At 45.9% G+C, this 917,498-nt stretch overlaps 1 protein-coding gene, 1 long non-coding RNA gene and 1 pseudogene across 2 annotated transcripts; 1 reads left to right on the forward strand and 2 right to left on the reverse strand.

Moving 5' to 3' along the window:
• Positions 1 to 30,388: 30,388 nt before the first annotated feature.
• pou6f2 (POU class 6 homeobox 2) lies at positions 30,389 to 898,583 on the reverse strand. Its single transcript, XM_070874822.1, has 10 exons — positions 898,535 to 898,583; positions 883,143 to 883,317; positions 590,836 to 590,927; positions 558,929 to 559,157; positions 323,629 to 323,822; positions 147,510 to 147,638; positions 101,477 to 101,686; positions 96,265 to 96,427; positions 87,803 to 87,971; positions 30,389 to 31,001 (listed from the first exon to the last, which is right to left on the reverse strand). The coding sequence occupies exons 1-10, from the start codon at positions 898,553 to 898,555 to the stop codon at positions 30,497 to 30,499; spliced, it is 1,887 nt and encodes a 628-aa protein (XP_070730923.1). The 5' UTR covers positions 898,556 to 898,583; the 3' UTR covers positions 30,389 to 30,496.
• Positions 640,379 to 678,660, forward strand: LOC139259020 (uncharacterized). The gene is made up of 4 exons (XR_011592384.1): positions 640,379 to 640,473; positions 656,713 to 656,891; positions 675,910 to 676,022; positions 678,008 to 678,660. It is a non-coding gene; the product is annotated as an uncharacterized lncRNA (long non-coding RNA).
• Positions 729,767 to 730,005, reverse strand: LOC139279491 (U2 spliceosomal RNA; annotated as a pseudogene).
• Positions 898,584 to 917,498: the final 18,915 nt, after the last annotated feature.

The raw sequence follows: 917,498 nt of genomic DNA on the forward strand, positions 1-917,498 counted from the left end.
CTTGCTCTTGAACTCTCTGTTCCTCTGACTCTGCCTCTTCTACATCCACCGACCCCTTGCCCCACCATACTGGACTTGCCTTCTTCTGCCTAGATCTAACTGTCTGGAACTCCCTCCCTAAACCTCTCCACAGCTACATTTTCCTGCCCTGCTTTAAGGCCCTCCTTAAAACTCTGCCCTTCTTGGGAACCACTACTCGATTGCCCCACAGAAGGCAGTCTGCCTGTATAGACATTTCATCTTTGCGCCGCTGGTACGGCTTTATCTCTTCCAGCATTTCCACTGGGATACTGGACCAGCTCCCGTGAAGCACACAATTTTTTTATTAGGGACAGTAAGTGCCTTGGCTTGTCCAGGTTCTAATCTGTTGGGCTGTGACGGGTGATTGCTCACTCTCAAATGCTTCCATAACCATGACTAAATCTGCGGGCTGCGCCATTTCCACCCCCGTGGTGGGCAAGGGCAGGCTACTGAGAGCATCGGCACAGTTTTCTGTGCCTGGCCTGTGACGGATGGCGTAGATGTATGCGGACAACGTGAGCGCCCATCCCTGGATGCGGGCCGATGCATTCGTATTTATCCCCTTACTTTCGGAAAAGAGGGATATTAGTGGCTTATTCAAATTCAAATTTTAGCCCAAACAGATAATGATGCATTTTCTTTACCCGATAAACACACGCTAACACTTCTTTTTCAATCATGCTGTAGGCCCTCTCAGCCTTAGACAGACTTCTGGATGCATAAGTGTGTTCAACAGAGGAGGACTAAGGGTTTAATTAAGAAGGGGAAAATAGAGTACGAGAGGAAGCTTGCAGGGAACATAAAAACTGGCTGCAAAAGCTTCTATAAATATGTGAAGAGAAAAAGATTAGTAAAGACAAACGTAGGTCCCTTGCAGTCGGATTCAGGTGAATTTTTAATGGGGAACAAAGAAATGGCAGACCAATTGAACAAATACTTCTGTTCTGTCTTCACTAAGGAAGATACAAATAACCTCCCGAAAATACTAGGGGACTGAAGGTCTAGCGAGAACGGGGAACTGAAAGATATCCTTATTAGGCGGGAAATTGTGTTTGGGAAATTGATGGGATTAAAGGCCGATAAATCCCCAGGACCTGATAGTCTGCATCCCAGAGTACTTAAGGAAGTGGTCCTAGAAATAGTAAATGCATTGGTGATCATTTTCCAACAATCTATAGACTCTGGATCAGTTTCTATGGACTGGAGGATAGCTAATGTAATGCCACTTTTTTAAAAAGGAGGGAGAGAAAACAGGGAATTATAGACCTAGCCTGACATCAGTGGTGGGGAAAATGTTGGAATCAATTATTAAAGATGTAATAGCGTTTGGAAAGCAGTGACAGGATCGGTCCAAGTCAGCATGGATTTATGAAAGGGAAATCATGCTTCACAAATCTTCTGGAGTTTTTTGAGGATGTAACTAGTAGAGTGGACAAGGGAGAACCAGTGGATGTGGTGTATTTGGACTTTCAAAAGGCTTTTGACAAGGTCCCACACAAGAGATTAATGTGCAAAATTAAGGCACATGGTATTGGAGGTAATGTATTGACGTGGATAGAGAACTGGTTGGCAGACAGGAAGCAAAGACTGGGAATAAATGGGTCCTTTTCAGAATAAGAACATAAGAATTAGGAACAGGAGTAGACCATCTAGCCCCTCGAGCCTGCTCTGCCATTCAACAAGATCATGGCTGATCTGGCCGTGGACTCAGCTCCACTTACCCGCCCGCTCCCCGAAACCCTTAATTCCCTTATTGGTTAAAAATCTATCTATCTGTGACTTGAATACATTCAATGAGCTAGCCTCAACTACTTCCTTGGGCAGAGAATTCCACAAATTCACAACCCTCTGGGAGAAGAAATTCCTCTCAACTCGGTTTTAAATTGGCTCCCCCGTATTTTGAGGCTGTGCCCCCTAGTTCTAGTCTCCCCGACCAGTGGAAACAACCTCTCTGCCTCTATCTTGTCTATCCCTTTCATTATTTTAAATGTTTCTATAAGATCACCCCTCATCCTTCTGAACTCCAACGAGTAAAGACCCAGTCTACTCAATCTATCATCATAAGGTAACCCCCTCATCTCCGGAATCAGCCTCGTGAATCGTCTCTGTACCCCCTCCAAAGCTAGTATATCCTTCCTTAAGTAAGGTGACCAAAACTGCACGCAGTACTCCAGGTGCGGCCTCACCAATACCCTATATAGTTGCAGCAGGACCTCCCTGCTTTTGTACTCCATCCCTCTCGCAATGAAGGCCAACATTCCATTCGCCTTCCTGATTACCTGCTGCATCTGCAAACTAACTTTTTGGGATTCATGCACAAGGACCCCCAGGTCCCTCTGCACCGCAGCATGTTGTAATTTCTCCCCATTCAAATAATATTCCCTTTTACTGTTTTTTTTCCCAAGGTGGATGACCTCACACTTTCCGACATTGTATTCCATCTGCCAAATCTTAGCCCATTCGCTTAACCTATCTAAATCTCTTTGCAGCCTCTCTGTGTCCTCTACACAACCCACTTTCCCACTAATCTTTGTGTCATCTGCAAATTTTGTTACACTACACTCTGTCCCCTCTTCCAAGCCATCTATGTATATGAATAGCAGGCAGTGACTAGTGGGGTGCCGCAGGGTTCAGTGCTGGGACCCCAGCTATTTACAATATACATTACTGATTTAGATGAAGGATTTGAATGTAATATCTCTAAGTTTGCAGATGCCACTAAGCTGGCTGGCAGTGCGAGCTGCAAGAAGGATGCTAAAAGGCTGCAGGAGGCCTTGGACAGGTTAGGTGAATGGGCAAATGCATGGCAGATGCAGTATAATGTGGATAAATGTGAGGTTATCCACTTTGGTGGCAAAAACAGGAAGGCAGATTATTATCTGAATGGTGACAGATTAGTAAAAGGGGAGATGTAACAAGACCTGGGTGTCATGGTACATCAGTCATTGAAGGTAGGCATGCAGGTACAGCAGGCAGTAAAGAAAGCAAATGGCATGTTGGCCTTCATAGTGAGGGGATTTGAGTATAGGAGCAGGGAGGTCTTACTGCAGTTGTACCAGGCCTTGGTGAGACCACACCTTGAGTATTGTGTGCAGTTTTGCTCTCCTAATCTGAGGAAGGCCGTGCTTGCTATTGAAGGTGCCATGTATTTCACCATCTTGGAATGACTATAAGTATGTAACTGTAACTCATGCATACTGTAACTGTACCCTTGTAATGCACACCCTGACCACAGAGAGTGAGCTCCTCACCTGGGCTTCCAGGTAAAAAAGGGGAGGTCCCACCAGGATCAACACTCTTCAGGCCTGGAAATAAAGTGAAGGTCACAGAGTGACCGTGTCTGATATATCCATGCCTCGTGTGAGTTTGTAACAAGGTGCAGAGACACCACAGAAGGAGTGCAGTGAAGGTTCACCAGACTGATTCCCAGGATGGCAGGACTGACATATGAGGAAAGATTGGATTGGCTGGATTATACTCACTGGAATTTAGAAGAATGAGAGGGGATCTCATAGAAACTTATAAAATTCTGATGGGACTGGACAGGTTAGATGCAGGAAGAATGTTTCCAATGTTGGTGAAGTCCAGAACCAGGGGTCACAGTCTAAAGATAAGGTGTAAGCCAATTAGCACCGAGATAAGGAAAAACATTTTCAACTGGAGAGTTGTGAACCTGTGGAATTCTCTGCCACAGAAAGTTGTTGAGTCCAGTTCATTGGACATATTCAAAAGGGAGTTAGATGTGGCCCTTACGGCTAAAGGGATCAGAGGGTATGGAGAGAAAGCAGGGATGAGGCACTGAGGTTGCATGATCAGCCATGATTATATTGAATGGCAGTGCAGGCTTGAAGGGCCAAATGACTTGCTTCTGCACCTATTTTCTATGTTTCTATGTTTCTTCCATCTTCCTATGAAGCCTGTTCATAAATTGACCACTCTCTCATTGCAATAGTGGGGGTAATTTTTACTTACTGTCGAATTGAAATGGGAGGGATGGGGGGGGCAGGTGGTGGGGTTGATACGGTAGCACCTGGGAAACCTGGAAGTGTGGGTTTCACTGCATGCTGTGAAGATTTAACTGCACAGCGTGCGATTTATGTCATTGACAGATTCCCCGCCTAGAAGTCAGGCTGATTGACAGGCCTGGCTTCCAGTCAGATGGGGAGTAACAACAACAACTTGTATTTATATAGCACCTTTAACGCAGTGAAAAGTTCCAAGGCGCTTCACAGGTGTGTTATAAAACAAAAAATTTGACACCGAGCCACATAACGAGAAATTAGGGCAGATGAGGTAGGTTTTAAGAAGCGTCTTGAGGGAGGAAAGAGAGGTAGAGAAGTTTAGGCAGTGAGTTCCCGAGCTTAAGGCGTAGGCAACAGTAGGCATGTCCACCAATGGTTGAGCGATTATAATCAGTGATGCTCAAGAGGGCAGAATTAGAGGAGTGCAGACATCTTGGGGGGTTATGGGGTTGGAGGAGATTACAGAGATAGGGAGGGGTGAGGCCATGAAGGGATTTGAAAATAAGGATGAAAATTTTGAAATCAAAGTGTTGCTTAACCGGGAGCCAATGTCGGTCTGCGAGCACAGGGTGATGGGTGAACAGAACTTGGTGCAAGTTAAGACACAGGCAGCCGAGATTTGGATCAACTCTAGTTTACGTAAGGTATATGGGAGGCCGCAAGATCAGTTCCGATCCGTGACCCGGGGAAGGGAGGGGCTGATCCCTGATCCTGGGTGGGTGGTCCAATCCCCGGCCAGTATGTGGGGTCAGTCTGATCCCTGACTGGGGTGGGGTGCAGTGGGCTGGGGGGAGTGGCTCTGGTCTGGTAGGGAACCAATCCCCAACTGGGGGGCAGGGGAGTCTGACTCCTGGTCTATCCCGGGGGGATTCGATCACCAATTCTTGGGGGGGGGGCTGTTTCTGATTTCCGATCTCCGAGGGGGGCGGTGTGGTCCAATCCTGGGGGTAGGTGGGAGGGGTTTGTATGGGGGGTGATCTGACGGTGGGGGAGCTTAGAGAGCACAGTGGAAGCATTCCTGCTCCTCCTGGTCTATGAGGTGTGCTCCCAGAGGCTGTCCTCGCCTTACTGCAGCTGATTCCCGGTCAGCCACAGTAAAACTTGCACAGCAGCTTAAATCTGAGGCTTCCAGTCTACTTAACATATTTAAAATACTATCCTACCTCCTGTGAGCGGGTTGGCTATCCGTCCCTTGTCCCGCCTCAGATAAAACCCAGAAGCCGGCTTCCCGACACGCCTTGAATTTTGGCCATTTAACCCACCACCCAAACCCACTCCCACCCCCGCATCCATGCTAAACTCCCGCAGTGTTTCTGCAAATGCGTTTTGAATTTATCTCCCTTTAAGTGCAGGCTGGATCCTCTGGTTCTACGTTTCTGGACAATCCATAAATCCAGACACCAGTTTTTGACCTGAGAACAGCAGCGGGTTTATGAAATGTCTTAAATCAAAGGTATCAGAATAACTCCCTGGATCGCATGCATTCACATGCATAGTGAGGTGCTTCAAATTGCATACCTGCTGCATTTGAGGGAACAATATTTTTTCCAGTTGAGAAATTTAATAATATCTTTCTGCAAAAAGGCACACAAGATGACATGGATCTTGTTTATGGGCCCTTGCACCTGGGAAATTCAGCAACTCTTTAAAAAATGGACTACCCTCTCACATTCATAGGCAAAGACCATAGGAAAGCAGATGAACTGGGCTGCTCACAGAAACAAGGCATCGGTAACTTGCTTGATGCATGGGTGGACAACTGATTGACAGCTGATTGCCTAAGAGGAAACAATGAGTATTGCGATGACTTTTACTGCCACAGGAAGTGTGGCGCCTCTGGTCGAGGAGGGTTCCAGGTCCGAGGCAACATAAGAACGTAAGAAATAGGAGCAGGATTGGCCATTGGGTCCCTCGAGCCTGCTTCGCCATTTAGTAAGATCATGACTGATCTCATGGACTCAGCTCCACTTCCCTGCCCGCTCCCCATAACCCTTTATTCCCATATCACTCAAAAATCTGTCTTTCTCCGCCTTAAATATATTCAATGACCCACAGCTCTCTGGGGCAGAGAATTCCATAGATTTACAAACCTCTGAGAGAAAACATTCCTCCCCATCTCAGTTTGAAATGGGCGGTCCCTTATTCTGAGACTATGGGCTAGAATTTCACTTTCATTTTCAACGGTTTTATCGGTGGTACAGCTCGCTTTCGGTGGAAAATCACCCGCCGAAAGTTTCCACCTAATTTTTTAAAGAGTTCCGCCGGCAGTTTCAAAATATCGCTGGTGAGTGGACTTCCCACGTGCACCGTCGAAAAACCCACTAACGTCCAAGTTTTGGCTCAGCGGTGATCCTTAGGTAAGATCGAATAAACCGTCCACAAAGAGCAGCCGGAGCTGGGCGGTAGTAAGTAGCCCTGCAAAGAAAGGTAAGTTAAAGATTTTTTAATAATTCTTTTAAAATTATTTTAAAGCGATTAAGTTAAAAAGGGTCTTGAGAATGTTTTCTGATTTTTTACTTTTTGTTTCATTGAAAAATTTTTTTTTGTGTTTTCCTCCCTCCCTAGGCCCAACCGCAGCCTCAGTCTAAATTTGAGTAATTACCACCCATTCTGGTTAAGAATCGCCCAATTTGTCCCCTAGTTTCAGTGTCCCCTAATAGTGGAAATATCTCCTCTGCATCCACCTTGCCTAGCCCCCTCATTATCTTATATGTTTTGATAAGAGCACCTCTCATTCTTCTGAACGCCAATGTGTATGGGCCCAACCTGCTCAACCTATCTTCATAAGTGAAACCCCTCATTTCCGGAATCAACCTAGTGAACCTTCTCTGAACAGTCTCCAATGCAAGTATATCCTTCCTTAAATACGGATAACAAAACTGTACACAGTACTCTTTTATAAATGCGTTGTCTTTGGAGATGGCCTATGAATGGTAGGAGAGGATGTGCAATGTTGCACATCAAGTGCCATTGTACATACAACAGGCAGAAACGTGGCGGGGGTTATGGGTCACCCACATCGGGCGATGGGGAGGGATGGGTGGGTGGTGAAATTGCAACAGGGTTTTGGACTGGTAGGTAATTAAAGTTAGGCCCTGCCTTCCTATTTTCCTCTGCTACCTGTCCAAAATCCACCACAAAATGATCAGTAAACATGAGAAAAATGTAGGCCAAAGTCTCTACTCTGTAACACAGCACAGCGGATTGAAAGGACTGTTTCGTCCATCTAAACTTCCATTTGTTCGCACACAAGGGGCCCAAGTTTCGGGTCACGCCTAGAACGGCGCAGCCCTGACCTGGGTGCCCATTTTTTGCCCCCGAAAGTGCGCCTAAAAAATACCTGCAGATTCTCCGACCCTCCCCCCCAGCTCCCGCTCCTACGACCCAAAATTGGCTGCCGTGTTTCCCTACATTACAACAGTGACTCAACTTCAAAAGTGCTTAATTGGCTGTAAATCATAGAATCATAGAAATTTACAGCACGGAAGGAGGCCATTTTGGCCCATTGTGTGCGAGCCAGCCAACAAAGAGCTATCCAGCCTAATCACACTTTCCAGCTTTTGGTCCATAGCCCTATAGGTTACAGCACTTCAAGTGCACATCCAAGTACTTTTTAAATATGGTTAGGGTTTCTGCCTCTACCACCATCTCAGGCAGTGAGCTCCAGACATCCATCCAGCTCTGGATGAAGAAATTTCCCGTCAAATCCCCTCTAAACCTCCTACGAATTACTTTAAATCTATGCCCCCTGGTTTTTGATGCTTCTGCTAAGCGAAATAGGTCTGTCCTATCCATTCTATCTAGGCCCCTCATAATTTTATACACCTCAATAAAGTCTCCCCTCAGCTTCCTTTGTTTCAAAGAAAACAAACCCAGCCCATCCAATCTTTCCTCATAGCTAACATCCTCGTAAATCTCCTCTGTACCGTCTCCAGTGCAATCACATCTTAGAAACAAAGAAAATAGGTGCAGGAGCAGGTCATTCGGCCCTTCGAGTCTGCACCACCATTCAATATGATCATGGCTGATAATGCAACCTCAGTACCCCACCCCTGCCTTCTTTCCATACCCCCTAATCCCTTTAGCCATAAGGGCCACATCTAACTCCCTTTTGAATATGTCCAACGAACTGGATTCAACAACTTTCTGTGACAGAGAATTCCACAGGTTCACAACTCTCTGGGTGAAGAAGTTTTGCCTCATCTCAGTCCTAGATGGCTTACTCCTTATCTTTAGACTGTGACCCCTGGTTCTGGACTTCCCCAATATCGGGAACATTCTTCCTGCATCTAACCTGTCCAGTCCTGTCAGAATTTTATAAGTTTCTATGAGATCCCCTCTCATTCTTCTAAATTCCAGTGAATATAAGCCCAGCCAATCAAGTCTTTCCTCATATGTCAGTCCTGCCATCCCGGGAATCAGTCTGGTGAACCTTCGCTGCACTCCCTCAATAGCAAGAATGTCCTTCCTCAGATTAGGAGACCAAAACTGCATACAATACTCAAGGTGAGGTCTCACCAAGCCCCTGTACAACTGCAGTAAAACCTCCCTGCTCCTATACTCAAATCCCCTTGCTATGAAGGCCAGCATGCCATTTGCTTTCTTTACTGCCTGCTGTACCTGCATGCCTATCTCCAATGACTGATGTACCATGACACCCAAGTCTTTTTGCACCTCCCCTTTTACTAACCTGTCACCATTCAGATAATAATCTAGCTTCCTGTTTTTGCCACAAAAGTGGATAGCCTCAAATTTATCCATATTATACTGCATCTGACATTCACCTAACCTGTCCAAGTCACCCTGCAGCCTCTTAGCATCCTCCTCGCAGCTCGTACTGTCACCCAGCTTAGTGTCATCTGCAAATTTGGAGATATTACCTTCAATTCCTTTGTCTAAATCATTAATGTATATTGTAAATAGCTGGGATCCCAGCACTGAACCCTGCGGTACCCCACTGCCTGCCATTCTGAAAAGGACCTGTTTATTCCCAGTCTTTGCTTCCTGTCTGCCAACCAGTTCTCTATCCATGTCAATACCTTAACCACCATGTGCCTTAATTTTGCACACTAATCTCTTGTGTGGGACCTTGTCAAAAGCCTTTTGAAAGTCCAAATGCACCACATCCACTGGTTCTCCCTTATTCACTTTACTAGTTACATCCTCAAAAAACTGTAGAAGATTTGTCAAGCATGATTTCCCTTTCATAAATCCATGCTGACTTGACCGATCCTGTCATTGCTATCTAAATGCGCTGCTATTACATCTTTAATAATTGATTCCAGCATTTTCCCCACCACCGATGTCAGGCTAACCAGTCTATAATTCCCTGTTTTCTCTCTCCCTCCTTTTTTAAAAAGTGGGGTTACGTTAGCTACCCTCCAATCCATAGGAACTGAACCAGAGTCCATGGAATGTTGGAAAATGAACACCATCTACTATTTCTAGGGCCATTTCCTTAAGTACTCTGGGATGCAGACTATCAGGCCCTGGGGATTTATCGGCCTTCAGTCCCTTCAATTTCCCTGACACCATTTCCTGACTGATAAGAATTTCCCTCAGTTCCCCCTTCTCCCGAGACCCTCAGTCCCCTAGTATTTTCGGGAGGCTATTCGTGTTTTCCTTAGTGAAGACAGAACCAAAGTATTTGTTCAATTGGTCTGCCATTTCCTTGTACCCCATTATGAATTCACCTGATTCTGACTGCAAGGGACCTACATTAGTCTTCACTAATCTTTTTCTCTTCACATATCTATAGAAGCTTTTGCAGACAATTTTTATGTTCCCTGCAAGCTTACTCTGATACTCTGTTTTCCCCCTCCTAATTAAACCCTTAATCCTCCTCTGCTGAATTCTAAATTTCTCCCAGTCCTCAGGTTTGCTGCTTTTTCTGGCCAATTTATATGCCTCTTCCTTGGATTTAACACTTTTCCTAATTTCCCTTGTTAGCCACGGTTGAGCCACTTTCCCCGTTTTATTTTTACACCAGACAGGGACGTACAATTGTTGTAGTTCATCCATGTGATCTTTAAATGTCTGCCATTGCCCTATCCACCGTCAACCCTTTAAGTATCATTCGCCAGTCTATCCTAGCCGAGTCACGTCTCATACCATCGAAGTTTCCTTTCTTTAAGTTCTGGACCCTAGTCTCTGAATTAACTGTCACTCTCCACCTTAATGAAGAATTCTACCATACTATGGTCACTCTTCCCCAAGGGGCCCCGCACGACCAGATTGCTAATTAATCCTCTCTCATTACATAAGACCCAGTCTAGGATAGCGTGCTCTCTAGTTGGTTCCTCGACATATTGGTCTAGAAAACCATCCCTTATATACTCCAGGAAAACCTCCTCCACAGTATTGCTACCAGTTTGATTAGCCCAATTAATATTCAGATTAAAGTCACCCATGATAACTGTGATACCTTTATTGCACAAGCCCCTAATTTCCTGTTTGATGCCATCCCCAACCTCCCTACTACTGTTTGGTAGTCTGTACACAACTCCCACTAATGTTTTCTGCCCTTTGGTGTTTCGCAGCTCTACTCATATATAGATTATACATCATCCACGCTAATGTCCTTCCTTACTATTGCATTAATCTCCTCTTTAACCAGTAACGCTATCCCACCTCCTTTTCCTTCCAGTCTGTCCTTCCTGAATATTGAATGCCCCTGGATGTTGAGTTCCCAGCCTTGCTTACCCTGGAGCCATGACTCAGTAATCCCAATTACATAACATCTGTTAACAGCTATCTACGCAGTTAATTCATCCACCTTATTACGAATGCTCCTCGCATTGAGACTCAGAGTCTTCAGGCTTGTTTTTTTAACACTCTTTGTCCTTTTAGAATTATGTTGTAATGTGGCCCTTTTTGATTTTTGTCCTTGATTTCTCTGCCCTCCACTCTTGCTTTTCTCCTTCCTACCTTTTGCTTCTGCCCCCTTTTTACTTCCCTCTGCCTCCCTGCATAGATTCCCATCCCCCTGCCTTTTTAGTTTAAACCCTCCCCAACAGCACGAGCAACCACCTAGGACATTGGTTCCGGTCCTGCCCAGGTGCAAACCGTCCGGTTTGTACTGGTCCCACCTCCCCCAGAACCGGTTCCAATGTCCCAGGAATTTGAATCCCTCCCCCTTGCACCATTCCTCAAGCCACATATTTATCTGAGCTATCCTGCAATTCCTACTCTGGCTAGCATGTGGCACTGGTAGCAATCCTGAGATTACTACCTTTTGAGGTCCTACTTTTTAATTTAACTCCTAGCTCCCTAAATTCAGCTTGTAGGCCTTCATCCCATTTTTTACCTATATCGTTGGTGCCTATATGTACCACGACAGCTGGCTGTTCACCCTCCCCCTCCAGAATGTACTGCAGCCGCTCCGAGACACCTTTGACCCTTGCACCAGGGAGGCAACATACCATCCTGGAGGCTCGTTTGTGGCCGCAGAAACACCTATCTATTCCCCTTACAATAGAATCCCCTATCACTATAGCTCTCCCACTCTTTTTCCTGCCCTCCTGCACAGCAGAGCCACCCATGGTGCCATGATGAGTCATCTCCCCCAACAGTACCCAAAAAGGTATATCTGTTTTGGAGGGAGGTGACCGCAGGGGACCCCTGCACTACCTTCCTTCCACTGCTCTTCCCGATGGTCACCCATTCCCTATCTGCCTGTGTAACCTTTACCTGCGGTGTGACCAACTCACTAAACGTGCTATTCACGACATCCTCAGCATCGCGGATGCTCCAGAGTGAATCCATGCGCAGCTCCAGTGCCACAATGCGGTCTGTCAGGAGCTGCAGCTGGATACACTTCTTGCACATGCAGTTGTCACGGACTTTGGAAGTGTCCCTGATTTCCCACATAGCACAGGAGGAGCATGACACAGGTCTAGGCTCTCCTGCCAAGACTTAACCCTTAAGTTAATCTAATTGGTAACAACGCCAAAGGTTTCTTACTGATAAGAAAAGAAAAAGATAAAGAAAAAGAAAAACTACTCACCAATCAACTAGCCAATCACTTACCCGCTCAGCTGTGATGTCACACTCAATTTCTTTCTACTTCTTTTTTGCCTTTTGAACCTGAACCTGCTCTCCCTCTGTTGAGCTGCTCTCCCGACTGCCGCCCTTTTATGGGCCTCGCTCTCCCGCTGTTGAGCTGCTCTCCCGACTGCCGCCCTTTTATGGGCCTCGCTCTCCCTCTGTTGAGCTGCTCTCCCGACTGCCGCCCTTTTATGGGCCTCGCTCTCCCTCTGTTGAGCTGCTCTCCCGACTGCCGCCCTTTTATGGGCCTCGCTCTCCCTCTTGAGCGGCTTTCCCGACTGCCGCCCTTTTATGGGCCTCGCTCTCCCGCTATTGAGCTGCTCTCCCGACTGCCGCCCTTTTATGGGCCTCGCTCTCCCTCTGTTGAGCTGCTCTCCCGACTGCCGCCCTTTTATGGGCCTCGCTCTCCCTCTGTTGAGCTGCTCTCCCGACTGCCGCCCTTTTATGGGCCTCGCTCTCCCTCTTGAGCGGCTTTCCCGACTGCCGCCCTTTTATGGGCCTCGCTCTCCCGCTGTTGAGCTGCTCTCCCGACTGCCGCCCTTTTATGGGCCTCGCTCTCCCGCTGTTGAGCTGCTCTCCCGACTGCCGCCCTTTTATGGGCCTCGCTCTCCCGCTGTTGAGCTGCTCTCCCGACTGCCGCCCTTTTATGGGCCTCGCTCTCCCGCTGTTGAGCTGCTCTCCCGACTGCCGCCCTTTTATGGGCCTCGCTCTCCCTCTGTTCCTGTAATGTGACCAGAACTGCAGACAGTACTCTAGCTGTGGCCTAACTAGTGTTTTATACAGTTCAAGCATACCTCCCTGCTCTTGTATTCTGTGCCTCGGCTAATAAATATATTAGCATGGCTAGAGGAGTGGCTAACTAACAGAGAACAGAGAGTCAGGATAAATGGTTCATTCTCTGGTTGGCAACCAGTAACTAGTGGGGTGCCGCAGGGATCAGTGCTGGGACCCCAACTATTTACAATCTATATTAACGCCTTGGAAGAAGGGACTGAGTGTAACGTAGCCAAGTTTGCTGAAGATACAAAGATGGGAGGTAAAGCAATGTGTGAGGAGGACTCAAAAAATCTGCAAAAGGACATAGACAGGCTAAGTGAGTGGGCAAAAATTTGGCAGATGGACTATAATGTTGGTAAGTGTGAGGTCATGCACTTTGGCAGAAAAAAATCAAAGAGCAAGTTATTATTTAAATGGAGAAAGATTGCAAAGTGCCGCAGTACAGCAGGACCTGGGGCTACTTGTGCATGAAACACAAAAGGATAGTATGCAGGTACAGCAAGTGATCAGGAAGGCCAATGGTATCTTGGCCTTTATTGCAAAGGGCATGGAGTATAAAAGCAGGGAAGTTTTGCTACAGCTATATAAGGTATTGGTGAGGCCACACCTGGAATACGGCGTGCAGTTTTGGTCTCCATATTTACGAAAGGATATACTTGCTTTGGAGGCAGTTCAGAGAAACATAGAAAATAGGTGCAGGAGTAGGCCATTCGGCTCTTCGAGCCTGCACCACCATTCAATAAGATCATGGCTGATCATTCACCTCAGTACCCCTTTCCTGCTTTCTCTCCATACCCCTTGATCCCTTTAGCCATAAGGGCCATATCTAACTCCCTCTTGAATATATCCAATGAACTGGCATCAACAACTCTCTGCAGCAGGGAATTCCACAGGTTAACAACTCTCTGAGTGAAGAAGTTTCTCCTCATCTCAGTCCTAAATGGCCTACCCCTTATCCTAAGACTGAGTCCCCTGGTTCTGGACTTCCCCAACATCGGGAACATTCTTCCCGCATCTAACCTGTCCCGTCCCGTCAGAATCTTATATGTTTCTATGAGATCCTCTCTCATCCTTCTAAACTCCAGTGTATAAAGGCCCAGTTGATCCAGTCTCTCCTCATATGTCAGTCCAGCCATCCCTGGAATCAGTCTGGTGAACCTTCGCTGCACTCCCTCTATAGCAAGAACATCCTTCCTCAGATTAGGAGAACAAAACTGAACACAATATTCCAGGTGAGGCCTCACCAAGGCCCTGTACAATTGGTTCACTAGGTTGATTCCAGGGATGAGGGGGTTGACTTATGAGGAAAGGTTGAGTAGGTTGGGCCTCTACTCATTGCAATTCAGAAGAATGAGAGGTGATCTTATCGAAATGTATAAGATTGTGAGGGGGCTTGACAAGGTGGATGCAGAGCGGATGTTTCCAATGATGGAGGAGACTAGAACTAGAGGGCATAATCTTAGAATAAGGGGCCGCCCATTTAAAACAGAGATGAGGAAAAATTTATTCTCTCAGAGGATTGTAAATCTATGGAATTCGCTGCCTCAGAGAGCTTTGGAGCTGGGACATTGAATAAATTTAAGACAGAAATAGACAGTTTCTTAAGAGGATAAGGGGTTATGGGGAGCGGGCGGGGAAGTGAAGCTGAGTCCATGATCAGATCAGCCATGATCTTATTGAATGGTGGAACAGGCTCAAGGGGCTGTATGGCCTATTCCTGTTCCTATTTCTTATGTTCTTATGTTCTTAAAGGCAAATATTCTGTATGCCTTCTTAACCACCTTATCTATCTGGCCTTCTACCTTTGGGGATCTGTGGACTTGCACTCCAGGTCCCTTTGTTCCTCTACACTTCTCAGTGTCCTACCATTTAACTTGTGTTCCCTTGCCTTGCTGGCCTTCCACAAATGCATTACCTCACACTTCTCCAGATTGAATTCCATTTGTCACTGTTCTGCCCACTTGACCAGTTGATTTATATCTTCCTGCAGTTCGCAGCTTTCTTCTTCATTATCAACCACACAACCAATGTTATTATCATCTGCAAACTTTTTAATCATACCCCCTACATTCAAGTCTAAATCACTGATATATACCACAAAAACAAGAGACCCAGAACTGAGCTCTGCGTAACCCAATTGGAACAGCCTTCCAGTCACAAAACCAACCATCAGTCATTACCCTTTGCTTCCTGCCTCTGAGGCAACTTTGAATCCAACTTGTGACTTTGCCCTGGATCCCATGATGGGCTTTTACTTTTGTGACCAGTCTGCCATGTGGGATCTTATCAAAGGCCTTGCTAAAATCCATATACACTACATCATACGCACTATCGTCATTGATCCTCCTTGCTAACACCTCAAAAAATTCAATCAAGTTAGTCAGACACAACCTTCCTTTAACAAATCCATGCTGACTGTCCTTGATTAATCCGTGTCTTTCTAAATGAAGATTTATCCTGTCTCTCAGAATTTTTTCCAATAATTTTCCCACCATCGAGATTAGGCTGATTGCCTATAATTACTCGGTCTATCCCTTTTTCCCATTTTTAAACAAAGGTACCACGTTAGCAGTCCTCCAGTGCTCTGGCACCACACCTGTAGCCAGAGGGAATTGGAAAATGATGGCCAGAGCCTCTGCTATTTCCTCTTTTGCTTCTCGTAACAGCCTGGGATACATTTCATCCAGGCCTGCGGATTTATCCACTTTCAAAGTTGCTAATCCCTTAATACTTCCTCCCTCACTATGTTTATTTCATCTAATATTTCCTCCTCCCTCAAGGCAATGTCTGCATCGCCCCTCTCTTTTGTGAAAACAGATGTAAAGTCTTCATTAAGAACCATACCCACATCTTCCGCCTCCACACAAAGATTACCTTCATGGTCTCCAATAGGCCCCACTCTTTCTTTAGATATCCTCTTGCTCATAATGTATTTATAAAACATCTTTGGGTTTTCCTTGATTTTACTTGCCAAAAAATTTTCATGTTCTTTCTTTGCTTTGCTAATTTCCTTCTTAATCGCACCCCTGCACTTTCAGTACTCTAGAGTTTCTGCAGTATTGAGCCCTCGGTTTCTGTCAAAAGCCTACCTTTTTTTCTTTATCCTACCCTGTATGTCCCTTGACATCCAGGGGGCTCTAGATTTGTTAGTCCCATCCTTTTTATTTAAGGGAACAGACTTGCTCTGAACCCTCCGGATCTCCTCATTGAATGCCTCTCACTGCTCTGACACTGACTTACCTTCAAGTAGCTGTTTCCAGTGGCTAAATCTCTCTCAGCTTATCAAAGTTGGTTTTTCCCCAGTTGAGAACTTTTATTCCTGGCCTATCTTTGTCCTTTTCCATAACTAACCTAAATTTAACTGAATTATGATCATTAGCACCAAAATGCTCTCCCACTGATACCCCTTCCACTGGCCCAGCTTCATTCCCTAAAACTAAGTCCAGGACCACCCTCTCCTGTGTTGGGCTTGCTACATACTGGCTAAAAAAGTTCTCCTGAATGCATTTTCGGAATTCTGCTCCCTCTATACCTTTCACACTAATTTTATCCTGGTCAATGAGTAATGAGAAAGGACTAATTAGCAATCTTGTTGTGCGAGGCCCCTTGGGGAAGAATGACCATAATATGGTAGAATTCTTTATTAAGATGGAGAGTGACACAGTTAATTCATGACTAGGGTCCTGAACTTAAGGAAAGGTAACTTCGATGGCATGAGACGTGAATTGGCTAGAATAGACTGGCGAGTGATACTTAAAGGGTTGACAGTGGAAAGGCAATGGCAAACATTTAAAGATCACATGGATGAACTTCATCAATTGTACATCCTTGTTTGGAGTAAAAATAAAATGGGGAAGGTGGCTCAACCGTGGCCAAGAAGGGAAATTAAGGATAGTGTTAAACCCATGGAGGAGGCATATAAATTGGCCAGAACAAGCAGCAAACCTGAGGACTGGGAGAATTATGTAATACAGCAGAGGAGGACAAAAGGTTTAATTAGGAGGGGGAAAATAGAGTATGAGAGGAAGCTTGCTGGGAACATAAAAACCGACTGCAAAAGCTTCTATAGATATGTGAAAAGAAAAATATTAGTGAAAACAAACGTAGGTCTCTTGCAATCAGATTCAGGTGAATTTATAATGGACAACAAAGAAATGGCGGACTAGTTAAGCAAATACTTTGGTTCTGTCTTCATGAAGGAAGACACAAATAACCTTCCAGAAATACTAGAGAGTCGAGTGAGAAGGAGGAACTGAAGGAAATCCTTATTAGGCGGGAAATTGTATTAGGGAAATTGATGGGATTGAAGGCCGATAAATCCCCGGGACCTGATAGTCTGCATCCCAGAGTACTTAAGGAAGTAGCCCTGGAAATAGTGGATGCATTGGTGACCATTTTCCAGCAGTCTATTGAATCTGGATCGGTTCCGATGGACTGGAGGGTAGCTAATGTAACCCCACTTTTTAAGAAAGGAGGAAGAGAGAAAATGGGTAATTCTAGACCGGTTAGCCTGACATCAGTAGTGGGGAAAGTGTTGGAATCAATGATTAAAAATGAAATAGCAGCACATTTGGAAAGCAGTGACGGGATCGCCCCAAGTCAGCATGGATTTATGAAAGGGAAATCCTGCTTGACAAATCTTCTAGAATTTTTTGAGGATGTTTCCAGTAGAGTGGACAAGGGAGAACCAGTGGATGTGGTGTATTTGGACTTTCAAAAGGCATTTGACAAGGTCCCACACAAGAAATTGGTGTGCAAAATTAAAGCACATGGTATTGGGGGTAATGTACTGACATGGTTAGAGAACTGGTTGGCAGACAGGAAGCAGAAGTCGGGATAAACGGGTCCTTTTCAGAATGGTAGGCAGTGACTAGTGGGGTACTGCAGGGCTCAGTGCTGGGACCCCAGCTATTTACAATATACATCAATGATTTGGATGAGGGAATTGAGTGTAATATCTCCAAGTTTGCGGATGACACTAAGCTGGGTGGCAGTGTGAGCTGTGAGGAGGATACTAAAAAGCTGCAGGGTGACTTGGACAGGTTAGGTGAGGGGGCAAACGCATGGCAGATGCAGGATAATGTGGATAAATGTGAGGTTATCCACTTTGGTGGCAAAAACACGAAGGCAGAATATTATCTGAATGGTGGCAGATTAGGAAACGGGGAGGTGCAGTGAGATCTGGGTGTCACGGTACATCAGTCATTGAAGGTTGGCATGCAGGTTCAGCAGGCGGTGAAGAAAGCAAAAGGTATGTTGGCCTTCATAGCTAGGGGATTTGAGTATAGGAGCAGGGAGGTCTTACTGCAGTTGTATAGGGCCTTAGTGAGGCCTCACCTGGAATATTGTGTTCAGTTTTGGTCACCTAATCTGAGGAAGGACATTCTTGCTATTGAAGGAGTGCAGTGAAGGTTCACCAGACTGATTCCCGGGATGGTAGGACTGACATATGAGGAGAGACTGAATCGACTGGGCCTGTATTCACTCGAGTTTAGAAGGATGAGAGGGAATCTCATAGAAACATATAAAATTCTGAAGGCACTGGACAGGATAGATGCAGGAAGAATGTTCCCAATGTTGGGGAAGTCCAGAACCAGGTTACATAGTCTAAGGATAAGTGTTAAGCCATTTAGGATCGAGATGAGGAGAAACTTCTTCACTCAGAGAGTTGTTAACCTGTGGAATTCCCTACCGCAGAGAGTTGTTGATGCCAGTTCATTGGATATATTCAAGGAGGAGTTAGATATGGCCCTTACGGCTAAAGGGATCAAGGAGTATGGAGAGGAAGCAGGAAAGGGGTGAATGAGGTGAATGATTAGCCATGATCTTATTGAATGGTGGTGCAGGCTCGAAGGGCCGAATGGCCTACTCCTGCACCTATTTTCTATGTTTCCATGTTTCGATGTTTCTATCCCAGTTAATATTGGGGTAATTGAAATCCCCTATTATTACTGCCCTATCGTTTTTGAACCTATCAGAAATTTGCCTACATATTTTCTCTTTTATGCCCCTCTGCCTGTTTGGGGATCAATCGTATACTCGCAGCAGTGTGATCATCCCTTTTTTGTTTTTCAATTCGACCCATATGGCCTCATTTGACGATCCTTCCAACACATATTGATATTGATTGGACAAATCAAATTGGCAAAGATAGCCTTGAGGAAGAGTTCATAGAGTTTATTCGGGATGGTGACTGAGAACAATACATTGTGGAACCAACCAGGGAGCAGACTATTTTAGATCTGGCAATGTGTAATAGAAACATAGAAACATTGAAAATAGATGCAGGAGTAGGCCACGGCCCTTCGAGCCTGCACCGCCATTCAACAAGATCATGGCTGATCATTCCCTCCGTACCCATTTCCTGCTTTCTCTCCATGGCCCTTGATCCCCTTAGCCGTAAGAACATAATAAGAACATAAGAATTAGGAACAGGAGTAGGCTATCCAGCCCCTTGAGCCTGCTCCGCCACTCAACAAGATCATGGCTGATCTGGCCGTGGACTCAGCTCCACTTACCCGCCCGCTCCCCGTAACCCTTAATTCCCTTATTGGTTAAAAATCTATCTATCTGTGATTTGAATACATTCAATGAGCTAGCCTCAACTGCTTCCTTGGGCAGAGAATTGCACAGATTCACAACCCTCTGGGAGAAGAAATTCCTTCTCAACTCGGTTTTAAATTGGCTCCCCCTTATTTTGAGGCTGTGCCCCCTAGTTCTAGTCTCCCCGACCAGTGGAAACAACCTCTCTGCCTCTATCTTGTTTATCCCTTTCATTATTTTAAATGTTTCTATAAGATCACCCCTCATCATTCTGAACTCCAACGAGTAAAGACCCAGTCTACTCAATCTATCATCATAAGGTAACCCTCTCATCTCTGGAATCAGCCAAGTGAATCGTCTCTGTACCCCCTCCAAAGCTAGTATATTCGCAGTACTCCAGGTGCGGCCTCACCAATACCCTGTACAGTTGCAGCAGGACCTCCCTGCTTTTGTACTCCATCCCTCTCACAATGAAGGCCAACATTCCATTCGCTTTCCTGATTACCTGCTGCACCTGCAAACTAACTTTTTGGGATTCATGCACAAGGACCCCCAGTTCCCTCTGCACCGCAGCATATTGTAATTTCTCCCCATTCAAGTAATATTCCCTTTTACTGTTTTTTTTCCCAAGGTGGATGACCTCACATTTTCCGACATTGTATTCCATCTGCCAAACCTTAGCCCATTCGCTTAACCTATCTAAATCTCTTTGCAGCCTCTCTGTGTCCTCTACACAACCCGCTTTCCCACTAATCTTTGTGTCATCTGCAAATTTTGTTACACTACACTCTGTCCCTTCTTCCAGTTCATCTATGTATATTGTAAACAGTTGTGGTCCCAGCACCGATCCCTGTGGCACACCACTGACCACCGATTTCCAACCTGAAAAGGACCCATTTATCCCGACTCTCTGCTTTCTGTTAGCCAGCCAATTCTCTATCCATGCTAGTACATTTCCTCTGACTCCGCGTACCTTTATCTTCTGCAGGCACCTTATCGAATGCCTTTTGGAAATCTAAATACACCACATCCATCGGTACACCTCTATCCACCATGCTCGTTATATCCTCAAAGAATTTCAGTAAATTAGTTAAAACATGATTTCCCCTTCATGAATCCATGTTGCGTCTGCTTGATTGCACTATTCCTATCTAGATGTCCCGCTATTTCTTCCTTAATGATAGCTTCAAGCATTTTCCCCACTACAGATGTTAAACTAACCGGCCTATAGTTACTTGCCTTTTGTCTGCCCCCTTTTTTAAATAGAGGCATTACATTAGCTGCTTTCCAATCCGCTGGTACCTCCCCAGAGTCCAGAGATTTTGGTAGATTATAATTAATGCATCTGCTATAACTTCCGCCATCTCTTTTAATGCCCTGGGATGCATTTCATCAGGAACAGGGACTTGTCTACCTTGAGTCCCATTAGCCTGTCCAGCACTACCTCCCTAGTGATAGTGATTGTCTCAAGGTCCTCCCTTCCCACATTCCCGTGACCAGCAATTTTTGGCATGGTTTTTGTGTCTTCCACTGTGAAGACCGAAGCAAAATAATTGTTTAAGGTCTCAGCCATTTCCACATTTCCCATTATTAAATCCCCCTTCTCATCTTCTAAGGGACCAACATTTACTTTAGTCACTCTTTTCCGTTTTATATATCGGTAAAAGCTTTTACTATCTGTTTTTATGTTTTGCGCAAGTTTACTTTCGTAATCTATCTTTTCTTTCTTTATTGCTTTCTTAGTCATTCTTTGCTGTAATGAGACTGGATTAATTAATTAGCTCATAGTAAAGGATCCTCTTGGGACGAGTGATCATAGCATGGTATAATTTAAATTCAGTTTGAGGGTGAGAAAGCTAGTCGCAAACAAGTGTCCTGAACTTAAATAAAAGCAATTACAAAAGTATGAAGGCAGAGTTGGCTAAAGTGGACTGAGAAAATGGATATAAGGGTAAGATGGTAGTTGAGCAGTAGCAAACATTTAAGGAAGTATTTCATAACTCTCAGCAAAGATATATTTCAGTGAGAAAGATAGACTCTAAGAGAAGTATGAACCATCCATCGCTAACTAAGGAAGTAAAGGATGGTATCAAATTGAAAACAACAGCGTACAATATTGTGAAGAATAGTGGAAGGCCAGAGGATTGGGACATTTTTAGAAACCAGCAAAGGACGACTAAAAACATAATAAAGAGAGAGAAGATAGTTTATGAGAGTAAACTGGCAAGCAATATACAAACAGATAGTAAGAGCTTCTACAGTTGTATAAAAAGGAAGAGAGTAGCTAAAGTAAATGTTGGTCCCTTAAAGGATGAGACTGGGGAATTAATAATGGGAAACAGGGAAATGGCAGAGATTGAAAAAAATTTTCTGTCTGTCTTCACGGTAGAAGACACTAAAAGCATCCCAATAATTGATAATCAATGGGCTATTGGGAGGGGGGAACTTAAAAGAATCACTATCACTGGAGAAAAAGTACTAGGTAAACTAATGGGTCTGAAGGTGGACAAGTCCCCTGGACCTGATGGCCTGCATCCGAGGTCTTAAAATAAATGGCTGCAGAGATAGTGGTTATAATCAACCAAAATTCCCTGGATTCTGGAGAGGTCCCAGTGGATTAGAAAACTGTAAATGTAACACCCCTTTTTAAGAAAGGAGGGAGACAGAAAGCAAGAAACTATAGACCAGTTAGCCTAACATCTGTCATTGGGAAAATTCTAGACATTTAGAAAATCATAACACAGTCAAGCAGAGTCAGCATGGTTTTATGAAAGAGAAATCATGTTTGACAGATTTGCTGGAGTTCTTTGAGGATGTAATGAGCAGGGTGCATCAAGGAGAACCATTAGATGTCATGTATTTGGATTTCCAGAATGCATTTAATAAGGTGCCACCACATAAAAGGTTACTGCACAAGATAAGAGCTCATGGGTTTGGAGTAATATTTTAGCATGGATAGAGGATTGGCTAACTAACAGAAAACAGTTGTCGGGATAAATGGGTCCTTTTCAGGTTGGCAAACTGTAACTAGTGGGGTGCCACAGGAATCAGTGCTGGGGCCTCAATTATTTACAATCTATATTAATGACTTGGATGAAAGTACCAAGTGTACTGTAGCCAAATTTGCTCACGATACAAAGATAGGTGGTAAAGCAAGTTGTGAAGAGAACACACAGAATGTGCAAAGGGATATACATAGACTAAGTGTGTGGGCAAAAATTTGGCAGATGGAGTATAATGTGGGAAAATGTGAGGTGATTCACTTTGGTAGGAAAAATAAAAAAGTGAATTATTATTTAAATAGGGAGAGATTACAAAATGCTGAGGTACAGTGGGATCTGCGGGGCCTTATACATGAAACACAAAAAGTTAGCACATAAGCACAGCAAGTAATTAGGAAGCCAAATAGAATGTTGGCCTTTATTGCAAGGGAGATGGAGTATAAAAGTAGGAAAGTCCTGCTATAACTGTACAGGGCATTGGTGATACCACACCTGGAGTACTGCGAACAGTTTTGGTCTCCTTATTTAAGGAAGATTATACTTGGATTGCAGGCAGTTCAGAGAAGGCTCACGAGGTTGATTCCTGAGATGAAGGGGTTGTCTTATGAAGAAACGTTGAGCAGGTTGGGCCTATACTCATTGGAGTTTAGAAGAATGAGAGGTGATCTTATTGAAACATATAAGATTCTGAGGGGGCTTGACAGGGTAGATGCAGAGAGGATGTTTCCTCTCGTGGCGGGAGCATAGTTTCGGAATAAGGGGTCGTCCATTTAAAACAGAAATGAGGAAGAATTTCTTCCTTCAGAGGGCCATGAATCTTTGGAATTCTCTGTCTCAGAGAGTGGTGGAGGCTGGGTCATTGAAAATATCTAAGGTGGAGATAGACAGATTTTTGAATGATAAGGGAGTCAAGGGTTATGAAGAGCGGGCAGGGAAGGGGAGTTGAGGCCAAGATCAGATCAGCCATGATCATATTGAATGGCGAAGCAGGCTCGAAGGGCCAAATGGCCTACTCCTGGTCTTATTTTTTATGTTCTTACATCATTCCTCCTCACAGCTGTAATTGTTTCTTGAATCAATACTGCGACCACCCCATACTTTTTTACCCCCCTCTCTATCCCATCTGAAAACCCTGTAACCAGGAATGTTGAGCTGCCATATCTGCCCTTCTTTCAGCCATGTCTCAATAATAGTCTTAATATCATACTCCCAAGTGTCAATCCTTGCTCTCAGCTCATCTGCCTTATTCCTTGCATTGAAGTATTTAGCATTGCCAAACTTCCTCGTTGTCTATTTTCTAGCTCTTGTTTCCTCTGTCTTCCAAATTCACTTTCTACTTTTCTGCTTTCCAATTCCAGCTTTGCTTCTCTCCCTGCTGAATCTATACTCAGGTTCCCATCCCCCTGCCAAGCTAGTTTAAACCCTCCCCAACAGCACGAGCAAACCCCCGCAAAGATACTGGTCCCGGCTCTGTTGAGGTGCAACTCGTCCAGCTTGTATAGATCCCACCTCCCCCAGAAACAGTCCCAATGCCTCAGGAATCTAAAGCCCTCCCACCTGCATCATCCTTCAAGCCACACATTCATCTGTCCTAGCCTCCTATTTCTGTACTCACTAGCACGTGGCACTGAGAGTAATCCGGAGATTACTATCTTTGAGATATTGCTTTTTAATCTCTCTCCTAGATCCCTAGGATCTGGCTGCAGGACCTCATCCCTCTTTCTACCTATGTCATTGGTACCGATATGGACCACGACCTCTGGCTGTTTACCCTCTCCCCCCCAGAATGCCCTGCAGCCGCTCAGTGACAACCTTGACCCTGGCACCATGGAAGCAACATACCATCCTGGAGTTACGTCTGAGGCCGCAGAAATGTCTGTCTGCTCCCTGACTATTGAATCTTCTACCACTATTGCTTGTCCACTCTTCTTCTCTCCTCTCCCATCCCCCCCCCACCCCCGTGCAGATGAGCCACCCGTGGTGCCGTGGACTTGGTGCTTTGCGTTGTCCTGAAATCATGAAGAACATAAGAATTCGGAACAGGAGTAGGCCATATGGCCCTTTGAGTCTGCTCCGCCATTCTGTCCTGGAGAATTCCAAAGATTAACAACCCTCTGAGTGACTAAATTCCTCCTAAGACTATGGCCCCTAATTGTAGAATGTTCAGCCAGGAAAAACAACCTCTCAGCATCTGCCCTGTCAATCCCCCTCAGAATCTTGTATGTTTCAATGAGATCATCTCTCATTCTGCTTACTCCAAAGAGTATAGGCCCAATCTACTCAATCTCTCCTCATAGGACAACCAGGGATTAATCTAGTGAACATTCATTGCACTGCCTCCAAGGCATGTATTATTTCCCAGATAAGGAGACCAAAACTGTGCACAGTACTCCAGGTGTGGTCTCACCAAAGCCCTGTACAACTGTAATAAGACTTCCTCATTCTTGTATCCCAACCTCCTTGCAATAAAGGCCAACATGCCATTTGCCTTGCTAATTGCTTGCTGTACCTGCATGCTACCTTTTTGTGTTTCCTGTACGAGGACACCTAAATCTCTCTGAACACCAACATTTAATAGTTTCTCACTATTTAAAAAATATTCTGTTTTTCTACCAAAATGAATAACCTCACATTTCCCTATATTATACTCCATCTGCCACCTTATTGCCCACTCACTTAACCAGTCTATATTTCTTGCAGGCTCTTTGGGCTCAATTTTCCGCAAAGCATTTTTTTGGCATACTTGAAGAGTTCCGCCTGATTTTTTGGGGCCCAAGTACGCCAAAGAAAAAGTTTTGTAAGTTTCCCCATTGGATGTCTTCATTTTGGTGTGGCCTAACCTGAACTTTAGTTTTGGGGGTGGAGCCTTGATCTGCGGCAAAAAGATCGGGCTGCCATGGTAACCAGGGACACAATGCGAGCTGAGGCTGCAAAGTGCTCTCTCTCTCTCTCCTGTGTGTGTGAACCGGGGACCGAGAATGGGACCAGACTGTGTGTGTGAACCGGGGACTGAGAATGGGACCGGACAGCCTTCGGGCAGGGTTGGAGGTAAGTTGCTGCTATGTGTTTTTCAATTCTTTCAGTGTGTCCGGGCATCTGCTGCACCGCTTTCCTTATCTGTGCCGATTTTCTTAACTCTAAGGAAGGTTTTTCAGGACAGGCCTCATACGCTGGCCTAATCAGAACTGGAGTAACTATCAGCTGGCCAAACTTCCCTAAATGGCCAGAAGTGTAGGTGGCTGGTTACACCCACTTTGGCTGAAAACAAAACTGACTTAAAAAATTGTAACTATCTGAGTTACACTGATGCAAATTGATTGGGGAAACTGCGGATTTTTAAGTTAGGCCAGAAAAAGCAGCCTGCTCCAAAAAAAATGGTGCAAATACTGAGGAAAATTGAGCCCCATGTGTCATCCTCACAGCCTACTTTCCCATCTAGCTTTGTAATGTTAACAAACTTGGATACATTGCACTCGGTCCCTTCATCTAAGTCATTAATATAGATTGTAAATAGCTGAGGCCCAAGCACTGATCCTTGTGGCACCCCACTAGTTATAGCCTGCCAACCGGAAAATTACCCGTTTATCCCTAATCTCTGTTTTCTGTCCGTTAACCAATCCTCTGTCCATGCTAATATATTAATATCCATGCTAATATATTTAAGAAAGGTGCGTTATAAATGCAATTTCTTTTTTTTTCCATTCATAAGCTACAGAATGCTTTAATCAGCACAAATTATTTCTCTGCTGAAATGTTACTTGTTATTACAACTCTCTTGATACAAAACAATAAAATACCTCAGAACTGTCCCATATAGAGTCACACTCATGGGATTAATGAGATAGTGTTAGTCTGTTGGACAGAACACTCGCCCCTCTCAAAGTCAACAGTTGTCTATTAATCCGGAAGCTGTTACAGGAGGACCATGAAAGATCATACTCACATAGGTCATGTCATTTCGCCTGCGACCACTCTGAAGACACCTTCTAAACTCTGGAGGGATCAACATTAAATCGCACAAACAACAAAACTAAAGTATCCGTGAAACAATTATTTTTTAAATCATTTCAAATGTTTTGTTTATTTTTTATGGTACAAAGTAAAAGTGACAGATCTGAAGCTGTTTAGAAATACACAAAGTGCAGCTTAACTGACCATACAGATATTGCTGTAGATAAAGTACAGTATTTTCAGTCTATAAAAGGTAAGCAACCTGTGCAGGTAAGTCAGCTTTGGTTTAAATGTCTGAACAGTAAGGATCTTGACCTGGTGAGTTTGGTCTCTGGCTCCAGTTTATAACCTCCATTCCATTGAAGCTCCAACAAGGTAATCTTCTTACTGTCAGTGTAACAGTGGTGTGTTTCACACCCAAACTCTCTGCAGCAATTTATTTGAGTGACCCTGGCAACAATTGTATAGCTTTTAGCAAAACGTTCATTTGCAAATGAATGAATGGACACTGTGCTACACATAGAGCTTTCTTAATTTATAAACAAGCAAAACACATGACTTTCACATTCAGCTGAGAACAATGCAAACTTCAACCCAAACAGATTTTACTCAATTGATCAAAGTCTAACAAGGAAATTAGTGGTTTTGAATGTTGTAATTTAGGGTTCTAGAATGTTGAGGTAAAGCATTTATAAAGAGATTTAAAAAGTAACAGTTTAATATTGTGAGATTGTCTGTAATATCGAGCCACATCTATACAATGTGCATATACCTATACCCATATACTCTGAGCTTTGGTCCAGCATTGATAAGATGAGCAAAGGCATTTTGATTCTATATTTGGTTATAGCTTGAGTTACATTAAGCCTCTACTTATCTTCCTCAGTTCCATTCAGTATATCTCATTTCTGTTAATGTGGTGGAAATGAGTCAAATGAGTTAAACCTTTTCAAATATTAGATTCTTCAGAATCTCTTAGCTTGTAGCTATACTTAAACAAAGATGCTGAAGGGGACAGACATACACAGGCTACTGGAGAAAGGGAAAAGAAATATGGAATTAATGCAAGATGCCCAATGAATGTAAACAGCAGCTATCAGAAATGCAATGTCTCTCTTGATGGCCAGTGGTAGTAAAAATGTTCTTGTAACATTGGTTTACTTCTCTTTACAAATGATTGTACAGTATGTCTGGGATTGTACTGCTACATCATTGAAAAAGACATATTTATAATTCAATTGGCAAATTTAATCAAGGAATTACCACCTGGCACACAATCCAGTCCTGCAATGATCTTATCGGTCACATTAGCATGACGAGACTGCCTCGTGTCACGGTTCAGTAATAACACCCTAAAGGGTGTGCCTTATCAGCAATGGCGCCATTTTGGAGAGCGTTATGACCATTATATCATGAGGAGCTCATGTTTAATAAGGCCCTCAAGGTGGCAATGAGCTCAATGCCTGGATAAAATGATAATTTATTTAGCCATCTCAGCTCCGTATTTGTGATTTTCTCTCCTCCGTTATGTTGGGTGGTGTCCCCTTTGAAAGCACATGCACATTTTGACATGCTGCAGTTGTATCACTTGGCCTCAGGCACCCAGATACATCACGGCTTTTCTGACTGTTCAGTGCCATCTACAGCAATGACTAGCCATTAAGTTCATTATTTGCTCTGTAATGTTTCATTATTGCTCAGCTCTATTCACCGTTTGGATATATAGATGAACAGTAATTCACCAGATAAAGTGTTCCGTTACAATGTAACAAATATCACTCATAGGTTCAGCCACCTTGGCCATTCTTTCTGGAACTCCCTCTCTAAATCCCTCCACTTTTAAAGACCTTCTCAAAACCAAACTCTTTGACCAAGCGTTGTCATCCCTCGTAACTTGTTCTCCCCAAGGCTCAGCAACTGTACCTTCCTTAAACTTCTTCTACTTATCTTTTCTGCACCCTCTATAAAGGACACATTGTGTTGCTTTGAGTCAATGATCAATCTCATGGATCCCCTTCAATGCATGTGGGTGCTAAGATTGTTCAACAGACAAAGTCCATTTACGCTTGTGCCAAATTTGGTTCTTGCATACCATTGTATTTGATCTTAGATTAATAGAGGGTGGACAATATGCAAGCAGAAGTAATAAAGCTAATCAGGGACTTTACTGATCCAAAACCATGCATTGTGTGGATCAGAATTTCAGCAAAGGATTCTCACTGTTTACCATTTTGGAATGTGTACTGATGACTGTTTTATATTAGAGTCAAGATGAAATACATGTAGAAAAAAAATTAATCAGTCTCAGGAACATTGGATTAAAAACATTATCTTCATAACATCAGTGTACCTATTTGCCATAACATCTGGTTATTTGCCCTGTCTGATGCTGTCAATGTTCACATGACAACTGCACTGCTCCATATGGAAGCTGAAACCCTCAAATATTGGCCTAAATATAATTTGCAAAGTCCAGTATAAAACAGCTGAATAATGCAATGTGAAATAATCACTTTTTCCATTTGTGTCCTTGACATTTAATGCTGGTAATCTGTGTGAAAAGGAGATCCATTGTGCCAAAAGAAAAATATAATAAAGATGAGTTATTAAATCATCTGACGAACCCAAGGCCTCAAGCTACCGGAAGATAAAGTCTTGGATTTAATTCTCAATTCTCTGTGTGCAATGTTCTGTTCTACAAACTAACTTTGGTCATGGATACTGAGCACTGTGAGAACCAGTGTTCCTTAGACATATTTAAAACACCTCAAAAGCTTAGGCACTTTTTATGCCTAAACTGTTGCTAAATTAACCAAGTAACATGTTTTCAGGTGATATCTTTTTTGGCATAGCGTGTGAGTTATTCTGGCCAACAAAAGAGACACTACATCTGTAATTAAAGAATATGTGTATGTGCCTGTGTGTTTGTTTGTCTGTGCATGTTTGCGGCATGCCTGTGTATATGCATTTGCGTGTATACATGTATGTGTATCTCTGTGCTTCCATTTGTGTGGGGATCTGGGGAACTGAAATATACTCAGCAATCTAAAGTTCTGTAAGATAAACATGAGCTGTAAATGAAATCTGATTACCAGTTACAGTCTGTGCAGTTACTGTAGCTCTGTGCCTCAGCATATGTCCTGCTTTAACACTTACTCTGAATAAATAAGGTCTGACAATAAAAGCAGTCCTTGATGTGGTCATGACCTAGTCCTAATCTCTCATTTAACCTTTGTCATTTTCTCTTAACCAGTATGCTATTGAAATTCTTTGGCTAACAGGCTTTGGAAAAAAATTGCTTTGCACACAAAATTCACATTGATGCTGCAATTACACAAACAACTGAGGTTGTGGTACAAGACTGCTAAATAGAACCTCTTCATGTTCGTGGCCATGTTTGTAAAGAAGGGAAACCCAACCTTACATTACTGGCGATATGCACAATTCCATTTTGTTTTGCACTATTAAAATACAGTGCAATTTAAAACCCATCACACAGAAACTCTGGCAATTGCGAATTACTTAGAAATTGTTGGCACACAAACATTTCTGGTCTTACAATAGCACATAAGAAAGACAAAATGACAACCTTGTAATGGCTTCTACAGTTGTGTTACCCCAACATGACAAACGGACACAATCTGTGAGGGGGAAAAGAAATAATTCATCCAATTTTTGTAATTACAAATGTAAAAATTTTAAACACAATATACACTCAAAAACAGTAGGCTAACAACTTGATTTTGGTGCTATTTGTTTCTGACTTTGGTTAACAGATTAGTATTAATGCACCACTTGGTACCTGACAATGACAGGCACTACTTCAGATGTTGTTCTTGTGTGAAATACAGAGCTCTCTGTAACTCATGAAAGGTGTTTTTTTCAGTCAAATATTTTCACATATTTTACAGTACAAGAAATGTCTATTTGGTTCAGTTTCAGTCTGCTAAAAGACTGGGTGTTGTTTCTTTGTTAAAACTAATGCTACCGCACAATAATGTGTTGTGTTGCTTTTCTCAATAGTAAACTTAACGGGCCGTCTGGAAATGTGTCAACACAGCAGTTTGCAGTCTTTTACTCGCAGGAGATGCGCAAGGACTTTTCCAAAGACGTTTGCTTCACAACTTTTTGTTTTTAAGAGCCTTCTTCAAAAGAGTCTGTGAGCGGTTCCATGGCCAGCCCTGTCGAGGGCTCGGGTTGTTTTAAGCGTTTAACTGTGTTTTTCAGTGCTTGTCTCTTGTTGCAGAACCAAACTCTAACCACCTCCCGATCGTAGTTCAGTTTCTCGGCAATTTCCGTCATTTCCTGCCCTGATGGGTGCGTATTCTTTTCAAAGTGGGCATTTAAGATCTCCAGGGCCTGGGGGGTGAAAGACGTCCGCCGCTTGCGCTTTTTGGAGGGTTCACTGCCGATAAATTCAGTTAGATTCTGCATTCCTGCTCGGTGGCGGGCCTCAGCCTCAGCCATCCACCGCTCAAGAACGGGCTTAATCTTCTGGGCACTTTTAGGGGTGATGTCCAGCTTTTCGAACCTGGCAGGATACAAAAGGCCAGGGTTCAGTTTGGCTGTCAGACTGCTAGCTATAGAGCTCTCTTGGGCATCCTGTGGTAGGAAAAAGTGGCTTCTCAGGATGGTGTGTCTGAGGAAAGTTGAGAAAGAAGAGTCTTACTCTGATGCTCTGCCAGGGTGGGATCCTACTGATTGATTAACCGGCAGAGACACTTAGAATTGGCCCTGCGACGTTACAGGAAGACCATTTGCCAGTAAAAGTTAATCTTAAAAGTATAATTTCATCAATTCACATATAACTTATATCAGCTTTACATCTCTATAACAATTATCAATATTCTAATTCCAAAATTGGCATAAACATAAGCATTTACCAAATTCTTCCAGTTAACAATGTGTCTACATTATCCACAGAAGGTGTTAGTCACACAGCAAATGGCACTATGTCTTATTTTAATTTGAAGAAAAAAAAACACTCGGACAAAAAAAGCAGAACAAAACATTTTGCTTCAAATTACCCATTTTGGTGGGAAGGGGCCTGCTGAGGGCAATGGGCCGCCAACTCAATTGATTCTCTAGACACTGTACAGGCCCTAGGATTCCACCAATAGCAATCAGAATTGGAGCAGAAAGAGGGAACTGTGCTGGGAGCAGCACGGTTCCCAGCTCACAGCACAACCAAACTTTCGGGATGTAGACAGTGGCAGCAGCTATTCGACCAGCTCTTGGAGGTGAGGTCTTGGATTTAGTTTTGGGGAATTAAGCTGGGCAGGTTGAAGGGGTATTAATGGGAAAGCACTTGGGTGCCAGTGACCATAATTCAGTCAGATTCAAGTTGGTTATGGATAAGGACAAGAATAGGCCTGGAATAAAAGTTCCGAATTGGGGAAAAGCTAATTTTGCAAAGTTAAGGAGTGATTTGGCCATGGTGGACTGGAAACAACTACTTGTAGGTAACTCAGTGTCGGAACAGTGGGAGGCATTTAAGGAGGAGATCCGGAAGGCTCAGGCCAAACATGTGCCCTTAAAAGAAAAGGCTAGGAAAAATAATTCTAGAGCCCCTTGGATGTCTAGGGACTTACAGGGGAGGATTAAGCAAAAAAAAGGACGTTTATATCATATCAATGGCTAAATACTATAGAATTTTTAGAGGAATATAAAAAATTAAGAGGCAAAATTAAAAAAGGATATTAGGAATGCTAAGAGAGAGCACGAGAAATTCTTGGCCAGTAAAATTAAGGAAAACCCTAAGATGTTCTTTAAATATATTAAGAGTAAGAGAGTAACTAAAGAAAGGGTAGGGCCTATTAGAGACCATGAGGGTAATCTTTGTGTGGAGGCGGAAGATGTTGGGAGGGTTCTTAACGAATACTTTGCATCTGTTTTCACAAAGGAAAGGAAGAGTGTGATATTCTAGATGAAATAAATATAGTGAGAGGAAGTATTAAGGGTTTTAGCACCTTTGAAAGTAGATAAGTCCCCAGGCCCAGATGAAATGCATCCCAGGCTGTTGAGCGAAGTGAAAGAGGAAATAACAGAGGCCTTGACCATCATTTTCCAGTCCTCTTTGGATCTGGGCATGGTGCCAGAGGTTTGGAGGACTGCTAATGTAGTACCCTTGTTCAAGAAGGGAGAAAGGGATAGGCCGAGTAATTACAGGCATGTCAGCCTAACCTCAGTTATGGGAAAATTATTGGAAAAAATCCTGAAAGACAGGATAAATCTGCATTTGGAAAGGCAAGGATTAATTAGGGACAGTCAGCACGGATTTGTTAAGGGAAGATTGTGTCTGACTAACCTGATTGAATTTTTTGAGGAGGTAACCAAGAGGGTCGATTAGGGTAGTGCATACGATGTAGTATATATGGACTTTAGCAAAGTTTTTGATAAAGTCCCACATGGTAGACTGGTCATGAAGTTAAAGCCCATGGAATACAGGGCAAAGTGTCAAGTTGGATCCAAAATTGGCTTGGAGGTAGGAAGCAAAGGGTAATGATTGATGGATGTTTTTGTGACTGGAAGGATGTTTCCAGTGGGGTTCCGCAGGGCTCAGTACTGGGACCCTTGCTTTTTGTGTTATATATCAACGATTAAGATTTGAATATAGGGAGTATGATTAAGAAGTTTGCAGACGACACTAAAATTGGCTGTGTAGTTAATAATGAAGAGGAAAGTTATGGACTGCAGGAGGATATCAATCTACTGGTCAGGTGGGCAGAGCAGTGGCAAATGGAATTTAATTCAAGGAAGTGTGAGGTGATGCACTTTGGGAGGGCTAATAAGGAAAGGGTATACACATTAAGTGGTAGGCCACTTAATAGTGTAGATGAGCAAAGGAACCTTGGCGTGCTTGTCCACAGATCCCTGAAAGTAGCAGGCCAGGTGGATAAGGTGGTTAAGAAGGCATACGGAATGCTTGCCTTTATTGGCTGAGGCATAGACTATAAGAGCAGGGAGGTTATGCTTAAATTGTATAATACTTTGGTTAGGCCACAGCTGGAGTATTGCATGCAGTTCTGGTCGGCGTATTATTGGAAGGACGTGACTACACTAGAGAAGGTGCAGAGGAGATTTACTAGGCTGCTGCCTGGAATGGAGAATCTTAGTTATGAAGACAGATTGGATAGGCTGGGTTTGTTCTCATTGGAACAGAGGAGGTTGAGATGAGACCTCACTGAGGTGTACAAAATATTGAGGGGCCTGGACATAGTAGATAGCAAGGGTCTATTTCCATTGGTGGAGGGGTATATTACAAGGGGGCATAGTTTTAAGGTGGTTGGTGGAAGGTTTAGAGGGGATTTGAGGGGGACTTCTTTATGCAGAGGGTTGTGGGGATCTGGAACTCGCTGCCTGGAAGAATGGTGGATGCAGAAACCCTCACCACTTTTAAGAGATGGTTGGATGGGCACTTAAATTGCAGCAACCTGCAGGGTTACGGATCTAGAGCTGGTAATTGGGATTCGACTGGATGACCTTTTGTTGGACGAAGCAAATATAATGGTAAGTACTTCAGGGAATAGAATACGGCCAGGGTGATCTCCTGGAATAGTTTCAATCACCTGGATGTGTCGGAGAGGAATTTTCCCAGATTTTTCTCCCTAAAGTGGCCTGGGTTTTTATCTGCTTTTTGCCTCTCCCAGGAAATCACATGGTTCTGGTTGGGGTGGAGCATAAAATGTTTTAGTATAAGGGATGTCGCAGTTGTGGTGAGGCAGGTTGGTTGGGCTGGGTGCTCTTTGCCTTTCCGTCATTGTTCATAGGTTTATATGTAACCTTTAAGGCTGCTGACCAAGGGCCGTGTGGCTCTTTGTCGGCCAGTGCCGACACGATGGGCCGGAATGGCCTCCTTCTGCGCTGTAAATTTCTATGTTTCTATTGTAAAAGGATGTCACACTGCGTGAGAGGCTCTGCTTTTAAAGGCCCTTTTACTGGCATATGCAGAACAGATTTGATCACCTTCTATAAGGTTTTGGATTCTCAAATTAAAATACTATAGATTCAGCAAAATAGAATATTAATGAAACTTTAAAATAAATTAATTGTATTAATACAGTAGTAAGAGTGGAACAGAAGATTTTCAATTCTAGACTAAACATATCTGTATGATTTAAAGCAATGCTGTTTCATTTTTAAAAATTCCATTAAATATCAACCGTAAACCTAAAAAAATGACCACATTTAATTCTGTCGCCAAACATACACTCAAAACAATTTATAAACTGGTAAGGTCCGGCAAAATAGACCTTTTTATCGAGTGTTTATCTTTTGCTTTACATGATAGAATTGAACTGTGGCTACCGGCTGTATTACAGCTGTACTGGGGAAAGTTTTGATCTAATGGGCGGATTAGAATCAGAGAGTTTGTTTGGAGGAGCCACTGCACGTTTAAAATGGAAATAGAATTACAAGGTGAACAACAGTACAGCAAGCGACACTTTAAAGTGAACTCCACTGTAATAATAATTGTAGATAAAATCAGAATGCAGGTCTCATTAAAACGAGTTTATTTTTGAGCCGAGGAAAGTTCTTAAATCACTTCTACACTTGGAATTAGTGAACAAAACTAGTGCATCCTCACAATCATGAACATTGTTATTTTTTTCTCATCCAATGTTCCAGATATAGTTTATCAATGATTTCAACAACAAAAAACTGGACACGTCAGCTTTATCCATCATACAAAGGATGTAAAGAGAGTTCCCGAGTAGGTTTATTAAGAAGGTTTCTCCAATCTCCACAAAGTCCATGTAATTTGCTCACTTCTGGTAGCAATTTGCTCAGATTGAAACAAAGGATAGTTTATCCATGTAAACAGCCGTTTACAAATGTGCCCACAAGAAAGTGAATAACTAAATGAAATTAATGTTTCATCTAGTTTAGACTTGCATAGGGGAAGGACATTACTGTGGATACTTATTGAGAACATCTCTTGATTTATGTCAAAAATACCTCATTTGCTCTTTGGTGCACCATAAGGATTGCAGACTCATGAAGGTAAACTTTGCGAATCTTTGCTCCGACTGCGGAGCCTCGTTAGATGTAAAAGCAAGAACTTGCATTTATAAAGCATCTTTCACAACCTCAGGACATCCCTAAGTGTTTTACACCAATGAAGTACTTTTTTAAAGTGTAGTCACTGTTGTAATGTAGGAAACAGCCAATTTGCGCATAGCAAGGTCCCACAAACAGCAATGAGATAATGACCTGATAATCTGTTTTAGATGTTGGTTGAAGGATAAATATTGGCCAGGACATCGGGAGAACTCCCCTGCTCTTCGAATAGTACCCTAAGATCTTTAACAGCCACCTGACAGGGCAGACGGGTCTCGGTTTCATGTCTTATCTGAAAGACGGCACCTCAGACAGTGCAGCAGTCCCTTACTACTGCACTGATGTATTAGCGTGGATGAAGTGCTCAAGTCTCTGGAGCATAATAATGGAGCTTAGGTCAGAGATGGGCCTATAATGCAATAGGGCTTATACAGCGAACAGTGCTCCTGTTTAATGAGGCTCCAAACCAGCTGCCCCACCTGACAAAATTGGCCCTGCTGTATAAGATTTAGTCCTCTGCACCTTAAGAGAAGACAATCCTGTGGCTGAGGAACGTTTCATTTTAATTCTTGGCTTTATATAAAATGCTTTTCTGATAACAGAATATCTGCCTTCTAACGTCAAAATGCATATCAAATTCAGTTCTATAAATTTCAGTCAGAATATTAAAGAAAATAATTTCTATCAGGTGCCTTTTGCACCATTCTTGCTTTCATCTCTTGTCCTAGGATTTCATTGTTCGTTTTGAAAAAGCAGTGACTTATTTTAGAAATTGCACACAAAGCAAAATTGGTACATTCTATCTTTTATGTTCAACAGGCTGCCATTCAAACCATATGAACAGGGCAAAGAACACACTCTGGGTGGAGGACTTCAATGTCCATCACCAAGAGTGGCTCGGTAGCACTACTACTGACCGAACTGAAGGGCATAGGTACCAGACTGGGCCTGCGGCAGTTGGGGAGAGAACCTCAATGAGGGAAAAACCTACATGACCTCCTCCTCACCAGTCTACCTGTTGAAGATGCATCTGTCCATGACAGTATTGGTAGCAATAACCAAGGCACAGTTCTTGTGGAGACGAAGTCCTGTCTTCACACTGAGGGCGCCCACTGTCGTGTTGTGTGGGACAACCACCGTGCTAAATGGGACAGATTCAGAACCGATCTAGCAGCTCAAAACTGGACATCCATGAGGAGCTCTGAACCATCAGCCGCAGCAGAATTGTATTCCACCACAATCTGTAAACTCATGGCACAGCATATCCCTCATTCTACCATTAACATCAAGCCAGGCGACCAACCCTGGTTCAATGAAGAGTGCAGAAGAGCATGCCAGGAACAGCACCATGAGGTGTCACCTGGTGAAGCTACAACACAGGTCTCATTATAGGCAGTCCCTCGGAATCGAGGAAGGCTTGCTTCCACTCTAAAAATGAATCCTTAGGTGGCTGAACAGTCCAATATGAGAACCACAGTCCCCGTTACAGGTGGGACAGATAGTTGTTGAGGGAAAGGGTGTGTGGGACTGGTTTGCCGCACGCTCTTTCCGCTGCCTGCGCTTGATTTCTGTATGCTCTCAGCGATGAGACTCGAGGAGCTCAGCGCCTTCCCAGATGCACTTCCTCCACTTAGGGCGATCTTTGTATCAGTGGGGATGTTGCACTTTATCAGGGAGGCTTTGAGGGTGTCCTTGTAACATTTCCTCTGTCCACCTTTGGCTCGTTTGCCGTGAGAGAGTTCCGAGTAGAGCGCTTGCTTTGGGAGTCTTGTGTCCGGCATGCGAACAATGTGGCCTGCCCAGCGGAGCTGATCAAGTGTGGTCAGTGCTTCAATGCTGGGGATGTTGGCCTGGTCGAGAACGCTAAAGTTGGTGCGTCTGTCCTCCCAGGGGATTTGTGGGATCTTGTGGAGACATCGTTGGTGGTATTTCTCCAGCAACTTGAGTTGTCTGCTGTACATGGTCCATGTCTCTGAGTCATACAGGAGGGCAGATATTACTGCAGCCCTGTAGACCATGAGCTTGGTGACAGTTTTGAGGGCCTGATCTTCAAACACTCTTTTCCTCAGGCGGCCGAAGGCTGCACTGGAGCACTGGAGGTGGTGTTGAATCTCATCGTCAATGTCTGCTCTTTTTGATAAGAGGCTCCAGAGGTATGGGAAATAGTCCACATTGTCCAGGGCCATGCCTTGGATCTTGATGACTGGGGGCAGTGCTGTGCGGCGAGGACAAGCTGGTGGAGGACTTTTGTCTGCCCACAGTGCTTGGTCTACCCTCCATAACCAGTGCCTGCAAAGAGACGCTCGGTCACTCAACCAGGAAACACCAGGATTGGTTTGATGAGAATGACCAGGAGATCCAAGAGCTAATAGATCGCAAGCGCAGGGCATTTCTGAGCCTTAAACAACAACACAACTCGGGAGAAGCAAGGCAGCATTACAGACGGCTTGAGGTTGAGGTCCAACAAAAAACCCGGGACCTAAAGAACAGGTGGTGGATGGAGAAAGCACAGGAGGTACAGAAGCTGGGTGACAACACAGGTCTACATACATGCTAAACAGCATCACAGCATGCTATAAGCAGAGTTGAGCATTCCCACAACCAACGGATCAGATCGAAGGCGTGCAGTCCTGTCACATCCAGTCATGAATGGTGGTGAACAATTAAACAACTAACGTGAGGAGGAGGCCCCATGAACATCCCCATCCTCAATGATGGCTGAGCCCAGCACGTGAAAGCAAAAGACAAGTGTCGAGTGGATGATCCATCTTAGCCTCCTCCCGAGGTCCCCACCATCACAGAAGCCAATTTGATTCACTCCACGTGATATCAAGAAGCGGTTTACTGCACTGGATGCAGCAAAGGCTATGGGCCCGACAACATCCCGGCTGTTGTGCTGAAGACTTGTGCTCCAGATTTAGCAGCGCCTCTAGCCAAGCTGTTCCAGTACAGCTACAACACTGGCATCGATCCGACAATGTGGAAAATTGCCCAGGTATGTCCTGTCCACAAAAAGCAGGACAAATCCAATCCGGCCAATTATCGCCCATCAGTCTACTCTCAATCATCGGGAAAGTGATGGAAGGTGTCGTCGACAGTGCTATCAAGCGGCACTTCCTCACCAATAACCTGCTCAGCAATGCGCAGTTTGAGTTCCACCAGGCCCACTCAGCTCCTGACCTCATTACAGCCTTGGTCTAAACATGGACAAAAGAGCTGAATTCCAGAGGTGAGGTGAGAGTGACTGCCCTTGACATCAAAGCAGCATTTGACCGGGTGTGGCATCAAGGAGCCCGAGTAAAATTGAAGTCAATAGGAATCAAGGGGAAAAGTCTCCCCTGGCTGGAATCATACCTAGCACAAAGGAAGATGGCTGTGGTTGTTGGAGGCCAATCATCTCAGCCCCAGGACATCGCTGCAGGAGTTCCTCAGGGCAGTATCCTAGGCCCAATCATCTTCAGCTGTTTCATCAATGACCTTCCCTCCATCATAAAGTCAGAGGTGGGGAAATTCATTGATGGTTGCGCAGTGTTCAGTTCCACTCTCAACTCCTCAGAATGAAGCAGCCTGTGCCCGCATACAGCAAGACCTGGATGACATTCAGGCTTGGGCTGATAAGTGGCAAGTAACATTCACGTCACACAAATGCCAGGCAATGACCATCTCCAACAAGAGAGAGTCTAACCACTGTCCCTTGATATTCAACAGCATGACCTGCATCGAATCCCCCACCATCAACTTCCAGGGGGTCACCATTGACCAGAAACTTAACTGAACCAGCCACATAAATACTATGGCCACAAGAGCAAGTCAGAGGCTGGGTATTCTGTAGCGAATGACTCACCTCCTGACTCCTAGGTCGCAAATCAGCCACGATCTCATTGAATGGCGGAACTGGCTTGAGAGGCTCAATGGCCTACTCCTATTTCTATGTTCCTATGTCCCCAAAGCCTTTCTCCCATCTATATGGCACAAGTCAGGAGTGTGATGGAATACTCTCCACTTGCCTGGATGAGTGCAGCTCTAACAACACTCAAAAAGCTCGACACCATCCAGGACAAAGCAGCCCACTTGATTGGCACCCCATCCGTCACCTTAAACATTAACTCCCTCCACCACCAGCGCAGCGTGGCTGCAGTGTGTACCATCTACAGGATCCACTGCAACAACTCGCTAAGGTTTCTTCGACAGCTCCTAAACCCACATCCTCTACCACCTAGAAGGACAAGGACAGCAGGAGCATGGGAACACCATCACCTCCGTTCCCCTTCAAGTCACACACCATCCTGACTTGGAAGTATATCGCCATTCCTTCATCAATGCTGGGTCAAAATCCTGGAACCCGCTCCCTAACAGCATTGTGGGAGTACCTTCACCACATGGACTGCAGCGGTTCAAGAAGGCAGCTCACCACCACCTTCTCACACGCAATTAGGGATGGGCAATAAATGTTGGCCTTGCCAGTGATGCTCACATCCCAGGAATGAATTAAAAAAAAACATAGGAACAGGAGTAGGCCATTCATCCCCTCAAATCTGCTCCGCCCTTCAATTACAACACAGCTGATCTGTACCTTAACTCCTTTCCCCACCTTAGTTCCATATCCCTTAATATACTTGCCTAACCAAAATCTATCAATGTCAGTTTTGAAATTTTCAATTGGCCCTGCCTCAACAGCTTTTTGAGTGAGAGAGTACCAGATTTTCACTACCCTCTGTGTGAAGAAGTGCTTCCTGACATCAGCCCTGAACAGCTAAGGTCTAATTTTAAGGTTATTCCACCTATGTAAACTAGAGGTGATTCAAAACTCGGCTGCCCATATCCTAACTCACACCAAGCCCCGCACAAGCCCCGATGCTCGCTGACCTACATTAGCTGCCGGTTAAGCCACGCCTCAATTTTAAAATTCTCATCCTTATTTTCAAATGGCCTCCCTATCCTATCGCCCCTCCCTATCTCTGTAATTGCCTCCAGCTCAACAACCTTCCGAGATGTTTGGGCTCCTCTAAATCTGCCCTCCTGATTATAAACGCTCAACCATTGGTTGTCGTGTTTTCTGCTGCCTAGGCGCCAAGCTCTGGAATTCCCTGCCGAAACCTCTCCTGTGCTAATTTCTACTTATGCAGTTGTGTCAAATTTTTATCACATATTACTCCTGTGAAGCACCTTGGGACATTTCACTGTGTTAAAGGTGCTATATAAATACAAGTTGCTGTTTTTATTTTGGACTCCCTCACCAAAGGAAATAGTTTCTCTCTATCTACTACATCATATCCTTTAATCATCTTAAACATCTCAAATAGATCATCCCTTAATCTTCTATACTCGAGGGAATACAAAACAAGTTTATGCAAGCTGTCCTCATAATTTAACCCTCTGAACTATGCAGTTTGGCATCTGTCATAGGTCTGAGAGATGAGATTCTCTCTGGTTCCCTCTGTGAAATCTAATGTAAACTCTGCTGCCTGAATGCTAATTTGTACCAAGTTCCATTTACCCACCACCTCTGTGCTTGCTGACCTACATTGTCTCCTGGGCCACCAAGGCCTTGATTTTAAAATTCTCATCCTTGCTTTCAAGTCCCTCCATGGTCTTGCCCTTTCCTAGTTCTAAAATTATGAAGGGTTCTGATGGCGTGAATAGGGAATGGCCTTTTCCTCTGGTTGGGGAGTCAGAGAAAAGGGGTCAGCAATTTAAAATTGTCACTAAGAGTGAGGAGAGAGGTGAAGAGAAATTAATGAGTTTAAGAGAGCTGCCACAGGGAATGGTTGAGGCAGAAACGGTTGCATTTTTTCAGGGAAAAATGGATAAATATTTGAAGCAGAGGAAAATACAGGATTATGGGGAAAGAGCAGGGCAGTGGGATTGTTTTTAGCTTGCTCTGGCAAGAGTGGGCACAGGTACAATGGGCTGAATGACCTCCTTCTGTGCTGTAATACTTGAGGCTTGTTGATCTTAATGAATGAGATGGATGGACCATTTTCAATGTGTATAATTCTGCAACTCTGACATTGTTGATGTGAGTGTGTACAGTTTCAGCACAGCAGCAACTTTACCTTATGTTTTACAAAGTGAAAAGAAGCAGATTCTGAGCATTATCACTGGAAGAACGAAGGCGGAAATGCAGACATTTTTTCACGTAGGGGAGTTATAGGAACAAAGAATGCTTAACCACAAATGATGCTTCAAAAGAGAATTGAATGTATACTTGAAAAGGAAAAACATGCAGGACAATGGAGAAAGAGTGAGGATGTGGGACTAATTTGATAACTCTTTCAAAAAGCTGGCACAGGCACGATGGACCGAGCAGCCTCCTTATATGCTGTACGATTCTATGATTCCATGATTGAGGCAGAGACTGTAATGACATTTAAAAATGAATTGAATAAGTATTTGAAAAGGAAGAATATATAAGGATACAGAGAAAGAGCAGGCTAATGAGATTAGTGTAGACAGTTCCAGTTGAAGAGTTGGTGATGGGCTTAGCCTACTTGCGTACTGTAATCCTGATTTTAACGCAGGGCGGGTAGGTGATAATGTTAACCCCTGCCTCTGACGTCGCCAGTGCAAGGCCGGGCAATTTTAACATTCGTACCTAATTTGTGTGCTTCTGTTCAGTTTCCCATCTGAAATCATCGTGAAGTGGTAGCTGGCTGGCAGGTGGGGGCAGGAGGCCATCACGGCACTGAGGTAAGTCGCGGGGAGGGGGTTTTGGGAGGGCCTCGCGATGAGTGGTGATGGGGAGCGGGAGGAGTCTGGAGCAGGGGAGGCCTAAACTTCCCTGTGGGGCCTGGAAAAGCACTCCTGCTCCTCCTGGCCCCTCAAGGAAAGTATAAAATAGTAACAAATCACTGACCTCTTTGAGTCTCTTCTGGCCCCGTCTGCTCTTTCCCCTGAGTTAACCTGGTGGGAAAGCCACAACCACTTCTCTGCTCAGGCCCAGGAATAAAGTAGCAGTCAGGGCCACAATGCTGCCCTCTTGCCTGCTCAGAAGAGCAGGTTAAAATCGTAGATTGCAGGAAGAGAACGGGATGTTGGCAGCTGACTCCCAGGAGCAATTCTATCTGCCTGCCTGTCTGGTTTATGCTGGGCGGGTTAAAATCGTCCCTGTTAGGGGTCTAAAGTTGAACCGTGTCTTTTTCTTTACAAACTTGCTTTTTAGCTTAACTGGGCAGGGTAGGTAAACTGCAAAATATCTCATGTGTTGGCTTGATTCTAAAACATCCCAGATGTGTGAAATTGGCTATCCATAAGAACATAAGAACATAAGAATTAGGAACAGGAGTAGGCCATCTAGCCCCTCGAGCCTGCTCCGCCATTCAACAAGATCATGGCTGATCTGGCCGTGGACTCAGCTCCACTTACCCGCCCGCTCCCCATAACCCTTAATTCCCTTATTGGTTAAAAATCTATCTATCTGTGATTTGAATACATTCAATGAGCTAGCCTCAACTGCTTCCTTGGGCAGAGAATTCCACAGATTCACAACCCTCTGGGAGAAGAAATTCCTTCTCAACTTGGTTTTAAATTGGCTCCCCCGTATTTTGAGGTTGTGCCCCCTAGTTCTAGTCTCCCCGACCAGTGGAACCAACCTCTCTGCCTCTATCTTGTCTATCCCTTTCATTATTTTAAATGTTTCGATAAGATCACCTCTCATCCTTCTGAACTCCAACGAGTAAAGACCCAGTCTACTCAATCTATCATCATAAGGTAGCCCCCTCATATCCATTCTAATCTTACACACACTTTGCAGACTTTCCAATATATAACTTCCAGCTCCAGAATCTGCATTTCCTTCAGCTACTCATTCACTTGTTTTCTGGATGAGAAGGTGCATGGAAGTGGAGAGCACTTGTTCAGTCACAGTATTGCGTAAATCGATGAATTTTTTTGAATAATTCTCATTCTATCTACTTGATTGTGATCTTCAAACTGTAGCATTTCCCAGTAGAACAGTGCGGCCGAACTGAACCATTTTTTTTGAATGGAATGGCCTGCGATCAGCTCTGTGACTCCCTCTTATAGTGTTCAGCAATCTGCCAGTCTATCAAATGATGATTCCTGAAGGTCTGAACCTTTGGCTATTTCCCTCTTAAAAGGTGACCGCACTGATATCAGTGCCAATTTGTGGGATGACTGGATGCTGCACTTGATATCATTGTTGCTCATGCACGAAGGTGACTTCAGTACTACATAGTTCTTTGTACAATCACTAAAACTGGCTCTGCACTATAGCCTAGTGAGCCTCACATTAATAGCCAATATCACTACTTTGACTAGTCGGTTTAATCCACCAAACAACTCAGTTAAGAAAGAGAGAAGCTACTTGAACATCACAAACAAGACATGAAGTGTCCTGTTTTGATGCCTCAGCAAATAGAGTGGGTAATTTTGGCAATGATGTAAAATAGGCGATATCAGATTGGCCGCCGATAACACAGATGAAGTAAATGGAAAGGAAAATCGAACAAGCTGTATGATGGTTGACATGTATAACGGGTGAGCTCTATAGGTGCGAAGTGTATAACGGGCGAGGTGTATAGGTGTGAGATGTATAACAGGCGAGGTGTATAGGTGCAAAGTGTATTATGTGGAAGGTGTATAACCTGCGGCGTGTATTACGGTGTACGTATAACAGGTAGTGTGTATAATGGGCTGGTGTAGAACGGGCGGGGTGTATAACAGGCAGGGTGTATAACAGGCGGGGTGTATAACGAGCGGGTGTATAACAGGTGGGTATATAACGAGCGGGGTGTATAACGGACGGATGTATAACATGCCAGGGTGTATAACGGGTGGGTGTATAACATGCCAGGGTGTATAATGGATGGGTGTATAACGGGTGGGTGTATAATAGGCAGTGTGCATAACGGGCGGGTGTATGATAGGCGGGTGTATAACCGGTGGGGTGTATAACAGGCGGGATGTAGAATGGGAGGGCGTGTATAACGGGCAGGGTGTATAATGGGTGGGTGTATAACGGGCGGGTATTTAACGGGTGGTGTGTATAATGAACGGGGTGTGAAACATGCGGGGTTTGTAATGGGGGGGTGTATAAACGGCGGGTGTATAACGGGCGGGTGTACAATGGGTGGGTGTAAAATGGACAGGGTATTTTAATGGCCGGGTGTATAACATGCCAGAGTGTATAATGGGTGGGCGTATAACGGGCAGGGTGTATAACGGGTGGGGTGTATAACGGGCGGATGTATAACATGCCAGGGTGTATAACGGGTGGGTGTATAACATGCCAGGGTGTATAACGGATGGATGTATAATGGGTGGGTGTATAATAGGCAGTGTGTACAATGGGCGGGTGTATAATAGGCGGGTGTATAACCAGTGGGGTGCATAACAGGCAGGATGTAGAATGGGAGGCCGTGTATAACGGGCAGGGTGTATAATGGGCGGGTGTATAACGGACGGGGTGTATAATGGGCGGGTGTATAATGGGTGGGTGTATACCGGATGGGGTGTATAACGGGCGGGTGTATAACGGGCGGGTATTTAACGGGTGGTGTGTATAATGAGCGGGGTGTGAAACGTGCGGGGTTTGTAATTGGGGGGTGTATAAACGGCGGGTGTATAACAGGCGGGTGTATAATGGATGGGTGTAAAATGGACAGGGTGTTTTAATGGGCAGGTGTATAACGTGCGGGTGTATAACATGCCAGAGTGTATAATGGGTGGGCATATAATGGTCAGGGTGTATAACGGGCAGAGTGTATAACGGGCGGGATGTATAACTGGTCGGGTGTATAACAGACAGGGTGTTTTAATGGGCAGGTGTATAACGGGCGGATGTATAATGGACAGGGTGTATAATGGGCGGGTGGTATAACAGGTAGGGTGTATAACGGGCGGGGTGTATAATGGGCGGGGTGTATAACGGACGGGGTGTATAACGGGCGAGATGTATAACAGGCGGGATATATAACGGGCGGGTGTATAACAGACAGGGTGTATAACGGGCGGGATGTATAACACACGGGATATATAACGGGCGGGTGTATAACAGACAGGGTGTATTATGGGCGGGTGCTTAACGAATGGGGTTATCGGCGAAAGATAAAATTACTCCTACAGACAATTGTTCAATTCTACAATGATCACACATTATTCAAAGAGGCTTCCCCCACTAAGAAATGAGCTCCCAAGTTGTTGGTGTTAATAGACTCTAAAGATAGGTAACATGGAGCCACATGGCCACATATAAAATTAGAATCTAGGTGCCCATTAATTTGCAGAGATTTCGATGTTCTGGATCAAGATTTATCCATCAACGCGGCAACAGTGCTAAGAAGAAACCATTCCAAACCTCCTGGCCCACAAAATTCAAAAATCAAACCAGCAAATAGGTATGTGTAAGTATGACTTGGTTATCTGGTCTCTGAGGGCCAGATTGATAGGATTTGGGGGCTCATGTGGTCTACAGGCGCAGTTTGGACTTCCCTGCTCTAAGTGGAGGGAAGGAGGAGGGGTGCGAAGGTAGGGGAAACGACATTATAAAGGGAGCAATTTTACAATGCACATTCGGGCAATTTTAACCCTACGCGCCTGGCAGAAACATGAGGGGAAGGCTGTTAAATTGGCCCAGCTTACTTACCCACCGGAAAGCCGACAAGATTTCACCATTTGGGATTTTAACCTGCTCTACTGTGCAGGCGGCAAGGACAATCACCCAAACCCGGCGGGACCCTTCTCTACATATGCATTTCAGGTCTCGGTCGATCATCTAGACCCAACTGCAATTTTAACTGGTGGACTGAGAGGGGGAGCCGCTGTGGTTTTCCTGCCAGGTGAAGACAGTAGGAAGAGGAGCTGAGACCAGAAGAGGTCTAAACAGGTAAGTAGGAACACTGCTTTGGGCCCCTCAAGAAAAGCTTAAGCCTCCCTGCCCCACATTCCCCCTCCTTCCCAAATGTAACACTCCCATGAGATGGCTGTAGAAGCCGTCCCACTACCTTGTGTTGTCTGTGGACTGACTCTGAGCCATGCCATTTTCACAGTCCGGGGGTTAAATCAGCTGGGGGTTTAAATAAGGCCCGAAGGTTAAATAGCCCATGCCTCAATTTCTTGTCCAGCGTCCACCCACGTAAAACCTGACTGGATTTAAAATCAGGGCCAGAGAATCAGAAGATTGTAATATATTACATTTTATTTCAAAGCACATCTTTCACAATTGGTTTCCTTGACATATTTTCATTTCTCCTATAGATATATATGGACAATTTGTTCTTTCTTGCTCTGGGTTCTTGCAAACCCCCAACTGCCTCGAATATGGCCCTCCTTTAGCCATATTTCTTGAGCTGTTGATTTGCTCAACCACTCCCTCATCTCTGCCTTTGATTCTCTTGTCCCCAACAAAACCTTTACTGTCCCTATCTCAGTCGCTCCCCTGGGATGGAACCATTTCTTCCCTCAAGTCCGAGAGCTGCAGACTTTAACATATCTAGAATGCAACTGGCTTAGCCACCCATCACCTGATGAGATAAGTGACTTGAGTTGCTTGTCACTGCCTTCACCTGGCATTAACAGAGTAGCAACGACCTCAAAATGGGGTCAATAACACCAGCGATGTGGTCGGTTCCATTTTGAAAAAGGCTTACCTGTTTCAGGTGATAGGCCCCTTTTAATATGGAACGTCATAAGAACATAAGAAATAGGAGCAGGAGTAGGCCATACGGCCCCTCGAGCCTGATTACCATTTTAGGTCGAAACTGGGTGGCCGATGGATAGGCCTGCCAACTCTGGTTGGACAAATTCCTGGAGGTTCCATCACATGGCCTCCAGCCTGCAACTGTCTCGCCTGGTCAAACAGCCTTTTGTCCCATCTGCAATATTTTTATAACTAATAAACAAACATAGTTAACAAGAAAATAACATGCCATTTTTTTCAACGCCCCTATGATATTTCTCCGGGTAGCTCACCGTAATGTTCAGGAGATTAATCATCAATTCCTGGTAAGTTGGCAACATTAGCGATGGAACCGAAGAGGCCCGCCAAAGGTTGTGTGCCCAGCGGAGTAGTAGAGGAGCAGCAGTGGTGCTCCTCTAAGGCCCACAAATATAATCTGGCCTGCTACTGCCATGGGATCCCTGCCATCCGGGACATCCTGCCCCAGAGCTTTCCTTGCTCGTGATCGCAATCCAGGGAGCTGCATGCCTGTTTGGTGGCTGGCTTGCCAAATTTAAATGAGGCCGGGACGTCTTCACCGTTGGAATGGGCAGCCGACCAGCGCAGAGAGTCGCCCAAAAGTCAAAATCGACTCCACTGGGCGGTTATTGTGGGAAATGTTGTAACCATCAGCTCAGTGTACCGCGTAAGGTATTGGGGCAAGATAACACGGTCCAAACTAAAATAAATGTTTTTGTTGCTGTCTGTCCTTTCATCTGATTTGATGAATGGTTAAGATCAAAAAGGTTAATCAATCCTTTTCATTCAGGTGCTGTCTGATCTGCTGTTCATTTTCAGCATTTTGTTGTTTGCTGTAAAAGGCATTAACTGGAGAACTGTGCCCAATTTTCATTATCACATGTGCTTAATATCAGAGGAGTACGCACAGGCCAGTGACTGCGTTTTGAGTTTTTGAAATTGAAAGAAATCCTGAGAGACAAGTTCTGTAGAGCGTAAACTGCAGATAGTCCTCCTGCTATTCTCATGGAAGCATTAACTGCTTTAAGCATTTGGAGCTGATTTTTTTTCTTTCCAAACTGTGTGCTGTACCATTGACCATCCTTTCATATCCAACTGCTTCAGTAAACTGTCAAATACTGAAACAACCCTGTAATCATTGAAATCAGATGATAATGGGGGGAAAATTGCGGTTGGAGGCTTCCTTCGTACGAATGCCTCCAATCCGAAAAAAATCTACGAATCTACCTGTTGGACTTGAAGAAACGAAAGATCCCGGTCGGACGCCTAGCTGGGGACCTGTCTTTGAGGTATGTAAGTAGAACCTGGAGTCACATGGACCTGGATCACCAATCACTAGGTAGTATTCTCATTGATAAAAATGGGATCTCTATTTGTGCGGGCTCCCATTACTATCAATGAGAAACCCTCCTAAAACACCGAAACACAGCATAATAAATAAATAAAACACCTCACATATTTAAAATTAATTGAAATTAAATGCAATTAGATGCTTTAGAAAAAAAAAATTTTTTTTGAATTTTTCTTAATGGTCTAGAAATTGGGAATCTTTAGCACGGCCGTTAAGGCCGGTTTTGAAGAAAGGATGGCAGCCACCTCGCTTCCGCCCACTTCTGGAGCTGATCGCGGCGGCCGCCATATTGGACAGGTCAGCAGCGCTGCTGTTGCCTGCGCTCCCCACAGCATTTTAATTACCAGGAGCGTGATGTCAATCGGCGTGCAATGTTGAACTGACAGACACTCGGGGCGCGAAATTGATGCACTCACTGCCCACTGCTGCCGACATTCCTCCTCGGCTTCCGCCCAGTGCCAGTTTCGATCTGGTCTGGAACGGGCGGGAGGGGAGAGCTGGCTGGGAACCCACCCCGCTGATGTCAGCAGATGGCCGAGTGACATAAGTGGACTCCTGCCCGCTGCGATGCCAGATTGGTGCGAGCGGAAGTCGGCGCCAGAACGGGGGTGGATCGCTGTGAGGAGGTGATCTGTCCCCGACGGTAAGTAGGAAGAGCTGAAAAAAAAAAGGTGAGTAAACAATTTGAAATGTTTTTCTTTACAGAGACTTATCTGTATGGGGTCCTTTGAAGGTGTTCTGATGTTTTTTTTTTAATGCTTTTGCTTTGCAGCTCTTCGACCCTCCATGGGCCCGACTCCATCCTCGGCGGCACTTGGGCAGCAAGCGCCTTTGCCACCGAGATTGGAAGCTCAGGCCGGCTGCCGCCCAGATTGGCAGCATAAGTCCCTCATTTGCTGCTCGCTGACCTTTGAAGGACCTTTTTGATGAAGACCAAGCCCAAGGTCCGTCAGGTACCTCGGCGGCCATCGGCGGTCCTTTGGGCGGCACTTGGGTGGGTGGGGGCCTTCACCAAATTCTAGCCCTCAGTGATTCTGGACATTGCCGCTCCTCTTACCGTCCGCCCCAAAGCATGCCCATACGTGCAGCCGTTGACAGCGCATAGAGCCAGGAGAAAGTGGCGCCGAGCTATAAACTATGCAGTAAACATTCTGTACAATGCACATTTACCCTGCTACTTTTAAATATATTACACCCAAATAACTGACTTCAATTGTCTCTGTTTATTGCAAAAACTCTTCAATATGATCCAGATCATTTTTGCTTAAATAATTAATTCTTTTGAATTTTTCATCAAGATCCAGTTTATATCAAGAAAATACTGATTAACCCGCTAAACATAAGAACATAAGAAATAGGAGCAGGAGTAGGCCATTTGGCCCTCGAGCCTGCTCCGCCATTTAATAAGATCATGGCTGATCTGATCACGGACTCAGCTCCACTTCCCTGCCCGCTCCCCATAACCCTTTATTCACTGAAAGTTCAAAAAGCTGTCTATCTCCCCCTTAAATATATTCAATGTCCCAGCATCCACAGCTCTCTGGGGCAGAGAATTCCACAGATTTACAACCCTCAGAGAAGAAATTCCTCCTCATCTCAGTTTTAAGTGGGCTACTCCTTATTCTGAGACTATACCCCCTAGTTTTAGTTTCCCCTATGAGTGGAAATATCCTCTCTGCATCCACCTTGTCAAGCCCCCTCATTATCTTATATGTTTCGATAAAATCACTTCTCATTCTTCAAAGAAATATTAAGATTTATAGAGGATTTGTTTTGTTCTTATTGAAAATTTTAACTTCTCAACTATTCCCATTTCTTTCAAGACGGGAAATAGCAATTTGTATTGCCTGAGGAATTGGGAGAAAGCTGGGGTGGGGGGTGTAACTCTTAATAAGGTGACTGCCCGAGAACGCTGCACTGATCCTTCAGATCTGAACTTCGGCCTCCTGCTGCACGGGAGCTTCTGCGCCCCGCTCATTTAAATCAGCAGGCAACACCAAAATGGCGGTGCTGCCTGCGCTCTTTTTGCCGGCAGCCGTTAACCTTGGCCCATGGTGGCACCGCCCGGTTTTGGGCTCAATCGAATTTCTCGGCCTATAATGTTAGACGTCATGTTAGGGGGCCCGTCAAATACTTAATAACATTAACTTAGCATTCGGGAAGTGCAGGCAGCGTTGAATTTTTCACACAATCATTGGTGAACCGCAGGTGGATTTTACAGAGATAATACAAGACTGATGTGGGGGAGGGGGAGGGGACAGGCTCCTTGACACTGCTCGACTGTAATACAGACGTTTAATGGGACAATAAACTTTTTTAGGTGAATGTGCTTCTGGATTAAGAGGGGATTGAGGGATATGGTGGGAAGGTGGGCTTAAGATCACAACAACCTCCACTGTGAAGGGGAAGTGTGGGGTTGAAACTGATCTATGCCAATAGTGCAAAATGGGCTAATAGCAAAAATGGCAGCCCACTTTACATTGCAGCCATTGATTTGAGTGGAAAAGAAAATGAGCAGTGTGGAATGGGTGACTGATTCACTATCAGCTCGTTTCACACCACTGGCATAGAACAAGTTCACCCCCATTTCTTTTCATAGAAGTTAATTTTCAGCTGGAGATGGGTTTGCCAGACCCATATCAGGACACTGGACTCATTTAAGAAACAACTAGATGCTGCTATGGGGTTGGTGTTCTGGAGTAATTAGATCAAATGGACTGAAGAGTTTTCTTCATCCAAATCAACAATGTGATCATTTGAGAAAGACAAAGGTCCATTTCCTATTCCAAGGATATGCTATTTTCTATGGTTCTCTTTATTTGATAGGAGGATGTTTGATGTCGTAGCACCATTTAATGGTCTATATAGTAAAGGGAAGGCTGTTGGGATGGACAGGTTGGGAAGGTCGGTCACAGAGTGGTGGCATATGAGTGCCCCACACTTCCACACAAGGCGACTTTCTAATCTCAAGCATACAATACTAACAGGCAGACAGATGATCAGAGGCCATTCTGTTATGAAGTGCAAGTACTGCCACAAGAAGCTAAAATAACGAATGAATCCCACATGTTGAGCTAAATTGCAGGCGGCTGTGCAGGATCTGAACGGAGCAGGTAATACTTAAACACATGGGATCAATTCTGCTAAATTTACCTTGCACTTAAAGTACATTTGGCACAGTGAAAATAAATGTACTTATCCTGTCCTTTCTAGATGCTGGGTTTGCTTTGGGGAAGGAGAGTTTGAACATGGCATAATGTGTCACCAGTTAATTGATTCACCTGCTGTGACCACCGTGCTGATGAATACTCCATTGCTCTCTGAGGTACAGGCAGACTTATAGTAGATTTATTGTAGATTTAAAGTAGATTTATATATTTTAAATCCTTAAAGGGTTGCAGCTTTAGCTGTAGTTACTCTGTAAATGCAGCCTAGATCTGGAGTCAGAAACTGACCTGCGGCAGAGCAGAAGCAAACTCTTTGAGGAGGGAATCTCAGTTTGCTTCACCGAGGATAGGCCCTAACCCTGGGCTCACACAAAACAAGTTTTGTGTTTTGCATTGAATAAACTTCATTGGCTGTAAAGTGCTTTGGGACGTCCAGTGGTCATGAAAAGTGCTATATAAATTCAAGTCTTTCTTTTTTCTTTATGTTAAACTCATAAAGGCTAAATTTATGCGATCATGGTAGCGACAAAGAGTCCCGCAAAAAAGAAAATAGTGGGCACTGCCTATGGTTTTCTGGGCATTAAAGTGAACAGATGGGTGAGTTTTAAGGGTTATTCTCTTTAAACCATTTGGAGGCTGGAGTAAATTGTTAGTGGCAATTGTCAGTAGCTTCTAAGTAAGTAGCAGTTTAATTTAAAGGGGAAAAGTTAAATAGTTGGGAATCTTTCAGGTTTAGGCAGAGAAAAACAAGGCAACTCTCCAGTAGGAGGCAATTAGCAGCTAGTTAAAACCAGTTCTGTAAACGACTGACCAGTAGTGAGTCATCTGACCTAGATACAGTTTAAAAAGAGCCAGCTCATACAGAGCATGGAGTGCAGCAGCATAGAGTGGCATTCGTGAGTTGGGTAAGTGGGTGAGTTTTAAGGGTTATTGCGGGTGGTAGGTGCTGTTTTGTCTTGTTTTTCCTACCAGTGCTGACACTAGAGCAGCTGATAAGGAGTGCGAGAGTAGGAAGCGGAGGCTCAGAGACCAGCCCAACCAGCTGCAGACAAAGATAGAGGGGTGCGAAATCGAGAGGTGACGTCACATCCAAGCTGATAAGTGGTTGGCTGTTCATCTGGTAAGTATAACTCTCTTTTAGACCGACTTTTAGATTGGTTTAATTGGCAGCGAACTACTAAGTAGCTGTTTGGTGTTTAAGTAAATTTTAGTAAGTAAATTAATTTAAGGGTTAAGTCATGGCAGGAGAGCTCGGACCCATGTCATGCTCCTCCTGTGCTATGTGGGAAATCAGGGACACTTCCAGTGTCCCTGACTACTATGTGTGCAGGAAGTGTGTCCCGCTGCAGCTCCTGACAGACCGCATGATGGCACTGGAGCTGCGGATGGACTCACTCTGGAGCATGCGCGATGCTGAGAATGTTGTGGATAGCATATTTAGTGAGTTGGTCACACCGCAGCTAAGGGTTAGGACAGATAGTGAATGGGTGACCAAGAGACAAGGCAAGAGCAGGAAGGTAGTGCAGGAGTCCTCTGCGGTCATCTCCCTCCAAAACAGGTATACCGTTTTGGATACTGTTGGGGGAGATGACTTACCAGGGGAAGGCACCAGCAGCCAGGTTCATGGCACCATGGCTCTGCTGCACAGAAGGCCGGGAACAAGAGTGGGAGAGCTATAGTGATAGGGGACTCTATTGTAATGAGAATAGATAGGAGTTTCTGCGGCCACAACCGAGACTCCAGGATAGTATGTTGCCTCCCTGGTGCAAGGGTCAAGGATGTCTCGGAGCGGCTGCAGAGCATTCTGGAGAGGGAGGGTGAACAGCCAGCTGTCGTGGTACATGTAGGTACCAACGATATAGGTAAGAAGCGGGAAGAGGTCCTACAAGCTGAATTTAGGGAGCTAGGAGTTAAATTAAAAAGTAGGACCTCAAAGGTAGTAATCTCTGGATTGCTACCAGTGCCACATGCTAATCAGAGTAGAGTTAGGGTTAGGGTTAGGGTTAGAATAAATATGTGGCTTGAGCAGTGGTGCAAGAGGGAGGGATTCAAATTCCTGGGACATTGGAACCAGTTCTGGGGGAAGTGGGACCTGTACAAAAGGGACGGTTTGCACTTGGGCAGGACTGAAACTGATGTCCTGGGGGTAACATTTTAGAATGCAGTTCGGGAGTGTTCAAACTAATATGGCAGGGGGATGGGAACCTATGCAGCGAGACAGGGTGAAGTAATGTGGAGTCAGAAACAGATGGTAGAAAGGTAAAAAGCAATAGTGGAAGGCCGAGTAAACAAAGGCAAGAAACAAAAAGGGCCACACTACACTATAATTCTAAAAGGACAAAGGGTGTTAAAAAAACAAGCCTGAAGGCTTTGTGTCTTAATGCAAGGAGTATCCATAATAAGGTGGATGAATTAACTGTGCAAATAGATGTTAACAGATATGATGTGATTGGGATTACAGAGACGTGGCTCCAGGATGATCAGGGCTGGGAACTCAACATCCAAGGGTATTCAACATTCAGGAAGGATAGAATAAAAGGAAAAAGAGGTGGTTAAAGAGGAGATTAATGCAATAATTAGGAAGGACATTAGCTTGAATGATGTGGAATCTATATGGGTAGAGCTGCAGAACACCAAAAGCAAAAAACGTTAGTGGGAGTTGTGTACAGACCCCCAAACAGTAGTAGTGATGTTGGGGAGGACATCAAACAGGAAATTAGGGGTGCATGCAATAAAGGGGCAGCAGTTATCATGGGTGACTTTAATATGCACATAGATTGCGCTAACCAAACTGGAAGCAATACGGTGGAGGAGGATTTCCTGGAGTGTATAAGGGATGGTTTTCTAGACCAATATGTCGAGAAACCAACAAGGGGGGAGGCCATCTTAGACTGGGTGTTGTGTAATGAGAGAATTAATTAGCAATCTCGTTGTGCGAGGCCCCTTGGGGAAGAGTGACCATAATATGGTGGAATTCTACATTAGGATGGAGAATTAAACAGTTAATTCAGAGACCATGGTCCAGAACTTAAAGAAGGGTAACTTTGAAGGTATGAGGCGTGAATTGGCTAGGATAGATTGGTGAATGATACTTAAGGAGTTGACAGTGGATGGGCAATGGCAGACATTTAGAGACCACATGGATGAACTACAACAATTGTACATCCCTGTCTGGCGTAAAAATAAAAAAGGGAAGGTGGCTCAACCGTGACTATCAAGGGAAATCAGGTATAGTATTAAAGCCAAGGAAGTGGCATACAAATTGGCCAGAAGTAGCAGCGAACCTGGGGACTGGGAGAAATTTAGAACTCAGCAGAGGAGGACAAAAGGTTTGATTAGGGCAGGGAAAATAGAGTACGAGAGGAAGCTTGCAGGGAACATTAAGATGGACTGCAAAAGCTTCTATAGATATGTAAAGAGAAAAAGGTTAGTAAAGACAAACATAGGTCCCCATGCAGTCAGAATCAGGGGAAGTCATAACGGGAAACAAAGAAATGGCAGACCAATTGAAAAAGTACTTTGGTTCGGTATTCACTAAGGAGGACACAAACAACCTTCCCGATATAAAAGGGGTCAGAGGGTCTAGTAAGAAGGAGGAACTGAGGGAAATCCTTATTAGTCGGAAAATTGTGTTGGGGAAATTGATGGGATTGAAGGCCGATAAATCCCCAGGCCTGATAGACTGCATCCCAGAGTACTTAAGGAGGTGGCCTTGGAAATAGCGGATGAATTGATAGTCATTTTCCAACATTGCAGAGACTCTGGATCAGTTCCTATGGAGTGGAGGGTAGCCAATGTAACCCCACTTTTTAAAAAAGGAGGGAGAGAGAAAACAGGGAATTATAGACCAGTCAGCCTAACATCGGTAGTGGGTAAAATGATGGAATCAATTATTAAGGATGTCACAGCAGTGCATTTGGAAAGAGGTGACATGATAGATCCAAGTCAGCATGGATTTGTGAAAGGGAAATCATGCTTGACAAATCTTCTGGAATTTTTTGAGGATGTTTCCAGTAGAGTGGACAAGGGAGAACCAGTTGATGTGGTGTATTTGGACTTTCAGAAGGCTTTCGACAAGGTCCCACACAAGAGATTAATGTGCAAAGTTAAAGCACATAGGATTGGGGGTAGTGTGCTGACGTGGATTGAGAACTGGTTGGCAGACAGGATGCAAAGAATAGGAGTAAATGGGTACTTTTCAGAATGGCAGGCAGTGACTAGTGGGGCGTACCGCAAGGTTCTGTGCTGGGGCCCCAGCTGTTTACATTGTACATTAATGATTTAGACGAGGGGATTAAATGTAGTATCTCCAAATTTGCGGATGACACTAAGTTGTGTGGCAGTGTGAGCTGCGAGGAGGATGCTATGAGGCTGCAGAGTGACTTGGATAGGTTAGATGAGTGGGCAAATTCATGGCAGATGAAGTATAATGTAGATAAATGTGAGGTTATCCACTTTGGTGGTAAAAACAGAGAGACAGACTATTATCTGAATCGTGACAGATTAGGAAACGAGGAGGTGCAACGAGACCTGGGTGTCATGGTACATCAGTCATTGAAGGTTGGCATGCAAGTACAGCAGGCGGTTAAGAAAGCAAATGGCATGTTGGCCTTCATATCGAGGAGATTTGAGTACAGGGGCAGGGAGGTGTTACTACAGTTGTACAGGGCCTTGGTGAGGCCACACCTGGAGTATTGTGTACAGTTTTGGTCTCCTAACTTGAGGAAGGACGATCTTGCTATTGAGGGAGTGCAGCGAAGGTTCACCAGACTGATTCCCGGGATGGTGGGACTGACATATCAAGAAAGACTGGATCAACTGGGCTTGTATTCACTGGAGTTCAGAAGAATGAGAGGGGATCTCATAGAAACGTTTAAAATTCCAATGGGTTTAGACAGGTTAGATGCAGGAAGAATGTTCCCAATGTTGGGGAAGTCCAGAACCAGGGGTCACTGTCTAAGGATAAGGAGTAAGCCATTTATGACCGAGATGAGGAGAAACTTCTTCACCCAGAGAGTGGTGAACCTGTGGAATTCTCTACCACAGAAAGTTGTTGAGACCAATTCACTAAATATATTCAAAAAGGAGTTAGATGTAGTCCTTACTACTAGGGGGATCAAGGGGTATGGCGAGAAAGCAGGAATGGGGTACTGAAGTTGCATGTTCAGCCATGAACTCATTGAATGGCGGTGCAGGCTCGAAGGGCTGAATGGGCTACTCCTGCACCTATTTTCTATGTTTCTATGTTTCTTTGAAATTGTGGACAGTGGGTCCGTGACTTCCTGATATATGTAGCTGAGGTTCCTTGCTGCTAGTGCAACCTGGAAAGTTGACCCTCATGCACCAAAACATTTGGGGGAATCATTTTCTTGAAATAAATTCTGACTTCAGAATATGAACAGAAAATAGATTAACTGAATTAGTACATGGAGGCACTGTGATATACAGAGCATCGATACTGACGCTATAAGCTACACACCCTCATCTAGTGTTGAAAACCATCTCCACTTCCTGAGAGCATTGAATGGACAGATACACCATTCAGCACCTAATGGGCAGATACATTCTTTTAGCATTAAATGGGCAGATACATCCCTTCGGTACACAATGGGTAGATACATTCATCAGCATCCAAAGGCTAGGTATATCCCTTCAGCATCTAATAGGCATATATATCACTTCAACACTGAATGGACAGATACACCCCTTCAGCATCTAATGGGTAGATACATTCTTTTAGCACCCAATAGGCAGATACACACATCAGCCTCAATACGTAGATACACCCATCAGCCTCAAGAGGCAGATACACCCATCAGCAACCAATAGGCAGGTACACCCATCAGCACCCAATAGGCAGTTACACCCATCAGCATCCAATAGGCTGATTGGTTTCTACAGTACCCAATGGACAGTTAGAATCTTTCAGCACTGAATGGACAGATACATCACTTCAGCTTCCAATGGGCAGATTTGTTCCTGCAGCACTTAATGGGAAGCTACATCTCCTCGGCACCTAATGGGCAGTATAAGCCTTCAGCACCCAATGAGCAGGTACATCCCTTCAGTGAAATCACGCTACAGGTGATGCAGTCCTGTGCCTCAAAATTGTTCGGAGTGAAACTGATCTTCACCAATAGTGCAAAACATGCTCATATGAGTTGGCAGCCCATTTTATATGATTTTCTTTTCCATTATTCATGTTACCGACGAAGACCAATTTCACCCTCAGGATCTTCTGGCTGCTCACTACTACCTACAAATTATATTCTGGACTGATAATCCTCAGCATTGTTGCTCCAGGACTAGCCAACACCTGAGTAGTGCACACCAGGTTCTCTCTTCCTCCAGTACAGCAGAGCATTCCATCTAGTTATCCTTATTGGAATATGAAGTTCAGCTGGTAGATTTGAGTGACAAGCAGCATTGGGACCCCATCAGAAAACACACTGGTTGTGAGACAGGTGCTTTATCACTTGCCCGAAAGAACCTTGGGATTGAGAATTGTAGCCTTGTTTAGACCCTTTGTGTGAAGCAGCCCTATTAGAACCTGCTGCTTTGTACACCCATAGGAGCCACTTGGCAATGTTTGCTTATTATGTGCACAGAACACTATTTTGTTCAATTGTGTCAGATGTCTTTGTTCCATGTTTCATAAATTTTTCATGGACCTCTGGTCTTGCAGCAGTATGGGACTGACTGTCGTTTCGGTAAATTTTCCTCCAGGTATGTGTCTAAACCTCTGATGCTCCTGGAAATTGGTGGGGTGGTTACATCCCTCTGATTTCCATGGGTTCTGTGGTACATGCTAACTTTTGCAATTTATGGTTGATTCAGATGGATCTATCTTCTGATTTTCCTAAAGGGAGATATCAAGTGAAACTCTATCCATAGCCCAAAGTTGCAGGAAGCCTCTACCTGCTCATGACCTTTGAAAGGTCTGAGTCCCAAACCATACCGTTTATTACAAACACTCATTCTGATGTTGAGGGCTTGCATTGAGATGACCATGGGCTGCAGCATCCTGATCAACAGCAAGTCTGTGGGAGGCTGACAGGAACAGGGGGCAGAGGGGGAGGGTAGAGTTATATAGTACAATTTCCACATGAAACACTGATGAGAAAAAAGGGCAACAGCTAACCTTCAAATTACATTGAGACAGTTTTGAACACTGTGGAGGAACAGGAACAGGGGAAGGAATAATTCAGCTATATAGGACAGGTTTAAGTTTGGGTAGACCGGCACAGTTATTGCGGCCTGAAAAAGGTTTACCGCCCCATTTCCACCGGCACTCTGGCCACCGCCATCTTGAAAGGGCCATGAAACATGGAACACACAGTCATTTGTTAGGTAATCATATCAAGGGATATGGCTCAAGGTAGGTATATGGAGTGAAGGCACAGATCAGCCATGATCTGATAAAATGGTGGAACAGGCTCAAAGAGCTGAATGGCCGATGTAATGTATGCACCTCTCAGTATGCTCACAAGTTTGTAGAGCTGTTGAAGCATCCAGGCTGTGACTTTCCATCTTCAGACCCTGCAGAGATACCTTTACGTCGAGCACCCTCCTAGATGATGTATGCTGGCGACGTATTTCTTCCACCAGCAGTACTGCCTCAATTACGACACGCAGCTCCTGTTTGTGAGCCTGGGGGGGTGTCAGGACCGCCATGCGGGGGCTGCCTGTCATTTACCAGGAACTCATCAGGGTCTGGAACAGAGTTGCCACCAAGCGCAGCTCTCCCCCATCTGGAGTGGCGCTGTCCTGCAGGAGCCGCTGCTCAGGAATTCGTACCTCCACGACCGAGGTTTGAGGTGGCAGATGGACGAGAGGGCTGTGGTTGGCAATGTGACCAGGGTCAGGGACCTGCTCAATAGCGAAGGAGTGGGCTGGATGGCGCCAGACATGCTGGAACGGCGCCTAAACTGGGCCGACATCCGGTGCGCGGCCAATGCCACCGAGTCGCTAAAACCAGCGCTGGGCCCTGACTCCGTTAGGTGTGTCGAGGAGGCTCAAGCACGTGGGGCAGTCCCGCCCGAACTGACCCCCGTCCGGACGGAATTCCTCATCGGCGCCAAACCTCGAAACCTCCCTCGGGAGCCGGCGCCTCACAACTTGAGCCACCTCGGGGAAATCCCCTCTGTGCCTTTCAGTTCTGCGCGGAGGGGTTTCCTGTACGGGCTGCTCCTGCACACTCTCCACCTTGCCATCCTCGTCTGCCGTCCGGACACGCCATGGCGCACCATCTTGCCGTCCGGAGGAGGCGGGGTCCCCGATGGAGTGCACTCTACGCAGGAGTCCTCCCACTATTTATTGGGGACTTGGCCTGGAGGGTGGTGCATGGAGCATTCACGTGCAATAAATTTTTAAGTCGGTTCACAGGCTCCCAGGCCGCCTGCAATTACTGCGGTCTGGAAGGGTCCGTGTTCCATGTTTTTATGGAATGTGCAAGGTTGCAGCCCCTGTTTCATTGTCTGAAGTGGCTGCTCCTCAAATTCTGGTTGCACTTCAGTCCCACACTCCTGATCTTTGGGCACCCTGTGCGGAGGGGAACGGGTAGGTCCGAGGGCCTCCTCGTAGGACTGCTCCTGGGCACGGCCAAGGGGGCCATCAGCCGGTCCAGGCAGCGGGCGGTCGAGGGGGTCGTTCAGCTTGACTGCCTGCCTCTCTTCCGCGCCTACATCCGGGCCAGGGTGTCCTGAGAGATGGAGCACGTGGTGTCCACCGGTACGCTCGCGGCTTTCCGCGAGAGGTGGGCACCGGAGGGACTGGAGTGCATCATCACCGCCGGCAACCAAATTTCAATTTGATTTTAATGTCTAAAGTTTAATTTGTTTAATTTGTCGGTTTTAGTGCCCCCCCCCCCTTTTAGCCAGGGGGCACTTGTATAATTTGTGTTTCAGTGCCCTCAAAAAAAACAAGGGGGCACTTGTTTGAAAATGTTTGGTGTGTCCCCCGCTTTAATCAGGGGGGCACTTGGTTTAATTGGTTTCAACTAAAATAGTTGTAGAGCTTTGAAGCACCCAAGCTGTGACTTTCCGTCTTCAGACCCTGCAGAGATACCTTTACGTCGAGCCCCCTCCTAGGTGGTGTGCGCTGGCGACGTATTTCTTCCACCAGCAGTACAGCCTCAACTACGACACGCAGCTCCTGTTTGTGAGCCTGGGGGGCATCAGGACCGCCATGCGGGGGCTGCCTATCTTTTACCAGGAACTCATCAAGGTCTGGAACAGAGTCACCACCAAGCGCAGTTCTCCCCCTTCTGGAGTGGCGGCTGTCCTTTGGGAGCCGCTGCTCAGGAATCTGTACCTCCACCGTGGTTTTAGGTGGCAGGCGGACGAGAGGTCTGTGTCTGGCAAGGTTACCAGGGTCAGGGACCGCTCGATGGCAGAGGAGCGGGCTGGATGGCGCCACACGAGCTGACATGGCGCCAAGCCCAGAAACCTCCCTCGGGAGCCGGCGCCTCACAACTTGAGCCTCCTCCTGGAAATCCCCTCCGTGCCTTTCAGTTCTTCGTGGAGGGGTTTTCTGTACGGGCTGCTCTTGCACACTCTCCACCTTGCCATCCTTGTCTGCCATCTGGACGTACCATCTTGCCGTCCGGAGGAGGCAGGCGTCTCCAATGGAGTGCTTTCTATGTGGGAGTCCTCCCTCTATTTATTGGGGACTTGGCCTGGAGGGTGTTGCACGGAGCAGTCCCGTGCAATAAGTTTTTAAGTCGTTTAACGGGCTCCCAGGACGCCTGCAATTTCTGCGATCTGAAAGAGTGCCGTGTTCCATGTTTTTATTGAATGTACGAGGTTGCAGCCCCTGTTCCATTATTTAAAGGGGCTGCTCTTCAAGTTCTAGTTGCACTTCAGTCCCACACTCCTGATCTTTGGCCACCCTGTGCGGAGGGGAGCGGGCAGGCCATAGGGCTTCCTCTTAGGACTGCTCCTGAACATGGCCAAGGGGGCCATCAGCCGGTCCAGGCAGCGAGCGGTCGAGGGGGTCGTTCAGCCCGACTGCCAGCCTCTCATCCGAGCCAGGGTGTCCCTGGAGATGGAGCACTCGCGGCCTTCCGTGAGAGGTGGGCGCCGGAGGGACTGGAGTGCATCATCACCCCCAACAACCAAATTTTAATTTGATGTTTTCGTCTGAAGTTTTATTTGTTTATTGTGCCGGTTTGAGTGCCCTTCCCCACCTTTTAGCCAGGGGACACTTGTACAATTTGTGTTTTAGTGCCCTCAAAAAAAAAACAAAAAAAACCCCCCAAGAAACAAGGGGGCACTTGAAATATTTTTTGGGATTGTGTTCCCCCCTTTAATCAGGAGGCACTTGATTACTGATCATAACTTAAAATAGTTGCAGAGCTGTTGAAGCAGCCAGGCTGCGACTTTCCGTCTACAGACCCTGCAGAGATACCTGTACGTCGAGCACCCTCCTAGATGGTGTGCGCTGGTGGAAGTATTTCTTCCGCCAGCAGTACAGCCTCAATTACGACACGCAGCTCCTGTTTGTGAACCTGGGGGCATCAGGACCGCCATGCGGGGGCTGCCTGTCTTTACCAGGAACTCATCAGGGACTGGAACAGAGTCGCCACCAATCGCAGTTCTCCCCCGTCTGGAGTGGCGGCTGTCCTTCGGGAGCCGCTGCTCAGGAATCCGTACCGCCACGACCGCGGTTTTAGGTGGCAGGCGGACGAGAGGGCTGTGTTTGGCAAGGTTACCAGGGTCAGGGATCTATCTTCTCGATGGCGGAGGAGCGGGCTGGATGGCGCCAGAAGAGCTGGCACGATGCCTATCCTGGGCCGGCGTCCGGCATGCGGCCAATGCCATTGAGTCTCTAAAAACAGCACTGGGCCCTGACTCCGTTAGGTGTGTCGAGAAGGTTCAAGCACGTGGGGAGATCCCGCCCGAACTGACCCCCATCCGGATGGAATTCCTCATCGGCGCCAAGCCCAGAAACCTCCCTTAGGAGCCGGCGCCTCACAACTGGAGTCTCCTCCTGGAAATCCCCTTCGTGCCTTTCAGTTCAGCGTCGAGGGGATTCCTGTACGGACTGCTCTTGCACATTCTCCACGTTGCCATCCTCGTCTGCCATCCGGGCACGCTATGGCGCACTATCTTGCCATCCGGAGGGGGCAGGGGTCCTCAATGGAGTGCTCTCTACGTGGGAGTCCTCCCACTATTTATCAGGGACTTGGCCTGGAGGGTGTTGCACGGAGCAGTCCTGTGCAATAAGTTTTTAAGTCTGTTCACGGACTCCCAGGCAGCTTGCAATTTCTGCAGTCTGGAGGAGTCCGTGTTCCATGTATATACCGAATGTGTGAGGTTGCATCCTCTATTCCATTATTTGAAGGGGCTGCTCCTCAAATTCTGGTTGCACTTCAGCCCCAGACTCCTGATTTTTGGGCACCCTGTGCGGAGGTGAGCAAGCAGGTTGGAAGGCTTCCTCGTAGGACTACTCCTGGGCATGGCCAAGGGGGCCATCAACCGGATAGGCAGCGGGTGGTCGAGGGGATCGTTCGGCCCGACTGGCTGCCTCTCTTCCGCGGCTACATCCGAGCCAGGGTGTCCCTGGAGATGGAGCATGCGGTGTCCAACGGTACGCTCGTGGCCTTCCGCGAGAGGTGGGCACCAGAGGGACTGGAGTGCATCATCACCCCCAGCAACCAAGTTTTAATTTGATTTAATTTGACTGTCTAAAGTTTAATTTGTTTAAGTTTGTCGGTTTTAGTGCCCCCTTTAATCAAGTGGCACTTGTATTAATGTTCAACAACAAAATAGTTGTAGAGCTGTTGATGGGGGAGTCCGTGTTCCACGTTTATGTTCATTGCGTGAGGTTGCAGCCCCTGTTCCATTATTTGAAGGTGTTGCTCCCCCAATTTTGGCTGTACTTCAGTCCAACACTCCTGATCTTTGGGCATCTGGTGTGGAAGGGAGCGGGCAGGGCAGGTCCTCGTAGGACTGCTTCTGGGCCTGGTCCAGGCAGAGGGCGGTCGAGGGGAGTCGTTCAGCTCAACTGCCTGCCTCTTTTCCGCGGCTACGTTCGCGGCATGGTGTCCCTGGAGGTGGAGCACATGTTGTCCACCGGTACACTCGCGGCCTTCCATGAGAAGTGGGCACCGGAGGGACTGGAGTGCATCAACACCCCCGGCAACCAAATTTGAATTTTATTTAAGTGCCCGTAAAAGTTTATTTGGAAATTTGTGGGTGTTAGTGCCCTTGCCAAAAAGGGGTGCTTGATTTTATGTTCTATTAGAATAGTTGTAAAGCTGTTGAGTTGGAAGTGGCTTAGCCAGTCACGCGATGTTCACAAGACTCAATAAATTCCCAGCCAGTTGGGTTCAGGGGATCCACGATGAGGCAGATTGTAAGCCTGATGGATGAACTGCAATGTGTAGTGTGATTGTTAAACCTTTGCTAATAAACCAATTAGTTCTTAATCGCAATTTGTTGTTATGAATTTTTAAGCAAAGAACCCATGAAGCAAATACATTACAAAATGGCGACGAGAATGGAAGTTTCTTCATGAAGAAATTTTTGGTGTAATTTCCTTTGATGAGAAGGAAATGCAAGTGGAGCACTGCAAGAAGATATACCGGCAGCGTGATTCCCAAATGAGAGTCTGGTAGTACCATTTTTTTTGTGAATACTGAACAGTGTTGAACTGACAAAAAAAAACCTTGTGTAAAGCCATTTAGTGTAATTGAAAAGCAATTCAAAATTATTGAGTGATTAACAGCTATTAAGCTGAGAAGGCAATATGGATGTGACAACGAGTTGTGTCAGGAATTTGGGAGCCTTTGACAAGAATAAGGAATCATCTTGATCCTACAGTGAACGATTGCAAATTTCTTTTTAGAGCTAATGAAGTCCAGCAGGTGCGGCAGATTCACAAATAAAGAATCAAGCAGTGCATGAGAGGATGAAAGCTAATCTGTCAGTCGTGATTGGTGCAGAGAATTATGGTGTCTTAATGAATTTGTTAGCCCCGAGAAAGGTTAAGGATGCTTCATTCTCAGACATATTACAGATACTGGAGAATCATTTTGCTCCACAACTTTTAGAAATAGTGAAAAGCTATAAGTTCGCAATGAGAAATCAAAGACCTGATGAAACCATCAATGAATGCATTGTTGCCTTAAGAAAATTATCTCTACTCTGCAATTTTGGAGGATTCCTAAATAGGATTCTTCGAGATAAATTTGTATGTGGACAAACGGATGAACGCATCCAATCAAAATTGTTAGGTATGGATGATCTCTCTTTTGAGAAAGCTTGCAAGCTAGCCACCTCCGTGGAGATGGCAGAGAAAAATATTAAGGAATTTCACCCATTACTGGCAGTAGCAGCAGTTCATAGTCACTGGACTGTAGAAACGCAGGAGAGGGAAAACTTGAAAATCTTAAAAGTATTCAGATGGTTCAATGACCATAATCTGAAGCTGAAGAGGAGTAAATGTGCATTCATACAGCATGAGGTGGTTTATCTAGGATTGCAGGTTGATGAAAATGGTCTCCAAACAGTTAAGGAGAAAGTGCAAGCCATCATGATGGCACCAGAACCAAAAAACATTACAGAAATATAATCCTTTTTAGGCATGGTCCAATATTATGCTCATTTTCTTCCTGGACTAGCAACGGTGCTCACACCACTCCATTATTTATAAAAGAAAGGAGTGCATTGGATATGGGACAAAGAGCAACAGAATGCATACAACACATGCAAGCAACGTTTGAGCAGTAGTGCTTTTCTCAGCCATTATAATCTGACTCGTGAACTAAGACTAGCATGTGATGCCTCTGGGTATGGTGTGATAGCAGTGATCAGCCATGTAATGAATTAATGGCAGGAAAAACCTGTTGCCTTTGCACCACGCACGCTCAACAAAAGAAAACAAAATTATGCCTAGATTGAGAAAGAGGCTTTGGCAATTATATTTGGTATTAAAAAGTTTCACCAATTTCTTTTGGGACCCCAATTCACGCTAGTAACCGATCACAAACCGTTACTAGCTATCCTAGGCACAAAGGCGGCAATTCCATCTAGGGCGACTTCCAGGATGTAAAGATGGGCTATTATATTGTCTTAGTATGATTACAAATTCAAATATCGCACGTCGAAGCAGTATGCAGTGGCGGATGCCCTTTCAAGGTTGTCTCATGAAGATTCCGAAATTGGCCGCGAACAGTCAATCTTCCCTCTAGATGTCATTGATAAAGACTTTCCGGTCACCGCCTCAGTTATTGCAGAGCACACACAGAAAGATGGCACGTTACAGCGGGCCTATGAGCACACCCAGCGAGGGTGGTCTGAAGATCAGACGCATTTAGATGATGGGATAAAGTCTTTTTTATCATCGTCAGCATGAATTATCATCTGAGCAAGGATGTCTAAAACTGGGCCTGAGAGTAGTTATTCCCAGTGCACTACGGGTCAAAGTCATGACGGAGCTTCATGGTGAGCATACTGGCATCGTAGGTATTAAGGCGGTGGCCCAAAGTTTTGTTTATTGGCCTGGTTTGGATAAAGACTTAGAAGTATTAGTAAGTAAATGTACTATCTGTCAAGACTGCAGGACCATGCTAGCTAAAACGCTGCTGCAAACATGAACTTGGCCAACAATATCATTCCAGAGAATACATATTGATTTTTGCGAGAGGGGCAGTGATAATTTTCTGGTTCTAATCGATAACCATTCGAAATGGCTGGAGGTATGGCATATGGAGTCATCTATGATTACAGAGTGTACATTGGATGAATCATGGGACATGTTTGCATGCTATGGCCTGCCCAAAGAAATGGTGTCAGATAATGGGCCGCAACTTCGGTCCATGCAATTTGCAAATTTTGTCAGTCACAACGGTATCAAACGCACTTTGGTAGCACTATATCATCTTTGAATGGTGCAGCTGAAAGGTCAGTCAAGATTTTCAAGGAGGCTTTGCGCAAACAAGTTCTACAGACCGGATCATCGGTGAGCATGAAGCACAGGTTAGCAAATTTTCTTTTCAAGTACAGAACTACGCCTCATTCTACAACAGGGTACACAACTGCTAAATTATTGATGACGTGTAGGCTGCGGACGTGTCTCAGTTTATTGCAACCGAACTAGTCTGATAAGGTAAGAGAAGGCACAATCGATACAGAAACGTCATTATCATTCCGGTACTAAAGAGCGGTGCTCTCAGAGGGGTGATCAGGTCAGAGTTCTCAGTCTGTCGAAAAGGACAAGTCGACACAACAGGGACATTGGTACAATTATTTGGGTATGTGACATCAAGCAGTAATTGGTCAAAATTGGGGAATACATCAGGAAGGTTCATGTGGATCAAATGTTGCTAGTGAGTGATGCACCTTCAGTATGACGAGTAGATGATTATGGGTCTGACTTGGACGATGATCAGAGTGAGTTGACAGGTCCAAGTCCTTCAACGGACACAATGTCCATATCCCCATCAACTCAGATGCAGCTGACTGAAGGCGGTTCTGCGGGTATGGGACAATCTCGCAGAGACTCTGTATCTTCCGGGGGCGGGGGGGGGGGGGGGGTGGGGGGTCGAGTTGGGGTTCAGTTGAGAAGATCAACAAGGAAACACAAACCAATTAGACAGGATATTGATAACTGGGAACATCAAGATCTTAGGATGAAAGCTAACACCAGGACTGATGTAAGGGTTCCAAGGAAACGCAAGAGGACACAGGGTCCGGAATCCTGGGCTACACACCCTGAAAACAGAAATTCCCCAAGATGGTCTCCAGAGTCAAATAAGAATGTAGAAAATGGACATAGCCAGCCAACTGCCAAGAAATGGAAGTCGGAGCAGGAGGAAGCGAAAAGCTTACCAGATACGTGGGCTCAGCAGTCGAATTTGTAAAATTGTAATCATAAGAACATAAGTAATAGGAGCAGGAGAAGGCCATTTGGCCCCTCGAGCCTGCTCCGCCATTTAATAAGATCATGGCTGATCTGATCATGGACTCAGCTCCACTTCCCTGCCCGCTCCCCATAACCCTTTATTCCCTTATCGCACAAAAATCTGTCTATCTCCGCCTTAAATATATTCAATGACCCAGCCTCCACGGCTCTCTGGAGCAGAGAATTCCATAGATTTACAACCCTCTGAGAGAAGAAATTCCTCCTCATCTCAGTTTTAAATGGGCGGCCCCTTATTCTGAGACTATGGCCCCTAGTTTTAGTATCACCTATGAGTGAAAATATCTTCCCTGCATCCACCTTGTCTAGCCCCCTCATTAACTTATATGTCTCGATGAGAACACCTCATTCTTCAGAACTCCAATGAGTATAGGCCCAACCTACTCAACCTATCTGCATAAGTCAACCTGCTCATCTCCGTAATCAACCTAGTGAACCTTCTCTGAACAGCCTCCAATGCAAGTATATCCTTCCTTAAATACGGAGACCAAAACTGTACGCAGTACTCCATTGTGGCCTCACCAATACACTGTACAGTTGTAGCAGGACTTCTCTGCTTTCATACTCTATCCCGCTTGCAATAAAGGCCAACATTCCATTTGCCTTCCTGATTACTTGTTGTACCTGCATACTAACTTTTTGTGTTTCATGCACAAGGACCCCTAGGTCCCTCTGTACTTCAGCACTTTGCAATGTTTCTCCATTTAAATTATAATTTGCTTTTCTATTTTTTCTGCCAAAGTGGATAACCTCAGATTTTCCCACATTATACTCCATCTGCCAAATTTTTACCCACTCACTTAGCCTGTCTATATTCCTTTGCAGATTTTTTGTGTCCTCTTCACAATTCGCTTTCCCACCTATCTCTGTATTATCAGCAAACATGGCAACATTATACTCGGTCCCTTCATCCAAGTCATTAATATAGATCGTAAATAGTTGAGATCCCAGCACCGATCCCTGCGGCACCCCACTAGTTACTGCTTGCCAACTGAAAAATGACTCATTTATCCCGACTCTTTGTTTTCTGTTAGCTAGCCAATCCTCTATCCATGCTAATATATTACCCCCAATCCCGTGAACATTTATCTTATGCAGTAACCTTTTATGTGGCAGCTTATCGAATGACTTCTGGAAATCCAAATACATCACATCGACTGGTTCCCCCTTACCCACCCTGCTCGTTACATCCTCAAAGCACTCCAGCAAATTTGTCAAACATGATTTCTCTTTCATAAAAGCATGCTGACTCTGCTTAATTGAATTATGCTTTTCCAAATGTCCCGCTACTGCTTCCTTAATAATGGACTCCAGCATTTTCCCAACGACAGATGTTAGGCTAACCGGTCTATAATTTCCTGCTTTTTGTCTGCCTCCTTTTTTAAATAGTGGCATTACATTTTTGGTAGATCACAACCAATGCATCCACTATCTCCGCAGCCACTTCTTTTAAGACCCTAGGATATAAGCCATCACGTCCAGGGTACTTGTCCGCCTTTAGTCCCATTATTTTACTGAGTACTACTTCTTTAGTGATAGTGATTGTATTAAGTTCCTCCCTTCCTATAGCTCCTTGGTTATCCCCTATTGGGATGTTTTTATTGTCTTCTACCGTGAAGACTGATACAAAATATTTGTTTAACGTCTCTGCCATTTCCCTGTTCTCCATTATTAATTCCCCAGTCTCATCCTCTGAGGGACCAACATTTACTTTAGCCACTCTTATCCTTTTTATGTACCTGTAGAAACTCTAACTATCTGTTTTTATATTTCGTGCTAGTTTACTTTCATAATCTATCTTCCCTTTCTTTATCATTTTTTTAGTCGTTCTTTGCTAGCTTTTAAAAGTTTCCCAAACCTCTGGCCTCCCACTAGTCTTGGTCACATTGTATGCCCTTGTTTTCAATTTGATACTGTCATGTCTCTAATAAAGCAATGTGACTGAGTACTGTAGACATGAGTAAGTATGACCTTAGTCTCTTTATTCTAACTCCAGAATGCTGGTACAGCATGGGAGGCCTGCTTATATACAGTGCTCCCAAGGGATGCTGGGATTCCTTGGGACTCCAACAGATATGCCCTCTGGTTGCAGTAGAATGCTGGTTACATAGTGTTTCATACATAACATCACTCCCTCCCAATCAACAGTACACTTATTTTCAGGGTGAGACGATTTGGGGCTTTCCGCTCCCTAGTCGATCGTCTCAGTACAAACACATGTGGGTGAGTTGGTTGGGCTTTCGCTGGGCTGCTGCGCAGCTGGCCTTGCTGGGCTGCTGGGGATGATGAGTTCAGCTTTGTGGTCAACCGTGATATCAGTTGCCACTTGTGTGTGTATCGGAGGGTCGAAGTTGGTGGTGTCCACTTCGGGTTGCTCATGGCTGTCTGTGAACCGCAGTTTGGTTAGGTCCAAATGCTTTCTGCAAGTTAGTCCATTTGCGAGTTTGACCTGAAACACCCTACTCTCTGCTTTGGCTATGACAGTGCAAGCAAGCCATTTGGGACCATGTCCATAGTTCAGTACAAATGCAGGGTCATTGACTTCAATATCGCGTGACAAATTTGCACGATCATGGTTCATGCTTTGTTGATGTTGCCTTCATGGAGATCAGGCCATAGCCTTGTATTGAGTGCCCTTTTCATGAGCAATTCGGCAGGGGGAACCCCGGTGAGCGAGTGGGGTCTAGTGCGGTAGCTGAGCAGGACTCGGGACAGGCGGGTCTGCAGGGAACCTTCCGACACGCGTTCTGCCTGGCCGTTGGAAGCGAGCTTGAACAGGGCAGATGTGACGTGCTTGATCCCTTTGCAGGTCATGAATTCCTTGAATTCAGCGCTGGTGAAGCACGGCCCATTGTCGCTGACGAGGACATCAGGCAGGCCGTGCGTGGAAAATATGGCTCATTGGTTTTCAATGGTGGCAGTGGACGTGCTTACAGACATTATTACACACTCAATCCATTTTGAATAAGCATCCACAACAACCAAGAACATTTTGCCGAGAAACGGGCCAACGAAGTCAACGTAGAGCCGAGATCACGGTTTGGAGGGCCATGACCACAAACTTAGCGCTGCCTCCCTGGGTGCATTGCTCAGTTGAGAGCAAGTGTTGCATTGGCGTATGCAAGACTCCAAATCTGAGTCGATGCTGGGCCACCACACATGGGATCTGGCTATATTTTTCATCATTACTATGCCTAGGTGGGTACTGTGTAGGTCACATATGAATGTTTCCCCGCCTTTCTTGGGCAAAACCGTGCGATTACCCCATAAAAGACAGTCCGCCTGTATGGACATTTCGTCTTTGCGCCGCTGGAACGGCTTGATCTCTTCATGCGTCTCCGCTGGGATGCTGGACCAGCTCCCATGGAGGACACAGTTTTTTTTACAAGGGACAGTAAAGGATCCTGGCTGGTCCAGGTCCTGATCTGGCGGGTCGTAATGGATGACTTTTCGTTTTCGAATACACCCATCAACAAGAACAAGTCTGCAGTCTATGCCATTTCCACCCGGTGGTGGGCAATGGTAGCCGACTGAGAGCATCAGCGCAGTTCTCTGTGCCTGGCCTGTGGCGGATTACATAGTTATATGCAGACAGCGTGAGCACCCATCTTTGGATGTGAGCAGAGACATTGGTATTAATCCCTTTGCTCCCTGAGAATAGCGATATGAGCGGCTTATGGTCAGTTTCTAACTCGAACTTAAGCCCAAACAGACACTGGTGCATTTTTTTTAACCACGTAAATGCATGCCAGAACTTCTTTTTCAATCATGCTCTAGGCCCTTTCGGCCTTGGACAAACTCCTGGACGCATAATCGACTGGTTGCAATGTTCCCGATTCATTTGCTTGTTGTAACACACACCCGACCCCGTACGAAGATGAATCACAAGCTAGCACTAAACGTTTACATGGGTTATACAGAACAAGCAGTTTGTTAGAACATAACAGATTGCTGGCTTTTTCAAAATCAGTCTCTTGTGATTTCCCCCATACCCAGTCATCTCCCTTTTGTAGCAAAATGTGTATCAAGGTGCTTAACCCGGGTAGGAAATTACCAAAATAATTTAGGAGTCCCAGGAACGACTGCAGCTCCATCACGTTCTGTGGTCTCGGCACGTTCTTGATGGCCTCCGCCTTGGCGTCGGTGGGTCTGATGCCGTCTGCCACGATTCTTCTCTCTAAGAACTCGACCTCTGGCGCCAGGAAAACACACTTCGAGCTTTTCAACCCGAGTCCCACACGATCTAGCCGACTTAGAACCTCTTCCAGGTTCTGCAAGTGTTCGATGGTGTCCCGACTGAGATCAATATTTCGTCCTGGAAAACCACGGTGCGCGGAACCGACTTTAGCAGATTCTCCTTGTTCCTTTGAAATGTAGTCGCGGCCGATCGAATCCCAAATGGGCATCTATTGTTGATTACCAGACCTTTGTGATTGTTGATGCAGACCTTTCGAGATTCCGCCAGCTCCTGCGTCATGTAGGCCGAGGTCAGGTCCAACTTGGTGAACGTCTTCCCTCCTGCCAGCGTCACAAATAGGTCGTCTGCCTTGGGTAGCGGGTACTGGTCCTGCAGCAAAAAATGGTTAATCGTTACTTTATAGTCCCCACAAATTCTGACCATGCCATTGCCCTTGAGAACCGAAACAATCGGACTGGCCCACTCGTTGAACTCCACCGGCGTGATGATGCCCTTTCATTGCAGCCTGTCCAGCTCGATCTCCCCTTTCTCTCGCATCATGTATGGCACTGCCCGTGCCTTGTGGTGGATGGGTCGTGTACCGGGAATCAAGTGTATCTGCACTTTCGTCCCTGAGAAATTTCCGATGCCTGACTCAAACAACGACGGAAACTTGCTCAGAATCTGGGCACATGAGGCGTCATCAATGGATGAAAGCGCTCGGATGTCGTCCCAGTTCCAGCGGATTTTTCCCAGCCAGCTTCTGCCGAACAGTGTGGGGCCAGCTCCTGGTACAATCCATAGTGGTAGTTCGTGCACTGCTCCATCAAAGGAGGCTTTTACTGCTGCGCTGCCAATTACAGGGATCAGTTCTTTAGTGTAAGTTCTCAGCTTGGTATGAATGGGGCTCAGCTTGGGCCTGTTTGCCTTGTTGCACCATAGCCTGTCGAAGGCCTTTTTGCTCAGGATGGACTGACTCGCACCCGTGTCCAATGGAATTCTGTTCAGTTCAACTTTTAACATGATCGGTGGACATTTCGTGGTGAAGGTGTATACCCCGCACTTCTGCCTCCTCGGTTTGAGTCTCTAGCTCAGTTTGATCCGCCATGGATCGGTTTTCCTCTGCAACGTGGTGGTTTGCAGGGTTTGTAGCTCGTCTGCACATTCGCTGGAGGTGTCCCATTGTTCCACAGCCTTTGCACGCAAAGTGTTTGAAGCGGCATTGATGGGCTCAATGATCACCTCCGCAGCGCCAACAAGGTGTCAATTGCCTCACATTCATGCTTGATGGCGGACTCTGAGACATCTGAGGTTGTGCAGCTGCCGGCGTGTACGTCCTTCCATATGCATTCCTGCCTGAAAACGACGTTACTTTGTGTACAGTACTTGCCGATGCATCTTTATGTTGCGAAATTTGTTTGGTGTTATCGCTGACGGACATAAATGCCTGGGCTATCGTTATGGCTTTGCTCAGGTTCGGTGTTTCAACAGTCAATAGTTTGCGAAGGATAACCTCATGGCCAATGCCAGGCACAAAAAAGTCTCTTAGCATTTGCTCCAGGGATCCATCAAATTCGCAATGTCCTGCAAGGCGCCTTAGTTCGGCGACGTAACTCGCCACTTCCTGGCCTTCAGACCATTGACATGTGTAACATTGATACCTTGCCATCAGAACGCTCTCTTTCGGATGTAGGTGCTCCCGGACCAGCGAACACAGTTCTTCGTACAGTTTGGTTGTTGGTTTCACCGGAGCAAGAAGATTCTATATGAAGCCATAGGTTATTGCCCCGCAGACGGTGAGGAGGATTGCCCATCGTTTGGCAGCGTTCACACTCTCTTCCAGCGCATTGGCCACGAAGTATTGGTCGAGTCGCTCCACGAAGGCTTCCCAATCGTCCCCTTCTGAGAATTTCTCCAGGATACCAACAGTTCTCTGCATTTTCGCGTGATGGTTCGTAATCTTGTCGCCAGTTGTTATGTCTCTAATAAAGCAATGTGACTGAATACTGTAGACGTGAGTAAGTGTGACCTTAGTCTCTTTATTCTAACTCCAGAGTGCTGGTACAGCATGGAAGGCCTGCTCATGTACAGTGCTCCTAAGGGATGCTGGGATCCCTTGGGACTCTAACAGATATGCCCTCTGGTGGTGGTAGAATGCTGGTTACATGGGGCCCAAGGTTCCACATGATTTGCGCCTGATTTTTAGGAGCAACTGGTGGAGAACGGACTCTCTTAGAAATCGCAATTCTCCACATTTTTTTTCTGCAGTTCTAGTCAGGTAGAACAGTTCCACTTTGGAACAGAATTTTTTCTTCAAAAGGGGGCGTGTCCGGCCACTGACGCCTGATTTCAAAGTTTCCACAGTGAAAACGTACTCCAAACTAAGTTAGAATGGATCAAGTGAAGATTTTTGTAGAACTGAAAAAACCTGTTCTACACATTAAAAAATCAGGCGCAGGTTACAAATTAGGCGTCCAGAACGAGGTGGGGGGGAGGGGGGGGGGGGAAGGGAAGTCATTAAATTCTACAATAAATCTTTATTTATACAACTACAAATATTATACAAATAAATCCAACCTGAATAAACATTTATAAGCAAAGAAAAGATTAAATAAACCATCTTCCTACCTGTGTGAAAGTGCTTCAGGCACGGAGAATGCTGCAGTCAGCCTGAGGCGCCCGTTCTTCCCGCGGGGGGGGGGGGGGGGGGAAGAGGAGGCACCCGTTCTTCCCATGGGGGGGGGGAGGAGGCGCCCGTTCTTCTCGCGGGGGGGGGGGGAGGGGAGGAGGCGCCCATTCCTCCCGTGGGGGGGGGGGGTGGGGGAAGGAGACAGTGAGAAGGCTGCAAGTGCTGATGTGCTGATGGCAATGTGCTTTTATTAAAAAAATGTTCAAAAATTAAACAGCTACAAAGAACTACAAAAATGGCCGAGTGCCAATGTTTTTTTCACACTGCGCGTGCGCGAATGCTCCAACGCGCAGCGTTGCCGGCAGGAAAAAAACTAATTTAAATAGTACCCGCCCCCTCCCACTTACAAAATCGGCGCGAGTGTAGGCTCCGCCCCCCTGGGCGCCGCGCCAGACAGACAAGGAGCTGCAGGGCGCTCCAGAATCGCGAGTTTTTTTTAGGCGCCGTTTTAGGCGCGAAAAACGGGCACCCAGCTCGGAGGGGCACCCGTTTTTAATCGTGTGGAAACTTGGGCCCAATAAGTGGGCACTTGATTATTGTTTTACAAAAATAGTTGTAAAGCTGTTGCGTTGTGAGTGGCTTAGCCAGTCACGTGATGTTCACAAGACTCAATGAAACCCCAGCCAGTTGGGTTCAGGGGATCCACGATGAGGCAGGTGGTTGTGAGCCTGGTGGATGAACTATAATGTGTAGTGTGATTGTTAAACCTTTGCTAATAAACCAACTAGTTCTTAATGGCAATGTGTTGCCATGAATTCTTAAGCAAAGAACTCATGAAGCAAATACATTATAGTCTACTAGTCTACTCCTGTTCCTATGTTCCTATTACTGGGAGGCTGGAGCATCCGCCTGGTTGGTCCTTTTATTTTGCAAACCAGCGGCCTTTGATGTACATTGGATCCCAATTGTCCTTTTGGGAGATAGCTGGGCGGAGTATTTTTCATACCAGCTCTGTCTAATATTACCTGGCGGTGCAGCTGAAGAGCACCAAAAAGGAAAGTTTTCAAATTAACTTCGTGGAGCCATGAGAAGCAGGAATGCTCTACAAAAATAACCTGCTGTACTGGGTTCCCTGCCCCCTGTGAATTGAACCCCCCACCCTAGCTGGGCTGACCTCTGAGCAGCCTGCAAATGCTCCAGCTCTGAGCTGACGGACTGCCCTGGGATGCCCGTTTTCTGCCCAGAGCTCACCGAGGGTGTGGTGCTGAGACCTGGCCCTCATAATGGACTGTTGTCAAAATAGTCAAAATCTACCCCACTTTTCCCAACAGCACAGCTGAGTTTGGGAGCTTAGCACATGGAGGATTGTGGGAATGAGCCAATGCACTATCCACCCCTGCTTTATTGCTGCACACACATTGTGTACAAGACTTCCAGTGTGTGCTTATAAAATCTCCTTCGTACCATCAAGCTCTTTATTTTATTTTACATGCCTGATTAAAAACTATCTTATTTCTCTTACTCATTGCACCACCTCAAACTAGCTATAGCCTTTGAAAGATCTAATTTATACTGCACTGATGGTCTGTCTGGAGAGAGGAACTAGTCATCAATGTACAAATATGTAAAGCGACACATTTAAACAGCGATTTCTTTCACAGGATTGAATAAGTGGAGTAATTTTCTGCACTGAAGTACCTGGTAAGACAAAACAGTAGGGAGGGTCAGAGCAGTCAAGGGATCCCGTGGTGTACAAGCTGGAGTTCTGTATGCAGCAACGATCAATGCAATATTATGGAGAATTATTGAGCAAAGCCATTTTAAACTGCATTTTCAATGCCCCATACTATGATCCCTCGTAACACTGATCCTAAAATGCAGGGAAAGCACTTTCCCATTCTGAAGGGAGTACATCAGAAATATAAATGTCTAAAAGGACAGAGTTTTTCATGGATCATCAAGAGCAGAATCCATTAGGGTGAGTGAAGAGGTTGTTTGTCTGCTTTTGGTGTTGCTGGAGAGACTGCTAGTCTTGGCTCTAGATAACGATGAACAGGGTCATTGGGTTGGCTGGGACCTGACTGCATTTGTTTCAAGATGCACAATGAGGAACTGGCAAGACAACCTGCGTGGAGGTTCATTAGTCTTCATCACTTAGTAAATAATGAGAGGTAGATCCTAATTGAACTGAGTCCAAAGAAAACAGTTTTCATAGCTGTACACTGCAATGTATTTAAGATCAAATTGTAGGATCAAATTTAAAGCATTTGAAAGATAACCATTACAAAAAATAGATGAACTGTTCATTCATTCCATCTGCTGTGTGTGCAGGATCTTGCTCTGTACAAGTTGGCTGTCACATTTGCCTGGAAAACAACAGCAACTGCCCAACAAAAGTAATTCAAGGCTGTGAACCATATCTGATTATATGGAAGGTGCCATAGAAATGCAAGTTCTTCCTTTTTTACCAAATGATCAATCAGATTTTTGCATTTCTAGACTGGGGCTCAGGAGACAGTTTAGACGAAGTATGCAGGTTAACAAGCTGGTTCCAACCTTAATTAACGTTGTCAAAAATGGAGTATTAACCGCTCAATATTAAATCAACTTAGATAAACATACAGATGCCGTATGCTACATTATATCATTAATGATGATAAAGGAGTTTCTCCCTGCAGTTTCTCAAAACCTTTATGTTGTTCGTTTTCTAGCTACAGTCCCCACCACTTACACCATCCACACGTATTGCGTGCAGCCACCTTAATCAAGCAAATGGCGCTAACCATAGGAGTCAATTACAAAGGTGCTGCTTATAATGTATTAAGTGTGCCAACTATTTCAGGCAGTTCAATCAGTACTTATCCTGTACAGGTGCAACGTCCCGAATCCGGAACTCCGAAAACTGGAATCGTCCAAAAAACGGACATTTTGAGCATAGCTGATGGAGTCGTCTGGAATCTGGAATTGTTGTCCCAAAACCGGACTTTTTGAGGCAAAATCCAAAATCCAGCATGGATTCGGTGGAGAATTCCGGATTTAAGACAAGAAAATCAAGTATGAAATCTGGAATTCTCAACCGATTACATGCTGGATTTTGGGTTTTGCCAGATTTCGGACCACGCCGCTCAAAACTTGGCACAGATTCGGTTGAGGATTCCGGATTTCAGACTATTGATTTTCTTGTCTGAAATCCGGAAAAACTCAAAAAACGGAATGGACTCGGTCTCGAGGATTCCGGATTTCGGACGTTGTACCTGTACTTAACAATTTAAAAAGCTCCACTGATTTCAGGCATTGTCGGTTCTTCAAGCAGTTCTCACCTGGTTAAACTGCGAATACCTTCGTAAAGAGATTCTGAATGCAACTGTTAACAATTCAGAGAGGCAGTTTTTAAGTGAGATTTCATGTTTTTTTTTAAATATGTTGGTCATCGACCTGAAACATTAACTCTTTTTCTCTCCACAGATGCTGCCTGACCTGCTGAGATTTCCAGCATTTTCTGTTTTTATATTGGTTACATACCATTTCGATTTTGCCTCTCCTCTGTATAGTCAGCAAATCACGTAAACACCAACATGCCCACTATAAGCGGTGGGGACTGTTTTACATAAATGCAGCAGCTAACAACCAACGCTGAGTTGTCTGGGCTGCATATACAGTGCATGTGTGGTACGTATTAAGGACTTGGCACAGAGGGATTGGTGTCAAATGTAGTGATAGCAACAGCACCTTAGGCAGTGTTCCACACCTGCAACCTCCTCAGCAGTGACACAGTACATAAGAACATAAGAATTAGGAACAGGAGTAGGCCATCTAGCCCCTCGAGCCTGCTCCGCCATTCAACAAGATCATGCCTGATCTGGCCGTGGACTCAGCTCCACTTACCCACCCGCTCCCCATAACCCTTAATTCCCTTATTGGTTAAAAATCTATCTATCTGTGATTTGAATACATTCAATGAGCTAGCCTCAACTGCTTCCTTGGGCAGAGAATTCCACAGATTCACAACCCTCTGGGAGAAGAAATTCCCAGAGGGAGTCGAGAGAATTGCTGCAGTGAATCACTACCTACTTCTTATCCTGGAATGAACAATCAAAAGAAGAGTTTCTCATAACTTGTATGAAAGTATTTTTAAACATCTTACTTGTTATTTTTGCAGAGCATTCCATGCCACATCTTGTGATCATCCTACTTGAGTAGGTATTTTATTCCTCTCATTTCTGTATTGTCTTTCTATATATTCATTCTCATACATCTGAGGAAATCAGTCTGTTTTAATCATCTTTGCACTGCCTATGGTCCCTGGCTATGTTGATAGTATGTAATTTCAGACTCAAAGGAACAAAGAAATTGCATTTATACAGAGCCTTCAAGGACGTCCCAATGCATTTCACAGCTAATGAATTACTTTTTGAAGTGCAGTCACTGTTGTTATGTAGGCAAATGCAGTATCAAATTGTGCACAGCAAATTCTCACAAACCGCAATGAGATAAATGACCAAGTTGTCAATTTTTGGTGGTGTTGGTTGAGGGATAAATTATGGCCACTGTTATGTATGTAAACATTGTGACTGTGTAAGACTTGCCACCAGAGGGCGCAACTGTTGGAGGCCCAAGGGTCACCTGCACACCTCCTGCAAGGGAGTATAAAAGGTTGTCTGCCATGCTGCTTAGGCACTCTGGAGTTGTATTAAAGAGACTAAGGTCACATCAGTTTTAGCTCACAGTACTCAGTCTTGTGGAGTTCTTCCATACCTAACAATTGACGACGAGTAACAGATTACAAACTTTCACGCGGTTATGGCTGCCGTTGGTATTTTAGAGAGATTTGTAGAGGGCGATGATTGGAAAGCCTTCATTGAGCATCTCGACAAGTACTTTGTGACCAACGAGCTGCATGGGGACGATAAAGCGATCAAGCACAGGGCGATTCTCCTCACCGTCTGTGGATCCACAATATACGGCCTCTTCAAGAATCTGCTAGCACCGGAGAAACTAGGGGAGAAGACATATGCAGAGTTGTATACGCTGGTTCAGAACAACCTCAAGCCGAAGGAGAGCGTCTTAATGGCCAGGTATCGCTTCTACATGCACCACCGCTCCGAAGGCCAGGACGTGGCGAGTTATGTTGCCGACCTGAGATGCCTTGCGGGAACTTCGAATTTGCTGGATTTTTGAGGGAAATGCTGCGGGACTTTTTTGTGCTTGGCATCGGCCATGAGGTCATTCTTCGCAAGCTGCTGTCCGCCGAATCCCTAGACCTGAGCAAGGCCATCACGATAGCCCAGGCATTCATATCCACGAGCGATAATACCAGACAGATATCTTCCCAGCATCGAAGCTCACCGGCAAGTACTGTGCATAAAATAACGTCGCTAGCAGGCAGAACTGCATATGGCAAGGCCTACACGTCTGCAGCTGCAAGACCTAGGATGACTCAGAGTCCGCCATCGGGCGTGAATGCAAATCCATTAGCACCATGTTGGCGCTGCAGGGGTAATCATCGAGCCCATCAATGTCGATTCAAGCACTACGTGTGCAAAGGCTGCGAAACAATGGGACACCTCCAGTGAATGTGCAAGTGTGCTGCGACTCACCACGTGGCAGAGTGGGCAGAGGATGATCGATCCGGTGCGGATCACGCAGAACAAACAAGAGTGGCAACTCAACCCGAGGAAGAAGTGTATGGGGTATATACCTTCACCACCAAGAGCCCTCCTATCATGCTGAAAGTCAAATTGAATGATATTCCTGTATCAATCGAGTTGGACACAGGGACGAGTCAGTCAATTATGAGCCAGAAGGTTTTTGAGAAACTGTGGGGCAACAAGGCACAAAGGCCCAAACTGAGCCCGATTCAGACAAAGCTATGCACCTACACCAAAGAGCTCATACCAGTCATTGGCAGTGTAGCAGTTAAGGTATCGTACGATGGAGCTATGCACAATTTATCACTGTGGATTGTACCAGCCGATGGCCCAACACTATTCGGCACTCCAAGTGTGTTTTCCTGGCACCAGTGGTCGAATTTTTGGGGAGAAAGATTGCGGCAGATGGCATGACCCACGGACTCAAAGACAGAGGCCATCAGGAATGCACCCATGACCACAGAATGTGACAGAACTGCATTCATTCCTGGGACTCCTCAACTATTTTGGTAACTTTCTACCCGGGTTAAGCACTTTGCTGGAACCGTTGCACATGTTGCTATGTAAGGGTGACAACTGGATTTGGGGTAAATCGCAAGAGACAGCCTTTGAGAAGGCCAGAAACCTACTTTGTTCGGTTGGAAAAGATTCGAGGGAACTGGGACGACATCAAAGCACTATCTTCAGTGGATGAAGCTTCATGCACCCAAGTGCTGAGCAAGTTTCTGTCGCTATTTGAACCAGGCATCGGCAGCTTCACAGGTGCCAAGGTGCAGATCCATCTAGTCCCCGATGCAAGGCCCATTCATCACAAGGCTCGAGCGGTTCCATATATGATGAGGGAAAAAGTCGAGATCGAACTGGATAGACTTCAACGAGAGGAAATCATATCGCCAGATGAGTTCAACGAGTGGGCCAGTCCGATTAAAAAGCGATGGCACGGTCAGAAACTGCGGAGACTACAAGGTAACGATCAACCGAGTCTCGTTACAAGATCAGTACCCACTACCCAAGGCACATGACCTGTTCGCAATGTTAGCGGGGGGGAAGTCCTTCACCAAGTTGGACCTAACCTCCGCCTACATGACACAGGAGCTGGCTGAATCTTCGAAAAGATTGACGTGCATCAACACGCACAAAGGACTGTTTATATACCACTGGTGCCCTTTTGGGATTCGGTTGGCTGCTGCCATCTTCCAGAGGGTCATGGAGAGTTTGCTGAAATCGGTTCCGCGCACCATTCTGTTTCAAGACGACATCCTGATCACTGGTCGTGACACCACTGAACACCTGCCACAACCTGGAAGAGGTTCTAAGTCGACTAGACAGAGTGGGACTCAAGCTGAAACATTCCAAGTGTGTTTTCCTGGCACCAGTGGTCGAATTTTTGGGGAGAAAGATTGCGGCAGACAGCATCAGAGCCATGGACTCAAAGACAGAGGCCATCAAGAATGCACCCATGACCACAGAATGTGATGGAACTGCATTCTTTCCTGGGACTCCTCAACTATTTTGGTAACTTTCTACCCGGATTAAGCACTTTGCTGGAACCGTTGCACATGTTGTTACCTAAGGGTGACGACTGGGTTTGGGGTAAATTTCAAGAGACAGCCTTTGAGAGGGCCAGAAATCTACTTTGTTCTAATAAGTTAATTGTACTGTATGTAAACGATTAGTGCTAGCTTGTGATGCATCTTCGTACGGGGTCGGCTGTATGTTACAGCAAACCAATGTATTGGGCAAACTTCAACCGGTTGCATACGCGTCTAGAAGTCTGTCTAAGGCTGAAGGAGCCTATAGTATGGTCGAGAAAGAGACGTTAACATATGTATATGGGGTTAAGAACATGCACCATCACATAGTTGAACTTCGGTTTCAGCTTGAAACTGACCACAAACCGCTCATTTCGCTGTTCTCAGAAAGCAAAGGTATAAACACCAATGCTTCGTCCCACATCCAAAGATGGGCACTAACATTGTCCACCTATGACTATGTTATCCACCACAGACCAGGCACGAAGAACTGTGCTGATGCCCTCAGTCGACTACCATTGCCCATTACCGAGGTGGAAATGGTGCAGCCCGTAGACTTGCTTCTGGTCATGGATGCTTTTGAGAGCGAGAGGTCACCCGTCACTGCTCGCCAAATCAGGAGCTGGACCAGCCAGGATCCTGTGCGATCACTTGTAAAAAGTTGCGTCCTCAATGGGAGCTGGTCGGCTGTTCCCGGGGAAATGCAAGATGAAATTAAGCCATTTCACCGACGCAAAGATGAAATGTCCATCCAGTCGAATTGTCTCTTATGGGGTAATCGCGTGGTTTTGCCATAAAAAGGCAGGGAAATGTTAAACGCACCCTACACAATACCCACCCAGGCATAGTCATGATGAAGGCTACAACCATGTCACATGTTTAGTGGCCCGGCATTGACTTGGACTTAGAGTCATGCGTACACCAGTGCAACACGTGCTCACAATTGAGCAATGCACCAAGGGAGGCTCCATTGAGTCTGTGGTCATGGCCCTCCAAACTGTGGTCCAGGATCCACGTAGATTTTGCTGGCCCTTTTCTTGGAGAGATGTTTTTAGTTGTGGTGGACGCTTACTCTAAATGGATTGAATGTGTAACCATGTCATCCAGCACATCCACCGCCACCATTGAAAGCCTCCGGCTATGTTCGCCATCCATGGCTTGCCCAACGTCCTTGTCAGTGACAATGGACCGTGTTTCACCAGCTCGGAATTCAATGAGTTTATGACCCGCAATGGCATCAAGCATGTCAGGTCTGCCCCGTTTAAGCCCGCATCCAATGGTCAAGCGGAACGGGCAATCCAAACTATCAAGCAGAGTTTGAAATGCGTGACGGAATGCTCCTTGCAGACCTGCTTATCTTGGGTTCAGCTCAGCTACCGGACACGACCCCACTTGTTCACTGGGGTTCCCTCTGCAGAATTGTTAATGAATAGAGCACTCAAAACCAGGCTCTCCCTAGTCCACTTGGATCTAAATGATCATGTGGAAACTCGGCGTCACCGGCAAAACATGTACCATGATCGCGCGGCTGTATCGCGTGACATTGATGTTAATGACACTGTGTTTGTCCTTAATTACAGTCATGGTCCTAAATGGGTCACTGACACTGTCTTGGCCAAGGAGGGGAATAGAGTGTTTATAGTCAAACTAATGAATGGACAAACATGCAGAAAGCATTTGGATCAGACCAAACTGCAGTTCACCGACAACCAGGGACAACCTGAAGAGGACATCACCATCATCGATCCACCAACACACACCCAACCAGCAATCGACCTCGCTATCAATCAAGAGGATGAACCCACCATTCCCAACAGTCCTGTCAGACCAGCCGCGCCGCAGTGCAGCAATGGTCCGACCAACTCACCCAGGCCAGAGTTTGAACTCAGACAATCAACCAGGGAGCGTAGTGCCCCGGATCATCTCAACTTGTAAATAATTTGTATCAAAGACTTTGGGGGGAGTGATGTTATGTATGTAAATATCATAACTCTGTAAGACTTGCCACCAGAGGGCACAACTGTTGGAGGCCCAAGGGTCACCTGTACACCTCGTGCAAGGGAGTATAAAAGGTTGTCTGCCATGCTGCTTAGGCACTCTGGAGTTGTATTAAAGAGACTAAGGTCACATTAGTTTCTGCTCACAGTACTCAGTCTTGTGGAGTTCTTCCATACTTAACAGCCACAATAGTGCCATAGAATCTTGTACATCCTTGGTGTAATGTCTCATCTGAAAAGCAGCACCTCCTTTGGTGCAGCGCTGAAGTCTCTAGAATTGGCCTTGAACCCACAACCTACTGACTCAGAGGCAAGCGTGTGGCAGCACCATTATAATGGGCCGAGATAAGTTCGGGCGCAAGTATCGATAGACAGATATAAAAGATTGATGAGATTTGGCCATATTGTAGTTACACACAGCACTCATCCAAAATTCCACCATCTTTTAGGCCAAGTAATTAATTTGCTCCATGGTTACGTGCCTCTCTGGGCACAAATATTGAGGAAATTCGAGGTCTTCTTTTGTTTCCAAGTTCTACTTGCTTCTGTATGATCATCACTAGCCCCTCGACATCTCTCGGTGTTTATTGTAGTCTGCCTTCTCCCAGAAGTTAGAAAATGGCAATGGACTGGGCTTTTAAAACAATGTCAAAATACTTACTTGCCCTTGTCTGCAATCAGCCTGTACACTCAGGACTACTAGCAAGATTCAATCAGCTCTGTAAATTTCAGGATCTTTTTTCGATCAGCTGAGGGCGACGATAGTGGAGTGATTGGCCCAGAATTTGCAGTCGGAAGCTGTTGCTCACAGAGTTTCGGAGACTTCTGGTCCTGGGCCTCTATGCGAAGGCCTGCATAGAGGCCCAAATATCCCAACAGTGTATATGTTTCGCATGTATCACTGGGATCACATGGGCCGGCCCAACCTATCAGCGTGGGGGTATTCCCATTCATACTTATGGTGATTCCAATCACTATAAGTCTGAATGGGAATACACCCCAAAACACACAAGCACTTAAGATTAAAAAAAATTTAAAATCACATATTTGAAATTAATCAAAATGAAATTTAATTAATTATTTAAAACAAACATTTAATTTTTTGAAAAATAAATTTACATATTTTAAAGGATCTAAAAATAAACTTACCTTATTTAACAGGATTTTTAATGTTTAATTTATTGAAAAAATGTATTATTCTGTGCTTTAAATGTCTTATGCTGATAAAAGCAGGCCTTACGCTGTAAGAATTTGAAGGACATTCACTGGGCAGGTGTTGGGCAAATAAAAAATAGTCCAACTCTCTACCCACTGAGGCACTTTAGTTCTTGAGGCGTGCGATCTTGACAGATCGCAAGTTCCAGGTTTAGGCACCCGTAGCTTGGGGGGGAGCACCTCGTATGTGCCCGTGGGGAGCGGGAATTCATAGAAACATAGAAACAGAAAATAGGTGCAGGAGTAGGCCATTCGGCCCTTCGAGCATGCACCGCCATTCAATGAGTTCATGGCTGAACATGCAACTTCAGTACCCCATTCCTGCTTTCTCGCCATACCCCTTGATCCCCCTAGTAGTAAGGACTACATCTAACTCCTTTTTGAATATATTTAGTGAATTAGCCTCAACAACTTCCTATGGTAGAGAATTCCACAGGTTCACCACTCTCTGGGTGAAGAAGTTTCTCCTCATCTCGGTCTTAAATGGCTTACCCCTTATCCTTAGACTGTGACCCCTGGTTCTGGACTTCCCCAACATTGGGAACATTCTTCCTGCATCTAACCTGTCTAAACCCGGCAGAATTTTAAACGTTTCTACGAGATCCCCTCTCATTCTTCTGAACTCCAGTGAATACAAGCCCAGTTGATCCAGTCTTTCTTGATATGTCAGTCCTGCCATCCCGGGAATTCAGGCCCATTATGTGACTGGATTAGTAATCCAGAGATTTGTACTAATAATCCAGAGCTTGTGAGTTCAAATTCCACCGTGGCAGTTTGAGAGTTTGAATTCTGGTATCAGCAAAAGTGACCAAAAAGCTTTCAGATTGTTGTAAAAATCCAACTGCTTCACTAATGTCTTTTTAAAGGAAGGAAACCTGCTGTACTTACCCAGTCTGGCCTATATGTGACTCCAGTCCCACACCAACATACTTGACTCTTAACTGCCCACTGAAGTGACCTAGCAAGTCACTCAGTTGTACAAAACCTTCAAGAAGCAGGCCCACCACCTTCTCAGGGCAACTCGGCAATAAATGTAGGCCTTGCCAGCGCCGTCCACAGCCTGAGAATTAATTTTAAAAACTGACATATTTTGCCATCAACAGTTTATCTGTGACTCTTCCTTTGATTTAATAACCCGATGATTAATCTTCAAAGACTATTAAAAAGATAATGAGGGTGAAATTGGATCTCGTTCATCCATTTTCTGGGTGGAAAATGGGTGCAAAGAGGTCCAATTTAAGGGGGAAAATCTTCCGTGCCTGAACAGCATTGGAAACACGTCCAGCGCCATACTGGTTATGGAGATGTAGAGTCATCTGAGGAGGCCGCCAAAAAGGCCTTAAGTCCCTTGAATATATAATAAGGGGCCCAACATTTGTTTTCGCACCCAAAGCAGAAATTTGTTTGGCCTGAACACAGCAGGATTTGTTTAGGATTACCTGGTCTACATGCAGAATAATCAAATGTCGCCACCAAAAAGGTAAGTAGGAAATTCAGGAGAAACCTCTTTACCCAGAGAGTGATTAGCGTGTGGAACTCACTGCCATAAGGAATAGTTGATGCGAATAGCATAGATGCATTTAAGGGGAAACTAGATAAACACGTGAGGGAGAAGGAAAAGAAGGTTATGTTGATAGGGTGAGATGAAGAAGTGTGGCATGAGGTACTTGTGGAGCACAAACACTGGTGTAGACCAATTGAGCCGAATGGCCTGTTACTGTGTTGTACGTTCTATGTAATTCTCTGTTATATGGAGCCAGGAGAAGCAGGAGAAATTCCCCACTCAACATTCAAACTGTGAGTTGATGCCGGTCGCTGCTTGCCCCCCTCTGGATTTCCTCCACCTACGCACCCTCCCCACCCTGCCCATTCCAGACTCACCTTAGGCTCTTGGCCAGCCAGCCAATCTTGCATACACCCCCTGCAATCGGTAAGTTACCTCTGAGGCAGTGATTGGCAGCCGCAGCTCACTGGTACGATATTAATAAGGCTGGTGGGCTAATTTGACCAATTTGGGTACAATCCAATTTCTGGACCATTGCTTTTAAAGTTTAGACTGGAACGTTTTGCACCTTCAGTCATTTCAATAAACTGAAAAAAAGAAATTTATGGAGGAGAAATTGGGTGCATCTGCATGTCCCGTTTGTTATGTATTTAACCCTTTGTAACCTGCATCACACCTGTCCACCAGAGGGCCTACCTGTTGGAGTCCCAAGGAATCCCAGCATTCCTTGGGAGCACAGTATATAAGCAGGCCACCCACGAGGTACCTGCATTCTGGAATCTTAATAAAGGAGCTAAGGTCACACTTGCTCATTACACACAGTACTCAGTCTGACCATTTATTATGAGTGTAACACTGTTGATGGGAAACGCAAATGACTTTGCGACTGGGTGTGGCGCCGTTAATGACTCCCGCTAAATTCAGTGGGAGTTTAACAGTGGCGCCACGGCATTGCGCCCCGATCACCTGTTCCCGGAGATTGTGAGGTCATCGCCCCGGCACCTAAATTGGGTTTTGCCCTCTGAAACATCAGTGGGCGATAACAGCGATAGCTTTAGGTGGCCGGCTGCTACCGGGGCAAGATTTAAATGGGAGGTGGCCGGCTGCTGCTGGAAAAAAACTCCAGTTTTGCTTCCCACTCTGGTGCCGCTTTGGTTGCGGGGTCGGTGCCACGATTGCTCAGACCGGCACTCTGCTTGAGCACACAGCTCCCCGGTTCCCAATATGCAGAGTATGTAGCTTGGGCCCTTTCCTTTAGTTCAGGGAAGAGCCCCTCGTACAAGGCAGTGCTACGCGGCCCAGTGCATAGTGCTGCTGAGCCGTGCGTCCCGCTCCACTTCCTTTTGGGGGCGTTAACCCCAATTTATCGCGAGAGATGAGGCTGCTGCGCTTGCCGTAAAATCTCGCACCTACTTTCTAGGCCTATATTTTAAAAGGGATAGGTATTTATAATGTATCTTTTCATTTGATATTTGTTTCACTGTTCAGAGTGGCAATGATAGGAGTTGCAGTTAAACATGTCTTGACACACTCACCAAGCATACTGGTCACATTCCAAAAGTCACAAAGTACTTAGCTACCTGCAGATTGCAGATTGGCTGTATGCTGGTCCCTCAGTGGCACTTAAGGCCTGTCCAACCTGCGTCTGTGTCAGACCAAGAGACAGACGCCGAATTTTAAATGCTTTTGCAAACTCACGAATTTCTTCAAGGTTCACTCCATCGACCTCACCGGCTGCTGTTTGGGGATCTGTAGTAAGCAACATAAACAGAGCATGTCAGTGTATAAAGTAGGAAACACATATGCAAACACAGATACATACATGCGTACACAGACGACATGTACACACAGACATGCATACACACAGATAGACATAGGGGGTTGAGTTTAACTGTTCCTACTGAGAAGGAAGCGGGTAGCCGGGGGGGGGGGGGGCGGGGGGGGTTGGCTGCCCGTTTTACATCCTGCCCAATTTCCTTTCCATTGACTTCCCGGTAGGAACACTTCAAATCGACCCCAGACAGACAGCACGCACGCATACTTGCACAAACAGAAGTGCATGCACACACATGCATGCATATATACACACAGGCATGCACAAACAGACAAAATGACCACACAGACTAACACATGAACACACACACACACACACACATGCCTGTAAAAGCAGTCAATGAGCCTAGGTAGATTAAGCCGCAAGACCATTGAGCTCTAGGCCATACTTACTGCCCTGTGTTACTTTGGTCATTTACTACAATTAAAAAAGGAGCACCAGTGAAATCAGCACTGACTAAACTACTCGCTGTGTAGAAAAATACTGATGGAGGTGTTGACTCATCGGGTATGAGCTAATATATGTGCAGTGACAGCATTATAACATTACCCCATTGAACACCTCAAATACTCCAAGCACCTTAGAGCTACAGAAGTATCCTTTTGTAGGAAGAGACAGGGCTGGGGAGTAGAGTGTGTCTGAATGTGACCAAATGGCTGGAGTGAGAGGATGGGGGAAGGAACAACTTGACCAACAGTATAAAGAGAGAGAGAGAGAGGGCTGCAAAAACAGTTTTTGTGGAGCAGATACAACATTGTGAGCTTGCAGTGGAGAAAGAAGAAACAGCTAGACAAATCGTTACTGCCTCAGAAAGAAAGAAATGCAGCTGAACAACAACATTTAAATTGGAAAACAAAAGCAGACACTCTGCAGGTCAGGCAGCGTCTGTTGATCGAGAACAAGTCAGTCGGCCCTTCCTCATAGGTTCAACACTCGAACTGGCGACTGATTTGTATTCTCTTCGCAGATGCTGCCTGACCAGCTCAGTGTCTCCAGCCTCTTCTGTTTTTGTTTGGTTTCAGATTTCAATCACTACAGTATTTTGCTTTTTGTACATTTAACTGGATTTTGAGTTGGAGTGAAGATACCGCATCAACAGTGTCAACTTTTCCTGTCACATCATTCCATAGCAAATTCCATCCAAAATAACTGGGAAGATGGGTGAAAGACACTGAACGTATGAGGGCACAGTTGATTTTAGAATATTCCTAGACACTCACGGGTCAAATCATGGTCAAAATGTAGTTGGTCATGAGTTTTAACCCCTAGTGTGGCGAGATTGCATTAATGGCACCAGGACAACAACAACTATTTGCATTTATAGAACACCTTTAATTTCGTAAAACATCCCAACGCACTTCACTGGAGTGGAATCAGACAAAAATTGACACCGTGTCAAAGAAGTAAATGTTAGGACAGGTAATTAAACAGGACAGATGAAGAGGTTTGGGGAGGTAATTCCAGAGCTTAGGGCCTACACAGCTGAAGGCAAGGCCACCAATGGTGAGGCGAAAGAAATAGCGGATGCACAAGAGGCCAGTGCTGGAGGAATGCTGAGCTCTCGGAGGGTTGTAGCGCCAGAGGAGGTTACAGATCTAGGAAGGGTAGAGGGCATGGAGGGATTTGTAAACAAGGGTGGGAATTTTAAAATCGAGACAATGTAGGTCAGCGAGCACAGGGATGACTGGTAAATGGGACCTCAGGCGTTAGGATGTGGGCAGCAAAGTTTTGTATGAGGTCAAGTTTATGGGAGATGGAAGAGTTTCAGCAAAAGGTGGACTGAGGCAGATGCGGAGAACGGCAGTAACCCTTCCAGCAGCAGCATGGTCCTATTCAATACTGCAAATTCACATCTCCCAGGTGCTGACTGGCTAAAAATCACACATTGAAGCTGATTTAGGCATCAATTGCTTACATACTGTCCCCATAATTCTCGGTGAAAGCAGGGAGGCAGGAGCAAGCAGGCAGGTAAATTGCTTTAAACCGACTCATTTAAATAATAGGGAAAACATTTTTTTAATCAAGTAGATCGAGTTATGCCAGAAAGCAATAAAGTTAAAGTGATAAAATCAGGAATCAGAGGGCACGACGAAACAATGTGGAGTAAAGAGTGAGTAGATAAGGTGAGTAGACAGGGAAGCAAGGGCAAATTTTCCAAGAATCTGCTCCAAGCACACAGCCTTGCTTGATGGGATGTGGGGCGGGAAATCTGCTGCAGAGAATCGTGCACCATTTGCGCTATACCAATTTCCTAGCGATTAAAATTAAACAGTGACCGCTACATCGAATCCTCCAAACCACACTCCTGTCAAATTAGGACCTGTTTCAGAACATTGCAAAACTGACCCTCTGGTGTTATTTTAACATTTCTATCTATATTTTTAATATGCAGTTATCCGCGGTTAAAATGACTCGGTTACCGTAACACTAAAGTTCGTCTTGACATCACTGCAGTTGAAATGTTAATAGGTGAGTGGTCCAGGGAATTTTGCCTGATCTGCTCGGTTACATTTAGCAAAAGGAATTGGCGAAAGAAAAAAGTAAAAATAAATGGGTTAATCAGAAAAATTACTGATTTTTCTCTTTATTAAAAACCCATTTCTAGTTAATTCATTTAAGCGTTCCTTTCACGTGCTGTCCTTTTTAATTCTGCCCTCTGCCTTGTCCCTTCTCCAGGTCCCCAGTGTAATTTAGATAGGACTATATACTGGACAGAGTGTATACTGGGCAGGGTGTCTAATGGGAGATCTGTATACTGGGCAGAGTGTATACTGGGCAGCGTGTATACTGGGCAGGGTGTATACTGGGCAGGGAAGACATGAATAACCTCCCAAAAATACTAGTGGACTGAGGGTCGAGCAAGAAGGGGGAACTTATCAGTCCTTATCAGTCAGGAAATGGTGTTAGGGAAATTGAAGGGGCTGAACCCGATAAATCCCCAGGGCCTGATAGTCTGCATCCCAGAGTACTTAAGGAAGTGGCCCTAGAAATAGTACTTGCATTGGTGGTCATTTTCCAACATTCCATGGACTCTGGATCAGTTCCTATGGATTGGTGGGTAGCTAATGTAACACTACTTTTTAAAAAAGGAGGGAGAGAGAAAACAGGGAATCATAGACCAGTTCGCCTGACATCGGTGTTGGGGAAAATGCTGGAATCAATTATTAAAGATGTAATAGCAGCGCATCTGGAAAGCAGTGACAGGATCGGTCCAAGTCAGCATGGATTATGAAAGGGAAATCGTGCTTGACAAATCTTCTAGAGTTTTTTGAGGATGTAACTGGTAGAGTGGATAAGGGAGAACCAGTGAATGTGGTGTATTTGGACTTTGAAAAAGCTTTTGACAAGGTCCCACACAAGAGATTAATGTGCAAAATTAAGGCACATGGTATTGAGGGTAATGTATTGATGTGGATAGAGAACTGGTTGGCAGACAGGAAGCAAAGAGTGGGAATAAATGGGTCCTTTTCAGAATGGGAGGCAGTGACTAGTGGGGTGCCGCAGGGTTCAGTGCTGGGACCCCAGCTATTTACAATATACATTAATGATTTAGACAAAGGAATTGAAGGTAAGTTTGCAGATGACACTAAACTGGGTGGCAGTGCGAGCTGCGAGGAGGATGCCAAGAGGCTGCAGGGGGACTTGGACGGGTTAGGTGAATGGGCAAATGCATGGCAGATGCAGTATAATGTGGATAAATGTTAGGTTATCCACTTTGGTGGCAAAAACAGGAAGGCATATTATTATCTGAATGGTGACAGATTAGTAAAAGGGGAGGTGCAAAGAGACCTGGGTGCCATGGTACATCAGTCATTGAAGGTAGGCATGCAGGTACAGCAGGCGGTTAAGATAGCAAATGGCATGCTGGCCTTTATAGCGAGGGGATTTGAGTATAGGAGCAGGGAGGTCTTACTGCAGTTGTACAGGGCCTTGGCGCGACCACACCTTGAGTATTGTGTGCATTTTTGGTCTCCTAATCTGAGGAAGGACGTTCTTGCTATTGAGGGAGTGCAGCGAAGGTTCACTAGACTGATTCCCAGGATGGCAGGACTGACATGAGGAAAGACTGGATCGGCTAGGCTTATACTCACTGAAATTTAGAAGCATGAGAGGGGATCTCATAGAAACTTATGAAATTCTGATGGGACTGGACAGGTTAGATGTAGGTAGAATGTTCCCGATGTTGGGGAAGTCCAGAACCAGGGTTCACAGTATAAAGGGGCAAGTCATATAGGACTGAGATGAGGAGAAACTTTTTCACTCAGTGAGTTGTGAACCTGTGGAATTCTCTGCCACAGAAAGTTGTTGAGACCAGTTCGTTGGACATATTCAAAAGGGAGTTAGATGTGGCCCTTATGATTAAAGAGATCAGGGGGTATGGAGAGAAGGCCGGTGTAGGGTACTGAGGTCGCATGATCAGCCATGATCATATTGAATGGCAGTGCAGGCTCAAAGGGCCGAATGGCCTTCTCCTGCACCTATTTTCTATGTTTCTATGTATATACCGGGCAGGGTGTATACTGGGCAGGGCATTTACTGGGCAGGGTGTATACTGGGAGGTCTATATACTGGGCAGGGTGTATACAGGGCAGGGTGTATACTGGGAGGTCTGTATACTGGGCAGGGTGTATATTGGGCAGGGTGTATATTGGGAGGTCTGTATACTGGGCAGGGTGTATACTTGACAGTGTGTATCCTTGGCAGGATGTATACTGGGCAGGGTGTATACTGGGCAGGGTGTATACTGGGCAGGGTGTATACTGGGAGGTCTGTATACTGGGCAGGCTGTATACTGGGCAGGGAGTATACTGGGCAGGGAGTATACTGGGCAGGGTGTGGACTGGGCAGGATGTAGACCGGGCAGGATGTAGACCGGGCAGGATGTAGACCGGGCAGGATGTACAAAAATTGGATGTATAACTGGCGGGTGTATAAAGAGTGGAGCTTATAACGGGCGAATGTATAAAGGGCGGGTGTATAACTGGCAGAGTTTATAACAGGTGGGATGTATAACAGGCAGGTGTATAATGGGTGGATGAATACTGGGCAGGGTGTATACTGGGCAGAGTGTACACTGGGAGGTCTGTACACTGGGCAGGGTGTATACTGGGCAGGGTGTATACTGGGAGGTCTGTATACTGAGCAGGGTGTATACTGGGCAGGGTGTATACTGGAAGGTCTGTATACTGGGCAGGGTGTATACTGGGCAGGGTGTAGACTGGACAGGGTGTAGACTGGGCAGGCTGTAGATTGGGCATGATGTATAACAGTTGGATGTATAACTGGCGGGTGTATAACGAGCAGGGTGTATAATGGGCGGGGTGTATAACAGGCGGGGTGTATAACGGGCGGGTGTATAAGGGGCGGGGTGTATAACAGGCGGGTGTATAACGGGCGGGATGTTTAGTGGGCAGGGTGTATAACAGGCGGGGTGTATAACAGGCGGGGTGTATAAGCGGCGGGGTGTATAACAGGCAGGGTGTATTACGGGCAGGGTGTATAACGGGCGGATGTATAATGGGCAGGGTGTATAACGGCGGGGTGTATAATGGGCAGGGTTATAATGGGCAGGGTGTATAACGGGCCGGATGTGTAACGGGCGGGGCGTATAACGGACAAGGTGTATAACGGTCGGGGTGTATAAAGGCGAGCTGTATAATGGGCAGGCTGTATAATGGATGGGGTATACAATGATCAGGATGTATAATGGGCGGGGTGTATAATGGGCGGGGTGTATAACAGGCAGGGTGTATAATGGGCGGAATGTACAAAGATCAGGCCATATAATGGCCATGATGTGTAACGGGCGGTTATATAACAGGCGTGGGGATAACTCACAACAGCCAGTTTCCATCCCTGCTGAAGGTGAAAGTGACTCCTGTTGTCATCAAGGCTCTTTCTGTTTTTGCTCACCATTGCACTTTCTTAACCTATTTCTTTCTCCCTTTAAATTCTTCGGTCCCTTGTTTAGGAGTCAAATGGCTTAGATGACAAAAAAAAGGTATCTTCTCCCAAGTCCCACCAAGTTGTTGCATTATTACTGGTGTTAAAGCTGTAGATCTGAGAGGTTGTTTATTTATTGGCACATGCTCTCTTCCAGTAAATTTAATAAAATGAGCCTGAGTGATAAATAAACATTTTCTCAGAAGAAAACTCATGGCGTGAATTTTTTCGGCTTACTTTTAAAAAAAGAGGGCGGTATGCAGACAAAAGAAGAAAGAAAGAATTTGCATTTATATAGCAACTTTCACAGCCTCTGGACATCCCAAAGCATTTTACAGCCAATGAAGTACTTTTTGAAGTGAAGTCACTGTAGTAATGTAAGAAATACAGTAGCCAATTTCCACTTAGCAAAATCCCACAAACAGCAATGAAATCAATGGAATAAATAATGGGCAGAACACCAGGAGAACTCCGCTGCTAATTTTTGAATAGTGCCATGGGATCTTTTACGTCCACCTGAGAGGACAGATGAAGCCTTTGTTTAATATCTCATCTGAAAGACAGCATCTCTGATAGTACAGCACTCTCTCAGTACTGCAGTACTGCACCGGAATATGTGCTCAAGTCTCTGGAGTGGGACTTGAACCCACGACCTTCTGACTCAGAGGTGAGAGTGTTACCACTGAGCCAAGAATTTTTTTTACTAATTTCATCACCTGCAGGTGGCCTGACTCAATTTTTGAGCGAGTCTCAAAATGGACAGAAGCTTTCCATATTTAAATTGTTGTCCTATCAATGGGCAGACGTAAGATGCACCAGACATAGAGTAGCCAAACCAGGGTACTGCTGTGGGCCACTCTGAAAACAGGGCAAAGAACCTCAGCACCACTGGTAATAGTCTCCCACAAATCTTTCTGCTTGCAGCTGGATACTCTGTGCCCACCACCACCTTAAAGTTTAACTTCTAGCTCAGCTCCATGCCAGGAGATGTCAGATATCCCCATTGAGCTGTCTGTCATTGAGTGTTTGCAACTCGCCGAACAAATGAGGCCTGACCATGAAACAATTCAAGCCTGTCACTGGCGCCATCGGACAGGTGGTGCGATCATTCTGCCACCCCCCCCACCCCCCATCCTGGTTTCTTGTTGATACAAAAGTAGAAATCGAAAAAGATTCTAACTACATAACCGCGAGGCTGTTTCCCAGTCTGAACTAGAATGTTTGTGCTTTTGAATACAGGTTCTGCTTCGATAGCATCGCTGAAAAACATAAAATGTGCGATTTTATGTGAGTACCTATGAAAGAAACTAATTCCTCTGGTGGGGAAATCCAGAACAAGGAAGCATAATCTTAAAATTAGAGCTAGGCCATTTAGGAGTGAAATCAGGAAGCACCTTTTCCACACACAATCGTAGTAGAAATCTGGAACTCTCTCCCTCAAAAGGCTGTGGGTGCTGGGATGATTGGAGCTTTCAAGACTGATAGATAGATTTTTGTTAGGTAACGTATCAAGGGATATGGAGCAAAGTCGGGTAAATGAGGTTGAGGTACAGATCAGCCATGGTCTAATTGAATGGCAGAGCAAGCTTGAGGGGCTAAATGGTCTACTCCGTTCCTATGATGTTAATATCATTTGGGGTAGAATTTCTGCCAGGGTTCTCCCATCATGACTTCAGTATAAGCCTTGAAGAAACAGTGTTAGCAGCTGGTTTTCGGTCAATGTTATGGTGGGGTGAGATCGGCAGCACTCCCACAGAAATTCTTGCTCCTTCTCTACATGGTGGGGTTTATTTGGAGTCAAGCTCCCGTTTGTCCCTCACAACGTGGCTCTGGACTGACATCACATACATGGAGTTTGTTCATAGAATCACAGACGTTACAGCACAGGAGGATGCCATTTAGCCTGTTGCCCCTGTGCTGGTGCTAGCTCTTCAATTGGAGCTGTCTGTTCTAATCCCATTTCCCTGCCCTTTCCCCATATCCTTTTGTATTCTTCCTTTCAAACGACTTCTCCAATTTCCTTTTTAATGATGTTATAGTTACTGATTGGATAGCTGAGCATGGTAAAGTATCTCATGTTCTAATAACTCTTCTAACTTCCCCTTTCCATGCAGATGGTATCAGAACCGAGCTGACTTGGATGGACTTTAATGGTAAAAAGCATAAACCAATCGGATTGTGTCAGTTTCAATAAACTCATTACATTGTCTGTCTGAGAATGAAACTGCTAAGGAATAAATAGTGCAGTGAGGAGCCCCTACTTACTGCTGACTAACTGTCCAACGCTCAGAGCTGAAGAAGAACAGGATGAAGAGGAAGAGGAAGAGGCTTGACGCACTGGGCTTTGTGCGAGAGAGGCCTGCCCGTGTGCCATGTGCAGAAGGTTAGCCGGGGACACTGCCTGGCCCACCTGCGGATGCTGCTGTTGCTGCGGCGGAAGCAGAGCAAACAAACACACAACCAAAGGTTAGATTACACTGAGATCTAGGGGGGAAAGTCAGAAATGTCAGTTCACACAAGGTCTGCACATAAATTGGAGATTACGTTTCCTTTTGGCTTTACATTGAAAAATTACATTCATGGTGAAGTTGAGCAGAAATAAAGCTGTGCCGACATTCAATGTTAACAGAAAGAGGTTAATGGCATTTCAGCAGTTTTAATTCAAAACTATATATAAATAAATAAATATATTCTAATTTGGATCAAGTGATTCTCACTCCATTTAAATGACCATCACTGATTCTCTTTCACAACAGTAAGATATTCTGGGCATAAAATTCAACTTTGGCAGTGGTGCAAAACAGGTGGTAGGGGATCAGCTGCTCGTTACACACCTCGCCCGATTCAATGTTGACTTCGGTACAACGGGCAGAGGATCCACTACCGCCTATTATGCACATCCACCAAAATTGAATTGCCATAGAAACCGTTAGAGGATTGAATTCATGTCAGTGCTCCTGGTGTAGATCCTCACTTCATTGGAATGCAGATTGAACAATCGGGTGTAAAATTGGGAGAGCTTTGGAAAGATGGAACCTCTTTGCCTGATTGTTCAGCTTGCTCTCCCATTGATTAAGTCTCAGCATCCCCTCCCATTGAGTGAAGCTCAGTCTGCCCCCTTGCTAAGCGAGACTCAGTCTGCCCTCCCATTGGATGAGACTCTGTTTCCCTTCCCATTGTATGAGACTCTGTCTCCCCTCCCATTGGATGAGACACTGTCTCCCCTCCCATTGGATGAAACTGTCTCCCCTCCCATTGGATGAGACTCTGTCTCTCCTCCCATTGGATGAGACTCTGACTCCCCTCTCACTGGATGAGACTTTGTCTCCCCTCCCACTGGATGAGACTTTGTCTTCCCACCCATTGGATGAGGCTGGGTCTGCCCTCCCATTGGATGAGGCTGGGTCTGCCCTCCCACTGGATGAGGCTGGGTCTGCCCTCCCACTGGATGAGGCTGGGTTGCCCTCCCATTGGATGGGGTGGGGGTCGAGTTGGAGGGAGAGGAGGCCTCTACAAGACCCATTCCCTCCATTAGTGTCAGTACTCCCAATCTATCGCTACGGTTCACATGGCGATCCAAGGAGTGGAAGGAAGAAGCGCAGATGACAGGTATTGGGCTGCGACCCCAGGTTCTGCATGCCATCCAGACAGCAGGCATGAAAGGAGTGGTCATCAGCAATCCTGGCGTGGGCAGGATGAGGCTACATCTGCCCTCTCGTAGAGAGTAGCTCAATCTACCCTTTCATTGAGTGAGACTCGAGTCATTTGTCCTCTGAAGACCTCAAATGAGCCTGAAGCCTTCGGCAGGTAAGGGATAGGGTGTGTAGTGGAGTTGGAGGGAGAGGAGCCATCTACAAGATTTTCTCCCTCCATTTGGTGCCAGTCCCACTGCTCCTTCCGGCTTCTCACCATGCTCTGGGGGAGCAAAGCATACAGTCCCAGATGCGGGCTATGGGCCATGACTCCTGGTCCAGTGTCCCCCAGCAGCATTTGCATGTAGGGGTCATGGAAAGAGTGGTCAATAACAACAACAACAACTTGTATTTATATAGGGCCTTTAAAGTAGTAAAACATCCCAAGGCGCTTCACGGGCGATTATCGAACACAATTTGACATCGAGCCACATAAAGAGATATTAGGACATGTGACCAAAAGCTTACTCAAATAAGTAAGTTCTAAGGAGTGTCTTCAAGGAGTAAAGAGAGGTAGAGAGGTGGAGAGGTTTAGGGAGGGAATTTCAGAACTTAGGACCTCAGCAGTTGAAGGCACGGCCACCAATGGTGTAGTGATCAAAATCGAGGATAGGCAAATGGCCAGAATGTGAGGAGCGCAGATATCTCGGAGACTTGTAGGGCTGCAGGAGGTTGCAGAGATATGCCGGGGCAAGGCCATGGAGGGATTTGAAAAAAAGGATGAGAATTTTAAAATCGAGGGGTTGCTTATCCGGGAGCCAATGTAAGTTTGGATATGTGCAACAGAGTTTTGTATGAGGTCAAGTTTATGGCGGGTGGAAGATGGGAGCCTGGCCAGGAGAGCATCAGAATAGTTGAGTCTGGAGGTTACATAGATGAGGGTTTCAGCAAAAGGTGGGCTGGGGCGGAGAAGGGCAGTAACCCATCCAGCAGCAGCATGATCTTATTCAATACTGCAAATTCACATGAATGATTGACCTTGTGCACATGTTTACACAAATTTCTACTCTCCTGGATGTTTATGGAGGGTGGAAGATGGAAGGCTGGCCAGGAGTGCATTGGAATAGTCGAGTCTAGAGGTAACAAAGACATGGATGAGGTTTTCAGCAGCAGATGAGCTGAGGCAGTGGTGATGTTTCAGAGGTGGAAAAGGCAGACTTAGTGATGACATGGCTATGTGGTCAGAAGCAACGATTCTGACGGGGGAATGAAGCAGTGGTAGGCTTGACTGCCCAATTTCGCCTACTTTTTCATCCGTTATACTGTCCGAGTTCAGGAAAGTCCACCCTTCCCCCAGATGTAAGCATTCCCGGGTCAGGGACAACATGGGGTTAAATGTGGAGCAAAGTTCACTATATACTTCCCTAACATCATGCCTCAGCCCAAACTTCAGAAGAGTGCCTCTTCTTGCTGCTGTATTATGTTGTCCATTCCCCACACCCTCCTTGAGTGAGATTGCCAATTAGTTCCAAATTAGGATTGTAGGTTTGTACTGTGAGTCCACAGCTAGTAGTAACTGAATTGAGACTGTCCAAACTCATTTCACAAGGGTCACCTGCAGCCAGTAGACAGAAAAGTGTGTCATCCCATTACTGTACTGGATTTGAACCTCGGCACCTGAACTAAAAAGCCTGTGTCTAGCCTATGATGCCGTCTAGTTAGCGGCACTAGGTGTGAAAGTTGCAACTATTTTATGTGCTCCATTCGTTCCACATGCACCTCAGTCAACACACCAAAAACAATACATTTCAATAATTGGCTTTTGGATTTGTCTAAATATTTATTTCCATGTCTTGTCGGCACTGTAAATATAAACAGGATTTAAGATCAACAACTCAAACAGTAGCAGGCAATTTTTAATGGATACTTGTGATTAGTGGTGAGCCCATGTGTTCGAATGATATAATTTATTTCTGTTCTTACAATACAGTATGTGAAATAACTCAGAGTTACACAATAAAATCTCAGGCACCCAATATCTGCTTGAATTGGAACGACCATTATTGTACTGAACAGTAACTTCTTCATTTTTATTTTTAAAAAGTTCCTCTGCTTGCATGTATTGTAACAAAGGACACAACAGGCAGTGACATATTGAGGAGTTTGGATGATTTTAAAAATGAGAGTAAATTGTTATATCTCCAATCTATGTGTAAACCTGAAGTGTCCAAACTGCAGTCTGTGGGCCACATGTAATCCCAACTCCTGGTAGTCTGTCTCTCAAAGCCTTGGCTCTCCAACTGGTTCAAAAGTAGCTCAAAACCCCCAATGGGCGCTTATCATATTTGCTGACTTCTACTGTCTGAATTTCACGCAGTGGCATCCAAGTTTTTTTTATCATTGCAGGTCTGTGCCATAGAGCCTTGGGACTGTATTATAGAGTTTAAATCCATGTTCCCATTAAATTGTAGATATCTCAGCTTCCGTGCTAATGAGTACTTCGCGTTTTGATTTATCCACCGATGAGGCAACAGCCACTAAAAATAGTCCTATCAAAAACTTCTTAACACCAGGTCTGTTAGAATCATTGATTTGAGATATCTGCAACTTAATAGGAACATGGATTTAATCTTAATGGGGGTAATTTTGACTTTGAGTGATAGGAATCAGTTGGCCTAGGTCATTGTTGTTCAATATGTTAGCTGCTAGCCACATGTGGCTAATTGGGAATACAGATGTGGAACTGCTTTTCTGCTTAGTAAATAAAAAATGAGTAATGGAGACCATTGTTGGATAGGTGATCTCAATACTCATAGTCAGACGGCATTGGCAAGCAAACTTTAACCTTGATGTGCAATTTTTTGATAAAATGGTAGAATGAAAAGCAGAGTGTGCAAGTGTTTGTTGATTGTTGTGAGTGCTTTACATGTTAAGTACATGAACCTGTATTGTGTGAGTATGTGTAAAGCACTAAAATTAGTGTATGTGACTAAAGATGTGTCACGTAGACACGCCTGTTGCTAGTCAGCGATTTGTATTGAAAAACAGGAAATCCTGGGACCTGACAATGCAGAATCTTACCATCCGTAACATGGATTTAAGACTATGTTGGAACCTGATCTGGTATCAGCATAACCTGCTCATCATCATAGATATTAAAACACCCAAATATTTCCTATTTATTTATAATTGTATCATAACACGGACCTTTATTTCTTCAGTTAAACTCTTCATATAACAACTATGTTTTAAATTCATGGTACAGTGCAGATCACCACCCGCCTCAGTGACACTATTACAATCTGACAAATTGGTCTCAGAGGACATTAAAATATGTACAAACTGCAGAGGATTGCTTGATAGCAACAATCAAATCTATAAGTAAGATCATTACTGTCAACAGACTACACGTGAACTTGTCATTTTTAGAAAATACTTTTGTTACTTCAACTCCATTTGCCGCATATACATCTCATTTGCTGCTCATCGCATCACAGTAAGATCTACTCATGCTGCGACACCTCACTTCAACCCAAGCTTGTACCATTCTTACTTTCACCGTATGTGTCTTTATTACTACCAGCTTACAAACAGTCTGGTCTCCCTAGCTTATTGAATACAATACTGAGGGCATCTGAGGCATTCCACAAGGGTATTAGAATAATTATTTACACATCGGACTTCCTCACACCTTTGTTTTATTAAATACATTTGTGCAACAGGATTATTTTACAGGATTAACAAAGATTTGTACATTGACCCCATTAGGTATCTTTTCTTCTTTTTCTGGTTTGATATGGTTCATGGCAGGCAAGTGAACTGTATCATCGGAGGAAATTATTTACCTGCTGTCCTGGCTTTATGGGCGACAGTGTTATTCCCTGTGTATTGATCACTGGCAAGATCTGATTCCCGATCACTGTGGCAATGATCTGACCTTGGGCATTAGTCAGAAGCTGAGGGGTGATTGGTTGCACTTGGATGCCCTGAGCCCCGCCTGCATTTTGATTAGACGGCACTGTTGGGTTTGACATCAATGGGATCGTTCCGATTATCTATAATAAGGAAAAGCAGAAATAAGAAACAGCAAGAGCAAGAAATTCAATACCATTTTCTCCACTAACCTTCCTGTCAAAATAAATAACTGGATTAACAGAACTGGACATTGCAAGTGGCTGTTATATTTAAGCAGGACAAAGCATTCTCTATGTGATTTTTTCCTGTTGGATTAGATATTGGGATTTTTTTTACATGGTTGTACAATTAATGTTTCCTATAATGACACAAAAACACTTGTTTGTGTCAGAAACATTGGCCCCGATAATTGAGAGCAATTGTGTGGGGGATACCCGGAAGTCAACTGAGTGGATCAGAATCTGAGATTTCAACTCAATTGTACCAATTAATTGTGACTTCCGGATTTTGCGTTTCCAAGCTGCACAGTGGGCGTGATGCACACCCGCATGACATGATTTCAGCTGCATTTAAAGGGACAGTTCACATATAGACAGTGAAGATGTTCAGGACGGATGGCGGACCATAGAGCAAGGCCCACATCCAGATTTAATGACGCCTCGATTGAATTACTGCTGGGTGCAATCAGAACAGGAGGGACATACTTCTTCCCAGAAATGGGTGGAAGAAACCTGTTGCTCTCACCAAGCAGGCGTGGTTGGAGGTTGCTGAGGAGGTGAGCACCAGGAGCGTTGTACCCAGGTCTTGGATGCAATGTAGGGAGTGGTTTAATGACCTAACCAGGTCAGGAAAAGTGAGTACATTTGCTGATTCAACTATATCCTGTGATTTAAGCCTCACTTTGTCTTGCTAAGTGTTCTCCATCATATCACTCCTCACACCCATTCAACTTTCAGCAGCACCCAGCCTTTGCTTGTTATGCACTTCATCACCTCCCCATTTATCCATCCACCACTGACAGTGATCTCAATCCTTATTCAATATGATGCATGTGTCTCATAGTCACCCTCACTGAATGCACTGCATCCATCGGGAGATAATTGCACCTACTCACAGGTCTGTTTCTTCGTCCCTTGAAGGAAAAGAGAGCGCAAAACGGAAGGGAGAGGACTGGAAGTGGGCCACCACAAATAGTCCAGCTCACAGATGCAGAGGAAGATGCCATGGAGATAAGTGACATATCTGCGTCTCTCTCAATCGGAGATGGAGAGACAGGGAGCTCACAGATAGCTGGTGACAGAATTACAAGTATCTCTGACACATATATGCTGACTTCATTTCATCAATGACTAAACTATGAGAAGACTGAGTATGGCAATTGTCAAGATTGTGACTTTGCCACAACTAAATTATATTCATTTCTTTTGTCTTCCAGGGCCTTCATGTGTACAACAAGTATCACAGGATATCCATGAGGATGATTCCTCAGAGGACCTCATTCCTACTGAGAGTGCACCATCACAGGACCTGCAGCTATGCACCAGCACACTTTGGTGGGTCCACTTACACAGTTAGGTTTTCACCTGGTGACACTGGTGGCAGGGACAGCTGTGGAGAATCCACCTTGGGGGTGCAATCCTCTCCAAGCTCTGCTCAGCTGCACACAGATGCTGAACTCCGGGGGCTATCGTTGAGAAGGCAAATGCTAGAGGTGCATCAGAAACATAGCCAGGTACAATCAAACGTGCCACGCTCACTCTCCACAATAGTGGAGAGGATGGAGGAGTCCAACTCAATTGTGAGTGCATTGGTGGTGAGAATATCTACCGTGGAGAGTCCGCCTCCATAGATCTTCAAACAAGGCTGTCAAATGAGTTCATGCAGGCCATACCCATGGTCTTGCAGACTGGGTGCCAACTTGTTTGCCACCTTAAACAAGATGTCAGATACCTTAACTATGGCCTTACAACGAGTCACTGATCTTTACCAATCTGGTCTGCAACAGGGTAGTGGAATGATGTGGTTCTGGCCCAGGAGATGGATAATGGTCAAAGGGGACATGGAAGTGCGAACTCCCACTTAAAGTGTTTCCACCTTTCACCCGTTGCCTGTAACCGAAATGCTGCCTTGTCTCCTGGTGGCCGTTTGCTCCTGCACATATCCAGGTGAAGAAGTCCTGGCAGGGCTACCAGGGGTCCAAAGCCCAGAAGGTGTAGACCAAAAGCATTTCAGCAGTCAGGGCAGGGATCTGAGCAGCTTGCTTCTCCCTCTGCAGAAGCCAAATGGCTATACTATGTAGAAGTGGTAGGAAGCGTAAGTTGAAAAATTGTAATTCACTGAGGGTGTGCACATGGTTGTTTAAGATTTTAAGAATTAGGAGCAGGAGTAGGCCATACAGCTCCTCGAGCCTGCTTCATCATTCAATAAGATCATGGCTATTCTGCAACCTCAATTCCACTTTCCCGTTCGATCTCCATGTCCCTTGCTTCCCCTAGAGTCCAAAAATCTATCGATCTCAGCCTTGAATATACTCAAAGATTTAGCATCCACAGCCCTTTGGGATAAGAGAATTCCAAAGATTCACAATGTAATAACACAAGAGTCCTGTTATTATAAACTGCCATCGGGTGTGTACCCAATCTCTTTTATTCCCCTTTCGGATAGGTACAAGATCCGACTTCCTGTATTGCCTGCATGACATCCTACAGTGGCGCCCTCTGGTGTCTGGTGACCCTAAGCATAAATATATTACAACATCCCCCTTTCAAGATCTTAGTATCAGTCACTTTATAATACAAGACGATCTGGGGCTTTCCGCTCACAAGTTGATCATCTCAGTTCAACATTAGTTCTAGGTGAACGTTCGAAGTCAGTTGTGACTGGAGGTTGAGTAACAGTTCTGGTTGGAGTGGTAATAACAACATCATAGACAGAAGGTCTGGGTTCAGGAATGACAACAGAGGCCTCTAGTGAATGAACGATAGTTGGTGGGTCACTGATTGGATCTTCCTCAAACGGTTCCAGTTCATCTGTGTGCCGCAGTTTTACCTGGTCAACATGTTTTCTGCATGTTTGGCCATCCTGGAGCACGACAATGAACACTCTGTTACCTCCTTAGCTGTAACGGTACCAGCGATCCATTTTGGACCTTGACCATAGTTCAGTACAAACACTGGATCATTGACAGAGATATCTCGTGACACAGCAGCATGATCATGATACAATTGCTGACTTTGACGTCTGTTTTCAACATGATCATTTAAATCAGGATGAACAAGTGAAAGCTTGGTCTTGAGATTTCTCTTCATCAGTAGTTCAGCAGGGGAAACACCAGTTACAGTATGAGGTCTTGTCCTATAACTGAGCAATATACATGACAAATGAGTTTGAAGTGAACCCTGAATTACATGTTTCATACTTTGTTTGATCGTTTGCACAGCATGCTCTGCTTGACCATTAGAAGCAGGTTTGAATGGACATGACCTCACATGTCTAATACCATTGAGTTTCATGAACTCCTGAAACTCAAGACTTGGGAAATAAGTTCCATTGTCGCTCACAACAATGTCAGGTAAACCATGAGTAGCAAACATTGACACGAAGGCGCTCAATAGTAGCTGTAGATGTATTGGATGACATAATAATACACTCTATCCACTTTGAATATGCATCCACCAAAACAAAAAACATCTTTCCCATGAAAGGGCCTGCAAAATCGATGTGGATCCTCGACCATGGTTTAGATGGCCACGACCAAAGACTCAACGGAGATTCCGCTGGTACTTTACTTAGCTGTATGCACGCATTTCACTGATGGACACATGATTCCACATCAGAGTCACTTCCAGGCCACCATATATGAGACCTAGCAATGGCTTTCAGCATAACAATACCGGGATAAGTGCTATGTAGCTCACGTACAAATCTTTCTCTACCTTTCTTAGGCATGATGACACGATTACCCCACAGTAAACATTCTGACTGGATGGACATCTCATCCTTGCGATGGGTGTAAGGTTTGGTCTCTTCACACATCTCCATAGGTATATCAGACCAATCACCACTGAGGACACAACATTTCACAAGCGACAAAATAGGGTCATGGCTGGTCCAGATCCTAACTTGTTAAGCAATGACAGGAGTTCCTTCACTCTCAAAAGCATCCATTAATAACATTAGATCTGTGGGTTGAGATGTTTTCACATTAGGTGTAGGCAAACACCTACAAAAAACATCTTTCCCATGAAAGGGCCCGCAAAATCGATGTGGATCCTCGACCATGGTTTAGATGCATCGGCACAATTCTCGGTACCGGGTCTGTGACGAATAATGTAATTATAGCCAGCCAATGTCAACGCCCACCTCTGAATACGGGACGATGCATTGGTATTAATACCTTTGTTTTCAGAAAACAATGAAATGAGTGGCCTGTGATCATTTCTAGTTCAAAACGGAGACTAAACAGGTACTGATGCATCTTTGTTACACCATACAAACAGGCCAAAGCTTCTTTGTAAGCTGTAAGCTCTTTCCACTTTTGATAAACTTCTCAAAGCATACGCAACAGGTTGTAGCTTGCCCAACTCATTGGCTTGTATACAGCCAACACCATATGATGAAGCATCACAGGCTAATACAAGATGCTTACACGGATCATAATGAACAAGCAACTTGTTTGAACAGAACAGACTCTTAGCTTTCTCAAAGGCTCCATATTGAGACATACCCCAGACCCAATGGTTACCTTTTCTGAGTAGCAAATGCAGTGGCTCTAATAAAATGCTCAATCTGGGTAAGAAATGACCAAAGTAGTTGAGTAGCCCAAGGAACGAACACAGCTCTGTCACATTCTGAGGCTTGGGTGCATTTTTGATGGCTTTGGTTTTTGAATCAGCAGAAATCTTCCTACCAAAGAATTAAACTTCAGGTGCCATGAAGGCACACTTCGCATGTTTCAGCCTGAGTCCACTTTGTCCAGACGATGTAGAACTTCCTCAAGATTGTTCAGATGTTCAGCGGTGTTGCGACCTGTGACCAGAACACGACTGTTCTAGGAACGGACTTCAGTAGATTCTCCATTGCAGCCGAATGAATTCCGAAAGGACACCTATTCTAGACAAACAGTATTTTATGGGTGTTGATGGAGGTCCGTTTCTTCGACGAGCTCCTGTGTCAGGTAGGCCAATGTCAGATCTAGCTTAGTGAATGGCTTTCCACCAGCTAGCATGGCAAATAGGTCATCAGCCTTCGGTAATGGGTACTGAACCTGTTTCGAGAATCGGTTAATCGTAACCTTGTAGTCTCCACAAATCCTGACAGTGCCATCATTCTTCAACACAGGAACAATAGGGCTGGCCCACTCATTGAATTCGATAGGTGATTATGACCCCTTCACGTTGGAGTCTGTCAAGCTGAATCTCAATCTTCTCCCTCATCATATAAGGGACAGACTGAGCTTTGTGATAGACAGGCACCTTGGCTCCAGTAAAATTACCAATGCCAGGTTCAAACAAAGAAGGAAACTGCTTCAACACTTGAGCGCAAGAAGTGTCGTCTACTGAGGACAATGCTTTGACATCATTCCAGTTCAGTTTGATGTTCTCGAGCCAATTCCGACCGAACAGCGTTGGACCATTACCTGGGACGATCCATAATGGTAAATCTTGGATCATGCTATTATACGACACCTTGATTACTGCACTGCCATTCACCGGTATGAGTTTCTTCGTATAAGTACGCAATTTGGCCTTGATTGGACTCAGCTTAAGCTTCACAACCTCAGTGTCCCACAGCTTGTCAAATGTCACTTGGCTCATGATCGACTGACTTGCACCCGTGTCCAGATCCATTGATACAGGCACGCCATTCAGCTTCATATTAACAGTTATCGGCTGGCTCTTTGACGAGAATGAATACAAACCATACACTTTCTCCTCAGGTTGTGTATAAAAGTCAGCACTGGACTGGTCATCATCAACAATATGATGAGCAGCAGCACGCTTGCTCAGTTGTGAGTACATTTTCTGGACATGTCCCACTTTCGAACAGCCATTACAGGAGTATTGTTTAAAACGACACTGATGAGGCCGATGATTGAACCCACAAGGCCAACAGGTTGAACTCAGCTTCGTAACAGTTGTCGGGCTCTGAGCAGCTACAGGTTTCATGTAAACAGTTGACTTGGCCCTGCCATGAGCAGTTTTGCCAGAAGACGACACAATCTTGTTTACAGTACCTGACAAGCCTGTTGTGGAGCTCCGACCTTTGGATGATATCTGTCTCAAGTTCTCATCAGTCGTCATGCATGCCTGGGCAATCGTGATGGCCTTTTTCAAGTCCAGTTTCTCTTCGGCCAATAAATTCCGAAGAATCACATCATGGTTGATGCCTATCACGAAAAAGTGTCTCAACATGTCTTCCAGCATGTTTCCGAACTTACACGGCTCAGCAAGACGTCGTAGGTCGGCGCCGAATCCCAACATGTCCTTGCCCTCTGCACGGACATGCATGTAGAAGCGATAGCGTGAGACGATGATCCCTTCCTTTGGCTTTAGATGGTCATGCATCAAATCACACAATTCCTCATAAGACTTGGCAGTTGGACATAAAGGTGAGAGAAGGTTCTTCATGATGCCATAAACCTTCTGACCAGAGATGGTGAGGATAACCACCCTAGGACGGATTGCATCAGCCTCCTCCTCCATTTTGTGGGCAACAAAATATTGATCCAGGCGGTCGACAAAATCCGCCCAATCCTCACTATCCATGAATTCATGCAGAATTCCAATAATGCTCATTGTAAATAGGAAAGCTCTTAGTTTACCTCGTCGCCAATGTAATAACACAAGAGTCGTGTTATTATCAACTGCTGTCGGATGTGTACCCGATCTCTTTTATTCCCCTTTCGGATAGGTACAAGGTCCGACTTCCTGTATTGCCTGCATGACATCCGGCAGTGGCACCCTCTGGTGTCTGGTGACCCTAAGCATAAATATATTACACACAAGGTTCCCAGGAGGTAGGTCAACCATTTACATTTATAATGAGGCTGACGTCCCTCAGATTTAACCAGCATTTAAAATTTAACTGTGGCTGTGTGGACTTCTCAGGCCTCGGAGAACCCGCCAGATAAAGTGGGGCGAGGACTGCTGGATCCATGAGCTAAGTGCTTTTACAATTACCTCCTGGATCTAGCATCCTTGCCTCACCCACCCTCCATGATCGGAGATCCCCACGAGGCTCCTGATCAGCCCCCACCCCTCCACCTCCAAGACCTCCAAATCCCCCCACAAAGCAACTGATCCATCCCCTCCCATCCCCAAGGCTTCCGATGACCCCCACGCGGCCAAAAGCAGCAATCGGGGCAGGGATCTGAGCAGCCTGCCTCTACCTCTGCACCACGCCCCCCCCCCACCCACCACCGATGATTCTCAGACCAGTCCCAATGCTTCCCCTTAATCGATGATCCTCAGGTTGGCTCTGTTCCTCACCCTGCCCCCCACCAATGATCCTCATGCAGATCCTGTTCCTCTCTACCCCCCACTGGTGCTCCGACCCCAATCGTCTCCTCCCGCCCCACCCACCCAATCCTCCTCTGGCCCCCGACCAACCCTCCGGCCTCTGACCCAATCCCTCCCTCTTCTCTGCGGCCTAGTGACGCAGATCTACCCACCTGCAGCCAGTCAGCCTCTCCATCTGGCTGGCTGCACGTGGGAAACAGACCATTGAAATGCTAATCAGGTCCTGCCGTTAAATTCGGCAGGGCCTGCAGGAAACACGTTCTTACAGTTTCCCAATCGCTTTCCTAGACCCCCGTTCCCAACCATTCTCTCGATTCAAATTCTGGCGAAGTGGACCTTTGTGATATTAGGGGATCCCTGGCATCCTGGGCTGCAATGCAAGTGACTGGTCTAGCGATGGGTGCCCCATCTTTATCCTTCACCTCATCCTGCTCCTCCTTCTCTATATTCTCTTGATCCAAAGATGAGTGATAAGCTCCTTCGTCCTCCTCTACCTGCAAAACTCCCTCCTGTGCACATGCTGATCCAACCACAGCACGTCGCTGTTGCCATGGATGGCGATGACCTTCCTTTTCTGATGTGCTGTCAAACACATCCAAGGGATCTCCCATCTTGATCTTGGCAATTTGAAATCCTCAAAGGTTGGAAAAAGCTGTATCCACATGAACACTCTCTGACAAACATTTGCCAGAGGGAACTGAGACACCAGCGGCAATAAGTGATGGTTTATTCAGATGGGACAATGACCAGTTTAAATATGCACATGAACTGCAGCTCAATCTCGCCTCTGTTCCTCTGGTCAGCTTCCCAAGCTCCGGGAAACCCGTGCTGCTCAAGTAAAATTTGGGGCCAAGTTAAAAACAATTAAAAAATACTTCATTTACCTCCCCTAAGGATGTTAACTGCGCTAATAAGTACCTACCCTTATCCAGTATTTAATCCCAAACTTTGGCGAGTAGGTTTTGCGCTTGCATCCAAACGTGCCTCCATTAAACCCGGAAGTGGGTATGTTGGAACTGGCTTGCACTCCCGCTTTAAAACTCAATAATTTCTATCCCCCACCTGCTCTCAACCCCCTTGTTCTTGGGGGTTAAAATTCCCCACATTGATGCAGGCTGCAAAGAAGAACAAAGTTTAGGCATTTTAGTTATTTGGTGAACTTCATGAGATGTAAAGACCAATTAAAAAAATTCCAGTATAACCTTGACCTGAACAGAAATGGAAAAAGACTTACTCCCAAATGTCATGATCTTTGCAAATTGATTTAAATTTATGAACTGGTTCATTTGGCTATCACAGCCTTGTTAGTTGACATAACTGCAATAACTGTATTGATTAACGGATTGAATTTTGTAAAGGAAGAGATTTTGATTCTTGCAATATTTCCACTCTTATTGTGATGTGTTGTGCTGATCAAATACCAGCAGCTGCTTTTCCCAGAGCTGATAATCATGTTTAATGTATCTTCACAATCACTAATAGTGCAATCTGCTGCACTTGCTGTCTTGTGATCAAAGTGAGGAGATTCAAAACTCATCTGATAATGCTGGAAGTCACTTCTATGTCACTAGAATTTTTGTGAGCAAGTCTCGAGGGGCCGTATGGCCTACTCCTGCTCCTATTTCCTATTTTTATGTTACGACATCTTGTGGCAACGTATCAGTACAACAGTAACACTTCCAAATCAAGAGGACCACTACTGTGGGGTCTGAAAAATCATCCCATTTAATCACTGGGAGTGCCGAAGTTAATACGTTGATAGAAATGAACACAACTAAAGTACATGGGCACAGGTTTCAGATAGTGGGACAACATTCAATACAGTGGCATAAATCTAGTAAATTTCTTCTGGGAACGTGCCCTTTCAGAGCTGCATGGCATTTTAACAATACAGAAATGCAGAAGTCAGGGCGCCATAGACCAAACTTTCTCCAGAGCACCACAGGAATAAGTACTGCACAGACGTATGTCCAGTGTACATGGACATCCAACGCACATATATGTCCAGCACACACAGACGTCCAGCACACATATATGTTCAGCACACATGTATGTCCAGTACACATGGATGGCCATCACACATGTATGTCTAACACACATATATGTCCAGCACACACGTATGTCCAGCACACACGTATGTGTAGCACACAAATAGGGGGAAAGAGATACAGACACAAATATCAGAAACTCCATATTTGAAGATTTTCCCCACAGTCAAACGACCTGAGGAAGACCAAAAATATCTCCCTCCTACATCTTTAGCTAATGTTTATTATTCTTAAGTTACATTGTTCAGATTTACGTTCTACAATGTTGAAATAATCTACTAGACCAATTTAAAAGGACACCTCATGATTCAATCATTCATTTACAGGTGCTGGAAGTGCAGTGTCATTGAAAAAATAGCAACATTCCACCCAATTATGACCAGCACTGGGTTTCTGTGCCGTGCTTTTGTTGGCCGTCTCCTGTTTCTCATCGACGTGCTGCCCCTCGATGACATCATCCGACAACACCGTGAATTTTCATATATACACTGACGACACCCGGTTCTACTTCTCCTCCAATTCTCTCAATTCCTCCACTGTCTCTATACTGTGAGACTGCTTGCCCGCCATTCAGCACTGGATGAACATAAATTTCCAACAATTAAATATTGGGACGATCGAAGCCATTATCTTCGGTCCACGTCATAAACTCCGTCCCTTGCCATCGATTCCATCTCTCACCTTGGCAACTGTCTGAGGCTTACTCAGTTTGTTCGCAACCTTGGTGTTATATTTGATCGCGAGATGAGCTTTCTACCTCATATCCACGCCATCACTGAGACTGCCCATTTCTACCTCTGTAATACTGCCAATCTCTGCTCTTGCCTCAGCTGAAACCCTCATCCATGCCTTTGTTAACTCTAGGCTTGACTATTCCAAAGCACTTCTGACCGGTCTCCACAGTTCTACCCTCCATAAACTTGAGGTCATCCAAAACGCAGTTGCCCATGTTGTAACTTGCACCAAATCCCGCTCACCCATCTCCCTTGTGCTCACTGACCTACATTGGCTCCCAGTTAAGCAACGCCTTGATTTTAACAAAATTCTCATCCATGTTTTCAAATCTCTCCATGGCCTCACCTCTCCCTATTTCTGTAATCTCCTCCAGCTCTTCAATCCCCCGAGATCTCTGCACTCCTCCAATACTGGCCTCTTGAAAATCCCCGATTTTAATCGCTCCACTATTGGCGGCTGTGTCTTCAGCTGCCTAGGTCCTAAGCTCTGGAATTCCCACCCTAAGCCCCTCTAGCTCTCTTTCCTCCTTTAAGACGCTCCTTAAAACCTAACTCTTTCTGCCCCAACATGGCTCGGTATCAAATTTTGTTTTGATAATGTTCCTGTGAAGCGCTTGGGACGTTTTACTACATTAAAGGTGCCATATAAATGTATGTTGTTATTGTTATTGTGCGACTCAGGAGGGGCTGGGGATGAGGATTTTTGAAGACAGTGCTTAAGTTGTCCCACATTGAAGAATTGCTCCTTGCTTTTTCTCCTGACTGAAGAGGAACTGATTCTACCAATTGAGTGGTCTTGGTTTTCCTGTATCAGTTGATACAAAAATCGAAGGTATAAGTCCAGATTTAACAACACTGCTTCAGCAGGGCAGGTTGACAGCATGAGAATGTGCAGGATGTGCTCCCAAATTATAATCATGTCATGCAATTTAACAGAATTAATTTTTGTGACACAAAATGTTGTTGGTTAACAGTTTAATGCTAATTCATGATGAATGTAGACTCACATCATTGTTAATTCAACTGGACACAAAAGAAAACACTTCCCTTCATAGCATCTTCGCTGGCGAGCTGCCTGGAGATGCCTAGCAGTTATCTGCAGCTTGATGGTTTTATTTAAATGTGGCCTGAGGGCCAATATCTGGTGCAAATTGGGCCTACCCATTTAGGCACAGGGATCGTTCCCTGCACCCAGTTTGTGCCAGCCAAATATTCAGGCAATCTTTTCAACCAGGCTTATGGTCAACTCCTCCTAATCCCTCTCTCCATAGCTCAGCCTCCTTTTCCTGATGATTTTTATTTATGCAGTACTATGGGAATTTTTTTTAAGATTAAAGACACTATATCACTGGAAGTTGTTGTTGCTAGTACCACTCTCCACAGGCCATTCGCAGCAGGGGGCCCTGCTCCTGGGTCAATGCAGCTCTAAAACCAGTTGCTTGAAGCCACATGAGAATAAGGAACATTTATGGATCTCTCTCCTTCCCTGTGTGAGGTATTTGTTCATCGGCTCCCTGGGATGGCATGCCTTGGGCTTATACTGTATCAGCTTTCAGGCCTCCACACCACCTCGAACATTTTAATCTTTAAAAGCATTTCTGTTTTCTTTTATATTCACTATCTGTGGCCTGGAATTTCCTGGAAGAAACAAAGACATAGAAACATAGAAAATAGGTGCAGGAGTAGGTCATTCGGCCCTTCGAACCTGCACCACCATTCAATAAGATCATGGCTGATCATTCCCTCAGTACCACTTTCCTGCTTTCTCTCCATACCCCTTGATCCCTTTAGTCGTAAGGGCCATATCTAACTCCCTCTTGAATATATCCAATGAACTGGCATCAACAACTCTCTGCGGTAGGGAATTCCACAGGTTAACAACTCTCTGAGTGAAGAAGTTTCTCCTCATCTCAGTCCTAAATGGCTTACCCCTTATCCTTCGACTGTGTCCCCTGGTTCTGGACTTCCCCAACATCGGGAACATTCTTTCCGCATCTAACCTGTCCCGTCCCATCAGAATCTTATACGTTTCTATGAGATCCCCTCTCATCCTTCTAAACTCCAGTGTAAGGCCCAGTTGATCCAGTCTCTCCTCATATGTCAGTCCTGCCATCCCTGGAATCAGTCTGGTGAACCTTCGCTGCACTCCCTCAATAGCAAGAGTCATTTATCCCGACTCTCTGCTTCCTGTCTGCCAACCAATTCTCTATCCACATCACTACATTACCCCCAATCCCATGTGCTTTGATTTTGCACACTAATCTCTTATGTGGGACCTTGTCAAAGGCCTTTTGAAAGTCCAAATATACCACATCCACTGGTTCTCCCTTGTCCACTCTACTAGTTACATCCTCAAAAAATTCCAGAAGATTTGTCAAGCATGATTTCCCTTTCATAAATCCATGCTGACTTGGACTGATCCTGTCACTGCTTTCCAAATGCGCTGCTATTTCATCCTTAATAATTGATTTCAACATTTTTCCCACGACTGATGTCAGGTTAACCGGTCTATAATTCCCTGTTTTCTCTCTCCCTCCTTTTTAAAAAAGTGGTGTTATAATAGCTACCCTCCAGTCCATAGGAACTGATCCAGAGTCAATCGGCTGTTGGAAAATGATCACCAATGCATCCACTATTTCTAGGGCCACTCCTTAAGTACTCTGGGATGCAGACTATCAGGTCTCGGGAATTTATCCGCCTTCAATCCCATCAATTTCCCCAACACAATTTCCCGCCTAATAAGGATACCCTTCAGTTCCTCCTTCTCACTAGACCCTTGGTCCCCTCGTACATCCGGAAGGTTACTTGTGTCATCCTTCGTGAAGACAGAACCAAAGTATTTGTTCAATTGGTCTGCCATTTCTTTGTTCCCCGTTATAAATTCACCTGAGTCCGACTACAAGGGACCTACGTTTGTCTTCACTAATCTTTTTCTCTTCACATATCTATAGAGGCTTTTGCAGGCAGTTTTTATGTTCCTGGCAAGCTTCCTCTCGTACTCTATTTTCCCCCTCCTAATTAAACTCTTTGTCCTCCTCTGCTGAATTCTAAATTTCTCCCAGTCCTCAGTTTTGCTGCTTTTTCTGGCCAATTTATATACCTCTTCCTTGGATCTAACACTATCCTTAATTTTCCTTGTTAGCCACGGTTGAGCCACCTTCCCCATTTTATTTTTACTCCAGACAGGGATGTACAATTGTTGAAGTTCATCCATGTGATCTATAAACATTTGCCATTGCCTATCCACCATCAACCCTTTAAGTATCATTTGCCAGTCTATTCTAGCCAATTCACGTCTCAAACCATCGAAGTTACCTTTCCTTAAGTTCAGGACCCTAGTTTCTGAATTAACTGTGTCACTCTCCATCTTAATAAAGAATTCTACCATATTATGCTCACTCTTCCCCAAAGTGCCTCGCACAACAAGATTGCTAATTAGTCCCTTCTCATTACGCATCACACAGTCTAGGATGGCCAGCTCTCTCGTTGGTTCCTCGACATATTGGTCTAGAAAACCATCCCTAATACACTCCAGGAAATACTCCTCCACCGCATTGCTACCAGTTTAGTTAGCCCAATCTATATGTAAATTAAAATCGCCCATGATAACTGCTGTACCTTTATTGCACACATCCCTTATTTCTTGTTTGATGCTGTCCCCAACCTTACTACCACTGTTTGGTTGCCTGTACACAACTCCCACCAGCGTTTTCTGCCCTTTGGTATTCCGTAGCTCCACCCATACCGATTCCACATCATCCAAGCCAATGTCATTCTTTACGATTGCATTAATTTCCTCTTTAATCAGCAACTCCACCCCGCCTCCTATTCCTTTCTGCCTATCCTTCCTAAATGTTGAATACCCCTGGATGTTGAGTTCCCAGCCCTGGTCACCCTGGAGCCATGTCTCTGTGATGCCAATTACATCATATCCATTAACTGCTATCTGCGCAGTTAATTCGTCCACCTTATTCCGAATACTCCTCGCATTGAGGCACAGAGCCTTCAGGCTTGTCTTTTTAACACACTTTTCCCCTTTAGAATTTTGTTGTAATGTGGCCCTTTTTGTTTTTTGCCTTGGGTTTCTCTGCCCTCCACTTTTACTGTTCTTCTTTCTATCTTTTGTCTCTGTCTCCCTTTTATTTCCCTCTGCCTCCCTGCATACATTCCCATCCTCCTGCCATATTAGTTTAACTCCTCCCCAACAGCACTAGCAAACACTCCCCCGAGGACATTGGTTCCGGTCCTGCCCAGGTGCAGACCGTCCGGTTTGTACTGGTCCCACCTCCCCCAGAACTGGTTTCAATGTCCCAGGAATTTGAATCCCTCCCTTCTGCATCACTCCTCAAACCACGTATTCATCTGAGCTATCCTGCGATTCCTACTCTAACTAGCATGTGGCACTGGTAGCAATCCTGAGATTACTACTTTTGAGATCCTACTTTTTAATTTAGCTCCTCGCTCCCTAAATTCGTCTCATAGGACCTCATCCTGTTTTTTACCTCTATCTTTGGTACCTATATGCACCATGACAACTGGCTGTTCACCTTCCCTTTTCAGAATGTCCTGCACCCACTCTGAGACATCCATGACCCTTGCACCAGGGAAGCAACATACCATCCTGGAGTCTCGGTCGCGGCCGCAGAAACGCCTATCTATTCCCCTTACAATTGAATCCCCTATCACTATCGCTCTCCCACTCTTTTTCCTGCCCTCCTGTGCAGCAAGGCCACCCACTGTGCCATGAACTTGGCTGCTGCTGCCCTCCCCTGATGAGTCATCCCCCTCAACAGTACCCAAAGCGGTGTATCTGTTTTGCAGGGGGATGACCACAGGGGACCCCTGCACTACCTTCCTTGCACTGCTCTTCCTGTTGGTCACCGGTTCCCTATCTGGCTGTGCACCCTTTACCTGCGGTGTGACCAACTCGCTAAACATGCTATCACGTCATTCTCAGCATCGTGGATGCTCCAGAGTGAATCCACCCGCAGCTCCAGTGCCGCAATGCGGTCTGTCAGGATCTGCAGGCGGATGCACTTCCCGCACACGTAGTTGTCAGGGATACCGGAAGCGTCTCTGAGTTCCCACATAGTGCAGGAGGAGCGTAACACGTGTCCGAGCTCTCCTGCCATGACTTAACCCTTGGATTAACTTAATTGGACAACAACAATGCTAAAAGGTTACTTACTGATAAAAAAAGAAAAAGAAAAACTACTTACCAATCACTTACCCCCTTGGCTGTGATGTCATCTTTTGATTTCTTTCCACTTCTTTTTTGCCTTCTCCCTATAGCTGCACCGGCTGGCCTCTCCAGACGCAGTACTCCAGTTGTAACAAGACTTTCCTACTTTTATACTCCATCCCCCTTGCAATAAATGCCAACATTCCATTTGCCTTCCTGATTACTTGCTGTGCCTGCATGCTAACTTTTTGTGTTTCATGTACAAGGACCCCCAGATCCCCCTGTACTGCAGCATGTTGTAATCTCTCTCCATTTAAATAATAATTTGCTTTTTTATTCTTCCTACCAAAGTGGATAACCTCACATTTTCACACATTATACTCCACCTGTCAAATTTTTGCCTACTCACTTAGCCTGTCTATATCCCTTTGCAGACTTTTTTGTGTCCACCTCACAATTTGCTTTCCCACCTATCTTTGTATCAGCAGCAAATTGGCTACATTACACTCGGTCCCTTCATCCAAGTCATTAACATAGATTGTAAATAGTTGAGGCCCCAGCACTGATCCCCGTGATACCCCACTAGTTACAGTTTGCCAACCTGAAAATTACCTATTTATCTCGACTCTCTGTTTTCTGTTAATTAGCCAATGCTTCCTCCTACTGGCAATTCTTCCCTCAAGGTTGGATTAGAGTTAGTCAGCAGCGTGGATCTTTCCATCTTTTGACTGATGCTCCCCTGTAATGGGGTAACAGAAGGCAGGCTCGCAGTATCTGCCAATTCTCTCTCTTACCCCTTTCCCCCAAAGTAGGGACAAGCAAGGCTACTAGTCATGGAATTTTCCAGCCCTTTCCTCACTGTATCTGCCATGGCACAGTTGTAGCACTCTTGTCTCTGAGTCAGAAGGTACAAGTTCCACTTCAGAGACTTGAGTACATAATCTAGGATGACTCTCCCAGTGCCCGTACAGAGGGAATGCTACACTATCAGAGATACCATCTTTCAAATGAGGCGTTCAACCGAGGCCCTATCTGCCCTCTCAGGTCAACATAAAAAATCCCATGGCATTGCTTGAAGGAGAGCAAAGGAGTTTGCCCTGGTATCCTGGATAATATTTATCCCACAAACAACATCACTAAAACAGATGATCGAGTCATTTATCACATTGCTGTTTGTGGGAGCTTGTTGTGTGGAAATTGGCTGCCATGTTTCCTACATTACAACAGTGACTATGGTTCAGAAAGTACTTCATGGATTGTACAGCACTTTGGAACACTGTGAAAGCCACTATAGAAATGCAAATACTTTCTATTTTCTTCTTTCCAGGGAAAGAGCTTCTTCTAGCAGCCTGGTCAAAAGCAGGTAAAGTTCCCCCTGTATCCAAGTGATGGGAGGCATGATGAATGACCAGTCTCAATCGGGATTCAGATGCACCCAACTCTAGACAGGAATGCCATGCTCCAGAGGAAGAGCTTGTGGACCAAGATAGCATTAATTCATTGCATTAGTGAACAACCTATACCTTGGACCCCTGTTTACATTCATATTCTGATTGTTTACATAGGTTTTAGATTCTATACGAGTTGCTTTTAAAGACTTGAAATCACACTGCGCGTTATTAGTATAAGAAGTATTAGCATAATCTAGTTTATGGAAGATATTGAACTTTTAAAATAAATGGGTTATCACCTTCATTAAAATAGTAGAAAAATGAAGTTCATACAAGTGCATTATAATATTGCACTGCATAATTTCACCCCGTAAGTAATTTTATAAATTGTATTTCACTAAAGTGCAGTAGTTGCACTCCTTATGGCATGTCTTTGGTCCATTTTTATATTCTTACCTCTAATTGTAGCAGGAGGGCTTATATATTATCTCAGTGTTTTTCTTCAACTGCAAGAAATTAACATGTGGGGCTTAAATGGTGATGGGTGCAAATTATATCTCCCTTCTGATTGTGCAGAGATTTTCTCGGAGAAAGATTCGGTTTTGTTTGGATCTATTTTTGAAGCTGAATACTGCATTCTGATAATGAGAGATGGAACGTGCGTGTGTGTATTTTTTTGCTGATGGCTGTGACCAGCTTTGTGACCTGATTATGTCGGGGAGTCTCAGCAGCTGAGACACTACAAAAGCAAGCGCATCCCATCAAACCTCTTTCCAGAGTAATGACTCTCAATGCTGCAGGCTGCTACAAGCAGAGAATCCATCAGACCTCATTAGCACCATTTAGCATCAAGAACCTCAGAGAACAAATGTACACTTGTCCAATCAGAATAATGAGCAGACCAGTGTACAGACCATTACTTAATTGGATCATCATGTCCATTTGCCTGATTTTGGTGTGTGGGCTAATTGTGGATTGAAAAATATCAGAAATAGCCCTGCTAACTGTTAATGTTTGACTGATAACACACTCAGCTGCATTTAATTCTGCATACAAAGCACATTTTGAGTCAGGAGCCATTTGTTAAGCAAAGCATGATCAGCTATGGAAAGGGGGTTTCACAGCAGCCATACCCTAACATTAGCACCTAATCCATGAAAAACCTTTGATAAGATCTCACAAGACTCCACTGCATAGTGGCGATAATGGCAAGCATTTTATCTCAATCCACCTTCTGCTGTTCATGGTCTTTACGCCTCATAGTATTAGGCAATAAAACATTAAACAGCTCATTCAACCACTGTCACTTTTTCATAACATGAGACATAAGGAGTTTAATAGCACTTTAAAACAGTTATCTACATGAAAACTATATCCTAAATGGTGCAAACATTAACCCTAAGGCAAGTGAACTTCCTAGCACGAGATGAAAGTTCTTACCATTTATGAGCATTTAAAAGACACGGAGAATAAAATAGGGAATAATGGGAAGGTTTGTTTCCTCATTGAGTAGTAATATCTGAGCCTATTATAAGCTAATGCTGGTACACTGGACGACAAGGGACCACAAACGTTGGTCAGAGACTGCGCCTTCTCTTCTGTAATGAAACTCTTTTAGAGTCTACCTGCAAAAACATAAACTCTTCTGTAATGAACCAACTGCAAAGACTGAAGCTGCTGTTGTAATCACTGGGACTCATCCATTCCTACCCATGAGTGATTCAAAGTGTCTATGAATTTACATACGAAGAACAGAGCAGGTCAACACTCTGCTGAATACAATTGTAAATAGAGCACAGTGAGTATCGACAGCGGTGTAATATTTAAACATGGTGTTGGGCTCAGTAGTCTTTCTGATATACGCCTCAACTATTGTGAAGGGCACTCTTAGTTTTCACTAATAGAGCTTTCCATCTGTGCAAACAGGTTCGTGATCTGAAAAGGATCTAGGAGATTTACTGGGATTTCAAATATCTAGAAGACAAATATTAAATGAAAAGAAAATGACTTAACTGTCAGACTGTAATCTTCTTGATAAATATCCGTTAATTTTACAAAAGAGCAAATATTCCCCAGAGTCAGTTTTGTTTAACTTGATACAATATTCTCAATTAAAACAGTTAAATTACCTTCAGTGTTTTTCTACTTTCTTTTTTCCAGTTCATAGAAAGAAGAAAGATTTACATTTATATAGCGCCTTTCACGACCGCCGGACGTCTCAAAGCCATTTTCAGCCAATGAAGTACTTTTTGAAGTGTAGTCACTGTTATAATGTGGGAAACACGGCAGCCAATTTGTGCACAGCAAGCTCCCACAAACAGCAAATGTGATCATGACCAGATAATCTGTTTTTGTTATGTTGATTGAGGGATAAATATTGGCCAGGACACTGGGGATAACTCTGCTGCTCTTCTTCGAAATAGTGCCGTGGGATCTTTTACGTCCATCTGAGAGGGTTTAACATCTCATCCAAAAGACAGCACCTTCAGCAGTCCCTCAGCACTGCACTGGAATATCAGCCTAGATTTATGTGCTCAAGTTCTGGAATGGGACTTAAACCCACAACCTTCTGACTCAGAGACGAGTGTGCTACCCACTGAGCCACAGCTAATACTGATAGTTAAAGGCTTTGTGTCATTTTGGGTGCAATTAAACAAAGAATTTGCATTAATACAGCATCTGAGACAAGCTGACACTTATGGCTTCGAAGTACAGGGTTATTCTGTAATCAGAGTCCCGGGCTGTTGATATTGTTGATGATAATGGTGATATCGGTAAACATCGGCCAGCACCAGGTTCCTAATTCCTCCATCTCTTTAGTAGGCTGGCTGATTACCGTGCAGTGCCCCAGAACATGAACTTCCCTCACCTCAGACCATGCCATATAATAAGTATTGAAAACATTTTAAATTTTGACATACCATGCAAGTGTAATTATGGCTCAGTGTTTGCCTGATAATATAGGAATAGGAGTAGACCATTCAGCCCCTCGAGCCTGATCTGCCAATTAATTAGATCATGACTGATCTGCACCTCAACTCCATTTAGCCACCTTTGATCCATATCCCTTGATACCCTTCCCCAACCCTTCCCCAACAAAAATCTATCAATCTCAGTTTTAAAAATGTCAATTGTCCCAGAATCCATAGACATTTGGGGGAGAGAATTCCATATTTCCACTACATTTTCCTGATTTCACTTCTGAATGGCCTAGTTCTAATTTCAAGATTGTGCCTCTTTCTCCTGAATTCCTCCACCAGAGGAAATAGTTTCACTGCATCTACTCTATAGAATCTCTTTATCATTTTAAGCAACTCCATTAGATCATCCCTCAACCTTCGAAACTTAAGGGAGTGCCCAAAAACTGGCAGCTAGAACCCTACTTGTAAAAAGACTCAAATATAATCTTCTGGGTTGCTACTTGTCTGCTCCTCCAATTTTCTCCTTATCCCTAATTATAGTATTAATCTCTCTATTTCTTGCAACTGTATTTTGAGGGGTAATTTCCTGACTCTGTGCTGCTGTCTGAGAGCTCCGCCCGCCTGCAGTGCTGATCAGGAGTATCCGTCCATACGGCCAAATGTTTGCAAAACTGCGTGCAACGTGCGCATGAGTATCCAATATGGGCATCTGTCATTGGCAAAGCTCCCAGCCAAGAGCTTTAGAGTCTGGAAATTACCCCTTCCATGATCTTGACTGCCAATGAATAATAAAAATGAAGATCCTGGAGACTACAATTCTCCCTCATCCAGATCTGAATATTAACAGAAAATGCTTGAAATCTCAGCAGGTCAGGCAGCACCTGTGGAGAGAAACAGAGTTAACAGGTTGATGGGGCCCTGAAACAGCATTTCGAACATTCGCCAGTTCTGATGAAGGGGTCACCGACTTGAAACTTTAACTCTGTTTTTCTCCACAGATGCTGCCTGACCCGCTGAGATTTCCAGCATTTTCTGTTTTTATTTCAGATTCCAGCATCCGCAATATTTTGCTTTTGCAGATCTGAATATTCTCTAGCTGCAGAACCTGCTTTGTCCTGGAGACTGATAAGAACATAAGAAATAGGAACATGAGTAGGCCATACGGACCCTCGAGTCTGCTCTGCCATTCAATAAGATTATGGCTGATCTGATCATGGACTCAGCTCCACTTCCCTGCCCGCTCCCCATAACCCCTTATCCCCTTATCGTTTAAGAAACTCTTATTTCTGTCTTAAATTTATTCAATGTCCCATCTTCCACAGCTCTCTGAGGCAGCGAATTCCACAGATTTACAACCCTCTGAGAGAAGAAATTTCTCCTCATCTCTGTTTTAAATGGGCGGCCCCTTATTCTAAGATCATGCCCTCTAGTTCTAGTCTCCCCCATCAGTGGAAACATCCTCCCTGCATCCACCTTGTCAAGCTCCCTCATACTCTAATACGTTTCGATAAGACCACCTCTCATTCTCCTGAATTCCAGTGAGTAGAGGCCCACTCAACCTTTCCTCATAAGTCAACCCCCTCATCTCCGGAATCAACCTAGTAAACCTTCTCTGAACTGCCTCCAAAGCAAGTATATACTTGCGTAAATATGGAAACCAAAACTGCATGCAGTATTCCAGGTGTGGCCTCACCAATACCTTATATAGCTGTAGCAAGACGTCCCTGCTTTTATACTCCATCCCCTTTGCAATAAAGGCCAAGATTCCATTGGCCTTCCTGATCACTTGCTGTAACTGCATACTAACCTTTTGTGCTTCATGCACAAGTACCCCCAGGTCCCGCTATACTGAGGCACTTTGCAATCTTTCTCCATTTAAATAATAACTTGCTCTTTGATTTTTTTTTCTGCCAAAGTGCATGACCTCACACTTTCCAACATTATACTCCATCTGCCAAATTTTTGCCCACTCACTTAGCCTGTCTATGTTCTTTTGCAGATTGTTTGTGTCCTCCTCACACATTACTTTTCCTCCCAGTCATTATAAATAATGAGTAAATGTATGTATACATGGAAATACTACAAAGAAGATTTTAGGCTGTGAATTTCCTCCGACCTGTTCCCACCCGAGGAAGCCGTATGCAAACAGCCTCTCTACTCCACTCCACTGAAGTTATGCAGCAGAAGCGGCGAGGAAATTCCCGTTATTCGTTTTCTTCCAATCTACTTTGCCATGATCGCCACCACTCACATATTCAAGGAGTAAATTTAAAATATAACCAAGACCTGTTTCTCATCAGCCTCTCATTCTCAATTTTCACCCATAATCTCTCTCCACACCCCACCCCCCTCCCCCCACCATCACCCCCTTAATGGTCCAGTGAAATGATCTTTTTAATATACTGGCACTTTAGCCATACACAGCCACAGTAAGCTCCTCCACTCCACAATAGCAAGGAGAGACACGTTGCCCTTGGCAACTGTAAGCTGCTCAGGCTGTGAACTCTGTCTACCCAGCTGTTTTCAGGCATGCATTTGACGGACTTAATTAAGTTGTTTCCAGAACATGCACAAGTATTCTTTTTACAAACTGATGAATTGCAGTAAATATTTAGTTTATACATGTGTGATATGAAATTATGAGAGGTTGCGATTAATTACGTTAATATGTCATACAATTTGCAAGATCTCACGTTGAACACTACGGCCACATATTCATCATATAAATAATTCCTTTACATTAAAGGGTATACAATAATACACAATCAAGAGATACAAGTTTTAAAAATTAGCTTGAACAAGATTAAAATTGATGTAGCAATGTGAATTGACTTATTACTGTAAACATTTCTTACAATTCAAATGCAGAGGTGTCTTAATTAAGAGCACAGACAATCAAAGAAAACCTGTTTTTGTTTGTACAAAGTTTGATTGGAGGCTCTTGTTGTAGGCTTTAGTTATAGTAAATATAAATGGATTTCCTGTAACACTGCTCATGGGGAGCTTATGCTGTTTTATAATAATAGGGGCGTTGTCAACAAAAGGTGATGAGGCAAGTGTTACATGGAGTTAAATCTGATACTTACAGGAAGTGCATGCTATACACACGACTAATATATTACTAGTGTATCTTCCATGATAATTTGGAAATTGGAGGGCGAGGAAAATGTTTGAAGACGGTAGGCAACTGGGAGTTACACAGAATATGCACCACAACATTACTTAATATGACACCTAAGATGTCAGCTGTGGCTCAGCGGTAGCATGCTCTCCTCTGAGTCAGAAGGTTGTGGATTCAAGCCCTTCCTTCAGAGATTTGTGCACAAAATCTAGGCTGGCACTTCAGTACTGAGGGAGCGATGCACTATCAAAGATGCACTGAAAGATGCACTGTCTTTCAGATAAGATATTGGGCTCAATTTTCACCAATGCCGCTTTTTGGTGTACTGCAAGACTTATGCCCGTTTTCTTTTGGCCCTGACTAGTCCAAAAATACAACTAGTAAGTTTCACCATTCTATTTTTTTTAATTGGCGTCGCGCAGCCTGTCCTTTAGCTTTGGGGGGGTGGGGGGGGCGGGGGGTTGGGGTGGAGCCGAAATGTCTGTGCCGAAAAAACGATGCCTCCCCCGCCCCTTCTGCGCATGTGCAAAAAAAAGGAAGTTTTTGACGTGATTGCTATGGACGTGCATGCCCAGTAAAGCTCCTGGTCTGCATTCGGCCATTTTTAAAGAACCAGTTATGTGTGAGAACTTTAATTCTCATTGGAAAAATTGGAGCTGCGATACAAGATGGAACACGGCTCAAGGACCAAGAATTTCTTACAGGATGAAGTGGAGGCACTGGACACTGTAATTGAGGGCAATTTGCAGGAGCTGGACACCAGCAGAGGTCACATAAGAGTTTCACCAAAAGAAATGAAGAAACGCTGGAACCAACTTGCAGAAGATTACGGTGCAATGGTGACCACCCCGTGATCTAGAGGCCAGTGCAAAAAGTAGTGGCAGGACCTTGGTCCAGTAGTTAGTGTAAGTAATATGTTCGTTTATTCAATGGTATTGCAATTGTAAATGAGACCATCTGTATATGTCCCACCCAGCAGAAAGACACCCTCTCTAAAAAGTTATATTTTCATCTTTGCAAAGGAAGGTGGTACACAACAAACACTCGAATAGGAGGAGGCCTGGCAAATCTGCACCCACTGGCACCCTTGGAAGATAGGGTTGCTGCTTTGATGGGTCCTGCCTGGAGAAAAACAACCACCACCGCACAAGCTGGGCCCACACTCGAGGGAGAGGGTAAGTCCTGCAAATTCCACAGTCTGGCTTTCCTAAATGTTAAGTACTGCGCGGGCTAGCCATGCTTCGGTTCCTGGGGATGTCTCCGTCAGCTTCGGTTGATGCACTGTATTATCATTCATCATGGTCCTTCAAATCAGCCTGCTGCCTGCACTGTGTGAGCCTACTCATGCCATCCTGCCCCCTCCTCTGCTGCTAACCATTTGTCTGTTCTGTTATATTTTGCAGAACTTGAAGCCAACCCTGACGAGGCTGAAGCCGATGCAGAAGAAGATTTAGATGAGGATGAGCCTGAAGTGAAGAACATCTTCCAATCCCACCTTCCAGACCAAGAGCATGGGGGTGAGGGGCAGCAGGAGGTGATGGATGAAGCCCACACTGTTGTATTCACACTGAAGTCGGTGCAGGTGCCATCCATTGAAGTGCTAGGCCCTTTCTTGAGTGGTACACGTGTTGGGACATTCTATGGTTTCTCAACAGTCCAAAGCTGGGGATTCCAGTGAGGTGCAGCGAGGCACACCCAGGACCCCACCGTCCCAGGCTGCGGGTCCCAATGGGATGAAGCAAGGTACACACAGGGCCCCACTGTCCGAGGCTGCGGGTCTCAATGGGATGAAGCAAGGCACACCCAGGGCCCCACCATCCAAGGCTGCGGGTCTCAGTGGGGTGCAGCGAGGCACACTCAGGGCCCCACCATCCGAGGCTGTGGGTCCCAGTGGGATGCGGTGAGCCACACCCAGGGTGAGGAGGGGAAGGAGAGCTCGACAGCGCTCTCCTGAGGTGCAGGATCTAACAGATGTGGTTCAGTTGATGGCAATGATTGAGGAGAGCATTGACCTTACACGATCACTCGTGGACACCATCAGTGGGGTGGGTGATGAAATATCGTGACTGTCGGGAGAAGTAACAACATGAGGGAGGGAATATTGCAGGTAGTTGAAACACTGTCGGTGAACATGAGGGAGGGAATGTCGCAGACAGCTGATACAATGTTGGTGCACCTGAGGGAGGGAATGTCGCAGGCAGCTGATGCGTTGTCAGTGAACATGAGTGAGGGAATGTTGGAGGTAGTTGAGACACTGTCAGGGCACATGAGGGAGGGAATGTTGGAGTTAGCTGCTGCAATAAGGGAACACACCCAGACCCCGTGCCAATTGAAATAATCAACTGCCACTCCCACTCCAATCTCAAGACCAGACTCTGAAGGGGCCCAAGCCAGGCCTTCCACATTACCGCCTCACCCCGCCCAACCACCCCCACACCACCTCCCCGCCCCCACCCCGCCCCCCGCTGCCCCACCCCCAACCTCTACCATCAAGAAGTGTGCATTACTCGAGATGTTTGAAAGGATAAGCTTGGTACCAACCTGAGAAACAAGACCAAGCGCAGCGGGCGATCTTAGAATAAGGTGGAGGAGAGATGGGTGCAGCCTTTTTTTGCTGCTGTTGTTGTTCTTATTATTATTATTGTTACTGTTGTAACTGTTCTCAAATTAAAAGTTTTTGTAAGTTATGGAAATTTAGAAGTTTAAAATTTGTAAGTGATCTTAAAGTTTGCAAGTGATCTTAACTGAAAACTTTAAAGTTTGATACAAGAATATTTTTATTTAAGTTAAGTACAAACAAGTGTTTGCTAAACTTTTGAATAAAATATATTTTAAGTTATAACTGAATCATTTGCATTATTTGTTTCACTATTAACACAACTTTTTGAAGTAAAGAAGAATCATTTCCATTATTTGTTTCATTAACACAACACAATATTACAGAACAGGTCCAAACAGTAAACTTGGTTCATTTGGAATAGTTGCTGCTGAGCATTCAGGCAGCAAAGCGTTCACGGATGAGCTGCTGGCGCAAGGCTCGAGCAATTGTTAAAGGGGCATGACGGTCCAACCTCCATCACCGTCGTGCTCCTGGTTCAGGTACTTACTTGCATGGCTTCCTTGACCTCCTCCTCCTCATCGTCTGCATCTTCCTCCTCCTCATCTTCAGCCACTCTCACCTCAGGTGGGTCTTCTACTACCAACTGCTGCTGCCTCATGATGGCTAAGCATGCAGCACACAACAGTGAACTGAACGATAATCTCAGGGAAGTATTGCAAGTTCCTGTACATCTCGGAATCATCCAAAGGTGCTTGCAAGGCGATGTGGGTACAATCAATGCAGCCCTGTAACTTTGGGAAGCCAGAAATCTTGGAGAAGTCCACAGCTCTTTCATGCATTGCCTGGGCGGTCATGGGGAACTTTATGTAGTCATTCCTCCCGGCATATCATGCAGCAGTCACCTGCCGAATGCAGATATGTGTTGTGTTATGTATGCAATCCTATGTAATCTGTATCATACCGCCACTAGAGGGCATATCTGTTGGAGTCCCAAGGTATCCCAGCATCCCTTGGGAGCACTGTATATAAGCAGGCCTCCCATGCTGTACCAACACTCTGGAATTTGAATAAAGGAGCGAAGGTCACACTTACTCATGTCTACAGTACTCAGTTACATTACTTTATTCTGAACATAACAACTGGCAAAGAGATAACAAACAATCATGCAAAAATGCAGAGAACTGTTGGTGTCCTGGAGAAATTCTCAGAAGGGGACGATTGGGAGGCCTTTGTGGAGCGACTCGACCAATGCTTCATGGCCAACGAGCTGGAAGGGGATGAGAACGCTGCCAAACAAAGGGCAATCCTCCTCACCGTCTGTGGGCCAACAACCTATGGCCTCATGAAGAATCTTCTAGCTCCAGTGAAACCAACAACCAAATTGTATGAAGAACTGTGTACGCTGTCCGGGAGCACCTAAATCTGAAGGAAAGCGTTCTGATGGCAAGATATCGATTTTACACATGTCAACGGTCTGAAGGCCAGGAAGTGGTGAGCTACGTCGCCGAACTAAAGCGCCTTGCAGGACATTGCGAATTCGATGGATTCCTTGAGCAAATGCTAAGAGACTTCTTTGTGCTTGGCATTGGCCATGAGATTATCCTTCGCAAACTATTGACTGTTGAAACACTGAATCTGAGCAAAGCTATAACGATAGCCCAGGCATTTATGTCCACCAGCGATAACACCAAACAAATTTTGCAGCATAAAGAGGTTTCGGCAAGTACTGTACACAAAGTAACATCGTTTACAGGCAGGAATGCATATGGCAGAATGTACACGCCTGCAGCTGCACGACCTCAGATGACTCAGAGTCCGTCATCAAATGTTAATGCGAGGCAGTTAACACATTGTTGGTGCTGCAGAGGTGATCATTGAGTCCATCAATGCCGCTTCAAACACTATGTGTGCAAAGGCTGTGGAATAATGGGACACCTCCAGCGAATGTGCAGACGAGCTGCAAACCCAGCAAACCACCATGTTGCAGAGGAGGATCGATCCATGGTGGATCAGGCTGAACTAGAGACTCGAATCGAGGAGGCAGAAGTGTACAGTATACACACCTTCACCACGAAATGTTCACTGATCATGCTAAAAGTCAAACTGCACGGAATTCCAGTATCCATGGAACTGGACACGGGTGCGAGTCTGTCTATCATGAGCAAAAAGGCCTTCGACAGGCTGTGGTGCAACAAGGCACACAGGCCCAAGCTTAGCCTCATTCATACCAAGCTAAGAACTTACACTAAAGAGCTGATCCCTGTAATTGGCAGCACAGTAGTAAAAGTCTCCTATGATGGGAGCAGTGCATGAACTCCCACTATGGATTGTACCAGGAGATGGCCCCACACTGTTCGGAAGAAACTGGCTGGGAAAAATCTGGTGGAACTGGGACGACATCCGAGCACTCTTGTCCATCGACGATGCCTCATGTGCCCAGGTTCTGAGCAAGTTCCCGTCATTGTTTGAGCCAGGCATTGGAAGTTCCTCAGGGGCGAAGGTGCAGATCCACTTGGTTCCCGGTACACGACCCATCCACCACAAGGCATGGGCAGTGCCATAGATGATGCGAGAGAAAGTGGAAATAGAGCTGGACAGGCTGCAGCGAGAAGGCATCATTGCGCCGAGTTCAACGAGTGGGCCAGTCCGATTGTTCCGGTTCTCAAAAGCGATGGCACGGTCAGAATTTGTGGGGTCTATAAAGTAACGATTAACTGTTTTTCGCTACAGGACCAGTACCCGCTACCCAAGGCAGACGACCTATTTGCGACCCTGGTTGAGGAAAGACGTTCAAGAAGTTGGACCTGACGTCGGCCTACATGATGCAAGAGCTGGCGGAATCTTCGAAAGGCCTCACCTGCATCAACACGCACAAAGGTCTGTTCATCTACAATAGATGCCCGTTTGGGATTCGATCGGCCGCGGCAATTTTTTAAAGAAATGCGGAGAGCCTGCTAAAGTTGGTTCAGCGCACCGTGGTTTTCCAGGACGACATACTGGTCACAGGTCGGGACACCATCGAACATTTGAAGAACCTGGAAGAGGTTCTAAGTCGGCTAGATCACGTGGGACTCAGGTTGAAACGCTCGAAGTATGTTTTCCTGGCACCAGAGGTCGAATTCTTAGGGAGAAGAATCGCGGCAGACGGCATCAGACCCACCAACGTCAAGACGGAGGCCATCAAGAATGCGCCGAGACCACAGAACGTGACGGAGCTGCGGTCGTTCCTGGGACTCCTCAATTATTTTGGTAATTTCCTGCCCGGGTTAAGCACTTTGCTAGAACCCCTACATGTGCTGCTACGCAAGGGAGATGACTGGGTATGAGGGAAATCACAGGAGGCTGCTTTTGAGAAAGCCAGAAATCTGTTATGTTCCAACAAACTGCGTGTTCTGTATAACCCATAGAAACGTTTCGTGCTGGCTTGCGATGTGTCTTCATATGGGGTCGGGTGTGTGTTACAACAAGCAAACTAACGGGAACATTGCAACCCGCCGCCTATGCATCCAGGAGTTTGTCCAAGGCTGAAAGGGCCTATAGCATGATTGAAAAAGAAGCTCTGGCATGCATTTACGGGGTGAAAAAAATGCATCAGTATCTGTTTGGTCTCAAGTTTGAGTTAGAAACCGACCATAAGCCGCTCATATCGTTATTCTCAGAGAGCAAAGGGATTAATACCAATTTCTCTGCCCACATCCAAAGATGGGCGCTTACGCTGTCTCCATATAACTATGTAATCCGCTACAGACCAGGCACAGAGAACTGCACTGATGCTCTCAGTCGGCTACCATTGCCCACACCAGGGTAGAAATGGCACAGACAGCAGACTTGCTCTTGGTGATGGATGCATTTGAAAATGAAAAGTCACCCGTTACGGCCTGCCAGATCAGGACCTGGACCAGCCAGGATCCTTTACTGTCCCTTGTAAAAAACTGTGTCCTCCATGGGAGCTGATCCAGCGTCCCAGCATAGATGCATGAAGAGATCAAGCCGTTCCAGCAGCGCAAAGATGAAATGTCCATACAGGCAGACTGTCTTTTGTGGGGCAATCGTGTGGTTTTGCCTAAGAAAGGCAGGGAAACGTTCATACGCGGCCTACACAGTACCCATCCAGGCATAGTAATGATGAAAGCTATAGCCAGATCCCATGTGTGGTGGCTCGGCATCGACTCAGATTTGGAGTCATGCGTGCGTCAATGCAACACTTACTCTCAACTGAGCAATGCACCCAGGGAGGCAGCGCTAAGTTTGTGGTCATGGCCCTCCAAACCGTGGTCTAGGATCCACGTTGACTTTGCGGGCCGGTTTCTAGGCAAATCTTTTTGGTTGTTGTGGATGCTTATTCAAAATGGATTGATTGTGTAATAATGTCTGTAATCACATCCACTGCCACCATTGAAAGCCTACGAGCCATGTTCGCCACGCACGGCCTGCCTGATGTCCTTGTCAGCGACAATGGGCTGTGCTTCACCAGTGCTGAATTCAAGGAATTCATGACCTGCAATGGGATCAAGCACGTCATATCTGCCCCATTCAAGCCCGCACCCAACGGCCAAGCAGAACGGGAGGTCCAAACCATGAAGTAAAGCTTGAAACGTGTGTCGGAAGGCTCCCTGCAGACCCGCCTGTCCCGATTCCTGCTCAGCTACCGCACCAGACCCCACTCGCTCACTGGGGTTCCCCCAGCCGAGCTGCTCATGAAAAGAGCGCTCAAAACAAGGCTCTCTCTTGTCCATCCTGATCTCCATGATCACGTCGAGGACAGGCCGCATCAACATAGCATGTACCATGATCACGCGATATTGAAGTCAATGACCCTGTATTTGTACTCAACTATGGACATGGTCCCAAATGGCTTGCTGGCACTGTCATAGCCAAAGAAGGGAGTAGGGTGTTTCAGGTTAAACTTGCTAATGGACTAACTTGCAGAAAGCATTTGGATCAAACCAAACTTATTCACAGACAGCCACGAGCAACCCGAAGAGGACACCACCAACTTCGACCCTCCAACACACACACAAGTGGCAACCAACATCATGGTTGACCACGAAGTTGAACTCACCATCCCCAGCAGCCCAGCAAGGCCAGCTGCCCAGCAGCCCAGCGACGAACCAACCAACTCACCCACACCTGCATTTGTACCGAGACGATCGACAAGGGAGTGAAAAGCCCCAGATCGTCTCACCCTGTAAATAAGTGTACTTTTGACTTTGGGAGGGAGTGATGTTATATTTGAACCCAATGTAACCTGTATTATACCATCACCAGAGGGTATACCTGTTGGAGTCCCAAGGGCTCCCAGCATCACTTGGGAGCACTGTATATAAGAAGGACTCCCATGCTGTACCAACACTCTGGAGTTTGAATAAAAGAGCTAAGATCACAATTACTCATGTCTACAGTACTCAGTTACATTACTTTATTACGAACATAACATGTTGCATGTTGAGAAATGGCGCACACATCCCCAGTTGTGGCCTGGAATGATCCAGATGCATAGAATGAAAGTGCAGTTGTAACCTTCGCTTCAACTGACAAAGCAGCACTCCTGACGCTTGTAGGTTGCAGGTCTGCTTTAACTAACTCACAGATCTCGGTTACAACTTCTTTGCGGAAACGCAGCTTTCTCACACAGTCTGCATCACTCAGGTGCAGGTATGAACGCCTGTCTCGATATACCCGATGTGAGTAAGGCTTCCTGTCCATCATGCTACGTGCTCTGAGGTTCCTCATGCGATGATATCAAATCAATCGTCTCCTCCGCAGCACCATCATGCAGAAGGCTTGCACGAAGTATGGCATTGTCAGTATTTCCCGTCATGTATGTATGCTTGGGTTTACTAGCCATCAGGTGGCGCCACTGTCAGAGGACATTGGGCTGTGCGCACGTGTGCGCTGCCCAGGTATAAAAGGCCAGCCATCTTGTAATGTAATCACTTTAGGCCCTAGTAAAGTAGAGCCAGGTTTGTACCTGTTCGGAGTTTACAGTATTCAGTCTATTGAGTTATTGCATACACAACAGCCCCCATAATTAAATTGTACCTTTGCAAGAAGCTCAAAACAATAGGACAAGCTTTTTTGTTCTCTCGCTCTAGTCGATGCCCTAGTATGGACCACACCCAGGTCTGCGCATGCGCAATGGGCTTGCTTAGAACGGGAAGCTAGGCATTCAAATGAGGAAATTTGGGGCAACCAAGTCTATTGCAATTCTTTAATTTTAGATTTTTTTCAAAGTACCACCCCACCACCGACCGAACATCTCCTCACCGGGGTCGAGGGTCAGCCGGCAGAATCGCTGCCTCGCCCGCACACAGGGTTTCGGCAAACATCCACCCACTCCCTCCCGCCCCGGGCTTCTTTTGATGCTGCTGCATAGTGTAAGGGTTCTCATCCCTTCAGTTCGTCTTCCACACACCCTCACCCCTTCCTTTGGGACATCCTGATGTCATGAAAGGTAATATATAAATGCAAGTTCTTTCTTTCTAATATTTGGAGGCCTACACTGCAAAGGTAATTAATGGTAGGTAAATGGAAACATATTGGATTTTAAATGTCAGCATTAGCTGAAGCATTTGCATATCTGGTAGGAATAGGTACGTTTATTTGTCAAGCACTTGACATTAATGGTTTTAATAGTTCTTTAATATTACATTTATGGGGTAATTTTCTCTGTGTCCGAGTTTTAGTGAAATCAACAGGAGTGCAGATCAGAGGAGCAGATTTGGAGGGTCAACTCGTGGAGCTCTTGTGTGTTTCGTTCATTTGTTTTAATTTAAATGAATGGCAAAAATTGGAAGCAGATTGGTCTCATTGTCCACCATACCTGATTCTCCACCCACAAAGTCAAAGTTATCCCCCAATGATTTTTACTGTCAGTAGCCAAATTGGATTGCAATATTCTATCACTGTGTACAGCTTTTTAAGAAAATGGTATTAAAAACTCTGGCAAGGAGGTTTAAGCTTTTAGATAATTCCAGCTCTGCTAGATTTCTTCGACATCTTTTGCATCTGTGTAGTTTTTTTTAAGTTACTTGGATGTTATTGTCCTGCTGAGAAATTCAATGCTTTCAACTGAAGAGCTTAGTACACTTATAGATTAGGGGTGGGTGGCCACCGTCGCAGTCAATCTTTCTCAACAGAGTTATTGATTAACTTTTCACAGTGCTGAAGGGAGCACAGCATTTGTCTGCTTCGGAGCTACTGTGCTGATCACAGCGCACACTCAAGAGAGAATTGCCCTGTTTCTGGACCATGAGTGTGAGGGCATCACAAGTTGACCACTTTGATCTGAGGCCAAAACTGACAGTTGTAGTTGAGATGAGACAACAACCTCTCACTCTGTGGCTTTCAGTTGCTGTGATGCAAGCCTGTCATTATTAGGGTACGACGCTGATCCCTTCTTGCGGAGGTGACCATTCAACTCCCATTCTGTAGGGGTCCATAACTTTATAAAAGATGCCAAAGTTGGATTCAGCTGACTGAAGATGAGTAATTTGTGAAATATATAGCAAGGTATAAATTTAGGGGTTGCCACATGCTACAGTGAAAAAGAATGGCCCTAAAATGGGTTGAGTTCATGGATAGGTTAGATAGAAGGTTTTACACTCTTTTTAAAGCAAAAACAAACAGTTTTTTTGAACCAAAAAACAAATAAGGAACAAATGACATTGCTAACCATTCAAGACTTCATGGCCTTGAATTTGTACTCTTTATTCGACTGGCTGCTGCAGCATCATAGAGTTCACCTCTCTGGAGCCTAGCATGCACTAAATGAGGTCATTACTCATTTAAGCTAACAGCATAGCCGACACTATATTTATTTTTAATCGTACGCGTGACATTTTTACGAAGGAACAGTGTGCGGCAATCAAATATTTTGTCACTCAGCCGGGGCACTGGTAGGGATGTTGCAATTGGCCTCAGCGCTCCTAAACTAGAGAGGGAAAAAATTGTCTGGGATTTCCACTCCTCGTTTTCATCCAGCGAGCTCTGCTAGAAATGTCTGTGGCAGGATTGGACTCAACTGTGGTCAATTAGCCTGCCGACATTCAGTTTTGAGGGTCATAAATGAATAATGCACATGTAGGGAGGTGCATAAGGGGCACCCATGAAACAGAATTCCATGATAAGTCGGCAAATTGAATTACATCGTAACATAGGCCCTGATTTTAACACAGAGCGGGAGGGTGGTGAGTTGTAAACTCACCCACTGCTGCAGAAATCAGGCATGGGCTATTTTAGCTCCCAGTCCTCATTAACATGCTGCTGGTCCACTTCCTGCCCCGAATGATCCATGACCGCCCACCGGCATGCAGGTAGATGCGGACAACTGAAAAGCACCAAGGCCACAGGAGCAGATGGAATCCCCGCCGAAGTACTAAAGCATGGCGGAGAAGTATTCTTGGTGCAAATCCATGACCTCATCTCTCTGATCTGGAAGGAGAAGAGCATACCAGGGGATCTCAGAGACGGCGTAATTGTGACCATCTTCAAGAAAGAGGACAAGTCCGACTGTGTTAACTACAGAGGAGTTTTCCTGTTGTCTGCTGCAGGGAAAATGATCGCAAGGATCCTCCTTAGTCGTCTCCTCCCAGTGGCTGAAGAGCTCCTCCCAGAGTCACAATGCGGATTCCGCCCACTAAAGGACACAACGGACATGATCTTCACCACGACAAATCCAAGAAAAATGTCGGGAGCAGCATCAATCTCTGTACATGGCTTTCTTTGACCTCACAAAGGCCTTTGCCTCTGTCAACTTCGAGGGATTATGGAGTGTCCTTCTCAAATTCGGCTGTCCTCAAAAATATTTCACCATCCTCCACCTGCTTCACGATAACATACAAGCCGTGATTCTTACCAACGGATCCACCACAGACGCAATATAAGTACAGACCAGGGTCAAGCAAGGCTGTGTCATCGCACCAACGCTTTTCTCAATCTTTCTCACTGCAATGCCTCATCTCACCCTTAATAAGCTCCCCGCTGGAGTGCAGCTAACCTACAGGACAAGCGGGAAATTGTTCAACCTCCGACACCTCCAGTCTAGATCCAAAGTTGCTCCAAACACTGCCATTGAATTACAATCTGCAGATGACGCTTATATTTGTGCACACTCGGAGTCCAAACTGCAAACCATCATCGACACCTTCACTGAAGCATACGAGAGTCTGGACCTCACATTAAACATCAGTTTAATGTGAGGTCCAGCCCCCACCACACAGTACAGCTCCCCGGTTATCAAGATCCACGATGAGACCTTGGACAATGTGGAAAACTTCCCATAACTTGGGAGCCTATTATCAGCAAGGGCAGACATCGATGACGAAGTGCAACATCGCCTTCAGTGTCCCAGTGCAGCCTTCGGCCGCCTGAGGAAAAGACCAGGATTTCAAACCAGGCACCAAGCTCATGGTCTACATAGCAGTAGTGATACCCGCCTTGTTATATGTTTCAGAGACATGGACTATGTACAGTAGGCACCTCAAAGCACTGGAGAAGTACCACCAATGCTGCCTTCGCAAAATCCTGCAAATTCTTTGGCAGGATAGGTGCACCAAAGTCATTGTTTTCGCTCAGGCCAACACCCACAGCATCGAGGCATTGACCGCGCTCGACCAGCTCCGGTGGGCGGGCCACATTGTCCACGTGCCCAATGCTAGACTCCAGAAATAAGCACTCTACTCCGAGCTACGTCATGGCAGGCGAACCCCCGGGGGAGAAGAGAAAACGTTTCAAAGACACCCTCAAAGCCTCCTTGAAAAAATGCAACATCCCCATCGAAGCTTGGGAATCCTTGGCCCAAAACTGCTCAAAGTGGAGGAGGAGCATCTAAGAAGGCATCGAACACTTCGAGTCTCTTCGCCGGGAGCACGCAGAAGCCAAGTACAAACAGCGGAAAGAGCATATGACAAATCAAGCACCCCACCCATCCATCCCTTCAACCACCTTCTGCCCCACCTGTGATAGAGACTGTAGATCTCGCATTGGTCTCATCAGTTACCTGAAAACTCATTTAAGCAAGTCATCCTTGACTCCGGGGAACTGCCTAAGAAGAAGAAGAAATGCAGAGAAAGTGGGGAAGCATTGCTGCTCCACCTGATCCAACAAAGAGAAGTGAAAAACTTACCTCTCCCAGGGTCCCTTCATGTCACAATCCTCGTTTGACCCGTTTCAGTTTAGCGGGAAAGCCGCAGTGGATTTCCTTTTCAGCCTTGAGTTCAAATTGCAATGGGAGCCCAATGTCATCACAGAACCCAATCTGCATATTTAAAGAAGGATCCTGCTGTTTTTTGCCGGGCAGATTAACCACCTTAGAAAAAAGTGGGATACGGGTGATACGAGGGCAAGTAAGTAACTTGGGTGAATTTAACTGTCCACCCACTCAGTTTCTGCTCGGCGGGTAGAACTAAAGTCACCCCAATAGTAAGTGTTTAGTATGATTCAAATTTAATACGATTAAAATTATGAAAGAATGAGATATGGTATTTAGAAGCGGACTGTTTCCAGTAGATAAGGGATCAAGAGCAAGGGACTGTGTATACAAGATTAAATGCAAGAGATTTAGGACAATGGACAGGAGAAACTACTGAACACAGAGAGTTGTAATGCTATGGAATTCACATTCCAGGGTTAATGGTTGAGGCAGAAACTATGCAAATGTTCAAGATTAGATTGGATAGGTGGATGAAGGCAAAGGGGTTGAAGGAATATGAGAAAAGGTTGGGGAAATGTGATTAGGACTATTTGCTTGCGTGGAATCTAAATGCTGACACGGACTGTGTTCTAAATTCTATGTCCAAGAAATTTACGGACTTACCACTCTCCATTAAGGCCCATTTCTGGCAAAAATATTTGCAGCCGTCTCAATTCCATCTGCCTCTGGCACGGGTGTCGGAGTCTGCCATTTTGGTGAGGGCCATAGTGCTGCCGATAGCAGTGCTGGCCCTAGAAATGCAAATCAGACTTGACTCCACGTCTGCAAACTTCGACCTTTTCACTGGCTTTACCGCTGGATCCAAAGCATGCTCAAAAAAACTGCGCACAGCAGACCATGAGAGACACTGTCACCATTTCTTAAAGGGACACACACATCTTTCAAGTAAATTTGGATTTAGCATTTTGGACTGGATTTTTAATGTTTTATTGAAGTAATGGCTTTCATAGGTTTTTAACATGTGAAGGAGTGCAAGAAGTGCTGCTTGATGCTTGCAAGGCCTTGGCTGGTAAAGAAAGGTGTCTGAGAAGACAGAAAATGCTGGAAGTACTCAGCAGGTCAGGCATCATCCATGGAGAGAGAAACAGAGTTAGAAATTCAGGTCAAGATGCTGCCTGACTAGCTGAGTATTTCCAGCATTTTATGCTGGCATTTCAGACTTCCAGTATCTGCTCGCAGAGGGAAGAGGAAGGCGCAGAAGAGGAAGATGCAGAAGAGGAGGAAGCAGAAGGAAGGATAAAACCCAGACAGCCCCTTTCTGGCCGGGATATCCAGGATGGAATCATCTGCCCGTGGTACCCATGACCACAACCTCAATTCCCCTTTCAACATTTGTCCCACACCGTACCTTCTCTCTGTTACTGACCATCATAGCGTTCTCTTGGCCACAATGTTGAAATAAAAGCCACCACAAAGCAAACCTTCCAATCCAACTTTATACATCTATCCATCCAATATGACATCAAGAAATCAACTCATCACCCTTTTGCATTCCTTTAGTGAGTGTCTTGTGTGTGCCTTTTCCTATCCTAGTGATGTCACACAGTCTTCTTCTCCTTCTTCCTTGTCTTCTTCACTCTCTTCTCCTTCTTCTTCTTCAGAGCAAGTTCACTAGATTGATTCCGGGGATCAGGGGGTTGACGTATAAGGAAAGGTTGAGTAGGTTGGGCCTCTACTTATTGTAATTCAGAAAAATGAGAGGTGATCTTATCGAAACGTATAAGATTATGAGGGGGCTTGACAAGATGGATGCAGAGAGGATGTTTCCACTGATGGGGGAGACTAGAACTAGGGGGCATGATCTTAGAATAAGGGGCCGCCCATTTAAAACTGAGGTGAGGAGAAATTTCTTCTCTCAGAGGGTTGTTAATCTGTGGAATTCACTGCCTCAGAGAGCTGTGGAAGCTGGGACATTGAATAAATTTAAGACAGAAATAGACAGTTTCTTAAACAATAAGGGGATAAGAGGTTATGGGGAGCAGGCGGGGAAGTGGAGCTGAGTCCATGATCAGATCAGCCATAATCTTATTAAATGGCTCGAGGGGCTGTATGGCCTACTCCTGCTCCTATTTCTTATGTTCTTATGTTCTTATGTTCTTCTCCCTCTTCTTGGTCAATCACTGGCTGGGCAGCCTGGATTTCTTGGGTGTGTGAAATGAGGAAGGCACAAGAGTGGAGTTGTGGTGAGGGGAGGGTGGGAAAGCAAGAGGTACATGCGAGAACAACAACTTGTATTTATATAGTGCCTTTCACAGGAGTATTATATGGTAAGAATTTGACATCAAGCCGCATAAGTAGAAATTAGCGCAGGTGGCCAAAAGCTTGGTCAAAGAGTTATGTTTTAAGGAGCATCTTAAATTATTAAAGAGAGGTAGAGAGGTGGAGAGGTTTAGGTGGGGAGTTTCAGAGCTTGGGGCCGAGGCAACAGAAGGCATGGTCACCAATGGTTGAGCGATTATAATCAGGGATGCTCAAGAGGGCAGAATTAGTTGAGCACAAACATCTTGGAGGGTTGTGGGGCTGGAGGAAATTACAGAGATAGGGAGGAGTGAGGCCTTGGAGGGATTTGAAAATAAGGGTGAGAATTTTGAAATCGAGGTGTTGATTAACCGGAAGCCAATGTAAGTCAGCAAGCACAGGGTGATGGGTGAGCGGGACCTAGTGCGAATTAGGACAGGGGCATCCGAGTTTTGGATCACCTCTAGTTTACATAGGGTAGAATGTGGGTGTCCAGCCAAGAGTGCTTTGGAATAGTCAAGTCTAGAGGTAACAAAGGCATGGATGAGGGCTTCAGCAGCAGATGAACTGAGGCAAGGGCGGAGACAAGCGATGTTACAGAGGTGGAAATAGGTGGTCTTAGTTATGCTGCGGATATGTGGTCGAATGCTCATTTCAGGGTCAAATATGACATGAAGGTTGTGAACATTCTGGTTCAGCCTCAGACAGAAGTTGGGGTGAGGGATGGAGTTAGTGGCTACGGAACGTAGTTTGTGGCCGAGGTCAAAAAAATGGCTTCGGTCTTCCCAATGTTCAATTGGAGAAAATTTCTGCTCATCCGGACAAGCAGCCTGAAAATTTAGAGACCGTGGAGGGGTCGAGAGAAGTGGCAGTGAGGTAGAGCTGGGTGTCATCAGAGTACATGTGGAAACTGACGATGTTTTCTGGATGATGTCGCCAAGGGGCAACATGTCGTTGAGAAATAGGAGAGGACCAAGGATAGATCCTTGGGGGACACCAGAGGTATCGATGCAGGGGTGGGAAGAGAAGCCGTTGCAGATGATTCGCTGGTTACAATTATATAGATAAGAATGGAACCAGAAGAGTGCAGTCCCACCCACCTGGACGACGGTGGAGAGGCGTTGGTGAAGGATAGAGTGGTCAACTGTGTCAAAGGCTGCAGACAAGTCAAGAAGGAGAATAATGTATGAGGATACCAGCTTCTTGTATCCTTTCAGCCCCACTGCTGGCGAAGGGATCAGCCATGCCCCTGCCAGGAATGGCCAGTATCGTCTCCTCTAAGGGGGTGAGGTGAAGCTAGAAATGGGAGTTGTGCCTCGTGCTTGGTATAGATTGTTGATCGGTGAGTGATGGGGGTGGGGTCAGGGTTGTAAGGCTAGTGATGCTGTTGGCAGGAGACAATTTTTAAAGATGCATTAACTGAGCTTGACCAGTGGTCTGAGGTGATGAAGCTTCTTTGTGCACTAGAGCCAGATCGTGTGGGTGACACTTCTGGCAGTGATGGCTTCAGTGGTCTGGTCCCACATTATTCTTTCTGGAGGGCCTCCTAGCCCCTGTGGGTAGAGGACCTGTCTTGCAGGGTTGACCCCCTGCACAAAGCTGGAGTGCTGTGTGTAAGACCTGGGTGCCCCTTCCCTGGCTTGCTGTGCTATTTGTGTTAATGCTGAAGCACTTTTACCATTTTGTCAGGTGCAGAAGAAAATTCAGCTTTAAGAGCTGAAGACTGCCAGTTGGGAATTATTTTGAATGTTTATTTCTTTTTCAGAAGGCAGTTGAGCTCTCAAGGCTAAAACTGCCTATTTTAAAATTATTGTTATGCTTTCTAAAATGGCAGCCTTTCTTTAACACATCACTGCTCTTGCTTCAGGGATGGTACGGCCATGCTACATTGGGCCCCCTGCTGAGAGTAGCACCGGAAAAAGAGGGTTGTATGGTGGGTTTAGCAGTGTACTAATTTAAATTAGCAGGCAGCACCAAAATACTGGTACTGTCTACGGTATGAATCTGGGCGACCATTAACTTTGGCCCACAATGGCACCCGCAGGCTTTCAGTGTACTGGAATTTATAGACCAATGGGGGAGAAAATTAGGTCGTCAAAACATTGTCATATTGACTGGATTTCCTAGTTGAATAAATCTCTAAACTAATTTGATAAGCAAAGGAAATACTAACTGCTTTAAGTAATTGAATAAATTCCAGATTGGGTTTTAAAAGAAGTTGTTTTGCTGACTTGGTTTTAATAACTATTCACAAAACTTTCTGATTTCAGTAGTTTATTAAATTTGGAATGATCTTAATGAATAAATTTGATGAATGTGTGTTATAAACCAGTGACTTATTGACTAAATTGTAGCAATGGTTACATGTATTGGTTACTTAAACTGTGTTGCTGTGATTTTGAACACCAGGGGGAGGGTGACATTGGCCGTGGGCGGCAGAACAAAACAGGCCATGGCGAATCGGCAACTCTTTTTACACCATTTCCTTTTCTGATGACTTAAATGGAAAAGCAAATTGGCAGGTGTAAAACAGGCATCGATTTGCTACCGCCCAAGACCAATTTTATTACCTAGGTTTCTTACCACACACTTTGGTCTTTGAATCTCCTTTTCCTGGCATCATGCGCTGGATTCAATCTGCCACCTGTTCCTACAGAACAGCTGCTTCTGCTTAACTTCCTGAAGCTAATCAGCTTCTGATGCTTCACCCTGTCAGTTTCTGCCCATCTTTGTGGCTAGTCCCTCCCAGTGTCCCTCCCATTCTAAACACGGACGCAGGTTCATCCACCACCTCAGTGATCCTATTAGACATACTTACCATAAGAAACAAAACATAAGAAACATTAGAATTAGGAACAGGAGTAGGCCATCTAGCCCCTCGAGCCTGCTCCGCCATTCAATAAAATCATGGCTGATCTGGCCGTGGACTCAGCTCCACTTACCCGCCCGCTCCCTGTAACCCTTAATTCCCTTATTGGTTAAAAATCTATCTATCTGTGACTTGAATACATTCAATGAGCTAGCCTCAACTGCTTCCTTGGACAGAGAATTCCACAGATTCACAACCCTCTGGGAGAAGAAATTCCTTCTCAACTCGGTTTTAAATTGGCTCCCCCGTATTTTGAGGCTGTGCCCCCTAGTTCTAGTCTCCCCTACCAGTGGAAACAACCTCTCCGCCTCTATCTTGTCTATCCTTTTCATTATTTTAAATGTTTCTATAAGGTCACCCCTCATCCTTCTGAACTCCAACAAGTAAAGACCCAGTCTACTCAATCTATCATCATAAGGTAACCCCCTCATCTCCGGAATCAGCCTAGTGAATCGTCTCTGTACCCCTTCCAAAGCTAGTATATCCTTCCTTAAGTAAGGTGACCAAAACTGCACACAGTACTCCAGGTGCGGCCTCACCAATACCCTATACAGTTGCAGCAGGACCTCCCTGCTTTTGTACTCCATCCCTCTCGCAATGAAGGCCAACATTCCATTCGCCTTCCTGATTACCTGCTGCACCTGCAAACTAACTTTTTGGGATTCATGCACAAGGACCCCCAGGTCCCTCTGCACCGCAGCATGTTGTAATTTCTCCCCATTCAAATAATATTCCCTTTGACTGTTTTTTTTCCCAAGGTGGATGACCTCACACTTTCCGACATTGTATTTCATCTGCCAAACCTTAGCCCATTCGCTTAACCTATCCAAATCTCTTTGCAGCCTCTCTGTGTCCTCTCCACAACCAGCTTTCCCACTAATCTTTGTGTTCATCTGCAAATTTTGTTACACTACACTCTGTCCCCTTCCCTCACACCTGACCACCTGAATTTTCTGGCTCTGCCCCACTTGCACACCTCCTTTGATGGCAGCACCCGATTTATATTCCCCCTCCATGGTTTGACATGCAACTTTTTTGGCAGTGCCCAAGAGTCATAACATTTTAATTTGCCATTGATTATTGCCACATTTTTAAATAAAAAAACAACAAATATGGAAGTGCTGGCTACAATTTTTAACTGGCAGCAATCTGAAAATAACTGTCAGTGTTGGTGAAAAGTTGTATGTGGCAGTTCAGGGCACCACATCTGAAGAAGGATATATCGGCCTTGGATGAATTTCAGCATAGATTTACTAGGGACACACCTGGACTCCAAGGGTTAAATTATGAGGACAGATTACAGAAACTAGTATTGTAGTCCCCAGAATTTAGAAGATTCATGGGTTAATTTGATCAAAGTTTACAAGATTTTAAGTGGAACTGATAGGGTAGATAGAGAGTAACTATATCCGCTGGTTGGGAAATCTACGACTCGGGGACATAGCCTAAAAATTAGAGCTCGGCCTTTCAGAAGTGAAGTTCGGAAACGCTTCTACATGCAAAGGGTGGTGGAAGTTTGGAAATATTGTCTGCAAACAGCAGTTGATGCTGGGTAAATTGTTAATTTTAAATCTGAGATTGATAGATTTCTGTTAACTAAAGTTATTAAGGGATATGGGGCAAAGGCGGGCATATAGAGTTAGGTCACAGATCAGCCATGATCTGATTGACTGGCGGAATAGGCTTGAGGGGCTAAATGACCTACTCCTGTTCCTATGTTCCTAATCCGAGCCCAGTATCTTTACCAATGGCAGGTGGGGACTCCTTGTATTTACAGGAACAATACCAGTGACAGGCAGGAACTTTCTCTGTATTTAACGGAGCTGTACCAGTGACAGGCAGGGACTCTCCGCTTATTTAGAGGAACTGTACCATTGACAGGTATTATGATTGTACTATTTGCAGGAAGTGTAGACAAGTGTAATGTAGTAGATGTAATATACTTGGATTTTCATAAGGTCTTTGATAAGGTACAGCATAGTAGACTCATGACTAGGATCAGAGCATGTGGAGTCAGGGGACAAGTAGCAGAATGGATAGCAAGCTGGCAACAAAGCAGAAAACTGAGAATAAGGGTTAATGGTAGTTACTCAGACTGGTGGAAGGTGGGAAGTGGTGTTCCACAGGGATCAGTGCTAGGACCACTGCTGTTCACCATTTACATAAACGATTTGGACTTGGGAATCCTAATAATTTCAAAATTTGCGGATGACACCAAATTGGGGGTATTGTTAATACAAAGGAAGACTGAGCTAAATACAAGAAGACGTTAATAATCTTGCAGAATGTGTATGTAAATGGAAAATAAATTTCAATATAGATTAGTGTGAGGTGCTGTATTTGGTTAGGAGGAATATGAAGGCCATAAATGCCTTGGCACATAAGTCCCCAATCTTTACTGACGCAGGTTTTGTGAACGGGGGAGGGTTGGAGTTTTGTTCGGGAAACCATGAAGTCTGGATTTCCCCGCATAGTTTGGAATTTTGACTCCACAGCGTGTTTTTTTTAAGCTGTTCCCTGCTCGGAAGCCAGCCTGATTTACAGGCTTGGCTCCCTGCCGGGCGGCGAATGCTCCAAAGGAAGCCACAGCCAGGAGCAGTTGGGTTAGTGGGAGGGTGGGAGTTGTGGTCTACATCTTGGGGGGAAGGCTGTCACCGATCCCCGAGGAGGTGGGGATTGGTTGCTGATATCGGAGGGGGAAGGTGAGTCCGGATCTTGGGGAAGGTGGTCGCCAATCCCCAGCAAGGGTCCTATACCGAGGAAGGTGGGGCCTGATCCCAGGGTGATCGCCGATCCCTGTGGAGATGGGGGGGCGTTCCAATACAGGGGTGGGAGGGGGTGTCGCCGATACCGGGATGCGGGGAGGGTGTCTGGATCTTCGGTGGAGGTGGGTTCCGATACTGGGGTGAGGGGGTCTGATGTTTGCCGAAACCATGGGAGAGGTGGGTGTCAATTCCTGGGTGGGAGTCCGATACTGGGGGGCCGATCACGGGGATGTGGTCCGATCTCCAATCCAAGGAGATCCGATCGTGGGAGGGTCCTTAGATCCAGGGGAAGGGTGGGATCTGATGGCGTGCAGGGAAGAAGGTAAGTTTGGGAGTCTGGGAGGGAGTACTCCTACTCCTCCTGGCCCACATGCAATGCTGAAAAGGTACTTACCTTTTCCATGAAGCAGTCTTCAGCTCCCTTTAGTTGCAGGGTTACCCGAGGCCTGGGAAACTCAGCCAACCAGGGTTAAACCTGGAATGTAGGGTAAATGCAGGGAAGATGTTTCCCCTGGCTGGGGAGTCTAGAACCAGGGGTCACAGTCTCAGAATAAGGGGTTGTACATTTAGGACTGAGGTGAGAAATCTCTTCACTCAGAGGGTGGTGAATTTTTGGAATTCTTTACCCCGGAGGGCTGTGGAGGCTCAGTCGTTGAGTATATTTAAGATAGAGATCAATAGATTTTTGGACAATAAGGAAATTAAGGGTCATGGGGATAGTGCAGGAAAGTGGAGTTGAGGTAGAAGATCAGCCATGATCTTATTGAATGGCGGAGCATTCTCGAGCGGCCGAATGGCCTGCTCCTGCTCTTATTACTTATGTTCTTAGGTACAAGAGGAAGAAAGGAATAGAAGGGTACAAGGGCTAGATGAAATAGAGTGAGAGGAGGCTCACATGGAGCAACTGCCAACATAGACCAGATAGGCTTAATGGACGATTTTTGTGCTGGAAATTCTATGTAGTATGCCCAGAATCTGGCAAACCTAGCATAGTATCTGGCACATTTAGTCCACTATCTTGCAACCCTAGCCCAGTATCTGGCAAATCTAGCCCAGTATTTGGCAACTCTTGCTCAGTATCTGGCAACCCTAGCCCAGTCTCTGGCAACTCCGGCCCAGTATCTGGCACTTTTAGCCCAGTACCTGGAAACTATAGCCCAGTATTTGGCAACCCTAGCTTAGTATCTAGCAACCTTAGCCCAGTATCTGGCAACTCTATGCTGCCTCAGAGAGTTGTGGAAGCTGGACATTGAATAAATTTAAGACAGAAATAGACAGTTTCTTAAAAGAATGGCGGAGCAGCTCGAGGGGCTGTATGGCCTATTCCTGTTCCTATTTCTTATGTTCTTATGTTCTTATATATCTAGCTGATATTAAATTCTTCATAACAGGAATTGTGTAGGTGCAGATCAGGAGAATTTAATTTTTTTGTGTCTTCAGTCAGTTGTACCAGCAATGGCAGAGAGCAATCTGTCGGAGCAAGGTTTGAGGGCTGTAATGAAATATCTGCCACAATAAATGCCGCTCCTCTTCCACCCAAGTGCTGTGGAATAGAGCTACCAGTGCTTCATCCAGTCAGGAGATGGTACTCCAACACTTACTGATCAACAATTCAGGGTTGGGCTTGCCTTCTGAAAACAAGCATAAAACCTGCAAAATATGTCATCCTAAATGATTGTTATCACATTTAGTACCTTATAAACTTAAAACTCGTCAGCCACAGCTTTAAAGCCTACAGATTGCTGCTGAATCATTTTAAACAGAACATGCATAAACAGAAACATCACTTTTAAGGAGCTTCCAAATAGAAATTAATACAGAATAAAGGTTGAGATAATAAAGGGATAGTGTGGCCAGCATGTTGTTGAGACAATCTTCCTATAATATCTGTTGTGTGCACCTGAGATAGGATGATTCATTAGATCAGGCTCCAGGATGACAAGGTTCATCGTTCAACTCTCTGAGTACTGATGGAACAATTCTGAATCTGCCCAATAAATATGACAAGGTCAGCAATTTACTGTTGCTCAAGGTATATCTTTGCTTATATTAGATTTTTCTCAAAGGATACTATGTGTGTGTATACGTCAATATTGTCTCAATGTGGCGATACTGTAATAAGCACCAACAAAAAATATGCCAAAATCTTAATATTAAACATTATCTTTTTATATTCGTTATATCTAATGATCACAAAATAAATCAACTTGGATATTTAACAATTTACCCTCTCCAAAATAGATTCCCTGTAATATTGACATAATTTTTTTTTGTTCCTTTGGCTCTGCTATGAAATTATGTTGAGTTTTAATCCATCAAGTTGAGTATGTTTCAAAGATTGTTTTACATAGCCAAGACTGTTTTTTATGCATTACTAAGAATTCAAAATACCTAGACTCACCTGGCCTTGTGCATTAGTGACTAGCTGAGAAGTCATCCCTTGAAGGCTGGAGAGAGCAGTGCTGAAGGCCTGGGAGCCAGCTATGGAACCCATTGCTGCTGCTTGACTTGCCAAAGGGTTGTTAACCAGCTGAAAAAACAACAGCAATGGCATTAGTCTGCAGCCCGTTGTAAAAGCATTTAAATGTAACTGTGGTTTCTAATATGTCCTTACTATACAGTATAAATGCACACGAGGCCCATACTTGAGAGAAGATCACTCTGTGACCAGTAACCTTTATTAGCCAGCACTGAAGTGATGAAGGTGGTGGAGCTTCCCCTTTTATACCTGAAAGTCCAGGTTAGGAGTGCCTCCCACAAATTCACCACCTAGAGATCAGTGTTCTCACGGTGTACAACTTAGGTCAGTTTATACATGGATTACAATGACAGTTGAATACATGACATCACCTCCCCCCCAAAGTCTTATTGGGATCACAGGTTAAGTCTCTCTGGTGGTTTACGCTCCCTTGTAGAGCGCCTGAGTTGGGGCTCTGGTTGTTGGGCGCTGGCCTGAGTGTCTGCTGTTTGCAGTGCCTCAGGCCTGTCCGGACTGCCCACAGTGACTGGGCTCTCCTCCACTTGGTTCCGCTGTTCGGTCACCTGTGGTGGAGTGAACTCTACATCGTGTTCTTCCTCTGCTTCTTCTATGGGGTTGCTGAACCTCCTTTTTGTTTGATCCATGTGTTTGCGGCAGATTTGTCTATTGGTGAGTTTAACTACCAGAATCCTATTCCCCTCTTTGGCAATCACAGTGCCTGCGAGCCATTTGGGCCCTGCAGCGTAGTTGAGGACAAAGACAGGGTCATTGACATCAATACATCGCGCCCACGCATTCCCGTCATGGTAGTTACATTGTGACTGGCGCCTGCTCTCAACAATTTCTTTCATGGTGGGGTGTATAAGGGATAACCTGGTTTTGAGCGTCCTTTTCATTAGCAGCTCTGCGGGTGGAACCCCTGTGAGCGAGTGTGGTCGAGATCTACTGGCCAACAGGAGGCGTGATAAGCGGCTTTGTAGGGAACCCCCTTGGATTCTGAGCATCCCCTGTTTGATTATCTGCACTGCTCGTTCCGCCTGGCCGTTTGAGGCCGGCGTGAACGGTGCCGTTCTGACATGGTTGATACCATTTCCTGCCATGAAGTCCTGGAATTCAATGCTTGTAAAGCACAGGCCATTGTCGCTGACCAAGACGTCCGGTAGACCATGGGCAGCGAACATTGCTCGTAGACTTTCTACCGTGGCAGAGGATGTGCTTGAATTGAGACTGTCACACTCGATCCATTTGGAGTAGGCGTCTACTACAACCAAAAACATTTTTCCCATGAAAGGACCTGTGTAGTCCACATGGATGCGTGACCATGGCTTGGCGGGCCAGGACCAGGGGCTAAGGGGGGCTTCCCTGGGTGTATTGCCCAGCTGGGCACACGTGTTGCACCTGCGAACACGAAGTTCCAGGTCTGCATCTATCCCTGACCACCAAACGTGTGACCTGGCAATTGCCTTCATCATGACAATGCCTGGTTTCTCATTGTGGAGTTCTCTGATAAACACCTCTCTGCCCATCTGGGGCATGACTACTCGGTTTCCCCACAGTAGGCAATCGGCTTGAATCAAGAGTACATCCTTGCGCCTGTGAAATGGTTTGAATTCCTCAAGGCATGCCCCGTACGTGCCTGCCCAGTCCCATTCAGGACACATTTCTTGACTAAAGACAGTAGCGTCCCCAGACTTTGATCTGACGGGCTGTCACGGGTGAGCCTTCGCTTTCGAAAGCTTCAACAGCCATGACCATCTCAGCAACATGCTTGGTTGCCCCCTCGGTGGTGGCTAGTGGGAGCCTGCTGAGTACATCGGCGCAGTTTTCAGTGCCCGGTCTGTGCCGAATTGTATAGTCATAGGCGGCTAACATGAGTGCCCACCTCTGTATGCGGGCCGATGCGTTTGCATTTATGGCCTTGTTGTTGGCCAAAAGGGACGTTAGGGGTTTGTGATCTGTCTCCAGCTCAAATTTCCTGCCAAACAGGTACTGGTGCATTTCTTTTACTGCATATACACATGCAAGCGCTTCCTTTTCTACCATCCCGTAGCCCTGTTCTGTCTGGGACAGACTTCTGGGGGCATAAGCTATCGGCTGTAACTGACCCTTGACATTAACATGCTGCAACACACACCCGACCCCATAGGACGACGCATCACCCATTAAAACAAGTTTCTTACATGGGTCATATAGCATTAACAGATTGTTGGAGCATAACAAATTTCGTGCTCTATCAAAAGCCCTTTCCTGGCTGTCCCCCCAGACCCATTCCGACCTTTGCGTAGGAGCATGTGAAGCGGTTCTAACAACGTGCTCAATTTGGGAAGAAAGTTACCAAAATAGTTCAGGAGTCCCAGGAACGAACGCAGCTCCGTCATGTTACGGGGTCTGGGTGCTCTCTGGATTGCTTCTATTTTGGACGCAGTTGGTCTGATCCCGTCTGCTGCTACCCTCATCCCCAAGAATTCTACCTCTGGAGCTAGGAAGACGCACTTCGCCTTTTTCAGTTGCAGACCTACCCGGTCCAGTCTGCGTAGCACCTCCTCCAGGTTGCGGAGGTGTTCTTCAGTATCACAACCCCCATGATGAGGATGTCGTCTTGAAAAACCACTGTCCTTGGAATCGACTTGAGGAGGCTTTCCATATTTCGTTGAAAGATTGCGGCAGCCGAGCGAATCCCAAACGGACATCTGTTGTACTCAAACAACCCTTTGTGTGTTGTGATGGTGGTCAGCTTCATCGACTCACTCACCAGCTCCTGGGTCATGTAAGCTGATGTCAGGTCCAATTTTGAAAAAAGTTTGCCACCGGATAGCGTCGCAAAGAGGTCCTCTGCTCTCGGTAGCGGGTACTGGTCTTGGAGTGACACCCGATTGATGGTGGCCTTGTAATCGCCACATATCCTGACCGACCCATCCGCCTTGAGCACTGGCACAATCGGGCTCGCCCAGTCACTGAATTCGACCCGAGATGATGCCTTCCCTCAGCAGGCGGTCCAATTCGCCTTCTATCTTTTCCCGCATCACGTACGGCACCGCTCTGGCCTTGTGGTGTACTGACCTGGCGTCTGGATTTATGTGAATCACTACCTTGGTCCCCATGAAAGTGCCAATTGCCGGGTTGAAATAGTGAGTCAAATTTGTCCAGGACCTGTGAGCATGATATTCGCTCCACAGAAGAAGTTGCATTGACATCGCCCCATTTCCAGTTCATGACAGCAAGCCAACTCCTCCCCAGCAGTGTGGGACCGTCCCCCGGGACAATCCAGAGTGGCAAGCTGTTCTCCGAATCTTTGTGGGTCACGACTACCGTGGTGCTGCCCAACACCGGAATGATCTCCTTTGTATATGTCAGTAGCTGTGCGTCAATCGGTAATAATTTTGGCCTCCTGGTCTTGGACACCCACAACTTGTCGAACTGTTTGATACTCATCAGGGACTGGCTGGCCCCCGTGTCTAGCTCCATTGATACTGGGATGCCATTGAGGAGCAAGCACTTTCATCATTATCGGTGGCGTCCTGGTGTATGAATTGTATATGTGCTCCACATGAACTCGCTGAACTTCAGCTTCCAGCGATTTCCCCCAGTGTCCATTTGGCCTCGTAGGGCTTACATCGGGCCCATCCTTCTCGTATATCAAACTGGCTACAGGCTTCCTGCACATATGCGCCAAGTGACCGCTGACGTTACAGTTTCTGCAGGTATATTACTAATACCTGCAAGCTCTGGCTGTGTGTTTGCCTCCACACCTCCAACATGAGTCGTTGTTGGAAACAAAAGGTCCATTACCAGTCGATCGTCTCTGACTGTCTCTGTAACTGTCCTTAAGAGCACCATTGACAGGTGTTGATGGCCCCATTACTGGCCGCATTGTCCCTTGCGATGGCATGAATCGCCATTCAGCTAGCCATTGTCTCTGTTGAATTCCCCCTTTGGGTTCGACTACATGCTCGGGCATGTCCGATTCACCCTGCCTGCCTGGAGAACTGTGTCCCGCGTTAACAATGTTGACTCCCTGTCCATTTGCTACATTTAAACCAAGATTTTTGTCAAACATCATTCTGGTCTCTTCTTCCCTTGAGATAAATGTCTGGGCTATCAGAGCCGCCGCTTCCAAGGTCAAATCTTTAGTCTCAATCAGTTTCCTGAAAACCCCAGCGTGCCCAATAAAAAAGTCTCGCAGCATCTCTGCTCTGCATGCATCTGGGAACTTACATAGGCTCGCCAGTCGCCGGAGGTCTGCCACGAAATCTGGAACGCTTTGCCCTTCTCGACGCCGGTGTTTGTAAAACTGGTGTCTCGCCATGTGCATGCTGCTCGCCGGTTTAAAGTGTTCTCCGATCAACTTACTGAGCTCTTCAAAAGTTTTGTCTGCCGGCTTCTCTGGCGCTAGAAGGTCCTTCATCAGGGAGTACATTCTGGATCCACAAACCGTCAGGAGATGAGCCCTGCGTTTGTCGGCCGAATCCTGTCCCACCCATTTATTGGTGACGAAACTTTGCTGTCGTCATTCAATAAAATCATCCCAATCATCACCACCACAGTACCTCTCGTCTGTGTTGCTAGTGGCCATGCTCGCGTGGTTTAAATCCCAGTTTCTCGTCGCCAATAATATGTCCTTACTATACAGTATAAATGCACACGAGGCCCATACTTGAGAGAAGGTCACTTTGTGACCAGTAACCTTTATTAGCCAGCACTGAAGTGATGAAGCTTCGTCTTTTATACCTGAAAGTCCAGGTAAGGAGTGTCTCCCAGAAGTTCACCACCTAGTGGTCAGTATTCTCACAGTGTACAACTGAGGTCAGTTTATACATGGATTACAATCACAGTTGAATACATAACAGTTTCAATATGGATTTCACACCAGGATCTCCTTTTAAAAGCCAAAATTTGTTACCCTGTGCATGACTTTTACAATTGTGCCTCATCAATTGTGTCATTTCCAACTATAAACATAAACTTCCCAAATAAATACCTGTGGTATTTGTAATAAATTCAATTCTAACATCACAGTAGCCTTGAGACTGCCAACAAGTTGAAGATGTATTTAAAGAACTCAAATATGTGATGAGAAGTCTGGTTTGTATTGCATTCTTAACATTTCTATTCTTTCTTTTCCCTTTGTCCCAGTGTTGTGTGAGTTTGAATGCTTATTCTGTTACTCTTGTATAGAAGCTCGTGGCTTTAGTTGTATTTTTTTGTCCAAAGGAGGTCACGTGTCAGGCCCCATAGCTTTGACAACAAAAGGAATTCACGTACTAACACACTGTAGTAACCTGACCTGTCAAAACCTACAAACTACTTTGACTCTGAATTATTGCACGTCTTTGGTGGCCCAAGGCCAAAGCAGGTTTATAGCTTATGTAAGACCTTGACTTAGAAACATAGAAACATAGAAAATAGATGCAGGAGTAGGCCATTCGGCCCTTCTAGCCTGCACCACCATTCAATGAGTTCATGGCTGAACATGCAACTTCAGTACCTCATTCCTGCTTTCTCACCATACCCCTTGATCCCCCTAATAGTAAGGACTTCATCTAACTCCTTTTTGAATATATTTAGTGAATTGGCTTCAACAACTTTCTGTGGTATTCAACAACTTTCTGTGGGACTTGCAGGACATGCTCCAATTTCAGCAGCATCAATTATGCATTTTTGCTGAAAAGCTTAAATGCCTTGAATTTATGTTAATTATTAGCAACATATATTTTAGCATCTTAAAGGTGGAATTAGTCCATAATTACTGAAACTATTCAATACACCTCACAGTTATCTCGCATTGCTTTGGCCATAATGTGGAAAAGCAAATTAAATGTTATTTCAGATATTTTGCTTAATAATACAACAAACTAAGGGAGGCTTTTCAGTTCTGTGGATTTTGCCAATGCTGCTTAATATTATTTCATATTAAAAATTTACAGACCACTCTTTTCACAGATAAAAAAAATGAGTGCATATTTGTAAGCTGTCAGGGAATTTAGTGCTCAGAAGGGCACAAGCACATTTTAATAATACACTGAAGTCTTTGGGAAGCTTTTAATCATTTCACTAAAAGACCCTTGAGAGTTACCAAATGTATGAAACTAGGTTTACGCTCCATTATATATAACTTGCATTGCAGTTTTTTTTGTTTAGTTTGATTAAATTAACTTTGAATTCACTGTGCAACTTTCCACTCACTTTTACCACTATATAGCACATTTATTAATTATCGGCTGTTTTTCTAACACAGAACATTAGGCCGTACCGCCAGCTAGTAGTTGATGTGTTGGGTTAATATGTTGGAGCTCTGATGTTCTTATGTCACAAAAACACGGCCACCATTCTCCACACATTGGCCGAGAAATTCTACCTGCGCCCAAAACTGCACTTTAGGCCTCGTTCAAATGGTACTGCCAAACTGCGGGTGACAAATGGGCCTTCTGCTGTAGCTTGCTATTCGAGGAAAGTGGGAGTTTGGCTAGCTCCTATGTTGAGCCGGTCGGCAGGTCAGGTCTGGGCGGGTTGGTGATTCCCTGAGGTGGGGCCTTGAATGCTCTAGCAATGGGCCAGAGTGTTTTTGTAAGCCTAAGGGGAGCCCTTCTGCTGAAACTGAAAATTTCCTGGGACTCTTTTTGAGTGGCCTCCAGCGGGTGTCATGTTTGTAACCTTCACATAACTGTAACCTTTATGTAACAACACTGTACACTGTATACACCTGAGAAATGCACACATTGACTACAGGGGGTGAACTTGTGGGAGACACTCCTTACCTGGTCATCCAGGTATATAAAGGGAGGTCCCACGCAGGGTCATCACTTCTTGGTCCTGTGAATAAAGGTACAGGTCACAGAGTGACCTTGTCTCCAGCATGTGCCTCGTGTTGATTTGCTGTAGTGTGTAAGGACACAACATTTGACGATGAGAAACGGGAATCAACGACTCAAGAGTATAGCCACCGGTAGCACGGAGGAACGGTACTGTGTTGGTGAGGACTGGGACGATTTCGTTGAGAGGCTCCAGCAGCGTTTCGTCATGAAGGACTGGCTGGGAGTGGCACGGGCTAACAAGCGAAGGGCGCATCTACTGACCAGCTGTGGACCTAAGACGTACGCGCTGATGAAAGACCTGCTCGCACCCGAGAAGCCGGCGGACAAGACCTTCGAGGAGCTCAGCAAACTGATCGGTGAGCACCTCAAACCGGCGAGTAGTATACACATGGCCCGACACCAATTCTATACGCACCGACGTCGGGAAGGGCAGAGCATACCGAACTTTGTTGCAGACCTTCGGCGCTTGGCCAGCCTCTGTAAGTTCACAGGCGCCTGCAGGGGGAGATGTTACAGGATTTCTTCATTGAGGGCATTGGTCATGCCGGGATTTTTAGGAAGCTAATTGAGACCAAGGACTTAACCTTGGAAGCAGCGGCGTTGATGGCTCAAACCTTCATGCGGGGGAGGAGGAAACCAAGATAATATACGCGCGCAACTCTGCTCCAACGTGACAATGGAGCAGGGAGTTAACATGGTAAACGCGACTCAGAACCCCGCAGGCAGGCAAGGGCAATTCAACACCAACCAGGCAGTAACAGACTCTAGGGTGGGCCCGCAACAGAGACAATGACAGTTTGAACGGACATTTACACCATCACAAGGGACACTACATCCCGGGATGGGACCATTGACACTCACAAACAGAGTGCTTAAGAGTAATCAAAGAGACAATCAGAGAGGAATGCCTGGTAACAGCTCTTTTGTTCACAACAATCTCAGCTCATGCTGGAGGTGCGGAGACCTGCCGGTTTCAACAATTCATCTGCAGAAATTGTAACTTGAGTGGACATTTAGCCAGGATGTGCAGGAAGCCCACAGTGAGGCTGGTTTACGAAGTGGATGAACCACAAGAGGAGTCTGCAAGGCAGGGGTATGCCTGGGACACAGCAATGGACGCTGAAGTTCAGCGGATTCAGGTGGCAAACATCCACAGTTCATACACAAGAATGCCACCTAAGATGATGAGAGTACTGTTAAGCGGCATTCCGGTACGCATGGAGCCAGCCAGTCACTTATGAGTGTCCAACAATTCAAGAAACTGTGGCCACTCAGAGCTAGAGACCCAAACTTGAACGCATTGACATGCAATTACGGACGTACACCAAAGAGATCATTCCAGTGCTCGGCAGTGCAATGTTGGTGGTCACACATAATGGATCTCAGAACCAGCTGCCACTCTGGATTGTCCCGGAAAATGGTCCCGCGCTTTTGGGGAGGAGCTGGCTAGCCGAGATGAACTGGAAATGGGGGATGTGCACGCCATTTCATCTGTGGAGCGAAGTTCATGCTCATAGGTCCTACAAAAGTTTGAGTCATTATTTCAACCAGGGGTCGGGACTTTCAAAGGCACCAAAGTAGTGATACGCATCACCCTGGGCGCCACACCAGTGCACCTCAAAGCCAGAGCTGTGCCGTATGTGATGCAGGAGAAAATTGAGAGTGAGTTGGACAGGTTGCTAAGAGAGGGCATAATTTCGCCCGTCGAATTCAGCGACTGGGCAAGCCCCATCGTCCCTGTTCTAAAAACGGATGGCTCAGTCAGGATCTGTGGCGACTACAAGGCCACCATCAACCGAATGTCCCTTCAGGACCAATACCCGCTTCCGAGAGCGGAGGATCTTTTTGCCATGCTGGCAGGCGGCAAGCTGTTCACCAAGTTGGACCTCACTTCGGCCTACATGACCCAGGAACTGGCCGAAGAATCCAAGCTATTGACCACCATTACCACGCACAAGGGGCTGTTTGTCTTCAACAGGTGTCTGTTTGGCATTCGTTCAGCAGCCGCTATCTTTCAGAGGAACATGGAAAGCCTGCTCAAATCCATCCCTGGAACAATCGTATTTCAGGACGACATTCTTATCACGGGTCGAGACACTGAGGAACACCTCCACAAACTGAAGGAGGTGCTACGCCGACTGGACCGGGTAGACCTGCGACTAAAGAAGTCCAAGTGTGTGTTTTTGGCCCCAGGGGTCGAGTTTTTGGGCAGGTGGGTTGCCGCAGATGGGATCCGGCCTACCAAATCAAAAACAGAGGCGATCCGTCGCGCACCCAGGCCCGGCAACACATCGGAGCTGCGTTCATTTCTGGGACTAATGAACTATTTCGGGAACTTTCTGCCGAACTTCAGTACATTGTTGGAGCTGCTACACGTGCTCCTGCGTAAGGGATGCGATTGGTTTTGGGGGGACTGTCAGGAATGGGGCGCAGAACATGCTTTGTTCTAATAAGTTATTGACCCTGTACGACCCCTGTAAGAAATTGGTTTTGACATGCGATGCATCATCCTATGGGGTTGGATGCGTGTTGCAGCAGAGTAATGATGAGGGCCAACTTCAACCTGTGGCTTATGCCTCCAGGTCGCTCTCCCAAGCAGAAAGTGGGTATGGGATGGTTGAAAAGGAAGCACTTGCATGTGTCTACGGGGTGAAAAAGATGCACCAGTACCGTTTTGGCAGAAGGTTCGAGTTAGAAACAGATCACAAGGCATTAACATCCCTGTTGTCCGACAGCATTAACATCCCTGTTGTCCGACAGCAAAGCTGTCAATGCCAATGCGTCAGCTCGTATACAGCGATGGGCTCTCACGCTGGCTGCGTATGACTACACCATACGGCACCAGCCAGGCACCGAAAATTGCGCTGATGTGCTCAGCAGGCTTCCACTGGCCACCACTGGGGGGGCAGCGGAGCAAAGCGCGGAGATGGTCATGGCTGTCGATGCCTTTGACAGCGCAGGCTCCCCCATCACAGCCCACCAGATCAAAACCTGGACAAACAGAGATCCCCTCTTATCTCTGATTAAGAAATGTGTCCTGACTGGGGATTGGGCGCCTGCACACGGAGCATGCCTTGAAGAGGTGAGACCGTTCCACAGACGGATGGATGAACTCTCCATCCAAGCCAACTGCCTACTATGGGGCAGCCGGGTAGTCATGCCCCAGAAGGGTAGGGAAGCATTCATCAGGGAACTCCACAGCGAGCACCCAGGCATTGTGCTAATGAAGGCCATTGCCCGGTCACATGTATGGTGGCCAGGAATTGATGCAGACTTGGAACGCTGTGTTCGCAGGTGCACAACGTGTGCCCAGCTGGGCAATGCCCCAGGAAGGCCCCACTCAGCCCTTGGCCCTGGCCCACCAAGCCATGGTCACATATTCACGTAGACTATGCGGGCCCGTTCATGGGAAAAATGTGCCTCATTGTTTTTGATGCGTACTCGAAATGAATCGAGTGCATCATATTGAATTCGTGCACGACATCCACCACAGTGGAGAGTCTGCGTGCGGTCTTTGCGACCCATGGCTTGCCGGACACCCTAGTTAGCGACAACGGCCCGTGTTTCACTAGCTATGAATTCCGGGAGTTCATGTCGGATAATGGCATCAAACATGTCAGGACAGCGCCGTTCAAGCTGGCTTCCAATGGCCAGGCGGAATGTGCGGTCCAAATCATAAAGCAAGGCATGCTTCGGATTCAAGGAGCCTCCCTTCAATACCGTCTATCGCGCCTCCTGCTGGCCTACAGGTCCAGACCGCACTCACTCACGGGAGTGGAACTCCTCATGAAACGTACACTTAAAACTCGGCTGTCCCTCATTCATCCAGTCTTGTCAGACATTGTTGAGGGAAAGCGCCAGTCCCAAAATGAGTGCCACGACCGTAACTCAAAGGGGAGATGGATAGAAATCGATGACCCTGTATTTGTCCTTAATCACGCTGTGGGGCCCAAGTGGCTCGAGGGTACTGTAATTGGTAAAGAGGGGAATAGGGTCATAGTGGTCAGACTCAACAATGGGCACATATGCCGCAAGCATCTGGACCAAGTAAAAAAAAAGGTTCAGCATGGACACTGAGGAATCTGAGGAACATCATGATGCTGCCCACACCACTGCCAGAGAACGAGCAACAAGAACCATCAGCAGCATGCACAGTCCCTGCGGCCAGCCCAGACGAGCCGGAATCACCACAGGTGACAAAGGCGCATGCCAAGGCTCAACAACCAGAGCCCCAACTGTGGCGCTCTACGAGAGAGCGTCGATCGCCTGAAAGACTCAATCTTTGACCCAAAGACGTTGGGGGGAGGTGATGTCATGTTTGTAACCTTCACATAACTGTAACCTTTATGTAACAACACTGTACACTGTATACACCTGAGAAATGCACACCTTGACCACAGGGGGTGAACTTGTGGGAGACACTCCTCACCTGGTCATCCAGGTATATAAAGGGAGGTCCCACACGGGGTCATCACTTCTTGGTCCTGTGAATAAAGGTACAGGTCACAGAGTGACCTTGTCTCCAGTATGTGCCTCGTGTTGATTTGCTGTAGTGTGTAAGGACACAACAGCAGGCACTTTAGGGTTTGCTGGTTAGAATGCTTTGCGCCTGATACATCTGGGTGGAGATATGTGGCGCAAGCTCCACTCATTTATAACTTGAATTTCACATTCAAATTGAATATTTAAGGATCCTAACGCCTGTTTCAGGTGGGCGCCCTGGACAACGAAAAGTCACCCGAGCCAATATGGCATTCGGCACATTTCTGGCACATTTCTGGCACAGTTCAGCGCAGCAGATCACAACGTAAAAATTAGAGGTCTAACACCAATGTTACGTTGGAAAATCAGACATCCATGAGTTGAATTTCTCCCCCACTGAATTCCTAATTTCAGGTGTACAGTCAGCGGAACCACAGATCAAAGGTCGGGTCCTTCACACAGGGAAAGGTGGAAGCTCAGAGGGAGAACCATTCCATCGTCGCCCACCTTCAGGGAACCATTTAAAAACTAGCATTGGTAGAAGCTTAGTGGCATGATTGCCCTTCTTGACAGAATGCAATTGCATAGGGGAAATTTAATGAGAGTAAGATGGAGAATTAAAAAAAAAAAATTACAAGAGCAAAGTGTGGGCGAGATTATAACAACCGACTCCATGTTCACTCTTTACAATAATAGAGGGATATGATCTTGTTTTTTTGTACTTTACAATGAACATAGTAGCATCATCAACATAACAACAATAAATAACAGCAGAAAATGCTGGAAATACACAGCAGCTCAGGCAGAATCTATTGAGTGAAAAACAGAGTTAACATTTCATGTCAATGACCTTCCTTCAGAAATGGAAAAAGTTAGATATTGTGATATTTCTAGAGAGCACACAGCACACACACAGCCTAAGATGGCAGAAGGTTCCAGAAATCACCTGTCAGATGACCTGGTCTGTTTATTATTAACAACATTGGCTGCAGTAACACAGGAGTCCATATTGTGGAGCCATAGACATTACACTTCTCCCTCCTTAATGAAGAAGTTATTGTAACAAATAATCATCATACATAACTTGCATGGTTATACATAACAAAAGATATGGACTTACTTTTGCCGTATTTACAAATCAAGCTTAACCACTTATTTTCTGTTTCAAAGAGGATACCTTTGCTTTCGAACAGAACCTTCCAAACATGGTATCGAATTTAAACTCATTCAAGGCTGATCCAGAGGAAGGTTTTCCTCCAGGGGATGCCCTTGATTTCCAATTGAACTTTCTCTAACTTCAGACTGTTTGTTTGCCTGACTCGGACTCAGACTTAAATTCTGACTTTCTCTTGGATTTGTTTCCAGTACATTGGATGTAGGATATGCTACTGGTGTATCAAAACTATCTGATGAGTCAGAAATAATTGAATCATTCCTACCTTCAACTACTTCCATGTCTGTAGGTAAAATATGATCAATGTGAACAAACCTAACCTGTCCATGATCAAACAGCTTGACCAAATATGTGCGAGGACCACATATCTTCACCATTCTTCCAAGTAACCACTTTAACCATTTATGGTGATGGTTCTTCACTCTCACCTTCTGATTTAATTTCACACTTCTCTCTTTTACTCTACATCTATCATGATTCTCTTTCTGTCTTAATTGTGTCTCTTCTACGGACTATGCCAAATTTGGTTTTAACAACGAGAATCTGGTTTGTGGCTGTCGCTTAAGAAACAACTCTGCTGGTGTTCTACCAGTAATTGTATGAGGAGTATTACGATACATAATTAGAAAATTAGCCAATTTGTGGTCCAATGACAACTGTAGTTTCTTTGGATTTGGATCCAGCATCTGTTTGATGAGGGTATGTTTTACAATTTGTAAAGTGCGCTCTGCTGCACCATTTGAAGCAGGGTGGTATGGTGGAACCTTGGTATGTTTCACACCAGTTTTACTCGTGAACTGTGCAAATTCTTCTGAATGAAATTGTGTTCCATTATCAGAAACAATTTCTTCTGGAGGGTCAAATGAAGAAAATAATCTTCGTAAAATGTCTAATGTTTTACTTGTTGTTATTTTCCACATTGGAAACATCTCGACCCACTTCGAATGGCTATCAATCACAATAAACAATTGTTGTCCTTCTAGCTCAGCAAAATCAATATGTAGCCTTTGCCACACACTGGGAGGCCATTTCCATGGCTATAATGGTACTGATGGTGGTTGCTTGCTTACCGATTGACATGTCGTACACTGACTCATGATGTACTCTATGTCTTTATCAAGACCTGTCCACCATAAGTAACTACGTGCAAAACTCTTGGTCAAGCACATTCCCAGGTGCTGGTCATGGAGGTCTCCTAATAATTTGGACCTGAATTTATTTGGTATAACCATTCTTGCACCCCACATGATACAATCTTTAATGACTGATAATTCATTCCTACGAATGAAGAATGGATGAATATCTTTGTCTATTTCCTGGTTTGGCCATCCATTTGCAATATAACCATACGCTTTTGACATAACTGGGTCACGTTTGGTTGCTCTACCAATCTCTTCAGCTCTGACTGGCAGTTCATCAATGTATGAAAAATAGAACACTTCTTCCCTATTGGGTGTAATTTGTGATGGGGAAGGCAATCTAGACATAGCATCAGCATTACTGTGATCAACTGATCGTCTGTATTCAATATTATATGTATATGCTGACAAAATCAAAGCCTATCTCTGCATTCGGGCTGCATGTTGGAACTGGGGACTTTGGATGGAGGATTGCTGTCAGGGGCTTATGGTCCGTAACAATGGTAAACTTATGACCATATAAGTATTTGTGGAACATCGTGACCCCAAAAATGAATGCCAAAGCTTCCTTTTCGATTTGCGCATAATTACTCTCACTGACACTGAGAGTGCATGAAGGAAAAACAATTGGTCTCTCCTCCCCACTACGTAATACATGAGAGATCACTGCCCCAACTCCATATGGAGAGGCATCACATGCTAGCTTAATCGCCTTAGATATGTCATAGTGAACTAACATGGTGCTCCCTACCAATTTGCTTTTGCTCTCCTTGAATGTTGTATCGCATTTTTTTGACCACTTCCAATGGACCTGTTTTTTCAATAGTTCATTCAGTGGATGTAATACTGTAGCCAAATTTGGTAGGAACTACCCATAATAGTTCAAAAGAGCTAAAAATGATCGAAGTTTTGTGACATTCTTGGGAGTGGGTGCATTTCTGATTGCATCCAGCTTTCCCTTGGTTGGATGTAAACCATCTTTGTCTACTCTGTACCCTAAGTACTCCATGGAGTTTTGAAATAACTCACACTTACGAGCAGACACTCGTACTCTGTGCTTCTCTAGCTGTTTGAGGACTTCATTCAATATGTTATTATGAATTTGCCTATTTGGTGCTGAAATTAGTATGTCATTTAAATAACATACTACCCCTTCAATACCTTGCAAAATCTGGTTCATCACCCCTTGGAATATGGCAGGGGTGGAAGACACTCCAAACGGTAACCTATTAAATTGATGTAGGCCGTGATGAGTATTTATAGTCAAGCATGACTCGGACTCCTTATCTAGTTCAAGCTGTAAGTAGGCATTCGTAAGATCCAACTTTGAGAAGATCTGACCACCTATCAGTGTTGTGAACAAATCTTCTACATTTGGCAATGTATTGGGGACATTACCCTCTAGAACCTGGTTTATGGTTACCTTATAATCACCACACAATCTTACTTTACCATCGGACTTAGGTACAACAACAATGGGTATAGCCCAATTACATCGATCTATCTTAGAAATAATGTTCTCAGTCTCAAGTCTTTTGAGTTCTTGCTCAGTTTTCTCCTTGAGTGCAGATGGTACGGAACGTGGCTTGCAGTAAACCGATTTAGCATTCTTCTGTACCCTGACACTCGCCTTGAAGCCTTGGATTGGACTACCTGTTTCGCAGAATACCTTCAGATAATTCTTGATGACATCATCCTTTGATGCAAATCTCATTTCAACACGAAAAATATCACTCCAATCCAGCTTCAGTGATCCCAACCAATTTCTTCCTAGTAAGGCAGGCTTCTCTCTTGCCACTCTGTTAGAGGCAAGCTCTGAAATTGATCCTTGTATTTCATCGGTACAGTGATACGACCTACCACAGGAATGTTCTCTCCCGAGTAGCCTCGCAGCTCTTGGATTTATCCAATGGGAAATCCCGCAATTTGTCGAGGTATAGCGACTCCAGTACTACACTCACGGATGCACCAGTATCGATTTCCATGGGTATTTTGAATCCTGCAACATCTATGTGGATTATGATCCTTTTCGAATTGCTGTCCGTTAACCTCGTGCTCCTGATGATGTTTATCTCTAACATCTCCTCGTACTGTTGTTGTTCTTCCATGCTATGTAGTCTCTGGGGATTTCTACTCATAGCTTTGAAAGCTGGTTTACCCTTCAGTCAGCATGCCTTCGCAAGATGCCTAATTTTCCTGCAGAAGAAACACTCTGCCTTCACATATGGACAACTTTGAGCAATGTTTTGTCTCAGGCACCGATAGCAGGACTTCAATGCTCTGTTACCATTTCCAGTTTCTGTGACTTTGGGCCCCCACCGCCTTTTACTTTGAACCTGTAGGCGATTCACCTCGGTTGTCTGAAGACTGAAAATAGTATAAAATTCTCAGGAATATTGGTCGGCCATGCTCATTGACATAGCTGTCTGATAAGCTAAATCAAAAGTCAAGTTAGGAGTTGTCAATAACTTGCTTCTGATCGCATCATTTTTCATCCCACAAACAAAACAGTCACGCAATGCTCAGCCCTGAAAGTCTCTGAAATTACAGTGAATAGATAACTTCTTTAATACTACAATGTACTCACTGATATTTTCTTCAGCCTTCTGCTTTCAGATTCCGAAACGTTAACTTTCAGCAATTTCTAAAGGCACAAGGCTGTAGTGCTGCTCTAACTTAGTTAGAATCTGGTTCAGAGTTGTATCCTTTGGCTTGTCAGGCACAAGCAAATTTATCAGTGTTTCATACAACTCGGGTGCTGCCTCAGTTAAGAAAATCGCCCTTTTTCGTTCCAACACTGCCCGATTATTGTCTTCATTATCGGGGATTTCGATGATATAATTTGCTGTGAAAAATATTTCTAGCCAATCCACATACGCTTTGAAACTTTCACGGTCACGTTGAAATTCCCCCAAATGCCCTATTACTCCCATAGGCACGGCCATTCTGGACTCTGGCAATTCAAACAAGTGCACTTGTAATTTACCTCAGATTTGTAGCTGTTAATCAAAACAGAGAAGCTCCCAAAGTCTCTCTGTCTGCTGGCTGAATCCTTCACCAACAAAAATTTCACCATTGTTTTATCCGATTAATCCCATTCTCGCCGCCATTTGTAATATTTCTAGAGAGCACACAGCACACACACAGCCTAAGATGGCAGCAGGTTCCAGAAGTCACTTGTCAGGTGACCTGGTCTGTTTATTATTAACAGCACTGGCTGCAGTAACACAGGAGTCCACAGTGTGGAGCTACAGACATTACAGATATATAACAAGTTTTAAGCAAGTACAGAGGCAGTGAAAGGAGGGAATGGGAGAAAAGAAAAAACAGATGGTTTGTGATAGGGTGGCACACACAAGACAGTCACTAAAGGAATGCACAAGGGTGCGTAGTTGATTTCTTGATATCATGTTGGATAGATAGATGTATAAAGTTGAATTGGAAAGTTTGCTTTGTGGTGATTTTTATTTCAGCATTGTGGCCCAGAAGACACTGTGGTGGTCAGTAACAGAGGGAAGGTAAGGTGTGGGACAAATGCTGAAAATGGAATTGGGGTTGTGGTCATGCGGCCACAGGCAGGTGATTCCATCCCGAATATCCCAGTCAGAAAGGGGTTCCCGGGGTTGAATCCTTTCTTCCGCTTCCTCGTCTTCTGCATCTTCCTCTTCTGCATCTTCCTCTTCCCTGTGTGAGTGGATGCTGGAAATCTGAAATAAAAGCAGAAAATGCTGGAAACGCTCAGCAGGTCAGGCAGCATCTTGACCTGAGACATTAACTTTGTTTCTCTCTCTATGGATGCTCTCTGACCTGCTGAGTATTTCCAGCATTTTCTGTCTTCTCAGAAGCCTTACTTTACCATCCGAAGCCTTACAAGCGTCCCACAGCACTCCCTGCACACTTTTAAAACTTTTAACATTAGTTGCACCAAGCAACTACTTCCATAAAATAGCAAAAAAAAACAGTCCAAAAGCTTAAATCCCACTTACCTGAAAGATGTGTGTCCTTTTAAGAAGCACTGACAGCATCTTTGTAGGTCTGGATCACGCACGCTTTTCTGAGCATGCTTAGGATCCGGCAAATAACTCAGCGCAAATGTCAAAGTTTGCAGATGTGGCATGACATCACGCTCTGCTGATTTACATTGTAGGGCTAACGATGTCAACGGCTGTGCTATGTTTCTTACCAAAATGGCAGATGCCGAGTCTTGCGTCGGATGTGGGCAGAGATGAGGCGGCCACCATTTTATTCCCCTAAACGGGCCTTAACGGCCAGCAGTAAGTCTGTGAATTTATAAGCTAATAACAACAATTTGTATTTCAACAGCATCTTTAGTGTAGGAAATCTTGCTTCACAGACGCATAATCAAAAAATAGGCTCTGAACCAAAGAAAGCGATATTATGTAGGGTCAAAGTAGTGGGTTTTAAGGAGGATTTTAAAGGAAGAGAGGAAGATGTAGAGGCAAGGACATTTAGGGAGGGAATTCCAAAGCATTATCAGAGCTGCTGCCATTTAAGGCAGATCTCCATGTTTGTACCCAATACACAAGAACCGTTGCATCTGTGCTTTAATATTCTGTAACAATTCAAATATTCAGACAAAGTAGCAACCGCTACATCACCAAATTTCACTTCGAAGGACTTTCTCATGTACCGAGAGACTTCGAGGAGGCTTTATCGAACAGATACTACCCACTATTACAACAACAACAACTACTACTACTTTACGACAATAACTACTATAACAACAACTTGCAATTATTCAGCACCTTTAATGTAGAAAAGCACCTAAGGTGCTTCACAGCCGCGTTATGAAAGAACAACTGATGCTGAGCCAAGGCAGGAGATATTGGTATAGGAGAATAATAGCTTTGTCAAAGAGATGGGTTTTAAGGAGATTCTTAAAGCTAATAAGTAGATACAAAGATTTTCAATCAGTGGAGAGAAGAAATTGGGGTAACAGAAGGACTGAGAGGGCTGAAGGTATGACCAAAAAGAAGGGTTTTGCAAGGCTTTTGATAGTTGGGAGGGAGTGGTGAAATGGACGGATTCAAGGAGGGAAGTTCAGAGGGTAGGGGTGTAGTGGTTGAAAAATTGACCATCGTGGAGCAGAGGGAGTAGAGAAGAAGGAGTATCGGAGTATCAGAGGATGAAAGCTGTCTTCATCCGACGGCCAAATACATTTCCAATTGGATAGTAATCAGCATCGGGAATTTGGGGTGATTTTCTCCTCCTTAACCTGGGGGAGGATTGTAGCTTTTCTACAGCTGTCCTGGATGACATCACCTAACTCAACCCAGATGAAGGATCGATCCCAGGGTGTTCCTGGGCTGTACAGCTCAGTGAGCTACCAGGAAAGGATTCACACGCAGAGTTAAGCATCATTTACTGGACCACACATGGTGATGTATGGGGAATCTGTGACTTGCCACTGGGACTCAGTGCAAATTCTCCAACTCATTCAGCACTCCGAGTCAGAAGACATGTGTCTCAAGTTGTACCCTGTTTTGGGACACCTACTAATGTACAAATATTCCCAGATATTGTATCAAATGTGCTGACTCAGGTCGTGTGGCCCAACTCTCAGATCAGGAGGATATCCACTTTGGTGGCAAAAACAGGAAGGCAGAATATTATTTGAATGGTGACAGATTAGGAAAAGGGGAGGTGCAACGAGACCTGGGTGTCATGGTACATCAGTCATTGAAAGTTGGCATGCAGGTACAGCAGGCGGTGAAGAAGGCAAATGGCATGTTGGCCTTTATAGCGAGAGGATTTGAGTATAGGAGCAGGGAGGTCTTACTGCAGTTGTACAGGGCCTTGGTGAGGCCACACCTTGAATATTGTGTACAGTTTTGGTCTCCTAATCTGAGGAAGGACATTCTTGCTATTGAGGGACTGTGGCGAAGGTTCACCAGACTGATTCCCGGGATGACAGGACTGACATATGAAGAAAGACTGGATCGACTAGGCTTATATTCACTGGAATTTAGAAGAATGAGAGGGCATCTCATAGAAACATTTAAAATTCTGACGAGATTGGACAGATTAGATGCAAGAAGAATGTTCCCGATGTTGGGGAAGTCCAGAACCAGGGGCCACAGTCTAAGGGTAACGGGTAAGCCATTTAGGACCAAGATGAGGAGAAACTTCTTCGCTTAGAGAATTTTGAACCTGTGGAATTCTCTACCACAGAAAGTTGTACAGGCCAGTTCGTTAGATATATTCCTTACTACTAGGGGGATCAAGGGGTATGGCGAGAAAGCAGGAATGGGGTACTGAAGTTGCCTGTTCAGCCATGAACTCATTGAATGGCGGTGCAGGCTAGAAGGGCCGAATGGCCTACTCCTGCACCTATTTTCTATGTTTCTATATTCAAATACGGCTAAAGGGAGCAAGGGTTATGGAGAAAATGCAAGAATGGGGTACTAAAGTTGCAAAAGTGATCAACCATGATCATATTGAATGATGGTGCAGGCTCAAAGGGCTGAATGGCCTACTCCTGCACCTATTTTCTATGTTTCTACGTTTCTATCTGTTGCCCACAATGAAAGCATCACTGCAACCCAGATTGACATCCCCAGTATGAAAAAGAGCTGATCCACAACCCAGGGCGTGTAGAATCCTAACAATATGTACAAGATTGGTAATGTAGAAATGTTAGAAATATGCCTGCTAGGTGACTACGTGAGTTTAGAAGGTTACTGTTGTGTTCCGAACACAGATGAGACTGCACACAGGGAGGTTAAAGTAACAGTGACCTCAGTCTTTATTAAGACACTCCAGAGTGAGTAACAGGCCTCAGGGGCCAGCTTATATACAGTGCTCCAAAGGGATGCAGGGATCCCTTGGGATTTCAGGGGATGAGCTTCCTGGTGGCGGAACATGGGAGTGCATGCTTTACAGATACACAACATCACTCCCCCCCAAAGTCAAAGTGAAAACTATTTACAAGATGAGGTGGTCGGGAGCCTTTCTTTCCCTGGTGGACCGCCTCGGTACAAATGTCTGTTCTGGTGTGTTGGCTGTGCCCTCGCTGGGTTGGCGTGTTGTTGGCCCTGCAGGGCTGCTGGGTGAGCCTGGCCTTGCTGGGCTGTTGGGCGTGATGGGTTCGATTTCCTGGTCCGGCGTGGTGTCATTGATCCTTTGCGGGCTCGAAAAAGGTGGTGTCTGCTGTGTGTTGTTCAGGGCAGTCTGTGAATCGCAGCCTCATTTGGTCCAGGTGCTTTCTGCAAATTTGTCCATTGTCTAGTTTGACTATAAACACCCTATTCCCTTCTTTAGCTATCACCGTGCCCGCGATCCACTTGGGACCATGTCCATAGTTTAGCACATACACAGGGTCATTCAGATCAATTTCCCGTGACACAGTGGCGCAACCATCGTTTACATTTTGTTGCTGCCGCTTGCTCTCTACCTGATCATGCAGGTTTGGGTGAACCAGCGAGAGTCTGGTTTTAAGTGTCCTTTTCATGAGTAGCTCAGCCAGGGTCACCCCTGTGACCGAGTGGGGTCTCGTACGGTAGCTGAGCAGTACTCGGGACAGGTGGGTTTGGAATGAGCCTTCTGTGACTCGTTTGAGGCTCTGTTTGATTGTTTGTACTTCCCGCTCTGCTTGCCCATTGGAGGCTGGTTTAAACGGGGCCGAGGTGACATGTTTGATCCCATTGCAGGTCATGAATTCTTTAAATTCGGCACTGGTGAAACATGGCCCGTTGTCACTGACCAGTATGTCAGGCAGGCCGTGGGTGGGAAATATAGCCCTAAGGCTTTCAATGGTGGCTGTGGTGGTGCTTCCCGACATTATTTCACATTCAATCCATTTTGAAAAAGCATCCACCACCACCAGGAACATTTTACCGAGAAACGGGCCGCATAGTCGTCATGGATCCTCGACCATGGTCTGGAGGGCCAGAACCACAAACTTAGTGGTGCCTCTCTGAGCACACACGCTGCATTGCCGTACACAAGACTCTAAGTCAGAGTCGATACCGGGTCACCACACGTGGGATCTGGCTATCGCTTTCATCATTACTATACCCAGGTGTGTGCTGTGGAGATCCAAGATGAACGTCTCCCTGCCCTTTTTGGGTAGCACTACGCGGTTACCCCTCAACAGGCAGTCTGCCTGAATGGACAGCTCGTCCTTTTGCCGCTGGAACGGCTTGATTAGCTCTTGCATTTCAACGGGGATGCTGGCCCAGCTCCCATTCAGTACATAGTTTTTTTATGAGTGACAGCAGAGGATCTTGGCTGGTCCAAGTCCTAATCTGGCGGGCCGTGGCAGGTGATTTATCATTTTCAAACGCTTCCATGACCATCAACAAGTCTGCGGGCTGCGCCACCATCAACAAGTTTGCAGGCTGCGCCATTTCCACCCCCGTGGTGGGCAATGGTAGCCGACTGAGAGCATCCGCACAGTTCTCGGTGCCTGGCCTGTGGTGGATGGTATAGTTATACGCTGATAGCACATGCCCACCTTTGTATGTGGGCTGAGGCATTCGTATTTAACCCCTTGTTTTCAGCGAACAGGGATATGAGGGGCTTGTGATCGGTTTCCAGCTCAAATTTGAGGCCAAACAGGTACTGATGCATTTTCTTTACCCTGAACACACACGCTAATGCCTCTTTCTCAATCATGCTGTAGGCCCTCTCGTCCTTAGACAAGCTCCTGGAAGCATAGGTGACAGGTTGCAACTTCCCCGCAACGTTAGCTTGTTGTAATACACGCCCGACTCCGTACGACGACGCATTATATGCTAGCACGAGTCTTTTACACAGGTTATACAATACAAGCAGCTTGTTGAAGCATAAACTGTTTCTGGCTTTCTCAAATGCAATTACTTGTTTTTTTTCCCCATACCCAGTTCTCACCTTTACGCAATAACGCATGTAGGGGCTCTAAGAGGGTGCTTAACCCCAGTAGGAAGTTGCCAAAATAGCTGAGGAGTCCCAGGAACGACCGCAGCTCCGTGACGTTCTGTGGCCTGGGCGCGTTCCTGATAGCCTCTGTCTTGGCGTCTGTGGGCCGAATGCCATCCACTGCAATCTTTCTCCCCAAAAACTCCACTTCTGTTGCCATGAAGATGCATTTCGACCTCTTCAGCCGCAGCCCTACACGATCCAGTCGCTGGAGGACCTCATCCAGGTTTTGTAGGTGCTCGACGGTGTCCCGACCCATGACCAATATGTCGTCCTGAAAAACTACCATGCGTAGTACTGACTTGAGTAGATTCTCCATGTTTCTCTGGAAGATCAAATTCCAAACGGGCATCTGTTGTAGCTGAACAGTCTCTTGTGCGTGTTGATGCAGGTGAGGCCCTTCAAAGACTCCTCCAGCTCCTGCATCATGTAGGCCGAAGTCAGGTCGAGCTTGGTGAACGTCTTGCCTCCTGCCAGCCTCGCAAATAGGTCGTCTGCCTTAGGTAGTGGACATTGGTCCTGTAGCGAAAAACGATTAATAGTTACTTTATAATCGCTTCAAATCCTGACCGTGCCATCACTTTTGAGTACTGAAACAATTGGGCTGGCCCACTCGCTGAATTCCACTGGGGAAATGATGCCCTCGCGTTGTGGTCTGTCCAGTTCGATTTCCACTCTCTCCCTCATCATGTGAGGTACCGCTCACGCCTTGTTGGGAATGGGTCATGCCTCTGGACCAAGTGGATCCACACCTTCACCCCGGAAAGTTTCCAATGCCTGGCTCAAAAAGGGAAGGAAATTTGTTAAGAATCTGGGTAAATGAGACCTCATCGACATGTGATAGCGCTCGGATGTCATCCCAGTTCCAGCTCCTTCCAAGCAGTGTGGGGCCATCGCCCGGAACAATCCAGAGTGGCAGTTCGTGCACCGTGCCCTCATAGGTGACCTTGACCATGGCGCTGCCCAGGAGAGTGATAAGCTCTTTGGTGTATGTTCTCAGTTTCGTGTGGATGGGGCTCAGGGCTGGTCTGAGTGCCTTGTTGCACCACAGTCTCTCAAACATCTTTTTACTCATGATGGATTGGCTAGCGCCAGTGCCCAGTTCCATGGCTACGGGTAAGCCATTCAATTTTACGTTTAGCATTATAGGTGGACATTTCGTTGAAAATGTGTGCACCCCGTGTACTTCAGCATCTGCCTCTTCTCTCTGAGGCTCAAAATTCCTTTGGTCCACCATGGACCGATCTTCCTCTGCCACGTGGCGGTTAGCAGGCTTTGCAGAGCTTGCAGCTCGTTTGCAAGCTCGTTGGAGATGCCCCATTGTTCCACAGCTCTTGCAAATATACCCTTTGAAGTGGCATGAATAGGCTGAATGGAAGCCTCCACAACGCCAACAAGGTGTGAATTGCCTTGCATTCATCCTTTGTTGCGGATTCTGAGTCATCTGGGTCACCTGAGGCCTGCTGGCAGTTGCAGACTCGTGGTTTCTGCCCTGTACATTTCTGCTCGCAAACACAGTTCCAGTTAATTTATGAACATTGCTAGCACTTGTGTGCTGAGAGATTTGTTTGGTGTTATCACTGGTGGACATAAACGCCTGTGCTATCGCAATGGCCTTACTGAGGGTCGTTGTCTTTACAGTCAAAAATTTTTGTAGGATGGTCTCGTGTCCAATGCCTAGTACAAAAAAGTCTCTGAGCATTTGCTCCAGGTAGCCATCAAATTCATAATGTCCTGCAAGTCGCCTTAGCTCGGCGACGTAGCTCGCCACTTCCTGACCTTCAGATCGCTGGTACGTATAGAACCGATACCTCGCCATCAGCACGCGCTCCCTCGGGTTAAGATGCTTCCGAACCAGTGTACACAGCTCCTCATACGACTTATCTGTGGGTTTCACCGGAGCCAGAAGATTCTTCATGAGGTTGTAGGTCGGTGCCCCGCAGACCGTGAGGAGGACCGCTCTCCTTTTTGCAGCCCTTCCTTCTCCGTCCAGCTCATTGGCTACAAAGTACTGGTCTAACCATTCAACATAGGCTTCCCAGTCCTCACCCTCTGAGAATTTCTCCAGGATGCCCACAATTTGCTGCATCTTTGCATTGGATTTGTGTACTTGTCGCCAGTTGTTGTGTTCCTAATACAGATGAGACTGCACACAGGGAGGTTAAAGTAACAGTGACCTCAGTCTTTATAAAGACACTCCAGATTGAGTAACAGGCCTTAGGAGCCGGCTTATATACAGTGCTCTCAAGGGATGCTAGGATCCCTTGGGACTTTAGGGGATGCACTCCCTGGTGGCGGAACATGGGAGTGCATGCTTTACAGATACACAACAGTTACCTCAAGGTACATCTGAGCTCTATGGTCGGACTGGCCAAGATTTTCGTCTTTGTGGGTGACAGAGGTATATACCATAGAGCCAGTGGATTAAATCCATGTTCCCATTAATGTGCAGGTATCTCAAGTTGCTGATACTAACAGATCTTGGTATTCTGATACAGGATTAATCCACCAATGAGGTGAAGGTATTCCAAACCTTTCCAAACCTCCAGGTCCACAGACTTCAAACAAGACATACTGTCAAGAAAGAAATCTAAAGGGGCGAAATTGCCCTGTGCCCCAATTGGGGGCGGTAACCTTCTGGGGCCAGGATGTTTAGTGCCCCATGCTGAAGTGTCCCACCCCCGCCGCGGAATTGCCCTTATCGCCCCTCAAAGGAAGCGGAGTGCAATCCCGCGCGCTCCACTTCCTTTGGGGGCGGTAACCGGGGCGCTACTGGGGCGCTGAACGAAGTGCTATGTGGATGCTCCGTGTCGTGCTGATGCACTTCGATTAAAGGGGAAGGCCGCTGCGCACTCTGCATGGCCTCTGTTGGCCTCCACTAGGCCACCAAGGCATCGTGCGAGCTGCCAGGACCTGATGATGCAGAGAATTTGTGCCAGAACTAACAAAGGTTCAAGCTCCTTATCAGCGATAAACCAGTGAGAGAGATGCTATGCCTCAGCAGTAATACCCATACACAATGTGAACCCCTGGTGGTGTGAGTTTATAAGAGAAATGTAGGAGAAGATGCTTCAGCTCTGAGTACAAAACCTTTTATCCACGAGCAATGCCATGGGACAACAATGCATGGGTCCATCGATGGAATGGAAATGGATACTTAAAAGTTGTTTTATCAAGAATTCTTTCTGAAGTGGTATTTGAGAATGAAGTGGTGCTATGTTACAAAACTCAACTCACTTTATTGCATGTCTGAGAGACACTGACCATTGTAAGATAGTGCTGCACATAAATGGCATGCTGAAATATTAAATGCTCTCACAAGATTGCCAATCAACTGTGAAAAGAGTTTAAAATTCAATTAGCTTCATTAAAATAAAAACAATCTATTAAAATAGTTCCATAATTGATGAAGTAAATTACTACAGCATATTTTTTGTTTCATATTAGATTGAATTATCTTCAAAAATTATATTAGGATTTTTAAATATTAAAGTGTTTGTATGAATTTCCTTTGTCTGCTAATTTAAAAGAGATGCTAGCCCATTTTAAATAAATATGTCAAATATATAAATACATATGTACATCAAAATCAGAGGAACTTATTTCAAGTATAAGAAATTATCGGCACAATGTCGCTTTAAACTTTTCTATTTGTGAACGATGCATAAATCACAGCTAAACGTATTTGTATCCATTTTTTTTGTCTTGTGTACAGGTAATCCATTTTTCACTAGCTTACATTTGTCATGTTGTCACTTCCCACAAACTTGGTTTACAGTTTCTCAGCTCTTGCTCCAAATTGCACTGAAGCACGATCGCCAGTATACAAAGGTAGCGAGAAACATGCATCAATTTGACATAAACTATGCAGATGCAGTGTATCATTATACATATAAACAAGTTTCTTTTATAACTCCATGAGCTTAGGTGTTTAATAAACATCACGTAAACATCTAATAGCATTTACAGTTGAAGAAATTTCCACTTTGCCACAATCATATAAGGATATCATTCAAGTAATACAAATATACAACAGATAATGCATGATCAGAGAGAAAGTTCTAGGCAGATGGCGTCGGTCTACAACCTATCTGGGTCTGTATTTGTTTGCTTTTAGATTCCGCTGTGTAATTATAGTTTCACGAGTTGTTTTTAACAAACTATTTATCCTGTTTTTTTACACTCACTCTTATTTTTCACGATCAATTCCATATTTCAGGGGTTAAATTGGATAGCCCCCAGAAACGGGCACGGAGGATTGCAATGTGCAATTACCCCGCGCCAGTTCGATGCTGGTGCTGGGAGTCCATTGTGATCTGACACACTTCCCTCTCTCTTGCAGGAGAAAGTGGTGCATAACCCAAGGCAGCAGGAACCAACCAGAAGGGGAGAGGCGCACTGCATGCTCTAACCTCCATGGAGGAGACGGTGCTGCCCATTACTAGAAAGGCCATTGCTGAGGTCATGGCCAGCGGCGGGGCTGAATCCATTGAAAATGACGGTATCCTCATACCAAATCCTCCTTCTCACATCCCACTTACCTCATCCCACAATATCTTCTGATTTACAAGCTGCAGATGGTGTAATCTTCCCTTCTCCCCTCATCACAACCTTACCCTTGTGCCTTTATCTTTCAGATACTCAAGAATTGAAACCTGAGCAGGCAGTGGAGGAAGACCAAGAAGACAGTGATGATAAAGACACACTTAATTACACACTTGCAGCGACCAGCTCAGATACTGACACTGCGCATATCTTAGAGGATAACATAGAGGCGGGATCTGCACGTGGTGAGACACTGGGCACAGATGTTCTGCAGCAAGGGCAGGGGGAAAGGGTACCACAGGTGACAACTCAGATGAGGACTGCGATACGCCAGGTTACAAAAGAAAACTGATGGGTGTACACAACAAAATGCTTGGTGCATTGGGAAGCCGGCCAGAAAGCCTGCGATCAATGTCAAGGAGCATGGAGGAGTCCGGCAACAACTTGGCAAAGGGTTTTGAGCAGAGCTTGGAGCTCATCCTTTCAAACATGGAACTAGTTTCCAACTCCATCAGCACAGTTGTGGACCCACCCATGATGCAGCGTCTGGTGGCCGATGTCTCCGCTTTCATTGTAGTTCGAGCAATTTCTGAGTGCTGCAGTGGTGGTTCAGACAAATGTCATGCAAGTTCAGACTGCTGCCATCATGGCTGTGGATTACAGTGTCCAAATTTTGCTGGATGTCACAGCATTCCAGCAATCTGTCCTCCAACAGATTATTAGAATTGCTGAGGCACCACCCCTGGGGGAGTGGCAGTGGCTCCATGGAGCACAAACCTGCTGTCCTCGTTCATGATGATAACATTCATACTCCCATCCCTGCTATTCCGCCAGTGCCCTTGCTGTTGCCTGTCAGCCATCCAGCCTAGAGTGCTGCCTCCCATGCTGAGATGGTGCAGTCTGAAGTTGCTTAAGGTCGTCCTCCAAGCCCATCTGCAGCCTCCTCCCCTGAAATTCAACAGCCTTCCACCAGCCATGCTGCAGCCACTGGGGTAGCACGCCCCAAGCCTGCGAGCACCATCGGAGTGGGCCGGGGAGTGGGGGGAGCGACGTGGAGATCTAGCCCAGCAGTCTGGGTGGCCCCCGGCCTGCGATCACCATCGGAGTGGGCCGGGGAGTGGGGGGAGCGGCGTGGAGATCTAGCCCAGCAGTCTGGGTGGCCCCCAGCCTGCGATCACCATCGGAGTGAGCCGGGGAGTGGGGGGAGCGGTGTGGAGATCTAGCCCAGCAGTCTGGGTGGCCCCCGGCCTGCGATCACCATCGGAGTGGGCCGGGGAGTGGGGGGAGCAGTGTGGAGATCTAGCCCAGCAGTCTGGGTGGCCCCCGGCCTGCGATCACCATCGGAGTGGGCCGGGGAGTGGGGGGAGCAGCGTGGAGGTCTAGCCCAGCAGTCTGGGTGGCCCCCGGCCTGCGATCACCATCGGAGTGGGCCGGGGAGCGGGGGGAGCGGCGTGGAGATCTAGCCCAGCAGTCTGGGTGGCCCCCGGCCTGCGATCACCATCGGAGCGGGCCGGGGAGCGGGGGGAGCGGCGTGGAGGTCTAGCCCAGCAGTCTGGGTGGCCCCCGGCCTGCGAGCACCATCGGAGCGGGCCGGGGAGCAGAGGGAGCAGTGTGGAGGTCTAGCCCAGCAGTCTGGGTGGCCCCCGGCCTGCGATCACCATCGGAGTGAGCCGGGGAGTGGGGGGAGCGGCGTGGAGGTCTAGCCCAGCAGTCTGGGTGGCCCCCGGCCTGCGATCACCATCGGAGCGGGCCGGGGAGCAGAGGGAGCGACGTGGAGATCTAGCCCAGCGGTCTGGGTGGCCCCCGGCCTGCGAGCACCATCGGAGCGGGCCGGGGAGCAGAGGGAGCAGTGTGGAGGTCTAGCCCAGCAGTCTGGGTGGCCCCCGGCCTGCGAGCACCATCGGAGTGGGGCGGGGAGTGGGGGGAGCGGCGTGGAGATCTAGCCCAGCAGTCTGGGTGGCCCCCGGCCTGCGATCACCATCGGAGCGGGCCGGGGAGCAGAGGGAGCGACGTGGAGATCTAGCCCAGCGGTCTGGGTGGCCCCCGGCCTGCGAGCACCATCGGAGCGGGCCGGGGAGCAGAGGGAGCAGTGTGGAGGTCTAGCCCAGCAGTCTGGGTGGCCCCCGGCCTGCGAGCACCATCGGAGTGGGGCGGGGAGTGGGGGGAGCGGCGTGGAGATCTAGCCCAGCAGTCTGGGTGGCCCCCGGCCTGCGATCACCATCGGAGTGGGCCGGGGAGTGGGGGGAGCAGCGTGGAGGTCTAGCCCAGCAGTCTGGGTGGCCCCCGGCCTGCGAGCACCATCGGAGCGGGCCGGGGAGCAGAGGGAGCAGTGTGGAGGCATACCACTCCAGGGAGCAGCACGTGCTGCAGCAAGCGAGCAACGGCAGTGAAGAGTGACGTCATCAAGGTCCAGATCGGTGATTGGAGGGCGAGCAGGTACAGCAGGAGCGGCGAGGTCAGGGCGAAGGAGTGGCTAGGTCGGGACGAAGGAGTGGCGAGAGATTGTAGAGGGATGTGATCGGAGTCCAGGAGAGGCGTGAGTTCAGGGCCCAGAAGGGGCGAGGACCCAGGGGCAGCACGGACCAGCCCAGACTGCAATATGTGTGTGCACTAGGTCCGTGCAGCAGAGCAGGTCTCCAGTCGTCTTGGTTAATCCTTGCTACTGGAATAAGACCTAGCTCTGTCAAGCCCGTGTGGTGGCTGGTGTGCAATGGTCACCATACGTTAAAAAAAATCCAAGCATAGGCATTTTCCACCCTTCAAGATTTAGTTCGAACCTGGAATTTTAGGTCCATCATTGAAACACCTGTGAATTTTTTAACGTGGAAGCAAGTCATCCTTGATTCGAGGGACTGCCTATGATCGTGATGATTCCAGAGGAGCACAAGGATAGGCAAAGACACACGCAAGACAGGCACTAAGGGAATGCACAAGGGTGATTGGTTTAAGTTTGTATTCAATGTTGCATGATTTAATTTATAAATTTGGTTTGGAATGTTTATATTGCGTTGGCTTTTATTTTTGCATTGTGGTCAAGAGGACGATGTGATGGTCAGTGACAGTAAGGAGTGTGGGACTGTTGGTGAACAGGGAATTGGGGTTGAGGTTAATTGTATGGCACCTGAATTAGTTCTTCACATACAGCCCGGGCAGAAAGTTCTGTCTAGGTTGCAGATTCCCTTTCTCTTCCTCCTCTTCCGCCTCCTCCTCTTCTATGTCTTCCTCCTCCTCCTCATGATCCTGCTCCTCAGCTGATAGGTGGTCGCAAAGGCTGTCCCCTCATGATTGCAAGGTTGTGCAGCATGCAGCATACCATCACGAGACCCGCTCAGCCGAGTACTGCAGGGCTCCTCCCGAGTGGTCCAGGCAGCGGAATCATTGCTTCAGCATACCAATGGTCTGTTCTATCACATTTCTTGTGGCAGCATGGCTCATATTGTATGCATGCTGCCCATGTGGGTGTGGGTTACGAACTGGTCATGAGCCATGTCATCAGTAGATAGCACTTGTCATTCAGTAGCCACCCCTTGGTTTGCTGTGGTGGCTGAAAGACAGCTTGCATAGTGGACTGCCGCAGGATGAAGGCATCGTGACTGCTGCCAGGATACTGAGCATGATGCACTGCCTATGGTCACACACCAGCTGGACATTGAAAGAATGAAATCCCTTTCGGTTCTGGTACATGGCAGAGTTGGCATGCGGCACCCGCAAAGTGATATGCATGCAGTCAATGTCACCCTGCACCATGGGGCAGCCTGCAAACCTTGCAAACCCTTGAGCTTGCTCTGTCTGCTTGTCTTTGGCAAGAGGGAATGAAATGAAGCTGTCTCTCTTTGAATAGAGAGCCTCAGTGCAACAGTATACTGCAAACCGCAAGATGCTGCTAATATCTCCAACACCAGCCTGGCAAAAGCCAGATACATAAACGTTCATAACCACAGTCACCTTCACAGCCACTGGCAATGTGGTCCTTGACCTGATCTGAGGTTGGAATTGTGGCTGCAGCAATTGGCAGATTTCAATGAGGAACTCCTTAGTGAGGCGCAGACGGTTCAAACATTGGTCGCCGCTAAGGTTCAGGAAGGAGAATTGTTCCCTGAACACCCTGGATGGACATGGGCTCCTGATGAGAGCACTCTCCCCATCCTCCTCTCTCTTTGAGCAGCTTGTCCTGCTCTGTGTGGTCTCTGCTCATTCTCCCAGTCCAGCTCAATGCCAAAAGGAAAGTCTACTAGCGCACCCATGAATGGGAGCAACTGGTTTGTGCAGAAGCCTTGAAGTCAGCAAAAAAGTACTTCAGCATCTGCCATACCACTTCCTGTAGACGTTTGAAACAACAATGGAAAGCACCCAAACTGTGTAGAATTGTGGCAACAGCTAGAAGAAATCAACCAGCAACTAACCTGTAAGTAGTTGCTGATCCCTTTAAATAGCACTGGTGGGGTTTGTTTCCTGCTGCTTACTGCATGTTCAACTGTGCTGGAGTGTGGAGCTTCAAAAATGGCAACGCTGGCGTCAAATCAGCATTGCACATTGACGAACGTCTTCCTGCTCTGCATACTTCCGGTGTATATTAATTGCGCGCGCTAAGATGGTGTCCCGCGTGCTCCATGTCGGAAATGTGCATGCGCCACGAACACCATTTTAGATCCTTAATGGCATTCGTAGCACTCAAAAATCAGGTGCTTTCAAGCCCAATTTCTCACCCATAGTGTCAGCCGTGGCTAAGTGATAGCACTCTCGCTTCTGAGTCAGAAGTTTATGGGACCAAGTCCACACTCCAGTGACTTGAACATATATCCTAGGCTGACACTTCAGTATTGCACTGTTGGAGATGCTGTCTTTTGGATGAGATGTTAAATCGAGGCCCCATCAGCTCTTTCAATTGGACGTAAAAGATCCCATGCCATGGCACTATTTCTAAGAAGAGTAGGGAAGCTCTCTACGGTGGCCTGGCCAATATTTATCCGTCAATCAACATCACTAAAAAAAGATTATCTGGTCATTATCACACTCCTGTTTGTGGGAGCTTGCTGCACTCAAAATGGCTGCTGCCTTTCCCTACATGACAACAGTGACTACACTTCCAACGTACTTCATTGGCTGTAAAGCTCTTTGTGACATCCTGAGGTCATGAAAGATGCTACGTAAATACAAGTTCTTTCTTTTCTTTGAAGGACATAAAAAAATACATACTCCCAGGCCTTTGCGATGGATACAAGTGTGATTGTGTAAGAGTAGTCTTTGCTCACAACCAAATTTCTCCTTCTTTCCTGTCTAGTCTTCAGTACACACCTCCCCTAATCAGCCACTTACTGTAAGCATGAATCTGCATCATATCTCCATGTCTCATCTACAGACTAGTACTGCTTTATTTTACACAAGTGTCAGCTTGGTTCAGTGGTTAACACTCTCTGGGCTAGAAATTGGGCTTTTGGTGATAGCAGTATTTTTTCAGCATTTATCGCCAAAAATACCGCTAATCACTCCGCCAATTTTTAAAGGCCTAAAATTGGCAAAAAAATGCACCCAGTGGTAAAAATTGACGTTGCACAGCGGAGACTGCGGTCCTCGCCAACTTTAGTCCAAGGCCGATTACTGCTAAAAGACAGGCCCTGGGAGAGGGAAAAACACTAAAAAAAATTGCAAAAAACAAAAAATAAAAAATCGCAAAACATTCACAAGACACTTAACTAGCGAATCACTGAAAAAGAATTTAAAAATAAAAACCTTAACTTATCTTTTTTTCAGGTCTTCAGACTTACTGCTGTTTTCGGGGCTACGACGTAGACTTTTCTCGGGAGTGTTTACTCACCAAGAATACAGGTGTGCCGAAGGGCCAACTTAAAGCAATAGCACTTTTTATCGTCCTGCACGATGGCGGTCCGCTTTTCAGCAGTTTTTCAAAATCGCCAGCGCAAGACTGGCCAATTTACCCGATCACCTTTTTCCACCAAAAACGCCGAATTATTGCCAAAGAAACGAGCGCAAGGCTGGCCAATTTCCAGCCCACTGAGTCAGAAGGATCAAGCCCCATTCCAAGATATAATCTAGGCTGACACTTAAGTGCAGTGGTGACGGAGTGCGGCACTATCAGAGGTGCCAACTTTTAGATGAGACATTAAACTGAGGTAAACAATCCCATGGCACTATTCAAAGAAGAGCAGTCAGTTCTCCAAATGTCTTCCTTCCACCAACACCACAAATAAACCAGAGCAACTGATCTTTCAAGTCATTTGCTGTCAGTAGGATCTTAAAGGCTGCAACTGGCTACATAACTATAAAGACTGCACTTCTAAAGTAATTCTAAAGTAAAGCCCTTTGGGACCAGGGAGTTCTCCTGCTCTCCTGGCCAACGTTTATCCCTCACCCAACATCACCAAAAACATATTGTTTGGTCATTGATTTCATTGCTGCTCCTCTGTGGTAATGCTCATGACTTATCTTATGCCCTTCTTTAAATTATGCAACTTCTTTCAGATCTCCTGGTAGGAGCTCCAGGTAGTTGAGACGGAGTTCACTCTTTCACAACAAATTACCGCACTTGTTCCCTCCATACCATAGCTCAGGCTCGTGCTCTCGCAGAAATAAAACTTTGACATCCCTTTACAGAGGTTTCCAGCACATGTGGAACATTGTCCTTAACTAAATAAGGCTCTTCTCAATTGTCATCTATTCATCACCCACAAATATACACTCCACACCTGCATTAATGGACTTTTTGACATTAAGTGGTTCATTAGATGCTTAAGATGTGTTAAAGAATCAATACTGCAGCGGTATCCTGGTTGGCTGCTATTTTTCAATACTAATAATGAAAGTGCACTCTCAATATTTTCCCACTTCAAGACTGCACCTTCCTGTGAATTTGTTAGTAATTTACTTGTTCATAATTACGATGAAAACTGGTCATTCTTCTCATGATCTTGCCCACAATACTGAAATTATTTTTATCCAAATTAAATAAATCTGCTGCCAGCAATGTAAGTTGGGGCTTCACTTTCTCCGATCCATCTTTGTAAATGTCTCCCTCTCGGCTACATCCTTCATATTGTGGAGCATTCTTTGAATGCGAGGCTGTATGGGGATTCTGATCCAAGTTATCTACATATTGAATATGTTACCAAGCTGGCAGAAGTTACTCAAAAGCAGTGTGCTTCTATTTTCCCTGTGTCTCTTTATCCGAGGAGGCATCTGCTTTATGTCGAGACAATCTGATTGAGATCAGGAACTCATTGGGGTGGATTCTGCCCATCTGGTACACAGGCGCCCAGCTGGTGGGTGGCCCGGTCCATTTTTGAGGGCTGGCGGTCTGCGGGTGGAAAACCAGTGCTCCACAGTATCAGACTGCCGGGTCTAGGTCCTTTGTATGATTTGCACATTAAAAGGGCACTCAGCTGCCCAGTGGTAGCCCCTTGTTAATATAGTGTTGGCCACACTGTGGGCAGGAATGGGACAATAAGTCACACCACACCATTTTTGGGGTACTATCGCCCCATTTCCACCTGGTGGGAAGCCTGAAAATCTCCCCCATCGTTTGGAGAGATGAAAAGGCAAATTTCACCTCATAGAGCAGTATGATAGTGGACTGATATGCTGACGTGGGATAGAAAGTAACGTACTGCAGATGCTGGAAAATTGAAATAATGGGACGAATTTTGCTCTGAATAGCATCCAAATAGTGCAGCGCCTTCTATCGGACGCCTGGGATCTGTGTGAACAGGACAAGCAACTCTGTATCTCCTTAACCAATCAGATTAAAGCAGCGCAGTTAATGAGTAGTACAGTCTGAACCAGGAAGTGCCACTTAGAATAGTGGATTCAATGTCAAATCAGGTGCAGAAAATGAAATAAAGAGAGGGAAATAAACATTGGATAAAGAGAGGGAGAGAAAAAGGACAAAGAAAAAGTAATTAAAAAAAAATCTACAACAATAAAAAGGCAAAGTAATGAGACTCTACAATTGTAAAGTAAATTTTGGCAGTAATTAAGACCTATCATGCTGTTAAAAGGGTACTTCAACTTGAATGGACAGGCTCTAACTTTTTTTGGTGAATTTAGTCTGTATCTATTTGGAACTTCATGTTGTTCAACGTATTTGAATGGTGAGTCAGACAGCGAGATGCCATTTTCAGGAAGCTTTTGGAGGAGTAGGACATCTCAAACTTCCAGATTTCCGTGTTTAACGGTGCATGTGTGGTTGCTAGAGGTTGCGCATAAATAAAGGTGAGTGCTGTTAGCCTCAACATTATTTTCACAGCAAAATCTGGCCCATTAACGGAAAATGCCGGAAACAAACAATAGGCCAATCAGCCTCTGTGAAGGGAACAGAAAAATTCATGGGGTGTAGATTTGTCATGGACGATAGCGCAAAACTAGCGACAGTGCAAAACAAACAACAGCCAATCGGCAGCCAGTTGACTTCAAATTAATTTCGGTGTCAGCCGTTGCTCAGTGGTAGCACTCTCGCCTCGAGTCAGAAGGTTGTGGGTGCTCCAGAGACTCGAACACAAAATCTAGGCTGACACTCCAGTGCAGTACAGAGGGGGGTCGAAATTGGTCATCCGACCATTTCTCGGCGGTATGCCGATGGTATGTTGTTTCATACCACTGGATACCACTGGGGCAGAGTGTGTGTGACTTTTGTCACTGTTTTCTTGGCGGTATGCCGAGCGGGGTGCAGCAGGTGGAGCGGAATGCAGCCAGCGGTGTGCGGGCGGTGAGTCCTTTTCACTCGGGAATTTTCGGCCCCGAGTTCCGCTCACGCGCATGCTGCTGCGAAGCTCCGCCCCCCCGAGAGAGACAGACGAGAAACTAGAGACTGCCGGCCTGAGAGCGCTGTGCAGATATGTGGGGGGGAAGGGGGGGCGGAAATCGCTGCTGTGGGGAGAGATTGCTGCTTGGGGGGAGATCGCTGTGGGGGCGGGGGGTGGAAGAGACTGGGGGGGTGGGAGAGACGGGAGGTGAGAGATAAAAACATTTTTATAGGTAAAGATGCATACCGCCGACTGAAGATCGACTTAAAACCACCTTTTCCAGGGCGGCCTGCAGGGTCAGAGGTATGTCGGTGGTAAGTGATCAATTTGGCAATTTTTGGTAGTATGTCAGTGGTGTGCAGTGGTGGACGGTATGCAGACCGCCCGGCGGTATGTTGCTGGTGAATTTTCTGCCGGGCAGTATGTAGGTATTTTTTGATCAATTTGGTGATTTTAGGTGATATATTGGCGGTCCACAGGCGTTATGTCCACCAATTTCGGGCCCAGGGAATGTTGCATTGTTGGAGGTGCCGTCTTTTGGATGAATTAAATCTTTCAGGTGGATGTAAAGATATCATGGCACTATTTCAAAGAAGAGAAGTTATCCCTGATGTCCTGACCAACATTTATTCCTCAACCAACATCATTAAACAGATTAACTGTTCACTATGTCATTGCTGCTTGTGGGATCTTGCTGTGTGCAAATTGGCTGTTGCATTCCCCACATTACAACAGTGACTACACTTCAATTGTATTTCCTTGGCTGTAAAGTGTTTTAGGACGTCCTGAGTTTGTGAATGGGGCTATAGAAATGCAAATCCTTTTTTAATGGAAGCAAATAACCGGTGGAATGCAAAACAGAATGGCAATTCACTGTCGCCCGATTCGTGCGACCGCCCAAAGCTTCGGGTGCAGAAAAAATAGCAGAATGATCCACACATAAAATGATATCTTGGTCTGTTCTGTCCAGAGATGCTGACTTACCTGTTGTGTGTTTTTAGCATTTCCTTATTTTATTTATGTCAAATGTTTTATTTCAATGGAGGCTATAACATTGTTAACTTACAGACTCCTGTATGTTTAACTGTACTGCTGGTTTATTCCTTGTGAATTTCTTACATTACTTTTAGTTGGGTATTCATCTTTTTATAAATTGCTTCTAAGAGCTTGTCAATTTTGAGCATTTAATTATACAAAATTCTGAATGAAACGCGCAATAAAAACGGCATCTTTGAGTGGAGACTGGGGTTTTATGATTACTGAGTGCACAGTACTTAGAATTTTTCTTCATATCCATTAACCTGAAAAGTAGGACGCCGTTTTTCTAAAGGTATAAAAGAAAGACACTACACAATTTATCTTTGCTTTCAACAGCTGGTAAACACAGTTCCTGTTTTGTGTGTGACACTGTCAAATCTGTATATTTGAAAATTACTTCTCCAAGAAGGAAAAGTATCAGTAGCCAGTGATCATGTTCTACTATATAAAATATTTAAATCAGGTCTCTCGTATTTCTCTTCCCATTATGGACCAGTTCGTCTCTTTAATGTAATGTTCATTGTAATACATAAACTGCACATTACCTTCTGGCAGTTCCATACAATAACCTATTGTATTGCGTTATCTCTCTAATCAAACATTACTTTAATTTCCTGACAGCATATTGGTGGGTGAATGTTTGTATAAGTCACCAATTCAGTGGAATTCACTATTCACCTATAGCACCTGAGGCTAGAATGAAAAGTTTACATCTGGTTCTTTGAACACACTTAAAGCAGGTGTTTTCTTGTCGTGTATCAGTGATAGTTTCACTACTGGAGCAAATTTAGGATAGAAATTCCCATTGGAAAAGTTCACTTGGAAACACTTGATATGTTCAGACTATATCCTCGTGTGTCCTGTTTTTATGCAGGAGCTAATCTATTTATTCTAAACAGGTTAATGGCAGTATAAAATGAGCACACATGGGGATGTGGGCCTTGGATTTTATGGCGAGGGCAGGGTGAACAGTGTTTGTGAGCCCAGTAGTAGGCAGCACATCCAGAGAGTTCAGGGATGTGGAGGTCTTGTATGTGGAGGTATGGCATTGTTTAAATAAAAGTTCCCGGAGTTCCAGCCGGCCTGCGGGCATTTGTTAGCAGGAGGCCGCGGCCGGGGGCTGAATTAGGTGGTAGACCTATTTAAGATACAGATAGGGGTCCCATGTTGCACTAAGGACTCTGTTTGCCATTTTAGGACCATATTGGGCATGCTCCGTACAGAATCAGCTGGCGGACCAGTCGAAGAGGAGTCAACAAGTAAGTCTGTGTTTATTTTTGTGGGTCCGGGAGGAGCAGGTGAGCTCCTCTGGGCTCCACAAAACCAGCCTAGGCCACTGCCATTCCAGGTCCCCCCCTACCATTCCATGATCGGACATCACCCTTCCCTACTGGCCTGGAGCTGACGGGTGCACCGGGGGCACTTCATTTCCATCCACAGCCTGCCAGATGAATGCCACTGTGGTCCATCAGCCTATGCCCAAATTCCGCTCAGGAGGGGGTGCTGGGTGTGTGGTCTGCGGGTGGTGGTCTGCGGGTGGTGGGGTGGGGGGGTGGGGCTGATGGAGAATATACCCGAGGGTATCTAAAGCTACATTGAATATTCCAACTGTTGCCTCACCAGTGACGTGCATGAGTTCTAACTTGTTCGAATGTACAGCTATATGTCTTTGAGGTGTGTTATGTAAGTAAACATTATAACTGTGTAAGACTTGCCACTAGAGGGTGCACCTGTTGGAGGCCCAAGGGTCACCTGCACACCTCATGCAAGCGAGTATAAAAGGTTGTCTGCCATGCTGCTTTGGCACTCTGGAGTTTTATTAAAGAGACTAAGGTCACATCAGTTTAAGCTTACAGTACTCAGTCTTGTGGAGTTATTCTAGACATAACAATTGGCGACGAGTAACAGATCACGAACTTTCACGTGGTTGTGGCTGTCATTGGTATTCTTGAGCAATTTGTAGAGGGTGATGATTGGGAAGCCTTCGTTAAACGTCTCGACCAGTACTTCGTGGTCAACGAGCTGGATGCGGACGATAAAGCGATCAAGCGCAGGGTGATTCTCCTCACCGTTTGTGGGTCTACAAATTACGGCCTCATCAAGCATCTGCTAGCACCGATGAAACCAACAGAAAAGACATATGCAGAGTTGCGTACACTGGTGCGAGAACACCTCAAGCTGAAGGAGAGCATCTTAATGGCCAGGTATCGCTTCTTTACGCACCATCGCTCCGAGGGCCAGAAAGTGGCGAGCTATGTCGCTGACCTAAGACGCCTTGCGGGACATTGCGATTTTGCTGGATATTTGGGGGAAATGCTGCGGGATTTTTTCGTGCTTGGAATCGGCCACGAGGTCATTCCTCGCAAGCTGCTGTCTGCCGAATCCCCAGACCTGAACAAAGCCATCACGATAGCCCAGGCTTTCATGTCCACGAACGATAATACTAAACTGATATGTTCTCAGCATCGAAGCTCACTGGCAAGTACTGTGCATAAAATAACGCCATTAGCAGGCAGAACTGTCTGAACATGTCAGGGACTACACGTCTGCAGCTTCAAGACCTAGGATGACTCAGAGTCCGCCGTGGGGCGTGAATGCGAATCCATTAACACCATGTTGGCGCTGCGGGGGTAATCATAGAGCCCATCAGTGTCGATTCAAGCACTACGTGTGCAAAGGCTGCGAAACAATGGGGCACCTCCAGCGAATGTGCAAACATGCTGCGACTCACCACGTGGCAGAGTCGGCAAAAGATGGTCGATCCAAAGCAGATCACGCAGAACGAGTAAGAGAGGCAACTCAACCCGAGGCTGAGGAAGAAGTGTATGGGGTACACACCTTCACCACTAGGAGCCCTCCTATAATGCTGAAAGTCAAATTAAATGGCATTCCAATTTTCATGGAGTTGGATATGGGGGTGTGTCTGTCAATTATGAGCCAGAAGACTTTTGAGAAACTGTGGGGCAACAAGGCACAAAGGCCCAAACTGAGCCCAATTTATACAAAGCTGCGCACTTACACCAAAGAGCTCATACCAGTCATTGGCAGTGCGGTAGTGAAGGTATCGTATGATGGAGCTGTGCATGATATCACTGTGGATTGTACCAGGCGATGGCCCAACGCTGTTCGGCAGAAGCTGGCTAGGAAAGATTCGATGGAACTCGGACATCAAAGCACTATCTTCGGTGGATGACACCTCATGCGCTCAAGTGTTGAGCAAATTTCCATCGCTATTTGAACCAGGCATCGGCAACTTCACAGGCACCAAGGTGTAGATCCATCTAGTCCCTGATGCACGGCCTGTTTCTCATAAGGATCGAGCGGTTCCATATATGATGAGGGAGAAAGTCGAGATCGAACTGGACAGACTTTAACGAGAAGGAATCATATCACCAGTTGATTTCAACGAGTGGGCCAGCCCAATTGTTCCGGTGCTGAAAAGTGATGGCACGGTCAGCATCTGTGGAGACTACAAGATAACGATCAACCGAGACTTGTTACAAGACCAGTATCCACTACCCAAGGTGGATGACCTGTTCGCAACATTAGCAGGGGGGAAGTCGTTCACCAAATTGGATCTAACATCCACTTACATGACACAGGAGCTGGCTGAATCTTTGAAAACATATACAAAGAATTGTTTATATACCACAGGTGCCATTTTGGGATTCGCTCGGCTGCTGCCATTTTCCAGAGGAACATGGAGAGTCTGCTGAAATCGGTTCCACGCACCATTGTGTTTCAAGAGGACATCCTGATCACCGGTCGTGACACCATCGAACACCTGCACAAACTGGAAGAGGTTCTAAGTCGACTAGACAGAGTGGGACTCAGGCTGAAATGCTCCAAGTATGTTTTCCTGGTGCCAGTAGTTGAATTTTTGGGAAGAAAGATTGCGACAGACAGCATCAGACCCACGGACTCAAAGATGGAGGCCACCAAGAACGCACCCAGACCACAGAATGTGATGGAGCTGCATTCGTTCCTGGGACTCCTCAACTATTTTGGTAATTTTCTACCCGGGTTGAGCACTTAGCTGGAACCATTGCACATGTTGCTATGTAAGGGTGACGACTGGGTTTGGGTTAAATCTCAAGAGACAGCCTTTGAGAAGGCCAGAAACCTGCTATGTTCCAACAAGTTACTTGTATTGTATGACCTGTGTAAACATTTAGTGCTAGCTTGTGATGCATCTTTGTATGGGGTCAGGTGTGTGTTACAGCAAACCAATGTATCAGGCAAACTGCAACCGGTTCCATATGCATCTAGAAGTCTATCTAAGGCTGAAAGAGTCTACAGTATGGTCGAGAAAGAGGCGTTAGCATGCATATACGCGGTTAAGAAAATGCACCAATACCTATTTGGACTCCAGTTCGAGCTTGAAACTGACCACAAACCGCTCATTTTGCTGTTTTCAGAAAGCAAAGGTATAAACACCAATGCTTCGTCCCGCATCCAAAGATGGGCACTAACATTGTCCGCTTGTGACAATGTTATCCGCCACGGAGAACTGTGCTGATGCCCTCAGTTGGCTACCATTGCCCACCACCGGAGTGGAAATGGCACCATCCGCAGACTTGTTTCTAGTCATGGATGTTTTTGAGTGCGAGGTGTCACCCGTCATGGCTCGCCAGATCAGGACCTGGACTAGCCTGGACCCTGTGCTATCATTTGTAAAAAGTTGCATCCTCAATGGGAGCTGGTCGGCTGTTCCCGGGGAAATGCAAGCTGTTTCACCAACGTAAAGATGAAATGTCCATCCAGCTGGATTGTCTCTTATGGGGCAAGTGTGTGGTTGTGCCAAGAAAAAGCAAGGAAACGTTTATACGTGACCTACATAGTACCCACCCAGGCATTGTCATGATGAAGGTTATCACCAGGTCGCACGTATGGTGGCCCGGCATTGCCTCAGAATTGGAGTCATGTGTACACCAATGTAACACTTGCTCACAGTTGAGCAATGCACCAAGGGAGGCTCCACTGAGTCTGTGGTCATGGCCCTCCAAACTGTGGTCCAGGATCCACATAGATTTCGCTGTCCCCCTTCTAGGAAAGATATTCTTAGTAGTAGTGGACGCTTATTCTAAATGGATTGAATGTGTAATCATGTCATCCTGCACGTCCACTGCCACCATTGAAAGCCTCCGGGCCATGTTCGCCACCCATGACTAGTCCGACGTCCTTGTCAGTGATAATGAACCGTGTTTCACCAGCTCGGAATTCAATGAGTTTATGACCTGCAATGGCATTAAGCATGTCAGGTCTGCCCCGTTTAAGCCCGCATTCAACGGTGAAGAGGAACGGGCAGTCCAAACTATCAAGCAGAGCTTGAAATGCGTGACGGACGGCTCCCTGCAGACCCGTTTATCTCGGGTTCTGCTCAGCTACCAGACGCGACCCCACTCGCTTACCGGGGTTCCCCCGGCGGAATTGTTACTGAAGAGAGTACTCAAAACCAGGCTCTCCTTAGTACACCCGGATCTTAATGATCACGTGGAAACCAGGCGTTACCGGCAAAACATGTACCACGATCACGCAGCTGTATTGCGTGACATTGATGTAAATGACCCTGTGCTTGTCCTTAATAATGGTCATGATCCCAAATGGGTTGCTGGCACTGTCTTGGCCAAGGAGGGGAATAGAGTGTTTATTGTCAAACTATGTAATGGACAAACGTGCAGAAAGCATTTGGATCAGACCAAACTGCGATTCACTGACAACCAGGAACATCTTGAAGAGGACATCACTATCATCGATCCACCCAACCAGCAATCAACCTCGCCGTCAATCAAGAGGATGAACCCACCATGCCCAACAGTCACCATGCAGTGCAGCAATGGCCTGACTAACTCACCCATGCCAGGGTTCGAATTCAGGCGTTCAACCAGGGAGCGAAGGGCCCCGGACTGCCTCAACTTGTAAATAACTTGTATCAAAGATTTTTGGAGGGGGGGGGGAATGATGTTATGTATGTAAACATTGTAACTGTGTAAGACTTGCTATCAGAGGGCTCACCTGTTGGAGGACCAAGGGTTACCTGCGCACTTCATGCAAGTGAGTATAAAAGGTTGTCTGCCATGCTGTTTTGGCACTCTGGAGTTTTATTAAAGAGACTAAGATCACATCAGTTAAAGCTTACAGTACTCAGTCTTGTGGAGTTAGTCTAAACATAACAAGGTGCATCCTTGATTTTGGATAATTAACAGAAAACTTTCAGCAAGTGATCAATACACAATACAAATGATTGAGAGGGAGGCACTGGTGTGTTTCACACTGGTGCAACAATAGGAACTTTGCAGAGAATGGAGCTGAGGTGGACTGTTGATGCAAAATGTGGAAGCCTAGAACTGGATTTCCACGAAATCTGAGCTAGAAAGCCCTACGGCTGCATTATGTAAAAATAGAGAACGCTCCAATCTATATTACCATGGCCTTCCTATTTACTGGAATTGTTCATTCACACTATAATAATTCTATTTGGATAGCATTACAATGGCTGGGAGGTGCTCCCTTTGTGTAGCTGTAACTTGACCGGAAGAGCAGCGGAAACCGGAAACCTCGACAAAGTCACTGAGCGGTTGGAGTAGCCCCGGCCCATGTCTGTAGGTGATTTCTTGCAATCAGTAGGGTGGTCGTGCAGCCCGGTGTTCTCAGTGAGGAACGGCATTTGCAGGAAGTGTGGGTTGGGGAATCGCAAGCCTGCAGCCCAGGACTTCCCTACCTGTGCTCTCTGCAAGTGCTGCTTCCATGTGGGAAGAGTTGGATTGCAAGTACCACCTTTAATATTCCTAAATTTATATTAATTTGAACTAAAACTACCAGAATTCTGATACAGTTTCCTAAATTTTACACCTTTTTGATTGTATCATACTGATGCTGTTCACTTGCCCGGACCCATAACCATTTGCATTGAACACCTGTCTAATTTAAAAGAAAATCATTGGCGGAGGTACAGAGGTAAACAGAAAGACCTGTTTTTTCAATGTTCAGTACAACAACAACTTGTATTTATATAGCACCTTTAACGTAGTAAAACATCCCAAGGCGCTTCACAGGAGTGTTATAAGACAAAAAATAAATAAATTTGACATCAAGCCACATAAGAAGAAATTACGGCAGATGAGGGTTAGGTTTTAAGGAGCGTCTTAAAGGAGGAAAGACGGGTAGAGAGGCGGAGAGCTTAGGACTCAAGTAGCTGAAGGCACGGCCACCGATGGTTGAGCAGTTATAATGGGCCCAAGTTTCCACAAGAAAAAAAACGGGCGCCCCTCCGAGCTGGCGCCTAAAAAAATCCTCGGTATTCTCCACCTACTTGCAGGTCCTGTGGCACTCGACGCAGGCAGCACGAGCTGTGGGGGGGGCGGAGCCAGGTCCCGGCGCTGAAAACAGTGCCGGGACCTCTGCACAAGCGCGCTACAGTCGGCACGCAAGTGCAGTAGCTCCAGGCGCCGAACTGTGTGGGAGGGGCCCGAAGCACGCAGCCCCTAGCCCTGGCTGAATGGCCTCGCTGGGGCTGCGTGAATGAGGCTCCTCCCACGGCCAGCTCCTGCTCCCCCCGCCCCCGACCAAACACGACACTCGCTCCCCCCCCCCCGCCCCACCGACCAGACACCCGCTCCCCCCGCCCCGACCCGACCCCCGTTCCCCCACCCCGACCCGAGACCCGCGCCCCCGCCCCGAGGCCCGTTCCCCCCCCCCCCGCCCCGACCCGAGGCCCGCTCCCCCCCCCGCCCCGACCCAACCCGAGACCCTACCCGAGACCCAACACCCGCTCCCCCCCCCGCCCCGACCCGAGACCCGCTCCCCCCCGACCCGAGACCCGCTCCCGCCCCGACCCGACCCGAGACCCGCCCCGACCCGACACCCGCTCCCCCCCACCGCCCCGACCCGAGACCCGCTCCCCCCCCCCCGACCCGAGACCCGCTCCCGCCCCGACCCGACCCGAGACCCGCCCCGACCCGAGACCCGCTCCCGCCCCGACCCGACCCGAGACCCGCCCCGACCCGAGACCCGCTCCCCACCCCCCCCTGACCCGACCCGACCTGAGGCCCGCTCCCCCCGCCCCGACCCGAGACCCTACCCGAGACCCGACACCCGCTCCCACCCACCGCCCCGACCCGAGACCCGCTCCCCCCCCCCGCCCCGCCCCGACCCGAGACCCTACCCGAGACCCGACACCCGCTCCCCCCCCCGACCCGAGACCCGCTCCCGCCCCGCCCCGACCCGAGACCCGCTCCCCCCCCCCCGCCCCGCCCCGACCCGAGACCCTACCCGAGACCCGACACCCGCTCCCCCCCCCGACCCGAGACCCGCTCCCGCCCCGACCCGACCCGAGACCCGCTCCCGCCCCGACCCGACCCGAGACCCGCCCCGAGACCCGCTCCCCACCCCCCCGACCCGACCCAACCTGAGGCCCGCTCCCCCCGCCCCGACCCGACACCCGCTCCTGTTCCCCGACCCCCCCCCTCTCTCTCCCCCCCCTCTCTCTCCCCCCCTCTCCCCCCACCCCTCTCTCTTCCCCCCCATCTCTCCCTCTCTCTCTCTCTCCCCCTCCCGCTCAGCGGCATGAACGGCTGCAGAATTCTCCCTGGCTGAAGCACTTTCACACAGATAGAAAGATGGTTTATTTAATCTTTTCTTGGCTTATAAATGTTTATTCAGGTTGGATTTATTTGTATAATATTTGTAGAAGTATAAATAAGGATTTATTGTCAAATTTAATGAGTTCCCTTTCCCCCCCCCCCCCCCACCTCGTTCTGGACGCCTAATTTGTAACCTGCGCCTGATTTTTTAATGTGTAGAACAGGTTTTTTCAGTTCTACAAAAATCTTCACTGGCTCCATTCTACTTTCGTTTGGAGTACATTTTCACTGTGGAAACTTTCAAATCAGGCGTCAGTGGCCGGACACGCCCCCTTTTGAAGAAAAAATTCTGTTCTAAACTAGAACTGTTCTACCTGACTAGAACTGCAGAAAAAAAAATGTGGAGAATTGCGATTTCTAAAATAGTCCGTTCTCCACCAGTTGCTCCTAAAAATCAGGCGCGAATCATGTGGAAACTTGGGCCCTAAATTACAGTATATGAAGAAAATAAATCTGTGCATCAGCCATGTCTGGTCAGTAAGCTATTTACAAAACACTGAACACAATGTCATCATTATATTCTCAAGGATGTGAAGAACTCTTAAGGCAGTATTTTCATCCATTCTTTGATGCACAGTGGAAACTGTGATAATGAAATCTCATTTGCCACAACATTTCACTGTATCAGGAGCCGGCTGATTGAACCAAGTATGAATCATGAGACAGATATTAAATTAAAGGGAGACAGAGATGGCAGAATGAGATCAACATTTACAGAGCAATGGCAACTTGCTTAAAGCAGTAGAGTCTCACATTTTCCATAATTTACAGTACACCCCTTTATATGGCTGAAATAAAAACAGAAAACAGCAGAAACCAGACAGCATCTATGATGAGAACAGGCAAATTAGTTCTTATAAGCCTCTCTGATATGCTATGCCCTTTGATATGATATCAATTCTTTTACAGCTTCCTCATTAATAGAGAACCTAGATGCCTCCACTCTCCAGAACACATTTTAGAACCATGGAGGTTTACAGCACAGAAAGATGCCATTCAGCCGATCATGTCAATATTTTAGAGCAATTTAAAATAAATCCTACCATCCTGCTCTCTCAGCATATACCTGTATGTTTTTATTCTTCACATGTTTATTCCCTTTTCCCTTCAAAGAAAGCAATGGCCTCTGCCTCATCTATTCTCTGTGGAAAAGCATTCCCCGCTCGAACAAGTGTCTGTGCAAATAAATTTCTCCAAGTCTTCCTCACTCTCCCAGCGAGAGTTTTGGGGTGCACATTAAGCAAAAGAGGTAGTACTTCTGACTGGGGGCATGCCATATCCCTTGGATGGCCCCCTATCTTTGGTCCTCGCTGCTGACTCAACTCTCACCTGTTGCTCCAAGTAGTTGCTTATGCCACACCCCGGGAAATTGCATCGGCTCCCAGGCTAAACTAGGTGAAGTCAACCGATGTATGTGTGTCCCGGGTGAAAGAGAGACATCCATCTTCTCAATGTACAAGGACTGCTCCTCCTGTGCTATGTGGGAAATCAGGGTCACAACCAGTGTCCGTGACAACTACACGTGCAGGAAGTGTATCCAGCTGCAGCTCCTAACAGACCGCATTGTGGCACTGAAGCTGCGCATGGACTCACTCTGGAGTATCCGCGATGCTGAGGATGTTGTCAATAGCATGTTTAGTGAGTTGGTCGCACAGCAGGTAAAGCTTACACAGCCAGACAGGGAATGGGTGACCATCAGACAGAGCAGTGGAAGGAAGGTAGTGCAGGGGTCCTCTGCGGTCATCTCCCTCCAAAACAGATACACCACCTTAGGTACTGTTGGGGGAGATGACTCATCAGGAGAAGGCAGCAGTAGCCAAGTCCATATCACCAGAGGTGGCATGCTGCACAGGAGGGCAGGAAAAGGAGTGGGAGAGCGAAAGTGATAGGGGATTTGATTGTAAGGGGAATAGATAGATGTTTTTGCGGCCGCAAACAAGACTCCAGGATGGTATGTTGCCTCCCTGGTGCAAGGATCAAGGGTGTCTCAGAACGGCTGCAGCACATTCTGGTGGGGGAGGGTGAACAGCCAGCTGTCGTGGTATATATAGGTACCAACGATATAGGTAAAAAATGGGATGAGGTCCTACAAGGTGAATTTAGGGAGCTAGAAGTTAAATTAAAAAGTAGGACCTCAAAGGTAGTAAACTCAGGATTGCTACCAGTGCCACTTGCTAGTCAGAGTAGGAATTGCAGGATAGCTCAGATGAATACGTGGCTTGAGGAATGGTGCAAGGGGGAGGGATTCAAATTCCTGGGGCATTGGAACCGATTCTGGGGGAGGTGGGACCAGTACAAACAGGATGGTCTGCACCTGGGAAGGACCGAATTGATGTCCGAGGCAGAGTGTTTGCTACTGCTGTTGGGAAGGGTTTAAACTAAAAAGGCAGGGCGATGGGAATCTATGCAGGGAGGCAGAGGGAAATAAAAAGGCAGCAGAAGCAAAAGGTGGGACAGAGAAAAGCAAGCGTGGAGGGCAGAGAAATTAAGGGCAAAAATCAAAAAGGGCCACATTACGACATAATTCAAAAAGGATAAAGAGTGTTAAAAAAACAAGCCTGAAGGCTCTGAGTCTCAATGCGAGGAGCATTCGTAATAAGCTGGATGAATTGACTGCGCAGATAGCTGTTAGCGGGTATGATGTAATTGGGATTACGGAGATATGGCTCCAGAGTAACCAAGGCTGGGAACTCAACATCCAGGGGTATTCAATATTCAGGAAGGAAAGACAGGAAGGAAAAGGAGGTGGGGTAGCGTTACTGGCTAAAGAGGAGATTAACACAATAGTAAGGAAGGACATTAGCGTGGATGATGTAGAATCTATATGGGTAGAGCTGCGAAACACCAAAGGGCAGAAAACATAAATGGGAGTTGTGTGCAGACCACCAAACAGTAGTAGGGAGGTTGGGGACAGCATCAAACAAGAAATTAGGGATGGGTGCAATAAAGGTACAGCAGTTATCATGAGCAACTTTAATCTACATATTGATTGGGCGAACCAAAATGGTAGCAATGCGGTGGAGGAAGATTTCCTGGAGTGTATTAGGGATGGTGTTCCAGGCCAATATGTCGAGGAATCAACTAGAGGGCTGGCCATCCTAGACTGATGTGTAATGAGAAAGGGTTAATTATCAATCTTGTTGTGCGAGGTCCCTTCGGGAAGAGTGACCATAATATGGTAGAATTCTTTATTAAGATGGAGAGTGACACAGTTAATTCAGAGACTAGGGTCCTGAACTTAAGAAAAGGTAACTTTAATGGTATGAGACGTGAATTGGCTGGAATAGACTGACGAGTGATACTTAAAGGGTTGACAGGAGATAGGCAATGGCAAACATTTAAAGATCACATGGATGAACTTCCAATAATTGTACATCCCTGTCTGGAGTAAAAATAAAACGGGGAAGGTGGCTCAACTGTTGCTAACAAGGGAAATTAAAGATAGTGTTAAATCCAAAGAAGAGGCACACAAATTGGCCACAAAAAGCAGCAAACCTGAGGACTGGGAGAATTTTATAATACAGCAGAGGAGGACAAAGGGTTTAATTAGGAGGGGGGAAATAGAGTACGAGAGGAAGCTTGGTGGGAACATGAAAACTGACTGCAAAAGCTTCTATAGATATGTGAAGAGAAAAAGTATGTGAAAACAAACGTAGGTCCCTTGCAGTCAGATTCAGGTGAGTTTATAATGGGGAACAAAGAAATGGCAGAGCAGTTAAACGAATACTTTGATTCTGTCTTCACAAAGGAAGACACAAATAATCTTCCGGAAATACTAGGGGACTGAGGGTCTAGTGAGAAGGAGGAACTGAAGGAAATCCTTATTAGTCAGGAAATTGTGTTAGAGAAATTGATGGGATTGAAGGCCGATAAATCCCCAGGGCCTGATAGTCTGCATCCCAGAGTACTTAAGGAAGTAGCCCTAGAAATAGTGGATGCATTGGTGATCATTTTTCAACAGTCTATCGACTCTGGATCAGTTCCTATGGATTGGAGGGTAGCTAATGTAACCCTACTTTTTAAAAAAGGAGGGAGAGAGAAAACAGGGAATTATAGACCGGTTAGCCTGACATCAGTGGTGGGGAAAATGTTGGAATCAATTATTAAAGATGAAATAGCAGCACATTGTGAAAGCAGTGACAGGATCAGTCCAAGTCAGCATGGATTTATGAAAGGAAAATCCTGCTTGACAAATCTTCTAGAATATTTTGAGGATGTAACTGGTAGAATGGATAGGGAGAACCAGTGGATGTGGTGTATTTGGGCTTTTGACAAGGTCCCACACAAGAGATTGGTGTGCAAAATTAAAGCACATAGTATTGGGGGTAGTGTACTGAAGTGGATAGAGAACTGGTTGGCAGACAGGAAGCAGAGAGTCAGGATAAATGGGTCCTTTTCAGAATGGCAGGCAGTGACTAGTGGGGTGCCACAGGGCTCAGTGCTGGGACCCCAGCTATTTATAATATACATTAATGATTTGGATGAGGGAATTGAGTGTAATATTTCCAAGTTTGCAGATGACACTAAGCTGGGTGGCAGTGTGAGCTGTGAGGAGGACGCTAAAAGGCTACAAGGTGACTTGGACAGGTTAGGTGAGTGGGCAAATGCATGTCAGATGCAGTATAATCTGAATAAATGTGAGGTTATCCACTTTGGTGGCAAAAAAACGAAGGCAGACTATTATCTGAATTGCGGCAGATTAGGAAAAGGGGAGGTGCAACGAGACCTCGGTGTCATGGTACATAAGTCATTGAAAGTTGGCATGCAGGTACAGCAGGTGGTGAAGAAGGCAAATGGTATGTTGGCTTTCATAGCTAGGGGATTTGAGTATAGGAGCAGGGAGGTCTTACTGCAGTTGTACAGGGCCTTAGTGAGGCCTCATCTGAAATACTGTGTTCAGTTTTGGTCTCCTAATCTGAGGAAGGACGTTCTTGCTATTGAGGGAGTGCAGCGAAGGTTCACCAGACTGATTCCCGGGATGGCAGGACTGACATATGAGGAGAGACTGGATCGAGTGGGCCTTTATTCACGGGAGTTTAGAAGGATGAGAGGGGATCTCATAGAAACATGTAAAATTCTGACGGGACTGGACAGGTTAGATGCAGGAAGAATGTTCCCGATGTTGGGGAAGTCCAGAACCAGGGGACATAATCTAAAGATAAGGGGTAAACCATTTAGGACTGAGATGAGGAGAAACTTCTTCATTCAGAGAGTTGTTACCCTGTGGAATTCCCTAGCGCAGAGAGTTGTTGATGTCAGTTCATTGGATATATTCAAGAGGGAGTTAGATATGGCTCTTATGGTGAAGGGATCAAGGGTTATGGAGAGAAAGCGGGAAAGGGGTACTGAGGTGAATGATCAGCCATGATCTTATTAAATGGTGGTGCAGGCTCGAAGGGCTGAATGGCCTACTCCTGTGTAATATCTGTAAGCTTGTAATGTTTGTAGCTCCACACTGTGAATGTGGACATATTGTGCACTGCAAGTGCAGGGTTAATAATGAACAGCCTATGCAGATTTCCGGAGACTTCCGAGAGAGCTGCCTGCCATGTTAGGAAGCTGTGTGTGCTGTGCTCTGTGAATAATTTGGCGACAGAAGATGGGATTTTTTGGATAATTTAAAGCTTAATTTTTGTTGGTGAAGGATTCAGCCAGCCGACAAGGGGACTTTGGAAGTTTCTGTCTTTGGAAAAAAGCGACAAAATCCGAGGTAAAATACAACACATGGGGTGAACAGCTAGAGATTAAAATGGCAGGTGCAATCGGATATTTGGGGGAATATAGACATGACCGGGAATGTTTTAAAGTGTATGTGGATCGGCTAGAAATGTATTTCACTGCAAATAACATAATCGAAGTTCCAAACAATGCAGTCCAGAACCGGGCTGTGTTGCAATGTAAGAAAGCGATCTTCTTCTCGGTGGCGGGTCTGGCATTATACGAAACCCTTGTAAATCTGCTTGTGCCTGACGAGCCAAAGGACACAACGCTTAAAGAGATTTTAATGAAGTTGGAGCAGCACTATAACCCCAAACCATTAGAAATTGCTGAAAGCTATCGTTTTGGGATTCGTAATCCAAAGACTGATGAAATTATCAGTGATTACATCATAGCATTAAAAAAGCTAGCGATGCACTGTAATTTTGGAAACTTTCAAAACCGAGCATTATGGGATCGTTTTGTTTGTGGAGTGAAAAATGATGCGATCAGAAGGAAGTTATTGACGACGGATGACTTGACTTTTGAGATTGCTTGTCAGACAGTGAGGTCGATGAGCTTGGCCGAACAATATTCCCGAGAATTAAATAATGATTACAGTCGTCAGTCAACTGAGGTAAATCACCTGCAGGTTCAAAGTAAAAGACGGCCAGGGCCGAAACTCTCAGAAACTGGAAATTCTAACAGAGCGTCGAAGTCGTGCTACAGGTGCCTGGGACAACACATTGCTCAAAGTTGTCCATACGTGAAGGCAGAATGTTGCTTCTGCAGAAAGACTGGGCATCTTGCGAAGGCATGCCTACTGAAGGGTAGACCAGTTTTTAAAGCTATGAGTCCAGAGTTCAAAGCTATGAGTAGAAATCCAAGAGACTACATAGCATGGAAGAACAACAACAGGACGAGGAGATGTTAAGAGTTACACGTCATCAGGAGCACGAGGTTAACGGACAGCGATTCAGAAAGCATCAAAATCCACATAAATGTTGTGGGATTCAAGATACCAATGGAAATTGACACGGGTGCATCCGTGAGTGTAGTACCGGAGTCACTGTACCTCGACAAATTGCAGGATTTCCAACTGGAGAAATCCAAGATAGAGCTGCGAGACTACTCAGGAGAGAAAATTCCTGTCGTAGGTCATATCACCGTACCGGTGAAATATAAAGATCAATTTCAGAACTTGCCTCTAATAGTAGTGAAAGGAGACAAGTCTGCCTTACTAGGAAGAAATTGGTTGAGCTCACTGAAGCTGGATTGGAGTAAGATTTTCTGTGTGGAAGCGAGATTTTGGGTTGAGGTTAGCAAGAAGTATCCGAAGGTGTTATGCGAAACAGGCAGTCCGATCCAAGGCCTCAAGGCGAGTGTCAGGGTACAGAAGGATGCTAGATCGGTTTACTACAAGCCACGTTCCGTACCATATGCACTCAAGGAGAAAGTTGAGCAAGAACTCAAAAGACTAGAGACTGAGAACATTATTTGTAAGATAGATCGATGTAATTGGGCTACACCCATTGTTGTTGTACCGAAGTCCGATGGTAACGCAAGATTGTGTGGTGATTATAAAGTAAGCGTAAACCTGGTTCGAGAGCGTAATGTCCCCAATACATTGCCGAATATAGAAAATTTGTTCACAACACTGACAGGTGGTCACATTTTCTCAAAACTGTATCTTACGAATGCCGACTTACAGCTCGAACTAGATGAGGAGTCCAAGTCATGTTTGACTATAAATACTCATCTAGGCCTATATCAATTTAATATGCTCCCGTTTCGAGTATCTTCCGCCCCTGCCATATTCCAAGTAGTGATGAACCAGATTTTGCAAGGTATTGAAGGGGTAGTATGTTATTTGGATGACATACTAATTTCAGCACCAAATAGGCAAATTCATAATAAAATATTGAATGAAGTCCTCAAACGGCTAGAGGAGCACAGAGTACGAGTGTCTGCTTGTGAGTGTGAGTTATTTAAAAACTCAGTAGAGTACTTAGGGTACAGAGTAGACAAAGATGGTTTACATCCAACCATGGAAAAATTGGATGCAATTAGAAATGCATCCACTCCCAGGAATGTCACTGAACTTCGTTCATTCTTGGATCTTTTGAACTATTATGGGAAGTTCCTACCAAATTTGGCTACAGTATTATATCCACTGAATGAACTTTTGAAAAAACAGGTGCATTGGAAGTGATGAAAAGTATGCGATACAGCATTCAAGGAGTGTACATAAGAACATAAGAATTAGGAACAGGAGTAGGCCATCTAGCCCCTCGACAATGCTCCACCATTCAATAAGATCATGGCTGATCTGGCTGTGGACTCAGCTCCACTTACCCGCCCGCTCCCCGTAACCCTAAATTCCCTTATTGGTTAAAAATCTATCTATCTGTGACTTGAATACATTCAATGAGCTAGCCTCAACTGCTTCCTTGGACAGAGAATTCCACAGATTCACAACCCTCTGAGAGAAGAAATTCCTTCTAAAATCGGTTTTAAATTGGCTCCCCCTTATTTTGAGGCTGTGCCCCCTAGTTCTAGTCTCCCCAACCAGTGGAAACAACCTCTCCGCCTCTATCTTGTCTATCCCTTTCATTATTTTAAATGTTTCTATAAGATCACCCCTCATCCTTCTGAACTCCAATGAGTAAAGACCCAGTCTACTCAATCTACCATCATAAGGTAACCCCCTCATCTCCAGAATCAGCCTAGTGAATCGTCTCTATACCCACTCCAAAGCCCAAATTGTAAAAGCAAATTGGTCGAGAGCACCATTTAGTTCATTATGACATACCTAAGGAGATTAAGCTTGCATGTGGTGCCTCTCCGTAAAGAGTTGGGGCAGTGATCTCTCATGTATTACGTAGTGGGGAGGAGAGACCAATTGCTTTTGCTTCACGCACTCTCAGTGCCAGTGAGAGTAATTATGCGCAAATTGAAAGGGAAGCTTTGGCATTAATTTTTGGGGTCAAGAAGTTTCACAAATACTTGTATGGTCATAAGCCCCTAACAGCAATCCTCCATCCAAAGTCACCAGATCCAACATTAGCTGCAGCCCGAATGCAGAGATGGGCTTTGATTTTGTCAGCATATCCATATGATATTGAATACAGATGATCAGCTGATCACAGTAATGCTGATGCAATGTCTAGATTGCCTTCCCCATCACAAGTTACACCCGATAGGGAAGAAGTGTTTTATTTTTCATACATTGATGAACTGCCAGTCAGAGCTGAAGAGATTGGTAGAGCAACCAAACGTGACCCAGTGATATCAAAGGTGTATGAGTATATTGCAAATGGATGGCCAAACCAGGTAACAGACAAAGATACACATCAATTCTTCATTCTTAGGAATGAATTATCAGTAGATAAAGATTGTATCATGTGGGGTGCAAGAGTGGTTATACCAAATAAATTTAGGTCCAAATTATTAGGAAACCTCCATGACCAGCACCTGGAAATGTGCTTGACCAAGAGTTTTGCACGCAGTTATTTATGGTGGCCAGGTCTTGATAAAGATATAGAGTACATCGTGAGTCAGTGTACGACATGTCAATCGGTAAGCAAGCAACCACCACCGGTACCATTACAGCCATGGAAATGGCCTCCCAGGGTGTGGCAAAGGCTACATATTGATTTTTCTGAGTTAGAAGACAACAATTGCTCATTGTGATTGATAGCCATTCGAAGTGGGTTGAGGTGTTTCCAATGTGGAAAATAACAAGTAAAACATTGGACATTTTACGAAAATTATTTTCTTAATTTGGCCTCCCTGAAGAAATTGTTTCGGATAATGGACCTCAATTTCGTTTGGAAGAATTTGCACAATTCACGAGCAAAAATGGTGTGAAACATACCAAGGTTCCACCATACCATCCTGCTTTGAATGGTGCAGCAGAGCGCACTGTACAAATTGTAAAAACGTGCCCTCATAAAACAAATGTTAGATCCAAATCCAAGGAAACGACAGTTGTCATTGAATCACAAATTGGCTAATCTTTTGATTACATATCGAAATACTCCTCATACAACTACTGGTAGAACACCAGCAGAGTTGTTTCTCAAACGGCAGCCTCGAACCAGATTCTCATTGTTAAAGCCAAATTTGGCACAGTCCGTAGAAGAGACACAATTAAGACAGAAAGAGAATCAGGATAGAGGTAGAGTAAAAGAGAGAAGTGTGAAATTAAACCAGAAGGTGAGAGTGAAGAACCATCACCATAAATGGTTAAAGTGGTTACCAGGAAGAGTGGTGAAGATATGTGGTCCTCACACATATTTGGTAAATATGTTTGATAATGGACAGGTTAGGTTTGTTCATATTGATCATATTTTACCTACAGAAATGGAAGGAGTTGAAGGTGGGAATGATCCAATTATTTCTGACTCATCAGATAGTTTTGATATTCCAGTAGCAAATCCTAAATCCAATGTACTGGGACAAATCCAGGAGAGAATCAGAATGAAAGTCTGAGTCCGAGTCAGGAAAACAAAGAGCCTGAAGTTAGAGTGAGTTCAAATGAAAATCAAGGAAATTCCATGGAGGAAAATGTTCCTCAGGATGAGCCTCGAATGAGTGTGAAATCGACACCATGTTTGGAAGGTTCTGTTCGAGAGTGAAGGTATCCTCTTCGAAACAGAAAACAAGCGGTAAAGTTACATTTGTAAATATGGAAAAAAAAAGTTTATATCCTGTGTTATGTATAAACATGAAAGTTATGTGTGATGTTTGTTATGATGGCTTCTTCATTAAGGAGGGAGAAGTGTAACGTCTGTAAGCTTGTAATGTTTGTAGCTCCACACTGTGGATGTGGACATATTGTGTACTGCAAGTGCAGGGTTAATAATAAACAGCCCAGGCAGATTTCTGGAGACTGCCGAGAGAGCTGCCTGCCATGTTAGGAAGCTGTGTGTGCTGTGCTCTGTGAATATATCATATCCTGCACCTATTTTCTATGTTTCTATGTTTCTAAGGGTAAAGCAGTTATCATGGGTGACTTTAATTTACATATTGATTGGGCTAACCAAACTGGTAGCAATACTGTGGAGGAGAATTTCCTGGAGTCTATAAAGGATGGCTTTCTCGACCAATATGTCGAGGAACCAACTGGAGAGCAGGTCATCCTAGACTGGGTCTTGTGTAACAAGAGAGGATTAATTAGCAATCTGGTCGTGCGGGGCCCCTTGAGGAAGAGTGACCATAATATGGTAGAATTCTTCATTGAGATGGAGAGTGACACAATTCATTCAGAGACTAGGGTCCTGAACTTAAAGAAAGGAAACTTCGACGGTATGAGATGTGAATTGGCTAGGACAGACTGGAAAATGATACTTAAAGTGTTGACGGTGGATCGGCAATGGAAAACATTTAAAGATCATATGGATGAATTACAACAATTGTACATCCCTGTGTGGCGTAAGAATAAAAAAGGGAAGGTGGCTCAACCGTAGCTAACAAGGGAAATTAGGGAAAGTGTTAAATCCAAGGAAAGGGCATATAAATTGGCCAGAAAAAGCAGCAAACCAGAGGACTGGGAGAAATTTGGAATTCAGCAGAGTAGGACTAAGGGTTTAATTAGGAGGGGGAAAATAGAGTATGAGAGGAAGCTTGCAGGGAACATAAAAACTGACTGCAAAAGCTTCTATAGATATGTGAAGAGAAAAAGATTAGTGAAGACTAATGTCAGTCCCTTGCAGTCAGAATCAGGTGAATTTATAATGGGGAACAAAGAAATGGCAGACAAGTTGAACAAATACTTTGGTTCTGGCTTCACTAAGGAAGACACGAATAACCTCGAGAAAATACTAGGGGACCAAGGGTCTAGCAAGAAGGGGGCACTGAGGGAAATCCTTATGAGTCAGGAAATGGAGTTAGTGAAATTGAAGGGACTGAAGGCTGATAAATCCCCAGAGCCTGATAGTCTGCATCCCAGAGTACTTAAGGAAGTGGCCCTAGAAATAGTAGATGCATTGGTGGTCATTTTCCAACATTCCATGGACTCGGGATCAGTTTTTGGCTTCAGGAACACCACTTTTTAAAAAAGGAGGGAGAGAGAAAACAGGGAATTATAGACTGGTTAGCCTGACATCAGTGGTGGGGAAAATGCTGGAATCAATTATTAAAGATGTAATCGCAGCGCATCTGGAAAGCAGTGATAGGATCGGTCCAAGTCAGCATGGATTTATGAAGGGGAAATCATGCTTGACAAATCTTCTAGAGTTTTTTGAGGATGATACTAGTAGAGTGGAAAGGGGAGAACCAGTGGATGTGGTGTATTTGGACTTTCAAAAGGCTTTTGACAAGATCCCACACAAGAGATTAGTGTGCAAAATTAAAGCACATGGTATTTGGGGTAATGTATTGGCGTGGATAGAGAATTGGTTGGCAGACAGGAAGCAAAGAATGGGAATAAACGGGTCCTTTTCAGAATGGCAGACAGTGACTAGTGGGGTGCCGCAAGGTTCAGTGCGAGGACTCCAGCTATTTACAATATACATCAATGATTTAGATGAAGGAATTGAAGGTAATATCTCCAAGTTTGCAGATGGCACTAAGCTGGATGGCAGTGCGAGCTGCGAGGAGGATGCTAAGAGGCTGCAGGGGGACTTGGACAGGTTAGGTGAATGGGCAAATGCATGGCAGATGCAGTATAATGTGGATAAATGTGAGGTTATCCACTTTGGTGGCAAAAACAGGAAGACAGATTATTATCTGAATGGAGACAGATTAGTAAAAGGGGGAGGTGCAACGAGACCTGGGTGTCATGGTACATCAGTCATTGAAAGTAGGCATGCAGGTACAGCAGGCAGTAAAGAAAGCAAATGATATGCTGGCCCTCACAGCGAGGGGATTTTAGTATAGGAGCAGGGAGGTCTTACTGCAGTTGTACAGGGCCTTGGTGAGACCACATCTTGAGTATTGTGTGCAGTTTTGGTCTCCTAATCTGAGGAAGGATGTGCTTGCTATTGAGGGACTGCAGCGAAGGTTCACCAGACTGATTCCCGGGATGGCAGGACTGACATATGAGGAGAGATTGGATCGTTTAGGCTTATACTCACTGGAATTTAGAAGAATGAGAGGGGATCTCATAGAAACGTATAAAATTCTGACAGGACTTGACAGGTTCGATTCAGGTAGAATGTTCGCGATGTTGGGGAAGTCCAGAACCAGGGGACACAGTCGAAAGATAAGGGGTAAGTCATATTGGACTGAGATGAGGAGAAACTTCTTCAGCCAGAAAGTTGCGAACCTGTGGAATTTTCTGCCACAGAAAGTTATTGAGTCCAGTTCGTTGGACATATTTAAAAGGGAGTTAGATATGGCCCTTTCGGCTAAAAGGATCAGCGGGTATGGAGAGAAGGCAGGGGTGGGGTACTGAGGTTGCATGATCAGCCAAGATCATATTGAATGGTGGTGCAGGCTCAAAGGGCCGAATGGCCTGCTCCTGTACCTATTTTCTCTGTTTCTATGTTTCTGTGCTGTGGTAAATTAGATGGACTGTGCAGCTGTGCTAACTTCTCTAGCTAAGAAGTCATGGTAGAAAGGCTATGTGGAAAGCTTAGGTCTTCGGTATGGATATATCAAATGCTGGAGGCCATCTACTGCAGCCCTCTCATCTCCAGATGTCTCAACGCACCTTGGATTCAGACGTGGGCAAGCAGAGTGGTGAAGCAAACTCTGCACAAGTTTCCTTCACTTACAACAACCCCATGCCCAAGTGCCATTCATATCATATCTCCTTCCTCTTACCTTCAATACCTTCATTATATAGGCCCTGTGGCAATGGGCGTGCAGCAAAGCAGCAGGCGAGGTTATACTGGAAGCTGCATACAGCCAGCCGAGGGCATAGGATCACTCTTCACTGAATGAAGCCGAAGTGGAGTTTGTCAGCCCTCTGGGTGGCTCAGTAGGTCCAGACAAATTCATTGAAATGATTAAACCATTGCATCATGGCTTGAGTGATAGAATATGGAATCAATTCCATCTCCTTCCCTTTTATCAATGGTGTCAAGCAAGGATGCATCCTTGCTCCATCACTCTTCAGCATTTTGTTCACTGCTGCGCTTCTTGTGGCTTTCAATAATCTCAAAATAGAAGTCAAGATCAGATTCAGGACAGATGAGCAGCTCTTCAACCTTAGAAAACTGCAAGTTAAAACAAAGGTGCTGGAAGTCCTTGTTCATGAACTTCTATTTGCTGATGACTGTGCTCTCAGATTGAAACCATCCATTCAGCCCATCTTTCCCATATGCCAATGTTTGAACCTCTCTGATCTGGTTTCTGCCCCTGCCACAGCACTGAAACGGCCTGACTCGCAGTCACAAATGATGTTACATCTTATGTAACTGCGACAGTGGTGCACTATCCCTCCTCATTCTTCTTGACCTGTCTGTAGTCCTTGACATGGTTGACCACACCATCCTCTTCCCACACCTCTCCTCTGTTGGAAAGAAAAAAAGACTTGCATTTATATCGCACCATTCTCAACCTCAGGACGTCCCAAAGTTTTCCAGCTAAGTGGGACTGCCCTAGCCTGGTTCCACGCTTACCGATCCAGTCATATCTAGAGAATCTCCTGCAATGGCTCCAACTCTCGCCCCTGCACCATTACCTCTGGAGTCCCCCAAGGACCTATCCATAAGATTGCTAAATATCACACGTCTCTCAGAGAATGCACTCTTCAGTTAGCCTGCATTCCTTACGGCCTCAGTTATAAACAGGAATACAGTGGAAGTTAGAAGTGGTATGCTTTGCAACCTGGAAGTATAAAAAGGGCATGACAGCAAGAGCTGCACTGCCACCAGCTACTGCTGTGATTGAGTGAGGCAGCTCCAAGTAAGTAAACACAACACAGGTTATTTTACCCTATTTCAACAGTTAAGAGTATTTCAAGTTTGCTTTTGGTATTTTGGAAAGTACTTTATGACTTCAGTAATGGCCCTTTGTGGTTCCACCTTTGGAAGCAATATTTAGGGGATACAAAAACTATAGTTGTCAGGAGCGACTTCAGATGCTGAGACTATTTCCACTGGAGTAGAGAAGACTAAGAGGACATCTAATAGAATATTTTAATAAAGGGTTTTGATAGGGTGTGTTATATATGTAAACTTGTATTTAATCTGTACAGCCATCAGAGGGCTCATCCCCTGGAGTCCCAAGGGACCCCATAATCCCTTGGTATTTAAGGAGGCCTCATAGGTTGGAGAGGCACTCTGGAGATCTGAAATAAAAGACTAAGGTCACACTTTACTTTGAGCTCACAGTGTTCAGTCTGACTCTTTCTCCATACACAACAACTGGTGACGAGATACAGATAGCGAAACCAAAGAGACAGAGAACAGTGGGCATCCTGGAGAAATTCTCAGAGGGAGATGATTGGGAAACTTTTGTGGAGCGATTCGACCAATACTTTGTAGCCAATGAGCTAGATGGGGAAGAGAATGCTGCCAAACGAAGGCCGATCCTCCTCACCGTCTGTGGGGCACCAACGTATGGCCTCATAAAGAATCTGCTCACTCCAGCGAAACCCACAGAGAAATCAGATGACGATTTGTGCACACTGGTCTGAGAGCATTTGAACCCGAAGGAAAGCGTTCTGATGGCGAGGTACCGGTTCTACACCAACAAAAGTTCTGAAGGCCAGGAAGTGGCGAGTTATGTCGCTGAGTTAATACGCCTTGCAGGACATTGCGAATTTGAAGGTCATTTGGAGCACATGCTCAGAGACTTTTTCATACTTGGCATTGGCCACAAAACCATATTTTGCAAACTTTTGATTGTAGAGACCCCAACCTTGAGTAAGGCCATAGCGATAGCCCAGGAATTCATTGCCACCAGTGACAATATGAAGCAAATTCAGCACACAAATTCTGCTACAAGTACTGTGAACAAAGTGATGTTGTTTTCGAATCATAACGTACAGGGCAGGTCACACATACCTGCAGCTGCATGTCCACAGATGTCTCAGAGTCCACCATCAAGGGTGATGAATGCAAGGCCATTAATACCTTGTTGGCGCTGCGGGGGTGATCATCGTTTCCATTCATGCCGATTCAAAGCGTACGTTTGCAAGGGCTGTGGAACAATGGGACACCTCCAACGAGTGTGCAGGCGAGCTGCAAATCCTGTTAAACCTGCAAACCACCATGTTCCAGAGGAGGACAGATCCACAGAGGATTACGACGAACCAGAGCCTCAAAACGAGGAGGCAGAGGTACATGGGGTGCACACATTCACCATGAATTGTTCCCTGATAATACTGAATATTGAACTAAATGGACTCACGGTTCAATGGAGCTGGACACGGGCACGAGCCAGTCCATCATGGCCAAAAAGACTATCGAAAGATTGTGGTGCAACAAGGCCTCAAGGCCAGTCTTAACTCCAGTTCGCACGAAACAAATACCTTACACAAAAGAACTGATACCTATAACCGGCAGTGCTACCGTAAAGGTCTACTACGATGGAGCGGTGCACAAGCTACCACTCTGGGTGGTACCGGGCGATGGTCCCACGCTGCTTGGCAGGAGCTGGCTGGGAAAGATACGCTGGGACTGGGACAGCGTCCAAGCGCTGTCGCCCGCTTACGACACTTCGTGTGCCCAGGTCTTAACAAAATTTCCTTCGCTGTTCGAAACAGGCATTGGGAAATTCCAAGGAGCAAAGGTGTAGATGCACCTAATTCCAGGGGCGTGACAATCACAAGGCGAGAGCAGTAATGTACATGATGAGAGAAAGGGTAGAGATCGAGATAGACCGGCTACAAAGAGAGGGCATCATTTCACCGATCGAGTTCAGTGAGTGGGCCAGTCCGATCGTTCCTGTCCTCAAGGGAGACGGCACCGTCAGAATCTGTGGCGATTACAAAGTAACTATCAATTGTTTCTCCCTGCAGGACAAATACCACTACCAAAGGCCGATGACCTCTTTGCAATGCTGGTGGGAGGAAAGACGTTCACAAAGCTGGATCTGATTTCAAACTACATGATGCACGAGCTGGAGAAATCATCGAAGGCCCTCACCTGCATCAACACGCACAAAGATCTTTTTGTTTATAACAGATGCCCGTTTGGAATCCAATCAGTGGCGGCGATATTCCAGAGAAACATGGAAAGTTTACTTAAGTTAGTCCCGCACACCGTGGTCTTCCAGGACGACATCTTGGTCACAGGTGGGAACACAGTCAAGCAACTGCAGCACCTAGAGGAGGTTCTTTGTCGACTCAACCACGTGGGGCTCAGGTTAAAACGCTCGAAGTGCGTTTTCTTGGCGCCTGAAGTGGAGTTCTTGTGAAGGAGGATTGCAGCGGACAGCATCAGGCCCACCAATGCGAAGACGGAGGCAATCGAGAACGCACCGAGGCCACAGAACGAGATGGAGCTGCGGTCGTTTCTGGGACTCCCGAACTACTTTGGTAACTTCTTACCGGGTCTTCGCACACTGTTAGAACCATTGCATGTTTTACTACGAAAAGGGGATGAATGGGTTTGGGGCAAAAGCCAAGAAAATGCCTTTGAAAATTGTTATGTTCAAACAAATTGCTTGTGTTGTATGATCCATGTAAGCGTTTGGTACAAGCATGTGATGTGTCGTCATATGGCGTCGGGTGTGTATTGCAACAAGCTAATGATTCTGGGAAACTGCAACCGGTTGCTTATGCATCCAGGAGTCTGTATAAGGCTGAGTGAGCCTACAGCATGATTGGAGAAAGAAGCGTTAGCTTGTGTCTATGGGGTAAAGAAAATGCATCAATGCCTGTTTGGGCTAAAATTCGAATTGGAAACTAACCATAAGTCACTTATATCCCTATTTTCCGAGAGTAAAGGGATAAATACCAATGCATCGGCCCGCATCCAGAGATGGGCGCTCATGTTGTCCGCATGCAACTACGCCATCCGCCACAGGCCAGGCACAGAAAACTGCGCCATTGCTCTCAGTAGGCTGCCATTGCCCACCACGGGGTGGGAATGGCGCAGCCCACAGATCTAGCCATGGTTATGGAAGCATTTGAGAGTGAGCAATCACCCATCACTGCCCGGCAGATCAACACCTGGACATGCCAGGACCCCTTATTATCTCTAGTCAAAAGCTGTGTGCTTCACGGGAGCTGGTCCAGTATCCCAGTGGAAATGCAGGAAGAGATTAAGCCATTCCAGCGGCGCAAAGATGAAATATCTATACAAACAGACTGCCTTCTGTGGGGCAATCGAGTAGTGGTCCCCAACGAGAGCAGAGGCACCTTCATCAATGACCTCTACAGTACCCACCCAGGCATTGTAATGATGAAAGCGATAGCCAGATCCCACGTGTGGTGGTCCGGTATCGATGCGGACTTAGAGTCCTGTGTTCACAGATGTAATGCACGCTCTTAGTTAAGCAATATGCCCAGGAAGGCACCACTAAGTTTATGGGCTTGGCCCTCCAAACCGTGGGCTAGGGTACACATCGACTATGCAGGCCCATTCTTGGGTTAAATGTATCTTGTGGTTGTAGACGCGTATTCCAAGTGGATTGAATGTGAGATAATGTCGGCTAGCACGTCCGCTGCCATTACTGAAAGCCTGCGGGCCAGGTTTGCCATTCACAGCTTACCTGATGTCCTGGTGAGCGACAACGGGCCATGTTTTACCAGTGCTGATTTCAAAGAATTCACGACCCATAACGGGATCAAACATGTCACATCTGCCCCATTTAAACCAGCGTCCAATGGTCAGGCAGAGAGAGCAGTGCAAACCATCAAACAAGGCTTGAAGAGGGTAACTGAAGGCTCGCTGCAGATTCGCTTATCCCGAGTCCTGCTTAGCGACCGCACGAGACCTCACTCACTCACTGGGATCCCACCTGCTGAACTGCTCATGAAAAGAACACTTAAGACAAGGCTCTCGTTAGTTCACCCTGATATACATGAACAGGTAGAGAGCAGGCGGCTTCAACAAAGTACATACCATGATAACACAAATGTGTCACGCGTGATTGAAATCAATGATCCCGTATTTATATTGAATTATGGACAAGATCCCAAGTGGCTTCCCGGCACTGTCGTGACCAAAGAGGGGAGCAGGGTGCTTTGGGTCAAACTTTCAACTGGACTCATTCACCGGAAACACTTGGACCAAATCAAACTCAGATTTACGGACTACCCTGAGCAACCCACCTTGGACCCTACCTTTTTTGATCTCCCAACATACACGTCAGTGGCAACTGGCACCACGGTTGACCATGAAGCAGAACCCATCATCCACAGCAGCCCGGCAGGACCCAACACACCAGGCAGCCCAGCAAGGCCAGCTGCACAGCAGCCCAGCGAGGTCCCAACAAATGATTTAACAATACCAGCTTTCACACCGGGACGATCAACCAGGGCAAGAAGGGCCCCAGATCGACTCACATTGTAAATAGTTACACGACTGATTTTGAGGGGGAGTGTTGTTTTATATGTGAACTTGTGTTTACTCTGTACAGCCACCAGAGGGCTCATCCCCTGGAGTCCCAAGGGATCCCATAATCCCTTGGGAGCACAGGTATTTAAGGAGGCATCACAGGTTGGAGAGGCACTCTGGAGACCTGCAATAAAAGACTAAGGTCACACTTTACTTTGAGCTCACAGTGTTCAGTCTGACTCTTTCCCCATACATAACAAGGTGAATACAAAAAGACTATTTCCTGTTATTGGGGAGTCAATGATGAGGAGTCGTCAATCTAAAACTTTCACTCATCGTTCATCCTTTGACATCAAAGCAGACAACTAGAATATCATCTCATTTTTGGCAGTGAGTTCTTCGATGACTGATGAGACTAACTTTTGCTCAGAATGAGAATCCACAGAGTGAACAGTGGATCCCAGATATACCAGGTTGCGGATCTTGATATTTCAAATGAGACTTCGTCGCTGGAGCTTATAGTGCCCGTAATGTAGTAAAACATTCGAATTGCATTTCACAGGAGCATAAACAAACAAAAATTGACACCAAGCCAAAGAAGGAGATATTAGGACAAGCAGCCAAATGTTTGTTCAAAGAAGTGGGTTTTAAACAGCATTTTAAAGGAATAGAGGTGGAGGTTTGGGAAGGGAAGTCCAGAGCTTAGGGCCTAAACAGCTGAAGGCATGGCCCCCAATCGTTGGGGAAAGGAAGTGGAGATGGACAAGAGGCCTGAGTTGGAGAACGCAGAGTTCTTGGAGGATAGCAGAGTTGGAGGACGTTACAGAGATAGGGACAGGAGGCCATGGAGGGATTTGAACATGAAGATGAGAATTTTAAATTTGAGATGTTGGTGGACTGGGAGTCAGTGAGTGATGGCTAAATGGGACTTGGTGTGAATTTGAATACAAGCTCAAATTTATGAATGTTGGACGATTGAATGCCAGCCATTAGAGCATTGGAATAATCAAGTCAGGAGGTAACAATAGTATGGATGAGGGTTTCAGCAGTACATTGACTGAGGGAGGGGCGGAGACAGGCGAAGTAAGCGGTCTTTGCGATGAAGATATGGGATTGGAAGCTCAGTTCAGCATCAAATAGGATGCTGAGGTTGCAAACAATCTGGTTTAACCTGAGACAGTGGCCAGGGAGGTGGATGGAGTCAATGGCTAGGGAACAGAGTTTGTAGCGGAGGCCGAAGACAATGGCTTTAGTCTTCTCAATATTTCATTGGAGAAAATCTATGCTCATCAAAGACTGGATGTCGGACAATCAGTGGTGGTGAGGTAGAGCTGGGTGTTGTCAGATGTACTTGTGAAACCTGCTGTTGTGTCTGTGGATGATGTCGCTAAGGGGCTGCATGTAGATGAGAAATAGGAGGGTGCTAACGATAGATCCTTGGTGGACTCCAGAGGTAATGGTGCAGGAGTGGGCAGAGAAGCCACTGCAGTCTAATTAATCCTTTCCTTAAAGATCAACAGTTCAAATGTTGACTTTTTTTGTAGGTTGGGAGAGCGAAAAGAGTGTTACATTGCACAAACTTCCAATTAAACTTATTTTCTGAATTTAAAGGTAGGTAGAAACACTGGTATCTTCTTCTGTGCAGTGTGATATAATGAGTAATCAGTGAATGGAACAGTTCTTTTGGCGTAGTAAAGTCACTTTTATTTATAATTAAAAAGCAGGACCTCAAAGGTAATAATCTCAGGGTTGCTACCAGTGCCACGTGCTTGTCAGAGTAGGAATTACAGGATAGCTAAGATGAATACGTGGCTTAAAGAGTGGTGCAGGAGGGAGGGATTCAAATTCCTGGGACATTGGAACTGGTTCTCGGGGAGGTGGGACCAGTACAAACCGGACGGTCTACACCTAGGCAGGACCGGAATCAACGTCCGATGGGGAGTGTTTGCTCGTGCTTTTGGGGAGGGGTTAAACTAATATGGCAGGGGAATGGGAACCTATGCAGGGAGACAGAGGGAAGTAGAATGGGGGCAGAAGCAAAAGATAGAAAGAAGAAAAGTAAAAGTGGAGGGCAGAGAAACCCAAGGCAAAAATCAAAAAGGGCCACATTACAGCAAAATTGTAAAGAGACAAAGTGTGTTAAAAAGACAAGCCTGAAGGCTCTGTGCCTCAATGCGAGGAGTATTCGTAATAAGGTGGATGAATTAACTGCGCAGGCAGCTATTAACGAATATGATATAATTGGGATTACAGAGACATGGCTCCAGGGTGACCAAGACTAGGAACTAAACATCCAGGGGCATTCAACATTCAGGAAGGATAGACAGAAAGAAAAAAGAGGTGGGGTAGCGTAGCTGGTTAAAGAGGAAATTAACGCAATAGTAAGGAAGGACATTAGCTTGGATGATGTGGAATCTGTATGAGTAGAGCTATGGAATACCAAAGGGCAGAATACACTAGTGGGAGTTAAGTACAGACCACCAAACAGTAGTAGTGAGGTTGGGGACAGCATCAAACAAGAAATTAGGGATGCGTGCAATAAAGGTACAGCAGTTATCACGGGCGACTTTAATTTACATATAGATGGGCTAACCAAACTGGTAGCAGTACGGTGGAGGAGGATTTCCTGGCGTGTATTAGGGATGGTTTTCTAGACCAAATAGAGGGCTGGCCATCCTAGTGTAATATGTAATGAGAAGGGACGAATTAGCAATCTTGTTGTGCGAGGCCCCTTGGGGAAGAGTGACCATAATATGGTAGAATTCTTTATTAAGATGGAGAGTGAGTCAGTTAATTCAGAGACTAGGGTCCTGAACTTAAGGAAAGGTAACTTCGATGGTATGAGACGTGAATTGGCTGGAATCGACTGGCGAATGATACTTAAAGGGTTGATGGTGGATAGGTAATGGCAAACATTTAAAGATCACATGGATGAACTTCAACAATTATACATCAATGTCTGGAGTAAAAAATAAAATGGGGAAGGTGGCTCAACCGTGGCTAACAAGGGAAATTAAGGATAGTGTTAAATCCAAGGAAGAGGCATATAAATTGGCCAGAAAAAGCAGCAAACCTGAGGACTTGGAGAAATTTAGAATTCAGCAGAGGAGGACAAAGTGTTTAATTAGGAGTGGGAAAATAGAGTATGAGAGGAAGCTTGCTGTGAACATAAAAGCTGATTGCAAAAGCTTCTACAGATATGTGAAGAGATAAAGATTAGTGAAGACAAACGTAGGTCCCTTGCAGTCAGAATCAGGTGAATTTATAACAGGGAACAAAGAAATGGCAGACCAATTGAACAAGTACTTTGGTTCTGTCTTCACAAAGGAAGACACAAATAACCTTCCAGAAATACTAGGGGACTGAGGGTCTAGTGAAAAGGAGGAACTGAAGGAAATCCTTATTAGTCAGGAAATTGTGTTAGAGAAATTGATAGGATTTAAGGCCGATAAATCCCCAGGGCCTGATAGTCTGCATCCCAGAATACTTAAGGAAGTGGCCCTAGAAATAGTGGATGCATTGGTGATCATTTTCCAATTGTCTATTGACTCTGGATCAGTTCCTATGGACTGGAGGGTAACTAATGTAACACCACTTTTTAAAAAAGGAGGGAGAGAGAAAACAGGGAATTATAGACCTGACATCGGTAGTGGGGAAAATGTTGGAATCAATTATTACAGATGAAATAGCAGCGCATTTGGAAAGCAGTGAGAGGATGGGTCCAAGTCAGCATGGATTTATGAAAGGGAAATCATGCTTGACAAATCTTCTAGAGTTTTTTGAGGATGTAACTAGTAGAGTGGATAAGGGAGAACCAGTGGATGTGGTGTATTTGGACTTTCAAAAGGCTTTTGACAAGGTCCCACACAAGAGATTGGTGTGCAAAATTAAAGCACATGGTATTGGGGGTAATGTATTGATGTGGATAGAGAATTGGTTGGCAGACAGGAAACAGAGAGTCGGGATAAACGGGTCCTTTTCAGAATAACGGGATCAAACATGTCACATCTGCCCCGTTTAAACCAGCGTCCAATGGTCAGGCAGAGAGAGCAGTGCAAACCATCAAACAAGGCTTGAAGAGGGTAACTGAAGGCTCGCTGCAGATTCGCTTATCCCGATTCCTGCTTAGCTACCGCACGAGACCTCACTCGCTCACTGGGATCCCACCTGCTGAACTGCTCATGAAAAGAACACTTAAGACAAGGCTCTCGTTAGTTCACCCTAGTGGGGTGCCACAGGGCTCAGTGCTGGGACCCCTACTATTTACAATATACATTCATGATTTCGATGAAGGAATTGAGTGTAATATCTCCAAGTTTGCAGATGTCACTAAGCTGGGTGGCAGTGTGAGCTGTGAGGAGGATGCTAAGAGGCTGCAGGGTGACTTGGACAGGTTAGGTGAGTGAGTGGGCAAATGCATGAAGATGCAGTATAATGTGGATAAATGTGAGATTATCCACATTGGTGGCAAAAACATGAAGGCAGAATATTATCTGAATGGCGGCAGATTAGGAAAAGGGGAGGTGCAACGAGACCTGGGTGTCATGGTACATCAGCCATTGAAAGTTGGCATGCAGGTACAGCAGGCGGTGAAGAAGGAAAATGGCATGTTGACCTTCATAGCTGGGGATCTGAGTATAGGAGCAGGGAGGTCTTACTGCAGTTGTACGGGGCTTGGTGAGGCCTCAACCTGGAATATTGTGTTCAGTTTTGGTCTCCTAATCTGAGGAAGGATATTCTTGCTATTGAGGGAGTGCAGCGAAGGTTCACCAGACTGATTCCCGGGATGGCAGGACTGACATATGAGGAAAGACTGGATCGTTTAGGCTTATACTCACTGGAATTTAGAAGAATGAGAGGTGATCTCATAGAAACTTATAAAATTCTGACGGGACTTGACAGGTTAGATTCAGGTGGAATGTTCCCGATGTTGGGGAAGTCCAGAACCAGGGGTCACAGTCTAAAGATAAGGGGTAAGTAATATAGGACTGAGATAAGGAGAAACTTCTTCACTCAGAGAGTTGTTAACCTGTGGAATTTTCTATCGCAGAGAGTTGTTGTTGCCAGTTCATTGGATATATTCAAGAGGGAGTTAGATATGGCCCTTATGACTAAAGGGATCAATTGGGTATGGAGAGAAAGCAGGAAAGGGGTACTGAGGTGAATGATCAGCCATGATCTTATTAGTGGTGCAGGCTTGAAGGGCCGAATGGCCTACTGCTGCACCTATTTTCTATGTTTCTAACAGGTATTACAGCAAGACAAGGATGCACTAACTTACAAGGACACTGGTGATGTATTATAATGCTGCTAAGGTGGAACCATGTCCCTTTCAGGCTACAATTTTATTGCTCTAAATATACACACCCTGAGGTCAATTAGAGTTATGTGTTTCTTTGCTGATTGGCCACTGGATGTTGCAGGTCACTGGATGACAGATGTTCCTCATGCCAGAAGAAACCCCAGGTAATGACTGGTTATCAGCATCTTTTCTAAGATTGTTTTGTATCTATCTCTGTAATCTCCTGCAGCCCTGGAACCCTTCAAGAACCCTGCATTCCTCTAATTATGCCCTCTTATGGCATCCCCGAATTCCTTCATCACACCATTGGTGGCCATACCTTCAGCTGTCTAGACCATACGCTCTGGAAGTCCTGTCCTAAATCTCTCCACCTCTCGTTGTCTCTCTCCTACTTTAAGATACTCCTTAAAACCTACCTGTTTCCTGCCCTAATATCTCCTTATGTAACTTGATATCAAATTTTGTCTGATAATGCTCCGGTGAAGTGCATTGGGACTTTTTGCTACTTTAAAGGTGTTATATAACTGCAAGTTGTTGTTGTTGACTTGAAGCATGCTAATGTTATACTGCTATTGATTTCTCTTTTTACTGTCGTAATATTAACTTTAGCTTTTGCCTGTTAAGTGAGGAAGTACAAGTCAGTTTTGATGCAGTGGCTACTAAACTGTTGAATTAAGACCTTAAAGCAATGGTCAGTTTAGACAATAAACCTAATTAAAATATATTCCAGTGACTATATACAGGCAGAGTAGCTTCCCTTTTTACTTCATTAGAAGGGAGACCTTGAAGATAAGGACCTGCCTGACAAAGAGCTTAGATCTGAAAGGTTAGTGAGTGTAACTAAGTCAGGGACTTGTCTCTGGAAAAAGACCTAGGGACCGAAATTGCCCCCTGTCCAAACGCATCCCGTTTCAATGGTTTTTACCATAGCCATGGTTGAGGTCGCCTCTTGAGCAAAATTCCGCTCTTTGTTGTTTTTTATTCAGATCTGGAAGTTGCTCTTAATGGAGGCGGTGACTTCACTTGAGGGGCGGATATGCGGCGGGGGCAACACCTGAGGGCGGAAGTTGGGGCCGATGTGGAGTGGCCGCGGCGATGAATTCATCATGGTGTGCGTCACCAAGGCTCTCCCCTTCACTTAAATGGGAGAGCCTCCGCAATTTTAAAACTTCGGTCCACTGGGCAACCAGGGAGGGTTTCGGCTGGGCCAGCTGCCTGTCATCCAAGAGGGGGACACCGGCTGAACCTGGGGGCATAATTGTTGCACTGATATGGCAGATGGCCGACAAAAAAAAAACATGGCAGCAGCGGCAGTGCATCCTCCCCTTTAAGAGAAGCTGCATTGCCGTATTGAAGGCCTCAGTCTCACTGGACCACCGGGAAAAAACAGGTTTTGGCACCACCGGGCGAGATGAAGATTTTCAGAGTGGAATTTCGCCGTCGGGGGCAGAGGGGGGTTAGATCAGCGGTGTGCACGGTAATGACGCACTTAACACAGCAGTAGCGGAGTGGTGCGGGGGAGGGGGGGAGGCGGGGAATCGGGGCACAGCCAGGAAACCTCGGAAGAGCAATTGGGCTATCAGCGGCCATTCTACGAAAAGTCGGTGGCCACTCGACTCTGCAGCATGGCCGTCCATTTGCGGTGGTAATAGGCCTTAAGGAGAGGGTCAATTTCAGCCCCCTAAAGTTATTGATAAGAGAGAAGAAGCTAATTAAAATTCAGCTATTATGGAATTGTATTAGGTAATGCAGAAACATGCAAGTTGTCTCACAGAAGGGGTGAAAAAAAGCATAAAAATTGAGTGTTGGAACAGTAATGTGTTTGAATTCTACGGCTAAATAAATGCTGAATAAATCTGTGAACATCCAACATTTAATGCTGTGAACCCTATTATCTTAAGAAGTAAATTATAAGTAAGATCACCCCATCCTCTAACAGAACTAATTGACAGTCACAATGAACAGTTCCCGTTTTTACTACAGTTTTATGTACTGGCAATAGAGGCTCTGCTTTCTACGAACAGTAAGAACTGAGAGCGACAGGTTAACTATTCAGCTTCAAATGTTTTATTCTTAATCTAATTCCAACCAGCCAAGACCTCAACCAAGACAATACAAATTAAAACATTCCTTCAATACCTGACCAGCTCCAAATCCCATAAATAGAAAATTTGAATGCCACACTTCATATCACATAAGCGAGTAAATTTTGACAGAGTCAGTACTGGGACCTTTCCAATGCTGTATCCATGACAACACTCCATCCTTCAATGCTCACACAAGCTTTAGGTTTCCAAATGGTTGGATTAGCAATGACCAACAGCTATCTCAGTTACTACAATTCAGCACAATTGAATAATGAACTATAGAAAACTATAGTCCCAGGAGTTACGGATCCGTGCCAATTTGTGTGGCTGCCAGCATTTTTTTCATTTGTTCATGGGACATGCACATCGTTGGCATGGCCAGTATTTATTGCCCATCCCTGATTACCCTTGAACAACTGAGTGGCTTGCTAGGCCATTTCAGAGGGCAGTTAAGAATTAACCACATTGCTGTGGGTCTAGAGTCACATATAGACCAGACTGGGTAAGTACGGCAGATTTCCTTCCCTAAAGAACATTAGTGAACCAGACGGGTTTTTCTGACAAACCAGTAGTTTCATGGTCATCATTGCTGATAGCATTTTTTTAAATTCGAGATTTATTTAATTAACTGAATTTAAATTCCACAGCTGCCATGGTGGGACTTGAACTCATATCTATGGATACACTAGTCCAGGCCTCGGGATTACTAGTCCAGTAACATAATCACCATGCTACCATTCCCATGATCACCTATCAGAGGATTCCTGGCTCTGGATCTGTGATTGGTACTGCAGACGTTTGCTGCAATGCATTGGAGCAGACCCAAAGTGTAAGTAGGAGTGGAGCAGAGAATTAAAGTGACAGGCAATTGGAAGCTCGGGGTCATGCTTGTGGATTGAACGGAGGTGTTCTGCAAAGCGGTCACCCAATCTGCATTTGATCTCCCCAATGTAGAGGAGACCATATCATGAGCAGTGAATACAGCATACTAAATTGAAAGAATGTTGTCATTTAATCTCTTCTGCCTTCCACCCGATCACAGACCTTCCATTTTGTTCTTCCTCCCCTCCCTCTGCACTTGCTTATAACCGGTTATATTTCTAACTTTTTCCAGTTCTTATGAAAGGTCGTCGACCTGGAACGTTAACTCTGTTTCTTTCTCCACAGATGTTGCCTGACCTGTTGAGTATTTCCAGCATTTTCTGTTTTTATTTAAGTGCACTGATAACTAGGAGTGCAATCCGTTCTTTCTATAAAATGCAGGGGATGATCTCACACCACAATACTGAAACAGACAGAATACCTGATTCAATATTGGGTAGTTTTACATACCATTGCTGTGTGTTTGTGTGTGTATTTTTGTATCATTCGTATAAACTTAGGAATATTTTGGATCAGAGCAGGAAATGGAAGTTTCACATTATAGAAATTCAGTGGAAACATTTGATTTTACTAGAACTGTAATAATGTTTATCAAGTGGAACAAACATTTAAAACCTATCTTGGAGGCAATAACGCAAAATACAAAACATATTATCATAGCTTGATACATTTCCTGTTATAACAGGCCATCCGATCTAAACAAACAAATGAGGTCCAAATTACTGAATAGAACATCTGCAGCATAATACAGGGAATAACAAGTAAATTCTTCCCATTTGTTTCATGAGAAACATTAGAGCAATACAAGTGAACAAGTTCTAGTCAGTTCTCATTATTCTGAAGGTCATTCCAGTTGTGAAAATAACTTCTGTTTCGTAAGTCTCCAAATTGTAGGAAGCAGTTACTGCTCTGCACAAAAACTAATGTTGCATCCAAAGGGAAAGAGAGACCTGGTATGGCAGAGCACAGTAATAGGAAATTTTCCCCCCACAATTTTCACTTCCCTGTGAACCTAATCAACTGTGACATGAGAAAATATACTGGATCACCCAGCCAGAATCTGACCGCCACCTGAAAATGTCCTCAACATTCCATGGTTTGGGACTTTACAACGATCCTTCCGACATCAATTTTGAACATGTACATCAAAATGCCATTAGAAAATGCTTACAAACACCTCCTGAATACTGGGCTGCACTCAGCTTCAAATCGAAGCCAGTGTGTAAAGACTCCCTAGTGGTTGGCTAAAGGTAGCTTTCGATTACTCATTCTAAAGCATTTGGTTATGGAAAGGTACCTTGGGAAAAGAACGGAATCTGAGAAACTCTACACCAATTTCTTCAAACTCACTGCTCTACTTTGAAAATAATAGCCAATTCTCTTACACTTTTCTTAATAAAGTAAATAAATTGTTCTACATTTTTCAAATGTACATATTTTTCTGAATCCGACTTAAGTAATTCAATGAATGCTGTTTAATATGTTAGTTGTTACATTTAGCTCTTCTGGAGATGGGAAATTATTTTACAGGTTAATATTCATACATGATTCAGAAATATTACTGAGCTGTGCATCAGTGTCAGCCAGGAAATATACGCAACACAAAATTCTGTGAGTCGATTCTATTGTCACCCATAGTCCTAATGTTATATACTTGGTCATAATACTTTCCATTCAGTCCCTTAATAACAAAAACAGTTTCAGGCAACAGGACGGATACCTAATTTCAAAAAGGAAAATCATTTAATCTTATCAATACTGGCGTCTAGGAGCATCAACTGAGATTCTTTAAACTTGCTCTGTCTTTGAAGGATCTTCAGGTGATGATCACCCTTATTACTGCAAATAACTTGTTTTTTCAGTATATGTATTCCCGGTTAATTTTCCTTTATTTGACAGCATTTCAGTCTTTAACAGTTAGCAAATCCCATTTTGATTATATTGCCTTGTGTGTAGCTGCTGTGCGGTCGTAAGTAACATCCATTCTGACAGTTTAAAGATGAAAGTTTTAGCCGCATTAGATTTATTACAAGTTCATATATTTATAAACCTAATTTTATAAGAATACAATCTATCTGTAAATGACTACATTACTTAAGAAAGGATCATTTTCATTGATCCCTCACAGAATTTTAAGTCACTTCTGCAATAGATAGAAAAGGGCATGCAACTCGCCCGAATCTTTCCAATGCCCATTAACAAAGGGTGAGGGTGCTCCCCACTGACGCATACATGGATTTTGTTTTAAGTTTCTTGTGCATTACTTCTCATCTTTATAATCCCTTTCATCAGCTTCTCAGGTCATCATCATCATAGGCAGTCCCTCGAAATCGAGGAAGACTTGCTTCCACAGTGAGTTCTCAGGTGACTGTACAGACCAATACGGGAATTACAGTCTCTGTCACAGGTGAGGCAGACAGTGGTTGAAGGAAAGGGTAGATGGGGAGTCTGGTTTGCTGCACGCTCCTTCTGCTGGATGTTGGATAAGCTGAATACATGGGCCAAAACCAATCAGTGGGCCACATATCATTAGATAGAATAAACAAAAATATAACACGCTCAGACACATAAAAGCTAAGATTTCCATGCACAAAAAAGTCAAACCCTCTACCTCCTTTTCCCCATTCCACAATCCTCTCCTCATTTTACTCCCATAATCTCCATTTGTTTCCTACATCACCCTTCACCCGATGCTTGAAAACTTAGAAGGTACAGGCCGAGAAATTCGAGTAGGCCAGAAACCTGCTGGTGGCATCGCAGGCCGCAGTTAACATGCGCTCGCAAAAAGAGCGCAGACAGCACTGGTATTTTGGTGCAGCCAGCTGATTTACATTAGCGTAGCACAAAATCGCCAGTGTAACAAACTGTTTCTGGCGGTAGTCTCAGGAGGAGGCCCAATGTAGCGGGGCTGTAGCTACAGCGAGGCAGCATTCCTTTAAAGCTAGCCTGTCATTTTTGAAAGCAGTATCGATCACTAAAAGTGGAACTGCCTTCTAAAATTAAAAAAAGATTATTTAAAATATAGGTGGTCTTTAGCACTTCGAGCTCAACTACATTCTAAAAAATAACCATTACAATTAATCCCAATGGCAGTCTTCAGCTCTTAAAGCTGAACTGCCCTTGGCACATAAAATAATGGTAAAAGTGCTTCAGCACTAACACAAATGGCTCAACAAGCCAAGGAAGAGGCACCCACAGTCTCACACGCAGAACTCCAGCTTTGTGCAGGGGGTCAACACTGCAAGAGAGGTCCTCTACCCACAGGAGCCAGGAGCCTCTCCAGAAAGAAGGATGTGGGATCAGATCTCTGAGAGCATCACCATCAGCAGTGTCGCCCCTCAACACCTGGCTCCAATGCCCAAAGAAGCTTCATGAGCTCAGATCAGTGGTCAAGGTCAGTGAACGCATTTTCAAAAGCCATCTCCTACCAACTGTACCACAAGCCTCACACACGTCTTATTGCATGAACCCACCCGCCCTCCCCCTCGCCCCATCACTCACCTACCAACAATCAGTACCAAACACAAGGCATACCTCACATTCAGCTCACCATCTTGGAGGAGACATTCTTGGCTGAGCCCTTGGCCAGTGGCAGGGCTGAAAGGGCACAAGATGCTGGTATCCTCATACGTTATCCTCCTTCTCACATCCCACTTCCCCTTCTTCCCACAATATCTTCTGATTTACAAGGTTCTCATGGTGTAAGCATGCAGCTCTTGCTTTCCTGTCCTCCCATCCCCACAATTCTACTCTTGTGCCTTCCTCATTTCACACATCCACGAAATGCATCCTGCCCAGCCAGTAGGTGACCAAGAAGAGGGAAGAGGAAAAGAAGAGGGAGAAGAGGATTAAGAGGGAGAAGAAGGAGGAGAAAGAAGAGGTAGAAGAAGAGGAAGAAGAAAAATAAGAGGGAGAAGAAGGGGGAGAAGAAGGAGGAGGAGGAGGAGAAGAAAGAGAAGAAGATGAAGAAGAAGAAGAAAAAACACTATCAATTGATTTGACACTCCCAGCCTCCAGCTCCTCAAGGTCAATCAACGAGGCCATTTGCAGTGTTCTCCACTGAAAGTCAGCAGCCTTCCACCAGCCATGCTGCAGCCACTGAGGTAGCACTACGTGACATCAGTAGGATAGGCAAAAGCACACACAAGATAGTCACTAAGAGATTGCATAAGTGTGATGAGTTGTTTACTTGATGTCATATTGGATGGATAGATGTATAAAGTTGGATTGAAAAGTTTACTTTGTGGCGTCTTTTATTTCAGCATTATGGCCAAGAGGACGCTGTGATGGTGAGTGACAGAGGGAAGGTAAGGTGTGGGACAAATGTTGAAAGGGGAATTGGGGTTGTGGTCACTGGGACCGCAGGCGAATGATTCTATCCCGGATATCCTTGCCATAAAGGGGCTGATGGTTTGCATCCTTCCTTCTGCGTCTTCTGCCTCACTCTGCAAGCGGATGCTGGAAATCTGAAATAAAAGCAGAAAATGCTGGAAATACTCAGCAGGTCAGGCAGTATTTCGACCTGAGACATGAACTCTGTTTCTCTCTCCATGGATACTGCCTGACCTGCTGAATATTTCCAGCATTTTCTGTATTCTCAGAGGCCTTCCTTTACCATCCAAAGCCTTGCAAGCAATCAGCAGCACTCCCCGCACACATCAAAAACTTTTAACATCGATTGCAACAAGCAACTATTCAATAAAATATAAGGAAATCAGTCCAAAAGCTGACATCCAAACTTACCTGAAAGATGAGTGTTTCCCTTTCAGAAGCACTGACAGCATCTCTTCAGGATTGTTTCATGAACACTTTACTGTGCGTGCTTAGGACCCAGCGTAATGATGATCGAAAAAGTCCATGTTATCAGTTGTGGTGTCAAGTCAGGCGTTCCCCACTGATTGACATCACAATCTGCTCATTGACCTTTCAGAGGTCAGCACTGTCAACGGCAGAACCATGACCCTTACCAAAATGGTAGCCGTCGAGTCCTGCGCCGGAAGCGGCTGGAAATTAAGCGGCAGCAATTTTTTCAAGAAAACCGATGTTCACAGCCGGCGCTAACGTAAGCAATTTCTAGGCCACAGAAATTTAAATTTCACAGGCTTGGAGGACTGATAAACAGCTACTTTATGATTGTTGCAAAATGGCTGCTGCCGGATTCAACGAGTTGGGAAGTAGCATTTTCCAGTCCCTCAGGCCTGGAAAGTTTAAAGAGCTGGAATTGAATTTGCACATGTGTGAAGGAAGGAACTGACAGGGGCTTAAGAAGAAAATGTGCATTTATATAAGGTTTAAAACATTGCCTTAAAATATTACCTAGCGCTGGCTTTGAACATCGGTTTTCTTGAAAAAATGGCGGCCGCCTAACTTCCAGCCACTTCTGGTGCGGGACACGATGGCTATCATTTTGGTAAGGGCCATGGTGCTGCCGTTGACAGTGCTGGGCTCTGGTCATCATCGCCCAAAGGCACTTTTGCAGTTCCCTGCTCCTGGCTACTGGCGATGGTAGCAGATCAATGAGTGGACTGTTGCAGGGAGGTCGAGCCGAGCAGCAGGGTCAGGAGGTTGAGCCCAGCAGCGAGGTCGGGAGGTTGAGCCCAGCAGCGAGGTCAGGAGGTCGAACCCAACAGCGAGGTCGGGAGGTTGAACCCAGCAGCGAGGTCGGGAGGTTGAGCCCAGCAGTGAGGTCAGGAGGTCGAACCCAGCAGCGAGGTCGGGAGGTTGAGCCCAGCAGCGAGGTCAGGAGGTCGAACCCAGCAGTGAGGTCAAGAGGTCGAACTCAGCAGCGAAGTCGGGAGGTCGAACCCAGCAGCGAGGTCGGGAGGTCAAACCCAGCAGCGAGGTCGGGAGGTCGAACCCAGCAGCGAGGTCGGGAGGTCAAACCCCCAGCAGCGAGGTCGGGAGGTCAAACCCAGCAGCGAGGTCAGGAGGTCGAACCCAGCAGCGAGGTCGGGAGGTCAAACCCAGCAGCGAGGTCGGGAGGTCAAACCCCCAGCAGCGAGGTCAGGAGGTTGAGCCCAGCAGCGAGGTCAGGAGGTCGAACCCAGCAGTGAGGTCAAGAGGTCGAACTCAGCAGCGAAGTCAGGAGGTCGAACCCAGCAGCGAGGTCGGGAGGTCAAACCCAGCAGCGAGGTCAGGAGGTCGAACCCAGCAGCGAGGTCGGGAGGTCAAACCCAGCAGCGAGGTCGGGAGGTCAAACCCCCAGCAGCGAGGTCAGGAGGTTGAGTCCAGCAGCGAGGTCAGGAGGTCGAGCCCAGCAGCGAGGTCAGGAGGTCGAACCCAGCAGTGAGGTCAAGAGGTCGAACTCAGCAGCGAAGTCGGGAGGTCGAACCCAGCAGCGAGGTCGGGAGGTCAAACCCAGCAGCGAGGTCAGGAGGTCGAGCCCAGCAGCGAGGGCAGGAGGTCGAACCCAGCAGCGAGGTCGGGAGGTCGAACCCAGCAGCGAGGTCGGGAGGTCGAGCCCAGCAGCGAGGTCAGGAGATCGAGCCCGGCAGCGAGGGCAGGAGGTCGAACCCAGCAGCGAGGTCGGGAGGTCGAACCCAGCAGCGAGGTCGGGAGGTCGAGCCCAGCAGCGAGGTCAGGAGATCGAGCCCAGCAGCGAGGGCAGGAGGTCGAGCCCAGCAGCGAGGGCAGGAGGTCGAACCCAGCAGCGAGGTCGGGAGGTCGAACCCAGCAGTGAGGTCGGGAGGTCGAGCCCAGCAGCGAGGTCAGGAGGTCGAACCCAGCAGCGAGGTCGGGAGGTCGAACCCAGCAGCGAGGTCGGGAGGTCGAGCCCAGCAGCGAGGTCGGGAGGTCGAGCCCAGCAGCGAGGTCAGGAGGTCGAGCCCAGCAGCGAGGTCGGGAGGTCGAGCCCAGCAGCGAGGTCAGGAGGTCGAGCCCAGCAGCGAGGTCAGGAGGTCGAGCCCAGCAGCGAGGTCAGGAGGTCAAGCCCAGCAGCGAGGTCAGGAGGTCGAACCCAGCAGCGAGGTTGGGAGGTCGAACCCAGCAGCGAGGTAGGGAGGTCGAACCCAGCAGCGAGGTCTGGAGGTCGAGCCCAGCAGCGAGGTCAGGAGGTCGAGCCCAGCAGTGAGGTCAGGAGGTCGAGCCCAGCAGCGAGGTCAGGAGGTCGAGCCCAGCAGTGAGGTCAGGAGATCGAGCCCAGCAGCGAGGTCAGGAGGTCGAGCCCAGCAGCGAGGTCGGGAGGTCGAGCCCAGCAGCGAGGTCAGGAGGTCGAGCCCAGCAGCGAGGTCGGGAGGTCGAGCCCAGCAGCGAGGTCAGGAGATCGAGCCCAGCAGCGAGGGCAGGAGGTCGAGCCCAGCAGCGAGGGCAGGAGGTCGAACCCAGCAGCGAGGTCGGGAGGTCGAACCCAGCAGCGAGGTCGGGAGGTCAAACCCCCAGCAGCGAGGTCAGGAGGTCGAGCCCAGCAGCGAGGTCTGGAGGTCGAGCCCAGCAGCGAGGTCAGGAGGTCGAGCCCAGCAGCGAGGGCAGGAGGTCGAACCCAGCAGCGAGGTCGGGAGGTCGAACCCAGCAGCGAGGTCGGGAGGTCGAGCCCAGCAGCGAGGTCGGGAGGTCGAGCCCAGCAGCGAGGTCAGGAGGTCGAGCCCAGCAGCGAGGTCGGGAGGTCGAGCCCAGCAGCGAGGTCAGGAGGTCGAGCCCAGCAGCGAGGTCGGGAGGTCGAACCCAGCAGTGAGGTCGGGAGGTCGAGCCCAACAGCGAGGTCAGGAGGTCGAGCCCAGCAGCGAGGGCAGGAGGTCGAGCCCAGCAGCGAGGTCAGGAGGTCGAGCCCAGCAGCGAGGTCAGGAGGTTGAGCCCAGCAGCGAGGTTGGGAGGTCGAACCCAGCAGCGAGGTAGGGAGGTCAAACCCAGCAGCGAGGTCAGGAGGTCGAGCCCAGCAGCGAAGTCAGGAGGTCGAGCCCAGCAGCGAGGTTGGGAGGTCAAACCCAGCAGCGAGGTCAGGCGGTCGAACTCAGCAGCGAGGTCGGGAGGTCAAACCCAGCAGCAAGGTCAGGACCCGAGGCCAAAGTGCGAGCGGCTGGAGAGAGAACGGGAAAAAGTGCCGCAGAACCTGCGATTGGAGAGCAGTGAGCTGGAGCTGGGGCTGGGGGCCCGGGATACAGACTCACAAGCTGCTCCAAGCTCAATGTGCTCACCTACACCACGCTCCCTGAAAACCAGGGAGGGAGGACCTGAACAAGGGAGGGAGGGGGTTAGAGGGAGCATGAGTGTGTGTGTGTGTGTGCTCGGCCCATGCAACAGAGCCTGGTCTCCAATCATCTTGGATCCCCTTGCCATTGGACCAAGACCTTGCTCCTTTCAAGTTTGTGTGGTAGCTGGTGTGCGATGGCCACCCCACGTTAAAAGAATTCACGCACAGGCATCTTTCACCCTCTAAAATAAAGTTCGGGGCCTGGAACGTCAGGATCCTCATGGACAACCCCAACAGCGACAGATTTGAACGTCACACTGCTATCGTTGCCAGGGAACTCAGGTGTTTCGACATCGACATCGCCGCCCTGAGCGAGACACGCCGAGCAGGAGAAGGTCAGCTCAAGGAAAAAGGTCGTGGATACACCTTCTTCTGGAAAGGCAAACCATAAAAAATGAGCTGGTTGGGCATCTTAGAAACTCCCCTTGTAGGCTCACCCTAGCCCGGAACCAGTACACTACGGTCATCAGCGTGTACGCCCCAACCCACGAAGCTATGGACGAGACCAAAGAGGAATTCTACTCCAGCCTTGAACAATCCCTTTCCTGAGTCCCAACGGGCGACAAGCTGATTCTTCTTGGCAACTTTAATGCCAGAGTTGGAAAGGACACAGACCTCTAGAGAGGTATGATTGGCAGAGAGGGAGTAGGGAAAACCAACTCCAATGGTACCCTCCTCCTAATGAAATGCTTAAAACATGGTCTTGTCATAACCAGCATCTTGTTTCATCAGAGAGACAAGTACAAGGCCTCATGGCAACACCCTCGCTCCAAGCACTGGCATCTGTTAGACTACGTCATCGTCTGAGTGAGGGACTGCAAGGACGTCCGCATCACTCGTGCCATGACAGGAGCTGACGACTGCTGGACTGATCATCGCCTAATCCACTCTGTTATCTCCATCAATGTAGCCTCAAAACAACAGTGGCAACAAAAACACTGCCGCAGGAAAATAAACGCTAGAGCACTCAAAGATCCTGCTAAGAAAGCCCTATTTAGTCAGCGCCTCACAGCTAACCTGATGACTTTCAATGAACCAGAGCCACAGAGTGTCCATTGTGCCTGGTCTGCCCTCAAGTCCACCATAATTAGCACCTGTGAAGAGACTCTTAGTTACTCTACCAGCAAACATCAAGACTGGTTTGATGAGAACGACCAGGAGATCCAGGAGCTAATAAACTGCAAACGCAAGGCATTCTTGAATTATAAACATCACAACTCGAGAGCAAGAAAGCAGATATACAGACAACTGAAGGACGAGGTCCAACAAAAAACTCGTGACCTAAAGAACAAATGGTAGGTGGAAAAAGCGCAGGAGATCCAGCAACTAGCTGACAACTACCACGTGCGTGGATTTTTTTGTGCAGTCAAGATCACTTACGGCCCAAGCATCCAAGGTCCTTCTCAAATTCGACTGACCTCAAAAATTTGTCACCATCCTCCACCTGCTTCACGATGACATGCAAGTCGTGATCCTTACCAACGGATCCATCACAGATCCAATACAAGTGCAGACCGGTGTCAAGCAAGGCTGTGTCATCGCACCAACGTTCTTCTCAATCTTCCTCGCTGCAATGCTCCATCTCACCCTAAACATTGGAGTGGAGCTAAACTACAGGACAAACGGGAAATTGGTCAACCTCCATCGCCTCCAGTCCAGATCCAAGGTCGTTCCAACCTCCATCACTGAATTACAGTATGCAGACGATGCTTATGTTTGTGCACACTCGGAAGTCGAACTCCAAACCATCATCGACACCTTCACCGAAGCGTACGAGAGTCTAGGCCTTACATTAAACATCCATAAGACAAAGGTTCCCTCCCAACCTGCCCCTGCCACACACTACTGCCCCCCGATTATCAAGATCAATGATGAGACCTTGGACAATGTGGACCACTTCCCATACCTTGGGAGCCTCCTGTCAACAAGGACAGACATCGATGACAAAGTCCAACACTGCCTTCAGTGTGCCAGTGCAGCCTTTGGTTGCCTAAGGAAGAGAATGTTTGAAGACCAGGATCTCAAACCCGGCACCAAACTCATGGTCGACAGAGCAGTAATGATACCTGCCCTCCTATATGCCTCAAAGACAAAGACTATGTATAGTAGGCACCTCAAAGTACTGGAGAAGTACCACCAACTCTGTCTCCGCAAAATCTTGCAAATCCATTGGCAGAATAAGTGCACCAACATCAGTGTTCTCTCTCAGGCCAACATGCCCAGCATCAAAGCATTGACCACACTTGATCAGCTCCGATGGATGGGCCACATTGTTCACATGCCTGACACTAGGCTCCCGAAACAAGCGCTCTACTCCGAGCTCCGACACGGCAAGCAAGTCCCAGGAAGGCAGAGAAAATGCTTCAAGGACACCCTCAAATCCTCCTTGAAAAAATGCAACATCCCCACCGACTCCTGGGAATCCCTGGCTCAAGACCGTTCAAAGTGGAGAAGAAGCATCCGAGAAGGCGCCAAATACTTTTGAGCACGCGGAAGCCAAGTACAAACAGCGGAAGGAGCGTACGACAAATCAAGCACCCCATCCTCCCTCCAACCACCATCTGCCGCACCTGTGACAGAGACTGTAGGTCCCACATTGATCTCATCAATCACCTTAGAACTCATATTAGTGTGGAAGCAAGTCATCCTCAACTCCAGGGTACTGCCGAAGAAGAAGAGGAGAAAAAAACATAGAAAAATGTCGCAAGGCACTTCACAGAGGAATAATCAGACAAAGATGGATGCCAAACCAGCGAATGAGATGTTGGGAGGGGTGACTAAATGCTTGGTCAAAGAGGTGGGTTTTAAAGAGGGCGATAAAGGCGGAGGAGGAATTGGATTGTCATAAGGGTTTAGGATGGGAATTCCAGAGGTTAGGGCATAGACAGCTGAAGTCATGGCCGTCAATGGTGAGTTCAAGGGAGCATGGAATGCACAAGATGCCAGTGTGGTTTGATCAAAAAGGGTATTTGCCTACAGGCCATGTCTTGGATACCGCATTTCTAAATGTTCAGCTCTAATGATCCATACAGGTTGAAGCATTAATCCTTGTGTGAAGGGCTTTATTTGAGTTCATATCAAAACACTTATTAAGAGAGATCCTTAAGCTTCTGAATATGATCTTTAAGAAAAATAACAGATGGCTCCAGCGAGTGTAAAAATGTTCCTTTCTCCTGATATCCAGGATTAAACTTTGTGAAAATAGCACCTTAATAATCACTTACTTATGTAGGTAGACATAAGACCCAGTCAAAGATCCAGTTAAGAGAGCCCTATACAGCCAGTGCCTCACTGCCAACCTGGCGACCCTCGATGACCCCGAGATGCAGAGTGCCCACAGCGCTTGGTCTGCCGTCCAGGTCACCATAACCAGCGCCAGGAAACTGGTTTAACGAAAATGACCAGGAGATCCAAGAGCTGACAAACCGTAAGCGCAGGGCATTTCTGAACTTAAGGCAACGACCCAACTCGGGAGCAGCAAGGCAGCTCTACAGACAGCTGAAGGCCGAGGTCCAACAAAAAAACCCACGACCTATAGAATAGATGGTGGGTGGAGAAAGCACAGGAGATTCAGCAGCTGGCCGACAGCCATGATGTGCGAGGATTCTTCACCTATGGCCCAAGCACCCAAGGCCCTAACCCACTTCTGGCTAAGAACGGGGAGACACTCATTAAGGACACCAAGGCAGTCAGGGCCCGCTGGAAGGAGCATTTAGAAGCTCTCCTTAATCGACACTCTGCCTTTGACATGAGTGTCCTCGACTCCATCCCGCAGCATGCTACCCGCCACCATCTCAGCAAAACTCCAGCCCTGCACAAGGTAGAAAAGGCCATCCCTCAGCTCAAGAATAACAAGGCATCAGGAACAGATGGAATCCTCACTGAGGTACTAAAGTATGGCGGAGAGGCACACACTATTGGCTTGAATGCATGATCTCATCTCTCTTATCTGGAGGGAGGAGAACATGCCGGGAGATGTCAGAGATGCCGTAATCGTGACCATCTTTAAAAAAGGGGACAAGTGTGACTGCGTCAACTATAGAGGAATCTCCCTGCTGTCAGCCACTGGGAAAGCCATCCTCCCCAACCATCTTCTCCCTGTGGCTGAAGAGCTCCTCTCAGTGTTGCAATGCAGATTACATCCATTAAGGACTACAGCAGGCATGATGATCACGGCACGGCAACTGCAAGAGAAATGCAGGGAACAACACCAACCCTTGTACATGGCTTTGGTGGCAAAAATAGGAAGGCAGATTATTATCTGAATGGTGACAGATTAGGAAAAGGGGAGGTGCAACGAGACCTGGGTGTCACGGTATATCAGTCATTGAAAGTAGGCATGCAGGCAGTAAAGAAAGCAAATGGCATGTTGGCCTTCATAGCGAGGGGATTTGAGAATAGGAGCAGGGAGGTTTTACTGCAGTTGTACAGGACCTTGGTGAGACCACACCTTGAATATTGTGTACAGTTTTAGTCTCCTAATCTGAGGAAGGACATTCTTGCTATTGAGGGAGTGCAGCGAAGGTTCACCAGACTGATTCCCGGGATGCAGGACTGACATACGAAGAAAGACTGGATCGACTAGGCTTATATTCACTGGAATTTAGAAGAATGAAAGGGGGATCTCATAGAAGCATATAAAATTCTGACGAGATTGGACAGGTTAGATGCAGGAAGAATGTTCCTGATGTTGGGGAAGTCCAGAACCGGGGGTCACAGTCTAACGAAAAGGGGTAAGCCATCTAGGACCGAGATGAGGAGAAACTTTTTCACCCAGAGAATTGTGAATCTATGGAATTCTCCACCACAGAAAGTTGTTGAGTCCAGTTCGTTGGACATATTCAAAAGGGAGTTAGATGTGGCCCTTACGGCTAAAGGGATCAAGGGGTATGGAGAGAAGGCAGGAATGGGGTACTGAAGATTCATGATCAGCCATGATCATATTGAATGGTGGTGTAGGCTCGAAGGGCTGAATGGCCTGCTCCTGAACCTATTTTCTATGTTTCTATGTTTCTATGGCCTTCTTTGAACGCACAAAGGCCTTTGACACTGTCAACCACGAGGGACTATGGAGCATCCTCCTCCATTTCGGCTGCCCCCAAAAGTTTGTTGCCATCCTCTGCCTGCTCCACGACAACATGCAAGCCGTGATCCTGACCAAAGGATCCACCATAGACCCAATCCACATCCAGATCAGGATCAAGCAGGGCTGCATCATCGCACCAACCCTCTTCTTGATCTTCCTTGCTGCATATGGTCCATCTCACGCTCAACAAGCTCTCCACTAGAGTGGAACTAAACTATAGAACCAATGGGAACTTGTTCAACCTTCGTCGCCTCCAGGCTAGATCCAAGGTGGTCCCATCGATCATGTATCCTATATGGCTACTGATGGTACTGTTGTGTATCTGTAAAGCATGCACTCCCATGTTCCGCCACCTGGGAGCTCATCCCCTGAAGTCCCAAGGGATCCCAGCATCCCTTGGGAGCACTCGATATAAGCCGGCCCCTAAAGCCTGTTCCTTACTCTGGAGTGTCTTATTAAAGACTGAGGTCACTGTTACTTTAACCTCCCTGTGTGCAGCCTCATCTGTGTTAGGAACACAATAACTGGCGATGAGAATATGAATCCAACGCAAAGATGCAGCAAACTGTGGGCATCCTGGAGAAGTTCTCGGAGGGTGAAGCCTATGTCGAACGGCTAGACCAGTACTTTGTAGCCAACAAGCTGGGCGGAGAAGGAAGTCCTGCAAAAAGGAGAGCGGTCCTCCTCATAGTCTGTGGGGCACCGGCCTACAGCCTCATGAAGAATCTTCTGGCTCCGGTGAAACCCACAGATAAGTCGTATGAGGAGCTATGTACACTGGTTCGGGAATATCTTAACCCGAGAGACAGCGTGCTGATGGCGAGGTATCGGCTCTACACGTGCCAGCGATCTGAAGGTCAGGAAGTGGCGAGCTACGTTGCCGAGCTAAGGCGACTTGCAGGAGAATGTGAGTTTCATGGCTACCTGGAGCAAATGCTCAGAGACTTTTTTGTACAGGGCATTGGCCACGAGACCATCCTATAAAAACTTTTGACTGTAGAGACAACGACCCTCAGTAAGGCCATTGCGATAGCACAGGCGTTTATGTCCACCAGTGATAACACCAAACACAAGTGCAAGCAATGTTCATAAATTAACTGGAACTGTGTTTGCGAGCCGAAATGTACAGGGCAGAACCCACGAGTCTGCAACTGCCAGCAGGCCTCAGGTGACCCAGATGACTCAGAATCCACAACAAAGGATGAATGCAAGGCAATTCACACCTTGTTGGCATTGTGGAGGCTTCCATTCAGCCTATTCATGCTGCTTCAAAGGGTAAGTTTGCAAGAGCTGTGGAACAATGGGGCACCTCCAACGAGCTTGCAAACGAGCTGCAAGCTCTGCAAAACCTGCTAACCACCACGTGGCAGAGGAAGATCGGTCCATGGTGGATCAAAGCAATTTTGAGCCTCAGAGAGAGGAGGCAGATGCTGAAGTACACAGGGTGCACACATTTTCGATGAAATGTCCACCTATAATGCTAAACGTAAAATTGAATGGCTTACCCGTAGCCATGGAACTGGACACTGGCGCTAGCCAATCCATCATAAAAAGATGTTTGAGAGACGGTGGTGCAACAAGGCATTCAGACCAGCCCTGAGCCCCATCCACACGAAACTGAGAATGTACACCAAAGAGCTTATCACTGTCGAGGGCACGGTGCACGAACTGCCACTCTGGATTGTCCTGGGCGATGGCCCCACACTGCTTGGAAGGAGCTGGCTGGGAAAAATCCGCTGGAACTGGGATGACATCCGAGCGCTATCACATGTCGATGAGGCCTCATGTACCCAGATTCTTAACAAATTTCCTTCCCTTTTTGAACCAGGCATTGGAAACTTTTCCGGGACGAAGGTGCGGATCTACTTGGTCCCAGAGGCATGACCCATTCACCACAAGGCACGAGCGGAACCTCACATGATGAGGGAGAGAGTGGAAATCGAGCTGGATAGGCTGCAACGCGAGGGCATCATCTCCCCAGTGGAATTCAGTGAGTGGGCCAGCCCGATTGTTCCAGTACTCAAAAGTGATGGCACGGTGAGGATTTGCGGCGATTATAAAGTAACTATCAATCGTTTCTTGCTACAGGCCCAATATCTGCTACCTAAGGCAGACGACCTATTTGCGAGGCTGGCAGGAGGCAAGACGTTCACCAAGCTCGACCTGACTTCGGCCTACATGACGCAGGAACTGGAGGAGTCTTCGAAGGGCCTCACCTGCATCAACATGTACAAGGGACTGTTCATCTACAACAGGTGTCCATTTGGAATTCGGTCAGCTGCAGTGATCTTCCAGAGACACATGGAGAGCCTACTCAAGTCGGTACCACAGTCTTTCAGGATGACATATTGGTCATGGGTCGGGATACCGCCGAGCACCTACAAAACCTGGAGGAGGTCCTCCAGCGACTGGATCGTGTAGGGCTGCGGCTGAAGAGGTCAAAATGCGTCTTCATGGCAACAGAAGTGGAGTTTTTGGGGAGAAAGATCGCGGCAGACGGCATTCGGCCCACAGACGCCAAGACAGAGGCTATCAGGAACGCGCCCAGGCCACAGAATGTCACGGAGCTGCGGTCGTTCCTGGGACTCCTCAACTATTTTGGTAACTTCCTACCGAGCACCCTTTTAGAGCCCCTACATGCGTTATTGCGCAAAAGTGAGAACTGGGTATGGGAAAAAAACAAGTAATTGCTTTTGAGAAAGCCAGAAACATTTTATGCTCAAACAAGCTGCTTGTATTGTATAACCTGTGTAAAAGACTTGTGCTAGCATGTGATGCGTCGTCGTACGGAGTCGGGTGTGTATTACAACAAGCTAACGTTGCGGGGAAGTTACAACCTGCCGCCTATGCTTCCAGGAGCTTGTCTAAGGCTGAGAGGGCCGACAGCATGATTGAGAAAGAGGCATTAGCGTGTGTGTTTGGGGTAAAGAAAATGCATCAGTACCTGCTTGGCCTCAAATTTGAGCTAGAAACCAATCACAAGCCCCTCACATCCCTGTTCGTTGAAAACAAGGGGATAAATACTAATGCCTCAGCTCACATACAAAGGTGGGCACTCGCGTGATCAGCTTATAACTATACCATCCGCCATAGGCCAGGCACCGAGAACTGTGCGGATGCTCTCAATCGGCTACCATTGCCCACCATGGGGGTGGAAATGGCGCAGCCTGCAAACTTGTTGTTGGTGGCGCAGCCCGCAGACTTATTGATGGTCATGGAAGCGTTTGAAAATGATAAATCACCTGTCACGGCCCGCCAGATTAGGACTTGGTCTAGCCAAGATCCTCTGCTGTCCCTCGTAAAAAACTGTGCACTGCATGGGAGCTGGGCCAGCATCCCCGTTGAAATGCAAGAGCGAATCAAGCTGTTCCAGCAGTGAAAGGACGAGCTGTCCATTCAGGCAGACTGTCTGTTGTGGGGTAACTGCGTAGTGCCACCCAAAAAGGGCAGGAAGATGTTCATCTCGGATCTCCACAGCACACACCCAGGTATAGTAATGATGAAAGCGATAGCCAGATCCCACGTGTCATGGCCCGGTATCGACTCTGATTTAGAGTCCTGTGTACGGCAATGCAGCGTTGAGCAACGCGCCCAGAGAGGCACCACTAAGTTTGTGGTCCTGTCCCTCCAGACCATGGGCGAGGATCCATGTCGACTATGCGGCCCGTTTCTCGGTAAAATGTTCGTGGTGGTGATGGATGCTTTTTCAAAATGGATTGAATGTGAAATAATGTCGGGAAGCACCGCCACCGCCACCATTGAAAGCCTGAGGGCCATGTTTGCCATCCACGGCCTGCCTGACATACTGGTCAGTGACAACGGGCCATGTTTCACCAGTGCCGAATTTAAAGAATTCATGACCCGCAATGGGATCAAACATGTCACCTCGGCCCTGTTTAAACCAGCCTCCAATGGGCGGGCAGAGCAGGCAGTACAAACCATCAAACAGAGCCTTAAACGAGTCACAGAAGGCTCACTCCAAACCCGCCTGTCCCGAGTACTGCTCAGCGACCGCACGAGACCCCACTCACAGGGGTGCCCCCGGCTGAGCTACTCATGAAAAGGACACTTAAAACCAGACTCTCGCTGGTTCACCCCAACCTGCATGATCAAGTACAGAGCAGGCGGCAGCAATAAAATGTAAACGATGGTCGCGCCACTGTGTCACGGGAAATTGATCTGAATGACCCTGTGTATGTGCTAAACTATCGCGGGCACGGTGATAGCTGAAGAAGGGAATAGGGTGTTTGTAGTCAAACTAGACAATGGACAAATTTGCAGAAAGCACCTGGACCAAACAAGGCTGCGGTTCACAGACTGCCTTGAACAACCCACAGCAGACACCACCTTTTTCAAGCCCACAACACACACCCAAAGAATCAACGACACCACGCCGGACCAGGAAATCGTACCCATCACGCCCAACAGCCCAGCAAGGCCAGGCTCACCTCGCAGCCCTGCAGGGCCAACAACATGCCAGCCCAGCGAGGGCACAGCCAACACATCAGAACAGACATTTGTACCGAGGCGGTCCACCAGGGAAAGACAGGCTCCCGACCACCTCACCTTGTAAATAGTTTTCACTTTGACTTTGGGAGGGAGTGATGTTGTGTATCTGTAAAGCATGCACTCCCATGTTCCGCCATCAGGGAGCTCATCCCCTGAAGTCTCAAAGGATCCCAGCATCCCTTGGGAGCACTGGATATAAGCCGGCCCCTAAGGCCTGTTCCTCACTCTGGAGTGTCTTATTAAAGACTGAGGTCACTGTTACTTTAACCTCCCTGTGTGCAGCCTCATCTGTGTTAGAAACACAATAGGTACTATCACAAGGTGTGCCACCAGAGGGCACAGCAGTGGGAGACTTGTAGGTTACCTGTACAGGTGTGCCTGGCCTAGTATAAAAGGCAGGCCACCAGGTGTGATCCTCACTCTGGAGTTAACAAATAAAGGACTAAGGTCACTACAGTTCAAGAACAACACATTGCCTCATGGAGTCATTATTAGAACATCTGAGGACACAACACCATCCTCTGTCATCGAACTACAGTACACGGATGATGCTTGCATCTGCGTACATTCAGAGGCTGAACCCCAAGCCATTGTCAACACCTTCACCGAGGCATACGAAAGCAGGGGCCTTACACTCAACATCTGTAAGACAAATGTCCTCCACCAACCTGACCCCACCACACAGCACTGCCCCCTCCCCCCGACATCAAAATCCACGGCGCGGCCTTAGACAATGTAGAGCATTTTCCATACCACGGGAGCCTACTATCAGCAAGGGCAGACATCGATGACCAGACCCAACACCACCTCCAGTGCACCAGCACAGCCTTCGGTCGCCTGAGGAAGAGAGTGTTCGAAGACCAGGACTTTAAATCTGGCACCAAGCTTATGGTCTACTGGGCTGTAGTGATACCCGCCCTCATATATGGCTCAGAGATGTGGACCATATACAGTAGACACCTCAAATCGCTGGAGAAATACCACCAACGTTGCCTCCGCAAGATCCTGCAAATCCATTGGGAGGATAGACGCACCAACGTCAGTGTTCTCGATCAGTCCAACATCCCCAGCAGCGAAGCACTGACCACACTTGACCTGTTCCATTGGGCAGATCACATCATCTGCATGTCTGACACAAGACTTCCAAAGCAAGCACTCTATTCGGAACTCCTACACAGCGAGCAAGCTCCAGGTGGCAGAGGAAATGTTTCAAGAACACCCTCAAAGCCTGCTTGATAAAATGCAACATCCCCACCGAGCCCTGGGAATCCCTGGCCCAAGTCGCCCTAAGTGAAGAAAGAGCATCCGGGAGGGTGCTGAGCAACTCGAGTCTCGTCGCAGAGAGCATGCAGAGGACAAGCGCAGGCAGCAGAAGGAGCGTGCGGCAAACCAGACTCCCCACCCACCCTTTCCTTCAATGACTGTCTGTCCCACCTGTGACAGAGACTGTCATCCCCATATTAGACTGTTCAGTCACCTGAGAACTCAATTTTGGAGTGGAAGCAGGTCTTCCTTGATTTCGAGGGACTGCCTATGATGATGATGAGGCATGGATGCTTGCTTCAAATGAAACCTTTTCTTTTAAAGGTTTCAAACTATAAGTGAAGTGAGCTAATGATAAAATGGCTTGCAACATCTTTAGATTTAACAGATGACCGCTTTTACAAATACTTTTGCAGTCAAATTTCACTTGGGCAATTTAAATGATTTTAAACCCATGATATAGTGGATTCTCAGGTCTGATGGGCAGTTTGATGCCCTTTTATGCAACTTATTTCCAAACACGACAGAAGCATGCTTTCAAACCCAATTAGCATTGCTCACCATTGAAACAGGATCCAAGAGACTACCTTCACATTTGCTTTATACAGGTATTTATAAAATGGAGAAGGGGAAAGAAGAAAAGCTTTTAGGAGCAACAAAAAAGAGTCCAGCAAAACACTGCAACAAAAAGCCCTTTAGAGACTGCAGCTAAAATATATATATTTGGAAAAACATTTAAGACGATTATAAATATAGCTTACAGTTCAAATTCAAAAATAAGTCAATCAATAAACTTCCTTATTACACTCTGAGTTCTGCTGCACTGGACAGTTTTATTGTCTCCTGATGCGTGAAAGATTAGAGTTTAGAGGAGGGGGGAAGTTTGTCAGTGATGGATTTTCAATACAGAAACATTTGGTTAGGAACAGTTTTTTTTGGTCTTAAAATTAAAGCAGGACCAGTGGAAACTGCTATCGGCTGCACCAGTGGAAATTGAGTTGGGGCTGCACTGCTCTGCTGAAAATGAAGTGTGAAAAATATAATAAAAATAAAAATGTTCACATCCAATGGGTGACACCAATCTTATTACAAGCGGTTGAGCAAACAGTTGTGCAAAAACAGGTATTCGATGAGTCAACGGTTCTCCACGGCTACCAAACAAAAAGATGCTATAAGTTATCTATTGGGTACTCACTACAAATGGCTCACAAAATAGCTTAGTGTCAACCAGCTTTCTTTTTTATATGTTTTAATTTATGGACAATTAGCATCCTGTCCTTAGTCCATGAACAAATCCTTTACCTCCAGTTGGAAGTCAAGAACCGAAGCCAACATCTATTTTCTACTTCCAGACAGTCCAGGTTTAATGAAGCTTACTTATAGATAGGCTAAGAGAACATTCACTCAGGGGTCAGAGATGGTCTGCACCTGGGGTGTGGCACCTGGCTACGATGCCTTAATGCTGGTGCACAATGTCTTAAACAGATAAATCCAAAATGAAACATGTGGATCCCTGTTACTTTCAGGAGTCACAACACAGGAACAAGCACTTTGATGTTGGCATGTTACCTTCAAACCAAAGGGAACCTAAGAGGAGAATTGACTACTTACTGTTTACTTGCTCTCTGCAGCCACGTCTCATTCAAATGGAAAAAGAATGGATCAGTAATAAATTAAGCAGAAGTTGCACCCTAATCTTAATGGTCAGAAATTTCTGCCAGACCCTTGGGGCTCTGTACCCAAGATCCCAACATATGCTTTCAGAGCATGAAGCTCCATCGGGATTGTGAATTCATAAAATCTGCCCTATTACAGTCATGGTTGTCAAAATCTGAGTATATCAATGCAGCTCCTCCTATAAGCACCGTGTTATCCAAACATGCGGTGGCTTCATAAAATGTACGTGTTAACTCCTGAGAATTCAATAATCAAAACTACATTGAATGCTCCATCGCATGTATACCGTGTACAAAGTAGTAAAAAAACAAGCGAGTCCAACACAGGACACTTACTCTATTATTCAACTATTTGTTATAAAGCTAGTTGTAGATGGGTACCTCGGAATTGATAGAAATTTATTTTAAAACTAGAAGTTTTAAATGTTAAGATAAATTTGCACTTAAGAAATAGAAATATTAGTGCAGCAAATAGTACTAAACAAGGTAGCCTGGTACCAAACTATAGTGTGGTCTGCTTTGGAGTTTATTAAAAATTAATTTTGCCTTTAAATTATGCGTCACAATACTGTATTGCTCCCTTAAGCTGAAGTTTGAACTGGAATTTAAAGAAATTTATATGGCATTTGTGTAACATTGATTTGTTGGAATGTATGCTTTGTAGCTGGGTTTGTTCTCATCATTGGATAGGCTGGAGTTATTAGAAACATAGAAACATAGAAAATAGGTGCAGGAGTAGGCCATTCGGCCCTTCGAGCCTGCACCACCATTCAATAAGATCATGGCTGATTATTCCCTCAGTACCCCTTTCCTGCTTTCTCTCCATATCCCTTGATCCCTTTAGCCATAAGGGCCATATCTAACTCCCTCTTGAATATATCCAATGAACTAGCATCAACAACTCTCTGCAGTAGGGAATTCCACAGGTTAACAATTCTCTGAGTGAAGAAGTTTCTCCTCATCTCAGTCCTAAATGGCTTACCCCTTATCCTTAGACTGTGTCCCCTGGTTCTGGACTCCCCAACATCGGAAACATTCTTTCTGCATCTAACCTGTCCAGTCCCGTCAGAATTTTATATGTTTCTATGAGATCCCCTCTCATCCTTCTAAACTCCAGTGAATACAGGCCCAGTCAATCCAGTCTCTCTTCATATGTCAGTCCTGCCATCCCGGGAATCAGTCTGGTGAACCTTCGCTGCACTCCCTCAATAGCAAGAACGTCCTTCCTCAGATTAGGAGACCAAAACTGAACACAATATTCCAGGTGAGGCCTCACCAAGGCCCTGTACAACTGCAGTCAGACCTCCCTGCTCCTATACTCAAATCCCCTAGCTATGAAGGCCAACATGCCATTTGCCTTCTTCACCGCCTGCTGTACCTCATGCCAACTTTCAATGACTGATGTACCATGACACCCAGGTCTCGTTGCACAGTCCCCTTTTCCTAATCTGCCGCCATTCAGATAATATTCTGCCTTCGTGTTTTTGCCCCCAAAGTGGATAACCTCACATTTATCCACATGATACTGCATCTGCCATGCATTGGCCCAATCATCTAACCTGTCCAAGTCACCCTACAGACTCTTAGCATCCGCCTCACAGCTCACACCGCCACCCAGCTTAGTGTCATCTGCAAACTTGGAGATATTACACTCAATTCCTTCATCTAAATCATTGATGTATATTGTAACTAGCTGGGGTCCCAGCACTGAGCCCTGCAGCACCCCACTGGTCACTACCTGCCATATTACTCTCAGAAACTGCAGAAAGAATTATGTAAAGCATACATTAAAAAAAAGTATGTTGCAGGTTGCAGAAGCTGTTCGGAAGTTAAACCAGTAATACTATCAACAACGGTTTGATGTACAGAATCAAATAATGGAAACTAACCAACTGTGTGGCTGTGGAATGAAGCAGAAAATTAGATTATTGCCCAACAGCAATACTGCAATGTAAATGTCAATTTAGTAATTGTAAAAGTTGTTGCTGCCTTTCCCAGAAATATGGATTAATTAAAGTACATCTTGCTGAAAAGCTTGGCCAGAAACACGGATTAAAGTACAAATGGCTAAAATCTTTTCCCTAAGTGTGAAATGATTTAAGCACCAAAGCCCGAGAACCAGATGAAAAGTACAGATAGTGAATGGGCTTCAAATCAGTTTAAAGTAGAGGGGATCCATTATTTTAATGCTTTCAGTCAGCTGCTGAGTACTGCATTGATATGGTGAGACTGCAGTTATACACAGACAAGCGACAACAATAACCATTTAAAACTGCATTGCCTCATAAAAGCTCTATTTAAGGTTTGAGTCCTGGAATTTTGAGTCTATTCACAAATTTAAGTGTTTCAGTAAATGGGCAGGTACCCGATGTTTAAGGTATTGTGGCACAATCTTTGGAATATACTTTCTCCTCAACATGTTTAAACCACAGGCCCTGGCTTCTCGCACACAATAGAAATTACATCTATATAGTGCCTTATCAAGTCTTCAAAGTGCTTCACAACCATTAAATTACTTTTGAAGTTTAGTCAATGAGACTCCCAAAGCAAGCGCTCTACTCGGAACTCCTTCACGGCAAATGAGCCAAAGGTGGGCAACAGAAACGTTACAAGGACACCCTCAAAGCCTCCCTGAAAAAGTGCAACATCCCCACTGACACCTGGGAGACCCTGGCCAAAGACCACCCTAACTGGAGGAAGCGCATCCGGGAGGGCGCTGAGCACCTCGAGTCTTGTCGCCGAGAGCATGCAGAAATCAAGCACAGGCAGCGGAAAGAGCGTGCGGCAAACCAGTCCCACCCACCCCTTCCCTCAACGACTATCTGCCCAACCTGTGACAGAGACTGTGGTTCTCATATTGGACTGTACAGCCACCTAAGAACTCATGTTAAGAGTGGAAGCAAGTCTTCCTCGATTCCGAGAGACTGCCTATGCTGATGGGTAGCTGAACAGCAAGATGCCACAAAAAGCAAAGAGATTTGAATGATCAGTCAATCTGTTTTTCGGTGGCATTGGTTGAAGGAGAAATATTGACCAGGAGAACTCCCTGTTCTTCTCTGAATATTGTCCCAGGATATTTATTTATGTCCAATAAACACAACTGTGAGTATTATATTCCATCTGACGAAGTACAGCGCAAATACATTTTTTCTTAGTTCAGATGGGGAAAACGTTTAACCCCTTCAACCAAAAGTCCAAGTCTAAATTGTATGCTCAAATCCTGGTACGGATCTTGAACCTACAATCTTCGGCCTCTGAGTGCTACTGAGTGAACTAGTCTGATGTAATGATCCACAACACGAAATTCAGGTAGTTGATGGGTGCAGCACTTCCTAATATCTTCAGTGAAGTATGCTCAAAACATTACTTCTTAAACTGCTGGAATATTTAGTGCACAGTCTATTTTCTTGCATTCTGTTGTTGGGAAATAGATCAACTACTCTTACTACAGTACCAATTGCAGAGTGCCAGTACCCTTCATGTCGAGCATCACTATCACCTTTATTATTTTTTAAGTGACATCATGTTGCTTCTGCTGTGTTTATTGTGTTCAATGCACAATGCAAAATAGAGTAACAAATGAATACTCTTTTATAAAAACAAACCATAGACTACGCGTTATGGAGAACAACAAATGTCTAGCAGTGAGTATAAGACAGTAATTCACTCTTACAGTACTGCTTGAGGTCATAAACCATTTGAGCATTGCACTGGCAGTTCACAACTTCTCCAAAAATGCAAAGTTGACTGATTGCCTCTGTAAGCCACTATGTGACACTACTGTGACTCTGTAGTGTTCAGAAAAATAACAACAATGAATAGGCTTACACAATGTTATTGTACTTGGGATCTGTCCCAAGTGCTGAAAGGTTCTTGCCTCCTGGGGGTCATTTTCTGATGAAGTACCTTGTGATTGTTGCAGCACATCAAATAATAATTTAACTTGACACAGAGCTGATGGACTCATCAAGGCGAAGGACTAATTGTAAAGTATGCACACCATTAGCCTGGCAAAAGTCAGCTTATTAGCACATGCTAGTCTGATGGGACAGCGATCTGCTCAAAGGGTGACTGCAGTAACATCTTGGGAACACAAAGGATACGGGGCTCAATTTTGGTCCACCTCTTTTTTCGGCGCACTTACCGGAGATGCGCCACTTTTCTCCGTTGATAAGTGCGGCAAAAAAAAATCGCTCCCCACTTTGTCCACTATCTGGCCTCTCCCTGGTCGTCGCGCAGCGTGGCCAGTCGAGTCGGGGGCGGAGCCAGCTTCTTGCACTGAAAACAGCGCCGGGATGTCTGCACGTGCGCATTGGAGTCGGGTCGCGATGTCCGTGCATGCGCAGTAGCACCGAAATTTAGCTATCGGCCATTTTTAAAGAGTTTGCTTTGTGCAGTCTGTGCGTGCTTCAATGTCGGCAGTTCCCGCCCCATCCCTGGCCGAGTGATCTCCCGGTTCGTCCCGCCCCTATCCCTGGCCGAGTGGTCTCCTAGTCATCCCGCACCTATCCCAGGCCGAGTGGCCTCCCGCACGGCTGGCCCGCTGTCTTCCCGGGCTGAGTCTTCTTGAATGCTTATTACTTTTTGTGCTTTGTTTAGTGCTTTGTTAGTCTTGGTGCAAGGTCCTCTCCACTTCCCTTCCCGTCCCTATCCCAGGCCGAATGGCCTCTGATGTACCTACCTGTGCTGATTTCTTAACTCTCCGCAAGGGTTTTCTGAAGTGGCCACATACGCTGGCCTAAGTAGATTTGGAGTAACTATTAGCTGACCAAAGTGGCCTAAATGGCCAAATCTGGCGTGGGTGGCTAGTAGCGGCCCCTTTTGAGAAAAAAAAACTAACCTAAAAAAATCGTAACTAACTCACTTAAACTGGCGCAAATTGAATGTGCAAAATGGGGATTTTTAAGATACTCCAGAAAAATCAAGTTGCTCCAAAAAAAGAACGGAGCAACTCCTGGCCAAAATTGAGTGCTAGATAACCAGAGGAGAAGACTTGGCCAGAATATGTTGGCCATTATTCTGCACTTCTGCCATTGGCACTGGGCTGCGAGTTTCAGCACTGATGTTAGAACTGTCTTGTATAGCTGCTGGTGCCAGCTGCTATCTGTCAAAGACCATCTCCAAGAAGTAGTCTTGCATGACCAGCTCTGCACCAGTAACAGGTCCATTGGATAATCTTTTAAATGGTATATTTTAAAATCTTTTAAAAAACCCACAGACAGTGCCTTTTACCAGAAAGGACTTATGGGGGGAAATGCCTTTTAAAAAAAGGCCGGTTAGTGCCTCTAAGAGGGCGGTAACAGGGCAGTAAGGCCTTACCAATGGGGGCAGGCGGAGGTTGCGACCCTTGCGCAATTGCCCCCCGCCATAGGCAGCGGGAACGGGTTTCGGTCGCACCTCGTGTTTCTGCCCCGCCCAGCGCTCCGACCCCTTGTCGGCCGCGCGCTAACCCCTTACTGCCCGGCGACGACCCCATTTTAGCCCCGCGCCCCCGACAGCTTCGCAAGGCAAAGAGCTGCCAGTGGCTGGACGGTGCAGCTGCTCTTAAAGGGAAGAGCATCCCACCGTGGCCGCCATTTTGTTTTAATCCAGGAGTTGGCCCGACAATGGCGGCCGCTGATTCAGCCGAGCCACCAACAGGCAGCCCGGCACCCTCTCTTGGATGCCCACTCGAACCCCTCCCTGGTAGCCCAGTGGTCTCCCTGGAGGCCTCACTAGACCTCACAGCATCCCTCCCCTTTAAGTGAAGGGGAGGGATGTTGCAACATGTCAGCATTGCTCCGATACTGCCCTGATGCCGCCTCCAACAGCACCCGAAAGTGTTGGGAGACGGTGTCTTGAACTAACAGCCGAATTTCCCACCTCTTACCGTCGACTCCCGCAGGGCGCTAAATTTTCGGCTAATTCGACGTGGGTTCTCAATTTCTCGATGAGGGCAATTTCTACCCCTCAGAGTTTTGACAGAGCTCTGACACTTGATAGGCTATTGTGCCTCCATATAGCTTTTTTCTCCCTGGAGATGAAAACAAAGAAAGGGAGCAGGGCTGAATACTGGCAATGGGAACTCCTACCAGTCAGACAACAGCAGAGTGACCCAAGGGGCCGGGCTATTCTTTATCAACAAGATTGCACAAATAGCAATGAGCTGATTGAGCATTTGATCTGTTTTTGATGGTGTTTGTTGAGGGAAATGTTAGCCAGAACACTGAGAACTTTCATAAGAACATAAGAATATAAAAATTAGGAACAGGAGTAGGTAATACGGCTCTTCGAGCCTGCTCCACAATTCAATAAGATCATGGCTGATCTTCGACCTCAAATCCACTTTCCTGCCCGAACCCCATATCTCTTGATTCCCCGAGAGTCCAAAAATCTATCTATCTCAGCCTTGAATATACTCTCAACTCTTCTCCAATGAGTGTCATGGGATCTTTAACATCTGTATGAACCACCAGGATAGGCAGACAGGCCTCAGTTAAAAAATTTTTGTATCTGAGGAGGGTGTGTTAGTTAAAAGCTCCATAAAAATACTGTAATCTGCTGTGTTGTCCCTATTATTGCTCATTTATTATTTACTAAACCTGTTGTAATCCAATCCTATTGTGACAGAGTGTTTATTTTACTGCTTTCTGATGTCCAAGAGATCAAGAGATTATTTGTAATGTACCATCAAACCCTAGGATTGCTACATTGCTAGAGATTGGTATTGTGAATAAAAGTCACACTCCATAAGCAGTGAGGGCTCGTTTATGGGAGTGGTCTTTGGTGCTAAACGTAAGTAAAATATCCGAGTAACAATTCAAAAATGTAACATGTATGTGAGCCCTGTCTGTGGACTGTATGTGAATCCTGTCTGTGGACTGTATGTGAACCCTGTCTGTGGACTGTATGTGAATCCTGTCTGTGTCCTGTATGTGAACCCTGTCTGTGTCCTGTATGTGAACCCTGTCTGTGGACTATATGTGAACGCTGTCTGTGGACTGTGTGTGAACCCTGTCTGTGGACTGTATGTGAACCCTGTCTGTGGACTGTGTGTGAACCCTGTCTGTGGACTGTATGTGAACCCTGTCTGTGGACTGTATGTGAACCCTGTCTGTGTCCTGTATGTGAACCCTGTCTGTGGACTGTATGTGAATCCAGTCTGTGTCCTGTATGTGAACCCTGTCTGTGGACTGTATGTGAACCCTGTCTGTGGACTGTATGTGAATCCTGTCTGCGGACTGTATGTGAACCCTGTCTGTGTCCTGTATGTGAATCCTGTCTGCGGACTGTATGTGAACCCTGTCTGTGGATTGTATGTGAATCGTGTCTGCGGACTGTATGTGAATCCTGTCTGTGGACTGTATGTGAACCCTGCCTGTGGACTGTATGTGAATCCTGTCTGTGGACTGTATGTGAATCCTGCCTGTGGACTGTATGTGAACCCTGTCTGTGTCCTGTATGTGAATCCTGTCTGTGTCCTGTATGTGAATCCTGTCTGTGGACTGTATGTGAATCCTGTCTGTGCCCTGTATGTGAACCCTGTCTGTGGACTGTATGTGAACCCTGTCTGTGGACTGTATGTGAATCCTGTCTGCGGACTGTATGTGAACCCTGTCTGTGTCCTGTATGTGAACCCTGTCTGTGGACTGTATGTGAACCCTGTCTGTGTCCTGTATATGAATCCTGTCTGTGGACTGTATATGAATTTAGTGTTATTTTGTGGAAAGGGTGAAAACAGTGAGTGTTGTGCTAATAAGATATGCCCGTTTCAAAGCCTGGATTTAGCCCACAATTTTGGGGCTAAATGCTGATTACCATGATTTAAACGTGCTTGGATATGTTAAAATAGAGATCTGCAGGTTTAGCACAAGCGCTGATTAGCAACAAATTTCGTGGAGCGGTCTAGATAGCCTCCACTGAAGGTGTGGAGTATGCTGGCTGACAGACAATGGCATGTATCAGGATGGCTCAGGGGCCGAGGGAGAGAGTTCACATGCCCTCAATCCCGTTGAATGCACATCGTGTGCTACATGGGAAGTCCAGGGTGCTTTTTGTGCCCTGGACAAACACATGTGCAGGAAGTGTCATCAGCTGGATGAGCTTGAGCTCTGGGTTTCAGAGTTTGAGCAACAGCTGGCGTCACGGCAGTGCATCAATGAGGCTGAGAGCTACGTGGATAGCACGTTTCAGGAGTGATCACCATGCAGCTTAAGAGTTTGCAGGCAGAGAGGGAATGGGTGACCAACAGACAGACAAGGACGACCAGGCAAGTAGTGCAGGAATCCTCTGAGTACATCTCACTCTCCAATAGGTATTTGAATACTAATGAGGGCGATGGTTCCTCTGGGGAGCACAGCCAGAGCCAAGGCCACACCACCATGGGTGGCTCAGCAATACAAGGGGAGGAGGAAGATCAGAAAAGCAATACTGATAGGGGGATTCAATTGTTAGGGGAACAAACAGGCGTTTCTGTCTCCACAAATGTGACTCTAGGGTGGTATGTTGCCTCTCTGGTGCCAGGGTCAAGAATATCACTGAGCGACTGCAGGAAATTCTGAAGAAAGTGGGTGAACAGCCAATGGTCGTGGTCTATATCAGTACCAATGATATAGGTAGAAAGAGGGATGAGGTCCTGCAGGCAAATTTTAGGGAGCTAGGAAAGAGATTAATAAGCAGGACCTCAAAGGTAGTAATCTTTGGATTACTCCTGGTACCACGTGCGAGTGAGTACAGAAATAGGAGGATAGAGCAGATGAATGTGTGGCTGGGGAGATGTTGCAGGAAGAAGGGCTTCAGATTCCTGAGGCATTGGGACCAGTTCTGGGGGAGGTGGGACCTGTACAAACCGGACGGGTTCTACCTCAACAGAGCCGGGACCAATATCCTCACAGTGAGGTTGTTAGTGCTGTTAGGGACGGTTTAAACTAGCTTAGTGGGGGATGGGAACTTGAGCATTGATTCAGAAGGGAGAGAAGCAAAGCTGGAAATGGAAGGCAGAAAATTAGTAAGTGAGTTTGGAAGGTAGCAGAAACAAAGGCTAGAAAATAAATAACAGAGCTTTGGCAGTGCTTAATGCTATATACTACAATGCAAGAAGTCTAGTAAATAAGGCAGATGAGCTGAGGGCACAGATAGACACATGGACGTATGATATCATAGCTATTACTGAAACATGGCTGAAAGAAGAGCAGGAATGGCAGCTCAACATTCCTGGTTACAAGGTTTTCAGACGAGATAGAGAGGGGGATAAAAAAGGAGGGGTTGCAATATCGGTTAAAGAAACAATTACAGCTGTCAGGAGGCATGATATGCCTTATGGATCATCAAATGAGGCCATATGGGTTGAACGGAAGAACAAAAAAAGGGCAATCACACTGCTGCGAGTGTATTATAGAACTTTAAATAGTCAGAGGGAAACTGAAGAGCAAGTATGTAGGCATATTTCTGAGAAGTGCAAAAACAATAGGACGGTAATAGTAGGGGATTTCAACTACCCTAACGTAAACTGGGATAGAATCAGTATGAAAGGTATAGAGGCCGCAGAATTCTTAAAATGCATTCAGGAGAACTTTTTTAGCCAGTACGTAGCAAGCCCAACAAGAGAGGGGGTGGTTCTGGACTTGGTTTTAGGGAATGAAGCTGGGCTGATGGAAGGGATATCAGTGGGAGAGCATTTTGATGGTAGTGATCATAATTCAGTTAGATTTAACGTAAACATAGAAACATAGAAAATAGGTACAGGAGCAGGCCATTCAGCCCTTCAAGCCAGCACCGCCATTCAATATGATCACGGCTGATCACTCAACCTCAGTACCCCATTCCTGCTTTCTCTCCATATCCCTTGATCCCTTTAGCCATAAGGGCCACATCTAACTCCTTTTTGAATATATCTAACGAACTGGCCTCAACAACTTTCTGTGGTACAGAATTCCACAGGTTCACAACTCTCTGAGTGAAGAAGTTTCTCCTCATCTCGGTCCCAAATGGCTTACTCCTAATCCTTAGACTGTGGCCCCTGGTTCTGGACTTCCCCAACATCGGGAACATTCTTCCTGCATCTAACCTGTCCAGTCCCATCAGAATTTTATATATTTCTATGAGATCCCCTCTCATCCTTCTAAACTCCCGTGAATAAAGGCCCAGTCGATCCAGTCTTGTTTAAAAAGGGAGAAAGGGATAGATTGAGTAATTACAGGCCAGTCAGCCTAACCTTGGTCGTGGGCAAATTATTGGAAAAAATTTTGAGGGACAGTATTAATTGTCATTTAGAAAGTCATGGATTAATCAAGGACAGTCAGCATGGATTTGTTAAGGGAAGGTCATGTCTGACTAACTTGATTGAATTTTTGAGGAGGTAACAAGGAAGGTCGATGAGTGAAGCAAGTTTGATGTAGTCTACATGGATTTTAGCAAGGCTTTTTATAAGGTCCCACACGGCTGACTGGTCAGAAAAGTAAAAAGCCATGGGATCCAAGGGAAAATGGCAAGTTGGACCCAAAATTGGCTCAGTGGCCGGAAGCAAAAGGTAATGATTGATGGGTGGTTTTGTGACTGGAAGGCTGTTGCCTAGTGCATGCAGCACTAGGTCCCTTGCTTTTTGTGGTATATATCTGTTATATATGTGGACTTGTATTTACTCTGTACAGCCACCAGAGGGCTCATCCCCTGGACTCCCAAGGGATCCCATAATCCCTTGGGAGCACAGATATTTAAGGAGGCTTCACAGGTTGGAGAGGCACTCTAGAGACCTACAATAAAAGACTAAGGTCACACTTTACCTTGAGCTCACAGTGTTCCGTCTGACTCTTTCTCCAGACACAACAACTGGTGACGAGATACAGATAGCGAACCCAAAGATGCAGAGAACAGTGGGCATCCTGGAGAAATTCTCGGAGGGAGATGATTGGGAAACTTTTGTGGAGCGACTCGACCAATACTTCGTGGCCAACGAGCTAGATGGGGAAGAGAGTGCTGCCAAACGAAGGCCGATCCTTCTCACCGTCTGTGGGGCACCAACGTATAGCCTCATGAAGAATCTGCTCACTCCAGCGAAACCCATGGAGAAATCGTACGACGATTTGTGCACACTGGTCCGAGAGCATTTGAACCCGAAGGAAAGCGTTCTGATGGCAAGGAATCGGTTCTACACCTACAAAAGATCTAAAGGCCAGGAAGTGGCGAGTTATGTCGCCAAGCTAAGACGCCTTGCAGAACATTGTGAATTTGAAGGACCATTTGGAGCACATGCTCAGAGACTTTTCCATACTTGGCATTGGCCACAAAACCATACTTCGCAAACTTTTGACTGTAGAGACCCCAACCTTGAGTAAGCCCATAGCGATAGCCCAGGTGTTCATTGCCACCAGTGACAATACGAAGCAAATCTCTCAGCACACAAGTGCTGCTACAAGTACTGTGAACAAAGTGATGTTGTTTTCGAATCGTAACGTACAGAGCAGGCCACACATACCTGCAGCTGCACGTCCTCAGATGACTCAGAGTCCACCATCAAGGGTGATGAATGCAAGGCCATTAACACCTTGTTGGCACTGCGGGGGTGATCATCGTTTCCATTCATGCCGATTCAAAGAGTATGTTTGCAAGGGCTGTGGAACAATGGGACATCTCCAACGAGTGTGCAGGTGAGCTGCAAAGCCTGTTAAACCTGCAAACCACCATGTTGCAGAGGAGGACAGATCCACGGAGGATCATGACAAACCAGAGCCTCAGCTAGAGGAGACCAGGGTAGATCGGGTGCACACTTTCACCACAAATTGTCCCCCGATAATGCTGAATTTTGAGCTAAATGGACTCCCGGTGCCAATGGAGCTGGACACAGGCGCGAGCCAGATCCATCATGGGCAAAAAGACTTAAGAACATAAGAACATAAGAATTAGGAACAGGAGTAGGCCATCTAGCCCCCCGAGCCTGCTCCGCCATTCAATAAGATCATGGCTGATCTGGTCGTGGACTCAGCTCCACTTACCTGCCTGCTCCCCGTAACCCTTAATTCCCTTATTGCTTAAAAATCTATCTATCTTTGACTTGAAAACATTCAATGAGCCAGCCTCAACTGCTTCCTTGGGCAGAGAATTCCACAGATTCACAACCCTCTGGGAGAAGAAATTCTTTCTCAACTCGGCTTTAAATTGGCTCCTCCGTATTTTGAGGCTGTGCCCCCTAGTTCTAGTCTCCCCCACCAATGGAAACAACCTCTCTGCCTCTATCTTGTCTATCCCTTTCATGATTTTAAATGTTTCTATAAGATCACCCCTCATCCTTCTGAACTCCAAGGAGTAAAGACCCAGTCTACTCAATCTATCATCATAAGGTAACTCTCATTTCTCGAATCAGCCTAGTGAATCGTCTCTGTACCCCTTCCAAAGCTAGTATATCCTTCCTTAAGTAAGGTGACCAAAACTGCACGCAGTACTCCAGGTATGGCCTTACCAATACCTTATACAGTTGCAGCAACACCTCCCTGCTTTTGTACTCCATCCCTTTCGCAATGAAGGCCAACATTCCATTCGCCTTCCTGATTACCTGCTGCACCTGCAAACTAACCTTTTTAGGATTCATGCACAAGGATCAAAAAGAGTTTCATGCACAAGGACCCCCAGGTCCCTCTGCACCACAGCATGTTATAATTTCTCCCCATTCAAATAATATTCCCTTTTACTTTCGAAGGGTTGTGGTGCAACAATGCCTCAAGGCCAGTCTTAACTCCAGTTCGCACGAAACTAAGAACTTACACGAAAGAACTGATTCCTGTAATCGACAATGCTACCATAAAGGTCTCCTATGATGGAGCAGTGCACAAGCTACCACTCTGGGTGGTACCGGGCGATGGTCCCACGCTGCTCGGCAGGATTACAAAGTAACTATCAATTGTTTCTCCCTGCAGGACCAATGCCGACTACCAAAGGCCGACGACCTCTTTGCAACGCTGGCGGGAGGAAAGATGTTCACGAAGCTGGATCTGACTTCAGCCTAGATGACGCAGGAACTGGAGGAATCATCGAAGGCCCTCACCTGCATCAACACGCACAAAGGTCTTTTTGTTTATAACAGATGCCCGTTTGGAATCCGATCAGCGATGGCGATATTCCAGAGAAACATGGAAAGTTTACTGAAGTCGGTCCCGCAGAAAGAAGCATTAGCGTGTGTCTATGGGGTAAAGAAAATGTATCAATACCTGTTTGGGCTAAAATTTGAATTGGAAACTGACCATAAGCCACTTACATCCCTGTTCTCTGAGAGTAAAGGGAGGAATACCAACGCATCGGCACGCATCCAGAGATGGGCGCTCACGTTGTCCGCATACAACTACGCCACCCGCCACAGGCCAGGCACAGAAAACTGCGCCGATGCTCTCAGTAGGTTGCCATTGCCCACCACGGGGGTGGAAATGGCGCAGCCCGCAGATTTAGACATGGTTATGGAAGCATTTGAGAGTGAGCAATCACCCGTCACTGCCCAGCAGGTCAAAACCTGGACAAGCCAGGATCCCTTATTATCTCTGGTCAAAAACTGTGTGCTTCATGGGAGCTGGTCCAGTGTCCCAGTGGAAATGCAGGAAGAGATAAAGCCGTTCCAGCGGTACAAAGATGAAATGTCTATACAGGCAGACTGCCTTCTGTGGGGCAATCGAGTAGTGGTCCCCAAGAAGGGCAGAGATACCTTCATCAATGACCTCCACAGTACCCACCCAGGCATCATAATGATGAAATCGATAGCCAGATCCCATGTGTGGTGGCCCAGCATCGATGCGGACTTAGAATCCTGCATTCACAGATGTAATACATGCTCGCAGTTAAGCAATGTACCCAGGGAGGCGCCGCTAAGTTTATGGTCTTTGTCCTCCAAACCGTGGTCTCGGGTACACGTCGACTATGCAGGCCCGTTCTTGAGTAAAATTTTCCTTGTGGTTGTAGACACGTACTCCAAGTGGATTGAATGTGAGATAATGTCGGCTAGCACGTCCGCTGCCACTACTGAAAGCCTGCGGGCCATGTTTGTCACACATGGCTTACCCGATGTCCTGGTGAGCGACAACGGGCCATGTTTTACCAGTGTTGAGTTCAAAGAATTCATGACCCGTAATGGGATCAAACATGTCACATCTGCCCCATTTAAACCAGCGTCCAATGGTCAGGCAGAGAGAGCAGTGCAAACCATCAAGCAAAGCTTGAAGGGGGTAACTGAAGGCTCACTGCAGACTCACCTATCCCGAGTCCTGCTTAGCTACCGCATGAGACCCCACTCACTCACTGGGATCCCACCTGCTGAACTGCTCATGAAAAGAGCACTTAAGACAAGGCTCTCGTTCGTTCACCCTGATCTACATGAACAGATAGAGAGCAGGCGACTTCAAAAAGTGCATACCATGATAGCGCAAATGTGTCATGCAAGATTGAAATCAATGATCCTGTATTTGTATTAAATTATGGACAAGGTCCAAAGTGGCTTCCTGGCACTGTCATGGCCAAAGAGGGGAGCAGGGTGTTTCGGGTCAAACTTTCAAATGGACTCACTCACCGGAAACACTTGGACCAAATCAAACTCAGATTCACGGACTATCCTGAGCAACCTACATTGGACCCAACCTTTTTTGATCCCCCAACATACACACCAGTGACAACCGGCACCACGGTTGACCACGAAGCAGAACGCATCATCCACAGCAGCCCTGCAGGGCCCAACACACCAGGCAGCCCAGCAAGGCCAGCTGCACAGCAGCCCAGCGAGGGCCAAACAAATGATTCAACAACACCAGCTTTCACACCAAGATGATCAACCAGGGCAAGAAGGACCCCAGATCGACTCACATAGTAAATAGTTCACTATTGACTATGCGGGGGGGTGTTGTTATATATGTGGACTTGTATTTACTCTGTGCAGCCACCAGAGGGCTCATCCCTTGGTCCCATGGGATCCCATAATCCCTTGGGAGCACAGGTATTTAAGGAGGCTCCACTGGTTGGAGAGGCACTCTGGATACCTGTAAAATAAGACTAAGGTCACACTTTACTTTGAGCTAACAGTGTTCAGTCTGACTCTTTCTCCATACACAACAATATCAATGATTTAGACTTCGATGTAGGGGGGCATTATTAAGAATTTTGGAGATGATGCAAAAATTGGCCGTGTGGTTTGATAGTGAGGAATAAAGCTGTAGACTGCAGGAAGATAACTCTGGACTGCTCAGGTGGGCAGAAAAGTGGCAAATGGAATTAAATCCGGAGAAGTGTGAGCTATTGCATTTGAGGAGGGCTAACAAGGCATGGGAATACACAATAAGTGATAGGATACTGAGAAGTGTAGAGGAACAGAGGGATCTTGGAGTGCATGTTCACAGAACCTTGAATGTAGCAGGACAGTTAGAAAAGGTGGTTAAGAAGGCACACAAGATACTTTCTTTTATTAGCCAAGGCATAGAACATAAGAGTAGGGAGTAAAAACAGAAAATGCTGGAACTACTCAGCAGGTCAGGCAGCAGGTCAGTGGAGAGAGAAACAGAGTTAACATTTCAGGTCGATGACCCTTCGTCAGAACTGGAAAAAATTAGAGATGTAACAGATTTTTAAGCAAGTGTAGGGGCAGGGAAAGTGAAGTGCTGGGGGGTTGTGGGGGGGGCGGGGGGGGCGGCGGGGGAGAGGAAATGACAAAATGGAAGGTCTGTGTTAGGATGGAAGACAGAAGAGGTTAAAAGACAAAAGGGATGATAGCTCTTTTTGGGCCGGCACTGACACAATGGGCTGAATGGCCTCCTTCTGTGCCGTAAATTTCTATGATTCCATCTAACTATACACTGACATTTATACAACCCACAATATTGCATCCTTCATTGGCAATAATCACACCTCAGACATGTTTCATAACCATGGGAGGCATCACACATTAACACACAAATGCACCTGCCAAAACACTTAATCACAATCACCACTCTTTCTTTTCCAGGACAAAATAGTACATAACTGGCGCTAGCAGGAACTAGCCACAGGAGGGGAAGCATGAATTCATGAGATCACTCCCCTTGAGGAGGCAGTGCTGGCGGTAATGGGAGGGGAGTGGTAGATGCCATGGCCGCAGGCAGAGTAGGGGACATATTGTCAAAACGAATGAGCCACTCGAGTTTTCTTCCATATCCACAACTATTCCTGATCCCTAATCCCTCAAACCTATCCCCACTACCAAGCTCCATATCGTCTCATCATACACATCCTCCTATTGTGGCCACACGCACTGCACTGTAACCCTGCTAGCTTTATCATTGCCGGTTTCCAGGAGCAAGATATACCTCGCTCCTCAGAGGAACTGAAAAAGGAGGAAGGGCCGCCTCTCACCCCCCCGTCCCCCCACCACCCCCCACACCCCCGGAGGAAGAGGAGGAGACGTTGAGCGAGGAAGAAGGTACTGCACTAATTGCTACCACTGCAGTACTAGCAGCTTCCATGGAATGCCAAACAGCTTATATGGAATGATAAAGTGCTGCAATGCAAGCTGAAACAGGTTCATTGCACTACTATCATCCTCCATGGAATGGTAAACTGCTGCTATGGAACCTTAGGCAGATATTATGGTGGCTTGGAGCTCCTCGGTTGAAAGGGGCTTACAGAGTTACTCAGCTGCCCCAGAGATCTGTCCTTCAGCAGATCACTGAGCTGGCTGAACAGCGGCCCTGATAGAATGGCGTTGCAATCATGGAGCTGGAACCTACTAGCCTCTCTCCAGATGGCAGCATTCCTGCTCCTTCCTCTGCCGCTCCACCATTGTGTCAGCCAGGTGTCCTAGACTGCTGCAGCCCATGCTGAGATGTTGCAGTCTGAGGCGGGGCCTTCACGGCGCACAGCCTCTTGAGGGAATCACAGGAGGACATCTGAGCAGCCATCCACCTCGCCTGCTGCTGCCACTTGGGTTTGACTTGGTAGAAGCACCAGAGTAGGAAAGAGCACATTGTCACTAAGGGTAAGCACCAGGTAAATAGTTTAATAGTTGTAAGTGCTGTTGGTTGTGTCATGTTTACATTGCTTGTTTTTGCTCCAGATAAAGAGTATTTATGGTAGTTGGGCAGTGCTGGAATTGGTGGTCCTTTCTATTGTGTTCTTCATGGAGAAGGAGTTGAAACGATTGAGTGCAGATGGTACACTTCTTTATGTGTCAATAGTGCCATGAAGTCTGATGGTGGAGGAAGTCTCTCAAAATTGGTCTTCAATTAGATGGTGCCGTTCCTCTTCGGTGCGGGCCTTCTACCTGCAACCCTCTGGTGCTCTCCTGGTTCCCCCTTGTCTTCCTCCTTAACCTCCTCCTCCTCTTGTGGCTCCTGAGATTGACCCTCTGGCATAATTGCTGGTGGAAACGGCTGGTCTCTCATGATTGCCAGATTCTGGAGCATGCAGCAAGTCACCATGAATCTGGAGCTTTCCTTGCCCTCCTGACCATCTTCTCCCTCTTTCCTCCAGCAGCTGGTGCTGTTCTGCCTGGCCTCATCTCCTCCTCCCATTCCTCTTCCAGACCAAGTGGGATCTCTAGCTAGAGCCCTATGACCAAGCATTCCCTTTCTCCTGGTGACATCTATAAGGTCTCCAATAAGGTACAGTAGCACAGCATTCAGTCCTCAGAGAATTTATGGAATAAATGTTGATAGAGTGTTGGTGAATTATTGATAAAGTGTCCCAGAAAGGCTCCCGATGTGTATCAAAAGTCCTCTTCAAACGCAGTGCAGTCAGTCGATCTCAATCAGCAAGCGAACAGTGAAAGCTGAGCATGGCTTTAAGTACTACTCACAATCCTCACCAACAACTTCTTTATTCCTGTTCAGCTGGTCGCTGCCAGGAGAGGTTGCTAATTGCAGTGCTAGCCAGAAACATGTGGTATAATCTCTTTAATAAGCGTTAGGAGCCAATTTAATTGGTAATGAAGCTTAATCATCCTTGGGGAAGCTGTTCCTATGGCGCAATTTTAAACTCCTTTACTAAGACAGGCTAACCAGGCATTGCAGCTCGAGTCCCCATCTTGGTCACCTTGGAGACTTTTTAGCATCTAAACTACCAGTGCTACAGTGGGGAAAATAGCCCTCTAAAATCTCTGAGAGGGAAAAGCATCGATGAAACCACAAGCCTGAAGCTTTGATACAAACCCCAGGTTACAAATGTAGATGGCCAATTAGACTTACATATTCCATACAATTACATAGATTTTACAGCCCAGAAACTGGCCATTCAACATCATCAGGTCCATGCCGGTGTTTCTGCTCCACACGAGCCTCCTCCCACATTACTTCATCTCACCCTAACAACATATCCTTCGATTCTTTTCTCTACTCATGCATTTATCTAGCTTCTCCTTAAATTAATCTATGTTATTTGCCTCAACCATGCCATGTGGTAGCAGATTTCATATTCTAACCAGTCTCAGAGTAAAGGTTGAGCCTGAATACCACATTGTAATTATTGGTGACTTGTATAAATTAAAGCTTCCTTTTGAGAAGCATTCAATAATAATCAAAAATAGCATGACTTTTGATATGTTTCCGAATTCCGAAGGGTGCTGGAAGCAGATTCAGTAGGAACTTTCAAAAGGGAATTGGATAAATACTTGAAAAAGAAAAAAAAATTGCAGGGGTATGGGGAGTGGGACTAATTGGAAAGCTCATTCAAAGAACTGGCATAGGCACAATAGGCCGGATTGTCTCCTTCTGTGCTGTGAGATTCTATGATATATATGTAAAAAAGCTGAAAACTTTGTAGAAAAGACATCCGAAGCACTAGAACTCAAAGAGTTAAAAAGGAAAACACATTCAGAAACATATCAGAAGCACAGGTGCCCCAAGAGGTCTGTGAAGTGCCAAATCTGAACTCCTGTTTGCAGACACTGTCTGAGAGACTTACTGGAACAATCTTATATGTAATGAGTTTATCCGTAACACCCAGTGCAACAGCCTGGGACTAGGGCAGTGTGATCGTAAAAAATGCTTAATGCACACACAAACTGCAGCTTGGAGACTCGAGAGTTGTGCAAACGCTTGAGGGCATAGAGTTGTGGTACCTATTGTTAATAAAAACAAATAAAGGAATGAGCACATACTGCTCAAATGTCAGCTTTTTAATGTGTATCATAGAATCTTACAGCAGAGAAGGAGGCCATTGGCCTGTTGTGCCGATGCCGGCCCTTTAAATGAGCTATCCAATTAGTCCCACTCACCTGCCCTCTCCCCATACCCCTGCAATTTTTTTCCTTTTCAAGGGGCCAAAATTGATGGCCTTACCGCCGACTGCCGCCGACATTCTTCTGGTCAAACCGTCCAGTGTCACTTTCGTCATGGCCTGGAGCGAGCAGGAGGGGAGAGCTGCCGGGAAGCGCCCAGCAACGTCAGCGGACGGCCGATGCACATAAGTACACTCCAGCTCACCAAGATGCCATATTCATGCGGGCGAGAGTCGGCGGCAGGACGGTGGTGGACCACTAAGTGCGGGCAGCTTTGTCCTCAATGGTAAGTGTGAAGATGCTGTAAAAAAGGTTAGTGAAGTTTATTTAAATTCTTTCTTTACAGGTACTTACCTGGATCCGGTCCCCTGAAGATTGTCAGATGTTTTTTTTTTGTTTTTGAAGCTTTTGAGTTTTAGTTCTTCGACCCTCCATGGGCCCGCCTCCATCCTCGGCGGCACTTGGGCGACAAGCGCCTTTGGCGCCGAGAATGAGAGCTCCCACCGGCTGCCAGATTGGCAGCATACATCACAGATTTGCCACCCACCGACCTTCGAGGGACCTGGGTAATAAAAAACCCACCCAAAGACCCATCAGGGACCTCGGCGCCCATCGGCGGTCCTTTGGGCAGCACTTGGGTGGGCGGAGGCCTTCATCAAATTCGGGCCCCAAGTATCCATCCAATTCCCTTTTGAAAGTTACTACTGAATCTGTTTCCAGCACCCTTTCAGGCAGTATATTCCAGATCATCACAACTTCCTGAGAGTACATTGCAGATGATGAATGTGGTGAAAGAGCCATTGGCTGAGAAATTGGTACTGTGTCACTTCCCGGCACTTTCCAATGCATCCGGAATATGCTCCAGAAGGTGGAGGCCTGAGAATCGCTCCAAATTGGGCCTCGGGTTTCATTTCCATAAAACTGACGAGCTGCGGACGGCAATCGGGCATCCTGAAGCAATTCAAAATTAAGTTAATCTAAGGGTTAAGTCATGGCAGGAGAGCTCGGACGTGTATTATGCTCCTCCTGTGCTATGTGGGAAGTCAGGGATGCTTCCAGTGTCCCTGACGACTCCATGTGCGGGAAGTGCATCCGGCTGCAGCACCTGACAGACCGCATTGCGGCACTGGAGCTGTGGGTGGATTTACTCTGGAGCATCCGTGATGCTGGGGATGTCATGAATAGCATGTTTAGTGAGTTGGCCACACCTCAGGTAAAGGGTATACGGCCAGATAGGGGATGGGTGACCAACAGGAAGAGCAGTGGAAGGAAGGTAGTGCAGGGGTTCCCTGCGGTCATCCCCTGCAAAACAGATACACCGCTTTGGGTACTGTTGAGGGGGATGACTCATCAGGGGAGAGCAGCAGCAGCCAAGTTCATGGCACCGTGGGTGGCTCTGCTGCACAGGAAGGCAGGAAAAAGAGTGGGAGAGCTATAGTGGTAGGGGATTCCATTGTAAGGGGAATAGACAGACCTTTCTGCGGCCGCAATTGAGACTCCAGGATCGTATGTTGCCTCTTTGGTGCAAGGGTCAAGGATGTCTCGGAGCGGCTGCATGACATTTTGAAGGGGGAGGGTGAACAGCCAGTTGTCGTGGTGCATATAGGTAGCAACGATATAGGGAAAAAATGGGATGAGGTCCTACAAGACGAATTTAAGGAGTTAGGAGCTAAATTAAAAAGTAGGACCTCAAAAGTAGTAATCTCAGGATTGCTACCAGTGCCACATGCTAGTCAGAGTAGGAATCGCAGGATAGCTCAGACGAATATGTGGTTTGAGGAGTGGTGCAGAAGGGAGGGATTCGAATTCCTGGGACATTGGAACCGGTTCTGGGGGAGGTGGGACCAGTATAAACCAGACGGTCTGCACCTGGGCAGGACTGGAACCAATGTCCTAGGGGGAGTATTTTCTAGTGCTGTTGGGGAGGGGTTAAACTAATATGGCAGGGGGATGGGAACCGATACAGGGAGACAGAGGTAAGTAGAATGGGGGCAGAAACCAAAGATAGAAAGAAGAAAAGTAAAAGTGGAGGGCAGAGAAACCCAAGGCAAAAATCAAAAAGGCCACATTACAGCAAAATTCTAAAGGAGCAAAGTGTGTTAAAAAGACAAGCCTAAAGGCTCTGTGCTTCAATGCGAGGTGTATTCGTAATAAAGTGGACGAATTAACTGCGCAGATAGCAGTTAACGGATATGATGTAATTGGCATCATGGAGACATGGTTCCAGGGTGACCAAGGCTGGGAACTCAACACCCAGGAGTATTCAACATTTAGGATGGATAGACAGAAAGGAAAAGGAGATGGGGTGGCGTTGCTGGTTAAAGAGGAAATTAACGCAATAGTAAGGAAGGACATTAGTTTGGATGATGTGGAATCGGTATGGGTGGAGCTACGGAATACCAAAGGGCAGAAAATGCTAGTGGGAGTTGTGTACAGACCACCAAACAATAATAGTGAGGTTTGGGACAGCATCAAACAAGAAATTAGGGATGCGTGCAATAAAGGTACAGCAGTTATCATGGGCAACTTTAATCTATATATTGATTTGGCTAACCGAACTAGTAGCAATGCGGTGGAGGAGTATTTCCTGGAGTGTATTAGGGATGGTTTTCTTGACCAATATGTCGAGGAACCAACTAGAGGGCTGGCCATTCTCGACTGGGTGATATGTAATGTGAAAGGACTAATTAGCAATCTTATTGTGCGAGGCCCCTTGGGGAAAAGTGACAATAATATGGTAGAATTCTTTATTAAGGTGGAGAGTGACACAGTTAATTCAGAGACTAGGGTCCTGAACTTAAGGAAAGGTAACTTCGATGGTATGAGACGTGAATTGGCTAGAATAGACTGGCGAGTGATACTTAAAGGGTTGACGGTGGATAGGCAATGGCAAACATTTAAAGATCACATGGATGAACTTCAACAATTGTACATCCCTGTCTGGAGTAAAAATAAAACGGGGAAAGTGACTCAACCGTGGCTAACAAGGGAAATTAAGGATAGTGTTAAATCCAAGGAAGAGGCATATAAATTGGCCAGAAAAAGCAGCAAGCCTGAGGACTGGGAGAATTTTATAATACAGCAGAGGAGGGGGAAAATAGAGTATGAGAGGAAGCTTGCTGGGAACATAAAAACTAAAGCAAAAGCTTCTATAGCTATGTGAAGAGAAAAAGATTAGTGAAGACAAACGTCGGACCCTTGCAGTCAGATTCAGGTGAATTTATAATGGGGAACAAAGAAATGGTGGACCAGTTAAACAAATACTTTGGTTCCTTCACGAAGGAAGACACAAATAACCTTCCGGAAATACTAGGGGACCGAGGGTCTAGTGAGAAGGGGGAACTGAAGGAAATCCTTATTAGGCAGGAAATTGTGTTTGGAAAATTGATGGGATTGAAGGCCGATAAATCCCCAGGGCCTGATAGTCTGCATCCCAGAGTACTTAAGGAAGTAGCCCTAGAAATAGTGGATGCATTGGTAATCATTTTCCAACAGTCTATCAACTCTGGATCAGTTCCTATGGACTGGAGGATAGCAGGTAATTATAGACCGGTTAGCCTGACATCGTAGTGGGGAAAATGTTGGAATCAATTATTAAAGATGAAATAGCAGCACATTTGGAAAGCAGTGACAGGATCGCTCCAAGTCAGCATGGATTTATGAAAGGGAAATCATGCTTGACAAATCTTCTAGAATTCTTTGAGGATGTAACTGGTAGAGTGGACAAGGGAGAACCAGTGGATGTGGTGTATTTGGACTTTCAAAAGGCTTTTGACAAGGTCCCACACAAGAGATTGGTGTGCAAAATTAAAGCACATGGTATTGGTGGTAATGTACTGATGTGGATAGAGAACTGGTTGGCAGACAGGAAGCAGAGAGTCGGAATAAACGGGTCCTTTTCATAATGGCAGGCAGTGACTAGTGGGGTGCCGCAGGGCTCAGTGCTGGGACCCCAGCTATTTACAAAACACATTAATGATTTAGATGAAGGAACTGAGTGTAATATCTCCAAGTTTGCAGATGACACTAAGCTGGGTGGCGGTGTGAACTGTGAGGAGGAAACTAAGAGGTTGCAGGGTGACTTGGACAGGTTAGGTGAGTGGGCAAATGCATGGCAGATGCAGTATAATGTGGATAAATGTGAGGTTATCCACTTTGGGGGCAAAAACACAAAGGCAGAATATTATCTGAATGGCGACAGATTAGGAAAAGGGGAGGTGCAACGAGACCTGGGTGTCATGGTACATCAGTCATTGAAAGTTGCCATGCAGCTGCAGCAGGTGGTGAAGAAGGCAAATTGTATGTTGGCCTTCATAGCTAGGGGATTTGAGTATAGGAGCAGGGAGGTCTTACTGCAGTTGTACAGGGCCTTAGTGAGGCCTCACCTGGAATATTGTGTTCAGTTTTAGTCTCCTAATCTTGCTATTGAGGGAGTGCAGCGAAGGTTCACCAGACTGATTCCCGGGATGGCAGGACTGGCATATGAGGAGAGACTGGATCGATTGGGCCTGTATTCACTGGAGTTTAGAAGGATGAGAGGGGATCTCATAGAAACATATAACATTTTGATGGGACTGGACAGGTTAGATGTAGGAAGAATGTTCTCGATCTTGGGCAAGTCCAGAACCAGGGGACATAGTCTTAGGATAAGGGGTAAGCCATTTAGGACTGAGATGAGGAGAAACTTCTTCACTCAGAGAGTTGTTAACCTGTGGAATTCTCTACCGCAGAGAGTTGTTGATGCCAGTTCATTGGATATATTCAAGAGGGAGTTAGATATGGCCCTTACGGCTAAAGGGATCACAGAGTATGGAGAGAAAGCAGGAAAGGGGTACTGAGGTGAATGGTCAGCCATGATCTTATTGAATGGTGGTGCAGGCTCAAAGGGCCGAATGGCCTACTCCTGCACCTATTTTCTATATTTCTATGTTTCTATGTCTGTTTGGATATGGAGAGAAAGCAGGAAAGGGGTACTGAGGTGAATGGTCAGCCATGATCTTATTGAATGGTGGTGCAGGCTCAAAGGGCCGAATGGCCTACTCCTGCACCTATTTTCTATATTTCTATGTTTCTATGTCTGTTTGGACGCTGAATTGACCCGCAAGAGGGGTGAATGAATGGGATTGACGTTAACCTCGGTGGGTAGCAGCCTGCAATTTTGCTGTGCAACTTGGACGAGCACGCCTGCTCCTTCTGTCTCCACATTGAGGTATGTTAAAGACGAAGAAACAGCTGTTCTGTGGTGGCCACCAATGGCTCTTTAAAGACCAATGGTTAGGCCGCGGTAATACACCTGGAAAACTGAGGGGTGCACATGTGGTGCAGACGCCAGTCAGTTTCTGTCAAAATTGGCAGTGGGATCTTAAAGCAGGCATTAGGCACCTGATTAGTATATTCAAAAGGGGGAATGGGGAGATCGCAACTGGAAATCGTTCCCTGCCAGACGTGAATTCAGCACTCAAAAAACAGGCACGTTGAGGACCAATTTCTCCCCCCATTGTTCAAGGCAAACATTTCACATCGGTCCCTTCTTAGCACCTCCCTGCTTGTGAAGGAATCAGTTCAAGCAATACATCAAGTAAATTGTCACAGATCATCAAGCTGGCTTTTTTCTGAAATAAACCTGTGTTTCAGCATAATTAAGAGGATGAAAAACTTGGTGTTAAATTACACTGCTATCAAAATCACTTGGCTAAGAGTTTGTACTTGTTTCAGGCATATTTTGTTCCAGTCACAAGACTCTGAGGTCAGTATAGACTATAAGTCTGAATGGAATAAGAGCTTCTCATGAGCTGCCCTGAGCCAGTTGGTGTTACGGATCAGCATGTACCAGCTCTCTTTTCTCTGCTTCGACCGATGTAACTCACTGGAGTGGCAAATTACATCAGACCTACAGCTGTAACCCGACATTATGATTAATTTGATCAGTAATTTCTCCTGTTTTTCATTTTAATCGGTGTGACTATTCTGCTGTGGCAGGTCTTTCAGATCTAATTAAGATAAATTTCTATGTAACAGACTTGGCAGCATTTACAGTCAAATCCCAGGGCTGAGTAGGGAGGACCTGCAGCACTAATCAATCAACTAACTGAAAACCCACTGGGCCCAAACTCAGCCTTGAACCTATTAACACACTTAAGCAAATTCTGTAATCTTATGGATTTTCAGTTGCACTCTTGTAACATTCTATTAGAAGTGCAATACGCTAGTAGATCATTTCATAAAAATTACTTGATCCGCTTGCTAATGTGAAAAAACATTTTTAAGAACGATTGTGAGGTAAAGTCTTGCAACAGATTTGAAATCTTTGAGATTGTTGCAATTTCCCTCTTTTATTTTTAAGGACGCAGCTATAGGGTGTTTAAATCGTGGGCACAAATACATAAAATGTATCTGCACGGTTAATCTCTGACACTGCATATGAATGGAATACTCAGCTGGAGTGCAGTAATCATTTTCTGAATGAACTCGCCTCCCTGCGCTCTGGATTTTAGCCTCAAGTCAGCACCTCCAATACCAGGAGCGCTGCACCTCCCTTTTTTGTTATTAAACTGAGGTTTAAATAATTATTGGTATATAATTCCAGGCAGTACAGAGCTGAGTAAGCATGGCTGTAGCAGACTAGTGCAGCAAGGAGAGAATCCACCTGTGTTATCCCGAGATCAACCAGGGAAGCCTGACACAAATTCTTCAAAGGGCAGGCACATGGCTGAACCAGGGCTAGGTCCCATGGTGTCTGAAAGGGATCTTTAAAAGAAGTATAAATAAAAAGCTTCAATGAGTGTAGTTTAAAAAAAAAACACATTGGGGGCGAAATTCGGTCATACCGCATTTGGGGCACTAAGTTTTACATGATTGAATATTTAGCGCCTGACGAGATGGGCTGCAAAATTTTGGAAAATTGGGCACTTTTCCCTCAGAAATGCAGCGAGGCAGTATCTGAGGCACTAATGGCCTCAGTGGGGCGCTGCAGAGGCATTATTAGCAGGGCTGAACCCAATTTCAGCTGACTTTCGCTCACTGATAAGAAGGCTGCTGTTCATTCCAGTTCTTAAAGGGGATATCATTTCAGGCAGCACATGGTCATTCTCATCACTTCTTGAGTTGACTGAGCTGCAAGGAAGGTGTGCGATGGTTACTCCAAGAGCTCATGAAAGGACTACCCGGTTCAACGACCTGACGTTGAAGAGATTGGTGGGGGCAGTTGAGAGATGGAGGGAGGCACTGTTCCCTCCATCTGGGAGAAGGCCAACTCCACAGGTTTTTAGGGTCATATGGGCAAAGGTGGCTGCAGAGGTGTCGTCCAGCATAGCGCTGAAGACATCATGGCACTCGTGCGTCACCACGTCTCTCCCCTTCACTTAAAGGGGAGAGCCGCTGAGAACTCTGTGATTCTTTTAGTTAGGTCCACTGGGCCACCAGGAAGAGTTTTGGCCAGGCCAGCGGCCTGGCATCCAAGAAAGGGTGCCAGGCTGCCTGTTGGCGGCCCGGCCGAACCCGGGGACATAATTGCAAGGCCGACCTGGCAGTCGGCCGACAAAAAATATATGCCGGCCTCCCCTTGAATGGCCGCTGCATAGCCATGTTGTACACACGGCGAACACAGTGCTCCAACAGAAAAAAACTGTCGGGGGCACCGCCTGGCAGCTCGAAAATTGTTTCCTGTGAATTTAGGTTGAGATGCGGGAGATCGGCAGTGCCGCTTTGATGATGCACTTAGGAGAGGTAGGCAGCAGCGGGGCGGAATTGGAGACTGCTGGAAAAAGCACCTTGGAGAATTTCGCGAGCGGCGGCCATTCGACTACGCTTTTCGGCGGTAAGAGACATTTTCGGGAGGCTGAATTTCAGCCCCTCTGTCTGTGCAAACTCTGCAAACCAGCATTTAACCCAGCATGCAACCACCAACCAGCTGTGCCTACTCACAATCACATCCTCATTTCACATCTTGCCGACATGCACAGCTATTTAACCACGGCAGACATATCTTCCACATACATGCAGGCTAAGATGGCATCACAACAGGATGGAGCTGCAGCAGGCTGGGGGGATGGCGGGGGGAGCTAAACTGCGCCAGCTTTCTGGCCGGCAGAGACGTCGAGCCCGTTGGGGGCAACAATGTTATCTTTATCCCCTCTTTTCATTCCACTTCCCCATTAAACCAGAAGGCCTTATCACTTTCCACCTCTTCATTTTGTCTGCCTTACGTGCTCCAATCCTGCCCCCCTTGCCCTCACCTTAACGTGACTCTCGTGCCATTTATGCTTTCAGATAATCAGCAGATGAGCAGCCTGTGCCTGAGCCCCCCCAACCCAGTCATGAGGGAGAAGAGGAGGGGCACAAGGATGAGGAGAGGAGGGAAGGAGGAGGAGGAGGAGGAGGAACCAAGCACTGCATCACTGCTTCTTTCACCCGCACGCACCAGCTCAGATACCTGCATTGCGCGGTCATTAGAGGTTGGCTTAGGACACGGGTGTGCACTGGGTGATGCACAAGGGCTTAGCGGGATGCAGCATGGTCAAAGGGAAAGGGAACCTCGGGAGCCATCTCCCTGACGGCGAGCTCGCACGAGAGCTCTACGTTCAGACAAAGGGTCATGGTTATGCAGTCCGACATGATAGGGGCAATGGTAAGGGTGCCCAAGAGCCTGTCGCAAGTGGTAAGGAGTGTGGAAGAGTCCACCTCCAGCTCTGCACACACCATGGAACTCCATCATTGCCAGTGTGCAGATGATGGTGGACTCCCAGACAGACCGTGCGGATCCAACCTCATCATACGTGTCATGGGCAATGTGGCAGCTTCCATTGCAGCACAGATGGTAGCAATGCAACATCTTGGTGCTGCAATAGAATCAATGGTTGCTTGCATAGATGCTCAGACTGCTCTTGTGCCGTCTTAACTTGATGCCACGCAACATCTTGGTGATGTCATAGAGTGTCAGCTACAAGCCACGCAAGCCCTGACGGCTGCCATCACCGCTGGGTCCACCACAGTCAACCGGGGTTCACACGGTTTTGCAGCAGCCCAGCAATCTGTGCTCCATCAGATTGGTGGGAATGCTGAGGTGCTGCCCTGAGAGAGTGGCACCGGGTCAGTGGAGCAGGAAGTTGCTGTACTCTCTCAGGATGACAGCATTCTTGAACCCACCACTGCCACTCCATAATTGCATTTGTCCATGCCTGTCATCCAGCCAGCCCAGACTGCCACCACCCAGCCTGAAGTGGTGCAGTCTGCAGCCGGGCCTTCCAGGCCCAGAGCTTGTCGAGGGTGTTCTACAAGACTCTCTGCAGTCTCTGGCCCTGACAAACAACAGCCTTCCATCGGCCATGCTGCAGCCCCTGGCCTGCGAGCACCATCGGAGCAGGCCGGGGAGTGGAAGGAGCAGCGTGGCTGCATACCATTCCAGGGAGCAGCACGTGCTGGAGCAGGAGAGCAATGGCAGTGAAAAGGGATGTCACCAAGGTCCAGGTCGGTGATTGGAGCATGGGCAGATACAGCAGGAGCGGCGAGGTCGGGGCGAAGGAGTGGCAAGAGATTGTAGAGGGATGTGATCGGGACCCAGGAGAGGTGCGAGTTTGGGGCCCAGGAAAGGCGAGGGCCCAGGGGCAGCACGGGCCAACCCACACTGCGATATGTATGTGCACTAGGTCTGTGCAACAGAGCTGGTCTCCAGTCGACTTAGGTAATCCTTGCCACTGGACCAAGACCTTGCTCTGTCAAGCCCGTGTGGTGGCTGGTCTGCAACAGCCACCACACGTTAAAAAAATCCACGCACAGGCATCTTCCACCCTTCAAGATTTAGTTCGGGACCTGGAAATTTAGGTCCTTCATTGAAACACCTGTGAACTTCTTGATGTGGAAGCAAGTCATCCTTGATTCGAGAGATTGCCTATGATGGTGATGATGCAGCCACAGGGGAGATACTGCGGAGAAGTAGTAGAATAGGTGGACGAAAAAGGGACTATCAGGAAATGCACAAGGATGATGATTAAATACACAGTTATACATTTTATTGTTGTTTCATAAATGGTGATTGGAATGTTTAATGTTTGCTGTTGTCTCTCATTTCAGTGTTGGGGATTTGGGATGGAAGGGCAAATTAATATGGTGATGGGGACGTCCACAGGAGCTGGGAAATGGGATGGAAATCAATGGAAACAAGCTCTGATGAGATGGTCGCGGACATCCATTGTAGGATCGCGATGGACTCGCTGTCTCCTCCGTCTTGGTTGTTGCTCCTTCACCTGCTCCTCCTGGTCCTGCTCCTGGTCCTCGTCCCCCTCCTGAGGTGACATGGCTATGCCTAGTGGCAATGGCTGTGCCCTCATGATGGCGAGGTTGTGCAACAAGCATCATGACAATGACGGATAGGGACACTCGCTCAGGCGAGTACTGCAGGACTCCTCCCGAACGGTCAAGGCAGCGGAACCGTTGCTTCAGCACTCCGATGGTCTGCTCAATGATGTTCCTGGTGGCGGCATGGCTCTCATTGTACGAGTGCGGCAGGAGTGGTGGGGTTGCAGAGAGGAGCCATGAGCCAGGTGCACAGCGGATAGCCCTTGTCTCCGAGCAGCCAGCCGCGAGCTTGATGTGGTGGCTGGAAGAGAGCTGGCACAGGATGAAGGCATCGTGGCTGCTGTCAGGATAGTGGGCATTGACGGTCATTATTCTGCGTGTGTGGTCGTACACCAACTGTACATTCAGTGAGTGGAAGACTTTGCGGTTACGGAAGATCTCTGGATTGCGATGCGGTGCCCTCAAAGCGACATGGGTGCAGTCAATGCCACACTGCACCTTGGGGAAGCCCGCTATCCTGGCAAAGCAATATGCACGCTCGTGCTGGTTCTCTCTGCTCGTGGGGAAGGAGATGTAGTCCCTCCTCCTTCTGTACGGAGCATCTGTGACCTCGAGGGTGGAGCAATGGATGCCAAACTGGGAGTTGTCTCCTGATGCTGCCTGGAAAGATCCATTGGTGTAGAAATTGAGAGGGACGGCGATCTTGACTGCCACTGAGGCTCGAGGTCTGGCTGCAGCAGGTGGCAGAGCTCTGTGACCACGTCCTTCCTGAAACGCAGCCTTCGCACACACTGCTCCTCAGTGAAATTTATGTTGGAGAACTGCTGCCGGAATACCCCGAGAGGGTAAGGCCTTATTTTGCCAGCACCGTGTTGCCTTCTTCCTCTAGCAACATTTTGATGTGCTTCTCCCTGTGCTTCTCCGTGTTGCTGGATGTGGTTGTCTGTGCCTGTCCCCTTGCCTGTCCCTCGCCCTTTCCTTCTCCCTGTGGCATGCTCCATGGGCTTCTCTATGGGCCTCTTCCTGTGGTGCTCCCTCTCTTTGTCGTGAACTTTCTCGCTCCCTCTCTCAATGTCTTTCCCTCTGTAATTGGCGGCACCTTTGTCTACAGCGAAGCATCCTCTGACGATGAAGTCGGAGCAGGAGGTCAAATGCCAGCACAGCCCCCATGAAGCGACATAACTGGTAGAACATTGAAAGTGCCGTGAATGATGCAGGGGAAAAGGCAGGAGGCAGAAGAATCTTTGAGTGAACAATCGCTGCTATCGGTCCACCAACCGCTCTGCCTAACTGATGGAAACCCGAAATAAGTGTCGGCCGGCAGAAAAAACTTTCCAAGATGACGCCTTTAAATCGCATCCTGTTCCCGACTGCAATTCGACCGCTCAAGCTGTCGTTGTCGGCAGGCGCTAAGATAGATTGCGCAGGGCAAATTCATTTCCGGGGCAGTAAGGAGGCGATGTGCACAGCGATGATGCCATCATTGACACGCGCTGTGCCTCCGCAAAATCCCTGCCCAATCCTGCGGGGGCAATTTTTGCACGCGCCCGGACGAATCCTATTTTGCGTCCGTTAGCGCCTCTCAGAGCTAGCGGCCAATGCTAAAAGGATCAATTTCGGCCCCTTGTGGTTTGTTATTTTAGAGAACTGAGCACATTTCTAACTTTTTTCATGATCTGCAATACAAATCATGGCCCTGAAATCGCGGTTTCTCCTCCCCACGGGCGTTCGACTGGATTCTAGAAAAAGAAGCGCACTTACCTGAAGCTGCTGCGCCCACGAAAGATCCCGGTCCTGAGGCCTCCACTGACTGTGCGTCACAGCGCGTGCTCGTCAGGACGTGCGCAGGGCTGGAGCTGCAGTCACATGGCTCTGGGCAGTCAATCAAGGTAAAGTATGTCCGTAAGTTGGAGTTCCCATTATTATGAATGAGAAAACAACCCAAACACAAAAAACATTAATAAAAAATAGAAAAAATATGTTACATATTTGACATTAATTTAAATTAAAGTTATTTTTGTAATATTAAAAATATATATTTTTCCAATTTTTTAAAAAGTTTTTTAAATTATGCTTCAAAATAAATTTAACATAGTGGGCAGGGTTGTTAAAAATAAAATATGTTTTTAGCATTTTATTTTTTATGTTTTAAATGTGTTTTAAAACTCTTATGCCTGTAAAAGTAGGCGCAAGAGTTTTCAGGACATTTGGTGGGCAAGATATGGGTAAATACTGCAATCTTGCCCATGCAAATGTCCTCACCCCCGAGATCCGAAAAGCCGTTTTTTAGCGCATGTGCATGGTGTGCTGAAAACCGGCTTTTATGATGCCTTCCCAGGTCCACACACACGCAGTACGGATCTGGGAAGGTCGGGATTTCTGGGCCCATATTTTGTCCAGTTGCTAGTCCACACACATGAGATTTGCAGCAGTGTCTGGACATCTTTGTGAATGGGCAATTCAGGCAAATATGTGAAGACTTTCCAACTATTGAGATCCTGTTGACTTTGAGCGTCAGCAGAAAGTATTCAGTAGAGGCAGGTCCCTGAAAGTGAGTTTTTCTGTCTTATCACTAAAAAGTACCACTCCAGAATATGGCATCATTGGAACATGGGATTGAAAGAGCTTCAAACTGGTAATTATTCACAAACATGTCAACAGCAAGTGTTGCATTGTGCCTTATTTAACTTTTGGATAACATCCTTTACTACCCATGCAACTGTTAAGGTAGCAGACATCATCAACTGTTACTGCCCTTCACCCAGGTGTAACTGTTTCCTCTCAGGTTAACCTTGAACAGTCAGGGAGTAGAGGGATGTAGGGTTGGTACCCAGACAACAACGAGATGAAGACAGTCTCCAATAATATGAAGCATGGATCTAAATGTTGTGGTTTTAATGCTCTTTTCTCATTCCTACTTCATTATGTTCTTATCTGGAAGTCTATGTTCAAGAAACATGAAGTATGGGGTCACGATGATTGAGCTTACGGAGATCTAGAGTCCAGCACTGCTGTAAGTTACGTTATGAAAAGATCATACCAGCAGTAACCTGTTTTTTCTAGATTCAGTTCAGGCACCAGAGTGGGACTCAGCTGGCAAAGCACCAGAATGACTCAATTTTCCCCAATTATCTGCGCCTTTTTTGGCGTGCACCGTTTTTTTGTGGAGTAAATCAAAATCTCCAAGTTTCCCCAAAGTTTCTGCGCCAGCGTAATTCACTTGGGTACGATTTTCTTTTAGGCTACGATTTTTTTTTTTAACCTCATTGGGGGCATAACCTGCCACCCGTGCCAATTCTGGCCATTTAAGCAGGTTTGGCTAACTACGATTTTTTTTTTAAAGACAGCGTATGTGACCGCTCTGAAAAACCTTCTGGGCAGTTAACAAAATCAGGGCAGGTGAGAGAATCAGTGCAGAAGATCCAGTTCCACAGTCGGGACAGCAGCGGCAGGGGGCAGGGGAGCATTCGGCCTGGGCTAGAAGCAGCACCGGGCACCGGCTCCGGGGGGGAGGGAAGCCTTTCGGCCTGGGCTAGGAGCGGCATCGGGCACTGGTGGGAGTGGGGGGCTGCTCGAGGGGGGCCTTTCCAATTCATACAGTTTACAGGATAGACTTTTGGCACGAAGACGCTTTAATATTTTCATGTTGGTAAGCAGCTGCCTTAAATAGCTGCATTGTACAAGGTGCTTGTGCAGGTTGTTGTGAGCTGGAGAGAATGTCATGTATGTTTTGCTTTCCAGGCTCAGCCCACAGTGTGTCCCTCGTTACTCTGGCAACCCGATCTTTTTGGCGCACATCTTAGGCTCCGCCCACAGAGCTTAAAGACAATGTGCGCCGGGCCACAGTCACAAGTTAAAACGGGGAAACTTACAACTTTTTTTTGGCGTAGTCAGGCCCAAAGAAAATGGGCGGATCTCTTCAAATACGCCAAAAACCGGCACCGGGGAAAATGTAAATCAACGGATATCGTGCTGAACCTGTACAGAGCTCCGGTCCGATTATACCTTGAGTAATGTGCCCAGTTTTGGTCATTGAGATACATCTGGCTTAGAAATTAGTCTGGCCCAGTTTTCATACCCAGAATTAGCGCTGCCTGAACCGAGAGGTCCTCGGATAGATGGAAATTGGTCCTTGGGTCTCATTTACATACTTTTTTCTCATTCATGGGGTGTGGGCATCGCTGGCAAGGATGTTGCCCATCCCTGGTGGCCCTCAAGAAGGTGGTAGTGAGCTGCCTTCATGTCCATGTGGTGAAGGTACTCCCACAGTACTGTTAGGGAGGGAGTTCCAGGATTTTGTCCTAGCGACGATGAAGGAACTGCAATATATTTTCAAGTCAGGATGGTGTGTGACTTGGAGGTGATGGTGCTCCCGTGCGCCTGCTGCCCTTGTTCCTTTTAGATGATAGAGTTCATGGGTTTGGGAGGTGCTGTCAAAGAAGCCTTGATGGGCTGCTATGCATCTTGTAGATGGTACACACTGCAGCCACGGTGCGCCGATAGTTGAAGGAGTGAATGTATAAGGTGGTGGATGGGGTGCCGGTCAAGCAGGTTGCTTTGTCCTGGATGGTTCTTGAGTATTGTTGGAGCTGCACTCATCCAGGCAAGTGGATGAGTGCAGCTTGAGCCTTGTAGCTGGTGGAAAGGGTTTGGGGAGTCAGGAGTTATGTCAGCTCTCACGGAATACTCAGCCTCTGACCTGCTCTCTCACATTGATGGGTAGATGCCAGTATTGTAGCTGTACTGGGACAGCTTGGCTAGAGGCGCAGCTAATTCTTCAGCACGACTGTAAGGATGTTGTTGGGGCCCATAGTCTTTTCTGTATGCAATACACTCAGCCATTTCTTGATATCACGTGGAGTGAATCAAATTGGCTGAAGATCGGTTTCAGTGATGGTGGGGACCTCAGGAGGTCGAGATGGATCATTGACTTGGCACTTCTGGCTGAAGATGGTTGTGAATGCTTCAGCCTTGTCTTTTGCAGTCACGTACTGGGCTCCATCATCATTGAGAATGGGGATGTTCATGGAGCTTCCTCCTCCCGTTAGTTGTTTAATTATCCACCACCATTCACAACTGGATGTGTTAGGACTGGATAGCTTTGATCTGATCCATTGATTGTGGGATCGCTTAGCTGTCTATAGCATGCTATTTTGGCTGTAAAACATGTATGTAGTCTATATGTTTAGCATTTATGTAGTATGTGTTGTAGCTTCACCAGGTTGACACTTAATTTTTTAGGTATACCTCGTGCTGCTCCTGGCATGTTCTTCTATATTCCTCTTTCAACCAGAGTTGGCCGCCTGGCCTGATGGTAATTGTAGTGTGAGGGATATGACGGACCATGAGCTTACAGATTGTGGTGGAATACAATTCTGATGCTGCTGATAGCTCACAGCACCTCAGGGATGCCCAGTTTTGAGTTGACAGATCTGTTCTGAATCTATCCCATTTAGCACAGTGTTAGTGCCACACAATATGATGGAGGGTGTCTTCAGTGTGAAGATGGGACTTCATCTCCACAAGGATTGTGCGGTGATAACTGCTACCAATACTGTCATGGACAGATGCATCTGCAACAGCTAGATTGCTGAGGACAAGGTTAAATAGGATTTACCTTGTGTTAGTTCTCTCAACACCTGCCGCAGGGCCAGTCATTCAGCTATGTCCTTCAGGACTTGGCCAGCTTGGTCATTAGTGGTGCTATCAAGCCAATCTTGCTGATGGATATTGAAGTCCCCCACTCAGAACGTGTATTGTGCCCTTGCTACTCGCAGTGCTTCCTCCAAGTGATTAATCAGCTGATAGATCGTAAGCGCAGAGCATTTCTGAGCCTCAAGCAACAACCCAACTCGGAAGCTGCAAAGCAACGTTACAGACGGCTCAAGGCTGAGGTCCAACAAAAAACCCGGGACCTAAAGAACAGGTGGTGGATGGAGAAAGCCCAGGAGATACAACAACTGGCTAACAGTCACAATATGCGAGGATTCTTTATCGCAGTCAAGGCAACCTACAGTCCAAATTCTCAAAGCCAACCCCACTCCTGGCCAAGAACAGGGAAACACTCATCAAGGACACCGAGGCTGTAAGGGCCCACTGGAAGGAGCGCTTTGAAGTTTTCCTCAAGCGTGACTCTGTCTTTGACTCAAGTGTTCTCAACTCCATCCCGCAGCATGCGACCCACCACCACCTCAGTGAAACCTCAACGCTGCACGAGGTAGGCAAAGCCATAAAACAGCTCAAGAACAACAAGGCTGTGGGTGCGGATGGAATTCCTGCTGAGGCGCTAAAGTATGGCAGAGAGGCGCTGTTGGCGCGGATACATGACCTCATCTCTCTCATTTGGAGGGAGGAGAGCATGCTGGGAGATCTCAGAGATGCAGTGATCGTGACCATTTTTAAAAAGGGGACAAGTCCGACTGCGGCAACTACAGGGGAATCTCCCTACTATCAGCCAGTGGGCAGGTTGTTGCAAGAGTTCTTCTCAACCGTCTTCTCCCTGTGGCCGAGGAGCTCCTCCCGGAATCACAGTGTGGATTTTGTCCCCTACGGGGCACAACGGACATGATCTTTGCAGCACAAGTGCAGGAAAAATGCAGCGAGCAGCGCCAGCCCTTATACATGGCTTTTTTCGATCTTACAAAGGCCTTTGACACTGTCAACCGTGAGGGTCTATGGAGCGTCCTCCTCCGTCCTCCAACCCTCTTAGCAATCTTCCTCGCTTCCACCTCACAGTCAACAATTTCCCCGCTGGAGTGCAACTAAACTACAGAACCAGTGGGAAGCTGTTTAACCTATGCCGTCTCCACGCCAGGTGCAAGATCACCCCAACCTCTGTCATTGAGCTGCAGTACGCGGACGACGCCTGCGTCTGCGCACATTCTGAGGCTGAACTCCAGGATATAGTCAATGTATTCACCGAGGCATATGAAAGCATGGGCCTTACACTTAACATCCGTAAGACAAAGGTTCTCCACCAGCCTGTCCTCGCCGCACAGCACTGCCCCTCAGTCATCAAGATTCACGGCGCGGCCCTAAACAACGTGAACCACTTCCTATACCTCGGGAGCCTCTTATCAACAAAGGCAGATAATGATGCGGAGATTCAACATCGCCTCCAGTGCGCCAGTGCAGCCTTCGGCTGCCTGAGGAAAAGAGTGTTCGAAGACCAGGCCCTCAAATCTACCACTAAGCTCATGGTCTACAGGACTGTAATAATACCCGCCCTCCTGTATGGATCAGAGGCATGGACGATGTACAGAAGACACATCAAGTCACTGGAGATATATCACTAACGATGTCTCCGCAAGATCCTGCAAATCCCCTGGGAGGACAGGCGCACCAACATCAGTGTCCTCACCCAGGCTAACATCCCCAGTATTGAAGCATTAACCACACGAGATCAGCTTTGCATGCCAGACATGAGACTCCCTAAGCAATTGCTCTATGCGGAGCTCCTTCATGGCAAATGAGCCAAAGGTGGGCAGCGGAAACGTTACAAGGACACCCTTAAAGCCTCCCTGGTGAATTGCGACATCATCACTGACACCTGGGAGTCCCTGGCTGAAGACCGCCCGAGGTGGAGAAAGTGCATCCGGGAGGGGGTTGAGCTCTTCGAATTTCAACTTCGCAAGTGTGAAGAGGTCAGGCGCGGGCCACGGAAGGAGCATGTGGTAATCAGTCCCACCCCCACCCCCCATCCACCGACAAATGTCTGTCCCACCTGTGACAGGGCCTGTGGCTCTCGCATTGGACTGTTCAGCCACCAAAGAACTCACTTTAAGAGTGGAAGCAAGTCTTCCTCGATTCCAAGGGACTGCCTATCATGATGATAATAATCAGCTGACGGAGGGCAGAAATTGGTAATCAGCAGGAAATTTGTTTGCCCATGCTTGTACTGAAGCCATGAGACTTCATGGGATCCAGAGTCAATGTTGAGGACTCCCAGGACCACTCCCTCCCAACAGTATACCACTGTGCTGCCACCTCTGGTGGGTCTGTCCTGCTGATGGGATAGAGCATACCCAATGATTGTGATGGAGGAATCTGGGGTGTTGGCTGAAAGGTATGATTCTGTGAGCATGACTATGTCAGGCTTTTGCTTGACTAGTCTGTGGGACAACTCTCCCCATTTCTGGTTTTATTCTTAGTATACTTTTTTGTAGTGGTCCCGCATCCCTGCTGGTAAGGGCTGCGCCCTCATGATGGCAAAGTTGTGAATCGTGCAACAGACCACAATCTTTTCTTCTTCGCTGCCTCTGCTCCCTCTCCCGAAGATACCCAAGCACGTGGGGGACTACAGAGCTCCCTTGACTGTGAGCAAGTGGTGTGAGCAGAAGCCTTTAAATAAGAATTAAAGTTTTCTCCACATGCACCAACACTTTCTGTCACCTTGGGACCTTGAAACAAGTTTAGAAAGCTGCTAGAGTTCCAGACAGTTACACTAAGCCAGTTAAACTGAACAAACATGTCAGCTGCAAGTTGTTGCTGATGATCCCTTTAAATAACATTGCTGGAGTTTCCTTCCTGTTTGTGAACGCATGGTCAGCTGGTCGTAATTAACACAGGCCGGAAAGTGGAGCGGCGAACGTGAAAATAGCAGATCGGGTGTCAGGTGAGCGTTGCACACTCACACGTCATGATCTGCATGAGCTACATATCTGTAGCAAGCATGGACATTGGCAGCGCTGCCGCCCAACCGAAACAGGCCATTACGGCCAACGGTAACATCTCCAATTTCTAGGCCACTGTGGGTAATTTTGATTGTGCAGTAGTGTAAAATGGGTGACAGCAAATCGATATCCAGGTTTACAACTCTCCCGATTTTTATTTCCATTGACATAATTTCATTTTGGTTTCAAATGATTATTTTAAACATTTGTTTTTTTGCAGAGATAGGGTGATTGGATCATGGGGCTTTGCACTCACCCCTAAAACTTTTCCAAGTACGCGTCGCAGTGAAGAACCTCACCTGGCAGGTGCACAGTGATTGCAGGCAACACGCCTGCACACACTGGTGTTGAGAAAGTTCTACCCCGCCAGCGGCCGAGGTTCTCAACTGCTAGCATGAATTATTTTGTCATGTAAGCCAATTTGTAAACATTACCCCCTCTTTTTGCTCCCTCAAGCGATGGAAGTGTGCCAACAATGGTACCAACTGTCGTCCTAGTGTGTGGGGTAAGATGCATTCTTCCTGTCCTTTGTTACTTGATGGGAACAAGGGTGATGCTACAAAACAAACCCTCTGTGCTGCACATCCTGTGTCCTATGTCGATATTTTTTTGTGACAAGTTAGCAGAGCCCTGCTGCAAATCAGACTAATCCTGTCAGGAGGCATCAAATAAATAGGAACATTTGATAGTTGAAATTTGAGCTTTATTATTCTGCACCCAGCAGCAAATTTGCTGATGTCAGCTAAGCAAGTGCCCCTTGAAATCCCAACAGTGCCACGATTTACACTTGTGTTAAAACATATTCTATTTCAGCATTTAGTGCAGGTCGGCAGATTTTGTTTGGCAAAACCTTAGTAAATAATACAGTACCAGCATGCAGCATATTTCCCTCAATAAATATATAGCTAAAGAAACAAAGGGTGTTAAATTGGATAGCACCCGTAAACTGGCTCGGGGATCACAATTGGCAATTAACCCACGCCTGTTGATTGTAATTTCACGCTGCCTGCTTGTTATAATAATTTTTACGTGCAGCCAGCACTGACCGCACTGTTAATTAGCTGCACGAATCAGCTGGTAGCTCAAAATCATAATTTTCTAGCACCGATTAAAGCTAGCCTGCACTGCTTAAAGCTAGCTTGTACCTCTTGAAGGGGAGGTACATTACGGCTGGAGCAGGTGCTGGGAGTCATGCAGGAAGTGAACCTGTCCTGGGAAACAGTGAAGAATGGTACAACATGGGAGAGAGCAGGCGCCAAGGATTTTGGATGCTGTACTGGAGGCCTTGCTGGAGGAGGTGGAAAGTATGAGAGATGTGGAAAGTATGCTCAAAAGGCAGTGGGAGCAGTTAGCCCTGGTGGTCAACGTCAGGTGTCTTGCCCAGAGGACCTGAATGCAGTGCTGCAAAAAGTTCAATGAATTCACATGATTGGTCAAGGTCACTGAATGTATCTTCAAATGCCATATCCTACAAACTGGACCATGAGCATCGGACACCCTCAATTCACCACACCCACATCACCCACCTACTAATAATCTCGAGCAATCAGGGCACATACCTAACGTTCAGATGCTTCATCTCACCCTCACAATCTTAGCATAAGAACATAAGAACATAAGAAATAGGAGCAGGAGTAGGCCATACGGCCCCTCGAGCCTGCTCCGCCTTTTAATACGATCATGGCTGATCCGATCATGGACTCAGGTCCATTTCCCTGCCCGCTCCCATAACCCCTTAATCTTTTATCGGTTAAGAAACTGTCTATCTCTGTCTTAAATTTATTCAATGTCCCAGCTTCCATAGCTCTGAGGCAGCAAATTCCACAGATTTACAACCCGCTGAGAGAAGAAATTCCTCCTCATCTCAGTTTTAAATGGGCGGCCCTTTATTCTAAGATTATGCCCTCTAGTTCTAGTCTTCCCTATCAGTGGAAACATCCTCTCTGCATCCATCTTGTCAAGCCCCCTCATAATCTTATATGTTTCGATAAGATCACCTCTCATTCTTCTGAATTCCAATGAGTAGAGGCCCAACCTACGCAACCTTTCCTCATAAGTCAACTCCCTCATCTCCGGAATCAAACTAGTGAACTGCCTCCAAAGAAAGTATATCCTTTCGTAAATATGGAAACCAAAACTGCACGCAGTATTCCAGGTGTGGCCTCACCAATACCCTGTATAACTGTAGCAAGACTTCCCTGCTTTTATATTCCATCCCCTTTGCAATAAAGGCTAAGATTCCATTGGCCTTCCTGATCACTTGCTGTACCTGCATATTAACCTTTTGTGTTTCATGCACAAGTACCCCCAGGTCCTGCTGTACTGCAGCATTTTGCAATTTTGCTCCATTTAAATAATAACTTGCTCTTTGATTTTTTTCTGCCAAAAGTGCATGACCTCACACTTTCCAACATTATACTCCATCTTCCAAATTTTTGCCCACTCACTTAGCCTGTCTATGTCCTTTTGCAAATATTTTTGTGTCCTCCTCACACATTGCTTTTCCTCCCATCTTTGTATCATTAGCAAACTTGACTACGTTACACTCGGTCCTTTCTTCCAAGTCGTTAATATAGATTCTGAATAGTTAGGGTCCCAGCACTGATCTCTGCGGCACCCCATTAGTTACTGATTGCCAATCCGAGAATGAACCATTTATCCCGACTTTCTGGTTTCTGTTAGTTAGCCAATCCTCTATCCATGGGAAGCTGTTCAACCTTCGCTGTCTCCAGGCCAGGTCCAAGACCACTCCAACCTCTGTCGCCGAGCTGCAGTACGCGGACGACGCCTGTGCCTGTGCACACACAGAGGCTGAACTCCAGGACATAGTCGACGTATTTACCGAGGCATATGAAAGCATGGGCCTTATGCTAAACATTAGTAAGACAAAGGTCCTCCACCAGCCTGTTCTCGCTGCACAGCACTGTCCTCCTGACATCAAGATCCACGGCGTGGCCCTGGACAACGTGGACCACTTCCTCTATCTTGGGAGCTTCCTCTCAACAAGAGCAGGCATTGACGATGAGATCTAACACCGCCTCCAGTGCGCCAGTGCAGCCTTCGGCTGCCTGAGGAAAAGAGTGTTTGAAGATCAGTCCCTCAAAACTGTCACCAAGCTCATGGTCTACAGGGCTGTAGTAATACCCACCCTCCTGTATGGCTCAGAGACGTGGACCATGTACAGCAGAACCTCAAGTCGCTGGAGACATACCACCAGCGATGTCTCCGCAAGATCCTGCATATCCCCTGGGAGGACAGACGCACAAACATTAGCGTCCTTGTCCAGGCCAACAGCCCCAGTATTGAAACACTGACCACACTTGATCAGCTCCGCTGGGCAGGTCACATTGTTCGCATGCCGGGCACGAAACTCCCAAAGCAAGCGCTCTACTCGGAACTCGTCCACGGCAAACGAGCCAAAGGCGGGCAGAGGAAACTTACAAGGACACCCTCAAAGCCTCCCTGATAAAGTGCGACATCCCCACTGACACCTGGGAGTTCCTGGCCATAGACCACCCTAAGTGGAGGAAGTGCAGTTGGGAGGGTGCTCAGCTCCTCGAGTATCGTCGCCGAGAGCATGCAGAAATCAAGCGCAGGCAGCGGAAGGAGCGTTCGGCAAACCAGGCTCCCTGCCCACCCTTTCCCTCAACGACTATCTGGCCCACCTGTGACAGAGACTGTGGTTCTCATATTGGACTGTACAGCCAACTAAGAACTCATGTTAAGAATGGAAACAAGTCTTCCTCGATTCCGAGGGACTGCCTATGATGATGATATCCATGCTAATATATTACCTCCAACCCCGTGAACTTATATCTTGTGCAATAACCTTTTATATGGCACTTTGTAAAAATGCCTTCTGGAAGTCCAAATACACCACATCCACTGGTTCCCCTTTATCGACCCTGTTCGTTACATCTTCAAAGAATTCCAGCAAATTTGTCAAACATGATTTCCCTTTCATAAATCCATGCTGACTCTGCCTGACTGAATTATGCTTTTCCAAATGTCCTGCTACTGCTTCTTTAATAATGGACTCCAACATTTTCCCAACCACGGATGTTAGGCTAACTGGTCTATAGTTTCCTGCTTTTTGTCTGCCTCCTTTTTTAATTAGTGGCATTACGTTTGCAGTTTTCCAATCTGCTGGGACCTCCCCAGAATCCAGGCAATTTTGGTAAATTACAACCAATGCATCCACTAAGCCTGTCGCTACTTCTCTTAAGACCCTAGGATGCAAGCCATCATGTCCAGAGGATTTATCCACCTTTAGTCCCATTATCTTACTGAGTACCACCTCCTTAGTGATTGTGATTGTGTTAAGTTCCTCCACCCTATAGCCCCTTGACTATCCACTGTTGGGATATTGTTTGTATCCTCTACCGTAAAGACTGATACAAAATATTTGTTCAGAGTTTCTACCATCTCCATGTTTCCCATTACTAATTCCCCGGTCTCGTCCTCTAAGGGACCAACATTTACTTTAGTCACTCTTTTCCTTTTTATATACCTATAGAAACTCTTGCTATCTGTTTTTATATTTCGTGCTAGTTTACTTTAATCTATATTCCCTTTCTTAATCATTTTTTTAGTCATTCTTTGCTGGCTTTTGAAAGCTTCCCAATCTTCTGTCCTCCCACTAGTTTTGGCCACTTTGTATGCCCTTGTTTTTAATTGGATACCGTCCTTTATTTCTTCAGTTAGCCACGGATGGCTATCTTTTTTTTACAGCCTTTTCTCCTCACTGGAATATATTTTTCTTGAGAGTTGCAAAATATCTCCTTAAATGTACATCACTGTTCATCAACCGTCCTACACTAGGAGATTGTTTATTAATCCTGTCTCATTACTCAGGACCAGATCTGAGAGAGCCTGCCCCCTGATTCATTCCGTTACATACTGCTCAAGGAACCCGTCCCTTATGCACTCGATGAACTCTTCGTCAAGGCTACCCTGACCAATTTGATTTGTCCAATCAATATGGAGGTTAAAATCACCCATGATTATTGCTGTTCTTTTTTTATAAGCCCCCACTATTTCCTGGTTTATACTCAGACCAACAGTCTTCAGGGGCCTGTAGACTATGCCCACCAGTGACTTTTTTCCCTTATTATTCCTTATCTCCACCCAAACTGTTTCAACATCCTGATCATTTGAGCCAATATCATTTCTCACTATTGCAGTGATTCCATCCTTTATCAATAGAGCTACCCCACCTCCTTTTCCTTTCTGACTGTCCTTCCGGATTGTCAAATACCCCTGAATGACTCCTAAGACCCTTTTGGGTAATGTCCTATGACTCGCAAGACCCTTTGGGTAACCTGTGTGTGACCTGTGATCCAAATTTTACACTTGAATATACTCAAAAGCTGAGCATCAACAGCACTCTGGTGTAGAGAATTCCAAAGATTCATAACTTTTGAAGTGAAGAAATGTCTCCTCATCTCAGTCCTAAATGGCTGATCCCTTATTCTGAGACTTTGACCCCTACTTCTGGACTCCCCAGCCATCCTCCTAGTAAGAACTAAATGGTCAGGGATTTGGTCATGTTTGCTCCAGCTGTTAAGGCCGGTTGGGAAGAAAAGATGGCGGCTGCCTCACTTTTGCTCACTTCTGGCGAGTCCCGCCATTTTGGGCAGGTCGGCAGCACTGCCGCTACCTGCGCTTGTTGCTAATATGGAAATGAGGCAGATCGTGATGACAATAAGTATGCAACTCTGATTTGATGTACGATCTGCCATTTTGGACATTGCCACTCCTTTTCATGCTCTCTCCAAATCACGGCTTGATCATGCGTTCAGTAACAGGAAGGATCCCCCATCAATGCTATTTAAAGGGATCATCAACAACTTGCAGATGACTTATTTTTTGATTTCTACTGGTTCTGTGTAAGTTTGTGCAATTGTTTGAGGAACTTTCTACAGTTATTTAAAGTTGTTGAGGTGACAGGGAGTGTTACTGCCAGTGGAGACGCCTTGCTTCTCATTTGAAGGATTCAAGTCAGACCACTTGCTCCCAGTCATGGGGGCTCTACTTGCAGTTTCCCCTTGTACTCGCGTATTACAGGGAAATAGAGCAGAGGCAGGAATAGGGGCAGGAGGGATCTCAGCAGGAGGCCTTACCCACCTAGGGTCTTCTGAGAGCACTGCTCCTAACTATACTTAAGCCAGGAGCAGTGTATTAGGAGGCTTCGTTTCACCAAGGAGGTGGTCACGGAACTCTGCCACCTCCTGGAACCAGATCTGCAGCCCCAGAGCAGGGCAATGATGGTGCGGCCAGTGGCACTCAAGGTCACCATGGCCCTCGATTTTTTCGCCACTGGATCCTTCCAGTCTGCAGCAGGAGACATAGCTAACTCCTTCCAGATTGCTATCCATCGCTCCATCTGGGATGTGACAGAAGCTCTGTATTCCAGGAGAAGGAATTTCATTGTCTTCTCTCTGAACAGAGAGAAGCAGGAGCACACATGTGGCTTTGCTGGAATAGTAAGTATCCCCATGGTGCGGGGTGCCATCGACTGCACACATACGGCTTTGCGGGCACCACATACCAAACCTGAAATGTTCCGTAACTGCAAAGGCTACCACTCACTTAATGTGCAGTTGGTCTGCAACTATGCCCAGCCCATCATGGTGGTGAATACCCACAATCCTGGAGCAGTCATGGGGCTGGATTTTCGGCTCGGTTGTGCTTCTGTTTGCACCTCGGCGGGGCGGTAAATGGTGTTTCTAGGTATAACAGCGAGCATCCAGCTTTTACCACCCAGCCGGCAAATTCGGCTCATGGTTTGCGGCGGCGCAGAAACTTACTGCCCAGCCCTCTAGTTTCACCGAGATCATGACATCAATCGTCGTGTACAGCTGCGCTAGCACCCCGGATACAAAATTAGGCCCTAATGGCTCAATAAATGCCCGCCCCAGGAAACAACTGCCGATATTGGCAGCGTATTTAAATGGAGGGATGAGGATCCTACATCGCAGATCACATTGGCTGCAACAGTAGCGCACATCACGCGGCCTGAAACTCTGACTTGAAAGCAGCAGTTTTATCTGCCATTAGAGTGTCCTTACATCTTCACTGAAAGAATTTAATGGGGGCATTACTAGTTCACCAGCATATCATCCTCCATGCTATTGCTAGGCGGCGTCAGGATACAACAAGGGCTCTTGGCCATGTCGGGCCACGGATGAGGAGAGGCCAAAGATGTCTGGGGAGGAGAGCTTATTCCCCATGGGTTTACAGGCACCAACGCTCATACCTCCAGCTCTCTGAGGGGCAGTGTGTGAGAAGGCTGCGCATCCGAAAGGACAGAGATATACCATCTCCTACAGGCAGGCCAATGCCTAGACCGCTCTGGAGGCAGCCTTCAATACTCCCCTCAACAGCTATTCAAATTCATTGTGTTGTGCTGCATTTTGCACAACTTGGCCACCATGAGGGGCCAGGCATTGCCAATGAGGATTGCAGGCCCACCTCAGGAGGAGGAAGATGTTGAAGAGGAGCCTAGCAAGGCCACCACTGGATAGCCACACCATCCACGGCGGAGGCAGCGTGGAGATGCTGCTGGACCAAGAGTCGCATGTCACCTGCTCGTAATGGACCGGTTCGCCTAAATGGAGGAAACTGAGAGATGGAGCTAATACTGGACACGCCATGTGCCCCCTGCACATCTCCGGTGAACATTGGAATGTTACACAAGACACCAATGGCAAAGGATGAAACATAAAATTTACTGCAACGAAGTAACAAAAACTCCCCCCACCAAAAGAAAACCAGACAATATCCAACATTTTGTTGCAGGGCAGAGTAGCAATTAAGTTCCTTAAATCAACCAAACCTTTTTAACGCCACGATTTTCGGCTGGGGCGCAAAAACTTCCTTGTGTAACGCCTGATTTTGCGCCCCCGATCATGGAAGCTCATTTACTGCCAAATTTTGCAGCTGAGGGCACAAACTTTGTCCAGGCGGTATCAGGACTGCCCCGCCGCCATTATCGCAATCTCAAAAGGTGAAAATCTAGTCCAAGATGTGCGCCAGTCTGGTGTGCCAGAAACCTTCTAGCCACCACGTCAAACCCAAGGGTGGCTGCTTGGAGACAAAGGGGCCGAAATTCAGGCACGCCAGAAAGCTGGCACACCTATGATTTCCGACCTGAGTGAGTGCGGCCGTCCGATCAATTTTCTTTGAAGTTATTTTTTCGTTGGACCGGAAGTCGATCATAGTGGGGGCGGCAGTTCGATGGTAAGGCAGGCTTGGGGCTGAATTTGGGGCGCGACTGGGACTCCGCCGCTGTCACTCAGCGGTGGAGTGGTGGTGATGTCACAGCGCGTGTGTGTCACCAGGCTCTCTCCCCTCCGTTAAAGGGGAGAGAATCCGTAATTTTATATCTTCGTCCACCAGGGAGAGTTTCGGCCGGGCCAACGGCCTGGCACCCAAGAGGGGGTGCCAGGCTACCCGATGGCGGCCTGGCTGAACCCGCAGGCACTATTTTGCCAGCCGATCGGGAAGTCAGCTGGCAAAAATAAAGACATGGCGGCCGCGGCATTGGGCCCTCCCCTTGAAGGGCCGTCGCGCTTCCGGGCTGCACACACTCCGGATAAGGTGCACCGACAGAAAAAGCTGTCAGGGGCACCGCGTGGTAGGGCAACGATTTTTTTATCTGAATTTCGGTCGGTGCCTTTTTCAGGTGAGGGAGAGCGGCGGTGTGCGTTTTGATGACGCGCTTGCAATGGTCACCAGTATCGGGGTGGAATCAGGTCCAGGCCGAAAAATCCCCGACCTGAATTTGGTTCGGGGCGGCCAGTTGACCACAAAGCGGCGGCCACAGGATTCCGCCACATGGCCATCGCAACGGGCAGTAATGGGTCTGTCTGAGACCCTGAATTTCGGCCCCAAAGGCTATCCACTCTGATGACTCCCCTCAGCAACCGCAGCACTCGTGGCCAACAATCATATAATGAGACCCATGCTGCCACCAGGAATCACATAGAGCAGACGATTGGGGTGCTCAGGCATTGGTTCCATTACCTTAACTGCTCGGGAGGAGCCCTCCAGTACATGTGGATTGGGTGTCTCATTTCGTCATGGTCTGCTGCATCCTCCACAACATGGCCAGCATGAGGGTACAGCCCATGGCACCACGCATTTCCAGGACACCTCAAGAGGAGGAGGAGAAGGAAGAGGAGGTGGAATGGAGGAGGTAGGCAGCAAATCTACATTCCAAATGGGCTGTCCGCGAGTACCTCATCAGACTCCGGTTCCAATGAATGAAACCCCAGATCCCCATTGCTCAACACTTCACCACCTTTTCATCCCACTGTCATGGAACATGCGAGCAAACATGCACTGGGATAGCACTATTCCATACCAGCACCATAAAGCATCCCTGAAATGTCCAAGCCATTCCTTTCACACTCATCGCCATTCACTTATGTCTCATCATTCACTGTAACTCAGTTAGCCACTTCCAAAGGGACACACAAATCTGTCCAAGAAGGCAAAGTGTTGGAAATAAAGATTTCAATGTTTGACAACACATTAACAGAAACTTCCCATGAACATTGGCTAGTGAAGTTGAGATGACAGAAGCGATCTCTCAATGGTGAGAGAGGTTGTTCCAAGGAGATGACAGTGGATAGAGAGTTTACTCCAAACACTTCCAATCTGCATAAAGCTCAAACGTGAATTCCAAATCCTGAAAGCTCCAGCTTCTAAGATTGGAAAGTGACAGCTGTGAAATGGTAGCTTTTATATTCAGGAAGGATAGACAGAAAGGAAAAGGAGGCATGGTGGTGTTACTGGTTAAAGAGGAGATTAACGCAATAGTAAGGAAGGACATTATCGTGGATAATGTGGAATCTATATAATTAGAGCTGCGAAATACTAAAGGGCAGAAAACATAAGTGGAAGTTGTGTACAGACCACCAAACAGCAGTAGTGAGGTTGGGGATGGCATCAAACAGGAAATTAGGGATGCGTGCAATAAAGGGACAGCAGTTATCATGGGCGACTTTAATCTACATATAGATTGGATTAACCAAACTGGTAGCAATACTGTGGTGGAGGATTTCCTGGAGTGTATAAGGGATGGTTTTCTGACCAATATTTCGAGGAACCAACTAGATAGCTGGCCATCCTAGGCTGTAATGAGAGAGGATTAATTAGCAATCTTGTCGTACGAGGCCCCTTGGGGAAGAGTGACCATATGGTGGAATTCTTCATTAAGATGGAGAGTGACACAGTTAATTCAGAGACTAGTGTCCTGAACTTAAAGAAAGGTAACTTCGATGGTATGAGACGTGAATTGGCTAGGATAGACTGGTGAATGGTACTTAAAGGGTTCATGGTAGATAGGCAATGGCAGACATTTAAAGATCACATGGATGAACTACAACAATTGTACATGCCTGTCTGTTGTAAAAATAAAATGGGGACGGTGGCTCAACCGTGGCTAACAAGGGAAATTAGGGATAGTGTTAAATCCAAGGAAGAGGCATATATATTGGATAGAAAAAGCTGCAAACCTGAGGACTGGGAGAAATTTAGAATTCAAAGGAGGACTAAAGGTTTAATTAGGAGGGGAAAAATAGAGTATGAGAGTAAGCTTGCGGGGAACATAAAAACTGACTGCAAAAACTTCTACAGATATGTGAAGAGAAAAAGATTAGTGAAGACTAATGTAGGTCCCTTGCAGTCAGAATCAGGTGAATTCATAATGGAGAACAAGGAAATGGTAGACCAATTGAACAAATACTTTGGTTATGTCTTCACTAAGGAAGACACGAATAACCTCCTGTAAATACGAGAGGACCGAGGGTCTAGCGAGAAGAAGGAACTGAGGGAACTGAAGGAAATCCTTATTAGTCAGGAAATTGGTCCTTATTAGTCAGGAGTGTTAGGGAAATTGATGGGATTGAAGGCCGATAAATCCCCAGGGTCTGATAGTCTGCATCCCAGGGTACTTAACGAAGTGGCCCTAGAAATAGTGGACGCATTGATGGTCATTTTCCAACATTCCATGGACTCTGGATCAGTTCCTATGGATTGGAGGGTAGCTAATGTAACCCCACTTTAAAAAAAAGGAGGGAGAGAGAAAAAAGGGAATTATAGACCGGTTAGCCTGACATCGGTAGTGGGGAAAATGCTGGAATCAATTATTAAAGATGTAATAGTAGCGCATTTGGAAAGCAGTGAAAGGATCAGTCCAAGTCAGCATAGATTTATGAAAGGGAAATCATGCTTGACAAATCTTCTAGAATTTTTTGAGGATGTAACTAGTAGAGTGGATAAGGGAGAACCATTGGATGTGGTGTATTTGGACTTTCAAAAGGCTTTTGACAAGGTCCTACACAAGAGATTAGTGTGCAAAATTAAGGTACATGGTATTGTGGGTAATGTATTGACATGGATAGAGAACTGGTTGGCAGACAGGAAGCAAAGAGTGGGAATAAACGGGTCCTTTTCAGAATGGCAGGCAGTGACTAGTGGGGTACCGCAAGGTTCAGTGCTGGGACCCCAGCTATTTACAATATATATTAATGATTTAGACGAAGGAATTGAATGTAATATCCCCAAGTTTGCAGATGACACTAAGCTGGGTGGCAGTGTGCGCTGTGAGGAGGATGCTAAAAGGCTGTAGGGTGACTTGGACAGATTAGGTGAGTGGGCAAATGCATGGCAGATGCAATATAATGTGGATAAATGTGAGGTTATCCACTTTGGTGGCAAAAACAGGAAGGCTGATTATTATCTGAATGGTGACAGATTAGTAAAAGGGTGGTGCAACGAGACCTGGGTGTCATGGTACATCAGTCATTGAAAGTAGTCATGCAGGTACAGCAGGCAGTAAAGAAAGCAAATGGCATGTTAGCCTTCATAGCGAGAGGTTTTGAGTATAGGAGCAGGGGGGTCTTACTGCAGTTGTACAGGGCCTTGGTGAGACCACACCTTGAGTACTGTGTGCAGTTTTGCTCTCGTAATCTGAGGAAGGACATTCTTGCTATTGAGGGAGTGCAGCGGAGGTTCACCAGATTGATTCCCGAGTGGCAGGACTGACATATGAAGAAAGACTAGGTCGACTAGGCTTATATTCACTGGAATTTAGAAGAATGAGAGGGGATCTCATAGAAGCGTATAAAATTCTGACGGGATTGGACAGATTAGATGCAGCAAGCATGTTCCCGATGTTGGGGAAGTCCAGAACCAGAGGTCACAGTCTAAGAATAAGGGGTAAGCCATCTAGGACTGAGATAAGGAGAAACTTTTTCACCCAGAAAATTGTGAACCTGTGGCATTCTCTACCACAGAAAGTTGTTGAGTCCAGTTCGTTGGATATATTCAAAAGGGAATTAGATATGGCCCTTACGGCTAAAGGGATCAGCGGGTATGGAGAGAAGGCAGGAGTGGGGTACTGAAGTTGCATGATCAGCCATGATCATATTGAATGGTGGTGCAGGCTCGAAGGGCCGAATTGCCTGCTCCTGCACCTATTTTCTATGTTTCTATGTTTCTATACCACATTGCAGCTGTCAACTATTCAGAAGAATGTATACTCATTGAAAACCCGGCCTACTTACCTGACGAGATCCCCGAGCGCCATGAACCTCATTAAAAAGCTGGAAAAATGGTAAGTAGAGGGTAAAATTGTCTTTTAACTGTTAATGATGTAAATTGCCTTCCCTGCTGCTCGTTTTCGAGTTTGTTAACCACTGACAGACCCGACCCCTGGGAGACTGGCTTGGAGGCAGGTTTACAGAGGGCTCTCATTTCCATTTTGACAGCTGACCCGCCTCCAAACCTGCCCTCTTAGGGCTGGTAAAATTATAGCCTTGGAGTGAATGGTGACATTATTTAACCTCGAGCATTGTGGGTTTGGGTGAGAGAAATGGCTTGGTCATTGCAGGATGCTTTATGGTGTTGATGGCGGTGGGGATGCTTTATGGTGCTGTTGGCCACACGGGGATGTTTTATGGTGTTGGGGTGGGGAGGCGCGGCGGGGGGGGGGGGGGACCTAGTGGAGCATGTGGCAGGGACCTGGCTACATTGGAACAAGTAAATTTGGCCATGGTGAGACCATCCCAGGCTTCCCGGGCAGGAATGTGCACCTCTGCTGGTGCCATCTGCATCTCAGGTTCCTCCTCCTCCTCCTGCTCATCTTCCACCTGATCGTCCTTCTCCTCCTCCTCTGAAAATGGCTGTGTGCTGTGTGCCATGCTCCTCCTGCAGCTGATGCGTTATGTTGTGCAGCACGCAGCAGACGATGATGATTCTGGAGATCCTGGCCGGTGCATATTGAAGGGCTCCTCCAGATTTGTCAAGGCATCTGAAGCGCATCTTCAGCATGCCTATTGCTTATTCCATGGTGGAGATGTAGCTCTCATTATAATGCTCCTTGGCCTCAGTACTTGGCTTCCTCAAGAGTGTCATGAGCCACGTCTTCAATGGGTAACTGTTCTCTCCAGGCAGCCTGTCTGTCAAGGTAAGTCTGTTTGCAGGTGCAAAGAGCTGAGAGAGGGTGGACTGGTGCATCACAAAAGTGTCATGTCAGCTACCAGGGACTCTGGCACACACAGGCATGATCATCTTATGATTGCAGACGAGCTGCACATTGAGGGAGTGGAAGACCTTGCGGTTCGTCTGGGTGATGATGGGGTGCCTTGATGGCCACATGTGTGCAGTCGATGAGGCCCTGCCCCTGTGGGAAGCCAGCCAGAGCCGCAAAGCTGAGTGCCCACTCAGTAACACTGGCCTCATCAGTGGCAAAGTTGATATAATTGGTTGACTTGTGAAAAATGGCATCAATCGCCTGGGTGATGCATCTGTGTGTGGCCGACAGCGAGATCTCGTAAATGTCTGCTGCAGATCGCTGGAAGGATCCTGAGACGATGAAGTTGATGGCAGTGGTGACTTTGACAGCCACTGGTAAGGAGTGTCCACGAGGTCCTCTGGTCAACAGGTCATGTTCCAACAATCTACAAATGTCTGCGATGACCTGGCGCAACAGCCTGAGCCTCCTGAAGCATTGCTGCTCAGTCATGTTGAGGAAGCTCATCTGCTGTCTGGCTACTCTGTGTTGGGGGTATCGCCCCCGGCGCGTTGCAACCTTGTGCTGACCCCCTCTCTCCTGTGGAGCATCTGGTCATTGAGAAGGAGGCTGGTGTTGTGGCTGGTCTTGTTGGTGGTGGGGCTCATCTTGGTCCGATTCTGAGGATCAAGCGGCATACATGCTGATGTCATAGAAGGCAGGTCAAGTAGCGATCAGAGGGCCAAGCACTCAATGTTCTAATACTGACTAGCTGAGAGTGGCTTCCGAGGTTGCAGAAATGGCCTGCAAACTCAGAAATCTAAATCTGTGCACAAAACAAAGTTAGCAACAACCTTTCCTGTAGGCAACTAATGAGGTGTAAGGTGTGTATTTATATGGTATTCCCAGCTGCCAATTAGTGCCCACTGAGCTTCCACCTCCCCTTCACAGGTGAGGTTCCCAAGCTGCGTGGTTCCGGTTAATTCATGCTGTTAAATTCAGAAGCTGCAGTTAAAAACCCTCTTAAGGATCTGATAACAAGCATTTAATGAGTTGAATTCGGTCGCCTGCCTCTGCTGATCGGGTCTGCGCTGGGAAATGTTCCTGAGTTGAAGGTGCAAGGAGATAGGATGACAGCGTGTCCCCGACATGCTGCCTAATTCTGCAATTTTTACAGCCAACCTGCCTCCAAACCCGCATGCACAGCATCATGAAAATTCAAGCCTTTATCACTCTCTGAATCAATTTCTTGGTCTTCCTTTGGTGAATTCTAAAATCCTCCCAATCCTCAGGCTTACTACTCTTTTTGGCAACATTATAAGCCTCTTTCTTTAATCTAATACTATCTTTAACTTCTCTTGTTAGCCATGGTTGGACCATTTTTCCCATGGACTTTTATTCCTTAAGGGAATCTATATTCGTTGTGAATTATTAATTATTTCTTTAAATGTTTGCGGTTGCTTATCTACCATCATATATTTTAATCTAGTTTCCCAACCTACCTTAGCCAACTTGCCTCTCATACCTACGTAGTTTACTTTGTTCAGATTTAAGACCCTCGTTTCGGACTAAACTAATTCACTCTTGAACTCAACATAAAATTCTAGCATATTATGATCACTGCTCCCCAGAGGCTCCTTTACTACAAGGTTGTTAATTAACCCTGGCTCATTGCATAAAAGTAGATTTCATGATGGCGAGATTATGTAGCATGCAGCTGACCACCACGAATCTTGACACCCGTTGTGCCGAGTACTGCAGAGCTCCTCCAAAGCAGTCCAGGCAGTGGAAGTGTCATTTCAGCATGTCAATGGTTTGCTTTATCACATTTTGTGTGTCAACATGGCTCTCATTGTATGCAGACTGTTCAGGTGTGCATACATTGCACACCGGAGTCATGAGCTATATCTTCAGCAACTAGCCCTTGTCTCCCAGTACCTATCCTTTGGTTTGCCATGGTGGTTCAAATGAAGATGGCACAGCGGACTGCTGCAGAATGAAGGCATCATGACTGCTGCCAGGATGGCGGGGCATTGACCTGCATGATTCATTGCCTTTGGTCACCTCTGGACGTTGAGGGAATGTAATTCCTTTCGGTTCCAGTACATGGCAGAGTTGACATGTGGTGCCCACAAAGTGCTGTGGATGCAGTCAATGGCACCCTGCCCCATGGGGAAGCTTGCAATCCATGCAAAGCCATGCACGTCTCTCCGCCCACTGGTCTCTGGCAAGAGAGAATGGATTGTAGTTATCTCTTTTTGAATAAAGAGCTTTAGTGACCTCCCTTATGTAGCAGTGGATGGCAAGCTGCGAGATGTTGCAAATATCTCCAGCTCCAGCCTAGTAGAAGGCAGATGCATAAACGTTCATAGTCATCTTGACAGCCACTGGCAATGTGGTCCTTGCGCTGCTCTGAGGTTGGAGTTGTGGCTGCAGCATGTTGCAGATTTCAGTGAGGACGTCTCTATTGAAGCATAGATGTCTCACCCATCCATACATATGTCTCACACATTGTTCCTCGCTGAGATACAGGTAGGAGAACTGCTCCCTGAACACCCTGGGCAGATATGGCCTCCTACAGAGAGCCCTTCTCCCCTTCCCTCCTCCAGCAGCTGTGTCGCCTATGTTCATTCTCCCAGTCATGCTGTATTCTAAAGGGAATGCCTACTACTGAACCCATGTCTGGAAGTAATGGGATTTGCAGAAGCCTTGAGGTCAGCAAAAAGTCCTTCAGCACCTGCCACACCACTCCCTGTAGACTTTTGCAATTTGTAAAGCACCAAACACTTGTTTTATGTCAACAGCTAGAAGAAATCAACCAGCAACTAACCTGTAAGTAGTTGATGATCCCTTTGAACTGGTGGGGGGTCTTTCCTGCTGGTTAACGCATGTTCAGTAATGCGAGGTTAAGAGAGGGCGTGGGCTGGAGTGTTGAGCTCCAAATTGGCAGCGCTGGCATCAAATCAACGTGTAACACCATGATCTGCTTGCTCTGCATACTTCCGGCGGACATTAGCTGCATGTGCGCTGACGCCTACACCAATATGGCGCTGGTGCAATTTGTGGCAGAATTGTGTGCGCGCGCGCGCATCAACTCCGTTTTGGTCCCCAAATAGCACCCAAACAACGGCCGTTACCAATCCCAATCTCACGCCCTAAATGTTAGTAAATCTGCATATTTTCAAATGCTCTTTTTAAGAGCTGCTTTTGGCTTCTTTGCAGGTGCCATAGGATATTTTAGATGGATTAAAACAGAGTCCTGGTCAACATTCCTCCCTCATCCAATGCCACCATAAAGTGCTCATTCATCTTATTTGCTTCGTGAGGGATCTCATTGTCTACACATTAGCTGCTGAGTTTGTCTACATAACAACAGTAACTGTACTTCAAACAAACAATCCCTTGGTTGTGAAGTACTTTGGCACATACTGAGGATGTGATAAGATACTGTATAAATATTTAAATATCTTTCTTCTTTTTTTTCTTAATAATAAATCGAATCAGGGTTACCAGTCCTTAAATATTTTCATTCTTTATAAGTGCAGATAATGCAAAAGACAGATACTTCCAACATTTAAACAAGAGCAAAATACTGCGTTTCTGGAAATCTGAAAGAAAAGCAGACAATGCTGAAACACCCAGCAGGTCAGCAGTTCAGATGAAAGATTGGGCCGAAAATTCCGGTCTTGCCGGGTCCGTACAAAGTGCACTCGAACCCGGCGAGGCCTCGCAAAAGTTGGTTTTCAGAGCGAGATGTGCATGAGTCGAAAACCAGCTTTTCCGATCTGTCAAGATTTCTCTTGACAGATCTTCCGCATCCCCGGGAGAAGGACATTCGTGCGGGAGAGATTGGGCTATTTGCCCAACTTTTGCCCAGCGAATGTCCTTCAAATCTTTACGCCTGATAAAAGCAGGCGTACAGCTTACTTTTGCCAGTGTAAGAGTTTTAAAACATATAAAAATTAAATTTAATCATTCATTTTTATGTTAAAAACCCTGTCCATTAAGGTAAGTTTATTTGTAAGCTTATTAAAACACATTAAAAAAATTTCCCCCCAAAATATATTTTTTCTAAAACATTTAATTACATTTAATTTCAATTAATTTTAAATATGTGAGGTGTTTTCTTTAATTATTATGCTGTGTTTCCTGTTTTAGGAGGGTTTTCTCATTGATAGTAATGGGAACTCGCAGAAACGGAGATCCCATTTTTATCAATGAGAATACTACCTAGTGATTGGTGGTCCAGGCCCATGTGACTCTAGCATTTCCATATGTACGGGGAAGACATCTCCCTGTACGCTGCACAGCGAGTGAAGACCTCCGACCGGAATCGAAGGTGCCTCCGAGACCACCAGGTATTTTCGTTAAAAGATTTCGGTTCAGAGGCGTTCGTTCGAAGGAAGCCACCGACCGAAACTTTATCCCATCATCTACCAAAAACTCTGGTCCTGAACTTGCGGTTGGAGGCTTCCCGTGGGAAAATGCCTCAGATCTGGAAATAAAATGCCCGCGTACCTGGTGGTCCGGGAGGTACGGAGATTTGTGGTCCTGGACCTCTCCAGGTACGCATATCCCAGGAGCAGAGGAGGTTAGCAAGCACCCCTGGGATCACATGGGCCAGCCCAGCGAATGACAGAAGGGGATCCCCATTCATACTTATGGGGAGTCCGTATGTAAGAAAACCCCCATGAGTATGAAATGGAATACCCAAAAAAAACCTCTACACTTCGAATAAATAAAAAAAAACATCACATCTTTAAAATTAAAATGGCATTTAATTAATTGAAAAATAAATTTACATGTTTTAAATGGGCTAAAAATAAACGTACCTTATTTCACAAGTTTTCAATGTATAAATTATTGCTAAAATTTTATTTTAATTTTTTTTTTAAACTCTTAAACTGGTAAAGGCTGGCCTTATGCCTGCTTTTACCAGGCGTAAGAATTTCATGGGCATTCGCCGGGCAGAAGTTGGACAAGTAGCCCAACTCTCTGCCCGCGGAGGCCCTTTTCCCGGTGATGCGGTGGATCTGTCAAGAGAATTCATAGCAGTCATGAGGGCCGCAAATTACGGCGCTCTGTTTCTCTCTCTGGAGTTCTGATGAAAGGTCATCAACTCGAAAGATTTACACTGTTTCTCTCTCTCCACAGATGCTGCCTGATCTGCTGAGTGTTTCCAGTATTTTTTGTTTTTATTCCAACATTTAAATTTGTAATTCAACTGCATCCATGACAGCTTATTACACTGTGCTTTAAACATTTCTGCTTTTCTATAAATATAAATTTCTACATTTTTTAATCATGCAGCTGATATATCCTTAGCCCTGAGCATGCCAGTCACACACTTCGGGTGATTCTATTTCAATCAAAAATCTATGGTTATGGTAGTACTTACAGAAATCATTTCATTACTGTTTATATAAGAGCTGATTCCAAGAGAAGCATTGGAGGACTGTAACATAATCACAGGGTTCATCTGAGGTTTAAAAATCAGTCACAGTGCAGTGACAATGCTTCTGCACTGGATCCTTTACTGGTGCTTCTGCACTGGACCTTTGTTGGTACTACAACCCTGGGCCCTCTACCAGCAGTGGTGGACGATGGACCTTTTCCTTAATATCCTCCATCATGTGAGGTGACCAAAACTCGGTACAGTACTGATATTGTAAATCTCAATTTCCAAAAAAGTGGCACACGAGTTGTGATCTGTGGGATTGGATTGGTGGTAATATTTTAAACTGGATTGTGAATTGATTATATTCACCTAGATGGAACCCTGCAGTAATCAGTGTTAGGGCAAATTGGATCAGTGGCATGAAGCAAAGGGTAATGGTCGATGGGTGTTTCTGTGACTGGAAGGCTGTTTCCAGTGGGATTCTGCAGGGCTCAGTCCTAGGTACCTTACTTTTTGTGGTATATATCAATTGATTTAGACTTCAATGTTTCAATGTAGGGGACATGATTAAGAATGGTCATTCATCATTTTGCTGTTTGCGGAACCTTACTTTGTGCAAATTGGCTGCTGTCTTCATCTACATAGCAACAGTGACTACAATTCAAAAGGTGAGGTTGTCATAAGGTACTATATATGTTATGTCTTGAATAAAGAATCTGACCAGATACTGCAAGCTTAAAGTAAGGTGTGACCGTACTCCTTTATTCCAGATCTCCAGAGTGCCTCTCCAGCCTGTAAGGCTTCCTTATGTACAGGTGCTTCCAAGGGATTGTGGGATCCCTTGGGACTCCAGGGGATGAGCCCTCTGGTGGTTAAACAAGGTAATTACAGGTTTATATATATAACAACACTCCCCCCCAAAGTCAATAGTGTAACTATTTACAATGTGAGTCGATCTGGGGCCTTCCTTTCCCTGGTTGATCGTCTCGGTGCAAATGCTGGTTTTGATGAGTCATTTGTTGGGCCCTCGCTGGGCTGCTGCGCAGCTGGCCTTGCAGGGCTGCTGGGTGTGGTAAGTCCTGCTGGGCTGCTGCAGGTGATGGGTTCTGCTTCGTGGCCAACCACTGGCTCGGTTGCCACCTGTCTGTGTGTTGAGGGGTCGAAAAAGGTAGAGTCTATTGTGGGTTGTTCTGGAAAATCCGTGAATCTGAGTTTAGTTTGGTCCAAGTGTTTTCTGCAGGTGAGTCCATTTGAAAGTTTGACTTGAAACACCCTACTCCCCTCTTTGGTCACGACAGTGCCGGGAAGCCACTTGGGACCTTGTCCATAGTTCAACACAAATACAGGGTCATAAATCTCGATTTTGCGTGACACATTTGCGCGATCATGATATGTATTCTGTTGAAGCCGCCTGTTCTCTACTTGTTTGTGTAGATCAGGGTGGACTAACGAGAGCCTTGTCTTAAGTGCCCTTTTCATGAGCAGTTCAGCGGGAGCAACCCCAGTGAGCGAGTGGGGTCTTGTGCGGTAACTAAGCAGGATTTGGGATAGGCGAGTCTGCAGTGAGCTTTCAGTTACCCTCTTCAAGCTCTGCTTGATTGTTTTCACTGCTCACTCTGCCTGACCATTGGACGCTGGTTTAAACGGGGCAGATGTGACATGTTTAATCCCATTGCGGGTCATGAACTCTTTCAACTCGGCACTGGTGAAGCACGGCCCATTGTCACTCACAAGGACATCAGGCAGGCTGTGCGTGGCAAAACACGGCCCGCAGGCTTTCAATGGTGGACGTGCGAGCCGACATTATCTCACATTCAATCCATTTGGAGTACGCTTCGACAACCACAAGGAACATTTTTCCCAAGAATGGGCCTGCATAGTCGACATGGACCCTGGACAACGATTTGGAGGGCCAGGACCATAGTGGCGCCTCCCTGGGTGCATTGCTTAACTGTGAACATGTGTTACATTTGTGCACGCAGGACTCTAAGTCTGCAGCGATACCGGGCCATCACACGTGGGATCTGGCTATCGCTTTCATCATTACAATGCCTGGGTTGGTACTGTGGAGGTCACTAATGAAAGTGTCCCTGCCCTTTTTTGGCACCACTACGCAATTACCCCATAGGAGGCAGTCTGCCTGTATGGACATTTCATCTCTGCTCCGCTGGTACAGCTTTATTTCTTCTTGCATCTCTAACGGGACACTAGACCAACTCCCGTGGAGCACACAGTTTTTTACTAAGGACAGTAATGGGCCCTGGCTCGTCCAGGTTCTAATCTATCGGGCGGTAACATGTGATTGCTCACTCTCGAATGCTTCCATTACCATAATTAAATCTGCAGGCTGCGCCATCTCCACCCCTGTGGTGGGCAATGGCAGCCTGCTGAGAGCATCGGCACAGTTTTCTGTGCCTGGCCTGTGGCGGATGGCGTAGATGTATGCGGACAAGGTGAATGCCCATTTCTGGATGCAGGCCGATGCTTTCGTATTTATCCCCTTACTTTCAGAAAAGAGGGATATAAGTGGCTTATGGTCGGTTTCCAATTCAAATTTGAAACCAAACAGATATTGATGCATTTTCTTTACCCCATAAACACACGCTAATGCTTCTTTTTCGATCATACTGTAGGCCCTCTCGGCCTTAGACAGACTTCTGGATGCATAAGCAACCGGTTGCAATTTCCCAGATTCATTAGCTTGTTGCAATACACACCCGACACCGTAGGACAACGCAGCACATGCTAGTACCAAACACTTACATGGATCATACAACACAAGCAATTCGTTTGAGCATAACAGTTTCCTAGCTTTCTCAAAGGCATTTTCTTGGCTTTTATGCCATACCCAGTAAAGAGTGCAGTGGTTCTAACAGTGTGCTAAGACCCGGTAAGAAGTTACCAAAGTAGTTCAGGAGTCCTAGAAACGACCGCAGCTCTGTCACGTTCTGTGGTCTCGGTGCGTTCTTGATTGCCTCAGTCTTCGAATCGGTGGGCCTGATGACATCCGCCACGATTCTTCTCCCCAGGAACTCCACTTCAGGCGCCAGGAAAATGCACTTCAAGCGTTTTAACCTGAGCCCCACACGATTAAGCTGACTAAGAACTTCCTCCAGGTTCTGCAGGTGCTAACCGGTATCCCGACCTGCAACAAAGATTTAGTCCTGGAAGACCACGGTGAGTGGAACTGACTTCAGCAAGCTTTCCATGTTCCTCTGGAATATCGCCGTGGCTGATCGAATCCCAAACGGGCATCTGTTGTAAATGAAGAGACCTTTGTGCAGGTGAGGCCCTTCGATGATTCCTCCAACTCCTGCGTCATGTAGGCCGAGGTCAAGCCCAGCTTCGTTTTTCCTCCCGCCAGCGTCGCAAATAGGTCGTCTGCCTTTAGTAGCGGGTATTGATCCTGCAGGGAGAAAAGATTGATAGTTACTTTGTAATCACCACAGATTCTGATGGTGCCGTCTTCCTTGAGGACTGGCCCACTTGTTGAATTCGATCGGCGAAATGATGCCCTCTCGTTGCAGCCGGTCCAGCTCGATCTCCATCCTCTCTCTCATCATGTACAGTACCATTCTCGCCTTGTGATGGATGGGTCGTGTCCCCGGAATCAAGTAGATCTGCACTTTTGCTCCTTGGAACTTCCTGATGTTGGGTTCGAACAGCGAGGGGAACTTGTTTAGGACCCGGGCACATGAAATGTCGTCCACAGACGAGAGCGCTCGGATGTCATCCCAGCTCCAGCGTATCTTTCTCAGCCAGCTCCTCCCGAACAGCGTGGGGCCATCGTCCGATACCACCCAGAGTGGTAAATTGTGCACCGCTCCATCGTAGGAGACCTTTATGGTAGCACTGCCAATTACGGGAATCAGTTCCTTTGTTTACGTTCTCAGTTTAGTACGAATGGGAGTCAGGACTGGCCTTGAGGTCTTGCTGCACCACAATTTATCAAAAGTCTTTTTGCTCATTATGGACTGGCTCGTGCCTGTGTCCAGCTCCATTGACACCGGGAGTCCATTTAATTCAACCTTCAGCATTATCGGGGGACACCTTGTGGTAAATATGTGTCATAAACCTCTGCCTCCACAGTCTGAGGCTCTAGTTCATCGTGATCCACCATGGATCTGTCCTCCTCTGTAACATGGTGGTTTGCAGGATTAGCAGGGTTTGCAGCTCGCCTGCACATACGTTGGAGGTGTCCCATTGTTCCACAGCCCTTGCAAACATATCCTTTGAAGCGGCATGAATTAAAGCAATGATCACCTCCGCAGCGCCAACAAGGTGTTAATGGCTTTGCATTCACCACCCTTGATGGTGGACTCTGAGACATCTGTGGACGTGTATCTGCAGGCATGGGAGTCCTGCCCAGTATGTGACGATTCGAAAACAACATTACTTTGTTCATGGTACTTGCAGCAGCACTCGTGTGCTGAGAGATTTGTTTGGTATTGCCACTGGTGGCGATGAACGCCTGGGCTATCGCTATGGTTTTACTCAAGGTTGGGGTCTCTACAGTCAAAAGTTTGTGAAGTATTACTTCATGGCCATTGCCAAGTACAAAGAAATTCCTGAGCATGTGCACCAAGTGTCCTTCAAATTCGCAATGTCCTGCAAGACGCTTTAGCTCGGCGACGTAGCTTGCCACTTCCTGGCCTTCAGACCTCTTGTACGTGTAGAACCGGTATCTCGCCATCAGAACACTTTCCTTCGGATTTAGATGCTCCCGGACCAATGTGCACAAATCATCGTACGACCTCTCTGGGTTTCGCTGGAGCGAGCAGATTTTTCATGAGGCCATACGTTGGTGCCCCGCAAATGGTGAGGAGGATCGCCCTTCGTTTGGCAGCGTTCGCTTCTCCTTCCAGCTCATTGGCCACAAAGTATTGGTTGAGTCGCTCCACGAAGGTTTCCTAATCATCTCCCTCTGAAAATTTCTCCAGGATGCCCACGGTTCTCTGCATTGTTGTGGTGGGATTCGTCATCTGTATCTCGTCACCAGTTGTTATGTCTTGAATAAAGAATCTGACCAGATACTGTAAGCTTAAAGTAATGTGTGACCGTAGTCCTTTATTTCAGGTCTCCAGAGTGCCTCTCCAGCCTGTGAGGCCTCCTTATGTATAGGTACTCCCAAGGGATTATGGGATCCCTTGGGACTCCAGGGGATGAGCCCTCTGGTGGTTAAACAAGGTATTTACAGGTTTACATATATAACAATATAAATGTAAGTTTCTTCATGAGAAGTACTCATTTAAAAGTTATTTGGGGTCATTTTAACTTTGGGTGACAGTCGAATTAGCCACCCGTTATACACCAAGGCCAATTTCCCCTTCCTTTGACTTCAATGGAAATTAAATTCTGCCGTGGTATATTGAGTGGCTAATTCGATATTGCACATTTTACACTATTGCCTGATGTTAAAATGACTGCCATTCCTTTCTGCTAGCTGTCCGACAGCCTAAATATCCAATGACAAAACGTCAGGCAGTGTTTTAGACCTGCAGAGAATGCGTGGGTAGCAGGACTGTCACTATATTATGATGGGAACTATATTTAATATCAGTACTACAGTCAAAACATCCTGGTCAGATTGGTCAATAAAATGAAAAGGGACCTTCTGAACAACGTCCAGAGGCACTGTGCAGCTTAACTCCCAGGTCGACAGAAACAGCTCTGTGCAGGGTAGAATTTAACGAGTTGTTTTCATTTCATTTCTCTAAGAAAAGCTGACATGTCCTCCACATTTTCTAAAATGTCTGTATTTTGATTTTTGAGAGATTTGGACCAGATGTAATAATCCTTTAAATTACTGTCCTTTTTTACAAGGAGCCTTGAATGTTATTGCTCTAAACTAATATTTTCTTGGCTGTACTTGAATAATATAAGAGGATGCCTGCTCGAGGATACTCAGAAATTCAGACATGTATTTCAGGCTGTCAATTTCAGGGTATGATAAGTCAGTTGTTAAGTTGACGTTCTTCGTTTCTTGTATGTTTATGTCATTTGAAATTCACATTTTTTTCCAGAGTGCACTGATTATTGCTCACAAATGGTAATTTAGCCGTCGCATTCATTTCCTGACTGAAAGTTTAAATTGTCAGATTCTTGTTTTGTGTTTATAAATATAAAAATATATTAGGAAAGATATTACAATCAGCAGAAATAAATAGAAGGTGACAGACAGACAAAACTCTTTTTTTCCCTCCAGGGTTTTCAGATGTAATGGCAATACAAAAATACCATTCGCCCTTCACATAAATGGGAACACTGACTTCCTAAATGTTCAGGGTTAGAGTTTGATGTACAAGAAAGACAAAGACAAACATGTTTTACTTATTAACAATCCTCATTAATATGGCGGAACTGCTCCTAGTGGAAATGATTCCAGAATATGAGAGACTGTCAGCGCCAGTGAGTTTTTCCTGTCTGTGTTAGGGGTGGATTTTGTATTACTGGCCGCAACATTGAAACAATTGCACACTGACAAACTTTGTGACCAGAGAAAAAAGAGAAACTTCCCTCACATCGGTGGAAGATCTATCCAGGCAGGCTGGGAACAAGACGATGAGCCGTAGCATTCAGCGCCAACGGTGGTAGCTATTTAAAACTGCTTTGCTGTTGGGCTTTGTGCGGTGCTGCTGCTGACTCCCAACTGGCAGATCTCACATGGTTGGTGGCAACCCTGAAGCAAACTAGTCAGAGTTGCTGAGGCAAGTGACCACTTATTCACATGGTCCTCCCAACTGATGGCCATACAAATTTGGCAAGTTTACTTCAGCGTGCCAGCGACTGTGTGAGACCCACCTGTTGGGATTCCACCAAACCTACATTAAAGCTGTTAAGTTCATCACCGGATGCTGGCTTGGGTAGCACAGGGAGAGCCACCTCCATGTCAGTTTGGCTCCGTTGGTAGTACTTTCGCTTCTGAGTCGGAAGATCATAGATTCAAGCCCCACTCCAGGACATGAGCACCATAATCTCGGCTAACACTCCAGTGCAGTACTAAAGGAATGGTGTTCTGTTGGAAATGCTGTCTTAACATGAGTCATTAAACTAAGGTCCTCTCCACCTATTCAAGTGGACATAAAGAACCCATGGCACTATTTGCTGAATAACAGGGTAAAGAAAAAAAGAACTTGCAGTTATATAGTACCTTTCATAACCTAAGTATGTCCTAAAGTACTTGACAGCCAATTAAGTATTTTTGACATGTAGTCACTGTTGTAATTTAGGAGATGTGGTACACAGCAAGGTCCCACAAGCAGCAATAAGATAATGACCAGATAATCTTTTTCAGTGATGTTGGTTGAGATATAAATATTCACCAGGGCACTAGGAAAACTCCCCTGGTCTTCTTAAAATAATGTCATGGGGTCTTTTATGTTCACCTGAGAGGCTTAACATCTCATATGAAAGACAGCAGTGCAGCACCCCCTCAGTACTTCACTGAAGTTTAGCTCTCGCTGGTGTTCTAAGCAACTATTCTCTCTCAACCAACACTTCAAAGAAAAGATTAGCTGGTCATTTATCTCATTTGATGTTTGTGGAATCTTGTTGTATGCAAATTGGTAGCCGTATTTGCCTCCATATTAACAGTAATTCATTGGCTATAAAGTGCGCTGGGATGTCCTGAAGAAATGAAAATGCTAGATAAATGCAGCTCTTTGTCTTCGATAGTGGATTCTGGTGTTGTTGTTGGAGCTACCATTACCTTGCACTGCCATGAGTTCAGGCATCTTGTTATTTAAGCTTTTCTGAAATAAATGGCTGTTCCAGTGAGAAAGAAAATCCATCTTTATATTATTATATTAAATATTTATCAGTTCAATGATATTCAACAAAACTTGTTGAGGGTGTTAGAAACACAACTATTTGAGGTACAAAATTATATCTTGCTTCCTTGAGTTCCATAAGTATTAGAGACGTTTCTTGCCATTTACTTTATTTATACAAGATCAAAATCACCCCAAAATGCAATTAGAATGTCAGAAAACCCACTGTAGGTACAATCCTCCCCATTCTTTGAAAGAAATTCAACCTCTGAAAATTTGCAACTGTCATTGCATGGGGTCAGCAGTAGGTGATAAGAAAAGATCATGACAATGTGGAGTCAAGAGAAAGAGACCCTGATCTAACAGCATCAGACGATGCAATACAAGGCTTTGTACTTCATGCCCTGGTAAATTGAAGTTTTGATTGTGACACCAGCAGAAAAAGTACTTCCATCCGGGTTTTGTAAACCTTCAAGTAAAGGCTTCCCTACAAGTCGATATCATCATAGGAACCCTATGCTAGACTTCTGGGTCCTGTAAAATGCCCTCTTAAGATGCTTGCCACCAGTGACAGCTCTATGAGTTGCTATGATGGATTTAACCATTCACCTGGATTAGAAGATCCTCCATGAATTACATCCTGAGGCATTAGTTGGTATTGAAGGAGAGAAGATCTGGGAATTAGGCTGGGAAGGAATCTGGCGACTTATTCTGTTTCCTCAACTTGTGGGGGAAGGTGTATGGGAATTGCCTCTGTCAGAGACAAACCATCATTTACTCATCCCTTCATCTCCTACAATTACTCCACCACACTTCACAACACCTCCTTCTCCTCATACTCACACACTCACTGCTTTTGCAATCGTCACTTTCTCACCCCTCATATCTGACACACTGCATACCAGCTATTCCACCATGACAGGCACATTCTCTCAACATCTCACAATGATGTCACAAACAAAGTTCCTTCTTTGTTGCATTGACTTTCTGGAGTCAAATAACAGACCTAAAAACATGCAGAAATTAACCAGCAGCCTGAAATGACAAACTAGCAACTAACCTGCAAGTACTGCACAATCCCTTTAAATACTGCTGGCGAACGGGCCCTCCTGCCTGTGAGCGTCATGAGTTGCTGGGCAAGTTTAACTCGTGGCAGCTAATTATCACAAAAAGGTCCCACAACAAGTGTAGAACCCTTATTTACATATGTTATTCATTGCTGTAAACCGTTCTGGTGTGCACGCTGGACATCTTCGGCTGGAAATGAGCATGCATTTCTTGCCCGCCATATTAGACATTTATGTGCCTGAAAAACAATCGCAACACCATAGAATTACTAGGCCTGCAAGTTCGTTTGACAGTACAGATGGGTTCCTGATTCTAGATCAGAGCTGAGGTTGATGCAAGACAGGGAGGTCACAAATAAGAGAAGAAGGATATAGTGGCAGAGAAAGCTGCAGAAATGGTCTTCATCTTAGAGATAAACAAAATCCATGAGCTCTTCATATTTGCTAATGGAGGTGAGGGTTAAGGGGGTGCAGAAAAAGGTTTGAGAAGGTGACTCATTGTGGAGAAAAGGGGACTTGAGCTATGGAACGGCAGGGGTGAAAGACAGTGAATAGAGATGAGGACATTGAAGGCAGAGGTGAGGAAGCATCAGAACAGGTCAACAATGGCAGAAGTGGAGGGGCGGAGAAGACAGACAGAAAAGAAGGTGTTGGGAGTTTAAGAGTGAATTTGTGAGGGAATTTTTTTTCTGGGGGGTTAGTCAGACAGTATTAGTCTCCCATTCCCCCGCCATTTGTGATATCTTTGCAGACGCCACGAACACCAGCACACACTACAAAATGGGTCCTTCATAAGGACTGTGTCACATGACCTTTTATTGTCAATGCATCAGTAGTTGCATTGCATCAGTAGTCCACTAGCTGGAGCTCTATTACACCATTTGGTTGATAACTTCAGAAATGCACCGAACTGAGGCACATAAGTTAAGTGGCAGGAAGGTTCCCAAATTCCAAGAAGTAAGTGAAAATAAAAATTGGGAGAGATGTAAAACGGACTGCCAATTCACTATCACCTGTTTTACACTATCGCAAAAAGTTAAGATCTACCCCTGGGAATCAAGGGCTCAACTCGAGCTACTCAGAAACATAGAAACATAGAAAATAGGTGCAGGAGTAGGCCATTCAGCCCTTCGAGCCTGCACCACTATTCAATAAGATCATGGCTGATCATTCACCTCAGTACCCCTTTACTGTTTTCTCTCCATACCCCTTGATCCCTTTAGCCGTAAGGGCCATATCCAACTCCCTCTTGAATATATCTAACGAACTGGCATCAACAATTCTCTGCAGAAGAGAATTTCACATGTTAATAACTCTCTGAGTGAAGAAGTTTCTCCTCATCTCGATCCTAAATGGCTTACCCTTTATCCTGAGACTGTGACCCCTGGTTCTGGACTCCCCCAACATTGGGAACATTCTTCCTGCATTTAACCTGTCTAAACCCGTCAGAATTTTATATGTTTCTATGAAATCCCCTCTCATTCTTCTAAACTCCAGTGAATACACGTCCAGTCGATCCAGTCTCTCCTCATATGTCAGTCCTGCCATCCCGGGAATCAGTCTGGTGAACCTTCGCTGCACTCCCTCAATAGCAAGAACGTCCTTCCTCAGATTAGGAGACCAAAACTGAACACAATATTCCAGGTGAGGCCTCACCAAGGCCCTGTACAGCTGCAGCAAGACCTCCCTGCTCCTATACTCAAATTCCCTTGCTATGAAGGCCAACATGCCATTTGCCTTCTTCACCGCCTGCTGCACCTGCATGCCAACCTTCAATCTGATTAACATTTATAAAATCCAAAACTCAATGGGGGTAATTTTGATTTCTTGTGACAGTGTGTGACTGACAATATCAGATCAGCCACCCATTATACATTTCTTCCAAATCCAAAATTACCCCCATCATTTTTATTTACATATTCACTATGTTCTTATTTCAGTTGCATTCATGCCAGTTCATATTGTATTCCCCTGTTGGTCGATAGGGATGGCAAAAAAACATGTTTCATTCTGCATGCGCACTACAATAACTGAAGATCAAAAGAGACTTTTAAGAGAAATCATAATTTTCCGACAGATTTGAATAAGTATTCTTGCTTATTTGATACATGCCTGAGATGAAAAAGACTGCCTGAGTGATTTTTTTCCTCCACATTCTGTCACAAATCGCTAACAAAACTGCCAAAACTGAAATGGCTCCAGTATTTATGCTTTTTCTTTTTCTCGAGGAAAGAGTCCTCTTGAGATCAACTTCAATTTTCCAGTGAAATGTGGTTCTAAAATGCACTGTGATCTTAACATGAATCACCCACTTGACTGCTTGAATTTACCACATTAATGGAGACACAATTTAACACTTACTAAAATCTGCAGTTAAGAAAACTGACCTAAAAAGGACCAGATGCAGTACAAAATCCAAAAACATATTTGATAAACACCTGAGCCTTGCTTCAATCAACTTCTTGCCGTTATGGGGCCATAATTGAGCTGGGGATCCACTGATTGTATGAACGTACGAAAAAGAAGGACAGGAAAAGACTAGCTGGTCACTTGAGGCTGTTCCATACTACCATGTTGTAACTTCAGCACACCATGAGCACCATCCCTTCCCACCAGTTACTCAATCTCTCAGGGAAGGTGTAAAAAACCTTAGGAATAAATCTGGGTAATTCCTCTCTAAGTCCTGATGGTAATTAAGCAAGTTCCAGGATACTACGGTAACTGCGAGACACATCCCTCAATACCAATCTACCTTCCATATATAGTTGTCAGCCTTTTGTTCGGTGTCAGCCTTGGCTCAATTGGTGGCACTTTTGCCTCTGAGTCAGAAGGTTGTAGGCTCAAATCCCACTCCAGAGATTTGAACACATAATCTAGGCTGGCACTCCAGTGCAGTGCTGAGGGAGTGTTGTACTGTTGGAGGTGATGTCTTACAGATGAGACATTAAACCTGCTCTCTCAGGTGAACATAAAAGATCACATAGCAGTAATCAAAGATAGGGAGAGAAGTTCTCCCCGATGTCCTGGCCAACATGTAATCCTCAACCAACACCAGTAAAAACATTTAATTGCTCATTTATTTCATTGCTGATTGTGGGACCTTGCTGTGTGCAAACTGGCAACCGCTTACATCTGCATTCCCTGCATTACAACATTTTAAGAACATAACATAAGAAATAGGAGCAGGAGTAGGCTATCTTGTTGGGGAAGTCCAGAACCCAGGGGTCACAGTCTAAGGGTAAGGGGTAAGCCATTTAGGATCGCGATGAGGAGAAACTTCTTCACTCAGAGAATTGTGAACCACAGAAAGTTGTTGAGGCTAGTTACATAAGAACATAAGAACATAAGAATTAGGAACAGGAGTAGGCCATCTAGCCCCTCAAGCCTGCTCCGCCATTCAACAAGATCATGGCTGATCTGGCCGTGGACTCAGCTCCACTTACTCGCCCGCTTTCCATAACCCTTAATTCCCTTGTTGGTTAAAAATCTATCTATCTGTGACTTGAATACATTCAATGAGCTAGTCTCAACTGCTTCTTTGGGCAGAGAATGCCACAGATTCACAACCCTCTGAGAGAAGAAATTCCTTCTCAACTCGGTTTTAAATTGGCTCCCCCATATTTTGAGGCTGTGCCCCCTAGTTCTAGTCTCCTCGACCAGTGGAAACAACCTCTCTGCCTCTATCTTGTCTATCTCTTTCATTATTTTAAATGTTTCTATAAGATCACCCCTCAAACCGATTGTGCAGCACTGCACTGGAGTGTCAGCCGAAATTATTTATGTGCTTAAGTTCCTGGAGTGGGATTGCTTTGAGGTGTCTGCTATATATAGTCCACGTCTCTGAGCCATATAGGATGGCAGCTATCACTACTGCCCTGTAGACCATAAGCTTGGTGCCAGATTTGAGGTCTTGGTCTCTGTAACAGGTGGGGCAGACAGTGGTTGAAGGAAAGGGTGGGTGGGGAGCCTAGTTTGCCGCACACTCCTTCCGCTGTCTGCGCTAGATTTCTGCATGCTCTCGGTGATCAGACTCGAGGTGCTCAGCACCCTCCTGGATGCTCTTCCTTCACTTTGGGCGGTCGAGCCAGGGATTCCTAGGTGCCGGTGGTGATGTTACTCTTTATAAAGGAGGCTTTGAGGGTATCCTTGAAATGTTTCCTCTGCCACCTGGGGCTCGCTTGCCATGTAGGAGTTCCGAGTAGAGCATTTGCTTAGGGAGTCTCGTGTTGGGCATGCGGACGATGTGGTCCACCCAACGGAATTGGTCAAGTGTGGTCAGCACTTCGATGCTGGGGATGTTGGCCTGGGTGAGGGCACTGATGTTGGTGCATCTGTCCTCCCAGTGGATTTGCAGGATATTGCAGAGGCAGCGCTGGTGGTACTGCTCCAGCGCTTTGAGGTGTCTGCTATATATAGTCCACGTCTCTGAGCCATATAGGATGGCAGGTATCACTACTGCCCTGTAGACCATAAGCTTGGTGCCAGATTTGAGGTCTTGGTCTTCAAACACTCTCTTCCTCAGGCGACCGAAGGCTGCGCTGGCGCACTGGAGGCGGTGTTGGACCTCGTCATCAATGTCTGCCCTTGCTGATAGTAGGCTCCTCCACTCCACTTCAGTTATGCCCGCTCCCCATAACCCTTGACTCCCTTATCCTTCAAAATTCTATCTATCTCCACTTTAAAATTATTCAATGACCCAGCCTCCACTGCTCTCTGGAGTAGAGAATTCTAAAGATTCACGACCCTCTGAGAGAAAAAATTCTTCCTCATTTCCGTTTTAAATGGGCGACCCCTTATTCTCAGGCTATGCCCCCTAGTTCTAGATTTCCCCGCGAGTGGAAACATCCTCTCTGCATCTACCCTGTCAAGCCCCCTCAGAATCTTATACGTTTCAATAAAATCATCTCTCATTCTTCTAAACTCCAATGAGTACAGGCCCAAACTGCTCAGCCTTTCTTCATATGACAACCCCTTCACCTCAGGAATCAATCTAGTGAACCTTCTCTGAACTGCCTATTTTGAAAGTACTTAATTGACTATAAAGCACTTTGGAACATCGTGAGGTCATGAAAGCCACTATATAAATGATGGGAACAGTAATTTAATGGTTATGTTACTGGACTAGTAATCCAGAGGCCTGGGCTAATAATCCGGAGACATGAGTTCAAATACCACCACGGCAACTGTGGAATTTAAATTCAGTTAATTAAATAAATCTGAAATACCAGTAATGGTGACTATGAAACTAACAGATTGTTGTAAAAACCCATCTGGTTCACTAATGTCCTTTAGGGAAGGAAATCTGCGGTCCTTACCTGGTCTGGCCTATATGTGGCTCCAGATCCACAGCAATGTGGTCGACTCCTAACTGCCCTCTGACATGACCGAGCAAGCCACGCAGTTGTAACAAACTGCTGTGAGAAACAATAATAAGAATAAAACCGGATGGACCACCCGGCACCGAACTTGGCATCGGCTTCGGACACAACAACAGCACATCCAGCCCAGTCGATCCTGCAAAGTCCTCCTCACTAACATCTGTGGACTTGCGTCACAATTGGGAGAGCTGTCCCACAGACTAGTCAAGCAACAGCCTGACATAGTCATACCCACAGAATCATACCTTTCAGACAACGTCCCAGACTCCTCCATCACCATCTCTGTCCCACCGGCAGGATAGACCCACCAGATCTGATAGCACAGTGGTATACAGTCGGGAGAGAGTCCTCAACATTGACCCCATGAAGTCTTATGGCATCAGGTCAAGCCAAGGAAATCTCCTGCTGATTACAACCTACCGCCCTCCCTCAGCTGATGAATCAGTACTCCTCCATGTTGAACAACACTTGGAAGAAGCACTGAGGGTAGCAAGGGCACAGAATGTACTCTGGGTGGGGGACTTCAATGTCCATCACCAAGATTGGCTCAGCAGCACCACTACTGACCAAGCTGGCCGAAAACTGAAGGACATAACTGCCAAACTGGGCCTGCAGCAGGTGGTGGGAGAACCAACGCCAGGGAAAAATCTACTTGACCAATCTACCTGTCGCAGATGTATCTGTCCATGGTAGCATTGATAGCAGTGACCACCGCACAGTCATTGTGGAGATGAAGTCCCATCCTCACACCGAGGACATTGAAGTCCTCCAGCTAGAGTACATTCTGTGCCCTTGCTACCCTCAGTGCTTCTTCCAAGTGTTGTCCAACATAGAGGAGTACTGCCGGTGGGACAGAGATGGTGATGGAGGAGTCTGGGATATTGTCTGAAAGGTATGATTCTGTGAGTATGACTATGTCAGGCTGTTGCTTAATAAATCTGTGGGACAGCTCTCCCAATTTTAGCGCAAGTCTACAGATGTTAGTGAGGAGGACTTTGCAGGGTCGACTGGGCTGGGTGTGCTGTTCAGAGAAGGTTCACTAGGTTGATTCTGGAGATGAGGGAGTTGACTTATGAGGAAAGGTTGAGTAGGTTGGGTCTCTACTCATTGGAATTCAGAAGAATGAGAGGTGATCTTATCGAAATGTATAAGATTATGAGGGGGCTTGACAAGGTGGATGCAGAGAGGATGTTTCCATTGATTGGGACTAGAACTAGAGGGCATGATCTTAGAATAAGGGTCCGCCCATTTAAAATTGAGATGAGGAGGAATTTCTTCTCTCAGCGGGTTGTAAATCTGTGTAATTTGCTGGCTCAGAGAGCTGTGGAAGCTGGGACATTGAATAAATTTAAGACAGAAATAGACAGTTTCTTAAACAATAAGGGAATAAGGGGTTATGGGGAGCGGGTGGGGAAGTGGAGCTGAATCCATGATCAGATCAGCCATGACCTTATTGAATGGCGGAGCAGACTCGAGGGGCTGTATGGCCTACTCCTGTTCCTATTTCTTATGTTCTTATGTTCTTATGACACCCTCCATTGTGTTATATGGCACGATACCTTGCTAAATGGGATAGATTCAGAACAGATCTAGCAGCTCAAAACTTGGCATCCATTAGGCACTGTGGGCCATCAGTAGCAGCAGATTTGTATTCCACCACAATCTGTAACCTCAGGCATATCCCTCACTCTACCATTGCCATCAAGCCGGGTGACTAACCCTGGTTCAATGAGGAGCACAGAAGAGCATGCCAAGAGCAGCACCAGGCATACCTGGAAATGAAGTGCCAGCTTGGGAAGCTGCAACACAGGACTACGTGCATGCTAAACAAAGGAAGCAGCATGTTATTGAGTGAGAAAAATATGGCCCTGGGGCCATATCAGGCCCACCAAATCATTCGATCCGGCATGCTGGATGGAATAGAAATGGAACGCGAGTCGGAGCTCGAGCTGCACATTCGTCTATCCACTTTCACTTCCCATGGGTCAGAGACAGACCCGAACCTCAGCCAAGGGAAAACCATAGTAATACTTCATTCAAATTAGTAATTCGCAAAGGCGATTTTCCTTGGCCGATATTATAAGGATCCGTTCCTTGATTCTGGGCCCCAATGGCGCACATCCATACCCAGAATGCACAAAATACTTGAATATGGCCTATCCATTTTAGAGTGGTGTCATGGCTGCTCATCTCCACAATTCTTTTATTGAAGAATGTGACCAGTGCTGCAACTTTTCCTCTCCCGGTATCCAGAGTACGACGGCACGGGAGTTCTCATCTGGCACCAACTGGGTAGGCATTAGCAATCTTTGCAGAGGAACATAAAGATGACTGAGGTGGGAAATTGATGCTGACACAAGCTCTAAAGAAGGTACAGTTCTGTTTTACAGCACTGACTTACAGAGACCAGAAGATGCCATAACATTTTCAACTTTTATCTTTGATTCATTTCTAAGCAGTATCGAATACCTGTTGTTCATATAAGATAGTATCTGACCATCATCTGATTCATGTTTATGCAATGTTTATGTTTATGCAATGTTCACTCTATTTTTTTTCCGCATGCGGTCCCTTTAAATGTGCTGCGCGGCCGGCCACTATTCAGCCATGCATGCGCAGTATCTCTTCCAGCGGCAGGATCTGGAAGCGGCCTGCGCAGGACTGCGCGATTGTTGCCCGATCATGCAGCCACGCTCCTTCGGGGCAACACTGGTGGGCAGCCCTCAACAGCTCACCAAAACTTGTTAAGTGGCCCTCCAGCCCAAATAATTGCCCAGCTCTTCAGATCGAAGCTCTGCAGTCCTGCCACATCCAGTCATGAATGGCGATGAACAATTAAACAACTGATGGGAGAAGGAGGCTCTATAACCATCCCCATCCTCAACGATGGCTGAGCCTAACATGCAAGTGCAAAAGACAAGGCTGAAACGTTTGCAACCATCTTCAGCCAGAAGTGCCGAGTGGTGATCCATTTCGGTTTCCTCCTGAGGACCCACCATCACAGAGGTCTTCAGCCAAATTGATTCAATGCATGTGATATCAAGAAACAGCTGAGCGCACTGGATACAGCAAAGGCTACGGGCCCCGACAACATCCCGGCTGTTCTGCTGAAGACTTGTACTCCAGAAGTAGCCGCACCTCTAGCCAAGCTGTTCCAGTACAGCTACAACACTGACATCTAACCAACAAAGTGGAAAATTACTCAGGTATGTTCTGTCCACAAAAAACAGAACAAATCCAATCTGGCCAATTACCACCCAAACAGTCTACTCACAATCATCAGCAAAATAATGGAATGTGTTGTTGACAGTGCTATCAAGTGACACTTACTCACCGATGTTCAGTTTGGGTTTCGCCAGGACCACTCGGCTCCAGACCTCATTACAGCCTTGGTCCAAACATGGACAAAAGAGCTGAATTCCAGAGGTGATGTGAGGCAGCATTTGACCAAGTGTGGCATCAAGGAGCCCTAGTAAAATTGAAGTCAATGGTAATCAGAGAAAAGGCTCTCCACTGGCTAGAGTCATATGTAGCACAAAGGAAGATGGTTGTGGTTGAGGCCAATCATCTCAGCCCCAGGACATCGCTGCAGGAGTTTCTCAGGCAGTATCCTTGGCCCAACCATCTTCAGCTACTTCATCAATGGCCTTCCCTCTATCATAAGTTCAGAAATGGGGATGTCTGATGATGATTGTACAGTGTTCAGTTCCATTCGCAACTCCTCAGATAATGAAGCAGTCTAGACCTGCATGCAGCAAGACCTGGACAACATTCAGGCTTGGGCTGATAAGTGGCAAGTAACATTCGCGCCAGGCAATGATTATCTCCAAAAAGAGAACATTTAACGAGCATTCCTTGACATTCAATGGCATTACCATCACTGAATACCCCAACATCAACAACCTGGGGGGTCACAATTGACCAGAAACTTAACTGGACCAGCCACATAAATACTGTGGCTGCAAGAGCAGGTCAGAGGCTGGGTATTCTGCGGCGAGTGTCTCACCTTCTGACTCCCCAAAGCTTTTCCACCATCTACAAGGCACAAGTCAGGAGCATGATGGAATACTCTCCACTTGCCTGGATGAGTGTAGTTCAAACAACACTCAAGAAGTTTGACACCATCCAGGACAAAGTAGCCCGCTTGATTGGCACCCCATCCATCACCATAAACATTCACTCCTTCCACCATCGGTGCACCATGACTGCTGTGTGCACCATCTACAAGATGCACTGCAGAAATTCGCCAAGGCTTCTTCGACACCACCTCCCAAACCCACGACCTTTACCACCTAGATGGACAAGGGCAGCAAGCACATGGGAACACCATCACTTCCAATTTCCCCTCCATGTCACACACATTCCTGACTTAAAAATATATCGCCATTCCTTCATATCGCTGAGTCAAAATCCTGGAAATGCCTCCCTATCAGCACTCTGGAAGTACCTTCATCGCGAGGACTGCAGCAGTTCAAGAGGACGGCTCACCATCACCTTCTCAAGGGCAATTAGTGATTGGAAATAAATGCTGGCCTTACCAGTGACGCCCACATCCCAGGAATGAATAAAAGAAAATTCTTTCTTTGAGTTATATTGGCCAGAATCAGCAGCTTGTCCATCTCCCATTGGAAAAGCTTTCAGCAAATCTGCACTCACTGCATGTGCCGACAACTTGTTCTATAGGTTGACGAATCTGTGAAAAAAATGAGCCACTGACATCTAAGCTAGTTCTATGCTTACATAACTTATTTTCACGATCGCTTCTCCTCTGTATTCTATATAACCCGAATAGCTTATCCACTTGGACCAAATCTAATCCTTTCATTATTGTAGGGACTGTTGTAAATCTTGTGGGAGACTGGTGGGATCCCTTGGCAAACAGCAGGGATTCAGTTGCGCTAGGTCTCTGCCATTTCTGTGAGCTTCCAGTTAAGAGATGAGATATCTACTCAGCCCTTGCAAGGCAAATATTGTCAGGGGATGAAGCCAAGTGCGGGGACTTCCTAAGCTGTGAGTTCCCACTGGCCTGGCTCCGATAGGAGCTCGGATATCTTTGGAGGCCAGTACGCTGATTGAATTGATGCATACCGAACACTAGTTTGGTGAAAGTGAGCTCAACAGTGGAGCTCAGGCCAGGGAGATGGACATAAACCCCAAAGAAAGATCTGACTTTTTAAACACGTGTCAAGACTGGGGGCGATAGCATGGGTCAGAGCCATGGCAAGCCCCCCAAAATTGGGAAGGTGCTGGAGTTTCAATCTGTTTGGAGCAGGCAGATGCCCGTAGTGGTGCTTGCGCCCACCAACTCCAAGAAAATCAGATGCTTTCCGACTTGCCCTGCAAACTCTGGCAGGGTTAGCACTGGAGGCCACTGGCAGATGTTATCCTGATAAAACTGACAGGATCGTATCCCAAGGAAATGTGGTTCTTCTGGCACTGGAGTGTTAACCTTGATTATGTGCTCAAGTCCGAGGGTAAGGCTTGAGCCCATACCTCTGACTCAGAGAAGAGAGTGCTACCACAGAGCCAAGGCTGACAATAAACTTTAAAGTATCCGGGACATCGTATTTCATGATTAAAAATATGATTTTCTAAAGACACTTTTTAGGTTTCTTTCTAAGTGATTTATTTCAACAATATTACTGTATTAATAAGATGCTACAAATTCCTTTTCTATCAAATTGCACACTTAAGAGTTTTGGTCCCGTGTTGCACTTAGTCACAACACGGGACCGAAACTGTCCCCCTCTTTAAGGTCCATTAAGAGGTGGTTATGGGGCTCTAAGGCCTTTCCAACCGGGGGCAGGTGGATGGGCCTGAAGTTGGCCCGACAATGGCAGCCACGGGTTTGGCCGAGCCACCAACAGGTAGATTCTCTATGAACTACAGCAAACAGAACTCAAATAGACTCTATTTGCTGAGTAGCAAAACATTTTGCTGTAGTAAATCCAAGTCCCGTCCTGCCTCCAACTCATTGGCTGACACTATGGTGTCAATAATCACATTGTTAATCTTTTATCATTCAGTTCTACTAAAAGAGTTAAGTAGCCAATGTGAAAGTACAGTGGTAAATGGGAGCTTCCGGTTGTAAAAAATTACATTTTGTGACTAAACAATTCAGTAAAGAACGAATGATACATAAAAGAAGTATCAATGGAACATAAAAAAAGAATGCCCTAGGAAGCATTTTTGTCAACAGTTCAAATTTTGTAAAAACAATGGGGTTGAAATTTGAATTAGTTCGTTTTGCGCCGGTGCAGGTAACGCCGAAGCTGGCGTGAATTTGTCGCCTGGGGGGCGGGCGGTGGAAGCAACCCGCTCAGAATTCCCCCCGGGATGCCGCGGGCGAAAACGGTTTGCACTGCACGCCAGTTTTCGCCCCGCGCATGCCGACTCCTTATCGGCCCGCACCGACCTCTTTGCGGGACGCGAGATTGGCATGGGTCACAAAGCTCTCATGGCTGTGGCACCTCGGCTGCCCTTAAAGGGGAGGGCCATGCACCATGGCCAGCATCTTTTTTTTATTGGCTGCCTTTGCAGTTCTCCCAAAAATTGCAGCCCAGCTCCTCATCTTGGTGAAACCCTGCCTGGTGGCCCAGTGGGCGCAAGGAAAGTGGCTGCAGAGTTTGCAGCAGCCCTCCCCTTTAAAAGAAGGGGAGGGACATTGTGACGTGTCAGCAGGATACAGCACGTCCACGTTGCGCTAACGTCATCAGTGTGGCGCTGAGCCTCGCGACCCGCTTCTGCCTCGCTACAGCCCCATGGAGGCAAATCACACCTCTGTTACCGCCCCGCTCATTTTTTTCAGACCAAGACCTCAATTCAGTGACATTTAGCAGCCCATCTCGCGGGGCCCACCTTAGCTACCTAGGTAGCCTTAAAGAGCTCGGTCAATATACTTCAGTGAAGTGCAAAGTCAGAGGCGATTTGATCGAAGTTTATAAAATAATGAAGGGACTAGATTATGTTCAGGTGGACAAATTATGTCAACTGAATAGGATAGATCGGGCCAGGTCATGCTTACAAGTTACATAAGGGTAGAACAAAGTTGGATGTTAGGTGGTTCTTCTTTTCCCAGGGAATAGTGAACCTGTGGAACAGGTTTATTGGCTAGTGTGATGAATGCTGATTCACTGAATTCCTTCAAGAGAGAACTGGACCTATTTCTGGCTGGGACGGATGGAGATCACCTCGTAGAAGAAGTCAGTACCCTGTAATATAAATCAGGGTCAATGTAGTCTCCTGGACTAGTTCCGATTGCCTAAAGGGGTCAGAGTGGATATTTTCCAGATTTTTTTCTTCCAATTGGCCTAGGTTTTTATCTGGTTTTCCGCTTCTGTCGGGAGATTACATGGCACTGGGTGGGTGGGAAGTGTCTGTAGCATGATGCCAAACTTTGTTGGACAGGCTGGATAGACCAGTTGGTCTTTTTCTGTCCGACACTTTTGGATGTTCATATGTACACTTATAGGGATACGGCACAGAATTTTAAAAGCCTCAGATGCCAGTAGAGGGCTTTGCTCACTGGCCGTGCACATCGGGAAACTGTTGGTACACTGCTGATATACTGTGCATGAGTAATGGACAATAAGTTGTGGGAAGCACGCCTGCGCTATCAATGGATGAGGGTCCCACTGGCAGCACAAATTTGGGGATCATTTTTAAACCTACCCGACCAGTCAAAAGATGATGGCGGGCAGTTAAAAACGAGCAGGCTACTTACCCGTTCAGATCCTGGGATGAGATGAGACTTGTAATCTTATGTAAATCGTTATCCTATTATGTCAATAGGACTCTGATGCGATTTTAACTGGGCCTGAGTGGGGAAGCCTTTGCAGCTATCTTGCCAGGCAGAAGTAGGTCTGTGGCTGGTCTGAAGACAGAGAGTACTCCTGCACAGCAGGATAAATATTGGCCAGGATAGTAGGAGAACACCCTACTCTTCTTCGACGAGTGTCATGGGATCGTTCAGATCTATTTCAGGAGGCAGATAGGGGTCTCAGCTTTAATGTCTCATCTGAAAGACGTAGCGAATAACATTGACGGGTGAGACCATTATCCTACTGTTGGAGATGAAAGGGACATCTGTGTCAATAGCCAACCTGATCTCGTTTTTCTGGCTACAGTTGCACTTGAACAGTAAAATTGTACATTCTGATTTAGAGATGATGATATCTTATACAGCTTCTAGTGTTAATAGAATATAACTGATATGAACTAAGAACTCCATGACACGGATATGGCTGAGTTGGCATACCCGTTACTTAATACCTTTCTTGTTAATGTTATATTCTCCTTCACAGGTGTAAATCGGTTATCTGTAGCAAAAGCAAGACCTCCTTTGGAGTTTGGAAAATCAGTCTGGCTTGAAGCTCCGGCTTTATGATCTGCCATTTAAGACAAGAATGCGTTGCTCAACTTTCTCTTTGGAAGAAAGATGGATCAATGCAGTAATGTTTGGTTATCATGTGGGCACTGCTCCAAATAGCACTTTATAAATATTGTTGAGGTAGGCTACTTTAAACCTTCCCCCTGAAGCAAGCATTGAAAATGGCTATAAACATGCAAAAATGATGGGCAGGAAAAAATCAGCTGTTCCATCAAGCCTGCTATGAATGCACTAAATAGCCAATAGAGAAATATGGAGTTTACTGATCATTGGCTTGCCACTGGGTGAAATATCCATACAAATTTTTTAATAGACATATTGAGATGAGAAAACTAGCACTTCGTACACATCAATATATAGGAATACAATATACCTTTCATCTGGAACCCAAGACCATCTTTAGTAAGAACACAATGGAACGTGAAGAAACAAATACAATGGCAGTTGTGGAGCAAAGCTTGACCAATTGTAATATTCACATATCTTTTATAACCATGACAACAACCTCCAACAACAGAAAGAGGAAATATCTCTGATACATCTGACACTAAAATAGGATAGCAACATCTGATAGAATTCACCTTTCCCATGCTCCTGACACTAGATGTATATGGACAAAAAAATAAGTTACTTTCTTGTGTTTAAGTTATAGAACTACCATAAACCCTTGCAATAATCCTTATGTTGGCCCCTCATGACTAATTTTGAACAGCCCCTTTTATTTTGTTCTGAAGTGACCTTAAGACTCGTTCTCAGTTCTGCTCTCATGTGAAGAATACTTATATCATCATTACCATTAAATTAACTTATCGCACAAGTGTGCAATAGAAACCTTCACTTAACTATCTTATAAAAAAGGAGAAACCTCTTCCATTTGCAGTCTTTAACAAGACTGTGATAAAGATTTCACCGAAGTCTTGATGATGTCTATCATCTCTTCTTGGGAGCCTTGTGTTTTTATCATGGCCTGTTCCACAACAATTTGCCCCAAACTGGATAAATCTGAGCACTGATCTCTCTACAACTCGATGAGAAAATGCTTCTTTTTGGGAGAGAATTGTTTAGTTCTCCAAAATGAGAGCAAGTCCAAGAACTATTAGTCTCAAGGTCACTAGTGAACCGGATAAATTTTTGCTTGGTCTTTTTTGATTTTTCTGGAAGAATTGAGGAATCAGAGAAATTGAATACAGTACGTCCTGCAGAGTTCTGTACCAATATACTGTCAGTATTGGTTGAGAGAATTCTGGGATCTGGAACAGATATACCACAGATTTGCATTCTCCTCTACGTGGCAGGCTGTTGAGTCTAGCTTTTTAGGATTCCTGTCTGGAGGTACCAGCTTTGTACATTGTATGAAAATAAATGGATTGGAACAAAAGAACAGGAGTATGCCATTCAGCATCTCAAGCCTGTTTCCGCCATTCAATTAGACTATGGCTGATCTGTACCTCAACTTCATTTACCCACCTTAATATCCCTAAATATCCCTTACCAGACAAAAATCTATCGATCTCAGTCTTGAAAGCTCCAACTGTCCGAGCATCCACAGCCTTTTGGGGGAGAGAGTTCCAGATTCTTACTACCCTTTGTGTGAAAAAGTGCTTCCTGATTTCATTCCTGAATGGCCTGGCTCTAATTTTAGAATTATGTCCCCTCACTCCTGATTTCCCCACCAGAAGAAATAGTTTACTGTAGCTACTGGTGTCAAAGTGACTGAAGTCACCAGTAAAGGACCCTCTGTAAAACGTTATGCACCTCTCTAGAATTTGTGGAAACACTTTCCCATGGCAATGATCATACATATCAACTCGTCTTACCGACTACAGGCTTTCAGTCTCTCTTGTTAAGGAGTCACCCTAAAGCTAGATGCATTAGGAGCTGTAACTTTCCTTCCGCATGGGAGACTACCGGTCTGAAAACATAGGCTGTTGAAGCAGTTCTGAAGTTTTGGGAATCATCCTCCTGCTGTTTCTTGTCACAGTCTGGTGGTCCAGCAGGATGATGAAAAGGGTATAAATATGGCAGCTGACATGCTGTCAAGAAAAAAACTGTAAATATCCTGAGACCTGACCCACAAAGTTCTTTAGCTGTGCCCTTTTTTTATTTGCTGTACAAAGAGATCCTTTATCCAGTATCTGTCCTCACAGAAAATCATGTGTGTGACTTCTGGATGAAAAGCCCACTTGTGTGGGCAGACTATGTGCCTGAGTAAACTAGCCAGCATGTTGAACTTTTCTGCAATTTATTACAACAAGAGTTCTATTCCCTGACCAATGTAACGGTATTAAACGCCAATGACTTACATGTGTTTGCTCTAAAATTGCTTCACCTGTTAGCTTTGATTTGTCACAAAACCTTTGTGATGTTGCCAATATAGGCCAAGACTCAATGGCCTCTGATGAGCTAATAAACACAAGAAGTACGTTCACCCAATATGCTGTTCTTTCTCTGTGGAACTCCACATAAATGCAGTGTGGCAATGTGGCAATGTGCCAGAATCAAAATCTCTCTCAAGAAATACAAACCAGTAAGTGACACAATTTTTCTTAAGCTGAAGTAAGTTTTCGTATAACCACAGACATTGGCACAACACTTGAAGTGATTCTGATCTGATGTTTGAGGTTAATGGGGTTCTGTTAGTTAAATCTGAATTCACCGGAAACTCTCAGCGGAGCCCAGTTTAAGCTTTTTCCAACATAACTGGTTAGAAGCAATAGCATCATTTACATGGCACACTTTTTTTTTGCACAGTTGGGTTAAATTGCCATACCTGAAGGGGATTGGTTGGAGTCAGTGGTGACTGGAGGCCTTGCCCTGGGGACTGGCTTTGTTTTTGAGGGGATGATGCTTGCTGGCCAGACAACTGGTGGTTCTGTTGGTGCTGTTGTTGTCCTTGTTGCTGTTGCTGTTGGAGCTGCTGAAGATGTTGAAGTTGCTGTATTTGGGAATTCAGGGATGAGGTAGCTGTGGTAAATACAGACAAAGTTATCATAAATGTATTATTGAATAAGCACAGAATAAGCCTAAGGCATCACAAATAATCATTATTTTAGCCAACTCTTTTTTTCTTTCGCCAGTTTTCTTTCATTCTCTTTCCTTTGGAGTACAGCTTCATGGGCACTGACAACAATTCGTTATCCCACTCACATGTCCACTATTTTCATGAGAATTTTGACACAGATCGTCAGCAGGCTATTTCACTGCAGGAGGCACCGCAGCAGAGTCCAATCCTGTCCTTACCCAATCAGCATCAGGATCCCAGACTGAATTTACCTTCTTTATTCCACGAGCACTGAAGCCAATTTTAGTGTCCCCTACCACAACTCTGGTTGAGATCAACTAAGTCAGAACAGATCTAGTATTTCATGGTCTGGAGGTCATTTGTTAAGGGGGTGAAGATATGGTGTGCGAAATAGCCCCTCGCCCCATTTGGTGGCGGTAACCTTCCGGCACCTGGACTTTTATCACCTGGCCCGGAAGTCCCATCCCCAATGCGGAATTGGGCCGTGCGCTCCTGAAACGAGGCGGAGTGCTGCCTCCTCTGCCTCGTTGGAGGGGCGCTCCCGGGCCAGCAGCACGTCGCTGAGTCCAGTGGCGCGCTGAAGAGGCCATCACTATGCCGAGCATCCACGTAGCACAACGTCCCTCCCCTTCTGTTAAAGGGGAGGGCTGCTCAAACTCTGCAGGCTCTTTGGTAGCGGCCACTGGGATACCAAGGATGCAATCGACCGGGCCAGTGCCCCAAAACCCAAGAGTCGGTCGACAAAATAAAATGGCGGCCTGGGGCGATAAAGGCCTCCCCTTTAAGAGGCACCCTGGCGGTGGATGTCCACCAGTTTCGCACCCCGCTTAGCTGGCGTTGACATCTGTCCGCACCAGCCTCGTGGCCTGCGGGTGCGATTTCTCCCGTGGGGCACAAAGGGGTCAGCGAGGGGTTGGCATGCACGATGATTACGTCATTGCCTGTTGCGCGCCGGCCCGGGGCACTAATCATAGGGCGTGGCACTATCTGTACAGCGCCTCCCAAAACTCCGGGGCAATTTCCCCAGAAACCCTCCACTGGGCAAAAAAGCCATTGCGCCCCATTAACGCTGCCCCCCCCCCCCCCCCGGAGGCGCTAACATGGAATTACATAGGATATAAGGCACAGGAACAGGCTATTCGGCCCAACCAGTCTATGCCGACATTTATGCTCTACTTGAGCCGCCTATTTTGGGTAAATGGCTCTAACCATTTGCCATTACCATAGGCGTCAAAGACTCTGCTTGAACCATATTAACTGCGTCAACTATTTCGGGCAGTTCAGCAGCTGCTTGCACCTTACGATTACCTGCAATAAGTTATCACTGTTTGCAAGCAGGCCTTTCGTTCTGAACATTCCTGAATTAATTTTGCCCCATCAAAAAAAAATGTTTCTTAAAGTTTAACAAGATGAAATTACTTTAAAAAGCCTCTAGAACTCCTGCCACTGCTTCGATCCCGTCTTGCCAGCTTGCTGAGCTTGACACATTCCAGCTCCGATTTAAAATTAAACATTAAGTACCTAAGGATGTGTTTGAATAATGATCTGAATACAGGAACATGTTTTTATAATGCTACTGTCTGCTGCGTTTGTTAATTTATTGCTGAGTGTTGTTAAATTTAATATTGATATTGGGAAGGCAGTTCTGGCTTTATTTCAGCTGTTATACCAGTCCTGGTGTATAGGAGGCAAATTGCATTTGCACGAATGTGCCCACTATAAGCAATGGGGACTGCACTACCTTTCACACCCTCAGGACATTCCAAAGCACTTCACTGGCAATTAATTACATTATAAGTGTAGTCACTGTTCTTTTGTACTGAACGGTAGCAGCCAATTTGCACCAATCTACCTTACTTCCCGTTGTCAACTTTTCCCATTTTAAATTCCTATGTCCCACATTTATAATGGAAACTCCCTGTGTAAACTTGTTGTGCTTTAATTACACCCTCCTGCAAGTTGTGATGCTGTAGTGCCTCGATCGTGTGTCTCCCAGTAAGGTCCCACAAACATCAATGAGATAAATGACCAGGTAATTTTTGCAGTGCTTGTTACTGCAATTTTTAAACATTGTGGTTATATCATCATTATCATAGGCAGTCCCTCGAAATCGAGGAAGACTTGCTTCCACTCTAAAAGTGAGTTCTCAGGTGACTGCACAGTCCAATGCGGGAATTACAGTCTCTGTCACAGGTAGGGCAGACAGTGGTTGAAGGAAAGGGCGGGTGGGAAGTCTGATTTGCCACATGTTCCTTCCGCTGTCTGCGCTTGGCTTCTGCATGCTCTCGGTGATGAGATATCATCAGTCCTTATTTTGTTATAATACTTGGATTTGACATGATAATTTAGAATTAAATAGCAAAACTTTAAGCAACTTGGGAGTAGAGAAGTCTCCACACTGCCTCCCCTGGGAATGGAGTGGCTGTGCAATCGGGGCCTCACCAGGCTCCCCTTCTTCATCCTCCTCCTCGAGGTGGGCCTGCAATCCCCACTGGCAATGCCCAGCCCTTCATGATGGCCAAGTTGTGCATCATGCAGCACACCACAATGAATTCGGAGACCTGTTGAGGGGAGTTTGAAGGCTGCCTCCAGAGTGGTCGAGGCATCGGAAGCACTGCTTGAGCACCCCAATCGTCTGTTTGATGATGTTGCGGGTGGCTGGATGGTTTTCATTGTAGTGCTGCTCGGCTTCTGTGGTGGGGTTGCAGAAGGGGGTCATGAGCCAGGTGCGTAGGCTGCATCCTTTGACCCCGACCAGCCAGCCATGTCCTGCCCTTTGTTACTGAAACATTTGTGAGACACTGCACTCACACAAGATGAAAGCATCATGTGCGCTCCCTGGATAGCAGGCATTCACTGCAAGGATGCAATGCCTGTGGTCGCACACCAGCTGGACATTTAGGGAGTGGTATCCCTTTCGTTTTCTAAATAACTCTGCATTGTTGAATGGTGCTCGCAGGGCCACATGTGTGCAGTCAATGGCTCCTTGAACCTTCGGGTAGTCTGCAATTCTGCCAAACCCACATGCCTGCTCATTCTGGCTCTCCCTGCTCATCGGGAACTTTATAAAGTCCATTCTGTGGTCGCACAGAGTCTTTGTAATGTGCCGAATGCAGCAATGCGTAGCGTATTGAGAGATACTGCATATGTCCCCTGCTGCTGCCTGGAGGGAACCGGAGACATAGAAAGCAAGCGCCACAGTCACCTTCACTGCGACAGGCAGCGCAGTCCTGTTGGTGCTGGAAGGCTGCAGGTCTGCCTGTAGGAGCTGGCATATCTCTGTCAGCACTTCCTTTTGGAATGCAGCCTTCTCACACACTGCTCCTCAGAGAGCTGGAGGTATGAGCGTTCGTGCCTGTAAACCCGTGGGGGGTAAGCCCTCCTCCCCAGATGTCTTCAGCCTCTCCTCATCTGTGGCTCGACATGGCCAGCAGCCCTTCTTCTAGCTTGACGCCGCCTGGCAATAGTATGCAGCATGATACGCTGTCAAACTCGTATTGCCCCATTAAATTCTCTTACTGACATTGTAAGAATACTGTAATGGCAGATACAACTGCCACTTTCAAGTCAGAGCTTCACGCAGCGTGCTGTGCACAAACATTGCAGTCAATGTGACCTGCGAATAAGGATCATCCTCCCTCCATTCTCTCCCGAAACATCTCCACTTCGCTACCTCTCCTCCTTTAAGACGATCCTTAAAACCTACCTCTTTGACCATGCTTTTGGTCACCTTTCCTAATATCGCTTTATGTGGTTCGGTGTCAAATTATGCTCGCTACTGTGAAGCGCCTTGGGATGTTTTGGTACGTTAAAGGCGCTATATAAATGCAAGTTATTGTTGTTTACTCAATAACCTTAATTGTCCCAATTAAAGGGGTAGTAATAATTCCAGCTCGCTGTGTAGTTAATGTAAGCCTATCAAAAGGATTAGAATACAAGGTGTTAGAATTCATGCTACAGCTAAATAAAGCAGTGGTGAGACCACACCTGGAGTACTGCATTCATTTCTGGGCACCATACTTTAGGAAGGATATAACAGCCTTGGAAGGAGTGCAGCACAGATTTACTAGAATGATACCTGGGTTAAATTACGAGGAGAGATTACACAAACTAGGGTTGTATTCCCTGCAATTTAGAAGATTAAGGGGCGATTTGATAGAAGTTTTCAAGTTATTACCGGGAACTGATAGGATAGATAAAGATAAATTATTTCCGCTGGTTGGAAAATCTAAGACTAGGGGGCATAGTCTAAAAATTAGATCCAGGCCTTTCACGAGTGAAATTAGGAAACACTTCTACATGCAAAGTGTGGTAGAAATTTGGAACTCTCTTCTGCAAATGACATTTGATACTGGATCTGTTGTATATGCAGACAATGGATGTACTCTATGTGCAGTCACTGTGTGATTGCATAAGATGGAGACTAGTTTACCTGATGTACTATCAATGAGGTTTACACTGTGTACATACATGCTGGCACCACTAGAGGGTGCAACTGGTGGAGACCGGGGTTTCCTGCCCTGGTGGCAGGGCTCTGTATAAAAGGCTGCACACCATGCTTGTACAGCACTCTGGAGTTTGGAATAAAGGACCAAGGTCACTACAGTTTGAGTACAACACATTGCCTCGTGGAGTCATTCATAAGTACATTACAGACATAACAACTACCGAAGAGAATACGGACTTTCACGCGATCATGACTACCTTTGGCACACTGAAAGACTTTGCGGATGGTGATGATTGGGATGCCTTCACGGAAAGGCTCGAGCAATATTTTGTGGCAAACAACCTGGCAGGGGAGACGGACACATTGGCAGAGAAGCGCAAGGCTATACTGCTGACCAGTTGTGGTCCGAGGTCTACTGCCTCATTAGGGACTTGCTGGCACCCACGAAGGCCAAGGATAAGACATACAATGAGCTGACAAACTAATTTGCGACCAACTTAAACCAAAAGAGAGCATCCTCACAGCCAGGCACAGATCACTGCAGACCTGAGGGCCAGGAGATTACAAAATATGTTGCCGACCTCAGGAGACTTGCGGCACCGTGTGATTTTGGCACGCACTTCAACGAAGCATTGCGAGACATCTACGTTATAGGAATTGGCCACGAGGGCCTCCTTCACAAGCTGTTATCTGCCAACACCACAGTCAACCTGCAGAAAACCATCGGCATCAGTCAGCTGTTCATGACCTCGACCTGCAGCACCAAGCAAATCATTCATCCTGTGGACTCAAACCCGGCAAGTACTGTTCACAGAATGGTGCCTTTCACAGGCAAGATTGTAGAACGTGGCTCTGCCCAGGGCAGAGAGCACAGACCTCAGAGTTCCAGAACTCAGTCCGCCGAGGGTTGCTAATCGAGTAGCACCATGCTGGCGTTGCGGAGGAAACCATAGGGTTCACCAGTGTCAGTTTGCTGAATACGTATGCAAAGCCTGTAACACAAAGGGCCACCTCCAGCGCATATGTAAAAGAAATATGACTCACCGTCTAGCAGAGGTGCCAGTAGATGACTTTGAATCCAGTGGGGACACTGATGATTTGGCCAGAGAGGCAGTTCAGCCCCAAGAAGTGCATGGAGTGTATACCTGCACTACCGATTGTCCTCCAGCGAAGATGGAAGTCGAGATAAACGGCATTCCAGTTTTCATGGAAGTGGACACGGGAGCGAGCCAGTCAGTGATGAGCCAGGATGCCTTCAAGAGGCTATGGAACGAAAAAGGACCCGAGCTGGTTCCAGTACAGGAAAAGTTGCGCACCTAGGAGCCGATCCCAGTCCTTGGTAGTGCTGATGTAAGTGTAATCCATAATGGCGTGGTGCACAAGTTACCTCTGTGGATTGTTGCAGGTGATGATCCAACGCTATCCGGAAGAAGGTGGATGGGAAAGATCCAGTGGAAATGGGAAGACCTCGTCACTCCAGCAATCAATGTCCCCCGTGCTCAGAGGCAGATCAAAACCTTACCTTCGCTTGGGCGAGGCACCAGAGAACAGACCAGCGCAGTACCTAAACAGACTGTCCATCACGACTGCGTGGCAATGATCTGACCGGAACGATCTAAAAATCCCTTCCCGGCTCCAGTGCCAGGACTCCTGGGGAGGAAGATCGAATTCACAGGTACCCTTCCAGTGTTAGTGGCGGAATCGTGGGCGAGAAGGATCAAGGCAATCGACCTCGATGACCGAGTCAAGAAAGCTGAAAAAAAAGATGGCTGCGGCAACATCACGAGGTGTAACGCTGAGGGACCAACACGTGGTGTCCAACAAAGGATTTGATTGGGGTAAAGCCAGCAGGGTTCTCTTAAAGGAGACCTGCAACCAACTGAACTTAAAGAGACATTGTATGCATGGCCATCAATGTAACAAACCGGTTAAGATTGTGAACAAGATGTTGTTGCGAGATTTCGTTCTGTAAAGAACAAAATGCTGTTGCGAGATGGCGGTACCAGTCCTAATGTAAAGAACAAAATGTTTTTGTGAGATGTTGGGAATAGAGTGTCCCCAAAAGTAGCAAGCGAGTGAATTCAGAAGGGTAAAGGTGTGGAGCCTGATACCCTGCCCCAGGTCTATCCCACGCTATAGGCACCCGATGGCACCATTCGCCACGCACCTGGAAACGAAAACGGCGCCAATACGTGCAGTCGGACGCCATTGCCCACCACCTGGGAGGAGACGGCACAGCCCCCAGACCCAGTCACTACCTCAGCCATGTCTGGGAGTGAAAGGGTGGAACCAACGAGTTCCCCAAATGGGACCTGGAACAGCCAGGCTCCCAACACCGTGAGAGAGCAGGCAGAAGACTCTGAAACCCTCAAAGGAGGACAGGGAGGCCACACACATCTGTGGCTCTACTCACCACCAGGCAACGGGAAGGGCCCAGAGTCCTGGCTAGGTGAGCGAACCAAGCCCATCCCGCTAGCAGGGGGCGCAGCACCGCCATCAGGCGCCCAGGACCCTGTCCGGTTGCTCTGGAACTAGCGTCGTCACATACCTGTACTGCCACCTTGTACTGACCATGACTGAACCATGAATGCAATCTACCCAATCCTGGCGCACCACCGTTAAACGTAACGAATGTAAGTCACTGAACCTAGATGTCACGATACAAACTGTAAAAGAAAAATCATTATTTTTTTCTTCCTTTCTTTGTACTTCACTGTGTCTGATTCTGTATGTTAATGTAATGGGTCAGCTGCATGATCTCGCTGTGGGGGGAGGGGTAAATGGATGTATGTAGCCATGGACTCTCGCATGGATCACACCCAGAACCCACTGGAACCTCCACCGCATCATCGAACCATCCAATCCGATAACTACTACCCAACGTTGTGGCAAAAGGACTTGGGGGTTAACAGGGAGCGAGCCAAGCCAAAGCACAGCCAAGGTGCAAGGGCTATTGGCACTTAAGTCTGGGGAGAGCTAAGCCAGAGCACATAGTGCAAAGGTAATTGGCACAAAGGACTTGGGGAGAGTGATGTTATATATGCAGACTATGGATGTACTCTATGTGCATTCACTGTGTGATTGCATAAGATGGAGACTTGTTTACCTGATGTACTATCAATGAGGTTTACACTGTGTACATACATGCTGGCACCACTAGAGGGTGCAACTGATGGATACTGAGATGTTCCTGCCCTGGTGGCAGGGCCCTGTATAAAAGGCTGCACACCATGCTTGTACAGCACTCTGGAGTTTGGAATAAAGGACCAAGGTCACTACAGTTTGAGTACAACACATTGCCTCGTGGAGTCATTCATAAGTACATTATACACATAACAGAATCAGTTATTAATTTTAAAGCTGAGATTGATAGATTTCTGTTAACCAAAGGTATTAAGGGAGAAGGAGCAAAGGAGGGTATATGGAGTTAGGTCACAGATCAGCCATGATCTCACTGAATTGCGGAACAGACTCAAGAGGCTTAAAGGCTTACTTCTGTTCCTATGTAGGGAAGTTATGTTATTATGATGTGTACAATATGTAAAAGTCGACCTCTTAGAGTGGATGATATTGCATGGATAATTTTTTTTGTGCCATTTATGTTGAGGTTTTAGAAATCAGATTCAGAATTGTACAAGTTATACAAATTTTACAGTACCTAATACTTACAGCCTATGTAGATACATACTTATTATTGTACGCCAATTATATTGAGTCAAGCAACAGCTTTGTGAGCTATATAAAAGTTGAAATGTAAGCTCCTTTCTTTGCCTAAATTAAATTGTTGATGGGAAAGAGATTTTATGGCAGATGTGATAGTTGGCACTTCACACTGGTTAAAATCATTCATCGTGGAGTTATATGGGAAAGAGACCAAGATGGAAGAGTTCGCATTGTCCACTTATGTCCGCCATGTCCACCTTCTAATTTGTGAGTATGCCCTGACTTTTTTCATGATAATGTTGGGAGAGGGGCTTGGTCAATCTTAGTGCACTAAATGAGAATTAATTATAACTCTTAAGTAGGGTCTCTCTCCCTGTGAAACTGAGGAGTCTGGGGAGTCGGAGGCTGATAAAAGGCCCGGCAGTTTGAGAGGTGGGAGTTCGAGAAGCAGGAGTCCGGGGAGTCGGAGGCCGATAAAAGGCCCGGCAGTTCGAGATGCGGGAGTTCGAGGAGTGGGAGTCCAGGGAGTCGGAGGCCTATAAAAGGCCCAGCAGTTCGAGAGGCGGGAGTTCGAGGAGCGGGAGTTCAGGGAGTCAGAGGCCTATAAAAGACCCAGCAGTTCGCGAGGCCAGCTGGTGCAGCTGCAGCAGGAGCAGAAGGTAAACAAAGAAGTAGAAAGAAATCGAAAGGTGACGTCACAGCCAAGGGGGTAAGTGATTGGCTAGTGATTGGTGAGTAGTTTTTCTTCTTTTCCTTTATCAGTAAGTAACCTTTATCATTGTTGTTGCCAAATTAAGATAATCTAGGGGTTAAGTCATGGCAGGAGAGCGCGGGCACATGTCATGCTCCTTCTGTGCTATGTGGGAACTCAGGGATGCTTGCAGTGATCTTGACGACGACATGTGCGGGAAGTGTATCCTGCTGCAGCTTCTGACAGACCACATTGCGGCACTGGAGCTGCGGGTGGATTCACTCTGGAGCATCTGCGATGCTGAGGATGCCATGAATAGCACGCTTAGTTAGTTGGTCATACCGCAGGTAAATGTTACACAGACAGATAGGGAATGGGTGACCAACAGGAAGAGCAGTGGAAGGAGGGAGTGCAAAGGTCCCCTGCGGTCATCCTCCTCCAAAACAGATACACCATTTTGGGAACTGCTGGAGAGGATGACTCATCAGGGGAAGGCAGCAGCAGCCAAGTCAATGGCACCGTGGGTAGCTCTGCTGCACAGGAGGGCAGGACAAAGAGTGGGAGAGCTATAGTGGTAGGGGATTCTATTGTAAGGGGAATAGATAGACATTTCTGTGGCTGCAATCGAGACTCCAGGATGGTATGTTGCCTCCCTGGTGCAAGGGTCACGGATGTCTCGGAGCAGTTGCAGAACATTTTGGAGGGGGAGGGTGAACAACCAGTTGTTGTGGTGCATATAGGTACCAACGATATAGGTAAAAAACGGGATGAGGTCCGACAAGCTGAATTTAGGGAGGTAGGAGTTAAATTAAAAAGTAGGACCTCAAAGGTAGTAATCTCAGGATTACTACCAGTACCACATGCTAGTCAGAGTAGGAATCACAGGAGATCTCAGATGAATACATGGCTTGAGGAGTGGTGCAGAAGTGAGGGATTCAAATTCCTGGGATATTGGAACTGGTTCTCGGGGAGGTGGGACCAGTGCAAACCAAATGATCTGCACCTGGGCAGGACCGGAACCAATGTCCTAGGGGGAGTGGTTGCTAGTGATGTTGGAGAGGGGTTAAACTAATATGGCAGGGGGATGGAAACCTATGCAGGGAGACAGAGGGAAGTAGAATGGGGGCAGAAGCAAAAGATGGAAAGAAGAAAAGTAAAAGTGGAGGGCGGAGAAACCCAAGGCAAAAATCAAAAAGGGCCACATTACAGCAAAATTCTGAAGGGGCAAAGTGTGTTAAAAAGACAAGTCGAAAGGCTCTGTGCCTCAATGCGAGGAATATTCGTAATAAGGTGGACGAATTAACTGCACAGGCAGCAATTAATGAATATGATATAATTAGCATCACGGAGACATGGCTCCAGGGTGACCAAGGCTGTGAACTCAACATCCAGGGGTATTCAACATTCAGGAAGGATAGACAGAAAGGAAAAGTAGGTGGGGTAGCTTTGCTGGTTAAAGAGGAAATTAATGCAGTCGTAAGGAATGACATGAGCTTGGATGATGTGGAATCTGTATGGGTGGAGCTGCGGAACACCAAAGGGCAGAAAACGCTAGTAGGAGTTGTGTACAGACCACCAAATAGTAGTAGTGAGGTTGGGGTCAGCATCAAACAAGAAATTAGGGATGTGTGCAATAAAGGTACAGCAGTTATCATGGGCGACTTTAATCTACAAAAAGATTGGGCTAACCAAACTGGTAGCAAAAAAAATATGGTGGAGAAGGATTTCCTGGAGTGTATTAGGGATGGTTTGCTAGACCAATATGTCGAGGAACCAACTAGAGGGCTGGCCATCCTAGACTGGGTGATGTGTAATGAGAAAGGACTAATTAGCAATCTTGTTGTGCGAGGCCCCTTGGGAAAGAGTGACCATAACATGGTAGAATTCTTTATTAAGATGGAGAGTGACACAGTTAATTCAGAGACTAGGGTCCTGAATTTAAGGAAAGGTAACTTCGATGGAAGAGACGTGAATTGGCTAGAATAGACTGGCAAATGATACTAAAAGGGTTGACAGTGGATAGGCAATGGGAAACATTTAAAGATCACATGGATGAACTTCAACAATTGTACATCCCTGTCTGGAATAAAAATAAAATGGGGAAGGTGGCTCAACCGTGGCTAACAAGGGAAATTAAGGATAGTGTTAAATCCAAGGAAGAGGCACATAAATTGGCCAGAAAAAGCAGCAAACCTGAGGACTGGAAGAAATTTAGAATTCAGCAGAGGAGGACAAAGGGTTTAATTAAGAGGGGGGAAATAGAGTATGAGAGGAAGCTTGCCGGGAACATAAAAACTGACTGCAAAAGCTTCTATAGATATGTGAAGAGAAAAAGATTAGTGAAGACAAGCGTAGATCCCTTGCAGTCAGATTCAGGTGAATTTATAATGGGGAACAAAGAAATGTCAGACCAGTTGAACAAATACTTTGGTTCTGTCTTCATGAAGGAAGACACAAATAACCTTCCGGAAATACTCGGGGACCGAGGATCTAATGAGAAGGAGGAACTGAAGGATATCCTTATTAGGCGGGAAATTGTGTGAGGGAAATTGAAGGGATTGAAGGCCAATAAATCCCCAGGGCCTAATAGTCTGCATCCCAGAGTACTTAAGGGAGTGGCCCTAGAAATAGTGGATGCATTGGTGATCATTTTCTAACAATCTATCGACTCTGGATCAGTTCCTAGGGACTGGAGGGTAGCTAATGTAACCTCACTTTTTTTAAAAGGGAGAGAGAAAACGGGTAATTATAAACCAGTTAGCCTGACATCAGTAGTGGGGAAAATGTTGGAATTAATTATTAAAGATGAAATAGCAGCGGCATTTGGAAAGCAGTGACAGGATCGGTCCAAGTCAGCATGCATTTATGAAAGGGAAATCATGCTTGACAAATCTTCTGGAAATTTTTGAGGATGTAACTAGTAGAGTGAACAAGGGAGAACCAGTGGATGTAGTGTATTTGGACTTTCAAAAGGCTTTTAACAAGGTCCCACACAAGAGATTGGAGTACAAAATTAAACCACATGGTATTAGGTGTAATATACTGATGTGGATATAGAACTGGTTGGCAGGCATAAAGCAGAGAGTCGGGATAAACGGGTCCTTTTCAGAATGGCAGGCAGTGACTAGTGGGGTGCGGCAGGGCTCAGTGCTAGGACCCCAGCTATTTACAATATACATTAATGATTTAGATGAAGGAATTGAGTGTAATATCTCCAAGTTTGCAGATGACATTAAGCTGGGTGGCGGCGTGAGCTGTGAGGAGGACGCTAAGAGACTGCATGGTGACTTGGACAGGTTAGGTGAGTGGGCAAATGCATGGCAGCTGCAGTATAATGTGGATAAATGTGAGGTTATCCACTTTGGGTGCAAAAACATGAAGGCAGAATATTATCTGAATGGCGTCAGATTAGGAAAAGGAGAGGTGCAACGAGACCTGGATGTCATGGTACATCAGTCATTGAAAGTTGGCATGCAGATACAGCAGGCGGTGAAGAAGGCAAATGGTATGTTGGCCTTCATAGCTAGCGGATTTGAGTATAGGAGCAGGGAGGTCTTACTGCAGTTGTACAGGGCCTTGGTGAGGCCTCACCTGGAATATTGTGTTCAGTTTTGGTCTCCTCATCTGAGGAAGGACCTTCTTGCTATTGAAGGAGTGCAGCGAAGTTCACCAGACTGATTCCCGGGATGGCAGGACTGACATATGAGGAGAGACTGGATCGACTGGGCGTGTATTCACTGGAGTTTAGAAGAATGAGAGGGGATCTCATAGAAACTTGTAAAATTCTGACGGGACTGGACAACTTACATGCAGGAAGAATGTTCCCGATGTTGGGGAAGTCCAGAACCAGGGGACACAGTCGAAGGATAAGGGGTAAGCCATTTAGGACTGAGATGAGGAGAAACTTCTTCACTCAGAGAGTTGTTAACCTGTGGAATTCCCTACCGCAGAGAGTTGTTGATGCCAGTTCATTGGATATATTCAAGAGGGAGTTAGATATGGCCCTTATGGCTAAAGGGATCAAGGAGTATGGAGAGAAAGCAGGAAAGGGGTACTGAGGTGAATGATCAGCCATGATCTTATTGAATGGTGGTGCAGGCTCGAAGGGCCGAATGGCCTAGTCCTACACCTATTTTCTATGCTTCTATGTTTCTATGTTCCAGAGATGTCAGTTACAGGGAATGTCTCCTTGCGTTCTCGATTGGCTTAACTGCAAATTGCGGAAGTCATGATGCCAAACCAGGCTGATGAAAGCTACGTTAGGGTGATGGGAAATGGATCAAGATTCCAACTTCTGATTACTATTGCTGCACAGTTTGTGGAGTTTGCTATTTAATTTTTTTATTCTCATTTTTCTCCAGAAATTCCATGCAAAGAAATGTTCCATTTATGAAAGCCTTTCATCAACCCCACCTCTGTATGTTGTGTCTTAACAACTTTCATCTTGCTTTCTGCTTATCTTTATTTAAGAATATGTTCCTTTTCACTTTCTTCCTATCTTTTACTCTTTCCTTCAACCTTGTGGACCCAACCATGATGGGTGATTTCTCAGCTTCCATTGCAGCTCAAGCAGAAGCCACCCAATATCTTGGTTCTGCAGTGGAAGCTCAGACTTCTGTCATTATGGTTCAAAGGGGCTTGCAGGGTGTCACAGCGGTCCAGCAATTGTCCTCCAGCATTTACTAGGATTGCTGAGGCACTGGCCCGGGGGAATGGCAGTTGCTCCATGGAACATGAACCTGCTGTCCTTGCTTACGATGACAGCATTCATCCTCCCACCACTACCGCTCCGCCAGTACCCTTGCTGTTGCTTGACAGCCAGCCAGACCACTGCCCCATGATTCTCAAAATCCATGACGAGGCCTTGGACAACATGAACCATTTTCCATACCTTGGGAGCCTACTGTCAGCAAGAGCAGACGTCGATGACGAGGTCGAACACCACCTCCAGTGTGCCAGTGCAACCTTCGGTCGCCTGAGGAAGAGAGTGTTTGAAGACCAGGACCTCAAATCCGGCACCAAGCTTATGGTCTACAGGGCAGTAGTGATACCCGCACTCCTATATGGTTCAGAGACGTGGACTATATACAACAGACCTCAAAGCGCTGGAGCGGTACCATCAACGCTGCCTACGCAAGATGCTGCAAATCCATTGGCAGGATAGACGCACCAATGTCAGTGTTCTCATTCAGGCCAACATCCCCAGCATCGAAGCATTTACCACGCTCGATCAGCTCCGTTGGGCTTGCCTGACACAAGACTCACAAAGCAAGCACTCTATGCGGATCTTCGACATGGTAAGCGAGCCCCAGGTGGGCAGAAGAAACACTTCGAGGAGACACTCAAAGCCTCCTTGATGAAGTGCAACATCCCCACCGATTCCTGGAGATCCCTTATCCCACAACCGCCAAAGTGGAGGAAAAGCATCCGGGAGGGCGCTGAGCACCCCGAGGCCCATCACTGAGAACAAGCAGAAACCAAGCGTAGACAGTGGAAGGAGCGTGCGTCAACCCAGGCTCCCCGACCACCCTTTCCTTCAATCACTGTCTGCCCCACCTGTGACAGAGACAGTAGGTCTCCTCAGTCACCTGAGAACTCACTTAGAGTCGACTCCAAGAGACTGCCTATGATGATGAATGCTGCCATCCATGCTGTGATGGTGCGGGTTGGAGCAGGGTCTTTGAGGCCCAGAGTTGCTTGAGGTCCATCGCCAAGGCCATTGGCAGTCTTTCCGACTAAAAGTCAATAGCCTTCCATGAGCCTTCCATGCTAAGCCACTGGGGTAGCACTATGTAGGAGCACTAGGATAGGCAAAGGCACATGGAAGACAGGCATAAGGGTGATTAGTTTAAGTTTGTATGCAATATGGCATGATTTAATTTATAAATTTGGTTTGGAATGTTTATTTTGTGTTCTTTTATTTTTTCATTTTGGCCAATCAGATGCTGGGATGGTCAGTGACAGAGTGAAGGTAAGGTATGGGATTGTTGGTGAATGGGAATTGGGGTTGCGTTTATTGGTATCGCAGTCGGGTAAGTTGTTCACGGATAGCCTGGCCAGAAAGGGGCTGTCTGGGTTGTCTCTTCCCTTCCTCCTCCTCCTCTTCCTGCTCCTCAGCTGCTCACAGTATAACTGTTGGCAAGGGCTATGCCTCTTGATGGCGAGGTTGTGCAGCATACAGCAGACCACCATGAACCTTGACACACGCACTGCTGAGTACCGAAGGGCTCCTCCAGAGTGGTCCAGACTGCAGAAGCATTGTTTCAGCACACCAATGCACTACTCTATCACATATCATCTGGGAGCATGGCTTTCATTGTATGCATGCTGCGCATGTGTGTGTGGGTTGCTCACCAGAGTCATGAGCTATATTGCCAGCAGATAGCCTCTGGTTTGTCATGGTGGCTCAAATGCAGATGGCACAGCGTACTGCCACAGAATGAAGGCATCATGACTACTGCCAGGATACCGGGTATTAACGTGCATGATTCTCTGTGTATGGTTGCACACAGCTGGACGTTGAGAGAGTGGAATACCTTTCAATTGCGCTACACCTCAGAGTTGACATGTGGTGCCACAAAGTGACATGCTTGCAGTCAATGGCACCCTACAGCAGAGGAAGTCTGCGATCCTCGCGAACCCGCATGATCTCTCCACCTGCTGCTCTCTGGTAAGAGAGAATGAAATGTAGTCAGCTCTCTTTGAATAGAGAGTCTCAGTGACCTCCCTTACACAACAGTGGATGACAAACTGCGAGATGTTGAAAATATCTAGCTCCGACCTGAAAGGAACCCGCACATAAAAGTTCCTGGCTGCAATCACCTTCACAGTCACAGGCAATGCGGTCCTCACCCTGTTCTGCGGTTGCAATTGCAGCTGCAGTAGGTGGCGGATTTCAGTGAGGACGTCCTGACTGAAGTGCAGACATCTCACACACTGCTCCTCGCTGAGGGTCAGGTAGGAGAATTGCTCCCAGAATATTTTTCATCGCATAATACTCGTGTGAAGCGCCTTGGGATGTTTTACTAGGTTAAAGCTGCTATATAAATACAAGTTGCTGTAGTTGTTGTTATTGTTGTGCTGGGCGGATATGACCTCCTGCTGAGAGCCCTCCTTCCCCCTCCTCCTCCTTCCTCTTCTCGTAGCTTGCCCTGCTCTGTGTCGCCTCTGCTCATTCTCCCTGTCATGCTGTATTCCAAGGGGAAGGCTTATTACTGCATCCATGTCTGGAAGCAAGTGGTTTGTGCAGAAGAAGCCTTGAAGTCAGGAGAAAGTCCTTCAGCACTTGCCACACCACTGCCTGTGGACCTTAGCAGCTTAAACGAACTCTAGAAAACACCAGACACTTGTTCAATTGTAGCAACAGCCTGTAGAAATTAATCAACAATTAACCTGAAAGTAATTGATGATCCCTTTAAATAGCGCAGGCGGAGGGCCTTTCCTGCTGCTACACGCTGATTGACGTCATGATCTGCATACTTCCAGCGGACGCTCACTGCACACGTTAACACCCAATATAGCGTCCGGCGTGAAATGCACCAGAAGTATGTGCAAGCGCATCAGGCACCATTGTGGACCTCTAAGGACACTCGAAGCGGCCAAAATACAGGCGCTGTGCATCCGAATTTAGTGCCTGTTGAATTTCTAATCACTTGACTTGTGTCCAAAGCTTATTCCTTATCCACACCATGGCTGATAAACCCTGGATCATGGTTGTGATCGTGTTGATTTAATTAGGTCTGTAGTGTCAATTTCATTAAGTAGCTCCCTACATCTTTACCAAAGACTTGAGTGAACTATTTCTCCATTAACCAAGGATATTATACTTGCATCTTTAGAGATATAGGGGCCAATCACAAAAATGAGAAAAGTGCATTCAGTCCATAAAGCACTGCAGCACCCAAGTCCTGTTTGAGGGACCAACCTGCTCATCTTTTACCATTTATATCATTTTGCTCGTCACTGAATCAGGAGTTAACACATTTTCCTCTTGAATGTTTCAATTGAGTTAGTATTTACTGCACTAGGTGGCAGTCTATTCCATAAATTAATGACCATACAAGTGAAGGTAATTTTTAAGCTAAATTAGTTTGTGGCTTAACTAAAAACAGAAAATGTTGGAAATGCTCAGCAGATCAGACAGCATCCGTGGAAAGAGAATCAGAGTTTAGGTTTCAGGTCGATGACATTTCATCAGAACTGGAAAAAGTTATATAGAAACATAGAAACATAGAAAATAGGTGCAGGAGTAGGCCGTTCGGCCCTTCGAGCCTGCACCACCATTCAATAAGATCATGGCTGATCATTCCCTCGATACTCCTTTCCTGCTTTCTCTCCAAACCCCTTGATCCCTTTAGCCATAAGGGCCATATCTAATTCCCTCTTGAATATATCCAAAGAACTGGCATCAACAACTCTCTGCGGCAGGGAATTCCACAGGTTGACAACTCTCTGAGTGAAGAAGTTTCTCCTCATCTCAGTCCTAAATGGCCTACCTCTTATCCTAAGACTGTGTCCCCTGGTTCTGGACTTCCCCAACATCAGGAACAATCTTCCCGCATCTAACTTGTCCAGTCCTGTCAGAATGTTATAAGTTTCTATGAGATCCCCTCTCATCCTTCTAAACTCTAGTGTATAAAGGCTCAGTTGATCCAGTCTCTCCTCATATGTCAGCCCAGCCATCCCGGGAATCAGTCTGGTGAAACTTCGCTGCACTCCCTCAATAGCAAGAACGTCCTTCCTCAGATTAGGAGACCAAAACTGAACACAATATTCCAGGTGAAGCCTCACCAAGGCCCTGTACAACTGCAGTAAGACCTCCCTGCTCCTATACTCAAATCCCCTAGCTATGAAGGCCAACATACGATTTGCCTTCTTCACCACCTGCTGTATCTGCATGCCAACTTTCAATGACTGATGAACCAGGACACCCAGGTCTCATTGCACCTCCCCTTTTCCGAATCTGCTGCCATTCAGATAATATTCTGCCCTCGTGTTTCTGCGCCCAAAGTGGATAACCTGACATTTATCCTCATGTAGAGATGTAACAGGTTGTAAGCAAGTGCAGAGGCAAAGAGGAGAGAGGAGGAAAGAAGAAAAAGGGAAGGTCTGTGATAGAGTGAAAGGCAGGGGAGATTAAATGACAAAAGGAATGACGGTGCAAGGCAAAAGGAGTTGGCAATAGGACAATAAAGGAAACAAATGACGGGTCTAGTGGAGCTGAAAAATGGTAACAGCAGAATCAATACCAGCCACTGCTGTTCGAAAAAATGAGAACAGTGGTTATGATTTGAACTTGTTGATCTCAATATTGAGTCCGGAAGGTTGTCAAGTGTTTAAACAAAATATGAGGTGCTGTTCCTGTGCAGCAGGCTAAGGACAGAGACGGAGTGGTTGGGAGAATTAAACCACTGCTCCCATTTTTTTGGACATCAATTGCTGAAAGGTAATTGTTACATCTGTAATGCACTCATGAATGACTCCACAAGGCAATGTGTTGTACTCAAACTGTAGTGACCTTGGTCCTTTATTCGTAACTCCAGAGTGAGGCACAAGCATGATGGGCAGCCTTTTATACTGGGCCCTGCACACCTATGCAAGTGATCCTCAGGTCTCCCACCGCAGTGACCTCTGGTGGACAGCCTCTGCCACAGGGGCAGGAATCCCTGGTCTCCACCAGTTGCACCCTCTAGTGGTGCCAGCATAGTATATACACGTGTAAACCTTATTGAAAGTACATCAGGTAACAAATCTCCATCTTATGCAACTATACAGTGACTACACAGAGAGTATATCTATAGTCTGCATATATAACAGTAATTTTCCTAAAACATTTAAATAAGGCTACGTGCCTTCATTTTAATAGTCATTCTATTTTTTATTCATGTTGCCTGGGTTTCCCAGGCCTCTGAAAGAGGTGAGAAACGCTTAATCCATGAGGTAAGTATCTTTACAGCACTGCTTGTGGGCCAGGAGGGGCAGGAGTGCTTCCTCCAGGCCCAACAAGCTTCCAAGTTATCACCTCCACCACACAATCTGTCTGCTCCCTCTCCACCTTCGGCTCTCCCTGACCACTATCGAACCCTCTCCGTCTCCGACCATTGTCAAACGCATCCCCCCCTCACCACCATCCCCTGCTATCGGGACTCCCTCCTCCCCATTGATCTCTCCCACTTCCCCACTACATCTATATGCTCTCCTCGGCTGGGGCTTTGTGCTGCAGGCTTCCTTGCCCGATAGGCCGCTAGCCTGTTAATCAGGCTGCCTGTGGGTGCGAAGCTGCCAGAAAATATTTTAAAGGAGCCCTCTAGTTAAAAACTGCAGGACATTGGGGAAACCAATTGTTCCGCTTCTCCCGACTTCAAAACAACACTCCTGCACAGAACTCGCATCCGGCTAAAATACATGCCATTAACTCTGTTTCTCTCTCCACAGATGCTGCCTGACCTGCTGAGTATTTCCAGCATTTTCTGTTTTTCTTTCAGATTTCGCTTTTGCATTAGTTTGTGGCTTTTTCAGCTGATGATCATACCCCTTTGTTTCTCCATCTTGTTTGGCATTAAATTAACTATCATCATTCACATTATTGATGCCTTTAAAGTTTTTAAAATTTGGATCATGTTTTAACAAGAACAGATTTAATTTTCTCAGCTCTTTCCACAGATAAATTACCTGGCACCTTGATTCATCATTTTATACTTTATTTCAGGTAAGTTCCCCCATTTAAATTTTTGTTGCCCTTCAGCATCCCACTTGGTCTGAGACTTGCACCTGAAATGGCAAATGCATGCCCTACTTCCAGACTTCTGCAAATAGGAACATAGGAACAGGAGTAGGCCATTGAGCCCCTCATGTCTATTCCGCCATTCAATGAGATCTTGGCTGATCTGTGACCCAACTCCATAATACCCGCCTTTGCCCCATATCCCGTAATACCTTTGGTTAATAAAAAATCTGTCAATCTCAGATTTAAAATTAACAATTGACTCAGCATCAACTGCCTTTTGTGGAAGAGAGCTCCAAACTATCCTAAATTCACTGCTGAAGATCTGGCTCTAATTTTTAGGGTACGTCTTCCAGTCCTAGATTCACCAATCGGAAATTGTTTCTCTCTATCTACCCTATCCGTTCCCCTTATTATTTTGAAAACTTTGATCAAATCAAGGGAGTCAAGGGTTATGGGAAGCGGGCAGGGAAGTGGAGTTGAGGTCATGGTTAGATCAGCCATGATCTTATTGAATGGCGGAAAAGGCTTGAGGGGCCAAATAGCCTACTCCTGCTCCTATTTCTTATGTTCTTATGTAATCACTCCTTAATCTTCTAAATTGTAGGGAATACAACCCTAATTTGTGTAAGCGCTCCTCATAATTTAACCCTTGGAGTCCAGGTATCATTCTAGTAAATCCACATCGCACTCCCTGTAAGGTTACTAATCTTCAGAAAAGCACAGAATGAGACCATGAACTAAAAATTGATTAATACAAGCTTTTGGAATTTAATTAAGCTGGACAATTAAGGACATTCTGTGGTCAGGAACCAGAACTGCTTTTATGCATAACAACAATGGAGTTGTTTCATGAGGCCCTGAACTTGATTGACCAGGGTGGGGGGAAAACAAGCTCACTGGAGACACCAAGTCTGTAAAAAGACCGGACAACAAAGGAACCACACCAGGTGCACATTTTTTGGAAATGAGGTGTTAATATGAAAAATCAACTTGTGCCTTGCAGACTCAGTGTGCAAATGGGAAAACAGACAAGTCCATTATTGCAGTCAATCAACCAAGGGGACCACAAAACAATGAATCGATGCACACACAGCATCAAAACCGCAGTGACAGGAAATCAGTCATAATGTGGATATAAATATGCGAGCTAGAAGCAGCTAAGGAGACCACGAGGAGACCACGAGTCAACCACTTCCATCAGTCGGGCTAGAAGCAACCCAGAGCGACCAGTTCCATCAGTCGGGCTAGAAGCAGCCCAGAGCGACCAGTTCCATCAATAGCTCAAAGGTTATTCCTCCAGTCGTCCAGCATCGTTCGGCGGGAAGCGGAAGGGGGTACCAAAGCGAAGTGAGGTACGAGACGTACATGGAAGGAATGGCACTACAGAAAACAGCCAGAAGAAGAACCAACTGGTCACGGAACCAATGACCACAAACCTACAATAGCTACAGCCAGGAAGGGTGATTGTATGTTTTCAGTCGATTTCTCTCAGAAGTCAAGTCCTGCAGTTTTAGTCGTTTTTTGAGTAATAAAACTGACACTGGGTTAAACCTAAATTTTGTGCCACGTGTTGTCCTTTCCCCTTTATGTTCCGAGGTCTAAGAATCAGAGTAGAGTGAAAATCAAATACCCTATATCCTTCCAAGGCCAATATACCCTTCCTGAGGTGTGCTCAGAACTGAACACCGTACTCCAGGTGTGGCCTCACCAGGGCTTCGTATAGCCTTTGTATAGCTGTAGCTTGACTTCTAACCCCTTGTATTCTAGTCCTCTGGATATAAAAGCCAGCATTCCATTAGCTTTTTTCATTACTTTTGTACCTGTCCATGCCATTTTAATAATGTATGTACATGGACCCTTAAGTCTCTTTGGACCCCACTGCTTCTCACTTTTCACCAATTAGAAAGTAAGCAAATCTATCCTTATTAGGTCCAGGGTGGATGACCTCACATTTGCCTATACTGTATTAAAATCCATTTTCCACAGTTTTACCGATTCACTTAATCTATTAATATCTCTCTGTAATTTTATGCTTCCATCTACATTACTTACAATGCCATCTATCTTTGTGTCATCAGCAAACTTGGATTTGTAGTTCTCTATCCCGTTAATATTTACATTAAATAGTTGAGACCCGAACACAGATCCCTACAGGATGCCACTAGTCACATCCTGCCAATTAGAATACCTGGCCATTATCACTACTCCCGGTTTCCTGCTGATCAGTCAATCTCTTAACCAGGTCAATAATTTGCCCTCAATTCCATGAGCTTCAACTTTAGCTAGCAGTCTCTTATGAGGAACTTTATCGAATGCCTCGTGGAAATCCATATAAATAATATCAATAGACATTCCCCTGTCCAAATACTTTAGTCACCTCTTCAAAAAATGATATCAGGTTCGTCAGATATAACCTACTCTTTACAAATCCAAGCTGATCAGCTGAAAATTTTCAAGATGTTCATTCACTCCGTCCTTAATTATAGACTCTAATAATTTCCTGATGACAGATATTAGGCTAACTGGTCTATAAGTCTCTGGTTTCCCCCTCTCACTTTTCTTGAAAAGTGGAGTGGGGGGTACTTTTGTAACCCGGATTCCACAGGGCTCAGTACTTGGACCCTTACTTTTTGCGGTATATATCAATGATTTAGACTTCAATATAGAGGGCATGATTAAGATGTTTGCAAATGATACAATAGGAAGATAACTGTAAACTGCAGAAAAATAACAATGGACTGGTCAGGTGGGCAGAAAAGTGGTAAATGGAATTCAATCCAGAGAAGTGTGAGTGGAGGGCGAACAAGGCAAGGGAATACACTATAAATGGTAGGATACTGAGAAATGTTGAGGAACAGAGGGATCTTGGAATGCATGTCCACAGATCCCTGAAGGTAGGAGGACAGGTAGATAAGGTGGTTAAGAAGGCATACAGGATACTTTCCTTTATTAGTCAAGGCAGAGAATATAAGAGCAGAGAGGTTATGCTAGAATTATATAAAACACTATTTAGGCTATAGCTAGAGTACTGCGTGCAGTTCTGGTCACCACATTATAGGAAAGATGTGATAGCAGTAGAGAGGGTACAGAGCAGATTTACTAGGATGTTACCAGGCCTGGAGAATTTTAGCTATGAGGAAAGATTATAGGCTGGAGTTGTTTCCTTTGGAACAGAGGAGTCTGAGGAGAGACTTAATTGAGGTGTATAAAATAATGAGGGGCCTAGATAGAGTGGATAGAAAGGACCTATTTCCCTTAGCAGAGAGGTCAATAACCAGGGGGCATAGATTTATAGTAATTGGTAGAAGAATTAGAGGGAAGTTGAGGAGAACTTTTTCACCCAGAGGGTGATGGGGGTCTGGAACTCACTACCTGAAAGTGTGGTAGAGTCAGAAACCCTCATCACATTGAAAAAGTATTTGGATATGCACTTGAGGTGCCGGAAACTGCAAGGCTACGCACCAAGAGCCGAAAAGTAGGATTAGGCTGGATAGCTCTTTTTGCAACTAGCGCAGACACGATGGGACGAATGGCCCCCTTCTGTGCTGTAAATTTCTATAATTCTATGACATGTGCAATTTTCCAATTTAAAGGAATGGTTCCTGAATTGAGAGAACTTTGTAAGATTATAGTTAGGGCATCTGGAATGTTCTCACTTACGTCCTTTAAAACCCTGGGATGAAAATCTTCTGGTCCAGGGGATTTTTCACTCTTTAGTGTCATTATTTTCTTCATTACTTGTAATTTTTATACGTTAATTTTAGTGAGTCCCCGTCTCAGATTCAATATTAGTTTCCTTGGGATGTCCAGCATGCTATCCTCATCCTCTATTGTAAACACTGACACAAAGTAATTATCCAACGTGTCTGCTATTTCCTTATTAACATTTATAATACCATCAATTTTCAATGGGCCAACATTGCTCTGAATCACCCTCTTTTTCCTAATATAATTGTAAAAGTTTTTTTTGTTGATTTTGATATTCCTTGCAAGTTTCAATTCATATCCCTTTTTGTAGCTCTTGCTATCTGTTTTGTCACCTTTTGTTGCTCTTTGTATCTTTCCCATTCACCAGGATCGGTGCTATTTTTAGCATTCTTGTCTGCTTTGTCTTTTAGTTTTATGCTGTCCCTTATTTCTTTAGTCATCCATGGCTGTTTTTTGGCAAGTAGAGCTCTTGCCCCTTCGGAGTATAAATTGGTTCAGTATCATGTTAAATTCTTTTTTTGAACACCTCCACTGATCTTCTGTTGTTTATCCAATAACAGATTTGCCCAGTTTCACGGTTCTTCCTTTCAAACATGACAGTGAACTCAATTATATTATTGCCATTATTAGATAAACGTTCACTGGCTCATTGCTCTTTATTAAATCTAATATGGCCTGCATCCTTGTTGCAAAAAACTATCTTGAACACACTCAAAAATCCGCTACCTTTCTGACATGAGCATGCTTGTCTAATCTCTGCCTTAATACATACTGCCACTTGACAGAAGCTACAACGGGCCTATATACAACTCCCAAAACAGTTTTAAATCATGTTCTATGTCTTAATTCTACCCATAAAGTCTTCAGTGTCAGCTTACCTCTCGTTATATCATCTCTTATCATCAAGATAATTTCATACAATCACTAATGCTACTCATCCCACTCCATCAGATTCCCTATCCTTTCTTATAACCTGGCCAAAGACCGCCCTAAGTGGAGGAAGTGCATCCGGGAGGGCGCTGAGCACCTCGAGTCTCATCGGCGAGAGCATGCAGAAATCAAGCGCAGGCAGCGGAAAGAGCGTGTGGCAAACCAGTCCCATCCACCCCTTCCCTCAACGACTATCTGTCCTACCTGTGATAGGGACTGTGGTTCTTATATTGGACTACAGCCACCTAAGGACTAATTTTTAGAGTGGAAGTAAGTCTTCCTCGATTCCGAGGGACTGCCTATGATGATGATAACCTGGTATATTTAGTACCCAGTCCTGATTGTCTTGCAGCCATTTCTCAGTAATGGCTACCATGTCGTGCTCTCCAAGTTGAGTTTGCATCTGCAATTCATTCAATTTGTTTCTTAGAATCATAAAAAAATTATGAAACAGAAGGAGGCCATTCGGCCCATCATGTCTGTGACAGTCGAAAAAGCGCGACCCGGTCTAATCCCACCTTCCAGCACTAGGTCCGTATCCGTGGTTCCTTATACTCTTTGTGTTTGTATGAAGAACACTTATTTGGGCCACTCAACCTAACCTGTCCTTCTGCTCTAATGTTTTACTCACACATTTCTTATTTCTCTCTGCTGATTTAATTATTAATCATCATTAGGTTTCCCGTTACCTGTTGCCTAACACTCATTTTCTCTACTCGCTTTCTTTTCAGTTGTTTTTGAACAAATATTTATACTACCTTTTCCACCTGAGCCCTCCCCCCACCTCTCCGCCCCGCATTTATTAGTTTAAAGGCCTTGTGACTGCCTGAATTATCCTTTCTGCAGGCTCCCTGGTCCCAGCCCGATTCAGGTGAGCCCAGGAATAGTTCCTTCCTGTCCCAGTACTGGTGCCAGTGTCCCATGAACTGCAACCCCTGTTTCCCACACCACACCTTCAGCCATGCATTCAATCCCTAATCTGTTTATCCCTACGCCAATTTGCACGTGGCTCGGGTAATAATCCAGAGATTATATCCTTTGAGGTCTTGTTTTTTAAATTTAGCTCCCAGTCCTCTTGCCTACTCTTTCCTATGTCGTTGGTCCCAACGTGAATCACAATGACTGGATCTTTCCCCTCCCACTCCAATATCTTTAAGGCTATTTAACTGTTTAGCTAACGCCAAAACACAAACACTGACTACTAAATAAAAAACACTAATCATTACAAACACTAACCAATAAATTTAATTCTTATCTTGACCGTCCCTGTGGCATTCCACACTCTGTGCTGACCTTACGTCACTTTTTGAGTTTTTCCCTCTGTCTGGTGTCTGCTGCTCTGCTTCACCCGATAGGCTCTGCTGCTGCTGGCTCTCACATGCTGTTTAAATCTACCACTCATTTTACTGCCTCAAACTTGCACAAACAACTACAAGTGTTAAAGGCAAAAAGAAGCACCTCCTTGCCCCCTGTACCGAATTCCTACTCTCACCAAATTATAAACTTCCCACTCTGTTCACGTAGCACTCAGTTAACATTCCGCTCTCTGGCAGCCATGATGAGGTGCCAGAAAACACACAACTGTGAATTCCCCCTTCCCCCCCAATCTGTTGGGAGATGTTGTAGTTCCCCAAATGAAACTGACTCTGGTTTGAACTGAGCGGACCAAGACTCAAGCCTGTGTCTGTGCTAATGCTCAACACTTAGTATCATTCCTATTGTCCTTCCCGAATCCTTGTTATTGCCTCTATATCTTTTTTTAAGCACAGTGTTCAGAAATACACACAACATTCCGTGTATTTTTTTAATGCCTTCGATATTATCAATATCGGTGCTATGGGCTTATAATCTCTGGCTATACTTCTGCAATGTAATATCTTATTTGCCTCTATAACTGCTGTCCTATAGTGAAGTGATATTGCCAATATTTGGCAAACCATGACACCAAGATCTTTTATGAATGACCCACCCTAGTTAACTATACAGCCATATATTAACCATACATTGTCATCACAATCGTTTTGTTTAGTATTAATACGCCTGTAAGTATAAAGGAGAATCATCTTCCTGTGTTTGGCAAACCTTTTTTTGTTTGTTCGTGGAGAAATCATGAACTGATATAAACTGTGTTAAGACATGTCATCATGTCAATTGGGCATAATCTCCGTGTATGAAGAATGACACATGTCCCTTTTATTTCCTCTCCTTCCCAAAATGCTTTTTTTCCTCTTCTTGAAACTGCTCCTTTAAATCCCATCTGCTGTTTCATCTGTTCAGTTGCTATGTAGATATATTGGAATTTTATCTGTTTATCACTAAGTCAATGCATAATGGGGTATGATAAGAAGAATCGATATCAATTTCAACACATGGATCAATGATTTTGAGACTAATAAATCTAAGGGCCCTGAATTTCCACAGGAATTCTCCTGATCTTCTGCCGATTTTGGTAGCAGATCAGCGGAACCTCCGGGGAAATGGCCATTTACGCTGTTCCTCCAGGGATTCCGCTGATCTTCAGCTAAAGTTACAGCAGGAGATTGGGATAACCCCTGCAGCAACTGAGGAACTAGTAGTTTAAATATAAAGTAAAGGTAAGGACTTGCATTCATTCCTTCTACTTTCTTCTTTTCCAACTCAGTATTGTGTGCAGCTAGATGAATATAAAAAAGCCAGCGATGAGGGGTCTGAGTTATGAGAAATGACTTTTGAAGAAACAAGGGGAGTTCTCCTAGTGCACTAGTCAACGTTGATCAACTTGCATTAAGTTAACCAAAGCATTTGCGCATTGTTAAATCTGCTATTCTACTGCTCAAATGTCTCCTTCTTTAGTTCAGTGTCAAAGGCACTATGTTAAAGGCAATTATATAAATGCAAATTGTTATTGATCAATTCCTATTAACAAATAAATGCTATAGCTGATAAAATAATTAAACTGAACAGTGTTACTCCCACTGTTAAGTTTGCCATTCTGAGGACTTTTTGGCTACTTCTAAAAAAACACAGCTGATTTTGAGAAGCACTAATATAGGTATTGATGGTACTGTACTGTTTCATAAATAGTCTTTATGTATACTTCCTTCAGTCCCCTTGATACAATGTAATATTCTCTTGGTTCCTGAGGATAGTGGAACTGCTGCATCGGGAAAGTTAGTCTGTGAAATTTGTTTATCATATTAACTTTAAGAATAAATCTTTCATGTTGCCATTTAGTCATTGTGAGTCTAGACAGTGAATGTCAGCAAGCTATTGAACTAAGAAAGAATTTTTACTTATACATCTTTATCACATTTTCAGGATGTCCCAAAGCACTTCACAGCCAATAAATTAATTTTGAGGGGTAGTTATTGTATATAGGCAGCCAGTTTTGTACACAAGAACCCATAAACGGCAAGCAAGATAAATGACCAGTCCGTTCTATTTCCCGCACCTCTGCTCTCACCCCTTCCCCTCCCTCTCAGAACCACGACAGGGTTCCCCTTGCCCTCATCTTTCACCCCACCAGCCTCCACATTCAACGGATCATCCACCGCCATTTCCACCACCTCCAGTGTGATCCCACCATCAATCACATCTTCCCCTCCCCTCCCCTCTCAGCATTCCGAAGAGACAGCTCCCTTCGCGACACCCTGGTCCATTCCGCAGTCAACCCCAGCACCCCCTCCCCTTCCCATGGCACCTTCCCGTGCATGCGCAGGAGATGCAACGCCTGACCTTTTAACTCCTCCCTTCCCATTGTCCAGGGCCCCAAATACTCCTTCCAGGTGAAACAGCGATTTATTTGTACTTCTTTCAATTTAGTATACTGTATTCGCTGCTCACAATGTGGTCTCTTCTGTACTGGGGAGAGCAAACGCAGATTGGGTGACCACTTTGCAGAACATCTCCATTCAGTCCATAAGCGTGACCCCAAGCTTCCGATCGCCTGTCACTTTAATTCCCTGCTCCACTCCCACTCCGACATCTCAGTCCTCGGCCTCCTACACTGTTCCAATGAAGCTCAAAGCAAGCTCAGGGAACAGCACCTCATCTTTCGTTTAGGCACTTTACAGCCTTATGGACTCAATATCGAGTTCAACAATTTCAGACCTTAACCTCTGCCCATATTTGGCTTCCTTCCCCCCCCCCCCGCCCCCACCCTGCCGATCTTAGGTAATTTTTTTTCTCTGACTCCCATGGCAGCTGGTAATTATTCCACCATTCACACTCTATCTAGACTAACCTTTTTCGAACTTCTGCCATTACCATCTCAAGTCGGCCCATCATCCCTTTTGACTCTCTAATCTCTCCTTCATTCCACCCTACCTTCTCTTTTGTTCTTTCTTTCCCTCCTCCTTTCAGTGCTCCTTAAGAATCCGTTCATTTCAAACATTCGCCAGTTCTGACAAAGGGTCATTGACCTGAAACGTTACCTCTGTTTTTCTCTTCCACAGATGCTGCCTGACCTGCTGAGATTTCCAGCATTTTCTGTTTTATTTCAGATTCCAGCATCTGCAGTATTTTGCTTTTGGACCAGTTAATCTGTTTTTTTGGTGGTGTTGATTGAAGGAGAAATATCAGCAGGGTACCAGGAGAACTCCCTGTGCTTCTTCAAATAATCCCATGGGATCTTTAACAGAATCTGATGTTAGAATCTGAATTAAAAACAGAAAAAGCTGGAAATACTCAGCAGTTCAGCCGCATCTGTGGAGAGACAAACAGTTAATGTTTCAGGTTGATGATCTTTCATCAGCACTGGAAAAAGTTAGAGATGTAACAGGTTTTAAGCAAGTGCAGGGGCAGGAAAAGTGGGGAGAGGAGGAAAGAACAAAAGGGAAAGTCTGTGATAGGATGGAAGGCAGGCAGGATTAAATGGCAAAAGATAGTACAATGGAACAGGGGATGGTAATGGGACAAGCAAAAAAACGAAAGCTGAGTCTAGAAGAGGTGTAAATGGGAATGGCAGAATCATCAATGGCCATGTGAATCTTTAACACCACCTTAACAGGCAGAGGGGGAAAATTGATTTCAGTCGGTTTTGAGGTACTAATATTGCCTGGTCACTAAGTTTAACGCCGGGCGATATTTAGCGCTGGCGATAGTGATATTGATTTTTAGTGCCCTAAGAGTGGAGTGGAGTGCTAAAGGAAACGTTTCACACTTCTCTTTGGGCGCTAAGCCGGTAGTGCTAAAATACTGGCGCTCAAAGGAGAGGTTAGCTGGAGCACTTGAAACTTAAAAGAAATTGCAAAAGAAATAATTTGACCATAAGGCACAGCAAAGAAAGTTAAATCAATGCAATTAAAGTGAAAACAAATCTCTAAATCTTACCTGATACAATCATCCCTTTCATTAGTGCCCCACACAGCTGTGCATGCCTAGTGCCAGGCGGTAAGGCAGGCAAAATCACTGAAGTTGGCTTCCATGATGCTACCGGGGCATTGCACACCGGCGCAACATAGCCTGATGCTAAGTATTAGCGCCGCTGATAAACTGTAATCAAGTTCGCGAGCAGCGCTAATATTGCTGCGCCTGCGCGATAGCCCTTTACCGCTCCAGTAGCGCCCCCGCAAGCGCTAATAGGTGGCACTAATCTATTCAAGTTTTAGCCCCCAGAGAGTTGAACATTTCATCTGCAAGATGCCACCACTGAGTGCAGCAATCCCTCAGTACAACACTGGAATGTCAGCCAAGATTATATCCTCAAGTCCTAGCATGAACCCACAACCGTCTGACTCTGAGACAACAATGTTATCAACTGAGCCAAGCTTACACGCTTGGGTATCATAACCAAGCCCATTCATTCTTTAGCTGATATCTACACAGTCACTTTCCAGTAGAAGTCACTGGATAACGATCAATAAAGGAAGTGGTGGGCAACCTTATTGATTTGTCTCCTGCCCAGAGTGGAGACTCCGAGATCATTTGTTGCACCGCATGAAGCTGGGATTGAACTTAGTCTGTATAGCTCAGTACTGCACCATGCAATGCAGTGACTCACTAATTTATTGGGGGAAATATAATTTAGAAAATTTTACACTGAAATCATAATTTTCTACAATGGAATCTGGCTAAATATTTCACAGGATCTGTATTTTCAAATTTCTAATGCTTGCCATGCTACTTCAAGAAAATTCTACCTCAATCTGCTAATTCTGGAAAGATCCCAACATCTAGAGATGTGTGTGTGTTTGTAAGACGTTTAACATTTGTAAAGATTCAGGGATTGAAATCAATCTTGGGTGAGAGTGCAAAACAGGCATTAGAGAATCAACATGTTTAACACCCCGTCCGGGATGCCGATTCGCTGTTATCCATTGTGCACTTTCGCCCAACACGAATACCCCCACACCGCCCCCCCCCCACACCCCCCGTGTTTTGCTTGGTATGTATCCACAAAGTAACATTTACTCTTTATATACACACATCTAGCATAAATAAAGAGCAGCAATTACTAAATTGAGGTGCTTTATAAAGAAATAACTTGTAGTTATATTGCAGCTTTCACATCCTTGGGACATCTCAAAGCGCTACACAGCCAATAAATTACTTTTGAAGTGTAGACACTATTGTTATGTAGGCAAACATGGCCACCAAGTTACTCATAGCAAGTTCCTATAAACAGCAATAAGATGAATGACCTGTTAATCTGTTTTGGTGCTGTTGATTGAGGAATGAATGTTGGCCAGGAAACCAAGATATCTCCTTGCTTAGCTTCATAAAAGTACCACGGGATCTATTCTTCCCACCTGAACTGAAAGACAGGACCTCGGTTTAACATCTCACCTGAAAGATAGTACCTCTCAAGATGCAGCACTCCCTCGGTATGGTACTGAACTGTTAACCTATGTCTTGATGTTGGGCTTGAACTACTAAGCCTAGCTGACAATTAGTGCAAAAGATATAACGAGTAACAAATTATTATATCAACATTTTACAAAGGCATTATTGCATGTTAATTTTGGAAAAGCTTTTGGCCATTTTAAATATAGTATAAAATACACAAGTTTTAAACTATCTAGAAATATACAAAACTTTGCATACTTTTGGACGAATGAGCACTTATTGAAACAGAACTATATATCAGGAAATATTTTGCCTCTATTCTGGTGCCTTTCTAATGCTTCTGGGCAATTTCTCCATTTCTGTTTTTATTCCAGCTCTTTGTCGTAGTCACCATTTTGGGGCCAAAGTTACATATCGCCCTGTTTGGAGGTGGTAACCTTTGCACCGGCACAGAAGTGCCGCCCCAGAAGCAAAATTGGGCTTACCGCCCAAGAGGAAATCGAGCGCAATGTCGAGCGCTCCACTTCCTCTTGGGGCAGGCTCGGGGGTGTTACCCGGGTGAATGTCAGAGCACTACGCGGCGTCTCTGCTTAGCACTGATGCGTTCCAAGGGCACTCCCCTTCCGTTAAAGGGGAGGGACACCGCGAGCTCTGCAGGGCTTTCGATGGGCCTCCACTAGGTCACCGGGGATACGGGGTGCCGTGGCCACAGCCTGGCACCGAAACAGAGTGCCCGGCTGCACGATTGCAGCACGGACCCCGCGAAAATGGTCTCCGAGGCCACACTCCGACCAGTTGGTCGGAGTGTGGCGCAAAATGGCAGCATGCACCTCCCCTTTAAATCTCGCCCGGCGACCAGAATGCGGCCTGGTTCGCGACCCGCGAGACTGATGCTGACAACGCCCACAACAGCTTCACGGGACGCTGCCCAATTTCTGCCGCGGGGCACTGCGTGCGACGATGACATCATCGCTGGAGGAACTACCAGCGGGGGCAAGGTGCTACCGGTTTCACGCCTCCGCTAACTCCCACGCAATTTCATGGGAGCCGGTAGCGCCTCTCCCCACCCCCCGCACCCACCCCGGCCAGGTGAAAAGACTTCTGCGCTCCGTTAACGCCCCCTGAGGCACTAATATGAGGTGCACAGAAGGGGAATTTCACCCCCTTCGTCTGACATATACAGTAAGCTATGACGTCCTCATAACTCCTCTCTGTCCATCTCATGAACCACTGTTGATGTATCATATTCCTTTTATTAAATTAAAAATCAATAATAAATCTAACCCTCTTTCCGATTTCAATATTTCTATTAACGACTATTCCATCATCTCCATTTCATGTTGTTGTCATTGGTGATGGGTTCTTACAATTTAATATTGCTTTTTTTCACATGGTAGGTATGATTTTTCAATCCTACTTTCTAAACTTTACCATTCTATTGTGTATGGGTGCCTGGAAGATCTGCATGAGATTCTAGACAGCAGCACATCAGTGAACTGAAAACCTTTAAGAACTCAATCTGCAGGTTCATCCCTCACAACTGGCATCGGAGTCTTGCATACAAACCTCTCCTTCTCTATGTATCTTAAGTAGGGTTGACTTTTGTAGGAAGAAATCAATTCAGTCAGAAATGCCAAATAATACATGCTACAGTGCACGTAGCTGTTGATTGATTTATCCCTCACTGGAAACAATGTTTCAGATATACCAGGAGCGTCTTTCTCTTTCTGCCCTTTAGTAGGTTTGACACAAATGTTTTCCTTCTTCAGTAATGTTATAATCTCTACCAGATGCATTTCTTTCATTTGTTTATGCTGAGAACTTGAAATCAATGATTGCTCAAATAAAGAAACAATAATGTGGAAGGACTGTGCTATTATTTTTCGGTGAGAATTTTGAGTAAGAGTCCTAAATTTTAAATGTTTTACCAACAGGTTGTGCTTAATTAGACTAAGTACTGTAGGAGAGATATTCAACAGAGAAGGAACAATGCAAATAAGAAAAGATTAAATCAGGTTTTATATATTTCTTTAGCATAAAAATGCCACACTCTAAATAGATAAACATGAAAAGTTGCTCTATGCAGATATGTATTTCAGTAACTATGGTACTTATTTATTTGTTTATATATTTGCAATGGGTAAGCAACATGCTATTAATTTATTTTCCAGGAACCAATCAGAAACATTTCTCTGTCTCTGGAGAAATCTCATCAACATCTTTCCAAATTCATTCATAGGAGATGGGCATCACCCCATCCTCACAGTATTTTAAACTCTTATCCACCACGAGCAATACCATGGGAGATTTGCATCTAGCATCTAGCATGAATCTGCATCTATCAAAGTTCAGGAATCACACTTGATATGGAAAATATGCATCACATTTCAAATTCTATATGCATGAAACTGTAACAAATCACAGGGAGGGAATGTATCAATCAAAACTAAGTACAAAAACAAAAAAAAAGTTAGTATGCAGATACAGCAAGTAATCAGGAAGGCAAATAGAATGTTGACCTTTATTGCAAGGGGACATAGAGTATAAAAGCAGAGATGTCCTGCTACAACTGTACAGGGTATTGGTGAAGCCACACCTGGAGTACTATGTGCAGTTTTGGTCTCCGTATTTAAGGAAGGATATACTTGCATTGGAGGCTATTCAGAGATTGTTCACTAGGTTGATTCCGGAGATGAGGGGGTTGACGTATGAGGATAGGTTGAGTAGGTTGAGTCTATACTCATTGGAGTTCAGAAGAATGAGAGGTCATCTTATTGAAACATAAGATAATGAGGGGGCTCGACAAGGTGGACGCAGAGAGGATATTTCCACTCATAGGGGAAACTAAAATTAGGGGACATAGTCTTAGAATAAGGGGCCGCCCATTTAAAATTGAGATGAGGAGACATTTCTTCTCAGAGAGTTGTAAATCTATGGAATTCTCTGCACTAGAGAGCTGTGGAAACTGGGTCATTGAATATATTTAAGGCAGAGATAGACAGATTTTTGAGCGATAAGGGAGTAAAGGGTTATGGGGAGCGGGCGGGGAAGTGGAGCTGAGTCCATGATCAGATCAGCCATGATCTTATTGAATGGCAGAGCAGGCTCGAGGGGCCAAATGGTCTACTCCTGCTCCTATTTCTTATGTTCTGAATGAAAAGCAAAGGACTTTAGAAAACAACCAATTAATAATAACTAAAATCTACCAATGAAAAAAGAGAACCAACTAAATCTTTCCAATTAAAAAAAAATCCTTTTGGCTGTCATTTTGGACTCTTATTGAACTGAGAAACCTTGTACTTTGTTACATAGTAAAGACATAAAAAGCCCCAAATTGATTACACGTACTGTAATATATTTGCTTCTTGGGTTCTTTGCTTAAGAATTCATTGCAACACATTGCTATTAAGAACTAATTGGTTTATTAACAAAGGTTTAACAATCACACTACACATTACCAGTTCATGCACTCGGCTCACAACTGCATACCTCATCGTGGATGATCTAGACCCAATTGACAGGGGTTTTATTGAGACTTGTGAACATCATGTTACTGGCTAAGCCACTCACAGTGGAACAGCTCTACAACTATTTTGTTGTAAACATTAATCGAGTGCGCCCCTGATTAAAGGGGGGGAGGGGGGTGTACACTCCAAAAACTTTCCAAATGCCCCCTTGTTTTATTTTGAGAGCATCAGAACACAAATTCTACAAGTGCCCCCTGGTTAAAAGCGTGGGGGGGGGGGGGGCGGGGGGGGGGGAGTGGGGGGCACTAAACAAATTAAACTTTAGACATGGTTCAAATTAAAATTTGGTTGCCAGGGGTGATGATGCACACCAGTCCCTCCAGCGCCCACCTCTCACGGAAGGCCGCGAGCGTACCGGTGGACACCGCGTGCTACATCTCCAGGGACACCCTGGCTTGGATGTAAGCGTGGAAGAGAGGCAGGCAGTCAGGCTGAACGATGCCCTCGACCGCCCGCTGCCTGGACCGGCTGATGGCACCCTTGGCCGTGCCCAGGAGCAGTCCTACAAGGAGGCCTTTGGACCTACCCGCTCCCCTCCGCACAGGATGCCCAAAGATCAGGAGTGTGGGACTGAAGTGCAGACAGAATTTGAGGAGCAGTCCCTTTAATTAGTGAAAAAGGGGCTGCAACCTCGTACATTCAATAAAAACATGGAACACGGACTCCTCCGGACCACAGAAATTGCAGGCGGCCTGGGAGCCCGTGAACTGACTTAAAAATTTATTGCACGGGACTGCTCCGTGCATCACCCTCCAGGCCAAGTCCCTGATAAATAGTGGGAGGACTCCCGTGTAGAATGCACTCCATCGGAGACCCCCGCTTCCTTCGCATGGCAAGATGGTGCTCCATGGCGTGTCCAGATGGCAGACGAGGATGGCAAGGTGGAGAGTGTGCAAGAGCAGGAAACCCCTCCACGCAGAACTGAAAGGCACGGAGGGAATTTCCCCGAGGCGGCTCAAGTTGTGAGGCGTAGGCTCCCGAGGGAAGTTTTAGGGCTTGGCGCCGATGAGGAATTCCGTCCAGATGGGGGTCAGTTCGGACAAGATCTCCCCATGTGGTTGAGCATCCTTGACACACCTAATGGAGTCAGGGCCCAGTGCTGTTTTTAGCAACTCGATGGCAGACGTCGGCCCAGAATAGGTGCCGTGCCAGCTCCTGGAACAGGCCTACAAACCTGTGAGCATACTCACTGGTGCACACATTACACCTACCTATACAACTCACTCCGGGCCCAAAATTCTGGGAGTCCTGTTACACTGGTGGAAGTGCAACCACTCATGACTAGCCACACAGGCCCCATCGCAAATCATGGGGAAAAGGGGGGCAAAATTGGGTTATGCCCCATTTAGGGGAGGTAACCGAGTCGGGGCGGGACTTCCTGCACCCAACGAGGAAGTCTCGCCCCGGCCGCAAAATTTGGGTTACCGCCCCTGACAGGAAGTGGAGCGCAATGTTGCACGCTCCACCTCCTGTTGGGGTGGTGTCCGGGGCTTTACACAGGCAGGATCGGCAGCGCTACGCAGCTTCTCTGTGTAACGCTGGTACGTTTCAATGCTCCTAACCCTTCTGTTAAATGGGAGGGCTGCTGCGAACACTGCAGATCCTTTGTCAGCCTTTATCAGTGTCAGCCATGGCTCAGTGAGTAGCACATTCCCTTCTGAGCCATAAAGTTGTGGGCTCAAGTCCCACTCTAGGGACTTGAGCACATAAATCTAGGCTGACACTCCAATGCAGTGATGAGGGAATGTTGCACTGTCGTTAATGAGATGTTAAACTGAGGCCCCTTCTGCTCTTTGAGGTGGACGTAAAAGATCCCATGGCACTATGTCGAAGAAGAGCAGGGGCGTTATTCCGGGTGTCCTGGCCAATATTTATCCCTCAATCAACATAACAAAAACAAATGATCTGGTCATTATAACATTGCTGTTTGTGGGAGCTTGCTGTGCGCAAATTGGCTGTCGCGTACCCTACATTACAACAATGACTACACTCCAAAAGTACTTCATTGGCTGTAAAGTGCTTTGAGACATCCACTGGTCGTGAAAGGTGCTATATAAATGCAAGTCTTTCTTTTTTATCTTTGATGAGCTCCACTGGGCCAACAAGGCTGTTTGGTGCTGTAGCAGCAGCCCGGCACCCAAACAGAGTATCTGGTCATTATAACAGGGAGAGCAGGGCAAGTTTCGGCCCCTTGGTCTTTACCATAATCAGGATAGGTGCCCTGTGCTTGTACATCAAAGGTATCCACCCTGACAACTGATAGGAATATCAGAAGGCCCTGGGCAGGTGTGCAGGTCAATAACATTTCCTTCAGTTTATAAGGGAGCAGGTAAGCATGAATTTGAAGTTTATGTATCCCATTCAGGATCCATTACCTTCTTCCTGATCTATCTTGGACCTTTTACTTAACCTTGAATGGAACTCATACCAGCTCATAATGGCGCCTACATTTGTTAGCGCCTGAATATGGGTATGACATGGTTACAGTGTTTGATGCACCCACCAAAAGAGGCAGGCCCGAGGCCGGATATTGGTCCTCAGGCCTCATTAACCTGACACCAGAAAGTTGCTGGTGCAAGCGCTCAGCTGACTCCTGTGGGGAGGAGGAGGCAAAGGGGAGGGGGGGTGGTGAGCGTGGGCTGGCAGCAGCCCACAATATTACTGTGGAGGCAGGAGTAGCAGGAGGTGGGCAGCGCAAACTCCGACTAGCCCATGAATTTTACAAACAGCTCCTGAAATAGGTGCAGGGCCCTCTTGTCGATATTGAAATGAGGGCTGTGCTCGTTCCTACAATTTTATATTCTGAGTAGGGTTTCCACCTGAAGCAAGCAGGTCTGAGACACCCATGCAAAAGCCCAAACAGACATGCTGGCGTGTGGATCCGGAGCTGGAATGAGGCAGCACATTCAGCCTCGCAACACTACCGCCCGATTCCTGCTTGCAAACAGGGACAAAAATCACCTTCATGGATTCTAAGACCTTGGGCGGACACTCCGGAGAAATTCAGCACTTTGTGGGGTTTTTTGGAGCGGGGCAGAAGTGGCCTCATCATCGGGGCAGAAGTGAGGTCCGGTCGGAGTGTCCAACGCTACAAGTCATCAGCGCCGCGCTAGTGCGTCACAACATCCCTCCCCTTCAGTTAAAGGGGAGCGCCGCTACAAACACTACAGCCACTTTAGTGGCAGACACTAACCCGTGGCTGCCGCTTTCAGGCGACCATGGGCCTTACAGAAAGGGGCAATTTCAGATCCTAATTGTTTGTCCACAACTGATGTCTGACCAACTGGTCTATAGTTACCCAATTTTTCCGTCTCTCTCTTCTGCAACAAGAGTGTTACATTGGTTACCCTCCAGTTTCTTAACACAATTTGCATATTTAAAGAGGATTGAAAATGTGCAGTCAGAGCTGCTGCAATCTCTTCTTCAATTTCCTTCAACAGCCTTGGGTGCATGCCATGAGAGTCCGGTGACTTATCCACCTTGAGTTCTGCTAATGCTTTCAGAACCAAAACATTTTCTGCAGCTACCTCCATGTCCTGCTCGAGTACACTACATTTTCCATTCTCAATTTAGGGTACGGTAGCATAGTGGTTATGTTATTGAACCAATAATCCAGCGATGAGAGTTCAAATCCCACCACAGCAGATGGGGGAATTAAATTCAGTTAATTAATTCAATCTGGAATTAAAAAGCTAACATCACTAATGGTGACCATGAAACTACCGGATTGTCAGAAAAACCCAACTGGCTCACTAATGCCCTTTAGAGAAAGAAATCTGCCATCCTTACCCGGTCTGGCCTATATGTGACTCCAGACCCACAGCAATGTGGTTAACTATTAACTGCCTCTTTGAAATGTTCTAGCAAGCCATTCAGTTGTACCAAACCGCTATCAGCACTGTGGGAGTACTTTCACCATACGCACTGCAGCAGTTTAAGAAAGCGGCTTAGTACCACCTTCTCAAGGACAATTAGGGATGGGCAATAAATGCCAGCCTTGCCTGCGACGCCCATAACCCATGAACAAATAAAATTAAAAAATTCCATTCTCAATTGTAAACACTAAATCTGAATATAGAATATATTACCTGACATGAATCCGCCCCAGTCGATTCTTCCCTTCATCCCTGAGCAGTCCTACCCTCTCTTTAATATTATTTTGCTTTATATATGCTTACAAAAACCATTACTATTTATTTTGATATTATATGCTAGCATTTTTCATATTCCCTTCTACTCCTTTTCACTTCCTCAGTACAAGCTCTATATTTCTCATGGTTTTTTTTAATGTTAGTTCTAGTTTGATTATATGCCTCCCGTTTAAGTTTTAGATTAATTTTAACCCGTTTAGCCACAGAAATCTATCCTGTGATGCTCACTTCCCCTTACCAAAATGTATTTTGTACACTGTCTATCTTACATTGAAGATTCCTCACTACTGCTCTTTTGCCTTGTTAAAACCTACCTCTTTGACCAAGCTTATGTGGCTCCTGGAAAGCACCTTTTTACTACAATAAAGGTGATATATAAATACAAGTTGTTGTTGTTGTTTGCTACTTTTCATTTCAGTTGTCATGCATGAGAACCTTTTTTATCTCACTGAACTTAGCCTTTTCCAAACCAGTAGCCTTATAATTGACTTAATCATTATCCTGCTCTATTGTCACATAGAACCTTGCTGAATAAAGAGCACGGCGGAAAGAACAATCAAAGTGTGACGTCACAGGAGAGCAAGTAGGTGACTGGTTGATGAGTATAACAGCTTTTCTTTGCTGTTTAAGTTAGGGGAGGGGTTTAAATTAAGAGCTGAGAAACTGTACTTATTAAATTAATAACTTAGAACAGACAAAATAATTAAACAATAAAACTAAAATATCGATTGAATAAAAGCTTCAACTAATTAATTAATAAATAAAACAAGGTTGGAGATGGCAGGGCAGGTGGTGTGTCGTAACTACAGCATATGGGAGTTGGCGGAGAGCATCGCGATCCCGAGCAACCATATTTGCAGTAAATGTCTGCAACTCAAGGAACTTCAGCTCAGAGTTGTTGAGCTGGAGTATGAGCTACAAACATTGCGATGCATCAGGGAGGGGGAGAGTTACCTGGACACTTTGCTCCAGGAGGCAGTCACACCCTTAAGGTTAAATAGTACTTTAGAGTTAATCAATGGTCAGGGACAGGAGTATGTGACTGAGACAGGAAGATATGAGGACCCAGGATGTAATGATGGAGGAACCTCAGCCCTTGACCCTGTTCAACAGGTATGAGCTATCTATATATGAGGAAAAAGACTGCAGTGAGGATGCGCAACTGACCATGACACCGTGGCACGGGAGGCCATTCAAGTGGGGGGAGTAAAAAGGAATGTGGTAATGGTAGGAGACAGTATAGTCAGGGGGATAGATACTGTACTCTGCAGCCGCGACAAGGAGTCCTGAAGTATGTGTTGTCTGCCAGGGTTAAGTATATCTCCTCGCAACTAGAGAAGAACTTGGAGTGGGAGGGGGAGGATCCAGTTGTCATGTCCATGTAGGAACTAATGACATAGGTAGAACAAAGAATGAAGTTCTGCTGAAGGAGTTTCAGGAGCTATAGTCTAAATTTATAAGCAGAACCTCAAGGGTAATAATCTGGTTTTCTATCTGGGTCACGCACAAATTGGCCTAGGGTCAAGTGTGGCTTAAAGAGTGGTGTGGGAAGAGGAGGTTTCAAAACATGGATCAAGATGTAGCATCGGTTTGCATGGAGATAAAAATAACAAGGGAAATAAGTCACTGGTGGGAGTAGTCTACAGGCCCCCTAACAATAGCTACACTGTAGGACAGAGTATAAATCAACAAATAATGGGAGCTTGTAGGAGATGTACTGCAATAATCCTGGGTGACTTTAACTTTCATATAGATTGGACAAATCAAATTGGCAAATGTAGCCTTGAAGACGAGTTCATAGAGTGTATTCCGGACAGTTTCTTAGAACAATACATTGTGGAACCAATCAGGAAACAGGCTATTTTAGATCTGGTAATGTGTAATGAAACAGGATCAATTAATGATCTCATAGTAAAGGATCCTCTAAGGAAGAGTGATCATAACATGATAAACTGAATGTGAAATTCTAAGGGTGAGAAACTTGGGTCTGAAACTAGTGTCTTAAACCTAAATAAAGGCACTTATAAAGGTATGAAGGCAGTGTTGGCTAAAGTGGACTGGGAAAATAGATTAAAAGGTCAGATGGTCGATAAGCAGTGGCAGACATTTAAGCAGGTATTTCATAATTCTCAACAAAGATATATTCCATTGAGAAAGAAAGACTCTACAAGACGGATGAACCATCCGTGGCTAACTAAGGAAGGTAAGGATGGTATCAAATTGAAAGAAAATGCATACAATGTTACAAAGATTAGTGGTAGGCTAGAAGATTGGGAAAATTTTAGAAACCAACAAATGATGACAAAAAAAATAATAGAGGGAGAAAATAGATTATGAGAGTAAATGAGCAGGAAATATAAAAACAGACAGTAAGCTCTACAAGTATATAAAAAGGAAGACAGTAGCTAAAGTAAATGTTGGTACCTTGGAGGATGAGACTGGGAAATAAGGAAATGGCAGAGACTTTGAACACATATTTTGTATCTGTCTTCATGGTAGAAGACACTAAAAGTGTCCCAATAGTAGAAAATCAGGGGGCAAAAGGGAGGGTAAAATGAAAACAATCACTATCACTAGAGAAAAAGATCTAGGCAAACTAATGGGACTAAAGGCTGACAAGTCCCCTGGGCCTGAGGGCCTGCATCCTAGGGTCTTAATAGAAGTGGCTGCAGAGATAGTGGATGCATTGGTTGTAATCTTCCAAAATCCCCTAGATTCTGGAACGGTCCCAGCGGATTGGAAAACCGCAAATGTAATGCCCCGATTCACAAAAGAAGGGAGACAGAAAGCAGAAAATTATAGGCCAGTTAGCCGAACAACTATCATTGGGAAAATGTTGGAATCCATTATTAAGGAAGTAATAGCAGGAATTTAGAAAATCATAATAGAATCAAGCAGAGCCAACAGGTTTTATGAAAGGGAAATCATGTTTGACAAATTTATTAGGGTTCTTTAAGGATGTAACAAGCAGGGTCGATAAAGGGGAACTAGTAGATGTATGTGTTTGGATTTCCAAAAGGCTTTCGATAAGGTGCCACATAAAAGGTTGGAGATCAGGCACTGCTGTATAATCCTAATTGCCTACGGCGAGATGTGGACCGTAAGCTCGGTGCTGAGCAGCACCCTTCGGTGAAATGGTGAGAGAACCGAAGCCCGGCTGGGGGCAGGCATTGGGAAGATCAGAGGTCCATTTTGTGTAAGGAGGAGAGATCAGAGTGACCACAGCAATTGCTGGAGGAAGAGAGGCCAGGGCGTCGTTGGAGGAAGAGAGGCCAGGTCGTCGTTGGAAGAAGAGAGGCCAGGGCGTCGTTGGAGGAAGAGAGGCCAGGGCGTCGTTGGAGGAAGAGAGGCCAGGGCGTCGTTGGAGGAAGAGAGGCCAGGTCGTCGTTGGAAGAAGAGAGGCCAGGGCGTCGTTGGAGGAAGAGAGGCCAGGGCGTCGTTGGAGGAAGAGAGGCCAGGGCGTCGTTGGAGGAAGAGAGGCCAGGGCGTCGTTGGAAGAAGAGAGGCCAGGTCGTCGTTGGAAGAAGAGAGGCCAGGGCGTCGTTGGAAGAAGAGAGGCCAGGGCATCATTGGAGGAAGAGAGGCCAGGGCGTCGTTGGAGGAAGAGAGGCCAGGTCGTCGTTGGAGGAAGAGAGGCCAGGTCGTCGTTGGAAGAAGGGAGGCCAGGTCGTCGTTGGAGGAAGAGAGGCCAGGGCGTCGTTGGAGGAAGAGAGGCCAGGTCGTCGTTGGAGGAAGAGAGGCCAGGTCGTCGTTGGAAGAAGGGAGGCCAGGTCGTCGTTGGAGGAAGAGAGGCCAGGTCGTCGTTGGAAGAAGAGAGGCCAGGGCGTCGTTGGAAGAAGGGAGGCCAGGTCGTCGTTGGAGGAAGAGAGGCCAGGTCGTCGTTGGAAGAAGAGAGGCCAGGGCGTCGTTGGAAGAAGGGAGGCCAGGGCGTCGTTGGAAGAAGGGAGGCCAGGGCGTCGTTGGAAGAAGAGAGGCCAGGGCGTCGTTGGAAGAAGGGAGGCCAGGGCGTCGTTGGAAGAAGGGAGGCCAGGGCGTCGTTGGAGGAAGAGAGGCCAGGGCGTCATTGGAAGAAGAGAGGCCAGGGCGTCGTTGGAAGAAGGGAGGCCAGGGCGTCGTTGGAAGAAGGGAGGCCAGGGCGTCGTTGGAAGAAGGGAGGCCAGGGCGTCGTTGGAAGAAGGGAGGCCAGGGCGTCGTTGGAAGAAGGGAGGCCAGGGCGTCGTTGGAAGAAGGGAGGCCAGGGCGTCGTTGGAAGAAGGGAGGCCAGGGCGTCGTTGGAAGAAGGGAGGCCAGGGCGTCGTTGGAAGAAGGGAGGCCAGGGCGTCGTTGGAAGAAGGGAGGCCAGGGCGTCGTTAGAAGAAGAGAGGCCAGGTCGTCGTTGGAAGAAGGGAGGCCAGGGCATCGTTGGAAGAAGGGAGGCCAGGTCGTCGTTGGAATAAGGGAGGCCAGGTCGTCGTTGGAAGAAGGGAGGCCAGGGCGTCGTTGGAAGAAGGGAGGCCAGGTCGTTGTTGGAAGAAGGGAGGCCAGGGCGTCGTTGATGGATGAAGGTAGGCCCGGGCGTCGCTGGAGGAAGGGAGGCCAGGATGTCGCCGATGGGTGAAGGGAGGCCCGGGTGTTGCTGATGGGTGAAGGGAGGCCCGGACGTCGCCGATGGATGGAGGCCCGGAGGGAAGGCTCGCGCGTGAGGTAGGCCCAAATCTGTTTTTGAAGCTGGTCAAAGGCTCACCACCGCTGAGATTGCCGGAAGTCGCTTGAAGCAGCTGAGTTGTCAACTGTGAGTTGGTCAGGAGCTCCCCGGATGCCGATGGTGTCTGCGAGGGGTAGCTGAGTCAGCCGCAACTGGTGGGGGAGCAAAGTTTTGGCAGCAGGAAAGCACGGGCCTTACACTAAACATCCGTCAGACAAAGGTCCTCTATCAACCTGACCCCACCACACAGCATTGATCCCCAGTCATCAAAATCCATGGCGCGGCCCTGGACAATGTGGACCACTTTCCATACCTCGGGAGCCTATTATCAGCAAGGACAGACATCGACAACAAGGTTCAACACTGCCTCCAGTGCGCCAGTGCATCCTTCGGTCACCTGAGGAAGAGAGTGTTCGAAGATCAGGCCCTCAAATCTGCCACGAAGCTCATGGACTACAGGGCTGTAGTTGGTGGTAGCTGTAGTAATACCACCAACGATGTCCCCGCAAGATCCTGAAAATCTCCTGGGTGGATAGACGCACCAACATTAGCGTCCTCAATCAGGCCAACATCCCCAGCATCGAAGCACTGACCACACTTGACCAGCTCTGTTGGGCGAGCCACATTGTTCACATGCCTGACACAAGACTCCCAAAGCGCTCTACTCGGATACTCCTATACAACAAGCAAACCCCAAGTGGGAAGAGGAAATGTTTCAAGGACACCCTCAAAGCCTCCTTGATAAAATGCAACATCCCCACCAACACCTGGGAGACTCTGGCCAAAGACCGGCCTAAGTGGAGGAAGAGCATCCAGAAGGGCACTGAGCACCTCGAATCTCATCGCCGAGAGCATGCAGAAAACAAGCGCAGGCAGCGGAAGGAGCATGCGGCAAACCAGACTCCCCACCAATCCTTTCCTTCAACGACTGTCTGTCCCACCTGTGACAGAGACTGTAATTCCCATATTGGACAGTTCAGTCACCTAAGAACTCACTTTTAGAGTGGAAGCATGTCTTCCTCGATTTCGAGGGACTGCCTATGATGATGATGACATAAAAGGTTACTAGAGATAAGAGCTTATGGTGTTGGGGGTAATATATTAGCATGGATAGAGGATTGGTTAACGAACAGAAAACAGAGAGTCGGGATAAATGCGTCATTTTCAGGTTGGCAAACTTTAACTAGTAGGGTGCCACAGGGATCAGTGCTCGGGCCCCAACTATTTACAATCTATATTAATGATTTGGATGAAGGGACCGAGTGTACTGTACCAAATTTGCTGACGATACAAAGATAGGTGGGAAAGCAAGTTGTGAGGAGGACACAAAGAGGCTGAAATTGCCCACCCCCAGAAACTTAGTGCCCCTTACCGCGGATATGGATGCAGCCGTGTTAAGATCAAAATTCCGCTTTTTCGGCGGCTAAATGGAGTGGAGTGATAATGACTGAGGTAATGCGCTGGTTTCAGTGGTGTGGCAGTGGAGTGGCGTTTGGACCGCAAAATTCTGCGCCTAACTAATTGATCCTAACAATGTAGCTGCTCCCTGGCCTTCTTAAAGAGCAGGTTTTGCAGCTACATCTTGACTTTGGTCTGAGTTGCTTCAGAGGAGTTGGCTGCAGGGGGACCTTTGAGGAGGGCCAGCCACTTCAGTGACGCTGAGCTGGAAAGCCTGATGCAAGCTGTGGAGGTAAGGAGCCGGATGCTCTTCCTTGATACTGGTGGGTGACCAATTAGGAGCCCCTTCCTAAATGCCTGGAGGGAGATTGCAGAGGAATTTTCGGGGACCTCCATTCACCAGCGCACCATCACCCAATGCAGAAAAAGGCACAACGGCCTTATTCGACTAATGAAAGTGAGTACATGTTCCCCTAACTCCTCACCTTACATCTGCAAGACTCTCCTTCACCTTAACTTTTTTCTCACCAACACTATACAGTGGCTGAAGGAGCATTTGATTTCTAAGGCATGTATGTGTGCGCTCTCACAATGGAGGCTCCGCTGCATGTGAGATTCACAGCTGCATGTAATGGACCCACACTTGCATTAATTGCTGAGGCCTCAGTAAACTCCGAATTACCAACCCTTCTTTGCTTTGTAAGCCAAGGTGGCGCGCAACTGTGCCCAACAACACGCCACTGGTGGGGGCGAGTCCGAAAATGTCGAGCTGACTGGTCTGGAGGAGAGGATGCAGCGGCTAATGGGCACACATTTTGGATTCCCTGTGGCCGATGGTCGCTCCAATGGTGCTGAGGGCAGCATGGGTAAGTGAAGGCCTTTCTGCAATGCCATCTCTCCCTGACAGTACAGTTGGCTACCTGGCAATTGCTTATGCTTGTGTGCAAGCTGCTTGCTGCAAGGTGCTATGCATCCCTTGTCCCATTTATTATTGCAGATGACACCCCGAGAGTCAGCCAAAGCGAGACAGACATCCTTGATGCGACTGGCAGCAAGAGTCACGAGGACACACTTGACGCCCTGGATGATCTTGGCGGCATGTCCAACGAGGGAGATGGAGAGGGGGGGAGAGCTCTGCCAGCACCACCGCATCATTACTTCCTACAGTCACACGTGCCAGCTCAGATACTAGGAATACGCAGTCGGGTATCTTAGATTTAGGAGAGGGGTCTGCACTGGGTGAAGCACCGGGGCCTAGCCGGCTGCAGCATGGTGAAGGACAACGGAAAGCTTGGGTGCCATCTCTCCGGGGGACGAGTGTGCAGCCGAGTGCAGCTGAGGAGGAATCAGATGAACCCATCGATGTTGGGGCTGATGAACAAAGGATGGAGGCCATGCAATCCGAGCTCTTGGCAGCAATGCAAGGGGTGCCCGAGGGGTGCAAGGGGTGTCGCAAGTGATAAGGAGGATGGAGGAGTCCGTCTCCCGTATTGTCGACAGCTATGCACGCAACATGGAGACTATCATTGTGAGAGTGCAGAGGGTCTTGGACTCCCAGAGAGACCGTGAAGATCCAGCTGCGATAACACGTCTCTTCGTCAAGGTGACAGCTGCCATTGCAGCATAGACGTGAAGGAACGCACATCGCTGTGCTTCTTTGGACAGGATGTCCGTTGTCCTGGAAGCTGAGAATGCTCTCATGCACTCTGGGCAATAGGCCACTGAGCGTCTTACTGCTGTCGTCTCTGGTGTCTTCGAGAGTGTGTCTGCTCTCATTCAGTCTCAGCTCGATGCTACGAGAGATCTGACTGCTGCCATCGCGGCTGGGTCCACTACGGTCACGGTGGACCTTCCAGTGTTGTACACACCACCGACCTGTACTCCAGCACCTTGGTGGGGGAGGTGGGGTGCTGCCCCAGGGGAGTGGCGCTGGCTCGTCGGACCAGGATACTGATGTGGGCTCTCAGGCTCCCAGCAGCCCTGAGACGAGACCTGCTACTCCACCATTGCTGGCAACCATGTAATAGCCCCAGCCACTTCCGACTAAAGGCGCAGAGGAGGATGCGGCCCAGCCAGCCTATCCAGGGCCAGAGCTGGTCGAGGATGTCCAAGAAGGACATCTATAGCTTCCTCTACAGTCACACAGCAGCCTTCCCAAAACCATGAGGCAGCTACAGGGGAGACACTGCGGTGTAGTGTAAGGATAGGTCTGCATAAGAGGGGTAATAAGGAGTTGCTCAAGGGTAATAATTAATAATGTTAATGTTTTATGCACCCATTGTTTGGGGTGTAATAAATCTTTATTTAGTTTTGGAAATTTCTGAATAGGTCTCTCATTTAACTGTGCAGGAATGATGCGTGAGAGGGCTCATAGGTTGGACCATGGACATGGCCAGATGCCGACTCAACTGGACATTCAGTTATGTGAAACATGCAGCTATGAGACAGCTTTGTGTTTCCCTTGCAGTGTCACGATGGTGGCCGCCTCCTGCGTGGCTGGCCACCTGCATCCTGCTCCTACTCCTGTGACTCCTTGTCCTCCTCCTCCTCATGCACTTCCGGATACTCCTCCTTCTCCACAGGAGGCACTGCTGCCTCGTCCTCCAATGGCTGTGCCCTCATGATGGCCAGGTTGTGGAGCATACAGCATAGCACCACAAATATGGAGACATGCTCAGGCAAGTACTGCAGCACACCCCCTGAGCGGTCCAGGCAACGGAACCTCTGCTTCAGAATCCCAATTGTGTGCTCGATGTTGGCTCTAGTGGCCAAGAGACTGTCATTACAGGTGTGCTGCACAGCAGTTCGAGGGTTACGAAGAAGAGTCATGAGCCAAATGCTCAGTGTGTAGCCCTTGTCACTGAGGAACCAGCCGCAATCTTGATTCGGAGTAGTGAAGAGGCCTGACACACCGATCTGCCGCAGTATGAATGAATCATGGCATAATTTTGCGGTTGTGGTCGCAAACCAGTTGAACATTGAGGGCGTGGAATCCCTTGTGGTTTCGGAATTGCTCGGGAGTGTGCTGGGGTGCCCTGAGACCAACATGGATGCAATCAATGACCTCCTGGACCCTGGGGAAGCGCGCAAAGCGCAGGAATCCAGTCTGCTGCTCCAACTGCTTGTCCCTGCTCATAGGGAAGGAGATGTAATCGGCCCATCTCCGATAGCGAGCACCTGTGACCTCCCGTATAAATGTATGGGCTGCAAACTGAAAGATGTTGGAGATGTCTGCAGTGGCAGCTTGGAAGGACCCAGTGGCATAAAAGTTCAGGGTGATTGTAACCTTGGATGCAATGCTCAGAGCTGTCCTTACCCGTGTTTGCGGTTCCGTCACTGCGTCCTTGCGGAATCGTAGTCTGCATGGGCACTAATCATCATTTAGGTCCCTGTACGAGAATTAGTGACGGAAGACCCTTTTCTCAATGTGGCCTTCCGCCCCCATGTATGTGTAGCCGCCTTGCTCTCTGTACTGCCTCATTGGCTTCTCCCTGCTGGTCTGCTTGGTCCTCCACCTCTGCAGGCTGCTGCTGCCCAGCATCTGCCTCCGCTGCAGACTGCCTCCTGTTGGCCCAGTATCTGGTGCACGGGGTCCACATACCTCATTTTCCTCCTTTGGGGACACCTTTGCTAAGGGATTTCCTGTGGCAGCTCTCTGGCCTCACCTCTGTCGCCATCTCTTTGGCCCTCTCCATGCTGGGCCGCCATGATTGCTGCAGCCCCTGCCCGTTGCATCTGCAGCCGTTGGACCCAGCGCCGCCTTCCCCTGTGTGCCTCGGCAGCACGCACAATGTGCAGGAGGCGTTGGCCTGCCAGCACTGCCCCCATTTCCAAACCTTCCACAAGCCCAACCTCCTCGATGTCGGCTCCCTGTTCTGCAGGTGGAGACGCCTCCAGCAGTCTCAAAGAATCGCGCACTGTAGTACTATCCTTGCACTGGTTCTCAAAGACGGTGAAAAAGCCACCGACACAAATGCACCAAAAACTAAAACACCTTTAAGGAACGCTGGTGGTGTGCATCAGAATCTAAGCACCGACCAAAAAAACCTACTCTTGGCACCGTCGAGTGGTCACAAGATCTTTTGAGCAGAATGTGGCTTCCGGCCTGGGTCCATGGCAGTGCACACTCTGATGATGCACTTAGGAGTGATGGCCAGCAGTGCGGCGGAAATGGGGGTAGCAGTACGGTGATGGTCACCGTCGGGAAACCGCGGCAGGGCAATTGGGCGAGCGGCGGACATTCCACGAAAAGTCGGCGGTTACTCCTCTCCGCAGCATGGCCGCCGATTGCCAGTGATAACAGGCCTTAAGGGAAGGGGCAATTTTGGCCCCAAAGAGTCTGCAAAGGGATAAGATAGATTAAGTGGTGGACAACATTTTGGCAGATGGAGTATCATGTGGGAAAATGTGAGGTTATCCACTTTGGTAGGAATAATAGAAAAGCAAAATATTATTTAAATGGAGCGAGACTACAGAATGCTGCGATACAGAGCGATCTGGGTGTCGTTGTGCATGAAACACAAAAAGTTATCATGCATGTACAGCAAGTAATTAGGGAGGCAAATGGCCATTATTGCAAGAGAGATGGAGTATAAAAGCAGAGAAGTCCTGCTGCAACTGTACAGGTCCTTAGCGAGACCACACCTAGAGTATTGTGTACAGTTTTGGTCTCCTTATTTAAGGAGCGATATACTTGCATTGGAGGCAGTTCAGAGAAGGTTCATCAGGTTGATTCCTGGGATGAAGGGGGTTTCTAATGAGGAAAGGTTGAGCAGGTTTGGCCTCTACTCATTGGAGTTTAGAAGAATGAGAGGTGTTCTTACTGAAGCATATAAGATTCTGAGGGGGCTTGACTGGGTAGTTGCTGAGAGGGTAATCTAGAACCAGGGGGCATAGTTTCAGAATAAGGATCACCCATTTAAGACGGAGATGAGGAGGAATTTCTTCTCTCAGAGGGTCGTGAATCTTTGGAATTCTCTACCCCGGAGAGCTGTGAAAGCTGAGTCATTGAATATATTCAAAGCTGAGATAGACAGATTCGTGAACAATAGGGGAGTCAAAGGTTATGGGGAACTTGCAGGAAAGTGGAGTTGAGGCCAAGATCAGATCAACTATGATGGTATTGAATGGTGATTCAGGCTCGAGGGGCCGTATTGCCTACTCCTGCTCCTATTTCTTATGTTGTGGTCACTATTTCCAAATGGTTTGCTTACTTTTACATCAGTTATGTGTCGCACTTCAGGAGTAAGGTAAACAACACTTCTTTCCTTGTTGGACTAGAGACATATCTCTCCTCATTCTCACCTCCACCTCGCTGTATAAGAACATAAGAACATAAGAAATAGGAGCAGGAGTAGGCCATACGGCCCCTCAAGCGTGTTCCGCCATTTAATATGATCATGGCTGATCCAATCATGGACTCAGGTCCACTTCCCTGCTTCCCTGCCCGCTCTCCATAACACCTTATTCCCTTATCGTTTAAAAAAGTCGATTTCAGTCTTAAATTTATTCAATGTTCCGGCTCCCACAGCTCTCTGAGGCAGCAAATTTCACAGATCAACAACCCTCTGAGAGAAGTATTGTGTTCTTAACACAGATGAGACTGCACACAGGGAGGTTAAAGTAACAGTGACTTCAGTCTTTATGAAGACACTCCAGAGTGAGGAACAGGCCTTAGGGGCCGGCTTATATACAATGCTCCCAAGGGATGCTGGGATCCCTTGGGACTTCAGGGGATGCGCTCCCTGGTGGTGGAACATGGGAGTGCATGCTTTACAGATACACAACATCACTCCCCACCAAAGTCAAAGTGAAAACTATTTACAAGGTGAGGCGGTCGGGAGCCTTTCTTTCCCTGGTGGACCGCCTCAGTACAAATGTCTGTTCTGGTGTGTTGGCTGTGCCCTCACTGGGCTGACGTGTTGTTGGCCCTGCAGGGCTGCTGGGTGAGCCTGACCTTGCTGGGCTGTTGGGCGTGATGGGTTCAATTTCCTGGTCCGGTGTGGTGTCGTTGATCCTTTGGGTGTGTGTTGTGGGCTCGAAAAAGGTGGTGTCTGCTGTGGGTTGTTCAGGGCAGTCTGTGAACCGCAGCCTCGTTTGGTCCAGGTGCTTTCTGCAAATTTGTCCATTGTCTAGTTTAACTACAAACACCCTACTCCCTTCTTTAGCTATCACTGTGCCCGCGATCCACTTGGGACCATGTCCATAGTTGAGCACATACACAGGGTCATTCAGATCAATTTCCCATGACACAGTGGCGCGATCTTCGTTTACATTTTGTTGCTGCCGCCTGCTCTCTACCTGATCATGCAGGTTGGGGTGAACCAGCGAGAGTCTGGTTTTAAGTGTCCTTTTCATGAGTAGCTCAGCCGGGGGCACCCCTGTGAGCGAGTGGGGTCTCGTGCGGTAGCTGAGCAGTATTCGGGACAGGCGGGTTTGGAGTGAGCCTTCTGTGACTCGTTTAAGGCTCTGTTTGATTGTTTGTACTGCCTGCTCTGCCTGCCCATTGGAGGCTGGTTTAAGCGGGGCCGAGGTGACATGTTTGATCCCATTGCGGGTCATGAATTCTTTAAATTTGGCACTGGTGAAACATGGCCCGTTGTCACTGACCAGTATGTCAGTCAGGCGGTGTGTGGCAAACATGGCCCTCAGGCTTTCAATGGTGGTGATGGCGGTGCTTCCCGACATTATTTCACATTCAATCCATTTTGAAAAAGCATCCACCACCACCAGGAGCATTTTACCGAGAAACGGGCCCGCATAGTCGACATGGATCCTCGACCATGGTCTGGATAACCAGGACCACAAACTTAGTGATGCCTCTCTGGGCGCGTTGCTCAACTGAGCACACACGCTGCATTGCCCTACACAGCACTCGAAGTCAGAGTCGATACCGGGCCACCACACGTGGGATCTGGCTATCGCTTTCATCATTACTATACCCGGGTGTGTGCTGTAGAGATCTGAGATGAACGTCTCCCTGTCCTTTTTGGGTAGCACTACGCGGTTACCCCACAACAGGCAGTCTGCCTGAATGGACAGCTCATCCTTTCGTCGCTGAAACGGCTTGATTAGCTCTTGCATTTCAACGGGGATGCTGGCCCACCCCACATGCAGTACACAGTTTTTTACTATGGACAGCAGAGGATCTTAGTTGGTCCAAGTCCTAATCTGGCAGGCCATGACAGGTGATTTATCATTTTCAAATGATTCCATGACCATCAACAAGTCTGCGGGCTGCGCCACCATCAACAAGTCTGCAGGCTGTGCCACTTCCACCCACTTGCTGTACCTGCATACTTACCTTTTGTGTTTCATGCACCAGGACCCCCAGGTCCCGTTGTACTGCAACACTTTGCAATCTTCCTCCATTTAAATAATAACTTGCTCTTTGATTTTTTCTGCCAAAGTGCATGACCTCACACTTTCCAACATTGTATTCCATCTGCCAAATTTTTGCCCACTCACTTAGCCTGTCTTTTTCCTTTTGCAGATTTTTTGTGTCCTCCTCACACATCGCTTTTCCTCCCATCTTTGTATCATCAGCAAACTTGGCTACATTACACTCGGTCCCTTCTTCCAAGTCGTTAATATAGATTGTAAATAGTTGGGGTCCCAGCACTGATCCCTGCGGCACCCCACTAGTTACTGATTGCCAACCTGAGAATGAACCATTTATCCCAACTCTCTGTTTTCTGTTCGTTAGCCAATCCTCTATCCATGCGAATATATTAACCCCAACCTCGTGAACTTTTATCTTGTGCAGTAATCTTTTATGTGGCACCTTGTCAAATGCCTTCTGGAAATCCAAATACACCACATCCACTGATTCCCCTTTATCCAACCTGTTCGTTACATCCTCAAAGAATTCCAGTAAATTTGTCAAACATGACTTCCCCCTCATAAATCCATGCTGACTCTGCCTGACCGAATTTTGCTTTTCCAAATGTCCTGCTACTGCTTCTTTAATAATGGACTGCAACATCTTCCCAACCACAGATGTTAGGCTAACTGGTCTATAGTTTCCTGCTTTTTGTCTGTCTCCTTTTTTAAATAGTATGTTGCATACTGTCTATTCTTGGCCTTAGAGAAGTTGAGATAGATATTGGTTACATTAGTAAAGGAACATGTGTGAGAGCCAGACAAGCAAAAAAAGGGGGAGTAAGAAAAAGAGTCAGATAGAGTGCTACATACACCACACAAAGAAGTGGTTGTGACAAACATACCAGAGGAAGCTGAAAAGAATGGAAGACAAAGACTCAGGGGGTAAGTTTAACCTAATCTTTTATGTTTCTCTGGTCCCTGCAAGGAAACCATAGGGCTGCCCCTTCCTTGGGCTTCCCTCCCCTCACCATTGCCTCCAGAACCTCCCCCCTCCCCCGACAGATTTACCTTTGCTAGGGACCGTTTCCATGTGTCCTCAGTTGTGGCCTGCTGCGCTGCTCGTGTCATTGACACTGCGTTTCGGTGAGAGTGAGAGTGAGAGTGAGAGTGAAAGGCTGCATTAGAGGGAGCAGCATGCGGCGGCCCGGCACGGTCCCGGCCTGCAAGACCATCAGCAGGCCGGGGCCATCAGAGAGAGCAGTGTGCAGCGGCATATCACTGCAGGAGGGCGAAGGCTGCGAAGTCAGGTTGCTGATTTCAGTGCGGGCAGGCACAGCAGGAGGGGCGAAGGAGCGGCAAGAGTTTGTAGAAGGAAGTGACCGGGGCCCAGGAGAGGCGAGGGCCCAGGGGCACCACGAGACAGTTCACACTGCGATATGTGTGCGCGCTCCTTCCGTGCAGCAGAGCTGGTCTCTAGTCGTCTTGGGTAATCCTTGCCACTGGACCAAGACCGAACTCTGTCAAGCCTGTGTGGTGGCTGGTGTGCAACGGCCACCACACGTTAAAAAAATCCAAGCACAGGCATTTTCCACCCTCCAAGATGTAGTTCGGGATCTGGAACATTAGGTCTGTTATGTATCTGGACTTGTATATACTCTGTACAGCCACCAGAGGGCTCATTACCCGGAGTCACAAAGGATCTCATAATCCCTTGAGAGCACAGGTGTTTAAGCAAGCTTCACAGGTTGGAGAGCCACTCTGGAGATCTGCAATAAAAGACTAAGGTCACACATTACTTTGAGCTCACAATGTTTAGTCTGACTCTTTCTCCATATGCTACAACTGGCGACGAGACACAGATAGCGAACCCAAAGATGCAGAGAACAGTGGGCATCCTGGAGAAATTCTCGGAGGGAGATGATTGGGAAACTTTTGTGGAGCGACTCGACCAATATTTTGTGGCCAACAAGCTAGATGGGGAAGAGAGCGCTGCCAAACGTAGAGCGATCCTCCTCACAGTCTGTGTGGCACCAACGTATGGCCTCATGAAGAATCTGTTCACTCCAGCGAAACCCAGGGAGAAATCGTACAACGATTTGTGCACATTGGTCTGAGAGCATTTGAACCCGAAGCAAAGCGTTCTGATGGCGAGATACCGGTTTTATACCAACAAAAGAGCTGAAGGCCAGGAAGTGGCGAGTTATGTCGCCGAGCTAAGACGCCTTGCACGACATTGCGAATTTGAAGGACATTTGGAGCACATGCTCAGAGACTTTTTCATACTTGACATTGGCCACGAAACCATACTTCACAAACTTTTGACTGTAGAGACCCCAACCTTGAGTAAGGCCATAGCGATAGCCCAGGCGTTCATTGCCACCAGTGACAATATGAAGGAAATCTCTCAGCACACAAGTGCTGCAACAAGTACTGTGAACAAAGTGATGTTGTTTTTGAATCGTAACGGACAGGGCAGTTCACATATATCTGCAGATGTCTCAGAGTCCACCATCAAGGGTGATGAATGCAAGGCCATTAACACCTTGTTGGTGCTGCGGAGGTAATCATCGTTTCCATTCATGCCGATTCAAAGAATACATTTGCAAGGGCTGTGCAACAATGGGACACCTCCAACAAGTGTGCAAGCGAGCTGCTAGGTCTGCTAAACCTGCAAACCACCACGTTGCAGAGGAGGACAGATCCACAGAGGATCACGACGAAACAGAACCTCTGATAGAGGAGGCAGAGGTACATGGGGTGCACACATTCACCATGAATTGTCCCCCGATAATGCTGAAGGTTGAACAACATGGACTCCCGGTGTCAATGGAGCTGGACGCGGGCGCGAGCCAGTCCATCATGGGCAAAAAGATTTTCGAAAGGTTGTGGTGCAACAAGGCCTCAAGGCCAGTCTTAACTCCAATTCGCACAAAACGAAGAACTTACACGAAAGAACTGATTCCTGTAATCGGCAGTGCTATTGTACGATGGAGCAGTGCACAAGCTACCACTCTGGGTGGTACCGGGCGATGGTCCCACACTGCTCGGCAGGAGCTGGCTGGGAAAGGTACGCTGGAACTGGGATGACATCCGAACGCTATCGCCCGCTGATGACACTTCGTGTGCACAGGTCTTAAACAAATTTCCTTCGCTGTTCGAACCAGGCATCAGGAAATTCCAAGGAGCAAAAGTGCAGATCCACCTAATTCCGGGGGCGCGGCCCATCCAGCACAAGGCGAGAGCAGTACCGTACATGATGAGAGAAAGGGTAGAAATCGAGCTCGACCGGCTACAAAGAGAGGGCATCATCTCAACGATCGAGTTCAACGAGTGGGCCAGTCCTATTGTCCAAATCCTCAAGGGAGACGGCACCGTCAGAATCTGTGGCGATTACAAAGTAACTATCAATCGTTTCTCCCTGCAGGACCAATACCCACTTCCAAAAGCTGACGACCTCTTTGCAACGCTGGCAGGAGGAAAGACGTTCACAAAGCTGGATCTGACTTCAGCCTACATGACGCAGGAACTGGAGGAATCATCGAAGGCCCTCATCAGCATCAACACGTACAAAGGTCTTTTTGTTTATAACAGTTGCCCGTTTGAAATCCGATCAGCGGCGGCGATATTCCAGAGAAACATGGAAAGTTTACTGAAGTCGGTACCGCACACCGTGGTCTTCCAGGACGACATCTTGGTCACAGGTCGGAACACAGTCGAGCATCTGCAGAACCTGGAGGAGGTTCTTTGTTGGCTCAACCACGTGGGGCTCAGGTTAAAACGCTCTAAGTGCGTTTTCCTGGCGCATGAAGTGGAGTTCTTGGGCAGGAGGATTGCGGCGAACGGCATCAGGCCCACCAACGCGAAGACGGAGGCAATCAAGAACGCCCCGAGGCCACAGAATGTGACGGAGCTGCGGTCATTCCTGGGACTCTTGAGCTACTTTGGTAACTTCTTACCCGGTCTCAGCACACTGTTAGAACCACTACTTGTCTTACTACGAAAAGGGGGGCAAATGGGTTTGGGGCAAAAGCCAAGAAAATGCCTTTGTAAAAACGAGAAAATTGTTATGCTCAAACAAATTGCTTGTGTTGTATGGTACTAGCATGTGATGCGTCGTCATATGGCGTTGGGTGTGTATTGCAACAAGCTAATGATTTCTGGAAACTGCAACCGGTTGCTTATGCATCCAGGAGTCTGTCTAAGGCTGAGAGAGCCTACAGCATGATTGAAAAAGAAGCATTAGCGTGTGTCTGTGGGGTAAAGAAAATGCATCAATACGTGTTTGGGCTAAAATTCGAATTGGAAACTGACCATAAGCCACTTATATCCCTGTTTTCCGAGAGCAAAGGGATGAATACCAACATATCGGCCTGCATCCAGAGATGGGCGCTCACGTTGTCCGCATACAACTATGCCATCCGCCACAGGCCAGGCACAGAAAACTGCACCGATGCTCTCAGTAGGCTGCCATTGCCGACCACAGGGGTGGAAATGGTGCAGCCCGCAGATCTAGCCATGGTTATGGAAGCATTTGAGAGTAAAAAAATCACCCGTCACTGCCCGGCAGATCAACACCTGGACAAGCCAGGACCCCTTATTATCTCTAGTCAAAACCTGTGTGCTTTACGGGAACTGTACAGTGTCTCAATGGAAATGCAGGAAGAGATAAAGCCGTTCCAACGGCGCAAAGATGAAATGTCTATACAGGCAGACTGCCTTCTGTGGGGCAATCGAATAGTGGTCCACAAGAAGGGCAGAGACATCTTCATCAATGACCTCCACAGTACCCACCCAGGCATCGTACTGGTGAAAGCGATAGCCAGATCCCATGTGTGGTGGCCCGGCATCGATGCGGACTTACAGTCCTGCGTTCACAGATGTAATACATGCTCGCAGTTAAGCAATGTACCCAGGGAGGTGCCGCTAAGTTTATGGTCTTGGCCCTCCAAACCGTGGTCTAGGGTACACGTTGACTATGCAGGCCTGTTCTTGGGTAAAATGTTCCTTGTGGTTGTAGACACGTACTCCAAGTGGATTGAATGTGTCGGCCAGCACGTCCGCTGCCACCACTGAAAGCCTGCGGGCCATGTTTGCCACACATGGCTTACCCGATGTCCTGGTGAGCGACAACGGGCCATGTTTTGCCAGTGCTGAGTTCAAAGAATTTATGACCCGTAACGGGATCAAACATGTCACATCTGCACCGTTTAAACCAGCGTCGAATGGTCAGGCAGAGAGAGCAGTGCAAACCATCAAGGAAGGCTTGAAGAGGGTAACTGAAGGCTCACTGCAGACTCGCCTATCCCGAGTCCTGCTTTGCTACCGCACGAGACCCTACTCACTCACTGGGATCCCACCTGCTGAACTGCTCATGAAAAGAGCACTTAAGACAAGGCTCTCGTTAGTTCACCCTGATCTACCTGAACAGGTAGAGAGCAGGCGGTTTCAACAAAGTGCATACCATGATAGCGCAAATGTGTCACGCGAGATTGAAGTCAATGATCCTGTATTTGTATTAAATTATGGGCAAGGTCCCAAGTGGCTTCCCGGCACTGTCGTGGCTAAAGAGGGGAGCAGGGTGTTTCGGATCAAAATTTCAAATGGACTCATTCACCGGAAACACTTGGACCAAATCAAACTCAGATTCACGGATTATCCTGAACAACCCACCTTGGACCCTATCTTTTTTGATCCCCCAACACACACACACCAGTGGCAACGAGCACCACGGTTGACCACGAAGCAGAACCCATCATCCACAGCAGCCCTGCAGGGCCCAACACTCCAGGCAGCCCAGCAAGGCCAGATGCACAGCAGCCCAGCGAGGGCCCAACAAATTACTCAACAACACCAGCTTTCACACCGAGACGATCAACCAGGGCAAGAAGGGCCCCAGGTCGACTCACATTGTAAATAGTTACACTATTGACTTTAGGGGGGAATGTTGTTAGATATCTGGACTTGTATATACTCTGTACAGTCACCAGAGGGCTCATTCCCTGGAGTCCTAAGGGATCTCATAATCCCTTGGGAGCACAGGTATTTAAGAGTGCTTCACAGGTTGGAGAGGCACTCTGGCAACCTACAATAAAAGACTAAGGTCACACATTACTTTGAGCTCACAGTGTTCAGTCTGACTCTTTCCCCATACACTACAAGGTCCTTCATTGAAACACCTGTGAACTCATCCCTTTTTGGCATGGAAGCAAGTCATCCTCGCTTCGAGGGACTGCCTCTGATGATGGGTGAGAGTCAGGCTAACTTATTGAAACAAATCCCATGTGTTAAAATGGCCCCTCGCCCCAATTAAAATCAGGGCTAAAGAGTGGGATATAAGTAGAACTGTGAGTGGGAGATGAATTATATTGTAATACATTTCACTGGAAAGTACTGAGAGGACTTTGCTTGCCAAACACAACACATTCTATCCATTGTCCATTATCATTATCGTACTGCAGAGAGTGCGTCATCCACAATAGGTTTGTTCCAAAACTTTCCACAAATTAACCTTTACTTCCTTTCTGATGTAACAAAAATCTGCTCTGGTGTCATAATAACTCCCTTGTGACATCATGGGGCTGAAATTCAGGTGTGCTAGAAAGCTGGCACACCTTTGAGTTTTTACCTGGTTTTACTGCTGGGTTCCATGAGTCAGCCTTAGGATCAATTTTCAGAACTTTGACATTTTTTCAAAGTCCTACAGGAAGTCGATCATAGTCGGGCGGGAGATCGACAGGAAGGCAGAGTGAGGGGCTGAATTTTGGTCGGGACCAGGACTCCGCCGCTGTCAATCACACGTCGCAGCGCGTGTGCGTCACCATGCTCTCTTCCCTCCGTTAAAGGGGAGAGAATCAGTAATTTTTTATCTTCGGTCGCTGAGCCACCAGGGAGGGTTTCGGCCGGGCGCACCAGCGGGCACTATCTTACCAGCCGATCGGGAAGTCAGCCGGCAAAAATAAATACATGCCGGCGCGGCAGTGGGCCCTCCTCTTGAAGGGCCGCCGCACTGCCGGGCCACACACACTCTGGATATGGTGCACCGACAAAAAAAAGCTGTTGGGGGCACCGCACAGCGGGGCATCGATTTTTTTTAGGTGAATTTCGCTCGGTTTATTTTTCAGGTGAGGGAGGTGCACATTCTGATGACACGCTTGCAATGGTCATCAGCATCAGGGTGGAATCGGGTCCAGGCCGAAAAATCCCCGACCTGAATTTGGGTCGGGGCAACCAATTGATCACAAAGCGGCAGCCACAGGATTCCGCCGCATGGCCGCCGCAAACGGGCAGTAACGGGTCTTTCTGAGACCCTGAATTTCGGACCCCATGAAACATCTTAAAATGCCTTCAACTCTTATCTATTAACAACAAAGTAAAAAGTGAGGCAATATTTTGCTTTAAAAATTATTTATGTATAAACGCATTCTTATTTTATTTGGGAGCAAGGAAATCATTCTTTGCAATGAGAAACAAATAACATTTGACCATGCCCGGTATCTCAGAAATCTAACTTTTGTGAAGGACTCCTTTTGTTATCCCATATTGGCAAATGATTTGAATTGCAACCTAGGAAAATTCATTTGAGGTCAGATCTTTTCTTACAATTTATTTAAAATTGATTTTGAGTCACAAAAACCTATTTTGTTTTGGATTTTAGCAGAAATCTATGACCTACAATATTTTGACATGAGTATTGAGACAATCTGTGGCACTGTGGTATCTAAATTAGCAACAAACAGCAAACTCCAATATGACCGCTGGGGTCACAAACTTTGGTCAATGTATTCTGCATCTCAGATCTGTGCCTTAAGTCCAGCCATCCTTAAAAAGCTTGCAGTTCTGCCATGGCCATCTCAACCCAAGCCCCACATCACACCATCACATCACAACTGAGGACATTATGTCACATGACTTCACAATGGAATCCATAGTAACCCAAAGGCAAGAGCATTTGATATCAGAGAGTGAAAGCTGCAGTTGAATTGCACCCATGCATGTACTCTTGTGGGGAGAGATGAGGAAACAAGGAGTTCTTCAAATTCAACAAAATCAGTAATCACTTGGGCACAGTGAGAAAATTCTGAGCAGTGGTGCAGCAGGGAGGGATTCAAATTCGTGGGGCATTGGAACAGGTTCTGGGGGAGGTGGGACCAGTACAAACCGGACGGTCTGCACTTGGGTAGGAACGGAACCAATGTCCTAGGTGGAGTGTTTGCTAGTGCTGTTGGTGAGGAGTTAAACTAATATGGCAGGGGGATGGGAACCAAGACAGGGAGACAGAGGGAAACAAAAAGGAGACAGGAACAAAAGACAGAAAAGAGATGAGTAAAAGTGGAGGGCAGAGAAACCAAAGGCAAGAAACAAAAAGGGCCACTGAATATAAAAGGGCTGCAGGAGGGATAAAAACTAAAAATCATGGTTTAAAAACTAGGATGAAAACACTCTACCTAAATGCACGCAGCATTAGAAATAAAGTAAATGAGTTGACGGCACAAATCATTACAAATGGGTATGATTTGGTGGCCATTACAGAAATATGGTTGCAAGGTGGCCAAGACTGGGAATTAAACATACAGGGGTATCTGACGATTCAGAAAGATAGGCAAGAAGGGAAAGGAGGTGGGGTAGCTCTGTTAATAAAGGATGATATCAGGGCAGTTGTGAGGGATGATATTGGCTCCAATGAACAAAATGTTGAATCATTGTGGGTGGAGATTAGAGATATTAAGGGGAAAATGTCACTGGTCGGCGTAGTTTATAGGCCCCCAAATAATAACTTCATGGTGGGGCGGGCAATAATCAAGGGAATAATGGAGGCATGTGAAAAAGGAACGGCAGTAGTTATGGGGGATTTTAACCTACATATCGATTGGTCAAATCAAATCGCAGGGGGTAGCCTGAAGGAGGAATTCATAGAATGCATACGGGATTGTTTCTTAGAACAGTATGTAACAGAGCCTACAAGGGAGCAAGCCATTTTGGATCTGGTCCTGTGTAACGAGACAGGAAAAATAAACGATCTCCTCGTAAAAGATCCTCTCGGAATGAGTGATCACAATATGGTTGAATTTGTAATACAGATTGAGGATGAGGAAGTTGTGTCATAAACGAGCGTACTATGCTTAAACAAAGGGGACTACAGTGAGATGAAGGCAGAGTTGGCTAAAGTAGACCGGAAACAAGGACTAAACGGTGGCACAATTGAGGAACAGTGGAGGACTTTTAAGGAGCTCTTTCATAATGCGCAACAAAAATATATTCCAGTGAAAAAGAAGGGCGGCAAGAGAAGAGATAACCAGCTGTGGATAACCAAGGAAATAAAGGAAAGTATCAAATCAAAGACCAATGCGTATAAGGTGGCCAAGGTTAGTGGGAAACTAGAGGATTGGGAAAATTTTAAGCAACAGCAAAGAATGACTAAAAAAGCAATAAAGAAAGGGAAGATAGATTACGAAGGTAAACTTGCGCAAAACATAAAAACAGATCGTAAAAGCTTTTACAGATATATAAAACGGAAAAGAGTGACTAAAGTAAATGTTGGTCCCTTAGAAGATGAAAAGGGGGATTTAATAATGGGAAATGTGGAAATGGCTGAGACCTTAAACAATTATTTTGCTTCCGTCTTCACAGTGGAAGACACAAAAACCATGACAAAAATTGCTGGTCATAGGAATGTGGGAAGGGAGGACCTTGAGATGATCACTATCACTAGGGAGGTAGTGCTGGACAGACTAATGGGACTGAAGGTAGACAAGTCCCCTGGTCCTGATGAAATGCATCCCAGGGTATTAAAAGAGATGGCGGAAGTTATAGCAGATGCATTTGTTATAATCTACCAAAATTCTCTGGACTCTGGGGAGGTACCAGCGGATTGGAGAGCAGCTAATGTAACGCCTCTGTTTAAAAAAGGGGGCAGGCAAAAGGCAGGTAACTATAGGCCGGTTAGTTTAACATCTGTAGTGGGGAAAATGCTTGAAACTATCATTAAGGAAGAAATAGCGGGACATCTGGATAGGAATAGTGCAATCAAGCAGATGCAGCATGGATTCATGAAAGGGAAATCATGTTTAACTAACTTACTGGAATTCTTTGAGGATATAACGAGCATGGTGGATAGAGGTGTACCGATGGATGTGGTGTATTTAGATTTCCAAAAGGCATTCGATAAGGTGCCACACAAAAGGTTACTACAGAAGATAAAGGTACGCGGAGTCAGAGGAAATGTATTTGCATGGATAGAGAATTGGCTAGCGAACAGAAAGCAGAGAGTCGGGATAAATGGGTCCTTTTCCAGTTGGAAATCAGTGGTTAGTGGTGTGCCACAGGGATCAGTACTGGGACCACAACTGTTTACAATATACATAGATGACCTAGAAGAGGGGACAGAGTGTAGTGCAACAAAATTTGCAGATGACACTAAGATTAGTGGGAAAGCGGGTTGTGTAGAGGACTCAGAGAGGCTGCAAGGAGATTTGGATAGGTTAAGCGAATGGGCTAAGGTTTGGCAGATGGAATACAATGTCGGAAAGTGTGAAGTCATCCACCTTGGGAAAAAAAACAGTAAAAGGGAATATTATTTGAATGGGGAGAAATTACAACATGCTGTGGTGCAGAGGGACCTGGGGGTCCTTGTGCATGAATCCCAAAAGGTTAGTTTGCAGGTGCAGCAGGTAATCAGGAAGGCAAATGGAATGTTGGCCTTCATTGCGAAAGGGATGGAGTACAAAAGCAGGGAGGTGTTGCTGCAACTGTATTAGATATTGGTAAGGCCGCACCTGGAGTACTGCGTGCAGTTTTGGTCACCTTACTTAAGGAAGGATATACTAGCTTTGGAAGGGGTACAGAGACGATTCACTCGGCTGATTCGAGAAATGGGGGGGTTACCTTATGATGATAGATTGAGTAGACTGGGTCTTTACTCCTTGGAGTTCAGAAGGATGAGGGGTGATCTTATAGAAACATTTAAAATCATGAAAGGGATAGACAAGATAGAGGCAGAGAGGTTGTTTCCATTGGTGGGGGAGACTAGAACTTGGGGGCACAGCCTCAAAATACGGAGGAGCCAATTTAAAACCGAGTTGAGAAAGAATTTCTTCTCCCAGAGGATTGTGAATCTGTGGAATTCTCTGCCCAAGGAAGCAGTTGAGGCTAGCTCATTGAATGTTTTCAAGTCAAAGATAGATAGATTTTTAAGCAATAAGGGAATTAAGGGTTACGGGGAGAGGGCGGGTAAGTGGCGCTGAGTCCACGACCAGATCAGCCATGATCTTATTGAATGGCGGAGCAGGCTCGAGGGGCTAGATGGCCTACTCCTGTTCCTAATTCTTATGTTCTAAAGAAACTGTAATAATGAGGAAATAACCATCAGAAAATAAAAGGAGAGAGTCATTCGGGAGAGAAAATTAATTTTCGATTGAGCAGATGAAAATCATAAATTGAGATCTAACCTCTATTTTGAAGTGTTAAATGGAAAGAGTTTTCAATAGAATTTACAACAAAAATATTGGAAAGCAAGTTGGAATATATTAAACTGTTTAAGGATTCAGTTCTGTGAATAGCCATCTCATAACTAGAAGCAGATTAATAGGGGCCGAAATTGACCGTACACGAAGGGACGGCTACCACGTAGTTTTGGCGGGCGACCGATAAAATCGATCGGTTGCCGCGGTCGGATGATTTTCCCTCCCTCGCCATATTCAGCTCGGGGGGGGATTTGAGAGGTGTGCACTTCCTCCGGAAACGACAGAGTAAGCCAGAGTAAAGGAGATGTTTCTTGCGGTGAGGGAAGAAGCCGCTGGGCCAGTGGAAAATGGACACCACCTGGATTTTCAGCTATAAAAAGGTAGGAGTTCTTCAGGCAGTGCCCCTGCCAGGTATTCGAGTCGGTGCTCGAATGTTACACCGCTGGTGTGTTGCTGGGATCGGGGCCCTTTAGCAGGAAAATATTTTAATTAAGTTTTGATTTCAATTTAAAGTGTAATAAGTTGTAGTGATTGTTTTTGCTTCATTAAACCTGCTGACTGTTTAGTGGAGGCATGTAGGCCTCATTGTGGGCAGCAGAGACCTGCTTGGCAGGGTTCACCCTGAAGATGCACTTAGTGTTGGGAGGGTGACACCTCGTACACCTGGTCAGACACAGGGCGGCACACAGGAGAAGGCATCGCCGTCAGCACCGTGCAGAGAGGCAGCGCACAAAGGAGGCAGCAGCCTTGGCTGCACAACCGAGAGAAGGGCGTGCAGACGTGCGCAGACCTGCAGCTCGAGAGGGTAGCCAGGAGTGAAATGGCATCAGGAGGAGGGTGAGGGATGCTGACCGCAAATACTGGGAGAGGAGCCTTTCCAGCAAGAGCCTCCGCAGGAGCCTGAGAATGAGGAAGACCAGGGAGATGGCCAGCAGGCAGCTGCAAGGGGAGGTGGCCAACGCAGACATGGGGGAAGGAGGTCATACCCTCAAAGGGTCTACAGTTCTCCTTCCTCCAGTTCAGTGATGATCATTATCATAGGCAGTCCCTTGGAATCAAGGAAGACTTGCTTCCACTCTTAAAATTAGTCCTTAGGTGGTTGAACAGCCCAATACGAGAACCACAGTCCCTGTCACAGGTGGGACAGAAAGATGTTGAGGGAAAGGATATGTGGGACAGGTTTTCCGCACGCTCTTTCCGTTGCCTGCGCTTGATTTCTGCATGCTCTCGGCGATGAGAGTCAAGGTGCTCAGCGCCCTCCCGGATGCACTTCCTCCACTTAGGGAAGTCTTTGGCCAGGGACTCCCAGGTGTCAGTGGGGATGTCGCACTTTATCAGGGAGGTTTTGAGGGTGTCCCTGTAACGTTTCCTCTGCCCACCTTTGGCTCGTTTGCCGTGAAGGAGTTCTGAGTGGAGCGCTTGCTTTGGGAGTCTCGTGTCTGGCATGCGAACAATGTGGCCTGCCCAGCCTGCGAAGACTACAATTTCGGACAGAAGTACTGAGGGAGCTCTTCACTGTCCTGCGAGAAGATCTGCAGCCTCAAACACGCCTCAGGACCTCCCTCACCGTGGAGACCAAGGTCACCATTGCCTTGAATTTTTACGCGACGGTATCTTTCCAGTCTACCACTGCAGACATTGGCAAAGTCTCCCAATTCTCGGCACATCGGTGCATCTGGCAGGTCACAGATGCAGGAGAAGAGTCCAGTACATCTCTTTCCCGATGACAAGGAACAAACAGGTGGCATGGCAGGCTGGATTTGCCTGAATGGCAGGCTACCCGAGAGAGCAGGGTACCATTGACTGCACACACTTTGGGCTGAGGGTGCCACATCATCACCCCAAGATCTTTGTCAACCGCAAAAGCTTCCACTCTCTGAACGTGCAGCTCGTGTGTGACCACCAGCGTCGGATCCTGGCAGTTGATATGAGGTACCCAGGCAGCAGCCATGATTCATTCAATCTGCACCAGACCAGTGTGCCCGGCGTCCTCACCGGCCCGATTGAGGATTGCGGTTGGCTGCTTGGGGACAAGGGATATTCACTGTCCACTTGGCTGATCACTCTACTGCGGAACCCCAGGACTGTGCCAGAGTATGCATACAATGCCGCTCATTGTGCCACCGGGTGCATCATCGAGCAGTGCATAGGCATCTTCAAGCAGAGGTTCCGGTATCTGGACCGCTCTGGTGGCACTTTGTAGTACTCTCCTCAACAGGTCTCCATAATCGTTGTGGTCTGCTGCATGCTGCACAACCTGGCCATCATAAGGGGACAGCCGCTGGAGGTTGAGCCAGTAGTACCACCTGAGGAGGAGGAGGAGGCGCAGGAGGAGGAGGAAGAGGAGGAGGAGGATCCCTGTCGCCCCAGAGCTAGGAGGCGTTGTCCCCATCGCCACACTGGAAGGGAGGTGCAGCTGCATCTCATAGCTACTCGCTTCAGATAATCCCATCCACACGTGACCCTTCAGCTGCCACTTTCAATGGCCATCGCAATGAGTGCCTTAATGCAGAATTGCCCACTCCCAGATGAAACACCTGGCCAGATATATGTGCCAAAAATAAAGAGTTATTCAATTATCCAAATCACTGCAAAAACAGACCATAATGAACAATATAATAATACTGTTATCATGTTTTGCCCCTGTGCATCTCACTATAACACCTGTTACGTGTGAATACCTTAATACCACGCCTAACTGTCATCCCTGTGGTTGCATCATGGGTCCGGGAAGGCTGCTGTGATTGTTGTCTGGGACCTAAAGCTGTCCTTCTAGGACACCCTGAAACACCTTTGGGCCTGGAAGGGCCGGGTGCAGACTTGCCAGTACCGTCCTGAGAGAGTGCGTCCTCACATATATGGAGGTGTCTGACACCTCCCCTGCAATTTCCCTCCATGCATTATGGACTGCCTGTCTGCCAGGTCTCCCCACGTCAAGCAACAGTATTCTTTTACTGTCCTCCACACCATGCATCAGAGTCTCCAGCTCCATATCAGTGAACCTGTTGGCTCTCCTTGCACCTCTTACACCAGCCATCCTTCTAAACTCCTTCTCCCTCAGGGCCTTGCTGCAAAACCTGGCCTTTAAAAGGCCCAGGAGCAGCTGGCACATTAGAAACCCTTACCTGCATGCTAAATTTCTCAGTGGTGATAACGCTCAAATTAAGATAGCCACATTGTTGAAAATTCCACTTTGGAAGGGTTCAATAGCGTTGGAACCCATTTGTTCACTTTTGGAGCTGAATATGGGGTGGCCCAGCCATGAAAAAATCTCGGCGCTAATGGCCACAAAAAGGTGGGGGGAGCACCAGCTTTCCGGCGGTACTCAATTTCGGGCCCATTGTCTCTATGGGCTCAATTTTCCCCAGTGATTTGTGCTGTTATTTTGGAGCAGGCTACTTTTTTTGGCCTAAGTTAAAAATCCAGTTTCCCCAATCAATTTACACCTGCGTAACTCAGTAACGATTTTTTTAGGTTCGTTTTTTTTGCCATCCGTGCCAATTCTGGCCATTTAGGCAAGCTTGGCCAGCTGAGAGTTACTCCAGTTCTGCTTAGGCCAGCATATGTGGCCTCTGCAGAAAAACCTTCTGGAGAGTTAAAGAAATCGGCGCAGGTAAGGAAATCAGCGCAGGTAAGTGCAGCAGATGCCTGGACAGCAGCAGCAGGAAAGATAAGAGGGGGAGAGAGAGAGAGATGGGGGGAGGAAGGGGGAGAAGCCTTTCGATTGTAGGTAGGTGTGAGGACTGGGTGGGAGGAGGCCATTCGGCCTGGGATAGGGGCGGGGATCGGACTGGTAAGCCCTTCGGCCTGGGTTAGGAGCAGGGAGCGGGACAGGTAAAGCACTTGGGTCCAGGATCGGGCAGGGGAGCAGACCGGTAAAGCACTCCGGACCAGGGTCGGGCGGGGAAGCGAATCGGCAAGCCCTTCGTCCTGGGTTAGGGATGGGGGACCAGGACCAGTAAAGCATTCGGGACTGCGGGGGGGGGGGGGGGGGAGGGTGGAGGAGGGGGGACACTGACAACCCCTTCTGCCAGGGCTAGGAGTGGGGGACCAGCAAGGCACTTGGGGCTGTGGGGGGGGGGGGGGGTGGGGGAGCTGGAGCTGGACCGGCACTGACAAGGAGCTCGGGGTGGGCTAGGGATTCAACATTCGGCTACAAAACAAGCCATGGGGCAGGGCGGGGGGGCGGTGCGGGTGGGGGGGTGGAGAGAGGAGAGGAGGGAGAGGAGGGAGAGATAGCTGATCAGAAGTGAGAGAGAGGTCACTTCCGTAATTTTTTTTTATGTTGTGGTTTGTTAATGGAACATGACTCAGTTTTAATGTAAAATATATTTTATTCAAAAGTTTACAATGTATTTAACTTAACTTTGATAAAATTATACTTGTATCAAACTACTTTAATATCACTCTTTAAGATCACTTATAAACTTGTAAATTTACATAACTTACAAAAAACTTTTAATTTAAGAACCGTTAGGAGCTGTACTGAGCATACGCGCCCATTGGAACGACATCAAAAACGTAACTTTTTTTCCTGCACATGCGGCTTCGTTTTTTGGCGCAGACAGCAGGCTCCACCTCCCGAGGCGGCTGGACATGCCATGCAGCTCCAAATTCGATTTATAGATCGGGGAAACATTGGAAAAATATTTATGGCGCATTTCTGGCCGAGAAAACTCGCCGTAACTCTGGCAATACACCAGAAAACGGGCTTGGGGAAAATTGAGCCCTATAATAGTGAAATAGCAGAATCCAGATGTTGGATCTCAGGGTACAGGAATGTATGTAAAATGCAGTGTCACAAAGTGGGGTGTTATCCAAAAAACTGCTATTAATGGCCTGCTATACCTATCTCTGGCATCACTTCATGCTGACAAGTACACAGTGCGTCATAATATTACAGAGCAGGAAGGTCGGTATCAAGGATAAACTCAACCAAATCAGCCAACCAATGGTTTGAAAGCGTAGGCATTTGGCTTCACTACAGATGGCAAGAATAAGAGTGTCACTACCCAGTTGGCATGACCTTCATGCTATTGATAAAGTTGTGCAGTTCATAACGGAGGATTTGAAGCAAGGACACAATCCATATGTATACACGGTGATGGCATTTTCAAAATGCATTGTCAGTGCATAAAAACATACGAAATAGGAGCACGAGTAGGCCATTTGACCCCTTGAGCCTGCTCCGCCATTTAATAAGATCATGGCTGATCTGATCATGGACTCAGCTCCACTTCCCCGCCCGCTCCCCATAACCCTTTATTCCCTTATCGCCCAAAAATCTAGCTATCTCCGCCTTAAATATATTCAATGACCCAGCCTCCACAGCTCTCTGGGGCAGAGAATTCCACAGATTTACAACCCTCTGAGAAAATAAATGCCTCCTTATCTCAGTTTTAAATGGGCGGCCCCTTATTCTGAGGCTATGCCCCCTAGTTTTAGTATTCCCTATGAATGGAAATATCTCTCTGCATCCACCTTGTCGAGCCCCCTCATTATCTTATATGTTTTGATAAGATCACGTCTCATTCTTCTGAACTCCAATGAGTATAGTCCCAACCTACTCAACCTATCTTCATCTGTTAACCCCCTCATCTCCGGAATCAACCTAGTGAACCTTCTCTGAACAGCCTCCAATGCAAGTAGATCCTTCCTTAAATAAGGAGACCAAAACTGTACACAATACTCTAGGTGTGGTCTTGTGCCCAGGTCTTAAACAAATTTCCTTCGCTATTCGAACCAGTCATAGGGAAATTCCAAGGAGCAAAAATACAGATCCGCCTAATTCTGGGGGCGCGACCCATCCATCACAAGGCGAGAGCAGTACTGTACATGATGAGAGAAAGGGTAGAGATCGAGCCAGACTGGCTGCAACGAGAGGGCAGCATTTCACCGATCGAGTTCAGCGAGTGGGCCGGTCCTATTGTCCCAGTCCTCAAGGGAGATGGCACCGTCAGAATCTGTTTCGATTACAAAGTAACTATCAATCGTTTCTCCCTGCAGGACCAATACCCACTACCAAAAGCCGACGATCTCTTTGCAACGCTGGTGGGAGGAAAGACGTTCACAAAGCTGGATCTGACTTCAGCCTACATGGCGCAGGAACTGGAGGAATCATCGAAGGCCCTCACCTGCATCAACACGCACAAAGGTCTTTTTGTTTACAACAGATGCCCTTTTAGAATCCGATCAGTGGCGGCGATATTCCAGAGAAACAGGGAAAGTTTACTGAAGTCGATCCCGCACACCGTGGCCTTCCAGGACGACATCTTGGTCACAGGTCGGAACACAGTCGAGCATCTGCAGAATCTGGAGGAGTTTCTTAATCGACTCAATCGCGTGGGGCTGAGGTTAACACGCTCGAAGTGCGTTTTTCTGGCACCTGAAGTGGAGTTCCTGGGAAGGAGGATTGCGGCGGACGGCATCAGGCCCACCAACACGAAGATGGAGGCAATCGAGAACTCACCGAGGCCACAGAACGCGACGGAGCTGCGGTCGTTTCTGGAACTCTTGAACTATTTTGGTAACTTCTTACCGGGTCTCAGCACACTGCTAGAACGACTACATGTCTTACTATGGAAAGAGGGCGAATAGGTTTGGGGCAAAAGCCAAGAAAATGCCTTTGTAAAAGCGAGAAAATAGTTATGCTCAAACAAATTGCTTGTGTTGTATGATCCATATAAGCGTTTGGTACTAGCATGTGATGTGTTGTCATATGGCATCGGGTGTGTATTGCAACAAGCTAATGATTTCGGGAAACTGCAACCAGTTGCTTATGCATCCAGGAGTCTGTCTAAGGTCAAGAGTGCCTACAGCATGATTGAAAAAGAAGCGTTTGCGTATGTCTATGGGGTAAAGAAAATGGATCAATACCTGTTTGGGCTAAAATTCGAATTGGAAACTGACCATAAGCCACTTATATTCGTTTTCCGAGAGTAAAGGGATAAATAACAAAGCATCGGCCCACATCCAGAGATGGCCGCTCATGGTGTCCACATACAACTACGCCATCCGCCACAGGCCAGGCACAGAAAACTGCGCCGATGCTCTCAGTAGGCTGCCATTGCCCGCCACGGGGGTAGAAATGGCACAACCCGCAGATCTAGCCATGGTTATGGAAGCATTTGAGAGTGAGCAATCACCCGTCACTGCCCGGCAGATCAAAACCTGGACAAGCCAGGACCCCTTATTATCTCAGGTCAAAAGCTGTGTGCTTCATGGGAGCTGGTCCAGTGTTCCAGTGGAAATGCAGGAAGAGATAAAGCCGTTCCAGCGGTGCAAAGATGAAATGTCTATACAGGCAGACTGCCTTCCGTGGGGCAATTGAGTAGTGAACCCCAAGAAGGGCAGAGACACCTTCATCAATGACCTCCACAGTACCCACCCAGGCATCGTAATGAAGAAAGCGATAGCCAGATCCCACATGTGGTGGCCCGGTATCGATGCGGACTTAGAGTCCTGCGTTCACAGATATAATACATGCTCGCAGCTAAGCAATGTACCCAGCGAGGCGCCGCTAAGTTTATGGTGTTAGCCCTCCAAACCGTGGTCTAGGGTCCAACACACTAGGCAGCCCAGCAAGGCTAGCTGCACAGCAGCCCAGCGAGGACCCAACAAATGATTCAACAACACCAGCTTTCACACTGAGACGATCAACCAGGGCAAGAAGGGCCCCAGATCGACTCACATTGTAAATAGTTACACTATTGACTTTGGGGGGGGGGGTGGTGGGGGGCGGGGAATGTTGTTATATATGTGGACTTGTATTTACTCTGTACAGCCACCAGAGGGTTCATTCCCCGGAGTCCCAAGGGATCCCATAATCCCTTGGGAGCACAGGTATTTAAGAAGGCTTCACAGGTTGGAGAGGCACTCTGGAGACCTGCAATAAAAGACTAAGGTCATACTTTACTTTGAGCTCACAGTGTTCAGTCTGACTCTTTCTCCAAACACAACATTATGGCCACTCATTCCGAGAGGATCCTTTATTATGTAAGCATCGGCTCCCCAAGGATTGTTGGACATTATCTGGATGTCACGTTTTAATATTTCTCAATTCAGGAAAAAAACTGGAAGCCTGTCTGTGAGAGAGGCCCAGCTACTTTTCCATGTTGTACTCGAAATCCATACCTGATGGGCGGGGGTGGTGTGGGAAGTTACAATGGCCAGGATAAGGCAACTCAGCACAGGTAATGGGCATGGAAGGTCCATTGTTCAGCATGTGAACTCATCAGAGATAAATCAGATATGAACCAATCAGTGATCAAGCCATTATCGGGATGAGATAACCCCAAAAGGCAGGAAACCAGAACAAAAGAAAGCCATTACATCCAGACCGGTTGGAAGCGAAACTCCATGGAATACACTGAAGCCACACAAACAGGAAGCCTCAAAACAAGGAAAAAGTTTATTGGGCCAGAAAAGGCAAATGAACTGGGGATATAAAAGGGGACGTGTGACTACATCTCTCTCTCTCTTGCTCTTGCTTGCTTCGCCTCTACAAGAACCGAGCACTCTGTGTGGGACGGAGAGAAGAAGCCAGTATGGAAAAGACACGTTTTCATCAGGAGAAACAGCGAGTAAGCCGACAAATCGGTGAGCATCATTCCTGCCCACGCATCTTTAAGATCACAGCCACTGTGTGAGAAGGTGTTATGTGTTCTCCCAACCAAGCCTTAGTAAGGGATTTAGTGGGGAGGTTTTGCTGCAAGGGCCATAGGGCACTCCCAACCAGTCGGTACAGATTCCAGGGTACACTGTGGATCCGAGCAGAGGGTTTAAGACGTTGGGTACTTCGCAATAGGGGCGGTTTAGACATGCTAGGGTATTGAATTGTACTACATCGTCACTGTGTTTACTTTTGGTTTTGCTGTGTTGAGGTAGCTTTAATAAAGCAGTGCCGGTTGAGACTGAGGTATTTGTCCATGACTCATTCATCTGTTCAGTACAGTAATCACTCGCAGGTCTGGAACTATTGTAACATGGGGATGCATCGAAAACACCTAAGCAAAACCACTTACAGAATCTGGTGACCGCAGGCAAGACCTGGGTGTGCTGAACAGAGAATTATGGAAGATATTAAGGTCAAGAGATCGGCAATGGGAGATAAGATTTCTTCATATATCTTTGGGAGAGTTAACGTAACACAGCAGTGGGTACTAGATCTTTTGTGGGCTGAGAGTCCGGAGGACAAAGCCTCTGAGTGGATGGGGAGTAAGGAGCATAGAAAGGCAAAAGAAAGGCCATCTGGTTCCTGTGTCTGCAGAAGCAAGTCCAGCTGCTTAGGGGGCAGGTTGGCAGGCTTACGGCAGAGCTCAAATAGTCCGAGGAGCAGTCAGCCGCAAGGGCCGTGGTAGGAACGAGGCTTTTAGATGAGTTGCGCGAAGAAAAGCAGGAAAGGCACACACAGGAGGAAACCTCCCATAACACCAGGGAGTACCTGCAGTGTCAGGTAACAGAGGCCAAACTCAATGAGCAGGTCGCACGGGAGGAGACCGCTTGTCTAGCAGGTAAAGTAAATGGGCTGGAGGGGCAACTGAAGGATATTAAGACAGCGTATAGGGTGGCCGCCAGTCAGGGTTTTGAGAGTGGGAATCACAGGCCCTGCCAAGAGAAAATCCAAAGCTTGACCCACGCTCTATCCAAGGCCAAAGGAATGGTCTGTCTAATGGCCCCGGGGGGAGCCCGGGTGGACTGGGAAGAGGAAGGGGAAGACTGAGGATTGGGAGCTGGACAGGGATGCATGACGTCCGCCAGAGGCTCCAGGACCCACGTGTCCCATATGGCAGCGGAAATACGGTGCACCCATAGTCGGCCAAGGTCAGGGGGCACTGCAAAGCGATTTTGTGGTCCCATTCACAACCCCACAGCTGCAAAATATGATTTCAGGGGTGCCCAAACTTTCCAACGAAGGAGACCCATCGGCCCACTTCACAGAGGTGGAACAGGTGGGAGGGGTTAATGGGTGTAACGAAGCGGAGGTTCACAAGCTGCTATTATTTTCTCTGGGGGGAAGATGCATCAGGCCCTATCTGCCGAAAGCAGTTGGTGCAGTATGTAGATGACCTGCTTTTGTTCTCCGACGAGGGGGAGGAGCATGGTCCGCTGCTGGCCGAGCTGCTGGAGCTGCTGAAGGACAGTGGATTCAAGGTCAATACCAAGAAAGCTCAGATCGGTCAGAGGAAGTAAAATTCCTCAGGCTGACCGTAAGGGCTGGGGAAAGGGCTATAGACGAGGCCAAACGGAAGGCGGTAAGGAGTTATCAGCCCTCACGACCGTGATGGGGGTGAGATCCTTCCTGGGGCTCACGAGGTACTGCAGGGATTTTATTGAGGATTACGCCACCATGCCAGCCCCTCTACTTCGGCTCCTCTGCAAGGGAATCGGATGGGAGTGGGATGAGGATTGCATGGCAGCATTCAATCATCTCAAGGGAGACCTGAAGACGACACCCGCATTAGGGGCGATTAATGGTGGGGAGGACTTCTTTTTAGAAGTAGCAGCCAGCGGGGACAGCTTGAGCGTGGTGTAGCTCCGGGAGCGGCACGGCAAACTGAGGCCCATGGTGTACTCATTAAGAGTCCTCATGGATGTAGAACGGAGATATTCCAATTGCAAGAGGCATCCCCTTGCCAAGCATTAGGCCGTGAAACGCTCCCAGCTCTTCACGGGGTCATCCCAGATCATTCTACTGACCCATCATACCCCCACTCAGATGTTAATAGAAACATAGAAACATAGAAAAATAGGTGCAGGAGTAGGCCATTCGGCCCTTCGAGCCTGCACCGCCATTCAATAAGATCATGGCAGATCATTCCTTCAGTACCCCTTTCCTGCTTTCTCTCCATACCCCTTGATCCCCTTAACCGTAAGAGCCATATCTAACTCCCTTTTGAATACATCCAATGAACTGGCATCAACAACTCTCTGCGGCAGGGAATTCCACAAGTCAACAACTCTCTGAGTGAAGAAGTTTCTCCTCATCTCAGTCCTAAATGGCCTACCCCTTATCCTAATACTATGTCCCCTGTTTCTGGACTTCCCCAACATCGGGAACATTCTTCCTGCATCTAACCTGTCCAGTCCCGTCAGAATCTTATATGTTTCTATGAGATCCCTTCTCATCCTTCTAAACTTCAGTGAATAAAGGCCCAGTTGATCCAGTCTCTCCTCATATGAAAGCCCAACCATCCCTGGAATCAGTCTGGTGAACCTTTGCTGCACTCCCACAATAGCAAGAACGTCCTTCCTCAGACTAGGAGACCAAAACTGAACATAATATTCCAGGTGAGGCCTCACTAAGGCCCTGTACAACTGCAGTAAGACCTCCCTGCTTCTATATTCAAATCCCCTAGCTATGAAGGCCAACATACCATTTGCCTTCTTTACCGCCTGCTGTACCTGTGTGCCCACTTTCAGTGACTGATGAACCATGACACCCAGGTCTCGTTGCACCTCCCCTTTTCCTAGTCTACCGCCATTCAGATAATATTCTGCCTTTGTGTTTTTGCCCCCAAAATGGATAACCTCACATTTATCCACATTATACTGCATCTGCCAAGCATTTGCCCACTCACCTAACCTGTTCAAGTCACCCTGCAGCCTCTTAGTGTCCTCCTCACAGCTCACTCCGCCACCCAGTTTAGTGTCATCTGCAAACTTGGAGATATTACACTCTATTCCTTCATCCAAATCGTTAATGTATATTGTAAAGATCTGGGGTCCCAGCACTGAGCCCTGCGACACTCCACTAGTCACTGCCTGCCATTCTGAAAAGGACCCGTTTATCCCGACTCTCTGCTTCCTGTCTGCCAACCAGTTCCCTATTCACGTCAGTATATTAAGCCCAATACCGTGTGCTTTGATTTTGCACAACAATCTCTTGTGCGGGACCCTTCAAAAGCCTTCTGAAAAGCTTTTGATAATAGATGAGAAAATAAAGGATGGCACAGTAAGCAGTGCTCGCATTGCCCACTGGACTTTATTGCTCTCACAAATGCAGCTGAGAGTGCAAGGCCTGTGTGAGCCCAAGCTGGCAGCTAACATGATCTATGCAGGGGTGGCCCATAAGTGTTCAGTAGAGGACGTATGGGATGTAGACATAGGCTTTAGGGCCGGGTTACACCCTATGGGCCGCGCGATATATGTCGACGGATCCAGTTCGGTGGTAGCAGGGGAGCGTTTCACCGGATACAGGATTTATGACCCAATGGCAGGCATTGCAAGGGCCATTAAACTCCCGAGCATCCTGAGCGCTCAGCACGCCGAACTATCGCCGAATGTCGTTACCCACACCGATGAGTTCCTGACCCCTTACACCATCTGCTCGGATTCCATGTTCACATGCAATTCGTGCACCGAATACTTGGCCATCTGGTCTCGTCGCGGTTTCACATCCTCAGACGGGAAGCCCTTAGCAATCAAACACTGTTGCAAATGATCTTAGAGGCAACGGGAACCCAGGGAAGCCAGTACAAACCGGATGGTCTGCACCTGCGCAGAATCGGAACCAATGTCCTTGGGGGAGTGTTTGCTAGTGCTGTTGGGGAGGAGTTAAACTAATATGGCAGGGAGATGGGAACCTATGCAGGGAGACCGTGGGAAATAGAAGGGGGGCAGAAGCAAAAGATAGAAAGGAGAATAGTAAAAGTGGAGGGCAGAGAAACCCAAGGCAAAAGCAAAAAGGGCCACATTACAGCAAGGTTCAAAAGGGGCAAAGTGTGTTAAAAAGACAAGCTTGAAGGCTCTGTGCCTCAATGCGAGGAGTATTCGGAATAAGCTGGATGAATTAACTGCGCAGATAGCAGTTAACAGATACGATATGATTGGCATCACGGAGACATGGCTCCAGGGTGACCAAGGCTGGGAACTCAACATCCAAGGGTATTCAGCATTTAGGAAGGATAGACAGAAAGGAAAAGGAGGTGGGGTGGCTTTGCTGGTTAAAGAGGAAATCAATGCAATTGTAAGGAAGGACATTAGCCTGGATGATGTGGAATCGGTATGGGTGGAGCTGCGGAATTCCAAAGGGCAAAAAATGCTAGTGGGAGTTGTGTATAGACCACCAAATAGTAGTAGTGAGGTTGGGGACAGCATCAAACAAGAAATAAGGGATGTATGCAATAAAGGTACAGCAGTTATCATGGGCGACTTTAATCTGCATATAGATTGGGCTAACCTAACTGGTAGCAATGTGGTGGAGGAGCAGTTCCTGGAGTGTATTAGGGATGGTTTTCTAGACCAATATGTCGAGGAACCAACCAGGGAGCTGGCCATCCTAGACTGGGTGATGTGTAAAGAGAAGGGACTAATTAGCAATCTTGTTGTGCGAGGCCCTTTGGGGAAAAGTGACCATAATATGGAAGAATTCCTTATTAAGATGGAGAGTGACAAAGTTAATTCAGAAACTCGGGTCCTGAACTTAAGGAAAGGTAACTTTGATGGTATGAGGTGTGAATTGGCTAGAATAGACTGGCAGAGGATACTTAAAGGGTTGACGGTGGATAAGCAATGGCAAACATTAAAGATCACATGGGTGAATTTCAGCAATTGTACATCCCTGTCTGGAGTAAAAACAAAACTGGGAAGATGGCTCAACCATGGCTAACAAGGAAAATTAAGGATAGTGTTAAAGCCAAGGAAGAGGTATATAAATTGGCTAGAAAAAGCAACAAACCTGAGGACTGGGAGAAATTTAGAATTCAACAGAGGAGGACTAAGGGTTTAATTAAGAGGGAGAAAATAGAGTACGAGAGGAAGCTTGCAGGGAACATAAAAACTGACTGCAAAAGCTTCTATAAATATGTGAAGAGAAAAAGATTAGTAAAGGCAAACGTAGGTCCTTTGCAGTCAGATTCACGTGAATTTATAATGGGGAACAAAGAAATGGCAGACCAATTGAACCAATACTTCAGTTCTGTCTTCACAAAGGAAGATACAAATAACCTTCCAAATGTACTAGGGGACAGTGGGTCTAGTGAGAATGAGGAACTGAAAGATATCCTTATTAGGCGGTAAATTGTGTTCTGGAAATTGATGGGATTAAAGGCCGATAAATCCCCGGGTCCTGATAGTCTGCATCCCAGAGTACTTAAGGAAGTGGCCCTAGAAATAGTGGATGCATTGGTGATCATTTTCCAACAATCTATCGACTCTGGATCAGTTCCTAGGGACTGGAGGGTAGCTAATGTAATGCCACTTTTTAAAAAAGGAGGGAGAGAGAAAACGGGTAATTATAAACCGGTTAGCCTGATATCAGTAGTGGGGAAAATGTTGCAATCAATCATCAAGGATAAAATAGCAGCCCATGGAAAGCAGTGACAGGATCGGACCGATTCAGCATGGATTTATGAAAGGGAAATCATGCTTGATGAATCTTCTGAAATTTTTTGAAGATGTAACTAGTAGAGTGGATAAGGGAGAACCAGTGGATGTGGTGTATTTGGACTTTCAAAAGGCTTTTGACAAGGTCCCACACAAGAGATTGGTGTACAAAATCAAAGCGCATGGTATTGGGGGTAATGTACTGACGTGGATAGAGAACTCGTTGGCAGGCAGGAAGCAGAGAGTCGGGATAAATGGGTCCTTTTCAGAATGGCAGGCAGTTAATAGGGCGCCGCAGGGCTCAGTGCTGGGGCCTCAGCTCTTTACAGTATACATTAACGATTTAGATGAAGGAATAGAGTGTAATATCTCCAAGTTTGCAGATGACACTAAACTGGGTGGCGGTGTGAGCTGTGAGGAGGACGCTAAGAGGCTGCAGGATGACTTGGACAGATTAGGTGAGTGGGTAAACACATGGCAGATGCAGTATAATGTGGATAAAGTGAGGTTATCCATTTTGGGGGCAAAAACACAAAGGCAGAATATTATCTGAATGGCGGCAGACTAGAAAAAGTGGAGGTGCAACGAGACCTGGGTGTCATGGTTCATCAGTCACTGAAAGTGGGCACGCAGGTACAGCAGACGGTAAAGAAGGCAAATGATATGTTGGCCTTCATAGCTAGGGGATTTGAATATAGGAGCAGGGATATTACTGCAGTTGTACAGGGCCTTAGTGAGGCCTCACCTGGAATATTATGTTCAGTTTTGATCTCCTAGTCTGAGGAAGGACTTTCTTGCTATTGAGGGAGTGCAGCGAAAGTTCACCAGACTGATTCCAGGGATGGCTGGGCTGTCATATGAGGAGAGACTGGATCAACTGGGTCTTTATTCACTGGCATTTCGAAGGATGAGAGGGGATCTCATAGAAACATATAAGATTCTGACGGGACTGGACAGGTTAGATGCGGGAAGAATGTTCTCGATGTTGGGGAAGTCCAGAAACAAGGGACATAGTCTTAGGGTAAGGGGTAGGCCATTTAGGACTATGATGAGGAGAAACTTCTTCACTCAGAGAGTTGTTGACCTGTGGAATTCCCTGCCGCAGAGAGTTGTTGATGCCAGTTCATTGGAAATATTCAAGAGGGAGTTAGATATGGCCCTTATGGTTAAGGGGATCAAGGGGTATGGAGAGAAAGCAGGAAAGGAGTACTGAAGGAATGATCAGCCTTGATCTTATTGAATGGCGGTGCAGGCTCGAAGGGCCGAATGGCCTACTCCTGCACCTATTTTCTATGTTTCTATGTTTCTATTACATTCATAAAGTAAAGGCTCATTCCAAGGCAGAGCCCAGAGAGGAAGGCAACCAAAAGGCTGATGAGTTAACCAAGGAGGGAGCCAAAACAGGAGAGTTTTGGGACCCATATGGATCCAGCCCAGTAGCAGCGATCTGGGACAAAGGGGAACAAAAGGGAGTGTAAGGTTAGTGTTGGCCCCAGACTTGAGGAAAATCCAGGCACAGGATCCCATCCTCAAGGTTGTCCTGGACTGCTGACTAGGGGAGCAAAGGTAGAAGGCCCGTTCGGGGTAGCGGGCATTACTTTAAATGAGGGAATGCTTTTCAGGGGAGATCAGTGGGTGGTTCCAGAACAGCACCAGAGGGAATTCCTCCAAAAAGCCCGTGGGGGCCCAGGAGCAGGACTCCCAGGGCCGGAGACTACATGGCAGAGGGTAGAATAGGCAGGGTGGTGGCCGCAATTGAGGGAGGATGTCCGCGATTTTTGTGCTGACTGTCTGTCTGGTGTGCGCAGCGAACAACCCCGATCCCCAGAAAAGAAAGGTTCCCATGGAACACACAAGAAGGGTAGAGGGACCATGGCAGTCCGTACAGGTCGATTACATCGGGCCATTGCCCACCGCAAAGGGGGGTTAAAAGTACTGTTTGGTTCTAGTGGACATTTTCTTGAAGTGGGTTGAAGCCTTCCCTTGCTGATCAGCCACGGCATTGGCGATGGCAAGGATCTTGGTGAGGGAAGTGTTCTCTAGGTTGGGACTGCTGCAGATCGTGGAGTCCGACCAGGGGGAGCTACTTCACAGGGCAGGTCATGTAAGCTACCTTGAAAGTGCTCGGGATAGAAGGGAAATGGCATGTGGCTCACAACCCACAGTCATCGGGGGTTGTGGAGTGACTTAATCAGACCATCAAAGAAAGGCTGCGGAAGGAAACAGGACAGTCCCCGAAAAAGTGGCCTGAGGTCCTGCTGTTTGTCCTGATGGGGGTCCGAGCCAGCCTCTCCAGAAACACAGAGTATTCCCCGCATGAGCTCATGACTGGTAGGGTCTTGCGCACGACCACCCATGTTCTGGCACCGGTTCTCACAGCGGGGCAGATGAGTGAGGTAAACCGGGACAAGTTTGTTAAGACAGATTCATTGGCAAGCTGCCAGCAACATGGGGAAGCAGCACCGGAGCAATCGGTTGTTGCTCAAGCTCTGGAGAACCCACAAGTGGAAGGTAGGGGATCAGGTCATGGTCCGCAATTACGCTCGGACGGGCATGTTTGAGCCTTTGTACATGGGACCCTACAGCATCGTAGATAAGGCCAGTCCCGTGGTGTACGCGGTTAAGCTTTCGAAGCGCACAAAGTGGTTCCATGTGAACCAGTGCAAGTTGTTTAACCCGGGGGAAAGAGTGAGAAACAAAGAAGCACCAAGGCACTGTAAACAGCATGGTGGACGCGGGTCTTCCTCCCATAGTTTGGGACAGTGAGGAGCCCATGGTGGTGGTGGTGGTTAGGAGGAGTAGCAGGATTCCACAGCCGAGAACGCCGTGGTCGCCTCCTTACACAGCTTCAAGGAACCGTAAAAGGCCCAGGGTTGTAGAGACCGAGCGTGGCCACCCAGAGACGGGGGTGGTGTATATAGTTTCCTTCTCAGTTTCGTGTTTTTACAGCGTGTGTTTTGATGAAGCCAGGCCTGTGGAGGTATACCCTCTCACAGAAAGGTGGTTGCTTCTTTATATTTTCACAGGAAGCCGAGAGAAAGATGAAGACATCGAAACATAGAAACTAGGTGCAGGAGCAGGCCATTCAGCCCTTCCAGCCTGCACCGCCATTCAATGAGTTCATGGCTGAACATGGAACTTCAGTACCCCTTCCTACTTTCTCGCCATACCCCTTGATCCCCCGAGTAGTAAGGACTTCATCTAACTCACTTTTGAATATATTTAGTGAATTGGCCTCAACTACTTTCTGTGGTAGAGAATTCCACAGGTTCACCACTCTCTGGGTGAAGAAGTTTCTCCTCATCTCGGTCCTAAATGGCTTACCCCTTATCCTTAGACTGTGACCCCTGGTTCTGGACTTCCCCAACATTGGGAACATTCTTCCTGCATCTAATCTGTCTAAACCCGTCAGAATTTTAAACGTTTCTATGAGGTCCCCTCTCATTCTTCTGAACTCCAGTGAATACAAGCCCAGTTGATCCAGTCTTTCTTGATAGGTCAGTCCCACCATCCCGGGAATCAGTCTGGTGAATCTTCGCTGCACTCCCTCAATAACAAGAATGTCCTTCCTCAAGTTAGGAGACCAAAACTGTACACAATACTCCAGGTGTGGCCTCACCAAGGCCCTGTACAACTGTAGCAACACCTCCCTGCCCCTGTACTCAAATCCCCTCGCTATGAAGGCCAACATGCCATTTGCTTTCTTAACCGCCTGCTGTACCTGCATGCCAACCTTCAATGACTGATGTACCATGACACCCAGGTCTCGTTGCACCTTCCCTTTTCCTAATCTGTCACCATTCAGATAATAGTCTGTCTCTCTGTTTTTACCACCAAAGTGGATAACCTCACATTTATCCACATTATACTTCATCTGCCATTCATTTGCCCACTCACCTAACCTATCCAAGTCACTCTGCAGCCTCATAGCATCCTCCTCGCAGCTCACACTGCCACCCAACTTAGTGTCATCCGCAAATTTGGAGATACTACATTTAATCTCGTCTAAATCATTAATGTACAATGTAAACAGCTGGGGCCCCAGCACAGAACCTTGCGGTACCCCACTAGTCACTGCCTGCCATTCTGAAAAGTACCCATTTACTCCTACTCTTTGCTTCCTGTCTGACAACCAGTTCTCAATCCACGTCAGCACACTACCCCCAATCCCATGTGCTTTAACTTTGCACATTAATCTCTTGTGTGGGACCTTGTCGAAAGCCTTCTGAAAGTCCAAATATACCACATCAACTGGTTCTCCTTTGTCCACTTTACTGGAAACATCCTCAAAAAATTCCAGAAGATTTGTCAAGCATGATTTCCCTTTCACAAATCCATGCTGACTTGGACCTATCATGTCACCATTTTCCAAATGAGCTGCAATGACATCCTTAATAATTGATTCCATCATTTTACCCACTACTGAGGTCAGGCTGACCGGTCTATAATTCCCTGTTTTCTCTCTCCCTCCTTTTTTAAAAAGTGGGGTTACATTGGCTACCCTCCACTCGATAGGAACTGATCCAGAGTCAATGGAATGTTGGAAAATGACTGTCAATGCATCCGCTATTTCCAAGGCCACCTCCTTAAGTACTCTGGGATGCAGTCCATCAGACAACCCTGGTAATCGTTCTTTGGAGCTTGGCCGGAACAGGGTACACCAGGAGGGGGGACGCCGAGTTGTCCTTCCTCTACGGATGTACTGGGGGGAACGGACCCACCATGACACAGGGGGGTAGGACAGGGGACACGGACGGGATGGCAGCCTGCTTCCACGAGGGAAGATGGCCAGGGTGGCTGGGGTCGAATTCGATGAAATACTCCAGCCAGGCTGAGTTCATGTAGGGGGAGGCTTCCATACCGTGTCTCAGACTGAAAGGTTAGGGTGACCGTGGGCAAGCGCATATGCTTGAAGTGCAAGGGTCACTTTCCCCTGGGACGGTGGTGGCTCAGGAAATTGAGTCAGTACATGAGGAACCAGACAGCGGACTGGGAACGAATGGGGAACGATACCTACCGACAGATCACGGGGTCAAAGGGGGGAGTGGAAGTGTGCTGGGACAAGTGGTGGAAGGAGGAACAGAGAATTTGTGTGTGTGTGGGGGTCAGAGCGGATCTGCCCAGCAGGTGTGTCGATTGCCTTTTCGAGGCAATGGCAGGCCGCCGGGGCTGAGATCAGATGGGATCGGAGTATGGACTCCTGCGTGATCCCAGACACTCCCAATACAATAAATGCCACTGAACTTGTAGCACACAAGAGGAAGCCCCTGCCCACAGCCCAACTGGTACAGTCAACAGAAGTTAGGTGTCCAGCCACCACACCAGGCCCAGGGAATGGTTTAGTTTTAGTCCCGACTGGAAAGGTTTTATTCCAGGAGGTGCATTACGCAGTCACGTCAGTCATTTTAAACCTAACTGGGGTACATCTGCCCGAGTGGTGTCCAAAAGAAACTGAGCAGCTGTATGAGGCGCTCATTAAAGAAATGTTCCAACAGTTCTTTAAACTCAGTTACGGGGATGTGAGTCGGGAAAAATTGTACGATATGTGAGTGAGGGATAACGTTAGTCCGGGGAGGCAGAGGCAAGGGGTGCTCAATGATGTCGCTACGGCGTTTAGCGCGGGTACATCTCTCGTCAACAGCATGGATGACGTGCAGCTGCAAATGCAGATCAGTGGTTCAAAAGACCAGCTGTGGAAAATCCTGGGGGAAGGGGATGCGGTAGTCGGAGTTAGAGGAGGATCAGGCAATGACTGTCCATTTAAAGGAGGTTATCGCAGAGCTGAAGACACACGCAAATTCGATGAGCCCGTCTCAGCTCCGTCTAGCCTCCGAAGCCAATCCAGTCCCAATGGATTGCTGTCGATCCAACCACACAATCATGGGGATAGTGTTGCGTATGCTGATAATGGGCGGGACATCACAACCCGCGCCGATGAGAACATTGGGATCATACGGGAAGGGGCGCACATGCGGTATCATGTGGTCCCACCATTTGTTATAAAATGGGAGCATGCCATGACCGGCATTGATGTCAAGGGGTGCCAGAGCAGGGGTGCACACGTCATATTGTGACCCCAGCATTTGAACGCGTTCGATCGGCCAGAGTGCGGGTTTGAACCCGAGAGTCGAGAGCCCATCAATTGCACCGTGGAGGTGAGGGCCCAGAGCCATGTTCCACCTCAGGTAGCATATGCAGGCAACGGGACATACTGCGTAACCACGAGTGTGGACCAGTGTCGGGTGCACTGGGACACTTGGTGTCCGGTCACCGACAGCACTTTCTGCTTCAAACCCCACGCCAAAGTACAAGTGGTACAGGAACGTATTATTCCAATCCCAGCCATCCACGGTACACATTACGGTAAACGACACGATCCCAAACCTACAACAGTACATTACCCAGTTCGGGTATCAGATTCCTTTTCTGCCGGAACACCTAACAACGTTATTAAAGACCGTCGAGCGATCCCAAAAACATTATTTCACACTGGAACAGACAAACTGGGACACACGGGAAAGAATTAAAGAGATAAATTCCCTGCCCTGGTGAGACCTTGGTATAAGTGTGGAGGTTCCTCCGTGGATCCGGATATGCTCACATACTCTCGTCATTGTACAGTTTTTGATTGTGATATACCTGTTGTGTATTTCTTGTAAAAAGAGAAGTCAGGCACTCTGGAGTCGATGGGAGGCTGGAGTTAACAAACCTTGAATGTAACTTTCTGTATAGATGTGGCAACATTTGCGGTGCACGGTTGTATTTCGGGGACGTATATTCGAGGTATTTTAAAAGTAAAAAGGGATAGGATTGGTTGGGAACCACAATAATTGCTCACCAGCAGATGTTGATATGTTCTAGAAGGACTCTTGAAATATCATAGGGGGGACTGTAGTCAACGTATTCACCGAGGCATATGAAAGCACGGGCCTTACGCTTAACATCCGTAAGACAAAGGTCCTCCACAGCCTGTCCTCGCCGCACAGCACTGCCCCCCAGTCATCAAGATTCATGGCGCGGCCCTCGAAAATGTGGACCACTTCCTATACCTCGGAAGCCTCTTATCAACAAAGGCAGACATTGATGCGGAGATTCAACATCGCCTCCAGTGCGCCAGTGCAGCCTTTGGCCGCCTGAGGAAAAGAGTGTTCGAAGACCAGGCCCTCAAATCTACCACCAAGCTCATGGTCTACAGGGCTGTAGTAATACTCGCCCTCCTGTATGGATCAGAAGCATACACGATGTACAGAAGCCACGTCAAGTCGCTGGAGATATATCACCAACGATGTCTCCGCAAGATCCTGCAAATCCCCTGGGAGGACAGGCGCACCAACATCAGTGTCCTCGCCAAGGCTAACATCCCCAACATTGAAGCATTGGCCAGACTCGGTCAACTACGCTGGACAGGCCACATAGTTCGCATGCCAGACACGAAACTCACTAAACAATTGCTCTATGCGGAGCTCCATCACGGCAAGCGAGCCAAAGGTGGGCAGCGGAAATGTTACAAGGACATCCTCAAAGCCTCCCTGATAAAGTGCAACATCTCCACTGACATCTGGGAGTCCCTGGCCAAAGACGGCCCTAGGTAGAGAAAGTGCATCTGGGATGATGTTGAGCTCTTTAAATTTCAACGCCGCGAGCGTGAAGTGGTCAGGCGCAGACAGCGGAAGGAGCATGCGACAAATCAGTCCCACCCCGCCTTCCCCAGACGAATGTCTGTCCCACCTGTGACAGGGACTGTGGCTCTCGTATTGGACTGTTCAGCCACCAAAGGACTCACTTTAGAAGTGGAAGCAAGTCTTCCTCGATTCCAAGGGACTACCTATGATATATATGACGTAGGCATCAGCTCCCCAAGGATTGTTGGACATTATCTGGACATTGCGTTTTAATATTTCTCACTGCAGGAAAAAAACTGGAAGCCTGTCTGTGAGAGAGACCCAGGTACTTTTCCATGTTGTACTCGAAATCCACACCTAATGGGCGGGGGTGGTGTGGGAAGTTACAATGGCCAGAATAAGGCAACTCAGCACAGGTAATGGCCATGGAAGGTCCATTGTTAAGCAATGTGAACTCGTCAGAGATAGATCAGCTATGAACTGATCAGTGATTAAGCCATTACCTGGATGAGATAACTCCAAGAGGCGGGAAACCAGAACAATAGAAAGCCATTAAACCCCAGACCGGTTGGAAGTGAAACCCCATGGAATATACAGAAGCCACACAAACAGGAAGCCTCGAAACAAGGACAAACTTTATTGGGCCAGAAGAAGCTACACAAACAGGAAGCCTCGAAACAAGGAAAATCTTTATTGGACCAGAAAAGGCAAACGAATTGGGGATATAAAAGGGGACATGTGGCCACATCTCTCTCTCTTGTTTACTTGTTTTGCTGTGTTGAGGTAACTTTAATAAAGCATTGCCGATTGAGACCGAGGTATTTGTCCGTGACTCATTCATCTGTTCAGTACAGTAATCACTCTCAGGTCTAGAACTATTGTAAAGTGGGGGTGCATCGAAAACACCTAAGGGAAACCACTTACAACTAGGAGATCGTTTATTAATCCAGTCTCATTACACAGTGTTCTTGCTAAAACCAAGTGCTGAGGCAAACATAGACTTCCTGTTGATCTCTTTTATTGCAATTTTATTGGAATAAAATAGTCGGCTCTCTGGTTGGTTCGGCAACATACTGTATGGCATGAGGCTTTTGTTGAGGTCTGTATTTGGAACTATAATTCCAATAAAATTGCAATAAAAGAGATCTACAGGAAGTCTATGTTTGCCTCAGCATTCAGTTTTAGCAAGAACACTCTCATATATGTGGAGAATGTGGAGAAGGCTCAGACCTTACAGAGCATTCTCCACTGAGATTAACATTGCCCAGAATTTACATTTCAATACTCTACGGGGGAGAAATTCGATACCGCCCATTTTAAAGTGGTAAGTCCGCCTGGTCGGTAAGTTTAGCGCCTGGCGATAATTAGCAACCTCTACCCTGAAATTCAGTTACATCGTCCCAAGAGGGAAATGGAGCGGTAAATCAAGCGTGACATGCGACTCTTAAGGCGCTAAAGGCGGCAAACGTGATGCTAAGGTCACAGTGCTATTCAGCCTCAGGAGCTGTGCAACAGACATACTGGCGCCATCCAGTTGTTAATGTGGAGGTAACATGACGCGGCACAGCCTCATTCTGATCATTGCAACCTGCGCACTCTTATTGAGAGGGAGAAGATGGCAGACGTGAGAGGTCGCCAGTGTGCCCAACGCTTCTCAGACACCACCTTGACTGCTCTATTTGGCACATCGGAGAGGCGAAAGAATGTTCTGCACCCAGACACTGGCAGGAGGTCATAGCTAAATGCCTTTAGGCGGCGATGGAGGGAGGTGGCACAACACATGTTAGCCAGGAACAAGTTGCCAGGGTGAGTACCTTTTTCCACATACCTTACCATGCCATCATCTGAACCTGAACAATGTACAGTGTGTGCAGTATTTCCTCATTCAGTATGTCTCGGCCCTCATGCTCTTCATTGGTGAACACAGATGCAAAGTTAGACTTTGCTTCCTCAGCCATACCCTGTGCTTGCATGCGCAGGTCTCCTTTTTGTTCCGTACTCATTCCCACCTCTCGTCTTGCTCCCTTTTCACTCTTTATATGCATACGGAAGACGTTAGCCTTACTTTTAATGTTAGCTGGTAGCCCCCAAATCCCAGCATTGCCACACCCAAGTGTGCGCAGCTATTGAGAGTTACATGGACATCTCACGACTGCCATACAGTAACAGCTATTTAACTATGCAAGGCACATTTGATAGACGGATAAATGCACAGTAACTCAGACTTTCTGTTTGTTATTGCAGGCCAAGCTAGCGCATGACCACTGGGAGCAGATGCGGACCGGAGGAGGAGAGCCTGACCTCCACGCCCTCACTGAGGTAGAGGACCACATGGCCGCTATCATGGGTGGACAAGTGGGTGCGGTTGCAATCGGTGAAGGCGAGCCCCCTGGGGACAGTGACGGTAGGTTCATGACCTTTCCTTCTTCTATCAGACCACTTAACCCTGACACCACAATCCTTTCCCATTTTACATGTAACTGTCATCTCTCAATGCATTCCATTGCTGCCCCTTCCCTGCACATAAACACTCTTCTCTGGCTTTGTGCTTTCAGATAATCAGCCAGAAACCCAAGAGCCTGACGTGAGCCCTCCATTGCCAGCAATGGGGAGATGAGGATGAAGGGGAGGACAGTTCTCTGCCAGTCGCAGAGGAGCCGGCGGCCTCAGACAGTGGGGATACCACCTCAATGGAGGAGTACATGCCCGTGGGAGTCTGAGGTAGGTGATGCTCCGGGACCCAGTGGCCCGCAGCAACGCCACGGGCAAAGGAAAGCTCAATGGCCAGCTCCCGGAGGGTGAGTGCGCGCCTGGAAGTTGTTGCAAGACAATCATTGCCCGAGAGTCTGGATGCACTTGCTGTGAGGTTAGGGTGTTCACCTCAAGCATTGCCCGTGCCTTTCAGCAGCCCGTCGAGCCCATCCTTGGCACAGATGTTGGAATCAACAAGCAACTGTGGGGATCCAGACATCATGGCGCATGCCATGGCTGACATGGCAGCAGCTATTGAAACACAGGCCAAAGCTACTTAAGGCCTTCGTGCTGTCAAGGCATCAGTGCTTGGTGGCATCAATACTCGGTCTGCTCTGATGCAGAGTCAGATTGATGCCATGCAAGCACTGACTGCTGCCATCTGAAGTCTCTGCGTCACAGACGGAGAAGCCTTCAAGCAGCCTCGGTGCAGGCACTGTGTTCCCCTCTCCTCTTCCCCCCCTTCGATTCCCTCTCCTCTCCCCCTTTGTTCCCCTCTTCTTTCCCCCCTTCGTTCTCCTCTCCTCTCCCCCCTTCGTTCCCCTCTCCTCTTCCCCCCCTTCGATTCCCTCTCCTCTCCCGCCTTCGTTCCCCTCTCCTCTCCCCCTTCGTTCCCCTCTCCTCTCCCCCTTCGTTCCCCTCTCCTCTCCCCCTTCGTTCCCCTCTCCTCTCCCCCTTCGTTCCCCTCTCCTCTCCCGCCTTCGTTCCCTTCTCCTCTCCCCCCTTCGTTCCCCTCTTCTCTCCCCCTTCATTCCCCTCTTCTCTCCCCCTTCATTTCTCTCCCCCTTCATTCCCCTCTTCTCTCCCCCTTCGTTCCCCTCTTCTCTCCCCCTTCATTCCCCTCTTCTCTCCCCCTTCATTCCCCTCTTCTCTCCCCCTTCATTCCCCTCTTCTCTCCCCCCTTCATTCCCCTCTTCTCTCCCCCTTCATTCCCCTCTTCTCTCCCCCTTCGTTCCCCTCTTCTCTCCCCCTTCGTTCCCCTCTTCTCTCCCCCTTCATTCCCCTCTTCTCTCCCCCTTCATTCCCCTCTTCTCTCCCCCTTCGTTCCCCTCTTCTCTCCCCCTTCGTTCCCCTCTTCTCTCCCCCCTTCGTTCCCCTCTTCTCTCCCCCCTTCGTTCCCCTCTTCTCTCCCCCCTTCATTCCCCTCTTCTCTCCCCCTTCATTCCCCTCTTCTCTCCCCCTTCGTTCCCCTCTTCTCTCCCCCCTTCGTTCCCCTCTTCTCTCCCCCTTCGTTCCCTTCTCCTCTCCCCCTTCGTTCCCCTCTTCTCTCCCCCTTCGTTCCCCTCTTCTCTCCCCCTTCGTTCCCCTCTCCTCTCCCCCTTCGTTCCCCTCTCCTCTCCCCCTTCGTTCCCCTCTCCTCTCCCCCTTCGTTCCCCTCTCCTCTCCCCCTTCGTTCCCCTCTTCTCTCCCCCTTCGTTCCCTTCTCCTCTCCCCCTTCGTTCCCCTCTTCTCTCCCCCTTCGTTCCCCTCTCCTCTCCCCCTTCGTTCCCTTCTCCTCTCCCCCTTCGTTCCCCTCTTCTCTCCCCCTTCGTTCCCCTCTTCTCTCCCCCCTTCGTTCCCCTCTTCTCTCCCCCCTTCGTTCCCCTCTTCTCTCCCCCCTTCGTTCCCCTCTCCTCTCCCCCTTCGTTCCCCTCTTCTCTCCCCCCTTCGTTCCCCTCTCCTCTCCCCCTTCGTTCCCCTCTTCTCTCCCCCCTTCGTTCCCCTCTTCTCTCCCCCCTTCGTTCCCCTCTCCTCTCCCCCTTCGTTCCCCTCTCCTCTCCCCCTTCGTTCCCCTCTCCTCTCCCCTTCGTTCCCTTCTCCTCTCCCCCTTCGTTCCCCTCTTCTCTCCCCCTTCGTTCCCCTCTTCTCTCCCCCCTTCGTTCCCCTCTCCTCTCCCCCTTCGTTCCCCTCTTCTCTCCCCCCTTCGTTCCCCTCTCCTCTCCCCCTTCGTTCCCCTCTTCTCTCCCCCCTTCGTTCCCCTCTTCTCTCCCCCTTCGTTCCCCTCTCCTCTCCCCCTTCGTTCCCTTCTCCTCTCCCCCTTCGTTCCCCTCTTCTCTCCCCCTTCGTTCCCCTCTTCTCTCCCCCTTCGTTCCCCTCTCCTCTCCCCCTTCGTTCCCCTCTCCTCTCCCCCTTCGTTCCCCTCTTCTCTCCCCCCTTCGTTCCCCTCTTCTCTCCCCCCTTCGTTCCCCTCTCCTCTCCCCCTTCGTTCCCCTCTTCTCTCCCCCCTTCGTTCCCCTCTCCTCTCCCCCTTCGTTCCCCTCTTCTCTCCCCCCTTCGTTCCCCTCTCCTCTCCCCCTTCGTTCCCCTCTCCTCTCCCCCTTCGTTCCCCTCTTCTCTCCCCCCTTCGTTCCCCTCTCCTCTCCCCCTTCGTTCCCCTCTTCTCTCCCCCCTTCGTTCCCCTCTCCTCTCCCCCTTCGTTCCCCTCTCCTCTCCCCCTTCGTTCCCCTCTCCTCTCCCCCTTCGTTCCCCTCTCCTCTCCCCCTTCGTTCCCCTCTCCTCTCCCCCTTCGTTCCCTTCTCCTCTCCCCCTTCGTTCCCCTCTCCTCTCCCCCTTCGTTCCCCTCTCCTCTCCCCCTTCGTTCCCCTCTCCTCTCTCCCCCTTCGTTCCCTTCTCCTTTCAATCCCCTTTCTTCGCCCCCCACTTCGTTCCCATCTCCTAGCCCCCCCCAATGGATTCCCTCTCCTCTTTCCCCCTCACCCCCCTTCAACCCCCTCTCCTCTCTCCCCTTCGATTCATTCTCTTCTCCACCAATTGGATCCCCGCTCCCTTCCCCGGCTCATCCGATGTCCTGTCCTTCTTCGCCTGGTGCCGAGGAAAATGTGCCGGTGCAGGCCGCAGCCGCGGCACTGTTTGGTACTGCACAGGTGTGACCGGATCGAGTGTGCAGTACCAAACAGGAATGCTTGCGCAGAGGGACCTGCACATCGTGGAAATAATCACAGTGCATTTATTTAGTGCCTTTCATGAATACAGGATGTCCCAAAACGCTTTACAGCAAACTAAGTAGTTTTGAAGTGTAGTCACTGTTGCAATATTTCAACAGATTACAAATGAAGACTTAAATTACAATTTTATCTCACGGAAATTGTTAACAGGGCACTAACGGCCTCGAAATTGGGTGTTAGATTTACTGTCTTGTTAACCCGGCCTTTGACTCGAGTGTTCTCGACTCCATTCCACAATATGCTACCCGCCACCACCTCAGTAAAACCCCAGCACTGCACGAGGTAGAAAAAGCCATAAGACAGCTTAAGACCAACAAGGCTACGAGAGCAGATGGAAACCCCGCTGAGGCACTGAAGTATGGCGGAGAGGCACTGTCGGTGCCAATCTGGAGGGAGGAGAGCATGCCCGGAGATCTCAGAGATGCAGTGATAGTAACCATCTTTAAAAAAGGGGACAAGTCCGACTGCGGCAACTACAGAGGAATCTTCCTGTTATCAGCCACTGCGAAAGTCGTTGCTAGAGTCCTCCTCAACCGTCTTCTCCCTGTGGCTGACGAGCTCCTCCCGGAGACACAGTGTGGATTTTGTCCCCTACGGGGTACAACGGTCATGATCTTTGCAGCGCGACAGCTGCAGGAAAAATGCAGGGAACAGCACCAGCCCTTATACATAGCCTTCTTCGACCTTACAAAGCCCTTTGACACTGTCAACTGCGAGGGTCTATGGAGCATTTCGGATGCCCCCAAAAGTTCGTCACCATCCTCCGCCTGCTCCATGACAACATGCAGGCCATGATCCTTACCAATGGATCCATTACAGACCGAATCCATGTCCTGACTGGGGTCAAACAGGACTGCATCATCGCCCCAACCCTCTTCTCAATCTTCCTCGCTGCCATGCTCCACCTCACAGTCAACAAGCTCCCCGCTGGAGGGGAACTAAACTACAGAACCAGTGGGAACCTGTTCAACCTTCATCGTCTCCAGGCCAGGTCCAAGACCACCCCAACCTCTGTCATCGAGCTACAGTACGCGGACGGCACCTGTGTCTGGGCACATACAGAGGCTGAACTCGGTCATATTCAACGTATTTATTGAGGCGTACGAAAGCATGGGCCTTATGCTAAACATCCGTAAGACAAAGGTCCTCCACCAGCCTGTCCACCCCGCACAGCACTGCCCCCAGTCATCAAGATCTATAGCGCGGCCCTGGACACCGTGGACCATTTACTATACCTCGGAAGCCTCTTATCAACAAGAGCAGACATTGACGATGGGATTCAACACCGCCTCCAGTGCGCCAGTGCAGCCTTCGGCTGCCTGAGGAAAAGAGTGTTTGAAGACCAGGCCCTCAAAACTGCTGCCAAGCTCATGGTCTACAGGGCTGTAGCAATACCCGCCCTCCTGTATGGCTCAGAGACATGGACCAGGAACAGCAGACACCTGAAGTCGCTGGAGAAATATCACCAACGACGTTTTCGCAAGATCCTACAAATCCCCTGGGAGGACAGCGTCCTCGACCAGGCCAACATCCCCAGCATTGAAGCACTGACCACACTTGATCAGCTCCGCTGGGCAGGCCACATTGTTTGCATGCCAGACATGAGACTCCCAAAGCAAGCGCTCTACTCGGAACTCCTTCACGGAAAACGAGCCAAAGGTGGGCAGAGGAAACGTTACAAGGACAACCTCAAAGCCTCCCTGATAAAGTGCAACATCCCCACTGATACTTGGGAGTCCCTGAACAAAGACCGCCCTAAGTGGAGGAAGTGCATCTGGGAGGGCGCTGAGCACCTCGAGTCTCAACGCCGAGAGCACACAGAAATCATGCACAGGCAACAGAAAGAGCATGCGGCAAACCTGTCCCACCCACCCTTTCCCTCAATGACTATCCGTCCCATCTGTGACTGGGACTATGGTTCTCGTATTGGACTGTTCAGCCACCTAAGGACTCATTTTTAGAGTGGAAGCAAGTCTTCCTTGATTCCGAGGGACTGCCTATGATGGTGATGATATTGGCCTGCTGCCAAGTTCACACAGGCCTTTCACTGGTCAGCTGAAGTGCTGCCTGTTTTAGAGAGTAGGCCCATTTAAAATGCAAATCGGTATCCTATGACATGGAAACATAAAAACATAGAAAATGGGTGCAGGAGTAGGCCATTCGGCCCTTCGAGTCTGCACCACCATTCAATGTGATCATGGCTGATCATGCAACTTCAGTACCCCATTCCTGCTTTATCTCCATACCCCTTGATCCCTTTAGCCATAATGGCCACATCTAACTCCCTTTTGAATATATTTAACGAACTGGCCTCAACAACTTTCTGTGGTCGAGAATTCTATAGGTTCACAATTTTCTGAGTGAAGAAGTTTCACCTCATCTCGGTCCTAAATGGCTTACCCCTTATCCTTAGACTGTGACCCCTGGTTCTGGACTTCCCCAACATCGGGAACATTCTTCCTGCATCTAACTTGTCCAATCCCGTCAGAATTTTATATGTTTCTATGAGATCCCCTTTCATTCTTCTAAATGCCAGTGAATATAAGCCTAGTCGATCCAGTCTTTCTTCATATGTCAGTCCTGCCATCCCGGGAATCAGTCTGGTGAACCTTCGCTGCACTCCCTCAATAGCAAAAATGTCTTTCCTCAGATTAGGAGACCAAACTGCACACAATATTCAATATGTGGCCTCACCAAGGCCCTGTACAACTGCAGTAAGACCTCCCTATTCCTATACTCAAATCCTCTCGCTATGAAGGCCAACATGCCATTTGCCTTCTTCACCACCTGCTGTATCTGCATGCCAACTTTCAATGACTGATGTACTATGACACCCAGGTCTCGCTGCACTTCCCCTTTTCCTAATCTGTCACCATTCAGATAATATTCTGTCTTCCTGTTTTTGCCACCAAAGTGGATAACCTCACATTTATCCACATTATACTGCATCTGCCATGCATTTGCCCACTCACCTAACCTGTCCAAGTCACCCTGCAGCCTCTTAGCATCCTCCTCACAGCTCGCATAGTATCCCGATTATCATTTTAGGGCAGTTCTGGTCGGAGTGTGCACTGTTTCACTGTCGCTAGAGCCGAAGAGACCCCGGTATCATACATATTAAATTATTGTTTGTGGGTCCAGAAGGAGCAGGAGTGCTTCAGCTGGCTTGGGATTGCTTCTCCAAACCCCTTTCCTCTCGGGATCTACCTATAGCTGCCACCAGCGTCCCAGCTAGCCGAGAATTCCTGTGGCCCAAAACCGGCGAGCTGCCATGGGAATGCCAGCTTGGCCTCTGCAGCTTGCCAGTCAGATTCACGTGACTCAGGCTACAAAATCACGGTGGTCTTTTTGCCACCGTTACAGGGTTAAAGTGCGGGAATTGGGACCTACACGATCGAGGGCCTTGTCAACCATGTAAGCGCATGAGGTGCAACACCTGTCTTTTCACCTCCTCCCTTCCCACCGTTCAGGGCCCCAAAGTAATTTCAGAGGATACAATTTAGTATTAGTAAATGTTTATAAATCAGTGCTGCCCTGCTCCTCCCAGTTCCACAACAGTCCCGAAGAACATTGCCAGCCCCTGTTCAGACCCCTCTGATGGGGTGGTTGGCTGGAAGGTGAGAACAAAGGGGACCCTATCGTGGTTCTGGGAGGGTGGAAAAAGGAATACATATCAGAAGCACTAGTTTGGAATGTAACATAATCGGAACAGATATGACGGAGATGGAGAAAAATGGAGAATCGAATAGAGTCTTGACAGGAAGTGGGATATTGTAAAGTATTTACAACACAGAAATAGGTCATTTCGGCTGAACATGCTAGTGTTTATGCTCCACATGAGTCTCCTCCCACCCATCTTCATATAACCCCAATCACATATCCTCCTAGTCCTTTCTCCCTCATGAGTTTATCTAGCTTCCCCTTGAATGCATCTATGCTATTCACCTCAACTATACCCTGTGATAGTGAGTTCCACATTCTAACACTCTCTGGGTAAAGTTTCTCATGAATTCCCTATTGGATTTATTAGTGACTATCTTACATTTATGGCTGCAGCTTGTTCAATCTTTCCTGATAGGTATAAAATAACTAATAAAGTGTAATCAAGGTAGGTGTGGTTTATAGTACATAATGGTCTCCGTCGCATCTGTTCTGATGATGCCACCTTTCACACCAGCGCTTCCGATAGGAAGGGACAGAGCATATAAACATAAAAGTGCATCAGAAAGTGGGGTCAGAGTAGGGAAAAATAGTAAAAAGACAAAATTAAAAGCTCTTCATCTGAATGCATGCAGCATTTTTAACAAGACAGATGAGTAGACGGCACAAATAGAAATAAATGGGTTTGATCTGATAGCCATTTCAGAGATGTGGATGTAAGTTGACCAAGGTTGGGAACTGAACATTCAGGGGTATTTGACATTTGACAGGAAAAGGAGGTGGGGTAGCTCTGTTAATAAAGGATAAGATCAGTGGATTAGTGAGAAATGACATTGGCTTAGGAGATCAAGATGTCGAATCAGTTTGGGTGGAGATAAGAAATAATAAGGGAAAGAAGTCACTGGTGGGAGTAGTCTACAGGCCCCCTAACCATAGCTATACTGTAGGACAGAGTATAAATCAATAAATAATGGAGGCTTGTAAGAAAGGCACTGCAATAATCATGGGAGATTTTAATCTTCATATTGATTGGACAAATCAAATTGGCAAAGGTAGCCTTGAGGAAGAGTTCATAGAGTATATTCAGGATGGTTTCTTAGAACAATATGTTGTGGAACCAACCAGGGAGCAGGCTATTTTAGATCTGGTAATGTGTAATGAGACAGGATTAATTAATGATCTCATAGTAAAGGGAAGAGTGATCATAGCATGGTAGAATTTCAAATTCAGTTTGAGGATGAGAAAGTTGGTTCTCAATCATGAATTTAAATATAGGCAATTACAAAGGTATGAAGGCAGGGTTAGCTAAAGTGGTCTGGGAAAATAGATTAAAGGGTAAGACGGTAGATAAGCAGTGGCAGATATTTAAGCAGATATTTCATAACTCTCAGCAAAGATATATTCCAGTGAGAAAGAAAGACTCTAAGAGAAGGATGAACCATCCCTGGCTAACTAAGAAAGTAAAGGATGGTATCAAATTGAAAACAAAGGCAAACAATGTTGTGAAGATTAGTGATAGGCCAGAGGATTGGGACATTTTTAGAAACCAGTAAAGGACGACTAAAAAAATTAGAGAGAGAGAGAGAGAAGATAGATTATGAGAGTAAACGAGCAAGAAATATAAAAACAGACAGTAAGAGCTTCTACAGGTATATAAAAAGAGAGTAGCTAAAGTAAACGATGGTCCCTTAGAGATGAGACTGGGGAATTAATAATGGGAAACGGGGAAATGGCAGAGACTCTGAACAAATATTTTGTATCAGTCTTCACGGTACAAGACACTAAAAGCATCCCAATGATGGATAATCAAGGGGCTATAGGGAGAGGGAAACTTAAAACAATCACTATCACTAGAGAAAAAGTACTAGGCAAACAAATGGGATTAAAGGTGGACAAGTCTCCTGGACCCGATGGCCTGCATCCTAGGATCTTGAAGTAAGTGGCTGCAGAGATAGTGGATGCATTGGTTATAACCTACCAACATTCCCTGGATTTGGAGAGGTCCCAGCGGATTGGAAAACTGCAAATGTAGCGCCCCTATTTAAGAAAGGAGCGAAACAGAAATCAGGAAACTATAGACCAGTTAGCCTAACATCTGTTATTGGGAAAATCCTGGAATCCATTATTAAGGAAGTTGTAGCATGATATTTAGAAAATCATAATACAGTCAAGCAGAGTCAGCATAGTTTTATGAAAGGGAAATCATGTTTGACAAATTTGCTGGAGTTCTTTGAGGATGTAATGAGCAGTGTGGATAAAAAGGAACCAGTAGATGTAATGTATTTGGATTTCCAGAAGGCATTCGATAAGGTGCCACATAAAAGATTACTGCACAAGAAAAGAGCTCACGGGGTTGGGGGTAATATATTAGCATGGATAGAGGATTGGCTAACTAACAGAAAGCAGAGAGTCGGAATCAATGGGTCATTCAGGTTGGCAAACTGTAATTAGTGGGATGCCACAGGGATCAGTGCTGGGGCCTCAACTATTTACAATCTATATTAATGACTTGGGTGAAAGGTCCAAGTGTAATGTAGCCAAATTTGCTAATGATACAAAGATAGTTGGGAAGCGAGTTGTGAGGAGGATGCAAACATTTTGCAAAGGGATATAGATACGCTAAGTAAGTGGGCAAAAATTTGGCAAATGGAGTATAATGTGGGAAAATGTGAGGTTATCCACTTTGGTAGGAAAAATAAAAAATCTAATTATTATTTAAATGGAGAAAGATTACAAAATTCTGTGGTACAGAGGGATCTGGGGGTCCTTGTACATGAAATACAAAAAGCTAGGAAAGCAAAAGAAAGGTTACATAGAAACATAGAAAATAGGTGCAAGAGTAGGCCATTCGGCCCTTCTTGCCTGCAACGCCATTCAATGAGTTCATGGCTGAACATGCAACTTCAGTACCCCATTCCTGCTTTCTCGCCATACACCTTGATCCCCCGAGTAGTAAGGACTTCATCTAACTGCTTTTTGAATATATTTAGTGAATTGGCCTCAACAACTTTCTGTGGTAGAGAATTCCACAGGTTCACCACTCTCTGGGTGAAGAAGTTCCTCCTCATCTCGGTCCTAAATGGCTTACTCCTTATCCTTAGACTGTGTCCCCTGGTTCTGGACTTCCCCAACATTGGGAACATTCTTCCTGCATCTAACCTGTCTAACCCCGTCAGAATTTTAAACGTTTCTATGAGGTCCCCTCTCATTCTTCTGAACTCCAGTGAATACAAGCCCAGTTGATCCAGTCTTTCTTGATAGGTCAGTCCCGCCATCCCGGGAATCAGTCTGGTGAACCTTCGCTGCACTCCCTCAATAGCAAGAATGTCCTTCCTCAGGTTAGGAGACCAAAACTGTACACAATACTCCAGGTGTGGCCTCACCAAGGCCCTGTACAACTGTAGCAACACCTCCCTGCCCCTGTACTCAAATCCCCTCGCTATGAAGGCCAACATGCCATTTGCTTTCTTAACCGCCTGCTGCACCTGCATGCCAACCTTCAATGACTGATGTACCATGACACCCAGGTCTCTTTGCACCTCCCCTTTTCCTAATCTGTCACCATTCAGATAATAGTCTGTCTCTCTGTTTTTACCACCAAAGTAGATAACCTCACATTTATCCACATTATACTTCATCTGCCATGCATGATATTTAGAAAATCATAATACAGTCAAGCAGAGGTTGAACAGGTTGGGTCTATACTCATTGGAGTTTAGAAGAATGAGAGATGATCTTATTGAAACGTAAAGGATTATGAGGGGGCTTGAGAGGGTAGATGCAGAGAGGATGTTTCCCTTCATGGAGTATCTAGAACAAAGGGGCATAGAATAAGGGGTCACCCATTTAAAACGGAGATGAGGAATTTCTTCTCGCAGAGGGTCGTGAATCTATGGAATTCTCTGCCTCAGAGAGTTGTGGAGGCTGGATCTTTGAATATATTTAAGGTGGAGATAGATAGATTTTTGCACGATAAGGGAGTCAAGGGTTATGGGGAGCATGCAGGGAAAACATAGAAACATATGTTTCTATGTTTCAAGGGTTATGGGGAGCGTGCAGGGAAGTGGAATTGAGGCAAAGATCAGATCAGCCATGATCTTATTAAATGGTGGAGCAGGCTCAAGGGGCCAAATGGCCTACTCCTGCTCCTATTCTTATGTTCTCAGGGGCTAGAATTTCCCTAAAACCCGCCATCACCGGATTGCCGCCCAAAAAGATAGCTCAGATTCTTAAAATAACGCCACTGAAAAATTGCATTAAAAAAGAGAAAAAAATACTGCCCAGCGAGAAAATGGATCTCACACGTAGATTCTCGGTTAAACGCGATCCTGACCAAATTGGGCAGTTCTTAACCAAAATGGCCGGTAAGTACTCAAATTTAGACCGAGGCTGCGGTTGTGCCTAGGGAGGGAGGAAAACACAAAAAATATTTTTTCAATGAAACAAAAAAAAAAAATCAGAAAACATTCTCTGGACCCTTTTTAACTTAATCGCTGCAAAATAATTTTAAAAGAATTATTTAAAAATCCCTTTAACATACCTTCCTTTGCAGGGCTACTTTACTACCGCCAAGCTCCAGCTGCTCTTTGTGGCCGGTTTATTCGATCTTACCTACGGGTCACCACTGAACCAAATCTTGGATGGTAGCGGGTTTATCGGCGGTGCACGTGGGAAGTCCACTCCCCAATGATATTTTGAAACTGCCGGCGGAACACTTTAAAAAATGAAGTGTAAACTTTTGCCGGGTGGTTTTCAGCCAAAAAAGAGCTGAACCGCCGAGAAAACTGCCGAAAATGAAGAGAAAATTCTCGCCCTATGTTCTTATGCCTTTCTTTTTCCTCAACTGAGGATGCCCCTCCACTGTGCTCCTCAAGGCCCTTGACTGTGATCGCCCTATTTCCCGCCCTTCTGCCCTCACAACTTCCCCTGCCTCCCAGAACTACTATAGGGTCCCCCTTGCCTCACCTTCCACTACATTCAATGGATCATCCTCCACTATTACTATCACTTCCAGCCCAATGCTATTCTCTTCCCTTTCAGCATTCCGAAAGAACTGTTCCCTTTGCGACACCCTTATCCACTTTTCCATCAGCCCCAATATTCGCTACCCTACTCCCAACACCTTCCCAAGAGATGCAATACCTGCCCTTTCACCTCCTCCCTTCCCACCATCCACGGCTCCAATCATTCCTTCCTGGTAAAACAGTGATTTATTTGTACTTCTTTCAATTTAGTATACTGTATTCGCTGCTCACGATGCGGTCTCTCTACACTGGGGAAACCAAACGCAGATTGGGTGATCACTTTGCTGAACACCTCTGTTCAGTCCCTAAGTCTGACTGTGAGCTTCCGTTTGTTTGCAATTTTAATTCTCCAGCCACTCCCACTCTAACCTCAACCTCCTACACTGTTCCAATGAAGCTTGATGCAAGCTCGAGTAACACTTTATAGCCTTCCAGCGTAACCACTGAACTCAACAATTTTAGATCATGACCACTGCTCCCATTTTCTCAGACAGTAAGTGCTGGTAATGGTTCTGCTGTTACCATTTACACCTCCTCCAGACCCACCTTTTATTTCTTTACTTGTTCCATTACCACCCCTTTTTACCTTGCACCATTAACCTTTTTGTCATTTAATAACTTCTGCCCTTCACTCAATCACAGACCTTCCCCTTTGCTCTTTCCTTCTCCCATCCCCACATTTCCCTGGCTTTGTACTTGTTTATAAACTGTTGAATCTCTAACTTCTTCCAGTTCTCAAGAAAGGTCATCGACCTGAAACGTTAACTCTGTTTCTTTCTCCACAGATGCTGCCTGGCTTGCAGAGCATTTCCAGCATTTTCTGTTACTTTAGATTACTGCAGTATTTTGCTTTTGATTTAATGTTATACTAAAGCTGTGCTTGACAAAACCTGTATCACCAATTTTAACTCGACAACTGGAGGTGGTGGGGCCGAAGCAGTCAACGAGATTTTAACTTCCGGGCCTCATGAGTATTACCTGACTTTGTCTGAAGCCAGGAGGAATGATGTCACTGCTGAAGGGTGCAAATCAAAATTGATAGGCGGGGGCACGCCACGCATGGATCCATGAAAACGGTCCCCAGCAAGATAAGTAACGCATTGTCGGGGCGGGGGGGGTCAGGTACCGTGAAAGTCAATTGGTGGAGGTGTAGGAAAGCCTGAGGCAGGGGAGGCCCAAAGTATCATCATTGGGCCAGGAGAAGCATCAATCTTCCTGGCCCACAGAAACATAAAAGTAAAATACAATAACATTGAACCTGCTGATCCTCTGGTCGCCGCTATCCTTGCTGTAATCAGCTTTTGCTGGCGGGGTTGAGACTGTGCGGCCACTGTAAAAATGGCATGTGGCCCCAATGACTGGTTTAACTGCTTTCAGGCTAGTTTAAATGATGGGCAGTCAGGAATGTGGCGTGAACCCCACCACCCACACCCACACCTTTCTCAAATATATGCAATAATCAGAGGCTTCCTTTCAATTCCACTACAAAAAGGGACAGAGTGATTATTTACAACAACCTTTTTATGTCCTTCTGCATATTTGCGCCTTGGACTCTGCCCCTTTTTTGCGCATGCGTGCATGATCCGGTCAAGCATTCGCAGTGCGACATATAAGGGAACTATGAATCATTGCCACTGGGTAGGGGGGGCAAAAGAGATTGAGGCAGAGAGAGAGAGACTGGGGGGTGGGGGGGGGGAGAGAAGAGAGAGAGAGACTGGGGAGAGACCGAGAAAGACTCGAGAGAGAGACTCGGGAGAGACTGGGGAGAGGGAGACTGGGGAGAGAACGACAGAGACTGGGGGAGAGAGAGAGAGAGACTCGGGAGAGAGAGACTGGAGGAGAGAGAGAGAGAGACTGGGGGAGAGAGACAGGGGAAGAAAGAGAGAGACTGGGGCAGAGAGAGAGAGACTGGGGAGAAAGAGACTGGGGGAGAGAGCGAGAGAGACTGGGGCAGAGAGAGAGAGACTGGTGAAGGGGAGAGAAAGAGTGTAGCAGAGAGAGAGAGACTGGGGGTAACGGGATTGGAGGGGAGAGAGAGAGAGGGAATTCAGGGAAGACAGATCATGTTCTACCAGCACCACCCCCTTTACACCCACGTCACGTTCTCCCTCGCCTCCCTCTATACCTGGTTGATTTCTCGGAAAGGTCAGTACGTGTGACAAGTGACATCATTGGAGTGGATGAAATCCAGAAGTCACGACACTGTCACTATTTACTTCATACCCAATGAACCTGTTAAAAATCCATGACCCACACATGCTGCCCCATCTATGGTGGCAGGTGGGGGGGGCGGTTGGGGGGGTCAGGCAGTGTAAGGTCAGGAACTTGTTGGGGGGAGGTCATGAATCCGTGGGGGAAGAACTTAGGTAGGGGGAGCAGGTCAGGAACTTGCGGGGAAGGGGGGGGAGAATGCCAGAAACTTTGGGGGGGGCAGGGGAATGCCAGAAACCTGTGCTGGTGGGGGGGATGGAAAGTTCAAGCACTTGTGTGGTGGGTGGTGGGGGCAGGAACTTGTTTCGGGGGTGGGAGGAGGTCTTTACCCGTGAGAGTAAGCCCTGTTCCAAGTGAGCTCTCTTCGGTCTGGAGTCGGCAGTCAGAATGGCTCGAATTACACTTTGCAAAGTCACTGATTACGTAGGCAGGGCGGTTATAATTACACATTCTAGAGAAACTGCTGGGTGTGTCTTATCCTTCAAGGGGACCAATGAGCAATCAGGTTATGTGATCAAGGGATGCCAATCAGAGCATTTCGCTGTTGCAAATAATCGCATCCAAAAAGGGAACTGCTGAGATATATGCAGGAACTTATCAAGGCCAAGTTAACAGAGCTAGTTGCAGAGTACGGCCAATATGCAATGAATATCTGCACAAATCTCATACAATTGGACTCTGAGCTGAATGGTGTGACACCTCTGAATTAATTAAAACCTTGAACAACATTTTTCAGCTTGGTGCCTTTAGAACCTTGCATTCACAAAAAGGACACAAATGTTGACACAAAAGTGAGAGAGATACTAATACTGAAATGATGACTGCTCTAGGTGGTATTCTGAAGCATATCTTATATCAGGAACTGTCCCCCTAGGGTCTACACATCACTTTCAAGCAGATAAGAGGATGAATCGACAAGGATTATGGTCGAGAAAGAGCAAGGGACACTAGCTCAAACTGTTTAAATTTTACTTGTGAGAGCTTAATATTAGAAATGTACTTAAAGTCCATAAATTGAAGGCACTGATTGGACGGCTGATGCCACAATTAGCAGACAGATTGCTTAAGATGCAGTGGAGCATTTGTATATACTGTTAAATATTCAGTTATGTTAATTTCGACGAGAAAATCAGCTGGTACAGATTCTGAAAACAATCATGAGAGCAGTAAGAGAACGCTGACAGCTCAGTCCTCTTTCATACATTGAGGCTGCACACGTCATTTCAAAGCACTTGCCAACTGACCTGCTTGGTGGGGATGGATTTCTTCCACGTTCCCGCTGCCGATCCTCCCGTTGCTATTTTAACCCTGGCTCAGGCATAAGTGGCCAGAGCAATGGCCTGAAACAGACAGTAGCATCATAGAAGTATGCACATCAGATTCCTAATTCAGTACTACTTGGCGATACTGGTCGGAAGCGAACATTGGCCTGGAATTTGCAGTCAGCAGCAAAGAGAAGGCGTCGCTGTTGGCCCTGAAGTGCGCTTCGCACAAGGATCTCATGATCCCTGCGTTGAGAACGTCAGGTTTTCCAACTGACATTCAATTCAATTCAACAAAGTATACCGGGAAACCCCTTGTGTGAACTGCTGTGATATAAATAAGCTGTCTGAGCAGCCAATCAGAACACAGAATTCTTACAGACAGTGAACAAGGAAGTGAGTAAGCTCTTAAAATTCTAACATTTAAAAAATGTTAGAGAGAGCAAAACAAAGATTGGGGCTCTCACAATGGGGCAAAGGCAAAACTGAAATAAGGATGGAGAAACTTGTGTTGGCAGTGCTGGCAGGCAGCAGTGCTGTTGCAAGGTCTAATACAGAGAAAAAGAAATAGCAGGACATCATTCTCGCCCTTGCTGTCAGGCTAAGCTCGCTGAACTCTTTGCATCAATGCACGCATTTCCTATGCTACTTCTTGCATTGACATTTTCAGCCACCTCCCTGCAGGCGTGCTGCTGTCTCTGTCTGGGCACCTGCCCACCACCGGAGGGGAAGATAACCTGTCTCTGGGCCTCCACCTAACTCGCCACTGCTGCACCGCTGGAGCTCCACCATGAGGCATCTCTCAGTCATAATTAGATACATATATATACACACACACACACACACACACACACATACATACACACACACACACACACACACACATACATATACACACACACACACACACACACACACATAGATACATATACACAAGCACATACATACATATAAACACACATATACACACACACACACCCATACATATATATACACACACATATACATACATACACACACTCACACACGCACACAAACATACACATATACGAAGTTATCCCCTACATGATATAAACACCTCTATTGTTATTAAAATAACACCATGAGCAAAGCCAAGAAGATCTAATAATATTAAATAGTGTTTTGTCCATCACAAATAAGATGTCACACTTGCACTTGACAGGCTCAAATTTCATATTCATAAAACAACAATTAATCACAATTGAAAAGATACAGACCATATCAATGAAGATGGTTGCAAGTTAGAACAAAACCCAGAAAGCGGAAATTTTCAAAACTACCAATGAAAATCTGGCTGCCAGCAAACAACTACAAAAAAGTAAGGAACAGAAAGAGAACCGATGAAATTGCTTTAAAATCCTTCCAGCCGTCATCTCGGTTCTCACTAAGCTAAGCAACTAAGCATTGGAAATAAAGTTTGCAATATAATAAAGGTGACAAAAATTACATAAATTAAGAAGTAAATCATTAAGCCCACCAAGATTTTATGTATTTTTTCAGGTCTGGTAGTATAGTGGTTAAGGCACTGGACCTGCAACCCACAAGTCATGAGTTCAAGTTCCACCATGTTAAATTGTGAAATTAAATTCAATAAATCTTGTAACTAAAAAGAATGGCCATGAAATCTGATGGATTATCTAAAAAAAACACTAGTTAGTTCACTAACGTCCTTCAGAGAAGCAAAGCTGCCACCCATATCATATCTGGCCTACACATGACTCCAGTCCCACAAGACTTGGTTGACACTTAATGCCCTCTGAAGTGGCTGAGAGAGTCAATCAATTGTAAAATAAAAATTTCTAAATTCAAGGTGAAGGTCCACCAATATCTTCTCAGGGCAACTGGAGATGGGCATTAAAAGCAGCCTTGCCAGCATCGCCTTCATCCAATTAGAAGCATATATGTGCTTAAAGTGTCTCTAAGATCAGAGCCTATAACTTAACAACATTTTTATGATCACATAAAGATTGGCCATTCCAAGAGTCTGCCAGGACCTGCTGTTGTAAGCCCTGCCCATTCTTCTGTCCATGAATGAGAACTGCAATTGCAAAAACCCACTGGGAAGTCATAAGTGGAAGTAACAAAGGCAACTGGAATTTATGTATTTTGCATTATAATGTCAAAAATGGATATAAAATCAAAATTACCAATACTGAAGTGCAGAGTGAGGCTTGGCTCAGTGGTAGCATTCTCGCATTTGAGTCAGAAGGTTACAGGTTTGAGCGCCATTCCACACATTCCTGGTGAGCAGGAGACCAGGGCTCCAGCCTCTGAATACTGGGCGGACATCTAGTGAGGTATTCACATCTGACAGGAGCAGAGTGATGACTTAACCATTGCATCTAGCTGGTCCTCCTGGTACGCAGTTGTGAGTCAGGCTGACAACTTGTCCACATAATAAGGGATTTTGTTAAAGAAAGAAATTACATTTCTATAGCGCCTTTCACAACCTCAGGACATCTCCAAAGCACGTAACAGCCAATTAAGTACTTTTAAAGTGCAGTCACTGTTGTAAGGTAGGAAGGCCCCGACCTGCAAGGACCATCAGCAGGTCGAGGCCTTCGAATGAGCATGCCGCTTCAAGGTATAGTTGCATGCTAGAGAGCGACGGCTGTGAAGAGGGTGACTGGATTGGACATCACCGAGATCCAGGTCGCTGATTGGAGAGTGGGCAGGTACAGCGGGAGCGGCAAGGTTGGGGCGTAGGAGCGGCGTGAGACCATGGAACTATGTGAACGGGACCTTGCAGAGGTGTGAGTTCGGGGCCCAGAAGAGTTGAGCGCCCAGGGGCAGCATGGGCTCACACTGCAATATGTACATACACTAGGTCCGTGCAGCAGAGTCATAATCAACGTATTTATTGAGGCGTACGAAAGCATGGGCCTTATGCTAAGCATCCGTAAGACAAAGGTCCTCCACCAGCCTGGTCCTCGCCTCACAGCACTGCCCCCCAGTCATCAAGATCCACGGCGCGGCTCTTGACAGCATGGACCATTTCCCATACCTCAGGAACCTCTTATCAACAAGAGCAGACATTGATGACGAGATTCAACACCGCCTCCAGTGCGCCAGTGCAGCCTTCGGCCGCCTGAGGAAAAGAGTGTTTGAAAACCAGGGCCTCAAATCTGCCACCAAGCTCATTGTCTATAGGAGTGTAGTAATACCCGCCCTCCTGTATGGCTCAGAGACATGGACCATGTACAGTAGACACCTCAAGTTGCTGGAGAAATACCACCAACGATGTCTCCGCAAGATCCTGCAAATCCACTGGGAGGACAGACGCACCAACATTAGCGTCCTCGACCAGGCCCAGCATCCCCAGCATTGAAGCACTGACCACACTTGATCAGCTCCGCTGGGCAGGCCATATTGTTCGCCAGACACAAGACTCCCAAAGCAAGCGCTCTACTCGGAACTCCTTCATGACAAACGAGCCAAAGGTGGTTAGAGGAAACGTTACAAGAACACCCTCAAAGCCTCCCTGATAAAGTGCAGCATCCCCACTGACACCTGGGAGTCCCTGGCCAAAGACCACCCTAAGTGGAGGAAGTGCATCCGGGAGGGCGCTGAGCTCCTTGAGTCTCATCGCCGAGAGCATGCAGAAATCAAGCGTAGGCAGTGGAAAGAGCGTGCAGCAAACCTAACCCAACCACCCTTTTCCTCAATGACTATCTGTCCCACCTGTGACAGGGACTGTGGTTTTCGTATTGGACTATTCAGCCATCTAAGGACTCATTTTTAGAATGGAAGCAAGTCTTCCTTGATTCAGAGGGAATGCCTATGATGATGAGGTCTGTGCAGCAGAGCTGGTCTCCAGTCATCTTGGTTAATCTTTGCCACTGGACCAAGAGCTAGCTCTGTCAAGCCCGTGTGGTGGCTGGTGTGCAATGGCCACCACATGTTAAAAAAAAATCCACGCACAGGCATCTTCCACCCTTCAACATGTAGATTGGAACCTGGAATATTAGGTCCTTCATTGAAACACCTGTGAACTCATCCCTTTTTGGCATGAAAGCAAGCCATCCTCGATATGAGGGACCGCCTTTGATGTAGGAAAACATGGCAGGGAAAGATCCCACAAACAGCAATGACCAGATAATCTTTTATAGTGATGTTGGTTGAGGGATAAATATTGGCTAGGATAACTCCCCTGATCATCTTTTAATAGCGCCGGGGGATCTTTTACATCCACCTGAGAGGGCAGCCAGGGCCTTGGTTTAATGTCTCATCCAAAGATGACACCTCAAGCAGCACAGCATTCCCTCAGTACTGCACTGAAATGCCAGCCGAATCTATGGAGTGAAATATGAACCGACGACCTCCTGACTAAGATGAAAATGTTACCAAGGCTGACACTTGTTATAGAAACAACCCTGAGCACAATCTGCTGGATGTAAAATCAGTGGAAGAAATGAGTTTTCTCATGTGGCATGAGGCACAGAAGACAGAAATGAATTTTGAAGAGAATACCCCACATTAAAAGCATGATATTTAATCCTGCAAAAAGACCTTTGAAATCCGAGTCCCCTTCATCAATAGTTTCTCTTAACCTGCACATCAACTGTAAATCTGTACCCAATAGTCTATGAAATTCATTGGTCACCTATACATAGTTGTCCTGCAAATAGGTTTGGTGCAAAGTCATGACTCCTGTGGGGAGAACCTCAATTTGGATAGTGGTGATATTATGGTCGTATCACTTGAAGATTTGGGGCCTCACTGATGGTTCTGGAGAAGAGAAGGTTCAGGGAAGATATTATTCAAGCATTCAAGATTCTTAAAGGCATAAATAAATAGAACCCCAATAATATCTTGTAGAACTAGAGGGCACCGGCTCATGTTTATACGGAAGAGTGTACAGATAGTTTAGATTTAACTACTTTACACAGAGAGTGATGAATGTGTGGAACAAGCCGCTCAGCAAGGCAATGGAAATTAATAATGTATAAAAATTTAGATAGATATTTCAGGCAATGACTGAGAGACATTGGGATTGACTTTAATCTCCAGCATAATTATTATCATAGGTGGTCTCTCGAAACGAGGATGACTTGCTTCCATGCCAAAAAAGGTTAAGTTCACAGGTGTTTCAATGAAGGACCGAATAGTCCAGGTCCCTAACTACATCCTGAAGGGTGGAAGATGCCTGTGCGTGGATTATTTTAACGTGTGGTGGCCATTGCACACCAGCCACCACACGGGCTTGACAGAGCTGGGTCTTGGTCCAATGGCAAGGATTAACCAAGACAACCGGAGACCTGCTCTGCTGCACAGACCAAGTGCGCACACATATCGCAGTGTGGGCTGGCCCGTGCTGCCCCTGGGCCCCTGGCCCAAACTCACGCCTCCCCTGGGCCCGATCACGTCCCTCCACATTCTCTTGCCGCTCCTTGGCATAAATCGGGTGGGTGGTGGGCAGGGAGTGCGCTGCTCCCACCCGAGGGAGTCGCCGAGGAGCCTGTGCCATTTTTATGGTTGGGCCTCATTTAAATGAATTTGGCGAGTTGCCAGTGCAAAACCCACTCTATGGCCCCAAGTTTTGACATGATTTGCTCCTGAATTTTAGGAGCAACTGGTGTAGAATGGAGTATCTTAGAAACCGGAATTCTCGTAATTTAGTTTGCTCCAGTTCTAGTCAGTTAGAACAGTTTCACTTTGGAACAGAATTTTTTTTTCAAAAGGGGGCATGTCCGGCCATTTACGCCTGATTTCAAAGTTTCGTGAGTGAAAACTTACTCCAAACTAACTTAGAATGGAGTAAGTGAAGATTTTTGTACGCTCGAAAAAACTTTGTCTACACTTTAGAAAATCAGGCGTAGGTTACAAATCAGGCGTAGGGAATGGGGGGGGGGGTTTAAAGGGAAGTTTACAAACATTAAACACTTCAGTTTTACAAATAAAGAGCCATCATCAATAATAAATGATAAATACATCAATAAATCAACCAATAAATCAATCAAAAAAAATTATAAGAAATAATTTTTTTTTTAAATCAACAAATAAAACATTTTCTACTTACCGACTGCAGCACCGGGAGCCCTCCAACAGCGTGCTGGGATACCCCCCTCAGTGTATCTCTGTCAGTGTCTCTATCTCTCTGTCTGTCTGTGTGTCTCTCATTCTCTGTCTGTCAGTGTCTGTGTTTCTGACAGCGAGGGGAGGGGGAGAAGGGGAGTAGAGGGAGAGAGGGGGGAGCAGAGGGAGGGAAGGGGGAGGGAAGGGGGAGAAGGAGGAGGGAAGGGGAGAAGGGGGAGGGATGGGGGAGAAGGGGGAGGGGGGAGAAGGGGGAGAAGGAGGAGGGAAGGGGAGAAGGGGGAGGGAAGGGGGAGAAGGGGGAGGGATGGGGGAGAAGGGGGAGATGGGGGGAGGGGGAGAAGGGGGTGGGGGGAGGGGGGAAGAAGGGGGGAGGGGGGGAAGGGGGAAGGGGAGAGGGGGAGAAAGGAGATGGGGGGAGAAAGGTGATTGGGGGGGAGAAGGAGATTGGGGGAGGGAGAAGGAGATGGGGGGGAGAAGGAGATTGGGGGGGGAGAAGGAGATTGGGGGGGAAGGAGATTGGGGGGGGAAGGAGATTGGGGGGGGAAGGAGATTGGGGGGGGGAGGAGATTGGGGGGGGGAAGGAGATTGGGGGGGGAAGGAGATTGGGGGGGCGTGGGGGGGAAGGCGAAGGGGGAGGGAGGCTGAACGGGCCGGGCCCGAGACTTTGGGCAGGGCCCGTCCCCAGCATCAGATTTACAGGTAGGTGGCGTTGGGTCAGGTTGGGGTGGTGGTGGGAGGGAGGTCGGTTCGGTTCGGGTTGGGGGGAGGGAGGGAGAGGGAGGTCAGGTCGGGGGGAGGGAGGTCAGGTCGGATCCAGTCCGGAGGTGGGGGGGGGGGGGGGAGCGGGTGTCGGGTCCGGTCCAGGGGCGGGGGGGGGGGGGGGGTGAGCGGGTGTCGGGTCCGGTCCAGGGGCAGGGGTGTCGGGTCCGGTCCGGGGGCGGGGGGGGGGGGGGGGAGCAGGTGTCGGGTCCGGTCCGGGGGCGGGGGGGGAGCGGGTGTCGGGTCCGGTCCGGGGGCAGGAAGCGGGAGTCGAGTCGGGTCGGGAGGAAGCAGGAGCTGGCCGTGGGAGGAGCCTTATTCACACAACCCCAGTGAGGCAATTCGGCCAGGGCTAGGGGCTGCGTGCTTCGGGCCCCTCTCACACAGTTTCGGGTGCCTGGAGCTACTGCACTTGCGTGCCCACTGTAGCGCGCATGTGCAGAGGTCCCAGCACTGTTTTCGGCGCAGGGACCTGGCTCCGCCCCCCTACAGCTCCTGCTGCGCTGCGCCGAGGGCCAGAGGACCTGCAGGGAGGTGGAGAATCTGGAGGTTTTTTAGGCGCACTTTGTGGCGCGAAAAACGGGCGTCCAGGTCGGGACTGCGCCGTTCTAGGCGCGGCTCGAAACTTGGGCCCGAAATAAGTAAGATAAAGCACCAGTCTTGAGGAAGAGGCAACATTTTTGTAGCAACTACAGCACTACAGCAGCAAGGACATTAATCGTGGAAACATTTAAGTCTCAAAACCCATAAGTGACTGTAAAAACTTTAACATTTGCTTCCGGCTTTGCCTGACCAAAGCTGAGGATCCCTTTAATATACACTCAAAAAGGCTGCCACCCCACTTCTGCCAGTATTAAGCAGACATCAAATTTGAATTTAACCCCTTGACTCCATGTGAGACACGTGAATCATGTACTTTAAATGTAACCTCTTATCTTGAAGGATAACAAGAAAATGCAATTGTTTGATCCAGAGGATTATAACAAGCACCTTTCTTGAAGAAAAACATTAACCCAGATTTTGCGGTCAGTAGCGAAGTGACAGCACTTGCCACTGACTATGAAGAAAGCTGTCCACTAAGATCTAGTGTTCTCTGTGGCATTGATTTTACCTCTCCCTATGTTAATTTGAATCTGACGCCATCTAGGGGCTCTCCAGGGTTCATCAAACAGGCTAAGCAGCCAATCACAATAAAGAATTCTCACAGACAGCAAACCAGGAAGTAAAATGCACTGCTTTTCCTTCACTTTTTAATCGTTTTACAGAGAACAAAATAAAGATTGGGATATACACATGGGATTAAGGTAAAAGCTGAAATATCATAAATAAACTATTGAAAAATGTCTTTTTAATTATGTTTTAAACCCATGGAATTTTCATCATAATGGAAAAATTTGACACAGCAGAGAATAAAGATACTGTTTATGTTTCGTTTGAGCTTTGGTCTGCTTATGGAAACCATAGTGTAGACGTGAACATGAGAAATATGATGAGTAAAAAGTTTAAACACTACCAGTTCCCTTTTTGTTTGCATGTTCAATGGTAGCATTCTCAGCTTTGAGTCAGAAGGTTGTGGCTTCAAATCGCAGTTCAGAGATGACCACAAAATCTAGGCTGACACTTCAGTGCAGTATAGAGAGAGTGCAGCACTGTTGAAAGTGCTATATTTCGAATAAGATGTTAAAGTGAGGCCCCGTCTGCTCTGTCAGGTAGACGTAAAAGATCCCACTCTACTGAAGAAGAACAGGGGAGTTCTCTTAGTGTCTTGGCCAACATTTATCTCTCAACCAATAAGTAAAACAGATCATCCGGTCATTTATCTTATTGCTGTCTGTGGGACCTTGCTGTGCGCAAATTGACTGCCATCTTGGCTAACATCCACCAGTGGTGACACCTCAAATGTATTTCATTAGCTGCAAAGCATTTTAGGGCATTCTGAAGTTGTGAAAGGCGTTATATAAATATAAATCTTTCTTTTTTCTTTTCTTTTTACTCCTGCTCAGATCATCTCCCCACATGTAATATGCCTTGGGTCGTTTTCACTACGTTTAAGACAGTGGCCGTGAAATTGCAGTGTCTGTGATGGCGTACTCTCAGAGTAGGCTGTCATATTCCCTTTGAAATGAACGGAAAGTTCCGGATTTCCACATGTGCTCGTGCATGCGTGAAATCCGGAACTCGCAGCCTGTCAACGTATGTTGATAGCTAAGACTTAAATTAAACATTTTAATATCATAAATTATGAACATACACTTTATGAAATGAGTACAGATTGAACCTCCCTTATCCAGCATCCTGGGACCTGACCTGTGCCAAATAAGGGATTTTGCCGGATAAAGGGAGGTCAACCCGAGGGGGGCGGCGGGGGGGTGGGGGGAGAAGGTTGGTGCCCCGAGCGGGCCCGAAGTTTCGGCAGGCCGCAAAGTGTCAGCGGGCCGAGTGTCGGCGGGCCCCGGCAGGTCCAGTGTCGACGGACCTCCTGTGGGCCAAGTGTCGGCAGGACCCCGGTGGTCTGAATGTCGACGGGTCCCAAAGTCGGGGTGGAGGTCGGCCGCATTCTGCGCATGCGCCCCCGGCCACCAGAATCATGCCGGACGAGGGATGGTGCTGGATAAGGGAGTCCAAGATAAAGAAGGTCCAACGTTTGTATGCAAATATTGGCCCGGATTAGTCTTAATGATGTATAAAATTACCAAAAAATTTAATTTTTAATGAGATTGGTGCAATGAAGGAACATGTGAATAAAGTTGCAATTTTGTACATTGTATAATTATTAGATTTGGGGTTTCCATTGCATATCATTAGGGGATTCCTTTCATAAATGATTAAAATGGAATCCTCCTTTGTCATTGGAGGACGGGCCCACGTGATCCTAGGTATGCTTCCGAAATGTCTGCATTCCTGGGATCTGTGGGACATTGCGCTACCCTCCTCCTCGAGGTCTGAGACTGCAACTTTTCACAGCTTGGGCGCCAGGACGTACTTTCATAATTGTTTTGTGGGTCAGAGGACTACCCCGGAGGTACACAGCTGGCGGGTGGTCTGCACCCCTGGGCTCCACCTGCCTTTCTTCCACCACATTCTACTGTATCCATTTCATCATCATCATCATCATAGGCAGTCCCTTGAAATCGAGGAAGACATGCTTCCACTCTAAAAGTGAGTTCTCAGGTGACTGGACAGTCTAATACGGGAATTACAGTCTCTATCACAGGTGGCACAGACAGTCATTGAAGGAAAGGGTAGGTGGGGAGTCTGGTTTGCCACACACTCCTTCCGCTGCCTGCGCTTGCTTTCTGGCGACGAGACTCAAGGTGCTCAGCGCCCTCCCGGATGATCTTCCTCCATTTAGGGCGATCTTTAGCCAGGGACTCCCAGGTGTCAGTGGGGATGTTGCATTTTATCAAGGAGGCTTTGAGGGTGTCCTTGAAATGTTTCCTCTGCCTACCTGGGGCTCGCTTGCCGTGTAGGAGTTCCGAGTAGAGAACTTGCTTTGGGAGTCTTGTGTCAGGCATGCGAACAATGTGGCTCACCAAACGGAGCTGGTCGAGTGTGGTCAGTGCTTCAATACTGGGGATGTTGGCCTGATCGAGGACGCTAACGTTGGTGTGTCTGTCCTCCCAGGGGATTTGCATGATCTTGCGAAGACATCATTGGTGGTATTTCTCTAGCGATTTGAGCTGTCTACTGTATATGGTCCACGTCTCTGAGCCATACAGGACCTTGGGAGCCTATTATCAGCAAGGGCAGAAATCGACGACGAGGTTCAACATCGCCTCCAGTGTGCCAGCACAACCTTCGGCTGCCTGAGGAAGAGAGTTTTCAAAGATCAGGCCCTCAAATCTGGCACCAAACACATGGTTGTAGTGTAACCAGTTACACCTCCTCCGGACCCATCTTTTACTTCTGTACTTGTCGCATTACCGCCTCCAAGACCACCCCAACCCCTGTCGTCGAGTTACAGTACGCGGATAACACCTGCGTCTGCGCACATACAGAGGCTGAACTCCAGGACATCGTCGACGTATTTACTGAGGCATACAAAAGCATGGGCCTTACGCTAAACATCTGTAAGACAAAGGTCCTCCACCAGCCTGTCCTTGCCGCACAGCACTGCCCCCCAGTCATCAAGATCCATGGCGCGGCCCTGGACAACGTGGACCATTTCCCATACCTCGGGAGCCTCTTATCAACAAGAGCAGACATTGACGACGTGATTCAACACCGCCTCCAGTGCGCCAGTCCAGCCTTCGGTCACCTGAGAAAAGAGTGTTTGAAGATCAGGCCCTCAAAACTGCCACCAAACCCATGGTCTACAGGACTGTAGTAATACCCGCCCTCCTGTATGGCTCAGAGACATGGACCATATACAGGAGACACCTCAAGTCGCTGGAGAAATACCACCAACGATACCTCCACAAGATCCTACAAATCCCCTGGGAGGACAGACGCACTAACATTAGTGTCCTCAACCAGGCCAACATCCCCAGCATTGAAGCACTGAGCACACTTGATCAGCTCCGCTGGGCAGGCCACATCGTTTGCATGCCAGATACGAAACTCCCAAAGCAAGCGCTCTATTCGGAACTCCTTCAAGACAAACAGGCCAAAGGTGGGCAGTGGAAATGTTACAGGCACACCCTCAAAGCCTCCATGAAAAAGTGCAACATCCCCACTGACACCTGGGAGTCCCTGGCCAAAGATCGCCCTATCTGGAGGAAGTGCATCTGGGAGGGCGCTGAGCACCTCGAGTCTCATTGCTGAGAGCATGCAGAAATCAAGTGCAGGCAGCAGAAAGAGCATGCGACAAACCTGTCCCAGCGACTCTTTCCCTCAACGACTATCTGTCCCACCTGTGACAGGGACTATGGTTCTCGTATGGGACTGTTCAGCCACCTAAGGACTTATTTTAAAAGTCGAAACAAGCCTTCCTCGATTCCGAATAATATATCTCTACTTATCTATAGAATAACTCCACGAGGCCAAGTGCTGTGCTTGAACCGCTGTGACCTTAGTCTCTTTATTGTAACTGCAGAGTGCCTTCACCGCATGGTGACCAGCCTTTTATACAGCTCCTGCCTGGGCTTCCCACAGTTGCACCCTCTGGTGGTACCAGCATAGTATATATACAGAGTATACATATATGACAACATTCCACCCCAAAGTCTTTGATGTGAGTTAGTTACAGGTTGAGGTGATCCGGAACTCTGCGCTCCCTGGTTGATTGTCTGAATGTCACTTCTGGCATGGGTGAGTTGATCGGGCCACTGCTGTCTTGCAATGCTGTTGGTCTGACTGGACTGTTGGAGATGGTGGGATCATCCTTGTGGTTGGCAGCTAGGTCTGTTGCTGATTTGGTGTATGTAGGTGGATCGCTGAAGATAAGGTTCTCTCCCGGTAGTTCCTGGTTACTTGTAAATCGCAATTTGGTCTGGTCCAAATGCTTTCTGCACGTTTGTCCGTTAAGCAGTTTGACAGCAAACACTCTATTCCCTTCCTTGGCTAAAACAATGCCAGCAACCCATTTGGAACCATGACTGTGATTCAGCACAAACATCGGGTCGTTTACAGTGATGTTGCGTGATACAGCTGCACGATTATGGCACATGTTTTGCCAATAACGCCTGGTTTCCACCTGATCGTTGAGGTCAGGGTGGACTAAGGAGAGCCTGGTTTTGAGTGCATGTTTCATTAGTAACTCCACAGGGGGGACCCCAGTAAGCGAGTGGGGTCGTGTCCTGTAATTGATCAGCACCCGGGATAGGCGGGTTTGAAAGGAGCCTTCTGTGACACGTTTCAAACTCTGCTTTATGGTTTGGACTGCCCGTTCCACTTGGCCGTTGGATGCGGGCTTGAACGGGGCAGACCTGACATGCTTGATGCCATTGCGGGTCATGAATTCATTGAATTCCGAGCTGGTGAAACATGGACCATTGTCACTGACCAGAATGTCGGGCAAGCCATGGGTGGCGAACATGGCCCTGAGGCTTTCAATGGTGACGGTGGACGTGCTGGATGCCATTATTACACATTCGATCCACTTAGAGTAGGCATCCACTACAACGAAGAACATTTTTCCTAGAAAGGGACCCGCATAATCTACGTGGATCCTGGACCATGGTTTTGAGGGCTAGGACCACAGACTAAGTGGAGCCTCCCTGGGGGCATTGCTCAGTTGTGCACAAGTGTTACACTGGCACACGCACGACTCCAAGTCCGAGTCAATGCCGGGCCACCAGACGTGGTACACATATATGACACCGAGGAACTGCCTATGGTGATGATGTCCTATTACCACGCCTTTTGCTTTGCACCTTCATCCCTTTGTCATTTAATTGCTCCTGCCTTCCTTCCTATCGCAGACTTTCCCCCCCACTCCCCAGCCCCCACCCCATCCCAACACACTTTTCCTTGGCTCCGCACTTGCTTAAAAGCTACTCACCTCGAACATCATCCAGTTCTGATGAAAGGTCATTGACCTGAAACATTAAATCTATTTCTCTCTCCACAGATGCTGCCTGACCTGCTGAGTTTCCAGCATTTGCTGTTTTATTTCAGATTTCCAACATTTGCACTATTTTGCTTTTGTTTTAAGGACTGACAAAGGTGGGTTTGGCCGTTCACTGTTGCAATCGGAATATTGTGCCATGGTGCATGAAATTTTTCCCCGGAGATGCCTACTTCTATAATATCATAATAGGTGCACAATGAAAATCTGTTCAAACACTTAATTTGATAAAGTGGATATGTGGCTCCTTGTACCTCTGTTTGTATATTCTCCCTGCACTCAGCAGTTGTTGGTAATGAAGGATGGCTGCACCAGAACCACTAGGAGTGGAGGAGTTATGGGCTACATTCTGGTGATATGAGCAACAGGGCTGGAACACTGTTACCTATTTTGCCTCTCGGACTCAGATGGGATTTGTTTTCCATTCGATACGCCGAGGAAGATGGCCATTTCCCAATTGGTGGGAGCCCGCAGTATGGTACTAAATCAGTGCACAATGGAGAAATAAATTCTGTGAGCAAATAGCAGGTTTTTGCAATGTCAAAGTAATGTTTAAGTAGCTCCCAGCATTGCTTTTCTACTCTGCATTTATATGTTACCTAGCATTAGTGTTGAATAATTCAAACTTTACAAACTTCCCTCCACCCTCCAGTGTGGCAAGTGCAGACCTAATGACTAACACGCACAACCGAAGTGTGCATTGGAAATCCACCAGGATCAGTAGAACAAAGTGCTTCATTCGAAAATGTGAATAAAGCGTTTGATTCAGGAAACAAAAACACACCAAAAAAATGCTGAACAGATAAAGTTTTGCGAGCTTCCTTTCTTTTTAAAAAAAGACAGCTTGTTGGAGAGTAGATAAATCAATTAAGATTTTGAAATACTTTTGAGCATCTTAATTTCTATGACGAGGTTACTTACCTTTTGAACTGCATCAGATAAGATACCTTTGTGGGGGTGGGTTATGAGTGCGGAATAACCACACATAAGGAAAAAAAATCACATCAGTGATAGTTAAGTCACATTTGAAACTGAGCGCTTGCTCTGTAAACACTACACTTTTACATTTCTCATGGTGTCTGACACTTTGACACGAGCATAATGCTGCTCCATGAATAATATATAAACCATACCGTAAAATAAGGGTCCCGATCTTACTTAAAATACCAAGACGAGAAATGTAACAAGTCTTGACAGAGCTACCATCTCATTTTCCATACATCATAGACCAAAAGCACCAACCAGTTCTAAAAAAGAAAATTCTGTCATAAAATTATCTAAATCGACCACAGATCAAAGTCAGTTCTTGTATTTCCTCAAGCATAGATTCGAAGACATGGGGAGAAAGCAACAAAAGGAAACAAAAAAAGGAAAACAAAGTCAAGGAGAATAACTATTGGCCCCTAGTGGACTTATTATATCACCAGACTCCAGGTACCAATATTCTTTTAGTTTGGCACTTCATAAATTCTGGCATCCTTGTTAGGACTGTCAAGACCGCTGACCTCAGTTTTCCACTAACAAGCCAGCTGAGGAGTATCTCCAAATGTGAGGTGGATACATTTTTATGGAACTTGAAAATAATGTGAGCTCTGGCATTTTTGCTTTATTGGAATTGGAACAATGCTCTTAAAACACTTTCATGAAGAGACTGCACCAAATGCATCCTATTTAAATCACTACAGGCATGCTAGTTGCTAAAATCCTATTTAGAGTTTTCTGGGACAATGGCAGCTAAGTTTTAAAGCTTTAAGGATATTTTGTCAGGGCTGAAATTAAATATATGTATATACACATTTAAAGCTATATATACACACACACATGCACACACACACACACACATAAATGTCTCTTAGTCATGTTTGGTGAAGGTTATTTAAATTCCAAAATCTGCCAAGGTCCAATATCTGTGATTGGAGTGAAGTGCTTCTCAAAAATATGCAACATTTACAACCAAAACAGAAGAGATCTTAAGACAAAAAGGGAATCAAGATCACATAATTAAAATGATTTTGTATTCTTGCAGTTTGATTGTTGGTATCTATTGATGTATACAATGTAGCGATATAATCAGTCTGGGAGTAATTCCCTACATGCCCCCTTATCTGAGGGTATCATGTGGTTTAAAATATAAGAATTTCAAAATACCGTTCTGAGAGTCAAATGTGACTGGCGTGGTTATAATTCTTTATGAAGGAGCAGGTACGATTGATTGTCAGAGGTTGAAAGAGTAGGTCAAGCTCTGCTCGTTCATCAGCTGAATGTCATTTTTGTTTTCCTGTCACCAGCCACATATCTTTAAAGAAATAGCAACCCACTGCTCATTATCTGGGATTCAGCTTCCTTCCTGCCATCTAGTATTAATGAAACTCCACTCTGGGTCTGGTGTTTTGTCTCTGATCTTTCCAGCTCCAAACCCAGTAGCTTCCCTGTATAATTTTTTTAAAAGAGATACGTGTGCAAGTCCCGTAGCTAAAGAAAGCACACACACAAAAATGTGAAATGTTGTCCCTCTTCCAAATAACAACAGTTAATTTTTATTTACAATGTAACAGTTTTCATGGAGCATATTTTGATGCAGAAATTTCAGGTGAAGTTGGAGTAAGCCAAACTCCTGTGGAGTGATGCTCCACACAGCAATACTGACTCATAAAAAATCACGTTGCAACTATCAAGTAATAAATGACAGTCAAAAGATAAAACAATGGGGATTGTGCAGCATCGTGGGTTAGCCTAGAAATTACTTTGGGCAATACTAGTGTTCGAACGATTAATGTGTTCATTCCACATTCCTTTATCATCCCACAAAATGGATTAGCTCACCCAATCATTTCAAATGCATTAATGGTGCCATTAGTACAACAGACAGACGATTGAGTTAAGCATTTGTTTACTAATATCGCAAGCAGCCATTCTGGGCTTGCACTTTCACCTTGTGACCTGGGTCCAAACCCAATCCAAACTGATGGAATGAAAGGTTGGCAATCTTCAGGCTTACTACTTCTTCGCAACATTATAAGCCTCTTCTTTTAATCTAAGACTATCCTTAACTTCTTTAGTTAGCCACGGATGGATCACTTTTCCAATGGTGTTTTTATTTCTCAATGGAATGTATATTTGTTGAGAATTTTAGAATATTTCTTTAAATGTTTGCCACTGCTTTTCTACCGTCATATCATGCCTTTTAATCTAATCTCCCAATCTATTTTAGCCAACTCGCCCCTCACACCTATGTAATTGGCTTTGTTTAAGTATGTCAGTCTCAAACTTTATTATAAGATTACTAGTTAATGCTGTCTCATTACACAAGTTAAGGTTTAAAATAGCCTGATCCCTGGTTGGATCCATGACATATTGTTCTAGGAAACGTATTGTTCTAGGAAAGTGTCTGAAATGCATTCCATGAACTCATCCTCCAAACTACCCATGCCAATTTTATTTGCCCAGTCTATATGAAGATTAAAGTCCCCCACGATAATTGCATTATCTTTGTTACAAGCTTCCATTATTTCATGTGGAATGCTCTGTCCAATTGTATAGCTACTGTTAGGGGGCCTATAAACTACTCCCACCACTATTTTCTGCCCCTTATTATTTCTTATCTCCACCCATATTGATTCTACTTCCTGATCTTCTAAGCCAAGATCCTTTCTGACTACTGTCCTTATGTCATCCTTAATTATCAGGGCTCCACCACCCTGCCCCCGCCACCCAACACCCACCCCCTCCTGTTCCAGTCTGCCTGTTTTTTTGTCCTGGATGGTGTCGAGCTTCTTGAGTATTGTTGAATCAGCACTCATCCAGGCAAGTGGAGCGTATTCCATCACAATCCTGACTTGTGCCTTGAAGATGGTGGAAAGGCTTTAGCGAGTCAAGAGGTGAATCACTCGCCACAGAATACCCAGCCTCTGACTTGTTTGTGTAGCCACAGTATATATGTGGCTGGTCCAGTTAAGCTTCTGGTCAATGGTGACCCCCAGGATGTTGATGGTGGGGGATTCGAGAGTTGGGATGTTGTCGGGGCTCATAGCCTTTGCTGCATCCAGAGCACTCAGATATTTCTTCATATCACGTGGAGTGAATCCAATTGGCTGAAAACGCATCAGCCTTGTCTTTTGCACTCATGTGCTGGGCTCCACAATCACTGAGGATCGGGATGTTCATGGAGCCTCCTCCTCCCGTTACTTGTTTAATTGTCCACCACTATTCACGACTGGATGTGGAAATATTGCAGAGAGCTTTGATCTGATCCATTGGTTGTGAGATCGCTTAGCTTCTGCTGTTTAGCATGCATGTAGTCCTGTGTTGCAGCTTCACCAGGTTGGCACCTCTTTTTTACGTCAGCCCAAAAGATCATAACAAGCTTGCTTCCTCTGCTTGGCTGCCATACTTACTCAATTACATAGGAAGTTTGTCCCCTATTTTGAAGTATCTATGATATTTGTAAAGCCGAAAAACACAATGTAAAATATAAAATTTAGGTACAACCTCAGGTATCTGTATTCAGAACATCAGAAACCAATTACAAATGAGGAAGGCCATTCAGCCCATCTTACTAAATCCATCCAGTACAACCCTACACTTCATCCATTGCTGCAGCTAGTTGTTTCCTAAATGATTCCAGGTTTTTGCCTCCGTTACTCTACTCGGTGATCCATTTCAAGTGTTGATCGCTCTCTCCCTGAAGAACCTTCTGATATTAGTCCTAAATTTACCGTTTATTGGTTTGAACCCACGTTCCCTTTGTCCTACTCCCACAGTTGAATTTAAAGTAGTATTCCAGATTAATTTTATCCATATCATCTTCTATCTAATATACTCCTATAAGATCACCTTTCAGACACCGCCTTTTCAGGGTGAAAAGTCCATGGGGGAGAAATTCGGGAGCGCTAACTTTTGAAAGCTGGACAAATCAGTGCCAGGCGCTGATGATTTCTAGCTTTTTCAAAATCCGGTGTAAGCACTCCAGGAAGGAAGCCATAAATAAAGCGCTCCACTTCCTTCCTGGAATGCTAAAGGACACAGGCGGGCTGGTCGTGGTGCAGCACTGCACAATGTCTCTGCAGCGCTGCCGCGATCTGAGGCTCCATCCCTCCCTTAAAGAGAAGGGCCATCGCTGCAGGCTCTACATTGGGACCAGTTGGCAGCTGTGATCTGGCCCGATCAGCCCCTGGCACTCCAGCAGCATGCTGGGCTGACTGATCACGGCCGAAGAAGCAGCAAAAAATGGAAAATAATAATTTCAACAATTTTTTCACTTACCACAGCCACTTCCCCTTTAACTTCCGCCCCCAAAGCTCCCAGCCTCCCGAACAACGTCTCCTGCAGCTGTCGGTGTTTTTGCCCAGCGACGCTGCAGGGGCAGAACCGAAGTTCGAGTCCGGAATTCGGGTCCGGGGCGCTACCGAGGCGGTGCGCACAGCAATGACGTCACGATCTCCGGGCGCAGGAGATCGTGGTGCAAAGTGTTACCGCCGTCGAAACCTCTCGCCCGAGTTAGTGGGAGTTGTTCATCTCACCGCGCCTGGTCGGTAAGTCGTTAGCGCACAGTTATCTCCTCCCCCACCAGAGGCGATAATGGGAGGTGCTAAGGAAGCCAATTTCTCGGCTCATGCTTCTCCAGTCTTTTCTCATTACTCAGACCTTTCACACTACCTCCAGAACTTGAATGTCTCCCTTGTGTCTCAGCGACCATAAATAGGACCAAAACAAGGGGCCATAACTATATGATAATCATTAATAAATCCAATAAAGAATTCAGGAGAAACTTCTTTACTCAGAGAGTGCTGAGAATGTGGAACTCACCACCACATGGAGCGCTTGAATCAATGAGCATAGAGGCATTTAAGGGAAAGCTAGATTAGTACATGAGGGAAAAAGGAATAGAGAATATGTGGATAAGGTGAGATGAAGTAGGATGGGTTGTGGCTCATGTGAAGCATCAACACCGGCATTTACTAGTTGGGCCGAATGATCTGTTTTTCTGCTGTAAAATTCCACATAATTCCAGTATTTAAAGTATGGTCTGAGCTTGATCGCGACTCCCTCTGATTTGTATTCTAGAGTAGTTCAATATCCTATTGGCTTTGTTGATTGCTGCTTTGCCTTCATTGGACATGTTGAGTATTGAGTCTAATAAGACTCCTAGGTCTCTTTCAACATCATCCCTAGCTATTTCAGTACCATTCTTGGAGTATGTATGCCACTCATTCTTCCTTTTTATGTGAAATTCTTTATACTTACCTGCATTAAATTGCTCTGCTATTGTTCAGACAACTAACATATTTTATTTCACACAGTCTGTAGTTTCTTGGCTGCCTTTTTTGATTCCATTGCCACTCCTAGTTTGATATTATCAGCAAATTTGACCAATTGCAATGGTTTCTGAATTCAAGTCGTTGATGTAAATTAGAAACAGTGCTTTCATTACTGAACCTTAGTGTACTGCAGTCAGTAGTCCCCCCAGTATGGCATTACCCCTCTAACCAGTACTAGTTGTTTTTTTAACTTTCAGCAAATTTCTATCATAGCTTTACCCTGAGTTCCCACAGCTTTAAAATTAGTTAGTAGTATTTCATGTGGAACTTTACCAAATGCCTCTGGAAGTCTAAGTACACAATGTTGCAGGGTTTACCACAGTCCACTTGGGTTGCCAGTTCCTCAAAGATATCAAGGAGGTTGGTCAGGCAGGATCTTCCTATCTAAAGCCATGTTGTTTGCTGTTTACTATGATGTTATTAATAAATAATCCACAAGTTTACTTGTCATAATAAATTCCATTATTTTATATGGAATGAAAGTAAGATTAATGGGTCTGTAGTTGCCTCTGTCTGTTTTGTCACCTTTTTTGAATATGGACACCATAATCTCCTGTTTCCAATCTACTGGTACCTCCCTGCTCTCTCATAATGATTGTCCAGGCCTCACAAATCTTTTCGCTAATCTCGCTAAGCATTCTGAGATAAATACCATCTATCCCATGGAAGTCACTTGTTTAAAGATCTTCTAGCTTATGTCAAACTTCCATAGTATTTATATTAAAGTTCAGAATTTTTGCCTTTGGTTCTCTTTTTATTGCTCATATATTCACTTGTAAAAACTTGAAGGCAGTAATTGTTCAGAATATATACTATCTTGTGCTCACCACAGTTTCAAGTCAATATGCATATTGCCACCTCTTCTCTCAGTCATCTAGCTGTTGTAATATTATTGACATTTATTTTACTGTTATGGTTTGTTTCCGCAGTTTTGCTTTTTTTCTATGTCTCTCTTTGCTCCTCTGATCACCCTTTTAACTTGTCTCAATTATCTTATATTCATCCCAAGAAACCTTTCTCCCAGCAGGATTTATAGAGGTATTTTTCCTCAATGGGGCAGAAATTCCTCTGAGGGTCTTCCCGCAGGCAATTGCCTTCTCGCTGGAGATTTTTTATGAATTTACCTGGTGGTCTAGAGGCGCCCTGATTTCCGACTTTTAAAAGTTTTTTTAATTATGGTTAAAAAATAAACTTACCGTATTGGGGAGGGTTTTTAACAATAAACGATGTGCTTATAATTTTATTTTACAATTGTTTTTGTGTGTTTTAAAACACTTGCGTCTGTAAAAGTAGGCTATGCACCTGCTTTTTCAGGTGCAAGATTTTTGAGGACATTTGCCGGGCAAGATATGGGTAAATAGCCCAATCTTGCCTGTACAAATGTCCTTGCTCCTGATCTGTCATCCTCGCTCTCGATCTAGCTACGCCAGCGCATGCGCATTGCACGCTGAAAACTGGCTTTTCCGATGCCTTCCCGGCTCCGTAGAAACTTCGTACGGGCCCGGGACATCGGAATTTCCACGCCTTTATTTCACACTTCATTTTTTTTAAATCCTTTTAGGCTCATCCTTGTTTAGTTCAACTTACATTAGCATATTAAACCCACCCTTTTGGTTCAACAGACTCACAGATACATAAACATTCTCCCATTAATATCCATTTACGTACAATGGCAAAGTAACCATGTAACCATAACTAAAGACGACCAAAACGACACGTGTCTCTGTCTTGCCTTAGGTTAGTATTGGCCAATACATTAGCTGCTAGTCACATTTGGTGAATTGGAAATTCAGGGCCCAAGTTTCCGGTTCTGGCGAAAACGGAGGAGAGGGGAGAGGGGGGGAGCGTGGCTACTGGGAAGGGGAGGGTTATGGGGAGGGGGGGGAGCGTGGCTACTGGGGTAGAGGGAGGGGCGTGGCTACCGGGGTGTGTGGGGGGGGAGCGTGGCTACCGGGGAGGGGAGGGGAGGGGAGCGTGGCTACCGGGGTGGGAAGGGAGTGAGCGTGGCTACTGGGGTGGGGAGGGGGGGGGGAGTGTGGCAACAGGGATGGAGGAGCGTGGGTTGGGGGTCACTCAATGATCGAAGGGCCGGAGGAGAGAGCATGGTTACCTCCTTCCAGCCTCCCCCGCCCCCCTCTCCACACACACCCCCCCACACACACACCCCCCCACAAACACCACCCCCCCCACAAACACACACCCTCCCACACACACAGCCCCCTCCCCCTACACACACACACCCCTCCCACCCCTCACTGTCAGATACAGATAGAGACACTGACAGAGACAACTTTCCTTCACATAAAGGTAGGACTTCTATTTTTTATTGATTGATTGCTTATTACTTTGGTCTTGGTGCTTTAGATGCAGGGTTCCTTCTATTTTTTATTAATTAATTGCTTATTACTTTTTGTGCTTCGTTTAGTGCTTGGTGCTTTAAATGTACTGCTTTGTTTAGTGCTTAGTGCTTTAAATGTACTTTGCTTCTTTAATGTTGTTGTGAAGGTGTTTATGGAAAATCCTCTAACTTCCCTTCCCCCTCCCTGTTGTGATGTTGATGTGTCCTTTGTGTTTAATGCTTCCCACCTGCCGTCTTTGGCTGTGCCTGCACTAAACTTAACTCTAGGTAAGGTTTTACAGAACTTATAAAACTGGACACTTACTCCATTCTAAGTTAGATTGTAGTAAGTTTTCACTGCCGAAACTTGCAAAACAGGCCTGAGTGGCTGGGCACACCCCCTTTTGAAAAAAAAACCTTACCTAAAGCCAACCTAAACTAACTCACTAGAACTGGAGCAAACTAATATCCGAGAATTGCAATTTCTAACATACTCCAAACTAAACTAGTTGCTCCAAAAAACTAGGAGCAACTCCACCCGAAACTTGGGCCCTCAGATGTAGAGTTGTATTTCTAATTAGCCAATAAAGAATGAATAACAGTCACCATTGTTGGGCATGTGATCCCAATACTCATATTTGTATGGCATATGCATGTGAACTTTAACCTTTTTATGCATTTGCAGGTAAAATGGAAAGATGAAAAGCAGTGTGCAAAAGTGTTTTTCTATCGTCGTGACTGCTTTACTTTCTTGGTTACTGAATGGGGGTAAATGTTTAAGTGAATATACGTATGTGACGTACATTTACCTGTATTGTGTGAGTATGTAAGAGATTTCTACTAAAATTAGTGCATGTGGCTAAAACAGTGTTGATGTAGCCACACCTGTGGCTAGCCAGTGATTTCTATTGGAAAACACTGCCCTTTGTGACAATATTGGCAAGCTGCATGTTAAATTCCATCCAACTTGCAACAACTCATCTGAGCCATGTGTGCACTGTTACCAGTAATAACAAACTAAAATCAATGATCTAATACAGACAAAAATATTGTCACAAGGGCTACCAGCCATTCAATTGAGTAGGTGAATGATTTGATGATAGGTGAACACAGCTTAAGCTTTGTGTCTTTGTGGGCCACTTATTTGCACATCATGGAGCTTTGGAGCCACACGTAAAGATTCAATCCATGTAAGCCATTAATTTGCAGATATCGCAAGTTGCTGATACTAACAGATCTCTGTGTTCTGATTCAGGATTTATCCACCAACAGCATAGAGCAACAGCTCCTAACAATCCTCCGAGCCCCAAACCAACAAATAAGCAACTTGGGGTGTTTATCTACATTAAAGGCACTAAATAAATGCAAGTTATTGTTAAATAAGGAACATAAGGACTGCCAGAGCTCAGGGGTCACAATGGTCTACTGGCCTCAGTATGGCCACCTCTGCCTTAAGCTGTTTCCAATAATAGCGGCTATACAGATTATGAATCCATTCCAATCTTTTCAATGGTACCCTTTCCAAATGTCCTTGTTGCACGTCTCTGTACTTTCTCTCGATCAACAATTCCCTTCTTGAGATAGAAGGACCAATTCTTCAGATGTGGTCTTACCAAAGTCATATATAACCTTATTATCATGACCGTAGTTTTGTATTGAAGAGTCTGAGCAATACAGCTCAGGACCCTGTCATTTTGGCCACAGCTGCCTGACGCTGAGCTTGAATCTTTAGGGAAGGGTCAATGAGCACTCCCAGTCTCTCACCCTTCTTGTCACCTTTAACCTACACCCACTCATATTATCTAAGTTTGCCGATGAAACAAAGATAGGCGGCATTGTCAGCAGTGTAGTTGGAAGCATAATATTACAAAGATATAAACAAATGGGAAAAACTGTGGTAAATGCATTTCAATATAGGCAAGTGTGAGGTCTTCCACTTTGAACCTAAACGGATAGATCAGCGTACTTTCACTTTCTAAATAGTTAAAAACTAGAAACAGTGGAGGCCCAAAGAGACTTGGGATCTATGTACATAGATTGTTAAAATGTCATGGACAGGTACAGAAAATAATCAAAACGGCTAATGGAATACTGGCCTTTATATCTAGAGGACTAGAATACAAGGGGGTAAACATTATGCTGCAGGTATACAAACACCTAGTTAGACGATACTTGGAGTACTGTGTTCAGTTCTGGGCACCACACCTTATGGAGGATATATTGGCCTTGGAAGGAATGCAGTGTAGATTTTACAGAATGATACCTGGTTTAAATTACGAGGCAAAATTACACAAACTAGGATTGTATTCTCTGGAATTCAGAAGGTTAAGAAGTGATTTGATCGAAGTTTCAAGATATTAAAGGGAAGTGATAGGGTAGATAGAGGGAAATTATTTCAACTGGTTGGGGACATAGACTAAAAATTAGAGCCAGGCCTTTCACGAGTCAAGTTAGGAAACACTTCCATACACAAAGGGTGGTAAAAGTTTGGAACTCTCTTTTGCAAACTGCAGTTGATGCTGGATAAATTGTTAATATTAAATCTGAGATTGATAGATCTTTGTTAACCAAAGGTATTAAGGAATATGGGGGAGAAATTTGGGAGCGGCCATCTTGGGTGCTAACTTTTAAAAGTTGAAAAAATTAACGGCAGGTGCTAATGTTTTTCAACTTTAAAGATATTCACAGTTTGTGCTCCAGGAAGGAAGTGGAGCACTAAATCAAGTGCTCCACTTCCTTCCTGGAGCACAACAGGACGTAGGAGGGGTAATAGGTGTGGAGCACTGGGCCGTGCACGCTGCCGCATTGGAAGGCTCTTTTCCTCCTTTAAAGGAAAGGGCCATCGCTGCAGGCTCTGCGAGGGAAAAACCTACGCAGTCCCTGACGGCAGCCGCGATCTGGCCCGATCAGCCTGATGCACTGCAGCAGAGTTCCGGGGTTATCGATCGGGATGGAAGAGGCTTGGAAAAAATAGAGTAAGAACATTTCAGAAATATTTATACTTACCTTGGCCACCTCGCCTTTAAGCATCGCCTCCAAAGCGCCTGGTGTCCCAATGAATGCCTGCCGGTGCTTTCGCCCGTCGATACTGCAGGGGGCGGAACCGAAGATTGGGTGCGGGGCACTACTGGGGCGTGTGCACGGCGATGATCTCACGATCTCTGGGCGAAAGAGATTGGGGCTCAACATCCTACCGCTGTTGCAAACCTCCTGCTGAATTTAGTGGGAGTGGATCATCTTGCTGCGCCCAGTCGGTATGTGCTTAGCACCCCCTTATCGTCCCCTGGAGGTGATAACTGGAGATGCTAAAGGAAGCCAATTTCTAAGTAATGGTGTAAAGGCTGCAGTTAGATTGCGGATCAGCCATGATCTCATTAAATGGCAGAACAGGCTTGAGGGGGTAAATGGCTTACTCGTATTCTTATATTCCTATACTCTGCCCCTGAATTCTGTACATAATTGCACAATTAATCACAGTGAAAGACATTTGCCAGTGTTGAGATCATTTCCCAATTTAACCAGATCCAGTTGTAATCTATTTTCATTGAAGCACTTTGGGATGTCATGAGGTTGTGAAAAGCTCTATATAAATGCAAGTTCTTTCTTCCTTTCCTTCTTTTTTAACATATCATGTCTGTCACCCAATTCAATATCACCTGAAAATGTAATAACTGTGATATCTATGCCATGTTCCAGGTTGTTAATAAACATAATAAACAGGAGGGATCTAAGCAGCAAGCCCTGCAGCATTCAAATAGTGACCAGACCCCAATGGGAAACAGCCCCATTTAAAACCAATCTTTTTGCCAATTTTCCATCCATCTCCCAATATCCCCCTTGACACCATAAATAACAATAAGCTGTATTATTACAGTCCCTCATGTGGTTCTTTATCAAAAGCTTTTTAGAAATCCAAATGATCTGACTTTCCATGTAAGAGAATGAATTAGCTGGATACATAAAAAATCAGGTTATTTAAATAAAACAAATCTGTGCTCGTCAAATGATTATCAGAGTCAGTTTTAAAGGTCTTACTTCCTGTCAGAAGACGCTACATACTATTGGAACCAAATTTGAAATGTCACTTTTCCTTGGATTTGAGAAAATTGGCTGCATTATTTCTTTTGGTACCAGTCTCTGTACTGTGCAAACCTTAATTCTGAGTGCATACTGTGCTTTTAAAGATATCAGTGGCAATTATATGTTGACGCACTTACAGCTAAGCTATCAACAGCAAATGAATAGGGACTTCTTTGGATTATCCAATCATGAGCAAAAGGGCAACATTTAGATGTTATTTTTTCTGGCAAAAGGGTAGTGTCTATTTTATTGCTAAAATCTATTATTATATATTGTACGTGTCTCTGGATTGCATCTGCGTTTAATGGCTGACAAAGATTGGCAACCTCTCTCAGATTATTTGTCTAGTACAGGTATCAGCGATTGAAATGTGTAGCAAACCCCTACATTAGTGGTCAAAGCTACACACTGCTCTGTCTGGGAAACAAAAAAAATAACCTGACTTCAGCTTCAGAAATGCAGCACCTTCCCCCATCAGCTACTGTGTTGTTCTGTTATGGTCAGGAATTGTGTCAATGTCAGAATGCAACCAATTGCATTTTATATGTTTGTGTTGTTGGATTAATAAAATATTACAGTACAATAAACATGGCAAATAATTCTGCATATCATGGAGACATTTGAAATCTAAAAGACCAACAGATTGCCTTTTCAATTTCATATTTTCTCATGGATTGCAGACTTGGAATATATTAAGAGGTCTTGAAACGGCTGCTCGCTTTCAATCAGTTTGTCCCTGTTCATTCATTACTATATCTATAATCGCTCGACACAACCTTGGTGTCAATATTGCAAATTAATATTTTGACTTTGGTATCCCATTTAAATTATTACATTTTAAAAAGTTTTGTTATTTGGAATTCTTTGCCACAAATTGTTGTTGAAGTAGAGTCCATAAGTACGTTTTAAAAGGGAATTCAACATTTTCTTGAGATAGAGAAATATTAAAGAGTATGGGGATCGAGTAGGGTTAGTAGGATTGGACTAGGTGGCTTATGTGGAGAGAATGATTGGTGCAGACATGATGGGCTGAATGGCCTGTTTCAGTGCTGAAACATTCTATGACCAGTACTGCAAATCCAAAGGGAATAGCAGCTGTTTTGACCCTCACATGTTCTGTGTTGCTGAGCAGAACATTGAGCTGGGCACAATTACAGACACTCCTTTTGACAGTAGATGATATGAGAGCTTCTGTCTTCACTCCCCCTTAATCTCCCCACAGACTCTCTCCTCAGTCTTGATGGTGCCCACTTCTGTTCCTCTCCCTACGATAAAACCCTGGCATCGTTATCCATTCTACCTGCTGATTTCCCAATTTGCTCCTCATTGACGCTTATCAAGCCCAGCAACTTCAACTTCAGCTGGAAAAACCACTATTTATAGGATCATCAAATGGTACAGCAGATTAATCCATTTCTCCCCTCAAGTCCTCACCTACTTAAAATACAATTATTTTTTTTTAAATGAGATCAAAGAAATAAAAGGCAATAAAACGAGAGTGAAAATAGAGAGCAAGGCAGTCGCAGATGAGAGACTCAAATAAATAGAAGAAATAACACTAAATGAAAGAGACAAAGAAAGAAAAACATGATGTTAGAAGTATTAAAACTAAAAAATAAAATAAAGCAAGGAGGATATAAAGAAATTGAGGACAAATAGATAAATAAGAAAAAAGGTAGAGGGAAATAAGAACAGAGAAATAAAAGGAGAGAAGATGAAAATATTTGCTTTGGAAAGAAAATAAAACGTATATTTATATAGTGCCCTCTCATGGTTCAGAAATTTCCCAGTGGTTTACATGGATTACTTTGACATGCAGAGAGACTCTAGATACACAGGCAAATAGTTTTAAGTACAAAAAAACAGTAAGTAGGATTAGTAATGGACTAGTTCTGCGGAGTAAAGAGGAGAGAGAAACGGAGGAAAAGAGAGAGAAAGGAAGAGATGGAATCCTGCAGAATTTGCTCTGCCAAGGAGATAGCCTTTGTCCAGCCTCTTAAGATAATGCATTTGCTTTGTGCAAAGATCACTTTTAATAATAGTTTAAGAGAAGTAAAAGAAGAAAAACAACATAAAACAATGTTTTCTGTACAATATATTATGAATAATTGAAAACATGGCTGCCTTTTACATTATAGAATTTCATTATGTAAACCATTTCATTGACGGTAAATATTTTCTATATTTTAATGCAATGCATCATAAGTCACTCTTAGAATTTTACACAAGATTTTGTAAGTTTCAAATAAAATTGATGAAAGGAAAACATCAGATGCTGTGAAGGGTACTAATTAAATGGAATGGAAAGTTTCACTCATTCAATACTTAACTTCTTTGTCAGAAAAATACTGAAGGTCTTGCAGACTCAAAGACATTCACAAGTGCTGATATTAATCGCTTGTAATTTGCGGTCAGAAGAGAAGAAAGCTGCCCTCTTGCAATCTATGTGGCAGGAAGTTTGCCTTCTCGATGTGTAATTTACTGCAGCGTTCTGCAATGGGAATTCCCAGCGAATATCATGAACAAACTTTTAAAAAAAATTAAGTTTGAAAAAAATTGTAAGTTTTATCATAATTGAGAAATTGTAGAAACAACCTCTCTGCATCCACCTTGTCAAGCCCCCTCATAATCATCTACGTTTCAATCAGATCACCTCTCAATCTTCTGAATTCCAGTGAGTAGAGGCCCAACCTATGCAACCTTTCCTCATAAGTCAATCCCTTCAACTCCGGAATCAACCTTGTGAACCTTCTCTGACTGCATCCAAAGCAAATATATTCTTTCGTAAATATGGAAACCAAAACTGCACACAGTATTCCAGGTGTGGCCTCACCAATATAGTTGTAGCAAGACTTCCCTGTTTTTATACTCCATCCCCTTTGCAATAAAGGCCAAGATTCCATTGGCCTTCCTGATCACTTGCTGTACCTGCATACTATTCTTTTGTGTTTCATGAACAAGAACCTCCAGGTACCGCTGTACTGCAGCACTTTGCAATCTTTTTCCATTTAAATAATAACTTGCTCTTTTGATTTTTTTTCTGCTAAAGTGCATGACCTCTGTTGTGTATCTGTAAAGCATGCACTCCCATGTTCCGCCACCAGGGGGCGCATCCCCTGAAGTCCCAAGGGATCCCAGCATCCCTTAGGAGCACTGTATATAAGCCGGCACCTAAGGCCTGTTCCTCACTCTGAAGTATCTTAATAAAGACTGAGGTCACTGTTACTTTAACCTCCCTGTGTGCAGTCTCATCTGTATTAGGAACACAATAACTGGCAACGAGTATACGTATCCAATGCAAAGATGCAGCAAACTGTGGGCATCCTGGAGAAGTTCTCAGAGGGTGAGGACTGGGAAGCCTATGTCGAACGGCTAGACCAGTACTTTGTAGCCAACAAGCTGGACAGAGAAGAAAGCGCTGCAAAAAGGAGAGCGGTCCTCCTCACGGTCTGCGGGGCACCGACCTACAGCCTCATGAAGAATTTTCTGGCTCCGGTGAAACCACAGATAAGTTGTATGAGGAGCTGTGTACACTGGTTCAGGAGTATCTTAACCCGAGGGAGAGCGTGCTGATGGCGAGGTATCGGTTCTACACGTGCCAGCTATCTGAAGTTCAGGAAGTGGCGAGCTACGTCGCCGAGCTAAGGCGACTTGCAGGACAATGTGAGTTTGATGGCTACCTGGAGCAGATGCTCAGAGACTTTTTTGTACTGGGCATTGGCCACAAGACCATCCTACGAAAACTTTTGACTGCAGAGACACCGACCCTCGGTAAAGCCATTGCGATAGCACAGGCGTTTATGTCCACCAGTGATAACACCAAACAAATCTCTCAGCATACAAGTGTTAGCAATGTTCATAAATTAACGGGAACTGTGTTTGCGAGCAAAAATGTACAAGGCAGAAACCACGAGTCTGCAACTGCCAGCAGGCCTCAGGTGATCCAGATGACTCAGACTCCGCAACAAAGGATGAATGCAAGACAATTCACACCTGGTTTGCCTTTGTGGAGGCTTCCATTCAGCCTATTCATGCCGCTTCAAAGAGTATGTTTGCAAGAGCTGTGGAACAATGGGGCACTTCCAACGAGCTTGCAGACGAGCTGCAAATTCTGCAAAACCTGCTAACCACCACGTGGCAGAGGAAGATCGGTCCATGGTGGATCAAAGCAATTTCAAGCCTCAGTGAGAGGAGGCAGACGCTGAAGTACACAGGGTGCACACATTTTCGACGAAATATCCACCTATAATGTTAAATGTAAAATTCAATGGCTTACCCGTAGCCATGGAACTGGACACTGGCGCTAGCCAATCCATCATGAGTAAAAAGATGTTTGAGAGACTGTGGTGCAACAAGGCACTCAGACCAGCCCTGAGCGCCATCCACACGAAACTGAGAATGTACATCAAAGAGCTCATCACTGTCCTGGGCAGCGCCATGGTCAAGGTCACCTATGAGGGCATGGTGCACGAACTGCCAGTCTGGATTGTCCCGGGCGATGGCACAATACTGCTTGGAAAGAGCTGGCTGGGCAAAATCCGCTGGAACTGGGATGACATCCGAGCGCTATCATATGTCGATGAGGCCTCATGTACCCAGGTTCTTAACAAATTTCCTTCCTTTTTGAGCCAGGCATTGGAAACTTTTCCGGGGCGAAGGTGCGGATCCACTTGGTCCCAGAGGCACGACCAATTCACCACAAGGCGCGAGCGGTACCTCACATGATGAGGGAGAGAGTTGAAATCGAGCTGGACAGGCTGCAACGTGAGGGCATCATCACCCCAGTGGAATTTCGACCTCTTCAGCCGCAGGCCTACGCGATCCAGTCGCTGGAGGGCCTCCTCCAGGTTTTGTAGGTGCTCGACGATGTCCCGACTCGTGACCAATATGTCGTCCTGAAAAACCACCATGCGTGGTACCGACTTGAGTAGGCTCCCCATGTTTCTCTGGAAGATCGCTGCAGCCGACTGAATTCCAAATGAGTGGGCCAGCCCGATTGTTCCAGTACTCAAAAGTGATGGCATGGTCAGTATTTGCAGCGATTATAAAGTAACTATTAATCGTTTCTCACTACAGGACCAATACCCGCTACCTAAGGCAAACAACCTATTTGCGACGCTGGCAGGAAGCAAGACATTCACCAAGCTCGACCTGACTTCGGCCGACAAGATGCAGTAGCTGGAGGAGTCTTCGAAGTCCCTCACCTGCATCAACACGCACAAGGGACTGTTCATCTACAACAGATGCCCGTTTGGAATTCGGTCGGCTGCAGCGATCTTCCAGAGAAACATGGGGAGCCTACTCAAGTCAGTACCACGCATGGTGGTTTTCAGGACGACATATTGGTCATGGGTCGGGACACTGTCGAGATAAATGGGTCCATTTCGGGTTGGAAATCGGTGGTTAGTGGTGTGCCACAGGGATCGGTGCTGGGACCACAACTGTTTACAATATACATAGATGACCTGGAAGAGGGGACAGAGTGTAGTGTAACAAAATTAGCAGATGACACAAAGATTAGTGTGAAAGCGGGTTGTGTAGAGGACACAGAGAGGCTGCAAAGAGATTTAGATAGGTTAAGCGAATGGGCTACGGTTTGGCAGATGGAATACAATATCGGAAAGTGTGAGGTCATCCACCTTGGGAAAAAAAACAGTAAAAGGGAATATTATTTGAATGGGGAGAAATTACAACATGCTGCGGTGCAGAGGGACCTGGGGGTCCTTGTGCATGAATCCCAAAAATTTAGTTTGCAGGTGCAGCAGGTAATCAGGAAGGCAAATGGAATGTTGGCCTTCATTGCGAGAGGGATGGAGTACAAAAGCAGGGAGGTCCTTCTGCAACTGTATAGGGTATTGGTGAGGCCGCATCTGGAGTACTGCATGCAGTTTTGGTCACCTTACTTAAGGAAGGATACACTAGCTTTGGAGGGGGTACAAAGACGATTCACTAAGCTGATTCCGGAGATGAGGGGGTTACCTTATGATGATAGATTGAGTAGACTGGGTCTTTACTCGTTGGAGTTCAGAAGGATGAGGGGTGATCTAATAGAAACATTTAAAATAATGAAAGGGATAGACAAGAGAGAGGCAGAGAGGTTGTTTCCACTGGTCGGGGAGACTAGAACTAGGGGGCACAGCCTCAAAATATGGGGGAGCCAATTTAAAACCGAGTTGAGAAGGAATTTCTTCTCCCAGAGGGTTGTGAATCTGTGGAATTCTCTGCCCAAGGAAGCAGCTGAGGCTAGCTCACTGAATGTATTCAAGTCACAGATAGATAGATTTTTAACCAATAAGGGAATTAAGGGTTATGGGGAGCGGGCGGGTAAGTGGAGCTGAGTCCACGGCCAGATCAGCCATGATCTTGTTCAATGGCGGAGCAGGCTCGAGAGGCTAGATGGCCTACTCCTGTTCCTAATTCTTATGTTCTTATGTTTTTATGAGCACCTACAAAACCTGGAGGAGGTCCTCCAGCGACTGGATTGCGTAGGGCTGCGGCTGAAGAGGTCGAAATGCGTCTTCATGGCAACAGAAGTGGAGGTTTGGGGAGAAAGATCGCGGTGGACGGCATTCGGCACACAGACGCCAAGACAGAGGCTATCAGGAACGCGCCCAGGACACAGAATGTCACGGAGCTGCGGTCGTTCCTGGGACTCCTCAACTATTTTGGTAACTTCCTACCGGGGTTAAGCACCCTCTTAGAGACCCGACATGTGTTATTGCGTAAGGGTGAGAACTGGTATGGGGAAAAAAACAAGTAATTGCTTTTGAGAAAGCCAGCAACATTTTATGCTCCAACAAGCTGCTTGTATTGTGTAACCCGTGTAAAAGACTTGTGCTAGCATGTGATGCGTCGTCGTATGGAGTCGGGTGTGTATTGCAACAAGCTAATGTTGCGGGGAAGTTGCAACCTGTTGCCTATGCCTCCAGGAGCTTGTCTAAGGCCGAGAGAGCCTACAGCATGATTGAGAAAGAGGCATTAGCGTGTGTGTTCGGGGTAAAGAAAATGCATCAGGACCTATTTAGCCTTAAATTTGAGCTGGAAACCTATCACAAGCCCTCATATCCCTGTTCGCTGAAAACAAGGAGATAAATACGAATGCCTCAGCCCGCATACAAAGATGGGCACTCGCGCTATCAGCGTATAACTATACCATCCGCCACAGGCCAGGCATCGAGAACTGTGCGGATGCTCTCAGTTGGCTACTATTGCCCACCACGGGGGTGGAAATGTTGCAGCCTGCAAACTTGTTGATGGTGGCACAGCCCGCAGACTTGTTAATGGTCATGGAAGCGTTTGAAAATGATAAATCACCTGTCACGGCCCGCCAGATTAGGATTTCGACCAGCCAAGATCCTCTGCTGTCCCTAGTAAAAAGCTGTGTACTGCATGGGAGCTGGGCCAGCATCCCCGTTGAAATACAAGAGCTAATCAAGCCATTCCAGCGGCGAAAGGACGAGCTGTCCATTCAGGCAGACTGCCTGTTGTGGGGTAACTGCGTAGTGCCACCCAAAAAGGGCAGGGAGATGTTCATCTCGGATCTCCACAGCACACACCCGGGTATAGTAATGATGAAAGCGATAGCCAGATCCCACGTGTGGTGGCCCAGTATCGACTCTGACTTAGAGTCCTGTGTACAGCAATGCAGCGTGTGTGCTCAGTTGAGCAACGTGCCCAGAGAGGCACCACTAAGTTTGTGGTCCTGGCCCTCCAGACCATGGTCGAGGATCCATGTCGACTATGCGGCCCGTTTCTCGGTAAAATGTTCCTGGTGGTGGTGGATGCTTTTTCAAAATGGATTGAATGTGAAATAATGTCGGGAAGCACCGCCACCGCCACCATTGAAAGCCTGAGGGCCATGTTTGCCACCCACCGCCTGCCTGACATACTGGTCAGTGACAACGGGCCATGTTTCACCAGTGCCGAATTTAAAGAATTCATGACCCGCAATGGGATCAAACATGTCACCTCGGCCCCGTTTAAACCAGCTTCCATGGGCAGGCAGAGCGGGCAGTACAAACAATCAAACAGAGCCTTAAACGAGTCACAGAAGGCTCACTCCAAACCCGCCTGTCCCGAGTACTGCTCAGCTACCGCACGAGACCCCACTCGCTCACAGGGGTGCCCCCGGTTGAGCTACTCATGAAAAGGACACTTAAAACCAGACTCTCGCTGGTTCACCCCAACTTGCATGATCAGGTAGAGAGCAGGCGGCAGCAACAAAATGTCGCGCCACTGTATCACGGGAAATTGATCTGAATGACCCTGTGTATGTGCTAAACTATGGACATGGTCCCAAGTGGATCGCGGGCACGGTGATAGCTAAAGAAGGGAGTAGGGTGCTTGTAGTCAAACTAGACAATGGACAAATTTGCAGAAAGCACTGGACCAAACGAGGCTGCGGTTCACAGACTGCCCTGAACAACCCACGGCAGACACCACCTTTTTCGAGCCCACAACACACACCCAAAGGATCAACGACACCACCCCGGACCAGGAAATCGAACCCATCACGCCCAACAGCCCAGCAAGGCCAGGCTCACCCAGCAGCCCTTCAGGGCCAACAACACGCCAGCAAAGCAAGGGCACAGCCAACACACCAGAACAGACATTTGTACTGAGGTGGTTCACCAGGGAAAGCAAGGCTCCCGACCGCCGCATCTTGTGAATAGTTTTCACTTTGACTTTGGGCGGGGAAGTGATGTTGAGTATCTGTAAAGCTTGCACTCCCATGTTCCGCCACCAGGTAGCACATCCCCTGAAGTCCCAAGGGATCCCAGCATCCCTTGGGAGCACTGTATATAAGCCGGCCCCTAAGGCATGTTCCTCACTCTGGAGTGTCTTAATAAAGACTGAAGTCACTGTTGCTTTAACCTCCCTGTGTGCAGTCTCATCTGTGTTCGGAACACAATAACCTCGCACTTTCCAACATTATACTCCATCTGCCAAATTTTTACCCACTCACTTAGCCTGTCTATGTCCTTTTGCAGATTTTTTGTGTCCTCATCACACATTGCTTTTCCTCCATCTTTGTATCGTCAGCACTGATGGGGGAGACTAGAACTAGAGGGCATGATCTTAGAATAAGAGGTCACCCATTTAAAACTGAGATGAGGAGAAATTTCTTCTCTGCGAGGGTTGTAAATCTGTGGAATTCGTTGCCACAGAGAGCTGTGGGAGCTGGGACATTGAATAAATTTAAGACAGAAATAGACAGTTTCTTAAATGATAAAGAGATAAGGGGTTATGGGGAACAGGGTGGGAGGTGGAGCTGAGTCCATGATCAGATCAGCCATGGCGGAGCAGGCTCGAGGGGCCGTCTGACCGACTGCTGTTCCTATTCTTATGTTCTTATGTACACTCCACAAATATAAATATTAATTTTTCAGGGCCAGAACAGTTGTTTAGCTGTCAATACGCTGTTAAAACCCCAGTTATACCTATTCCAACAAGGTTAAACATTTAATGCGGTATTTAACAGCGATATTAAACATAGACTTGGGAAAAGCCCAAGTTTGAGTCAGTTTCACTGATTACACATTGCTGGCGATAGGGCGGGAGGGGGGTTGTGAGGTGGGGGCGGATCCACAGCGCAGACAGTGTCAGAGCAGTGAATGACTGATCGCAACTGCAGGAGTTTCACGTTTAGACGCGCACGCACTAAATCCTGAAGTTGCGGAAGTTTCAGAGGGGTAATGATGGCAAACGCTGAGAGTTCATTGCCCTTACACATTGCAAAATCCAGACCATTGTGTTACTATTGCTACACTCGTGCTCTCCAGGCTGGCCTCCCGTCCTCCATCCTCCATAAACTTCAGCTCATCTAAATCTGTGCTGCTGTATCTTATCCCACACCAAGTGCTGCTCATTCAGCACCCATAATTGCTGACTTACATTGGCTCTGTCCCCAACATCTCAAATTGAAATTTTTTATCCTTGTGTTTAAATATCTTTACATCCTCACACCTTGCTATCTCTGTAATCTCCTCCAGTTTTACAACCTCCCCACCCCCTACCTCCCAGAACTCTGCATCCTTCTGACACTGCCCTCTTGTGCATCTCTTCTCCCTTTGCTGTTACTGGCAGGCACGCCTTCGGCCATCTAGGTCCCGTGTCCTGGAATTTCCTTTCCATACCTCTCCACCTTCCTCTGCTCATCGAAGACATTAAAACCCACCGTTTTTAGTCGCTACTCCTAAAATGTCCTTCTTTGGTTCGGCATTATTTTTTATCTGAGTGCACCTTTTTTAACCATTTTGGAATGTTTATCTACATTAAAGGTGCAATATAAATGCAATTTGTTCTTATTTTGGTATGGAACTCTCTGCTATTTTAATGGAGGATTTAATATATTTTAAATGGGTTAATATTTTCTTTAAAATTGGAGAGAGGAATATTTTATGAATATCTTAAGCTTTTTATCCACTAATATTACCAACATTAATTTCTCAGCTTCAATGTATTTTTAACACAGGATTAAGAGAAAGTGGCCACAGTAGAAGTTAGGAAGTCTGAGTAAAGTGAATGTAATATTTGGGCTTCTTCAAAGAGGCTCAACACCTGGCGCTTTGTTAGCTAATAATGCCATCCTGCACCCCAACACTAAATCATATGATACAACCTCACAATTGCATCCCTCTGGCTGCCGTTAGCTTTCTGTACAGTTTTCAAACACAACACTAAGTTTTTTTTAAAATTGTGAAATCTAGATTAAGGTTCAAGGCCCACAATGCAGGACACCTTCAAGATTTTTATCAGTAGGTCAGACGGTAAGCTCAAATTTTTTTGAGGATGTAACTAGTAGAGTGGACAAGGGAGAACCAGTGGATGTGGTGTATTTGGACTTTCAAAAGGTTTTTGACAAGGTCCCACACAAGAGATTAGTGTGCAAAATGAAGGCACATGGTATTGGGGGGGTAATGTATTGACATGGATAGAGAACTGGTTGGCAGACAGGAAGCAAAGAATAGGAATAAACGGGTCTTTTTCAGAATGGCAGGCAGTGACTAGTGGGGTACCGCAAGGTTCAGTGCTGGGACCCCAACTATTTACAATATACATTAATGATTTAGATGAAGGAATTGAATGTAATATCTCCACTTTTGCAGATGACACTAAGCTGGGTAGCAGTGTGAGCTGTGAGGAGGATGCTAAGAGGCTGCAGGGTGACTTGGATAGGTTAGATGAGTGGACAAATGCATGGCAGATGCAGTATAATGTAGATAAATGTGAGGTTATCCACTTTGGTGGCAAAAACACGAAGGCAGAATATTATTTGAATGGTGGCAGATTAGGAAAAGGGGAGGTGCAATGAGATCTGGGTGTCATGGTACATCAGTCATTGAAAGTTGGCATGCAGGTACAGCAGGCGGTGGAGAAGGCAAATGGCACTTCATAGCGAGAGGAATTGAGTATAGGAGCAGGGAGGTCTTACTGCAGTTGTACAGGGGCTTAGTGAGGCCACACCTTGAATATTGTGTACAGTTTTGGTCTCCTAATCTGAGGAAGGACATTCTTGCTATTGAGGGAATGCAGCAAAGGTTCACCAGATTAATTCCCGGGATGGCAGGACTGACATATGAAGAAAGACTGGATCGACTAGGCTTATGTTCACTGGAATTTAGAAGAATGAGAGGGGATCGCATAGAAACATATCAAATTCTGACGGGATTGGACAGGTTAGATGCAGGACGAATGTTGGGGAAGTCCAGAACCAGGATTCACAGTCTAAGGAGAAGGGTAAAGCCATTTAGGACTGAGATGAGGAGAAACTTCTTCACTTAGAGAATTGTGAATCTGTTGAATTCTCTACCACAGAAAGTTGTTGAGGCTCCTTTGTTAGATATATTCAAAAAGGAGTTAGATGTGGCCCTTACGGCTAAAGGGATCAAGGGGTATGGGGAGAAAGCAGGAATAGGGTACTGAAATTGCATGATCAGCCACGATCATATTGAATGATGGTGCAGGCTCGAAGGGCCGAATGGCCTACCCCTGCACCTATTTTCTTTGTTTCTATTTAGTGCTTAGATAAAGTTAAGCTTGGGTTTTAAAATATTGCAAATTGCAGAGGTTCCAGAGTTCCAGTGATTTTCGGTAAGATGACAAGCTTTTGTTTATATTTTGTCTAAGAGTGGAACAGCTGCCCATATGTGTGAGCAGTATTCAACTATTGGATGAACTTGGGCTTGCAGGCAGGGAAGAGTTGTTCAGGGAAAAATAATCGTTCCAGGGAAAAGTAATATTTAGCACAGAAAAAAAAAGTGTCTTGGAGGTAGTTTTATTGATGGAGGAAATGTGGCACTTCATTGTAGTTTGAGCAGATTCTGCTCCTTTCCAGATTTTCCACATGCTGTCCCACTATGCCAACATTGACTTTCCATGTAGTCTTTTCCCAGCTGGAACCCAAGCTAACATCTTCTGAGGGGACCAATCTGTGGCCAAACAGCATACACATCATCTTCATTGCAACGTCTTCACCATACTATTATCTATTGTGGCGTGCAGGCTGTTACATATCACATCAACGTTGGTCACTCTATTCTTCCAGCTGATAGCTTACATGATCTTTGTCCATAAAGTTCTATTGCAATTTAGCAATAAAAGCTGCCTGGCCCCAGTTGCAAAGTATGTGATGCCACTTGTTGACGTTAGAGAAAGGACAAAGACCCTGAATTTCTATGAGGGTTTTCCAATTTCCTATTGCAACTTTGGCGCAGTTCAGCGGAACTGTCAGAACATCAGTGGCAATGGGCATTTTCGATCATTTACGCCAGTTGCCCAGGGGTTCTACTGAACACTGGCTGAACATACAACAGGAGATCCCGAGAATCCCTGTGGAAAGTCAAGGTCAAAGAGTTTTTGTGCCACTGATCCTTATTTTATCTTCCCTCCATGGCAGCTTCCTTTATTGAGGAGGGTGTGACATTCCCATAGTGTGACAGTCCATCCAATCAGCTCCCAACGGTGTGACAGTCCATCCAATCAGCTCCCCACAGTGTGACAGTCCATCCAATCAGCTCCCCACAATGTGACAGTCCATCCAATCAGTTCCCCACAGTGTGACAGTCCATCCAATCAGTTCCCCACAGTGTGACAGTCCATCCAATCGGATCAACCCCCCAGTGTGACAGTCCATCCAATCGGATCAACCACAGTGTGACCGTCCATCCAATCAGGTCCTCACAGTGTGACAGTCCATCCAATCAGGTCCTCACAGTGTGACAGTCCATCCAGTCAGTTCCCCGCAGTGTGACAGTCCATTCAATTGCTTCCTATAGTGTGACAGTCCATCCAATCAGTTCCTTACAATGCGACAGTCCATCCAATCGCTTCCTATAGTGTGACACTCCATACAATTATCTTTCCCACAGCTCCGGGAAAGGGGCAGCCTTAATTTTAAACTTCCCTTGTCTCCTACTGGGACTAGGGTCTCCCAACCGGGTGTCCAACAATATCCAGCACTCCAGCATTTGAGTTTTTAATTACAAATTCAAGCTTAATTCATTGGTCTATAAATGGCCACAGAACATTTCTAGATTAAATGGATCTGTGTGGTTATTCTCCATGAAGCTCTGGTTGATAAGCAGCAAAGTTTGCAACACCATCATAGGCAGTCCCTCAAAATTGAAGAAGACTTGCTTCCACTCTAAAAGTGAGTTCTCAGGTGACTGTACAGTCCAATACGGGAATTACAGTCTCTGTCACAGATGGGACAGACAGTCGGTGAAGGAAAGGGTGGGTGGGAGTCTGGTTGGCCGCACGCTCCTTCCGCTGCCTGCGCTTGCTGTCTGCATGTTCTTGGCGACAAGACACGAGGTGCTCAGTGCCCTCCACTTAGGGTGGTGTTTGGCCAGGGATTCACAGGTGTCGGTGGGGATGTTGCACTTTATCAAGGAGGCTTTGAGGGTGTCCTTAAACGTTTCTTCTGCCCACCTGGGGCTCGCTTGCTGTGTAGGAGTTCCGAGTAGAGAATTTGCTTTGGGAGTCTTGTGTCGGGCATGTGAACAATGTGGCCCGCCCAACAGAGCTGATCGAGTGTGGACAGTGCTTCGATGCTGGGGATGTGGGCCTGATCAAGAACACTGACCTTGGTGCATCTATCCTCCCAGGGGATTTGCAGGATCTTGTGGAGACACCAACCCCATGTCGTCTCTCACCCAAAGGTACTGTCTGATGTTTCAAACCAACCAATGATATGTTAAGTCTTGAAACAAAACATATAATCACAGCAACTTGCATTTATATAGCACCATTACCGTAGTAAAACATCCCAAGGCGCTTTACGGTAGCGTTATCAAACAAAATTTGACACCAAGCCGCATAAGGATCTATTAGGGCAGATAATCAAATGCTTGGTCAAAGAGGTAGGATATAAGGGCATCAGAAAGGAGGAGAGAAAGGTAAAGAGGCAAAGAGGTTTATGAAATGAATTCAGAGCTTTTGGCCCTAGCAACTGAAGGCTTGGTCGGCAATGATGATTAAAATCGGGGTTGCGCAAGACGCCAGAACTGGAGGAGCGCAGTGATCTCAAAGGCTTGTAGGGCTGAAGGAGGTTATAGAGATAGGGAGTGGTGAGGCCATGGAGAGATTTGAAAACCAGCAGAAGAATTTTTAATTTGAGACGTTGCTGGACTGGAAGCCAATGCAGGTCAGCGAGCACAGGGGTGATGGGTGAATGGGACTTGGTGCAAATTACAATATGGGCAGCATAGTTTTTGATGAGCCCTTTTTTAAGAAAGATTATGTGGGTGGAAGATGGGAGGCTGGCCAGGAGGACATTGGAATAGTCAAGTCTAGAGATAACAAAGGCAGGCGGTCTTGGTGATGGAGTGGATATGTGGACGGAAGCTCATCTCAGGGTCAAATGCAACACCAAGGTTGTGAACGGTTTGATTCAGCCTCAGACAGTTGGCAGGGAGAGGGATGGAGTTGATGTCTACGGAACAGAGTTTGTGGAGGGGACCAAAGACAAGAGTTTTGGTTTTCCCAATATTTAGTTGGAGGAAATTTCTGCTCATCCAGTACTGGATGTCAGACAAGCAGTATGACAAATCAGAATCAGTTGGGGAGTTGAAAGTGATGGTAGTTGTTACGCTCATAATAAAGTGATACAACTGTATACTGTAGACAATGAGTAAGTGTGACCTTCGCTCCTTTATTTAAACTCCAGAGTGTTGGTACAGCATGGAAGGCCTGCTTATTTACCGTGCTCCCAAGGGATGCTGGGATCCCTTAGGACTCCAACAAGTAGGCCCTCTGGTGGTGGTATGATACAAGTTACCAAGGATTACATACATAACAGTAGTGAGGTAGAGCTGGCTGGCATCCATGTGGAAACTGACGTTATGTTTTCAGATGATGTCACCGAGGGGCAGCTTATAGATGAGAAATAGGAGGGTGCCAAGAATAGATACTTGGGGGAACACCAAAATTAACGGTGCATGAGCAGGATGAGAAGCCATTGCAGGTGATTCTCTGGCTACACCTCACTACCTCTCCCACCCAGCAGGGCGATTGAGAAAAGGTGTTGGAAGAGGATGGCATGGTCAACCTTGTCAAAGATTGCAGACAGGTCAAGAAGGATGAGGAGGGATAGTATATCATGGTCACAATCACATAGGATGTAATTTGTTAAGGGTCGTTTCAGTGCTCTGGCGGGGTGGAAATCTGATTGGAGGGATTCAAACATGGAGTTGTGGGAAAGATGGGCCTGGATTGGGGAGGCGACAACACGTTCAAGTAGTATTTAATATGTAGTACTGAGACAGAAACAATAATGAGTTGAGAATGGTGTTTGATAAGATCTTCAGCGCCCTTGCTATCACACAGTGAAATTTCTGGATAAGCTTCTCCTTTTTGCTCCAAGATGTTATCAAATGGCAACGTACAATATTTAGTCCCAAGGGTTGGTTTGAAAAGAAATCTAACCACTACAGCAACAAGTTCTGACGATATATGTTTGATGTTTAGCCATTGATTATATCAGCTTTACTTCAACAAAGCTGATTTCTATCTGTTGTCAATATCAACCGTAATGTACGAAATAAAGTACCAAACACAAGCTGCCAAGATGGAAGTGATATTTGTTTCTATCATATTCTAGCTGCTGAATTCAAACAGCAAGCCTTTGTCCTTCACAGTTATGGGAGACCATGCTTTAAAGCCTGTAGGTTGTCTATGCATGGTTATTATACAGTCTTCATGTTCACATCATGTGTCATCTGACTAAAGGAGAGTCTACAAAGTGAATGCCTCATGCAAAATTTATGCTTATACGGCTGTTTCAGTCAGTGGAAAAATCAATACTGCAGGCTTGATGCACAGAAATGACTGAGTGCTCTCTGACTGACACTAAAAGCACCGGGAGATTGAGAGGCTGCATTTGATGCTCATGGAATCGAGTGTATTAGAGCTCATATAATAGTCTGCTCGCCTTATATTAGCCTTTCTCTGAGATTATTTTTGATAACAATTATGATTGTGAAGTTCAAAGCAATTACACCATTACATAGAGATGGCTGCTTTTAAGCCCCACAAAGCTGTCATCAGTTTCACACCAGAACTGCTTTATAATTATTTTCCAACAATGCACTTTGAACCCAGAGAACAGTCGTCTGTACTGTGATGTATTATTCCAGTATTCCATTTCATTATTTACACACAAAAAATAACATTTACATTTAAATTAAACTTTGCTGCTTCCACAATCTGAGATGGTCACACACAAAACACTTGACACGGGGAGGGGGCGGGGGGGAGGCAGTCTTCACAAAGTTTATTTCTGCAATCAGATGCAACATCTCATTAAACCTAACACACTTTACATTCCTTCCAATTCATTCATTTGCCTGCTTTTGAATACATGTGTGTTTTTACATCCAACCCCTGCACATTGGGGAAGGCACTAAAATGTAGCGACTCAAATAACAACACCCTTCCATTCAGAGAATTAATTGTGATATAGGGGACTGCTTCTAGTTCATGCAAGACTCACAAAAACTTACCGGCTGTGTTCAGCGTCAACATTTTGTAGCCAGTTGCACAATAAATAACGCAATGCAAGCAGCTGCTACACATAATGAGCAGTCAGCTTATAATTACAGCAAAAGTTCTGAAATATGTCTGCGGTCAAACTATTTTTTACGGCTACTGGCAAAGTGAGATTGAGGGGTTAGTTTTAATGTAAACCGCCAGGTGGGAAATGGGCTGGTTCGGGTCAGCCGCCTGGTTATCCTAGAGTGATTTCAATGGAGTTAAAATAGGAGAGGGGAAGAGAATAGGGGAGAGGGAGAGAATAAGGCAAACAAGTTAAAATAGGAGAGAGGGAGCGATAGGGCAAACAAGTTAGAATTGGACCAAAGAGGGAATAGGGCAACAGGGCAAACACAAAATGTGAAAGAAAGAACTTGCACTTATACAGCGCCTTTCATAATCTGAGAACATCCCAAAGTGCTTCACAGCCAATGAAGTACTTTTCATATGTAGTCATTGCTGCAAAATGGGAAATACCGCAGCCAATTTGCGCACAGGAAGCTCACACAAACACCGAAGTGACAATATCCAGATAATCTGTTATTCGTGACGTTGCAGAGGGATAAATATTACTCAGGGCACTGGGGAGACTCCTCTGCTCTTCTTCGAATAGATAAAAAAGGAGCTAAGAAAGGACAGAGAGAGACTAGGACAACAGGGCAAGCACATTAAAACATTCTAAATAAGATTTCTGTATTAATGCTAATTTTATCTGTTTAGGGTTAATACTACAGAAATAAATTGATCTCTCAGGTATGAGTAGCTTTATTAATGCAAAATTAATGCTTGGTTAATGTCATACACCTGAGCTAAAAAACTAGAACCAGTCTTTCCAAGGCAACAGGAATTTCCCCGGATCTTTAAATAATCTAAGGGTTAATATTACTGTTATTACCCTTATTATTAATGCTGCAGTAAGATCAGTTCTCTGTCATTTACTATTAGCAGTCCAGATTAACACATGGGTAATACATGTTAACTCCTGCGAGTTCAAAGTCATTTTAGTGTTAAAAATTGAATTATCTGATAAGTTGAACTAAGTGGAGTAGATTTTAATTTTGTGTGAAAGTGTAAAACGGATGATAACGAATCGCCAGTTCATTTTATATCGTTTCTGTTATATATGTATACTTGTATTTACTCTGTACAGCCACCAGAAGGCTCATCCCCTGGAGTCCCAAAGGATCCCATAATCCCTTGGGAGCACAGGTATTTAAGGAGGCTTCACAGGTTGGAGAGGCACTCTGGAGATCTGCAATAAAAAACTAAAGTCACACTTTACATTGAGCTCACAGTGTTCAGTCTGACTCTTTCTCCATACACAACAACTGGTGACGAGATACAGATAGTGAACCCAAAAATGCAGAGAACAGTGGGCATCCTGGAGAAATTCTCGGAGGGAGATGATTGGGAAACTTTTGTGGAGAGACCCGACCAATACTTCATGGCCAACGAGCTAGATGGGGAAGAGAGCGCTGCCAAACGCAGGGCGATCCTCCTCACCATCAGTGGGGCACCAATGTATGGCCTCATGAAGAATCTGCTCACTCCAGCGAAACCCATGCAGAAATCATACGACAATTTGTGCACACTGGTCCGAGAGCATTTGAACCCGAAGGAAAGCGTTTGATGGCGAGGAACCACTTACAAAAGGTCTGAAGGCCAGGAAGTGGCGAGTTATGTCGCCGAGCTAAGACGCCTTGCAGGACATTGCGGATTTGAAGGACATTTGGAGCACATGCTCAGAGACTTTTTCATACTTGGCATTGGCCACAAAACCATACTTCGCAAACTTTTGACTATAGAGACCCCAACCTTGAGTAAAGCCAAAGCGATAGCCCAGGCGTTCATTGCCACCAGTGACAATACAAAGCAAATCTCTCAGCACACAAGTGCTGCTACAAGTACTGTGAACAAAGTGATGTTTTCGAATCGTAACGTACAGGACAGGTCACACATACCTGCAGTTACACGACCACAGATGTCACAGAGTCCACCATCAAGGGTGATGAATGCAAGGCCATTAAAACCTTGTTGGCACTGCGGGGGTGATCATCGTTTCCATTCATGCAGATTTAAAGAGTATATTTGCAAGGCCTGTGGAACAATGGGACACCTTCAACGAATGTGCAGGTGAGCTGCAAAGCCTGTTAAACCTGCAAAACACCATGTTGCAGAGGAGGACAGATCCACAGAGGATCACGATGAACCAGAGCCTCAGTTCGAGAAGGCAGAGGTACATGGGGTGCACACATTCACCACGAATTGACCCCCGATAATGCTGAATGTTGAACTAATTGGACTCCCGGTGTCAATGGAGCTGGACACGGGCGGAAGCCAGTCCATCATGGGCAGAAAGACTGTTGAAAGGTTGTGGTGCAACAAGGCCTCAAGGTCAGTCTTAACTCCGGTTTGCATGAACCTAAGAACTTACATGAAAGAACTGATTCCTGTAATCGGCAGCACTACCGTAAAGGCTTCCTATGATGGAGCGGTGCACAAGCTACCATTCTAGATGGTACCGGGCGATGGTCCCACGCTGCTCGGCAGGAGCTGGCTGGGAAAGATACGCTGGAACTGGGATGACGTCCGAGCGCTATCGCCCGCTGCCGACACTTCGTGTGCCCAGGTCTTAAACAAATTTACTTCGCTGTTCGAACCAGGCATCGGGAAATTCCAAGGAGCAAAAGTGCAGATTCATCTAATTTCGGGGGCGCGACCCATCCATCACAAGGTGAGAGCAGTACTGTACATGATGAGAGAAAGGGTAGAGATCGAGCTAGATCGACTGCAAAGAGAGGGCATCATTTCCCCGATCGAGTTCAGCGAGTGGGCCAGTCCTATTGCCCCAGTCCTCAAGGGAGACGGCACCGTCAGAATCTGTGGCGATTACAAAGTAACTATCAATCGTTTCTCCCTACAGGACCAATACCCACTTCCAAAGGCCAACGACCTATTTGCAACGCTGGTGGGAGGAAAGACATTCACGAAGCTGGATCTGACTTCAGCCTACATGACACAGGAACTGGAGGAATCACTGAAGGCCCTCACCTGCATCAACACGCACAAAGGTCTTTTTGTTTATAGCAGATGCCCGTTTGGAATCTGATCGGCGGCGGCGATATTCCAGAGAAACATGGAAAACTTACTGAAGTCGGTCCCGCAGGTCTACCAGGACGATATCTTGGTCACAGGTCAGAACACAGTCGAGCATCTGCAGAACCTGGAGGAGGTTCTTAGTCGACTGAACCGCGTGGGGCTTAGGTTAAAACGCTCGAAGTGCGTTTTCCTGGCGTCTGAAGTGGAGTTCCTGGGAAGGAGGATTGCGGCGGATGGCATCGGGCCCACCAACCAACCCGAAGACGGAAGCAATCGAGAACGCACCGAGGCGACGGTGCTCCGGTCGTTTCTGGGACTCCTGAACTACTTTGGTAACTTCTTACCGGGTCTCAGCACACTGTTAGAACCACTGCGTGTCTTACTACGAAAAGGGGACAAATGGGTTTAGGGCAAAAGCCAAGAAAATGCCTTTGTAAAAGCGAGAAAATTGTTATGCTCAAACAAACTGCTTGTGTTGTATGATCCATGTAAGCGTTTGGTACTATCATGTGATGCGTCGTCATATGGCGTCGGGTGTGTATTGCAACAAGCTAATGATTTCGGGAAACTGCAACCGGTTGCTTATGCATCCAGGAGTCTGTCTAAGGCAGAGAGAGCCTACAGCATGATTGGAGAAAGAAACATTAGCGTGTGTCTATGGGGTAAAGAAAATGCATCAATACCTGTTTGGGCTAAAATTCGAATTGTAAACTGACCATAAGCCACTTATATCCCTGTTCTTTGAGAGTAAAGGGATAAATACCAATGCATCAGCCCGCATCCAGAGATGGGCGCTCACGCTGTCTGCATACAACTACGCCATCTGCCACAGGCCAGGCACAGAAAACTGCACCGATGATCTCAGTAGGCTGCCATTGCCCACCACGGGAGTGGAAATGGCGCAGCCCGCAGATCTATCCATAGTTATGGAAGCATTTGAGAGTGAGCAATCACCCATCACTGCCTGGCAGATCAAAACCTGGACAAGCCAGGACCCCTTATTATCTCTAGTCAAAAGCTGTGTGCTTCACGGGAGCAGGTCCAGTGTCCCAGTGGAAATGCAGGAAGAGATAAGGTCGTTCCAGCGGCGCAAAGTTGAAATGTCTTTCCAGGCAGACTGCCTTCTGTGGGGCAATCGAGTAGTGGTCCCCAAGAAGGGCAGAGACGCCTTCATCAATGACCTTGACAGTAACCAACCAGGCATCGTAATGATGAAAGCGATAGCCGGATCCCACGTGTGGTGGCCCGGTATCGATGCGGACTTAGAGTCCTGCATTCACAGATGCAATACATGCTCGCAGTTAAGCAATGTACCCAGGGAGGCGTCGCTAAGTTTATGGTCTTGGCCCTCCAAACCGTGGTCTAGGGTACACATCGACTATGCAGGCCCGTTATTGGGTAAAATGTTCCTTGTGGTTGTAGACGCGTACTTCAAGTGGATTGAATGTGAGATAATGTCGGCTAACATGTCCGATGCCACTACTGAAAGCCTGCGGGCCATGTTTGCCACATACGGCCTACCCAATGTCCTGGTGAGCGACAACGGGCCATGTTTTACCAGTGCTGAGTTCAAAGAATTCATGACCCATAACGGGATCAAACATGTCACATCTGTCCCGTTTAAACCAGCGTCCAATGGTCAGGCAGAGAAAGCAGTGCAAACCATCAAGCAAGGCTTGAAGAGTGTAACTGAAGGCTCACTGCAGACTCGCCTATCCCGAGTCCTGCTTAGCTACCGCATGAGACCCCACTCACTCACTGGGATCCCACCTGCTGAACTGCTCATGAAAAGAGCACTTAAGACAAGGCTCTTGTTAGTTCGCCCTGATCTGCATGAACAGGTAGAGAACAGGCGGCTTCAACAAAGTGCACACCATGATAGAGCAAATGTGTCACGCAAGACTGAAATCAATGATTCTGTATTTGTATTAAATTATGGACAAGGTCCCAAGTGGCTTCCTGGCACTGCCGTGGCCAAAGAGGGGAGCAGGGTGTTTTGGGTCAAACTTTCAAATGGTCTCATTCACCGGAAACACTTGGACCAAATCAAACTCAGATTCACGGACTATCCTGAGCATCCCACCTTGGACCCTACCTTTTTTGATCCCCCAACATACACACCAGTGGCAACTGGCACCACGGTTGACCACGAGGCAGAATCCATTATCCACAGCAGCTCTGCAGGGCCCAACGCACCAGGCAGCCCAGCAAGGCCAGCTGCACAGCAGCCCAGCGAGGGCCCAACAAATGATTCATCATCAGCTTTCACACCGAGACAATCAACCAGGGCAAGAGGGGCCCCAGATCGACTCACATAGTAAATGGTTACACTGTTGACTTTGGCGGGGAGTATTGTTATATATGTATACTTGTATTTACTCTGTACAGCCACCAGAGGGTTCATCCCCTGGAGTCCCATGTCCCTTGGGAGCACAGGTATTTCAGGATGCTTCACAGGTTGGAGAGGCACTCTAGCAACCTGCAATAAAAGATTAAGGTCACACTTTATCTTGAGCTCACAGTGTTCAGTCTGACTCTTTCTCCATACACAACAGTTTCCAATTCTATTTCCATTGACTTCAATGGAAATAAAGATCAGGAGAGTTGTAAAGCAGGCTGCTGATTCGCTACCACCCATTTTACACTATCCCGCAAAGTTAAAATCTACCACTGTGACTTTGAATCAAGAGGAGTGGACTGCACAGTAAAATTGAGAAAGCATGAAATTGCATTTATTTAGCACCTGTCATAGCCTCAGAATATCCCAAAGTGCTTCACCGCTAATTAAATATTTTTGAAGTGAAGTCACTGCTGTTGTGTAGACAAATGAGATGAATAGCCAGTTAATCTACCTAGTGCTGGGAGATTTATTCCTATACTTTTTCCAATCAGGTGTATTTTGTAGGGATGTGCACATATATATTCAATTAAAACTGTTCTCCCTGACAGTTATTCTTATTTCCTCTGATGGAAGGCAAAACAATCACTACAGTTGAGCGTCCTGAATCCGGCAACCTCGGGACCGAGGCCGAGCCGGTTTTCATGTTTTTCCGGACTTCGGAACGTGTTTCTGACGTCCAAAATCCGGAAACACCCAAGCCCAGGTTCGGGTATTTCTGGATTTCGGAACGTCAGAAGTGGGGGGGCGGGGGGGTGCGGGGGCTGGGAGGTTGCTCTCCGAGGAGCTGTTCGGGTCGCCGGCCCCGTCCAGGAGGTCATCAGGTGGGGCCCAGCCGGCGAGGAGTTGTTCGAGTGGGGCCCTGCCGCCATGGAGGTGTTCGGGTGGGGGCCCACCAAGGTTGTTGTCGGGTGGGCCCCGCCAAGAATGTCGTCGTCAGGTGAGGCCCCGCCAAGGAGGTTGTTGGGCCGGCCCCGCCGAGTTTGTTGTCGGGCGGGCCCCACCAAGGATGTCGTCGCTGGGCGCAAGGAGGTTGTCGGGCAGGCCGGCGAGGAGACTCCGAGGTAAGGGCGGCGAGGCAAGTGGAGGCAAGGCGAGGCCCGAAGTCGGGCAGCTGTGAGGCCCCGAGGTCGGGCAGCGTCATCTAGTCCGGATTCCGGAACATTTTACAGATTTCGGATGACCCTTTCACAGATCGTCCCGGAGTCCGGATTCCGGAACAGTCCGGATTCCGGAACTCCGGATTTTGGATGCTCAACCTCTACTTGAAATATTGTTGATGAGGACAGTAGCTGAGTCCAATATATTTTAAATCCACAGTACTCTCACTGATATACTTTCTTACACAGTCATATAAACAATAAAGTACATAAATGACTTAACAAGATGCCTTATTTAATATATATATATATATATATACACACACGTGTGTGTGGCTGTGGATTAATCTAGTATGTTAAATATAGAGAAATCAATCCAGTTTGACAAGATAGAAAGATTTGTGTTCATGAATTTAATACACCAGCACTGTTGTGTTAATGCATCAATTATCACTATATTACTTGGTTATTTGGATGGATCTATGTGATGTGTATGCAATAGCTTTTACTACATTGACTACAAGCAATTTACATTTGGCCAGTTAAATTTTTTTCACATGGGAATTTCTAGTGTCTACAACCTCAACATTTTTTTATTCAATCGTACCAATATGTGCCATTCTTCAGATATTTTAAAATACTAATTCTACCAGAATATTGAATATTGGACACAATGTACTAAATAGTTTCTGTGTCTTTATATTACCAAAGCAAACTACAACACTAATTACTGATTTAAATTGCAACGTAAAAGAAATTTTGTCAGAACAAGGGATCTTTTCCAGGACTGGCAGTCCCAAAAGCCCAGTTTAAAGCAGAGAACAGATGACAACTGTATCACTGTATTTTTGTAGCTGTGCATATTCATTAAAAAATAAAGATTTGCATTTTTATAATACTTTCATGACCTCAGCCAGTTACGTACTTTTGAAGTGTAGTCACTATCGTAATGTAGGAAATGCGACAGGCAATTTGTGCAAAGCAAGCTTCCACAGACAGAAACAAAATAAATGATCGGATAATCTGTTTTATGTGTTGATTGAAGGATAAATGCTGGTGAGGACACCGAGAGAACTCCCCAAACTTCTTTGAATAGTGCCATGTGCTCTTTTACGTCCACCATTGAGGGCAGACAGGGCCCAATTTTAATGTCTCATCCGAAAAACAACACCTACCACTGTGCAGTACTCTCTCAGTACTGTACTGAAGTGTCAGCCTGGAAAATGGTCTCAAGTTTCTGCTGTGGGACTTGAACCCAAAACCTTCTGACTCAGATGCGAGAGTGCTACCAACCGAGCTGCGGCTGACACAAATAACTATGATAATGTAAGGTGCTAAATTTTATGAGCCTGCCCCAATAATGAGCTCCCTCACCCACTGGAAAATTATGGGCACTGATGGAGGTTGAACTGCTGGTGTGGACTCAAAAATTTAAGCTATTATATTGATATTAAAAGTTTATTAGCATGCAACTTTACATAGAAGTACAATAATAAATACACTGCCTCAATTTCCCAGCTGTACGGATGGGATTCTGCTAGTTTGGTACTTTCATACTGCAGAATACTAAATTCTCTGAGATACTTGAGCATCTAAAACGATCCATGATAAATGAAGTGGGATACTACTTATACGCTCATCGTGTTTTCCCACTAGCAACAGGTTCAGCAAAGGGCAAAGCCAGTAAATTAAATTTTCCACCAGAACAATATATCATCAGAAGGAATAAATGCGCTTGAAACTTAGCAAGCTTTCAAAACACATACAAGGTGTGAAATGGTAAAAATAATGTTTGAGAAAATGAAAAAGCAGCAGCACATCTTGAAAGAAATTGCTGTTTTCACGTCACCTGAAAGCTTTCCTCATACAGTTTATAAAAGAGAATGTGAGATTCTGTTCAGAATCATGTACAATATGGTGCTAATTTAAATGGAAATGTTTTTATTTTACATTAAATGATGCAATCAGCTGACTGTGGAATGAAACCACAACAGAGATTACTTTGATACCTTTCCACACGTATTTTCCTCCACCTCAGGTTGTCATCTATGCTCTTCCACATGGAAGAACGATCTGGGACACAAACCTTTCCTAAGTGTTGCAGATGGCAATGGTTGCTCTGTGATTAGCCCGCCAGAGATGCAATTTAAAGGATGGGCCAAAAAGTGCGGCCTCGCTGGGTGTGTACGATGTGCGTACCCATGCGAAGAGGCCTCGCAAATGCCAGTTCTTGGTGCGCAATGCGCGTGCGCCGAGAACCGACTTTTCCGATCTGTCAAAATATTTGCCCAACTCTTGCCCAGCGAATGTCCTTCAAACTCTTACGCCTGGTAAAAGCAGGCGTATAGCCAGCCATGGCGCATACAGATCAGCCATGATGTAATAGAATGGCTGAATAGGCTCTAGGGGTTGAATGGCTTGTCCCTGCTTCCTATGAACTCCTGATTTCCTGGGGCTGCAATAATTGGTTTCCAACAATCACAACCTTTGTGTTAGGTATGACTCCAGTCATTGGACGGTTTTCCCTTTGGCCCTCATTGACCTCAGTTTTTCTGAGACTCCTTATTGCCATACTCGGTCGAATTCCTGTCTTGAAGTTGAGAGCACTACTCTCAGCTCTCCGCTTGCATTCAGCTCCTGTGAACATGCTTGCATTAAGGCTGTGATGAGGTCCAGAGCCAATTGGTTGTGGTTGAATGCAAAGTGACTGTCGGTGGGCAGGATACTGGAGAACAGGTGTTGCTTGATAGCACTATTGATGACTCTTTCCACCCTTTTATTGATGACAGGGAGGAGGCTGACAGGGCACTAATTGGTCAAGTTTGCATGATACTGTTTTTTGTGGGTAAGCAATCTTCCACATTATCAGATAGCTGCCAGTGTCATAGCTGTACTGGAACAGCTTGGCTAAAGGGCTGTCTTCAGCACTATAACTGGGATGTTATAGCCTTCACTGTGTTTAGTACACTCAGTAAGGATGGGTAATAAATGCTGGCCTTGCCAGCTACACCCACATCCCATGAACAAATAAATAAACTAAACAGTTGCTCCCAGGCAAAAAGGTTCTCACAGAACCATTGTCATTACAGTTTGCCCCTCTATGCTTTTCCCAGTTCTTCATCCCACCCACTGAGCTCTACTACTCTGTACTCCTTGATTCAGAGTGAGAGCACAACAAACTGTGTCGTAAACTACAGGGCTATGAACCAAGAACTGGAAAGTGGGATTAGGCTGGATAGCTCTTTGTCGGCTGGCATGGACACGATGGGCCAAAATGGCCTCCTTCTGTGCTGTAAATTTCTATGATTCTATAAACATCAGACACACACTCCAGACCTCAGACTAACCACAAGCAGTACTGCAGAAGATCAGCAGTGACTATATAGAAATGTTTCTCAAAGATTCAATCAAGGAGTCAAACTCCATACAGAAGCAGAATAAATCAAACTATCCCAGTATTTTGTAATGACTGGGCCAGTTTTATATTATGTGTGCTGATGGGTAACCTCACCAATCGGGGTATAGATTCTGAAAGCGATCTCTTCTTTCCTCAAGTTCCAAACCACTAGCAGCGTTGTGGTTTGAGCAGATGACATATGATCTTACACTGATGTACTTGAGGTTAGTAAAATCTGGCACTCTTAGGATCATTACAGACAGAACCTCTTCCCTGGAGTCTCTTTGCCCTGCCGACACATTCAGTGAATCTGCCAAAAATATACTTTATGTACCAGCAATTATTAGAGTCAGCTATAGCTGGCTGGTAAGTGCTCAGAGTTAAAGGCTATTAATTAGGATAATTATGGCCAGGCTTGAATTTACAGGACATAAGCTTTTACTGAGCAGTTATCGCCAAGCCTCACCCTTCTCTACTTACCTTTAAAGTTTTAGGATCTTTTACCAGCTTTCTTATTAGAGTTTACAGGCCGTGTATGTTTCAAGTAAACAGAAGAAAGATACGGGAGTGTCGCGTCACATCGGCACTGCGGTTACGATGTGAATGCAACCTGAAGTCGGAATCACGAGCCCGATCTGACCCCGGAGGGAAGACGAGTGAGACTTCCTGGAAGAGAATCAGTTTGGGACTTTTAACCCGGTTTACTTTCTACAAATTAAGTGTTGGCAACAATCAAAGCAGCTCTGCACCAACACTAAATATGTAGTGGGATTGCATCCAGCCTCGAATATAAATCGCTGAATAGCAATACTATTTTAGCCACATGGACTAGTTTTAGCAGTCAATGCCTCACATACACACAGCATACAGATAAATATATTTTGCATGTATATATTTACTGAACAAACATCTGCCACCATTCATTAACTAAGGAAGTAAAGCACAACGATCAAAAATCACTCTTCCGTTCTGCTTTTCATCTTACCATTTTACCAACAGACACACAAAAAGGTTAATTTCATACGCACACGCCATATGAATGAGTATTGAGATCATAGGGTCGATAAACCACCGCCCACCCCATGATGGGTGGGGGAGGGTGCTTAAAAATTGCAAATCTAGAAACACGACCCCAATCTGGCACATAGGCGCTGCTGCCTTTTTATGGCAGTAGGTTGCAAGGCTGTGCCCTGTATTGGAGAGGCGGGGCTCTTCATTATAATATTTAAATCAGGCTCCCACAGTTCAATTGGGAGCCTGATTTAAATTTAACAGTTGCCAGCTGTCATGTATCTTCCATTATTATATATAACTGTATCCTAACATGCTATACATGACTGTAATAAGATATGACCTGTAACCACCAGCAGACCTTACCACCAGGGGTGCACTTGCAAGAGACAGGTATATAAGGACAGGTCTCAGGCAAGTGCAGCATTCCAGAGCTGTGAAATAAAGGTGCAGGTCCAGGTCCAGGTCCAGAGTGACCTTGACTTCACTACATGCCTCGTGTGAATCTGTACTGAGGGGACAGGACTTTACAGTGGTGACGAGTTACGGGATTACAGAATCCACAGAATGGCGAACAACGGATCAGATGAAAAGTACAATGCGGGAGACAATTGGGAGGACTTTATAAAAAGGCTCCAGCAAAGCTTTGTAACCAAAGACTGGTTAGGCGACGATAAGGCAGACAAGTGAAGAGCCCATCTCTTGACCAGCTGTGGCTCGAAAACATACGCTTTAATGAAGGATCTGTTGGCACCCGAGAAACCAGCAAGCAAGTCGTTTGAAGAATTTAGCACACTGGTAAGAGACCACCTGAAGCCAGCGAGCAGCCTACACATGGCCAGACACAGGTTCTACAACTACAGACGCTGTGTGGGCCAGAGCATACCCGACTTCGTGGCGGAACTTCGGAGGTTGGCCGAAGTTTATTTGAGTTCTCCGATGAACTGAGGAGAGAAATGCTGAGAGACTTTTTCATTGAAGGAATAGACCACGCAGGCTTATTCCGAAAGCTCATAGAGACCAAGAACCTGATCTTAGAGGCAGCAGCACTGGTTGCACAGACATTCTTGGTAGGGGAAGAAGAAACGAGGTTGATTTACAATGCAGGTACGACAACTAACGAAATATCGGAACAAGAAGTTCACAGCACTAAACAAGCTGCTACCCCCACACACAGACAAAACCGGGAGAACAGGTTCTCGACAGCAGGCAGAAGCCATCAAGAGCCACAGGAATGGCCGTTCACACCTCATCAACCCACAATGCGAGCAATCAACTACAAACTGAGAGAAGTTCAAGAGAGATCAGCCAGACGCAGCTCATTCTTTGGGAACACTTTGAACAATGGAACAGGTCTGTGCTGGAGGTGTGGGGGTGGGCACTCATCAAGTGGATGTCGATTTCAGCAGGTTGTTTGCAGAAATTGTGAATATACAGGGCACTTGGCCCGCATGTGCAAAAAAACGGCAACTCGACTAGTATACGAATCGGATGGGTCGGAAAGCAGACCAGAAGATGGTGGGGACAGTACCCGGGACACCGATGTACAGCGGGTCAACACGATCAATGGCCGCTGCTCCTACAACAGGACGCCTCCTATAATGATGAGGATCCTACTCAACGGGATAACTGTCAACATGGAGCTGGATACGGGAGCGAATCAATCTCTCATGGGCGCTCAACAATTTGAACAACTGTGGCCACATAAAAGAGACAGACCAAAACTCACAAGGGTCGACACCAAACTAAGGACATCTCTTTCAGCCGGGTGTGGGCACTTTAAAAGGGGCCAAAGTCAAAATCTACATCACACAGGACCGGTCCATCACAAGGCCAGAGCTGTACCCTACGTGATGAGGGAAAAGATTGAATACGAACGAGACAGGCTTTTGCAGGAAGGTATTATATCACCTGTGGAATTTAGCGACTGGGCAAGTCCCATCGTCCCAGTCATGAAGCCTGATGGATCCGTACAAATCTGTGGAGACTACAAAGCTACCATAAACAGAGTCTCCCTACAGGACCAGTACCCGCTGCCCAAAGCGGAGGACTGATTTGCCACATTGGCTGGAGATAAACTTTTCTCAAAATTAGACCTCACATCTGCGTATATGACGCAAGAATTGACCGAGGAATCCAAGCTACTCACCACCATCAACACACATCGAGGCCTTTTCATGTACAATCGATGCCCATTTGGCATCAGGTCGGCAACTGCCAGATTCCAGCGCAACATGGAGAGTCTGCTCAAGTCCATCCCGGGGACGGGTGTATTTCAAGACGACATACTTATCACGGGCAGGGACACCGACTCCCATCTCCGTAATTTGGAGGAAGTACTAAAGCAGTTGGATCGGGTAGGCCTTCGAGTCAAGAAATCCAAGTGCCTGTTTCTCGCACCTGAGGTTGAACTTTTGGGCAGAAGGATTGCCGCTGATGGAATCCGTCCAACAGAGTCCAAAACAAAAGCAATTCGCCTGGCACCCAGGCCCCAGAATGTCTCAGAACTGCGCGCCTTTCTCGGGCTACTCAATTACTTTGGGAACTTTATGCAGAACTTAAGCACGCTGCTGGAGCCTCTCCACGTGCTACTCAGGAAGGGGTGCGATTGGTTTGGGGGACGCCCAGGAACGCGCCTTCAATAAGGCACGCAACTTTCTGTGTTCCAATAGTGTTTTGACTTTCTTTGACCCAGGTAAAAAGCTAGTTCTCACATGCGATGCGTCAGCCTATGGGGTCGGGTGCATTTTGCAACATGTCAATAGTGCGGGCAAATTATAACCCATAGCTTATGCCTCCAGGCCACTTTCGTGGGCGGAGCGCGGGTATGGAATGGTAGAGAAGGAGGCACTCGCATGCGTGTATGGTGTCAAAAAGATGCACCAATATCTTTTCGGGGCCAAGTTCGCATTAGAAACTGACCACAAGCCCCTCACGTCCCTCCTATCCGAGAGCAAGGCAATAAACGCCAACGCCTCGGCGCGAATTCAACAGTGGGCACTCATGCTGGCGTCCTACGACTATACCATAAGGCACAGACCAGGCACAGACAACTGTGCCGACGCACTCAGCAGGCTACCCCTGGTGACCACGGATGGGTCTGACGAACAGGACTGTGAGATAGTCATGGCAATCAATGCCTTTGAGTCCACAGGTTCGCCCATGACGGCTCGCCAAATCAGAGCCTGGACGACCAGTGACCCCACGTTATCCTTAGTAAAAAGATGTGTCCTAACCGGTGACTGGGCAGAGGCTCGCGATGCCTGCCCCGAGGAATTAAAACCCTTTCACAGGCGCATGCATGAGCTATCACTACAAGCAGACTGCCTGATGTGGGGCAGCCGAGTCGTCATGCCTCTGCGAGGCAGAGAGGCATTTGTCCGGGAGTTCCACCACGAGCACCCGGGGATCGTTCTCATGAAGGCCATAGCCAGATCCCACGTCTGGTGGCCTGGCATTGACGCGGACTTGGAGCTCTGCGTCCGAAGGTGCACCATTTGTGTCCAACTCAGCAATGCCCCCAGGGAGGCTCCACTGAGCCCCTGGCCCTGGCCTACAAAACCGTGGTCGCAGGTGCACGTAGACTATGCGAGCCCATTCATGGGCAAAATGTTCCTCGTAGTTGTAGATGCATTTTCAAAGTGGATCGAATGCACCATTTTAAACTCGAGCACAACTTCCACCACTGTGGAGAGCCTCGCAACCATGTTTGCAACGCATGGAATCCCTGACATATTGGTCAGTGACAATGGTCCATGCTTCACCAGCGCAGACTTCCAAGACTTTATAATTGACCACGGCAGAAATCACGTCAAGATGGCACCGTTCAAGCCGGCCTCCAACGGCCAGGCGGAGAAAGCAGTGCAAATCATTTAGCAAGGCATGCTTAAAATCCAAGGTCCCACACTGCAGGGTCGCCTGTCGCAACTGCTGCTGGCATACAGATCTCGTCCGCACTCACTGACTGGGATCCCCCCCGCGCAACTGTTGATGAAAAGGATTTTAAAAACAAGGCTCTCATTAATCCTCCCAGACATGCACGAAGTCGTTGAGGCAAAGCGCCGTAAGCTGACTGAGTACCATGACAGAAATTCGAGGGGGAGATGGAATGAGATAGGGGACAAAGTGTTTGTACTAAACTATGGCAGGGGTCCCAAATGGCTTGCAGGGACAGTAACGGGCAAGGAAGGAAACAGGCTACTGGTAGTACAAATGGACAATGGCAAAACCTGCCGGAGGTATGTAGATCAAGTCAAAAACAGATTTACCAACAACACTGCGGAACCAGAGGCAGACTACAATGTGGAACTCGCACCACACCTGGTGGACAGACAGAGGGAACAACCTGAGGAAAGGGCAATCCCAACAGACAGCCCAGGCGAGTCAACAACAATCACACCCATCGAAACAGACAGCCCAGGCGAGATACCAGCAACCACACCCAAAGAAAAACAGACACCAAGGCAAACAACTGAACCACAACTCAGATGCTCCACGCAAGAATGTAGACCACCTGAGAGACTGAACCTATAAAGACAATAAGACCTTGGGGGAGGGTGATGTCATGTATCTTACATTATTATACATAACTGTGTCCTAACATGCTATACATGTCTGTAATAAGATATGACCTGTAACCACCAGCATACCTTACCACCAGGGGTGCACTTGCAAGAGACAGGTATATAAGGACAGGTCTCAGGCAAGTGCAGCATTCCAGAGCTGTGAAATAAAGGTGCAGGCCCAGAGTGACCTTGACTTCACTACATGCCTCGTGTGAATCTGTACTGAGGGGACAGGACTTTACACCGGCCTTGTTTCCCAGGGCTCGGGAAGCCCTTTAGCCGGCTGCAGAAGGCAAGTGCTTTTTAGGCACTCCTTGAGATCCAGCAGGAGCAGGTGTGCTCCCTACCCCCGGCCCGTCAAGCAATTCCTCTGTAAATTGTGGCCTCTCCTCGCTGTTACGATCAGCCAATCTCCAACCGGTGATCCTGAGCCTTCTGCCCTCTCATTTGCCGAACCTCCCCTCAACCTGCCATCCCTAATATCAGCCCAATGCCCAACGATGGTGTGTATTAATCATTTTTTATTCACAAATCCGAAATGAAATTAGTCTCAGCTGGATTCTAATTCGCCACATGTGGCTAATGTAGACTGAATGCAGCGTAACGAGCAACACCTCCAGCCCACGTTCAATAATGTTGGGTTTAGAGCTGCAGCAGTTCTGCTTCAATCTCCAACTTTACATTGCAAGTAATTCAAAAGAGGTCCCAAATTGCTCTGTGCAGTCAATCTTTCTGATCCAATTTTCCATGCATTTGTCGGAGTTGTCCTTGGACAAGCATAAAAATACTACAGCAGCTTTTAGTGAGAGAGTCTGCGATCCCCAGCACTTTCAAAGGCTGTAGAAACCCATTAGCAAGGAACTGCCTGATGGAAAACAAAATAGTCCCTTGATTTTTGAGGAGGACTAGGGGACATGCGTTTAAACTACATAAAAGTAGGAATAAGCTCAATTTTAGGTTGTTCTTTTTATCCCAACTGGTCTTTTCCTGTCCGTAATTTTTGTAAGTTTGTATTCAACTGTTTCTATTTAAGTAAAGTTTCCTGATCCACCTACTGGGCCCTATCCCTCCAAAAGGGCCTTCAGCAGGTTTCCACCCCTTCCCCCAGAAACTACTGCCACCCACCTCCTGGTGGCCCTTGAGCTTTGCAGAATGCAGGGATATTGCCGGGCCTCACCTACCCACCGTTACTTACATTAGGCAATGCAGTAGCCTTCCCTGCTGGGGAATGAGAGAGTTGAAAGGAAAATCCAGGCTAATCATGGTAGGCCTGTAGGCCTGACTAAGAATGCTGTCAATATAGGAGCAGTGCCCAGTCTCAACTACAGCTAGCAATCAACAGACTCACCATTGGAAATGCACAGGGATTCATCTGATGTGTTAGCAAAACTTCCCTTTAACGAATTGCTCCCATTCGCAGGTATATATCTGATGCATAGACCCCAGAAGAACGGGTTTCCCTCAGGTCCTGACAATCTTAACGGCAGGACTTTATTATCATTTTTGGAATCCATTTCCCAGCCTCAGCTGTAATATACTCTTTACGACTTCACTGAAGCACGCACACTCAAGATAGCTCCAATCTGGAACTTCCTTTTAGTGTATTTACAGTAGAAGTTGCATTACCACAGTAGTCCACTTGGTGGAGCAATAGTCCACTAGATGGAGCTTTATTAACTTCTCCTTCCTTAATGAAGAAGTAATCATAACAAAATAATCATCATACATAACTTGCATGGTTATACACAACAAAAGATATGGACTTATTTTGCCATATTTACAAATCAAACTAAACCACTAGCTTCTGCTTCAAAGAGGATACCTTCGCTCTTGAATAGAACTTCCCAAACTTGGTATTGACTCATTCTAGGCTGAGCCTGAGGAGAATTTTTCTCCAACGGCAACCGATTGACATGATGTACAATGACTAATGGTATACTCAATGGGTTGAAATTTGATCACCATACCCGCCCGGTTTCTCGGCGGTATTCCTGTTTTTTGCTTGAAAACCGCCCGGTACAAGTTTCGTCAAAGTCTTCCACCGGAGGTTTCGAAATAACATTGGGGAGCGGACTGCCGGTGTAGAAGACTGAAAAAATCGCCACTGCCCGAGTTTGATGGTAGTGGTGTTCCATAGCTGAGGGAAAAAATACCACCCATGAGAAACCAGCCGGAGCAGCCCTTTGATCAGCGGTAGGTAAGAAACCCTGCAAAAAAAGGTAAGTCAAAGTTTAAAAAATATATATATTTTGCAGCGATTCAGTGCAGAAGGATCCTGTGAATGTTTTCCGATTTTTGTTTTTTGGAAAAATATTTTTTGTGTTTTCCCCCTCCCTAGGCCCAACTCGCAGCCTTGGACTAAATTTTGAGTAAGTACTGTCCAATTTGACCAAGATCGCGGTTTCCGCCGAGAATCCGCGTGTAAGTCCGATTTTTCCGACCGGGTGGAATTGTTTCCATTTTTTGATCAATTTTTCACCGGCCTTAATTTAATAACCTTAGTGGTTTTTTGGGCGGCAATCCGGCAGTGGCAGATTTTGATCAAATTCTAGCCCTATATCTTTATCTAGACCTGGCCACCATAAGTAACTGCATGCAAAACTCTTGGGCAAGCACATTCCCTCTTGGACAAGCTGGTCATGAAGATCTCCTAATAATTTGGACCTGAATTTATTTGGGATAACTATTCTTGCGCCCCACATGATACAATCCTTATCCACTGATAATTCATTCCTATGAAGTATGGATGAATATCTTTCTCTGATACCTGGTTTGGCCAGCCATTTGCTATGTAATCATACACCTTTGACATAACTGGGTCACGCTTGGTTGCTCTACCAATCTCTTCAGTTGTGACTGGAAGTTCATCAACGTATGAAAAATAGAACACTTCCTCCCTATTGGGTGCAACTTGTGATGGGGATTGCAAACTGGACAATGCACCAGCATTACCATCTGACTTAGGTACAACAAAATGGGTGTAGCCCAATTACTTAGATCTACCTTAAAGATAATGTTCTCAGTTTCTAGTCTATTGGGTTCCTGCTCAACTTTTTCCTTCAGTGCGTATGGTACGGGACGTGGCTTGCAGTAAACTAGTCTAGCATCCTTCTGCACTCTGACAGTCACCTTAAAACCTTGGATCGGACTGCCAATGTCGTGGAACGCCTTCGGATATTGCTTGATGACATCATCCTTCAATGCAAATCTCGTTTCAACATGAAAAATCTCATTCCAATCAAGCTTTAGTGATCCCAACCAATTTCTACCTATTAATGCAGGCTTGTCTCCTGACACTACTAAGAGAGGCAAGCTCTGAAACTGATCCTTGTATTTCACCGGTACAGTGATACTCCTACTACAGGGATTTGCTCTCTTGAGTAGCCTCGCAGCTTTACCTTCGACTTCTCCAGTGGAAAATCACTCAAGTTGTCGAGATATAGTGATTCTGGTACTATGCTCATGGATGCACCAGTGTCGATTTCCATGGATATCCTGGTTCCTGCAAAGTCTACTTGGATGACGATACTTCGCGAATCGCTGTGAGATACCTTTGTGCTCCTGGTGATGTGTATCTCCTAATCCTGCTGCTTTTCTTCCATGCTATGTAGTCTCTGCGGATTTCTACTTATAGCCTTGAACATCGGTTTACACTTCAGTCGGCACGCCTTTGCAAGATGCCCAGCTTTCTTGCAGAAGAGCCACTCTTGCCTTCACAAATGAACAGCTTTGATCAATGTGCTGTCCTAGGTACTGATAGCATGACTTCAATGTGCTGTTAGCATGGCCAGTTGCCGAAGCCTTGGGGTCCAACTGCCTTTTACTTTTAACCTGCAGACTATTCACCTTGGTTGTCTGATGACTGGAAATGGTACAAAATTCTCGGGAGTATTGGTCAGCCATATCCATCGCCATAGCAGTCTAACAAGCTAAATCAAAAGTCAAGTTGGGAGTTGTCAACAACTTCATTCTGATTGCTTCATTTTTTATCCCACAAACAAAGGGGTCATGCAATGCTCGGTCCTGAAAGATTCCAATATGACAGTGAATGGATAGCTTTTTTAAAAGCTGCAATGTATTCACTGATAATCTCATCAATGAATTGATCTCGCATTCCAAAAGGATAACTTTAAGCAATTTCGAGTTGCTGAGGACTGTAGTGCTGTTTTAATTTGGTTAGAATCTCCGTCAATGGTGTGCCCTTTGGCTTGTCCGGAACAAGCACATTTTTCAGGGTTTCATACACCTTGAGGCCTGCTTCAGTCAGGAGAGTAGCCCGTTTTCTTTCTAACACCATCCGGTTAGGGTTTTCATCATCGGGAACTTTGATGATACTATTTGCGGTGAAAAACATGTCTAGCTGCTCCACATTGGAACTCACCCAAGTGCCCAATTATTCCCATAGACGCGGCCATCTGGAAAGTTCAGCCAAGTGTGCTTGTAATTGACCTTGGATTTTTAGCTGTGCTGCAAAACAAAGAAGCTCTCAAAGTCTCTCTGTTGTTTGGTAGGAACATCCACCAACAAATATGTCAGCTAGGGAATCCAATTATCCTATCCTCATTCGCCAATGTGATATGTTCTTTACAATATCACTAAAGCACACACACTTAAGATGGCTCCAATCTGAAATTTCCTTTTATTGCATTTACAGCAGCAGTTGCATTACCAAAGTAGTCCACTAGGTGGAGTAGTAGTCCACGAGGTGGAGCTATATTACAGCAGCCAGCTAGATTGAGCATAGAGGAGGGATGGGGTGATATTGATGGCGGGACTGGAGAGATTGGCAGGGGGAGGACATCGGGCGGTGGGGGTATCCTGGAGAGATCGGAGGAGGGGAGATCGCGGGAGGGTGGGGTGTCTGGAGATATCAGGGGTGTTCCGATCATGGGGGGGGTGACCATGGAGGAGATCACATCGGGCCTGTGGAACACATGGGGTAAAGGGGGCAGGGGAGGGGGTGGGCGCGGATGTGCTTGGAGGAGATTGCCGGCCAGAGAGAACTTCGGGACGGTTTCAGATCGTGCGGGTGTAGGGTGAGGGATCATCCAATTGCTGGGGAGATTAACAGGGTAGCCTGGATGGCCGGGGGCGGGGGAGGCGGGGGGGAGCACTTCTGCTCCTCCTGGCCCACAAGTAGTGCTGGAAAGGCACTAACCTGTTCCATTCAGCAGTCCCCGCCATCCTTCAGCTGTTGGGTTTCACGATCCCCAGGAAAGTGGGCGAGCTGGATTCGGGTTTGAAATTTATTTAAACTTTAACTTTCCACATTACCCAAACCCCCATATCCTGCACTGTACAGTGTTGTAGCATTACTGCTGCCTGTGTGGTAAACAGCAATATTCTGTCATCTTCAAATTTCATTTTCAGGTAACAAATACACATATTTTTGAGGAATTATGTAATTTACTCTGGATACTGGCACATAAAAACCTGACGACTGACCACAATTGGGAGTAAAAATCAACAGCTAGGAAGGAAACAAGTCACATCTGTGGAACATATCGATGCAGTGATGGATCTTGCCTGACAAAAAGATGGTCGAATTGTCACTTAGTGGGCAAATGAGGAAATGAAGTGATTGACATGTGGATACCTTGTTGGTTATTCCACAGGTTATTCCACATTGCACAGCTTTAATTAATAAGGAGAGAGCTTTTCTTTGAGTTGTATGTAAAAAAAAACAGTAGATTTTACACGTGCTTGCCCTTGCTTTTCTTTTGCTGTAACGTTTATCAATTTAAATGAAAGCTGCAAAGAAAAATATAAACTGGGGCTCTTATTTCTTGAACACACTTTACGAAGACACTGTGCTGCTGGACTCCGCGTCCTCATAAAAATAGTCCGTGTTTATTCGCCTGTCATTGCCAATTACATCAAGAGAGAAAAAATAACTCATTGAGAGTGTTTTAAGATGGTTAGTGGATGTGTAAAGAGGAGCAAGGAAGTGGTCCCGAATCGGCATTGATTAAAGTCCACATTAACTTGCTGGTGAGGGGGCTTATGGATGTTTCTATTTGGTTTTCTTAAAACATTTCAGTTGAAACATGAATGACTGTAAGAACTGAAAACTATAATGAATTATATAGTATGAAAGCTGTAAAAAGGATACAAGATTCAGCAATGACTACAATGTTGTATATGGGCAATTTGAGAATACAATTTTTATTTCAGTTCAATCCCATAACATTACAATTCATGTAGAACACAGGTAAATGCTAAATAAATGTCACAGAATTATGCCAGATGGGAATCTTTGTTCAGCAGATCACCACCTCTTTTTTTAAAAACTTGTCTAATATTTCATTTATAACCTTCCATAAGTTAATTTTCTTTTCACCAACCATGTAAATCACGAATCAATTTTAATTGGAAGTGCTCGTCTGCAGACTGTTCCTGAAAGCTCAGTGCTTATGCTTCAATGTGTTCTCTAAGATCCCCAACACACATCAAAAAAGATCTGATTTATTTTGCGTTTTTACAATGAAAAAAAACATTTTTGCATTAAACTTAAGTGTGAGTTCAGTCACTTTCTGACATCTGGTCAAGTCCAAACATTGGTAAAGGTAATGGGTTAATGTTACTAATTCTCACTCTTGCAGATATTTGTAGATATTTATAAAATATTCTACCTAATCATTCAATGGTAGAATGATCGGAAGCTCTATTACTCTGTACTGGGAGACCCACTATTTCTGAGATGCACATTTTCAGCACAATTTTCTTTATGTGCACAGTGAAAACAGTTTTAAACACAGAGGTTATTACTTAAGGGATGAACACCTGCCACATTTTGAAACACTGAGCCATGTAGAAGAAACAATAATTTTATATTGAACCATCTACAAGATTCCCAAAGGATGCTACAAATTATATTTGGAGCAAACCTAATATACACCTTCCACATCAAAAACAATTGAAACAATGCTGGTCCGCTAAAAAATAGAGCAATATGTTAGCTGGGATAATATAGTCTGTGAGATAATTAAAACATATTAAAATTAGCTGTCATTCATTCACAAGCACAACATCATAGGATACTACGTAAAACAATTATCTATCACGACAATTTGGGGAGATTTTGGCTTTATGGAGTAAGGATCATTTTTTCCTGTCCCCAGTTCTGTGATAGAAAGAACTGAGGATATTACACAGTACCATTTCATCCTCAGAATGTCCTAAAGCACTCCCAACCAATGCATTACTTTTCTAGTGCAGTCACATGTTGCTATGTAGACAATTGCAACAGCCAATGCAAAGTCCCACAAACAAACAAAGGCCTTTGATTAGGCCGAGAAATGACCGGTGCCGCCATGGGTCGAAATTAAAGGCGCACGCAGAAAGAGTGCAGGCAGCCCCGGTATTTGGGGCTGCCTGCCAATTTCAACCTACCATGCAATGCGCTGTTTCAGACGCTAATCTCAGCAGAAGTGAGCCTGGAGTGAGCCATCGTCCTCTTAGAGCTAGCCTGTAATTTTAGAAAGCAGTGTCGATCCCTTAAAGGGGAACTGCCTTCTAAAATGAAAGAAAATTAATTTAAAAACAGGCAGTCTTTAGATCTTAGAGCTCAACTACCTTGTGGAAAAAAAAATAAACATTAAACATAATTCCGAAATAGCAGTCTTCAGCTCTTAAAGCTGAAATGTCTTCCGCACATAAATAAATGGCAAAGTGATTCAGCACTAACATAAATGGCTCAACAAGACAGGGAAGAGGACATCCCAGGGTCTCACATACAGCACTCCAACTTTGTGCAAGAAGTCAATAATGCAAGACAGGTCCTCTACCCACAGGGGCCAGGAGGCCCTCAAGAAAGAATGATGTGGGACATAGAAACATAGAAAATAGGTACAGGAGTAGGCCATTCGGCCCTTTGAGCTGATCATGGCTGATCATGAAACTTCAGTATCTCATTCATGCTTTCTCTCCATACCCCTTGATCCCTTTAGCCGTAAGGGCCACATATAACTCCCTTTTGAATAATATGTAATGAATTGGCCTCAACAACTTTCTGTGGTAGAGAATTCCACAGGTTCACAATTCTTTGTGTACAGACCTTACTACTACTGTTTGGTGGTCTGTACACAACTCCCACTAGCGTTTTCTGCCCTTTGGTGTTCCACAGCTCTACCCATACAGATTCCACATCATCCAAGCTAATGTCCTTCCTTACTATTGCGTTAATCTCTTCTTTAACCAACCACACTACCCCACCTCCTTTTCCTTTCTGTCTATCCTTCCTGAATATTGAATATCCCTGGATGTTGAGTTCCCAGCCTTGGTCACCCTGGAGCCATGTCTCCGTAATCCCAATTACATCATATCCGTTAACAGCTACCTGCTCAGTTAATTTATCCATCTTATTATGAATGCTCCTCGCATTGAGACACAGAGCCTTCAGACTTGATTTTTTGTTGTAATTATGTTGTAATGTGGCCCTTTTTGATTTTTATCTTTGATTCCTCTGCCCCCCACTTTTTCTTACCTCCTTTCTACCTTTTGCTTTTGCCCCCATTCTACTTCCCTCTGTCTCCCTGCATAGATTCCCATTCCCCTGCCATATTAGTTTAAACCCGCCCCAACAGCAGTCGCAAACACTCCCCCTAGGACATTGGTTCCAGTCCTGCCCAGGTGCAGACCGTCCGGTTCTACTGGTCCCACCTTCCCCAGAACTGGTTCCAATGTTCCAGGAATTTGAATCCCTCCCTCTTGCACCATTCTTCAAGGCACGTATTCATCTGAACTATCCTGCTATTTCTACTCTGAATAGCACGTGGCACTGGTAGCAATCCTGAGATTACTACCTTTGAGGTCCTACTTTTTAATTTAACTCCTAGCTCCCTAAATTCAGCTCATAGGTCCTCATCCCATTTTTTTACCTATATCGTTGGTACCTATATGCACCACGAAAACTGGCTGTTCACCCTCCCCCTCCAGAATGCCTTGCAGCCGCTCCGAGACATCCTTAACCCTTGCACCCATCCTGGAGTCTCGATTGCGGCCATAGAAATGCCTATCTAGTCCCCTTACAATAGAATCCCCAACAACAATAGCTCTCTCCCTTCTCACCAAGATCACCGAGGCCGTCATTACCAGCAGTGTTGCCCCCAGGACCTGGATCCAGTGCCTACAGAAGCTTCATGACCTCAGACCAGTTGTCAAGGTCATTGAATGCATCTTCAAAAGCCGTCTCCTACCAACTGCACCACTAGCCGCATACACTGCTCATTGCACGACCCCCTGCCCCATCACTCACCTACCAACAATCTGTACTGAACCCGATGCACATCTCCCATTCCGAGCTACACCTCACCCCCTTGGAGGAGACACTGCTGGCCGTTCTTGGCAGGGGCATGGCTGAGCCCTTGACCAGAGGCACAGCTGAAAGAATAAAAGATGCTGGTATCCTCATACATTATCCTCCTTCTCACATCCTATTGTCCCTCATTCCGCAATATCTTCTGATTTGCAAGCTGCACATGGTGTAAGCATGCAGCTCTAGCTTTCCTGCTCTCCCCTCACCAGAACTCTTCCCTTGTGCCTTCCTCATTTCACACACCCAAGAAAGCCAGCCTGCCCAGCCAATGGGTGACCAAGAAGAGGGAGGGAAGAAGAAGAAAATGAAGACGAAGAAGAAACACCATCACTTGATTTGACACTCCCAGCCACCAAGGTTATCCTGCAAGGTCATCTGCAGTGTTTTCCACTGAAAGTCAGCAGCCTTCCACCAGCCGTGCAGCAGCCACTGGAGTAGCACAGCATGACCTCACTAGGATAGGCAAGGCACACTCAAGACACACACTAAGGAAGTGCACAAGGGTGATTAGACAATTTCTTAATGTAATATTGGATGTCATATTGAAAGTTTGCTTTGTGATGGCTTTTATTTCAGCATTGTGGCTAAGAGGACGCTGTGATGGTCAGTAACAGAGGGAATGTAAGGTGTGGGACAAATGTTGAAAGGGGAATTGAGGTTGTGGTCACTGGTACTACAAATGGATAATTTCATCCAGGATATCCCGGCTAGAAAGCACTGTCTGGGTTGCATCCTTCCTTCCGCTTCCTCCTCTTCCGCTTGCTCCTCTTCTGCGTCCTCCTCTTCTGCATCTTCCTCTTCCCTCTGCGAGTGAATGCTGGAAATCTGAAATAAAAGCTTGAAATACTCAGCAGGGCAGTTAGCATCTCAACTTGAGACGTGAACTCTTTTTCCACCATTTTCTGTCTTCTCAGAGGCCTTCCTTTACCATCCAAAGCCTTGCAAGTGCCCAGCAACACTCGCTGCTCATTTTTAAAACTTTTGAAATCTATTGCACCAAGCCACTACTTCAATAAAATATTTAAAAAACAGCCCAAAAGCTTAAATCCAAAATTACCTGAAAGATGTGTGTGTCCATTTAAGAAGCGCTGACAGCATCTCTGCAGGGCTGCTTCCCGCATGGTTTTCTGTGCAAATTTAGTATACAGTGTAAAGGAGAGTGAGACCGTGCAAATTAGTAGTCACGGCATCAAATCAGGCATTGCACGGTGATTGATGTCATGATATGCTAATTTACATTTGAGAAGCCAGCCCTGTCATCGGGAGCACTATGGCCCATACCAAAATGGCAGCTGCCGTGTCCCGCACCAGAAGCGGGTGGAAACACGGCCACCATTTTTTCTACAAAATGGGCCCTAACGGCCAGTGCTAAGCCATCGAATTTTTAGGCCAGTGAGTTAAAATAATTAGGTGAAAATTACTTAAATGTTAAAATATGAGATGTGGGCCCAGATTGTCCTCCACAATCCAACCAGACACTGGGCTGTATCAGGGAACAGGGAATTACTGGTTCCTATTTGGGTGGTGTTGGTTGCGTGAGGAATGTTAGCCAGGATTCTGTTCTTTTTTGAACAGTGTCATGGGATTTTTTATATCCCTCTAGACAGGCAGACAGGCCTTGGTTTAACATGTCATTTGAAAGATGGCACCTCTGACAATGCACCACTCCCTTCATACTGCACTAAAATGTCTGCATAGATTATGTGCTCAAGTGACTTGTGTGGAGCTTCCATTTTGGAGAGTGCTACTGAGTTGACAACTGAGTCCAAACTAGTCTGTTCAATCATCTAATCTTAATATATACTAGCTGACCTTCCAGGGCAATACTCATAGACAATAACAATAATTGTGTCTCTCTTCCTACAACTGTGGCCCCAATATGAACTCTGCGACACATTGGAAGTTGCGGCGGGGGGGGGTCCGATATCGTGTGAGAAACCTAGAAGTAAGTTCAGTGTGTCTGTCTGTGGCACTTTAATGCAGGCACCTCATTATGATTTTGCTCCGGGTTTGGTGTCAATTGCGTGGCAGCAGGCTTGATGAGGACTTGCACCACGCAACTCCAGTATTTAAAGGACCAATCCAAAGATGGAATTGGGAGTTGGACACAAGAGAGGACGCACCCCGGTTTTATGATGCCTCCCTTGATGTACTTCTGACATCAGTGAGGAGCCGCAAGGAGATACTTTTCCCCAGCTTTGCGAGGAAGGAACCTGCTGCTGCCAAAAAGAAGGCGGTTGGAGGAGGCGCAGGAGTTCAGCAGCAGGAAGCGCTTTCGTGACCTAACCAGGTTAGGAAAGGTGAGTACATTTGCATATTCACCTACATCCTGTTGTGCACCTTACTGCCCTCTCACTTTGTCTTGTCAAACCTACTCTATCATATCACTCCTCACACACTCTTACCTTGCAAGTGCAGCCATTATTCTCTTTCTATGCATTTTCTCACATCCCCATCAATCCATCAACAACTGCCAATCATTTTCATCCTTATGCAATTTCATGCCTCTCCCTCATAGTTACCCTCACCAAATGCACTCTATCCATTGGGTGAACACATCCAATTAAACTCACTCGGAGTTCTGCACTTTCCCCGATTGCAGGAGAAGAAAGCGCAAAACACAATGGAGATGGAGAGAACCGGAGGTGGGCCTCCACAGATCTCACAACTGACAACTGGTGAGGAGGAAGAGCTATTGAGCAGTGGCGTCACAGCATCCTTGGCCAATGGAGATAGGGACCACGCAGCTACCTGGTGACATTGAAATATAATGCACACACATGTCATACAACACTCAGTCATGTTGACTTGCTTTCAACAGCAAATGAAATATGATCATCTTCATAATGATATGTTGCAACATCATTATGTTGCCAGTCCTAATTCATATATTTTTTTCTCCAACAAGACATCATGCATGCAGCAGGAGTCCATGGATCTCGTGGACAACAAATCCTCAGAGGAGCTGATTCCTTCTGAGGCTGCACTATTACAAGTCTCATGTTTACCAGGCACCAGCACAGATACTTGCATGGGACCTGGTGACTCACATTTCCCAAGAAAGAAAGAAAGACTTGCATTTAGATAGTGCCTTTCATGACCTCAGGATGTCTCGAAGTGCTTTACAGCCAATTAAGTACTTTTGAAGCATAGTCATGGTTGTAATGTAGGAAGCAAGAGCAGACAGTGATGGCAGGGATAGCTGTGGAGAATCTACGTTGGATCTCCAAGCTCTGCTCAGCTGGACAAAGATGCTGTACCCTAGGGGTCGTCGATGAAAATGATAATCATTGAGGAGCACCAGAGAATGTGATATACTTTCAGGCCTTCCAAGCACACTGTCTATGATTGCAGAGAGAATGGAGGAGTCCGCCTCAAGCATGAGTGGGTTGATGTTGCAGGGCATTGTGATGATGTCTTGCATGGATAGAGTGGCCAATTTGTGGAACATCAAATGCGGCAATCAAATGAGCCCATGCATGTCTTGACCACGGCCATGCACACACAGGATGCCAACATGGGGCCTTAAATAGGATAACAGATACCTTATCCTTGAACTTTCAGTGCTGCACTGATCTGCACCAAGCTGCTCTCCAGCAGAGGGGTTAGGAGTGAAGTGCGTGTCACCCAAGAGAGGGATGATGGTGAAAGGAGACATGGAAGTGGGGACTCCACTCAAAGTGCTTCCATAAGAACATAAGAAATAGGTGCAGGAGTAAGCCTCTTGAGCCTGCTCTGCCATTCAATAAGATCATGGCTGATCTGATCATGGGCTCAGCTCCACTTCCCTGCCCGCTCCCCATAACCCTTTACTCCCTTATTGCTCAAAAAACTGGCTATCTTCCCTTAAATATATTCAATGACCCAGCCTCCACAGCTCTCTGAGGCAGATAATTCCATAGAATTACAACCCTCTGAGAGAAGAAATTTATTCTCATCTCAGTTTTTAATGGGCGACCCCTTATTCTAAAACTATGCCCACTAGTTCCAGATTCCCTCATGAGTGGAAGCATCCTCTCTGCATCTACCTTTTTGAATCCCCTCATTATGTGTCTCAATAAGATCATCTCTCATTCTTCTTAACTCCAATGAGTATAGGCTCAACCTACTCAACCTTTCTTCATAAGTCAACCCCTTCATCTCAGGAATCAACCTTCTCTGAACTGCCTCCAATGCAAGTATATCCCTCCTTAAATATGAGACCAAAACTGTATGCAGTACTCTAGGTGTGGCCTCACCAATACCCTGTACAGTTGTAGCAGGACTTCTCTGCTTTTATATTCCGTCCCCCTTGCAATAAAGGCCAACATTCCATTTGCCTTCCTGATTACTTGCTATACCTGCATACTCACTTTTTGTGTTTCACACTCAAGGACCCCCAGGTCCCTCTGTACTGCAGCATTTTGTAATTGTTTTCTCCATTTAAATAATAATCTATCTTCCCTCTATTATTTTTTTAGTCATTCTTTGTTGGTTTTTAAAAGTTTCCCAATCCTCTGGCCACTTTGTAAGCCATGTTTTCAATTTGATACCATCCTTAATTTCCTTCGGAGCCACGGATGGTTATCCCTTCTCTTAAAGTCTTTCCTTCTCATTGTAATATATTTTTGTGGAGAGTAATGAAATATTTCTTCAAGTGTCTGCCACTGCTCATCAACCATCTTACACTTTAATCTATTTTCCCAGTCCACTTTAGCCAACTCTGCCTTCATATCTTTGTAGTCTCCTTTATTTAAGCTTAGGACACTGGTTTGAGATCCAAATTTCTCACCCTCCAACTGAATTTGAAATTCAACCATGTTATGGTCACACTTTCCTAGAGGATCCTTTACTAGGAGATCATTTATTAATCCTGTCTCATTACAGCCTGCTCCCTGGTTGGTTCCACAACGTACTGTTCAAGGAAACTATCTCAGATACACTCTATGAACTCTTCCTCAAAGCTACCTTGGCCAATTTGATTTGTCCAATTAAGATGAAGATTAAAATCGCCCATAATTATTGCCGTTCCTTTTTTTAGAAGCCCCCATTATTACTTGATTTATACTCCATCCAACAATGTAGCTACTGATAGGGGGCCTATAGACTACACCCACCAGTGATTATTCCCCTTATTATTCCTTATCTCCACCCAAATTGACTCTACACCTTGATCTGAGCCAATATCATTTCTCACTACTGCACTGATCTCATCCTTTATTAATAGAGCTACCCCACCTCCTTTCCTTTCTGTCTATCCTTCCGAATAGTCAAATATCCCATAATATTTAGTTCCCAGCCTTGGTTACCTTGCAACCACATCTCTGTAATGGCTATCAGATCATACCCATTTGTATCTATTTGTGCCGTAAACTCATCTATTTTGTTACGAATGCTGCGTGCATTCAGATAAAGAGCTTTAAATTTAGATTTTTTTTTAAACATTTTTCCCTGCTTTGACCCCACTTTCTGATACACTCTTATGTTTATACATTCCGTCCCTTCCTGTCACACTCTGGTTATCATTTACCCCAGTGCTACCCTGATCTTTTGCCTTCTCCTTGCTCTTTGACTTTTAAAATTTCCGCTCACCTGAATCCTCCCCCCCACTAAATAGTTGAAAGCCCTCTCTACAGCCCTACTTATTTGATTCACCAGGACACTAATCCCAGCACGGTTCAAGTGAAGCCAGTCCCATTGGACCAGTTTCCACTTCTTACCTGTTGCCAGCCCTCCCCCAGCTACTTCCCGACATGTTGCCTGCCTCCAGTCTCGATGACCAAGTCTGCCTCTGCACAGGTGCAGGTGGCCTAGTTTTTGGAGGGGTTCTCATGGGTTCCAAAATCCAGAGTTCGTCAACCAAGAACATTTCAGCAGTCAGTATAGGATTCAACCTGGCTCTATCTCTGCTGAAACCACATGGTTGCACTATGGAGCAATAGGAAAAGGAAAAGTAAAGCTTTGTAGTTCACCAAGGGTGTGCACATGGGTGTATGAGAAAATGTTAAGTTTTGTTCTTAAGTAAAATCACATAACATTTATTATTTGCATAAATTTCCCATGTTGCTCTGGGTGACAACTCGTCTTTTCACTTGCTTGATGATGAATGAAAAGACATGAATTGACAGGGACTAATGGGGAGATGTGCCTATTTTGGATGCCAACATATCTGGTGCCTTAAATAGGATTGCAGATATCTTAGTCTTGGCCATACAGCCCCTCAATGATTTGATGGTTGGTTGTTTGCAGGACTGCTTTGTGTCTGTGGGATTAGGGGAATTTGGGGAAAGAGTGAGCATTGCATGTGGTTCTGACATCGGTCCAGTAGTGGTAAATAGCTGAACCTTGCTTTAATAAGGGCATCTAGGCATCCTGTGCAACAATGTGAGCAGCTGGTTCTGCATTGGCATTGTCACCTTCCTCCTCCTCCTCTTCCTCCTACTCGGATTCATTCGCAGACGAAATGAGCTCTGCACTTTGTTCCTCCTACATCTCCAAACTTTGTTGCTGCGCAATGTACACAACACGACCATTCTGGAGACCCTGGCTGGTGAATACTGAAGTATGCCTTCAAGGACATCTGAAGCACATCTTAAGCATGCCGACACATCTGGTGGCCATATGGATTTCACCGTAGTACTCCTGGGGTTTATTGATTGGGTTTCTCACAGGTGTGATCAGCCAAGTTTGAAAGGGCTTTCCCTTGTCTCCTAACAGCCGCCCCTTAAGTCTGCTTGCAGGTCCAAAGAGGTCAGGGAGCTTGGACTGCTGCAGGATGAAAGCATCATGGCAGCTCCACGGCCTGCATGAATATCTTTACGTGGTTGCACACCAGCTGCACATTGAAGGAGTGGAAGCCCTTGTAGTTCACAAATACTACTGGTTGGTCTGGGGATGCGCAGATTGTCACATGTATGCAATCGATAACACCTTGTAGGATGCCAGCCTCATACGCAAACCCAAGCGCTCACTCATTCTGACTGGCGTCATCGCAGGCATAGTTTACATAATTGAGAGGCCTGGCAAACAACCAATCAGTCACATGTCTTATGCATTTGTGTGCCGTTGACTGGAAGATCCTGGATATGTCTCTGGCAGAGCTCTGCAAAGATCCGGAGGCAAAATGGTTGAGGACGGTAGTCACTTTCACAGCCATTGGTAACTCGTGGCCACCAGATCCAGCAGGGAACAGGTCTTCTTCTAGGAGATCGCAGGTGCCTGCCACCACTTGACATGACAACCTGAGCCTCCTTAAAGCACTGCTGTTCCGACTTGTCAAGGAAACTCAGCTTCTGCCTGTCAACCCTGTTTCGTGGACAGTGCCTCTTGCGAGTTGCACCCATCTGCTATTCCCCTCTTTGCTTTCCCCTTTCTGCTGTCCAGCTGCAGGTCTGGTAACAACAACTATTCTCTGAGGGAAGGAATAGTATGGAGCTACAAGTTACAAACAATCCCACAATCGCACAGAATTTTATTGCAAAAGTGCAACATTTCTTTTTAAAGGGCACAGGTTCTTTTAAGTAATTTTTTCTGCATTAAAAAATATATTTTTCCAATAGTTTGAATGAAGTAACATAAATCAAAATAAGCAAAGTGCTAAAAGAAATAAATTAACAGATAGTTAAGTGACTTTGCTTAAAGAGTAGATTGTATTCAATATCAAATAAAATGTAATATAAATCAGTGCTCTAGTCTATCAGAAGTGGTTCACACCAAACGTTATCCGCGATTCCACCTCTCACTTCAAATAATTTGACTACAGTCAAAACAAATCAGTCAAATTACACCAAAGATTCTTTGTGTTGTCACTTCTCTGCAAAGGTAATACATTCACTTTAAAAGGCTAGGTGAACTTTAAAATAGTTAACTTAGAACAACTTTTGCTCTTATAACACCATTTGAGAATGTCATATATCCCTGTCTTACAGACCATCCCTGACATGATGTTCCCACTCTGTTAGCTGCATTAATGCAGCTTATAAAGGAAAGAGTAGAAGTTTTACAGGTACAGCAATATACAGCATGACTTAAAGGGGTCTTGCCTGCACCAAAGCTTTCCTCGTCACTGGCAGGTAAAAGCCAATGGTACTATTATTACCATGGTGGCTGCCTGTGCAATTGTTTAAATTTTATTTTTCCAGGTGATTTATGTCACAGCCAAATGGTAAGAGGTTAGCAAGATACTTTATGATGAAGGGAAGATTGTGCTCTTCCTGAACCAGGGGCCAATGGATTGTCAGGAGCATCAAATGTAGGAAGTTTGGGAGAGAGGAGCACAAGGCCCAAGAGGAGGCTACCTGATTTTCTGTCTACTAATTTAAATGGATGAAAAATTGGGTAGCAAAGAAAGAAAAGAAAAGTAAGAGAGAAAGAAAGAGAGAAAGAAAGAGAGAAAGAAAGAAAGAAAGAAAGAAAGAAAGAAAGAAAGGAAGAAAGAAAGAAAGAAAAAAAGAAAGACTTAAAATGTTTGCGGCCAATCCTAGTATAAGGAAAGAAAGAACATCCCAATGTGCTTTACAGCCAATTAAGTATTTTTGAAGTGTAGTCACTGTTGTAATGTAGGAAATGTGGCAGTTTGCAGACAGCAAGATGCCACAAACCAAATAATCTATTTTTAGTAATGTTGGTTGAGGGATAAATATTGACCAGGACACCAAGGGGAATTCCCCTGCTCTTCTTCGAAATAGTGCAATGGGATCTTTTACATCCATCTGAGGAGGCCTCGGTTTAACACCTCATCTGAAAGATGTCACCTCCAACATTGCAACATTCCCTCAGTTACTGTACTGAAGTGTCAACCTAGATTATGTGTTCAAGTCCCTAGAGTGAGGCTTGAACCCACAACCATTCTGCACCCACTCACTTTAAAAGTTTATTAACAATGGGTAGGGGTTTCAATCCATACTGTGCTCCCCCAATTTATATTGATGTTGGTCACATTATCTCACAAAATTTAGAGATACTGGGACTGATCTTCAACTTCCACACAATCTTCAACTTCCAACTAATTTTGGTTTGCGGCTTGTTTCCATCTCTACTTTCCAGCAAGTTCTATGATTAATTCTTTATTCGCACTCTGCGACATTTCTCACCATTTCTTATACTTTTGCCTATATTCTTTAGACAGTAAGTCATAACCAATAAGAAAAGAACGCTTTAACCTTTTCTTACTGTTCGTATTGTCCATCATATTGACACGCAAAGGTATTAGGCTATTCATATCAGGCACCTTTGTTACACTTATGGTGGTTTGCTGATGGTCCAAAATCACAGAGAGAAGTATCATTATCATCTTCTGTAAAATTTAGAGTTAAATAAATTTTACAAATTGGCACGCACTACAAAGCAAAACCAAATAAATGATTTGCACAGCATACACTACACAGTAAATCCTTTAAAACACTATTACACACACTACGTGGTAAAAGATTTAAAACCCTCCTTATTACACACATTACGGTGTGAATCCATATAAAACACACTATTATATACACTACATAATGAAACTAAATGCACACATTGCACAATATATACTACACAGAGGAATCATATACAACACACTCTACAACACAGAATGACTAAAGCTAACATAGAAAATACTCAAGACAGAATTCCTGGGAGATGGAACTGGTCTCGGGCAGTAACATAAAAGGGTGATAATGAATCAGTAACCTACTTTATACCCCACCCATGTCCAAGACCAATTTCACCCCACTCCTGTTCACAAATAAAAAAGTGTGGCCATAAAATGAATGCAGTTAGGATAACAGATCTTTTGTCGCTAGTTAGTGCCTCTATTCTACCATAAAAACTCAAGAAAAAAGTTAGAACTTCTAAGGTCTTCTGCAAAGCCAATAATGAGGAACGTGTGCAAAATTATGAATCTGCAGATGCACTTCTGAAAGTAGCAACATCAGTGTACATTTTCTGAATATGTAAATAGGTGGCATAAAACAGGACACTGACAGATATGGTCCAAACACGGCAAGTTCCTGTACAGATACAGGCCATTTGGCCCATCAAGTCTGCTTTTCTCTACATCAGCCACCCAGTTTAATCCCACTCTCCTGCTCTGCCCCCATTACCTTTATTTTTTAATCAAAATTGTTTTAAGAATTTATTGGCTCTACTTCAGTAACAGTTTAAAGGGAACGGTAGCATAGTGGTTACGTTACTGGGCGAGTAATCCAGAGGCCTGGACGAATGATCCAGAGACAAGAGTTCAAATCCCCAACTGGTTCACTAATATCCTTTAGCGAAGGAAATCTGCCATCTTTACCCGGTCTGGCCTACATGTGACTCCAGACCATCAGCAATGTGGTTGAATCTTAACAACCATCTCAAATTACCTAACTTGCCACTCAATTAATGGATGGACAATAAATTCTGGCCTTGCCAGTGATGCCCACATTCTGTGAATGAATTAAAAAAAGGCGGAGAAGTCAATTTTCTAATAATTGTCTGTGCAAAGGAATTTTTTCTAACCTTCATTTTAATTTTTTTTATGATCATTTTAAATTTATGCCCTCTTATTGATGTATTACTGACCAGTAAGTCGTTACTTACCCTTTCATAATCTTTCATATTCTTGAAGATCTGGTTCAGGTTACCCCTTCAACATTTAAATTCTAGTGAAAAAGTCCTTAGCTCTGTCAGCTATGGCTTAGCAGCAACACTCTTGCCTCTGAGCCAGAAGTTACATGTCCCATTCAAAAGAATTGAGCACAAAATCTAGGCTAACACTCCAGTGCAGTACTGAGGGAGTGCTGCACTGTTGAAGGTGTCGCCTTTCGAATGGGACATTAAACTGCGGCCCTATCTGCCCTCTCAGGTGAACGTAAGAGATGCCATGGCACTATTTTGAAGAAAACCAAGGGAGTTCTCCCCTTATCCTGGTCAATATAGATCCCTCAACAAACATCACTAAAAAAACAGGGGGATTATCTGGTCATTTATTTCATCATTGTTTGTGGGACCTTTCTGTGCACAGATTGGCTGCAGTGTTTCCTACGTTACAACAGTGTGTTCCCTGAAAAAGTCTGGTTCTAGTGTTTTAGCTCAGGTGCTGTGATACTTAAACAAACACTAATTTTGCATCAATAAAACTACTGACAGACAAGAGATATATTTATTTCTGTAATATTAAGCCTACACAGCTAAAATTACATTAAATCAGAATTTGAATTATAATGTTTTTAAATGTGCGCTCTGTTGCCCTATTCTCGCTCTATACTTTTTTTAAAACTTGTTTAACTCCTTTTTTAACTATTCAAAGAAGAATAGGCGAGTTTTTCCTGGTGTCCTGGACAATATCGCTAAAACAGATGATCAGGTTGTTGTTTGTGGGACCTTGCTGTGTTTCCCTACATTACAACAGGAAGTACACTTCAAAAGTACTTCATTAGCTGTAGGCTTTGTGATGCCCTGAGGTCAGGCTCTGTATAAATGCAAGACCTCGCCACAGGAAATTTTGCTGCAAGCTCCTGTCGACAATATCGGTGCAGAAACCAATTTAATTTCAGCATCAATTCTGCAGCAGTGCAAACCAGGAAATTTAGGGCCCATCTCTTTGCTGGATGGGATGCTAGATAATTGATACAAACCCAAGGATCCTGTTCGTCTTTTCTATGGCCTTATTTACATACAATATCATTTTTAATGACCTATGTAGCTGCATAGCAATGTCTCTCTGTTCTTCGACTCAATTTAAAATCTTACCAGTTAAGGTGTATTTCCTTTCAACATTCTGATGTCAGAAATACATTATTTCACATTTTTTGAAGTTGAACTGCATCTGCTACTTATCTGCTCATCCCACTATGACTTCCTGCAGTCTTTCACAATCCTTCTTACACTTTTCTAAACCCCTCCCAATACGGTGTCATCAGCAAATTTTGATATTGTCCCCTCAACTCCAGATCATTTATGCAGAGAGTAAACAAGAGCATCCCCAACGCAGGCTGCATGGAACACCACTTACCATATCTTTACAGTCTGATAAACCTCATCTTACCCTCCCCTTCCCTTTTTACCCTCCAATCATCTCTCCATTCTTGTGGCCACCTTATGCTTAATTCCAGGTGCTAGTATTTTGCTATACGCCTCTCATAATACTTTATTGAATGCTTAAAAAAAAAATCCATTTAAATGACATCACTACACTTTTTCATCTATCCTCTTTGTTATTTATTTAAATAATTCTGTAAGGGAACTGTAATTACTTTCCACATTATTATGAATCATATAATGGCAAAGAATTATCCTCTTCAAGGATAATTACTTTAGAATGATCAGAAGATATAAGGATAAAGGACCACATGTGTCGCTTCTGGATTGTTGCAGGTCATTTGTGGTTCAGTAGAGTTACAGTAACAATAACAGTAACAGTAGGTTATGTAATATAGTTCCACCTAGTGGACCCTTGCTCCATCTAGTGGACAACTGTAGTAATGCAACTGCCGATGCATGGACAATAAAAGGGTCATGTGACAAGTCACATGATGACAAGTTCCTGTAGAGCTATCTTGTGGACGGTGTATTTGTGACGTCATAAAGAATATATCACATTGGCGACAAGGATGCAATTTCTGGATTCCCTAGCAGAAATTTTTGTTGGTGGATGTTCCAGCCAACTAATAGTAAGACTTTCAAAGGTTCTTTGTGTCATGTATTCAACTATCATTGTAACCCATGTATAAGCTGACCTAAGTTGTACACCTTGAGAACATTGACCACAAGGGGCGAACTTGTGGAAGACACTCCTAACCTGGACTTTCAGGTATAAAAGGGAAGCTCCACCCACCTTCAACACTTGAGGTCTTGGTAATAAAAGTAACTGGTCACAGAGTGACCGTCTCTCAAGTATGGGCCTTGTGTGCATTTATACAGTATAGTAAGGACATACCATTGGCGACGAGAAACTTGGATTTAAACCATGCGAGCATGGCCACTAGCAGCACAGAAGAGAGGTACTGCATTGGTGATGATTGGGACGACTTTATTGAGAGACTACAGCACAGTTTTGTCACTAAGGAATGGCTGGGACAGGATTCGGCCGACAAACGCAGGGCTCATCTCCTGACAGTTTTTGGATCCAGAACGTACTCCCTGATGAAGGACCTTCTAGCACCAGAGAAGCCGGTGGACAAGACGTTTGAAGAGCTCAGTAAGTTGATCGGGGAACACCTTAAACCGGCGAGCAGCGTGCACATGGCGAGACACCTGTTTTACACGCACCGGTGGTGAGAAGGGCAAAGCGTTTCAGACTTCGTGGCAGATCTCCGGCGACTGGCGAGCCTATGTAAGTTCCCAGATGCATGCAGAGCGGAGATGCTGTGAGACTTTTTTTATTGAGGGCATCGGACATGCTGGAATTTTCAGGAAACTGATTGAGACCAAAGACTTGACCTTGGAAGCGGCGGCTCTGATAGCCCAGACATTTGAGGATATAACGAGTATGGTGGATAGAGGTGTACCGATGGATGTGGTGTATTTAGATTTCCAAAAGGCATTCGATAAGGTGCCACACAAAAGGTTACTGCAGAAGATAGAGGTACGCGGAGTCAGAGGAAATGTATTAGCATGGATAGAGAATTGGCTGGCGAACAGAAAGCAGAGAGTCGGGATAAATGGGTCCTTTTCGGGTTGGAAATCGGTGGTTAGTGGTGTGCCAAAGGGATCGGTGCTGGGACCACAACTGTTTACAATATACATAGATGACCTGGAAGAGGGGACAGAGTGTAGTGTAACAAAATTTGCAGATGACACAAAGATTAGTGGGAAAGCGGGTTGTGTAGAGGACACAGAGAGGCTGCAAAGAGATTCAGATAGGTTAAGCGAATGGGCTACGGTTTGGCAGATGGAATACAATGTCGGAAAGTGTGAGGTCATCTACCTTGGGAAAAAAAACAGTAAAAGGGAATATTATTTGAATGGGGAGAAATTACAACATGCTGAGGTGCAGAGGGACCTGGGGGTCCTTGTGCATGAATCCCAAAATGTTAGTTTGCAGGTGCAGCAGGTAATCAGGAAGGCGAATGGAATGTTGGCTTTCATTGCGAGAGGGATGGAGTACAAAAGCAGGGCGGTCCTGCTGCAACTGTATAGGGTATTGGTAAGGCCGCACCTGGAGTACTGCGTGCAGTTTTGGTCACCTTACTTAAGGAAGGATATACTGGCTTTGGAGGGGGTACAGAGACGATTCACTAGGTTGATTCCGGAGATGAGGGGTTACCTTATGATGATAGATTGAGTAGACTGGGTCTTTATTCATTGGAGTTCAGAAGGATGAGGGGTGATCTTATAGAAACATTTAAAATAATGAAAGGGATAGACAAGATAGAGGTGGAGAGGTTGTTTCCACTGGTCAGGTAGACTAGAACTAGGGGGCACAGCCTCAAAATACGGGGAAGCCAATTTAAAACCGAGTTGAGAAGGAATTTCTTCTCCCAGAGGGTTGTGAATCTGTAGAATTCTCTGCCCAAGGAAGCAGTTGAGGCTAGCTCATTGAATGTATTCAAGTCACAGATAGATAGATTTTTAACCAATATGGGAATTAAGGGTTACGGGGAGCGGGCGGGTAAGTGGAGCTGAGTCCACGGCCAGATCAGCCATGATCTTATTGAATGGCGGAGCAGGCTCGAGGGGCTAGATGGCCTACTCCTGTTCCTAATTCTTATGTTCTTATGTTCTTATTTATCTCAGGGGAGGAAGAGACCAGAATGATGTATGACAAAAATCTTGGCTCAAATGCGGCAAACGACCAGGGAGTAAACATTGTTAACGCGGCACACAGTTCTTGAGGCAGACAAGGGCAATCGGACATGCCCCAGCATGTAGTCGAATCCAAAGGGGGAATTCAACAGAGACAATTGCTAGCTGAACGGCGATTCAAGCCATCGCAATGGACAATGCAGCCAGTAATGGGGCAATCAACACCTGTTAATGGTGCGCTTAAGGACAGTCACAGAGACAGTCAGAGATGATCAACTGGTAATGGGCCTTTTGTTTCCAACAATGGGGCCTCCAGCTCATGCTGGAGGTGTGGAGGCAAACGCCCAGCTAGAGCTTACAGGTGTCAGCAATATACCTGCACAAACTGCAACGTCAGCGGTTACTTGGCGCGTATGTGCAGGAAGCCTGCAGCCAGGTTGATGTACAAGGAGGACGGGCCCGATGTAAGCCCTACGAGGCTAAATGAATACTGGGGGAAATCATTGGAAGCTGAAGTTCAGCGAGTTCATGTGGAGCACATATACAGTTCATATACCAGGACGCCACTGATAATGATGAAAGTGCTCCTCAATGGCATCCCAGTATTAATGGAGCTAGACAAGGGGGCCAGCCAGTCCCTGATGAGTATCAAACAGTTCGAAATGTTGTGGGTGTCGAACGCCAGAAGGCCAAAATTATTGCTGATTGACGCACAGCTACGGACATATATAAAGGAGATCATTCCGGTGCTAGGCAGCGCCACGGTAGTCGTGACCCACAAAGATTCGGAGAACAGGTTGCAACTCTGGATTGTCCCGGGGGACGGTCCCGCACTACTGGGGAGGAGTTGGCTTGCTGTCATGAACTGGAAATGGAGCGATGTCAATGCAATTTCTTCTGTGGAGCGAGTATCATGCTCACAGGTCCTGAACAAATTTGCTCATTATTTCAACCCGGCATCGGCACTTTCATGGAAGCCAAGGTAGTGATTCACATAAACCCGGACGCCAGGCCAGTTCACCACAAGGCCAGAGCGGTGCCGAACATGATGCGGGAAAAGATAGAATGCGAATTGGACCGCCTGCTGAGGGAAGGCATCATCTCGCCAGTCGAATTCAGTGACTGGGCGAGCCCGATCGTGCCGGTGCTCAAGGCTGATGGGTTGGTCAAGATTTGACCAATTACAAGGCCGCCATCAATCAGGTGTCACTCCAAGACCAGTATCCGCTACCGAGAGCGGAGGACCTCTTTGCGACACTGTCCAGTGGCAAACTGTTTTCAAAATTGGAGCTGGCGAATGAGTCGAAGAAGCTGACCACCATCACGACACACAAGGGGTTGTTTGAGTGTAACAGATGTCCGTTCGGGATTCGTTCGGCCGCCGCGATCTTTCAGCGAAATATGGAAAGCCTCCTCAAGTTGATTCCAAGGACGGTGGTTTTTCAAGATGACATCCTCATCACGGGTCGCAATACTGAACAGCACCTCCACAACCTGGAAGAGGTGCTACGCAGACTGGACCGGGTAGGTCTCCGACTGAAAAAGGCGAAGTGCATCATCTTAGTCCAGAGGTAGAATTCCTGGGGAGGAGGGTAGCAGCAGACGGGATCAGACCTACTCCGTCCAATACGGAAGCGATCCAGAGAGCACCCAGAACCCGAAACATGACGGAGCTGCATTCGTTCCTGGGGCTCCTGAACTATTTTGGTAACTTTGTTCCCAAATCGAGCACGCGGTTAGAACTGCTATACGTGCTCTTACGCAAAGGTCGTGATTGGGTCTGGGGAGACTGCCAGGAAAGGGCTTTTGATAGAGCACGCAATTTGTTATGCTGCAACAAACTGTTAACGTTATATGACCCGTGTAAGAAACTTGTGTTAACGTGCGATGCGTCGTCCTCTGGGGTCGGGTGTGTGTTGCAGCAAGTGAATGCCAGTGGTCAGTTACAGCTGGTAGCTTATGCCTCCAGAAGTCTGTCACAGGCAGAAAGGGACTACGGGATGGTAGAAAAGGAAACGCTAGCATGTGTATATGCAGTAAAAAAAACTGCACCAGTACCTGTTTGGCAGGAAATCTGAGCTGGAGACAGAATACAAACCCCTAACGTCCCTTTTGGCCGACAACAAGGCCATAAATGCGAATGAATCGGCCCGCATATAGATGTGGGCACTTATGTTAGCCGCCTTTGACTACATAATTCAGCACAGACCGGGCACTGAAAACTGCGCCGATGCACTCAGCAGGCTCCCACTCGCCACCACTGAGGGGACAACTGAGCAAGATGCTGAGATGGTCATGGCTGTTGAAACTTTCGAAAGCCACAGCCCGTCAGATTAAAGTCTGGACAAATAAAGACCCACTGCTGTCTTTAGTTAAGAAATGGGTCCTGAATGGGGACTGGGCAGCCACATACGGGGCATGCCCTGAGGAATTTGAACCGTTTCATAGGCGCCAGGATGAACTCTCGATTCAGGCTGATTGCCTACTGTGGGGAAACCGAGTAGTCATGCCCCAGATGGGCAGAGAGGTGTTGATCAGAGAACTTCACAATGAGCACCCGGGCATTGTCATGATGAAGGCAATTGCCAGGTCACATGTTTGGTGGCCAGGGATAGATGCAGACCTGGAACTTTGTGTTCGCAGGTGCAACACGTGTGCTCAACTGGGCAACGCACCCAGGGAAGCCCCCCTTAGCCCCTGGTCCTGGCCTGCCAAGCCATGGTCACGCATCCATGTGGACTATGCAGGTCCTTTCATGGGAAAAATGTTTTTGGTTGTAGTCGACGCCTACTCCAAATGGATTGAGTGTGCCATTTTAAATTCAAGCACATCCTCTTCCATGGTAAAATGTTCGCCGCCCATGGTCTACCGGTTGTCTTGGTCAGTGACAATGGCCCGTGCTTCACAAGCACTGAATTCCAGGACTTCATGGCAGGCAATGGAATCAACCATTTCAGAACGGCACCGTTCAAGCCGGCCTCAAACGGCCAAGGCGGAACGAGCAGTGCAGATAATCAAAGAGGGGATGCTCAGAATCCAAGGGGGTTCCCTACAAAGCTGCTTATCACGCCTCCTGTTGGCCAATAGATCCTGACCACACTCGCTCACAGGGGTTCCACCCGCAGAGCTGCTAATGAAAATGACGCTCAAAACCAGGTTATCCCTTATACACCCTACTATGAAAGAAATTGTTGAGAACAGGCGTCAGTCACAATGTGACTACCATGACGGGAATGCGAGGGCACAATGTATTGATGTCAATTACCCTTTTTTTGTCCTTAATTATGCTGCAGGGCCCAAATGGCATGCTGGCACTGTGATTGCCAAAGAGGGGAATAGGGTTTTGGTAGTTAAACTTACCAATGGACAAATCTGCCACAAACATGTGGATCAAACAAAAAGGATGTTCAGCAACCCCATAGAAGAAGCAAACTCAGGCGCTCTACAAGGGAGCGTAAACCACCAGAAAGACTTAACCTGTGATCCCAATAAGACTTTGGTGGGGAGGTGCTGTCATGTCTTCAACTATCACTCTAACCCGTGTGTAAGCTGACCTAAGTTGTACACCTTGAGAACATTGACCACAAGGGGCGAACTTGTGGGAGACACTCCTAACCTGGACCTTCAGGTATAAAAGGGGAAGCTCCACCCACTTTCATCACTTGAGGTCTTGCTAGTAAAAGTAACTGGTCACAGAGTGACCTTCTCTCAAGTATGGGCCTCGTGTGCATTTATACTGTATAGTAAGGACATATCACTTTGTTTTGTAGCACAGCTAAAAATTCAAGGTAAATTTCAAGCACACTTAGCTGAACTGAAGAATCCAGATGGCCGCCCCTATGGGAATAAAAGGGCGCTTGGATGAGTTCCATCATGACCGAGACACTTTCGGAGCATATGTGGAGTGGCTAGAAATGTTTTTCACCTCATAATATCATCAAAGTCCCCAATGATGAAAACCGTAACCGGGTGGTATTAGAAACAAAACGGGCTATTCTCCTGACTGAAGCAGGCCTCAAGGTGTATCAAACCCTGAAAAATGTGCTTGTTCCTGTCAAGCCAAAAGACACGCCACTGAAGGAGAGTTAGAACAGCACTACAGCCCTGAGCCCCTGAAAATTGTTGAAAGTTATCATTTTAGAAAACAAGACCAGTTAAATGACGAGAGTATCATTGAGTACATTGTAGCTTTAAAAAAGCTATCCATTCATTGTTATTTTGGAAAATTTCAGGACCAAGTATCACATGACTGCTTTGTTTGTGGGATGAAAAATGAAGCACTCAAAGTTGACAACTCCTAACTTGACTTTTGATTTAGCTTGTCAGACAGCTATGTCAATGGTTATGGCCGACCAATACTTCCGAGAATTTTGCACCATTTACAGTCGTCAAACAACTGAGGTGAATCGACTTCAGGTTAGCTGAGCCCCAAGGCCTCAACAATTGGCCACGGTATCAGGACAATAAAGTTGAGCTATCGGTGTCTGGGACAACACATTGCTCAGAGCTGTCCATATGTGAAGGCAGAGTGTTTCTTCTGCAAGAAAACTAGGCGTCTTGTGAAGACATGCTGACTGAAGAGTAAACCAACTTTCAATGCTATAAGTGCGAATTGCCTGACACCACAAAGCATTGAAGAGAAGCAACAGGACGAGGAGGTGCTGGAAATACACGTCATCAGGAGCTTGAGGGTATCTAATAGCAATTCGCAAAGTGTCGTCATTCAATTAGACATGACAGGAACCAGGATACCCATGGAAATCGACACAAGTGCATCTGTGAGCGTGGTACCGGAATCACTATATCTCGACAAATTGATTGATTTTCCACTGGAAAAGTCGACAATAGAGCCGCGAGGCTACTCGGGAGAGCAAATCCCTGTGGTAGGACGTATCACTGTACCGGTGAAATACAAGGATCAGTTTCAGAGCTTGTCTCTCTTAGTGGTGTCAGGAGAGAGCCTGCCTTAATAGGTAGAAATTGGTTGGGATCACTGAAGCTGGATTGGAAGAAAACTTTCGTGTTGAAATGAGATTTGCATCGAAGGATAATGTCATCAAGCAATATCCAAAGCTGTTCCGCAAAACAAGCAGTCCAATCCAAGGCTTCAGGGTGAGTGTCAGAGTATAGAATGACGCTAGACCAGTTTACTGCAAGCCACGTTCCGTACCATACGCACTCGAGGAGAAGGTTGAGCAAGAACTCAAAAGACTAGAAACTGAGGACATTATCTCTAAGATAGAAGAAGTGTTCTATTTTTCATATATTGATGAACTGCCAGTCACAGCTGAAGGGATTGGGAGAGCAACCAAATGTGACTCAGTTATGTATGATTACATAGCAAATGGCTGGCCAAACCAGGTATCAGGGAAAGATATTCAGCCATACTTCGTTCGTAGGAATGAATTATTAGTGCATAAAGATTGAATCATGTGGGGTGCAAGAGTAGTTAACCCAAATCAATTCAGTTCCAAATTGTTCGGAGATCTACATGACCAGCACCTGGTAATGTGCTTAACCAAGAGTTTTGCACGCAGTTACTTATGGTGGCCAGGTTTAGATAAAGATATCGGGCCAGAACTTCCACTTTGTTTGCATGCTTAATGCCCACTTAACGCCCATTTTACCGCTGAAATTACGTATAACGCCCATATATCGTCCATTTTGGCACAAAATTGAAACTGACGGGCATTTTTAGGAAACTTATCGCCAAGCGTTACTTTCCCCATGGGCTTAACGCTGGGAAACAATATTACCGCCGCCCACTTTTTTGGGGCGGAATCATCAGAATGGGCAAAATCAACGACCATAATATCGCCCAGCGTTACTTTCCGCACGGAATTAATGCCGAGATTCAATAATACCACTTGCCCACTTTTTTTTGTCGTAAAGAGCACATCTGGCGAAACTAACGGCCAGCAGATCACCCACCATCACTTTCACCACCTCGCACACATATCGCCCACAATATCACTCACCCAAAACGCCCAGAAAAAGTGGAACTGTTTTGAACGAACGCCAGCGGTGTGGCTGGCATTTGTAAAATCGCACTCTTACGTGAGGAGCTGGTATCCGAACGATTTGTCTGAAAGAGTGTTGATGTAAGTGACAACGCTGACACACTGTGTGCAGCTCAGACATCAATGGTGCCCATCACCTTGGAGCCAGTTAAAGTTGATTGATGGTAAGTTGTTTATCCCTTTCATGTTAAGGAATAACTAGTGTGTAACGGTGCAGCTATCTGAGACAATGCGCAACAAGCTTATGTTCAATAACAAAAATGTTACACCAACATTGGTCTGAAATCATAAGTATCACAGCCAATAACACCCAACCTCCGCCCACACCCCACTTTTTCCACCATTGACATCAATCAAATGTTCAACATGTCCAGCAACACAGAATACAAAGGCAAAGCAGGAGGGTGGTCCCTAGCTCCCATACATTACAACAAATTGCATACACCCAGATGGAGATATAACACAGCCATCACCTCAGACATACACCTCACTTTCCTTCCCCCCTCCCTTTCTTCTCCCCAACTTTACCCCTTCCCCTCCTTGCTCCATGGTGCCTGGCCGAGGAGCTCCTCAGGAGGTGCCTCACTGGGGGCGATGAAGGCAGATGCGGTCATTGCACGAGTACGGGAGCGGGGGTTGCCGAGGGAGCAACATTCTCTGATGCAGAAGCAGGATCTTGGTCCTTGCTCTCATCTATCATTCACAGTGATGGTGCCGAACCTAGGGGTGGAGTGCTGCGCTCGGGGACCACTGGGAGGTCTGTGGCAGCAATGTTCCTGGCTATCACATTCGGGGCCTCTGCCATCCGCGAGATGTACTCGGTCATGGTGGCCAGCTGTCGGGATATGCCCCCCAATGCTTCAATGAGCTGGTCACCAATGTCTACAGTCCTCCTGGACAACTGTACCATCTCTCAGCGGTCATGTGGCGCTCATGGAACAGACCTGCCATGTCCACGAGACAAATATGGTGCCCAGTGGCAAGGTGCTTGGGGCCAGTAACCTCCAGAATGGAAGTGGGAATGACCGGAGGACCACTACATGGCCTTGGGGTGGAATGGCTTCTGGAGCATGGAGATGCAGGTTCCTCGAAGTCCGCGCTCTCATCCGTGGAGAACAGACCCAGCGGATTGACGGGTGAGAATCGGAGCTCCTCAGCTCCAGATGTTGGATCATCCGGAGAGTCGGGCCCCGCACCCCCAGCTTCTGGCCTCTGTGGTCTTGCCTTGGGACGTGCTGCTGGCTGAGCTGCAAAACACAAATGAGGTTATTAGAGGAGAAGGGGGGTGCTAGGGTCACAAGATGAGTCCAGCGCTACACACCAGCACATGCACGACAAAAGCACCACTGCTCTCAAAATCATTGCAGATCACATTTCATGACCATCAACACATTTGCATTCCAACGATATTCATTAGGCCATTATTATTTCTAGGACAATTAAGAAAATCATCTACCATATATGATTGTTCGGATATGAGTGGGTGTGGCATTACATCACGCAATGGTGTAAGCTTTGGCAGATGGAATACAATGTCGGAAAATGTGAGGTCATCCACCTTGGAAAAAAAAACAGTAAAAAGGAATATTATTTGAATGGGGAGAAATTACAACATGCTGCAGTGCAGAGGAACCTGGGGGTCCTTGTGCATGAATCCGAAAAGGTTAGTTTGCAGGTGCAGCAGGTAATCAGGAATGCGAATGGAATGTTGGCTTTCATTGCGAGAGGGATGAAGTACAATAGCAGGGAGGTCCTGGTGCAACTGTATAGGGTATTAGTGAGGCCGCACCTGGAGTACTGCGTGCAGTTTTGGTCACCTTACTTAAGGAAGGATATACTAGCTTTGGAGGGGGTACAGAGATGATTCACTAGGCTGATTCCGGAGATGAGAGGGTTACCTTATGATGATAGATTGAGCAGACTGGGTCTTTACTCGTTGGATGGCCTACTCCTGTTCCTAATTCTTATGTTCTTATGTACTTATGTTACTTACATGGCATTACTTCAGGGTCTGCAGATGCATCCGTGACTGTCCGAGGGTGCTTCCCCACGAGTGTGATGTCGCTGGGGACTGGTGGCCCCTGACCCGTTCGCCTCTGCATGAACCTCATCGTCGATAGCTTCTTCTGTAAAAGGTGACAGGATGACATGGCATGAGATCATTGCGTGATATCAGTGCTAGGTACTGTCAAAGAGACTGATACAACACATAACCGACTGATGTAATCATGATTATTATGAAAACTAGCATTCTTTACCTAAAGTCGGACACCATGACCGCAGGCTTTGAGTAAAACATTCCCGGTAAAAGTGAAAGACCTCACATCTGATGATAGTCACTCATGACTGTTACAAATCAAATTATATAAATACATAAGTACATGTAAATCAATGTAATACTTACTCTTGCGGATCCCACAAGGTCGTTCCATCGTTTGCGGCATCGATCGCCCTCATGAACCTCGTTGGTCGCCGACGAGACCACCTCTGCTATCTCAGTCCATATCCTCTGGTATGCCTTTGGGGTGGACTTCCCACGCCTTCCCTGTGTCAAATCACCCCAGTGTGATTTGACCTCCTGCAGGAGTGAGGCATTTGCCTCGCCCGAGAACCTCCTGGCTCTTTTGTGCCACTCAATGTGCTCCTCTCCCACTTCACTGCTCTCTCCAGCATCAGTTTCCACAGCGTGCTGTGATGCCTCCTCCTCTCTCTCCATTATCGGCCAAATTCAGGCAAATATGTGGCTGGTAACAGCTACTTTTTGTTTGCCTACTTGCTCTAAAATCTCCCTCCTTCCTCCCAAAGCAGCCACACCACACCCAGACACGCCTTCAGTCCTTCTTTGCTCCCTCTCTCTCTGTCTCCTCTTCTGTGCATGTCATGATGACCCTTGACCTCCTGAAACACGGGAATCGAGCCGTTGCAAAGATGGCCACACTTTACGGCAGAAGGTTAAAAAAAATGTAATGCTACCGCCCATTTTATATCGCTCGCGATAACGGCCATTTTCAAAAATGGAGACTAGGTGCTTTGAGAATGGGCATGAAGCCGGCGATCTGAAAACCCTTTTTAAACACCCACGCTGGAACGATAACCACAAAAGTGAAGGTTCTAGCCCATAGAGTACATCGTTAGTTACTGTACAACATGTCAATTAGTAAGCAAGAAACCACCATCAGTACCATTACAGCCATGGAAATGGCCTCCCAGGGTGTGGAAAAGGTTACATAAAGATTTTGCTGAGCTAGAAGGACAACAAATTGTTCATTGTGATTGCTAGCCATTCGAAGTGGGTAGAGGTTTCTGATGTGGAAAATAACAACAAGTAAAACACAGGACAATTTGCGAAGATTGTTTTCTTCATATGGCCTCCTAGAAGAAATTTTGTCTGATAATGGGCAGCAATTTTGTTCAAAAGAATTTGCACAGTTCATGAGCAGAAATGGCATGAAACATACCAAGGCTCCACCGTATCACCCTGCTTCAAATGGTGCAACAGAGCACACAGTACAAATTGTAAAACATGCTCTCATCAAGCAAATGTTAGATCCAAATTCAAAGAAACGGCAGTTGTCGTTGGACCACAAATTGGCTAATTTTCTGATTACTTATCATAATATTCCTCATACAACTACTGGTAGAACACCAGCAGAGTTGTTTTTCAAATAACAGCCATGAATCAGGTTTTCGTTGTTAAAGCCAAACTTGTCACAGTCAGTAGAAGAGAAACAATTAAGACAGAAAGAGAATCATGACAAAGATAGAGTAAGAGAGAGAAGTGGGAAATTAAATCAGAAGGTGAGAGTGAAGAACCATCACCATAAATGCTTAAAGTGGTTACCAGGAAGAATAGTGAAGATATGTGGTCCTCGCACATATCTGGTCAAGATGTTTGATCATGGAAAGGTTAGGTTTGATCACATTGATCATATTTTACTTACAGATGTGGAGTGAGCTGAAAGTTGGAATGATTCGATTATTTCTGCTGAGTCAGATAGTCTTGTTACAAGTAAGAGTACCAGTAGCAAATCCTACATCAGATGTACTAGAAATAAGTCCAAGAGAAAATCAGAATTTAAGTCTGAGTCCGAGTCAGGCAGACAAACCGTCTGAAGTTGTAGGGAGTCAAAATGTAGATCAAGGTCAGTCCTTGGAGAAAAACCCACCTCAGGATCAGCCTAGAATGAATCTAAGTTCGACACCAAGTTTGGAAAGAAAACCAGTGGTTAAGTTTGATTTGTAAATATGGTAAAATAAGTTCATATCTTTTGTTGTGTATAACCATGCACGTTATGTATGATGATTATTTTGTTATGATTATTTCTTCATTAAGGAGGGAGAAGTATAATACAAGTCACATGATGACACGTTCCTGTAGAGCTATCTTGTGTGCAGTGTGTTTGTGATGTCATAAAGAATATATTACAGGTTATTTGTTTTAATGATCAGCTGGGGAAAATAAACCATGTGCTTGTGGACTAATTTTTAATTTCATTTTGTTCTTTTCATTCATTCCCTGGATGTGGGCATCGTTTGCAAGTCCACCATTTATTGCCCATCCCTAATTGCCCTTGAAAAGGTGGTGGTGAGCCACCTTCTTGAACCACTAGTCCTTGTGGTGAAGGTATTTGAACAGTGCTGTTAGGGAGGGAGTTCCAGGATTTTGATCCAGCGACGATGAAGGAATGGCAAATTATTTCCAAGTCAAGATGGTGTGTGACTTGGAGGGGAACTTGGAGGTGGTTGTGCCCTTGTCCTTCTAGGTAGTAGGGGTCATGCGTTTGGGAGGTGCTGTCACAGAAGCCTTGGCGAGTTGTAGCAGTGCATCTTGCAGATTGTACACATTGCAGATATGGTGGTGGAGCGAGTGCCAATCAAGCAGGCTGCTTTGTCCTGTATTGTGTCAAGCTTCTTGAGTGTTGTTGGAGCTGCACTCACCCAGGCAAGTGGAGAGTATGTCACCACACTCCTAGCTTGTGCCTTGTGGATGATGGAAAGGCTTTGGGGAATCAGGAGATGTGTCACTTGCCACAGAATACCCAGCCTCTGACCTGCTCTTGTTGCCATAGTCTTTATTTGGCTGGGCCAATTAAGTTTCTGGTTAATGGTGACACCCAGGTTGTTGATGGTGGGGGATTCGATGATGGTAATGCCATTGAATGTCAAGGAGAGGTAGTTTGATTCTCTTTTGTTGGAGATAGACATTGCCTGGCACTTGTGTGGCACAAATGTTACTTGCCCCTTATCAGCCCAAGCCAGAATGCTGTCCACTTCTTACTGCTTGCGAGCACAGTCTGCTTCATTATCTGAGGAGCTGTGAATGGAACTGAACACTATGCAATCATCAGTGAACATCCCCACTTCTGACTATATGTTGGAGGGAAGGTCATTAATAAATGCCTCCATGGTCTCTAAATTGTCAGATTGCTTGTCCGACATCCAGTTCTGGATGAGCAGAAATTTTCTCCAATTGAATACTGGGAAGACCGAAGCCATTGTTTTCAGTCCCCACCATAAACTCCGTTCCCTATCCATTGACTCCATCCCTCTCCCCAACTTCTGAGGCTGAACCAGATTGTTCGGGCAGTGTCATGAGCGCCGTGCTGACCACATCGCGTGACGTGGACGTGCAGTGTCACACAAAAGCATCACAGCGTCCCTCCCCTTCAGTTAAAGGGAAAGGTCACTGTGAGCTCTGCATCCCAGAGTACTAAACGAGATAGCCATGGAAATAGTGGATGCATTGGTTGTCACTTTCCAAAATTCTATAGATTATGGAGTAGTTCCTGCAGATTGGAGGGTGGCAAATGTAACCCCATTATTTAAAAAAGGAGGGAGAGAGAAAACAGGAAATTACAGACCGGTTAGCCTAACTTCAGTAGTAGGGAAAATGCTAGAGTCTATTATAAAGGATGTGATAACGGGACACTTAGAAAATATGAATGGGATTAGATTAAAGTCAACATGGATTTATGAAAGGAAAATCATGTTTGACAAACCTACTGGAGCTTTTTTGAGAACATAACTGATAGAATAGATAAGGGAGAACCAGTGGATGTAGTGTATTTGGATTTTCAGAAGGCCTTTGATAAAATCCCACATAAAAAGTTAGTGTGCAAAATTAAAGCACATAGGATTGGGGGTAATATACTGGCATGGATTGAAAATTGGTTAACTGACAGGAAACAGAGAGTAAGAATAAACAGGTCTTTTTCGGAGTGGCAGGCAGTGACTAGTGGGATACCACAGGGATCAGTGTTTGGGCCCCAGCTATTCACGATATATATATATATATACATATATAAATGATTCGGATGAGGGAACCAAATGTAATATTTCTGTTTGCTGATGACACAAAACTAGGTGGGATTGTGAGTTGTGAGGAGGATGCAAAGGTGTTGCAAGGCGATTTAGATAGGTTGAGTGAGTGGGTAAAAACATGGCAGATGCAGTATAATGTGGATAAATGTGAAGTTATCCACTTTGGTAGGAAAAACATAAAGACAAAGTGTTATTTAAATGGTGATAGCTTGGGAAATGTCGATGTACAAAGGGACCTGGGTGTCCTTGTACACCAGTCATTGAAAGCAAACATGCAGGTGCAGCAAGCAGTTTGGAAGGCAAATGGTATGTTGGCCTTCATTGCAAGAGGATTTGAGTACAGGAGCAAGGATGTCTTACTACAGTTATACAGGGCCTTGGTGGGACCACACCTGGAGTATTGTGTGCAGTTTTGGTCTTAGAAACATAGAAACATAGAAACATAGAAAATAGGTGCAGGAATAGGCCATTCGGCCCCGAGCCTGCACCGCCATTCAATGAGTTCATGGCTGAACATGCAACCTCAGTACCCCATTCCTGCTTTCTCGCCATACCCCTTGATCCCCCTAGTAGTAAGGACTATATCTAACTCCTTTTTGAATATATTTAGTGAATTGGCCTCAACAACTTTCTGTGGTAGAGAATTCCACAGGTTCACCACTCTCTGGGTGAAGGTCTTCTTACCTAAGAAAGGATATACTTGCATAGAGGGAGTGCAACAAAGGTTCACCAGACTGATTGATTGCTGGGTTGGCAGGACTGTTGTATGAGGAGAGATTGGGTCGAATAGGCTTGTATTCGTTGGAGTTTAGAAGAATATGAGGAGATCTCATTGAAACGTATAAAATTCTGACGGGGCTAGACAGACTGGATGTGGGGAGGATGTTTCCCCTGGCTGGGAAGTCTAGAACAAGGGGTCACAGTCTCAGGATACAGGGTAGGAAATTTAGGGCTGAGATGAGGAGAAATTTCTTCACTCAGAGCTGTGGAGGCCAAGTCACTGAATATACTTAAGAAGGAAATAAATAGATTTCTAGACACAAAAGGCATCAAGGGGTATGGGGAGAATGCGGGAATATGGTGTTGAGATAGAGGATCAGCCATGATATATTGAATGGAGGTGCAGGCTCGAAGGGCTGAATAGCCTACTACTGCTCCTATTTTCTATGATCTATGATTCTCCTGCAATTTGTTGCAGTCCTCTTCAGTATTGACTATTCCCCCAAATTTGGCGTCATCCGCAAACTTAGAAATTGTATTTTTGATTCCAAATTCTAAACCGTTAATGTAAATTGTGAACAGCAGTAGTCCCAGCACTGATCCTTGTGGAATACCACTACCCACCTTCTACCACTGTGAATAGCTACCTTCTCTGCTTTCCATCTTGAAGCCAGCTAGCTATCCATTCTGCTACTTGTCCCGACTCCGCATTCTCTGACCTTGTTCATCAGTCGATTATGGGATACCTTATCGAGGCCTTTTGAAAATCTAGATAAATTACATCTACTGCATAACCATTGTCTACTCTATTACCTCTTCAAAAAATTCAATGAGGTTGGTCAAACAAGACATTTCCTTTTGAAATCCACGTTGACTATTCATTATTATATTTTTGGTTTCTAGATGTTCTATTTTCTCCTTTAGTAGGGATTCCATTAATTTTCCTACCACCGATGTTTAGCTGACTGGGCTATAATTCCCTGGACATGTTCTATCCCCCTTCTTAAATATAGCGATTACATTAGCTATCTGCCAGTTCTCTGGTGCTACACCTTTTTCTAATGAATTATTAAATATGTATAGTAATGCCTCTGCTTTCTCTTCCCTAGATTCCTTTAAAATGCGTGGATGCAATCCATGCAGACCAGGGGTTTTTATCATCTTTGAGTTTGATTAGTTTATTTAATATATCCACCCTTTTTATTTTAAATGTACTTAGCTCATTACTAATCTTATCATGCAATGTCTTGTCCAGCTGTCCTATCTCCCTGGTAAATACTGAAGCAAAATAATTATTTAATATTTCTGCCATCTCTCTATCGTTACCTCTGGTATTATCCTGTCTATCCCTTAATGGCCCAATTCCCATCCCAACCTTCCTTTTTTAATTGATGTGCCTGTAAAATATTTTACTATTTTGTTTTATGTTCCTTGATAATTTAATTTCATAGTTCCTCTTTGCATTCCTAATTTTTTTTTGTTTACTTCTCTCCCAATCTCTTTATATTCTCCCTTGTCAAACTCTCTCCTGCTGTCTATGTACTTCGTGTATGCCTCTTTTCTTACCCTCAATTGTCCTCTTATGGCTTTATTCATCCATAGAGTTTCATTAGTGTTTAGTTTGTTTTTTCCTTTTAGCGGAATATATTGTTCCTGCACTCTGTTGAACATGGTTTTAAATGTTTCCCATTGCTGTTCTACATCATTTTTTGCCAATATTGTTGCCCATTTTATTTTCCCAAGTTCTATTCTCAGCCCCTCAAAATCAGCTTTTCTCCAATCTATTACCCTGGTTTTCGTCATACTTATGTCCTACTCAATGATCATCTTAAAGCATATTATATTGTGGTCACTATTGCCTAGATGTTCCCCTACTTTTACTTCTCTTATCTGCCCTGATTCATTCACCATTACTAGATCCAATAACAATCCTCCCTTGTTGGACTTTTTACATATTGGGTTAGAAAGGAGTTCTGTACGCATTGTTGGAACTCCATTTCCTTATCCCCTTTACCTACCTCTTCTGTCCAATTAATATCAGGGTAGTTGAAATCCCGCATGTTTTTTACTCATTTCCTCAATTTGTCTGATTATTTCTTCTTCCACCTTGCTTCCATTATTAGGTGGTCTGTAGACTACACCGATTAGTGTGATTGATCCTTTATTATCTCTTATCTCTATCCAGATGAATTCTGCTTTTGTTTTGCTGATAGCTGATAACTTTTTTCTAGTGCTATTATGTTATCTTTAATAGATACAGCTAATCCACCTCCCCCTTTTCCCTCTCTATCTTTTCTAAATATGTTATATCCTGCAATGTTTAATTCCCAGTCCTGATTTTTCTGTAGCCATGTCTCAGTAATCCCTACTATGTCTGGTTCCTTGCAATGCATGATTGCCTCCAGCTCCCCTGTTTTATTACAGACACTGTGTACATTGCTGTACAGACAGTTTAACTCATTTTTAATAGAATTTCCTCTCACTTTATGTTTAACCATCTTTTTAGACTCCTGTTCTATAAATCTATTTATTCCCCTGCCATCAATGTCCTCCCTTACTTTATTCTTTCCTATGCTCCCTTTTCCTGTTTTGTTTATATTTAGGCTGCTTATGTTTCTTGTAGATCTCTCTCCCCCCCACCCCCCAACCCCCTGGCCCCATCTTACCAGTTTAAAGCCTTTGCCACCTTTCTATTTAACCTTTCTGCTAGGACACAGGTCCCATCCAGGTTCAGGTGGAGCCCGTCCCATTGGTATTGCTCCTTCCTGTCCCAGAACTGGTGCCAGTGTCTCATGAAAAGGAACCCCTCTTTCCCACATCAACCCTTTAGCCATGTGTTAATTGTCCTGATCTGTCTGCTTCTATGCCAAATTGCACATGGCTCGGGCAATAATCCAGAGATTATTACCTTCGAGGTCCCACTTTTTAATTTAGAGCCTAACTCCTGATACTGTTTCAGCAGGACCTCCTCCCTGTTCCTACCTATGTCATTTGTTCCATCGTAGATCACACCAACTGGATTTAACCCCTCCATTTCCAGGTTCCTCTCCAGCCGCCGTAAGATATCCCTCACTCTGGCATCGAGTAGGCAACACACCCTTCGGAATTCTCAATCTTGGCAGCAGAGGATGCTATCTATCTCCCTAATTATAGAGTCCCCCATCACTACCATATTTTTATTGTGCTCTTCCCCACCCCACCCCCCCCTTGGACGTCCTTCTGAGCCACGGTGCCTTGGTCTGCATTGTGGCTGTCGTCCCTGCAGTCTTTCTCCTTGTCCTCACAGGTAGCGAGTACATCATACCTGTTGGACAGGACCAGTGTCCACAGGACCTCCTTCTCAACCTCTTCTAAATCCCCACTACCCGGCTTGCTAAGAGTCATACCTTCCCTTTCCAGAACCTGTGCTCTCCTCTGGAGTGTGACTGTATTCTGGTTAAAACTGTCCAGAAATTCCTCCCCCTCCCTTATGTGTCGTAGTGTCTCCAACTCACACTCCAGCTCAATGATTCTGAGCCGGAGAGATTCGAGATGGAGACATCTCCTGCAGACGTGTTTGCTCAGGACAGCCTTGCTGTCCATAAATTCGCACATTCTGCAGACCAGACACACAACCTACCCTGCCATATCTAAGACTAGCCTTATTTTATTTATTTAATCAGTTAAAGTCTTTATTCTATGATTATTTATAGTGACAGTGTCTCTGGAGGACGAACCTGCTGTCCTCACAGGATGACAGCATTCATCCTCCCACCACTGCCATTCTGCCAGTCAGAAAGCCAGCCGCGACTGCTGCCATCCATGCTAAGGAGATGCAGTCCGCAGCTGGGCCTTCTAGACCCAGAAGTGTTCGAGTTCATCCTGCAAGGCCATCTGCAGTTTTAGCCACTGAAAGTCAGCAGCCTTTCACCAGCCATTCTACAGCCACTCGGGTCGCACTTTGTAGGAGCACTGGGACAGGCAAAGACACACTGAAGACAGGCACTAAAGGAATGCACAAGGGTGATTAGTTTACTTCGTTGAGTTATATTGGTTGGATTGATGTATAAAGTTGGATTGTCATGTTTCTTTTTTGGTGGCTTTTATTTCAGCATAGTCATCATCATCGGCAGTCCCTCGGAGTCGAGGATGACTTGCTTCCACATTAAAAATGAGTTCTCAGATGTCTGTTAAGTCCAATGCAGGAGCTACAGTCTCTGTCGCAGGTTGGATAGACGGTGGGTGAAAGTACGTTGGTTGAAGTGTCGGTTTGTTGAAGTGCTTGGGTTGTCAAGCGTTCCTTCCGCCGTCTGCGCTTGGTCTCCAATTGCTCCCGACGAAGAGACTCGAAGTGTTCGGTGCACTCTCTTCCATTTTGAGTGATCTTGCGCCAGGGATTCCCAGATGCTGGTGGGGATGTTGAACTTCAAGGAGGCCTTGAGGGTGTCCTTGAAGCATTTCCCCTGCCCACCTGGGGCTTGTTTGCCATGTCGAAGCTCCAAGTAGAGCGCTTGCTTTTGGGAGTCTCATATCGGGCATACAGACAATGTGGCCCGTCCATCGGAGTTGATCAAGCGTTGTCAATGCTTCAATGCCAAGGATGTTGGCCTGCGCGAGAACACGGACGTTGGTGCGCCTATTCTGTCAATGGATTTGCAGGATCTTCCTGAGGCAGCGTTGATGGTACTTCTCCAGTGCTTTGATGGGCCTGCTGTATAGAGTCCATGTCTCAGAAGCATATATGAGGGCAGGTATCACTACTGCTCTGTAGAGCATGAGCTTTGTGCCAGTTTTAAGGTTCTGGTCTTCAAACACTCTATTTACTAGGTGACCAAAGGCTGCACTGGCACACTGAAGGCGGTGTTGGACCTCGTCATCGATGTCTGCCATTGTTGACAGTAGACTCCCGAGGTATGGAAAATGATCCACGTTGTCCAAAGCCTCATCATGGATTTTGATAATCGGGGGGCAGTGCTGCGTGGTGGAGGCAGGTTGATAGAGCACCTTTGTTTTACGGATGTTTAGTGTAAGAACCATGCTCTTGTACGCTACGTTGAAAGTGTTGACAATGGTTTGGTGTTCATCTGCTGAGTGAGTGCAGACGCAAGTGTCATCTGCATATTGTAATTCGATGACAGAGGATGGCACGACCTTGGATCTAGACTGAAGGCACAGAGATTGAACAGTTTCCCATTTGTTCCAGAGATTATCTCCACTCCAATGGAAAGTTTGTTGATAGTGAGACGTAGCATTGCAGCAAGGAAGATCGAGAAGAGCGTTGGTGCAATGACACAGCCTGGCTTCACCTGGGTTCATTCAAGAATTGGGTCTGTGGTGGATCCGTTGGTAAAGATCATGGCTTGCATGTTATCATCAACATCATAGGCAGTCCCTCGGAATCGAGGAAGACTTGCTTCCACTCTAAACATGAGTCCTTAGGTGGCTGAACAGTCCAATACAAGAACTATAATCCCTGTCACAAATGGGACAGATAGTAGTTGAGGGAAAGAGTAGGTGGCACTGGTTTGCCGCACGCTCTTTCCGCCGCCTGCGCTTGATTTCTGCATGCTCTCGGCGACGAGACTCGAGGTGCTTGGCAGTCTCCCGGATGCACTTCCTCCACTTAAGGCGGTCTTTGGTCAGGATCTCCCAGGTGTCAGTGAGGAGGTTGCATTTTATCAGGGAGTCTTTGAAGGTGTCCTTGTAAGGTTTCATCTACCCACCTTTGGCTCGTTTGCCATGAAGGAGTTCCAAGCAGAGCGCTTGCTTTGGGAGTCTCGTGTCTGGCATGCGAACAATGTGGCCTGCCCAGTGGGGCTGATCAAGTGTGGTCAGTGCTTCAATGCTGGGGATGTTGGCCTGGTCGAGGACGCTAATGTTGGTGCGTCTGTCCTCCCAGGGGATTTGCAGGATCTTGCGGAGACATCGTTGGTGGTATTTCTCCAGCGACTTGAGGTGTCTACTATTATGTTCAGAATAACTCCACAAGACTGTGCTGTAAGCTGAAACCACTGTGATCTTGGTCTCTTTAATGTATCTCCAAAGTGAGGAAGCAGCATAGTGGATTGCCTTTTATACCTGCTTGCCCAGGGTGCACAGGTGACCCTTAGGTCTCCCACAGGTGTGCCCCCTGGTGGAAAGTCTTACACACTGGTGAGGTTTGCATACATAACATCACTCCCCCCCAAAGTTTTATGTACAACTTATTTACAGGTTGAGGCAATCCGTGGCTCTGCATTCCCGGGTCGATCACCTGAGTTGAAATCCTGGCATGAGTGAGTTGGTTGGATCGTTGCTGCACGGCAGCACAGCTGGTCTGATCAGACTGTCGGGCATGGTGGGTTCATCCTCGTGGTTGACAGCAAGGTCGATTGCTGGTTCGGTGTGTGTTGGTGGATCATAGATGGTAAAGTCTTCTTCAAACTGTTCTTGGTTGTCAGTGAATCGCAGTTTGGTCTGATCCAAATGCTTTCTTCACTTTTGTCCATTCAGAAGTTTGACAAAAAACACTCTATTCCCCTCCTTGGCTAAAACAGTGCCAGCAATCCATTTAGGATCATGATCGTAATTGAGAACAAACAGGATCATTAACCTCAATGTCACGCGATACCGCCGCGTGATCGTGGTACACGTTATGCCGGTGCCGCCGGGTTTCTATGTGATCATTGAGATCCGGGTGGACTAAGGAGAGCCTGATTTTGAGTGCTCGCTTCATTAACAATTCTGCAGGGGGAACCCCGGTGAGCGAGTGGGGGCGCGTCTGGTAGCTGAGCAGGACCCGAGATAACCGGGTCTGCAAGCAGCCACATTACGCGTTTCAAGCTCTGCTTGATGGTTTGGACTGCCTGTTCCGCTTAACCATTGGATGCAGGCTTAAATGGGGCAGACCTGACATGCTTAATGCCATTACAGGTCATGAACTCGTTGAATTCCGAGCTGGTGAAACACGGTCCATTGTCACTGACAAGGACATCAGGCAAACCATGGGTGGCGAACATGGCCCTGACGCTTTCAATGGTGGCAGTGGACATACATGATGACATTATTATACATTCAATCCATTTAGAGTAAGCATCCACTGCTACTAGAAACATCTTTCCTAGAAAAGGGCCAGCAAAATCTCAGTGGGGCCTCCCTGGGTGCATTGCTCAACTGTGAGCAAGTGTTGCATTGGTGTACGCATGACTCCAATTCGGAGTCAATGCCGGGCCACCAAACATGCGATCTGGCGATAGCCTTCACCATGACTATGCCTGGGTAGGTACTGTGTAGGGCGTGTATAAACGTTTCCCTGCCTTTTTTGGGCAAAACCACAAGATTCCCCCATAGGAGACAATCCGATTGAATGGACAATTCATCCTTACGTGGGAGCTGATCAGCTCCCATTAAGGATGCAGCTTCTTACTAATGATAGCACAGGGTCTTGGCTAGTCTAGGTCCTGATCTGGCAAGCCATGACGGGTGACCCCTCGCTCTAAAAAGCATCCATTACAGAAGCAAGTCTGTGGGTTGCGCCATTTCCACCCGGTGGTGGGCAATGGTAGCCGACTGAGGGCATCAGCGCATTTCTCAGTGCCTGGTCTGTGGCGGATTACATCGTCATACGCAGATAATGTTAGTGCCCATCTTTGGATGCGGGACGAAGCATTGGTGTTAATACCTTTGCTTTCTGAGAACAGCGAAATGAGCGGCTTGTGGTCAGTTTCGAGCTCGAACCGGAGTCCAAATAGGTATCGGTGCATTTTCTTAACCGCGTATACACATGCTAACGCTTCTTTCTCAACCATACTGTAGGCTCTTTCAGCATGGATAAACTTCTGGACACATATGCAACCAGTTGCAGTTTGCCTGACTCATTTGCTTGTTGTAACACACAAATGACCCTGTAAGAAGATGCATCACAAGCTAGTACAAAACGTTTACACGGGTCATTCAATACAAGTAACTTGTTAGAGCATAGCAGGTTTCTGCCTTATTAAAGGCTGTCTCTTGAAATTTACCCCAAACCCAGTTATCACCCTTGCGTAGCAATAAATGCAAGGGTTCCAGCAAAGTGCTGAATCCCGGTAGAAAGTTAACAAAGTAGTTGAGGAGTCCCAGAACAAACGCAGCTCTGTCACATTCTGTGGTCTGGGTGCATTCTTGATGGCCTCCCTCATGGAGTCCGTGGGTCTGATGCCATCTGCCGCAATCTTTATCCCCAGAAATTCGACCACTAGCGTCAGGAAAACACACTTGGAGCATTTCAGCCTGAGTCCCACTCTGTCCAGTCGCTTTAGAACCTCTTCCAAGTTGTGCAGGTGTTCGGTGGTGTCGCAACCAGTGATCAAGATGTCGTCTTGGAACATCATGGTGCATGGAACCGATTTCAGCAGACTCTCCATGTTCCTCTGGAAGATGGCCGAGCCGAGCGAATCACAAAAGAGCATCTGTGGTACACGAACAGTCCTTTGTGTGTGTTGATGCACGTCAATTTCTTTGATGGCTCAGCCAGCTCCTGTTTCATGTAAGCAGAGGTTAGATCTAGCTCGGTGAATGACTTTTCCCCTGCTAGCGTTGCGAATAGGTCCACCACTTTAGGTAGTGGGTACTGGTCCTGTAACGAGACTCGGTTGATCGTTACCTTGTAGTCCCCGAAGATTCTGACCGTTCCATCGCTTTTCAACACCGGAACAATTGGACTAGCCCACTCGTTGAACTCGACTAGCGATATGATTCACTCTCGTTGAAGTCTGTCCAGTTTGATCTCGACTTTCTCTCGTATCATATATGGGACTGCTCGAGCCTTGTGATGAACAGGCCGTGCCCCAGGAACAAGATGGATCTGCACCTTGGCACCTGTGAAGTTGCCGATGCCTGGTTCAAAATATGCCGGGAATTTGTTTAGCACCTGGGCGCACGAGGCGTTATCCACCGAAGACAGTGCTTTGATGTCATCCCATTTCCATCGGATCTTTCCTAGCCAGCTTCTGCCGAACAATGTTGGGCCATCGCCCGGTACAATCCATAGTGGTAAATCATGCACCATTCCGTCGTACGATACTTTCACTGCCACACTGCCGATAACAGGTATGAGTTCTTTGGTGTAAGTGCGCAGCGTTGTGTGAATCAGGCTCAGTTTTGACCTCTGTGCCTTGTTGCCCCACAGTTTCTCAAAAGCCTTCTGGCTTTTGATTGACTCGCCCCCATGTCCAATTTCATGGAGACTGGAATGCCATTAAGTTTAACTTTTAACATTATCGGAAGGCTTTTGGTGGTGGAGGTGTGTACCCCATACACTCCCTCTTGTTCCTCAGGTTGAGTTGCGTCTCCTGCTTGTTCAGCGTGATCCGCGCTGGATCAGTCATCCTCTGCTGACTCTGCCACATAGTGAGTCAGAGGTCGTTTGCACAATTGCTGGAGATGCCCCATTGTTCCACAGCTCTTGCACACATAGTGCTTGAATCGATATTGATGGGCTCTATGACTGCCCCCGCAGTGCCAACATGATGTTAATGGATACGCATTCACATTCCACAGCAGCCTCTGAGTCACCTTAGGCCTGACCTCTGCGGTCGTGTAGGCCCTACCATGTACAGTTCTGCCTGCTGAAGGCATTATTTTATGCACAGTACTTGCCGGTGAGCTTCGATGCTGTGAAGATATCTGTTTCGTGTTGTCACTCGTGGATATGAAAGCCTGGGCTATCGTGATGGCCTTGCTCAGTTCTAGGGATTCAGCAAACAGCAGTTTGCGAAAAATGACCTCATGGCCGATTCCAAGCACGAAAAAGTCCCGCAATATTTCCCCCAAAGATCCGGCAAATTCACACTGTCCCGCAAGGCATCGTAGGTCAGCGACAAAACTCGCCACTTTCTGGCCCTCGGAGCAATGGTGCGTGTAAAAGCGATACATGGCCAATCGGATGTTCTCCTTCGGCTTGAAGTGTTCCCGAACCAAATTGCACAGCTCTGTGTAAGTCTTGTCCATTGGTTTGACCGGTGCCAGCAGATTTTTGATGAGGCCATATATCGAAGACCCACATACGGTGAGGAGAATCGCCCTGCGCTTGACCGCCTTCTCAGCCGTGTCCAGCCCGTTGGCCATGAAGTACTGGTCGAGACGCTCAATGAAGGCTTCCCAATCATCACCTTCAACAAATCTCTCAAGAATAACAACGGCAGCCATTACCGCGTGAAAGTTCATGATCGATAACTCGTCGCCAATTATGATGTTCAGAATACCTCCACAAGACTCTGTTGTAAGCTCAAACCATTGTGACCTTGGTCTCTTTAATGTAACTCCAAAGAGAGGAAGCATCATGGTGGATTGCCTTTTATACCTGCTTGCCCAGGGTGCACAGATGACCCTTAGGTCTCCCACAGGTGTGCCCCCTGGTGGCAAGTCTTACACATTGATGAGGTTTGCATACATAACATCTACTGTACATTATCCATGTCTCTGAGCCATACAGGAGGGCGGGTATTACTACAGCCCTGTAGACTATGAGCTTGGTGGTAGATTTGAGGGCCTGGTCTTCGAACACTGTTTTCCTCAGGCGGCCGAAGGCTGCACTGGCACACTGGAGGCGGTGTTGAATCTCCTCATCAATGTCTGCTCTTGTTGATAACAGGCTCCTGAGGTATGGGAAACGGTCCACGTTGTCCAGGGCCGCGCAGTGGATCTTGATGACTGGGGGGGCAGTGCTTTGCGGCGGGGACAGGCTGGTGGAGGACCTTTGTCTTATGGATATTTAGCGTATGCCTCAGTAAATACGTTGACTATGACTTGGAGTTCAGCCTCTTTTTTTGCGCAGACGCAGGCGTCGTCCGCGTTCTGTAGCTCGACGACAGAGGTTGGGTTGATCTTGGGCCTGGCCTGGAGACAACGAAGATTGAACAGGTTCCTACTGGTTCTGTAGTTTAATTCCACTCCAGCGGGGAGCTTGTTGACTGTGAGGTGGAGCATGGCAGCGAGGAAGATTGAGAAGATTGGGGCGTTGACGCAGCCTTGTTTGACCCCAGTCCGAACGTGGATTGGGTCTGTAATGGATCCGTTGGTAAGGATCACGGCCTGCATGTCGTCGTGAAGCAGGCGGAGGATGGTGTTGAACTTTTGGGGGCATCCGAAGCGGAGGAGACCCTCGCGGTTGACAGTGTCAAAGGCCTTTGTAAGGTCGAAGGCCATGTATAAGGGCTGGTGCTGTTCCCTGCATTTTTCCTGCAGCTGTCGCACTGTAAAAATCATGTCCGTTGTGCCTGGTAGGGGACGAAATTCACACTGTGACTCCGGGAGGAGCTCCTCAGCCACAGGGAGAAGACGGTTGAGGAGGACTCTCGCGACGACTTTCCTCGTGACTGATAACAGGGAGATTCCTCTGTAGTTGCCGTGTCGGACTTGTCCCCTTTTTAAAGATGGTCACGATGTTATCATGTTATCATGAAGCAAGTGGAGGACGATGAAAAATTTTGAGGACAGCCAAATTTGAAGAGTACACTCCATAATCCCTCATGGTTGACAGTGTCAAAGGCCTTTGTCAGGTCAAAGAAGGCCATGTATAGAGGTTGGTGTTGTTCCCTGCATTTCTCTTGAATTTGACGCACGGTGAAGATCATGTTCATTGTGCCCCTTAGTGGGTGGAATCCGCATTCCGAATCTGGGAGGAGCTCTTCTGCCACAGGGAGAAGACGGTTGAGGAAGATTTTTGTATTAACTTTCCCTGTGGTTCTCTGCAAGGAAATTCCTCTGTAGTTACCACAAGCGGACTTATCTCCTTTCTTGAAGATGGTCACGATTACAGCATCTCTGAGATCCCCTGGCATGTTCTCCTCCTTCCAAATAAGAGAAATGAGCTCATGTATTCTCGCCAATAGTGCTTCTCCGCCATGTTTTTGTGCTTCGGCAGGTATTCCATCCGCTCCCAAGGTCTGTTGTTCCTCAGTTGTCGAACTGCCTTTTCAGCCTCATGTAGGGTTGGGGTTGTACTGAGATGGTGGAGGGTAGCATGTTGTGGGATGGAGTCGAGTACACTCACGTCGAAGACAGAGTCTCGCTTAAGGAGATCTTCAAAGTGCTCCTTCCAACGAGCACTGACTGCCTCTCTGTCCTTGATTAAAACCTAGTAGCAGAGTAGCCAAGAGGACACTATGATGGCCAGCAGCAGAGGCAAGGCAAGGTGTGGAACTATTGTTGATTGGGGAATTTGGATTGCGCTTACTCATATTGCAGTCGAATGAGTCGATCACGGACAGCCCAGGCAGAAAGGGGCTTTTTTGGGTTGCCTCCTCGCTTCTGCTTCCTCATCTTCAGCTTCCTCCTCCCCCGCCTCTTCCTCCTCCAAAGTTGCCATATGCCTGCTGGGCCCTCATGATGGTAAGATTATGGAGCATGCAGCAGACCTGACGAATCATGGGACGCTTTCTGGTGAGTACTGAAAGGCTCCTCCAGAGCGGTCCAGGCAGCTGAAGTGTTGTTTAACGACGCCTATAGTTTGCTCTATTAAATTCTATGTGGCAGCATGGCTTTAATTGTATGCATGCTACCCACATGTGGTTGGGTTGCAGAATAGAATCGAGAGACAGGTGATCAGTGGATAGGACTTGTCATCCAGTAGCCACCCTCTGGTTCGAAGACTAAGGAAACAGCGGACTGGCACAGCATGAAGGCATCATGACTCCAGGATACCAGGCATTCTCCATCATGATGTGCTGAGCATGGTTGCACACCAACTGCTCATTCAGTGAGTGCTAACATTTGCAGTTGTGGTACATCTCAGCATTTAGATGCAGTACCGGCAAAGCCCACTATCCTGGCAAAGCTACGTGCACAATGATGTCCCCTCTCTTGGCATATCACCTCTCTTGAACTGGGAGAAGTTACAGATGTCGCCTGCTCCAGCCTGGAAGGATCCCGACCAATCAACCACAAGGTCATGCAAAAGTTGCTCACCAGCCCTTGCCGCTAGAAGAGATACCATGCAGCAATATTTAAAGGGTCCGCACATGGGAAAAAAAATTAGAGAGAACATTGATTGCGACGCAAAGAAATTCAGGGCCTTCACAGCCACGGGCAGCATTGTCCTTGCCCTGGTGTGAGGCTGCAGGTCTGGTTTCAAGAGATGGCAGAGTTCTGTGAACACCTCCTTCAGAAAGCACAGATGCCTCACACACTACTCCCGGCTCAGGTTGAGGTAAGAGAATTGCTCTCGGAAGACCGTAGGTAGGTAAGGCCTCCTGCTGAGAGCCCTTTTCCCCCTCCACCTCCTCACTCAACTAGCAACTTTGCCTCCTCTTCGCACCTCAGCTCCATCTCCCTATGATGCTGCAGGTCAAGGGGGATGACAACTAGAACACCCACGACTGGGAGCAAGTGATCTGACCAGAACCCTTGAAGTCAGAACCAAGGCCTTCTCCACTTACAGCACCATTCCGTCACCTCGCCAACTTTAAACAATTCTAGAAAGCTGAAAACACTTCCACAAACTTACACAGATCCAATAGAAATTAAACAGCAACTGACCTGAGAGTGGTTGATGATTCCTTTAAATATCGCTGGTTGGGGGTCCTTGCAACTACTGACTGCATGTTCAGTTGTACGAGATGAACACAGGGCGTTACTTTCATCGTAGAGGACGAAAATGATAGCGCTGGCATCAAATCAGCATTTCACACTGATTAACGTCACGATCTGCCTAACCTACATACTTCTGCCACATGCTCCCAATGCCAAAGCTACCACCCTCACCAGGGTGATGTCTGGTGCAGATGGACCGAAATTTTGCTCGTGCGGCTCAAACAGTTTTTTCAATTCAAAGTGGCACCTAAATGCAATCGAATCTTTAGCCCACATACTGTGTTACTGCTACATTTCACTTATTCTTTTACTGTTTACTAAATTTATTTGGCAGTTAAAGTCTAAGTCCAAGTTGAATGTAGTGCTATTCTGCTGCTTTCTGAAGACAAGGAATATCACATAAAAGCACAGAATAAAACGAGCAGCTGCAATAAACTGAAGAAGGATCTCTTTTAATCCCTTGGGCATGCTATAAAATCATCTTGATATCCAGGGAAGTGAAAGCACTCTCTCTGGAACAGACAGAGTTTAGGGCTCACCTACAAGGGCAGTGCGAAACATGGAAGTAAAAACAAATCTACAGTTAAAAAAAAGTAAACTAACTTGCTTAATGTTACAAGGGGATGCAGCTTTATTTCTTGAAGAGGAAATAATTGCAACTGAGAGGGCGGAAGGAGGGTAATATGTCCTTACTATACAGTATAAATGCACACGAGGCCCATACTTGAGAAAAGGTCACTCTGTGACCAGTAACCTTTATTAGCCAGCACTGAAGTGATGAAGGTGGGTGGAGCTTCCCCTTTTATACCTGAAAGTCCAGGTTAGGAGTGTCTCCCTCAAGTTCACCACCTAGTGGTCAGTGTTCTCACGGTGTACAACTTAGGTCAGTTTATACATGGGTTACAATGACAGTGGAATACATGACATCACCTCGCCCCCAAAGTCTTATTGGGATCACAGGTTAAGTATCTCTGGTGGTTTACGCTCCCTTGTAGAGCGCCTGAGTTGGGGCTCCGGTTGTTGAGCACTGGCCTGAGTGTCTGCTGTTTGCGGTGCCTCAGGCCTGTCCGGACTGCCCACAGTGACTGGGCTCTCCTCCACTTGGTTCCGGTGTTCGGTTACCTGTGGTGGAGTGAACTCGACATCGTGTACTTCCTCTGCTTCTTCTATGGGGTTGCTGAACCTCCTTTTTGTTTGATCCACGTGTATATGGCAGATTTGTCCATTGGTAAGTTTAACTGCCAGAATCCTATTCCCTTCTTTGGCAATCACAGTGCTGCGAGCCATTTGGGAAAAAGACAGGGTCATTGACATCAATACATCGCGCCGTCGCATTCCTGTCATGGTAGTCACATTGTGACTGGCGCCTGCTCTCAACAATTTCTTTCTTGGTTGGGTGTATAAGGGATAACCTGGTTTTGAGCATCCTTTTCATTAGCAGCTCGGCGGGTGGAATCCCTGTGAGCGAGTGTGGTCGGGATCTATTAGCCAACAGGAGGCGTGATAAGCGGCTCTGTAGGGAACCCCCTTGGATTCTGAGCATCCCCTGTTTGAGTATCTGCACTGCTCGTTCTGCCTGGCCATTTGAGGCCGGCTTGAATGGTGCCGTTCTGACATGGTTGATACCATTTCCTGCTATGAAGTCCTGGAATTCAATGCTTGTAAAGCACGGGCCATTGTTGCTGACCAAGACATCCAATAGACCATGGGCGGTGAACATTGCCCGTACACTTTCTACCGTGGCAGAGGATGTGCTTGAATTAAGAATGTCACACTCGATCCATTTGGAGTAGGCGTCTACAACCAAAAACATTTTTCCCATGAAAGGACCTGTGTAGTCCACATGGACGCGTGACCAAGGCTTGGCGGGCCAGGAACAGGGGCTAAGGGGGGCTTCCCTTGGCACATTGCCCAGCTGGGCACACGTGTTGCACCTGCGAACTCAAAGTTCCAGGTCTGCATCTATCCCTGGCCACCAAACGTGTGACCTGGCAATTGCCTTCATCATGACAATGCCCGGGTGCTCATTGTGGAATTCTCTGATGAACACCTCTCTGCCCATCTGGGGCATGACTACTCGGTTTCCCTACAGTAGGCAATCGGCCTGAATCGAGAGTTCATCCCTGCGCCTGTGAAATGGTTTCAATTCCTAGAGGCATGCCCCGTACGTGGCTGCCCAGTCCCCATTCAGGTCACATTTCTTGACTAAAGACAGTAGCAGGTCTCCAGTTGTCCAGACTTTTATCTGACGGGCTGTCACGAGTGAGCCTTCGCTTTCGAAAGCTTCAACAGCCATGACCATCTCAACAGCATACTCGGTTGCCCCCTCGGTGGTGGCTAGTGGGAGCCTGCTGAGCGCATCGGCGCAGTTTTCAGTGCCCGGTCTGTGCCGAATTGTACAGTCATAGACGGTTAGGTGAGTGCCCACCTCTGTATGCGGGCCGATGCATTTGCATTTATGGGCTTGTTGTGGGCCAAAAGGGACGTTAGGGGTTTGTGATCTGTCTACAGCTCAAATTTTCTGCCAAACAGGTACTGGTGCATTTTTTTTACTGCATGTACACATGCAAGCGCTTCCTTTTCTACCATCCTGTAGCCCCTTTCTGCCTGGGACAAACTTCTGGAGGCATAAGCTACCGGCTGTAACTGACCATTGGCATTAACATGCTGCAACACACACCTGACCCCATAGGACGACGCATCGCACGTTAAAACAAGTTTCTTACATGGGTCATATAGCGTTAACAGATTGTTGGAGCATAATAAATTGCGTGCTCTATCAAAAGCCCTTTCCTGGCTGTCCCTCCAGACCCAATTGTGACCTTTGCGAAGGAGCACATGTAACGGCTCTAACAGCGTGCTCAATTTGAGAAGAAAGTTACCAAAATAGTTCAGGAGCCCCAGGAACGAACGCAGCTCCGTCGTGTTACAGGGTCTAGGTGCTCTCCGGATCGCTTCCGTTTTGGATGCAGTAGGTCTGATCCCGTCTGTTGCTAGCCTCATCCCCAGGAATTCTACCTCTGGAGCTAGGAAGACGCACTTCGCCTTTTTCAGTCGCAGCCCTACCCGGTCCAGTCTGCGCAGCACCTCCTCCAGGTTGTGGAGGTGTTCTTCAGTATCACAACCCGTGATGAGGATGTTGTCTTGAAAAACCACCGTCCTTGGAATCGACTTGAGGAGGCTTTCCATATTCGTTGAAAGATCGCGGCGGCCGAGCGAATCCCGAACGGACATGTGTTGTACTCAAACAACCCCTTGTGTGTCATGATGGTGGTCAACTTCTTCGACTCACTTGCCAGCTCCTAGGTCATGTAAGCTGAGGTCAGGTCCAATTTTGAAAAAGTTTGCCACCGGATAGCGTCGCAAAGAGGTCTTCTGCTCTCGGTAGTGGGTACTGGTCTTGGAGTGAGACACGATTGATGGTGGCCTTGTAATCACCAATATATTCTGACCGACCCATCTTCTCTGGGCACCGGCACAATCGGGCTCGTCCAGTCACTGAATTCGACTGGCGGGATGATGCCTTCCCTCAGCAGGCGGTCCAATTCGCATTCTATCTTTTCCCGCATCACGTACGGCACCGCTCTGGCCTTGTGGTGTACTGGCCTGCCGTCCGGGTTTATCTGAATCACTACCTTGGTCCCCATGAAAGTGCCAATGTCGGGTTGAAATAATGAGTCAAATCTGTCCAGGAGCTGTGAGCATGATACTCACTCCACAGAAGAAATTGCATTGACATTGCCCCATTTCCAGTTCATGACAGCAAGCCAACTCCTCCCCAGTAGTGTGGGACCGTTCCCCGAGACAATGCAGAGTGGCAATCTGTTCTCCGAATCTTTGTGGGTCACGACTACTGTGGTGCTGCCTGGCACCGGAATGATCTCCTTTGTATATGTCCGTAGCTGTGCTTCAATCGGCATTAATTTTGGCCTCCTGGCCTTGGATACCCACAACTTGTCGAAGTGTTTGATACTCATCAGGGACTAGCTGGCCCCTGTGTCTAGCTCCATTGATACTGGGATGCCATTGAGGAGCACTTTCATCATTATCGGTGGCGTCCTGGTGTGTGAGTTGTATATATGCTCCACATGAACTCGCTGAACTTCAGCTTCCAGCGATTTCCCCCAGTGTTCATTTGGCCTCGTAGGGCTTACATCGGGCCCGTCCTCCTCATACATCAACCTGGCTGCAGGCTTCCTGCACATATGCGCCAAGTGACCGCTGATGTTGCAATTTCTACAGGTATATTGCTGATACCTGCAAGCTCTGGCTGGGTGTTTGCCTCCACACCTCCAAAATGAGCTGTATTTGGAATCAAAAGGTCCATTACCAGTCGATCGTCTCTGACTGTCTCTGTAACTGTCCTTAAATGCACCATTGACAGGTGTTGATGGCCCCATTACTGGCCGCATTGTCCCTTGCGATGGCATGAATCACCGTTCAGCTAGCCATTGTCTCTGTTGAATTCCCCCTTTGGGTTCGACTACATGCTCGGGCATGTCCGATTGCCTCTGCCTGCCTGGAGAACTGTATCCCACGTTAACCATGTTGATTCCCTGTCATTTGTTGCATTTAAGCCAAGATTTTTGTCAAACATCATTCTGGTCTCTTCCTCCCCTGAGATAAATGTCTGGGCCATCAAAGCCGTTGTTTCCAGGGCCAAGTCTTTGGTCTCAATCAGTTTCCTGAAAACCCCAGTGTGCCCGATGCCCTCAATAAAAAAGTCTCGCAGCATCTCCGCTCTGCATGCATCTGGGAACTTACATAGGCTTGCCAGTCGCCAGAGGTCTGCCACGAAGTCTGGAACGCTTTGCCCTTCTCACCACCGGTGCGTATAAAACCGGTGTCTCGCCATGTGCATGCTGCTCGCCGGTTTAAAGTGTTTCCTGATCAACTTACTGAGCTCCTCAAACGTCTTGCCCGCCGGCTTCTCTGGCGCCAAAAGGTCCTTCATCAGGGAGTACGTCTTGGATCCACAAACCGTCAGGAGATGAGCCCTGCATTTGTCGGCCGAATCCTATCCCAAACCATTCCTTAGTGATGAAACTTTGCTATAGCCTCTCAATAAAATTGTCCCAATCATCACCAACACAGTACTTCTCATCTGTGCTGCTAGTGGCCATGCTTGCATGGTTTAAATCCCAGTTTCTCGTCGCCAATAATATGTCCTTACTATACAGTATAAATGCACACGAGGCCCATACTTGAGAGAAGATCACTCTGTGACCAGTAACCTTTGTAGCCAGCACTGAAGTGATGAAGGTGGGTGGAGCTTCCCCTTTTATACCTGAAAGTCCAGGTTAGGAGTGTCTCCCACAAGTTCACCACCTAGTGGTGAAGTGTTCTCACGATATACAACTTAGGTCAGTTTATACATGGGTTACAATGACAGTGGAATACATGACAGAGGGAGTTGAAACATATTAGATCCAGCTACGTCGTGGGGTTGATCCAAGGTTGCTCCTTGGTATGTGTTAAAGGTCTCTGGGACAACAGGTAGAATCTGACAGAGAAACTCCAAAACAAATTAGATGTGCAGTCATACGCCTAGGGAGGTAAGACTACATTACTTGTTGATGATATTATGATTATAACCTTATTAAACATGTTACTGGAGAGTATCAGCTTATTAGAGTCCGAAGGCGAGAAATTTGGTTGGTTAGCGCCACCCGTTAGTGCCCCAGAGGAGGTGCTAACAGGGCGCAAAACACCTCCTGCCCGATCGCCACACTCAGTGCCTGCCATGAACTTCACTGAAGATTTAGCGACGTTGCTGACAGTTTACATTACGCTCGCTAGCACCACCCACTCGGTGACATCACCAAATGTGCAACACCCCATAGCGCCGCATTTGCAAAATTCAGTCTTTCACCTTCCGCAGTGTCTTGCGCTGAGACCGACAGGATAAAGCAATTGGTCCAGTAGCGTTCCCGGGGCAATATCATCCGGAGTGCAAGATAAATTCTGAAAATTCACTTTGTCAACTATTATTTATTTATTGCAGCAGTGGGGAAGTGTGACTGATGTTTATTGAATTTTTCAACAGGATTTTTTTTTCATCTTTACATGCTAGTATGCTGGCATCCTAGCATCCAAAATTGAGTAGGCCTCCTGCACTATCGCTCCGTTAGTGCTCGAAGGGGAGTGTGGAACACTTCTCTTAGCGCTCCACTCTCCTTTTGGGGCGATACCACTGAATATCCCACTTTGAGGCGGTAGACATCGCCCGGCGCTAAAGGTAGTCACCACCTCAAAGCAGACGATACCGTATTTCTAACCTTATATCTGATATCTATGTGGAGCAGAATCTGGGCCACTGATCATTGTACCTTTAGATTTCAGTTAAGGTGACCTAATACTGCTGGTAATTTAATATTTGTACCTAGTTTCAGGAGGGCTAAGTTTTCACTGATGAGGGAAGTTTTGGGGAAAGTGCTTTGGGGTATCCTGTTGTAATCTATAAATTGTAATACAAAAGAAAAATTAATGCTGAAGGACAAGAAAGCTTTATATACCCCAAGATAAAGTAAAGCCTAAATGTGTGACCTAAAAGGTTAGAATGTGGACCTTGCTACCACATGGAGTAGTTGAGGCGAATAGCACAGATGCATTTAAGGGGAAGTTATATTAGTACATGAGGGAGAAAGGAATAGAAAAATATGCTGATAGGGTTAGATGGAGTAGGGTGGGATGAGGTTCATGTGGAGCATAAACACCAGCATAGACCAGTTGGGTCGAATGGCATGTTTCTGTGCTGTAAATTTTATGTCATTCTATGTAAATGGTTAAACAGGGATGTTTGCAGAGAATTTAACCTGAAGAAAAGTATGTATAAAAGCTTCAAACATGAGTGTAATGTATGCACCTGTGAGTATATTTGTCAAGCTGTTGCATTGTGAGTGGCTTAGCCAGTCACGTGATGTTCACAAGACTCAATAAAACCCCAGTCAATTGGGTCGAGGTCATCCACGATGAGGTAGGCAATTGTGAGCCGAGTGTTGAACCTTTGTTAATAAACCAACTAGTTATTAACAGCAATGTGTTGCTATGAATTCTTTAGCAAAGAACCCATGAAGCAAAAACATTACAATTAGGAAAGAGGCAAGTGTAAAAAAAAGCATAGGATAACTAAAGACAGTAAAAGGACAGTAGACAACTGCAGTAATGATGTGACAGATACTGCAGGAATGATTTTAGCTGAGATTAATGCACTCAGGGCTAATCGTACTACTGGGGCAGACATGCATAGTGCGGAGTGTTTAGGGAAAAGGGAAATGCACACCAAAACAGGAGTAGGCCATTCAGTCCCTCAATCCTTAGCTGATCTGTCCCTCAACTCAATTCGCCCGCCTTTGATCCATATCTCTTGATACCTTTACCAAATAAAAATCTGTCAATCTCAGTCTTGAATTTCAATTGTCCCAGAATCTACAGGCGTTTTGGGGAGAGAATTTCCAATTTCCACTGACCTTCAGGTGAAAAAGTGCTTCGTGATAGTACTTCCTGATATTACTTTTGAATGGCCGAGCTCTAATTTTAAGATTGTGCCCACTTATTATGGATTCCCTCACCAGAGCAAATAGCTTCTCTGTATCTACTCTATCGTACAATTTTAAACACCTCAATTAGATCACCTCTCAACCTTCTAACTCAAGGCACTTCCATTCAAGATAATGCAACCTGTCCTGAAAATTTAACTATTTTAGCCCTGGTATCACCACTACACTGTCGGAGAGGCGGGAGATCAAGAAGCATCGTCGGGAGGCCTATAAAGGCCAGTGGGGAGTTCGTGAGGCAGTTGGAGAGGCGGGAGATCGAGGAGCAACGTCAGGAGGCCTATAAAGGCCAATCGGTGCAGCTGCAGCTGGGAGAGAGGGCAACAAAGAAGTAGAAAGAAATCGAAAGGTCACATCACAGCCAAGGGGGTAAGTGATTGGCTGGTGATTGTTGAGTAGTTTTTTTTTTCTTTTCTTAATCAGTAAGTAACCTTTTAGCATTGTTGTTGCCAAATTAAGTTAATCTAAGGGTTAAGTCATGGCAGGAGAGCTCGGACACGTGTTATGCTCCTCCTGTAATATGTTGGAAGTCAGGGACGCTTCCAGTGTACCTGACGACTGCATGTGCGGGAAGTGCATCTGCCTGCAGCTCCTGACAGATCGTAATGCGGCACTGGAGCTGCGGGTGGATTTACTCTGGAGCATCCACGATGCTGAGAATAACGTGAATAGCACGTTTAGTGAGTTGGTCTTACCGCAGGTAAAGGGTACACAGCCAGATAGGAAATGGGTGACAAACAGGAAGAGCAGTGCAAGGAAAGTAGTGCAGCGATCCCCTGCGGTCATCCCCCTGCAAAACAGATACACCGCATTGGGTACTGTTGGCTGGGATGACTCATCGGGGAGAGCAGCAGCAGCCAAGTTCATGGCACCATGGGTGGCTCTGTTGCACAGGAGGACAGGTAAAAGAGTGGAAGAGCTATCGTGGTACGGGATTCTATTGTAAAGGGAATAGTTAGACGTTTCTGCGGCCACAACCGAGACTCCAGGATGGTATGTTGCCTCCCTGGTGCAAGGGTCAAGGATATCTTGGAGCAGGTGCAGGACATTTTGAAAAGGGAGGGTGAACAGCCAGTTGTCATGGTGCATATAGGTACCAACGATATAGGTAAAAAACGGGATGAGGTCCTTCAAGATGAATTTAGGGAGCTAGGAGCTAAATTAAAAAGTAGGACCTCAAAAGTAGTAATCTCAGGATTGCTACCAGTGCCATGTGCTAGTCAGAGGAGGAATCGCAGGATAGCTCAGATGAATACGTGGCTTGAGGAGTGGTGCAGAAGGGAGGGATTCAAATTCCTGGGACTTTGGAACCGGTTCTGGGGGAGGTGGGACCAGTATAAACCGAATGGTCTGCACGTGGGCAGGACCGGAACCAATGTCCTAGGGGGAGTGTTTGCTAGTGCTGTTGGGGAAGAGTTAAACTAATATGGCAGGGGGATGGGAACCTATGCAGGGAGACAGAGGGAAGTAGAATGGGGGCAGCAGCAAAAGACAGAAAGAAGAAAAGTAAAAGTGGAGGCCAGAGAAACCTAAGGCAAAAAAGCAAAAAGGGCCACATTACAGCAAAATTCTAAAGAGGCAAAGTGTGTTAGAAAGACAAGCCTGAAGGCTCTGTGCCTCAATGCGAGGAGTATTCGGAATAAGGTGGACGAGTTAACTGCACAGATATCAGTTAACGGATATGATACAATTGGCATCACAGAAACATGGCTCCAGGGTGACCAAGGCTGGGAACTCAACATCCAAGGGTATTCAACATTTAGGAAGGATAGACAGAAAGGAAAAGGAGGCGGGGTGACATTGCTGGTTAAAGAGGAAATTAATGCAATAGTAAGGAAGGACATTAGCTTGGATGATGTGGAATCGGTATGGGTGGAGCTACGGAATACCAAAGGGCAGAAAACGCTAGTGGGAGTTGTGTACAGACCACCAAACAGGAGTAGTGAGGTTGGGGACAGCATCAAACAAGAAATTAGGGATGCATGCAATAAAGGTACAGCGTTTATCATGGGTGACTTTAATCTACATATTGATTGGGCTAACCAAACTAGTAGCAATACAGTGGAGGAGGATTTCCTGGAGTGTATTAGGGATGGTTTTCTAGACTAATATGTCGAGGAACCAACTAGAGAGCTGGCCATCCTAGACTGGGTGATGTGTAATGAGAAAGGACTAATTAGCAATCTTGTTGTGCGAGGCCCCTTGGGGAAGAGTGACCATAATATGGTAGAATTCTTTATTAAGATGGAGAGTGACACAGTTAATTCAGAAACTAGGGTCCTGAACTTAAGGAAAGGTAACTTCGATGGTTTGAGGCGTGAATTGGCTAGAATAGACTGGCAAATAATACTTAAAGGGTTGACGGTGGATAGGCAATGGCAAACATTTAAAGATCACATGGATGAACTTCAGCAATTGTACATCCCTGTCTGGAGTAAAAATAAAATGGGGAAGGTGGCTCAACCGTGGCTAACAAGAGAAGTTAAGGATAATCCAAGGAAGAGGCATATAAATGGGCCAGAAAAAGCAGCAAACCTGAGGACTGGGAGAAATTTGGAATTCAGCAGAGGAGGACAAAGGGTTTAATTAAGAGGGGGAAAATAGAGTACGAGAGGAAGCTTGCCGGGAACCTAAAAACTGACTATAAAAGCTTCTATAGATAGGTGAAGAGAAAAAGATTAGTGAAGACAAACGTCGGTCCCTTGCAGTCGGATTCAGGTGAATTTATATTGGGGAACAAAGAAATGGCAGACCAATTGAACAAATACTTTGGTTCTGTCTTCACGAAGAAAGACACAAATAACCTTCCGGAAGTACTCGGGGACCGAGGGTCTAGTGAGAAGGAGGAACTGAAGGATATCCTTATTAGGCAGGAAATTGTGTTAGGGAAATTGATGGGATTGAAGGCTGATAAATCCCTGGGGCCTGATAGTCTGCATCCCAGAGTACTTAAGGAAGTGGCGCTAGAAATAGTGGATGCATTGGTGATCATTTTCCAACTATCTATCGACTCTGGATCAGTTCTTATGTACTGGAGGATAGCTAATGTAACACCACTTTTTAAAAAGGGAAGGAGAGAGAAAACGGGTACTTATAGACCAGTTAGCCTGACATCAGTAGTAGGGAAAATGTTGGAATCAGTTAGTAAGGATGAAACAGCAGCGCATTTGGAAAGCAGTGACAGGATTGGTCCAAGTCAGCATGGATTTATGAAAGGGAAATCATGCTTGACAAATCTTCTGGAATTTTTTGAGGATGTAACTAGTAGAATGGACAAGGGAGAACCAGTGGATGTGGTGTATTTGGACTTTCAAAAGGCTTTTGACAAGGTCCCACACAAGCGATTGATGTGCAAAATTAAAGCACATGGTATTGGGGGTAATGTACTGATGTGGATAGAGAACTGGTTGTCAGACAGGAAGCAGAGAGTCGGGATAAACGGGTCCTTTTCAGAATGGCAGGCAGTGACTAGTGGAGTGCTGGGACTGATATACATTAATGATTTAGATGAAGGAATTGATGTAATATCTCCAAGTTTGCAGATGACACTAAACTGGGTGGGGGTGTGAGCTGTGAGGAGGACGCTAAGAGGCTGCAGGTTGACTTGGACAGGTTAGAGTGGGCAAATGCATGGCAGATGCAGCATAATGTGGATAAATATGAGGTTATCCACTTTAGGGGCTAAAACATAAAGGCAGAATATTATCTGAATGGTGGCAGATTAGGAAAAAGGGAGGTGCAACGAGACCTGGGTGTCCTGGTTCACCAGTCATTGAAAGTTGGCATGCAGGTACAGCAGGCAGTGAAGGGTGAAGAAGGCAAATGGTATGTTGGCCTTCATAGCTAGGGGATTTGAGTATAGGAGCAGGGAGGTCTTACTCCAGTTGTACAGGGCCTGAGTGAGGTCTCACCTGGAATATTGTGTTCAGTTTTGATCTCCTAATCTGAGGAAGGACGTTCTTGCTTTTGAGGGAATGCATTGAAGGTTCACCAGACTGATTCCCAGGATGGCTGGACTGACATATGAGGAGAGACTGAATCAGCTGGGTCTTTATACACATTGGAGCTTAGAAGGATGAGAGGGGATCTCATAGAAACATATAAGATTCTGACGGGACTGGACAAGTTAGATGCAGGAAGAATGTTCCCGATGTTGGGGAAGTCCAGAACCAGGGGACACAGTCTTAGGATAAGGCGTAGGCCATTTAGGACTGAGATGAGGAGAAACTTCTTCACTCAGAGTTGTTAACTTGTGGAATTCCCTGCCGCAGAGAGCTGTTGATGCCAGTTCATTGGATATATTGAAGAGGGAGTTAGATAAGGCTCTTACGGCTAAGGGGATCAAGTGGTCTGGAGAGAAAGCAGGAAAGGGGTACCGAGGGAATGATCAGCCATGATCTTATTGAATGTTGGTGCAGGCTCGAAGGGCCGAATGGCCTACTCCTGCACCTATTTTCTATGTTTCTATGCCTCTGACTGCGGATGATCTTCCGATTTACACTGCTCCAACAAGTCGGCCCACTACACCTTCTCAGGGCTACTAGTAATGAACAATAAATGCAGCCTTTCCAGCTTCACAGTGAATGGAAAAAAAAATTATAAGGTGCAGCATTAATGATTCAGTTGTAGTAAATACAGCATCAGAGGTTCAGCTAGATTGGATACATGACAAGCACGGCACATGGTAAAACATGGCACAATTCATTAATGTTCAATTCCGCCTCGTGACTTGAATGCAGTCCAGATTGATGGAAAGAAAGCCCAGTCTGTCTGGCCGTAATGCTCCAGTAAGAATTGAGTTTTAGGTTGGCTCAATCCAGTTCAGACAGTGTGTAGGCCCACAATACAAAACCTACCCTTAATTCAGGCAGAGAGGCTGCAAGAATGTTTTGTCTGCGAAATCGAACGTGTGATACCTTTCTTTTTATTCATACACACATTATGTACATATGTCAGATGCTGGAGATGAAATTGGTCTTTGACAACAGGGCAAAAATGAGCAATAGTGAATCGGTGGCTGGTATTCCATCCCACCCAAATTTCTTATCCACTCCTTCAATAGATAAGAAAATCAGGCGGGGTGTAAAACAGGATGCGCTTCGCTATAGAAGACCAATTCATCCCGATTTGAATTTACATCTGCACCAGTTGTAAATGGAGACCTGCATCTACAGCAGATGTTTCATGGGTATGTCATATGTTTTGTACAAGTTTATTTAGCAGACATACTGGGCTGATCTAGAGTTTAAACCTCATCAGTTTACACAGTACAGTTGCGGATTTCGATTGGAAAATGCTCTCCGTTTGACAGTATTAAGAAGGGATTAGTGTTTGTTTAAAACTCCAAAGCAGATACTCACATAGCACATTGTGAAGCAGTTCAATGTGGTATGAAGGCCCTGGGGTAATTGTGATTATGTGAAATGGGCAATATCGAATCAGCCGCCCATTATACATCTCTAACAATTCATTCCCTTACATTTTAATAGAAATTAAAGTCACAGAGATGTATAACAGGCGGCTGATTCAATATAGTCTATTTTACACTATTGCCCAGAGTCATAAAATCCCACACTGACTTCTGCAAAATTTAGTCAGGAAGAGTGAAAAACAATAAGCAAGATACGCACAATTATTTCAGCAATATGCACTGCGCATTTGGATAACGAATATGGCCTTATGCTTAAGATACATTAACAGTGTGAGTCAATAAGGCATTACAGCAGCTTTGTTGAATCCTGTTGCTTAGTTCAGCTGCTTTGTCTGCTGGTTTCAGATGAACATACATAGATTTAATGGGTGATTTTTGCGACTGAATTATTATAATAAGCGCTACAGATTTCATTAAAAATGTTGCGTTGTGCAGCTTCAATTCTCTTTAAATAAGTGAGTACGCTTTTGTTTCATATATCAGCACAAATTCACTGCAATGTGATTAAGGCTTAGGTTTTGCTATCAGTCACCAAAGTAAAATCGGACCAGGAGTGCAAATGTCAAAATTAAGCTGAACCAGGAAGGTGAATATTTCACACTTGCTTCTGTGTTCAAAATCTCTTCATGAAGCAGCCAAATGAAGAATCATAGATTAGCACTTTAATAAAATAATTCATGTTCACAATCAGAAAATAAAAACAAGTACAGCCAGCAAACAGTAAGACAATAAGAGCACCACAGGATAGCAAGACGATCTTGTTATAAGCCCAGACCTCCTGCAACAGGAGGGTAGATGGACAGCAGTTCCTAAATCGACTAACACCTTTATGAGTCCCATACTCTCTTGAACTTTGCACAACTTTCCATAATCTCAAACCTTCTCAGTGGTTTTAGAAACCTTCAGCTTTTGAGAATACCAAAAGATATGGGGTGAACGAGCAATGGCTGAGATCACTGACTGTAAAGGGCCACAATTGTTCATTATTAGTTTTCAGCTTTCATGCAAAGAATTGGACCTTTCACACACCTTAGACCAAGGGCACTGTGGACTAAAGAGCTGGGGTTAAATTATAAATTAACTACCGTTCTGCTTGACTGTTATGGCCTCCCCATGAGTTACTATGACAGTAAGTGCTTGTAATGGCCCTGAAATTCCGGCCTCGCCGGGTCCATACGGAATACATACGGACCCGGCGAGGCCTTACAAAAGCTGTTTTTTGGCGCGCGATGCACATGCGCCGAAATCCAGCTTCTCCGATGTGTTGGATCCTCCGCGTCCCTGAGAGAAGGACATCCATGCAGGAGAGATTGGGCTACTTGCCCATCTCTTGCCCAACGAATGTCCTTCAAATTTTTATGCCTGGTAAAAGCAGGCACATAGCCTACTTTTCCAGCGTAAGAGTTTTAAAACATATAAAAATAAAATTTAAAATCACATTTTATAGTAAAAACCCTGTCCACTAAGGTAAGTTTATTTTAAACCCTATTAAAACACATTAAAAAAAAACCAAAATATTTTTTTTCTAAAACATTTAATTAATTTTAATTTCAATTAATTTTAAATATGTGTGGTGTTTTTAAAAATTTATTATGTTGTGTTTGGGTGTTTTAGGGGGTTATTCTCATTGATAGTAACGGGAACTCGTAAAATCGGAGTTCCCATTACTAGCAATGAGAATACTGTACCGTGATTGGTTGTTCCGGCCCACGTGACCCCAGCTTCTCCGTCCGTACCTAGAAGACATGGACATGCTGCAAAGCGTGTGGAAAGAAGGTCTCCGACTGCAATCCAAGGTGCCTCCGGGACCACGAGGTACATTCGTAGAGAAATTTTGGGTCGGAGACATTCGTCCAAAAGAAGCCTCCGACCGGAATTTCAAGGCCAATATTTTTGAGAACTTCTAGTCTTAATGAACAATCCACCTAAAAATACACATCAACCCAGCAATAACAAAAGTTAAGTGGTGCCATTCCATCTCTGGAGATTTCATTTAGTATGAAAGCAGGTAAATGGAACAGAGAGGAAAGCCTCCCGTAGTACGATTGTTGTGCAGATCGCTTTGGCTGCAGTCCTCATCTTTTAAACAAGATGCAGATCATTAAATGTAATCTGAATTGAAGCAGCACTGCTTGCAAAACCCGATTATACATGTAGATTGTCATTGCAGCTGGATATATGGGCTGAGTGCAACGTTTATACTATTATGATTAGATTTAGGTCCTCTTGGACAGACAGATACACAGCAATAGGCCTGCATTATCAAGCAGGACATAAAATAGATTCAACCCAAACATGCATACTTGGCAGCATTCCCACTTCAGCTGATTGATTCTAACTCTGCTCAGTTCATTTCCAGCAGTAGTATTTATTTAGATCTCCGCAACCATCAGTATGGCATTGTGCAAGACATTGGGTTAAATTTTCCCCAATGCTGTTATTTGGCATATTTCAATAGTTACACCCATTTCGTTTGGCCCCTACTACTCCAAAAAAATAACTTGAAAGTTTCCCGGTTCTAATTTTTGAAATTGGCGCCGAGCGGGCAGTAGAGAGTAATGTCTGCGTTGAAAAAAGGATGAACCCCCCCCCCCCACACCCCCTGTCCCCGCCACTCCGCATGCGCGGAAAAAAATTATGTTTTTTACGTGACTACTATGGGCGTGCATGCCCGATAACGCTCCCGGTCTGCATTCGGCCATTTTTAAAGAGCCAGTTGTGTGTGAGAACTTTGAGTGCTGTGAGAACTTTAATTCTCAGTGGAAAATATCGGAGCTGCAATATGCAACACGGTTCAAGGACCAAAAATTTCTCACAAGAGGAAGTGGAGGCACTGGTTACTGTAATTAAGGCCAGATGGCACGAGATGGACACCAGCAGAGGTCACATAAAAATTTCACCAAAAGAAATGAAGAAACGCTGAAACCAACTTGCAGAAGATTACTGTGCAATGGTGACCACCCCGAGGTCCAGAGGCCAATGCAAAAAGAAGTAGCAGGACCTTGGTCAAGTAGTTAGAGGAAATAATATTTTCATTTATTCACTGGAATTGCAATTGTAAATGTGACCATCTGTATGTCCCACCCAGCAGAAAGACACCCTCTCTAAAAAGTTATATTTTTATATTTGCAGAGGAAGGTGGCACACAACAAAAAAAAGAGAACTCGAACAGGAGGAGGCCCGGAAAATCTGCACCCACTGACACCCTTGGAAGACAGGGTCACTGCTTTGATGGGTCCTGCCTGGAGAAAAGCAACCACCACTGCACAAGCTGGGCCTATACTCAAGGGAGAGGGTAAGTCCTGCAAATTTCACATTCTAGCTTTGTTAAAAGTTAAGTACTGCGCGAGCTAGCCATGCTTCGGTTCATGGGGATGTCTCCATCAGCTACGCTTCGGTTGATGCAATGTGCTATCATTCCTCGTGGTCCTTCAAATCAGCCTGCGCTTTGCAAGCCTACTCATGCCACCCTGCCCCCTCCTCTGCTGTTAACCATTTGTCTGTTCTGTTATATTTTGCAGAACTTGGAGCCAACCCTGATGAGGCTGAAGCCGATGCAGAAAAAGATTCAGACGCGGACGAGCCTGAAGAGGAAAACATCTTCAAATCCACCTCCCAGGCGAAGAGCATGGGGGTGAGGGTGAGGGGGAGGGGCAGGGGGAGGATGAAGCCCACACTGTTGTACTCACTCTCGAGGAGGTGCTGATGCCGCCAATTGAGGTGCCAGTCCCTTTCCTGAGTGGTACGAGTGTTGGGACATTCCATGGTTTCACACAGTCCGAGGCTGCGAGTCCCAGTGGAATGCAGCAAGCCACACCCAGGGTGAGGAGGGGAAGGAGAGCTCGACAGTGATCTCCTGAGGTGCAGGATGTAACAGATGTGGTTCAGATGATGGCAATGAGTGGGGAGAGCATTGACCTTATGCGATCACTCCTGGACACCATCAGTGGGATGGGTGATGAGGTAATTGGGACTTCGTGAGAAGTAACAACACTCTCGTGAGAAATAGGAACACTGTCCGGGCACATTAGGGATGGAATGTCGCAGGTAGCTGATACACTGTCAGTGCACATGAGGGAGAGAATGTTGCAGGTAGTTGAAACATTGTCGGGGCACATGAGGGAGAAAATGTTGCAGGCAGCTGCTGCAATAATGGAAAATGCCCAGACCCCGTGGCTACTGACAGAATCAACTGCCACTCCCACTACAATCCCCAAATCAACCTCTGAAGAGGCCCAAGCTGGGCCTTCCACATTACCGTCTGCCCCCCACCCCACCCCAACACCCCCGCCCCCGCAATCAAGAAGTGCACGTTATCTGAGATGCTCGAAAGAATAAGCTGCGGCACCGCCTGCGGGCAGGGGTGGAGTCACCAAGACCAAGAGCAGCAGGCGGTCTTAGAATAAGGTGGAGGAGAGATGGTGCAGCCTTTCTTTGCTGCTGTTGTTGTTGTTATTACTGTTGTTACTGTTCTCACAATAAAAAAATGTTCTAAGTGATGTAAATTTACAAGTTTAAAAGTTTGTAAGTTATCTTAAAGTTTGTAAGTGATCTTATAGTTTGTTAGTGGTCTTAAAGTTTGTAAGTGAAATTAACTTAAATCTTTAAAGTTTGATACAAGAATATTTTTATTAAAGTTAAGTACAAACAAGTGTTAAACTTTTGAATAAAATATATTTTAAACTATAACTGAATCATTTACATTATTTGTTCCATTAACACAACGCAATATTACAGAACAGATCCAAACAGTAAACATGGTCCATTTGGAATAGTTGCCCCTGAGCCTTCAGGCAGCAAAGCGTTCATGGATGAGCTGCTGGCTCAAGGCTCGAGCAATCGTTGAAGGGGCACGACGGCCCGTTCTCCACCGCCGTCATGCTCTAGATTCAGGTAGTTGCATGGCTTCCTTATCCCCTTCATCATCATCCTCCTCCTCATCAGCCACTCTCACCTCAGGTGGGTCTTCTACTATCAGCTGCTGCTGCCTCATGATGGCTACGTTGTGCAGTATGCAGCACACAACAGTGAACTGAACGATAATCTCAGGGGAGTATTGCAAGTAGCTTCCAGAATGGTCCAGACATCGGAAACGCTGCTTCAAGATGCCAATGGTCCTCTCTATTATTCTGCGTGTCGCAATGTGTGACATATTGTATTCCCGGTCAGCTTCCGTTCGGGTTATGCATAGGGGCATCGTGAGCCAGGTGGCGAGGCTGTACCCTTTGTCCCCCAGCAACCAGATCTGCCCTTCTGGCTGTTGCTGAAACATGGTAGATATAGCGCTATCGCATAGGATGAATGCATCATGGGTGCTCCCAGGGTATCTCCCATCAACTGACATGATGCGAAGCAGAAAAAAATAAAAGAACGAGTTATTATTTAAATGAGAAAGATTGCAAAGTGCTGCAGTGCAGCGGGACCTGGGGGTACTTGTGCATGAAACACAAAAGGTTAGTATGCAAGTGATCAGGAAGGCCAATGGAATCTTGGCCTTTATTGCAAAGGAGATGGAGTATAAAATTTTGGTTTCCATATTTACGAAAGGATATACTTGCTTTGGAGGCAGTTCAGAGAAGGTTCACTAGGTTGATTCCGGAAATAAGGGGGTTGACTTATAAGGAAGGGTTGAGTAGGTTGGGCCTCTACTCATTGGAATTCAGAAGAATGAGAGGTGATCTTATCGAAACGTATAAGATTATGAGGGGGCTTGACGAGGTGGATGCAGAGAGGATGTTTCCACTGATAGGGGAGACTAGAATTAGAAGGCATAATCTTACAATAAGAGGCCGCCCATGTAAAACTGAGATAAGGAGAAATTTCTTCTCTCAGAGAGTTGTAAATCTGTGGAATTCGCTGCCTCAGAGAGCTATAGAAGCTGGAACATTGAATAAATTTAAGACAGAAATAGACAGTTTCTTAAACGATAAGGGAATAAGGGGTTATGGGGAACGGGCAGGGAAGTGGACCTGAGTCCATGATCAGGTCAGCCATGATTTTATTAAATGGTGGAGCAAGCTCGAGGGGCCGTATGACCTACTCTTGCTTCTATTTCTTATGTTCTGATGTTCTTATGTCGACACACACGAGTTGCACATTAATGGAGTGGAAGCCTTTTCTGTTCCTGTATATCTCGGAATCCTCCAAAGATGCTTGCAAGACAATGTGGGTACAATCAATGCAGATCTTTGGGAAGCCAGCAATCCTGGAGAAGCCCACAACCCTGTCACGCATTGCCTGGGTGGTCATGGGAAACTTTATGTAGTCATGACTCCGGGCATGTAATGTAGCAGTCACCGGCCTAATGCAGATATGTGTTGCATGTTGAGAAATGGCGCACACATCCCCAGTTGTGGCCTGGAATGATCCAGATGCATAAAATGAAAGTGCAGCTGTAACCTTTACTACAACTGACAAAGCAGTCCTCCTGACGCTTCCAGAGTGCGTCTGCTTTTATTAACTCACAGATCTCAGTTACAACCTCTTTGCGGAAACGCAGCCTTCTCACACAGTCTGCATCACTCAGATGCAGGTATGAACGCCTGTCTCGATATACCCAATGTGAGTAAGGCCTCCTGTCCATCATCCTACGTGCTATGAGGTTCCTCAGTTGATGATGTCTAATCAATCTTCTCCTCCGCAGCACAATCATGCAGAAGGCTTGCACGAGGTATGGCATTGTCAATATTGCCCCTATAATTTAACTGTAGCTTTGCAAGAAGCTCAAAACAGCAGGACAAAGCACTCACACCTTCTTTCCTCTCTCTCTCCCCAAATTGGACACCCTAGTATGGACCGCACCCTGGTCTGCGTATGCACAATAGGCTTGCTTAGAACGGGAAGTTATGCATTCAATGAAGAAGCAAAGTGTAATTCAATTCTTTAATTTTTGATGTTTTTCAAAGTACCACCCCACTACAACTGAACATCTCCTCACCGGGCGAGAGGGTCAGCCGGCAGAATTGCTCCCTTGCTTGGACACAGGGCCTCGGCTTCCACCCCCACTCCCGGGGTTTCTTTTGAAGCTGCTGTATCGCCTAAGGGTTCTCATCCCTTATATAAGTGGCTGGCACTTCAGTTCAGCTTCCACCCCACCCCCCACTGGGCTTCTTTTGCCGGCTGACGCTCCGACCCTCGAGCCCGGTGAGGAGACGTTCGATGGTGGCGTGGTAATTTGAAAAAAATCTAAAATTAAAGAATTGCATTAGACTTCCATTTTCTCCTTTTCGACTTTGAAAAAATTAAGCTTCATGATGCTTATTCTTTGCCTTCTTGTCTCCCTCCAAAACTTTGCCTAAAAACAATGGCGTCTTTCTGCGTCAATTTTTTAATGTGTACTGCTTTTTCCTAAGTGCCCAGACGGTTTCTTGGGAATGGTCACATACGCCGTCCTTGGAAAAATGTAAGTTGGCCAAACTTGCTTAAATGTGAAAAGCTGGCACAGACATCAGGTTACGCTCCCTATGACGCAAAAAAATCCTAACCTAAGAAAATCGTAACTGAGTTACGCTGGCGCAGAAACTTTGGGGAAACTTGGAGATTTTAATTTACTCAAAAAAAATGGCGCAGATAATTGGGGAAAATTAAGTCCATTGTTTGTAACCAAATTGAATGTTGATGCATTTAATAACTTAATAAATTCAGGATAACCCATTTTTATCCCTTGTAAAAGCGTTGAAGATTTTAATTGAAAACTGTTAACATGTTTGGATTTTCTGGAAGTCACATAGGAATTATATCGAAATTACAACACGGAAAGATTGTTTGGCCCAACTAATTCATGTTGGTGTTCATTCTCCACATGAGCAGTAGACCTATTCCCATATTCCTACCCTTTTCCCATATTGCTTTGTTCACCTTTCCTTCATCCTCCTATTCAACCTATTCTTAAATGTTGACATGCTCTCTCTCTCAATTCTTAACTCTGGTAGTGCTTTCCACAACGTCACAACCCAATGTATAAAAAAATGTTTCTTGATTTCTCTCCTTAATTTCTTGCATTTAATCTATGTCCCCATGTTCTGACATAAAGGCCCTGAACGTCCACGTATTTTGGGGGGTAATAATGTTAAATTTGGGACGGGCAAGGGCAGGACCCGATTATGCTATTTGGGGTTGTGCATAATATGCCAAACCATAAATGGGCTGGCGCGTGCAAATGGTGGAATGATGTCGCACAACCTCATTATCACATGGGTGCCTTAGCAACTCTGAGCACAAAATCACCTGTGTATCCCTGGTGTCTAGCACTGGTAGGGTGTCAGAAGTAGCTAAAATCAAAAAGGCTGGGGGGTTTCTACTGCAGTACGAAATTGACAAATAAAACCAATGGACAACTTTTTTAAAAAGGTCGTTGGGCGGTCCACTATTGCTGAAACTGGGCCACGCTGTGAATTAGCAAGCACCACAATTGCCTGCTAATGGCACAGGTTCCCACCACATACTTGATAATGTACTTGACCCTGGAAAATGGGATTGGGTCAGGGATACAAGTCATCAGTGGCCGTAAGTGTCAGGGATACAAGTCACCAGTGGTCAGAAGTGTCAGGGATACACGTCGCCAGTAGCCAGAAGTGTCAGGGATACACGTCGCCAGTAGCCAGAAGTGTCAGGGATACACGTCGCCAGTAGCCAGAAGTGTCAGGGATACACGTCACCAGTGGCCAGAAGTGTCAGGGACACAAGTCACCAGTGGCCAGAAGTATCAGGGATACAAGTCACCAGTGGCCGGACGTGTCAGGGATACACGTCACCAGTGGCCGGACGTATCAGGGATACAAGTCACCAGTGGCCAGAAGTGTCAGGGATACAAGTCACCAGTGGCCGGACGTGTCAGGGATACACGTCACCAGTGGCCGGACGTGTCAGGGATACACGTCACCAGTGGCCGGAAGTCTCAGCCTGCTACAAATGCTATGTCAGGTCTGGATACAGAGAGACTCAATGAAAAAATGTTCATATGAAGGGACATCAAATGTTTATTTTATAAACACCGGTATTGTACTGGAAGTTGCTGCTATGAATAAAAGTAAAACAGCACCTGCTTGGGACACTTTATTCCCTATGAGCACAGAGGTAAAGTCCTATGACAACAGAAATGACCATCTTGCTAAGTGTTGAACTATTGATTGAAAGGCACACCTGATTCTAGTACCAGACCCTACATTAATGATTAAACAATATTCAACAGTGTAGTGCCCAACCCTACATTAATGATTAAACAATATTCCCCATTCTAGTACTCATCTATTTTTATAATAATGCAATATATATCTGCAGAATAAATAAGCTGCTTATAGTCAGCAGAAATTCAGTTTAGGCTCATCAGTCCTTGATATCGACTGCCAAATATATCTTCAACATCTGACAGAAAATTACCCTCGTATCGTTGTTACAGTGAAAGTATTACTGACGATTTTTTGATAAGCTGTCAATGTTAGATAATAGTTTGAAGTAATGAAAGCAGATTAAATTTGGAAGAAAGTGCCAATCTGTGAACACAGTCATAGAGTTCCTGATCAATCCAGAGAAGAAAATTTCAAGCTTGCTTACCTTGCAGGTTTTGCAGTGGTAATGTCATAATGCCTCCGGCGGCAGCTGCTGCAACCAGACCCTGGATGTTGGTTAAATTAGCAGTCGGCAGTGTGAGGACGAGGCCTTGCTGGTTGCCAAGCTGACCGGCCATATTAAACGGTATGAGGATTGGCTGATTGAGGGCGGGATTGCTCGTTGGCATCACTCCTGCTACGGCTGAGGCCAACTGTTGTGCTGTTAACAATGGCTGGAAAGAACAGAAAGAGTAATTTAGCAATTAGTATGAATATTCCCCATGTTAAATGGTAGCTACAGTTTGACCACGTTACTCTTCACTGCCTGTCAATATCATCTTATTGGATCATTTTCTGATACTTCAAATGTATAACACTTGATTAGATTTCTTCTTAAGTCTATGCCAGTGGTCTCCAACCCTTCAATGCTTGTGGGACTTGCCCTAGACATGCCCCTGATCTAATGGGTAGATGGAGAGAAGCATGTCTTGAGACCATTGTGCTTCATACTCGATCGATCATTACCATGGCAACCTGAGCAGTTGTAAGGCTTTTTTACATTTAAATAAGTGTAATACTTTAAGTTACACAGTAGGTTACAAATTAAGACTGTAAAAAGTAGCAATTTATTGAAGGTGATTAATTGACTGCTATTGGGTAATATTGTTCATTTTTGAGCTCATTACTAAAATAAACTTAAGACAAGTGACTGCTGACTTTTTCCCTCACTGTCGGCATCAATTACCCTCGTCTGTCACATGCTTCCTGACCTCATAGAATATTTGTGAAAATTGGACTAGTCATTTCTTGAATTAAGTGCTTGGATACTTGGTGAAGGCTCTATAACCAGTAACTGCTAAAATGACCTGTTCGGACCCTGCACAATGAATGGAGGCTGCCAGACCATGCTAATCTAACCAATTAAAAGCTAGAAAGGTGGCCAGTTGTAACTGGAGGAGACAATAACACCTTCTGAGGCAAACAATCAAGCTGTGAAGCTGTGATTAGAGAACATTTGTGTTCATTCATAGAGATCATAATTACATTACAGACGGCTCAAGGCTGAGGTCCAACAGAAAACCCGGGACCTAAAAAACAGGTGGTGGATGGAGAAAGCACAGGAAATACAGCAGTTGGTCAACAACCATGATGTGCAAAGATTCTTCATCGCAGTCAAGGCCACCTACAGTCCAAACACCCAAGGTCCCACCCCACTGCTGGCCAAGAATAGGGAAACACTCATCAAGGACACCGAGGCAGTCTGGGCCCGCTGGAAGGAGCACTTCGAAGATCTCCTCAATCGAGATTCTGCCTTTGACCCGAGTGTTCTCGACTCCATCCCGCAGCATGCTACCCGCCACCACTTCAGTAAAACCCCAACACTGCACGATGTAGAAAAAGCCATAAGACAGCTTAAGAACAACAAGACTGCGGGAGCGGATGGAATCCCTGCTAAGGCACTGAAGTATGGCGGAGAGGCACGGCTGGCGAGAATACATGACCTCATCTCTCTCATCTGGAGGGAGGAGGGCATGCCGGGAGATCTCAGAGATGCAGTGATCGTGACCATCTTTAAAAAAGGGGACAAGTCCGACTGTGGCAACTATAGAGGAATCTCCCTGTTATCAGCTACTGGGAAAGTCGTCACTAGAGTCCTCCTCAACCGTTTTCTCCCTGTGGCTGAGGAGCTCCTCCTGGAGTCACAGTGCGATTTCGCCCCCTACGGGGCACAACGGACATGATCTTTGCAGCGCGACAGCTGCAGGAAAAATGCAGGGAACAACACCAGCCCTTATACATGGCCTTCTTCGACTTTACAAAGGCCTTTGACACTATCAACCGCGAGGGTCTATGGAGCGTCCTCCTCCGTCACAGATGCCCCCAAAAGTTTGTCACCAGCCTCTGCCTGCTCCACGACGACATGCAGGCAGTGATCCTTACCAACGTATCCACTGCAGACCCAATCCACGCCCAGAACGGGGTCAAACAGGGCTGTGTCATCGCCCCAACCCTCTTCTCAATCTTCCTCGCTGCCATGCTCCACCTCACAGTCAACAAGCTCCCCGCTGTAGTGGAACTAAACTATAGAACCAGTGGGAACCTGTTCAACCTTCGCCATCTCCAGGCCAGGTCCAAGACCACCCCAACCTTTGTCGTCGAGCTACAGTACGCGGATAACACCTGTGTCTGTGCACATACAGAGGCTGAACTTCAGGACATCGTCGACATATTTACTGAGGCGTACGAAAGCATGGGCTTTACGCTAAACATCCGTAAGACAAAGGTCCTCCACCAGCCTGTCCTTGCCGCACAGCACTGCTCCCCAGTCATCAAGATCCACGGCGCGGCCCTGGACAACATGGACCATTTCCCATACCTCGGGAGCCTCTTATCAACAAGAGCAGACATTGACGACGAGATTCAACACTGCCTCCAGTGCGCCAGTGCAGCCTTCGGCTGCCTGAGGAAAAGAGTGTTTGAAGATCAGGCCCTCAAAACTGCCACCAAGTTCATGGTCTACAGGGCTATAGTAATACCCGCACTGCTATATGGCTCAGAGACATGGACCATGTACAGTAGACACTTCAAGTCGCTGGAGAAATACCACCAACAATGCCTCCGCAAGATTCTACAAATCCCCTGGGAGGACAGACACACCAACATTAGCGGCCTCCCCAGCATTGAAGCACTGACCACACTTGATCAGCTCCGCTGGGCAGGCCACATCATTCGCATGCCAGACACGAGACTCCCAAAACAAGCACTCCACTTGGAACTCCTTCATGGAAAACAAGCCAAAGGTTGGCAGTGGAAACGTTACAGGGAAACGTTAAACGTCAAAGCCTCCCTGAAAAAGTGCAACATCCCCACTGACACCTGGGAGTCCCTGGCCAAAGATCACCCTAAGTGGAGGAAGTACATCCGGGAGGACGCTGAGCACCTCGAGTCTCAACACAGAGAGCATGCAGAAATCAAGAGCACGCAGCGGAAAGAGCGTGCGGCAAACCTGTCCCATCCACCCCTTCCCTCAACGACTATCTGTCCCATCTGTAACAGGGATTGTGGCTCTCATATTGGACTGTTCAGCCACCTAAGGACTCATTTTAAGAGTGGAAGCAAGTCTTCCTCGATTCCGAGGGACTGCCTATGAGGATGATGGATGAGAGAACATTTGTGTTCATTCACAGAGATCATAATGCTGAAAAATATCCATTCTTTGTAAGTTTGCAACAAGTTTGAAAACCTTTTGCTGCTTAATGGCCAATCTTTATCACCTAAAAGGTTGCAAATGATGTGCTCGTCCAGTTTATGGGATAACTAAATGATCAGAGTAAAATTAATTACAAACTTCAGTGACTTTACAAAGCAGAATGCAATCGACCTATACAAACACAACAACATGACCTTGTTTCATGACATTACGACATCAGATATGAGGGCTAACTTTCTGACGTGCTGCTTCTGGTGAAGAGCCTCGCCTGCTGAGAGCTAATATTGGAATCTGGGTGGATGCTGTATATCATGAGTCCAAAAATCCATGGGTGAGTGCATCCTGGCATTGCACCCACTGTCGCTGACCCTGCTGAAGCTTGTGGGCAGGACCACACAAAGTGGGTCTTTGGTGCTTGAAGGAGATGTATACACCATTAGAAGAGAACACACAGTGTGCTGTAAGTTGCCAACTGGGGTTATGCTGGGCCACCCCCGAGAACAAACCGCTGCCATTACACCTACTTTATCTTCAGGGTTTCAGGCTCCAATCTCCACCTGGAACCCCCACCCCAGGTGGAGCCCACTTGCGCAGAAACCTCTTCTCCTTCGGTATATCTGCCCTTGATTTTATGCTGGGTCCCCTGTAAGCCGAGGCTGCTACAACTCCCAGCTTTGACACTCCCCTTCCATGTCCCCACCATCTCTGGCACAGATGCCCAAGTAAGGGAAAATGGAGGTTCCATTCCTTATTAGGCCTTGCAGAAACCCTCAGAAAAGGCGGAAACCTGGTGCAACCTGCGTTGCATGGGAGACTGCTAGAACCTTTGAGGAATTTGGGTCCCAATTTCCTGACCATTGGTGCAGCTCCCTGCTGAAAGCAGGACTCAGATAAATTGACACCAGATATCAAGACATTGAACTTCACAATGAGACATCTATCATCAAGTGTATTATATGGGCTGTTATTGGGTTGATGACTGTTGAGTCATTATAATTCTGTTAAGACTGCAGCAAGTTGTCTGAATTCTGGAAATCAGCACACACACACATAGGAACTCGTATACTGACACACAGGCACACTCACATACACACACCAGCACACTCAGACAGACATGCATACCCACACACACACACACATGTTCACTCACACACACATGCTCATACACACGCTCGCACGCATACACACACATACACAACAATCGCAACCACTTTTTATTTCCACTTATTCTTTCTAAAAACACCTTCATATTTCATCTTACAAATTCAACATGCAATATAATACTGATAAATGTAGGATCCCTGAATGTACTTGCCACTAAATGGTTCCTGTGCAGTAATAAAACCCTTGGCCTCCAGCCTTGGTGTTCGTTCAGTGTGAAGAAGGTGTTTATTGTCTTGCACATGATGGGATTTCGAAGTTCATTGTTAATAGTTACATTACTTTCTCTGAATTCTGAGTCAATGACACCATCACAAAGATGCTGCATGATGATTTCTTATTCTGCAGCTCAGTGCAGGTGGCTTCACCTGCACCACAGGTCATTCCTTGTAACAAGGAGAAGGCCAGGGGCTATCAAATGCGTTCTCAATAACTTGGTTCTAATGGGATATAACACAATAATGCTAACAATTACTGAGGAGAACATAACATGCACAGGCTGTTTTGTATCTTGTATATGCATTTTAATGCCTCATGAGATCACCCTGTGGCAGCTGGCATTGCTTAATTAAATGATATTATGACTAACCTCTCATTTTGATATAAGCAAATTAAATCACAGCACTACTCTTAACCTTGTTCCCAGTGCTGCACTGTAATAATCTTTATACACATATTAATAGTGTATGAACATAAACGATAGAATGTTTTCCTTTAAAATTCCCAAGACAAATATTAACTTATGAATGAATATAGAAAAGAACAGATGAGAATTATGATTCTCGCTCTGAAAGAAAATGTGTGGTTGGTGGGCAATTACACTTTCGGCTGAAAACGGCTGTTGTACCTAAAAGTGGAACTCTGGGTGACTTAAAAGAGCATGGTAGGGCGTTCACTCTCAAGCAAAATCCTCTGTCCCGACCATGTCTGACTTTACAACAGAGAAATTATCAGGCTAATAATGAAACATTCGCCACCAATAGCACTGTTCAATATCTGGCTCTGGAGGAAGAACTGGATTCTGAGACGTGCTCAGTGCCCGGTGTGCACAACGTTGTACAGAGAGCTGGAGCAGCAACTGTGACATGTGCACTAATCTCATTGTGGCCCAAAAAATGGAAAGAGCATCTGTGTCATGTATTCAACCAGCATTGTAACCCATTTATAATCTGACCTAAGTTGTACACTGTGAGAACAATGACCACGAGGTGGGAGACATTCCTAACCTGGACCTTCAGGTACAAAAGGGGAAGCTCCACCCACCTTCATCACTTGAGTGCTAAGGAATAAAGGACAGGTCACAGACTGACCTTCTCTCAAGCATAGGCCTCGTGTGCATTTATACTGTATAGTAAGGACCTATCAATGGCGACGAGAAACTGGGATTTAAACCACGCGAGCATGGCCACTAGCAGAACAGACAAGAGGTACTATGTTAAGGAATGGTTGGGACAGAGATTCAACATTGTTAAAGCAGCACACAGTTCTCCAGGCAGACAAGGGAAATCGGGCATGCCCCAATATGTAGTCTAACCCAGAGAGGGAGTTCGACAGAGAAAATGGCAAGTTGAACGGCGATTCATGCCATTGCAAGAGACAATGCGGCCAGAAATGGGGCCATCAACACCTGTTAATGGCACATTCAAGGACAATCACTGGGGCAGTCAGGCTGGCAAGGGACCTTTTGTTTCCAACAACAGCTTATGTTGGAGGCGTGGAGGCACACACTCAGCCGGAGTTTGCAGAGATGAGCAAAATACCTGCAGAAATTGCAGAAATGAACACTGGGGGAAATCGCTGGAAGCTGAAGTTCAGCGAGTTCATGTGGAGCACGCATACAGTTCATTCACCAGGATGCCACCGATAATAATGAAAGTGCTCCTCAATGGCATCCCAGTATCAATGGAGCTAGACACGGGGGCCAGCCAGTCCCTGATGGGTATCAACCAGTTCGAAAAGTTGTGGGCGTCCAAGGCCAGGAGGCCAAAATTATCGCCAATTGATGCACAGCTACGGACTTACACAAAGCAGATCATTCAGGTGCTAGGCAGCGCCACTGTAGTCGTGACCCACAAAGATTCGGAGAACAGGTTGCCACTCTGGATTGTCCTAGGGGACGGTCCCGCACTACTGGGGAGGAGTTGGCTTGCTGTCATGAACTGGAAATGGGGCGATGTCAATGCAATTTCCTCTGTGGAGCGAGTATCATGCTCACAGATCCTGGACAAATTTGACTCATTATTTCAACCCGGCATCGGCACTTTCATGGGGGCCAAGGTAGTGATTCACATAAACCCGGACGGCAGGCCAGTATACCACAAGGCCAGAGTTGTGCCGTACGTGATGCGGGAAAAGATAGAAGGCGAATTGGGCTGCCTGCTGAGGGAAGGCATCATCTCGCAGTGACTGGGCGAGCCCGATTGTGCCGGTGCTCAAGGCGGATGGGTCGGTCAGGATATGTGGTGATTACAAGGTCACCATCAATCGGGTGTCACTCCAAGACCAGTCCCCGCTACCGAGCGCGGAGGACCCTTTTGCTACGCTATCCGGTGGCAAACCTTTTTCAAAATTGGACGTGACCTCAGCTTACATGACCCAGGAGCTGGCGAGTGAATCGAAGAAGCTGACCACCATCACGACACACAAGGGGTTGTTTGAGTACAACAGATGTCCATTCGGGATTCGCTTGGCCGCCGCGATCTTCCAACGAAATATGGAAAGCCTCTTCAAGTCGATTCCAGGGACGGTGGTTTTTCAGGACGACATCCTCATCACGGGTTACGATACTGAAGAACACCTCCACAACCTGGAGGAGGTGCTACGCAGACTGGACCGGGTAGAGCTGCGACTGAAAAAGGCGAAGTGCAACTTCCTAGCTCCAGAGGTAGAATTCCTGTGGATGAGCGTAGCAGCAGACGGGATCAGCCCTACTGCGTCCAAGACGGAAGCGATCCAGAGAGCACCCAGACCGCGTAACCCGACGGAGCTGCGTTCGTTCTTGGGGCTCCTGAACTATTTTGGTAACTTTCTTCCCAAATTGAGCACACTGCAAGAGCCGCTACACGTGCTCCTACGCAAAAGTCGCAAATGGGTCTGGGGGGACAGCCAGGAAAGAGCTTTTAATAGAGCACACAATTTGTTATGTTCCAACACTCTGTTAAGACTATACGACCCATGTAAGAAACTTGTGTTAACGTGCGATGCGTCATCCTATGGGATCGGGTGTGCGTTGCAGCATGTTAATGTCAAGGGTCAGTTACAACCGGTAGCTTATGCCTCCAGGAGTCTGTCCCAGGCAGAAAGGGGTTACGGGATGGTAGAAAAGGAGGCGCTCGCATGTGTATATGCTGTAAAGAAAATGCACCAGTACCTGTTTGGCAGGAAATTTGAGCTGGAGACAGATCACAAACCCCTAACGTCCCTTTTGGCCGACAACAAGGCCATAAATGCAAACGCATCGGCCCGCATACAGAGGTGGGCACTCACGTTAGCCGCCTATGACTATACAATTCGGCACAGACCAGGCATCGAAAACTGCGCCGATGCACTCAGTAGACTCCCACTAGCCACCACTGAAGGGGCTACCAAGCATGCTGCTGAGATGGTCATGGCTGTTGAAGCTTTCAGAAGCGAAGGCTCACCTGTGACAGCCCGTCAGATTAAAGTCTGGACAAATAGAGACCCGCTATTGTCTCTAGTCAAGAAATGTGTCCTGAATGGGGACTGGGCAGCCACGTACAGGGCATGCCCTGAGGAATTTAAACCATTTCACAGGCGTAGGGATGAACTCTCGATTCAGGCCGATTGCCTACTGTGGGGAAACCGCGTAGTCATGCTCCAGATGGGCAGAGAGGTGTTCATCAGAGAACTCCACAATGAGCACCCGGGTATTGTCATGATGAAGGCAATTGCCAGGTCACACGTTTGGTGGCCAGGGATAGACGCAGATCTGGAACTTTGTGTTCGCAGGTGCAACACGTGTGCCCAGCTGGGCAATGCGCCCAGGAAAGCCCCCCTTAGCCCCTGGCCATGGCCCACCAAGCCTTGGTCACGCATCCATGTGGACTACGCAGGTCCTTTCATGGGAAAAATGTTTTTGGTTGTCGTAGACGCCTACTCCAAATGGATCGAGTGTGACATTTTAAATTCAAGCACATCCTCTGCCACGGTAGAAAGTCTACGGGCAATGTTCGCCGCCCACGGTCTACCGGATGTCTTGGTCAGCGACAATGGCCCGTGCTTCACAAGCACTGAATGCCAGGACTTCATGGCAGGCAATGGAATTAACCATGTCAGAATGGCACCGTTCAAGTCGGCCTCAAACAGCCAGGCAGAACGAGCAGTGCAGATAATCAAACAGGGGATGCTCAGGATCCAAGGGGGTTCCCTACAAAGACGCTTATCACGCCTCCTGTTGGCCTATAGATCCCGACCACACTCGCTCACAGGGGCTCCACCCGCAGAGCTGCTAATGAAAAGGACGCTCAAAACCCAGCTATCCCTTATACACCCCACCATGAACGAAATTGTCGAGAGCAGGCGCCAGCCACAATATGACTACCATGACAGGAATGCGAGGGCGTGATGTATTGATGTAAATGATCCTGTTTTTGTCCTCAACTACGCTGCAGGGCCCAAATGGCTCGCAGGCACTGTGATTGCCAAAGAGGGAAATAGGATTCTGGTAGTTAAACTTACCAATGGACAAATCTGCCGCAAACACGTGGATCAAATGAAAAGGATGTTCAGCAACCCCATAGAAGAAGCAGAGGAAGAACACGATGTAGAGTTCACTCCACCACAGGTGACCGAACACCGGAACCAAAGCGAGGAGAGCCCAATCACTGTGGGCAGTCCAGACAGGCCTGAGGCACCACAAACAGCAGACACTCAGGCCAGCACCCAACAACCGGAGCCCCAACTCAGGCGCTCTATAAGAGAGCGTAAACCACCAGAGAGACTCAACCTGTGATCCCAATAAGACTTTGGGGGGGAGGTGATGTCATGTATTCAACCAGCATTGTGACCCATGTATAATCTGACCTAAGTTGTACACTGTGAGAACAATGAACACTAGGTGGGAGACACTCCTAACCTGGACCTTCAGGTATCAAAGGGGAAGCTCCACCCACCTTCATCACTTGAGTGCTGAGGAATAAAGGACAGGTCACAGACTGACCTTCTCTCAAGCATGGGCCTCATGTGCATTTATACTGTGTAGTAAGGACTTATCAATCTGAACTGTGACATGCCATGGCAGAACTGTGCAAAGTCTTGCAGCCAGTTCTAGAAACTACTTGCAGGAAAGGGTTAGCTCTGTCAGTACCTATTAAGGTAACTGCAGAATTGCATTTCTATGCTACAGGGTGCTTCCAAGCAATAGAAGGAGATATATGTTAAATCTCCCAGCCTCCAATGCACAGTTGCATCATGCAATTTCCCCATAGAAAACAGGCAGCAACACAAGGAAGGCATGCACTTTTACCATTGAGCTAGATTTCCCACAGTGCAAGGCATCACTGATGTAATGCATTAGGGTGCCAACCTACAATACCACTCCCTTCAGGAACATAAAGAGGCTTGCGATTCATGCATTTACAGAATCATGCATATTAACGTCTAATATCGAGTTCAACTAAAACATCACCACCACTGCCCCCAGCATTCTCCTCAGCTACTTTTTCTGCCCCATAATGTCTCACCACACATTATGGTAACAGTTAAGCCAAATTTTATTTATTCCAACAGTGTGTGCTGCAGGTGCATTCAGTTTATTTCCCCCTGGTGCTTCCTCTTCGTGACATTGTGTAATATGTGTCTTCTACTTTCAAACTGAAGGCTCCTCCTCGTTTCCTCAGTAGGAGGGGCAATTAAGATAGGTAGCTACTGAGTGTCAGTGTCTGCTTCCGGAGAAGTACAACACAGTATAATTCAACACAGTATAATGTATTGTACAATTCAGTGCATTATAATACAGCACAAGACTACTGAATACAATATAGTACAATGCAATAAAGTTCAGTACAATACCACTGAATACAAACACGTACACGAGAGTACAAAACAATTGAGTATAACAGAATGTAGTACAATATAATACAATACAGTACAAAATACAATACAGAACTCTACAATACAGAACAGTACAATACAGTACAATCCAATATTATATTGTACAATAAAATACAGTACAGAATACAAATCAGAGCAGTACAATACTGCTTCAAATAGTACAACACAATACAGTGCAGAATGGGACAGTGCTCACAGCTCAAACTGAAGAGTAATGTGCAATTAAAATGATCCTCGAAGAAAACTAAATTCAGTTCATATATTTGTTTAAGAATTCTATTTGGGTAAACCCCCATTAACAGAAAGAGAAAAACTTTGCCATAGGAATAATCATGCCAGCTCACTGACATCCTGGCCAAGAAATTCATTTGCCCCTGATTATGGGCGCGGGGATTGTGATGCACAGGAATGCAGGCAGCAGGATTTCATTTTTTACGTTTCACACTTAGCGATATTAGGACCTTCCTGGCAGCAATGTAAGCAGCTGGTCTGGAGCAGGGTGCCCCATCTTCATCCTCCTGCTGCTTCTCCTTCTCTATGTTCTCCTCATCCGAAGATGAGTAATGAACCCTTTCGTCCTCCTCCAACTACAATCCTCTCTGCTGCCCAATGTTATGCAAGACGCAGCACACCACTGTCATTCTGGACACCCTTGTTGGTGCGTCCTGAAGGGCGCCTCCTGACCTACAGAGGAATGTGAAGCGCATCTTCAACATTCCAGTGGCTTGCTCTATGACACATGCTTTATGTTGTGATTCTCGTAGCACTCCTGCGCCGCACTGGTGGGATTCATCACAGGTGTCATCAGCTAAGTTTCAAATTGGTATTGCTTGGCTCCTACAAGCCAGCCCTAATGCCTGCTTCCTGGAATGAAAAGTTCTGGGATGTTGGACTGCCTCAGTGTGAAGGCATCATTGACAGCTCCCAGGGAATCTGGTACAGACCTGCATGAACCGCTTCTTATGGTTGCACACCAGCTATGCACCCTTTATCTGTGGGAATTTAGCCAGAGAGGCGAATCTAAGTGCCTGCTCATTCTGGCTATTGTCTTCACAGTGGATGTTTACAAAATAGTCAGCCCTGGCAAACAATCCATCAGTGACCTGTCTTATGCATTTATGTGCAGCTGACTGGGAGATCCTGGATATGTCGCCGGTAGCGTCCTGGAAGGATTCAGAGGTGTAACATTTGAGGACAACTGGTAACGCATAGCCACAAGGTCCAGCATGAAGCAGGTCTTCCTGTAGGAGGCAACTTCAGCCTATGGAAGCACACCTCTTCTGAGAGATAAAGGAAACTGAGACTCTGTCTGTAAACCCTGTGATGTTGGTAGTGCCTCCTGCAAACTTGACCCCTCTCCTGTGCACCTTTCTCCTGTGCAATTCCCTCCTGTGCAATTCCCTCCTGTGCACAAACTGATCCAACCACAGCATGTTGCCGCTGAAGTGATGGTCTTCTTCCGCTGATGTGCTGTCAAACACATCCAAGGCACCTCCCATCCTGATCTTGTTAATTTGAAACCCCTAAAGGTTGAAAAAAAAAAGCTGTATCCCGACAAGCACTCGCTGCCAAACATTTGTCAGAAATAACTGAGACAGCAGCTGCAATAAGTGAGCTTTTATTCAGATGGGACAGTGGGAAGTTTAAATACCCACCTGAACTGCTGCACAAACTCTCCTCCGTTTCCCGGGTCGGTTTCCCAAGCCCCGACAAACCCGTGCTGCTCAAGTTAAATTTGAAGCCAAGTTAAAAATAATTTTTAAATACTTCATTAATGTCTCCTAAGGTCGTTAATTGCGCCAATAAGTAGCCGCCTGCATCCAATTATTAAATCCCCGACTTTGGCAAGTCGGTTTCTTGCCAGCATCCAAGTGCACCTCGATTAAACCTGGAAGTGGGTGCGTTAGAGCCAGGTTGCGCTCTCGCTCTAAAAATCACAAATTTTCACCCCCACCCTCTACCAATTCCCCCACTTCCTATCCAGACAGTCCCAGTGATTCCCAGACGCTGAATGTTATGATCGACAAGAGTAACTCAGGTTTAAGTTTGTGGAATATTGTTTAAAAATGACAGATGTCAAAACCAGATTGTATTCTAAAGTAAAATTAAACCCCTAATGAATGACATTTCTCCCGGACTGATTTGATGCCACTCAGCTTGCATAAGGTTTCCAAAATTCTGAAAAAAGTGTTCAGTTCCCAAGCTGCTGCAATTTTTGCTGGATTTCTTTTCTTTTTGCTTTTCCGCCAAAAGTGTTATTGTCTGATTCCAACCTCTTCTATCTGGTGTAACGCAGATAACTAATGCACAAAATTGGAAGTTACTCAAGTGAGCAGATGGCTTGCCTCACAATCACATCACTGCCCAGCTCTCGGGATAGCAGAATTTGACTTGTTAATTGGTAGCAAGCAATTTAAAATGTAAAAGAATGCTCCAGGCTCCCCAGCTGAAACCAGAACTGAAATATTCCAAATGGTATGAATGAGCAGAAAGGGCATCAGGAGAATTGACGCTGGTGCCCTTGAAGTGACTGTGTCAAACGAATGTTCGGCAACAGGACCACAGCAGTTGTGCAATTTACCGGCTGAAAAACTTCTACAATTGGGTTTTTGCAAAGCGCTTGAGAATTCAGCACCAGCTGTATGCCATGCAGTTATTCCCCTCCCACTCATTGCTTTGCCGTAAAATGTATGCTGTGGCTGAAATCCAGGAATGTTTACTGAGATCTGAATATCCTACAAACAGGAAAAATGTGCAAAGAAGAATCGCTGTGAAATGGTGGAAAACATAAAAAGCAACTCATAGATGCTTTGAGAATTGTGCCATAGCAGTCCTGATACCATATTGTTCTAGTACTATGACTACTACTGCTAAATTCCTATCTCTCAGCTCAGCAGCTTCGACAGGGCCGACTTAATTCACTCCACTGTCGTCAGATCTGAACTAGCCTGGCTTCTGTCATCACAATAACATATTGGAGGGAAAATTGCGGTCAGAGGCTTCCTTTGGGTGAACGCCTCCGACCGGAAAAAGATTTACGAAAATATCTGGTGGTCACGGAGGGACATAGGATTGCAGTCGGGGGCCTAGTTTCGCTGTCCAGCATACGGGAACATGTCTTCCAGGTACGTATTCGTAGGCTAAGATCATGTGGGCCTGTACCATCAATGAACATCAAGGGGCCAAAATTGCCCCTCTCCTTAAGGCCTGTTAACACCGCAAATCAGCAGCCATGCTGCGGAGTGGATTGGCCGCTGACTTTTCGTGGAATGGCCGCTGCTAACCCAATTGAACCTTCGGAGTTTTCCCGACAGTGCCCCGATCCTCCCCTTACCGTTCTGCTGCTGACGATCCACCTTAAGCGTGTCATCACCTTGCGCACCGCCGATCTCATCCCCCCGACGGTGACATTCCATTCTGAAAATCTTCGGCTCACCCAGCGGTGCCAAAACTTGTTTTTTCCTGGTGGTCCAGTGAGGCTGTGGCCTTCTGCAGCGGCGGTGTGGCTTTCCTTAAAGGAGAGGATGCACTGCCATTGCCACCATGTTTTCTTTGTCGGCCAACTACCATGTCGGCCCGACAAATATGCCCCCGGGTTCGGCCGGGCTGCCAACATGCTGCCTGGCCCTGGCACCCCTTCTTGACTCCACTCCACGTCCAACATCCACCCCTCAGTTGCTGTCACCGCCGCATTTTCACCCCTCAGGTGTTGTCACCACTCCCATTATGATCGAGATCCGGGTGCATGAAAAGAACCAACAAAGAGCCGAATGTTGCGCAAGAGTCGACCTGAACCGCAGCAGCGGTAAAAACCATCGAAACGGGGTTTCAGGTGGGGGGCAATTTCTATCCCCTAGTCATCATCATAGGTAGTCCCTCAGGGTCAAGGATGACTTGCTTCCACACTAAAATGAGTTCTCAGGTGACTGAAGAGTCCGATGCGGGACCTACAGTCTTTGTCACAGGTGGGGCAGAAGGTGACTGAAGGAGCGGGTGGGTGGGGTGCCCCCTAGTATTCTCAATGATAATAATGGGAACTTTGTATGAGCTCCCATTAATATCAATGAGAATACCACCAATGAGAATAACACCAAAAAATATTTTTTTATGTGTTTTAATAGGATTAAGAATAAACTTACCTTAATGGTCAGGGTTTTTAATACAAAAATTATTGATTAAATTAAATTTTTCTATGTTTTAAATCTTTTGATCTGGTAAAAGTAGGCTATACGCTGTTTTTATCAAGCCATAAGAGTTTGAAGGACATTCGCTGGGCAAGTGTTGGGCAAATAGCCCAATCTCTGCCCCGCGGATGTCCTACCTGCGGGGATGCGTGCAATCTGTCAAAAGACATTTTGACAGATCGCAAAAGCTGGTTCTCGGCGCATGCGCATTGTGTGTCAAGAACCGTCATTTGCGGAGCCAACTCCATCTGTTGGCGCCATATCAGATAAGGCAGAGGAAGAGGGGGCCACTGCTGTCGGCACCGTGTCCCTTCTTTCTACAGTCACATGCTGGGATGCAGCTCAGATACTGGGAGTACGCAGTCAGATCTTGTAGACATAACTGAGGGGTCTGCACTGGGTGCTGCACCGGGGCCTAGCAGGCTGCAGCATGGCGACAGGCATAGGGAACCTCTGGTGTCATCTCTCTGGAAGGGCAAGTGCGCACAGGAGTTCTGCTGAAGAGGACTCAGACGAGCCCATCGATGTTGGGGCTTATGAAATAAGAGTGGAGGCCATACGTTCCCAGATGTTGGGGGCTATGGCAAGGGGTGCCCGAGAGGCTGTCGGAAGTAGTCAGGAGCGTGGAGGAGTCCGCCTCCCGCATTGTGGACAGCTCTGCGCACACCATGGAGCCCATCATTACCAGTGTGCAGACGATGGTGGACTCCCAGAGGGACCGTTCGGATCCAGCTATGATTCCGCGACTCGTTGGTGATGTGGCAACTGCCAATACAGCACAGGTGCAAGTGAACGAGCATCTGAGTGTTGCTTTGGAGAGGATGGCTGCGGCCCTGGAAGCTCAGAATGCTCTTATGCTCTCTGGGCAACAGGCCACGGAGCATCTTACTGCTGCCATGGAGCATCAAACTGCTGCCATGTCTGCTGGCTTTGAAACTATGGCTGCTCTCATGCAGTCTCAGCTCGATGCCACCCGACACCTCAGTGTTGCCTTTGCGGCTGGGTCCACCACCGGCCACGGGGGGGGCCTTCCAGTGTGGCGCCACAGCACCGACCTGAGCTCCCTCAGATTGGTGCCAGTGGTAATGTGCTGCCCCCGGGGAGTGGTGCAGGGTCCTCAGAACAGGATCCTGATGTTGTGCTCTCTCAAGATCACATAATTCCTGACCCCAGACCTGTCACTCCGTCATTGCTTCCAAACATGGAGTTGCCCGAGCCAAGGCCGACTGAACCCTCCAAGGAGGGTGCTGCCCAGTCTCAAGCCGGCCCTTTCAGGGCCAGAGCTGGTCAAGGTCACCCTAGAATGACATAGTAGGCAGCCACAGGGGAGACACTGCGGCGTAGTAGCAGGATAGGTTTGCGTAAGAGGGATTATAAGGAGATGTACAAGGGTGAGAAATGATGTTGTGTATGTTTTTGCACCTTTCTATATTATGTAATAAATCTTTATTTTGTGTTCCTATATCTTGGCAGATGTATCATTTGATGGTGGGCAATGATGTATAAAAGGATTCATTGAGATGGCTATGGAAATGCAAAGATGAAGGGTGATGTGGGGCATTAACTCATCGGAAACGAGCAGCGATGAGACGGGTCTGCACTTCCCTTGCAGGGTTGGGATGGCGACGACGCCTCCTAAGTGGCTGGCGATGCTCATCCTGATCATCCTCTTCCTTCTCCTGTGCTGCCTCCTGAGGTGCTACTGCTGGATCGACCTCCAGCTGCTGGCCCCTCATGATTGCCAGGTTGTGAAGCATGCAGCAGACGACCACAAATAGTGAGACCCGCTCAGGCGAGTACTGCAACACTCCACCAGAGCAGTCCAGGCAATGGAACCTCTGCTTAAGGATCCCAATGCACTGCTCAATTATGCACCTAGTAACTGAATGAGAATCGTAAGCATATTCCGCAGCAGTCCTGGGGTTGCGAAGGGGAGCCAGCAGCCAAGTGCATAGGGGATATCCCTTGTCACCAAGCAGCAATCCACAATCTTGGTTTGGGCCCAAGAACACAGTGGGCACACTGCTCTGGCGCAGGATGAACGCATCATGGCTGCTGCCTGGATACCAAGCATCAACTGCCATGATCTTGCGCTGGTGGTCGCACAACAGCTGAGCGTTGAGGAAGTGGAATCGCTTTCTGTTCATTAACATCTCTGCATGGGTTTTGTGGGACCCTTAGTGCAACGTGTATGCAGTCGATGGTACCCTTCACCCTGGTAACCCCCCCAATCCACACGAATCCGGTCTGCCGCTCCTTCTGCTTCTCCCTGCTCATTGGGAAAGAAATGTATTCCAGTCTTCTCTTGTAGAGAGCATCTGTGACCTGATGGATGGGGTGATGGGTGGAGAACTGAAATATGTTATATATGTCTGTAGTTGCAGATTAGAAAGAGTCAGTTGCATAAAAGTTTAGTGCAATGGGTCAGTTTGGTTTCAATGCTCAGAGGCTGAGGCTGCAGATCTGGGCACAGGAGATTGCACAGCTCCCTGAGGATGTCCTTCCTGAATCGGAGCCTTCGCAGACATTGCTCATCTGTGAGCTCCATGAAGGAAAACTGGTGGCGGTACAGCCTTGGACGGTAGGGCTTTCTTCCCCCAATTCTATGCTGGGCCCCTCCTATGGCAGCTGGCTGACTGCCTTCTTCCTCATCCTCTTCATGCTCCTCAGCCTTTGTAGGCTGCGGCTGGCAAGCATCAGCCTCATCGCGCACTATCTGTTACGGGGGACAGCGTACCTGACCCTCCTCCTCATGCCAGCTCCTCCCTGGCCAACATCTCTGCCTTGGGGTCTGTGGCCATCTCCAGGCCCTTCTCTATGTTGGGCAGCCATGTCTGCTGCCTCCCTTGCCCGCTGCCTCTGGACCCGTTGCTGATGGTGCCGCCTTGTCCTGCGAGCCTCCCGACCGCGCACAATGCGCACAAGGCGTTCCACTGCTAGCATTGAGTCCATTGCGTCTGCAGGCACAACCCTCACTATGAGGCCTCTGTGAAGTACAGATTGAGACCCCCAGGCCACTAGTAATCACTACCGATCCCAAAAGGGCGAGTGAGAAGCTTTTCACAAGTCCGCAAAAGTTTTGACAAGTCCGAAAAAATGGCGATTCACCCAACACTGCTTACACCTCCGCTGGCAGTCTCGAGCCGGCCGGCACAGTGCTCCGACAAAAAAGCTGTCGGGGGCACCATCAGGCAGCAGGTTGGATTTTTTAATACTAAATATTGCTTCCGGGGTGGAGGGGCAGCAGAACTGGGGGGAGCGGTGCGGAAGTGAACACCACTGCAAAAACCCCTGAGGAGAAATTCGCTGGCTGCGGCCATTCGACCGCAAATCGGCAGCCACTCGACTCCGCCGCTTGGCCGTCGCTTTCCAGCGGTAAGAGGCCTTTTCGAGAGACTGAATTTCGGCCCCAGTGGTTTGTTGCAATAGATGTTGAAAATTTTTATAAGTGTAGTGAGTGCTTCTGGACACTTTCAAGGTTTTGGATGGTAAGGGAAACCTCTGAGAAAGGTTGAAAATGTTGCAAATACTCAGCAGGTCAGGCAACATCCATGGAGAGAGAAACAGAGTTCACGTCTCAGGTTGAGATGCCGCCTGACCAGCTGAGTATTTGCAGCATTTTATGCTGTCATTTCAGAGTTACAGCATTTGCTCGCAGAGGGAAGAGGAAGACACAGAAGAGGAAGAAGCCAAAGAGGAGGAAGCAGAAGGAAGAATGCAACGCAGACAGCCCCTTTCTTGCCAGGATATTCGGGATGGAATCATTCGCCTGAAGTCGCAGTGACCATAACCCCAATTCCCCTTTCAACATTAGTCCCACACCTTACTTTCCCTCTGTTACTGGCCATCACAGCATCCTCTTGGCCATAATGCTGAAATAAAAGCCACCACAAAGCAAACTTTCCAATCAGATTGTATACATCTATCAATCTAATATGACATCAAGAAATCAACTCACCACCCTTGTGCATTCCCTTAGTGACTGTCTTGTGAGTGCCTTTGCCTATCCTACTGATGTCACGCAGTGCTACCACAGTGGCTACAGCATGGCTGGTGGAAGGTTGCTGACTTTCAGTGTGGGACACTGTAAATGACCTTACAGGTCGACATTGAGAAGCTGGTGGCTGGGGTGTCGGTGCTGTTGTTTTTCTTCTTCTTCTCTCCCATCTCCCTCTTTTTGCTCAACCACTGGCTGGGCAGGCTACATTTCTTGGGTGTTTGAAATGAGGAAGGCACAAAGCTGTAACCTGCAGGGCTACGGACCTAAAGCTGGAAAGTGGGATTAGGCTGGATAGCCTCTTGATGGCCGGCACGGACACGATGGGCCCAAATGGCCTCCTTCTGTGCTGCAAATTTCTATGATTCTATGAGGGTGGAGTTGTGATGACGGGAGGTTGGGAAAGCAAGAGGTGCATGTGAGAAGGAGGACAATGAGGATACCAGCATCTTTTATCTTTTCAGCCCCGCTGCTGGCCAAGGGTTCAACCAAGCTCCTGACAAGAACGGCAAGCACCGTCTCCTCCAAGGGGGTGAAGTGAGGCTAGGAATGGGAGATGTGCCTCGTCATTGGCAAAGATTGTTGGTAGGTGAGTGATTGGGGGTGGGGGTCATGCATTGAGCAGTGTGTGAGGCTTGTGGTGCAGTTGGTAGGAGACGGCTTTTAAAGATGCATTCACTGATTTTGACCAGTGGTCTGAGGTCATGAGGCTTCTTTGGGCACTGGAGTCAAGTGGTGGCTGTGACGGGCTCGGTGATCTGGTCCCACGTCCTTCTTTCTGGAGGGACTCCTGGCCTCTGTAGGTAGAGGACCTCTCTTGCAGTGTTGACACCCTGCACAAAGTTGGAGTGCAGCACGCAGGTCCCTGGGTGCTCCCTTCCCTCGCTTGCTGAACCATTAGTGTTAATGCTGAAGCAGTTTTACCATTTTTTGAGGTTCGGAAGGGAATTAAGCTTCAAGAGCTGAATAATCACATTTGGGACTTCTTTTTAATGTTAATTTTTTTTAAAGGCAGTAAAGGCTGAAAACTGCATTTTTCTTCCACTACTTTTTATACGGTATTAGTTTTGAGTGCTTTGCCCCTTTAATTCATAGCCCTTTAATTGTCCACAATTCCTTGCGAGCTCCACAGCCTCGCTCCCAGAGGCTGTGCGAAGCTCAAACACCGACTGTGGACGGGAATGTCGCCTCGAAGGACTCCATTAATGCCACCAGGAGGGCATTGCATGGAAGGTTAGCACTGCACCACCAATCTGCAGCCCCCCAGAAAAATGTATTCTATTTAGCATTTTCAGTGGTCATTAACTCCAGTTGCCATTGACATCCAGCAAATTTTGTGGTGAACACAAATGCCTAACCCTATAAGTCTATGTTCTATGGGTGCATGATCCCTGCTGGCAGGGCATCGTTATGAACCATAATTTGCAGTTTGATTTGCATAATTTGGGTAAGCTCCAGCTATTGGCAATGCTTCTATTTGGGGTGAGGAAATAGCATGCTGCTACAGGGTTTAAAGGGGCAGCCATCCTCAGAAAACATTTAGCGAGTGACAGCAAAGATTTGCTGCAGAGAATATCTAAAAGATCTGATGAAGGGAACAAAGCTTCCAGGTTTGCTGATGCAGATGTGGAAGTGCTCTTTCAGGAGGTCAGGGACAGGAGGGGTTCCTCTGTGGAATGGCAAGGTGGAGGACCCCAATGAGAGCAACACAGCCATTGGGGGAGGTGGCTAGGGCTGTGCAAACTCCACAGCGCCACAGACTGCCTCGCAGTGCAGGGTGAAGTTTAATTACCTCAACAGGTCAGGTAAGGTAGTAAGAGTCAGCCACAGCTTCGAAGAATGCACTGCCCTAACCAAGTCAGATTACAGTGATTTCCTCTGACACTCTGCTCAAGTGCTTGAATTGCTTAACATCAATGCACAGGAACCTATATGATGCTATTACATTCACAGCCTTCACCTGGAAATGGTCCTTTACCCACATCCTTTACCCTAAACAGGCTAGTACATATTCTGTTCTGTATATAGGTACATTAGTGTATATAGGTAATTCTGTATATAGGTGTAAACAAGTTAATCTATTTTCTCGGTCTTATTGTTCCCCTCTTATTGTCTATTCTATTCAGCTTATTTGGGAGGCCTTATATTTTTTTTCTTGAATTTATTTGGTGGACCTATGTTCTTTGGTGGGCCTGGGGCTGCAACCCCATCCACCCCATGGTTATTCTGCTCCGATGGTAGCTTGGGTGGAGTAGTCCCCTAGCACACTGAAGGACCAGTTAACACCACTGCAGTCCACCATTGTGCATGTGGCAGCTCCAGGAACATCTGTAATGAAGTTTCCTGTAACAGCGGCCCTTTGCTTCCTATGTAGATAAACTGACTGGTGCTTCAGGTCCCAGATTGGGTTTCAACAAGCTTGACAACCGCCAACTACAGACGGATCCAGCTTAAAAATTCTTGGGGCCCTGGGTTATGTACTAAGTGTAATCCCATTCTGAGCTGGAAAATGAAGCACAGCAAGATGGAACCCGAGTACAGATTATTAAGATTAAACCACTCGCCCTCAAGAGATGTAGGCCTAAAAATTCGGTTCCATAGCACCCGTTGTTTCGGTACTACGGGTGCTGAGATGGGACCAAAATGGCATCCAAGTAGCATGCACACACTTCTGGTGTGAGCTGCGCTGGACACCATATATAAATGATAAGTTGGACCGAAATCGCAAAGGTTACCACTCGCTGAAAATGCAGTTGATGTGTGGCCATGCTCAACACATCATGATGCTGAATGCCCAGTATCCTGGCAGCAGTCATGATGCTTTTATTCTGCCTCACTACCATGCTCCACCTCACAGTCAACAAGCTCCCCACTGGAGTGAAACTAAACTGCAGAAGCAGTGGGAAGCTGGTTAACCTACGCCGCCTCCAGACCAAGTCCAAGATCACACCAACCTCTGTCGTTGAGCTGCAGTACGCGGACGACGCCTGCGTCTACGCACATTCTGAGGATCAACTCCAGGATATAGTCGATGTATTCACCGGGGCATATGAAAGCATGGGCCTTACGCTTAACATCCGTAAGGCAAAGGTCCTCCACCAGCCTGTCCTCGCCGCACAACACTGCCCCCCAGTCATCAAGATTCACGGCATGGCCCTCGACAACGTGGACCATTTCCCATATCTCGGGAGCCTCTTATCAACGAAGGCAGACATTGATGTGGAGATTCAACATCACCCCCAGTGCGCCAGTGCAGCCTTCGTCCGCCTGAGGAAAAGAGTGTTCGAAGATCAGGCCCTCAAATCTACCACCAAGCTCATGGTCTACAAGGCTGTAGTAATACCCGCTCTCCTGTATGGATCAGAAGCATGGATGATGTACGCAAGACACCTCAAGTCACTGGAGATATATCACCAACGATGTCTCTGCAAGATCTCGCAAATCCCCTGGGAGGACAGGTGCACCAACATCAGTGCCCTCGCCCAGGCTAACATCCCCAGCATTGAAGCACTGACCACACTCGATCAGCTTTGCTGGGTAGGTCACATAGTTCGTATGCCAGACACGAGACTCCCTAAGCAATTGCTCTATGCGGAGCTCCTTCACGGCAAACGAGCCAAAGGTGGGCAGCGGAAACGTTACAAGGACACCCTCAAAGCCTCCCTGGTGAAGTGCGACATCACCACTGACACCTGGGATTCCTTGGCCGAAGACCGCCCTAGGTGGAGAAAGTGCATCCGGGAGGGCATTGAGCTCTTCGAATCTCAACGCCGCGAGCGTGATGAGGTCAGGCGCAGGCAGCGGAAGGAGCGTGTGGTAAATCAGTCCCACCCCCCCTTCCCCCGACGAATGTCTGTCCCACCTATGACAGGGTCTGTGGCTCCCATATTGGACTGTTCAGCCACCAAAGAACTCACTTTCAGAGTGGAAACAAGTCTTCCTCGATTCCGAGGGACTGCCTATGATGATGATGATTCTGCATCAGTCTGCTGATCCCTCAGTCATTGAGCTACCAAGACAAACCAGAGGGTGGCTACTGGGAGACAAGGGCTATCCCTTGACCACTTGGCTAATGACTCTGCTCTGCAAACTAACCACACATGGGCAGCATGCATACGAGAGCCATGCTGCCACATAAAACATTAGAGAGCAGACCACTGGCTTCCTTAAACAACACTTTTGCTGCCTGGACTGCTCCGGAGGATGTCTCCCGATCAGTCATGGTCAGCTGTATCCTCCACAAACTGGCCATCATGAGGGCACAGCCTTTGCCACCAGGGATACAGCCACCAGCTTAGGAACAGGAAGAGGAGGAGAATATTGAGGAGGATGCGGAAGGAATGCGGTAACCCAGACACACCCTTTTGGGCCGGGATAACCGGGATCGAATCATTCGCCTATGGCATGATTGAACGCAACCCCATTTCCCCATTCAACATTAGTCCATACCTTCCCTCTGTTACTGACTATCACAGCGTCATGTTGGCCACAATGCTGAAATAAAATCCACCACATGGACAACTTTCCAATCAAACTTCATACATGTATCCATCCAATATTACATCAAAAATTTAATTAATCACCCTTGTGCATTCCCTCAGTCACTGTTTTGCATGTGCCTTTTCCTGTCCTAGTACTCCTATGCTGTGCTACCCTAGTAGCTTCAGCATGGCTGGTGGAAGGCTGCTGACCTTCAGTTGGGGAGACTGCAGATGGCCTTGCAGGCTATCCTAGATCTGGTCCTGTGTAATGAGACAGGATTAATAAACAATCTTCAAGTAAAGGATCCCCTTGGAATGAGTGATCACAGCTTGATTGAGTTTCAAATTCAGATGGAGGGTGAGAAAGTTGGATCTCTAACCAGCGTACCAAACTTAAATAAAGGAGACTATGAAGGTATGAGGGCAAAGTTGGCGAAAGTGGACTGGGAAAATAGATTGAAGTGTGGGACGGTTGATGAACAGTGGTGTACATTTAAAGATATATTTCACAACTTTCAAGAAAAATATATTCCAGTAAGGAGAAAAGGGGGCAAGCGAAAAGAAAGCCATCCGTGAAATAAAGAACGGTATCCAATTAAAAGCAAGGGTATACAAAGTGGCCAAAACAAGTGGGAGGACAGAAGGCTGGGAAGCTTTTAAAAGCCAGCAAAGAATGACTAAAAAAATTATTAAGAAAGGGAAGATAGACTATGAAAGTAAACTAGCACAAAATATAAAAACAGATAGCAAGAGTTTCTATAGGTATATAAAAAGAAAAAGGTTGGCTAAAGTAAATGTTGGCCCCTTAGAGGACGAGACTGGGGAATTAGTAATGGGGAACATGGAGATGGCAGAAACTCTAAACAAGTATTTTGTATCGGTATTCCAACAGTGGATAATCAAGGGGTTTGAAGACCTGGCCCTCAAATCTACCACCAAGCTCAAGGTCTACAGGGCTGTAGTAATACTCGCCCTCCTGTATGGATCTGAGGCATGGACGATGTATAGAAGGCACCTCAAGTCGCTGGAGATATATCACCAACGATGTCTCCGCAAAATCTTGCAAATCTCCTGGGAGGACAGGCGCACCAACATCAGTGACCTCGTCCAGGCTAACATCCTCAGTATTGAAGCACTGACCACACTCGATCAGCTTCGCTGGACAGGCCACATAGTTCGTATGCCAGATACGAGACTCCCTAAGCAAATGCTTTATCCGGAGCTCCTTCATGGTAAATGAGCCAAAGGTGGGTAGCGGAAGCGTTACAAGGACATCGTCAAAGCCTCGCTGGTAAAGTGTGACATCACCACTGACACCTGAGAGACCCTGGCAGAAGACCGCCCAAGGTGGAGAAAGTGCATCCGGGAGGGCGTTGAGTTCTTCGAGTCTCAACGCAAAGAGCGTGAAGAGGTCAGGTGCCGACAGCAGAAGGAGCGTGCGGCAAAGAGCCCCACCCATCCCTTCCCTCGACGAATATCTGTCCCACCTGTGACAGAGTCTGTGGCTCTCGTATTGGACTGTTCAGCCACCAGAGAACTCACTTTGGAAGTGGAAGCAAGTCTTCCTCAATTCCGAGGCACTGCCTATGATGATGATGACATGGGGGGAGGAACTTAACACAATCACAATCACTAAGGAGGCGGTGCTCAGTAAGATAATGGGACTAAAGGCAAATAAATCCCCTGGACCTGATGGCTTGCATTCTAGAGTCTTAAGAGAAGTAGCGGCAGGGATTGTGGATGCATTGGATGCATGTGGATGAAAATTCCCTGGATTCTGGGGAGGTCCCAGCAGATTGGAAAACTGCAAATGTAACGCCCCTATTTAAAAAAGGAGGCAGACAAAAAGCAGGAAACTATGGACCAGTTAGCCTAACATCTGTGGTTGGGAAAATGTTGGAGTCCATTATTAAAGAAGCAGTAGCAGGACATTTGGAAAAGCATAATTCGGTCAGGCAGAGTCAGCATGGATTTATGAAGGGGAAGTCATGTTTGACCAATTTGCTGGAATTCTTTGAGGATGTAAGGGGAACCAGTGGATGTGGTGTATTTGAACTTCCAGAAGGCATTTGACAAGGTGCCACACAAAAGGTTACTGCGCAAGATAAAAGTTCAAGGGGTTGGGGGTAATATATTAGCATGGATAGAAGATTAGTTGACAAACAGAAAACAGAGAGTGGGGATAAATGGTTCATTCTCTGGTTGGCAGTCAGTAACGAGTGGGGTGCCGCAGGGATCAGTTCTGGGACTATTTACAATTTATATTAACGACTTGGAAGAGGGGTCTGAGTGTAACGTAGCCAAGTTTGCTGACGATACAAAGATGGGAGGAAGGGCAATGTGTGAGGAGGACATAAAGCGGCTGCAGGAGGATATAGACAGGCTAAGTGAGTGGGCAAAAATTTGGTAGATGAAGTATAATGTTGGAAAGTGTGAGGTCATGCACTTTGGCATAAAAAAATCAAAGAGCAAATTATTATTCAAATGGAGAAAGATTGTAAAGTGCTGCAGTACAGCGGGACCTGGGGGTACATGCATGAAACACTAAAGGATAATATGCAGGTACAACAAGTGATCAGGAACGCCAATGGTATCTTGGCCTTTATTGCAAAGGGGATGGAGTATAAAAGCAGGGAAGTCTTGTTACAGCTGTACAGGGTATTGGTGAAGCCACACCTGGAATACTGTGTGCAGTTTTGGTTTCCATATTTACGAAAGGATATACTTGCTTTTGAGGCAGTTCAGAGAAAGTTCACTAGGTTGATTCTGGAGATGAGGGGGTTACCTTATCAGGAAAGGTTGAGTAGGTTGGGCCTCTACTCACTGGAATTCAGAAGAATGAGAGGTGATATTATCGAAATGTATAAGATTATGAGGGGGCTTGACAAGGTGGATGCAGAGAGGATGTTTCCACTGATGGGGGAGACGAGAACTAGAGGGCATGATCTTAGAATAAGTGGCCGCCCATTTGAACTGAGATGAGGAGAAATTTCTTCTCTCAGAGGATTTTGAATCTGTGGAATTCGCTGCCTGAGAGAGCTGTGGAAGCTGGGACATTAAATAAATTTAAGGCAGAAATAGACAGTTTCTTAAACGATAAGGGGATAAGGGGTTATGGGGAGCGGGCAGGGAAGTGGAGCTGAGTCCATGATCAGACTGAATGGCGGAACAGGCTCGAGGGGCCATATGGCCTACTCCTGCTCCTATTTTTTATGTTCATATGTTCTTATGAACTCGAGCAGCTCTGAGCCTAAAAGCCCAGCTGTAGACTGCACCACCTCGGCATGGGCAGCAGCAGTCTGGGCTGGCTGGCTGACAGGCAACAGCTAGGGCATGGCGTAGTGGCAGTGGTGGGAGGACGAATGCTATTCTCCTGAGAGAGGACAGTAGGGTTGGCCTCCATGGATCCATTGTACTCCCCAGAGGTAGCACCTCAGCAATCCTCGTAATCGGCTGCAGTACAGACAGCTGAACTGCTATGACACCCTGAAAGCCCCTTTCCACATTGGTAAGCCCAGTCATGATGGCAGCAGTATGAGCTTCACTGCAGCACTCAGACTTTAGGCAGCTTGTGCTTCTGCTGTAATAGAAGCTTAGGGGGAGAAATTGGGGTCATTTGCACCTCCTGTTGGGAGCAAATGACTTTGCGACCGGGTGTGGTGCCGCTAATGACGACCACTAAATTTGGCGGGAGATTAGTGGTGGAGCTACATCATTGCGCCCCGATCTCCTGCACCTGGAGAGCGTGAAGTCATCGCTGTGTACATCACTCCGTTAGCGCCCTGGACCCTAAATTGGATACTGTCCCCTGAAGATGTGGCAGGCGATGACAGCGACAGCTTTAGGGGACATGTACTGGGCGGCCGGCCGTTACCGGAGCGAAATTTAACGGGGAGGTGGCCGGCTGCTGCGGATAAAAATCTGACGATTTCTTTTCCTCCCGGTGCCGCTTTGGATGTGGGATCGCTGCCGCGATCGTTCAGCCAAGCACTCTGCTTGGGTGCTGGGCTGATCGCGCGGCACCCCCACTCCCCGGTGGTCCAGGTAGGTGGGTTCCCAATATGCTGTGTAAGCAGCTTGGATCCTTCTCTTTAATTCAGGAAAGAGCCCCTCATATGTGGCAGTGCTAAGCCGCCCAGTATGCAGCGCTGCTGAGCCATGTGCCTCACTCCTGCCCCAGAAAGGAAGTGGAGTACTTAATTTAGCGCTCCACTTCCTATCGGGGCAGTAACACCCATTTATCATGGGAGGCAAGACTTCTGCACCTGGCTCAAAGTCTTGTGCCTCGTGAGTGTTACCGCTCCGAAATGGGGCGCACCCGAATTTCTAGGCCTTAGACCGGCCATCAGATGCTGTATGATGGTTTGGTCCACAAGTATGTTAATGGCTCTGCCTCGCCTTTCCACACTGGAAAAGATGGGCGCCATGCTCTGCAAAAAGCCTTGTGCAAGGCTGGAGCTAGACTCCTCCATGATCCTTGACATTGCATTCAGGCTTTCTGACAGGCTTGTCAATGCTCTAAGCATTTCATTGTGCATACCTGCCAGCATTCTTCTGTTAGGTGCCCCATCGAGGGCTCCATCTGAGTCCTGTGCAGTAGAACCCATGCGCGACCTCGCCCTCCGTGGAGCTGGCACTTGAGCTACCTTTTCCCCTTCACAGGCTACAGGCCACTCATGCCCAATGTCTCACCATGTGCAGATCCTGCATCTAACCTATCCTTTGAAGTATGTGAAGTGCCAGTATCTGAGGTGGTGGCTGGATGTGTGAAATTGAGTGACGGTGTTTCTTCTTCTTCTTCACTCTCCTGTCCCTCTTGTTCTTCGGCCACTGGCTGGCCAGGCTGCAAATCTTGGGTGTCTTAAATGAGAAAGGCACAAGGGTAGGGGTTGTCATATGAAGAAAGGTTGAGCAAGTTGGGACTATAGTCATTGGAGTTTAGAAGAATGAGAGGTGATCTTATTGAAACATATAAGATTCTGAGGGGGTTTGACAGGGTAGATGCAGAGAGGATGTTTCTCCTTATGGGGAATCTAGAACTAGGGGGCATAGTTTCAGAATAAGGGATCGCCCATTTAAAAGAGAAATGAGGAGGAATTTATTTTCTCAGAGGGTCGTGAATCTTTGTAATTCTCTGCCCCAGAGAGCTGTGGAGGCTGGTTCATTGAATATATTTAAGGTGGAGATAGACAGATTTTTGAATGATAAGGGAGTCAAGGGTTATGGTGAGCGGGCGGGGAAGTGGAGTTGAGGCCAAGATCAGATCAGCCATGATCTTATTGAATGGCGGAGCAGGCTCGAGGGGCCATATGGTCTGCTCCTGCTCCTATTTCTTATGTTCTTATGTGGTGAGGGGAGGATGGGAAGCGTTAGCTGAACGCTTACACCATGTGCAGATTGTAAATCAAAAGAGTTTGTGGGATGAGGGGGAAGTGGGATGTGAGAAGGAGGATAACGTACAAGGATACTGGTATCTTCTATTCCTTTAGGCCCATTGCTGGCTACGGGCTCAGCCATGCCACTGCCGATAATGGCCAGCACCGTCCCTTCTAAGGGGATGAGTGATGCAGGCGAGCCTGTCCCTCGCCGGTTAAGGTCTGCTGTCTCTCTATTATGCACCACCTATGTCAACATATCTAAAGAAGAATCGCTGAGCAAGGGGCTGCCCCCTGACATTTCTAGCTGCAAGACAATGATGTAGCCCTCCTTTTCCTACTACTTCCTTTCCTTCTCCCTGCCTTCCTCTTCTGATGAAGACTCCTTCTTCTGCCCCTCTGCCTCCTCCAAATGAAGGCCTCTCTGTAATGTGAGGTTATGCAATATACAGCACACCACTACGATGTGGGAGACTCAATCTAGGGAATATTGTAATTATTCCATTTGCCACTTTTCTGCCCACCTGACCAGTCCATCGATATCTTCCTGCAGTCTACAGCTTTCTTCCTCACCATCAACTTCACCTCCGACGAACAGGCTCCCTCACCTGTTGTCTTCTGCGAGGCCCAGCTGCTGCGCCTCCTCCTCCAAGTCTTGCTCCATCCAGAATAAAATAGCAATAATTGCATCCATAATAAGGTGAGAAAGCTTACTAAGGGTGATAAGGCAAAGAAAGTGTGAAAGTAATGAGCTGGAAGCTGCAAACTCTCCTGGAAAACCCAACAGCAAGAAATGAGTTGTAGCTGAGAATCTCTTTTTGTATACTTCAGCAGCTCTCACACACCAGGACTGGATGGGACTTCCATGATTTTCAGTTAAAATCATGTTGGTGTCCGGATTACATAATCAAAGCATGACTATTACATGTTAATGAAGCCCCTGCCTGCCTGGGGTAGGCGCCTGTCTTGAATCTAAAACACTGTCAGTTAAAATGGCAGTTGGGTGGGACGGGAATAGGTCGGGAATGGTGCGGTCAGTACCCAGGCGCAATTTTAAGACCCCCCGGCCCCTTCATGCATTGTTCCTGCCGGGCGGGCTAGATTAACATCACATCTTCTGTGATGATGTGCATTATGGATGACTTGCTTGTGTGTATGTGTGTGTATACATGTACAAGTATGATGAGAAAGCCATACATAGCAAAGGTGGAAAAAACAAAACAACTTGCATTTATATAGTACCTTTCACAACCTCAAGATGTCCCAAAGTGCTTTACATCCAATGAAGTATTTTTTGAATTGTAGTCACTGTTAAAATGTGGGGAAATATGGCAGCCAATTTGCACACAGCAAACTGCCACAAACAGCAATGAAATAAGTTACCAGATCATCTGATTTTTCTACGTGTTGGTTGAGGGATAAATATTCGCCAGGACACTGGGGAAAACTCCTCTGCTCTTCTTCGAAATAGTGCCATGGGATCCTTGGTTTAACGTCTCATCGAACAGACGGCACCTTCTGACAGTGCAGCACTCCCTCAACACTGCACTGAAATGGCAGCCTGGTTTATGTACTCAAATCTCAGGAGTTAGGCTACAAGCCACGAATCAGAGGTGAGAGTGAACCATGGCTGAATTAAGCCACGTTGGAGAGGGCATGAGTTATTTCCACCGAAGGGACGTCACTGTAATTTTATTGATTTTGAAGCAGCGTTATGTTTTCAGCTCTGCATGGCTACTTTCACCAAATCTACAGTGTTGAGTTTGTCCAAAAGCCGTCATCTGAAAATCAATTCAAAGAAAGTAAGACTTCCACACCCTGACCCTAATAGGCTTCAACGCGCTTGGTAGCATGCAACACATTTCTAATTTTTCTGGTATCTCGCTGGGGTGTGTGTGTGTGTGTTTTGTGGGGAGAGGGGAGATTATGTGGCTCTTTAATCTCCCTGTTGACTAGTTTCTCCCCAAACCCCAGTTGTAATTCTAGTATGCTAGCACAAAGGTGTTTAATTAAAATTCTGTCGTACATATTAATGCTAAACTGCCACATCAAAGTGTATTGTTTTTCTGTGCTGTGGTGAACAGAATTGTACTCAACATTAGTGTACAGGACCATGAACAGGTCTAATAAAAGTATCCCAGAAAGACAAATTGGACAAATATCAATGACAAATTTGAGAGCAGTGTGTTATTTGTATGAGTATCCTTGATGCACTACGATATACAGTGGTTTTCCCTTTAATTAGGTTCATAACTACAATTTAGTAACAACACAGGGAAATTAAAACTGATCATTTATTATCTAATAAGACAGCTTATGCCGGGATGTCATATGTGGCTCCTACTGTGTGGCTAACCAGCCCTTGAAGCTCAGTGATACAATCTTATTGGCACTTATTCCTTGTTTGCTAGTTTGTTTCCCTGAATTTTGTGGGCCTGGACATTTGGAACAGGCTGTTCTTAATGTTGTTGCCTCACTGATGGATCAACCTTAAATCATAGTACTAAGATCTATTAGTATCAGCAACTCGAGATATCTACAAATTAATGCGAACTTGGATTTAGACTTTATAGTTGCCTCTGAGGCTCGATAGCACACAACTATGGGGTCCATGAAGACAAAACGTTTGGTCCATGGGATCAATACCATTTATATAAAAAAAATGCTAGTCTTCATTTTCTTTCATATTTCCCTCAAAATCATACCTTTTACTGTTGCATAAATGTGAGGCTAATATTACTTTATTAACCTTACATAACTCTAAGATGTGGCTATCTAAAGGATTCCATTATTGTAATGGCATCTTAGGCAGTCACTGGAAATTTTACAAATTCAGACAGATGATAACAGCTGATCGAAGGCCAGACACTCGGCCTAGTGCCACAGAACATCTCATCATGCAAAAACCAGGCACCAACCACAAATGTGTAAGCTGACCCCATGTCTTTGGATGATATCACCAAGGGGCAGCTTGTTGATGAGAAAGATGAAGTGGCCAAGGTTAAATGCTTGGGGACTCCAGAGTTAATGAGGCCAGCAAGGGCAGCCATTGCTGGAGATACTCTGGCAATCTTACCTAGATTGGATAGGTAAGAATGGAACCAAGCAAAAGTTGTCCCATTGAGACGGTAACCATCCACAACACTCACAATTCCTTTTGCAAATATTTGGAAATTCACTTGCCTGGAGACTGCGGGCACAAATTTAGCTCACTATTTCACATTCATGCAATGATAACAGATTTACAGATACAACGTGATCCCCTATTTGACCGATTTTGGACAATCAGTCATGACAGTACACACATCAATTTGACAGAATTTGAACAAAAAAATCAATTTCTTATTGAAAGTTTGATTTGTACTTGCATTCATTCAGAAACAAACCATGTCGACAAATTCCTTTCCCTATAAAATTGTAATCTACTAACCTGTGCCCCGACTGAAAAGGAGGGGTGTGTTTGGCTAGGCTGGTGCTGGTCGGGTGTGCCGGTTTCAGAGTGTGTAGAGCTTCCTCTGGCTCCTGAAACCCAAACAGAAGCTCCACTAAATATCCAACAGTATTTTGCATTTACGATGTCTCACATATACAATTTTGTTTTGCTGAAAGTGCTGCATTCAGCTGGTTCATGATGATCTCGAATTACTGCTTGGTTGCTGCATAAATCTATTCAACCTACTAAACATCTAAATAAAGCAGCACTATCACGTAATGCTTGCAACACCCATCTTATTGAGGAAGATGCACTAAACTGACATGTCAAAATGGAAGCTGCAGCACTCACTGGATGTGAGTCACTCCAGAGATAACAACATGTGAAACACTGCAGCTTCACCAATTCAATTGCCAAGTTCAGTCTTGTGCTGATGCAAGAACACAAGCTGAACAAAATACTCAATTCTAATAACTGACCCAGAGGCAAAAATAAGCAAGAAATGGAAATTATTCATTCATAAAAAGCACATGCACGTATGCACATTCACACAAACACTTACGTATGCACACACACTCACAGACAGATGCACACACACTCACATGCGCACACAGTAGGGTAACTGAATATGTGCCAAAACTGTGTTTTACGTTTCAGATTTAAACATTTTTTGAATATCACAATAATAAAGTAAATATTAAGCTCTGACCAAATACATCAAGTAATCAATTGAACGTAGCAATTTAACATGGCAATACCTACAATTTTATGTGCTACATTAAGACTCTTTTTACAATTAAATGAACTTGAGTTGCTACTGTGCACCAGTCAATGATGTGACATAATGATGAGAAATAAATTGTTCAATTTTAGAGTGGTGCCCTGAGGGTTCACATGCACAAATCTTTGAAGGTGGCAGGACAAGGTAATAAGCCTACTAAAAAAACATACGGGATCCTGGATTTTATAAATAGAGGCATAAAATACAAAACCAAGGAAGTTATACGAAATCTTTCTCAAAAAATTGGTAAGGCCTCACTTGGAGTACTGTTACCAATTCTGGGCACCACACTTTAGGAAGGATGTCAACCCTTTACATAGGATGTAGAGGAACTTTACTAAATTGGTACCAGGAATAAGGGGCTAGAATTTCCACACTGAAGAATATCACCGTTTTTTGACGTTATTCGCGATTAACGCCGTATTTTTTGTCGCCAAAATAACACAAAAAAACCCGCTTAAATCTCCCCAAACGGTTTAGAACTTTTGGCGAAGCGTTAAAAAAGTGCCGTTTTTAAGAACAAAAATTTTTTTTTCGCGATTAAAAAAATGGCCGTTCTGGGCATGCAGGGAAAAAAAATACATTTTCACCCGTCTTTCATGTGTCATGCATGCACAGTATACTTCCTGGTCTGGAGCAGCCATTTTTGCAGCGAATTGAAAGTTGCAGGAGAGTTCTCAATACTGACACACAGATGGTGCAAGATCAAAAATGGAGCTTGATTTGGGAAGGAAGAGGGCCAGAAAGTTTAGCCAGGATGCAAATTAAGCCCTGGTAGGTGCAGCAGAGAGAGGATGGGGCCAGATTGGGAAGAAGGGTGATGTTAAACTGCACCCATCTGCAATGGCTGAAGCTTGCAACGCGTGGCGGAGCAGGTTTCCTCAGTAGACTACATTATGAGGACCTATTCGCTGTCTAGGAAGAAGTGGAAGGACCTTTGCGGGGCAGTTAGAGTAAGTAACATTTTAATTTATGCACTACAATTACTTGAATTGTAAATGTGACCCATCTTGGTATCGCTAGGCTTGTGATCGTCACACATTATAAAAATTGCTTTTTTTATGCACTGCACTTGGATATTTTCGTGATGAACAACTTGCAAGTAAAGGGACACTATACAGATCACTGAATTAAATGTGCACAGTATGGTACAAGTGCTTTGATGACTATCTGTGTGTGCCATGACAACAGAAGGTCCCTCTCTTAAAAATGTCTATTGCCATTGTCATGTATTCAACTGTCATTGTAACCCATGTATAAGCTGACCAAAGTTGTACACCTTGAGAACACTGACCACAAGGGGCGAACTTGTGGGAGACACTCCTAACCTGGACTTTCAGGTATAAAAGGGGAAGCTCCACCCACCATCTGTCTCTTGAGGTCTTGGTAATAAAGGTAACTGGTCACAGAGTGATCTTCTCTCAAGTATGGGCCTCGTGTGCATTTATACTGTATAGTAAGGACACATATTGTTGACGACGAGAAACTGGGATTTAAAACTTGCGAGCATGGCCACTAGCAGCACAGAAGAGAGGTATTGTGTTGGTGATGATTGGGATGACTTTATTGAGAGACTACAGCAAAGTTTTGTCACTAAGGACTTGTTGGGACAGGAATCATCCGACAAATGCAGGGCTCATCTCCTGACGGATTGTGGATCCAGAACGTACTCCATGATGAAGGACCTTCTAGTGCCAGAGAAGCCGGCGGACAAGATGTTCGAAGAGCTCAGTAAGTTGATCGGGGAACACCTTAAACCGCCGAGCAGCATGCACATGGCGAGACACTGGTTTTACACACACTGGCGGCGAGAAGGGCAAAGCGTTCCAGACTTCGTGGCAGATCTCAGGTGACTGGTGAGTCTATGTAAGTTCCCAGATGCATGCAGAGCGGAGATGCTGCGAGACTTTTTTATTGAGGGCATCGGGCACGCTGGGGTTTTCAGGAAGCTGATTGAGACCAAAGACTTGACCTTGGAAGCGGCGGCTATGATAGTCCAGACAATTATCTCAGGGGAGGAAGAGACCAGAAAGATTTATGGCAAAAATCTTGGCTCAAATGCAGCAAACGACCAGGGAATCAACATTGTTAACGTGGCACACAGTTCTCTAGGCAGACAAGGGCAATCAGACATGCCCCAGCATGCAGTCGAACCCAAAGGGGGAATTTAACAGAGACAATGGCTAGCTGAACGGCGATTCATGCCATCGCAATGGACAATGCGGCCAGTAATGGGGCCATCAACACCTGTTAATGGTGTGCTTAAGGACAGTCACAGAGACAGTCAGAGACAATCGACTGGTAATGGACCTTTTGTTGCCAACAACGGGGCCTCCAGCTCATGCTGGAGGTGTGGAGGCAAACACCCAGCCAGAGCTTGCAGGTATCAGCAATATACCTGCAGAAACTGCAACGTCAGCAGTCACTTGGCGGGTATGTGCAGGAAGCCTGCAGCCAGGTTGATGTACGAGGAGGACGGACCCGATGTAAGCCCTACGAGGCCAAATGAATACTGGGGGAAATCGCTGGAAGCTGAAGTTCAGCGAGTTCATGTGGAGCACATATACAGTTCATATACCAGGACGCCACCGAAAATGATGAAAGTGCTCCTCAATGGCATCCCAGTATTAATGGACCAAACACGGGGGCCAGCCAGTCCCTGATGAGTATCAAACAGTTCGAAAGGTTGTGGGTGTCCAAGTCCAGGAGGCCAAAATTATTGCCGATTGACGCACAGCTACGGACATATACAAAGGAGATCATTCCGGTGCTAGGCAGCGCCACGGTAGTCGTGACCCACAAAGATTTCGAGAACAGGCTGTCACTCTGGATTGTCCCGGGGGACAGTCCCGCACTACTGGGGAGGAGTATGCTTGTTGTCATGAATTGGAAATGGGGCGATGTCAATGAAATTTCTTCTGTGGAGCGAGTATCATGCTCACAGATCCTGGACAAATTTGACTCATTATTTCAACCCGGCATCGGCACTTTCATGGGGACCAAGGTAGTGATTCACATAAACCCGGACGCCAGGCCAGTACACCACAAGGGCAGAGCGGTGCCGTATGTGATGTGGGAAAAGATAGAATGCGAATTGGACTGCCTGCTGAGGGAAGGCATCATCTCGCCAGTCGAATTCAGTGATTGAGCGAGCCCGATCGTGCCGGTGCTCAAGGTGGATGGGTCGGTCAGGATATGTGACGATTACAAGGCCACCATCAATCGGGTGTCACTCCAAGACCAGTACCCGCTACCGAGAGCGGAGAACCTCTTTGCAACGCTATCCAGTGGCAAACTTTTTTCAAAATTGGACCTGACCTCAGCTTACATGACCCAGGAGCTGGCGAGTGAGTCGAAGAAGCTGACCACCATCACGACACACAAGGGGTTGTTTGAGTATAACACATGTCCGTTCGGGATTCGTTCGGCCGCCGCGATCTTCCAACGAAATATGGAAAGCCTCCTCAAGTCGATTCCAAGGACGGTGATTTTTCAAGACGACATCCTCATTACGGGTTGCGATACTGAAGAACACCTCCACAACCTGGAGGAGGTGCTACGCAGACTGGACCAGGTAGGGCTGCGACTGAAAAAGGCGAATTGCGTCTTCTTAGCTCCAGAGATAGAATTCCTGGCAAGGAGAGTAGCAGCAGACGGGATCAGACCTACTGCGTCCAAAACGGAAGCGATCCAGAGAGCACCCAGATTCCGTAACATGACGGAGCTGCATTCGTTCCTGGGGCTCCTGAACTATTTTGGCAACATTCTTCCCAAATTGAGCATGCTGTTAGAGCTGCTACACATGCTCCTACGCAAAGGTCGTGATTGGGTCTGGGGGGGCAGCCAGGAAAGGGCTTTTGATAGAGCACGCAATTTGTTATGCTCCAACAAACTGTTAACGTTGTAAGAAACTAATTTTAACGTGTGATGCGTCATCCTATGGGGTCGGGTGTGTGTTTTAGCATGTGAATGCCAATGGTCAGTTACAGCGGGTAGCTTATGCCTCCAGAAGCCTGCCCCGGGCAGAAAGGGGCTACAGGATAGAAACATATAAACATAGAAAATAGGTGCAGCAGTAGGCCATCCGGCCCTTCGAGCCTGCACCACCATTCAATAAGATCATGGCTGATCATTCTCTCAGTACCCCGTTCCTGCTTTCTCTCCATACCCCTTGATCCCTTTAGCCGCAAGGGCTATATCTAACTCCCTCTTGAATATATCCAATGAACTGGCATCAACAACTCTCTGCGGTAGGGAATTTCATAGGATAACAACTCTCTGAGTTCCTCTTCATCTCAGTCCTAAATGGCTTACCCCTTATCCTAAGACTATGTCCCCTGTTTCTCGACTTCCCCAACATCGGGAACATTCTTCCTGCATCTAACCTGTCCAGTCCCGTCAGAATTTTATATGTTTCTATGAGATCCCCTCTCATCCTTCTAAATTCCAGTGAATACAAGGCCAGTCGATCCAGTCTCTCCTCATATGTCAGTTCTGCCATCCCAGGAATCAGTCTGGTGAACCTTCGCTGCACTCCCTCAATAGCAAGAATGTCCTTCCTCAGATTAGGAGACCACAACTGAACACAATATTCCAGGTGAGGCCTCACCAAGGCCTTATACTCAAATCCCCTTGCTATGAAGGCCAATATACCATTTGCCTTCTTGCCTTCTTCACCGCCTGCTGTACCTGCATGTCAATCTTCAATGACTGACGAATAATGACACCCAGGTCTCGCTGCACCTCACCTTTTTCTAATCTGCCACCATTCAGATAATATACTGCCTTCGTGTTTTTTCCCCCAAAGTGGATAACCTCACATTTTTCCACATTATACTGCATCTGCCATGCATTTGCCCACTCACCTAACCTATGCAAGTCACCCTGCAGTCTCTTAGCATCCTCCTCACAGCTCACACCGCCACCCAGTTTAGTGTCATCTGCAAACTTGGAGATATTACACTCAATTCCATCATCCAAATCATTAATATATATTGTAAAGAACTGGGGTCCCAGCACTGAGCCCTGCGGCACTCCACTAGTCACTGCCTGCCATTCTGAAAAGGACCCGTTAATCCCGCCTCTCTGCTTCCTGTCTGACAACCAGTTCTCTATCCACATCAGTACATTACTCCCCAATACCATGTGCTTTGATTTTGCACACCAATCTCTTGTGTGGGACCTTGTCAAAAGCCTTTTGAAAGTCCAAATACACCACATCCACTGGTTCTCCCCTATCTACTCTACTAGTTACATTCTCAAAAAATTCTAGAAGATTTGTCAAGCATGATTTCCCCTTCATAAATCCATGCTGACTTGGACCAATCCTATCACTGCTTTCCAAATGTGCTGCTATTTCATCCTTAATGATTGATTCCAACTTTTTCCCCACTACTGATGTCAGGCTAACTGGTCTATAATTATCCGTTTTCTCTCTCCCTCCTTTTTTAAAAAATGGTGTTACATTAGCAACCCTCCAGTCCATAGGAACTGATCCAAAGTCAATAGACTGTTCGAAAATTATCACCAATGCATCCACTATTTCTAGGGCCACTTCCTTAAGTACTCTGGGATGTCGACTATCAGGCCCTGGGGATTTATCGGCCTTCAATCCCGTCAATTTCCCTAACACAATTTCCCGCCAAATAAGGATAGCCATCAGTTCCCCCTTCTCACTAGACCTTCGGACCCCTAGTACAACCGGAAGGTTATTTGTGTCTTCCTTTGTGAAGACAGAACCAAAGAACTTGGTCTGCCATTTCTTTGTTCTCCAATATAAATTCACCCGAATCCGACTGCAAGGGACCTACGTTTGTCTTCACTAATCTTTTTCTCTTCACATATCTATAGTAGCTTTTGCAGTCATTTTTTATGTTTCCGGCAAGCTTCCTCTCGTACTCTAATTAATCCCTTTGTCCTCCTCTGCTGTATTCTAAATTGCTCCCAGTCCTCTGGCTTGCTACTTTCTCTGGCCAATTTATATGCCTCTTCCTTGGATTTAACACTATCCTTAATTTCCCTTGTCAGCCACGTTTGAGCCACCTTCCCCATTTTATTTTTACTCCAGACAGGGATGTACAATTGTTGAAGTTTGTCCAAATAATCTTTAAAGTTTTGCCATTGCCTATCCACCGTCAACCCTTGAAGTATCATTTGCCAGTCTAATCTAGCCAATTCGCGCCTCATACCATCAAAGTTACCTTTCCTTAAGTTCAGGACCCTAGTTTCTGAATTAACTTTGTCACTCTCCATCTTAATAAAGAATTCTACCATATTATGGTCACTCTTCCCCAAGGGGCCTCGCACAACAAGATTCCTAATTAGTCCCTTCTCATTACACATCACCCAGTCTAGGATGGCCAGCTCTCTGGTTGGTTCCTCGACATATTGGTCTAGAAAACCATCCCTAAATACACTCCAGGAAATCCTCCTCCACTGCATTGCTACCAGTTAGGTTAGCCCAATTAATATGTAGATTAAAGTCACCCATGATTACTGCTGTACCTTTATTGCACACATCCCTTATTTCTTGTTTGATGCTGTCCCCAACCTCACTACCACTGTTTGGTGGTCTGTACACAACTCCCACTAGCGTTTTCTGCCCTTTGGTATTTCGTAGCTCCGCCCATACAGATTCCACATCATCCAAGCTAACGACCTTCCTTCCTTACAATTGCATTAATTTTCTCTTTAACCAGCAATGCCACCCCGCCTCCTTTTCCTTTCTGTCTATCCTTCCTAAATGCTGAATACCCCTGGATGTTGAGTTCCCAGCCTTGGTCATCCTGGAGCCATGTCCCCGTGATGCCAATCACATCATACCCGTTAACTGCTATCTGCGCAGTTAATTCGTTCACCTTATTCCGAATACTCCTCGCATTGAGGCACAGAACCTTCAGGCTTGTTTTTTTTAACACACTTTGACCCTTTAGAATTCTGCTGTAAAGTGGCCCTTTTTGTTTTTTGCCTTGGGTTTCTCTGCCCTCCACTTTTACTATTCTCCTTTCTAAATTTTGCTTCTGTCTCCATTTTATTCCCCTCTGTCTCCCTGCATAGGTTCCCATCCCCCTGCCATATTAGTTTAACTCCTCCCCAACAGCACTAGCAAACACTCTCCCTAGGACATTGGTTCCAGTTGTACTGGTCCCACCTCCCCCAGAACTGGTTCCAATGTCCCAGAAATTTGAATCCTTCCCTTCTGCACCACTGCTCAAGCCACGTATTCATCTGAGCTATTCTGCGATTCCTACTCTGACTAGCACGTGGCACTGGTAGCAATCCTGAGATTACTACTTTTGAGGTCATACTTTTTAATTTAACTCCTAGCTCCCTAAATTCGTCTTGTAGAAACTCATTCTGTTTTTTACCTATATTGTTGGTACCTATATGCACCACGACAACTGGCTGTTCACCCTCCCTTTTCAGAATGTCCTGCACCTGCTCCAAGACATCCTTGACCCTTGCACGAGGGAGGCACCATACCATCCTGGGGTCTCGGTTGCGGCCGCAGAAACGCCTATCTATTCCCCTTACAATCGAATCCCCTATCACTATTGCTCTCCCACTCTTTTTCCTGCCCTCCTGTGAAGCAGAGCCACCTATGGTGCCATGAACCTGGCTGTTGCTGCTCTCCTTTGATGAGTCATCCCCCTCAACAGTACCCAAAGCGGTGTATCTGTTTTGCAGGGGGATGACCGCAGGGGACCCCTGCACTACCTTCCTTGCACTGCTCTTCCTGTTGGTCTTCCATTCCCTATCTGGCTGTGGACCCTTTACCTGCGGTAAAACCAAATAACTAAATGTGCTATTCACGTCATTCTCAGCATTGTGCATGCTCCAGAGTGAATCCACCCACAGCTCCAGTTCCGCAATGGGTCCGTCAGGAGCTGGAGGCGGATACACTTCCTGCACATGTAGTCGTATTTCTCACATGGTACAGGAGGAGCATAACACGTGTCCGAACTGTCCTGCCATGGTTTAACCCCGAGATTAACTTAATTTGGCAACAACAATGCTAAATGTTACTCACTGAAATAGAAAAGAAAAAGAAAAGGTACTTACCAATCACCAGCCAATCACTTACCCCCTTGGCTGTGACGTCACCTTTCGATTTCTTTCTACTTCTTTTTTGCCTCCCTACTGCAGCTGCACCGGCTGACCTCTCCGACCACGAACTCCCAGAACTGTCGCCGCATTGGGTCTTTATAGGCCTGCCTCAGCGATCTCCCGCCTCTCCGACCACGAACTCCCAGAACTGTCGCCGCATTGGGTCTTTATAGGCCTGCCTCAGTGATCTTCCGCCTCTCACCGACCACAAACTCCCCGAACTGCCGCCACGTTGGGCCTTTTATAGGCCTGCCTCAGCGGTCTCCCGCCTCTCGCTGACCACGAACTCTGGTAGAAAAGGAAGCGCTTGCATGTGTATATGCAGTAAAAAAAATGCACCAGTACCTGTTTGGCAGGAAATTTGAGCTGGAGACAGATCACAAACCCCTAACGTACCTTTTGGCCGACTACAAGGCCATAAATGCAAATGCATCGGCCCGCATACAGAGATGGGCACTTATGTTAGCCGCCTATGACTACACAATTCGGCACAGACCGGGCACTGAAAACTGTGCCGATGCACTCAGCAGGCTACCACTAGCCACCACTGAGGGGGCAGCTGAGCATGATGATGAGATGGTCATGGCTGTTGAAGTTTTCAAAAGCGAAGGCTCATCTGTGATAGCCCGTCTGATTAAAGTCTGGAGAAATAAAGACCCGCTACTGTCTTTAGTTAAGAAATGTGTCCTGAATGGGAACTGGGCAGCCACGTACGGGGCATGCCCTGAGGAGTTTAAACCGTTTCATAGGCACAAGGATGAACTCTCGATTCAGGCCGATTGCCTACTGTGGAGAAACTGAGTAGTCATGCCCCAGACGGGCAGAGAGGTGTTTATCAGAGAACTTCACAATGAGCACCCGGGCATTGTAATGATGAAGGCAATTGCCAGGTCACACATTTGGTGGCAAGGGATAGATGCAGACCTGGAACTTTGTGTTCGCAGGTGCAACACGTGTGCTCAGCTGGGCAACGCACCCAGGGAAGCCCCCCTTAGCCCCTGGTCCTGGCCCGCCAAGCCATGGTCACGCATCCATGTGGACTACGCAGGTCCTTTCATGGGAAAAATGTTTTTGGTTGTAGTAGACGCCTACTCCAAATGGATTGAGTGTGCCATTCTAAATTCAAGCACATCCTCTGCCACGGTAGAAAGTCGACAGGCAATATTCGCCGCCCATGGTCTACCGGACATCTTGGTCAGCGACAATGGCCCGTGCTTCACAAGCACTGAATTCCAGGACTTCATGGCAGGCAATGGAATTAACCATGTCAGAACGGCACCGTTCAAGCCGGCCTCAAACGGCCAGGCGGAACGAGCAGTGCAGATAATCAAACAGGGGATGCTCAGAATCCAAGGGGGTTCCCTACAAAGCCGCTTATCACGCCTCCTGTTGGCCAATAGATCCTGACCACACTCGCTCACAGGGATTCCACCCGCAGAGCTGCTAAGGTTATCCCTTATACACCCTATGAAAGAAATTGTTGAGAGCAGGCATCAGTCACAATGTGACTACCATGATAGGAATGCGAGGGCGCGATGTATTGATGTAAATGACCCTGTTTTTGTCCTTAATTACGCTGCAGGGCCCAAATGGCTTGCAGGCACTGTGATTGCCAAAGAGGGGAATAGGGTTTTGGTCGTTAAACTTACCAATGGACAAATCTGCCGCAAACACGTGGATCAAACTAAAAGGAGGTTCAGCAACCCCATAGAAGAAGCAGAGGAAGAACACGACGTAGAGTTTACTCCACCACAGGTGACCGAACACCAGAACCAAGTGGAGGAGAGCCCAGTCACTGTGGGCAGTCCGGACAGGCCTGAGACACCGCAAACAGCAGACACTCAGGCCAGAGCCCAACAACTGGAGCCCCAACTCAGGCGCTCTACAAGGGAGCGTAAACCACCACAGAGACTTAACCTGTGATCCCAATAAGACTTTGGGGGGGAGGTGATGTCATGTATTCCACTGTCATTGTAACTCATGTATAAGCTGACCTAAGTTGTATACCTTGAGAACACTGACCACAGGGGGCAAACTTGTGGGAGATACTCCTAACCTGGACTTTCCAGTATAAAAGGGGAAGCTCCACCCACCGTCTGCCTCTTGAGGTCTTGGTAATAAAGGTAACTGGTCACAGAGTGATCTTTTCTCAAGTATGGGCCTTGTGTGCATTTATACTGTATATTAGCCATCTTTGCAGAGAAAGTTGTCCGAGAACCAATGAAAGCAGTGGAAAAGTGGTAGGGGTCTGGCAAGACTACTCCCACTGACAGCCCTGGAAAGTCGGATTGCAGACCTGACTGGTGCGTCGCCCAGACCGAACACCTGTGCAGACTCTGAGCTCAGAGAGAGGGTATGTCCTGCAAAATCCACAGTTTGGGTTGGTTTATGCGCTGTACTTTGCATCGGCTAGACTTCGGTTTATGCGATGCACTATCATTCGACGTGGTCCTTCAAATGAGCCTGCGCCATGTGAGCCTACTCATGTCACTCTGTGTAAGGTTACTAATCTTCAGAAAAACACAGAAGGAGACCATGAACTAAAAATTGATTAATCCAAGCTTTTGGAATTGAATACAAGCTTTTGGAATTAAGCTGGACAATTAAGGACATTCTGTGGTCAGGAACTAAAACTGACTTCATGCATAACAACAATGGAGTTGTTGCGTGAGGCCTTGAACTTGATTGACCAGGGTGGGGAAAACAAGGCCACTGGAGACACCAAGTCTGTAAAAAGACCGGACAACAAAGGACCCTAGGAAATGCAAATCGGAAAGTGTGATGTCATCCACCTTGGGAAAAAAAACAGTAAAAGGGAATATTATTTGAATGGGGAGAAATTACAACATGCTGTGGTGCAGAAGGACCTGGGGGTCCTTGTGCATGAATCCCAAAAGGTTAGTTTGCAGGTGCAGCAGGTAATCAGGAAGGCAAATGGAATGTTGGCCTTCATTGCGAGAGGGATGGAGTACAAAAGCAGGGAGGTCTTGCTGCAACTGTATAAGGTATTGGTAAGGCCGCACCTGGAGTACTGCATGCAGTTTTGGTCACCTTACTTAAGGAAGGATATACTAGCTTTGGAAGGGGGTACAGAGACGATTCACTAGGCTGATTCCAGAAATGAGGGGGTTACCGTATGATGATAGATTAAGTAGACAGGGTCTTTACTCCTTGGAGTTCAGAAGGATGAGGGGTGATCTTATAGAAACATTTAAAATCATGAAAGGGATAGACAAGATAGAGGCAGAGAGGTTGTTTCCATTGGTAGGGGAGACTAGAACTAGGGGGCACAGCCTCAAAATACGGAGGAGCCAATTTAAAACCGAGTTGTGAAAAAATTTCTTCTCCCAGAGGGTTGTGAATCTCTGGAATTCTCTGCCCAGGGAAGCAGTTGAGGCTAGCTCATTGAAAGTTTTCACGTCAAAGATAGATAGATTTTCAACCAATAAGGGAATTAAGGGTTACGGGGAGAGGGCGGGTAAGTGGAGCTGAGTCCACGGCCAGATCAGCCATGATCTTATTGAATAGCGGAGCAGGCTCGAGGGGCTGGATGGCCTACTCCTGTTCCTAATTCTTATGTTCTTATGGACAACAGCATTCAGCATAAGGAAATATCTTTTGCACTGTCGACTCCGTGTGCAAATTAGTAGCCATTGAAACTCATCACCGCAGCCAGTTAAACAAATCACCACATCAATAATCGGATCTCGGTTCAGTGGGAAACTTACTCAAAACCTGGATATAAATATGCGAGCTAAAAGCAGCTCAGCGGAAGAAGGACAGGAAGACAGAAGAAGAGCAGGCAACAAAGGAAAGGAACGGAAGCTGCAGAGAACAGCCAGAAGACGAACCAACAAGTTACGGAATCAAGGACCACGAATCTCTGGTGATTGAATGTCTAAATTTACATTTCTCTCAGCAGTTTAGTCCTGTAGTTTTAGTTGGTTTTTGTTGCGTAATAAAACTGACACTGGTTAAGCCTAAAGTTTGTGCCACGTGTTGTCCTTTCCACTATAAGTTCCGAGGTCTAAGAATCAGACTAGAGTGAAAAACAAACACCCTATACCTGACACCTCCCCTGCTGCCAACCAGTTGTCTGCTCTTTTATATTTTGCAGATGGTTCAGATACATCCAATAATGGAGAAGATCCCGCCAGCTCGCCATAAGCGGAAGTGGATGACACCGAACTCAGCTATCCTGCTGAATCTCCACTGGAGGAGGAGAAGGTCCCGGGTCCCAGTGGGTTGCAGGAACCCACACCCAGGGCAGCAGCAGGCCCGTCTGTATGGAGGTGGAGATGTGAAGAGCACTCTCCCGAGCTGCAGGCTCCATGGGAGATGGTAGAGCTTAAAGGAATGACTGGGGAGAGCGTCTAGCTCACAAATTTGCTCCTTGAGCCCATGGGTGGGATCTCGGCAAACATAACAGCACTATCTGCTGACATTAGGGAGGGCATGTCTGAAATAGTCGCTGCAACGCGAGAAAACATCCAGGCTGTCATTGCCCAGTGACAATTGACAGTCTCGAGTGATGCCACTTTAATTCCCAGACCAACCTCAACAGTCAGTGTGCAGGTTGATCCACAGGCTGAAGTGTCCGAAGCTGGGCCTTCCACAGCCAGAGGTTTTCAAGGGCTTCCATTGACGTCTCCTTCATCTGTCCCCCAACAAGTGGAGCGCCGTACCTGAGAAACTAATAAGAACCTTGGCCTCACCAGGAGTAGGGCTAAGCCTGCGGTAACGGGCAAGGCTAATGGCAAGGGCAAGGACAAGAAGGGCGGGCAGCACGGCAGTGTTTAAATAAGGGAGTGGAGGAGAGGTTTGCTGCTGCTGAAGTTTGTTTGCTGCTGTTGTTGTTGTCTTGCTGTTCTTTTGTTGTTATTGTGGTTGGTTGTTTGCATTATTATTTAAGAGGCGTTAATTTAAAAGTTTAATATAATACCAAAAGTTTTTATTAAAGTTAAGCACAAGTGTACAAATGTTTAATAAATTTAAAATTATTTTTTCAACTAAGCCAAACTTATGCAGTGTTTCATTCGCAGAATAACAGGGGGAAATAGTCAACATGGTGGGATACAGTGGGCAGTCCATGATGAAACGGCCATTCAGCCTTCATGCAAAGCACTGAAGTATCAGCTGCTGAGGCAAGGCTCTTGCAACGGGGTCAGGTCCACGAAGCCTCCTCTCATGCCCTCTGTGGTGGTAATAGTGGCATGAGTTCCTCGTCCTCCTCCTCCTCCTCGTCCTCGTCCTCCTACTCACCTCCCCAACCCCCCCCGGCCCTCTCTCTCCTGAGGTGGTTCTGCAATCCCCAGTGGAAAATCCTGTCTCCTCATGATGGCTAAGTTGTGTAGCATGCAGTACACCACAGTGAACTCACCGACCTGCTGAGGGGAATATTGCAGGGAGCCTCCAGAGTGGTCATAAGAATATAAGAACATAAGAAATAGGAACAGGATTAGGCTCTTTGGCCCTTCGATCCTGCTCCATCATTTAATAAGATCATGGCTGATCTGGTCATGGACTCAGCTCCACTTCCCTGCCCACTCCCCATAACACTTTATTCCCTTATTGCTCAAAAATCTGTCTATCTCCGCCTTAAATATATTCAATGACCCAGCCTCTACAGCTCTCTGGGGCAGAGAATTCCATCGATTTACAATCCTCCGAGAGAAGAAATTCCTCCTCATCTCAGTTTTAAATGGGCAGCCCTTTATTCTGAGACAATGCCCCCTAGTTTTAGTTTCCCCTATGAGTGGAACTATCCTCTCTGTATCCACCTTGTCGAGCCCCCTCATTATCTTATATGTTTCGATAGGCATCGGAAGTGCTGCTTTAGCACTCCAATTGTCTTCTCGACGATGTTGCATGCTATATGCCAGATATTGTAGCGATGCTCGCCTTCTGTCTGCGTTTTGCGGAGGGGGGGTTCATGAGCCAGGTGACGAGCCCGTAACCTTTGTCTCCCAGCATCCAGCTCTGGACTTCTGGCTGCTCCTCAAACAGCTGAGAGACAGTGCTCTCGCGCAAGATGAAAGCATCATGGATGCTCCCTGGAAATTTTACATTTACTGACATGATACGCTGAGTATGGTCGCAGACAACCTGTACGTTCAGCGAGTGGAATCTTTTTCGGTTTCGTTAAACCTCCGGATCTTCAAAAGGTGCTCGCAGGGCGATGTGCGTACAGCCAATGGCAGCCTGTACCTTGGGGAAGCCAGCAATTCATGCAAAGACTATAGCCCTCTCATTCTGTGCCTCCCTGGTCATTGGTAAGTTGAAGAAGTCCTTCCTACGTGCAAACAATGCAGCTGTCATCTGGTGAATGCAGCGATGTGCAACGTGCTGCGAAATGCAGCATATGTCCCCAGCTGATGCCTGAAAGGAGCCAGAGGCATAGATGGCAAGTGCCACAGTCACCTTCACCTCGACGGTAAGTGCAGTCCTCCTCACGCTTATAGGCTGTATGTCGGCCTTTATGAGCTGGCATATCTCTGTGACCACCTCTTTTTGAAAGCACAGTCTTCTAACGCACTGTGTCTCAGTCAGGTGGAGGTATGAGCGCTGTTCCCTGTAAACCTGTTGGGGGTAAGGCCTCCTCCCCATGAGCCTGCGACCTCTTTGATTACACTGATATTGCTGTCAAATAAGCCTTCTTCGATGATTATCCTGGATAGCATAAGCAGTCACCAAATATGGCACAGATAGAATAGGCCCCATTCTTAAATGCCCTTAAATGTCCTTAAATCCTTAAAAATAATTTAAAAACTCACTAATCTCTAAACACTGCCTTCCCTCCAAAACCTTTAACTCAGCTCTGTTTTATAAGATGGTGCCTTTATCACCGATTTCAAACCAAGTTGACCAGGTAATACAAGCTTTTTCACTTCGGTATTTATCACTGTTCTTAAAAATGTCATTATTGGCCAAATTCACAAAAACGTCGATATCATTATTTTTGGTGCCAGTGACGTCATAAAAACGGTTCTGAAAAAAGGCGGCTGTTATTTTTTAACCCTGGCATTAAACAACTTCTGGCCAAATTAAAAAAATGTCCTTACATTTTTTTAATGGTAATAAAACCATTTTAACACAAAAAAATGCCGTTAAAACTGGCACTAGGCTGGGGAAATTCTAGCCCAAGGGACTTCAGTTATGTGGAGAGACAAGAATAGCTGGGATTTTTAAGATTAAGGGGAAATTTAATAAAGGTGATCAAAATTATAAGGCATTTTGATAGAGTAGATTGGGGGAAACCGTTTCCACTGGCTGGTGGATCGCTAACCAGAGAAAACAGATTTAAGATAATTGGCAACAGAACCAGAGGGGTGAGGAGAACTTTTTAAGCAGCGAGTTGTTATTGTTATGTCTTTAATACTCTTATGAATGAATCCACGAGGTCTAGTATTGTACTTGAGCTGTTGTGACCTTAGTCCCATTTATTGTAACTCCAGAGTGAGGCACAAGCATGGTGGGCAGTCTCTTATACAGGGCCCTGCAGGTGATCCTCAGGTCCCCCACCGCAGTGACCTCTGGTGGCACATCTTATGTGATTATACATTTAGATACATGGTCTACATACATGACATCACTTCCCCCCCAATTCTTTAATGCAAATTGACTCGTATATTGACGGTGACCTGGGCTTTGCTCTTCCTGGTTGACCATTGGAGGGTCGCTTCTAGCTTGGGTGGGTTGGTAGTGAGATTTGTTGCCAGTGGAGGTTCCCGTGGTTTCTGGTTGCGAGTCCATGACTACTCCATTCTCCCCCCCCCCCCCCACCACCACACAGAGATCAGGCTAATGGCCCGTTACATGCAAGTTGCATTCAAGTTCATCACATGGGTTTTACATTTACATCTTGGTACATTTGTTGGATGGATTACAGTTGCGTTTCTTTTTTGTGGTACATTTACATGATCAGTACAGGTACACAAGGACAGTCTAGTTCCAGCACAGCCGGATGAGATCTGGGTCGTCTGGTGACGGTGCAGCATCCCATGCTAGTGGTTCTGTGGGCGAAGCGAGCTCATTTTGCTTGAGTTGCCGGAGCTCAGGGCTCTTGCCGTTACTCCTAGTGTTGGGCAGGCCCAGAGACAGCTGATGTGTCTGTGACCTCCCTGTCCTTTTCGTTTGCACAGTGTCACTGCTGCTCCCTGGGAAGCGGTCTAAGTGAGTGAGCGTTTCGTCTAAGCGATGGTGGGGCTGACTCGTCTTGTCTAGCAGTTCGCAGGGGACAGTTGACTCGCTTTCCTTGAGGGCACTGTTGTGAGCACTCTCTAGTTTGGGATCTAGGCTGGTCCAGGTCCCGTTCGGAGGAGCCGTTGCAGGTGACCCTTCATTCTTGGGCATTGCCGTGGTGGCGAGTGGATTTATGGGCTGCGCCTTTTCCACCCGGGTGGTGGGCGACGGTAGCTGACTGCGAGCATAGACACAGTTTACTGTTTAAGGCCTGTGGCGGTTCATGCCATCGAGTGCCTGCAATGTTAAACCGATCTGAGGCAGGGTAACACTACCGGTGCCTCTGCTCTCCGGGGATCGTTTACTCTGCGGCTTGTCTACTTCTGTCAGCTGTGGGGACACTTTATGATACATCGTTCTAGTCCTGGGACGCAGGCTACAGCATTGGGTAGCCGCTGGACCTATATATGACTGTTAGGTGTTTGCCCGCTACACTGGCTGATTGCAATTTGCACCCGACATCGCTCAACAATACTTTGCTCAATACAGCTGGACTTTTACATTGGTTACCAATTTCAAGCAGTTCATTCAAAAATGGCGGGTTGCTGGCCTCCTTTAAGATGGCCTTATTACTTTTACCCCAATCATCTTCCTTGCGTGGAACCACGTGTCGTTGTTCCATTAGCGCTGCACCTCGTGGTTTGGACGCCATCTTTTCCCTGTCCATGATGTTAACTGCCGCGATCTTCTTTCCCAGGGATTCTGCCACTGAAGCTGGGAAACATAGAAACATAGAAAATAGGTGCAGGAGCAGGCCATTCGGCCCTTCTAGCCTGCACCGCCATTCAATTAGTTCATGGCTGAACATGCAATTTCAGTCCTGAGGCGCCCTCAGATCCAATCTTCCTCCCCAGGAGTCCTGCCACTGAAACCGGGAAGGTACATTTGGGTCGTCTCGGCCGGATCATCGCCACGCAGTTGTGATGATGGTCTCTGCCTCGTGGGCTGCGCGATCTGCTCTCCAGAGAGTTGTTAACCTATGTAATTCCCTACCGCAGAAAGTTGTTGATGCCGGTTCATTGGATATATTCAAGACAGAGTTAAATATGGCCCTTGCGGCTAAAGGGACCAAGAGGTATTGAGAGAAAGCAGGAAAGGGGTATTGAAGGAATGATCAGCCATGTTCTTATTGAATGGTGGTGCAGGCTCGAAGGGCCGGATGGCCTACTCCTGCACCTATTTTCTATGTTTCTATGTTTCTATATTTCTATGGTCCAACCAAGCTGAGCACGAGGGGTGTCGATCGCTGGAGGGATGAAGTCTTCCCAGTTCCAATGAATCTTCCCCATCCATCTTATTCCAAGTAGCGTTGGTCCATCACCTGAAACAATCCACAATGGTAAATTGTGCACTGCGCCATCATGGGATATACTTACATCCACACTGCCAACAACTGATATCAGTTCCTTGGTGTAGGTGCGCAGCTTTGCCTGAACCAGGACCAGCTTGGGTCGTTCAGCTTGTTCCTTCCATAGCCTCTCAAAGGCTTCCTGGCTCATTACTGACTGACTCTCCCCCGTGTCCACTTCCATGAAGACTGGAACACCATTTATCTTGACTTCCATTATCACTGGAGGACAATCTGTGGTGCAGGTATACACTCCATACACTTCGTCCTGGGACTGAGCCGCCTCTCTAGCCATCTCCTCGTAATCCACACTGGATTCACAGCCATCTGCTGACTCCTCTTCTACGTGGCGAGTCACAGCTCCTTTGCACATTTGCTGGAGGTGGCCCTTTGTGCTACAGCCTCTGCACACATAGTCTCTGAACTGACACTGATGAGCCCTGTGATTACCTCCGCAACGCCAGCATGGTGCTACTCGACTTACGTTTGCACCCCTCGGCGGACTCTGAGTTAAAGGATTCGGGGGCCTGGGCAGATTCACGTTCAACAGTTCTGCCTGTGAAAGGCGCCATTCTATTTACAGTACTTGCCGGGTTTGAGTCCTAAGAGTGAGTCATCATCTGCTTGGAGCTGCAGCTTGAGGTCCATGAAAGCCTGGCTAATGCTGATGGCCTTCTGCAGAGTGACAGTGGTTTCGGCCGACAGTAGCCTGTGAAGAAGGACCTCATGACCGATGCCGATTATGAAGACGTCCTGCAACACATTGGCGAGGGATGCGCCGAATTCACACGGTCCTGCCAGCCTCTTGAGGTCGGCAGCGTACTTCGCGGTTTCCTGGCCCTCGGGGCGGCGGTCTGTATAAAATCGATGCCTGGCTGTGAGGATGCTCTCCTTCGGTTTGAGTTGGTCCCGAATTAGCACTTTCAGCTCCTCGTATGACTTGGTCGTTGTTTTCTCTGGTGCAAGCAAGTCCCTGATGAGGCCGTAGACCGCGGGCCCACAACTGGTCAACAGGATAGCTCTGCGCTTATCTGCCAGCGTGGCCGGATCATCACCTAGCAGGTCGTTTGCTATGAAATATTGGTCGAGCCGCTCCGTAAAGGCTTCCCAATCTTTACCCTCTGAGAACTTTTCTAATGCACCAACGTTAGCCATTTTTGCGTGAAAGTTCGAAATCTCATCGCCAGTTGTTATGTCTTTAATACTCTTATGAATGACTCCATGAGGTCTAGTATTGTACTTGAGCTGTTGTGACCTTAGTTCCATTTATTGTAATTCCAGAGTGAGGCACAAGCATGGTGGGCAGCCTTTTATACTGGGCCCTGCACACCTATGCAGGTGACCCTCATGTCTCTCACCGCAGTGCCCTCTTGTGGCACACCTTATGTGACTATGCAGTTAGTATACATGGTCTACATACATGACAGTTATGATCTGGAATGTACTGCGTGAAAGGGTGGCCGAAACAGGTTCAATAGTAAATATTTTCAGGGCTATGGGTAAAGAGCAGGGGAGTGAGACTAATTGGATAGATCTTTCAAAGTGACAGGCGCAGGCACAATGGGCCAAAGGAACCCTTCTGTGTTGTAAAATTCTATGAAGCAGTGTATAGTCTGACTTATCATGAGAAGTGCCATGTACATAAATACAGCCCTTGAAAATTTGTTGCTCTTATAGTGCACTCCCATCATAACTTCAGCAGGCTTGAAATTAGTCTAGGACCCAGATACCCCAGATCCTAGCATGTTGTGGGAGTTGGTCTTGTGGGGCTGAAGGACAGTAGGGTCGGTGGAGCCGCCAAACCAGCAGTGAAAGTGAGGCCCACCTGGGCGACCAGACTGGGAATGGTGGCCTTGACCCATACAGCCACCTTAAATGGTGCAGGGGGAAGGGGGAGGGGGTGGTCACTGGGGTGCGTAGCATATTTATTGGCAGGAAAGTGGAAGGCCAGCAATTCTAGCCAGCTACTCTTCAGCTGAACTTTCAGAGGGCTGCCATCCTAGAAGTGTGGGCCCTTGCCACTTCCATGCCTCTGACCTTCTGAACTTAGATGAGGTCAGAGGTGAGGTTCCTGGTGGGCGCATCTCAACAATTGTACCAAAAAAATGCCCCAAATGGATTTTCAGAGCCACTGACTATTCCGCATGTTACTGATCCATTATGGTGTCATACCTCAGACTGTTTATATGTAAATATTTGCGTCACACTGAATCACAACATGGAGAAAACAGAGATCTAACAGAGAACTAATAAAGATGCCTGAAAGCAACAAATTAAGCATGATGGTCAATGAAATTTAACAAAAAAAAATGAACTAATCAAATCACTTCAAATATTATTGGAAAATTCTTTCAGCCACTATCTTGCTTTCTTTGCTGAGTTGGGCAATTATGATCGTACCTAAGATTTGTAACATAATGAAGACACAAACATGTAAATGTTTACAAAAAAGCAATAAAACCAACAAAAACAATACAATTTTCTTCATTTGAAACGCCAGTCACAATTTTTTCCATTGGAGGCCTGTGCCGATCTGAGAATCCTGAATCACGAGTTTATGCAGGTTCCCACAACTTTCACTGTTAGCCAAGGACTCAGGTTAGCGGACTACGTAAAATATAGACGGAGTGAATGTCCGTGGGTGGCTCCTCCACTCGTCCGCTGTAACATAGGCAGAGAAGCCATGGAAACCTCTGGAAAAACAGGAGTTACAAAGGCGGCAGTTTTAATATTGCAAAAGAAAATTACTTGGCCAAATCTTCGTGATAGTGGCCTGGATCCTTTGGTGGGTCCCACAAAAAGTAGTCGGTGCGATATGCACCAGCACTAGATCTCTAAGAAAGCCTAGGACATGGGAACTTTGTGGCTCAGAGTCCCTAACCCCACTCCACCCCCTTATCCCCACTTGATCCATCCCCTACCCCTTCCCCTTATCCTCCCCCACTCCCCCTCCTCCTGCCACTGTTACTCTTCTCCCCTTCCCACCCTCACCTCACCAAACAAGATGGCCGTACTAGAAACATCATAATTGGCTCCCAGTCAAGTTTCCGACATTCTAGCAGTTATGCCGGATTCTGCCGGAACAGCCAATCGGTTTTTGGGGCCTTTATCATTATCTGTGATTGTTGTGATAATAAAATATTTTACCAATGGGGCTTGCTTAAATAAGCAAAGTGCTGTTGGAGAGATGTTGGTAAAGAAAAAGGGCTAATAAAAAAATGATTAATCTCAAGTTTTTTTTGTTGTTTAGCCTTCACTATAATGAAATCCATAAACAAATGGACATCATCATCATATCATCATATGCAATCCCTCGAAATCGAGGAAGACTTGCTTCCAATCTAAAAGTGAGTTCTTAGGTGGCCGAACAATCCAATACGACAGCCACAGACTCTGTCACAGGTGGGATAGACAGTCGTTGAAGGAAAGGGTGGGTGGGGAGTCTGGTTTGCCACACACTCCTTCTGCTGCCTGCATGCTCTCGGATGCACTTCCTCCACTTAGGGCAGTCTTTGACCAGGGACTCACAGGTGTCGGTGGGGATGTGGTATTTTATCACGGAGGCTTTGAGGGTGTCCTTGAAACGTTTCCTCTGCCCACCTGGCGCTCGCTTGCCGCGTAGGAGTTCCGAGTAGAGCGCTTGCTTTGGGAGTCTTGTGTCAGGCATGTGAACAATGTGACCCGTCCAATGGAGCTGGTCGAGCGTGGTCAGTGCTTTGATGCTGGGGATGTTGGCCTGATCGAGGACACTAACGTTGGCGCGACTGTCCTCTCAGGGGATTTGCAGGATCTTGCGGAGACATCGTTGGTGGCATTTCTCCAGCGATTTGAGGTGTCTACTGTATATGGTCCATGTCTCTGAGCCATACAGGAGGGCAGGTATCACGACAGCCCTGTAGACCATAAGCTTGGTGCCAGATTTGAGGGCCTGGTCTTCAAACACTCTCTTCCTCAGGCGGCCGAAGTGGACAGTAAGGAGCTTCATTCTCATATTATATGCAGATAATTATTAAGTAATTGTAGTATTTATTTATCTACCTCCACTGGGTAAGCAAAACATGACATATATTTTCCAGAAATCAATCAAAAAATGCTTACTCCCCTGGCTCTCAAGAGATCTCTTACAAAGGTATTTTGCAAGTTATTTCAATTCCACACTCCAGCATTGCCACCTTGCAACACTGTAACCTTTGATTCATCAATAAATAAGATCACAGGAGATCTGTTGGTACATTTCCATTAATAGATAAACCCAAAACATGCAGATCTCAAAATCTACCAATAACTATACCCCACACTGACCACAAGTGTTCCAGTGAAAGACTTATGTTTGTTGATGTGTTTTACAGCATTAAAGATGCTATATAAATACAAGTTGCCGTTGTTTCAGCTATTTATAAATATTCCTGAAGACAGTGGGCGCACTGCAAGGTTAGGTGAAATGTCAAATGAGACACACATTTGCACAGGTTGACTTTTGTAAGAAAAACACCTAAAAGACCCAGTAAAAAGAGGCACATTTGTGATTAAAGAGTCAAATATAATAGCCAAATAATTAAAAGTAGACAAAATAAAATTAAAAATCAGAGAACATAAGTGGAAGAAATAGATAGCAATGCCCTAATAAGCATTATTCTAATATGGTGTCAGCATCTCGCCTCTGAGATTGTGGGTTCAAGTCCTACTCCAGTGATTTGAGCACAAAATCTAGGCTGGCACTACAATGCAGTAGTGCGAGAGTGCTGCACTGTCGGAGATGCCGTCTTTCAGATGAGACTTTAAACCGAAGCCCCGTCTGCCCTTGCAAGTGGACGTAAAAGATCCCATGGCATTATTCAAAGAAATTGAGGGGCATTCTCCCCAGTGTCCTGGTCATATTTATTCCTCAACCAACACCTAAATACAAATTATCTGGTCATTATCACATTGCTGTTTGTGGGAGGTTGCTGTGTTCAAATTGGCAACCGTATTTCCGGATTATAAGGTTTACAGGAAGGATAGTGAATCTGGTAGAGGGGGAGGAGTAGCATTAGTGATTAAGAAATGATATAATGAGAGGGAAGCAGGCACTGAAGACTTTATAAGTAGAATTAAGAAATAGGAAATGATTTACGACCATAGTGGGAGCTGTGTATAGGCCTCCTGGTCGCAGCTGTGAAGTGGCAGAATGTATTAATGAAGAGAATAGACAAGCATGTAGTAAAGGCAGAGTGGAGTTAATGGGGAATTTTAACTTCCATGTTGATTGAGATAAGCAGACGAGCTCATGTCATAAAGGTAGTGAATTTCTAGAGTGTTTTCAGGATAGTTTTCTGCAACAATATGTCCGAGAAACAACAAGGGGCAGATTATATTAGATTTAATAATGAGCAATGAGGCAAATTAAGTTAACAGCCTAACAGTTCGTGAACTTTTATCTAATAGTGACCATAGAGGCAGGAGTGCGAGCAGCAGGGAGTCCGGGGATGTCGAAGGCCTACAAAAGGCCCAACGCGTCGGAGAGGCAGGAGTGCGAGCAGCAGGGAGTCCGGGGGCGTCGGAGGCCTACAAAAGGCCCAACGCGTCGGAGAGGCAGGAGTGCGAGCAGCAGGGAGTCCGGGGGCGTCGGAGGCCTACAAAAGGCCCAACGCATCGGAGAGGCAGGAGTGTGAGCAGCACGGAGTCCGGGGACGTCGAAGGCTTACAAAAGGTCCAACGCGTCGGAGAGGCAGGAGTGCGAGCAGCAGGGAGTTTGGGGACGTCGAAGGCCTACAAAAGGCCCAATGCATTGGAGAGGCGTGAGTGCGAGCAGCAGGGAGTCTGGGGATGTCGGAGGCCTACAAAAAGCCCAACGCGTCGGAGAGGCAGGAGTGCGAGCAGCAGGGAGTCCGGGGACATCGGAGGCCTACAAAAGGCCCAACATGTCGGAGAGGCCAGCTGGTGCAACTGCAGCAGGGAGAGAAGGCAAAAAAGAAGTAAAAAGAAATCGACATCACAGCCAAGGGGGTAAGTGATTAGCTGGTAGTTTTTCTTTTTCTTTTCTTTTCTTTATCAGTAAGTAACCTTTTAGCATTGTTGTTGCCAAATTAAGTTTATCTAGGGGTTAAGTCATGGCAGGAGAGCTCGGACATGTGTTATGCTCCTCCTGTACTATGTGGGAAGTCAGGGACGCGTCCCTGACGACCACGTGTGCGGGAAGTGTGTCCAGCTGCAGCTCCTGACGGACTGCATTGCGGCACTGGAGCTGTGGGTGGATTCACTCTGGAGCATGCACGATGCTGAGAATGACGTGAATAACATATTTAGTGAGTTGGTCTTAGTGAGCAGGAAAAGGGTACACAGCCAGATAGGGAATGGATGACCAACAGGAAGAGCAGTGCAAGGAAGGTAGTGCAGGGGTCCCCTGCGGTCATCCCCCTGCAAAACAGATACACCCCTTTGGGTACTGTTGAGGGGGATGACTCATCAGGGGAGGGCAGCAGCAGCCAAGTTCATGGCACCGTGTGTGGCTCTGCTGCACAGGAGGGCAGAAAAAAGAGTGGGAGAGCTATAGTGATAGGGATTCAATTGTAAGGGGAATAGACAGACGTTTCTTCGACCGCAACCGAGACTCCAGGATGGTATGTTGCCTCCCTGGTGCAAGGGTCATGGATGTCTCGGAGCAGGTGCAGGGCATTCTGAAAAGGGAGGGTGAACAGCCAGTTGTTGTGGTGCATATAGGTACCAGCGGTATAGGTAAAAAAAGGGATGAGGTCCTACAAGACGAATTTAGGGAGCTAGGTGCTAAATTAAAAAGTAGGACCTCAAAAGTAGTCATCTCAGGATTGCTACCAGTGCCACGTGCTAGTCAGACGATGAATCGCAGGATAGCTCAGATGAATACATGGCTTGAGGAGTGGTGCAGCAGGGAGGGATTCAAATTCCTGGGACATTGGAACCGGTTCTGGGGGAGGTGGGACCAGTACAAACCGAACGGTCTGCACCTGGGAAGTCCAGAACCAATGTCCTAGGGGGAGTGTTTGCTCGTGCTGTTGGGGAGGAGTTAAACTAATATGGCAGGGGGATGGGAACCTATGCAGGGAGACAGAGGGAAGTAGAATGGGGGCACAAGCAAAAGATAGAAAGAAAAGTAAAAGTGGAGGGCAGAGAAACCTAAGGCAAAAAGCAAAAAGGGCCACATTGCAGCAAAATTCTAAAAGGCCAAAGTGTGTTAGAAAGACAAGCCTGAAGGCCCTGTGCCTCAATGCGAGGAGTATTCCGAATAAGGTGGATGAATTAACTGTGCAGATAGCAGTTAATGGGTATGATGTAATTGGTGTCACGGAGACATGGCTCTAGGGTGACCAAGGCAATAAAGATACAGCAGTTATCATGGGTGACTTTAATCTATATATAGATTGGGTTAACCAAACTGGTAGCAATGCAGTGGAGGAGGATTTCCTGGAGTGTATTAGGGATGGTTTTCTAGACCATTATGTCGAGGAACCAACCAGGGAGCTGGCCATCCTAGACTGGGTGATGTGTAATGAGAAAGGACTAATTAGCAATCATGTTGTGCGAGACCCCTTGGGGAAGAGTGACCATAATATAGTAGAATTCTTTATTAGGATGGAGAGTGACACAGTTAATTCAGTAACTAGGGTCCTGAACTTAAGGAAAGGTAACTTTGATGGTTTGAGACGTGAATTGGCTAGAATAGACTGGCAAATGATACTCAAAGGGTTGACGGTGGATAGGCAATGGCAAACATTTAAAGATCACATGGATGAACTCCAGCAATTGTACATCCCTGTCTGGAGTAAAAATAAAACGGGAAAGGTGGCTCAACCATGGCTAACAAGGGAAATTAAGGATAGTGTTAAATCCAAGGAAGAGGAATATAAATTGGCCAGAAAAAGCAGCAGACCTGAGGACTGGGAGAAATTTAGAATTCAGCAGAGGAGGACAAAGGGTTTAATTAAGAGGGGGAAAATAGAGTACGAGAAGAAGCTTGCTTGGAACATAAAAACTGACTGCAAAAGCTTCTATAGATATGTGAAGAGAAAAAGATTAGTGAAGACAAACTCAGTTCCCTTGCAGTCGGATTCAGGTGAATTTATAATGGGGAACAAGTAAATGGCAGACCAATTGAATAAATACTTTGGTTCTGTCTTCACGAAGGAAGACACAAATAACATTCCAGAAGTACTAGGGGACCGAGGGTCTAGTGAAAAGGAAGAACTGAAGGATATCCTTATTAGGCGGGAAATTGTATTAGGGAAGTTGATGGGATTGAAGACCGATAAATCCCCGGGGCCTGATAGTCTGCATCCCAGAGTACTTAAGGAAGTGGCCCTAGAAATAGTGGATGCATTGGTGATCATTTTCGAACAGTCTATCGACTTGGGATCAGTTCCTATGGACTGGAGAGCAGCTAATGTAACACCACTTTTTAAAAAAGGAGGATAATTATAGACCGGTTAGCCTGACATCAGTGGTTGGGAAAATGTTGGAATCAATAATTAAGGATGAAATAGCAGTGCATTTGGAAAGCAATGACAGGATCGCTCCAAGTCAGCATGGATTTATGAAGGGGAAATCATGCTTGGCAAATCTTCTGGAATTTTTAGAGGATGTAACTAGCAGAATGGACAAGGGAGAACCAGTGGATGTGGTGTATTTGGACTTTCAAAAGGCTTTTGACAAGGTCCCACACAAGAGATTGGTGTGCAAAATTAAAGCACATGGTATTGGGGGTAATATACTGACGTGGATAGAGAACTGGCTGGCAGAAAGGAAGCAGAGAGTCGGGATTAACGGGTCCTTTTCAGAATGGCAGGCAGTGACTAGTGGAGTGCCGCAGGGCTCACTTCTGCGACCCCAGCTCTTTACAATATACATCAATGATTTGGATGAAGGAATTGAGTGTAATATCTCCAAGTTTGCAGATGACACTAAACTGGGTGGCGGTGTGAGCTGTGAGGAGGACGCTAAGAGGCTGCAGAGTGACTTGGACAGGTTAGGTGAGTGGGCAAATGCATGGCAGATGCAGTATAATGTGGATAAATGTGAGGTTATCCACTTTGAGGGCAAAAACGCAAAGAAAGAATATTATCTGAATGGTGGCAGATTAGGAAAAGGGGAGGTGCAACGAGAACTGGGTGTCATAGTTCATCAGTCATTTAAAGTTGGCATACAGGTACAGCAGGCGGTAAAGAAGGCAAATGGTACGTTGGCCTTCATAGATAGGGGATTTGAGTATAGGAGCAGGGAGGTCTTACTGCAGTTGTACAGAGCCTTGGTGAGGCCTCACCTGGAATATTGTGTTCAGTTTTGGTCTCCTAATCTGAGGAAGGACATTCTTGCTATTGAGGGAGTGCAGCGAAGGTTCACCAGACTGATTCCAGGGATGGCTGGACTGACATATGAGGAGAGACTGGATCAACTGGGCCTTTATACATTGGAGTTTCGAAGAATGAGAGGGGATCTCATAGAAACATACAAGATTCTGACGGGACGGGACAGGTTAGATGCGGATAGATTGTTCCCGATGTTGGGGAAGTCCAGAACCAGGGGACACAGTCTTAGGATAAGGCGTAGGCCATTCAGAACTGAGATGAGGAGAAACTTCTTCACTCAGAGAGTTGTTAACCTGTGGAATTCCCTACCACAGAGAGTTGTTGATGCCAGTTCATTGGATATATTCAAGAGGGAATTAGATATGGCCCTTACGGCTAAGGGGATCAAGGGGTATCGAGAGAAAGCAGGAAAGGGGTACTGAGGGAATGATTAGCCATGATCGTATCGAATGGTGGTGCAGGCTCGAAGGGCCGAATGGCCTATTCCTGCACCTATTTTCTATGTTTCTATGTTTCTATAATATGATTGAGTTCATCGTAGTGTTTGAAAGGGAGAAATGCAAAACATCTACTAAGATTCTAGATTTAGGCAAGTTCGACTTAAACAAGTTGAGATTGACCACGATAAACTGGGCAAATCTGTTACTGCATAAAATGACAGAAGATGGGAGGGGTTAAAACAAAATAAACATGATTCAGAACCAGTTTATAACACTAAGAGCTCTACTTGCCCAAAAAACAGCCATGGACAACTAAAGAGGTAAGGGACAACATAAAAGCAACAAGAATGCAAAAAAAGTACAGATCCTGGTGAATGGAAGAGATACAAAGAATAGTAAAGGGTGACAAAATAGATAGTAAGAGCTACAAAAAGGGAGTATGAAAAGAAACTTACAAGGGATCAATACAAAAAACTTTTACAATTATATTCAGATAAAGAGGGTGGTTTAGAGCAATGCAGACCCCTTAAAACTGACAATGGGGACATTATAAATCAAAACAAGGAAATGGTGGACATGTTAAATAATTTAGTGGAGGAAGACATCCCAATACAACTACTATTGAATCAGGAACGGGGTCTCAGCAAAGTTAACTTAAGAAAATTAACAGTAATAAAGAAAATAATGGCAACAAAAAGTAACAAATCCCCAGGACCAAATGGAAGTAGGTGAGCACATTGCAGATGCCCTAACTATGATCTTCCAAAGTTCTCTCGATTCAGGAACCATTACTTTAGATTGAAAAATTACACATCACTCCGCTATTTAAGAAAGGTGAGCGAGGGAAACCAGGGAATTATCGACCAATTAGCCTAACATCTGTTGTCGGGAAATTACTCGAGACGATAATTAAGGATGGAGTGACTGAGCAATTTGATATTTTTCAGCATGATTTGTAAAGGGTAGGTCATACCTGACAAACCTGATTAAAGTTTTTGAAGAGGTGACTAAAGTATTGGACAGGGCCATGTCTGTGGATATTATGTATATGGACTTCCAGAAGCTCATGGAATTGAGGGGAAATTATTGATCTGCATAGGATATTGACTAAGCAGTAGGAAACAGAGATTAGGCATAATGGCCAGTTCCTCTAATTTTTTTCCCTTTTATTCGTTCATGGGATGTGGGCGTCACTAGCAAAGCCAGCATTTATTGCTCATCCTTGAGAAGGTGATGGTGAGCCGCCTTCTTGAACTGCTGCAGTCCGTGTGGTGATCCTTCTTTGTAGCGCTTTCGTCCAACTGACTGGCTTTCTGGCCATCTCAGAGAACAGTTAAGAGTCAACCACATTGTTGTGGGTTTGGAGTTACATATAGGCCAGACCTGGTGAGGATAGCAGAGGAGACTAGTGAACCAGATGGATTTTTACAACAATCCAGTAGTTTCATGGTCATGATTACTGATACGAGCTTTTTAATTCCAGATTTATTTAATTAACTGAATTTAAATTCCCCAACTGCCATGATGGGATTTGAACTCATGTCTCTGAATCATTAATCCAGGCCTCTGGATTACTGAAAAGAAAGACCTACATTTATATAGCTCCTTTCACGACCACCGGACGTCTCAAAGTCCTTTACAGCCAATGAAGTGCTTTTGGAGTGTTGTAATGTGGGAAACACAGCAACCAATTTGTGCACAGCAAGCTCCCACAAACAGCAATGTGATAATGACCAGCTAATCTGTTTTTTTTGTGATGTTGATTGAGGGATAAATATTGGCCAGGACACCAGGAATAACTCCCTTGCTCTTCTTCGAAATAGTGCCATGGGATCTTTTACGTCCACCCGAGAGAGCAGACGTCTCGGTTTAACGTCTCATCCAAAAGATGGCACCTCCAACAGTGCTCAAGTCCCTGGAGTGGGACTTGAACCCACAACCTTCCAAACCAGAGGCGAGAGTGCTATCCACTGAGCCACAGTTGACACTAGGCCAGTAATGTAACCACTATGCCATCTACCCTCAGTAACGCGAAATGGACGATAGTCAATCAGCAGCCTGCTTTATACTCCGCCCGATTTTCTTTTCCATTGGCTGCTGATTGGCTATTGCCCATTTTGCGCTACCGCCCAAGATGAAATTAACCCGCCTTTTATTTGTATAGCAGCTATATCATAGAAATGGAGCATTACGACGTAATCAGACAAAAATGGTCGTCAAATTCTAATGAGGAACTACTAAGGACATATGGGAACAAGAAATCAAGCTTGAACAATCAGCAAAATGGACCAGTAAAAGGAAGGAGAATTAAATGAATCAAATGGCTCCATTTTGAAAATCCTTTCGGTCACCATCTTGATTTCTCCACTAAGCTGAATACTAACGGCTGGAAATAAGGTTTGCAATATAAAAAGATGACACGATTGACAAGAAAATTATTCATCTAATTTATGCAACAGCATTTTCTGTGTTTGACATTTGCATAGCAACGTTTTTCATCAGAGACCTGTGCCTATGGGAGAAGCCTGAGCCTTGAGTTCATTCATGTTCTCAGACTCATCACTTCTAGCTGAAGAGATTGAAGCTAGCAGGTTTCAGCTTCCAGCATGCACATGTGTCTCCAACTTTAAGAAGTTTTTGTATTTGACAGCAGGCATGGGAAGTCACACAGTGCAGTAGGATCTTTACAAGTCCCACACACTCTCATGGAAAATTACTGAGAACAAAAATCATGTTTAGCAGTAACTTGGACTTTTGTATAAAATATCAGAACAAGGAAAAGCATGAACTCTTCAACTTTTTCTGCAATAGCTTTGAATGCAAAAATATTATGTAGTAGTTGATATTCTGAAACTACAGTGAACAACAACAGCAAGAGAGCAAAACAGAGATACAGCAAAGGAGTGAACCAACAAGTGGGGAAAGACTCGAAGCTGGTCTTTACATTTTGCAATGTTCTAAATGGTTGCAGATTCTGCACTTTTTAATTTACATTTATGTGAACAATGGTTGTTTCTGAGTTCTGGGTAGAACCAATAACAAATTCTAGGAAGAACTTACTATTATTCAAGTTTGGAGAGAAATTCTCAACAAAAGTTAATTGTTTCTGGGAGTTTCCAACATGTCTTGCTAGGGATGGAATATCTGCCTACCTTTTACAAAGCAAATGTCATTTTGGGGGATGGGGTAGGAGGACCGAGACTCCAACCACCAGAAGTTCCCATTCCATTGACTCAGTTGACAACCAGCACTTTTGTAGAGGCTGGTAGGCTGAGTGAGTTGCAATGTACCATCCTCTAGAAGGGCGAATGTGGCCCCCACCAGGACAGTAGCTTGACCCATGAAGTAAGAAGCAGTTTTTCTTTCGAAATTTTTGTTTATAATTTCCCTTACACAGGGGTCTGAGGAAGACATGGCCAAGTTTGGGGCACAGGCAACCTCACTCAATGGGAGGTAGGCATGGAATTTCCTAACGCATGGGCAGGGTACTGGAGATGAGCTCCTAGTGGCACTTGTGCCAGCCAACCTGTCCTATGCTAATGAGGTTCCTTCCCACTGACTCTGCAAATTCTGGTGATATCAATGTTGGAGGATGCTGGCAGATGTGATTCTGACATAACCATCAGGATCACACCATGCCAATTTATCCAGAATCAATCAAAAAACACTTAAATCAACGCGTCTGGGAAGATCTCTTGCACATTCCTAATTCTTTCAGTGGCAATGTGTACCCTTTTCTCACTTATATTCCATAGCACTCCATGAGCAACTCAATGGAGGTCTGGAAGTATAGTTAAATAAATATATAAACATCCGTTCATCACTCCTTCTCTGAAGAGACTACAGAGGTAAAGGGAAGCAGCTCAACCCCTCTCAGTCACTACCGGGTCAGCTTGAATGAGTAGAGTGCCTGATTATGTGTAGTACTGCAAGGCTGTACTCTGAACCCTAGCACGGCACATTACAGACAATTAGTACAATAATGCGATCTGTCACTAGGGCCATCCTATCTTATTTGCTTCAGGTCTTTAATATGGATAAATGCAGTTGGTGGCTGGTAGATTCCAGGTACGTGCATGCTATAAAGGGTTACCTACTTAAAGGTGGCTGCGCAAGAGAGGGACCTGGGTGCAGTTGTGCATAAACATCGAAGGTCAATGCAAGAAGGCCAGTGGGAACACAATAGGGTTTAGGGACGTATTGCTGATTACCAAAGCATGTGGTGAGGATGAATTCACTGCAGTCCTTCAAAAGAGAGCTCTGCAAGTTCCTTGGAGAGGAGGACAACTCAAGTTATCGAAGGTAGGTGTGGGGTAGCTGGAATTAGAGATACTCATGAGTTACCGTGGTCTCCTGGAGCTTTGCTTTATTCTTTTCGGAAGGGTCCCAGCTGCTGGAGAGAGGGGCGTGCCAGCTGCTGGAGAGAGGAGGGAAGCTGATGGAGAGTGTGGGGGGGCGGGGGCAAGTGATAGAAAGAGGGGGGAAGGTGATGGAGAGTGGGGGGGGGGACAAGTGATAGAAAGAGGGGGGGGGCAGGTGATGGAGAGTGGGGGGGACAAGTAGAGAGAGGGGAGCAGCTGATGGAGAGTGAGGGTCAAGTAGAGAGAGGGGGGAAGGTGATGGAGAGTGGGGGGGGCCAAGTGATAGAGAGAGGGGGGCCAGCTGATGGAGAGTGGGGGGGCAAGTGATAGAGAGAGGGGGGTCAGCTGATGGAGAGTGGGGGGGCGTGATAGAGAGAGGGGGCAGCTGATGGAGAGTGGGGTGGGGCAAGTGATAGAGAGAGGGGCAGGTGATAGTGAGGGGGCAACTGATGGAGAGAGGGGGGCAGCTGATGGAGGAGGAGAATTGGGAGAAGCCACAGGAGCGTCGGAACCAGCCACAGTGAAGAGACAAGCCAAGGTGGACATGATCTCCAGGAGAGCCAGTTGGACACCTGTATTGTAGCCCGTACAGAATAAAACTGTACCCATGGGATAAATGATAGTTACAGATGAGGAAAGCCATTCGCACCAATCTAGGTCACCTTGCCAGAGAGATTCTAACATACCCTCATTGGGGCATCCAATTTTTTCTTAAATGATTCTAAACTTTTGCTCCATGACTTTATCTGGAAGTTTATTCAATACTTTGATCACTCCTATGTGAAGAAAACTTTACCGCTATTAGTCCTAAAATTATCTGTTACTAGTTTGTACCAGTGTCTCCTCATTTTACATTGGCAGATTAATTTAGAGCAGTATTATGGATTAACTTGTCTATACCATAACAATCTTACATGCCTTTATAAAATCACTTCTCAGATACCTCCTTTCCAACTGAAAAGTCCAAGTCATTCTTCATAACTCGGGACCTTGACCATGCAGATCAGATTCATAGCTCTTCTCTGCACTGCCCTCAGCACTTAAATGTCTTTTTTGTTTTTTTGGCAACCTGGATGCGTTATTCAATATGTGGTCAGCACAGAGCATGATACAAATTGATCACTACTGCCTCTGACATATAGGGGGCGAAATTATCCAATGCCCCGATTGGGGCGATACCGTGGCAGCGCCTCCACTAATCCCCGCGAAATTTCACGAGAGCTGGTAGCGCCCCCCCACCCCCCACCGGAGTCACCCAACAAGACAATTTCAGCTCCATAATCTACTATTATAGCCAAGTAGTTCAACATCCTATGGCTTCGTTGGTTTCTGTTCTGCATTGATTGCACATGTTTAGCGTTAAGTCTATTAAGGTTCCTAGGTCTTTTTCAGCTTCATCCTTGGTTATTTCAGCACCATCCATGTAGTTTGCATGTTGTTTTTATTTCAGATTTCCAGTACCTTTTGCTTGTGGAAAATATCTCCCTATAGTTATGCTCAGGAAAATACAGCTCAGTCGTAGGCCACCCATTTAGCCAACTGGAACTGTTTTTTCTACACAACAGAAGAATTAGGGATTGCAAGATATACTAGAAGTTTAATTCATTTTATTCAATTAAGTTTAGGTTCGATCCAGTTTTTTGCTTCTGAGAAATGTGGGAAAACTAAGTACGTTTTGGAATGGACAGCCTTGGTTATGCACAATAAATGCACAATAAAGTGCTAGTTCTGAAGAATATAAGAACATAAGAATTAGGAGCAGGAGTAAGCCATACAACACTTCAGGTCTGCTCCACCATTCAATAAGATCATGGCTGATCTTTAACCTTAATTCCACTTGATCTCCATATCCCTTGATTCCCCTAGAGTCCAAAAATCTATCGATTTCAGTCTTGAATATGCTCAGCGACTGAGCACCCACAGCCCTTTGGGGTAGAGAATTCCAAGGACTCAAAAAGCTCTGAATGAAGAAAGTCCTCCTCATCTCAGTCTTAAATGGCCGACTCCTTATCCTGACACTATGTCCCCTTGTTCTAGACTCTCCAGCCATGGGAAACAACCTCTCAGCATCTACCCTGTCAATCCCCCTATTTTGCTGATAAAAGGTACTCACCTAAATTGGCCAAAGTTAACGACTGGCGGTTTTAAAATATCACCGAAAAGCAGATCAACGAAGTGCAGCACCAAAAAAAATGCGACCGCCTAAAATTGGCCGCTAGGCGAACCTCCACTCAGGGTGAAAAAAACTGCCTGAGAAAAGCCTACGTTGAAGCCCCACAAACAGCGGTAGGTATGAAGACCTACAAAAAAGGTATGTTGAAGTTTTTATTTTTTAATTCTTTTTCAGCGATTCATTAGTTTTTTGAATGTTTACTGATTTTTTATTTTTGCAATTTTCTTTGTGTTTTCTCCCCTCCCAGGGCCTGTATTTTTGGCGGTGATCGGGCTAAAGTTGGCGAGGACCGTGAATCCTTGTGCAATGCTGATTTTTAACGTCGGGCGCGTTTTTTTTCCAATTTTACTCCCTTAAAAAATGGCGAAGTTTTTAGTGGTATTTTTTCCGAAAAATGACGGAAAAAAACGATATCGCCAAAAACTGAATTTCTAGCCCTTTGTGTCCTCCTCACAGCTTACTTTCCTACCTAACTTTGTATCATCAGCAAACTTGTATAATTGCACTCTGTCATCTAAGTCATTAATATAGATTGTAAATAGCTGTGGCCCAAGTATTGATCCTTGCGGCACCACACTAGTTACACCCTGCCAACTGGAAAACGACCCATTTATTTCTGTTTTCTCTCTGTTAACCAATCCTCTGTCCATGCTAATATATTACCTCCAACCCCATGAGGCTTTATCTTTTGCAGCAACCTTTTATGTGGCACCTTATTAAATGCCTTTTGGAAATCCAAATATACTACATCCACTAGTTCCCCTTTATCTACCCTGCCAGTTACATCCTAAAAAAATTTAATAAATTTGTTAAACAAGATTTCTATTTCATAAAAGCATGTTGACTCTGCGTAATCATATTATTGATGAAAAGTGAGAAAAAAAACAAGTTAAGCACATTCCACCTTCCTTTATCCTGAGACTCCTGTTAATTCATGGATTGGCTCCCGACAGGTGCAAGAAGACATTCAATCCCTGGGATACAGACAAGCCAAGAGCCACGAGGCTCATCCCAGCATCAGAGGCTTGATCTGTGAGAGAAGGGTGGAATATCTGAGGCTTGTCAGCCTCAGATGAGGTGACCACGGGTGAACCTCATAGAGGTAATTAAGATGGTAAAGAATATAGAAAAAATAAATCCAGAACACTGCTTTGATAGAACAAGGGGACACAGGTTGAAACTGGTTATAGGTACCTTTCCAATAGATGTCAGAAATACATTTTTCATCTGAAGAGTGATTGACTCCTTTGGGTGAGGCCTTCGAGTCACTCAAGAACCAGTTGATACAATGATGGAGAACTACAGGTTTCTCCTTCTGGATGGATGAGCTAAATTGTGCAGAATGAGCGGAGCGGATGGGATGCATCCTAGGATGCTGAGGGAATTGAGGGTAGAAATCACGGAGGTGCTAGCTATAATATTCCAATCCTTCTTAGATACAGGGATGGTGCCAGAAGACTGGAGAATAGCAAATGTTACACCATTTTTCAAAAAAGGGTGTAAAGATGAACCCAGCAACTACAGACCAGTCAGTTTAACCTCGGTAATGTCCACACTTGACTAGCTCTGTTGGGTGGGCCACATTGTCCCCATGCCGGACACAAGACTCCCAAAGCAAGCGCTCTACTCGGAACTCCTACACGGCAAGCGAGCCCCAGGTGGGCAGAGGAAACGTTACAAGGACACCCTCAAAGCCTCCTTGATAAAATGCAACATCCCCACCGACACCTGGGAGTCCCTGGCCAAAGGCCGCCCTCAGTGGAGGAGGGCGCTGAGCACCTCGAGTCTCATCACCGAGAGCATGCAGAAAACAAGCGCAGGCAGCGAAAGGAGCGTGCGGCAAACCAGACGCCCCACCTATCCTTTCTTCCAACAACTGTCTGTCCCACCTGCGACAGAGACTGCAATTCCCGTATTGGACTGTTCAATCACCTGAGATCTCACTTTTGGAGTGGAAGCAAGTCTTCCTCGATTTTGAGGAACTGCCTATGATGATGATATAGAGTACAAAAGTGTGGAAATTATGATGAACCTGTATAAAACACTGGTTTGGCCCCAACTGGAATACTGTGTCCAATTCTGGGCACCGCACCTTAGGAAGGATGTGGAGGCCTTAGAGAAGGTGCAGGAAAGATTTACGAGAATGAGTCCAGGAATGAGGGACTTCAATTAAGTTGACAGACTGGAGAAGCTGGGTTGTTTTTCTTGGGCCGAGAAGCTTGAGCAGAGATTTCATAGAGGTGTTCAAAATCATGAGCGGTCTAGATAGAATAGATAGAGAGAAACTGTTCCCGTTGGCAGAAGGATCGAGAACCAGAGCACACAGATTTAAAGTGATTTGCAAAAGAACCAAAGGCGACATAAGGAAAAACTTTTTTACACAATGAGTGGTTAAGATCTGAATGCACTGCCTGAAAGGGTGATGGAGACAGACTCAATTTTATCTTTCAAAAGAGAGTTGGATAAGTATCTGAAGGAAAAAAATTGCAGGACTACAGGGAAAGGGCGGGGGAGTGGAACTAGCTGAGAGTCGGCACGGGCTCGATGGGCCGAATGACCTTTTTCCGTGCTGTAACCATTCTACGATTCTATAATTCTATGACCTCCCTCGTCTTTTATCTTATAATCTTGTGAAAAGAATTGTACTGCAGCAGTGTGCAAGCACATGGACTCGATCCCATATTCATATTCCTCTGCTGTACTTAGACTGCAAAAATGATTCCACCTCTCTGGAATCTACAGCAGTACCTATTTAAGAACATAAGAACATAAGAAATAGCAGGAGTAGGCCATACGGTCCCTCGAGCCTGCTCCGACGTTTAATACGATCATGGCTGATCTGATCTTGGGCTCAGCTCCATTTCCCTGCCTGCTCCCCATAACCCCTTAATCCCTCTTTGTTTCCAACGCATGAGTAGTCCAAAATATTTAATGGAGTCGTGTGCTTCTTTATCTCCGCAGACATGGACATCATCCAGGGTTGCTGAAACCAATCCTGAGGAAACAACCTTGTTGACAGTGGTCAGATCCGATCTAGAGTAGTGTGTGCAGTTCTGGTCACCTAATCAATAGCAAGAGTATTATTGTCCTTTAGAGGGAACAAAGACAAGCAAAAAAGATGATTCAGGAATATATGTTAAGGAAGCTGGTCTTGTATTCTTTGCAAAAGAAGAGCATTAAGAGAAGGCCTCCATCAAATGATACTCTATACGATGGTACTGTTGGTCAGGAAGGCCCTCAATGGAAATGTAGAAGGTTTGAATTGTAATGTCTCAGAGAGTTTGAGGTGATCTAAGTAAAGTTCTCAAGATAATGAAGGGAATTAATAAAAATTGTTTTGAGCAAATTCTTCACTCTGGTGAATGGTTTAAGTGCGAGTAGACTCACATTAAAAACTCGGTGATAATGAGTAAGAAGAAAAGTGAGGGGAAATAGAACTGTGGAATAAGATGTCAGGAAAGCAAATAGTATAAATGGATCCTGGAGAGAAATGGATTCAGGGATTATGGTGAAAAGATTGTTGATGGGATTGATATCTGAAGAAAGGACAGGTGTGTTTGAGGCTAATATCATTTCCTGTTCTTAAAAAACTCAGTGTTCTTATCTCAGGGGACAATGAAAAGGCATATGTTTCCCCTCATGTTCCTTCTTACTTCTAACCTCCTAATTATTAACTTACGTCTTCTGCTATTCAATTTTTTCTCCAGAGTGAACAATTTGCAGACTAAACTAAACTAAGTTGGCAGGGGGGTGGACACCAGATGTAGCATTAGAAAGGAGAAACAAGATGTATAAAGGATTGGGAGAGACAGATAGTAAGAAATAGTATGGTATTAGCTGGGGTCAGACTAACAGACTAACAGAGAAGACATAGCGTGGTAAATAAGGTTGGTGAGCTGCAGGCGCAAAAAGCCACATGGGAATATGATGTTGTGACGATAATGGAGACTTGGCTGAAACAAGGGCAGGATTGGGTACTAAATATTCCTGGATATAAGGTGTTCAGGAAATATAGAAAGGAAAGAAAGAGGTTAGGGTGGCAATATTGAATAAGGAGAATATTACACTGCTGGAGAGAGAGGACGTCCTGGAGGGGTCAAAGACAGAACCTATTCGGTTAGAGTTAAGAAACAATAGAGGTGCCATTACATTACTAGATGTATTCTATAGGCCACCAACTAGTGGGAAAGATATAGAGGAGCAAATTTTCAGGGAAATTACAGTGAGGTGGAAGAACTATAGAGTAGTGATAATAGGGTACTTTGACTATCCTAATATAAACTGGGATAGTAATAGTGTAAAGGGCAGAGAGGGGGAAGAATTTCTGAAGTGTGTTCAGGAGAACTTTCTTGATCAGTATGTTTCCAGCCCAATGAGGAAAGAGGCATTGCAGGATCTGGTTCTGGGGAATGAGGTGGGTCAAGTGAAGCAAGTTTCAATGGGGAACATTTAGAGAACAGTGATCATAATAAGGTTTAGATTAGCTATGGAAAAGGACAAGGAGCAATCTAGAGTAAAAATACTTAATTGGAGGAGGGTTGAGAACAGATCTGGCCCGGGTAAATTGGAATCAAAGATTGCAGGCAAAATTGTAATTGAACAATGGTCTGCCTTTAAAGAGGAGATTGTTCGGGTACAGTCGAGGTACATTTCCACAAGGGGGTAAGGTAGGCAAAAGAGATAGAGAGTAAGATGAAGCAGAAAAAGGGGGTGTTTGACAGATGTCAGGTTGAGAATACAAGTGAGATCCAGGCTGAATATAGAAAGTTCAGAGGGGAAGTGAAAAAGGAAATAAGAGGAGCAAAGAGAGAGTATAAGAATAGACTGGCAGCTAACATAAAAAAGAGAATTCAAATTCTTCTATAGGCAAATAAATAGTAAAGGGATGGATAGAGGAGGGATAGAGCTGATTAGGGACCAAAAAGACCGATGCATGGAGGCAGAGGGCATGACTGAGGTACTAAATGAGTAATTTGCATCTGTTTTTACCAAGAAAGAAGATCCTGCCAGTCATAGTGAAAGAAGAGGTAGTTGAGACACTGGATGGGATAAAAATTGATAAGAGGAGTTACTAGAAAGGCTGGCTGTACTTTTAGTAGATAAGTCACCAGGACCAGATGGGATGCATCCTAGGATGCTGAGGGAAGTAAAGGTAGAAATTGCGGAGGTACTGGGCATAATCTTGCAATCTTCCTTAGATACAGAGGTGCTGCTAGAGGACTGGAGAGTTAGAAATGTTGTTCAAAAAAGGGTGTAAAGATAAACCCAGCAACTATATGCCAGTCAGATTAAGCTCAGTGGTGGGGAAACTTTTAGAAACAATAATCTGGGACAAAATTAACAGTCACTTTGGACCAAGTGTGGATTAATTAAGGAAAACCAGCACAGATTTGTAAAAAGGAAAATTGTGCTTAACTAACTTGATTGAGTTTTTTGATGAGGTAACCAAGAGGGTTGATGAGGGCAATGTGGTTGATGTGGTGTACATGGACTTCCAAAAGGTGTTTAATAAAGTGCCACATAATACGCTTGCCAGCAAAGTTGAAGCCAATGGAATAAAAGGGATATTGACAGCATGGATAGGAAATTGGCTAAGTGACAAGAATCAGAGAGTAGTGGTGAATGGTTGTCTTTCGGACTAGAGGAAGGTATACAGTGAGGTTCCCCAAAGGTCAGTACTAGGACCTCTGCTTTTCTTGATATATATTATTGACTTGGACTTGGGTGTACAAAGCACAATTTCAAAACTTGCAGATGTCATAAAACTTAGAAGTATAGTGAACAGTGAGGAGGATAGTGATAGACGTCAAGAGGGCATAGACAAGCTGGTGAAATGGGAAGGTACATGCAGATGAAATTTAATGCAGAAAAGTGAAAAGTGAGATATTTTGGTTGGAAGAATGAGGAGAGACAATATAAACTGAAGGGCACAATTCTAAAGGGGTTGCAGAAATAGAGAGACCTGGGGGTATATGTGAACACATTGTTGAAGGTGGCAGGGCAGGCTGAGAAAGCAGTTAAATAAAGCATATGGGATCCTGGGCTTCATAAATAGAGGCATACAGTACAAGCAATGTGTAAGGAGGGCACAAAAAATCTGCAAAAGGACATAGACAGGCTAAGTGAGTGGGCAAAAATGAGGCAGATGGAGTATAATGTTGGAAAGTGTGAGGTTATACACTTCCGCAGAAAAAAATCAAAGAGCAAGTTATTATTAAAATGGAGAAAAATTGCAAAGTGCTGTAGTACAGCGGGATCTGGGGATATTTGTGCATGAAACACAAAAGGTTAGTATGCAGGTACAGCAAGTGATCAGGAAGGCCAAAGGAATCTTGGTCTTTATTGCAAAAGAAATGGAGTATAAAAGCAGGGAAGTCTTGCTACAGTTATACAGGGTATTGGTGAGGCCACACCTGGAATACTGCATACAGTTTTGGTTTTCATATTTATGAAAGGATATACTTGCTTTGGAGGCAGTTCAGAGAAGGTTCATTAAGTTGATTCCGGAGATGAGGGGATTGACTTATGAGGAAAGGTTGAGTAGGTTGGGCCTCTACTCATTGGAATTCAGAAGAATGAGAGGTGATCTTATCGAAACGTATAAGATTATGAGAGGGCTTGACAAGGTGGATGCAGAGAGGATGTGTTCACTGATGGGGGAGACTAGAACTAGAGGGCATAATCTTAGAATAAGGGGCCGCCCATTTAAAACTGAGATGAGGAGGAATTTCTTCTCTCAGAGGGTTATAAATGTGGAATTCGCTGCCTCAGAGAGCTGTGGAAGCTGGGTCATTGAATAAATTTAAGACAGAGTTAGATAGTTTCTTAACCTATAAGGGAATAAGGGATTATGGGAAGTGGGCAGGGAAGTGGACCTGAGTCAATGATCGGATCAGCCATGATCGTATTAAATGGTGGAGCAGACTCGAGGGGCTGTATGGCCTACTCCTGCTCCTATTTCTTATGTTCATATGTTCTTAAAAGCAAGGAAGTTATGATGAATCTTTATAAAACACTGGTTCGGCCTGAACTGGAGTATTGTGTCCAATTCTGGGCACCACACTTTAGGAAGAATGTGAAGGCCTTAGAGAGGGTGCAGAAAAGATTTACAAGAATGGTTCCAGGGATGACTTCAGTTATGTAGATAGACTGGAGAAGTTGGGGTTGTTTTCCTTTGAGTAGAGAAGGATGAAAGGAGATTTGATAGAGATGTTAAAAATCATGAGGGGTCTGGACAGAGTAGATAGAGAGAAACTGTCCCCATTGGCAGAAGGGGCAAGAATCAGAGGACAGAGATTTAAGGTGATTAGCAGAAGAACCAAAGGCGACATGAGGAAAAACTTTTTATGCAGCGAGTGATCATGATCTAGAAAGCACTGTCTGAAAGGGTGCTGTTGGCAGATTCAATTGTGGCTTTCAAAAGGGAATTGGACAAGCACCTGAAGGAAAAATATTTGCTGCGCTATGGGGAAAGGGAAGGGGAGTGGGACTAGCTGAAGTGCTCTTGCAGAGAGCTGGCACAGAAGGAGGCCATTTGGCCCATTGAGCCTGTGCCAGCTCTCTGCAAGAGCACTTCAGCTAGTCCCACTCCCCTTCCCTTTCCCCGTAGCGCAGCAAATATTTTTTCTTCAGGTGCTTGTCCAATTCCCTTTTGAAAGCCACAATTGATTCTATGATTCTATGATAAACAATTTGCTGAAATCGATTTTTGTTAATTCTCTTCACAGAGGTGATTTAATTAAATTCTTCAAACTTCCAGCAAAGGAAGCCAATTTCATCTATCAAGAACATGCCAAATAAGCACCTGATTCCACTACGTTGTTACTGGTGGAATGATCATTCATCAGTTGCCATAACCCCCAAGAGACCTTCTTTTCGGCTGTGCAAGCTGGTGGATCTGCAAAATTCATCCACGCATAAGAGATGCTAACCTTTAAATAGGGCCACCATCATCAGAGAGGAGGACAGCATGTGTTTGATTCATCAGGCACTTGAAAACACCTGTAGCAATGTACAACCCATTACCACCTAAACGTTCACTGGCGTGGTCAAACTGCATTTTAAATTCTTTTTAGTTGACAGAACACATTGGCTCTCGATACAATCTAACCAGTAATCAGAAACAGTTCTCTATAATGTGATTCAAAGCTCCTGTTCAGGTGGCAAGGTCCAGTTCTAAGGGGGCTGACCAACAGTAACATCACATAGAGCATCCTTTGTATAAGGTGGCTTTGCAGTGCTCAGCAGACAGTATTTTGTACATCTGTGAACAGAACAAAGGAACATTTAGGAGTGTAGATTATGGTCAATTAATATGCATGTTGTAAAAGTAATGGAAGGGCAACAAAATCCTGTAATCCATTGGTTTCAAGATGCTTTGCAACATCCTGAAGATGCAAAAGATGCTATAAAGTTAGTTATATCCTTTCCAGTGTTCTCTAAAAAGGTAAATGTGAATGAAAAAGTAAGTGGAAGGCAGCAGAAAGTATGAACAGATTATTCCCCACACTGAGGGCTGCTCTGAGGATTCATATACTTCCCCAAAAGGCTGAATGAATAATTAGTGAACAGTTGAAGAAAAAGCTGACTTTGCTTCTTAAAGTCTTGTTAAAGCCATTAATGATAAACTCATGACATTGAACTTCTTGCAGCACTGCATCCAGGTCCACAGGGCTAGACACCTGGCATTGACCACCATGGCTATCTGCTCCCACTGCCTTCTGAGCATATGTCTTGAGGGCCTCCTGGCCCCCTGCGGATACATGTCATCTCTCCTCCTTTCCGCCCCTCTCCACCAAGGCCTCCAGTGCGTGTTGGAAAACCTTGGAGCCCGCTATCTTCCATGTTGTGCCATTCTTCACTGTTTCCCAGGTCAGATTCAGTTGTAGAATGACTTCCAGCACCTGCTTCAGCCACAATGCACCACCTTTTAAGAGACACCTGCTAGCTTTAAGCAGTGCAGGCTACCCTTAACTGTTGATCAACAACACGATTAGTGCTGCCTGCACACTGAAATCATTGAAATAAGCAGGCAGCAGGAAGTTGGCGTGCTGCCTGCATTACACTGAGCAGACGCATCACGATCCCCACACCTGTTTTCAGGGGTTATCGAACTTAGACCCCTTTGTGTCTACCCTATCAAATCTCTTTATCGTTGTTAACACAACCCATCAGAAGAGATGGACAGAAAGCTCTGCAGGACAAACATTGGCCTCTGCACTTGAATTCCCACTACGTGCTGCCAGCACACGAAGCTCTGTGCTGGGAGTGCTAACTCATAACATTTATCCCACATCCTGTAACACTATAGCTGCTCAACACTAAATCTCCTTCATGGTTGGCTCTACTTCCCATTTCTTCTCTGAAAATATTGTAAATAAAATATGACGAAGAAATTCCAGTGAATGAATGAAAGCATGAATAGAGGGAGATTGTCTGTGTTTTAAATACAAACCAAAGGTTAAGCAATTCAAATGAAATACTTTAAAGATAGTATTGGTAGCAAACTGTAAAGATGCATTCCACCTACAAAACCAACAAAATATCCTGTTGTTCACAAAACATAGAAACAAAGAAGCATAGAAAATAGATGCAGGAGTAGGCCATTCGGCCCGTCAAGCCTGCATCACCATTCAATAAGATCATGGCTGATCATTCACCTCAGTACCCTTTTCCTGCTTTCTCTCCATACCCCTTGATTCCTTTAGCCGTAAGGGCCATATCTAACTCCCTCTTGAAAATATCCAATGAACTGGCATCAACAACTCTCTGCGGTAGAGAATTCCACAGGTTCACAACTCTCTGAGTGAAGAAGTTTCTCCTTATCTCGGTCCTAAATGGCTTACTCCTTATCCTTAGAGTGTGACCCCTGGTTCTGGACTTCCCCAACATGGGGAACATTCTTCCTGCATCTAACCTGTCCAATCCCGTCAGAATTTTATATGTTTCTATGAGATTCCCTCTCATTCTTCTAAACTCCAGTGAATACAGGCCCAGTCGATCCAGTCTCTCCTCATATGTCAGTCCTGCCATCCCGGGAATCAGTCTGGTGAACCTTCGCTGCACTCCCTCAATAGCAAGAATGTCCTTTCTCAGATTAGGAGACCAAAACTGAACACAATATTCCAGGTGAGGCCTCATCAAGGCCCTGTACAACTAAGACCTCCCTGCCCCTAAACTCAAATCCCCTAGCTATGAAGGCCAACATGCCATTTGCCTTCTTCACTGCCTGCTGTACCTGCATGCCAACTTTTAATGACTGATGTACCATGACACCCAGGTCTCGTTGCACCTCCCATTTTCCTAATCTGCCGCCATTCAGATAATATTCTGCCTTCAAGTTTTTGCCACCAAAGTGGATAACCTCACATTTATCCACATTATACTGCATCTGCCATACATTTGCCCACTCACCTAACCTGTCCAAATCACCCTGCAGCCTCTTAGCATCTTCCTCACAGCTCACACCGCCACCCAGCTTAGTGTCATCTGCAAACTTGGAGATATTACATTCAATTCCTTCATCTAAATCATTAACGTATATTGTAAATAGTTGAGGTCCCAGCAGTGAGCCCTGCGGCACCCTACTAGTCCCTGCCTGCCATTCTGAAAAGGCCCCATTTATCCCGACTCTCTGCTTCCTGTCTGCCAACCAATTCTCTATCCACGTCAATACATTACCCCCAATAACATGTGCTTTAATTTTGCACAACAATCTCTTGTGTGGGACCTTGTCAAAAGCTTTTTGAAAGTCCAAATACACCACATCCACTAGTTCTCCCTTGTCCACTCTACCAGTTACATCCGCAAAAAATTCTAGAAGATTTGTCAAGCACGATTTCCCTTTCACAAACCATGCTGACTTGGACCAATCCTTTCACTGCTTTCCAAATGCGCTGCTATTTCATCTTTAATAATTGATTCCAACATTTTCCCCACTACTGATGTCAGGCTAACTGGTCTATAATTACCCATTTTCTCTCTCCCTCTTTTTTTAAAAAGTGGTGTTACATTAGCTCCCCTCCAGTCCATAGAAACAGTGCATTGCAACCAGTAAGAAAAATCCCTCTGGAAAAGGTAAACAAGAAGAGATCTTTCAGCTTCTTTTTCTCTGCTGTAAAATATGCTTAAAACCACAACGTAGTTAAACTCCCGGGTTGAGCAAGGGCTCTGCCTGCCATTGTTTAGAACAGGTCATCAATAAAATAAATAATGGAGATAAAAAGTGAAACTGCGAAGGTCAGAAACTCGAAAATAAAAGCAGAAAATAGTGTAAACTGCACAGCAGGTCAGCCAGCACCTGAAAGGGAAAAGACAGCTTAAGGTTTCCGGTGAGACTTGACAGCAGAAACATTAACCAGAACATTCTCAATCAAAAATAATCCGTTTTTTTCTTTCTGATACTGGATAATCTGCTGTGTACTTCCAGCAATGTTTCTATTTTTTGTGCAGTGCTGTGGATATTGGGGCGAAATTGATGAAGGCCCCAACCCGCCCAAGTGCCACCCAAAGGACCGCCGATGGCCGTTGAGGTACCTGATGGTACTTTGGGCGGGGTTTTCATCAAAAAGGTCCTTGAAAGGGCGGTGGGTGGCAAAAGAGGGACTTACACGCCAATCTGAGCGGCAGCTGGCGGGAGCTCCCAATCTCGACAGCAAAGGCGCTTGCTGCCCAAGTGCCGCCGAGGATGGAGTTGGGCCCACGGAGGGTCGAAGACCTGAAAAGGAAAATCATCAAAAAAAACATTGGAACACCTTCAGGTTGTAACAACCCGTGAAATGTATCCCCCCATCTCCTTTTTTCCTGACTTTGGCACTCGTGGAATGGATGTTCTTTGGGGGCACCCAAACCGGGAAAATCGAAGCTTATGTCCCTTGTGGAGGTGAGCATTGCTTATTTTGACAACCATGAACCGTATGGATGCTACAATTCAAGAAGGGAAATCAGGGATGCTGCCACACTCTTCAGTACACGTTTTTCTACAATCACACATTAAAAAAAAGTAGCAAATCTTTAGATATTTCATACAATCGTAGACTGTAACAGCACGGGAACAGGCCATTCGGCTCATCAGGACGACACTGGCGTTTTTTTCTCCACAAGTAAACAGCCAGGGTTTTCTGCTGCTGTGCTCACGGGTTTGTGATTTCCTGTCCATTCACTTATAATGGGCCCGAATTTGCCCAGAAGTTGCTCCGTTTTTTTGTGGAGCAACTTGATTTTTCTGGAGTATCTTAAAAATCCCCATTCTGCACATTTACTTTGCGCCAGTGTAAGTGAGTTAGTTAGGATTTTTTTTAGTTTAGTTCTTTTTTCAAAAGGGGGCGTTACCAGCCACCTACGCCTGTTTTGGCCATTTAAGCCAGTTTGGACAGCTAAAAGTTGCTCCAAACTAACTTAGGCCAGCGTATGTGGCCACTTGTGGCCGCACAGAAAACCATTGCAGAGAGTTAAGAAATCAGAGCAGGTAGCCAGAGATGGAGGGGGGGGGGTGGGTGTTGGGAAGCACAGAGGACCTTGCAAAGCACTAAACACCTTCACAACAGCATTCAAGAAGCATAAAAACCATCAATAATAAATAAAAAATAAATAAATAAATAATAAAAAATAAAACTTACGTCCTACCTTCATATCAAAACTCTCCTCCTCTCCCCACTCTCATCAAAACAATGCACAACCATCAATAAATAAAAAATAAAACTCAAGTCCTACCTGGCCGGGGAAGTCAACGGGCCAGGCCGGCCGGTGCGGGAGGCCACTCGGCTGGGGATAGGGGCGGGAGAACGCACCGACTCGAGAACGCACCGGGAAGCCCTTCAGCCAGGGCTAGGGGCGGGAGAATGCACCGACTCTCTCTCCAAGGGACTTCACTTCACTTCTCCGAGGGACTTCACTGCACTTCTCCGAGGGACTTCGCCGAGGACTGGACTTCTCCGAGGACTGGACTTCTCTGATGGACTTCTCCGAGGACTTCTCCAAGGGACCTCCAGCTGGGGGCAGGAGCAGCCGGCACTGTTTTTCGCACAGGGCCCTAGCTCCGCCCCTAATGGACAGACCATGGGGGGCCACAGAGCAGGGAGAATACGGAGCTACATTTTCGGTGCCGTTTTGGGAGCAGAAAGTCGGTGCACCTCAGGTGCGCTGAAAAAATCGGAGGGCCAAATTTGGGCCCAACGGGTGGAAAATCACAGACTGCCAAGCATAGGAGCAGGAAAGCCTGATCGCCTAATCTAATTCCACTCTGCTGCTTGCTCCCCATGCCATTCCTCTTTTACAAGCAACTATCTCATTCCCTTTAAAAAATAAATTAGCTCTGCCTCAACAATGGTTTGTGGCAAAGAAATCCCCCTTCTAAACAAATTTTCTGCAATGGAGATATTGGCGATGATTGCCATAAATTAAATCATTGTGCTCCTTGATCCTCCAGTGGCGAATTCGCACCACAATTTTCTGGAAAAATAATAATACGTCACAGTGAACATAACGATGGATCGGACTGGTGCAGCCAATGTCTGATACACATCCAAGGTACCGGGTCCAGATACAGAATGAAACAACAGGTTATTTAACGTGGAGATAGGTCACAGTTTGTCAGACAGAATATCCAGGTTGGATTTAATGTAATTGCTGAGCTTGTACTGAAACAGTATGAATATATAAATCAGCGTTAACAAGAGACCTAGATGCAAAGAGTTGTCTCCCAAACTGCGTGGGATCCCTAGCCAAACTGGTTGTAATCTATGCGCACAAACTCAATAAAAATTAATATAAAAATAATTTAAGTCAGGGGAAAATCAGGCTGCTTTTAAAAATTCTTATCAACAAAATCACAGACTCCATAATCACGAGTTACAGTTTTAGGGTTTCTTGACTCTTTTCATACTCTAGATATCTTTTAGATTACTCCTGTGAGTATGTCCAAGCTCAATATACCCCCACGCGTATAAAAAATGTCCGGCTATCCAGGTAAATTCATAGCATGCCCAAGGAACAAATAGAGAACGCTCTTCAGTTCATGTTAGCTACTGGTTCTATCACGTCTTGTCTTCGCAAGGTGACAGAATAACACTACACTAGAGTTTAACTGCCAAAGAAATTTATTATACAGTAAAAAAAAAGTGAATAGTAGCAGTAACACAGCATATATTTTTATAGTCGTTATTAAGCTTAGCTAGTTCCTTGTGCAGTAAAATAAATAACAAATTGCTTGCAATTGCTGTAGTAAACCATGATACAAGTAATATTCTTACGTAGCAGTCCTTTTTCTTTTATCGCTGTCCACAGAACCTGTGTGGCCTTACTATTGCTCTTTAAAAGCTTCAGACAGACCCTGATTTGAATAAGACAGGTTGATAAAGTGCTTCAAAAAAGTGATTGGGAGCAAACAGATTTAAATAACTGACTTTTTTAAAAGCTGCCAATCAAATTTGAGCAATTCCCACAAAATGCATGTTTTTGCACCTTTCTTGGATATCAGTATTAGAAAAAAAACTACTAATTTTACAACAATTGTATCAAGATATGATTTCTGTGAGTAAAGCTGTTTTTTAAATCCCTTGGGTTCGATTTTCGGTTCACTGCTGCCTCTGGTTTCGCCCCAGAGGGGCGATAATATCGGCGGAAAGCATTTCCGGCGGGCAGCCAGCTTCCAGTGCCCCGCCAGGACATTCCGTGCCGGATTTGCGGGGACACGGAACAGAACCGCCCGTGAGGCGAACCGGTGTGCAATGCCCCTAGTTGCGACACCGGTTCGAAATTTGAAACTTGCCTGATCCGTAGCAATCCATAGTGCACCCTTGTGGGACCGCCTGTGAAAGCTGGAAGTCCGAGCTGTTGTGGCCGCAGTGAGGGAAGGAATGTCTACCTGAAGTAAGTGTGATTGTTTTTTTATTTTTATTTTTGCGATTCATGTGGGTATGGTGTCAGTAAAGTATTGGGAGTGTTTTTGGTGGGGTTTTTCCAGATATTTTTTTCCACAGATGCCTCGCTTAGGGCGCTCCAAAGCCAGCTGTTTATGTCGGGATTTTCATTTGCTCATCCGGTCGAGCACCCTACAAGAGGTGTGTAGCGTCGGCTCCACACTCAGGGCCCAGCTGGTGAATTTTGGGCTGGAGACGCAAAACATCTGGCCTATATGTGACTCCAGGCCCACAGGAATGTGGTTGACTCTTCACTGCCTGTTGTAATGGCTGAGCAAGCCACGCAGTTGTACCGCTACGAAAAGCAATAACAAGGATTAAACTGGACGGATCACCAGCTTCGGACACGACAATGGCACACCGAGCTCAGTCAACCCTGCAAAGTGTTCCTCACTAATATCTGGGGACTTGGTGAGAAAATCTGGGGAAAATTGGGTGAGCTGTCCCACAGACAAGTCAAACAGCTGCCTGACATAGCCATACTCACAGAATCATACCTTTCAGCCAATGTCCCAGACTCCTCCATCACCATCCCTGGGTATCTCATGTCCCATCAGCAGGACAGACCCACAAGAGGTGGCGGCACAGTGGTGTACAGTCGTGAGGGAGAGGGCCTGGGAATACTCAACATTGACTCCGGACTGCAGGAAGTCTCATGGATTCAGGTCAAGCATCGGCAAGGAAACCTGCTGATTACCACCTCCCGCCCTCCGTCACCTGATGAATTAGTACTACTCCGTGTTGACCACCACTTAGAAGAAACACTGAGAGTAGCAAGGGCACAGAATGTACTCTGGATGGGGGACTTCAATGTCCATCACCAAGAGTGGCTCGGTAGCACCATAACATAAGAATATAAGAAACAGGAGCAGGAATAGGGCATTTGGCCCCTTGAGCTTGCTCCGCCATTCAATAAGATCATTGCTGATCTGATCCTAGTCTCAACTCCACTTCCCCGCCCGCTCCCTATAAACCTTGACTCCATTATCATTCAAACATCTGTTTATCTCCACCTTAAATATATTCAATGAACCAGCCTCCACCGCTCTCTGGGGCAGAGAATTCCAAAGATTCACGACCCTCTGAGAGAAGAAATTCCTCCTCATTTCTGCCTCAAATGGGTGACCCCTTATTCTGAAACTATGCCCCCTAGTTCTAGATTTCCCCCATGAGGGGAAATATCCTCTCTGCATCTACCCTGTCAAGCCCCCTCAGAATCTTATCTGTTTCAATAAGATCGCCTCTCATTCTTCTAAATTGCAATGCGTATAGGCCTAACCTGCTCAACCTTTTTTCATATGACAACCATTTCATCTCAGGAATCAACCACGTGAACCTTCTCTGAACTGCCTCCAATGCAAGTATATCCTTCCTTAAATAAGGAGACCAAAACTGTACGCAAATGTGGTCTTACCAATGCCCTGTACAGTTGAAGCAGGACTTCCCTGCTTTTATACTCCACCCGCCGCCTTGCAATAAAGGCCAACATTCCATTTGCCTTCCTGATTACTTGCTGTGCCTGCATGCTAACTTTTTTTGTTTCATGTATAAGAACCCCCAGATTCCTCTGTACTGCAGAATTTGTAATCTCTCCCATTTAAATTATAATTTGCTTTTTTATTTTTTGTACCAAAGTGGACAACGTCACATTTTCTTACATTATACTCCATCTGCAAAATGTTTGTCCACTCATTTAGCCTACCTATATCCCTTTGCAGATTATTTGCCAGCTCCTTACAGCTTGCTTTCCCACCCATCTTTGGTATCATCAGCAAATTTGGCTACATTACACTCGGTCCCTTCATCCAAGTCATTAATATAAATTGTAAATAGTTGAGGCCCCAGCATTGATCCCTGATTTTACGTCCATAATAAAGAAATGTGATTGAGTATTGTAGACGTGAGTAAGTGTGACCTTAGTCTCTTTATTCTAACTCCAGAGTGTTGGTACAGCATGGGAGGCCTGCTTATATACAGTGCTCCCAAGGGATGCTGGTATCCCTTGGGACTCCAACAGATACGCCCTCTGGTGGCGGTAGAATGCTGGTTACATAGGATTGCATACATAACATTACACCCTCCCAAAGTCAATAGTACACTTATTTACAGGGTGAGACAATCTGGGGCTTTTCGCTCCCAAGTCGATCGTCTCGGAATAAATGCAGGTGCAGGTGAGTTGGTTGGTTCTTTGTTGGGCTGCTGCGCAGCTGGCCTTGCTGGGCTGCTGGGGATGATGGGTTCAGCTTGTTGGTCAACCATGATGTCGGTTGCCACTTGTGTGTATGTCGGAGGGTCAAAGTTGATGGTGTCCTCTTCAGGTTGCTCGTGGCTGTCTGTGAATCACAGTTTGGTTTGGTCCAAATGCTTTCTGCAAGTTAGTCCATTTGCGAGTTTGACCTGAAACACCTTACTCCCTTTTTTGGCTATAGTTGAGTACAAATACAAGGTCATTGACTTCAATATCGCGTGACAAATTTGCTCGATAATTGGCATCACGGAGACATGGCTCCAGGGTGACCAAGGCTGGGAACTCAACATCCAGGGGTATTCAACATTCAGGAAGGATAGACAGAAAGGAAAAGGAGCTTTGTTGGTTAAAGAGGAACTTAACGTTGTTGGTTAAAGAGGAAATTAACGCAATAGTAAGGAAGGTCGTTAGCTTGGATGATGTGGAATCAGTATGGGTGGAGCTGCGGAATACCAAAGGCAGGAAAACGCTAATGGGAGTTGTGTACAGATCATCCAACAGTAGTAGTGAGGTTGGGAACAGCATCAAACAAGAAATTAGGGATGCGTGCAATAAAGGTACAGCAGTTATCATGGGCGACTTTAATCTACAAATAGATTGGGCTAACCAAACTGATAGTAATACGGTGGAGGAGGATTTCCTGGAGTGTATTAGGGATGGTTTTCTAGACCAATATGTCGAGGAACCAACTAGAGGGCTGGCCATCCTAGACTGGGTGATGTGTAATGAGAAAGGACTAATTAGCAATCTTGTTGTGTGAGGCCCCTTGGGGAAGAGTGACCATAATAGGGTAGAATAATTCTGAGACTAGGGTCTTGAATTTAAGGAAAGGTAACTTCGATGGTATGAGACGTGAAATGGCTAGAATAGACAAACGAATGCTACTTAAAGGGTTGACGGTGGATAGGCAATGGCAGACATTTAAAGATCACATGGATGAGCTTCAACAATTGTACATCCCTGTCTGCAGTAAAAATAAAACGGGGAAGGTGGCTCAACCGTGACTAACAAGAGAAATTAAGGATAGTGTTAAATCCAAGGAAGAGGCATATAAATTGGCCAGAAAATACAGCAAACCTGAGGACTGGGAGAAATTTAAAATTCAGCAGAGGAGGACAAAGGGTTTAATTAGGAGGGGGAAAATAGAGTATGAGAGAAAGCTTGCCGGGAACATAAAAACTGACTGGAAAAGATTCCATAGATATGTGAAGAGAAAAAGATTAGTGAAGACAAATGTAGGTCCCTTGCAGTTAGATTCAGGTGAAGTAATAATGGGGAACAAAGAAATGGCAGAGCAGTTGAACAAATACTTTGGTTCTGTCTTCACGAAGGAAGACACAAATAACCTTCCGGAAGTACTAGGGACCGAGGGTCCAGTGAGAAGGAGGAACTGAAGGATATTCTTATAAGGCGGGAAATTGTGTTAGGGAAATTGATGGGATTGAAGGCCAAATAATCCCCGGGGCCTGATAGTCTGCATCCCAAAGTACTTAAGGAAGTGGATGCATTGGTGATCATTTTCCAACAGTCGATCGACTCTGGATCAGTTCCTATGGACTGGAGGGTAGCTAATGTAACACCACTTTTTAAAAAGGAGGGAGAGAGAAAACAGGTAATTATAGACCGGTTAGCCTGACATCAGTGTTGGGGAAAATGTTGGAATCAATGACTAAAGATGAAATCGCAGCGCATTTGAAAGCAGTGACAGGATTGGTCCAAGTCAGCATGGATCTATGAAGGGAAATCATGCTTGACAAATCTTTTAGAATTTTTTGAGGATGTAACTAGTAGAGTGGACAGGGGAGAACCAGTGGGATGTGGTGTATTTGGACTTTCAAAAGGCTTTTGACAAGGTCCCACACAAGAGATTGGTGTACAAAGTTGGGGGTAATGTATTGACGTGGATAGAGAACTGATTGGCAGACAGGAAGCAGAGAGTCGAGATAAACGGGTCCTTTTCAGAATGGCAGGCAGTGACTAGTGGGGTGCCGCAGAGCTCAGTGCTGGGACCCCAGCTATTTACATTGTACATTAATGATTTAGATGAAGGAATTGAATGTAATATCTCCAAGTTTGCAGATGACACTAAGCTGGGTGGCAATGTGTGCTGTGAGGAGGATACTAAGGTGACTTGGACAGGTTAGGTGAGTGGGCCAATGCATGGCAGATGCAATATAATGTGGATAAATGTGAGGTTATCCATTTTGGGGGCAAAGACACGAAGGCAGAATATTATCTGAATGGTGGCAGATTAGGAAAAGGGGAGGTGCAACGAGACTTGGGTGTCATGGTGCATCAGTCATTGAAAGTTGGCATGCAGGTACAGCAGGCGGTAAAGAAGGCAAAGGGTATGTTGGCCTTCATAGCTAGGGGATTTGAGTATAGCAGCAGGGAGGTCTTACTGCAGTTGTACAGGGCCTTGGTGAGGCCTCACCTGGAATATTGTGTTCAGTTTTGGTCTCCTAATCTGAGGAAGGAAGTTCTTGCTATTGAGCGAGTGCAGTGAAGATTCACCAAACTGATTCCCGGGATGGCGGGACTGACATATGAGGAGAGATTGGATCGACTGAGCCTGTATTCACTGGAGTTTAGAAGGATGAGAGGGGTATCATAGAATCATTTAAAATTCTGACGGGACTGGACAGGTTAGATGCAGGAAGAATGTTCCTGATGTTGGGAAGTCCAGGACCAGGGGACACAGTCTAAGGATAAGGGGTAAGCCATTTAGGACTGAGATGAGGAGAAACTTCTTCACTCAGAGAGTTGTTAACCTGTGGAATTCCCTACCGTAGAGTTGTTGAGGCCAGTTCATTGGATATATTCAAGAGGGAGTTAGATATGGTCCTTAGGGCTAAAGGGATCAAGGGGTATGGAGAGAAAGCAGGAATGGGGTACTGAGGTGAATGATCAGCCATGATCTTATTGCATGGTGGTGCAGGCTCGAAGAGCCGAATGGCCTACTCCTGCACCTATTTTCTATGTTTCTATGTTTCTACATGCTTTGTTGATGCCGCCTGCCCTCAACGTGATCATGGAGATCAGGGTGGATGAGAGAAAGCTTTGTTTTGAGCGACGTTTTCATGAGCAGCTCGGCTGGGGGAACCCTGGTGAGCGAGTGGGGTCTGGTGCGGTAGCTGAACAGGACTCAGGACAGGTGGGTCTGCAGGAAGCCTTCCGACATGCGTTTCAAGCTTTGCTTGATGGTTTGGACTGCCAGTTCTGCTTGGCTGTTGGACGCGGGCTTGAACGGGGCAGATGTGACGTGCTTGATTCCATTGCGGGTCATGAATGGGCAAATGCATGGCAGATGCAGTATAATGTGGATAAATGTGAGGTTATCCATTTTGGAGGCAAAAACACGAAGGCAGAATATTATCTGGATGGCGGCAGATTAGGAAAAGGGGAGGCGCAATAAGACCTGGGTGTCATGGTACATCAGTCACTGAAAGTGGGCATGCAGGTACAGCAGGCGGTGAAGAAGGCAAATGGTATGTTGGCCTTCATAGTTAGGGGATTTGAGTATAGGAGCAGGGAGGCCTTACTGCAGTTGTACAGGGCCTGAGTGAGACCTCACCTGGAATATTGTGTTCAGGTTTGGTCTCCTAATCTGAGGAAGGACGTTCTTGCTATTGAGGGAGTGCAGCGAAGGTTCACCAGACTGATTCCAGGGATGGCTGGACTGTCATATGAGGAGGGACTGGATCAACTGGGCCTTTATACACTGGAGTTTAGAAGGATGAAAGGGGATCTCATAGAAACTTATAAGGTTCTGACGGGACTGGACAGCTTAGATGCAGGAAGAATGTTCCCGGTGTTGGGGAAGTCCAGAACCAGGGGACACAGTCTTAGGATAAGGGGTAGGCCATTTAGGACTGAGATGAGGAGAAACTTCTTCACTCAGAGAGTTGTTAACTTATGAAATTCCCTGCGGCAGAGAGTTGTTGATGCGAGTTCATTGAATATATTCAAGAGGGAGTTAGATATGGCCCTTACGGCTAAGGGGATCAAGGGGTATGGAGAGAAAGCATGAAAGGGGTACTGAGGGAATGATCAGCCATGATCTTATTGAATGGCGGTGCAGGCTCGAATGGCCTACTTCTGCACCTATTTTCTATGTTTCTATGAATTTCTTTATTTCAGCGCTGGTGAAGCACGGCGCGTTGTCGCTGACAAAGACGTCAGGCAGGCCGTGCGTGGAAAACATGGCTTGTAGGTTTTCGATGGTGGCAGTGGATGTGCTTACAGACGTTATTACACATTCAATCCACTTAGAATGAGCATCCACAACAACCAAGAACATTTTGCTGAGAAACGGGCTAGCGAAGTCAATGTGGATCCTAGACCACGGTTTGGAGGGCCATGACCACAAACTTAGCGGTGCCTCCCTGGATGCATTGTTCAGTTGAGAACAAGTGTTGCATTGGCACACGCAAGACTCCAAATCTGAGTCGATGCCGGGCCACCACACTTGGGATCTGGCTACAGCTTTCATCATTATTATGCCTGGGTGGGTACTGTGTAGGTCGCTTATGAACGTTTCCCTGCCTTTCTTGGGCAAAACCACGCGATTACCCCACAAAAGACAGACCGCCTGTATGGACATTTCATCTTTGCGCTGCTTGCACGGCTTGATCTCTTCATGCTTCTCCGCTGGGATGCTGGACCAGTTCCCATGGAGGATACAGTTTCTTACAAGGGACAGTAAAGGATCCTGGCTGGTCCAGGTCCTGATCTGGCGGGCCGTAACGGGTGACTTTTCATTTTCAAATGCATCCATCAACAAGAGCAAGTCTGCAGGCTGTACCATTTCCACCCCAGTGGTGGGCAATGGTAGCCGACTGAGGGCATCAGCACAGTTCTCTGTGCCTGGCCTGTGGCGAATTACATAGTTATATGCAGACAGCGTGAGCGCCCATCTTTGGATGCGAGCAGAGGCATTGGTATTGATACCTTTGCTCTCTGAGAATAGCGATATGAGCAGCTTATGGTCAGTTTCTAACTCGAACTTAAGCCCAAACAGATACTGATGCATTTTTTTTACCCTGTAAATGCATGCCAGAGCTTCTTTTTCAATTATGCTGTCGGCCCTTTCAACCTTGGACAAGCTCCTGGATGCATAAGCGCCCGGTTGCAATGTTCCCGATTCGTTTGCTTGTTGTAACACACACCCGACCCCGTAAGAAGACGCATCGCAAGCTAGCACTAAACATTTACAAGGATCATACAAGACAAGCAGTTTGTTGGAACATAACAGATTTCGGGCTTTCTCAAAAGCTGTCTCTTGTGATTTCCCCCATACCCAGTCATCTCCCTTGCGTAGCAACACATGTCGAGGTTCCAGCAAGGTGCTTAAACCGGGTAGGAAATTACCAAAATAATTGAGGAGTCCCAGGAATGACCGCAGCTCCAGCACGTTCTGTGGTCTCGGTGCATTCTTGATGGCCTCCGTCTTGGCGTCGGTGGGTCTGATGCCGTCTGCCGCGATGCTTCTCCCTAAGAACTCAACCATTGGCGCCAGGAAAACACACTCCGAGCGTTTCAACCTGAGTCCCACACAATCTATCCGACTTAGAACCTCTTCTAGGTTCCTCAAGTGTTCGATGGTGTCCCGACCTGTGACCAGTATGTCGCCCTGGAAAACCGCTGTTAGCAGACTCTCCATGTTCCTTTGAAAAATAGCCGCGGCCGATCGAATCCCAAACGGGCATCTATTGTAGATGAACAGATCTTTGTGCGTGTTGATGCAAGGGAGGCCTTTCGAAGGTTCCGCCAACTCCTGCATCATGTAGGCCGAGGTCAGGTCCAAATTGGTGAGAGTTGGGATAAACGGGTCCTTTTCAGAATAGCAGGCAGTGACTAGTGGAGTGCCGCAGGGCTCAGTGCTGGGAGCCGAGCTATTTACAATATACATCAATGATTTGGATGAAGGAATTTAGTGTAATATCTCCAAGTTTGCAGATGACACTGAACTGGGTGGCGGTGTGAGCTGTGAGCGGGACGCTAAGAGGCTGCAGGGTGACTTGGGCAGGTTAGGTGAGTGGGCAAGTGCATGGCAGATGCAGTATAAGGTAGATAAATGTGAGGTTATCCACTTTGGGGCAAAAACGCGAAGACAGAATATTATCTGAATGGCGGCAGATTAGGAAAAGGGAGGTGCAACGAGACATGGGTGTCATGGTTCATCAGTCATTGAAAGTTGGCATACAGGTACAGCAGGCGGTGAAGAAGGCAAATGGTATGTTGGCCTTCATAGTTAAAGGATTTGAGTATTGGAGCAGGGAGGTCTTACTGCAGTTGTACAGGGCTTTGGTGAGGCCTCAACTGGAATATTGTGTTCAGTTTTGGTCTCCTAATCTGAGGAAGGAAGTTCTTGCTATTGAGCGAGTGCAGCGAAGGTTCACCAGACTGATTCCAGGGATGGCTGGGCCTTTATACACTGGAGTTTAGAATGATGAGTGGGGATCTCATAGAAACATATAAGATTCTGACGGGATGGGACAGGTTAGATGCGGGTAGAATGTTCCCGATGTTGGGGAAATCCAGAACCAGGGGACACAGTCTTAGGATAAGGGGTAGGCCATTTAGGACTGAGATGAGGAGAAACTTCTTCACTCAGAGAGTTGTTGACCTGTGGAATTCCCTGCTGCAGAGAGTTGTTGATGCCAGTTCATTGGATATATTCAAGAGGGATTTAGATATGGCCCTTACGGCTAAGGGGATCAAGGGGTATGGAGAGAAAGCAGGAAAGGGGTACTGAGGGAATGATCAGCCATGATCTTATTGAATGGTGGTGCAGGCTCGAAGGGCCGAATGTCCTACTCCTGCACCTATTTTCTATGTCTATGTTTCTATGTCTTCCCTCCTGCCAGCGTCACAAATAGGTCATCTGCCTTGGGTAGCGGGTACTGGACCTGCAGCGAAAAATGGTTAATCGTTACTTTATCGTCCCCACAAATTCTGACCGTGCCATCGCCCTTGAGAACCGCAACAATCAGACTGGCCCACTCGTTGACCTCCTCCAGCATGATGATGCCCTCTCATTGTAGCCTGTCTAGCTCGATCTCTACTTTCTCTCGCATCATATATGGCACCGGCGTGCCTTGTGGTGGATGGATCGTGTACCGGGAATCAAGTGGATCTGCACCTTCGCCCTCGAGAAACTTCCAATGCCTGGCTCAAACAGCGATGGAAACTTGCTCAGAACCTGGGCACATGAGGCGTCATAAACGGATGAAAGTGCTCGGATGTCGTCCCAGTTCCAGCGAATTTTTCCCAGCCAGCTTCTGCCGAACAGTGTGGGGCCATCTCCTGGTACTATCCATCGTGGTAGTTCGTGCACTGCTCCATCATAAGAGACTTTTGCTGCTGCGCTGCCAATTACAGGGATCAGCTCTTTAGTGTCAGTCCTCAGCTTGGTGTGAATGGAGCTCAGCTTGGGCCTGTGTGCCTTGTTGCACCACAGCCTGTCGAAGGCCTTTTTGCTCATGATGGACTGACTCGCACCCCTGTCTAATTCCATGGATACTGGAATTCCGTTCAGTTCAACTTTTCACATGATCGGTGGACATTTCGTGGTGAAGATGTGTACCCCGTACACTTCTGCCTCTTCGGTTTGAGTCTCTAGTTCAGTTTGATCCACCATGGATTGGTCTTCCTCTGCAACATGGTGGTTTGCAAGGTTTGCAGCTCGTCTGCACATTCCCTGGAGGTGTCCCATTGTTCCACAGCCTTTGCACGCATAGTGTTTGAAGCGGCATTGATGGGCTCGATGATCACCTCCGCAGCGCCAACAAGATGTTAACTGCCTCGCATTAACGCTTGATGGTGGACTCTGGGTCATCTGAGGTCGTGCAGCTGTAGGCTTGTAAGTTCTGCCATATGTATTTCTACCTGAAAATGATGTTATTTTGTGTATAGTACTTGCCGAAAACATCTTTATGCTGCAAAATTTGTTTGGTGTTATCGCTGGTGGACATAAATGCTTGGGCTATCGTTATGGCTTTGCTCAGGTTCGGTGTGTCAACAGTCAATAGTTTGCGAAGGATAACCTAATGGCCAATGCCAAGCACAAAACAGTCTCTTAGCATTTGCTCCAGGAATCCAGGAATCCATCAAATTCACAATGTCCTGCAAGGCGCCTTAGTTCGGCGACGTAGCTCGCCACATCCTGGCCTTCAGACTATTGACATGTGTAAAATCGATACCTTGCCATCAGAACGTTCTCCTTTGGATCCCAGACCACATACACAGTTCTTCATACGACTTGGTTGTTGGTTCCACTGGAGCAAGAAGATTCTTCATGGGGCCATAGGTTGTTGCCCCGCAGATGGTGAGGAGGATCGCCCTTCGTTTGGCAGCGTTCTAATTCTCTTCCAGCTTGGCCACAAAGTATTGGTCGAGTCACTCCACGAAGGTCTCCCAATCGTCCCCTTCTGAGAATTTCTCCAGGATACCAACAGTTCTCTGCATTTTCGCATGATGGTTCATTATCTCATCGTCAGTTGTTACGTGCATAATAAAGTAATGTGATTAAGTACTCTAGACGTGAGTAAGTGTGACCTTAGTCTCTTTATTCTAACTCCAGAGTGTTGGTACAGCATGGAAGGCCTGCTTTTTACAGTGCTCCCAAGGGATGCTGGTATCCCTTGGGACTCCAACAGATATGCCCTCTGGTGGCGGTAGAATGCTGGTTACATAGGGTTGCATTCATAACATCTGTGGCATCCCACTAGTTACAGTGTGGCAACCTGAAAATGACCCATTTATCCCGACTCTCTGTTTTCTGTTAGCCAATCCTCTATCCATGCTAATATATTACCCCCAACCATGTGAGCTCTTATCTTGTGCAGTCACTTTTTATATGGCACCTTATCAAATGCCTTTTGGAAATCCAAATACATGACATCTACTGATTCCCCTTGATCCACCCTGCTTGTTACATCCTCAGAGAACTCCAGCAAATTTGTCAAACATAATTTCCCTTTCATAAAACCATGCTGATTCTGCTTGACTGAATTATAATTTTCTAAATGTCCTGCGACTACTTCCCTCATAATGAACTACAGCATTTTCCCAATGACAGATGTTAGGCTAACTGGTCTATAGTTTCCTGCTTTCTGTCTCCTTTCTTTCTTAAATAGGGGCATTACATTTGCTGTTTTCCAATCTGCTGGGACCTCTCCAGAATTCAGGAAATTTTGGTAGATTACAACCACTATCTCTGCAGCCACTTCTTTTAAGACCCGAGGATGCAAGCCAGCAGGTCCAGGGGATTTGTCCACCTTTAGTCCCATTAGTTTGCCTAGTAATTTTTCTCTAGCGATAGTGGTTTTTTTATGTTCCCCCCTCCAAGTAACCCCTTGATTATCAATTATTGGGATGCTTTTAGTTTCTTCTACCATGAAGACTCATACAAAATATTTGTTCAAAGTCTCTGCCATTTCCCTGTTTCCCATTATTAATTCCCCAGTCTCATCCTCTCGGGAACCAATGTTTACTTTAACTACTCTCTTCATTTTTATAAGCTCTAGAAACTCTTACTGTCTGTTTTTATATTTCTTGCTAGTTTACTCTCATAAACTATCTTCTCTCTCTTTATTATTTTTTTCGTCGTCCTTTGCTGCCTCCTAAAAATTTCTCAATCCTCTGGCCTTCCACTCTTCTTCGCAACATTGAATGCTTTTGTTTTCAATTTGATACCATCCTTTACTTCCTTAGTTAGCCATGGATGCTTCATCCTTCACTTAGAGTCATAGGGCTCAATTTTCCCCAAGCCCGTTTTCTGACGTATTGCCAGAGTTACGCCCGTTTTTCTAGGCCAGAAATGCGGCAGAAATATTTTACCAAAGTTTTCCCGATGTATAATTCTAATTTAGCGCTGCGCAGCGTGTCCAGTCGCTTCGGTGGGTGGAGCCTGCTGTCAGCGCCGAAAAATGAAGCCGCAGCTTCTGCAAAAGCGCGGGAAAAAAAGTTACGTTTTTGACGCGCATGCTCAGTACAGCTCAGATTTGGAAATCGGCCATTTTTAAAGTTGCATGTGTGAGAAGGAGTGCTGTGAGACCATTGGGAAAATCGCGGTTGGAGCAATACAAGATGCAATGCAGTGCAAGGACCAAGAATTTCTTGCAGGAAGAAGTGGAGGCACGAGTTACTGTGATTGAGAACAGTTGGCAGGAGCTGGACACATAAAAGTTCACCCAAAGAAATGAAGATACGCTGGAACCAAGTCGCAGAAGAATACTGTGCAGCAGTGACCACCACGAGATCTGGAGGCCAGTGTAAAAAGAAATAGCAGGATCTTGGTCAAGTAGTTAGTGTAAGTAATATTTTCATTTATTCAATGGAATTGCAATTGCAATTGTAAATGTGACCAGCTGTATATGTCCCACCCAACAGAAAGGCACCTTCTCTAAAAAGTTGCATTTTCATCTTTGCAGAGGAAGGTGGCAAATAATAAAAGGGAAAGAACTCGAACAGGAGGAGGCCCGGCAAATCTGCACCCACTGACACCCTTGAAAGAGAGGTTTGCTGCTTTGATGGGTCCTGCCTGGAGAAAAGTAATCAGTACTGCACAAGCTGGGCCCACACTCGAGGGAGAGGGTGAGTCCTGCAAATTCATCATGGTCCTTCAAATCAGCCTACCGCCTGGTCTGTGATATGTGAGCCTACTCATGCACCCACCCTGCCCCCTCCTCTGCTGCTAACTATTTGACTGTTCTGTTATTTTTTGCAGAACTTGAGGCCAACCCTGACAATGCAGAAGAAGATTCAGACGAGGATGAGCCTGAAGAGGAGAACATCTTCCAATCCAACCCTCCAGACCAAGAATATGGGTGTGAGGGGGAGGGGGAGGGAGAGGGGATGGAGCTGGATGAAGCTTCCACTCTTGTACTGACTTTGGAAGAGGTGGCGTTCATGGAGGTGACAGCCCCTTCCGTGACGAGTGGTTTGAGTGTTGGTGGGACATTCCATGGTTTCACACCTTCCGAGGTTCCAGTGGTGGGGTGCAGCGAGGTACACCCAGGGCCCCACCTTCCGAGGTTGCGGGTCCCAGTGGTGGGCTGCAGTGAGACACACCCAGAGCCCCACCTTCCGAGGTTGCCTGTCCCAGTGATGTGGTGCAGCGAGGCACACCCAGGGCCCCACAGTCCGAGGTTGCCTGTCCCAGTGGTGTGGTGCAGTGAGGCACACCCAGGGCCTCACCATCCCAGGCTGTGGGTCTCAGTGTTGGGGTGCGAGGGGAAGGAGAGCTCGACCCGCTCTCCTAAGGCGCAGGATTTAACAGATGTGGTTCAGATGATGTAATTGAGTGCGGAGAGCATTGACCTTATCCGATCACTCCTGGACGCCATCAGTGGGGTGAGTGATGAGGTAGCGGGACTGTCGGGTGAAGTAACAGCAATGATATAAGAAATGGGAATAATATCTGGGACCAACAGTGAGGGAATAGTGGGCATGAGGGAGGGAATGTCAGAGGTAGTGCAAACCACGTCACTGACCATGAGAGAGGGAATGTTGCAGGTAGTTCACACAGTTTTGCTCAACATGAGGGAGGGAATGTTTTAGGTCGGAGACACTGTCAGGGCGCATGAGGGACGGCATGTTGGAGTTAGCTGCTGCAATAAGGGAACACGCCCAGACCCCGCGTCCATTGATAGAATCAACTGTCACTCCCACTCCAATCACCACACCAGACTCTGAAGAGCCCAAAGCCGGGCCCTCCAACTTGCCCCCTGGGACCTCCAACTTGCCGCCTGACGCTGAAGCCCCCCACCCTCAAGAGTTGCGCAGTACCCAAGATGTTAGGAAGAATAAGCTTGGTACCAAGCCCAGAAACACTGCACTATCGCCTGCGGGCAGGAGTGGTGGACTGTCCAAGACCAAGTGCAGCGGGCAGTCTTAGACTAAGGGGGAAGAGAGATGGGTGCAGCCTTTCTTTGCTGCTTCTGTTGCTGTTGTTGTTGTTATTATTATTGTTACTGTTGTAACTGTTTTCAAATTAAAAGCTTTTTGTAAGTTATGTAAATTTACAAGCTTATAAGTGATCTTAAAGTTTTTAAGTGATCTTAAAGAGTGATATTAAAATAAAGTTTGATACAAGAATAATTTTATTAAAGTTAAGTACACTGTAAACTTTTGAATAAAATATATTTTACATTAAAACTGAATCATGTTCCATTAACACAACACAACATTACGGAACAGCTCCAAACAGTAAACATGTCCATGTGGAACAGTTGTCGCTGAGCCCTCAGGCATCAGTAAAGCACAAGGCTCAAGCAATCGTTAAAGGGGCACGATGGCCCGCCCTCCTCCGCCAAGGTGCTCCGGCCTCAGGCACTTGCATTGCTTCCTTATCCTCGACCTCCTCCTCCTCCTGCTGCTCGTCACCTGCATCTTCCACATCATTATCATCAGCCACTATCATTGCATGTGGATCTTCCACTACCTGGTGCTGCTGCCTCATGATGGCTAAGTTATGCAGCGTGCAGCACACAACAGTGAACTGACTAACAATCTCAGGGGAGTATTGCAAGTAGCCTCCGGAATGGTCCAGGCATCGGAAACGTTGTTTCAATATGCCAATGGTCCTCTCAATGATGCTGCGCGTCGTAATGTGCGACATGTTGTATTGACGGTCAGCTTCCATCCAGGTTATGTGTAGGGGCGTTATGAGCCAGATGGTGAGGCCGTACCCTTTGTCTCCCAGTAGCCAGCTGTGCCCTTCTGGCTGCTGCTGCTGAAATATGGCAGATATAACGCTGTCGTGTAGGATGAACACATCATGGGTGCTGCCAGGGTATCTTGCATCGACTGACATGATATGCATGTCGTCACACACGAGCTGCATATTAATGGAGTGAAAGCCGTTTCTGTTCCTGTACATCTCGGAATCCTTCAAAGGTGCTCACAAAGCGATGTGGGTACAATCAATGCAGCCTTGTACCTTTGGGAAGCCAGCAATCCTGAAGAAGCCCACAGCCCTGTCATGGATTGCTTGGGCAGTCATGGGGAACTTTATGAAGTCATCCCTACGCTCGTACAGTGCAGCCATGACCTGCCGAATGGAGACATGTGTTGCATGTTGAGAGATGGCGCACACATCCCCAGTGTAGCTTGAAATGATCTGGAGGCATAGAGTGAAAGTGCAGCTGTAACCTTCAGTTCAACTGACAAAGCAATCCTCCTGATGCTTCTAGGTTGCAGGTCATGGAAACATAGAAACATAGAAAATAGGTGCAGGAGTAGGCCTTTCTTCCCTTCGAGCCTGCACCACAATTCAATAAGATCATGGCTGATCATTCCCTCAGTACCCCTTTCCTGCTGTCTCTCCATACCCCTTGATCCCTTTATCTGTAAGGGCCATATCTGACCCCCTCTTGAATATATCCAATGAACTGGCATCAACAACTCTCTGCGGTAGGAAATTCCACAGGTTAACAACTCTCTGAGTGAAGAAGTTTCTCCTCATCTCAGTCCTAAATGGTATACCCCTTATACTAAGACTGTGTCCCCTGGTTCTGGACTTCCCCATCATCGGGAGCATTCTTCCCGCATCTAACCTGTCCAGTCCCATCAGAATCTTATCTGTTTCTATGAGATCCCCTCTCATCCTTCTAAACTCCAGTGTATAAAGGCCCAGTTGATCCAGTCTCTCCTCATATGTCAGTCCCGCCATTCCGGGAATCGGTCTGGTGAACCTTCGCTGCACTCCCTCAATAGCAAGAATGTTCTTCCTCAGATTAGGAGACTAAAACTGAACACAATATTCCAGGTGAGACCTCACCAAGGCCCTGTACAACTGCAGTAAGACCTCCCTGCTCCTATACTCAAATCCCCTAACTATGAAGGCCAACATACCGTGTGCCTTCTTCACCACCTGCTGTACTGCTTTGGTCTGCTTTGACCAATTCATAGATCTCTCTTTCAACTTCTTTGCAGAAACTCAACCTTCTGACACAGTCTGCAGCACTCAGGTGGAGGTACGAACGCCTGTCTCGATATACCCGAGGTGGGTATGGCCTCCTGCCCAGCACCCTACGGGCTCTGATGTTCCTGATGCGATGAAGTCAAATCAATTGTCTCCTACGTAGCACCATGATGCAGAAGGCTCGCACAAGGTATGGCATTATCAGTATTGCCCCCATACTTAAATTTAACCTTTGAAAGAAGCTCAAAACGGCAGGAAAGCAGGCAGCACAGGTTCACAGTTGTATCTCTCCAGGTCCGTATGGATGGACCACACCCAAGGTCTTGTGACTTCTACTCTCTTCCTCCACCCCACCTCCCACCCTCCTTAATTGTAGTCCTGTGACTTCTCTCTCTCCCTCCCCCTCCCCGGGCTCCAAGCCTTCCGATCGGCACCTTGCTCTCTCTCTCGCTCTTCTCCCCGCACCCCCTCACCCCCGCCCCCCACGGCTTGGTTTGTAGCCAAACCCTGAGCCCATGTGTCCGGGCACGGAGCCGATTGTGCTGGACAAAGCTATGACCCTCCCGCCCTGCATTAACTGATGGCGTGTGAGTGAGTTAAAAAATGAGAAAACTTCTGAAATCCAACAAATTTACACTTCCAAGTTGACAGGTAAAAAAAAGTTGACGTTTATTATTGATTTTGGCAGTGTTCTTGACTCCTTCCAAAATCTTCGATTTAAAAACAATGCCGTTTTTCAGCGCAGATTTGTCAATGTGCACTGGTTTTCTTAACTCACCAGAGGTTTTACGGGAGTGGCCAGATACGCTGACCTAAAAGAAAAAAATGTTGGCCAAACTGTGAACAATTGAAAAAACCAGCGCAGACATGAGGGAACGTCCCTCATGACGTAAAAAAAACGGCCTAGAAAAATCGTAACCAAGTCAGTTATGCCGGCACCGATTGCAAGGGGAAACTTTGAAAAAAATAAATACCAAAAAAAAACGACGCGCGCCAAAAAAACGGCACAAATTTATGAGGAAAATTGAGCCCATTCTTTCTCACTGCCATATATCTTTGCTGAGAATTATGAAATATCTCCTTAATGTTTCCCACTGCTTATCTACCGTTTTACCCTTTAATCTATTTTCCCAGTCCAGCATTCATACCTTTGTAATTCAGGACATTGGTTTGAGACCTAGCTTTTTCACCCTCAAACTGAATTTGAAATTCTATCATGCTATGATCACTCTTCCCTCGAGGATGCTTTACTATGAGATCATTAATTAATCCAGTCGCAATACACATTACCAGATGTAAAATAGTCCACTTCCTGGTTGAGCAACAGCATATTGTTCTAAGAAACCATCCCACATAAACTCTATGAACTCTTCCTCAAAGCTACCTTTGCCTATTTGATTTGTCCTACCTATCCACTCTAACTAGACTCCTTATAATTTTATAAACCTCAATAAGGTCTACCCTCAGCCTCCTCTATTCCAAATAAAACAATCCCAGCCTATCCAATCTTTCCTCATAGCTAAAATTCTCCAGTCCAGGCAACATACTTGTAAATCTCCTCTGTACCCACTTGAGTGCAATCACGTCTTTCCTGTAACGTGGTGATCAGAACTGCACGCAGTAACCTAGCTGTGGCCTAACTAGTGTTTTATACAGTTCAAGCATAACCACTCTGCTCTTCCATTCTATGCCTCGGCTAATAAAGGCAAGTATTCCGAATGCCTTCTTAACTACTTTATCTACCTGACCTACTACCTTCAGGGATCTGTGGACATGCACTCCATGGTCCCTTTGTTCCTCGATACTTCTCAGTGTACTACCATTTATTATATATTCCTTGCCGTGTTAGACCTTCCCAAATGCATTACCTCGCACTTCTCAGGATTGAATTGCATTTGTCACTGTTCTGCCCACCTGACCAGTTCAATGATATTCTTCCCACAATCTGCAGCTTTCTTCTTAATTATCAACCACACAGCCAATTTTTGTATCAGCTGCAAACTTCTTAATCATACCTCCTACATTCAAGTTTAAAGTATTGCTATATACCACAAAAAGCAAGGGACCTAGTACTGACCTCTGCGGAACCCCACTGCAAACAGCTTTCCAGTCATAAAAATTCCTGTCAAACATTATCCTTTGCTTCCTGCCTCTGAGCCAATTTTGGATCCAACTTGCCACTTTGCCTTGGATTCCATGAGCTTTTACTTTCATGACTAGTCTGCCATGTGGGACCTTATCAAAGACCTTGCTAAAATCCATATACATTACATCAAATGCACTAACCTCATCGACCCTCCTTGTTACCTCCTCAAAAAATGGAATCAAGTTAGTCAGACACGTTCTTCCCTTAACAAATCCATGCTGACTACCCTTGATTAATCTGTGTCTTTCTAAATTAAGATGTATCCTGTCCCTCAGAAATGTTTCTAATACTTGCCCCACCACTGAGGTTAGGCTGACTGACCTATAATTACTCGGTCTATCCCTTTCTCCCTTTTTAAACAAAGGTACCACATTAGCAGTTCTCCAGTCCTCCGGCACTAGAGAGGATTGGAAAATGATGGTCAGAGCCTCTGCTATTTCCTCTTTTGCTTCTCTTAACAGCCTGGGATACATTTCATCCGGGCCTGGGGATTTATCCACTTTCAAAGCTGCAAACCTCTTAATACTTCCTCTCTCACTATATTTATTTAATCTAATATTTCACACACCTCCTCCCTGATTGCAATGTGTGCATCTGTCCATGACAGCATTGGCAGCAGTGATTACTGCACAGTCCTTGTGGAGACAAAATCCCATCTTCACACTGAGGACATCCTCCATCATGTTGTGTAGCATTACTACAATGTTGAATGGGATAGATTGAGAACAGATCTAGCAGTTCAAAACTGGGCATCCATGAGGCGCTATGATCCATCAGCAGCAGCAGAATTGTATTTCACCACAATTGTTAACCTCAGAGCACGGCATATCCCTCACTCTATCATTACCATCAAGCCAGGGAACCAACCCTGGTTCAATGAGGAATGTCGAAGAGTATGTCAGGAGCAACACCAGGTGTCCCTAAAAATGAGGTGCCAACCTGGGAACCTGCAACATCGACTACATGCATGTTAAATGGCGGAAGGAGCATGTTATAGACAGAGCTAAGTGATCCCACAATCAATGAATCAGATCAAAGCTCTGCAGTCCTGCCACATCCAGTTGTGAACTACTGAGAAGAGGCTCCAGGAATATCCCATCCTCAATGATGAAAGAGCTCAGCACGTGAGTGCAAAAGACAAGGCTGAAGCGTTTGCAACATTCTTCAGCCAGAAGTGCCGAGTTGAATATTCATATCTGCCTCCTCCTGAACTCTCCACCATCACAGAAGCCAATTTTCAGCCAATTCGATTCACTCCATGTAATGGTTGAGCGCACTGCACACAGCAAAATACTCTACACTTATCTGGATGAGTCCAGCTTGACCTATACTCACAAAGCTTGACACCATCCAGGACAAAGCAGCCCACTTGATTGGCACCGCATCCAACACCTTAAACTTTCACTCCCTCCACCACTGGCACACCGTGGATGCAGTATGTACCATCTACAAGATGCACTGCAGCAACTCACCAAGGCTTCTTCAACAGCACCTCCCAAACCCTTGACCTCCAACACATAGGGCCCAAGTTTCCACAAGAAAAAAAACGGGCGCCCCTCCGAGCTGGGCGCCTGTTTTTCGCGCCTAAAACGGCACCTAAAAAAATCATCAGTATTCTCCACCTACTTACAGGTCCTGTGGCACTCGGCGCAGGCAGCACGAGCTGTGGGGGGGGGGGGGGGGGGGGGAGCCAGGTCCCTGCGCTGAAAATAGTGCCGGGACCTCTGCACATGCACGCTACAGTCGGCACGCAAGTGCAGTAGCTCCAGGCGCCGAACTGTGTGGGAGGGGCCCGAAGCACGCAGCCCCTAGCCCTGGCCCAATGGCCTCACTGGGGCTGCAGGAATGAGGCTCCTCCCACGGCCAGCTCCTGCTCCCCGCCCGACCAGACCCGATACTCGCTCTCCCCCCGCCGACCAGACCCGACCCGACACCCGCTCCCCGACCCGAGACCCGACACCCGCTCCCCCCCCCCGCACTGACCCGACACCCGCTCCCCCCCGCCCCGACCCGACCCGAGACCCGCTCCGCCGCCCAACACCCGCCGACCAGACCCGACCCGACACCCGCTCCCCGCCCCGACCCCCGCACCGATCCGAGACCCGACACCCGCTCCCCCCCCCCCGACCCGACCCGAGACCCGACACCCGCTCCCCCGCCCACCCCCCGCCGACCAGACCCGACACGACACCCGCTCCCCGCCCCGGCCCCCGCACCGACCCGAGACCCGACACCCGCTCCCCCCCCCCGACCCGACCCGAGACCCGACACCCGCTCCCCCGCCCACCCCCCGCCGACCAGACCCGACACGACACCCGCTCCCCGCCCCGGCCCCCGCACCGACCCGAGACCTGACACCCGCTCCCCCCCCCCGCACCGACCCGACACCCGCTCCCCCCCGTCCCGACCCGACCCGAGACCCGACACTCGCTCCCCCGCCGACCAGACCCGACCCGACACCCGCTCCCCGCCCCGACACCCGCTCCCCGACCCGAGACCCGACACCCGCTCCCCCCCCCCCCGCACCGACCCGACACCCGCTCCCCCCCGCCCCGACCCGACCCGAGACCCGACACCCGCTCCCCCGCCCCCCCCCCCGCCGACCAGACCCGACCCGACACCCGCTCCCCGCCCCGACACCCGCTCCCCGACCCGAGACCCGACACCCGCTCCCCCCCCCCCGCACCGACCCGACACCCGCTCCCCCCCGCCCCGACCCGACCCGAGACCCGACACCCGCTCCCCCGCCCCCCCCCCCGCCGACCAGACCCGACCCGACACCCGCTCCCCGCCCCGACACCCGCTCCCCGACCCGAGACCCGAGACCCGCTCCCCCTCCCCCCCGCACCGACCCGACACCCGCTCCCCCCCGCCCCGCCCCGCCCCGAGACCCGACACCCGCTCCCCCGCCCCCCCCCCCCCCGCCGACCAGACCCGACCCGACACCCGCTCCCCGCCCTGACACCCGCTCCCCGCCCTGACACCCGCTCCCCGACCCGAGACCCGACACCCGCTCCCCCTCCCCCCCCGCACCGACCCGACACCCGCTCCCCCCCGCCCCGACCCGACCCGAGACCCGAGACCCGCTCCCCCGCCCCCCCCCCCGGCGACCAGACCCGACACCCGCTCCCCGCCCCGACACCCGCTCCCCGACCCGAGACCCAACACCCGCTCCCCCCCCCCCGCACCGACCCGACACCGCTCCCCCCCGCCACGACCTGAGACCCGCTCCCCGCCCCCCCCGCTGACCAGACCCGACCTGACACCCGCTCCCCGCCCCGACCCCCGCCCCGACCCGAGACCCGACACCCGCTCCCCCCCCGCCCCGACCCGAGACCCGCTCCGACCCGAGTCCTGACCCGAGACCCGCTCCCCCCCCCCGACTGACCCGACCCGCGCTCCTGTTCCCCGACCCGACGCCCCCCCCTCTCTCTCCCTCCCTCTCTCTCTCCCTCCCCCCTTCCCTCCCTCCCTCTCTATCTCCCCCCCCTTCCCTCCCTCCCTCTCTATCTCCCCTTCCCTCCCTCCCTCTCCTTCCCTCCCTCTCTATCCCCTTCCCTTCCTCCCTCTCTATCTCCCTCCCCTTCCCTCCCTCCCTCCCCTTCCCTCCCTCCCTCTCTATCTCCCTCCCCCCTCTCTATCTCCCTCCCCTTCCCTCCCTTTCCCTCCCTCCCTCCCCTTCTCTCCCTCCCTCTCTATCTCCCTCCCCTTCCCTCCCTCCCTATCTCCCTCCCCTTCCCTCCCTCCCTCTCTATCTCCCTCCCCTTCCCTCCCTCCCCTTCCCTCCCTCCCTCTCTATCTCCCTCCCCTTCCCTCCCCTCCCTCCCTCCCTCCCTCCCCTTCCCTCCCTCCCTCCCCTTCCCTCCCCTCCCTCCCTCCCTCCCTCTCTATCTCCCTCCCCTTCCCTCCCTCCCTCTCTATCTCCCTCCCCTTCCCTCCCTCCCTCTCTCTCTCCCTCCCCTTCCCTCCCTCCCTCCCCTTCCCTCCCTCCCTCTCTCCCCTTCCCTCCCTCCCTCTCTCTCTCTCTCTCTCCCTCTCTCTCTCTCTCTCTCTCTCCCCCTCCCGCTCAGCGGCACGAACGGCTGCAGAATTCTCCCTGGCTGAAGCACTTTCACACAGGTAGGAAGATGGTTTATTTAATCTTTTCTTGGCTTATAAATGTTTATTCAGGTTGGATTTATTTGTATAATATTTGTAGAAGTATAAATAAGGATTTATTGTCGAATTTAATGAATTCCCTTCCTCCCCCCCACCTCGTTCTGGACGCCTAATTTGTAACCTGCGCCTGATTTTTTAATGTGTAGAACAGGTTTTTTCAGTTCTACAAAAATTTTCACTGGCTCCATTCTACTTTCGTTTGGAGTACATTTTCACTGTGGAAACTTTCAAATCAGGCGTCAGTGGCCGGACACGCCCTCTTTTGAAGAAAAATTCTGTTCTAAACTAGAACTGTTCTACCTGACTAGAACTGCAGAAAAAAAAATGTGGAGAATTGCGATTTCTAAAATAGTCCGTTCTCCACCAGTTGCTCCTAAAAATCAGGCGCGAATCATGTGGAAACTTGGGCCCCTATAAGGACAAGAGCAGCAAATGCATGAGAACACCATCACCTGCAAGTTCCCCTCTGAGTTAAACATCATCCTGACTTGGAAATATATCACCATTCCTTCATCGTCGCTGGGTCAAAATCCTGGAACTCCCTCCCTGTGGGAGTACCTTCACCACAAGGACTACAGTGATTCAATAAAGCAGCTGACCATCACCTTCTCAAGGGCAATTAGGGATGGGCAATAAATACTGGACTTGCCAGCAACGCCCACATCCCAGGAACAAATGAAAAATGTCAGGCACATTCTGGAACCACTGATACAAAGAGGGGATTGGTGTGTTAATGAGCTCAGCTGAAAGCTAATGAGCCAACTATTGACAGTTATATTTAATGATCTTGGACAATAAATGATTTATTATTACGTTTCAGACATTTTCAGTTGGCACCAACATTTGGGTTGTTGGAAGAAAATGAAGTCATGAATACACAACAGGAGTTAGTTGACAAGGACCTCTATCCAGGCGGGGAACTAATAGATTTCATTAGTAACTCTGCTGGCCAACCCCTGGGCAGGGAAGGGGTTACCGGGCAAGCTCTCAAATTCATGTACACACAGGCAACAAAAGGAGAGAGAAACACTTATGCTCTTGGTCAGTTGTGACATCTTCAGCAAAAGGCAAACCAAGGCTTAGGCCAAAGATTGAGGTAGAGCCAATCTGATTTCAGCTAGAGCTGACTAGAAAGAGAAAGAAAAGTGACTACTTAGCCAATTAACAGGACGAGAATACGATCTGTTTTGATTTGTACATTCTGGAAAGCATTATGGAAGAAGCTAAGAGTCTGGAATTACTGCATGCTGCAAAATAAACAAGCTTCTTAATTTTATATTGACCCCCATCTCACCAGAGCATTCATTAGTTTCAGTTTTCGGATAATCGAAGAAGTCACATGCATATTACAGTATTGTAAGACTACAGCATTTTTTCTTTGACATTTCGTGCTAATAACTGTGTTTGCAAACTGCTATAAGATGGCTAAAACCATGGTTTAGCCATTTTTAGTGACGCACAAAGCTGTGTGGATTCAAAAGACTTTCTCATGAGTTCTAACTTCTCACAGCTGCACAAGACTTGTCTGGGAACTGTGAAAAAGGACTGTCCAGGAGATAAGAGAATGAAAGACCTATTCATCGTGAGAGAGCGTCCCTTTGTTTTAAACCTAGACAATTAAGTACACGGTGGACAGACATCCAGAAAAACAGTATAAAATAGCTGTAACATAAGAACATAAGAAACATAAGAACATAAGGACATAAGAAATAGGAGCAGGAGTAGGCCATTTGGCCCTTTGAACCTGCTCTGCCATTTAATAAGATCATGGCTGATCTGATCATGGACTCAGCTCCACTTCCCTGCCCGCTCCCCATAACCCTTCACTCCCTTATTGCTCAAAAATCTGTCTATCTCTACCTTAAATATATTCAATGACCCACCCTCCACAGCTCTCTGGGACAGAGAATTCCACAGATTTACCACTCTCTGAGAAAAGAAATTCCTCCTCATTTCAGTTCTAAATGGGCGATGCCTTATTCAGAAACTATGCCCCCTAGTTCTAGATTTTCCCATGAGGGGAAACATCCTCTCTGCATCGACCTTGTCAAGCTCCCTCAGAATCGTATATGTTTCAATAAGATCACCTCTCATATTTCTAAACTCCAAGGAGTATAGGCCCAACCTGCTCAACCTTTCTTCATATGACAACCCCTTCATGTTAGGAATCAACCTGGTGAACCTTCTCTGAACAGCCTCCATTGCAAGTATATCCTTCCTTAAATACGGATACCAAAACTGCACGCAGTACTCCAGGCATGGCCTCACCAATACCCTGTACAGTTGTAGCAGGACTTCTCTGCTTTTATACTCTATCCCCCCTTGCAATAAAGGTCAACATTCAATTTGCCTTCCTGATTACTTGCTGTACTAACCTTTTGTGTTTCATGCACAAGGACCCCCAGGTCCCTCTGTACTGCAGCATTTTGTAATCTCTCCCCATTTAAATAATAATTTGCTTTTTTATTTTTCCTGTCACATGAAGTCATACACTTCAGTCAAGAGATTGGTAACCTGGTCAGTTATAAAGGGAATCAGGGGATTAATTTTCAATCGTTGACCATGGCTGGAATTAAACCTGTGTGAGTGTCTTGCTTTGTATTAATCACCGAGGTATTAGGCAATTTTAACAGCTATAAGGTATTTTAATGGGATAGGTTGGTGCGGGCTAATAATTAGAAATTAGTGTGCATTTGATGCATTTTTTTTTATTATTCTAAGTAAAGATAACCGGGTGTCTGTGTTATTCTGTCTCACAAGTCCGAACTCTGTAAAGTGTAGAGTCAAGACAAGATCTTACAGGCTAAAACCTATTTTATTAAGATAAGTCTTGACTCTGTTATAGTGGAAAGAAAAGACAAAATCTTACATGCTAAAACCTGTCCTTATAAAAGATAAGTCTTACAGAATGGTGCCCGAACAAACATGGACTTGTGATAGACAAACAATGTCGACAATGGATGAGTCAGTTACAGGGTATGTGACTGAAAAGTTACCCCTTGGAGAGGGGTGTGTATGGGTCATTATCAACGAGGGTGATCCGCTTTTGGGGGTTGGACACTGGACAAGGTCCCCGTGTCGGTCTGAGTTGATGGAAGCCAATTAGTTGTCAGATAAGATCAATGAGGGCGCAAAGATTAAGTTACGAAAGGAGGTAGAAGAAGGTATGGCAAGAAAGGCTAGCGGGGAAGAAGCAATGATAAATCGATTTCGGAATGAGTTAGAGGGAGAGAGAGGAGGAGAAAGGAATTAGAGAGAGATTTGGGTTATTTGGGAGCGGGTATTAAAGGAAAGGGGAAGTTGAAACCGACACTTAAAGCTGTCAGTGTTTGTGCCAAGGGAAAAAATAAAAACATAGGGGGATACTTTTGCCTTCATTTTTGGCGGTTTACTCAGCGGTACAGCTGTTTTTGTGACAGAAACCGCCCGGCGAAAGTTTCCTCCTTACTTTTTAAATGGTACTACCCACATCTCGAAACGTCCGCCGGGTGCAAACCGCTGACGTGCACCGCCAAGAAAATCGCCAGGGCGGATGCCCATCCAGATCACCGAGGGAACCGCCCTGTGAAAGCAGCTTAAACAGGGCGGTAGGTGAGTACTCTGCAAAAAAAGGTAAGTTAAAGGGTTTTTTTTTATTGTAAAATGGCGGTTAACTGTCAAACTATCTTGGGAATGTTTTTTAACTTTTTATTTTTTTTCAGTGACATTTTTTTTAAAGTTTACCCCCCTCCCTAGGCCCAACCGCTGCCTTGGAGTAAATTTTTAAAAACATTTTAAGAACCGCCCGTTTCACCTAGTTTCAACTTTAACCGCCGAGAATATTGGTGCAAGATCCATTTTCTCACCCGGCGATAATTTTTACCTTAATTATGGAAATTCTCACCAGCGTTAGTTGCAAAACGTTAGCGGTTTTTTTGGGCGGCAATCAGGCGTTGAGGGGCTCTAAGTCTACCCATAGGATTTCACTGAGTGAAAGAATCTTGAAAGAATGCTGGATTCCAGTTTGCATGGAAAATGTACGTTTGTAATGAATGTTTGGGGTGTTGAAGAATTTTTCATTTGTTTGAAAGTCTGTCTTTAAAAGAAAATGTCTGTTATGTTTGTTTTAACTCCACCCACTTTTCTGTGCAAAAGCTGTTTAACCCTTTGTAGTCTTGTCCTGGATGTTGGATGTTTTAAGACAGTGTGAATAAGTTGAGTGTTAAAATGTTCATTGTGTACCTAGAATTGAATTATATTTTAAGTTAGAAACGCAGGTGCAGATTTATTTTGATTTTGATTTACTGAGCTATAAAATGCTTAGAAGACCGATTGTTCTGCAAAAGATAAGCTTCAGCCTTGAAGTTAGTTGCTATCGTGTCTGCTAAAAACAAAATGAATATGACTGTTTAAAAAAGTAAACCAGACAAAGTATTTTGTTTTGATTTGATTTTTTTTAAATTGCTATTCTCTTATGGTTTTAATTCAAATCGAAAATTCGAATCATAACAAAGCACTGTCTTTTTCAATTTGGTTACTGAAAGTTCGAGACATGCACTCTCTATGTTTTGACAAGTGAGAAATAATCAATAATTATAAATTGGGTTGGAGGGGGAAAAAAGGAAATATTAGACTTTGATGAGATGTTCAGTGGAAAGCTAAAAAATATGGGAATTGTAAACATGGTCTGAGGGGATGTTAAATGGAAGTCAGAATGTTGAAAATGTTGAGAGTAACAGTTACAGCCGATCTGAAGGGTAAATGAGGGAAGGACTGAGACTCTTCACTACTGAATTTTCAGTATTGTCCTTTGATCTATGTCGTTACATACCCCTCCCATATACCAGAGGAAAGTGTTAAAAACTGTGCAGGAGGCAACAGGTTTTGGTTGTAGAAAGAGATAAGGAAAGTTTTTGTCTATGCATGGTGTCCCTTTAAAATGTGAAAACTAATTTGTATCCAGTTATCTTTGCAGTGTTTTTATAGTCAAAAGCAATAAAAAAAAGAGGGAGTTGATGAAATTGATTTGATCTTTTGAAAGCATGTTGAATTAAATTTTGTTTTATGGGTATTGTGTTTAGTTGCACTGATACAATTGGTCTGAATTAAATTGGAGTCATTGAAGTTAATTAACCTATGAGAACCCGATTTCCATTATGGCCATGGTGAAATTCTGGTTATTCTATTTCTGGACATGAGACTTTCACACTGGGAAAAATAAAAACAATAGTGGGAACAGAATTGGTTCACAGAATGTTTAAAGTCAATAGTGATGTTGATAATGATTTTTTTGCTCGGAAAAATCAAAAGATGGCGTTTTGGTTGTTTGGAAAATTTACGTGAAGTGACATAATGACGTCAGACAATATTTTGCTCCGCCTTCTTATAAACTTAGAAAGAAGTTAACCTTTCCCCCAACAGGTGTTTTCTTAATTCAGCAAGAAACCACTTTTGAATTTCGGAATGAAATTTTAAAGACATTGAACATTATTAAATAAAGATTTCTAAATTTTAATGAATATTTGACCCATGGGGCAGAAGGAATTTTATGATTTGACAAATTAAACCCTTGGGCTCTTAATGGATTCTCTGGGGCCGAAATTGCCCACCCCCAATAATGGGACATACTTACCGATTTTAGCGTCCCTTACCGCCGAGATGGATGGGGAGGTGTTAAGATCAAAATTCCGCTTTTTCGGTGGCTAAATGGAGCAGTGTGGTAATGACTGGGACAATGGGCTGGTTTCAGCGGTGTGGCAGCGGAGTGGCATTTGGATCGCGAAATTACACTCCTAACCAATTGATCCTAACAATGCAGCTGCTCCCTGGCCTTCTTAAAGGGCAGGTTTTGCAGTTGTGTCTTGACATCGGTCTGAGTTGCTTCAGAGGAGTTGGCTGCAGGGGGATCTTTGAGGAGGGCCAGCCACTTCAGTGACGCTGAGCTGGAAAGCCTGGTGCAAGCTGTGGAGGGAAGGAGGCGGCTACTCTTCCTTGATACTGGTGGAAGACCAATTAGGAGCGTCTTCCTAAATGCCTGGAGGGAGATTGCAGAGGAATTTTCAGGGACCTCCATTCACCAGCGCACCACCATCCAATGCAGAAAATGGCTCAAAGGCCTTATTCGACTAATGAAAGTGAGTACATCTTCCTCATACTCTTCACCTTACATCTGCAAGACTCTCCTTCACCTTAACTTCTTTGTCACCAACACTATATAGTAGCTGATGTAGCTTTTAATTGCTAAGGTATGCATGGGTGCACACTCACAATGGAGGCTCCCTTGCATGTAACATTCACAGCTGCATGTAATGGACAAGCACACGCACTAATTGCCAAAGCCGATGGAAACTCTGACTTACCAACCCTTCTTTGTTTTGCAGGCCAAGGTGGCACGCAACCGCGCCCAGCAATATGCCACTGGTGGGGGCGAGTCGGAAAATGTGGAGCTCATTGATCTCGAGGAGAGGGTGCAGCGGCTAGTGGACACGCATGTTGGAATCCTTGCAGCTGCTGGTTGTTCCAATGGTGCTGGGGGGAGCATAGGTAAGTGAAGGCCATTGTGCAATGCCATCTCTCTCGAACAGTATAATCGGCTACCTGGCAATTACAGGCTTGTGTGCAAGCTGCTTGCTGCATGGTGCTATGCAGCACCTCATCCTCACGGCACCCCTTGTCCCTTTTATGATTGCAGATGACACCCCGAGTGTCAGCATGAGCGAAATGGACTCACTTGACGCGACTGGCAGCCAGAGTCAGGAGGACACACTTGACGCCCTGGATGATCTTGCCGGCATGTCCGATGAGGGAGATGGAGTGGGGGAGAGCTCTGCCAGCAGCACTGTATCACTGCTTCCTACAGTCACACGCACCAGCTCAGATACTGGGAGTCTGCGGTCGGGTACCATAGATTTAGGAGATGGGTCTGCACTGGGTTAAGCAGCGGGGCCTAGCAACATGGTGAAGGGCAAAGGGAACCTCGGGTGCCATCTCTCCAGGGGGTGTGTGCAGCCGCGTTCTGCTGAGGAGGGCTCAGACGAGCCCATTGATGTTGGGGCTTATGAACAAAGGATGGAGGCCTCGCATTCCGAGCTCATGGCGACAATGCATGGGGTGCCCGAGAGGTTGTCTGTCGCAAGTGGTCAGGACATGGTGGAGTCCATCTCCCGCATTGTGGACAGCTCTGCGCACACCATGGAGCCCATCATTGTCAGTGTGCAGACGATGGTGGACTCCCAGAGGGACCGTGCGCATCCAGCTGTAATGACACGTCTCTTGGCCGAGGTAACAGCTGCCATTGCAGCACAGGCACAAGGGAACGAGCGTCGTTGTGCTTCTTTGGACAGGATGGCCGCTGCCTGGAAGCTCAGAATGCTCTCATACACTTTGGGCAACAGACACGGAGTGTCTGACCGCTGTCATCTCTGATGGCTTCCAGAGTGTGGCTGCTCTCATGCAGTCTCAGCTGGAGGCTCCGCGAGATCTGACCGCTGCCAGCGCGGCTGGATCCACCATGGTCCACTGGGGGCCTAACGGTGCCAGCCCACCCCGCCGACCTGTGCTCCAGCAGCTTGGTAGGAGAGATGGCATGCTGTCCCAGTGGAGTGGCGCTGCCTCGTAGAACCACAATACTGATGTGGGCTCTCCGATTCACAGCAGCCCTGAGCCGAGACCTGCCACTCCGAAATTGCTGCCAACCATTGAATCGCGCCAGCCACTTCTGACTGAAGGTGCAGAGGAGGGTGTGGCCCAGTCTGCACCGGCCCTTCCAGGGCCAGAGCTGGTCGAGGGTTTCCAAGAAGGACATCTGTAGCTTCCTCTACAGACACAGAGCAGCCTACCAAAAGCCATGTCAGCCACAGGGGAGTCATTACAGCGTACTGTAAGGATAGGTCTGCGTAATAAGGAGTTGCACAAGGGTGATAATTGATTATTTGGATGTTTTGGCAACCCATTGTTTGGGATGCAATAAATCCTTATTTTGTTGTGGAAATTTCTGATTAGGTCACTCATTTAACTGTGCTGGAATGATGTGTGAGAGGGCTCACAGGTTGGCCCATGGACATGGCAAGATGCAGGCTCAACTGGGCATTCAGTTATGTAATGTGGCCACAAACCAGTTGAACATTGAGGGAGTGGAATCAGTTGCGGTTTCGGAATTGCTCGGGAGTGTTCTGGGGTGCCCTGAGGCCGACATGGGTACAATCAATGGCCCCCTGGACCCTGGGGAAGCGCGCAATGCGCATGAATCCAGTCTGCCGCTCCAACTGCTTGTCCCTGCTGATAGGGAAGGAGATGTAATCGGCCCTCCTATACAGAACATCTGTGACCTCCCGTATCGATGTATGGGCTGCAAACTGTGAGATGTTGGAGATGTCTGCAGTGGCAGCTTGGAAGGACCAAGTCGCATAAAAGTTCAGTGTGACTGTAACATAGAAACATAGAAACATAGAAAATAGGTGCAGGAGTAGGCCATCGGCCCTTCTAGCCTGCACCGCCATTCAATGAGTTCATGGCTGAACATGCAACTTCAGTACCCCATTCCTGCTTTCTCGCCATACCCCTTGATCCCCCTAGTAGTAAGGACTTCATCTAACTCCTTTTTGAATATATTTAGTGAATTGGCCTCAACAACTTTCTGTGGTAGAGAATTCCACAGGTTAACGACTCTCTGGGTGAAGAAGTTTCTCCTCATCTCGGTCCTAAATGGCTTACCCCTTATCCTTAGACTGTGAGCCCTGGTTCTGGACTTCCCCAACATTGGGAACATTTTTCCTGCATCTAACCTGTCTAAACCCGTCAGAATTTTAAACGTTTCTATGAGGTCCCCTCTCATTCTTCTGAACTCCAGTGAATACAAGCCCAGTTGATCCAGTCTTTCTTGATAGGTCAGTCCCGCCATCCTGGGAATCAGTCTGGTGAACCTTCGCTGCACTCCCTCAATAGCAAGAATGTCCTTCCTCAAGTTAGGAGACCAAAACTGTACACAATACTCCAGGTGTGGCCTCACCAAGGCCCTGTACTCAAATCCCCTCGCTATGAAGGCCAACATGCCATTTGCTTTCTTAACCGTCTGCTGTACCTACATGCCAATCTTCAATGACTGATGTACCATGACACCCAGGTCTCTTTGCACCTCCCCTTTTCCTAATCTGTCACCATTCAGATAATAGTCTGTCTCTCTGTTTTTACCACCAAAGTGGATAACCTCACATTTATCCACATTATACTTCATCTGCCATGCATTTGCCCACTCACCTAACCTATCCAAGTCACTCTGCAGCCTCATAGCATCCTCCTCGCAGCTCACACTGCCACCCAACTTAGTGTCATCCGCAAATTTGGAGATGCTACATTTAATCCCCTCGTCTAAATCATTAATGTACAATGTAAACAACTGGGGCCCCAGCACAGAACCTTGCGGTACCCCACTAGTCACTGCCTGCCATTCTGAAAAGTACCCATTTACTCCTACTCTTTGCTTCCTGTCTGCCAACCAGTTCTCAATCCATGTCAGCACACTATCCCCAATCCCATGAGTTTTAACTTTGCACATTAATCTCTTGTGTGGGACCTTGTCGAAAGCCTTCTGAAAGTCCAAATATACCACATCAACTGGTTCTCCCCCGTCCACTCTACTGGAAACATCCTCAAAAAATTCCAGAAGATTTGTCAAGCATGATTTCCCTTTCACAAATCCATGCTGACTTGGACCTATCATGTCACCTCTTTCCAAATGCGCGGCTATGACATCCTTTATAATTGATTCCATCATTTTACCCACTACTGAGGTCAGGCTGACCGGTCTATAATTCCCTGTTTTCTCTCTCCCTCCTTTTTTAAAAAGTGGGGTTACATTGGCTACCCTCCACTCAATAGGAACTGATCCAGAGTCAATGGAATGTTGGAAAATGACTGTCAATGCATCCGCTATTTCCAAGGCCACCTCCTTAAGTACTCTGGGATGCAGTCCATCAGGCCCTGGGAATTTATCGGCCTTCAATCTCATCAATTTCCCCAACACAATTTCCCGACTAATAAGGATTTCTATCAGTTCCTCCTCCTTACTAGACCCTCTGACCCCTTTTATATCCGGAAGGTTGTTTGTGTCCTCCTTAGTGAATACCGAACCAAAGTACTTGTTCAATTGGTCTGCCATTTCTTTGTTCCCCGTTATGACTTCCCCTGATTCTGACTGCAGGGGACCTACGTTTGTCTTTACTAACCTTTTTCTCTTTACATATCTATAGAAACTTTTGCAATCCGTCTTAATGTTCCCTGCAAGCTTCTTCTCGTACTCCATTTTCCCTGCCCTAATCAAACCCTTTGTCCTCCTCTGCTGAGTTCTAAATTTCTCCCAGTCCCCGGGTTCGCTGCTATTTCTGGCCAATTTGTATGCCACTTCCTTGGCTTTAATACTATCCCTGATTTCCCTTGATAGCCACGGTTGAGCCACCTTCCCTTTTATATTTTTACGCCAGACAGGAATGTACAATTGTTGTAGTTCATCCATGCGGTCTCTAAATGTCTGCCATTGCCCATCCACAGTCAACCCCTTAAGTATCATTCGCCAATCTATCCTAGCCAATTCACGTCTCATACCTTCAAAGTTACCCTTCTTTAAGTTCTGGACCATGGTCTCTGAATTAACTGTTTCATTCTCCATCCTAATTCAGAATTCCACCATATTATGGTCACTCTTCCCCAAGGGGCCTCGCACAACGAGATTGCTAATTAATCCTCTCTCATTACACAACACCCAGTCTAAGATGGCCTCCCCCCTCGTTGGTTCCTCAACATAGTGGTCTAGAAAACCATCCCTTATGCACTCCAGGAAATCCTCCTCCACCGTATTGCTTCCAGTTTGGTTAGCTCAATCTATGTGCATATTAAAGTCACCCATTATAACTGCTGCACCTTTATTGCATGCACCCCTAATTTCCTGTTTGATGCCCTCCCCAACATCACGACTACTGTTTGGGGGTCTGTACACAACTCCCACTAACGTTTTTTGCCCTTTGGTGTTCTGCAGCTCTACCCATATAGATTCCACATCATCCAAGCTAATGTCCTTCCTAACTATTGCATTAATCTCCTCCTTAACCAGCAATGCTACCCCACCTCCTTTTCCTTTTATTCTATCCTTCCTGAATGTTGAATACCCCTGGATGTTGAGTTCCCAGCCCTGATCATCCTGGAGCCACGTCTCTGTAATCCCAATCACATCATATTTGTTAACATCTATTTGCACAGTTAATTCATCCACCTTATTGCAAATACTCCTTGCATTTAGACACAAAGCCTTCAGGCTTGTTTTTTTAACACCCTCTGTCCTTTTAGAATTTTGCTGTACAGTGGCCCTTTTTTGTTCTTTGCCTTGGGTTTCTCTACCCTCCACTTTTCCTCATCTCCTTTCTGTCTTTTGCTTTTGTCTCCTTTTTGTTTCCCTCTGTCTCCCTGCATTGGTTCCCATCCCCCTGCCATAATAGTTTAACTCCTCCCCAACAGCACTAGCAAACACTCCCCCTCGGACATTGGTTCAGGTCCTGCCCAGGTGCAGACTGTCCGGTTTGTACTGGTCCCACCTCCTCCAGAACCGGTTCCAATGCCATGCTCAGGGCTGTCCTCACTCGTGTTTGCGGTTCCAAGTCTGGAGATTGCAGAGCTCTGTCACTACATCCTTGCGGAATCGTAGTCTGCGCAGTCACTAATCATCATTCAGGTCCTTGTATGAGAATTTGTGGTGGAAGACCCTTTATCGATATGGCCTTCCGCCCCCATGTATGTGCAGCCATCTTGCTCTCTGTACTGCCTCATTGGCATCTCCCTGCTGGTCTGCTGGGTTATCCGCCTCTGCAGGCTGCTACTGCCCAGCATCTGCCTCCGCTGCAGGCTGCCTCCTGTTGGCCCAGTATCTTATGCAGGGGATCCGCGTACCTCGCTCTCCTCCTTAGGGGACATCCTTGCTGAGGGCCTTCATGTGGCAGCTCTCTGGCCTCCCCTCTCCATCTCCCTGGCCCTCTCCATGCTGGGCCGCCATGATTGCTGCGGCCTTGCCTGCTGCCTCTGCAGCCGTTGGACCCGGCACCACCTTCTCCTGCGTGCCTTGGCGGTACGCACAATGTGCAGGAGGCATTGGCCTGCCAGCATTGCTCCCATTTCCAACCCTTCCACAAGCCCAGGCTCCTCGAAGCCGGTTCCCTGTTTTGCAGGTGGAGACGCCTCCAGCACTCGCAAACAATCGCACACTGTATCTTCGCACTGCTTCTTAAACATGGGAAAAAAATTGACAACACAAATCCAACAAAAAGCAACATCCCTTTAAGGAATGCTGGCAGTGTGCATCAGGAACTATGCACCACTCTAAAAAAACAACTCTTGGCACCGCCAAGAGGTCGGAAGATTTGTATTGCGGAATGTGACTTCCGGTCCGTTACCTCGGCGGTGCACGCTCTGATGGCGCATTTAGGAATGCTGTCCAGCATGCGGCGGAAGTGGGGGGAAGCAGTGCGGTGATAGTCACCGCTGGGAAACCGCAGCAGGGCAATTGGGCGAGCAGCGGCCATTGGACGAAAAGTCAGCGGCCACTCCACTCTGCGGTGTGGCCACCGATTTCTGGTGGTAACAGGCCTTGAGGGAAGGGGCAATTTTGGCTTCTCTGTTTCTTTTACTTTCTAAGTAGATGACCATTGGGAAGAAGAGGTGGAATTGGTGATGTCCATCTGTAATTCCTGTACGGAATGTTGACAACTATTGTAGAAGCAAGGTAACAGTACGATACTATACAGGGGTGGGAGTGTTTTGAACCCCTGTTCAAGTGACCTTATAATATAATTGATAAAGCTAGTCACATAGTGTACGCAGTTCAGTTACCTAACAGAATTAAATGATTTCATATTAACCAGATGAAGCTTTTTCATCCCACTAGCAGGTCACCGACTGAGACGACAAGAAATGATTTTGAGCATGGTGAGCCGGATTCACCCTCTACAGTGGAATGAGGAAGAAGGGGTACCCGATCGGATACCCCCACCTAATCAGGTATAGTGTGATCCAAATGAAAGTGGACAGGACATGGAAGCTGCAAGAACCTCCCTGGCCCCAGATCCAGAACCACCTCCTGGCCACAGACAAGTCCCACAGACACCTCCAACACCACGACGCAGTAAAAGAAAGAGAAGGAAGCCCCTTAGATATCATGAATGGTAGAAGTAGGGACGGCCGAGGATATTGGACCAGGGTACATTTCCAGTAGTAACCATACCACTATGACCTTCCAATATATCAAGCAATATAATGAAGGGGGCGGGGTTGTACAAGCAGTGGAATTAAAAACATGTCCAAAGGTTCCTCCGCCTGTGAATAAAACATATTTCTGGGAAAAAACGATTGTTTGTCCCCAGCACATCCCAGGACCAACAAACGAGCTAGTGGTAATCCTAACTCGGATGATATTGCACCATGATGTGCATCACGAAGTGGTACCTGTAATACTGAATCTGACCGAAATGGGACTACCTGGATGGCGTAAGCCTGAAACAGCACGGGTATATGGGAGAATGATATGGAAATTAATCAAGGGATTTTGGCAGAGGGCCAGTACAACCTTAACGGAATCAGAATTAGAACAGTTATAGTACACCGAATCCAAGGAAAGTAATAAGATTAATCATACCCGCGACAAGAATGGCACCGAATCAATTAAAGAGATCATAACAGAAGGCGGCGAGGCCTGATTAATGATGCTGTAACTGTTTTTAATACAGGAACTGCCCTCGTTAACAGTCTTGATTTGGCTAGCCTAGATCAGTCCGTAAGGACGATCAGGAATCAAGTAAAGAAAATTTTGAGTGAAATGAATGGTCTGGAGCAAGAGGAATTGGGAGAGGACCAAATCATGACCATTCATTTGCAAGACATGGTTAAATATTTAGAATCCCATGCTAAAAAAGTAATCCAGATTATAGAAGAGAACAAAAAGGCTTTTGATGAAACTACTCGAAATGGTGTATGTGTAATGTATGGATCTTAGTTCGTGGAACAAGCCCGAGAAAACCTGCAGCGTATTGCAGAGGGAAAGCTCCCCTCATGAGTAACTGATCTGGACCTGAGGACACTGTCCACTTACCAACGTACTGAGACTCTGTGCCAAGTCAGAAGGTTGGGACAGGTGTACCCGGTGAAGCACGAGTGCCATCTATAGGAATAGAACGACATCACCCGGTTAGGGATGGTATTGTATTACCCAATCATGCCTGAGAAAATAACCCCAAGTCCTTTGGTCTGAGTAGAGGACATCGGAGTACTTCAAGGGGACCATTTAGTAGGATACAATGAACCCCCAAAATATGTGACCCAGGTGGATGGGCAATATGGGTAGCCCCAGACCTAACTGGGTGTGTTCAAGCTCGGGACACGCTGATTTGCCCTTACAATGTGGTGGAACATGCAGCCCATATGTGCGGGTTTAATTGGGATGGGATAGCATGGAACTGCACCATGGAGGTAATTGCAGGACAGCATTTTCCCATACGATCTGCATATAGAGGGAAGGGTGAATATTGTTTCACCACCATACACCGGAAATATCTGTATGGTACCAACCTGACTTGTCCCATCGTGGCAGGAACTTTTTGCTTTACCCTAGTCCAAACTGTGAGACTTGGGATGCCAGTTTTATTAAGCATTCATTCACATAGACAAGTTGATATTGCTGTAGAAGATGATTTAAAGGAACAATTACACCAGTATGTGGCGCGACTTGGCTATGACATCCCACCTCTACCAGAACACTTGGTAGAGTTAATGAAATGTGTTAAGCAGTCCCAAGAACGTTATTATACCCTGGCCCAGAAAAAACGTGAACTACGTAAAGAAGTGTCTAAGATTGGGGACGATTCGTCCTGGTGGGACATTGTTACGAATATCGAAATTCCTCCTTGGATACGGATTGTCTCGCATGTGTTGGTTGTTGTGCATCTGGTGATTGTGTTGTATCTTCTGATAATAACCTGCCATGTTAACAGGAACCGCCAACAGCAGGAGTGGCTCAAGATGATACAGGAAACACCGGTGAAAGGGAAGGATTACAAACTGAACTAAAAGTGACTAAGAATCAAAGAGTTCGAGTCCAGTCACTTAAGGGTGGATCTGTAAGACTACAGCATTTTCTCCTTGACATTGCATGAAAACTGCTATAAGATGGCAAAAACCATGGGTTGACCATTTTTAGTGACGCACAAGGCTGTGCGGATTCAAAAAACTTTCTCATGAGTTCTAACTTCTCACAGCTGCACAAGACTTGTCAGGGAACTATGGAAAAAGACTGTCCATGAGATAAGAGAATGAAAGACCTATTCATCGTGAGAGAGTGTCCCTTTATTTTAAATCTATACAATTACGTAAATGGTGAGCAAACATCCAGAAAAACAGTATAAAATGGCTATAACATGTGAGGTCAAACACTGCAGTCAAGAGATTGGTAACCTGGCCAGTTACAAAGGGAATCAGGGGTTAATTTTCGATCGCTGACCACTGCTGGAATTAACCCTGTGTGAGTATCTTGCTTTGTATTAATCACCGAGATAATAGGCAATTTTAACTGTTATAAGGTATTTTAATGGGATAGGTTGGTGCAGGCTAATAATGAGATATTATTGTGCATTTTTGCAACCTTAAATTGCTTGTATTTCTTTTGATTATTCTAAGTAAAGATAACCCTTGGATAGGGGTGAGTGAAGAAACATCCTGTGTCTGTGTTGTTCTGCCTCACAAGTCCGAACTCTGAAAGTGTAGGGTCAAGACATATATCCTACAGGCTAAAACCTGTTTTATTAAGATAAGTCTTGACTGTTATCGTGGAAAGACAAGACAAAATCTTACAGGCTAAAACCTGTCCTTATAAAAGATAAGCCTTACAGTATCCAATCTGTATTGTGAAGAGTGTCATGTATCTCACACTACTGTACATAACTGTTTCTTACCATGCTATTCATGACTGTAACTAGAGATGACCTGTAACCACAATCTTACCTTATCACCAGGGGTGCACTTGCAGGAGACACTGGATACCTGTCCCAGACAGGTATATAAAGACAGGTCTCAGGCAAGTGTGGCATACGAGAACTGTGTAATAAAGGTGCAAGTCCTGAGTGACCTTGACTTCAGCATGTGCCTCGTGTGAGTCTGTACTGCAGGGACAGGACTTTACAGTGGGGACGAGTTACGGTATTACAGAATCCACAGAATGGCGACCAATGGCTCAGATGAAAAATACAATGCTGGAGATAATTGGGAGGACTTTATAGAAAGGCTTCAGCAAAGCTTCGTAACCAAAGACTGGTTAGGCGTCGATAAGGCAGACAAGAGAAGAGCCCATCTCTTGACCAGCTGTGGCTCAAAAACATAAGCCTTAATGAAGGACTTGCTGGCACCCGAGAAACCAGCAAGCAAGTCATTTGAAGAGTTGAGCACACTGGTAAGAGATCACCTGAAGCCAGTGAGCAGCCTACACATGGTCAGACACAGGTTCTACAACTACAGACGCTGTGTGGGCCAGAGCATACCCGACTTTGTGGCGGAACTTCGGAGGTTGGCTAGCTTATGTGAGTTCTCCGATGAACTAAGGAGAGAAGTACTGAGAGACTTTTTTATTGAAGGAATAGGCCACGCAGGCATATTCCGAAAGCTCATAGAGACCAAGAACTTGACCCTAGAGACAGCAGCACTGGTTGCACAGACATTCTTGGCAGGAGAAGAAGAAACAAGGTTGATCTACACTGCAGGTATGACAACTAACGAAACACCGGAACAAGGGGTTCACAGCGTGAAACAAGCCGCTACCCCCACACACAGATAAAGGCAGGAGAGCAGGCCCTCAACAGCAGGCAGTGGTGCCAGAAGCCATCAAGGGCCACATGAACGGCCATTCACACCTCATCAACCCACAATGCGAGCAATCAACTACAAACTGAGAGAAGCTCAAGAGAGATCAGCCAGACGCAGCTCATCCTTTGGAAACAATGGAAGCGGTCTGTGCTGGAGATGTGGGGGAAGGCACTCATGAAGGGGGTGTCAATTTCAGCATGCTGTTTGCAGAAACTGCAACAAAAAGGCATCTGGCCCGCATGTGCAGAAAAACGGCAGCTCGGCTGGTATACGAGACGGAAGGATCGGAAAGCGGACCAGAAGATGGTGGGGACAGTACCCGGGACACCGAGGTACAGCGGGTCAACACGATCGATGGCCACTGCTCTTACAACAAGACGCCTCCAATAATGATGAGGGTCCTACTCAACGGGATACCCGTCAACATGGAGCTGGATACGGGAGCGAGTCAATCTCTCATGAGCGCTCAACAATTTGAACAGCTGTGGCCGCACAAAAGAGACAGACCAAAACTCACAAGGGTCGACACCAAACTAAGGACCTATATCAAAGAAATCGTCCCAGTCCTTGGCAGCGCCATGCTCTCAGTCACACACAAAGGGACAGTGAACCGACTTCCCCTGTGGATTGTCCCCAGAGATCTCCCAGCACTGCTGAGGAGAAGCTGGCTGGCAAAACTAAACTGGATATGGGATAATGTTCACGCCATATCGTCAGAGGAACGGATCTCCTGCTCAACAGTTCTAAGTCGATTTGAACATCGCTTTCAGCCAGGTGTAGGTACCTTCAAAGGGGCTAAAGTCAAAATCTACATCACACAGGATGCTAGACCAGTCCTTCACAAGGCAAGAGCTGTGCCCTACGTGATGAGGGAAAAGATTGAACATGAACTGGACAGGCTTCTGCGGGAAGGCATTATCTCACCCATGGAATTTAGCGACTGGGCAAGTCCGATCGTCCCCGTCATAAAGCCTGATGGATCCATACGAATCGGTGGAGATTACAAATCTACCATAAACAGAGTCTCCCTACAGGACCAATACCTGCTGCCCAGAGCGGAGGACCTATTTGCCACATTGGCTGGAGGAAAACTTTTCTCGAAACTAGATCTCACATCTGTGTATATGACGCAAAAACTGCCCGCGAGTCTAAGCTACTCACCACCATCAACACACATCGATGCCTTTTCATGTACAATCGATGCCCATTCGGCATCAGGTCGGCAGCTGCTATATTCCAGCGCAACATGGAGAGTCTGCTCAAGTCCATCCCAGGGACGACATACTTATCACAGGCAGGGACACCGACTCCCATCTCCGCAATTTGGAGGAAGTACTAAAGCGGTTGGATCGGGTCGGCCTAAGAGTTAAGAAGCCTGTTTCTCGCGCCCGAGGTTGAATCTTTGGGCAGAAGGATTGCTGCTGATGGAATCAGCCCAACAGAGTCCAAAACCGAAGCAATTCGCCTCGCACCCAGGCCCCGGAATGTCTCAGAACTGTGCGCCTTTCTCGGGCTACTCAATTACTTTGGGAATTTTATGCAGAACTTAAGCACGCTGCTGGAGCCTCTCCACGTGCTACTCAGAAAGGGGTGCGATTGGTTTTGGGGGGACGCCCAGGAGCGCGCCTTCAATAAGGCACGTAACCTTCCATGTTCCAACAGTGTTTTGGCTTTCTTTGATCCAGATAAAAAGCTAGTTCTTACATGTGATGCATCAGCGTTCGGGGTCGTGTGCGTTTTACAACATGTCAATGGTGCGGGAAAATTACAACCCATAGCTTATGCCTCCAGGTCACTTTCGCGGGCGGAGCGCGGGTACGGAATGGTGGAGAAGGAAGCGCTCGCGTGCGTGTACGGTGTCAAAAAGATGCACCAATACCTTTTCGGGGCCACGTTCGCATTAGAAACCGACCACAAGCCCCTCACATCCCTACTATCCGAGAGCAAGGCAATAAACGCCAACGCCTCGGCGCGCATTCAACGGTGGGCACTCATGCTGGCGTCTTACGACAACACAATAAGGCACAGACCAGGCACAGACAACTGTGCCGACGCGCTTAGCAGGCTACCCCTGGCGACCACTGAAGGGTCTGATGAACAGGACTGTGAGATAGTCATGGCAATCAATGCCTTTGAGTCCACAGGCTCGCCCATGACGGCTCGCCAAATCAGAGCCTGGACGACCAGCGACCCCACGTTATCCCTACTAAAAAGATGTGTCTTAACTGGTGACTGGGCAGAGGCTCGCGATGCCTGCCCCGAGGAGATCGAACCTTTCCATAGGCTCATGCATGAGCTGTCACTACAAGCAGACTGCCTGATGTGGGGCAGCCGAGTAGTTATGCCTCTGCGAGGCAGAGAGGCATTCGTCCGGAAGCTCCACCGCGAGCACCCGGGGATCGTTCTCATGAAGGCCATAGCCAGATCCTACGTCTGGTGGCCTGGCCTCGACGCGGACTTGGAGCTCTGCGTCCGACGGTACACCATTTGTGCCCAACTCAGTAATGCCCCCAGGGAGGCCTCCCTAAGCCCCTGGCCCTGGTCCACCAAACCATGGTTGCAGGTGCACATAGACTATGCGGGCCCATTCATGGGCAAAATGTTCCTCGTAGTTGTAGATGCATTCTCAAAGTGGATCGAATGCACCATTTTAAACTCGAGCACCACCTCCACCACTGTGGCGAGCCTTGGAACTATGTTTGCAACGCACAAAATTCCTGACATATTGGTCAGTGATAATGGTCCGTGCTTCACCAGCGCAGAATTCCAAGATTTTCTAAGTGACCACGGCATAAATTACGTTAAGACGGTACTGTTCAAGCCGGCCTCTAACGGTCAGGCGGAGTGAGCAGTGCAAATCATTAAACAAGGCATGCTCAAAATCCAAGGTCCCACGCTGCAGGGCCTCTCCACGTGTTACTCAGAAAGGGGTGCGATTGGTTTTGGGGGGACGCCCAGGAACGCGCCTTCAATAAGGCACGTAACCTTCCATGTTCCAACAGTGTTTTGGCTTTCTTTGATCCAAATAAAAAGCTAGTTCTTACATGTGATGCGTCAGCGTACGGGGTCGTGTGCATTTTACAACATGTCAATGGTGCGGGAAAATTACAACCCATAGCTTATGCCTCCAGGTCACTTTCGCGGGCGCTGGCATTCATTGACTGGAGTTCCCCCTGCTCAACTATTGATGAAATGGACCTTAAAGACCTCATTAATCCTCCCAGACATGCATGAAATCATTGAGGCAAAGCGCCATAAGCTAACTGAGTACCATGACCGAAATTCGAGGGGGAGGTGGAATGAGATAGGGGACAAAGTGTTTGTGCAAAACTATGGCAGGGGTCCCAAATGGCTTACAGGGACTGTAACAGGCTACTGGTTGTACAAATGGACAATGGCCAAACCTGCCGAAGGCATGTAGACCAAGTCAAAAGTAGATTTACCAACAACACTGCTGAACCAGAGGTAGGTGGAACTCACACCACACCTGGTGGACAGACAGAGGGAACAACCTGAGGAAAGGGCAATCCCAACAGACAGTCCAGCCGAGACACCAACAATCATACTGAACGAAACAGACAGCCCAGGCGAGATACCAGCAATCACACCGAAAGAAAAACAAGCACCAAGGCAAACAACTGAACCACAACTAAGATGCTCCATACGAGAGCGTAAACCACCTGAGAGACTGAACCTATAAAGACAATAAGACCTTGGGGGAGGGTGATGTCATGTATCTCACACAACTGTACATAACTGTATCTTACCATGCTATACAGGACTGTAACTAGAGATGACCTGTAACCACAAGCTTACCTTACCACCAGGGGTGCACTTGCAGGAGACACTGGATACTTGTCCCCCAGACAGGTATATAAAGACAGGTCTCAGGCAAGTGTGGCATTCGAGAGCTGTGTAATAAAGGTGCAGGTCCTAAGTGACCTTGACTTCAGCATGTGCCTCGTGTGAGTGTACTGCAGGGACAGGACTTTACAAAGAGATAGACCAACCCAGGAGTTTAGCTCGGATACACAGAAATTTGTTACAATATTATGCTAGTAGGTCTCCTGCTGTGTTGCTCCAGGGAATCTGGGAATCTTGGAATTGTGTAATCAGGTAGGCAATGGAGCACATGGAGAAGAGATGCAATGTGGCAGCAGACCAGTTGGTTAACCTGGGAGAAGTAAAGGTAATGGAGGGGCACAACGCTTGAGATGAAGTAGGGAAGAAATAAATGTTACTTTCCTGATATCTGGCAACTGGAAGATGCAAAGACTGAGGCAGGTGGAAGAATTTCTAGGGCTGAAGCAAGTAGCACAGACTCCTGGCACTGATTGGTGATATTTTCATACCATTTTGGTACCTGCAGCAGTAATTGGTAATTTTCATACCTGATTACTATTTGCTCATTCAGTTAGGATTTATTGCTATGTTATGAATGTGAATTTAAGATAATTAGGAGCAAGTGTAATAAATAATTTGCATGTGCCAGAAAGTGTGACCCCTGATGTGTGATAGACATGTGCTAAATAAAAATTAGGGGAAAAAATGTTTCCTTGTCTTCTACAGTTGTTTATCAATCTGTCTGCCATTATCTAGTTCTGAAGCCTTGAGCTGGGATAGACAGGGAATGGGGGAGCCATTCTGTCAACATTTTGGTAAAAATAAATGGAATTGCATTGCTTTTTTCCTCTCAACAGCCATAAAACGTGGTCAAAATGTAGCTTATAGTACTGGTAGAGATGTCTTCTTAATATTCAGAATATCAGCACGGCTTCAATTAACTGGATCTGCCCCCGCTCCAACAAAGTGGCAGAACTGGTAATTTTAGTCTATCAACATAGAACGTTGATCACTATAATAAGCCCACATTTAATATACATTTTAGTAATTCAGCATGAAAACCACAGCAGTTCAAATATAGTCCTCATTATCGTTACTCCTCAAACTGGCAAGCACAGTGCTGCAAGTAAGCTGGAAAAAGATTGAGCACGAATGATAATTTAACTTTTGCACACAGTGAAGCTGTAATTCCCACGTGGAGCTTCGCTGAGGAGGAGTGCAAGTTACAGAATTGGCACTTAGTGTTAAGTGATCTATCATAGACCTACGTTCTCATCAGGCTCTGCAAATAGCAGTGTGGGCCACAGAAACAACCCTGGCATTCTTCTGACATTCAAACTGAGGAACTAAATGGCATGAATGTTGCGATGTACAAAATCATTCTCGTGTGTCAGCTTTCTCCCTTGCACTCCTGACTCACAATAGGGTGGACATTGGGTTCAGTAGCTCTCCTGTACAGTAGTGTAGTGGCCATGTTACTAGACTAGTAATCCAGTAGGCCCGAACTAATAATCAAGCACAATTTGAGTTTAAATTCCACCATGGCAGTTTGAAATATGAATTCAGCTTTTTAAAAATCTGGGGAAGAAAATGGTATCAGTAAAAGACATCACAAAGCTGTCGAGTTGTCATAAAAATCCAACTGGTTCAGTGATGTACTTTAGAAAAAGAAACATGCTGTCCTTACTCGGTCTGGCCTATATGTGAGTCCAGTCCCACCCATCGTGGTTGACTCGTAACTTCCCTCTGAATTGGCCTAACAAGCCATTATAAGGCATCTAGGGATGGGTACTAAATGTGAGTGAGAACGAATAAAAAAAATTAGGCCATCGGGGCGGGGGGGAATCACTGCCAAGTCCAGTCCTTGCCCAGAGATCATTCAACGATGATCAGCTCTTCTGGCTTCCTCTCCCCTCTACTTACTAGCACCTTCCATCAACATTAGCACTATACGGAGATTGGCTAACTCAACATTGAATGGAGACTGAAGTAGGTCTGTTAAGTCAGAATCACACAACATAACAGGTCAGATTTTGCTGTCAAAATTACGGTGATGCTGATGGCGCTTATTTATGCGTAAATGGTATAGCAGTTTCAGACAAGGGCCAGATACATGATTAAATGTGAATATCCAACAATTGCTGGCCAAGCTGTGCCACTCCGGTAGTGTTGCGAAAACAGCAATTTGCTGACTGCCTCATTATTGACATGCATTGAATGTTGTGAGGACTGTATTTGCGCAATATATACAAACTAAATCCGCTGCAGATATTTCGGAATAGTAATTACATGCGTGGGTACACTTTTAACAATATAAGTGTTAATGACCGCCAATCGACCGCTCTGGTACAAAACATTAACTATTACAAGTGTGGAGTTCCATTCTTTCAATCTGTGAATTGTTTTAGGAGATCTTAAAAATGTTAAATTTTAAACTTTTAAATATTTTTTCTTACTTTTACTTTGTGTCTATCACTGTTGCTTCTGTTTCACTCTCTCAATCCATACTTTCTTTCCTCCCTTTTAACCTCCCCCAAAACAGCTGTTCAAGAAGGCAGCTCAACACTTTCTTATCAAGGGCAATTCGGGATGGGCAATAAATGCTGGCCTTGCCAGCGACACCTACTTCCCATGAACTAATATAAAAAAACGGGTGGGTTGGGGCCAGGTGGGAGGTTAAAGTGTTAAAAAACTAAATCCCGACCCAAACCCACCTCCAATCCACTCACTTCCGGTTTTGAAAGAGGCGGGACGGGCTGGGGGATGGGCAGCCAACCCACTCCTAGGAAGAGGGTCGACCATTTATATATTATAATGAGGTTGGCATCCCTCAGATTTAACCAGCATTTCAAATTTAACTGTGGCTGGTGGGGTTCCGCAGACCGCGGGTAACCTGCCAACTAAAGTAACGCGTGGACTGCTGAATGCAGGAGGTAAATGCCTTTACAATTACCTGTTGGATCCAGCGCTCCTTTCTCACCACCCACCACAATCGGAGACCACCCACAAAGCCTCCAATCGCCTTCCTGGAATCATGCCTCCACCTCACCCTGCCACACTGATGCTCCGTCCCCAATTTTCTCTTTCTCCCCACCAATTCTCCAATGCTTCTCCCCGTGCCCTGCCCCTCCCGCCCCCCGATGCCCCAACTCTCCAGCCCCACTCCCCTTCAATGCCCCGATGCTCCAGCCCCCAATCCTCCGATCCTTCCCCCCACCGATGCTCCAGCCCCCAAGCCTCTCTCCTTGCCCCCCCAATCCTCCCCCAACCCCCACACGACCCCTCCCTCCCTCCTCTCTGCGGTCTATTGTGGCAGGCCTACCAGCCCGCAGTCAGACAACCTCTCCAACTGGCTGGCTGCGGATGAGAAACAGACCTTTGAAATGTTAATCAGGCCCTTACGGGTTCTCCTGGGTTTCCCAACCGCTTCCTAGCCAGGCCCCGCTCCCAATTTGCCTCCCAATTAAAATTCTGGCCTTTATTTCTCTTTCTGTACTTAATTTGACTTCAAATTCGTCCCCTTTAATCCTCTCTCTTTCTCAGTCCTTCTGCTATTTATTTCCTAATCCTTAAATCTTATTGATTAAGGAGATACCATATTGGTTGCCATGTTCACTCAGGTCCCAGATGCCTTGTTTCCCTGTTATCAGCTTGCTCTTTCAGCAACTTAGTGGTCAGAAATGTTTAGAGCTGCAAAGGCAAGTCTAATGTGCTGCAAGTTGCCCTGCTACAGCAATATGTGGCACAGCGTCTGGAAATTCGTGAGGAACTGCTCTATGTACAACTCCCATCCACCCATCTCCCAGTGGGAGTGGCTCATGAGTGGCGCATGCAAGGAGTGCATCTTGGGAAGTCATAGCTGCGTGCCCTTAATTTCCCAAGATTCTCTCCCTGAACGCACCATTTTCCATTGGAAGTGCCGGATTAGATTACTACTTCAAGAACAAATCTCCGCTGTGAAGCACAAGATCGATTTGTGAGGCATTATAAACATAACAAAATGATCCATGTATGTTAGATTTGTGGAGATTGAATAACATGTTCATGGATGGCGAAGAAAAGAAGCAAGTCCACATAGGCTTGTAAGCTTTAAGGAAAAAAGTATTTCCCATCAAATAATTACTTTTTCCCCTGATTGGAATACCACTGGGCAGCTTTTAACATGAAACATTAACATGGAGGCCTGTTACTGAGGTAATGTGGTTCCAAAGTGTTGTGTCATGGATTGGGCTCCAATCAACAAATCCTTACACAGTGAGTTCCTGAACTCAACTCATGCGGTCAGGGAGAGGTGTCAAGTGGAGGCCAGGTGTTCCTCCACAAGGGGAAATGGAATAAAACTCAGCCAGTCATTCCACCTGCTTTCAGCACCTTCCAGGAGCACCTTTGACAAGTGAAAGAAAATGGATCATTTCCCTGCTTTCTTAGCACATGGTAAGCTGGAAAAAAGAGCTTGCCTTTCATGACCACAGGACATACTTATGAAATGTAAGGAAATGCAGCAGCCAATTTGTACACAGCAAGGTTCCACAAGCAGCACTCCCCTTCTTTTCCACAGAATCACTCCTGAATATCCACTCTCCTCTAGAGATTGACTCTTGGGTACCCATTATTCTCCAAATATTCACGTCTGTGTATTCATTCTTCCCTAAGGAATCACTCCCTTGTTTCCCTACAAACTCACTCCTAGATATAGGTGTCAGCCTTGGCTCAGTGACAGTACTCTCACCTCTGAGTCAAAAGGTCATGGGTTCAGGCTCCACTCCAGACACTTGAGTACATATATACAAAAGAAAAATACTGCGGATGCTGGAATCTGAAATAAAAACAGAAAATTCCAGAAATCTCAGCGGATCAGGCAGCATCTGTGGAGAGATACAGAGTTAACGTTTCAGATCGATGACCCTTCGTCAGAACTGCGAAAATTCAAAATTACAGATTCTTCGGGAGCACTGAAAGGGGGAGGGGAGGAAAAACAAAAGGGGAGGTCTGTGATAGGGTGGAAGACAGGAGAGATTTGAGAGACAAAAGGGGTGATGGGCCAACTTTTGATGGTAATGGCAGGTTAGAAAAAGGTGAGTCTAGATAGGGTGTGAATGGCAGAATAATTACCAGCTGCCATGGGCAACAGAGAGAGAAAAAATACCTAAGATCGGGGCGGGGTTTAAAAAAAAGGAGTAAAGGGAGCAAAATATGGGCAGAGGTTATGGTTTCAAATTGTTGAACTCGATGTTGAGTCCAGAAGGCTGTAAAGTGCCTAAATAAAAGATGAGGTGCTGTTCGTCGAGTTTCCGTGGAGCTTCATTGGAACAGTGGAGGAGGCCGAGGACGGAGATGTCGGAGTGGGAGTGGAGCAAAGAATTAAAGTGTCAGGCGACCGGAAGCTCGGGGTCACGTTTACTGACTGAAAGGAGGTGCTCCACAAAGCGGTCACCCAATCTGTGTTTGGTCTCCCCAATGTAGAGGTGACTACATCGTGAGTAACGAATATTGTATGCTAAATTGAAAGAAGTACAAGTAAATCGCTGTTTCACCTGGAAGGAGTATTTGGGGGCCTGGAAAGTGGGAAGGGAGGAGGTAAAAGGGCAGGTGTTGCATCTCGTGTGCTTGCACGGGAAGGTGCTGTGGGAAAGGAAGGGGGTGCTGGGGGTGACAGTAGAATGAACCAGGGTGTCATGGAGGGAGTGGTCCCTTCGGAATGCTGAGAGGGGAAACATAGAAACATCGAAAATAGGTTCAGGAGTAGGCCATTCGGCCCGTCAAGCCTGCACCACCATTCAATAACATCATGGCTGATCATTTACCTCAGTACCCCTTTCCTGCTTTCTCTCCACACCCCTTGATCCCTTTAGCCATAAGGGCCATTTCTAACTTGAATATATCTAACGAACTAGCATCAACAACTCTCTGCAGTAGAGAATTCCACAGATCAACAACTCTCTGAGTGAAGAAGTTTCTCCTCATCTCGCTCCTAAAGGGCTTACCCCTTATCCTTAGACTATGACCTCTGGCTCTGGACTTCCCCAACATCGGGAACATTCTTCCTGCATCTAACCTGTCCAGTCCTGTCAGAATTTTATATATTTCTATGAGATCCCCTCTCATTCTTCTAAATTCCAGTGAATACAGGCCCAGTTGATCCAGTCTCTCCTCATATGTCAGTCCTGCCATCCCGAGAATCAGTTTGGTGCATCTTCGCTGCACTCCCTCAATAGCAAGAACGTCCTTCCTCAGATTAAGAGACCAAAACTGAACACAATATTCTAGGTGAGGCCTCACAAGGCCCTGTACAACTGCAGTAAGACCTCCCTGCTCCTATACTCAAATGCCCTAGCTATGAAGACCAACATGCCATTTGCCTTCTTCACTGCCTGCTGTACCTGCATGCCAACTTTCAATGACTGATGTACCATGACACCCAGGTCTCGTTGCACCTCCCCTTTTCCTAATCTGCCGCCATTCAGATAATATTCTGCCTTCATGTTTTTTCCACCAAAGTGGATAACCTCACATTTATCCACATTACACTGAATCTGCCATGCATTTGCCCACTCACCTAACCTGTCCAAGTCACCCTGCAGCCTCTTAGCATCCTCCTCACAGCTCACACTGCCACCCAGCTTAGTGTCATCTGCAAACTTGGAGATATTACACTCAATTCCTTCATCTAAATCATTGATGTATATTGTAAATAGCTGGGGTCCCAGCAATGAGCCCTGTGGCTCCCCACTAGTCACTGCCTGCCATTCTGAAAAGGACCCGTTTATCCCGACTCTCTGCTTCCTGTCTGCCAACTAGTTCTCTATCCACGTCAATACATTACCCCCAATACCATGTGCTTTAATTTTGCACAACAATCTCTTGTGTGGGACCTTGTCAAAAGCCTTTTGAAGGTCCAAATACACCACATCCACTAGTTCTCCCTTGTCCACTCTACCAGTTACATCCTCAAAAAATTCTAGAAGATTTGTCAAGCATGATTTCCCTTTCATACATCCATGCTGACTTGGACCAATCCTGTCACTGCTTTCCAAATGCCGCTGCTATTTCATCTTTAATAATTGATTCCAACATTTGCCCCACTACTGATGTCAGGCTAACTGGTCTATAATTCCCCGTTTTACTCTCCCTCCTTTTTTAAAAAGTGGTGTTACATTAGCTACCCTCCAGTCCAAAGGAACTGATCCAGAGTCAATAGACTGATCACCAATGCATCCAATATTTCTAGGGCCACTTCCTCAAGTAATCTGGGATGCAGACTATCAGGCCCCGGGGATTTATCGGCCTTCAATCCCATCAATTTCCCTAACACAATTTCCTGACTAATAAGGATTTCCGTCAGTTCCTCCTTCTCGCTAGACCCTCGGTCCCCTAGTATTTGCGGAAGGTTATATTTGTCTTCCTTCGTGACAGACCAAAGGATTTGTTCAATTGGTCTGCCATTTCTTTGTTCCCATTATAAATTCACCTGATTCTGACTGCAAAGTGTAAAGTCCTGACCCTGCAGTACAGACTTACACGAGGCACATGCTGAAGTCAAGGCCACTCTGGACCTGCACCTTTATTTCACAGCTCTCGAGTGCCACACTTGCCTGAGACCTGCCTTTATATATCTGTGTGGAACAGGTATGCAGTGTCTCCTGCAAATGCACCCCTGGTGGTAAAGTATTGCTTGTGGTTACAGGTCATATCTAGTTATAGTCATGTATAGCATGGTAAGATACAGTTATATACAGTTATATACAGTAGTGTGAGATACATGACATCACCCTCCCCCAAGGTTTTATTGTCTTTATAGATTCAGTCTCTCAGGTGGTCTACGCTCTCACATGGAGCATCTTAGTTGTGGTTCAGTTGTTTGCCTTGGTGCTTGTTTTTCTTTCGGTGTGATTGCTGGTATCTCGCCTGGGCTGTCTGTTTCGTTCAGTATGATTGCTGGTATCTCGTCTGGGCTGTCTGTTGAGATTGCCCTTTCCTCAGGTTGTTCCCTCTGTCTGTCCACCAGGTGTGGTGTGAGTTCCACATTGTAGTCTGCCTCTGGTTCTGCAGTGTTGTTGGTGAATCTACTTTTTACTTGGTCTACATGCCTCCGGCAGGTTTGGCCATTGTCCATTTGTACAACCAGTAGCCTGTTTCCTTCCTTGCCTGTTTACTGTCCCTGCAAGCCATTTGGGACCCCTGCCATAGTTTAGCACAAATACTTTGTCCCCTATCTCATTCCACCTCCCCGTCGAATTTCGATCATGGTACTCAGTTAGCTTCCGGCGCTTTGCCTCAACAATTTCATGCATGTCTGGGAGGATTAATAAGAGCCTGGTCTTTAAGGTCCGTTTCATCAATAGTTGCGCGGGGGGAACCCCAGTCAACGAATGCGGACGAGATCTGTATGCCAGCAGCAGTCGCGACAGGCGGCTCTGCAGCATTGCACCTTGGATTTTTAGCATGCCTTGTTTAACGATTTGCCCTGCTCACTCTGCCTGGCCATTGGAGGCCGGCTTGAACGGTGCCGTCTTAACGTGATTTATGCTGTGGTAACTTATAAAATCTTGAAATTCTGCGCTGGTGAAGCACGGACCATTATCACTGACCAATATGTCAGGAATTTTGTGCGTTGAAAACATGGTTCTAAGGCTGTCCACCGTGGTGGAGGTGGTGCTCGAGTTTAAAATGGTGCACTCGATCCACTTTGAAAATGCATCAACGACTACGAGGAACATTTTGCCCATGAATGGGCCCGCATAGTCTACATGCACCCGCGACCACGGTTTGGTGGGCCAGGGCCAGGGGCTTAGGGGGGCCTCCCTGGGGGCATTACTGAGTTGGGCACAAATGGTGCACCGCCGGATGCAGAGCTCCAAGTCTGCGTCAATGCCAGGCCACCAGACGTGGGATCTGGCTATGGCCTTCGTAAGGACGATCCCCGGGTGCTCGCGGTGGAGCTCCCGGACAAACGCCTCTCTGCCTCGCAAGGGCATAACTACTCGGCTGCCCCACATCAGGCAGTCTGCCTGTAGTGATAGCTCATGCATGCACCTATGGAAGGGTTTGACCTCCTCGGGACAGGCATCGTGAACCTCTGCCCAGTCACCAGTTAAAACACATCTTTTGACTAAGGATAACGTGGGGTCGCTGGTCGTCCAGGCTCTGATTTGGCGAGCCGTCATGGGCGAACCTGTGGATTCAAAGGCATTGATTGCCATGTCCATCTCACAGTCCTGTTCGTCGGACCCTTCCGTGGTCACCAGGGGTAGCCTGTAAGCACGTTGGCACAGTTGTCTGTGCCTGGTCTGTGCCTTATCGTGTAGTCGTAAGACGCCAGCATGAGTGCCCACCACTGAATGCGTGCCGAGGCGTTGGCATTTATTGCCTTACACTCGGATAGCAGGGACGTGAGGGGTTTGTGGTCGGTTTCTAACACCAACATGGCCCCGAAAAGGTATTGGTGCATCTTTTTGACACCGTACACGCACGCTAGCGCCTCCTACTCAACCATACCGTACCCGCGCTCCGCCCGCGAAAGTGACCTGGAGGCATAAGCAATGGGTTGTAATTTACCCGCATCACTGACATGCTGTAAAACGCACCCGACCCCGTACGCTGATGCATCACATGTAAGAACTAGCTTTTTACCTGGGTCAAAAAAGGCTAAAACACTGTTGGAACATAGAAGGTTGCGTGCCTTATTGAAGGTGCGTTCTTGGGCGTCCCCCCAAAACCAATCGCACCCCTTTCTTAATAGCACGGGGAGAGGCTCCAGCAGCGTGCTCAAGTTCTGCATAAAGTTCCCAAAGTAATTGAGTAGCCCGAGAAAGGCGCACAGTTCCGAGACATTCCGGGGCCTGGGTGCCAGACGAATTGCTTCGGTTTTGGATTCTGTTGAGCGGATTCCATCAGTGGCAGTCCTTCTGCCAAAAATTCAACCTCGGGCGCGAGAAACAGACACTTGGATTTCTTAACTCTTAGGCCTACCCGATCCAATCGACTTAGTACTTCCTCCAAATTGCGGAGATGGGAGTTGGTGTCCCTGCCCTTGATGAGTATGTCATCTTGAAACACAACCATCCCCGGGATGGACTTGAGCAGACTCTCCATGTTGCGCTGGAATATAGCAGCTGCCGACCTGATGCCGAATGGGCATCGATTGTACATAAAAAGGCCTCAATATGTGTTGATGGTGGTGAGTAGCTTCGACTCTTCGGTCAGTTCTTGCATCATATATGCAGATGTGAGATCTAGTTTCGAGAAAAGTTTTCCTCCAGCCAATGTGGCAAATAGGTCCTCCGCTCTGGGCAGCAGGTATTGGTCCTGTAGGAAGACTCTGTTTATGGTAGACTTGTAATCCCCACCGATTCGTACAGATCCATCAGGCTTCTAAGGATAAGGGGTAAGCCATTTAGGACCGAGATGAGGAGAGACTTCTTCACCCAGAGAATGGTGAACCTGTGGAATTCTCTGCCACAGAAAGTGGTTGGGGCCAATTCACTAAATATATTCAAAAGGGAGTTAGATAAAGTCCTTACTACTCGGGGGATCAAGGGGTATGGCGAGAAAGCAGGAAGGGGGTACTGAAGTTTCATGTTCAGCCATGAACTCATTGAATGGCGGTGCAGGCTAGAAGGGCTGAATGGCCTGCTCCTGCACCTATTTTCTATGTTTCTATGTTTCTATGACGGGGACGATGGGACTTGCCCAGTCGCTAAATTCCACGGGTGAGACAATGCCTTCCCGCAGAAGCCGGTCCAGTTCGTGTTCAAGCTTTTCCCTCATCACATAAGGCACAGCTGTAGCCTTGTGATAGACCGGTCTGGCATCCTGTGTGATGTAGATTTTAACTTTAGTTCCTTTGAAGGTGCCCACACCTGGCTGAAAGAGATATTCAAAATGACTTAGAACTGTTGAGCAAGGGGTCCATTCCTCTAACGACATGGCGTGAACATCATCCCATTTCCAGTTTAGTTTTGCCAGCCAGCTTCTCCCCAACAGTGCTGGGAGATCTCCGGGGACAATCCACAGGGGAAGTCGGTTCACCGTCCCTTTGTGTGTGACTGAGAGCACGGCGCTGCCAAGGACTGGGACGATTTCTTTGGTATAGGTCCTTAGTTTGGTGTCGATCCTTGTGAGTTTTGGTCTGTTGCTTTTGTGTGGCCACAGCTGTTCAAATTGTTGGACACTCATGAGAGATTGATTAGCTCCCGTGTCCAGTTCCATGTTGACGGGTATCCCGTTGATTAGGACCCTCATCATTATTGGAGGCATCTTGTTGTAAGAACAGTGGACATTGATCATGTTGACCCGCTGTACCCCAGTGTCCCGGGCACTGTCCCCACCGTCTTCTGGTCCGCTTTCCGACCCTTCCGATTCGTATACCAGCCAAGCTGCTGTTTTTCTGCACGTGCGAGCCAGATGCCCTGTATAGTTGCAGTTTCTGCAAACAGCATGCTGAAATCAACACGCCCTTGTTGAGTGCCTTCCCCCACATTTCCAGCACAGACCGCTTCCATTGTTTCCGAAGGATGAGCTGCGTCTGGCTGATCTCTCTTGAGCTTCTCTCAGTCTGTAGTTGATTGCTCGCATGGTGGGTTGATGAGGTGTGAACGGTCGTTCATGTGGCCCTTGATGGCTTCTGGCACCACTGCCTGCTGTTGAAGGCCTGCTCTCCTGCCTTTGTCTGTGTGTGGGGGGTAGCGGCTCGTTTCACGCTGTGAACCCCTTGTTCCGATGTTTTGTTAGTTGTCGTACCTGCAGTATCGATCAACCTCGTTTCTTCTTCTCCTGCCAAGAATGTCTGTGCGACCAGCGCTGCTGCCTCTAGGGTCAAGTTCTTGGTCTCTATAAGCTTTCGGAATATGCCTGCGTGGCCTACTCCTTCAATAAAAAAAGTCTCTCAGTACTTCTCTCCTTAGTTCATCGGAGAACTCACATAAACTAGCCAACCTCCGAAGTTCCGCCACAAAGTCGGGTATGCTCTGGCTCACACAGCGACTGTAGTTGTAGAACCTGTGTCTGGCCATGTGTAGGCTGCTCGCTGGCTTCAGGTGGTCTCTCACCAGTGTGCTCAACTCCTCAACCGACTTGCTTACTGGTTTCTCGGTTGCCAGCAGGTCCTTCATTAAGGCATATGTTTTCGAGCCACAGCTGGTCAAGAGATGGGCTCTTCTCTTGTCTGCCTTATCATCGCCCAGCCAGTCTTTGGTTACAAAGCTTTGTTGGAGCCTTTCTATAAAGTCCTCCCAATTGTCTCCAGCATTGTATTTCTCATCTGAGCCGTTGGTAGCCGTTCTGTGGATTCTGTGATCCCGTAACTCGTCCCCACTGTAAAGTCCTGACCCTGCAGTACAGACTTACACGAGGCACATGCTGAAGTCAAGGTCACTCTGGACCTGCACCTTTATTTCACAGCTCTCGAGTGCCACACTTGCCTGAGACCTGCCTTTATATACCTGTGTGGAACAGGTATGCAGTGTCTCCTGCAAGTGCACCCCTGGTGGTAAAGTATGCTTGTGGTTATAGGTCATATCTAGTTACAGTCATGTACAGAATGGTAAGACACAGTTATGTACAGTAGTGTGAGATACATGACACAAGGGACTTACGTTTGTCTTCACTAATCTTTTTCTCTCCACATATCTATAGAAGCTTTTGCAGTCAGTTTTTATGTTCCCAGCAAGCCTCCTCTCATACTCTATTTTTCCCCTCCCAATTAAACAATTTGTCCTCCAAGCTGAATTCTAAATTTCTCCCAGTCCTCAGGTTTGCTGCTTTTTCTGGCCAATTTATATGCCTCTTCCTTGGATTTAACACTGTGCCTAATTTTTCGTGTTAGCCACGGTTGAGCCACCTTCCCCGTTTATTTTTATTCCAGACAGGGATGTACAATTGTTGAAGTTCATCCATGTGCTCTTTAAATGTTTGCCATTGCCTATCCACCGTCAACCCTTTAAGTATCATTCGTCAGTCTATTCTAGCCAATTGACGTCTATATCATCAAAGTTACCTTTCCTTAAGTTCAGGACTCTAGTCTCTGAATTAACTGTGTCACTCTCCATCTTAATAAAAAATTCTACCATATTATGGTCACTCTTCCCAAGGGGCTTCGCACAACAAGATTGCTAATTAATCCTCTCATTACACATCACCCAGTCTAGGATGGTCAGCCCTCTAGTTGGTTCCTCGACATATTGGTCTAGAAAACCATCCCTAATACACTCCAGGAAATTGTCCTCTACCGTATTGCTACCAGTTTGGTTAGCCCAATCTATATATAGATTAAAGTCACCCATGATAACTGCTGTATCTTTATTGCATGCATCCCTAGTTTGATGCTGTCCCCAACCTCACTACTACTGTTTGGTGGTCTGTACACAACTCCCACTCACGTTTTCTGCCCTTTGGTATTCCGCAGCTCAACCCAAGTTTCGGCCTGAGTTGCTCCTATTTTTTTGGAGCAATTAGTTTAGAATGGAGTATCTTAGAAATTGCAATTCTCGGCATTTAGTTTGCTCCAGTTCTAGTGAGTTAGAATAGTTTCATTTTAGAACAGTTTTTTTTTCAAAAGGAGGCGTGTCCAGCCACACGCCTGTTTTGCAAGTTTAGGCAGCGAAAACTTACTCCAAACTAACTTAGAATGGAGTAAGTGTAGATTTTTGTACGCTCAGAAAAACCTTGCCTACACTTTAGAAATTAGGCGCAGGGAACGAGAGATAGGGCAGGGGGGAGAGAAGTTTACAAGCATTAAACACTTCACTTTTACAAATAAAGAGCCATCATCAATAATAAACAATAAATAAATCAATAAATCATTAATCAACCAATAAATCAATCACTATAATGTTTTGAAAATGATTACACCATCCCACACCATAACTATTTTTTGACGTAGTAAATTTGCTAATTTACTGTTGACATGCCTGATTACAACCGACTATCTCAGCCAGTTCCTCCGAACGTACGTCTTGGATTACAAGCTTACTGCTTCATGCATTGCTAAATCAGAAGTGCTTCAGAACTGCCCCTCCTTTACCATATTGGTTGCTCTTACAGAACCCTAGGTAAACTAACACAAATCTACACGCAGCAGGTAGGTGGAGATAAAAGCTGCATAAAGTACTTTAAAACATCCAGCAACACAGGATCTTTACACCCTCAAGTGATTTTTGTATAGCTTATCAAATTATTTGAAGCTATCAGCACAACAATACATTTTTAGCTTTGTCATTGTAAACCCCCAAATGGCTGAGCCACTGTGAGAAAGCTCATTGTAATTGCTTCTTCAGAAATTAATGCAAAAACTCACAACTCCATGGTGTGGGGGAGAACAGACACATGTTTGGGAACAAGCCTATCCCTTTTTAAATAATCTCAACCCCAGAAACCCAGTTTTTCCCCATACCCTTCAATCATTTTCTCTCCAGAAACTTACCTTAAACTCATTTATTCCAGATTGTATGTTCTTTATAGTACTCCCAGCTGAACGCGGCAGGCACTGTTCCCGCAGGTCGCAGCAGGGAGCCCATTCGGCCAGGGCTAGGGACGGTGTGCTTCGGGCCCCTCCCATACAGCCTGCACAGATTTGGGGTCGAGAAGCTACTGCACATGCGCGCACACTCTCGCGCGCATGTGCAGAGGTCCCGGCACGGTTTTCAGCGCCGGGACCTGGCACCGCCCCCCCACCCCCCCCCACGCCCCTTGTGCTGCGCTATGCCGTGGGCCTTCATCGTTCCAGCTGCGGGGAGAATAGCAAGGTCATTTTTAGGTGCGCTTTTGTTCTAAAACGTCGGCGCAGCTCACGGTGGTGCGCCGTTCTAAGTGTGGGGGCAAACTTGGGCCCACAAATTCCACATCATCCAAGCTAATGTCTTTCCTTACTATTGCGTTAATTTCCTCTTTAACCAGCAACGCTACCCCACCTCTTTTTCCTTTCTGTCTATCCTTCCTGAATGTTGAATACCCCTGAATGTTGAGTTCCAAGCCTTGGTCACCTTGGAGCCATGTCTCCGTAATCCCAATTATGTCATATTCGTTAATAGCTGCCTGAGCAGTTAATTCGTCCACCTTATTAAGAATACTCCTCGCATTGAGGCACAGAGCCTTCAGGCTTATCTTTTTCACACACTTTGTCCCTTTAGAATTTTGCTGTAATGTGGCCCTTTTTGATTTTTGCCTTGGGTTTCTCTGCCGTCCACTTTTACTTTTCTTCTTTCTATCTTTTGCTTCTGCCCCCATTTTACTTCCCTCTGTCTCCCTGTATAGGTTCCCAACCCTTGGCATATTAGTTTAACCCCTCCCCAACAGCACTAACAAACACTCCTCCTCGGACATTGGTTCCGGTCCTGCCCAGGTGCAGACTGTCCGGTTTGTACTGGTCCCACCTCCCCCAGAACCGGTTCCAATGTCCCAGGAATTTGAATCCCTCCCTGCTGCACCACTCCTCAAGCCCTCCAAGGGGAGAGGAGGGGAAGAGGGGAGAGGAGTGGAGCACCCTCAGGCCATCCTGGTGGGGGATGGAAGTGTAGAGGGATTGGACGTCCGTTAACAGTTTCCAATTTCCTGGCCCCAACCTTCTTCTTTTCACTATGGATGTCCAATCCCTCTACACTTCCATTCCCCCTCCAGGATGACCTGAGGGCGCTCCACTTCTTCCTCGAACAGAGGCCCAACCAGTCCTCATCCACCACCACCCTCCTCCGCCTGGCTGAACTTGCTCTTACTTTGAACAACTTCTCCGTTAATGCCACTCACTTCCTCCAAATTAAAAGTGTTGCTATGGGAACCCACATGGGTCCTAGCTGTGCCTGCCTTTTCGAGTCCCTACTCGAGTCCCCTCCCTCACCTCATTTTCTGGTACATTGTTGACTGTATCGGTGCCATTTCCTGCTCTCGCTGTGAACTAGAAAATGTAATTCACTTTGCATCCAATTTCTGCCCTTCCCTCACCTTCACATGGTCAATCTCCAACTCATCTCTTCCCCGCCTAGACTTCTCTGTCTCCATTTCTGGGGATAGACTATTAACAAACATTTACCAAAAGCCCACTGACACCCACAGCTACCTGGACTACACTTCCTCCCATCCCGCTTCCTGTAAGAGCTCCATTCCATTCTCCCAGTTTCTCTGCTCTGACGATGCTACCTTTCACACTAGTGCCTCTGACATGTCTTCCTTTTTCCTCCACTGAGGATTCCCCTCCGCTGTGGTTAATATGACCCTCGACCGTGTCTGTCCTATTTCCCGCACCTCTGCTCTCATCCTTCCCCTCCCTCTCAGAACCACGACAGGGTTCCCCTTTGTCCTCACCTTTCACCCTACCAGCCTCCACATTCAACGGATCATCCTCCGCCATTTCCGCCACTTCCAACATGATCCCAACACCAATCACATCTTCCCCTCTCCTCCCCTCTCAGCATTCCGAAAGGACTGCTCCCTCCGCGACACCCTGGCCCATTCCGCAGTCAACCCCAGCACCCCCTATCCTTCCCATGGCACCTTCCCGGGCAAGCGCAGGAGATGCAACAATTGCCCTTTTACCTCCTCCCTTCCCACTATCCAGGGCTCCAAACTCTCCTTCCAAGTGAAACAGCGATTTACTTGTACTTCTTTCAATTTAGTATACTGTATTTGATGCTCACGATGTGGTCTCCTCTATATTGGGGAGACCAAACGCAGATTGGGTGACTGCTTTGCGAAACACCTCCGTTCAGTCTGTAAGCATGACCCCAAGCTTCCTGAATTTGAATTCTCTGCTCCACTCCCACTCCGACATCTCCGTCCTCGGCCTCCTACACTGTTCCAATGAAGCTCAATGCAAGCTCGAGGAACAGCACCCTCATCTTTTGTTTAGGCACTTTACAGCCTTATGGACTCAACATCAAGTTCAACAATTTCAGACCATAACCTCTGCCCATATTTTGCTCCTTTACTCCTTTTTCTTTAACCCCCATCCTGATCTTAGGTATTTTTCTCTCTCTGTTTCACAATGACAGGTGGTAATTATTCTGCCATTCACACCCTATCTAGACTCAGTTTTTTCTAACCTGCCATTACCATCTCAAGTTGGCCCATCATCCCTTTTGTCTCTCTAATCTCTCCTGTCTTCCACCCTATCACAGATCTTCCCTTTTGTTTTTCCTTCCTTCCCTCTTTCAGTGCTCCTTAAGAATCTGTGATTTTGAACTTTTGCCAGTTCTGACGAAAGGTCACCAACTGGCAACGTTCTGTTTTTCTCTCCACAGATGCTACCTGACCCGCTGAGATTTCCAACATTTTCTGTTTTTACTTGAGTACATATTCTAGGCTGACATTTCAGTCGTTTTCAGAAATTCGCATTGTTGCCTAACCTCAAAATTTGACAAATTTTGATTAAGTGAACAGCCATATTTCAACTTTTTCTTCAGTAATTGGCAATATTGGCTGATCAGGAACTCAAACTGAAATATCCATTTGTATGATTTTGGAAACTGTGTATTAGAGTGCAGGCTGCACTGTTAGAGAGGCTGTCTTCCAGACAAGACAATTGCCCTCTCAGGTACACGTAAAGGGTCCCATGGCACCATTCGAAGAAGAACAGGACAGTTCTCCTGTTGTCCTGGCCAACATTTATTTCTCAGTCAATATTACCAAAACAGCTTATCTGGTCATTTATCTCACTGCTGGCTGTGGCAACTTCCTGTGCACAAAGTAGCTGCACATTTCCGACTTTACAACAGTGATTACACTTCAAAAGCACTTCATTGGTAGTGAATCACTATGGGGCATTAAGAAGGTGTGAAAAGCATTATATAAATCCAAGTTCTTTCTTTTTTTTCTTTACCCATTCTTTGCTAGCAAATCACTCCTGGGTATCAATTTTTTACCTATGACTAACTCCTGCATACCCACTATTCTCTACTGAAATACATCTGGGAATCCTTTGCCATCTATGGAATGATTTCTGAGTATTTATTATTCTCAATGGAGCATCTGCTGGGTATCCGTTTCTCTATTGGAATCACTCCCATAAATCTATTATTCTTTACACAGATGAGGGTTCAGTGCTCTGAGTGATGTCACCTGGGAAGTTGGTCATCACGTTGCAGGAGCAGACAATTCCTCTGGAGGGAGCGCACTAGATTAATTAAACACGTGAATCAAGGCAAAAATTGTTTCGCTGCCAGACTCCTCTACATTATCTTTTATCAACTAAATCGAAATTTCCATAAAGTGACATTTTGTAACCACTTTTTGTACATTTATCCGCACTTGCACCCCAGTGCTACAGTATCTGTGATTTTAAACCAAAATATATGAAGTTGACTATAAGGTACTATTATTAAGTACAGAGCAGCCACAGCCAGCAGTCTGTTACACGGTTTCCCAAATCATACTATGGACTATTTCAGTGTGAGTTCCTGATCAGTCAATATTGTCAATGACTGAACAAAATGTAAAAATCTTAGTCAAAACTCACCAAACTCTGAGATCTGGCACCATTCAATTAATAACAATGCCACTTTCTGGAGACTTTATTGTGCTGCTTAATTTCACTGCAACACATTTCCATTTTAAAAGAGGTTTTATACACAGCTCTTAGTGTAGGGACTTGGGTGACTGAGGTAAAGTCTGTGTAGTACATCCTAGAATTAAACTGCAAATTACATTGACAGTTCCATTCAATCTTTCCACTGAAATCACCTTCATCACCTTGTGCATTTTATTAGACAGGAAACATCCTCCATTGCTTTCAGTCATTAAATAGCAGTAGCTGATACAACAAATGTAAATCTACTGATAGATGCATGGCAATCTTTGATTGAAATTCATCGAAATTCAGGATATATTTAGAAAGCATACTCCTGCACAGTGCAAGACAACAGAAGAAGTCATGCAAGATTCACTCAGAGTACTGGAAAAGAACAGCGATCTAAAAAGCAGGTTACAAGTCTATAACTGTGACTGTCAATAAGTGAAAAGTTTATCAGGAAATACAAACAAAGGAACAATGAAGAACTATTCTATACAGCTTCGCCCACACAACTGCGGTGAATTGTGTATCACAATATATACACTCCCCACTTTACCTGAAAGCCATATGATCTCCTTGGAGAGGTGGTAAACCAGATAAAAACCCAGGCCAATTTGGGGAGAACAAATTTGTTGGTGAGCAGGTGGTGGTCAGGACTGGTCCCTAATGATGGTGACGTTGTGGAGCATGCTCGCTGGAGACATACCTAGCACAAAGAAAGATGGATGTGGTTGTTGGAGGCCAATCATCTCAGCCCCAGAACATCGCTGCAGGAGATCCTCAGGGCAATGTCCTCGGCCCAACCATCTTCAACTGCTTCATCAATGACCTTCCCTCCATCATAGGGTCAGAAGTGGGGATGTTCACTGATGATTGCACAGTGTTCAGTTCCATTTGCAACTCCTCAGATAATGAAGCAGCCCGTGTCCACATGCAGTAAGAACTGGACGATATTCAGGCTTGGGCTGATAAGTGGCAAGTAACATTCACGCCACACAACTGCCAGGCAATGACCATCTCCAGCAAGAGAAAATCTAACCATCACCCCTTGACATTCAACAGCATTATTATCATCGAATCCCTCACCATAAACATCCTGGGGATCACCATTGACCAGAAAATTAACTGGACCAACCACATAAATACTGTGGCCACAAGAGCAGGTCAGAGTATGGGTATTCTGCAATGAGTGTCTCACCGCCTGACTCCCCAAAGCCTTTCCACCATCTACAAGGCACAAGTCAGGAGTGTGATGGAATACTCTCCACTTGCCTGGATGAGCACAGCTCCAACAACATTCAAGAAGCTCAACACCATCCAGGACAAAGTAGTCCACTTCACTGACACTCCATCCACCACCTTAAACATTCACTCTCTCCACCAGGAGGCGAGATTCAGAATGGAGAGAAGAAAAGCTGGAAATCAAAGGCAGAAAATTAGTAAGCGAGATTGTAAGACAGAGGAAACAAAGGCTAGAAAACAGACAACAAGGGAGTTTGCCTGTGCTAAATGATATATACTTCAATGCAATGAGTCTAGGGAATAAGGCATATGAGCTGAGGGCAAAGATGGACATGTGGGATTATGATATTATAGCTATTATTGAGATAAGGCTGAATGAAGGGCAGGAATGGCAGCTCAACATTCCTGGTTACAGTGTTTTCAGACGGGATAGAGAGGGGGATAATAAGGAGGGGTGTCGCAGTATTGATTGAGGAAACAATTACAGCTGTGAGGAGGGATATGTTAGAAGAATCATCAAATGAAGCCATATGGGTTGAACTGAAGAACAAAAAAGGGGCAATCACACTGCTGGGAATGTACTATAGACCTTCAAACAGTCAGAGGGAGATTGAACAGCAAATATGTGGGCAAATCTCTGAGAAGTGCAAAAACAATGGAGTGGTAATAGTAGGAGACTTCAACTACCCGAACATTAACTGGGATAGAATTAGTGTGAAAGGTATAGAGGGAGCAAAATTCTTAAAATGGATTCAAGAGAACTATTTTAGCCAGTACGTAGCAAGCCCAACAAGAGAGGGGGCAGTTCTGGACTTAGTTTTGGGGAATGAAGCTGGGCAGGTGGAAGGGGTATCAGTGGGAGAGCATTTTGGTGGTAATGATCATAATTCAGTTAGATTTAGGGTAGTTATGGAAAAGGATAAAGATAGACCAGGAATAAAAGTTCCCAATTGGGGAAAAGCTAATTTTACTAAACTGAGATGTGATTTAGCCAAAGCGGACTGGACAGCTACTTGAAGGTAAATCAGTGTCAGAGCAGAGGGAATAAAAACAGAAAATGCTGGAAATCTCAGCAGGTCAGGGAGGCCTTCAAGGAGAAGATAGTGAGGGTTCAGAGCAAGTATGTTCCCTTAAAGAAAAAGGATGGGAATAACAAATCTAGAGCCCTCTGGATGCCAAGGGGCATACAGGGTATACAGGGTAGGATAAAGAAAGAAAGGGAAGATAATGAGGGCTCAATACTGCAGAAACCCTAGAGGAGTATAGAAAGTGTAGGGGTGAAATTAAAAAGGAAATCAGGAAAGCAAAGAGAGCAAGAAAACATTTTGGCAAGTAAAATCAAGGAAAACCCAAAGATGTTTTATAAATACATTAAGAGCAAGAGGATAACTACGGAAAGAGTAGTGCCTATTAGAGACAATAAAGATAATCTATGTGTGGAGGCGGAAGACGTGGGTCTTAATGAATACTTTGAGTTTGTTTTCACAAAAGAGAGGGACGATGCAGACATTGCAATCAGGGAGGAGGTGTGTGAAATATTAGATGAAATAAACATAGTGAGAGAGAAAGTATTAAGGAGTTTAGCACCTTTGAAAATGGAATCAATCCCAAAAATTGGATGAAATGTATCCCAGGCTGTTAAGAGAAGCGAGAGAGGAAATAGCAGAGGCTCTGACCATCATTTTCCAATCCTCTCTACAGGTGTGGTGCCGGAAGATTGGAGGACTACTAACACGGTACCGTTGTTAAAAAAGGGAGAAAGGGATAAACCGAGTAATTATAGGCCAGTCAGTCTTAACCTCAGTGGTGCGAAAATTACTGGAAAAAATTCTGAGGGACAGAATAAATCTTCATTTAAAAAGACATGGATTAATCAAGGACAGTCAGCATGGATTTGTTAGGGGAAGGTCGTGTCTGACTAACTTGATTGAATTTTTTGAGGAGGTAACAAGGAGGGTCGATGAGGGTAGTGCATTTGATGTAGTCTATATGGATTTTAGCAAGGCTTTTGATAAGGTCCTACATGGCAGACTGGTCACGAAAGTAGAAGCCTTTGGAATCCAGGGCAAAGTGGCAAGTTGGATCCAAAATTGGCTCAGAGGCAGGAAGCAAAAGGTCGAAGGATGTTTTTGTGACTGGAAGGCTACTTCCAGTGGGGTTCCGCAGGGCTCAGTACTAGGTCCCTTGCTTTTTGTGGTATATATCAATGATTTGGACTTGAATGTAGGGGTATGATTAATAAGTTTGCAGGAGATAGAAAAATTGGCCTTGTGGTTGATAATGAAGAAGAAAGCTGTAGACTGTGGGAAGATAACAATGGACTGGTCAGGTGGGCAGATCAGTGGCAATTGGAATTCAAAAGTGTGAGGTAATGCATTTGGGGAGAGCTAACAAGGGAAGGGAATACACAATAAATCATAGGACACTGAGAAGTATAGAGGAACAAGAGGAGCCTTGGAGTGCATGTCCACAGATCCCTGAAGGTAGCAAGTCAGGTAAATAAGGTAGTTAAGAAGGCATACGGGATACTTGTCTTTATTAGCCAAAGTATAGAATATAAAAGCAGGGAGATTATGCTTGAACTGTATAAAACACTGGTTAGGCCACAGCTACAGTACTGCATGCAGTTCTGGTCAGCACATTACAGGAAGGATGTGATTGCACTAGAGAGAGTACAGAGAAGATTTACGAGGATGTTGCCTAGCCTGGTGAACTTTAGCGATGAGGAAAGATTGGATAGGTTGGGATTGTTTTCTTTGGAACAGAGGAGGCTGAGGGGAGACCTAAAATTATGAGGGGCCTAGATAGAGTAGATAGGAAGGGCCTATTCCCCTTAGCAGAGCAGTCAATAACCAGGGGGCATCGATTTAAAGTAAGTTGTAGGAGGTTTAGAGGGGATTTGAGGAGAAACGTTTTGACCCAGAGAGCGATGGGGGTCTGGAACTCACTTCCTGAAAGGGTGGTAGAGGCAGAAACCCTCATAGCATTTAAAAAGTAATTAGACATGCACTTGAAGTGCCATAACCTACAAGACCATGGACCAAGAGCTGGAATGTGGGATTAGGCTGGATAGCTTTGCCTGCCGGCACGGACACAATAGGCCAAAATGGTTTCCTTCTGTGCTGTACATCTCTATGATTCTATGATCACAGGCGCACTGTGGCTACAGTGGACTGGTGGACTGCGAGATGTTGCTATTATCATATGTTGCAGCCTGAAAGAAGGCCGTGGCATGAGAGTGATGGTGAACTTGACAGACACAGGCCGTGCTGTTACTGTTGGTTTGAGACTAGGTTGATGCTCCAGTAGCTGACATAGTTCAATAACAAGCTCCTTGGTAAAGTGAAGGCACTGCTCCTCAGTGAAGGTCAGGTGAGAAAATTGTTCCCTGAAGATCCTCTGTGGATATGGCCTCCTGCTGAGAGGGCAAACGTGGGGAAGGTCTCAGTGTAACATCTAAAAGATGGCACATCTGACAGTGCAGTACTCCCTCAGTACTGCACTGATGTGTCAGCATAGATTTTGTGCTTAATTCTCTGGAGTGGGACTTCAATCCACAACCTTCTGACTTAAGGGGGTGAGAGGGTTACCACTGAGCCACGGTTGGCAATGATTTATAGTTCATCTAAAAGATGAAGGATGGGATTTCCACTTCATTAAAAATACTTCTCTAGAGAGTAGAGTAATAACAATGTAAAGCAGAACACTATAAAAATAAGTTTCCAACATTATAGTCTGAATGAAATAGTCCAATACAGAGTATTGAATTAACTTTATTTCAACAGCATTCTGTCAATCATAATAACATTTCATGATATGATTAAGGAATAAATGTGCAAAAATTTTATGTAGAAATCTGATTAATTTATGACTTTTTTCTTTACTCGAAGCTGCCAGAGGCACTCATTGCTCTGGGAATATTTACGTGCGTTTTAATATAGTTTGTGTGATGAAATGAAACAAACTAATGAAAAACAACAAATTTGCTGACACAACATAAAATACATTATCTTTTTTTTCTCCCTTGATGAGTGTTTTAACCAATTCAGTCAGTGTACCAGGGCTGAAATTTCAGGTGACAGTGGGAGACTGTTGCCAAATAAGGACATTCTCAGGTATCCACTGGCCTGACTACACATCCCAGTTATCAGGAACAGAAATGGCCTGTCTGCAGTTATCTCTCTTCAAACTTGCTTCTTTGAGTGTGGGAGTTGCCTGGTTGCTTATTTCTGTTTAGCTCAGTTTGAAGCTTACCTTGAGGAGCATTCTCTTGATGCATACTGACATCAGGATTCCAGCTTTTAATACTACTGCAAAGCATTCAAGGCCTTGGTGAGGGTACAGAGCAGACTTACTAGCTTGATACCAGAGATGGTGGACTTCAGTTATGTGGAGAGATTAGAGAAGCTGGGAATGTTCTCCTTAGAACACAGAAGGTTAAGGGGACATTTAATAAAGGCTCAAAAATTATGAAGCGTTTTGGTAGAGTAAATAAGGAGAAACTGTTTTCACTGGCAGGAAGGTTGGGAACCAGAGGAAACAGATTTAAGATAATCGTCAAAAGAACCAGAAGGGAAATGAGGAGAGATTTATTTATACAGCGAGTTGTTATGGTCTAGAATGCCTGAATGCCCGAAAGCAGATTCAATAGTAACTTTTAAAAGGGAATTGGATATATACATGAAAAGGAAAATTTGCAGGACTATAGGGAAAGAGCAGGGGAGTGGATTATCTCCAACAAACGAGAGATAACCAGCACCCCTTGACATTCAATGGCATTAACATTGCCGAATCCCCCACCATCAACATCGTGAGGGTCACCATTGAGCAGAAACTTAACTGTACCAGCCACATAAATACTGTGGCCACAAGAGTAGGTCAGAGGCTGGGTTTTCTGTGGCGAATGTCTCACCTCCTGACATCCTAAAGACTTTCCACCATCGATAAGGCACAAGTCAGGAGTGTGATGGAATACTCTCCACTTGCCTGGATGAGTGCAGCTCCAACAACACTCAAGAAGCTTTATAGCATCCAGGACAAATCAGCCTATTTGATTGGCATCTTCAACATTCACTCACTCCACCACTGGTGCACCGTGGCTGCAGTGTGTACCATCTACAAGATACACTGCAGCAACTCGCCAAGGCTTCTTTGACAGCACCTCCCAAACCTGCAACTTCTACCGCCTAGAAGGACAAGGACAGCAGGTGCACGGGAACCATCAGCTGCAAGTTCCCCTCCAAGTTACACACCATCCTGACTTGTAAATATATCGCCGTTCCTTCATCGTCGCTGGGTCAAAATCCTGGAACTCCCTCCCTAACAGCACTGTGGGAGTACCTTCCCCACAAGGATTGCGGCGGTTAAAGAAGGTGGCTCACCACCATCTTCCCAAGGGCAATTCGGATGGGCAATAAATGCTGATCTTGCCAGTGATACCCACATTCCAGGATCGAATGAAAAAAATAAGACTAATTGGGTAGTTATTTCAAAGAGCTGGCACTGGCCTTCTTCTGTGCTGTATGATTTTATGATTCTAAATAAAACCAGTAGTTCTGACAAAAGTCCAATTCCTCAAAATATTAACCAATCTTATCTGTTTACAGATGCTAACAGATTTGCTGTGTAATTCCAGTATTTTCAGTTTTGAATTCAGATTTCCAGCATTTTGCAGTTTCTTTTTTTTTACATGCAAAGCATTCAGCGTACATTTACAGTGCAGAACTGATTTTCCACAGGGTTTCTCCTGATCTTCTGATGCGATGATGGTGTGAAGAAAATCAGGCGGACCCCGTGGAAATCCAAACTCCTAGCATTGCTGCAAAGTGTTTTTTGCTTTGCACTGACACTAAGGGGCCAAAATTGCCCCTTCCCTTAGGGCCTGTTACCATTGGAAATTGGCGGCCACGCTGCGGAGTGGAATGGCCGCCGATTTTTTGTGGAATGGTCGCCATTTTGAAAATTGCCCTCCTGCGATATCCCGGGGTGATCCGTTCCCCCAGCTACCACTCCGCTGCTGCTAATCGGTCCTAAGTGCATCATCAGAGTGCACACTGCTGATGCGCGCCCCACCGCCCCCCCCCCCCCCCCACACCCGCCATTGCGAAATTCTACCGAGAAAATCTTGCTCCTGCCGCTCGGTGCCACCGGCAGCTATTTCTGTCGGTGCACTGTGCTTAGAGTATGCCCAAAATGGCAGTGCGGCTGCCATTAAAGGGGAGGGCCTACTGCCGCGGCCGATGTCAGGCCGACAATTATGCCCCCGGGTTCAGCCGGGCCGCCAACAGGCAGCCTGGCACCACCTCTTGGGTGCCAGGTCGCTGGCCCGGTCGAAACCCCCTCCAAGAATGGCAGTGGCTTTCCCCTTTAAGTGAAGGGGAGAGACAGGGTGACGTGCCAGTGCGATGATGTCATCAGCGCTACACTAATGAGTGACAGCGGAGGACAGTCCACCCGTCCAACTTCCGCTCCTCTCGTGTGCGAACTTCCGCTCACCGCCGCACTTCCGCTCCCATTATGGCCGACTTCTGGGCCACTGGGAAAAAAAAGCCAAAGAACTGAATTTTGCTCAAGAGGCCACCGCATCCACCGAGCCGGTAAAAACAGCTGAAACAGGGTAGGTGCGCCACGTTTCCAGCAGTGGGCAATTTCGGCCCCTAAGCCTGTGTTGTGTAAATTGGGTATTAAGACCAAACTGACTGTGAAATCTCACTCTGATTCACTCTGGTGTCAGGTCCAGCACTGATTCTCATTTAGAATACATTGGCCAGAATTTTCTCCTTAAAAAAACGGGTGGGTTTAGAGCGTGGGGATAGTTAAAGTGTTAACAAAATGGGATTCTCGACCTGAACCCACCTCCAACCCACCCACTTCCGGCTTTACCGGAGGCGGTATGGGTCGGGATGGGGGTGGGCAGCCAACCCGTTGCCAGGGGGTATTACCTCAATTTAAATATTGTAATGAGGCTGGAAGCTTCTTTTTTTACCCCTCCATTTTGTATTTAACTGTCTGCGGACGGGTTTCACACAAATTGTAAAACACAGCAGATAAACAGAGGTGGGGACTGCTGCATCCAGGAGGCAAGTGGCTTTACACCGACCTCCTGGATCCAGGGTTCCTACCGTACTCACCTCCCGCAATCAGAGACTCCACCATGAGGCCTCCGATCACCCAGGCCTCCCCCCACAACGATGATGATGAGGCTGGCCACGATTCTCTGGTGGCCGTCCCCGATCCCTGGCCGACCCCCCCCCCCCTCCTGATCCACGACCCTGGCAGATCCTTCCCCCTCTTCCCGATCCCCAATCCTGGCCTTTCCTCTCCCCCCTTCCGATTCCCGACCCTTGCTGATTGCCGATTCTCCTCCTGCGATCCTTCCCCCTCGCTTCTGAGGCCTACCCACCTGCAGCCATCCTGCCTCTCAATCTGGCTGGCTGTGGGTGGAATTCCAAGGCCTTGCATTCGAATCAGGCCCTGCCATTAAAGTCATCAGGGTCTGCAGGAAACCGAACCTTCTGGATTTCCTGCCAGCCTCAGAGGCCTCACCTTCCCCCAACCCACCTCCTTTGAGAAAATTCCAGTCGTAGTGTAGGTTACTCCAGTTCCTGCCTGCCATCAACACATATCAGAAAATTGTGGCTGCACTGCTCACAATTTTCCGATACATGCTCACTGTAGGTGAAGATTTGGAAATCTTACCTTCATGACTGGAGTGTTAGTGCAAAACAAAACCACTGACTACATAAGGGATTATTTTAGAACTGATATGAGAAAACTCATCATGGAAGGAGTGATCAATGTGTGGAATAAACTTCCCAATAAAGTAGTGGAGGCAAATATCCTGGAAACTATCGGATGCTACAATGGAAGTATGTAAGGGTCTCTCTGGAACCGAATGGTGATGTTCTGACTTCATGCTTCCAGTGGAAAGCTTGGCATGCTAGCATCGCATATCGGAAATTTGGGCTCATGCCACATATTGTTTCCTCACTGTAAATTGTATGGATTTTTGATATGCTGCCAGTGATCAAGGTGCTGTGTCGGGAGTGCAAAGTTGGAAAGTTACAACCCCACCCTGATATCTAAACTTGACAATTCTAACGCACTCCTGGCCGGGCCCCCACGTTCTACCCTCTGTAAAATCGAGATCATCCAAAACTGTGCTGTCCGTGTCCTTATTCGCGCCAAGTCACGTTCACCCATCACCCCTGTGCTCGCTGACCTACATTGGATCCCGCTTAAGCAACGCCTCGAGTTTAAAATTCTCATCCTTGTTTTCAAATCCCTCCATGGCCTTACTCCTCCCTAACTCTGTAATCTCCTTCAGCACCACAACCCTCCAAGATGGCTGCTCTCCTCTAATTCTGGCCTCTTGAACAGCCCCGATTTTAATCGCTCCACAATTCGTGCCTTCAGCTGCCTAGGCTCTAAGCTGTAGAATTCCCTCACATAATCGCTCCGCATCTCTTCCTGTTTTAAGATGCTCCTTAAAACCGAATTCCTTGTCCAAGTTTTTGGTCATCTGCCCTAATATCTCCTTATGTGGCTCGGTGTCATATTTTGTTTTATAACACTTCTGTAAAGAGCATTGGGACATTTTACTATGTTAAAGGCGCTACATAAATACAAGTTGTTGCTGTGATTGAAATCCTACTGCAACAGAAACTCTCTCAACCCTGAAATAAGTGCACAGGTCTTTTCAAACACTTAAGATCATGTGATAATCCAGTTGCATGCAGATGTTCCTCAAGTTGAATCCAGATACATCCAAGTGCACTGGAGAATTCACACTGCTGTACTTTTTTTCCTCTCCCTGTTAACTAGGTGAGTGGAATTTCACTGAAAAAAAGTTCCATGTGATACTTCTACATGCATAATGGAGAGCAACATTACAGCATACTCGCCAGCATTGGAGGTAAAGTTTACTTTTTAGTGCTTTGTGAGGTCCACACAGTTTTCTGGCCATGTAATTCACAAGTTCAAGCTCCACTCCAGAGACTTGAACACATAAGTGAGTGCTGCACTGTCACAGGTGCCAGTCTTTCAGATGAGGCATTAAACCGAGGCCCCTCTGCCCTCTCAGCTGAACATAAATGATTCAAAGAGCAGGGGAGTCCTTGTGTGCTGGCCAAAATTTGTCCCTTAACCAACATAATTGAACAGATTGTTTGGTCATGTATTCCCTTTGCTACTTCCCTATACATTACAACAGTGACTACAGTATTTCATCGTGTGGCACTTTGGGATATCCTCAGGACATGAAAGACACGATATAAATGCAAGTTAGTTCCTTCTTTTTTTCTTTGATTTTTGAAAAATCACACAGGCTGGCAATCTGATATTTTTCTTAATTACCCTGTGCATTCCCAATGCCTGAAGCTGCGCACCAGCAATGCTAAACTGTAAAAATTTAACCCACAAACATACTGACTGGATAAAGTCGTCAAATAAATGAGAAAAGACATCACAGATTTCCCTGGGTCTGCGTCCAGATGTACTGGGTCTCGTGAGTTCAGCGAATATCAGAAAATTGGGCAGTTGAAAACTTGAAGTAAAGGAACTTGCCTGATTTTCCTCAATTTAAATGACTGAAAGGCCAATCATGCGTGTTCATTTACAGGCATGGGCTCCAATCTACTCAGTTGTTTGATATTTGCTATACCCAGGTGATCCAGTGCACCCAAGCACAGACCGACAAAAATCTCTCGTTCTGCCGCAAGTTGGAAACACAGCCTTGCACTGAAAATCACATCACGAACTATATGGGATGACAAGAATGACTCAATTTACTATGATAAATAGGGAGAGAAATTCCTTTCTAGCTAGGCTGCATCCACATCCCGAAAATAGGCACCAATTTTTTATAAGCGTCCTTAAACAGGCATCAGGCTCCTTATTAGCACGTTTTAGGCAGTCGCCCAGATGCCTGAATAATGGACTGACCCAATTTCTGGTCGGATTTTCTTCAGGTGTCTTTTGGGCGCAGAACGTTGTGTCCCCAAACTGGTCCTTTTTGCATCTGTTTACAAAATGGCACACTGAGGACCAAATTATACCCCTTTACAACATCTGGACCACTTTACAATTCATTGCTGTGCTTGGCTAGTTTCAATTCTTATTTTTACATTTCCAAATTACAATCTTCTTCTCCTTTCCTACATATTTAGGTATACAATATTGTGGTTCCAATTCACAACTTACCTCCTGCTTTATTGATTCTTCATTAGCATAAATGTTACATTTACCAAAATCTAATCAATGTAATTATTGGTTATGGATGACTAGATAAGTCCTAATAAAACGACATTATCATATGATTTAGCACAGTTGCTGCAGGAAGTTCGATATTTGCATTTGAATAATGCTTATATTTCATTACTTCCAGCTCAAATACTATTTCCTTTTACAATAAGCCATACTATAAATTAAATTAAAATGCTCAGCATGCAGGCATAAAATTATACTTATAAATGTACAAATATATCACATATGTACATAACTTTATATATCAGACATGGATAGATAGGGATAGGTTGATTGATAGATACAGACATAGGTAATTAAATAGATATAGATGTAGATAGATAGGCAGAGATAGAGATAGAGATTGACATAGCTGGACAGATAAATAGGCAGATGAATTGATAGTTATGCATAGACAGATAGATAAGCAGGTATAGGTGGGTAAATAGATATAGACATAGATAGATAGTTTTTTTTAGATAATTAGACACAAATATAGGCAGATAAAAAGATTGTGATAAGTTAGATACATAGATATAGACACAGACAGACAAATAGCCAGCTGGGCATAAATAGGTAGATTATTGCTAAGTAGATAGATAGGTATTGATAGGGGGCCAAAATTCAGAGTCTCAAAGATGCCCATTTGCAGTGACCATTCCTAAAAATCGAATGGCCACTGCTTTGGGGTCAATAGGCTGACCTGTCCTAAATTCAGGTTGGGGATTTTTCGGCCTGGACCCCATTCCGCCCAAGCAGTTGCAACGCCAATTTAAAGCAATAAAAAAATACTTATCAGCGAATTTCAGCTCTATCCGTCGATCTCCCGCCGCGCGTACCCCCGGCAGGTTTTTCTGCCGGTGCACCATCTCTGCATTGAGTGCGGCCTGGCAGCGCAGCCGCCCTTAAAGGGGAGGGCCTACTGCCACGGCCGCAATGGAGACATTTTTGCTGGCCGACTTGCCGATCGGCCGGCAAAGCACTGTCCCGGGTTCGGCCGGGCCACTAACAGGCAGCCTGGCACCCCCTCTTGGGTGCCAGGCCGTTGGCCCGGCCGAAACCCTCCCTGGTGGCCCAGTGGCCACAGTGGTGGAGGCCCCGACCGACCCATTATCAGCCAGTCAGCCTGGCTTTGAATCTAAGGCCCGCCCCATTATGATCATTTCCTGTAGGACTTTGAAAAAATGTCAAAGTCCTGAAAATGGATCTACTTACCGTATCAGGAGTTCCAGCGGTGAGTACCAATCAAAAACTCATAGGTGCGTCAGCTTTCTGGTGCACCTGAATTTCGGCCCCAGAGTTTGGTAGATAGACTGGCAAAGATAGGTAAATAAGGATACATAGATAAATAAAAATGCAAACAGATAGCTTGATAAATAGGAATTGAGAAAGTTATGGAGAGAAAGTTATGTAAATGTACATTCAAATAGTGATAGGTATTTAGACAGATAGGGCAGGTAGATAAATAGAGTTTGGTAGACAAATAGCCAAATATAGATAGACAAATAAACAGATGTGGGTAGGTCGATGCAGATAGAGAGGGATAGGTCGATAGAAAGGATGCATTGGTGACCTCTGCCACTTCAGACTCTGTTTAAACACTGCATAATATACTTGGATCACATTGTCTGGGCGGGATATTCAGTGTTAAAATCATACATATTTTGTTACTTTGGAAATCCATTTCATTCTGTGTGGTGTTCGCTAAGGTCATTTAGCTCTGGAATGGCATTGGGCCGATAAAATGTAGCCGTGCAGTAAGTGTATGTGTCAGATGCTACATTAGGGTTTCCTGCACAGTAAAAGAAATATAGGTTGTGCACATTCTACTTCTGTGTTAAAATCACTAGTTATTTCCTTATTTTTAATAATTGGAGCTGCCTTTGCTCTCTCGCTGCAGCCACTGCCCAAGAAATAAAGGTCACCAAATAAGTATGAACCTTCTACATTCATTATTTTTTCATGTTGGCCAGCTGCTCCCTCAGTGCAACAGGGACAACACAGACAATGGCCTGTCCAAATTAAACCTGCTTCCTGCTCACTTCCAGCAATCATAATAAAGGCCAATTTAAACTGAGTTTTGTGTAATTGGATCTTCTAAAAGCCAGCAATAAGCCTCCACTCCACATCCCCATTATATTATACAACTGTTTAAAACTAAATGACATTAATTCCAAGGATTAATAGGATCAGATAAAGTACTGGAGGTAAGTAAATGGCATGTGCTGCTGAATGAAGAAATGTTTTAGGAGTAACTGTTTTTTTTTAGATCTGAATGATATTCTCAACAAGCAGACTTTCTGTTGATCAGAGGCACAGACATAAAGTCCCGGAATTTTAAGATGGAGGCAGGTTGGGAACAGCGGGGGTTGTGGGAGACGGTCTAGAAAGCAGACTCAAAACCCGGGAGGACGGTTTGCTCTCAAGCCTTGCTAAATTTAACGGTCGGGCCTGAGTTGCATTTCAAACCACTGTTTCCCACCTGCAGCCAGGAGAGTGCAGTGCTTCGCATTATGGGAACAGGTAACAGGAAACTGAGAGAATGGATTTCAGCAGGATTTCTATCCGTTAAGTTGGGACAATTGCACAAGCTGCCAATTGGCCATGATAACCTCTGTCCTCAAATTCTCGATACAAGCTCCCATCACACAAAGCTCTGCACAGTTCTAATAAAGCTGTGCATTACTCTTGGCATTCATATCATTTGGGGCATCATCATTAAAAGATTAAGTTAGCCATATCAGACATACGGAAATGAAGCCATGCGGTGGATTACTGGGAAATAACAGAAGCTTGTATGCAGAAGAGTACATTTTCTATTTGTGCACTCCCAATTGGAAGCCTTGCACATGACAGATGCATGTTGGGTCACTAGTAATGTGTTTTCCCAATATAGGCTCCCGACGGGTGAGCCTCTGCCTTGGGATTGTGCAATGGAAAGTTTACCCTCAAGAACCTGTGCTCCTGCACTGCCAAACAGTATTAACTCCTGCAGCTGGGAAGTTCGTTAAAGTCAGAGAATGGTCTTAATCGCCTTTCTAACATAGCAGGCTAAGAGACAACTCTCAGCTGACACAGAAACAGAGAACAGATGTCAGTTGGTCATCTACACTTTAAATAATCCATTTGAGTGGTTCAAATTATGTCATAAGGGAAAAGAAACATGAGTTTCTCATGTTTGGCATCTAGACGTAGAGCAGGTAGCAAGCAAGCTGCCAGAGAATTATTTTCCACCAATATGTGACCAAGCTAAGATCAGTGCTTTAAATTTACTAAAATTATTCTTCGAAAGGAGTATAAAGTAGTGAATCTTTTTTGGACGTTACTTTTCTGAGCATCATGACAGCATCTTGATGTTTCTAATGTATTTTCAAGGTGCATATCTTCTAAACATAAGTGTTTCACGCTGAAAGCATTTCATATCTGCTGAAAATATCCGCTGACAAAATCAACATGGAATGGGCTCCTCTTGCAAACCCCAACACAACTCCGGTACAAGTCCTGCTACTAGTTGGAGTGATTGTGGCTGCTACATAGTGGCAACATTAACTGATTGGGAGTTGGAGATAAGAGGGGCCAAAATTGCCCCGCGACTGAAAGTAGGCGCACCTACCGTTTATGAAGATTCTTCTGGGCCCCAATCCATGGGTCAGCTGCAGGGCGGAAGTGCATGTGGAGTGGGTCGGATGTCAGTATGTGTCATCAGCCGCCAGGGAGGGTTTCGGCCGGGCCAGTGGCCTGGCGCCCAAGACTGCCAGACTGCCTGTTGACGGCCCAGCTGAACCCGTGGTCACCATTGTCGGGCCGACATAGCAGTCGGCCGACAATTAAAATAAAATTGCGGCCGAGCAGTGCACTCTCCCTTCCCAGGCACACAAAGCTTCCCGCAGTGGAAAACTATCAGTGGTAGTGACCGGCGGCGGCACCGCTCACACACAGCAATTTCCCGCGGGACTGAAAGGGGTCACCGCCGGTCGGAAGGGGATCGGTGCGTGCCCGATGGGGCAGCCACACGGGCGGCGCGGAAACCTGTTTCCGCTGCTCCCGGCCCGGGGGCAATTTAGGAAGGGTTGGCCTATCTGCCTGTGCCCAGTCGGTGAGGCCTATCTGCACCATTACCGCCTCTTAGAGGGTAATGAACCTTAAGGAGGAGGGCAATTTCAGCCCCAGAATGTCAACATTAACTGATTGGGATTTGGAGAAAGGGTGTCAACATTAACTGATTGGGATTTGGAGAAAGGGTGTCAACATTAACTGACTGGGGAGAGAAATCATAGAATGGTTACAACTCAGAATGGTTACATTCAGCCCATCAAGCCTGTGCCGGCTCTCTGCAAGAGCACTTCAGGTAGTCCCGCTCCGCCGCCCTTTCCCCATAGCCCTGAAAATTTGTTTCCTTCAGGTACTTATCCAATTCCCTTTTGAAAGCCACGATTGAGTCTGCCTCCACCCTTTCAGTCAGTGCATTCCAGAACCTAACCACTCACTGTGTAAAAAAGTTTTTCTTCATGGTTCTTCTTCCAATCACCTTAAATCTGTGTCCTCTGGTTCTCGACCCTTCTGCCAATGGGAACAGCTTCTCTCTAATTACTCTGTCTCGACCCCTCATGGTTTTGAACAACTCTATCAAATCTCCTCTCACTCTTCTCTGCTCTAAGGAAAACACGAGCTTCTCCAGTCCATCCATGAAACTGAAGTCTCTCGTCCCTGGAACCATTCTTTTCTGCACCCTCTCTAAGGCCTTCACATCCTTCCTAAATTGTGCTGCCCAGAATTGAATACAATACTCCAGTTGAGGCCAAACTAGAGTGAGGGGGAGTGGAGTGGTTGGGTATGACTTTGAGGTAGCTTTAAAGGGATGTGATGGTCTGATTAACCTCCTTGCTTTTGTACTCTATGCCCCAAGAGTACTCACAGTCGCGCTCTCATGTAAAAACAAACCCCTCCGCTACCCCAGTTCATTCTACCACCACCAGGTCCAGCTCACAGAGACACTGCCTCTTCCAACTCCCTCTTCCGACCCTCCTGGTTCATAGTGACACATCCCACTCGACGCTCAACTGAACTTGGCAGTCTACTTCCATGTAGGGTGACAGCATTAACAATGAGGGGAAATGCCGGCATAAACATTGTTAAAAAAGAGCATTAATTGGGTAGGGGGAGGAAATAGTGCCAACATTACTTGGGGGAGAGAAAATGTGCCAGTTTGATCAGGATTGGAGGGGAGAACTGTGCCACGTTGAACTGAAAATGTGAGGGAAGAGTGTCACTATGAACTGGGAGGGGGAACGGAGTGTAAAGATGGAGAGTTGGATGAGGTAGAATGCAACTATGAACTAGTGAGGGGGACTGGGGTGGTTGGGTGAGGTAGAGTGCCACTGTTAACTGTGAGGGGGAGTGGAGTGGTTGGGTATGACTTTGAGGTAGCTTTAAAGGGATGTGATGGTCTGAAGCAAAGAGTAGGAGTAAATGGGGACTTTTCAGAATGGCAGGCAGTGACTAGTGGGGTACCGCAAGGTTCTGTGCTGGGGCCCCAGCTGTTTACACTGTACATTAATGATTTAGACGAGGGGATTAAATGTAGTATCTCCAAATTTGCGGATGACACTAAGTTGGGTGGCAGTGTGAGCTGCAAGGAGGATTCTATGAGGCTGCAGAGCGACTTGGATAGGTTAGGTGAGTGGGCAAATGCATGGCAGATGAAGTATAATGTGGATAAATGTGAGGTTATCCACTTTGGTGGTAAAAACAGAGAGACAGACTATTATCTGAATGGTGACAGATTAGGAAAAGGGCAGGTGCAAAGAGACCTGGGTGTCATGGTACATCAGTCATTGAAGGTTGGCATGCAGGTACAGCAGGCGGTTAAGAAAGCAAATGGCATGTTGGCCTTCATAGCGAGGGGATTTGAGTACAAGGGCAGGGAGGTGTTGCTACAATTGTACAGGGCCTTGGTGAGGCCACACCTGGAGTATTGTGTACAGTTTTGGTCTCCTAACCTGAGGAAGGACATTCTTGCTATTGAGGGAGTGCAGCGAAGGTTCACCAGACTGATTCCCGGGATGGCGGGACTGGCCTATCAAGAAAGACTGGATCAACTGGGCTTGTATTCACTGGAGTTCAGAAGAATGAGAGGGGACCTCATAGAAACGTTTAAAATTCTGACGGGGTTAGACAGGTTAGATGCAGGAAGAATGTTCCCAATGTTGGGGAAGTCCAGAACCAGGGGACACAGTCTAAGGATAAGGGGGAAGCCATTTAGGACCGAGATGAGGAGGAATTTCTTCACCCAGAGAGTGGTGAACCTGTGGAATTCTCTACCACAGAAAGTTGTTGAGGCCAATTCACTAAATATATTCAAAAAGGAGTTAGATGAAGTTCTTACTACTAGGGGAATCAAGGGGTATGGTGAGAAAGCAGGAATGGGGTACTGAAGTTGCATGTTCAGCCATGAACTCATTGAATGGCGGTGCAGGCTAGAAGGGCCGAATGGCCTACTCCTGCACCTATTTTCTATGTTTCTATGTTTCTATGATTAATCTGTTAAAAATCCAAATGTCACTTCAATTTTCCTTTTTTTAATGATTAGAATCTATCAATTGTGAAGTGTAAAAGCACTTAAGCATCTTTGGGTAGAAAGTGTTATGTTGCGCCCCATTTGGGGACGGTAACATCTGGGAGGTGGGACATTCTGCGCCAGACACGGAAGTCCCACCTCCCCACCGCCTCCAGAAATTCGGGTTACCGCCCCCGAAAGGAAATGGAGCGCAAAATAACGCTCGCCACATCCTTTTTGGGGCTGTAGTGCGGTAGACGGGTTGGGAGTGGCACGCAGCACTACGCACTGGGCTGTGTAGCATTGCTGCATTGGAGGGGATCTTCTCTTCATTAAAGGGAAGGGCCCAAGCTGCAAACTCTGTTGGCACGTACCAGGCCTCCATGGACCACTGTGTCAACAGCCTGGCATTCAAGCAGCGCTGCATAGCTACTATCCTGCCTGCTGCCGATTGCTTGATTTAGCATTCCACTTCCATCCTGTAGGGCAAAAGCCAAATTTTTTTAAAGTTTGAAAGCCTGTCAATAATTTTTCAAATGGGGCGATACTCAATTTCTCCCCCTATTTTCTTTAAAAAAAAAATGTTTTATTTTACAAAGAAAAGCTAACAAAAGATCTGAGACTTCTTTATTGACAAAACCCAGTTTTAGCTATCCTTATTTTTACTGAACAAAATTGAATTGAGCTTTATTTTCCTCTCTGTCCACAAATCCCACCTCACTCAACGTGTTGCCTCCTTCCATTGCCCATCTCCAGTTCCATCTAACCATTGTCAATTGCTGATTGCAAGCTTCTGGTTTCTTCCCAATCTAGAAGACTGTCCAATAAGCTGCCCTATTATACTGTCAGCCCCTGCATTCTTCATTAGGATGCCTTCGAAAATAAAGTTAATAATAAGCAAATGCTTTACTTCTTTTAAAAACAAAACTTCCTGTTGCCCTGACCATCCTCCCATATATGTTCCCATCCTACTCATTTTGCTAATTTTGAGATAAGGATTGCTGTATGTCAAAAAAATATCTGACTTCATGTTAAAAATAAAGATATGTCAAAGTCAGGATGGTGTGTGACTTGAAGGGGAACCTGGAGAGGAGGTGTTGTTGTTCCCTTGCACCTTCTGCGCTTCTTCTAGATGATGGAAGTCGCTGGGTTTGGGAGGTTCTGCTGAAGAAGCCTTGATCACTTGCTGCAATGCATCCTACAGATAGTACTTACTGCAGTGACGGTACGCCAGTTGTGGAAGGAGTAGATGTTTAAGGTCATGCCAAACAAATGGCCTGCTTTGTACTGGATGATGTTGAGCTTCTTTAGTGATGTTGCAGCTGCACCCATCCAGGCATGTGGAGAGTATTGCATCATGCTCCTGATTGGTGCATGGTAGGTGGTGCACAGGATTTGGGGAATCAGGAGGTGAGGTACTTGACCCAGTCTCTGATCTGCTCTAGTAGCTACAGTATTTATGTGGCTAGTCTAGTTGAGTTTCTGATCAATGGTGATGCCTGAGATTTGATGGTGGGGGATTTGGCGATGGGCATGCCATTGAATGTAAAGGAGGTGCTAAGGCTATCTTTTGTTGAAGACGATAATTGTCTGCTATTTCTGCAAATATTACTTGCCACTAATCATTATCTGAGGAATTGTGAATGGAGCTGAACATTGGGCAATCATTGGCAAACAGCCCCATTTCTGTCCTTATAATATGGGGAAAATCACTGATGAAGCAGCTGAAGATAGTTGGGCCTAGGACGCTGCCCTGAGGATCTCCAGCAGTGATGCCCTGGAGCTGAGATGATTTGTCTCCAACAAGCACAAACAGCTTCCTTTGAGCTAGCTATAACTCCAGCCCTGATCATCATTGACTGGTGAGAATGAGGTCAAGTAGGTTATTCCTTAGTATCAGTCAGTGATGGTACTACCGAGCCATTCTTGGTGATGGACATTGAAGTCCCCCATTCAGAGTATATTCTGTGCTTTTACTACCCTTAGTGCTTCCTCCAAGTGGTTTTAAACATGGAAAAGTATGGATTCACCAGCTGAGAGAGAGAAGTAGGTGGTAATCAGCAGGAGGTTTCCTTGCCCATGTTTCACCTGAAGCCATGAGATAGGGTCCAGAGTCAAGGTTGAGGACTGCCACAGCCACTCCCACTCAGCTATATATGCCCCCATCTCCGGTGGGTCTGTCCCTCCAATGGTACAGGACATACCCAGGGATAGTGACGGAGGAATCTGGGACGTTGGCTGATAGGTACATTTCTGTGAGTATGATTATGTCAGGCTGTTGCTTGATTTGTCTGTGCAACAGCTCTTCCAACTTTGGCACTTGTCCCCAGATGTTAGTGAGGAGAACTTTAAGGTGTCAGCCATGGCTCAGTGATAGTACTCTCACTTCTGTGCCAGAAGGTTGTGGGTTCAAGTCCCACTCTAGACACATCAGTGCAATACTGAGGGAGTGCTTCACTGTCAGAGGTGCCGCATTTCAGATGATACATTAAACCGAAGCTCCACCTGCCCTCTCAGGTGTATGTAAAATATTCCATCGCACTATTTCAAAGAAGAGCAAGGGAGTTCTCTCCAGTGTCCTGGTAAATATTTATCCGTCAACCAACATCACTTTAAAAAAAAAGATTATCTGGTCATTATCACCTTGTTGTGTGCAAATTGGCTGCTGTGTTTCCAACATTACAACAGTGACTACACTTCAAAAGTACTTAATTGGTTGTAAAGCACTTTGGGATGTTCTGAGGTCATGAGAGGTGCAATATAAATGCAATTTCTTTCCTTTTTTGCATGATCGACTGAGCTGATTGTGCCTTCATAGTGTCCTTATTTGTTGTGTATTTCACAGCCAAGTGGTCTGTCTAATGTTCTTCTTATTCTTTGTAATGATTTGATACAACTGAGTGGTTTGCTAGGACACTTCAAAGGGCAGTTAAGACTCAATCACATAAGTGTGGGACCGGAGTCACCTACCATCCAGACCGGGTAAAGATGGCAGATTTCCTTCCCTGAAGGACAATAGTGAACATGTTGGTCTGGTTACACATTTGAACCAGCACCATTGAACATCAGCCGCTTCAAGAACTTCAAGTCGACCCTGTCTTTCATTCTCATTCCTTCTAAACGCAATCCACAAATACTAATTCTGTCATCCACCACCTCCATGTTAAATTGGGGTGCAGAGCAGTTGCTCCAAAAAGGTTTAATTTCACAAGTACTTAAAACAAGGGCACAAATCAAGGAAGATGCAGTGGGCTTTGCCTCCAAAATAGGAACAACATTCTGTCTGGATGCAGAGATGAAAGCTAAGTCCCAAAGCATGACTATTATGAAATAATTGTGAAACTTGTTTAGCCAAAACAAAATGAGTTCCTCCTTACAGGCTAATTTTGTTTTTGTATCATTAAATGTAAAATCAGTTGATGAGGTGCTGTGAAAACCTTTTCAAACTGTTACCTCATTACGGGCTCAATTTTGCTCAACCCCTTTTTTCGGTGAACTTATCTTAAGTGCGCCGACTTTGCGCGCTGGAAATGCGCCGGAAAAAAGTCGCCCCAGCCTGGCCACTCTTCCGAGTCCCCGGAGTCCCAGCGTGGCGTGCATTGTGAAGTGGAGGGTGGAGCAACAGGCCAGCACAGAAAGCACTGCCGGCATCTGCGCGCATGCGCAGTGAAGTCTGCGTGCATGCTCCTGCCCTCCCTACGGGCTGTGAGCAGGACCCGATGCTCGCAGCCCCTATCCCGGCTGAAGGGACACCCTGAACTCGTCGCACCCTATCCCCGGCCGAGTGGTCTCCCGCACCGGCCGGCCGGCCTGCTGAGTTCCCGGGCTGAGGTAGGACTTCAGTTTTATTTTTTATTCATTGATGGTTGTGCTTGAGAGTTTTGATTGGGAGGGCAGGGGAGGGGGGGGAGGAGAGTTTTGGGGGGTGGGGGGGAGAAAGAGTGTTGGGGGGGGAGAAAGAGTGTTTTGGGGGGGAGAAAGAGTGTTTTGAGGGGGGGGAGAAAGAGTGTTTTGCGGGGGCAGGGGGGGAGAGAAAGAGTGTTTAGTGGGGGGGGGTGGAGAAAGAGTGTTTTAATGGGGGGGGGAGGGAGAGAACTTAAAAAAAACCTTGATTGTGGCATAAAGGTAGGACTTCTATTTTTTATTTGTTATTAATTGATTGCTTATTACTTTTTGTAGTTTGTTGAGTGCTTTGTAAGTCTTGATGCAGGTCCTCAGCTTCCTCGTATTTTTTATTTGTTAGTGAATGCTTATTTTTGTGCTTTGTTTACTGCTTTATAAATCTTGGTGCTTTAAATGTACTAACCTGTGCCGATTTCTTAACTGCCCGCAAGGTTTTTCAGAGCTGGCCACATACGCTGACTTAAGTCGATTTGGAGTAAGTTTTAGCTGGCCAAAGTGGCATAAATGGCCAAAACTGGCGTAAGTGTCTGGGATCGCCCCCTTTTGAAAAAAAAACGGAACAAAAAAATCGTACCTAACTGGAGCAAATTTTTTGGGGAAAATGGCAATTTTTAACTTACACCAGAAAAAACAACTTCCTTCAAAAAAATTGATGCAAGTCATGGCCAAAATTGGGCCCTACATTAGATCCTTCAGAAACATCAGCTGCTGCCACCACTCTTAAGAAGATTCATGAAGGAGTGCCACTTCCTTTGCTAAAAACATATTAAGACCCGATAAAAACTAAGTTTGTTGCAAAATATAGAGACAATCTTTGTTAAAGCTGGTGCTGATAAAGTGACTGTAATGTCTAGTTAGATTAATTGATTTTTACAACTGAAAATTAGCCAAATCTTGACATCAAGTGACAGACGATTTCATTACCAGTTTATTTATATTTGGAATGGTGATTATATTCGGTTGAAAAGAAAACAGTGATGCTGCATGTAGGTTCTGTACATAAATAAGTTGTACTGAGTTAACAGGGTGGTCAATAAAATCAATAACTCATGTTTACTTATACGTTCAAAATTACCTCTATCTTTTTTTGTGTTCTTGATTTCCCAACCCAAGCAACATATTAAGCCTTTCCAAAGGAGTACAGCATCAGTCAGAGTGTGGGGGTGGGGTTTTCTGATTACAAGTGTCTAGTTCGTTTCAAATGCTCGGGTTTTCCAGCAGGTTGGCACAGCCCATGTACAGTATGTGATTATAAGACAATTTACTCTGACATTTTGAACCTGACAAAAAATCATTACTGTTGATAGTGGTGCTGAGGATAGTGCAAGAGAAAGAAAGAACAGCAAATTACCAAACTGCCCTTTATGTCAGTAATCAGATACAATACTTGCTGCCTGCTTTCTCATTAAGTTATATCAGCAGATAGTTTATTAAAATAACACAATCTCTTTTTCTGGTGAATGGACACTGACCTTGACAGTTCAGCTCATGAGAACTCTGCTTAAAATTTCAGCAGTGGTACGCAACATGCATACTCAAAGGAGCCAGGGAACGAACCGCCTACTGACGGCTGTAATGTAGAAATGAACAGGGTGTGTTCTGGATGCTTGAGCTAATGAACGCACTCACTAGCGCACAAGTGTAGTCACATAGGGAGGAATTTTAACCCCCAAAACAGGTGGGTTGGGATCGGGTGGGGGTTAAAGTGTTAAAAATCTGAATCGCGACCTCAACCCGCCTCTAACCCACCCACTTCTGGTTTTAATGGAGGCGGGACAGGGAGTGGGCAGCCAACCTGCTCCCAGGCCCAGGAGAAGGGTTGAGACTTTAAATATTATAATGAGGCTGGAAGCCTATGGATTTAACATGCTGTGCAGGTTTACCTGTTGGCAGCCAGGGTTCCCAGGTCTTAGGAGTCCCAGTAGCTGCAGTGAGATGAGGACAGCCTTGGGGAGCAATCCTTGTGGGCCGAGGGGAGTAGGAGTGCTTCCTCCAGGCCCCCCCAACTTCCCACACCATCAGCTCTCCCATACAAACCCCTCCCCACCAGGGTCGAGGATCGGACCCCCCATCGAGGTCAGAGCCTGCACCTTGCCTGTGTTTGCGGCCTCTTCTCCAGCATTCCCCACCTGACTGAAAGCCAGCCTGTCAATCAGGCCGACTTACGGGTGGGAAACCTGTCACAAAGCAACAAACAGAATGAGACACCCCTGCAGAAAATGTCTCCAAAATCAGGGAAAACATGAACAAGAAAAAGGAAATGCCAAACATTTCAAAATCACAAAAACAATCGAGTCCAAAATCATGATGGGTTTTGATAGAGTAGAAAGGGAGAAACTGTTTCCACTGGCAGGAGGTACGGTAACCAGGGGACACATATTTAAGATAATTGGAAAAAGATCCAGGGAGAAGATGTGGAGAATTTGTTTTATGCATGAGTTGTTATGATCTGGAATGCACTGCCTGAAAGGGTGACGGAAGCTGATTCAATAGCAACAATCAAAAGGGAATTTTACATATACTTGAAAAGGAAAAAAAACTGCAGGGTTATGGAGAAAGAGCAGGGGAGTAGGAATAATTGGATAGCTCTTTCAAAGAACTGGCATAGACACGCTGGGCCAAATGGCCTTCTTTGTGCTGTATGATTCTATGATTTTATTTTTAAGCATTAAACAGTCAAACTTCTAATTCCTATATTTATAATCTAAAGAGGTGAATGCATATTGTATTTTCTTAATGGAAACTCTGGCCCTGGACAACGTTGACCACTTCCCATATCTTGGGAGCCTCCTATCAACAAGGGCAGGCATTGACGACGAGATCCAACACCGCCTCCACTGCGCTAGTGCAGCCTTCGGCCGCCTGAGGAAAAGAGTGTTTGAAGACCAGACCCTCAAAACTGCCACCAAGATCATGGTCTAAAGGGCTGTAGTGATACCCGCCCTCCTGTATGGCTCAGAAACATGGACCATGTACAGTAGATACCTTATGCCGCTGGAAAAATACCACCAATTATGTCTCTGCAAGATCCTACAAATCCCCTGGGAGGACAGACGCACCAACATTAGTGTCCTCGACCAGGCCAACATCCCCAGCATCGAAGCACTGACCACACTTTATCAGTTCCACTGGGCAGGCCACATAGTTCGCATGTCAGACACGAGACTCCCAAAGCAAGCGCTCTACTCGGAACTCCTTCACAACAAACGAGTCAAAGGTGGGCAATGGAAACGTTACAAGAACACCCTCAAAGTCTCCCTGATAAAGTGCAACATCCTCACTGACACCTGGGAGATCCTGGCCAAAGACCGCCCTAAGTGGAGGAAGCGCATCCGGGAGGGCGCTGAGCACCTCGAGTCTCGTCGTCGAGAGCATGCAGAAATCAAGCGCAGGCAGCGGAAAAAGCGCGTGGCAAACCAGTCCCACCAACCCCTTCCCTCAACGACTATCTGTCCCACCTGTGACAGAGACTGTGGCTCTTGAATTGGACTGTACAGCCACTTAAGAACTCATGTTAAGAGTGGAAGCAAGTCTTCCTTGACTCTGAGGGGCTGCCTATGATGATTGTTAATGGAAACTCAGAAAGAATGTATTACAAGTAACTTATAAGTAACTTCATTTATGGCTTCAGAAATTAATTTTGGCGTTTAAAGGTCAGTACCAAGCATGGTCCAATGAAGATCGTGTAGCGATTCTGAAATTCTTCCATTGAAACTGTATTCATTTGAAGAGAGATGGGCACACAGCCTCAGGGACTAAGTGGCACAATAGCTTAGCAAATTGTTCTTTTGCCATTAAGTTCAAATCCAGCTCCAACTTATGGTTCTGACTGTCCTGTGTATAATTGTGCAGTCTCCACTCAGTTTCTTGTGGCTGAGAGTCTGGAACTAAGTACTGTCCGCAGAAAATATGCTACTCCAAAATGGAAAGGGTGGATGGAAGAGCCTTTGCACGGTGTGTCACTCAATCTGATTATTTTTAATACCCATTGCATTCTCACAAGGAAATTCACCCTAAATAAGACACACACATGGCCTACACTAGATTTGGCTGCTGCACACCCCTCATAAAATTATACATAAAGCGGGTTAGAAGACAATATTTAATTAGTTATATAGGCTTTCATCCTCCCAAAGTAAAAATGATTGCCTTGTGATGTATCAGTAGTGCTAGCTATTAATGTTAACTGTTCCTCTGTAGGTCACGGCATCTTGCTCAAGGGTATAATATAAAAGGAAGGGAAACACTAACTTCAATTGCCCAAAGCAACAGTCATTGTTTGATACAGTCAATCCAGCAGCCTCAGGGTAATGGCCTTAGCAATCGTGCCCTTGACACCGTCACTATTTATATAATACAGAGATTTCCGTCATGCACTTAAATGAATCATGTAATGTGTTATTCACGGTGATACATACCTTAAAGTTTATTTTTCATTTGTTTCTGTTATAAAACCTTAGAGAATCAGACTTCAACTGGATAATGGAAATAAATCTTTCTTGTATGTAATAAATCTTTATTGCTATATAAGGATTTTTTCCACTGCTGTAACTTTGATTGAGCTTGTAATAACCAGTTCTATTTAACACATTCAAAAAATGCCATAAATAAATGCAAAAGTATCAGCTTCAGAACACTTGTGATATTATGTACAAAATTAAGAAACAAAATACCAGGGGAATTTATACCATTTCATTTCCTCAACCTCAATTGCACATTGTTGAACCGCATAATCTGTTTATTGATATTGAAATCTTTGGAACCAAATTTCCCTGCAGACTTTTATAATAAGCATCCAGAGCAATACCACACAGGTTGATACAATATCTGGGCTATCTGCATTAGTTTATGTGGGCTCTATTGTTTATCCCTTGAACTCTACACATTTCAGTCCCAGGTGATGTAGAGTAGCTGCAGTTACACCATAACTTCCAACAGCACATTCCAACCGATTCCCTTGGAAAAGATAGAGGCCGAGAAATTTGTGTTCGCCACTAAAGTTGCTCGTGTCACCAGCGACTGGAGTTAATGGCCGCTGAAAACGGTCGCAGTGCAAAGGAGAACAAATTCGTCTGGGGGGCTGGAGATTGGTGGCGCTAACCTTCCATGCAATGCCATTCTGTTGGCATCAGTTGGCTTCCGAGGCAAAGTTCCCATCCACAGTCAGCGTTCGAGCTTCTCGAGCCTCTGGAAGCGAGGCAGTGGAGCTCGCAAGGAATTGTGAACAATTTAAAAATCTATGAGTTCAAGGGGTAATTCACGCAGAACTAATACAAAAAAATGCAGTTTTCAGCGCTTACTGTCTTTCAAAAAAATTAACATTAGTAAGAAGTCCCAAATGTGATTATTGAGCTCTTAAAGCTAAATTCCCTTCTAAAACTCAAAAACAGAAAAACTGCTTAAGCACTGACACAAATGGCAAGCCAGGGAAGGGGCACCCAGGGTCTCGCACACAGCACTCCAGCTTTGTGCAGGGGGTCAACACTGCAAGACAGGTTTTTTTTTTGGAAATTCGTAGCCAATCGTTCCAATTCTTTGTCAAATCACAAACGCCAGAGGTCACCTTGCACACATCAAGGATCACTCTGCGCCAATGCTCTTAGCCAAAAGGCCTAGAGCCACTGCACCGTTCCTGGAAATACTGCAATACCAGGTTCGTGCCATGGAGGTGGATGGGTCAGGCCCCCCACACACCTCCGTGGAGGTGGATGGGTCAAGCCACCCCACCCACCTCCTATTTCCAAAAAAGCAAGCATATACCTTCCTGATCCAGGGAGAACCACCTTGGGGTTATGGTGGTTACTCCCCTGTCAGGTCAGTTACGCATGATCTTAGCCAAAAGGCCGAGAAGCAAGACAGGTCCTCTACCCACAGAGGCCTGGGGGCCCTTCATAAAGAAGGAAGTGGGACTACATCACCGAGGCTGCAGTGTCGCCCCCCACCGCCTGGCTCCAGTGCCCAAAAAAGCTTGATGACCTCAGAACCAGTGATCAAAGTCAGTGAATGCATTTTCAAAAGCCATCTCCTACCAACTGCACCACAAGCCTCACACACTGCTCAATGCATGACCCCCACCCCCAATCACTCCCTACCAACAATCTGCACCAATCACAAGGTACATCTCCCATTCCTAGCCTCATCGCAGGCCTGAAAGGAAACAAGATGCTGGGAGGAGGAGGGAAGGGAAGGGAGGAGGAGGTAAGGGAAGGGAGGGGAAGGGAGGAGGAGGGAAGGGAGGGGAAGGAAAGCAAGAGGAAGAGGAAGAGAAGAAGAAAAAAACAAACAAACTTGATTTCACACTCGCAGCCATCAGCTTCTCAAGGTCGACCAGCAAGACCATTTGCAGTGTCTCCCACTGAAAGTCAGCAGCCTTCCACCAGCCATGATGCAGCCACTGCATCAGTAGGATAGAAAAAGGAACACATAAGACAGTCACTAAGAGATTTCATAAGGATGGTGTGTTGATTTCTTGATGTCATATTGGATGGATAGATGTATACAATTTGATTGGAAAGTTTGCTTTGTGGTGGCTTTTATTTCAGCAATGTGGCCAAGAGGATGCTGTGAAGGTCAGTAACAGTGGGAAGTTAAGGCGTGGGACAAATGTGAAAAGGCAAATTGGGGTTGTGGTCACTGGGACCGCAGGTGATGATTCCATCCCAGATATCCTGGCCAGAAAGAGGCTGTCTGGATTGCATCCTTCCTTCTGCTTCCTCCTCTTCGGGTTCTTCCTCTTCTGCGTCATCATCTTCCCTTTGCGAGCGGCTGCTGTACATCTGAAATGACAGCATAAAATGCTGGAAATACTCAGTTGATCAGGCAGCATTCTCTCCATGGATGTTGCCTGACCTGCTGAGTATTTGCAGCATTTTCTGTCTTCTCAGAGGCCTTCCTTTACCATCCAAGGCCTTGCAAGCATCCAGCAGCACTCCCTACACATTTAAAAAAAAAACTTTTAACATCTATTGCAGCAAGCCACTACTTCAATAAAATAAAATAAATAGTCCAAAGCTTAAATCCAAACTTAACTGAAAGACGTGTGGCAATGCCACGGTCTTGCACGCCAGGTTAAACTGGTGTGCTTAGGACCCAATGCTGAAATCAGCATGAGGGTCAATGTTCGGAATGGTGACATTAAGTCGGCGTTGCATGCGGATTTACGTCACCATGTCGCCTTTTTTTTTCCAGGATGCTGCCAGTTACCGGCAGTGCAAAGGGAGGGAGGAAAATGGCGGCCAGCGCGAAACCCACCACCAGTTGGCGAAAGAGGGGCGGCCACCATTTTTTCACCATTTCATGGCGCTCTGGAGTGGCAGTAAATACACGATTTTCTAGTCCAAAGACTTCTTCACACTGGGATATAAATACATGCAACATGCATTCACTACCCATCAACAGATTTTATTCGATATGTGCTGCAATCTTATTAATTGAAGATGTGCATGACACCTGATGAAGGAGTTTAGTTGCCTCCTCAGGGTGACTTTTAGCAGCACACCCATTCAACAGATATTTGACTAATCCAGTTGTAAATTACCAATGATGAGCTAGTATTTTCCTCTCTGTTTCTTAACGAGAGAGGGAGTGGGACTAACTGGATAGCTCTTTCAAAGAGTTGCGCAGGTACAATGGGCTGAACAACCTCCTTCTCTGACGTAAGATTTTGTGAGAGTTAATAATCCTTTTAAGAGTTGTTCTCTGACAAAATGGCATGATTTTTAATCAGGAGATTTTAGGCAATAAAGCTTGTTAGGAAGAACAACATTTTTAAAATTAGCAATCAGCACACACCTGTAATAATGTTCCATTGACAGGTTTTGAATGTTTTTTAGACTGAGGGAGTGGTGTACCCTCTAAGTGCTAGCGTTGGGTCCATTGATTTATATATCAATAAGCTTGGTGCCAGATTTGAGGGCCTGATCCTCGAACACTCTCTTTCTCAGGCGACCGAAGGCTGCACTGACGCACTGGAAGCGGTGTTGGACCTCATCGTCGATGTCTGCCCTTGCTGATAGTCATCATCATTACATCATCATCATAGGCAGTCCCTCGAAGCGAGGATGACTTGCTTCCACGCCAAAAAGTTCACAGGGTGTTTCAATGAAGGACCTAATATTCCAGATCTTGAACTAAATCTTGAAGGGTGGAAGATGCCTGTGCGTGGATTTTTTTTAACGTGTGGTGGCCGTTGCACATCAGCCACATAGCACTGCCCCCCAGTCATCAAAATCTAGTGTGCACACATATCGCAGTGTGGGTTGGCCCGATAGTAAGCTCCCGAGGTATGGAAAGTGGTCCACGTTGTCCAAGGCCGCGCCGTGGATTTTGATGACTGGGGGGGGGGGCAGTTCTGTGTGGCGGGGTCAGGTTGGTGGAGGATCTTTGTCTTACGGATGTTTAGTGTAAGGCCCATGCTTTCGTACGCCTAGGTGAAGATGTTGATGATGGCTTGGAGTTCAGCTTCTGAATGTGCGCAGACGCAAGTGTCGTCCGCGTACTGTAGTTCGACGACAGAGGATGGGACGGTCTTGGATCTAGCCTGGAGGCGACAAAGGTTGAACTGGTTCCCACAGGTTCTATAGTTTAATTCCACTCCAGCGGAGAGCATGTTTAGCGTGAGATGGAGCATTGCAGCGAGGACGATCAAGAAGGTTGGTGTGATGACACAGCCCTGCTTGACCGCGGTCCGGACGTGGATTGGGTCTGTGATGGATCCATTGGTCAGGATCACGGCTTGCAAGTCATCGTGGAGCAGGCAGAGGATGGTGACAAACTTCTGGGGCAGCCGAAATGGAGGACGACGCTCCATAGTCCCTCACAGTTAACAGTGTCAAAGGCCTTTTTCAGGTCAAAGGCGGCCATGTAAAAGGGTTGGTGCTGTTCCCTGTATTTCTCTTGCAGTTGTCGTTCCGTGAGCTACAGCTTATGGTCTACAGGGCTGTAGTGATACCCTCAGAGACGTGGACCATATACAGCAAACACCTGAAATCACTGGAGAAATACCACCAACGAAGTCTCCGGAAGATCCTGCAAATTCCCTGGGAGGATAGACACACCAACATCAGTGTTCTTGATCAGGCCAACATCCCCAGCATCGAAGCACTGACCACACTCGACCAGCTCCGTTGGTCGGGCTACATTGTCCACATGCCCGACACAAGACTCCCAAAGCTCTACTCTGAACTCCTACATGGCAAGCGAGCCTCAGGAGGGCAGAGGAAATGTTCCAAGGACAACCTCAAAGCCTCCTTGATAAAGTGCAGCATCCCCAACGACACCTGGGAATCCCTGGCCAAAGACCACCCTAAGTGGAGGAAGTGCATCCGGGAGGGCGCTGAGCACCTCGAATCTCATCGCCGAGAGCATGCAGAAAACAAGCACAGGCAGCAGAAGGAGCGTGCGGCAAACCAGAAGCACCACCCAACCTTTCCTTCAACGACTGTCCATCCCACCTGTGACAGAGACTGTAATTCCCGTCTTGGATTGTATAATCACTTGAGAACTCACTTTTAGACTGGAAGAAAATCTTCCTCAATTTCGAGGGACTGCCTGTGATGATGTTATCAATGATCTGGATTCTGGTAGAGGGGGCACTGTATCAAAATTCAACGAATGGTCAAAAAATGGGGAGCATGGTTAACTGTGAAGAGGAATTTAAGAAATTTCAGGAGGAGATAGACAAGTTAGCAGATTGGGTAGATAGATGTCACTTAAAATTTAATGCTGAGAAATACTGGGAGGAAGAATAAGAAGTGGAGATTGATATGTCCTTACTATACAGTATAAATGCACACGTGGTCCATACTTGAGAGAAGGTCACTCTGTGACCAGTAACCTTTATTAGCCAGCACTGAAGTGATGAAGGTGGGTGGAGCTTCCCCTTTTATACCTGAAAGTTCAGGTTAGGAGTGTCTCCCACAAGTTCACCACCTAGCGGTCAATGTTCTCATGGTGTACAACTTCGGTCAGTTTATACATGGGTTACAATGACAGTTAAATACATGACATCACCTCCCCCCGAAAGTCTTATTGGGATCACAGGTTAAGTCTCTTTGGTGGTTTACGCTCCCTTGTAGAGCGCCTGAGTTGGGGCTCCGGTTGTTGGGCGCTGGCCTGAGTGTCTGCTGTTTGCGGTGCCTCAGGCCTGTCCGGACTGCCCACAGTGACTGAGCTCTCCTCTGCTGGGTTCTGGTGTTCGGTCACCTGTGGAGGAGTGAACTTTATATCGTATTCTTCCTCTGCTTCTTCTATGGGGTTGCTGAACCTCCTTTTTATTTGATCCATGTGTTTGCTTCAGATTTGTCCATTGGTAAGTTTAACTACCAGAATCCTATTCCCCTCTTTGGCAATCACAGTGCCTGTGAGCCATTTAGGCCCTGCAGCGTAGTTGAGGACAAAGACAGGGTCATTGACATCAATACATCGCGCCCTCGCATTCCCGTCATGGTAGACACATTGTGACTTGGCCTGCTCTCAACGCTTTCTTTCATGGTGGGGTGAAAAAGGGATAACGTGGTTTTGAACGTCCTTTTCATGAGCAGCTCTGCGGGTGGGACCCCTGTGAGCGAGTGTGGTCGAGATCTATTGGCCAACAGGAGGCGTGATAAACGGCTTTGTAGGGAACCTCCTTGGATTCTGAGCATCCCGTTTGATTATCTGCACTGCTCGTTCCGCCTAGCTGTTTGAGGCCGGCTTGAATGGTGCCGTTCTGACATGGTTGATACCATTTCCTGTCATGAAGTCCTGGAATTCAATGCTTGTAAAGCACGGGCCATTGTCGCTGAACAAGACGTCCGGTAGACCATGGGTGGCGAACATTGCCCATAGACTTTCTACCGTGGCAGAGGATGTACTTGAATTGAGAATGTCACACTCGATCCATTTGGAGTAGGCGTCTACTACAACCAAAAACATTTTTCCCATGCAAGGTCCTGCGTAGTCCATATGGATGCATGACCATGGCTTGGCGGGCCAGGATCAGGGGCTAAGGGGGGCTTCCCTGGACGCATTGCTCAGCTGGGCACACGTGTTGAACCTGCGAACACAAAGTTCCAGGTCTGCATCTATCCCTGGTCACTAAATGTGTGACCTGGCAATTGCCTTCATCATGACAATGCCCGGGTGCTCATTGTGGAGTTCTCTGATGAACATCTCTCTGCCCATCTGGGGCATGACTACTCGGTTTCCCCATAGTAGGCAATCGGCCTGAATCGAGAGTTCATACTTGCACCTGTGAAATGGTTTGAATTCCTCAGGGCATGCCCCGTACGTGGCTGCCCAGTCCCCATTCAGGACACATTTATTGACTAAAGACAGTAGCGGGTCTCTATTTGTCCAGACTTTAATCTGACGGGCTGTCACTGGTGAGCCTTTGCTTTCGAAAGCTTCAACAGCCATGACCATCTCAGCAGCATGCTCGGTTGCCCTCTCGGTGGTGGCTAGTGGGAGCCTGCTGAGTGCATCGGCGCAGTTTTCAGTGCCCGGTCTGTGCCGAATTGTATAGTCATAGGCAGCTAACGTGAGTGCCCACCTCTGTATGCGGGCCGATTCATTTGCATTTATGGCCTTGTTGTCAGCCAAAAGGGACGTTAGGGATTTGTGATCTGTGTCCAACTCAAATTTCCTGCCAACAGGTACTGGTGCATTTTTTTTTTTTTGCAGCATATATACATGCAAGCGTTTCCTTTTCTACCATCCTGTAGCCCCGTTCTGCCTGAGACAGACTTCTGGAGGCATAAGCTACCGGCTGTAACTGACCCTTGGCATTAACATGCTGCAACACACACCCGACCCCATAGGACGACGCATTGCACGTTAAAACTAGTTTCTTACATGGGTCATATAGCGTTAGCAGATTGTTGGAGCATAAAAAATGTTGTGCTCTATCAAAAGCCCTTTCCTGGCTGTCCCCCCAGACCCATTCACGACCTTTGCGTAGGAGCACATGTAGCGGCTCTAACAGCGTGCTCAATTTGGGAAGAAAGTTACCAAAATAGTTCAGGAGCCCCAGGAACGAACACAGCTCCGTCGTGTTACGGGGTCTGGGTGCACTCTAGATCGCTTCTGTTTTGGACGCAGTAGGTCTGATCCTGTCTGCTGCTACCCTCAAACCCAGGAATTCTACCTCTGGAGCTAGGAAGGCGCACTTCGCCTTTTTCAGTCGCAGACCTACCCGGTCCAGTCTGCGTAGCACCTCCTCCAGGGTTCTTCAGTATCACAACCCGTGATGAGGATGTCGTCTTGAAAAACCACTGTCCTTGGAATCGACTTGAGGAGGTTTTCCGTATTTCGTTGAAAGATCGCGACGGCCGAGCGAATCCAAAACGGACATCTGTTGTACTCAAACAACCCCTTGTGTGTTGTGATGGTGGTCAGCTTCTTCGATTCACTCGCCAGCTCCTGGGTGATGTAAGCTGAGGTCAGGTCCAATTTTGAAAAATGTTTGCCACCGGATAGCGTCGCAAAGAGGTCCTCCGTTCTCGGTAGTGGGTACTGGTCTTGCAGTGACACCCGATTGATGGCGGCCTTGTAATCACCACATATCCTGACCGACCCATCCGCCTTGAGCACCGGCACAATTGGGCTCGCCCAGTCACTGAACTTGACTGGCGAGATGATGCCTTCCCTCAGCAGGCGGTCCAATTCGCCTTCTATCTTTTCCCACATCACGTACGGCACCGCTCTGGCCTTGTGGTGTACTGGCCTGGCGTCCGGGTTTATGTGAATCACTACCTTGGTCCCCATGAAAGTGCCAATGCCGGATTGAAATAGTGAGTCAAATTTGTCCAGGACCTGTGAGCATGATATTCGCTCCACAGAAGAAATTGCATTGACATCGTCCCATTTCCAGTTCTTTAACTTGCGCACTGCGAGCCTCCAGCCGCTCCATTCACGTCCCCTAAAGCTGTCATCGCTCGGCGCAGCTTCAGGGGGCATGGACCAATTTTTGTTCCTGGGCGAAAACGGGGCGCTGGGCACAGCAGAGCGGGGCGCTACGAGTTACTGCTGCCGCTAAACTCCCACGGAACTTAGCAAGAGTCATTAGCAGCTCTGCGCTCGGGCGATGACAGCGACAGAAGGCGCAAATTACCCCAATTTCTCCATTTGTGTCTATTTATAAAGCCAAGGATCCTATATGTCTTTTTAACAGCCTTCTCAATTTGTTCCTCCACTTTCAAAGATTTGTGTATGTACACCCTCAGGTATCTTTGTTCCTGCACCCTCCTTAAAATTGTACCATTTAGTCCACATTGACACTCCTCATTCTTCCTACCAAAAGGAATCACCACATTTTGCAGTGTTAAATTTCATTTGTCATGTATCTGCCCATTTCACCAGTCCATCTATGTCTTCCTGTCTTTCTGTTATTATCCTCCTCACTGTTTGCTACATTTCAGAGTTTCGTGTTATATGCAAAATTGGAAATTATGCCCTGTACACCCAGCTCCAGGACCTTAATATACATCAAAAGCAGCAGCGGTCTAATTCTGACCCATGGGGACACCACTGTTTCCCTCCCTCCAGTCTGAAAAACAACTGTTCAATTCTACTCTCTGCTTTCTGTCTCTTAGTCAGTTTCGTATCCATGCAGCCACTTCCCCTTTAATGCCACGGGCTTCAGTTTTGTTAACAAGTTTATTATGTGGTATTTTTTCAAACATCTTCTGAAAGTCCATATACACAACATCAATCACACTATCCTCATCACACTGCTCCGTTATATCATCAAGTTATTTAATCAAGTTAGTCAAACACAATTTGCCTTTAACAAATCGGTGCTGGCTTTCATTTATTAATTCGTATTTTCCGAGTGCCAATTAATTTTGTCCCGCATTATTGTCTCAAAAAGTTTCCCCATCACTGATGTTAGGCTGACTCGCCTGTAGTTGCTGGGTTTATCCCTCTCCCCTTTTTTGAACAGGGGCCCAACATATGCAATCCTAGTCCACCAGTTTTTATTGATTTCTGCACTTGGACCTCTCTCTGCTCCTTGGACCATGAATCTTGTTGCTCCTCTACAGTTCCTAGCTTCTCACCATTTAGAAAATACTATGATATATATTTTTTAGATCCAAAGTGGGTGATTTTGCACTTCCCCAAATTGAACGCCATCTACCAGTTTTGTCGACTCACTTAATCTATCAATATCCCTTTGCAAAATTCTGCTCCCATCTACACTATTTACCGTGCCATCTAACTTAGTGTCATCAGCAAACTTGGATATATGGCTCTCTATTTCTTTACGTGTAATGGGTTAATTAGTAATCTTATAGTAAAGGATCCTCTGGGGAAGAGTGATAGAATTTCAAATTAAGTCTGAAAGCATGTGGTTAAGGCTGAAACTAAGGTCTTAAATTTGAACAAAGCTAATTACAAAGGTATGTGGGGTGAGTTGGCTGAGGTAGATTGTGAAATTAGATGAAAAGGTATGATAGTAGATAAGCAATGGCAGACATTTAAAGAAATAATTCATAATTCTTAATGATTATACATTCCCTTGAGAAATAAAAACTCGACTGGAAAAGTACAGCCATGGATAACTAGAGAAGTTAAGGATAGCATTGGATTACAAGAGGCTTACAATGTTGCCAAAAAGAGTAGTATGCCTGAGGATTGGGAGGGTTTTAAAAATCAGCAAAGTGTGACCAAGAAATTGATAAAGAGGGAGAAAATAGAATGTGAAAGTAAACTAGCACAATATAAAAAAACATTGTGGGAGCTTTTACACGTATGTAAAAAGGAACAGATTAGCGAAAGTAAATGTCGATCCCTTAAAGGCAGAGACAGGAAAAATTATATTGGAGAATAAGGAAATGGCAGAGGCGTTAAACAAATATTTTCTGTCTATCTGCACAGTAGAAAACACAAAGAACACACCGGAAATTATGGGGAACCAAGGGTCTAATGCGAGTATCGGCCTTGGATAGGAGCGGCACCGACACGGGGCGGGGGGGGGGTGCGGGGCACGGGGGGCCTTTCGGCCCTGGATAGGAGCAGCACCGAGGGTGGGGGGCCTTTTAGCCTGGGATAGCAGCGGCATCAGCACTGGGAGGCCTTTCGGCCCAGGATAGCACCGGCACCTGGAGCGGGGAGCCATTCGGCCCGGTATAGCAGCGTCACCGGGGTTCTACAACTGCTTATGTCTTGCTGCATCTTGTATGTTACACTTTGCAGCCTCAGCCCTTCAGTGTGTCCATCGTTACCTTGGCAACCCCTCAGTTTTTCAGCGCAGATCTTAAGCTCCACCCACAAAGCTTAAGGACAATCTGCGCCACCAAAAATTGAAAGTTTATTCTGGTAACAGTCGGCCACTAAAAAGTCAAACGTACCTCTACAACTGCGTCAAAAATCAGTAATGTGGAAAATTGGCCCCAAGAGGTTATTACACAAGATCAGGGCTCATGGGATTGGGGCTAATATATTAGCATGGATTGAGGATTGGTTAACAGCCAGAAAACAGAGTATGAATAATCGGGTCATTTTTGGGTTGGCAGTTGAATGGAGTTGAAGTACAGATCTAATAGAATGGCGGAAAAGACTAGAGGGGCTGAATGGCTTACTCCTGATCTTATGAGTTCAGGCTCGCTGTTCCTTTCTATGTCCTTATTGTGTTATTCTGCATAAGATTCTCATATTGGCCTTAAGCAAAATCCTACATTTCCGTGAATAAACTTCTGAGTGAGAACAATCTTTAGAGCAGAATAAGACATGGGCATTTAATCCATTAACATTTCCTACTGCTATTGCACCATCATTAAGTTATGTCCACTATTGCACTAAAATCTGGAGAGAACATATAAGAGGTAAATTTCTGACTTTGACAGGGTGTCTTGTCCACCAGAAGCGAATAATAGAATTTTGGCCATGTGTGGTGCACAATTTTCAAACCATTAATATTAGGATTTCCAAATTGTGCTCCTGTTGGCGAGGCTCCCAGCTAGAAGCTCCGTACAGTCAGAAACATTCCCCCCACCGTCCCACCTTATCACTGTTACAGTAAACAACAGGCAACTTTAGTCTGCATCTCTGCAGCAGCTACATTATCCTTACATGAGTGACAGTGCAGCTGCAGCTTATACTCTATAAGCAACACAACATTTACAGAAATAATATAATGCTATAATAATATTTTACTTTCTTTTTAATTATATTGGAATTGATTTTTTTCTATTATATGCTTTGTGTAGTTGAACAGCGTTGTCTTTGCAATTGGAGTCAGCACAGTAAAAAAAACACTTAGGTCAGTAATGGCACGGATCATGATATGGGCTCTTTTCTTTGCAGGTTAATCTTAACCTTGGAATGGCTCCCCTTTCAACTGCCTGCATAACATTTTAATTTCCTTCACTTTTAATGTTGGCCCTCTCAAAGCTGACTTTGCTGAATTAGGGGGAAAATAAACCTTTTACAGCAACTGTAGTTCGATTGAACAGCTTGGTCTCATGAGGATTCATCACTCAGCTCAGAGCCAGAATCATCGTCTTTTCCCTGGCCTCATATAGGTAAGTAGCAGCTTCTGTCGGCAGGAATGAGTTATCAGCTTAGAGCCATCATCTTTTCACAGGCAAAGAAAATAGAAAACATTCAGGAAAATTAGTTGGCAGGGTTTTTAAGAGGGCTGGTGTATTTGTGAATTGGAAACTATGGTGAAGTATGGTGACTGAAATAAGTGAGCACTAGTATTCCACTATATTTCAAATGATGAAAGCAGGCATTCGTTTTAACTGCATGTGTATTGTAATGCTCCTTATAAAACAGAATAGGCTAAATGTTATTGTACACTGGCCTACTGATTATGATACTGGACCAGCAACTCAGAGGTCATGAGTTCAAATCCCACTGTGTATTCAATAAATCTGGTAATTTATGAGCTAGCTCCAGACGATGTGCATGAAAGCTGCCGAATTGTCATAAAAACCCAACTGCTTCACTAATATCCTTCAAGAAAGAGAACCTACCACCGCTATATGTCTGATGTGACTCACCCCACACTACATGGTTGACTCGCAATACGCTCAGGGCAATTAGGGACAGACAATAAATATTAACTTACCTGCATATTCATCCCAAGAACAAATAATGAAAATAATGAAAACAGTATTGTTAATTGCAGACATTGTCTCCCACTGACTGTTTTTCATATGCAGGTAGCCTATTAGTAAGTGGGAGGGCTGAACCTCGCAATTTTCAGTGAAGCCAGTTTCCACTGTGTCTTCCAAATATAAAGATCCAGAAAGCAGCCACTGTTTGTCACTGCTTCAAACACTGTTGAGATAGAACATTATGTGGGAGAAATTGGCCTGGTTTGCGGCTCCTGTTAACGCTTGTGGTGGGTGATAACGGGGCGCTAAGGGGTTACTGCCTGGGCACAGCAAAATCACCGATGCCTGCAAACTTCCCTGGTAGTTTTCCGCTGGCACTAACACTTACCGCCTTGATCTCTTGCGCCCCGTAGGTCGTGACATCATCCGGTGCACAGTGCCTCGTTAACGCCCCGGATGTAATATTCACTCCTGCCACCTGCAGCATCGTCGGACATCAACAACAGCAGCTGCAGGAGACGTCGTCACCCCTGCTGGGTGCTTGGGGGGCGATATTTAAAGGCAGTTGTGGTCAGGTAGGGAAAAATGTATTTATCACCCCATTCTGGTGCCTCTTGATTTCTTTTGTCCCCACAATTGCTCAGCCCTGCACTCTCAGAGTGCTTGGGGCTGCTATGCATGTACCGCAGGTGCTATGGCCCAAAAGAGACAGCATGAAGATCCATTCAACCCATCATTGGCCCTTCCCTTTAAGCGAGGGAAGGAGACTGTAGACAGCAGCGCTGCACTGAATATTGCTCAGCACTCTGCCGATACCACCTCTCTCACTCACTTTAGCACTCGAAGGGACATGGCAGTGCTTGATTTAGCACTCCATGTGCCTCTTGAGCGTTAAAGTAGAAGTTCCCGGCCTCAGAAAATCTTTTTCGCCTGGTGATAGTTTTGCGCTCCCTGAAAAGTTATCGCCCCAAATGGGGCACGAGACAATTTCTAGCCCTTTGTAAACTGAAGTATGGATCCTACTGTACAGGTAGGAAATTTAGCCTGCCTGCTTTTGTGTGCATCTCGATATATAAGGTAGAACTACATGCATATACATGTACAGAAACTTTACATACACTGGGTAGAATATCTCCCACGTAACATCAGCGGAAACCCCAGAGAAATGGCGGAAACGATCATTTACGCTGTTTTCCCCTGTCTTTCTGCCGAAGTTACAGCAGGAGATCAGTAGAACCCCAGTGGAAATTCCAGGCTAGTGATGTTGGGAGTGATTGGTACCTTCTAAACAATGATCTGCATGGCTTAATGTACTGGTGATCCCACTCAATAGGGGTAAATGTAACTTCAGCCAATGATGTAAAACGGACTATATCGAAATGGCCGCGTATTCAATGGAAAGGAATTCAATTGAAAGGTGGTTGTAAAATGGTCAGCTAATTCGATATTGCCAAATTTACACAATCACCCAAAGTTAAAATTATCCCAATTAGTAGAATTATAATGGAAAAAGCATGTTAAATTATGCTTGGTAACAAAGGAGCAGACTCAGAATTATATTATCCCTTGAAGAATGAAGAGACAGTAAGAAGAAATGTTGTCGATATAGAGGGTTATTAGAGTACGGGATGCTTTACCATAAATGGCAATTGAGGCAGAGACTATTGTCGGGATTTCATAGAAACATAGAATATAGGAGCAGGAGTAGGCCATTCGGCCCTTCGAGCCTGCACCACCATTCAATAAGATCATGGCTAATCATTCACCTCAATACCCCTTTCCTGCTTTCTCTCCATTCCCTTTAGCAGTAAGGGCCATATCTAACTCCCTTTTGAATATATCGAATGAACTGGCCTCAACAACTTTCTGTGGTAGATAATTCCATAGGTTAACAACTTTCTGAGTGAAGAAGTTTCTCCTCATCTCGGTCCTAAATGGCTTACCACTTATCCTTAGACTGTGACTCCTGGTTCTGGACTTCGCCAGTATTGGGAACATTCTTTCTGCTTCTAACCTGTCCAATCCCATCAGAATTTTATATGTTTCTATGAGATCCCCTCTCATTCTTCTAAACTCCAGCGAATACAGGCCCAGTCGATCCAGTCTCTCCTCATATGTCAATCCTGCCATCCCGGGAATCAGTCTGGTGAACCTTCGCTACACTCCCTCAATAGCAAGAACATCCTTCCTCAGATTAGGAGACCAAAACTAAACACAATATTCCAGGTGAGGCCTCACCAAGGCCCTATACAACTGCAGTAAGACCTCCCTGCTCTTATACTCAAATCCCCTAGCTAAGAAGGCCAACATGCCACTTGCCTTCTTCACCGCCTGCTGCATCTGCATGCCAACTTTCAATGACTGATGTACCATGACACCCAGGTCTCGTTGCACCTCCCTTTTTCCTAATCTGTCGCCATTCAGATAATATTCTGCCTTCCTGTTTTTGCCACCAAAGTGGATAATCTCACATTTATCCACATTATATTGCATCTGCCATGCATTTGTCCACTCACCTAACCTATCCAAGTCACCCTGCAGCCTCTTAGCATCCTCCTCACAGCTCACACCACCACCCAGCCTAGTGTCATCTGCAAACTTGGAGATATTACACTCAATTCCTTCATCTAAATCATTGATGTATATTGTAAATAGCTGGGGTCCCAGCACTGAACTCTGCGGCACGCCACTAGTCACTGATTGCTATTCTGAAAAGGACCCGCTTATCCCGACTCTCTGCTTCCTGTCTGCCAACCAGTTCTCTATCCACGTCAATACGTTACCCCCAATAACATGTGCTTTAATTTTGCACACCAATCTCTTGTGTGGGACCTTGTCAAAAGCCTTTTGAAAGTCCAAATACACCACATCCACTGGTTCTCCCTTGTCCACTCTACTAGTTACATCCTCAAAAAATTCTGGAAGATTTGTCAAGCATGATTTCCCTTTCATAAATCCATGCTGACTTGGACCGATCCTGTCACTGCTTTCCAAATGTGCTACTATTTCATCTTTAAAAGATTGATTCCAACATTTTCTCCACTACCGATGTCAGGTTAACCGGTCTATAGTTCCCCGTTTTCTCTCTCCCTCCTTTTTTAAAAAGTGGTGTTGCATTAGCTACCCTCCAGTCCATAGGAACTGATCCAGAGTCAATAGACTGTTGGTAAATGATCACCAATGCCTCCACTATTTCCAGGGCCACCTCCTTAAGTAATCTGGGATGCAGACTATCAGGCCCTGGGGATTTATCGGCCTTCAATCCCATCAATTTCCCTAACACAATTTCCTGACTAATAAGGATTTCCTTCAGTTACTCCTTCTCACTAGACCCTCAGTCCTCTAGTATTTCCGCAAGGTTATTTGTGTCTTCCTTCGTGAAGACAGAACCAAAATATTTGTTCAATTGGTCTGTCATTTCTTTGTTCCCCATTATAAATTCACCTGATTCTGACTGCAAGGGACCTATGTTTGTCCTCACTAATCTTTTTCTCTTCAAATATCTATAGAAGTTTTTGCAGTCAGTTTTTATGTTCCCAGCAAGCTTCCTCTCATACTCTATTTTCCCCCTCCTAATTAAACCCTTAGTCCTACTCTGCTGAATTCCAAATTTCTCCCAGTCCTCTAGTTTGCTGCTTTTTCTGGCCAATTTATATGCCTCTTCCTTGGATTTAACACTTTCCCTAATTTCCTTTGTTAGCTACGGTTCAGCCACTTCCCCGTTTCATTTTTACTCCAGACAGGGATGTACAATTGTTGAAGTTCATCCATGTGATCTTTAAATGTCTGCCATTACCTATCCACCGTCAACCCTTCAAGTATCATTCGCCAGTCTATTCTCAGCCAATTCATGTCTCATACCATCGAAGTTACCTTTCCTCAAGTTCAGGACCCTAGTCTCTGAATTACCTGTCACACTCCATCTTAATGAAGAATTCTACCATATTATGGTCACTCTTCCCCAAGGGGCCTTGCACAACAAGATTGCTAATTTGTCTTTTCTCATTACATAACACCCAGTCTAGGATGGCCTGCCCTCTAGTTGGTTCCATGGGGTTTCTCCTGATTGGCTGCGTAACTTTGGTGTATCCAGAAAATCTGCCCAATTTACAGTGTCTAATTGGGAGAACATCCAAGAAAATACCAGGCCTATTACATTAAAAAACGAACATTTTAAAAGCAAGAATATATAAGGAGACAAAGGTAAACTATCCCTCCTTGGCACTCTCGACCAGACTGCAGCCTTTGACATGGTTAACCACTCCATCCTCCTCCAATGCCTCTCCACTGTCATCCAGCTTGCTGGGACAGCACTCTCTTGGCTCCATTCTTATCTATCGAATCATAGCCAGAGAATCACACAAAATTTCTTCTCTTCCCACTCCCGTATCGTTACCTCTGGTGTCCTCCAAGGATCTATCCTTGGTTCCGTCCTATTTCTCATCCACCTGCTGCCCCTTGGTAACATCATCTGATGTTTCCACATGTACGCTGACGACATCACCACTTCTCCCGACCCGCCATGCTCTCTAAATTGTCAGACTGCTTTTCCGACACCCATTACTGGATGAGCAGAGATTTTCTCCAATTAAATATTGGGAAGACCGAAGCCATTGTCTCCGTTCCAGAGCCACCAATGCCATTCCTCTCCCTAACATCTGTCTGAGGTGAACCAGACGGTTTGCAACCTTTGTCATATTTGACCCTGAAATAAGCTTCCGACCACATATCTGCAGCATAACTAAGACTGCCTATTTCCACCTCTGTAACATCTCCCATCTCCACGCCTTCCTCAGCTTGTCTGCTGCTGAAACCCTCATTGGTGCCTTTGTTGCCTCTAGACTTGACTATTTCAACACACTCCTGGCTGGCCTCCCACGTTCTACCCTACGTAAACTTGAGGTCATCTAAAACTCGGCTGCCCATGTCCTAATTCGCCACAAGTGCCGTTCACCCATCACCTTTGTGCTCACTGACCTACATTGGCTCCTGTTTAAGCAATACCTTGATTTTTAAATTTTCATCCTTCTTTTCAAATCCCTCCATGGACTCACCCCTCCTTACCTCTGTAATCTCCTCCAGCCCCAAATCTGGGCTCCTCTAATTCTGCTCTTGTGCGCATCCCTGATTATAATCACTCATGGCTTCAAATACAAGTTGTTGTTGAAAGTACAGGGAAGTGAGATTGAAGAGTCGAAGAGTTATCACTGGCACACGTTCGATGGGTTAAATTACTTACTTCTGTGCTGTGATTTTTATGATTCTAATCCTTCAGACAAAGATCTTAAAATTATATTAACCACTAACTTTAGACCCTTTGTTCTCATCTGTAGAACATAATGTTTTTCTGAGCAGCACCTAATTTTTACACGACATTTTTTTTTAACTGAAAAGCTTTTATTTATGCTATGTTCAATTAAAGTTGCTTGTTAAAAGTACAAAATTGTCTCAAATGATGAACTTCTTTGTTTTTTTAAATAAAGTGAGTATAGTGCCCATTAGCTGAAGAATCTTATTGCTAGGCACCTGTCTCTGTATCAACCACTCACAGGTCAGAAACGTCATGACTGTTTGTGGAATTATGTCATCAACGTACCTCAGTTCCAATCCACTCCTGTACCAAATTAACAGTTTCCCGTGGAATATCTGAGTAAGTCTGATAGTTTAGTTTCAAATTAATTCCAAATTCATTTCTGTTTGCCCTTTAGGAATTGAGTTATGGCTGCTCAAACTCATTTCATGTAGAATCCTTCCAGTCAGCAATGAGAAAAAGTTTTAAACAAATGAGTCTTACAGAAACAGATCTTTACAAATGATGCAAAATAGTTTAAATACAAATATTACTCCTACATGGGGCTCTTGATTTTCAGTTCTTAATTATAAAAACTATGCCTGCATTTCCTGGAGGGTGCAGAGTTAGGAACTTGAAGAGCCAAGAAAAAAATATCATGTCAGGGGTCAGAGAAGTAAAAAGTTCAGCAGGAATTGAACATCAAAAATTCTAAGCCAGTTGGGAATATTTATTGTGAGGCACGTCACCAGCATTTAGCCTCAATTCTCTACTTGCGAGTGCGCAAAAGACAAATGTGTTGCAATAGGACACCATATGGTAAGTTTACCAAGTGTACACTCCCATGCAGAACCTTGCTCAGCACGATCCATATGTGGGAATGACACATACAGCCCATGAATTTCTATCAATTCATTTTAATGGACAGAAAATCTTGCAAGACATGCTAACCTCTCACACCTGAATTCCTGATATGCACTCCAGCAGCACAAAGCTGTGCACTGGACACGTTTATTTGCAAAAATGATCACTTCATCCTTTTTTTACAATTTATCTTTTTCATTTTAGCTATGTCAGTTAATGCCACATCCTAAGAACGTGACAGAGAAAATAATCTGCAGAGCAAATAGACGTAAAAAAGGTTATTATGTTGAATGTGGGAATTGGAATGATTCAATTGCACCAAACTTTGTGCAGTGACAAAAACTCAAATTACATTTTAAACTATAAATGCACTTCTAGTATTAATGTAATCTCAAATTAGCTGTAGAAATTACAAAACGGTACAACAAAAATTTCATGTCCCATTAACATCCTTTGTAGAGGACACAGAAAACTAGCCACGAAATTCACACTCCATGCCCTGAAAAAACACGAGATTGAATTTCAGCCAGCTCTAAATTAATGTGACAAACAAACTCAACCAGCAGTCTCATATTTAATGCAGATTCAGAAGGCAACAACATTCAACCAAAGCATTTCATCTGTATTTCCCATGAAAATACTAGACAATTAAATAAAATTCCAACAATTTATCAGAGGACAAACAAAAAATAAATGTAATGTTTGAAACAGATGGCCCTTCATATTTTTTGAAGTACACTGGTGACACCACAGTTTGTGCTCAGGCTCCAGGCTATTTTTTAAGCATGAACTCCATTCCAGTCAGATCAATGACAAGTGGCGTTAACAGCAATGTTTAATTCTATCAATATGTGACCAATTGTGTTATATTGCTCGGTCATTGATTTCACATTGTGTTAAAGTCTATCACTTAAAAAGGCTAAATTTCCTGTGCTGCCACATACAAATGACAAATGCCTTTAAATGTTTTGTGCTGAGGCATTACTCACTACAGTGCTTTGATTCCGCTCATTGTCCATGACCTTTCATTCACAATGTCTTTAAGCTGCTAACTAATGATAAAATAATGCAACGCCAACTCACAAATTTAAACACAAGAATTGTCACAATTCAGATGCAACAGAACTATTTTATTTGGTTTTGCCATGACAGAACCCATACTTTACACATTCAGCTGTGGCTCAGTGTGAGCACTCTCACCTCTGAGTCACAAGGTTATGGATTCAAACCCCACTCCAGAGACTTCAGCACATAATCTAAGGTGATACTTCAGTGCAATACTGAGGGAGTGCTGCACTGTAGGAGGTGCTGTCTTTCGGATGAGACGTTAAACTGAGGCATCATCTGCCCGCTCAGGTGGCTGTAAAGGTTCCCATGGCACTGTTCAAATAAAAGCAGGGGAGTTCTCCTGGTTTCCTGGCCAACATTTATCCTTCAACCAACATCTAAAAGAGATGATCTGATTATTTATTTCATTGCCGTTTTGGGGAATTTGCTGTGCGCAAATTGGCTGCCATGTTTCCTACATTACAACAGTAACTACGGGCTAGATTTTACGAGGGCTCAGCAGACACATTTGGTGGTGGGTCAGGTAGGAAAATGTTTTTTTCTGACAGTGGGTCGGGTCCCCACTGTCAAGCCGCCTCCACGCTACTTCTCCAGATGTTGGGTCTGTCAGGGCTGAACAGACCCGACATACAGCGGCAGGGGAGGCAATTTAGGTCATTAAGACCTAGTTAAGAGGCTATTAAAGACAATTTTGAGTTGTACTTACCAAATTACGATGTCGCCCATGGGTCCACGCCGCTCGGGGATCGTAAGTAGTTGAGAGTTGTGTCACCATGAATTAATTTATTTTCCTCAGAGCAGCAAATATGCTATAAAAGCTCCTATCTAACAGCTGTACACTTTCCAAGATCAAAAATTCTTGCTTACTGCATTTGGAAGGCACATTAGGCTTTATGCAGTTTGAAAGTACTACAAGGTTATGATCAACTGAGTTTCGAAACTTGATCAATACCCGTCACCGAAGACTGATGACGTGTTTGCAACACTAGCCGGGGGAAGTCGTTCACTGAACTAAATCTGACGTCGGCCTATATGACATAAGAGCTGGTCGAGATGTCGAAGAAACTTACGTGCATCAACACTCAGGTGTCCTTTTGGAATTCGCTCAGCTACAGCCATATTTCAGAGGAACATGGAGAGTCGACTGAAATCCGTCCCTAGAACCGTCGTGTTCCAAGATGACATCCTGGTCACAGGTCGTGACACCGCCGAACATCTGAACAACCTACAAGAGATTCTACATTGTCTGGACAAGACTCAGACTGAAATGTTCAAAGTGGGTCTTCATGGCACCGAAAGTCGAATTCCTGGGGAGGAAAATTGCTGCTGACGGCATCAGGCCTACGACTTGAAAAGCAAAGCCATCAAAAATGCATTCAGAATGTGACGGAGCTGCGCTCGTTCCTGGGTCTACTCAACTGCTTCAGTAATTTCCCACCTAGATTGAGCATTTATTAGAGCTACTGCTCCTGCTGCTAAGAAAAGGTGACAAATGGGTTTGGGGTGCGTCTCAAGATAGAGCTTTTGAGAAAGCTACTAATCTGCTTTGCTCTAACAAGTTGCTGGTACATTATGATCCGTGTAAGCTGTGATGCTTCATCATATGGAGTTGGTTGCGTGCTCCAACAAGCTAATGAGTTGGGTAAATGACAACCTGTTGCGTATGCTTCTAAAAGCTTGTCAAAGGTGGAAAGAGCTTACAGCATGGTAGAAAAAGAATCATTAGCCTGTGTGTATGGGGTAAAAAAGATGCATCAGTACCTGTTTGGTCTTCGGTTTGAACTGGAAACAGATCACAAGCCACTCATTTCATTGTTTTCGGAAAACAAAGGTATCAATACCAATGCATCGTCCTGCATCCAGAGGTGGGCGCTGACATTATCTGCCTATGATTAAGTCATTCGCCATAGACCTGGCACCAAGAATTGTGCCGATGCACTGAACCATCTGACGTTGCCCACACCGGAGATGGAGACGCCACAACCTGCAGACCTACTGTTAGTTATGGATGCTTTTGAAAGTGAAGGAACCTCTGTCACGACTCAACAAGTTAAGACCTGGACCAGCCAGGACCCGATATTATCGGTTGTGAAACATTGTGTCCTTAGTGGTGATTGGTCTGCCATACCCAAGCATATAGGTGATGAGATCAAACCTTACAACCGTTGCAAAGACAAACTATCCATTCAGTCAGATTGTTTACTGTGGGGTAATCATGTTGTTATGCCTAAGAAAGGCAGAGAGAAATTTGTATATGATCTACATAGCACTCATCCCGGTATTGTCATGATGAAAGCCATTGCCAGGTCTCATGTATGGTGGCTTGGAATTGACTCTGATCTGGAATCATGTGTGCATCAGTGCAACACTTGCATGCAGCTAAGTAAAGCAGCAGCAGAATCGCCGCTGAGTCTGTGGTCGTGGCCATCTAAACTATGGTCCAGGATCCACATCGACTTTGCAGGTCCCTTCCTGGGAAAGATATTTTTAGTTGTGGTGGATGCATATTCCAAGTGGATAGAGTGTATAATCATGTCATCCAGTACATCCACAGCTACCATTGAGAGCCTTCGTGTCATGTTTGCCACTCATGGTCTGCCCGACATCCTTGTAAACGACAACGGACCTTACTTCATTGGTTGGAGTTTCAAAAGTTCATGAAACTCAATGGTATCAAACATGTGAGGTCAGCACCATTCAAACCCGCATCCAATGGACAAGCAGAGCGTGCTGTCCAAACCATCAAGCAGAGTATGAAACTTGTAACTCTAGGTTCTTTGCAGACTCGCTTGTCATGCATATTGCTTAATTACAGGACAAGACCCCACACGCTTACCGGTGTACCCCCGATGAACTATTGATGAAGAGAGGTCCAAGACCAAGCTCTCTCTTGTCCACCCTGACTTGAACGATCATGTTGAATACAGATGTCAAAGTCAGCAGTGGTATCATGATCACACTGCTGTGTCACGCGACATTTCTGTTAACGATCCTGTGTATGTACTAAATTATGATCAAGGTCCCAAGTGGATCGCCGGTACTGTTATGGCCAAGGAGGGTAACAGAGTGTTTATCGTCAAGCTCAAGAATGGGCAAACATGCAGGAAACATGTTGATCAGATAAAGCTGTGGCACACGGATGAACCGGAACAGTCTGAGGAAGACACAATCAGTGACCAACCAACCTACCCTCAGTCATCAGACGACTCCGCTGTCATCAATGAATCTGAACTTTCAATCACTGACATGGTCATTGCCACTCCCATCAGATCGGCTACCCAGCCCCCAGTCATAACAGACTCAGAATGCTCGCCCAAGGCTGGAGTTGAACTGAGACGATCAACTCAGGAGTGGAAAGCCCCGGACCGTCTCAATTTGTAAAAAGATTGTTATTAATATCTTAAAGGGGGATATTGCTTGGGGTTGGGGTTACTAGCCACCAAGTGGCACCACTGTCGGAGGTCATTGGGCTGCATGCACGTGTGTGCGGCCCAGATATAAAAGGAAGGACAAGCCATCATGTAATGTAATCACTTTGGGCCCTAATAAAGCAAAGCCAGGTTTGTACCTGTGTTGGTTTACAGTATTCAATCTATCGAGTTATTACATACATATCAGATACAATTAGGGCTGCCGATTTCTCAGATCTACAGGTTTCAGCTACCAGATAGCACATTTAAGTGCCAGACAAAGACCCTATTTTTTTCCTTGCCCTTTGCAAATGCAGATGCCGCGTGCTTTTAAAAGTTCTGCTGGCAAACAGCAAACTCAACTAATGGAGGAAAATGGCTAGTAGGTGCACATGCTTCAATGCTGTGAGATCAAGCTTGTAATGTCAAGATGAATCTGAACAAACATTTAAAAGAGATTCACAATTTTCAAATCGAATCCCACAAGCTGTGGAATAATTGCCACATTGTCATGGCAGTTCCAAAATAATTCACAGAGTGAAATGTTGGCAAGGCAAAGTGCAGGATTCACTTTGATGCACTGACCATCTCATTTTTTTTATTTGATGTATTTTGAAAACTTGATCTGCCTTCATTAATGTCAGTTGCTGATTCAGTCTTCCATCCACTTTCTCTTTATTACTGGTCTAACTCCTTGTTGGCAGAAATGCTTTGTTTTGGCTTCTTTATGATTTTTTTGTTAACATGGCCAGAAGCAAAGTCTGGTATGAATGGTTAAAAGCATGAAGAGTCAGCCTTAGTTCAATTGTAGCACTCCTGCCTCTGAGTCAGAAGGTTGTGGGTTCAAATCCCACATTACAGATTTGAGCACATAATCTAGGCTAACACCTCAGTTCAATACTGAGGAAGCGCTACACAGTTGAAGGTGATGTCTTTCAGATGTCCTATCTGCCCTCTTCTGAGGTCGATGTAAAAGATCCCACGGCAATATTCAAAGAAGAGTAAGGGAGTTCTCCCAGCGTCCTGACCAATATTTATCCCTCAACCAACACCTGAAATAAATTATCTGGTTATTTATTTCATTGCTGTTTATGGAACTTTGCTGTGTGCAAATTGGCTGCTATGTTTCCTACATTACAACAGTGGCTGCACTTCAAAAATAAAACACTTTGAGACATACTGAGGTCGTAAAAGATGCTATATAAATGCAAGTTCTTTCTTCTTTCTAAGCAGGAGGACAGTGCCACTACAGAAGATTGGATTACCAATCATCATATTTTCCATTGTTGTAAGGTCCTAATTTGGTTAGGAAACAGAACAAAGCCACCCAAAAGATATTGGGCTAGATTTTGCTCTCCGTGAAGAACGAATGGTGCCAGATGTTCATTACATTTGCACACATATATTCTGTAGGATTTTGCACTGGAACTTAGAAAGCCAATCAGCGTAGTGCCCTCCACAGTGGATCTGGGACCTGTGTGAACAGGGAAAGCCACTGTGTATCTCCTTAACCAATCAGATTGAAAAATTGTTAATGAGTAGCGAAGAGTTTGTAAGTCAGAATATTTAATTCAATGTCAAATCATATAGAGAAAGTGAAATAAAGAAAGGGAAAGAAAGATGGGTTTAAGGGAGAGAGAGAAAAGAGACAGAAAGAAAAAGTTTTAAAAGTTTTTATTTAAATTGTTTTATTTTTTAAAATCTGCAACAATAATTAAAAGCTGAAGTAATGTCACTCGATACTAAAAGTTAATTTTCAGTGCCAGAGAGGTTGTTTGGCAGTGATTAAGACTTATCACACCGTTAAAATTTACTTATGCTGGAGTGGACGAGACCTAACTTTTTCTGGCGAGTTTAGTGGGCATATATCACAGAAGTACAGCAACTTCATGGCATTCAATGTATATTAATGGTGAGTCTCTCGGTAAGATACCATTATAGCGCAGCTTCTGGAGGAGCAGGGCAACTCGGCAGTAACTTCCTGATTTTCTCGTTTAACCGACCATGTGAGGTTGCCAGAAGTTGCTGTCCAATTTCCACTTTAATAACGGTGAGCGTTGTTAGGCTCACCATTTTTTCTACAGCAACATACGGTCCATTGTTCTGAATAGACCGAATCAATCATGTGTATGCTCCCTGCCTGTTTGATATTAAGTGTTACCTTGGTCAATTGCTGGAACTATCACCTCAGAGTCAAAGAGTTATGTGCTCAAGCCCCACCTTAGGCGAGAATGTAATTTAGGCTAACACTTCAGTGCAGCACTGATATGGTGGGGCAATACTGAAGATGCTGGACCTGAAATTCCGGCCTCACTGGGTCCATATGGAGTGTGCATGGACCCAGGGAGGCATCGCAAAAGCCGGTTTTCCAATCTGTCAAGTTCTGGCTTGACAATGGGATCTTTGAGTGCTCCAGCGTTGATTTTCCTGCAGCATTGCTTCTGTTGCCGTCGCTGTTTTGGGGCAATGTTGATGACAGAGCGAATTAGGCGGTGTGCCATCCAGCAGTCATCAGCTCCTGTCATGGTACAGATGATGTGCACGTCTTTGTGGTCCCTTGTTCGGACAATGACGTAGTCTAGCAGATGCCAGTGCTTGGAGCAAGGGTGTTGCCATGAGGCTTTATATTTGTCCTTCTGATGGAACAGGGTATTGGTTATGATGAGGCTGTGTTCTAAGCATTTTGTTATGAGGAGGGTGTCGTTGGAGTTGGCTTTCCCTACCCCCTCTCTACCGATCACACCTCCCCAGAGGTAGTATCCGTAGTATAATAAACAGTTAAAAGAATACTGAATTCTGAGCCTTGACCATTTTTATCCCACCTGGATTGGTTCAGGTCGGATTCTGGAATTAGAGGAAAGAGAAAGGTGCAGGTTTACCTACCTACAGGCTCCAAGGCATTGTTTGAAGACAAGGAGGTCTCCCACTGTCTTGGAAAACAATCTTCCTTCAACTAACACCTTCAGAAACAAATTAACCAGTACGTCATTCATTTTTATTTGTTTCTGGGTCCTTGTTATGTACAAATTATTTTTAAAGTAAAAACAATTAAATGAACCACCAATGTGCAGTTGCCCATGTAATAACAGTGACTGCACTTTAAATGGTAATTCACTGGCTGTGGCGTGCTTTAGGATATCCTGAGGACATGAAGGGTGTGATATCAATGCAAGTTTTGTTTTCTTTCTTTAGTGATTCACCATCCAGTTACAGCCAGTCTGCAGCACTTCCACTCCTATAGGTTTCAGAGCACAGAATATGAAGTGAATGTCCTTGTGTAGTTTCATCATAGTATCAGTCATGGCCACCTTTTATTTTCCTATTCTAACATCATAGATCTTACAGCACAGAAGGAGGCCATTCCGACCTTTGTGCCGGTGCCGGGTCTTTGAAAGAGCTATCCAATTAGTTCTACTCTCTCGTTCTTTCCTCACAGCCCTGCAAATTTTTCATTTTCGAGTATATATTTTGAAAGTTAGTATTGAATCTGCTTCTGGCACCCTTTCAGGCAGGACATGCCAGATAATATCAACTCACAATGTAAAAACAATTCTTCTCATCTCCCCTCTGATTCTTTTGCCAATTAACTTAAATCTGTGTCCTTTGGCTACTGACCCACCTGCCAGTGGAAAGAGATTCTCCTTATTTACTGGTTAACAGTTTTAATTGGTTGGTTAATGGAGAGAAAACAGAGGAATAAATGGCTTATTTTCGGGTTGGCAAATTGTAACTAGTGGGGTATTGCAAGGATCAGTGCCTGTGCCTCAGCTATTTACAATCTATATCAATGACTTAGATGAGGGAACCGAGTGTAATGTATTTAAGTTTGCTGACAATACAAAGCTAGGTGGGAAAGTAAGCTGTGTGGAGGATGCAAAGAGGTTGCAAAGGGATATAGACAGGTTCAGGGAGTAGGCAAGAATGTGGCAGATGGAATATAATGTGGAGAAATGTGAAGTTATCCACTTTGGTAGGAAAAATAGAACAGCACAATATATATTTTTTTTAAAGTGGGAGATTGGGAAATGTTGGCATTCAGAGGGACTTGGGCTGCAATGCTACATCTCACCCTTAGCAAGCTCCTCACTGGAGTGGAGCTAAATTATAGAACAGATGGGAATCTGTTCAACCTCCGCCGCCTCCAGACCAGATCCAAAGTCGTTCCATCCTCTGTCATTGAACTACAGTATGCAGACAATGCTTGTGTCTGCGCACACTCGGAAGCCGAACTCCAAGCCATTGTCAACACCTTCACCGAGGCGTATGAGAGCATGGGCCTTACGCTAAACATCTGTAAAACAAAGATCCTCTACCAATCTGATTCCACAGCACTGCCCCCCGATTATCAAAATCCACGACGAAGCTTTTGACATCGTGGACCATTTTCCTTACCTTGGGAGCCTACTATCAGCAAGAGCAGACATTGACGACGAGGTCCAACATCACCTTCAGTGTGCCAGCGCAGCCTTTGGTTGCCTGAGGAAGAGTGTGTTTAAAGACTAGGACCTCAAATCCAGCACAAGTTCATGGTCTACAGGGCAGTAGTGACACCTGCCCTCCAATATGGCTCAGAGATGTGGACTATATACAGCAGACACCTCAAAGTGCTGGAGGAGTATCACCAACGCTGCCTCTGCAAGATCCTGCAAATCCATTGGCAGGACAGACGCACCAATGCCAGTGTTCTTGCTCAGGCCAACATCCCCAGCATCGAAGCAGTGACCACGCTCAATCAGATCCGTTGGGTGGGCCACATCGTCTGCATGCCTGACATGAGACTCCCAAAGCAAGCTCTACACGGAGCTTTGACATGGCAAGCGAGCCCCGGGTAGGCAGAGGAAATGCTTCAAGGACACCCTCAAAGCCTTCTTGACAAAGTGCAACAACCTCACCGACTCCTGGGAATCCCTGGCCCACGACTGCCCAAAGCGGAGGAAGAGCATCTGGGAGGGCGCTGAGCACCTCGAGTCCCATCGCCAAGAACTAGCAGAAACCAAGCGTAGACAGCGGAAGGAGCGTGCGTCAACCCAGGCTCCCCGACCACCCTTTCCTTCAACCACTATTTGCTCCACTGTGACAGAGACTTTAATTCCTGCATTGGACTCCTCAGTCACCTGAGAACTCACTTTTAGAGTGGAAGCAAGTCATCCTCGACTCCGAGGGACTGCCTATGATGATGATGGTGTCCTTCGCCGAGAGCATGCAGAAATCAAGAAATTCAGCAATCAAGAAATTCAGAAATCAAGAAACGTAGCAGAAGGAGCGTGCGGCAAACCAGTCCCACCCATCCTTTCCTTCAACCACTGTCTGTCCCTCCTGTGACAGAGACTGTGGTTCTCGTATTGGACTGTACAGCCGCCTAAGAACTCATGCTATGAGTGGAAGCAAGTCTTCCTCGATTCCAAGAGACTGCCTATGATGATGACACGAAACAGAAAGTTAACATGCAGGCACAGCAAGCAATTAGGAAAGTAAATAGTATGTTAGCCTTTATTCCAAAGGTATTAGAGTATAAAAGTAAAGGGGCTAGAAATTGGATGAGGCCTGAAACCAGGAACGAGTATTGCAATATGCAATTACCCTGCACCCGTTGAGTCCGATGCAATCAGTACGCAAACTTCATGCTGCCTGCTAAATAAAATGATTGCAGCGGTAAGGAAGTACTAAACCTGCAATTCAGTGGCTTAGTGACTCAGCAGAGGGCACAAGTTTTGACGAGACCAGCACCAATTAAAGCTAGCCTGCACCTCTTAATGGCAGCTTGAAACTCTTAAAGGGGATGTGCATCCTGGCTTCAGCAGGTGCTGGAAGTGGCTGTGAAACAGACTGAGGAGCAAGAAAACTGAATGACGGCACAACATAGCAGAGAGAGAGCTCCCAGATTTTCAGATGTAGCACTGGAGTCCTTGATGTGGGAGGTGGATAGGAGAAGAGAGGTCCTCTACCTACATGGGGCCAGGAAGCTCGGCAGACAATTTGTGAAAAGGCAATTGGACTAAATAGTCATCACAGTCAATGCGAGCAGTTTAGCCCCGAAGACCAAGATGCAGTGCCACAATACCTCCCACGAGTGGTCATACTAAGTAGCACTTTTGATGCCCCTATCCCCAAGTTACTCACCATTGCTACCTTCATCATTCCCCCTCTCATAACTTCAAGTGCTGTAGACTTGCATACAACTGGTTATGCTGTCCATTGCCAATCTTGGCTGGATCATGTTAAGCACTATCACATTTCTGCCCGTATTACTCCAGGATCATCATGAATGGCAAGAACAACCCATGATTCCTTTTTTCCCACTACACAGATTACCTCCTCAAACCCTATTCCCTTAGCCCTTGTATCTTCATTTATAAATCAAATGTATGAAGCCCATGGATTTCTTTGTATCAAAGATGAAGACCATCCTCATTATTGGCTCATTTTTTTTTGATCATACATCCAGGTAAATTAATGAACTCGGTGTAGTCATTAATACAAACCTTAAGGAAGTCAGGTGATTTTTATCAAGCTGAAAGCAAGAGCAAAGCTTTGATTTACTGTGTGTTTTTCTGCACTACTTGTAAGGAGGGTATTAGTAGGGTACAGAGCTTTTGGAAACAAATGCATTTTATGACCTTAGAAAGAAAAATGTGTTTTTCAGTGTGTATCCCTATATTTTATTTCCAGCAATGCTATGCTGGGAGTCAGACACAAGCTGTCTCCATTTATATTTATATCAGCATTAACATTTATCTCAATTAAGCAAGTGAAAAGAGAACACAATGATCCAAAGGTTGTAAAGTAAGTCCTCGTTTTCAATTAGATTTTAATCTTTTCAATTAGATTTTAATCAGCAAAGTTGTCTTTACTGATTGTTCACTCACTGACTGGAATATCATAAAAAGCATCGGCAACTGAACCATACCTACAATGTAAATCAGAACATGTTTCTGAACACTGGCTTAATATTTCATCATGACCTGAAATCAGTCCTTAAATTTAATTTTATGCACCATGCACTTAGAAGGGCAATAATGACCTTGACAGAATATAAGGCCAACAAATGAAAATATGAAAGAGAAATTAGCTAGCAAATGTGAGGACACTATTTGCTTCCCAACATTGCAGGTAAAGATAGATTGCTCATCTTAATCTGCATTATTTCTCAAACTTTGAAATAAATTATATTCAATGGGTGGAACCATTATCGAGATTTATCTGTGAAGCTTTCAGCTTATACCACGAGTCTTCCGCTACTCACTTCCTTTGTGCAATGCCAACTCAAGATGTCAGCCATACCTCAATGCTACACTCTCGCCTCTGACTCAGAAAGATGTTCAAGCCCACACATAAACTAAGCTGACACTTCAGTGCTACACTATCGGAGTCTTTAGAATTAGATGTTAAACCAAGGTCCCTTCTGCCCTCTCAGTTGGATGTAAAAGATCCCACGGCACTATTTGAAAAAGAGCAGGGGAGTTCTCCTGATGTCCTGGCCAATATTTCTCCCTCAAGAAACATCATTAAAACAGATTATCTGACCAATTATCTCATTGCTGTTTGTGTGAGCTTGCTGTGCACAAACTGGCTGCTGTGCATTCCTACATTGCAACAGTGTCCACACTTCAAATGTCTATGTAGCACTTTGGGATGTCCTGAGGTTGCGAAAGGCGCTATATAAATGTATGTTTTTTTTAAACACACCCTAAAACATATAATAAACATCAGAAACAGAAAAATCCCTGAAATTAACAGTAAACTATATGATCCACTTGCAGTATTGGAATCACAAATGGGTTTAATATCTTTACAGGAACATTATTCGACACCAAATTTAGCCATCAGTTTCATGGTGCTCGGAATGAACTTCACTCCTTTAAGATCAGAAAGAAAATCTGGTCTCATTTGTATCCATAGTAGAGGCAGACGTGCTTCTGTCAAATTGCATGCTCCTCATTCTAGTCAAATACATAGGCCCCGGTGAAAGTGTAAGATCACTCAGTGTGATCGTCTTCCACATGTCTAGTAAAATAATACCTTTCAAACAAGCCACTGTGCCTCCTGCTCCTGTGAATGGCCCTTACGACTTGACACGACCTGGACCTCCCGGCTGGACCTCCTGCGGCGACTGGGCGGCTGGACCTGGCTATCGGGCCTCCACCTCCTCCCCCGCCGCATCTGGACCTCTCCTTCCCCACTGATGGTCTCCTCTTCTCCTCCAGCACGTGGTGAGTACAATGGCTGTGACCCTCCCTGACCCGCCATTCTGAACCCCAGTGCACCGCTGGTCCCCCCAGTGCCTGCCCCCAACCAAACCTTGGACCACCTACCACCAAGGGCGCTACCCAGCGCCGAGCCTGCGGCCAACACCTCGCCGTAGGCAATTAGGCCCATATAGCAGTGCCAGGTCTCCAGTCATCCTGGACCCCCTTGCCACTGGACCAAGACCTTGCTCAGCTAAGCCCGTGTGGTAGCCGGTGTGCAACGACCACCCCACATTAAAAGAACTCACGCACAGGCATCTTCCACTCCTCGAACAGGAAGTTTGGGACCTGGAACGTCAGGACCCTCATGGACAACCCCAACAGCGACAGACCGGAACGCCGCACCGCCATAGTTGCCCGGGAACTTATACACTTTGATATCGACATCGCAGCCCTAAGTGAGACCCGGCGGGCAGGGGAAGGCCAGCTCAAGGAACAAGGTGGAGGTTACATCTTCTTCTGGAAGGGGAAACCAGAGGCAGAACGCCGCCTCCACGGAGTCGGATTCGCCATCAAAAACGAGCTGGTTGACCGCCTCAAAGACTCCCCCTGCGGGACTAACAAACGCCTCATGACGCTTCGACTCACCCTATCCTGGAACCAGTGCGCCACAGTCATCAGTGCTTACGCCCTAACACTCGATGCAACAGATGAGGCCAAAGAGGGTTTTTACTCCAACCTCAAAATATCCCTGACCTGCGTCCCCGCAGGCGACAAACTGATCCTCCTCGCCAACTTCAACGCCAGGGTCAGCAGGGACACAGACCTCTGGGGAGGCGTGATTGGCAGAGAGGGGGGTAGGGAAAGCCAACTCCAGCGGTACCCTACTCCTGACAAAATGTCTAGAGCATGAACTTGTCATCACCAACACCTTGTTCTGCCAGAGGGACAAATACAAGGCATCGTGGCAACACCCTCACTCCAAACACTTGCACCTGCTCGACTATGTCATCGTCCGAGCCAGGGATCGCAAGGATGTGCCATGACAGGAACTGACGACTGCTGGACAGACCACCGCCTAATCCGATCCATCATTGACATCAACATAGCCCTAAAGCGATGGGGGCAGCAGAAGCAGTGTCGCAAAAAAGTCAATGCCGGAGCACTTAAGGACCCAGCTAAGAGAGCCCTTTACAGTCAGCGCCTCACAGCTAACCTGGCGTGCCTTGATGACCCCGAGATGCAGAATGTCCACGGCGCTTGGTCTGCCCTCCAGGCCTCCATAACCAGGAGAAGCTCGGTCACTCAAGCAGGAAACAGTAGGACTGGTTTGATGAGAATGATCAGGAGATTCAAGAACTAACAGATTGCAAGTGCAGGGCATTTATGAGCCTTAAACAGCAACCCAACTCGGGAGCAGCAAAGCAGCATTACAGACGGCTCAAGGCTAAGGTCCAACAAAAAACCTGGGACCTAAAGAACAGGTGGTGGATGGAGAAAGCACAGGAGATACAGCAGCTGGCCAACAACCATGATGTGCGAGGTTTCTTCACCGCAGTCAAGGCCACATATGGACCAAACTCCCAAGGCCCCACCCCACTGCTGGCCAGGAACAGGAAAACACTCATCAAGGACACCGAGGCAGTCAGGGCCCGCTGGAAGGAACACTTCAAAAATCTCCTCAATTGAGACTTTGCCTTTGACTCGAGTGTTCTCAACTCCATTCCGCAGCATGCTACCCACCACCACCTCACTGAAACCCCAACACTGCACGAGGTAGAAAAGGCCATAAGACAGCTAAAAAGCAAGGCTACGGGAGCAGATGGAATCCCTGCTGAGGCACTGAAGTGTGACGGAGAGGCACTACTGGCGCGAATACACGACCTCATCTCTCTCATCTGGAGGGAGGAGAGCATGCTGGGAGATCTTAGAGATGCAGCGATCGTGACCATCTTTAAAAAGGGGACAAGTCCAACTGCGGAAACTTCAGAGGAGTCTCCCTGCTATCAACCACTGGGAAAGGCGTCGCTAGAGTCCTCCTCAACCGACTTCTCCCCGTGGCCGAGGAGCTCCTCCTGGAGTCACAGTGCGGATTTCGTCCCTTCCGAGGCACAACGGACATGATTTTTGCGGCGCAACAATTGCAGGAAAAATGCAGGGAACAGCGCCAGCCCTTATACATGGCCTTCTTCGACCTTACAAAGGCCTTTGACACTGTCAACCGTGAGGGTCTATGGAGCGTCCTCCTCAGTTTCGGATGCCCCCAAAAGTACATCACCATCCTCCGCCTGCTCCATGACAACATGCAGGCCATGATCCTTTCCAACGGATCCATCACAGACCCAATTCACGTCCGGACCGGGGTCAAGCAGGGCTGCGTATTCGCCCCAACCCTCTTCTCAATCTTCCTCGTTGCCATGCTCCACCTCACAGTGGATAATCTCCCCGCTGGAGTGGAACCAAACTACAGAACCAGTGGGAAGCTGTTCAACCTTTGCTGTCTCCAGGCCAGGTCCAGGACCACTCCAACCTCTGTCATTGAGTCACAATACGTGGACGACGCCAGCGTCTGTGCACACACAGAGGCTGAACTCCAGGACATAGTCGACGTATTTACCGAGGATTATGAAAGCATGGGCCTTACGCTAAACATTATGAAGACAACGGTCCTCCAGCCTGTCCTCGCCGCACAGCACTGCCTCCCAGACATCAAGATCTATGGCATGGCCCTGGACAACGTGGACCACTTCCCCTATCTCTGGAGCCTCCTATCAACAAGAGCAAGCATTGACGACGATATCCAACACCGCCTCTAGTGCGCCAGTGCAGCCTTCGGCCGCCTGAGGAAAAGAGTGTTTGAAGACCAGTCCATCAAAACTGTCACCGAGCTCATGGTCTACAAGGCCGTAGTAATACCCGCTCGCCTGTATGGCTCAGAGACGTGGACCATGTACAGTAGACACCTCAAGTCGCTGGAGAAATACCACCAGCGATACGTCCTGCATATCTCATGGAAGGACAGATGCACAAACATTAGCGTCCTCATCCAGGCCAACATCCCCAGCCCTGAAGCACTAACCACACCTGATCAGCTCCATTGGGCAGGCCACATAGTTCGCATGCCAGACACGAGACTCCCAAAACAAGCGCTCTACTCAGAACTCGTCCACACCAAATGAGCCAAAGGCGGGCAGAGGAAACATTACAAGGACACCCTCAAAGCCTCCCTGATAAAGTGCGACATCCCCACTGACATCTGGGAGTCGCTGCCATAGACCACCCTAAGTGGAGCAAGTGGATTCAGGAGGGCGCTGAGCTCCTCGAGTATCGTCACCGAGAGCATGCAGAAATCAAGCGCAGGCAGCGGAAGGAGCGTGCGGCAAACCAGGCTCCCTGCCACCCTTTCCCTCAACAACTATCTGTCCCACCTGTGGCTCTCGTATTGGACTGTACAGCCACCTAAGAACTCATGGTAAGAGTGGAAGCAAGTCTTCCTCGATTCCGAGGGATTGCCTATGATGATGATGATGATGATCACGACAATTTGTTCCTACTTTGTAGGTCAAGTGTTGAGATTGGTAAACTTTCTACAGGCTGAGGTGGTATCAGTCACCTGCAAAGATATATCTCAGGCAGTTGGGGCTGATTTATGAAATAGCTGTGTCTCCACGGGCAATTATTCTCATTTTTTTCGGCAACTACCCTTTGCCGAATTAAAAAATAAAATCTTCAAGACTTGAAGAAAATAAAGTGGGGAAGCCAGGAGAGAGTTTGCCACAAATCTTCTGCTTCTCCAGCTGTCAATTTTAGTACACAGACTTCCATGAAAATGGCTCACACTTCACAACCCAATCAGTCATTATAGAACTACGGCCAAATGATAGAACAGTGGTACAGGTGCAGCGCCAAGAATCCGGAATGTTCCGGAATCCAGACTGATTGGTGGCAGGGTCGTCCGGAATCCGTAAAATGTTCCGGAATCCGAACCCGACGACCTGCCGACCTCAGGGACCCCCGCCGCTGCCCGATCTCGGGCCTCACCACCCCTCGCCTCGCCCCGTTTGCTGCCGCTGCCCTTACCTTCAGGGCCTCCTCGCCGGCCCGCCCGAACACCTCCTCGGTGGGGCGGGACCCGCCCAAACACCTCCTCAGCAGGGCAGGGCCCGCCCGAGCATCTCCTTGGCAGGGCCCACCCAACAACCTCCTTGATGAGGCCCGCCCGACGACATCCTCTTCGGTGGGGCCGCACAGCCCGAACAGATCTTCGGCGGGAATCCCCCCACCTTTCTGACATCCCGAAATCCAGAAATACCCGAACCTGGACTCGTGACGTCAGAAAAAAAAAATCAAAAATCGGAAAAGCCTGGAATCTGGAACGGCCTCGGTCCTGAGGGTTCCGGATTTTAGGCGCTGCACCTGTATTTCGTTTCAAGAAGAATCGGGAGGGGGGGGCGGGGGAAAGGGGAGGATAAAATTGGCACAGGAAATTTTACATTCCCCTGAATAGGCAGACCGTTTAGGATTGCATTTGAAAGGCGGTACCCTTGACAATGCAGCACTCGCTCAGTACTGTACTGAGGTGTCAACAAAAATTCTGTGCTCAAATCCTGAAGAGAGGTTTGAATCTACAACTATCTGATGCAGAGGTGAGAGTACTACCAATTGAGTCAAGCTGATACAATTCATAACTGTTTCCCACAACACTTTTCTATAAATATCTAGATGTGGGAAAGAGAGCATTGAGGTGAGTGTTACATCGACCTTTGTATGATGCCGAGAGCAGGTTCCTGAAAACAGCAAAGAGGCAAAGACCAGACACATTTGAAATGTGCTGTGCAAGGAGAATCTTTGGAGAATCGGGTGATTAACAGAGGTAATTACAAGGAGCGGCCTGCATACAGTACCAAAGGTCATTACAGGAAGAAGTTTGCAACAGATATGGTGACTGAACGGAACTTTCAGCTTCGGCAGGGGCATAAAACGAGCAATGGTGGATTGGCCGCCCATTATAGATACTGCCTGGATTTCATTTCTATTGACATCACTGGAAAGGAAAATTGAGTAGGGTATGTAACGTGTTGCATTAGTTACCATTTGCCTCACGTCCCCGCTATAACTGAAAGTTTTGCCCGTTATGCCTCTGTGAAATGGACATTCTTCGATGTTAAATGTGCTATATAAATGCAAGTTGTTGTACAATAATCCTCAGAAGGTAAGGAAAGGGTCCCACCTGTGAAAAGACTAGGTGGAAAGCTAGCACTAAGACTGTGGGACTATGTACAGGAAGGTCTCAGTGGTGACTGTAAATTGGAAAAGAGTTACTGCTGTTTGCAAGGGAAGGAAAACAATCGTGACGTCTCATGGGTGCAATAGCTGAAGCATTCTGTCAACATTTCCATCACTTTTTCATGTTAAAATGGTGATTTCCATAAACAGGCCAAGTCTCCTATGATCTAAAACCTTCACCATTAATCATATAACATATGGAGTACGTGCCTAGGATTAACACTTACCCTGAATTACAGTATATATGGGTCGAAATTGGGTTTTGTACACCGCCCCGTTACCGCGCGCGGGAGGCGGCTAACGGGTGGCAAATGCCTACCGTCGTCGGTAAGCGCTGTTGACACCTCGACCTAAACTGAGTCAGCTCTTTGGCAGAGGCGCCAAGAGGCAACGTTGCGCCGGCTAATGCTACCCGTGTCGTGATGCCATACAGCGTACAACGCCTCTTTGACACCTCTGTCACGACATTTGCTTTGTATGGCTGCCTTATAAACAGACAACAGTACAGCCAGGAAAAAATTGTCGTAAAAGAGCGGATCTCGGGCGGAATCACCCAGAAAGGAAGGTAAGTTTTTCTCTTTATGTATTTCTGCATGTTTTCATTAGTTTTAAGAGTGGGAAAGTGTGTGTGTGGATCGGAGAAGTTTTAGTTCTTTTTTTTTCTTCTCGTTTGTTTTGTAGCATGGTGGCAACCTCTTATTGGGAAATTCAGTAGGCCTCCTAAGCTCCCGCCCGATGATGAGTATGCAATGCCACATTTTAGCGCTGCTCTCTTATCTTTTGGCGTAAAAACTGAATTTAGGACTTTGAGGCTGCACCTAATGCTAAAATCAGCACTCAGGCGGTGACACCGCCTCACAAACGGTGGTACTGAATTTCGACCCCATAGTACTTTGGACATCATGTGGGATGTCTATCATCTCTTGTCCCCTTCAAAAGGCAGAAAATAGCATATGGTCAGATTCAAGCATGCAGGCTAGAACTAGTTTGTCAGATTTATTTAAAGGTTGAATAACACAGAAACAGTGACACACGTCCAAATATCTAGAGTACAATACGTATAGAAAAACATAAAGTGGCCAAATAACCCATTTTAGAATGTATCTGATATATAGCTTGATAAACAGCAGGACTTTGAGATTAAACACTTTCACACACCTCCATAATACAATGTTAGGGATGGATTTCATAAACTTTCAGCTAGTGTTCAGAACGAAAGACACGAGCAACCCAAAAGGTGATTTATGCCATGGGAATTCTTTCATAATGTAGCCATTCCTTTGAAGTCAATGAACAAAACTGGGAGAACAGCTCTTACATCGTTTGAGAAAACTTATGTGTTGAATCCATGGTCTGTCAGTCCCTATACTTGATTGTTTTTGATATTTGGTAGTAATTGAAAGCACAGTTTTGTCTGATTTGGTATTTTATATGTTAATTTTATTTTAATAATGGGATGTCCGGTCCTCCAAGTTTGAATTCTGGTAAGAAATCTTCCATTTTCAAAACTGTTTAAATACACACCAACAGGATGATGGGGTCTACTGCAACCTGGTTATGATGATCAAACAGCTGCCATAAATCCTGTGAATTCAGAAAACTACAACTTGGTCCCTAAGGAGCCAGAATGTCAACAACATTAAAATACTGTCTCATGCAATAAGCATATGGATAGACGAAGACAAAACTCCTTTTTAGAGCAGCTCTGTTGTTCCTATGTGGCAGGGGAAGATGAGGTTTGAGAGTCACAGTATATACGACCAATATGGATTCCCAGGCTCAATCATCCCATGGGGATTTAATGTGCTGAGAGTTAGAGCCAGCCCATGGGATTTTCAAAGTTAATGGAGCAGGCTACATGCTTCTACGATTGGAGTAATGACGTGTAATTCGTGTTAATGGCCTGCACCTCAGTTTACAGATTTGTTTCTTGTTAGGGTCTTGTTAATGAACAACAGAAGAGTTTCTCTTTAAATTCTACTCCTTTAATTCATCTCTGTTTATCACTCTGTTCTCCAAATATTTAATTTTTAAAAAGTATTGATTTGTTTGTAGAGATGACATTAAAGATGTAGAATGAACCTTCAAGTGTGCAGATTGACCAAAAGTGGATAACACCAGCTTGTGGGACTATGGAGAAGCTGAGGTAAGTGAATGGGGTGACACAACCACGCCATGTGGGTGCCAAGCACATATATGTTACTGCTAATGCCAAGGTCAGTCACTATGAAATAGTATACAAAATTAGGTGGGAAAGTAAGCTGTGAGGTGGATGCAAAAAGGCTGCAAAGGGAGAAAGACAGGTTAAGTAAGTGGGCAACAATATGCCAGATGGAATATAATGTGGAGAAATGTGAAGTTATCCACTGTGATTAAATAGGAAAAACAGAAAAGCAGAATATTTTTAAAATATTTTTTAAATGGTTAAAATGTTGGTATTCAGAAGGACCTGGTGTCCTTGTATACGAATAATAAAAAGTTACATGTAGGTACAGCAAGCAATTAGGAAAGCAAATGGTATGTTAGCCTTTACTACAGAGTTTGGAGTATAAGACTAAAGAAATCTTACTACAATTATATAGGGCCTTAGTGAGACCACATCTGAAATACTGTGTACAGTTTTGATCTCTTTGCTCAAGGAAGGATAGACTTGCTTTAGAGGGAGTGCAACATAGGTTCACTGGATTGACTCCTGGGATGAGGAGATTGTCCTTTGAGGAGAGATTGAGTAGACTAGGCCTATATTCCCTATAGTTGAGAAGAATAAGAAGTGATCTTATTGTAACATAAAATTCTTAAGGGGGTTGACAGGGTGGATGCTGGGAGGATGTTTTCACCTGGCTGTGGAGTCTAGAACCAGGGGTCACATGCCGCGATTTTGCGAGTGCTCAACAGACCTGATTGGTGGTGGCTCAGCTGTGAAATTTAAAATGATTGACAGTAGTTCAGGAATCTGCTGTCAAAATGCACTCACCTGCATTTCCCGATGTCGGGTCTGCCAGCACCGAGCAGACCCGACAAGCAGCGGCGGGAACCAATTTAAATCATTAGTGGCTTGCTTACAGCCAATTAGTAATGCTTCTTTTCCCAGCATTTTAAATTTCACAGGTCTTTCACAGGTTTCCCGCTGTGCCTAGACCTTGTCAGTGAAACTAAGGCAGGTCAGTGGCCATTGAATTAGCTGATGAGTTGACAGGCTCAAATGTCATCTCAAAGCTCCCAGCTGATTCAAATATTCCCTTAAGCACTAGCATCTCTAAATTGCATTTCCACTACAGATTCAGGATACTGTAAGTCTTTATACAAGTCTCCAAGCAGTCTGAACTCATTACCTCTCCCACCATTGCCAGATCGCTTCTGTCATCTCGACTTCACCTGCCACATATTCTATCAGCATGGGCGCACTTTATACTCTCTCACTTTGGTCCTCAGAATCTGATCATGATCAGCCCCGACACCTGCATCACCAGGCACACCAGCAGCACCAACAACCACACCAACCTTCTTTGCAATCACCTGATGTTGCACAGGACACAGGGAATTAGCACCAGACCACATTGCTGCCCGGGACGCCAGGGATGGCCTCACGATGGCCATATTTACTTCACTTTGATGCTGCACACCCTAGCTGCCACATGATGCGTCAGGTTGGCACCACCCCACACCAAGAACATAAAGCATCCCGACTATGTCCAAGCCATTCCTTCACACTCATCACTATTGCATTATGTCTCACTATTCACTGCAACTCACTAAGCCACTTCCAAAGGTGCACATATATCTGTCCAAGAAAGCAAAGTATTGAAAATAAAGATTTCAATGTTTGTCAGCACATTAACAGAAACTTCACATGAACATTGGTTAAAACAGCCAAGTGGCTATCCTTGTGTGCTGCTAGTTGGCATGATTGCACTAGGATAAGGGTGAGTGTGAGGGGTGGCTAGTAAGATGGGGTGTGATAATATAAATAGAGAGGGATGGATGGAGGTGCAAGGTAAGTTGGTGTGAGTAAGGATGTGCAGGAGTAGGGTAGGGTAGGCAGAGTGATAGGGATGTGATGGGTGTCACAGCAGGATGAGGTTTTGCAGTGATGTTTTGTGATCGATGTTAGCTTTTACTACTTTGAAAATCTTAACTTATCAACTAGTCCCATATCTCTTCAAGCTGGGAAATAGCAATTTGTATTTTCTGCCGAATGGGGAGGAGGCGGGGTGAGGGTGTGTGACTGTTAATAAGTTGACTGCCCGAGAACGCCACGTTGATCCTTTAGACCCGACCTTCTGCCTCCTGTTGATGTGATCGCCGGAAAGAATGTGTTGCATGGGAGCTCCTGCGCTGTGCTCAGTTAAATCAGCAGGCAACCCCAAAATACCAGTGCTGCCTGTTCTTTTTTTGTGGGCGTTTCCGGGTATTAATTGAATTTCTAGGCCTTGGAGTATAATACTTAGCCAACATAATTATATACCACCTTGAAGAAAATGTCATCAAGGGATGCAATGGTATTCTTACCTCTCAACCAGATGATGGTAGTTCAAGTCCCAGATCTAGAGATATCTCGGAGTCAACTGAAGAGCAATTGGTGATGGCTTTAAGGAAAAGAGATCTGAGCTTACTTCAGTTAAGGTTCAACACTTTGGTACACTGCTAAGAAAATGGCAGAATCTGTAAATTGAAAGCCAAGTACAGCTTAGATTTTTTTGCTCCACAAATCTCTGCTACCCAGACAATAAGAGAAGCATCACAAGTGTATCTACCAAAATCATTGCCAAGAATCAAAACAGTCACAGGCACTGGAAATGTCATATATCCGGAATGTATTGCCCATCTATGCATTCCCACTGCAAACTATGTGAATCCCCAAAGACATGTGACCTCTTTTCAGTCCCTGCCAAAAACTTTGTTCCCTAGCCACTGACTGCATCCTCTCCCAACTTCTCTCTGAGGGTGAACCAGACTGTTCGCAACCTTGGTGTCATATTTAATCTTGAAATGAGCTTTCAACCACATATCTGCAGCATAACTAAGACTGTCTATTTCCATCTCCATAACATCGCCAATCTCCGCTCTTGCCTCAGCTCATCCGCTGCTGAAGCCCTCATCAATGCCATTGTTACCTCTACACTTGACTATTCCAACGCACTCCTGGTTGGCCTCCCACATCCAACCCTACGTAAACTAGAGGTGATCCAAAACTCAGCTGTCCGTGTCCTAACTCCACCAAGTCCCACTCACCCATCACCCCAGTGCTTGCTGACCTACATTGACTTCCGGTTAAGCAATGTCTTGATTTCAAAATTCTCATCCTTGTTTTTAAATCCCTCCATGGCCTCGCCCCTCCCCATCTCCTCCAGCCCCACAACCACCCCGAGATGTCTGCGCTCCTCTAATTCTGCACTTTAGAGCATCCCTGATTATAATCGCTCAATCATTGGTGGCTGTGCCTTCTGTTGCCTAGGCCCTAATCTCTGGAATTCCCTGCTTAAATCTCTCTGCCTCTTTCCTCCTTCAAGACGCTCCTTAAAACCTACCTTTTAACCAAGCTTTTAGTCACCTGCCCTAATTTCTCCTTATGTGGCTCGGTAACAAATTTTTAATCTCATATTACTCCTGTGAAGTGCCTTGGGACGTTTCACTATGTTAAAGGTGCTATATAAATACAAGTTGCTGCTGTTGTTGTTGTTGACCACCAGAATCTATAGCTTTTCTGTACATTGCTGTATCTTAAGAAACCATTTTAAATGTGCGGTGGGGTCAATAAAATTCCAAGGGAAGGTCAGTTTCCTTGACCTTCAATAAGAGTTGCTCTAGGGGAGTATAATGTGCACTGTAATGTAATGGTAGAAGACAAGCAGGAAGGCAGTCTACTTAAGCCTGAGATTCACTAGAATAATCAAAGACAGCAATAAACAACTGAAATGCATGCAGAAGGAGACTGAGTAAAAAAAAAAGCCAGCAAGTGACGGAAACAGGAAACATTGGCCTTCATAGTAACCCCCCACGATGGCGGGGGGGGGAGGGGGGGCGGAGAGGTTCAGAGTGGTTAAGAAGTGAAATTAGTGGAACCTGACCCCAACCTGTCGTGCACATCAGCATTTTTATCTGGGCATTCGAGTGTCCTGCTGTGGAGAGCCAGAACTTTTATTAATATATTTAATTTGGGCTCCTAAAGTGTAATTCTATAATTAGAAATTTGGTGGAACTTACCAATAATTAATAAAAATATAGGGTACAAAATCTGTATAATTTAAAGTCACTTGAGCCTTCTTGAAAGGGACTTTGAACTTATAAGAACATAAGAACATAAGAATTAGGAACAGGAGTAGGCCATCTAGCCCTTCGAGCTTGCTCCGCCATTCAATAAGATCATGGCTGATCTGGCCGTGGACTCAGCTCCACTTACCCGCCCGCTCCCCGTAACCCTTAATTCCCTTATTGGTTAAAAATCTATCTATCTGTGACTTGAATACATTCAATGAGCTAGCCTCAACTGCTTCCTTGGGCAGAGAATTCCACAGATTCTCAACCCTCTGGGAGAAGAAATTCCTTCTCAACTCGGTTTTAAATTGGCTCCCCCGTATTTTGAGGCTGTGCCCCCTAGTTCTAGTCTCCCCAACCAGTGGAAACAACCTCTCCGCCTCTTGTCTATCCCTTTCATTATTTTAAATGTTTCTATAAGATCACCCCTCATCCTTCTGAACTCCAACGAGTAAAGACCTAGTCTACTCAATCTATCATCATAATGTAACCCCCTCATCTCCGGAATCAGCCTAGTGAATCATCTTTGTACCCCCTCCAAAGCTAGTATATCCTTCCTTAAGTAAGGTGACCAAAACTGCACGCAGTACTCCAATACCCTATACAGTTGCAGCAGGACCTCCCTGCTTTTGTACTCCATCCCTCTCGCAATGAAGGCCAACATTCCATTCGCCTTCCTGATTACCTTCTGCACCTGCAAATTAACTCCTCGGATAAATTCTATCTGTGCAAGAGGGAAAGAGATGTATCATTGGGATCATACTTCTCACCTGCTCCTGTGCAACTACAATCAGAGTGCATCATGCTGACTCACACCACATAATAACCGAGGGAAAAAAGATCCTTAAACTAGGCTGGAAATGTTTAACTTTTGCATAAAATATACAGCACAAAACAGGCTATTCGGCCCAACCAGACCATGCCTGCATTTATGCTCCACTCGAGCCTCCTCTCATCCTTCTTCATCTAACTCGAGCAGCAAAAGCCTCTATTCCGTTCTCCCTCATATGCTTGTCTAGCTTCCCCTTAAATGCATCGATGCTATTCACCTCAACTACTTCCTGTGGTAGCTAGTTCCACATTCTCACTACTCTCTGGGTAAAGAAGTTTCTTCTGAATTTCCTATTTGATATCTTGGTGACTATCTTATATTGATGCCGTCTAATTTTGCTCTTCCCCACAAGTGGAAACACTCTGGTACGGAATTTGGGGTTGGAGGGTTCCCGCGGGGAAATGCCTCCGATCCGCAAATAAAATGCCCGCGTAACTGGCGGTGGGGGAAGTACGGAGATTCGGGGTCCTGGGCCTCTCTGGGTACCCACGGGTAGAGTCCCACGTATCCCAGGGGCGCACGCGGTTCGCGAGCTCCCCTGAGATCATGTGGGCCAACCCAACCAATAAAAGAAGGGAATCCCCATTCATGTTTATGGGGATTCCGTATGTATGGAAACCCTATAGCATGAATGGGAATATCCCCAAAATACATCTCCACATCAAATACATTTTTAAAAACCATTACATATTTAAAATTAATTAAAAACCATTTAAAACAAAAATGCATTTATTTGAAAAATAAATGTAAATGTTTCAAAGGGGCTACAAATAAAATGACCTTGCTGTACAGGTTTTTTAATGTATAAATGATTAATAAAAGATTACTTTTATGTATTTTAAACTCTTATGCTGGTAAAGGCAGGCCTTATGCTGCTTTCACCAGGCGTAAGAATTTCACGGGCATTCGCTGGGCAGAAGTTGGGCAAATAGCCCAACTCTCCGTCCATGAAAGCCCTATTCCCGGTGTAATGTATGCACCTGTGAGTACGCTCACAGATTTGTAGAGCTGTTGCGGCTCCCAGGCCGCCTGCAATTTCTGTGGTCTGGAAGAGTCCGTGTTCCACGTTTTTATTGAATGTGCGAGGTTGCAGCCCCTGTTTCATTATTTAAAGGGGCTGCTCCTCAATTTCTGGTTGCACTTCAGTCCCACACTCCAGATCTTTGGGCACCCTGTGCGGAGGGGAGCGGGTAGGTCCGAGGGCCTCCTCGTAGGACTGCCCCTGGGCACGGCCAAGGGTGCCATCAGCCGGTCCAGGCAGCGGGCAGTCGAGGGGGTCGTTCAGCCTGACTGCCTGCTTCTCTTCCGCGCGTACATCCGCGCCAGGGTGTCCTTGGAGATGGAGCATGTGGTGTCCACCGGTACGCTCGCGGCCTTCCGCGAGAGGTGGGCGCTGGAGGGACTGGAGTGCATCGTTACCCCCAGCAACCAAATTTTAATTTGATTTTATATGTTTTAAAGTTTAATTTGTTTTAATTGCCGGTTTTAGAGTCCCTCTCCCCTTTTATAGGGGGCACTTGTAAAATATATAATTTTAATGCCCAAAAAAATCACCAAAAAAACACACAAAAAAAGAGGGCAGTTAAAAGTATCTGGAGTGTCCCCCAGATCGGGGGGCACTTGATCTAATGTTTATTTTGTTTAATCTAAAAGAGTTGTAGAGCTGTTGCGCACCATCTTGCCGTCCGGAGGAGATGGGGGTCCCCAGTGGAGGGCTCTCTACAAGAGAGTCCTCTATTTATTGGGGACTTGGCCTGGAGGGTATGGAGCAATGCAGTCCCATGCAATAAGTTTTTAAGTCAGTTCACAGACACACAGGCAATGACTCCCAGAAAATTCTTGACAGATCGCAAGTTCTGGATTTTCACGCATGTACTCCACACGTGAAAACCCGGAATTTGTGCGGTCCTTATAGGCACATGCGCACCTCGTACATGCCTGTAGGGGCTGCAAATTGCGGCACACTGAATCTACTCTATCGAAATCTTTCATAATTTTAAAGACCTCTATTAGGTCACCCCCAGCCTGTTCATCTTTTCCTGAAAGGTATAATATCGCAGTTCTGATATCATCCTTGCAAATCTTTTTTGCACCCTCTCCAGTACCTCTATAACCTTTTTATAATAATTATTCTTATTGAAAATACAGACTGAAAGCGAGATGCTTCATCGGTAGCTTTCAACCTGCTCTTGTGGAACTACAATAACCAGACTGTACCATGAACCATTTGACAACTTGGCAAAGCATTTATAAATAACAATGGTGAGAGAAGACACAGCAAAAGAAAAACCTCCTCAAAAATAAAACGTTTCAATTTGCCAGTGTTTTATATAGTTTAAACCCTTAAATAAATATTCTGAACAAAAAGTGTTGTTTGGGATGAGGGTTTATTTGTGTTGTCAAGTAGGGCTGATCTTTGCTTTGGGGTTGGATGGGAATGTGTAAGGTTCTCTTGGAAGCTGAGACCAGATACTGAGAAAGGATTAACAGTAACTGTTCAAGGTTGTAATGTATTTGCTTCATGGGTTCTTCGCTTAAGAATTCATAGCAACACTATTAAGAACTAGTTGGTTTATTAAAAAACGTTTAACAATCACACTACACATTACCAGTTCATCCATTAGGCTCACAACTGCAGACCTCATCATGGATGGCCTAGACCCAACTGACTGGGGTTTTATTGAGTTTTGTGAACATCACGTGACTGGCTAAGCAGCTCTCAATGCAACAGCTCTACAAACTTATGAGCATGCTCACAGGTGCATAAGTTACAAAGATTCTGGTCATTGGAAAATTAACAATATGGAAACCTCCTTCGGTGCTGCTACACCAAAACAGTTTCAAAGAACTGCCAATCCACTGTGAGAAGGCAGAAAAAATCTTTTATAATGATGTAATTAATTTGGGAAAGAGATTTGGGAAGGGAAAAAGGAAGATTAAGCAAATAAATAACAGTATTTGTATCCTAAACTAATACTGCAAAACCATTGGGTCGGAGATAGAAGAAAAATAAATATATAATGTATAAGGTAAATAACTGAGAATAAGAGGTCTGGAGAGGAAAGATCAAAGTTACTTCCCACCTAAGCAAGTGGTAGATAAATAATATTGCAGTTATTCTGGGAAGCTCTGTATCTTGCAATATCAGTAAAGTATGTGACTCATTTTTATATTGTGATATTCACATAATAGCCACTTTAGCAAATTAGCTGTATTAACGATGGTGCCTCTTATACTAATTGAATGTTGAGGCCATAGAATAGTTCAAATTTATCTTAATTCAATTTTTTTAAGTTTCTTTTTTTAGCCCTATCCAGTTCCCGTTCCAGCCCTGTGCTCAGTCGGGTTTTAAACTTGACAAAAGGTGGCAACCCTACATATAACCTAACAGAGATCAAGGACTGTTCACTTCATAAACTGAAATCACAGCATTCATTGGTTGTTTAACAATACAAAATACACCCAATGGAGAATGATATAACTCATCCTCACCTTTTGTTTATTTGCCTGAGTCTGCACAACAAGAAAGAAATGAAGTTCTGTCACTTTCAGCAATTCAGTGCTGAAGTTTGGCTTTATAATAGTTTGCCTACAATCAGTGCCGCGTCTCAGCTGATCTGATAGTTGTCGACTAATAGCTTATCAAACTCGTATGGGAAAATGTACATGGTGGAAACATACTGCTAGTAATGGGAGTATTCAAATATACATGAGAAAAAGTGTGTGCAAAACATTTGTGCAAAAGAAGAATAATGTTTGCATAAACGCTGAAGATATTTATGTAGATCTCAGCAACAACTATCCTTTGGCTGCAAAGGGGCAATTCAGTATGCATGATGTATATAAAATTTATTGTAAAACTGTTAAAGAATAAAGGTTTATGAAATCTCTATGTATTTTAATTTAACTTTCTACGCTTTATTTGAAGGTCAAAGTAATTGTCTGCTACTATCTATAAAGGGGACAACTGTATAACAACTACTGCAAAGCATTCCAGCATTGCATAAGCTAATAATAATTGCATGGGCTAATTCTTAGATTTAAAAAATTGAGTAACAAATAAAAATATATCTTGGTTAATGAATTCCACCATTTGCCTCATCTCAACAACAACTTGTAATACCAACCCTATCATCTCTGCATTGCAGCATCCCGTTGTTTTCTAAATGACTCCAGTACCCTGTTTCCAACCATCCTTCCTGATAACCAGTTCCAGCTGTTGGTCACCCTTTGTGAATACTTATGGACATCAGTCCTAAACTTGCTCTGCTCAGCCCTGAACCTATACCCTTGTCCTGTTGCCCTGGTGTATCTGAGTGTAACATTTTGAGCTCACTTTCTCTATCCTTTATATACCTCTATAGCATCCCCTAGATGAGGTCTATTTTCAAGGCTGAAAACCCCTACCTCACCAAGCTCTTTCCTCTGGCACCAGGGATCAGACTTTCTGCTCTCTTCGGCTCTGCCTCCAGAGCCTGGATGTCCCCCTTCTGTCAAAGGGATAGTTGGGCAGGCTGTAAATTAAAGATAGTATCGAAAAGGAAGTATGTGTTGGTGTCCAAGAAACTTAGGCCTAGAAATTTGCGCCGTTGGGTGCAAACAACTTCTCGGACAGGCATGGCGCCGCTAATGACTCCCACTAAATTCTGCAGGGGTTTAGCAACGGCGGTAACCCATAGTGCCCCGCTTTGCTACACTGATGTCATCACCATGCGCAGCGTCCCGTTAGCACTCCGGACCCTAAAAATTGGGTATCGCCCCTGAAATTGCACAGTTTCAGGGGATGCGTACAGGGTGGCCGGCTGCTCACTGGTCACAAGTTAAAGGAGAGGTGTGGGCATGCAGAAAAAAATGGTTTGCTGCGCCCTGTTGGCGCTTTGAATGCAGAGTCCATGCCATAATCAGTCAGCCGGCATGGCGCCCCCACTCCCCGGTGGTCCAGGGAGGACCATTTTTCCAGTGCAAAGTTGCAGCTTGGGCCTTCCAACACGGCCCAGTGTGTATCGCTATGCTCCGTTCCCTACGTGCCCACCCCACTAGCGCCCCAGAAATGAAGTGGAGTGGTTTATTTTGCGTCCACTTCCTTTTGGGGTTGGTAACCTGAAGTTCATGAGCGGGGCTGGACTTCCATGCCTGCCACAAAATGTCCCGCCTCCCGGATGTTGTCGCGTCCAAATGGGGCACAACGGAATTTTTCCCCCTCAGTGCGACGTCAGACTGCTTGTCCGACAGCCAGTATTTGATGAGCTGAAATTTTGTCCAATTAAATATTCAGAAGCCCAAGACTATTTTTTCCGGCTCCTGCCACAAACTCCAATCCCTAGCCACCGATTCCATCTCCTCCCTGGTCACAGTCTTAGGCTGAACCAGATTGTTCTCAACCTCTGTATCTTATTTGACCCTGAGCTGAGCTTCCGACTCCATATCCTCTCCATCACCAAAGCTGTCTGCTTTCACCTCCATAATCACCCGTCGCTGCCCTTGCCTCAGTCCATATGCTGCTTAAATCCTCATCCATGTTTTGTTAACTCCAGACTCGACTATTCGATTGCTCTCCTGGCCAGCCTCCCATCTTCCACTTACTCATCCAAAACTTTGCTGCCCGTATCCTAACTCGCAACAAGTCCCATTCACCCATCATTGACCTACATTGGCTCCCGATTCCCAAATGCCTCGATTTTAACATTTTCATCCTTGTGTTCAAATCACTCCATGGCCTCACCTCTCCCTGGGGTAGAAATTGCCCCCCCCTCCGCCAGAAACGTTATTGCAGCTGCGGTTGAGGTCGCCTCTTGAGCGAAATTCCGTTCTTTGTTGTTTTTTTTTTATTCAGATCCGGAAGTTGCTCTTAATGGGGACGGTGACAACGCAAAAGGGGTGGAAGTTGGGGGGATGCGGAATGACAGCCGCGATGACATCATCATGGTGCCACATCACCACGGCTCTCCCCTTCACTTAAAGGGGAGATCCTTCGTGATTTTAAAACTTTGGCCCACTGGGCTACCAGGGAGGGTATCGGCTGGGCCAGCAGCCTGACACCTAAGAGGGGGTTATCATTGTCGGGCCAACCTGGTAGTTGGCCGACAAAAAAAACATGGCAGCAGCGGCAGTGCGTCCTCCCCTTTAAGGGATGCCGCACCGCCATTGCAGAAGGCCACAGCCTCACTGAACCGCCAGGAAAAAACAGGTTTTGGCACTTCCGGGCAGGCCGAAGATTTTCAGAGGGAAACGTCTCCGGTGGGGCGGGGGATGTTGATCGACGGTGCGCACGGAGATGACGCACTTAAGACGGATCGGCAGCAGGGAAGTGGGGGGGGGAAATCGGGGCACCGCCAGGAAAACCCGGAAGAGAAATTGGACCATCAGCGCCCATTCCCCGAAAAGTCGCCGGCCACTCCACTCCACAACGTGTCCGCTGATTTGCAGATGTAACAGGCCGGAAGGAGAGGGGCAATTTTGGCCCCCTATCTCTATAGTCTTCCCCAGCCCTACAACCCTCTGAAAATTCTGCATTCCTCAAGCTCTGGCCTCTAGTCCATCCCCACTTCCTTCATCCCACCATTGGTGGCCATGCCTTCAGCTGTCTTAGCCCTAAGCTCTGGAATTCCCTTCCTAAACCTCTCCTAGACTCTCTCCTTCTTTAAGACCCTCCTCTAGCTAAGCTTTTGGTCACCTGTTCTAAAGTCTCCTTCTTTGACTCTGTGTTAATTTTGTCTGGTTATGCTCCTGTGAAGCACTTTGGGACCTGTTACTACGCTAAAGTAAAATAAAGTAATATAAATTCAAGTTGCTGTTGGCAGAGGTTGAAATTACCTATTACAATAATTGAAACACATTAGTTAACATGTTTGTGGAAAAATGCCTCTGTTTAGAAACTTGTTTACCAAAAACTATAAATATCTGCCATATGTGAGCATTTATAGGATCTCTGATTTGAGAGCAGAAAGAAAACTGCACCATAGCTTTATTCTCTGGTCTGCTAAAAATATAAACTCCGGACTTTTAATAACACATTAAACATGAAGGTGTTAATTTAATGATCAGAATAAATGACATTTGGGATTTTATATACATGATGATGGATGATTGCAGAATAGTTGTTGCCTGAACTCTCATTTTAGCACCACTACCATAATCTGACTGCTACTTGCTGCAGCAACTGGATCCACTTGGATTAATCATTTTCCACAGTAAGATCCTTCTCCTCCCCTACCTTTCCCGCTGAAATCTGTGGGGGAAAATTGCTTGCTTATGTTCTTAGCTGTGACTCCTAGCAGGTCTGCCCTCATCCAGAATCATCATAGTAATGTGCTAATACAGTAGATTCATTAATCATAAAATCATCTATGCTGCATTTCATGAACATAATGAGATGATGTATGCTGAATTTCATTAATTTTGCAAATACTGCACCTCATTAATATAATGTGTGCTGCACCTCATTGCTAAACCTCTATTATTAGTCATTTCTTTTACAGTTATATATCATGTTAGCTGCAATTGTACCAGAAATATTTCCAGAGAGATGACAATGGAATTGCACCAGTTGTCAGCTGAAACTCCTCAGGTGAGGGGAGTTAATATATTGCAATTCATAGCATACCACCAATTGGTGCACGAGTGCGAAAAAGTGGAATTTGAAAAAAATAATTAATATTTTGTTCCACATATTCAGGTTTGAAACATTTGTGTAGTAAAATAAAAAATATTTACAAGTAATTTTTACAACATCACACCCAGCTGGTAACCTCAGCTGTTGGGAGCACATATCCAACTCAGCAGCATGAGGCACACGATCTTCCAATCAGTTGGAAGTCGGAAAATTGCCCCTTTTGAGTCATCTTGACCTCTGTAAGAAGTGTGAATTGTCACATTTCTGGCTTGTTAAAGAAGTGAAGCCTTTTGTCATGTATCTTACATTATTATATATAACTGTATCCTAACATGCTATACATGACTGTAATAAGATATGACCTGTAACCACCAGCATACCTTACCACCAGGGGTGCACTTGCAAGAGACAGGTATATAAGGACAGGTCTCAGGCAAGTGCAGCATTCCAGAGCTGTGAAATAAAGGTGCAGGTCCAGAGTGACCTTGACTTCACTACATGCCTCATGTGAATCTGTACTGAGGGGACAGGACTTTACAGTGGCGACGAGTTAAGGGATTACAGAATCCACAGAATGGCGAACAACGGATCAGATGAAAAGTACAATGCGGGAGACAATTGGGAGGACTTTATAAAAAGGCTCCAGCAAAGCTTTGTAACCAAAGACTGGTTAGGCGACGAAAAGGCAGACAAGAAAAGAGCCCATCTCTTGACCAGCTGTGGCTCGAAAACATACGCTTTAATGAAGGATCTGTTGGCACCTGAGAAACCAACAAGCAAGTCGTTTGAAGAATTGAGCACACTGGTAAGAGACCACCTGAAGCCAGCGAGCAGCCTACACATGGCCAGACACAGGTTCTACAACTACAGACACTGTGTGGGCCAGAGCATACCCGACTTCGTGGCAGAATTTCGGAGGTTGGCTAGTTTATGTGAGTTCTCCGATGAATTGAGGAGAGAAATGCTGAGAGACTTTTTCATTGAAGGAATAGGCCACGCAGGCATATTCTGAAAGCTCATAGAGACCAAGAACCTGACCTTAGAGGCAGCAGCACTGGTTTCACAGACATTCTTGGTAGGGGAAGAAGAAACGAGGTTGATTTACAATGCAGGTACGACAATTAACGAAATATCGGAACAAGAAGTTCACAGCACTATACAACTGCTACCCCCACACACAGACAAAACCGGGAGAACAGGCTCTCGACAGCAGGCAGAAGCTATGAAGGGCCACAGGAACGGCCGTTCACACCTCATCAACCCACAATGCGAGCAATCAACTACAAACTGAGAGAAGCTTAAGAGAGATCAGCCAGACGCAGCTCATTCTTTGGGAACTCTTTGAACAATGGAACAGGTCTGTGCTGGAGGTGTGGGGGTGGGCACTCATCAAGGGGATGTCGATTTCAGCAGGCTGTTTGCAGAAATTGTGAAAATACAGGGCATTTGGCCCGCATGTGCAAAAAAAACGGCAGCTCGGCTGGTATACGAATCGGATGGGTCGGAAAGTGGACCAGAAGATGGTGGGGACAGTATCCGGGACATCGATGTACAGCGGGTCAACACGATCAATGGCCGCTGCTCCTACAACAGGACGCCTCCTGTAATGATGAGGGTCCAACTCAACGGAATATCTGTCAACATGGAGCGAGTCAATCTCTCATGGGCTCAACAATTTGAACAACTGTGGCCGCATAAAAGAGACAGACCAAAACTCACAAGGGTCGACACCAAACTAAGGACCTATACCAAAGAAATCGTACCAGTCCTCGGCAGCGCCATACTCTCTGTCACACACAAAGGGACAGTGAACCGATTTCCCCTGTGGATTGTCCCCGGATACCCCCCAGCTGGGGAGAAGCTGGCTGGCAAAACTAAACTGGAAATGGGATGATGTCCATGCCATGTCATTAGAGGAACGGACCTCGTGCTCAACAGTTATAAAGCGATTTGAACATCTCTTTCAGCCAGGTGTGGGCACTTTCAAAGGGGCCCAAGTCAAAATCTACATCACACAGGATGCTAGACCAGTCCATCACAAGGCCAGAGCTGTACCCTATGTGATGAGGGAAAAGATTGAACACGAACTAGACAGGCTTCTGCGGGAAGGCATTATATCACCTGTGGAATTTAGCGACTGGGCAAGTCCCATCGTCCCAGTCATGAAGCCTGATGGATCCATACGAATCTGTGAGCGGAGGACTTATTTGCCACATTGGCTGGAGGTAAACTTTTCTCAAAACTAGATCTCACATCTGTGTATATGACGCAAGAATTGACCGAGGAATCCAAGCTACTCACCACCATCAACACACATCAAGGCCTTTTCATGTACAATCGATGCCCATTCGGCATCAGGTCGGCAGCTGCCATATTCCAGCGCAACATGGAGAGTCTGCTCAAGTCCATCCCGGGAACGGTTCTATTTCAAGACGACATACTTATCATGGGCAGGAACACCGACTCCCATCTCCGTAATTTGGAGGAAGTACTAAAGCGGTTGGATCGGGTCGGCCTACGAGTCAAGAAATCCAAGTGCCTGTTTCTCGCACCCGAGGTTGAATTTTTGGGCAGAAGGATTGCCGCTGATGGAATCCACCCAACAGAGTCCAAAACAGAAGCAATTCGCCTGGCACCAGGCCCCAGAATGTCTCAGAACTGCGCGCCTTTCTCGGGCTACTCAATTACTTTGGGAACTTTATGCAGAACTTAAGCACGCTGCTGGAGCTTCTCCACGTGCTACTCAGGAAGGGGTGCGATTGGTTTTGGGGGGACGCCCAGGAACGCACCTTCAATAAGGCACGCAACCTTCTGTGTTCCAACAGTGTTTTGACTTTCTTTGATCCAGGTAAAAAGCTAGTTCTCACATGCGATGCATCAGCGTATGGGGTCGGGTGCATTTTGCAACATGTCAATAGTGCGGGCAAATTACAACCCATAGCTTATGCCTCCAGGTCACTTTCGCGGGCGGAGCGCGGGTACGGAATGTTAGAGAAGGAGGTGCTCGCGTGCGTGTACGGTGTCAAAAAGATGCACCAATACCTTTTCGGGGCCAAGTTCGCATTAGAAACCGACCACAAGCCCTTCACGTCCCTCCTATCCGAGAGCAAGGCAATAAACGCCAACGCCTCGGCGCGAATTCAACAGTGGGCACTCATGCTGGCGTCCTACGACTATACCATAAGGCACAGACCAGGCACAGACAACTGTGCCGACTCGCTCAGCAGGCTACCCCTGGCGACCACGGAAAGGTCTGACGAACAGGACTGTGAGATAGTCATGGCAATCAATGCCTTTGAGTCCACAGGTTCGCCCATGGCGGCTCGCCAAATCAGAGCCCGGACGGCCAGCGACCCCACGTTATCCTTAGTAAAAAGATGTGTCCTAACTGGTGACTGGCAGAGGCTCGCAATACCTGCCCCGAGGAATTAAAACCCTTTCACAGGCGCATGCATGAGCTATCACTACAAACAGACTGCCTGATGTGGGGCAGCCGAGTAGTCATGCCTCTGCGAGGCAGAGAGGCATTTGTCCGGGTGCTCCACTGCGAGCACCCGGGGATTGTTCTCATGAAGGCTATAGCCAGATCCCACGTCTGGTGACCTGGTATTGACGTGGACTTGGGAGCTCTGCGTCCGAAGGTGCACCATTTGTGCCCAACTCAGCAATGCCCCCAGGGAGGCTCCACTGAGCCCCTGGCCCTGGCCTACCAAACCGTGGTCGCGGGTGCACATGGACTATGCGGGCCCATTCATGGGCAAAATGTTCCTCGTGGTTGTAGATGCATTTTCAAAGTGGATCGAATGCACCATTTTAAACTCGAGCACAACCTCCACCACTGTGGAGAGCCTCGCAACCATGTTTGCAATGCACGGAATTCCTGACATATTGGTCAGTGACAATGGTCCGTGCTTCACCAGCGCAGAATTCCAAGACTTTATAATTGACCACAGCATAAATCACGTCAAGACGGCACCGTTCAAGCCGACCTCCAACAGCCAGGTGGAGAGAGCAGTGCAAATCATTAAACAAGGCATGCTTAAAATCCAAGGTCCCACGCTGCAGGGTCGCCTGTCGTGACTGCTGCTGGCATACAGATCTCGTCCGCACTCATTGACTGGGATCCCCCCGTGCAACTGTTGATGAAAAGGACTTTAAAAACAAGGTTCTCATTAATCCTCCCAGATATGCACGAAATCGTTGAGGCAAAGCGCCATAAGCTGACTGAGTACCATGACAGAAGTTCGAGAGGGAGATGGAATGAGATAGGGGACAAAGTGTTTGTACTAAATATGGCAAGGGTCCCAAATGGCTTGCAGGGACAGTAACAGGCAAGGAAGGAAACAGGCTACTGGTAGTACAAATGGACAATGGCAAAACCTGCCAGAGGCATGTAGACCAAGTCAAAAGCAGATTTACCAACAACACTGCGGAACCAGAGGCAGACTACAATGTGGAACTCGCACCACACCTCGTGGACAGACAGAGGGAACAACCTGAGGAAAGGGCAATCCCAACAGACAGCCCAGGCGAGTCAACAACAATCACACCCATCGAAACAGACAGCCCAGGCGAGATACCAGCAACCACACCCAAAAAAAAACAGACACCAAGGCAAACAACTGAACCACAACTCAGACGCTCCACGCGAGAGCGTAGACCACCTGAGAGACTGAACCTATAAAGACAATAAGACCTTGGAGGAGGGTGATGTCATGTATCTTACATTATTATATATAACTGTATCCTAACATGCTATACATGACTGAAATAAGATATGAACTGTAACCACCAGCATACCTTACCACCAGGGGTGCACTTGCAAGAGACGGTATATAAGGACAGGTCTCAGGCAAGTGCAGCATTCCAGAGCTGTGAAATAAAGGTGCAGGTCCAGAGTGACCTTGACTTCACTACATGCCTCGTGTGAATCTGTACTGAGGGGACAGGACTTTACACCTTTAACCGTCCAGGAGCTCTTAAACTCCCACAGACAAATCCTAGTACTGTAAATGCAATCTAATCTTCCAATAATTATCATCCCAGGATCAGGACTTCCCTAAACTCAATCAATTTGTAAATGCTTGTGTTCCTATATTATGGTGAATGAAGGATACAAGATGCACTGCAGTATACAACAATTCAGAAGTTTTGTTAACAAGCCTCAGTACACAGTCCTCATTCTAACCACTACTTCCCAAACATTTTGTGCACCAGTTCCTCCAGCCATCAACCCCTTTTTGCTACTTGCATCCTATTACCAAGGATATCTAGAAAGCCCGGGGATGGGATGTGCTAAAGATAATAGAATGGTTGCACTACACAGCACAATAATGCATTTAACCATTCCTTCAACAATGCAATCCAACAGACAATACATACAATTTACATTCGAGGGAATCCAGTACACTGTTGTTTCAGGGTGAAAATTAACACAGAGTTAAACTGAGAGCCTGCTCATGTGGACGTAAGAGATCTCATGGCACCATTGGAAGATCAAGAGCACTCCTTTAACAAACACCACAAAAACAGATTTGCTCGTCATTCATTTGATTTACTGTTTGTAGGATCTTGCTGTGTGTAAATTGATTTCAAACCTGTATAAATGTTGTGCTCAGGTCTGAATTGGCTCTGGAGCAAAGGAAAGTGAGGCCCCCCACCCACACCCTCTGCTCCCATGGTGTTTCATTTTGTTGTATTCCTGTTTCAAACCAGTCCCCACAGCAGAGTCAAGCTTCTGTAGTGAATACACTCTAAGACACTCCCTCCAGGTCTACAGAATTTACACCACCCTACACTATTACAAGTCCGCAGACTACGTTTTGATAACTAACTCAGCTGTTTGACAGACAGTTGCACAAAACTGTTTCCAGGTTGCTCCTTGGTGTAGATTACTTCAAGGAATATTTCTGTTAACAAGTCCAACACTGGTGGTTTAATCGCGCTAACTGGTATGCTTTGTAGACTATTGAGTCCTGCATATTTACCTCGGGGAACTGAAACCATTCAGTAAACTGTCTATCCCACAGCTGTAGACCTGACCCCATAATTCATCACACTGTGAGTTTTCATATTGTCAGGAGAAGCACGGAGTGCAAACCAAGATAATTCACACATCGAGTAAGAGAAAAATTACAGGTGAGCAACCCCAGAGCATTCTTGTGCACTTCCTAGCAGTCTGCTAAAAAGCGGGATTGGCAGAGGCGCACATGTCAATGTCCTCTCTCTCGGCCAGGAAATAATGCATGTGTTTGGGAAAAACTAAAGACATGGAGCAAAAGCCCAGAAAAATTGCACTCCAACTCAGTTGTTCAGGCTCATGCCCAAAGGTGCAGATGTGGCTGGCTTTTCTCCAAAGAAACAACAATGTTGCATCTCTATATAGTACAAAAAGCTCAACTACTCCAATGTCTCTAACTTTCTTCATACCACTGGCCACCACATCTAACTAACTTGTATTATTGGCATGTAGTCAGTAATTCGACACTATTCTAAAAGGCACCCTGTACTGAATCGTATCCAAAAGATTTCCTCTTGCTAATGTAATTATTATACTATTAGATAATTCCAGAGACTGTTGGAAATCCTTAATTATGCCGCCGACTGTAAAATCCGGGCAAAATCTTTTCAAAAGTACTGCAGCTGCTTTCCTGTTATTTTGTATTCAATATTGAGGTAATATCCAGAGATTAAGGGAGCTAGAGAGAGTCTGAGAGAGCACAAGAGAGAACGAGAAAGAGAAGGCAAGAGAGAGTGAGGGAACACGAGAAAAAAAGCACGGGAAAACAAAGAGAGCCCGAGAAAGAGAGTATGAGAGAGAGAACAAAGAGAGCACGAGAGAAAGGGAGTGCGAGAGGGAGAGAAACAGAGCAAGAGGGTGAGAAAGAATGTCAGTGAGAGTGAACATGCGAGAGCAAGAGAGTGCGAGAAAGCGAGAGCGAGCATGAGAGAGAAAGAGAGCATGACAGAGAACAAAGGGAGCACGAGAGAGAAAGAAAAGGAGATCACGAGAGAACAAAGAGAGCATGAGAGAGAAAGAGTGCACGAGAAGAAAGAAAAAGAGCACAAGAGAGATCAAAGAGAGCATGAGAGAGAAAGAGTGCACGAGGAGAAAGAAAAAGAGTACGAGAGAGATCAAAGAGAGCACAAGAGAGAAAGAAAAAGAGATCACGAGAGAAAGGGAGTGCAAGAGGGAGAGAAACAGAGCAAGAGGTGAGAGAATGTCAGTGAGAGTGAACATGCGAGAGCAAGTGTGCAAGAAAGCTAATGAAAGAGAAAGTGTGAGAGAATGAACGCATGAGGGAAAGAGGAAAAAAGAAGCAAGCAAAAACAAGAGATTGAGAAAATGTATGAGTTGGAGAGAAAAAGTGAAAGAGAGTGAGAAAAAGAAAACTATAGTGATCAATTGCTTTATATAGAAACAAAATACAAAATGGAGAAAGTATCGGAATATTCAATTTATTCCACATAAAGGCCTTTATTGCTCTCTGTTAAGTTTTCCCTTGTAGGATAAACTGCACTGCGGCACCGAACTGTTCCCTATTGTGCATCCTGTATATACTTGCGTGCAATATAGCCCTGTTAACTTAGATATTATCAACTGGTTAGCTGTTGATTAGATTCAATGTCAATTGTTATTGCAATATTTGGGGATGCTGAATTTTTATGACATTCTTTGACCTAAACATCAGCACAACATTGATTTTTGACCAAGTTATTCAAGTGTTGCATCCCTGTTTAACACAGTTTTAGCCCAGGCAGCTTATATTACCGGGTGCTGCCTGACTCTTAAGGTTGAAACTCATCAGTCTCAGAGCTCTATAATGAAAAGGTCACTACAGTAATTTTCAAATACTGGTGAATAGAGGACATTAGCAGCCAGTAGATAAACATAAGAATTAGGCCACAAATGTACAGTACTAATAACTCAAAATCCATCAAATGGTTGTTACTGTGCTGTTGACCACGTGACTATTGATGTCTGTTGTTGGTTTGATTTTACAGCATTCGCAACTTTTGCAAAATTGAAATATTTGAAGAGGAATAAATCTTAAATAAACAAGCAATTCAAACATCCCTCAGGTTAAAGGCCACTCAATCAAATAAAATAATGGAGTCCAGGTGGGACATTGAACACCAATAATGAAGTTCAAATCCTGATCTTCACCCTGACACAATGGCAACGTGACAAGCAAAGGCTGGGTATTTTTCATAGAATCATAGTATGGTTACAGCACGGAAGGAGGCCATTTGGCCGCTCAAGCCCGTGCCAGCTCTCTGCAAGAGCACTTCATCTAATCCCACTCCATTGCTCTTTTCCTGTAGCCCTGCACATTTTTTTCCTTCAGGTACTTATCCAATTCCCTTTTGAAAGCCACGATTGAGTCTGAAACATAGAAATATAGAAAATAGGTGCAGGAGTAGGCCATTCGGCCCTTCGAGCCTGCACCACCATTCAATAAGATCATGGCTGATCATTCACCTCAGTACCCCTTTCCTGTTTTCTCTCCCTACCCCTTGATCCCTTTAGCCGTAAGGGCCATATCTAACTCCCTCTTGAACATATCCAATGAAGTGGCATCAACAACTCTCTGTGGTAGAGAATTCCACAGGTCAACAACTCTCTGAGTGTAGAAGTTTCTCCTCATCTCAGTCCTAAATGGCTTACCCCTTATCCTTAGACTGTGACCCTTGGTTCTGGACTTCCCCATCATTGGGAACATTCTTCCTGCATCTAACCTGTCCAGTCCCGTCAGAATTTTATATGTTTCTATGAGATCCCCTCTCATCCTTCTAAACTCCAGTGAATACAGGCCCAGTCAATCCAGTCTCTCCTCATGTCAGTCCTGCCATCCCAGGAATCAGTCTGCCTACACCACCCTTTCAGGCAGTGCATTCCAGATCCTAACCATCCACTGAGTAAAATGTTTTTCTTCATATCGCCTTTGGTTCTTCTGCCAATCACCTTAAATCTGTTTCTGCTGGTTCTCTACCTGTCCACCAATGGGAATTTTCTCTCTATTTACTCTGTCCTGACCCCTTATGATTTTGAACACCTCTATCAAATCTCCTCTCAACCTTCTCTGCTCAAGGAGAACAACTCCAGTTTCTCTAGTCTATCAACGTAACTGAAGTTCCTCATCACTGGAACCATTCTTGTAAATCTTTTCTGCAGCTACTCTAAGATTTTAGTATCGTCTGCAAACTTCTTAATCATACCCTCTATATTCAAGTCCAGATCATTGATGTAAATCACAAAAAGCAAGGGACCTAGTACTGAGCCCTGCGGAACCCCACTGGAAACATCCTTCCAGTCGCAAAACACCCATTAACTATTACTCTTTGCTTCCTGCCTCTGATCCAATTTTGGAGCCAACTTCCCACTTTGCCCTGGATTCCATGGGCATTTACTTTTGTCACCAGTCTGCCATGTGGGACCTTGTCAAAAGCTTTGCTAAAATCCATATACACTACATCATATGCTTTGCCTTCATCAACCCTCCTGGTTACCTCCTCAAAAAATTCAATCAATTTATTTAGACACGACCTTCCCTTAACAAATCCGTGTCCTTGATTAATCTATGTCTTTCTAAGTGAAGATTTATCCTGTCCTTCAGGATTTTTTCCAATAATTTTCCCACCACTGAGGTTAGGCTGACTGGCCTGTAATTACTCGGTCTTTCCCTTTCTCCCTTCTTTAACAAAGGTACCACATCAGCAGTCCTCCAGTCCCCAGGCACCACACCTGAAGCCAGAGAGGATTGAAAAATGATTGTCAAAGCCTCTACTATTTCCTTTTTTGCTTCACTTAGTAGCCTGGGATACATTTAATCCCAGCCAGGGGATTTATCCACTTTCAAAGCTGCTAAACCCCTTAATACCTCCTCTCTCACTATTTGCATACATCTGGATTCTGGACTAGATTCAGGATGGTCATTAATATAGAGCAGTAGTGAACCAAGCATAAAACTCTAAGGAAATAGCAGTAGTTACTTAACAGAATTCCTCAACATCTGGTTTATCAGTAGGAAAGAACTGAATTCCTGTTAAAATGAACCACTTACCGTATTACATAAAGTTGTATGATGAACACTATCAAATACTTTTACCAACTCCAGGAAAACTGCAGCAACATCCAAAGACAGTCAAATCTCATTGCAATAGGTCAAGTTCCTTCCCCTCACCCTGCCCCCATGCTCTAAGGGACCAGCTTACCCAAAGGGTGCCTGACCGGGCCCAGAATTTTCTATTCTCGGCCATCAATATAATCTGGGGCACTCCCAGCGCAGGCCCATCCCCCCGACAAGTCCAGCACCAGCAGAAGGGACCTCAGAGATCGGAGCCTTCTATATGTCAGGGATCAGCAGCCAGGAAATTCTGGTTACATCTAAAAACTCTGGGAGCAGGTTAAAGCTTAACGGGAAAAGATTTACCAAAAATTACCATCCTTAGGCCGAGACAATCCCCTGGGGGTGCCCGCTGATTAATTGATCAGCTGTAGTTCCATGTTTTCCTGGGCGCTTCTGAACTGGGATGTCCAGTAAGTATTCATTCCAGAAAATGACATGGGAGAGCAGGAATGTCCCCTCACACCTCATTAGCATGGCTGTGATGGACCTGTATCATGCAGTCCTGGCCCTATCCACTCCACACCGTCCCCCACAGAAATCCTGTTGCAACATGAAAAGAGGATGAAACATGGTTGAATGGATCTCAGCCCCTTTTTTCCTAATCTTTGTAGCAAGGCAAGCAAACATTCCCCAGAGGCAAGAGGAAAAAGCCCAATTGAATCAGAGTAGTTTCTATTGAGTACTTCGGACAAGATCTCACCAATTCAGTTCGACAATGTTTGAACATCGACGACAGCTGTAGGTTTCTAGCTCAGTTTGGTATCAACTGGCACCAATCAATCTGTGGAACAGTGATTGCACTTCGAGAGAAATCCACTTTTTGTGAAGTACTTTGGGATATCTTGAGGATATAAGGACAAATATAAATGCACATATATATTTTTTTAAATCTCCCCCGGATCAGAAAGCAGTAGGTTTACAACCATCCCTGTGCAAACTAAACTCATTCCTGATGCCAACACTTCAGTCCATAAATTTAGGGGGAGAGGCACAAAACTGTTTTAGGTGCTATCTTTCAGATAACTGCTAACATAGAGATCCTGTCTGAATCTGTTAATGTACAAAATAAAATCTCACAATGCCAACAGCAAAGAAAAGTCTGGCCCCAAATGTTGTAACCAATATTCTCAAAAGAAACCATCTCAGTATTCCCTGTCCCCTGGGCTGCACTGTAAATATGTCACTGGTTAAATCTTGTTAAATATCTTAAAACCTATGAACAAAGACATCTTGTTACAGTTAGTTCTCTGTACCTTCCACCTTTAAGCTAAACAGCTAATTACCGATTCAAACCTTTATGGAAAATAATTCTTAGGACAGCACATGTTTTTGAAGCTTCATGGTTCAAACTGCAACAATTGTATTAATCAAACTTTAACCCAGTTCTGTACTTTGGATATCTGGGCCATAAAGTGTGTGACTCTGCAAACTATCAACATCACAGGCTGTTACCAGGTCCCCTTACAAATCGCTTTTCCAAAATAATTGATTATGTTTCTCTTTCGGTTAGTGAGGGACTGATCTAATCCTGCAATCCAATGGATTACAAAATGACGATCTTTTGGAATTCACAAAATAGACAATGTTATTAGGAAAAATGGCACCTATGGGATGAATGAAAACCATTATTCACAAATCAAATATTGTAATGAACATTATATAGAAATGTTTAATTAAAAATATTAGCTGAAATTGCAAATAGTAAATCTATACTTTGTGAAATATGCAACCTAAGTCAGAGTATTAGCCACTGAAACTAAAACACAAATGTCGCACTGCAAACATGCTATTCATGTGTGAAGTGAGATTCAACGGCCTGGGAGCAGTGTGGAGGCCCCGACCTGCGTGAGAATGCCAACGGCAGGTCGGGGCCATAAAAGGAGCGGCCAGCGGAGGCCCTGGGAGCAACGTGGAGGCATACCACTTCAGGGAGCAGCATGACCTGCGACGGTAGCGAAGAGTGACATCATCAAGGTCCAGGTTAGTGATTGGAGCATATACAGCAGGAGCGGCAAGGTCGGGGCGAAGGAGCGGCGAGAGACTGTGGAAGGACGTGATCGGGGCCCAGGAGCGGCGTGAGTTCAGGGCCAGAGCCCAGGGGCAGCACGGGCCAGCCCACACTGCGATATGTGTGCGCACTAGGTCCGTGCAGCAGAGCTTGGGTAATCCTTGCCACAGGACCAAGACCTAGCTCTGTCAAGCCCATGTGGTGGCTGGTGTGCAACGGCCACCACACGTTAAAAAGATCCACGCATAGGCATCTTCCACCCTTCAGGATGTAGCTCAGGACCTGGAATTTTAGGTCCTTCATTGGAACACCTTTGAACTTATCCTTTTTTGGCGTGGAAGCAAGTTATCCTCGTTTCGAGGGACTGCCTATGATGATGATGATGAGCTTCACTAAACTGTGTAATCAGCAGTCAGATTAGCAGCAATAATTTACACAAGTGTGCAAAACAAAACGGTTCTATGTTGCATTTGGAAATCATTTGAAATGGCCCTAGAGCCTAACACCCCTGTGAGCGGTTAGTGTATGCAGCTTATCAATTTACTGGCAAACGGCTCCCTGAAGTATTAACCCAGGTTAATTATTCGTCAAATATGATTATGCAGTTCTAATGTAAAAATCGGAAAATGCAGGATGGAATTTTTCACTCCAGCGATTTGGCAGCTGGTGGAGCAGTGGCAGTAATTACCAACCCATTCCAGCTGGTGGGTCAGAATTCTGGTTTCGGAAAAAAAAGCAATAAATAACTGGAGGAGCAGGAATATGAGCTGAGCCGATTGACGTGGAGAAAATTTCACAGCTGCTGTGGGTGATAAATGAGAGCCAGTGGTCCTGTTTCTAATCAATGCATGTAAATGCTACTCATTACAGTTTTCATACATATTTCTCAATTAGCCTTTACTCTGACTGGTAACAAGAAATGTCATGCTTCCTGGAGTGTGAAAGTTATACATTCCCTACATTCACCTGCAGCCAAATAAAGCAAAAGGCCATCCCACATGCAGCTGACAAAGGCAGCAGGTGCTAGTGACCAACGGTATATAAACCCCCAACTAATTGAGAAGTTTATGACTTTAACTCTACTTTTCGAAACAAAGATTTCTTCAACTATAAATATCGGTACAGAAATTTCCAAGAGCATGATTATCATAGAATCTTACAGCACAGAGGGAAGCCATTTGACCCATTGAGCCTGTGCCAGCTCTTTGAAAGAGCTATACAATTAATCCCACTCCCCTGCTTTTTCCCTATTGCCCTGTAAATTATTCCTTTTCAAGTATAGATACAATTTCCTTTTGAAATCTGCTTCAACCACCCTTCTAGGCAGTGCATACATTCCAGATCATAACAACTTGCTGCATTAAAAAAAATCTCCACATCTCCCTTCTTGTTCTTTTGCCAATTATCTTAAATCTGTGTCTTCTGGTAGCAGACCCTCCAACCAGTGGAAAGAGATTCTCCCTATCCATTCTATCAAAACCTTTCATAATTTTGAACATCTCAAGTAAATCTCTCCTTAACCTTCTGTTGATGAGAAAAGCTGAAATTGTAGCTGTCATTTTAAATTGCATCAGTACGATTTGTACAATGTAGTAAAATTAAAAGCAACTGATGGCAAAGTATCCAGTTTCAGTCATTAGCCATCAGAACTGACACGGACCATTCATAAAGGCCAGACCCCTGGGTCATGCTGTGGATACTTTGCCCTGTCCCCAGGGGATTTGCTGCTGATGTTGTTTCATGCCCCACTTCTTTGCATGCAAGGGGCAAGAAATTATTTGTTTTTTCTGTCTATTCCCACTTTTAACAGATTAAAAAATGAACAAAAATGCACATAGGGCAAAGGTGCAATGAAATGTCTCTGACACACACATCACAAGATACAGTTATTGTACACTGAATAGGCTTCCCACTTCAAACAAACAACTGAAAGTTGCAACAAATGCCTTTCTTTCCTCCGAAGAATTCAGGAATATAGTACAGCATCAGATCTCCCAGCACATCTCCACATAAAACAAGAGTAATAACATTCCTGGAAATCTCATGATTCTGTCGCCATGTAATTTTCTTTTTTAGTTTTCAAACAAAAACAGTTCAGCTAAAAGGACATAGGGTCATGTATTAGTGCTGGTCAGTGCTCAAAGAATATGTGTTATAAATAATAAAGATGGCCAGGGTAAAGGGCACTCGAAATTACCTCTGGACCGAAGCTGAGCAATCAAAGAGAAGAATCAAATTCTGTATTAAAAACCCAAGTTACCATAGATATGCTTTGCTTGCTGGCCAGCTCCAAATGTGCTAGTTGCTGGCAGCGCAGGGGATATCTGCAGAAATCAGCAACTTTGTAGAAAGTAGTGTCAGAAGAATCAGCTGGAGCTGTATAAAGCCATTCCTATTCTCTCTTCAGGCCAACACTGAAGGGGGGACAATAAATGAAAGGAAAATAAATTGTCAAATCACACTTTTAGCTCTAAATTGTTTTCATTTGTGCCATTGCTGCCATTTTTGTAATGAGCTATTACTGCACGGTTATGATCTCTTTAGATCATCCCGATTTAAATTCTTCACTGAATCAGAACTGAAACATAACCAAATTCATTAACCCTCTTATTCTTGTGAGTTTGGATTATTTCATTCTGTATTGAACTGCTGGCTTTGCCCCGACTCACATAGAATTTGCACGCACCTTGTGGGCTTATATATAATGTTGTGTTGACTTTAAAAATTCTTCCAGGCACAGTTTATCAACAGGAAGTACAAACTGCATTGACTGCAACAATGTGTCTTTTGTCCTAGGGAATAAATTGTGCTGTTGACGTAAGAAATCATCCCGTGTTTGAGGAACTGAAAGTAAATGCTGGAGAAATACTTCACTGAGTCTGAGCCACTGAGTGGCTTGGCTTGTGTACAGCACCAACAAATTATTACACAGAGAAAACAAAGAGTCTTTTACTTAGCAAACTTTGAGGGGGCCGATTTTTTTCAAAACCCTTTGGAGCATCAATGATCTCTATATAGGGGTAGAAATAGAAGATTAGGAGGTTCAAATTGAATATTAACGTTATAAGAATACAGAGACTGAATCAAATAAACTATTTTTATTTATTTTTCAGATAAATGTTCCCTCAATTATTGCTCATAGGAATTATTTTGGTTAACTGCATTTGTCATTCCCTCTCTCAGACCATGATTTCAGTAATCGACCATTTTAAATGATAGTAAGACATATTGTTAAATAAAATGACAAAATCACAGCAAACCCATGTAAACTTGCTTATATGATGTCTCCTAATCATACAATCAATACAACTTTCTTTGTCTGTGCATGACCTTTTTCAAATTATCCCTCTATTTTTGTTGACTCTGAATGAATTTGTCCTATTTCATAAAACACTAAGTGCGTGAAATAAGTGCTGTTTTTTTGTGCCACGCTCCCCTTGACAGAATGATGACAGAAGCGTCACATCCCTTGAGCAGTAAATGCAAACTGACAACAGATGAGCCTTTAGATGTTGAATATAATACTGAATTGTGGTTGAAGTGCCTTATTATGTTGTCTTCTGATGTCTGAAAGTTGGTTCATCTAAAAAAAAGAGAACCCACGTACTGATTTGGCATCCCAGAATTGGTCAGCCTTTAACAACTGCTTTCCAACTAATATCCATCCTTTCTGAAAATAAATAAGGCAGGTTGGAAGGAAATGACAAACAATTTGCTTTATTTTGTGAGGAAAGTGAGGTTGATCACTATTGTGGATAGCAAATTTTCTGAATTGCAAAATTATGATTATATAATGCAAAGATGTAGCCATAGTTATCTAGTTTTTTTCTTTAATTTTTGCAGTTGATTTATGCAGCTTGAAATAGTAATAACCTTGTCACAGGAAGTAGTGTTAACTGTAGTGTTATAAAATTATTTATTCCATAGAAAAGTGTATTTGTTCTGTCAGTCACAAGGATTCCCATTTACTAGTATGATTAGGATTAAATTTATTTGCGGTTATAAAATATATTATTTAATTTGGAACAATAGATTGTGCAAAGGTAAGTAGTCCGAGAGGAGGCGCTGCAAAAAACTGAAGGCCCAAGCAAGGAATGCTGCTCTTTTTTTTGAATTACCTGTTTTAAAGCTTAAATGAATTCATAGAAACATAGCAGTAAAGTCATCATTATCATTGTTATGTCTCAAATAAAGCAATGTGACTGAGTACTGTCGACGTGATTAAGTGTGACCTTAGTCTCTTTATTCTAACTCCAGACTGTTCATACAGCATGGGAGGCCTGCTTATATACAGTGCTCCCAAGGGATGCTGGTGTCCCTTGGGACTCCAACAGATGCGCCCTCTGGTGGCGGTAGAATGCTGGCTACAAGGTGTTACATACATAACATCACTCCCCCCCCCCAAAATCAATAGTACACTTATTTACAGGGTGAGACGATCTGGGGCTTTCTGCTCCTTAGTCTCAGTACAAACACAGGTGCAGAAGAGTTGGTTGGGCCTTCGCTGGGCTACTGCGCAACTGGCCTTGCTAGGCTGCTGGGGATGATGGGTTCAGCTTCGTGGTCAACCGTGATGTCGGTTGCCACTTGTGTGTGTATCGGAGGGTCGAAGTTGGTGGTGTCCTCTTTAGGTCACTCATGGCTGTCTGTGAATCACAGTTTGGTTAGGTCCAAATGCTTTCTGCAAGTTAGTCCATTTGCAAGTTTGAACTCAAACACCCTACTCCCTTCTTTAGCTACGATAGTGCCAGCAAGACATTTGGGACCATGTCCATAGTTGAGTACAAATATAGGGTAATTAACTTCAATATCGCGTGACAAATTTGCACGATCATGGTACATGCTTTGTTGATGCCGCCTGCCTTCGACATGATCATGGAGATCAGGGTGGACTAGAAAGAGCCTTGTTTTGAGTGTCCTTTTCATGAGCAGTTCGGCAGGGGGAACCCCGGTGAGCGAGTGGGGTCTTGAGCGGTAGCTGAGCAGGACTCGGGACAGGCGGGTCTGCAGGGAGCCTTCCGACATGCGTTTCAAGCTTTGCTTGATGGTTTGGGCTGCCCGTTCTGCCTGGCCATTAGATGCGGGCTTGAACGGGGCAGATGTGACGTGCTTGATCCCATTGTGGGTCATGAATTCCTTGAATTCAGCGCTGGTGAAGCATGGCTCATTGTCGCTGACAAGGACATCAGGCAGGCCGTGCGTGGCAAACATGGCTCATAGGCTTTCGATGGTGGCAGTGGACGTGCTTACAGACATTATTACACACTCAATCCATTTTGAATAAGCATCCAAAACAACCAAAAACTTTTTGCCTAGAAACAGGCCAGCAAAGTCAACATGGATCCTAGACCACGGTTTGGAGGGCCATGACCACAAACTTAGCAGTGCCTCCCTGGGTGCATTGCTCAATTGAGAGCAAGTGTTGCATCGGCGCAGGCAAGATTCCAAATCTGAGTCGATGCCGGGCCACCACACATGGGATCTGGCTATAGCTTTCATCATTACTATGTCTGGGTGGGTACTGTGTAGGTCACGTATGAACGTTTCCCTGACTTTCTTAGGTAAAACCACGTGATTATTCCACAAAAGACAGTCCGCCTGTATGGACATTTCATCTTTGCGCCGCTGGAACGGCTTGATGTCCTCATGCATCTCCGCTGGGACGCTGGACCAGCTCCCATGGAAGACACAGTTTTTTACAAGGGACAGTAAAGGATCCTGGCTGGGACAGGTCCTGATCTGGCGGGCCATAACGGTGACTTTTTGTTTTCAATGCATCCATCACCAAGAGCAAGTCTGCAGGCTGTGCCATTTCCACCCCGGTAGTGGGAAATGGTAGCCGACTGAGAGCATCAGCGCAATTCTCTGTGCCTGGCCTGTGGAGAGTTACATAGTTATATGCAGACAGCTTGAGTGCCCATCTTTGGATGTGAGCAGAGGCATTGGTATTAATACCTTTGCTCTCTGAGAATAACGATATGAGCGGTTTATGGTCAGTTTCAAACTCGAACTTAAGCCCAAACAGATACAGGTGCATTTTTTTCACCCTGTAAACGCATGCCAGAGCTTCTTTTTCAATCATGCTGTAGGCCCTTTCGGCCTTGGACAAACTCCTGGACGCATAAGCGACCGGTTGCAATGTTCCCGATTCATTTGCATGTTGTAACACACACCCAACCGCGTACGAAGACGCATCACAAGCTAGCACTAAAGGTTTACATGGGTCATACAGAACAAGCAGTTTGTTGGAATACAACAGATTTCTGGCATTCTCCAAAGCAGTCTCTTGTGATTTCCCCTGTTATGTATAGAGAGAGAGTCAGACTGAACACTGTGAGCTCAAAGTAAAGTGTGACAGTCTTTTATTGCAGGTCTCCAGAGTGCCTCTCCAACCTGTGAGGCCTCCTTAAATACCTGTGCTCCCAAGGGATTATGGGATCCCTTGGGACTCCAGGGGATGAGCCCTCTGGTGGCTGTACAGAGTAAATACAAGTTTATATATATAACAACACTCCCCCCCCACACCCAAAGTCAACAGTGTAACCATTTACAAGGTGAGTCGATCTGGGGTCCTTCTTGCCCTGGTTGATCGTCTCGGTGTGAAAGCTGGTTTTGGTGAATCAACTGTTGGGCCCTCGCTGGGCTGCTGTGCAGCTAGCCTTGCTGGGCTTCCTGGTGTGGTGGGTTCTGCTGGGCTGCTGTGGATGATGGGTTCTGCTTCGTGGCCAACCGCAGTGCCAGTTGCCACTGCTGTGTATGTTGCAGGGTCAAAAAAAGTCGGGTCCAAATTGGGTTGCTCAGGATAGTCCGTGAATCTGAGTTTGATTTGGTTCAAGTGTTTCCGGTGAATGAGTCCATTTAAAAGTTTGACCAGAAACACCCTGCTTCCCTCTTTGGCCATGACAGTGCCGGGAAGCCACTTGGGACTTTGTTCATAATTCAATACAAATACAGGATCATTGATTTCAATCTCGCGTGACACATTTGCGCTATCATGGTATGTACTTTGTTGAAGCCGCCTGCTCTCTACCTGTTCATGTAGATCCGGGTGAACTAACTTAAATGCTCTTTTCATGAGCAGTTCAGCATGTGGGATCCCAGTGAGCGAATGGGGTCTCGTGCGGTAGCTAAACAGGACTCAGGATAGGCGAGTCTGCAGTGAGCCTTCCGTTACCCTCTTCAATCCCTGCTTGATGGTTTGCACTGCTCTCTTTGCCTGACCATTGGACACTGGTTTAAATGGGGCAGATGTGACATGTTTGATCCCGTTACGGGTCATGAATTCTTTGAACTCAGCACTGGTAAAACATGGCCTGTTGTCGCTCACCAGGACATCGAGTAGGCCGTGTGTGGCAAACATGGCCCACAGGGTTTCAGTAGTGGCAGCGGACGTGCTAGCCGACATTATATCACATTCAATCCATTTGGAGTGCGGATCTACAACGACAAGGAACATTTTACCCAAGAACGGACCTCCATAGTTGACATGTACCCTAGACCACGGTTTGGAGGGCCAAGACCATAAACTTAGCGGCGCCTCCCTGGGTGCATTGCTTAACTGCGAGCATGTATTACATCTGTGCACGCAGGACTCTAAGTCCGCATCGATACCAGGCCACCACACATGGGATCTGTCTGTCGCTTTCAATATTACGATGCTGGGTGTGTACTGTGGAGGTCACTGATGAAGGTGTCTCTGCCCTTCTTGGGAACCAATACTCGATTGCCCCACAGAAGGCAGTTTGCCTGTATAGACATTTCATTTTTGCACCGCTGAAATGGCTTTATCTCTTCCTGCATTTCCACTGGGACACTGGACCAGCTCCCATGAAGCACACAGTTTTTGACTAGGGATAATAAGGGGTCCTGGCTCGCCATGTAGGCTGAAGTCAAATCCAGCTCCGTGAACGATTTCCTCCCGCCAGCGTTGCAAAGAGGTCATCGGCCTTTGGTAGTGGGTATTGGTCCTTGATCGTTACTTTGTAATCGCCACAGATTCTGACGGTGTCGTCTCCCTTGAGGACTGGGACAATAGGACTGGCCCACTCGTTGAACTCGATCGGTGAGATGATGCCCTCTCTTTGCAGCCGGCCTAGCTTGATCTCTACCCTTTCTCTTATCATGTACGGTACTGCTCTCATCTTGTGATGGATGGGTCGCGCCCCCGAAATTAGCTGGATCTGCACTTTTGCTCCTTGGAATTTCCCAATGCCTGGTTCGAACAGCAAAGGGAACTTGTTTAAGACCTGGGCACACCAAGTGTCGTCAGCGGACGATCGTGCTCGGACGTCATCGTAGTTCCAGCGTATCTTTCCCAGTCAGCTCCTGCCGAGCAGCATGGGATCATCGTCCGGTACCACCCAGAGTGGTCGCTTGTGCACTGCTCCATCGTACGAGACCTTTATGGTAACACTGCCGATTATGGGAATCAGTTCCTTTGTGTAAGTTCTTAGTTTTGTACGAATTGGAGTTAAGATTGGCCTTGAGGCCTTGCTGCACCACAATTTCTCGAGTCTTTTTGCCCATGATGGACTGGCTCATGCCCATGTCCAGCTCCACTGACTCTGGGAGTTCATTTAGTTCAACATTCAGCATTATCGGGGGACAATTTGTGGTGAATGTGTGCACCCCATGTATCTCTGCCTCCTTGGTCTGAGGCTCTGGTTCGTCGTGATCCTCCATGGATCTGTCCTCCTCTGCAACATGGTGGTTTGCAGGTTTAACAGGATTTGCAGCTCGCCTGCACATCAACATGTCCCATTGTTCCACAGCCCTTGCAAACGTACCCTTTGAATCGGCATGAATGGAAACGATGATCACCCCCACAGCACCAACAAGGTGTTAATGGCCTTGCATTCATCACCCTTGATGGTGGACTCTGAGGCATCTGAGGACGTGCAGCTACAGGCATGTATGACCTGCCCTGTACGTTGCGATTTGAAAACAACATCACTTTGTTCACAGTACTTGCAGCAGCACTTGTGTGCTGAGAGATTTGTTTCGTATTGTCACTGACCGCAATGAACGCCTGGGCTATCGCTGTGGCCTTACTCAAGGTTGGGGTCTCTACAGTCAAAAGTTTGCGAAGTGTGGTTTCTTGGCCAATGTCAAGCACAAAAACGTCTCTGAGCATGTACTCCAAATGTCCTTCAAATTCGCAATGTTCTGCAAGGTGTCTTAGCTCGGCGACATAACTCGCCACTTCCTGGCCTTCAGACCTTTTGTAGGTGTAGAACCGGTACCTCGCCATCAGAACGCTTTCCTTCGGGTTCAAATGCTCTCAGACCAGTGTGCACAAATCATCGTACGATTTTTCCGTGGGTTTCGCTGGAGTCAGCAGGTTTTACATGAGGCCATACGTTATTGCCCCACAGACGGTGAGGAAGATCGCCCTCGTTTGGTAGCGTTCTCTTCTCCATCAAGCTCGATGGCTACGAAGTTTTGGTCGAGTCGCTCCACAAAAGTTTCCCAATCATCTCTCTCTGAGAATTTCTCCAGGATGCCCACTGTTCTCTGCATCTTTGGGTTCGCTATCTGTATCTCGTCGCCAGTTGTTATGTATGGAGAAAGAGTTCGACTGAACACTGAGCTCAAAGTAAAGTGTGACCTTAGTCTTTTATTGCAAGTCTCCAGCGTGCCTCTCCAACCTGTGAGGAATTCCTTAAATACCTGTGCTCCCAAGGGATTATGGGATCCCTTGGGACTCCAGGGGATGAGCCCTCTGGTAGCTGTACAGAGTAAATACAAGTTTACATATATAACATCCCCCATAACCAGTCATCTCCCTTGCATAGCAACACATGTAGAGGTTCTAGCAAGGTACTTAACCCGGGTAGGAAATTACCACAATAATTGAGGAGCCCAGGAACGACCGCAGCTCCGTCATGTTCTGTGCTCTCGGCGTGTTCTTGTTGGCCTTCGTCTTGGCGTCGGTGGGTCTGATGCCATCTGCTGTGATTCTTCTCCCTAAGAAGTCGCCTCTGGCACCAGGAAAACAAACTTCGAGCATTTCAACCTGAGTCCCACACTATCTAGCAGACTTAGAACCTCTTCCAGGTTCTGCAAGTGTTCGATGGTGTCCTGACCTGTGATCAAAAAGTCATCCTGGAAAACCACAGTGCGCTGAACCAACTTTAGCAGACTCTCCGTGTTCCTTTGAAAAATAGCCGCAGCCGATCGAATCCCAAACAGGCATCTATTGTAGATAAATCGACCTTTGTGCATGTTGATGCAGGTGAGGCCTTTCGAAGATTCTGCCAGCTCCTGCGTCATGTAGGCCGCGGTCAGGTCCAACTTGGTGAACGTCTTCTCTCCTGCCAGCGTCGCAAATAGGTCGTCTGCCTTGGATAGCGGGTACTGGTCCTGCAGTGAAAAGCGGTTAATCGTTACTTTATAGTCCCCACAAATTCTGACCGTGCCATCACCCTTGAGGAGCGGAACAATCAGACTGGCCCACTCGTTGAACTCATGCGATGATGCCCTCTCGTTGCAACCTGTCCAGCTCGATCTCCACTTTCTCTCGCATCATGTATGGCACCACACGTACCTTGTGGTGGGTGGGTCGTGTACCGGGAACCAAGTGGATCTGCACCTTCGCCCCAGAGAAATTTCCGATGCCTGGCTCAAATAATGACGGTAACTTGCTCAAAACCTGGGCACATGAGGCGTCGTCAATGGATGAAAGCGCTCGGATGTCATCCAAGTTCCAGCGGATTTTTCCCAGCCAGTCCACAGAACAGTCTGGGGCTATCTCCTGGTACAATCCATAGTGGTAGCTCATGCACCACTCCATCATAGGAGACTTTTACTGCTCACTGTCAATTACAGGGATCAGCTCTTTAGTGTAAGTTCTCAGCTTGGTATGAATAGGGCTCAGCTTGGGCCTTTGTGCCTTGTTGCACCATAGCCTCTCGAAGGCATTTTTGCACATGATAGACTGACTCGCACCCGTGTCCAATTCCATGGATACTGGAATTCTGTTCAGTTCAACTTTTAACATGAATGGTAGACAGTTCATGGTAAAGGTGTGCACCCCGTACACTTTTGCGTCCTCGGTTCGAGTCTCTAGTTCAGTTTGATCCATCATGGATCAGTTTTCTTCTGCAACGTGGTGGTTTGCAGGGTTTGCAGCTCATTTGCACATTCGCTGGAGGTGTCCCATTGTTCCACAGCCTTTGCACACATAGTGTTTGAAGTGGGATTGATGGGCTCGATTATCATCTCCGCAGCACCAACAAGGTGTTAATTGCCTCGCATCCACACTTGATGGCGGACTCTGAGTCATCTGAGGTCGTGCAGCTGCAGGCGTATACATTGTGCCACATGCATTCCTGCCTGAAAACGACGTTACTTTGTGTACAGTACTTGCTGATGCATCTTTATGCTGCAAAATTTGTTTGGTGTTATCGCTGGTGGACATAAATGCCTGGGCTAACGTTATGGCTTTGCTCAGGTTCGGTGTTTCAACAGTCAATAGTTTGCGAAGGATAACCTCATGGCCAATGCCAAGCACAAAAGTCTCTTAGCATTTGCTCCAGAAATCCATTGAGTCCTGCAAGGTGCCTTAGTTCAGCAACGTAGCTCGCCCCTTCCAAGCCTTCAGACCGTTGACATGTATAAAATCGATACCTTGCCATCAAAACACTCTCCCAGACCAGCGTACACAGTTCTTCATACGATTTGGTTGTTGGTTTCACCGGAGCTAGAAGATTCTTCATGAGACCGGAGGTTGTTGCCCCGCAGACGGTGAGGAGGATTGCCCTTCGTTTGGCAGCGTTCTCATTCCCTTCCAGCTCGTTGGCCACGAAGTATTGGTCTAGTCGCTCCATGAAGGCTTTCCAATCGTCACCTTCTGAAAATTTCTCCAGGATACCAACAGTTCTCTGCATTTTCGCGTGATGGTTCGTTATCTATTACTGATCACCAGTTGTTATGTCTCAAATAAAGCAATGTGACTGAGTACTGTAGACTTGAGTAAGTATGACCTTAGACTCTTTATTCTGACTCCAGAGTGCTGGCACAGCATGGGGGGCTTGCTTATATGCAATGCTCCCAAGGGATGCTGGTGGCGGTAGAATGCTGGTTCCAAGGTGTTGCATACATAATAATCATCATCATAGACAATCCCTCGGAATCGAGGAAGACTTGCTTCCACTCCCAAAGTGAGTCCTCTGGTGGCTGAACAGTCCAATGCGAGAGCCACAGACCCTGTCACAGGTGGGGCAGACATTCGTCGGGGGAAGCGGGGTGGTGGGTGGGACTGATTTTCCGCACGCTCCTTCTGCTGCCTGCGCCTGACCTCTTCATGCTTGCGGCGTTGAGATTCAAAGAGCTCAATGCCCTCCTGGATGCATTTTCTCCCCCAAGTCTTCGGCCAGGTGTCAGTGGTGATGTCACACTTTAAAAGAGTAGGCTATGAATAGAAAAACTAGACAGACCATGATGAAGTCTCTGAAGAAACATTTGACACAGTTTTGAAGAAGTTGTTGTGAATACTATTGAAATAAGGAAGGTCAAAAGCTAATGTTCCAGATTACACAAGAGAGTGATTTACAAGGGATCCCTTGTAAAAGTCTTGTAAAAGAGATGAAAGTTTCCCCCTACCGAATAAGAATGTGATATTCAGGTCGTGAAAGTGAGGATCAGTGGGCTTTTCTTTGCTAGATCAGTTAGGTATGTTCCTTCCAAAGAGAAAAAGGGTGCTCAAAATATCAAAAGCAATGCCAGTTGTTAAGACATGAGACAATAGTAATGGGTTCCCATCGCCAGGAAAGGAAACCTGCCACTCCCATCCCTGCACGTGACTCCAATCCCAGATTACATGGTTGACTCTTACTGCCCTCAAGGCAACTAGGGACGAGCAATAAATGCTGCTTGGCCAGTGTCGCCTGCATACCGATAATAAATATATAAAAATAAAAAACAGGAAACTCAGCACTCGAGATCAGTCTGGCATAAAACACTCTGACCTAGAGGAAATCTTTCACCTTGGAAACATTTTGGAGGCAATGCTGTAATTTGTGCATTTGGCAAAAGTTTAATTAGCATGCAAATTGCAGTGTAAGTTTGATTTTTGCAGATTCAACCACTGAGCCTAGATTAAGGCAACTGCATGTAATATGAACAAGGCTTAAGAAAATATATGGAAAAATCATGAATTGTCATAGAAATATTCTGTTCAATTCCTTACCAGTAAATATTGGATGTGAACACAATTTGATGCCACTAAAAAACAGACATGGGCACCGCGATGCAAGATATGCCCGCATCCTTTTAGAAAACATCAATTTGGTGCTGCCTACTAATTAACATGATAGGACTACACAGTCTAGTGCGGAACGTGCTACTGACTGGCTGTGTGCTCAGCAATAGGTCGAAGTTTATGTCACTGGAGTGAGGCTAGCTTTACTTAAAACTAGCCTGCTCTTCTTCAAGGCAGTCTGCAGCTCTTAAAGCTGAACTGCATTCTGCACATTAAAAAAAAGTCTGTCATCACTAACCAATCAGCAGTTCTTAAAGCTGAACTGTGTTTACAAAAAAATGCTAAAACTGCTTCAGCATTAACACAAATGGCGCAACAGGCAGGGAAAGGGCACTCAGGGTCTCGGAGGCTGCACTCCAGCATTGTGCATGGGGTCAACACTGCAAGAGAGGTCATCTACCCACAGGGGGCCAGGAGACACTCCAGAAATAAGGACGTGGGACCAGATTGCCGAGGCCATCACTGCCAGCAGTGTCGCCCCACTAGGACCTGGCTCCAGTGCCCAAAGAAGTTTCATGACCTCAGATGAGTGGTCAAGGTCAGTGAATGCATCTTCAAAAGCTGTCTCCTACTAACTGCACCACTGGCCTCATACACTGCTCAATGTACGAACCGCCCCATCACTCATCCAGCAACAATCTGTACCAAACACGACACACACCTCCCATTCCGAGCTTCACCTCACGCCCCTGGAGGAGACGATGCTGGCCATTCTTGGCAGGTTCATGGCTGAGCCATTGTCCAGCGGCAGGGCTGAAAGGATGCATGATACTGGTATTCTCATACCTTATCCTCCTTCTCACATCCCACTTGCCCTTCATCCCATAATCTCTTCTGATTTACAAGTTGAACTCAGTGTAAGCATGCTCCTCTTGCTTTACACCCTCCCCTCACCACAACCCTACCCTTATGTCTTCCTCATTTCAGACACCCAAGAAATCCAGCCTACACAACCAGTGATTCACCAAGGAGAGGGAGAGGAGAGTGAAGAAGGAGAAACACTGTCGCTCGATTTCACATTCCCAACCACCATCTCCTCGAGGTCATCCTACAAGACTATCTGCAGTCTCCCACTGAAAGTCAGCAGCCTTCCACCAGCCTTGCTGCAGTCACTGGAGTAGCACTGCGTGACATCACTAGGACAGGGAAAGGTACACGCAAGACACTCACTAAGGGTGATTAGTTGATTTTTTGATGTAATATTGTATGCATATATGGATAAAGTTGGATTGGAAAGTTTGCATTGTGGTGGCTTTTATTTCAGCATTGTGGTGGCTTTTATTTCAGCATTGTGGCCAAGAGTACACAGAGATGATCAGTAACAGAGGGAAGGTAGATGTGGGACAAATGTTGAAAGGGGAATTGGGGTTGTGTTCACTGGTACTGCAAGGATGATTCGATCCGGCTATCCGAGCCAGAAATGTGTTGTCTGCTTTGCGTCCTTCCTTCTGCTTTTTACTCTTCTGCTTGTTCCTCTTCTGCTTCCCCACCCTCTACAAGCAACTTGTTCCCTTTGCTGCTTCTGCTGCATCGCTGATGCTGCAGCCCAAGGGAGACTGCAACTGGAGCCCCCAGGAATTGGAGCAACTGGTGTTATTAGAGACCTTCCTTTAACAGCCAAAGTATTGCAAACGTCCAGCAGCACTCCCTGCACACTTTAACTTTTAAAATGTATTGCACCAAGCCACTCCTCCAAAAAAAATTATCCAAAAGCAAAAATCTAAACATACCTGGAAGCTATGTGTCCCTTTAAGAAGCCCAGGCAGATTCTTTGTTTTACTGCTACATGGAGATTCTTCTGTGCGTGGTTTGTAGAGGGTGCTATTAAGCGTGGCGATGTTGAAAATCACAGATCATATGTTAATTCATGCCGAATGACGTCACGATCTGCATCATTTAAATATATCGGTGAGCGCAGGCAACAGCAGCGCCGCTGACCTCCCCAGAATGACAGCCATCGCGTTCTGTGCCAGAAGTGGCTGGAAGCGAGGTGGGTGGCATTTTTTCTGCCAAACCAGCCTTAACGGCTGATGCTAAAGGTCCCAATTTTGCGGCCAGAACATTATATGTATTTGGCGAGTAAAATATAGGCAGTTTTCTATATGAAACAAACCACAGACTATTTAAGAACATACTATTGGAGGTCACTTTCTTCGGTTCTTATTCATCAAAACTTGCTCGAGTTTATTACCTCTCTGTAACTTTAATGATCTCTTTATTTTACACCATGTTGTCCATTCCTTAATTACCTTTTATTACATGAGTTACTCTTCCCTCCTTTTATGATTTTGCAACACTGCAATAAAAAAGGGCAGTTTGTACAGAAGGGTGAATAATGTAAAACCATTTGTGTGTCATCATTGTGATGACACTGACTGAAACTTAATACAGAAATTCGAATAAAGGGAAACAATTAGTTGAATGAGAACAGGGAGAAATTAATAGATTTCCGCACAAGTCAGGAAGACCCTTAACCTACATCAATAGTGAATTATAAAAAGGTACCCTCAACAACCGCAATTAAACTGGGCATTCCACAGGTCTGTGTATAATCAATTTAAATCGACAAGGAAAATATAATAGTTGGTATTTAAAATAAAAATCCCAATAGGAGTCAAGTAGGATGTTTTGATGGCCTTCTTTGACTTCACAAAGGCCTTTGACACTGTTAACTGTGAGGGACTATGGAGCGTCCCCCTCTGTTTCGGCTGCCCCCAAAAGTTTGTCACCATCCTCCGCCTGCTCCACAATGACATGCAAGCCGTGATCCTGACCAACAGATGCACCACAGACCCAATCCATGTCCAGACCGGGGTCAAGAAGTGCTGCGTCGTCGCGCCAACGCTCTTCTCGATTTTCGTGGCTGCAATGCTCCATTTCACTCTCAACAAACTCCCCGCTGCAGTGGAACTAAACTATAGAACCTATGGGAACCTGTTCAACCTTCGTTGCCTCCAGGCTAAATCCAAGGTCATCCCATCATCTGTCATCGAACTACATTACGCAGATGACGCTTGTGTCTGTGCACATTCAGAGGCCAAACTCCAAGCCATCGTCAACATCTTCTCCAAGGCGTACGAAAGCATGGGCCTTAAACTAAACATCCGTAAGACAAAGATCCTCCACCAACCTGATCCTGCCTCACAGCACTGCCCTCCCCGGTCATCAAAATCTACGGCAGGCCTTGGACAACATGGACCATTTTCAATACCTCGGGAGCCTACTCAGCAAGGGCAGACATCAACAACGAGGTCCAACACCGCCTCCAGTGTGCCAGCGCAGCCTTCGGTCACCCAAGGAAGAAAGTGTTTGAAGACGAGGACCTCAAATCTGACACCAAGCCTACAGCGCAATAGTGATACCCGCCCTCCTATATGGCTCAGAGGTGTGGACTATATACAGAAAACGCTAGTGGGAGTTGTGTACAGACCACCAAACAGCAGTAGTGAGGTTGGGGATGGCATCAAACAGGAAATTAGGGATGCGTGCAATAAAGGTACAGCAGTTATCATGGGTGACTTTAATCTGCTTATAGATTGGGCTAACCAAACTGGTAGCAATACGGTGGAGGAGGATTTCCTGGAGTGTATAAGGGATGGTTTTCGAGACCAATATGTCAAGGAACCAACTAAAGAGCTGGCCATCCTAGACTGGGTGTTGTGTAAAAGAGATTAATTAGCAATCTTGTTGTATGAGGCCCCTTGGGGAAGAGTGACCATAATATGGTAAAATTCTTCATTAAGATGGAGAGTGACACAGTTAATTCAGAGACTAGGGTCCTGAACTCAAGGAAAGGAAACTTCGATGATATGAGATGTGAATTGGCTAGGATAGAAACATAGAAATATAGAAAGTAAGTGCAGGATTAGGCCATTCGGCCCTTTGAGCCTGCACCACCATTCAATATGATCACGGCTGATCATGCAACTTCAGTATGCCATTCCTGCTTTCTCTCCATACCCCTTTAATCCCTTTAGCTGTAAGGGCCACATCTAACTCCCTTTTGAATATATCTAACGAATTGGCCTCAACAACTTTCTGTGGTACAGAATTCCACAGGTTCACAATTCTCTGAGTGAAGAAGTTTCTCCTCATCTCGGTCCTAAATGGCTTACCCCTTATCCTTAGACTGTGACCTCTGGTTCTGGACTTCCCCAACATCGGGAACATTCTTCCTGCATCTAACCTGTCCAATCCTGTCAGAATTTTATATGTCTCTTTGAGATCCCCTCTCATTCTTCTAAATTCCAGTGAATATAAGCCTAGTCGATCCAGTCTTTCTCCAGTCCTGCCAACCCGGGAAACAATAGCAACAACGTCCTTCTTCAGATTCGGAGACCAAAACTGCACACAACACTCAAGGTGTAGTCTCACCAAGGCCCTGTACAACTGCAGTAAGACCTCCCTGCTCTGATACTCAAATCCCTTCGCTATGAAGACCAGCATGCCATTTGTCTTTGCTGCCTGCTGTACCTGCATGCCTACCTTCAATGACTGATGTACCATGACACCTAGGTCTCGTTGCACCTCCCCTTTTACTAATCTGTCACCATGCAGAAAATAATCTGCCTTCCTGTTTTTGCAACCAAAGTGGATAACCTCACACTTATCCACATTATACTGCATCTGTCATGCATTTGCCCATTCACCTAACTTGTCGAAGTCCCCCTGCAGCCTCTTAGCATCCTCCTCGCAGCTCGCACTGCCACCCAGCTTAGTGTCATCTGCAAACTTGGAGATATTACATTCAATTCCTTCGTCTAAATCATTAATGTATATTGTAAATAGCTGGGGTCCCAGCACTGAGCCCTGCGGTTCCCCACTAGCCACTGCCTGCCATTCTGAACAGGGCCCATTTATTCCCACTCTTTGCTTCCTATCTGCCAACCCGTTCTCTATCCATGTCAATAACTTACCCCCAATACCATGTGCCTTAATTTTGCACACCAATCTCTTGTGTGGAACCTTGTCAAAAGCCTTTTGAAAGTCCAAATACACCACATCCACTGGTTCTCCCTTATCCACTCTACTAGTTACATCCTCAAAAATTTTTAGATTTGTCAAGCATGATTTCCCTTTCATAAATCCATGCTGACTTGGACCGATCCTGTCACTGCTTTCCAAATGTGCTGCTATTATATCTTTAATAATTGATTCCAACATTTTCCTTACTACCGATGTCAGGCTAACCGGTATATAATTCCCTGTTTTCTCTCTCCCTCTTTTTTTTAAAAGTGGGGTTACATTCACTACCCTCCAATCCATAGGAACTGAACCAGAGTCTATAGAATGTTGGAAAATGACCACCAATGCATCCACTATTTCTAGGGCCACTTCCTTAAGTACTCTGGGATGCAGACTATCAGGCCCTGGGGATTTATCGACCTTCAGTCCCTTCAATTTCCCTGACACCATTTCCTGACTAATAAGGATTTCCCTCAGTTCCCACTTCTCGCTAGACCAAGGGTCCCCTAGTATTTTCAGGAGGTTATTCGTGTCTTCCTTAGTGAAGACAGAACTAAAGTATTTGTTTAAACGGTCTGTTATTTCCTTGTTCCCCATTATGAATTCTCCTGATTCTGACTGCAAGGGACCTACATTAGTCTTCATTAATCTTTTTCTCTTCACATATCTATAGAAGCTTTTGCAGTTAGTTTTTATGTTCCCTGCAAGCTTACTCTCATACTCTATTTTCCCCCTCCTAATTAAACCCTTTGTCCTCCTCTGCTGAATTCTAAATTTCTCCCATTCCTCAGGTTTGTTGCTTTTTCTGGCCAATTTATATGCCTCTTCCTTGGATTTAACACTTTCCCTAATTTCACTTGTTAGCCACGGTTTAGCCATCTTCCCTTTTTTATTCTTACAACACACAGGGATGTACAATTGTTGTAGTTCATCCATGTGATATTTAAATGTCTGCCATTGCCTATCCACCGTCAACCCTTTAAGTACCATTCGCCAGTCTATCCTAGCCAATTCAGGTCTCATACCATTGAAGTTTCCTTTCATTACGTTCAGGACCCTAGTCTCTGAATTAACTGTGTCACTCTCCATCTTAATGAAGAATTCTACCATATTATGGTCACTCTTCCCCAAGGGGCCTCACACCACCAGATTGCTAATTAATCCTCTCTCGTTACACAAGATCCAGTCTATGGATGGCCTGCTCTCTAGTTGGTTCCTTGACATATTGGTCTGGAAAACCATCCCTTATACACTCCAGGAACTACTCCTCCACAGTATTGTGACCAGTTTGGTTAGCCCAATCAATATTTAGATTAAAGTCACCCATGATAACTGCTGTACCCTTATTGCACGCGTCCCTAATTTCCTGTTTGATGCCGTCCCCAACCTCCCTACTGTTGTATGGTGGTCTGTACACAACTCCCACTAACGTTTTCTGCCCTTTGGTGTTTCGTAGCTGCACCCATATAGATTCCACATCATCCACGATAATGTCCTTCCTTACTATTGCGTTAATCTCCTCTTTAACCAGTAATGTTACCCCACCTCCTTTTCCTTCCTATCTATCCTTCCTGAATATTGAATACCCCTGGATGTTGAGTTCCCAGCCTTGCTTACCCTGCAGCCATATCTCCATAAAACCAATTACATCATATCCGTTAACAGCTATCTGCGCAGTTAATTCATCCACCTTATTACGAATGCTCCTCACATTGAGACTCAGAGCCTTCAGGCTTGTTTTTTTAACACTCTTTGTCCTTTTAGAATTATGTTGTAATGTGGCCCTTTTTGATTTTTGCCCTTGATTTCTTTGCACCCCACTCGTTTTTTTCCTTCCTACCTTTTGCTTCTGCCCCCTTTTTTTTACTTCCCTCTGCCTCCTTGCATTGATTCTCATCCCCCTGCCATTTTAGTTTAAACCTTTCCCAACAGCACTAGCAAATACTCCGCCGAGGACATCGGTTCCGGTCCTGCCCAGGTGCAAACCGTCCGGTTTGTACTGGTCCCATCTCCCCCAGAACCGGTTCCAATGTCCCAGGAATTTGAATCCCTCCCCCTTGCACCATTCCTCAAGCCACGTATTCATCTGAGCTATCCTGTGATTCCTGCTCTGACTAGCACGTGGCACTGGTTGCAATCCTGAGATTACTACCTTTGAGGTCCTACTTTTTAATTTAACTCGTAGCTCCCTAAATTCAGCTTGTAGGACCTCATCCCGTTTTTTACCTATATCGTTGGTACCTATATGCACCACGACAACTGGCTGTACACCCTCTCCCTCCAGAATGCGCTGCAGGGGTAGAGGTGGGGAGAAGGAGAGGGGGGAAGGAAAGTGACGTGCATGTGTGCAGGTGATGGCTGTGTTATATCTCCATCTGGGTGTATGCAATTTGTTGTTGCATTGTATGCGGGCTGGGGACCACGCTCCTGCTTTGCCTTTGTATTCTGTGTTGCTGGACATGTTGAACATGTGATTTATGTCGAACATATGATTTATGTCAATGGTGGAGTGTGAGTGAGGGTTGGGTGTTATTGGCTGTGATACTTATGATTTCAGACCAATGTTGGTATTAAATTTTTGTTATTGAACTTAACCTTGTAGCGCATTGTCTCAGGTAGCTGGACCATTACACACTGGTGATTCCTTACCATGAAAGGGTTAAATACAACTTAACATCAATCAACGTAAACTTTAACTGGCACCATTGATGTCTGAGCTGCACACACACAGCAGTGTGTCAGCGTTGTCACTCACATCAGCGCTCTTTCAGGCAAATCTTTCAGATATCAGCTCCTCACTGCTGGTGTTCGTTCCGGTTAGTTCCACTTTTTGTGGCCGTTTTTTTGAGCGAGCAATATTGTGAGTGCTATGTGTGTGAGGTGGCGAAATTGACAATGGGCGATCTCCATAGCCGCTAGTTTGGGTAAATATGCTCTTTACGACAAAAAACAGCGTTAATATTGAATCTCGGCATTAAATCCATGCGGAAAGTAACGCTGGACGATATTATGGCCGTTGAATTTGCCCATTCTGCTGATTCCACCCAAAAAATGTGGGCAGGTGGAAATATTTTTTCCCGGCGTTAAGCACATGGGGAAACTAACGCTCGGCGATAAGTTTCCTAAAAATGCCCGTCAGTTTTGTGCCAAAATGGGCAAAATCTGGACGTTATACATCATTTCAGTGGTAAAAAAAAGTGGAGGTTCTAGCCCATAGGAGATTAAAATGAAACAGAAAAATGAGGCTGATGATAAATATCAGGCTCATAATACAGTAGAGAACCAAGCTGAATACTGAAAGCACAGAGGAGAACTGAAAAAGGAAATAAGAGGGACAGAGAATGTCTGAGAATAGATCAGCGGGCAACATAAAGGAGAACCCAAAAGTCTTTAATAAACATAGAAATAGTAAAAGGGTAGTCAAAGGAATTTAGGGACCAAAAATAAGATCATCTCATGGAGGCAGAGGGCATGGCTGAGGTACTAAATGTGTACTCTGCTTTCATATTCGTTACAGAAGTGGATGCTGCTAAGATCACAGTAAAGTAGAAGATAGTAGAGGAATTCGATAGGATAAAAATAGCTAAAAAGTGGGTAAGTAAAAGGTTGGTAGCGCTCAAAGTAGAAAAGTCACCTGGTCCTGGTAGAGTGCATCCTCAGTTGCTGAGGGAAGTAAGGGTGAAGATAGCAGAGGCTCTGACCACAATCTTCCATTCCCCCTTAGATATGGAAGCGGTATCAGAGAGCTGGAGGATTGCAAATGTTACACCTCTAGTCAAAATATGGAAGGGGATAAGCCTGGCAACTACTGGTCAGTCAGTTGGTGGTAGGGAAACTTTTAGAGACAATAATCCAAGAAAAATTAATTGTCACTTGGAAAAATATAGGGTAATAATTTAAAGTCAGCATGGATTTGTTGAAGGCAAATTGAGTTTCACTACATCGATTGAATTGATGAAGTAATGGAGAAGGTTGCTACAGTAGTTCAGTTGTTGTGGTGTTTATGGACATTCAAAGTGCATTTGATAAAGTATCACACAAAGGGCTAAAAATTCGCCTACCTTGCGTCCGTTTTTTTAGCGAAAACGGCGAATCGGGAAATTCGGAGAAGTCTTGCTGGGGAGAGGACCTCTGGCATGCAAGACTCGAAATAGCGCTTTCGCCAAAAATTTGGCTCACAACGCACCCATAGTTAGGATGAAAAAAAACGCCTGGGAAAAACCTGCATTATAGCCCTTGGAACAGCGGAACGGATGAAGACTTGCAAAAAAGGTAAGTGTCTTGTGAATGTTTTAGTGATTTTTGATTTTTTGCAATTTTTTGGGGCGTTTTCCACCCTCCCAAGGCCTCTCTCACAGCGGTATCGGCCTTGGAAAAACGTTGCAGAAAATTTGCAGTTGCGCCACAAATCATCGTGCAACGCCGATTTTTACCACTGGGCGAACTAAAGCCCAAATTTTAGCCTCATAGCGGTAGCGGAGTCATTGCGGTATTTTTGGCGAAAAAATACTGCTATCACCAAAAGTGGAATTTCTAGCCCAATAGATTTACTAGCAAAATCGAAGCCCATGGGATTAAAGGGGTAGTGGCTGCATGGATAATGGTCAAAAAGCAGAGTAGTAGTAGTGAACAGTTGTTTTCAGACTGGAGGAAAATATATAGCAGTGACCCCCAGGGATTGGTATTAGGACCACTTCTCTTTTTGATATATATTAATGACCTAGATTTGGGTATAAAGGGCATCATTTCAAGGTTTGCAGACGACATAAAACTCAAAAATGTATTAACAGTGAGGAGGATAGTAACAGACTTCAGGAGGACATAGACAGACTGGTGAAATGGGCAGAAAACATGGCAGATGAAATTTAATGCAGAGAGGTGTGAAGTGATGCATTTTGGTAGAAAGAATGAGGAGAAGCAATGTAAGCCAATACAAGGAGAGGCAACCAGAAAATAGTGGGGGCATGTAAAAAGGGAACAGCAATAATCATGGGTGATTTTAACCTCCATATTGATTGAACAAATCAAATTGGTCAGGGTAGCCTCGAGGGGGAGTTCATTGAGTGCATAAGGGCAGTATGTAACGGAACCAACCAGGGGGAAGGCTATCTTAGATCTGGTCCTGTGTAATGAGACAGGATTAATAAACAATCTCCTAGTAAAGGATTCCCTCAGAATGAGTGATCATAGCATGATTGAATTTCAAATTCAGATGGAGGGTGAGAAAATTGGATCTCTAACCAGCGTACTAAGCTTAAATAAAGGAGACTATGAAGGTATGAGGGCAGAGTTAGCTAAAGTGGACTGGGAAAATAGATTAAAGTGTAGGACGGTTGATGAACAGTAGTGCACATTTAAAGAGATATTTCACAACTCTCAAGAAAAATATATTCCAGTGAGGAGGAAAGAATGTCAGAGAAAAAATAGCCATCCATGGCAACTGAAGAAATAAAGGACGGTATCCAATTAAAAACAAGGGCATACAAAGTGGCCAAAACTAGTGGGAGGACAGAAGAATGGGAAGCTTTTAAAAGCCAGCAAAGAATGACTAAAAAAATGATTAGAAAAGGGAAGATAGACTATGAAAATAAACTAGAACAAAATATAAAAAGAGATAGCAAGAGTTTCTATAGGTCTATAAAAAGGAAAAGAGTGGCTAAAGTAAATGTTGGTCCCTTAGAGGACGAGACCGGGGAATTAGTAATGGGGAACATGGAGATGGCAGAAACTCTGAACAAATATTTTGTATCAGTGTTTACAGTAGAGGACACTAACAATATTACTGTGGGTAGTCAAGGGGCTATAGCAGACGAGGAACTTAACACAATCACAATCACTAAGGAGGTGGTACTCAGTGAGATAATGGGACTAAAGGCAGATAAATCTAGGGTTTTAAGAGAAGTAGCGGCAGGGATTGTGGATGCATTGGTTGTAATTTACCAAAATTCCCTGGATTCTGGGGAGGTCCCAGCAGATTGGAAAACTGCAAATGTGACGTCCCTTTTTTAAAAAGGAGGCAGACAAAAAGCAGGAAACTATAGACCGGTTAGCCTAACATCTGTGGTTGGGAAAATGTTGGAGTCCATTTTTAAAGAAGCAGTAGCAGGACATTTGGAAAGCAAAATTCGGTCAGGCAGAGTCAGCATGGATTTATGAAGGTGAAGTCATGTTTGACAAATTTGCTGGAATTCTTTGAGGATGTAACAAACAAGGTGAATAAAGGGGAACCAGGGGATGTGGTGTATTTGGATTTCCAGAAGGCATTTGACAAGGAGCCACATAAAAGGTTACTGCACAAGATAAAAGTTCAAGGGGTTGAGGGTAATATATTAGCATGGGTAGAGGATTGGTTAACTATCAGAAAACAGAGAGTCGGGATAAATGGTTCATTCTCTGGTTGGCAATCAGTAACTAGTGGGGTGCCGCAGGGATCAGTGCTGGGATCCCAACTATTTACAATCTATATTAATGACTTGGAAGAAGGGACTGAGTATAACGTAGCCAAGTTTGCTGATGATACAAAGGTGGGACAAAAAGCAATTATGTGAGGAGGACACAAAAAAATCTGCAAAAGGACATTGACAGGCTAAGTGAGTGGGCAAAGATTTGGCAGATGGAGTTTGGCAGAAAAAAAATCAAATAGCAAGTTATTATTTAAATGGAGAAAGGTTGCAAAGTACTGCAGTACAGCGGGTTCTGAGGGTACGTGCATGAAACACAAAAGGATAGTATGCAGGTCCAGCAGATGATCAGGAAGGCCAATGGAATCTTGGCCTTTATTGCAAAGAGGATGGAATATAAAGCAGGGAAGTCTTGCTACAGCTATACAGGGTATGGGTGAGGCCACACCTGGAATACTGCGTGCAGTGTTAGTTTCCATATTTACAAAAGGATATACTTGCTTTGGAGGTAGTTCAGAGAAGGTTCACTAGGTTGATTCCGGAGATGAGGGGGTTGACATGAGGAAAGGTTGAGTAGGTTGGACCTCTACCATTGGAATTCAGAAGAATGAGAGGTGATCTTATCGAAACGTATAAAATTATGAGGGGGCTTGACAAGGTGGATGCAGAGAGGGTGGGGGAGACTAGAACTAGAGGGCATGATCTTAGAATAAGGGGCCGCCCATTTAAAACTGAGATGAGAAGGAATTTCTTCTCTCAGAGGAATGTAAATCTGAGGAATTCGCTGCCTCAGAGAGCTGTGGAAGCTGGGACAATGAATAAATTTAAGACAGGAATAGACAGTTTCTTAAACAATAAAGGGATAAGGGGTTATGGGGAGCGGGCAGGGAACTGGAGCTGAGTCCATGATCAGATCAGCCATGATCTTATTGAATGGCGGAGCAGGCTTGAGGGGCCATATGGCCTACTTCTGTTCCTATTTCTTATGTTCTTATGTTCTAAACCAAATGGTACAATCTTAAAGGGGGTGCAAGAATAGAGAGACGAGAGTTCACACACACAAATCTTTGAAGGTGGCAGGACAAGTTGAGAAGGCTATTGAAAAAATATATGGGATCCTTGACTTTATAAACAAAGGCAGAGAGTACAAAAGCAAGGAAGTTATTCTTTACCTTGATCAATCACTGGTTAGGCCCCAGCTGGAATATTGGCCCGTATTTTGCTACAGTAATACAGGTGCAGCGCCTAAAATCTGGAACCCTCGGGACCGAGGCCGTTCCGGATTTGAGGCTTTCGATTTGATTTCTGACATCACTAATCTGGAAACACCCGAGCCCAGGTTCAGGTATTTCCTGATTTCGGAATGTTAGAAAGGGTGGGGGCGCGCTGCACCTGTATGAGGAGCTTGGTTTAGTTCTTGTTCTTTTTGTTTCCCGTGACGCTGTTTCTTTACTATATTTCTGTACAGCCGCATCCAAGCCTTGCAGATGGAGCTGACAGCCGTTCAGTTGCTACGACAACAGCTTGAGGAAAGCATTCAACCCAATCGAGATCTGCAGAAGAAATTGGAACAACAACTCCATAATGCACTACAATCTACTATTTGTATCCCACCTTCTTTTATTTTTGCCTCCTGGATTTGCCCCGCTTGCCTCACCACCGCTGCCCTTACCTCGGGGCCTCCTCGTCAGCCCACTCGACCACCTACCCGGCGGGGCCCCACCCGACACGAACAGCTCCTCGGCAGGGCCCCGCTGAGTAGGTCGTCGGGCGGGCTGGTGAGGAGGCCCCAAGGTAAGGGCAGTGGCGGCGAGGTGAGCGAGGCGAGGCCTGCGGTTTGGCAGCAGCGGGGCCCCGAGGTCGGCAGAGTCAGTGGGTCCAGATTCCGGAACATTTTACGGATTCCGGATGACCCTGCCACCGATCGTCCTGGAGTCCGGATTACGGGACATTCCTGATTCTGGAACTCCGGATTCGCGATGCTGCACCTATAATGGCAAGGCTGTCAGCCCTCACAATTATTACAGGGTAAAACTGAGAGTGACTTCTGGCATCCACATATGAGCAGTTAAATGCCGAAATCTGGAAGTTGCTGTCAGTGATACTCTGCTCCTCCACAGGCTGCGCTGTTGCAGTCTTCATTGATGGAATCTGCACAGAGATCACTGTAATAGCCTGAACTTAGGAATAATTACTCACTACTCTCACTCTAAAGACAGATGAGAAAGTTAGGGCCTGTGCAGTCAGGAGCAACTGAGTTTTGAACAGCATAATAAGTAATAATTACTGCTGAGCAATCTCTCTGGCTCTGAAGAAATAACTTCACCAATGTGGAGTGTCATTCCCTCAGGAGAAAACTAATATTGCGGATTTTTTTTTAGATTCAAATAAATCATTTTTTTTTTAAGTTTCTTGTTTTTCTCTGTCATGTCGTTCCTTTAATCCCATGTGGGTGTCTCAATCTTTATTTTGGTTCCTGTACAATGATTTTAATGTAATTTATATTTCCTGTTTTTTATTTCCTATTTTGCAGTCTGCATGCCTCAGTGAGGATTCTTCAATCTGATTGTTTCATGAGCTTCCCTGCTACTTGTCCTGCTCGCAGATCTCCTGTAGAAGATGCTGTAAACTATAACTCTCCACTGACAAGCCTGCAAAGAGTCTCTGGGCCACTCCTTCGCCACTCACAGCAAAAATCCGGGCCATTACAGGAGGGCAGAAAAAAGCGTGGGAGAGCTATAGTGGTGGGGGATTTTATTGTCAAGGGGATAGATAGGCGCTTCTGCGGTCGCAACCGAGACTCCAGGATGGTATGTTGCCTCCCTGGTGCAAGGGTCAAGGATGTCTCGGAGTAGCTGCAGGCCATTCTGGAGCAGGATGGTGAACAGCCAGTTGTCGTGGTACATATAGGTACCAACGATATAGGTAAAAAGTGGGATGAGGTCCTACACGCTGAATTTAGGGAGCTAGGAGTTAAATTAAAAAGTAGGACCTCAAAGGTAGTAATCTCAGGATTGCTACCAGTGCCATGTGCTAGTCAGAGTAGGAATTGCAGGATAGTTAAGATGAATACATGGCTTGAGGAGTGGTGCAAGAGGGAGGGATTCAAATTCCTAGGACATTGGAACCGGTTCTGGGGGAGGTGGGACCAATACAAACCGGACGGTCTGCACTTGGGCAGGACTGGAACCAATGTCCTCGGGGGAATGTTTGCTAGTGCTGTTGGGGAGAGGTTAAACTAATATGGCAGGGGGATGGGAACCTATGCAGGGAGACAGAGGGAAATAAAATGGGGGCAGAAGCAAAAGATAGAAAGGAGAAGAGTAAAACTGGAGGGCAGAGAAACCCAAGGCAAAAATCAAAAAGGGCCACATTACAGCAAAATTCTAAAGGGACAAAGAGTGTTAAAAAGACAAGCCTGAAGGCTCTGTGCCTCAATGCAAGGAGTATTCGTAATAAGGTGGATGAATTAACTACGCAGGCGGCTATTCACGTTTATGATATAATTGGGATTACGGAGACATGGCTCCAGGGTGACCAAGGCTGGGAACTCAACATCCAGGGGTATTCAACATTCAGGAAGGATAGACAGAAAGGAAAAGGAGGTGGGGTAGCGTTACTGGTTAAAGAGGAAATTAAAGCAATAGTAAGGAAGGACATTAGCTTGGATGATGTGGAATCTGTATGGGTAGAGCTGCGGAATACTAAAGGGCAGAAAATGCTAGTGGGAGTGGTGTGCAGACCACCAAACAGTACTAATGAAGTTGGGGATGACATCAAACAGGAAATTAGGGATGTGTGCAATAAAGGTACAGCAGTTATCATGGGCGACTTTAATCTACATATAGATTGGGCTAACCAAGTTGGTAGCAATGCGGTGGAGGAGGATTTCCTAGAGTGTATTAGGGATGGTTTTCTCGACCAATATGTCGAGGAACCAACGAGAGAGCTGGCCATCCTAGGCTGGGTGTTGTGTAATGAGAGAGGCTAATTAGCAATCTTGTTGTGCGAGGACCCCTGGGGAAGAGTGACCATAATATGGTAGAATTGTTTATTAAGATGGAGAGTGACAGTGTCCATAACTTAAGGAAAGGCAACTTCGATGGTATGAGACATGAATTGGCTAGAATAGACTGGAAAATTGTACTTAAAGGGTTGACAGTGGCAGACATTTATAGATTACATGGATGAGATGCAACGAGACCTGGGTGTCATGGTACATCAGTCATTGAAAGCTGGCATGCAGGTACAGCAGCCAGTGAAGAAGGCAAATGGCATGCTGGCCTTCATAGCGAGAGGATTTGAGTCTAGCAGCAGGGAGGTCTTACTGCAGTTGTACAGAGCCTTGGTGAGGCTACACCTGGAATATTGTGTTCCGTTTTGGTCTCCTAATCTGAAGAAGGACATTCTTGCTATTGAGGGAGTACAGCGAAGGTTCACCAGATTGATTCCCGGGATGGCAGGACTGACATATGAGGAGAGACTGGATCAAGTGGGCTTGTATCCACTGGAGTTTAGAAGAATGAGAGGGGATCTCATGGAAACATATAAAGTTCTGACGGGATTGGACAGGTTAGATGCAGGAAGAATGTTCCCATTGCTGGGGAGTTCCAGAACCAGGGGTCACAGTCTAAGAATAAGAGGTAAGCCATTTAGGACCGAGATGAGGAGAAACTTCTTCACTCAGAGAGTGGTTAACCTGTGGAATTCTCTGCCGCAGAAAGTTGTTGAGGCCAGTTCATTAGATATATACAAAAGGGAGTTAGATATGGCTCTTACAGCCAAAGGGATCAAGGGGTATGGAGAGAAAGCAGGAGAGGGGTACTGATTGAATGATCAGCCATGATCTTATTGAATGGCGGTGCAGGCTCGAAGGGCTGAATGGCCTATTCCTGCACCTAATTTCTATATTTCTGTGTTTCTATGTCCAATTCTGAGCACCACACTTTAGGATATCAGAGCCTTAGAGGATGCAGAAGAGATTTACTAGAATTGTCCCAGGGATGAAGAACTTCAGTTATGTGGAGAGACTAGAGAAGCTGGGGTTGTTCTCCTTAGAGCAGGAAAGGTTATGGGGAGATTTAATAGATGTATTTAAAATCATTATGGGTTTTGATAGAGTAAATAAGGATAAACTGTTTCCAATGGCAGTAGGATCAGTAACCAGAGGAGACAAATTTAAGATAATTGGCAAAAGAACCAAAAACAAGATGAAGAGAATTTTTTTAAAGCAACGAATTGACTGATCTAGACAATTGTTTTGGGTCACTCGCATAATTTATAGGGGAGTGTCTATGGATGTTGTCTATACGGATTTTCAGAAAGGCATTCGATAATGTTCCGCACAAGAAATTACCAAAAATGAAAGTGCACAGAATTATGGCATGGATTGGTAATTGGTTGTGAGATAAGGGACACAGAGTAGGGATAAAGTGAACATTCTCTGATTGATGTGATGTTATAAGTGGTGTTCCCCAGGGATATAAGGCCTTGGGTTTTCATCATATATATCAATGAATTGGATAAAAGATTAGAGAGCTGTATCTTCAAGTTTGCAGATGACACCAAGTTAGGAATCACAGTAAGTTGTGCAGATGAAAGCAGGAAATTATAAAGAGACATAAACAGATTACTTGCATGGGTAAATCTGTGGCAAATGGAGTTCAATGTGGGGAAGTGTGAGGTTATCCACTTTTGATCCAAGAAAGAAAAATCAGAACATTTTCTTAATCTCTGTGGAAGAGCAAAGGGAGTTAGGTGTCCATGTACACAAATCACTAAAAGCCAGTGCACAGATAAAAATAGCAATCAAAAAGGCGAATGGAATGTTGGCTGTCATCTCAAGGGTGTTGGAATATAAAAACAAGGTATAAAGAGCACATCTGGAGTACTGCATTCAGTTTTGGCCACTGTACCTCGGGAAAGATATATTGGCCTTTGAGGAGGTGCACAGCACAGAGTGGTAAAGTGGTAAATTATGAGGACGGGTTGCAGAAACTTGCTTTGTGTTTCAAAGAGGTTAGAAGATTGAGCGGTGATCTAATCGAGGTCGTTAAAATGATAAAGGAATTCAATAGGATTGTTGCAGAGAAACTATTTCCTCTGGTGGGGAATGCAGAGCAAGGGTGCATAATCTTAAAATCTGACCTATGCCAGTTAGCAGTGGAATCTGAAAGCACTTTTTCATGCAAAGAGTACTGGAAATCTGGAACACTCATCCCCCAAAAAGCTGTGGATGCTGAGTCAATCAAAATTTTCAAGACTGAGTTTGATAGATTTTTGTCGCAAGGATATCAGTGGATATGGATCCTGCTCCGAAGTAACCTACATAAGCACTGGCTCTTCCAACACCCTGCCACTTATATCCTATCCGATAGAAAGTCCCTCTCACCCATCCTCTGCAACCTCAACAAGCTCCCCATCCTCATTGACTTTAAAATTCTCTGCAAATCCCTCCACGGTGTTGCTCCACTCTAGCCCTCTAAAATCCCATTTCTTTAGCACAGAGTGCTGCCAGCTGCTTCATGCATAGCCCAGGGAATGGTCAGGAGGTAGCTGGCAGTGTGAATGCCACTTCCATAACACCATGCACTCGGAAGCAGTGCAGGAAAACATTTAAATGACCTTATCAGGCCAGCTAAAGCAGAATGACCGACTGTCGCCTTCCATCAATGCAGAACCTTAGGCATTTTTTATATTTAAAATGATTACCCCTTTTCATTGCCTTAAAGAACTTTCAAACCTTACCACAAATGGGCATTGGGCAGTGAGGTACCATTTACAAAGTACTTACAGCACAGAAACAGGCCATTCGGTCTATCAGGTTCAGGCCAGTGTTTATGCTCCACACGAGCCTCTTCATCTAACTCCATCAACATATCCTTCTATTCCTTTCTCCCTCATGTGTTTATCTAGGTTCCCCTTGAATGCATCTATGCTACTCGCCTCAACTATTCCCTATGGTAGCGAGTTCCACATTCTAACCACTCTCAGGGTAAATAAGTTTCTCCTGAATTTCCTATTAGATTTATTAGTGACTATCTTATATTTGGGACCTCTAGTTCTGGTCAACCCCCGCAAATGCAAACATTTTCTCTACATTTACCCTATCATAACCTTTTGCAGTCTTAAAGAGCTTTATCAGGTCAACTGATAGTCTTCTCTTTTCTAAAGAAGAGAGCAGGCTGGGGCTCTCGGAATCAATCTTTCCTGATACGTATAAGCTCTCAGTTCTGGTAGCATTCTAGTAAAAAAAATGTGCACCTTCTCCAGTGCCTCTACATCCTTTTTATAATATGACGACCAGAACTGTTCACCATACTCCAAGTGTGGTCTAACCAAGTTTCTATTCAAGTTCATAACTTCTCTGCTTTTCAATGAGATTCTTTGAGAAATGAACCCCAGTGCTCTGTTTGTTTTTCTTATGGCCATATTAACCTGTGTCTCTACTTTTATAGATCTTTGTATCTGTACCTCGATCCAATTTAGACACATTTTCCAAGCAGTATGTGGCCTCCTTATTCTTCCTACCAAAATTTATTACCATATTTACCTATATTGAAGTTCATATGCCAATTACATGGCATTCTGCAAGCTTATTAGGATCTTCCTGTATTTTGTCGCAGTCCTCCGCTCTATTAACTGCATCTCCAATTTGGTGTCATCTGCAAATTTTGAAATTGTATTTCCGATTGTCCAAATCGTTTATGTAAATCATAGAAAAAAAACCATAGAAAATAGGTGCAGGAGTAGGCCATTCGGCCCTTCGAGCTTGCACCACCATTCAATAAGATCATGGCTGATCATTCACCTCAGTACCCCTTTCCTGCTTTCTCTCCATACGCCTTGATCCCTTTAGCAGTCAGGGCCATTTCCAACTCCATTTTGAATATATCCAATGAACTGGCATCAACAACTCTCTGTGGTAGGGAATTCCACAGGTTAACAATTCTCTGAGTGAAGAAGTTTCTCCTCATCTTGGTCCTAAATGGCTTATCCCTTATCCTTAGACTGTGACCCCTGGTTCTGGACTTCCCCAACATCGGGAACATTCTTTCTGCATCTAACCTGTCTAGTCCCATCAGAATTTTATATGTTTCTATGAGATCCCCTCTCATTCTTCTAAACTCCAGTGAATACAGGCCCAGTCAATCCATTCTCTCCTCATATGTCAGTCCTGCCATCCCGGGAATCAGTCTGGTGAAACTTCACAGCACTCCCTCAATAGCAAGAACGTCCTCCCTCAGATTAGGAGACCAAAACTGAACACAATATTCCAGGTGAGGCCTCACCAAGGCCCTGTACAACTGCATTAAGACCTTCCTGCTCCTATACTAAATCCCCTAGCTATGAAGGCTAACATGCCATTTGCCTACTTCATCACCTGCTATACCTACATGCCAACTTTCAATGACTGATGTACCATGACACCCAGGTCTCATTGCACCTCCCCTTTTCCTAATCTGCCGACATTCAGATAATATTCTGCCTTCATGTTTTTGCCACCAAAGTGGATAACCTCACATTTATCTACATTATACTGCATCTGCCATGCATTTGCCCACTCACCTAACCTGTCCAAGTCACCCTGCAGCCTCTTAGCATCCTCCTCAGAACTCACACCGTCACCCAGCCTAGTGTCATCTGCAAACTTGGAGATATTACACTCAATTCCTTCATCAAAATCATTGATGTGTATTGTAAATAGCTGGGGTCCCAGCACTGAGCCCTGTAGCACCCGACTAGTCACTGCCTGCCATTCTGAGAAGGACCCATTTATCCCTACTCTCTGTTTCCTGTCTGCCAACCAGTTCTCTATCCACGTCAATACATTACCCCCAATACCATGTGCTTTAATTTTGCACACCAATCTCGTGTGGGACCTTGTCAAAGGCCTTTTGAAAGTCCAAATACACCACATCCACTAGTTCTCCCTTGTCCACTCTACTAGTTACATCCTCAAAAAATTCTAGAAGATTTGTCAAGCATGATTTCCCTTTCATAAATCCATGCTGACTTGGACCGATCCTGTCACTGCTTTCCAAATGCGCTGCTATTTCATCTTTAATAATTGATTCCAACATGGTGAACAACACTAGTTCCAGCACTTATCCTTGTGGAATGCCATTTCCCACCATTTGCCAACCTCTGAGTAACTACCTTTAACCCTTACTCTCTGCTGTTTTGTAATCATCTTGCTACCCATTCTGCTACTTGTCCCCTGACACCACATGTTCTGACCTTAGTCATGAGTCTACTATGTGGTACCTTATCAAAGACATTTTGGAAGTCCAAATATATTACATCTACTGCATTACTCTATCTGTTACTTCTTTAAAGAATTCAATAAGATTGGTCAAGCATAGAATCCATTGTTTGTTCTTGCTTTTTAGTGGGATATATTTCTCCTGGACTCTACTGATCACCATCTTAAATGGTGTTCGATTTCTTTGGTTGTCATTAATTTTTCCAGTTTATTTTCCCTAGTTCCATTTTTATTTCCTTGAAATCAACTTTTTTTCAATTTATTAATTTAGTCTTTACCTTACTTTTGTCCTTCTCAAGCGTTATCTTAAACCTTATTATGTTGTGATCGCTATTGCCGAGATGTTCCCCAACACTTCTCTTCTCTGTTCTGGTTCATTTCACATTACTAGATCCAGCAGTGCTCCCATTATGCAACTCCAACCTTTATCTGAAAGTGTTGCTTAATTCGCCTCCTTGCATATAGTCAGTCCAACATAATCCTCCCACCCAATGTAATTGACAGTTGCATCTACACACCATCACACCAATGAGCCACAAGATAAAACTTTGGTATTACTGCACGTCATACCAACAACTGACCTCACTAGCTCTATTCTTAAAAAGAGAAATTAGCCCAATGCAACCTGAAGAGATGCCTGACTGATGACAGACTCCCAAACTGCAGAACTCCAGCAAATCATATCAACTAGTCATTATCACATTGCTGTTTGTGGGAGCTTGCTGAGTGCAAATTGGCTACGGCATTTCCTACATTACAACAGTGACGACACTTCAAAAGTACTTCATCGGCTGTAAAGCACTTTGGGTCATCTTGAAAGATACTACTATATAAATGCAACTCTTTATTTTCTTTTCCTGTTGTTCTTCCTTTTCTCTTATTCAGTAACTGCTAGAAAATCATCTACCATATCCTTTACCATATTGCCCCTTCTTCTGAAAGCAGTGTGTGAAGGATACCTGCCATAGAATCTGTGTTCAACTAATATGACAAAGGAACATGAGCCAGGCCCAGTACATCGGCTACCAGCATTTGTAGCTGGCAGAACCTACTCTCAATCCCCCAGGATGGATGTATCTGACCTGATGCTTGAGAGGGAGGGAAACCTAGACAGGAGCTCACCGAGAGGGAAATAGTGCAAGTGAGCAGCAGCTGGTAGTGGTTGCACAACACCTCGTTGTGTGCCTCAGCTGATGATCTTGTGGAGCTGGATCTCAGCTCCTGCTTTTAAAAGGATGCTTTCTGAGCATCAAGCCTTGCTGAAAGCATGCAGTTTGCTTTAAATGGTGGATCTGATGTCCAGTATTTGCAATACTCTTCAGGATGGCTTTCCAACACTGCAGTCCAACATAGAACGTATGGCAACTCCAAAGACATGACAGATACTGTTATAATGGTTAAATTAAATAAATTGGCAATCAACAAAAAGGAACAATTAAGAACAGAGCACAAACATAATCTCAAGTCTGCTCATTCGCAAATGGAGAAAATAAAGGATTGTGAAGTAGAAATTATTTAGGAAATACTGTATTTTAAAAAAAATTCACAAACTTTTTGAATAGAATAAATTAACAAAACAAATGGCACTGAGTAAACAGCACAAGACATCAAGGCATTGGTGTCATACTGAGAGTTCTTTGGATCCCAACTTTGTAGCTAATGGATTAAATTTACTTTAAATTAATAAGTATTTATTTATTGTTGGGTAAGAATCTGCTACTCATTACTTGCCTTCTGGAGCCCGCAGGTGACTTGGATCATAGTGGGTGTGTTTTTTTATGATACATTTGGTCAGATAGGAAACACCAAAAGCAATTCAGAAAAGGATCAATAATCTTGTGTGTTTGGTAACAAATGATGCTAGAATAGCCAATGAGGACAGCACTAAACCAGTCACTACAGATATTTACGTAATAGGCATATTGATATACATACATGATAGCAAGTTGCTGTTATATATGTGGACTTGTGTTTACTCTGTACAGCCACCAGAGGGCTCATCCCCTGGAGTCCCAAGGGATCCCATAATCCCTTGGGAGCACAGGTATTTAAGGAGACTTCACAGGTTGGAGAGCCACTCTGGAGACCTGCAATAAAAGACTAAGATCACACTTTACTTTGAGCTCACAGTGTTCAGTCTGACTCTTTCTCCATACACAACAACTGGCGACGAGATACAGATAGCAAACCCAAAGATGCAGAGAACAATGGGCATCCTGGAGAAATTTTCAGAGGGAGATGATTGGGAAACTTTTGTGGAGCGACTCGACCAATATTCGTGGCCAACGAGCTAGATGGGGAACAGAGCGTTGTCAAACGAAGGGCGATCCTCCTCACCATCTGTGGGGCACCAACATACAGCCTCATGAAGAATCTGCTCTCTCCAGCGAAACCCACAGAGAAATCGTACGACGATTTGTGCACACTGGTCCGAGAGCATTTGAACCCGAAGGAAAGCGTTCTGATGGCGAGGTAACAGTTCTGCATCTACAAATGGTCTGAAGGCCAGGAAGTGGCAAGTTATGTTGCCGAGCTAAGACGCCTTGCAGGATATTGCGAATTTGAAGGACATTTGGAGCACATGCTCAGAGACTTTTTCGTAATTGGCATTGGCCATGAAACCATACTTTGCAAATGTTTGACTGTAGAAACCCCAACCTTGAGTAATGCCATAACGATGGCCCAGGCGTTCATTGCCACCAGTGACAATACGAAGTAAATCTCTCAGCACATAAGTGCTACTACAAGTACTGTGAACAAAGTGATGTTGTTTTTGAATCATAACGTACAGGGCAGGTCACACATACCTACCTACACACCTGCAGCTGCACGTGCGCAGATGACTCAGAGTTCACCATCAAGAGTGATGAATGCAAGGCCATTAACACATTGTTGGCGCTGCGGGGGTGATCATCGTTTCCATTCATGCCGATTCAAAGAGTACGTTTTCAAGGGCTGTGGAACAATGGGACACCTCCAACGAGTGTGCAGGCGAGCTGCCAAGCCTGTTAAACCTGCAAACCACCATGTTGCAGGTCCACGGAGGATCACAACAAACCAGAGCCTCAGATAGAGGAGGCAGAGGTACATGGAGTGCAAACATTCACCACGAATTGTCCCCCGATAATGCTGAATGTTGAACCAAATGGACTCCCGGTGTCAATGGAGCTGGAGACGGGCATGAGCCAGTCCATCATGGGCAAAAAGACTTTCGAAAGGTTGTGGTGCAACAAGGTCTCAGGGGCAGTCTTAACTCCAGTTCGCACGAAACTAAGAACTTACACTAAAGAACTGATTCCTGTAATCGGCAGTGCTACTGTAAAGGTCTCCTACGATGGAGCGGTGCACAAGCTACCACTCCGGGTGGTACCGGGCGATGGTCCCACACTGCTCGGCAAGAGCTGGCTGGGAAAGATACACTGGAACTGGGACGATGTCCGAACGCTATCGCCCGCTGACGACACTTCGTGTGCCCAGGTCTTAAACAAATTTCCTTCGCTGTTCAAACCAGGCATAGGGAAATTCCAAGGAGCAAAAGTGCAGATCGACCTAATTCCGGGGGCGCGACCCATCCAGCACAAGGCGAGAGCAGTACCGTACATGATGAGAGAAAGGGTAGAGATGGAGTTAGACCGGCTGCAAAGAGAGGGCATCATTTCACCGATCGAGTTCAGCAAGTGGGTCACTCCTATTGTCCCAGTCCTCAAGGGAGACGGCACCGTCAGAATCTGTGACGATTAAAAAGTAACGATCAATCGTTTCTACCTGCAGGACCAATACCAATTACCAAAGACCGACGACCTCTTTGCAATGCTGGCGGGAGGAAAGACGTTCACAAAGCTGGATCTGACTTCAGCCTCGATGACGCAGGAACTGGAGGAATCAGCGAAGGCCCTCACCTGCAACAACATGCGCAAGGGTCTTTTTGTTTACAACAGATGCCTGTTTGGAATCTGATCAGCGGCGGCGATATTCCAGAGAAACATGGAAAGTTTACTGAAGTCGATCCCGCACACCGTGATCTTCCAGGATGACATCTTGGTCACAGGTCGGAACACAGTCGAGCACCTGCAGAACCTGGAGGAGGTTCTTAGTCGACTCAACCACGTGGGGCTCAGGTTAAAATGCTCGAAGTGCGTTTTCCTGGCGCCTGAAGTGGAGTTCTTGGGAAGGAGGATTGCGGCGGACGGCATCAGGCCCACCAACGTGAAGACGGAGGCAATTGAGAATGCACTGAGACCACAAATCTGCGGTCGTTTCTGGGACTCCTGAACTACTTTGGTAACTTCTTACCGGGTCTTAGCACACTGCTAGAACCACTACTTGTCTTACTATGAAAAGGGGACGAATGGTTTGGGGCAAAATCCAAGAAAATGCCTTTGTAAAAGGGAGAAAATTGTTATGCTCAAACAAATTGCTTGTGTTGTATGATCCATGTAAGCGTTTGGGACAAGCATGTGATGCGTCGTCATATGGCGTCGAATGTGTATTGCAACAAGCTAATGATTTCGGGAAACTGCAACCGGTTGCTTATGCATCCAGGAGTCTGTCTAAGGTAGAGAGAGCCTACAGCATGATTGAAAAAGAAGCGTTAGCATGCGTCTATGGTGTAAAGAAAATGCTTCGATACCTGTTTGGGCTAAAATTCGAATTGGGAACTGACCATAAGCCACTTATATCCCTGTTTTCCGAGAGTAAAGGGATAAATACCAATGCATTGGCCCGCATCCAGAGGTGGGCACTCACGTTGTCCGCATACAACTATGCCATCCGCCACAGGCCAGGTACAGAAAACTGCGTTGATACTCTCAGTAAGCTGCCATTGCCCACCACAGGGGTGTAAATGGCGCAGCCCGCAGATCTAGTCATGGTTATGGAAGCATTTGAGAGTGAGCAATCACATGTCACTGCCCAGCAAATCAAAACCTGGACAAGCCAGGACCCCTTACTATCTCTCGTCAAAAGTTGTGTGCTTCACGGGAGCTGGCCTAGTGTCCCAGTGGAAATGCAGGAAGAGATAAAGCCATTCCGGCGGTGCAATGATGAAATGTCTATACAGACAGACTGCCTTCTGTGGGGCAATTGAGTAGTGGTCCCCAAGAAGGGCAGAGACAACTTCATCAATGACCTCCACAGTACCCACCCAGGCATCGTAATGATGAAAGCAATAACCAGAACCCACGTGTGGTGGCCCGATATCGATGCGGACTTAGAGTCTTGCGTTCACAGATGTAATACATGCTCGCAGTCAAGCAATGTACCCAGGGAGGCGCCACTAAGTTTATGGTCTTGGCCCTCCAAACCGTTGGCAAGGGTACACCTCGACTATGCAGGCCCGTTCTTGAGTTAAATGTTCCTTGTGGTTGTAGACGCGTACTCCAAGTGGATTGAATGTGAGATAATGTCGACGAGCACATCCACTGCCACTACGGAAAGCCTGCGGGCCATGTTTGCCACACACGGCTTACCCGATGTCCTGGTGAGCGACAACGGGCCATGTTTTACCAGTGCTGAGTTCAAAGAATTCATGACCTGTAACAGGATCAAACATGTCACATCTGCCCCGTTTAAACCAGCGTCCAATGGTCAGGCAGAGAGAGCAGTGCAAACCATCAAGCAAGGTTTGAAGAGGGTAACTGAAGGCTCACTGCAGATTCGCCTATCCCGAGTCCTGCTTAGCTACTGCACGAGACCCCATTCACTCACTGGGATCCCACCTGCTGAACTGCTCATGAAAAGAGCACTTAAGACAAGGCTCTCATTAGATCACCCTGATCTACATGAACAGGTAGAGAGCAGGCGGCTTCAACAAAGTGCATACCATGATAGCGCAAATGTGTCACACGAGATTGAAATCAATGATCCTGTATTTGTATTAAATTATGGACAAGGTCCCAAGTGGCTTCCCGGCACTGTCGTGGCCAAGAAGGGGAGCAGGGTGTTTCGGGTCAAACTTTCAAATGGACTCATTCACTGGAAACACTTGGACCAAATCAAACTCAGATTCACGGACTATCCTGAGCAACCCACCTTGGACCCTATCTTTTTAAATCCCCCAACATACACACCAGTGGCAACCGGCACCACGGTTGACCACGAAGCAGAACCCATCATCCATAGCAGCCCTGCAGGGCCCAACACACCAGGCAGCCCAGCAAGGCCAGCTGCACAGCAGCCCAGCGAGGGCCCAACAAATGATTCAACAACACCAGCTTTCACATCAAGACGATCAACCAGGGCAAGAATGGCCCCTGATCAACTCACCTTGTAAATAGTTACACTATTGACTTCAGGGGATGGGGGGGGGGTGCGGTGTTGTTATATATGTGGACTTGTATTTACTCTGTACAGCCACCAGAGGACTCATCCCCTGGAGTTCCAAGGGATCCCATAATCCCTTGGGAGCACAGGTATTTAAGGAGGCTTCACAGGTTGGAGAGGCACTCTGGAGACCTGCAATAAAAGACTAAGGTCACACTTTACTTTGAGCTCACAGGGTTCAGTCTGACTCTTTCTCCATACACAACAGTCGCCATCACAGCTAACTCATAATTCCAAGTTACTTATTATAAACTATCTGGTAATTCAAGTTTTTCGCACCAAATTCGCACTTTTTTATGTATTTACATTATTGATTAATTATTGGATAATTCACATTTTCTTAGTGCAAAAGATGACTTTGAATTCGGGCTAGGCTGAACAACATACAACAGCTACAGGCATACAGAAACTGAACACCTGATCAGTGTGAATATTTTTGTCGTAGATTTTACTGGTGTTCAATAAACCTTTTTATAAATGGGCATTCCCAGCAAAACACTTTAGGAATTTGGCTGCAGAAGTCAGCGAGCCCACGTCGATTTTCTGTCCATTAATTTTAATAGACAGAAGCCGTGTTTGGCCCTGCTGAGTTCTATCACTCTCATGGATGAAGCTGCTGTTTTTGTAAAAGACATAGCAGTCAAAATCATTCTTTTTAAAAAATAAACAATTGCCATTAGAACAAGTGTAAAGGGTTACTTCAAATTAAGACAGAAATTTCCCATTTTAACTGATTAAAGGACATTCAGAAATATTAACTTTATTTCTAAATCCTTAATTTTTATTTTTAGAATATAGTGTATATTAAACTACAGTAATACAATGTATGTTACTCCCCAGTAATACAAGCTACAGGTATCTGCAGTACTCTCCAGTGATACAAACAATGTACGCTACCCTCACTAATACAAACTATGTGCAATACCCCCGTGATACCTACTGTATACGTTATGTTCCAGTAATACCTGTGTTTCCCCAGCACTACATTATGTGCATTATCCTCAGTAACACATAGTACATAATCCACAAAATATGTTCATTACTTTCCAGTAATGTAATGTGGATTATCCACAATAACACTTACTCTGTGTATTACCTCAAGTAATACGCACTATGGGGAGAAATTGGAGGCTTTAGCATTGGCTGCTACCACCATGAAATGGCAAAAAGATGGCGGCCAGCGTTCTTCCGCCAGCTGGTGGTGGATCCATCAGTGCGAGCCATTTTGAAGTTGCCGTTAAAGCTGCCGGTAAACACCAGCGCCGGGGAGACTTAAATGAAAAAGATCGTTACGTCAGTGAGTGTGTAACGCTCACTTGACGCCCGATCTCCAACATTATACCGTCAGCGCAGAATAATGACAGGGAGAGCTGTCGTTTACCAGCAGGAAGCAGGCTGCAGCAGCGATATTTAAGGGCATCATCACAAATCACTTGCACCTGACATGATTCAGCAGTTTATGTGGCTGTTTGCGACTTCCTGCAAATGAAACAGCTTTCTTTAGTTATTTCAAGGTTTTTGGTAACACGGACTGTTGTTTCAAGTGCAGAAGTCCCTAATTTTTTTTAGGCTTCTGCTCACAACACTTGGTCACAGTCATGGGGCTGTACTGGCAATTGACCTCGCCCTCCAGGATCTACGACAGAGGGAGGGGAGGCAGTATGGAAGCCAAGAACATGTGCGCAGAGGGAGGAGGTGGAGGGCCATAAGGGCTCTCAACAGGAGGCCTTACCCATCTAGTGTCTTCCAACAGCACATCTCCAACCTTCAATTAAGCAAGGAGCAGTGTATTAGGAGGGTGCACTTCAGCGAGGAGGTGGTCATAGAACTCTAACACCTCCTGTAACCAGACCTGCAGACTGAGAGCTGGGCAATCACAGCTCTCCCAGTGGCAGTCAAGGTCACCATGGTTAACCACATCCCCATCATACCATCCCTGTGTCACAGAATACCACATCACTCTCCTGGGCACAAAGCTGAAATGAGACATGACAAAAGATTCCAAACACAATTATTACATTTATCAATAATCACAAGACACATATTTACAATTATACTATTAACTAATCACCCTGGTGCAATCCTTTAGTGTCTCTCTTTTGTGTGGCTTTTCCTATTACATAAGATCATAAGAAATAGGAGCAGGAGTAGGTCATTTGGCCCCTCAAGCCTGCTCCGCCATTTAGTAAGATCATGGCTGATCTGATCATGGACTCAGCTCCACTTCCCTGCCCGCTCCTCATTTCTCCCTTATTGCTCAAAAATCTGTCTATCTCCGCCTTAAATATATTCAATGACACAGCCTCCACGGCTCTTTGAGGCAGAGAATTCCACAGATTTACAACTCTCTGAGAGAAGAAATTTCTCCTCATCTCAGTTTTAAATGGGCGGCCCCTTATTGTGAAACTATGGGCCCAAATTTCCCCATGAGTTGCACCGTTTTTTTTGGTGTAACTTGATTTTTCTGGTGTATCTTTTTAGTTGCAAGTATGGCCATTTAATTTGCGCCAGTGTAAGTGAATTAGTTAGGTTTTTTGTTAGGTCAGTTTTTTTTTCAAAAGGGGGCGTTCCCAGCCACTTGCACCATTTATGCCAATTTGGCCAGAAAAATGTTGTACTAACTAACTAAGGGCAGCGTATGTGTCCACTTTTATCCGCACAGAAAGACCTTACTTACAGTTAAGGAATCAGCGCAAGTAACTACATTTAAAGCACCACCAAGCACCAAACAAAGCACAAAAAGAAATAAGCAATTAATTAACAAATAAAATAGAAGGAACCCTGCACCTAAAGCACCAAAATCAATCAGTAAATAACAAATAAAAAATAGAAGGAACCTTGCACCTAAAGCACCAAAATCAATCAGTAAATAACAAATAAAAAATAGAAGTCCTACCTTAGGGAACGCAGTGGGCCGCCAATTAGAGAGCCCATTCGGCCAGGGCTAGGGACGGCGTGTTTCGGCCCCTCCCACACAGCCTGCAACACGCGTTTGCAGATACGGCCTGCTAGGACCTACTGCACATGCGCGCAGACTCTAGCGAGCATGTGCAGAGGTCCCGGCACTTTTTTAAGTGCCGAGACCTAGCTTCACCTCCCTCTCTTTGTTCTGCGCCACGCCAGCTCCGCAGACGGTCTGAGAATTGGCCATGATCGCAAGCATTTTTTCTGCCGCTGCTTCAAATGTAAAATGTCGGCGGGGATCTCGGAGGTGCACTGAAAAAAACCGGAGGGCCAAATTTGGGCCCTATATCCCCTAGTTTTAGTTTCCCCTAGGAGTGGAAGTATCCTTTCTGCATCAACACTTACAAATATTGATGGCAGAACAAAGACGGAGGGAGAGAGTGTAGGTACTCCAATGAAGCTCTTGAAGCATTGGTCTCTACGGTGGAGAGGAGGCAGGCAGTGCTAACCCCGCAAACTAGCGGGAGGCCCTCACTACACACATCCAGGACCATGTGGCGTGAGATAACGGACCAGGTCATGGCCAGCACTGTTGTCCCCAGGACCCACATACAGTGCCAGAAGAGGTTTAACGACCTCACTAGGCAGCTCAAAGTGAGTTATGGCTTCATTAAATGCCAGATACCACCATCTGCACCACAAGATTCTGTAATTTTAAAATATCTGCAATTTTTAATATAGTTTAAGACTTAACTGTCTTTTGCTACTTTAAAAAAAAATTTGTACAAACACGACAAGATGGTTAGTGCTTTGCTATCCGATATATGAGGGGAGATGGGATGCAGTTTACTTCTAAGGTTTCCTGTACTGCTAGTTTTACAATCTCAAGCATACTTTCACAATCAATGGGTCATGCCTACACCAGCTGATTGCCCAGTAAAAAAGAATGGCCCTGAAATTCCAGTCGGAGGCTTCCCGCGGGCAATTGCCTCCGACCAGAGAATTTTTCTGAAAGTACCTGGTGGTCCTGGAGGAGCGTGGGATTCCGGTGGGGAGGCCTTCTCTTTCCAAGCTGCGATGTGCGCTCCTGTCTTTGAGGTTCCCACGCAGAAGATGCAGTTATGTGTGACTGCTCAACTAATCAGGTACAGTAGCCTCAATTAATAGCAATGATAACTCCGTATCTACAAGTTTTCATTGTTATTAATTGAGGGGAAAAAATAACACAAATTAAAAAATAAAAAACACACTTCACATAATTAAAATTAATTGAAATTAAAGTTAATAAATGATACACTCGTAATAAAGGGTTAAACTGAGTACTGTGTGTAATGAGCAAGTGTGACCTTAGCTCCTTTAATAAGATTCCAGAGTGCTGGTACCTCGTGGGTGGCCTGCTTATATACTGTGCTCCCAAGGGATGCTGGAATCCCTTGGGACTCCAACCGGTGAGCCCTCTGGTGGTCAGGTGTCATGCAGGTTACAAAGGGTTAAATACATAACATCACTCTCCCTTGAGGTCAACAGTACACTTATTTACAAGGTGAAATGAGCTGGGGCTTTACGCTCCCTTGTCGATCGTCTCGGTACCAATGCGGGTGTGGGTGGGTTGGTCAGTTCTTCACTGGGCTGTTGGGCAGCCGGCCTTGCCGGGCTGCTGGGGATGATGAGTTCGGTTTCGTGGTAAACCATGATGTCAGTGGTCACTTGTGTGTGTGTTGGAGGGTCAAAGTTGGTGGTGTCATCTTCGGGTTGTTCGTAGCTGTTGGTGAACCGCAATTTGATTTGGTCCAAATGTTTTCTGAGCGTTTGTCCATTGGCCAACTTGACCTGAAATATCCTACTCCCCTCTTTGGCTGTGACCGTGCCAGCGAGCCATTTGGAACCATGTCCATAATTGAGCACGAACACAGGATCATTGATCTCACTATTGCGTGACAAATTTGCGCGGTCATGGCACACACTTTGCTGATGCCGCTTGCCCTCCATGTGATCATGGAGATCAGGGTGGACAAGAGAGAGCCTTGTTTTAAGTGCCCTTTTCATGAGCAGCTCAGCTGGGGGAACCCCAGTGAATGAGTGGGGTCTGGTGCGGTAGCTGAGCAGCACTCAGGACAACCGGGTCTGCAGGGAGCCTTCTGATACACGTTTCAAGCTTTGTTTGATGGTCTGAACTGCCCGTTCTGCCTCCCCGTTGGATGCGGGCTGTGCCATTTCCACCCCGGTAGTGGGCAATAGCAGCCGACTGAGACATCTGCGCAGTTCTCTGTGCCTGGTCTGTGGCGGATTACATAATTGTATGCCGACAGTGTGAGCGCTCATCTTTGGATGCGGGCAGAGGCATTGGCATTAATCCCTTTGCTCTCAGAGAACAGCGATATGAGCGGCTTGTCGTCAGTTTCAAGCTCGACTTGAGGCCAAATAAGTACTGGTGCATTTTTTTTTACCCCGTAAACGCACACCAGAGCCTCTTTTTCAACCATGCTGTAGGCCCTTTCGGCCTTAGACAAACTCCTGGATGCATAAGCGACCGGTTGCAAAATTGCCAATTCGTTAGCCTGTTGTAGCACACACCCGACCCCATATGATGACGCATCGCAAACTAGCACTAATCGTTTACAAGGTTTTACAGGACCAGCAGTTTGTTAGAACACAACAGATTTCTGGCTTTCTTGTGAATTCCCCCATACCCAGTCGTCTCCCTTGCGCAGTAGCGCATGTAGGGGTTCGAGCAGGGTGCTTAACCCAAGTAGGAAATAACCAAAATAGTTAAGGAGTCCCAGGAACGACTGCAGCTCCGTCACGTCTGTGGTCGCGGTGTGTTCTTGATGGCCTCCGTCTTCGCGTCGGTGGGTCTGATGCTGTCTGCTGCGATTCTCCTTCCCAAGAATTCGACGTCCTGTGGCAGGAAAACACACTTCGAGCGTTTCAACCTGAGCCCCACGCGATCCAACCGACTAAGAACCTCCTCCAGATTCTTCAAGTGCTCCATGGTGTCCCAACCTATAACCAATATGTCGTCCTGGAAGACCACTGTGCAAGGAACTGACGTTAGCAGGCTCTCCATGTTCCGCTGGAAGATCGCCGCGGCCGACTGAATCCCAAACGGGCACCGGTTGTAGATAAACAGACCTTTGTGCATGTTGATGCAGGTGAGGCCTTTCGAAGACTCCTCCAGCTCCTGCGTCATGTAAGCCGATGTCAGGTCCAGCTTGGTGAATGTCTTCCCTCCAGTCAGTGTCGCAAATATGTCGTCTGCCTTGGGTAGTGGGTACTGGTCCTGCAGCGAAAAACGTTTAATTGTTACTTTATATTCCCCACAATTTCTAACCGTGCCGTCCTCCTTAAGTACCGGGACAAAGAGATTGGCCCAGTCGTTGAATTCCACTAGCGCGATGATTGTAGCCTGTCCAGCTCAATTTCCACTTTTTCATGCATCATGTATGGTACCACCCGAGCCTTGTGGTGGATGGATCTCGTACCGGGAACCAAATGGATCTGCACTTTCGCCCCCGAGAAGCTTCCAATGCCTGGCTGGCTTGAACAACGATGGGAACTTGCTCAGAACCTGGATACATGGGTCAACGGATGAAAGCGCTCGGATGTCATCCCAGTTCCAGCGGATTTTTCCCAGCCAGCTTCTGCCAAACAACGTGGTACAATCCACAGCGGGAGTTCGTGTACTGCTCCGTCATAGGAGACTTTGACTTCTGCACTGCCAATTACAGGGATTAGATCCTTGGTGTAAGTCCTTAGTTTGGTGTGAATGGGGCTGAGCCGTGTGCCTTTTTGCCCCACAGCCTGTCAAAGGCCTTTTTACTCATAATGGACTGACTTGCCCCCGTATCCAGCTCCATAGATACTGGAATGCCGTTCAGTTCAACTTTCAACATTATTGGTGGACATTTCGTAGCGAACGTGTGTACCCCGTACACTTCTGCCTCCTCAGTACGAGTCTCCAATTCAGCCTGATCCACTGTAGATTGACCTTCCTCTGCAACGTTGTGGTTTGCAGGATTTGCAGGGTTTGCAACTCGCCTGCACATTCGTTGGAGGTGTCCCATTGTTCTGCAACCATTGCACGCATAGTGCTTAAAGCGGCATTGATGGGGCCGACGATCACCTCCGCAACGCCAACAAGGTGTTAACTGCCTCGCATTAACGATTGATGGCGGACTCTGGGTCATCTGAGGTCGGGCACGTTCTGCCATGTCCATTTCTGCTCAAGACCGACGTTACTTTATGCACTGGCCGAAACTTCTTTATTCTGTGAAATCTGCTTGGTGTTGTCGCTGGTGGACATAAATGCCTGGGCTAGCGCTATGGCTTTACTTAGATTCGGAGTTTCTACAGTCAACAGTTTGCGAAGGATTGTCTCATTTCCAATGCCCAGTACTAAAAGGTCTCTGAGCATTTGTTCCAGGAATCCTTCAAACTCACAATGTCCCGCGAGGTGCCTTAGTTCTCGCCACTTCCTGGCCCTCCGATCGTTGACACGTGTAGAACCGATATCTCGCCATCAAAACACTTTCCTTAGGATTTAGGTGCTCTTGGACCAGCGTACACAATTCTTCGTAGGATTTCTCTGTTGGTTTTGCCGGGGCCAGGAGATTCTTCCTGAGGCCATAGGTTGTTGCCCCACAGACAGTTCGGAGGATCGCCCTTCATTTGGTAGCGTTCTCGTCCCCTTCCAGCTCGTTGGCCACGAAGTATTGGTCGAGTCTCTCCACGAAGGCCTCCCAATCGTCCCCTTCTGAGAACTTCTCCAGGATGCCGACTGTTCTTTGCATTTTCGCGCGGTTGTTCGTTATCTCGTTGCCAATTGATACACTTGTAATAAAGGATGAAACTGAGTACTGTGTGTAATAAGCAAATGTGACCTTAGCTCCTTTAATAAGATTCCAGAGTGCAGGTACCTCGTGGGTGGCCTGCTTATATACTGTGCTCCCAAGGGATGCTGGGATCCCTTGGGGCTCCAACAGGTGGGCCCTCTGGTGGTCAGATGTCATGCAGGTTACAAAGGGTACATAACAATAAATATCTTAGAGAAAAAAAACAATTTCGAGTTTTAAAAAAGTTTTTTTAATTATGGGTTAAAGTAAATTTAACGCAGTGGGCGGGGTTTTTAAAAATAAAATGTGAATGTTTAATTTTATTTTTTATGTTTTAAGTGTGTTTTAAGACTCTAGCACCACTAAAAGTAGGCTATGCACCTGCTTTTATCAGGTGCAAGAGTTTTGAGGACACTTGCTGGGCAAGATATGGATAAATACCGCAATCTTGCCCTTGCAAATGTCCTCACTCCCGAGATGTGGATGATCTGTCAAGCTGGAGCTTGACAGATTGGAAAAGCCGGTTTTCAGCGCATGCACATTGTGCGCTGAAAACCGGCTTTTGTGATGCTTTCCAGGGTCCTTCGACACTCCGTTCGGACCCGGAGAGGCCGGGGTTTCTGGGCCATTATGTCTTACTGCACTGTGATATTTCAGTTTTATGTAGCACTTTGAGTAAACAGCTTAATCAGTTCCAGTTTATGATAAGTTTTGTTCTGCAGTTTCTCACCCACTCAAATTTTGTCCCTTGCTAACTTTAGTGACGTGCTCACGAATAAGTGCAAAAGGTTTTAAAAAATAATCACTTGAAGTACAATATTGATGTGCTTTGCAAACAATTCCATGCTACATATTGTAACTGCAATTGAGTCTACAGTATATTAATTTTTATATTAATGAAAATTTTAAAAATGTAACTTCGCGTTTTGCAACATCAATCACAAACTCACACCTCTAAGACATAAAAGATACGTATTGCATTATTTCTTCTGACTAAGGTCAATATGCTGGCCTTTTGCTAAGGGAAAGTTTCCTCTGTGCCCTAGCTGTAGCAAAATCAGAAGCGCGATTTTGTCATAGCGAGCATGGAGTGGAAATCTTTGCCTGGTATGCCTATAATTTTACTTATATTTATATTAAAAATTAATAAGTTGAGTAAAAAATGGCATGGGATCAGTTTAAAACACTAGTAGACGAGTCATCAGGAGTTTGAAGCTTCTCCAATTATGGATTTGTGAGCCCAAGCAAAAGTCAATCAAAAAGTCAATTTTCTTCTTACCAGCATCTTTAAAAAAAGAGATAAGACAGATCTGGGTAGCTATAGGCCCATTATTCTGACATCAGTAACAAGGAAGGTGTTAGAGGAAATCATTAGGGATACAATATATGACTCCTTAGACAGAGAAGGATAAAATAGGGACATCCAACATGGCTTCAAAAAAAGGAAGTCGTCACCTACAAATTTTATTGTATTTTTTGAAGAAGTCACCAAGATAGTGGATGAGGGCAGCTCGGTAGACACTACCTTAACTTCCAAAAAGCTTTTGACAAGGTACCGCATAAGGGGATGCTCCACAAGACCAAAGCTTCAGGTATTAGTGGTAATATATTGAGCTGAATTGAGTACTAGCTGGCAGGCTGTCAGCAGAAAGTGGTTGCAGATGGATTTGGATCTGCTTGGATCAGTGGTATACTGCAGGGATCGGTGTTAGGACTTTTTACTATTTTTATTAATGATCTAGATGTAGGTGCTGGGGGAATAATCTTCAAATTTGCAGATGATACGAAGATATGTGCGAGTGTCAGGACTATAGACGATACTCGACGACTACAGGCAGATATAGATGTGCCAGGGAATTGGGCTTGTGACTGTTAACGATGTTTAACTTAGAAAATGTAAACAGAGCAACAATGGGGGAAATTTTAACCTCCCTTAGCTGGGCAGAAGAACATAAGGGGGTGGAGGGGGGTTAAAAATTAAAAGAATCATGTAACCCAACCCCAACCCCTGCCGCATAGTCGTCTGCTGGCATTTTTATGGTGGTGGGTTGCATAGCATTTCTGTGTCCTGCTCTAGACAGGTGGTATACTTCATTATAATATTTAAATCAGGCTCCCAAAGTTAGGCTCGGGAAACCTAGCAGCGAAATGGAGACAGGAGCAGCCAGATCAAGCAGGTAAGTACTTATTAGAGCACTCCTTGTGGGCCAGCAGGAGCAGGAGTGCTCCTCCCATCCCCTCAAACAATTCTTCTGCTGTCATCAACAGATGCTCCCTCCAAACCCTGAGCTTCTCCCTTTCGATTGACAGTTTGAACCCCCTGAAAACTGAGATGAGGAGGAATTTCTTCTCTCAGATGGTTGTAAATCTGTGGAATTCTCTGCCCCAGAGAGCTGTGGAGACTGGGTCATTGAATATATTTAAGGTGGAGATCGACAGATTTTTGAGCAATAAGGGAGTAAAGGGTTATGGGGAACAGACATGGAAGTGAAGCCGAGTCCATGATCAGATCAGCCATGATCTTATTGAATGGCGGAGCAGGCTCGAGGGGCCAAGTGGCCTACTCCTGTTCCTATTTCTTATGTTTTTTTATGTTTTGTCGGCTTCACCCCCTCCCCCAGCCATTTCCTACTATTCCCTTGTCCTTGTCCAATCAGAATGACTGTAAGATTGTGATCAGCTTTGCTTTGTGATTGACCAGCAAGTTGTGAAATTTAAGCAGAATTAAGTCTGAACAACGCCGGCTCACCTCCTTTCCCTTCAGAACTAAATTCCTTGGGGGTTAAATTCAGTAGCGCCCGATAAGGGGCGGTAATTTTTTACTCTGAGAAAATTTAGCACCCGGCGAGATGGGTTACCAAATTGTGACAAATTGGGTGTTAATTCCAGCTCCATCAAGCTCTTAAGGGGGAAGTCATTTGAACCTACTGATGCTCGTTTTCAGCATTGCTAAAGTAATTCACTCATCTCTGGAGTTCAGGGAGAAACTGAAGTGGCTGCTGGAAATCCCCCTTCAAGAGAGAGGGCCACAACATTCAACAATGTGGCTCTGGGGGCATTTGTGGGGGCACTAGAGACCAGGAGGGACTCCTTGTTCCCTGCCTCGGGAAGGCGGCCATAACCACAGGTTTTCCGTGCCATGTTGCAAAAGGTGGCCCGGGAGGTATCAGCCAGCACTGAGGTGCAGAGAAACCTCACCCAGTGCCGCAAGAAATTCACCGACCTATGTTGGGTGGTGAAGGTGAGTACATGCTTCCACGCCTCCTCCGTACCAGCCTCTCAACCTCTGTCTGTGCACACTGTGCAATCGACACTTTCACACCATTCAAACACCAAGCATCTGCAGATACTCTCACCCTCATCTCATGCCTTGCCTACATTCACAACTAGTCAACCACAGCAGGCATATCTTCCACATACATTGCTGGACTCCTACTCGCATGAGTTCATATCTTTTGCAGGACAAGATGGCACATAACAGATGGGAGAAGCTGAGGAGGGGAACCTGACCTGCAACCCCTCTCCGACCTTGAGGAGCGAGTGCTGCGGCTCATGGGCCCACCGTGGCCGGTGAAAACATTGACCCCGCTGGGGGCAAGTACAGTATATTTATCCCCTCTCCCTCTCTCATGCTACTTGCCACACCCCCTCCACACCAGCATGCTTTATCACTTTCCAATCCCCTCTCCTTCTCTCATACCACTTGCCACACCCCCTCCACACCAGCATGATTTATCACTTTCCAAATCCTTTTCCTTCTCTCAAACCACTTCCTCCCCAACCCCCTCCGCCTCTACCAACCCCGCCCCAGAATTCTTTCATTTTCCAGCTCCTGATACTGTCTGCATTACTTTCTCCATTCCTGCCCCACTGCCCTCACCTCAATGCGAGCCTTGTGCCATTCATGCTTTCAGAGAACCAGGTAGAAGCTGTCCATCCTGCACCTGAGCACCCCCCAACACTTTGTGGAGGGAGATGAAGAGGAGGAGGAAGAGGAGTTGAGCCTGTGTCATTGCATCTCTCACCCGCAGGCACCAGCACAGAGACTGGCACTACACGTTCGTTAGAGGTTAGCTTAGTAGAGGGATTTGCACTGGGTGATGCATCGGGGCCTAGCGGGCTGCAGCAAGGCCAAGGGGAAAGAAAAGGAACCTCGGGAGCCATCTCCCTGAGGGCGAGTTCACGCACGAGTTCTGCTTCACAGGACTCAGATGAGGACCTCGAAGTGAAGGCGTTCACACAAAGGATGATAGCCATGCACTCTGACATCATAGGTGCAGCCTGAAGTGGTGCAGCCCAAGGCCATCCAGGCCTAGAGCTGGTCGAGGGGGTCCTGCAAGGCCATCTGTAGTATCCGGTCCTGACACACAGCAGCCTTCCATCATCTATGCCGCAGCCACAGGGGACACACTGTGGAGGAGCACTAGATTAGTTAGCTCAAAGAGGGGACATAAGGAAATGCACAAGGGTGATTAGTAAATACATTTATGATTAGAATTTTGATTAGAATGTTTAATCTTTGCTCTTTTCTCTCATTTCAGTTTTGGGATTTTGGAATGGAAGTGAAAATGGATGTGGTCATGGGGATGTCCAGAGGAACCCGAAAGTGGGATGGAATTCACTGGAACTGAACTCTGATGAGACGGTCGGGCACCTCCCTTGCACAATTGCGATGGCCTTGCTGCCTCCTCCGTTGCTCATATTGCCGCTCCTGCTCCTCTTCCTCCTGCTGCCCCTCTTCCTCGTCCTTCTCAGGTGGTGTGACTATGCCTGGTGACAATGCTGTGCCCTCATGATGGCGAGGTTGTGCAGCATGCGGCAGACGATGACAAACAAAGACACCAGTTCAGGCGAGTTCCGGAGGGCTCCTCCCGAGCGGTCAAGGCGGCGGAACCGTTGCTTCAGCAATCCGATGGTCTGCTCAATGATGTTCTTGGTGGTGGCATGGCTCTCATTGTATGAGTGCTGGGTTTGCGGAGGGGAGTCATGAGCCAGGTGGATAGTGGACAACTCTTGTCTCCGAGCAGCAAGCTGCAAGCTTGATTTGGTGACTGGACAGAGCTAGAACATTGGTCTGGCGCAGAATGAAGGCATCGTGACTGCTGCCAGGATAGCAGGCATTGATGGTGAGGAATCTGCATTTGCGGTCGCAAACCAGCTGCACATTCAGTGAGTGGAAGCCTTTGTGGTTATGGAAGATCTCAGGATAGTGCTGTGGTGCCCTCAAAGCAACATGGGTGCAGTCAATGGCGCCCTGTACCATGGGGAAGTCCACTATCCTGGAAAAGCCACATGCACGCTCGTGCTGCTTCTCTCTGCTCTTGGGGAAGGAGATGTAGTCCCTCCTCCTTCTGTAGAGCATCTGTGACCTCGCAGATGAAGCAATGGATGCCAAACTGGGAGATGTTGGAGATATCTCCTGTCGCTCCCTGGAAGGATCCATTGGCATAGAAATTGAGCGCGATGGTGACCTTGATTGCCACTGAGAGAGCTGTCATCGGCCTGGTCTGAGGCTCGAGGTCTGGTTGCAGTAGATGGCAGAGCTCTGTGACTACGTCCTTGCTGAAGCAGAGCCTTCGCACACACTGTTCCTCAGTGAAATTGATGTAGGAGAACTGCTGCAAGAATAGCCTGGGAGTGTAAGGCTTCCTGTTGCCAGCCCTGTGGCGCCTTCTCCCTCTGGCTACATTTTGCTGCCTTTATCCCTGTCCTGGTTTCTGCCCGTGTCCGTAGCTTGCTCCCTGTGCTGCTCCTTGTGCCTCTCCATGTACTGCTCCCTGTCTTGCCCCATGTCCTTCTCTCCCCCTTTCTCTCTGCAATTGTCTCTGCCTTGGTCTTCACTCAAGCTTCATCCAATGGTGACGTCAGAGCAGGAGGGCGAGTGCCAACATAGCAAGAGAAATGTAATTTCAAATTTGCACTGAGTGATATAGGCGAATAGTTAGGAGGCAGAACAGTTCTTGAAGTAAAAAGCGCTGCAGTCGGTCCACCAGCCACTCTGCCTACGTGCTGGAAAGGAAAAAAGTAATGGCCGACAGAAATTTTATTTCAAGATGCCATCTTTAAATAGCGCTGCACCAGTCAATTCCCAACTGCAACTCGACAGCTGAAACTGTCTTTGTCACCGCCAGGCGGTAAGTGAGGGTGCACGGCCGAATTTCACTTCCGGGGCGGTAACAGAGCAATGCGCACAGCGATGACATCATCATCGCCACGCGTAGCTGAGTAGGGCGCTCCCAGCAGGAGCGAGACGCTACCTCCTCCGCCCAATTGCACGGGGGGCAATTTTAACCAGGCAAAAACCATTTTGTGCCCTGTTAGCGCCTTCTGGAGATGATAACGACAGTCACAAAACAGGGCAATTTCAGCCCCTTATTTCTGCACAATCCTTCATATTCTGTTCCAGTCAAGAACTCACTGCAGTGAGGCTTGAAATCACAATCTCTGGTAAAGAGCCAAGTGCTTGACCGGATGAGCAGCTACGTCTGTCTCTTATATCTTCAGTTTTTAAAATATTTGAAGTTGTAAATGGATTTTGCATTTTAGTTCTTTAAAGGAACATTTCTTCATGAAAGCATGTGGCACTTTGTTGAGCGAATGACAAGAATTCGAAAAGCCACGTGTGAATTATGTCACTCATAAGTAAACTAATGATACATTTATGTCACGGTGTCATGAGCTTAGAAAAAGAAAAAAGAACTTGCATTTATATGCTGTCCTTTCACGTCCTCAGGAAAGCGCTTTACTGCCAACAAAGCACTCTTGCAGTTTAGTCACCGGTGCTATGCAGGAAATATGGCAGTCAATCTGAGCTCAGCAAGGTCCCACAAGCAGCAATGCAACAATGACCAGATAATCTGTTTTTTTAGTGATGTTTATTGAGGGATAAATATCGTGCAGAACACTGGAGAAATCTCCCCTCTTACATTGAATTTACGATACAGAAACAGGCCATTTGGCCCAACAGTTTTATGCCGGTGTTTATGCTCCACACTCTATTTACTTCATTTCTCCATATCAACATACCCATTCCTCCTTGCTCCCTCATGTACTTACCTATATCTAAGCTAATCATCTCAACCACTCCATTTTGTATCTGTAATGTATGTACCTGTGAGTATGTTCACAGGTTTGTAGAGCTGTCGACGGTTACATCCGGGCCAGGGTGTCCCTGGAGATGGAGCACGCGGTGTCCACCGGTACGCTCGCGGCCTTCTGTGAGAGGTAGGCACCGGAGAGACTGGAGTGCATCATCACCCCGGCAACCAAATTTTAATTTGATTTTAGATGTCTAATGTTTAATTTGTTTAAGTTGCCGGTTTTAGTGCCCTCCCCCCGCTTTTAGCCAAGGGGCACTTGTATAATTTGTGTTTCAGTGCCCTCAAAAAAAAACCCCCAAAAAACCAAAAATAACAAGGGGGCACTTGTTTGAAAATGTTTGGCATGTCCCCCCCTTTAATCAGGGGGCACTTGATTTTCTGTTTTTCTCCAAAAATAGTTGTAGAGCTGTCGATAGTTACATCCGAGCCAGTGTGTCCCTGGAGATGGAGCACGCGGTGTCCACCGGTACGCTCGCAGCCTTCCGCGAGAGGTGGGCGCCGGAGGGACTGGAGTGCATCATCACACCCGGCAACCAAATTTTAATTTGAACCACTTATCTAAAGGTTAATTTGTTTAAGTTTGTCGATTTTTAGTGCCCCCCCCCCCCACCCCGCCCCGCTTTTAGCCAGGGGGCACATATAATTTGTGTTTTGGCGCCCTCAATAAAAAACAAAGGGGCACTTGGAAAGGTTTTGGAGTGTGACCCCCCTCCCCCTTTAATCAGGGGGCACTTGATTAAAGTATACAACAAAATAGTTGTAGAGCTGTCGTCAGCCAATGCCATCGAGTCGCTAAAAACGGCACTGGGCCCTAACTCCGTTCGGTGTGTAGAGGAGACCTCACAACTTGAGCCTCCTCCGGGAAATCCTCTCCGTGCCTTTCAGTTCTGCGCGGAGGGGAATCCTGTACGGGCTGCTCTTGCACACTCTCCACAATGCCATCCTTGTCTGCCGTCCGGACACGCCATGGCGCACCATCTTGCCGTCTGGAGGAGGCGGGAGGTCCCAATGGAGCGCTCTCTATGCGGGAGTACTCCCTTTATTTATTGGGGACTTGGCCTGGAAGGTGTTGCACGGAGCAGTCCCCTGCAATAAGTTTTTAAGTTGGTTCACGGACTCCCAGGCCGCCTGTAATTTCTGCGGTCTGAAAGAGTCCATGTTCCATATTTATGAAGAGTGTGCGAGGTTGTAGCCCCTGTTCCAATATTTGAAGGGGCTGCTCCTCAAATTCTGGTTGCACTTCAGTCCCACACTCCTGATCTTTGGGCACCTGTGCGGAGGAGAGCGGGCAGATTGGAAGGCCTCCTCGTTGGACTGCTCCTGGGCATAGCCAAAGCGGCCATCAACCGGTCCAGGCAGCGGGCAGTCGAGGTGGTCGTTCAGCCCAACTGCATGCCTCTCTTCCAGGGTGTCCCTGGAGATGGAGCACGCGGTGTCCACCGATACGCTCGTGGCCTTCCGTGAGAAGTGGGCGCCAAAGGGACTGGAGTGCATCATCACCCCCGGCAACCAAATTTTAATTTGAGTACTATTGTTTAAATGGGCCGGACAATTCACGACAACATCCATCTGGTCCGGGATCTGGTCCACCAGTTCCAGGAGGCTGGTCTGTCGGTCGCCTTGCCTTCCCGAGACCAGGAGAAGGCGGTCGACAGGGTGGATCATGAGTATCTGTTCGGAACTCTGCGCGCTTTCGGGTTCGGGACGCATTTCGTGGCCCGGATCCGACTTTTGTACGCCGAGGCGGAGTGTCTGATTAAGGTTAACTGGTCTTTGACAGCGCCCCTTTGCTTTGGGAGAGGGGTGCACCAGGGATGCCCCATTTCCGGCCAGTTATATGCCATCTGCACGGAGCCTTTCCTGCACCTCCTCCGGACGAGGTTGACGGGACTGGCTCGACAAGGGCCGGGCGTGGAGGTCGTCCTCTCGGCTTACGCCGATGACGTGCTCCTCATGGTCGAGGATCCCGTTGACCTGCAGAGGATGCGTGAGTGCCAGGAGATTTACTCGGCCGCATCCTCCGCCAGGATCAACCAGGAGAAATGTTCCGGACTCCTGGTGGGTCAGTGGCGGGTGGACTCCCTGCTGGAGGAGCTCAGGCCTTTTGCCTGGAGCACGACCCATCTCCTCTATCTTGGAATCTACCTTAGCCCCGACGAGGAAGCCTGGCCGGCAAACTGGCAAGAGCTGGAGGCCAAGGTCGCCGCTCGCCTAGGGCGCTGGACAGGACTGCTCCGAGTGCTGTCCTACAGGGGTCGAGCGCTAGTCATAAACCAGCTGGTGGCCGCTATGCTGTGTGTCAGCTGGTTACTTTGACCCCTCCCCCTGCGTTTGTCGCCAAGGTACAGAAAGAAGCACTGGGTCTCTACTGTGGTTTTGAGTCTCCCGCTTAGGGAGGGCGGTCAGGTGTTGGTGTGCGTCAGCATGCGACTTTCCATCTTCAGACCCTGCAGAGATACCTCTACGTCGAGCCCCCTCCTAGGTGGCGTGCGCTGGCAACTTATTTCTTCCGCCGGCATTTCAGCCTCAATTACGACACGCAGCTTCTGTTTGTGAGCCTGGGGCGCGTCAGGACCACCACACGGGGGCTGCCTGTCTTTTACCAGGAACTCATCAGGGTCTGGAACAGAAACGCCACCAAGCGCAGCTCTCCCCCATCTGCAGTGGCGGCGTCCTGCAGGAGCCGCTGCTCAGGAATCCGTATCTCCACGACCAAGGTTTTAGGTGGCAGGCGGATGAGAGGGCTGTGGCTGGTGAGCTGACCAGGGTCAGGGACCTGCTCGATGGCAGAGGAGCGGGCTGGATGGCGCCAGACATGCTGGCACGGTGCCTAAACTAGGCCGACGTCCGGCGCACGGCCAATGGGTCGTGACTCCGTTAGGTGTGTCAAGGAGGCTCAAGCACGTGGGGAGATCCCGTCCGAACTGACCCCCGTCCGGATGGAATTCCTCATCGGTGCCAAGCCCTGAAACCTCCCTCGGGAGCCGGCGCCTCACAACTTGAGCCTCCTCGGGGAAATCCCCTGCGTGCTTTTACGTTTTGCGCAGAGGGGTTTCCTGTACGGGCTGCTCCTGCACACTCTCCACCTTGCCATTCTCGTCTGTCGCCCGGACACACCATGGCGTACCATCTTGCCGTCCTTAGGAGGCGGGGGTTCCCAATGGAGTGCACTCTACGTGGGAGTCCTCCCTTTATTTGTTGGGGACTTGGCCTGGAGGGTGGTGCACGGAGCAGTCTCATGCAATAAGTTTTTAAGTCGGTTCACGGGCTTCCAGGCCGCCTGCAATTTCTGCAGTCTGGAAGAGTTCGTGTTCCATGTTTTTATGGAATGTGCAAGGTTGCAGCCCCTCTTCCATTATTTAAAGGGGCTGCTCCTCAAATTCTGGTTGCACTTCAGTCCCACACTCCTGATCTTTGGGCACTCTGTGCGGAGGGGAACAGGCAGGTCAGAAGGCCTCCTCATAGGACTGCTCCTGGGCATGGCAAAGGGGGCCATCCGCCAGTCCAGGCAGCGGGCGGTCGAGGGGTTCGTTCAGCCTGACTGCCTGCCTCTGTTCCGCGGTTACATCCGAGCCAGGGTGTCCCTGGAGATGGAGCACGCGGTGTCCACCGGTACGCTCGTGGCCTTCAGCGAGAGGTGGGCGCCGGAGGGATTGGAGTGCATCATCACTCCCGGCAACCAAATTTTAATTTCATTTTATATGGCTAAAGTTTAATTTGGTTATTGTGCCGGTTTCAGTGTCCCCCCTCCCAACTTTTAGCCAGGGGGCACGTATAATTTGTGTTTCTCGTGTCCTCAAAAAAAAAAACAAGGGGGCACTTGTTTGAAAGATTTTGGTGTGTCTGTCCCCCCGCTCCCCCCCCCAACTTTAATCAGGGGGCTTTTGATTTAAACTGTTTTCTACAAAATAGTTGTAGAGCTGTCGACGGTTACATCCGAGCCATGGTGTCCCTGGAGATGGAGCATGCGTTGTCCACTGGTATTTTGCGGCCTTCCACGAGAGGTGGGCAACGGAGGGACTGGAGTGTATCATCACCCCCGGCAACCAAATTTTAATTTGACCCACTTATCTAAAGGTTAATTTGCTTAAATTTGTCGGTTTTTAGTGCCCCCCCCCGCCAACTTTTAACCAGGGGCCACTTGTATAATTTGTGTTTTGGTGCGCTCAAAAGAAAAACAAGGGGGCACTTGGAAATGTGTTGGACTGTGACCTCCCCCCTCCCCCCCTTTTAATCAGGGGGCTCTTGATTAAAGTATACAACAAATAGTTGTAGAGCTGTCGTCGACCAATGCCATCGAGTCGCTAAAAATGGCACTGGGCCCTAACTCCGTGAGGTGTGTCGAGGAGACCTCACAACTTGAACCTACTCCGGGAAATCCTCTCCGTGCCTTTCAGTTCTGTGCGGAGGGAATTCCTGTATGGGCTGCTCTTGCACACTCTCCACGTTGCCATCCTTGTCTGCCGTCCGGACACGCCATGGCGCACCATCTTGCCGTCGGAGGAGGCGGGAGGCCCCAATGGAGTGCATTCTACGAGGGATTCCTCCCTCTATTTATCAGGGATTTGGCCTGGAGGGTGGTGTGATACGTATGCTTATCACTATAATAAATCACACGTGGCCCATGCTGGAGCTGATCACATTGTGACCTTTCGGTTTAATGTAAACTCCAAAAGTGAGCACTGCAGGGGGAGCCTGCTTTATATAGGGAGGCAACACGAGGTGCAGCAATGTATGCCTCCTGGGCTTTCCCCATCTGTTGGCTATTACATGTAATTACATGATACAATGCATGGTACAGAGTATGGCTGCAAATACATCACAACACTTCCTCCCAAGTCTTAGATGCTGTTTACAGGTCAAGCCTATCAGGGCGTCTGCGCTGTCTGGTTGAGCGTCTGAGTTGGACGCTGGGTGGGGGCGGCCTGACCGGAGTGTCGCTGCCTTGCGGTGCTGCAGCTCTGGTCGGACTGTCCGTTGCTATGGGTTCTGTCTCTTGGTGAACCGCCAGTTCTATTGCTTGTGGTTGGAAATCGATTTCACTGTAGTCATCCAGCGGTTCTGGATCATCGGTGAACCTCAATTTGGTTTGATCGATGTGCTTCTTGCAGGTTTGGCTATTAGTGAGTCTTACCACGAATACCCTACTCCCCTCTTTAGCTACGACGGTGCCTGCGAGCCACTTGGGACCCGTACAAAAGTTCAGCACAAAAACAGGGTCATCGACATTGATACAACGTGTTACAGAGTTGTGGTCATGATATGTACATTGCTTAAGACGCCGGTTTTTGACAATCTCACTTAAAACCGGGTGCACGAAGGACAATCTTGTTTTGAGGGTCCTCTTCATGAGGAGTTCGGTGAGCGGAACCCCTGCGAGTGAGTGGGGCCTCATCCGATTTGCAAGCAGCACACGAGGCAGACAGGTCTGCAAGGGGCCTTCCGTCCTTCCGTCACTCGCTGCATGCCCTGCTTTATGATCTGTACTGCCTGTTCAGCTTGGCCATTGGAGGCTGGTTTGAACGGGGCTGACCTGACATGCTTTATGCCGTTACAGCATATAAATTCGCGACATTCAGAACTCTTGAAGCATGGTCCATTGTCACTAACAAGGACGTCGGGCAGGCCATGGGTGGCGATCATTATCCGAAGGCTCTCTATTGTGGCGGTGGATGTGCAGGACGACATTATAACACATTCGATCCATTTCGAATAAGCATTGATTACAACTAGGAACATTTTTCCTCAAAAGGGACCCGTGTAGTCTACGTGGATACAGGACCAGGGTTTGGAGGGCCAGGACCACAGGCTCAGGGGGGCTTCCCTGGGTGCGTTGCTGAGTTGCGCGCACGTATTGCACTGGCGTACGCACGACTCTAAGTCTGCGTCGATGCCGGGCCACCACACGTGCGATCTCGCAATGGCTTTCAACATTACGATGCCGGGGTGTGTGCTATGGAGGTCCTTGACAAATAAATCTCTGCCCTTCATTGGCAGGACTACACGATTTCCCCACAAAATGCAGTCGGCCTGGATGGATAGCTTATCCTTACGCCAGTGAAACAGCTTAAAATCGACATGCATCTCTCCATACACGGTTGCCCAGTTTCCACTTACCGGTAATATACAGTTTTTTACCTGGGACAGCAGTGGGTCTTGGCTGGTCCAGATTCTTATCTGGCGCGCCGTGATGGGTGACCCTTCGTCCTCAAAGGCTTCCATGGCATGACTAGTTCTGCGGGTTGCTCCGCTTCACCCTCGGTGGTGGCGAGCGGGAGCCGGCTGAGTGCATCTGCGCAGTTATCGGTGCCTGGTCTGTGGCAGACTGTGTAGTCGTAAGCGGACAACGTTAATGCCCACCTCTGAATGCGAGCTGAGGTGTTAGTATTAATGCCTTTGCTCTCAGAATAATGACGTGAACGGCTTGTGGTCGATTTCTAGTTCGAACCGCCGGCCAAATAGGTACTGGTGCATTTTCTTTACTGCATACTCACAAGCTAGGGCTTCCTTTTCGACCATGCTGTACCCGCTACAGGTTGGAGCTTACCCGACACATTTGCTTGCTGAAGCACACACCTGATCCCGTAGGATGACGCATCGCATGCTAAAACAAGATGCCTACAGGGATCATACAGCGCCAGTAGTTTGTTTGAGTACAATAAGTTTCTGACTTTCTCGAAGGCAGTTTCTTGATTTTTACCCTAGACGCAGTCATCACCCTTACGGAGCAGTACATGTAATGGTTCAAGCAAAGTGCTCAGCCCAGGCAGAAAGTTACCAAAGTAGTTCAGTGGTCCTAGGAACGAGCGCAGCTCCGTCGTGTTGCGCGGTCTCGGTGCCTTCTGGATCGCCTCCGTCTTGGAGTCTGAGGATCTGATGCCATCTGCTACGATTCTCCTTCCCAGGAATTCCACCTCTGGTGCTAAGAAGACACATTTGGTTCGTTTCAACCTTAAACCTACTCGATTTAGTCAGCGTAGCACCTCTTCCAGGTTATGGAGGTGTTCATCGGTGTCATGTCCGGTGATCAAGATGTCGTCTTGGAAGACAACCATTCTCGGGACAGATTTCAGCAGGCTCTCCATGTTTCATTGGAAGATCGCAGCTGCTGAACGGATCCCGAAGCGGCACCAGTTGTATACGAACAGCCCCTTGTGTGCGTTTATGCACGTCAGCTTCTTGGACGATTCCGCCAGCTCCTGGGTCATGTACGCTGAGGTGAGTCCAGTTTCGAAAACAGCTTTCCGCCCGACAAGGTCGCGAACAAATCCTCCGCCTTGGGTAGCGGGTACTGTTCCTGTAATGATACTCGGTTTATGGTTACTTTATAATCTCCACAGATTCTAATTGTCTCATCACTTTTAAGAACGAGGACAATGGGACTGGCCGAGTCATTAAATTCCACTGGCGATATGATGCCTTCGCGCTGAAGCGATCTAGCTCGACTTCTACTTTCTCCCGCATCATGTAAGGGATCGCTCTGGCCTTGTGGTGAATGGGTCTCACGTCTGGGCTGGGCTGTAGTGAATTGTCACCTTGGCCCCTGTGAAGCTGCCGATGCCAGGCTGAAACAGTGACGGAAACTTGTCCAAGACCTGCGCACACGTGGCTTTCTCCACCGACGATAATGCTTTTACATCGTCCCATTTCCAGTTAAAATTCCGTACCCAGCTTCTGCCAAGCAGCATGGGCCTGTTTTGGGAACAATCCATTGTGGCAATTTATGTACAAAACCATCATACAGCACATGAGCCATTGCACTTCAGAGGACCGGGAGAATCTCTTTAGTGTAGGTGCACAGCTTAGCATCGATCGGGCTCAGCTTGGGCCTGTGTGCCTTGTTTGCCCATAGATTCTCGAAGGCCTTCTGGCTCATGATCGATTGGCTCGCACCCGTGTCCAGTTCCATCGGTACTGGTATGCTGTTCAGTTTAATGTTCATCATAATCGGGGGACTCTTGTTGGTAAAGGTGTGCACTTCATGCATGTGCACCCCATGTACCTCTTCCTCCTCGGTCATCTCTGCGCGATCCTCAGGATCTATGCTTGACCTTCCGTCCTCCGCTACGTATCGAGCTGCAGCACGTTTACACATTCGTTGGAGGTGCTACATCATTGAGCAATTCTTGCAGACATATTGTTTGAACCTGCACTGGTTTGCTCGATGAGCCCCTCCACAGCGCCAACAGGCTGCTGATGGACTTGCATTCACAGGGACTGATTGATATGTCCTTACCATACAGTATAAACGCACACGAGGCCCATACTTGAGAGAAGGTCACTCTGTGACCAGTTACCTTTATTACCAAGCCCTCAAGTGATGAAGGTGGGTGGAGCTTCCCCTTTTATACCTGAAAGTCCAGGTTAGGAGTGTCTCCCACAAGTTCACCCCCTTGTGGTCAATGTTCTCAAGGTGTACAACTTAGGTCAGCTTATACATGGGTTACAATGATAGTTGAATACATGACATCACCTCCCCACCAAAGTCTTATTGGGATCACAGGTTAAGTCTCTCTGGTGGTTTACGCTCCCTTGTAGAGCGCCTGAGTTGGGGCTCTGGTTGTTGGACGCTGGCTTGAATGTCTGCTGTTTGCGGTGCCTCAGGCCTGTCCGGACTGCTCACAGTGACTGAACATAATAAGAACATAAGAACATAAGAATTCGTAACAGGAGTAGGCCATCTAGCCCCTCGAGCCTGCTCCGCCATTCAATAAGACCATGGCTGATCTAGCCGTGGACTCAGCTCCACTTATCCACCCTCTCCCCGTAACCCTTAATTCCCTTATTGGTTAAAAATCTATCTATCTGTGACTTGAATACATTCAATGAGCTAGCCTCAACTACTTCCTTGGGCAGAGAATTCCACAGATTCACACCCTCTGGGAGAAGAAATTCCTTCTCAACTCGGATTTAAATTGGTTCCCCCGTATTTTGAGGCTGTGCCCCCTTGTTCTCGACTCCCCGACCAGTGGAAACAACCTCTCTGCCTCTATCTTGTCGATCCCTTTCATGATTTTAAATGTTTCTATTAGATCACCCCTCATCCTTCTGCACTCCAACGAGTAAAGACCCAGTCTACTCAATCTATCATCATAAGGTAACCCCCTCATCTCCGGAATCAGCCTAGTGAATCGTCTCTGTGCCCCCTCCAAAGCCAGTATATCCTTCATTGAGTAAGGTGACCAAAACTGCACGCAGTACTCCAGGTGCGACCTCACCAATACCCTATACAGTTGCAGCAGGAGCTCCCTGCTTTTGTACTCCATCTCTCTCGCAATGAAGGCCAACATTCCATTCGCCTTCCTGATTACCTGCTGCACCTGCAAACTAACTTTTGGGGATTCATGCACAAGGACCCCCAGGTCCCTCTGCACCGCAGCATGTTGTAATTTCTCCCCATTCAAATAATATTCCCTTTTACTGTTTTTTTTCCTAAGGTGGATGACCTCACACTTTCCGACATTGTATTCCATCTGCCAAACCTCAGCCCATTCGCTTAACCTATCCAAATCTCTTTGCAGCCTCTCTGTGTCCTCTACACAACCCGCTTTCCCACTAATCTTAGTGTCATCTGCAAATTTTGTTACACTACACTCTGTCCCCTCTTCCAGGTCATCTATGTATATTGTAAACAGTTGTGGTCCCAGCACCGATCCCTGTGGCACACCACTAACAGCCAATTTCCAACCCGAAAAGGACCGATTTATCACGACTCTCTGCTTTCTGTTCGCCATCCATGCTAATACATTTCCGCTGACTCCACGTACCTTTATCTTCTGCAGTAACCTTTTGTGTGGCACCTTATCGAATGCCTTTTGGAAATCTAAATACACCACATCCATCGGTACAACTCTATCCACCATGCTCGTTATATCCTCAAAGAATTCCAGTAAATTAGTTAAACATGATTTCCCCTTCATGAATCCATGCTGCGTCTGCTTGATTGCACTATTCCTATCCAGATGTCCCGCTATTTCTTCCTTAATGATAGTTTCAAGCATTTTCCCCACTACAGATGTTAAACTAACCGGCCGAAAGTTACCTGCCTTTTGTCTGCCCCCTTTTTTAAACAGAGGCGTTACATTAGCTGCTTTCCAATCCGCTGGTACCTCCGCAGAGTCCAGAGAATTTTGGTAGATTATAATGAATGCATCTGCTATATCTTCCGCCATCTCTTTTAATACCCTGGGATGTATTTCATCAGGACCAGGGGACTTGTCTACCTTGAGTCCCATTAGCCTGTCCAGCACTACCCCACTAGTGATAGTGATTGTCTCAAGGTCCTCCCTTCCCACATTCCTGTGACCAGCAATTTTTGGCATGGTTTTTGTGTCTTCCACTGTGAAGACCGAAGCAAAATAATTGTTTAAGGTCTCAGCCATTTCCACATTTCCCATTATTAAATCCCCCTTCTCAGCTTCGAAGGGATCAACATTTACTTTAGTCATTCTTTTCTGTTTTATATATCTGTAAAAGCTTTTACTATCTGTTTTTATGTTTTGCGCAAGTTTACCTTCGTAATCTATCTTTCCTTTCTTTATTGCTTTTTTAGTCATTCTTTGCTGTTGTTTAAAATTTTCCCAATCCTCTAGTTTCCCACTAACCTTGGCCACCTTATACGCATTGGTCTTTGATTTGATACTCTCCTTTATTTCCTTGGTTATCCACAGCTGGTTATCCCTTCTCTACCGCCCTTCTTTTTCACTGGAATATATTTTTGTTGCGCACTATGAAAGAGCTCCTTAAAAGTCCTCCACTGTTCCTCAATTGTGCCACAGTTTAGTCGTTGTTTCCAGTCTACTTTAGCCAACTCTGCCCTCATCCCACTGTAGTCCCCTTTGTTTAAGCATAGTACGCTCGTTTCTGACACAACTTCCTCACTCTCGATCTGTATTACAAATTCAACCATACCGTGATCACTCATTCCGAGAGGATCTTTTACTAGGAGATCATTTATTTTTCCTGTCTCATTACACAGGACAAGATCTAAGATAGCTTGCTCCCTTGTAGGTTCTGTTACATACTGTTCTAAGAAACAATCCCGTATGCATTCTATGAATTCCTCCTCCAGGCTACCCCGTGCGATTTGAGTTGACCAATCGATATGTCGGTTAAAATCCCCCATGACTACTGCCGTACCTTTTTCACATGCCTCCATTATTCCCTTGATTATTGCCCGCCCCACCGTGAAGTTATTATTTGGGGGCCTATAAACTACGCCCACCAGTGACTTTTTCCCCTTACTATCTCTAATCTCCACCCACAATGATTCAACATTTTGTTCATTAGAGCCAATATCGTCTCTCACAACTGCCCTGATGTCATCCTTTATTAACAGAGCTACCCCACCTCCTTTCCCTTCTTGTCTATCTTTCCGAATTGTCAGATACCCCTGTATGTTTAATTCCCAGTCTTTGCCAACCTGCAACCATGTTTCTGTAATGACCACCAAATCATACCCATTTGTAATGATTTGTGCCATCAAATCATTTACTTTATTTCGAATGCTGCGTGCATTTAGGACTGGGCTCTCTTTCATTTGGTTCAGGTGTTCGGTCACCTGTGGTGGAGTAAACTCTACGTTGTGTTCTTCCTCTGCTTCTTCTATGGGGTTGCTGAACCTCCTTTTAGTTTGATCCACGTGTTTGCGGCAGATTTGTCCATTGGTAAGTTTAACTACCAAAACCCTATTCCCCACTTTGGCAATCACAGTGCCTGCAAGCCATTTGGGCCCTGCAGTGTAATTAAGGACAAAAACAGGGTCATTGACATCAATACATCGTGCCCTCGCATTCCTGTCCTGGTAGTCACATTGTGACTGACGCCTGCTCTCAACAATTTCTTTCATAGTAGGGTGTACAAGGGATAACCTGGTTTTGAGCGTCCTTTTCATTAGCAGCTCTGCGGGTGGAACCCCTGTGAGCGAGTGTGGTCAGGATCTATTGGCCAACAGGAGGCGTGATAAGCGGCTTTGTAGGGAACCCCGTTGGATTCTGAGCATCTCGTTTGATTATCTGCACTGCTCGTTCCACCTGGCCGTTTGAGGCCGGCTTGAATGGTGCTGTTCTGACATGGTCGATTCCATTGCCTGCCATGAAGTCCTGGAATTCAGTGCTTGTGAAGCACAGGCCATTGTTGTTGACCAAGACATGCGGTAGACCATGGGCGGTGAACATTGCCCGTAGACTTTCTACCATGGCAGAGGATGTGCTTGAAATTAAAATGGCACACTTAATCCATTTGGAGTAGGCGTCTACTATAATCAAAAACATTTTTCCCATGAAAGGACCTGCGTAGTCCACATGGATGCGTGACCATGGCTTGGCAGGCCAGGATCAGGGGCTAATGTGGGGGTGGCTGGGTGCGTTGCCCAGCTGAGCACATGTGTTGTACCTGCAAACACAAAGTTCCAGGACTGCATCTATCCCTGGCCACCAAACGTGTGACCTGGCAATTGCCTTCATCATGACAATGCCCAGGTTCTCATTGTGAAGTTCTCTGATAAACACCTCTCTGCCCCTCTGAGACATGACTACTCGGTTTCCCCACAGTAGGCAATCGGCCTGAATCGAGAGTTCATCCTTGCGCCTATGAAACGGTTTAAATTCCTCAGGGCATGCCCCGTACGTGGCTGCCCAGTCCCCATTCAGGACACATTTCTTAACTAAAGACAGTAGCGGGTCTTTATTTGTCTAGACTTTAATCTGACGGGCTGTCACAGGTGAGCCTTCGCTTTCGAAAGCTTCAACAGCCATGACCATCTCAGTTGCCCCCTCAGTGGTGGCTAGTGGGAGCCTGCTGAGTGCATCTGCGCAGTTTTCAGTGCCCGGTCTGTGCCGAATTGTGTAGTCATTGGCGGCTAACTTAAGTGCCCTCCTCTGTTTGCGGGTTGACGCATTCGCATTTAAGGCCTTGTTGTCAGCCAAAAGGGATGTTAGGGGTTTGTGATCTGTCTCCAGCTCAAATTTCCCGCCAAACAGGTACTGGTGCATTTTTTTTACTGCATATACACATGCTAGCGCTTCCTTTTCTACCATCCCGTAGCCCCTTTCTGCCTGGGACAGACTTCTGGAGGCAGATGCTACCGGCTGTAACTGACCCTTGGCATTCACATGCTGCAACACACACCCGACCCCATAGGACGATGCATCATATGTTAGAACAAGTTTCTTACATGGGTCATATAACGTTAACAGTTTGTTGGAGCATAACAAGTTGTGTGCTCTATCAAAAGCCCTTTCCTGGCTGTCCCCCCAAGACCCAATCGCGACCTTTGCGTAGGAGCACGTGTAGCGGCTCTAACAGCATGTTTCATTTTGGGAAGAAAGTTACCAAAATAGTTCAGGAGCCCCAGGAACGAACACAGCTCCGTCGTGTTATGGGATCTGGGTGCTCTCTGGATCGCTTCAGTTTTGGACCAGTAGGTCTGATCCCGTCTATTGCTACCCTCCACCCCAGGATTTCTACCTCTGGAGCTAAGAAGACACACTTCGCTTTTTTCAGTCGCAGCCCTACCTGGTCCAGTCTGCGTAGCACCTCCTCCAGGTTGTGGAGGTGTTCTTCAGTATCGTGGCCCGTGATGAGGATGTTGTCTTGAAAAACCACCGTCTTTGGAATCGACTTGAGGAGGCTTTCCATATTTTGCTGAAAGATCGCGGCAGCCGAACAAATCTCGAATGGACATCTGTTATACTCAAACAACCCCTTGTGTGTCGTGATGGTGGTCAGCTTCTTTGACTCACTCACCAGCTCCTGGGTCATGTAAGCTGAGGTCAGGTCCAATTTTGAAAAAGGTTTGCCACCGGATAACGTCGCAAAGAGGTCCTCCATTCTCGGTAGCGGGTACTGGTCTTGGAGTGACACCCGATTGATAGTGGCCTTGTAATCGCCACATATCCTGACCGACCCATCCGCCTTGAGCACCTGCACGATCGGGCTCGCCCAGTCACTGAATTCGACTGGCGAGATGATGCCTTCCCTCAGCAGGCGGTCTAATTCGCATTCTATCTATTCCCGCATCACGTACGGCACGGCTCTGGCTTGGCATCTGGGTTTATGTGAATCACTATCTTGGCCCCATGAAAGTGCCGATGCTGGGTTGAAATAATGAGTCAAATTTGTCCAGGATCTGTGAGCATAATACTCGCTCCACAGAAGAAATTGCATTGACATCGCCCCATTTCCAGTTCATGACAGCAAGCCAACTCCTCCCCAGTAGTGCGGGATCGTCCCCCGGGACAATCCAGAGTGGCAACCTGTTCTCTAAATCTTTGTGGGCCACGACTACCGTGGCGCTGCCTAGCACCAGAATGATCTCCTTTGTATATGTCCGTAGCTGTGCGTCAATCGACGATAATTTTGGCCTCCTGGCCTTGGACACCCACAACCTTTCTAATTGTTTGATACTCATCAGGGATTGGCTGGCCCCCGTGTCTAGCTCCATTAATACTGGGATGCCATTGAGGAGCACTTTCATCATTATCGGTGGCGTCCTGGTATATGAACTGTATATGTGCTCCACATGAACTCGCTGAACTTCAGCTTCCAGCGATTTCCCCCAATATTCATTTGGCCTCGTAGGGCTTACATCGGGCCAATTCTCCTCGTACATCAACCTGGCTGCAGGCTTCCTGCACATACGCGCCAAGTGACTGCTGACGTTGCAGTTTGTGCAGGTATATTGCTGATACTTGCAAACTCTGGCTGGGTGTTTGCCTCCACACCTCCAGCATGAGCTGGAGGCCCCGTTGTTGGAAACAAAAGGTCCATTACCAGTCGATCGTCTCTAACTGTCTCTATAACTGTCCTTAAACGCACCATTAACGGGTGTTGATGGCCCCATTACTGGCCGCGTTGTCCATTGTGATGGCATCAATCGCCGTTCAGCTAGCCATTATCTCTTGTTGAATTCTCCCTTTGGGTTCGACTACATGCTGGGACATGTCCGATTGCCCTTGTCTGCCTAGAGAACTGTGTGCCGCGTTAACAATGTTGACTCCCTGGTCGTTTGCCGCAATTGAGCCAAGATTTTTGTGATGCATCATTCTGGTCTCTTCCTCCCTGAGATAAATGTCTGGGCTATCAGAGCCACCGCTTCCAAGGTCAAGTCTTTGGTCTCAATCAGTTTCCTGAAAACTCCAGCATGCCCAATGCCCTCAATAAAAAAAGTCTCGCAGCATCTCCGCTCTGCATGCATCTGGAAACTTACATAGGCTCGCCAGTCGCCGGAGATCTGCCATGAAGTCTGGAACGCTTTGCCCTTCTCACCACCGGTGCGTGTAAAACAGATGACAGAACCAAAGTATTTGTTCAATTGGTCTGTCATTTCTTTGCTCCCCATTATAAATTCACCTGATTCTGACTGCAAGGGACCTACGTTTGTCTTCACTAATCTTTTTCTCTTCACATATCTATAGAAGCTTTTGCAGTCAGTTTTTATGTTCCCGGCAAGCTTCCTCTCGTACTCTATTTTCCCCCTCCTAATTGAACCTTTTGTCCTCCTCTGCTGAATTCTAAATTTCTCCCAGTCCTCAGGTTTGCTGCTTTTTCTGGCCAATTTATATGCCTCTTCCTTGGATCTAACACTATCCTTAATTTCCCTTGTTAGCCACAGTTGAGCCACCTTCCCTATTTTATTTTTACTCCAGACAGGGATGTACAACTGTTGAAGTTCATCCATGTGATCCATAAATGTTTGCCATTGCCTATCCACCGTCAATCCTTTAAGTATCATTTGCCAGTCTTTTCTAGCCAATTCACGCCTCATGCTGTCGAAGTTAGCTTTCCTTAAGTTTAGGACCCGAGTTTCTGAATTAACTGTGTCACTCTCAGTCTTAATAAAGAATTCTACCATATTATGGTCACTCTGCCCCAAGCGGCCTCGCACAACAAGACTGCTAATTCGTCCCTTCTCATTATACATCACCCAGTCTAGGATGACCAGCTCTCTAGTTGGTTCCTCAACATATTGGTGAAGAAAACCATCCCTAATACACTCCAGAAAATTCTTCTCTACCGCATTACGACCAGTTTGGTTCGCCCAATCTATATGTAAATTAAAGTCACCCATGATAACTGCTGTACCTTTATTGCACACATCCCTTATTTCTTGTTTGATGATGTCCCCAACCTCACTACGACTGTTTGGTTACGTGTACACAACTCCCACCAGCGTTTTCTGCCCTTTGGTATTCCGCAGCTCCACCTGTACCAATTCCACATCATCCAAGCCAACGTCCTTCCTTACTATTGCACACTTTCCACGTTGCCATCCTCGTCTGCCGTCCGGAGACGCCATGGCACACCATCTTGCCATCCGGAGGAGGCGGTGGTCCCCAATGGAGTGCTCTCTATGCGTGTGATATATTCACAGAGCACAGCACACACAGCTCCTAATATGGCATGCAGCTCTCTCGGAAGCCTCCGGAATCTGCCTGGTTCTTTTTATAATTAACTCTGCAGTTGCAGTACACAATACATCCACATCCACAGTGTGGAGCTACAAACATTACAAGCTTACAGACATTACACTTCTCCCTCCTTAATGAAGAAGTTATTATAACAAACATTATACATAACTTTCATGTTTATACATAACACAGGATATAAACTTTTTTTTCCATATTTACAAATTGAACTTTACCACTTGTTTTCTGTTTCGAAGAGGATACCTTCGCTCTTGAATAGAACCTTCCAAACATGGTGTCGAATCTAAACTCATTCGAGGCTCATCCTGAGGAATGTTTTCCTCCACAGAATTTCCTTGATTTTCATTTGAACTCACTCTAACTTCAGGCTCTTTGTTTTCCTGACTCAGACTCAGACTTTCATTCTGATTCTCTCCTGGATTTGTTTCCAGTACATTGGATTTAGGATTTGCTACTGGTATATCAAAACTATCTGATGAGTCAGAAATAATTGAATCATTCCAACCTTCAACACCTTCCATGTCTGTAGATAAAATATGATCAATATGAATAAACCTAACCTGTCCATTATCAAACATCTTCACCAAATATGTGCGAGGACCACATATCTTCACCACTCTTCCTGGTAACCACTTTAACCATTTATGGTGATGGTTCTTCACTCTCACCTTCTGGTTTAACTTCACACTTCTTTTACTCTACCTCTATCATGATTCTCTTTCTGTCTTAATTGTGTCTCTTCTACGGACTGTGCCAAATTTGGCTTTAACAACGAGAATCTGGTTCGTGGCTGTTGTTTGAGAAACAACTCTGCTGGTGTTCTACCAGTAATTGTATGAGGAGTATTTCGATATGTAATCAAAAAATTAGCCAATTTGTGAACAAATGACAACTGTCGTTTCCTTGGATTTGGATCTAACATTTGTTTTATGAGGGCATATTTTACAATTTGTACAGTACGCTCTGCTGCACCATTCAAAGCTGGAATTCTTTGAGGATATAACGAGCATGGTGGATAGAGGTGTACCGATGGATGTGGTGTATTTAGATTTCCAAAATACATTCAATAAGGTGCCACACAAAAGGTTACTGCAGAAGATAAAGGTACGCGGGGTCAGTGGAAATGTATTAGCATGGATAGAGAATTGGCTGGCTAACAGAAAGGAGAGAGTCGGGATAAATGGGTCCTTTTCGGGTTGGAAATCGGTGGTTAGTGGTGTGCCACAGGGATTGGTGCTGGGACCACAACTGTTTACAATAAACATAGATGACCTGGAAGAGGGGACAGAGTGTAGTGTAACAAAATTTGCAGATGACACTAAGATTAGTGGGAAAGCGGGTTGTGTAGAGGACACAGAGAGGCTGCAAAGAGATTTAGATAGGTTAAGCAAATGGGCTAAGGTTTGGCAGATGGAATACAATGTCGGAAAATGTGAGGTCATCCACCTTGGGAAAAAAAATAGTAAAAGGGAATATTATTTGAATGGGGAGAAATTACAACATGCTGCGGTGCAGAGGGACCTGGGGCTTTTGTGCATGAATCCCAAAAAGTTAGTTTGCAGGTGCAGCAGGTAATCAGGAAGGTGAATGGAATGTTGGCCTTCATTGCGAGAGGGATGGAGTACAAAAGCAGGGAGGTCCTACTGCAACTGTACAGGGTATTGATGAGGCTGCACCTGGAGTACTGCGTGCAGTTTTGGTCACCTTACTTAAGGAAGGATATACCAGCTTTGGAGGAGGTACAGAGACGATTCACTAGGCTGATTCCGAAGATGAGGGGGTTACCTTATGATGATAGATTGAGTAGACTGGGTCTTTATTCATTGGAGTTCAGAAGGATAAGGGGTGGTCTTATAGAAACATTTAAAATAATGAAAGGGATAGACAAGATAGAGGCAGAGAGGTTGTTTCTACTGGCCGGGGAGACTATAACAAGGGGGCACAGCCTCAAAATACGGGGGAGCCAATTTAAAACCGAGTTGAGAAGGAATTTCTTCTCCCAGAGGGTTGTGAATCTGTGAAATTCTCTGCCCAGGGAAGCAGTTGAGGCTAGCTCATTGAATGTATTCAAATCACAGATAGATAGATTTTTAACCAATAAGGGAATTAAGGGTTATGGGGAGCGGGCGGGTAAGTGGAGCTGAGTCCATGGCCAGATCAGCCATGATCTAGTTGAGTGGCGGAGCAGGCTCGAGGGGCTAGGTGGCCTACTCCTGTTCCTAATTCTTATGTTCTTATGTTCGAGGATGGTATGGTGGAACCTTGGTATGTTTCACACCATTTTTACTCGTGAATTGTACAAATTCTTCTGAACGAAATTGTGGTCCATTATCCAAAACAATTTCTTCAGGGAGGCCAAATGAAGAAAATAATTTTCGTAAAATGTCCAATGTTTTACTTGTTATTTTCCACATTGGAAACACCTCAACCCACTTCGAATGGCTATCAATCACAATGAACAATTGTTGTCCTTCTAACTCAGCAAAATCAATATGTAGCCTTTGCCACACCCTGGGAGGCCATTTCCATGGCTGTAATGGTACTGGTGGTGGTTGCTTGCTTACCGATTGACATGTTGTACACTGACTCACGATGTACTCTATATCTTTATCAAGACCTGGCCACCATAAATAACTATGTGCAAAACTCTTGGTCAAGCACATTCCCAGGTGCTGGTCATGAAGGTCTCCTAATAATTTGGACCTGAATTTATTTGGTATAACCACTCTTGCACCCCACATGATATAATCTTTAGCGACTGATAATTCATTCCTATGAATGAAGAATGGATGTGTATAGAAACATAGAAACATAGAAAATAGGTGCAGGAGTAGGCCATACGGCCCTTCGAGCCTGCACCGCCATTCAATAAGATCATGGCTGATCATTCCCTCAGTACCCCTTTCCTGAACGTATCTTCCATTGCTTGGCCTGGAGCAGGAGGAGGGAGTTCGGCTACAGTGGGTACACTCGTCCTCACAGCCAACCAAGTCCAGATGAATGGTAACACCCTCACTGCGTATTAACTAGGGGCCTTAACAATTTCAGGAAAACCCATTGCATCTTTACAGATCACTTGTAACTGATCAGATCTTGATTAACCCGATGGCGACAATGCATATAAGACCGTAAGCACTGCCAAGCATCAGCCAGTAACGGGGGACCCCCTGACTTGGGGGACCCGCTGAAACCGTGCGCAGGGAGGCTGGAGAAATTAAAACCCCTGAAGAGGCTGCCACACAGAGACCCGGGAGTGGGGGGGGTATCACTTTTACCAAACTCGCCGGGCAGGAATCACCACAGGATGGGATGGGACGCAAGTATTACCCCATTCCCGATACTGACTCCAGGCTGTAAAGTCAGCGCTGGCCCCCCATCCTTCCATCCCGGCAGTTCCCCGCGGGGGTAGGGTGGCTCAGGATAAAATTGCCCTCCCCCCCCGCCTCACCGTTCAAAGATTTGTCAGGCTATGTCACCAATTGCTTTGGTAATCAATATGAGAACAATTCATGGGAAAATACTCCAGCAGATCAAAGCGGCTGTATTAACTTTGGGGCAGTTTTTGGGACTGGCTCCTCTAAACAGTCTGTTGCCAAAACTGTTGGCGTCACAGTCAACATCTCTCCAGTTCCATCAAAGGTTAGTAGTAAAGACAAATATGTCAGTATGGCACTGACTGGTATCTTTGTCTGTTACCTGGTTTGGCCATCCATTTGCAATATACTCATACACCTTTGACATCACTGGGTCACGTTTGGTTGCTCTACCAATCTCTTCAGCTGTGACTGGCAGTTCATCAATGTATGAAAAATAAAACATTTCTTCCCTATCGGGTGTAACTTATGATGGGGAATGCAATCTAGACATTGCATCAGCATTACTGTGATCAGCTGATTGTCTGTATTCAATCTCATATTATATGCTGACAAAATCAAAGCCCATCTCTGCATTCGGGTTGGAACTGGGAACTTTGGATGGAGAATTGCTGTTAGGGGCTTATGGTCCGTAACTATGGTAAACTTACTACCATACAAGTATTTGTGAAACTTCTTGACCCCAAAAATTAATGCCAAAGCTTCCCTTTAAATTTGCGCATAATTACTCTCACTAGCACTGCGAGTGCATGAAGCAAAAGCAATTGGTCTCTCCTCCCCACTACGTGATACATGAGAGATCACTGCCCCAACTCCATACGGAGAGGCATCACATGCTAGCTTAATCTCCTTAGATATGTCATAGTGAACTTACATGGTGCTCTCTACCAATTTGCTTTTACACTCCTTGAATGCTGTCTCACTTTCTTTTGACCACTTCCAATGGACCTGTTTTTTCAAAAGTTCATTCAGTGGATATAATACTGTAGCCAAATTTGGTAGGAACTTCCCATAATAATTCAAAAGACCCGAGAATGAACGAAGTCCAGTGACATTCCTGGGAGTGGGTGCATTTCTAATTGCATCTAATTTTTCCATGGTTGGATGTAAACCATCTTTGTCTACTCTGTACCCTAAGTACTCCACTGAGTTTTTAAATAACTCAAACTTATGATCAGACACTCGTACTCTGTGCTTCTCTAGCCATTTGAGGACTTCATTCAATATGTTATTTTGAATTTGCCTATTTGGTGCTAAAATTAGTATGTCATCCAAATAACATACTACCCCTTCAATACCTTGCAAAATCTGGTTCATCACCCCTTGGAATATGGTAGGGGCGGAAGACACTCCAAATGGTAGCCTATTAAATTAATATAGGCCTAGATGAGTATTTATAGTCAAACATGACTTGGACTCCTCATCTCGTTCAAGCTGTAAGTAGGCATTCATAAGATCCAGTTTTGAGAAGATCTGATCACCTCTCAGTGTTGTGAACAAATCTTCTATATTCAGCAATGTATTGGGGACATTACCCACTCGAACCTGGTTTACGGTTACTTTATAATCACCGCACAATCTTACCTTACCATCGGACTTAGGTACAACAACAATAGGTGTAGCCCAATTACATCGATCTATCTTACAAATAATGTTCTCAGTCTCTAGTCTTTTGAATTCTTGCTCAACCTTCTACTTGAGTGCATACGGTACAGACATGGCTTGTAGTAAACCGATCTAGCATCCTTCTGTACCCTGACACTCGCCTTGAAGCCTTGGATCGGACTGCACCTTCGGATACTTCTTGATAACCTCATCCGTTGATGAAAATCTCGGTTCCACACAGAAAATCTTACTCCAATCCAGCTTCAGTGAGCTCAACCAATTTCTTCCTCGTAAGGCAGACTTATCTCCTTTCACTACTATTAGAGGCAAGTTCTGAAATTGATCTTTATATTTCACCGGTACGGTGATACGACCTACCACAGGAATTTTCTCTCCCAAGTAGCCTCGCAGCTCTATCTTGGATTTCTCCAGTTGGAAATCATGCAATTTGTCGCGATATAGTGATTCCAGTACTACACTCACGGATACACCCGTGTCAATTTCCATTGGTATCTTAAATCCCGCAACATCTATGTGGATTTTGTTGCTTTCCGAATTGCTGTCTGTTAACCTCGTGCTCCTGATGACGTGTAACTCTATAATCTCCTCGTCCTGTTGTTGTTCTTCCATGCTATGTAGTCTCTTGGGATTTCTACTCATAGCTTTGAACGCTGGACTCATAGCTTTAAATGCTGGTTTACCCTTCAGTCGGCATGCCTTTGTAAGATGCCCATTCTTTCTGCAGAAGAAACACTCTGCCTTCACGAATGGACAACTTTGAGCAATATGTTGTCCCAGGCACCCATAGCACGACTTCGATGCTCTGTTAGAATTTCCAGTTTCTGAGACTTTGGGCCCCCACCGACATTTACTTTGAACCTGCAGGTGATTTACCTCGGTTGACTAACGACCGTAATTATTATTTAATTCTCGGGAATATTGTTCGGACATGCCCATCGACCTCGCTGTCTGACAAGCAATCTCAAAAGTCAAGTCATCCATCGTCAATAACTTCCTTCTGATCGCATCATTTTTCACCCCACAAACAAAATGATCCCGTAATGCTCGGTTTTGAAATTTTCCAAAATTACAGTGCATCGATAGCTTTTTTAATGCTACGATGTAATCACTAGTACTTTCATCAACTTTTGATTCCGAATCCCAAAACGATCGCTTTCAGCAATTTCTAACAGTTTGGGGTTATAGTGCTGCTCCAGCTTCGTTAAAATCTCTTTAAGCGTTGTGTCCTTTGGCTCGTCAGGCACAAGCAGATTTACAAGGGTTTCGTACAATGCTGGACCCGCCGCCGATAAGAAGATCGCTTTCTTACGTTCCAACACAGCCCGGTTCTGGACTGCATTGTCTGGAACTTTGATTATTTTATTTGCAGTGAAATACATTTCTAGCCGATCCACATATGCTTTAAAACGTTCCCGGTCGTGTCTATAATTCCCCCAAATGTCCGATTACACCTGCCATTTTAATCTCTAGCTGTTCACAACGTGTGCTGTATTTTACCTCGGATTTTGTAGCTTTTTTCCAAAGGCAGAAACTTCCAAAGTCTCTCTGTCGGCTGGCTGAATCCTTCACCAACAAAATTTAAGCTTTAAATCATCCGAAAAATCCCATCATCGTCGCCAAATGTGATATATTCACAGAACACAGCACACACAGCTCCTAATATGGCAGGCAGCTCTCTCGGAAGCCTCCAGAATCTGCCTGGTTCTGTTTATTATTAACTCTGCAGTTACAGTACACAATACGTCCACATCCACAGTGTGGAGCTACAAACATTACAAGCTTACAGACATTACAATGCAAAAGTCCTCCATTTATTTTTGGGGGACTTGGTCTGGAGGGTGTTGCATGGAGCAATAAGTTTTTAAGTTGGTTCACGGGCTCCCAGGCCGCCTGTAATTTCTGCGGTCTGAAAGAGTCCGTGTTCCATATTTATGTTGAGTGTGCGAGGTTGTAGCCCCTGTTCCAATATTTGAAGGGGCTGCTCCTCAAATTCTGGTTGTACTTCAGAGCCACACTCCTGATCTTTGGGCACCCTGTGCAGAGGGGAGCGGGCAGATCGTAAGGCCTCCTCGTAGGACTGCTCCTGGGCATGGCCAATGGGGCCATCAGCCGGTTCAGGCAGCGGGCGGTCGAGGGGGTCGTTCAGCCCGACTGCCTGCCTCTCTTCCGCGGTTACATCCGAACCAGGGTGTGCTGGAGATGGAGCACGCGGTATCCACCGGTACGCTCGCGGCCTTCCGCGAGAGGTGGGTGCCGGAGGGACTGGAGTGCATCATCACTGCCGGCTACCAAATTTTAATTTGACCGTTTATTGTTAAGAGTTAATTTGTGTAATCTGTCGGTTTTGGTGCCCCCTCTTTAATCAGGGGGCACTTGATTGAAATAATTAAAATAGTTGTAGAGCTGTCAAAGTCCCTGGAGCTGGACGGGCTGACCGTGGAGTTCCACAGGGCGTTCTGGGACGTCCTGGGGGGCGACAATGCGTGGGGTCCTGGGGGAAAGTCTGGCGACCGGGGAGATGCCCCTCTCTTGGCGCAGGGCAGTCATCGTCCTGCTGCCTAAGAAGGGCGATCTCCGCCGACTTAAGAACGGGCGCCCGGTCTCCCTCCTCAGCATGGATTACCAAATCTTCACCAGGATGATGTCTGCTCACCTTGGCGCCGTGCTGAACCACATGATCCCCCCTGACCAGTCCTACACGGTCCCGGGCCGGACAATCCACGATAACATCCATCTAGTCCAGGACCTGATCCACCATTCCTAGGAGGCTGGTCTGTCGGTCGCCTTCCTATCTCGAGACCAAGAGAAGGCGTTCGACAGGGTGGATCCCGAATATCTGTTCGCAACTCTGCGCTTTCGGATTCGGGACTCATTTCGTCGCCCAGATCCAACTTTTGTACGCTGCTGCAGAGTGCCTGCTTAAGGTTAACTAGTCTTTGACGGCGCCCCTTCGCTTTGGGAGAGGGGTGCGCCAGGGATGCCCCATGTCCGGCCAGTTATATGCTATCTGCGTGGAGCCTTTCTTGCACCTCCTGCGGACAAGGTTGACGGGACTGGCTCTGCAAGGGCCGGGCGTGGAGGTCGTCCTCTCGGCTTACGCCGATGACGTGCTCCTCATGGTCGAGGATCCCATTGACCTGCAGAAGATGCGTGAGTGCCAGAAGAGTTACTCGGCCGCATCCTCTGCCAGGATCAACTGGGAGAAATGTTCCGGACTCCTGGTGGGTCAGTGGCGGGTGGACTCCCTGCCGGAGGAGCTCAGGCCTTTTGCCTGGAGCACGACCCATCTCCTCTATCTGGGAGTCTACCTTAGCCCCGACGAGGAAGCCTGGCCGGCAAATTAGCAAGAGCTGGAGGCCAAGGTCGCCGCTCGCCTCGGGCGCTGGACAGGACTGCTCCGAGTGCTGTCCTACAGGGGTCGAGCGCTAGTCATAAACCAGCTGGTGGCCGCTAGGCTGTGGTACCGGCTGGTCACTTTGACCCCTCCGCCTGCGTTTGTCGCCAAGATACTGAAGAAGCTGGTGGACTTCTTCTGGAACAACAAGAAGCACTGGCTCTCTGCTGTGGTCTTGAGTCTACCGCTTAGGGAGGGCGGTCAAGTGTTGGTGTACGTCGGCACCCAGCTTGTGACTTTCCATCTTCAGATCCTGCAGAGATACCTGTAGGTCGAGCACCCTCCTAGATGGTGCGCGCTGGCGATGTATTTCTTCCGCCAGCAGTACAGCCTCAATTACGACACGCAGCTCCTGTTTGTGAACCTGGGGGGCGTCAGGCCCGCCATGCGGGGGCTGCCTGTCTTTTACCAGGAACTCATCAGGGTCTGGAATAGAGTCGCCACCAAGTGCAACTCTCCCCCGTCTGGAGCGGCGGTTGTCCTTCGGGAGCCGCTGCTCAGGAATCCCTACCTCCACGACCGCGGTTTTAGATGGCAGGCGGACGAGAGGGCTGTGTTTGGCAAGGTGACCAGGGTCAGGGACCTACTGGATGGCAGAGGAGTGGGCTGGATGGCACCTGAAGAGCTTGCATGGCGCCTATCCTGGGCCGATGTCCGGTGCGCGGCCAATGCTAAAAACAGCACTGGGCCCTGACTACATTAGGTGTGTCGAGGAGGCTCAATCACGTGCGACGATCCCGCCCGAACTGACTCTCGTACGGACGAAATTTCTCATCGGCGCCAAGCTCCAAAACCTTCTCCTTCCTCGGGAGCCGGCGCCTCACAACTTGAGCCTCCTCCGCGAAATCCCCTCGATGCCTTTCAGTTCTGCGCGGAGGGGATTCCTGTACGGGTTGCTCTTGCACACACTCCACTTTGCCATCCTCGTCTGCCATCCGGACACGCTATGGCACACCATCTTGCCATCTGGAGGAGGCAGGTGTCCCCAATGGAGTGCTCTCTATGCAGGAGTCCTTCCTTTATTTATTGGGGACTTGGCCTGGAGGGTTAGGGTTAGGAGCATTCCCGTGCAATAGGTGTTTAAGTCGGTTCACGGACTTCCAGGCCGCCTGCAATTTCTGTGGTCTGGAGGAGTCCATGTTCCACATATATGTTAAGTGTGTGAGGTTGCAGCCCATCTTCCAATATTTGAAGGGGCTGCTCCTCATATTCTGGTTGCAGTTCAGTCCCATGCTCCTGAGCTTTGGGCACCGTGCGGAGGGGTGCGGGCAGGTCGGAAGGCCTCCTCGTTGGACTGCTCCTGGGATGGCCAAGGTGGCCATTAACCGGTCCAGACAGCGGGCGGTCATTCAGCCCGACTGCCTGCCTCTCTTCCGTGGTTACATCTGAGCCAGGGTGTCCCTGGAGATGGAGCACACAATGTCCATCGGTACACTCACGGCCTTCCGCGAGTGGTGGGCACCGGAGGGACTGGAGTGTATCATCACTCCCGGCAACCAAATTTTAATTTGATTCACGAATGTTAAAAGTTAAATTTGTTAAATTTGTCGGTTTTAGTGCCCCTTTTATAAGGGGGAAATTGATTTATTGTTTCAACTAAAAATAGTTGCAGAGCTGTCGAGACTGGAGTGCATCATCACCCCCAGCAACCAAATTTTAATTTGATTTAAGGTTTTGTTAAAGTTTAAAATTGTTAATTCGTGGGTTCTGATGCCTGTGTCAAAAGGCGGCATTTGATTTAAGTTTCAACAAAATAGTTGTAGAGCTGTCGAATTGGAAGCGGCTTAGCCAGTCATGTGATGTTCAGAAGATTCAATAAAACCCCAAGCCAGGTCGGTTTGGGGGATCCATGATGAGGCATGTGGTTGTGAGACTGGTGGATGAATTGATAATGTGTAGTGTGATAGTTAAACCTTTGCTAATGAACCAATTAGTTCTTAATCGCAATGTCTTGCTATGAGTTCTTAAGCAAAGAACCCATGAAGCAAATACATTACAGTCGCGAGTTCCACATTTTCACCACTTTAAGTAAAGAAGGTTCTCCTGAATTCCTTATTGGATTTATTTGTGACTATCTTCATATATAACCCGAACTCTAACCCTAGTTTTGGTTTCCTCCATGATTGGAAACATCTTCTCTATGTCTATCCTGTTGAATCCATTCATAAATTTAAAGATCTCTATCAGGTCACCTCTCAGTCTTCTCTTTTCTGGAGAAAAGAGTGTCCCAGCCTATTCAATCTTTCCTGATAGTTATAAACTTTCAGTCCTGGTATCATCCTTGTAAATCTTTTTTGCACTTTCTCCAGTCCTTCTATATCCTCTTTGTAATTATGTAATACCAGTACTGTTCATAGTACTCTAAGTGTGATCTATATAAGTTTAACATAACTTCTACTTGTGCATTCTATTCCTCTCAAAATGAACCCCAGTGCTTTGTTTGCACTTTATGGCTTTGTTAACATGTGTTGCTACTTTTAATGATTTGTGAATCTGTACCCCAAAATCTCTCTGTGCCTCTAACCCATTTATTTTCCAAGGAGTAGGTGGCTTCCTTATTCCTCTTACTAAAATGCACCACCTCACACTTATCTATATTAACGTAGAAAATAGGTGCAGGAGTAGACCATTCGGCCCTTCGAGCCTGCACCACCATTCAATATGATCATGACTGATCAAGCAACTTCAGTACCCCATTCCTGCTTTCTCTCCATACTCCTTGATCCCTTTAGCCGTAAGGGCCACATCTAACTCCCTTTTGAACAGATCTAACGAACTGGCCTCAACAACTTTCTGTGGTAGAGAATTCCACAGATTCACAATTCTCTGAGTGAAGAAGTTTCTCCTCATCTCGGTCCTAAATGGCCTACCCCTTATCCTTAGACTGTGACCCCTGGTTCTGGACTTCCCCAACATTGGGAACATTCTTCCTGCATTTAACCTATCCAATCCCGTCAGAATTTTATGTGTTTCTATGAGATCCCCTCTCATTCTTCTAAATTCCAGTGAATATAAGCCTAGTAGATCCAGTCTTTCTTCATATGTCAGTCCTGCCATCCCAGGAATCAGTCTGGTGAACCTTCACTGCATTCCCTCAATAGCAAGAATGTCCTTCCTCAGATTAGGAGACCAAAACTGTACACAATATTCAAGGTGTGGCCTCACCAAGGACCTGTACAACTGCGGTAAGACCTCCCTGCTCCTATACTCAAATCCTCTCGCTATGAAGGCCAACATGCCATTTGCCTTCTTCACCGCCTGCTGTACCAGCATGCCAACTTTCAATGATTGATGTACCATGACACCCAGGTCTCGTTGCACCTCCCATTTTCTTAATCTGTCACCATTCAGATAATATTCTGCCTTCCTGTTTTTGCCACCAAAGTGGATAACCTCACATTTATCTACATTATACTGCATCTGCCATGCATTTGCCCACTCATCTAACCTGTCCAAGCCACTCTGCATCTTCCTCACAGCTCACACTGCCACACAGCTTAGTGAAATTCATTGGCCATTTACACCCCCATTCAGCAAGTTTATTTATGTCTTCTTGTATGTTGTCACGGTCCTCCTCAGTATTAACTATACCCACCAATTTGGTGTCATCCACAAACTTAGATATTGCACTTCCGATTCCCAAATCAAAATCATTTATGTAAATAGTGAATAACAGTGGTCCCAGCACTGCCTGTGTAACACCACTTTTATGAGGAACACAAAATCCTGGAGCTCCCTACCTAACAGCACTGCGGGAGCTCTTTCACCACATGAACTGCAACAGTTCAAGAAGGCGCACTACCACCTTTTCAGGGAATGGCAATAAAATGCTGGCCTTGTCAGTGATGCCTACAGTCCGAGAATGAAAAACAATATTCGAAAGGACGAGTTAGTTAATTTGTTGAGGATAATACATGCTGGGTATGGTGAATTGGAACTGTCCAAAAATCAAAGTTTGGGAGCATACTTTTAGAAAGTCAAGTTATGCCAGAAAATATCAGTGTTAAAAGCACAAGACCTCTGCAGTAAACTGAAATGATTATTGAAAGCGTCTGGATATCAAGAGCTGTACTGTTTACATAGCTCATTGGAGGCCTCTAGTGGTAGGATGTACATGCTGTACGAGGCAAATGGGCAGGCCATTGTGAAATGCCTAATAACCTAAATATTTTGTAGACAAGAATGCCTACAAACACAATTTGAAACCTGGCATAATACAAGGCAAAAGAGGATCACTAAGAATGTTGCAGCAGAACCCAGCCATTTCATAATCTCATACTGCTTCACATATCAGCTTGTGGGTTCTCATCTATACAAAACAGAGCACCACACATTTCACAACGTAAATAATGTTAATCAAATTGAAATGATAAATGCTAGCCGCAGTATCAAAGGAGAGTTGAGGAAGCTGGGGAATAACATTTTAATGATTTCTTGATAAAGCACATTGGATTGATTTAAAGAGTAAGCAAAGTCATTTTATAATAAAAATATAAAAAATCTATGCACTTTACAGAGGACAAAATGAGTTATAGGAACAGATCACAACATGAACTGCGTTATGTTTCGCGAGTTTGCAAGATTAGCGTCAGTTTAAATGGTTGGAAATATTTGAAAGTTCAATAGTTTAATTGTTCTGCAAGCGTTATTTATTCATTTACTGGTCTCCATGTTTGCTCATTTATACGTATAAAAAAATTAAATGAATGTTTATAAGTACATTTCAATTTAACACCCAATTTATGCAAAGTATTAGATTATTAAAAGGTCAGCATGAGAGGTATCAAAAAGCCACACTGGTTATTTTAGAAGCTGTTTTGATTTTCTTTTAAATTAATTCAAATCCTTCACATCACTTGCCTGGAGATCAAAGCACAGCTGCAGATTTTTGCTATTCCCCATTCTTACAATGTAAAACACTACTTCTGAACAGAACAGGACTTGTGTTTCTAAGAATCTTTCTTAGCTTGATTCACCTGTCATGTCAGTCAGCAGGCAGAGAAACAGTCAACTTTTACCTGAATTATCCATGTCTACCCCTGGACAACTAACTCCATATGAGCAAACAGCAGTAGATTAACTTTGGTTTGAACTTTGCGAATACCTGACCTGTCTTTGGTGATTTAACTGAGGTTTTCAAGCTTAGGTAGGTCTCTTTCAATTTTATTTTTATCCAGTTCAACACCATTCATGGGATACAACCTATTTTTCCTTCCTTTTGTACAGGAATTTACATATTTTGTCCACTTATTTTGTAACTTTGGAGCTGCATTCACCAATTCCATTGCCTTTCCAAGATTGGCATCAGCCACAAATGTAGCCAATTTGCATGGAGTTTCTGAATCCAAGTCATTGATATAAATTAGCAACAGTAGTGGTCCCAACAGTGAGCCTCAATCAGTGCTCTTCGCCCCATCCTGACATAACCTCTCTAAGAAATCGGAGTGATTATGTGCACGAACATTTTTGTGCCCTTCTGCACATGTGCACAGTGGACATTGCCCCTTTTTGCTCATGCACGCTCAATCCGGTCGCGCATGCGCAGTACGATACATGAGGAAGCTGGAAGTGCGGCTGAACCACGAACCGCGTGAAGCTCACTGCCGCTTGAGCTGCTTCGAGGACTTTTGGGTTATCTCCAGGACTTTTGCCTAGAATATTGCTGTGATTATCTACACAAACATTTTCGGGACCTTCTGAAAGAGAGATGAAATCTGAGGTGGGAAAGAGAATGGAGGAGAGAGAGAGAGACTGGGGGGAGAGAGAGAGAGAGACTGGGGGGAGAGAGAGAGAGAGAGAGAGACTGGGGGAAGAGAAAGAGAGAGAGACTGGGGGGAGAGAAAGACTGGGGGAGAGAGAGAGAAAGAGAGACTGGGGTTGAGAGAGAGAGAGAGAGAGAGAGAGAAAGAGAACGAGAGACTGGGCGGGGGAGAGAGAGAGAGAGCGAGAGAGAATGAGACTGGGGGAGAGAGAGAAAGGGGGGAAGAGAGAGAGAGAGAGAGATAGTGAGTGGGAGGGGAGAGAGAGAGGAGATAGTGCATGGGGGAGAGAGAGAGAGAGAGAGAGAGAGTGGGAGGGGAGAGAGAGAGAGAAAAAGAGAGACTGGGGGAGGGAGAACGAGAGAGAAAGAGACTGGGGGAGGGAGAGAGAGAGAGAGCGAAAGAGAGGCTGGGGGAGGTAGAGAGAGAGAGAGAGAGAGAGAGAGAGAAAGAGAGGCTGGGAGAGAAAGAGAGAGAGAGAGAAAGAGAGAGAGAGAGACTGGGAGAGAGAGAGACTGGGGGAGAGAGAGTGGGTGGCGGGGGAAGAGAGAGAGAGAGATAGAGCATGTTCTTCCAACCCCACCCCCTTTATACCTGCACCACATTCTCCCTCTCCTCTCCCTATACCTACACCTGGTGTCAGCTGTGGCTCAGTGGATAGCACACTCGCCCTCAGAGTCATAAGGTTGTGGGTTCAAGTCCCACTCCAGGGAGTTGAGTACATAAATCTCGGTTGACACTCCAGTGCAGTGCTGAGGGAGTGCTGCACTGGGGCGGGCAGGGGAGAATATCAGAAACTTGGGGGGTGGGTGAGAGACCAGAAATTTGGGCTAGGAAGGGGAAGGTCGGGCATTTGGAGGTGGGGGAAGGAACTTGTTTGGGGGGTGGGAGAAGGTCTTTACCTGTAAGAGTGAGTCCTGTCTGTTCCAAGTGAACTAGCTCTATTCTGTCTGGAGTCGGCAGTCAGAATGGTTCGAATTACACTTTGCAAAGTCACTGATTACATAGGCAGGGTGGTTCTAATTACACATTCCAAAGAAACTTCTGGGTGTGTCTTATCCTCCAAGGGGACCAATCAGCAATCAGGTCTTGTGGTCAAGGGGACCCAATCAGTGCTTTAGGTGTTACAAATAAACACATCCCTAAGAAATACTCATTGTTCTCTACCCAATCAATATCACCTAATTAACACATTATCTCATTGCTGAATCCTTCCTTATCTCAGGCCATTGGAGTTAAACATGGGCACAACCAATAAAGACTGTAAATTAAAAAGAAATTTAGCAAATTAAATTAAAATTCTATTTCCTGACGTGATGATACACTTCAGTCCCTGTGGTGCCCACCGGTCGCAGAAGGCCTTGAGCTTGCCGGTGGACATCACGTGCTCCATCCCCAGGGTTACCCGGGCGGCTCATTGCTGTTTGAGACCGTCCTGTGTGCAAATTGGCTGCAGCGTTTCCCAACATTACAACAGTGCAATGTAATGCAATGCAATTCACTTTGGGACATCCTGAGGTTGTGAAAGGTACTATATAAATGCAAGTCCTTTCTTTCTCTAATCAATTTCTTATCCATTCCCAAGAATTACCCTGATTCCTCTAATGAAGACCTTTTAATAATCTGATGTTTTGCATAAATTGGGAGTTAAATTGAAATGTCCTTATAAAAATTCAGCATGGAGTCTAACTAGTTCCTTTCAAGTCTATCCTTGTCAAAAACCTTTTGAAAGTCTAGGTACACCACATTATATGGTTTTCCACAATGTACTTGGGTTGTCACCTCCTCAAACGAAACCCAGAAAGTTGTTCAGACAGGATCTTTCCCTTTTGAATCCATGTCGACTACTGTTAGCTAGTTTATTATAGTATAAATAATCCTGAATTCAAATATTTTATACAAGATTAAAGCAAGACCAAAGGATCTGTATTTTATCACTGTTTTTCAATACGGGCATCACATTAGCCTATTTCTGATCTATTGGTACCTCCCCAGTATCCAACAAACCCCTCCTCATGATTGTCAATGCCTCACAAATCTCCTCCCCTTGTCTCTCTCAGCATAAACATCATCTATCCCTGAGGATTCAATTCCTTCCATGCTGGGACAAAAAATGCACAATAACCACTAGTTACCATCCCAATATTTGACGTTAAAGCAATTTGCAGCAGCAGAAAGCAGCCCCCCCCTCCATTTTGTCCCCCCACCCATCTCCAGTGATAGATTTTACAGTGTCGCTGCTAAAGAAACATGGGAAAATATTCAGCACAGTATTCCATTCAACTTTCACATCGTAAAGGCACCTATGCCAAAGCACTTGTTATACCTGCTCAGTACCGGCACAGCAGGTACATTAGAATAACACTTCCTTTCCTCTACTGGTTAAAAATGAAAATGTCCAACAAGGCATGGCTTCAACATTACATCAGCATAGTCCACTTTTTATAAATTATTTGCTACCAAGAAAGAGAAGAGACAGAATCGGGGGTAAAATTGGTCTTTGGCAGTCGTGCATAATGGGCAATAGCCAATTGGCAGCTCGTTTTTCACTGCCCCCAATTTTCTTTTATGCTAATTTCAATGGAAAAGAGAATCAGACAGAGTGTAAAATGGGCTGTCAGTCTGCTATCGCCCATTTTACGCTACTGCCGAAGACCAATTTCACCCCCGGTAGCTTTTGATAAGATAAATGGGGAAAAGCAATTTGCTCTGGTCAATATGTCGGTAACTAGAGGGCATAAATTTAAGATCATTTTTAAAAAGATCAATGGATAAGATTTTTTTTTGCACAGGGGGTTGTTAGGTCATGCCCTATCAAAAGCAAAATCGATAATAGCTTTTGAAAGAAACTGGATAAATAGTTGAAAAAGATAACATTTAAATGTGTATAGGGAAAGGGTGGGGAATGGGACTAAATGGATAGCTCTATTGAAGAGCTGACACAGGCAGAGGGCTGAATAGCATCCATCTGTGATGCAAAATTATATGATTCCAACTTCTGTGAGATATGCGACCATTCTTCCCCAGCCCCTAGCTATGCAAATGACAGCGTGTAGGTTCTGTCAGATGTATACGTAAAGTGAGACATTCAGCTGTTGGTGAGTGTGGTTTTTCCACCAATGAAAAATAAATTACCAATGGAAGATGAGGTGGACAGTTTGAGTGCAGTAGATACATTGATGGAGAGAGATGTTACAGAAGTATGGGTGCCAAGGTGGAGATTTTGGCCCTATTGGCCTCTTCCTGTCGAAGTCCCCAAAACAGTCCATACAAAGGCAAAACAAAACAAAAAATGCACAATAGTCTATTCTTCTGGTGACACCACAAATTATTAGCATATAATTACTTGATGTTAAGGCAATTTTGAAGCAGCAGAAATCCTCTACTTTATCCCCTGGCCTAGCACATTATGGCATACGGATTATGACAATGCACTCTTGCCACTTTTTAGGCTATAATTTAAAAACCTGAGATCAGTTTTACATAACTCTGTGAAGAAGGCAACAGTTCACCACAGATCAGAGCTACATTTACAAATCACATACAGTTTTGGATCAAGAAGCTATGAACAGAATATGGTTACTGGATTCACGTTGTCACCAAACACACAGCAGGAGTTTTACATTAGGCACTTGTACCAGCCTAATATGCATCCGCTGCTTGAACTGCAACTCCAACAATAATTGCTCCAAACCAAGATCACAATAAATTACCAATTACCATTTAGACTTGGCCACCTACAGCAAAACTATTGTAACTTCCCAACAAATTGGAATTTACGGCAATACAAAAGCAGGCTCAGTGACATGGAGCTTATGGTTTGAGACAACATCAGACAAATGCAGGGCATGGAAGAGGAAAAACAGCAAAAGCTTAGATGCATGTAAAGTAACAGAATGAAAGACAGTACATGAGATAAGAGTCAATTTTGCTAATATTTGGACCAGTAGTCCAACAGTGAAAGTAAGAATTATATAACTGAACCATTCATTTAAATAGAACCTGGCTTGGATATTAAGGAGGATCAGATGGACTGAATTGCATGTGCTACCATAAGTATTCTTACGATATTCATGCCTTTGGATATGCTGAAAAATTTATTAACCTCACAGCATGATACTTTACACAGATCGCCATCCTGAAGTTTTCCAGCAGCCCTCACTCTTTAGCACTGGAAAATCTAAATAGATGTTGTTAAACTTTGCAAAGACACCTACAAATGTAACTCTGAATCACATGTCCAATGCATGGAAAGAAAGCATGTCTACCAGAGGGAGACCGGGGACGACGGGGGTGGGGTGGGGGGGGAGAGGAAGAGTGAAGACGGATTTAACTGGTGATTCTCAAATTTTCATCTACTTCTCTTGATGTATAGCTGTGTGATGTATTATTAACCTCAAATCATATAACAGCGGGGTTTTTAATCAAAGAAAACTTCAGTTTCTGACAGTGTTAAATAATCCAGGTTTACTCATTGCTGACAAGACTACATCAATGGAAATTCAACACTTTTGACCATACGAAAAATAATTTCAGAAGTACAAATTATTTTTGTCCAAGTCTTTCTGCTTGTATTATATACATAGAAAATATACATCCAGCAGTCAACAGTACAATGTGCAAGTTCAACGTGACAGTAATGTCGTACACATCATTTGTTCCTTGCCTTCACATAAAAATCAAGTGAGCTCACATAACTGACTTGCTGAAACAAGGCGAGGTGGCACCATCGCTGACACCCTTCTGTTGCCGTTTTAAACAGACATTTAATCAATTAATTTGAAAACCTTATGTCAATAGGCACGCAGTAGCTCAACTCCTTCATGGCCTGTACAAAGTGACCTGAACCTACATTCATGTTTCAAAAATGTGAAAACAAGTTTCACACTAAAAGTAACATTCCAAGATGATATGAAAACAGACACAACCTTCATCAAAATGTTTGACAAACCTTTTCTCATTGTTTGTCAAACACAAGTGACAATGCAGGCAGTGTTAAAACGCAAGTCACTGGGCTAAAATTGATGTTCTGGGACTTCTTACTTTTTAATCTCAGACAGTTCCCCGTTAAGGATTACGTGACCAGATCTCAAGCCCACATAAGCAATGTCGCTCTTATTTGTAAACCCCTCGTGAAAAAGTTAATAATTAATTTTCAGATGGTTTGGATTGTTTATGGGGGGGGGGGGGGCACAGAGGAACTGAATTTTGAGAGGAAAAAATACATTTGGTTGGTACTAGAATGAAAATATAATGCCAAAACACAGAGAGGGATTTGGTCCACTTCCTTTCAGCAGCATAGACGCCTGCAAAAGAAAAAGAGGAGCAGATCCTTTTCACAAAATAGGGGTATTCGAAACAAATACCTAAACAGACTTACCGAAGAGCTTGCTGGGAGTGTCCTCGCTGTCATTTGATTCTACAGGCACAAGCAGAGATTCATTTAACTCATTGTCTGAAGTGGCCGCCTTATCCTCACCTCTCGATTCTGCATTCATTTCAGCTCGGAGGGACAGCAAGGGTTTGCTGAGTTGTTGTCCAGAAATCATGGGATCCTGGGAAAGAAAACGATGAGTGAAACAAGGTTAGCTTTGGTGCACACTCTCTCCCTTATCTAAGTCCCAGGCAGCTCCAGCTGCTATTGCTAGCTGCAGTCAAGTGAAGAGCTATTACAGATTCAATGAGTTTTCCATTACTCTCCGCCCTATTAAAGATCTACTAGCATGCGAGGATTTTGCTATGCTTTGTCAAAGTATTCTTTTCAAGAAAGGCTGATTGAAGAAACACTGCAACGTAAGACATTCATTCCAATATTTTTTTAAGTCCATGTACGCTTTCAAAGAAATGTGCAGATATTGTCGTCATCAGGTGCACTAACTGGTGCTAACCTAACCAGTCATAAACTTTCTCAAGAAAAATACATTAAGTTTTCACATTTCACAGTAAGTGTTCTGCAGCATTGACTAAGGAATTCTGTGTACAGTAAGTAAAATAAAACCTATCATTTATAATAAAAACTCAACAGATGGAACATTTTTTGCATTTCATATTTATGAACAGGAATTACTTAATAATTCCACAACTTAGTTCAATGGGAAGCTATTGATTTCTGGTCACTTCAGAGAAAATCCAGCTAAGGTAATAACTTTTAGGGTTCTCTTTCCTAGATTATAGTTTGACCTGTGTCAGGAACAGCAGGCAAGGAAAGGGTAAACTGCCTCTTATTAAACTGTCTGACATTTACCTTTGATGGTTACCGTTGCTCTTGTAAACCTTCACTGATGAAAATTGGGAAGAACTAAACTCCCTGAGCTACCCCTCTGCTATTTATTGCAAAGTTTATGCCTAAATGGATCTATGTGGAGAACAGGTGACTGGCATTCACTGTAGGCTGGTTAGCCTGCTCTCTGTGTCCACTCACCACATTGGTCGATGAATGCCTGTGGGTTTTTAATGTATTCATTTCTGAAAATAGTATTTGATATGACACATGATAATCTATGAAAATGTTAATCAATAAAAATAGTTTAAGCTGTCATCAAATGCACTCCTTTAGTCAATACTAATATCACTGCAAACAATGTCACTGTCATCAGGGCTTAATTTGCACAGCACTTAAATATTGGAATCGGTGCATCAATGTGCTGGTCTTCAAAGAGGTAAACACATTTTCCTCTTTTTAAGACTGATGCACTCCACATGCATTTAGCTGCAGCAAATCCTCCCCTTTGAATACCTTGATAGGTCCACTGGAGGGCAAAATTAATACTTAATTGAATCTCACAGTCATCAAAATAATCAATACTTTTTTATTATTTATTCTTTACAGTCTGTTGACTGTTTGAAACCTCACGGGGGAGGCTGGAAAGGATTCATGATTTTAACATGCGGTCGTTAAACAATGCAATTTTCAGCACGCATTAGGTTTAGGCTTGTAAGGGAAAAAAAGTGACTGGGTTAAGGGCACATACTGAAAAGAAATTAATTTCTGACATCCAAGCACAAAAAAGGGGAAATAAAACACAGCTGCACACATGGAAGAAGGCTGCTTCTGAAGCGTTTTATCATATCAAGAGCAGAGCTGAGCTTTCATAATGCTGACATTCCTCATCCTGACAATCCTAAACAAGTGGAAAGGATGAGACCGTAGATATCATCTTTCATCACAATCTCTGGCTCCACAACCAACATGACAGCTTTTTTCTTTTTGCACTATTACTTACTAAATAAAAATTACTCCCAAAGTAACATATTTCCAGATATAATAAGACTGCAATGTTTAATGCAGCATTACAGTCTGGAAATAATAATAATGATTAAAAAAAACATTTCAGCTGCTTTGTGTGCATGTGAACCCTTCACCAGAGAGGCTAGGTGAAATGCTGGAGCCCGAACAGTGGCATTTTCTAAAATCGAAGATCATTAAATTAACCTTTAGTGCTCCATATGCCTTTTGTTGGATGTTCACATTTGCTTTCTTACTTTTACCATAGAATAGTTAATGGTCTTCAGCAAGCTTTATAAGCAAGCTCTATGCAACCAGCACAATCGCTCTCTCTCGAAAATACCTATTTGCAGAGTATATTTTTATTTTTATTTGACCACTAAAAACTTTTCGAGCTGAATATTAATTACTATTCAAAGTAGCGTACGAGTGTACTGAATTCAAATGCTCTATAGATAGCGGAAGAAGCAAGTTTCAAATCCGTCCACAAATTCCAACAGATTGAAGGAAGCTAGCAGGTTCAAACTTAGCTAAATACACACCGATGAAAAATATACAAAGAAAATCAAGCAAGTCAAAAAATACCTCAGGGTTCACCTGTGGCCACTGATCTGCCAGTGACCTAATGGTGCAAGATTCAAAACGGACCTAATATGACCTTAGCTTTAGGTGTGCTAGTGGTACACACGGGATACTCACAGTCCACGCCATACTCTCTTCAAATATGTAATAAAGTATTCAAGAACTGCTCCTGCAGAGAACACTTCACACAGTCGGCATTTCCTTCTGCACCCAGTGCCACTGAGCTCAATATTCTTTCAGCTGAGCTATTTGTCTGTCTTTCAGTAGCACAGCATAGTTCAAATGGCAATCCTCGGCCCAAGACAGCTGAATCACTTCACTACCTATATAGTACGCCATTTTGAAGCTGTAATATCCTTACACTGTCCTCTCACTGCAGTTCCTCAATCTACCCTTGCTTTGATGAAGACAGAATTTATATATAGTTTTCTCTTGATTTTTTTTTAATGCAAACTGTTCCACAATGTAAATTTCAGAACTTAAGTTACAAGTTACACCTATCGCCTCAATAAAGTTTTAAAAACATGAACTTAAGATAATGATTGCAAGCAAATAAATTTAATCTTGATGGACACTCTTCCAACAAAATAAAGACTTAGAAGCAAACCACTTCTCAAATAAAGTACAGAAACAAATTTATTTTTACCACCTTGCAAAATGTATAACTGCAATGAGACCATATTCCGTTATATGCTACTACCAAGGGATTTCTTGTCAAAGTCAACTTCCAAGGCAGTCTCATGGGAACTGTGTTGTGCACATTCTTATGGAAGGTGTGAAAATCTGATTTTCCAAAATGGATCAGTAATTCTCTATGAAGGAAAAAAACTGAATCGATAAATCTTTGCTAAGTAGATTGCAAAGGAAAAATTATTCTTGCATTGACAGCGCATTAGGAAGTCTAAAACAATCTAAGCACAGTTCCAGCACGTCACCTCCATACAAAGAGTTTTAGATACTTACACAGTCGTAAGACAGCTAATTGGAGTGCTTTACTACACTAATGAGAGACATGGTGTGCAATCTGTAAATCTGTCTGAAACAATATAGTGTAGATAATTAAGTTTAGGTTCAGAAGATGGAATGAGCCACATGATGAGAGTTACAATGAGGAAGTTCTGGGTGATCATGGTGTGCATTTTGTGTTCATCTGGTTTACAATGCAGACATGTTCATTTAAAAGAAAAATCTCCTAAAATACTTCACAGTGCAACATTAATAAAAGTACATGGATTAATGACCAATTTTTCTACTGGCTTGTGTCATGACAAGAGAGAATTGTTTGCTGCAGCAATTAAATAACAATTTCAGTATACTAAGAACATTATGCTGTACTCTTCCAGCTGAAAGTCAAGCTTTCCAAAATTTTTAATGTTTTTCAACGCATCAGCATGAGACATCAACCTGGCTGGAATTACTTAGATCGAAAGTAAATGCACTGATTGTTTTCTCAGTGTGATTTTTTCCCCCCGCTTTGAGCTGCAGAGAGTCACAACGGCAAGCTATGGTGGCTGTTTTAGTTCCCTGCCTTGGCCCACTGTAGCTCGTGACACGATCAATAGCCAGGTTATGAGGCAGAGGAAGCTAAAGAGAGATTATGCTGATGAGGAAGGTGACAGAATTATCTCGCTGGATTTGTTCTTTGTATCACCTTCAATCTTTTTCCACTTCTGACAAGGAGAAAATCCAACAGAAAACAAAAATGAAAACAGCAGGCTGTGATTGAATATTTTGACCAAATAAATACTAAAAACACTCTCCCAGTCCAGGACAAAAAGAACTGCCTTGAACAGAAACCTGTAATTGGGATCTTTTTTTAAACACAGTATTTATATACTCACACAATTAAAAAAATAAGCAATGTTATTACAACAGTTGCAAGAAGCTTGGAGGAAATTTAAGCAAAGAAAATGTTGATATCATGTTCCAAATCAGCACGCAAAGTTCCACTGCTTCTTTCTGCAACCAAACAAAGAGGCACCAGCAGAAAGACTTGCGCACAGAATCGATTCACAAGTGTTTCAAGCTGTGATTCCATTCCGCAAAAGGAATAAAGCGCAAATACTTTTGTCTTATGCCATGTATTCATACAAAGAGACCCACAGTTCATTTTCACCTGTTCTCCCGGTTCATTTACAAGTTCTGTCAATAACAAAAGGGGGAAATAAAACAAAACACAGAAAAATTAACAGATAACAAGACCAGTGAGGAAACTGCACAAGCACAGACCAGTTTCATTTCTGGTTAGGATATCGAGCTTCTCACATTCCAGACTCTGGGTGATACAGGTGGAAAGTCACAAGAGTACACTGGCCCGAAGCTGTAAAAGATGTTACTAAATTTTAACTGCTAGGAACAAATTTGGTTTCCTACAGTTGGCACATGGTGATCTTCATTGTGGCACACAATATGCACTGATTTCTGCAGGATAGAAACATGCTGATACAGATGATGCAGGAGAGGAACAGATAGCTAGTATTAGAGGAATCATTCAAACAGGAAAGAAACATTCTAATTTTTTCCACTTGTTATCTGCAGTAAATTTCCTCCCCACCCTTTCTGCTTTTATGCCATTCCTGCTCTTTTCCTGAGGGTGGCGCCTACTGTTGGAATACACAGGCTAATTCCACAATCTCACATACCCTGTGAGGAGCCGTGCTCAAAGGGAACACAGGTAAGAAAATCAGAACTATAACTTTGTGGCCCTGTCTCCAATCCACATCCCCTACAAGTATGGCTTTCCCGCTATATGTACAGTGCCACTGAATAAGCTCCAATGGTTCCATGGTATCTTACTGGATGGCCATTCTTCACGATTTAACCAAAGGAACCACAATAGGTGGGCACAGTCTTGTCCTCACCCACTATCTACCAGAAGGGATCTCTGGATAGCAACCAGGAGCTGCACAAACCTGGCTGGATCTCCCCCCACCCTGCTTCCTTCCCCAGTGATGCAGAGGGTAAATACAGTTCCTCTAATATTGTTTGTGATTCAGTAACTCAGCACAAACCAGAAACTGAACTTTGGACCTTCCTGACCTGTGCTGCTCAGTACCATACTATATGGTGCATTAACAACAAATTGTATTTATATAGCGCCTTTAATGTAATAAAATGTCCCAAGGCGCTTCACAGGAGAGTTATAAAAGAAAATTTGACACCGAGCCACATAAGGAGATATTCGGGTAGATTGGTCAAAGAAGTAGGTTTTAAGGAGCGTCTTAAAGGAGAAAAGCAAGGAAGAGATCTGGAGAGATTTAGGGAGGGATTTCCACAGCATAGGGCCTTGGCAGCTGAAGGCGCGGCCACCATTGGAGTAGCAATTAAAATCAGGGTGCACAAGAGGTTAGAATTGGAAGAGTGCAGATATCTCAGAGGGTTGTGGGGCTGGAGGAAATAAGGAGGGGCAAGGCCATGGAGAGATTTGAACGCAAGGATAAAAATTTTAAAATCGAGGTGTTGCTTAACTGGTAACTAATGTAGGTCAGCGAACACAGGGGTGATGCGTGAAAGGGACTTGGTGCGAGTTAGGACAAAGGCAGCCGAGTTTTGGATGACCATAAGTTTACGGAGGGTAGAACATGGGAGCCTGGCCAGGAGTGTGTTGGAAGAGTCAAGTCTAAAAGTAACAAAGGCATGGGTTTCAGCAGCAGTTGAGCTGAGGCAGGGGAGGAGATAGGTGATGTTACAGAGGTGAAAATCGGCAATCTTTGTGATGGTGGAATATTTGGTTGGAAGCTCATCTCAGGTCAAGTAGGATACCATGGTTGCGAGCAGTCTGGTTGAGCCTCAGACAGTTGCCAGGGAGAGGGATGGAGTTGGTGGCTAGGGAACGGAGTTTTGTGGCGGGAACTGATGACAATGGCTTCAGTCTTGCCAATATTTAGTTGGAGGAAATGTCTGCTCATCTAGAACTTGCATTTATATAGTACCTTTAACATAGTAAAATATCCCCAGGTGAACCATGCGAGTGGAATCAGACAAAAATTGACCCCAAGCCAAAGGAGGAGATTTTAGGGCAGAGACTAAAAGCTTGGTCAAAGAGAACCATCTTTGGAGTTTTAAGGAGCATATTAAAAGAGAGAGAGGTGGAGAGATGGCAAGGTTTATGGAAGGAATTCCAGCGCTTAAGGCCTAGACAGCAGAAGGCACAACTGCCAATGGTCAGGTGAAGAAAGTGGGGATGCACAAGCAGCCAGACTTGGACGAACACAGAGTTCTTGGAGGGTTGTAGGGCTGGAAGAGGTTTCAGAGATATGGAGGGGCGAGGCTATGGAAGGATTTATACACGAGAATAAGAATGTTTTTTAAATCGAGGCATTGGTGGACTGGGAGCCAATGTAGATCAGCAAACACAGGGGTGATAGGTGAACAGGACTTGGTCAGAGTTAGGATATGGTTAGCAGAAATTTAGATGAGCTCAAGTTTATTAGCCGACTGCATCATGGAGAGAGGTGGGTGAGGGGACAATGAATTACCTTTGGGGGGTATGACATGTAATGGGGCATATTTCAGTAAAACGTGCATTGCGACATTGCAAAATAAATTTTACAACTCAAATAAATTTTTCTCAAAGAGGATTGGACAAATGACAAAGATTCAGTTAATTCAATTATGCCGAAACAAATGATCTCTTGTAGCTCTTCTGAGATTACTGCCGATAAACATTCACACTTAAATTCACCCTACTGCATTCATACAACATCAGTGTTTACCCATCACATAGTCTTCTCTTTAATACACAAGCCTCCTTAGCTGCAAGGAAGAACTTGCATTTATTTAGCACCTATCATCACCTCAGGATGTCCCAAAGTGCTTCACATCCAATGACGTACTTTTGAAGTGTAATGTAGGGAATGTTGCAATGTAGGGAAACATGGCAGCCAATTTTCACACTTTCACACAGCAAGGTCTCACAAACAGCAGTAGGTTACCGACCAGATCATCTGTTTTTAGTGATGTTCGTTGAGGGATATTGTTCAGGACATCGGGAGAACTCACCTGTTCTTCTTCAAATTCTGCAGTGGGATCTTTTACTTCCATGGCAGACAGTTCCTCGGTTTAACATCTCCTCTGAAAGACAACACCTATGAAATACAGCACTCCCTCAGTAGTGCACTGAAGTGTCTATCTAGATTATGTGTTCAAGTCTCTGGAATAGGACTTGAACCTATAACCTTTTGACTCAGACAAGAGTGCTATCACTGAGCCTTGGCTAACACCAGTTTTCCATTATTTTCCAGCACACAAATAGTGTTCAAAACACAAAGAATTCTCAAGCAAGCCGGAGAATTTTGATTAAAATGAATGGAGTAGAAATTTGCCTTGGAGGTAGTGCAAACCGGGCAGCATCGTATCTGCCTCCCATTATACTCCCCACTCAATATTCAGTTCCACTGACTACAACACAACTGAGTATCAAGCGTAACTATAACAGCCGGCCAATGTGATACCACCCAAGACAAATTTCTTGTATCATTATTTCTTCTGATGTAGTAATGTATATTGGGACTAGACCACCAAAACCTGCATTTGGTGGGATTAAAATACACACATATTTCATATGCTTTCTAAACATTCTGATTAGGTGTTTTCTTGAATTTAAAAATGTATGCAATTCTTTTATTTAAATAAGCTCTGTACCGCATATCAGAAAGCTGGTGCCACTTTTATTCACCATTTGTCTCACGGTCTCTTGGTACTAAAAGATGCAGGTCAAATCCTGTGCATAACAAAAGATAACAGCCTGTTTTTGTTTTATCTGGTTTCAACGACAACAAAAATTAACACAATGGAAATAAAGTATTGCCCAGACCTGTCAGTAGTCCCTGGCTGGACTCGTGGAAAGTGTTCAGAGTAGGGAGGCGTACATCCTCAGATTCGACTGCCCTCAGAGTAAGATTTCCAGCCTGCCACAAACCACTAATGACTGCCTGTGGTGCACCAATTAACAACGGCTAGTGGCCAATCCAGCAACTGGATGCTGACGGCCCTCAAACAACCAGCATCACCAATATTGCCGGGAGTGCCTCGCAGTGACTTTGGCACCTCCCTCCCACACCCACAGCTCCATCAAAATAATAGTAATTTCAATAGTCAGAAACAGTAATTTTGTTAGACTGTAGTGATTTAATTTTTGGGGGGGTATACTGAGTTTCTATGGGCCCAAATTTGGCCAGGAGTTGCTCCGTTTTTTTTGGAGTAACTTGATTTTTCTGGAGTATCTTAAAAATCCCCATTCTGCACATTCAATTTGCACCAGTGTAAATGAGTTAGTTAGGAATTTTTTTAAGTTTTATTTTTTTTTCAAAAGGGGTCGTTACCAGCCACCTATGCCTGTTTTGGCCACTTAAGCCAGTTTGGCCACCTAATAGTTGCTCCAAACTCATTTAGGCCAGCGTATGTGGCCACTTGTGGCCTTGTGGAGAGTAAGTACATTCTAAAGCACCAAGCACTAAACAAAGCACAAAAATAAGCATTCAATAACAAATAAAAAATACAAGGAAGCTGAGAGGACCTGCACCTAGCACCAAGACTTACAAAGCACTAAACAAAGCACAAAACATAATAAGCAATTAATTAACAATTAAAACATAGAAGGAACCCTGCACTTAAAGCACCAATACCAAAGTAATAAGCAATCAATTAATCAATAATAAAAAATAGAAGTCCTACCAAAACACGGCCGGGAGGGCAGTGGGCCGCTGATAGACCATGGATAGGGGTGGCGCGCTTCGGCCCTTCCCACAGCCTGCAGCACACTCTCAGATTCTGGGTGCGAGGAGCTACTGCGCATACGCGCACACTCGAATCCAGTGGCCACGCTACGCCACCATCGAGGAGAGGCTCGGGAGTGGTCAAACTCGGCCCAAAGATTTTTGGAGCACTTCGAGGCGGACAAAAGCAGCGCACCTCTGGTGAGTGTGCCAGAAATCTGTACTGGCCAAATTCTACCCCTTTATTACTACAATTTGGTCATTTAGTGCAAAGTATTTGCAGTTGAAAAATGCAAAATGATTTCTTTTTAAACTTTTTGTTTATATTGTGCAGCAGTTCTGGGAACATAACATCGGTATAAATGTATCAATGTGTGGAAAGGAATTACAAGAAATTATTCCGTTCCCCAGAAAAAATAGCAAGGTATTTTATTTTATCATCTGGCTTCTTATTACAAGTTAGATATTTAAGTTTACCAGGGCAGTACCTAACTTCCAGATTAGCGCAGTCTGCTGATTAACACATGAAACTGCAGTGTGAGTGTTCCTGTTGAAGAAACACACTGGGCATGTGCGTTAAAATGTTCATGTTTTGATGATACACAGCGCCTTTTTTCAGTATCTAGGTACAGCTATTCAGAGCTGACACTCTAAAAGGCCTGTAGATTTGGACTTATATCTCAAACTCTGCCGATTTGCTCCTTTAGATTTCATGAGCCTGCTTGCTTTTGGAATGGTTTGTTCCCAGTAATGCTCTATCCCGTTTGTGGAAACATTCTAAATCCATCTGCGACAAAGCTGGAGGGAGTGCTTTTATGTCTCCCTCATTACATAAAATTAGCTTTTCCATTCAGACATGGTGGTTGGCGTTTTGTATTGCAATTGTTTACATGCAGGCTATGAGGCTCCACAGTGTGTAATTAATTGACCCATGAAGATAAAAAGTTTGGATACACCTTTAGTAGATTGACAGCCATTACAATAGAAGGCTAATAGGCAAGGGTATTTAAAAGAACAAAGTCCCTAATACGGGATGGAGGACTGTTATGAGAGACCAACCAAATTCAGCTCACTATATGTATCATTAGGAAGGGGCAGAATCACACGTGTTTAGTGGGTGAATGGAACTAAGCCAGGAGCTAAACCATGTTTAAAAATAAGCACTGAAAATGTATCTAAAATCTTCTGAGAGCACACCAAAACAAACATTTATATGAACACAATTATTTTATAATCGGTCAGGTTTTGCCCAATAAAAAGGATACTTGTTTAAAAAATAAAAAATACTTTGTATGCAGAGGAAAAAGGAAGAATGAAAGAACTCAAATTTGAAAGGTCAAAAGCTGTATCGCTGACTCTACAGTGACCCACCTACAGAAATAAAAATTGGGAGAACAAAGTGATCTAAATATGGCAGGATAGATTATTTCTCATCTGATTTGCAGTGGAATATTTAGCACATAGTAACAAAAAAACTTGGAAGAGCTTTGACTTGTGTAGAGTTGAATAGATAAGATAATAAACTAGAAATTACTGTTTGCTCAACATATTGATATAATTTTCCTTTCTCTGTTATGGTTGAGGTGTCTGCACATTTATTTCAGTAAATAAAGAAATGTCATCACAAACATATTCAAAATTTGTACCCTAATATCACAAATAGTGGCTATTTTCTCCCCAAAGTATTTAAAAATCTACCAGCTTCTTACTTACATGTGAAAAACAGATTCTGAAGAAACTAAACAAACATTTCTAATTTATTTGTAAAATATTTTCAATTATAAATTTGCTGTGTAAGTGTTGGGAGCATAGAATATCATAAAAATAACAAGGTATTTAAAAAAAAATAGAATGAGAAACGTCTTCTAGTAAAAGATCAGAAAAATGCATTTATTTTTTCTACCTTAATTATATTTACTTATTGTATATTTAGCGAGAATCATTTATTTATGATTTTTTGCCTATGTACAATATTGGTTACTTTACAGAAAATATACCAATATTGGTATTGGCAAATTGGAACATTAATTTAAGTCAAAGAATAAGATTTAAGGATATGCTACAAGACAAGTAGATATTGATGATGAGACGAAGACTCATTGTTGAATTGCAAGCGAAATACAAAAACCTAATTAACTGACGCAATATCTAAATGACGCAGCACTGTCACGTAACATATATGAACACTTAAATATTAAGCACATTTTAAAATTGCAATAGTGAACACTTTAAATATGGTTAGTAAATATTTCAAACCCAAATCAAATCTCTTCACTGCTCCTAAAACCCAGGTGAGTTATTTTTAAATATATTTTTAGTTTGCCATACAAACATTTTTCTGTCTTCAAGGGGTTAATAATAAAAAGATAGTCATGTTACATCCTGAATCAGTAAAATAGCAAATGAGTTTAGAATAATATTAGTCTCCAGTTCCCTTCCCACCATCCCCCAGTCCCTTACACACATGCGCACGTGCACAGACACATATACACATACACACACAGGCACACACACAAGGCTCCCTTGTTTCATGTCACAGCAGTTTTGTTCTCTCTGTACCTCATTTAACAAGCGGAGCTGTATTACGGTTTTCAAACCCAGCGAACATACAAATGCACAGCTAGTCCAAGCCCTCGGGCCTAGGGATCATGATGGCATGGTTGGACTGTTCCCTAGGGACAGCAGTGTGAGAAGGGTGACTGGACGCTGTGACCTGCCTGCCTCAGCTGAGACATAAACAGGAGGGTAGTAATACTGATGAACATACCTGTCATTCAGAGGATGAAGCCTCACTCAGATCAAGACAATTGTATAAAATACATTTTAAAATACAAAAATTTTAAACTGTTGACCTCTGACAACACACCAAATTTAATTCTGTACAATGAACTTTGATAATTTAACACAAAAAGCATACCTTAAATAGTTTATTTGTAAATTATATATTCAAATTTTACACAAATGCACGTTTAATAAGCAACAGTGTGGTATTCTGCAGCATAAATTGTTATTTCATTTCCATTCTAAGCCCATTTCCGTTTGTTTATTTAATTTCTATCTGAAAAGCCAAACATGAGCAATTTAAGTCGTTTGTCCCTCTAAAATAGTCACTTGATTTTTGATAAAAAACTAATTAAAGGAACGTTCAGGATTGTTCTTTACAAATTAAGAGGATTCTGCAAATGGCAGAAGCTTTTTCATGGAGCCTAGTTTCACATAACAGCTGATTTGAACAATCTACAAGAGCAGTATATCTCTAATGCTCTAGTGATTGAAAATATTTTTTCTATAGTCATATATAGTGTTTTAGTTCAAGAATTTTATTGATGGAATCACACTTAAATTTTAAAGTACATTTGTGAAATCTCCCATATGTTCCAGTTTATTTAAATCTTTACAATTAATATACAAGAATGTAAGTTGAAAAATTCTGTTTATCTAAATAAAACAACTTGTTCACCTACTTTCAAATTAACTACTTGAGCATTCCAAGTACTGCTGTCAAATATGGAACATGAAACAGGTAATTATAGACACTGCAAAGACTGAATCTTTTAAAAGTAAAATTATAAAAAGATGTAGCATGAAGTAATCCTCTGAGCTGTTTCAATAAAATAAGCAGTTTTTTAAATTTGAGTGCAGAGTTCACCATTATTTATGTCATGATGAGATATTTTTAACTATTCTAAAATTATGACAATAAATTAAAAACTTTTCAGTTTCATAATTTGCCTTCAAAAATGTTTTTACAAGGAATGTTTCAGATTTTTTTGTTTAAAAAGATCAATGCTAAAAGAATGCAGATTATTGTTATCAGTGAATAGATTTGCATAATCTGAATAACGCAAACTAGGATTCTACATTCTAAACAGCACTATTAAATAATGAGCTATCTGCTGTTGTGAAATTTTCAAAATAAAAATTGCACTGAAAAGAAATTAATGCAAGGCTAAAAAGGCTTGTCCTGTAGAGTGGAATATTGTTTGGTCCGCAGTGGAGTGAAAGGGAGGCGGAAGAGAGAAAGAAATAAAGAAAGACATAGAGAGAGAGAGAGAGAGAAAGACAAACAGACACACACACAGAAAGAAAGTGAGAGAAAGTAACCTTTTCAGTCCATTTAGAGTTGGTTTAATAACAATTTGACATTATATCTACATAAAATCCCATGACATCTCCTTCAACAAATATGACCTTTACAGAGATGAATATTCTGAGATTAGATACCCTGATACCCATCTTCTGAGGCTGAAGGAAGTCCTTTGTGGAACACTGTGGAACAGAAATACTACATTTTCAATTTTGAAAAATGAACGTATCCTTCGGACAATAGCATTGTGATTTGATTATGACAGTTGTGAAATAAAGTCTACTGAATATGACAACAGGAATGGAGCCCTGTACAAATGTTTTAAATATTGTCTGGCCTATTACAGGCCTGCCAATTCGGCTACACCACGTTGTCCACATCGCAGACATGGATATTATTTATACAAGAGGATGAATTAAAAGGCCGTTTGCTGCTGCGACTGCCGCTGACCATTAGTTTATGGAAGTCCTCGAAAGTACTTGGTTATGTTTGACATTCAGTGTTTGAAAACTTGAGGAAATAAATCAATTTGTGTTTTTCTATCAGATAAGTGAAGTTTAAGCTATTAAAATGATAAAGCTGTTATAAACCATTTATTTACATGAACAGAGAATTAATCAGTTCAGAATAACTCTGTACACAATAAACACGTGGTACTTGTACTCCACCACATAGTTTCGAAAAGTACCAGATTACAATTAACAAATATTCCTATGATCTATAGTTGGAATACCTGAATAATTTAACATTTAAATTATCAAGTAATTCAAGTTAATAACAAGGTATAAAAGATAACACATTGTTCAGAAAAGCAAAAGAGATATCTACATAAAAAGCAGAAGTCCAACAAATGAGTATTGGTCGAATATGTGTATTCAAGGTAGTAGATATTTGAATTAAATTATGAACAGACCAAAATTAATTTGGATTGTTGTTTGAATGCAGAACACTCACTGTTGAGGATCAATATTTAAAAGAATTTTCAAAACAATTATATTTTCCATGAACTGTACATCTACTCATTAAATCTTCTAAAGCACTGGGGTAAATGCGAGTGGTCAGACTCACGTTTGAATCACATTTGGAGCTTTTTTTCTCCATCAATTTTCTAACAGACTGAGATTCTTTCAAGTAACACCTTTCACAGAATCCTTACACATTAAGGAAACTCTCACACACACATACATCTGTTCTTTGCACCTTCAATATGTAAAATTAAATATTGATACATTTATCCTGGAATAAATTTATTATAATTATTATTGTGATTTTATATAATTTTACCAAAATATTCTCTGGAAAATGCTTACTTTATGCAGCCTGTTCTTAACCAACCTTCCTTACCCAGGAGAGCATAATTCCACCAGTTCCTGTGATTATTTGCAGATAAATAAGAAGATTACAAGCCTGGGATTGCTTTTTAGATGATTGTGCTTAAAAGCAAAGGACACGTATACTTGGACTACTCAGAATACAAACAACACAAGAAGCACTAGTGACCCATCTGGTATCCAGTAGACAAAGACGAAATGGCTCTAAAGCCCAGCATGTGAGGCCTTTGAGAAATATTCTTCTGGCATTTCATCACAGCAGCCCTAGACCAGTTTATCTTGGTGGCTTGAGGGAGTAAATAGAGCTGTTTATTAAAGCTACTCTGCTGTATTACATTAGACGCAGCAGACCACCTGGACCTTTTAGATTGTTGTAGTTTTTTTTAAATTTGCAGACTGGCTACTGCAACAACAGGAATTATTATATTTACTGAGGTCACACATCATTTGGATTAAAGGTAAAATATACAAGCTAGAGCAACACAGCAGACACGTTAGTATAATACTGTAAATCTCCCACGAATGTACACCAAATCTGAGCCTTCACACCGCCACGTTGGTGTGCTACATATATAAAATAACAGTAGAAAGAGGGTTAAATACATTTTTTAATGATAAAGTCATATTAAGCAATAAACAGAGACCAAAAAGCAGCAAATAGTTTTCAACATTAATTGTCAGGGTGGGATATTGAATATCTCACTAACAATAGCTGCGCCTAACTGCGGACCAGATAGTAGAAGAGGTACTGTAAATATGAATTATATGAATCATACTGTTATACCCCCATGGAAAAATAAGAGAGGAGTTGAGAAATGGCTGACTCCATACCTGACCAATTACAGCATGCATGGTCCCTGTATCCTGCTGGGCCAAGAGATCGCTATCCATCATACATATCTTGTGAAGAGCAGAATGGGGGTTTCTGCCATGCATCTGTCAATCAACGCTTGCAGTTAAAATCATCACCAAACAGAGGCAAAAGCAAAAAGTCAAGCTGCTTCACCAAATAGGATTGAAAAAAAATCACATGACAGCAGTACACACATACACACAAACATACTGCATGCATTTCCTGCACACAAGAAGTGACCTTGCTTCAAAACTACAACATGCAGAAATTTGCCATTCAATTATCTGTTAATAAGTGTCTGTTTTAAATGAACTAATAAATAAAGCTTTATTTGGAAACATAGTATGATTTCTGTAATTTTGTGCTGATTTTAGAAACATCAGATTGAGTCACTGATATTCACAAAAACTACAACTACAGCTGAACAAGAAAATAAGTATTATTGGTAAGCTTAGAATCTCAATACTTGTATCGTGCAGGACACTAATTGGAAATATATATCTATAAATACACATTTCCCCCATATTAAAACATCGAAGAGAAATGTTAATGTATGCACCTTTGTTACAAAATTTCAAGTCTTCAATCATGTTAAATTTTCTGCAATACTTTTTTTAATATACAATACAAAAATTTTAAAATAATACACAACTACAAATAACTGTTGAGTGTAAAATATCCTGTACTAAAGGCAATAAAATATTGCTGCTTGTCAAAATGGAGAACCAAAGAGACACTCATTTGTATTTGTGAGGAATGAATAAAACACTTAATTGTTGACCAGTGACCAATTATTTGCATATACAATACAAGATACTTTTAAGATGAAAGTAAAACACCTTTTGATTTGTACTTTACTAAAAGTTATTAAATCAATGCCTAAAAGTTATTTGATTTCAAATACAGCGTGTTGGAAGTTCGGGTTTTGTATGATTGATGTGGGAAAACATTTCTAGCACTTAACGCCTTTTTGTTAAAAAAAATACTCCCCATACATTGTTTAACCTAATCCAGAACGAGCGTGCATTCACCCTGTTCCTAATGTACGAGTGTCCTTGTTTATTTTAATTTGCTTCATATTTCTTCCGTTCCAAGACAATCTTGAAAATGGACGGCTAAACTGCAACCGCACTTGCTCCAATAGGCGGAATCAAACTGTTCCCGTTTGGTACAAATGATAAAACATCATCACTTAGGGAGTTTTTAAACACGTTCAGTCCTTGATATTTCACCTGGGAGGTAATCGCAGCCCAGACCGGCTAGCTGCACACCGACAAGCCCCAAACTATTGCCACTCTGGGGGACATTAGTAAGTTATTATTATTTAACTTTGAAAAGTTTCATTACGGACGCAAATTCATTTTTTTTAATTGCTAGCGATCACTGACGAAACTCAATGAATCGGACTATTCCCTGACCCACAATTAGCCCGGGATTGCCGCGAGGGGAGTGACCGCGGACAGCCAGCACTGAAAACAGGCGGCGCGCGGGCTGCGGACCATGGCCGCGAGCTGGACCCTGTGGGCACGTACACACTCCGCACAGCACCCTCACACCGCACCCTCACACTCCGCACAGCACCCTCACACCGCACCCTCACACTCCGCACAGCACCCTCACACCGCACCCTCACACTACGCACAGCACCCTCACACCGCACATAGTGCCTTACACCGTACACAGCACCCTCACACTGCATACAGCACCCTCTGCACACAGCACCCTCACACTCCGCACAACGCCCTCACACTAAAGAGGGTTTTTATTCCTACCTCAAGACATCCCTGTCCCGCGTCCCCACGGGCGTCAAATTGATCCCCCTAGGTGACTTCAAAGCCAGGGTGGGCAAAGACACTGCCCTCTGGGGAGGCGTCATTGGCAGAGAGGGGATAGGGAAAGCCAACTCCAGTGGTACCCTACTCCTGACAAAAAGTCTAGAACATGAACTCCTCATCACCAACACTCTGTTCCTCCAGAGGGACAAATACAAGGCATCGTGGCAACACCCTCGCTCCAAACACTGGCACCTGCTTGACTATGTCATCATCTGAGCTAGGGATTGCAAGGATGTGCGCATCACCCGCGCCATGACAGGAGCTGACGACTGCTGGATGGACCACTGCCTAATCCGATCCATCATCGACATTAACATAGCCCCAAAGCAGAGGGGACAGCAGAAGCAGTGCCGCAATAAAGTCAACGCCGGGGCACTTAAAGACCCAGCTAAGAGAGCCTTATACAGCCAGTGCCTCACAGCTAACCTGGCGTGCCTTGATGACCCTGAGATGCTCAATGCCCACAGTGCTTGGTCTGCCCTCCAGGCCTCCATAACCAGTGCCTGTGAAGAGACACTTGGTCACTCAACCAGAAAACACCAGGACTGGTTTAATGAAAATGATCAGGAGATCCAAGAACTAATAGATCGCAAGCGCAGATCATTTCTGAGCCTCAAGCAACAACCCAACTCGGGAGCAACAATGCAACATTACAGACGGTTCAAGGCTGAGATCCAACAAAAAACCTGGGACCTAAAGAACAGATGGTGGATGGAGAAAGCACAGGAGATATAACTGACCGACAGCCAAGATATGCAAGGATTCTTCATCGCAGTCAAGGCCACCTACAGTCCAAACTCTTAAGGCCCCACCCCACTGCTGGCCAAGAACAGGGAAACACTCATCAAGGACACTGAGCCTGTCAGGGCCCGCTGAAAGGAGCACTTTGAAGATCTCCTCAATCGAGACTCTGCCTTTGACTCGAGTGTTCTCGACTCCATCCTGCAGCATGCGACCCGCCACCACCTCAGGTGAAACACCAACATTGCACGAGGTAGGAAAAGCCATAAAACAGCTCAAGAATAACAAGGCTACGGGAACGGATGGAATCCCTGCTGAGGGGCTAAAGTATGGCGGAGAGGCGCTGGTGGCGCGGATACATGACCTCATCTATCTCATCTGGAGGGAGGAGAGCATGCCAGGAGATCGCAGAAATGCAGTGATCGTGACCATCTTTAAAAAAGGGGACAAGTCCGACTGTGGCAACTACAGGGGAATCTCCCTGCTATCAGCCACTGGGAAAGTTGTCGCTAGAGTTCTCCTCAACCGTCTCCTCCCTGTGGCCTAGGAGCTCCTCCTGGAGTCACAGTGCAGATTTCGTCCCCTACAGGGCACAACAGACATGATCTTTGCAGCGCGACAGCTGCAGGAAAAATGCAGGGAGCAGCGGCAGCATTTATACATGGCCTTTTTCGACCTTACAAAGGCCTTTGACACTGTTAACCGCGAGGGTCTATGGAGCGTCCTCCTCCGTTTCGGATGCCCCAAAAGTTTGTCAACATCATTCGCCTGCTCCATGACGACATGCAGGCCGTGATCCTTACCAACGGATCTATTACAGACCCAATCCACGTCCGGACCGGGGTCAAACAGGACTGCATCATCACTCCAACCCTCTTCTCAATCTTCCTCACTGCCATGCTCCATCTCGCAGTCAACAAGCTCCCCGCTGGAGTGGAACTAAACTACAGAACCAGTGGGAAACTGTTTAACCTACGCTGCCTCCAGGCCAGGTCCAAGATCTGTCATTGAGCTGCAGTACGCAGATGACGCATGCGTCTGCGCACATTCTGAGGCTAAACTCCAGGATATAGTCGATGTATTTACTGAGGCAAATGAAAGCATAGGCCTTACACTAGACATCCGTAAGACAAAGGTCCTCCACCAGCCTGTCCTCACCGCACAGGACTGCCCCTCAGTCATCAAGATCCATGGTGCAGCCCTCGACAACGTGGACCATTTCCCATACCTCAGGAGCCTTTTATCAACAAGAGCAGGCATTGATGCGGAGATTCAACACCACCTCCAGTGCGCCAGTGCAGCCTTCGGCCGCCTGAAGAAAAGAGTGTTTGAAGACCAGACCCTCAAATCTACCACATAGTCTACAGGGCTGTAGTAATACCCGCCCTCCTGTATGGCTCAGAGACATGGACGATGTACAGAAGACACCTCAAGTCGCTGGAGATATATCACCAATGATATCTCCGCAAGATCCTGTAAATCCCCTGGGAGAGCAGGCACACTAACATCAGTGTCCTCGTCTAGGCTAACATCCCCGGCATTGAAGCACTGACCACACGCAATCAGCTTCGCTGGGCAGGCCACATAGTTCGCATGCCAGACACGAGACTCCCAAAGCAAGTGCTCTATGCGGAGCTCCTTCATGTCAAATGAGCCAAAGATGGGCAGCGGAAACGTTATAAGGACACCCTCAAAGCCTCCCTGATGAAGTGAGACATCACCACTGACACCTGGGAATCCCTGGCCAAAGACCGCCCTAATTGGAGAAAGTGCATTCGGGAGGGTGTTGAGCACTTAGTCTCAATGCCAAGAGCGTGAAGAGGTCAAGCGAAGGCAGCGGAAGGAACGTGTGGCAAACCAGTCCCACCCACCCCTTCCCTCGGCGACTGTCTGTCCCACCTGTGACAGAGTCTATGGCTCTCGTATTGGACTGTTCAGTCACCAAGGAACTCACTTCAGGAATGGAAGCAAGTCTTCCTCGATTCCGAGGGACTGCCTATGATAATGACTGCACAAAAGCACCCGCACACTGCTCACACACTCCACACAGCACCCTCACACTCCATACAGCTCATACACTCCGCACAGCACCCTCACACCGCACACAGCTCTCACACTGCACACAGCACCCTCACACCGCACACAGCACCCTCACACCGCACACAGCATCCTCACTCCGCACAGCACCCTCACACCGCACACAACACCCTCACACCGCACACAACACACCGCACACAGCACCCTCACACTGCACACAACACACCTCACACTCCACACAGCACTCTCACACATCTCACACTGCACACTCCACACAGCATCCTCACACACTGTGCATACTCCACACAGCATCCTCACACTCCATACAGCTCATACACTCCGCACAGCACCCTCACACCGCACACAGCTCTCACACTGCACACAGCACTCTCACACCGCACACAGCATCCTCACTCCACACAGCACCCTCACACCGCACACAACACCCTCACACCGCACACAACACACCGCACACAGCACCCTCACACTGCACACAACACACCTCACACTCCACACAACACTTTCACACATCTCACACTGCACACTCCACACAGCATCCTCACACACTGTGCATACTCCACACAGCATCCTCACAAACCATACAACACAATCACACATCTCACAGATTATCAACCAGCCATGGCACACTCGCCCGAGTCAGAAGGCTGTGGGTTCAAGTCCCACTACAGGAACTTGAGCACATAAATCTAAGCTAACACTCCAGTGCAGTGCTGAGGGAGTGTTGCACTGTTGGTGGTGCCGTCTTTCAAATGAGACATTAAACCGAGGCCTCGTCTACCCTCTCAGGTGGATGTAAAAGATCCCTTGGCACTATTTCGAAGAGAAGGGGAGTTATCCCCAGTGTCCTGGCCAATATTTATCCCTCAATCAACATATCAAAAAATTCCAGATTATCTGGTCATTATCACATTGCTGTTTGTGCGAGTTTGCTGTGTGTAAATTGGCTGCCACGTTTCCCATACTACAACAGTGACTGCACTCTAAAAGTACTTCATTGGCTGTAAAGCACTTTGAGATGATCGGTGGTCGTGAAAGGCGCTATATAAATGCAAGTCTTTTTCTCTCACCACACAGCGCACTCTCACACACATTCTCAGATTCTCCTTCAGAAAAAAAGCACCTCAACTGGGAACTAGTGTGATTTACCTGGAACTTCGCTAATGATACATTGTCTATCGTTTTATATCCAGTTAAATTGTAAGGTTCTACCTATCAAGGGGAGTAATATATAAACAGACACGTGCCAACGTAATACACATTAGGTTTATTGCACATTTCATGAAGTTCATGTTTCGATTTATTTCGACTAATCGATACCTGTCCCACGATCATCGCACAGCGACCACACTACAGCTTATCAAAATAATTAACAACTTTTCATTGTATGAGCTCTCTCTGTCGAGGCTGTCCTCTGCTGTCGGAGTGAGAGCTCGGCTCTGAAGCAAGTGGGACTGGCGGCGGCCGGGGTAGGGGGGGCTCCTCTGGAAAATAGATAAACCCAGTCAACGTGTGCCACTTTCTCCGAGAGAGCGAAAAAAATTTTTTACCTGCTCACAGCACATTTACATTTCCAAATTGGCGGCACGCTACGTTGTGTTTTGTACACTGGCGCTTCGCATTCCAATGGTACAGCTGGTCGAGTTGGGTGTGCTCTTTTGAAAAGGCACTGGACCGCATGCTGCTTTCGCGTCTGATACAGCGCCAGGTCCCCACGGCGCAGCGCCCGACTCAGGGATTAGGGACCACGGTTTCAACCTATGCTGGCTACTCCGAGTGTCCTCGGCGTGGCACACACACGCTCATAAATGCGCACAAAGAAACAAATATACAACAAGTTGCATTTATATAAGAACATGAGAAATAGGAACAGGAGTCGGCCATACCGCCCCTCAAGCCTACTCCCCATTCAATAAGATCACGGGCTCAGCTGCACTTCCCCCGGCCTCCCCATAACCCCTTATCGTTCAAGAAACTCTCTATTTCTGTCTTAAATTTATTCAATGTCCCAGCTTCCACAGCTCTCTGAGGCAGCAAATTCCATAGATTTACAACCCTCCTTATCTCTGTTTTAAATGGGCAGCCCCTTATTCTAAGATCATGCCCTCCAGTTCTAGTCTACCCCATCAGTGGAAATCCTCTCTGTATCCACCTTGTCAAGCCCCCTCATAATCTTATAGGTTTCAATAAGATCACCTCTCATTCTTCTGAATTCCAATGAGTAGGGGCCCAACCTACTCAACCTTTCCACATGAGTCAACCCCTTCATCCCCAGAATCAACCTAGTGAACCTTCTCTGAATAGCACCTTTAATATAGTAAAACAGCTTCACAGGAGCATTATCAGACAAAATTTGACACCAGTCGCATAAGGAGATATTAGGTCAGAGAACCAAAGCTTGGTTAAAGAAGTATGTTTTAAGGAGCATAATATGGGAGAGGTGGGGAGGCAAAGAGGTTTCAGGATGGAATTTATAATTACACAAAGAGCATGAGGATAAGTAAGGATCGAGTAGGGCCAATGAGGGAACAAAATGGTGATCTATGTGTGGAGGCAGTGGATGTGCGTAAGGTACTTTAATGAATACGTTGCGGCTCTCTTCACAAAAGAAGGGGACGATGCTGATGTTGAAGTTAAGGGGGAAGAGAGTGAAATAGTGGATGGGATAAACATAGAGAGGAAGTGTTAAGGGGTTTAGCATCTTTGAAAGTAGGTAAATCGCCAGGACCAGATGAATTATATCCTAGACTATTAAAAGAAGCAAGGGAGGAAATTGCGGAGGCTCTGACCATCATTTTCAAACCCTCCCTAGAACAGGAATGGTGCCAGAGGATTGGAGAACGGCTAACATTGTACCATTGTTTAAAAAGGGAGGAAGGGATAAACCGAGCAATTGCAGACCAGTTAGTTTAACCTCGGTGGTGAACAAATTATTGGAATCAATTCTGAGGGACAGTATAAACCTTCATTTAGAAAGACACAGATTAATCAAGGTCAGTCAGCATGGATTTGTTAAGGGAAGGTTGTGTCTGACCAACTTGATTGGATTTTTTGAGGAGGTAACAAGGAGGGTCGATGAGGGTAATGCGTTTGATGTAATCCAGATGGATTTTAGCAAGGCTTTTGACAAGGTCCCACATGACAAACTGGTCAGAAAAGTAAAAGCCCATCAGATCCAAGAGAGAGTGGCAAATGAGATCCAAAATTGGCTCAGTGGCAGGAAGGAAAGGGTAATGGTTGACAGGAGTTTTTGCGAATGGAAGGCTGTTTCCAGTGGGGTTCCACAGGGCTCAGTACTCAGTCCCTTGCTTTTTGTAGTATATATTAATGATTTAGACTTAAATATAGAGGGCATGATAAAGAAATTTGTAGATGATACAAAAAGTGGCTGTGTGGTTGACAGTGAGGAGGAAAGCTGTAGACTGCAGGAAGGTATCGGTGAATTGGTCAGTTGGGCAGAAAAGTGGAAAATAGAATTCAATCCAGAAAAATGTGAGGTAATGCATTTGGGGAGAGGCAACAAGGCAAGGGAATACACAATAAATGGGAGGATACTGAGAAGTATGGAGGAACAAAGGGACATTGGGACATGGTAATAGGACAGGTCAATATGGTAGTTAAAATGTAATGCTTTCCTTTATTACCTGTGGCATAGAATATAAAAGCAGGGAAGTTATGCTCGAACTGCATACAACACTAGTTAGGCCACAACTAGAGTACTGCGTACAGTTCTGATCACCATATTACAGGCAAGATGTGATTGTGCTAGAGAGGGTGCAGAGGAGATTTACGAGGATGTTGCCAGGACTGGAACATTTTAGCTATGAGGAAAGATTGTATAGGCTGTTGTTGTTTTCTTTGGAACAGAGGAGGCTGAGGGGAGATTTAATTGGTGTATAAAATGATGAGGGGCCTAGATAGCGTGAATATGAAGGACCTGCTTCCCTCAGCAGAGGGGTCAATAACCAGGGGACATAGATTTAACGTAGTTGGTAGAAGGATTAGAGGGGAGATAAGGAAATTATTTTTCACCCAGAGGGTGGTTGGGGTCTGGACCTCACTGCCTGAAAGGATGGTAGAGGCAGAACCCATCATCACCTTTAAAAAGTACTTGGATGTGCACTTAAAGAGCCATGACTTACAGGACTATGGGCCTAGTGTGGAAGGTTGGATTAGGCTGGGTAGCTCTTTTTCGATGGACACGGACATGATGAGTTGAATGGTCTCCTTCTGTGTCGTAATTTTCTATGATTCTATGATACCAGAGCTTAGGGTCAAGACAGCTGAAGGCAGAGCTGGCAATGAACATAAGAACATAAAAAATAGGAGCAGGAATAGGCCATATGGGCCCCCGAGCCTGCTCCGCCATTTAATATCATGGCTGATCCGATCATGGACTCAGGTCGACTTCCCTGCCCGCTCCCCATATCCCTTTATTGCCTTATCGGTTAAGAATCTGTCTATCTCTGTCTTAAATTTATTCAATGACCCAGCTTCCACAGCTCTCTGAGGCAGCGAATTCCACAGATTTACAACCCTCTGAGAGAAGAAATTCCTCCTCATCTCAGTTTTAAATGGGCGGCCCATTATTCTATGCCCCCTAGTTCTAGTCTCCCCTATCAGTGAAAACATCCTCTCTGCATTTAACTTGTCAAGCCCCCTCATAATCTTAAACGTTTCGATAAGATCACCTCTCATTCTTCTAAATTCCAATGAGTAGAGTCCCAACCTACTCAACCTTTCCTCATAAGTCAACTCCCCCATCTCCGGAATCAATCGAGTGAACCTTCTCTGAACTGCCTCCAAAGCAAGTATATCCTTTCTTAAATATGGAAACCAAAACTGTACGCAGTATTCTCGATGTGGCCTCACCAATATCCAGCATAACTGTAGCAAGACTTCCCTGCTTTTATACTCCATCCCCTTTGCAATAAAGGCCAAGATTCCATTGGCCTTCCTGATCACTTGCTGTATCTGCTTACTAATCTTTTGTGTTTCACGCACCAGGACCCCCAGATCCTGCTGTACTGCAGCACTTTGCAATTTTTCACCATTTAAATAATAACTTGCTCTTTGATTTTTTTTCTGCCAAAGTGTATAACCTCACACTTTCCAACATTATACTCCATCTGCCAAATTTTTGCCCACACACTTAGCTTGTCTGTGTCGTTTTGCGGGTTTTTTGTGTCCTCCTCACACATTGTTTTTCCTCCCATCTTTGTATCGTCAGCAAACTTGGCTATATTACACTCGGTCCCTTCATCCAAGTCGTTAATATAGATTGTAAATAGTTGGGGTCCCAGCACTGATCCCTGCGGCACCCCACTAGTTACTGATTGCCAACCCAAGAATGAACCATTTATCCCAACTCTCTGTTTTCTGTTAGTTAGCCAATGCCTTAACCATGCTAGTATATTACCCCAACCCTGTGAACTTTTATTTTGTGCAGTAACCTTTTATGTGGCACCTTGTCAAATGCCTTCTGGAAATCCAAATACACCACATCCACTGGTTCCCCTTTATCCACCCTGATCGTTATATCCTCAAAGAATTTCAGCAAATTTGTCAAACATGACATCCCCTTCATAAATCCTTGCTGACTCTGCCTGACTGAATTATGCTTTTCTAAATGTTCTGCTACTGCTTCTTTAATAATGGACTCCAACATTTTCCCAACCACAGAAGTCAGGCTAACGGTTGATAGTTTCCTGCTTTTTGTCTGCCTCCTTTTTTAAATAGGGGTGTTACATTTGCAGTTTATAAAACTGCTGAGACCTCCCCAGAATCCAGGGAATTTTGGAAAATTACAACCAATGCATCCACTATCCCTGCCACTACTTCTCTTAAGATGCTAGGATGCAAGCCGTCAGGTCCAGGGAATTTATCTGCCTTTAGTCCCATTATCTTACTGAGTACCACTTCCTTCGGGATTGTCATTGTGTTAAGTTCCTCCCCCGCTATAGCCCCTTGACTATCCACTGTTGGGATATTTTGAGTGTCCTCTACCGTAAAGACTGATACAAAATATTTGTGCAGAGTTTCTGCCATCTCAATGTTCCCCATCACTAATTCCCCAGTCTTGTCCTCTAAGGGACCAATATTTACTTTAGCCACTCTTTTCCTTTTTATATACCTGTAGAAACTCTTGCTATCTGTTTTTATGTTTTGTGCTAGTTTACTTTCATAGTCTATCTTCCCTTTGTTAATCATTTTTTTAGTCGTTCTTTACTGGCTTTTAAAAGCTTCCCAATCTACTGTCCTCCACACTAGTTTTGGCCACTTTGTGTGCCCTTGTTTTAGTTGGATACTGTTATGTAAGTAAACTTGTATATACCTTGTACAGCCATCAGAGGGCTCATCCCCTGGAGTCCCAAGGGATCCCACAATCCCTTGGGAGCACAGGTATTTAAGGAGGCCTCACAGGCTGGAGAGGCACTCTGGAGACCTGCAATAAAAGACTAAGGTTACACTTTACTTTGAGCTCACAGTATCCAGTCAGACTCTTTATTCATATATAACAGCTGGCGACGAGATACAGATGATGAACCCAACAATGCCGAGATCAGTGGGCATCCTGGAGAAATTCTTGCAGGGAGATGATTGGGAAACCTTCGCGGAGCAACTCGACCAATACTTCATGGCCAATAAGCTGGAAGGAGAAGTGAACGCTGCCAAACGAAGGGCAATTCTCCTCACCATCTGCGGGGCACCAACGTATGGCTTCATGAAATATCTGCTTGCTCCAGCGAAACCCACAGAGAAATCGTATAATGATTTGTGCACATTGGTCTGGGAGCATCTGAACCCGAAGGAAAGCGGTCTGATGGCGAGGTACTGGTTCTACACCGACAAAAAGGTCTGAAGGCCAGGAAGTGGCGAGTTATGTCGCCGAGCTAAGACGCCTTGCAGGACATTGCGAATTTGAAGGACATTTGGAGCACATGCTCAGAGACTTTTTCATACTTGGCATTGGCCATGAAGTGATACTTCGCACACTTTTGACTGTGGAGACCCCAACCTTGAGTAAGGCCATAGTGATAGCCCAGGCGTTCATTGCCACCAGTGACAATACTAAGCAAATCTCTCAGCACACGAGTACTGCTACAAGTACTGTTAAATAAGTGATGTTGTTTTCAAATCGCAACGTACAGGGCAGAACTCACATGTCTGCAGCTGCACGTCCGCAGATGTCTCAGAGTCCACCATCAAGGCTGATGAATGTAAGGCCATTAACACCTTGCTGGCGCTGCGGGGGTGATCATCGTTTCCATTCATGCCACTTCAAAGGGTACATTTGCAAGGGCTGTGGAACAATGGGACACCTCCAATGTATGTGCAGGCGAGCTGCAAACCCTGTTAATCCTGCAAACCACCATGTTGCAGAGGAGGACAGATCCACGGTGGTTCATGACGAACCAGAGCCTCAGACGAAGGAGGCAGAGGTATATGGGGTGCACATATTTACCACAAAGTGTCCCCCGATAATGCTGAATGTTGAATTAAATGGACTCCCGGTGTCTATGGAGCTGGACACGGGCGCGAGCCAGTCCACTATGAGCAAAAAGACTTTCGAAAAATTGTGGTGCAGCAAGGCCTCAAGGCCAGTCTTGACTCCCATTCGCATGAAACTGAGAACTTACACAAAGGAACTGATTTCCATAATCGGCAGTGCTACTGTAAAGGTCTCCTACGATGGAGCACAAGCTACCACTCTGCATGGGACCGAGCAATGGTCCCACGCTGCTCAGCAAGAGCTGGCTGGGAAAGATACGCTGGAACTGGGACGACGTCCAAGCACTCTCATCTGCTGCCGACACTTCGTGTGCCCAGGTCTTAAACAAGTTCCCTTCGCTGTTCAAACCAGGCATCGGGAAGTTTCAAGGAGCAAAAGCGCAGATCCACCTAATTCCGGGGGTGCGACCCATCCACCACAAGGCGAGAGCAGTACCATACATGATGAGAGAAAGGGTAGAGATCGAGCTGGACCGTCTGCAACGAGAGGGCATCATATCGGCGATCGAATTCAACGAGTGGGCCAGTCCGATTGTTCCAGTCCTCAAGGGAGATGGCACCGTCAGAATCTGTGGTGATTACAAAGTAACTATCAATTGTTTCTCCCTGTAGGATCAATACCCAATGCTAAAGGCTGACGACCTTTTCGCTACTCTGCCGGGAGGAAAGACGTTCACGAAGTTGGACTTGACCTCGGCCTACATGAAGCAGGAGCTGGAGAAATCATCGAAGGGCCTCACCTGCATCAACACGCACAAAGGTTTCTTCATTTATAACAGATGCTTGTTTGGAATTCGATCAGCCGCGCGATATTCCATTGAAACATGGAAAGCTTACTGAAGTTGGTCCTGCGACGGCGGTCTTCCAGGACGACATCTTGGTTACAGGTCGCGACACAGTCGAGCATCTGCAGAACCTGGAGGAGGGTCTTAGTCGACTCAACCGCGTGGGGCTCAGGTTGAAATGCTCGAAGTGTGTTTTCCTGGCGCCTGAAGTGGAGTTCGTGGGGAGAAGAATCGCGGCGGACAACATCAGGCCCACCGATTCAAAGACGGAGGCACTCGAGAACGCACCGAGGTCACAGAATGTGACGGAGCTGCGGTCATTTCTAGGACTCCTGAACTACTTTGGTAACTTCTTACCGGGTCTCAGCACACTGTTAAAACCACTACACGCCTTACTGCGTAAAGGCGATGAATGGGTATGGGGTAAAAGCCAAGAAAATGCCTTTATAAAAGCTAGAAAATTGTTCTGCTCAAACAAATTGCTTGTGTTGTATAATCCATGTAAGCATTTGGTACTAGCATGTGATGCATCGTCGTATGGCGTCGGGTGTGTATTGCAACAAGCTAATGAATCTGGGAAATTGCTTATGCATCCAGAAGTCTGTCTAAGGCTGAGAGAGCCTACAGCATGTTTGAAAAAGAAGCGTTAGCGTGTGTCTATGGGGTAAAGAAAATGCATCAATATCTGTTTGGGCTAAAATTTGAATTGGAAACAGACCATAAGCCACTAATATCCCTGTTTTCTGAGAGTAAGGGGATAAATACGAATGCATCGGCCCGCATCCAGAGATGGGCGCTCACATTGTCCGCATACAACTACGCCATCCGCCACAGGCCAGGCACAGAAAACTGTGCCGATGCTCTCAGTAGGCTGCCATTGCCTACCACAGGGGTGGAAATGACACAGCCCGCAGATTTAGTCATGGTTATGGAAGCATTCGAGAGTGAGCAATCACCCGTCACAGGCCGATAGATTAGAACCTGGACGAGCCAGGACCCTTTACTGTCCCGAGTGGAGCTGGTCCAGTGTCCCAGTGGAAATGCAGGAAGAGATAAAGCCGTACCAGCGGCGCAAAGATAAAATGTCTATATAGGCAGACTGCCTTCTGTGAGGCAATCGAGTAGCGGTCCCCAAGAAGGGCAGAAACACTTTCATCAGTGACCTCCACAGTACCCACCCAGGCATCGTAATGATGAAAGTGATAGCCAGATCCCAGTGTGGTGGCCCGGTATCGATGCGGACTTAGAGTCCTGCGTTCACAGATGTAACACATGCTTGCAGTTAAGCAACGCACCCAGGGAGGCGCCACTAAGTCTATGGTCTTGGCCCTCCAAACCATGGTCCATGTCGACTATGCAGGCCCGCTTTTGGGTAAAAGGTTCCTTGTGGTTGTAGATGCGTACTCCAAATGGATTGAATGTGAGATAATGTCGGCAGGCATGTCCGTTGCCACCACTGAAAGTCTGCGGGCCATGTTTGCCACGCACGGACTATCTGATATCCTTGTGAGCAACAATGGGCCATGTTTTACCAGTGACGAGTTCAAAGAGTTCATGACCCGTAGCGGAATCAAGCATGTTACATCTGCCCCATTCAAACCAGCATCCAATAATCAGGCTGAGAGAGCAGTGCAAACTATCAAGCAGGGCTTGAAGAGGGTAACTGAAGGCTCACTGCAGACTCGCCTATCCCGAGTTCTGCTTAGCTACCGCACGAGACTCCACTCGCTCACTGGGATACTACCTGCTGAACTGCTCATGAAAAGGGCACTTAAGACAAGGCTCTCATTAGTTCACCCTGATCTACATGAACAGGTAGAGAGAAGGCGGCTTCAACAAAGTACATATCATGATTGCGCAAATGTGTCACGCGAAATTGAAATCAATGATCCTGTATTTGTATTGAATTATGGACAAGGTCCCAAGTGGCTTCCCGTTACTATTGTGCCAAAGAGGGAACAGGGTATTTCGGGTCAAACTTTCAAATGGACTCATTCACCGGAAACACTTGGACCAAATCAAAGTCAGATTCACGGACTATTCTGAGCAACCCACTTTGGACCCTACCTTCTTTGACCCCCCAACATACACACCAGTGGCAAGTGGCACTACAGTAGGCCACGAAGCAGAACCCATCACCTGCATCAGCCCAGCTGGACTCACCACACCAGGCAGCCCAGCAAGGCCAGCTGCACAGCAGCCCAGCGAGGGCCCAACAAACGATTCACCAAAACCAGCATTTGCACCGAGATGATCAACCAGGGAAAGAAAGGCCCCAGATCGACTCACCTTGTAAATAGTTACACTGTTGACTTTGGGAGGGAGTGTTGTTATGTATGTAAACTTGTATATATCTTGTACAGCCACCAGAGGGCTCATCCCCTGGAGTCCCAAGGGATCCCACAATCCCTTGGGAGCACAGGTATTTAAGGAGGCCTCACAGGCTGGAGAGGCATTCTGGAGACCTGCAATAAAAGACTAAGGTCACACTTTACTTTGAGCTCACAGTATCCAGTCAGACTCTTTATTCATATATAACAGACACCATCCTTTATTTCTTTAGTTAGCACCCTTTCCTCCTCACTGGAATATATTTTTCTTGAGAGCTAGGAAATATCTCCTTAAATGTACGCCACTGTTCATCAACCGTCCTACACTTTAATCTAGTTTCCCAGTCCGCTTTAGCCAACTCTGCCCTCATACATTTGTAGTCTCCTTTATTTAAGCTTAGTACGCTGGTTTGAGATCCAACCTTCTCACCCTCCATCTGAATTTGAAATTCAACCATGCTATGGTCGCTCATTCCAAGGAGATCCTTTACTAGGAGATTGTTTATTAATCCTGTCTCATTACACAGGATCAGATCTAAGATAGCCTGCCTCCTCTTTGGTTCCATTACATACTGCTCAAGGAACCCATCCCTTATGCACTCTATGAACTCTTCCTCAACTACTGTGACCACTTTGATTTGTCCTATTAATATGGAGGTTAAAATCACTCATGATTATTGCTGTTCCCTTTTTACACCCCCACTATTTCTTGGTTTATACTCCGACCAACAGAGTTGCTACTGTTAGGGGGCCTATAGACTATGCCCACCAGTGACTTTTTCTCCTTATTATTCCTTATTTTCACCCAAACTGTTTCAACATCCTGATCATTTGAGCCAATATCGATTCTCACTATTGCAGTGATTCCATCCTTTATCAACAGGGATGAAAGGGAGAAGAAAGTTGGGATGCACAAGCGGTTAGAGTTGGAGGTCGACATAAATTTCTTGGAATGTTGTGGGAATGTCGGAGGTTATTCCCGACATAGGGAGGGGCAAGGCCATGGAGGGATTTGAATACAAGGATGAGAATTTAAAAATCGAGACTTTGCTGGATCTGGAGCCAATGTAGGTCAGCGAGCACAGAAGTGATGGCTGAACAGGACTTGATGCAAATCAGGATATGGGCAGCAGAGTTTTGGATGAGTTCAAGTTTACAGAGGGTGGAAGATGGGACAAATATGAACTAATCAGAGAGAGTCATCATGGATTACTAACCAGCTTGTCCAATGAACTTGGTAAAATTTTTTGAGGAGGTAACCAAAGTGGTAGATAAGGGAGTGTCGATGTATCTTATTTATATGGACTTTCAGAAGGCATTCGATAAGGTTCCACTAAAGAGACTGTTAACAAAAATGAGAATGGATGGAATTGGAGGAAACATATTGACCTTGGTAGGTCATGGCTGAACATGCAACTTCAGTACCCCATTCCTGCTTTCTCGCCATACCCCTTGATCTCCCTAGTAGTAAGGACTTCATCTAACTCCTTTTTGAATATATTTAGTGAATTGACCTCAACAACTTTCTGTGGTAGAGAATTCCACAATTGGTTAGGAGGTAGGAGTCAGAGAGTAGGGATAATGGGTGTGTACTCAAATTGGCAGGATGTGATTAGCGGTGCCCCCAAGGGTCTGTATTGAGGCTTCAGCATTTCACTATATTTATAAATGACGAAAGAATAGAGTGTCATATATCCTAGTTTGCTGACAACACTAAGTTAGGTGGCACAGTAAATTGCGTAGATGGGAGCGGAAAGTTCCAAAGGAACATTGAGTTGTGATTTGCTTATTGCTCATCTTTCAATAATCAGGTTCAAGTGCAAACCAATATGGTGTGTATATTGTGTTTAATCGGAGTTTAGAATTGAATATAACACATCAGTTAAACAGCAAAAACATACGACTGTGACAAGTAGCTGCTACTGGACCTGATCAGACAGGTGACTGGTGTGCGTGAACAGCTCTCCTTGATCCTTTCTCTTCCTGAACTGCCCAAGAGTGTTCGATCGAAGCCAGCATTAACGCCATTCTTAGGTGTCCTTACTTCACTGTCTGCGCTAAGGGCTTTTCGGGTCTTGCTTTTATCTCTTTTTAGGGGTGGGTCTGGGGTAAAATAATGGACAGGACCATTTAACCTGTAGAGGTTTCCCTTAAAACAAGGTATCCAATGGCATATTGAGTTATTTGTCTAAACCATAGAAAACGGGTCAACCTTCCTGTTATCTCCCACCTGTCAGGGGTCTTCTCTTAGCCATTACACATGCTTTCTGTAGTTGACCAATCATGACCTTACAGCATGTTGAGGACTGTTTTTCCTTAACTCATGATTCCTGCCCTCGCAAGGCTGGAGTCTCATACTCATTTTCCAGGAAAACAAGACTTCTGCAGTTCCAGTAAAATATAACTTTTTCATTAACCCCTTACTTGTCTCGAGCTCCAATACCATCATTTAAACACAGTATTATTTGCGTCACAGTTTCATTTGCATAACCATTTATCTTTCAGGTATCCCTAATTTCTAACAATTGACAAATTAAGTGAGTGGGCAAAACTATGGCAGTTTATGTGGGGAAGTGTGAGGCCATCCACTTTAAACCTAAGAAAGATGGTTCAGAGTATTTTCTAAATGGTAAGCTAGGAACTGTGGAAGAGTGGACAGATTTAGACAGAAATCACTAAAAGCTAGTGGACAGGTACAAAAAAGAATCTAAAAGGCCTTTATGTTGGCCTTTATCTCAAGGGGGCTGGAATACAAAGGGTAGAAAGGTGGAAGTTATGTTACAGTCACATCATCATCATCATCATAGGCAGTCCCTCGGAATCGAGGAAGACTTGCTTCCACTCTAAAAGTGAGTTCTTGGTGGCTGTACAGTCCAATGCAGGAATTACAATGTCTGCCACAGGTCGGGCAGACAATGGTTGAAGGAAAGGGTGGGTGGGGAGCCTGGTTTGCTGCACGCTCCTTCCGCTGTCTGCGCTTGGTTTCTGCATGCTCTTGGCGGCGAGACTCGAGGTGCTCAGCGCCCTCCCGGATACTCTTCCTCCACTTTGGGCGGTCTTGAGCCAGGGATTCCCAGGTGCTGGTGGGGATGTTGTACTTTATCAAGGAGGTTTCCTCTGCCCACCTGGGGCTCACTTGCCGTGTCGGAGCTGTGAGTAGAGCGCTTGCTTAGGGAGTCTCGGTGTCGGGCATGCGGACGATGTGGCCTGCCCAACAGAGCTGGTCGAGCGTGGTCAGTGCTTCAATGCTGGCCTGAGCGAGAACACTGACATTGGTGCATCTGTCCGCCTAGTGGATTTGCAGGATCTTGCAGAGGCAGCGCTGGTGCTACTTCTCCAGCTCTTTGAGATGCCTGCTGTATATAGTCCACGTCTCTGAGCCATATAGGAGGGCGAGTATCACTACTGCCCTGTAGACCATAAGCTTGGTGTCAGATTTGAGGTCTTGGTCTTCAACCACTCTCTTCCTCAGGCGACTGAAGGCTGCACTGGCACACTGGAAGCGGTGTTGAACCTCGTCATCGATGTCTGCCTTTGCTGATAGTAGGTTCCCGAGGTATGGAAAATGGTCCACGTTATCCAAGACCGTGCCGTAGATTTTGATGATCGGGGGGGCAGTGCTGTGTGGCGGGGTCAGGTTGGTGGAGGACCTTTGCCTTACGGATGTTTAGTGTAAGACCCATG

The sequence above is a fragment of the Pristiophorus japonicus genome, chromosome 1, assembly GCF_044704955.1.
Source record: "Pristiophorus japonicus isolate sPriJap1 chromosome 1, sPriJap1.hap1, whole genome shotgun sequence".
Taxonomy (NCBI): Eukaryota; Metazoa; Chordata; class Chondrichthyes; family Pristiophoridae; genus Pristiophorus; species Pristiophorus japonicus.

Excerpts from the sequence above, each read along its gene's own strand:
- pou6f2 (XM_070874822.1), bottom strand. The coding sequence starts at position 898,555 with ATGCATGCTGTAATTGGTCAG. Across the intron at positions 323,823-558,928 it reads ACCACTGCAAAACCTGCAAG|CTACCTCATCCCTGAATTCC; the intron begins GTAAGCAAGCTT and ends TATTTACCACAG. Across the intron at positions 101,687-147,509 it reads TCACTAATGCACAAGGCCAG|ATAATCGGAACGATCCCATT; the intron begins GTGAGTCTAGGT and ends TCCTTATTATAG.